Genomic DNA, 1,074,233 nt, shown 5'->3' with positions numbered 1-1,074,233 from the left:
TACAAGTTCTGACAAGCTGAAAATTCTTGCAGCCTGGTACACAAGTCAGACAATAAGCAGAGATTTGAAGTCATAACACTTATTTTATATCAAATATGACATCACATCGTGTTTCTTATTTGCCAGTTGAGGTTCTGAGCATCTGATTAAGGCCTTCTGAAACAAGTCCGTGGAATGTATGCAGTTAGATCCCTCGAAAAGAGAATTCCAGCTTTACATTAATGCGTTAGTTGGGGGGGGGTCTGTAATACAGTCAGCATTACATTTCAGACCAGCAAGAGTTGTAGGCACCAAGTCTAACTGTTTGTTTGTTTGTTTGTTTGTTTGTTTTTAATGAATAGAGGCACTAAACTTTTAGGTGTTTCAGTTCTGTTGTTACCTTCAGACAGAACTTAGAGAAAATTTCAAAGTCCCAACAGAGTTTTATATGATCTGAACCTACCTAAAATATATTGAATTCAACAAAAAAACCCAAACACCACATTAGGTATAGTTTCTTTCATTAACGTTACAGGCTCGAGAAACACTACTGCCTATATGAACATAAAGCACCACAAAAAGATGGAGATTGGACTTCAGTTTTCATCCCTTTCTTAAGGTGTCTCAAGCCCATAGTTTTCACTTCTCTTTTATGAATCTACTAACCATACACTGCTTCCTATTCCTTTTCCTGGGCAAGGAACAGTGAAGAAATAAGCAAAAGAAAGACTAGCTCTTTAGCTCAATGACTATCCCTCAGTTCCTTTTGATGTGGCTTAGTATGTAATTGCTTTTGGTTCTGACCATCTACTGACTCAAATGAATGCTTAGTTTTGGGTTCAGGACCAGAATGTAAATATACACTGCTAGAAAAGTGCCATAAATATTATTATATATCCCTGGGTTGCTACTTCTTTGCTATTCTGTTAGGCTTATTGCCTCTGACTATCACATCTTTAGGTATTAACTGTCCCAGGCAAAACCCAACAGAGCTTTTTGTCCTTAGTCCTTCATTTGCCACATCCCTGTGGAAAAGGCATTTTTGGGGGCAAGAATTTCAGATAGAGTGGGAAATCAGACTCACAGCTAACATTTCTGATGAGTAAGTGGTGCAAGCTCACTGATGACACTGCTAGAACCTCTCTCCACCCTTCAACTGTTTTTATAAAACAGCTAACATAAACACTTCGAATCACTCAGTCATAGGTAAATATATGCATTTTAGGACTGCCTAAATTGGTGTTCCTTATGTAGCGATAGCATTGACAGCAATAGGTTCATTTCAGAAGCATAGTCACAAACAAATGTATACATGAGATTGTATGGATATAGTTGAGCATACCATTTCAAGAAAATCCAGATAGTATCAAAATCAGAATTGGTATTTGAAGGCTAAGCAGAAACATGTCAGATAAAGCAGTGACAGGCATCCGTAAAAGACCTGTGCTTAGGTATAAATTCTGATTACTTAGCATTGGGAAGAAGTTCCTGAACCGTTCCTTAAAGAGTGAATAGAACAAGTAAAAACATATAGAGTGGGAGGAGATTAAAAAGAAATAGTAAGAGATATGATAGTGTGAAGGAAATACACTAAGAAGTAGGTGGAGAAATGTACACACACATACACACTATATTATGTGCTCATTAATCCATGTGAAGTGTTAATGTAACATTAAATAGAATTAATGTCATACCTGCAGTATGAAGAAATTTCCAGGCTCAGATTTCAAACGCAGATTCCTAAATATAACTTCTTAACTGTATATTTAGGCATAAATCAACTATATGTGTTGGTCATAAATTAGCATTGACTAGCTAAAATATGCATTTGGATACCTAAAAAAAAAAAAAAAGTTGAAGGAATATTTGAAATTCAAGCATAGAGAATTACAGGCATTTGATTTCACATGCAATGTGAACCGAGTATGATCTGGATTTTGATTAAATTTTGCTTAAAATAAAATACAGCTATTTGGAGCTTACATTAGAAGGTGTCAGTAAAAGCATTGATTAAGAAAATCTCACCCATCCTCATTCTTTCTAATTATCCTAAGCTCACTAAAAAAAAAGAAAATAAAGAAGATGAACATGAAAGATCACTATAAATTGTAAACATTAATAGAGTGTCTTATGCAACAAGTAATTGTAAATAATTATTATAAAGTTACAATGTCATAATGAAGGTTTATGAAAAAGAAACCCTAGGGCAAAACCAAGCATGACTGCAATGCCCCTATGCCTTTTGACGTTGTCAGAATGGTGTCCTGCATTGGTTTTATTTTTATTTTTTTGTAAGTCAAAGAAAACATATGAAACATCTGCATTGTCTCATCTGAATTACGGAAGAACTTCATTTGGCTGAGAAAATTGTTCTTCCAGTGCAAAGGTTTCATCTCTGCATCTCAGCAAAAGCTTTTGAATTTATCTAATGCATGATCAATAAGACAGGAAACAAAAGACACTACCATTTCTAAACTAAATTGATTGCATCCTATTGCATTAAAAATTAGTCTAATTCTCATCTGAAAGTAGTGCAAAGGTATCCATTTACAGTATGTTTAATGCTATAAATGTTACTCTAATTATATATATTAATGCCAGTGAAGCAGAATTGTAAGCACCTAGAAAGCTGTGTCAGCAAGGGAATCATGCTCAATGTGTTTGAAAAATCAGTATGTGACACATCCTGGCTGAGTTACAACAATATCAATATCACTTGAAAGATCTTGAAGTGGTAGAGAATTCATAACATCTTGTCACAGCCATAAGGGCCTTAACAGCATCACCTGGGACCCTCGCCCACCCCTGTACATGGACCTAGGACTTCATTTCATCTCAGCTCCAGGGCCGTCAGTCCCTGCTCCGGCAACACTGTAGAAATCCTGGTCGGCAGCCCTGTCCCTGTCCCCTGGATATACCCCTCAGCCCTGCGATTTGGCTTGCCTCCATCTCTCCCTGATCCCTCCTCCTTTTGCTCCCAGGTGATGCTGTCCAGAGGGACTCTGGACCTGTTCATCACTTGTCATGTCAATGGACCCTGTTACCTGTCCTCAGCTCTGCCCCTGTGTTCAGTCCTTGTGGGACTGGTGGTCCCTGTCAGCAAGGGCACAGCCTGCACAGGGTCAGCCTTGGCTCCTGGATTCCCATCCCTTTGGGAGTAGCTGGCCCTCAACGCTCCCTGGCATTCCACTCCTAAAAAATTTTACCTTATATGTAGTCAGAATTCCTCTAGCTTCAGATTTTTGATAGCAGCATTTGCTGTGTTGCAGTCAGCTAAACTATCTTCTTTTCTGTTATAAGCAACTACATATCATGATCAAGTTATTGCTTAAACTTCTTTTGGATAAAATATTAGCAGAGTTCCTGGAACTTGAATTACTTTTCTAGCAGTTTCCTGAAGCCTATTTATCACCTTGACATCATTTTATATAAACATACTGTAAAGTAATATAATTTTTTTATTTGAACTTTTCTACTTATAAATTACCCCCCCCCCCCTTTTTTTAATGTTTATAATTCCAGACTGTTTGGAGTCTCAGCAAGCCTTAAATGTAGCTTAAATAGACATAGGCATCTTTCAGAAACATAGGTTATGGCCATTGCATTCCTGACGAACAATCTCCCTAAGCACCATGAGCAGTACATACAGTGTGGTTCCTCAGTCTGCTTTCCACAGGACTGCTTCACCCAGCAAATTTCACAAACACGTTATTGCTTTCATAGGTGAGGCTTCCTCCAGTAGGACCTTGTGTCCTTTACCTGGCGTTAACAGTCTGAACCAAAAGAGAGAGATATTAATTCTCTGTCTCTCTTCTCCATCTGTAAAATGTAACACATATTTAAGTAGTACGATGCTCGTATAAATAATAGACACAGTCTTAAAGGTTAGTAACTTAAAACAGAGAAAGAAGTAAAGGAATGTAAAGGTGATCAAGGAAAATGTGGCAGGCTGCAAGCATATTGCTGTTATTTCATACAGAAATACCAATAGCAAACAAGAAAGGGGGGAAGGGTACACAAAGGTCATATTATCTCAAACACTTCATTGATGATCTGCTAAAAACTTATTACATACCACTTCACTGGCTTGCTTAAAAAATGAATTATCAGTCATATGCTCTTAACAAAATCGCCGAAGTGGGAAGACAGGTCTGGAGAATGTCTAGTCCACTCCCATGCTCAGAGCAGGTAGGATCAGCCAAGGAGGGTTGCTCAGGGCTGTGTTGCTGGGTTTTGAGTATCTCCAAGGATAGAGACTCTACAACTGCTCTGGAAAACCTGCTCCAGTGTCTGTTTTTAGTGTTTCCTTTAAGTGATAAAGCAGAGGTAGATAAAAATAGATTTATTTTTTTTTCTTATGGGCTTATTTTAATTGAAAAAGCATTCCCTGCTACAGTTTTTGTGGTACAACCTGTTACAAAATGCTAAGGACATTGCTAGGGATTGAATTTTGCTTATGGCTATAGATGTGTGAGCAAGATTGTTGGAGGACTTTGCTACAAAAAACCTCTGAAAAAAATTATTTTCCAATGACATTGTAAGGATGAAAACCACTGTTGTTTCTGCTGCTACTACAGACACAGGGAGTTGGCGATGCGTTAACTGTTACTAATACTTTTGAATCTGTACTAAGCTAACAACCAAAGTGTGATGCTAGAGGGCACAGACTTGCTAAAAACATCATATTTTGCATGAGGCATAAAACATTAAACCTATGATTGTAAAAGTCTCATACTTGTACTGAAATGAAGAGCATTTCAAAAAAACTTTTGCAAAATTTTTTACCTTCTTATATTGGAAATATCCAATTCCATCTTTTTGCCAGGTTTCTGGAATCCTGGAGTGTTTAAATGACATCTTTACTAAGTGAAATTCTAGTCTTATTTAAGAGCATTTATAAAGACTGCCTTACAAGTCTCTCTCTCTGGTATCAAGTCCTTTGCTATAACCCAGAATAAAGCATATATGTTCAGTTCAGAGATAAGGAATCTCTCGTAATTGACCAATGCAGGTGCAAAGGTTGTGCTGTTTTCTCTGCAGTGCACCAAGACAAGCGTGCTCCTCACTCATGTGAGATCCTTAGCCCTTATGTGGGTCCTTTATTTAATCAAATGATGTACATTATAAATCTTTTATGTAGGAAATATTCTTTCCCACTGAACGTATGAGGAACTATGGGGAGTCACTACAGACGACGGCACTGAGGGACTTGGCAGTGCCTAGCAGGCATGATACTACACCTGACAGAAATAGCACTTGAGTTTTTGCAGCAGAGGTGGAGAGTGAGAGGCACCAATTTGTTGTACTGTAAACCATCAGCTTAGGTGACAAATTTAAGAGGAGAGGAAGGGCACATTAGGGAAGCTATGCTGGAGTCCTGTCTGCAGCTCAGACAGCACAGAAGTGGCAAGAGGATAAAGAAAAAAGCTGATGAGAAATAATAGTTTCACATGAAATTAAAAAATGGAAAAGAAAAAACATAGCGGGCTTCACTGTCATTATCTGTAAATAAGACTTCTGCTATGTGTAACTGTCACCATCATGATCATTACTGAAAAAAGGCAAGAGAAATGGAACAGTGAACTGACAGCAAAAAGATATTGTAACAGCATGCTAACTAACCTAAAGTTCACCATTGTGTGCTGTTTGGTGTCTTCATGGGCCCTGAACCTTCTGCTAGTTTACATTGCATAAAAAGAATTTGTGGAAATCATTTTATGAAATAATTTCTAAAAATTTGTTTAAATAAGTCCAGTAAGGACAGAGCTCTTCTCTATTTGTAACTACTAATGGCAGGAATAGAAATTACTCTATTCATTTTAACCACAGACATTGGTCAGATCCACAACTCTGTAAAGTCAATAGAAAGAGTCTCATTAATTTCAATTAGAATTGGACAAAAAGTATGTACTGTCATCATCTGTTAGTTAGGAGACAAAGACTTACGTGTGATGTTATTTGGCATACTTCCCCTGAAATCATCTGGCTTCATTGCTTAGAAGTTGTCAGTCAGTCCCTCCTTGGTATACTTTTCCAAAACATAATTCATACTTCAGCTGAAAGTTGGTGTTAGTTGACATAAAGCTATTATTTTTTGCTCTAAAAAATTATTGAGAACCTGATAAAGATACAGAAAATGTATCCCTTTCTTCCCATTCTAGCATCCCCCTTTACGTTGTAAATGTCAGTCACCTTTTTCATTACGTTATCTAATTCATTAACATAATTAAGTTAAACTTATAATGATCTTTGGCTTGAAGTTTCTTCTTCTTGACTTTAGAGAATAAGAAAGGTTTGTTTGCTCAACATTTTTTTTCCTCCTCCCTTCCTCCTCCCAGCTATATTATTTATGTAAAAGCGATTACCTCCTTCTACAAACTCTGTCTCACTTTTATCCATAGAATTTCATGGCTTTTACAAAAGCAGTATCTAAAACTAAAACATTGATTTCATGACTAACTTTTTCAGATGAGGTGAAAAAACACAGAGTATAATTGTCAGTGACCATTAGTACCACCCTGCTGATCAAATCATTACACATTTTTGCCTGCATTTTTTCTCACCATGCATCTATAGTGTATGTCTTTAAACTAATAATAAGTAGAGAAATAAACTTTTAAAAAATTGAACTTTCAATATTGTTTCACTTTGCTAATTATTTCCATGGAGAAAGAAAATATTTAAAGTGGGGGAAAGATAATCACCAAGCTGTATTAAAAATGCATGTCAGAAATCCATTCTCCAATACATTCCATATATTATTTCTAGAGAAATAATACAAGAATTCTTGATTTACTACTATATTGGGGATGTTATACATTCCCTGTAAATAGTGTAATGATAATTAGATCTACTAATATGGCTTCACCTTTTTTTCTTTTGTTTTATTGGTGTCATAATTTGACTGTAATTATAAAAGAGAAAAAGAACGAAAGTTAGCAGTGTAAATAAAAAGGCAAATTTATTTAAAGATTCAGATAGATGAAATAAAAAGACTGCAAAAAATACTGAAAAATTTCAGGTATTGCAAATGAGAAAATAAATAAGTAAAAAAAATATATTTAGCCAAAAATTTGTAAAGGAAAATCACACTAACATTGAGGATTTTTTCATTAAACACAGTGCAAAGGATTTGATTGCAAACATAAAATGCAATATTACTTAGATAAAATGAATATCATCCTTTAGTGCCCTTAGCACTGACTGGACTTCAGCAGAAGAAATGAATTGCTTCATTTAAGAGAAATAATGAGGGGTCAGCTAATGTCATTCTGATAAGGTGTATCATAACATACAGTATTTTGAGGATAAGGCATCACACATAAAGATGTTTATCCATGGAGAACTTTTATGTAGAGTGAGATTAGGGTACAGATGCCTCATATATATTTTAAGATGAAAAATAAATTCTTGATTGGGATCCTTATGCTGTCATTCTACTCTCAGTTACAGTTTTTACTGTGGAATTTCCTTTCCCTCCCTCCTTAAATAAAGACCTTTTTTTAGAGTGTAAAAACCATAAAAACACTGCCTACTTCAATGAAAACTGAAGCCAAAGTTTATGTCCCGGAAGATCAAACAGACCCCTTGGAGGCCAATGCTATGAACCTTGATGTCACAATTTACATCTTGGGATTTGGCTTTGGTTTTAAGGGTCTTGACATTTCTGACATCCAGTGACATTCAGTACATCTGCACTGAATTATGACGGAAACTGATCCATAACCAAAACTAAGAGCACATGCCAATCATTTATTGCCTTTTTACCAGTCCATCTTTACATGGAGTTCGAAAATAAAAGCAGCAGCATTGGTTGAATATGGCCACTAATACATGTACCATGTATAAAAAAAGCCTATTTGTGAGCAGTAAAACATGACAGTGACATTTGAATACCCTCAATAAAAGGAATTTGTTTTATGCTGTATTTATATGTGAGATTATGCCTTGATTAAAGTGAAATAAACACCCTTTATCTTCATGGCTTTTGATCAGTTTTAGTATTAGTATAGAAATAAAAAATCAATTTCTTTGTGTGAGGAAAACAAGTTTATGTGAGTGCTATGCAATGGAGTGACTTATGAATTCATTCTGTTGTAGACTTTGTTTTCTATGGTGGCAGATTTTCCCAGTATTTTATACATTCAATGAAAAAGACATCTGATTTAGGGAAGTCCCATTATTTTTCAAAATGGAATCTACAAAGCTAAATAAAATGAGGTGGATATCATATTACAGGCAAGAACAGTGCCCTTGTAAGAGAATGAAAAAACTATTGACTAGTAGATTTGCTGAGGAGATTGGGGTACCATTCCATTATTCCAAACCTGTTCCTGAATTTGACTGATATTTGCCCAATAATGTCAATTAGAAAGATTTTTGTCAGAGCTTGCCTCATACATAAAAGCTCAATGTCATTAATTCCTCCTAAAGAATTACTCTATGAAGCTGGAGGGATTTTGTTACAGGAGAGAAAGCCTCTTCTTTCCCATTGAATGCTCCATTTGAGAAAAATATGTAAATATCTGCCAAAACAGAAATGGAGCCCAGATCCTCATTTCCCAGATGTTTCTCCCATTCTCACCTTGTCTGAGATAGGAGAGTCATTCTTACTTAGTCTGTGCCAAAAACTGTGATTTTTTTACATGGTGACTTTGTATCAGCAGGAAGATGGAAGATGTCATTTGTATAAAGGTGGCCATAATGAATAGTACTAAATAAAATAGTGGTAAAACATGCCTGTAACTTTCATTTCTTAATAGAATCATAGAATGGTTCGGGTTGGAAGCGACCTTTAAAGATCATCTAGTCCAACTGTCCCTGCCATGGGCAGGGACATCTTCAAATAGACCAGGTTGTTCAGAGCCTCATCCAACCTGACCTTGAATGTTTCCAGGGATGGGGCATCCACAACTTCTCTGGGAAACCTGGTCCACTGTCTCACCACCCTCACCATAAAAAATGTCTTCCCTTACAGCCAGTTTAAATCTACCCTCTTCCAGTTTAAATCTGTTGCCCCTTATCCTGTCACTAGAGGCTTTCGTAAAAAGTCTCTCTCCATCTTTCTTACACCCCGCTTTTATATATTGACATAAACATAAATGCAAAACAGGTTTTGCTGGTTAGTCTAACAAGTAGTGCAGTTCACTGTCAATAATAATTCCACATCACTGTTTTGCAAAGATCTGGTTCTAGGCTTATGTTTTTGATTCTTATTATCCTCCATTGTTCTCCACTTCCACATAAAGTACAGAAGGTTTACACATCAGAAATTACTAGGTAGATCATTGCTGTGACAAAGAAAATGTGAGTCAGACAAACATAGGAAAGTCAGTCTTTAAGTTTTGTATAAAGAATGGTTGGTTCAGAGTTCTCCACAATGGACAGAAGGTGGGTAGCTGAAAAATCCAATTAAAAAAAAAGATAAAATTGGTAATTCCCCCCCCCCCCCCCCCAGGAGAAAAAACAAGAACCAGGACATAAGAGAAATATATCCTTAGGCTGCAAGACCCATCAGATACCTGTGCTACACACAGACCACAGAATATGTTCATACTCACACTTTGTTTTAAGCTTATAGAATTTCTGGCTGATTAATTTGATTCCCAAGGAAAACGTTTATAGAAGTGCTCTACAAGGTGAATCTCAAGAAGTCCGTTGGCCCTATTTGTTCTACTCTAATAGGGTAATCTTAGTCATAATACCCATTAATCTATCAGTATAGAATTTAATTCTTTTCACGTCATATTAACTTGGAAAGACTAAGATAAACAAACTTTGTGTATTACTAGAAAAGTAATACTAGATGATAAAGAACAGTAATTACTAGAAGAGTATTACTAGAGAACTTATTAATAAACATACCAAGCTGGATGCATTAACAAAAGAACTTCATATTTAATTTTATAGTTATAGTTATATACTTATATGTCAATATCAGATCATATATAATAACATTAATATCAGATTTTGTAATTTGCAGCTGTTTCTAGGAAACTATTGTTCTAATTTACTCTTTGCTAAAATTGGAATAGTCCAAAAAATGTTCATGAAGTCTAGCAAATCAGAAAAATAAAGCTACATTTGTTATAAACTCTCTAAATTGCATGTAGTCAGTTTAGGATTTCCAAGGGGCTGACCTCCAAAAGAAGTGTTTTGTATCTATCAATAACACTAATAATAGAAATACAACTTTTCAAAGAGTGTACATATAAAAATTAATTATTTAATGTAAAACATTTAACATTGGAAACAGAAGGGATTAACATCTAGTGCAGCTAACTTTAATCCAGATGTTACCTAATGAGTAAACCTAGTATTATTTTTTAGTAATCCTGAACATATTGAAGATTACTTGCCAGATTATGCGTAACAAATATAAAAGCAGAAACAGTTCAAATCTGTTAAGAGGTTTTATCTGGGATTACAACAGTTTACCAGAAGATAAATTAGCTTATTTGTCTGCTCTGTCTCTTGATCATACCATTTTTCCACTTTTTTTCAGTCTTTTGGATGTTTTATTAACTCTAAGTTACTTGCACCAGAATTTGGCATTTATTGTATATACTTTGCATACTATGTGTAGTTTGAGAGCTGTGATCCTGAAGGTCCTTAGGCCAATAGGCACAACTGTCATGCCACTGAGGACATGAGCAGCACCAGGGACACAAGCAGCACAGAGATGAGCAGGTCTCCGATCTGCAATCTCCCATGTCTCAGCTACACCACTTCACCATCTGCTGTATTAGGGACAACCTGCAGCCCATGGTAGTTGTTGCTACTATGTATAGTACGGCTGAAATTTGAACTCTCAATGTAGCTTTGCTGGTGGTAGCTTCAACAGAAATTCAGGATGGACCCCATGGACAGTATTTTCAGCACCCCTTCTCACAAGCACTAATTCTTTACTCAGCCAAGGCAGCAAAAATAACTTTGTGTTGATTTTGTTTGCTTAACTGAACAACGCAAGTAGTGGTAGTGGTCTTCTTCAGATTTTATGAACATGACTGCTTAATCTTCATGTCTTGTCAGACAATTACAAAAAAAGTAAAGTTGTACATTGCTTCTGATAGACTTCTTACCTGGAATTTTTTTTACATTTTATGGAGTTGGAATAAGCAGTGTTACATACACTAGAACTAAGGACAAGGTTCTTGAAAGTGGCTATATTTGGGACTTGAGATGTTAAATAATATTTCAGGCTTTGTTTTTTTTTTCTATCTGCACTTATTTGTTGTTCTCACTTTAGCAGTTTTATCTGTTTCTATTCATGCTGAACCAGATTTATATGTACAAATTTTGAAGAAACAAGTCTTAGAATAACCTTTCTCACTGAACAATTACATTTAAAATACATAAAAAAGAATGCAGGCTGTTTCATTTATCCAAAATAACATTTTTTCCTTTAAAATGTACTAACAATTTACACCCTGTTTTGGAAGATACAAATGAAGTAAATTTGCAGGTGCTAACTATTGAAAAATATTGAACATTAGAAGAAAAAAAATCAATCAAAAAAAAGAATTAACTTCAATTTTCTCATTTTAAACATTATATGAATTATTATCTTGAACATTGCTGATAGGACATCCATTCTGGTTTACAAATTTGTGGACTTAATTAGTGCAACATGTAAACTACATAGTTCATATTCTTTGGTATGTAGCTACCACTTTTTAATCGACTTAATGACCAAACATTTCCAACTGGTAGAGGAAAGATTATCTGTGCCTCAAAGTACTTGAATAGCATGTTGGTTTTCTATTATCTTTGTGATATTAGTTTCTGGTAAGCGGTTTAAGAATCTACTGAGTTTAATTAACTCCTGATGTTCAGTCCCTCTGAGAAGCAGATTCTCACAGTTTTTTCAAATGTTTAGGAGAACAGGTTACCAACAAAAGTCATCTCTGAAATATACCTGTCATGCTTATTTCTGCAGAAGAACTTGGAAGGGACTTTGCATATGCCAAAACTGTCAGAAAACAGCTAAAGATCCTGTAGAAAAACGATGCCCTAGTTGTTAGTTGCAATTCCTCTTCACTGTATTTATATAATATTTTTCAACACCTTAATTTATTTTTTTTTTTAATACAAGAAGAAATGAAACAATTTCTTGCATTTTTGAATGTATGGCCCATCTATTGCCCTTTTCTTAACAAAGAAATGACAGAGGAGCAAAGGAAGGTATTCAAAATTAACTGCCAAGACCTTCTAAACAGCAATTATAAATAAAGCTTTATAAGAAGCTCTGCAAAGTTACATCTGCAGAGATGTCTTGTACATAAAGTTACTTGCATATTAAATTTTAGCCAGAAAAAATGATGAATAGTCAAGATACAAAACCCAAAGAAATAGTCTATGAAGGAAATTCAGGAAGAATTGCAACTATACAAGCACTAATGGTATGGCTGGAATAAATTAATTAAAAATAGTATCTCCTTTATTTCTCAACATATGCTATAAAGCTATTAATATCTTCATTGTCCACATCCCTCCATTTTTGAGTCATTGCAATTTAAATGCCTGAGCTAAATATTATTGTACTTAACATTTTTTTAAAGATTGAGTGGACTGGCAAGAGTTATGTAGTAGTGATAAGCACTTCAGAGATGCAGGGTAATCATGGTGTTCAATAGCCATGGTGTTCAATAGGTATCAAAACTACAGTCTACAGAATAGACCTGATTCATATTCTCATGCTAGATAAACCCCACTGTTACTTCATTCCTTTCACTCCAATGATTAATGCATCTCCTTTTTAACACAAACATCTAAATAATGATACAGACCTATAAACAAGATACTATAAGAAAAGCTAGAGATGTCCTCTACTTCATACTGATGTCTGTCTGTTAGCTAATACATAACAGAGGACAGTTTACTCCTAAATAGAAGTTGCTAGGGTGAGCTTAAAATTAATAATGCACATATCGGATGTATATATATATATATTATACATGTGTGCGTAAGTATGCGTGTTTGTGTATTTATTGACTCAGCTCGGAAGTCGTATCTGTATCACCATATTCTTCTAATTTAACATGGATTTTCTTAAGTGTTCTATGCTACCGTGTAATGCAAGTATGACTGTACAGAAATAAGAACAAAGTAATTTGCATCTAGGACACTGAATTGATACTTGATAATAAACACTCACAATCTAATCTGACTTGCTCAAGTCATGCAACAAGACAGCTGGTACTTTTCTTTCGTTTACCCATAAAATGTTTTCATCTATGGCTCATTACTTTTATACTTACAAGCTAGGTTAAATTAATGAATTTAAATGCCATTTTTACAGGCTTTGTTCTCATTGTTCTGGGTTTTTTTTATTTATCGTGATTCTCGTTTTGGTTTTGGATGAGACTTTGTGCTATCTCTTTCATCTCTCAGAAATCCATTTGATTAATACCAAATTCAGCATCCAAGATGATAGATTTAAATAATAGATAGATAGATAAATTGAAATGATAAAAAAATAGTTTACATATTAAAACTGATCTCAGTGATCATGCAAAAATACTTCATTAAAAACATTCTGTAAAAACATATACATGTCCTCATACAGTCTCTAAAGGTTATCAAATATTTTTATGTATTCTGCTTAATAAATGGAGCTCTATACTATATATATTTTAATATATATATATATATATAGCAGTTGTTAACTGTTCAATAAAGGAATAGTAATCGGGGGGGGGGGCATAAAAAGCCAAAGACAAAAAAAAGTGTCAGGAATGCTTTCCACATGTTAGGTACATTAAATTCTTAGCTTCTGAAAGCAGGGTTTCTTCCAAAATGTTAGAAAATATGAAATGGAAAACAGGTACATCTGCAACTAATGATCATAGGATCAAAGAATGGTTTGGGTTGGAAGGGACCTTTAAAGATCATCTAGTTCCAACTCCCCCTGCCATTGGCAGGGACATTTTTCACTGTATCAGGTGGCTCAAAGCCCAGTCCAATCTGACTTGGAATGCTTCCAGAGATGGGGCATCCACAACTTCTCTGAGCAACCTAGTCCACTGTCTCACTACCCTTGTAGTAAAGATTTTCTTCCTTACGTCTAATCTAAATCTGCCCTCTTTTAGTTTAAAACTGTTGTCCCTTGTCCTGTCATTAGAGGTTTTGGTAGAAAGTCTCTCTCCACCTTTCTTATAAGCCCCCTTTAAATTAAGGCCACAGTAAGGTGTCCCCAGGGCCCTCTCTTCTCCAAGCTGAACAACCCCAATTCTCTCAGCCTTTCTTCATAGGAGAGGTGTTCCAGCCCTCTGATCATCTTCACAGCCCTCCTCTGGACCCACTCCAACAGGTCCATGTGTTTCTTGTGCTGGGGACCCCAGAGCTGGATGAATTACTCCAGGTGGGGTCTCATGAGAGCAGAGTATAGGGGAAGAATCACCTCCCTCGACCTGCTGGCCACCCTTCTTTTTATGCAGGCCAGGATACAGATAGTTGTCTTTCTGGGCTGCAAGCACACATTGCTGGCTCATGTCTGATTTTTCATCCATCGGTACCCCCAAGTTCCTCTCTGCAGGGCTGTTCTCAATCCATTCATCCCCCAGTCTGTGTTGATACTGGGGATTGCCCTGACCGAGGTGTAGGACCTTGTACTTGACCTCATTAAGCTTCATGAGATTCACATAAGCCTACTTCTTCAGCCTGTCAAGGTCTCTCTGGATGGCATCCCTTCCATCAATTGAATCAACTGCACCACTCAAATGGGTGTCATCTGCAAACTTGTTGAAGGTGCACTCAACCCCACTATGTCATTAATGTAGATATTGAAGAGTATTGCTCCCAATATGGACCTCTGTGAGACCCCACTTGTTACTGATCTCTATTTGGACATTGAGCCATTGACTGCAACATTTTGGATGTGGCCATCCAGCCAATGCCTTATCCATCGAATAGTCCACCCATTGAATCCCTATCTCTCCAATTTAGCAACAAGGAAGTTGTGTGGGACTATGTCAAAGGCCTTACAGAAGTCAAGGTAGATGACAACAGTTGCTCTTCCCTTATCCACCAATGCAGTCACTCCATGGTAGAAGGCCACCAGATTAGTCAGGCTTACCATTTTATGATAACAAATGGTGAGTCCTTCTGCAGCTTTTGGTCATCTTGGCTAGAAGACAGTCATGTAGACATGCTTCACCTACTCTTTTCTACTTAGCAGAGTAAAAGTCCACTGCAATGTCCTCAGGATCAATCACCAAAGTGGGTCTGCAATGTGTTCACAGACACATCTTGGCTGGAAAGAATGCTGTTCAGTTGGATAATTAGATAACAAGTAGAGATATCATTTTTTGTGGCAGGTGCTACTGCCATTGCTCTGCCTTTTTTCCTGTGTATTGTGTGATAGAGCTATATGCCTATTTCCAGTCTCTTCACTGAGAAATAGTGGGTTTGTAGTTAGATTTAAAAGGACAGAAATAATACTAAAGTCTCATACATGTTGTTGTCCACTCTATCACATTATACCCAGCTGATGCAATACACTTACAGCATGGAAACATAAGCTTTATTTCCAAAGCTGCTTTAAAACTGACTCAATTTGAATTATTTGCTTAGATATTAATTAAAAGAACAGATAGAGAAAAGGAATAGAGAAGAAAAAATAATGAAATGCATGCTGAAAATTAAAGAAAGACTTTAGTATTATTTCTGTCATTTTAAATCTAACTAACTCCAGTGCAATTCCAATGCCTTCCTTTTTTTATATATATATATTTATCAACATGTATATGCTCCTTTGCCCCTTTGTAAGCACCCTGTCAACAAATTAACAAGACTTATATGACAAAACTTGCCTATGAGCAAGGTGACACTATCATAGTAAAAAAAGGTTGAATCTGGTTTCTTTTGGACAAAAATCTCAGACATCATTTATTCTCAAAGGTATATTTACCGTTTTACATAAAATACTAAACTTTCATAGCATACTATAACACACTATAACAGAACCTGACTGCATAATTTACATCAGTTAACTGTACTGAATTTCATCATATTTTTTCACCTTTATTCTCATTATACTTCCTTCTCTCATCTTTCACCTTGAAATTGTTGACTTGGGTTTTATGGTATCTGGGAAAGGCACTCATCTTTATTTTCTTTCCTCCCACCATTTTCTTTCTCACCTTTATTTCTTTACCTTCTAACTTTTACCTCCCACTTCTCTGTTCATTTTGTGTGTGTCATTTATCAATAGCAAAATAATAACAAATGCATTATTGTCTTAGTATAGAGATTTGTGCTCCTGACTTGCTATTGCACAGGTTTATGTTTCCAGTTCTAGCACAAAATAATGTTTCTGAAGATTTATAGAGCTTATGCATCACAAGAGGAGTCTGAATTGGCTGGCTAGTGATGTCAAGCTCAATTACTGATACCCTCTCACATAGATTGCTCTTCATAGACATTATACATGTCTAATGATGTCTATACACTGTCATGAATAATATGCTTAATCTCAATTTAAAGGATACTTGACCTCAGCTTTGCCCTAATTGCATTACATTACATTTTACTCGTTTATATAGCACTTTTAATACCAAGCACTGAGAGACTGTTTAATTTTCAGAGGCTGTCCTTTCAGCATCAAGCTACATTACTTCTTACCTTGCTGATGGCCAGGAATTGCTTGATCAGTGATACTTTCTAACTGAGCTATGATCTCTTGTCTTCAATTATTAAATATGCTATCACGAACCCTCTTCAAGGACCGCAGGTATAAATGACTTTCATGAACATCTATATGGAAATATATGAATACTTACATATAAATATAAATATTTCATGTTAGATGAAGAAATTCTGTTAATAACAAGTGGTTGCATATATGGACAGGCTTGGAAATAGGCTGAGGTCTGATACAGAAAGAAATAAGGGAACAAATACTATTACCTCTGACTGTGAAAGACTGTTTACTTGTGCACTATGTAACATTTCTTCCTAGATAGTTAGTCAGACTCCAGGCTACTCTGGACAGAGACCTTTTTTTACTATCCATTTGTACACCGATTAGCATGATGGCATTTCCTGATGGCACTGCAGTCCCAGTAAATGATAAAGACAACAACAGATTCCTAAAAATTTCCTCATTCCTTCAAACACAAATCATCATCATGAAGTTGATTACTTCTTGAAAAAAAAGCACTGCAGCATAAATAATTTATTTCCCTCTTACTAGAAATTGTTTCACTCATCTGTTTTATAACCAAAAATAAAGACTATAGATAACAAGAAGAGATTGTATGATTGGATAGCATGAGGTGCCTGAAAAATTGGCTGATTTACTTTGTAAGGATTCTGACAGAGCATTATCATAGTTTTAAAGTCATTTCCTCAGAAGAGCGGCTAGCAGTCCAAACGCATGTATCTGGCAAGAAATTATATGTGGAGTAGGAAGGACAACAAAGGGAGAGAAATATGGGCAAACAAGAAGAAAAAGTTAAATAAAATTATAACAATTTGAGAGAAAAAGTGATGGAAGTCATGAGTTAAACCTGCATAACTTTGAAACAATCACAGGGAAGAGGACAGGACTGTAATATTCCCTTTGTAATATACCAGTATCTGCACTAAGAAATTCATGATCTTTCAGTAAAGAATATTAAAAATGGGAAAATACTGAGATAGAAGAAAAAGGAATGGAAAAAGTAGTATCAAACAGGAAATAATTTGGAAGTTAGTATAAAAGCAAAGTTAATAATCCAAAGAAGTACTAAAATCTAACAGTAGATTTTACTATTTTGCTTATATTCCTGCAATTCTTAACTACATATACAGACAAGAGAAGAGAACTCAGGCATTAGGTCCAAGAAGAAATGCAGACATGGTACAACCAGGTGTCTGGCAGATCTTGAAAGACTGGTCTCCTGGATAAAAACACTGGGAAGGTATTCTGATGCTGTCTATTTTAAAACAGAATTTGAGGCTACATTTGCAGGTATTTTTGCCTTTCCCTTCCATATTATAGACATTTTTTCTTATATTTAGGAAAAACTTCTTTGGCTATGGGACAATAGCACTTGCCACTCAATTTACCTCTGAAATAAATTTAGATTAGGAAGACATTTCCTGTAAAATATAGTTTTTATTAACATAGTTCCCTATAATGTCAGTGGAACTAGGCCGTATTTTAAGGCATAGCTTTATATATTTTTTAGTACAATAAGAGAAATATAAACCATAAAATTGCTGATCTAGAACAACTAAAATTTATGGTAAAAGATTCTTTCATACTTATGTAATAACTGCCTTACTGAATTATCAAAAAAAAAAAGAGTATGAGAAAATGCAACAAAACATGTACAAAAATTTTAACTTACTGTAAGAGCTAGACAACAATGTATCACATCATAAAAGGCAACAAGACTACCTCACAAAGCTCATAAAAATGAGTTTCTCTTTTGGAATTCAGCAGCCCAATATTAATTATTTTTAAAATTCATTTATGTCATTTTTCTCTGTTTGTGGATAACTCCAGATAAGATCTTCTCAACTAATTATTTCTGACTAATTTTGATAAAGTCCGCAAGTAAAATTTCACTCAGTGACTCAGTATCCTCCATGAAGCATTACTCTTTTCATTTCCTGAAAGCTATTGTAAAAAATAGTAACAGAACTTTCTTTCCTTGAGTTGTCAGTGAAATGTTCATGGTAACCAAAATCCTATTGTGGCCAAAGTAATAGCACTTCTTATCATAATTTGTACATGAAGCTTACAGTAGAAATTATATATAGGTCAATATTTTATCTTTACAATTTTAAAGAGGTGAAACAGAGTTAAAGTAACTAAAAACTGAGTCACAGTACAATGAAATCAGACACACTAACCAAGGAGATATGAGTCAAAATTAGAATGGGGATTAAAATACAGTAAAACCTTGTTTTCCAAAGAAAAGTATTGTGTGGGATATTATATACAATTTTATCCACTCTATTTATGTGGATAGTGTAATGTGCATGTCATTATTTGCATAAATGACATATTGCAAATTTAGTTTTATTTAAATATTCTCAAACACACTAACAATTTATAGAATAGGCAAGTTCCAGTGCTATTACAACAGATACACACCATGATCTTTCTATGTTCAGATAAATCTTAAATCCAATGTGAGAGGAATTCCCTATCGTCTTCCTTACAAACATTGTTCATTCATTTCTGAATAGAGTCCATTCTGTACAGTTATGTGTGAGGCTTTCTGATATGTTTATTTGTACAATATAGTTCATTGACTGGCTAGTCTTGCACACAAAAAAAAGTGAATTAATTCTAAAAGCAATCTGGATCTCTTGATTATGAGACTAATCTAACAATATGATCTTTCATTGGATCCAACTATAATCCTTGAAGGGTTGAATTCACTGGGTCTTGTAATGACCATGGCAACAACTAACTTTTAGTCACCTTAAAACTTATTTTAATTCTTATTGTCCTAGTTATTTTATGTCTAGGACTACTAAAAAAAACAAGAATAAGATTAAAAAAACCCAGAATGCTAAATAAGAAGCCACTGACACCAGTAGTTACAGCTTCAACATTTAGATCTATAAGTACATAGTTGCACATCTCATTCCTCAGCACTTCAATATGACTTAAGCGTGCCCATTTCATCCAGTCGTTAGCCATTTCTTATCTTCATATTTCCTCTGTGGTACCTTTGTGCTGCGCCCACATGCGTGTGTGAACAGCTTGACAAAATGAACTGGGACAGGGAGTTGGCTTGAAAAATAACACAGCAAAATACAATTAGCCTCCACAGAATTTTCCCTGTTTTTTGGTTTGTGCAATTTATAGTCAGTTCCGTGCTATAAAGCCTAAGAAATCCCCAAATACCTTATAGTATGGGCATTAGAGAAGGTTTATGGAGTAGGTGATAACAGGTATGAATTCCTCTCAAAAGCTCCTTTCTAAATGATTCTTCTCTATCTGTTTGCTTTGTTTTGTTTACTAAAACCCTGACCCTTAAAAGCAGGTTCTCTACCTCTGGACAACAGAGTTTAGGCCAACCCCAAAGTAACCTCTTTTCCTATTGACATAACAACAACAGTAACAACAGCAGTCTCAAACTATTTAGCTCTCCCAAAAGCAAACAGTTTTCTTTTTGTGTTTGTTTGGTTTTGGTAATTGCTATGTATAATATGTAGTCATATTGGAGCAATTTGATTGTCGTAGTCTGGCCACCCGGAATTGCCCTCTGTGATAAATGTAAAGATGTGCTGTATTTATTCCAGCAGTAATCTGTACTGTTTAATGATTCTGAGTATTTTAGGGTGTAACAGGGAAAAAGATTGATTGCTGAAAATCTATATTCCTGTTACGAGACCACAGTGAAAACTAAAACTTCTTACATCCAAATGCTTATTCTGCTGAAGAGGTGTCTGTATAAAGTAAACAAGCTTTGATCCCCGCGTTATTCTAAATAGTTTTATCTCCATAGTAAGATAAGCCAGTCCAATCTGCTATAAACAAACTACTTTGCCTCTAAGTGAATGAAAAGACCAACTAGGCAAAAAAATAAACAAGAAGAAAAACAAAAAGCTCAACCAGACCACTAATTCATTCCTCAAGGACATATCCACCGCCGCTTCATAGTAGGTTCACCTGCAGTAGAAAAATACCAGTATATTTTTCTTACCAGGATTACGTATGAGATCAATCTGAAGATTCATATATCCCGTGCTGTATCGGGTAGCCTGATGGAGGCAAGGCTGCTGTGGCTCCTTGTTCCAAGCCCAGTCAGCAAGGCTGACCACATGCTCCCCAATAGGAACACACACACACATACTACACGCATGCCCTGCTACACACACAGCCTGCCACACCCCCCCCCCCCCCCCATGTACACAGCTGGCTGCACAGATAACACAGAGAAAAAACAGTGCTTTACCTACACCTATGTAAACGCACAGCATTCGCACAAACATGAGCAGCAGAGATGGCTTGATCTTGTTCCTCCACAGGAACAGGGTTCAGGAAAATCTACCAGTAGGCTATATGTGTACATGCACTATGGATCCCCATCATAGCGGGGCCTTTTCGTCTTGCTCGGAGAATTGGTCTCTGCTCCACTTCATATGCATCACCTGAACCTTTGTCTGATAGCCAAGTCAAACTGGGCCTTTTATAGACATTTATGTTTTATTTCTGAGCAGTGTCTCCTTTTAGCTAACATTTGAGAATTTCCTTTGCATGTGCACCTTCCAGAGTAGTACAGAATGCTCCCTAACATACAACCTCAAGTGCATGTATACCAACACATGTAGTCTGGGCAACAAACAGGAGGAACAAAGGAGGGCAAAGGAGCTTGTGAGTGCTAGGAGTTATTCAATAACAACCTCCTGGAAGTACAAAAACAGTCCATCCACTACAAAGGAAAAGGGAGAAGGCAGAACAAGAGATCGCCCTGGCTTAGCAATGAACATTTTGGTGTACATAAAAGGAAAAATAAGCATTCTGGCTATGGAAAAGCAGCCATATACCCATGGAGGCCTACAAAAACCCTACTGGCTGGGGCATGCAGAGTTGCAGTCAGGAAAGCAAGGCTCAGCTAGAACTGAAAGTGGCCAAAGATGTCAAGAAAACAAGAAATGGTCCTTCAGATACGTGAGTAGTAAGCAGAAGCATGGAGAAAACAAAGGACCATTGCTAAACAGGGCAGGGAAACTAGTTACTAATAATGCTGACAGGGCAGAGATTGTCATTACTTTCTTTGCGTCTTTCTTTACCAACATAGCTGGACCCCTGTCACAGAGGCTCACACGATCAAATTAAACAGGTGTTAAACTCAACAAAATTTATTTGTTAATCAAAATTGTTTAGAACTCTGACAACATTAGTAAACCACAGGTTCCATGATGTAAGGGGAAGTTAATACTACACAACTGACTTAAGAATTCTTAAGCTTTAGAAATACCGGTATTTTTCTACTGCAGGTGAACCTACTATGAAGCGGCGGTGGATGTGTCCTTGAGGAATGAATTAGTGGTCTGGTTGAGCTTTTTGTTTTTCTTCTTGTTTATTTTTTTGCCTAGTTGGTCTTTTCATTCACTTAGAGGCAAAGTAGTTTGTTTATAGCAGATTGGACTGGCTTATCTTACTATGGAGATAAAACTATTTAGAATAACGCGGGGATCAAAGCTTGTTTACTTTATACAGACACCTCTTCAGCAGAATAAGCATTTGGATGTAAGAAGTTTTAGTTTTCACTGTGGTCTCGTAACAGGAATATAGATTTTCAGCAATCAATCTTTTTCCCTGTTACACCCTAAAATACTCAGAATCATTAAACAGTACAGATTACTGCTGGAATAAATACAGCACATCTTTACATTTATCACAGAGGGCAATTCCGGGTGGCCAGACTACGACAATCAAATTGCTCCAATATGACTACATATTATACATAGCAATTACCAAAACCAAACAAACACAAAAAGAAAACTGTTTGCTTTTGGGAGAGCTAAATAGTTTGAGACTGCTGTTGTTACTGTTGTTGTTATGTCAATAGGAAAAGAGGTTACTTTGGGGTTGGCCTAAACTCTGTTGTCCAGAGGTAGAGAACCTGCTTTTAAGGGTCAGGGTTTTAGTAAACAAAACAAAGCAAACAGATAGAGAAGAATCATTTAGAAAGGAGCTTTTGAGAGGAATTCATACCTGTTATCACCTACTCCATAAACCTTCTCTAATGCCCATACTATAAGGTATTTGGGGATTTCTTAGGCTTTATAGCACGGAACTGACTATAAATTGCACAAACCAAAAAGCAGGGAAAATTCTGTGGAGGCTAATTGTATTTTGCTGTGTTATTTTTCAAGCCAACTCCCTGTCCCAGTTCATTTTGTCAAGCTGTTCACACACGCATGTGGGCGCAGCACAAAGGTACCACAGAGGAAATATGAAGATAAGAAATGGCTAACGACTGGATGAAATGGGCGCGCTTAAGTCATATTGAAGTGCTGAGGAATGAGATGTGCAACTATGTACTTATAGATCTAAATGTTGAAGGGCTTTCTGGGGACGGGGAGTGTTTCTGAGTGACAAACCAGTGGGTTATCAGTCAATGTCTTGAGTAGTTTTTTGTGCTGGGGGTGTGGACCCCAGAGAGAGAGGAGAACCTATTATTATTCAGGTAAAGGGACTGTCAGAGTTAGCAGAAGGAGTTCAAAAAGTTGTGTGTGTCCAGGTGATGTATGAAAGGGGGCAGCAAGGGATACTGATGTCTGCAGTGGTGGACCCCAGCCACCTTAGACCTCTCATTTGAGAGCTACCGGACACTTTAAAAATACGTGTCCAGTCTCTCAGAGAAAGGATTCAGAGGACCATTGAGTGCAATCAACAAAACCCTCAGAATCCCCCCACGTGTTTGTGAACCTGGGTGGAAGTGTTACATGATATAGTTGCTCACAGGTGTGAAATGGATGGATAGAGCCCAGCGGTGGCATGGATGGCAATAAGAAGGTCCGGCAAGGCAGCTAAAAATCCCACTCCCTGGGGCAGGCCAGGTTGGACTTATAATCTGGGAAGGAACGATCTTTGGCAAAACGAGTTAACACTCCCTTCTTCTCTGACTGAAGTATGTATATGGTAGTCGTAACCCAACTCCACCATGTGGGTGAGGCAGCTTGACCCCCAAACTGTGGCTTCCAGGTTTTTTTCTCTTTTTTTCATGGCTGAGAAATGTTACTGTCTATCAGCGTGGGTGTACCAGCCACATCCCCCGATCACAGGATCCAGTAGCTATGACAATGCATTTGTTGACCCACCAGTAGTGGAGGAAGGACTGGTCTGTGGCTTCTTGCAAGGGCTCAACCCACATAAATATGTGGTTCTGGACAGAATCCACACCAGGGTGTTAGGAGAAGTGGCTGACATTGTTGCAAGGCCAGTGTCTATATTATTTGAAAAGTTGTGGAGATCAGGGGATGTCCCTGATGACTGGAAGAGGGCAAATGTCATACTCACCTACAAGAAAGACATAAAAGAGGACCCAGGAAGCTACAGGTCCATTAGTTTTCAATCCCTAGAAAAGTATGGAATAAGTCCTCCTAGAAACTATTACAAACCCAATCAAGCAGCTGATTGGGAAAAGCCAACATGGATTTACCAATGGCAAATCATACCAGACTAGCCTGATTGCCTTCTACAACAAACTGTCATTTTCTTCAACGTGAGGAGAGCAGTGGATGTTGCTTACCTGGACTTCAGCAAAGCATTTGACACCATTTCCCACAGCCTTCTCCTGGGCAAACTGGCAAGGTACAGACTGGGTGGGTGGTCAGTGAGATGGGTAGGGAATTGGCTAACAGGCTGCACTCAGAGGGTGGTGACCAAGGGTTTTTACTCAGGCTGGCAGCCTGTCACAAGTGGGGCTCCCCAGGGATTGCTAGCAACCCCCACGCTGTTCAACACCTTCATAAATGATCTGGATGATGGGGTTGAAAGCACCCTCACCAAGTTTGCTGATGACACCAAAATGGGTGGTGAGGTGGACTCATCAGAAGGGAGAGCCATCTTACAGAGAGACCTGGACAAGCTGGAAGAGCGGGCTAGCAAGAAATGTATGAAGTTTGACAAAGACAAGTGCAAGGTCCTGCACCTGGGAAGGAATAACCAAAGAGCACAGTACTGGCTAGGATCTGTGTGGCTGGGTAGCAGCCTTGCTAAAAGGAACCTGGGCATCCTGGTGGATAGCATGCTGAGCTATGAAGGCAAAATGGATCTTATGCTGCATCTGCAAGAGCATTACTAGCAGAGATAAAGCTGTGATCATCCCACTTTGCTCAGAACTTGTGTATTGGGTCTGGCTGAGATGGAGTTAATACTCCCCACAGCAGCCCTCATAGCACTGTGCTCTGCATCAGTAGCTAGAAAGGTGTTGATAGCACACCGGTGTTTTGGCTACTGCTGAGCAGTGCTGGCACAGCATCAAGGCTGTCTCTCTAACATTTTTGATCCCCCCCCCTCAATGGCAGGCTGGGGCAGGGCAAGATCTTGGGAGGGGACATAACCAGGACAGCTAACCTAAACTAACCAAACAGATATTCCATACCATATGACGTCAGCTCAGATATAAAAGCTAAGTAAAGGGAGATGGAAGGGGGGCATTTTTGTCTTCGGAGCAACCACTATGCATACTGAAGCCCTGCTTCCCAGGAAGTGGCCAGACATCGCCTGCTGATGGGAAGTAGAGAATAACATAATTTGTTTTTCTTTGCTTTCATGCACGACCTTTGCTTTCACTTTATTAAACTGTCCTTATCTTGACCCACGAGCCTTTTTGTTATATTTTCTCCCCCCTGTCCAGCTGAGAAGGGGAAGTGATAGAGTGGCTTTGGTGGGCACCTGGCATCCAGCCAGGGTCAACCCACCACAACTTGTCAGGCTGCACCTGAAGTACTGTGTCCATTTCTGGTCCCTGCAATTCAAAAAATATGTGGACAGACTGGGGAGGGTCCTAAGGAGGGCAATGAAGATGATGAAAGGGCTGGAGAACCTGCCCTGTGAGGAACAACTGAAGATGTTAGGTCTTTTCACCCTGGAGAAGGCTCAGGGGGGACTTCATAACATTTTTCCGGTACTTAAAGTGTGGTTGCAAAGAGGAGTTTCTTGCTTCACAAGAAGTCACATGGAGAAGACACAGGGCAATGAGTACAAGTTGCACCAGCAGAGGTTTATATATCCTTGATATACGGACACCTTCCAACCTGGGCTGTTCTATGATTCTATGATGTTGAATTCATTGATAAAATTTTGATTTCTGCTAAAGTAATGTAGTATATTATAATTTTGTATTTATAAGGGCTGATTATTAATATTTTTATTTATATATATGAAAAGAAATTTGTTTGGGATCATCCAAAATAAAAATTATAGTGTGATTTTTAATGAAGGCATATTATAATAGTCTTCAGAAAAAAACCAAACACAACTATGCTTTGGCAAAACAAACATTCAGTCTTAGTACAATTATAGTGCACACAGATCACCAGGTACATTAATTTTTCACATAAACTACCAAAACCTTATTGTCTTACTCTTTAAAAAAAATAAAATCTGCCCACATAATCCAATGGTTACCCTCTCTCACATATTCCTACCTCTACTCTGGGACAGATCTGATGAAGATATGAATCAGCTCTAGTTGATATTTATGTACTTTGCTCTCTTTATTCACAGAAATTTATGTTTAAAACTTCAGGAACATCAGTTATAGACCATAATGTTTGCATTGCACACCCCACTACATTAGCCAGAAGGCATAATATTGGGGCAAGAAAGAGTACTGGATTTTGATCCAATGTCTACAAGTTTGATTAAATATTTTTGGTAAGAACTTACTGAAAGAAGCAAGAATACTCAGAATATTTAAAGACTACATTTTATTTTTGAAAGATTGATAAAGTTTTTTGCATTGTTCTCCACAACCCTTAATCTATTTCTCAAAAGTATTTTACTGAATTGTTATTTGCTAAAAATAATGTAATAAAAAATTTTAATAAGGAAATTTCAGATAATGTTCTCAAAAATTGCACTGTCTTGAAAAGCAATAGTAAAAAGTGTAAGAAACAGAAAATGTTTGCAATGTTAACATTTTTCTGTGAAAAGATATCTTGAAAAATATATTTGTATTATATATTTGGTTTACATTATTTTTTCATCATATCTGAAATTTAATTATGTTTATGCATTAGCATGTATCACATCATGTTCTGATTTTCATTTACTCATAGCAGAAAAAAAATGCTATGTATTGAAATTATTGTAGATTTCTGAAGAAAAGTTGCTTACAAATTAGAATACAGACATATCTCCTCTAACCAGTTCAAATGGTACTGTATTTTGACATAAATGTGAAATAAATACCATATCAACTTCTTACTGAAATCACTGAGAACACTCAAGATTCATCAGTCATTGCTTTACGAAACAACTTTACAAGAACTAGCAAAAGCAACTTAACATTAACGCACTGCAAAAACATGAGAATCTTCCAGATCATCTTTCCAAGCCATCAAAGGCTTCATTTGTTGCTAATAAAAATTGAGGCAAATGACAAATACAATGTTTTGCCATCTTTATAGAGAACTTTCAGTGAAATAAAAACTGAAACAGAACTGAGTGCTTGATATCCTAATACGCTTATTTTCCTCAAAGTTTTAGCCCAATGGATTGTTAGGACATGAACAGATTGGGAAATAAATTCAAGATGTGGAAAAAAATAAAAAGCATTCAATAACCAAAAGTATTTCTTATATGATTTAGCTGACTAGTTTAAGCCTGAATCAACAGGCACTGGAAAGAGCTGGGAACCTACAGAGACCAGCTTACTACAGCTATCCAAGTATGCCTCAGTTTTACTGAATAGTATTTTATTAGCACCTCAGTGCTCCCTGGCCATGCCAGGGTCAGTCTGGGTTGCCCTTCCTCTGAAAATGTAAAAATGTGTATCTGAGTATGTGGACAGTAAAGGAGCCAGTACATCCCCTAAGGGAAGTGTTAGGGAACCAACACAACCAGGCATATTGGATAGTGCCCTGGTCTGTGCTGACTCAGCTTTAGATATCCGTTTTAGGAATAAATGGTTATTTCCCTGGTGGCATATCCCTCCTTCCATCAGTCATAGGCATATGGATTCGTTAGATATGTAACTTTTATAAAATCTAACTTTTAGGTGAGCTAAATACCACCTTTAAGCTAAGCCACTCCAAAACATTTTAAGACAAGCTTTCTTAAGAAACTGATCTTTATACAGATATATTCTTGAGATTCTTGAGTCCTCTGCAGTTGATTGTCCTGAGTATCTGGGTCTGCAGAGATCTATCAATGTTGTATCATACTGGCGATACTCATCAAAAGATTAAGAGCCTCTGAGGAAAGAAATTAACATGTTTTACAATGCTAACAGCTATTGCATATGTATAATGTAATATATGACTATTCTGGATTAATATACAATATTGCAGAAAACTCAACTACCCAGTGAGAAGTAATAACAACAGATGCAGAGAATGAATTTAGTCACTGAACTGCAGAACATGGGAATTTTAATCCAGCTTCAGCTGAAAGATCTCAAAAACCTTAAGGACCTATTAACTATGGATTTAATACTTATGCCTACATAATATATTTTTCTAAGTAGGACATTTTTTCTCTGTGTAAAGCATAACTTGATACTGATGGAGTACTGTGGCTTTACAGAACATATGAAATTTTAACGATAAAACCATGATTCACAAATTAGACATCTATGCAAATGTACATTATTTATGCATTTCATTGAATTATTTCTGTATAACACAGAAAGGACATGCAGGTCCTTTTGACCCAAATTTGACTTTGATTTTGCTGGTTTAGCCATGACCTAATTTAGAGCTGTCTCAGGCATGTTTATAAAACACTCAGCATTTAGACCATATGGTGCAGTTAGAGACACAGAGCACCACTTGAACCTTCCCTAGAATTAGACTTCAAACTCTTTGTAGTGTTAAAATCAAAACCTAACTTTTGAATTTAGTAAATACTATATAACATACATGTAATCCCAAAAGCTCCTCACAATGCAATCCGGCATTCAGCTTCAAATTCTCTGTAAAAAAGTCCATCTCTTTCTGATCTCTATAAATAGCATTGTTCATGGAAACAGTAGGCTACTGCTTCTTAATTTATGTCTAATTAACTATCCATATAACTAAATATTTACTTCTGCCTTTGACATAGGTATTGCCTGCAAGTACTGAACCACACATTGTCTTTAACCAACAATTAGATATATTTCCAAAACCTCCAAAAATGTAATTCTGGATGCACTTATCTGCAAATAATCCCACTGATGATAAAACTGTTAACTACATAAATCAATAGACAAAACCTCAAAGTCAAAAAAATGACCACATATTCACACATAAATTTACATGTGCAAAGGAGCAAAGAATCACAGACCTGGCAGGAATCTCGAGAGACTATCCAGTCTTTTCCCCTGCCTCTGGCAAGACATTCTATTCTTTTATATATAGACTATATAGATTTAGAACTTGTGACACACTTTTTAATCCACTCTTGAAGTTCTAGTGAGAAGCATCCAACTCATTCTTAAGCAGGATTTTTAGTGTTTTATTTACTTCCTGATCCCTGCAAAACCCCATCATTTTGGCAGTGAATTCAGGACTACAACACAGGCACAATTTCCTTGCCAGATTTGCTGGAATTCTGCCCTTAAGCTTTTTCATTCTAAATTTTTTTCTCAGCTTTCTTAGTACTATCATGAGGCACAATGTCAAAAGACTTTAAAAGTCAAGTTATATGACTCTCCTACTTCTATTCTATCTACAAGGCCTATTATGCTATTGCAGAAGTAAATTATGTTGTTTTGATGTGATTTGTTTTTGACAAATCTTTTTGGGCTATTATTCTCCTCTTTTTTATTTCCAGGTGATCCAGGTTTGCTAGATTATTTGTTTCAGTCACTATTTAGAAATTAAAGTAAAGCCAACAGATACATAATTCTGTGGCTCCTCCTTTTCCACATTTTTTTGAAGTGTGGCACAACAATTGCCTTTTTCATCTTTGATCTGTAAATTCTCAAAATAACTACTATTTGTGCTCTGATTTCACCAGTCGATTCATTAAGTACATTGAATGAAACCCATCAGTCTTACAATATGAAAAGGCCTACCTCAAATAAGTAGCCTCTAGCCTATTCTTGATTTATTCAAGGCTGAAATCTTCTTTTATTGTTGGTTTAAAATATATTTACTTCTAGGTTGCAGCTTGTATTTTAGTCAAGAATTATACAAAATATTACTAAGCACGTTAACCTTCTTAACACCATCTGCCAATGGTTTCCTACTCTGATAATAGTGGACCCATTATTAGCAAACTGACTTTTTCACTTTCTATATGCCTTCTTGTTTTTGCAGTCAGTTAAAAGTCAGCCCAGTGATTGGTTACTGTATTTTGGGAGGGATTAATTCATTTGACCCCATGTGAATGCCTACTATGACTATACTTTGCTGTATAGTTAATGTAATGAAACAGATACTCCTGGAATGTAATTCAGCACATCCTAAACTTCAACAAACAGTGAATACCAGTTTTCTACTCCCAGGGAGAGAGCTTAGAATTACCAGCTCACATGCAATGGTCTCTATTGTGTATATCTGTAGTTATGTGAGGTTGCTCATAAAAGACCTGATCATGTGATCTTCCAGGTTTACTGGTCTATCTGAACTCCTACAATGTTAATGATCCTATTCCTTTTGCCCTTGAATCATTACACAGAACATTTCAGAAAGCTCCACTTAGTTTCAGTGTCAGAATTTGTTCTAAAGAATGTTAGAAGGCTGAGCTAGTCCCTCTTCTGTTGCCTTTCTTTTCTAGCAAACTATACCCAAATATATTTGTATTCCAGTCAGGTGAATTATTTTAACCAGGCTGTGACATTCCAGTTTAATAATGAAATACATATTAATGATCCATACTCATTCTGAGTTGCACAGGACAGTACCAATCCTGCAGATGACTACAAAACATGGCTATCTTGCCATGTCCAGCGTGAAACAGTCCAGCTGCCTCAACATTCTTACTCTCAGATTACTTTTTGTAGAGAAATCTTGAAGGGATAAACCCCCCCATACTGATGGTTTTTCAGCAAGAGTTCAATGTCTGACAAAAAGAACCTCAGAATGGAAAATCATTGAGCAATACATCCATGAATGACGTTGCTTCAAAGCCATAGTATTTGCATGATGTTATAAAGGTAAGAATCTGGAAACCACAGTTCTCCAAAGAAATTTTAACATTTGTAACTATAGCAGTTGTAATTTATTGTTCAATGTATCAGTTTCATCTCATTTGAGTTTTCCTATAAACTACTCAGAAAGTTTAATTTATTTGGCTTTCTTCTATGAAAATTAATATGCAAAAAAGTAATAGAAGATTTCTGAATGTTTTACTCTGAGCATTATTTTCTACTTCTCTATAATTCCAAATGTCTTTAAAGTGTGTGGTGTCAATTGATTTTATGAAAGCCATCACTATCCTCTAGTGATTTTTCTGTCTTTGTCTAGGTTGCCCTTTATATTATTTCCCCACATAATTTCTGTAAGAAAAAAGATGCTCTTCCACCTTGCAATCATAGCACGCCATATATATTCTCTTTGCTATATTGGAAGGAAAAACCAAGATAACTTATTCAGACTGGGACAGAGATGGACTTGAATGCAAATACCTCCCTGCTTTGCAGGTTTCACTATTTCTATTTAGTTCCAGTACTGACACCATAGAATGTGAGCTGTGTTATTCCTAGTTCTAATTTGGTTTGACACCTCTGACCCACAGATTGCCAGAACTTTCTTAGGCATGAGCCGTATGATGTCTTGTGGTTGGTTGTTTGGGTTTTTTTCTTTAAAAACCAGCTCAGGAAAAAATATAATTATAGATTCTCAGCATGCATTTAAATTAATAGTAAAAAATTCTTGTTGATTGCACAGAAAAAAATTGAGATGATAAAATCTAAACACTCATAAGAAAAAGCAAACAGAAAAAGCTTCATCTGATGATCGCTAAGTGAATGCCATGACTATTCCAGTTCTGAAATATTCAGGTTTGACAATGTTCCAATCTGTTTTCTCTGAATTACATTCCCACAAAATGTGTATGAAATAAATAAAAAAAAAAAGCTCAGAAAGCATGACAGTCTCATTCGCATTTTTTTAAAAAAAGCAAAAAACAACTCCCCCCAAAAACCGAACAAAACCTCAAAAAATTCAAAAGCGATTTATGAAATTTCCCTGCAGCATGATACTATTAAATTCTATCTGAACAAACTAAATACAAGCTAAGGGTAAAAACATTGTCTCAAAGAGAATGTGGTGTTGGAGAAGTAATTTAGGTCTTCAGAGATTAATTGTTTCTACAAACACCTATCACAGCTGAACCTAAGGCTCCCTGGCATCATTGGTGAGTGATCTCTGGTGTGAGGAGACTCTTTCATCTCAGAGTGATTATTCCAGCATGTAAATTCTTTGCCAACATGCATAAGCACTGTACAATAACCCCTACTGTTCCTATCTGAATAATCTTTTTGAAATAAAGGTTGTGGTTGCAACTAGAAATTAAGACCCTCAGCTTCCTATATTATAGAGGTTTGTAACAATTTTGTCAGGTGTCACTGGCAGCAGGAAAAGTATGATTTAAGCATCAGCTTCCTCTTAAAATTAACTAATAATCATCACCAGCTCCAGATACAAACCAGAGGGTGTTTTAAAACTAAGACTACCCTAAGAAAAAAGAGGAAAAGGAGGGAAGGAAAAAGATAATATAAAATTAATAAAAAAGCCCCACACCCAATCCCAACCCCAACCCTAGTTACTATGTTAACTCAACTGTATATTGAAAGGAATAGTAAGCAAATACTCTACAGCATCTTGATTATTTTTTTTTTACCTTGAATTCTCCACTGATACTATAAATGCTTTCTAAACAAGTAACCCTTCCACATCTGACTCTCCCCTACCATTTGCCCTCTGATACTTCTCATTCATGATTACTGTATGGATACTGAATGGTTAGTATCGTGAAATGTTTGGCAGTGGTTGGTTGTCATATAAATGAAGAATACATTTATGCAGGTTTATCCCCAGGCTCTACAGAAAACTGAAGCCAGGAAGTAAAAAGCCTTATTTTGTTACTTCCTACAAAACCAATATTTTTAATGATTTTTCAGTGTCTGCACAAAATCTTACTAGTTTTATTCCTAAAGCTGCTTGGAAAAACAGATTTTTTTAAAATTTATTTGTATCTATTTCTGTCACTTGTGACTTTAGTGAAAAGCTTTTATAACACCTAATTTAGATAATGGGTGCAAAATATTAATTCCTTTGTTCCACTGAAAAAAAATACAAATGGAGTCCCTGAGAAGAGTCTTAGCAAATTAGTCTGTGGCCCCAAGAAAGTAAGAGTTCTGAATTCCTCCCAGTAGCCCATATACTTGCTTTAATATGCATTCAAGTAGCAACGGGTACATGACTGAAGTTTTGGTTATAATGAATTCATTATCCATGGTACATTAAGCACCACATTTCTCTTTATTCAAATTATACACATAATTTTAGATGTTCTATACCTAAAACCTATGAATTCTAACTAGCATAAATAACATCTGCACTCACGTAAATGAGTGCTAACCATAGATCTTGTCCTTTTCCAGTCGACCCAAATTTGCACAGTTTCTTCCCCTCACAATCATACTAGAGTTAAATAAATGAAATAATAGACTAAAGTTAAATGTAATAACTGTGATGACACGTCTGGAAAGTAATTGGACATAAGAGTTCAAAATTCTGTGAAATAACAGAAAACTCATACTATTTTTTTTTTTTGTTTTATCCTGAACCCTCTTTAAAATGCAACTTCAAAAAGCATTTTCAGGCACAGCTTTTCCTTTTGAAATGATCTGTTGCTAACAACTCCCAAAGAAACTCTTCATTGTATACATTGCTTCAATCAGTGTCAGATACATGAATATATACATTTCTCTCTTTTGTGTATTGTGTTTGGTATACTATGTTGGATTTCTATAGGGTGATAAATGTTCATGACTCGCTTCCAAATATCTTTTAACAAACTGTTTGGGACATCTGCTAGTAATATGAACCTAATAGGGCTCAAGAGACAACTGCTGAAAAGTTCCTCGCATTTCAACCTAAAATGATCATTAGGCATGCATTTAGTCTGTTTATACAAGAAACTTACACAAAAACCTTTATACAAGCACCTTACACAAGAATGTTTCAACTTTTGCAGCAGATTATTCTTTCTGATGAGAGCTGAGATTTTTCACAGCATTTGATAACATTTTTCTATTATTTCAACATCTCCTCGGTAGAAATGTGTCATGTGAGCCAAAGTAGCTAAGCACCTTCATGCACTGCAAATGTCACTGCTTATGAAATTCTTTTGATAAATCTACTTTTCTCTAGTGTGTAGAACAGGTCTCTATATAAAGAAAACAAAGAGTATAAAAAGATTTAATTTATACTGCAAAATTATCTAGACATTCACATCTTCTAATGCTTAAAATTTCTAATTCACCCTGATAACTGAAAATGAAGAAAATAATGATGGGCAGAGATTACCAAAAAGACCCTCTTGTTTTTTGATCTTCCTTAGGAAAACGTGGTATATGTGATGGTATTACATTTCCAGTGGGAGAGTGGGAAAAACTGAACCAAATGAAAAGCTAACATTTGTCTTCTGGGAGAGCAACAAAACAAGGGTGCTGAGTAGAATGAATATGGACAGAGTGATATAAATATCTCTTCCTCCCCTCCCTCATTTGCCTTATCTTGGTCATCTTCTCCTGCAAAGGAATGGGTGGAAGTAAACCTGTGATAAAGTTGTGGTGAGCCTTTCCATTCATATTTAACAGCCAGTCTTTAAAGGCAAGTAGCCTGACTAGATAAACACAATTAAGAAAACTGTAAAGCAAATGCTAAGCTACCCTTCCCTTTAATGGCAATGCTTACGCAGGCAGCTGTACAGTATGAGACATGAGTGATCAATCTGCATATGAGTTTCTCAAGTATGTTGCTAATTACCCATCTATTTTCCGTTGGAGCCTCTTGTAGCCTTCTACATAATTTACAGATGGTTCTGCCTATACTGTCATGTAGAGATTCCTTCATTAGTGTGCAGCAGAACTTTATATCAGGAAGAAGTCATTTGCAATAATGGCCTTAGAGCCTCCTGAACTTTCAACATCTCTGCTAATACTTTTGGGGTGGCAGAAGTCCAAGCAAGGTCAGATGTGACTGCTATAGTATTGTGATAATTTGATTACATACATTCTTATTCCACATTTATTCATAGTTGTCTCTGCACAATAGAGCTCAGAAACATCTGTGTATATATATAACTTATATAGTATAGCACTATAATATATATATGTATATAACTTATATAGTATAGCACTATAATATAGTACTATAGTACAATATGTGTATAGCAATTTTGTAACTGTGATATTGATATCTGTTTAATTTATAACCATGTATTGATATGAGTTACAGCTTAATTGTTTTCTGGATGTAACAGTGTTGCATATATCTTGCCAAAACAAATCCTTATTCCATGAAGACTTAGGGGTAGTAACAGCCACCGATTTTAAAAGAAAAACACATCGTATGTGGCTACAGTGTCATATATTCAGTTATTGGAGACACAGTGGAAAAGAATTTTGCATTACTTGTTTACTGGTAGTCTTGAGCAGTGAGGTAAACATCCTCAGAGAAGAAATAAGATAGTTCTGTTTCCTTGGTACAAAAATATGCTGCTTCCTGTGGGACTAGAGGATAGCTTCCCAAGCAAAACGTCTAACCTTCTTGAAATGACATATATTCAGAAACTTGCTACCTCAGTCTTCTCCAAGCAGCCACTGGTAGACCCCTCCTGAAGGGTCTACCCAGGATCAAAAAGTACAGAGTGCTTTTCTTTGGTATTTTTCAAACCTGTTAAAGTAAAAAACTAAAGCAAACATATATATGCTAATGCAGCCACTAGTTCTGCAACTAATGTTAGGCACCATCTTGCTACACTTATTTTATTATCCCAGTTGACATTTTATTCACTTAGTCACAATTACACTGCAGGAAATTTGTAACTGTGCTAACATAACTTAGAAAGGAAAAACACGAGCATCACACATTTCCACCTATTAACAATCAACAGTTAGGGTTTTTTTCCACAGTGTTAAATGCAAAATCTTTCATTTCTAATTGTATAATATGCTTAGTCTTTGCAACATGGCACGTTTGCATATTGAAATGGATGGAAAATAAGAATAATGAACCATGCTGGGAAACCTGAATATAATGAATAAGGAAAAAAAAAAATAAATCTTTAAACTCCTTTATTTTTTTAATTCTTTCAGGATGTAGCTTATGGATAAAATCTTTTGCTGGTGTCTATCTATTTAACTTCATACGTTTCAGTAGACATTTAGACATGTCTAGATTAGCCTCAACAAATTTTCCATTATAATGGTAAGCCTCCATTCACCCTCTGATTGTATTTTGTTGGCACTTTTGGGCAGGGATTTCCATTTAGCCCGTTTCCAGCTCTTTCAAGGGTCCTTTTCTGCATAGGCTCTAATACCATTTTCAGCTTTTAATTTCTAAATTTTTCTGCATAGCACTACCTGTTTTTCTTCCAGAATGATCTTTAGAGGCAACAGAGTACTGTTTCTCTCCTCTTGATCCAAAACTTCAAGTAAAGCAAACGTAATGCTAGAAAGAAGGAAAAAAAAAAAGCAAAACACAAACCCCAAAACCACACACACACACACACAAAGCAACCCCAAAACCAAAACAAAAAAAACCAAAACAACATGAAGAGGGTTTTTTTCAGCTAAAATATCCAGTCAGTTCATCCCTCTTTATTTAGATTGCCATCGCCTAAACCTTCTGTCAATTTGAAAGTATGTCAGCCATTATGTATTTTCTGTGCAAACCTTTATATGACCTACTCACAATCCATAAAATTATAGTGTCTCTTAAGAATGTGGACTCCTTTATCCTCCTCCTCACATTAGATATCTACTTCTATAGTACCAAAACTGTACTTCCAACACTTCAGTAAATGACCTGTTTGCTGGGTTCCCACAGCTCCTACTGAAGTCAAGGTTAGTTACATTTTACATTGTCCTATTTCTTTCTCCTATACATTTACATGGCAAAGCTACAACTTTATGATCATTAATAAGAGCTACAACTATGCAAGCTAACATAATTACAATAAAATCGTATGCTTCAGGGCATAAAATGGTAATCTGTGGGAGTCAGGAAAGAACTTTTCTCTCATTATGACATTAAACAATGGACAGGTGCTTTATGGTGGCTTTTGCTGTATTTGAAGCTTCAAGTACAGGCAGCTGCTTATGGAAGTAGAATGCCAGAGTAGGTTTAATAATGGCAATAATCCAACATTACCTCTTTTATATTCTCATAACATCTTACCCATTATGTCTCTTATTGTGACAAATCATATTGATATTATGATGACCACATAGGTAATTTTTATTTATCCTTTGCTAAAAGAGTATTCCTTTGTGATTCCACCAGTCACTTGGCAATATATTTTTGTTTTTATAAGTAAAAACCCTGTGATTAATTCTGAAAGTAAATCTTAAAATGAAAAGTGAAAAGTCGCTGGGAAGTAATGAAAGTAAGAGTATTAGCTAAGTGCACATGATTTCAAACCAACCCCCCAAAATGTGCTCCAAAGCCATGTTTTCCTATATTCCATTTCCCTTAGTACAGAGGAATAGAAGGAGCAAGAAACAAGAGAAAATAGTCCAACAAAAATAATGTAAAATTGACTACAAAAGCCATGACAAAATGAGAGAGCAATACAATAAACACACCCTAAATGAAGTTCCTCAGTTCCTTGGATGTTCTGTTTCCAGTGTGGATTGGCTATTTATTAATTCTTTTTATTCTAAAAAACCCCCAAAACAAACAAACAAACAAAAACCACCTAAAGTGTGCATACTGGGGAAAACAAAACAAAACACTTTTATCAATTTTTAATTGATAAATTGGTTTATTTGTATTCTTTCTAAATTCATTATTCTACAATATTATTCCACAGTTTTGCCAGATGGTCAGTGAAGTCAAGAACTAAGTTCAAATAAGTAGATTTTCCTCTTAGAACCAACATTATTGACTTAAATTTTTCAAATCACTAACTACATTCTCCTGGTACCATTAGCAGTTAACCCTCCCCACCTTTCTCCCTTGGGATAAATGCCTAATTATCTCCATCAATTACAGAGGAATCAGAGGAAGATTAAAATCACTATGCTACAGCTTTGGGAATATTTCCTTAGATTCTTAACTTTGTTGTTAAAGTCAGGTGAGGTGAATTCTGATTCTGTACATGAAACAAGGAAAACTTCATTATTAGAAAATCAAACACATCCTTAGTGCATGTAGATCCATAATAAATAGAACACTTGTAGTATCTTGGAGAGGGAGAAGATCAGGAAACTGTTACCTTGGTTCCCCAGCAGCCAGCATGAATACCTAGTAGATAAACAGTCCAGTACCAGACCATTTACCTCTCTCCCATCCAGAAAATTGTTCTCATATCACAGTTTGGTGTTCAGTTCCCAAATGAGGAAAGTATTCAGCCAATTTGTCTCAGGTCTCTTGGGGAATGTTACCTAGTGCCATCATCATTCTCTGTCTTCAACGTGTTATAATTTCAATTTCACGTAATGCTTGAAAGAAAAGGTATAATGAGAGTTTGCTTAATTTTACTCACCTATCTAAGCACCCAGATCCCAAATTTCTGTGATACATTAGCTGTATCATTGTTATCAAGGTTATCTGTAACAGCCCTTTCCACTCTTCCTCGTCCCCCCCATAAGGCTGCCTACATTGAAAATCCAGAGTTTGCAAAAAGTAATAGTGCTTTTGAAAGTGAGAGCAATTCCTGGTCAAAAACCTGCACAAATGAAGCTCACTTGATAGCCTTATTTTATGTTCCTCTCACATAAACAGAGGACAGGGGTTTCTTTCTCTGTGAAGTTCTGTCCATCTGTGTTCTTTGCTAAATTAATTAGGCAAACAAAACCGTCTGGGCCATTGTTCCAGTGGACCCACAGATGGGAATAATCTTTCTTGTTCTTTAAAACTTGAGAACATAGACATGGTTAATTCACAAATTTGTACACTCAAATACCCATACCAGAAATAGTCAAATCAAGAAATAGCTATAAAGATATGAGACTTCTATAGTTAGTCATATCCAGTCCACAGAACCTGAGTCTGAAACAATACATATTTATAAAGCCCTGTTTGCAATAATTCTATGAAGATAAACCCCACTTTTTTCAGACAGTCTTGAGAAAATCACACTGCACTCACTAGTACTGAACAAAGGAAAAAGGATAAATTTCTCAAAAACATTAAATAGCTTACCAAATTCTGGCCAGGGTGAAGACATTTAGCTTTAACACGGTCTCATATGGATATTTTTAGGCTGTGTTCTGCATGAAGGGTGTGTGTATGTATGTACAAAAGAGTAACACTCAGATTAAACTGGGGGTGTAGATTTTCACCAGATCTAAATATGTTCACTTGGTCTTAATTTACTCTCCTTGAAGTTGGAGCAGGATCCTGATTCATTTTTCACAACTAAACTGCAAACATAAATCTGAACAGACTCTAAATTTGGGGCCAGTCTTTGTGGTTTAGGCATATCATTGCTTTAAAAAACAGCAGAAATCATCCTCAGAACACAGAACATAGAAACAAAGTATCTGTGAGAGTTGCTCATTCCTAAGAGAAATATTTTATATTAAAAAAACCTTTCAGAATAAAACCTGGAAGACTGAATGGAAGAAAACATTAAGATTCTCTTTTGCATGTTGTTTAATTACCCTGCTTCAAGCCAGAAGCATTCACTATTCCCTTTAGGATGTGATCTGCAATGCAAGCTATACTAATCCAAGAAGGCTACTGGTGCAGCTCTTTAAGGCATGACTAAAAAATGCTTTCTGAATTCAGACAATCTGAGACGGAAATCATACACAGCTGGGACCTCTAGAGGTTTAATGATGAGTTTATTTGGTTAGGAGGTATTGCTGCCCACTTTCCATTTTCATTTACTATTTTATTAAGTTAAAGACTAGCAAGCACCAATGCATGTCCACCTTGAGGAGACTGCACAACTGCTTGCTCTATCAAATTCATAAAGATGCTTACAGATTTGTCATTACACTCATATCTTTTTTTTACATTTATTGCTACATAGGTGTCCCATCTGTTTTCAGTCCCAATGAACACTAATAGCACCTTACATCTGGAACCTGACAAATTCAGAGGTCAAATAGTTCCCCAGAAAGGTTCCCCATTGCAAAGAAAAATGAGAAAAAGAATAATGCTGCAAATAGCTGAGCTGTAGCTCAGCTGGAAAACACAGTCAGTCTTCTTTTGGGATTACAAAACATTTCTTTGCCAAAGACAAGTAATTGTTATAGAAATGAAGATATATGTTATACATTGGGGTTTTGATATGCATACTTCAAGAAGAACTAAAAACTGACTGAAAGGTAATCAAATCTTTGCAATAACAAATTGTATTAGCAGGAAGTTTCCAATGTACAGACATAAAGTCATTTGAAATTCAGTGAGAGAAAAAATAAATAGAGGGTAAAGAAAGTTTAAAGACATTTTGGCAAAACCAAAATACTATCACAACCAACTTGGAAAAGTGCAAATGAGTATGTATAAATAAAAACTATTCAGAAAAAAAAAGATCCCATCCAGCTGAAGCAAAAAATGGCAAATGTCATTTCCAGCATAACATAGCTGTAATAGAATATATAGCAAATATTCTATAGAAAAATATTTTAAATTCAACACAGTTGTTCATTTGTGTATTGCAATCTATTGCTAGTTGAAATGACCCATGCCTGGGAGCTGGTCCAGTGAGTTTCCAGACATTAGTACACTATCAACAATACAATCAAGTAATGAAATGCAGTCTTCTGGATTTAGCATACAAAACTGGGGAACTATGAAGGGACCCAGCTGTCAGTGTAATATTAATCATAATTTTTTGTTTGTTTTTACACTGGAGTATCCTGTAAAAAAAAAAAAATTACAATTTTGTAACTGTTGGCCTTTCTATTTTGTAGGAGTTGTGTGGTCACATAATAGGCATCAGGCATAAATTTAGTAGTAAACAGGCTAGATTGTTACTCAGTTCTAATTTTACTGTTGTTCTCAATCCCTTCTATGTGTATTGCAGGGGGAAACAGTAGAAGAATAAAGTTATTCTTGTTCTGGGCAGTATCCTCTAGAATAGAGATTCCTCAATGTTACCTCATTACAAATTATTATTAGTATTAAACAGAAAATTCAGTTATATCAGATCTCTTTTTAAATTTCTGTCTTATGAAAACAAAATATGATGAACATAGGGATTTTTAGGTCTTTTGACAACTATAATTCAAATGTAATATAGATAGTAGCATTTAAATGTAATATTCGATAATTTCAGTATTTTTGTGATGTCTTAAAGAAAACCACCAAATGTCCAAATCTGCACATTTTTTACTTGATTTTCTATGTGTATGATAAACACTGATACATTTCTGTGCTTTTATTAAAATAGTTGTATATCCTCTGCACTCAAGGCAGAGTCTATGCTAACTGCAAAAACTACAGAGCTTTTACTAAGGAAATCAGTCTTATAGAAAACTGTCCAATGTCAACAACATTATATGTTTTTATTTTATAGTTTGAGGAAATAAAAAACCCAATTATACCAAAAAGTACCTTATTATTTCTAAGGAAGGTCCTTTGATTAACATGCTAGACAGAGACTCAAGCTATCCTTACATTCACAGACAGCTCCACTGAACAGGAAGAGTCTTTGGTTGGTCTTCTGTTTTTAAAGCAGAATGTTTTAAAAGAATTTCCCTTCCCTCGTTCCATTTCTTTTGACATAGAGCTCCTTACAAATTCAAATCCTTTGGCTTGTGGCATTTTTCTTAGTGCCTGTTAAATTAGAACTAATCACACTTGCTAATATATTATCATGAATAGTTGTATTGACATGTTCTCTGTTTTTTTCAGATATAATTTCAAAATCATTTTTAAATGTCTACATTTATTCATTAAAATTAAGATAAAATTCTTCTTTTATATAATATATTTTCTGTTATTAAAGCACATAGCTATATGTACCTCAATTCCATAATACATGTCTTTTTTTTTTTTCAGAGCCATAAATTTTAATACCTTTTCTTCTGGAATCATAGTAGCAAATTGCAAATTATGTATGAAATGAAAAATTCCCAGTCCACTGTGCAGACAGAATATGGACAATGCTAGGCATTCTTAGACAAGATATCCACAAGAATAAAAAAAGAAAGAAAAAAAAAAAAAGAAAAAAAAAAATACTAGAATAAGCCAGAACACTTAAAGAAACAACCAAAGCCCATTGTAGTCACAGAAAGACTCTTATAAACCTCTGTAGACTTTGGATGTAGTGATTCTAGAAGGTTTCTTTGAAGGAGTGTCTTTTATTATCTCTTCTGTCAGACTTCTTTCTTTGAATCTTTAAAACTCCTTGCAGTCATACAGCTCCAATACCAATGTTTCCTCAGACCACATATTTCAAATCACTTGCCTGTACTTGAAATATATAAACAAGAAATTTCACAGAAAAATGACAGAATCATAGAAAAGTCCAGGTTAGATCGGAACTCTGAGATCACATGTTCACCTTTCTGTTGAAAGGAGGCATTAAATTACATTATCCATGGCTCTGTCAAAACACTCTTGGATATTTCCAGTGAAGGAGACTCTACCACTCCTCTGGACAACTTATTGCAAGATTTCATTACTCCCACAGGAAAGATTATGTTTCTTATATGCAGATGGAATTTCCTCTGAAGAAACTTGTGTGTGTTGTACCACCACCATGCACTCTTACAAAGGAAGTATCTCCATCTTTGCAGTAATGACATTTTAGGTGCTGGAAGACTGTGATTAGACTCACATGTGCTCCCCAGCCACCTCCTCTCCATCATGGTTGAACTCAAGTTTTTCAATATTTTGATGCATCAAGTTCTCCAGTCCTCAAACCATCAGAGTAGTGGCCCTTCACTGGCCCCTTTCCAATTTTTCAGTTTTCCCTCTCGCTTGAACTGGGGCAAGCACAGCTGGACACATTATTCCAGATGTGGCCTAAGAAGTTCCAAGTAGAGTGGACTAATCACACACCTTTATCTGCTGGATTTGCTCTTACAGATGCAGCCCAGGACATTTGCCTTCCTTGCTGCCCTGCCACATGGCTAATTGACGTTCATCTTCCTGTCCACCAGGACCCCCGGAGGCATTTCAGCAGAACTACACCTCAGCCAGTATAGCCACTGGGGATTATTCCATCACCTGTGCAGTACTTTTCACTTATCTTTGTTAAACCTCATAAAATTCTTGCTAGACCAATCTTTCAGCCCATTGAGGTGTCTCCATATAGTGGCTCTTCTTTCCAGTGTATCTCTCCTCCCAATCTGACATTTTCTGCAGGCTTGATGAGGAGGCATTCAGTCCTGCCATCCAGATAATTTACAAAAATTTTGAATAGTATTGCACCCAGTATTGATCCCTTTATGGGGGAAAAGCTTTTCTAAGAATGTTGTTTTCTTCACAGCATGAGAAAAAAGAAAGCAGAAATTATTTTATTCTGATAGAATAATGGCCCTAAACAAAATCCAAGGCCATAAATGGGTACATCTACATTTTACATTTAGTGTGTTGGAGAGGTGTGTTTGGTGAGAATTTGCTTGTATCCATGCTTGGAGTCCTGCAGCATGCACCTGAGGGCATTACTGGTATGCTCAGAACAGTTTCCCTCCCAGGGAACCAGAGCAGAAGTCATAGAGCAGGGAGGCACTTAAAGTACCCCACTTCCCATGTGGATGCAAGGTTCTCCCACAGCTCTTTCTACGTGTACATGGCTAGTGCTAGGACCAGCATCTCCTGCAAAATTCATTGCTAGTAATTACATGATGGGACAGGAAATGCAGACCTGGAACCATAACAGACCATGGTAAATCAAATGTTTGTCCTTCCTTCCTTGCATTGCACCTGTCAATAATGTAGATGCATCCGATAAGGACTATCATTGGATTCAGTGTAATTTGATTGGCCTTCAAACACATAGAGTAATCCTGAGTAATAATCAGGAAATCTTGATTTTTTTTCCCAGACTGTCTTTGATTCTCCCTCACAAAATACCTGATATTTGCACAGGCAGATGGGTTATAAACCATTTGATGTAGAACTAATGTAGCCCTGTAAATATAGTATTGCTGGCCACAGTGTCTAAATTAACTCTTCAGGGCCTCAGGAGTAAAAATTGTCCAGACTAATCTTGGCCTGCCCTAGAGCTTTGGTTTAGCTTGTTTCACTGTAACAACTGTCTAACCATAAGTAGAATACTACCTAACTCAGCCTAGCTCTAGCTGAATTTTCTGCAACTATTATACCTCTTTTTATAATAATTTTTATAATATTCTGTAACTAATAGATCTTAATAGCAAGTAGGTTTTTTACAACCCTAGAATAAAAATGTAATGTAGAAAAGTACAAGTGTAAGATGATAGCAGAGGCCTTGAAAGTGTGGGCATAGGATAACACCTGAGGCTCCAAGCTTATAACATCTAAACAATTATCAAAACCTAGTCAATAATGGAATAAAGTCTTACGAGCTATGTAAAACTAGTTTTATGTATAACAAACTGAACAAGGAAAAGCTGTCCAATATATGTAAAGCGTGCCATATATATTAATTTCAGATATAAAGTAGAGTTTAAATGAATGAAGAAAGATGTAAAAGATGTAACAAGATAAGCCCATGTAAACCTCAGAGGGAGCAGGAACCAACCCCCATTAGAAATATACTCTCAGAAAAAAAATCAGTCAGCTGGTGACTCACCTCAAAGTTCCCCATAATTTTCTCTTGAGGAAGGTTAGCCCTGTTAACCTCAGGATCCCAGAGGCAGTGCAAGGGTAAGCACAAAACCAGAGAAAAGGGATAGGTACTAGGAAGTGTGTGTATAACAATTTTAACCATTTTATCAGTGAAAGTTTTCCCCGTTTTTTTGTAATAATTAGATAATTTAGACTATAAATGTTACTATCATTGTTAGACTATTAATGCTAGTATCATTGTAACTCAGTAACAGCTCTTTGGTTAGTCTGTTAAGACTTCAATTTAGACTAACAAATTTTAACTTTGTATATAAGGTATGTTTCTCAGTCCTCATTACTTGCAGTAAGTACTACACTTAAAAAGTTGACTATATCTAGTCTTTAGTGCCTTTTTTATTATTTTATTAATTAATTTTTATTAAAAACTGCCTATGACAGCTGTGGGGTATTTTTTCATCCTTTTCAATTAAAACTTTAAAGAACATTTTAGAAAAGACCTTGAATTGTTTTGGTGAAATACAGACAATAGAATTCTTTGGGCTAGATCCATAGGGAAGGATTTATTAAACAAATAGTTCCTCTAGGATTTACCCGAATACACAGGCATCCCAGCATTCAAACAATTACTACCTATTTGCTATATAACCCTGTAGGAGCCAAAAGACCTGTGGTCATAAAAATAAACATACTGAAATTCTCTAAGCATCTATAATTCTATTCCCAGGTAGTTACAGACACGCATATTAAAGAATCTTAAATTATAAATGGATGGATGGATATAGATGGATGAATACAGAAACTTTAGGAAGAACAGACCAGGAAGATGAGAAGAGGGAGTTGCCCTTGATGTGAGGGAACAACAGCAGTCCATTGAACTGCCTTGGGATGGGTGATGAACAAGCTGAGAGTTTATGGGTCAAGATTAGAGGGCAGACCAGCTTGGGTGACATTGTGGTGGCTGTCAGCTACAGACTGCCTGATCAGGAAGAAGAAGCAGATGAGGCTGTCTTCAGACATTGGAAGAAGCCTCAAGTTCACAGGCCCTGGCCTTTGAGCAGGGGGCTTGAACCGCACTGAAACCAGCTGGTGCAATAAGGCACAAGAAACCCAGGAGTATTCTGGAGTCCATTGATGGCAACTTCCTAACACAGGTGATCAAGGATCCAATGAGAGGAAATTCTCTGCTGGACCTCATACTTACAAATTAGGAAGAACTGACTGTGGATGTGAGGGCCAGGGGCAGCTTTGACTGCAGTGAACATGACATGGGGGAGTTCAAGATCTGAAGAGGTGGAAGCTAGGCAAAAAGCAGGATGACAGCCTTGGGCTTCAGAAGAACAGACTTTAGCCTGTTCAGGGGTGAATTCCATGGGAGAAGGTTCTGGAGACAACAGGCATTCAGGAAAGATGGTTGACTTTCAAGGATCACCTCCTCCAAGCTCAAGAATGGTCCATCCTGATGAGCAGAAAGCCAAGAAAAGGTGGAAGGAGACCTGCATGGATAAACAAGGAGCTCCTTTGAAATTCAAACATAAAAAGGAAGCATACAAGGAGTATAAGTAGGGACAGGCGGCATAAGAAGTATCGAGGTACTATCTGAGCATGGAGGGTTGGGGTTAGGAAAGCCAAAGCCCATCTGGGGTTGAATCTGGAAAGGAATTTGCAGAGGTCATTTTCAAACATGTGAAGGATAAGAAGCTGACTGGGAGTAGTTAGCAAGGATTTATGATTAGGAAAGCGTGGTGGACCAACCAGGTAGTCATCTACGGTGACATGACTGGTTTGGTGGATGAGGGGAGAGCAGTGGATGCTAGTTATGACTTCATTAAGGCTCTCAACACTGCCTCCCGTAAAATACTCATGGATAAGCTGATGACAGGCTAGATAAGTGGTCAGGGAAATGAGCTGAAAATCAGATGAGCTTCCAGTCTCAAATGGTAGTGGGCAACAGTGCAAAGACCAACTGGAGGCCAGTCACTAGTGGTGTACCCCAGGGACAATAGTTAACGTTTTCATTAATGACCTGGATAATGGGAAAGAGTGCACCCTCAGCAAGTTTGCAGATGATGCAGCCCCGGCACAACTGTTTGATACACCAAATGGTTGTGCTGCCTTTCAGAGGAAGCTTGGCAGGCTGAAAAATAGGCCAACGGGAACCTCATGAAATCCAACAGACAGGGAAATGCCCAGTCCTGCACCTAACGAGGAATAACCCCTAGCACAAGTAGACACTGGGGACAAGCTGTCTGGAAATCAACTTCACAGAAGAAGGCCCTGGGGGTTCTTGTGGACAACAAAGTGACCATAAGCCAGCAGTGTGCCCTTGCAGCAAAAAAACGTGAACAGCCTCCTGGGCTGCACTAGGCAGACCATTGCCAGCAGGTCAAGGGAGGTGATCCTTCCCCTCTGTTCAGCCCTGGTGAAACACATCTGGAATGCTGTGTCCAGTTCTGGGCTCCCCAATACAAGACAGACATGGACATACTGGAGTAAGTCCAAAGAAGGGCCACAGAGATGATTAAGGGACTGGGATATCTGACATAAAAGGAAAGGCTGAGACAGTGAGGTCTGTTTAGCCTGGAGAGAGAAGGCTCAGGGGAGAGTCTTATCAGTGTGTATAAACATCTGATGGGGGGCAATAAAGAAGGTGGTGCCAGACTCATCATTTGTGCCCAGTGATGAGATGAGAGGCAATGGTCATATGTGAAAACACAGGAAATTCTATTTAACTATAAGCAAAAAATATTTACTGTAAGTGTGATTGACCTCTGGAATAGGTTTGCCCAAAGCGGTTGTAGACCTTGGAGATTAATACCTCCATCATTGGAGATATTCAAAACCCAGCTGGACATGTACCTGAGCCCCCTGCACTTGGTGGCCCTGCTTTCAGCAGGTAGGTTGGACTAGAAGACCTCCAGAGGCTTCCAGCCTCAACTATTCTGTGATTCTGCAATTCTGCAAATACTTGTCTCATTCTTCATATACTGAGATTAAAAACTGAGGTGTTCCTTTACCACTCTAACAATTTGTAATTTGTGTTTTCATTACATAAAATATTACATTTGCAACGTCCCTAATATTTTTCTCATTAGCTCAAAAATTAAAATCTTTACCAGGGTTATCAGAAGCTTATGTTTAATTCTGTCTTCTTGCAGGCTTTTAAAACACACTCCTCTGTATTTCCTAACAGTATCCTCGCAGTGAGTTACAGAGCACTCTGATGTGGTGTTTCCTTTAAATATTTTGCAGAAGATCTTTAACTTCCACATACAATTAAAACTCAGTTTGGTGAGAAGGAATAAACTACCTCTATAGATAGTAACTATGGCATTATCACAAAGAATATGCATAGGTCAATGCTGCCACCATATATTTATTAATTAATTGATCTTTATGGTTTCCTTGAAGAAACAACTAAAAGACTTTCACCCTGTGTGGAGATACCTCAATATACCACTTAAATTAGCTAAGCTGCCACATCCTCCATTTCTTAGGTGTGCTCTGTAACAGAGGACTCCAGGGGTCCCCAAAAAATTTTAAGGCTCTGGATCATAGAATTATAGAACAGTTTCGGTTGGAAGGAACCTTTAAAGGTCATCTAGTCCAACTTCCCCTGCAATGAGCAGGGACATCTTCAACTACATCAGGTTGCTCAGAGCCCCATCCAACCTGACCTTGAATGTTTCCAGGGACGGGGCATCTACCACCTCTCTGGGCAACCTGTTCCCGTGTTTCACCACCCTCATCATAAAAAATGTCTTCCTTATATCTAGGCTAAATCTACCCTCTCTCAGTTAAAAAACATTACCCCTTGTCCTATTGTAACAGGCCCTACTAAAAAGTCTGTCCCCATCTTTCTTATAAGCCCCCTTTAAGTATTGAAAGGCTGCAATAAGGTCTCTCCAAAGCCTTCTCTTCTCCACACTGAACAGCCCCAACTCTTTCAGCCTGTCTCCATAGGAGAGGTGTTCTGTCTCTCTGATCATTTTCGTGGTCCTCCTCTGGACCCACTTCAACAGATCCATATGCTTCTTGTGCTGGGGACCCCAGATCTGGATGAAGTACTCCAGGTGGTGTGTCACCAGAGTAGAGGGGCAGAATTACCTCCCCTGACCTACTGGCCATGCTTCTTTTGATGCAGCCCAGGATACAGTTGGCTTCCTAGGCTGTGAGCGTACATTGCTGGCTCATGTCCAGCTTTGCATCCACCAGCACCCCCAAGGCCTTCTCCACAAGGCTGCTCTCAATCCCTGCATCCCCTAGCCTGTATTGATACCCGGGGTTGCCCCAACCCAGGTGCAGGACCTTGCACTTGGTCTTGTTGAGATCCACATGGGCCCATTTCTTGAGCTTGTAATATCACATGGATATCACATGGATATCACAGGGTTGCAAGGAACTCAAGAAATAAAAAACCAATCTCAACTTTGACAACATCCCACTCTCACATTTCTTTAACGTTTTCCAACCAAAACACTGGAGAACTCTAGATCTGTGCCTAACACTTGCTTAGGACCAAATGGATTTGGGGGTGATCAGCTGTGGAAAGATTGAAGAGACAGAAGCCAAAGGAGTTTCAGAGGGAGATGCTGTAAGAGACTGTGTTGGACTATGTTTGTCTCTACATTGCTGCTGCACAGTTACCATCTGCTAGCCTCAACATCTTGTTGCTGTGGGGGAGTACTCGCTGAAGGCCCTGAAGAAACCACCATATTGGCCTGAAGCTAGCAGTCCCTACCAAGCTGTGCTTGCCCACAAGCAAGGTGAAGAAACCACCGTGAACACCTGGGCATGCACCCATGGAGGAACATGGGGCAGCATGTATGATAATGAGCTCTGTGGAAATGGGTGAACTTTTCAGAGAAATTGTGGGGACCACGACAATAAAAGAACTGCGTACTCCTCTCTCAAACAACTGAAAAGCAACTAAAAAGCAACTGAAAAGGAACAAAAAGACAAAAAGGAACGAAAAGGGAACGGAAAGAACTGAAAAGGGACTGCAGCACTTGGAACTGGGACTTTGGCATCACCTGTCTGCTGGAACCTGGAACTTGGACCCTCCATCACCTTCACCAAGACCGAGTCAACGGGACGTTGCTGGCTTCATGGTGGTGGTAACTAGTCTTGCTGTATCTCTTCCATTTTCTTGCTTAGGTCTGCCTCTTTTTCCTTTCTTCTTCACTCTGTCCTGTCACTATTATCAGCTGTTATAGGAAATAAAACTTGTAAGGTTGTACGACATCTGACCTCGTTTGTGTCTTAATCTCGCTCTTGGGATCTTTTAAGAACCCTCTCTGATATTGGATCGGGACAGATGCTAAGGCTACCGTGTATTTTACTTAGAACAGCATAATTTCAATATTATGCAGCATAATTTGAAACCTTTGTAACAATATTTCATGGCATTCAGTAACACTGGCAAAAAAAAAAAAGTGTCATGATAACTAACATGCCAAAATTTAATGCAGCCTGGACCACAACTAACATGAAAGAGGAAAAGTTTATTCCTAGCCTTGTATGGAATAAAAAGACTAGTCTCATCCTTGAGGTTATAATGCTGTAGACAGGAAGTTCATGTGGTTATACTGATTTCTTTCTTTTTTCAAGATACAGATTTTTCTTTTTAGAAAAATTAATTTCACTGTACGTTTTAATGTCATATGTGTATATGATGATATATTTCTCCCATGAATGTTTTACTGATATCATTATTCCATGGCACATTAAGTGAAATTCAGTTCCAAATTAAAACATTTATGGTTTGCTCTCTAAATGTAGATTACTCTATATGTCCAAACTCCCATGAGAGTCAACATAGAGCTACCAATAGAAACTACAAAATACTCACCTTAATGTCTTTAAACTGAAATAGCCCCTCCCTGGAAATGTTCAAGACCATATTGCGTGGGGCTCTGAGCAACCTGGTCTAGTGGAAGGTGTCTCTGCCCATGACAGGGGGGGTTGGAACTAGATGATCTTTAAGGTCCCTTCCAGCCCAAACCATTCTATGATTCTATGAATCTATGATACATTAGACACCTATATTTGCTCAACCAAATTTCTCTCTAAGATCTGTTGACTGTCTTGATTAGATTTTCATTGACATAATGGAGACTAGACACGTATCTCATCTGTGTGAGATATGTACCTGAGTGAGCTTATCAAAGGTAAACCTGGGGATTAATGCCTCCTGTGTGGATGTACAATGTGTGTTCTTCATTTCCCTATTTCTGAATTTTTAGTAAGACTTTGTACTAGACTTATGTACTTTCAAATCAAGGATTTTGTGCTATTGAAAGCTTTTTTATCTGAATTCTTTATGAAGCCTTTTTTGTTTTGAATAAAATAATCAAATTCTCTGTATTTGACTAAAACTGACTCTTGTACTCTGACTTCAGGTTTGCAATATTTCCTCCATACATACCTTCTTGTTCTAAACTTGGAGAGTTGCATTCTCCTGTGTTAATCAGAAGATAAGAAATAGAAACAAAGACCACAAAACGTATTTCCTTAACATGTTTGTCTTTTTCAGTCCAGTTTATTTTTGTTGTACTTCCACTAAAGAAGATTTGCCCTATTCTTCCTCTGGAAAAAATAAACTCCTTTCTAAACACGTACTTCTTACCTGAAAGTAGAAGCAAATGATCTATTGAAAGGAAAAGAAAAAAAAAAAGAAGAGAAGGGAAAAAGTATCTCCTTTATTTATTCATGGGTCAAACTAAGCTTTTCTTTAAAATCTTTCTGTATCTTTAATACAAAAGGATGTTTTGTACCAGTTCAGCTATGTGACTCTAACAAGAGCCACCTGGCTGTGGAATTTTGTTACTGGTGTTTTTATTACTAAAAAGGTGGAAGGAGAAAAGCCTCTCTCTTACAGTAATTTGATTTTCAATTTGAGGGTTAAGCTAGTTAATGGGAAGTCCTGGACAATGCTGAAAATAAAAAGGGCAAATGGACATGAATATTAAAAGGCTTCAACATATAATGCTGGTAGTACTACTGTATTCTGGTGGCTCGCTAAAAAGATTAAGTAACAAACTTTAGGTTGAGTTAAAATCCATTTACATAATATCTGATTCTAACATTTGTGCATGGTTATTTATAAAAGTTTAAGACCTTGCTGTTTTCTTGTTACGCACTTCATAACCCATGTATTTTAGATTTATTTTTAAGCTACACTTCTTCCAGACATGTATTTTGTGAATACGTCCTTACTGAATGATCCAATAATAAGAGGCAACTGAGTAATGGTTGTATTTTATTTTCCAGCTGACTACAATTCTGAAGCAAGCTGCCTCTTTACATTTAATAGACTAGTGCTGAGATGAAGGACTGATTGTTTATTGCATAAAACATAGTTTGATTTCTCACAAATTATATTTTGGGTATTCTAACATTTACAATGTAACTTTAAAAACTTTTAGCACATTGTGAATTCAGAATTATGTCACATACAATAAAGATGTGAATCTGCTCTAGATCGTAGAGTACCTATTATTTCATTAAGCTGTCTACTTTTTCTGTCATGTTGCAATGTAGTTTAACAGCTCTTATTTTGTAAAACAAACTTGCTTGAAAAAGGTACACAATAAACACAGAATTCTGGGATTCCAGATTTCAAAGAGCAATTGCATCAAATTTTATTGATATATGTAATGGCTTGCAATATTCCAAAATGTGAGATATACAGATAATAATCCTCAATTTTTCTCTTCCCCACCCCCCCCCCCCTTTTTTTCTTATTACAATCAGAGCTTGTATGTGCAGACTTCCCTATAGGGTACCATACCTTATCTATCATGGCCTTATACTGCAAAAGAACTTTAAAAAATTAGAAAGGAGGACTAAATCAACAAACTATAACCATAATTTTTAAGACATGAGTCATAATTTTCAAAAAAAGATTATTAAAGTCAAGTTCCTAAGTTTATGTTCAAGGCCAATTAAATTAATAGGAACTTCTAAGACTTTTATTTTCAGGAACACTTACTACCTAAATAGGTGTAAAAAAGATGATTTTACATGGATTTTAAGACTTTTTTGTTTTAATTTGGTTAAGATGTGCAAAGTAACAATGTATAAAATGAGTACATATTGATTTTTGTCCCCGGTACATCTTATGTGCAAGGTGTTTCATACTCCAAAGCTAGTTGGTTAATTTAGGTAACTGAGAAGTTTATGAGGTTTTTTTATTTTATTTATTTATGATAGCTGCTCTTCCTACCCTGGTTACAGAGAAGGCTGTGATTTGACATCGATTTCTTTTCTCCACAGTTCAAGTGGTAAGCAGCCTCCAAACCTCCCACACAGCTTTCCCTCTGTACCACCAGGTGTGCCAGTAGGATTTTTTGTGGGCTCCAGAATTCCCAGATGAAGGAACTGGTCTTCATGAAAATAATTTGGAGAGGAAGAAAAAAGGGAAACAAAAAGTATTTTTAAATGGAGCCAATTCCCTAATCTCATTCCCCACAGATAGATGTAACAGTGGAAATAACTGGGGTGGGAAGTGCCAGGGCAGCTGTAAATGGCAGCAATAGAACTGGTTAAAGAAAACTATGTCAAACCATATCGTGACTGTAAAAGGTTCAGCCTTTTGTGGCAGCCAACTGATTGCTTACTTCCCATGATATTTCAATCTTCTAACAGAGGAGTCTATACCACAACCTTTACTTGGGCTAAGTAGTAGTTATTAACCCAAGCTTTCATACTGAAGTGCTATTGAAGTTGGTGGGAATATTTGCATCAGTAAATGCCACATAGGTGCATTAAGGATTATGGCACTAGACTCTCTTCCATTTGTTCATAAGCTGCTCAGTCAGCTGACATTTCTGGCATATAAATGCCGCTGGATCTCAGGGGTTTGTTTTGTTTTCATTTACTAAAGACATTCAAGTAGATACATACAAGACAAACAAAATTAAAAGAAAATGTGAAAAAGCCAGTGAGTCATTCGCCTTACCCTGTCAGCAGCACTAGAAATAATAAACACTAGTATTAAAAGGCAATAGCACTAGGAGTTATCAAGTAGTATAAGACATCTATCTACTTATTTTAAATAATGCATTATCTTTAGAGTGCTCCACTCAAAGGAAGGGGAATACTCAAGAGCTCCTCCAGAATCACATGAGAAAGGAGACAACATACAGTTTACTCTGGATGAGACTTTTTAAAAATGAGATTTCTTAAGATATTGATAGTAGAATCTTAATGAATTCAAAGGTTTTTGTCATAGAATAATGAAACATTTCAAATTTTCCTAGTGCTTTAGATTATTTTGCCTCCATGGCCAGAGGATAGATGAATTTAAACAGATGACTAACTTTTATTGACCTAACACTGGGAAGAAGTGCTGAATGCTTGCCTCTTGCAGTTACTGGCCATATAATAGGGCTCGATGTAAGATTTCAAAGCACTTTCCATAGCTGATAGCTTAGCCTTACTCTGCTGCCTCACAGAATTGATTCACTTTTTTCACCCTCTCTTATTTTATCACATAAAGGATAACAAGAACATTCTTTTTTCAAGGATTCTCTGTTCTTGTTACAGGGAAAAAAATATGCTGGCCACATCCTTAGAGTTGGCCCATTCGGACTTAGCTATGCTGGATATTGTTGACAATTTATGGTGAATGAACCATTCTTAGAGGTAGATTCTTGTTGGTTTAATCTGAATTGTGCTTCCTGCAGCCCTGATCAGTTATTAATCAGATTCAAGTAATCCTGGAAAATGAATCTGGTATGCATCAGAGCCAATAGGAGAGGAGGGGAAGAAGGGCAGGAAAGAAATTCTGGCAAGCAAAAAAGGCCAAAGAAGAAAGATGAAGGGCTGTAATCATGTGGGAAATAAATGTTAGGAATAAAAGGGCATTGATGGTAGAAGAGAAATGTTATTAGAAACTGGGTATCAAATAAGTTAATATTTTTAATAAATCTATTATTAAGCTTATTATTTAGCCCAGAAATTAAAGAGTAGAGAAAATATACTAGCAGTATCTCAGTGACAATGGTGTGGTGGAAGGATATAAATGGAAAGGAAGGAAGGAAAGGTGAAGGGGATACAAATATTACTTTAATGTTAAACTTCAATTTACTTTAACAATTGTACTGGTTTTGGCTGGGTTAGAGTTAATTTTCTTCATAGCAGCTAGTATGGGGCCATGTTTTGGATTTGTGCTGGAAACAGTGTTGGTAACACAGGGATGTTTTAGTTACTGCTGAGCAGTGCTTACCCAGAGCCAAGGCCCTTTCTGCTTCTCATCCCACCCCACCAGCAAATAGGCTGGGGGGGTCACAAGAAGTTGGGAGGGGACACAGCTGGGACAGCTGACCCCAACTGACCAAAGGGATATTCCAGACCATAGGACATCATGCTCAGCATATAAAGCTGGGGGAAGAAAAAGGAAAGAGGGACATTCAGAGTGATCGCGTTTGTCTTCCCAAGTAACCGTTAGGCGTGATGGATCCCTGCTTTCCTGGAGATGGCTGAACACCAGCCTGCCGATGGGAAGTGGTGAATGAATTCATTGGTTTGCTTTGCTTGCATGTGCAGCTTTTGCTTTGCCTATTAAAGTGCCTTTATCTCAGCCCCCGAGTTTTCTTACTTTTACTCTTTCAATTCTCTCCCCCATCCAGCTGTGGAGTGAGTGAGCAGCTGTGTGGTGCTTAGTTGCCGGCTGGGGTTAAACCACGACAATGAGAAACTTCAATTTGTTCACAAAATAACTTATATGACTGGGTAATCTATCACAGCAGATGACTCAAGGAGCAGGAGGTCTTTCCCAGTTAAATGCTCTGATGTGATGAGTACAGAAGAAAGGGAACATGAACAACATATGAACAGAAAAACAAAGGTCCTATGACTAGCTTTGAAACATGTTTATGTGCCTTACTAGGCAAGCAATCTCATTGCACCAGACCTTCTGTATCTGTACAAACATTAAAATTATTACATTAGATGAAAGAGAACATTGTCACTTCTTTTCCTATTTTAATGCAACTTAAATGAGAGAAAAAAAGCTCAATTACAGTTCAAGTTGTAATTGAGGAGAATATATGCTTTTGAATACGTTGTAAATAATTATGGGAATCACAACATAGTTCAAAAAGAACAGGAGGAAAAATTACACTGAATTTTATAAGCTTTCTAATAAGATTTTGAAAAATGTTAGCTTTTCTGGCCCATTTGGAATAAGATTTTATAATTTTATTTTTCTACCATGAGAGGATGCATAATACTCCTGTAATTTTTTTAAATAACATGGATGTTTAGATTACTTGCTAAGGCCATACATGTAAGAGATCAAATGCACTTGCCATTTAAAGCCTGAGTTCATGAGTTTGGGGGCAAGGTTATAACTCTTACACATATTTGTCAGCAAACCCTGTTGCACATTACCATAGATCTCTTTTCTTTCATTTCAATTTAGAACCATTCTGCTTTGAAAATCAAAAGGAAATTTTTTCTTTTTTCTTTCTTTTTTTTTTTTGAGGGTGGTGAGAAAATAGTCTCTGACTGCTTCTAATATACACATAAGTTACATCTTTCTCATAAAAGTATCACCAACTGAATAGATTCAACCGCTGTGTTCAATCTATTAGGAATATAATACAATTTCTTTTGCTTTCTTTTTCCAAGCACCAGATGCCAGGAACAGTTGAGTTTCTTAAGAGGCCACTCACAGTTTCTGTCTCTCTTGGGACATAACAACCTGGCTGATCCTCTAACCTGAGTCTGATCCAGCTCCTCCTGAGGACAAGTGCACTGTTACAGAATACAGCAGGAAGCAACCTAAACCGCAGAGATGAAGAACAGGTTTGAGGGAGGCAGAAAAAACAAACCAGGCTAGACCACAGAGGCATTAATTAAAGAAGTGCTAAGATTTCACTGAAGTCTTTGTTTTTGAGCCAGAGCAACCTGAGACAGGCGGGGGGGCGGGGGGGGCGAGCAGGCAGGGTGCTGCTGCTTTCTAGTCTTGTAGCATGTGCTGTATTGCCACTAGTGCCTCACGGAGTCCTCTCAGCAGTGCTCCTACTTAATTCTTTGCTAAGGTGAGGTCTCTATCAGTTCTTCATCACAGGATGCAAAGGATAGTCATCTATAATTCACTTATTTCCCTTTTATCACCTGCAGTCTCCCCACTTCTCAGGGAGTTTGCTATGGTGTTGAGGAGACCAATCACTCCAAATTCAGTGTAGTTCCTTTCTACCTACAGGTCCCGATTTTATTCTGGATGAACACTACCAAAAGCAGTGAAATGTTTGTCACAGCAAAACTTGTTGCATTCAGAAAGGAAGTTGGGATTTGACACACTTTTTGCTCTTCAGAAATTAGCTCTTAGCTGAACTGAAAAAAGACATGAATTCAAAAAACAATGAAGATCAATACAGGAGATCTTTCTCTCTCTAAAGCACCATAGGCAAAAATTGACAGCTGAAATTAAATAAGTTCTTATCAGCGGTCACCAGGGAAATCAAGACAAGGCTTCAGAAATGGAAACAATATGTTTCTAACAACCATAAATAAATTTCCTTAGAAAGAGATTAAAATAGAGAATTCAACTGACTTCAAGAGATATTTTAGTTTGTTTATGGGCAGCAAGTGATAAAATAGAAAAATATGATTACCATATAACTGAAAAAGACAAGTGTGGTGAGACAGATACCCTTTCTGATCTTTGAAGTATTCTCTGTTTGGATATGCTACAGTAAAATTATGGAACCGATAAAATGAGCTGGTTTATCTAAATGACTCATCACTTTGCATCATTTTTTCTTTGCTTTTTAAGATGGAAGATCTGTTAGAATTTATTGATATATTTATTGTTATTAATGTATATAAATTTCATATCAAAGACCATATGAATTGTTAAGAAGCAGTCCCATTTTCAGTATAGATTTGCTTGGTACTTAACACCAGCAAATTATGCCTTGCTGCGAATAGGAGATAGGAGGTTTCTGGTGAGCTACTATATAATAATTGATTGTACTTTTATAAAGTGAACACAATTTACCTGCAGTTCTAAGATTACTATACTTAGTTATTTAGTTAGTATCTTTTGTTGATCAAAACTGCTGAGAGTTATTGCTGCCAATATACAAACCCATTGTTTAAACCTGAAAATCTAAACACTATATTTCTGATCAGAATTTTATCACCAGTGTGAGATCCTCTATACCGAGTTTATGCTTGTGTCTTTTCAGTAATTTCTTTTTTAATCAATTAAGTTTATTTCTGTGTAAAGACTTTCAGAGATTCAAAATTAGAAAACATACTTCATTAGATTTTTAAGTGGACCAACTGAGTAAATTTGTAAAATGGATTTTGATCTAGTATTAATCTTGATCTTCTTGATCATATGCAAACAAGAAATGTACAACAACATAGAGCTTGAAGTTTTTATTTTGCTAGTTGTATATGTTAGAAGTAATTAATTACACGGCACCAGCAGTGACTTTTCCATCTTAAAACTACTCAATGATTGTGTAACATGATAGTGCTGTGTTTTAGAAAGTTATTAAATTCTTGAAAACAAAACCACCTTCATTCAAGATCCACCAGTGAGAAGAGACCAAAATCAGATAATTTAATTGGAAATTCATCATATAGAAAATTCCAATCATCTTCCTATCTATTCTTTTTCATGTCCAAATACATGATTCTACATACTTTATTTCCTTTAGGTGCAACTCACTACAGGGTATTTCACCTTTCATAATATTCCATGTATCATCACAGCAGTACTATATAGTGGGCAGTATCATCATATTCAGTTTGCACACAAAGAGATAAAGAGATAAATGATGTCCCAACTGCTACACTTCTATTAGGTAAGACTTTATAAATTGAAAGCAAAACTTTCATCCAGTTGTCTAAAATGATAATGTATTTTCAATTCAACAGTATGCTCAGAAACACAGAAATTATACCAGAGCTTAATTTTCTTATTGACCTATGAAATAAATGCATGAAGACCAATATTTTAAATTTAAAGGAAGAACTATTTTCTCTTTTATTCTTTTTAATAATAATATTTTTAATATTTTGTTCCATTACCAATTGAAGAGTTTTCACAGGTTGCTTGAGGAAGTCGACTGTAAAGATTCCTCAATTTTTCATACTTTGAGAAAGACATAAAAACCTGTTTGCTTGAAACTGGCAAATAAGAACTGCAACTACACTGGGGGGGGGGGGAATAAATGCTGCTGCATGGAGTAAAGCAAAATGAAGAAAAGATAAACTGTTTAAGTTACAAAACAGCCAAGATATCACCTATCAAAAAGAAGAAAATACTTCAACAAAAATAGAGATCTGAATGTGGATGTTCTAAAAGGATTTCAGTTGGTGGAATTTGCCATCGTGAAAATCAATATAAGATACAAACTGAGTTTTATTTGGTTTCATTTAGGATTGAATAACCATTGAAAAGCGGATGTGAAAATACAACCTGAAAACCAAGCTACCTGCTAAACATCGAATAACCTGTCATAGTACTATCATCAAGAACTATAACAGCCCTGCAGATGAAAAGAAAAGAAACATAAAGGTGTCAAGAGATAGAAATGAGAGATAAGGCAGTCTGGAGATTTTGATAACAACGAAACACTGCAGAACATGTAAAGCCAGTACACCATTCCAGGAGCAAGGGTCAGAGAAAGTACTGAGTATTTCCAAAATGAAAGAGGGAAAGTTTGTATATGTTACACTACAACATGGCTTATAAATTACATCGACAATAGCTGCAGACAGTTATATCATCAAGACTTAGTCCAGTTCAAGTTCTGAATCTCACTTCCCTTTCTCTTTTTTTCCTGTGAAGATAATTATTATTCAAAATCCAAGTTTTGAATGCTAGGCCATTATAAACAGGGCAAAGCTAAACTCAGATATGCAGACAGACCTACCTTGATCAGCATTCAGAGTGTTGTATGTTCTGTAACTTCTTTGTAGATAAGTAACCATGGTATATGACAGCTGTCTATCTGGCACTCAGCATGAAAGCTGAACAGAGAAAAAAAAATCACTAAAAAAGAACACACAACAAGCAGCAACTCCCACCCCCAATAAACAGTTCAGAAAATAAAATCCTGTGTCGCCATAACACCATTATTTATTCTGTTCCTAGTAAAGCTCCCCAGTTACATAATTTTTTTATAGCTTTGTCTTGGCATGATGTTGAACTTCTTTTCTGATTTTGGTATTCCTGAGCTTTTGGAGTCTTCACAGCTGCCATATTTTAGTCCTACTCCTTAGGGTGCTCTGATTTTCTTACTGGAGTAATTATTACTTCTTTCTTCATCCATAAAAGAAATAAACCCTTGAGATGCTTGGATTTACACCTTACTTAAATGCCTTAACACATAATTAATTACTTAGTAGACTTAAGATATGTTAATAGTATAAATTGCATTAACCATATTGCTCATAATAGTCCCTACATATTAGGACAATCAAACTAGGAGATATACAAATATCAAAAGGTAGACACTCCAGGCTTCAAAGAGCTCACAGAGTAAATTCATGTATCAAGGCTAAAAGAGAGCCACCAAACACACATGGCGGGAGGGGGGGAGGCATTAAATTAATCCAGATTTTTACTTTTGTGCTGCTATGAAAATTTTCCATCTCTGTTGCTTGTTTTCTCCACATTATCCATCCACCAACTCTCAGCTGAGGAGCTAGTTGTTCCCCCCCCAACTTTTGGGAGGGAACTTTTAGGACTTTTTAGTATTAGCTGGGACTTTTCCCAACTAATTTGCTGATTATGTTTCTTCTTATGAAGGCAAATATGACAAAACCAGCTGAGAAGAATGACTTAAAAAGTTGTCATTTATGACTTTCACAACTTACTGTACAATAGAAATAAGACAATTCAGCTTTAGTTTAGAATAAGACAGAGCACGAATCCAGAGCTGAATTTGGAGATTAGTTCAATTCTCTGGATGTTTGAATTCAAAGTATCAAAAACTAGGTCCCAACAGCTGATGAATACTAATTTCTTCATTGGGAAGTAGTAAATTAAGACTAAATCTTCCTTATTATTATAGATTTTACAGAGACACTGATAAATCTTTTTGATGTATTGGGCATTGAAAAACAGAATAATCACTTAAAAGTTCTAGTCAAATAATTGATCAATATTTTCTTTTTCTTGTTTGAAAAAAATAATGAGTGTTGCATTCAAAATCTTGATATGGGCATGAAAAGAACACATTTTATTTGAGAAGCCAAGAATTTATTCTTAGTCAATTAAAATAATTCTAGCAGTCTAATCAAAATACAACAGTTATAAAAATACAACAGAGCATCACAGCAAGTTATCAGAGTACGAAGCTGTCTGCCAGAAGCTTGACTCTGTCCACAGGGGACATCTAGGTTGGTCTATGTGCCCTTTCATTCAGTAATTCCCAGTCACTCAGGTTTTCTATCATCTCCTTTGTTAACTTGAAAACCAATTTTACTGTGGACACTACTAGGTGTCATTTGCGGTTTGTGATTTCTGTTTGCAGACTAGGACTTTTTAGCCCTGTAGCCCAGCAAATGCATGATTGCCACTGTTAGTAACAAGCTGTGTACTGACTTTGTGGGACCTCAGGACTGAGGCTTGCAAAGTTTACTTTGCTTCAGCCTGCCTGGAACTTTGTTTTTATTTGATTTGTCTGTAACAGCAAATTTTCCAGTGACTGGGCTGTGCCCAATTTCTTTTTCTTTTTATTTTACTTTTACTTTTGCTTTTACTTACATTTTTATAGTGTAACTGTAGTTTTTAGATAGATAGAAGTGCAAGCATGGGATGATAAGAGACAGAACACTGGCTCCAGACCTCAGGGCTATAAACAACTCAGAGAAATACAGACATGAGAACTGGTTTTAGGGTTTGTCTGTAAGGACAACAGTGAAAAACAAAACAATATACATAAAATGCACCATATGTATGATATGGTTGCAGATCAGTGAAGAAAGATCAAACCTACAAAGTAGGTTTAACAAAGACATAAAAATAGCCCTGGTAATTCCTGGAGAGAGGAGGAGGAAGAAACCATCATCGTTAACACTATACTCTTCCAGATGAAGGACTTAGGATGCTGATGACTTGCCATATCCCACTCCAGATTGAAGCCATTTACCTCAGGATAGAGAGGAGCAGTGGAAAGATGGACATAAGTCCAGAAAAAAGGGCTAAGTAGTAGGATGTGCGTATAACAATTTAAGCTATTATAAAAGAGAATTTTTTTTCCATAATGGTAGTAGACTTTATTTTCTTTTTCTGTAATAACTAAATCTGGACTAATAAAAATTTGTGATTAGGCTGTTAAGATTTCAACTGCATGAACAATAAATTTTTGGCTGCATATATAAATTGTCTGCCCATAATAAGATTTCAATAGTAGGGAATAGCCTCTGGTATCATTCTGTGTCCACTCATCCAGACCACTTTTTATTCAAAGACACTTTAATCTGCACAGAATAGCTATGTGTTATCCCTATAATCTAAAGCAAAATTTTTAAAAGCTACCTGGTCATCAGACAATTGCTAACATATCTAAAACAAGATAAAATAACTCAGGCCAAGACAAGTACAAAGTCCTGAGTGTATTAAACCTGGGACCCTCGACTTGTAATGGCAATAACCATATTTACTGGGCTACAGAAAATGACTGGATAAAGTGAAAAAACCCACAGAAGGAGAGATGAATTAGTAAAAGTAATTCATAAGGAGAAATAGGAGAGCAGGGGTGAAGGGTGTGAGAGATAGATGTAATGTGAGGGTGAGATGAAGAAACAGTGAAGAAGCCTGAAACTAGCTATGACACAGGAAAGACTGGTTTTAGTGCACTAAACCCCACCACTACTTCAAAATACTATTACAGAAGTCAGTGAAGAATAGGGCACCATTTTTCATTCTGAACTTGCAGTCTTCAAGTGAGGGTGTCACCAAGTTGCTATCTTCATAACTGCCACCTTTGCCATTTTATAAAAACTTACCATTTACTACCCTACTTATCATTGTTTTATATAAAAGATCTGTTTGTTGAAATATGAGCTAGTCACAGCTAAAGTGAGACTGGAAGTTTAATTCTTTTATCCCCACAGTGTGTAAGTTATCTTGGACTGAGGTTTTGGTTCAGGTGCATTCCTTGCACCTGTCCAAAGAAGAAGGAATTCAAGGTAAGCGAACTGAAATAACTAAATGGCAAGGTGACCAATTAATTCTTAGCCATATGAAGCACACTGATTCTCCAAAGGCTATGGAAGATATGTAGTTTTATTCCAATCTATATATTAAAAGGATATTTTCATCATAGTAAAATCTACCAAAATGAATGCTAGCTTTCCTGCACTTTTCAAGTGTAGCTCAATATACAAAAGAGCTCCTAGCTAACAGTAGGAGCTGAGCCCTTCTTTTCTATTCCACTGAAGAGATATATAGTTCTTTGTAGTGATAAATCATTTCATATCTACTCAGAAGAACTTCACAACCTTTTTAACTTAATTTAAAAAATCAATATAAAGAGCCAACTGTAGGTGCAAATACTGGAATTGATGTGTCACCAGAAAAGAAAGTAAATGAAGACAAGATGCCACTAAAAGGATTCAAGATGTTACCAATGAATATTAAAGGCTCATGCCTGACATCATTGAGACTTACCTCAGCTTTTTATTAGCTGAGGGTCTGACCATGAACTGTAAAGCAACACAGGGCCAGATTCAGCAAGATTCAGCCTACCTATACTATCTGAGATAGAACAACACATAAAAGCAGTCTCCTAGCTCCAGTAGGATCTCCTAAGTGAGAGAACCACGCTCTCTCCACAGCTGATCAACAGGATCTGTTGGAGAAGTTACTTTGCTCCGCGCACATCTCTACCTGCATTTCCAAATGATGTATCAGCTAACAGAACCAGGCAACAGAAAACATGAGTCGCATCAAAATACTCTATCAGGAATAGATGCCAAGTACTTTTCTGAGCAGACAGGACCAGTGGAGCGAACATAAAATTCTTTCCCACAGCAACCTAGTAGTAATAGTACCTTAAGTACCTAATGTAACAGAGTTGAGACATCAAGTCTTGCCTGTCCTGAGAAGCCTTAAACCCCTAGCTCTGTCTTCTGAGAAACTGTCTGAACTTCCACACTGTAGAGCAGCCTGGGGCTAAGCTCTTAGCTTCCTGATGAAAAGGGGATACTTTTTAGTAACCAAAGGCAGCATTACAGAAGTCATACAGGGAAGAAGCAAAAAGAAGCCTGATTGCTGTATGACAAGGTGTCTGCTGAGATTTAAGATCCTTCTTCGTTTCTGGTCAATATTCCCAATGGCAATCATATATTTTATCCAATTACCTTTAAATGTAAGATGCATAAATAGTCTTTGAAGTAGAGTTCAAACTCACAGTCCCTTCCACCTCCTCACCCACCTAGTTAAGTGACACTGCAGCTCAATAAGGCATCCATTTGGGAAGTGCAAAATCAAGTTTTCTGGTCTTAATCAGTCAAATAGCTACCCGCATGTAAATAGGAAAACCTAGATATAATGATTAAAGAAATAGAATAGCACAATCAAGGGCAAATTAAGAGTAGCCCATTCCAGGATTTTCTTCCAGCTGACACTGTTCATTGGATTTGTCCCAAATTCACACATTTCATTGCTTAACCCTTTTTTTTTTTTATATTGAGTGCATTGTTTAACCCTTTTTTTTTGCTTGACCATAATAATGATATACCTCATTACAAATAAAAATTATAAGAATGGCATATAGATATTATACCTTTCATTTGGATTTTAGTTTGTTGGGTTTTTTTACAATGTTCCCTACAAATTTAAGAACTTATTTTGACATATGTGAGTATATTTATAAAAAGTCACATACTTTGTATAGAGAAATGTTAGATTAAAGATTAGGCAACAATATGGAAAGGGAAAAGTTACCTTTTTTCAATATAATTATCAATTAAAGAAAGTGTAGTATAGAGGTGTATTTCAATGGGTAACATGCTTAGATTCCAATAGCCTTCTCTTAATATAACATTTTAAACAAATTTGTCTGTACTATACCATGCACTCAATGAGTAATTTACAATATATATTCAATATATATCTGCCTTTTCACATAACTGGAATGTGCACAATGTATTAAATTATTTTTTTATTTCTTGGACTTTTTTCGTGCTCAAAACCATGAATTTAATTTTCTTGTATTCCAGCTATGGAAATTACATTGAACATCTCAAACTCATAGCACAGTTTGGGTGGAGGATTTTGAGTCTGCATTTGCATTTTTGAGGTGATTTCTTGGTGACCCCAAGCTCACCCTGTTCCTATTAGAACTGGTTATACTTCTGAATCAGCACTGTCCTAAAAAGCTACAAACAATCAGTTTGCAACTATGGAGTCATTCACATCCCTGGTTTGCCTGATTAGAACAAGGAACCTCAGTCTCTCAAACCAATGTGGGAAATAGCAGGCATAAGCTTTTGTCTTGATAAACTTGTATTTTCTAATAAAATACATTTACTTATTATACTGATATCTGCTTATGATACTTATGTCTACTAACTTTAATTCTAAATGTATGCCTGCAAGCTTCTGCTTGAAACAACTTCTTTATCAGGATGATGTTTTTGACCAGGGAGCAGGATCCTGAAGGAACAGAACTGAAAGAAATAACTAGCTTTTAGGGTTAAAAACATCAATAAAGACTCTCTACTGTAAAATATTAATTGTTCAGACAACAGAAGAGACTTAAAGGAAAACCAAAAAAAAAATCCCTGGAAATTAAAACTGAATCTAACAGTTATTCTTGGAACCCTGACATAATAGGCTTCAGCACTTCAAGACAATCTTATCAGACTACATGATAGAATTCTGTGTGCAAATAGACTAAACTCTGATAATCTATCTAACATGAATTCCCCATTCCAATGAAGCAGCTTTCAACACTTTTAAAGAAATTGAAAGATTTACTTTTGCAAAGACTCGAACCGCAAAAGTTATTCTTATTTCAGTAGAAGTTCCATGGACTGAATATTTTAGGATTATGTCCTAAAAGCCAGATTTAATATTCAATAACTTCTACTTACTCCAGTAGCTTTTTTCAGGCTAACATCTTTTTCAAACTGTATTTAATGCAGAGCAGCTCTTTTCATGGTGGTCTGTAAAAACAGATTGTTTCCTCTTCTAATTAGATTTTCATTTGCATGAAAAGGGTATCTTTGATTAGAAGCATTTACAGCTTATTTTTTACCACAGTCTTCTGTGAAATCATAATCATTTTCATAGCAATAATTTGTGATATCACAAACAGAAGATTATTAATTCAAGTAGAGATGATGAGCTGCTAAGATCCTGTTTTCATTCAAGGTTCTTGGCCATATGGAAAATAAGAAAATGGGTTATATAAAACTGCACAGTATCAGTAGATACTGCATTGAAAGCACTGAAGACCAATGTTTAGCTGCAGAGCAGGTGTCATTACTTTTAGTTTCTCACATACAGACATACCTGTAGGTGTTTCAGCCTTGTTTTGGAAGAAGTACATTTGAGAGAGACTGAGAACGTTGTTGATTTTCTTTGTTCACCAAGAAAGGGTGACACAGAGGCCAGTTATTGTAGGAGAATGACATAGCTTCTTCTGAAAAACATTTGATGAATCACTGTATAGCTTGAGAAAAGAAAAGCTAATATAATTTATTGGGAGAGATATATCAAACCACTTTTATTTAGAAATTCTAATTTGCTACAGTACAGATGCATCTTACAACTCTTTAGAGAATGCTTTGTTTGTAAACAAGATAAACATTTTATTTAATCTCTTTTTAAAAAAACCCTTTTCATCTTCCTTCACACACTGTTGTCAACCACCTTAAATGTAAATGGGATCTTTATTTTTTAACAACTCATCTGTTCAGCCTGAATTTGTAATCATCTGTCTGTGGTAATATAAATTCTTGATATAGCTTGCAATTTTGAACTAACTTATACATTTTGCACTATTGAAAGATATTTCCATTGTAGTACCTGGATTCTGGAACTTTGACCCCTTTTTGATCAAACATTTTGATTAAGTATGTTTACCCTTGAAGTCATCTTGTAAGACAAAGATGTTTCCAGAAGCTCCCAAGGAATAGAACAGTGGATTTAGATGAATTATATTAGCAAAGGTCTCAAAGTATATCATATTGCATCAAATGCCTAACATTATTATCATCCATGAATCAGATCATGATTTTCACAGAAAGACATTCTGTAACTAATTAAATAAGGACCTACAGTCATTTGTACTTTTTCATTTGTACTCTAATTTTAAAAAGTAGTTATTCCCATTAGAATTACAGAGCCACTACATTTCATAAAAGTGCTACTACCCATGGAGGGCCAAGCTGTAAAAGCCTTCAAGTATGGAATATTTCCTGTTCATAGAAGCATACCGGCACACAATCAAAAGCAATTAATTTGTGGCAGCTTTACAAGTCACTGTTCATCAGGTGAGTTACAACAGACCATATGTGCACACTTAGCTCACCCTAACTGGTGAGGTAAAATGCATTAGTTTAAACTAATTTCATGGGGGTATAAATTTTACCTTACCTTTTGGCAAGGTTAAGATGACATGTAGTCCATTGCAGTGATACAGCAGCTGTCTGCTATCTTGTTGGAAGGCTGTAATTCAGTCTGGATTGATCCAGATAAAGCTCTTAGACTATAAGGTTTGACTTCTGTAAAACGTAATTTTTATTGATCTCAGTGATTGAAAATGAAAAATCATATATTTCCAAAAATATCCACTCCTTAATCAAAGAGTCAGCAAGAGGAAGCTTTATCATTTTCTACTAATTTCATTTATTTAATTGCATCCTCCCTTTATCAAAAATGTGCCTTTTATTTCTAGTTTCACTAGATTTTATAATTTCAAGCTATGATTCTTCTTATACCTTTCTCTATCAGATAAAAACCCCAACAAATCACTGAAATTTTCAGTACATTAAGATACTTACACACCATTTTTAGTTTCTCTGAAGACTGCCTTGTGATACATGTAATTTCTATGACAGCATGAGCCTCAGTGAAGGAAATCACTATCAGAAATGTTTTTTAATTCATCCTTCAAATCTGCATTTGTGATATACATCTTCAGCTCTCTTCATCATCATTAAGTATTTTTGATATGTTACTAAATACTGGCTATAAACATCGACCTGCTACAATATCATTCTAAACACAGTTTCGCAGTACAACAGTGAAGACAGATAGATATAAATTGTTTTTTCAATATATTTGTAATTTGCAAGCTTTTCAACAAATAAGGAACATGGCCACACAATTTCCTTTTCTTCCTGTCCTCATTTTTTCTGTTTTCCTACTTTTTGAACTAACAGGATCTTGTTATATGCTGCTTCAAAGCAGATTATGAATACAGCTACTGGTGAAACTGTATGGAACTATATCTTCCACTACTTTTACCTGTTACACCTGGTACACCCAATATGAGCTTTCGGATTCCATAATAACATAAATAACAGCAGATATTAATCAGTCTAGGCACACTAATTAACTTGAGATTTTTCACCTTGTGAGATTTCTCTTAAAATATTACAGTTTTCTAGTCTACTCCTATTTTCAGGCCAGGGTCTTACAATTAATCAGAATAAGCAGAATTTTATTCCTAAATTAATAATACAAACAAAGGAGTCACAATATGGACTTGTAAGCAATATTGCATTGTTCCTGAATGAAGTATCATGAAATTCCTTCCAAACTGAACAAGAACAGCTTCATTTCTTTGTGGTATTCCATTACCTAAAATACAAGTTTCTACAGTAGATCAAAGATGGTAAGAATGCACATAGCACATACAAATATGGTTCTAATTATAACCAAATTATGTGTGAGTTCAGAGAACTGCCTGGCTGAGGACTGTAACCAAAGAACAACTGTTGTTCTCTCCTACAGCTGGCTCTTCCAGGCAGTTAAAAGTCTTGTTAATTCTTGCTTAATCTCCTGTTTTTATTATGGCTGTGCTTCCCCTCAGAATGATAGCAATGGACTGAGTATGCATAAACACCATGTTACTTTTCTTCACTGTACAATGTATACTTACATCCAGCTCAATAAATGTTCATATACTTAATATAAGTGTACTCTGGCACATACTTAAGAAAAAGCATGTTATGAGACATGAGACCTTTTCCTACAGCAAAAGAACAAGTGTACAACATGTAGGTAATAACTTTTTCTTGCTTTATTGAGATGCAATGAACTCTAACATCAATAGCTTCACGATAAGTTCACTACTTCACTAATTATGACTTTTGTTTTTTCATTGCTGTATACACTGGTCAATGACCAATAAAGAAAACTGTAGCATCAGAGTGCCATTTTATTGACTTGTGAGCTTTCAGAGGTCTACTGAATATTTAAAATGTAGATTATCTTATACTTTAGATACTTGATATATCCATGAATTGCTTTATAATACAGTGAATTATTTAGCAGAGTATCTAGAGTTCTGAAAACAAATTGCCATTTTTTAAAACAACCTTGCTTTCCAGTGTCAAGGGACTTAAGTAAAGGTAAGCGTCATTAGAGAAAGAATCTTGTAAACCACCGGGGGTTTTTAAATTTTAATGTTTTTCAGGTATCACACTGAATAAGTCAACAAAAGAAATCAATTTCAGCTCTTCCCCTTACAAAATCCTGTGGTAATCTCAAGAAGTGTGAGAAAATGCCTAATGGTGTCATTATATAAAACACCTGGATACCTAAATATGAATGTCATCACATATCTTTGTATTAAATACTAAGATAACAGACCTCTAAAGATTCTACAGAGAGATTGATGACCTAAAGTAGGCATGAGCTATATATTATAGGGAATTTTTTTTTTAGAATTTGAGAGTTGCAGGTTGAAATTATTTCAGAAACTGAGCTTGGAAAGTAGTGAATAGTCTATCCCTAATACAGTTCAAATCAAATGACATTCTTGATATGCACTGGTGTCAGCTGAAAGCTAAGCACATACTTAAGTGTCCTATTGAGTGGAACAAGACTACTCAGTACAATACAAATGATACTTAGCACATCACAGAATTCATCTTTTTGTAACACAGAAGATAACTATAATATTGGAGCATTGGCAGTCATGTTAACTGAAAACAATTTACAGATACTCTGAGGAATTGGTTATGGAAATTACATAAAGGATCTTGCTTTAGGTCTCTGCAAAACACACGCGCCTCAGAAAAAAGATCATTACATGTAGGCAAAGTAGAATCAATAGTACAATAAACCCTGCAACAATATCAAGTTTTATGTTTGGAAGAAATTACTCAGAAATAAAAAATAAATGCAACACCAAAGATAATATTTTCTAAACAACAACAACAAAAAGCCATCTCAAATATTTTATAAATTTCTGTGTATTTAGAGGTCCTGTCATTTTTTAGTATTTCAAAATTTTATCAGTTGAGTGGGTCCTAGTAAAGAAAAAACAATTTCCTAATATTAATGACCATAATGATCAAGCTGAGAGAGTTTGGGTATTCAGCCTAGAGAAGAGAAGGGTCTGGGGAGACCTTCTGGCAGCCATCCAGTACCTAAAGTGGGCCTACAAGAAAGCCAGAGAGGGACTTTTTACAAGGGCAGGTAGTGATAGGACAAGGGGTAAAGGGTTTAAACTGAAAGAGGGTAGATTGAGATTAGATGTGTCCTGGTTTCAGCTGGGATAGAGTTAACTGTCTTCCTAGTAGCTGGTACAGTGCTATGTTTTGAGTTCACTATGCAAAGAATGTTGATAACACTGATGTTTTCAGTTGTTGCTCAGTAGTGTTCAGTCTAAAGTCAAGGATTTTTCAGCTTCTCATGCCCAGCCAGCGAGAAAGCTGGAAGGGCACAAGAAGTTGGCACAGGACACAGCCAGGGCAGCTGACCCAAACTGGCCAACAGGGTATTCCATACCATGGGACATCCCATTTAGTATAGGAACTGAGAAGGGGGGGCGGGGAAACACCGCTCGGGGACTGGCTGGGTGTTGGTCGGTGGGTGGTGAGCGATTGCACTGCGCATCATTTGTACATTCCAATCATTTCATTATTGCTGTTGTCATTTTATTAGTGTTATTATTATCATTATTAGTTTCTTCTTTTCTGTTCTATTAAACCGTTCTTATCTCAACCTGTGGGTTTTGCTTCTTTTCCTGATTTTCTCCCCCACCCCACTGGGTGGGGTGGGAGTGAGTGAGTGGCTGCATGGTGCTTAGTTGCTGGCTGGGGTTAAACCACGACAGAAGTAAGGAAGAAGTTCTTCACTGTGAGGGTGGTGAGGCACTGGAACAGGTTGCCCAGAGAAGTTGCAGATGCTCCATCCCTGGAAGTGTTCAAGGCCAGGCTGGATGGGGCTTTGAGCAACCTGGTCTAGTGGAAGGTGTCCTTCCCTACAGCGGGGGACTGGAACTAGATGATCTTTAAGGTCCTTTCCAACCCAAACCATTCTATGATTCCATGATTCTATAAGAACGTGGAATTTGGTTCTTTTGCATGAAAACTGTACACTATATTAATTAATAACCCTTCTTAAAAGTTTCAGTCAGCCATTCACACAGTCCTTACGCACATAATAAATTAATTAGCCAAACTAACCAAAGATGAAGTAATAACAAAGAACAGGGAATAATTCATCAATGGTATATGAAGTATCAAGTTTTCATCTGAACTGTTCAGCAAAGAGAAGAAAGGATATTCAATGACATTAGGCTATTTAAGCAAACAATCCTCAAACACAGATTACAGGAGATTTTTTCTCTGCAATTAACAATTCATCCTGTTTTACTTAACAAACTTTTTCTTAACAGAACTATTAACCTTAAAAAAGAGAAAACTACAGACATAATGAAAGGTCTTTATATAGAGACTGTATATTGATTCAATTCACAGAACATGCTGCTAGCAAACAGACACTCCAAAGGTAGCTGGTTCCATGCTTATATTTTTAATGTCCTTAAAGCTACTGGAGGTTACCAGCTGTGACCTTTAATTACAGTACTTCTGCCTGGATTTCTGAAAAAGCTGTTATTTATTTAAAGGTTGTCCCTACAATTATACTGTCTTGCATCAGACTTATTAGCTGTATGGATCATTTCCTCGTGCAGTAGAAGGCCTTCTTTTAATTTAAAACTTATTGGCTACTTTGAAAGTCCTTTAAACAAATAATAATTTATGATATTCTTTTTTATGCAGGTTGGTCTATTGATTTCATAAACTAACACCTGGCTAAGCAAGCCTTCGAGAAAGGAGGAAGGAGGTATATTTCCACATAGCCTTTAAAAGACTGTTGAATTAAACATGTTCCAGCAGTAAATAAGTAGATAATGTAATGGCTGAACAGAGATCCCCATTCAAGGAGTTTCCTGGTTCTCAAGAAAGAAAAGTTAATCTTCCTCTTGACTTTTTATGAAGTGGATGTCTCTTTTTACTAGAATGCATGTATGCATATACTTGTGTACAATGTAGTGTATCTGATATCAAACAACACTTGACCTATATGAGTAACAGATACAAGAAGAAAAATAAGCAATCAGTTGATTAGTTTCACATGTGTAAAGCATGCAAGGAAATCAGATGTATCTCAGTTTTATCTAAAGACTGAAAATATTTATTTTGGTGAAATTTGTATCATATTCACTAACTTTTGAAATAAACACAACAAGGTATTATAAGGTAAATTTCTTCAGTTAAACAAATATTAAGAAATGTCCATTTGATAAGAAGTCATCATAGTAGTAGTTCTATGATTTATGTCTGGTAACATTAAAGAATGTGATCTATGCTTTCCTTACAATTATTCTGTTATGCTTCAGCTAACGATATTATGAGACTACAGTATAACTTTATTAGGTACCTATCTAGAATTATTTCCATATAAAACATATTGATCCATCAAAGATGTACTCCTGGAAAATACACAGTTGACTGAGCTGGCCATATTCAGTATGCTAATTAATATTTTCTTTCCTCTGACTTTGTGAATCTCTGTGTTTGTACTCTCCAGATAAAGAAAAAAGGCCAGTTAGCATTTGATCTGAGTCAGAAAAAAAAATCAAGTGGATGTCAGAAATATTCAAAAGGCATCTTCAAACTATTTTAAAGAACCATTTTATACTCCAGATTGTTGATGAGTCATTCATATTTTTTAAGATGAGCAACAAAAATCCATCATCTTTGCAACAGGAAGTCTTTGAGTTCCTAGCTGAAATTTCTCATTGAAGAAATATTTTGCAATTAAAGAACCTGTGAATTTAGACATTAGTCCTTTTTAAACACTTTCCAAAGATGAAAGTATGGACTTTGTAGCACCTACTTCTGTGAAAAAAATTTCACATGAGAAATTTATCAGATCAAAGAAAATATGTTGGCTGCCCAACAAAAATCTTCTAAATCTCCTGCCTTTGGCAAGCCACAGGATGTTACTGAAGATATAGATGACGTTTTACAAAAGAAATACAATTCTTGAGTCTTCAGATAAAACCTGAAAAACTGCAAGCATAATTGAACATAATAATATTGCTTATTAGCTCAGAACTGACAAGGTACTTACCAGCACATGGACCTGAAATTAATTCACTTCATGTGCATAACATGGAGTAAATCCATCCTAAAAAGGAAAGTCAATGTGAAGATTGTTCCCTACTAAGAAATGTTTCTTATCCTTCTATTTGCTGCCTTTTTTCATGGTGTTTTCTAAGTTTTCATTCTCCAATTTCACTTTCCTTTGACTTAATTTTCTTTTGATCCTATTAACTAACCCTGAAGACATCTATGACAACCCTACCTCCTATTGAACTTTAAAAAGTTAAACTAAGTGTTTATCAGCCTACACCTTGATTACTTTTTGAGTTTCCTGCACCCATTTCTTTGGTTTACCTTCTCCAATTGCACAGTAAATTTTTGAAGAGAAACAGGGTTTTTTTCCCACTCTGTTTTATGACAGAGAACATCGGTACGATTGTGATGAGGCCTTTCGGTACAATCATAAGATAAATAAGATAATTCACAATAACAGAAAGATATTAAGAATATGACTTTAAATACTGTTTATGCATTTTCCTCTGCTTTCAGTTTATGAGCTTCATGTACTGTGTCAAGCAAAATTTACACTATATTCTGCAAGACGAAGATAATTCATTTCCTTACATGAGTAAAATGATGGCAAAGTAAACTACTTCAGTCATAAGAATAGCTGATGAGAAAGGAGGTATTGCTCTGCATTTTAGATAGCATGTTATGGTATGGTGTACCTTTTTTTTTTTTTTTTTAATAGATGTCTTCCTGGTTGCAGTGTGCTAAAATGAAGTAGGTACAAATAAATAAAAAATTAAAACCCTTGGACTTAAATAGTAATTTAATATGAATGACTGAATGGATCCTGAATAAATGTTTTGTCTCAAGAATAAATATATTAACAAACAGCTAGGTATTTATATATGTACATACATAGAAACCTTAATAGGTCAACCTATACCTACATACCTGCTTGTGGTAGCAGCCTTTTTGCTATTCCAGACTATAAAGTTCTGTAAGCATATTTCAATGAATTTAGGTAATTAGCTGTTAAATCATTAAAAAGCCTACACTGGTATTCTGAAGACATCAAAATGGAATTCTGGTTCCATTCTAGCAATAACACTGGTCTGTTTAGTGAGTGATATTTTTAGGAAAAGAGTGAGGATGGTTCTTCCCTCAGGGTATTATTGATGAAAAGAGCTCTAAGATGCCTAGTTATTATTATCACTTTAGCTTCATCAGGTAGAATCCATCCCACATAGATAAAGAGAACAAAAAGTATTAATTTACTTATGTGGTTCTCTGGGATGTTCTGAGAGTTTTTCAACATTGCTCCATTTCTGCATAGAAATTCACGCATTTCATTAGAGCATTGCTATAACTGCAGTCCAACGAAAAATCTCAGCCATTGCAAAGGACAGATATTTGACCTTTATCTCAGTAATATTTTACCTTTAGCACCTGTAAAATTTCTTAATTGCTCCACAGTTATGTCTCAGGAACTAATATGTCTTTATTCTGTTAGTGTTACATTGTTCCCTAGTTTAATCTTATAAAGATAATTATACAATTCCTATGATCAGTGGATTCAAGCATCTTCTGTATTTTAGATATTGTTTCTTAATCTCTGCAAAAGCTCACACTCAGCTGACATTCATAACCTGATACAATACTATGTTTATTTTTAATTACAAATTAATGGACCCACAAACTGCTATGCACTCTGGAAACTAGTAGATTTGTCTGAATTCTCAATCATTGCTTCTGTAAAAGGAGTACATCAATTTCTACTCAAGAAACAGAGCAAAGAGGTATCATGAAATGTACATTTAAAGAAAACTCTGTTGAACTCACTTCACTTTCTACTGCAAAGGTACTTCTAAAACACATTTGTTTGTGCTAAATTAGCAAAGTTACCCACAGCTACCATTCCTACCTAAGATATCATCTGAATCCTGAACTAATGAACTTAGCCTCTTGAGTAAATTCAATCCAGTGGTGTTACAGCAGGTAAATTGTTCCAAAAAAAATATAGATTGTGTAGTAAACACCCAACACTCTTGGACACATGCAGAAACACAAAAAACTCTATAGCTAATGCTGTTATGTGAAAATTTAGGAGCAATTTAAGAATTTAAAATATGCCTTATGAAAACCTTGATAGGTGTTGTGGTTTAACCCCAGCTGGCAACTAAGCACCACACAGCCACTGACTCACTCCCCTCGCAGTGGGATGGGGTAGAGAATCAGAAGGGTAAAAGTGAGAAAACACATTGGTTGAGATAAAGACAGTTTAACAGGTAAAGCAAAAGCTGCACACACAAGCAAAACAAACCAAGGAATTCATTCACCACTTCCCATGGGCAGGCAGGTGTTCAGCCATCTCCAGGAAAGCAGGGCTCCATCACGTGTAACAGTTACTTGGGAAGACAAATGCCATCACTCTGAACATCCCCCCCCTTCCTTCTTCTTCCCCCAGCTTCATGTGCTGAGCATGACATCATATGGTCTGGAATATCCCTTTGGTCAGTTGGGGTCAGCTGTCCCAGCTGTGTCCCCTCCCAACTCCTTGTGCACCCCCAGCCTGCTCGCTGGTGGGGTGGGCTGAGAAGCAGAAAAGGCCTTGGCTCTGTGTGAGCACTGCTCAGCAATAGCTAAAACATCCCTCTGTTATCAACACTGTTTTGTCCGAACCTCCCCTGATGCAGCTTTGAACCATTCCCACACATCCTGTCACTGGATACCAGGGAGAAGAGATCAGCACCTCCCTCTCCACTTCCCCTCCTCAGGAAGCTGTACAGAGCAATGAGGTCGCTCCTCAGTCTCCTCCTCTCCAAACTAGACAAACCCAGGGTCCTCAGCCACTCCTCACAGGAGATTCCTTCCAGCCCCTTCACAAGCTGTGTTGCCCTCCTCTGGACACATTCAAGTACCTTAACATCCTTTTTTAATTGTGGGGTGCAATTTACAGGATTGCATTCTCCGCAGTACAGGAATGCAATTAGTACAGCTATAGCTAATTGTTTCAGGATGTGCTGTGTCAGAATTCATTTGCCTTGCATGGCCCTTTGCAGAGAGCATTGTCTTAAAATGCACTGGCTACCAGTTCGTTTTCAAGTGTAATTCAAAGCATAGATTTCAGCTCATAAATCCCACATTGCTTGAAATCCTTGCTGTTTAAAGACTGTCTTTTTTCTCAAAGCCCACTGGACGTGGGGACACTCATAGCAAGGCAATTCTTCTCTGCCTGCTGATGTATGAGATCCATGTTTGGACACATGCAAGAGTCTGTCTTGTCATACTCAGCTTGCATCAAAATGTTCAGATTCTTTAAATGAATAGACAGTATGGCAGCTTTCTGTACTCACTGCACCAGTTTTGCAAACTAATTAACATGTATGTGCTAGAAGATTGTTTTTCATAGTTTTTTTTTATTAATTAAAACAAAAAAGAATTTCCTTTGTATCTGAAAAACATGATCAGTAATTTCATCACACCGGCATTCTCAGGTGGTTTCAGGTGGGCGTATAAAAAGCAAAATCTTCAGTCCTTCTTTGCAGCTATTTTACAGGTGCACAGGGATTCTTAAAGAAAGGCAGTTGCCTTTTAGTGTCAGATGGCCACCTGGGCAGCCACCTCCTTACCCATATCACCATCATCAGCAACAACCTTCACTAAATGTCTGCAGAATTCATTTAAAAACTCAGGAACCTTTATTCGCACTCCTGGAGAGTAAATCATATCCCTATAGACAGCAGTGCCACTAACTGCATCACACTGACCCACCAGTATTTAATCTCTTATAGCTTTTTCAGTGCCTGGGCTGATTTGGCACTTTCTCTAATTAAAATTCCAAAATGGAAGCTTAGTTAATGCCAGCTGTGGTTATTTTCTTTCCTAGGAGGCAGACATGCCTTTTGTAAGTGACTAGACTGACATCACCAGCTTCATGTTCGTTATATTTTCTCTCCCCTGTCCAGCTGAGGGGGGGAGTGATAGAACGGCTTTCTTGGACACGTGGTGTCCATCCAGGGTCAACCCACCACACTCAGCCAGCTGGAGGGCTGGATCTGCTGGTCATGACTATGTGGAGCTGGACTCCAGAAGGCTACGGGTGGGTGAACGCCCCTTAACACATCTCTCAGGCTCCACCCTTCATGCTCTGATGTCATCAAATGTATGAAACAGTGAAGTTCACGGTCAGGTCTTTTGAATTTAGATTGTAGAAAACTATTGTTCAAGAAACGTAGGTTTCCTTGTCCACATCATATGCTGGATTCCATGGCATCCATAAGCCAGAAGAAGCTGTATGTCATGGTATAGTTCTACAGCCCCCATACTCCCTACCAGCTGAAGCCCTGACAGAAGAATTATCCCCTGCATCAATAAACCATGTATGAAGAACTGCAGAACAGAAATAAATAACGCAACATCAGGTGGAGTGCCATGAGTTTCTGCTACAGTCTGGAACCATCAGAGTAGGCAAATGTTTCTGGAGGCATGAGTAGATCAAAGGGTTACTACGAGCCATGAATGTGATAGAGACAAATGCATTCTTGCATGTCAGGCAAGATATTTCCATAAGAAAGGCAAGCATTGTGGAAATCCCTGATGAGAACTCACCTGTACCATATGGACATTCCTCATTCCTCAGGTTCAAGAAAGATAAATTCCATCTGGGATTAAAGCAAACAAAGACTAAGCAGTTGATTAGGGGCATGGAGGGCATACAGAAGAGGATGACAACTAGAAGGAGGAAGACAAAGGCTGAGGGCTACCATCACTTCCAAGAAAGGTATCAAGAATGCATCTGAGAGGAACTCCTTGAGGAGCCAGTGGAATTACCTGGAGGGGGCTGAAGGAGGAAGACTGGAGGCAGGATGAGGCTGCTGGAGATTTTCTGCTGCAAGGCCAGCTCCCGGAGGGGCCATGTTCAAAACTCATCTGATGGACTGAAATCCTGCTTCAGCCTTTGGGAAAAAAATGCCAGCTCCTCAGGAGGTGAGAAGAACCACCAGCACGTGGAGGTGCCTGAGACTATCAGGCCTTATCAGCTGGATAGCAGCGGCAAGACCAAGGGAATGCCCTCCTGAGGAGCATTTGAGGAGCACTGCAGAGCTCACCATCATCCGCTGCAGAGCCAGGGCAGCAGCCATAAGAAATGGGATACAGAGATGTTGCAAGGGGTCCCAAGTGCTTTGGAGCACCCACTGGTGTCCTGCCAGGTGCAGGAAGGATTCTTGCCCCCAAGGTCAATCAGGCTGGGGGCATTTTGTCACTCTCGGAAGTTCCTCAGATGGCTCCAGGTTGAGGGACAACAGGGGTTGGGCATCTTCCGGAAGGTGTGACCAGCCTGTGAGATGAAGAGGCAGGTCTTGCTCATATGCTCAAGGAATAGCCGATCACCAGCTCTGGGGTCAGGGAGGAATTTTCCCCCAGGTCAGACTGGCATTGGTCACTGGGGGTTTTATTCTCCCTCTGCAGCATGGAGCACAGCCACTTGTCCAGCCTCCTCTGGTCCATTTTGGCTAGGTTACTGCCTGCTGTTCATGCACTACGAAGTGGCCTCTCATGCCCTGTAGACAGGGCAAGGAAGGCCTTTTTTCCCCCATGGTGGGCCAGCACCAGTCCCCAGGGGTTTTTTGCCTTCCCCTACCTCACTGAGCACAGCCCTTTGCCAGGGTTTCTCTGGGCCATTTTGGCTAGATGCCTGCTGCTCGTGCTCACCAAACGTGGCCCTCATGCCCCGCATCCGCATCTTGGGGGAGGAAACGTTCTTTGCCCCCAGGATGGGCTGGCACGGTCCCCTGGATTTGTTTCTCTTCCTCTTCAGCATTGAGCACAGTCCCTTGTCAGGCCTCCTCTGGTACATTTTGGCTCTTGCCTGCTGTTCTTGCACCACCAAGGCACCACTCATGCCCTGGCACTCTCTGGCTCTCTTTCCCATCACAAGTTCATAGCAGGAGCAAGCTCTGGTCTTCCCTTGGCTCCATTTTGCCAGGTGGTGTTGCTTGTGCAAAACAGCCTGTGCTTGGACAGGCTCCAGACTTGCTGCACCATGAGGATGTGCCACTTTCCATTTCCCTCTGCATGCAATACAAGTGCAGGGCAGGCACAAGAGCGCTTCTCGTGCATCACTGGCCAAAAAGCACAGCGGAGCAAGTTTTTGAAGGCAAAAAGTATGCTTGTCATCGATATGTGTCATACTTTCCAAAATATCCCACAGTAGCACACATCTCTTCTTTTCTGTGTGGTCAGTCCTAATCCTCATTCTTCAAGTTCTCACTCTTCAGGAAAGAGGGACTGCTCGGCCTGTATTGCTGCAGCTGCTTTCTGTAGCTCTGTGACTTGCCTTTGCCAGACTGTGAGGGATAATTTTTCAAGCCAAACTGAAGAATGCATCAGTCTGCTCCTGGCTACACATGCACATTGTGTTAATGCCTGTGAGCATCTTCTCTGAAACAGATTCAGAAAAATAAAATAAAAAAATAAAACAACATAAAAAAATAAAATAAAATAAAAGTTTCCACTTGTAACCTTTGTGATATGTGGCCTTGAAAGTGTTTTTGAAGCTGAAAAACCCTTGGTATTCCAGGCAAATAATAGTCTCGTTATTCAACTCATGGTGAGCACAGGAACTTTAGAATAGAATAGAATAGAATAATTATGCATGATAAGCTATTTCTTAGGTCTGAGGGGCTGTCATGGTTTAACCCCAGCCAGCAACTAAGCACCATGCAGCCGCTCACTCACTTTCCCCCCACCCAGTGGGATGGGGGAGGGAATCGGGAAAAAAAAAAAGTAAAACTTGTGGGTTGAGATAAGAACAGTTTAATAGAACAGAAAAGAAGAAACTTATAATGATAATGGTAACACTAATAAAATGACAATAATAATAATAAAAGGATTGGGATATGCAAGTGATGCATAATGCAATTGCTCACCATCCACCAACCGATGCCCAGTTAGTCCCCAAGCGGCGATCCCACCACCTCCACTCCCCCAGTTTATATACTAGATGTGACATCACATGGTATGGAACACCCCGTTGGCCACTTTTGGTCAGCTGTCGTGACTGTGTCCCCTCCCAACTTCTTGTGCCCCTCCAGCCTTCTTGCTGGCTGGGCATGAGAAGCTGAAAAATTCTTGACTTTAGACTAAACATTACTTAGCAGCAACTGAAAACATCAGTGTGTTATCAACATTCTTCTCATACCAAACTCAAGATCAGAGCACTGTACCAGCTACTAGGAAGACAATTAACTCTATCCCAGCTGAAACCAGGACAGAGGTCCACCCAGGAGAGCAGCTGGAGAGCAGTGCAGGTCCCTGGCCCATCCAGGAGACAGGGTCAGAGACGGGCAGACCTATAACATAGCTCAGGTAGGGACTGAAACATCCCTGTATCATCAACACTGTTTTCAGCACAAATCCAAAAAATAGCCCCATACAAGCTATGATGAAGAAAATTAACTCTATCCCAGCTAAAACCAGCACAATGGGGAATGAAATGTCTGCTTGTTAATAACTTTTTAATATTATTTCAATGTTGTACTGAAAGTGTTCAGAATACTTTCTCTAATGAATTTCATTTCTAGCAGTGTTAACAGTATTTATAGTTAGAACTTTATTTGAGAGACAAATTGCATTTGTACTTGTGTCTTCCTTCACCAATTTTTCAGTGTTTTGTCAAGCCTTTATAAATCATGCTGAAATTCTGTTGTCTGTGGCAGTGTCTCAGGACAAAACTAGTGAGAAACAGACCTATCATCAAGTCAGAGAAGCAGCAGGTAAAACCACACTTTTGATCATTTTATTTGAGTTCTAGTTCTGTCTTTGTGTTGTGGAAGGAAAAATGCACACTCACTGTCCCCTCTGGAGCTCAACATATAGAAAACTTAATGATTCAGCAACCGTTGCTCTTTTTTGGCACATGCTGTCTTTGTACTGAATAGAGGTGTTAGACAGGAGATTTTTTTAAAATTCACACTCCACAGTGAAACAAAACTCTCATCGTTCAAAAATGTCCATGGCAATGAGAAACTGCAGTATAGAATGAACTCTGTGGCATCCAGTAGTTCAAAGATTAAGAAGTTGGTGGGATACACACAGGTTCAAAAGCCAGCCCAGCATGAAAGACAGCAAAGACCCAAACCTCACATCTTCTCTGAGAAAGTTAAAAAAACATAATTATCCACCATTGAATTTTTCTTCTCCCATGTTCATTAGAACTTCCTATGAATTCTTTCCCAAATAAATTTTTGTTGAAAGCTGAACATTATACATACTTTAGTTACTGTTTACCATCACCTTCTGTTGAAAATCTGTCTCATCCATTCTTCTTCAACTTGAAATGAGAAATGAATGACCTTTCATTACAGATAAGTAAGTCTGTTATCTAATATGGGTGTACAACTATTTCTTCAGTATATATGTCTACAAAATTGTTGCAGAAAGCAATTAAGAAAATGGATTGTCATGACCAAGTTGCATGAGTGTAACATGACAGACAGAAGAGTTTCAATGAAGTGTTCATCTTTCTGATGTGTTAGGTATGACATCTTCGAGAACTTCAAATCATTGTACCCTCTCTGGCAAAATGAGTTCATGATTGACATTTTCTTTGGTAAACAGAATAATACATTAAAAGGTTCAATGAGTTTATAAACACTGTTCAGGCTGAGATTATATAAGTAAGGTTGGCAGAGTCCTTCTACATTTTTCATTAGATGTGTATTTAGCCATAACAATATGCATTCCGATCAACTTAAGTGCAGCAGTTAGACCTCTAACTAGTGTTCATATACTAGTGTAAAAATATAGTAGCATGTGCTTGACTGTTGCTTTATGCAAGAATGTTTATGTTTATAACAGGAAATTAATTTTGTGCTTTTACTTCAAGATTAATTAATTGAGCACATACTATATGTATTTTCAATTTATTAATTTGTACTTTATTTATTACATTAATACTATAATCAGTTAGAATGACACAATATGAATTATTTTGACAGTCCTTTAAACTACTTATTAGAGAAAACACTTTTTCAACTTTTGTTTTAAAAGCATGATTATACATAATATGGAAAAGATCAGCTAGTTAGGGTCTAGCTTCTTAGACTCTGCTGGGCGTGTGTTGATTTACAATAGTTACCTAGTAAAGTTAAGTATCTTAACTAAATTAGTATGATACCATCTTAATTTAAGGATGTATATTTCTTTGTATGTTTTGAAACCTTGCAGTAAGTAGTAACTAACAGTGGACTACTGAGAATCTAGATTTTTATCTACTCAAATACAAGGATGCTACAGGACAAACTTATGTACCTATGGTAAAAGAAATCTTATAAGCATCATCTCAGATTGCAAAGTCTATCAATTACAAAAGAGACTAAAAAAACCCCAGGGTACTAGCACTTTCTACTAGTTATTGAAGAATAACTTTGTACTGAATAACTGAAAAGTGAAATCACACATATAGTAAGTGAATCTTTTATATAAAAAATACTCATCTATGCAACACATATCATAGAAATTCTATGATATCAAAGAAGGTTTGAGCATAACTTACTAGTCCTTAGGAAGCATTCTTAATTTTTGGTACACATTTTGCCCTGTTGAATTTTTTTCTGATGTGTAATACATTTTCATTCTGACAATTTTTCACAAAAAGGTCATTTTCCTTTCCTTTTTAGCCATAACTGAGTTACGGTACACAAAAATGTATGAAATTTTGACCTGTGTTTTAAGACCCTTGAACATCATAACTTGCTCCAGAAATGCTAGCTGAATTCTGAGTCTGTGTCTATAATATATTTGAGTGAACACTACTGTCATGGAAATAATTGTTTCTGTGGCTTTTATTTCTTACACATACACTCTGGTAAATTATTCAGTAATAGCCATCTCTTATTAAAATCTACACTTAGGAACTGCAAGTACTAGATAATTTGATTTTTTTATTACATATAAATGTTTTTAGTATTTTGCTATTTTAGAAAGCTCTCCCTAATGAGCATCAATCTCACACTCGGCAAAAAAAGACGCATAACTCTAAGCTTTACAATGTAGGCTTCAGGCATTTAAAGCAGAAGACTTTCCCTTATGTCCCTTGTGGAAGCCCTTTTCCTCATTTTTCCCTTTTCCTTTAAACCATTTGAAGAGAATTTAGCGCTGATGAAAAGATGCATTGTGATAGTCATGGAAAGTGAGTTTCTTCTATGTTTAGAGCAAGTATAGAAAGACACTAAAAATAATGTAAATTTTAAAGCAATAAATTTACCCAATGAACCAATTTCATATGTCAGTGTTTAATCACTTAAATGATGCTCATTTAAAGTTTCTCCTTTCTTTTTGCTTTTTTCCCCAAGTATGGAAGTAAAAAGATCCCTCGTTAATTAGACTCCACAGGTTCTACTATTTATGCATCTAACAACATCTTCAAATCCACTGAGGAATTTGTAGTCCCTTTGAATTTGACATTTCCTTTCAATTTTCTGCTAAACCAACCACCTTACTTGCTAGATTCACACTAGTAGAACCTTCAGAAATACTGATAATATTTGCAACCAATCCAAAACTTCATTAAAATGTATGTCTTTTGTTCTTCTTTCCCATCCTAACCCAGAAGAGCAAATTCTGCATTTTTCTTCCTGTGGTCTTTCTACTTTTCACTGAGCACCACAATCAGACACAAAAGGCTTTGTATGGATTCATTAAGAGGCAAAAATCTGTTCCAGTTCTAAACTGGAGGGCAAGAAATCATAGCGAAAAGATACAACAGAGGAGAGAAATAATATTCTTCATTCTACAAAGTGATACAGAGCCAGTCCATGATCACTATCTGTTGCCCTAAAGTTGAAACAGAGGATAGATATACCCTAAACTGCATCCCTAACATAACCTCTTCAATGTTGTCCCCATAACCATGGCAAAAGTTAATTAATTCCTTGCTCAAAGGCAAACAAGGATCAAATCAAGTGAAGAAATCATTAACAAACTAAACCCCTCCTCTGGAATTAAACCTTACCTTCAGCCTCTTCTGGAAAATAGTACAGGTAGCCAGAAGCATGTGTACACTTCACTAAGGACTGTAACAAGTTGTTTTAATTTTTTCTGTGATTCAGATCTCTTATTCTCATCACATGAATTTATTAAATCCTTTTCTTACCTATTTTGTCCGTGTTGTCTCATTCTCTACCCTATGTGTGAGTGCTGCACAGCACGTGAGTGGCAGCAACTTGGAGCCGAGGCTGTGGATCATAATGCCCATAGGCACGTGCCCCAGCAACAGGAGAGACCTGGCTTTGTTTATCTTTCCCCAGTGAACTTAATCCTGAATGTGTGTGTGCATGTGTCATTCATTACCAAACTTCAAACTGGACTAGCCAACAAGCAGATCTGCATGGAAAGGCACAAGGTCTGCGCCAGGAGGTGGGTGAGGGCCCCACTGTCCAGGAACTTAGGTAGACTTAGGGCTTGTGCTAATATATGAGGGATATGTGACTGTGTGGGTGCAAGACCAGTGTGAGATGAGTGTGCAAGTGCATACATGTGTTTACTAGTGAACATCAAGCTGCACTAAGAGGCGAGTAGGAGACCTGCATGATGGGTAAGGGGCCCAGGGTCCAGTCACAGGTGTTAGATGGACTGAAAGGCCACATTGATATTATTAAAGGGATCTGTGATTGTGTGTTTGTTTGTGAATCTACAGAGTCAGGGTATGTGTGTTTTCACTTCAGTCCTGATCGGCCAGAGAGGAGGAGCAGGACTGGGCTGCTTTATGTGAGTGCTGTTGGTGTTCATGGGGCTGCTGCTAAAGACAGTGCCCTCTCTACAGTAGTCTGTGTTGCCAGCCATGTTACAGCTCTGTGTGTGTGTGTGCACCTCAGGCTCAGCCTCACTACCTGCCAAAGCTGCAAGCCGGAACAGCAGCAGCAGCATGCATGAGAGTGGGATGGAGAGACCCCCTGGGTTCCCAGGTGGCACCTGGCTGGGCTTCAGCAACTGCAAAGAAGAAACCCTGGTCCTGGAATCCACAGGCTTCAGCAACTCATAACTTCCTCAACATTTTCACTTTTACTACCTCTGAATTAGATATGTTAGTTTTGATTTGATTTGCTTTGAACAGCTTTTACACATATCCATTAAAAATACAAAACAACATTATTTTCAGCTGTTTGACTCATATCTTTTTCACAGGAACACAGCATCTGATGTACAAGATCAGAGACCCATTTAATCTAATTTTCAAACACTTTGTGCAATGCTAGGTGTTTCTGTGAGATGCTATGAAAGCTGTCATGTTGAATAGTTCTGTTAACAAAATCCTCATTTTAGAAATTATTAAATTATGGATCTAGGATTCTCTGAGGACTGGTGAGAATAGAGAACTCGGCATTAAGCATGGGACAAGAAGAGTGTCCTCCTGAGTAAGCCACAAGTTGAACAGCTGCTCCTTCCATGAATGTTGCCAGCAAAAAAGAGAGTTTCCAAGTCTTTACTGACAGCATGGGGGAAAGGTGATATCAGCAATGAGAAGTCCGCTAGTCTGGATGAGAAAGCAGGAGAAGGGGACACCCTCAGAACTGAAAGGATCCCGAGATGGCAGCAATATCTGAGGTGGCTGAAGAGACAAAACATAGTGCTCCTTCTCCGATGGTTAGTGCTTTAACATTCAACTTTAAGGCTATTGCAATTGAACATGTATGTGTGTGTGTGTGTGTATATATATATATGCACATATATTATAGATATATACATATGTATCAGTTAATAAAGAGATTGCTGTGATATAGTGTTTAGAGGACTGACAAATCAGGCCGGTTTTAAGCTTTAAAACCAAACCGTACTATATTTATTCATTAACAACACATTTTGTGCTAATAATTAGTTCTTGCATGTTACTGATCATCATTACTACATATACAAAATTGTCAGTAACACTAACATACTACATTAGTTATGAGTATACAACACCCTGGAGTTCATGATGACACCATTGGCTACGGTCCTTGGTGGTTCTCAGTTGCTAAGGTTAAGGTGATGAAGCCCAAGAGATTTTGATGAGAGAGTTTAGAACTGAAGCGGGTTTGTTTTCTTTCTTCTCCATATTTCTACCATGTTTGATGTTTTTATGCTATTTGGTCCTCCCAGGGGGAAGCAGGGGTCTTATGTGCTCCCAATACTGCTTATATTGCTTTTTTTTTCTTTTTTTTTAAGTCAAGCTCCTTGTGTATTCCCCAAATTGCCCTGCATGCAACTACACACATCTTTATCCCTTTGATGATCACATTCTTCACATACTTTGTGAAGTGCTTATGCATTGTCTAGTTCTGCCATCACAGCATTACAAAATACACAACTATTGATGGGGGTACCTTATTTTAGTACCCTTATATTCGCGTTCAAGGCAAGTTAATGCTGATTAGGGCACTTGTAGTTTCTAGTTGACACAGGCCTCTGCTTTGGCTACAAGGTATATGGTACCAAGAGAAGTTATTTAAGCCCTAAATTCAAAGTCTTAGCTCCAGGCAAAATGCACAAAGATATTTGGGCATTCAGTAATCAGATGAACAACAGCCAGCCCTCCAAGTAAAAGGTTTCCTGAATTAGCAAATAAAGAATGACGAAGAAATGTGTCAGGAGTTTACACACCTGATTCTCAGCTAAAGGGAAGTTATTTTATTATATGAAGATTATCAGCCTAGAATTCTCTCCTGGACCTTGGTTCTTAAATAATCTCTTTAAGAAACACAGCTGAGTCATTTATTCCAAAGGATGCCTGGAAGGAATTGTGCTTAGTAAAAATCTCAGGAGCAGACAGATTGCCAGGATTTGAGAGTCAGACTGGATGCTCAGTATAGGAGACATACTACCTGGAAAGTATGGACACTGATCAAAGCAGAAAAACATGCTTCATCCCCTTGAGAAAAGCTCATGAATAAGCATTCAAAGATTAATACATTCTCTCAGGAGAACAGAAACATGCATCTAGTCCTCCTAAGTATGACACAAAAACCTTACTAAACAGCCATTACAGAAAGTAAGATTCAGCAAGTTCCAACTTCTCTGTTGTTTTCAGAAATATTTCCTCATTTCTAATATTTTTTCCACTCTGTATTCACCCTGTTTCCCCTAAATTCTATACATAATGATGTGAGAAGAGATGGATGTAAGGGCCATTATAAACTGTTAATGTGAAATGGCATTTTACTTATGTCAGTTAAACAGTATCTATATACAGCAGCTGAGGAAAATTTTTAAAAGGTGTATTTTCCTCTACATGTAATAAATTTTGATAATATTTTCATGTTAAACAAATATTTAGAATAGAACAGTATGGAACAGAACAGACCAGTTCAGCTGGAAGGGACCTACAATGATCAGCTAGTCCAACTACCTGACCAATTCAAGGCTAACCAAAAGTTAAAGCATATTGTTAAGTGTATTGTCCAAATGCCTCTTAAACACTGACAGGCATGGTGCATCGATCACCTCTCTAGGAAGCCCATTCCAGTGTTTGACCACCCTCTCTGTAAAGAAATACTTCCTAATACCAAGTCTGAACCTCCCCTGATGCAGCTTTGAACCATTCCCACACATCCTGTCACTGGATACCAGGGAGAAGAGATCAGCACCTCCCTCTCCACTTCCCCTCCTCAGGAAGCTGTACAGAGCAATGAGGTCGCTCCTCAGTCTCCTCCTCTCCAAACTAGACAAACCCAGGGTCCTCAGCCACTCCTCATAGGACATTCCTTCCAGCCCCTTCACCAGCCATGTTGCCCTCCTCTGGACGCATTCAGGGACCTTCACATCCTTCTTAAATTGTGGGGCCCAGAACTGCGCACAGTACTCAAGGTGAGGCCGCACCAACATTGAATACAGTGGGATAATCCCCTCTTTTGACCAGCTGGTTATGCCGTGTTTGATGCACCCCAGGACGCGGTTTGCCCTCTTGGCTCCCAGGAGACACTGCTGACTCAAACTAAGCCTGCTGTTGAGCAGCACCCCTAGATTCCTTTCTGCAGGGCTGCTCTCCAGCCACTCCTCTCCCAATTTATACTTGTGCCTGGCGTTACTCTGTCCCAGGTGCAGAATCCGGCATTTCAACTTGATAAATTTCATCCTGTTAATCATAGCTCAAAGCTCCAATTTGTCTAGATCCCTATGCAGGGCCTCTTGTCCCTTGAATGAGTCACCGGCACCTCCCAGTTTAGTATCATCAGCAAACTTCCTAAGGGTGTATTCAACTTGTGCATCCACATCACTGATAAAAATATTGAACAGAACTGGCTCTAGAATTGAACACTAAAGAATGCTGCTAGTGACTGGTCACCAGCCAGGTGTAATCCCATTCACTACAACCCTTTGAGCCCTGCCGTTCAGCCAGTTCTTCACACAGCGCACTGTGAACCTGCTCATCCTGCAGTTACACAACTTGTCCACAAGGATGCTGTGAAGGACAGTATTAAAACCCTTACTAAAATCCAGAAAAACTGCATCCACCACCTTCCCTTCATCCACTAGGTGGGTGACCTTATCATAGAAAGATATTAAATTAGTTAGACAGGACTTTCCCTTCATGAACCGAGGTTGAGTCTGCCTGATGATTACATTGTTCTTTAAATGCCTTTCAATAGCACCCAGTACAATCTTCTCCATAATTTTTCCAGGAGCTGAGGTTAGCCTAACAGGTCTGTAGTCCCCTGGGTCTTCCCTCACACCCATTTTGTAGACTGGAATAACACTGGCTAGCTTCCAGTCAGCAGGGACCTCCCCAGACTCCCAAGACCTTTGGCAGGTAATTGAGAGGGGTCCTGCTGTAATATCCACTAGCGCCTTCAGTACTCTGGGATAAATCCCAACAGGCCCCACAGACTTACAGACGTTCAACTGATACAACTAGTCCCTTACAATTTCAGTGTCCACCAATGGAAAGTCACTGTTCCTGCAGTCGTGGTCCTCCAACTCGGAGAACTGGGCAGCCCAAGATCTATCAGTATTATTAAAGACTGAGGCAAAGAAAAAAACATTGAATGCCTCCACCTTTTCTTCATCCCTATTTGTCAGGTAACCCTCAAGTATTGATCCAACATTTTCCTTACACCTCTTTTTGCTATTAGCATACTTTAACAAGCCTTTCTTGTTGTCTGACACAATAGTGGCCAGTTTCAACTCTAACTGAGCTTTGGCCTTTCATGTTTTCTCCCTGTGTATGTGAACAACAGCTCTGTAATCTTCCTGTGAAGCCTGACCTTGCTTCCAGACATCATACAATTTCTTTTTCCTCTTGAGCTCCAAGAGGAGTTCCCTGTTCAGCCAAGCTGGTCTTCTACCCCACCTGCTTGATTATATTATGCATTAATTGTACTGAAAATTTATATAGAGTTCATATAGTATATATTGTATTTTGCTATTTATTTTCCATCTTAGTCTAGACATATTCCAACATTTTACTGTAATGAAATCAAATGAATTATTTTGAGTAGCCTTTCAAATATTTGACATTATTTCCAACATGTTTTCTTGAAATAACTCTGAAATATCTACAATTAAATTGAACTTGCTCCATTTAATGATTGTAGAGCTACTAAAGATTCTTTTACACTCACCCAGGTTCGTTGTCAATTTTTCAACATATTCAATATTCAAGGATCTCATTATTGTCTTTACTTGTAGCCCTTCAATGTTTCTAGTGCAAATCTTATTTCTCATTTAGTATAAAATATTTTGATGCCACTTATTGTATCTCTAAAATACTTTTGCCAGAGGCTATTAGGATTTTAGACAAGAAACTGCTTGCTTATAAATGAAACAATTTTCTTAAAAAGACAAATAGACTGAGATGCATACAGTCATACATTCAGTAAGACAATACACTACAGTCCATTTTTCTTTGTTTCTATAATAATGACAAACACATATATGGATAGACACTATGTCTGAAATAAAAAATGCAACTGATTACTGTTTCAGAAAGGTAGCTAACACCTTCATAGGAAACTAGAATTCCTAAGGCAATAAAAATGCATCAGAAGAAAAAAACCACAGGAACTTGATGACAGAAATTGTTTATATGTGATAAATTGGCACAGTATGCAAAATAAAAAATTAGTGCCTCTGGATAGTAATACTGTATGTTCTATTCACTGAAGTACTTAATTCTTAATAACTGAAATTGGAGGCCTTAAAACAATAGTTCATTTGGTCCATTCATGCCAATGGGTAATGTTATACATTCTATATTTTCATGTAAAAAAGAATAATCACAGAACAGTTTAGAATCAAAAGTAGTGTACATACCATGCCAACAAATTTTGCTACCCATCAAAACAATAAATAGGTAAGCAGCAGAACATTCAAGAGCATCAAACTAAGCAAACTATAGGTGCATAGTGCTGAAAAACGTAGCCCACCATCTGAAATGCAGACAAGGTACTGACCAGCAAATTGTCAACAGGTGATTGGTCCCCTTTATCTTCTTATCTCTCCATTTTTGCACATTTGCTCCTCCCAAAACCACCACGATCCCTTCATCTCCCCACCTTTGGTTCCTCCCCTAAACATCCCATAATAAGTCTCGCACAATCCCAGCATGCTCTTTCCCTGCATCCCATAATGAGCACTGTCCCCCAGGGCAGGGACCCCCCAGTCTGTGTGGTGCCCCAGAGAACACCCCCCCCAGGGACTCATGGTGCTGGGTCTCACCTGGCCTCTGGGGCTGATGCTCTCCTGGGACAGCCCTGGGGAGGTCGGGGCAGGGGGTCGTGTCTCTGTGCTCTTCTGGGGGGAGGGGGTGAGCTTTTTATCACATACCCTAATCCAGATCAGCCCAGATCTGCATTTGAAGCTGCACAAAAAAATACAGCATCACCACATCACCACTCATTACTTTTAGTTCATCATTCTCCAAGTGATACACGATGCCCATACAGAAAAAGAAGCAAGCGACAGAGCTGGTTGTGAAATGCTATTCAAAATCAGCACCGATATATTCTTTGCTGTAATACTGCACTCGGCTAAACAGGGGAAGGGATTCAAACATTATAAATCATTTGAGAGTGGAGTACAGAGCGAAATAGATAGCAAAAGGGTCCAGCTATGTTCATGCATACCAAATATCTAGCTGAAACAAAATAGCCTGAAACTAGTCCAATAATCTCTTCCACCCACTTTCTTTAACCACCCCCAGCTTCCGATCAATGTCTAACATTAAATAATGCAAACAAAAGTCTGAAATATTTTACTAGGCTACCTTGAACACTCTGAGACAAATTAATAATGCAGTCACGAATCAAAATTAAATCTCAGCTGTGATATTTGTGTTCATCAGATACATTTAAGTTCCATTTTTGCCTGTCTTTTCTTCAAGATTAAACACTCACCACCAAAATTTCCTAATCTACCTGTGCTTTTATAACTTCAGCATAGGGCATCTGAAAGCCATCAGTATACTTTAGTTGCATATCCAGAAATATGTCTCTAAACCAGGTTATCAATTCTGTCTGCAATGTCAACAGTCTCTAAACTCTTACATGTTTATTAAAGAATATATGGCAGGCAGACAGAACGCCAGTCTTTCTAGGTATAAACTACTTATAAATGTTCATTATATAATTTTCAATCTGAAATTAGAGTCAAGGTTACCAATATTTTACAGGCTTAGTTTTTCTACAGCTCCATGCACAGAATTCCTGTTCAAGCCAAGGAGAATCCTTCATGCAGAGTAACAGCAAAGCAGAGGCCTTCTAGATTTGTTCTCCTGCAGATGCCGGAGGATTTATATATGTAACTTCTGTAAGTATCATCAAGAATAATTAATTATTAATTTTATATCTACAGTGCTTATCTTCCCTAACATTCCAAGAACCACACAAAGACATTAAAAACATTAAACATTAAACAATGCAGCAGATAATACAGATAAAAAACAGTCACATAAATAATTAAAACAGAATCTGAGATGCAGTAGAAGCCTTTTTTCTATGAAGTATTCTTTTCACCCCCTGGCTAACAAATAGAAGTTTACTAAGAAAATCTACACTCACCAGTGAGAATGCATTTCAGATTTGCTCAATGAAGAATGATAGTACATACATTGCATCTGATTACCACTGAATGACAGTTAAATAACTGACACGTTTAATATACCTTTACTATGTCTCAATCTAATGCAAACAGGAAAGGGGAATTTGGAAGGATGTTTTAATCTCCCCCCACCAGCTCACCCACTTTACTACCTACACAATCCACTAAAAAAACGAAATCTTTTTTCTTCCTATTTTGGCACCTCACCACCCTTTCTTGATTTCTTTTCCTTTACGTACAGCAGTAGTACTATTATGACAGAAGGATAATATTCGATGCAATTCTGGACAATTCTCTTTTGTTTTTTACTTCAGTGATAAAGCATAGCAAATTCCTACCATGCTTTTTTCCCCCCAATATTTACCTCTTCTTTTCTTTTGTTCTACTGACACTACATGCAGCTGTTCCCTGTTATGGAATTTCCCTTTTTTATGTCCATAGTATCCAGAACTCCAGGCGATAATCTGTCTTTAAGTATATATTAAATAATTGTATTTGGTGCAATGATCACACTAAATATCTTCTCTAAACTTTTGCTATTCAAGCGTCCCTTTGGCAAGCTTTCACTGTGCAATGTTGTACTGTATCACATTCATGAGCTTGTTGGGAGCCACTTACATATCTCAACAAAGCAGTGCGTTGAGCAGAATAAACAATGACGTCTTTGGTCATGGATCAAAGGTCCTAAACTGCCAGATCTAAGGGGTAATACAGCTAGTGTTCAAATAGCAATTTGAACATATACCACTCAGTTACTAAGGACAGGGGAATCAAGATATAAATTCTGCCCAAGCCGACAGCGTAACACATCTTAGTGAACCTGGCCTCACTGCACATACCATGTAAAAAGTCATTCTGTCTGTGTAAAGAAGTCAGACACTTCTGATTTTCACACACCCTATAGGATTTCCAAATCATCAAACTCAAACTCTGCTGACCAGAGATGACAGAACATTACAGTGGTGACAGCTTTTGCTGAGAATGTCAGTTGGCTAAATCCCAGAGAAACACAACTACACACCAAGATCATCTTGACTGATCATGACTGATACAATAACAATAAACTTAGTCACTAAGATATGCAAAATCTGGTAGCAGTAGAACAAAACTAATTCCTTGCATTCCACTTGAAAACTAAGTGTTATATAGTACAATATCTAAATCAGGAGATGCTGCATAAAATAGAATTGCATTCTCTTTGTTGTCTCCAAACAGATTTCAGATGTGGCCTCTAGCACATGCAAGAAACATTTAATAGGGAGATTAAAAAATCACAACTAATTGTGATTATGAAACATATGATCTCTGTCTCCCTGTGAACAGTGTATCTGAAAGAAATATTCCTTTTTTTCCTTTGTTCAGGAGTGTAAGTGGGTACTCTTGAATATTGCTATCTGGTTTTCTTGAACAGAGATATTTTGTGCTAGAGGCAGCTTAGAACCTTATTTATGAAAACTCAAGTTAAAAAGTAGTCAAGAGGAGGTAGGTATTATAGCACCTTTCCCTCCAGCTATTTCCATCACTAGATTTGCTTTACTGCATCTTTGTTTGCATTGTATTATACTTGATCTTCATACTACAGCTGTATCCTGTACTGTGAATATGGAGCAGTAACATCAGCACACAGTAGCACCCCAACATTTGTGGAATGACCCCTACCTCACTCTTTCCCATCCAAACTTCATTATCTGTTTCACACGAGTAAAACTGTTCTACTCTGAGTAAACAGAGGTAAGGAGTGAAGTGCCACCTCCCTGGGGATGGTACAATGGTGTCCTCCTCTTTGTGACCTCCCCTGAAGGATTCCAACACATGTTGAAAAGCGTAAGTGAGAAAATGGAAGTTTGGGAGTACATTTGTAACATTCTCCTACTGTTTTCAAGGTAAGAGAAGAATGTTAGGGCGCACCAATGGAGGAGCAGACAGTTCAGGATCCTAGTTAGGTCTGACAATCATATTTGGGTTTATAACCAGATGGACTAAGTTACAGGAATTCAGAAAATTCCACCTTCTGCATTAGGTCACAATGTTCAAAAGAATTATGTGATATGAGTGAATGAGATTTGTATCCTAAGTCAAATACACATTTTTAAATATCACTGCCTATATGCTTTACACATGCCTACATATGCTGTCTGTGCTTGCAAGCGTCGTGTATCGTATTATTCACAGTGTTATTTGTCATGGAAGACCCCACTGCATTTTTTAAAGCAAAGCAATCAGTCTATCTACAATTAGAGTGAAGTTACCCGGGGGCGAAACGTAGGAGTTATTTAAATACAGCTACCTTACACAAAAGTATATGACAGCGAATGAGGAATAACAAATGCAGCTGAAAATGTAGGAGGAATTTGTAATGTAATTATCAAAACTTAAATTTGATCTGCCTTGGCAAAGTGAACAGGGAACTGTGAAGGGGGTAAATGCGAATACCAACAGTAATACATTATACCATAGAACTATTTTGGTGTATTTATTTCTTGGAGCTTCTGAGGCAAGGGTGCCTGCTTACAGATACTGTAACTAAGGTATCACAGCATAGTTTACCTTATGAAGCATCCAACAATAATAGCAAGAAGGAGCACCATCACTGTCGGGTCTCTGATATAGGTTTCCCACTAGCAATGCTGATATTCATGGGCCTGACAGGTCAGACATTTAAGTATCTGCCCATTTCTGATTTCAGCACATTTTAAAATTCTTGGGAGTATTTAATCATAGTGATTGACTTAATGGTCCTTGCCAAGTCACTTTCATCCTTGACTGGTACCCAAATGATCAATAAGCTTGACCATGCCAAAAGAGGAGAGAAAGGAGAGAAAGAAGAGAAAGGAGAAAGAGAAAAAAAAAAAGAGGGCAAGAGAGAGAATGAGGAAGAGAAAGGGGGAGAGAGAAAACACAAAGGGAGGAAGAAAAAGAGTGAGAGAGCACAAGAAGGAAAGAGAGAAAGAAGGGAAGAGAAGGAGGGGAAGAGAGAAAGAAGGGAAGGAGGGGAGGGAGGAGAGAAGGAGGGGAGGGAGGAGAGAAGGAGGGGAGGGAGGAGAGAAGGAGGGGAGGGAGGAGAGAAGGAGGGGAGGGAGGAGAGAAGGAGGGGAGGGAGGAGAGAAGGAGGAGAGAAGGAGGGCAGGGAGGGAGGGAAAAGTAAGAAAGAGGAGGAGGACACTATATGAATATGAAACATACAGCGTAATCTACAGCTTGAACCCAGAATCACTCAAAAGGTTATGGGATGCTAGTATTTAACAACCACAATAAAAATGCAACATCACAGTGTTTGAGGGGTGGGGTGGGGGGTGTTCTATAAAGAAATTAAAATCAATCCCTAGCATTAATTCTATCAAATGTGCCTAAAATTTGCCCTAGTAGCTGAAGTACTTTTTTTAAAATGCATCTACATTACTCGGAAACCTAAGGGTCTTTGAAAATTAGTAGGAATTTGGCCACAAAAATTCATTGGGCATCCCATTTTTAACCGTAAGCATTTATTCGTTCATGTTTAACATCTAACTGATGAGCCAAAATTTCATTTTCAGAAGTATTACAGATAACTCACAGCGTAAATCTTACTGGATGTCAGACAGACATGACTTCTAACAGCACTAAAATAAACCTCCTACACAAGTTAGGTATTGAAGTACTAAGCAATGCAATACATGAATTAGAAATAATAATAAAAAATCTAGGTCTTCAATATCTATTTCTTTTGCCCTATAACTGATGAGGTATTTACCCCAATGAGATTTGAATTCCAGAGCTGGAAAGTGTTCTTGGGGGAATAAGGGCAGAACTGTATCCCAAGCACATAAAAAAGCTGAATACTAGAAATGAGGCCATTCGTGCTATTCTGAAAGTACAAGTCTCCCTTCAGTTTTGAATCGCTCTTGAAAAATGGATTCCTGTTACATGTATACATACATGTATAAATGTAAATACATACATACAGTTAAGAGAGATATATTGGAATTCAGCTTCTCATGCCCAGCCAGGGCACCTGACCCAAACTGGCCAACGGTGTATTCCATACCATGTGACGTCCCATCTAGTTTAGGAACTGGGAAGGGGGGAGGCAGGGATTTTGCGGCTCGGGGACGGGCTGGGTGTCGGTCAGCGGGTGGTGAGCAATTGCCCTGCGCATCATTTGTACATTTCAATCCTTTTATTACTACTGCTGTCATTTTATTAGTGTTATCATTATCATTATTAGTTTCTTCTTTTCTGTTCTATTAAACCGTTCTTATCTCAACCCAGGAGTTTTACTCCTTTTCCTGATTTTCTCCCCCATCCCACTGGGTGGGGGGGGGGAGTGAGTGAGCGGCTGCGTGGTGCTTAGTTGCTGGCTGGGGTTAAACCACAACATGACTACAGTAGGCAGGTTCTGAACAGAGTGATTTTTCACCCATCCCACATTACCTAAAACAGGGACCACTGAAATTTTGTCAAAAAGTTGATCCTAACGTGGCACTGCCCTTAACACCAGCACAGGGCTCGTGACACTTGTGAGAGCATATCCCTGAGCCGCTGCAGAGGAAGCGAACAGACCCACCAAATTTCAATTACAACAGTCACACTCCAAGACTTATGTGTCTGCAAGAGAGGGCTGTAGACAGTACACGAGGCTGTGAAATATGTACCTTTGCTTCTCCCCAGTAAACAAACCTGTATGGATCCGATGGGGCCGGTTAGTGTCAGCACTTGCAGCTAAAGATATTCTTTCCTCACGCCAGCTACATGCAGTCTTACAGCTACAGAGAGGAGTTCAGCCAGCCATATGCAGGGCCACGCTCTGCTAAATCCTGTTGGCCTCACTAAAACAGGGCACAGTTGTAAGTAAAGGTGGAAGGCAGGTACACACTGCTCACCCCTACACCCGCATGGGAGCAGACTCATGGCCATGCAAACTCCTCTTTTGCATTGTGCTTTGGGAGTAAAGGACGACTCATTACCTCTCCAGATTCTTTCAGCACTATCTTCTGTGATACTGTGGTACTACTGCATATATATGTAAAATTTATATATACATAAATATACATCCATACCAATTCCTGTATGCACCTACACATACATAGAAAGCCTCACATCACGTCTCCAGCCCTGCTGAAAACAGTTCCTAACCAGTACACACCTTTCCACAAATGCACGCCAAGCACATGCAAAAACCACGCACGCTGTTCAACATCGGGAAATGCAAACCCCCGTGCAGACACGTGTGCAAAGATCCACGCTTCGTGACTGCTTGCCAAAATTTGCCAGCTCACACACTCGTGTACATCAGCGCTTCACTTCAGATTATACTCATGCACTCACACACACACACATGCGCGCGCACGCACCATATGCACACCCACGTAAAAACAAACACATGCAAACCTGTATGAATGAACCCACACGTGTGCAAGACCGAAGCACGTGTACACACAGAGGCACACGCGCTGATGTGTACAAACACAGGCACATGCACATGTATGCACGCACACAAAAAACACACGTACACACGGACTCACAGGAACAGATCCATGCACACTCACACACACACACGCACATACACACAGAACACGTGTGCACACACACATGCACTCGCATGCAGAGAATCGCACAAGCACACAGATGCACACACGCCAACACACGCACTCACACGCACACAGAAATACACGTGCTCACGCGCACACACACGTGCACACGTGCACCCGCGCACTCAACTCGACAGCACGTGCGTGCGCCCAGACGCACCCGCACCCAAACACACGTTCACCCGCGCAAAAAACGCACGACGCACGCACCAACACGAGCGGGCCCTCCCAGACGCGCTCGCACCCTAGGGACGGTTCCACACCCGCACGGCCCCTCACGCAGGAGAGTGCACCAGCCCACACGGACACCCGCAACACATCCCCCGCACACCCAGCCGCGCGCGCGCCCCCGCACCGCAGCCGCCGCTTGCCCGCCCGCCCGCCCGCGCACTACCCTCAGCGGCGGGAACCGCCGCCCCGCGCCCCTTGCGCAGTAGTTGCGCCGGGCGGGGGTGGGGGGGGAGCCGAAAGCGCGCGTCCCGAGCCCCGCGAGGCGGGGTCGGTGCCGGTTCCCGCCTCCCCGGCCGGCAGCCGCCTCTCCCCGCTCAGCCGGGGCTCCCCCCGCCCCCCGCGGAGCGGCCGCGGCGGCGCGGCCGCTAGGTGGCGCCAGCGCTCTTCCTGGCGGAGCCGCGGCCGCACCGCCCCCGCCCGGCCCGGCCCAGCCCAGCCCGGCCCGGCCCGGCCCGCCGGGAGCTGCCGCTACCGCCGCCGCCCCGCCCGCCCGCCCGTCCTCCCGCTGCGCGGGGCTGCGCGGGGCCGCCTGTTCCCCCCCCCGTCCCCCCCGGCCGCCGCAGCAAAGAGCCCTCTCAGCTGCGGGCGCGGCTGCGGCCGAGCTCTTCGGGGAGCGGGGCTGTGCCCGCCGCGGCTGCCCCCCGCCGCCTCCCCGCGCCCGCGGAGACCGGCCTGTAATTAATGTCTCCGCGCAGAGTAATTAGCCTGCCAGTCCCCTCGGAGGCGCACATGCGGCCGTGCGAGCGGTGTGCCCGAAGGCGCGCGCGCGCGTGTGTGTGTGTGAGTGTGAGTGAGCGTGAGTGTGTGCCGGCGGTGACGACGGCAGCCCCCGAGCACCGCACGTGAATTCTTAATAACGAGGCACTGATTGTTTCGGCGAGCGGCGGCGGGATGGATGCGCCCCGCCGTGTTAGCTGCCCGAGGCTCCTCCGGGAGGCTGGGGGAGACCGCGCCACTCTCTCTACCGCTTCCCGAGCCGTTCTCCTAGGCTGAATTGATCCTCTTGGGGGAGCGGGGGGGGCGGGGGGAGAATCTCAATTGCAAATACTGTTTGGAGTTTATTCGAGAGAGCGTCTGAGCTTTAAGATGCTCCTCCGTGGCTCCTGGTGGATGCTGTAAGGAGCCAGGATTGTGGTGGGTTTCGGCTGCGCAGGGAGTTGGGGTAGCGGGGGGGTGGGGGGAAGGAAAAGACACGATCGAGAGTAGCTGAGACTTTGTGCCCCCGTTGGAGAGATGGTTGAGTCCTCGTCAAGGTTGCTGTGGTATCCCAGAAACACCATTCACTCCGAGCTGTGACCGCGCACCATCAACAGCAACAACTCCGCTGCGCCTGGCCAAGGAATAGGAATTAGGAGCTCTCGAGAGTAATATGAAAGGGATCTGCAGAGGGGAAATCCGTGCAAAGGAATCGAAATTAGCAGACTTTTGGGAAAGGGGATGTACTAAATGTGGCCGGCTGGACTTCATCCTGGTGAAGAAAATGGAGATTAAAAGTGGATTTACATTTTGGAACCTCGTCTTTTTATTGATGGTTTCGTGTGTGAAAGGTAGGGTAGTATTTGAGGGGTATATTTTTAGGGGTGCGTTTGCTTTCGGTCAGGGCGTTGCAAGCTCTCGCCTTATACCAACGTGTATTTCAAAATATATTTCTCTCTTATTTTACATTTTTACCCTGGGTACTTTGCAGTGGAAAGATATAAATGATCGCTAAAGCGGGGAGGAAAGAAGGAGTTGATTCAGAGCTCTCTTCCGAGATAGGAAATGTATTTGCTTGCCAGGCTTGGCGTTCAATGCAGTGACTGAGCTGGGGCTCAATAAATATTCTTGCAGTATGCTCAAACGGAGACGTGAGTTGGTTCATATAGCCTCTAACTAGTGTATATTCAAGCAAATCCCACCGGATGACTTTTCTAAGGTGATGATGATGGTAGTGTGTGTTTGGGGGGGGGGTTACCTACATTTCTGGTTTTCGGTCGAGCCACGAGCTCTTTGCGGGAATGCCTGTATCGATGCACTTATTAGTTTAACCCGTTGCGTGGGGAAAGTTACGGAGGAGCCCAGCGTGTGCGTAGCCGTCTCACAGCCCGAAATGCGCTTCACGCTCAGCTGTTTGTATGCATGCAGGGCTCCCTGGCTGTCGAGAAGGTACGTTAGCAATTCAGCCTTGAAGGCATGGTCTGCCGCTGGGTGCAAAGATCGACACCTTTTCTCTTCCCTCCTTTGGTCCCTTTTCCCTGATGTACGGGGGGGGGGGGGCGGGGTGGGTGGGTTGGGAGGTTTTTTCTCTTTTTTTTTTTTTTCGGAGCAGGGGCTATTTTGCTTTCTTCCTGCTTCTGTGTTCATGAAAGGAGAGCAAAAAGGAAGCCTCTAGTTAGCGGCATAAATATCTTCACTAAGTCTGTGCTTGCAGACAGTTAAGGGAAATGCTACATGCAGAGAAAAGAAGAAATATGTGGCTTGAATAATGTGCACCTTCAAAATTACACAGGCATCGCTAAACGGTGAAGTGCTGATCCCATCACGCGTGCCTTCAGTAAAAGGATCTATTCTGCAACTCCCCACAGTCGGCTGCCTACCCGAAATAATCTCCCCTTGTTTGTGGCCAGTGATTAATACCTGATTAATCACCCTTTTATCCCCCTCCTCATCATCATCCCTCCTCCCCGCCACACTCATACATTTCCAGAATATTTAGTAGACATTATCGATCCTCTCCGAGTTTTTAGACTTGGTTATCGCCTACAGAGGTTGCCTGCACGGGTGGGAAGGAGGTGTGTTGCGGGGGGGCGGGGGTGGAGGGGGGGCATTCAAAGGCGTGCCTTCCCAAGCTGGCTCTGCCTCGGATGAAACAGTTTATTGTAGAGCTTTGCAGCTGCTTGTCCCCCCATTTGCATCGCGTGGAAAAGATAACTCGTGTTCCACGGAGAGGGTGTCGAGGGCTTTTACCTCATCCCCCGTTATCCTGGCGCGGGGGATGGAAGGGGAAGGGGCTTGCCTGCGACGTTAACGCGCGTTTTCATTCCAGGCAGCCTCCCTCCGCTTGCATCTATTGAAGCGAGCTGCTCCCTGCGCTTTGCCCCGTTCTGGAGGTCTGCGACCAAGACCGACCCGGGGCTCCGGGGAGCATTTCCTTCCCCGGTTCAGCCCGCTGTCGTTAACGCGTTCCCGGTGCCGGCTGCCATCGTTGGCAAGTCACGGGCTCGCTGCCTGCCAGGCGCGCCGTGCCGCTCCGCGGCGCGCAGCGGGCGCGGAACGGAGGCGCCGGGGCTACCGGGTGGCTCCGGAGCTGCTGCCGAAGCAGCTGCTTTGTGAGCAGGAGTCGCGGGGCGGCAGCATCCTACAAAATTCAGGACTCGGGCGGTTCTCCCCGCGTCGCGGTGGCCGCGGAGCGGTGCAAGTTTCCACAGCACCTGTTGAGAAGCCGCCTCGCTTGCCCTTGGGGGTGGGGGGAGGAAAAAACGCTGCGTACTGAGGGCAAAGCTGGGGTGAAGCACCTAAAACGGCCCAAGAGAAAGAGAGAAAACGGGCTTTGCGAAACCGGCCCTTTCTCTTCCTGCCCACGTACAGTCCCAGGGACACGCTGCGAAGCTGGTTCCTCTCTATTGTCAGGGCCTGAGCTTCCCAGGTGCTGACCCCAGCAGTTTCCATAGACTTCCCTCAGGCTGGGGGGTACTCCCAGCAACTGCAAATCCAGTAGGTCGGATTTTACACCCTGGGTGCGGGCTCCTTTAGGCAGCCAAACTCCATAGAGCTGGCTTAGGCTGAATGCAGCACTGCATCTATTCTGGGCGTTTATATTTAGTTCTCTCCCCACTCCGTGAATGAATACATTTTACCTTGATTTATATTCCCATTGTGTCAGCACACGCTTCGGCTCCCAGAAACCTTGGCAGAGGCAAACAATGAATGAATACCTACCCATTTAAAGCATTCCAGATGTTGGGAGCAAGGTGACTCCCCAGATCCTGCATCTGCTCTACCATTGCCTGGCAAGGCCTTTTCACCACACCCCACCTCTGCAAGCTCTAGCCCATACCCTTCCTTGCTTGATCACTTCTACTGAATAGTCCAGCACCACATTGTAACACCCAAACTGTTGCTGAGGTTCCTGTCATCCAGACCCCTTCCACAGCTTTGCTTGATATCTGCCTCTCAGGCCCTTCCTGCTTTTGTCATCGTCCTGTCACCATTTCTCCAGTCTCGATCCACAGCTATCCCACTGTTACAGGTGTCAAACTATCCCAGGGTGCTTACGGAGCCATGTTCATATCTGATTAATTATGCACTCCTCGTATATATCCATATAGACAAAAAAATTCTCCACGTTTATCTATAAAATTGTGCCTCTTTGGAACCTTGCAAAAATACTTGGGAGGGTTTAGAAAAGGGAGAAAATGGGAGGAAGGAAATTATCAGAACTGCTGGGGAAGGGGTGATAGGAAGAGCTGGAGTACAGAGGAATTGTAGTTTCTTCAATGAATATCTAACTGCTTATGCAATATCTCATTATGCCGCGGATCAATCTCCAACAAAATCTTTCTTGGATAGACATGGAGGAAAAAATCAAAGAAATGGCAGCATTGAAAAGTGAGAGAAGGCGCAGAAGGCATTAAAACAAACAAGCAACCAAACAAAAAACCCCAAACATTTAGAAAATAGCAAGTAAGGTGATTCCTGGCCAGCTGCAGGGGATGATGGATCCTGGGCTCTTCCCTTTAGATGTGCAAGACACCTAGGAAAGCTCCTTCCCCTTCTCCCTCACCCCCACACACGCCTGGGAGAAATGAGAAGAAACATTTAGGCACGGGAAATACAAACCAAGCTTGGAGGAGCAGGGAGTGGAAACCTCCACCAGCCAACTCCCTTCCAGAAAAGGGAGGAGAGGGGATTAAAAAAAACCCAACCAAACAAAAAAAAAACCAAAAAACCTAAAAATGAAGCAGCATCAGTGAGCTTTTCCTCCTGGGATTTAAGATAGAAATCACTGATACCTGCACCCCTTCAGTTTGGCACATCCCTTCACCAGAAAAATAAACAAATTAGAAAACGCTTCAGATCTGTTTGTGGAAGCAAGCCAGAGAGGAAATCAGGTGAAATGACCAGAGACCACAAGACTCCTCCATCTCTTCTGTTTAGCTGTCGCTCCGAGACAGAGAGCAGAGAGCACCAAGGTCTGCTCTTTTGTCTGCCTGGCTAAAACGAAGCTTTGCCTCTGCTGTTGTTCCTCTGTTCCCCTGTTGCAGTTGTGACAAGCGGAACAAGGGCAGCTTTCAAAATAAAAGGGAGACGAAGCAGTGAGATTTTAAACGGCTCGTTGACAGAAGAAGGGATGAGAAAATGGAAAAGATTTCCATTTCCACTGGGGGGTACCTAGCATGTGGAAATATCGAGCAGGGACAAAGCGTGCCCTGCTTCTTTCAGGCACCTCTGCAGTCTCCCTTCTCCCCCATTCCCACCTCAGCCCCGCTCCCTTCGGGCTCCGCCAGCCCCTCCCCACAGCTTCCTTCCCAGTCACTTGACTTGTGGGGTTACTGATGTCTGGCTTTCCTCGGGGGGCACGGGTGGTCGCAGCGAGGTGCTCGCTCTGTCCCCGAAGCGGCAACGGCTGGGCGAGGAGCAGCGGGGTCGGGTTTCCTCAGTTCCAGATGGTCGCTGCTGCTGCTGCATCTTTGTGTGCGTGTGCGTGTGCTTGCGCGTGTGTTTGTGTGTGTGTACGCACGCAGGGGTGCAGGGAGACGCTGACTAGCGAAGGGACGACGTCGCCCTTCCTTTTCAACTCCTCCGCACACGCTCAGCTCCTCTACGGTGCCTCTTTCCCATCAGCTCCCGCAGACCACACGGGGCTCCTGTGCACAGCACCTAAGCGATTTTTCCCAAGCTACACAGTTCTGCGGGGCTGCAGGCAAAGTTACCGTCTCTCACCCCCGCCCTTCTCCTTCAGTTCAGGGCTAAACCAAGGCTCCGCTGTGCCCCCCGCTTAGCGCACGGCTCCTCCTCCTCCTCCTCTTCTGCAGGGGAGAACGAAGAAACACGCATCCCCTCGCAGCAGCAGCAGCAGGGACCGCTTCTCCTTCCCCTGCCCGGCGGCCTTAGGGACCCGCAAAGGGCACAGAGGAACGTCGCCCGCAGTCTCCGCTTTTTCATTGCGAGAGGCAGCAGTCGCAAGGCGGAGTCGGCAGGGAGCGGCGGCAGCCCGCCGGCAGCCTCCACCCGCGCCCGGCACCGGCACCGGCACCGGCTCCGGCTCCGGCAGCCGCCCGAGGCCCCCGCACCTCCTGGGAGTCCTTCTTAATACACTCTTCCGTCGTTTGGCTTTGCTCGCTTTAGCTCGGTGACTCCTGCAAGTCTTTTGTTTGCAAGTCTGAGGCAGCGTTAGGGTGGGTGGTTGCGGTATTTTTAAGGTACAGAACTAGCCCCTCACGCCCTGAGCGCAATGAGCCCGTTCCTCGCGGGAGCGGGCTGGGGGCTCCAGGCGACCGCACAGGCTGAAGAGGGACAGGTTGTATCTTCAGCTCCCCTATCGACATCCCGACTTGTAAGCACCAGCCCACGAGACATAAAGAATTCTGTGGATGTGCTTTCAAATCCCTCCTTTTCCAAAACTCCTGTGCAATAAACGTAGCAGAAACTTGTAGTCTACCTGTTTTTTTCCTTGGGGGTTTTTGTGGGATTTTTTTGTTTGTTTTTTGAGGAACAAATCAAGTAGGATCAATTGCCCATCTAGCATAGTGCTCTTTATCTCCAACGGTGACTATTAGCAGTAGTCTAGGGAAAGATAGGAGAAACAGCAAGTATAGAGACACTAGCACATTATCCTGGATTTCAGCAGCCAGTAGTTTGGGGTCTCCCGAGCTAGAGGCTGCTTTCCAAACATCATGTTTTAAGAGGCATGGACTGGCCTGTGCTCCATCACTTGTCTATTCTCTCTCCTTCTGCTGCCCTTGCCTTGTCTTGTCTTGTCTTGCCTTGTCTTGCCTTGCCTTGCCTTGCCTTGCCTTGCATTGCCTTGCCTTCCCTTCTCTTCCCTTTATACCATTGCATTCATATACATCCTCCACGCTTCACGCTCTGCATCTGGCTGGAAGCACTGAATAGTGTGAAAGCTTGTAAAAAAATTTGACTTTATTATACCCAGTGTTGTTGATGTGCTACACAGGTCAGCCCCCAAAATTTGAGATTTGTAACCATTGAATGCACATGGATCTAGTAAAGAGAAAGAAAAGCAGAGATTTTTTTTTTAGAGAGATTTTAAAAGATTTTTGAAGTATCCTGTGGAGATGGTTCAATTTGCATAATGGTAACACCCTTTCAGAGAAAAGGTTATGAAGAATAACGTAGCCTTGTATCCCTCCTTTTTAAAAAACAAGTGTCTTGGATACTATCTGATTTTCAGAGGTATTGAGCATTTCTGATTTCAGCTGGGTCCAGTGAGAGCCTGGGGAACTAGTTAACACCTCTGAAGCAAGGCCAAGTGAGTCCATCATTATAATGCTGGGACAGAGAGAGACAGTAAAAGTCAAAGGAAAACATCTATAAAATAACTTAGAAATATATGTAAAATGTTAATTCTACAGAATCTGATAAATTGGAACTGGTAGGAGTACGAAAGCCTTTATAATCTGCTGCAAAAATTGTTTTTCTCCTTCTCCACTAATAGAAAACTTCATTTCTATGTCAACAGGCTTGTGACATCTCAGACTCAACTTCTTGCTGATGAGTATCATTTGGCTTGTATTTCTGGACATAAGGGTTAAAAGTGAAACAACAGAACAAAGCTCCTGTGGGAAATTAGTTTACCAGTTACTCCAAAGCAATCTCCCAGGAAAGAACAGTCAGAGAACAGACAATTTGGTCTAAGTTGTTGGTTTTTTCTTAGACCCCTATAATTTTAAGGAAGCTCTTACTACCAAGATATTTGAAGAAGCAATATTTAAGTAACAAATCAAAGAGGTGTATGATAAAAGTAGTTAATACAAGGCTATAAAACTTACCTCACCATTTTGATTTTCATGCTCAAGTTTATTACAAAATTCCAGAACTCTTACGTGCTTTAAACACGTGCCTTTCAAACAACTTCACAGAATGTTTCCTTCTCAATGAAACTGTACAATTTCTCTACCAAAAGAGAGAATCTTTATATTTATCAAAAATTCAAGGGACAATATTTGGCAATTATCTTGGACCTAAATAGAAGGGTGAATGGTGTGTAATGTACAGGATGTCACCTGCCTCTTAAAAAAAAGCCTAGTAGTATTAGGAAACATTTAATATCTGCTTCCCAACGTCTAGCTTTTCTTCTGGGAAACTGAAAGGACAAGGATATTGGACTATGAGGAAGATTTTTTAAAATAAACATGCACACACAGACAGACATACCAGGGTTTTGTAGATGTTTACATTCAGCTGTTTACTTTTCCTGGGCAGGTTTGCATTCATGGTCTCACTGCCTTGTTCTTACAGATCACGTAAGATTTACTATGGCTCCATAATTCCAGCATTATAAGTGCTGAATACCGTTGTAAATGTCAAAGAAGGAAATGGTGGAAATTCATTATCTCCTTCCCAGTGTCTGAAATGTTAGACAGATAAGTTTGTAGATTTAGGAACAGTGTTAGTTAGAGAGAGCGAGCCTCAACATATTGGGGAACGACATACAAGGGATTCCACCAGGACTGGTCCTCTAACAAGACTGTATTGTCAAAAAGCAAAATGGGATGCAACCAGCACAGACGTAGAGATGGACTGCCCATTTTCCCTTGGATTCTACAAAAAGCATCATAGCATCGTGTATCATTTTCATATTGTATCATAGAAATAAGGTGAATAACAGTAACTAACTTAACCACAGAAGGATTCACAGGGTGATGAATTTTCACCTCCCGAGGGCTGTAAATAACACAGATTATCTTTGCAGTAGGACTAAAGGAATCTGCAGGCTTGAGGCAGAAATGACTGAGTAATTACTTGAATTATACAGATGATGAATCACTACTTCTGACCTTGAATTCTATTTTGTCTGTTTTCCATATTTACATATCTTACTAGCTTTTTATTTTTATACATTATAACTTGCTTGGTTTCATTCTCATGGAATTGTGCATACACATATGTGTACACATACACATATAATATGCATATATAGAGATTATATTCATATATTTGGTTATGTTATGAAGAAATTCAACAGACTGCATTGTTAGCTTACAAAGGTGCAGGTAACAACTTGAAATGTATGTGCAAGTATCCATTACCTCTTAATTTATTGTGTATTCCCAATCTCAGAAGAATGTTCTACTATAATACATAACTGATTTCACTAACAAAACAAGAGTACAAGTAGTGATAGCTAGCAAATGTTAGGAGGAAAGCTTGATGAAAAGAAAAAAACCACCAGTTACTAAAAACACTAATAAAACCTTATCCTAACATATTAACAAGTAACTGAAACAATTACTTATTCCCACTGATTTAGGACATTTTTGCTAAATATAGTTTCTATAAAACTGGTTTTATTAGAATTAAAACTTCTAATCACCTTTTAAATACAAAAAAAAAGTATTTGTGCTATTTCGTGTTTTATTTTAATACTTGTATTATCATTTAAAGAGGCTGACATATCACATCTCAGAGGTGGCTGTATTTCAGTGGCAGTTAAAATGATCCCTCTGCGATCATTATCTTATTATAGAACTGTTTTCAGACTCAGAAAGTGGGTATCTGCAAGTGTAGTTTGGAGTCCTTAGCTAAAATAACCTACATAAATGCATAGTACAGATATTATTCTTGTTTCAACATAGTGTTGAGATGGAACTTCTTGAATTACAAAACCTTTCCTCCACTATTTAATCTAACCCAGAAGGAAAACTTCACATTCTACTATACTTAGCTTTCTTGATTGCTGTGCAATTTGCTTTGGGAATCGAAGTGTAGTCTAATTAAAACTAATCTTTTAAAAGTCTATACTAAAAGTTGTGGTGTTGCTTCTGTAGATCAGCTTTGATCCAAAGGTGAATGGAAGTTATAAAACAGGATATAAAATGAGCTTCTAAACTGCCCATTGTTGAGCCCATTGAAAACAAAAGGAGAGTCCAGAATAGGACCTTTGAGAGTACATTTGCCTCTGCCTCTTTTCATACTGAGTTTTGAATTACAGTTTTCTGTACATACCTTTCATTTGACTTGGAAATATAAGTTATAACAGAAGCCATGTATTTTACAATACACCAGAAATTTTCAATAGACGTGCTCTTTGGAAAACTCACATTGCATTATAAACATAAAGATTATAAAGTAAATTGTTTATGATTCTATTTAAGTAAAATAAATTATATATTTGGATACAGTCAGAAAATGCTCTGTCTTTCTACATTTTATTGATCATGTTAGCATTTCTGGGGATCAGTCCACTAGATTTGATGTAACGGTGGTATGCTAACGAAATGTCAGCTGTAGTCCTTAAAACCACAGAGTACTCATGCTTTTTGTCAGGACATATGCTGAATTACAGGCAATTTACAACCTGGTTTCAACATTCCTTATTAAATTTTTGTTCTCCAGCAAAACATTTTAGAATTTGCAGAAGGCTGCTAATAGCTGCAGACGAACTGGGAGGAACTGAGAAAATAGATTTCAGTTTAGAATGCTTTCAGAGATAATTATTAATGCAATTTGGTTTTACTTTTATTGGATTATCATATATTCCAGATACATAGTAACATTTGAAAATGCTGAATTATCTAGAAAAACAAAGCACAAAAATAAGGGACTCTCCACATTAATTTTATTGTATTTATCTTCTGCTAGCACATTCTTTGTGTTTGCCACCATCTCAGAGTCTAAAAACATGTAATATACTCAGCCAAAATCACAAGAGCTAAAACATACTTGAAAACAAGGGTCCAAATCCTGACTTTTGGAAAGCCTACCTGGTTAACCAAAGGTGGAGGGAAGAAAAGAATAGGTCTTTGGCTACCTCACATGATCAAGTCAATGAATCAGCTCTGTGGTAAAAGACACTTTTTTTCATGCATCTCCGGGTATATGTAGGAACACAGACCCACACACAGCCACATGCGAGTGTGTGTGTGTGTGTGTGTGTGTGTGTGCACGCCAGCACTTCTGGTAGCAGGCATCTGCAGCTGTGTGCTCTATCAAGAAGAACCTATGCTTAATTCATGACTATGCTCATCTTGTGTGTTTTCCCTTGAATATATCTATGCTAATTGACATTTATACTTAATCATATGACTACTGCTACTGAGTTTAGCAATGCTTGTTGCATGACATGGCAGTTTTAATGATCACAAGAGAAGAAATACATATACTTCATAATTCATAATGTATAACTGAAAGGGCAAGACATTTTCTCCAAAAATCTTTACATCAATATAGTGCTCACAAAAGTGCTTACCTGATTAGAAAATTTTCATCAGTCTAATGTATTGAAGCAATGATACAAATTGTATTTTAACAAGTGAATGTCTTAGCAATACTCATGACAATGATCCTTCCCTCTTAGGACTATTACTAAAATGGCTAAGATTTTTACAGCATTCACATTATTTACTGAATATGAAATCCTTTCCTATGAAACTGCTAGAAGATTTCATCTTCAATTAGACCCTTCAATAAAGGGTCCTGGAACTGAGAAAAAAAAAATCAACATTTTACAGTTCATGGGCTTGAAAAATGTCCTCTTACAACAGAAAGAGGGGAGCTAACTGCTCAGTCTTCAGTTTCTTGGTGTGATCTTCAACTTAAAAACAAATAGGAACATCATTACCTACTCCTTTCCACATTACTATTCAGCATATCTACCACTTCCATTCAGAACTCTTCAATAGCAGATCCTTTCTGTGAGCTTTTTTGAAGGAGGCCAATAATTTCCTTCACACAATTCACATAGTTACTAGCTTCAGAGACTTTGATAATATCACCTCTTTACCCTTTATTTCAATCTTGGCAACTCCCTCCTGGGAAAATAAAATACCTCTGACATTTGGGAGAATATTTTTTTAGAGGTTTTTATAGATTCTATTTAATGAACTTTCATATATCATAAATTCAACCATATTCTCCTTATAGCAATTATAGACATCTTGTAAGAATGTGAATGTTATTATACTTCTTCAGTGGCCCAATTTTCTACCCAAGTACTTCAGCACTCTTGAGAAAGTATAATTTTCAGCTCCCTTCTGTGGAAAAAAAAAAAAAATAGACTAGCAATAGCATTTCTGTGTTTTTCATAGAGGATACAGTGCCAACAGAACCTCCCATGTCTTCTCATGCAAGGATAACAAGTTTCCCCTGACAAATAGGTGAGATACATTTTATTGGCATTTTCATTGTCAGCAGTGGAAAGTTGCACCAATCAACTATATAAAACAGTGATTTTTGTAAACATCTTGACAAACTTATGCTTCTCAGAGCTATTTATCTGAACTAGCAATGACCAACAGAATCAATGTTTAATATAGAAAGAGTTCAACAGCCTTGGTGACCCCTGCATGCCTGCCTCCATAACTTTCCTAAGGATATGCTTCCAAAATTCCTAAATCTTTCTACTACTACAATTGCAGCTCACTGAAATTTGTATGAGTTTCTACACTAATTTCAGCTAGTTTTAAATTAAGCTACCCATAAAAACCCCCACTCTCCTAAGCTCTATCTATATATTTTTACTACACTCATATTCTAGCTCATCAGCTAGCTCCTGTAATTTTTCCCAATTTATCCAGCCTCCCCTGCACTTCTGGGCTCCCTTCCCAAACTCTTCCCACTCCACAAGTACCACTGGAGAACTCCCAAAAACATAAAGCCTGCAGTAAAATATAGAAAGTTCTCTTCAGTTTCTATGTCATTTGTAAAGTCTTTTTGTGGCCCAAAGTAATAACCATGTAAGGGTAATCTGTTAGGAAATTAAATATCCTCCTAGCCTTACAATCATCGGTTAGACTTACCAACTTTTTTCAGGATGTTCTTTGGATTTTAAATCATCTGCAAGAAGGTGAGGTGAGATTGGAAGAGTGGAATTTCAGACATATTTGTTTTCATTCTTCAGTCTATTGTGCCTGTCTACAAGATTATTTTTTGGTAACCAGAATAAAACCTGTTCACTCCAAACAAAGAAACTTCAAAACACATGATTAAAAAAAGTCAAAACCTAATAGTAACTTAAAGATAAAATCCTTACTTGCATAGAAATAAACACCATAGAATCAGATGGTTAAAATTTGGATACTTGGCATGTTTTGGAAATCCAAGATGTATCTTCTCTGTTTTTCAAGCTCCAATGTATGCAATGAAACTGTCCATGTGACATGGTAAGGGAAATTTTACAGATCTAATAGTAGTACTGTATCCTTTACTGACATCATTATTCTCGGACAACCAGAACAGACTAGTCAGGACTCTAACTTCTACAGAATTTCATAGATTAATTAAAAAAAAAATAAATAAAAAAGGCAAAAAAAAAAAAATCACATAGAGTAAAACAAGGCTAGGTTTGTAGGGATTCTGTTACTTGCTTGTTCCAAGAATGACTGAGCATTTCAATGAAATCAAGAGAGTTTGCTATGTATCTGACTTGTGAATGCTGCTGTTCCAAATTGCTCCCTTTGGGGCCTCTTGTACTGGTCACCTCTTCGAAATCCATTGACAGCTGAGTTAACACAAATGTCTAATCTAAAGAGTCAGAGCATGCCACAGATATCAGCTAAGGAGAGAATCTGCTCAGCAGAACCTCTATAATTATTAAGAAGTCATTAATTGCCTGCTAGGATTTAGGGTAAGTCTGAGGTAACTATAAGGAAAATGGGTCCTTTATTAAAAATGAAGAACACAATGCAATGAGCATTGAATCATCATTAAAGAATTTGCAGACACTCATGAAGATACAGCTGTACTTTAATGCTATCTATCTGAGATATTTTCTGAAGAACATTTTCTTCATTCTCAAAAGGTGGTGGGGGGGGGGGGCGTTGCACTATTAAGCCAGTACACAGTATCTTGTAGGTGAACATCCTCTGGCCAAACTGATTTGGATATATTTAGTTGCTAATTTTTTTTCTCCTCATCTGCTTCCTCCATGCTTCATTTGCACAAAGTTTATTTGCACCATCTCTTTTGTAACATACTTTTTCATGCTTTTAATTCACAGAGTGTTTGGGGCTAGACTCCTATTCTTTGGCACACTTGGATGACTGTGCATTCTTTGAGAAGTATCATTGACTTTTCCTGTTTTCCCATCTCTTATCAGGATTTTCAATATGCCAGTTATCTTCTTGAATATCTGTATTTTACAATCTCAGTGCCTTTTTTTTTTCTTTCTGAATTAATACTATTTTTCTGTCTCATTTCTATTGATGGCTCAATTAATTTTTATAACAGTGTTTCTATTGCATGTTGCTTGGTGGCTGTAAGTCTTCCCATTCAAAGCTTCTTACTTCTCAAGTGAGTAGTGTATTTTTGAACAAGAGTGATTCAATTATAACCTTATTGAAATATTTACCAGTAGATTATTTTAGAGCTCGTCCCCACTGAAATGAAAAGAAGATTTGTCGCTGACTTTTAGCAGAACAGAGCAGATAGATTGTTATAACAAGCAAAATATTTCCTTGCGATGCAGAAGAGTTTATTTAGGATGTGACAGTTCTACAAAACTGCTCATACCATGCATGGAACTAAACTGATGAAACTGAAAAACTTGAACAGTTGAACTCCATCAGATTCTTTTTGGCCAGTAGCCTAAAATGGTATTAGAGCTAGTGGGCTAAGTAATTGACACTTTCAAAAAGCTTACAGGCTTTGGTCCGTTTCTGTTCACTGTCTTATGATGGTAGTTAAGTGAGTCCTAAAAAAATGTTTCAGACTTTAAGATTACTATCAGGTTTTATTATAGTTTTTGAATCCTATTGTAACTCATCATTCATTTATAAAGATGGCAGGAGAAAGGCTAGAATTGCAAGATGAGCGGAAATTCTAGAATCCATTTTAAAGCCTAAAGTAAATAATTTCAAAACTTTAGAAGAAAATGAGTCAACAGATTATTAACCAATCACATTTTTTTAACTGTGATTTGGTCTAGAAGTTGGCAAAAACACATGAGAAACCCTGAGAGTTTAAAGTTTCTGGCTGATATCTAAATCAAAAACAGCTGAGCAGATTTAAATATTTTGTGTAAACAAATTTGCATCCAGGCTGCTAATCTGCATGCCAGTTTTCAGTTTGACATTTTCTGAAATGATGGAAAAATGCTAAGCCCTTAATGCTAAATGGAGTTCATAATGGAAATGCTGACAGACCCGTAATTACCTGTATTGTGATTCTGCTGAAAGCTTCTTTATCTGTCTAATCTTTCACAATGGAGTTAAATATATAAATTCTTGAAAGGAGGAAAAAAGGAACTTTTTGTTGGAAATGCTGAACTGTAGCAATGCTGTACTTTCTTCCAGACATACACTTAATGGAGGTAGTAGTGACAAAGAAATTATCTGAAAAAAGATGTAGCATTTTCTGTGGAACTGTAAAAGCAGCCAGTGATGCTTAAAAGTCTAACTTAACATTAATTTTTCAAACTTTTTGAGTCACCTTTCTTGTAAGGTATGAATAAACAGATCCAATCAATAATTTTTAATATGGCAATGAGGAATTATCATAGAAGAAATTTGTCACTGACTTGACATGGCAAAAAAATCCGAAGCAACAACAAATCAGAAATAGTATTAGAAATAGTGTGGCCAGCAGGAGCAGGGAGGTGATTGTTCTCCTGTACTGGGCACTGGTGAGGCCGTACCTCGAGTCCTGTGTTCAGTTTTGGGCCCCTCACTACAGGAAAGACATTGAGTTGCTGGAGTGTGTCCAGAGAAGGGCAACCAAGTTGGTGAGGGGCCTGGAGCACAAGTCTTATGAGGAGCGGCTGAGGGAGCTGGGGCTGTTGAGTCTGGAGAAAAGGAGGCTGAGGGGAGACCTTATCGCTCTTCTACAACTACCTGAAGGGGGTTGTAGTGAGGTGGGTGCTGGTCTTTTCTGTCAGGTGGCTGGAGATAGGACAAGAGGAAACGGCCTCAAGTTGAGGCAAGGGAGATTTAGGTTAGATATTAGGAAAAACTTCTTCACTGAGAGGGTTGTCAGAGATTGGAAAAGGGAATTGGTTGAGTCACCATCCCTGGAGGTATTCAAAAAGTGAGTAGACGGAGTACTCCAGAACATGGTTTAGTGGGCATGGATGACGGTTGGACTTGATGATCTTGAAGGTCTTTTCCAACATAAATGATTCTATGATTCTATGATTCTAACTAAAGAGTTTGAGAGAGCTGTTGAGGTCCAACACAAAGAGTCAGGCTTGTAATCACAGTTTCACAGAGGTGCCTAAATGCAGTAAGAGTTCAAGCCTATGGACAGTTTCCAGTGTGCTTTCTTGAGAGCTCCCGATTGGCAGTCCACAGAAATCCCAGCCCTTAGCACATTAGCTGCTGTTAATGCTAGTGGAGTTAAATTCTCTCATACATGAAGTATGTGGGATATAGAACATAACCTACATTTCCGAACTCCAGTCTTGGCCTTCCTATCTTATGGCTCAGCCATTGAAAGAAGGGTAAGAATCCATCTCAGCTCTGCAACATCTGACATAAGCACCCAGCCTTACTAGGTCAAGCCCCAAAACCACTGGAGAAGAGGGCTGTCTGTATATGTTGACTTCTCCATTAGACAGAAAAGCCATAAATATTTTGAGGGCTGAATCAGAATGCTTTTCATGGTACTTCTGAGGTAGAATGAGATTGTTTAGTATTTTAATAGCAGACTTAAAAAATATATTTCTAAAGTTGCAGGAAATGGTGCTGATTCTGTTGGAAGTACTTTTCTTTCTAGAATTTGAACTGAACTACTATTCCAGGCAAAGTGTTAGGGACACTGAGCTGTTGCAGTTCCCATGTTTCAGATGAGATGTTGCTGGCATGTCTGGTCCTGAAAGATTGCATGGTATTTTTCACAGAATATTGTTATTAGCCTTCATCTGCTGGCCAAATTCCAATTTGGATAATTACAGTCTGCTATCTAAATTCTCTAAGCAGAGTATGTTAAATAACCTTCTACGCTTCCTTTCCTAATCTTCTGAGGGGCATTTCTGAGATTTATTAAATAATAGTTCTGCTTAATCTAAAAGGCAACTGCTTCTAAAGGCTAGGGGAAAGTGACTGTTTTAGAAGGTGCATTGAATCCTCACTGCTCAGTGATAAATTACACAGCAGCATTGGCAGTGCTTGCCATGTAGGAAGAGTTCCTTAGCACTGTACAAAACCAAAAGGAAACTACCTCCTTATCAAGATAGCTTCAATTTAATTAAGAGTTGATGGAAACATCTTAGATAAACAATGAAATATATTTTACACAGGAAGATGAGTGTGAGCCTGGAGAAATCTACATAGAAAGTTTTGGAAAACTTACAAGATTTTGAAGGTTTAAATAAAGATTTCTTGTTCAAGATGAGGGATAAATACACACAACTAGTACACAGGACAATGTGGAAAAGTGTAAAGCTGTACAAAACTTTGAATTTGTCTCAGATATGAAAGAAATCACAGGGAAAAAATTGGTCAGTGAAGCCCGTCATGAAGCCAAGTCTCAGTTTTGCAATAAATGGATGAAAAGGAAAGATTTCAGTTATAGTTGAGTAGAACATTTTACTAAGTACATACTAGTTCAGTCCTTCACATATGAGTTCAGTCCTTTGTTTCAATGTGAAAAGAGAAAAGAAAATAAAAGAGATGAGAGAAGAAAGAAAAGAAAAAAGAGAAGAAAGAAAAGAGAAAAGAAAAGAAAAGAAAAGAAAAGAAAAGAAAAGAAAAGAAAAGAAAGGAAAAAGAAAAGAAAAAGAAAAGAAAAAGAAAAAGAAAAGAAAAAAGAAAAGAAAAGAAAAGAAAAGAAAAGAAAAGAAAAGAAAAGAAAAGAAAAGAAAAGAAAAGAAAAGAAAAGAAAAGAAAAGAAAAAGAAAGAAAAGGAAAAGAGGAAAGAAAGGAGAAAAAAAGACGACTTGAAGTTCAATATTAATCACATTAATGTTCACAATGTTTTTGAACACTCCTAATTATTGGACTAGTTTAAGGGTAATTTGTGGAGCTTCAGTGCATCATTCCATCAAAACCTGATGTTTTCTTCTCCATCTCTGCCCCATGGTAAATAGCAACATTGACCAAAGTAAGAAAGAGATAGGAAGCAAAGGGACTCCACAGAAAAGTCCGGCCTCAAAGGATGCTCTAATGTTCAGTATCTCCATCTTTTCCCTGTGCCTGTTGACATAGCTATGTTAAATTAGAAGAAACCCTCTCCCATATAATTTCTTCCAATCTTATTTTACTTCCCATAGAATACCCTCTATCAAGCCAGAAGAAGATTCTTCCTCTCCATGAAGTAAGGACAGCAGTGTCGACATTTTTGCTCATGATTGTTCAACCATGTATTTTTTAAACTCCCTACAGGCTCACGGGAAAACTTTATTTTTGTGGGGTTTACACAGAACAATTCAACATACTTAATACAAGCTCATAACAATTCTATGGCTGCTGGTACTGTTTGGCATTATTTTAGTTCAAGACAAAAACTTTATAATAATGCTCACATACTCTCTCATATCTGCTTAAACTACACCTAAGCTCAGTCCCATCTGTTTAAAAAAGCACAATACCAAGAGCATTTTGCATAATGTTACATGTAAATTAGGTATTCATAGGATTGATGCATGTCTGGATTGAATGGAAGCAGAGTTTGTGTTTATAGCCCTTTGAGAAATCATTTAAATCTGATTTAAGCAAACAGTGTTGTTACAGTGCAGATGTTTGTTGTGACTGTGATCTCAAAACTTGATTTCTATATTTCTCTGATGTTACAGAAGCACAGAGACCTTTTTGGCCTGATTATCATTATGACTTACTGTTGCCAGAAACTGCATTAACTGCTATTTTGGAGTGTCCTCCATACCGAATTTTCATTAGCTTATTTTCTTGTTTGAATACAAAATTAATAAATATGAGTGTAATACAATATGCACAGTTCCAAACCAAATAACTGCATTCTTGCAGGTAATGATCAGGAGAAAAAAAGAATAAGTTAATTTCTCTGTTAAACAGCTCTGTTATCTGTGGGTTAGTAAAACCTCAGGTATTTTGGTTTGTAATTTACCACTAGATTTAAAAAAAAAAAAATCAGGATATACATTGTAGTATGAAATGCACTTTGAAGTCTTCAGTTCTTTACAGTTGTATAAGAAATTGGCTTCAAGGGAATTGCTACTGTCCTTTGCTAGAGAAAAACAAAAATAAAATCTTGAAGTTAGTGGGTCAAATATCATCTGCTTTAATTACTTTAAACAGATGGAAATCATGAATAATTATTCATAAAAACCTATTTATATGCCCTTTCTAGGGTTATTATTGCAATATTTTTTTTTCAGTTACATAAATAGCAAAGTAAAAAAGAGCAAGTAATATTGCCTCATATCTGCACATTAAGAAACAACAGTGGTTTGTTTTATAACTGTTCTGAGAAGCTGGGTGGGTCCAAATCCAGTGCAGATGGCACAAAAAATCTAATGTTTAAGATCAACCTGTATTGAAGGATTTATTCGCAAACTTCCAACTACTTCTTTATTTTTATCATTGTGTTTCACTAATACATGCTGTTAAGAGGGGAAGTAAGTTTCTGGGAATTAGATTTTTCTCTAGGAGAAAAAAATGACTCTTTTCAGATAAACTCTCAGATAATGCTTGATTTCTACCAGCTTCGGTGAGATTTAAGTGTACATCTTACTGCTTTTTCAGTATTGGGCTATGAATCTGTTACTGTACATTTTGGGAATGATACTCTGCAGTATTTTCAAAATTGCCAGAATAAGAGTTCTTTCATACCTGGAAGAGATACTTTTTCTGAGCATTATCCCACTTTCACATTTATATTACTTTTCATTTTGCATTTATATATGGGTTATTTCTCAGTTTCAGCTCATTAATATATCATGTCTTGCATCTGAAACCAAACATTTCCCTGCTGTCTAGCAGAGTGAATAATCTTATTTAAAATGCTAAAATATGCAAAATCTTAAAACCAGAACTGAACAACTGTATCAACGTTGCCATGTAGACTCATGCATCTGCTCAGTGGCTCATCCTTCTGAGCTTGCTGGCCATCTATGTTAGCTTCTGAAACTTCCTCTGTGTCCATTCATGCAATTCATGGAATATCACAATACAACCAAAATTACACAGTTACAAGTGCTGAAATAATTTACTTCCTACAATCCATCAGCACATTTCAGCTGAGAGGCAGCAGGTTCTTGAATTGCTGTTACACAACTACAAAATAAACACATGAGCATGTGTGTTTCCTCTTTCACTTACTCCTGGCTGTGAACTCAGTCCTTTGTAATAGCATATTTTTCTTTTTTTCTTATTTCTGTCAATTCCTAAAAAAAGTTTCAATTTCAGAAAATGGAAGGTAAAAACGGAGGATTACGCAAGTGCCTCTCACTCTACAAATTTCAAAGACTCAGATATAAATTTGAGAACATAAGTTCTATATTTGCAAAAACAATAAGAAAAAGTAATCGTTACTTGTTTCTGCATTTTGAGAAAAATGTACTGTAGGTTACTAGTTAACTGTAACTAAATTAAGGATCTTAGTTTTGCGTTTGAAATATTACTTCTCCTCCCCAATACAATTCAAACGCCGATGTACTGAAACTGCTTATGCAACCTCACCAAAATAAATTTTTGTTACTGTTTCCATAATAATCCTTGTGCTAGGTTTTTGTTTGGTTGGTTGGTTGTTTTGTTCTCATTTGAGAATAGTTTGGGGATTCTTTTTATCTCAGCATAATTCTCAGCTTTCACAAGCAAGGGATGACTTCCCCTGTTGTGAGTAAGAAAGCAGGAAAAAAGAGCCAAACGATCCTTGTGTGTGCATTTAGGGCAACATGTTCTGGCCTGGCTCCAGAGACGCTGCTCTGTAGAGACAGATAAAGGACAGTTTGAATTTCGGTTCGTAATACACTTTGTGATCCTTTGGGTTAAAAGTTGCTACTGCCATGCAAACATTAGTTCAATAGCAAGCCATACAATTCTTTCAGGTACCCTCCCATTGTTTTCTCCCCTCAGCTGGGAGGTTTTTCCATCAGTGAGCCAGACGAGCTGCTCACCTGTACAGAGCAAGTGGTCCTGCAGGGAATGCCGGATGCTCCTCCACAGAGCACAAAGCAGCCGTGCAGAGTGGAGCATCCTCTGTGCTAAGTAGGCCATTTCCCACCGTATTATAACAATTTCACACTACGTTATATTGTGAGCCTTAAATGATTGAATGTCGCCTTTGAACATTCAAAGGTTTCCTACTATACTAGCTCACTGTTATTGCTTTTTACATTGCCTTATGGCAAATTAGTGGAATATACTGTAAGAAAAGGAAGATCATCAGCATCTTATTTGCATACAAACATCATATTATTTTCAAATTATCCTCTTTATGCTTCTCATTTTCCTAGGATGTTTTCTTCAGCCTGTATGAAGTTTTCCCATTCTATCTGTGCTGTCCTATTAATGTTTTGTTCCGTAACATAACAGATTTTTTTTTCTACTTTTGTTCCCTCCCTGAATATAAGAGCTAATTTACACAATAGTAAGAACATCAGCGATACTTCACTATTAAATTTTACTAATTTATACCAAGCTAGTTAAAAAAGTTAACACAAAAGTGATGCACTTTCAACAGAAATGCAACTCTTCACTTTCTCACTGCATAGAAAATGTTTGAGGATGGCTTCAATATTCCTGTTATTGTCATTTTGCCTAAAATGTATAGCAAATTTCTCAGGCTTATAATGCCTTTGGCAACAGCCCCTGTGCTTTCCCCTCCACTAGAGAAGAACAAGAAAATGCAGTCATGATGAAGGCTAGTTTCCCTAGCAGCCGGCTTCTTTACTCTAGTATGTTCACGGGTCTCTTTGGCTCATGCCTGTTACTGTATTGTGCTTGTGTTGTATGAAATCATTTGTACTTTGAGGGACATGTGAATGATAAGGGAATGGGAGGTGATTTTTCCAAGACGAACATAATGAAAGAAAGCTAAACTATGTACAGTTACAAGTGCCTTCATTATTGGTAATGTCTGAACTGCAGACATGCTGAGACATAATGGGGAATTGCAGCTTCAGGGAGCCATCTGTAGATCTCAATGCAAAATCATTCAACCCAGCAAAGTTAAAGCAGAAGGAGGTCTATTTTAACTTTTTTTCAGCTGCAAAAAGATTTTCTAAGGAAGTTTACAGCAGAATAAATGTATTTCCATTCTATCTGACTTCTGCCTTATATTGACCAACCTTCTTTAAGCAGTGACCTGGTTTTCATGCAGTATGTAATATTAACATTATACCTCTGATAGCGAAAATGTTAATGTGTTTCCTGAAGGACACTTTGATTGCAGCTTTTGAAAATAGGGAAACATACAATTATGACATTTCTTAACTTATATATTCTTGAGTTTACTACCTGAAAAATGTCTCAGGTAGCCAGTGTTAGTATTTATAATGGGAAGTGTCAGAACCTTACTGTGTTAGCAGTGAGAAAAACTCTTTGAAGCAGACTTTTGTCCATTACTTCATGCCTATACATGTCAGATTAGTAGGGGCCTAAAATATGTAGAGAAACAAAACAAAATAGTTTTTAATGAAAATGTTACTTGCCTCATATTCTACATATGGTAAGTACTCTAAAGTGAGTCATTAAAGAAATTAGTGTAACAATCAGCTTTAGTTACCATTTGCTCAGCCATTTCAATAGGGAGGAAGCAGAGAACAAAATAACTACTAAATAAAAGATCCTATAGCAAGCCTTAAAACACAATATCTTACAGAGATTACCATACATACCACACTATTTCTGGATTACATGCAGTTCCTTGCACTGCCAAATACTAAAACAAACAGCACTATAGTTCAGCATTGTGCTAAATATGAATCCAAAGTTCACTGGGCCCATTGTAGACTTCACAGGGCTCCAGGTCCATAGCACTAGCTAAAAATAAGCAAAATAGACTTCACAGATATAAGTAGTGAAACACAGGTAAATCCAGCACTAATCATTTAGATCTTGAACACACAGAAATATTTCCTTTTCATTGCTGAAAAGAAATTACAATGTACAATCATATAACCATGGTTTGACATTCAAAATAAACCACAAATGTTCTATATGTGAACTAGTGGGAAGGGAAATAGGTGTGTAGGGGAGAAGATGACACCCAGGCAGATGATCTGCCCAGTGAATTGGTTTATTTTTATTCTAAAATACCGTTCTCAGTTCTCTCTACTACTGATCAGGAGCAGCATGTTTAAAAGCTGCACTTCAGGCAGTGTCATCTAGTAAATATTGGCACTGTTTCGAGGTGTTAGTAAAAAAAAGCATCTTTCACAGAATACTAGTTTTCTAATAATCTCTGGCACAGCTAACTTTTTCTTAAAGGATTTGCATAATGCTGCTTAGACAAAAAATGTGATAGTCCTTTCTAGGTAGTAGATGTTGAAGTATGTTTAAAAAGCTTTCATGCTGACTATGAAGATTATAATTGCTCTTGTCTTTTCAGCCTCTGTCAATATGTTAGCTCTCACATACATTTACACTATTAGTGGGATGTAAAACATTTTGTGGCAATTCAGACTCAGGCCCAGTTTTCTCAGTGGTTTCTCTTCATCATATGCTCTGTTTCGAAGTGATTTATTAGAAACTGGGATTATTTGTTAGATTCACTCTCTTACCTAGTAACAGCTGCCTTACCTTACTCATTTCTAACTGAATTATGTTACTTATATGTCAAATGTGGTTTTCTCCATTTTGGGATAGCAGCCTTAGTTTCAAATACAGACAATGCAACAATGACACAAAGATGCTGTTGTAGGAACTCCTGGTCCAAAAGTCCACTAAGAGAATATGAAGTGATAGTAAAATACAGATGTAGTATATGTGAAGTAGAACTGGCAGGAAGAAAAAAAGAAGAGGAAAAATGTTCCCAGCATAAATTCTAGAGGTAGCTGATCCAGAACAGATGGATTGTTGTGATTCTGAATATTTATGATTTTTTAACTCTATCATGCATTGCCCTTTGGATTATCTTCTATCACACATTTATTAACCATTGTTATTTTATCAGTATATTAAGTCCCTGCAAAATCTTCAGTCGTTAGCAGTACCATGCATTAAATTCACACATGTCTTTCAATGCCACTTGTAGACACCTTTCGGTCTGCCAGTCCTAGGTATTTTGGGTAGACTTGGCTGATTTTTGGTTGCATGATGAACATCCTGCTTATCAAGCTGTAACCTATTGTTTATCAGTATCATACTTGAGATACTTTCTACTTCTTTGAACAGGTATAATGTATTTTTTACTATTTTTTAGACTTTCAAACTGTTGCTTTGATGTGTTCAGTTGCTAGGGAAAAAAGAAGATAGCCAATTCAAGACAAACAAAAAAAAGCAGAGACAAAGCTATACCTTGAAATTAAACCATACAGATATTGATTTTTTAATATAAAATACCTTTGTAGCTTACAAAATATCTGACAGATAAATAATGCATCAGAAAGAAAGGAGAAAAGGAAAATATCTACAGCTAAAGCATGTTAATCTAATGTGTGAATGCACATAAACTGATAAAAAGTACAGGGGATCTAGTACAGTGAGCAGACCAGCTCATTTAACATAAGGGCTTGCTGACAAGTTTGGTTTCTTTTTGTTTTTTTTCTTCTTTGGGATTCTTTCAACTCTTTTCAACCTCTGTTCAAACCATTTTTTCAATGCACTTAATTCTTTTTGCCACAGTCTTTAAACCACCTTGTCATGGTTTAACCCCAGCCAGCAACTAAGCACCACGCAGCTGCTCACTCACTTCCCCCTCCCCCCCAGTGGGATGGGGGAGAGAATCGGAAAAAAAAAGTAAAACTCATGGGTTGAGATAAGAGCAGTTTACAGTACAGAAAGGAAGGAACTAATAATGATAATAAAAACAATAATAAAATGACAAGAATAATAAAAGGGTTGGAATATACAAAACAAGGGATGCACAATGCAATTGCTCACCACTCGCTGACCGATGCCCAGTTAGTTCCCAAGCAGCCATCCCCCCAGGCCAACTCCCCCCAATTTATATACTGGGCATGATGTCACATGGTATGGAATATCCCTTTGGCCAGCTGGGGTCAGCTGCCCTGGCTGTGTCCCCTCCCAACTTCTTGTGCCCCTCCAGCCTTCTCGCTGGCTGGGCATGAGAAGCTCAAAAATCCTTGACTTAGTCTAAATGCTACTTAGCAACAACTGAAACCATCAGTGTGTTATCGACATTCTTCTCATACTGAACCCAAAGCATAATACTATACCAGCTACTAGAAAGAAAATTAACTCTATCCCAGCCAAAACCAGGACACAACTCTAGTTTTGCAGTGTCATCTCTGGTACAGGTTGGGTATTACTGAATGCAGTTTTCTAGATATGACTACACCATTAATATTAGGTAATGGCTTTTCTTAATGATCTACCTGATGTATTGATGTACCACCCCATGCTTTAGTAGCTAGCAGCGCTATAATCTTTAATGCATGTTTCCTTATACCAATGTCATGAGAGAATACTATTACCTATTACCTTGCTTGCAGATAGAAAGTCTTTCTGCAAGTCAGTTATGGGCCAGACTTTTTAGGGGTACTTAGGTACCTAATGATCCAGGCAAGTTCCTAGCAGAACTGACAGAAACCTAAATGTCTAAGTCCCATTATTTCAGTAGGTATTAGGTACTACATTTTTCAAAATCATGCTGTGGTCTATCTGGATTTCCAGACCCTAAATACCTTTTAAAAATTCTAAAGAATTTTTAAAATGTCCCAAGTAACTTCCAAAGTTACAGAAGTGTTTGGTCAAGCAGAAAGTTGAAGCTATGTCTTCCGATTCCAGGACACCTCTGTTAACATTGGATCTGTGATAAATGCTCTCCTTTTATATGAGTAAATGTAAAATACTAAACATGTTATCTCACATATCTTACTATGTATAAGGGAATAATCTCCAAGAGGTTTTTCAATATTATTTTAAATTACTTTTTTTTTTCTAATAAGATAATAGACTGCATACCACTTTTCGGTACTGAACTGCCATCCACCTAAAATAATCAAACTAGTGCAACAATTCATAAAATGGAAGTGACACAAATCTCTAATTTTTAGGTGTTACTTTTCCTGACAAACTTAAAAATCATCCCCTTTACTATGTTAAAGCATTAGATGAAGATACTTACCAATGACACACCTGTACATACAGTCAAAACCCTTGGAAAATGACACATATACAATGAATGCATATGAGAATCAGTAGTATTGACTAAAATATACAAATAACTGTACTTCCATAACATATGTGCAAGATCTGGTAAATTGATAAAAAAGGAATTCATATTGCTTTTTTTTAACATGCTTTATGAATGATCCCTTTTTCAGATACTTCATTGCTACAATTTCTCCAAGCCTAGTACCTGTCAAGCAGCCGGTGAGCTGAGACCACCACACATTATGGTGATTAGCACCATCTCATTATTTCTTTGTGCTCCCTAGTCTGCATGTACTTGTGCTATCCTGTTTTCTGTTTAGACTGCAGTCTTTTCAAATAAAAGTCTGCATCTTTCCTGTCTCTATGCAGTGTGTAGCACAACATACACCTTGTATATGTCAGTATTTCAGGAGTATTGTCACATACTAATGGTGGAAGCTATGCACATAGTTAATTCAGTGGGTCTAATTATCTACTGCTTCGTGCTTTTAAAAAGCCCAGTTGCTATAAATTATACCAAATCATAATTTTGCATTTTGAATGGCAATAGCAATTTATGTCCATTTTTCAAAGACATTCATGACAAAAGCAGATTCACAGAAATGAAGAATCAAACCTCATGTCTGTGGAGTTCTTGGCCTGAAAATAAACTGGACTTCAACAGTTTTTAATCTCTTAAGCATGTTTCAGTAGACTGGCTAATGATTAATCAAAATGCATGCAACAATAACCTACCTAATTAACTTCAAAGTTGGCTGGGTTTTTGTTGTTTTTTTTTATATTAAAGTCCAAAGTGGAAAATATTTCTCTTGAATGTCACAAACAACTTCATACTTTAACTGGAACTTCCTCATATTGTAACCAATTACCAATCTGTAATGAAGAAAAATTTGGTGGTTTCTTGAGGGATTTTTTTCTAGCATGAACTAATGAACAATGGATTCTCATTTGATAGACATTTGCTAAAAATATGCCTACAAATCTGTAAATATTCTGATCTTTTCTCATATATGCACTGGGAAGGTCTGTATTTTTGTCCATATTCCATTTAATACAAGTGGAACACCTATCTTTGCCAGACATTAATGGTAATTTTGACATCTGCACCCTAAACTCCCTTCCCTGGGCTGCAGAAAAATGCAACTAGCTACACAATACACTGAAACATGCAGAAATCTCAGAAAAAAAATGGGCCAAACCTTCCCCCCCCCTCATTATACATTCAAATCTGTATGTAAAGAGGCCAGACAAACAGCCAGTATGGAATGATCACTGTCGTAATAAAGAACACACTAAAATATTTATTATTATGTTTCTCCACTACATTGCTATTGTTTAGTCACAAATAGGTGTGTAAGATACTATTTTTTAGCTCCATCTTTTAATAGTGCTTATAATCGTTTTGCAGTGATAAAAGGGGCTGCAAGGTCATAGAAAATCAGACAAGATGCAGAGTAATGGACACTTAGGCTCCAGCAGTTGTCTTGCACTTTCACATTTCAGCGTCTCAGGTGTATCTAAATGTTTTGTCCCGACATGTAGCTGCTATATCCATTACAAGTTCAAATGAATATAAACATTACATTACCTTTTCTTCTGAGGTTTGGAGGGTTTTGTCCATGTTTGCTATAGCTGTATTGGCCAACAGCTATCATAATACTCAAGGCAGGGAATTCTACTTACAACTTTGCAGCCATCTTTGTTTTGATGTATAACTCAAGAGACACAGGAAGAAAAATTATTTTAGTGATTGCTAGTGCCTGAATCAAGGACATTTTATGGCTTGTATTCTTGATCTTCCCTTCTGTTCCAATGAATATTTCTTTCTATTTTTTTCTCTTCTTTTTGCTAGACGGCAATAGAATGACTACAAATGGAGGACTGGAGAATGTCCAAGAACCATAGTCTGGTGTTTAGGGAAATCTAGAAGACAACTGAATTCCCTCAAGCAGAATAGAGAATTTCTGAACCAGGAAGAGTACTATAATTATAAGCTTCATTGTAGTGTTTCTGCTTGTTTTTTGTTCTCTGGGAGGTTTTTAAGGACAGAAAGAGGAACAGAGTGTTACATTCACTTGGTGTATTTAGGATAAAGTTGTGACCCTCATAGCATTTTGTAAGAGACCTAGTCTATTAGATATATTTTGAGAATGCCCACTAGTTGTTCTGAAGATGTGAGCAAAGGGATGGTCTTGATTCTGTCTGGGTCAAGTCCAGGCTAAATATCAGACAGCAGCTCAGCAACTCAATCCTATCCATATTGAAACACAGCAAGGCATGTTCAGAGTGGATTTTAGGCACCTTATGAACTTTTACATAAGATACTGTGTAAGTTTCAGTGTATTTTCTTCTCCCCAAAAACACATCAGTGGAGAAGGAGATTTCTGGATCATAATTTTCATAGAGATGAAATTTAGGTACCAAAATCCCACTTTATCCAGCAGTGAGGAACACACTGGAAGATAAAGCAATATCTTACAGCATAAATCCACACAATTTAGAGTGGATGGGTAGCTCAGGTGCCTAATCCATGTCTTCCTAACATTTTCCTACCTTGTAGAGTGTTACTTATATGACTTGTTCTGATTTACATAAATAATTTCACTTGGCAACTTCAAAACTGTTAAGCAGGAATAACAAAAACAAACCCAGAGCAGTGGCATGACTGATGCCGATTCACACCAGATGTTAATCTGTTTTGGAGGTCCATATAAATCTGTTTCTGAATATCTGTTCTTTATTCTTCTTGGCTAAAGGAACCCAGGCTTTTAAGATGATTTCAGACAATGTTCTTTTTTTTTGGTGGCCAAGCAGATTTAGAAGTTTTGATGTTTAAGATGCTCCAATATTCAGAGGTACTTTGACTCTAATTCCAGTTGCTTCAGTGGCTTTACAAGTAACATTTCATGTCCAGCTTAGTGTAACACTTCTGTATTGCCCAATAATTTCTAAAAAACAACTGTAGGTGAAAGAAATATTTGGATAACATCAACACTTATCCAGAATACAGAACACAACATGGACATGGGATTTGATACATATCTTTATGATCCATCATTGTGTGTTTGGGGGATCTGTAGGTTGGAGAACTGGAAAAAGTTTTATTTAGTTTTTTTACTAAGTCAAAAGAGCATGTCCTAAAGATATATCTTAATAATTATGAAAAATATTTGAATTAAAATATCTTGGCTTAAATTTCTTACATTGGGAATTGTTTGAATAACCAGGTTTAAACAACTATTGCTGAATAATATATGGTTTGTTCCAGGAATTACATTTGCTTATGACTTCTCTCAATTCACTGGGTGGGTATTTAAAGAAGCGTGTGGACCTTATTTTCATGTGGGTGTCTACCCCCTTCCTTCCCCCTGGTTTTGTAAATTCCCAAAATATGAATGCATCAGAAGTAATTCACTGGCTGTGCATGAGACAGCTACGTGCAAAAAAAACAGTAACTGCTCTGTTTCTCATAGCTGAGTTCAAGCCAATGCAACTCTTTGTGCTATTAGGGATTAAACCTTCTCTATTTTGTGCTACAACGTCTGCAGAAAAACTTGGCATGCACATGGACCTTCTTTATCATCTATATTGCTGGGAGAGAGAGCTGCTTTCATTTACTGTACACGACTGCTGAAACCAAAACCAAGTCGACCTTGGTTTTGGTTTGGGTTTTTATTTCTTTTTAAAGAAAGAATGTTCACAACAATAATACTAAAATAATATTTCAGTATCCAAGAAGTAGTGGATATAGTTACTTTGCTTTATTGTTAGTGCATTTTGATAATGGAAAATCAGTCTCTCACCTCTTTAGTGTGCTACTCTTGGCAGGCTTCTGACATTATTTATCCTGCATTTGCTAAATCATTCTTATAAAGCTGACAAATCTAAAAATCTGTGTTTGTGGGTCTAAACCGTATGAGATGAATACAGCATGTGTATTCTGAATTGCATCAATTTCATCATATATAAAAATGAATAAAAATTCTTTTTACAAGCTATATGCAGCTTTTCTGCTTGTGTAATACTTCTAATGCATAGTATATTGTAAAATAAATGCTCAAATTTTTATGTAAAATTCAATAATTTATTGCTACAGCTTCACTTTTACTGAAGAAATATTTTGTAAGCAGAGAAAATTCCTTTTTATTCTCTACAAACATATCATAGGGACCAATTAATATTTGCAAAAGATTCTATGATCCTGAGCTGAAATACTAGGGAAAATTATAAAATATCTATACTTTATGCTGCATAATACCTATATGTATGCTCTTACTTCTATGTCTGATCCTGCACAAACAAGTTTAATTTCATTTACAGTGAAATAATCCTATTAACTCTTTCCTGTTCTTTTCCTGTTGAACTGAATAGCAAAACTCCCAGAGGACTTGAAGAACAAGACAAATTTCTTAATATGTAAAGTTAATTGTGTAGCTAGATTCAGTTAGTGGGTATCACAGAACAAACAGCATTTACTTGCTCCCTTAGTACCGTTGTCTTCCCTCCCTTCTTTCCACAGGCCGCCTAAAAAAAAACATGTTGTAAGCTAGAGCAGAACTGTTCAACTCCTGTCTGCGTGTGGCTTGTGTTTAACTTAGGTAAAAGCTTAGATTGCCTCCAGCACATTTGTTTTTTTCAACAATTCTGAAGTCATTTCAGGCAGAATTTATAGATTTCACAGAGATCAACTTGCAGCCTGCACATCCACTTTTACCAAGCACTTACTGTAAAAAGCAGGAAAAATGTGCATATGATGGATACATATGTACAGAAGGACTGTTTTTGCCTTCAGAAATTAACCATCATAATAGACAAAAGTGCTGATGAAATAGAATATTTTTCATATATCCATCAATTATATAATTATACATTTGAATTGGTGTTTTAATTATTATACCATAGAATACTTCAGTGTTACATGCCATAGCATATTTGTCAGAAACTATTTCCCAGAATATGTTAGAGCAAAAGCAATTCTAACTGAAAAAAACCCCCACAGTTTCTTTTCTTGTTATTTTTTTAGAAGATGATTTTCAAAGCTTATTAGGTAAAGTGGAGATACAAAAAACACTTGAAAGTACAAAGAAATGAACAAAGAAGAGAAAAACAAAGGAAAGCAGAGAAATTCAGAGCAAACAAATATTAACCCTTTATAGGAAGATCTTGCTCCCAATTGGCGACAGAAAGTGTCTTCAATTACCTTTTGCATAAAGCTGAAATTACGTTAAAATAAATGATAGTTCAGCACATATGTAAAATTAGGCAATTAAATTTAAGTACTTCCTTGAATTACAGGGATTTTTTATTTCTTTTTCCAGAAAGTTCTAAGATATTATCATATGAAACATCCCTGGGCAATAGATAGGTGTTACTCCTTTTTCTACTCACATGGTATAAAAAAAAGGATGCGGTGAGTTGACCCTGGCTGGATGCCAGGTGCCCACCTAAGCCGCTCTATCTCTCCCCTCCTCGGCTGGACAGGGGAGAGGAAATATAATTAAAGGCTCCTGGGTCAAGATAAGGACAGGGAGAGATCACTCAACCAGTTACCATCATGGGCAAAACAGACTCAACTTGGGGAAAATTAATTTAATTTATTGCCAATCAACCAGAGTAGGGTAACGAGAAATAAAACCAAATCTTAAAACACCTTCCCCCCACCCTTCCCTTCTTCCTGGGCACAGCTTCACTCCCAGATTCTCCACCTACCCCCCCCCGCAGCGGCGCAGGGGGATGGGGAATGGGGGTTGGGGTCAGGTCCCCACACCTTGTCTCTGCTGCTCCTTCCTCCTCAGGTGGAGGACTCCTCACTCTTCCCCTGCTCCAGCATGGGGCCCCTCCCAGGGGACACAGTCCTTCATGAACTTCTCCAACATGAGTCTTTCCCGCAGGCTGCAGTTCTTCACAAACTGCTCCAGCGTGGGTCCCTTCCATGGTGTGCAGTCCTTCAGGCACAGACTGCTCTGGCGTGGGTCCTTTCTGCGGGGTCACAAGTCCTGCCAGAAAACCTGCTCCAGCGTGGGCTCCTCTCTCCATGAGTCCACAAGTCCTGCCAGGAGCCTGCTCCAGCGTGGGCTTCCCATGGGGTCACAGCCTCCTTCGGGAACCCACCTGCTCTGGCATGGGGTCCTCCACGGGCTGCAGGTGGAGATCTGCTCCACTGTGGACCTCCCTGGACTGCAGGGGGACAGCCTGCCTCACCAGGGTCTTCACCAAGGGGTGCAGGGGAACTTCTGCTCCGGTGCCTGGAGCACCTCCTTCCCCTCCTTCTGCACTGACCTGGGGGTCTGCAGAGTTGTTTCTCTCCCATATCTCACTCCTGTCTTCTGGCTGCTGTTCCACAGCAGTTTTTTCCCCTTCTTAAATCTGTTATCCCAGAGGCGCTACGGCTGTCGCTGATGGGCTCAGCCTTGGCTAGCAGTGGGTCCGTCTTGGAGCGGGCTGGCATTGGCTCTGTCAGACATAGGGGAAGCTTCCAGCAGCTTCTCACAGAAGCCACCCTTGTAACCCCTCCCTGCTACCAAAACATTGCCACACAAACCCAATACAAAGGAAAAGAAATTGAAGAATTTGACTATAGTTGGATTTGGATGACAGCTGATATGAAATGAATCTTTACAATAGACATTCACTTTCTCATTGAACTACTAGGCAAAAGATCTTTCCTGTACTGTATTTCTTAATCTGAAGCAAAGAAACTTTTGAATGGTTTTAAACTAAGGTGTGTGGGTTTGTGGTTTTTTTTTTTCTACACTGCTGAAAAATGAGTGTGCTTTTGCAAGCCTCCTTTGTGTGATTTGGAATCTGTCAATGATAAGGTTTTCCCACCCCAGTTTCATTCCAATACTCTTAAATATCTAACCTACTATTTTTAATTGGTAAATTTGCAATGAATGCATCAGGATTCCCAGCCTTTTCTCTAACCTCTCAAAGCTCCACTTATTTCCCAGAAGGTCCATTACCTTTCAGTTTTAAACTGCCATGGCCATAATGCATTCATTAATTCTCCAACACTGTTTATCACTACTCAGAATTGACCCTTCCAAATTATTTTGAAAACCAGAGTGCATTTTCAAGAATAGTGTATTGGATTTTTTCTCTCTTTCACTCATGACCTGCTCCTGTGTGACTCATACTTTATTTAAATATGCCTTTGGCTTTCATAGCATCTCAGTGTCTTCCATTGTTGGAAATCAAGCAGAGTAATTAGAGCAAAACTTAACCATTCATTTCACTGAAAACTGAGCCAAAAAGGGTGACTGCAAAACTCAGGCTACTTGCTTATGGGAACAAACTCATTTATAGACTATAGAGTTGGGTTTTTTTCTTTTAAAAAAAGTTTTAATTGCTTAATAAAGGATCCAAAATGAATATGTAGATAGTGTGCTGCCTTTTTAAGGTGTATTTTCACTTGGTAAAATATAAAGGGTTAGATTTTGAAAGCCCTCAGTACTGACCTAATCTTGTTCTCATTTCAGACACTTCTAGTGACTGCAAAAGAAGAGATTTCTGTCAGGGCTGAGTGCTGTTGAAAAATCTATCCATCCTGTTTAGTAGTACTTACCACTTTGTACTGTTTTATGAATCCAAGTCTCATATAAACAACTTAAGGGAAAAAGCCATGACCTTGGAGTAACAATGTTAAGCATTTCATTAGTACCAACAGTGAGTGACATCATAAGAAAATGCAGCTTTAGACACACCCTTACAGTCCTGAAATGCTGCATATCCATTTAAGTTACAATTGCTTATACTCCATGAGAATAAATAAGGTAACAAGGCTTTGAGACAGACAAACAGAAAAGATGCTTGATTGTCACAAATATAGGTTTATTCTGATCACTGTTTTTATAACCAGTAACTTCTGCAGATAGAGCTTTTTTTTAATAAACCTTTTATGCTGTAATTTCAATGAATTAAGTATAAGGTATAAAATTTTAAATCACTTAGTCAGACCTAGGCCCCCACATTTGCCTCATGTATTCTTGTGTTATGTCCTAACATCTGCATTTTGAATGACTTCATAAAAAAGTATGTTATGCAATGTGAATTTGAAAACCCTTTAACTGGCTAAAAATATAACTACAGTGTTAATTAGAGATTGTCTGGATTTATCTAACTTAAATTTCGTACCATTCTCCTCCGGCCTGTCAGTCAGATTTACACCCTTCCTCCTCTTGGTGAAACTACTTGAACAACATGAATGACAGGTAACTTGGTCCTTCATAAAAAGGTAATTTGGATTATTACAGAAATCTGGGTGTGGGGGAGCTCTAGATTCATTTTTGTATCCTTTTCAACATTCTGAAACATTTTAAAATCATGAACACCAAACAGAGAGCCTGAAAGTAAGTCTTGGGAGTTCAAGAGTTCAGGCAATACTGAGCACGGCAGCAACCAAAGGGAGGGAGTAACAATGGTGAACTGCCTGTGTGTGGTTCTGCTACATTTTCAGCATTCCTGAAAATTGTAAGCAGGAATCTTTATGGAAAAGGCCATTTTAGAATTAATTCCATTTTATCTCTTGTTCTTGTGTTTCTTGGCAGTAGATATCTATCTTGTTTAAGATTTTTTTCCCATTTGTGTCTTATTTTGGATACTCTAATCAAACTTTGAGAGTATCCACTGCACTAAATGCATTAACACAGCCAGTAATGCTACTGCTGACAGGTCTGGCATAAGGAAGGATGGGGCTGGGAAATGGCCGCTTCAGGTCACACTAATGTGAATAGGATGGAGAAGTTTGAATTGCTGGTTTTGTGTAGAAAACCAGAAGCATGTAGCTTCCAGAAAAGTCAGTATCTTTAAAGCTGTAGCATTCACTTTTAAAATGTTCCTGTTTTTCTTTAATTCTCTCTTTTTCTCTGCTGCTTTCTCTTTGTGCTTCTCCTTAGCCCCTTTTCCCAAAACATAGTGAGTGTTTTTCTCACCTTTCTTAGACAAGTTCCATCCACAGCAGGCTGATTTATTACAGAGTGTTTATACAGTTTTTCAAAGGTGAAGATACTTAGCTTTGGCTTAAATCTGTGTTGTAAAAGTGACCCTGCCAAAGACTGCTGTGGAGCAACTGCAAGCAGAGTTGCTTGTATGTGTGCCAGGGCAAACGGTCAAGGGAAGAAAGGGAAAGCTGCAGGAAGTGGGGAGAGAAGTCTTGGCATTGCCTAAAATGGAGCTTTCAGATTTGCTCTAGTGGACAAATCCTTACCTCTTCTAATTTAGCTCTGTTATTTACTTGTTTATTCTTACTTCAAAATTAAATACACTCATAAATGTCATTTGGGTAGAATAATATATAAAAACATATACTGGTTATCAATATCAAGTTGGAAGTCCAGGTAATAAGAATGAAAATTTAGGATAAATTTATTCCTCTTCTTTTTCTGACTCTTTCAAAATAATTTGTAAGAGATTTATTAGACAGAAATGAAAACAAAAAGATGTGCAAAATCTGGGCCAGCTATGGTGTGGAGAACAAGGAAAGAAGGAAGAATGAAATCAAATACACTGGGCCCTGCATTAAATTCATGCTTTCCCCTGATGGAACTGGTTATTAATCTTTCTGTCTTGGAAATGAAAAGGTTCTTCACATTCCACTAATCCCTCAGCTCTGCTTTATGAGCCAGATATTTGTCCTACTAGTTTGTCATGTATGCAACAGTGCTGCAAGCAGCACACAAATGACTTGCTAAGGTCAAAGACGTTGCTAATTTCTCCTTACTTAGGGAACCCATCAGTGACCAGCTTAATTAAGTGCAAGTTGGATTCTACTCCTGTGCAAATACTGCTGATAGATTATACAAACTATAGCAAGAGAGAGAAGACAAATAGTCCGCTAAAAGCTGTATGTACTATTTTGCTCTCTTTGCCTCTGGTAACAAAGTTGGGCAAGACATTTTAGTAAATAAAGATAGGAATTGTCCCAGGGCTATTCAATACTCATGAAGCATGACTTCAGTGACCTCTTTCTTTATTTTAAATACAGATTTTATTTTTGGTTTGCTTGATTAGTATTGTTTTTCAGACAAGGGTAGCTAAGACTGAAGTTTAAACCAAAGGGATTATCCCTGAACAAAATTGTTGTGCTTAGGATGGCATTCAATACACTTGCCTTGATCTAAGCCTTCAGGGTGTATTCAAGTATGCTATAGGAAGATGAAATCCATCTGCTAGGCTAAATTCCATTATTCAAGCCTATGTATTAGAGCTTCTCCATAGCTGAGTGCCTTCTGTAACAACTTTTTTTTAGGCAGGTTTTGGTACCTACTCATAACTACAGTTTCAATCCATATTTATTCTCAATAAATGGGACCTGCCAAAGAGCTGTAAAGGAGGATACTCTCTCTACCATGCCTACAGTAGTGGTCACATTCCTTAGTAAGACTTGAGAGGGAGGATAGTCTATGTCTCAATTTGCCTGCAAGCTGTACAAAAGCACCAGTAGAGAGGTGTGCCAGGTTCCCTGCATTCTCTTATTCAGGCAGCAGGGGCTCACATTTGAAGCCAGTTTTCTATGAAAACAAGCTCTGAACAGTTGTATTGCTTTCCTCTGTTCCACTCTAATCAGTTTTGCACTTCTTGTACCATTTTAACGAACTTCAACATATGGCTGGAGGTAACAGAGGTTTCCATTTCTACTGGCTTTGTGAAAATAAGTAAGGAGAAGAAAACCTAAATAGTACTTTTCCATCCTACACCAGTAGAAAGTTTCAAGAGGAATCAGCTAGACTATCAAACAATAGAAAACCAGGACAGATGAGTGAATAAATTGGTTTTGGAGAAAAAAAATTGTAATTAGGCCTTAGAATTTGTCAAATAACATAAGTACAAAAGAGTCTTCACAAACCAGATTTCATAAATTTGCTATTCATGGAATTGTTAGATCTTATTTAATTTTTCACAGGTTAATTTTTTTCTAGTTTTGAAATATTCTTGTTTGCAGTATATAATTATATCATTGTTTACAGCAGCCATCACATTTACACTTAAAAATCAATAACAATCTAAGTACTTCTGAAAATCAGGCATTGATTTAAGGACTTTTTTTTTTTTTAGCTGTCCCATTTGAAAATATTGCCCATGTGGCTACTTTTAAGAGAAAAGTTTCAAAGTCTTAACTAAGTAATATATTAAAACACTAAAATTCAATTTGTAAAATGGATGGCAAATCATTGCATCTAAAAAATTTACTTGCACTTATCATAATTTTAAGTAACATTTATTTGACAATAACATTTTAAATATAAGCTGAAAATAACTGCTTGTGTCTAATCTTTGCAGTCTTTTCAGTTACCGATTCACTATGATATATTTCCCTGAAACTTTCTAGTATTTGGAAGTCATAAAGGGAAACAAAGGTTCCTTTCAATGTTGGAATGGCTTCATATTCATGCAGGTAGTGTTTATGTTTCTGATTGCCAATTTACACTGTATCAGTATTAATCTGACCAGGATATGTATTTCAGAAGATTGCTACTGTTGCTGAAACTTATTTCACCTCCATTATGGAAACTTATTAATGCCATTAAGAGGACTTTGTTCTGTATTCAGCTAATTCTCAGTCCGGATAAAACGTTGCAGATTTACACATAACAGTATCCTTGATAGAGCTGCAGAGCTGATATAAGTTAATGTAATTGTGTGCAAGACCCTTGGTATTGACCTCAGAGACATCAAATTTTGCCTTTAGTAACACTCGTATAGATCAGGAATAGGTCAATTGATTTCAATTACTCAGTATTTACAATAAGATGAAACTGAGAATATAATTTGCCCTATACATCTAAATTTAACCTTGACACAAACACGCACAATCCCTATTTACCTGAATGAAGCGGTTAGGGAATTCAAAGATCACGTTGGTTAACTGGAGAACAGTGATATCCTGAAAGGGTAAAAGAAAAAGTAGCTGAATGACCAATTTAAATTAGAGAAATCACAATTAGAGAAATCCCACCCCCAAAATTCTTCTGCTTTTAACTCTCCTCATCTCTTACCAGAAGTACTTGTATTTAGAGTCACCCTTCTGGGTGACTGTGGTGCAGTATGGATTACTCTTAATTTTGTCTCAGTGAAGAACTATTCCAAACTATGTATTTATGAGTCCAGTTTCTGCTGCCTGACTCCATGAAAACAGAAGAGATAGACCTCTAGTCTCTTAGGAGAGACTGACAGTTCATCTAAACCAGAAAGCAGTTATTCTTAACGTGGGGTTTTGGTATTTATAGTGAACAATGTTTAATCTAAGCCTTAAATAATATCTAGACAAATGGGATTATGAAGAGATGGTTAAAATGCAGCTTCAGGGTTTTACGAGATGTATAGGGTGGGAAACACAACTGATGCTGTCTTTCAACTGGTTATGTGGACTGAAAATAAATCTTTATTAGGTTTTTATATCTAATTAGAGTATAATAACTAGTCTTATAAGATATTAACCTTTTTCCAGGAAAAGAATGCACATCTTTGTTTATGCCTGCAAAGAAATATGTAGTTCCAAGTGCTGTATAAATAATGATATTGGATGTTCCTTGAGCCTCAACCTTGACTGTTTCAGCTGACTAAAACTGAAAGTTTATTTTAAAGTCTACAGCATTCTCCATAGAAATGATTTTTATGCCTCTTGCTTTCAAAATACATCTTATTCTCTGTTCCATAAATAACAATTCCTTGTGATATGGATATACTGACGTTTGCTAAAATTTCCTATGGGTGGTAAATATTTTCCCATTTTCTATAGCTGTCATTAAACTGTATTCCCTGTCCAGAAAATAACAAAAGATGATAGCACACAGTACCTATCTGGGTCATCACAATTAAATTGTATAGAAATAGATAAAAGAAAACTTAAAAGAAAATTGGTTCCTTTCCTCTGCAGAGACTTGTTCCTCCAGGGTTTCCTAAGGATGGGCATCTTTAATCTTTAAAACCAGACACCATGCTGAAACTATGTTCCAGAATAAAAATATTTTTGTACAGTAAATATGTTTTGCAAAACTGAGTATTGCAGCTGTCATATTTATCATGAAAACCTCAGCATGGAAAGTTATTTCCTTCTCTGACATTGAGACCACACCTGCATGCATACACATCCTTCTGATTGGGAGATATGAACTTATGCTGGACAAGTTGGGCTGGTTTTTTGCCTCTCCCTCATGCACAGAGGAATAACCTCTTCTTAATATAAGCCTATCACTGATTGATTACTTCATAACCACTAATGTATTTAGCTTCATAATAATCCTCTTTAAAGTAAAAACAGTGTAAGTTTTTAAAGATAGAGAGGTGTCAAAAGATAGAGGTGTGCATCTAGTAATAATTTCAAAGGTGCATAAATAATTCACTTACATCTCTATCTGCATCAGCAGATGCCTAGCCCTCAATTCAAATGCCTCTAAATTTTATGTAGAACATAAGAAACAAGTGGTAAAACCCCCACATTTAATTCTTAGTTTCAGGCTGAATGACATGGTTTTTATTTGGGCATCATGATATCAAAATCATTGAGCTCCTTCTCTGGTTTTCATGTGGCTTGGATAAGCATTTGCACTGGTATTAATGTTGCAGTCCCTGTTATACGGATACAGAAGTGCTTGCAGTTTTAGAGCCAGGTATTTGATCTTGAAGAAATACATACTGTATATCCTGACATTGTGAATTTTGACCTTATAAAAGCATGTCAAATTAAGATTAATTAAATTTGTGCTTTTATATTTACCCAGTCACTTAGAAGTTTAAGATAATCCCTTCTGCCTCTCTCAGATTTCACCATCTCTATATGCCTGCGGTGAGCAAGATACAGTGAACGGAATTCATAACATTTTGCATGGCTTCTTGAATCAGGAGGGGCTGAAAGCTCAGAACAAAAAATTGGTACAGGACATCAGAGGGCATTAGATTGCTTTCTTATATAGATAATACTACTAGCAGGATGTTATTTTCAGTGCTGAATGAAGATAACAGGAAGACTTGTTTACTCTTCTAGTTTATAGGTGATATGTTGATATAAATTAGCTGGTACCATATTTATATATGTGCTAACTTCCTCATAATTTACTTTGTAAGTTTTACCAGCTAAACTTGTTGGTAAACGGTACTGTTATAATGCATCGACTTCATCCTCTGTGTGAAGTAACGCAATATCAGAACTCTAATGTCAGTCATTGCTCCCAGTGCAAATCACCAAGAAAATTAATTCTGGATGTGCTCACTTGTCCTCAAAACTAACTGAATTTTAATGGGACATGAAAATGAGCATATTAGAACAGAGTAGACTTTTGGCTCACACCTGAACCTGGGAAATAACAAAAACCCTGAGAGGAAACCTGAGAAATTATACTGGAGGCACGTACGGATATGGTGGAAAAGATTTCTCTTCAGACTTGCACAGCAAGGTTATAAACTAAGCAACATTTTCATTATTCATCCACAAGGCCAATGGTTAGAGATAAGTAGCCTTCACACTACCACTCAATCTGCAGATACCATTGCAAAGAATTTTCCCATGAGCATCTACTAAATATATGAGGGATGGATCTATTGCACACAAAGTCTTGAAGCAATCTACAACTTATGCATTTAATTACTGGAGAGTTAAAATAGAAGGATGTCAGTTGAGAAGGAATACATTGTTCAAAAAAACTACACGGCAAGATATCTTTTCTTCTCTTTCATAACCACAGAATTTGTCAGTTAAGTTTTTCAGCTTCTATGGCAATTTATGCCTTAGTATGATAAGAACTCAGAACAACACTCCACTGCTGAAATATTTCCCCCACCCTCATCAAGCATTTACTGTAATCACATGGAAGGAAGAACTGGTTTATAAACTACAGAAAACAGTGTGTCTCTAATGTATATAGTCAGGGACTGTGGGATACAGATGTTCCACTGCTTAGACTACAATGTCCTGACAGCATATGTTGGGTATAGGCAAGGAAAATTAATCTTAATTAGACAAAGAATTAAAAAATTTACTATATACTTATTGCCACCAGCTTTAATTAGAAATTATATGAGTCTTTTAAAAGCAAAATTATGTAAGCAAAATACAATATTATGTCATCATTTATTAATGAAATGAAGGGGAAAATGTCTATGTAGTTCATGCATCCATGAGCCCTCTTGGTATTTTAGTGTTTCTTCCTTGACCTGGACTCCATTACATTTTTTTGCGTTTCTTCTTGATTGGTTTCAATGAAACAGAGGTTTTTAACATAAAGCAATCCTCTCACCCAAAATAATTTGGACTATTAGAGACAGAAAATCAGAATGAAGATAGACAAGTAGGAGCAAATTTACACTTTTAAATAATTTCAGTTTACCATAGATATACTTAAAAGAAATCTTAACAATTTAGCAATGGCTAGCAACAGAAGTGCTTATTAGGGACAGTGATTATGGTGATCCATGAAAAGAACTGAAACAATTTGTAAAACAAATGTTTTACACATGCAGTGAACTATTACTATTATACAAAATGTATTTTGTTCCTATATCTTCTATAAGAGGTGTTTTTTTTCCAACCAACACAGGTTCTTTCTGTTGAGAGATTTTTAAAACTAGCTTTTCATAATATTAAAGGCAGCAAGTTCATATATGTTGCATCTTTACTGAATGTCTGTCTTATGTTTAAATTGCATCTTCCCCCCCCCCCCCCAAATAATGAGAAATAAAATCCATTGAGAACTATTAAACACAAATAGATACTTCTTAACTTCATAAATTTCCAAGGAATTTGACTGCAGAATATACCAAGGAAGTCTTACTGCATGATTGCCTTGTTTCATATTCTTCTCCAAGAATTTAATTTACTGACTAACGTAGCATGCAGGAGGTAGGCCAGTCTAACCTTTACTGTGCTTCATTATTAGGGTTGTAGTAGCAATGTGAGGAAAATAACACTTTTTAACAAATGTGTATGATTTCCAAACAGCAAAAAACATCATAGGTGTAATGTGATTCAAGCCCCAGGCTATATTTATGGTGGTAAGAAAACTTGCATTATTTTCCATGATAGAAAAAAAAGCTGAGATGAGAACATAAATTACCACTTCCTAAGAAAATAATTACTGTAAAAACATGAATTGTTGTAAAGGAATCCATGCAATGCCCATTAAAGGAATTAACTCATGTTTGCCTAATGTATGCCTGAGAGGATGAATACATTTATGTGAACTTGTTATGCAAAATGTTTGCTTTTGAATAATGTGTTGTTATTAAATCACTAGCTGCAGAGGATTCATAAATCTAGGAAGGATTGTTGGTAGTCATTTTGTTTTCTGTGCTGAAATTGGTGAAAGCCTGATATTACTGCTTTTAGTCCTTCTTAAGTGATTTCCTTCTCTTCTTCAGCAAAGATTCTGATGTACAAACATCCTGATAAAATAAAACTGTGTGTGTTTCCTTATGTTTCTTTGTGAGAAGAGGTGAGTGTATGTGAAGTGATGTGCAGACATTTCTTTTGTGTTCTTTGGTACTATAACCTGACAAGCTAATGAAGACGAATAGTTTCATTCAACAGCTCTGCATGTGTTGGGTTTTTTTAAATCATTTGCAGCTCTTCGTGGTCTTGTTTTGCATTAGGATGCCTGTGGAAATACTATGTGCACAGTGTTATTTCCTTCATATTCTTTATTCTATTAGCAAGATTCCCATTTCTTCTGATGCTTTCCTCATCACAGTTTTAGTGGATTATACAGGAAGGAAGATAACAACTAAATACTTTTACTAGCATGAATAAAAAAAAAAGAAAAAAATAATCTTTACTATCTGCTGAGCTATAGACACTGCTCTGATTCTTTAATTTCATGTTGAGTTTGGTTTGGACCTACAGACTGATAACCAGTTTTCAAAGGGTTTTTTGCTTTGTTTTCTGTCTTCGTGTTTCATGAGATGATGTAATGGTAGGAATTAAAGTCAGAAATATGTGAAAGTGGATTTTCTCTCTTAAAACATTGAGATACAATAATGATTTCAAGCAACCCTCATGGAGATATATAGCTTCTTTCCTAATATAAACTGTTATCAAAACCAACTGTGTTTTATAATTTTAAAAGGTCAAGAAAATGTATAAAGTTCTGTGGAAAGTTTAGGCTGTGTTATGTTTTACATATATTTATCCTAAGATAAGGATTGGACATCAACTCAGTGTGGGCAGAAGAAGGTTGGAGATTAATTATCATTTTCAAAACAATTCCCAACTAGAAGTGTAATAAAATTGTCATTTAAAGTGAAAAACAATGATAAAAGTCATTAGATCTAATTTAGATGTTTAAAAGTTGTGGCTGACTCTTAAGCAGTCCACCAAAGGTCTTTTTATAATCAACGTATGGAAACAAATAGTAGTAGAGGGCACTCTACATGGTCCTCCTGAGTTGTTAATCTGAAGACAAGAAGAACATAGAGATGCCCTTTTATGTCCTTTGTGTATAAAGGAAACATAGAATGACTAGCCCAGGCTTAAAAGCACAACTTTTAGATGCCTAAATCAGGTCAGAAAAATCCCATCTAACACAACCAGTTAAAAACACATACTGCTACTTAGTTTAATTTTTCACAGTAGAAATTTCTGATCCTTTCTGAGGTGTTAGGTTTTGGTTTGGGTTTTTTTTCTTTTCTTTTTTTTTTTAAATATAAACAAATATGAAAAGAATCTTCTCATAAGAAAACAGATCTTATTGAGCACTGAATTTTAAAATATCAAATAGGTTGAAGTTAGTGATAAGACAAAAGAACTTCATCATTTAGGACACAGACTTAAGTTTTAGATCAGATCTTTTTTATTATTTGGGTATTCAATGGCTTGTGAGTCAAATAAGATTAACTGTTAGGCCACTTTGTAAAATGCATTTGATGGAATGCATATGAACATCCATATAGTTTATGACTATCATAAACAATTGCTATGACCTGTCATGTAAGTCTCAGTAAGGAGATGGAGGAATTAGCATGGAAGCAGTTGTGTTGCTGGGAATTACTCTTCCCTCCCCACATTCCCTAGAAGCATTAACATTTGTGTTTGCTTTTGTTTAAATTCCACAGATCTCAAAATCTCTTTGGATTTTGCAGCATGGAGAAAACTGGTCTTAAAAATACTATGACACTGCACTGTGGGAACTGTAGTTCAGCAGTTTCATTTGCTTGTTCTCCTCCAGGAATGAAGCTTCCTTGCTGGACTGAGGTTTCTGTGCTTATCCTCTTTATATTTCCTTCATCCATTACAGTTCACTACCACTGCCTGACTACTGCTTGGTCATGTCCCACAGCTCTGTAGTTATTTAATTTTGGAGAAAATCCACTACCTTCATGGTATGGACAAAACTTTTATGTGGAAGAAAAAAGTCATATATTAAAGGTTTCTATTTAAAAAACTTTTGGAAGAAAATGTTTTGTCCAATCATGGAAGCCTTCAGTTCATCTAACGATTATGGTAAACTCCTTGAAATGAACTATAGGGACCTGATGTATGGATAAGAAGGTTCCTTGTGTAAGATATCAAAATAAAAAGTTTCCAAAACTTTAATAAGAATAAAATATGGGCCTATGCTGTGTTATTCAGCAGTGAGATTCTGAGTAATGCATTAATTTAAAACAGTTCCTGTCTAAACTTAGAAGTATATTTTTTATCATGGTTAATGGACAACAGCATAGATGTAAGAGCTTTCATACAAAGAGTATGTGACACATTTGCTTTAAAAAAAAGCAAGCTGCTTATATAATTCAATTACATCTTTTTCACAGTACAACTGTGTATCAGCTCTGAATTAAGTACTTTACTACACTACTGAGTCATCACTACAGATAACTTAGTAGCAAGATCAGGGACATTCCTATAATAATTTTAACTGGAAAAAAATACATGGTGTTGGCTTTTCTCAAAACTGCTTAAAATTTTCACTGAAATCAGTGGAATTACATCTGATTCACACTCAAAGGAGAAGCCAGTTGGAGCTTTCCTTATTCGTGTTTATTTGTGGGTACAGGCTAAGAAAACTATCAAATTTATTTCAGATGGTAAGCTACTAAACTTTCCCTAGCATGTTCTGACTTCACGGAGCTTCAGGAAATGTTAAATTTCCGAAAAACAAAAACAAAACAGCAACAAAACATTTATGGAATATTGAAAATAAATATTTAAAAAGCATATTTCTAGATAATGTATCATTAATGAAAAAAGAAGTGGCATTGTAAATCACAAGCTGATCACACTTCCATCCCTCCTAGCATAGGTTTTGTCCTTCCTATATCTTTATAGAAACAAAGTGGTGCAAAATGTAAGTTTTTTTCTCACCAATAGTTAGCTGGATGGGGAGGCAAAGAAATATGTTTTCCATGAAAAGCGAGGGATCCTAGGTAATAAACACACTTTCATTTAAAAATATATTCTGGGCCTGTATATTTGAATTATACTCCTAAATGTCCAGTGAAACAGTACCAAAACAATTTGATGTCTTAAAGCTAGTCATTCAAACATAGACACTCTTTGTTTTAGGAGAAGAAAATGACAGCTTTGTAAGATTTTCTAGAATGTCTCTACACTGCTTAACAAATTAAGCTTACAGAGACCTAGACCTAGCAAAGCTTTTGTTAGTATTTGATAAAGCAATTGTATTTTCTAAACCCTAAGTTCATCAAGAGGATTAATAATCATTCAACAGAAAAAAAAGAAAAAAAAAAAGCCTAGTCTTAGTATGATATTTCAGGATAGGGAAGTGTTCTCAATTATTTCTTCTCCCAGAATGGACTGAAAAATGGATTTTGGAGGCTACTTCTGAACCATCTGCTTTAAAGACAATGAAAAGGAACATAGTCCCCTCTCTTCTACCCAACTCACAAATGTAGTTATTGGGCTCAGATAGGTACATGGTCATACTGCCCTGTCTGAAATGCAGGACAGTAAGGATACACTCAGATAGATTATTGAACCTAATTAGCATGGGATCATTAAAAAAAACCAAAAGTAAACAAACAAACAAAAAAAAACCCCAACCCAACCAAAAAAACAACCATAAAGTCACAGTTTTTAAAAGCTTCAGTAGTGTCAGCAAAACATTATCTCGAATGAAGTGGTAGAAAATACAGTGTATTATATGTATTCTGTGATCTGCCCAAATGATTCCTGTCTAGTTTTAAATTTCACTGTAGCTCATAATTGCTTTTCCATTGAGTAGAGGTACAGTCTTCTTACTGTAGGAGGAAAGAGTCAGATTCAGACTTCCTAGAGAAGCAAGACCGTATGATCTGAGGCATCATTTTAATTTATGGTGCAGAAGCTCAGCCAATCTGATGATGTTAATAACTTGCTTCTGGAGCCATTAGGGCAAGCATCTGTTTCAACATAGTTTTCACTGGTTGAAAGGACTTTTCTCTGGATACCCATTTGCCTTTCTTGAGTCATATGCAACCATAAATGGTATTGATGAAGGCAGTTGATTCCAAAACACAAGCTTCAAGTTTATGGCCCAAAACAATGTGGGCAGCTGGGAAAATAAGGTGTGGTGATCAGCTCTTCACATGAAGTTGATTTTATAAATGTGCATCTGCCACTGCCACAAAAATATGACTACTTCCCACAAACCTCTTCCTCATGCAATCACACCATGATTTCAATTACATAAAAACTCTCTTTTCTAAAAAGATTGTCATGATTAAACTAAGAGTTCCTTTGATTACATAAGACTTCAATTATCTGAATGTTTTGTTTCCTTTAGGACTTAAAAATACTCGAATGTATTGTATTATCAAGTTGCGGTTTCTTGAATAAGGGAAATGATAGATATTATCTCTATCTCCAATGTGTGACTCTCTGTAGAGGCCATCTGGTCCTTAAGATTCTGGATGTCAGTCTGATGCTAGTACATTGTGTATTTATATTTGCACATATGTCCCAGTAAAGTCAGGATGGCAGCATATTCTAAAGCCATGTGAGATAGTATTCACATCTGACCAGCCCATAGGGCTATCATATGCCACTGTTAATTTATATTTTAGAAAATTAATCTAAAGATGGAAAAGATAAGTAAACCATTTTCTGATAAGTAGCTAATGCTTGTCTCATTTTTGAGAATGGGACAAGGACACTTGTGTCACCTGGACAGATATGGACATTTTTATAGTTTCTAATTGAGAGTTGCTCAAAAATGGGTTACATTTATTTGAATATATAAAACTCATCCTTCAGTTAATTACAATACTGCATCATTATGGGAAGAGTTGTCATATTACTATTATTATCTATTATATACTGGAAAAATAAAGTGCGAATGAAGAGTTGGATACACTTCTATCACACTAGGTGGAAAACAACACTGGGTTAATCCATCTTCATTTGCAAATATAGTAGGAAAAAATTCCTGAATATATTAAAGTACAAATTACTGCTTATGTCCATAGCTAGAATTAAAACAAAAATGAAAAAACTCGGTCAATTATTTCACAGATCTCTTTTCTAAGATATACCATCAATACGCTTCTTTGACTTCTAGTGTGTGAAAACACATTTCAGTGTTTTCCTTGAAATTTCTAATTTGATACTTTACTAATTATATGGGTAAAAATGCCCTGATGATATTCTAAAATCTTTTTGCACTTCTGCTTCAGTGCTGTAATTTACACTTTGTTAATATATTATTTCTGTTTGGCATGCCTTTTCAACCACTTCCAATCTTAAAGCTTGCCAAGTCAGCCATGAAATGTAAGACATGATTATAAAACTATGATCATACAGTAGTTCATGTTAAAAAAAAAAAAGATGTTGAGATATAAAGTTCTGTTTCAGTCACATCAATCCATACAAAATTTTAGCAAAGTAGGTAACTTAGATGACATATTAGTTGGAAGAAGTGATAGGGTTCATACTATAGCGCATGTCACAGAAGCACCAAATTACAGAATGGTTGAGGTTGGAGGGGACCTCTGGAACTCATCTACTCCAACCCCCTTACTCAAGCAAGGCCACATGCAACAGACTGCCCAGGACTATGTCTAGAGACCTTTTGAATGTCTCCAAGGAGGTAGACTCCACAACCTCCCTGGGCAACCTGTGCCACTGCTTGGTCACCCTTACATTAAAAAAAGTGTTTCTTGATGTTCAGACAGAACCTCCTGTGTTTCAGTTTGCGCCTGCTGTCTCTTGTCCTGTCACTGGACACCACTGAAAAGAGCCTGGTTCCATCCCCTTTGCACCCTCCATTCAGGTATTTATATACATTTATAAGATCCCTGCTGAGCCTTCTCTTATCCACGCTAACCTGTCCCAGCTCGTTCAGCCTTTCCTCATAGGACAGATGCTCAAGTCCCTTAATCATCTTCATGACCCTTCGTTGGACTCTCCCTACTATGTCAATGCCTCTCTTGTACTGGGAAGCCCAGAACTGGACACAGTACTTCAGGTGTGGTCTCACCAGCGCTGAGTAGAGGGGAATGATCACCTCCCTCAATCTGCTGGCTACACTCCTCCTAATGCTGCCCAGGATACCATTCGTCTTTGCAGCAAGGGCATGTTGTGGGCTCATGTTCAACTTCGTGTTCACCAGGACCACCTGGGTGGCCCCTAGCATGTAGTGGTGGGTGGTTTTTTTCCCCAGGGGAAAAATTTGCAATTCCTTTTGTTGAACTTCATGAGGTTCCTGTTGGCTCATTTCTTCAGGCTGTCAAGGTCCCTCTGGATGGCAGCACAACCCTCTGGCGTATCAGCTACTCCTCCCAATTTGGTGTCATCTGCAAATATGCTGAGGGTACACTCTGCACCATCATCCAGATCATTAATGAAGATGTTAAAAAGAATTGGACCCGGTATCAACCCCTGGGGTACACCACTAGTTACTGGCCTCCAGCTGGACTTCATGACACTGATCACCAAATTCTGGGCCCAGCCATTCAGCCGGTTTTCAATTCACCTCACTGCTTATCTAGTCCATACTTCATCATCTTGTCTATGATGATTATATGGGAGACAGAAGTATTTCAGGAGTACCCTACAATGGGAAGACTGTACTGTAGAAAATACAGTCACTATATTGTATTTCTTTCCATATTGCATAAAGAAGAAAATAAATAGTTATGGCTGCTACCACCCATCAACTATAAAATAGAACAAAATTGAAACTTTATCTCTGCTGGAAGTCTGTTTAAGACCTATAATGGGAACATTCCCCACCCCACTCCTTTCCAGATGCACTCTTTCTTTTATAAGTTTCTTCTTGAAAATTCTTGATAACTGTACTCAAAATTATCTGATTTCCACAGTCTTTCAGGAAAGCATTTAGAAAACCAAAATTTACTTTTCAATGTAGTGAAATCACAAAAAATACTATATTACCAAAAAATATAAAATGTTAGTGATCATTTATTTGTCTAAAAACAGTAACGTAGTCAGTTAATGGTGTCCTGGTTTGTGAGGAAAATGTTTTCAAGATTGCTTGTTTTTTCTTTGTACATTTATATTTCCTGCTAATGTTCCTGGAATATATCAACAAATAGAAAGATAATAGATGATAAAGGAATTTTAGAGCTTAATATAAAGATAGTAAACACCCTGTAGTAATTATTAACATCTTCAACAGAGTTGTGGGTAAGTATCTTTTTGCACTCTATCACAATCCAGAAATAAGAGCGTGTTCCATATCTTTTAGACTCCCTCTTTTAGTTTTATACCAAGGAGCTAAACACAACAGATGCAAAACAGAGAAAAGATATCCAAGTCTGTATGAATGCAGTTAAAAATACCCAGACATCTTTAATTTATGGAATCCCAAGCAGATGGTAGAATATGTTTACTGAACTCTTGTCTCTTTTTCTCTAAAGAACTAGAAGCTTTAAATATCACAGCATGTTTCAGAATTTGGCAGTGAGGACATGCGTTTTCTGTGGTTTCTTCTTCTTTTTTTATTTTTTTAAGTCCTAATAAGATGTTCGTAAATTTGGAACACTGTTAAGATTTGTGATGGCTACAAATTTGACTCAAATTACTGATTTGAGATCTTTATGTAAAAAATTTATTTTTAAAAAAAGATATGAAAGAGAAAATGTTCACTTACTATTTTCAATGTCTGTACTACTGTTTGATTTAGGAATTATAATTTAACACTGTCAGAATTAGGCTGCTTTGAAGGCCAAAGTTACAATTAAATAATGTAGTTTGTTTTCTTGTATAATAGGATCATAAAAAGATGATTTCATTATCTTTTCACATAAGGACAATGTGGTGTTTGTCTTAAGCATATCTTCCAGATAGACATTCATTTGTACTTCGAGACAGCAAAAGATTGGAGTATGCCCTGCAGTCACTGATCGTTTGTTTCAGTCACTTATTGAGGATCCTCTTAAAACTTTCCTCTCTTTTCTTCAGTTCAGGCTTTAGTTTTCCTTCATTTTTTGTCCACTCATGTAAATTCTTGATCATAATTCAGTTTCAGAAATTAAATAACACAATTTAAGGAAGAGTACTAGACAAAAATCAGAACTACTGTTACCATATATCAGTAAGTGGTATCACACATCAGGTACCACATATCAGATGCAGCTTGTACCTGTATGTGGCTCCATGTTCAGGTGGTTATTTTCGTAACATGTTTGGTAATATTCCTGTTTGAGGATGGTACAATAGCAGTGCTCTACATAGCTAGATAACTATTAATAATTATGTTGTGTTTTCATGTCCTCCCATGTAGTTGTGCACTTGAGTTATTCTGAGAACTTATTTGATGTTTATAAAATCTGAATTGTCTAAGATTTTTTATTCTCTCAAGCTTCAAGATAATGGAGAATGCACTGTTGGCCTTCTGCATGAGGTTGTCAGTTTTTGCAAAGTGATTAGATGCAATATGTGTTAAAGTCGGTATGTACAACCTGTGTGAATCTATCTGAAAAGACCAAATTACAGTCTAGATCTTCTGAATACTTCTTCAAAAAAGTGCTTGGCTGTGAGAGCTTCTTTAGAAGCCTGGCTAAACCAGAACAGGACAGAGACCAAGCAGTGGCTCGGGCAGTGTACAGGGAGGAAGCAGCAGGCAGTTTCTTAGGCAACCATTAGTCAGGATTAGTTCCCTGAAGAAGTTCCTGAAGCTCAGTCTCCATATGCAAGAGGGAAAATGGATTTTTGGTTACTAAATTTTATGGGCTTTTTAATGGATTCTGAAAGAACAGGGAAACGACACATAAAACAGAAGCAGAGTACTGCTGTCATTACCTACTTATCCAAGACTCAAAGTGAAACTCTTGTCCATTTTTATGACTCATGCTTCAAAAAGTGTGTGGGTATTACTGACTTTAGATTTTTTCCTTCCTTCTCTGAAGATAGATAGTATCATGAGAATGAATGGTAAGAGAAAGGATTCTTATGAAAGCAACTCTGTATTTTGTGTGTTCTGAGTGATAGCTATAGTAGCGCTTCAGGGATGGCTAAGCCTCAAAGTCTGAGTAAGGAATGTAGGTGTGTGTGCATGTGTATGTATAGATATCCCATTTTATATATTAAAAAAAATTGGGGAACTGTGTGAAAGTTGGATTTGATCTATCTAAATTTGCAGGTTTTGCATTCAGCAAGCATAACCCTAATAAAGAGGAAGAGTAGGGTTAGGTATGTAACACCTGGCAGTCGAATTTGACAGCAGAGAAGAAAACTGTGGTTTGGGGAAGCAGGTTACAAGAATATGTAGAAGTGCAAATCTGCACACTTAGTATGGAGACATACACATTTGAATATATGCTTTCATATATACATTATTGTGATCTGTTTAAAGACGTTGGTTTTTTTCCTCATACATTCCTAAAATTCGCAGTTCTTTGAGTCCACAAATATTTTTAATAATAATTTATTTATTAATCATGATATTGATTCTTTAGAAAGTGTTCAGACCTTCTAACTGCTTAGAGTAACATCAAATATGTATAAATATAAATAGCATTATAAATAATACTTGACATTCTTGACATCTATAATTTAATTTATTCCTTTGAACAATAACCTCTTAAAGACTGGCATTCTAAGCTTGTGAAACATGAGTGCTGCTCTGTGGAAGATTCTAAATAATAGTTTTGAAGAAAATGAACATGTGAAGTATGTATATATTTAAAAGGAAATTGTGAAATAGTTCTCTTGAAATATCTGATTGTGAGTGTGGTGTTAATTGTCCCCTTGAATGTTCCATTAAGAATAAGGATGAGAATTCACATATTTTATTTTCATTAAGCACTTGTACTACTCTTTTGTGATTGCTAGTTATAAGCATTTGAACTGCACAGACAATTAATTCTTTACTTTTTTAAATTAACTGTTCCAGAACTCCAGTCTTGATTCTCAAAAATTTCTGAATCTAAATGTCAACAATTTGACTAAAAATAAAGGTAGGGAACTGAGAACTGTGGTTAAGAAAAGTATGGTTTTGGCTATGACCACTCATGACAAAGACATGTGAAACCTAACTCTTCATTCTCTGTTCCTCCATTTCATCCAGTGACTTACTAAGAGAAATATTCCTTTTTTGTTAAGGAAGTGGCTATACAAAGGAAAACAAATTCTCTACGGCCTAGAATGCATCACTCACTTGGTGATTTTAGGATATGGAAATGTTCTGGTTAAGCAACCTGTATCTTATTCTTTCTGGAGGAACCAAAACACTTTCCTGTGGTTATAGATTACTTCATAACAAGGCTTTGTTTTAGTAGAATCAAAGTGGGGAAGTAAGCTTGTCAGAGGCATTTAATGCCTTGTGTCTGGCTTGCATATTTCTTACACAAAGGTTGTGACCAGAACTGTTGGAATTCCTTTCAAATAAGCTAAAATGATAATAGTTTTGTTTAAGAACAGTTTACCTGTACAGTTGGATAAGTTATGGATTGTCTTATTTTCTTTTGAATACATCAGTCTGTAATTCTGACATAAGTGTTACATGCATATTGTCTTTCTGGTCCTGAGAGCGCAGGAGCTGGAGCTGTAATAGATATCAGAATACATTTTCTAAACCTTTTTCTGTTCTTTGACCTTGTTCCTTGATGCACAAGTCTTCAACAAGACAAGAAAATGGTTCTAGTCAACTACTTATCTTCCTTACTTAATAGTACTGGGTTGTCTCTTAAAATAGTCATACAAAGGGAAAGGAAGGAAGCACCCTCTGCAACCTGATCATCTGGCTGATTACAAAATTTCACATAAGGCTTTTCCTATCTTCCCATGAAAAGAAGCACTTTCAAAATGGGACATAATATCAAAGCACTGGAATCAAAAAAAAGTGCAATGCTAAAAATAGAACTCCAACTCGATTGTGTATAGTATGTCTGCGTATATGTATGGACAATCATTTAAACTTGTGCACTTGTAAACTTGTACGCTACACTTCAAAATCAAGCCAACAGACATTCTAAATCTCATCTGTGCAGGACAAAGCTCCTCCCAAATGCTGACTTTGTATTTAAAACTCTATTTCTTTATTTATTGTGATATCAGTTCCTAAATAATGAAGCTAATTAAACGTGTTCTTTTTTTTCTCTGAAGATTGTAAGAAAAAAAAATTACAAACCAACCTTGTAACTAAGTGAATTGAGCATTGTTATACCGGAATTTTCACTATGTTAGAATAATTGTAATTGGTTGGTTCTTAATTTTTTTTTTATGGCAATTGCATCAAAGTCTGCAATAAATCATCTTTTCTTGCTGGGGAAAATTATAAACATAAAAACATATATTTAAGTATATGAGGATATAGCCATAGGCTAAGGTGCACATATAGTTTGGGCAGTAAGGAATGTAAAATCACATAAAAAATATTCTCTATGAGATTAAAGTAAATTCAGCAACTATATACCAAATTTTGGATTTAAATTATCTGGGAAATATTTGAGGGGAAGGTTGAAAAAGGAGGTTGTCAGGACTGCTAGAAGTCTATCCAAGATAATTTCAAAGAAGCAAAAATCAATGTGTATCTCAGAAGAGAGTCTGGGCCATGATTACCAGGGGTAAATCATACCTGACCTATCTGATTGTCTTCTATCATAAAATGACTGGGTCTGCAGATAAGGAGAGAGCGGTGGATGTCATTTACCTTGACTTTAGCAAGACTTGTGACACTATCACCCACAGTTAAACATTATGATCTGAATGGGTGGAAAACCAGATGGGTGAAAACTGCTTGGATGGTTGGGCTCAGAGAACAGTGGTTAATGGGTCGAACTCTGTCTGGAGGCTGTTAACAAGTGGAGGGTCTTGGGCCTGTCTTATTTAACATCTTTATCAATGACTGGGAGAAGGCTGTGGAGTGCCCTCTCACCAAGTTTCTAGATGACATCAAATTGGGAGGAAAATAAACGTAAAAATTAATACACAGTAAAACCTCCTTTAAAATGCTGTAACTCACCACACAAACTAAACGACTTAGGAAAGATCTATGGGAAAGAATAGAATGAATTAACCTGAATGTCAAGTTAATTCACTAATCTATTATAAAATACAGCAAAATGAGTATTCAGAAAGATAAAGTATCTGCGAAAAGATTAACACAGTACAGCTGTATCTCATAGGTCATTCTTTGTTTTATTTCATTTAATGGGAATGTAGGAGAAATATCTTTCTAGAACTCAATTTCAAATTATCAAGTTTTGGAAATGTGAATAAGAGCTAAATAAAACTAGCTTCAAAATACCTAGTTAACCATCTGAACATATGACTTTGTTTTCCAAGTTGGGACCACTCAGGATTTCACACTGAATTTGCAGATAAACTTGCAGATAAGCTTCTAAAAGTGTCTAATTTTTCTCTATTTGTTTCTAAAATTCATAGGAGCTGCCCAATATTTCTTATTCTGTAAATTAGCTACGTACAGAGGAAATCAGACCAGTCACTTAGGAATAAATACCATATGAAGATAATATCTTTAAGTCCATTCAGGGATGATGAATGCCTTTCCTTCAACTTCCATTTCCTTTGTTATTTACCATGTAAAATCCATGTCTGTTTTACTCCTCTATCAGCACTGCTGTTTTTTATACAGTCCTTGTTTTAAGAATCTTAGGAACTTTTATGAACCAAAACCTGCTTCTGACTGGAGTCAGTGCACAGTCTTTCAGTGGAACATTTTAGTATGAAAGTTATTTTAATGAAGGAGAAAACCAAAGCAAGGTGTGTTGGCAGGTATCACAAAATCGGGCTGCTAGGTTTGAGGTTTAATCTATTATGCTGTCATAAGTAGGGCAACACAAAGTTAAATGGCTTTTTTTTTTTTAAACCAATGTAATGCATCTGAAGTTCATTTTGGATTTTTTTTTAAGTTTTATGCATTTAATTAGGACATAATAAAACCAGATTTCTCCACTATCATCTGAGTTATGATGCCATAAAGCACTCAGGTTTAACTACACATGGAGTTACTAACTCGTGTGCCAGTTCTTGATAAAATTAGATGGTATCATATAATTTTCTATAAAATAGTTTGTTGCCAAGTACGTTATATTACACTCAAGCACTTATTTCATCATTATGAATGCAGGTGAACTGAAGGAACTTAGAAACTGCATACATTACTGTAATGTTAAGTTGCTTGTAAATTTGTCTGTAAAAACACCAGAAGAAGCAGGACTAAAAGTTAGCACTGCAAGTAGACTAGCCCAGGCATAAGAGAGAGAAAAAAGCTTTCAGTTCATAATTCAGCATTTTTTTAATAGAAAAGATATATTTCATTTCTACTTTAATTAGGAATGTAACAGTCAATAAAATGGAGATCAGTGTCTATGAGATCCAAGTAAAAGTTCTTGTTTTCCTTTTCCTTGTCTTTCCGATCTTATTCTTGCTCTTATATTCCTATTTTCAGTTCAGGCTTGTTCTCCCCTAAATGGGAATATTGCTGGAAATGTAGATTTTACAGGTTGTTCAGAAAAAGTAAACCTGCCCGGGTCTTGTCACAAGTCAGGAAAAAAGGTACTAAGGATTCAGGAGTACGCCAAACAAACTATTATTTAGCTATTCATATAAGCTATTGATAGAGATATTTTTTTTTAAGATCACGTTGCCCATTGTTAAATTTTCTTTCAATCTTTATTTTCAGTTGTACTAGATCTTTCTAGACAACTTCTCTTCACTAAATAGTAAGCTGAAAATACTGACAGAACCTCCCAAGCTGACAGCTCTTCTCCCCATTTTGTGCATGAAGTATAGGACAGAGACATTTGAGCTCGTGGGATGCCACAGATGTTGCATAGCAACGGATGCAAGAAGCATCTCATCTCTGCTGCCTGTCAGACTACCAGGACAGCAGAGGAAGTATTTCAGGGACTGCAACTCCAGATCTTTTAGACTATTTGACCTTTTCTGTTTAAAAGAAAAATTTATTCTTAAACAACAATGGATAAGCATACATGGCTTTTCAGGTTCCACTGAGACAAGGAGAGTTGAACAGGAATACTAATACAACTTTTTTAAAAAAGCTTTTTCTCCCTTGCACTATCAGAGAATAAAGCTAAGTCTGGGAGAAAAATATGAAAGGAAAATATCATATTATACTGTTGTTCATTGACAACATTTTGCTACAATTAATTTTTGTCAATGATAGTCAAACACTGTTTGTCATATATTTCTGCATTAGTGGATCCTTTGCTGTGCAGTAAGGGCAGTAAGAGATGCATGATACATACAGAATAAAGGAAGGGTTGGAAGTCAGGAGGGCTGGCAGTTAAAGATGAAAAAAGTTGCAGTTGGGCTAGATAACACTGGTCAGTAAGTGGGCAGCATTTCCCATTGTTAAAATTTCTAATATTTTAACTTCAGGATTTTCATACTTTACAAAGTAGAAGTGGGACTTCATCACGGATTTTCATTTCTTTACAGAGAAAACATATGAATCCCAACTACATTTCACACTTCTGTAACTGTTCCTTTAGAAGATTATAAAGCCCTTTAACAACACTAAGCAACAAAGCTTTGTGACAAATTACTCCCAGATATAAACAAAACCAGGTATGGCTCTACAGAAAAGTAATTAGGACAAACTGGCACACTATTTAGATTGGAAATCATCCTATAATAAGATTGCCTTTTTAAGCCTCTAAAGAGCTTGAAGTGATAAATTAGTTTGTCAATGAAATGTAGACACCTCCTGTGTTAAGCTGAGTGAGGATTTGCAGGATCAAAAGTCTGGATTTAGGTGCCTAAAATCCACATACACTCTGTGATCCAGATTCCTTAATGATGCTACCTAAGTGGTTTAAAACAAACTTTTAAGGTAGTCAATAGTTGTATGCTTGTCAGTAACTGATCCAAGGTCCCAGAGGCTGAGTTTTCAGGGGTGCTAAGACTTAGAGTTACAATGGAGGCCAACAGTAATGTGCTTTTGAACGTGTATGAACTTACAAAAGGTTACATAACGCTAGGTAGTGTGAAAAATTGGATGAGTCTAAGTGCAAACTTTGTAATGACTTTTGGATTTGAAGACTATGTGCTTCAATTCCTCTCCTGTAAACTGCACTACCTAATCTAGCATGGATATTTTTTGGTGAAGCTGTGTTTACATTTTGGTAACTGGATACTTGCAGAGGAGTTACTCTGTCTGAGGCACATACACTTTATTTCGGTGGTGAAATCGTCTCTGCCATTTCACATGCAGGCTTTGGTTTTGTTATTTTCATATTGTTTTACCATAGGATAAAATAAAATGCTAAGTCTGAATGTTCGTGTCTGATCTTTACTTAAGAAGAATGACATGTAATTCAGGAGCTGGCCAATTTGTTATGATCACTGTAAAACAAAGGCTGACCCAACTGGGAGTGGTATCTCAGTGGTTGAAAATGACTGGTTTTGAACTGCTGCTGAGCAGACACAATTAGGATCCTCATATCCCAAGATGAGAAAATTCATTTCCATGCCTGTAAGCAAAAATAGTGCCAAGTGCTAGAAGTACCCAAAGGCGTGAAGACTCCAAGGCATGCTTACGTAAACAAAGCCCAGGATGCATTACATTAGGTGTGTGAAAGTAGTCTGTTAAATAGATGGAATGCAATACATCAGTAACATTCTTGCCCACATAATGTTGTTATATATTTTTAAAGAACTATATTAAATATTATACATAAAAAGCTAATTAAGAGAAGGGACTTCCGCCGAATATATTAGCATTGCCATTCAGAAATTGTTTTGGAGTAAATACTGTGATTTCAGAACCTGAATCTGTTTTGGAAAGGAATGAAAATTTGGAACCTCCAGTTTTCACAAAATCCATTGAATAAACTAAAATAACATTATTAAATAATTTCACTTGTTTAAAAATTTTGAAGTACAGTTCCTATTTGCCTATGGCATTGAATATAAAACTAGCTATACTATTTTAAATATAAAAAATATTTGGTAAAGCTGAACAATTGATCTTTGTTGAAACATTTTTATTGCCAACATGTTATACCACATCACAGAAGATATAAAAGAAGAATAAAATTCAGTTCTATAGCTAGGAACTTCCAATATGTGACAATAGGTTGTCCCAAAAGGCCTACTGTATATTAGCTTTACTAACGTCTAATGACAGGAATCTCTTCAGACTAAAAGAAAATCTCACAATATGTATCTGGTGGTAAATAAATTCACACCTTGGTTCCCATTAAATAGAAGTTAAGATTTGTTAATATTTTAATATCAGTCTTGAAGACTATTGAATTTTCAATATGAGTTGAGGCCACAAAAAATTATCCATGAAAATTAAGTCACATACATGTTTATGGACTTGGATTTTGACAAGTTTTCAGTATTACATTTCTTAGCATCAGATAATTTAGCAGCAGTGACCTTTAATATTTGGTAGTGGTACCTTTTTTCCAAATAATAGCAGGAAATGAAAGACAAGAAAAAATACTTAGCCTGTGCTATGTGGAACTAACAATTTAAATATGTAAGCCTGAAGGAAAGAAAAATTACTATTTTTCTATTTCTGTAGATGGGATACTGAGTCACAAAAATTTAATTAAGATCATAACGTTGCATAAAAAGTGGTGGAATAAGAACTGAAAGCAAACCTTAAAAAATTCTCTGTGATTCCCATATTACTAAACTCTTCTGTTCATAAATATGTTCTCCTATGCTTAGTGCTCTACCTTTCTAACCCTTGCTTCTAGTCATAGCACTTACTTTATTCTTGTTTTCATATTTTTTGTCCTTTGTGTCCACTTCTGTAATTGCTGACAATTCTATAATTGCACACACACACACAGAATTATGTACTTGGCATGTAATAAGTATAAATATAGTATGTACTGTATGACTCACTACTCACATTTCCTAGCATTTAATGACTAGAATAATTGTGAAAATAATACAGTATTTTTGTGCCAGCCATTTAAAATTTTAGGTAAAATGAAGGAGTAAAATACACTTTTGTTTACCTTTTGATTTTTTGTCTTAATTTAGATCTCAAACATATGTAAGAAATATGAACTGTTCTTAGAAAGCCTTGAAACCTTTACAATCTGTCTATGTAAAGTCAAGTCTGCAATGATTTTGGTGGGACTATGCAATATGATTAGGAATACAAGATTCTGAGGTCCATACTGAACCCCCTTTTCATACAAACCTTGTTTCTTATGTTCTAGCACTTGCTGTGTATAGTATACTATAGTATACATACTATATATAGTGTATATAGATAAATGACAGCTTAGTTTTAAATTATTTCAATATATCTAAGTTTGCAAGTTAAAGACTCTATAGTATCAGAACAATTTCTAAACATCTATATGCATTTCCAGATCAATTTTGGTTTTCAGTTTAAAAAATATACTAGAGAAAATAATATGTAGCACAGGATAGCTGCACACAATTTTCATAAACTGTTTTTCAGTAAACATTGGAGTTAAGTTCATGATGCTTTGTTTTCAAAGAAAAATCAGAAGAAAAACACTAATTTGTTTGCTATCATGAACTACTGAAATTCAAAATGATTATAGGATTCTAGTTGAAATTACACAGGCATCTTCCTCAGAATCTTTATCTTAAACTAAGGCAAGAGTGCAGTACAGATAGATAATGATACTTGCAAGTGTGCAGCAACAGTATCCTTCTCTGGTACTTAACTGCTTCTTATCTCTCAAGTGCTCTTTCCCTCTTGTCCCTTGCTACATGACACGAGAGTTTGTCCTCTGCACTCACCTAGACCTCAGAAGTAGAATCTACACATAGAAACTTATGTCTGGAGATATCCTGACCTTTGATGTTATGATGCAGATTATTATTGCTTGACTGACCAATGCAGCTCCTTATTGCAACTAGAAACATTTTTTCCAGAACTGGGTATGAGGTCATTCAATAACATCTATTTTTCTTAGCAGATATAACAGAAAACGAATGAGATGAGGGCCCTCATCGGTAGAAAGCTCCAAGGAACAGATCTGTTCTCAAATATTGTGTATTACACAGTGGGAGTTGTTTTAGTTTTAAAACCGTAAGAATTTACTAAGTCCTGATCAGGAAAGACACTGTGATAGGAGCAGAACAGAAGGGGCACTAAAAATAATTCTGGCATTTTGGACCCTGCTAACTTTTTCACATGACTGATTAAGATTTGTTGCATTTCCATGTTACTGTAACCCAGAAATCTGTAATATTTTAACTTCTGGGACACTTACAGATTAGCCAATTATGTATGGCTAATTACAAATTATTTGGCCAATATTTGATCATGTGGATGATAGAAGTTATTGATGTCATCTCAGAGAGTGTGCCTGTAAGCTGTGAAAAATATTACTGATGCTACTGCTCAGTTTATGCTGGCTGAGGGAAATGTGAGAACACTTCACTGAGAATACACTGCATTTTTGCAATGCATCCGAAAGCCAGCAGATGGAGTGTTTCAGTTACGCTGATGAATACAGTTACTCCAAATTTCATCAGAACAGCTGATACCTAACCCTTGCATCACAGCAGTTACACTTTGCCTTTTAAGCAACCAAATGCTTAATAGCTTTGAGATGCAAAACAGCGGTGAAGCAAACCATCTTACATTTACAAATATTATTTCTATACTATTGTGTCCTGGTTTCAGCTGGGATAGAGTTAATTGTCTTCCTAGTAGCTGGTACAGTGCTATGTTTTGAGTTCAGTATGCGAAGAATGTTGATAACACTGATGTTTTCAGTTGTTGCTCAGTAGGGTTTAGACTATAGTCAAGGATTTTTCAGCTTCTCATGCCCAGCCAGCGAGAAAGCTGGAAGGGCACAAGAAGCTGGCACAGGACAGAGCCAGGGCAGCTGACCCAAAATGGCCAACAGGGTATTCCATACCATGGGACGTCATATCTAGTGTATAAACTGGGGGGAGTGGGGGCGGGGGATCGCTGCTCGGGGACTAACTGGGTGTCAATCTGCGGGTGGTGAGCAATTGCAGTGTGCATCATTTGTATATTCCAATCCTTTTATTATTGCTGTTGTCATTTGATCAGTGTTATCATTATTAGTTTCTTCTTTTCTGTTCTATTAAACCATTCTTCCCATTTTCAACCCACGAGTTTTACTTCTTTTCCCGATTTTCTTCCCCATCCCACTGGGTAGGGGGGAGAGTAAGTGAGTGGCTGCGTGGTGCTTAGTTGCTGGCTGGGGTTAAACCACAACATATCGATTGTGAATGCAGTTCTGTATCAAGTATACTTTCTACACATTCACAAGATTTAAGCCAGTTTATGTAAATGTGGTGCAGACAATCTTTTCCCTTGCAAAAATGTGTCTTTTCAATTCTACTGTATCCTTTCTGGAATGGACTATCTTGTTTGTATGTCATACGAATTTTTTCAATTTATATCATATTCAGTGTGCTCTACTCATAGCCTTTGTACTCTTGATTATTTTAGGATAGATCTTCCATGTGTCAACCAACAGAACTTATGATTTATTTAATTTCTGGAGACTAAAATGTGCTTTACCTTAAACATAGAAATACAGTAAAACAGTACAATGGGCAAAATTTACTCTTTGTCCTTCTATTTGTCCCACCTGCCATTTAAAAAATAATTTCTACATAAAAAATGAATCATGCTATGGATCCTGCCAGTAACTGGTCTTAGACACTCAGACAACTCCAGCAGCTGGCCCTGGAAGACCGAGCAACCCCTTGTGCTCCCCGCCCCCCCCAGCAATCTCTCAGTGCACAGGAGCTGGCTAGGACCTCCTGGCACCTCCAGTAGCCAACATACAGACCCTCTGGTCTGTCCCGGATCCAGCTTCCACAGCTGCATCCCAAGCTCTTATTCTACTCACCAGTTACTCCTAGTTGATACTCACTGCCCATCACACACCAATGTATGTTCCCACACACTACACACGCACTTCAGTCTGTCCAGTCACCGTCACCATGGACACATGGATGTCTCACCCTCAGTCCCACCCCAGTTGCTGCACTCAGACCCCAAACACACGCATGTATGGGGTATAGAGAGCATCTCACCCAGGAAAGACTTAGAGATGGAGTTTAATGACAAGACAGGACAGACTGCACTGACCAGGCACAGGGCATGACCAAACCAGTATACTGACCAGCAAACTGCTGACAGGTGACTGGTCCCCTTTATTTTCTTATCACTCCAGTTTTACATATTCGTGCCTCCCCAAACCACCGTGATCCTCCCTTTCCACACCTTTGATTCCTCTCCTAAACATCCAATAACAAGTCTTGCACAATCCCAGCATGCTTTCCTAGAGGTATGCAGAGCAAGGACTCAAGTCTCTGACTGGGGTACTGGGGTTTCTGCTCCTTTGTGTGTGTAGAGACAGGGCAGTTATCATATAAGCTAACACTATGCTTAGGAAATCAGCTCAAAGGTAAGCAAATCTGGCGACAAAACACTTTTTTTTTTTGAGAAGATGCAAAATTTTGAAATTACATTTTGTTCTTAACCGGAATATTGTAAACCTTTCACAGTTTAAAGCAAGAAAGTCTATAAAGACTGATAAATAACCAATAAGATCATATTAGCGATAACTTAGAAATGACTTCCCTATTAGGAGTGCGGCACATTCTAAAGGCAAATTCAACTCTCTCTGGAGGGTGTTCGAAATAAGAATAGAGTTGGATGGAAAGAGAAATGATCAAAATTACAAGACTAACATTTTAATTTTGCATTTCTGCTAGATTTTCCAGTAAAATCTAGAATAACAGCAAAAGCTCTAAACGTCCCATAAAGTGCTTTATAAAGTTCAGAATGGCTAAAAAATAGCAGAGAATCTACATGGGAAACTGACAGAGCCAAATGAGGTAGCTGCCTGTTCCCAAAGCAGACATTTGATTTAATGAATTATTGCTAAAGTGGAAAGAAACATGGAATGATATTTTTAAAGAAACATGAGTGGAAATTTTCTTTATGGATATAATATAATAGTTAAAAAGGAGTCTTGCCCACACTGAAGTCATTCTTGCAAACTTGTGCAAATTACATTTTTAGAACTACGGAAGAGAGAAAAATGTTTCTCAGAACTAACAGCAATTGTTCGAGACTTGTATATTATAACATGTAAATTATTCTTAAATTTTGAAAATGCAAGATTATTTCCATTAGCTACTTAATATATCTCTTCCATGAACAATTAAAATGGAAATCTAGGTTATTTCCATAATTCCTTTGGCTCATAATTAATAAGGCACTATCATCATAAGCAAAAACATTTTGGGGATGAGATCAATGAATTCTAAATGTTCAAAGATGACCCTGCCATTTTCTTTGAGGAACATCATCATCACTGAAATGTTTTAAATAATTTGCCTATTTAGGAAAAAAAAAAAGCCTATCAGCATCAAGGAATTGATACTTGAATTAGAAATCCTTTTACATTATTTAGATGAGACTGCTAATGCCAAGCTAAATGATGTGGAATGGTGAAAAAGCTTGGCTTTAGTAAGTGGTGGATATTTGGTTAATATTCAAAAAGTTTTCTGTTCATTGTGCTTCTTACAAAATAAAACCTCCCGAGTGGTACATTTATATTGCTAACTTGCAGGCCACAAACTCATCTACAAATAAAGTTCTAGTACTACTTTATCCTGATATGTGCCTGAATTTTTATGAAGGAAAAACAGTAATAAATATTGTAGGAAAAAAATCCTTCAGAAATGCAAAGGCTACCTTCTACCTTAAAATTAAAAGTAAGCTTGAAAACTTATCCTAAACGAGTGGTTTTGTTGTTGATGATTGGGGGGGGTGTGTGTGGTTTTTTTTCATTTGGGAGGGAAATGTAGGTTCTCCAAATTAGAAACATAGGGTGCTTTTTTTTTTTTTTTTTTAAACTAGTGGGTCTGTTTAGATTTTTGAACTTACCTGAAAAAATACAAGTACTTGTGGCATTAAGCCCTCACTGGCCCGCAAAAAACCCCACCTTCCAAACAAATAAAGACAGGATCTTTTTAGAGAAGTCAGTCTATAAAGTCCAAAAGTCCCTTTCAATCTTAAAAGTTTTTAATGATAGAAAGAATCATGTTAAGGTATAATTTTCCTTATGTGAGTAACAGTAATTTTATCTGGAGGAATACTTTTGTGAATAAATCTTTTATGCAATACTGAGCAGAAATATTTTTGCAATACAATTTCTAACATGTCAGATATTTGTGTTTCTCTAGTAAATAAATTTCTACTGAGGTTTTGTATAAATTACAGTAGTTACTGTATTCAGAATTTTAATCATAAACCCAAAACTCTGTTTCATCTCAACAAATATTTTGAAAATTAACAGTGATAACATAACAATGTAAGCAACATGTCAAGCTTAACACCATTGAGCTCTCTGAAAAGATTTTCACATTCAGTATTGAATTAAAATGCTGTATCTCCTCTTTATCAAAACAGTAATAGCATAAGAAAAAATATTATGAATAGCACTGTTGAACTCTATTGGTTTTGTGTAGGAAGATCTGAGCTGGATGTCTCTATTACGGTTCATTGGTGGAATTATTATTGGGAGAAAAAGCAAACCAAAAATACTCCTATTATACAGGAGCTTCAAGCCAATTGTTTTTTTCTCTCTCTTTCAAACTGGAGAAGAAGTTGTAGAAAGATAATACTGACAGCAGGTTCACAATCCGGTTCAAAGTTATTCATACTGAAAAGGTCAAATCTTACCCTTTTTTGAAAACAAGTGTTTCTGAAAAAAAGTGTACAGTCCTCATCAAGATTTTATAGGAAGAGAAAATGTTGTTATAGCACAACATTTTATTTTCTCACATATGTTTATGATAATCTGGATGCAGTCAGAGATACAAGTTTTCCTATTATTTAAGCCAATACCAGAAGTTCTTTCCCCTATTCTTTTTTTCCTTCCTTGCATGAGAGGCCATCAATGAGAACCTGTACTGTTCAGTTCGGAGGCATTGTATGCAACAGTAAGGAAAAGAGAAGGCACCTGTGTGCGTATACAGGAAAGTCATCTTGAAAAATACAGATCGATGTATTAGGTTAACAAAAAAGAAATCACAACCCCCAAACCCAACACAATATTTTCTAAAAAAAATATGAAATCTTAAGGAATCTGCAGATCTTATAATGACAGTGACAGCCATCAAAGTGAGCCTGTGTCGTTGTTTAAGCCCAGCCAGTACCAAAGCACCATGAAGCTGCTCGCTCACACCCAGCCCCCGGCCCCGGTGGGATGAGGAGAAAATATAAACAAAAGCTCATGGGTCAAGACAAGGACAGGGAGGGATCACTCACCAATTATGGTCGTGGGCAAAAACACAGACTCAACTTGGGGTGAAAACAAAATTAATTTAATTTACTACAAATCAAATCAAATCAAGAATAATGGGAAGTAAACCCAAATCTTAAAAACACCTTCCCCCACCCCTCCCTCCTTCCCGCCTCACCCCCACTCCCGGTTCTCTCCCTCCTCCCCCCGGCGGCCCAGGGGAACAGGGGGTGGGGGTTGGGGTCAGCTCCCCACACCTGGTCTCTGCCGCTCCTTCCCCCTCAGGGGGAGGAGGACTCCTCACCCGTCCCCTGCCCCAGCGTGGGGTCCCTCCCACGGGAGACAGTCCTTCACCAACTTCTCCAATGTGAGTCCTTTCTGCAGGCTGCAGTTCCTCACAGACTTCCCTGGCGTGGGTCCTTTCCACGGGCCGATCTCCAGTCACAGCCTGCTCCAGTGCAGGCTTTCCCATGGAGTCCCGCCCATCCTGGGGGGCATCCACCAGCTCCGGCGTGGGCTCCTCTCTCCCGGGCTGCAGGTGGGCATCTGCTCCCCCGCTCCCCTCCCTGGGCTGGGGGGGGACAGCCTGCCGTCTCACCACGGGCTGCGGGGGCATCCCCTCCTCCCCCGCTCCTCCTCCTCCCCTCCTTCCTCACTGACCTCGGTGTCTGCAGAGGGGTTCCTCTCACATTACAGTCCCCTCTCCGCTGCAGGTTCCCCTTCTTAAATCTGTTCTCCCAGACGCGCTACCACCGTCACTGACAGGCTCGGCCTGGGCCAGAGGTGGGTCCAACTTGGAGCCATGGAAGCTTCCAGCAGCTTCTCACAGGAGCCATCCCTGCAGCCCCTCCCCTGCTACCAAAACCCCACCACACAAACCCAAATGAGTCTGTAATCTGGTATCACTGATGTGGTATCACTTTAATATAGAGAAGAAATACAGGAGAAATATAGGAGAAACCTATATAAACTGGTAGTTTATTCCATCATTTTTCTCTAAGTTGATTTACAAGAAAATAACACAGAGATTCAGAGACTGATGTAGTCACAATAGATATGATCCATTTATTATTTGGACTGTATCATTTCTTATTCATTATCATTGTGTTGTTGGGAAAGGAAAATAAAACATGGAAAGGTGGTCCCTAGAACACGTCATGATGGAGCTAAATTCTGCCTGTTCAACTGCAGCTTCAGTTAGTTCATCCAAAAGGTTTTTGTAGGTTGCTGTAGGTTTAAGAAAGGAAGTGATTTCTGAAGAAAGGGCTTCAGTATCTTTTTTAATCTTAGAAATGGTAGAACTAGAGAAATTATACCATGAGAGAAAATTCAGTGGCTGTAATTTCATAATCACATAATTTAGTTATAGTTATTAGCATCTAGAACATGACTGCTTGTATGCCTATGTAATGTAATTGTGGGAATTCTTTTCTTTCCATTGAGATAGCTCATCTTGCATTCTTAGTAAATTCATGTGCTAAGTATTTTCTTACTTCTACGGAACACACTGGTTAAATTGAATGTGCTTTTGGAACTTTACAATGTATACCTCTCTTCTTTTAATATTCAAGGATTAGGCAAAATAATCATTCCAGAGCATTCTATCTGAACTGTCTGACCTACCATTTAATCACTCCATCTTTTGATATATCCCATTCTTACTTATCTCCTTTAAGTTGCCTCCTTTCATTCAGTCTCACATTGTCATTGCACATTTTTTTCTGGTTGTTCCTGTATTCTTTCTGTTTATGAATGCAGTTGAACAGTTATCAGCTGTCTTACACCAATGTAACTTGCTTGGCTTCATTGTTTTTATTCCAATGCGTGCCAGGGGAGGATATGATTTAGCGTTTCAGGGGAAGAACTTACAGGTACATTGATTCAAAATAACAGCATTACATGAATTTTGTGGCATCACTCCCTTTTTTTTTTAAATTTTAGATCATTGTTTCAATATAGTTGAGATGTTATTCAGATAAACAGAGATGTCCAGGGTGCCTTCTGTTGTTTTTTTTTTTCCTTTAATTTTAAACCAGTTACTTTTAATTTAGAAGTGTGTTAAATTAAATCAAGCTATGTTCTGTTTCACCCACTGTCATTTTCTCAAAAGCTTTTTTATGGTCTTTGTGAACATCCTCCTGGCCTTTTCCATTTTTGTATCTTTCAAATTATTTCACCACTGTAAAATTCTGATACCCCTTCCTTTACCCTTTTCCAAAATGATTAGGCATTTAAAAAAAAAGAAAAGAGAGTTGCACTAGACTGTACTTTCTCTCCATTCTAAACATGCCACACAACTTACAGTCTAATATGGATAAGTAAACTTTCTAAAGTATTCTGTGTTCATAGGGAGTTAGAAAGATGAAATTCAATTTTTGCCTTGTTCATAGATGGCTATAAGCTCTTCAGAAGGGATAGGCAAGGAAGGAGTGGTGGTGGAGTAGCCCTGTATGTTAGGGAGTGTTTTGATTGTCTAGAGCTCAATGATGGTGATGATAGGGTTGAGTGTTTCTGGCTAAGAATCATGGGGAAGGTCAACAAGGCAGGTATCATTGTGGGAGTCTGTTACAAGCCACCCAAGCAGAATGAAGAGGCAGATGAAATATTCTATAAAAGCAGCTGGGAGCAGTCTCACAATCACTAGCCCTTGTTCTAGTGGGGGACTTCAACTTACCAGATGTCTGCTAGAAATACAATACAGTGGGGAGGAAACAGTCCAGGAGGTTCCTGGAGTGTGTGGAAGGCAGGTTTCTGACACAGCTGGCAAGGGAGCCAGTGAGGGAAGATGCCGTGCTGGACCTGTTGTTTGTGAACAGAGAAGGACTTGTGGGTGATGTGATGGTTGGAGTCCATCTTGAGCATAGCAATCACGAAATGATAGTTTTCGATTCTTGGAGAAGTAAGGAGAGGGGTCAGCAGAACTGATATCTTGGACTGCCAGAGGGCCTGCTTAGGAGACTGGCTGACAGAGTCTCTTGGGAGGCAGTCCTGAAGGGCAGAGGAGTTGAGGAAGGCTGGACATTCTTCAAGAACAAAATCCCAAAGGTACAGGAGCAGGCCGTCCCCTTGTGCTGGAAGATGGGTCGGTAGGAAAGAAGACCAGCCTGGCTGAACAAAGAGCTTTGTCTGGAACTCAGGGAAAAAAGGAGAGCTTATGACCTTTGGAAGAAGGGACAGGCCACTCAGGGGGACTAAAAGGATGTTGTGAGGTTATGCAGGGAGAAAATTAGAATGGCCAAAGCCCAACTAGAACTTAAATCTGACTAGTGCTGTAAAAGACAATAAAAATGTTTCTATAAATACATTAGCAACAAAAGGAAGGCTAAGGAGAATCTTCAACCTTTATTTGATGCGGGGGGGAAACATGGTGACAAAGGATGAGGAAAAGGCTGAGGTACATAATGCCACCTTTGCCTCAGTCTTTAATTGTAAGGCCAGTTGTTCTCAGGGTACCCAGCCCCCTGAGTTGGAAGGCAGGGACAGGGAGCAGAATGAAGCCCCCATAATCCGAGGGGAAATGGTTAGCAACCTGCTACACCACTTAGACACACAGAAGTCCATGGGGCTGGATGGGATCCACCCAAGGGTACTGAGGGAGCTGGCGGGAGTGCTTACCAAGCCACTTTCAGTAATTTGAACAATTGAACGTCCCCTGGCTAACCAGGGAGGTCCCAGTTGACTGGAGGTTAGCAAATGTGATGCCTATCTACACAAAGGGCTGGAAGGAGCACCTGGGGAACTACAGGCCTGTCAGCCTGACCTTGGTGCTGGGGAAGGTTGTGGAGCAGATCATCTTCAGTGCCATCACACAGCACGTACAGGACAAGCAGGTGATCAGGCCCAGGCAGCACGGGTTTATGAAAGGCAGGTCCTGCTTGACTAACCTGATCTCCTATGACAAGATGACCCGTTTGGTGGTTGAGGGAAAGGTTGTGAATGTTGTCTATCTAGACTTTAGTAAAGCCTTTGTCACTGTTTCACACAACATTCTACTGGAGAAACTGGCTGCCCATGCCTTGGACGGGTGTACTCTTCGCTGGGTAAAAAACTGGCTGGATGGCTGAGCCCAAAGAGTGGTGGCAAATTAAGTTAAATCCAGTTGGCAGCCAGTCACAAGTGGTATTCCCCAGGACTCAGTACCGGGGCCAGTTCTGTTTAGTATCTTTATCAATGATCTGGACGAGGGGATCAAGTGCACCCTCAGCAAATTTGCAGACGACACCAAGTTGGGCAGGAGTGTTGATCTGCTTGAGGGTACGAAGGCTCTACAGAGGGATCTGGGCAGGCTGGATCAATGGGCTGAGGTCAATTGTGTGAGGTTCAACAAGGCCAAGTGCCGGGTCCCGCACTTGGGTCACAACAACCCCGTGCAGTGCTACAGGCTTGGGGAAGAGTGGCTGGAAAGCTGCAGGGCAGAAAAAGACCTGGAGGTATTGGTCGACAGCCGGCTGAATGTGAGCCAGCAGTGTGCCCAGGTGGCCAAGAAGGCCAATAGCATCCTGGCTTGTATCAGAAATAGTGTGGCCAGCAGAAGCAGGGAGGTGATTGTTCCCCTGTATTTGGCACTGGTGAGGCCTCACCTCAGGTACTGTGTTCAGTTTTGGGCCCCTCACTACAGGAAAGACTTTGAGGTGCTGGAGTGTGTCGAAAGAAGGGCAATGAAGCTGGTAAAGGGTTTAGAGCATAAGTGTAATGAGGAATGGCTGAGGGAACTGGGCTTGTTTAGTCTGGAGAAAAGGAGGCTGAGGGGAGACCTTATCGCTCTCTACAACTACCTGAAAGGAGGTTGTAGCAAGGTGGATGTTGGACTCTTTTCCTGAGTAGCAAGCAATAGGACAAGAGGAAATGGCCTCAAGTTGCATCAAGGCAGGTTTAGATTGGATATTGGGAAAAATTTCTTCACCAAAAGGGTTGTCAAGCATTGAAACAGGTTGCCCAAGGAAGTGGTTGAGTCTCCATCCCTGGAGATATTTAAAAGACGCGTAGATGTGGCACTGTGGTTTAGTGGTGGACTTGGCAGTGTTAGGTTAATGTTTGGACTTAAGATCTTAAAGGTCTTTTCCAACCTAAACAATTCTGTGATTCTATGATTCTAGATGGTGCCATAATAAACATCATTAATAATGTACTTCTACTCACCTCCTTACTACCGTCTGTACCAACATGTTATCTTTAACCCTGATGTGCTGCTCAATTTACGGTCTTTAAAAGGCTTTTGTGAAGGACTTTGTCCAAAGATTTTTAGGCATTCAGATAAGTCATAGCTATTGTTTTTCCTCTGTGACACTATTTTGATGACTCTGTAGTCTTCAGACACAATTTTTGTTTGTTTTTCTTGTAGTCCAGGTTGTGTTAACTTGCTCCATTGACTGGATTGTGCTTTTCTGAATGACATGACTTTCATGATTGTTTTCATCAGTTCTCCAAAAGCTGAAGTATCAATAGCCCTTTAGTTACCAGTTTTCCTCAGTAATCTTGCGAAAATGATAATGCTATCTAATTCATTGCATCTTAACTGTCTATTTAATTTGAAAATTAAAATTAAGAGAGAATTTTATACCAATCTGCCTGCAAAACAAATAAACTGAATAATATATGACTGGTTTTTTTGCTTTCTATTTCTGAAAGTGAAGGGGTGGAGTGAGGGGCATGGAAGATACCCAGTGAGCCTGTTTTGAATGGAGGTCTTCCAAATCTAATGTAAATGTTCTGATTACTATTAAAGTCCTTACATCCAGATCCTGCAAAAACTACAACTCACAGTCCCCTCCTTGTCCTGTCTCATTCTAAATATATTTTAATTGCAATAATGAAACAAATATTTTACAGTGTGTTTTGTACTATAATAAAGGAGAAAAAAAAATACTAGTGGCAGAAAAGAAAAGCACATTTCATTCAGAAGTGTTCTGCTGATTCTGCAGATAGGACTTTCCTGTCCTTTATTTTGGAGAATTATTATAGGCTTTTTGTTAATGAGACATTTACAGATGTTTGAAGGGCAATGTACTTTATAGATAGCATTATGTAGAGCTGTAGTGGCTTTCCTTCTCTTTTTTTCCTAAGTCTTGATCTTCAGGTGGTATGGCTATCTTAGCTCAAAGTCAATGTAGCTGTGTCATTCTGTAATCATTTAGGTCTGATCCTCATGAGTTAATGATATGATGTACAAACTCCATTCTCCAACTTTTTATATAAATGTTTTGCCATAACGAATCCCAAGAAACATTAAGTTAAAGAAAATTAAAGAGAAAAGTGGCCAGGAATGTCATAATTTGTGAACCCAGTAACAACTCAGTGTAAAATCCATAAGTGTTCTTTCATCTTTCTTGAGCTCATTAGCTGTAATAATCTTCCTGATTCTGGGTCACTCATTGAAGTGTAAAACTCACAGGGATATGATTATATTTACCTGTTGTTAAGACTTAATTTTTTTTGACATCTAGGAACTGATGAGAAGGGTAACTGTAGCTAATGTTTCTGCATTATTCCCTAGGCATTTTGCAAATCTTGTAACTCGGCCACATAGAACCTTCCAGCATGTTTCTCTACAATATCTCAATGTCATCTTCCTTTGTAGCAGGTAATGCAAGCCACAGGAAGGTTACTAGCTTAAGTAGGCAATAAATTCCCATAACATGAAGTTTAAAAGACAGATCAAGAGGTGTTTTCTCTGATGATATGTTTTAAAAACAACTACTCTTGACAATCAATTAATATTTTCTTTTATCTTATTCCTAAAACTACTTATCTCCACTTTTGTTTCATTTTAAACAGTAATCTGAGGGAAGATTAGAGAAATAGTATTTAAACAAATTGTCAAAAAATGCAGAAAAAAATTGAAGCAGAAAATAGTATACAATTTATTGCAATGAAAACTTGAGTAAGAAATGAATGCATGCAGAAGCTAGGAGCAAATACTGAAAAAAAATAAAAAAAATGGAGTAACTGAATGAAGCAAATATTTAATGAAACAAAAGTAGCAAAAATGAAAGCAGATAAGCTTACCAAGACATTAAAATATTGTCCATCACACAATGATAGAAATACAGTATTGTTTACAATTTTCCCCTTACATGGGAATTTTAGTATCTCGTGTCCTAAGTAACATTAATTATCAAAGGTAAGGATATACAGAAACGTTCAATAAGTAATATAATGTTATTTTAATTTTTCTTCTGTTGTTACACAGTACATTAGGAAAATTCAATGAGAATATTTGTGCAAAAACACTTGTAAAGGAATGCATTTTAATGATGGCACAAATAGGGTGCTCTGTTATTTCAAAAACTGAGATGTATTTAGTTTTAAGTACAGTACTTAACACTCAGAAGGAAATCTGTTAAGCAGACTGGTGTTACCTGCTATTTTTTCCAAAGTATGGGTTTAATATAAAATTGGGACCTTCAATGTTTATGGATTTTAAATGAAAATAAAATCTATATCTTATATCTTTATAAAAACAGAAGCTTTAATTGCTTGTGAATTGCAAGAAGCAAGTTGTTTTGATTTACTCCTGCTTACAGGAAAAAAAATCAATTCATAATTTCATAGAGGCATGAACAACTCTTTAAATAGATTATTTCAATTATTCTTGCTGTTTATTACTCCGCATGGGATCATTAACCCTACAAACATTTAGGATTACAGATTTACGTAAGCAAAGTATTAATCAAATCTACATGCAAAGCAGACCAGAATGCCTCATGTTGAGAATGTGCTTAATTGTTTTGCTGAATAGGACCATCTAGGAAGACGTTACCCACAACGAATGATTTATCTTTGACAAAATGTTGTAAAGAAAAAATACAGAGTTTTATGAACTGTTGATAAGGTAATAAAGTACAATGAAAGGAAGAAAGTTAAATCTTCTGTTTTTCTCCATTCTGAACATAATTTTGAAATATACCTCAATGTTATTAAATTATATGTTTCATTAGATGGATAGGGTTGGGGTTTTTTTCATTGTTTTATAATTTCTGCTGGACTACGATGGGGGGGGCAAGTGAACAATCTTTGCAAAGTTGTTTTGTGAACAGAATTGTAAAGTGTAAAAAGGAAATAAGATCTAGAGAAAGTGTCCTGTATTTTCTAAATAAAATCTAAAAATATATTGATTATTCATGTAAGTGAACAGTCTGATTCTTATCAGGAGCTGCCTTATTTGCAGCATTTCTGAATATTAGGACACATCCTTGGGTATCTAATCTCCTATTTCAAAGCACTGCTAATGGATGGGTTTCATTTGGTGTTTAATACATTAAGTCCTGTGTCACTTAAAAAAAAATCACAATTAAAATAAATTCTTATTTCCTCTTTAAGTTCTTATAAGCATTTTTCAGACAAGTACAAATGCAGTGTGCGCTAGCATGATTCTTTCTGAAGGTAGGCTCTTGGAGTTGTCCCCATGATTTGTTTTGGTTTTGCAGTACTGAAAAGTCCTCTCTGAATTTTCTTATTGCCCCTATGCTGAACTTTCAGAGAGCTTTAATGAACTTTTAAGCTTTGAATGCAGCCGCAGAATCCAGTCAGAGAGATATTCAGCTTCTTGAAATGAAGATCTGCTATTTTTAAGCTTTCTGGTGAGTTCTAAGAGTTACCCTATTAATCAACCCAAATCATGGTAACAATGTTTAGCCTTGATATACCACTTCATATTACATATTCAAAGAGCCTTTCCAATATTAACAATTACATTGTGTTAGTAGCACACAGTTACAGCCTAGCAATCTGGATTTTTGAATGCACTGAGCAGCAGTTACATTCCCTCCCCACAACATAAATAGTATGCAGTTTGCTGCAGTAATTGAAAAAAGTCAACACGTTCTTTACATACAAGAAGTAAGTGCTATTTTTTAAAAGTTGTTAGGTTCACTGTGCATTGATTTCAGCTTATTACACTCCATTAATAACTTAGTCACATCCCTCAAATTACAAAGTAATTAAGAGAAACAGAAAAATATAATTACCTTTTGTTTGAAAATTCTGTAATTTCCATGCAGACTGGGTAAATTATTCATACTGGGTGTGGATTCCATTTTCATTTCACTGCACTGATAGCATAATCACATAGTCCTAATTATAGAGATAGTAAATAAGAGAGAAAAGAATATACCACTCCTCACTCCTGTAGAAACTTCTGTTGGCACACTAAGTGCTAATTAAAATTCATTATTGCATCACATTTTGCACAGATACAGAAGTTTTGTAACAAAAAGAAGAGAAGATATTTTGTGTGGGAAGGAGGAAGACAGAGGGTTACTGTTAAGATGTTTTTCAGTGAGTACTATTTTTCCTCTCTAGCCCTTGTTCGAATGCTTACGGTTATTCCCTTAAAGCTATTCCTGTTGCTTACTGGTGTAACGTGAGCTGGGATGCTCTAAAAAGAAACCCAGTGTAGAGTGTTCATTTGTACCAGCTGCAGAGCTGATACAATTTTCACCATGTTTTTCTTAAAGAGCTGGTTAAGCAGTACTGCCACTACACACTGTTCTCTCCCTCTTCACTGCCGTCTCTCCATCAACTCCACCCTGTGCACATAAAGGTCTGATTCTAGGATTTGAGACTCTGTCCTGGGATTCCCTGCATCTCCCTCTCCTACAGAGGGAGAGAGCAGCTCAGCAGCCTACTTACCTTCTGTACCTCTTGCAGCTGGGAGAAACCTGTTATAGGGAGAGGGAGATAAAAAAAACAGCTTGATGCTTCTGCCATTGCCAACAAGAAGTGATGGCTTCAGTTAGTACTGATGGAAAATGCTGACAGATTTCTTGCAATCCTGGCCATCTTGCATTCTTCTGTGCATACTACAGTGATGGCAGCAATGATGGCAACTCTGTGTTGTAATGTGCAGGTAGGAAATGGAGACCAGATTTTGAGTATGCACTACTTGGCTACCTGGCCCTCATCTCTTTCAGGAAAAGCAAAGGAAAAGAAAGGACTGTGAACCTTACAGGTTTAATTACAAGTAAGTACTGAGGATTCTAAGCAATTGCCCAGTTTTGCCTGATTTTACTCCTGTCCTTGTCTTGCTTGGGAAGAAAAAAGGCATTAATATAATAATTGGAAAGGACTAAAATGCAGATGTATCTTAGGCAGGATTCTTTCACTTGACATTAGGCACTTGCAGAGCCAGTGTCTAAGTTGATCTAGGTATTTAAATCTGTGTTATAGCCAACCGAGACTACACGGAATCAGTTTATTTGATTACAGTCTGATGTATACGACTAAGTGCCGCTGAATCTGTTGTCCAGCACTCCACTGATAATAACAGGAGCCTTGCTGTTAGGACATTGTAAACACCCACATTTAATCAAATTTTGCTCTTTGTATCTCATTTGTAAGCAGATGAAAGAAGAATAAATGTCAGTAGTGGAACATAAGGATGACTTAAACCCCTGGACTGCATTCAGCAGTTAGATGGTTCTGGATACACTGGCAGAGGAGTCACTGGACATACAATTACAGCTGGAAAACAAATCTGCTTTTACAGAAACAGAATATAGAGGTTTGCAAATTTGGCTTTCATCCTAAGTAACAACTTAATGAGAGCTAAGACAGCTAGAAGATAAGAGCATGAGGCTGACTTGCAAGTAACCTATGTCCAGTACTCTGCAGGACACATAAACTGGGAGAACACAGAGAACGAGGACTTGAAGTCAAATTTTGAATAGCCCAGTAAAAACTGTGAACAGTTAGTTACTACATGAGATGCCACTTTTAGTTGGACCAGAAGTTCGTGCTGGCATTAAGAAACCTTAATAAAAATATATTTGGATATACATTCAAAGAAGATTTAATTTAACAAATTTTAATTATATGGCAAAAACAAAAATGAAGTTATATCCAAACATTCCATTCAATTCTGCTTCCAGCTGCACCAACCATCACTGAGCAGACAGTGCCACACAAGATGGTCAGATCTCCTCTGAGACAGGTGCTTTGATTCAGTCAAAACTTTTTGTCTTGGTGCAGTCTTTTACCATGCCCCACTCTTCTGGGTTTTTTTTACCAAAACTCAATCCAAATTCCATGTACTTGCCTCAGACTGAGCACGATGAAACTATACACTGCGCATTTATAGTATGATTCTGCTTGTCAGATAGCAGGATCAAACGATGCTGTTTCTGTTGTAATCTAGGGACTAAACACAGATCTTAAAATATACTCCCCTGGTAGTAAACAAAGTTGCCACCTGTGTCCTTAAGGTTTCTACTGGTATTGTGGCTGGTGTCTTCAAGACACCCAGATCTTCCTCAAAATTGCTGTGAGAAAATATTCACAACCTTTGAAGGAAGTCTCTGTGGGTTCTTCTTGAAGGACTTGTATTGCAGTCCTTTTTTGGATTCCCCAAATCCCACTTTCTGCAAGAAGTAAATACTTTAATCTTGATATACAACAATGCACTCTTTGACTTTCTAAACTACTAGAAAGTCTTCCTTCTTATGAACAACTCCTATACCTTATGCAGGATGAGACTGAGCATTTCCTTATCACAGTGGCCAGTGGTGTATTAGAATGAACATTTTATTTTCCTAAAGAAGTATTAGAGGTATGTGCTTTGCCTGCCTTAGTATCTATCTATCAGTCTATCTGTTTTGTGGCATTCACACGCAGACATGTATACTGACATCAAATGTTTTCATAATGCTACCTATGAAAAAGGCAGTCTCTGTATTAGTCTTTGTTCTGTTATAAGCAACATTTTCAATTAATCCAAAGAAGCAGGGAATCAGTGACCAACAACACAATAACCTGCCTTTGGTTTAGGAAAAAAAAGATTTAAAAAAAATGGCTCCCTTAATATTTATACCAAGGTGCCAGAAAGATCAAATGCTTATTTTTTTAATATTAAAATAAAAACAAAGTACACAGTTTTTAAAGATTTACAAAAATAGTGCCTCCCACCTGAAAATTTTGTTAGGTAAGACACTGCTATTATCTAATATTTAGTAACGAGAATACGACTGATTCAGCCTGAGAAAGACACAAAGGTCTCTCTTCTTGTTTGGAATTGAACAAGCTTTAATACTCAACTGAGATTCTTTACTACTGAGAATGTCTCAATGCAGTAGAATTTGTTTCAAATAGCTTTCCTGTTAGAGCTAGTTTGTCATGTCAGAGGGGATGATTATTCATGATAAGCCAGTGGCACTATTACTATCAATTTTTTAGAAATGGGGGGGTATTGAGTAATTTCAGAAATATTAGCTACTGAAAGCAGACATCAGTACTGCAGAATGGATGAGACACTTGGAGTAACAGTTGCCAAAAGGTGAAATAAGCTAAAACCAGGGAGCACATCAATTAAAGATGTAAAGTCACATAATTTAATAGAAAATTATGTTTTGCTTACTTCATAAGAAAAGACACAGGCCCCTGCTGAGTATTAATGCCTAGGAGAGAGAAACTGAATGTCCAAGACTATGCCTTGGGCTATTATATAACAAATCATCATTAAGTCTCAAGAAATAATTAGCGCCATTTTTTTTGGTGCCGATATAAGATGAAACTCAAGAAGAAAGACTCACACTAGACATCTACGTTTTTCCCATGCATAAAGTGTTTGCATAGGAATAGTAATAGTGTAATAGTATGTAAGAGGCGTTTGTGAATGATTAATACCTAGTGCATTTACTAAAGTCTGTCCAAATTCCAATCTGTAGATACTGCAAAAAGCAAGTAATATGCCAAATTCCTTTGCCCCTTACAAATGAACATGAAGATATTTAACCAACAATAAAATCTCAGTATTTACAAGAATAATTTATTCACATAGAATGGTATAACTGTTGTCTCAAACAGTTTTACATGCCAAGTTAAACTACGCCATCCAAGTCAGAACTATTTATCTAAATATTTTTGCTTCCCATTTCTGCAACTTCAGTGCTGTGCTGTTTGCCTTTATTGGTTTTCTTTCCATCATTAAAAGTTTTTATATATTCCTTTTCTACAGAAATTCTTCAGTCTGGCTTTTCATGTAACCATTTTGTCTAACTTTGTTCTGCACCCCAAGTTTGGGTGACCCAGCATTAGAAGATGTTGTTGGCAGGAATATGGAAATGGGTAACTGGTCAGTTCTGGAGAACAAATGGGTTTTTCTTTGATGCTGGGACGGAGTGGTTGGGTTTTTGTTTGTTTCTCTGTTATTTTCAAGGGAGGAAGGAAAGGAAGACACCACTGATTGATACCATTAAATATTTATTCCTCTTTCTCCTTTCTGCAAATGGTCACAATGTAACTCCAGGTTTTAACTAGCCAGGCAGAGAGAAAATTCAGCTTTTCTTGATGGTGTTGACTCTACGTGGTGATTTTTATCTCACTTGGTAGACTGGCAAAATCAGCTGCAGTGAATGAATCAGTTAATGTGCTCTCCCTTGTGCCTTTCTCTGTAATTCACTGTCATAGTAAGGACAGCTGCCCAGGGAAGCTGCTTATCAGCTGAAGTGTAATACCTAGTTATTCACATGAACTCCCAACTTTTTACCATAATATGCTGGGCTCCTCCTTGACAGCTTGAGGTATGCAGTTCATTCGACTGCCTCTACAATGAAGCAGATTGTCTCTGGAAAGGACCAGGATAAATATATAGAATACTAGCAACAGCTTCAATGGTCCTGGGACCATTGGGACCAAAATAAAATCTGAAATAGCACTTGACTATATTGCTTGGCTCTATAACTTTTTAGCATTGTTCTCTCTATTAAATGTTCTAAAAAATTAGGTCATTTCAAGAAGCTATCAGTTCCAGAAAGTTGAACACCTTTGTAGTCCTCCTGTTGTAGACTAGTATTGTCAGCAGTTTTATCACCTTTTCTAGAAAATTTTTCATGACTTTGCAGTAATTTCCAATGTATAGAGAAGTAGACCTTCTCTGTTTTTCTTTTTAGCCAATTATTTTATTTGTTAAATACTATATATTTTTGAGTAAAACCTTCCAGTGGTGATGTTTGCTTTTTAAATAGAAATAATTAGTGGGAATTAATGTAATATAAACAATATTGATAATACTAAATTTATTGTTTTAGTGATATCAATAAATGAGGTCTCATTAAAAAATCTTACAAACTGACATAGCTCCATGATTAAAGATGCTCTTCTTTTTATCCTATTTTTGATCTTGCCTCAGTCTATACTGCTTCAACTGACTACTGAAATTTATATTATGGCTTATGAAAAAAAAATTTATGACATATAGAAAGAAGTATATGGTAAAGATGTTAATACTTTGACCTACTGCAAATTTAGAAATGTACAATGGGAATTCATTCAAAATTAAAATATTAACAGAACTGACAATATCTGAGAAATTACCTCTGCATTCAGACACATGAACGCATTAAAAAAAATCATAACAGTCTGTAGATTTATAGATGAGAAGAATAATTTTTCTTATTGTAAAAGGCTGCTGCAATAAAATATTACTTTTTTAAGAAAGTTTATGAGTAAATGAAGACAGAATTAATTTATGTTTTTAAAAAAGATCTATGGTAGTTCTTGAGGAAACCCTATTACAACATACATTATTTTAAGAAGTGGACATAAAACATTGTTCTTCAAAAGACTATTACTGACTAAACTTTCTGGTTGGTCTAGTGTTCTTTATGTCTGGAGGTTTTGGTGTGTTTTATTTTACACAAATCCTAAATACCTCAGTACGAACACTTCAGTTTAATAACCTATCATTAAAATCATAAACAGATTTACTACAAACGCTGTGGTAATACCTGTTAAAAGTTCAAAAAATAAAGGGATATGAGATAAAATTTGCTTAAAATCTGTAGCTTGATATGAAATTCCTAATTCATAAAATCTGACTTCAAAAAGAAAAATATGTAGAAATAGAATGCTTGAATATCTACCATTGACAATCATTAGTTTCCAAGTTGTTTAAATTGTTCTCCCTTCACTTTTAAAAACTGTGTCAGAAACTGTTCCATAGCATCAAATCCTTTGTGATAAGTTCTTCTGACCTCTCTGCATTCACTTGACCCTTATATAGTCTGTGGCTCTTTGATTTTGGAAGAAGTGGTGGCATTTTTTCATTATTATATGATCTAGAAAATGAAAAACAGAACACCCCCCCCAGTGTGCTATATTGTCACAACTGTGTGTTTCTCTATGTGTCTACTCATGGAAGGACATTTTTTGCTTTACTCTATAGTGATCTTCACCGTATTTTCTCTTTTTAACTTCTGTTCCACTTGCGCATCTTCAGAAAAGCTGTATTTGCTAATACATTCACTAAAGGGGTTGTGATCCTGCCTATTTAATTCGACTCTGTCTGCTATTTAACTCAAAAAGTTTTGTCACTGTTTGGAGTAGATCAAAGACTACTGTTGGGTTTTCCAACTGCTGCTTCCCTTTATTCTGAACACATCTTTAATTTTGCTGCCCTCTGGTAGTTTAGGCTGTTGTAGAGCACATGGAGTGCATTTGGTACAATGGTACCAAATAGATGTTTCACTGAGAATGGCAAAGTTTCAGAAGCATAAAACGTTAGGTAGATTTTTTTTTTAATCCCAAGTTTATAGCAGAGTTTCAAAGGTCTGAATTTTCATGTGGTCTAAAGCAAAAAGGGTTTTGTTTTTTAAAAATTACATCTCTTCTCAAGGTAAACCCTGTGAGTAAATGAGAAGAATTTCTAGGTTGTTTACATCAGAAGCAATCTAAGCTGCCATAGAAGGTTGTCTGTTATTTTTTGAAGGGAAACAATACAGGAAGACCGTCTGCAGTAGTGTACAGTAAATACTGAGTCATTCCTGTGTTCAATTTCTATTGGCAGAAACTTAAAACAGAGCCTTAATTTTCTCCTGATTTTCCAGCACTAAGTCTTCAAAGTCTTTTCTAATCTTGTTGAAGTCACTTCAAACCAGCATCATATTTATTTGATAATGTTTATTTACTATCTGAATACTTACTGGAACTTTTTTCATCATTCTGGGTTTTCTTCCCCCTTCTCCTCCCTCCCTTTTTGAGTTTGACTAAATCTATGGTGTTTTAGAAGGATTATGGAAACTGGTTTGGTTTTTTTTTTCTCCAAAGCTATATACTAATTTCAACAGGTTACTTAGATTTGCAATAATCTGTTCTCTGTCACTTATCTTGAATTACTGCAAGATTTCCAACTACCAGATGTAACGTACTGTAATTGTGTTTTTCTTTTTTTTTTTTCTTCACTAGATTAAGTCTCTGTGTGAATTTCATTACAGGGGTCCATATCCCAGATCCTAGATTTTAATGAACCAGCTATATAATAGCAGAGGTTTACTGTGTATGCCGATGGGCTTTGAATTTAAGGAATTCAAGTCAGCATTATATTGACTATTCTGCTGTTACATTACAATTAGTGTGAAAACTGTAATTAAGGTTTTTGGACATTTGAACTTTAATTTAAAAGTGTAGTAATAGACATTTCTTAATTTCTTCAGAAGTTACTTTTGTTTTAACTTTTTTGCTTAAAAAGGGTATTTGCTTATATTCCACTAGCACCAAGAGTGAAGACTCTTGAAACATCTTATTGTGTGACTGTTTCCCTTTTTTAAGAATTCTGATATTTACCATTTTCACAGTATTATTAATTAATTATTCTGCTGTGGACAACTTAATTTAGTCTTTTTTATTTTTTTTAACAAATACAACTTTTTAAGCCCTGTTATCTACTTATATCCTAGAGACCCACAAACCTGTACTTTGCAGCAAAATCTTTTCTCTACCAACACTTAAAATATAATAAGAAATAAATACAACAGTAATGAAGCTCTAAAATCAATATATTTCATGGATTCAACCAAATGGTAAACTACTTCAGAAGTTTTAGTTTGATCTGCTATTGCAGTGGTTGTATAATTCTTTCAACAACTCATCTTTACATTGGAATCTCTGTTCATATCTTTTCCACAGAGTAAATTTCCCATGTAAACAAATATGAAATCTGCATTAATTAATTTTCAGTCATACTTTTTATATGGTATTCTCTTTAGGGCTGCTGGGAAGATTCCTGGATCAATTTCTGGTTGTATGCTGGTTACTTTTCACTTTTCAAGTGGAAGAACTGCAGGAAGAGTAGGGAGAAGAAGAAAAAAGAGTGCAGGTTCAGAGTACTAATGAAGGCGCTTTTCACAATTGATTCTCCTAAAATGAGGAAGTCATAGCTCAAAATGTTTATTTTTAAACACAGAGAGAGAAGCAGGGTGGCCAAATGCCACTGAGGCCAGAAATTCTATTATTTGAAATCCAAATGTTCTTTAAAAACCCAAAACACCTTTAATATTTATCTGCAATCTCTCCAAACATAAGAAATCTTATTTCCCTACAAGTCTGGCAGTGCTAGCATGTGTGACGGGTTTTAAATATGGCAGGCTTTCAATCCCGGAGAGGATTTTTAATTCATTCTGTGATGAGCTTCCAAATGTCCTCTCTTGTTTTTATGTCTAGTTCAATTGCCCAGATGTTTGTCACATCTAAAAGATTACCCTTTTCTGGCTGCACGAGCAAGGAGGCAGTTATTTTGGAACAGATGATCCCTTGTCTACAAAGCATTTGAGATATTACATGAGGAATAGGAGAGAAGTAGTGAAATATCCTTAGAAGAGAAGTTAATTACATACTGGGGATAAAATCTTGAGTGTATTTCAGCTGACTTTGTTGAAATAAGACTTTAATCTGTGGTGGTGGTAGTAATGCTTTTAAAATAGAAGCAGAAGACTATTCGCCGTCGAAGAGTTACATACAAACCAAAGTAATTAAGTGCCTAACGGTAAGGGAAAAAAACCCTATATTTTCCTGTGAAAGTGACAATCTTCTGTTGAATGACTTACAGGGTGGTAGATTTATGTTACATCGCTTTTAAAGTTCCTTAAAGACTGACGACACTACTGAAGTTAAAGCCTTTTAGTTTTCAGTTATAGGAAATGACTAACAGTTTTCTGTTGTAGAACAAGAAATACACACAATGACAATAAATATTTATTTCAATATATGTAACAAAAAAGTTGTGGATGCTTTTGTTAAATGAGATGTAGTCGTTTATTTTGCCACCTTGCCATTTTAAGCCTTCTGCTCCTCAGGATGCATTCCATGTGAACATGAGCCATCTTGCTGTTTTTAGACTTTATGTTTCTTAAAAGAAGAAACATGCTCAATGTTGACATGAGGGGGCAGAATCTTTTGTCCCTCTTCCAGTTTTCACAGCTGAGACAAGTGGAAGACAACACTAAAATATTTCTGAGCCTCTTTCAGAAAAGGTGGCTGAAACAGAGATAAGAAATTACTCTTTGGAGGAAAAACAGTACTTCCATAAAATTCTTCAAATGCAGTGATAATTACTTTACAGTGATAGCTTCTTTTTGGCTGGTATTCTGTACCAGTTCCACTGAGTTTGTTATAGGGTTTCCAGCCAACCCTACCAAATGATTGGAAAAGTCATTTTGGCACCTTGTTATAGCTTATGCAAGGGCAAGACAATCTATCTTACCCAATTATTTGCAAAGAAGTATAACCATCTTTTCTCATAACCTTAAAATGATACAAAACATAGATAAAGAAAGAGTCTTAAAACAAGCTTCTTTTGAACACTTTATAATGTCTACATATTGGCACAATTTCCAGTAAGCTGTGCAGAGAATAAGCATTCAAATATCTTGTTTGTGAAAGCAAATGATTTTAAGAACAAACTGAAATGAAATGGCAATCTAGTTAAGAAATCCTAAATTTCTTGGAACTCAGCTGATTTTCACAGAGGCGCTACAATGGTGTTCTTCTTACATTGTGCACTTCACAAACACAAGATTTTTGTGGTTTTTTCAAGGCTTTGTTAGGCATGTCTGGAATTTCTCTAGACTAAAGAAAACAGCCTAAAATCAAGGAAATAAGCATTGTATGTAAAAAAAAAGAATGATTGACAAAAATAGAAAGCAAAAAAGTCCAACCCACAGAGACAGATGTAACTACTTAAAAAAGAAAAAAATCACATAATCAATCTGTGGTTATTTGGGGTTTTTTAATGGTCAGGTGAAATATTAAAGGTAGACTTTGTTCAACTGGTAGAAAGCTCATTGTAAAAGCTTGTGGGAAGGATTCTTTGAAGTACAGAGTATTGGGTTAAATAGACATGGAGGTCCATATGAATACAAGATAGACATTTCTGAAACAGCAGCAGCTCTAATGCCTTCTAGCCGGTATGGATACCTACCCCACTGCGGACTACTACAGGGGTGCAGCATACTTTGGTTCTGGTGTGCTGTGGTGCAGGGTTGCTGCTGGTATGTGCACCCTCCATGCATCTCACAGGAGGAAAATGAGACTCAGAAAAAGCCAGGGGGTTATAATGTTCTAGTAGGAATGGACACCAGTGAGTGTCCTCAGTGTAAAAGTCACCAGTCACACCTGTTATCAAAGCACAGTAGAGAAAGAAAGAAGTATGCAAGTATTTGAGGGAGGCAGAGATAAAGGTGGAGAGTAGGAAGGAACTAGATCCACTACATTAAAGGAGGCAATTATCTTGCATGTTTGTACTGATGTGAAAAAAGCCAATGAAACTTTGTGTTGGAAGTTGAGGTTAGAGAAAGGAAGCTTCTTTTGTGCAGAAAAGAGGCTTATTGGGAAATGGAAAAGCATAAATGGAAGAGAACTAACAATGAGAAGAGATAAAAAGGTAAATTTCAAACATAGTCCAAAGTAAAATACAGTTCATTACATCTGATGAGAGCTTCCTCTTCTCCGTTTTGTAAATGGGCTCAAAGGTCTTGGTGTAAGGCATGTCAGAACAATTAAAATGATAGAGAAGCTGAGATGGTTTAGAAAGAAAGATTGTGTATATATTTTCCAAATAAAGGAAGGATTGGTAGGAGGGAGAAAAGGGTTCACAAAACAGGGAAGGGTTCACATCTCTATAACATCTATCACAGTAGCATTTCAATAGGTTCTTTGAAGTGCTAACAAACACATGTGAGAGTATAATATGAAACTACAAAAGCAAGAGGTTTCAGAAACAGGACTATAGGAGAGAATAAGGAAACAAGAAGGATGAACACACAGGCACCATAAAACCTGAGGTGATGATAATGCAAGTCAACAGAAAGAGAATCTAGCACAACAGAAGAGAATTAGAGCAATCCTTCCTGATTTATGGTCACCATGAAAATTAACTGCTCCTTGCTGCCAAAGACAGTCAGGTGATCAAAGATCACAAATAGAAAAAGGTGTTGCAGAAACATGCAAAGAGCAGGAGACACAAGTGAGTAAAGTTGATGGATTCTGTATGGAAGAGGACTACTATCTTGGGGGAAAAGAACAATTTTGCAAATAGGTAGCTTGCACAAAAAAAGGGAGATGAACATGGATGACATGGCTAAGGAATACTTTAGGATATATTTGACTGTGCTTTAAGGTGAGTGCAAGTGAAAGAGATGAAAGAAGATCAGGATATCAGAAAAGACAATCAAAAAAGCAGCATGTGAACAATTCATCTTCCCTTTTCTCAGTTTGCTCTTAAGGTAAACGACAGCAAGTATTAAATACCTCTTTAAAAGGAAACACATAAGCAACTTAGAAATGTGTAAATGCATTAATCAAGGCAGACACTATAATTCTCTTATGGTGATGACTACTATTAAAGGATACCTTAACCAAAGGAGATTAAACAAAAGGTGTGGAGTACTTGGAAGGTGAGGGTTGTAGAAATATGCTATTAAACAGTATAATTGAATGGTCAGGAGGAAAAGAAAACGACAATCTTGTGTATTGAGTGAGTATAGTTATGGGACATCTAAGGGCAAAAGGTATGGATATGGTGTATTACTTGCTTTGTTAGAAGGCAATGAAAGTCAAATAGATTAAGTAAGAACTGTTGTTACTGTCACTTACTGTAATCCCATAATGAATCAAAGGATGACTGAAATCAGGAAGAACAGCAGTGTTTTCTGATTTCAATAAATATTTATCCATGTAAAATTGATGAGAATTAAACATATAAATTTTAAAATCTGGTAGAAAACAATGCAATGGAAAATTTGAATCATACTAACAACTAAGAGAATATCATCAGTGCTGTTCATCTTCACACTTCAACAAGTATTTTTCTTTTCTAGTCTGACTTCAAGCTTTTCAAAATTCTTTCTCTCATGCTTTGAATCAAACCTTCTCTTTAATGAAATACAGTTTGGAAGTAAATTGTGGTTTGAACGCTAGTTCTGAAATCTAGATGAAAAAGATCACAGTGTATGGTATCGGTTATTCCAGCACGAATTTTGCCTTGTGAAAATAAATGTCATGTTTTCAACATTTGATCAGACCAGTCAGTTAATGCATGTTGTTTATTTTGAAAGTAACCAAGTTGGTCTGCCAAGGTGAAGAGCATTACAGAATGGATTAATATACGAAAATAGAGATTAAAGTGCACGTTGTATGGATTCTGTTGGCATGATTTTTTATTTTACAGACTAAAAGAGTAGACCAATGAAAATCAAACTTCATTGTTTTTTCCATTCTTGGAATTAAAAATGTATCTTCTGACACATGTATAGCTGCATTACATTCTGCTGGTTATTGCTGAAAAAATATCCAAGTTATATCATCTTGCAGCATATTAATAGTTCTCTTTTGTTACAGTTTGGACATAGAGTAAAAGGTATAAGTGGAACTTTTATGTGTCACGGAAATTTATATTTCATATATATATGTATAGATAGGAACAATTATTGGATCCAATATGAAGCATTACATTCCTTAATAAGTAGTGTGTTATCTCACAGGGTACTTTCTCATTGTTTTGGCTCTGTTCTTTTTTTAGGAAAAAAAAAATTATTTTGGTCACTTATTTGACTTTTTTTTACAGCTTGCATTGAATTAACAGAATAGTACATATGTAATTGATAGGTATCCTGACTTAGATACAGCAACAGTGACACAGGTTCTGAATTACGGAGCTGTATTCTGACATTGAGCCAAAATTCACACTGTGCTTTCCACGCTTGGTCTGGAGAGATGCATAGAAATTAACAGTGCATGCTATTTAATTTTCAAGTCTCTCTCACTCTAAGATTTTTCTCTAATTCAATTGAAGTAGGCCTCAGCAAGACATTTCTAGGAAAAACTAAATTTATAAATATATGTACACTTAGCTATTTTAAAAGTCTTATTCCAGTAACTATATTTGGCGGGAGGTGCTAGATCTCTAGGATGAAGATCTTATGATGCGTAAATAGTTTAGTTTTGTAAAGTGACTTGCACACAAACTGTATTCCAAAAGATTTTTAAAGTGCTAAATAGAACAGCTGAGCTTAAATAATAAATAATAACACATAAAGGAGATTTAAAAATAGTTTGAGTATATGAGGGAGATGCAGAAAGACATAAATAAAACAGACTCCTAGCAATGAAGGTTGATAACAAATGAAGTGCGTAGGCACTGATATGAAAATGAATTCTCTAAGCTAATTTCCAGTAGAAGGTAAAATTTGCTATACATGTCAGAAGAGGCAAACAAAGCCCTAATTACTTTCCAAGAGGATCTTCCAATCCGTCTCTGTCCAATATATCTATGATATACTCATATTTGTAGTAAAAGAGTAATTACACCTCATAAGAAGCATCTTTTCTCACCATTGGAGATAAATACGAAAAGCCAAGATAAAAATATTGGATGTGTCCCTCTTCTGTTGTCAAGAAAAGTTACTTTACAGTGTAGCAATACAGAGTATAAAATCTGAAGAGATTGCTGCTTAGTACTTCAGAGAAGGGGGTCTCTGCACATTTAGATGCTCAACACAAAGACAAGCTTGTGAATATGCCATAAAGAAGATGATTTAATGAGCTCAAATATATACATATGTATAAGAGACAGCATCTGGTTTGTTTGTTTGTAGTTTGTTATGAAATGTATATCATGTTTCTTTGAAAGAGCATACTGAGCAGCTGAGTGCTTTGTGTTTTTTCTCAGTTGATGGAATCCCTCCACTACCAGAGGGGGCTTGCTTTGAGCACGCTTGGAGAAGAGAAGCTTTTCGGGGGTGAAAAATGTAAAGCAGGAAAACTGGTCTAATGTTTAGGGGATAAGACAGCAGAAAGCCTGGAAAGGGGATGTAGACCTACAGTCAGACTGCAAAGCTGGTAGAAAGAAAAAAATATCCTAAGGACCTAGAGGAGTTAGGAACTGCTGTAACTGAGCATTAGAATTGACAGCAAGAGTATAGAAAAGGACCTGCCCTGGCAGTACACAGTGACTTGGGGGAGATATTTTTATAATTATTCTTGTTTCTATTTTTTCTCAGAAAATGGATTTTCTATATAAAAAGAAAATTGCTGATAGTCCAAGAAAACTTGGCTTTGGAATGTAGAGGCTATTTCTGACATTTTGGGATAATCATGTTAAAAAGGATTTATTGGCAGATGCACTTTTCACCTTTGACCCACTGTACTGATTTTGGCTGGAATAGAGTTAATTTTCTTCATAGTAGATCTTATGGTGTTATGTTTTAAATTTGTGACCAAAACAGCATTGATAATACAAGGATGTTTTAGTTATTGCTGAACAGTGCTTACACAGTGTCAAGGCCTTCTCTGTTTCTCACGCTGTCCCCCCCCAGCAGATAGGCTGGGGATGAGCAAGAAGCTGGGAGGAGACACAGCTGGGACAGCTGGCCCCAACTGACCAAAGGGATATTCCATACTATATGACATCATGCTCAGTGATAAAAACGGAAGGAAAGAACGAGGAAGTGGGGATGGATGTTCACAGTTATGGTGTTTGTCTTAGCATGTAACTGTTAGGCATGATAGAGCCCTGCTTTCCCAGAAATGGCTAAACACCTGCCTGCCAAGGTAGCAAATTAATTCCTTATTCTGCTTTTCTTACATGTACAGGTTTTTCTTTACCTATTAAACTGTCTTTATCTCAAACCACGAGTTTTCTCACTGTTACCCTTCTGATTATCTCCCCCATCCCACCAGGGGGGATTGAGTGAGGGGCTGTGTGGGGCTTAGCTGACTACTGGGGTTAAATAATAACATCCACTTAGGGTCAGTCAAAATACATAAGCTGTTCATCTTAATATTTTATTTAGATATAGAAAAGCTTACTAAGTTCTTTCTGGTTACAAATACACAAGGCAGTTATTTACACGAGATAATATAATGATGCAACAGATGGCTATTTCACATTGACTCTTTAATTACACAGCTTTCATAAACCAGAATTATTGATTGGAAAAAGCTTGTTCATAATAAATAGCCTTTCAACCTCTTCCAGTCCCAAAATCTGGGGAGGAGTAACAGAAGGTTAATAGATCCAACCTGTATCAGACCTTCACCAAAAGAAGACTCATTTACTTTGCTCTGGTTGCTTCTCTTCCTTTTTACAAAAAAGGGAATTGACGGAAATACTTTGCCTCATAGGCAACGAAATTTAGTCATAGATGTTGTTTATATATATTTGTTTGCAAAGATGCTACCATATGTCTTTACATAAACAGTATGGAAAACACATTTGTTAGGTGGGTGGGCTTGTTTTGCAATAAGTAGCCAGGATTTCTATTAAAACATGGGGTTTACCTTTCTAAATGCAGTACTTACAAAGAAGTATTTAGATAATTTTTTAGAAATCATTCATTCCAATGATGTATTTTATTGAAGGTTGATACAAAAATGGATTGCTAACTTTTGTTTCCTTGGGTTTTTTTTAGGATTTATTTATACCTGTGGTGGAACATTAAAAGGACTTAATGGCACTATAGAAAGCCCTGGCTTCCCATATGGATATCCAAATGGTGCAAACTGTACATGGGTTATAATAGCAGAAGAAAGAAACAGAATACAGATCGTCTTTCAGTCTTTTGCTCTAGAAGAAGAATATGATTATTTGTCATTGTATGATGGGCATCCTCATCCTGCAAACTTTAGGACAAGGTAAAGAATAAATATTATAAAAAATGTAACTTGTATTCATATCTTTAAAATATCTGAGAAAATAGTTACAGCTAATATTTTTAAGTTATAGATTCTTTCTTATGTAGACTTTAAGGTGCACTTTCCTTAATTAATTGTAAGTGTCTTAAAATCTATATGGTGTGCTTTAATTCTAGTAAAAGTGCTAAAATTAATCTTGTCTCAACAAAACATAATTAATAAGCATATAAGCATGGATAAATGAATGTAAAGTGAATATGTGATGTAGAGGCCTCAGTTTGTGTGATCTAGTAGTGGTGGAACTTTTGTAATCTTTGCAACAGGAGGCTTTTGAGAGAGATAAGAAAAAGATAACATATTTAAGATAGAATAGGTAATTTTTGCAGTTGCATATGAGCATTTTCTAACACTAAGGGATTACAAGAGTGAAAAATCAAGAGTGTGATGGGTCACAGAACATTTTTTATCAGTGTCTACTTCAAAGTCATGGCCCAGATGTCCAATTCTGGAAGGCTGTGGCTTGAGGGATACATAATAAGCAACAGATATATTATCCATACATTTGCTAGCTATCTTTATTATCATCTATCTTGATTTCTGTATGTCAAGTTGTCATCTACCTAGACTTCTGTAAGGCCTTTGATATGGTCCCACACAATATCCTTGTTGCTAAATAGGAGAGATACAGATTTGATGGGTGGACTATTTGATGGATAAGGCATTGGCGGCATGGCCACATCCAAAGATTTGCAGTCAACGGCTTAATGTCCAAATGGAGATCAGTAAAAAGTGGTGTCCCTGTGACCAATACTATTCAATATCTTTGTTAATGACATGGACAGCATGATTGAGTGCACCCTCAGCAAGTTTGCAGATGACACCAAGTTGACTAGTGCAGTTAATTTGCTTGAGGGAAGGGATGCCATCCATAAGGACATTGACAGGCTTGAGGAGTGGGCCTGTGAGAAGCTCATGAATTTCAATGAGGTCAAGTGCAACATCCTGCATCTGGGTTGGGGCAATCCTCAGTATCAATACAGACTGGGGGATGAATGGATTGAGAGCAGTCTTGTGGAGAAGGACTTGGGGATATCAGTAGATGAAAAATTGGACATGAGCCAGCAATGTGGACTTGCAGCCCAGAAAGCCAACTGTATCCTGGGCGGCATCAAAAGAAGCGTGGACAGCAGGTTGAGGGAGGTGATTCTTCCCCTCTACTCTGCTCTCATGAAACCCCACCTGGAGTACTGCATCCAGCTCTGGCGTCCCCAGCACAAGAAAGAGATTGACCTGTTAGACCAGGTCCAAAGGAGGGCCACAAAAATGATCAGAGGGATGGAACACCTCCACTATGAGGAAAGGCTGGGAGAGTTGGGTTGTTCAGCCTGGAGAAGAGAAGGCTCTGGGAAGACCTTGTTGTGGCTTTTCAATACTTAAAGGGGGTTTATAAGAAAGATGGAGAGAGACTTTTTACCAGGGCCTGTAGCAACAGAACAAGGGGCAATGGTTTTAAATTGGAAGAGGGTACATTTAGATTAGATATGAGGAGGAAATTGTTTATGATGAGGGTGGTGAGGCACTGGAACAGGTTGCCCCAAGAGATTGTGGATGCCCCATCCCTGGAAGTGTTCAAGGTCAGGTGGGATGGGGCTTTGAGCAGCTTGATCTAATGAAAGATGTCCCTGCCTACAACAAGGGGGTTGGAATTAGATGATCTTTAAGGTCCCTTCCAACACAAACCATTCTATGATTCTATGGTTCTATGACACTGTGATGAAGAATGTAATATGTATTCCTAATCAGGGAACATCCAGTTTCAATTTACTTTGCATAGTGCTGCTCCAATGAAGGGATATGTTTTTATATTATATGGCAAGTGTTGATTCACTGGTAATGAAATTTTTTTTTAGAACTATTGTGCAACAGTCCAGAATCTGTCCACTAGAAAAAAAATGTAACATGGTATTAGAAGGAAAGTACAGCAGTAAAATTCTTCATCTCAAATCTGTGCAGGGTGTGAATTCTGTTTGTCAAATGGGTAACAGTCAGCACATATGGAGAAATGTATCTTTAATGAAATTGTTTTTCTTTGTACTTCTCTGTTTCTATTTTTATTTTCTGTTTCATGAGTGTTTGTATGCAATTCTGATACCAGCTGCAGGAAAAAGGGAACCCATAGCTAAAAGATTTGAGGGTTGTCTTTCACAAGAAAAAACAAGAACATGTAGTTTTCCTCCTTTCTGCCCACTCCTCAAAAGATAAAATTTACATGGAGATTGATCACATGTAGGAGCCCAAAAAGGCCCTCACTGTCAGCCAGGACTCCCATTGGTGAATCCACTCTAAATTGTAATCTGAAAGAGTATGTGAACAACATTCTGCACAAGTGCAAAAGAATAAAACAATCATTGCTATTAGGAACTTACAGTCTTAACTGAGTTACAGTTTTAATGAGCTTCAGAGAAAACAGGTAAAGGAAGCTAGGGGGATGGAAGGAAGAGGAAAATAATATCTTGCAAAGGCAGAATTTTTGTTCTTTGTATGTCTTGTTCAAGCTACCAAGAAGGTTTTTATATATTTGTGTGCACACATATGATTGTATCTATGCATATCTATCTGCATGCATAAATCTATAGATGCCTATCTACATATATAGATTATATGTGTTCAAGATTCTTTTTATAATAAACTAAGCCTTCAAAGCTGGAGCTTTGGGATACATTTTTTTAAATGTCAGTGTCTTGAGAAGAAAGTCAAGAAAGCCTGGCATGCTCAAAAGTTTTGGTATTGTGTATTTAGGATGCCACTATATTCTGGTGAAGAATAGGATACAGAGTTCTGTAGAACAGAATAAAATAAGTCAGCACTTAAAAAGGAAAATACAATTAAGCCTCCATGTAGGTCTTGAAATAGACTGCTTTTGCAAGACTTACAAGATCTTGCCAGTGTGTGGGTGCAGTAGAAAAATAGTACATATTTGTGTGAGTGCAGAATTGGGTTTTAAATTAAGGAAGTGTGATAGTGAAATTATGCAAGCTTTACTAAATCTTTCATGGTGACGTTTACTTTCCCAGATTGCTGTAGCAAGTAGTAAGGTGATGTTTCCTAGAGTTTTCTTTTTGCAAAAAGCTTTTACTTAAACAAGTAAAGTTTTACTGAGGTACAGTTGCTTGCGGAAAATTTCTTTCCAGCATGACAGTGGATTTTATCATTTTACTTAGTGACATTAATGAAAGTGTAATCAGATTATGCTAGTCACCCTCCCCTTAATTTTATAACAGACAAAAATGTTTTCATGGGACTATACAGGTATATTTGTAAAATATATAACTGGACAGCTAAAAAAACTGTCTCAACAAGGCCGCTATTTCTTTTTCTACTTCAATATTTTGATTGAAAGAAGTTTCTATGTGACTGAAGAAGATTTTGCGGATTGGCTATTTGTAAAGCTCATAACCTCTGACTCTATCCTTATGCAGTTTTGTACTTCTTTGTTTAATTGTTCTCCTCAGAATTGAATCTTGTTGAAGTTTGCAGTCATTGACTGTCTTCAGTGAATGCTTAACAGCCTTAACTGGTTTAGATGGCACTTAAATGGCAGCTAAACAATAACAAATGGAAGAGAAGCATGTCAGATATGGCCATTATGGAAAGCATACAGTCAATATTACACTTTCATCTTTGTGTTACTGTATATGCTTGATTTAGCATATTTAACATGCTAGATCTTTGCCTCAAACTATAGAGAAAATACAGAATAGTTTAAATCTTTGAACTAAATGGGAAAAAAAAATCTTTCCATAAATTATATTTGCAATCACCTACAAAAAAATATTTTTGCAGAAAGATAGTATTACTTCCTGTATTTGAACCAAGCTTTTAGCAAAATTTCGTACTTGGGAGTCTTTCTGGGTCATGTCATAGACACTGTCTATTTTTAGGGCTTCCTTGCTGCTCTCCATGTGTATCTTTGTGACTTTTGTGTAGTCTTTCTTTCATATTTATACAAATAGCTCCCTCTAAAAAAAAAAAATTAAAAAAATCAGGGTTTGTTTTTATATGATACTTTTAAATTGCAACTTTGTATACACCTTATTTTGGAAGGCAGCTAATACTTCTGACTGCTGTTTTGAGTGAATGTGTTGCATTTCCAGATAGAACTCTTGTTCCATTTTTTTCAGAATTTCTGCCGTTTACATAGTTTTTGTATGTATTACTAGAGGTATCATTTCAGCCAAGCTTTTTGAAGATGCATATCAAAAACATGTTCTCAATTTTCTGGGTGCCCAGCTTGAGAAACAAGAGTTTTGCTTGCACTAGTGATAAGAAATCCCACTTTTAAATGAAGTTCACGGAAGGTATGATTTGAACTGATAAAACATCACATAAATCAACCTCTTTGCAAAAGTTAATCTGGGTCAGCTGATGAGACCTCTTGCATGTTATGAAAATATTTTTTAGTATAACCTACACGCAATTCACTGCAGTAGCTACTGCCATATATTAGGGAGTGGCACAAGCAGGGCTGCTCCACGAAGGGCCACGAGGCAGGAGCCGAGGGTAACCCCGCTCAGGCTGTGCTCTTACCAACAGGGCACAATTCTGCAAGGGCTGAACACAAGGGGCAGAGCTGGGGACTGATAACAGAGTCCACTGACAGCACCGTACATGGCAAGCAATGAAGCAGGTCCAGGGGCCATCCAGGGAGTCCAGCTGTGAGGAAAAAGCAATGTGGCCAGGGATAGAGCTAAGCTCCCCACAGAGTATGGCTGAGGGGCTCATACAGGAGGCAGAGACAGGGATATAGTTGTAGAGAAACCACAATTAATGTTAAACTGCATTATTAGTGGCAATGAGATGGTGCATGTGTAGGTGAAGGAGAGAATGGCAACCTCAATTCTGACATTTCCTTGCAAGTATTTTACTTTGAAACTTGGGTAATATTTTTTTTTCTGGTTTTTTTTAAGAAATTTCTGAGCATAAGGCATAATATACTATCAGTAAATATCAAAGAGTATGTTTGTCCTTTTTTTTAAGGAGTAAGGTGCTTCACTACTTTTAAAAGAGATGTCAGACTAAATAGTTTTCTAAAATATAATTTTTTGCTCTAATTAGTTATCCCAGTTTGCACTGTGGTAATAGAAATAGCTTTAAATAATTGAATAATAACTTGTGATTATATACCCAAGCTCTGTTCACAGTTCCAAGGGAATGTATTTTCCAAAATTACCAGTACCTAACTGGTTAATTGATTTGACATTTAAATATTCATCACAAAATTAACATTGCATTGAAATCAATGAAACAAATTCAGATCTATTTTAAACAGAGAAAAAATGCATGCCTGCTGCAATTTTACTGGGATAAACTGGATAATTCAATCCACTATATTTCTGTCACATTGTATTGACTAAAAGAATCTTTCATATGTTTATGTTCAGAAAGCAATTTTGTAGTAGCCAAAATTATATATTTTCTAAAGTTAAAAATAAAATTATTTAGAAAATGACAAGTCTACCAGAATGTTCTGGTAAAAAACATCAGAAAATTTCACTATGTGTGGTCTTCAAAAGGACAGATATGGTACGGGAGTTTGGAAAGCTCCACTGTTAGGAAAAGGGTATAATCATTTTGTGACAGCTATTCATTTGTTTGCATCAGTGCAAAGAAGTATGGATAAGTTTATCTAAAAATCATGAGAAGTGGAGGTGTGACAAACTAGCACAAACTGAAATTTTTGAACACTTCATAAATATATATTTTGCTTGTGTTTGAGAGCATGCAAGACCAGCATATATCTGCAGAGATATTTTAAAATGTACATATGGTCACTGTGTCCAAAGATTTAATTGGACAAATTAAAAAGTTTTCTCTACATACTTATTATGGGTTTGTGTGGTGCAGTGGCTTTTTTTGGTAGCAGGGGAGGGGCTGCAGGGGTGGCTCCTGTGAGAAGCTTCTGGAAGCTTCCCCGGCTCCAAGTTGGACCTGCTGCTGGCCAAGGCTGAGCCCGTCAGCAATGGTGGTCGTGCCTCTGGGAGAAGAGATTTAAGAAGGGGAACCTGCAAGGGAGAGGGGAGTGGAATGTGAGGGGAACCCCTCTGCAGACACCGAGGTCAGTGAGGAAGGAGAGGAGGAGGAGGAGCGGGGGAGGAGGGGATGCCCCCACAGCCCGTGGTGATACGGCAGGCTGTCCCCCCCCAGCCCAGGGAGGGGAGAGGGGGAGCAGATGCCCACCTGCAGCCCAGGGAGAGAGGAGCCCACGCCGGAGCAGGGGGACGGATGCCCCCCAAGATGGCCGGGACTCCATGGGAAAGCCTGCACTGGAGCAGGCTGTGACTGGAGATCGGCCCGCGGAAAGGACCCACGCCAGGGAAGTTTGTGAGGAACTGCAGCCCGTGGGAGGGACTCATGTTGGAGAAATTCATGAAGGACTGAGGGACCCCCATGCTGGAGCAGGGGACGAGTGCAGAATCCTCCCCCTGAGGAGAAAGGAGCAGGAGAGATAACGTGTGACCCCAACCCCCACCCCCTGTTCCCCTGTGCTGCTGGGGGGAGGAGAGAGGGAGAACCAGGAGTGGAGTTGAGGCAGGAAGGAGGGAGGGGTGGGGGAAGGTGTTGTAAGGTTTGGGTTTACTCCCCATTATCCTTGATTTGATTTGTAGTAAATTAAATTGATTTTGTTTCTTCCCTAAGTTGAGCCTGACTTTTGCCCTTGACCATAATTGGTGAGTGATCCCTCCCTGTCCTTGTCTTGGCCCACAAGTGTTTCCTTCTATTTTCTCCTCATTCCACCAGGGCCGGGGCCCGGTGGAAGTGAGCGAGCAGCTTCGTGAGGCTTTGTTACTGGCTGGGCTTAAACCACTACAGTACTCATAGTTAATTTCCTCTTAGGAGATTTGAATGGAAGGAGGCTTTAACATTCTCAGCATTTAAAAGGTGAGCTAATACTCATCTTTTCTAATCTCTTTTTTTTTAAGCAAGATGAATCATCCTTTCATCTACATTCCCTGCTGAGGCAAACAAGAATCAAATGCACAGGTTACCGGAGCTGCATAGGAGAAATTCACTGAAATTACTGGAGACATCCACTGCCCTTTCTCTATCGATGAATTGCTTTCTCCTAAAACATCTGACTCCCTGAGTAGGCCTACATTTTTAACATTTACTCCCCAACCACTTGAAGAGAAAAAAAGTTTTCAGAAGATTAGTAAGTAGGTCTTTAAAATTTCAGGATGCTCCTAGTCTTGAATGTAATTGGGTATGATCCCTTCACTGTAGTACTTCCAAGGGTTTGAATTTGGTACTATAATAAACTCTCATACTTTGATAATGGTATTGCAAACTACTCAAATAAGAAATCGTTATCACATAACAGAGGAATAAGCTCAAAACTAATTTTAAATAAAACTAAAATACTTTATTTTTTTAATTCCATAGTATATGGAATAACAGATATTGCTCCACTTAGAATGGGTGGTACATACTATAAAATTAAAATTAATTTCTTTGTCCAAATAATTAAGAGCAAAGAAAAAAAAATCTGGAGTAAAAATATGTAAAATTACAACAAATCCTGAATATTAATTCATATTAAATATTGTTAGGGTTGCAGGTAGGTGAGTTGGCTGCTTATTTGGCTCTGGACTGAGGTTATGCTAATTGAAAAGGTCATGGAAAACTATCAGACATGCCAGGACAAGAAGCCAAACTGGCTGCTCTGACCATGCCATAGGAGTTGGACCTGCTTGTTGGTGTAGAGGACCACAGCAGGAGCAGGATGAGTGCTTTACCCAGCTGGTAAGGGAACACCCTCACAGATGAGCTGAGCATCCTGCTGTCACCCCATCAGTGCCTGCTCCTGGCCCGATAGCATTGTCAAATACCTGTGTCTCTGTCATAAAAGTGCCAGGTATTACTGACAACATAATCAAACACTGTGTTTTAGCTCAAAACCAATCACAAATTTAAGGTACAGTTTCACTGAATAATTTACATTGATTTGATTTTACAGTGTTGAAATGCTAGCATCATCCATCCTTTTTTTTTACATCTAAAATTTTATTGAAAAACACTCAGGGCATGGGATAATTTCAAACAAAACGAAACAATAAAGAAACCCCAGTAAAAGCAAGGGTACTTTAGTAATTTTATGTTCTTACTTAAAAAATAAATAGCACTAAGTAAAATACTAACAATTCCCAATTTTAAAAGGGGAAAAATAGATTTCTAGAAGACTAGCTTTTGCATATATAACTTTCTATTTTTAAAGTGGAAGAATTGTAATTTACCTTTTACATGCTCTAAATTGTCAAAATTACCTTACAGAAAAGTTATGAAGGAAGGCAGCTAGCAAAATAGTGAATGTTGGCAATAGCAGAAACTTCCAGTGCCCTCATTTAATAGCTCTGCTTGTTTTTCCATTATTCGAACTGTGCTGATTATGTGTTTCTCCTTTTAATAGGTAGAAGTCTGGTCAAACAGCAATTAGGCTATGCTGCTAACATTAGTGCAACCTCTAGCTTATTACATGTCACCTAATGACACTCCAGTAGCTATAGTAATCTTTTTCTTCTGACTCGGACTCTTTCCTTCTTCTGGTCCTTAGAACTTTAACCTTAATTCTTTGTGAAGGTTTATATCTATGTTACATCCTTTACTATCTCCCAGCCAAACTCATTACCATGCTTTTTGGGGGAATCTATTATACTATTATTTGTTAGCAAGTGTTCCAATTTTTCTCATATTAAGTCTCATCAAAACCAGAAGATAAGAAAATCCCCACCTTTTTCCCTTGCTTTTGCTACCTTCTTCCTCCACTTCTACTATGTCAGGGTTTCCACTTACAGAATTTCCTGACTTTAAAGGCTTGTTTTACTTGCTCTTTCCTTTCACACTTCTGTCTTTAGGTCATCTACAGTACTACAAGATGTACTGCAGGGTGCCCAGAATTAGTGCCAATGTCTTACCTGGGCAAAATGCCATGATGGTGTGTTGATTTTCCATTCTGAATCCAAGCTTTGTTGTATGTAGCTCTATTTTACTTCATACATGTGTATCCTTTTGTTCTTTGTAAGTTCTTACTCATATGAACAATGCCTTGTTTAATTAAACCATATAAAGACCCTTTCTGAGTAGCTATCATTTGGCTTATATTATTGCTATTTCAAATCATATTATTAGAGTTATCCTCCAAGTTAGTTCTGTACCTTTCATCTAGTACTATAGAAGTTACTCAAGTTAGCAGACTCAGTACTAATAAAATAAATAAAATGGTAACTCTGTGAGGTTCTAGATTAAATCTGACAGAGACAAATTCTCTCTGACTATTCGGTTATTAAGCTTTTAAGACACATCAGAGTGGAATATTTGCAGTCGTTCAGGTCTTCATTCCCAACAAACCTTGACAGCTGAAAATGTACAAAGCTTCCTTTTCCACTCTCCTATTTAAGTCTTTTCGAACATTGATGTAGACCAAGAGTTGTTGATAGGGAGATGGCAGAACCTCAAAAATTTTCCGTTGTCATCAGAGACAAATGTAGCCCTCTGAGTTTTTTCCACTCAGGCTGTTTATTATGCCCTAAGTACATGTACTTCTCTTCTCTCATCACTGTTCACTTTCTGTCCAAATTGGCAACCAGAGCAGAAACTGTGATTAGGATCAAATTAAGGATTCAGCACTTTGGAAACACCTTCAAACAGCTGGTCACTGAGCTAATGATTTTTCTTTCAGCTGATCCACAGTTTTCTAGCTTTCTCCACTATTGGCATGGAAAGAGAAGAAAGGAAGGAATTTCACTTGAGAATTTAGGGACCAGTGAACAAAACCAAATGGGATGACACTCTCCCCTTACAAAGAAAGACAAAATTAAAAGATATAAGTGCTAGTTAAAGACCAATGAAGAGATAGGAGACAGAAAGAAAAAAAAAAAATCAGACCAATGCAGACTGAAGGAGTGAACAATGGCAATTAAAGAAAGAACAGAAGGCACATTGAACCACCAAAGTGGAAAATGATGAGATAGATAACTGAATGAATCTAAACAAGAAAATTTTCACTGCATGAACAAAAAAAAATAAATATCGCAAAGGTTTAAACAGAAGATATGTAGAATGTTGAAAATGGACTGAACATGGATAGGACACACAGCAATAAATACAGCAAAGTTAATACATAAGAGAAACAAAGATAATTGAAAAAAATGTAGCAGAAGATAATGGTAAATAGATATTCAGCTCTGACAGATGAGTTCTGAGCAGGCAAGACATTTAAATGGAGGTTTCTTTTTCTCAATATGAAAAGTTTGCTTTATGAAGAAAATACATTGAAGCAATAAAATGTTTGGCATTGTGATTATAAATACAAAGCTGAAAGAACAGTAGTTTACATCATTTGTGCTATACTCTTGGGAATATTTTGATATGATGTTAAATTTCTAGATACCCATTGAGAGTGAAAGGTAGAAAATTAAAACTGATAAAAGAAAGTGCTTATCCAGACAAGGTGCAACTGGTGTTTTGAGCTTGGGCTTACATGATTGTGAAGAAGCCAAGATTTTAGCAGCTTAGGAAAAAATGGTTAGATGTTCATTTAGCTAGCAAAGAAGTCCAAAGTTAAATGGTAAGGATTTAAAACCAAAACCAGACCAAAACAACCCAACCCAAAACCAACCAACCAATCAGCCAAACAATTTTGGTAATTATTTGAAGGTGGACGTAACTTTCTGCTAACTGACCTTAGGAAGGGACTTTCCCATTATCAGCCTTCCATGGGATATATTTCTCTGAAGTAATTGGGATGGCCAGTTTGGCTACTCTGAAGTAGCTGATGGACGTTGGACTAGCTTGTTTACTTGACTTCTCATGTAATGCAAGAAAAACCTCTTTTACAGCCTCTGAGAATTATCTTCTTCGGAAAAACTGGTAAATAGCATTATACAGATGAAGAGTGCATATACCAGTTTTATAGGGAGATGAGTGTGATCATCTCTGAGAACCAGCTTTGCTAAATATTAGTTATTCATTTTTCTTTGCATTGCTAAATTGCTTTATGGCATTTGAAACAGTCTAGCAAGCAAAACTGATTTTTATTGTGGAGACCACTTATATACAACACAGATATATGACATTATATTGCAGCATGCCAGCACAGACTGTGGCCACTAGTCTTCCGCATATGTTTCAGCTACAGAAGGGGGAAGAATGAGATTTCACAATAATAATCTTGTCCCAGAAAGTTATAGTCTATGGGAAAGACTCATTCTATTGCAGGTGTCTCTAACTGATAGACTTGCTTACATGACAGAAAGGTAACTCTTAAACCAGTTGTTAAATTCATCTTGTATTGTTGCAGTTGACAATATCGATAAACATACCTCATAAAGTTGATAATCAAATCAGAATGTACCTAGAACAAACATATACTATTACTAAACTAAACTCTGAATGTTTAGTTCCTACATGAATAGATGATTTCTGTTGTTTTTGAAGAAATGTATTATCATTCTTTTAAAATTGTTACATCTGCAGAAAGCCAAAAGAAACATCTGAGTGTGCAAATATGTATTATGTGTGTGTGTGTGTATTTACATATACACTTATTAGAATGAAGTAATGTTTAGGCATAAGGCTTGAAATGGAGAATTTTTCTCTCTGTCCCTCTAATATTTATCTTAAATTGTGAATGTGATAGCTTATTACTGAAAAGTGGCTCCTATAGATTACATTATATTGCACAGTTTGAAGTGAATATTTTATCATCCAAATTATTTATGTAAATATAAAATATGTTATATTTTACTTAAGTACAAGTTAATGTCAACAGTATACTAAAAATTCCTGAATCAGCTAACATGGAAGAGCAGCTTTTCAAAAAAAATAATAAAAAAAAAAGCCCCTCAAACCCCAGAGATTCATTCTAAATATTAGTAGCATCAAAAAAATTACCTCCAAATCTGCTGTCAGTTATTCTGTAGACAGTGCAGATCTCCAGGACCTAAATATAACGACACAGATAGTTATGCAAAAATGTCTTTTTCATTAGGATTTACAAATTCAATCATGAATTTATACAATTTTCTTATATGGTCTTGACCAAATTTCATTACTCCAATGTGCTTCGGTTTTTGCATTGTAAAACACAAATACTACACATCGACTTTTCAAGGTGTATAGCTTGAAAATGTATATACAAAAGACTGAAGTAATTTTGGGAGTTAAATATTGCTTCCTTATAATATGAAATGAACTGTGCATAGAGAGAAATGTATATTTTATCCAGTTTTAAACAATATTAGAACTTTGTCTAAGATAAAATAGATTTGCTTTTCTCGCTGAAAGTTTAAAGTCACTTTCTGTACATCCACTGTACTAGAACTAATAAGTAGACTAAGTTTTAAGTGAGATTTGCAAGCAGGGAAACCTCATCTCCTTCAGGTCTTTTCTAATACTATACAAAAGGAATCTTTTCATGGACAAATGCTGTTCATTCTTATCTATGACCTGCAAGAAACCAATAAAGATGTCTATGGCTAAAGCCTGCAGATGGACCTTTCTCTAATACTCTTTTATCAGGTGATTAAAGTTGTTGATGAGAACACCTCTCTAGAGTAGTAAGCATCTATGTACAAAGAATGGAGCTCATCTTTTTGGGTGGAATATTGGGTGTTGGAAAAAGTGAAATGAAAAGGGCCCAGTGTGATGATCTAACTAATAAACACTAAGTATAAAAATAAGGAATGTTGTGAAGAGATAGCATATATATAGATAGCATCTTTGATATATGTCTTTTATTACACTGATTTCTAAAGTAAATGAGAAACTTTAGTAAGCAACAAGTAAGATATGACAGGAATGAGAAGAGGGAGATGCTATAAAGGGTATAGCAGACCCATGCAAATTCCTAAATGGAACTCTACATACACAAAAGTGCCAAAGTCCTGAGTACTGTACTTCTAGGCTATTTCTGTACTGCAAATGTTCATATGCTGTAGTATTTCAGTTGTCATTTAGAAAATAGCTATTGATAATTGCAAAAAAATTTGTACAGTTTGAAGGCAACAGTAAATACTAAAGGACACAATTTTCAAATCATAACCACTGACATAAGTTTTTGCCTATGGCAAAATCTGGAATTAAGTCAAAGTATAGTTTTTTTGAAATTTGAAACGAAGTCTTTTCTTAGGTTACTGTCTTCATAGAAAGGATGTAGTATGGTACTTGATAATCCAACTCTATAAATATAACCTGGATGAAAAAGTCACAGTGACATGCTAATCAAGGTAATTACCTCTCATAGCCATTTGATTATTAATAATTGCAAAAATAGTCTTCTAGTCCTAGTGCCATTGTAAACATGTTATAGCAGACCATGTGAAAATTAATCATGGCTGTAATGTTTTCTATTAATTATTTTTTTTCCTCTGTGATTTCAAGTGATTATAGGAAGTTAAAATATATTTAAAAATAGATTTGAAAAAAATATTTAAAATATAAAATCATCACAAAATCCTCCATCCCAGGCAAAAACATAGTAAAATCAAGTAAACCTCTTGATTGGTCAAAATACAGAACTCAGAGGTATGAAAAATATAATTCATAATGTAAACAGGCTAAAGTAAGGTGTTTTTTTGCAAATGAAATACTAGAAAAAGTATTATAAAAAGGTACTGTGTTTCCACATATAGATACTGTGTACGTGTCTCATTCTCAGGGTATGTATTATAAATTCTGTAATTATGGTTACAGATAGGGCAAAAAATTAAAATGGAGATATCTCTTTTTTAAAATTAAAATGGAAAACAATGGATTTGACTAGGCTTTCCCACAAAAAATAAGCTCTGAATGTATTTCTACCTTCCTCTTTTCACAATAGTGCTTTCACTATCAAACTATTGTCTATAATTTATCTCTTGATTCCCCTCCATTCCACATTCCTTAGTAGAATTGTTTTATCCATCTCTGTCCTACCTTTCTAAGCCCACTCAAATTAATTATCCTCTCATAATTTTTCTTTTTTGACTTTACTATTTCCTATTTGTAGTTTCTATCTGTGAATTTACCACTTCTGAAGACATTTAAGATCTCACAGTGGCCTTAACTAAAATTACCAAAAGCCCTCAACTAAAAATCTAGACAAGTTTCTATTTGTATTATAGTATTTGCACCTGCAATAAGCAAGATTCTGACAGGCTTTCAGCTTTGGTTATATTGAATCTTGGGGTCACATTTGACATAATTTTTCAGTTTTATATGCAGGATTTAAAAACTTATGCTCTATCCCTGTGTTTTGCATGAAGTAGGTTTAATCTTTCTGTGACTAAGGTTTTCTGAATGGTTGTCTAGGGAAATTAAATCTGTTTTTTTTCTCAGAGTATTATTGGACATTGTTTTCTTGTTGTTTAGAACCACACTAGGTTATTGATCAACATGCCATAATACCAGGTTTCATTATTATGCTAATGTGATCCAGATTTATATGGCAGTGGGTCTTAACACTGATTTATGTGGTGCAGATATAAGAAATTTTTAAACTGATATTAAGCCATGAAGAAGCCATTTCAAAAAGAGGAGTTAGTTACTGTTTTTTCAAAATAATTATAACCCTCAACAGACAAACAAATTTATTTATTGTGCTTTTTGTGTGGGTTTTTTTTTGTTGTTGTTGGTGGTTTTTTTATAAAAAATGTGTTTGCTTAAACAAAATGCTTTTTTCAGACTGGTATTTAGAGAAGTCATCAGTTACTCCTGGTACCGAATTCAAAGGTAAAATTTCAAGAAAGTAATAGAGCAGGACCAACCTTCACTGTTCTAAAAAACCTTATTCACTGTGTACTCTGTTAAATGGATTCTTCCCTGAAAATAAAATTGTATTGATTTCACACTTTGCATTATGTGTCTCAGTGGTTTGAAAAAGTTATATTTAGCATTTTTATAAAATATATATCCAAATGATGCAGGGACAATGAAATTGTTTGAAACTTTCTGCATAGGTTTTTTTGTTTGACTGTCTTTATCAGTTCGAGTAGTAAAAAGTAATAACTGTAACTTCTTATGTTGGTATGGAATGTGGGCAGCTCACTCATCCTCTTTTTTGTGAGATACACTGTTTGCAGTAATGATTATTTCCCTTAAAAGTCTTCTTTACTCCACTATCTGATTCTGTTTACTGATAATTGTTTTTTTTAATGTCAGTCAAAATTATTCATATGTGGAATTAAGATAACACAGCCTAACCTATTCTTTGATGATTGCAAAATGGATTAGCTAAGTGGACTCATATTTGTATTATACATTTATTTTTATTTAAACCTACCCCCATTTATTAAAAGCTATGTGATAGATGCAGACCTGGCAGACCTGTAACTATTTACATATGTGCATTTTATACATGTATAGCTATTATCCAATCCTAAATACAGAGACAAACACTAACTGCATTTTCTTACCTGTTTTTAGCAACAGTAACAGAATCCTTGAAAATTTCTTTCCTGAAATGATTGTGCTATTCCAAGCATGAAAATAAATTTATCTGTTTGCTAAAATAGTGGATTCTCAGCATGTAATCAAAAAGACCTTGTCATATTGGACTTTCTTAGCAATGTTTTGTAAAAGTGTTCATAAGGAAAAGCAATATCATATTTTGAAATCACTGTCTCTAACAGTGGAGCAGTACAGATAGATGCTCACACAGCAGTGTGTTCTTAAAACTGTAAATGCAATTTGGTCCCTCCTGCAATAATAGTTCTAGTTATTCCTTAATATTTAAAAATATTAGAAAAACATTATCTTTTTTTTTTTTAACAGTAGTACAACATTGTATGCTTTCATGCATAGCACAATGACATGCAGTAAACAACATTGTCAAGGCATATAGAAAAAAGAGTATATTCTAGTTGTGCATTTATTGTTGCCATGGGTAAGCTGCATTTTGTCCCTACACTGATGACTTTTGGCATGCTTATCTATGTTTATTATAACTATTAGGGAGAAAAATACCCCTAAAACTGAAGTGCTCTATACTTTTACATGCTATCTAGTCTGCTTCAGGTAGGTGCTGTTTTTCAGTGGTCCTTTGCGTGGTCCTTGTGTGAAAACCAAGTACAATCTTGGTTTTCAATTGCTGAAGAGATGTAGGTCCTGTTTATTTTAATAGGAATGTTCTGAGCTAGTTTGTAGCGGAACAAAAGGTGTGACTCAAAGCCCATAGAAATTGGTGTGAAGATGCTGATTGGTTACAAGGGGTTTTGTATTAAATCCACTGCCCAACGGCCACTAAAAATCACTGGTGTAGGGGTGATAAATGTATATAAAAATTGGTGATGGGAATGATACATATATTTCTTGATTAATTTTACATCTTTGTTACTTTTGGAAAGATTTCTCCTTTGTTAGATCAGTTAAGGGAAGATTTCCAAAAGTGGAGGTTAGAATAAGGTACCTGACACCCTTCTGTTATATTATACTGGATTTAAAAAGTTACAATGTCTTTTATGTAACAAAAATTCCTTTCATAATTGCTATTTTTTTCTTTTCATTTCATATCACAGGAGATGTTTGAAGAGAGCAGTCAATTAATTTGAAAAGCTATACTTAATTATTGAAATATTTTTTTAACAAATTTGAAACTTAACTATACTGTGGAGAGTTTTTTCTTCCTAGAAAGTCTTCTCCTTTTTGTTTTGGGAGATGGAAAGGGAAAAAATTCCATGTGCATTGATTGTCTGTAGGGGAAGGAGAAAAATTAAAAAGAAAAATCTACATTTTCCAAGACCAAATTTTTAATTTAGAATTTTTTCCCTTGGAAGAGGGACCTTCTTTTCTATTTTAAACTCAGATATGATTTTCTTAAAATTGCTTTTCACTTTTCTACTAGAAATTTTGCTATGGCATTTTAGCTATAATGATCAATATGGAATTAAATACTTACCTCCTATGAGGTTGAAAATGACATGTTTATATTCTTTATGCTTATGTAGTATTTACATTGTGCTTATGTAATAGATACTTTAATTTACAACCCTCTTCTGTTTTTTTAAAGATCATTATAGGGTCTCATTTATGGCTTGATGGGATAAATAGTGTCTCAAGTGTCACAGCTTTTTTCGGAGATCTGTCTGTCTCAGAATTTTAGATCTGCAAATGAAAAATCTTTTCCATTATATCCTGGCTTTCTTCTCCTCCACTTTGTGTTTTATTCAGTTGTCTCTGTTGCCCTGTGTTTTTCCATTTTTTTCCTGTGTTCTGAAACTCTTCCCCTCCCATGCAACTACAAAGTTTTACTGCTTCTCTAACCGTTCCCCCCCAAGGGCATTTCAGAATGGATATGGGAAATTGAGAGCTTAATTTCTCACTGCAGTGGTCAAAAATAAAATCTTTATACATACTTCTTTCTCCACTGCAGTGGACTCAGGGTCTGTCTTGAAGAACCATATGCTCCAGACCTCTCTGTAGGAAGATAGCAATACCCAATATTGGAGGAGAGACACCTTCCTCTAGCATCTTCTGGACCAACCTCCCTCTCGTTGTCTGCTGCATACTTTGCCTATATTTTCTCCATGGATTTAATATTTTTTTGTTTGTTTGTTTTTTTAGCTATTGCAGTCTGTTTTCCAGCTAATTTAGCTGATGAATTGATAGGATTTATTCTGTTTGTTGCTGTTACTCAATGATGTCTTTATATTCTAAGACAGTGAGGTTTTCATATTAAAAGTTTAAGATTCTGAAATATACACAGATAGCTTTTCCTCCTTCACATGCCCTGCTACTGTAACTTTCTCTCTGTACCAGAACAGAAATAACATGTGTGGTGATAATGTCACAATCATTTTGCTTGTGGATGAATTCCAAAACTCCACAGAATATTTAGTATAAGTTGAATCTGTTCTGGAAGTTCCTGGCACCTGCAACGGTGATAAGCAAAATATGGCATCTCTCCTTTCCATATTGTGCTATTTTCACACATTAAGGCAAAGTTACAAAAGATAGTTGAGCTCATCTAAAAGCTTGTTGTCACTTACAGAAGCAAATCCGGCTCCCATATTCCTCTGGCTTTGGCTGTGTGATCCTTCCCTTCACTTCCATTGGCTTTGGCACTCATCAGGCATATATCCCTTTGTGGATATGCTTCCCTTCACTAACTGAATTGACTTGGGTTTATTTTTAATGGATTAGTTCTTCATCAAGGTGGTTAAATGAACCAATTCACAGAGGAGTGTGCAAATCACTAGAACCAGTGTGAAGTCAGAGTCAGAGAAGTGGGAAAATTGGAAGGAGCAGGCTCCTCTACTTTGGTGTTTAGAAAGCTCCAAGATCTTCTGAAATGTACTGTACATCTTTACCCAGATTTAAGAAGATGAGGAGAATAATCTATGTTGTCATAATGTTCTAGCTGCTAGAGGCTAAAAATACTTACTGCTTGCTTCATCATTTTTAAATTCTTGTTACTTTAAGGACCTAGAAAGTTTTTGAGTGCGCTAAAAGTAATTGTTTTGATACATTTTTTTCTGATCAGTTTTTCTATCCAAGAAGCAAGCAAACCCTCACCCTAGAGATTTTTAAAGACTATTTGTATAGTCTTGTAGTGAGATATCTGGTTCTTCTTACTTACTATTTGAAGTTCTTCTTGCTATTTTTTTATGTATTAAAATAAATTGACTTATAGGAAAGGCAATTATTTATAAAGTCTGTTTCATTTCTGATGCTAAAAAAAAGTGGAGAGTTGTATAATAAAAGTTTCACACTGATAATGGATGGTGGCATTTTTTAGAAACATACTTTGTAAAGAATATAATGATTGTGCCAGAATCTGATGAGTAATTTATTGTTTAGTTCAAAGCAGCTGTTCAATTAAAAATGTTCAGCCTTGACCTATGATCATTATTTTAAAATAATAGATCACATGAGCAGTTTTGCATTTTGACAGGGAAAAATTATCATTTGACAAAAATAAATTAGTTCATAAATCATATGTCGATTTGTTAATGAATTGTTGAATAAAGCAGAAGATATTTCTATTAACATTTTCAGTGAGATTAAAACTTGAACCCAGTCAGCCACTTCTGCTTGATCTTGTTTGCTTTGTTTTAGAGGCTATAAAGACAAATTCTATTTACTTATTTTAAACTGATTGAATAGACATGTAAGAAGTGTAAGACTTACTCCTATTCATATTTGAATTGGAATTCTTTTAGGGAAGCCTTTACATTCCTTACTTTCTTCCTAATTCAATGGGTAAGTAACTGCTTCCTTGGAAGGAAAGTTGGAAGACGAAACATTAGTTGAATTTTACCAGGATGCTGTAGATCAAGCTTGCAATACTCTCAGCTGCAATTCAACACCTTTAATAACTTCTCAACATGTACATGTGCATGCGTATATGCACAGTCAAAAACTTAAACACTAATTAGATTCAGACTTAATTGTCTATTACTCAGTAGGGAAGTGCTTCTCTTTCCAATACACTCTTGAGATTTCAAAAATGTTTGATCTGAATTGGTATGTAAGAAAGAACATTAGAGGTTGTGGTGAGTTGACCTTGGCTGACTGCCAGATGCCCACCCAGCCACTCCATCAATCCCCCTCAACAACAGGACAGCAAGAGAAAATAAGATGAAAAAACTCCTGGGTCAAGATAAAGATGGGGAGATCACTTACCGACTACTGTCACAGGCAAAACTCAACTTGGGGAAAAAGAATTAAATTAATTGCCAATTGAAAAGAGAGTTGGGTGGTGAGAAACAAAGACAAAAAACTAAAACACCTTCCCCTTATCCCCACCCTTTTATTCCCAGGCTCAATTTCACTCCGCTATTATCTCCTCTACCCTCCCGCTCCCTGAGCAACACGGGGAAGATGAAGAATGTGCGGTTGTGATTGGTCCATAACAGTTCCTCTCTGCTGCTCCTTTCTTCTCATACTTTTCCCTGTTCCAGCCCGGGTCCTCCATGGGCTGCTCCAATGTGGGTCTTCTCCATGGGCTGCAATTACTTCAGGGAACATCCATCTGCTCTTGTGTGGGGTGCTCCACAGGCTACAGTGTAGATACGTGGTTTAGCATGGTCCTAGCATGGTGGGCTGCAGGGGAATCTCTGCCACATTGCCTGGAGCACCTCCTCCTCCTTCTCTGACCTTGCTGTTAACAGGTCTGTTTTTCACACTTTTTTTCCTCAGTCCTCACTGCTTGTGCAGCATTTTGCCCCTTCTTAAATATGTTTCCACAGAGGTGCCACCAGCTTTGCTGATGGGCTCAGCTGTGTTCTGCAGTGGGTCTGTTGTGGAGCTGGCTGGAACCAGCTATGTCCAGCACAGGGCAGACCCTGGCCTCTCCTTACAGAACCTCTCCCACTACCAAAATCTTGACACCTGCACCCAATGAAAACGTGAAAACATGTCTGTCACGTGAAAGACATATATTGCAGAGCCTCAGTTTAAATCACTGCTTAGAAATTGATTTCTTGAATTGTGAGATTTTCATAGGCCTCCTAAAACTCTAGCAATTCTTTCAGTGATATACTGCTAAACTCTGAATTTCCCTATTAGTTACATGTCCAATCCCTTTCTGAATCCTTTTAAACTCTTGGATTAATAAAAGAACTAGTTCAACAAGGCAATTGGACTCCCTTTTATCAGTTTTAATTTGCCACTTTTAAATTTTACAGAATTCTTTCTATTAGTATGAAAGAATTGATAGCTTTTCTTTAAATTAAAATAGTTATTTTTCTAATAAAGTATAGCAGAACACTAGCAAAAAGAGCATGATGCTTGATTATTTGAGTACTGTAGGAAAATATATACTGGGTCAATGGAAAAAGTTTGAAGTAGGAAGGATTAAAAAGGAATCTATTACAATTTTAATTATTCTGGACTATATTACTTTCTAATATAATGCTGTAAAAATAGTTAGAGCATATCTGCAAAAAGACAGAAATGCAAAGTATAAGTCATTATTTCTCCCTCCAAAATCCATTAATAAGTGTGAGCAGTGACTTGATTGCCATCATGAGTGATTGTGCGATCCATTTCGTTAGAATTCTTTTGGAGTGTATTTGATCCTCCCTTGGATTTGCTACTATTGCTTCTTGACTTTTTAGCCCTTGGCGTTCTTGGAACTTGCTGTTCAGATGTGGTCTGTTCTGCTTAAAGGTCAGAAAGGCATGAATGCATAGGTGGGTGCATAGAATATGGATGTGAGAAAAGGCTACAGCATTGAAGAGTTAAAAGGGAAACTAGTTTTGCTTTGACAGCTAATAGAGCAGTCAGAAATTTACAGTCATGGAAATATTGTTGATGTGATCCATCAGATTAGATATAGGACTCTCAGATCTTCAGAAATTTAAATTCATATGTACAATGTAAATAGTAGGTTTTTATTCTCAGAAATGTTCTGGTGTATTCATTTTAAAAAATTTTCTTTGTTTTAGTGTGAGACTTCTTTTTTTATCATTCTTCTATCTAAACAAGAAATAAAAATTAAAAAAAAAAAACAACAACAAAACACAAACTCAGAAAGCCACTCCAAACATATACTGGAAACTAAGGAAAGTTAGGTGTCTTTGTGTGAATGTAGAAATACTCTTCTAAGTTCTGTGCAAGAAATAAATAGTATTATGTACTAACAAAGGTTTATAGCTGGTTTATGTGGGAATCAGTTTATTTTTACTGTAGTGATGGTAAAGAATAAAATTCATTCATTTTTTCTAGGAGTTCTACAGTGAAATTTATCTTTCACCATCAGACAGTTTTGTAGGTTGACATGTTAGACATTGTGTTTCTCAACTTTGGCAACGTCTACATTTTCTTAGTATCATTTTCTGAGCTTTGTTTTGTTCCCCCTCTCCTCAACTAGAGGCTCTGGGGAGAACTTACTGCTGCCTTTCGATACTTAAAGGGGTTTATAAAAAAGGTGGGAACAGAACTTTTAATAGGGCCTGTAGCGATAGGAAAAGGGGTAATGGTTTTAAACTAGAAGAAGGTAGATTTAGACTATATATAAGGAAGAAATTTTTTATAATAAGGATGGTGAAACACTGGAACAGGTTGCCCAGAGAGGTTGTATGTAGATGCCCCATCCCCGGAAACATTCCAGGTCAGGCTGAATGGGGCTTTGAGCAACATGCTAGTTGAAGATATCTCTGCTCACTGCAGGGGAGTTGGACTAGATGACCTTTAAAAGTCCATTCGAATTCAAACTATTCTATGCTTCTACGATTTTATTTAAATTAAGGACTGTGAGAAAGAACTGTCTCTATAAATAGATTAGGGCTTTTAAACCAAGTCTGAATCCTGGTCTCTTGTTCTTTGGACTTGTTGTTCACTGGGAGAACAACACTTTCCAACTTTGGTGTGTGTTGTGAGAATAAGCATGTTAGAATTGCAAGGTCCTCCCTCCTGTGGTATTTATGATCACTTAGGTATGTTACTTAGATCAGGTGAAAGAGGCTATTATCACATAGAATAATTTGAATCTGACCTAGTATGTCTCATGGGCAATTAAGGATCAGATCTGACTGCCCAGGGAGGCTGGGCCATCTCCATCCTTGTAGATTTTCAAGACTTGACTGTATAAAGCCCCGAGCAACCTGGTGTGACCTCAGACCTGACCCTGCTTTGAGCAAGATGCCAGAATAAAGAGCTCCTGAGGTCCCTTCCAACCTGATTTATCCTGTTAGCTTGTGTTGTGGAATTAATATTTTGGGATATCCAAGCAATCTTTACAGTAACTTTCCTGTGTATTTTTCATATTTTCAATAGGATAAGATTTCTCTTTATTTATTTGGGAAGATTAAAGTAATCTTGGTAAGCTGCATGGGAAAGCCAAAACAAGAGTGAAAAAGATCTCCTTTCTCGTGTGGCATTCATACTAGTTTGCAGTGGATACTGAGAGAGTAAAAGATGCTAAAACGATTAGAGCTGAATCTCAAGCATTAGACTGTGGAATTTGATATAGAAATCCTATAGCATGAGATGTACTTCAGACTGAATGACCTGTATGACTTTCTGTGTGGAATATGGACTACTCAATTTCAAGGAAGGAGAAGCATTGCGTTAATATGTTCTGGGCTTCTTTAAAGGTGTGTGGTCTTGTTCAAAAGCAAACATATATGTAGATAACAGTTGTAGGTAACTTAATTTCATAAAGTAATTTAATTTCTTAACTCCTTCGTAAACATAAAAGCACCACTGATGTTTAAATAATGTATTTAATGTTGTAGATTCTATCAAAGATCTTGGTAGTGAAATGCATACTTTAATTTTTAAAAGGATATTACCTTGCTTTTCCTAGCCTTTTACAACTGACTGCTGCTGCTACTTAACCACTTTTCAGTGCTTTTGGAACTTTCTACTGGTAGACAGTTTGCTGTTCAGAAACTAGAAATGCTTACATGTCTGGTGAATTATTATGGAAGGGACACAAGAAAAAAAGAGCACAAACCAGACTGAAAGGGAAACAGATGCTAGATTTTGCATTGTCACGAAAGAGGGCAACCAGAAATATGCCAATAGGGAAATGTAATTTTCATGTGGCAGTCAGAATCTGGGATGCCACACTGGATACAGTGAACATTGAAAATTCATATTTTATTAAGTAATCATATCCTCTCTTCAATACCTCAGTATTCTAAATAAGAAAATGCTATGGTGTGTACAAGTAAGGGGATAGGGTCCTCAGAAACAAACATTTAATGAGTATTAGAAGACAAAAATAAAACTGTGCCTAGAAAAAATACTGAAGAAACCTTTTATTTCAGTCAACCAGATACTGATCACAACAAATGCAGTAGCAAATTGGGTGAGAAGAGCATGCTTTAATCTTAGAAAAAGCAAATAAGCATTCCCTTCTGCTAAGGGCATCTATGATTTTTTTTTTTTTTTCCCCCAATAATCAGAGCTAGTGGGAAAATGTTAAAACAGGAATTTGGCAGGCAAAAGACCTGATCTCACTAAATTTGAAATTGAATCGGTGTAACATCAGGCTAGTCAGATGTTAAATCTAATCATCTGGTACTTAGAAAGTGAATAGAAGTGTATATGAATATACAAACACACAGACAGAACTCCACCAGCTAATGCTGAATTCATCAGCATGTAGTCCAAAAAGACCAAGTCCCAGTAGTACCTTACTAAGTTCAAGTTGTATTTTTTTGGTAAGCTTTACATGTTAGTGTCTGTATAAATAACATATAATAAGTTACTGGACATAGCAGCAAATAACAAAATTGGTAGGAGGATTGTATTTAGTTTAATGGGAGAAATCCACTGAGTATGTAACTTCATTTTTTTATGTACTATAGATTTTAAGATTGGTATTCTCTGAAGATTATCAAGTTGCATATGTATCACTGAGACCAAAATTTCATAGTGGAAGAAAAAGCAAAGTTACATTAATATTATAAAAGCAAAAGCTATAATTAGAAATATTTTATCTGTGCTTTGAATATATCAGGTATTTCAGTTTCCTGAAAACAGTTAAATATGGAATAACATTTCTACTGTCTTCAGAATGTTTGGCTTTATCTGTGGGGAAGATTCTCAGTGAAGATATAAAAAAGTTCATTTTACCTACTTTTATTTTATACTTGGCATTTTGCTTATTTGCCTGTACCTTTTCAGAATCCGTCTTCTCCATTTGACATGAAGAATAAACAGTCCTTTTGAGATCAAACTAAAAGTGAGAATGGATGGACTTTGACACTCTCTAATTTTACAGTCAAAGTTATAAGTTGGCATGTTGACATGTTTTATGTTTCTGCATTATTTTACATAAATTAAGGACAAACTTTTCTTACACCTTTCAGATTAGCCTAGAACTCTTCCTGTTGTAAAATTCCTATGAGTTTATCAAAAGTTTATTGAGATCAAGCAAAAGACTACTATTCACTTAAAAGATCTTCTGGTGAATCTCTTTGTATACTGTCCAATCCAAATTGAAATATTCTAGGTGAACTGTATTTTCTTTGGAAATCAGTAACAGACTGTAGAAAAGCTAAATTTTGTGAACCTGAAAAAAAAAGCCTTTAAAATACATTTTTTTAAAATTTCATATTTCAAAGAGTAATCAATGCTTTGTCAAACAGTGATTATCTAAGATACACAGACAATGAGAAAATGCTGTCATTTATCACACTGCAATCTCAAGTAAACAGTTTATCTAGGAACACTTTTGTATGACTAATCAAGATCGTTTCCCATCATTTTAACTTTGCAAGTACGTAAAGATTGCTCTAATTTGATCCTGCAGTTGGGAGCTTGTCTTTCCTTAAGGGCTGGTGAGTTCCAAGTCCAGCATGCAGCTGAAAGTTCACTTGATATATGATTAAAGGTTTATCCCAAGGTTCACAGTAAGAACAGAAAACAAAGGATTGATAAAACATAAGAAATTTCCAGTCAGAACCCTTAAAAGCTTGGAAACCATAAATCTAAGATGATTTGTCATTTTTAAATCATGATATAGATGATTTTAAAAAGGGAGATTGTAATTACTATTATAGTCTCTTAAAATCCACTTAAAAAAAGGAAAACTGACAGACATTCAACTGTTTAATGTTGTATCCACATTGTTTTTGTGAATCTACAGTATGTGCCGAAATATAGTAACTCATAGGAATAGACACAGTGACATACACTGTAAATGGTGTGTTTGAAAGAAAATAATTATGTAATTTTCAGTCACTTTTAAAACAAAAATATTACTACAGATTTTCATATAGATTCAAACATATTTACTATATTTTAATTAACAGTGACAGAATATTTAGAAATTCCTGCAGACAAAAGACAATATTTTGATGCAGAATCCATCTGACTCTTTCCATCACTGAAAAAACATGTAAGTATGGAGTCAGAGAACTTCCCCACATACGACACAGGTTCCTTCAAAACTAGTCTCTCAGCTGGAAACAGACATCCTTTAGTCACTTTATTTGTAAACTGGGAAATTTTCTGCACTTTCATCCTGAGTACTTAGAGACATCTGAGGACTCAAATAAAATCTGTCTTATTTTGCCAAGAAGTCTTAGCAAATAAAAATATAACAGTTATTATAGCAGTTGTTATTACTAATACACTTAAAATATTACTAATACTCATACCCCAAGTAACTAATTATTACAGAAAGGTCTCGTTGATAATACAGTTAAAATTGTACGGAAACTTCCTATAACCTACCTCTTTTCTTTGGTGGTGTTCTCACCCTTCTGATGTCCCCCTGGATCCTCAACAGCTTTGGTTTTCCTCAGGAGGATGAAGTTGGGACTAGGGGGGTAATTATGGTAAACAACTAGCAGGATTAATTCTTTGCCAAAGAGTATGATGGTGATGATGAAGATTTTCTTCTCCTCTGTCTTGCATCTACTCAGGATTACTTATACACATATCTTTAATTAAATCTCATATGCCCTTTTCTCTGGCTCCCGGTTACCAAGTGATTCTGTCCTCTATTCCTTCTTATACAGTGAGGTGATTACAAAAACATTGCCAGATTCACGTTACTGAAACTACTTTACAAAGCATCATAATTTTGCATGCAAATAATATCTAAATTCTAAATAAATATTATGTCTCCAAGTGATATATTGTCTTTAATTTCACCATATTTACTACTGGAATTTCTATAGACAAGAAGTTTTTCAGGAAGAACATCTGATCTTTCTAACGTAGAAGAGCTGAATGAATAAAAGTATTTCTCAACCTTTTCCTGCACTCCCAGAATTATCTGTAGTCTTTGCATATCCACCCAGCTAATTTCATACTTCACATTCACAACTTCAAAGTCTACTAGGTGGACACATAGCGTGCCCATTTCCTGTGTGCATAAGGTACCTGACAAGCTTGCTAAGACACCAGAAAGAACAAAGAAAACATATGTATTCATACGCAGTGTATTAATTTCCAAATTTGTACCACTGTTGTACATTGTATAACACTGTGTAGCTGAAAAGCAGCATCTCAAACAACTATTCCAGTAGAACATTACAATTCAAAATTTCTTTTTTTTTTTTAAGAGTTGGGACAGAAAGAAGTGTATCTCCTTCTCAGAATTCTGTAGACATTATCTTTTAGTTCCCATGGTTTCTCGCCACAGGAGCCAGTATCAGTTGTTTATGGGACCTCTTTATATATTTCAGGGAACAGTAAATGAGCCAATTCCAAAACCAAAAAGGGAAAGAGTATAAGGACTGGCTGAATGAAAACCACACCAAAAAAAAAAACCAAAAAAAAAACCACACCAAAAACCCCCACCAACCCAAAAAACACCTGTCCTAGTATAAACTTCTTCTGCCAAAGTGGTACACTATAAAGGAGTGATTGAAGTGTCTAATGTAACATATTGACACCTAGAATCCCTGAGGGATCCTGCCTGGCCTCCAGCTCTCCAGAAGAGCATGGGTCTCATGTTGGTCCAGCGTCCTATCTACCAGCTCTGTGCTGATGTCTCAAATACCTCATGGTGTCTAAAGCAGCAGTAGAGAGACACCTGAATCACTCCATTAGGTATTTTAAATTTGAAAAATGATAATGCAAATGGAATGAAATATGCAAATGGAATGTAAGAGAGAAAATTGCTGTAGATAAAAAAACCCTCAGCTACTACAGGAAATTTGTATTTTAAATGTGTTTAATATGCAGATGGTACCAGCTTGAGATGACTGCTTGTTTTGTGTCAGTGTCCCACCTAAAGTTTTGCTTTTACCAGGGTACTGTCTTTAAGTTAGCCATTTAGTTGTGACTGGTCTGAATAAGTGACAATGAGACCTATGCACATACAGGCATTTTGCTGCTTATCTGACGTCTCTCTCCTGCAGTTATTATGTATTTGCTATGTTTCATTTTAAATGGCTAAGAAAACTATTCTAGCTAACATTTATAACTTTTTTGAGAGTTTTACATACAAATGAGACAAGCTTTGAGGTCAATATACTGTAGTATTCAATGAATAATACTCAAGTATTAGGTTACTTCAATTGTCTGAGCAAATTACCTTCCATTCCCTTTTGAAAATTTGTAGCATTTTACCAAGTGATATTTGCATGTTGTTGTATTTTTATTTATTAAAAATTTTAATTATTTTTGTACCCACTAAACCACAAATAAAACCTTTGCATTTTTTCTTATGAATTTAAGTGTAGTAACCAAATTAAAGAAACAATCTGAACATTTCTGAGTAAATGCAGCATAATGATGGTGATAAAAAGCACACCCCTGAAACCCAAATGGTATAAACCAGCTCTAATAATGATTTGTTTTGCATGAGGAGGTGTAATGCTTGCCACACTAGTAACATATATGTTCATTTTAAAAATCCTCTGCCCATCTAAGCTGTGCATATGTCACAAAATCAAATAGTTTGGGATGAATGTGTATTTCTTTTCTGCTGGATGTGTTTATACCCACAATACCCTCAAATCATTGAGTAGCTAAATAGATACGACCTGGATCTGCTGTGTGCTGCACATTAAAGTTTTACTCAAATTATTGGCTTGGTTTTATGTTAGGTCAGCTTACTTTCAAGTGGTGATACTTACATATGAATTAATGTATTTATTGGTTTATGAATAAGCTAATGGGAAAATTGCACTAATATTGACTTGTCAAGGAATTATACATATGCTTATTTGGAAGAGGTAAGCATTTTATTAATTTTATTGTTAGAACACAAATATATTCTCATAATCAAATAAAAAAATGCATTTCCTAAATCCTAAATATTCTGTAAATAGTCTTCCATCTTTAGATATTAGCATAAATTCTTTAGTCTTGTTTTAATGACATTATTCATAAAGATGCCAATGACAAAACAAAGAATAGATGTCTGGACACAGACACACTGATGACTTGCTGCATATTTATACATCTGTATATACACCTGTCGTGGTTTAAGACCAGCCAGTAACAAAGCACCGCAAAGCCGCTCGCTCGCTCACTCCGCCCGCCCCCCCCCCGGCCCCGGTGGGATGAGGACAAAATATAAAGAAACACTCGTGGGTCAAGACAAGGACAGGGAGGGATCACTCACCACTTATGGTCGCGGGCAAAAGACAGGCTCAACTTGGGGAATAAACAAAACCAATTTAATTTACTACAAGTCAAATCAAAACAAGGATATTAGGAAGTAAACCCAAACCTTAGAGCATCTTCCCCCACCCCTCCCTCCTTCCCGCCTCACCCCCACTCCCGGTTCTCTCCCTCCTCCCCCCGGCAGCCCAGGGGAACGGGGGGGGGGGGGGGGGGGGGGGGGGTTGGGGTCAGCTCCCCACACCTGGTCTCTGCCGCTCCTTCCTCCTCAGGGGGAGGAGGACTCCTCACCCGTCCCCTGCTCCAGCGTGGGGTCCCTCCCACGGGAGACAGTCCTTCACCAACTTCTCCAATGTGAGTCCTCTCTGCAGGCTGCAGTTCCTCACAAACTTCCCTGGCGTGGGTCCTTTCCGCGGGCCGATCTCCAGTCACAGCCTGCTCCAGCGCGGGCTTTCCCATGGAGTCCTGGCCATCTTGGGGGGCCTCCGCTCCCCCGCTCCCCTCCCTGGGCTGGGGGGGGACAGCCTGCCGTCTCACCGCGGGCTGCAGGGGCATCCCCTCCTCCCCCGCTCCTCCTCCCCTCCTTCCTGACGGACCTCGGTATCTGCAGAGGGGTTCCCCTCGCATTCCAATCCCCCACTCACTGCAGGTTCCCCTTCTGAAATCTGTTCTCCCAGGGGCGCCACCGCTGCCTCTGATGGGCTCGGCCTGGGCCAGTGGCAGGTCCAACTTGGAGCCAGGGAAGCTTCCAGAAGCTTCTCACAGGAGCCACCCCTGCAGCCCTTCCCCTGCTACCATAAACCCAAAACAACACCTCTTTAAGTGTTGTTGCTACTTTTGTTCATGTTTTTCAATTTTCTGCTCATTATTCTATGAGTAATACTATCTTATCATTTGGCTTTCATACCTGTCATCATTTTAGCCAATAGCATACACTGAATGTTCTGGAATCCTGTAAAGATGCAGTGCAAAATCAAATGTCTCTGTGAATCTTACTTAATACATGGCTGTTTTTCAGTGGGCATTTAATGAAGTAGTGAAGAGTTTTGGAGGGTTTTTTGTGCGTGTGTACACTAGATTTTATATTTCACATATAACAGTAAATCAAAACATGATCATGAATGTATGTATAAAAAAAAAGAAATGGTGAATTTATTCTAACAATGGAAAAGGAAAAGGTAAATCTTGAGCAGCCTGGACTAACTCTCATGTTAAGCCTACTCTGAGCAGGAGGTTGGACTATCTGACCTAAATTTTTCTATAATTCTAAATTCAAAGTAATAAGCAAAAATAGGGCTCAGCTACAAACACATGAAAACAATTTAATGTTAATCATTATTAAAATAAATCATCCTAATCTGCTACACAATTTGCCACACACAGCTAACTAGGCTGAGGAATATACACAGCTAAATTATTCAACTTGCTTACATATTTTTGACAGGTAAATGCTATGGGTTTTGTTGGTCTGGTATGAACCCTGATAAAGTTATTCTCCTAGAATAGAGAAAGTAAGTGTTATCATATGTACGTCAAATGAAAAGAATGTGTAGAGCTGAGTATCAGTAGAGCATATCAGCAGTGCTATGAGTACTCAAAAATTGTCCTTTCATCTGTGTCTCAAACATAGTAGTTTAATAAAACAAAACCAAACCAACCAACCCCCCCCCCCCCCCAGCAATCCTGTAATTCCTTGCAAGAGAGCTTTCTTTATGGATGTATGATTTCACTATGATGGTCTTTGGATTACCTGTTTGAGTTGAAAGCAGAAATATCTTCTCTAAGGCTAAAGTACCTAGTTTAAATAATCTTAAATTCCCTGAATAAAGTGAATCATGGTCCCCTTTCTTTCATCATATTACAGCAGAAAATTCATCCACTACAAATTTTAACAGAAGTCTGTGTAAAATATATAATGCAATAGATGTTTGAACATAACTCTAAATAGTGTAACTTGGCTGGTGGTTTGTGAGGGGTTTTTTTCATCTACTGATAATCTGGACCATTTTTGAAGTCCAGTTTCTCTATCTTACTATCATATCTTCTAAGTACAGTTTTCTCAAATTGAAGTACCTTACCTGGTTCAGTGTCCATGACACCCACTAAAATTTTATATTGATACCTTAAACTACTGTATAAAAATCATTTTCTCAAGTAATATAAACTATATATGTTTAAGTCAGTTGCCCTTTCCATGATGAAATATTGTTTGGAACAGCAACGTGTCACATACAGGTTTATTTTTCAGAGAATTAACCATGAGTTTTGCTTTTTTCTTTCTTAGGTTAACAGGATTTCATCTTCCTCCACCTGTGACAAGTACAAAATCTGTATTTTCACTGCGCTTGACAAGTGACTTTGCAGTTAGTGCTCATGGCTTTAAAGTTTACTATGAAGGTAAGATATTCTTAAAAAAAGATTCTGGATTTTTTTCTCTGATCTCTATACTTAACAAAACTAAACGTCCCACAAGAATATATACATATACACACTTATAACCTCATCCAAGTTACAATGTTTCCTTTTTATGCAGTCATTCAGATGCACAGACTCACACCTGAAACCAAAATATTTAAAACTCTACCACCTATAGTCCCATCTAGACACAAATGTTTTATGACCTTTACTTTAATAATGCCAAATTCTTTAAATTCTGAAAAACATAGTCATAATCTTTCTGGTCCTTCTAATATATGCTTATTCAAATTAATGCCAGACATTACTAGTTAATCTTGAATTTCACTAGAAAGTTGAATTTCTATCTCCAAGTTTTATGGACAGATTCCTTCTCATACTTGCATAGGAGAAATGCTGACTCAGTTCTCTGAACTGACATAAAGCTACTTCTCTATTGCAGTTTTCACAATTGTCTACAGTTTTCACGCAGACACTGAAGTAAACGAGCAGGCTCATGTATTCCTGAAGTCCAGAAGTTCATACTATTGTATGTATGTTCCAAGAAGGATCTTTTTTATGATCAAACTCACTTTAGTCATGTTTAATCAATTTCTTGGCACTGGGACTATGAACTCTAACATGTGTTTATAGGATATAAACACAAACTGTTGTTTTTCTCTTTTTCTTTCCTATTGTTGTTTTGGTTTTTTTTTCTTTTCTTAATTGATGTAAAAACACTTGATCTTTCTGCTTCCACTAAGTATCTCTGTCAGCAAGCCAGGAGCTATAGTAAACAGCCTGGAGAAGCTCTGAGGCTGTTGTAGTACCCACCTGCAACAGAAGCTAATCTCTGAGAAAGTAACTAGCTAAGTAACGCTTTAATAGCTAGGAAAATATCCAAAAACTGGTAATGCAATGAAGGGCTGCCATAGAAATACAGCCCAGAATCACTCTCTAGTAAAATGTATTCAGCCATTGACATAGTTTATCTTCAGGTATGATGCATTAGAATGCTACTTCATATAGAAATTCTCTCCTATATGTACTTATGTAAAGATATGAAATGAAAAACATAAAAGAATTTTCAGGTCTTTCTTGTCCCTTGAGTTATTATAGAAAATAAATGAAGCAATTACACACACTCTTTTTTCTGGCTTGCACACAAGGAAGACGTAATTTACAAAATAGACATTCAAGCTAAGTGTAACAATTATTTTTGGCTAGATTATAGCTACTCTGTAGTCTGTTAATTTTTCAAGTGTTCAGTAACATTGTTAAGCAGCAGCGTTATTACAAAAATATTACACAGAAATCCCTATGGATTTTTAACTATGCAAAATATAGTATGTACTTCTCTTATGCATATTAGGAAAATATGTAGCACTTTTTATCATTGACTTGGTCCCAGAGATTGGGAAATTTGAATTCACTATGTATGGTATCATCTGCTGTCCTTATACATCATTTGCCAAAAGGTTTTGCACTACTAATTCTAACAGATAGTGTATTATGCATTTTGGTTATGATAGAGAATTATTAAAACTAAAATGGGAGATGACTAATAGAGTTCAGTTTGCACGTATAAATGATTCCTCACATAGTTTGTTTCTAGGCTAAAATAACATGCTGATTAATAGAACTCAGGCTTCTGAATCACTGACAAGCATGGGGAAATTTTACTTTCAGCCACAGAAATCAGCATTTTAGAACAAAACATAAACTTGTTACCTTGAATCTGATACTCATCTTTTTCCAATCTCAGGCTTTATTTTGTGAAATCAGGAATATTGAAAGAAGTTAGGTTAGACCCCAGAGTTTTAGTTCACTGGAGTCTCCCTTCCCACAGCCAGATCTACTTTTTTAAGAGCTGCATCAAGGCAACTTCATTCAGTGAGAGAATTTTTCTTTCAATTCCTATTTTTCTGACTTCCTCTGAAGCTACCTGTCTTTACACTCAGCTTGCAAATAAATGAAAACTCATTACGTTACATTCATTTCATGCATCATTCCTTGACATAAGAGAATAGAGGTATTTAAATGATAATCACATCAGGGCAATCTCCATTTCTGTTCTTGTACTCTGTGAATGTGTATAACCCTGCAATCAACATTTTCAGATCTGGTTCTACCTAGTATCCAATTTTAAAAAATTTTAGTTGCCCAGTAGCTCCTTTTTAGCTTCCTGATGAAATATCTGCATAGTTAGCACCTCTAAATATCCGACCACATACTTTAGTGCTTCATTATAGATTTGTAATTCGAAACCTAAGACAGAAATGATTAGCAACCTATCATTGCAATAAAGCAAAATGATAGACAGAGATAGCATGAGAGGGCAGGATGAGCGGTAGAGACATATCTCTGAAAGGATTAGATCCAGGTGTGATTTGAAAAGGAAGGAACATACTTTTCATAATCAGTGATCATTTAAAATACTTTCCTTTGAAATGTTTGAAAATAGAAGACATAGACAGATGGTTATATGGGATGCATTAGTGTTGACTATCTTTAAAAAAAGCCCCAAACCTGCCAAATAAATAAATAAACAAATAAACAAAGCCCACCAACACCTCTTTCTTTGACCTCCCATCCTCCTTGAAGTATCTGCAGTGGAGCTGAAAATTGACAAGAAACTCCAGAGTACCTGATAGAATCTGTGGGAACTATGAATCTACTGTGGACTTTCTTGATCATAACTTAAAGGAACATATTAATTTTCTGGTATCCTGAGAATAAAAATGTGTATGATATGATATAAAACTATATCATCAATAGACCTACTGTGCTAGGACATCATTTGTAAGCCCCTGCAATTGCACTCACTCAAACTAAGTACACAATAGACCACAGAAATACACACTCCGGCCTCCTACCATCAATATCGTAAGCCTCAGTCTGTATCTTCTGTCCCTCCATCCTTCTCTCTTTCTCTCCGTCTCTCCTTCTCTCCCTCCTTCTCACCTTCTTTCTTTCCTCAATGTCAAGTGGCATATTTGGGTAAGCTTTGGTACCATTGTGCACATACTTCTTTATGTTCAGTTTCTCTATTATTTGGGAAAGAACACATCTGAGAAATACAGAGATATACCTCTCTATATAGCACAATACCCCTGGAGAAAAAGGATTTAATGAGAGAAAACTGAAACAGATTACTCAAAATAAAAAGACTTCACTTACAGTGGCAACAGAAAATGGTGAGATGCATTGAAAATTAAGGAGGGATATTAAGAAAAAACTTGAACTACAGTATTACCAGCAGCAATTTATCACTTCATCACTGTCTAGTGACAAAGCTTTGCTGACTGGAGCGAGAAATGGGGGAGGTGCAAGTCTGCTGATTCCTTGCCTGTTTTTTTCTGGAGAGGTTTCTGGCATCTTTTCTTTTTTTTTAGTAGCTTTCAATATCTGTGTAGCATGTGTGGGTATTAATGTATGGAGGAGAAATGCTATACTTGATCCCTTATTTGATCATTTAGGCCAAGCCACAGTGTAGCTGTGTCCTTTTTATTTTACTTCTGACAAGATTATTTTTATTTTGGAATAGAAGAATTTAATGCACTTTTCCATTTCCTGTTGTCCTGAGATACATAAGCAGCTTTATTCACTGAGGACAGGGGAGGGGAAATACAGCTGCTAAGAAAGCAAGCAAGATAGCAGCTTGGCCCATACAGCAAGGGGCTTCAGTGAACCTAGTCCTGCTTTGAACAGTGCTTCCTTTTGTTCTTACTGGGTTGTTTTACAGCTATTAAACAGGTAGCTGACCTTGTTAAAATCACTGACTTCATTAAAAAATTTACTGCTAGAATTTATGGCAAACTTTATTCAAGGTAAGTATGATAGACATTTTTGTGCTATCCTATTGATCATGGGGAAGAAAAAAATAACTTAATATATAGTTTATTCTTATAGTGAAACACCTGCATGTCCTGGAGATGAATCACAATTATTTATAACAGTGTTATGAAATATAATTTTATCTGTTTTGTACTGCTACACATCTTTTTAAAGCTGAATTATAAAACTGAATTATTAGACACTGTATAAATAATGAAATGGTCTTCATGTTTGTACTGGAGTGGTGGTATTGGAATTCAGCAATTCTGCTGAAATGTTTTTGAGAGGGGTTTGAGGGCAATGTTAAAAATTTCAAGACTGATCTCATCTTTATGGATAATGGCGGGGGGGTGCAGGAAAGAAGGGAGCAGATGGTGTTTATTAACAGAATAGGATTTCCATCTAGTCACTTCTAGGGATCTATCATGCATTTCTATCAGCAAAATTAAGAAAAATTGGTAGCTGATGTACAGGATTATTGAAGCATGTAGATCAGAAATACCAGTAGGACTTAAATGTGCCAGGATATGGATGCTAAAAATAATTTTGGCAGTTGGTATAGAGCTAGAGAATGTGAACAAATAGGATAATCTATTTTTAGCTCTCCTGCATATCAGAATTCAAAAATGTGGCTACACATAATCTAAATCTGGATTTAGGTAAGGTTCATTAAGTACTAACTGTATGAAGCTAATAATATGACTACTAACTTCATATAAAAATTTAAAGGAGTACTAATGAATTATTGTTTAATGTTGGAGTGGTCTCTATAAAAGGTTCACTCAAACAGTGTTTGCCAGGTTGGAGTTGTAAAAGCCATAGACTTTAAGATGTAAAGTTGTCACCAGGCTTACTACCTGACAGATACTACAGGCTTTTTTTGTTGTCGTTCAGATTTTGCCATAGCTATTTTGGGTAAGGCCGCTCTCTGTCATAAGATTGCTTCAGCGAGCCAAATGGAATTAAGCTGAGTTTGCCTAGTGTTTCTGAAAGGAAAGTCCACAAAGAAAAGAAAGGAGTAACTAAAATAGAGAATGCTTAAATTACCTAAACAGATGCATTCATCATGGAAACTCCTGTCTTGAAAATGAAACATACTAAATCTAACAAGGAAACATGCTAAACATAAGAAGGCAATCTAAACTCTGAATTTTTACTTCCATTCAACCTGTTGGATATCAAGAAAAAAGAAAGGTGCTGGAGTTTCTTTCTTTTGGCGGAATACATGGGAATATCTGCCACATTGTCTAGGAAGTCACATAAAATTATCATCTAGCATATCCTTCTAGTCTTGGAATACTAACTGTGGATGGAAAGCATCCCAACAATGCCTGTTCATAGACTTGTATCTACTATCCACAGCGTGTGATGCAGAAATAAAATGGCTGTATATTCAGGGAAATAGAAAACGTGAAAGATGCTTATCAGGCTTTGACTTTATTGTACCATTCTTCAAGATAGTTATTAATGTGGTAAGTAGTTCTGAACTCCCTTGGTATAGGGAAGGTAAAGAGAAAGTTACAATTTGCAACATTTAAAAATTAATTTAGTAAATGAAGGGGAGTTATCAAATCCTAAGTAAAGTTTAGAGAAAGAATAAATAAATATGTAAGCTATAAGATACGGTGCTAAGTCATGTTGCAAAGTGATTTTTTAGATTGATGTGTTTGCAGTGTAACTCCACTAAGAGAAGTAAATTTGCATAAATTTTATGCTGTGATTAACAATGGCAAACTATTATCCTGCTTTTGCATATTATTGATACTTCAGCATCAATCCAGACAAGAAAAAACAAAACAAGAAGTCCATTCTACTAAAAGTTTCAAAATACCTCAGATATTTTATCTGGTAAAACTATAGATCAATATTCTTTCCCATGTATCATGCAGAGATGTATAACTACATGACATCTTCCTAGCCAATGTTTTTTAAAATCATAAGTAACATTTCCAAAATACACTCTGTCAGTTAATACTTAACATTGTCACTAAATAAAATAAGTTTTGGCTGGGAAAATACTTTTTTTCTTCCAGCTGATCCAGTGTAGCCTGTGTGTCACAATACATCATTGCCCCAGCACTATCATGCTTAATCCTAATGCCAGAATTACTTGTAATGCTGTAGCACAGAAGGGAATCACTCTTTATGAAATCAATACCAGGTTGCCTTGGTACTTATTAATTTTAAATATTTCACCTGTACATTGTATTTTTCCCACCATTCCTGTATAGATCCAGAAAGAGTAAAGAAAAATAGGCCTGTGGACTTAATCTGGTTAATTTTTATTGTATTTCACACAATTTTCTTGATATTGCAATCACTAATTTGGATTTGGCTAAAGAATAACTTCTGGAAACAAATTCAGCTCTTGAGGACATCAAGATTTAAGAAAACTATCACTTTCTTTGATTCTGCTGATCACTCTGCCTTACTTAGAAGTAAGACTTTTTAACTCTGATTTTTAAACTTCCAGTCACTGGCTCTTGTTCTGCTTTTATCTGCTAAATTACAGAGCCCTTAGTATTAGCATCTGTCAGTTCTTATGCTAGGTTCTTAAGGACTGCAATAAAATCACACACTTCAGACTATTCTTTCTGTTTAATATGGGCTTTTAAAGTCTTAATATAAAGTATTTTGTTCCCAACCACTAATTATTTTGTGCTATTCTTCTGCATTTTCATAATTTTGTGAGTGTTGTGATGTTTCTGAAAAATGGGTCTGGTCAGTACGCTCATCCGGCTGAGTCCTGCACCTAATCACCACAATCTGTCCTATCTTCTTATTAAATCCTTTTTTAACGTTCAGTGCAACCTCACTCTCTAGCCTGTGCATGTGTGAGGGCTTCAAGGGCTGAGTGCCAGCTTCTGGGGTCAGACTGGAGGTGTAGGTGCCCCTACCCTGTGGTATCAGCTACTGCAGCAAGTGGGGTCTCAGTGCCAGCTTCCAGAGTGGATGGGGATCTTGGCTGCCACTCACTGGGGTGGGAACAGCATCTGTCCCAAAAACCAGCTACTGGGAGGAACCTGCTTGGGTGAAGCAAGTAAGGCACGCAGTGCCGGCAGCTGGAACAGGCCATGTGCCTGGTGCTAGGGGAGTGTGGAGGGCAACTGTCTGTATCTTCTCCAAACTGGGTGTGCACAATTACAGCTGGACTCACCAGCAGGTAGGAGGTGCTGGACCTGGGATGAGGTATCAGGTGGGTGGAGGGTCCATGCTGGACAAGTGTGTAAGTGCTGCATGTTTGCTAGTGAGCATCAAGCTGGACCAGCCAGTGAGTAGGGGACCCATGGGGCAGGTAAGAAGGCCTGCAATCTGGGCAGGGGTGCTGAGTGGATAGAGAGGTCGTGCTGGTAATTGGGGGATCCAGAAATGTATGTGTGTTTGTGAACCCAGATAGTCTCTTGTGCCTGTCTGCACTAGTGACCTCCTGTGTCTGCCAGCTGAAGAGGGGACTTGGCTGCTGGTGCTTGTGTTTTCTGTGACTCCTGTAGGTAGGTGCTGTTGAAGGCAGCACTTTGTGGCAGTCTGTAGACAGTCATGTCAGCGTCTGTGTGTGTGTCTGTGTGTTTCTCTGGGATACATGCTTAGCTGTGCAACTGGTTAAACCTGCAAATGGGAAAGCATCAACAAGGTCCGTTGGCCTGAGTCAGACACCTCCACGTCTCAAGATGCCCCAGGCTGGGCTCCTATGGCTGGGCAAGAGAAACCTCCAGGCCCCAGAGCTGCTTGAGGCAGTGGCCACTTATAACATCCCTTTACATCCTTAAATGTCATTTGTGTTCATCAAGCATAATTTGCCCTTGGTAAGTCTGTGCTATTCCCAATTTCTTTCATTCTTCAGGTGTTGGAAAATGGATTACAGAAGTGCGCTCTTCAGGTTACTTCCAGGAACTGAGGGAAGGGTTACTAGTTTATAGTACTTGTGGTGGTCTGTCTAGTCATGAGGGACTACCACTGATTGCCATAATTTTTCGTGGATTACAGACAGCAGCTTTTCAGTCATGGTGGGACAGCTCTTTCAGCACCCGTGGGTGAATCTATGAAAGTGACTATATTCAACTTTTCTATGTAATCCCTCACTTACTGCACACCCAGAACTGACTGCCTCTCTCTTTCCCAACTGTACTGACACATGAAGCAGTTTCTTCTTGTGAAGAATGATACACAAAAGGCATTGAGTTTTTTGGCCTTTTCCATGTTGTCCATTGTTGTCTCCACTCACGAGTGTATCTGCATTTTTCCTGTCCTTTTTGCTACTAGCATACTTGTAGAATCACTTTTTATAACCCATAACACCCCTCACTAGTGTTAGTGCCCCTTGGACTTTGGCCTTCTTCATTTTGTCCCTAAGTACTGAAGCAACACTTTGTCCTGGTTTCGGCTGGGATAGAGTTTATTTTCTTTCTAGTAGCTGGTATAGTGTTATGGTTTGGGTTCAGTATCAGAAGAATGTTGATAACACACTGATGTTTTCAGTTGTTGGTGAGTAATGTTTAGACTAAGTCAAGGATTTTTCAGCTTCTCATGCCCAGCCAGCAAGAAGGCTGGAGGGCCACAAGAAGTTGGAACAGGACACAGCCAGGACAGCTGACCCAAAGTGGCCAAAGGGGTATTCCATACCATGTGATGTCATGTCTAGTACATAAACTGGGGGGAGTTGGCCTGGGGGAACACTGCTTGGGAACTAACCAGGCATTGGTCAGCGAGTGCTGAGCAACTGCATTGTGCATCACTTGTTTTGTATATTCCAGTCCTTTTATTATTACTGCTGTCATTTTATTAGTGTTATTATTATCATTATTAGCTTATTCCTTTCTGTTCTATTAAAATGTTCTTATCTCAACCCACAAGTTTTACTTTTTTTTCCTGATTCTCTCCCCACCCCGCTGGGTGGGGGGAAGTGAGTGAGCGGCTGCATGGTGCTTAGCTGTTGGCTGGGGTTAAACCACAACACACTTTCATACTCTTTTCTTATTATCTATCCTTATTTCCAGGTTGGTTTTTTTTTGGTCTGTACTTCTTTGCATTTTAGTTCATTAAGAAGCTCCCTTATTAGCCTCATGAGTCATTTGCCAAAGTTCACTTCCCCTTAAAATAGTTGGCTGTCTTAAAAAAAATCAGCTGTCTCTCTGGCTGCCCTTCCTCCTCATAATTGCTTCCCAGGAGATTATGCCCAACAATTCCCCAAATAAATCCAAATGTGATGTCTTAAAGTCTAGTGTCCCAGTTTTGCTACTTACTTCCCATCCTTCCTTCTAATCCAGGGCTCGATTTTCTTCTACTTCAGTTAGGTCCCTGTCCCCTGACAAGACTATTTTTAAAGGCACTCCTTTTGAGGTAAGCAAGTCACTAGCGGTTATGTTCTTCTTTGCCTTGATCAGGTGGTTTCACTTCTTCCCAGCAGTCCTACCTCATCTTCAGATGAGATACCATGATTAAGGAGGCCAAACCCTTGAAGACAACTGTCCAGCTCAGCATTGGTCTGATGGATGCACTTGCTCATAGCCAGACCTTTTCACCTAACCAGAAGGATTGTGAGGAATACCAACACCATCTGGGATCACATCCCCCTCACTCTTCCCCTCAGAATCCCATACTAACCTTTGATCTTCTTAAGGTTTCCCTTGGCCGTGATATTACCACTCACATGGGTGAATAGCATGAAGTAGCAGTTGTGAAGCTGAACAAACAGCAATTGGTCTGTGAAATTATGGGTGTGGGCTCCAGGCAAGAAGCACACAGTCCAAGACTATAGGTCTGGCTAGCAGGCAGGGGACTGTGCCATGCAGGAGGGAGTATCTAATCACTGGTACCTCTCAAAGGCTCAGTATGGATGGCTGTGACACTTTATTAACAGTATGCAAAAGTACAGTCAAAGATTGTTCCTGCTGCCAAGAATTTGCCATCCTGTTCTTTCATTTGCAAAATAACTTTTGTAGGAAAAAATCTCATGCACATGTGCTCTTTATAGACCTAGTGTATTTTTCTACCATAATCACCAGTTGGACTTTAATTGTTGTCTGTTGGGTGCTAATTTTTCTTTGATAAATCTTTAAAAATAAATAAATAAACAAAAGTTGATTGATTAGACAGCCACAGAACCATGCATAATTTTGTTGCAGGCAAAATGAATGGAAATACATTCGTTTTAACATCTGCAAAAAAAGTAATTATTTGAAAGTTAAAAACCAATGAGTAACTTATCATTTCTTCTGCCTTAAGAAATATTTCATTATTGGAAGAAAAAATGTCTCTCCCTTAGTATGGAAAAAATCCACTTACTATTTCAATGTTCTGTTTAATTTTTTTCTTTCAGAATAATGTTGTTAAATAAGCCATATTTGTCCACCTATGGCACTGTAATTTATCATTTTGATATATGCCTCATATTGAAGTTTAAGACAATGATTAATTTGAGATCTTAATTATATGTCAGCCTTCCTTTAGTTTTTTTCCTATATTTTCAATGTCATTTTTCATGACAAAAATTTAATATACACTGCAAGTCTTGAAAGAAATTTCCCAAGAGATTCTGAGGTTTTCTTTGTGAACTTCTATTCTTCAGCTACTGGACTGTTGTATTATTAAGATAAGTACAATACCCTGTGTCCTGGTTTCAGCTGGGATAGAGTTAATTGTCTTCCTAGTAGCTGGTACAGTGCTATGTTTTGAGTTCAGTATGCGAAGAATGTTGATAACACTGATGTTTTCAGTTGTTGCTAAGTAGTGTTTAGATTAAGTCAAGGATTTTTCAGCTTCTCATGCCCAGCCAGCGAGAAAGCTGGAAGGGCACAAGAAGTTGGCACAGGACAGAGCCAGGGCAGCTGACCCAAACTGGCCAACGGGGTATTCCATACCATGGGACGTCATATCTAGTGTATAAACTGGGGGGAGTGGGGGCGGGGGATCGCTGCTCGGGGACTAACTGGGTGTCAATCTGCGGGTGGTGAGCAATTGCAGTGTGCACCATTTGTATATTCCAATCCTTTTATTATTGCTGTTGTCATTTGATTAGTGTTATCATTATCATTATTAGTTTCTTCTTTTCTGTTCTATTAAACCGATCTTATCTCAACCCACAAGTTTTACTTCTTTTCCTGATTTTCTTCCCCATCCCACTGGGTGGGGAGGAAGTGAGTGAGAGTCTGCGTGGTGCTTAGTTGCTGTCTGGGGTTAAACCACGGCACCCTGACAAAAGCAAATCTTAAGGCAATCTAATTTAAGATTCACATTTTGATCCCATGTCTAGACAAGTAGTGATAACTGTAATCCAGTATAGTTGAACCAGCATTCTGTATGAACTAATATACTGCTCATTAAAGTATCAAATTAAATATAGCTCCATGTTTATAAGCAGTTGATTCCTTCATGCTTTTCCTAAGTTACAGTTAAATGAAATTTTGAAGCAGTAATACACAATAGTAGACTTTGAAATATCCATAAAGTTCATAAAAATGGAGCTACTGATAGGTGACACTGGTACCTCTAGAACTACATGGCTGAATCTTTCCACCCACGTGTGGTATTTGATAGAATTTTGGCTTTGATTTGTGTTAGCTTTGATAGAATTTCTGTATCAGTAATATCAAAATACATGGATCTGCAAGAACAGGTTCAGTATGCTCAGCATGCAATCTTAAATACTCTTTAAAAGTCAGTAGGAAACTCTACAGCTGGAGAGGTTTATTCATGATGATCATATGCATCTCAATAATACAGAACTGTAACCTAAGAACAGTCTCATTTTGTCATCTTAGATTTTCAAAGTTTGACAGTTTTTCACATGTAAGTTAAATTTATAGTTCATATTAGTACACTTAGATCCATGATAAGTTATTCATACTGTTGAGCATTCAGAAGCTCAATACAAATGATGTGACATGTAAAATGCTTGGCAATAAGTGAACTTTTTTTTAGGTTTGTAAATTAAGCATCCAATTATGTCAGTCACTGACATTATCCAGAACAGTACCATTATAACCATTTAGCCATGAATATAATGACAATTTTATTTTAACAGGAAGAGAGAAGTAATTGCTTACTCAGCACTGGAATTCTCTGCCTTTTAAAATTAAATAAAATTTGTTAGAAGTTTATTTTGGAAGATATTTACTTTTTTTATCAATTCTTAGCAGACAATTGCTCATTAAACAATGAGGTCATTCAAGCAAAACTCAGTGTAAATTTAGACAGCTTTGAGAATGGCTGGATAATGCCATGAGCTACATGGTTAGTTAGATGACTTACAATTAAAAAAAAAAATAAAAAAATAAAAAATTGAAAGCAACTGTATCTACAAGTAAATATTAGACTTCTGGCTGGAGGAGCCATTCTCCTTTGGTAATTCTGCTTTTCTGTTGATGAATCCCTGCCTGAACAACGTAAAGAAAAAAAAAAAGCCATTCCTTTGTTAGATGGTTAGCTGCAGGCCACTGAAATCCCATGGACTATAAGTTGCATGATACACCTAAAAATTAATTAGCTAAGCTGCTTAGCTAAGATCCACACTATAGATGTAATTGGAAAAGTTGTCCCAAAATATTGACACAGTTTTAAAACTTATTTTTTTAAATTAAGCTCTACATTAGAAACATTTTAGAACTCTAAAGCTAACCTATTTCTTTTAAACAAAGAGGTTTATCCCAAGGAAAATTCATAGTGAATTCTTGATAAACTTTTGATCTAAACCCCTAGAAATTTACATGCTTTAAAAACATCACTTCATTATATTTAGGACTTTTTTAAAAAGAATTTTCTGAAAATAATGGCAATGGAATAATTTCATAAAAATACCAGCTCAAGTTTTGCTGCAGAATTCTTTTACCTTCTTTGCTTTTGGTTCTTATCTTACATTCTATAGTTTCCCTGCTATAAAACAACATCTGAAGTGAACAGACCTGGTATCAGACAGCAATCCTACTAGTTCCATATAAAAAATAGAAGACTAGGAGACTTCCTTACATATCTATTGAATGATTAAATAAGAAATTAAAGCATTAGAATCACAAAGATTTTTTTTTTTAATTGAATTTAGCATTTATGTTCCTTCTCCCTTACTGTTCTGTCAGTGTGTGTCTAAGGAATGTGTTCTTAGTTCTTTTAGGACCAGATATCATTGCCACTTGTAGCACTCAATTCTCAGTCTCTCTAAAGAGATAATCAACACTGATGCGCTTAGTGGCAGTTGTAGAGCTGATTTTGTGATGATATATGCATCATCTGGGGAATTATTTGAAAACACAGGCCAAGAAAATGCTACTAAACTATGGCTTCTCAAGATGAGTATTTATGGCCAGGTCTGAATTTGTGATGTAGAAATGAAAGCCTGTGCTGCATGCTTATTCCTTTCAGCACCCTGTCTCTCTAGTTTACTAGTTATTAGTAAGTAGACAGATGACAAGAATAAGATGTTTATAGACAAGTAGTGTTGTAAAATAACAACATGCTATGTCATCTTTAATTACAGTGTAGCATTGCTCAATTCTGTGCTTGTCACAAGAGCTCTTACTGCAAACAATAAGAATGTGTTATTCGGGGCATGAAGCATCTTCATATGGAAAAATTTTCTACTTCCATCCACAGTTCTGCTACTGTCACATCTACAATACAATCTAACTTCACATATGGTTGAGATGTAATGAAATACAGACTCCTTATACCTCAACCTTTTCCAAGCCTCTGCAGTCACTTGAAAGGGTCTTTTTCTGAAGCCTTTTTTATCCATTAAATACATTTTTTTATTTACTATTCATAGAATACCTTTTAAAGTACAGTATAAAATAATATTTAATAAACCCAGGAAAAGTTTCTCAAAACCAAGGAGTTAATTGGACAAAAGAAATCAAAAGAAGAAATTCTTGGAAGATGGTAATAGAAAAGGAGACAGAAGCTAAGCATCGATAAACCAGATTTGGTTATAACTGCAAAACGGTACAAAGACTCTTATAGCACAGGAGCTTCTCACACTGGTGTTAGTAGGCAACACATTTCAATTTTGACCAACGGACCAAGATAAATAAGCATAGCATTAGAGAAGTTTTCAGAATGGTAACCATCAACTTTGTGAGATTAAGCTGATAGCATATGTCCATAAACTGATAGCATATGTCCATACATTCTGTATGGTGTGTCTAAATATTTTAATGGTTTTAATATTTTGTACCAGCCGTGGAAACTGGTTTGCTGCTAGATAACTGTAAAAGTGAGATTTGATGAATGATTGTAAGAAATCATATACTAACATTATGATTGAAACAATAGACAAAAGTGTAGCCAGGGAGGTAATTACAAAAGTGTAGTCAAGTGATTAACTAGTAATTACTCATAGTTTTGCAGTTCTTTGCTCTTATGACTAGATGTTCCTGTACGCTAGATGAGAACAATGTTGAAACTGACCACATGTGATTGAAACTGTGTTAAGTTTCAAGATCAAAGAACAAGGACAAGAACAAAGACTTCAAGGACAGCCAACAGAATCTCAAATGGGTTGGTGGTCATAAAAGAAGCCCTTCCACAAAAATGAATTCTTCATTGCGCATGATCAGATGTAGGCAGTACTATGATAATCAGTTACAATAATTTCTATGTATATGTATACTAATTGATTAATATGTAATTGTTACTCCATATAACCTGTTTGTGCTGAAGCTGTGGCATGCACGCTAGGTGGAATTATCCCCTGTGCATCCAGTGCTGCAGCAGAGAATGCCTGCTTTCTAAAACTCCAAAACGAGTCTTAGAGAGCTCCTTCGACTGGCTTTTTGGTATCAAAGCCATAACTAGAGAGCAGGCAAAGGAACTGAAAAAGTAGTGGAGAGAATATTAATTGAATTTTAGTATTAAATGTCATTACTGCTTTTGAGGTGCTATGGACTTAGTCTGGTCCCCAGCTTCATGTTCCTTTCTCCCTCCATTTGCTTGCTGCAGCATTCACAAGGCCATGTAGGGAGCCAGACCAGGGAATTAGTATGGATGAAAACATACCATTTTGTTGCCTCTGTATTATTCCCTCATCCTTCTCTCTGGTCTAGCCTGCTGCATGGCTCACAAATGCTAACAGCAACCCAAAGCATGAATGAGATACATACAGTTGATGGCGTGAAAAAACATTGCTCTTTTGACAACAGCCCATTTATCTAATTTAAAACATATATCAAACTGCATCTTGATGCAACATGTGTAATGCAGAATGACAATAGGAGATTATAACAGTCTCACAGTTGTAAATTGTCTCACTTGTCTGCACTTCTATTGTGTGATGCCTGCCAGCAGATTTACTGAGTACACAAAACTGACTCTTGCTGCTTAGAAGAAAATACATCACAATATCTTGCATTCTCAAGATTGTTTTGGGTTGCAAATGCTCCAAGGAGGAATTTTGTCATGTTTGGCTTCGGGTCTTTCATGAAAGTATTATACAGTGTGCCTCTTATATTCACTTGAATCCAGTTTGATAACTATACAGACTTTAAATGATAAATTAAAAAAGAAAAAAAAAATCCCAAAGATTAAATATGTATTACAGATTGGAAATAGCTACAAAAGAGAAACTTAATTTAAGAAGTTGCAATCTTAACATACACATAGCACTAAATTCTTTCCTGGGCTGTTTCAATTTCCCCTGAGATTTAGGTCTCCTTTTTCCAACCTCTCCCCGCCCTGCCCTGAGCCCTTCAGTTCTAAGGTTGTCTTTCCCACATGAAGTATTTCAGACTATACTTTCACTGCTCCCTTCTAAGGCATGGAGTTCTTTTCTTTTGTCTCTATATTTTAGTACTCCATTCAAGTTCATTTATTTGATAGACAGCATGTCCTGAATTTATGATTATGATGATATCATCAGTCTTCACCTCCAGTACTACCTATGGCATAAATGCAAACGAAAGAAAAAGGATCTTGCCCTCTTTTCTGGGATTGGTTTCCTTTTGTGGGAGATTTTTTAAATTTTCATTTTAATTTCTATTGCATTCTTTCTTTAGCTCATTCCTTTAAGCCAAGTACACTATCTTGTAGGTAACATTTTTTAGAGACTGCTACATCAGTTTACAAGTCCTATCACATGTGAGGGATTAGGTGGTCAGGATTCAGCTCACAAGACTTTCAATGCACATTACAGTGCTGATGTTGAAATCCTGTACTGTCATTGCAGTATATATATAATATATATAGAGAGAGACAGAGTAGAGGGCAGAAATAAACAACTCCAGAGCACCATCCCATTTCTTTTCTCACTGCTGGCTATAAAGTAAGTGTAAATGACTAGTACACATAGGTGTATAGATAAGCCATACCTAGTCACAACTGTAACACACAGGTGTTTTTTTTTTTCTCTTTGACAGAATATGGGTCATACTACTACAGAAATTACAATATTAGCATTCTTCACCCTATCCCCCAGAACTTTTCATCACTTTAAAGGTCCCCGTTGTCATATAAGTGCAGGTGACATGGTGGAAAACATAAGTACGTGTGGCATTATTGCTGTTCCTGCCTTCAGGGCACATCTGTTGTGTTACAGATGTTGTCATTGGCTCCATAGGACACCTGGGACTTTCAACTGGTGGGACTGCTGAAAGGCCACAGCAGTATTTCAGTTGTATTCACCTTTTCATCATCAGAGTGCTATCTGAAAAAAAAATAACTCCCGAAACACACAAAGTATGTTTAGTGAGGAGACATTGCTTTATTCTGTGCAGGGTGCAAGGTGGAAGATTTCCACAAATCAAGCATGCCTACTGAGGTTTTCAGTCCATACTTACACACTACAGTTAAAACACCACGCCTTTCTAATACATATGTTCCGCCTAACTATTGTATATTCATTATGTTGAGCAAGCATGACGTGTTACTCTCTTGAGCAATCATCCCAGAGTCTTCTATGCTTGTGTGGGGGTCTCTGGTGGTCTTTGGTGGTCTTTTGGGGAAGGACACCCCTACTCCTTTTGTCCTTTAATGATCATGCGTCATCTGAAGACACCAGGGTCTTGGTTTCTCTTTCCAACCCTTCACTTCTCAATACCAAAGGAGGATGTGTGTCCTTGATTAGCAAGTCTATAACTCTGAAATCTGTTATCTGATTATCTGGTGCCTTGACTATTACCCAAACACTCCTTAAGCATCCTCTATTGTAAGCAGAGTCTTAAACTAGATAAGCTTTACCTTGAGTATACATAATCTAAACAGTCTTTGAATAGCAAGCATACCACATTTCTCATGTTTTAGTTTTTTATCTTTAAGCTATCACCTCCTTCTTAGTTGTTAATCCATCTTTTGAAGGTGAGGCAACAAGAGCAGTAGGATGAGTCACAGACTCTTCCATGCTGCTATCCACAACAAATTTATCTGACCATTTCACATGTTATTTGCTTGTGGATTTTTCTTGTGATTTTAGCCTGTTTGCAACGAAGGCAAGACTAGATTTTAGCATATTTATGAATTTGTCCACTTGCTTGAAAGTCTAAAGCTAGGAAATTTATTATTCACAGAATTTGCATGGGTTTGCTCTAGTGTTAATGATATGGCTTACAGATATGGCCTAAGTATGTGTGTCTCCATTCCTGATCGAAATTAGGACTTCACTATGGTTCATCTGATCCATTGCCTCTTTTTTGTCTTGAAGCGTAACTAAATCAATTAAAAATTACATAAATTAGTTTTGTTCATAGATCTTTTGCAAGCAGAAAAAAATGACAAATTCAATTAGTTGGTGATTATTTTTCCCCTATACTCTTTAGAAAGTGCAAAGCCAAAGTGACTTTCCACTTTACTTCCTTCTTTTGTAATGAATATTACTAATTGCCCTCACACCATTCCAGGAATAAAAATTTAAGATTAACATGTGTATCATCTTCCAGTTTTAATCTGTGTAAGTATAGCATAGGAGAATGTAAATGTAAACATTACTTTGCATTTCCCACAGAAATTACACAGAATTCTAAGGACGGCTATCAATTGATTTTACTGCCAAATTAAATAATAAAGAAGGAATAGTTTTCATTCCTTCTTTTTCCTGGAAACAAGGAAATTCAACACAGGAGAAATAATATGTTTATGAGCAATCTAAAGTAACCAATTAGATGCAACAGACTGGACATCTACTCAAAGTGACTTGTTTTTTATTCTGCAGCAATAATGCAATCCGTTTGGTATTCTTTGCTGCTACATCCAGATGTTCAAACAGTGGGTTTGTTAAAGGGCAATACCATTAGAGTTTTGAAGCAAATCAAAGACTTTATTTCAAGGCCTGAGTTACAGATCCTTCTTGTCTTTCCATTAAATATCATAAGATACATCTAGTGTTGATTTTTATATCACAGAGAAAGTCATCTGCAGGGAAAAATAAACTAATAGCTTTTCTATTATTCCAGTCAGACTCCTTTGAATGTTTTTCTTTCTTTAAACTCTCATATATATGCTATGCTGTCTTTTAAAATAAAATGAATGTATTGGGAACTCTTGTTGACATTTCATGTCATTCTTTTGGGCCTAAAATCATCTTTTCTGTTACTGGGTTATTTTGAGAAAACACCAATCTTTAATGGAATAGAATATTCTGTTCTTGTAATGGCATAAAGGTAAAGGTCTCAACCACTTGTTACATGAGTCAACAATGTGCCCTGGAAGCAATGGTAGCTAATAGCATACTGGGCTGCATCAACAGAAGTGTAGTCAGTAAATCGAGGGAAACAATTTTTTCCCTTTCCTCGGCTCTTAATTCTGGAATACAGCATCCAATATTGGATCCCCAGTACAAGAAACACGCTGAGAAATTGCAGCAAGTTCAGGGAAAGGACACCGTGGAGCACTTGCCCTTCAAGTAGAGGCAAAGGGAGATGGGCTTCTTCAGCCTGCAGAAGAGATGGCTAGGGGCAGGGAGGTGTCAGAGCATTCTTCAAATACCTGTAAGGAGCTAAGTGAGAAGGGTCTCCACCGAGGTAAATGGCAAGACAGACATCCTAACCAAAATTATGAGATTGCCCAGAGTGGTTGTGGAATCTCCTCTCTCAGGTCTTGACCCCACTTTGAGCAGGAGGTTGGACTACAGCCCTCCTGAGGTCCCTTCAACCTGAATTATTTTATGATTCTATACTAAGTAACCCATAGGAAGTAGCCAGAAGTAATCATTTTCATTTCCTAGTTTAATGTGAAAATCAAATGTGCATTCCTGAAGGATTTTTTTCCATGTAAATACAGACAGATATTGGAGTTGGCTTGAAGTACATCCAATTAAATGCAATTTTACTGTCAGAGAGCAGCAAGGGCTGGAAGACAAGGAACAAGAAACTGAGGGTCACTCCACACAGACTGTGCCCCCTTCAATGGGGCACAGTCTCACAGAGGCTGAATATGTGGGGCAGAGCCAGGGGCTGCTAACAGGGTCCATCGATGGCAAACATGGCAAACAATGGACCAGGGCCAGGGTGCATCCAGGGAGCAAAAAGAAATGGGGCCAGGGCCAGGGCCAGGGCTGGAGACAGGGTACCAGCATAGGGCTGAGAATTCTTGCAGGAGCTAAGTTCCCTACAGAGTAGGGCCAAGGCGTCCATCCAGCAGGTATCTGGAGACTGGCTGGAGACTGGGACTCCTATGATGGTGTTGTGGCAGGTAACTGACAGCCCTGGGCTGAGCTGAAATGGGACTCCTGCGCCCATGGGCAGGGATGAGGGTCCCAGGTGAGGGTGGTCAGGGCTGGTAAGGTCTATTACTGCTCTCAGGACCTTGACACTTAGTCTCAGGTTATTGAAAGATATTTGTACTTTGTGTACAAATGTTAAGTCCTTTTTTGAACTGTGATAGCTGCAACAGTGTGCAGACCCTGGAGTTTCACTAGGTATCTTGTTCATGAAACCTGTAAGTAAGCAGACATGCTCTGTTAATCTTTACTACATCATTCATTCTTTATATTTCTGAACTGATAGGTCAGAAACACCTTCATGTGAAGTTCCACAGGGCTATATTTCTAACATTTGTAGCCAGATGACCTCTACCTTCAAAATACCTCATAAAGCATCATGAAGGAGTGTTTACACCACTAGATTAAGGCATTTAGTTTAGCTTAGAGCATTTAAGTTGTGTTCTAAGTTGTCCTCTGAAAAAGAACTATTTTTTTCCATTGATTTTGTGGAAAACTTTGTCTCTTAACTTTGAGAACTAAAATCGGAACATGACTGTTGACACCATGATTATAGGGTTTTTTAGTAGAAAACTTGTTGAAAGATTTCAGTGCATATCTTTGCTGTCAGAGTGGTCCTCAGAAAACCAATCAAAATAGCCCTTTATCTGCACACACTCAGTTCTGAGACTTAAAAGTTTGTGAAACTGTCTAGTTTGCTTTTTCATTGCATGGCACAATTTTAAGCATAGAAATGTATATACAGATGCTGTGTAGCATTTCAGTCAATTAGAATATTATTGCACTGTGGTAAAATTCTGGTTATTAAGGCATCTCTAAATTTGATGCAATAGGTACTGAGTGCAAGCAAAACTCATCATATTGATATTGATAGTGAATTTCATTTTCTTTTAAAAAATATAATAATTGTACCACTTTGTCATCTGGTCAAACAAAATTAAGTGAATTATATTTCAGATATTTTAAAAGTGTCATCAAATTACATGTCATTTTTCAAAGATGTGTAAAACACATTTCCTGGTCCTGAAAGTTTTGCTTTACAGACCATACACAAGACAAAGGGCTAAAAGACTATATTTCTACTTCAAGTTTATAAACCCAGATTAAACGCCTAAATTACATTGCCACTACAGAACACCTTCTTGAATGTTCATTCCTCCTGGAGCAGCATTAGCAATTAAATTAATTAATTAAATTCCATTAATTAAAGCTGCATAAACTCAATACAGAGAACTACTTGCATATTGTCAGCTAATTTTTCTGGCCAACTACCAACTCTGAAAAACATAAATGTGGTTAAGTGGTTATTGCTATCAATAAAGGACTTATGCCTTATTCTGTTTAAAAACTATTATCTTTACCCTGTGGCATGTTAGCTCCTGAAATAGATGGCACATTCTTTTAACTTTTCTGGTAAGTGTTCATCTACTTACTTCAACAAATCAGTGAGAGCTTATTAGCAGAACTTATTTGTCTGTGAACTGTTGTTTGGTAAACAGAAGTGTTTTAAAAAGAAAAAGAAAAAAAAACCAATTCTAGTATATAGTATAAAGTAGCTCTCAATTTAAAGATTGGAATTGGGTTTTAATCTTAACTTTTTCTTTTTTTTTTTATTTTTATTTAGTAATGGTCAACCATTCTGTGATCTACCTGGAGCCAAACTTGTCACTGATATTTCAAGTGAGAAAGTCTCTGAAACTCATAGTACTGCCACCAGAAAATCTACTGTAATATTTGAAAGATCTAATTTGTAAGAGCATGACTTCACAATCTGAACCAGGAAAGTAAAGAAGTTGTCAGAAAGATTGAAAGATGACAAAAAGAAACAATATCTGGTCTTATCAAAGAACCACAGCTAGTGAGAGAGTTGTCACTGAGCTGAGGCTTCATGAAAAACTGAGCAGTTCAAGAAAGGTAATTGGATTATTGTGAACTTGAAACAGTGTTGAAAAGATAATAGGAATGAAAGAAGTCTACAGATTGTAGAAAAAAAGAACTCTTCAGTTGATTTGTTTAAATTTTAAAATAGAAAAAGGCAATTTAAATCTTAGATGAGTAACTCATCTTCTGAATGAGGCTCGATCTTACAGTAAGGTATGAAAATGTAAAAATAATTTCTCATGTAGAAGAACCAGATGCAGTAGATGGATAGCTTTGCAATCTGCAAAAGATACTTGTCAGCAGGTTGGGAATTCCTGGTATTGATTAGAAAACTCCTTCCTGAAGAAAAGACAGAAATTTAAATGGCCACCCTGCCTGCAAATTTAGCTATATTCAAACTGGGCACTTATTCAAGGTCTAGGCTATGTGAACCTATTAATTAACTTGCTAGTAGATACTCTGTAGTGGGTATCTCTCAGTCTAGACTGTTGCAGCTGTTCCACTTGTATGACAATTAGGTATTTTTTTCATCAGGGTTTTCAATTTCTACTATTCCAGGTGATCATTCAAAGAAGCTATAAAGTTCACTTCCTTTCTCAGCAAATTTGTACCACCCACTTAGGTACTGTTCTTCATATCTTTTTTTGCAGCTTTACTTTAAAATGAAGAAAATTATCTTCTCATTCACAAATTTGGTATTAAGAATATTATTTTTTGCAGCAATATGGTTTTTGAGTCTGATCTTCTCAGTTTGTTGTAATGAATTCTAAGCATTTTAAAAATATACAGGTAAAAGTCTGCAACAGAAAAGCATTAAATCATAGGATCTGAGTAACATTACAGCTAAATAATTAAATCCTTTCTATATTTCAAACATTTAGATCATCTTAGTAAGAAAACATAACATACTCAATGTGTTATACACAAAACTTTTTTTATAGAGCAGTAAGAAAAACTTGACTGCATTGTAAACAAACCTTTTTGCCCAACTTAAATTTAATCCCTTAAAACAGCAGTATTTAACAATGTGGACCTACTGGGGATCAGATTAACAAAGGAAAACAGAAATAGTAAGTACAGCGTGATAAATCGTAGTAAGAGAGAGATGAAGATAAAGTCATATGATTAAATATTTGCATTTATAATTTCATTCTGTTGCATACTATTATGATCTATTGATTATAATTCTTTCCTGTATGGTTCACTCTACTAATATACAAGTTTCATACTAGTATATATTTATGTTCATTTATTTTTTCCATCATCCAAGGAAACCAAGTACCACCTGAAATACTCTGGCTTCTTATAGCAAGAGCAAAGCCAAGATTCAGAGTTTTTATGGAGTCCCAGACCTTATAAAAAAAGATTTAGGTATTACACTTATTTCCCATATGGCATTACTGTTATAATTTTGGAGAAGGAGGAGCGCTGGTGGTGATTTCCATTAAAGCTTGCTCCTCTTCTATCAAACAGCAGCAAACCAGCAGCTAACTTGCAGGTTGTTCTTAGCCCCAGAACTCTACCAGCACCTTGCTGAGGAATAACTCTCAGGCAATACTAACTGCTCCTGATGTTTTTTTTCTTGAATAACTCTTTCAAATAAAGAATCTTCATATAATTTTATTGAAAAGCAAAAGATAAAAAGAAAAAGCACAGTCAATTAGCCATCGTAAGATATTTGCTTCATTTTGGAAGCTATGTTAAACTAAAACAACCTTAGTCATTGATGGCTCCTTCCACAGTCCAGTCCATGGGCTCATAGACCTGTATGTTAGTGGATATCGCAAATTGACAGCAGCTTGACGTGGATCAGATCAGTACTTTTCACTGTTCAGTATTTAACTTTTTCCTGAGACTGCTAAACTGTTATAGTCATGGTGACAACTGCCAGTACTCTTACCTGATGCACCGTAACTTCCTTCCCTACCTTGTCACTAACAACATTGGTGTGGTGTCTTGAGTCAGAAAACTTGGAAAAAAATTCCTAAATGCTACTATATCATATTAAGTTATTTTAAGTATTTTTAAAAAGTATTGCATTTTAATTCTGCTATAAATGCAGTATTTTAATATTTCAATAAGCAGCTTAACATTCTAATGAATTAATGAGTAGACCCATATTCAGATATATTTTATTTTAAATAAAGCAATTATTTTTATCTAGAGAATTTCAACGTGGTGATAGAATTTGTTGTTTTAATGTCTTTGTAGGTATTTAATTAAGCCTTGAGAATGTTGAAGCAATTTTCTTATCAGCTATTGAAAGTAAACTTTATGAAAGTACCTTTCTTCCTGAAATAAATGTTTACTACACTAGTTAATTCCCAATTCTATTAACCCTTCACGTGTTCCTTTTGAAGTAGATCTATTTTAGTCTAATTTTACTCTCCTGGAATTTAGTGAATAAATAGGAAATGCAAAAGTGAACAAGTAGCATTTGGCTCTACTGACAGATGAAAAGTTTAAAATGAGAAAACGAAATAGTCATTAAAGTTTTCATGAGAAACTCACTACTGAGGCTAAAAAATTGGCAAGATTAGAAAAAAAGGACTCCATGTCTACACAGATCACCCCACCCCCATCCCAAGTCTGTCTAGACCACGTGGAACCCAGCACACTGTAGTATTTCATTTCAGAAACAGTGATATTTTAAAAATAATCCCTACAGGGTCTGTAACTACCAGCTTGGCTGCCATAGAAAATCTAGAGGATTCTAGGCCACTTCTCTGCTGTGAACTGTTGAACAGAAGCTTTGAATGAAAAATGCTTCTTGTCAGCATTTCTGCTGCCTACAACAGAATAACAGGAGCAAAACTGTTAAGACACTTTTTAAATTGTGAAGGAGGAACTATGCAGGCCCTTTCAGTTTTCAAGTGCCAAGAGTCCCAGGCCTTTTGCTCCAGGGCAGATTGGAACCTTGTATTTTTATTGTCTGTCATCTGCTTGTGTGGATGGCAGAGGAGCTGTGATACCTGGGAGCATTTGCTCAAGCTGACAAACACCAATAGGAGTGGACTTGTACAAGAGGTAGGATAGTGAGCTAGGAGTAGTCTTTAAAATCTTCCTCCTCATCTTACCTTCCAACTTCTTTTTTACTTTCCATTTTCCTTTACCATTTTATCTCCAGCCTGATATTTGGACATACCTACAAAAATGAAAAAAACAATACTGACATGCAAAGTTAATGACAATACTCTCATTTCTTACCAGTTTGTTCATAAGCATATTGCCTAAGTCCAACCTCTATCTCTGAAAAGCAGGCTTTGAGCTGGAATGCCCTTCCTATCATTTCCACTAGCACAGTGTGGTTTAGATTGTATGGAGAACTTCAGGTAGTAATTGAGATGCATCAAATAAAGCTTTCTAATACAGTAGCAAGGTAGAAATGGAAATATAGTCTGTGTGCAAAGCAATCTCCTTTTCAGAAGAAGTGGTATATTTAGAACATGCATGGCTGGAGTAGCCTATTTATAAAGGTGACTAGGGAGGAATTCTACTTATATTAGTCAATGACAATGATAGACACTGTGATAGGACAGTATTAGTACAATGAACATTAAGCAAGCTGGGGAAGTGGTATTTGATATTTTAGAAAAATCTGCCAGAAAAAAAGCTGAAACAAAAGAAGACAAAAAGAAGAGTAAATAAACTGATGTGCTGGATGTATTCTATTTTCTGTTTGACCTGCTTCTGGATTACAGGATTTTTCTTTTTTTGCTACATCTGGACACCAATCAAATTCTGCCTGTAGGTTCTGGCATAATTGCCTACAAAGTGCAACTGAGGGCAAGGGTAAAATCTACCCTCTAATTTGGAATAACTGACCACGAGTTAGGATGACCAAATGAAACCTTTTGTTTGGACAGAAAAAGTATGTCAGAATATTCAGCAGTCAGTATAATGGAAACAAAAGTTTGCTTTTATACCTCAAATTATCAGCCCTTTCACAGAATAACAAAAGCAAGGAAATATCGCCTAATGCAAACCAGTAGCTTCACAGTGCTCCAGAAGGCCACAGGACTTAAGGTAACCTCTTGCCCTTAGTTCATTTGTACAGCTCCCAATTACATTACTGTGAGTTGTATGGGTGAATTGAAGGCATGATTATAGCCTAATTATCCTGACACTTGCACTGTGTATAACTTCTGCTGCACAGAAACCACACTAACAATACAGCAAGTTAAATGTATGTTAATAATAATAAATGTGTACATAAAGTGGAAACAATTTTTTGCATGTAATTCAGCTCTTTACAGGAAAGGGGACTAAAAACAATCTAGGTCACATTTCTTGCTTTTTCCTTACTTAAGATTCAGATTTTTTTAGGAAATATAATGGAATGGCAGAATACTACAATATTGTATACTGCATTTTGTGCCTTTCCCTGAATGTTCTCATTATTAGGTTTTTTTTCCATTATTTTGTTTACTTTATTATTTTTTTCACACTGAATTAATCATTTCTTATTCATATGTATGTTAAAAAATCAGTGCTCATGCACTGAAACTGATAGTTTGGTTCCAGCTTTATTAAAAGGCAGTTATCCCAAGGAACTATATTTATTTTGGCGTCTGAAGTCCCTACTCATGTTATGTTTCTGCATATGTCTTGTGGTGTTCATAAATCCATTAAACATATTGTTATTTCTAGATGTCCAGCCTTCACCCCTCTGTCAAAAATTATAGAGGTCAAAATGAATTTTGATACATGTCAAAGTAATAAAATCAACTTCCAACAGGCATATCTGATGAAGACTGAGACTTTATATCTAATTATATAGGACACAGTACAGCCACTTTCAATTTAATGCAGATTAAATAGAAAATCCTATCTGCAGTATCTGTAGTAGTTATTCTCATAGATGGAATCAATGTGAGAGGAAGACTTCTAATCTGTTCTACTGTGTGTGTAGCTACAGGAGTTTCTTCAGTTTCATCTCTGAACAATTTAAAACCTACAAAAGTTTTACTTGTAGAAATAAAAGACAAAATAACATGATTTACATGTTAAACATAAGATTTACTTCTTGTATTATAGTTTAAGTAAATGATGTTAAGGACCATTATTACAGAATTGATTATGCATTGGGTTCATCTTTAATCACAGTTGTTTACAATATTGATGTGTGAAGGTGAGCTAATTCCTTTTGTTTTACTGCAGGTGAAGGGAAATAAAGTATGAGCCACCCAACTAGCTTTATATGGCTTCATTCTAAAGCTGATGTCATTCATTAAGCTCACTAATTATTCTTTAAAAATGCTACTTTCAACTAATTATAAATGGAATGCAGATAAACAGTTCATAGATACCTACACTTATAGATGTCTGTATTTATTATAATCATCTGTTGTCCTGGAAAGCCTGTTTTTTGCTTCCTGTTGCTGTATTTTGTTTCCTATATTTTGTTTTGCTTTTGCATGAAGGCAATATTTAAGCACTTGATCTAGCAGAACAATGACTGATGCATACGACCTACTTCTGTGGAGTAGGAGTAGTTATTTCAGCTATTGTGCTGTGTCTGTCTGTTGAGCAGCACTACTCTCAGCTTTATTAATAATGGCCTGTGAACCAACTTTAATTAAAAGGACCTATTGTGGCATGTTCACCTTTGGTTATGATAAAAGGATGATATTTACCAACCTTTCTAATGGGTTCTTTGGGGCTAGTAATATTCCTCAAGTGACTTGTTTGTCATCTCTGTAACTCAGGTCACGCTGGCACAGTCGAGATCAGGAAGTATAACTGAACCAAAATTTTCACAATGGAAGAAATAAAAATTGTCAGCAGAGATTTCACCTAAAAATTCCTAAACATTTAAACTAGGGAAGCTCAACTTTGGTTACCAGCACAGTTGATAATCATTATAAATGGTTTAAACTTCTCCAGAAAATTTTATGTACTGTATATTAGTGTCTACTGCATTGTGCTTTTTCCAAACCCAATGCAGTCTTTACTGTTTCTCCTCTCTCTGTGAGAGGAGAAATACTAATGTAATTTAGCAAATTAAAGTTCAGGGAAGTGACTGGAAGTTGGTTATCTGTTGAATAAATAGTTAGGAAGTAGTCGTATATTTTAATTCACACTAAAAAGACCAAATGCTAAGTCAGAAAATGTTACATTTAATTAAGCTGAGGAAGAAAATGCCCAACCCCACATTTTTCCTATTTTAGTTGCCTATAAAGTAATGTAGAAACTTAAATAGTCTGGTTAGATACTACAGAAACAGATAAATCTCTAATAGCAGAAGCATTTTTATATGATGTATCATCTGACTCATGTCAGCTAAGCTTAGGCATCTACAGTGTATGTACCTATTATGTGACCTAGACACTGTAATCTTCCTTCTTTAGTTGTAGGAGAAAGAGGAATGCTTTAAGATTGTGATTTATCTGGTCTCTGTTAGTCATTTACATTAGGAAGGCAAAGTCTTACCCTAGTATCTTTCATCAGCCCTGGCAGCAGTCTTGCTGCCACCCAGCCTTTATATTCTATCCAAATGGTGTGAATACAGATAAACACAGGTATCTCTTCCCTCCACATGGAGCGCTTCTCAAAAACTTTTCCATTATTCTGGAAATTCAATTTCAAATGTTTACAACAGGGGACTGCCTTCTGCTTATCCTGCTATTAACAGTGATTTCCAGAGTCTCCTACATAGAGTTGTCTCTCAGACAATGCTTTTCCTCCATCGCCATCACATCTTCTTCTTGCAACTGCACCAAAATGAAGGATAAAACAGTGATCCCAGCTTGAGCTTTGTAAGAATAGTTCCAAGGTTTTTAATTAACAAGGATCCTGATTAAAGCAGATGGAAAGGCATTTATACAGCACTGACTGAATCGCTTCAGTTGTGTATATACTAGTAAACCGTATATGTCTATAGAATGACTGCAGACCCTAGCAGACGATCATTTCTGCCATTTGTCAGAATATTTATTTCCTGGCATGTTTTCTGCTTGTATCAGTTAGTGCCTTGGCACGATTCCCAGGCATGATGTGGGGGGTTGCATGTATGGATGAGCCCATCATGATTTGGGAAAAATATTAGGATGTAAGTATTTTAGCCATGCCTTGCCACTGGCTCTCAGGGGTACAGAATGGTCACCGACCTATTTCTTTACTAGCATATATGTAGCCTCAACCTCCCAGATGACATATGTCTAAAAAGCACACCTTGTGCATAGCTTTACCAGCTACCTAGTTCTGTATGTTCCCATGCTCAACATCCATATCTATGAACTACCTTTCCTTGGCACTTAGCTTTTCCATTGTATAATATTTGGAGCTAAGACATGGAATGTAGATTTTTAGATTTTACCTTGGAAGATGGGTGTTTAAAATTTAGATAAAGCAACACAGGATTTGGCAACTTTTCAACTCTTAGATCATCATTGGATTTATCCTCAAAACCATTTTGAAGACAACTAGTTAACAATTTCAAAATGATGGCAGGAAACAGGAAAAATCACTTTTATGATGGTTTGGTAGCATTGGAAAACATCATTTCAAGGCACACAGTCTTGGACAGGAGATAAAGTATCATTTATCTTAAGAAGAAAGGCTTTTAAGAATTAGTTTCATGGTTCAGGAACAGTCCTTAAGCAGTTAGGAAAGGTGCATCTTTATGCTCGAAAAAGGGAGCAAGTACATGTCCAGCTGAGAAAAAGAGCTGTTTAAAAAATAGAAATACATTTTTAAGCATATGCTGGTTTGGTATATTTGAAAGTGCTTTCTGATTCATAGTTTAAGTTAATCAGTATGTTTCTAGGTCATTAGAAAGCTTTGCTTTGTCTGTTAAGTTTCACATGATATCCATTAAACATAAAAGAACAAACAATTGCTGGTGTAGTGTCACAAATCAATTCAATGCTGCTTAATAATCTTCATTTCATGCAAATCACCACTACTAGTGAATGAATAATGCTTTCAGATAACCATAATTTTTTAATAAATAATCCCTTTAATTCCAAAATTTGTGTTATGTATAAAGCTACCAGATGGCATCTTAAAATACATCTAACTCTGTTGATCCGAGGTTTAAAAAACCCAAGTTTTAGGATTTTCGTGACATGTCACTTCTAACCTTAGACTCTAATTTCTCAACTCATTCAAGAGATGACTGTTCTGGCAGACATATAAAAAGAGGAAAAGTAAACCCAGAAAGAGGTAAATGAATGGGATGAGGGCAAATGAGATGCTAACTGCAGAGAAGTAACTGAATATTATATTAAGCTAATACGTCCTTTTAATCTATAAAATGTATCAGGCAAAATCTGGCTTAATTTGAAATTGATATAAATGCAAAATATTCCACAAGTCAGTGATGCTGTTGATATTAATTTAACCTATGCCCAGGAGCAACTGCCCCAATTTGAAATCAGTAAATCTACATTATTTCAAATTTACTGCAGCATTGATGAGATCTTCGCTTTACTGTTTAACATTATGAATAATATGAATATTCTGCACCATATTGCAATCAGTGTCTTGAAATATATAAAGATCTGCATGATCGCTAATATTGCAATCTCTGGCATTGCAGACAATGAAGGAAAAAAAGAAAGAAAGAGAAGGTTTGTACATTAGGACACTATGGTACCATTATTTCTCCCATCACCAAAACTGCTTTTCATCATGAAAACATCACAAAATACTGACAATTATAACCAACTTACCCTTCCTCTGCTTGCAGGAAAGAGGACATTGTCACTTGTTTCACTCCTGCATTTAGAGAAGGTTGACCCTGACTGCCCCTTTCCTGCCTCCGAGAGTAATTTAGGAACTTTCTGCCTAGTAGAAATAACTGCTAATTAAAAACAACACATTAACATCAAAGAAAAATACTTATAGAGAGACAGACTATAGTAATATACTGAAGAGATTCAGCCCTGCTGTTCCTGCAATTAGGCGCTCTTCTGCTGTGATCCTATTTTACATCCTATTAAACATGCTTACAACATGTAAGTATTTGTATGCAATAGTAGAAATAGTCCCTACATCAAAAAAAAGTACACTGTGCCCTCAAAATGTCTTGCTGTTGCCTGTAGAAGCCTTCACGTCTGTGGCAGCAGGATAGCAAGTTGCAGTGAATAAAGTGTTCTGATGATAGTGAGAGAGCCAACATCAAGCCTTTCTATGTTTCAATTTATATGCAAAATCCCTAGAGTCTTCCAGATTGCTGTGAGAAGACCTGTTTGCAACAATTCTACTTAGTAGTAATCTTTCCTTAAAGATGGCACTAAATTATGGGATTGCTAAATTATTGTTGTAATCTAGCAATGACAACCTTTTATAAGAAAAACAGAAGTAGAAAACAGATTCCATTGAAACCTTAAAAAATTTCATGACACCTTCATGCCAATAGCAATATTAAATCCAATATCCTGGCCAATTACAGTATGAGTCATTCATTCTGCTGACCTATTTCAAAATAAAAGATACTAATTTCCTAACCCAAGATACAGTGCCCTGATAATGTCCTTCATTTTAAATACTATGTTTTATCAGTGATTTCAGGACATTATCCTGAGTTAAAACATTTTGAAAATAGCCAAGTCTGGAAAAAATAGGATATATCAGCTTCATGAAAACTCATTTAGTTAATTACTTAATCCAAAACAATATATAAGTTGTGCATCATGCAGTATAAAGTGTTTTCAAAGGAAAAATTAAATGGTATTTCCAGAATGACAAAGAAATAGATTTTGAGCAAAATAAATGTTTTTGAAAGCAAGACTATTGAAAGCCAAAATGCAGAGTGAGGTTAAACCCCAAGTAAACTCTGAATTGGTGAAAAGTAAATCTGAATTCTATGAAGATGTAATTATCAATACGAATACCAAAGCACCTTTAACAAACTAAAAGCTAATTAATTTCACCAGGTAAACATTCTTCAAATGAAAATCAACTCAAAATAGTTTGATTTTAATCAAAATAGTAATCTCTTGAAAAAATGGGCAGTGGTAGATAAGAAATATTTTATGTAATGAAAAAGTTTGAGATAATCATATATCACTGCATGAAGCATATATTGATAATGTTAATTAACAATGCAGACTCTTATCTGAATACATTTCATGCACATGATATATTTAAACAATTAATTGAATCTACTTGCCATGATGTGCCATGATTACATCATAAATTTTCACTTCATGGAATGCTTCTTCAAAGCTACCTTTGCAGGTCATTTTAAAAAAAGTAATTGTTCAGGTTATTTGTATTTAATATTTAACTTGAGGAATAGCTTTCCTTCAAAATATTGCACAGTGGATTACCTACCATTATTTAGATGCATTTATTAAAGGTGCCTGATATTTTCCGTTGTTTATAATGTTAAACTTTAAGTTTAAACTGATTTTTTTCCATTTTCTATTTTCCAACTTTTTAATTTTTTTTTTAAAGTTTTTTCTTCCTGTCTGAAAGCTTTGAAATGTTCTATAAGCTTTGTAGACTTTCAGAGATGACGTTGAAAATTTGAGAAGGTAACGTTTGTGCCTTTTCTCACCTTGTCTAACTTTGGCTATCATACTGAAAAACTGTAGATAGCTCAGGCTTAGTGAGACTGTCTAGGAAACAGGGAAAGGCTTTAACGTCCCAGAGACTGTGGGTATAAAAAGGCCCATGTCACTTCCAGGAGACCTCCTACTGTTACCAGACAAGGACTGTACCTTTTCAAACTATTGGAATTAGACTTCTATGCTTCTATGATAAAGGCTTCTCACTGCTTCCCTGAGCTGAGTTAGACCAAGCACTGGAACTGAGGTGAGGGGACCTGTCTCTCCTTTGGTCCCACGGATTCTGCTGCTGACACCAAGTGAAGGACAAATTTTTCCAGAGCAGCCATGACAGTGCAAGGACTATACCTGTTCTGACTGTGAGGTAGTACTTCTGGAGTAAAGAAGGATGCAGTTGCAGAAACTCATTCTTGTCTTTTAGAAGCTAGAAGGTGATTGGTAAAATGAAAAGGAAGGGAACAATAAGATTCTTTTGATGGATTTTCTTGAAAATTGTATTCTTCCCTGCCTATCACAACTTCTTTGTGCTTCATGTAGCTTAAAAATAATTTTACCTTTCATAATTCTATTTTTTGTTTTCTTGAAAATTATGAAATTCATGCCTAATATGTAAAATTTGTAACTGAAGAAAAATTTTACTTTTCCTTCAGTAATTTTGGTTGCCACTGCCACAGTTTGAAAGGCAGGTAGGTAATGCCTGTCATCTACTTATTGTACGATTAGGACTACAGATCTTAACCAGTCATTAAGCAGCATCCTCCTTGAGAAATTAAGATATGAAAGGTCTTTTAGAAAAAAAAGACTATATGAGCACTGCAGACACATGGGTAATACTGTCACTGTCCTCTACTGTGTATCTTGGAAACTGTTGACTCAGATAACTTAAAATCATCTAAACTGACCTGAAGCTAGTGTGATTTTCACAGCAGAAAATAGATAACCAAAAAGAATAATACAAGAAAGAGCTGATATTAACATATGGATGTATGGATTTATTTCATAAATTAGATTTTTTTTATTGTTCTTTTTACAGATGATATCTTGTTGGAAAAAAGTTCTAGCTGGTTACTGTTCAAAAGGAAAGCTTGTGTTGTGAAGCATGTCTGTTATATACTCCACATACCATGTATGCATATTCCAGTTCTTAAGGGTAGGGAGATGTTTAAATGAAAACATTCTTTCTTAAACTGGAAGCGATCAGGATCCCATAAATTAAAAAAAAAAAAAAAGTTATAGAACTATGAAAAAGATATTAATTATATAGTCAAGTCAAGTCAAGATGATGTAATTTTCTACAGGTTTTTCCAATGGATCCTGTATTGGCCACTACTAAAATTTATACAATGGATCCATTATCGATCAAGAGTGAGTGGCATTTAGGAAAGGATTTTACTAGGAATTAAAGTGATGTAGTTTGTTTTCTTGAAACTGATATGTGGATTGCTATGTATTTGAGGTTGCCTTGACATCCATTTCTAATCCTTTGTTAAAAACTTGCCCTTTAGTTCAATTCTGAGGTGAAAAAGACCACTTCAGTGTCATGTGATACTCTGATATGTACAAACTGAAAATAGTTGTAGTTATAAACAATAACTGGCATTTCTGGACATTGCTGAGACTTGGAATTCAAGTTCCAGCTGTGAGCCAGTGGAGTGTAATGCTGAAAACAGCACTGACTTTTGAAGAGCAAGCAGAACTTCATGCACTTGATGATGCAGTCAAATTCTTGAGGGGTTCTGTGGATTGTTTTTGATTTCTACCACCATCACTAGACTGATCTTAGTAAAGACTGGAACAGAAAGCAGTGCAGAGAAATGCATATACTTTTCCAATACAAATGATTATACCAAAGTTTGGCTTTGCATAACGAAAAGTACATTTGACTTGTCTATTCTCAGAAAACAAACTTAATCTGAGAAATTTTCTCTTAAAGTTTGAAATGAGTATCTTAATACAATTCCTGTAAACATATATGTAGAAATATAGGAAAAAATAATAATAAAAAGTTTTATTTCTTTATTCAGTCATAATAACCTTCATCACCAAGAACAGTAAGTACTTAGTCATCTGGAGCTTGAGTAAGTCCTTAGTCATCTGGAGCTTGAGTATCTATTTACATAGTTAAGGTTTTGTTGAAACACAGTTAAATAACTCCAAGGTTTTAATAACTAAGTAATCCCATAAATTGTAATATTGGAGAAGGCTTTACTTACATCAGCAATGTAGCAATGTCAATAATATCATCCTTCATGAAACAGCTGCTAAGGAGAGTTGTAACTCCTGATTTTAATAAATCATTATGTGTTTCAAATTATCTTTTGTTTCACAAAGCAAATAAAAAATTGTAAACAAGTAAGGATTTTTATTCCCTACTCTCAATTTAATTTTTGATATGTTACAGAACTAAAGTACAAGGGAGCCCTGAAGCTTTCTCAACTGTATTGAAAAATGCTTCTTAAAACTGTGAACAAGGGAGATCACAATATAAATTTTACATGCTAATCTCCAATTTATCTCCAGTTTGTAGATCTGACTAATTTAGGTTTTGTTACCTTTTTACAGTAGTCAACTCTATCATAACTGTAGACTTTATACTTAAATTCTCTTGTAAAAATAACATAGGAAAGTAGAAATACACATACTAATTCCATTTAAAAGATTATGCATTTGTTTCTTACCACCCAGCATATTCCCAGTATCTTTGTGCAACGGTTGCTAATGTAAGAGAAGGCAGAGCATCACAGGACTTAAATAAGTGAGAGGTTTAAAATGGAATAAACTACTGCAGAAACAGAGAGACATGAAAGTATACTCAAAAGTTTCAGCTTATATAAATACACTAATCTAATACAACTAAGAGTTAATAACTCAATTTTCATTTTTCTTAATATAACAAATAAATATGTAGAGGACAGAAAATATGTCATAGTGAAGACTTGCTTGATATTCCTTGAAACAAGGTAGACACTACAGAAATCACATCAACACTGTAGTCCTGTCTAGGTACTGTCATATATCTGTTAGGAAAATATTTGATTAAGTATAATTGATAAAGAAGAAAAGTTTTTCAGCATTTCCAGATGCTCATATACTAATATGTATTAGTTATCTGAGCCATCATTAACATCCAGAAAGTTCATGGCCAAAATTATCACAACTGAAGGCTGAGTTGAGCATTCAGGGTGCTGAGACCCAAACTAGGAAGTCTGGACATCCATAAATTTCCTTGCCCCCAACTCCCATTTTTTTCCCTTACAGCCTATTATTTACATTAATTAATACAGTAAACATCTGATAACCAAGTCAACGTTAATTACAAAAGTGCTCCAATTGTTATAAACATGTCTGATGAAAACAGACTTTTTCCCTGAATGAAAATACATTGTTGAGAAACAAAGTAAAAAATGGATCTTTCTCCTAATTTTTCTCATTCACCTCTATTTTGCAGGGGGAAAAGGAGGGGAAATCATGAAAATCATCGGTTCATTAGCTCTTTTCACCCCAAAATGAAAAATGAATGCTGAAAATATTTTTTTGTCCATCAATTGACATTTATAACTTTTTTTTCTCCTCAAACATTAAAGTAGAATTCTATATCACATGATTGAACATGTCAGATATAGACCTGAGGATACATTTCAGCATATTCCTCACTATTTCACACTGTGCTAACAGCCTACTTGTATAACGTATATTTCTTTGACACTGTTTAGCTCTTCTAACATACCAATCTGTCACTCTTTAAAGAAGTTTTGCAAGGATTTCTATAAGATATGTGATCTTTCACTGAATTAGCACCACAACGAATGCTTCATAAGCTCTGTCAAACAGTGATTTGTGCGGGACTGCAGCAGGCTATTAAACTTATCTTTTCCTAGAACATTTTTCTTTTTCTCAACAAAAGCAGAGAATATTTAAAGTATTTAAAAGTAGAAGCTGAAGGCATGCTGTTGATGTACTTTCTTCATATAGAAATACCAGCAAGTTCAGAGACATGACTGGCATGGCTGTTTCAGTATTAACCTGTCATGTAGAGATAGCCAGAGAAACAGTGGCCTACACAGATATTTAATAAGAAGTTAATTCAAATCTTGAATTATTTTAATGATAAAACTTTCTCTCCCCTCAAATTATGACCATTTCTACTTATACCAATAACAGATTAGTCAAGAGAGGAATGACCCACTTCAGGTAACCTGAAGGGATGGGGATAAAATTAGCTGTTACTCTGGCTGCTAACGTGATTTGAGGGAAGGCTGACTATATGAGTTCAAGCTTATACTGGTTAAAAAAGGAGACTTTGAAGGAAATTACTTTGCAGGTGCTTTCCATCACCGTATCTATAAAATAAGATTAAATGCCTTTTACTGCTTATTTATCAAACACAATTATTTTGATGCAGGAATTACAAAGGAAACACTTTGATCTCTGCTCCTGCAGGACTCAGACTAGAAATTACAAATAGCCCTTTCTGATTTTAAAACCTCTGAAAAAAAAAAGATACCCACAATAGTCCATAGTCCAGAGGCAATAGTGTACTGAATCATGTGCATTACTGTATTATTTACTTTTTCACTATTAGAAAGAAAAAAATTATAATTAAGCACTTTTCACCAAATCCCACAAAGGATAGCTTATATAAAGCAGTTCCCCCTATGCCAAGTGATACTTGCTTATAGAAGGATGTTGGTACATATTCAGCTTGAAAGCTTTTTCATTTTACAGACATTTTAAATCATTCCTGCATAAGGAAATCATATGTTTAATCAGAAAATACACTACTTTCATTCTTCCATGCTTGAGAATTCTGAAAATGTTTTCCCAAATGTGCCAGGGAAATTGCCTCCAGCATATGGCAAAGCACACAAATTTTGAGGCTCGAGAGATGTTCTCTAAGAAACGCAGAAGCTCATGCAATGAAGGTGATAATAGTATGCTGAATACCAACACTAATGTTAATTCTTGCAAAAGGAAAATGATAGCATAATGCTGAAATAAAATAACAGTCACAGATAACTGCTTCCCAAGTGAAGGACATCTGGGAATTCTTACTAAAACTGAAAAGGAAAGGTGGAGTAGATGGGAAAAGCAGATGTAATGTTTTTGTGTTTGGAGTAGAATGTGCTTTTCCTCCCATGTGGAAAGCTGACTGCTTTGGAAGGTATGATATAGTGGGTGCACAGCTCAGCACTGAGTTATAAACCAAAGTTTTATGGAATATAAGTTATTGAAAGGTTTTGTGCTTGCTCTTGATGAATAGCATGTTGCAGATGTTTATTTATTCACATTACTATCCATTAATTTGATCACACTGTCTTTCCTGGTTAATGAATCATCATGTAAGTAATTTGGATGAGATCAGTAATGTTGTATTATTTCACCTTACGCAGTAGAGTCATTAGGCCATAATGCAATTCAGCACTGTGAAATTATCAGGGTAAGTACCATTAAAAGCAGAATCATGCATATATCCTTGACCCAGTATTTTTAAATGTTCTTGTGTCTGGAAATTTTTAATGAAAAATTCATATTATGCCTGAGATGAGCATTAACCGAAGAGACCTTTTCTAATAAAAAGGACTTTGTTAGGTAGCCATCTGCTTCAGACCTTAAAAGTATGATTGTGTTCAGAAAAATGACTCTGAGAATACCATTTTATTATACAAGATCTGCATTTTTTATGTATTTCTGCGTCATATCATAAACACTGAGAAAAATAAAACAGTTTTACTACTATTAGTTGTACACTTTTAATTATAAAATTTCTCTTGCTTAATCTAGCAGCAGTGTTATTAGCTATATTCTGAATGCGGGATCCTTAAGTACAGTTTGATGTAAAGACAAGGGATTACTCTTCCATCCTGACATGGAGTGGAGATTTTATTTCAGCATTTTGATAAAAATATTTTGATTCACAATAAGACATGTTGTATTTGAGAATGCAATATATTTACTTTACATCTATTTATACATTACCACAAATTTACACTCTTGAGGGTATGAATACATATTAATGAAAGCTATGCAATATAATAAAGCATGGCTAACTGAATAAGCTGTATCATATCCACACATAGTCTGAAAGATGTGCTGGTGCATCATGAAGCATTCATGAAAATACTTTAAAAGGAAGCTTGGATTAAGGATTTCAAATTTCACCTGATGCGTTGAGACTTTGAGACTCATAAAAGGGTAAAGAGTTTGTGTTTTCTAAAGAAGATGTTTTGTTGAAAGGATATGATTAGAACATTCAGAAAAGTAATTACAGCAATCTAGTCTTGACAAAACAAAGGCACTGCCTAACCACTACATATCCTACCTATTGAGCAGTAGTCTCAACCTGCCAGTTGAGATTCAGTATGAAATATAAAAAAGACCTCTGAAGAGTTTGGTAATGTCTTCCTGACATCCCAGAAGGCTGATTATGACCCTTTGCCATCAAATACAGTAAGGACATTATTTCTATAAAGAAATGGTGGTCCTGCAAAACCAATTGTGATACAGATTTTGGAGGGAATAATTATTGAAACTTCTAAAGGAAAATTCTAAACCATAACACTTTCTAAATGAAAACTAAATTAAAGAATTAAGGCCCACCTTTCTTTTGTCAAAATGGCTAAAACAAACATTTAGGAAATAGGTACAGGGATATAGCTCTAACTTTGTAAACATGTTTTCTGTAAACAAGGTTGTTAAGGAGTCCTTCATACCAGCAATAATGGTGGAAACCAGGCTGAAATATCACTGTAAGAGACAGTGTGTCCTTGGAGAAAAAGAAGCAGGTAGTCAATGAAGTGATCCAATTGCATCAAACATTTGTACACCTAACAGGGCATTAGAGTGTCTCCCAATAGTAATTCTGTATATAAACATATATATACCAACACATACATATACCAAGCATATGTAATATATATATAAAAATTGGAATTTTATGTTACCACTGATACACATGGAAGGAAATGTTAGTTACTCTGCCAGGTCATACAACAACTCTGAATGTTCCAGGTGCCATCTAGTGCCTAGTCCTCATGTGTCAAAGTCCCTTTCATGAGGAGAAAACTGATTTTTTTTGTGCCCTTTTATGTCACTATCTAATGATATGTCCATGACACATCCCATATCCACATCTTATACTTTAAATTCCAGTTCTAAACCCTGACTGATCTACTGTAGCACAAATAATTTATTTTTATTTTTTTTTTAAAAAAAACAAGTTGAGAAGTTCAACACACCAGAGGTTCTCTGCCTTTAATGTTAAGACTCAATTTGTGAAGAAGGCCTGTGGTGGGGAAACCTTGGCTAATAAGTCAGCTGTGAGGCATGGTTGATTAGCCATGGACATGTGTATGTATCCTCAGACTATATACTGGTCAGTTCAGATGACCTTTGCCAACAGGAAGAGATGTTGCATACTTTCTTTTTAAGACTAGCCAGTCTCTAGTTTATAATAATTTAAACCATAAATCTTTCAGATTAGCCTCTATGACAGTTTAAGAGTCAATTCACTAATTAACAATGCCTATCCGTGCTCAAGTGTCAACTCTTACATTTCTTCTTAAGTCTCCTTAATAAGTCCCAGTACTTTTCCACAAAAGGTGTTTTATTTCATTCTGTTCTCTGCTTTCAGTATTCCTATCATTTTGATTATAAAAACTCTGCATCTTCCTAATATTTGTGTTACGTCTTGCAAAATGGAACCCTAATCTCAGTAGGAATCTAGATATGGCAGTACATCAAATATATAAAATTAATGAAATTTATTTTACTTATATATCTATTCTTGTCTGTGAAATTTGTGTGGAGACACTGTCTATATGATGCCACACAACTTGTTTGTGCTATGACATCCTCCTTCAGTGGGTAAACTGTCTTTTCCTAAATTAGTTTAGCTTTTTATATCTTTGGTTACTGTAAATTCTCCAGATAAGGACAGCCAGTGAGGAACAATGCAACATTTATAAAATACCTAGCATAAGGCAAAATAAGATGAGGCACTGAGGCAACAGTGGAATGAAAATAAATAATACTATAAGATATGTCTTACCATAACTATTAAGAAATGGAAGATGAAATTCTTTTGTATAACTTTAAAAGGCATAGTAAGAAATACATATTGCAGAAGGAATAGCTATATGGTGCAGGTTTTAGGACTATTTTTTATTTTAGATTGTCCTGGGCTCTGAAATAATCTTTGGTCTGTAATTACAACAGACTCTTCCCAGCTCCCTACAGAACAGAGCTATGCCAAAAAAGTGCTCGGAATCACTCCAGTCTAAATGTAACAATCCTGTTATGACTCATATATAGACATACCTATACAGCAATTGGATGGTAGGCAGGGTACATCTGTCTGGGTTTCATCCACCTGGGAAGCTGAACAACCACCACATGTGGCAGATACAGTACCTCAGGCTTTGGACTATACTGGTAGGGTGGAATACTTTCAGAACAGTATGGCTGGAGCAATCTCTGCAACACTAGCAACTCTACGCCCATTCCAAAACTTCATGTAGTCTCCAGTGGTCTTTCTCAATCCACGCACTATGTGAATTTACCTTCCAGCCACATATGGGGTTTAACTGGTGTCCTCAGCAGCTGTACAGGAATTTACTGCAGATAAAACTTTAATCAAAGTCAAGTGGAATTTGGTAAAGGCAAATAAAGGTGTCTGGTGCTGTTAACTGTACAGCTCTCCTAGCTAACTATTTGGTCTTTACCTGTTTGTCATTCCCTTCAGGTAACACTTTAGAAGTGTGTCTGATGGGGAAATGTCAGATTTAACCATATCTATCGAAGCTTTCTGTTGATTTCACTTGGTGCTGTATTATACTGTCATATGGTAAAATCAGTGACTGTCATTGTCTTGTTGCATGGTCTTTCAGCTCTCTAGTGCTGTTCTGTGTCTTCTGCTGATTTAAACAGATATTCCAAAAAGTGTATTGCATGTGAAGGGAATGTATTGCAAACCCTGGACCATTTCTTGTATTACATTTGTCATGCTCACTGTATCAATGTTACTACAGTACTACAATTATCACTTGTTTCCTTCACTATCCTGGAGGGTTTTTTGCTGTACTTCTTGTTGCTGTTGGTCTCTTGCTTGTAGAATTATATTAATGCAGTTCTAATTTACTTAATGCTGAAATGGGTTTGTTCCTATAAAAATAACATATGACTTTAATGCTATAAATAGAAACATTCTTGTGAACTTGCAAAGAAGGCAAATGCAGTGATTGTTTCAATGTACTTAGAACCAAAATCAAGCTCAGTATAAAAATCTACATTTAAAGTTCCCTCAGGACACAGTTTTAAAAGACTGATACTAATCAGTGGCTTTACTTCAGATAATCAAGTTCCTCTGTCATTTTTTTGGCATGAAAATAATTTCAAAGGGAAGAAAAAAGCAAAATGATGTAATTTATTAAAAAATAGGTAAGAAACTATGCAATGTAATTAGCTGTATTATCTTTAGTGAACAGTAGAGACCCTCAGTGAGGTTACTATTACAAAGATACTTCTCTATCAAGAAAGAGCAATTAAGAACAGGAGAAGAAAAAACATGTTTTACCTTGTTTTCCTTTAGAGAAAAAAAAATTAAATCTTTCTCACACTTCCTCTTGCCTACCTATTTATAGATAGATACCAGAATATGACAGTCTCTTTTGATTGACCCACATAAAATGCAGAAAGCAAAAGAAAAACTTCAGAGAAGTTTTGGTTGTTAGACAAACTATTACTGCTGTAAACAAATGTGAATTTCAGAATAGTGACTATTCATTCTGCACTTGTATCTTGAGGTGAGAGGTCTGCTGGAATCACAGAATAACCACTTTTATTGTTGAATAACTACAAAGGAAAGACCTGGACTTTGGGGGAGGTGATTTTTTTCATTTAATCTCTGTTTTATTAAACCTGTATTACTCATGGTAGATCTTTCAAAGCATTCATTTATAATGTCTGTTTCGTTGCTCTCTGAACCATACATATTTATGCAGTGAAATTGCCACTTAGGTATTAAGTTTTTCATTTTTTTCCTTCACTGCACTGATACTGCCTCCTCCAAATTTTTCTTGTGGTTTCCCTGACTCTGTAAACTCATGTGGGACAGGTACATATATGTGTATTTCAGAATGCATGTACAAAGACAATGGTATTTCTATATTCATCAGTTAATTCTTCTAGTCCCTTTTGGATCTAAACCTAGACCATGCTTACTCATATATTAAGAGCAATGTGAATGAGGACAGAACAGAAAAGAAAGTATGCAAAATATATGTTATGAGAAAAAAGGAAAATATTATGAGGTAGAAACTATGCATCTAAGCTACTTTTTTAGTTTATAAAACCTTTGGAAAACTATGTGCAACTAAAATAAACCATTACAAGATTTGATGTAGGTGAATTGTGGACAACTGAATGTCAGGGTACTTAATATTGTTAAAAATGTATCATCTTTCCTAATATTTGGGACTCTTGGAATGTATAGCACTTTATTATATCCACACACATACTACATGAAGCACTTCTGAAGTTAGTCTTGAGTCTTCAATACCAAAGCATTCTTGCTTGTCAGTAAGATAAACTACATATGTGTTGCTTTTCCAAGGGTTATCTGTGTACAGCCGTGTTCTAGTATTTCCAGTTACACTAAGTCCTGTCCCAAAAGGCAACTGGAGTGGTCCCTAGGGTGGTGTATTCCCTGGACCATACTCAGGTTTGTCTGGCAGAGGACTTACTTACTTGTGTAGACACAAATGAACAAGCAGTCTAGGACCAGTGCCATGCAGTAATACAGGAAAATATCCAAACTGACAGTGTAGGGATACCAGGAGTATTCAATTTCAAAAGTAATGAATGAAACAAATATTAGCCTCTTGGGATATTTCAAAGGTTTTCAGTGAGTGAGTACTCATGAAGATATACATTTTATATTGACTGCGTTTCTCACTTTAGGTTGTGAAAAATGGGATCATAGTGATCTGTAATAGCTGTGAACAAAAACTGTAACAAAGATATGGATCAGCCCTTTAAAAAAAGACAGAATTCTTTATGTTCTTACATTTCTAATATAAGATTTAGTGTGTGAAGAACATTAATTTTCAGCAGAGAAAATACAAATAGTTTCCACTGAGCTGAATGCAACGTAATGATACCAAAAATGCATTTTTTACTGGAATATTTGCAAATAATTATTCTGAGTATTTGGACATCAAATTATAAATTTCATGCTTAAACAGTTTAGGGAGGACAGGTGCTACTTTTGATTTTATAAATAACATAAAAGAAAAAACTCCTGACTTAAAATCTGAATAAAAAGAAAGTAAATTTTAAATTTCCATATCTGGTTAAGATTTGTTTCTCCTTGAGTGAATGCTGAGAAGGAGAGGCTCAACTTCTGGCAGCCTTGTTTTTGAAACTATTGTCACAAAGAAATTATATTTAACATGATTTAATTTGTATAGTTTATTAATTACTCTGTATAAGTAAGTGGCTAAATTTCTGCTAATTAAACTCTTTAAAGAGGTGTGTCCATTCCTGCTAAGCAGAACTCTCTGAGGTATATTTTACCTACAGTCTTTCAACAGAATTTCCATTGACATTAATAGTAATTAATGAAATAAAAACTTAATGAAATGCATTGAAGGGTATTTTGATCTCAGTGTTTTATCAACATGTAAAAAAAAATAGAGGACAAATAAGTTCATATGTACCTTGCTTACAGGTGCAATATTGATTTTAAAAAGCATTTTGGGTTTGCACAAACAAACAATGCACATGATTTCAGAGATAACTGACAATTAAATGTAGGACAAAGAAAATTCTTACTTGGAGAGAGATTGAAACAATTGGGACAGCTTGCTTGAAAAAGGAGATGAGTAACAGTACACAATAAAAATGTAAAAAAGTAGGATAGTGTAAAAAATTCAATTATTTCAAAGTACATGAACAAGGAGAATTTCAACCAAATTACAATGTGGCAAATTTAAAATTAAATACTTTTCCATGCTTCATATCATTACTGAATATCAGAATGTCACTAAAGTCAAGAATCTGTGCAGAGCTGAATAAAAATTACAATCTAGTTTGGCAATTCCTGTGTTCCCTGATAGATGACAATCTCAAGGTAACAATCTGTAGCTTTAAATGGCAAGGAGTTGGTATTAGAGTGTCACATTCAGTTTGAAAATAAATGCTACCTATCAAAGGAGACTAATGCAGTTACTTGGTGAATTACAAACACACCCACCCCCCAAAATAATGCACTTGTATATGTTCAAAATGAAAATACTCACAGAAAAAAACTAATGTATTTTAAACTGTACAATTTATTTTCTATTTTATTATCTGGAATCAGGAACAAAATGACTTGAAGGGTTAGAAGTAGCAACATGCTCACTAACTTCTTCCATAATATTAAAAAGTTAAAGAAAAATGCCAAGTATTCTTTTTAGACAAGTTATATAGTATTGAAACTGGAAAATCAGTTTCGTTTTAGAAGGAGGTTGATTTTTAATTAGTGCTTTAAAATATAATATAATTTCATAAGAATATATTGCCTTCTGTGGGTAATTCTTGATGAGACAGCAGTAAGAGTAAAGTAAGCAGTTTTAGGCAGTGACTGTTAAAGGCATCACTAATCTTTATATTCTTCATTTCAAGGGACAAAGAATCTTTTTGTGACCTTTTTACAAAGCACTAAGAAATACAGGCCTCTGAAAGATTTCATCTTCTTGGAGAAGCTGCAAATAAAAACACTGTGTACAGACAGAGTTTTCAAGTTAATATAATATGATTCGTTAAGATAACCAAAATCCACAGGATGATATTCTTACCTCTATTTTGACATGCTATGATGATAAATAATAACTGGAGTGGCATTGAAAACCTTTAAAGGATTTAAGAGAAATCCCTTTGAACAAATATGCAGGAGTCAACTGCAGTGTTGCCTTCTTTGTAAAGCTTGCAAGCAGATTTGAGAACAGGGGAGTTTTGCTGGAGGACAGAACACTTAGCTTGATAAAGCAGTAGTAAGATTATCAACTGTTTAGGTGAGCTTTGAAGTGACCAAGATGAGACAGGCTATCTTTTTACTTCTGTGTTGTGTCCTTGTGCAAGGCAATGAAAGTCAAATCCAGATTCACAGAGTTTATTATGTAAGAGAAAGAAAGAAATAGCAGCAACATCAGCAACTAATCTGCATATTTAACATATTCACATCAAAACATGATTGGTACAGCAATCTTGCAGATGAACACATTGTTAGCATATATTTCATATAAAGCATATATATGTATAGACGTGTATAGCAAATATATGACTATACTGGATTCTTCCTTTTAATAACTGTTACATAGTTTTATTTGAAGGCTGGTATCAGAAATCTAATAATATATCCTAGTTCTTGGCATGGAAGTTTGACAATGTAGCCTATCTCATGAGCCATACTGCTTGCTGAGGCGATCAGCACTGGTGCAGGCGCATTCCGCAGTGGAGCAGGGGTTCATGGCATACAGGAGAGGTTTCCTGAGGCGGAGAAAGCCCAGGAGAGCGCAGAGACCTGCCAGGAGCCGGCAGCTCTCCTGAGGGTGAGCGGCTGATGAGGCATGGGCAGGGCCAGGAGTAACGGCAGCCACACCCCACTCCCACCAAGGGCAGCGCTGTGACCAGAGTGGGTGAACAGGGCGTGGCACATCAGCCAGGGTGTGGCGCCACAGTTTGCGCGGCCGTTGGTGCCCGGGAGGGCACTGCTTCGAAGGAGGGGCATTCCACTGGCCAAGTGGAGAGGCTTGAAGCCCACAAAGACTTGTGGTCAATGGTTCAATGTCCAAGTGGAGAGCAGTGACAAGTTGCATTCCTCAGGGGTCAGTATTGGGACTGGTGCTGTTTAACATCTTTGTCAAGAGATATGGGCAGTGGGATTGTGTGCACCCTCAGCAAGTTTGCTGATGACACCACGCTGTGTGGTGTGGTCGACACGCTGGAGGGAAGGGATGCCATCCAGAGGGACCTTGACAAGCTTGAGGGGTGGGGTCGTGTGAACCTCATGAAGTTCAACAAGGCCAAGTGCAAGGTCCTGCACATGTGTTGGGGCATTCCACGTACAAATATAGGCTGGGCAATGAGTGGATTGAGAGCAGCCCTGTGGAGAAGGACTTGGGGGTATTAGAGGATGAAAAACAAAATATGATCCAGCAATGTGCACTTGTAGCTCAAAAAGCCAACCATATCCTGGGCTGCATCAAAAGAAGTGTAACCAGCAGGTCAAGGGAAATGATTCTCCCCCTCTAGTCCACTCTCATGACACCCCACCTGGAGTACTGTGTTCAGGTCTGGGGCCTTCAACATAAGAGAGACATGGACTTGCTTGCATTGGTCCAGAGGAGGGCCACAAAGATGATCAGGGGGCTGGAGCACCTCCCCTGTCAGGGTAGGCTGGGAGAGTTGAGGTTTTTTGGCCTGGAGAAGAGAAGGCTCCAGGGAAACCTTATAGTGGCCTTTCGCTACTTAAAGTGGGCCTATAGGAAAGATTGGGAAGAACTCTTTAACTGGGATTGTAGTAATAGGACAAGGGGTAATGGTTTTCAATTGAAAGAGGGTAGACTGAGACTAGATGTAAGGAAGAAGTTCTTCACTGTGAGGGTGGTGAGGCACTGGAACAGGTTGCCCAGAAACGTTGTGGATGACCCATCCCTGGAAGTGTTCGAGGCCAGGTTGGATGGCGCTTTGAGCAACCTGATCTAGTGGAAGGTGTCCCTGCCCATGGCAGGGGGGTTGGAACTAGGTGATCTTTACGGTCCCTTCCAACCCAACACATTCTATGATTCTATTCTATGATATTTAAATATGTTAATATATGTGTGTGTGTGCCTGTGTACACATACTCATGAGCACATCGGGGATGCAAAAGAATAATTTAGTTATATGGAACTCAGAAAAAGAAATTAAGACAATACATATATACCCTTCTGTTCTTCCATCTTGTTTCCTTACGTTGTAGATTAGGGAAATTTGCTATGAAACGAAGTACAGGTTTACCTGATTTGTCTGTTCCCTGTTAACACTAGGCTGGTAAGTATACTTGGTACAAGCTTTAAATAGCTCAGGATGAGATTATGAAACCTCTTTTGCTCATATTTGTACAAAATCTATCTTTCTATGTCCATTAAGTAAAGGACTTTAGCAGTAAATGATGGGAAATGTTGTAATCGAGCTATTTATGATGCTGAAACATCAGTCAAAAGTTGAGTGTGGGTACCACCTAGTAAAAATGAACTCTAATTAATGTCCTCAGAGATCAAACTAACAGCAGAGCTGTGACTAATTTTGCATTCTTAGTGGTTTAAAGCTCTGCATTAGAGTAGAAGTCACCCAGATCTATGGTATTCCATATGTTTAAATTAACCAATCTTTTGCTCAGAAATCTATTACCCACAATATCTCATCACTTTTGACTCATTATCTAAAATCTGTTAAATCATTCAACAGCTTCCTGATCATGCTTAAGCTTATGTTTGTTAAAACTTTCTCCTAGTGTTCTGTCTTGAGTAGTTTTATTTATTCTTCCAAATCTGACGGATTCGAATCTGATGTTCTTTCATGTCTGTATTAGTTTTGTTTATTGTTTTGCATTTGTATAACTTGAGTCAGAAATATATCAAGTTCCTTTGTTTCCTCTTCCTATGTAGTAAGTTCTTTGTTATCAATTAAGAAAAATATATTAATATATCTACAGCTGGAGCTTAAGGAAAACCTCTTGCTCATTTTCCTATAATATTCTACCTTTGGATATGTGGGTACATAAGCAGACACTTAATAGACTGTCAGTAATGTCTTTTCAGTGTTAAGAGTTGTATAACATCCATGAAAACACATTATCTGCCTAAAGTTGCTATAATTTGTGTGTTCTATATTCTTCAGCAAAATGCAGTATTGATTTATAAAAACACTATAAGTAATAAAAATATGTCTTCTCCAGAATTACAGAGTAGTTCCTGTGGCAATCCAGGAGTTCCACCAAAGGGTATCTTGTACGGTACAAGATTTGATGTTGGTGACAAAATCCGATACAGCTGTGTAACTGGATATATTTTGGATGGCCACCCTCAGCTTACTTGCATAGCAAACTCTGTGAATACAGCATCATGGGACTTCCCTGTTCCTATCTGTAGAGGTAAGAAAAATGCTACAGTAACGTTCTCGAATATATCCATTATATTTATTAGAATGAACAACTTTAAATCACTATTTTAATTATTAACTTTGAGACTGTGATTAAAGAAAGAAAAACCTTTTTGAATATTTTGATCTGTTGCTCACATATATGATGTATTTCAACATATGCACCTACTAATTTTTAAGTCAATACCCTATTAAAATGATATTTCTCATTTATTTAAAAATGTATGTAATGAAATAAGAACTAGAAACCTAGTAATAAGTAGGACATAAGTGTGTGTGTTCAACACGTTTACAACCATGGGAATGTAATTTTGGGATCCATTAATACTTCTGACTTTTTGTCATGTAGTATCTTGGATACTGAGCAAACAGAAGTTTGAAACTACCAAAACAATTGAGTTAGAGGGACTTCCCCTCATTCTCAGTCAGATTTGATATCTTAAGATTTCTATATAGCATATCCCTTGTATTCTAACAAATACTGCAGGTTAAATCCTTTTCCCTTGCTCACATTAGAAATACAGCAGTAGTTGGGAATCCTGTTTTATGCGTAAATCTTATTTTCTGAGAGTATTAGAGAGAAATAATGTTTGCAGAGTAATGGAAGGAGCTAAGCTGGTAAAATGGAGAAATTATCACTGCTATACACAACCAAATGCAATAAAGATAGTATTTTGATGAAACACTGTTATGTCAGGCAAGCTTGAAATCCTTTACTGGATTCACATGTTAACTTTACAAAATGTAACATTTATATTTGTCTAAAAAATGTGATGCAGTCTTGCAGGGCCTACAAAAACATTCCAACTGAAATTAACATTCTGATAAATTTCTGATTAAAAAAAATAAAATCAAAATTCAGTTGGGTTAAAACCTAGTTAACCAGTACCAAAAAAAAGTAGTTATATATGGGAAATGTGTGTCACTGAAAATACCATTCTATTGTTTCCTATTCTTAGCTTAGAGTTATTTAATATGTTTATCCATGATCTTGAAGAAAATACAAAGTTATTACTGATAATATTATTTCCTAGTAAAATTACTTACAACTCCTGAATCTTCCCCTCCTACTTCCCAGAAAAAATGCTAGCTAATAATGAAGAAGTTACACAATCAAGGCACAAACCCAGATTTTGTTTGTGGAGATGATCATAAAAAAGATTTGATGAGAATATGTTAACTTGCACAAAACTTACGTTTGTAACAAAGTAGAAGGCTAATGGACTACACTGTAGACCATTGTTCAAATTCTTGATCTGCCAATTTTGAAAGGAATTGGCATAAAAAATTGTACTCTTAAATGAGGAAGATGAGAGACTTGAACCTGATGCTTCCACTTGCCAGTCAGTCATCACAGTCAGTATTACACATGCTTTCTTTTGATACATTTTTCAGTAGAACTTCAGATAGATTTTGTTTTTATTCCAAGGGGATGTGAAAATACACAGTGTAAATTTGAACTGGAATGATAAGCTCCCAAAGTAGTCTTATGGTTAAACATAACTCTATTGTGTAAGTAGAAGACTATCACATAAGAATATAAAAACCATATTTCTTTTTATTCATGATTAGAGAGGTCATTATCTGAATAGTGTCAGTCTCTAGGGCAAATAGTTGACAAATTGGAAAGGATTCAGAAAAAGAGGAAACAAGCTCTGTTAGATTTCAAAATTGTTATTTTGTCTAGAGACTGAAGGAACTCAAACTTTTCAGTGCATGTGAAAGAGGATGAAGAGGTGACTTGATTTACTGCAGAAACTCATGCAGAAGGAAAACATTTTTTGGAGAAGACAGTTCTCTAATCAATAGCAGTGAAGAATCTAAGGGGTAAAAGCTTGGCAAATAAAAAATAAAAAAAACCCAAGGTACACATTTTAATAGTGGTGATTACAAATTACTGAAACATAACCTAGGAATGTGACAGATTCTTGATTTAAGATTTAACATCAGGCATAATGGCTTAAAGGCTTAATGCACCAAATTAGCGTTAAGGTATTTTTTGTCGATGTTCAATAAAAAATTTAACTAATTATTTTCAACAGTTCCTTCTATACATCTATGTCTGATATCAGAAACATCTAACTTTACATTTAATACAGAGACCTTTGTGGTTCAATTCTAACGAATTTGTCCTCATTTTGTCTAATGCAATTATCCAACACAGAATTCTGCAGAAGGTCGCTAAAGGTGATTATCCACTAATGAGCTTCTTATCTCTTTCTCTATGTTTGCCATGGAGACTCTCTTTGATTAAACACTCACCTTTAAAGAGTTCCTCTGATAAATGTTTTATTGTTCCCTACCTATGGTCATTATATCTAAAACAGAGAATCCTGAGAAAACAAGTGAAGTGGTGTATAATTTTGAGAGTATATGTGTAAGAATTAATTTTTCTCAACACTAAACAACTTGACTACTGTTTTTTTGGTAGATGGCTAGGTCTCTTCCAGACGTGCATATACAAGTTGTCCATTTTAATATAATTGGTTGGATTCCGGAAACATGTGTGATGTCCTAGGAAATGTCATTGTCTGATTTGTTGGAAAAAAACCCCAAGAATAGCACAAAAGTATGCTTTATTCAATATTAATTTGGGTGGTTTTGTTTGTTTGTTTTTACCTATAGGAAACAAATTGAACAAAGCTCTGAACTTACAACATGCTTAGATGTCAGCAGAGTTAAGCTCATACATATCTTTAGAACATCTGTGTGTAAATGTCATTGTCATCTGCCTCTTGTAACTCAGAACAAGTAAATTTGGGGAGTAATTTTTTTTTTTTTTGAACATTCCTTTTACATGGCCTTCACTTTGAATGAAGAGATCAGGAGGATGTCATGCTTGTGTTTTAGCAATGTAGTTCTTACAGATTGATGTCTCAATGAGGGGAATCTCACTGGAATCAACAGTGCTTTGTACTGCCACAAGCATCCATACGTGAGATCATATTGCATCCTTATGGTTTAAATTTGGTGCATAACACTAATATTTGTATTTTTTTAAGTTACACATTTTGGGGCCAAATTTTTTTCATGAAGAAAAGAGTTATTCCTCAAATGGCTTCCTTTTGCTTTACTAGTTTCCATAGGATTGTATTGCAAAATCAGGGCATATACCTAACAATTGCTTTATTTCATATCCTGTTTGTCAGGGAACATAGTTTGAATAAACAAAGTTTTTCACCTGTCATTTACATGTTGTGACATTCATTAAAATACTGTAATTTTTATTAGATTTACTAGAAGTGCAAAAATACCTTAATTAAAAGAAAACTAAATTGGATTTATTGTGTTGTGGTCAATTATACTGTGCACAACCCATGAGTAATTTTTAAATAAAGTCTTCTTCCCTGACAAATTAATTTTGATAAGGTTGTTTTCAACAGTGAAACATGACAGCAGCTTTATCATATCACCTATTCCTGAGATAACATTGCAGCTTGCAGTTTCTCCATAATGCAGCAAGCTAGAATAATTTACTGAGGCTAATAAATAAGGTTACATTTATACATAATATTGTCATTCTATAAAGGTTATAATAATTAGACACTTTCGTAATCAAGGAAGTATTCTAACTTATATTTTTGAAGCTTTTCCTATTCCAGGGTAAAATAGATATTGTAAGATACTTAATTCTAAAACTGGGGATTTTTTTTAGAATTCAGAAATTTCAAAACTAGAATATAGTTTTATTTGTATTCCTAGAAGTTCTAATAATATATTTTCACCATTTCCTGTACATATAGCTACAAAATATTGGTCACTATAAACCTTCTGTTCTTATTTTTAACAAGAGGCTTTGTTTTTCCACTTGTTTGAATTGACATGCATTTTGGTCAAACAAGTGCACAACCCACTGACTGTAGGTATTTTTTTTACATGGACAAAACGCATTTCTGCTTTTGTGGCTATTTATCTGGGAGGATATTGAGTTATTTTTCCATATTTTGTCATGACAGGTAAAAGACTAAAGCGGTTGTTACTAAATTCCAAGTCTGGGAATTCTGTAATTCCCCTGCAACATATATTTATGTATATATAAAGAGATGCTTATTTCTACCTATCTGTATAGACGTATACTTAATTTCTTCTTCTTCAGTGGATTTATTCCAAATAAACTGGATCAAGATATTTATAAGCTCATATTTTAAAAAGTGATCTAACTGGTGTCAAATTTGAATATTAGAATATTCAGCTCAGTGTTGAAGTATTTTGCTATTTCCTGTGTGCAGAACCCACCAGAGAGGAAAACTGGTTAATTGCAAGTCATTGGTATAATTCTGTGACTACATAGACACATGACTATACAGTATTTCAAATACCTGCTGTAAATTTTGAAATAAAAGTATACCTAAGAGTCTTGTAGGCCCTCCAGTACACTTTCTTGAAGGGCTATATCTGTTTATATAAGGCCTATAATAGTATGGAATTTCAAAAAAAAAAAAGGAAAAAAAAAGAAACTTCATATAACTACCAAGAAGTATTCATATAACAATGTAAATATTTCACAGACTGATTTGGTTGCAGGTAGGTAAATGATTTTATGACAGTGTGGCAAATAGAACCTAGTAATATAAGCAGTAAATAAGCTGACTCTGCCTTTGTGTCTTTGTTGTAAGCAGGGCTTTGTAGGCTGTGGAGAGAACAAAGCAGGAGATAAAGTCAAAGTACTGCACTTGATGCCATGCAGTGCATTAACTAGTGGATCTGACAATATACACAGAGGAAAGTGAAGTGCACTAACTTAAAAGCAGGAATAAATTACATCTCATGGGGAATGAGCATTTTTTTGTCTGAAGCCAGTTCTTATATACAAGCAGTTGTTGCTGCTTATTCTTGGGAAAAGCCCCAGTATAGCTGTGTGAGACTGGATTAAAAACATCTTGGATTATTTAAAAAAAGTTAAAAAGAAAACCAACAAAAACATTTTGTAGAATGATATATTTGTGTATAAGACAAGAAGATGACATGACACTAAGGAATGAACAATTTTTCAGATTGCTACACAGGTCCTTTTTGGGACAATATAAATCAGTGGCTTAGAATGGCCAACACTCTTATGGTTGGTATATTAAAAAATGTAAATGGTCTACAAATAGCAGTGATGCTCACCTAAAATTAGAGAAGTTAATTAAAATTTGGGGAGGGTGGGGAGAAATTATGGAAAAGGTCTACCAATTTATTGAAAGAGTAGTATACTATATATGTGTGTTTTCAAGTAGAATGCTGTGTGCTTTCAACCAGGGTCCAGAAGCTCTGCAAAATAATACACTGAATGACTTTTTTTATGAAGAAAGTTACATTACCTTTTGTTGCCTTGAATTTTTGCAATAAAAGAACTTTGAGTGGTCTAGTTATCTTTAAAATGTGTAATTTTTAGAATCAAACTTTTGCCTCTATGAAAAACATTGAAATTGCTCTCTAGTATACCCTACCATACTTGTATTATCCCATTGTATTAGTGTTATTGTCAGGATAGTATCTGGTTATCATTATCAGTCAGGGACATTTCACATAAATACAGTCTACTTATGTGAACAAATATATCTGAGCCTGAAGAATAGGAAATCCCCACATGAATTTTAACCTGTGATCAGATCCATGGATTTCTTATTATTCAAAGTAGTGGTGAAGCTTACTGAATTATTTGAAGCTACTCTAAATCATTACTGATGTGTTGTGAACTAGGAAATTGGTACAGAAATGTAGATGTTTATTATATTAGAATTATCATATATTCCTAACACTAATGCTAAAATTTACTAGTTTTACTGTGCTAATAATAACAATATTAGCCTTACTAATATATATGGTGTCTGTTAAATTGAACTCACTGAAAATATACAAGCAATAATAATGATCTAACATAGTACGCATTCCTTAACCAAACAATATTATTTGTGAGAGTTCTGATTGGTTTTAATACATTAGATTCATGTCCAAAAGCTGTGTTTGTTCATTTATGATAATGATGGCCACATAACTAAGTTTTTATGATGGGTGGAGAACTGGAAGTACCTGTTATGCTCACCTGTGAAAACTTAGTGTGTAATGATGTGCTACTGTAGTAGTGATGATACTTTAAAAAAAAAAATCATTACTAATTTTCAGAAAGCAAACTTCATATGGAAACTTTTTAATACAAAGAATTTAATTTTATTAGTTTTTTTTAAATCAGGATTTAAATGTTCACAAGGTGATTAAGAGATATACAGAAGATTGGGATATAGTTAACAGATTAGGAAGCAATCCAAAACATCTTAAAATGTTTTCCTTGTCCTTTCATTAGAAATGTATATATCTAGGTCAGAATATTCATCAGAATATCAGAATCACTCTTTCATTTGGTTTACATAGTTTGCCTTTGCACATCCTCATGGGGTTTCAGGAATTCCTATCAGTAGTGAGGAAAGCTGTCCTAAGACCCATTGGAAATTTACATTAGCAGTGTGCAAACCCTCAACTGGTGTGATATAGTCCAGAATAAAAAGGTATTTGGAACAAAGTAAGTAGCATTCACCAGTGCAGTAACCGTCTTAATTTGAAAAAACAGGCCTCTTAAATTACATCTCCAAGCAGTATATAGAGGACTGGGGAAAGCAACAGAACTGAACCGTTTCTAAATAAATTAAATTATGTTTAGAAGAAGAAAGAGAGTGTATGTAATTATTCCAGAAATAGAATGTTTGCAGGCAGTTGTAGTCACACAAAAGTAAGGAAAAGACAGACATAACAATGCATTATCTTGCTACTTTTCATGGAAAAAGTACCAATAAGATCAAATTTAATAACAGAAGATTGTTATAACAACTGATACAGACAATGAAGATGAAAAAAGAAAGACCAGATTTTAAATTCAAGAAATCTAACCCAGTACTGAACAAAATAAAACTTCTTGAATATGAAAATGTTCGAGCCCACAGTTGTGTTCAAGGCTGCGAATTAGGACTTCTTACAACAAGTGGGGGTAGTTAATGAAAAGCTTGAAACACTGTTTTTATCTCCTGTTTTCTTAAGAGTTTTCTTTAGCAAGGACAAAGGACATAAAAGTAAATGATGCATTGACCATATTCACATATACTATTGAAATTATGTTGCAAAATTGTCACTGAGGACAACATAAAAGTGAGAATTATACCTGTAATTGAAAGGGGGAAAGATTACTCTGAAGGATCAAGATGAGTGAATGGGAAGGAGAAACTTGGAAAAGTAAAATACTGGTTTAGGATGGTAACTGACAATTTGAAAAGTTTGTTTTGGTAATATGTACAGTGCAGTCATCAAAACACAATACTAGAGGTGTTAATTCCAGCAAAGCCCCAGTCTTTCACATGTGATTTAAAACTAATTTCTAATCAAGTTTTTTTGTTAGAAACCCCTAAAGACAATTTTAAGAGGAGAGGTGTTAAATGTATATAACTCTAGCTCGATTCCAGTTTGGGCTAGTAAATTCTGCTTATGCTAGGTAATTGTTTCCTTATAACATCTTAGATTTCTCTTAGGTTCATTTTTTATGTGGTATTCCTGGATTAATCCTTTCTAGTGATAAATTAGCATAAGTAATATTTGTAAAATAATCTGAGATACTTTGAAAGTAATTACTGGTAAATTCCAGGTTCATTAACTCACTTTACTAAAATGCTTAATCCAAAAAGCTTTTGCTGCCATAGGCTTTTAAATAGACTAGTATATTTTCCTCAGATTATTGAAATTATGGCTTGATAAAAATTTCTGTATCTCTCACTTTCTGCCTAAAATGAGAATTTACCTGTGTGTAAATGGAAATTGTGAAAATATTATTCAGTATTTAAGTAACACTTTACAAACCCTGATTTATAACTCAGTCGTAATTAAGTCTGGAAGGCAGAAGTCATAACAAATTATTTTCCTGAGAAGTCTTTAAAGCCCTTCAGATATTACTCCAAGAGAACAACTGATTGCCAGTCGTGTTTTTTGCAGGCAAAAGATTTCATTGCTAAAATTCTAGCATGACATTTTAGCATTCTTCAAGACTGCATCTTTATTAACCGAAAGAATGATTATTGATTTGCCTATGGAACATGAATCTTGCTCTTCAGCATTAATTAATCTTCTTGTTCTCAGCATTGGCAGGAATATTGCTGGTTTATTCAAATACTAAGACAGCATTGTCTCTGTCCTGTCAGATGGATTTCAGATTGGTAGACTGTTTTTAAAGAGAAAATATTTAAAATTGTCCACTGATGAAGGAGTCTGAAGATGGTTCAGTTGTGTTACAAAAATAAATTTAGAATTTCACAAAATTTAGTCATCTTTTTATTCAGCTCTGCAAATTCAGTTAAAAACAATCTATAAATACAATGCTATAAATTGTGTTGACACTGGAAGGGCATTTAAATGTAATAGAAGCTGTAGCAGAGTTTTATTACATGTGTATGAAAGATTCCATCATATTTAAGGTGGCCAAGAAAGGCCCAGCAGCACAGACTTAATCTCTTATAGAACTGACTGTAATGAACATATAGGTAAGAGGTCTGCCTTGTTAACTCATTTATCTTGTATGATGGCCTTCTGAGTTTTGTTCGGGATGAAACCTTTGATAGTAGATCTGTACAAATTTAGCACATAGCATTTCTTTTACATTTCAGTCAGTTAGTGGAACTGACCTTATTTCACCAGAACAGAGAGTTTATGAGCCAAAGTTCTCTTTGCTGCTCTACATTGTTGTCGTGACCCGGGCTGGACAGACCAGGGAGTCATGTTGAATTTGGAATTCGCTCAGGCTAAATTACAGTGAAACGACACCAAAGGATCAGTTAAACATTTTATTCATGACAGAAGCAAAATGAACTTGGGAGGCATAACAGGAGGTGATGGGGTCTCTCACAACAGGAATTGGCATCAAACTACCTTAGTAAATGGTGTAACCCTTGATAACCATATACAACAATTCAGGGGATAAGGAAAGCACTCCCGTTGAGTCACGAGGTTCAGAGCAGACCTCCTTGCTTTCTAGACTCCTTCTCAGAGAAGAGCCTAGGGGAGGCTGGATCCACTCCTAGTCCCAGACTTGGTCAATGGCTTTATGTCTTAAAGGAATGAGGTCTAGGGGTTATGGAAAAGGAAAAAGAAAGAAGAGAACAAGACAGAGAGAGAAAAGGGGAGAAAGATTTCACTGGTCCTGGGTCCAGCGTTGGTCCAGTCAACCAAGGGGTCCAATTCTGATGGGCTTGCACACCTGGGGCTTCAGTTTGTGCCCTTTTATCATCCCTGCCCATCCTTCAGGCAGGCACTCGACCTCATAAGGCTAATTAGGTGTAACCTTTGGGAAATGGGTCGGTGGGCTTAGGGGTTCTTTGGGGAGTAACTTCCCCTTCCCTGCAGATGTGACCATTGTTTGATCTTTGTACCAGAACAGCTTATCAGAACAGTGTATCAGAACAGGGAGTTGCACACCCTCTGGCACGCCCTCCCAACCCTGTTGCTGATGTCTGTGCTGATGGTTGCTCAGTGGCTGCTTTTCACCTTGGTTCCTTGCTGGGCAGGGTTCCTTGTTATGCAGAGTTTGTCTTTAAGCAGAACTTGCCTCACCACAATGTTTGAGACATCAACTCTTTCAGTCTCTCACAATCATAAAGTTGATTTTGGGTTCTCCTAAGACTGTCTGGGAGGGTGTAAAAAAACTTTAACTGTGAGAATTTAGGATCACTAGTTGCTTCATCAGTTTAATCTTCCTAATCCCAATACTTTTAACACTGGATGGTATTTTACACTTCAAAGAAACTTCCCGCTGTACAGTTTTCGTTGATTCTTTCCATGTCAGAGTTCCATCCTGTCTTTCATTTTGAATGTTTGATGTTATGTCCCAACATTATATATTTTGCCTATTGTCTATTACTTTTTTTCCCATACCATTGTAAGTATGTATATTTGTGGTGGGTTGACCCTGGCTGGACGCCAGGTGCCCACCAAAGCCGGTCTATCACTCCCTCCCTCAGCTGGACAGGGGTGAGAAAATATAACAAAGGACTTGTGGGTCAAGATAAGGACAAGGAGAGATCACTCACCAATTACCATCACAGGCAAAACAGACTTGACTTGGGAAAATTAACTTACTACCAATCAAATCAAAGTAGGGCAATAAGAAATAAAACCAAATCTGAAAACAACTTCCCCCCACCCCTCCCTTCTTCCCTGGCACAGCTTCACTCCTGGATTCTCTACCTAACCCCCTCAGCGGCCTAGGGGGATGGGGAATGGGGTTTACAGTCAGTTCATCACACGTTGTCTCTGCTGCTTCATCCTCTTCAGGTGCAGGAGTCATGACACTCTTCCCCTGCTCCGGTGTGGAGTCCCTCCCATGGGAGACAGTCCTCCACAAACTTCTCCAACGTGGGTCCCTTCCATGGGGTGCAGTTCTTCACGAACTGCTCCAGCATGGGTCCCCCACAGGGTCACAAGTCCTGCCAGAAAACCTGCTCCAGCATGGGCTCCTCTCTCCATGGGTCCACAGGTCCTGCCAGGAGCCTGCTCCAGCGCGGGCTTCCCACAGGGTCACAGCCTCCTTTGGGCACCCACCTGCTCCGGCGTGGGGTCATCCCCGGGCTGCAGGTAGAGATCTGCTCCACCGTGGACCTCCCTGGGCTGCAGGGGGACAGCCTGCCTCACCAGGGTCTTCCCCACAGACTGCAGGGGAATCATCTGCTCCGGCACCTGGAGCATCTCCTCCCCCTCCTTCTGCACTGACCTGGGGGTCTGCAGGGTTGTTTCACATGTTCTCACTCCTCTCCCCAGCTGCAGTTTCTGTGCTGCAGCAACTTTTTTTCACCCTTCTTATGTATCTTATCCCAGAGGCACTACCACCATGGCTGATGGGCTTGGCCTTGGCCAGCAGCAGGTCTGTCTTGGAGCCAGCTGGCATTGGCTTTGTCGGACATAGGGGAAGCTTCTAGCAACTTCTCACAGAAGCCACCCCTGTAACCCCTCCCCCCCCACTACCAAAACCTTGCCACATAAACCCAGTACAATATTTTAAATTTTTGTATCTATGTCTTAGAACTTTTTGAAACTCTTTAAAGTATCATGAAAAAAAAAAAGTCTTTGTTTTTGAGACCTGCTAGTTCCCAGATTTCTCTTCTTGAGTAAACCATGAGGTAAAAAGAAACCTTGTTCAATATCAATGCTTCATACAAAGTAATCAAGTTGAAAAGAAAAGAACTTTAAACTAGGAGCCATAGGAAACAGACGTTTTGACCCACATTTAAGTCAGGTAGCAGTGGACAGGGGTCAAAAGCAAAGGGTGCAGAGTGATAGGAATATGGGAGACTTCACAAATGATAAAGCAGGATGAAGGGACATCTGCCTCAAGTGAGCTTGGGATACAAGCAGGAGGAACTGCAGCTCCACGTGTAGTCACGGAACAGGGGTGCTGTTGGAGTAACTGAGACATGGTGGAACAGCTCACGTGGCTGGAGTGCGGTAAAGGATGGGTACAAACTCCTCAGGAGAGACAGGCAGAGAAGATGATATGGTGGCATCTGTGTGCAGCAGCAGCTGGGATGTATGGATCTGCTGTTGGGGATGCAGAATGGGCTGGTTGAGAGCTTATGGATCAGGATCAGAGAACAATAGAACAATTGGAGAACTCGCATTGGAAGTCTGTTACACACCACTGGATAAGGGTGAGAAAATGTGTGAAGAGTTCTTTAAACAGCTGAAGGAAGTCTCTATTTCACAGACTGTAGTTCTCATAGGACTTTATCCTTCCTGATATATGTTTAAAAGGCAATATAGTAGGATGCAAACAGTAAAGATTTCAGAAGATCTTAAAGAATTTATACCTACCTTTCACAGGAAGATTTATTCCCAGTAGGTATTTGTCCAGATAGTCCTTTAAAAACCTTCCCATTTTCCAAAGGCAGTGGTTTCCCATATTTTATTTTTAATATTATTAGAAATGGTTTTTATTTTTTATTCCACTTTTTTTTTTTTTTGCTAAAATTTAAGCATGCTATCTTTTTCCTGTATATAGCTTTTTACCTGTGCACATCAGAAACCAATGATCTTCTTCTTTGCAACTTCATTTTACTTGTTTAGTTTTGGTCTTCCCTTCCATAACTACAATAATCCTAATGCACTCTTCCTTCACAAGTCATGCTTTTCAGACCACTAGTAATTTTTGTTCATTCCCTCTAGATTGTTTTTAATTTATCCATGCTTTCTTTTGAAATGTTGGGCCCCAATTAGCAAAGAATGGATAAGAATTTTTGTAATTCATTGATCACAGTTCATAGTTACAGAATGCTCTATTCTGCTCTCTGAGATGCTGGTGTGTCCAGTTATTCACCTAGTTAGTCTATGAGGGTTATTTTAATTCTTGTTCCACTTTTAAAATAATATTTTTGGTTTTAAATACCATTTTTAACAAAGAATGTTATCTTTTTGTATTGCCCATGGAATGAAGCACTTGTGGTAAGGCACAAATAAAAGGTCTCCAGGAGCTGTAGACAAATCTGGCTAAAGTCCCAGAATAATACTGTGTTTATTTACTGCAATCTACAAATCTCCAGGCTGGCCAAAAATACAGTGCCAGATTCCAGTTTTCTAACTACATGAAGTAAAAACCAAAGTGCATGCACTTTTGGGAATAATGTTGTGGTTTAACTCTTCATTTACTCCTATTTCATTTAATACAAATACTGAAAAAGAAATATTTGGAGATTCAGTCCTCCTGCGTCTTTGGGCATCAAGTGAAACCACTGAGGCACTGACTACTTCATGTCAAACTGAAAGTATAATGAAAATTACATTCTATGTATTTGTCCATCTGAGCAGGATTAGAAAAAGCAGAGACTTATGAATAATGATAAATGATCATAACTTCACAAACAAACTATTTTGGGAATTTTCCTCTCATTGGGGATGAAAGTTCAAAAGGCTTCTGTCACTTATTCAAGCCATGTGGACATCATCCATACACCAAGAATTTTATAAAGTGTTCATTTTCTATCATTACAGAGAACACGAAAGACTGAGGTAAAATTTTATAATCATTAACAAACACTAGCACCCCAGGAACCTGGGAAAATCAAATTAAGTTGTCTGATACTCACTGAGCTAAGGTTTATCACTCATAAATGATACAGCAAATGGATTAAGAGTACTGCGATTAAGAGTACTGCTTCACTGAAAGGAGAAAGCAAAAGAATGAACAGCAGAATAATCACTAACTGGCTGCTCCAGATGCTCAAAAAGTACAATAATGACAGTTCTTCTCTCTTCTCATCCCCTGATGATGCAACTGCTAGGATAGTTGGGTCTTTTCATGTAACATGCAGTTATGCATCACTCATAGTACAGGATTAATAATTCCAGGGTGCTGTCATCTTCCTTGTTTAATTGCCTAGCTTCATTTAAGACACAGCTAAGTCAGCAAAGTCACTTGTCAACTGTTTGCTCTTTCTAGCTGTTCCAAGCAGCCAGGCTTGCTGTAGTTATTCTGGTATCTCCAGATGCATGGTTACTCCATTATTCACTTTTGCTGGTCACTGTAGATCTTCAAGTAAGCTTGAATTGTGTAAGAAAATTGAGTATATATAACAGCTATATGTGTGTACTTAGAAAAATCGCTATTATTTAAAAAGACCTCTTAAAAGGGACTCTGATCCATCACCTTGCAAATTTATGACTTGCTTTCTGAGTCTGTAACCTCTTGCCTTAAATTAAGGTCAGCCACTGCATGCCTCACACTCAGGCATAGTTTGGTGGCTGTTTTGGGTACTATTTTTCATGTTATTACTGGTGTAACATTTTCTTTATTACAGTCTTGTTTTGTTTTGTTTTGTTTTAAATAGAAATATACTCAACTATGATAAAAAAAAAATAATAATTCAACATATGGTAGACCTGTTCATCGTCCCTTTCACTTATCCATCCTTCTTTCTGTCAAACATATCAATAGAGCAAGATCCTCCCCTTTTGATCCTATTTCATCTGGAGCTGCCTGGAAGAGTGGCTGAATATTTCAGTCATGTATAGTTCACATAATTTTTTAATTTTTTTTTACAGTAAGCTGTGTTTCATTTCACTTGCAAATGGCCTTATGATCATCACATGAAAGATATTATAAGTTACATATTTGTGAAATATGTGGGACACTACCTCGTTACTATCATTGTGTTCTTTTTATTTCTGTAGGTATCAATTAAAAGGCATTTCCTTCTCTGTGCTAAGGATAATTCTCCTAAATTAAAACCAGAAAGAAGCCCCCCACCAAATGCCCTTACTGATGCAGCTGTTCATATGCAATATTACACTTCTTTCACTAGCAAAAAAAAGAAAAAAAAAACAACCACCACAGTGATTTTTACAATATTTTTCTTTATTTCAGTCTCAATAGTGATACATTTTTCTGTTTGTCCAAAAAGCCTTGATAACCCGGGTGTTCCTTTTCACATACATGTAATCATTTCCCACTGTTATTTAAAGAATTGTAGTTATCAAAGAGACCAGAGTGCACTCCATGCTTCTTGAGTTGAATTTCAGATATTCCAGGATGACAATTTAACTCATTCATTTTATGTAAGAGTACAAAACTGGCAGCTAAGACTGAGCTTTTCTAGGATTTGGAAAGTTCAGGATAGTTTTCGATGGCCTTTCTGTGGCGAGACCATCCATTCAAAAATTCATAGAAGTACAGGTGCTTAAGACCTTTGCAAAAAAGTTATTTCTGTTCTTCAGTACAAATTTTCCTTTACATCCCTAGTCACTTGTATTTGGAAATGATACTACAGTATTACAGTTAAGCAATGTAGTGTGTAAGTGTATGAGTTTAGACTCCTGCAAATTTAACTAAGTAGTTTCCTTGGACAGACCTTGATTTTATTATTTATTTTTACAGTATTAAAGAGCTAAAAAGAAACTAAGGAAATAGATTTCAGATATCTCTAAAAGCTGTAGCTGGAATGTATTTTTTTAACCAAGCCTTTTCTACATTTTTATCCTTTTTTTTCTTTTTAAGGAAGATTATATTAAAAACCTTGAACACTGAATGAATTTTTTTCTCTGAGGTCCTAGAACATACACAAAAAAATTATTTGAACTCATTGGATTAGTGCTGTGTAATGGAATTACATTGTCAAAATATATCCATGGCTTTTTAGAATATAATTTCTGTATTTTGGATCATCTATTGAAGCACGTGACATTTGTTTTGGAGCTTTGGAGTTTTCAATAAGAGTCAGGCTATCCAATGGCTATGTTACTCAGCAGGTTATGTTTTACTGGTTCTTTCAGTGTTCTGTAATTGTTAAAAACAATGATACCATATGCCTAACATGATATCTGATTTTTCCTCTGAACTGCGATTCTTCTTAGAGCATGCATAACTACATAAGGGAATGTTCATGTTTGTGAACAAGCTTCCTGCTGACTGCTTTTAGTTTTGACCGTTAACACTTCTGGTATGATTGTTTATCAAACTTATTTTAAATAGTACATAAGCTACTAAGACATTATCAAAATGTAAAAACATGCAGCATACATACCAGTTAAAAACAGCTTAAGGTGAAATGCCTGCATAACATAGGTGTGTTGAGATGGAAAGGAGAGAGAACTGAGAACAACTTTGCCTCAGTGCATTGACACAGTATTTGGAGCAGAGATTTAACCTTCTGATTTATCCTGCAAGAAACTTTTTCTGCTAGTACATAGGTACTGTAAAGCCTTGGTGTCTGTGCCCAATTGTGAGCTCAGATTCTCCTCCAGATAAGTCAAATTCAGCAGTAGGTACTGGGTAGGTGGGTGGGGAGGAAGTCAACTTCTATTGAGCAAGTGGGTTGATTTGAATTAGAATTTGTTGTGGATCCAATAGTGAGCCAGGGAATCTATATGGTAGCTTGCCTGGCACAGTAATGCCTTCTGAAAGGCTGTGCAGAACCCATATTCAAGAATAAGGACAGGGAATAGAGTGATGTGGATGAAACAATTTAATAGTGCTAGATCAAAAAGAAAAGAGATTAATTTTAAATGCAGATAACTGGTGGTAATACTTATAAAACCGCAAAGGCTATACAAAGTAAAAAAGACAGGGAAGTTGGATGTTGAAAAATAATATAATGCATTGCTAAATGGGAATTCTTCCAATTAACTTAATGGTGATGGTAACAAGCAAAAAAGAAAATAACAGGGGATGCAGGCAAGACTAAGGATTTGAAGGATGATGCTGCAACAGAGACACTAGACTATAAAAAGGAAAACCTTTTATAAGAGTGTAAGCATTTTGGAAAGGGAAGACTTTAGCTAGGAAGCCCACTCTCTGACTTCCCTTTTAGTATATATCTGAATTAGTTTTGTATATGGGATCCATAGTCCCTTTTTCCCGTCCTACCTTTTACAGAACTCCTAACATGACTCTGGTAGAGCATATGTAAATCCATGATGATATGCATCTGCCCAAAAATCTGTCTTTCAGAGCTGTAGTTTTCAGGCATTTGTTCTATCAAATTTTCTGCCTCCCATAACTCTGGAGGCATCCACAAGAAATGCAAAAACATTGCTTTAAGTATCATAAGCTACTGTTGCTTTACAAACAGTATTTCTTCAACAGCACGAGCTAATTCTTAGATTCCAGATATGATTTCTGATTTTGGTCAGTGAGTGAAATTATTTTACAGCTTTTCCAAGCTCTGTTCACTGGAAAAACTACAGGTTAATCTGGTTTTGCAGTACCTTCTTCAGTCTGTGATAACACAGTGGTGTTTACATGGCTTGTTTCTCTGTTATGAATACTACCTTTTGCTCACCACCTAGAGTCTTAAATATATTGCTTGGCCTAAGGTTCATATGTGCATAGAAGAGCCAGACAAAAAGGGTCATGTATCCTGAAGTGCTGAGCATGACACTGCACGTTAATTCTGTTTGTTTTCTTCTACTGCATATAGACTTAGAACAATCCTAATTTCAGTTATTTTTGGATTAAATTTGTTTGTATCTCATGTCTACCCTGCTATTTGTGAGACTACCTGCCATTTTGAACAACGATGCTATAATGATCTTGCTATTAGCCAAATTATTTTCTCTCAGACATAAATTCCAACACTGCATATTATCTGCTTTGTGCCAGCACTATGGAGATGGTTTACAGACATTAGTGATTCTGTAGCCCTCTAGTCCCAGAATAAATTAGTGTATAATCTGCACGTTGTCAGCTCAGGAGTTGGCAGGCTTGGTAGACTCTGCTACACTTCAGCTGTTTCCTGGCTAGGCTAGCACATAGAAAGTCCAATTGAAAGACTTTCTAAATGTGCACAAATAATTACACTAAAAGCTCCCTTTTCTGTCATCCCCAGTATTTCACTTCAATCTTTCTAAAGATCAGTCTTCCTTCTTAATTTTTGTACTATCATTTGCATAACAGTCTGAAAGATCTATGGTCCACATCAAGAAGCTGCTAGTAAAGAGCTTTGCCATCAATATATAGATACATTATGAATAATAGCTTGAAACTTATCAGCAACTCCTGGAATGTTAACGGAACAAGTTTATTTCTGGACAGTGTTCAGATACCTCTGTTAGATTAGAGCTCAGTCAGTGGATCAATATTACACACTTTTATAGAAAAATATTTAAAAACTGAAGGTATAAATATAAGCATTAAAAATAACAAACAAACAAACAAATTAACTTCCTTAAGTTAATGATGCCTGTCATATAACTTGTAAAATGAGGAAAGAAAATGGAATTCTGGAACAAAAATACATTTTTCTTTTGAGTCGTATTCCCTGCCATGTCATGTATTTATTTAGGGAGTTCTGAAGACAAACTGTTCATGTCTAAGTATAACATTTGTCATAGCTACCTCCAAAGATTTCATGTTGTTAAACTACCACTTCAGTTTCATATGAAAATCTAAAGCAAACCAAAATAGCAAATGAAGATAAATGAACTGATTAAGTCACAGACACTTCTAGCAGGTAGGTAAACAGTCAACACATAATTTTCAAGGTCTCGTAACAGCCCCCCCAGAGGCTGCAAATCTTGGTGCAATTTATTTTGTAACACTATAGATTAAAAATTCAGAAAACAATCGACAGTATTTAATGTGAACAAATATTTGACAAGCAAAGTAGAACTGTGCAAACTGAAGCCTTTTGTAGAATCTGGAAATGAGGAGTGCATAAAGACTGTTTTGCAGAGCTGGCTAATGAGGATGAGTATGAAGGTCCATCTAAGTATAAGACTGAAGTACAGCCTACCCAAAAGAAAGCAAGGAACTCAGGATAGCCCTGTCTTGAGGTCACAGGCATCAGGCAACTATTTGCAAGTGCCTGAAGAGCTGGTATGTGCTGTGTTTCAGGACAACTCCATTAACAGCAATTCTGTGTATGATGGGGTGTTTTTCATACATGAAGCAAGTCTAACACTTTGTACATGCATATGTGTATATGCAGGTTATTTCTTTTACTAAATATGCAGATAAATGCATAAAAATGAGAGTATTCTCACTAAGCTTCTATACAAAAAGAAATGCTGCATTGTTTGCGCAGATTGTCTTGACACTAAATGTGTTAGATGGCTGCGTTCAATTCTGCTCGAGTAGATTTAGGAGGTGTTTCACAGGGTCATTTGGAATAGTGTACAATATTGCTTCTTAAAATTTGGATTACTTTCTATTTATATTATTTAATTCATTATTTCTATATTTTATATATTTTTACATATATTTATATATTTAAACTTTGTGTAACTGTAGAATTGGTGTAAGTCAACCTAAAACACTACTTTCTCCTGTGTAGGGTAGTTGCATGTTACTTTGTTTTCCTTTTCTTCATGAAATGTATCCTCTGTACTTCTCTGCCAATATAAGCCTGGTACTAAGTGAAGAGTTGTGCTTAAAAACATAAAACAAGTTGTTGCTAGACAATTAGGAAGCCTTGCATTATTTGATCACCCGTTCCCTAGAGGATTCTATCCAGCACACAGGCAGGGTTTCCATGGAAACAACAACCCTATTAAAACCTCCAAGAAGTCCTGTCTTTCTCCAGTTTCTCCCCCCCTGCCTCTTTTTTAGCTAGTTTGTATTGTGCATAAGCGTTTCATTTCAAAAGGTGCAATAAATGGAAGAATTTCATCCCCTCATTAAATGGAATATATTGCTTTCCATAATAATCTCTGAAATTCTGTGGACCAAATGTGTTGCTCTCCTAATTTTAGGCAGTTTTACATTAGAGGGAATATGGCTTTTCCTTTACCAAGGGTGAAGGAGGAAAAGTGACCAAGATCGCTATTTTTCTGTTATACATACTTTTTCAGTGGTTAAAAAAAAAAAAAAAAGAAAAAAAATACAAGTGCACTTCCATGGCATATGACTTATGTCAGTTTACTAACTTGTTTACTCCATCTCTGAATTTCCATAGTTCTTAAAGAGTACTAAGACTCAGAGTGTGGGTTTTTTTTCTTGGACTGAAATGTTTGCATTTAAACATTTCTGCTGGGCTCTGAACTATGTGTATGCAATTGAGACATTTGATGGCAACTCCAGAGAACTCATATTTGCAAAAACATATTTTTTAGCTGAGAGAACATTTTAATGAAAGATTCATTCAACAGGATAGCAGTAAATGCATTGTTAAATCTATCTTTGTAATGCAAATGAAGCTGTGTTATCTTACTAATTGAAGCATCATATTCTGTTACGGGATTTAGGAAAAATAAGCATTTAAGGAAGTCTGCTTTTTTTTTCATAGCTTCTTGCATTTCTCAAATGTGCATTTCTTCTCATGATAATTCATTTTCATATTATGTGAGTGATTCACATAACCACCACTTAATATTTTTAATTCATTTTATGGTAGTTCTCAAAATGTTTAGAACTTAGAAAGGCTGTTTAATGACCAAAGAGTTAAAAAGCTTCCTGTAAGATCAACCTAAGTGAAAGTACAAATCAGAGCGGTTTTTACCTGGATTTGGAATAGGCAGAATGTGAGGGATTCCTTCAGCCATCTTCAGTATAGAAGTCTACATGTTGATTAGTTGTCCAGACTACATTTAAGGCCACAAGGGAGAATAAAACACTTCTGGTCTGTCTAATGTTCACTGCTAAAATAAATCATAGAACCATGACATCACGTAGGTTGGAAGGGGCCTCTAGAGGCCTCTAGTCCAACCTTCTACTCAAAGCAAGGTCAAGTACAAGAAGTTGCTTGGGGCCATGTCTAGCTGACTTTTGACTGCCTCTGGGACTCTGTTCCAGAGTCTGACCTCACTCATAGAAAATTTATTTTTCCTTATATTGAATCAGAATTTCCCACATTCCAGCTTGTGTTCATTCTCTCTTATCCTTTCACTGTGTATCTTTTAGAAGAAACCAGCTCCATTTTCTCTGTACTTTCCCATTAGGCAGTTGAAGACAACAATAAGATCTCCCCCAAATCTTCTCTACTCCAACATGAACAGACACAGTTCTTTCAGCTTCTCCTCATGTCATATGCTCCAGACCCCAAATCACCTTGGCAGCCCTCTACTTGACTTAGTCCAGTATGCCTATGTCTTTCCCATTGTGGTGGGTTGACCCTGGCTGGACACCAGGTGCCCACCAAAGCCGCTCTATCACTCCCCTCCTCAGCTGGACAGGGGAGAGAAAATAATGTAACAAAAGGCTCATGGGTCGAGATAAGGACAGGGAAGGATTACTGAGCAATTACAATCACGGGGAAAACAGACTCTACTTAGGGGCTCAGGGAAATTAACTTAATTTATTACCGATCAAACCAGAGTAGGGCAATGAGAAATAAAACCAAATCTTAAAACACCTTCTCCCCACCCCTCCCTTTTCCCCAGGCTTAACTTTAGTCCTGATTTTTTTCTACCTCCTCCCTGCCAGTGGTGCAGGGGGATGGGGAATGAGGGTTGTGGTCAGTTCATCACACATTGCCTTTGCCACTCCTTCCTCCTCAGAGGGAGCATTCCTCACTCTTCCCCAGCTCCAGTGTGGGGTCTCTCCCGCAGGAGACAGTCTTCTGTGAACTTCTCCAATGTAGGTCCTTCCCACGGGCTGCAGTTCTTCATGAAATGCTCCAGCGTGGGTCCCTTCCACGGGGTGCAGTCCTTCAGGAACAGGCTGCTCCAGCATGGGTCCCCCATGGGGTCACAAGTCCTGACAGCAAAACTGCTCCAGCGTGGGCTCCTCTCTCCATGAGTCCACAAGTCCTGCCAGGAGCCTGCTACAGTGCGGGCTTCCCACAGGGTCACAGCCTCCTTCGGGCATCCCCCTGCACCAGCATGGGGTCCTCCCCAAGCTGCAGGTGGATATCTGCTCCACTGTGGACCTCCATGGGCTGCAGGGGGACAGCCTGACTCACCATGGTCTTCCCCATGGGCTGCAGGAGAATCTCTGCTCCAGCGCCTGGAGCACCTCCTCCCCCTCCTTCTGCACTGACCTGGGGGTCTGCAGAGTTGTTTCACATGTTCTCACTCCTCTCCCCAGCTGCAGTGGCAGTTGCGCAGGTTTTTATTTCCCCTTCTTAAATATGTTATCCCAGAGGTGCTACCACTGTCGCTGATTGGCTTGGCCTTGGCCAGTGGCTCTGTTGGCCATAGGGGAAGCTTCTAGCAGCTTCTCACAGAAGCCACCCCTGTCGCCCCCCTGCTACCAAAACCTTGCCATGTAAACCCAATACACCCATACTGGACTATTAAATCCAATATGGTACACCTCAAAAGTGCCTATTTCTCATAAATTATTACGAAAAGACCCTAAGGTGACTAGCTCAGATATAGAAGCCTACTATGTATGTATATCAAAAGTTAGGTAAGTTGTCCAGTTGTGTGAGTTTAAGTGGATTCTGCAAATGCAAAGAGAAGGAAACTGCTGGAAAAATCTATCTCTAAGTACCAGGCTATGAATAAGGAGAAACATGAAAGAAGATAAGAGATAGTAGGCAAGAAGATTCTGAGAAATGGAACAGACAATTTTGACGTTGTTAATGGAAAAAAACCCACAACTCAAAGATGGGACAGAAGATAAAATAATGCATAAAAAATAAAGGGTTTCTAGGGTATTGATAAAAGGACCAAAAGAGGTCAAAGCCGAGACACTGATGGGGGAATGGAGAAGGTATACAAAAGAATATAAATATATACATCTGGAAACAATCTTAATTTTTTCCAGAGCAACAGCTACTTGTATGTTTCCTTAGATGTATATGAATGTTTTGAAAAAAAACCCCAAACTTTTGAATATTAATGTATAAGTCTACATTTTCTTTTCTCATTTTTCCCTGTCAGACAGCATATGATCACGTGGAGAGGCTGCTGCTTTTCATTTGCTATAACCATTGTATTGTGTTCTGCCAAAAATGGTACATTCCCCCTTGTAGAATTGAGTTGAAGATTTTCAGAGTGGCAAGAAGAAAAACATGAAAATTATCTTGTCCACAAACTAACAGACTGAATGGCAAGCAATCTAATTGTATTAGAGAGGCTTGTAAGGATTTTTTGATTACAGTATGTTATGTTAATAAAAAGAAAGTAAAAAAATCCAGCAAGATAAACTTCATAAATCTGCTTCATTTTTAATGATCAAATACTATATATTTGCTAGAAAAGTCTGTCGTCTTATATATTTTTCATCTCTGCCCCCAAATAATATTAATAAAGATAAAAGTATGACTATATTATTTAACTATATATAGTTAATATTTATCTATAAAATACATAAATATATATTTATATAAAAACTATAGTGAAGTTATTTTCTATATGTATCCATGATCTTGTGGTATTATTTTTGAAGTAAATTAGTTCACTCATATTTCTGAATTGGCATGCCACAGGCTGAGAATTGCATTTTTGAGTTTTCACAAAGTGTAACTTTTTAATCTTAATTTTTAGTATTTCTGTACAAGTATATGAAATTCCTGAATCAGAGAATGGGAAGAAAGTAGAACATGGTTCCAAAGTAGTAGTCATCCTCATTTAGTTGAGGTTATTGTAGAATGAGAGAAATATAACCACTTATAGAAACAACTTGGGTTTAGAATATGTGAAAAAAGTAATTAATAAAGCTGTAAGTATCAAGGATTATTCAACATTTAAAATATAAAGAATGAAAATTACCTAGTTCTATTCAGCCACAGCTCTAGTCCTTCAAAAATAAGCAAACAAAAAAACAAGGTAAAAATCATTATTTTCTGTGGTGGTTGTTGGCTGTAACAAAAAAAGAGTAATAAAAATACTGAGCAGTAGAACTTACAAAACTTGGTTCTCTGGTGCTTTCCCTTCTGTGGATTTTCAGTACCTAACAGCATGATTGTATTCACACTCCAGTATTTTCTGCAATAGGAGCAGTAATTTGTCTCTATCCAGCTGCCTATTTTCATGAAAATCTTAGCAATGCTTTTCAAAATGTGTCTTTACTGCAAGATTTGATTAAAGTTAGGCTATAGATTCAAAAGCTGCTGGAGTAAGAAGAAGCCAAGCTGAAATTCTTAGTGTTTGTATAATCAATTCAGCATTGAGTTTCAACAGTGCAGTCCTGGGCTTCTCTTGCATTTTGCTATACAAGTAATCATATGCGCTATGTTCTCCTAAGTATAATGTTTAATTTATATGACAATAATTTATGCTGTTGTTGAATTATTTAACTTTCAGGTAGTCTGCGTTGTAATGTAAGGAATGTATTTTTCTTTGATTTTAACTGTTACACTGACATCATGATGAAAATAGCATGTTATGCATTTTATTACTGTATTACTACATTGTGTGCATTGAGAATTGTAACTTAATGTAAATATCCTGGCAGCCAATGAATTATATGAATTTTCTCAGCCGATTTGTTTTTTCTTGCTGATTTTCTTTGCTGTCCCTGAACTGAAGATGCCCAGGCACATAACTGGAATTTGCATTGTGTCAGCATTGATATTAATACCCGATTAATTTTAGAATTACTCTTTTAAAATTGTTTTTATAAGAAATTTAGCATGCTGACCTAGTTGTTCCCCCCCCCCCCCCATGTAACTCTAAACACCTTTACTGCATAAAAATCTTGCTTTACTAAATCCTGTGTAATGCCATTGGTCTAGATGGAATTGCAAAATCTGTCCATCAGTACACATACCATCCCATCATCTTCATAGGCAATATGATCTAGCAAGTATTGGATGAGAAGTGTTGCAATTGAATATATAAATATGCCCACATGTATATATCAGGGAGTTAGAGTCTGTTGTCATGGAGTATTTAGAAAACTGACAAATCAAACCAGATTTAAACTTTAAAACTGAATTTTACTAAATCCACATATTTACAGCATACTTTGTGCAAACAGTTAGTTGTCACATATTGTTAATTAGCATCATTATTTATACAAACTCTTAAGTCTTGAAAACATATCCTTGCCAGTCATTCTCATATAATGGTCAGAACATTAGCTTGTAGTTACTTGTGCTTATCTTGCAACCTTTTTTTACTTGGATGCCTCCTGTGTGCAGCTACAAACATCTTTGCCCCTTTGGTGATCACATTGCTCACATACTTCTCAAAAATGTTTGTGTATTGTGTCTCTCTATGGCATCACAATATCACAAAAATGTTTATGTACTACTGGTTATACTGTTACAATGGTTACACTGTTTCAGTGCACTTACTTATATTGCGTTTCAAGGTAAGTGCATATTAATTATATCCTGATTAATGCACTTCTAATTTATATGTATCATAGATCTCTGCTCTAGTTACACCAGTTGGAGGGAAAAAAAATGAAAAAGGAATTCTAGCTCTCTCACTGACTTCCCATCTGGTGTGAAGTTGGCGATACTGAGTTAAGATGTCCGTATTCATTCTCTTTTGATATTTATTTCACCCAGACACTTCAATAGCATGGTTCCATTGTATTCTGATATTCCATTTTCAACATTCTACAAATAAATAATGACGGATTATTACCTATGATAGCAGGATGCCATAAATCCTGATTTTAATTACCTTTATTGGGAGAGCACTTTGGCAGCAACAATATGTATTCAGCTTTTTGAATACCTTGAAAACATTTTAAACTTAATAAGAAAGAGGATACTTCACAAGAGTTTATAACACAGAATAGTTTAGTGTCTTGTATTTTGAAACACTGTAGCCTTTCAATAGGAGGAGTACTTTATGTCTGCAATTCAAACTAAAACCAATGTGAGCTAGGGTATGAAACTTCTTACCTGGTGTACTGTGTTCAGCTGGCATGGAGTTAGTTTTCTTCATAGCAGCCCCTATGGTGTCTGTTTTAGATCTGTGACCAAATCAGCGTGGGTAACACACCCATGTTTTAGCTATTGCTGAATAGTGCTTACACAGCGTCAAGAACTCCTCCTCTGTTTCTCACTGCCCCTACCTCCCCCAGCAATTAGGCTGGGGTTGGACAAGAGGCTGGGAGAAGACACAGCTGAGACAGCTGACCAAAGAGCTATTCCACACGTTATAATGTCATGCTGAGCAATAAAACTGAGGGGAGAGGGCAGAGTTTTTTTAAAGTAGCCATTGCTTAAGGACTGACTTGGCACTGGATGGTGAGTTGCATCACTTATTGTTTATTGGTTGGTTGGTTGTTTTTATTTCCTTCCCTTTCCTCCTGCCACTTATCACTTACTAAAGTCTCTTTTGAAAGAAGAAGCTTTCTCACTTCTGCCCTTCTAATCCTATCCCACTGGAGGCAAGTGAGTGAGAGACCAGGTGAAGGCTGACCTGCCAGCTGGGGTCAACCCACCACACCTGGTTAGGTCATTGAAAGTTTGGAATCTGATGTTTTTATTGAAGTAATTCATAAAGCTCATTTTTACTTAATAGGTGCAAAATAAAGACTGAGAGGCCATCAATGGCTATCAATGCCAAAAGATGGCCATCAATTATATGGCCATCAATGACAAAAGAACATGCATCAGCAGCATATGTAGCACATACCCTGTTTGAGGATGAATAGGGGAATAAAGGATGAATATGGCAATAAAGAGAAGCTTTTTCAGAATTACTATAAGGTCTGTCTTCACAGACTTCAAAGCTTTAATTCTGAGATTGATATCTCTCTAGATACTTGCTCTTCAACTCAGCTCTATTTCAGTCTGGGAAGTGCCTGTAACAACTGTAGTCATACAGTTACATAGAGAGTGCTGTGCTCATAATATTAACGAAAGTATCACAACATCCTTATTTGAAAACAGCACTGGAAAGATGTATGTCATTTTTTATTTATGATTAGCTCAGTTCTGCTATCATTGATTTTTTCAAAATATCATTATTCCATGCTTTGGCATATATTTAAGTCCTAGTAATTGAAATTTTGTAATTTTTAGTAACTGATAACAAGCTACTGAAAATAGAAGATAAACACTTGGACCATGATCCAATCACTTTCTAAGTTTTAAGGGAAGTAGTAAAATGGACACCAAACTGGGATTTTAGGTTGACTAATACACATTCAGTGTAATTTTCCAGGAAAAAGTCTACAATGATTTTGGGCACATATCTTTAATGTTTTGGATTCCTGTCATAAACCAGAATGGCTCTGAAAATGCCATAACTACCTGTTGAGTAAATTATGTGTGAAATAAGAAGGTTGTATATTGTAGGCCTTAATGGCTCTAAAGGCATGGCTCTTAAAAAGAACTGTTATGTATAACTTTGTTGATTATGATGAAGGGACAAAACACATAGTTATAAAGAACATGTGTGTGTATTTACTGTGGAATTTGTCGGGGGGGGGGGGGGAGGAATACCAAAAAACATAACTTGCCAGAGCTCAATCTTTTAAGCAGAACAACAGAGGGATAGATGTGTCAGGGTAAAGCTTTTATCTTACTCATACTGACATACAGTGTGATCACCACTCCAGAGAGGATTTCAGTTAAGGCCAGGAAGGCAATGCTCGCTCCAGCCAGTCTCAGTGCTGGTGCGCATGCACAGTGGCTCGGCTTCAACACAGAATGGTTCCACTGCAGGCAAACATTTCCATCAGATCTCTACAGACAAGGGTCTTTGTAGTGAATCAGATCAGTCCACAGTGACCCACACCATACACCTTTCCACCAGTTTCTGGTATTGTTCTCCTGACAGCTGTTGAACTGTGGCCAGTGCCAAGGCTTATTACACTCAATTCTTGTTTGCACTATCCTGTTTGTCATGGTTTGCCACAGTCTCCACAGTACTCAGCTCTTGACCTAGGTGAGGGCATAATATTCCCATGTCACAGAATCACAGAAACAGACAGTGCCTGAGGCTGGAAGTCACCTCTGGATATAATCTAGTCCAACTTTCCTGCTCAAAGCAAGGCCACCTGGAATGGGGTGCTCAGGACCATGTCCAGTCAGGTTTTGAGTATTTGTAAGTATTGAGATCCCACAGCCTCCCTAGACAACCTGTTCGAGTGTTCAATCAACCTTACAGTGGAAAAAAAAAAAAAAAATCTTCTGTTTAAAATGTATTTCTTCTATTTCAGCTTGTGCCAAATTTCCTTTTGTCCTTTCACTTGATACCACTGAGAAGAGCCTGGCTCCATCTTCTTTACTTCCCCATCAAGTATTTATGCACATTGATAAGATCCCTCTTGAACCTTCTCTATCCCAGGTTGAACAGTCCCAGCTCTCTCATATTCTCCCCATATGTTGGGCACTCCAGTCCCTTAATCATCTTTGTGGCTCTTTGCTGGACTCTCTTTAGTATGTCCATATCTGTCATACTGGGGATCCCAGCACTGGACACAGTACTCCAGATGCGAGGTAACTGGCCACTAGCTGGACTTTATGCTGCTTCACGCACTTCATCCCACTTTGAGCCCAGCTGTTCAGTCAGTTTTCAATACACTTCACTGACTCTTTATCTCCCCCATATTTTATCAGTTTGTCTATGAGGCTGTTATGGGAGACATTGTTAAATGCTTTGCCAGAGTGAAGATAATACCCATGGCTCTCCCCTCATCTACAATGTCAGTAAAATCATTGTAGATGGCTATCTCATTGGCTCAGTATTTCTCCTTACCTTAACGAATCCAGGCTGACCACTTCCAGTCTCCTTTTTGTCCTTCATATGTTTCAAAATGGTTTCCAGGAGGTTTGGTTCTGTTACCTTCCCAGTGATTGAGGTGAGACTGAAGAGCTTGTAGCTCCCTGAATCCCCTCTCTTGCTCTTGAAGATAGGAGTGTCTTATACTTTCTTCCAGTCCTCAGTCACCACAACCTTTCAGTGATAATTGACAGTGGTGTCACAGTGACATTGGCCAGCTCGTGGGTTCATCCCACCAGATCCTGTGGACTTATATATGATCAGTTTGTTTAAATGTTCCCTAGATTGATCCTCCATCAACGAGGTTAATTCTTGCTTGCTTCAGACTTTCCTATTGGTCTGGAATTCCTGAAAGCAAGTCTTACTGAGGCAAAAAAAAGCATTGAGTACTTTGGCCTTTTCCATACCCTTTGTCACAAAGATCCCCTGCCCCATTAGCAGAAGGCTCACATTTTCTGTCGTCCTTCTTTTGCTGCTGATATGCCTGTAGAAAGTATAAGACACCTCTGTTCGGAATTTGTCATCAGTGCACTGTATCAAACTTGTGGATTGCTTGTGATCTCCGTGTTGTCCCTCCAGCAGATCTCAGGGTGGTGCAAGTCCCTAAGTGGACCAGGGCCTGCAAATGTGAGGCTTCTTCCAGTTGTTTGGAGGCCTCATCTACTTCTTCCCCCATCATCTCTCTGCTGTCATTCCTACTTTAAAGCTGTCCTCACCAGGTTGGCCAGCTGGCTGGCAAAGATACTTTTGCTTCACCTCTTGGATCCCACCTCTTCCAAGCAGTTCTCAATCCTCAGAGATGGTCCCATTGCCATAAAAGCTAAATTCCCATTGTCCACATCTGCTGTGTAACCACTTGTTGACCAACAGGACCTGTTCACGCCCCCCACTTTCCCGTAATTGGAAGGACTGAGAGAAAAAACCACCTGAGCCCACACTCAGACCTTGACTCTCACCTCAGGGTTGTGTAGCCATGCTTGATATTTTCCAGGTCTCCCCTTGCAGTATTAGTGCCCACATGGAAGAGCAGCAGTGGTCTGCAGGCCAGAGAAGCCTCAGCAGTGTCTGGGATCTGAGCCCCTGACAAGCACCAAACCTCCCTTGATGAGAGGTCAGCAGGTGGAGGCCTCCATTCCCCACAACAGGGAGTCTCCCACTACTGTCATTTGCCACTTCCTCCTGGTTCTGCTGCAGAGCTCAGGCTCAGCTTGCTTGAGTGCTTTGTTGGACACGGGTCCCAGCTCCTCATCTTCTACCAGGGCACTGACCTACTCTGTAGCTGTAGAGGTGCGGGAAGAGCAGGAGCTGTCCTCCTGGTGTCCAAAGTCACAAGCTTCCAGCCTTCATCATCATGGAGTCTCCATTTCCTGTGGTACTAAAAAGGTAATGGTAGCAGCAAAGTTAATGAGGTTTCTCTGCATTCATTAGGTGATTTGGTCTATTATCTTCCATTAAATCACTACTCAATCAGATGAAAATTAATTCAGCTGCATATACATTGTGTGTTCCTTTTTGCCAACAAGAAGATTTTGAGTGTAACAGTAAAACCATCCAGTGGTACGATGAGATATGAGTGGCAGAGGCATTTAGATACAGGAAGGAGGTATATTCAACTTCTACTTGAAAAACTTTGTACATCCCTCAAGCAGAACACTGAAACTCATTTCTAAATGCTTCTGTGGTGTAAAAATCTTTTCCTTCAAGTTCTGATTTTAGTTTTCCAAATTTGAACGTGTCTGTGAACTTTTCAAATGCAAGCAGACGTAATGTAAGTTTGATAAATTTTGGCAAACAAGGTAACAGAACTGCCAAAGCAGTCATCATAAATTGGCTGAGAAAATATCTTCATAAGAGGTTAAGTCCTGTTTCTCTCTTCTGGCAAAGCAGTAGTCACAGATCACATTCAGGAGTGCTGAATTTTAAGGTCTCTGCATAATTAAGCAACTACAGAAATCTTGACTCTGAAATCTTGAAAACATTTTGTAATCCTTAGGCATTTTGTGCTGGGATAAAAAGGCAGATTCTTTTAGATATGTAACATTTCAGGAGTAAAGAGATCACAAATGTGCCACATAAATTGTGCTTCCTGCTTTGCATGGTGCTTGGTAAAAATACACCCTGTTGTTTAGCTGCTTTATAAACCTGAGCATATGGAATTGTACATGTCAGAAAGATATTTTGATGAACATTTGCAAAATGCATTTTAAGATGCATGCGCCTTGTAATCCAGTTGTCATGAGGCCAGAAGGTTCAAAGGTCTAGACAAGGAAAATTATGACAGACTCTTAACCCACTAAGGTCCTATACTGAATGTAATGTAGAAAATTAGTAAGAGTTTATTGCATGGTGGTTTACATAAAAAGAGATTCAAGTGGTCTCATTCGACAATTTGTATAGCAAAGATAAAAATGATTGAAGATGTATGCATTGCAATCCTTTCTCCATTGGATGGTGTAAAACTTAAAAGTTGATGCATTTGTTCTGAGGAAAAAAATACAACTTTCAATATCAGACCAAGAGAGTTGAAAATAAAAGAAAGGGAAGTATTCTTTTTTTCCCTGACCTTGCTCTAGATATTCTACTAGATTATGTTTAGGGAAGTTTAAAAATTAGAAAGTTAATTCAGAGAATACATGTTCCTCTTTTTAATTTTTCAATTTGTTTGGTTGTTGTTATTCTTTCCGATCTCTAAGCTATCATACAAATGATAGGAGAACTTATTTTGGGACCCGAGAAGGTTATCAAATCCAACACACCTCTCAAATCTGACTTTAAAGGCAGATATATTTGATTAGGGTCTTGTTCAGCTCACTTCTGAAAATCTCCAAAGTTGGAAGCTCCACAGCCTCTCCAGGTAACCTGATATCATAATTAACCTCTCAAATAGCATTTTTTTTTATTATTCCTGATGTATAAATGGAATATCCTAATCTACAATTTGTGATCATTGTCTCTTGTCTCCTTGCTGTGCACCCTAGAAAAAAGTCTGACTACATCTTTTCCATAGCTTCCTTTTAGGTAGTCAAAGATTGGATGTTCTACCCAAATAAGGCAAAATTATTGAAATCTTTTAAACCGTATATTCTTTAATGTATATTTAAACATATTTTTCCTTCTGAATCTGCTTCCCAAATAGCATAATTCTTATGAATGAGATTTAAAATAAAGAAGGTTTTTTGCAAGTATAATAAACATCCTTTACAGCAGTATCTCATAGGTATAAACACTTCTTTAAAACACATTGTTACACTTGAAATCGTTATGGATGAAGAGGAAGCATATCTTGTATATAACTAAAACCAAGAATTTGTTGCTAGTATAATGTAAATCTTAATAGTTTAATCATTATTAGTCTGGACGTAATTGTTTGAGAAAAGTAAAGAATAAAAATGCACTTAGAACTGTTATACAATGACTTGAGTATGTCAGTGCCCATAATGAAATAAGCCTGCAAATAAACCTTCCAACTCACAAATTTCAGTGTCACAGAGTCAGCTAAGGATTTGGTCCCACCTTATGGGTATAGTTGCAGATTAGGTAAAGAAATCATATGGTACCTATTATTCAGGTCTTGACACATCCAAATTTGTCCCATAACTCTTAAGTGTGTTAGAACAGGTAGGTTAGAGTGTTGAAAAAGAAGACACATTTTACTGTCCACTCAGTATTAAGACTCTTTTCACCAAGATTTACACAGGTACGAACGAAGCTGCCTAAGGCAGGAGTATGGCTGTACTGGGTTTCCTCTATAGGTCACTACAAAAAAGAAGATACTTCCTGTGGACAAGCTTCACATTGACTATAAGGAGATTTTATTCTTATCTCTAAACCCAAGGGAAGTATAAAGTGATTGTTCATAGCTGTCCTGGTTTCAGCTGGGATAGAGTTAATTGTCTTCCTAGTAGCTGGTACAGTGCTATGTTTCTGAGTTAGGTATGAGAAGAATGTTGATAAGACACTGATGTTTTCAGTTGTTGCTAAGGAGTGTTTAGATTAAGTCAAGGATTTTCCAGCTTCTCATGCCCAGCCAGCAAGAAAGCTGGAGGGGCACAAGAGGTTGGCAAAGGACAGAGCCAGGGCAGCTGACCCAAACTGGCCAACGGGGTATTTCATACCATGTGACACCACATCTAGTATATAAACTGGGGGAAGTGGGGGTGGGGGGATTGCTGCTCGGGGACTAACTGGGCATCAGTCGGCAGATGGTGAGCAATTGCATTGTGCATCACTTGTATATTCCAATCCTTTTATTATTACTGTTGTCATTTTATTAGTGTTATCACTATCATTATTAGTTTCTTCTTTTCTGTTCTATTAAACCGATCTTATCTCAACCCATGAGTTTTACTTCTTTTCCCAATTCTCTCTCCCATCCCACTGGGTGGGAGAGAAGTGAGCGAGCGGCTGTGTGGTGCTTAGTTGCTGGCTGGGGTTAAACCATGACAATAGCTTAAGTGTCTCTCTTCGGTAAAGGCATGATCTGGACCCAAGATAGTAAGATTTTATGAAGGAATGTGTATTTCTTTGCCTAAGTCTTATTTTTTTGGCTTTTGCATATCTCAAATGTGTGAGTTGTTGATGCTCTGAGATGCTTTGATGCTTTTTTTGAGGTAAGTCACATAAGAACAACTCATAAGATTTAAGAGTTGTCAACTGACAACTCTTACTTAAGGTTAAAATGTGTCCATCATACAGTTTTGTCAAATATTTCTGTCTTTGTTATATTCAGGAATTTTTGAGAAATGATAAATTTTTCTAACAGGTACCTGTCAACTTAACTGTAAATGGATTTTTTAGGCAACAATATAAATTCTGCAAAATTCTAATCAGGTATTATTAATAAATGAATTTAAACCTGTAAAATTGGTAACATGATGTACCTGATAATAAAATAGACATTAGTAATTTTTATGATACAAATCAAAAGAAACCTAAAAGTCTATTGTTTTATTAAAATTTCAACTTTGATTTCATGTTACTATTTCATTAAAACTCTAAAAAAAAATAAATCTGTGCTTTGTTGGGTTTCATCAAAAAAGTCTGATTTTTTTTTCCCTAATCTAGGCAACTTGGTAATATTTGTCAAAATGGAATTCAGAAATTGAAATATTTAAATATTTATTGAAATATATGAGTTTTTTTCAGAAGCATGGCTTTTGAGATGGCAAGGAGGAACTTCAACTGGGGATGAATCAATAACACATTTTGAAGCACTCTTTAAAAGCAGAAGTGATTTGTAGTAAAGCAATTCAAGGATGGAGTTTGAGTGACATTTGAGTCTCTGAAATTGTATGTCTACAGACCTCTCTAGGCGATCTGTTCCACTTCTTGATTGTTCTTATCATGAAAAAGTTTCCCTGTGAAACTCTCTTCAGGCCCATTGCCTCTTGTTCTCCATGCACCGCTGCAAATAACTTGCCTCTGTCATCTCAATAGCCTCCCCGTGGACTGTTGTAAGGCCCCCCTGAAGCTGCTTCATCTCTGGACTGAACCAGCCCTGTTCCCTCAGTCTCCTCAGCACTCCAGTCCCAACAATCCTGTTGATCCTTTGCTGAATTCACTCCAGTTTATCCATGTCTTTTCTGTCTTTTTTTTTTTGGGGGGGGGGGGGAGGAGGAGGGGTGGTGGTTGCACAAAATTGTATGCCGTATTCTAGAAGCTATCAAAACCAAAACAATGATAGGATTTTAGACAGGACTTAAAAATAGATCTCCCCCTTCCAATATGACTCTGAAACCCCCACCTTTCTCTTCAGCCTGCTCCCACTTCAAAAATTTTTAGCAGTTTCTTGCACTGAAACAAACTCCTCAAACTCAGACCTAAGTTTTTATTTTCCACTCTCTGGTATGGCTGTATGCTGTGCATTCCTGTATTATCTTCACCTGTTTGGTGGGTTGATCTAGGCCAGCTGCCAGATGCCCAACAAGCTGCTCTCTCAGTCTCCCTCCTCAACAGGATAGCAAGCGAATATAGATGGAAAAGCTCATGGATTGAGATAAGGACAAGAAGATCACTTACCAATTACCATCACAGACAAAAAAGACTCAACTTTGGGAAGATTAATTTAATTTATTACCAGTTAGAAATAGGGCATGATAGTGAGAAACAAAGACAAAATTAAAACACCCCCCTCCCCCCTCCTTCTTCCCAGCCTTAACTTCACTCCTTCATCCCTGACTCTTCTACCTTCTCCTCGTGGAGTGACACAGGGGAACAGGGAATGGGGGTTTTGGTCTGTCCATAACAATTCTCTGCCCCTCCCTCCTCTCACACTTTTTCTGTGCTCCAGCATGGCATCCATCCCAGTCCTTCAAAAACTGCTCCAACATGAGTCCTTCTCACAGGCTGCAGTTCTTCAAGAACTGGTCCAGTGTGGGTTGTTTCCATAGGGTACAGTCCTTCAGGAACAAACTGCTCCTGTGTGGGCTGTTCTCCATGGGCCACAGTTCCTCTTAGGAGAACCTGCTCCAGCGTGGGCTTTCCACAGGTTGCAGCTTCCTTCAGGGCTTATCCACCTCCTGCAGCATGGGGTCCTCTACAGGCTGCAGTGTGGATTATCTGCTCCACCGTGATCCTCCATGGGCTTCAGGGGAACAACCTGCATTACCATGGTCGTCTTCACCAGCTGCAGGGGAACCTCTGCTCTGGTGCCTGTAGCACCTCCTCCCCCTCCTTCTTCACTGATCTTGGTGTCTGCAGGGTTGCTTCTCTCACATTTTCCTCACTCCTGTCTCTCAGCTGCTGCACAGTGTTTTTTATCCTTTCTTAAACATGCTATCACAGAGGTGCCACCAGCATTGCTGATTGCCTCAGATTTGGTCAATGGTGGGTCCGTCATGGAGCCGTCTGGAACTGCCTCCGTCCAACATGGGGGCAGCCCCTGATCTCTTCTCACAGAGGCCACTCCTGCAGCCCCCCTGCTATCAAAACCTTGCCACATAAACCCAATACAATCTTCCTTTGTGCAGGCTTCTTTCTTGGTAGCTCTTTCACATCCTATCTGCTGCACTCTTCATCTGAGAACATCCTTCCAGCTAAGAGCTATAAGCTGGTCCCAAAGGAAGTGCCAACTCTTCCTCCCTGCAGGCAATGTCAGATGACACTGGGTGTTGTGGCTAGGACAAGCGACTCAGCCTTCCTCCTGACTGCCCCACCACATCATTTTCACAGAACAGAAACAAACTTGTTTTATACAGTAAATTGCCAACAGATAAATAAAACAAATCACTTTAAATACTTAGGTACTTGTCACATTCTTATTTTATACATTAGCATAATCCTCTTTTTGATAAAGCAATGTCTCAATTACAGGCACGTGAATAATTTCTTTGTGGTTCAGAGGCAAAACTGCAAAACCAGGTGTAAAAATCAACTCTCGCTAAACTCATACTTTAATGTAGTTTCTTTACTGAGAAATTAGAAAAAAAAATAGGAGATCCCTAATAATTTCTAAAATCTCAAATAACTGATTGATCATCTCTCATGTTTGACATGCTTGCTTTAAAGAGAAAATTACATTTCAAAACCATAGTAAAAACCCTTGTTCTGTGCAGTTATTAAAAATAATTAGAAAGAAAATTTAATTGCAAATTGATGAATTGAAATATTTACTTTTAGGTCTTTATTTCATTTTCTTTGCCTGAACAATTAACTAATTTCTGCTTTCCTCTGTATTCCATTTTTAAGGAATTTACTCTTAAGCCCTCTGCCCCTCAGCAACTCAAACAGTAAATATCAGGCTTGAGAACTATGAAATCTTGAATTAATATCATAATTTAACACTGCAGAACTGCTAAGCTTTACTGCTGCACTAACCAATCGGAAACAGTTTGATGGGCAAGAAATACTTTTTCATATCTTCTGTTGTGCTCACATAAGGAAGGCCTGTCCAAATATTTTCATTTAAATTATCTTGTTTTGTTTGTAAGCAATAAAAGCACCAAAACCTCCCCAATGTTCATTTTTATTTGAAAAAAAGATGTATTCCATTCTCTTGCTGGAAAACAGCAGTAAAGGAACAGTTGGCTGATGCGCAGATTGGTGGGTTATCTTACTTTGTTAAACATGCTTGTGAGTTAATCCATCAAATTTCAAGTCTTAGTCTAGAAAAACAGAAAATTTAGAAAAATGAACCACCTATGTACATTTTAACCAAACACCTTCTGATGTTTTCCAAATATATAGTTAAAAATTCAGCAGACTGCACACCTTCTGTGTTTTTTTGTAAAACCCCCCAAACTATTGGCTTCATGTGCCAAGATTTTTCCAAAGTTAACATTTTTCCTTCTTTATAGATAAAAAAGTAAATGAGATAACTGTGCAGCGTATAGTAGAAACAGTTACTTTTCCTACTGGCAACCCTTCAGAAGAACCCGACTCACCTAAATCACACCCACAACATGACGTTTCCTTGGTGGAAAACCAGCCAACTCTGAGGATCTCACTGAACTTTAATTGCCAGTTAACAGGAACGTTTCGTTACCGATTCAAGATTTGCAAAACAAAAGAAGACTAAAGCTTAAACACTTAGGGAAAAGACCTTTCCTCCCCCTTCACCTCCCTCAACTTCGCTGCAGTCCCCTCCTCCCCCTCCTGGTCTCTGCTCCCCTCGCTCCTGTCGCACCTCAGCCTCAGCCCCGCCAGCGAGGCGCGGCGGGAGGACGTGTGTGAGGCGACAGGACCTACCGGTTTCCTTTTTTCCCCTCATCCTACCCTCCCACTCTTACCCTTTGTTTCGGTATGGTTCCTCCAGGGGCCGCACTCCCTTCGGGACCTGCCCTCTGTGCAAGCCTTCGGTGTGTCCTCACATGCACCTACACGTTTCCTCCTGTGTTCCCCTTTGCGCCCCCTGCCCCCTCCGGCGGCTCCTCCGTGACGCCCATTTTGTCATGCGGTGGGTCAGCGCCGCTCGTTCCAGAGCCGGCTGGAACCGGCTGCGGCCGGCACGGGGCAGGCCGCGGCCTCCTCCCACGCAGGTCGCCCCTGCCGCTCCCTGCCGGTTCCGCTCAGTACAGGGCTCCAGGTAGGTACAAGCTGTGTGAGTGTTGCTAGTGTTTTCCCCGTGGCATAGCTCATTTTTGTGGTTCTCTCTCAAAAGAGACAGGTTAGGAGGCAATTTATTCCATTTAACTTCTGCTAGCACCATATAAGCTCCTGAGCTTCCTCACCTTTTTAGCTACAGATGCTATTATTTGATTTTTTTGCTGCCTGTCAAATCTGTATAAATTTTACAGCTATGCTGAGCGTACAAGTACAAAGTGAAGGATTTGAGGATACGAATCGTCAATTTATAGTCATCCTTGGGTTTATTTGGAATTTAAGATTGTGAGTCGCAACACAAAGCCATAGAAAGTAAGACTTCCATATGTCCTCAAGAAATGTTTTATGTCCCTCTACTCAAAAGCTGGATGAATTTTATGTGAGTCATTAATGACAAATCTGCAAAGCTATCCTTAAAGATTTTCAATTGATGGATGTTTTGCAATCATTTCATTTAAATTTCTGAAAGCTGTAAGGTTATTCTGTGGATAAATTATGAGGGAAGGCTGACATTTTTTATTGTTGCAGGTTTGTAGAAAAAGCTAACATATAAATGTTGCTCAGAAATTATATATAGAGATATATATCTTTCATTATATTTGGACTTTTTAGAACGTATCAGTATATTAAATGAAAATAAATTTTAATGTGCATTATACTACATATGCTGTTCTCTGTAGTTTAAAGACCCATTCATTTATTCTCTGACTCTGAGCATAAGGTTATCGAGACTTAAGTTAAACTAGCTGGATAACTAGTTTTTATTTAGTGGGGCAAGAGCACTATTGCCAAGAGGTTTGCTAACCTAGTGAGGAGTTCTTTATTGCTAGGCTTATCAAGGTTGGTGACCAAAGCCTTCAGGTTTATTGGGGAACAGGGGGATGGGGGGAAGCTTGCATGGGGCAGAGTGTTGAGGGATTTTCTTGCACTCTTTTTGAGGAAGTGGCATGACCACAGACACATCTCAAGTGCCTGTACACAAACACATGTAGCATGGGAAACATAGGAACTGTAAATTTATATGCAATTGTAGATCAGTGACATTATTAAAATCACAGAGCAGAACAGCTGGCACCACTGGAATCCTGCAATAGATGTGTACAGACTCTCCAGGAAAGGTGAATAGGGAACAAAAGGAATAAGCGTTGTAGTTTGTGCAAAGGAGGGAGCAGAGGGAACTCTGCTGGAAAATGGCATTGCCTATGGAGCTTCTTAAAGATATTTTTGTGACTATGTAACCTATTACTGTGTTCATTTGCACATTTCACAATTGGATTATTATACTACAGACTTTAAAACTGAGCTTAACTTTTTAAGGGGCTTTCCAGTTCAGTTTTTATGGTTTCCTTTCTGCTGCTTGTCTGTAGCACAGCCAATGAAGAAACTTAATAAGAAACACATTCTAAGTTGTTTTTTATGAAAGCAGTATAGGATGTGGAGAAAATTGCAAAGCTGGAGTGTATATGAGAGCATTAGATTAAACACTGGCCAAGTGTGACATTGGAAATTTGTGGAAGTTGCTGATGGATAAACCAGCAAATTCAGACTTGTGGAAAATTAAGTTCAAAATGTATTACGAAGCTGCTTCTCAATGCGGTGCTCTGTAAAAACAATGTGAGTGTATAGGCATACATACCTATAAAGAGGAAAATACTAAGCATAAAATGCTTGTGTAGTAATAATGTTTAAGTCAAGATCAGTAAATAGTTCCATATAATTGTTATGAACATATTTTAAAACATTCATGATGAGCACCTACTGAAAACTTAAAAACCCCTCCCTAAACAGTGATCAGTGGGGCTGCTATCTAGGTGAGGTTTTTTGTTTATTTATTTTTTATTTAGAGCCAACCTCTGACAAACTTTCAGAGAGTAATAAAGAGACAAGGTCCTTGGGAAAGAAACTACCTTCTCATTCAGAAATGGTTGTATAATTTAAGTTATAGCTAAGTTAGTGTGCTGCCTTTTTAATAGACAATGTTTGCTTTCACATGCCAAGTTACTGCCTGGAGAAGATAATCTAATTTTCTTTACCCTTTACTTTGGATATGAAGGTAATTGATTAAAAATCTTATTTAGAAAACACTGGTAGAATTTTATAACAATGCATTTTTTTCTTCTGTCAGAATCAAGATTACAGCTAACGGGTTGTGGTTTTGGAAAAATATCAAAAAGTATTATCTGCATAATTAATTTCCATTTCCATTCTACTTTATTGTATCAAATAGACATGAGCTGTTTCAGAAGGACATAAAAAGCAATATCTTTCATTTAGAAACATCTGAAAATACTTAGAATTATGCTCCGCTTTCCACATAATTATTTTATGCATGTAAGTGGTTAATTTATTTTTAACGTATGATAAATATGGTGTGATAGAGAATGACATTTTTCAGGGTCCCTGTTTTCTCAGTTGCCCATCAAAAATCTTAACAGTTAGATACCAATATTTAAGGCAGCAGTTGAGCCTCAAATAAAATTCTGTGGATGGTTAGAGTTTGTGTAGACACATGCATATGTGCGTTTGTTTGCTACGCAGAAACAGGTAAAGTAGTTTTTCACCACACTAATGGAATCAGTAGTTAGTATTATGTGTTTGCCTATATTAAATTCTTTTGAAGAGCACTGGAGTTTCTCAAAGAATTGATTGCTTCCTAATGTAAAGGTCCTTCGTGATCTTCAGATAAAAGGTAGTTATTAATGTGTATATTTAAGAGCAATAATTAATATGATGTAAAATGCTTAAAAGGGGGTGGTAGAGTGCTGATTCCTTTAGACTGCTGATTCCTTTAGACTGCTCAGCTAATTTATCTGAAGTAAGACTGTCTAAAATTTGAAAGAGCAGACAACAGTATGCCTGGGGTTGTGCCTGAACTACATTGTGAAGAATATGCCATGAATTTCATAAGAGTCTGTGTAGCTAAGATCAAGGTACAGAAGGATTACTGCAGGTCCTCTCAGCTTTTTTTGATGGGATTCTTCAAAAGTGGTTCAGCTTGTTCAGAACTTTTATTGGCTATTGTAAAGGTCATTGTTTAAACTTGGAAAGTTGCTATACTCTTTTTTTTTCCTTGCATTATTTTCAAGAATTCATAACATGTCTATTACTCTGTGATGAGTTGAGTTATGCACTTAAGTTTAACTGTTTGGTACACTATAAATATCTAGATAGATAAGATGATGCGATACATTGTGTGGCAGATTAAAGCTTGATCTACCATGCAGTCTCATTGAATTCTCATTGAAATCCATGAATTTGCATGGTGTATATATCACTGATAACATTGCCTGTCTTTGATCATCTATCTTCCTGAAAATTCCAGTTCAATATATATGTAACATTACTGTGAATATCACTGAAACTACAAGAATAAGCAGAAAATTACACTTAAATAAGACTAACCAGAGAAATATATTTTCAAAATTTATTATGAAAAAGGAACAGTGAACAGCAAGCCAGGAAGATGGTTACAAAATAAAATAGAAAATTTTATTAAATTACTTTTCAGCAGAAATTATTTAAATGTATAATCATTTCACATTTTTTTTAGCAGACATTTAGCCATAATTTTTAAAAAAAAAGGAAAAAAGCTGCATATATCTATCTATAGAAATAAAAACCAGTCGATGCCCACAAAAAGCCAACCCCCCCAAACCAAACCCTCAAAACATTTGTAGTCTCATAATCATCACTCACATCATGATATCAGTTATAATCCCTCTGCATAAGAGCTCTTATGCATATTCAAATATAGATCTTCATTTGAATTCATGATACCTTGAAAAGCTTTTCTAAGCCAAGTCCCCACTCACATATCACTTTGAAAAATCTTCCCCTTTCAGCATATGGTTAAGATCAGAGAAATATGTTTGGAAAAATGACATCTTGGCAGTATGCGTATTTTTTGCATTTATGCCTTCAAATCACATTTGCAAGTTTGTAGGTTAGATAAATTTTCCCAGTACATGACAAAATAAATTTAATTTGAAAATATGGTATAGGAATTTTAAAAGTAGATATAGGGGTTTTTTTAAATGTCAACAATGTTAGCTATGCGTTTGTAATTGCAATTACATAATGTGAGATTCTATCAAGTCTTAACCAAACTATTGTCTTGTCAACGTTCCTGTGAATGTTGTTCTCCATATTTGGTAAATGGAAATTAAAAGAACAGGGGTGGATACACAGTTCTTTCAAGGTGCTTAACTGCTGTTTAGGTATTACATTTTGATTGTAGTGTTAGGCACTTAAGTATCTTTGAGGACTCCTACCTCAGTGGTTTGACAGAGGTGATTCAGAAAGCTGTGGAAAGGCAGTGAGAGAGAAAGATTCTCAGGGCTCTGTACAGAAGTCACTGCAAAGATTATCTTTCCTCTCTTTCTTCCTTGTTCACACATCATTACTGGACGACTTGTGCATTGGTGAAGATTGGCCACTGTTAGTCTTCATAAGTGTTCTCTTACCAGCTATTCTTTCTTTTGTAGTGTTTCATAGCTGACATCTAAGCAGTTATGCTGTTTCAATGTGATAGAAATACAAGTGCTAAAAAGCAGATTGCACAGAAACAATTATTACAGTTTCTTTTATTTGTCAGGGTCTTATGCACTATAAAGTCAGTGGTAGAACTGCTGTCAGCTTCAGTGTTTGTCAATTTACTCGAAGATCAATTTTTTTTTCCAGTGGCTTCACAACTTAAGGCACTGAACATTTTCATGGGGATTAATGTTTGTTAGCCTTCTCCCACATGTGAGCTTTTACCTATGAGGATCTGACTGCAGGACTGGAACCAAATAAATCACAAGCGAGTGATATTACAGGTGGAGGAATATAGGAACATAGCACAGTAATTCTGTTATTTCTTGGGCTAATGCTTGCATTACAGAGGCTAAGATTATCTGATGATCTATGATATCTGATGTGCTCTTGGTTATATTTACAGTACTTAAATGTAGTTAGTATTAATTTTATTTGTAGGAAATTTGCTACATGAGTCAGAACAAAATACATGATGATTTGTCTGGGCCATTTTGCTGATGGTAGCAAAATTATATTTTGGCAAAAATCTCTAAACAGATGTGGCTCAGAAATAGCAGGCATGCTTATTGACACAGCTTGTGTTTTTAAACACAGTCACTCTGTTTATTCTTTTAAGTATTGGTAGAGTATAGCAACATTTTTAGTGAACAGTTTTTTATATTGCTAGGAACTAGGATAGATTTCTCTATAATTCATTCATGAAAAGCAAAAAAAAAGGTGTTCTGTAGTACAGTATTTTTCAAAAGCACTTCTGGTTTTGAGTCTGAGAGAAAGCTATTCCAAAGTTTTTAGTCTTGCATGATACTCCTGGTTTTCTGCTTTTAACTTGTTACATGAGCTGAAAAGCTATTTCATATGCTACTATTTGTCTTTCCAGTTTGCATAAGCTTCAGTAATTTAGCTATGAAAATTTACCTGTAAGAACTTTTTCAACTCGGTACTTGATAAAACATTGTCGTGGTTTAATCCCAGCCAGCAACTAAGCACCACGCAGCCGCTCACTCACTCCCCCCCACACCCAGTGGGATGGGGGAGAAAATTGGGAAAAGAAGTAAAACTCATGGGTTGAGATAAGATTGGTTTAATAGAACAGAAAAGAAGAAACTAATAATGATAGTGATAACACTAATAAAATAATAACAGTAATAATAAAAGGATTGGAATGTGCAAATGATGCACAGTGCAATTGGTCACCACCTGCTGACTGACGCCCAGTTAGTCCCCAAGCGGTGATGCCCCTACACCCACTTCCCCCAGTTTATATTCTAGATGTGATGTCCCATGGTATGGAATACACCGTTGGCCAGTTTGGGTCAGCTGCCCTGGCTGTGTCCTGTGCCAACCTCTTGTGGCCCTCCAGCTTTCTTGCTGGCTGGGCATGAGAAGCTGGAAAATCCTTGACTTTAGACTAAACATTAGTTAGCAACAACTGAAAACATCAGTGTGTTATCAACATTCTTTGCATACTGAACTCAAAACATAGCACTATACCAGCTACTAGGAAGACAATTAACTCTATCCCAGCTGAAACCTGGACAAACATATTTCAATCAATATTTAAAAATCAATATACATATCCTTCAAAATCATTGAACCAGGATGTTACCCATTGTTTTAATGGACATTTTACTTCTGTGAACTAACAAATAAAATTTTTTCTCCTGATTGTCCTTAATGCATGAAACCAATACTTCATTATTACCTTTTTAATATTTTTTTATTCCTTTCACAGTAAAGGACCTGAACCTCTGAAGTGGTGAGGTTCCTCAGTTTTGTTGTATTTAGTGGATGCTAAATGCACTGGCTAATTAGTAAGATTAAACCCAAGATACGCTTTTACTTTAGTTTTTCTATGTGGTCATATAACTTTGCAGCAGCATTCTAAGTCTAACATGTTAAAAAACCTTAAGCAATTGTTCACCTAAAAGGTAATAAACTTCCATTCTCAACAAGAAAGCATACATTTCTAAGGGCTGATTTTAATGACAGTTATAATTTTTTTTTTAACAGCTGAGGATGCATGTGGAGGAACTATGAGAGGATCCAGTGGTATCATCTCGAGCCCCAACTTTCCTAATGAATACCATAATAATGCAGATTGCACATGGACAATTGTGGCAGAGCCTGGGGATACTATCTCTCTCATATTTACAGATTTCCAAATGGAAGAAAAATATGATTATTTGGAAGTTGAAGGTTCTGAACCACCTACAATATGGTAAGTCAACTATTGCAATTTTAATGTAGTAAAAAAAAAAGATGATGAGATGTTGAAGGTTAAATTTTGTTACTTTTCCTTTTGTCAATAGGTAGTCTTGCTGAAAACAAAGAAACCCAGTAATGGTTGTTACTATGGCATAAATACTGATATTCTAATTGCAGCTGTAAAATAATTTCCAAACATATTCCAAGGATGTAACATTGCGATGAAAGACACTGTAGGCTCATTCACTTCATTGTCTGTAGGTCTAACCATTCTAACCATTATTGTATTAAAAATGTATATATTTAGAAACAGAATGGAATGGACTGTTGTACTGGCAAGGATTGGTGGAGCCTTCAGGGAGTTTCATATGTCAGAAAGTGAATGGCATGGAGTCCTTTCAGCACAGAGCTGGGGGAAGTAGCGTTGGTCACACCTGTTGGTCACAGATTCTCTCTGGAGGAGTTTCTGTACAAAGAACTGCATATGTGGTCTCACTATATAATGTGCTGGGGGTATGGCTGGTGTTACACTTGTATAGAAGTTTCTGTTGTGATCGGAGAGATAAAATACCCTGAGCTGAGTAGCCACAGCACTTTTTAGTTTGGGTTTTATTCCAAATATACTACCTTTAGAGAGGATTTCTGTTTGTTTGTTGACTTAACAGTAGTAAAAATATTTTTGCTAGGCTGGCTTCTGCAGTTCTTGATCTCAGTGTAGATGCATTGTATAAAACAAGTAAAAGAAATAAAATAGTAAACAACCTCTTTCAAGATCTGGTTCAGTTAAGTAGAAAAGATAAATTATACATTCTGCATTTTTCTGGCCTGGTAGTTTTATGGTAACATAGCATCACACTACTCAAGAAACATGTGAATATGACAAATACTTGTATTCGTTATATTGGTTTAAATATACTATTGGTTCACAAAAAAGAGGACATATATAAAATTATATATTATATAAAAAATAATATAATATATGTAGTATATAAGATATATAATTATATATTATCAATACAAAAAAACCCACCAAACACAGCATAGACAAAATAAATGATATTACTTTAAATTTTATAATGATAAAATATCCCAAATTATATAATTATATTGTTTTGACAACATCAGTCTCAGTTTCTACAAGTGATGCTTATAAGTAATATTCCTTACTGCTGCAGAGTATAGTATAAGCCTATACGCTAAGTCTCAGCTTTAGCAAATAGTATTTCATAATTTAATTCATACTGCCACCTACGTAGTTAATTACCTGTATTAGAATATTACTTAATTGCTATTGAGTTTTTCAAGCTGTTAAACTGAAATCTTTTGAACTAGCTGTCAGATAAAATAATTTTTAAACAATAATTTATAATAATTATTAGTGAGGTAACACCAATGACATACAGACAATATGAATCACTTGAATAGCTCAATGTGCGTTCTATTACTCTTGAATGTGTTTCATGTATTCAGTCATGAGCTTCAAACAATGATTTAATTTTTTTTTCTGCAGAGGGCTTTGGCTATATTTAAATGATATAATAAGATTACTTTATATATGGAAATTGTCATATTATCTGTTTACAAAACATAAAAAATTACAATGCTAATTTAATAATTGCTCATGTAGAGAAGCAGATTGAGAGCATATTCTTTTTTTAGCTTGTCATTTATATTCCCTAAATTAGACTGATGGGTTCAATTATGCAAAAGTATCCCCCCCATATGTTAGGAAAAATAGATTTGGAAAGCTTAATTAACAACAATTTGTTAATTAGATTTACAGTGGTAATACTTTATATCCCCTTAGACTATAGCTTGAGGTTTAGCTCAAGATATCTTAGTTTATAAAGTGTACATAGAAGTATACTTCTAAAATTAAAACCAGACTCTTGATCTTTCATTTTCAAAAACAAATAGTACATAATTTGCAAAATTACTAAACACATATCAGTTGATCTAGATAATAAGTAGTACTATAAAATCTTTTCTTAGACATTTTGTTGCTTTATGTGACTGTTTTACCTATTGATTTAAAAAGACCTCTAACTTTTCTTCTTCTGCATATCTGCTATGTAACATTCTAAGTTAAACAATGAGCTAGAATACACATCAAGTAGATAGTCTGGAGTTCTCCACAAGACAAGACTTGGAATTCTTCATGAAGTGCTAACTTTCTGTAGTCTTCCAGTCAGTCATTATAATATTTCAGTTATGCCAAGTCTTTTCTTTAAGAAAATCTTGATAGGCCATTTTCATTTAAGTAGTGGGAAAAAATTGCATAGATGCCATTCAGGGTTTTTGTTGTCTGATGTCAAGGGCTAATTCTGATGTTTGGTAACTTGAATGAAGGTTTTTCTATTTTATTTTGCATGTGAAACTGAGAGAAAATGATTAGTTTGAGGAAACAATTTTCCCCATTTTTTTCTTAACAAAACAAAACACTGAAAATAAATGAGATCTAGTGAAATGTTCCTTTTCGCCTAAGTGACAAGTTAGGTTTTGAGACATTCATTGGTGAAAGAAGTAGCAATGTCATTATGGGATAATTTATGCAGCATATGGAAGTTCAGAGTTAAATATTCTGAGAGTATCTGGACACATAAGAGTTTTCTAATGCTTGCCTCTAGGATGCTTTGGTTGGAACATTTCAGTCTCTTATTTTGCTGTTGGTCACTTTTAATGAAATATTTAATAATCACTGAGCAGAAAACTGGAATGATTCTCTAGGCTGCTTTGACATGGGTGTCCTGGATTCCAGCATGTACTCTAGTCTGAATTGTTAAGACAATTGTTAAGACTCTAGTTAAATTGTATAGACAAAGTAGTAGAATCTCCTTCCCAGAATATTCTGTGAAAGGTGTGCTTAGAGCAGTCTCCTGATGAGAGCAGATGAGGATGGGAAGTATATATTTCACACTGTCCTATGCAAAGACATTAAATCTGTATCTTCTGTTCCTGATTACCAGCTTAATTTAGCTGTTGTTGAAAAACAAGTTTACAATTTCTCCTCCTACATGTTTGGAGAGCTTGGTTATTACAAAACCCAGAAAAAAATAAATCAGTAAAGGTATTAGACTAGCTGAACATGGAATGATGATTAGTTTTGAATTAACCAATACATTTTTGGTGGATAGACTGGGAAGTGATAGAAAATAATGGTTGTCATAAAGGATGTGCTTAGAGCTCTCAATTCAGAGAACTACTGCTGTAGTCTGAATAAGGATCACAATTTCTTTTCAGAGAAGAAATAATTATGTAATTTTTTTCTTATTTGTTAACATGAAGGTGTCCATTAAGGTGAAGGTGTTTGAGAGTGTAGCACTGTTGTAGGAATAGCTAAATGTTGTAGGGAAAATGTACTTCATTTTTACCATGACAAAAAAACCCCACCAAAGTTTTCAGCTCTCTTTTTTCTAGCTAAGAGTGCACTTCTATGAAAATCTTTAGTGTTCTAACATTTGACCTACGACTGGCATGTTCGTAGAAAATAGTAGGACACCTAAGTACTCTGTTATTAAAGATAAATTTGAAATATGATGTAATTACTCTTTTTAAAACAAAATAACTCACCTCACTTCTGTCTTACTGATAGTGTATTCTTGGGTATTTCAAAACTTTTCCTACATAATTTTCCTAAAATGTGAAGGAGGCTTAGAATTTTCCATAGTAAATGGAAGTATTATTGTATTGTCTAGACCATTACTTTGTTTCTGATTTTAGCCAACTTGTAGTCTTTTCCTGTATAAATCTAGATACAATGTAAAATGATACATGCTGAATGAAATTTATGTTGGTGAAACTATAGGCAAATTATTTCTGTACTGAAATATATTTAAATATTTCATTGTTTGATATTGCATATTTTGTATGTCATAAAAGTTGCATTACAATAGAGCTGTTAAAGAACAATGGCTAACAAAATGAATTTATCCCTTGCAATGATTTTGCACATTTTTTTCCCCAACAGAAAAACTCCCTTTGCATTCATTTTAAGTATTCTGTGGAGAATGAAATTACATTTTGTGAAAAAATCTTTCCCTTAACATACATGCAACAAAACCCCATCCAGTTTTAAAAGATTTTGTCTGAGGTACTTAAAACTCTTTTGATCCTTATAATAAACTTCTTCAAGATAGCCTCTTAGTTTAAGACTCCCTTGCGGATTGTATGAATAAGAAAGAATAAGAACACAAAAATGTGGGTCTTTGTTTGGGTTGCAAAATCAGAATTTATTCCAAGTAACTACTTACTTGTTTCTCATTGGTTTGGGTCTGTCCTTGACCTGGGAACATTCCTGATGAACTTTTTAGTGGATATGACATGTCTCCATTTAATTTTTTTATATTGTGAACTTAACTTGTTTACTCTTCTGTGTAGCACAGCCAAGGATAATTTAATAAGCACACTTTATTCATTACAAATTTACAGCAATCGTAATTTCCCTGTAAAAGATTTGTGAAGCTATTTCTCATTTTACAAAAAAAGTTTATGATTTATGAAGGCTAGAAGCTCAACTAAAAATACGAGAAAACATGTAGTCCTAAATAAATAATATCAGTGTACTGATTGGCCAGTAGCTTTAAACACAGTGTTCTTGAATTTCACAGTAGATTCTCTTTTACATTTTGTAGGATGATAATTACATTTTAACTTCAAGTGTTGTAGTAATATTGCACTTGCTGGCTTTTTTTCTGAATCCAAGCTTACAAACTCTGTTGTTGAAGTTTTAAAATATTAGTAGTATGTTTAACAAGTGGTTAGGCAAATAATATACAGTGTTTTCTAGAGGAACAATATGCTTAAATAAATATTCATAGAGATTAAACTTTATGTTAAATAAACTAATGGTAATTTACCTCTAAGTTAAATAAATTTCACAGAGTAAAAATTAATTTTTTTAAGTTTTGGTGCTGATGTAGCATGGTATTGCATTAGCATCTGAACATCATTAAGAATAGCCATTCTAAATCAGTAAATGTTTATTTTTGTAGTTCAGTGTCTGATAGTGGCCACAGCAGTTGCTTAGGAAAAGACTAGAAGACACCAAGATGATACGATAGGGTGTGCTCTTCACCCTTGTGTAGACTCACAGCCTCTGCAGTTAGTGAGTTAGGAACTTCTTGAACCAACACTTGCCTTAAAATCACATGTTACATAGCTGTGAATAGACCTTTCTTTTGTTAATTAGTCATTCTTCAAAGCTCATTCTTCAGGATCCTTTGGAAAGTATCAAATGAGTTTTGTTTTTTTAAATCTGTCATAGTTTAACCTTTAACCCCAGCCAGCAACTAAGCACCACGCAGCCGCTTACTCACTTTCCCCCCACCCAGTGGGATGAGGGAGAGAATCAGAAAAAAAAGTAAAACTCGTGGGTTGAGATAAAGACAGTTTAACAGGACAGAAAGGAAGAAAATAATAATGATAATAATAACAATAATAAAATGGCAATAAAAATAATGAAAGAATTGGAATATACAAAACAAGTGATGCACAATACAATTGCTCACCACTCGCCGACCAATGCCGAGTTAGTTCCCGAGCAGCGATCCCCACCCCTCCCCTGGCCAACTCCCCCCAGTTTATATACTGGGCATGATGTCACATGGTATGGAATATTCCTTTGGCCAGTTTGGGTCAGCTGTCCTGACTGTGTCTCGTCCCAACTTCCTGTGCCCCTCCAGCCTTCTTGCTGGCTGGGCATGAGAAGCTGGAAAATCCTTGACTTTAGACTAAACATTACTTAGCAACAACTGAAAACATCAGTGTCTTATCAACATTCTTCTCATACTGAATCCAATACGTAACACTATATCAGCTACTAGAAACAAAATTAACTCTTTCCCAACTGAAACCTGGACAAAATCCAAGCAGGCTGTATCAATGAGTTCCCTGTTACGTGCACAGTCATGTATTCTTTAAAATAACCTTAATTGATGTGTCAGTCATAACTTTTGTCTACAGAAGCTGTATCATCCCTTCCCTTTCATTCACCCATATATATGCAAATTCCCTTCCTTTCTACCATTTAATCAATTCTTTAAAGTAATGAAGCATATCGGCCTGTGGCTTTCTCTTAAATTTGAAATAACTTAGCTCCTCACTTTCCTCCCAAGTCCTGGATACCTGGTCATCAATGTTCTGTGAAGATCTGCTTTCCTCAAGACTCCCTTCTCCCTGAGCCTGAATCAGATAAAGTTGTGGGATCAATATGTCCTAGATTCCACCACAATTGACAGTATGAACAACAATATGTTGGGCTTGTCTTCATCATTCATAATGTAGTCGTTGATCACTATTCCAGGATGGCATTATGCATTTTGATAGCATCACACATTTTCACATGCTCTTAGCCTTTATACCATGTTGTAAAAACATCACCCTCAAGGCTTACAATACACACGACAACACCACATTACCTCAGACATTTTAAGCAGTAAGAACAGAAAAAAATATATCTTAGAACAATGGAGAAGGGCCCAGAGGAAATTTTGTCCAAGCGCTACCCAACCTGAACATTACCCATTCGCTCTAGAGGAGCCTTAGGTAGAGTCACTCTGCATTCATGGCCTGATGCCCTGCGATCATGCCCTGGGACAGTTGGTTTTAGCACTATAGGCCTCCTATGATATCTAGAATACAAAGTCTCTCACTCTCATATTCTTCAACAATACTTTTTCTAAAATATATGTGGCATCTTATGTGCCATTTTCCATGCCTTTGCTGTCATTTGCAAATGATGGTGAAAATTAGTATTTCCTGACTCTCAGTCCCATTTTACTAGTGCTATGAAAGAACCAAATGATAAACATTCAGTGCTTTGCAGAACTTGTAAGCGATATTAGTGAAGAATACATCAACTAGTGCTAATTAAAATCAAAGTGAGGATAAGCAGACAGATGATAGTTATTATGGAAAAGGGTTTATTTTGTTGGTTTTTATTGGGGGGAGGAAGACGCAGCTAATTCGTCTTAGAAATCTACATTATAACTTTAAATTGCCAGTTCAGTTACAATAGAAATTAGCCTTCAGGAGGCATTTAAAAATTAAGTATACTGTTGTTGACGATTAACCTACAACAGATGCATGCATTAACACAACATGTTCTCAATCATATCTTTATAACAAAGCAGTTATTTGATTTATGTAGCCATCCAGTGTCTGAATAGGTTAGATTTATTTTCAGTCAATGTACTTGATCTAATGATGCTTATATGTAAGGCTACAGAAGAAAACCTCTGCCTGACATAAATGTGGCAACACAGGTATAGACAATCACACCTCATTAGTACAAGTACCAATGAAAATAATAATGTGTTGGAGAAAAAAAAAAACCAACAGACAAGAAGCCGAGGTGCTCATAAGTAGAGATTAAAATGTGGGGGAAAAAACCCACACTTTAGGCCCGGCAATTTTTTTCTTGAAAAATCACTTCAAGTTAGCGACAAGTATAATTGTTTCTTTTTTATTAATGAAGGCTTTCAACACTGCCTTGGATTATTATTACTGTTTTCTCACTAGTTATTATACAAAGTTTTTGAATCTGTGCTTAATGCTCAGAGGAAGGACTCATGAAAGTAATGCTTATGAGTAATATGATCCTAATAAGGATGTTAAGTGCCCAAGATGATACATGGTTTGTAATCCGATACAGCTGAGTTCAAATTTGAAGAATTTAAAGAATTGATACTGCTTAACACAGGAAAAATGCCTTCAGAAGAATTTTGTAGCCAAATAGATGGAAAAAATTATTCAATTAGTATGGCAAAGAAAATGCAGTCATAAAAACGTGCTGAAAAGTGATTAGCAGAGTATTTGTTTACTGATAGTGGATAGAATTAATTTTTTATTGGATTTAACTGAAAGAGAAAAAAAATGTAACTGCAAAAAGCAGACAAGTTTTGGAGTGCCTAAGTCCTGCTCTCCTTCTAAAACAGGGAACAGAAGGTAACAGAGATAATGCTTAACTGTAGAACAGGGTAAGCAGAAAGTCAGGAATAGGAGGAATACTAATGATAAAAATATTGTCTGGTTTGAATCTTTTATAATCCATGCATTGTGCATTATAGTTTTCATCCTCTTTTTCTGAAGGACTGAGAACAGAAATGAAGTGGCTTGCTTTTTTGGAAACAAAAGCTTTCCATAGAAGCCAGGTATTTCTGTCCTTTAGTGTTTGCCTCTGTGTTTTCATTTTGTACATGGCTGTTCCAGCATTTCACCTGTGGCATTTCCATTAGGTCATTCAGAGCAGTCCAACAGACACAGTCCATTCCGTAATGTGTAGGGTCAGGCCCAACAGTAGTCTTAGGAGGGGAATTTGTTACAGTGATTGTGGAGGTTAGTGGCAAGTTTTTCGTTGTTCTGTTGTGTGATTCCATGTGATAACCATCATTTGAAAAGGACTTTGAAACTGACTTTACACCTGGTACACTCAAAATGCTTACTGAAACATGAAAAAGATTTGAATCTAAGATAGGAAGAAGGTATCAAATCACATGTTTTACAGCAGAGATGGAGGCTTCTCTTATTTTGTCCTATTTGATCTTGTGTGTTTCTGAAGAAATAGAAGGCCCTTCCATGGTACCCTGTTCTAGTGATTTTTCCTGTGTTCATTTCTCAGGTTGTACTTCAAAGTGTAGTGCACAAACATGTCTCAAACTTTTCAGGCAGAATAGACACATATAGCCAGGAGTTACGTGATGAAAATAGTTTTGTCACTTAACAGTAAAGACCTTGAAGTCTATGCTTTTTTTTTTTTAAAAGACATATTTAGTTACTTTGTGACATTCACAATGAATAGACTCAGGAAAGGGAGAATCTGACTTTAAGAAACTGTCATATCCTTGGAAATACAAATCAACCAAAGATGTAAATCAGGAATTTAGTCCTGGAATTCAATATTTTATATATGCATCTACATAACTAGGTTGTAAGGGAACATAAGACAGAATGGTAGAATCTTATAATCAGGATAATTCAGCATGGAAGGGAACTCAGGAGCTGTCTAGTCCAACCTACTGCTGAAAGCAGGTTCAGCTCTGAGGTGAGACAACGTCACTCAGGGCTTTATCCAGGCTGGTCTTGAAAACCTCCAAAATGGAGACTGCACAACCTGTGTGGGCAACCTTCTTCAATGCTTGACTGTCCTTGTGGGGGAAAAAGCTTTTCCTTTTTTTCCTTATTTGGAAATCATTGTTTACAGTCAGAATCACCACACAAGAATTTATTATCTCCAAAGATCTCTTTGAGGTCCAAACATCTCTTGTGGTCTCTTTCTTCTTATGGATAGGCAGTGGTATGACCTTTCCTCTGGGCAGGTTTGCTGACCTGGCTAGTCCTAGCTTATGAGTTGAAGGCATGTTAGAGTCCTTCCTTCCCCTGGCTCATGTTGTCCTACTCATAGGGGTATGTACATGACCAGAGTAGTGAATCATTCTGTCTTTCTCTAGACTACAAAAAGCTAAAGCTCATCTGGTACATGTGATTTATTACTATATAATAAAGTCAAGGCTAGGTGAGACAACTGTTTGTTAAATTACCGTGTGTACTTGGATCAGGCATGGAGTCTAATATAGTCACAGAATCACCTCAGCTCATTATGGTACAAATGAGCACTTTACATGGCCACAAAGTGATACTGCTTTTGAAAAAAATATGTTTCCACTCTTATTTCCAGCTCACCCCCTACCTTGTGTTGGCTCAGGCCTTTACATAGTCACAAAGGAACTGCACCAGGAAGCGATACAGATAAAAACTAACTTATTTTCTTCCTGTGTTAGTCAGTAGGTAACACAAGAGTTGAAGATAACAGTGAGGCACAAAAGGAATGGAAGACTGGTTACTGAAGGAGTAGGATCACTTTATTGTCAAAATAAAGTCTGAACTGTTTTCCTCTCAGGTACTACAGATTGAATGACAGCATCCATGCAGGGATTTACATCTTTTTTTACCTTAAAGTACCTTACTTTACCTTAAAGTGCAGAGACTTCACAGAGTTCGTTGATTTCCTTTATATTTTTCTACTGTATCCTTGTTTTATTGTATTTCTGTCATGGTATAAAATATTTTATTCTGATTAAGGTACACAATGTTAGGAAGGCAGTATTTCATTGTTGTTGTTGCGCAAAAATAGTATATCCTGGTGTTTAATGCACTTCTCTTGAAGAAACATTTCTGAAGCTGTTCCTAATTTCTTACCTTTCCTATGTTCATGAGTAGTACAAAAGTGAACATTTGTAAGCCTCATCTGAAGATACATGTTTTCATTATTCTGACGGTACTTTTTAACATGTATGAAGTTATTCTTATCTGGAGTCAAACAGATATCCACCAGCAGTTTTCAAATGAGCAGTTATACATTGGATGGGCTTTTTACATACATTCTTCTCAACAGAGATAGGAATGTATTATATTATTTCCCAAAGTCTTACCAACAATCAGAAACAAATTGAAAAATAATTCTTATGAATCCTTATATGGTAGAAGAGTACTCAGGTTTTTCCACCATTCCTCTTGGGTCAAAGATTTACTGACTACTGTGTTTGTGCTTCTATGGCCCTATTTAGCCCTCTTTGGACAGAGCAGCCCAGAGTGCTTCTGGTATTGCTTATTTGTAACACTGTTTTGTAGAAACCAGATAAATAGTAGTCTGGACCTAGGGCATTTTACTAACGAATACTTAAAAAGCATGATCAGTAATAAAAGCTAACAAATGCAAAAAAATCTGGAGTCTCTGACTCAGCAGTTTCTGGAAAAAATACAGATAGGAAGGGCTTGATAATTTAACAGGGAACACTTTCACTGTGCTTACTCCAGCAGAATACTGCACTTGTTTTGATGTGGTCATTTACTATTGTCTCAGGATGGCAATTGCTGGAGTAGTGAGGGAGACCGATTGTTCTTGTCTTGACTGAAACATCAGTCACTGAACTGGCACATCTCGCAAGTAAGGCTGAAACAGCCATATTTTATGCTGCATGAGCTGTATGGTGGGGAAAAGGGTATAAGACATAAAGCAGAGGATAACATAAATCTCAGGACAAGGCAGGTAAAAAAATCCCACAACCAACCCACAAACCAAAAAACAACCTAAAACCAAAACATGTAATTGTTTGATTTGTCATTCCAGAGAATTAAAACTTCACACTTCCTTGTCCTGCCATGATCTCTGTGTACTTTATTCAGCAAAGTCATTGATGGGCTGTGGGAGAACAGTAATTCCTGCAGAGATAATCCAAAATCACTCTTGTTTCTACATTCTGGATGAAAATCATTAGTAAGTTTTATACATTGGGTAAACTATATGCATTTATAATTCCATCTTTTATGTCTAGGGCCATAACAGCCAAAAGTATAATATTTTGAATGCATCAATGAAACCCTTTGCATTCATGAAAAATCCTGACAACAAGGTAAAACATTGCTTATATGGGCCCTACAGACTGCTCAGAACTTCAGATGCTGCTTCTTTTTTTGTCATTGTCCATCTGTTTTGCCTGTGAAAATCACTTGAGGTGATTTAGGGTGCAAATTCACTTGAAAAATGAACCAGTAACAAAAACAAACCATTAAGCATCCTATGAACCTACTAAAGCAATTTCTTTATATTAAGGAATGACACAATGTCAAACCAGTGTCAAAGCAATTTTTATTAATTACATGCCACCCAATATACAGGTGGCCGGTCACGACCCATAGCTTCCTGGTCATGACATAACAGTCAGTAAAAAAGAAAATAAGCCATTCACGTATGCTTACTGTATGTTTATTTCTTCTGCATACATTAGGTCATGCAAGTAAAAAACCCCACCAAAATGCAGCAATCTAGAGCTTTGAAAAAAAGCCTTAAGTAGATGACTTATACACCCCTGAAATGAAAAAAGCCTATTCTAATAATTGAGTCAATTTCAATAAATATTTTTATCCCATAAACTTTTAAACTGATTTTAAGGTTAACAATTTTAGGTGTCTCCAAATGAAATAAAATAAATTCTCATTATTTTGAAACCCTGAGGGTAAATTCATCTAAGTAAATTTTAAAAATTTAAACATTTGAAAGTTAAACACAATTTCCCTGTGACCTAATTCCTGAACCATGTTAATATTCTGATATCCTATGTCAAGATAGGTATAATAACATGAGAAATGGTACAGAAAAGGGAAGAAGGATGGAAACAGATACGGAAAAGCATCTATAGGGAGAGTAATAAAATAGGCTAAAGCTTTTAAATCTTGAAAAGAAATGTGAGAAAGGGTATGAAGGATTCATAAAATAATGAGTATTATATGTCAGGTAAATAAGGAATATTGATTCTTCACTTCTCACACTAAAATAGAGACACTGGATTTATCAGGCAGAAGACTAAAAAGGTAGAACTTTTCTGTTAGTGTACATAATTAAGTTGTGGAAATTGTTGGCATGTGATGTTATAGACAGAAAAATTAGATTGAAAACAGATCAGAAATTCATAAAAGGAAAATTTCTCAAAGGGTAATAAACACAGAGGCCTGCGTGAAGGGCTCCAAGAAGCCCGCAGTCCATAAAATTGCTGGAGATTGTGATGATGTGTCCTGGTTTCAGTTGGGAAAGAGTTAATTTTGTTTCTAGTAGCTGGTATAGTGTTATGTTTTGGATTCACTATGAGAAGAATGTTGATAAGACACTGATGTTTTCAGTTGTTGCTAAGTAATGTTTAGTCTAAAGTCAAGGATTTTCCAGCTTCTCATGCCCAGCCAACAAGAAGGCTGGAGGGGCACAGGAAGTTGGGACGAGACACAGTCAGGACAGCTGGCCCAAACTGGCCAAAGGAATATTCCATACCATGTGACATCATGCCCAGTATATAAACTGGGGGGAGTTGGCCAGGGGAGGGGTGGGGATCGCTGCTCGGGAACTAACTCGGCATTGGTCGGCAAGTGGTGAGCAATTGTATTGTGCATCACTTGTTTTGTATATTCCAATTCTTTCATTATTTTTATTGCCATTTTATTATTGTTATTATTATCATTATTATTTTCTTCCTTTCTGTCCTGTTAAACTGTCTTTATCTCAACCCACGAGTTTTACTTTTTTTTCTGATTCTCTCCCTCATCCCACTGGGTGGGGGGAAAGTGAGTGAGCGGCTGCGTGGTGCTTAGTTGCTGGCTGGGGTTAAACCATGACATATATAAGAAGGCATGAATCTCATTCTGTATGATCAATTTCTGACTCTCCTGGTGAATTATCTGTTGCTGCTCATTGTCAGAAATAAAATACTAGTCTTAGTGTACTTCTGATCTAACACATCAGTACATACTTTCTTAGATACCATCAAGGATATGATTGGTATTATACAGGGTCTTACAATTCGAGCCATGCCAGTGAGAGATTTTTGTATGATTTATTTAAACCAAAGAAATAATCATAACCGAGATGTATCAGGAGTAATAGTTTTCCAACTGTAAAACATTTGGGGGGCCGAAGTTCAGAACTTTTTGGTTTATTTTATAAAAATATTATGCCTTCATTTAAGGCTTATGGAAAAAAAGCCTAAAGCTGCCAAGTTATTATTTTAGGCTTCAGCAAATATGGAATCTAATATTTCACCTGGCATTATCTAATGATTAATCATAACCGGTGTTAAGATGTGAGCAATACTTTTAATGTAATTTTTGTCTGGTTTAATTTTCCAGCCAATTAGAAATTCTTATTGGACTTCTCTTCCCTCTACTAAAAAGCTTATTAATGAAGACATTTATATATCTTGATTGAGCAAGCTCCTAGTCTTCTTTCTTGGCTAAGTAGACTTTCTGGATCTTTCTATGTAAGATCAAGTAAGTTAGTTGCTGGAGCCTTCACATCTCTCTATCAGCCTTTTCTGTACCCAAACTTGCAGCATTGGACTGGTATATTTGAATCAGCAGAAAAACTACCTACCCCATAGTACATATTCTGTCATCCTTGAAGCATATAATACAGGTTCTGACATCTTTCACATGGATATATTGCACTGCTGCACAACTTCTTTTCCCCATTATTTTTTATGTCAGAGGATAAACTTTTACCATCATTTCTGTTTGCTGGGCAAGAACGTACTGGCCTGCATGCCCTTCGTGAAGTTAAGGGTAAGGTGAAGGACTGTTGCAAGGAGGCTTGATTTCTGTTCAGTAGCTGACAACATGTCTTTAAAAAAAAACCCCAACCAACCTTGAACTGAAGCTTCCAACTTTTTAACAAAACTTTCCAATTCTGTGTAACTTACAGAACTTGAGATTCAATCCCAAAATGCAGGCATCTTTGCTTATTTGTGTTTTGTTTTCTGGAGGGCTGCGTGTTTTGGTTTTTTTTTTCCAGAGAGTTAGTTATAAGAAAAGGGAATTTCCTTAAAAGGTATAATTAAGGAAGTGCTACAGTCTTGAGTGCAATTAAAAGCAGAGTTCAGCTCCTGTGGGAGAGAAATGAGAGATGATTATGACAGCAGCAAAGTCTAACAGTCCTTAGAGTATTAGTTTTTCATTCAGTTTTGAGTTACAAATGAATCTGCTAGCAAGACCTTCCACAAACCCGTTAATGGATTTAAATTAGCTAGCTGAAAGTTATGTTTATACTGAAAATTTTGCTAAACATGAAATTATAGCTTTGCTAATTGTTCTGGAAATTATTTTTATTACCATAGTCTGTGCATTAGGCATTTATAGCCATATATTGGAATGCTGCCATTCCATTTGCTTTTGGTGACTTTGGACACAGAGGCCCCCAAACTGTGAAGCAGAGCAGCAGCACACTGTACTATTCTGTTCTAGAAAGATTCAACACACAGAAATAAAGTTAAATCCCCAAACTTGTGATTTCAATGACGTGTTGCTGTTTAAAAAGTAATGCAAATCAAATTAAATTAAAGGCTGATCTATTTAGCATGACTATTCCTCTTACCTTTTGCAAAGATTGTTACTGATGGAGGAGAAAGGTAAAAATTAATCTAGTGGTTGTAATTGCCTAGTTCAGTTTACACAGTGGGGTCCACAGTACTTTGCAACTTACCCTGTATTTCTGATCTCTAGTTTTCCTTTAGCTGCATCCTGAAACATGGGACATAGATTTAAATTTTAGTGGCTCATAATTCATGACAGGAGTATCTGGCATGGTGTTCAGACTGAAAACCAGTTGATGAAAACCACCTGTGTCATTCAAGAGAATATGTGTATGTATTTTCCATTTAAAAAGATCTAGGAACATACACTCTTAACTGAAGTCTGCGACTAACCCTAAAAGAAATCAGAGTTAGGAGTAGGATGCCATTGGTATCTGCCAATGGGAGAATAATACAGCAGCCAGCAAAAAAATTGGTATTTTTTAAAGTATTGCATCAAATACACAATAAAAGGAGGTAGAGTTACTGTATCAAATATCTAGTATATATATTTATTTACATTAAGTCAATCAAGAAATGAAAAGATGGATTTCTTACAATATATCCGTTGGTATTAGATTTTAATAGATATCTGGTATTTGAAAAAAAGAAAATAAAAGGGTAGTGCTGCCATTATTGAATGTTAAATTTGAAGATCAAGGCATTCTTTCTATTATGAAAAATAATCAGAAACATGTAAAGGACTTGATTTGATGAAAAGCAGGATTTAATTTATCTGGAAATCAACTGAAAGAGCAGAATGGTAGGATATGGGCCAACTAAGCTTTTAGAAACAAGCTAGGTCAGTTTTTCTTTTCAAAAATTATTAGGGCAGTAGTTACTTTAGCTTGAGTTATGAGAAACAGAAAGAATCTGTCTCAGAATATGAAGGATTAAGGCAATTTGAGTGAAATATTACTGTTATTGATGGGTAAAGAGACATCAGTACTAAGTACAAGGACAACAGACATTAAAAAAACCCACCAAAACAAACTTCAAAAAAGAAGGATTAAGATAATCTGCAGGAGATCTGGCAGTAAGTGGAAGTGAATATATTAAATATTTAATAACAGACTATCCTAATACAAAATAACAATATAAATCATAATAGGAGACCATTAAAGCTCCTGATACTGTCATAAGGATATACAGATCAGAAAGAAATTTTACAAAAGGTGAGAAAAGAACCACATGACTAATGAATAAAAGCCTAAAATAATAGGAAGCTGTGAGAATACAATAAGAGAGGCCATCACAGTTGCTGGATTACAACCACCAAAGGATATAAAAGACAATGATGGAGGGACTTCATAAACACATAGAAGTAAAAAGAGAACAAGGAAACAGTGCAAAGCAAATAACACAGTGAAAATGGCAGGGACACCTGGGAAGTTGTAAGAAAGCCAGTTAGCTCTGAAACCTGGAAAGAAATTATGGAGTAAGTGATGAAAAATTGCTTAATGCAAAATCTAATTCTATTTACTAAGCATTTTTTTAATTACAAACTAGCAGAAAAAAGGCAGTGTTGTTTCTACATATGTAGTGTACTTAGTAGGGAAAATGCATACAAAGAATAGTTACTGGTTAGCTTCTGTGAGTAATTTTGTGTTGCATCTTAGATGGCTTAGTTCTAGGCCTGGTGATGTTAAATACTTTTGCTATATCTTGGATAATGGAGTAAGAATTATGCATAAATACCATTAATGACTGAAATGTGGAGGGTTGCAGGCTCTTTAGAGGATAGAAGTATGCTTCAAAATGATGCTGATAAATTAAAGTGAACATGCATATTTCATCAACATGAAATTTACTTCAGGCAAGTACAAAATGTTGTAGACTAGATGAAGAAGACAAAGACATAAATATAAAATACAGAGTAAATACCCAGACAGAGGAATAATACCCAGTAAGTACATCAGAAAAACACAAGAAGTAAATGGTCATAAGAAACATTAGTGTACAGTACGTCGTTGTGTTCACTGTTCACATAACTGTGTGTGTGCGTGTGCATGTGCATGCTTTTGTGTGTGCAAAAGTAAATTCTTATTACAGAGTTTGGCCTGCATTTAAGCAAGCACACAACCTTCATAAGTTGCAGATAGGGTTAATGAGGATGCTGAAAAGTGTTGAATTCATAAGTAGCTGAAAAAAATTGTAAATTTAAGTTCATTTGCAAATGAAAATGGTATTTGATATTTATACAGCCTTTAAAACTACATTAGCAGTTACACAAATCTTTTCGGATTTCTTAATCAGGTATGTCCCAGTATATCTTGCTTAAAAAAAAAAAAAAAAAGAAAAAAATTTGAAACAATCTTATATCCTTATCTGGTGTTGTAGCTCAGCAAGCCTAACATTTGTTCTCTGTGTCATGCTAGGATGGGTAGTAAAGGTTAGGACTAAAGTACACTGACACAGCTGTGGAGCCTAAGATTTCTTTCATCTGCCCATGCTTATGTGTAGTCTGCTCTGGTTATCTTCCTAGTCATTACATTCTTATGAGTGCAATACATTCAAGGTCAGTCTTAATTTATAACAAGTGAATTAGTGATCTAATATCTTTTATCAGTTATTAGATCTGAATATTTGCAAACTTTCCAACGCGGATATATCAGAATAGCGAAGGCTCTCTGCGTGCTCGGTTAACATTATCATTATCACTAATATCAGTAAAAGGCATCATATAAGAAGTTAATAGATACTAAACTCTGATACAAGATATTTTAAAGCTAACGTATTTGGCTTTTTATTGTATAATTTACATTATATCACTTTCCAGCCAAATGTCATGCACAAATGTAAAATTCTTTTGGTGAAATTAAACTGAAATTTTGACAGTAATAACTGATTTGTGTGGTAAAGTAAATCAAAATTATTATTCTAAGGAGTGTTCACTTACAATCTGCTCTAGTCTGGAAAATCAACACAATGAGCTGGCCTTTTAAATGAGGCACCAGCTTTTCCCAGAGTGTAAGATACCTCATTCTAACAACACAGAATATCGGTAAATCTTCTAAACTTTGTTTTTGCTCTCTAGCAAAGCTTTTATATGTATTAGTCAATATATTAAACACATACATGAATTTTATTATGAGGAAATGTTTTAATAAACATTTTCCATTTTCTTTGTGTCCTATATAGAAGCCAGCATTTTTTAGCAGGCCTACTTTGCTCACAGTTTTTGGGGAGAAGGGGAAGGAAAGGGATGAGAATTAAGAACAAATGATATTTGCTTATATCACAGTGAAAATGTTAACATTTACATTTTAAGACACAAACATTCATTTTACATATGTATGTTTTTAACAGCTGTAAATTGAAGACTTCTCAATCCAGGGAGTTTTATAAATAACACAGATTGATCTAGTAAAAATCAAATTGAAATATTCCCAATTACTAGTCACCTTTTGTTATTTTAAATAATATTAATTACCCACAATTAAAAATATACAATGAGATTTTATAGTACTCAGGAGAATCTTATACATTCTTCTTAGTTCATAATTTCTTGTTGTATTGGGTTTTTAGACATTTATTGCTCTTTAAATCTTCAGTATGGCCTCTGTTAACAGGGAATGTTATGTCTTCTGTTGGACAAATTACACTACAAATGTTCAACTCAGAGGCATGGTTCCAAAGCATGGAGAGGTTAAAATACTGTGACATGGATCACTATTTCACAGTCTGATTTACTGGAAACAGCAGGTGGCTAGCAGTCAGACCCACGCAGTGTTTCAAAGAAAACAGTTACATAAATTGTGATTTTGCACACACTTGTGTATGAAGAATTAACATCAATAAAATAATTTTTACATGTATACATACTTACACTTCAAATTAGGAAACAAAAATCCATCTTGTCACATTTCTTGTAAGATTTGCCACAAATGTTGCATTTTTAAGTTGGTTTTATAATATTTATTTTTCTAAAAAAATATAAAACACACTGAAAAAACATATGTCTGTGTTATTCTGGATATATTAGCATATATAAACTCAATAATCAATAGTGTATCAATAGTGTATCAATAGTATATTTTGGTGCATCCTTTCTAAAATGATATCTTGAAAGTCAGTAGAGTTTGGCCCAGACTCTTGCTTTACACACACATCACTTCATGTATATCTACAAGGTTCAGCTCAGTGCCATATCAACCTAGGTCTAGAACTAGAAGCAGTACAGCTGCATCACTGGGAATCCATGCTCAGGGCAATTATTCTTGCGTCTCTGTGCATAAATAATCTCTGTATGTTGTTTCACATTGAAACACAGGAGTGTGTTAGCTCCAGCCAGTTATGTGACACAAAAGGGAAAGACTGTGGTACTCTGTGGTGCAAGCTTCTTTCATTCAGTATCTGATATCCAGATTGTGTGTTTTCCAGTGGTTCAGAGTGTACAAGCAGAGGTGTGATGTTCAGAACTCAGATATAATGAGGTGCTTGGCACTAACTTGAATATCTCAGAGGTATTGCTCTTGGTTGTCTAGATATACCAGTTATCTACAGCATCTACACAGAACTGAAGAGGTCCTTGGTTCTCTGTAGAGAAAAGAATTTATAATCTCAGACACTTTTAAGAACTAGTCTCTGGGGTCAGTAATAAAAGGCAATGTTTTGGATGAGAAGAGCAACTCCTGTAATTTTTTGAGATTCAATATGCTTTTCATAGATACAGAATTTAGTGCCAGAAAGAACTAATGGATAATCTAATGTCCCCTCCTGTCAATGCCAGACTTCTGTATTTCATTTGTTTTTCTGTGCTAATTTCAAAAAATTAACCAGTCTTCTGCAGTCTTCACTTAAAAGCGCTAAGTGATAAAAAACACAACTAAATTTTCTTTTTATAATTTGTTCCAATAATTACTCACCATTGTTTGCAAAAATAGGAAAAAAAAATTACACTTTAAATGTGTTTGTCATTGACTTCAGCTGCTGGCTTTTTTCATGTCTTTTCCAGATTAGAGAAGGAGATCTTCAGTGGTTTTTACATTCCTTTCTTTTAAATTTGATACATTAAGAAAAGGTGGTACATAATTTTTGAGTGAGGCATTTTTTGAAGATATAAAACATTCCTTTTAGTTTCTCAGTTATTTCTTATATCGTAAATAAAAAAGGTCAACAAAGGAAGGCTGGATGCAATATTCCAGTAATTACTGCATGCCTACCATAACCGGAACCAAACTTGTACCTGTATTTCTACATACTTCTTCGTTGGTTAAGCGTCTAAGGTTTGTTTTAGCCTTTTATGCTGCAGCATTTAGCTATGTTAAAGGAAGAGGGAAAGTGCTTAGCAAAGAAACTCACTTAGGTCACCCGGTATGATGGCCATATTCTTTCTGTTACCTTATTGTCAATCCATGAGTGTGGTGGGTTGACCTTGGCTGGATGCCAGATGCCTACCAAGCCGCTCTATCACTCCCTTCCTCAGCTGGACAGGGAAGAGAAAATATAACAAAAAGCTCATGGGTTGAGATAAGGACAGGGAGAGGTCACTCAACCAATTACCGTCATGGACAAAACAGACTTGATTTGGGGAAATTAATCTAATTTATTACCAATCAAATCAGAGTAGGGTAATGAGAAATAAAATCAAATCTTAAAACACCTTCCCCCCACCCCTCCCTTCTTCCTTGGCTCAACTTCACTTCCGATTTTCTCTACCTCCTCCCTGCCAAGTGGCACAGGGGGACAGGGAATGGGGGTTGTGGTCAGTTTATCACATATCTCTGCTGCTCCTTCCTCCTCACACTCTTCCCCAGCTCCAGTGTGGGGTCTCTCCCACGGGAGACAGTCTTCTGTGAGCTTCTCCAATGTAGGTCCTTCCTGCAGGCTGCAGTTCTTCATGAAATGCTCCAGCGTGGGTCCCTTCCACGGGGTGCAGTCCTTCAGGAACAGACTGCTCCAGCATGGGTCCCCCATGGGGTCACAAGTCCTGACAGCAAAACTGCTCCAGCGTGGGCTCCTCTCTCCATGAGTCCACAAGTCCTGCCAGGAGCCTGCTACAGTGCGGGCTTCCCACAGGGTCACAACCTCCTTCAGGCATCCCCCTGCTCCGGCGTGTGGTCCTCCCCGGGCTGCATGTGGACATCTGCTCCACCGTGGACCTCCATGGGCTGCAGGGGGACAGCCTGCCTCACCATGGTCCTCCCCATGGGCTGCAGGGGAATCTCTGCTCCAGCGCCTGGAGCACCTCCTCCCCCTCCTTCTGCACTGACCTGGGGGTCTGCAGGGTTGTTTCACATGTTCTCACTCCTCTCCCCAGCTGCAGTGGCAGTTGCGCAGGTTTTTATTTCCCCTTCTTAAATATGTTATCCCAGAGGTGCTACCACTGTCGCTGATTGGCTTGGCCTTGGCCAGTGGCTCTGTTGGCCATAGGGGAAGCTTCTAGCAGCTTCTCACAGAAGCCACCCCTGTCGCCCCCCTGCTACCAAAACCTTGCCATGTAAACCCAATACACCCATACTGGACTATTAAATCCAATATGGTACACCTCAAAAGTGCCTATTTCTCATAAATTATTACGAAAAGACCCTAAGGTGACTAGCTCAGGTATAGAAGCCTACTATGTATGTATATCAACAGTTAGGTAAGTTGTCCAGTTGTGTAAGTTAAGTGAATTCTTCAAATGCAAAGAGAAGGAAACTGCTGGAAAAATCTATCTCTAAGTACCAGGCTATGAATAAGGAGAAACATGAAAGAAGATAAGAGATAGTAGGCAAGAAGATTCTGAGAAATGGAACAGACAATTTTGACGTTGTTAATGGAAAAAAACCCACAACTCAAAGATGGGACAGAAGATAAAATAATGCATAAAAAATAAAGGGATTCTAGGGTATTGATAAAAGGACCAAAAGAGGTCAAAGCCGAGGCACTGATGGGGGAATGGAGAAGGTGTACAAAAGAATATAAATATATACAGCTGGAATATGTTATCACATAGGCACTACCACCATTGCTGGTGGGCTTGGCCTTGGCCAGCGGCAGGTCTGTCATGGAGCCAGCTGGCATTGGCTCTGTTGGACATAGGGGAAGCTTCTAGAAGGTTCTTATAGAAACCACCCTTGTAGCCTCCCCACTACCAAAAGCTTGCTATGCAAACCCAATACAATGAGTCAACTGTACATCAAATCAACTGTGTGTTTATATTTACTTCCAAAATATAGAGAGTACCATGTTTTTTTTCTGCTGGTAGAACTCCATCTGAAATCTGTTCTAACCAACATGGTGAACTCTGTCCTTACAGATATTCTTTCTTTTGCTAGGGCCTAATTGGCACAATGGTACTTGTATTTTGAAATTTCCATGATAGTCTGTCAGTACAGAAAATATGAGAGAAACAGAGGTTTTGTGAGCAAGCCCTTTTAGGACCTTCAATTCCAAATGATCTGCATCTGCTCATTTAAATGGTTATTCTGTGTAGAAGTTGTTAAACATGTTTCTTCAAGTAGAAAGTACTTCATCATATGCTTATGTCATAAACAAATCATTCTGCTTCTTTCTAAATAAGAGAGATATATTTACTGAATTAATACATCATATTACATCATTAGTTATTTTCACTTTTGTATCTGGTATTCCTCTGTTTCATGTCTTATTTTATTCCTAACGTAGATTTACATACTCCCCCCCCCAAAAAAAAAAAAAAGGAAAATTCTTACAGGAAGAGTATAGACTTGCTGTCACATCTTGCAGGGATAGTGTTGGGAAGGTGAAGGCCCACCTGGAGCTGAATCTGTCCAGAGACATGAAGGGCAGCAAGAAGGTATTCTACGAGTACCTAATCAGTGAAATTAAGACTAGGGAAAGCATGAGCCCATTGCTGAATGAGGCAGGGAACCTGGTGACAAATGATATGGAAAAGGATGGGGTACTTAATGCCTTCTTTGCCTCAGTTTTTGCCATTAAGATCAATATTCAGGAATCCCAGGCCCCTGAGATCAGTGAGAAAGTCTGCAGCAAGGAGGGCTTACCCTCAGTGGAGGAGGACCTGGTTAGGGAGCACTTAAACAAACTGGACCCACATAAATCCATGGGGCCCGATGGCTTGCACCCACAGGTGCTAAGGGAGCTGGCTGATATCATTGCAAGACCACTCTCTATTATCTTTGAAAGGTCGTGGTGACCTTTCTGGTACCTGAAGTCTAGAAGTTAGCAAATGTAACTCCTGTCTTCAGGAAGGGCAAGAAGAAAGATCCAGGGAACTACAGCCAGTTAGAGTCAACTGGAAATCATTTCCAGGCACATAAAAGACAAGAACGTGAATGGGAATAGTCATCATGGATTTACAAAGTGGAAATCATTGCCTCCTACAATGGATTGACTGGGAGAGCAGTTCATATTTAGCTCAACTCTAGTAAAGCTTTTGACACCATGTGCCATAACATCCTCATAGAGAAGCTGACGATATATGGGTTAGATAAATGGAAAGTGAAGTGGATTAAACACTGGCTGAACAGCTGGGCCCAGAGGGTTGTAATCAGTGGCACAAAGACCAGGTGGAAGCAAGTCACTAGTGCTGTACTGCAGGGGTCGATACTAGGGCCAGTACTGTTTTACACATTCATTAACGACCTGGATGCTGGAAGAGAGTGCACCCTCAGCATGTTCGCAGATGATACAAAACTAGAAGGAGTGTCTGATGCACCAGATGGTTGTGCTGAGATTTTTAGGGGCCTTGGCAGGCTGGAGAAATGGACTGAGAGGAATCTCATGAAATTAAACAAGGGAAAATGCAAAGTCCTGTATCTGGGAGGAATAACTCCAGACACAGTACATTCTAGGAAGCTGCTTTGCCAAGAAGGATCTGGGAGTTCTGGTGAACAGCAAGCTGGCCCCATGAGCCAGAAATTTTGCACCCTTTCAGCAAATAAGGCCAACAGTCACTTGGGCTGCATTAGGCGGAGTGTTGCCAGCAGGTCCAGGGAGGTGATCACTCCCCTCTGTTCAGTACTGGTGAGGCTGCATCTGCAGTAATGTGTCCAGTTCTGGGCTTCCATGTACAAGAGAGATAGGGGCCTACTGAACTGAGTCCAGCACAGGTCTACAAAGATGATTTAAGGGACTGGAGCATCTTTCATGAGGAGAGGCTGAGACAGCTGGGACTGTTCAGTCTTGAGACGAAAAGGCTCAGGGGAAGCCTATATCTGTGTGTATGAATTCCTGATGAAGGGGGAATGAAGATGAGCAAGCCAGACTCTTCAATGAACACAAATTGAAATACATTAACTTCCATCTGCACAGAGGAAAACACTTTTTTTTTACGGTGAAGGTGGTCAAAAACTGGAACAGGTTGCCTGGAGAGGTTGTGAAGTTTCTGTCTGTGGAGATGTTAAAACCCAACTGGACACATTCCTGGGCAACCTGCTTGGACAGGTGGCTTTGACAAGATGATCTCAGGATGGCCTTCTTACCCCAGTGATTCTGTAATTCTGTGTCATTCTTCATCTTGCTGTCCTTCTTTCTCCTGTAGCTGTTTGTTCCTCTAATATTTTTATATCTTGTTGATATTCCGTATTTGAGAGTTTATTGTTTGTATCAATACCTCCTTTTTATTTGCGTATTTTTTTTTTAATGTTTTCTGCTCTCTCTTTGTCACTGAACTAGAATAGGCTTTTAGCTGCAGTTGCTTTCTTTTATGCAGCCAGGTACATTAGCTGAAGAACAGGGATTACTTACTGAATACTTTTCTGCAGTTTTCTTAGAACATGCGTAGTGATACGAGTTTCATAAGTAGATGTGGTGGGTTAACCTTGGCTGGCTATCAGATGCCAACCAAGCCACTCTGTCACTCCCCCTCCTCAACAGGACAGAGGGAGAAAATAAGATTAAAAAGCTTGTGGGTCAAGATAAGGACTTGGAGATCACTTACCCATTACCTTCACAGTCAAACCAGACTCAACTTGGGGAAGATTTATAGCCAGTTAAAAATAGAATAGGATGGTGAGAAACAAAGGAAAAAATAAAGCATCTTCCCCTCCCCACCCTCTTCCCAGGTTCAACTTCTTTCCTTCATTCCCAACTCCTCTACCTCCCCCACTGGCCCTGAACAGTGCAGATGGGGGATGTGGGGTTGTGGTCAGTCTCTAACAGTTCCTCTCTGCCCCTCCTTCCTCCTCACACTTTTCCCCTGCTCCAGAGTGGGTCCTTCCTACAGGCTACGGTCCTTCCAGAACTGCTCCAGTGTGGGTCCTGTCCACAGGCTGCAGGGTAAACATGCTCTAGTGTGGGTCCTCCATGGGCCACAGTTCCTGTTAGGAGAGACTGCTTCAGCATGGTCCTCCCCGTGAGCTGCAGGGGATTAGCTGGAGCACCTCCTCCCCCTCCTCCTTCTGTGACCTTGGTATTCACAAGATTGTATCTCACTTTTTTTTTTTTTCTCACTGCCTGTGCAGCATTTTGCCCTTTCTTAAATATGTTTTCACAGAGGTGACACCAGCTTGGTGGATGAACTCAGCTGTATCCTGTGGTGAGTTCATTGTGGAGCTGACTCGAGCCAACTGTGCCTGGCACAGGGCAGCCCCTCATCTCTTCTTGCAGAGGCCACTCCTGCAGCCCTCTGTGGCAAAGAAATAAAATTTTCTAAGATTTTTTTCTTAGTAGCTGCCCATCTATGAATCAACAAAACCCCCACCCCTCACCCCCCCAAAACCAAAACACAATTTAGATGACTAAATCTCAACTAGTTATACAAACACAAAGAGATGATGTGTTTTTAGCTTTTAGCTTTGAAGGTTTTTTATTATGAACCATCAAACTGGGAATTAGTCTAAAATCTTAGAATCATAGAATTGTTTAGGTTGGAAAAGACCTTTAAGATCACCAAGTCCAACCGTCAACCCAATACCACCATGCCCACTAAACCAAGTCCTGAAGTGCCATGTCTACACGTTTTTTGAACACCTCCAGGAATGGTGACTCAACCACTTCCCTGGGCAGCCTGTTCCAATGCTTGATAACCCTTTCAGTAAAGAATTTTTTTCTAATATCCAATCTAATCCTCCCCTTGTGCAACTTGAGGCCATTTCCTCACATCCTATCACTAGTTGCGTGGTAGAAGAGACCAGCACCCACCTCACTACAACCCCCTTTCAGGTAGTTGTAGAGAGCAGTAAGGTCTCCCCTTGGCCTCCTTTTCTCCAGACGTAAACAACCCCAGTTCCCTCAGCTGCTCCTCATAAGACTTGTGCTCCAGGCCCCTCACCAACTTGGTTGCCCTTCTCTGGACATGCTCCAGCAACTCAATGTCTTTCCTGTAGTGAGGGGCCCAAAAGTGAACACAGTACTCGAGGTGCGGCCTCACCAGTGCTGAGTACAGGGGGACGATCACTTCCCTGCTCCTGCTGGCCACACTATTTCTGATACAGGCCAGGATGCCGTTGGCCTTGTTGGCCACGTTCTTGTAAAGTGTCAGAATAATTCCTTTCAAAATGAGGCATTTTGCATAAGTGCTAGTACTACTTGTCCAATGCCCTTCTCCTTTTTAACTCTTACCTAATAGGGCTAAATGTGAGCTGTCCTATCCCTTATTTCTCATAGATAATTTCAAAGATTTGGTCCTTGGTTTTAAAAGCTTTCTATCGGTTATATCTCTATGGAATAACAGTGATGGAGGTGTATGATATCCACATCTTAATTTTATCATAACATATTAAAAATCCTCCATATGAAAGATACAAGAAACATTTGCCTAACTGCAGTTGGAGAACATTTGAATATGTATGTTACAAATAGGGTAAGAGGAGTATGATCAAGTACACAGAACAACAGCAAATTCATAGTGTTCCTTTAAATGAGATAATTTATCATAGAAAAATGGTGCGATTTTAATGATTAGAGCATTTTAATTGGGAGATTTGAACTGTTTTTCTGTCTGGGAGTAGCAGGAGCAAGGAGGGGAGGAGTGGGAGCCAAGGGTGACCCTGCACATGCCATGTGCTCACCAGCAGTGTGCAGTCCTGCAGGGCCTGAACACTGAGGTCAGAGCTGGGGACTTAGAGTCAATTGACAGCCCCCAGCATGGTAAGTCAAAAGGAGACAGCCAAGGATAGAGCTTGGGCTGGCTGAGGCTGAGCTGGAATGGGGTTCCTGAGCCCAAGGGCAGAAGGTCATCAGTGTCCCCAGGCAGGGCTAGTGAGGGCTAGGAGGGTGCCCTTAGGGCCCTTGTGGATTCCAGTTTTGTCTTAGATTTTTGTGTTGAAGAACAACATGTTGTCTCTTTATGCTTTGGATTTTTTTTTTTTTTTTTTTTTTCCATGAAATAAAGGGTGGTACAGTTTCTTGATATTTGTCAAGCACTCTGAGATGGAAGTTCTATAGAATTATCAAGTAAGAAATTTATTAGCTTACAGTTATATTGTGGAAGAGGGGAAGGTCACTACAGATAAATATAAGCAATTTTAAAATGTAAATGTCTTATGTGATAAATTCAGTAGAACTAGGAGACCAGATGTTTGAGATATAGAAGAAAGTTGTTGCACAAAAGGTAACTGGGTAAAACATTAATTCACAAAAAAATAAGGTGGAAACTAAATAAGGTCAATAGTTCTGTGAGTAATCTGCATGGAATCCTTGACAGCAATTATATTTAAATTATGCAATAAGAGTAGCCTTTTCTGACAGATTTCAGTATCTACCTTGATACATTTTCAGAGGCAGAACGTAGGAAATAGAAAGGAGTGAACTCAGAAAAAGATCACCTGTAGTTTGAGTGGAGCTGCTTAATTTTTATCCTCTTACTTTGTATTGATGAGTTGTTCTTTAAAGGCATTTCAGGACTTGCACTGGCTTATTATCACCCTTAAAAAAAGATGAAATAACATAACTGATTCAAGCCTAACATGACAGCATTTTTAATTTTTATTCTAATGTTAAGGGAAAGCTCTTTTAAGATACATTTGCATTTGGATTTAATATCTAACTATGAGTAACTAGAGTGGCAGATACTCAGGAAAACTTTCAGATTCTAAAAGTACTTTTTCTAATAAGACCCATGGGGTCTCTAATTTTGCTGCAGAGTGGGAGTAATTTGACTTACATTTTAAACTTTATCTGCAGCCAGAGTTGCATGCCAATTTCCCTTTATGCTGTACAGAAAATATAATTAGAGTCTTTTACTAGTTTGAATATTACATAGCTATATGTGCTTTTCATTTAACTACTGTAGTTACATGAAGTACTAAGGATTAGGGAGAGAAGTTAAACAAGAATTAGCTGCAGGGAGAAGTACTCTTTCCTTCCTATTTCCAATGCCTCCAAGCTTCTTCAGTGTGAATCTGGCAATACTGATACCAACTAGTAGCCCAGTAAATATGACTTTTGCCTTATTACTGGGAAGTGGCCACAGGCTTTGTATTGATCTGACAGCGGGAGTGTCTTAGGACTCTTCTGAGGTGTCTCGACCTGAGCTGGTTTTAACTTGTTTGAGCTCTGACAGTTGCCTACTGGTCAAGTGACAGATGTGACTATCATGTATAGTAAAGGTCTGACAACTCTAGGCAGTTGCTGTGTAACACACATTGGCCCTCTGTGTCAGCTGGGGCTGGGGAAGGCTGGGAACTAAGGAGAAAAAAGCAAGCTCTGTTAAGAAAACATCAAATAGCCCGAAGATGATTCAAGATTGTGGAAGGGGAGTTTATCATTAACATCTTTCCAGGGATGAGCTCAGGATACTGATGACTCACAATAAACATTTTCCCCTTCTGTTTGGGAAAGAATGAAGTGCTGATCTCAGGACACTGAGGGATGCTGAAAGGGTGGGCATAACACTGGAGAAAAGGGATAGCTACTAGGAAGATTTTTTTTATTAAAGAAGTTACTAGTATTATTAATGAGACTTTTTGATATTTAGACTGTTAGTCTGTTAAAGCATTAATTGGACTAACAGTAAATTTTGACTCCATATACATGATGTTCTCTTCTGTCCCAACACGATTTTGTGTGTAACAAGCTACACAATACTTCTGCATATATGGTCAGCTGAACATCAAGTTGTAGTACCCAGCACCATGGTTTTTTGTTTGGTTAATTTATTAACACCAGAAAGGCTCAAGAACAAGCTTCCTTCCCTTATTCAGGCAGTAGACTTGTAAGTATAATAATTTGCTATATAGAATTAAAAAAAAGAAGGTGGAGAAAATAACCGGTTATGAAATAGTAAGATGTTGGCAACATTTTAAGAGAGGTAAACTATATAAGCCTTTCACAGATAATGGTCCCAGTCATTCAGTTTGACTGTTACCTAAAAAAAGTATTTGGTCAGACACAAGTTGTATTCAATTCAGTTTTTTTAGAGTAGCTGTGAAAGTAGAGGGAAGAAATGTGTGGAATTCCAGGGAAGACACTCAGATATATCACGTTCATCCCTATACCTGTCCAGGGTCCTCAGCTCTTCAGCCAAGGCCCTCAGAGATTGGAGGTTCTTGAAAGAGACAGTATGCCACAGGTTTGCTTTAGCACATGCAGGAAGAAATGTCCCATGGCAGCTCTTGGTGTCCACCTTACCATAGCTTCTGGGCCACCAGGATGAGTCTGTTTGGGGGAGGCCTCACCTACACAGCCTGATCAAGTTGGAGCTGTATCTTACTAGTGGTGTATTGAAACTCATCTGCCTCTGCTCCTTGCTGACTGCCCTGACCGTGGCTTGGTCTCATCAGTTATACCAAGGAGCTGTGCAACTTGCCACAGCTTGTGTGGTAGAAAGACCCATACATAAACCATCATGTGCAGCCCAGGTGAAGTTAATATGTACTTATATTGATTCTATGATCTGCTCAGGAAAATTGAGTTGTAAGTGTGAAGTCACTTTGTATATGAGGTATTTGCATCACATTTATGAATAAGGACTCCTTCCAAGTCCCTGATATCTGTATGAAAATCAGCAACTTATGATAGTAGTCCTTCAGGCAATCGGGACAGCAACACTGTCCATCAGTGTTATGTTTATTACTTGTGTCGCAAACAACATATTACTCGTATCATAGGCTGACATTTCAGAGTATGTGTGTTTGGAAGTCTGCTTTTACTTTTCCTCATATTTCATATTCTGCCACGTCAACAGATTAACTGGAAAATCTTTGACATATGAACATCTGGCTTTATAAGCTGCAATCTACTTCTGAAGTTAAAAAGTATTTCTTAATCGTGGCACTTTTCAACATTTAATATTCGCAGTACTACAAACTTCCATCAATCATCAGTTGGACCTTTATTCAGTCCTTAATGATCATACAGTAGTTTCTCATAGACTTGCTTTATATGACAGTAACTTTACTTCAAAATTGAACTTTTTCCAACATTGTAAAGGCATGACAGGGCTTTCATGTATTTCAAGACTGACATTTTTAAAACAAAGACTTTTTTTCATTCTTCCAGACATCATAATGAACTTGACAAAGAGTCATAGGGTGAATTATTTTTATCACTCTAGCTGAATAACTTTAAAATTCATCAATAGAATGTTAAAGTACTTTACAGAACAAGTGTTTTTTTCAACGTAACGTAATGTAGAACTTTTTTTTCCCCTTCTTTGCAAACATTGGCTTATTTAAGTTTTCATTTGTTTGTTTTATAAATCAGAAATAAGTGATTGCAGTGGAGTTTCTACCTAAAACCTTAGTTTAGTTCTAAATAGCTCATTAGGTTAAATTTGAAGAATGGTAATTTACTGTTCTAAAAATAAAAAATAGCTTTTTGTCAGTCATTTGGCTGCAGTTCTGAGATATGGAAAAAACAATCAAGGCTATATCTAGCTTCAAACTTGTCAATGTCCTGATTCTCAGTTAAATAAATCACTTAGTCCTACTACAGACAATTTTACAGGAACTGACCTTAGTAACTAGGTTTTTCACTGACTTGTGCCTTTGTAACCACTTAAAACTTGGGTGATACATTACCCTCAAACTGCTAATAGAACGTTATATTTTAGACACTTTTCTTTTGGACGCTTTTCCTTTACTTTTCTGCTGCATATTTAACTTTGAGAAAGTGCTGGCTTTAGGGACAGAAGTCTTTGTCTTCTTTCCTCCTTCAAGACTGAATTAGTACTGTTTAGTTTCTCCTCTGAAAGATGTGTTCTGTCATCCCTTATGACTGGACACTGAACTATGGCAATGCAGAAGATTAACTTAACTCCCTTCCCCTTCTGTTTTCTTTATTTATATGCCTGCTCTATTTCCAAGCTAATCTTTCTCTTACTGTGTTGTTTCTTGTTTTCATCATTTGAAGACTCAACTGGGAAACTTTGCATATTTTGATATTGTAATTACCTTTCAAATTAGTCTATTTTCTCAAACCAGTCTGTTATCTCATGAGATGGTTAATTCCTGAATCACCCAGGGAATTAATGACTTGAATGTACTGGATGCACACACAAGATCAGCCCTGGTACCCAGCTACAGCTTGAGTTTCACACATACAATTACATGAAAAATTCCACTTACATAAAAATTCTATGGCTTCTGTCACAGAGATGTCTCATTAAGTCTTTTTCTGTAATACAGATACACCAATATTGTGTATGTTAATGCTGCATAAATGTGAGCTGCAATTAAAATTCTAGGAAATCCACAGTTCTAAAAATACTTACTTTCATGTTACTTGAGTATTTATATTGAAAATACTTTCACAAAAGAACAATTTACAGGCAATTATCCATCTTGTTGACCTATCTTGTTATCCAAAGATAGCTGAAAATATCTATTAGCATGTAGCATTTATTTGCTATCTTCAACAAAATTCAAATCTTGGGTTCTCATTTTAGACAGCAGTAGATTTTGTAAGAGATAGAAGAGGGTTTTTTTGGCTGTTTGACAATAAATGTCACAGTGTCCTTGCTCTAAAATGATTTAATACAATTTGGATAGAAGACTTCCAGGAAAAAAACAAAACAAAACAGTGAGGAAGAAAAAAGCCAGTACCCAAAGTTGTCATGCAATAGACATTCACATTTATAATGATTGCTATTAAGACCCATTAATCTCATCACTGGAATTGGAAACATAAAGAATATTGATAGGCCTAATCATACAAAAAACCTTAACTATTTAGTGCTTGACCAAAAGGTTAATGGTTAGGTTGGTGTCTGAACCTCAATGTAAACATCTTACTTAACTGGGTTGATGGAACAAGAGGGATATATTAACTTAATCGTTAAATCCTTCAGGATCTTTCAAATCAAGCAATGTGTTAAATATTCAGTTAGTTTCAGCTTTGCTTCTTTAGTGTAAATCTGGTTCTTCCTAAACAGATCTGGATTTATTAAATTAGAGATCTGAGTTTTAGTCTTCTATCCACAAATGAGTGTCCTTACATCTACATTGTGGGGTGGATCTTTTTATGAAGCTTGTTAAAAGAGTTCTTCTTTCATGGGATCAAGGCAATCATGGAGAACAAAGGAAAGGATGCTAGGAGTCTTTGATTATGAGTGTATTTTGTATAGAAGGATAGGAAACACAATAAGCTGTAAGTGGTTGATACTTCACATTTGTGTTTAATACACCCGCTCCCTAGTTTAATCAAAATTTAACCAAACCAAATAAGTTACTGGTCAGGCACTTTTCTGTTGGTTAGGTCTTCCCTTTCGGGGGGGGGGAGGCTACCATCTTTTGTAGTTTTTGTATTATGCTATGTAAGTATTAAGCCCCGCTAGCATGTACATGTACATGGACAATGCATGATAGGCCTTATCAAAGTATGGGATACTTTGCCCTTTTTTAAATCAAAGCTTATTAGAAAGCAGTTCTATTTCAACAAACAAATAATACCAATGAGAAAGATTCCACACAGCTGCAGTTAGCACCAAAACAAGCACTTAAGATTTTGTAGTGCACATGTATGAGTGATGAGATCTATGTATGCACCTAGTCATGCTAGGATGTAAGTCCGTGTTAGCCTAAGGCTTTGGTAGTATTAGAATGGGTTTCAGCAGTGTTATAGATGGGTTATAGACCTCAAATTCCTTTTTGATCAGTTCAATTTCTGTGAATCTCCTGGCTTGTGAGGAAATGTAGGAACTATATGCTTCATGAAAAAGTTTTATTTGAAAAACTTTGCTGTATATTTTCCCAACAAAAATACTTCTATTTGGAATATTTTTGGATATGTTTAATACCTAAACTAAGGTTTGTATTAGTGGGGCTTGTGTGCTTGTTACTTGATAATAATCTTTCTTCAAAATTAAAATGCACATGTTTTACAAATAAATCAGTTTCACTAATATCAGAATACCTGATTCGGTGTCACTGATTTCTGCTCCAAACAAATAAGTAACACACAAAGCTTAAATTCTGCTACCATTCCATACAGATTCAAACATAATAAAATAGAATTGGGCACTTAGAGTGAGGACTGCCTATTTGACTCTCTTTTATCTCCTACCCCTTATATTCATATTTTGTAGTGTCTATATCCTTCCTTGAAATTTTTACATATTTGTTCACTGATCTGATTTTGAGCTTTGACTGGACCTTTGCAATCTGGGCACTTTTTGTCTCTCTTCATACCTGTAGCCTAAATTACTGCTTTTGTTTGTATATTATACACTGTATTTTATCTGACTAAACCAGAATAAACTTCTGAGCCACTTCTTAACAAGATGGCAGAGATAATTATTGCACATAAGCAATGTATGAAAAAGAAAACAGCAGTATGAATGAAAGTAGTTGTAAAATAGTTTGGCCATCATTTCTGGAAGAATGAGGAATACCATGTCTGTGAAATTTGTACAAAATCAATCATTTTTTTCTTATCATTTGTGTCTTCTACTAATCCTCTCTTTGTCACTGGGCTTTAAAGAAAGAGATAGTTCTTTCTGTTTTAATTTCTGTTTGGAAGATCTATAGTTTTAGACAATTTTTAGTAATTAAGGAGAATTTGGTTACATGAACAAGACAGGGATTTTTAAACTACTTGTCAAGATTATAGCTAGCTGGCAATGTGCATTTCAAATGTTAAAGTAAGCGTATAGTATTTTATGATATGTCATTATGTCTCTGGAAGAAATGGAGGATGGGCATGTTAGGGATGCACGACTAACCAAATCCAACAGCTGTTAAAACTCAGATTTATTCTTCAGCAAAAGTTAGTTAGAAGTCCGGTAACATTTTATAAAACCACAGGCTCAATGATGTAAAGAGAATTAATACTACATGGCCGACTCAAGAATCCCCAAGATTTAAAGTGACGGCTGAAAATGTGCATATCACTCCCCTAAAAGCTGAGGGCTCTCTCCCTCAAGGAGTTACCTCGGGTGGTGCCCCGACCCGAGGGGGAGTGCCCGACTGCAGACCCACTGCTCCGAGGAGGACTGCCAACGAGGTCTGGTGGGACCTCGTTTATACCCCTGTCGAATCTGACCTGTGGTCATTTAATCCTATTGGCTAGGAGGGTCACCTCGGTGTACCTGGCCCATCTCGACTGGCCAGTTCAAATTTCAACCTTCAGCCTCCAGGGTTTCCTTCTCCCTTCCTGGAGAAGTTTTTTTTCCTGCTGGCAGATGGGGGGGGTGGGGGGGGGGAATGTACTGCCATAGTGCACTATGCTATCAAAAAAACCAAACAAGCCAACCCTGAATTCCACTTTGCAACATAAGGTGGGAATTATGTGTTAGATTTTTGAAGGAGAATAAAATACTAATTGACTTCACTGGATCAGAGTTAGCCTAAAGCAGAGTGAGTTTTGAAAATTGCCTCCTAAATAGTACAGAAAAGAAGGGGATGGAGGCACAATGTTGTAATGAAGTGCAAGAAGAATAAAATTTTGATTCTCAAAAATATTAGTGCCTTATTTCTTCTGTAAACTGTGATTTATCCACAGTCTCAAACCAAATAAGATGCAAAGATGGGAACTTCACTGACAGATCTGCATGCATAGCCTTACACTTTTACTAATCCCTTGACTAGCAACAAAGGTGCATTATTTCAGTAAGCACCTCTTTTATTAGATAACAGACTATCTAATGTAAATGTTGTTAACTACACATAGTGGTGAGATACTTTAAATCTCTGGTTCATAACCAATGATCTGAAGATTCTCCATGAACGTTTCTAAGAGTTTATGGAAGACAACTGCAGAAGGGAAGCCTACATGTCTGTTGACTTAAATTTGCTATGCAGGATTCTGTGCAGTTTGAGGGGGAGCTACATCTTTTGAACTATAAAAAAAGATGAGACAGCTGCATTTGCTTTATGGTAGATATGGTGTTTTTCTTTGAATTTTAGGAAAATATTGTAGATGATGCAGTGTAGCTATGCTTGTAATAGTAGCTGGCACCGAAGTAGGTTGGACTGCCAATGCATTATGGTAATTTGCTGAGAAGATAAATTGACGTCGGAAAAGGGGCAGTTATATGAGCAGAATAAGCAATCATTTTCTGCCAGTTGCCATTATAAATTCTGTCAGCTTGCAAATCTACTTTCTGGGAACAATCCCATAGAAATCATGAACTGTAAAGATCAGAGTTTAGGAACTGTGAATTTAGTTAGAACTCAGATGATATCAGCATGTGCTTAGTTAGAATCATCTTAAGTATAACCTATTGCTGTCAGGGATAGATGTGTTAATAAATAATTGATTTGATAGGTAAACTTAACTAGATATTAGCTATTTTAAAAATAAAACTAGTCTTTTACCATAAGCATATTTAAATGACTAGGGTGATGTTTTCTCATGCCTTGGACAATAAACTTGCAGTGTATTTTTCACGTTTTTGTGATTATCAAACCTTATTATAGGCAGAATATATACTAGTTAAAATAGGTGCTAAGAAATGTGTTTTACAGCCTTTTTTTTTGGTTCAATTGTTCAGTAAGACCTCTTCCAGTAATAGGTTTATTCTCAAATATGTAAGCAATGAAAGGTTGTTGCCTCTATATTGCTTAACAATTAGTTGCAGGGTGAGAATTTAAATAAAAGACCTATTTTGTCTTGCAACATTAGGTAATAGTATTATGCAGAGAAACAGCTGTACCAAAAAGGACAGCTAATTTAACCTCTACCTTTCAAAAACCAAGCATCAGACTAAAGTATACTTCTTATGTTTGTAACAAGATATTTGTAACAACTCAAGTCACTTTATGGCTGTTAGAAAATGTGTTTCATGCTGAAATTCACAGTGACAATGCAGAAAGATTTCATGTTTACTAATCAAAAGGTGTAGGCTTCTGCTTTTTATGCTTGTTACAGTGCAGTTCTCACTTTAATCAGTACAGAGCAATGTGCAAATGCAATTTAATAGCTAGCTAGAACAATGTACCGTATAGTAAAGCTAAACAGAAAGGAAATTAATCTGTTTTAGGGAGGTTTTTTTCATGAAATTCTGGATATCAGTATTGTATATAACTTTATGAAATTTCCACTGGTTTGGAAGAAAACATTTTGATACTGCCTGGGTGGCAAATCAGAAAAAGAGAGCTAAAAGTCCCACCGAGCCCAACAGCTGAAAAACCAGGCAGTTAGGGGGCCCATTACTAGCCTGGCAGCCGTGCAGCAAAGAAGCACCAGGCTAACCAGCTGGCAAAACAGCTAAGCAGCTGACTGGCCAATAAGTGATACAAGCAGGCTGCTTCTTTGGCTTTAATTAAAGGTTTCACCAGAATGAAAATTTCTATAGATCTTACTGACTGTCACAATTTTATATCACAAATACCAATTTGATATTAAAATTATTTGGTAATAAATGAGAAAAATTTGTTGATATAAAAATGAGTGTTTCCCCTATTAACACAAACTAAGAAGAATGCTCTGCTTAGACAAATGATTAGGGCGGATCTTCAGAACTGGAATCTCTTTCTGCCAGAGGCTGTGTGTACCACTAAAATCCAGATTCATGGGGGAATTTGGGTGTCGAAAAAGCACAAATAATCTTGGAAGAGAGTTGGAGAGCTGAGGTTTCCTTTTTGTCTCTTCTGCCTACACTCTAACCTTTGCAGACTAGAACGCTTTTCATTTTCCTTCTGGCTCGATGAATACTTCAATCCTTTCGCGGAATGGCACATCAGTGATACGAATGTTAGAAAGTGCACATAAATGAATACACATATTTGTATTGAAAGTGCCTCTCTCTATACATGTCATCTTGTGTCGAGGATGATGAACTTAAGTGACATTTTTGGATTCCTAAACCTTTGTCTGAAACAAGGATTAAACTGGTATGTTCAGTTTCCTGGATGCGTGCTGTAACTTCTTAATTGGCAATATATATTTAAAAAAAAAAATAGAAAAAAAATCAGGAGACACCATAAGTAGTGTTTCTGATTATGTTTTGCATACTTTGTATTAGGGATAGTATTACTGATAGACTTGAGCCTGTCAGAGGACTACATGGAATACCTAGATTTTACATACCAGCTGGCATGAAACCATCGTTCCTTGGAGTGGTGTATTTACAGGCTCATGCAGAAATGACTGGCAATTCTGTGGGGCAGAGGTGAGGGGGGACACCAAAAAAGAGGTGCTAATACAAGAACTAATGCTAATACTAACTAATACAATACTAACCAGTACTAGTACAAGTACTTCCTTATCCATTTCCACATCCTTTTGCAATCTCATAGCAGTATTTTTTTTTTTAACATCACCATCCAAATTCCTTGGATCTAGAATTTTGAGTAAATTTCTTAAGCTTGAAAAAGTTAGATTTTATATGTTCTGCAAGTGAAATGAATGAGATCAGCTAGTGTGTTTCCACAGTATAAAAAACATTCTAAAACAAGTATTTGAAGGAGCTTTAATAGCCTGTGGTGCCAGTCAAGCATTTTGTCATTTATATTAGTGCCTGAGGGAAAGAGGGTGCTAACACAGTTTCAGAAATTTGGAAAGTGGTCTTAAACATATTCTGTTTTCAGGTAGCATGGTTGGGAAAAGATGCGGAGAGAATGTTACCTTTAAACTGTTATACTTGTCTTCCTCACAAAATAATACCTACACAAGCTTATTAGTCATTTATTTAAGAAGTATTTTTTTTTTCCACTTAAAAGATCACTTGTAGATTACTTGCTTTATTATGACTATGGTTGACTCTAAATACACCTTGATCATTGTCTCTAAGAACACTAAACCAACTGAAAATCTGGAAATGATTAATGGTAGAGCTAGGCACATTCCTTAGGGCTGACACCCAAAAGAAATTTGGTTTATCCTGAGAATGGAAACAATTTTTTTCAGTGTTATGAAGGTCTCTTGCCCATCTGCCTCTGGCACAATTTTGAGGTAAGGCCATAATTATGTGGGGAAATCAGAACTACTTCCTGATCTAGGAACCGTGTACACACTAATGAAATACTGAGAAAAATGAGTGTTGAGTACAGGTTGAAAAGGAAAAAAAATGCCTTCCAAGCCTTTAGGTAAGCAACAGAACCCCTGACATTTAGCATTAATTAATATTTTCCATGTTGAGTTTTTATGCTTTAGGTTTCCATCTCATCTGTAATCTAAAGGACAGGCAGAAAAAGCTACTCTTCCATAGTATTTTGAGAATGATTGTTGAGCACAACAGAAATACTACTATGATATTTCAGTTAGTCCTGCATATGAGTTAAAAAAGTCTGAATAAGATGTCCTGAGTTTTGTCTTTGAAACTTGTACTACTCACCCACTGAACAATTTTGAAGGGATAAAACCATTGAAAACTGGACTTCTGGTCATTGTAAAAGGAGGATCATAACTCAAGGTTAAAAATACAGTCTCCAAGTCAACCCAAAATCTCTAGCTAAATTTTTAATTGAATTTTTTGAAATCCATAGAATAGATAACAGGAGTTTTCTTGCTTGGGTTTATCAAATGTATCACACATCTTATCCAATGTATCATTTTTAATAAAACAGACCACTAAGAGAAAGAATGAATGAAAGCTCTAATATTAGTTTTAAACAAGACAAGATTGTTCTGTATAAACTATTTATTGATACTTGCCAGTTTGTTTTATTGGCTCTTAGCCACCTCCCTCCCCAACCCTACCTCCCCAGCTCTCAAACCCAAGTGTTACAGAAACTGGGGAAGGGGAGATTTGTACAGAAGCTTACTCCTTGCTTAACCTGAAGTCATAAAATGAACCAAAAATCTTTCCATTGAGGGACCTAAGAACACATTTAGTGAGTAAGGGGCTATTGCACATTAAAAAGAAGTATGCTTTAAATTAAAATAACTTGATCATATGTTAGAGGAGGGACTGCTATCAAATGAAACATGCAGTTTTCCTGGGTTGGTTGTCATAAGCAGAAATTAAATCTAGGCTTCTGCATCTAAAAAACCATTAATTTTCACAGCCTGAGCTGACCAGCTTATTAGTTCCAAGTCACGATTGAGCTCAAATTCAGGTCTAGGCACTGTATGAGGGCAAAGAAGCAAAGAACAAAAATTTGGTCTCTAGAGACTTGCCATTACTTTCTTGAATTTACTGTTAATTTGCATTACTATTTTAGCTAGCTCTGCTCTCGCATACTGCTATCACAATATGATTCCAAACCTTGAAACAAACATTAAGCCACAAAATAACCCTTGGGAAGGGAAGTGGTTTGAACTTCAGATGGGTAAATACTGTTGTGGACAAGGGTATACACTGACAGTGTGCAAAGAATAGAAGTTTAGAGGATGCCACTGTTCTGGTTGAAGCTTTGCTCTATTACTGGTGATAGTCCAAACACTTAACGTAAAAAGTTTATTTTCAGAAATCCTTTTTAAAGAAAATGAGATATCTAATGAGACTATGTTGACAGAACTTGAAGTGGAATAGATTAAAAATATTTTATTTACATGGCAAAATATTTTGTTTTGATTTAATTTTCTTATTTTTGAGTGTATCACTTGTATTTGTTAAGATTATCATATTCATCTAACTTTCCTACAAAGGTTTTCATAGGACAGCTGCAAAAAAACCCACTTAACTCTAAAATAAAAATGAAGTATTTCAGCACAGAGCACTGCATAAAAGTCTTCAGACTTTGATAAGGAATTTTAAAATGTCAAATCTGTTTCTACTTGAAACAAAAAAACATGCCTTTTTAAAGAAAACTCAAAAGTTTCTAATTTGAGAAAGGGGGGTAGGGGAGGACTGTGCATTCCAAAAGACTGTGTTGCAGCCATTCACCAGGCAATGCTGATTAGATTTTAGTTGTAAAAGCCAGAGCTCTGAACTTGCAGGTTTTTTCTTACAATTTTCTTTTAGTTGTTGGTCTGATACGTGATTGAAGTTGCTTTCTCTCTCTGTGCATGAGTTTCTCTGTCTGTAAAATGGAGATAACAATATTGATAATGACATTATTGCATTTTGCAAAGCCACTTCAAAGGTTAGATGAAAAGTCCTTTGTAAAAGCAAGGAATCTGCTCAATTCTCTCACTTATGCATTGCTTGTAGAGCTTTATGACCTGTTTCATTACAGACTTTCATCTTCTTTTCTTTTTTTTTTCTTCTTTTTTAAAAAATAGAATAGGAATCCACAATGTCTGAACATAAAATGGTATTCTTGTTGGCTAGTATTTTATTCTAACTACAGGAAGAGCTCTGTTTAGAAATGAATGGAAGGACATAGATAAGTATGTTGACATCCTGAAGATGCGACTTATCTTTCTGGTCTTGGTGACAAACATAATAATAAAAAAATATTACCTCTAATTCAGACCTTCCAAATGAGCAAGTCAAGATGGAAGAGTACAGTAATTGGAGTAACATCCTGATGTTAAAAAACAAACAGATAAACAACAAAAAATATCCAGATTATTTTGTATTCTGGGTCTAGTGGCTTGGAGTTAATTTTCTTCATAGAAGCCCATACGGTGCTGTGGTTTGGATTTGTGACTAAACCAGAGTTGATAACACACCAGTGTTTTGGCTCTTGCTGAGCAGTGCTTGCACAGCATCAAGGCTTTCTCCCTCCCCCCATCCCCCCCCGTCCCCACAGTGAGTAGTCCAGGGATAGACAAGATGCTGGGAAAGGACAAAACATAAAGAGCTGACCCAAATTGACCAAAAGAATATTCCATACCATATAACTTCATGGTCAGCAATAAAAAAGGAGGAGAGGGGCTGGGGAGGGGCAGGTAGTCATTGTTTGGAGACTGGCTTGATTGGTCTACTTGTTGGATGTGTGAATGATTGCCCTTGTATCACTTGTTTTTGTTGTGCTTTTTTCTCCCCTCTTCACTTATTAAATTGACTTCTGAAAAGTCTTTATTTTGATCCAGGAATTTTCTTGCTTTTGCTCTTCCTGTTCTCTCCCCTGTCCTTCTGTCAGGGGCAGGGAGCGGAGTGAGTGAGCAGCTGTGTGGTACTTAGCTGCTACCTGGGGTCAATTCACCACAATTCCCTACTTTTCTTGTACTTTCAATAGCTAATTTTCAGATTCACTGAAGTGATGGAGTATTTCTTATTTCTTTGTACCCTGAATTTAGAAAAGTACTTACTCTTGAAAAATAGATATCTTTTTTAGAGTTTTAGATGTTGGTCTGCATAACCTAAGCTCTCTTGTTCCATATCTTTAACATGGAAGTCACAGGGTACAACCCTTTTCCTGGAGCCCAGAGCACTGTTCTCCCTAACCTGTTAACTGCCCTGGATAGATGTAAACTCTTTCTAGCTTGAGTGTCATGTACTTGCATCATGATAGTGCTGTGCCTGACCAATAATGTTACTGTGTGGTTTCTGGATTAGCACTGATTTGTATTCCATCACTTGGTCATGCATAGCGGACAATCTTGTCTGTTCATGCTTGTCATAACATACTATTAATTGATAAATATAAAGTCCCACAGAGGGCATGTCAACGAGTGTGTGTTTGAAAAAAAAAGTTTTCTGCACAAGACCTTTATCGAAGGTTTATGAAAATCTACTGATCTTCAGCCCTGATCATTTTTTAATCTTTTAATAATAATTTTTATTTGTTTGTTTTAATTCAGGCTCTCTGGAATGAATATACCTCCTCCAGTTATCAGCAACAAAAACTGGCTCAGACTACATTTTGTAACAGACAGCAATCACCGATACCGTGGATTTAGTGCTCACTACCAAGGTACATTTAAAAAAATACCTTTTTTATTGTGGTTGTTCTTGTTAAATAAAAAAGTGCCTCAAATTGTAGAGGAAATGGTAAGGGCCGTTTTAAAAAATCTTCATAGAAGTGTAGTTTGTATTTGCATAAATGATAAATTCAGCTGTGCAACCTGTTATATCAAATTACAGTATGTCAGAATATGGGTAGTGTATTATCTAGTGTATCTAAATACAGTTATAAAAAATTACAGCAGATATCTACTTCACTTTATCCTGTGCAAGTACTTAGCTTTTAAAATGGTCCTAATATTGTGAAAGATGTTGTGTAACAGATACAGAAATAATGTTTTTATCATTAAAATATGTATTTGCCTCTATGGTTGTTTAAGTCATGTTTGTAAAACAGTGAGTAAGTTTCTATTTACTAATATACCATTTAATCACTACTATCTCTTACTATCCATTTCTGAATGCATTGTGCTACTAAGGGTTTAATTAACCTGTAAGATTCTTATCCACTGTTTTTATGAACAAGCATTATTTTGAGTAAGAGTGAAAGCATCTGAAGCATTAACTTGGGAATATCACCATTTGGAACAAGGTCATTCTAATGATGAAGTGCTAATGAAAACTGAGCTTCATTAGTGTGTAGTAATACTGTCTGCTTTTTTACAAGTATTACTGTAAATAATATTTTTCAGTATCTACAGTGTATTAATGGATCTTCAGGGAACAGTTACCCTTTATGTGCTTTTGTGCTTTTCCATTTATCTGATGAAAAAAAGAATCATGGCATTCCAAATGAGATTAGTTCAGGAATTTCTTTTACAGTTCTCTACAGGAGATTTATCATAGGAAGAGATTAGCTACATAAATTTTTGCAGAATCTGATAAAATTAATCAACTAATGTAAAAATAGCAACTAACAAAAGACTAGGACTAATTTTTTAATGTAATTGATCTTTTATAATACTAAACTTTTTACAACTCTGTGTGATTGCCTCAGATAACATATTCCATACAACAACAGAACAAATTTGATTACTATTTCAGCAAATATTGTGTATCTGTATTTGAACTTCCCGAGTTCATAGATGTTCTGGAATGCGTATCCTGAGTGAATTTAGGTAAAAGGAGCCTTCCTACTGTAGCTCCAGGGCTGCTATGACTGTTTATGAAAAGCACTGGCTCATTTTTTGCATGGTATCCTTCATACCAAGTACGATAAACCACACTCTTTACTGGGAAATCACTACCTTACAGGACTGTTAAAAGCTATAAAGTAGGAACTTTCTCTCTTAGATCCTACCCTACAATTGAGAAACCATGTGATAACTATTTTGGTGGTTTATGTGAAGTAATTTGTATTGTTGAGATGTTCACTTTGAACTACTGAGAAAAGGAGAACAAACTATGTCTCAGATGACACACATACTTGCATTCCTGCCAAAAGTGTGAGGTAATAGGTAATGAAAGAGAATAGAGTTTTATTTAGTTTAAACATATGTTTTCTGCAAGTCATATAAAGCATGTGAGTTGGTAGGTGTGAGACCTTCAAATATGCTGCATATCTTCTATTTCTCTTTACCACCTAAGTTTGTAGTGATTACATTATGTATTTTTTACTATTATTTTGGTTTGCTCCTTTGATTTTTAATGGTATATTGCTGAATGTATGTTAAAGTCTACTCTACACCAACTTGTGAAATACTGCAGTAGTCCACCATGCCTAAAATGAAGAAAATATCTTTTACAATTCTTTGTAAAAAAACATGTAGGAAGTTAATAATTTCAGCATGTAAAAGCATTAAATGTGCATACTCAAGCAGATATGATTGTTAAAAATTAACCTTAATAGTAGAAAATGGAAAAATGCATTGTCAACTAATAGGAAGAAGTGGTTTCTGGGTCGATGGCAGGCTAAAGGAGAGAGTGTGAGGAAATTAAATATGCATATTAAAAATCTTCCATACATTTAGAAAACAAATAAAAATGTATAGCACAAAATGTTTCAGTTTGTTAAGAACTGAAACCTTCATTTTTTTTCAGTTAGAGACAACTTTAAGCCTTTTTGTAAAGACCATTTTCAAAAACCAATTTCACTGGTGCGCTGACATGAGTTGTCACAAAAGCAGATAACTGATAAAAAATCAAAAAAAGTATTCCAAAGAGCCATGTAGTACAGATACAGGTGCCTGTTTTTCTTTTCAGGAGTTTATTTCTGCATCACTTTTGAGAGGGTATCTGTTAATCCTTTCAATAGCCTGTATAATCACTGTACTACACTGTAATAACTGTTGTAAAAACTTTCTCTTTCCCCTGCTTAACTAACACAGATATGACTGTAATTTCTTTCTGACTTCCCTCCTTGAAACTTAATCTTCCCTGCATAGTACCACTATAACCAGAATTACTAATTTCTTACCACTTCATCTACTTTAACTTTCTTTATTCTATTGTTGCATCTTTCAAAGGAGCCGGACTCAAAATTCTGAACTTCAGAACACTGCATAATTCTTACTCCATCACTGCTTGGCACTTCAGTACTCTTTTCACCTGATCACTCCCTTGGCTTGCTCTTTTGTTTGCACAACTGCACGTTTTGTCCTAGTATATTTGGGTGCTGGTTTGACCCTGAGTAGCAGCAAAGCACCTCCACAGCCACTTGCTCACTCCAACCCCACAGTGGAACAGGGCAGAAAATAGGAAGAACAAGAGTGAGAAAACTTGTGAGTTGAAATGAAGACAGGGAATATCACTCATCAACTACTGTCCTGGCCAAAACAGTCTTAATATAAAACATTTAATTACTGGTGTTGGTAAACAAAGACAAATAGTTAAAAATTAGGGAAGATAACCTTTCCTCTCCCCTTTTGCAGGCTTAACTTCATTCCAGACACCTTTCCTTCCCCTTCCTCTATCTGCTTCACCACAGATTACACTTTGTCTCTTCAGTGATGTGATGGGCAGTGCAGGAGGTTCAGGTCAAGGTGTAGGAGTTTCTTTCTGCTACTCCTCATTTCTCACTCTTCTGCCATTCCTTCCTTCTTACTCATTTCCTCTGCTCTGATGTGCGTTGGCCATGGGCCACAGTCTCTTAGGGGAAGAACGTGCTCCAGTGTGGGTTATCCATGGGGTCCAGTCCCTTTGAGGGTGTTACTAGTTCTGGAATTGAGCACTCCTGCTCTGGCATTGTTCCTTTCTCTCAGTGTTTACTGCCTTATCTTAAATAGATTTTCACAGAGATGCCACAAATTCTGCTGATGGGCTCAGTTGTGTCCTGTGGTGGGTCCATTGCAGAGCCAGCTGGAACCATCTGTGACCAGCATGGGGCAACCCCTGACCTCCCATCACAGAGGTCACAAATGCAAGCATCCCCCTCCGCCCCCCCCCCCCGCTAACCCTTGTTGTTTTTTTTATTCAAACAAAAGAAAATAAACAAGTCTTATGGCCGCTTTTTAGGCAGGATATGAAGTAACCAAATCTTATTCCCTTCTGTTCCCTTAAATGTATGAAAATTGCTTTTTTAAGATTCTTTTTCACAAGACAGCCTCACATGGCCTACTCAGCTTCATATAAGTACATCGTCATGCAGGTTATGTGTATTAATTTCTTTTAGTAGGCATTTCAATTCATGAAAGATACTGAATTATACAATATTTAAAAGATGTTGGTAATGGATAATCAATGTGATACATGTCAATTAGAAGAGAATCAAAATGTTTCCCTACACAGGTTGTGGTGTCATAACCAAGACACTCTTGTTCTTGCTTGTCTGATCGCCCGTGTTTCAGCACTTCTTTCCATTCACTGAGGCTTCTTTGTCTTGATGTTTTCTGTCGTTACTGCTTTCTTAAAACTCCTTTTGAGTTAGAAACTGTTGGCTGAAGTAGAACCAAAGCTTCTTTGGATCTTCCTGAAGCTGCTGCTCCAAGGTTTCTTGGCACTGGTAATCCTCTTTTGCTGTTTCTAAAATTAGCTGTGCATTTTTACTCCATCCGTTTGCAGTTTCTGTAAAAGTTCCTTTTGCTTGCTGCTTTCTGTTGGCTACTCTTTGCCATAATATTATCTAAGTGGACAGAAGGGATTAAGTTAGTTTCACAGTTTACAGTCTTGCAGGCTGGCATACACAAACTTCAGTATTCTTTATGTCAAGCATACCCAGACACTGAAAGGGTGTTTCGAAAAGAATTCTCCATTTTCTGATAGTTAAACATTACTTTAAGAGTCTATAACTTTGCTATCTTTTGAGATGCAGCATCCTTTCTCTCTCCCTCCCTCCCTCCCTCCTCTTTAAAAGCTGTGGAAGGTTTCAGTAGTAGCCCTATACTTGCTATTTATTTCACTTGTGAAATCCATTTCTTAACTGCTTTTGCTTCCTTCCACCTTTCCTTTACCTCTGTTTAAGCCATGTACAAACTAATGCTTCTACTATGAACAAAATAGTATCAAATATGTCGACTGAATGCACAGTCACATCTGCCTTCCTTTAAGAATCTTTGCTTATAGGAAAATATGGATGAAGAGATTAAATATATCCTTGAGCTTTTCAGAATAGAACAAAATTTAGCTGTCATGCTCATGTTGAAAACATGCAAATGGTTACTCTGCTTAATACTTGGCAGCCAAGTATGTAGAGCTGAAGTTGGATAAATGCCAGCACTTTCAATGTGTGATGCAATGTGGAGAAAAGTTTTCTTTTTCTCTGTTTGATTTTCCATTGTTCTTTTCTTTCTGTCATTTGGTATATGAATAGAAATGTATCTTCATTCAGAAATGATTTATGGAGTTAGACTTTTCTTAGATTTTTTTGTTGGTTTTACCTTGAGAGAGAATTTGAAGCAATTGGCAATCAGGTAAAGAACAAAAGTAAGTAGTACTAAGCTGCCTGAGAACATCACAGCTAGAGTTGCCAGAAGAGAAAAACTGTCTTTATCACTTTTTTTCAGAACATCTAACAATTTATACATAATTTGTCATTCATTCCTCATCTCAAAACCTGTTGCAACCAACACTACACAGTACTACTGTCGGAAGACTCAGCAGTCATAACGAAGTCTTAGGTGAGAATCAGCTCCAAGACACCAAAATGTAGATGCCTCTGTATTGTAACCTATAGGTGTAGACACCTATAGGTATCTAAATACCCATTAAAGTTGGAGAGCTGTGGGGCACAGTTCAGTTGTACATGAATATATGTGCACTGACATATGAAATCACCTAGGGTATCCAGATATTTTTATGGCAGTGGCAGAAGTCCAGAGGCTCTTCTGGCAGACAAACCAAGGTGTTGCAAATCAATATGTTATGAAGTAACAAAATTGCACCAAGCCAAACTATGTATGAGCAACTGAATCTTCCCCATACCTGGGTAATCCTGTCAGACCAGGTTGCAGAGTGATTCAGCTGAACACATGGTAGGGGTGGGGTAGAGGTGCTCTAGAGTAAATGAGACATCTTCATGGTATTGGCAAATTAGAATTTAAAGGAGACCATGACATTCTGGCACAGAAACTACAAGACAGGGAAGAACACCTAAAATGACAACAAACAGCATATAGGCAACTGTTATGTCCGGTCCAAGGTATGTACTTTAAAATGAATTAAAACATTACATTCCACTGACTACACTGACTAGATTTCCATTTATTATAGAAGTTTATATACCTAGCACAACTATAGACATGCAGATGTAGGTGTCTTAATCTCAGGTTGAATCTCACATAATGTGACTTACTTACTGAAATGGCTTTTTAGTACCAGCATGCTCATGGGCTTGAGATTCCCTGGGGGAAAATTAAGGTGCTGCATCACTTGTATCACATCTGTAGAAGTCCACTACTTAAATAAGGGCTGTGCCTGCTTCTGCTTAGGGCAGTGTAAATAAGTTACTGGTTGCATTGGTAATTTATTGGACAGATGACAGATTTTTATATTCTTTTAGGCAGATATTTAGTTCTCAGAATACTAAATCTGTGACTTTTCATCTCCTGAACTTCTATTGTCAAAACAACCCAGATGGCTACCTGATTTTGCAATGGATGGAGGAAAAAGGAACCCTCTTTTCATGGAATGAAAGGAAATTACCAGAGCTTCTCAGCAGATAGCTTTTTTTTTTCCTGCTTCCAGACATAACAAGAACTTAAATGGCATACATTGTCACCCAAGTAAATGTTTTTTGTGGATTTTCATACTTGTGGGTCTCTTAGCTCTTTTTCATCTTATACTGAGCTATACTTTCTGAACAGATGATTTTTCACCTTTACACTCTTGAAATGTCTTTTATTCACAGCTATACACCCACACAATGACAGTGCACAGAGTGACATGATTTTGCTGTATTCAGGTCAGAGAGGAGAAAAATTGCTGTGTTTTGTTGACCCTCCCATTTTAAAGTACTTATTCTTAGAATTCTCCCTATTACAGGTTTTAATAACACCACTGTTAGTGGTTAGTTAAGTTAGTTCTGATACTGTATACAGATCCAGAAAGACCTGTTTCTAAAATTTTAACTCACTTTTTTCTATTTCAAATAAGATCATCATTCATTAAAAAACTCCATAGAACTAATGTTAAATATGAAAACATAGTAGTCTGTGCTAATGTTTAAATTGATGGTTTATAATTTACTTCTGAAATAAATGTTAAGTGATGCAGTAAAGCGTCTTTCCCATTTTTAATGATTTAACAGATGTGTCTTCTTAATTGCATACTTGTCCTAAAGAAAAACCTCTAATGTTTTAGGTGCATTCAAACATTTAATATATTTCTACTTCATTTACTATTCTACACACTTCTCTTCATTGTTTACAAAAGAGCAAATGACACTGTTTTATGTACTACTGACCATAAGTAATTCCATCTCCTCTGTAGAAGAGAAAAAACATACTGAATTACTCTTTATTTCAATTTAGGTAATACTTAGAAAGAAAGTATTTTCCTTACTTAATTCAGTTTTGTTGGAAGTTCAGGTATTTATAAATTGAAGTGAAAAACAACATTTCAAACAACAATAAAAACCCCAGGAAACTGGGATATTCAAACTATAAAATCCATAGGTTATCTGAACGGCCCTGGTTTATGGAAAAGGAAAAAAAAATTATTGTGGTTTTAGTGATCCTATTCATATATATATGTATATATATAAATGTTTTAAATATATATATAAATATATATCGATAAGGAATCCTCTAAGGAAACCAACTACAATTCAAGAAAAAAAAATATTAAAATAAATATTCTCTGGCAATGTAACTCTTCTAATAATAGTACATAAACTGTGGAGTTTATAGGACCTTCAATAGATACTTCCTTTTGATAAGGTCAAAACATTTTACCTGTATATCTGTATGCTTCATGGCCACCAAGCAGCAGAATACATTGCACTGGTGATCTGTTCATGTCAAGATGATAAAACAACTGAGGGAAAAACCTGGGATAAAACACTTGTTTACATTCAGAATATTTAGTGGTATTGAGATAAACTGTTGGAACATTTTGTTTCCCCTTTGAAAAATGTTGATGTTCAAATACTCTCACAATATGCTTGGGCTTTTTCATTAAGTGACTTATTTTCTCTGCAGTGAAAACTATCTCACTGTAATTCAAAGTGATAAGCCATTCCAGTTAGTTTTTGAATGGCTTTGACCATTATGAAGTTTACTGGACACCGAAGGAAACAAACATGAAGTGGTCTAACTTTGGAAACCAGATTTTAAATGCTAAAATGAATACTGTCGGTGACATCAGATGTATTAGAATTATTTCTGCTGCATGATTTACTCCCATTTCCTTCCCTCCCTCCTCCCCCACCCAGCATTTTCAACTTTTTTAATTGTAGGAGGTAATTTTTCATTTTGGAGAGGTTTTTTTGTACCTTTAGGGGACACCCACACAGTGAAAGAGATCATTTGGTAAGAAAACAACAGCCATATGTAGAGAACTAGATAATGAAGTAACCGAATGTGGGATTTTTTGTCTTGCCTCACACTCAAGTTTCCCATGTACTTTCTAATCAGACTGCATAAATTACTATGCAGAATTATCTGTGCTCTCTGTGTTTGTTTCTTCTCTTTAACCTAAAGACAGTTGTTTGTTTGTTGCTTAGTTGCTTGAGAACACTTGCACTTTTGATAGAGATCATATTCTCAGGTCCTTGAGGATAAAGGTAGAGTAGTTGTTATTTAGTTTTAAATTCAATTGTATGAACTGGATAGCTACGTATTGAGGCATAAAGTATGTGAAATATAGTCATTGTGCTCTTTTAAGTGTTTCTCCCTCCTTTATTATTCGTGAAGAGTCTAATCACACCATATGTGTGAAGACTGAGTAATGTGCTGAATAGTTTTCTGTGTAAAGATAGGAAAGTTATTATTTTTCTAATAGAAAAATTAGGTCCAAAATTCTGCTCTGGAATATGAATATGAATATGGAATATGCAATATGTTATGTCAGAAGTTATTTCTTAGTGTTAAATGAGATACTACAGTTTTTACTCATTCCCAGTATAGCTAAGGTTGAGTACATTTGGCTTTACTCTTCAGAACTAAGTCTAAGATTATCTAATTCCAGAAGTAAAAGTACCTTTTTGCAAAGTATCCCCCAAATTCCTTAGTAAATAAGGAGCCAAATCTATTTAATGAAAAGTTAATGTCTTAATGACTTCTACTCCAAGTAAGGAATGAAAGAATTTTCTGAATTACCTTTTCAGTTTCCAGCTACACTTTCTCCACCTCAGTTCTTTTATACTTTGAAATATGGGCTTTTTTATCTGTGTACTGTTATCAGTAGAAGTACCAGAAGGCTGAAGGAATTTAACTTTTTTCCCCCATTCACAAGCACCTGGAAATTAATTAAACATATATCTCCATTTAACAAAATGTTTTCACTTAAGTGCAGCCGAGACAATAAACTTTGCATACTAGTGAACATTATTATATGGTATTTGTTAATCTGTAAAATCACTAAGTAGTACCAAAGAGATTCTCAGTTATATAATTTCTTTAGATCTTAATTATGTCAAATTTCAGTACCATTCATATTTGAAAGAAAAGTTGGTAAAAGCCCTCCGAGAACCATGTTGTTCATACCTTCTCTGTTTCTGTTTGACAATTGCCAGAACAACAGTAGAATAGTAGTGTGAATACTGAAGTGTTTGTAGCATCTCCTAAGAGTGATTTTTTTTATTTTTTTTTTAATTTATTTACTTGCTTGGCTTTCAAGATGTCAGTATGTTTTGTTTTTGTTTTTGTTTTTGTTTTTTTTTTTTTCATCTGAATCCTGGGCATTGAGATAAAGCCAGGTTGCTCAGGGATTTATCCAGTCCTATATTCATAAGTTCAAGGATGGAGACTGCGTAGTGACTTCAGGCAATCTGTTCACAGCTTGACTGTCCTCACAGGGTAAAAGTTTCTCCTTCTGTTGTTTCAACTTAACAACCTTTCCTCTTGTCCTCCCACCTCATATGTACTGGAAGGTTCCTTTTAGGCCCCCCTAAAGCTCTCTGCTCTGGGCTGAACAAGTCCAGCTTTCTCAGCCTCTCCTCTCAGGGCAAGTGCTCCAGTCCCTACCATCTTGGCAATCATCTGCCAAACTCATTCCAGTTTATCATGTTCTTTCCAGGGCCACTTCCTTTTGGTGAGCCTCAAACTGGAGACGGAACTAAGTGCTCAATAGAGGTGGGGATAATCCCTTCCATCAGTGTATCAGCCATGCTACCGTTAATACAGTTCAGGGTGCTGTTCATCAGGGCACACTGCTGCCTCACATTCATCTTGCTGTCCACCAGGACCCACAGGGCTTTTTTAGTAGAGCTGCTCCCCAACCAGTCAGACCCCAGCCTTTCCTCTTGCCAAGGGTTGAATTTGCCCTTGTTTAGTTTCATAAGATTCCTGTTGGCCCATTCCTCCAGCCTGTATTAGGTCCCTCTGGATGGTAAGCCTACTTTCAAACATTGTCTGCTCCCCCCAGTTTGGTGTTACCTGCAAACCTAAAGAGAGTCCACTCCATAGCCTCCTTCTGGTTGTTGAGGAAGGTATTAAACAAGACAGGTCACAGGATAAAGTCCTGCAGTGCTCCGCTTGTTACTATCCTCCAAGAAGGGTATGACCCACTAACCACAAACCTGTGACCCTTACCATCTAACCAGTATTAGTGCTGTGCTACTTGCCTTCCTCACTCCCCTCAGGGTCTTGAATTCATTTAATGGTAACTGTGGCCATAGCTACCATGTCTTCAGCCAGCTCTTCCTTATTAATGAGTGTGGAGCTCCAGTTCCTCCTGCTTCTGTCCCAGGCTGACTGCGTGTGTGTATGTAAACTTGAAACAGGGGTCTCTTCACCCTATTTTATCATTCCTGAAGTCTCTCACATTCCTGTAAATCTTTCATTTCCTTTCTACTTTTTTCCACCACTGTGTCGCTTAAATGTGGCTCATTATCTCCCTCTCCTTTATTCTTAGTATAAACATGTAATCGGCAGGTTGGCCAGAGTGTTGGCAAAGATGCTCTTGCTACACTTTGTCAGGGGCACCTTTACTACTTCGAGTGACAGAAGACTGTAGTCCCTCTGTTTAGAGAGAGGCTTATTTTAACAGCACATGAGATTTGTACCACTGCTTCCTAAACCATCGCTGCATCAATCAATTTAACTGACTGGGGTTTCGGAGTTACACTTATGTAGTCTTGCTGCTACACTTGTGGGGAAATTCAAAGACCTTAGCTTGTGTTGCTTCTTGGTAACTCTCTTTGCGTAGTGAATACTGCAAAATTATCTTAATTTGCAAATAAAATTATGAGATCTGTTGATCATTACTATTGTCAGTAATGTCAGCAAGCTCATGTGGCCTAAAGTAGTCGGTATACTAAGAGCACTACCTGGTCTTCAGGTCCATACTTAGACTGCTTAAAAAAGCACTCCTTAGTGCTTTTAAAACAAATATTGGGAAAAGAGTAGAGGACAGAACAGAAAACATGCTGCTATATTAATCTACCTGCACCTGACTCCCGTTGTTGCTCTGACCTCTGCGTTTCAGAAGAATACAGAAAAGTTAAAGAAAATTCAGAGAAACATAGCAAAGATCATCAAACACATGGATTAGTTTCCAGTTGAAAAGTGATTGACTAGTGTAGGACCCTGCAGCTTGGAAAATAAATAGAGCTGTGGGAGGAGTGGAGATACACAGATTGGAAAGTCGTGAATTGCAGGGATAGTACTGGAAATAGTTATTATGTCTGTTTTGGATGCCAAAACTGAGGTGCATACCAATGAATTGACTTGCCCAAAGTCACCCAGAAAGTTACCGGTGGAGTAGGGCACTGGGTCTTTTAAGCCCCAATCCAGGGCAGCTGAAAACTAGGTAGCACTAACCCTTCCACTTTTCACAAAACTGGCAGAATTGCTTAGGTAATGCTGTTTTAGTATATAGTACTGTCTTGGTGCACTATAATATGTAAAAATACTTGTGAAGAGAATCCTTGATTTGAAGAACATATATTCAAATTAAATAAAGCTGACACAAATACAAAAGGGAACAGACATATTGACTTTCTGAAAGTAAAACAAACTGCTGCTTTTTCTACTCTCCTTCACCTTTCACTCCTTGCCCTTCTTCTCTTACTTAATAGTGAACTTGGGATTAAAGGCAATACCTTTTAATTCCTAATTTATATGTTTAGTGTATAGGTATAACAAATAGGCAAATAGCATATGTAGGTTTATAACTGGAGATGTAAGAAGAAAGGATTTCTTCTCATTTGTATGCAGCCTGGTGCTGGGTACTTTGTCTTTTCATGAAAGAGATATAAACCCCACTTGTTTAAATCATATTTTCCCCTGGAAAGTTCTAAAACATCTATGTGTTAAATAAATTATTGATTAAAAAAATTTATAATTATGTTTTTGAAGGAAATTTCAATTTTAAGAAATTGACCTTTTGCTGTTTTTTGAAGCCATTTGAGCACACTGTTTTGACACTTTGAACAAACCAGTCAGTAGTACTTAAGCTAAGTATCATTCATCTTCCCAATGACCCTAATGGGAATTTATAAGTATTAACCAACGTGGAAGAAATTAATCCTTTTACGTCTTGTGGAGGCTATCACAATGTCGTTTTTGAGGGCTTAATTGACATTTAAGTATCCCATGGTCTTTGTACAGAGGCAAAATGGTGGTTTTTTTACTCGTCTTTGTAGTCATGTGTTAGAATTAATGTGGTGTGGTTTTGTTTTTTGAAAAAAATATTTTTAAGTACTGTTTCCTGGGGGAATGAATTTACTTGATACTTGCTGAAAATTCTCAATCACTGCTATCGAGTAACTTTGTCTTACACATGAAAGAAGTTGCTTTGGAACTCTGTAGAATCTTTCAGAAGCTCTTGCCTCTGCAAAAATGATCATAATGCCATTTAATTTATGTAAAGCAAATATCTAGCAATGATGGTAAAACTGTTGACAGTTTTGACGGAAGCCAAATTCTAAGTGGAAATAACCAGAACCTAATGAGAGACACAGAGAACATGATATGCTGTAAGCATCAAATAGAACTTCAGTTTTAAGAATGAGCATTTCAGTGTTTTTCAAGACCCTATCAGAAGGTTTTTGATGTCTTTCATAGTTGTATTTCTGAGAAGAGAAGGATTTGTAATGGAATTTTTGTCCCCCAAAACAACCTGACAAAACTTTCTGCGAGTCAGAAATGCTCACATAATTCCAGAAAAGACATGTTTAATACAAATTGGTGTCCATCAAGATAAGTTTACATAAATCATTCTCAAATCATAGCACTGTATGAGTTAGTTTGTACAGAAGATATGAAACTTATTTTAGAGATGCCTTTTACAATTTTTGCTGGTATTAATCCCAGTAATATTTAAGGGATAGTTATTTCAACTAAGGACCTTAAATTATAAGAAATTAGATATACTGCAAAGAATGTTACATTCCTGTGTAGAAAAACGTAAAAACTTCTGCAGGTAAAAACACAGAGAAAATGTTCTTTTTTTATATTTAGGATATTATTTTTTCTCAGGGATATTAAGAATGGAACATTACTAATGTAGAGGTATAAAAATAAATTAATGGAAATAAATAAAAATATAAACAGAAAAAAAATTAGCTTAGTGACAATCCTAGCATCCCCAATAAAATTCTATACCCCAGAAACCCATGAATTATTGTATAACCCATTGATGTGAAATAGGGAATTGCTTCCTTTCACACAAGAGAAGGTTTATTGAATATTAATGTTCTAGTATTTATGATGGCACAAAGAGCATCTAAATCCTGTATAGTGCCTCCTGCTTTCTTTTATTTCTTATTGTATCAGTGGTGGACCTTAGAATACTGTAAATTTAGTCTATTGACTTTGGTTTCGGGTATTTTCTTAGATTGTCTTTTTCCCATCTCAGTAATCTCAGTGTGATTCAGAGAGGAAAGGACATGAAACTACCTCATGTTCTCTAGAATACCTATTTGTCAGGTTTCTGATGCTGGCATTAATATCAGTATGCTGGAAATAAGGGAACATTCCATTTTTATTTTGAAGTATCTTAATTTGAAAAGTATCATGCCTCTGGTAAAATGAATTAAAAAAACTTTTATTCTTTATATGCAGTATTCTTACATAATATTTCCCTTTAAAGAAAAAAAAAAAAGAAATTCAGAAGCAGCCTACATTCAGTGCAACTTCAGCCTTTAATTTGTAGTTTTCTAGAATAATGGAAATATAAGAAAAATTCTGCACAATGTCTTTAGGTATTTTTCTACTCTCACTGTTTGAAGTATCTGTTATATGGAAAACATCCCACAATATGTTATGACACATTAAGATCAATGTCTGAAGTAGAGAGCTTGCCATAGTTTCTGCATTTCAGCCCCCTCATTCTATGACCTGCCATTTGTGCTTTTTTCCGAGTAACCTACCCTAATCCTAATTTCTGAGTTTTGTTGCTTTTGTTGTCTGAAACCTGAACTCTAGTTCTGCTTACCAAGACCTCTTCGGTCATCTTCATGGTCTAATAATATGAGTGTGCCTTCTAATGTAGTTAGTTGAGATAAGAACAGTTTAAAAATTGAAATAAAAAATAAAACATAATAAAACATAATAGTAATAATAACAACAATAATAATAACAGATAACAAAAAAAGTGTGAAATACAACCCCAAAACCCCAACTGATGCACAATGCAATTGCTCACCACCCACTGACTGATGCTCAGCCAGTCCCCGAGCACTAATCCGCCCTTCCCAGCCAACTCCCCTCAGTTTATATACTGGGCTTGACATCACATGGTATGGAATATTCCTTTGGCCAGTTTGGGTCAGCTGTCCTGGCTGTGTCCCCTCCCAACTTCTTGTGCCTCTCCAGCCTTCTTGCTGAAGCTGAAAAATCCTTGACTTAGCAACAACAAAAACCATCAGTGTGTTATCAACATTATTCTCATACTAAATCCAAACCACATTATACCAGCTACTAGGAAGAAAATTAACTCTAACACAGATGAAACCAGGATGTACTAAATTTCCATTTTTGCATGGAGGAATAGATTTTGTGATTGAGTCCAGGAATCTGTATGTCCTTGATGTGGATAAAGAAGACATTTCAGGTAACTTAAGGAAGCTGAACAGCTTGAAAGGGTATTTCAATGTCTCAACAAACTTAACAAATATTGATAACTTCATAAAAATTTAATTTTTATTTTTGAGAGTATTCTCTAGAGTGAAAAAGACACGTGATCCTAGGCTTTTTTTCAGTGTCAACTTTGAGTTTTTTTGGAAATAAAATGATTTGCTGACCTACAGAACTTATATCCAAGAATATGATGGTCACAGGAGACAGACTTGAGAGTAGGGTATTTTTATAAGAAAAGGAAAGAAAAAAAGTGGAAAGAATGTGTAGAACGTATATTATTCAAAATTTCTAGTTCAAATACTCACTTCCAAAAATATGTGATTCTGATTTAAAGAGTATCAGTTTTTAAGACACTTCAGTAGATTAGTATTTTTAAAAAGAAACACAGATGTTGGTGCATATGTGTATAAATATCTGATGAGAGAGAGTAATGAAGATGGAGCCAGACTATTCTCAGTGGTGCCCAGTGAAAAGATAAATGGTGAATGGCACATATTGGAATATGGGAAATTCCATTTAAACAGAAGAAACCTTTTTACTGTTTCAATGTTTCAATTCAAACGTGATTGAAAAATGGAACAAGTTTCCTAGGAAGGTTGTGGGAGTCTCTATCCCTGTAGAGCTAGAGCCTGGACAAGGACAACTTAATACACTGCTGAGGAAAGATATCTGCAGTAACTGAGGTAGCTATTTTGGATATTAGTAACCATTTTGGCTATTGAAGGAGAACTCTTTCATTACTATCATTGTATTGTGGTGCAAAATTGCCTGAAATGCTCATTAAGGCAAGACATACATAACTCTTTTAAGAAGACTTTTGAAATTTATTTTCATGTGTAAGCATTTAGCTTAAGACATCGTGAAATTGTTGGCTAATGGATCACTGGGGGCATTTCACAGGAAAGCTTTTCCTGAGGCAAAGCTCTTGTTTTGCACTGGATGCCCAATTCATAGCTTAAAAGTTCACTTACTGCCCACTTGATGCTGACAGCACATAATGTTCTGCAGGAATAGCTTTATCTCTGTAAAGTCCAAGTAGATTTTGAATCAGTTTCTATACTGAAGGAACTTTCTTCCTTCCCAGGAATTGTTTTCATCTCACTTAGGACTTGACCTTTCTTAAAAAGTATTATTTTTTAGCCTGTCCTGACCTTTTAGATAAAACAAAAAAAAAAGATGGTAGAGTTTCATTTATAAATCGTTCAACTTTGCATTACTTTATAATTAACATTTATTCTGTTTAGAGAGTAACTTCATTTATTTATTCTGAGTGAGAAGTAAGAGAAGACTTTATAATTAGCATTTATTCTGTTTAGAGATTAACTTCATTTATTTATTCTGAGTGAGAAGTAAGAGAAGAATACTTCTTGTTAAATGTAATGCTTTGCTTTGTTCATAGGTGTTGTATTTTTCAGAGTGATTGTCAGGGTGCAGCAAGAGCTGATGGCTCCCTGAGGGCTGGCGAGCTGGGAACCATAGGGGATCTGTGAGGGGCCCAGCAGTGCAGGGCATCGCAGCCAGTGCTGATCCCACTGCCCGCACCCAGGGAGCAGGGCAGGCCAGGGAGGCAGACCCAGGCCTGGGAATTGGGCACCTCCATGGGAATGCAGACAGGCCGAGGCCAGGCAGGGACATTTTAGCCCCATGGCTGGTCAGGGCAGGGCTGTGGGGACCTGGGAACCAGCACTGCTGCAGCATCCCTGGGGCAGGGTCTGCTCGCTTTGGGCTAGGGTTCCTGGACCCATGGGCATGGGTGGGGGGGAGGCCCAGGGGAGGCTGGGCAGTGCTGTTTAGGCCCATTAGAGCCTTCAGAGTCCTGACAGTCATTGAACAATACTTCAGTGGTATAAGATACATAGAAATGTAATCTAAATTTGGTGTACAGAACTTCAGATCTAAAGTTAGTTGGTTTGTAATGCATTTGTATAGTATATTGTTACACGGAATCTTGTTATGGCTGAAGGGAACACAGTTTAAATGGAGTTAACATTTTATTGTTACTCCATTTAAAGTTTTGATGGTCTGGTAGTCTAAATTATCTAATATAGAAAAGCCTCGATAATAATAGTACACTTACGGAAGTTAAGCACTGCCTTCCTACTCTCCACCATTTTTCTCTTGTCTTATTTTCACCCTTTACACTGTGCCCCTGGGGTGGGGATTACAATGAATTGATAGCATCCAAGGGTCTGTGCTGGGATGAGTTTGATATTCATTGTGGTGTTGGGGGGGTGCTTCCTCTTCAGTCTCAGAGTTCAATTGTTTCTTTTTATATATTTTCTTAAGACAGGATGCTTCTTTCTCATTGTTCTTTACTAAAATCTGAAAGTTGCACATTAGCCTCCCTCAGCCTCAGTAAGTATAAAGGGCTGTTGCTTGTTACGCAGTGACTATGTAGCTTATCAGAGCTTTACTGTATGTAGTATTCTTAGAGCACAACATTCCCGAAATACAAACAGGTCAGGAAGTATTCACTTGACCACTACAAATTATCAAAACTAGTGAAAACAACCTCAGGCCAAGGCAAGCCTGCACGGCATCAACACAAATCCTGTGGCCTTGTATTACCAATGGCAAAATTATACTTATTAGGCTACAGTCTTCAGAATTTCTGTATCATTCTTTGTTAATTTTGCTAGATACAGGCAGAGTAAACAATGCAAAAGATGTGCTTAAGTATTAAGATTTGTAATCCTTCCTATGCAATCAACATATACAGACTGATATAAAGGTAAACTGGCAAGATACCTTTTCTGCAAGCTTGTCTTTGCCATTTGCCTAGTAAATGAACAGCCTTTCTAGAGAACTTCACATTATTTGTAACAAGTACTAATCCATTTAAAAACATAGAAAAAAATTATTAGCTCTTAAAATTATCTTCCCTGTAGTGAAGATTAATACATTGGATAAATTTTTGGAGTCTTAAATTATTTTAGTAAGCTTTAGTAATAAGATTGTGTCAAATAGCTTCTTGAGGCCTAACACTGGATTTAGAATAGAAAATTTGGGCATTTAGCCTGCTTAGGGCAAAGATTAAATACCTGACCTAGATACTCAAGAGCAATGATGCAAAGATTTTTTGATATTAAGAGTAAATGAAAGACGATTATTACTGGTTTTATCATTCATTATTTTTCCACACCTCTGAACTTCATCGTAAAATAAAAAGTAGGAGTGTCAAAGTCATATCAACATGTAGTTCCAGCTTTAGCAAGTATTGTTCTATCTGGAACTGTATATTTGATTTATGCATGTTAGTTTACTTGCTTATAGCACTGAACAGATATTAGGCAACTAATATTAATATCCCTCTGGCAGTAAAAAGAAAGTGTGAATTTCATTTTGTCCAAGGTGACACAAGAAACAGAATTAGAAATCAGAATCTTTAAATTTTAAACTTATGGAAACCTCTGATTAAATATCCATGATACATGTTCACATCAAAGTATTTTTTGAAAAGGTACATACAAGATTTTACGATAGTTTTTAACTTTATTTAAACCCTTTTTTTAAAAAAAACAAAAAACAAACAAGTTATAGCACACAGACCAGCAATAAATTAAAGTTGTGATATTTTCCCTGTTATTTCTTGATTCTTCTGCTTAAAATCTTGCAAGAGGATGCTTTCCAAAACTGTCCAAAATCCAGTCATTAAAATCCCCTTCATGAAGGAGTGGAGCAGGAGGTTCTGTTCTGGTGTATCATCCAAGCTAAGCACAGTGGATTATATTTTGCACTGCAGAATGTATAAAATCCCTTCAGTTTCCTTTTGTCCTAAGTAGTTCCTGGGACAGAAACAGACTTACCTTTGTTACATGGTTGCTACATACATTGCTATGTACATAGTCTGTATAGTAATTATTCTTGAAGATTTGCCTATTTGATGTTATCCTATCCTTAAAAAGGGTAAATAAATGTTTCTGTTGCACTATGATTCACAAGAGCAAGTTACAAAGAAAATAAATATATAAGACAATATTGGCAAGGCTTTTTAATTGACAAATACAGTAAAGGTACTCTTTTGTAAGATGACTACTAGTAAATAAGGCCCATAGATATGAATACTTTCCATTCCCAGCATTTTATCACTCATTTAATAGATTCCTATAATATTGTTGAAAGAGAGTCTTGAAGAATTTGTGAAGTTTTTTGTATGAATTTATAAGAATTATGGTGGATTCCACGGATTTATCTTGCATTGATGTGTACCTCTTCTGAGAATAAAGCAAAGCATGACTATATCTATGCAACAAATGATCTTATGAAAATAATTGTTTTGTACTTCAAATCACTGCTTTCTTATTTACAAACAATCATTTGTGTTAAAGTTTGTTTTGTTTTTTTCTTAAAAGTAATAGGCCTTTCAAAAAGTATTTTCTCACTGAAGTTAAGCCAACTGAAAGAACAGTGTCCACATGTGTGCCGATAGCCCTTTTCATATTGTTTTTCTATTGAACAAACATACCTTACTGGAAAAAAATCTATCATTTGGACAGATACATGCAAAAGAAAAAAAAGTGGTAGTCCTCTGTCTATGTCCTGAGTCTAGTGGAGAGAAGATAAATCATGTTAAGGTGTTTGGCATTTCTGTATTATCAAAAACTAGAAGATTGATTTTGTCTGGATAGAAATTCTGATTTTCAAATGTGATCAGTTTGATAAAATTAAGATACGTAAATTTACCATATTTTCAGTGTCTAGTGAAAAAAATTTCAGGTGATCATAACTTCACAGAGAGAAGCATCTGGAAAATCAGAGAGAAATGCATTTTTATGTAGGATGAAGGATGACAAACGTCTTTATCTCCTGCATCTTTGAAAACTTGTGGTCGATGCCCAATTGTTACTTTCAGACTGTTCTGGTATATGTCTTACTGCAGCATTTGATTTACATTTAAAATTAATATAAAAAGATGGAGAGAAAGAGAAGAAAGAAGTAACAATAAAGAGGTTGAAAAGAGAGAGAGAAAATATGCAAGTAAAAAAAATCATGAGGGAATGTAGTAGTGCAAAGCAGTGCCTTCTATTACCAAAAAGAAATAAAAATTAAATTCTGAATTAATTAACACAAATTGTGGACAACATGAAAACAAAAGGAAGCAAAAAGTACATGTATTAAACTTATGTCTAAGCAGCTTTTTGGAGTCTTTGCTCTTTGGATAAATCCAAGGATCATTGCCTGTTTGACCTGAAACTTGTTTTGAGCTGTATTTTTTCAGTCAAGTATTTCTTTAAATCCACAGTTTTACTTCCTTCCTGAATAGCTGGGAACTGAAAATCGATGTGGTCAAAAGAATGTTTTACATCAGCCATTTATGCTGATTTTAGAGTCTCAAATGTGTATTTGCATTTCGGATTCCTTTCCTTTCTATTACTTACTTGAAAATCAACAGAAGCAAAACTGTAATTGGAACTTAAGAGCAGGTAAAAATATTAGAAATTCATGAAGAATAAAAAAAAGAGATTTGTGAAAATAATAAGGCTGGAATGACATCTAAAAAAATATGTTAAGATACTCAAATAAGCTGTTATATCTACACTAACTTGAAAATTCCTTTAACAGATCCAGAATGCATTTTAATTAGGTCTGTAACTTTATTGGAAAGTCTTGCAGGCAGCAGATATTTAATGACTGAGAACATCAAAGAGAATAGTTAATTAAGATATTTTATTAGCAAAAAAACCCCCCTTCTTAATGGGATACACTGGTCACTGCCAAGTTAGTTAACTATGGGAAGGTTTTAAGTAAGGATAATAAATTAGCCTTGACTGAAAGTCCTTGAACGTATGAAAGAAGAATGAAGATGGAATATAGCGATTACTGTGGTGGGTTGACCCTGGCTGGATGCCAGGTGCCCACAAAAGCCATTCTGTCACTCCCCCCTCCTCAGCTGGACAGGGGAGAGAATATATAACAAAGGGCTCGTGGGTCAAGATAAGAACAGGGAGAGTTCACTCACCAATTACCATCATGGGCAAAACAAACTCAACTTGGAGAAAATTAACTCAATTTATTACCAGTCAACCAGAGTAGGGTAATGAGAAATAAACCCAAATCTCAGAACACCTTCCCTCCACCCCTCCCTTCTTCCCAGGCACAACTTCACTCCTGGATTCTCTACCTAACCTCCCCAGCGGCGCAGGGGTATGGGGAATGGGGTTTACGGTCAGTTCATCACATGTTATTTCTGCTGCTTCATCCTCTTCAGGTGGCAGGACTCATCACTCTTCCCCTGCTCCAGTGTGGGGTCCCTCCCACAGGAAACAGTCCTCCACAAACTTCTTCAACATGAGTCCTTCCCACAGGTTGCAGTTCTTCATGAACTGCTCCAGCGTGGGTCCCTTCCATGGGCTGCAGTCCTTCAGGAGCAGACTGCTCCAGCATGGGTCCCCCATGGGGTCACAAGTCCTGCCAGAAAATCTGCTCCATGGGCTCCTCTCTCCACGGGGCCACAGGTCCTGCCAGGAACCTGCTCCAGCGTGGGCTTCCCACAGGGTCACAGCCTCCTTTGGGCATCCACCTGCTCCGGCGTGTGGTCCTCCCCAGGCTGCAGGTGGAGATCTGCTCCACCGTGGACCTCCGTGGGCTGCAGGGGGACAGCCTGCCTCACCATGGTCTTCACCATGGGCTGCAGGGGAATCTCTGCTCCAGCACCTGGAGCACCTCCTCCCCCTCCTTCTTCATTGACCTGGGTGTCTGCAGAGTTGTTTCTCTTAGTTGTCACTCCTCTCTCCAGCTGCCATTTCTGTCTGTCCCAGCAACTTTTTTTCCTTCTCAAATATGTTATCATAGAGGTGCTACCACTGTTGCTGATTGGCTTGGCCTTGGCTGGTGGCAGGTCTGTCTTAGAGCCGGCTGGCATTGACTGTGTTGGACACAGGGGAAGCTTCCAGCAGCTTCTTACAGAAGCCACCCCTGTAACCCCCTCCCCCACTACCAAAACTTTGCCACACAAAGCCAATACAATTACTCTTTTCTGAAATTTTATATATGATTTTAACCACCTCTTTTTTTCTGTAATGAAATACACATCTTATTTTTGCTTAAGACTGTCAACACTTCTTTCTGAATTACTTATTGCAAAAGGGTAGAATAGCTTATTTCTTGTTACTAAGATACACAGGAAATACCCCAGGCTGACCTGAGTCCCATTTAAGGTCATATCCATTAAAGACCTTTAGCTTTGTTTGGGAAGTCTGTAGCTGGATCATATGTATCTCAGGGACTAATGAAGTCCTGCATCTTGAATTCATCCTGAATAAACAAGATGATAGTGAATATCCCTATTTGCTCTCACATTTTGAACTCACTCTGGTTCTCAGGAACTTCTCAGCAAAACTAATTCTAATGAATTAGAATAGCTGCTGAACATTAGCAGCCTTAGATATGATTTATCTGATCTCATGAACAATTTTCAGTTTGCCAGTTTTCATCTGTTCTTCCACTGCTGAAATTAAAAACATGTAAATTTAGGCGATAGTCATAAATGGGGCATACTCTACTAGAATCCAGTAACAAGTGGAGTACTGCAGGGGTCCGTCCTGGTACAAGTTCTGTTCAACGTGTTTGTCAATGAGCTTGAATCGGTGACAGAGTTCAATCTCACTGGATTTGCAGATGACACCAAAATGTCAGTCAACAGTCAATATAGTTGAGGACAGGCTTACCATCCATAGGGACATAATCGAGCTGGAGGAATGGGCCAGCAGGAATCTTATTAAACTCAACAAGGGCAAATGTAAAGCCCTGCTCCTGGGTAAGAAGAACCCTTGGCAACAAGACTGGCTGATAGTGTGGAGCTCTGCTGAAAAGGCCCTGTAGGATGTGGCTGACAGCAGTGTGCCCTGGCAGCAAAGAGGGCCAACAGCATCGTGAGTTGTATTAATAGGAACGTAGCCAATAGATCAGAGGGAAGGATGTTCTTTAGTCAACATTCCTGTGACCATGGCTGGGATAGTGCCATCAAGTTTTGGGCCCCATGAGAAGAAAGATAAATTCTTCAGTGGAGCAAGTTCAGTGGAGGGCCACCAAGACGGTTGGGGACTGGAGCACTTGCCCTGTGAGGAGAGGCTGAGGGAGGTGGGCTTTTTCAGCCTGGAGGAGAGGGAAAAGCTAAGAGCAGCTTCCCAATGCCTGCAAGCGGATTATTTAGAAGACAGAGCCAAGCTTTTAATGGTGAAGCATGGTGTGTGGACAAAAGACAACTGAAAAAATTTGAAACAAGATCTTCAGGACAGATATAAAGAGAATCTTTTCTTCTGTGAGGGAAGTCATGCACTTGAGTGAATTGCTCAAAGTGGTTATGGAGTCTCCATCCTAGGAGGTTTTCTCCAGACCGGAATAGATAAAGACCTGAGCAACTGGTCTGACATCATGACTGACCCTGCTTTAGGTTGTTGTGACAACAAGAGACCTCTTGAGGTCCATTTTGCTCTAAGGTATTCTATGATCCTGTGGATAAAAATTGTTTTAATCCCAGTGTTGTATGAACCAAACTCACACTACAGAATATTCACTCCTTTTTGATCAGTTTGACTCAAAATCAGCATGGTATTACTAACCAGTGGACAAATAAATAGTATTAGAACATTTGTTTGTTCATCAGTTGTCTCTGAAATAAAATCAAATTTAGAAAATCTTTAAAACTTTTGCCAAATACTTCTTTATGAATCAACTTGTTTAGTTGCATTTCAGACATTTAATGGTGGGCTTTTGAATCAGTCAAGTTTTACTGGCTGTGCTTTCAGTCTGTGGAATTACAGTATTTGGCTTGTAGTAACAAGTTACAGTAACATACTTCATGTCAAAGCTTTATTTAAAAATGGCATTGCGTTGGAAATAGTTTCTTTCAGTCCAGTCGATGGTTAATAACTGAAAGCATGATAATTTTGTAATTTCACACTGTCACTTTAATTTAGTGAATTTTCCTTAAAATCCTATCTGTTTGAAACCTGCTAAAACATAATTCTCAGTCATATCTTGCAAGAAAGAATAGCAATTAAATATTGGTAGTTAATTATGTTAATTTTATGAAAAAAACGCAATCTTAAATCATGTGTTAATGCATGTTGACTAATCACTGATACTTTACCTTGTGAAAACGTGTGGAACTGGAAGAGAAAACCAATTCTGGCTTAATAGGAGACAACAGCCACAGCTGAAATCTACATCTTAATCTGGGATTGAACACAACATGTTAACACAGCATAGAGCTCAAGTGTCTAAAATGAGCATAAAACTCAAGTTGTGTTGTCTGAAATAAATTGATTTTGGTTAAGAAAACAACTTATTTCAAAAGTGTATAGAGATTCAGATTAAGTTCCCTAACAAGAATTGCATTTGTCTGATTCTGCTTTCCAACACGTGAACTACTGTGACTACTTTTTTTCAGGCCTACAGTTTCTAAAAATTGTTAAATTTTAATTTAGTATTGGCACATTACTTACAACTTACATAAATACATTTTAAATATCTGTACTGGTTGGAGAGGGAAGATATGTTGTTCTAGCATTCCCCGTTTTAAAGGGAATCATTCCCAAGTCATAGTCTTCTAAAAGGAAAGAAAAAAGAAAAAATCAATAAACACATTTTCACTGTATTCGATACCATTTTCTGCCTTAATTTTTTTGCTGGTGAATGCTTCTGCAGAGTGGGCAAAGGTATTCATTATCTCCCTAGATTATTTTATTCCCTCAGGGATTACTTGTAGAAAGTTGGCCATTAGAATAATTTAAATGAGAACTTCTGCTATGAGTTTGTCTGGGGTAAGCTTCCTTTGCTATCATGTTTACAACAGGAATCCTGTGTATGCTTGTAGCATATTGCATATGCAAAGTGTGTGCATGTAGCACAGATTCATAATCTATTTTTGGAGCTTTGTCTCAGGCACATGTCAAAGGCTCTTGCCTCTTGCCTTTACTAAAAATGATCCTGGAATCAGGAGCAAACTCCGCTCCTATATAAAGAGAAAGGCTTATGGGTCTTCCGTATGTTTGCATTATCCAAAGTTTTAGCAGTTACACCACTTTTGAGTAGTGGTTCATTCAGACTAGTTTTCTGAACTGAATTGCTCTGTAGATCATCAGCTTGATCTCCTTCCACTTCTACATAGTTGTGAATTTTTATGTGTAAATACCACTTCAAATCTTTCATCACCTAAGCAGTCTAACTTGACACATGAAAGGTCCACAGTTCTACTGATTTTAATCTGTTCTCCATCCACAGGGACTCAGTTAGAGAAATGGTTGTCCAGTCTAGTAGGTCTCAGACTGTTTTAGTCTGAGCTCGTCAGGTTCCCTGTCTTTATGAACCCATGCCCCAAGCAACAATTACTCTTTCTTGCCTCCATATCCTTATTGCTTCTTCCCATGGTGCATCCTGGCAGTTCCTCAAGCCTCAAATTTTCTCAGTTGCTGGTTGTGAATTCAAAGTGATGACCTACCTCTGAGTTGACTTCAGCTGACTGAAAGTTGTTGGTTTAAATGTTATCTGAAAAGCAGAAATCTTCCTTTCTTCCTTCTTGTACCATTTTTCATTGTGAGTTTCTCTTTATTATTTTATTTCTTTCCAACCAGAATATTAAGGGAAAATAATATGTGGTGGGGTTTTTTTTGTCATGTAGAAAATTACAATTTTAAAAATAGTCTATTTGACAAACTGAAGTGTCAAATTTGACTGCAGATGGGTGAAGTGGAGAGTAAGTTACATTGCCCGTACAACATAGGTATTTCAATTGGTCTAAACATGTTTTTGTAGAATACTAAGACACAAGAGTTCAAGTTTTACAGATTACGAATTATATTTAGGCAAACATGAATGCATCTATTCTATGCAGTAGTTGATACTTACCAGATTGTTTATACATAACATTAATTTTTGTCTTAAAGTCTCCCATGTAAATCACACCATGCTGTTTACCTTTTACTGATTTTTTGCATGAGTTCTTTTTTGCAGCATAAGTGGATGGGGAAGCCTAAGAAGTTAGGTGTTTTGCTTGAAAGTTGCCTCTGTATCAAAGTTGTACAATACTTTTCAGTGTATAAGCTTTGAAGCTTTAAGTAAGCGTAATTTGTCTTGCTTTTTTTTCATTTGAGATGAACTTAAAGTGCTGTGCCTTTTTAAAGCATTAGGACATAACATGCCATTCGACTGAGATTCTGAATATAATTTTGCTTTGAGCTTAATATTGGGAGCAGGTGACTGCCTGTTCTTGTACATTTGCTTGCATGATAAAGATACATCCACATATATTTTGCTTTAATAGTAGTGGTTATGTAACATGCAATAAGTCTTCTTTGTTTTAATCAGCGTTATCCTGTTCCAAAATCTCTCTTGACCGTGCACTTGTATTTTCTGTGTTTTAATCTTGATACCAGTCTGTCAAAATTTATTGTATCCTGAATCATAACTAGTCTAGTTTTTGATATTATTCATTGTTGTGACAATTTTCTTCTTTTATTCTGAAATAAAGAATAAAACATGTCTAGGTCTATTTTAGCTACTTATACCACTGTCATCATAGGACCGTAAGTAGTTTTTGGTTCAGTCCCTGACACATAAACCTGGAGTTTTACCTAGTGCTTATCACTGTATGATTTAGAAGTGCTGTACTGCATAACAGATATTAAGACGTTAAATGTAAGACAGCAAAAATAATATATACCCACAGCAGCCTTATTAGTTGTCTGTATAATGCTTAAGTATTCTGTTATGGTAGTATTTTTTTAATAGTATCGCAAAATAAAACATTTTCAGCCTAGAATTTCTATGGTAGACAAAAGAGACTTTATTAGCAAGACTGAGTATTTTTGATATTAGGATCTGTTCCATTTATTTATACAGTACAGTATTTGATAATTTTGTCAAGAGATTTGATATACCTTGTGTATGAAAGGTGCTATATACTGCTCAGTTCCTCTGGGAGTCTTATTTTCATTTTCTAGTGTACAGGTTCTTCTAACAGTGCAAAAACTCTGATTTGTTTCCATCCTGTCATCACTCACTAAACTTAAAGGACAAGTCTCAAAGCCTGTATGAGAGGACAGCTCATAAGTAAAAAGAGAAATGTGGAATATTGTTTGAATGACTGTTCAAGAGCCCCTTAATCATTATTATGGAATAAAAAAGCCATGTTTTATAGATAATATATATACTATATAACATAGTACAGTTCATGTACATCAACTTTGTTTATGCTAATTTGTTATTATGAATTTTATTATGCATTGCCTAGTCATTTATTTGTTCCAGTCAAGACGGAATTGCTACTGTGTTAGATGTTCTAAATGCTCACAGGTGAGAGACCTGGCTTCCAAACATTTGCAGCCAAATCTGGGTAACAGGGGAGGATGAAAAGGTTAAGAAAGTATTAAAAAGTCCCACATAGGCTATATATTTCAGGTACTAGACAAGTTAGAAATGTTAACTTAATATTTTCACAAGCAGTGCACGGACAATTTTTTAACTCATCAAACATTGTGTGGTTGGGTTTTTTGAGTAAAATAATCTGGCCTATTACAGGAATCAGAGAGCAAAAAGAGAATTACAGATGCAGCCTTTGTCCAATATCAAGTATAGATAATTATGCTTATATGTTTTGTTTAAATGTGTACCTTTTACTATCCATCTACCCTTGGCCTTGTATCAAGTCTAAATGACCTTTTAGAGCCCTGTCAAGCTTTGATGAAAAGAATCAAATGTATGAATGTATTTGGCAGCCTTATTAGCAATTGGAGTATGAAAGCTTTGCCTGCTACCTAGGTTACTATACAATGCTGCTGTTTCACTCCTCGATAGGGTGGTTATCACTTTTCTACACATGGGGTCCCTTTTAATGATACAGGTGTATATTTTGCTCTAGCCATGCAGATTTCAGGACTGAATTTGCAGGGGTGGAAATTATGTGCTGTCATTCTGATTGGTACAAAAGTTTATAGTATAAGTTCTTGAGGACATTTAAAACTAAACGTGTAATACCATTATAATTACAAAATGTTCACTAGTATTAAAAAATGTTCTGATTACTTCAAATTTTTAAATAAAGCAAATCAACTTTCCTCTTTTCATGTCAGTTGTCTTTACTATGTTAAACAGAGGGAAATTTAATCTCTTAGGTTGATCAGGAAAACACAATTCAAAAGAAAAAGTTAGCATCCAGTACTACTGTGTGTCCCACAGGTTCTTCCACTTTGATCAAAACTGCCTCCACTGGTGAGTTAGAGGAGCGTATTGCGGCCACTACTGGTGCTATTACTGTTGCTAGCACATCAGCTGATGTTGCTGTATCCAGTGCAGTGACCACCTATAGACAACCTTCTGAAGAGCAACAAGTGCAAGCTATGAATATAAGAAAATCAGTTCTGGAGTCGGCCACTTCCAAGGAAGCACTCTCCCTTCATCAAGCAAATTTACAAAGCACAAGAAGACGACCAAGAAATGCTGAGCAGATAGAAAGAACTAAAGAACTTGCAGTTGTTACTCATAGAGGTATTGGATATTATTTTACTTGTGCCCATGTAGTTATGGAAAAATATTTTGTATAAATTAAAAGTGAAAGGTCAGGTATCCATTCAGGAAATGTAATTGAACCAAGAGGGAAAGGGATTAAATCTGCCTAAAATTGAGTTCAAGTGGGGCACCCAGATGGAAAAATGAAATTAATAATAATAATATTATCATAGTAATTTAAATTAATTTGATTTATAAAAAGAAAAAAGGGAAAGATAAGGAATTTTCTTTTGATGCCACTTTATAGCATATATGACATTTTATTTCACTATCAAGCCTAGTGTGAGAACTGATGAGAGTTTAGAGAATTGAGATTAAAATATTAATCTATTCTGCATATGTGTTTAGACATAATCAACTATAGCATAAAAAAATGTGCTTTATAAATAGCTGCTTTGTTCTAAACTAATTGATGATGCAGTTTTAATCATCTCCGTTCTGCTTAAATCTTCAGCAAAATTTTGGCTTTTTAAAACATCTGTACATTTTTATTCTATCAAACAGGAAATCAATGAATGAAACAAAGTTTAAAACACTAGGGAATTCAGTTGCAGGTATTAAAGTAGTAAAGCTAAAGATTTGATATGTTCCTATATTCAGATGATTTAATCCACATGCTAAAGTACTAATAATGAACAACATTTGGAGTATAAACAAAGCATTATTTATTGTGTTAAAAGGTAAATGACGATACCTGAAACATGAGAAACAGCAATGCTGGAATGTCTTAATTTAACCAGCACAGACATTCATAAAAAATTGCATGTGGTATGTTTTTAAACATAGACAAATTCAGGGAAGGAGCAGTTTAATTTTGCAGGTTAATGTTGTTGAATACTATTTATTATGTATTTTTTATTTTTATTTTGTGCTAATCCATTGTTACATGCTAATCTATTGTGCATGAAGAATTTATAAACACAAATATATGGAGGAGGAACATCTTTTATAGCACAGGAAATTTGTAGAAGTCTCATATGGTTGATATTTTGTAAAGACAACTTTACGTTGGAATCTGTTGTCCTGCTGGATCAGATACTCACCTAGTATAAGTTATTGTAGTTTCATTTACTAACACCTGTTGAAACAACAGAGCTGCAGTTCTACAAAATTTTAAAACATGTAATTTAAATAGGATAGCTGAAAAACAAGCACTGTATTTGGTTTGCATATGAAACAGAAATGATTAAACATTATTTGTATTTAATTTGTATTAATTTCAGTGCAGATCTGAAGTATTTTTGTGGTTGTCAACTGGTATAAATTAATTAATAGAGTTTGGTTTGTACTGGTTGTATGGCTGTGCATTCACTTCAGCACATCTTTGGTCAAGTCAAAAAAAGCAGACTTATTTTCAGTTATGAGGGAGTATCTGAGGGTCTGTAATAATCACTTCTAATTTAAAGATGTAAAAGTGTACTAATTTGGCAGTTAAGTTTGGCAGTAACTGTGATATACATACGGTTTCTTCCATCTCCTTTATGTAATCATTAAACTACAATGTCCTCTCCACTGTTTTCTCACTGTCCTTTTCTTCTCTGACCTATCATTTAATGTAAGATATAGGTAAGGCACATACTTCTGAATTACTTTGTCATATTAAAGTGCTAAACCTTATATTATGAAAAAAAAAAAAAAAAGAAGAAAAAATTAGAGACCAAGACACTGTTAAAATAATGTTATGGTGCTTATTTGTCACATACTGAAGTAGTATCATAGGTATTAAAAAGTACCACAGCCCACATACAGTTGAATTCAGTCTTGTATAGACCTTACTGGAGAAGAAAGCCCATACTTAGTTCTGTGTGCAGTTTTTTCCCTCATGCCACATTTAAAGACTTGATTCTGCTAGCATTCTTTATACAAAATCTTTTAAATATTTTTTTACTGTATCATACCCACAGAACAGTATGTGTGTGTATGCTATTAAAGTAGGTATTCATATACTGAGTAAAAAATCACCATTTTTGTTTGGCAAACACCAGTATTTGATAGTATACTTAAAACAGCCATGAAAACATATGAAATGACCCTTGTTAAATAACCTGTAATGGTCTTCCATATAATATTCCTCATTACAAAGACACAGAAATATTTTGAAGAAATATTTGTGAATGTGAGACTATTGTTAATTGACTTGAAGAAATCTCCATTATGGGGAGATACTCAGCAAGTGTTTCTGTGGAGTTTCCTGTAGGTTTCTAGTGAAGTATTTTAGCCTCTCTTTGACAATGAAGTATGCACAAAAGTATAAAAACTACTTGTCTTGCCCTACATATTAAATTACTATGGAACTATATATAAGAGCTACTGAAGAAGTTTATGTAAATTCCTTTTTTCAACTCTTTCTCTATTTAATAGATTTTAAAAATTAGTTCTTACTTTGGAAATATATTTTGTCCTGTGCTTTTGATAATAATTTAAGAATTATGCTCCCAAATCTATGCAAATTAATTCTTAAAAAGATAAAATTTAATATACTAAAAATAATTTACTAAAACTTACTATATCATATATGTGTATATTTAAAATGGTAAAAACGTACTGTACATGTAGTCTTCACTGCAGGCTTTTTTGATAATGTTGCTAGTGAGATCAGAATAGTGCTGGTTTATGATGCATTAGCACTGATGCAAATTATAACTACAGAATAAGAGTTGTACTGTTGGCTTCCACAGGATTGTTCTGTGAACAAGATTTTTCAGAATGAGTAAATAATAACAATATTGTTTTGTTCCCTAAACTGTTATTTTTTGAAGTGTATGTATGTTAGAGATGTAAAGAGAGAATTAGAGGTCTCTATCTAAAATTAAACTGCTAGGTGTAAATTAGGCTACCACACTTGCTATCTGGACTTCAACAATAATTGTAGGTTGTGTCAAAGGCTGGCCAAAGAATTTCTTCCCTAAGGTTTTTAGTTGGAAATCACAGAAGAGGAGAAGACTTTGTGTTCTGACTATTTAAGAGAGGAAAAAGGAACCCTAGATGCATTTGGTGAAATACTTACATTAAAGGTAGGGAAGTACATGTATCATTTTATAAAGGAGTACTGAGATCTCATGAGGAATACTGTACATTATTACAGTTCCTTCATCCAGAAGAATTTGGACTGAATCAGATTAATAAAAGAACTATAATGGTGTTACATTGTTCTGATTATCCCACCTTACAAAAGAAAATGTAAGACAGGATAAATGTTTCAGGAAGTGAATGCCAGTATGTGGAGAACTTAAATAAGGACAAATGAGTATATAATATAGAAATAGATACATTAGGGAGAGAAGTGAGGAGAGTTCTTGTTCTTGGAGCGATTAAGCCTTTTGGTAGAAGGAAGGAGTAGCTGAAGGGTGAAAAGCTTACTTTTAAGATGCAGCTTGATAGGCTACTGAGAAATATATTTAGATATGATAGTTGGAAGAGAAACATAGTGTCTTTTGGTCCTGAGTTCGAATGAAACCAAGCACTCAAACTCAGGTAAGTGTATCTCTTCCTCTGTTCAGAAATTGGGGGGGGAAAAAGATGTCCGTAATCACTTTCATTCAGTTAAATGTAGAAACTTCAAATGCCAAGCATTCAGTAGCAATTCTTGTGGATACTAAATCACAGTTTCTAGTATGATCTGTCATCTTCAGATGTGAAATCGGGATGGAAATTAAATGTGATTTTTTTTTCCCTTGTTTATCTTCTGTTTAAGTATTTAACTACTGTTAGCTCAATCATAACTACATTAGTAGAGGATAATCTGACATTTTTGGTATTTTCTATCTGTGTTTCATACACTAAGAATTCAGTTTAGTAATGCTGTTAGTGCTATTGAATTGTATTATAGTTCATTTCAACTGCATCTTTTCTTTCTTAAGGCTGTAAAATTTTTATTTCAGTAAATGCAAACATTATGAGAGGTATTTTAGATCTTCTTGTGAGTGCTTTTATAGCATACTTTTACTGTCTAAAGATGTGCTAAGTGGTATATGTTGAAATGCTAAGAGGCATTTGGACAGTACCCTTAATAATATGCTTTAACTTTTGGTCAGCCCTGACTAGCCCTGCCCTATTCTATTCTATTCTATTCTATTCTTTTTTTTTTTTAATATGGAAGTACACATGAATCCTAATTAAATACCCCTGAGAATAATGGGAATCTTACTTCTGGTTTCAGTGGCAATAGAGAACAAGGAGTACAAGGATTTCTAAACAAATCTTAAGACAGAAGCAAGGAAAGAATAAAATAAACGTGAAAGTTGATGATATTGATACAGCAAAGGTTTCTATTGTCACATATAATTGAGAAGAATCCTTGATCTATTAGTGCCAAGCATAATCAAGTCTGATTCTCACTTTTGCTGACATGATATTACAGTTCTGGGGGTCTTAAAAGGACCACAAAGTGAGTGTAAAAAAATTTTAAAGACTCCTTAATTCTACTGAAGGAGTACGAAGTGGATTGAAAATAATATCTCTAATCAAGTCACTGGAATTTTGTTTTTCATTGTAATGAACCTGGACTTCTACCCCAGAAATAAATAAGAACTAACTCCTATCACATAAGACAAACTCAGTATAAAAAATTTTATAGTAGCCATCCGTTTTTTCTTTTTCCGTGAAGAGCCATAATGTTTGGTTATATCTTTTTATTCAGCAATCATGATCAGTGGAGGCAAACTGAACAGTGGTTTAATTTCTTACATCAAAAAATGAAGAAATAAAGTGTTTTTCTTCCAACGTACTGAATATTTGCAGAGAATATTTAGAGTATTAGCAGGTATATAACTATATACACCAAGAAAGTCACAAAGAGGAAAAGATTGAAATTATTTTTAAGACTTAATTGATTTTAGTATACCATTAAGAAGTCCTGCATTCTAAGACAATATCCATCCCAAAGGAATTTCTAAAGTAAGACCTTTGTACTATAGACACAAATGAGTACAAGGTGCAAGCAGTGTAACAAGACTACAGGTACAGTTCATAATTCATAAATCAAATATAGAAAAAAATCAGTCTGAAACAGAGATATCAAGGTTGAAGAGAAAAAACTGCTTATCAAACTCAAAGTCAAATAGTACCAGGAAATCTTAATGGAAGACACTAGTCATCATGTAGCAGTTCAAAAAGTTACTCAATGCTTTTCTTAGTATCTTAAATCCCATGTATTTTCAAGATAACTTTAGATTCCAACTAATTTCACTACTCTGAGCTTCTATGCTCCTTCTAAAGAGCAGAAATGTCACCAAGCATTTGCAAATTTTTAACCATGATGATTTTACTTAGCTATTTGTTTTCAAAATCTTACTCATTCTACTGATATCTCTTTCTCTTTTTTTCTCTACGTTTTCAGCTTTATTTTTTCTGACTTTCTTATAAAGCCTTTATCTTTTCCCTATCCTTTCCCCTTTATTCTTTAAGAACACTTACCTATCACATCTTACCTTATGCTTTGTGATATCTGACTTTATGTAGTATCTTAGTAATAGCCAGGAAAAAATTAAACAGGGAGAAAAAAACTTGCTACTGGGTGTTCCCCATTAAACCAGCATTTCTTTTTGCTGTGTTACAGAAGAATTTATGATGGTAGGAGGCAAGAAAATATTTTTAAAGATTTTTAAAGATTTTTAAGATTTGTTATGAGGAATTAAATCAGGTGCTAGTGAAACTTTTGAAAACAAAAGGATTTAAGAGAAAGTTATTTAATTATCTTGATTTTTTTTGAAAGATTCAGTGAATGATAGAGCACTGCTTTAGGATTATTTGATGTAAACCTTTTAAGGATTTGTTAGAAAAATATATTCATATATCCTATTTTTTTGAGTTTTACTTAGAAGTAGGAAAAGGAAAGGAAGAGCAGGGAAGGAGAGGTTTTCTGAAGAGCTGTTAAAGATTTTTAAGAGTCAAGTAAGAAATCAATGTGCATACATCCTCAGGCTTTTTTTGTGGGGGCCTTTTTTGTTATGAGTGAAAGAAGCAGGAAAAGGAAAGGAAGAGCAGGGAAGGAGAGGTTTTCTGAAGACCTATTAAAGATTTTTAAGAGTCAAGTAAGAAATCAATGTGCATACATCCTCAGGTTTTTTTTGTTGGGGCCTTTTTTGTTATGAGTGAAACCCAGAACTACAAAGATGGGAGACTGAAGAAAAACAATATATTTTGCAGTAAGATTCTTATGTTCTATACATATAAGAATATTCGTATATAAATTTGTGTATTTTGAAAAGTTATTTTTTAGAATAATTTGAAAAGTTCCAAGAACTGCTTATTAACATAACACAGATATAATTTAGCACTCAAGCATTTAATCACTGAACTATATATTTTCAGTATTTCATAATACTTTTGGAAATACCTGTGCAACGAGTCACATAGATGTGTTCTGTTTGGTGGATGAACTCTATAACCCATGGTTTGTTAATTTAAAGATTTTTATTAGAGAAAAGCTGATAATAATGACTTAAGCTTCTTGACATCTTCCCACTTCAAAGAAGTCATAGGAAAGGAGGTAACTTTTTATCCAATAGTCAAGTCCAGTGGGATTAGAAGAAAGAAGGGAAAAAGAAAATCAGTCATATGGATTTTAAGAAATGAGTTGTGTTAATGTTTTAATTGAATTATTGCTCCTCATACTTGCCTGTCAATTTTATTTTTCTAGCTTGTTCCTTCTGTTTATTTTTCTTGCAGTTCCTGCAGTTCTTACATGTTCTTCATTATATTATACATGCTTATTTCTATAATTGATATTTGTCTTCTGATGTGTTGTGTCATTATTTTCCCTCAGCATTTCATGTTTTCTTATTTTGACCATAATATGTTGGTATAAATCAAATACATTGTAGTTAGAATATAAAAAGCAAGTTATCGTTAGTTCATTTACACATTACTTTAAAAATATACATATTAACCGCACTTGCATTCTTTTAAATAATTCTTTTTCCAAATCAGAGAAATTTGAGATACTTATAATGTAGAATACAGTAGAAAAGCTGTAATTTTGGCTATTTTAAAGACTACCTGTGTAAACTAACTGTATTTCCTCATCCTTCTTAATTCAATACTGTTATATAGAATAACCTCTATACATATACACCTGTAAGGTGTATGAAAATAATTTTGTTTTATCAATACATTTTCTGACTGATTTTACATAGTTTGGCTCATTATTGCGTTACTTTATTGTACAAAGTTGTTCTTTATATTAATTGGAACTTACCTAAGAAAGTAAAATATTTTTATAAATTTTAGTGAAACTGTTGTAAAGTGGGAGGGTTCCACATACAATTTTGTTGACAAATGACATAGCACAGTAACACTCAAGCTTCTAGTTCTGCTCCATGCTAATCATACATTTGAGTCAAGAGAAGAGGAGGATTTTTCCCATTATGTGTCTCATCAGTGTATTTTTAACTGAGATAAGAACCCAATGAGAAATTTTCAAATGCATATTAAATTATACATAGCTTATATCATACTGTTCTCTGAAAATTGTCGTAGGTTTTCATCTATGGAGAAAAAATGAACCTGAGAAGTTGCACAATTAAAATGGAAATGCATCATATTAAAATAAAATCAAAATACATTAAATTTTAAAGTAAATGTGAAATGCACACATTAGGTTAGAATCATATGCCTATGGCATGTTTTGTTGAAGTATACAATTATGTTCATTGAACTATCAGAGCATTTCATTTTATGGAGAGAATTTTACAGTCATTCTCATTTGCATTTTCTTCCATTCTGAATGAAACTTTTTGATTGTTGCATAACACTAACAGAGAGCCTTTTTTCAGCAAAACTAAGATACCTGAAAGGAAATAAAAAGTCTAATTTTATCTATTTAATAGATCATAATGAGTAGTAACTTTGTTTAAACATCTCTACTTTTAACAAGGAGTCACAAAGTCATTTTCACTATTTTAGTCATTCTATTTATTGTCCACCACCTCATTGTGTTTAAAATATTGTAGCATCAAGAAACAATTATTTATTACATGTTGTACTAATGCAATATGTTAGTGCAGTAATTAGTAATACAGTGCAGTAATTCAATACAGTAATGCAGTAGCTGCAGTGCTTTGAAGTATAAATCTTCTATACAATCTGCTTTGACCAGGGCACTTTAGGGTTGAAAGGGGCAGGGGTGGGGGGAATAGAAAAAGAGAAACTAAGATCAGCTCATGTAAAAAGCAAAAAATGGAATAGTATGAAAACTGGATGGATCACCACTTTATAGTCTATTTGTTCATCTTCTGAATTGTTCTTCATATTTAAGAAATCATTAACCTACGCAGTTGATGCTGTATTACAAAAACTGATGAAAATTCATGTACTCTAATGTCAACTTTCAAGGTGCAGAAAGGCTCTAGAAGGTAGTGCTACATCAGTTAGTGTGTTAGGTCACAGTGAAGTTTATTTGGGTAATTGCTAGGTTTAGAGATTTTTAATGTAAGTTTCTAGAGCCTAAAGTGCCATCATCTAAAAACTAAATAGGTTGTAATATCTTCCTCCTCCCCACCCCCATTTGTGCAATCCGTTGAAGTGGTGATCCCCAAGATATCTGGATATCTAGCACTTGTGTTGTCAGAGTTTGGAAGTTGTGGGTAACTAGTTGCATCACATGTGTAGTGGACATGAAGTGTACGCAAAAAAAAATGGAACTGACCTGTACATGAGTAGTAGTTCAATGCATTCAGGCTGTGGATGTGATGTGCATGTAGATCTACTTGAGGGAGGAAAGACAATGAATTAGACATAGGCCCAAGATGAACTGGGAGTGTCATGCATGATTTATTTGGCATATCTGCACATGGGCACCAGATGTTGGAAGTCCAGAGTGTATCAGATTAGCGTTTCTGTCATCAAAAATAGCAGATGCTGCAAGTAAAATCCGCCATTGTCAGATATTGAGGTTCTTGAACAATCAGTGAATTACTGGTTCTGCACCAGTCAGAATCAGTTCTACACTGTATAACAAACAAATGTCTTCTGTCTCTTCACAAAGCAGTTAATGACTTAATTACTCATTTCTAGGATAATGTAAATCCAGCAAATATACTTATTGCAGAAGATCATGTAATTCTGAATCTACAAGTGTTTTTAATGTCAACTTGTATTCCCTAACGTCTTGACCCAATGCAAAGAAAACAAATGGTATTGACTTCTCTTTTCTAAATGATACTAGTATGGTGGGAAGAATTTTGAGAATGCAAATTCAAAGGAAAAATTAACTTTTCTCTCTCAGTCTTGTGAGAAAAAGGAAAAAAAAAATCTTGAGAAAATATATCTCAAAGACTTTCACCCCAGAATTTCTTTTAACAGTTATTTTTGTTTCAGACATTATCAAAGAGAATCCTTTGCAGTTGACTTTAAATAAATGTCAAAGATGTGAAACAGAAGAATACAGAGATTGTGAGGGCACAAAACCTTCCCTTAATTTCCAGAGACATTAGATATTTTCTAAGACATGTTATATGGGCATTTATGTATAAGCAATACAAACATTTAGGTACAGTCAAATAAGCAATCTAATGCCTTTTTTCATGTAACATTATACTTCTGCAGATGGCATTTAAGGAGAACTGTGTGTGCAATCTTGAAATAATGGCTTTGATATTATGATATTGTTCTCCATCTCCATTAGCTGAGTGGCAGTGAATATAATGTGAGAAAGGTTCAGGAGAGGGAAGGGACTGTTTCAGTGTTTGAACTACTTTGAGCTACACCCAAGGAAAGAAGTATATAAGGTCAGAAGAGGCCCAAGTTTCCATGGTTAATACTCTGCATAGTAACTTGTAGTAATGCAGCCTGAATGCCTGTTTTGTGTAGAATGGTGGTGTTTTAGTCATCAGCATTTCAAATGTACTTTATACTTGGTTTAAAAGTTTACATGTAGTTTAAATGTAGACAAGACAAGCTGGGCAATTTATTTACATAAATGCTGTTGCATAACTAAAATAAAGACATGAATTTGTGGTTTGTCTGTGTTTTAAATAGATATCCTTCACATGGCTATATACTCTGATGCTTCTATATTATAGAAGCAAATTTTCCATCTTGAAATCTATGTCTCATTTAGCTCTCAGGATATACTGTTTCAATGAGGCCAGAATTGTGTCAACAGAACAATCTTTTCTTCATTCAAAATTAATTTGATTTCTAGTGTCTGAGAGCTTGTTGTATTCAAGGTTGCTAGGGAAATTATACATCTAAGTGTTTCTTTTATAATATAGCTGCTTAAAATATATGTACATATATTGTTTTTTACCTGAGGTCCTTTTTTAATGCAGTACCTAGCCTGAAGAGTAAAATGTGGTAATTGTCTAGTTTAGTCCTCTCTCACAAGTGTTTGTATGTAGCCTGTATGCATATTTATATGCATAATTACACAACCTTTTTATAAAAAATAATTAAGACAACATTTCAATTTTTTCTATGTGTCTAAAACTGCCTGTAAGTGTTTGAATCTTCCTTATCTTACATGAGAGACCATTTTGGTCAAAAAGTTCAACAAAGTTGTTCTGAACATGTTTTGAGTTTACATATAAATTTACTACTTGAAAAGTGTACATCAGTGTGGTCTATTGGCTGAATATTAGCTCACCCATCTGTCATGCAAAACTTATTACCTGAACTTCTTCCATTACCAGGACTGTTTATATCCTTCCCTCAATAAAGCATTCAGTTCCATCTTTCATATTTGCAGGAAAAATTGGGCCTTCTGACTTTAGAAAAAAAGTTACACAAATTATAATCTCCTATTCTGTATTAAATCCATTTGAACTGGAAAAAAAGCATGAGCAGTGTTGAACATAAGCTCCAAGGTGGATGCCTAAATAGTTTTCAGGTTTTCGGAGTTTTTTGACATCATCTAATTCCGTGTCACACAGTTCTGATGCTACTGTTTATGTTTCATCAGGTCACATAATCAAAAATACATTCAGGATTGTCAGACACTTATTCAGATAGATGTGCACCAACATTCTTGACCCCCAAAATAAAAAATCCAAACAAACAAACTTGCTGACTTTTAAATATATAAATGTAAAACAAACAAACCAACCAACCTACAAGTCATATGTATTTAAAGTAGTATTAAAGAAAATTTAAAGCCTTTCCTTGCATTATAGCACTGGACAGGTGGTTACTTCAGATAGGTTTTTTATAAATTTTGATTATCTTTAAAGTAGATTTTTATAGTCTTTCCAAATACATAATTAATAATATGAAAGTGATACTGAGGATTTATTCTATTGTAGATAGAATTGATGAAGTTTGGTCTCTGAACAGTTTGATTTCCTTGATCTAACTTCTCAGTTTTATTTTTGGATTGATTCTGAAATAGATTGAAGGACAGGGCATAAAGGAAGCTTTGGGTTCACATCTGTTTTAATTTATGCAATATTATTCTCCAAAGGAATGGAGGATCTTACTTCTACCTTCCATCTACACCAGTATGCCTTCTCAAGGTTATCCTACTTTTTTGGACTAATCTATTTCCCTGGCACTCAGCTGTTCAGAAATATGAGAACATACCTGTCTAACCATATTTAGGTGTTTGTAGCACTGTCACATCTGAACTATTTGTCTTGAGAGAAATGGGCATATCAAAATTTAAACTCATCTTGTGAGAAGGTGGGTATCTAAGGCCAGATGAATTGAGCCCTTAAAGGGTCTATTTCTCTTTGTGGACTAGCTTAGATGTGTACAACTGCACTCTTTGCTCACATGAATCCGTCCTCAGACTTCTGAAAAGTGAAATCCACTTTCAGTACTGACTGTCATGTGTATGCTAAAACTGTTTTTGAACAGTTACCATTTTTCTCTCTGGTTTCCACATTGACGTGTGCAAAATAATGTCTAGTTTACCAAGTATTAAAGAATATATTTATTGTGTTTTGGGTATGGGATTTTTTGGTGATGGTGGGGTTGTTTTTGTGTATGTACATTCATATGCAACCTGACACATATTTTAGTAATGACATGTTTTGACCGAATACATTTCTATAACTACTCCTTCACAGTGTGTTCAGAAACTACTGTTTAATAAATCAAAATACAAAACCCAGTTAAAAGTAAAATTCTTCTTTTGTAGTGTAAACATGCTTCAGAGATCTTGGGTTGCTTGCTTTCCTAGTAGTATTTAATAGCCTTGGAAAAGTGATGCTAATAGTTCTAAAAATCTCTGATTGTTTTAAATATGTTCATCAAGACACTTTTGTAACTATTTTCATTTCCACCTTAGATCTTGTGAACTCTGTTTCTTGTATACATAAACTATGGATATGCCATTCAGATGTTTGAGGATGAATAGAAACAAACAAAAAATCCAAACCAATCTTCCTTCTTTAATGTGTTTTTACGATGATTTCTGAAAATAAAGGACAAACATCTCCCTAAACCCATCCTAGCACCTGAGGTCATGAGATCACACCCACTCCCATTTTACTTAGGTGTTGGAAGAATAGCTAGGCCTATCTTCTGGTTCATGAGGGGTTGTTTTATACTGATGCTCAGGGAAGGCCAAAAGAAGCTTACAGCTATACTCTTACATTCGTATGTATGTAGAAATAGCATCTTAGAAATCTCATACAATAATGAGAGAGCATTACTGTTATTCCAGTATGGCTCTACTGTGTGAAGGTGCAGTTCTTGGGTCCATGACTTCCACTGAGGATAGAACTGCTTATGGACTTCAATTAATTTGGGTGGGGAGAGCTTCTGGTATTAAGGGTTGAAAAAAAAAGTTAAAAAAATTAGTATTTTGTGGCAAGAGATACGTTGTGCTCCTGCAAATAATGTATTTCCCAGAACCATTATCAATATTTATAGGTTACGTTATGATGATACACAAGGAAATTTACATTTTGCCTATTGAGATAAAAACCTCTATGTATTTAGAGGAAAGTATGGTCTCTTTCATCAAAAGTGTAAAAATATTTATCATCACATCCTATATCTATCCTATTAATTGTATTTCTTAGTAGTATGCTATTTTCTCCTGAACCTTGCTCTGCTCTTGTGCATGGTAATGATTACTTTTATATATAAAAAAACTTCAATAGTATTTTGCTACTTTAGAATTTATGTCTCATGTAAGCATTTCTTTGACTATTCATTGATTTTGTATAAGAAGTTAACGGGTGCTGAAAAATTCTTTGATGATGTACTGTCTATCTTCTTGCAATAGCTTCTCTTAGTTCCTTTAACCTCTGCTGTCTTCATCAGCAGTATTTGCTTGTAGCCAACATAAAACATCTTCTTCCATGTAGTTTTTAAATATATCTAATCTATAAAGTCAGTTGAATATAATGTATCTAAAATTAACCTATACTTAAAATACAGATTTTTTTAGAAGGTCCATTTTTATGTATGGTTCATTGCTCACTGGCAGAGTGCATTGGAGAAAAGAGGCACTTAGTTTGATGACTTAAAGAAAAAGTTTCTTTTGCTATTTTTGCTTTATTCTCTCTTACATTTTTATATCTGTTCTGGTTTTACTCTCTTTTTATTAGTTGTTTTGTTTCCAAAATATGTTGAGGCCACATGGTTTGCCTACACTAACTGCCTTTATCATAAAGCCAGCCCAAAATAAAGACTTTCACAGATGTAGTTCAGCTGTGGGCTTAAGGGTAAGGTGGGAGCCAACTACCTTCCATATCATCCTTTGCAAATAATAGTTTTTAAGCTAGAAAGACGACCAGCTGCAGAACCAACAGCAGAACAGTAGACTGTATTTTATTTTTTTGTATCCAAAACTCTAGTTAAACCAGAAAATTAGCCTGGTATGCTTAATTTAATAATGCAGTGTTTTTTCTATGGTCAAAATACTTCTGTTTTGTCTGTGTGATCTAAACACAGTTAAGAAAATCTCAGTACTTCCTGAATAAAAATTTTTCTTCTGTACTAAAGCTAGGAACATAGCTAAGGTAGATTTTGAAAACAACTAGCAGAGGTAATTTGGGAATGGGGAGATAATGTGGGTGCCTGTAGATCTTGAGAATGTATTCCAGTGCATTACTTTTAGAAGGACATTTTGTCTATTGAAACATTGTAATTTTTTAGCTGTTGCCTCTGTTTTGTCTTTTTTTCCCAAATGTAATACTGACTTTTAATGTGAATTTTAAAATCTGAAGTAACAGGCAAAATATGTTGACAAAAAATATGTTGGCATTTCTACTGCTGATTAAAACTTTTCAGAATATATGTGGATTAATATATGTCCTGTATTGCTTGGATACTACTGGAGTTCAGATCTGAGAATATATATTGGATTTCAGTGTGCTTTCAATAACATGTCGTGGATGACTCTTTATTTCCTTTTAAATTCTCTATCACTGGAAAGGATAATTGAATTAAAATTTCACAAAAAATCAACTTTAAAAAATGTCACAGTACCTTTTTTTTAAAGGTTGCTGACTTTTCAGTTGGCAGAAATGAAAGTATTCTGTAGTTTTTTTCTTTTTCTTTTTTTCTTTTTTTTTTTAAAGGAGTGGGGGATAAGCACTACTGTTTCTTAACACAGAAGCAACACCAGATAAGATTCAACTGTTCAACTGTTTTAGAGCAAACATATCTATTGTTCTTTTCATTTTCCAGGTTCCATAACTGTGTGACAATGTTTTACACAACTATATGGTGCATGGAAAGAAACACTTTTGGCCATAATTTTTTTTCTTGGTTATGCATGAGAAAAATTAAGTTACAAATCTTACTTCTTTCCTTTGTCAGGTGTACAAATTGGTCTCAATACTTGTTTTTGTAAATTTTTTTTCCACCAAAGATACACTATATGAGCTTCTTAGTAGCTGGTACTTTAATTTGTATATACTTCCATGATAAAATTTGTTCAAATGAAATGAAATATTATAGACTGTATTGCCTGATACGTGTTTTTGTTTGTTTTTTTAACTAGTGAAAAAGGCCATAGATTTTAAATCTAGAGGATTTAAATTGTTTCCAGGGAAAGACAACAGCAACAAGTTTTCTATCTGTGAGTGTACTCCTTTTTTGTTACTTTTTTCTAGTGCAAGAGTGAAGTTTGTGCTGTCTGTGTTGTTTGTGTGTTTTCAAAATTGTTTATGTATTTCTGATAATATAACTGACTTAAATCTGTTTCTCCAGTCTGCATGGTGAATTTTTAGATATGGTTCTACTCTAAAGGCAGGCTTTCTATAAATATGGCATTGTAGAAAGACATGTTATTTTGTCAGTAATTTCACACTAAATTTGCATTATTTGCAAAGAAGTAAATATTCAGCCTCCCAGGTGTCAGCTGAAATCTTAGCTGTGAACGAGAGGTGGTTTTTTAATTGAAAATTAGTACTAGCAGCAAAAGGCTATACAAAGCAAAGCCTATCCTCATTTACAAATGTGCAACCACATATTTTTTTCAAGTGACATACATGAGGTCACTTTCTGAAACTTTTTTTCTTCATTAATTTTGACATTTTGAACTGATTAACTAAGTGTAGTTTTTAAAACTCTGGAGATGCTTAGTGCCTTCAATTTTAATTACAGAAAATAGAAACTGAAAGTGCTGGGCATCTTAGAGGACCGAGTCCACGTGAGCTCATAAGGAGGAGTCAGGCAACTTTGTAATGTAAATTAAACAGGTGTGGCTCTAAATACATTAAAGAGGATATCTTTTTCAAAAGAACGTGCCATTTTTATAGAGTTCCTTTTTGGACTAGAACCGCATTTTAAATATTTACATGTAATTGGTTAAAATTAAGATGGACTAAATGCTTAGCCTATATCTGCTTATACTACATTTCATTATTCTTCACAGGAGTGAAAGGACTTGCTTTCGAAGCTCCTTAGGTTGGACACATTTGCACTAATTTTTTGTTTAAAGTGTCAGTGATGGATTCAGTTTCCAGAATTTAGCAGGGCACATTGGCATAACTTGTAATGCATTTTGCAGTTTTAGATTTTAAACTATCAACATACTAGATGTGTTTTTTTTTATAAAAAGGTGTCTTCAAGCAGCCAGACCCTTTAACATTTACCAAGTCAGAAAAATAAAGCAAAACACACTGCTGTTCAGTTTTTATAATGTAGCATATTGCCATATTCAACTTTTCTGTAAACTGTAACACCTAAATAGTTCCGTAAGGCATTTCTGGTTTATTTGAAAACTTTGTATCAAGATATTAAAAAACAAGGATTGTTTTTATGCATATTGCGTGACTGGAAAATAGAGTGACTATACAACAAGAAATAACAGTAAGATAATTACAGTAGTGTTTATAAGGTACATCACTGAGGTTTCTGTCTGATGGTCAATCTATGCTTTTATAGTTAAAAATGAGAATAGTACAGTGGCTGATAAAACAGATTGTTTCTCTATAAATTTATTTTGCACAAATCATTAAATATTCCATTATATAAACATTAATAGGAATTGCATATTTATAGTGAAGTACCAGACACTTGTGATACCTAAAGGTGATTGTTACGAAATTAGTGATGAAATTTGTCAATATACTTTTGAAAGCCTTTATATAATTTCATATGTTATGATACTCTATGTGAAGCTGAAAACTTCCGTACCTTATTTTATTGATTATGCAGAGTAGATTACGTATATAAGTCAATAATAAGTGAAGGTGAAAACCTTGATGATTTGTACCTTTAGTGATCATAATTTTGTGATAAATAGATAACTAAGATTTTATATTGTAATCTATGATTTGGTTAGCTATTCACTTTGGTAGCTGAGGAAATTGAAGAGGCAGTATTTCATGAAAAGCCTATGTACTTAGCTGTTGACTTTAAATAAAATTCCCAGTGTGGCCTCAGCTGGACCTGTACTTGCAGTACAATGACAGATAGGGTCCTTTAAAAAAAAGAATGACCATCATTCAACAGTTAGTGGAAATAAGATAAGTGAATACCCATTTTATGTTATGCCTTGTATTATCAATGTCATTAGAAATTATCATCTAACATTTCTCAGGTGTATGTCTTTTCCCTATTTTATTTTTTTTTAATGTATCAGGTATATAACGTTCAATACTAATGCATAGGTAATTTGCACACAGTAAAGCCAGAATGGTAATACTTGATATGATGATACACTTTGAAACAAGTATGCATCAATGTCATTTTGCAAGTATTGAGATCAACAAAAAAAATCATTGGGGGACTTAATTAAATCTGGATTAGAACGCTGGAATTTCTTGCTCTCAGTTTCATGACCAGACAATGAATGAATGCTTTGCCTAAGGGAGCCTTTAACTTACCACAGGAAACCCTTTCATTGCTTATTGTCGTATGACTATCTGGGGTGTAAAACAAACTAATGTAGATAGACAGGTATCTGGGGAACTACATAGAGCTGTATGTCAGTAGACTGAAAAATCAAGTGTTATGTCTGGAAAAGTAACACCAATACAAAAATAATAAAATGTGCATTTATTTTTTGCTAAGTACTTAACAGAAATCAGGATGGATTTAAGTTTGTGCTTAAATGCATTTCTGATTTAGGATCAAATAAGAAATCAGTTTAATGACTTTTACTTATAAATTTTTTCTTCTGAATTTTTACTGTGGTATAGGTCTTATTTTAATTTTGTCACTGTAATTATTTTATTAATTTTTTAACATAAGCCTTTATAATTTTATATATGAATATTAATAAATCCAATATTTATAATTTAAAAATCCATTTCATGGAGAATGGAACTTTCTACAGAAGGTGTCAAAAAACAATAGTTTTTTCAAGCTTCCATTTTTGGTAGAAACTGAAGTACATAATAGTTCTTGTGCTTTGAAATCCAGTAGAGTATTATTTTTTAAATGAATATTCACACTGTTACCTGTGTATGGGGAAATATAGTGTACAAAAATAAAATAGTTATTTGAAATATTAAAACATGAATTACAATAAATAGAAATAGTTCTGTTTAAATCATATTTTTACTTTTTTTTTTTTATAGTAAAGTATTTCTTCTATGTGCATAGATGTATGACACATCTCCCAAATGGCGCTATTTTATTTTGATTTCTTTAATATTACTATCATGGCATCTTGAATAATTTCCTAACTATAGTTTTAACATATGTTTCATGTCAGAAAAGTTAACAGACTGTCAAAAAAATGAGGTGTCTTTTTCCCTACTTGTTCTGAAGCATACTTCCTTTCTCTTCCTGCACTGCTCACTGAATCCAAAGTTTTAAGGTCTTTCCTACATATACAGGCTGCTTATGATGATTCTGAATTTCTCACATCTTGATATAGGCTTTGGAACTATAGAAAAGCACCCAGATATTTCAAAGAGAGAGTTCATTTGAAATGCTTTGTCCAACAAGTTCCTGCTAGATGGCCTTGTGAAATGCAGTTTATGGAACTGTAATTGTTAGAGATATATATATTCCAATACTAGCAGGAACTTGGGTTTCTATAGCTAATATGCTTTCATCACACCTACAAGTACTGGGGGAGGAAAAGACTGAAACCTGGTAATATGGATGGGTTCTAAGGAAGAGCCCTCTTGGCCCAAAAGTCCCCTGAGCATAGCAATGCAGATGAACAGAGATTGCCTTAGTTTGCTATTAGAACAACCTTGGACATGGTACAGCCCTTTCAGGGCAGAGGAGAATAAATACTGTGGTTCAAGTTGACAAGGGCTGAGCTTGGTATTTTTTTTGAGCAGCATGCTAACTTGAGATGTTTTCCTTTTAACCCTCTGCAACATTTTCATTTGGTCTTCAACTTCCTCAGGGGTACCAAACCAATTCTTCCCTTTCTGTGTGCGTAAGAAGACAAATTTCAAGGAAAGGAAAACCCCTAAGTATTCTGAATGTTATTGTCCTTCATTAAAAGATGAAATTTAATGAACACCCTTTAGAAGTATAGTTATAAGCTACATTTTTTTTATTCGGGTACATTCAATTTACAATGTAATGTGATTAGCCTAATTATATGTAAACTTCTTCTTTAAAGGAAAGTTAAAATGTAATGCTACAAATCCATTGGTCTAATTCCTCAGAAATAAAGATGAATAAAGGTGAAAATCTCTTTCTGTTTAGTATAAATCTCTTGGTTTCATGTCAACTTGTATTTTTGAAAAAAATATTCTTCTATCGGGCCATGAATTTACCAAGTAATAGCAGACCAACCTCCTTTGCTAATGTTTTTTTGGGGAACTGCTACCTCCTGCATCAATGAACTTCAAAAATGAAATACAAAATTAATAGAATTATTTTGGCCTAAAATTATTTTTGTAAGATATACTTTTGCAAGCTGTAAAATTATGAGAAAGTATATAATGCATAGGAAAAAAAGAGTGAAGAGGTAGCTGAATATGCTGAGGGCTAGATCACTGCATACAAATTTCTAGAAAAACATACTGAAAGGTTCACAGGAAGTTTCTCTCTGAAGATCCATTTTAGTTTATTGTATGATAAATGTATGCAAATCAAACTGGCATTTTGAGTTTACCTTCAGATCACCATATTTTGGGGATATCTGCATTTTCAATACTGATTAAGGATAATTCTCTCAGCCTGAGCCTATGCGTTCAAGTTTTATTATAATTCAAGGAGAAAAGGTCAGCTCTTAGTGGAGATGACATTTATTAGATTATGTTCAGAGTAAAATCTTACAGCCCTAAACTTGATGAACACTCCTTTAAATGTTAATGTTTGTAAAGTAATAGTAATAACATTTCCATATGGGTTCAATAATATTACAAACAAACAAAATAGCTGATTAGTACAACTTTTTAAAAACTTGTGTTATTTTTTAAAAACAACAGAAAATACATGCTCTGCTTATTATAGGGAGGAGAAACTTGTGTATTGAACTAGAGATTATATGGGTGATCATATTATGTAGAAAATCTGTTTTAAAGGACCTAAAATGCAGATAATGTACTTTTTCTTATTTGTTAATTTGCTTAACTCTGTATTTCCTAAAAACTGTATTATTTTATCTTTTTTTGTTTATTTTGTTTTATTTTGTTTTTGCAGTAAATGAGGGAGGTATTAAACAGGCATCCAATATGTGTCCAGATCCTGGAGAACCAGAAAATGGAAAACGGATAGGCTCAGATTTTAGGTAAAATATCAACCCTACCATTGTATCACTTCTCTAATACTGCACTTGAAAAATGTATATGTTAAAAATTTATTGCTGTTGTTGAGCTACTCTTTCAAAACTTAACTTCTCAGTAAAAAGTGACATGAAATACTGTATAAAATTATTTAGTGCAATATAGCATGTACTTAGTATGCAAAGAAGATAAAATACCAACTTGGAAGAGAGCATATATCTCTGATAATCTGGCAAAAATTGGATTGAAGGTAAGTTAAAATAATTTTCTCATGTAAATACTGTATTAGATTTACAAATATTGAGCATACATGTGGTACTGGAGGTTTTTTGCAGGACAAAGCAAAATTGAATACAACACAAAAAGAACAATAAAACCTTACAGAAGAGGTTTCAGATAATTATTTTAGAAATAATCGTTGGAATCTAATAGAGAATATTGCATTTTCTACAGTATATTTTTCAGGAACCCAGAAGTTTGATACGTGCAGGTGTATTTCCCTAGTGGTCCTCAGAGTGGTTTAGCACTCTTAATGCAGACTATTTTTTTTCTTAATTTTGAAACATATCAAATTGGTGGTGTATAGTATTACTATATTAAAAAAAATAAAGTCAGAACTAAAAAGTTGTACTTAGTTTCTAGTAAATTCTCACGTTTCATTACTTGTTGGCTTTTTTGAATGTTTCTAGGAAGACTCTAAAGTATCAAAGAATTATACACTGCCAGTGATCTATTCCACACTTTTTTTATTTAACCTAAACTCAAATTTTAGCTCACTTTCCTCCTCCATTCTCAGCTATCTTTCATATTCCTTATCTTGTAAGGAAAAAAAGTTTGCAATACTTTTTCAAAATATTCTATGTCTTTTTCTCAGTGAACATATATAACTCCTGTTGTCAGTAACAGCAGTGGTTGATGTGTTGTATGAGTAGACACACACATATATAATCACATCTTCAAAATGTTTTGAATTAATTTTAATGTTTTATCTATCTGATTTTCTGAATTGTTTCCTTTTCAATTGTTGAATATTCATTTCATCACATAGTAAAAAGGATTAAACATACATATTAATATATATTTGATATATGGACAAATTTTAGACTGTATTAAAAGAATAAATCTAAAGCTATGTTCTTGCTTTTTGTCATATGCTAATTTCACAGTATCATCATGTTTACAAATCCCTTCAAAACAACTTAAGTGAGGAAGGAGAAAAGAAAGAAATAAGAAAGAAATAAGTAGGAGGCAGATTGATCATTTTTAAATTAATTGGTTTTATTGCATTCAGTTTTGGTTTTTACCTATTTTGTATTTTACATTTCACACAGAACAATTCCTAACATTTGAAGATAATAAGTGTTAGAGTAATCTAGGAGGTGAGCAAAGATTTTACGAAATTATGTTACTTCATCCTTTTACATAACTTATTGTACTTTGTTTTGTTTTGTTTTGCCTTTTCTCCCTGTAATAAAGCAGAACACAGAATTAACAATGACATCCCAAGTACATTTGCTAGCTGGCAGTCAGTTAGTTATTATAATATCTCAGTTAGTTATTATAGTCTCTATTTCTCTAGTTTTGAGAAAGGAAAAAGTTCAATGTGCATCAGAGAAAGCTTTATAACTAATTTTATATAGAATGTAATTTCTGACATTATCTGACAAAAAATGGTTTCCTGATGTTTTCAGAGAAAGAAAAATAAATGTAGTGTATTTCTTAACTGTCATGCTTTCTGGAATCATTACTTAGGACAGTCTTTTGTATTTTAAACTCAGAAATATGGCTTGGTAGCAACAGCCTTTGACAGACAATCTGCAAGTCCTTTTCTAGTGTTGTCTCTGCAAGTGACCACTGAAACACCTACCTGCAAGATCATTCTAGTTAAAATTATGTGAGGGGCAGTACCTCAAAGGAGATATGATGATGATCAATGCCCTCATCTTTCTTTTTAGGCCAAACTATTAGGATTTAATTTAACATTATTTTTCACTATACACTGTGATGATGTGACTATCAAGCTTTCCTATTTGAAATGCATTTATGAGAAAATAAAGGAGAAGGCATTCAAATTACTGAACAATAGAATACAAGATATACAACATATCAAAATCAATATATTTTCTTCTTAAGTGTTTCTTTCCCCCTAATATCTCACTAAACTCAGTGATTTTTTTTTTCTTTTTGAAAAAATTCCCCAAAGTATTTTTGAGGGAAGATCAGCTTTTCTGTCAACCTCCATGAATGTGCTATTTAACACTTATTTGTATAACATAATGATAAATCCAATCCCATGATAATGGAAAAGAATAAATAATTAGGGCATTTGAAATGTATGTAACTAAAAGAACATGGCTTATACATACAATATCCACTGGAAGTGAAGAAAGTGAAAGTGAAAAGATGTATTCAGCTTAATGACATTTTTGATGTACCAAAAAGGTAAATAAGCTTTTGTTCAAAACAAAACAAACAGAAGATGTAACAGATACATTAATATGCTCTTGGTCTTACAGGTTATAATTTGGGGAGAAAAGATGTTTATTTTGGTGAGGAAGTATTTTTCACCTTCCACCGAAGAATGTGTTTTCAGAACAATCTGAACTCTCTGTTTTTTTTATTGATCCTTACTTTGATTACTTCTTGACATTAGTATGGAACCAACCTTTTTACAAAGTAAGAAAAAATGAAAGAACCACAAAAAACCCAACAAACTAATACTTCATTGCTCCTCTTTCTGTTGAGGGCAGATCCTAGGAACAGTCTAAAATCCTGCTGGTTTTAAGGGCAGCCTACTTGCTTCCCGGTTTCTCTAACAGGTTAGACTGCAGAACAGTAATAGTTTCTGAAAGCATAGGCTGCTCAATGGCTTCGCTGCCACCTCAAATTTATGCTCGAAAGCTGTACTTGAACTCATTCCTTTCAACTAAATATTTGAATTTTCATGGTTCAGTTTCTTTCAAGATAAAAACAATCTGGTCTGGATAATCTTCACTAAATAAATCCCATCTACTGCAACATCTCCTTAATAGGCAGGTCTGTTTTGAGCGTAGCTCTCAGAAACAACCCAGAAGGGACATTCCTTTCAAAAGATTGAGTCTTTTCACTATTTTGTGGTAGCCTCTCTTTATAATGCCAAACCTTTGTATTTGGAAATAATGGGAGGACATACATACACACACACACACACACGTGCACAATTTCTAGCCACTTTATTGACAGGACTTGAAAAAGGGAACAATTACTCTTTTGGTTGTATTCATCTTACACATATTAGGGATAAATAAGGTGGTTTCCTATCTAAGGCTTGTTAAAGGTCTTATGAATGTGAGTGGTGAGATTTGTACTTGTAAAGAACAGGACTGGTGAATGTTAGTAATACATATGTCATTTATGTCAAGTTGAACGCTTGATACATTGAAAAGAGGTCTTACAAGGAACAAAAGCAAACTAAAAATTTTCAGCAGACTGAATAAAATACCCTTTTAATTTAACCTGCTTTCAATTCGTGCCATTATCATAGCGGTTGCTCAACTGCTTCATAAGCTTCCAAAGTAAGAATGCTGCTACTTCTTTAAAATAAATAAATAAGACATTGAAAGAAAATGCTTACATTTAGTTTAAAAAAGTACAGTACTATGGAAAATCTTTTCCAGGTTGTCTTATACCTGATAGAGAGAAAAATAGCACACTTTTCCCTCCCTCTATAGTGTAGAAAATAGCTTTACTTTGAGGTTGTCTTTTTTCCCCCTTCTGATAAGGAAGTGAAAATCCCAATTAGGATACCTTAATTTTAAAAAACGGTGTTTTGTAGAAGGGTTTAGATCTATCTGTATGAAGATCAATCAAAATCTAATTTCAGTACAATTTAATCTGTTTCAGAGAAGAGCATGTTCTTGTCACTTCTCTTCAGCTTTCTTCAAATGTGCAGATATAGGTTTAGAAGCATTTCACTGAAATTTCACTCCTGTTCTGATTGTCCACACTACCTGCTCTCTCTCTCAGCACATTCATATGTTCTTACATGATTCTTACACAGACTTAGAAAATCTGTAATGCAAGCTCTAAGACAAGCTGCATCATTTCATGACATTGTTTGGGACCTGACACTCCATGTTTACCCTTTTGGATATTTTTTCTAATGTGAAAATTCCCCATGGCTATATTTCAGAAGTTTTAGAAACTTTGTTTCTGATGCTAGATGCCTATTTGTCTGAAAACTTGTGGCAGTTTGGTGAAGTTCCCACTGACTGGAAAAGGGGAAACCTAATGTCCATTTTTAAAAAGGAAAAAAAGGAAGACCAGGGGAACTACATGCCAGTCAGTCTCACCTCTTTGCCTGGCGAGATCATGGAGCAGTTCCTCCTGGAAACTACGTTAGGGCACATGAAAAATAAGGAGGTGATTGGTGACAGCCAGCATGGCTTCACTAAGGGCAAATCATGCCTGACAAATTTGGTGGCCTTCTACAATGGGGTTACAGCATTGGTGGATAAGGGAAGAGTAACAGATGACATCTACCTGGACTTGTGCAAAGCATTTGACACTGTCCTGCATGACATCCTTGTCTCTAAATTGGAGAGACATGGCTTTGATGGATGGACCACTTGGTGGATAAGGAATTGGGTGGATGGTTGCACTCAGAGAATTGAGTTCAATGGCTCAATGTCCAAGTGGAGACAAGTGACAAGCTGCATTCTTCAGGGGTCAGTACTGGGACCAGTGCTGTTTAACATCTTTGTCAGGACAAGGGCAGTGGAATTGAGTGTACTCTCAGCAAGTTTGCCAATGACACCAAGCTGTGTGGTGCAGCTGACACACTGGAGGGAAGCGATGCCATCCAGAGGGACCTTGACAGGCTTGAAGAGGTGGGGCTGTGTGAACCTCATGAAGTTCAACAAGGCCAAGTGCAAGGTCCTGCACATGGGTTGGGGCAATCCCAAGCACAAATACAGGTGGGATTGAAAGCAGCCCTGTGGAGAAGGAATTGGGGGTGTTGGTTGATGAGAAGCTCAACAGGACCTGGTAATGTGTGTTTGCAGCCCAAAAAGCAAACCATATGCTGGACTGCATCAAAAGAAGCATGACCAGCAGGTTGAGGGAGGTGATTCTCCCCCTCTAGTCCGCTCTCATGAGACCCCCACCTGGAGTACTGTGTTCAGCTCTGGGGCCTCCAACATAAGAGAGACATGGACCTGTTGGATTGAGTCCAGAGGAGGGCCACAAAGACGATCAGAGGACTGGAGCCCCTCTCCTATGAAGACAGGCTGGGAGAGTTGGGGTTGTTCAGCCTGGAGAAGAGAAGCCTCAGGGGAGACCTTATAGCAGCCTTCCAGTACCTAAAGGGGGCCTACAAGACAGCCAGAGAGGGACTTTTTACAAGGGCGTGTAGTGAAAGGACATGGGGTGATGGCTTTAAACTGAAAGAGGGTAGATTTATATAAGATGTAAGGAAGAAGGTCTTCACTGTGAGGGTGGTGAGGCACTGGAACAGGTTGCCCAGAGAGGTTATGGATGCTCCCTCCCTGGAAGTGTTCAAGGCCAGGTTGGATGGGGCTTTGAGCAACCTGGTCTAGTGGAAGGTGTCCCTGCCCATGGCAGGTAGGTTGGAACTTTCCAATCCAAACCATTCTATGATTCTATGGTTCTATATATGACTTTTCAGTTGATTCCACAGAAACAGAGTGGTACTGCAATGTACAAATTCGGATGTATTCCCTGCACATCAGTGCAAAAATCCAAACTGCATTATCGCTGCCCTCTTCTAGTCTGTCCTACCTACCTGTCACAAAATTGACAAGAGAAATGTAAGTTCAAAATGCGGAATAATATAATTTATTGTTACAGCTTAGCTTGAGGTTTTGATTCCTTGCATAATTGATTCCTGTTCAATAATAATTTAAAGAATATATCAAATAATAGAGGAAAAGAATCTAGAATTATTTAGTTTGCTACATGTATGCCAACTGTTAAAATAATTCTATTCAATATAAACTTCATATGAAGTTCAGAATTTTAATCCTGCTCTTTCACATCCTTTGGAGATTCTATAGCTTCATTTTAGACTGCTTCTTATTGCTTTTAGTTTGTGTTCTTTAAAGTGGGATCCCAAATTTGGGTCAGATGATGGAGACTTCAAAAATAGATACGAGATTAAAGTGTCTTCTCAAATTTGTATAACTGTCTTATTTAATATTTACTCATACTTTTTTCTAATGAAAAGATATCTAAAGTTTGGGGTTTTTTTTCTGAAAATTAAAGCCTAATGGCAATCATCTTTTATCCTATCAGAAATAGAAATTGGCAGATAAAGTTACTGAGAGACACAGGTCAAGCATGCATTTTTTAAGCTTTGTACTTTTTTAGCACAGTATTCTTTAGATGCAAAAGCTCTATGAGTTCAAAATAAATTGAACAGCTTGAGTGAGTCATAGAAAAATTGATTGGAAAGGTCCTTGAGAGGGCATCAAACTCCAATATCCTGCCCAAAGCAGGACTAATGCCAACAGTAAATCAGTTCAGCTGTGGCTTTGTTTAGCCAATCCTGAAAACTCCCAAGAATGGAGATTTCACAACAGTCTGGGTATGCTGTTCCAGTTCTGCCCTGCCTTTCTTGGAAGTAGCTTGTTGTAAGGTAAAACCTGAACCAGCTAAACTGGCCCTTGTATATTGTCTGCCATATTAAGAAAAATTGGCTTCATTATATTTGTAACAGTTCTTGAAGTAGTTATGGTCTGCTATTAGATAGTACTTTAGCTTCCTCTTTGTCAGACTGATAAAGCCTAGCTGCCTCAACTTTTTACTGTAGGTCATGTGCTCTAAGCCTTTGACTAACCTCCTAAACCTTTAGAGTTTTTATCAGTATCTCTCTTGAAGTGGGAGACCAAACACTGCGCTTAATATTGCACATACAGACTCCCCAGCTTAGTAAGAATTTCACTTGATCTGCTGCCACCAGTTCTAATGTAATTGAGCATATAGTTTGTTTTATTCAGGATGAGAACACATTGCTGATCAATAGTGCAGAACTTTGTACCTCTGCTTGTTGAGTTTCATGAGGTTTCTGTTGGCCCAGTGCTCGACTTTGTCAAGTGTCTAGATGCACACTGAAGCTCTGCTATTCAGTGTGTCAGCTACTTTTCCTGGTGAATATGATTTCTAAATTTGCTGGGAGTTCATTCTGTCTCACCGTCATGGTTGAGGATGAAAATACTAAACAGCATAAGACCCCATATTGACTTCCTGATGCTCAACTTATTACTGGCCACCAGCTGACTATGAAGCCATTGATTCCTACCCTTTGAGCATACCTGCCAGGCCAATTTTGAATCTATCTATTCAGTGCATATTTTGTTAGCTCCCAAAAGACACTGCTGCAAGAGACGGTGTCAAAAACATTGCTGATGTTGAGCACTGTTACATTGAGCACTATTACATCTACCACTGGTCCATGTAGCCAGTCATTTTGTCATGGAAGATGATCAGGTTGATCAAGTATTATTCACCTTTGGTAAATCTGTGTAACTGCTGATTTCCTGTTTGTGCTTTCCTAGAGGACAATGTTCTTTCCAGGGATTGATGTGAGGTTCCTAGCTTCTCCTTGCTTTTCTTAAAAATTCTTGTAATGTTAGCCTTTCTACAGTCAGTAGGAACTTCTCATCACCACAGTTTTTCATAGGTGATAGCAGCCTTGCATAGAATCAGCCAGGTTTTTCAGCACCCTTTGGTGAAAGCTATCTGGTGCCCTGCCTTTGAATACAGGCGTCTTCTTTTTTCCTGTTGCTCCCCAATATTGGCTGTCCTTCTTCTTCCCAAATCATGTTGGTACGTGCAGATGTCTAGGAGCAGATGTGCTGTAGAAATTGACGCAGAAAAGGCACTGAGTACTTTGCCTTTTACATATTGAATTCCAGCACCACAAGGTTGCATCACCTATTTATTAATGGACCCACATTGTATGTGAACTTCCTTTTGTGACTAATATAACCACAGGTCATGGTTTAAGCCCAGCCAGTAACAAAGCACCATGAAGCTGTTTGTTCACTCCTCACCCCTGGTGGGATGAGGAGGACAAAATATAAAGAAATGCTTGTGGGTCGAGACAAGGAGAGGGAGGGATCACTCACCAATTATGGTCACGGGCAAAAGACAGGCTCAACTTGGGGAAGAAACAAAATCAATTTCATTTACTACAAATCAAATCAAAACAAGGATAATGGGAAGTAAACCCAAACCTTAGAACACCTTCCCCCCACCCCTCCCTCCTTCCCGCCTCAACTCCACTCCTGGTTCTTTCTGCCTCCTCCATGCCCAGCAGTGCAGGGGGATGGGGGATGGGGTCAGCTCCCCACACGTTGTCTCTGCTGCTCCTTCCTCCTCAGGGGGAGGAGGACTCCTCACTCATCCCCTGCTCCAGTGTGGGGTCCCTCCCACAGGAGGTAGTCCTCCACAAACTTCTCAGGCATGGCTCCTTTTGGTGGGCTGCAGTCCTTCAGTCACAGACTGCTCCAGCGCGGGCTTTCCCACGGAGTCACGGCCATCTTGGGGGGCATCCCCCTGCTCTGGCATGGGCTCCTCTCTCCCCGGGCTGCAGGTGGGCATCCGCTCCCCCGCTCCCCTCCCTGGGCTGGGGGGGGACAGCCTGCCGTCTCACCACAGGCTGCGGGGGCATCCCCTCCTCCCCCACTCCTCCTCCCCTCTTTCCTGACTGACCTCGGTGTCTGCAGAGGGGTTCCTCTCACATTCCAATCCCCCACTCACTGCAGGTTCCCCTTCTGAAATCTGTTCTCCCAGGGCCTCCCAGAGGCCCACTGATGCGCTCAGCCTGGGCCAGAAGTGGGTCCAACTTGGAGCCGGAGAAGCTTCCAGCAGCTTCTCACAGGAGCCGTCCCTGCAGCTCCTCCCCTGCTACCAAACCCCTGCCACACAAAACCCCAAACACCACAGAAGCTCTTTTTCTTTCTGGTGTGCCTTACCAGTCTTAGCTGTATCTGGGGGCTGGCCAAAGGAGTCTAATTTAGTCACCCAGGGACTACTAAATTAGTAGCTCCAGTTCAGAAAGTTCCTTAACCATAAATGATTGAAATATGGTAATGATCAGAAGATGGACTACAGATGTTTGCTGTATTCTAAAGTATTCTAAAGTTTTTCTCTAAGCATTCACTTTTCATCACTTTCAGTGTTATCATACTGGACTAAATGAACTCAGTCTGGCCTTTCGCTGCATCCACAGACAAATTCTTTGCCAAATCTATTCTGCTTTTGAAACTTGCTAGAGATTTTCCTGCTGTCCTTTAGATTTTTCTTTTTTTGTTGATGCATGTCTATATTGTATACAACAATGAATTTCATAGCTATATCATGCTTCAGTTCTCTTGAGATTTACAAAACAGGTGTAGTCTACACACACTTTTGAAGGGGCTTCATCTTGTAAGCAGTTTGGATCAAATGTAAGTCAGGGAATCAAATTGCCCTTAATTGTCCACACTATTTTTTGGTCATTTGTTCCCACACTCTGTTTTGGACTACTCTGTCAGCTTTCTCTAAAATAATACCTGTCCACAATTCAGAGGTAGAGTACTCGAGGGACAAGTCTGCCCAAAGCAGCTTCCATGATCTGATTGTCTCTCTCCACAATCTGTAGTTCTGTAACATACCAGCAGTCTTTGATCAGATTTCCCACATGTCCTCATGCAGTACCACTGAACATGCAATAGGTATCAGCAATTTCCTCCTATAAGGGATCCCTCTTTGACCTATAGCAATCCTCAAATTATTTGGGATTCTGTCAAGTAGAAAAAAAAAAAAAAAAAAAAAAGAAAAAACCCCCTCTACTGAAATTGCTGCTATGTCACCACACCAGACCCACATAAAACCTGTGGCCAAGTGCTTTAGAGAAAGCTAAGTCTAAGGAGTGTAGATATAAGCCTATCTTTTTTCATTTTGTCTTAGAGCTAATAATTTCCTGGTAATCTGCATGTCCTTTTTGAATATTCATCATATTCCTCTCCAGTACTATATCTGGGGAGGGAAGTGACACTTTATCCTCCTGTGCTCAGTTACCAAACTTTTTTTGGAGAAAGATGGATTTCAAACTGAATTCTTGCATGCCATAGATAAAAGGTATTGGAGAAAAAATATCATCATTAGAAACAACAAGAAGGATCTCTCCTACTAGACAATTGTGAAAGAATTAATGCTTTTCCATTTTTGAAAGAGTGTATAGATAGATAATGACAGGAAAACATTAAAAAATTTTAATCTTGACTAGGCTTTTAAGTTCCTGAGAGACCCATTTTGTTAACATTTTCTTAACAAGCTTATGGGAGTCAATATGCTGGCCTTTATGGATACCATTCTTACACTACAAGTCCAGAATGATTATACAGATTTTCTGCAGGTTTGGTTGTTGGTTTTTTTTTTGGTCCTTTTTTTTTTGACCTTTCAGACAGGAAGTGCTTGTTTGATTTTTGATATCATTGTGTTTTTGAGTTGATCTGCCATAGGAACTGATCTCTGTCTCTTCTATTTCCTTTCTTAGACTGGTGTTTTATCATCTGCTTATCTAACTGCCCTTATTAGATCTCACACACATGGCACACATGTTACATATTTTGTAAATTTTCCAATCTCACTGTGTTTATGAGTCCAGTGTGCTTACAGTCATATACTATCAAATATCAGTTTAATATCAAAACTGATTTGGCCAAGTAAAGGGGACTAGGTAATGTGAGTGCTATTTATACTTGAGAGGTGATAAAAATAATTATCAGCGTTGTAAAGTCTTCATAATTATTTCAACCCTCTGGAATTTTTGCCAGTTACAGTTTTTGCCAGTTACAGTTTTGATACCAGCACTTCAATTTTTTTAGTAAGAGGTGTACTACCGGCTCGGTGTTTCCTCTTTAAATCAGTCCATGGTTAGTTACAGGAAATATATTTCCATGTTACTTTCTTTTCAGGTGCTCCTTTTTTTTCAATAATCAAAGGGGTTCAGATTTTCTCAACATGACTTTCTACAGCAGATAGATTCTTGTGAAAATCTGATCTTGAGAAAGTTATTCTTGTCTTCCCACTTGCTACCTTTTGAACCTTCCTAACCATATAGTCCCTGGAGTAACTGAGTATAATTTTTAACATTAATGATAGATCATCTTTCTGTATCATAACTTTGCAGTTTCCTCCGAGACTGTGATCTGCCTTGTGGCTCTTTTTCCTCAGTCTCATATAAAAGCTTTTCAGCCTTACCTTGCAAGGGCCTTTACATTATGTTTACTTTTTTATTTTTCTCAGTTTTCCACTTTTATTTCTTCTGTTTTTCATGGACTCTGTAGCTTTTCTTTATCCCCTTCTTTCACAAACATTCTTATTTCTGTTTCTGGAAGAGTTTATAGAGCTGTAATCCACTATCAAATCCTCATTTTCTGAGATGTCTGTTCAAGTGACTATGTCATCTTCCATGTCCACATTACTTATTATCTATGTCTCTGTAAAGCCCAGGTACTCCCCGAATTTAATCAGCTGTATTGTGATGACACCATTCCTTTTCAAACATCTAACATTTCTTACTCCCTTAAATTTATTCTTGTTCTGTTCAGTATCAATCTTCTTTAGTAGCTATTTTCATCATAGTTGTATTTGAATTGAGTACCTAACAAAAGTTAATCTCTGGAATGTGTGCTTAGTCTTTTTAATTTTTTGTCTGCCTTTGTAAATTGAATTGAAACTGAAATTACTATTACAGCACTAACATCCCCATCTATAAGGAAAGAAAACCAGGGTTCATTCTTTACAAGCCAAACCCTGCAAGGAAAAATGCATTTTAGTACATGTTTCAGCAAAAAAGAATATTATACCTTGTGCGATCAAACCCAGATTCGAAGATCCCAGCCAAATCAATAGTGACATCCTATGGAGTGATATCCTCAGACCTCTTCCAACCTCTTGGAAAAAGTACCAGTTTTAGAGAGTTATAAAAGAGCCTTAAATCATTTATTTAGATAAATGAAGAACTATGCCAGTACAGAAGCTTTACTTACAGAGACTTACAAACCAAAATTTTTAAAAATAGGTAACATAGCAAAGGCTGGAAAATGGGTTACATATCTATGGCATCCATCTGAGTAGGGTCAGATAATTCCATGACTTAGAAGGTCAGGCAGGAAAGCTGCAATAACACAGACTTTTGGGGAGTTACTCCATGTTTAATCTTAAAATACCCATAGAACTGCATGCACAGCAATTCTATTCTATTCTATACAAAAAATGTGTTATGAAACAAAAGTCACCTTGTATTTTGACTAGAGTAGAATGGAAAAGCACTTACTGTGAGTATTATCCAAGAAAAAAGAGTTAATTCAGGTCCTGGTTGAATGCAACTGTAAATCTAGGCAGAATTCTTTGAAATCAATGAGTCTGTGATCTGGTATTTTGGTATGTTTGAGTTAGAATGAAATGCCCTGCTACTGTTTAGTATTGATGGCATACTAATTTCCTGATGACCAAACTAGGAGGGAAGATTTTTCAAGGAACTGTACCAAAGTAAAAGAACCCAACTAATTCATTTTCTGCACAGGTAATTAGTGAAAGAAGCTATCTTATTCTGTTCAGTTACAGAAGAATTAGTAGATAAAACCAAACCTTATATAGTTTTGAGGTAATCACATTTCTAAATTGAATTTTAAAAGCCTCGTATACAGCTATATATGTACACAAAATCATTGGGAAATGATAACAAAAGTACAATGACAAACACCATTAAAAAATAATTTACTTCACCATGCTGTTCGTTTTTATATCAGCACTTCCCTTATTCCCCCAGGAATAGGGACGGCTCTTCTGTTTTCACAGAATATCAGCACACCTATGTTTAGTTAGGTTATGAGAGAGTCTTTGTGCCCTAGTGCTTTACACTTGCTAACATCCGTAGTATTATCTGTGCCTAGACTAGGGAATACCATCGGTCATGTAATTTGTGTTAGCTATTACATATAAAGGAAATACTTGTTAATATTAGGCCATCTAAAAATAAGGATAATGAAGGAAAAGGAATTTATGCTTTTACACTTTTATAACATTTTCCTTTTGGAAGCCTTTTCAAAATACTGTGTTTCGTTGTATTTCTTATTGTAAAATGCTAGTCTTGATCATGTGCACGGAAGTATCTTTACGCAGTCACTGGAGTTTGGTAAATAATGCTGTATGATTTTTTTTCCAAGTTTTCATCACATGTTTTTAATACCAAAACATAAAGCTTTATCAGTACCCACTATAAGGATGATAAAAGTGATGATACTCCTCCAAATTCCACTTACAAAATATCCTCCACTGCAAAATGCAGTGTCACCATACATGAGATTTTAAAAATATTAATTTTTAGTTTACTTGACTCTTCTCAGAATTTCTTCAGTAACATCTTGGCTTTAGTCTGTTGGTTTATTCCTTCTTTATTAGAGGGGAAAAGAAGAGTGTTTCCCAGATGTCATTAATTTTTGGCACAAGCATGAGGTATCACATTAAATCACAGATCTATGAGTCTTCCTCATCAGTCTTATATAAGGAATAGGATAAATAATACCACCACCTTTTAATTCAAAACCATAATGATGATCATTTAGCAACTGATAAGGTAAAAGGTGTAAAAAAAAGACCTTTGTGACACTATAGGTTGTCCACCATCACAGATTATAGAAATACTTTCAAACTGTGACAGACAAGCCTTTAAAAACAGCAAGCTGAAATTATGGAGTGTAAGATACTGATGTCGGACAAAGGCCTGATATATTGACTATTTTCATCTGTAATCAGGACTTGAAACTATAATGATATTAAAGGAGAAGAAGAATTATCGCAATAATACAGATTTATGTATTGAAATTTTTAACTTTTCCAAACTGAAAAAAAACCCCAATCCTCCCCTCAGAAAAACTTAACATAAGAAAACAAAACAAACAAACAAACCAAGTTTTTCTGGGCTTATTTCCTGTTTTGTTCTGTGCCAAGTTTGGAACACCAAATGTCAGCTCCATATGGGAAAGTACAAAATCTTTTGAAGCCAGCATTATTGCTTCATAAATAATCACAGCTAAATACCTAGAAAGATGTTTATAGATTTCTTTTATTACTTCGATTAATTTGAGAAACATATGCCAGTTAAAGGAGCAAGTGTTTATATTCACCTTATAACTTTCATTGTCTAGTAGTTGTTACATTTAGAATCTTGTTACTGGCAAGAGAAACCACACCACTTACATGCAGTCAAGACTTTACTGCCAGCCTCATTAAAATCTTAACCTAGTAAGCAAAATATAAAACACACCTATTACTACTTGTTTTGGGTTTGTGTGGCAGGGGTTTGGTATCGGGGGAGGGGCTGCAGGGACGGCACCTGTGAGAAGCTGCTGGAAGCTTCTCCGGCTCCAAGTCGGACCCACTTCTGGCCCAGGCTGAGCCCGTCAGTGACGGTGGCAGCGCCTCTGGGAGAACGGATTTAAGAAGGGGAACCTGCAGCGGAGAGGGGAGTGGAATGTGAGGGGAACCCCTCTGCAGACACCGAGGTCAGTCAGGAAGGAGGGGGAGGAGGAGCGGGGGAGGAGGGGATGCCCCCACAGCCCGTGGTGAGACGGCAGGCTGTCCTCCCCCAGCCCAGGGAGGGGAGCGGGGGAGCGGATGCCCACCTGCAGCCCGGGAGAGAGGAGCCCACGCCGGAACAGGGGGACGGATGCCCCCCAAGATGGCCGGGACTCCATGGGAAAGCCCGCGCTGGAGCAGGCTGTGACTGAAGGACTGCAGGTCACTGACAGGACCCACGCTGGAGCAGTTTGTGACGAACTGCAGCCCGTGGGAAGGACTGACGTTGGAGAAGTTCGTGAAGGACTGTCTCCCGTAGAAGGGACCCCACGCTGGAGCGGGGGATGAGTGAGGAGTCCTCCCCCTGAGGAGGAAGGAGCGGCAGAGACCAGGTGTGATGAACTGACCCCATCCCCCTGCGCTGCTGGGCATGGAGGAGGTAGAGAAAACAGGGAGTGAAGTTGTGCCTGGGAAGCAGGGAGGGGTGGGGGGAAGGTGTGTTAAGATTTGGTTTTACTTCCCATTATCCTTGTTTTGATTTGATTTGTAGTAAATTAAATTGATTTTGTTTCTTCCCCAAGTTGAGCCTGTCTTTTGCCCATGACTATAATCGTAAGTGATCCCTCCCTGTCCCTGTCTCGACCCATGAGCGTTTCTTTATATTCTCTCCTCCTCATCCCACTGGGGCTGCGAGGTGGGGGGGGAGTGAGCGAGCGGCTTCATGGTGCTTTGTTACAGGCTGGGCTTAAACCACGACACTACTTTATTTATAATAATACATTCCTAGTCCAAACTAATACAGGAAAGTCTTATTAATAATATACTTTTTTTTTTTACAAGAAACATTATTAATATCTAATCCTTTTCTCTGGTATTGTGCTCCCCCTTCCAAAGCCCCTCTGCTTCTAAAGTCAAAACCACCAGAATTTCTCAAGAAGAGTCAGGGGTGGGGAATATTTACAGCAAGTCATCAGTATCCTGAGGTCTTCCCTCTGAGGAAGACAATGTTTATACTGGGGATTTCTTCTCAGTCTTGTGGTTGACCTTTTGGCTCTTCTAGGTGATTTCCCTATATCTCTTTCTCATTGTTTCTTAGCTTCAGTTAACATAAATAGCTAATGTTTGTTACACAGTGCCCAGGTTTGTCAAACCTTTACTATATGGAAGTCAGAAGTTAGGTCAGAAAATAGTCACTTGACCACCAAACGACTGTTAAAAAGAGGTAAACAAGCTCTGGGCAAAGGGAACCTAGAGAGGGCTGAACGCTGTGCACTGTCAGGCTAGTACATAGCCTTCAGCCTTTTACTACCAAGAATAAAAATTACTGGATTGTGTGTTTGTATTGTTTGTCAGGACTGTCATACCTAAAAGAATGGAAAAATTCACTGGTACCTATTTGTAAAAAAATGATTCTTTTTGTCTTTGATTTTAGCCTGGGAGCAACAGTACAGTTCTCCTGTGATGAAGATTATGTGCTACAAGGTTCAAAAAGTATCACCTGTCAGAGGATAGCTGAAGTTTTTGCTGCATGGAGTGATCATAGACCTGTGTGTAAAGGTAAAGAGGAATTCTTACCCTTATAGTGATTTGTTAATTTTACATCTAGCTATTATTTGATAGCCAATCCATTTAAACTAATATTTTGTAAGTACCTGAAGTTTTAATCCTAGTGTCCCTGCTGTCTTAGTGAAAAAGGTCCCACCTTACTGTTTTGTTTAATATGAACTTTGTATTTCAGTATGCTTATTTTACCTAGGAACTTACATTATGAAGTTTGCTTCATAATGAGCTGCTGAAAATCTATCGCATGCTAAATATTAAGACTCACCAAGATGGATTTCAAAATTGCAGTGATTCAATATACAATCTGTAGTTCATGAAGCATCTTCATTACATATTTGCTAAGCAGATGAGGAAGACTTGAATTTAGGATTGATAAGGACTGTAGAAGTAAGTCTATACCTGGTTCTGACCCCGACCAAATTGATCAAGGGCAAAAAGTACAGAAAAATGTAAGAGAAGAAAAGCACAAAGTCATTCTGCTGAATATATTTGAAGTCCAAATACTATGGCAAATAGTATGATGAAAACCTGAATCAAGGAATGAAAGTATTAGTGTATACATACATATTTTATATATATATATTAGTTTATATAATAAAAAAATTAGTGCATATATATACATGTAAATTAGCATAACAGCAAAGTCTAATATTGAAGAGTACGGTTTGTTCACAAAGAATGCTTGGGTATGGGGAACAGAATGGACATGTATCTTGTAATTCAAGGCTATGGATACTTATACCAATGTCCAGAGGGAACTGAGATGTTTCTGAACAGTGGAAGAGGGCAAAAAAATCTGAGGGTGGTACATAGATGGTGTATAGTAGAAATCCACAAAAGCTGGAAAATTACATGGGTGACTTTTTTTTTTTTTTGGGTAATAAAATACTAAGACAGTCTAAATGGGACTTGCTGTGGATGAGAATGAAGTACTAGATGTAGGTTGGAATAATCAGCTACCTAAATCTGAGCTGAAGAAAAACATGATAGGTATTACAGCTGCAGAAATAGGTTTACAATGGATCACAGCAGTATATGCTTCAATAACAGCATGTCACAGAAATGAGTAAAAAGTTTAGTTGTATACATATACATAATATTAACATTTTATATCCTACTACTATGTACCATATGTATGTATAATTACTAGAAATTGCTAAATTACACACACACACACAGATATATATGCATAGCAGAATTAATGACGTAATGCACATAAATGAAACCTTGATTTATAATAAAACTAGTAAGACTTTATCTACTGGAGTTTTTCAGCGTATTCATATATCCTAAATTAGATACCTATCTTAGGATGGTAGTCTCCTAATCTTCCAATGTAACTAGCTGGGTGTTGTATACTTGTATAAGGGTGTTCACATGCACTGTTAAACAGTGTAAAAGTGTCTGTTAGTCTTGTCTGTGGATCACTCACTGGAGGAGGTTGTCAGACACAGCTGATAATTAAATCAAGGATCCTGTCTTCCACCTTAGGTGCCTAAAGCTATGCAGTGTGAGTACCCCTGATTTTCTCCACTATGGAAATTAAGTTTCAAGAAAGTGTGGACCAGTGAAAATAGGGCAGAAGAAAATATTAAAAAGGATCAAAATTATCTAAAATATAGCTTAATATAAACAAGTGGGAATGAACTGGACTGCTTTGATCTAGAGAAAGACGAATCCAGTGAAAGAAGAGGGAAAGCATAAAATATAATGGGCTACAATTGTGCAAAGGAACGTTTATAGTTGGACACAAACAAAACTTTCTGAAGTAAAGAATATTTAGGTATGTGAGGAGAAGTTTTCAAGATCATGTGAGAGATATATATATATCCAGGAGAGTTTAAATACATGTAATCTCATCCTGAGCTGGGGTAACAGACTAAATATCTTTTCAGAGTTCTTCCAATCCTTATTTTCTGTGTTTTACAAATGAAAGAACACCCAGATTTCAATACTGCTTAATGGGAAAAAAAAAATCATCATTATGATCACATGTAAGTGTGGCTGCATGACAAGTTTTATGTATTTCTTGTATAATAACCATGATAAAATGACATTCTAAAGATTCTTGGCTTTCATATCCTACATAAATGGTAACATAAATAGTAACTGTACCACCAATCTTGCTGTCCTCTGTGTATTATGTATTTGATAATACAATTCAGTAATCTGTCATTGAAAAGACACTTTAAAAGGAAAGCATACCACAATTAGCATTTCATTTATCAATACCACACACACTGTCAGGTTTTTTTTAAAAAGCATCTCTCCTAACAGACAATAAAGTGTTACCAGCAGTACTGTGATAAGACTGAGATGTATGCATAACTACTTGTAAGTTTAGAAAGGCAGCTCAGTAGCTTTTGGGGACTATGGCCTTCAAGCATAAATGGTTGTTAAATATGTTGTTTTTCATGTTTGTATAAGTTTTGAATTCTGAATAGCAGCAGGTATCAAAATACTTGAGTATAAAAGGGTAACAACATTATTTAGTCCATTTTTTATTTTTTCCCAGTATGACTATATTTAGAACTAACGTTGTATAATGATTTACAAATCACATTCATAAATGTATCTAATGATAAAGTAAGTATTAATACTGAACTAGGAAGAAAAAGAAAGCAATAAATTCATTGGAAGCTAGCAGTTCTGATAAAATTCTATCTAAATGTGAAACTGCAGAATGTGTATTAACTAAATAAGCAAACTCACCGTTATTCATAGGGAGAGCATGTGATTCACAACCAAAAGGACAGTGTTTCACTTCTTTACACTCACTAACTTCATAGAAATAGCTAATTCCACCTTTAAAAGCAGAGGACCAATATTAAGAAGGTTGTTAGGAATTGATACAATGCCATATGGTGAAAAGCCAGACAGATGGTATAGATATTATAGTTTGTCAAATAGGAAATGCTTTAGAATGTCATTACTTGCATTAAAATTACTGATTTAAGTACCTTCGGTGTGCTATAATTTTGGCTCTTTTGATTAACAAGATGTTTCAATTAGACTGTTAGCTATACTAAAGCTGGAGTATAAACATTTCTTCTAGACTAATAATTATGCCTTCTCTAGGTTTCATGCACAGAACATACAATAAACATTTTGAAAGAATTTTGCATAAGTAGCATAAATATCACGTAGTAACATGAAGAAAGTATCTGCAAAAATATGTGTGCATCTGCTTGTTGAACTTGGATGTTTGTGTACAAACCATTTGGGCAAACAAACTAGGCAATCATGCAGAAATGTTATTTTATGCAAGAAATTAATATTTTCTTGTGAACTGATGCAGCTTTGCAGATAATGAGGACACCGGTGGTATGTTAGATACTTCACCTGTTACTCCTTAAAATGTCACTTAAAGTGCTGCTTTTTATCATGTGGTGTTTCCTATTCAAACAGTACAGCTTGCAATTGTTTTCATTCACTTATATAAATTATATTGTGCAGACACCAAAAATCCCACAACGATACACTTTTCAAAAATGGCATGTGACTATCAATAATGAGTTACATTAATATACTGGAATTGGGCAGAATTCTAAACAGGAACTTTCCAATTCTGTTAGATACATTTGATTTGACATCATAAATCCTCACGACTTGTTCTCATAGGCCATATGAGTGGCTGAGTATAACTGCCTGCCAAAAATGAAAGATTAACTCTCTTTAGGAGTTATCATGTAATACCAGCTGGAACTGGCATAAGATCAAGTTGATGAAAGTGAATCTGGAATAAGTCTGAAGCATTTCTATAGGAGAACTATAGTAGGACTTTGAGAAGGAAAATTGATATAACACTTCCAAAATATAAGCAAATATTGTAGATTATCAACATCTGTAAGACTAGTTTCCAGGAAAATGCTACCCTGGAGGTTTGGCTGATTTCTGAACCTTTTGACATCTAGAAGAGACTATGAGAAAATTGTAAAGTTGTATCAGATATCCTGACTAGATTTAATTGCAGATGGATTATTTTGTAGTTTACCAACAATTATCCACTCTTTTTATATTTTTTTTTTTAAAGTTTATTTTATAACTTATGTCTCCCATTAGCGTAGCAAAATAGCAGTTGCTTGGGTAGATGGACCTGGTGAGGAAATATGGCAGAAAAAAAAGGCATTTGCCCCATTGTGATTTATGGGCAAGGTATATTGAAAAGAAGTTAGAATTTGGAGCTATGAGAAAAGTATGGCTTTATGTTCTAGGCAAGCAGATAAATTAACATAAGCAGCAGCTGAAAATTAACTGGTCACTCTCATTTTATTGATGTTTTAAAGTGGATTCATCCTCTCAGACACTTGTTTTTTTAGCTGGACTTTTTCAAGATCAATGTATCATGCAAGCCTAAAATTCTGATGGGGATTTTTAAATTTCTTCTAATTTAATTGGCCTCATGCAAATCTTGTAGCATACCATTGTTACAGGACAGCACAACAAACAATGCCTTCCCCTCCTTCCTGAGAAAGGAAAAAAAAGTGTTCAAAAAAGGTGTGAGAATCTTTGCCCAGGCATTTATTGCACTTGAGTTACAGTGGAAGTCTGTTATTTGAAAGATGAAAATTTCTGCAGTTGTTAGTTATTTCATATCCCAAGAAATGCTTAATACATGTGGCTGTAATAACATTACTGCTTATATTGACTGCTCTGTGACTTCATTCAAGAGAGAAGGATTAAACACTTCAGGAGTGAGGCCCTACTTATTTTTCTGCCATGGGATTCAGTATTCCCCTACAGGGCAATGCCATTATTACAAAGCCAACTTAAGCAGAGACAATTATCTCCTTTATGAAACTATTTGCCAGTTGATAAATCTCTTCCTCTCATTTATGTTTCAGGAAATGAAACAGATAGATCTATTCACAGTTGGTCGATTAGCCTTTTTATTTTCATGCCTGCCGCTCCTGTTTTCTGCTTGCTTGTTTCTCAGACCCTGTGAAATATTTATGAATGCTGCCTTTTATAAGTCTGCTGGCAAGTCAGCAACAAGTTCTGCAACAAGTACAGTATTTCAGAGAAGATCTTCTAATCTGTAGAAAGAAAAAGTATTCTTTAAATTATTCTTTGTATCTGAGAAAAATAAAGGAGAGATTATATATAATTTAAATCATGATCATCCAATTAATAGGCAGGCTACAGAGTAATTCAGATTATTAGTAGAAAAAGGAACAAATGATACTGTGTATTTAAATTGGGTTCTGATGAATTTAGAACACAGTATTTTTTCTTCATATTGCTATTTTTGTCAGTTCATTTCACTGGCTAGAGTGATTTTTAAAACAGCAATGAATTCATGGACTCAGTATCTTTCATTTTATAGATTGTAAACATCAGTTTGATTAACGTGGATATGCAAGCAGAATGTACCTTATGAATTTTAGATCTTGCCTTTATAAATACCTTTCTTTACCTATAGTACATTGTTGAAAAATCCACCTTTGCCTCACTTGTGTCTGAAATGCAGACATGTTATCTGGACCTCTTAAATGTGTTGCTAACAATGTATGTATATATGTATACAGACACCCATATATACAGGTAACGCACCATAGATAAATAGGGCTGAAAGTGGTCCTAACAGGTCAGCACTAGTTCCTTCCTCCAGCTGTATTTATTCCCGGAAGACATTTGTCTAACATTATTTATTTCCAACGAAAGTGCTCTTAGATCCTGCTCAAGCACTCCAGTTCTTCATTAGCCTTGCAAATAGAAGAATTTTTCACATTTCAAATGTGAACCCATGTTGCTGTACTTAACTTATTTCAGTAAGTGCTTCTATATAAAAAGCACATTATTTAATTTATCTTTTCAGTGATTTATTGTATAATTCAAGAATACCTGCTCTTCTTTAAACTAACCAACAGCAGTTCAGTCAGTCCTTCCTCACGGGTCATATCTATAGACCTCCAGCCTTTTTTGTCATTGTCCCAACGGGTCTGTGTCTTTCTTAAAATACAGTTTCTAAAAATGGGCTTATTATTTTAGAAGGGGCTTTCCCAGTGCTCAGTGGAGAGGAGGAATTATTTATTTCATTTTCACACATTTTTTTACCTATAACTATGTGCATATCTTCTAATTTGATTGTCTTTTCATAACAGTAGGATATTTTTTACTCAGGTTATGTTTCTGAGCTATTGGAAGCCCTGAAGGGTTACAGAAGCTACCAAATGACTTGCTCCTTATACTATATTTGTGAATTGATTATTCCTGCTTTTGTGCTTTGTCCTATACTTGTCTCTACTGAATTGCATCCTATTTTAATGTAATTTCTTCAGTTTCTCATTTTTAATACTAATTATGTTTGCTAATATATTCACGGTCTTTCCCAGCTCTTTGTTAAATGCAGATTTAATAAGTATGCACTTCATTCTGGTGTCCAGGGTGTTAATGAAAATACTGAATGACCCTGACCCAGGACAAACCTCTGTGAAACCTCATTCAGTTATTCTTTCCTTTTGACACTGAGGCAGTGATCAAATATCAGAAGTCTAGGCTGGAAAGGACATCAGGAAATCACCTAATTCGATGATTACCTAATCTAAGGCAAGGTAATCCATGTCTGTCTCAAGCCAAGTCTTCACTTCCAGTGAGGGAGTTTCTACCACTTCTTTCAGCAACCTATTCCAATGTTTAATAGTTCTTATGAGGGAGAATTTTTTTCTTATATCCACATGGAATTTCTCCTGAAGAAACTTGTGCCTGTTACCTTTTTTCCTGTCCTGGTTTTGGCTGGGATAGAGTTAATTGTCTTCCTAGTAGCTGGTATAGTGTTATGGTTTGGGTTCAGCATGAGAAGAGTGTTGATAACACACTGATGTTTTCAGTTGTTGCTAAGTAGTGTTTAGACTAAGTCAAGGATTTTTCAGCTTCTCATGCCCAGCCAGCAAGAAGGCTGGAGTGGCACAAGAAGTTGGGAGGGGACACAGCCAAGGCAGTTGACCCAAAGTGGCCATGTGATGTCATGCCTAGTATATAAACTGGGGGGAGTTGGCCTGGGAGGGATTGCTTCTTGGGAACTAACTGGGCATCGGGCAGCAAGTAGTGAGCAAGTGCATTGTGCATCACTTGTTTTGTATATTCCAATCCTTTTAGTAGTATTTTTGTCATATTATTATTTTTTTCATTATTATTTTCTTCCTTTCTGTTCTGTTAAACTGTTCTTATCTCAACCCATGAGTTTTACTTTTTTTCCCCAATTTTCTCCCCCATCCCACTGAGTGGGGGGGACTGAGTGAGCAGCTGCATGGTGCTTAGTTACCATCTGGGGTTAAACCATGACACCATGCATCCATGTGAAGAGTATCTCTATGTTTTCTATAACTACCTTTTATATAGCAAAAGGCTGTGATTAGATACCTCCTTGAGGGTTCTGATCTTTAGGTTGAACAAACCCAGTTCCTTCAATTTTCTTCATCTGTCAAGTTCTCCAGTCTTCTTAGTGGCCTTCCACTGGACACCTTCTGATTTCTCAGTGTCTCTCTTAAACTGGAAGAACCACAAATGGACAGTATTCCATATATGGCCTAACAAGTACTGAGTAGGGCTGAATAATCACCCCCCTTTATCTTCTGCCTCTATTCTTGCTGACACAGCCCAGGACAGTTTCCTTTGCTACCAAGGCACATTGATGGGTTTTGTTCAGCTTCCTGTCCACCAAGGCCCCAGGTGCCTTTCAGCAGAACTGCTCCCCAGACAGTCAGCCCTCATCTGCACTGCTTCTGGGGCTTATTTTATTCCATGTGTAGGACTTCACGTTGAACCTTGCTAAAACTCATGTAATTCTTTTTGGCCCAGTCTTCCAGCTCACTGAGGTCTCTCTCTATAGTGGCTCTTTCTTCTGGTGCAACTACCTCTCCTCCCTCTGCAGACTTGGTGAGTGTGCATTCAATCCCATCATTCAAATGAGCTTTAAAGATATTGAATACTATCACACCCATTACTGTTCCATGAGGAACTCCACTCATAACTGTCTGCCAGTTTGATGTCGAGCCTTTAATCACCATCCTTTGAACTCTGCAGTATAGCTAGTTTTCCAAACATCTTGTGGTCTGTCTGTCCCAAACATGCTTTATGAGTTTGTGAGGCAGGTGTTGAATTATACTGTTGGACATCTTCCTAAATTCAAGGTAAATTATGTCTATAGTTCTCCTCTCATCCACTGAGTGTGTTTTTTTCATCGTAGGAGGCAAACAGGTTGGTCCAGTTGGACTGGACTTCTGATATCCAGTCTTTATTCTGCTACCTGTCTTTCTCATGCCCTTTTTAGGGTCTTAAACTCTGTGAGGCTATGGTCATTGCAGCAAAGGCCAACAGTGAGGGTCATGACACCAAACAAACCTCTCTTATTTTTGAACAGTAGGTCTAAAAAGGCAGCACCCATGTTAGGAAGTTTTCCAAAGTTCACTACAGAAATCTCCCAGATTGCTGTTGCAGCACAGTGTTGCTTTCCTAGCAAGTATCAGGGTAGTTGAAGTCCCCTAGGAGAACTAGGGCCTGCAGACCCAAGGCTTCTGTGATTTATCAGGGGAAGGCTTGGTCCTGATCAGGAGGTCTGTAGCAGACACCTACCATGAGATCTCCTCTGATGGAGATCTTGCCAATTTTGAAACAAAGGCTCTCTAGGAACTGTCTCTTGTTGTTGATACACTCAACCCTCTGTTTTGCATAGAGGCCAACCACTCCTCTTTTACCCTTTCTGCATTTCCTGGATATCTTGTAACCGTCCACTGCAGTACTCCAGTCATGTGAGCTATCACACTGTGTTTCTGTAATTCCAGTGAGATCATAACTCTTACTTTGACTAAGCATGGAGTCCTGGTCTTGCTTGTTTCTCAGACTGCATGCATTGGCACACTGCAGAGTAGCTCAGGCAAGGACCATGTGTCTGAGCTGTCAAATGCAGCTCGTGAGTGGAGTGAGGACTAACAGGGCTTACCATAGCTCTTTGTCACACACACTTTGCAGCAGGCTGATCCCAGTTTACAGCTGCACAACATCAGAGCTGCCTTTAAGCAAAATCAGCTGAGCCTCTAGGAGTGCGATAAGAAGTCATATGCAAGGTCCCAATAGTGGACAGCAAACTTTAGATTATATTAATGTTACAGACTATTGTGTTTTCAAAGCTGAAAGAAAAATGTAGTGATGTTTTCTGTTAGTTGTGTAAAATGGAGGCAAAATCTATCATTGTAAAACTTTGATTATGGTGTGAAATCTAGCCATTTTCTTAGGGAGACTATTCCTCATATAGCTTGTTATTAGATATTCATCACATCATCTTACAATCATCAATTACGTCATTATTCTTAGACAATTCAGTGGTGCTTATTGATGTACAATATGCAGTTGTTATTTTAACAAATTCAGTATACTTCTAGTATTAATTCAGTATTTGTTCAGTATTAATTCACTTTTGCACATGTAGAATGACTACATCTTCCCAAGTACAGGTAATTATCAGTGAATCACATTAAGATGTTGAAGGAAATTCTTCTGAAGAAGAATTACAGATGTAGAATAATTTAATTTTTGTGTGTGTTAGGTTATTTGCAAAGAACTTTTTTTTCTAACTTTTTAAAATTTGACATGTGGTGAGAAGAAGAAAAACCTCTTTGAACTAACAAAGACTCATTAGATCTAGTGAAGAGATGTATTGCCTCATATTCTAGAAGCAGTGACAGACTTTTGACTTCATAAGCACTCCATCTCATCCACTTATCTCATGATTCAGTCCCCAGTTCACAGGTACCACTTACTGGCATTTTTATCCTGCTCATTTGCATTTATTAACTCTATGAAGTAATGTGAGAAAAACTTATGACAAAGGATGAAGAGAGGCTGAAAGACAACATTTTTCCATTTGCTAAAGGGGAAAAAATTCCATTATGGGCCCATATATTGTTTTGATTACAGTACTGTAAGACTGGTTACCCAGCAGAAGAGTTACAAAGGAACTGAACGATTGATAAATTCTCTGTTAGCTGATCCTCTTACCATTCCCAAAAAGGTGGTTAACATAAAGAAAACTTCTGCTATAGCATCTTCCATCCTCAGGAAAGTTCCACAGAAAAAATGAGAGATTATGTTTTTTTCCCCCAGTTAGAATACCAAGGCTTTACCCTTTCCCTCCAAGCCTGATCAAGTGCCAAGATAGTATTGATAGTACTGGTTATTTTCTATCTGTTGAAAATAGCTATAAATTAAATAATTTTATACTAAGTTTTCAACACAACTGGTTTTCATATTATTGGCCATGACAAGTTAGTTCGACAATTTTGGCCTCTTCACAAGTAAAATGTTGTTGTCCTTTTAAGAATTTTTTCTTTTTTTAATTTTTTCTTAACTGTTTCTTCTACTTCCACATTTAAGTCATAGGTATAGTTCACATGAAGTAAACATTAGGACATGCATTCCTACATTCTCTTTCAGAAACAAAACCAAAATTAAATAAGCTGTACTGCAATACAGAAGTACAGAAGAGTTGTATTTTTCCTAAAAAAAGACTGAAGAATAAAGTGTATGCTTAAATCTTAAATGATAAAAGCCTGTACTTCCTGATTATTTATGATTTTAAGTTTGTTTAGAGTCCTGTCTATAATTGAAACTGCAGTGCATACTATGTGGTCAAAGTTATTGATATAGAACTAATAACTGAAACACCATTAGCAAACTAAACATACTACTGTTTATATTGGCAGAGAAATTGAACTCTTCAAGCATAAGAAGATAGATTTATTTAAAACTAACTCACAAAAAAATTGCTGTCTTCAAGCTTTTAAACATGGATGTGACTGTTGCCCTTGAATATTTCCACTGTTACATATTGCAGATTGCTGAAGTTAAAGAAATCAACTTCATTATACTGCAAAAGAACTTAGAAGAAAGAATTATGTTCAAGTAGCTTAAATATCATCCAGTATCTTAACTAATGGGGTGCAACATGAAAAATATTCCCTTTCTTAATTGGAATGATAAGTAATTGTGAATAGATGTAATAGCTACTTACAGGGAAGATTTGGGAAGACTCCTCAAAACCTCTGTGTTTTGAATTTACTTTAAAGCAATGGTCACCAAAAGCTCATTACTGTTAGTTTGTGGTTTGTATGTTGTAAGTGACTAACTTAAACAAGACTGGAAAAAACTATCTGTAAAAAATATGTATTTGCTGCTTCCTGCATATTGACATAAATGCCATATCTCAGTGTAATGTTAGGCAGACATAGATTTAAGAAACACCTCAGAGGGATGAAACATATAAATGATGTCCTAAATTCAAAGACTGAATCAATCTGCTATTGTACCACCACTTGAAGAATATATTTTAAATGGAAATGTATAAAATATAACTTAAACAGTTTTGTAATACTTCTGTAAAGACATAGGTGTCAAAGTAAAAACCCATGAGTCAGTGAGAATATATCTTCTAAACCTATGTGGTTGTAAAGCTTTAAAAATATGTCCAATTACATTTAATGACTTCTACAGCCAGACTGGAAGAAGATTTTTACTAAACAATATGGACTATTACCGTACTTATTATCTAGGAGGCCTGGTTTATATGCCTAACTCCCCTTTGCAGAGCTGGGCAATGAGAAAAAATGAGAATTGAGCTGTTAAAATTCTTTACAAATGCCTATAAGATCTGAAAAGTGCCATGTAAGAACTAGGTATTAACACAGAGCTAGATAGTTAATGTTACCACATTACAGGAAACCTCAAAATACTGTAAGTCAGAGGCTATGACTATATATTGTATTATTACATGTATTACATGATGTCCACACAAATCTTTTACTATTCAATAGTCAATACTAAGTGGAAAAATTAACATAGTTTTAGCCAAATATAATCTATTATTTAAATTGATTTTTCTTGTTTTATTTGGAGATGGGGTGTTAGTGCTTCTTAGGACTCAAGCATGGCTAACAAAGTCAAAAAATTTTTATACTCTTATCAAGAAACAAATTATCATCATCACCATTTAAGGGATAAGCAACTGTGGCACAGTTAGAAAGTATGTCTGGTTCTGAGGTGGACATATGGCTATTTTAAACAGGTTTGTTGTTCCACACATTGACACAAGTTCCATGGTGACACATGCAAGTGGTGCAGTTGGTTTGTAATTGAAATTTTTTTTTTAGGAAATAGATTATAATTGAAGAAAAATAAGGCCATAGGAAATAACAAACAGAATGGAATTTAGAAATTCAGAACTAGGAGTCTGGATTTCCCATTAAGAGAGATTAGTGTGTTCCACTCTGCTGGGAGATCTGTTTCACATAAGACTGTCTCGCCTCTGTAAAATCTAGTGAAAAAATTTAAAATAAAAATTTAACGTTTGGCATGGTAAACGTCAGTAATTTGTTCTCCCTGCTGGTCATTGATAGTTTGTTGATGTTCTTCAAAGTATTTTAACAAGTTACCCAAAGCCTAATTCTGTCCAGCCCTTAAGAAAGGAGAGAGAGACTGTAAAAATTTCCAGAGGAAGAGTTTTCTGAAATACATATTTTAGCAATTTATTTTCAGATAAGAGTTGTATACCGGCACTCTGATGTTTTCCAGTCTTATAAGAATGAACTACATTCTGTTCAGTCTTCAATGACTCTTAGCTGAAATTCATAATTACTTGATACTAGTGAGAAGAAAAGGCATTATGTTGGCATTAAGCTCTTGAGTTCAATATATTAATAAAGAGAATTGCTTGCATACAGTTAGTATTTCTGTTCAGTTTGTTTAGTCTGTGCATAACTTGCACAGTATTGGATAAATTCTGCAGTTGAATGCCATTTAATCTATCATGGCCTACATCTCAAGATTTTATTTCTGGTAACTCAGTATCTCTTCCCAAATTGTAGGTTTTTCTTCTGAAGAGTAATAGTCAGTTGCGACTTAGTAGCTAATCATCCCTTTCCTTTTCCGATTGGCAGAGCTTTGCTTGTTGTATGGAGGGCACACTGCAAGAAGAGTTACAGTTTGGAGGCACTAAATGAATACGTCTTGCTGTGGTGTTCTTGTGTGTCCTATAGACCAAAACAAATGCCTAGAATTCTCAAGAGAAATATGGGAATTAGTGACAGAATTAATTCAGATTTGCTCCTAAAAGAAGCTACCCTAGAAAAATAATAGAGTATTCTACCAAAAGAATCCCCCTTTTCTATTATATTCTACTAATACAAAATTGATATTTTTCAGTTTTCTTTTTCTGTTAAGCACTACCTAACAGCAGAGTTTTTAGGGGTTAAATCTTTGTCATTTTTTTCTTACATGATAAACTTTTAAGATAGAGTGCTAGCAAAATTGGCTCTTTCTTTTCCAAGCCTTTAAACAAAAGTGCTTTTAGTGTGTTAAATGTGCTCTGAACCCAGCTACTGAATTAGTCCTCTCAGGGGATTTGCAGTTTGCAAATTCTAAAAAAAGTTTTGATATAAGATTTCTACAAAGATGTTCACCTCGGTCATGAGGAAAATATATAATAAAGTTTCATTGTTTCTGGGAAATATATGGCTGCTAGTGAACTCACGGACACCTTAGCAGTGAATTTCTCTCAAAACTTGCACTTTTGGCATCTGAACACTTTATTAGTCTGATTGTAAGTCGCCATCTTCTTGATAGTGATTAGTCAGGCACTGAGCCAAGTTTATAGTAGCTTTGACTAATTGTATAGTAATCACAGGAGGTGCTGTTAGCTCTGCTTCTTACATAAAGCATTGCCAGTAAAGAATTGCTACTAAAATATTTAATTATATTTAAAAAATATTAACATTAACATTTCTACAATAGTTGTGTTAAAGAGAAACAAAGTTTGGCAGAAAATAAACCCCCTTGCATTCCAGCTTGTCCTCAGATATCAGAGGGGCTGGCAGCAGCTAGGCTTAGATTCTGAGTGTCGAATTCAGCACTGTAAGTCCGGTCGCATTCAATATGTTGAACTATCACGATTACGGATGCATTAATAGTGAACTGTACTTTTAGTTTAGTCATGTTCAACGAACTATCACGGCCAGACTTAAGGAGTGTGGTTGTGTTCTACAAACTATCATGGCTAGATTTTAATGAATAGTACAGCTTATTAAAGCAACAGTACAGGTTCTTTTCGATTGCCAGTGATAACTACACTGTCTGCAAAGCACATGCAAGTAATAATACAGTCGACTACCTGCACATTAAATTATGGAAAAATTCTATAGAGATTTCTGAGTTTCCCAGGGAAGCACTTGGTATAACTGAGGGTTTGAATCTTACACTATAGGTGTCCCTATGGGGTGGGGAAGAGAGGTTCAGCCTGTTGACTGATCCCAGAAGTCAGCGATGTCCTCCTGTCGTGGTTCAACCCCAGCCAGCAGCTAAGCACCACGCAGCCACTCACTTGCTTCCCCCTCACCCAGTGGGATGGGGGAGAAAATCAGGAAAAGAAGTAAAACTCATAGGTTGAGATAAGAATGGCTTAATAGAACAGAAAAGAAGAAACTAATAATGATAATGAAAACGCTAATAAAATGACAACAGTAATAATAAAAGGATTGGAATATACAAATGATGCACACTTCAGTTGCTCACCACCTGCCAATCGACGCCCCATTAGTCCCTGAGCGGCGATTCCCCCTGCCCCCACTCCCCCCCGTTTATATTCTAGATGTGACGTCCCATGGTATGGAATACCCTGTTGGCCAGTTTTGGTCAGCTGCCCTGGTTGTGTCCTGTGCCAACCTCTTGTGCCCCTCTAGCCTTCTTGCTGGCTGGGCATGAGAACCTGAAAAATCCTTGACCTTAGACTAAACATTACTTAGCAACAACTGAAGACATCAGTGTGTTATCAACATTCTTCTCATACCTAACTCAAACACATAGCACTGTACCAGCTGCTAGGAAGGCAATTAACTCTATCCCAGCTGAAACCAGGACACAACCTCCTAACTTGTCTATGATGGGATCTTCGCTAACATTCCTCCTCTCTTAAGCCCTTTTATACTGTCTTATTTTTAGGTGGAGCTTGAGTGACTCTAGTCATTCATACTTCTATTATGACTGGTATAAAATCTCCTGGCTTTACTTTTAAAGGTACATGCTAGAGAAAATTCAGAGCGCATGCTCAGTGAGGGGTGGTCGCACCTTGAAGGCAGGTAGTTTTTGGGATGGAGGTGTGTTTTAGTATTATGATGAGATTATAATGAGCAAAGCTCACCCAGAGAACATGATTTAGCATGTCACTACTCCAGAACTGGGCACTTAGTGATATAAATCAGAAGTAAGGCCGTAGTGTTGACAGAACCCCTATTATTTCACCTTGCTTCAGTGGATTTAGTGCAGGGACCTTCCATTCTTGTTCTGGTAGCTCCAGTTCCCCAACTCTGCAGTGATATCACAGAGCCTGGCTGCAGTGTCTCCACTCCGCTCCACCTTCCATGTTGTTTCTCTTAGAGTCAGCATACTTTCTCTTAGAGTCAGCATACCACGCTTTCCTGGTGTTGCTAACATCCAAGGTTGCAGGTTATGTTGCTTAGGGAATTATTATGGAACAGATTTCTTCTATATCCACTGCATTCCACCTTGGAGGTTTACCTTCCCTTAAGGGGGGTGTGTGTGTGTCATATTGATAAGTCACCTCCCACAATCATTCCACAGCAATTAGACTTCAGGTGTAACTTTTTATTAAAAATTTCCATGCCTTGTTAAATACTACATTCAAAGTGTCTATATTCATTACATATTTTTTATACATTCTTTAGAATGGGACAGAACTTCATTGTCATATGTTTAGTTCAGTGGTCTCCAAACTTTTTTGATCAAGTACCTATATCAGTAAAATAATTTCTGAGCACATCTCACCAATATATGTTTATGTATTTATAGTTATATACATGTACTATGAAAGTTCTAATGTTTTCTTCCTGCACCGCAGTGAGTTATCTTGCACAGTCCCTGGGGTGCACAAACCCCACTTTGGAGACCGCTGGTTTAGTTTACATTTTGGAACTTTCCTTCAGATCCACAAAAATGTCTAAGAGAACTATGTCTATCTTGAAATGTGTGTTCTGAATCTCTAGAAATTGTCCATCAAAAGTGATGCTATTCTGAGCCAGGTCATCAGCCTTCTTTAGCTTCAGATTCTTGTACACTGGTGCATAGTGGTGGTGGTGGGGGAGACAAATAGCTTTGTTCATTATCCTGAATTGTATCATTAAAAGAAATCCCTTCCTCTTTAATTATCACTTTGAAAGGTGTTCTGGGCAGGCAGTGACACATACATGACTTTTGCTGAAACCTAGTGTGATACAATTGTTAGCTAAGAGATTTTCTCAGGACCCTGAGGGGCACCAACAGCCCTTCCTGGTGCTCCCCAGCTCCACCTAAGCAAATGTGAAAATAAAAGACCTTGATCTGGAAAATTTCAGTTAGATTTTTTTTTTTGGCAATATTTGGATTTGTTTACTGCTCCATATGCTTTTAGTACACTACTTAGATCTATTTTTTTTTAATTCTATACTGTATTCTTTTCATTATTCTAAAATATGTTATTGCTGTACAGTGTGAGCAATAGCAATGACAAAATTTACTGTGAGACATGCTGTCTGAATAAACTTGTGTAATATCCAGAAATAATTTCTGAATAGCAGCAGCTGTCAGATGTAAACAGTGGGGTTTTTTTAAGAACTTTTCTTTTTCTTTGGAACTCAGAATAGATAAGACTAAACTTCTAACATACCTCCTTTTACTCTTTTGAAGTAAGGTGTAGCCAAAATATACTCATTACTTTGCTAACCGTGAGCTTCTAGTTCTCACAACCTAGTTAAATCTACAAAAGGTGAAGCCTTACAATTATCTGCTAATTATTTTCATGATGAACACATATGCATTGGTAGAATAAGTTTCTCTCTTTCAGAAAGTCTTTTGTAATTACAAGGGAAATAGAGAAATAGACACCTCAAGAAGTTGGACATTTTAAGTGTGTGAGGCAAGGATACATATTTTACAAAGGAAGAATCTTTACTGACACCAGAGACTTTTTATTTTATAAAGTTACACTTGTTTTTAAAGCGCTACATCAGATTTTTGTCTCCTGTGGGTTTGTAAAGCTCCATTAACTACCATGGTTCTCTACTTATTTAAAATGAGAGAGGTTAAATTTCAGCTATTCAAAATGTATTATAAAGGTCAGAAAAGAAATCATATTCCATAAGGAATATTTCTTCCTTCCCACCTTTGATCATTTTAGTTTTCCGATACTTGCCAGTTACGACTACAAGGTTGCTATCCTACATGTTTTTGTGCAAGCTTCATAACTGCATCTCTGTATGTATCATCTTTGCTTAGCTAAATTACTTGCCATACTGATGATTTTTTTTTTCTTTTTTCATACTAATCTCAAATATAAAATTCATGTGAATCTCTGAAGTTAATAGCAAAACTCATAATAATTTCCAAAGAGCAGACTGGAGTATTGGAATGGCAAAAGCTTTCCACCAATTTACTGATTTCTGTCTCCAATGAAGAGCTTAGAGAACAGTGAGGTCTTATGAGTTGTTTTTGTCTGTTAAATGTAAAATGAATTAATGATCTTTTTTCTGTGTTCACAATGTGTCTGAAATCAGATCTGGTACTGTAAGAAAATAAAAATTTTCTCTTCAAATAAATGTAGTGACTTAGAAATATAAAAACCTTATTAACTATAAATGGTAAATCAGGTGTGTTGTAATCTGCTTCTAGACAGGTGTAGTAAAATCCCTATTTTATGAAAAATATTAAGGGTCAAATTTTGTAGGTCTCATATCTGCATTTTACTGAACTGTTACTACTGTCATTGAGTAAGTAAAGTAATTGATTGGGTTCAATATGCATCTGCGACCATAAGTTTTTAGTATAAGTTAGTTTGTTTTTGAAGATATTAGACACACTTGTCTTTATGCTTGTGTATTTCCAAATACTGTATAAAATATTCAGAAGCACAATCAGAACTGATCTTCAAACACATGAATTATCTGCATAGGAATAGTAATCTAATTCATGCCTTTAAATGAGTTCCAAAAAATAAAACAAATTCTTGATGAAAAATAATGAACCAAAGCCAGGACAGAAACCTCCAAAGACACAAGAGTAAGCTGGAAAGGAACTGATCTGTTCTTTAATAATGATTAATTTCCTGATATTCACACTTATTTCAATTTCTTCAAAACACAGCAACTCAGATTTCAACTAATGGTTTGAAACTAGCTTGTATTGCTACAATCTTGAGTGAAGTAGTAACCAATTAATTTTGTCAGACTAAGGCATCAAATATGTCTATATTCAAAGAGGTTTCTTATGTCAGAAGGATCTATTCATGGTGAATGAATCCAAATGATCTGAATGCCTGTGGAACTTCTGTTCATTGTTGTGTTTTGTAAACAGGTAGCCAGTTACCCATGCAGGTGATAACTAAGCAATATCAAGATTGTAGGGCAGAGTTCTCAAATCCTTAAAATAAGTAGGGACAGATTCAAGAAGTCCAGGAAAAGGTGTTATGTGATGTTAGCTTACTGTTAGATATATTTTTTTACAATTTTGCGACTTTCAGCTTATCTGTAAACTCTTCTCATGTTAAATAGACTTACTCATCTGAATAGTTGTGTAAATTGTCTGAGGCAGTACTTCCAAAATCCAGTGGAAACAGTTTACTTTTTTCATCTACTTTACTTACTCTTTGCAGTGTTGTAAGAATCAGCACAGAGCCATGAGAGGTAGTGCACAAATAGGTGAACAGTCTTGTGACCAACTACTTGAAATCAGATGGGTTGTCAAAGAATGTCTTAAACCAAAACACATGGGAAGTATTTACAATTTTCAATAAGTAAGCAACAAGTTTATGTAGACCACTTGTTATGTCTCTGAGAGATTTTTCTAATAATCAACAATAGCTAAACAGAAATTTATCTTATTTTTACAAGTATATACTACACTGCCTGTACCCTGCAGCACTTTAAAGGTTGCAACGATTGACAACAAGTCTTCATGTGCTTCACACAAAATCAGAGACAGAGACAGGGAACCAATGATACTTGTTGAGATAAAGACCACAGGTAATGCGATAAAAGCAAAAATGTGGATATTAAAGGAGAAAATACAGTATTGAGGTTCAGAGGCAAATATAAATTACTGGGTAAAGAAATCACGTAAGAATTTTTTGATTGTCTTTTATTGGCAAACTATGGATTATAGACTTGAACATAAAATATTAATATATTAGAATATTATACTGTTATATTTTAGTAGAACATTGCTGTCACTACAGTTACTGCTGAACAGAAAGAACTCTGATATTCACCAATAAACGCAGATGTCTTTTGTTCATCTGTCACTTGACAAATGTAGTGACATCAATCATATATAGCTATTAAAACCCTAAAGGTGTACATTTTTCTCCTTTTAACTCCAAAGAAATTCGATTTTAACTCATTTCAGTGTTTTATGTTGTAGTATCAGAAGCCTTCTTAAACTGTAAATAAGTATAGCTAATAGCTTCATCTTTGCAGCTTCTTAGAGTTGTATTTTCCAATGAATGAAGATTCATATTTTAATCACTTCTTTTTTCCTCCTTAACCAGACTTTACAAAACCAAGTGATTGGTTTAATTTGTGTGGTTTTTTTTTTCCTTCTGTATTTCAGATTATGGTACTGAAGGCAAATGTCTGTTAGGAATATTTCAAATTACTATGAATAATAGAAATTAGTAGTCAAAGACTTAGGTTCCACTATAGAATGACATGGCTTTCTTTTGAGACCTCCACTACGTGGCTACTCTGAGAAAAGGCAGCAAACACAACTCCTAACTCTACCACAGCATACATGCAAGGACATGTGCTTTACATCCCAACTCTGCCCCAAAGGATGGACTGACATTCAGGTGGAACAGCAGATTGTCTAGAACACTTCCTGACTTTCTTCCCAGACAGAGATATGAGCTGCAAGTGTCATACAGTTTCTTATTAAAAACAAAGACGAAAAGCTGTGCTTGACATTAGTCTCACTCATGACCTCAGAGGCTTCAGCTACTGATGATAAATGAGGAGCCTTCCTCTCATCAACCTCCTCTTTCCTTGTTTTCAGGCTTCTGGTGTGGCTTTGAACAGACTCTTCACCAGAGTATTGCTTCTCTGAGGGGTAAAAGTGGTGCAGGTTGGGTGGAAATAGTGACATTCTTTTGGGAGGCTAATGGGAGGGAAGGAGCAAGCCTTCATCCAGCAGCAGCTGAATCTTCCTGTATTCAGTATGGATCACATAAACACACTTCGTGAAAGTACAGTACAAATGTATGGTAATTTCACATCTTGGTGTGAATTTTTTTATTCAGTTAAGCAAGATGGTCTGTCAGAATACAGAGGAAGCAATAATTCTTTAGCTTCTGCAGTTTATTTGTGGTGTCATAATAATCACTGGAGAAATAGGATAAGCTCATGTATAGCTTAGGTTGCTTGTCAGTTCTACAGCTTCATACAGGAAAAGTTAACCAATTCAGCATTCAGCAAAGATCTGAATATCAAAGAACCAACAATAAAAGTTTTATTGACTCCAGCAGACTATGAATTTAGCACCTTAAAAATGTCATTCACAAGCAGAAATGACATGGTTTATGTGCTTTGCGTTATTTGTGATGTGAGATGCAACCTACAGTAAATAGGGATATCAGTTTGTTTTTATTTAAGGTATGCTACTGTAAATAACCATACAGACTTTGATTTGTAAATAAATGCCTTTCATAGTCTTTAAAAATAGATAACACTATTTTGTGTAAGTCTAACTTCTACAAGTTTCCTTTATAGTTTTTGGTGCTTCAGCTATTGATTCAGTGGGTTGGACAGTGGTTGCAGCAGAAAAAATGCTGGCATACCATATACCGATACACATGCACAAAAAAGACACAGTTATAAAAGTGTTCTACTTTGTGTTCTACTATATAAACTCTTGTCTTTCTTGACATTAGTGAAGGTAATGACATAAGTTACTTACCGAAGTGTTTTAAAAATAAATAGAGCAGTTTCTCTTAATGTAGCAGTTTCTCTTTTTACTTCAAATACTTTTTTTTAAAAGATTATAAGCTTGGACACAAGAGAAAGTCTATTTTACTTTGTCAGAATAACTAAACATGAATATTCTATTATCTTGTATGAGGTGGTTCTATTTTTGGTCAATGGTATTTTAATCCTTCACATCTTGATTAATATAAGTTAGAGCTTGGTTTATGAATCTGCTACGTGTATTTTGTATGTGAATTAAAAGGTGAACTTTCTTTTTGCAGTCAAGACTTGTGGATCCAATCTTCAGGGACCTGGAGGCACTTTCACCTCACCCAATTTTCCATTCCAGTATGACAGCAATGCTCAATGTGTGTGGGTCATCACAGCTATCAATACTAATAAGGTAAGTTTAAAATACTGGCTTTGCTTTAAAAAAACCCATCCATGTAGACCATGACATTTTTTACTAATATGATTTATCTCTACAGTCTAGCTGCTGTACTTGGTGCATTGCAGACATTTCTAAGAAATGACTGATATTAGATGTGTATGGACAGATGTTAAAACTTGTTTCCCCTAAGAGTGTTTTGCTTTTTGTATGCCAAGTAGATGCTGTCATGTTTTTATGTGATTCTCTAAAATAATTACTAGAAGCAACTACCCAATGGTATGAAGCAGTGTCATGGGTCCACTAATATTGTGTTATAATCAATAGAGCTGTTTTGTGTATAAGACTATTTATGTCATGTTTGGCCTTAGACTATGTGAGTAATCACTGAAGTTCATGAATTCACCTTCCCTTCATGAAGGTCTGTTCTGAAGTTGTGTAATTTATTTCATTGTCTGAACCACTGTATTAAAATCCCATATAATTTATACCTACACTTTAAACCAAAAGTACTGGGAGTTCTGATAATGCCAGATGAGTCAAAGTACAGTAATAAAGCTAAGTTATGACACCAGTTGTCTTTAAATTCAAGAGCTAGGCACCTGGCAGCAATGGCTATATTGTATTTCCAGGTGTATCATTTTATCTGAACTGAGTGTAATGGACTTGTTTAGATGTAATAAAATAAAAAATTAGCTGTAGAGCTCAGGAATGTTTTATAAAGGACTATCAACATCTGTGTTTGCTGGTACAGGGGTATATTCTACCTCCTAATTTCTGTTTTATGTTGCCATCTGCATCACACTCCATTAATTGATCAGAGAGGCCTAGAAGCCCTACCCCTTTACACCTGAGTTTATCAGAGGACTCAATGAAAACCTGATTACATTTCAGAAGCCATTTAGCTACATTGGTGCATTTCTCCCTCTAATCTTACAAAGTCCTGTGTAGAAGCCATCCTTATGTTCCACTTCGGAAGAAGAAAAAAAGTATATTTAATGAAGTGTTTATAATATTCATGGTAGATGTGTTTTCAGGGAGAGGGAGGGTTGGCTGTTTTATCCTTGTTCCAAGGACTGCTATTCCAATTTATCCAATTTATAGATCATAAAAAATGTGTCGAGTCCTTGAAAGATGATGCAGTCTGTGTCCCACAGATGGGCAAAAAGTTCAAAAGTAATAGTTAAGATCCATTTTTCTGGTCCAAAGAAGCTTCATATTTTTATTCCTTTAATCAAAAACTGTTAATGAGCAAGATGAAATTTGTGCACATCCAGAATTTCTGAAGGAAAGTTCTGGCAAATGTGGCAGTAGATAGAATTTAATATCATATTGTTTGACAAAATTAAACACAGCTCTTACACTTTGAACAAGTGCTATAAATGGCTTGAAAACCACCACTAAGCTGTTGTATAGAATAAATTTAAGACCTTTTTGGCCATATTCTGAATGAAATAGTTTCCTTTCTTAAATGCAGAGAGGGCATGTCTACATAACAAAAAAGCCAAATAAGATTTTATACATTCTACCAATGGTAGAAGCAAAACTTCAAGCTCACAGACTGGTATTCATCTACTGGTAAATCACAGGTAACTGCAGGTTTAAGATATTAATGACTTGAAGAGTGTTAAGGATTACACTTGGGCAGAGGTATTTGTGTCTTAATGCTGCCTTCCTCCTCCCTCCCCTCCAATTCACAACATGGTGATACAGTGTTATCTTCAAAACCTCAGAACTTTGTTTCAACCAAAAGTATTTTTCACTGGAGTTTTCAAAACCATTATTCCTCCGTATTATTTTCCTTCCAAATTTCTAGTTTCTGCTTTTAAGGAACTTTGAATTTAAAGCTGAGTGCAGAAAATTAAGAAGTGAACAAATGCTTTGTCTCTGGTTGTCAGTGTGGTTCACAGAGTTACAGAATGATTGAGGTTGGAACGGACCTCTGGACATCATCTAGTTGAAAACCCCTGCTCAGGCAGGGCCACCTAGAGGCAGTTGCCCAGATGGTCTTTGAATATCTTGAAAGACGGTGACTCCAGAATGTCTCTGGGCAACCTATGCCGGTGCTTGGTCACCCTCACAGTGAAAAACTGTTTCCTGATGTTCAGATGGAACTTTCTGTGTTTTGGTTTGTGCCCATTGCCTCTGGTCCTGTCACTGGGCACCACTGGAAAGAGTTTGGTTCCATCTTCTTCACATCATCCCTGCAGGTGTTTATACACATTAAAATCCACCTGAGCTTTCTCTTCTCTAGGCTAAGCAAGCCCAGCTCTCTCAAGCTTTCTGTATATGAGAGATGCTCCAGTTCATTAATCATCTTAGTGTCCCTTTGCAGGAGTCTTACCAGTAGCTGCATATCTCTCTTGTACTGGGGAGGTGCAGTTGTTAGGCTTGTTTTCCTTTCTCTCAAAACATTTAAGAGATCAGGTTCTTCCATGTGTATAAATTCTAGTTCAAATGAAAATGAAATAAACCCCCTCTTTAGTCAGTGGTCATGCCTGCAATAGTTCAAATACAAGGTTTTTAAAAGTTATTTTATGTTGTTTTTTTTTTTTTTCTGAAACTGTAAATACTACAAAATAGCATATTACCATAGCATGAAAACTGTCACAGATCCTGATTGGTAAAAATATGTAAGCATACACCCTGTTTTAATATTTGGGGATGAACCAGAATTCATAGGTTGAACCTATGCTGGTTCAGTAAAATATTTCAGTGCATGCATGGTTCAGTTTGATTTGATTAGTACTTATGTATTGCATTTACATGGTAAGGTTTTGGTAGTGGGGGGGCTGCAGGGGTGACTTCTGTGAGACGAGATCAGGAGTTGCCCCCATGTTAGACAGAGCCAGTTCTAGCTGGCTCCAAAACAGACCCACTGTAGGACACAGCTGGGCAAATCGGGCAAGCTGGTGGCACCCTGTGATGACATGTGTAAGAAAGGGTAAAAAATGCTGTGCAACAGCAGCTGAAGGAGAGGAGTGAGAATATGTGAGTGAAACAACCCTGCAGACACCGAGGTCAGAGAATAAGAAGGGAGAGGAGGTGCTCCATGTGCCGGAGCAGAGGTTCCCCTGCATCTTGTGGAGAAGACCATGGTGAGGCAGGCTGTCCCCCTGCAACCAATGGAGGTCCATGCTGGAGCAGATATCCACCCTGCAGCCCATGGAGGACCCCACACCGGAGCAGGTGGATGTGCCCTGAAGGAAGCTGTGACCCCGTGGAAAGCCCGTGCAGGAGCAGGTTTCTGGCAGGAACTGTGGCCTGTGGAGAGGAGCCCACGCTGGAGCAGGTTTTCTGGCAGGACTTGTGACCCCATGGGGAGCCCATGCTGGAGCAGTCTGCTCCTGAAGGACTGCACCCTGTGGAAGTTGCCCCATCACAATGTTTGAGACATTAACTCTTTCAGTCTCTCACAAATATCTGTGATTGCCTGTATGTTATCATACCCAGATAAAAATGCTTGTGTTGTTTTGTAAAAGAAAAGTCTTCTGAACTTTTTCAACTGCTGCTTGTTGAAAGGTGTAGTCTTACATTCTGCTTAAATTTGAAATATTTCAGGACAGTTGAACAACTTCCATGTAGGAAATTTACAATCGATTTATAAAAAGTTGACTTTGTAAGAATGTTTTACCCAAATATTTAACACCCCCCCCCCCCCCCCCCCCAAATACTGAAGTAATACTGACATTTATTTTACTGTGGTTGTGGAAAATCAAAGAGCAAACTATGAATTAGCCTAACCTAAACAGTACATTGCTGACTTATATTCAACTTGCTGGCCATGAGGAGCCCCACTGCCTCTTCTACAAAGCTCCTTTCCAGCCAGTTGCACCTGAGTGTGTACTGGTGCATGGGGTTGTTCCTCCCCAGAAGCAGAAATTTCCATTTCCCTTTGTAGAACTTTGTGAGGTGCCTGTCAGAGCGTTTCTCCAGCCTATCAAGGTCCCTCTGAATAGCAGCACAACCCTCTGGTGTATCATCCACTCCTCATGGTTCTGTATCATCTTAAAACTTGCTGAGGATGCACTCAGTACCATCATCAAGGTCATTAATGAGAATGTGGAACAGGATTGGACCCAGTATTGACCGCTGGGGTACATCAAGAGTGACTGGCCTCTAGCTAGGTTTCTTACCTCACTGTACATTCATCTACCCATACTTCATCAGTTTGTCTCTAAGAATGTTATGGAAGACAGTGTTGAAAACCTTACTGAAGTTCAAGATCATCATCCACTACTCTCCACTTATCCACCAAGCCAGTCATCTTGTTGTGGAAAGCTATCAGGTTGATCAGCATGATTTCCCCTTCATAAATCCATGCGTGCTACTGTCAGACATCCTTCTGTCCCTAATGCAGTTGGAAATGGTGTCCAGGAGGACTTGCTCCATCACCTTCCCACAAATCAAAGTGATGCTGACTGCCTGTATGTAGTTCCCCAGATACTCTTTCTTGCCCTTCTTGAAGATAGGAATGGAATTTTCATTCTTCCAGTCCTCAGGAATCACTTCCTGATCACCACGACCTTTCAAAGATGATCAAGAGTGGCCTCACAGTGACATTGGCCAGCTCCCTCAGCACCCATGTGTACAGCCCTTCAGACACCATGGACTTATGTATATCCAATTTGTTTAAATGTTCCCTAACTTGATCCTCTTCCAGCAAGAATTAAGTCTTCCTTACTCCAGACTTGCCCTCTGATTTCAGGGGCCTGGGATTCTTGAAAGCAAGTCTTATCAGTGAAGACAGTATAGAAGAAGTTATTTAGTACATTGGTCTTTTCACTGTCCTTTTTCACCATGCAACCTGCCCCATTCAGTGGACAGCCCCTGTTTTCTGTCATCTACCTTTTGCTGCTGACATACCTGTAGAAGCCCTTCTTGTTCATGTCCCTTGCCAGACTTAACCCCAGATGGGCTTTGAGTTTCCTAGAAACATGCTCAGAGGAGTGTCTCAGTACTGCTGGCTGTCCTGATCCTGATTCCATCTCTATTATGCTTCCATTTTACGTTTGAGTTTAGTCAGTTAATGAATTGAATTTAGTTAATTCATGCAGGCCTACTAGTACCTTTGCTTGTTTTTCTGTTCATTGGGATGAACCATTATTGAGCTTGGAGGTAGCGATCCTTGGAAATCAATCAGGTCTCTGGACTGTTCTTCTCTCCAGAAGAATCCCATTTGCATGGGATTCTTGAAGACAGAACCCTGAACAAAGTCTGTTCTCCTGTCAGGGTTGTGTTCCTGCCTTTTGCCTTGCCTCCCTCCTTCCAGGATCCTGAACTCCACCAACCTGTGGTCACTGCAGCTCAGGCTGCCCTAACCTTTACATTCCCAACCAGGTCTTCCTTGTTTGTAAGCATGAGGTCCAGCAGAACATGTCCCCTTGTTGGCTCTCGATCACCTGTGTTAGGAAGTTGTCATCAATACACTCCCTAAATGTCCTTGATGGCTTGTGCCCTGCTTTGTTGCCCTCCTATGAGATATTGGGGTGGTTGAAATTCCCTGTGAGGATCAGTACGTGTACATGTGAGGCTTCTCCAACAGTATATGATGGAGGAAATTCATGGACAGTTTTCCCACTTCTAGATTGTCTTAACATGGTTTCCACCCATTTTGTAGTATACATCAAGCAAGTGATTTTTGCCACTGTTTTATCCTTGGCTACTCTGGAATCAACTAAAACTTTGTTGATCCAAAATAGCAAAGCTATAGTTCCAGGGAACTGCCTGAAAGAACATTGAAGAAAATCGTGCCTCTCTGTGGTACTCTAAAGGTGCAACAGAATTTGAAGTTCTCTGCTTTGGCCTGAACTGTGATTCTCATGTTACTAACCCCTTGGGTCCATAGGAAACATTCTTGTAAATAACTGCACAGAAATGAGAATACAGACTTCTCAGTTTGAACTCCACTTCATTACATCACTCACATCTAGTAAGGGAAATGATACTTGAATATCTTGTGGGATGTTGTACAAACTCCTCAATTAGGTTTTGGACCATGCTATGAATTGTTGGTAATTTATTCTGACATTAGGTAATGGAATCTTGTAATATTATGTTTGTATTTTGAATATACTAAAAAAATCTTTGTATTTTCATGGCTTAATTCCCTTGCCCAGAAGCAGTGCATTTTTGGTACTGCTTTTCTAAAAATTTAAAACTTCTTTTCCTGTCCTTGTTTCAGCATCAGATCAGATGCTCGAGCAATATTTCTTACCAATAAACAGCTGGAAATATCGTTTATAACATTATGGTATCACATTTGGTTTATTCTGTCTCAGATATGAACCGTGTGCACAGAAAACAGGTTGCAGGCTGAATTTTACGGTTACTTGCATATTGCTCCAGACCAGTCTTTTTTTCAGGTTCTATTATGACATATTCTTTATGGGACTAGTAACATAGAGTTGGTTTATCCATAGACTAACAGCCCTTTGTAAAGGGAGATAGCAGTTTGCAACCTTTGAGGTGGAAAAGAGAAGTCCAGAGCAGAAGACTTATTGTATCTAGAGATTTATGTAGGAAAACCTTAGGTAGAGGAAGCTAATAATTTCTGTTGGGCTTAATGAAACCAGAGATTTTTATATATACATTTAAGCAACAGGAAAAAAGTTTTTTTCACACTGGAAGACTGATTCAATTAATATCAACCAGATAAAAAATAGAGAAAAGGATTTTCTGTGAAAGCTGCTTCAACACAAGCCATGATAACTTTATCTATTTGTTTTTAAAAAAAGAAAGTGTCTTTAAATTTCCCTGCACTAAATACCTACAATATCTTGTCTGACAAGAGTAAACATTGGGTGGATTGATTTAGCATTTTTGCTAAAGCTGGCAACCATCACAATTTGATGTTCTAAAACATTAAATGTCATTTCTTGAACTTAAACAATTATCATTGTGAAAGCACTTTCATATTGTTATAAACATTGCAAGGTTTTCTGTATTGTGTTGTCTGAGTGACAAAACCTCATTTTGCATGTTTTATTGCTTCCATAACTCAAATATCTGCTGCTGCTTGTAGTGACACAAATTCTGCAGCTGTTCCTTGACCTTTTTCAGAAAATCTTTGTTGTTAATTTGAAAAGACAGAATGAATGATTGTTGTGGTTTAAACCCAGCCAGCCGGTAAAAGAGCAGCACAAAGCTGCTTGCTCACTCCCCGCCACCCTGGCCATGGTGGGATGAGGAGAAAATATAAAGAAAGGCTTGTGGGTTGAGACAAGGACTGGAAGGGATCACTCACCAATTATAGTCATGGGCAAAAGACAGGCTCAACTTGGGGAAGAAACAAAATCAATTTCATTTACTATGAATCAAATCAAAACAAGGATATTAGGAAGTAAAACCAAACCCTAGAACACCTTACCCCAGCCCTCCCTCCTTCCCGCCTCACCCCCACTCCCGGTTTTCTCCCTCCACCCCCTGGTGGCCCAGGGGAGCAGGTGGTGGGGGTTGGGGTCAGCTCCCCAAACCTGGTCTCTGCCGCTCCTTCCTCCTCAGGGGGAGGAGGACTCCTCACCCATCCCCTGTTACTGTGGGGTCCCTCCCACAGGAGGCAGTCATTCACGAACTTCTCCAACATGAGTCCTTCCCACCGGCTACAGTTCTTCATGAACTGCTCCAGCCTGGGTCCTTTCTGCAGGCTGATCTTCAGTCACAGGCTGCTCTAGTGCAGTCTTTCCCATGGAGTCCCGGCCATCTTGGGGGGCATCCCCCTGCTCCGGCGTGGGCTCCTCTCTCCCCGGGCTGCAGGTGGGCATCTGCTCTCCCGCTCCCCTCCCTGGGCTGGGGGGGGACAGCCTGCCGTCTCACCACGGGCTGCAGGGGCATCCCCTCCTCCCCCGCTCCTCCTCCTCCTCTCCTTCCTCACTGACCTCGGTGTCTGCAGAGGGGTTCCTCTCACATTCCAATCCCCCACTCACTGCAGGTTCCCCTTCTAAAATCTGTTCTCCCAGAGGTGCTACCACAATCACTGATGGGCTCAGCCTGGGCCAGAGGTGGGTCCAACTTGGAGCTGGGGAAGCTTCCAGCAGCTTCTCACAGGAGCCACTCCTGTGGCCCTCTCCACCACTACCAAAAAACCCTGCCACACAAACCCAAAATAAATGATATGAATGATAAAATTCCAGACAGTGAGGGAAAGCTATCATCTGCTATTAATATGCATATGGTAGGGGAAAAAACATAAATTGAAGAACATGTAGATTGCTAGATTATAAATCTGTAAATTACGTGTTTGACAGGTGGAGTGAAATCATATGACAATTGTTCATTAAAGGTGTTCTTAAATTATGGTGCTTCAAATGCTTTAGTTATTTTGCCAATATAAAAGTGGTGAATTCTTTCATTCTTAGCTAATACCTAAAAAAATACAAATTTTCTGTATTGTACACAATAATATTAGTTTGCTGTATCCCTCTGCTTTAGCTTAACAAAATAAATTGGCATAATTGCTAATGAAGTAAGAAGACTGTTTTTAGCACTGTACCAAGGCACCATTATTTTTTCTTTGTATCTTCACCTGCTTCCTTTTCATTTGTTACTAGGTAAAGTTTGAAAGTTGCACAATTTTCTCAGCTTCACTTAACATAAAGGGCTGTTGTTTGTTAGACAGTGAATACCCTGGTTTGTTAGGGGGTTTTTTTCCATATATAGTATTCACAGAGCTAAATGAGACCCGTTAGGCAGTAATTGCTAGATAATTGTTATCATAGCATAAGCATGCTAAAACCAGTTTAGGCCAAGAGAAAGCCAAATAATGTTGAGATGCTCCTTGTTATGTCAGTACAAATCCTGTGGTTTTTTTACTAGTAATGGCAAAAATGCTATTTGCTGGGCTACATTAAAACCTAGTTCATGTTGTTTGCTTAAATAGCATGTGGCATATGTAAATTGCAATTGCAACTCTTGATTTTGCCCTTCAGAAGGACGAGCTACAAAATGATCTGTTTAAATTTAACAACAGGCTAAAACATCAGTGAAATCTGATTTAGGCTGAAATTAACCAGAGTTCAAGTCTTACGAATTATACTTGCTGATTTTTTTCTAATTCACAGTGACAGAAACACGGTGGAAAACGTCAGTGCTAGAATGACAGCCTCTCTAACAGATCTCAGCCATATTCACACCACATCTCTTTTACCACCATGCATTAAGGAGAAAAATAAGCAAAAGGGTTCCTTTAAAAATAAATAAATCAAGCTGTTTTCCAAAATTGTAAGGAGAAATTAAATATATAAGCTCATTGTTAAATTTATATGTATCAGAAAACTAGATCCGGGTTCTGTTATTTTTACATGGCAGGAATTTAAAAAAAAGAAATTTTACATGTTTTATGTTATTTTTTGTCACCATCATATTAATTTTACATTCAATGTGTTTCAAGCATAGAAGTATTCTTGGTACATATATAAATATATTCTTTAGACTGTATTCTTTAGAATATAGGATTCAAAAGTTTGCCATTGTTCACATTCTTATTATCTATTGCATTTTGAAATAATTTTGAGATCAATAAAGGTATATGCCTGAGATTTTGGAGATAGTTGGGTTTTGGTTTTGGTTTTAGGTTTGTTGGTTTTTTAAAATTATTATTTTTGCTGGTTTTTTTTTTTTTTTTTTTGTGGATGTCGGATATCTGTTAGGAAATGTATAATCTGAATTTCGTCATGATGGCAGAACCTACTGAAAATCTATGATGTCTGTTTCCAGCTGCTCTAGTCCTTTACTTTCTGAGAAACTGTTGAAATAGTTTGAAATATCTGGGAAACTCTGTACATGATATTTTCTCCAAGTCTGAAGAAGTTTACTGAGGGAAAAACTTGCAACTGTTACTGAATTGATATTAAAGATGGTTCTCATTTAATCATTCTATATTAAGCTTGTCCTGGTTTCAGCTGGGATAGAGTTAACTGTCTTCCTAGTAGCTGGTACAGTGCTATGTTTTGAGTTCAGTATGCGAAGAATGTTGATAACACTGATGTTTTCAGTTGTTGCTAAGTAGTGTTTAGACTAACGTCCGAGGATTTTTCAGCTTCTCATGCCCAGCCAGCGAGAAAGCTGGAGGGGCGCAAGAAGTTGGCACAGGACAGAGCCAGGGCAGCTGACCCAAACTGGCCAACAGGGTATTCCATACCATGGGACGTCCCATCTAGTATAGGAACTGGGAAGTGGGGGCGGGGATCGCTGCTCAGGGACTAGCTGGTTGTTGGTCGGTGGGTGGTGAACAATTGCCCTGCGCATCATTTGTATATTCCAATCCTTTTATTACTACTGTTGTCATTTTATTAGTGTTATCACTATCATTATTAGTTTCTTCTTTTCTGTTCCATTAAACCGTTCTTATCTCAACCCACAAGTTTTACTTCTTTTCCCGATTTTCTCCCCCATCCTACTGGGTGTGGTGGGGAGTGAGTAAGCGGCTGCGTGGTGCTTAGTTGCTGGCTGGGGTTAAACCACGACAAAGATACTTGTAAGTTTTTTTTAATATTCTTACCTTCCATTCTTTCCTTCCTCCTTCCTTATGTCTTGAAGTTGCTGTTTTCCTCCTGCAAAAATTTCATCTTTTAATTTCTGAGTTTTTCTGCTATTTAGGCCAAGCCAAAAATAAGCAAAACAAATCCAGCAAAAAGCTGAGGGTTTACATTTAATTTACCACAGCTTTGTTATTTTGTTAGCCATGTCAAAACTGTCAGTGGAACATTTCCTAAGCTTGCTGTCAAGCCTAAATCCAGTTGCCATCCATATATTTTCATGTTAATGGTATAAATCTCAAGCAGGCTGGGTACTTTAGCATGAACCCAAGCACACATTTCATGAAGTCTGTTTTGGTCAGGCCTGTTGGAACAAACTACACTGCAGCTCTTTTTACACGGAAATGTCTCAGATTTGGCTTTTCCTAAGCCTAGTGTGAAGATGTACTGTGGGTGTTACAGTCAGTGAAATGATTAGAAAATATGAGCATACTTAAGCTCACTCTTAACTATATATTTTAACCATAATCCTGTTTTTCATCCATGCAGATTGAAAAAGCTAGTATTGTATTTATCAATAGGAGATAATGTACTTTTATTCTACATGAAACTAGAAAGTGTAAAAATATTTCCATTCTGTTCAGAACTCATTCAGTTTCTTTGTAGTGTTAGCTACACTATTCTTCCATATTGTTCATGAACATTTTGATCCAGTAAAAAAATCCAAGTGACGTATATACTGCAGTTTAAAAAAAATTCTTAGAAATATATGTGGAGGGAGGGGAGATTGTCTCAGCAGAGTAAGAGTGTAGAAGGGAATCCAGCTATTTCTAAGACAGGAAGTTAGCAGGTTCAGCTGTGAGGAAATAGAATCATTTGTTGAATGAGAGAATTTGGAATCAGGAGGTATGTGGTTGTGCTGTGGATTAAGTGTTGGAGAATAACAGTGTAATAAAAGAGATGTAGAAAGAAAAAAAAAGTAATGCAATTGCAGAGGAATAAATGACTCATCCTCCCATCCTACAATTTTACTATAACTCCGCTTTCATTATGAAAGGAGGACAGGTCCATTTTCTTAATCATTGTAGATTTTATCTCACTGAATATTTTCCTGCCATTTCTGTGACTATAGGAGCAATGTTTTACACTCTGAAAATGTGATCTACCCATAGGGAATGAGTGAGAGATTGCCTATTGCAATAACTTCAACAGAAGTAATGATTTCTATTTCAGCCATCAGCAATTTTAGATTCCAGCCATAACCTGAATTTCAGATATTAACTCTACCTTTGATTAAAACTTTAGATAGAATTAAAGGCTGAACCTGAGTTTTAGTTCTGTTTGACTTCCTATAAGTTCCTAAAATTGGTCTAAGTTATGTCTCCCATACACTTTGAATGCAAACATATTTTCTTATTTGTACTTATGATGAATATGCACACCCAAGTTAGAACTTTTAAAAAGACATATGCATACAATCGAGAGATTTTGATAGGAAGTTTCTGATGCTTGCACTGTGAGCAATTGATATGTTTCAGTCCTTTTTATTTGTGGCACAGACACTTGTCACTTTCCTCCGCAGCTGAGTTCACTTGGTTGCTCCTGTGAGTGATCTTTATAGTAAATTGTTCTGCTCAATATGTACCTTTTTCTGATATTTGAGTGGGAAATGGAGCTGCTGGTAGTTTGTGTGTTGGTTTGTTTGTTTTCTATGAAGTGATTCCTTTAAAGGTTCATGGTACCATTCTGTGGTGGGTTAACCTTGGCTGGCTGCCAGGTGCCCACCAGGCTGCTCTATCACCACACCTCCTCCACAGGACAGAGGGAGAAAATATGATGAGAAGTCTCATGGGTTGAGATAAGGACAGGGAGACCTCTCACTAGTTACCATCACAGGCAAAACAGACTCAACTTGGAGAAATTAATTTAATTTATTGCCAATCAAATAAGAGTAGGATAATGAGAAATAAGAAAAAATCTAAAACACCTTCCCCCCACTCCTCCCTTCTTCCCAGGCTTGACTCTGCTCCTGACTTCTCTAACTCCTCTGCCCGAGCAGCGCAGGGGGACGGGCCAGTCTATAACACTTTGTCTCTGCTGCTCCTTCCTCCTCACGCTCTTCCCCTGCTCCAGTGTTGGGTCCCTCCCACAGGATGCAGTTCTTCATGAACTGGTCCAGAATGAGTCCTTCCCATGGGGTGCAGTCCTTTAGGGGTAGACTGCTGCAGTGTGGGCCCCCACAGGGTCACAAGTCCTGCCAGGAGCCTCCTCCTGCATGGGCTCTCCACGGGGTCACAGCTTCCTTCAGGGCACATCCACCTGCTCTGGCTTGGGGTCCTCCCCGGGCTGCAGGTGGAGATCTGCTCCACCGTGGACCTCCATGGGCTGCAGGGGGACAGCCTGCCTCACCATGGTCTTCACCATGGGCTGCAGGCGAATCTCTGCTCCAGCGCCTGGAGCACCTCCTCCCCCTTATTCTTCACTGACCTGGGGATCTGCAGGGTTGTTTCACTCACATATTCTCACTCCTTTCCCTCAGCTGCTGTTATGCAACATTTTTCACCCTTTCTTAAATATGTTATCACAGAGGCACTACCAAGGTCACTGATTTGCTCAGCTTTGGCCTGTGACAGGTCTGTCTTGGAGCCAGCTAGAACTGGCTCTGTCCGACATGGGGGCAGCTCCTGATCAGTTCTCACAGAAGCAACCCCTGTAGAACCCCTGCTACCAAAACCTTGCCATGTAAACCCAATACACATTCACAATGTAAACGCAATACACATTCACAATGCAAACTGAAGGTGATGCTTGCAGGAGCATCCACTGAGACTTAAGTCATTAACATGACTCCTGTGTTTCTGTGCTTCAGGATGTGTAGCTGCTCATCAAATTAGGCTCACATCAGTTAGTGACCTCTCTGTTTTCTTTTGGAACAGACTGCTTACCCTCAGTGGGATGAAAAAGGGCAGACTTCTATGCTACATACAAGGATATCCTTTTTGACTAACTACTGAATGGAAAAACAGAAGCAGGGGCAAGTTAATTAGAAATCCTCAGCCCCTTCCTATGATTGCAGTCATCTTGCTATTTAAGAATAATGATTTTTTTTTTTTTTTCAACTCTGACAGTGAGCTTAGTTTTATGAGGGAAGGATGCTCATGATTTTTTTCATTGTTGTTTCATAGATTGATTATTTTTTTCCTGCTTATACCTATTACTATTTGTTTATACATGTCTTGGCAAGTCATACTTTTTTAGGCTATCTGGAGCATGATTGTCTCCCTATCTGTGGAAGTAAAAAAAAAAAAGTCTTTAGAGCAAAAAAGGCACAAAAAGTTTCAGGGTTTTCCTAACACATCTCCTTGGAAAGTACTAAAATGGACTGATGGTTTTACTACAGAAATAGCTTGTGAAAAAATAGAAAATGGTACTCATGGAACATTATGTATTTAAAGATAATTTAAATACAATGGCTTAAGATTACTTCTGTTTTCTTTAGAAATATTCTTAGATTTGAGTCTTACTCGATATGCTTTTGCTACTAACTGCTGTATGATCTTTTAGTCTCAGCTCTTTCTATTTATTATTTACTGGGATGGCGTTATTAATGAAATACATTTCACCTCCTTCATAACATCAGAAGCTTAACTAAATTGCTATAAAACCTTTCAACATTAAGATCTGTTTTATCAAAGAGACATAGCAGTAAGTGCTCAAATACTAAAAATCAGTGAGGAAATGAATTCCAAATATAACAAATCTTCTTAAAAAAAACACCTATTAATAGAAAGTACAAATCCCTCTATTAGGAGAAAGAAAAAGACTTATTGCTGTTCAAAATTATGCTTATCTGAGAGTGACATTCATCCATAATTTTCTCAAAGTAACATTAGAAAACGTTTTTCTAAGACATATGAAACATATTCAAAAGACTAGATTAGAACAGGAGGCACCAGAGTTGGGAGTCTGGAATATTAACAGTTGTCCGATCAGCTGAATGGGAAGGTACTGTGCATTGTTACTATAAAAACTATGTTTCTGAGAAAAAGAATTCCAAATGTTCTCATATATTGCCTTGGTACATATATTGCCTTGGTACATCTGGTGAATATACAGGTCAAAACCAGACCTATGTTGTGAGTTTAAATGCCTTAGGGGTTAAGTGTTATCTACCTATGATTTTGTGAATCACAGCTTCAAAGTTAGGGAATCAATTTATATTGTGTTTTGGAACTAGTCTTAAACGTCATCAGTCATTTAAATGCTTTTATGAGGAAGCCCAGAGGTGTCAATGGACCTGTTAGAGTGGGTCCAGAGGAGTGCCATGAGAATGATCAGAGGGCTGGAACACCTCTCCTATGAAGGAAGGCTGAGAGAGATGGGGTTGTTCAGCTTGGAGAAGTCTCCAGAGAGATCTTATTGCGACATTTCATCATATGAAGGGGGATTATAAGAAAGTTGGAGAAAGACCTTTTACCAGGACCTGTAGTGAGAGGACAAAGGGTAACAGTTGTAAACTGAAAGAAGGTAGATTTAGATTGCATATAAGGAAGAAATTTTTTATGATGAGGGTGGGGGGACAGGTTGCCCAGAAAAGCTGTGGATGCCCCATCCCTGGAAGTGTTCAAGGTCAGGTTGGACAGGGCTTTGAAAAACCTGATCTAGTGAAAGATGTCCCTGCCCATGGCAGGGAGGGTTGGTCTAGATCTTTAAGGTCCCTTCCAACACAAATCATTCTGTGATTCTATGATTTTATGATTAGTACTCGTATTTATAAAGTACTTAACTATATACATTTTAAAGATTTTATATTTAATTCAATATTTATGCATGTCTTCAAAAAAAACCACCCACAAACAAAACCTGCTTTATTGGCTTTCATAAACTTCAGTTTATTAGTATTTTGATCTCTGTTATGCAACTTTCTATTGGATATTAATATTTAGAGATACTTCAAAACTGTTTTCTCCTTCTTGTCTACAGCTGGCCTTGTTGCCATTCTGAATTTTGGCTGCCTAAGAAAACAAATGTGATCTTAGGTTAGTTATGTCCAACTTCCTAATATGGATATACATTTCTTTTTAACCACATAGCCATGTGTTTCTATAGCCCATAAGTTGTAATCAATTGCATCTTCTCTCACCTTTCTCTAAAATCTTAGAATGACAGTATGGTTTGGGTTGGAAGTGACCTTAAACATCATCTAGTTCCAACCCCCCCTGCCACGGGCAGGGACACCTTCCACTAGACCAGGTTGCTCAAAGCCCCATCTAACCTGGCCTTGAACACTTCCAGGGAGGGAGCATCCATAACCTCTCTGGGCAACCTGTTCCAGTGCCTCACCACCCTCACAGTGAAGACCTTCTTCCTTACATCTTATATAAATCTACCCTCTTTCAGTTTAAAGCCATCACCCCATGTCCTTTCACTACACGCCCTTGTAAAAAGTCCCTCTCTGGCTGTCTTGTAGGCCCCCTTTAGGTACTGGAAGGCTGCTATAAGGTCTCCCCTGAGGCTTCTCTTCTCCAGGCTGAACAACCCCAACTCTCCCTGCCTGCCTTCATGGGAGAGGGGCTCTAGTCCTCTGATCACCATTGTGGCCCTCCCCTGCTTGAGCAGGTCCATGTCCTTCTTACGTTGGGGGACCCAGAGCTGAATGTAGTACTCCAGGTGGGGGTCTCACGAGAGTGGAGTAAAGGGGGAGAATCACCTCCCTCATTCCTCATGGTACTATATCAAATGCTTTCCAGGCAGGGAGTTGTGTTCAGCTGGATGTAATAGGAAATAATTAGCATGGTATTGTCAATACAGTCATCCCCATCTTTTCCACGACTGCAGTAAAGAAGACACGTAGGGACAATTTTATGGAAGAGAGAAACTTTATGTAGATTAGTGTCATCTAACTTTAGTCAACAGAAAGTTAAATGCCATAGTTGGTAGACTTTTTATTTTAAACTCTGTCTCCAGTGAATGAAGAGATATTAGTTTCACCAGAGGTACAAATCCTAATGTACTGATGAATTATTTATCCTAAGAGGAGTGTCCAAAATAGGCAAGATTGATTTCTCTCCAAATTGCTTATCTATAGAAAAGCACTAGCTGTGAAGGTAGTAAGTGATCATTTTTGAACTAATTTTTAGTTTTTTCAGTTTTCATAGAATCACAGAATGGTTGAGGCTGGAAGGGACCTCTTGTCCCGCTCCCCTGCTCAAGCAAGGCCACTTAGAGATGGTTGCCCAGGATCATATCCAGATAGCTTTTTAATATCTCTAAGGAGGGAGACTCCACAATCATTCTGGGCAACTTGTGCCAGTGCTCAGTCACCCTGACAGTAAAAAACTGTTTCCTGATGTTCAGACGGAGCCTCTTGTGATTCAGTTTGTGCCCATTGCCTCCGGTCGTGTCCTGTCAGTGAAAGAGCCTGGCTCTGTCCTTCTCTTCTCTAGGCTGAACAGTCCTAGCTCTCTCAGTCTTTCCTCATAGGAGAGATGCTTGACTCCCTTAATCATTTTTGCAGCCCTTCGTTGGACTCTCTCTGGTGTGTCCAGGTCTCTCTTGTACTGGGGAGTACTGGACACCACATCCAGATGTGTCTCACCACAGCTGAGCAGAGGGTAAGGATCACCTCCCTCGACCTGACGGCAATACTTTTTCTAATGCAGCTGAGGATACTACTCACCTTCTTTGCAGCAAGGGCACATTGCTGGCTCATTTTCAACCTGGTGTCTACCAGGACCCCCAGGTACACTTTTGCAAAGCTGCTTTCCAGCTGGGTGGCTTCCAGCATATACTGGTGTATGGGGTTGTCCCTCCCCAGGGGCTGGACTTTGCATTTCCTCTTGTTGAACTTCATGAGGTTCCTGTTCATCCATTCCTCCAGCCTGTTGAGGTCCCCCTGGGTGGCAGCATGACCCTCTGGCATATTAGCCACTGCTCATAGTTTGGTGTTGTGGCAAACTTGCTGAGGGTCCACTCTGCCCCATCATCCAGATCACCAATGATGATGCTAAACAGGACTTGTCCCAGTATTGACCCCTGGGATACACCACCAGTTACTGGCCTCCAAATAGACTTTGTACTGCAGATCACCACGCTCTGCGCCCAGGCTTTCATTGAGTTTTCAATCCTGTTCAAACACTGTGTGTTCACCCAGCCCATACATCAACAGCTTGTCTATGAATATCTTACAGGAGACAATGTCAAAGGCCTACATGAAGTCCAGGTAGACAATATCCACTGCTCTCCTCTCATTTACCAGGCTAGTCATTTCATCACAGAAGCTTATCGAAGTTGGTCAAGCATGACTTCCCCTTGGTAAAGGATGCTGACTACTCCTGATGATTTTCTTGTCCTTAATGTTCCTGGAAATGGTTTCCAGGATTAGCTGCTCCATGGTAGTATTAATGTTAAATAACATTATACCTCAGTACAAATAATTTAAACAAAATTGTACCGCAGTCTTACAATAAATAATGGATTCGATATATTTTTCTACTGAAAGTATTATTCTAGAATTGAATATATAATAACACAATTATTTTGATGAAAGTACCTGTGATTCTATGGAATATTATGGAGGTAAAGCCTATCAATCAGACAGCAGCATTTCCTTAGCTTGTACCATCAGATATAAATGCACATCATTTACTTACTGGGAAGTAGTCAGACATCCTCAGCATAACAGCAATTAACCATCCTGAGGGCATATGAGGACACACAGATATAAACAGGATATATTTTCTTCTCTTTGCCTAGTTTTACTTCTACCAGTGAAGAAAGCAACCAGAGAATCCCTTTTCATTGATGACCAAAGGGTGGGCATGACATTATTAGCAGTCTAAAGGTGGTTTTTTTCTAGAGCTAGCAGTGAAAACTGATGAAAGTAGAAATCTTGTGGATGTGTTTCAGTGAGGTGGATTTCTTGCTATTGCTAGTACATTTGGATCATTCATACTGTGTTTTTTGCAACATAACGTTTGCAGAAATAGACTTCTTCGTAGATCAATAATAGATATTCTGGCACTAAAAAGGTGGCCAGAATTTCCAAATCCAACCTTTCCCTCTCTTGTTACCTTCTAGATACAAATGCCATTCCCACACCATGTTAAAGTTAGTTGCTAACCAGTCATTTCCTTCAGTGTCTAGATCAAAAATATTATCTTCTTTTCTAGTAGCTTAATAAAAAAGAGTGAAATCAACTAATTTCACTTACAACCACTAGTAATTTTTAGAGGTATAATGAGACAGCATTTGCAAAGGTTAAGTTATTTGAAGTGAGAAAATATGGCAAAATCCAATCGGAAACAATTGGTTAGAGGTAAAAAAAGCCCAAAACCCACAACATAGTATTCTGTTTCACAAGTTAGAAGTTATATAATTGTATTGTCGAGAACATAATAAACACACTGACTTAAGTGAAAGCCAGTGTGTTTGCTTAATGATTTATTTGCACTCCTCTGTTTCCCTTTGTGGCTGCTATATTCATAGTTGAATTAAACTGTGTAATTATTATTTATTTTTGTTTCTTTGTAGAAGGCCTTATTTACAAGATGACTTCTTTTTTTGTAGAATACTTCTTTTTGTTGGGGATGTATTGATTGATAAAATGTTGAGCCTGTATTCCTCTGATTAATCAATCTCAGAAACTCTTCATGTGAATGCAAGCCAACACAATACACGTCATGCTTCTATGCAAACAGAAAACTATAACATGAAAAAATAAAAATATAATCTCTTCATGCTATTATTTTAATGAGCTATCCTTCCATTTTAAGGCTTTCCAATAGTTTTTGTTCTCAGGATAGGGAACAACTGTACATTTGTTTTCAATTATTGTGGCTGCAAAGTAAGTAATTTTAAATGACCTTTATAAATAACTGATTGCAGGATTAGCCTCTATGGAAAATTAAGTGACATTTAGCATTAGTACTGGAGTTAAAAAAACAAACCAGAACAAGACAAAAAACCCTTTTAAAGAACTGCATGAAAGAAATTACATGATGTGTTTACCAATGACTCTGCAAAGCAGAATTCATCTGCTATCTGTAGGATTGAGAATACTGACAACCATTGATTTATAATACTCTGGGATAACCACATCTGGTCTTCAGCTGCCTTCCCAAAAGAGCACAGTTCTCCTGAAGATCCTGTATCTGCCTGGTTTGTGTGGATCTTTTGGCTGCTTTACAGCATCTCAGATGGTACTGCTTAAATATATTTATGTGAGTGAATTCCATTTTAGATGTTCACAGTGTAGACATCCATATATAAATACCTAGTCTCACTTTATAGTCAAGGAAGAGAAATAGGTACTTCTAAGCTGTGGTTCATCTAGTGTGTGTTATCTACCTTTTGATGAAATAGATTACACTCTAGACATGCTTTTTCACTGGTTATAAAGAAGCCTACATCAAATATAGATGTTTGCACTGTAGATGTCTACAGTAAAGTATGATGAATCCTATTGCCAACAAATGGACTCAACAATATAGAAGGAATTTTCCAATTCAGCTAGTGAGTATTTATCTCCTGGAACTGTCTTACAGCTTTGTGTGTCACCTGATTTTTTCTATAAATCTCCAAGTTTTCTTTCTCCTTTTCTTCCCCCTCTCCCCTTTTCTCATCTGCTCTGATACTCCAAGATTAAATTAAATTTGAAAGGAGAGAAGTGCTTAATATTTCAGCTGTTTCATTTTGGGTTGTGTTTTGTTCATGTAATAGGTGACTACCAAAGAGCCAATTAAACTACTGTTATGCTACACAGCAGTTCTTGGATATTTTAAATCATTGAATTATATGCAATGTGCACTAAAATAGTATGTAATAATGTTGCGTTCTTGGCAGGATTATTAATATTATCTAAGATGTAACTCATTTAAGCTATATCTTAGCTTAATTTTCAAGTACTCTTCCGAGGAGAAAAGATTCATAACATTTTTAGAAACTTCATCATTATTTTACTGGTAAAACATCAAATTTTAGGGAGTGAAAACATTACTATGTATCTGAAAATATTTTTAGAGTTACATTTGCATTGGAAGCTTTAGGATAACAGATGCACATATGGAAATACGTACAACTTCAAATCTTTACACTTGCCCTTCAGAAGCAGTTCTGAAGCAATATACTTGCTTCTGTTACACACCATTCTGCTTTGTATGTTTTGAAATGTTAAAAAGTTGAGTACTTCACCTGGAACGCTACTTTCCTTGAAAAACCTTTGGGGAGCTAGTTCCATCAGGAACTAGACACATAGTCATACAGAACAATTGTCTGGAAAGATTACTGGCTGGAACACATCCTCCTAAGCATGTTTTCTCTCTGAAGAGTTGTAGGAAATTCTCAAGTTAGCCATTAACTATTCAATAAAGTCTTCTCCCGTGTTACTTCGGAGCTGGATAACAGACTCAGTTTTGCCCAAGGACTGAGTTCCAAAGGATATATTCCAAGGCACAGAAAGGAGGGAGGTACGTCTGTTGAAATCTGTTAGAAATTAGATGTGCTGTCATTTCTTCCTTTGGAAAAGTCCTTGCAAAATTATCAGAGACCAAAGTACACCATCATAATTTTCAGAAAGTTATTTTTCAAATACAACTTTTTTTTCTGTATAGCTTGGATAATAATCATTAGTATTACCATAATTTTTTGTTTATTTGCTTCTGGATTTATAAATCTAATTTAATTCAGCAATTATAAACTGTTTATTGCTTCTGGGTTTATAAACAGCAAAAGCAGACCAGGATGTAAAGACATGATTGCCTTCCTTTTAGCTACTTCCATAATTATTTTAGCAAATAAGGAGTGCACAACTCAGCACATTTTATTTTAAATAAATTTCTTGGTCTTATATATGTGTGTATATGGAGGAAAAGGAAAGAAAAGATTCCTTTTTACTGACAGTAGTGTCTAGGGACATGTTTAATAATATCCTCTGAAACAAAATTCAGAATATGATTAGTCTGTATCAGGATAATTATAGTAGTCTGCTACCTGCTGTATACATCACAAAAGCTACTATAAAGGTACAAAATTTCACGTACTACTGCATAGCTCTTTCTGAAAAAGAAGAGAATAGTAGTTATTATATTGCTTAATTTTAAGTAAAGATATTCTTCTCAGTTCTGAAGCCATACAGATACATAACTGATATCATTAGTTGACTTGCAACGTGTGAAATGATAGATCATGACTGTGGTAGTGAACTGTCTCAGCTGGAATTCTGCATCTTTGAAGTTTCCCTCTTGTGCCTGTCTTCCAGAACCCACTTTTGATCGTATTATCTTCTTATCCAGAATCTTTTAGTTCAGGCAAATCATTGGTGAAATATTTTTGTTCATAGTATTGTTCCCTGAAAGTGTACCTGACCATTTGAAATTATTTGGTGGTCCCTCTGCTTTTTTCTTTTTTTTTTTTTTTCAGTTTTAAATGAGGTTGTGGGGCGGGACATAAATACAATAAATACATAAACACATTTTAAACATGATCACTGTTTATATGGATCAAGAAGAACAATGTATACCTCATTTATATTAATGATGCTTATATCTTGCTCTGGGAAACTGGAAAAAAGACTTGAATTTACAGGTCAAGAATACCTGTCCCTGTACTTCTGATTACTGTGCATCTACTAACCAGATCAATAGCACAATTTAGTAATGCTAATTTGGTTTAAAAATATGTAGAATATAGTAATAAATCAGTACAGTTTTCCCTGAAGTGTTTATTCTTGCAAACAATAACAGACTAAAATGCAGAATTATCTTGAGGTTTTAGTCTAATGTTAAACTGTTTCAAGGATGCCACCTACCTTTGCTCTGGCGTTTACAGCTTTTTCAGAAAAACAAAAAAAGGCAAAATGTTAGATGACATAAAAGCAGAATTTTTGGCAGGTTTATTAAAAAGTTTTAAGTTATTTACTCATTTTACCTAAATCTTGGGTTTTATTTTGAGAGGTTCCTGCACACTCAACTTTAAATGCTGGTATCATCAAGCCACCTTTTCAGTATACTAAAAGGAATAATCAATATAATAAGCACTGCCAAATCTAGCTGTCTTTGGGTCTGACTAAACGTGACACTGTAAAACAAGGACTCTGAAGATATATCTTATCACTAGAAATACCTATTTTCTTGCTATTCAGGCAGATTTGCAAAGATTTCAAGTACATTTTGTATTGTACGTTGTGTACTTCACATGTCAAAGATAAACAGCAGAGGATGAATTTCCAAAAAATATACACAGTTGTTTTTCAGAGTTACAACATATAAATGCTTGTGCACTACATATGTAGTAAAATAGTTTACTGCCTCTTGCATATTGGATATTGACAGCTCTGCTGTTACTATATGTTACTCTTTTTCCATTTGTGCAAATTCCCCTAAAATTAAGTGTCTTTGAATGTCAATTGACAAGCATATTTGCCAAATAAATGGCAAGTTTAGTTTGCCAAATCCAAAGTTTCTACTGTAAATCAGCTCAGGTTTGGTATGTTAAACCTAAGTTGAAATGGGTTGTTTATTAGTAGGTTACATACAGTTGCTTGCTTACCCTCTAATGATCTGGAGTTATGAAATACTTCATTTGCACTATAATGTGTCTAGAGTAGTTATTGGTAGCTGTTTCTAACCCTCTTCCAGCAGAGGTATGTATGGTACGCAAAATATTTACTGGCTCAAGCAGTAATATTTGACTTTTTCCTATGCATAAAATATGATCGTATTTGGTGGTTACTGTTTCTGGTTTTGTTTTACTGCTGGCAGTTTTGTACAAAGTTGCAGCATTTCTAATTCTTAGCTGATCCAGAAACTTTGAAGAAGAAATCACGGTAATAACAACTGCAAGAATAAGATTATCACTTTACATTCCAAATTTTTATAGCCAGTTACTATAATTTTTTAAAAATATATTCTTAAATCGTGGAAGTTATTAATGACTTCGTTGCTACTTCTTGTCTTAAAAATGTGACTGTTTCACAGAATATGATACAAGACAGATGTAGACTAATCTATGCATATTTGGCTTTAAACAAGTACACTTTTCAAGGTCATACCTATCCCATTATCACAGTTTAAGGTGAGTTACAAATAAAGAGAGAGGACCAAAATAGTTTTGATAAAACATGCTTCTCTGAAAAATGTTAATGCAGCAAAACCAAATAATAAACTTTTTTTGCATGTACATCTATTATGATTAAAAATAAAAAGCTTGCTTTATCTCAGAAAAGAATTTCAGATTGCAGAAGAATGAGAGATTACATCAGAGCAGCCATTAACCTGCTAGATCACAACAGAATCATCAATAATTTGGGGATTCAGTAGAGGCTAGTGGAAAGATTCAAGCCAAAGCTTATAAGTTGAACAAAAAAATCAAATTTAGTTGTTTTTTTCATGTTCCACAGTATTCCCTAATGAGTCAGGTATTTTTCATGGAGTTCTTTTACTTTTTTATTTGTGAGCATTGTTAAAAAAAGTAATGAAAAAGGTCTTACATTTCTTTGGTGAAATGAAGAAAACATTTTGAACCTTAATCATATGAGGAGAGATATGTATTTCTTTTCTGGTCAGCCCTAATTAAAAAAAAAAAGTGTCTTGAAACCTTGTAAAGGAACTTCTATTTTCCTTAACCTCTATCCTCTCCTCTCCAGTGAAATACATGTAGGATGGGATATTGTTGATTGTACTAAAAAAAAAACTATTTTAGATTTCTGACACTGCTTATAAAGACAAGTACTTAACTACAAAAAGACAGATGCTTTGTATCAATTTGGTGGTAAACAAATAATATAAAATACCTGAAAGCATATTAATTTATAAAAAAGATTACTGTTGCACTAAGAAATATATGATAAGGAGATTAGGTTTCTTCTTGTGTTTAATGGAAAACAGGATTAGGATTTAGGTGGATGAACTGATCATGCAATTTTTCATAACATCTTGGATTTCTTGTTGTTATGAACATAAATTTTTCTCTGCTGTAGCACTTAAGTATTGCTATTATTGCAAAATGTATTTTAATAAGTGAAATATACTTTTAACTTGAATTCAATACTAATATTTGCCCAGAAACTCCCATGTTTTATTGTGGAGCCTTTGTCCTATACTGATGTAACTGCACATCTAATTGCAGTTAATTGTGGACCAAAACCAAATTTTTTTAATAGCCTTAAATCTAGTTATGGAGTTCTGTTTAAATTCTTATGTCTAGGCTTACAAATTTTGTGGCTAGAACAACACAAATATCCAGAGTATTTTTTCTACACTAAGAAGATCAAGAAGATTTATGTATGCTTTTGTCTGCTTTACTCAGACAATTAGAGCAAATCAGCTACTTGCCTATACAATTTTCCATGTCCTCTCTGTCTGGGCCCTCTTAACTCTCTGTACTTGACCGTATTCCCTGGAGTATAACACACACATACATGCACATACACACACACACACACACACACACATTTGCATATGTGAATATGCCAAACTGGCTTTTCCTCAGTGTACTTATGTTCCCATTTATTCCTGTAAAGAAAAGTGTTTCTCCTCCCTTCAAAACAAATTACAATCCTCAGAACGTACATCAGTTTCTCCAACTTGCCTGTACTGGCTTTTGTTCATGGAAACATGTCCTTCTTCAGACAATTACCAGAACCCCAGTGTAATAAAGTAATAGGAGCTTTCAAGGATGTGATATTAATCCATCAGAATGGCATCCACAGCTTTAAACACAAACACTCGCAGTTCTCAATTATAACAATAATTAAATACTGTTTATTACAGACGTAAGTATTAAAAATGCCTACACATAAGTATTTTGTCATTTATATCTATATGAAAATTTGAGGAACTTCTATAATTTTCATAAACACAGAGTTAACATGATTAATACATGGGTGGAAAAATGTGCTTTATTTTCTTTTCTAATAATATGGTTGAATTTTGCTGTAAGTGAAAAATACATTGTATTCTTAAAATGGAGCTGAAATGTTCATCCTCCATCATTAAGTGTGCATACTACAGTTTAAATTACAGGATATAAAAAATGCCTATGCTTCTGATAGTTGCATTTTACTCAGGTTCATGGAATAAGAAAATGACTTTTACCTTTGATCCAGCTTTATCCTACTTGAGCCAGATTATAGATGTCAGGAGTAAATTATGTTCTTCACCTTCACTGCATTTTCTCAGTGAAGTACAATTATTCAGTTGTTATTTGAAGACAGTTGTATTGCATGAAGTCCAATTAGTTATGTTGCCCTTGAGTATATCTTAATCAAAATGTAATGCAATTATCCAGAACTGTATTAAACATGTAACAACTACATAAATAAGTCAAATGATGCTTTGAGGAGGTCAGCAGAGTGATGATACCTTAAAGTTACTGTAATTCATATTTCATGAACCAAACCTGTTGGGTTAATTAAAATAATTTATTGTAAAATTTGCTTTTACTTTTACTTACACGGCTGAAAAGCTTATTTACAGACTAATCTCTCAGGTACATTTCTTTAGTTCTAAAACATATTTACTTATTTTATTTCCTAGGTTATTCAGATAAATTTTGAAGAATTTGATCTGGAGATTGGCTATGACACACTGACAATTGGTGATGGAGGAGAAGTGGGTGATCCTAAAACTGTGCTTCAAGTGTAAGTCTTTTGCGTTTACATTTTGTATGCATTACAGAATATCATTAATGTGTTTTCTAATGACAGTAAATAGTGATTAGAAGCAGGTAAATCTCAACAAAAACTAATCTTACCGGGCTTATAAAATTACTGAAGGTGACAGTTTTAAGTACATTGTTATATGTTTACTCTTCTGAAGTCAGAAAGAGATGTGCTAGACACCAGAAAAGAAAAAGATAAACTAAAATAAAAAATTTTAAATGACATAGTCTGTACATTCATGTGTAGACATGTAAATTTTTAGGGGCTATTGTGCTCCCTTTATAAGTGTGTTCTCAAATTAAAAGTGTGTAAGAACATAATTGAGAATAGATAAATGGACGACTTATACATAAACTTTTATGATCTTCTAGCAGGCTTAGTATGACAAAAGATGTACTATAGGATCTTGACCTTTGAGTGCTTATTGACTATTGTAGATAACTCAAACAATGAGCTACTATAGTGAAGAAAATTACTATACAGAAAATCTAAGTATTATATTATCTAAAGCACGTATGATTACAAATCAGACAGCACTGAGTATTAAATAAGAATTTTATCATCCATTAGCATTCTTCTAGAATGTGTGAGCCCAGATACATAGATATCTATATATTTAACAGCCATTGATAAACTTCAGAATCTGTATTTCTCAAATGCTTTACTTGTGATAACTGGTCTAATAATAATCACAACAGTCTTAAGAAGACAAATTCAGAATCTTATTACTAAATTTGTAAAATTTTGAAAACAGCAGTATAATCCAGTGATTCTGTTTATTCCCCAGTCATTTGAAAATAAGCAAACCACTGTTATTAAGTATTACTTGTAGTCTGTCATTTTATGTAGCTCCCATTCCATTCTGAGTAAATAATTCAGTGTTTTGTAGGAGAAATTAATGCCCCTTAAAATACATTGTATTTTTTTTCATATCTGATTCAATTTTGTAAAAAAATAACAAAAATATTGTTTATTGCTTAGAAACCATATTTTACCCATAAAGGATTGTCTGCTATTTAGAAAAGATTTTTGGAAATGGCCAAATAATATTTAGCTGTTATTTTTAGATAAACTGGCCTCTCAGTAAGTACCTTATGTTATCAGTAGTTCAAATGAGTTACAAATTTAAAACACAGATCAGAACAGAAGCAGATGTGATGAATGTTTAGTACAAAATGTATTTAATCAAGCCCCCCCCCCCCCCCCCCAATAGCAAAATTAGGATTAGGATTCCTTAGAATGAAATTCCCTGCAGTATATTTAATGGAAATATTTAATACTACTTTTCTATATTGTGACTCTCCATTATTTACCATGAGAATGATATCAAGAATTTGTTTGGGTTGAGTACTCTAAACCCAGTCTTTACCTTGTTTTCTTTCCTAATTTCATCTCATTAATATTATTAATTGCAAAACTTTGAGCAGAAAATGCAGTTGTTTCAGGATTTGCAGATTTTAATCATGAAATTCCCCCTTAGATTTTTTTTTTTCTTCAGAAGATAGACTATCTGACCTTTTATTTTAAATTGTTTTTGTAATTGTTCTATCCCTTCTTATCAATGAGGAGACCAGGATTTGCCAGGTATTTCAGGTGAAATTTCTTTAGGATAAAGCAAAATTTCTTCAGTGGATAGTAGGTGTGCTAATTTTTACTAATAATAGTTTTGAGAAGTGGGGAAGTACTGTAATTTCTATTTTATAAGCAGTACTAAGCCTTCAAAATATATTTCTGATAATGCTGGAATTTAATTTCAGGTATTTGTAGATTCCTAAACTATACTGAATATCCCCTCATGTGGAAAGAGCATTTATTAAGTACCAATTCACCAGGCTTTCTTAACATTTAACTAAAGTATTGTGTTTCATTGGTACCTGAATTACAGTAACACATTGAGGCACAGTACAATGATATTTAAAATTTTGAGTAATGTAGTAAAGTACTCTGTCAAGGTTTTATTTCATTAAAGATGCTAGTGTTTTGTAAAAGTATGTCTGATGATGAGACTTTTGTTGGGAAGAAATGATGAAATTACATGATTAAATGTCATGAGTATAAAGGAATTCCGAATAATTTTCGTTAATAAAAGGGTTAATTAGAACTGTCAAGTGTTAACACATGATAAGAGAATCTGTTCTGTAAATAACTAGCTAAATAATTTTAAAGAATTATTACTATGGAGATCCTGGAAAAGCAAAAAATCCCCCAATTAGTTTGCGGGGTTATACAAATAACATTGTATAATCACCCACACATATATTATTTTTGTTTACCAGTGGAATGATTGCTGATTATTCTGTGATCAGAAGTATCAGTGTCAAAGTTATTAGGATTAAAATGTATACAAAAATTACATGGAAGATGGAACATAATTGAGTACTGTAAAAAAACGTGTAAATCTTTTCTCCTGTGAGCCATGCAGACTTCATCTGAGATATGATGTGTAGCAAATAAATCAACTATTGTATGATTTAATTTTCGGATTTAAAATTTTTGATAATTATCTTTCCTCCAGCAAATTGCTGAAGAACATTGGTTTGAATATGTCTGGCTTACGTGTAAATGTTGTGAGAACATTTATCTTCCAATTTATCAAAGTTAATCAGGAAACCTATCCAAGTATTTAATCTACTAGTTTTACTGGGCACTGCTAGATAGGAAGGTTCAGAACCAAAACCTGAATTTAAGAGCCATTTAGGTAGAATTATGCTTCCTAAATTGAGCATTGCAGTCCTGATAATTCCTACTCTGCTGGTGCTAATCACAGCTAAACTCCAAAGCCATTTCAGTACTTGCCATTAAGTCTCTCTGGGTGCTGACAATTCTGTGCCTATATACATGCACCCAGCAACATGACAGGTTGTTGTAGCCTAGTGGCCCTAGCACCTAAGTGAGCTTAAATCTGAATGGAATAAATTTTTTGTGTGTTTGACAAGATGACTAATGTGAAGGCATTCTTAGCGCATTCCTATGGAACTAAGATCTTTGCAAGGTGGAACAGTGTTAAGTTTTAGTACCAAGAGATAGAGCGGAAGGAAGGAAAGAAATGGTGGGTCCTCCTTTATACATCAGTCACAGCACTTTTTCAGGATGTTTGGAAGTCTGCTTTCGGCAGCTTGGTCTGACAGTTGCTGCAGGTGACTCTTTATGTAATAAGCATCTGAGCACTGGTTCCTGTAACATGCACTTGGAAAATCGAGCGCACAAGGCATGAAACTCATTCTTAAGCTTTTAGTGTTCTTGCTGTGTTGGGTGTACATGTATCCAGTCTCCCACATTACTGATCGTCTTCAGCAGATGGAGAGTGTTGCAATCTTCTGAGTATCCTCTAACCTAGTCTTCAGTGAACTCTGTCAGGGGGAATGTATGTCACTAGTATGTGCGAGGGGTAGTTCTTCAGTCGTAGAGGAAGATGTGGAAAACACCCTGCTGCGTGTCATACTGTTAAGCTGTTTAATAAAAAGGGAGGCATCATAATTGTATGTTACCATTTCTACTGTTGACAGTGTTCACTGCTCAGCTTTTGAAAGGGAAGGTGTAAGAACCTACTTCCAGGAAGGGAATCTAGGTAATGAGTCCAGGGTAGAGGAAGTTGCATAAATCCCAGGAGGAAAGAAAGGATAATACATAACTACAGAATTTCATTATTATCTTAAACAGCTTCCTTCACATAATGTTGTTTTTTCTGGATCTTATTGCTCTGTGGCCCCAGAGTCTTCCCAAATATTGTACAGGGATCCCTAAGCACTTAAAAAAGAGCAACAAGTGATTTTTGTGTTCTGTTGATTGATTCTTAATTTCAAAAATGCATTTTCAAATGGTATTTTTTCCCCATGAAGTATTTAATTGAAAAAATATTGTTTCTGAAAACTGTATGCATTTAACAAATATATTTATAATTGACTTCAGAAAATAGAAACAATAAAAATTTTGATGGCTGTTTATCATAGGAATTATTCTCTCTGACACAACAAAGAGATTAATATTCCCGATGGCCTTAATATTCCCAAAATATACTGTCAGTCACCAGTGACAGTTACAAAACTCTGTTAGCCATTACATCAGTGTTGTTTCTGAGGAACATCCTGTTAATCTATTAATTTGGCAAAGACTGAACTCACTGAAAACACTTTCCCTTAGTGCAGGAGTGAGCAGTTAGTACATTATTTTGGCCAGTCATTTACTTGTTCGATTCTGGCAAGAGTCTTTGTAGTAGCTCCATCTGTGAACACAGATGTGGGAAATAGACATGAATTTCTCCCACAGCAGAGTATTTCATACAGAAACAAGCTAAAAAAGACCAGAGGGGAGAACTAAAATTAACTGCAAAATACATTTAAAATAGTCCATTTGAAGTTTCAGCTAGCTTTAAAGAATGGTTAGAACTGCAAAAAACAAATTAACAGTTTTCAGTCTTACACAGTCTTGTACTTGTGATCCATTTTACAAGAATGGAAAATGTTTTGGTACTTTCCACCATTATGTTTTAGCTGATAAACTTTTAACCAAATTTGAGACAAAGTTTTGGGAAAAAAATGCAATATAAAACTGCAGCTTTCACAACATTTCCTTTTTGCTATCACACTACTTCATTCATCAAAAAGAATGAACATTTAGGATTGCATTGACTTGCAAATTTTTGCAAACAATATGAAAAGTGAAAGAAAAGAAAAAAATAAATACCAAGCTTAGTTCTTTCTAATTAATCAACATCCTGTCACATTAGGAGGTTTTAAAGTTGTGAGGAGGTATTTTTGTTAATGAAGGAATGAACATCACCTGAGTCTGTCAGGCATCTTCTTCCATTGTGGTAGAGGGGATGAGGGGAGGTGAGAGAGTGCAGGGAACATGTGGACCTTCATAATAGTATTGCTATTTAAGAATAACAGCTTTTTCTTAAATATGCAATACATGTATTCCAAAATGGGTAATTGTATACCAGAGAAATACTTATTTTGAAGAATAAGTGTAGTGCCTCATTATGGGCTTCTAGTGCCATTTCACAGGCCTGCATATATCTGAGTCATGCACACAGGAATGCCAGATAAGGTTCAGGATTGCAGGAGATGTATGTCTTTATGGACCAGCAACTGAAAGTGAGATGAAATATTTCAGTACAACACAAGCAGTAGTTTTTTGTGTTTATAGAATGCTATCAAATCTGCAGGCATTGGAACCTTGAGAGCTGTATTGGTTAACCAGCCAATAGATAACTAATTTGGTGTGAGCTGAATGTAATTAATTTAACAACAAAAAACATAAAAAAAAAGCTTAATAGTTATTTAGATCCCTTACAAAAAAAAAAAAAATCTAGTTACTTAATGGATTTACAGATTTTTTTTTCTATCTATAGGTTAACTGGGAGCTTTGTACCAGACTTAATTGTGAGCATGAGCAATCAGATGTGGTTGCACCTTCAAACGGATGAAAGCGTGGGCTCAATCGGTTTCAAGGTTAACTACAAAGGTAATAGTACATTACTGGAAATGAATTTAATGGTGTACGAAAAATTAAGCCAATATTATGAAATGTTTTTCTTTTATATTAGGGGATGCATTCTATTTCCAGTTCTGTCAGTTTTAAAAATAAAACAATACAAGTTGAGTTGAAAAAAATACAAAAAATAAATTTGATCTCTTTAAAGGTCTTATGTCATATGAAACTGCATGCTTTTTATTTGGTGTGTTCCTACAGCAGTTGATTTTTGGGCTATAGTTTTACATTTATCTTCTGTTATTTCATGTTGAAAAATATTAAAGTGAAATAATTCTGTGATTATTTAAAGCTGAATGCATAAAAGAAATGAATACTTCCTACATTCTTTTGAAAATCAATCATGCCTGCCACAACAGAAAAAAAACACTGCAAGCGAAGAATTTGAATTACTGATGAGTTTTGGGCCAAAGACAAAGAAAACCCTACCTAATAATGTTGTTCTTAATGGTCTTAAAATGTGAGGGATCTATAATGCATAACATAAAACAGCTGTTCCTGTTTGATGCTTCTGGGAGAACATACAGTTTTCATGTAGCATGAAGAACAGAATCAACCAAAAACTTAAGCATAACATATACATATATATATACACATGCACTTCTGTATTATTACAGAATTAGGTATATTTATTATTTTTGTATTATATTTAACACAGCTGCATATATTTCTTGCAACAAATTTTTAAATTGCATGGTTCCTGCCTACCACCAAAACCAGATAATGGAAAGTATGATTATTCATCAAGAGAGGAGAAAGGAAAGGAAGGAGTTAAACCAACAACCATGTGTATTAGAAATGGAGCTGATGTTGTTAAGGATGGGCACATGGAGTGAATAAGCATATTGGGAGTAAACCTGCACGGTGTGACTTGCTTTTTTTTTTCTATCCATAACTTTCCTTTGTCTGTTCATTTATATTAAGTTCTATAGTGGTATGGCCTGAGTCTGCCTGTGCACTCTTGATATTCAAATCTAGTAGACTAAGATAGAAAGATCTTACTACTTTGTTTTATGGCAGTTATAAAGACCCAGGATTTTCACATTCCAGCTGTTGAAAGGGGCAACAGAAATGATTAGTATAAAGAAGTTTAAGAATTTGTTAATACATCAAAGCTTGAACCATAGCTGAATGGAAAAGGAAGCTTTTTAGATCTGGACTTCAAATAATTTGCACAGCTGAAGTAGTTGTTTGCTTTATTTACATGATTCTTTTCTAGTAAAATTAATTTTATTTGCAACAATTTCAGTTTGCAGAAGGCAGAGGATTATTGTCTAGTGTCTTACAATGTACTACTATGTCTTGTTTTATTCATGAGTTACATTTATTCTTAGAAGCTATAGTTCTGCAAGAATAAAATAAATTTAATATGAATAGGTAGAAGGGGACAGAAAGGGTGAACCTTCACAATCTCATCTCCATATAATCAACTTTGTGATTGCACACCTAGATATTGAGTCTGTATTTCTCTCTTGCCCTATACTGGTACTTTACACTAGCTCACTAAATAGCATTTGAATGCATCAAGCATTCAATGGATAGGCACTGCGTGGTGGGGTTTTTTGGTTTATTTTCGTTTATTCCCCCCAACCTGGAGTATGGCATAATTTTTTTATATCAGTTGCCTTTGCTTTGATCCATGAGATGTTGTATTTGTTAGAGATGCCAGAAACCAGGCAATGTTCTCGTAAATAAAATGAGAACCGGGGCGGGGGAGGGGAGGGGGGCAGAGGCAGGTTTGGGGATTGTTTTTTTTTTTTGTTAGTTTTTCTTTGTGTTCAAGTCCTTTCTGTAGGCTCTGAAAAGAGACTTCTAAATGGGTAGTATTTTGGGTAAGCAGCTGTTTTCCAATTAAAGTTTGGGAACTTATGAATTGGAAGTTGAAAGTCCAATGAGGTAAACCGAGTAATTGAGTTAGAATAGTGCATTCAGGGCTATGACATATCACTGACTTCTTTACTAGAATCAAAAAATTGCAAAGACTTTTCTCTCAAAAATGTTCAGAATTACTTCAGAGAGTTGTGCTTTCTGGGATTCAGGGTCAAAGGACATTTTAGTTTAAGTGACTACATGAATTATTAAGAAAGTATGCCCAATTTGCCTGTATATCTCTTTAATGGACTAGATCAAATTCTATTCCTATAACTTGTCCCCTTCCACCTCACTATTTCCACTATCCACTTAGACACCTGACTAGGGTTGATACTGTATCTATTTATATGTATTATATATTTAGATCTTGTAAGTTTCTGCTTACATAAAAGGTACAACTACATTAGCATTTTAGATTAGATCCAGGAGGCTGATTTTTGAACTGAATCTTCTTCTGATCATTCCCACTCCCCTTGCTTTATTTTTCGTTGCAGAGTAATCTTGAAAGGCACAGATTACATTCCTTTGAGGTAATTGATAAGATGCACTTGAATAGCACCGGGAATAGCATTCCTTATGTGCTCCAGCTCCTAATGGGCATTTATCAGGCCCTGATAAAGCTTGTCCAAAGTAAAACCACTAAACCACAATGAAATTCTTATAGCTAGTATGGATACTGTATGTTGTATTGTCTCACTTTACAGACTTGCTTATGTTAGAGTTAATTACTTGATAATGTACTCGATAACAGTACTTGCTAATACCTAAAATAATTTCCCACTACAATGTTTTGATGCCTAAATATCAGCTTCCGTATATCCAGAGAGTCAACTAACCACAGAGGTAGTGGAGATGTACGTGCCTCATCCCATCAAAATTCATAAAGACATTCTTCAATCTAGTTGACATTTAGGTCTGAGTCTGGCAGGCATTTTCAAGAATATAGATTGTTCCAAGCCCTACATGGAAGATGACAGGAGGAACAGAAGGTTGTGGGATGTCATTACCCAGTGCCCTTTACCCATTGTCCTCCAAAATGGTATGTTTGCTCAGGGTGTGAGATAGAAGGTCATATCCTTTCTGACTGGGATAGAATTGAATATGCCATATCATTTGTAATGATAGAAATAGACAAATGAATTTTTAAATACCTCTGCATGAGTAGGCTTTCAGCTGAAGAATTCTTTTAAATTTATGTTTATTACAGGAACTAACAGTTTATCTTTTCTTTATCTGCCATTTGAGAGAATGTAGTAAGTCTTTGTGAAATAATATAAATCTTTATCTTCTTCTAGGTTAAGGTGTTGCATATGGAGTTATTTTATGGTTTTAATAGCTACATCCTGTTATAATTATTTAAATAGAAAATAGAGGCATAAACATGGGAGAGAGTCTTTTAAAGTAAATAAGTTTTTGTTGTTGTTTTGAAATTCCTTTTCCAGTATCCCATAAAATAAAACTACTTAGGAAGGTAGAATAGTAAATATCCAGAATGGGCAGGACAGAAATGCAAGTACTGCCTCATTAGAGATGTATTTTACCTGTTATCTCACAGTTGTGCAAGCTGTTTTCTTTTCATGCTTCAAACAGATGTGTAGATTTTTTTCATGTGAAAACATGGAATATTTACCAATCTGAAATTTTAAGTGCATTATTTCCAAGTCATAATTTTGGGGGATTATTTGAAAACCATAGCCCTTTTAGGTATGAGATTAGACTGTGGTGCTCGTACAATTACCAAATAAAACAAATAAATAATGGATTCTTTTTAGGCTTCCTGCATCAGTGCTATGAAAGGAAACTACAAAATAATAGTTATTAATGATGACAAATTACATGAATACTTTGCATCATATAGTATTTCAGGAAATGGTGCCATATTGTCACAGTAGCACTTCTATTCCCAAAGCCATGGTGAAGAGGAAGGAAGTGTCTATCTAACCAACAGTGGAGAAACAATCTCCAACATATTTAAACACTGGAACAGAATGGTTTTCATCTATAATTGAGGAAAAAAAAAAGCTGCACAAAATACAAGAGAAACTGATAAAACTGTGGCATAGCCTTCAAAGATGAGAAACCCATTTTTTAAGATCATAAGATTTTGCAGAATTGTGACTTTATTTCATTTTGCAAGAACTGATTGAGAATCTAGCAATGGAATATTATAGTTCTTGGAAAAATTATACATGAGAACTCTAACTGCAATAGCTTTCATATGCAATAGCTTCCTTTTGTAACTTTGGACATATGTGAAAGAATAAATTAAATAAAAAATACGCCTTTTAAAAATACACTTTTTCAAAATAAACTTTTTAGCACAGAATTTGTAGGATTAAAAATAAAGTAAATAATCATGGTGTAAAATCATAGGAAAAATTATTTTAAGGAATTAAGTCAGTAATGTAAACACATAGTACAAAACCATCCTCTATTAGCATGCTGAATTTCTGTTTAGGTCAGATTTGAGTCCTCTGAAACAGAGGAAATTATCCTCAGGGCAGTCTAGTTCTGTCGGGTCCCCATGCTGCACCCTCTGTTTCTGAGCAGTGGCCAGTTCTGAGGCATTTTTTTCTCTTGGTGTGTCTCTTTTATTTCTCTCCAAAAAAACAGCTACACATTAATAGAACTTCTTAAATAAGGAGATTCTCCTGATAGCTCTGCCTCCTATCAGGACAAAATATGTGTGATTTTGTTGTTAACTATAATAATACATCAGACATACTCTAATTTTAATTGCGTAAGAAAATAAGGCTGAAGAAGGTTACTTTGACTGGAGCGTAATGGTAAGTTTCAGAAGAGGCTTGTCTAAGATGCCAAGCTAGATAGGAGTGTAGGTAAAAAGTGAATTTGAAGCAAAGTAGATTTGCTTATTCAATTTTCTACATTGATGATCTAATTTTAAGGTATGGGATTTATACTCTGACACCCAGTATTTCAAAAGATTTCTTTTTGCTTAAAGCATAACTTTCATCTTGCTTCAACCAGTGTGACTTGTGTTCCTGAGTGCTTGGGGTAGTCTTGCAGCCTGGGGTAGCCTTCTGGAGTTTGTGATCCGCATTTCATCCTATTTTCCTAGCAGTAAGCACTGAGTTGCAGACACAGCTGAGTTTTTTTGTCACAGATGCCACAGAGATGTTTTTCCATGACTAACTGCTCAACAGCACTTGTTTTTCTGTTGGTGACAGAACACTTAATGATCTGAATTAGGTAGATAATTTAATCCAGTGTTAGTCCTCTCACTATGTCTGGAAACACATATTTCAGAAGTATGTGCAAAGTAAGATACATTTGCCATAATACAGGCTTCAGGAAGGTCTCATCTCAACAAGTTGTGAGAGTAGCTTATTTATGAAACATATATCTTCATGTCCATTCTCCATTCTACTAAGAAAATATAGCTTTAGTTCTTGTTGTTCATATTATAGACTAATTTTTAAAAAAACTTAAATTACTGAGCTGAGTGAGATCGTGGACAGTTTAATTGTGTAAATTTGGGTTTCACAAGACAGGTGATTTTGTTTGTTTCTTAAATACTACCTAATCCTTCTTTTGTGAGGAAGTGGGAAGAGAAGCTTTTGTACTTTCTGTGTGTCAAAATCAGGAATTAAATTATCACACTTCTCCTTTCTGAACTGTTCAGTCCTATCCATTTCAGCTTATGGTTTTTTGTGGTATTTTCACTGTTTTGATGATTTCTGTTGCCTTTGTATCCACTCTCCTCTGTGTTTCTCATGTGTTTTGTTTGTATGTGTTTTGTGGCGCAGTAACTAGACAGGATCATGCCAATGATTTATTTAATTGGTTCCTAATACCCTCAATTCTATTCCTTGTGCATCCTAACTTCATTTTGCAGAAAGAATGACAAACAGAGATTCACTTTAATGGCAAAAATCCCTGTGCTAAATCAATGCAAATGAACCTAAACCTTGTTAGTCTAATGATTAGTACAGATTCTCAAATACAAATACTGCTTTGTATTTATAAAAGAAAAAAAAAAAGAACACTTGTTGTGCAACCCCACTAACCAATAGATAGTTTACAAATAGAGCACAACTTTCTCTGTACCTGATTCCATTTCTGCTGCAAGTGTGTTATTGACGAGTTTTGTAATTCAAGCTCGTTCCTATTTCAGATCTCTTGAACATATTAAGCAAAAGGGCATCCACTGCAGAAATCTGGGGCACCTTCCTTGTTAACTTACTGCCAAGATGAAAATTGGCACTATATTTTACGCTCTTTGTTCTTCCTGCTTTGTTGGCCACAACTCACTGCAAGCTTTTTCTGCCCCTACTCTGTCAGTATTATCCAAATGTTTTATTAACCTTTTTATCTAATTCTCAAACAATGGATTTGACACAAGGTATAAGAGTTCCTGTTTGTAATCCCTAGATTATAAGAATATGAGAACAGCTGTACAGAGTCATGATAAAGATCCACTTAACTAAATAACACATAAGGAAAAGAGAGAAAGCAATGATATAGTGACACTTCTTCAGAATGCTTTCCTACACTCTAACGGTTTGTGGCACAGAGACTTCCTAAATCCAGTCTATTTATAGTAAGTAACTCTTGACAGATTTTTTCATCCATGATTTTGTCTATTTTTCCTCTTAAGCCCATACACACTTCTAGTATTCTGAATATTTCATGGCAAGAACATTCCAATGAAGAAGTATTTCCCTTGTTCACTGTAGTTTTACTAGCTTCGTCTGATGCTTTTCATTCTTTTTGTAGAAAATATTGTATTTAATCTACCATTTTACTGCTTACTCAGTTTTGCAGGACCTTTCTTTATTTATTCACAGGTGGTTGTCCTCATTGCTGCTCTGTGTAAGGTAGTATCATCAGCAAGTTTTGTCATCTCACTGCTTGCCTTGTTTTCCAGCATATCTACAAATATATTGTCAAACAGGTTAGATACTAAAGAAGTCCATTAGTGACTTCTCTCCTCTGGAAGAACTGACCATTTACTTTTACCATCAATTAACTATATTTTAAGCAAACATCCATCAAAAGCCTGTCTTTCTATGACAGAGATCCTAGTCTCTGTAAGAACCTTCCATTTGCACTTCCTCAAATGCCCTTTGGAAGTGCAAATAGTCTACTCAAACTGGATTTCTCTCATCTCTGTGCCTGCTAATCTCTCTGGAAAGCATTGGTAGGCTTGTAATGCAGGACTTTCCTTTAGAAAAGCCGTGCTGCTTTGTGGATTTTTATCCATGTGTCAGCTGAATCTATTCTTGATTATAATTTCTGGTCTTGTTACATCTCAGGTTTACATCTCTGTACTTTTCAGATGCCTCTTGGAACTCTTTCTGAAAGCAGACACTGTATTTGTCCCTCTTACCTACAGTGCTGTGATCACCTTAAGGAGGAAATCGGACATTCCTTAAGCTTTTCTACCCGCACTTTGAGTTCTATGTCTAAGAAGGCCCCAACCCAAGCTTTTTTCCTGTGATCACAGGTCCAAATAATTACCTAGGTTATCTGCCATTGCTTTACAGCACCCACAGAAACAGCTAGGCAAATAAGAAATATCTGTTCTTCTTTCTGATGGAGTACCTATTTTTTTAGTCAGGTTTTTTGTTTGTTTGGGGGGCGGTTCACAAATGATCATGTGTTGTTGCTAGAAACTAAGTTCTTTCAAAACTTTGATGTGTGCTGTCAGGATAGGTTTTGTGTTTTGGGAGTGGTGGTGTTTTGTTTATTTTTTTTCTCTTTTAATTACTAATTTGTTCCAGTAGGTCTTTTGACATCTCAGTCTTTGATAGTTCATCTTTAATATTAGAAAAGTTTATGTTCATTGTACTGCTGAGATAAGAAATTTCCTATCTGTCTCAAGATATATGTTTTGCATTTGAGTTTGAATAAAAAGACTAATGCTGTTCCATCCACCAGTTGTCTACTCTTCATCTAGACTGCATGCAGAAATTTGACTATGTACATGTGTATTTAAATATGCAAATATATACTTATAATCCAAGAAAAAGTCAAATATTAGTACATAGTTTTTAATTTATAAATGTTCAATACAATACACTTCATCTATATTTCTTTATATAAAATATATGAATTAATGTTGCATAAGATTTGATCTTTCATAGCTCCCTAAATGGTATTTCTGAGTACTTAAAAGGCTGTGCAGGATACATTATAATGAAGTTCTCAAAAATTTCATATAGTAGAAGGTTAAAAAATTATAAATTTGTATGCAACTACTGGAATTTAGCTTTTCTATAAATTATTACCAGTATTGTTTGTAACTCTGTAATCTTGCAATACAAATATACTTGTCTCAAGTCATATGAGAACTAATAATAAACTGTGCCTCAAAAAGCTGTTGCTTCAGAATGCATTTGGGTGTGGGGTTTTTTTTGTTGTCTTTTAAAATAATTTCTGGAAGGAGTATATTTGTGGTAATGAGAAACTTTCATGTTCCTGTTAACTTTACCAATTTGGTGAAAACAGGTCTTCAGTCTAAAAGCATGTTCTTAGAAAATGAAATTGCGTGGTTTATCTCTATTTCATATCTCTATTTACCCAAAATATTTATTTACTGGTGCTTGCTGCTTCTTTTTGTTTATTGATTTTAATTCTGATTTCTCTGCATGTTAGTATTGTTTAATATTATGTTCTCCAAGTTGATTTATAAAATGAGGTTATTTGTCTTCAACAAGACTTAATTTAATATTAATATTTCTACTTAATGGTTTTGTTTCGTTAAAAGAAAGGTAATTATTTCCATGACACACAATTTATGATCCTTTTTCTGCAACTCCCCTCATGTCAGTGGAGAGCTGGTCAGACAAATTGTTATTTGAAGGTGACTCCCATGACTTTTTAATTTTGTTCAATAAAACTGTATGCCATCCTTTCTGCTTTACAATATTTAATTAAAAGCATTTAGCAATCAAACCTTTTGTGATAGTATTATCTGTAAAGAAGAGTAGAAGGATTTTCTCTCCTCTGACATTAGTCTGCTGAGCAATATGAATACATTACATGTGGAAAGGTCATCTTTTGCTATGTCCTTAAGTATTAGCTACTGCTTGAACCAGGACACTGGGCTAAATGGCTGTTAGTCTGACTCATCCTCAGCATTTCAGTATGTATTTAACTGCATTCGGTTCCCTGGTCTTATGTCTTAAGCACATATGTTACAAAAGACTAGCTATTTACCTCTGGTTTTAGGGCAAAAAATATACCCCAAACTGCTTATTTATTTGTGGGAGTTCAGTGAAAATTTTGTTATAAGTATTTCTGAACTTTATCTCTGTAACTGAAAGCAAGAACCCGTAGACAGGTATTAAAGCAATTCATGCTTTTGGAAAGATCCTCCTGGGCAACGGGTAGAATTTGAAACCCCGACGTGATAGAATAGCAGTTAGAATACCTTGAGCTGAAGAGGTCTAAAAAGTGCTATGAATAGAGAGTTCTGTGTCCATATTTAATATCTTATTTCTCTCTGAATGAATTTACCTCAATATTTGCAATACATATTTTTTTGTGTTCTCCACCAACTAGCCATGATCTTTTAGTTCAAGCCTGCCTCTTTTCTCCACATATTTTACAACAATGAGAATTTGGTATGCCTGATTAGTCTCCTTTTACCACACTTGAATTTGAGTTGATGGAGGTCCCCATCGTGGCTGTGTTGCACCAATTTTCTTGAAGTGGTGAAGGACTGTGTGGTAGCCTCTGGCGATGTCTGCTTTCAAAACATTAAGATGCATTTCCTGCTACATCAGCTTGTGAAAGGGTGACAGAAGCAAGATTTCCACCTGTTTGTCTGCTGAAGTTACATCATGGCATAGTTGTTGCTAAATTTCTTTAGCTGTTGGCATTTCATGGAACAGAGGGCTAGAAATTTATTTTACTTCGTTGGATGAAGAGTGAAGTTACTTGTTTGGTTTTGTATACTTCAGTATGTAGGATAGCTACAAGCAGGTAGGCGCTGTATTTAAAGTATAGTCAGAACTTACATTTATAATGTGTGTATGTATGGAGGTTTTTCAAAATGTTTTCAGCTAAAACACTCAGAAGAATCAGCATAACCAGTTGAGGTTTTGCACTTCTCCTACTTGGACTCCTGAGTTTTCCATATTTCCAAGCATTATGCCAGGAGAATGATTTTTTTTTTTTTTTTCCTTTTTCCCTCAAGTCAATAATTAATTTCTGTAAGTGCTGCTATGCTAGAAAACAAATACATCAGCAATGCCTTTTCAGCATGTATTTTCATGTTCTGAGAAACCTCTATTAATTAATTGTATCGTATTAGAATAGACTGTATCTTACATTTATTGATGTCTTTTTGTTTCAGTTTGCTGTTGGTTGGCATTTTCTGTAACATATTTCCAATATATGAGCTACAAAGCTTTAGATTTGCCCATCTGTTGTGTGTTTATTGCACCAGGCAGCTAAGCCCCATGCACCCCCACAGCAGGATGGGGGAGAGAATCGAAAGGGTAAAAGTGAGGAAACTCGTGGACTGAGATAAAGACAGTTTAATAGGTAAAGCAAAAGTGGCATGTGCAAGCAAAGCAAAATAAGGATTCATTCACCACTTTCCATCAGCAGGCAGGTGTTTAGCTATTTCCAGGAAAGCAGGGCTCCATCACATATAATCATTACTTGGGAAGACAAACTCCATAGCTCTGAAAGTCCCCATCTCCCTCCTTCTTCCCCCAGCTTTTATTGCTGAGCATGACAGCATATGGTCTGGAATATCCCTTGGGTCAGTTGGGGTCAGCTGTCCCAGCTGTGTCCCCTCCCAACTTCTTGTGCACCCCCAGCCTACTTGCTGATGGGGTGATGTGAGAAGTACAAAAGTCTTTGACTCTGTGTAAGCACTGTTCAGCAGTAACCAAAACATCCCTGTGTTATCAACACTGCTTTCATCACAAATCCAAAACATAGCATGATATGAGCCTCTGTGAAGTAAATTAAGCCTATCCCAGCCAAAACTACTACACCAGCTTACTGTATGATGATGCTTACTTCTAAAGATGGTGCACAGATAGTGCATTAAACGTTAAATTTGCTTGCATTAAACTAATTATTTTATGGACTGTTGAGTCCATACTTTCATTTTAATTGGTGTTATTGCCAACTTTTTGGTATGATGGAATCCTCATCGTATTTTGGTGTTGCTGAAGCAGCATTTCATTAAAAGCTAGTTTCTGTGGCACAGAGAACCCTATGTGAATTTCTGCTTGGTGTGCCTTTTTTTTTCTTTTATAGAAAATCTTTAGAATAGAGAGTTTTAATTTTTAACTTACAACATGTCTTTAGGCTTATATATGCTGATAATTCATGTTGGATATCTGAAATATATATTGAACATCCCTTTTCATGATTATATCTAAAATAAGAGTTTTTCTTTAACATGCTGTTATATTTTTATAAAAATTAAACGTATGAAATAAAGCACTGAGTACATGGGTTTTTGTACACGTATTAGGGATGCACATGGAATACAAATAAAAACTTGATTCCTTCGGTTAAAATCCATAATCATGTTATGTTTAATTAATGACTTATACTTTTGAATTAGCCATTGTACTCTCCCTCAGAAAGACTGCTAGAAAGTTGTGGGTTCTTTGGTTTTTTTTTTTCTTTCCCCTCTCTTTCATTGCTGCTTGGTGTATTTCTATGCATAAAATATTTCATGATATATGAAAAATGACAGAACGACAAATTGAAGATCCCCATGATGCCACAAATTTGTTATTAAAGCATTTGTGAGATGTGTAGCATGAGTTTGAATTCCTTAAAACTGAGAGAAAAATCCAGTCTCTAATATCATGAGAAAGGGCTCATTTGTCTCTGTGTTGTCACATCAAAAAATAGACCATCATCTTCTCTCCTTGAATTATAAATCCAAGCTTTTTCTTTTCTTATATATTCTGGGAATTAAGAAGGGATTCCAAATTTATTAATTACAGCTCTTGAACAGTAAAGGCAATTATTGTATGTACGTGTCATCTGGTCAGTTGATGCTGATGGAAAGGAATGTTTCCCCTGAGAGGTATATTATAGTTTCTTTTTTCTATTGTGTATGGTTGGGGAGAGGGTGGCATCTGCCTTTGGCTTTAGCTTGCTTTTTTTTTGTTTATTTAACCACTCGCAGTATGTGCAAAACACTAAAAGATTTCATTTTATCAGAAAACAAAATACTACATCGACTGGCCAGTGCTCCAAGGTGTGTTAAGGTGTCCAGCCACTGAGTCTTTCCTTTATTTTCTCTAAACAGCAGCTCAAAATACCTGCCAAATTTGTTTTATTTCATTTTCTGTGTTTTAATATCTGGTCATATCTTTTCTTATTTGCAATTAATAGATTTTCCAGATGTTGCATAAAAGTCCTTTCATTTTACATGAAAAGATCTGTTAGCCAGGAGCTTTCTTCTCTGCTCTCTCCCCCCCACCCCTTCTCTCTCTCCTCCCTCCTTCTTCCCCCTTCTCTTCCTTCTCCCTCCCACTGGGCTGAAATAATTTGCATATCAAAACTGTTGCAGATCTTGTGAAGAGTGAACTTCTGGTCAGCTAAATAACACAAAATGAGAGAAGATGATCTAAAATTCATTTTAGCTACAGGCTCACTTACGAAATCTGATTGAATACCTGAAAAAGTGGGTGGCAAAGAAACCCTAGGAAGTTCCAAGTTGATATGACTAGGCAAACTTCATGATTTTCCAGAAAACATGCTGTGGAATTTAGTGCTTTTGTTGCAATCTTTGGTCCCGTTCATTCTAAAAAGACAATGAATATTCAGAATGTTTGTTTTTTGGTTTTTTTTTTCCTTCAGTCTTTGAAGTGCAAGCTTCTACACTTGTGGATTTAGAAACTATAGACGATTAATAGATTGAGACAAAGATAAAGTCAGAATTTGACATTACCTGACAGAATAATATAAAAAAGTATTTTTGTGTTAATTATGACACATCCTTTAAATAGGCCACTTGTGAGAATTAGAGAACCAATTAATGAATTATCACTTTTTCTAATAATAAAAATAAGCAAAAAAATCATTATCCTCTGATGAACATAATTAATGAAGTATACCCATATGAATAATATTTTTCTCTTTACTTATGTATACAGAAGCAATTGAAGCTTTCTCTGCCCAACCAAATCTTGTGGAAGATTATATGGGTTTTGAACTTTTACATCTGCCATAGGAAGGAATTCTGTAACTTGCTGTTACTCACATCTGGAGTACTGTGTCCAGCTCTAGGTTACCCAGTACAAGAAATGTATGGACTTACTGGAGCAAGTCACAGGATCACAAAGATGATTAAAAGGCTGGAGCAGCTTTCATATGAGAAGAGGATGAGATGACTGGAGCTGTTTAGCCAGGAGAGGAGAAGGCATACGGGGATCTTACCCATGTGTATAAATACCTGATGGGAATGAATGAAGAAGAGGGAGCAGAGTCTTCTCAGTAGTACCAAGAGGAAGCAATTACCACATATTAAAACATAAGAAATTCCATCTGGATATAAGAAAGCATTCTTTTACTGTGAGGATGCTCAAACACTGGAACAGGTGGCCCAGAGAGGTTGCAGAGTACCTATCCTTGGAGACCATTCAAAACTTGACTGGACATGGTCCTGGGCAGTCTGCTGTATGTAGGTGACCCTGTCTGAGCAGGGGGGTTGGACTAGATGATCTCCAGAGGTCCCTTCCAACCTGAACCATTCTGTGAATCTATGATTCTAAGCTAAAAAAAAAAAAAAGCAAGAGACATCTTTTTTGATTTTAAATGTGGGGAAAAAATTAATGGGAGAGTAAATAACTCTTTCCCTATGCTTTCTCTGAAAAATCCCTTCTTTTATTTTTTCTCTAACTTTAAGTTTCACAAAACATCTAAAGTTTCTGTAGAATTATCAATATTTATAAATTATATTATTCTGAAAATAATCTGGGAAACAAAAGTTTTGGTTTTGGTGGTTTTTTTTAAAGCAGGAAAGAAATTAGGATTTTGAACTGGAAATTTGCATGTTTATTCTTTTGTTTATGTCATTCTTCTCTAAATTATTTTAAATCTCTTCTGATTCTAACTTGCTTGTCACGTGACTGGCAATAAAAACATTTTATATCAATCCAGCATCCTTTGGAGACAGTCTTCTGTGGCTGACACATTGAGAACTACTAGGAAAATACCTTTTCCTTTATGGTTTCTAAGACCAGAGCACTATATTTTTTCTTTTACCATGGAATAAGAAACCAGACTTCCTCAAGTTGGAACACCTTTCAAAAAAAAAAAAAAAAGGCACGTAGAGACTTATTTTTCAGCTGAATAGTCTAGAAGAATTACATGTATATACATTTTCAATTAAATGTCTGTCGTGGTTTAACCCCAGCCAGCAACTAAGCACCACGCAGCTGCTCACTCACTCCCCCCCCATCCAGTGGGATGGGGGAGAAAATCAGGAAAAGAAGTAAAACTCCTGGGTTGAGATAAGAACGGTTTAATAGAACAGAAAAGAAGAAACTAATAATGATAATGATAACACTAACAAAATGACAGCAGTAGTAATAAAAGGATTGAAATGTACAAATGATGCGCAGGGCAATTGCTCACCACCCGCCGACCGACACCCAGCCAGTCCCCGAGCGGCGAATCCCTGCCCCCCCCTTCCCAGTTCCTAAACTAGATGGGACGTCACATGGTATGGAATACACTGTTGGCCAGTTTGGGTCAGGTGCCCTGGCTGGGCATGAGAAGCTGAAAAATCCTTGACTATAGTCTAAACACTACTGAGCAACAACTGAAAACATCAGCGTTATCAGCATTCTTCACATACTGAACTCAAAACATAGCACTGTACCAGCTACTAGGAAGACAGTTAACTCTATCCCAGCTGAAACCAGGACAATGTCTCAGTTCACTTATTTGGCAGATTGAACAACGTGCCATTTTGCCTAGCTTGTAGCTAAAGTGAGTGCTTGGGAGCCAGTTCCTGGAACTGTACCTACATGAAGGTACAACTGCATCATGAAGGTACAACTGCGTGAAGTTGCTGATTCTATGGTGAATGCTTTATTAATGCTGATAGTCAGGTGATGGAGTCGGTTAATGAAAGAAGGCCACAGCTGACTTCTCAGCTAAGCTGAATCTGGAGAAACTGTTTTGAACTATTTATAACTGGGACTTAGGAGAGAAGCATTTGAGATTACTGTGTCTTGGAAATCTTAAATTTTTTCAAGAAACTTCAACGTTACAGAGAGGAAGTTAAGGTCATTTTTTTTTCTGTGGATTGTAGGTTTTTTTCTTTTTAAATGGAACTGGAGAGACATTAGGTAGTAGGTTTTTGTTTTCTTTTTTAATGATTAACAAAAATGGAAAAATATCTTCTTATGAAATCACACAGTGGATTATCAATTTAGTCTGCATTTTAAATGACTTGGGAAAATATAGAGGTGTGAGCATGTGTCTGCAAACTAACTAATCTTGATTATTGCTTTTGTTAGTCACTTAAGAATTTTCACTTGAACTGTTTGGATTGTTACAGAGACCAATTTGAGAAGAAAATTAACTTTACTAAATAGGTACCATAACCAATAGCTTTATTAAATGATAATTAAAGAGAGATTGTGACAACTTTCTCTGAGTATTCATGTAAATTCCTCAGCAAATACAGAAGTTAACCTGATGGAATTAATTAAATGACATTAAACAAATGAGTTCACAAAGCCACACAGAATAAACCCTAGAAGGTGAACTTTAGTAGGCATTTAATAATAAATGGAAATTAGTAGAAGATCTGTTGGTGACGTTATTTGAAACTGAACTGAATTCTTGGAAATAGTCAGGGACACAAACTGAGCTTATTCCAAATTTAAAGTAGGAACTTGGAAAACTTATACTCGGTGAAATTTTGAACACCTGATCCCTAAAATCCTCTTCAAATCCAAACAGTGGGGTTTGAAATTCTTCCTCCTTGAGGAGGCATTTCAGAGAGGTGATCTGAAGAAACTGGGATCATGAGTGCTGTGCCATCCTGACATAGCCGAAGGAAGTGATGTAAGAGTATCTTGCACTTCAGTGGAACTTATTGTTATATTCAGTCTAGTTAATAGCAAAAGGGAACACAATATAAAAAGAACTAAGAATTTCTTCTTTGTCCAATTCACATTTTAAGTCTAACACTCAGATTATCTAATTAACACAGAGAAGCCTTATTAACAATACAGATAAGGTGGTTCATAACCTTCCTGGTATCTGCTCCTTTTCCCTGGAGTTATGTTCACCTTTCCATTGTCTCTTTGTGTCCTAACATTAACATCTGCCTTCCTCATGCAGAGGGGAGTAGGGAGGAATGTACTACAATTTATCAGCATCCCGAGGTCAGGGCTTGGAGAAGTATGAAGTTCGTAGTGGGGTTTCCTTCTCCTCTGGGTCTTAGGCAATTACTCTTACACACTTCTTCAAACAGCCAAGTCTGGGTTTTTTTGTTGATTCCCAGTTGCCATTTTGAGTTTGCAGAATAGCCTCCCCCATTCCCATGGACACCAAGGGCTGTTGAATGTTACACAGTGTCTACCTGGGTTAGTCAGAGCTTCACTACACATGATTGTCACAGAACTTAAGCTCCAACAGGGTAAGTAATAGTCACTCCATTACCAAACAATTGCTGTTTCAGCTCAAACCAGCTAAAAGCAGCTCTGGTCAGGGCAAATCCAGCCAAACACTGAGTCCTGCCATGGCAGGTCAATGCAATGCCTGTGGCCACTTAATGTTAGTGGGGTAGAAATCATATTTACTGGGCTACATAAGCTGCTTAAAACAAGACTTCAAGTATTTTCATAGACCTGGGATCCAGAACCCAGAGTTGTCTCCAGGCTATTGCTTAGGTGATGCTAGTAAATAGACCATATATGTATATATATATTTATATATTTTATATATAAATAAAATTGTGTAATATTTAAGTATCTGAATTAGTTATGTAGAAAACAAATGATGTTAAATCCATTCTCTCTTCAGTCTGAGGGGGATAAAAAAAATAACCAACATTTCACATGTCATGAGTTAGGGATAAAGGAAAGGCCAGACAGACAAATGGTAAAGGTCATTGTAATTAAATAAAGAAAATTACTAGTTTTATAGACTAGGTTTACAGTAAATGATACAGAAAATGGAAGCATTAACAATAAGGAATTTCAAAAGGAGGAAAATTGTGCTTGAAAAATAACGTCTTATATAAAAAGTTAAACTTTTTTGATAGTGTTGTTGGTAGTAATGAAGAAAAAATTTAAAAGGCAGCTTAGGAAATTCAGTTTAAAATTTTGGCTGAATCAAGGGGAAAAAAAAAGGTGATGGCCTTCACTGTCAGTGGCAGAAATGGAGTGCATAGTTCACACTGTTGAATGCAGTCCCTTTCTTTTTGGCAAGTCCTAGTGGCTATCACCAATTTATTATTTATTACCTACAACCATGCATTATTTTTGGACAGTTATCTTGCAGTTACTGACAACAGATATAAATGTAATAGCTGTAGGTTATACATGTAGCTGCAATAATAAATCTTATAATAAGCTTAACTTTAAAAAGTATGAAAAAACCCTATAGCATAAGCGTTATGTTTGCTTTCCACATTACATTTGTAGATCATATTTAAGTTCTAAAATACCTTCATATATGATGATAAAAACCATTGAGCCCTATGGCTATCTAAAGATACTGTGTTGCAACTTGTTTAATAAAACTTACTGTTCTAATATTATTTTTGCTTCAAATTGCTTATTTTTTACCCACAGTCCAAATCCCCATATGCTTAACCATGTAAATGTACAGGAAGAAACAGAGAAACTAAATGGAAAATAATCCTGAAAATGTACATTGTGTTACTATATAAGCTGGGAAAATGTCTTATACTTAGATGGTAGGAAGTTATTATGTATTCTGTTAACATGGCCATCTCTACTGTTAACTTTGTACATGAACTTAAAGGACTCCTCAAATCTGGCAATCCAGACATAGGCTTTCTAAAATGAAAGCATGGACACAATGTAATAAATAATAAATAGTATTTGGCCTAGTGCTATGGTACATTGTTTCCTACTTTAGCACTGCATTTAAAAAGACTAAAAGCTGCACATGGGAGAATTTAAGCCCTGGGCATAGTTTTTGTCAAAAAAAAAATGTGTCTAAAATACAACCACCAAGAAATACGAATAATCCAAAAGCTTCAAGGCACCTGTTCTACAACTTTGTAGAAACCAAATCACTTCATCTAGTGTGACATATGTACTGTAATACAAAGTGTGCCAAGTCAATTAAATTCCTAATTGTCTGTTTTTGAGAAAAACAGATGGTGGGTCAAATTTTATTCACTTTCAACAATTTTAGGCCCCCACACCTATTAGTGATATGCTCATATTACCCAGTGGGGAGTTTAAAAAAAGATTGCCAAGGTCTTTTTCAAACTGCTTACTTTTCTTACCCCCACTGCCCCACTCCTTGTTTAGGAGTATTTAAAACTGTGGGGTTTTGGTTTTGTTTTGTGGGATTTTTCCTACAAGGTATTTTTTTTTTCCTGTGTACTTAACCAAAAAGCTGTTGGAGGTTAGAAATACGCAGATAAAGATGTACAGTAGAGATTGGAAGTTTGCCAGTTTCGATCTCTTCAACAAGTTAAGGGTTATAAAATTAATTGGCTTTTACATGGCCTTATTACTCAGCTGACTGTGCCTGGAATTTTTTTTTCCTATGATTTCTACAGTTTTTTTAGTTCTTTTAAGTGTCTTTTGCAATAATCTAACAATGGCTATGTTTACGACACCTGGTTGGACATGTGAACCATAGTTAAAATAAGTAAATTTGTGGCATGTTCTAAATTTTTGAGAGTTTTGTTCTCTGCTCTCCAAGTGGTGCCTAGTTATTACCTTCTATGCCAGGACAGCATTTTCTTCCTGCAGATAACTTCTTGCTCATTTTTCTGGCTTTTTTTTGATAGGTATGTCTGCTGAAGCAGAACACTCTGTTAGGTAAGTTCTGGAGTAAATATTTGATTTAAAATATTATTCAATAAGACTAAAAAGCTGAAAAGGTGCAAAGAATTGAATTCTGTTAGTGTGAATATGCGTGCAGGTAGTCTGTGGAGACCCAACACAAAACTAGCTACTTCCTTTTGTCTTTGTGGTTGGCAAGCCAGAGCTAACCTGAGCAAAAGAATCATCATTCCATAGTCTTCTTCAGTGTCTGTAAGCCTCCTATTTCCAATGAGACCAATACTACTGAAGAAACTTAACATCTTGCCATACTTTCTCACTTTGTATTTTTTTCAAAATCAGTAGAAATTAAGCAGAAGTTTCATGAAAGCATTTTGTCCTCTTTTTTTTTTTTTCCTTTTGCCCCTCATAAATATTTTCCATTCTTTTCCCCATAAGGGGATCAGAGGTGTTCTAAATATCCACGGATTTCTCCATTTAAACATGCTATGAAAAATGTTTTAAACTGACATCTGTATTTAAAAATACAGTGGTTTAGATAATTTTTGCTTTCAACAAATGGGGAAAAAAAGTCCAAACTTGCTCAGTATCTTAAAAAAAAAAATAAAATTGTTTGCACAAATTGGGCTATTTATTCCAAAGACCTTTGGAGAGATATGACTTAATCTTACCTAGGAAAATACTTTCGTATCAGTTTAATTCTGCTTGGATTTATGCCCATGGATGATTTGGCCATAAAGTCAGCATTGCTATCTCTGGTTTTCAGTCTTTAATGCAGCCAAGATAAATGCATTTAGATCTACTACCTCTGTGCTAAGGAATTTACACATTATCATCTTCGATGTGAATCAGATCATCTGTTTACAGAGAAGCGTTCATTTTTCCACTTTTTTATTAGTTGTGATACCTCTGAAAAGCCTTGTTTATTGTAAATATGGAAGATTTCTTACTGTTTGCTGGTGCATTTAGTAGTTCTGTTTTATTAATTTATTTTTCAGGAACATTTCAAGTAAGGATCATTGCCAGACTTAAATATTCCTTCTTTTTATAAAAATGTCATAATTCTAGGGTATGGTAGAGTCAAACCCTGGACTTATTCATGGGGGGCAGCTAAAGAAGGTTACAAGGATTTTGGTACTGTGTTGTGACCCAAGCTGAAAGTGAAGATGAATCATAGGAACATAGGGTGATCTGGACCCAGTGCAGCTGCAATTTCACATTACTCTAGTCCCTCTGCCACCATTACTGAACTACTAGTAATATACTTGACGTACTTAAGAAATTAATGTGGTTCAGTAATGATAGGTTTTGTTGCCACAGAAACCTCTTTTAATGAGCAGATTGCTTAGAGCAATTCAATTGAATTTTGCTTTGTATCCACGTTTCTTTTGTTCAGTGAAATACATGTATCTGTACAGTTCCAGTAGGGGATAAGTTCTTAGAACTTCAGCCATTTGACTAAAGGAGAAAATGAGGTAACTGGTTTGTTGGTTTTTTTTAGCTTCTGTTCAGCTTTTTATGGCAATTTAGTTGTCTAAAGAATTTTTTTGTGAAAGGAAACATCTAGTGGCAGATATTGAGTTTTCTAGAAATTATAAACATTTGATTTAAGATGTAATTTCAAATTACTGTAATTTCATTAAAATGATTGGTAGCAAGTGAGGGGCAGTGTAAAGGAAAGTCAAACTCCTCCTGAAATAATGGACTTGGTGTGAACATCCAAATTTAGATATTTACCACTTTCATAGGACTTTCATCTTCAGAAGCATGGGTGGCACCCCATGCTAAAGCACAGCCTCTCCAAATCATATTGTTGATGTGGAATGGAAAATGTTAGAGACAAGGTGAATTATCAGTGAAAGGCAGATCACAAAGCATGTTATACGGAGAAGTGCTTCATGTCCACCTATCTTGTAGAACTGAAATAATTTAGTGGGTGTTTTTAGTGAAATAATTTGTGTGGGTAACGTCCCATGAGATCTCATCCAAAATGATCCAAGAATAAAAGTCACTCTCTACACTTCTCATTTTTCATGCCTTCTACTGTTATCTCATTTTTATTACTTTTCTACTTTTAAGCATCACTTACACCACTACTTTGAGTATGGTAGTGAGCTGATTATTCATGAAGTGAATTTTTATTCTGAATATACTTTAGTCAGCAAGATTTGTTGAACATGCTTTTGAGTAACTGGCATCTGCTAGAATTTATCTGATTTTTACTTTATCTCTAATACCTATCAATCTTCAAATACGCGAAACAGTTTCCAGCTGTAGAACTCAGATTCCCAACTTTGATTCCTCTCTATCTACAGATGTTCCCTTGAACAAAGGACATTTCTTTTGCCAACTTTGTTAAAATACAAGTCTTGTTAGGCATGTTTCTTTCTTTTTGTCTTCAAAAGGGAGTGGAATTATGTCTTGGCAAAATTTGTAAGTGACATTGAGGACCAGCTTATGATAATATTATGTCTTTCCTTCCATCACTCTTTCATTTTATATTTTTTGGGTTCATTTTCAGGCTTCCTTTACATGACAGTGGACGTATGTTGCGTCCCAAAGTTGGAGCGACTCAGGTTCGTGGATTTCCTTTGTCAGAATTAAGGTGAAATGACACCAGGGGAGTTCAAACAGCAATCAACATTTATTCAACCTAGCTAACTTTGTCCAAGTACACATGAACTTATTAATATGAACCTTGCAACATGTCATTAAGCCACTGTTTGAGAAGAGGAGGGAAGTATAGAAAAATGAAATGGAAAAAGGAACATGAAACTGTGTCAGAAGGAGAGCCCTCCCATTGAGTCACGAGGTTCAGAGCAGACCCCTTTGCTTTCTGGACTCTTTCTCAAAGAGGAGCTCAGGGGTGGCTAGATCGACTCCTAGTCTCAGACTTGGTCAACGGTTTATGTTTAAAAGGATGAGGTGTAGGGACTGTGGAAAAGAGAGCAGGAAAAGAGGGAGAGAGAGAATGAGAGAAAGAAAGAGAGAAGGGAAGGGTTTCACCAGTCCTGGGTCCAGCGTTGGTCCAGCCAGCGTAGAGATCCAGTTCCGGAGGGTGCGCTCTGAGGACTCATTCTCTCTTCTTTTATAGTGTGTTGGTTGATGATCTCAACATGCCCAGTTCCCACACCTGGGGTTCACTGGAATCGGTCAGTGAGCTTTGGCGGGGGGGGTTCATTGTGGAGTTGCCTCTCTTTTCCTGCTGGCATGACCGCTTAAGAGAGAAGCACAGTCCCAACTTCCGTGGGGCCTTCTTCCTCCAGGAAGGCATAAATTGTGTTCCTTCTCCTGGTTACTTAAGATAAGGAATTGGGGCTTTGGAGAAGTGCGTTCCCACCCTCCGTGGGGCCCTTTCCTCTGGCCACATTGTCCTGTTCACAAAACTCCAGCATTTTTACAGAGGCCATTTTCTCCAGCAAAGCTCTTTAACGGATGTTTGAGACATTGAATTTGTCAGACCATTACAACGTATACATGGTATCTTCTCAGATTTTCAACCCATAGTGAGCACAATTTACACTCAGCCTCTTGAATCAGTGAATTTAATTCAATAAGACTTAGGAATCCCAGTTTAACTTGTATACCTAGAAACTGTAGGGAGTTGTCACTAAATAAAGCTCATTATAATAGGATGTTATGAAACATAGCTTAGGCACAATACTCCTATTTAGCACTTTCACATTTTCTGGCTGGTTTTAAATCTGTTATTTTGGTTTAGACTGTTGCTGTGCATGTGTTTGCATCCATTAGAAACTGTAAATGCATTTAAAAGCATTCCAAGGAATGCAAGGGAGTCTAACTTACCTGAATTTAAATATCTTTCTTGGTGGTCATGAGGGGAGTAGTTTTGTGAAGAGGAAGACATGCTGTTTGCTGGAATTCATGGTTTTATATTCTTTTCCCTACTTGGTCATTGAGGCAGTTCTCTGCTTCTATTTTCTTTGCTATGACTGTGGTAAATGTTAACAGTCTGACCTTGAAATTGCAGGAATAATGTAGAGCTAATTATGTCACCTTTTCTTTTTTTTTTTTTTTTTTTTACGATCCCTGCTATAGTTCCAAATGATTCTTCTGTTATATAGTGTCTCCTCTTTCAAAAATTAGGCACAAGATTTTGATTTAGTTTTTGTTTTGAAAAATGCATGATCCATGATTATTCCATTCTTCTAGCAAATGAGGAAGGTTTGCAGGCTGCATAATTTCCAAAGTACCTCACATGTCCTTCTTAAAAAGTGATCAGTTAATCTATTTTTCTTCCATGGAATCAAGGAGAAATTAAAGAATGTGGTGGCTCTTTGATAGGTGTTAGGCATGGTAATAGTCTTGCCCGCCTACGTTTTTGGCAAAATCAGGGTGCATTCAAAAGGTACTCTAGGAAGGGAGATTCTGTTCTGTCATAGTAACTTTTTATACACGATTGAAGAAACTGCATATACCACATTATGCACATCAATAAATATCACATTCATTTAAAAAAATCTCAACAGCACAACTTAAAGTTGCAGTAAATATTCTGGCAGTAGCTTGATATTTACTTTCTCCCCATAAACCATTAAAAAGAGTAAAGTCTTAATTGCTAATAGCCTGCCATATAACAAAATTCTAACTATGAAATCTAAGTGGATCTTATCTGATAACTGCTTAGCTTTCTCTCAGGTCTTTATAATCTTTAATACTTCATTTTGATAAAAATATCAGATAAAGTCTGGACCATAAAAAGCATATAAAAACCCCAAAGATTGCTTTTATCTGAATGTCATTCCTTTGGAGTTCTTATTAGATGACTGTCTAATACCTGTTATGCTAACATAAGCATACACAAACCTAATTGAATAACAGTGTTTTGAAAGCAAGACAATTTCTTCATTAAATAACTGTCATAAGGAAAACATCCACTTTTAAATGTAAGTGGGATTGGCTGTGTGCTTATTCTCTTAAGATTTAGATGTTTCTAAAATAAGAGTATCTCTCATGATTTTTTAAAAAATATTTCTGTCTAGAAAATTTAGCTCAAATGTAATGAATATTTTAAATTCTGACTGAGTCCATAATTACAGCTTTGAGGTATTTGAAGTCACCTCTTCATTTTAGTGAAGAGCTAACTCATATGCCCAGTAATATTTTAAAAGTCAGAGTTGTTTATGTAGAAAAGAAAGCATGAATCAGAAACCTGTTTAGTCTCTCAAAACTTGTATCTTATTTTGGCACCTGGGATGGTGTTTGAGAGAAGGACTAGCACAGGTCCCAGTGGTCCTTTTCCACTGTGCTGGAATTAGGATTTCTCCAGAAGCTGTTTAACATTAGATCTATGGTTCAGTCTGTGCTGCAACAGTTTATTTTCAAAAACTACTAATGAAACATAGTATGATGGAGGTGAAAAGTTTATCTAAATAATATGTTGTATTTTTGCCTTTTGCTTAAGCTAGGTATGGAATGGCTTGAATTCAAAAACTCTGGGGTGGTTTTTTTGGAGGGTAGTCTTTTTACAAAGTCAGTTGTTCAAAAATGAGGAAGTGTCAGAATGTAAGTTACCCATGAAAGCATAATTCAGCCTCTGTGCGCACGTTCATTATCATACAGCCTTTAATTACACAGTCACCCAGTATTTCCCTTAGGCTGTCTGCCTCATTCATTGCATTGGATGAATGGTGCCTGGGAAATGTAGCAGCTGTTTAATATTTTTAACCTCATCAATCAAGTGTTGGCCTTTGCCTTATTTACTGCACAATCTTTAAAGCCTGCAATAAATACACAATGATTCTATCTTGGTTTTGCATATACACGATCTTATTTTCTAATAACAAAGATCTTAATGCTTTCTTCTCCACTTCAAGATAAAAAAAAATAATCATTATCATCCTAGTGTTGTATGTTGAGAAAATGGGATAAGGATAAATCAGAACCTAGTCATAAGTTAGTGGCAACTCTCATTTACTTTTGTGATCTTTCTGATTGCTTACACTTTTTACTTATCAGGTATCAGGATCTCAACCTAGACACTCGAGAAATGAAACTCACATGAGAAGTGGGCAGATGTTAAAATTCTGGTTTTTTCATTCTCTCTGGGCATATACATTAATTGTTATCATCTGTCTAATGAGGCTAGCATATATGACGCATCACAAACTGCAACGTCTTAGATTCTCTTAACACATTTTTAACTGCAACAGCATGCTCTTCAGGTAGCTCAGCTGAGATTTACTCCTTACTTTCTCTTCCGTGTTGACAGCATCTCAAAAATTGACATCTAGAGCTGATCTATAAACATGGTCCAACTTTTTGAATTGAGTAACTGACATCAATAAAACTAAGTTCACCCATAAAACCAGTATTTGAGCAACTGCTATTAATAAATTCACTACATCAAAATTTTTCCCTGAAATAACCCTATCCTTTTGTTTAACAGATTTAACACCTAATTGTCAATATACTGATCTCCCTGTCTAGCAGTATCCCTTAGGTCCAAGGAAATTCTGCTTTCTGCGTTTATGTGCATTGCAGTTATCTGTTAGTTTACCTGTGTGCTTATTTCTCAAACTGAGCTTATAGCTACATAAGAAAGGAGTAATGCATCATCCTAACCTTATTTCCGTACACTTAACAGCATGTTGACTGGACACATCAGATTGGGGGGCAAATAGAATAGGGGGAAAATCCATTTAAAATTCAATCAATTTTATCAAGGAAACAAAAGGCCTCTATGAAGAAAAACTTATTCAGCCTGTTAGACTACATATTGTCATTAAAATCTGAGACTTCTCTAAGCTGTCTGTGGTTGAAGTTAGTAAGTTCACCTCTTCAGAGTAAGAAAGGCCCATACAAATTTCATTACTGCTCTTATATTGTCTCATGATTAATAAACCTTCTAGCTGGACCACAGCAAGCTGTTGAAGATTATTCTTTTTGTCTGTTTTCCCCCAAACTCTTTCAGTTGCTCTTCCAAACCCTGCCTTGCCTACGGCCTTAGACCATCAAAATACAGTGCCATTACAGTAAGGTTGATTAAGACCTTAAGTCTTCTGCTTTTTTTTTAAATGGCCTTCTTATCTGTTAGGTTTAGCTGTAATTGTGAACAGCTGTATGTCAACTCCTTTATTTCTCACCTTATGCATCTAATGCTTTATTCCTCATAGGAAAAAGGAATTCTCTTACACTATCTCAGATTACTGACCACTGTAGACTTGGAGTTTTATGATAGCTGCTCACTTTTTAAGAGCCATCTTTTAAGAGCACAGAAGCAGGCAATTTCAAATTGTCAGAAGTCAAGCAAGCAGGGCAGAAGACTGGCTTGGATGAGCAGGGGTCTTCTTCTAGATCTTAGGTGGACAAGGACAGTGTATGGACATTGGAAGCAAGGACTACAGAGATGCTGTTTGTCATTGTAGAGAGAAAATTCATGTGGCCAAAGCTTCATTAGAGTTCAAGCTGGCCAGCACTGTGAAGGGCAACAAAAAGGGCTTTTTAAAATATGTTAACAGCAAAAAGGAGGATCAGAGATAACATTAGTCCATTACTTCATGAGGTCAGTCACCTCACAAATAGAGACATAAACAAAGCAGATATTTAATGCCTTCTTTGCCTCTGTCTTTAACAGTGATGATGGGCCCTGGGACCCCCAGAGCCCTGTGTTGGAAGACCATGACTGGGGGAATGACAAAATCCCAGCTGACTCTGAACTTGTTTGAGATTTGTTGCTCCAGCTGGATGCGCATAAGTCTGTGGGGCCCAATGGGATTCATCCCAGAGTACTGGAATAGTAGGCCGATGTTATCGCAGGCCCTCTCTCCATTATTTTTCAACAGTCTTGGGAGTCTGGAGAGGTCTCAGTCAATTGGAAGCTGGCAAATATTGTCCCAGTTTTCAGTAAGAGTAAGAAGGAAGACCCTGGTAATTACAGGCCTGTCAGTCCCCCTTCAGTGCCTGGTAAAATTATGGAGAAGGTTGTTCTGGGAGTTACTGAAGAACACTTGAGAGACAATGCAGTCATTGATCATAACCAGCATGGGTTCATGAGAGAAAGTCCTGCTTAACTAACTTAATTTCCTTTTATGACAAGGTCACCCATCTAGTTGGCCAAGGGAAGCCCGTAGATGTAGTGGTTTTTTATTTTAGCAAAGCTTTTGATACTGTCTCTCACAGTATCCTTCTGGACAAGATGTCCAGCATACAGATAGACAAGTCCATAATATGTTGGATGAAAAATTGGCTGATGGGTTGGGCTCAAAGAGTTATAGTAAATAGGGTTACATCAGGCTGGTGGTGAGTCACCAGTTAAGAATATGGATTTTATTATGTGGTGATATATTGCTGCAACATGCAGTCTTAAGGAAATCTCATTATTCAGTGTTATTTTTAATCTTTATTTGCTTCCCTATATTTCATGAGGTAGCATAATCATTTAGCATCTCTTTCTACTTACAAATTATTATTTATAAAGTAGTTATCCTGGGCTGTTAGCTGCCTTACCCCTAAAAATGATCATTTTTTATAGATTAAAAGCTCTTCCCTCCCAAATATTTAACATGGAAAATGTACATTAAATCCTGTTCTCCTCAGTACACTGTAAACACACGGCATCACATGAGTTGCTTAAAATCCCTAAGCATGTTAATGAGATTTATATCCACAAAGTTTTGTCTTGCTGCTTATTTTACAGAACCGTACTCTTCTGCCAGGCTTTTTGTTGGAGGAAATTTTCAGTACAGTAATATCTATGATACAGTAATACAGATCTCTGAGCAATTTGCTAGATCTCAGATTTGTATACTGGGAGATTTCTGAATGGTAATTACATTTTTAGTTATTTTACCCATGAGAAATAATAACAACTGGATTTTTTTTTCCTAAAGAAATTAGTGAGGTTTGATTATATTTCAGTGAATTTTTAGGTGTATGTTCTAAGGAAGTGTTGACCATTTATTTCCCTTAGTAACTGGCAAAACTGTCTTTCACTGTCTTTTACTAGTTAAGTGGTGGCAGGAACTATTTCACTGATGACTTTTCATAGCTGATGAGTTTTCAATAGATGTGACAGAACTCAGAGTGATGGGAGAAATTGTACAAATCATATACAGTAATCAGGGACTGAACTTTATTTCACAGTAGTTCTTTGTGTTTTGGTGATTTTTTTTTTTTAAACAGTGAAATATGACAACATATTTTTTGGACATTAATAGTAATTGCAGCAGAAACATGTAAAAAATAGTGTGTGTGGTACTTTGATTTTTTTGTTGTTGTTAAGTCATAATTAGAGCAGTGGATATGATGCTCTAACATGATATGGTAGTCTTTTGGAATACCATTGTCCCGATCCAATGTTGGGGAAGGTTTCAATATGATCCCAAGAGCGAGATTAAAACACGAACGAGGTCAAATGCCATATACCCAAACCAGCTTGTATTACCAAAAGTATCAGAAGTAGAAAATAGTAGGGATAGGATAGTATGGAAGAAAAGGCAGAAATCAAGCAAGCTGGGATAGAGTTGCAAGAATAGTCACCACCATGGATCCAGCCGCGTCCTGTTGGTCCTCAGTCTTCAGTTCTTTCGTGATGGGTTGCACACCAGGGCTTGTCTCCATAGGGCATAGTCCAATGATGCATGCACATACGTACTGTTCATGCGCTGTTTGCGTGCTGCAGGTTTCGTCTATCACATGACCTTTGCGTGATCAAGACCACAAAACAGTACCTTATCTCAAAGACTACAGTTTCCATGCCAATGGTAGTCTCAACATTCCTGCATGCTTTGCCTGCTCCAGCCTGTCTCCTCACCTGGATGCCTCAGTGACCTGATAATTGTCCTTATGGAAAGAGGAGTGCCCTGCTTAAACAAGCCGTCTCTGGGATAAGTGGCTCCTCACAGCAAACAATCTTTCAGACAAATAGCTCAAGATCACAATTCAGTCTCTCCCAACCATAAGCTTCCATGTGGCTATGGGAACATTTTTACATTGGTTATGAGGATGCATTGATAAGACATTTATGAGTTGGACTGTTCTATCACTTGGGGTTCTGATAAGATACTTGTAAGGCTACTGTGATTTTGAGAATACTGTTCAGGTAGATGTGATGTACGTGTAAAAAAAAAATAATTGGAATATCATTTAATGAAAAAATTGTGAACAATCTTATTTTGATATCATCAAAGGAAATAAGCATTAGATGAAACAATATAAAAAGGTTGCATTTTAAAAATGGTGTTCATGTTTTACAAGATGACACCTTTATCTTTTACTAGCTATGTTGTTTTATGAAGCCAACAAAGTTTTGAAAGCCAGAACAACTGCTTTAAAAAGTGCTCTTTTGATGCAGTTTTATGTTTAATTTTGCTTCCTCTTTCTGCTGTAGTAAAGCCACAATTGAAAAAAAAAAAGTCAGAATCATCAAACCAAGTGTTAATAGAGTCCTGACCACGTGTTCCAGTATGCTCTCAGTGTTTGGTTTTGGTTGGATGTTTAGGTTTGGAGTAATGACATGTTAATTTTCTTCTTAAATTCTTATATGTGTGGGAATTCCTGCATTAGTTTTACTTAAATAATAATAAGCCATACAATTTTCTCTCCCCCCCCTCTTTTTTTTTTTTTTTCTCCCCTCCTTCTAAGACTGATGTTCTTCTACAGTTTTGGGGGAAATGAGCTTTAGCTGCTTATTGAACTTTTAAGAAAAGGGAGAGAATGACAAGCTGTGACTAAATGGGGTTATGAGGAGCTCAGGAGAGTTGTAAGTTGATGGGGTTTTAGATATTTAGTTCGAACTGAATCCATTATTTCTTTTGCACTGTCCTGAGACTAGCTGGAATAATCTTATAGTTCCTTTGCTGTCCATGGGATCCAAACTAACTTAATTTAGATTGTTCCAGATGAATAATACAGAATTGTAGTACCACAGGACATGCTACAAATTCTTTCAGACATTGAAAGATTACCAGTCTGGTTTTTTTAGGAGTCCTAAACTGTTCATTCTTCTCCATTAATTTTGCAGAGCTGAGAGATGGGCAGGTGACAGTCAGAGAAAGGGATAGCTAGCAAAAGAAAAATATGGTAAATCTTTAATCTGCCTACAAAGGGGTGAATGAGAGAGATAAAGACAAAGAAAAGAGCAAAAACAGGCAGGTGAAAACAAAGTAATAATTTCTCCTGAGAGTGATATTTAGAAGTAGCAGATTTGAGAAGCAGTAATGGGGTCCATGTCCTGGTGGTGAGCAGGGACACTTGAAGGAAAGGTGTGGAAAAAATTACATGAATGTCTAGACATGTTTTTCTTCCAATTACATCCTTTTACATAAGAACAAAATATGCTCTTTCTCTACATCAAAGTATCAAGGAAGCAATCTGTTCAACACAGATATGGTATTATATAAGGGAGAAATAACCTACAATGTTACAGATGAAACAAAGAAGATGGGCTGATATATGAGATAGACAAAAAGGCAAATATCAAATATTTCTGTCTTGTTTCCACATACTCCTTTCACCAAGTACATATGTTACAAATTTGATTATCAGTTTACATTTGTATATTTAAACCGTTTGGTCCGTGGGATCTTGGAACCACTGACTCTTACTGTCTTTGGATACTATGTCCTCATGAACATTAAAAAGGACACTTTGATAAAGTGATTCATAAATGACTTTACAGTGTTTTTTTCCCCCATCAAATTGATACATAAGAACACAGTTTGGCAATGTTCATTGCAAAGAGCTGCCCTCCCACCTCACTGCAGTAACTGTAAATAAGAATTACAAATGGCAAACAAAACCATGGCACAGTTGCATGAATGATGCTTATAGGTGTTTATTCTTTGGACCTGATCAGTTGCATGGTTTGCTTTTTTTTTTTTTTTAGCTCCTGATTTTGAATCAGAGGCCCTGTGTTTAAATAAGATTGGGTTTTGTATTTTGAATTGAAAAAAAAGGTTAATTTTTAAATACAGTAATAGGAATGCTTGTTTCCTTAGTAATTTATAAAATCCAGTGTCATCTAAGAGCACAAAATAGCTAATTTGTTTAACAAAACTCCTATTCCAATGATGGAATGCAGTTTAAAAACATCTTGTATTTTTGAGTAACTTCTAGAAGTATGTTACTGTTTAAATTATTTCTGTTGGGTTGGACTAGTTTACAATGTTCACATGCGATAAAGGGCGTATTCAAACTGAATATGGTCTACTGGGTCCTGTTTCTCTCCAGGCTTTTTTTTGAAACTTCTCAGTTAAAATTGGTGTTTTCTGCCCATAATACATGCTTACTTGTACCTTAACTCAGATTAAAAAAAAAACAATGATGAGAAATATCTCGGTCCTGAACCTTGCTGGAGTGAGGCTCTGGGCTTGAGTCTAGGGTAAAAATACAGCTCTAACACTGAAAGGAGACATCCTTTTTTATTAAGCGCTTAGTCTGGTCTCGTGCACACTTATTTCTTGCTGCTATACCATTTTCTGCAGCATGTGCTTTTGTTCTACTCTGTATTCACAAAACATCATAATAAATTAACATATTAACAGTATATGCTTCATCATACATAAGCATGCTAACCAGGGTGAAATACTGAATAAGGTTGGGAACACGGCACTGAAATATGTTAATCATAGACAAATGTTTCACCTGAGGTTTTCAGATAAAGCCCTATAATCAGTGTCTAAAATTACATTGAAGCCTAAGAATATTTTAAATCCAAGAACCTTTATGTGAAAGTTTGATTACTTAAGAATTTTAAATAAACTTCTTTAAAATCAAATATCAATTTGTATATCATACAGAATTGTTCAGAATGTTCATAAGATGACAAGCTAAATATTTACCTCGCCTTGGAACTATTATATCATTTATGATTTATTACATCATTTATGACTGGCTATGCAGATAGTCACTTATCAACATTACCAATGATGTTTCTCCTGTGTTACTGCACGAGGCAGCCACCTAGTTTGCCCACTGGACAAATAATAATTTTCACTCAATCTTTTTCTTTCTTGTTTGTTTTACTCTTCTCTTTACTCAGCCAAGTATCGCTTTCTTCATTTTCCTTCACATGGTGGGTTAACCTTGGCTGGATGCCAGATGCCCACTAAGCCACTCTATCACTTTTCTTCCTCAGCTGGACAGGGAGAAAATATGATAAAAAACTTGTGGCTCGAGATAAAGGCAGTTTAATAAATAAAAGCAAAGGCCACACACTGAAGCAAAGGGAACAAACAAAAAAATAATTCTCTACTTCCCATCAGCACACAATGTCCAGCCGCTTCCTGGGAAGTAGGGTCTCAGCACACATAGTGGTTGCTTCAAAAGAGAAATGCCTTAATAACGAATGCCCCCCCCCCCCCTCCTTTCTCTTAGCTTTTATTGCTGAGTGGACATCAGATGGTATGCAATATCCCTTTCGTCAGTTTGGGTCAGCTGTTCTGGCTATGTCCCTCCCAACTTCTAGCCACCCTCAGCCTAGTAGCTTTTGGGGGGCAGGAGGGGTTGGAGAGACAGCCTTCATGCTGTGTGAGCACTGTTTAGCAGTAGCCAAAGCACTGGTGTGTTATCAACCCGTTCTAGCTACCAATACAAAGCACAGCACTATGAGGACTGCTGTGGGGAAAGTTGACTCCATCCCAGCCAGACCCAATACACTTGACTATATCACTTACTGTTTGTGTAGAGTGTCTGTCTTGCACTGTTTTCTCCTGAGATTTTTCCATGTCAAAACTGGGAGTAGTTTATTCTGCTGCACTAGAAAAGAGCAGTTGTCCCCAAGTTACATTCTTAAACAATTCTCTTTGGAGTATGTGCATCAAAGTGATAGCTAAGAGAGGACTTAATTTCTTCATAGAAGAGAGATGTACAGCCAAATTTTCATCGCTCTGAAAAGTGCAAACTCATGGGGGAAGCAGATAATTTTCTGATGCGTGTCTTACAGAAGAGAAAAATGAAGCATACTGCTGCTGGTTATTAATCACTGCAGGTGAAATCAAGGAACTAATTTTTTTTTTTTTTTTTAAAGTAAGGAATTTTAAAATATCCTTTACAGCCTTGTAGCACTTAGTGAACATCACAGAAGCCCATCCTAAAACTTGCTTGACAGCCTTTGTATTACTTAAGGATAACATTTGACTATTTTTATTTTACATTGTGCTGCAGGTAACTGCATAAAAATTTTATCTTGACATGCATACCCTTAATTTTAGCTTAGTGTTAGCATTTTTCTACTGCTTTACCTAAGATAGATATGCTGGCCTTCAGCAGCCTAACTCCATTGTGACTAAATTTTAAGGCTGTAAAGAAATATTCTTCACCTTTATTAATAATTTAGTACATTTTTAAAATAATCTCTGCTAACTTAGAAATATTACTTGATTTACCAGTTTTTCCTAGTGGTAGAAGAAATGCCTAGGTGTACTTTAACAAGAAGCCTCTGACAATGTAGAACACCAAAGAAAATTTGTAGTGAATGTCTTTCAAGCTCTTCCCTCTGAGTTTTGTTTTGTAAGCTTTCTTTCAAATTTCTTGTGAGGTTTTCAGTTTCTGCATTAGCTTGAGAGTAGCATAGTGACATTCTGCTGGAATAACTCTCTTTTTCAGAAAACTTTCCAGTTCTGAGGAGGTGACCTTTGAATCATTGTTAGCTATCTAACAGTGGGGTCTTTTGAAAACAATGCTTCGAAGAGTGGAACTATACAGTAGCAGATGAGGTAGTGATAGAAATACTACCTCTGACCATTTATGGCAAGGCAATAATCAAGTGTTGCATAATCAAATTGTCCTACGATGCCAGTTAAAAGCTTTCCCTAAATACAGGTAGGGTAAAGGAGCAGATTGTAAAGGCAGTGCAGTCACTAGGTCTTGCATGAGACTGGAAAGTAAACAGCAATTTTTATCAGCTTCAGGTTGAACATCCAGCTCTGACAGTGAAAGTAATTGCTGCATAATTGCTGTTTTGTTCTAAGAGTTTGTTGATTTGTCGTGGCCCAGGTGTATTATATTTGCTGGCATATCACTTGGAATAATAAATCTGTAATTATCTCCAGCTACTTTGTTGGGAAAACTCATGCTGTACTCTCAGTGTTCTAGCAGAAGTGGCGTAAGGTGTTTGAGATTGTTAGGCCATCTTGTCAGGAAGTCATGCTATTTCTCTTGAATCAGAAACAGTAAGCAGGCAGCTATAGTTGCTCTTCTGAACCTACTTGTAATCTTTATCACTACTTCTACATCATCTGAGCTTCTGAGAAAGATAACAGATTCCCAAATAGTATTCAGCTTCACTTTTTCACTTCATCATCTGTATTTCATGTAATAGGTAAATGAAAATGGTAATAGGCAGACTATAGTAATTTTTCTGGCTACCAGGCTATTCACACTGTCATTTGCTTTAATCCTTTTAACTGGGCTGTCATGTGATGTATGCACAATTTGAATAAAAGTTATTGCATCTTCAAGTGCTTTGATGTAATTCCTCTAGATGCAAGGTCTTCTCAGTATTGTTCCTGTGGATTCGTGAATGAATTGGCCCAGGCACATAATCAGAGCTACTAGCATTAACATTGTAGTAATACAGGGCCTGGCAATGTAAACGTTTGACTTTTCATGATCAGTTCTTTACACTGGTTCAAAAATAACACGACCCATGTGATCAGGACAGGTTTGTGGTTCCGTGATACAGGGCTTCTGCATGGTTTAACAATGAGTCTACAACTAGAACACATGTGTGAATAACCTTTGCAGTCTCTTTATTTATGGAATAATCTTACACAGAGTCAGTGATTTACCTGATTCCCCACGAAGGTGAATATTCCTGTTCTTCAGCTTTGTATGTAATATTCATGAGATCAACTCTAAGAAGATTCAGGGGGTTTAATAATGAATTCTCTAATGCTTTTTAAATGTACATGACAGCTGTAAAGTCAAATGGTGTAGCAACAGTGTAAAAAGTATCCCAGTAGGTCGCATGTTGATTTTTGTGAACATGTTTTTTGTTAGTGAATTCTATAAGAAAACTGAAGTCTCTTGTAACACTTTTTGGAATGATAGTCTTATTATCCATTTGCATGCTTGAAGCGAAAACCACTTCTGCTTAATATAAAGGTATCCAATATATGTAGCACAGAACTCATGAGGTATGGAATTACTGTCCCTGCATTGTTATTTTAATGTACCTTCTGTTTCAGAATACAATATATTCAGGTAGTCTGAGCTGTCTTTCTGATATAGCAGAACCATTAACAGGATGTATGCAGCTGTGGTTTTTGAGACTCATTCTGTCTATATACAAGCAATAAAAGCTAGCCATACTTATTTTGTAGATGGTAAGTTTTGTCATACTTTATCAAACTACATCTGCTTTTCTTCAGTACTTATACTGAACTCTTTTTATAAGAAATTTTAGTAATTTATAGTGCATTGAGTAGATGGCATTGGCAGCACAATTTTCCCTTTTTACACAGTTATGTCTATGCTTCTCTAATCTAACATTGTAGTTTTGTGTTTTTCTTGCTGTAGCTTTTGAAACCCTATTTATAATGCTTTCCTGAGTTGAATCCAGTTCATTTTTTGTTATAAAACAGGATTATAAATTTTGCTTCTATTATCAGTTTATCCTTACCAGCAGTGCTTATAGTCCTTCATAAAATGATGTCTGTAGTGAACACTCTACAGAATAGAATAGAATAGACCAATACATTTGGAAGGGACCTACAATCATCTAGTCCAACTGCCTGACCAATTCAGGGCTGACCAAGTTAAAAAATGTTATTAAGGTCATTATCCAAATGCCTCTTAAACATTGACATGCTTGGGGAACAGCACCTTTAGTCCAAGACGTAATTGTGTGGGTGTTCAGCTTAATTATTCTGTGAGTTGACTCCTTTTCATTGTCGTGGTTTAACCCCAGCCAGCAACTAAGCACCACACAGCTGCTCACTCACTACCCCTCCACCTAGTGGGATGGGGGAGAAAATCAGGAAAAGAAGTGAAACTCATGGGTTGAGATAAGAACAGTTTAATAGAACAGAAAAGAAGAAACTAATAATGATAATGATAACACTAATAAAGTGACAACAGTAATAATAAAAGGATTGGAATGTACAAATGATGCGCAGGGCAATTGCTCACCACTGGCCGATCGATGCCCAGTTAGTCCCTGAGCAGTGATTCCCCCACCCCCACTCCCCCCAGTTTATATACTAGACATGACATCACATGGTATGGAATACCCTGTTGGCCAGTTTGGGTCAGCTGCCCTGGCTCTGTCCTGTGCCAACTTCTTGTGCCCCTCCAGCTTTCTTGCTGGCTGGTCTTTAGAAGCAGAAAAATCCTTGACTTAGTCTAAACATTACTCACCAACAACTGAAAACATCAGTGTTATCAACATTCTTCACATACTGAACTCAAAACATAGCACTGTACCAGCTACTAGGAAGACAGTTAACTCTATCCCAGCTGAAACCAGGACAATTTTAATATAGAGTGATTAAATGAGAACCATCTTTAATATCAATTCAGTAACAGTTGCAAGTTATTCCCTCAGTAAACTTCTTCAGACTTGGGGGGTCTGCAGGGTTGTTTCTCTTACATGTTCTCACTTCTCTCTCCAGCTGCAGTTTCTGTGCCTGCCGCAACCTTTTTTTCCCTTCTTAAATATGTTATCCCAGAGGCGCTACCACCGTTGCTGATGGGCTTGGCCTTGGCCAGCAGTGGGTCCGTCTTGGAGCCAGCTGGCATTGGCTCTGTTGGACTTAGGGGAAGCTTCTAGCAACTTCTCAGAGAAGCCACCCCTGTAGCCTCCCCTCTACCAAAATCTTGCCACACAAACACAACACACATTTATAACTCGTACATTAAGTGTGCAGTAGTTCTTTAATGCCAGGAGTGCAGTCTCATATTTATCAGCAGCAAGTGTAATAATATACAGAATAGTCATTTGTTCAAAGGCAGTGTATTACAGAAAGTGTCGTCTTCTCTTGAGCAGCTCTTGGATACTAATTTCAAATCTGTTGTTTCTACTCTGTTTTTTTTTCTCTTTTATACAAGTTATAAAAGTATAAAGTTATACAAGTATAAAAATAAATTACTGTCTTAACTGGTCTTTGCAAGAACTGTAATGCTGGATTCAGCTTTAGCAAGATAGCTGCATGGCATATTTAGAATACAATGAGTGTAGAAAATACATTGTTTCTCTAGATTTTATTTTGCATCCAGAAAAAAGCAGTAGGTAAAATCTGGCCAAAACAATAGCTCAGGATCAGCATGCAAATTTCTGGTGAACTATCAAAAAGAAAAAGTTTGAGTATCACTTGATAATAAGCACTGCTGTGCATCACTAAGGCAGCTGAAAAGCTGTATCTGGTAAGCAAAATAAAGTAACATCAGCAGGGATTTTGGCCAAAGGACAGTCCCTTCTAACGTATTCTTTGAGTCTGTGTTGTAACTTATACATCATGTTGTACTTTAATAAGCATTATATGTCTGAACAGTATTTCCTGAATTATATGAACTTTATTTTCTCTTTTCTTCTCATATTTATGAAAATAACATTAATACAGATTATAAAAAATGAGGTCTATGTATTAAACCTCAGACAAAGGCATGGTATTGTGTATCAACACAAATTGATAATCCTTGAGTACTGCGTTCAGTTTTGGGCCCCTCACTACAGAAGAGACATTGAGTTGCTGGAGCATGTTCAGAGAAGGGTAACAAAGCCGGTGAAGGGCCTGAAGCACTGAGGGAACTGGAGTTGTTTAGCCTGGAGGAATGGAAGCTGAGGGGAGACTGTATCGCTCTCTACAGCTACCTGAAAGGAGGTTGTAGTGAGGTGGGTGTTGGTCTCTTCTGTCAGGTGACTGGTGATAGGACAAGAGGAAATGGCCTCATGTTACAGCAGGGGAGGTTTGGATTGGATATTAGGAAAAATTTCTTTACTGAAAGGGTTGTCAGGCATTGGAACAGGCTGCCCAGGGAGGTGGTGAAGTCACCATCCCTGGAGGTGTTCAAAAAACACGTAGATGTGGCACTTCAGGATATGGTTTAGTGGACATGGTGATGTTGGGTTGACAGTTGGACTCGATGATCTTAAAGGTCTTTTCCAACCTAAATGATTCTATGATTCTATGAAATTAAAAGGCTAATGAATGGTTATAAACAGCTCTTGAATATGTTTTGAATCAGACTGAAATAGTGCTCTTGTTTTCTGTGATCTTAATTTCTCTTACATTTCTATTTTAATAAATAATATAATTATTTATATTAAAAATTGCATAAGTTGTCAGTAAGGTTCCATAGAGGGAGGGGGTGAAGCAGAACATGAGAGAGGGAAAACAACACGAAGAATAGCTGGTGTACTTCTATACTTTGTTAGATGGTTATGTTATGTTCAGCAGTCTGCATTTAAGCTAGAACACACAGTTTAAAAAGGCATTCAATCATCGGTTAAATATCTTTATAATTTAGAAGCCACACTTTTTGTTCCAGTCATTTATTTTAATCTTTAAAACATTTTGTATTACATTAAATGTACATACAGTTTGGAATTTTATACTTTTGTTTCATGCTTTTTAGATATTTCTAAGTCTTTCTCATGTTCAACTATGCATTAAAAGCAGATCACTTAGGCATTTTATAGACTGGGATTTACTTCAATACGTGGATTGGAAAATTTACTCTCAGCATCACACTGACATCTCTCCAATATTTAAATACTCTTTCAAACAACTTGGACACAGAGTCATAGTAGTGATCTTGCTGGTGTTTTACATAGTGGAGAAGTATCTTCCTTAATTTTACTTAATCTTCTCCCACCCATATGCAAATAATCTTTTCTTTCTAATTTGTATATTTTAACCATAATGGAGAGTGAAACAATAAAAACATATTATTGCTGAAGCTGATGCATTACTTTGGGGTTGAATCATCGTCTCCTAAGTTAGATAAGACCTAGTTTAATTATTCTTTATTTTACCATTTGGAAACTGAGCTTTAGCTGTTTCGTCTGAAATTATCTGTACTCAATGGCTGTGTCACTTAAAGTGCTTATGGGCAAATTCAAGCAAAACACTTCAGCAGCATTGAAGAACCTGGCTTCAGGAAAATACATTCTTTTATAGCCATTAAAAATGATATGGCAAGCTTTTTGATAAGTTCTAGCGTTCTTGCACATTGGATTAGTGACCTGAAATTTGGCAAGGGGATGAATATCTAACTGGATTCAGTTTCTAAAATTCCAATTTACATAGGCTTACTCACTTGTTTAAGAGGATTTAGGTTATCAAAACTAAAATCCCCTAGAGCTTAGTCCAAGCTGTAGTGTAAACAGACCTTCTAGCAATACTTCTCTCTATTCTTCTTTTCTTTTTGGGGGGTGGGGTGAGGGGGTGAGACGACTCCATTTCTAATTTGAAAAATATCTATATTCAACAACCACCTTTAGATGAAATTTAGATGCAGCTCTGTGGTGGATTACCTTGGCTGGCTGCCACATGTCCACCAAGCTGCTCTCACTCCCCCTCCTCAGCAGGTCGGGGGAAGAAAATAAGATGAAAAAACTTGTGGGTTGAGATAAGGACAGGGAGATCACTCACTAGTTACCATCACAGGCAGAATAGACTCAACTAGGGGAAGATTAATTCGATTTATTGACAATTTAAAAAAAAGTAGGATGGTGAGAAACAAAAACAAAACTGAAACCACCTCTCCAGCCCGTCTTTTTCCGAGGCTCAACTTCACCCCTTCGTTCCCAACTCTTCCCCAAGTGGCACAGGTGGGTGGGGAATGAGGATTGTGGTCAGTTCATAACAATTCGTCTCTGCCGCTCTTTCCTCCTCATGCTCTTCCCCTGCTGCAGTGTGGGGTCCTTCCCATGGTCTACAGTTCAAGAACTGCTCCAGCATGGGTCCTTTCCATGGGGTGCAGTCCTTCAGGAACGGACTGCTTCAGCGTGGGTCCCCCACGAGCCCCAGGTCCTTTCAGAAAACCTGCTCCAAGCAAGCCACATAAGACAGTCTAAAGCCATCTGAAGCCAAAGCTCTGTGTAGAAATACAGAGGAGGCCTCTCTGAAACAGCAGCAGAATGGAAGAGTTTTACCACTTAGATAAGTGAGATACGCGAGTTAAACCCTGTATAAAGAGCATGTGATTAATAAAGAATTTTGACATGGGTAAGAATAGTAATACACCATATTATAATATCATTTGTCATAACCTAGTGTTAGAGTGGCTAGAGTGAGTAACGTAAGTCACAGACAGGAGGATTTTGCTGGTATAGACCCCCCAATAGACAGATACTTTGCAGTAGTGTGCTTACGCTCTGTGAAAATGTCAACAGACAATAGACAGATGCAGCTAAAATGAAAGTTGATTTTGAGGAACAAATATCACTGTGAAAGATAATTGTCAGTCTCTTGCTGTGTAATTCATGTTGTCTAATTCTGGTTGAGAAGTTCAGGGTGTTCCATTGTTTCCCGTAACTGCTGTTTTTTTCAGTGCTGTGTAGGTATTTATTTTTACCATGCATGTTATTACTCCTGTGTGAGTGGATCAGCACACAAGTCCAGCATGTTTTGTTTGGTTTTCTGTTTTTTTTTGGTTTTGGGGTTTTTTTAATAGGAATTGGTAACTGTTTCTCTACAGACTCTTTTTTGCTCTGTTTTGTGACCTTCAGCAAAGGCAAAAGTAAGCTCGAACTAATAGTCTTTCATCCTGACTAGATGTTTAGCTCAGCAGAATTGGAAAGTTTTAATGACAACAGTTAGTACCAAATTAAAACTTGGTGGTGATGTATAGTCACATGTGTATTCTGAATATGATACATATAACCATCATGGAATCATTCAAGGCATTGGAGGACAAGATTTATTGATTGCCATTGAAGAAGAGTTGCAGAGCTGGTGCGGGTTGAAAACATTATCGCCCTAGATATTGTCACTAAGAGCAACATCAACAGACTTGAAAGGTTCCACAGTTGATATACTAGCTGCAAATAAATTCACAGTTGTCAGCAGGTAAACTCTGGATGTGTCAAGGATGAATTCTCAATGATAGCTTCAATAGTCTTGGGTTTGGACTTCTATCTGCACACATTTACCATATAAGAAGGATAGCACTATTCAGAAGGGTCAACAGTGTATGTACAAGTCTGCTTGACTCCCATAGTGGCAGAAAAAATCCCCTGAACAACTTAATTTTCATTTATATGATCTTCAAAAGCATAGTGACAGATGGAGATGAAGCTATTAAATCTATTAAAACATTCTATTTTCCTGAAGATTTTCTAAAGATAAGAGTGAAATGCATTAGTCAAATCAGCAACGACACAAATGAGTTTCCTGCTGCTGCTGCTCATATTAGTAAAATAGTATATTGCCTGTTTTTATCATAACTTAGAATATTTTGTAAACACTAAAGGACCACATTCTCTACAGCTTCAATCTCTTTGTGGTGATTAACAACATGCTTCTATTTTTCTCACTGAAATCAAATTATTTAGTCTGTGGAAGAAAACCATTCTTGTTATAAAATGAGAAAACCCCCATCCACTTAAATAAAGAGGATTCAGACACAGAAATTACAGAATTTATCTAGCTTCTAATAAATGGATTTTAGGCTTCATGCTCATTAAAAACTATTTCAGATGTTTCTTCACACGGTGACTACCCATTAACATTGTTATTTCGTTTTGACAGTCCAAGCAGTAACTGGTGGTCTAAGGGATATTCTGTGTATTCTCATTGGAACTGTTCGTGTAAAGGATCACAAACTTAGAAAAGATTCCTTGGTATTATTTTTCCATTTATTCTTTCTTGCTAGTGCCTAGTTTCTGTAGTTCTATAAAGAAAGCTAATAGCGTAGTTGTCTGCCATTAAAAGTTACATTAAGGGAGAGCTGCTGAAATTGATAGATGTTTTCTCTCTTTAACAAAACTACTTTATTTTTTGAGGTGTAACTATGTGATACAGCACTCCAGAATGTGGAATTGTATTTCAACCTTTAAAATAAAAATGTTGATAGTTGCATGAATCTTTCGTCAAGTTATGCAGTGAGCCCTCTTAAGTCCAGCTAAAGTCAAGTACATTCAGGAAAAGCTGCCAGGAATTGGTTAACTATGCCCAAATGCAGTTCATCCAGGCTGAAGTAGCTGTGTTAATGAGAGCAAATGTAACATACCTCCTTTCTGCCTATTCTCCAGATTCTTGATAGAGAGAAATTAGCTGAAGAGGAAAGGTGTGGATGATTCAAAGCTGTAGTGGCTGGGGAGCAAAGAGGATTCAACAGGCAAACAGGAATATAAAGATGTATATACACACTGTAGCTTCAGAAGAACATAGCAGGAGGATAAAACATGCCTCCCCTGACATGCATCTACTCTTCACATCAAAATTATACTGAAACAAAACAAGTATTACTGCGATAAGGCTGAAGGAGGAAGACCATATTGATAGGGTCTTGGGGAATAAAGTTGTGTAGGAAGCAGAAATCTCTTGAGCGCAACATAGATGGAAGACAAACATTGCTGCTGATTCTCACAAATTTAAGTGAAATTTTATCAAATGATAAAATACCAGCTGTTTTTTGCAAGCAAATCTGGAATTAACAAAATACTAGTATTTAGCAGTATTTCCACAGAAATCTAGGAAATGCTAGAAGCAGAAGGAGTTTGGAAGAGGAAAAATGGGACTACCCATTTCTCAAATATCTTTGATATGCACCAATACTCTAGTATTGGTACATGGTTACTGGCTTCTAGCTACTTTGCTCTCCTTCAGTCACTGTAATGCTCCCAGAGCAGAAAAAATATGTATTTATATTTAGATTTTTGATATGTTTATTTAAGTTTTTAGGAAAAAAACCCCAAACAGATCACCCAAAAGCTAAAAAGTTGGTGACTGAACACATACCAATAAAGGAATGGTTAATGTTTTATTTATTCAATGCTATTGCCTGAAATGAATCAAAATACTATCAGCATCAAACCCAGAACCCAGAAAATTCAGATTTAATGTTAAATTAATCTGAACTCAAAGTGAAGAATAAATATGAGGCTAAGTTTGACAGAAATTAAAGTACTGAAGTACTAAAGACTATAGTACTGAAGACTGCTGTCTGTAAATTTTAATATGTGTTTTAAAGGGTTATGGAAAAAATATCATCCTGAATTAAATTCTAAAGACAATTCCATAAAGAGAAGAAAGACACAGCTTATAGTTGAGGGTATTAGAGCATTTTCATTTATTTTTTGAACCAGTGCTATGTTATATCAGTTCGTATGTATAACTATCTTCCTTTTTTTCCAAAATATATGTACTTTAACCCCAGCTTTTGTGAATGTTCATATGAATGAGAAGTCCCATGGTGCTATTAAACTGTTTGTGTGGATAGAGTTCTACAGAACAGTTCATTTTCTAAACCTAAATTAAGAAAGTAACTTATTTTATTGGAGGTGCAGTTATTATTTAAAGCCCCACAGGGCTCATTCATTAGGTGGGCCACTTTATTGCTGGCTGACTAGTAAATAACTCAACTCTAAAAGACAGAACATGGCACTGAATAGGAAAAGAAGAAAGTATGTATATCCATAAAGTCTGTAAGTACATACAATATATAATAGAACATAATTATGAAATATTTTATGCTTATAGTAAAAAACATTAGATAAATTTTACAATAAAAATCATGCAGATATAACTGCTGTCCCCCTGGAAATTCTGTTGTCATGGAGAATGGCTGTAACTAGTTTTCCATATACTGGAAATGTTGAACACTTGTGATACACATAGAATAACTACTTCCAATGATGGTGGCTGCCATTGTTTTCCCACTGCATTCTCAGAGGAACCTCATCTGATTTTCCCATAAGTCACCTTAGTCCCATTATCCTCCCTCAATTAATTATGCTTTTTTTCTTTGTGAAATGCTCACATTCTGCCTTGTCACTTTGTGCGATCAGGAATTGAGAAGTACCCTGACAATTGGCACAGTTCACCAAGGATGTGGAAATTATCAGTGCCTACATAGCAGGGAAATAACAGCTGCTTCTTTTATACTCCCCCCCGATTTTCACTGACTGACTCTATACCCTTGGACGGGTGTTCTGTGTAACACATTATCCACTAAAATATCTTGTGAATTCATACAAGGACAAGAGCTGATTGTACTCATAAATCATCCTTCTCCTCTCCTTTCCTGCTTTTGCATACCTGTTTCTTCTGTAAGACAACCGAGGAGCACAAAGAAGGTACTGCAACACACTCTGATGACTCTGATGGGTCTCACCTGGGGCAGTCATGCACAGCTGCAGGTCCTATGGAGAGCACCTTCTCATGGTTTTGATACAAACATTGTTCCAGCCTGTTTGTATTTGAATTCAATGCAGTTCATTCCCTATTCTCACACTTGCTATTTGCTAGAAAAATAGCCACACCACACATAAGGGCAGGTCTATCTTTCCTATCTTATAGGAAAACAAGGAAACAAACAAAACCAAACCAAAAAACATAAAACCTATTATGGTCAGAATTGAGGCTAAATAAATCAATCAGTTGTTCTGAGTGAGAATAGTGATAAAGGTGCAAATTCTTTAATATATCAGGAAATCCCAAGACATGGAATCTGTAGATAAAAATCTGATAGTTAGAATGAAGCAAGGGTATTGATAACCTTTAAAATATAACTGAAAATCACGTGACACTTGGCTCTTTGTTCTTTTGGAAATGAACTGCCATCCTTTGTTTATAAAAATACTCATGCTTTAATAGTAACAGTTAATAGATAATATTATTTCCTTTATTTGAAGATATATACATAGTAATATTTAGGAGAAGGTATTATCTGTTGGGTCATTCAGATTGCTTTCTGTTCTGTTTCCTGATCATAGCAATACCTAAACCCTATTACATAGAAATGTCACCAAACCTCCAATCTTTTCCCATGTAAGCTGGTAAGCATAGTCTAAGATCTTGCTGAAATTGGTCCATAACTGTTTGTCTGCTATGTATCTTTAAGATTCTTTTTCTTGAACATACATACTGTGAAGACATATGGCATAGTTTACCAATTGCTTGTATATGTATCATCCTAATTGACACTAAGAAATATATGTTCTTGATTCATAAGTGTTGTGGCTTAACCCCAGCCAGCAACTAAGCACCATGAAGCTGCTTGCTTACTCCCCTTGGTGGGATGGGGGAGAGAATTGGAAGAGTAAAAGAGAAAAATTGTGGATTGAGATAAAGACAGTTTATTAATAGGTGAAGTAAAAGCCGCACATGCAAACAAAGCAAAACAAGGAATTCATTCACCACTTCCCATCAGCAGGCAGTTGTTCAGCCATCTCCAGGAAAGCAGGGCTCCATCACGCGTAATGGTTACTTGGGAAGACAAACACCATCACTCCGAACATCCCCCTCCTTCCTGCTTCCCCCAGCTTTTGTTGCTGAGCATGACATCCTATGGTCTGGAATATCCCTTTGGTCAGTGGGGGTCAGCTGTCCCAGCTGTGTCCCCTCCAAATTTCTTGTGCACCCCCAGCCTACTTGCTGGTGGGGTGGGGTGAGAAGCAGAAAAGGCCTTGGCTCTGTGTAAGCACTGCTCAGCAGAAACTAAAACATCCCTGTATTATCAATGTTATTTCCAGCACAAATCAAAAACATAGCCTCATAGTAGCTACTATGAAGAAAATTAACTCTATCCCAGCCAAAACCAGAACAATAAGTTATTGATTTTTGTTTTCCTGCTTGTTGCTTTTTGAGTGATTTTTCTCCTCATGATTTAAGTTCTAATGTTCAAGATAAATGTTTATACTATCAATGGTTCCTTGTGCTTTGTGAGTAGAAGTTGTACAAATACATAATGCTGTCTTTTCCTAGGTCTTTGAATAAGCAAGTCCTGCAGTGGGAACACTAGCATGGTAATTTCACAACCAAATTAGATATGCAATATGTATTCAGTAATGTATATATAAATTGTACATACCCTTGTGTTTTGAAGTGGGATTATATAGATTTTTCCCCATTATCTTGTAAAATGTCAGTTTGTCAATATATGCTGGTGAATGTTTGTAGCCTTTGACATAGCAAATTCAAATATCAAACAGCCAGCTTCATTCTTTTTGAATTACATACTGAAACTCTGTTTCTTTTCACATACTAGTATTTAGTCAATCCAGTATGCTTTGTTGCAACAAATAGCATGTAATGAATTCAAATGCAGTTCTACTAATGACAAAACAAATGTAGTTGTCTGTTGTATTTGTATATTGATATGGTCAGTGAAACAAAAAATGGGCATTATTCTAAAATGCTGTTAAAGAGTGATTGGTCTTTGCCTGACATTTCCCTGAAGTACTATAGATTTTGAATCTCTGCTGAAATGATGGCAAGTCTTCAGTATTGTACTTTTCCACTGTGCACCAGTGATCCCTTTTATTTCAAAATCGTTTTCCCTTGTAAGAATCACATGCTTATCTTTTATTTTCCCTTGAGTTACAGGAGAGAAGAGATAGACAAATTACCTCTTCAAGCCCTAACTCCAGTGCCACTCTGTCAAAATGAATTTGTGTAGTAAGTGACCATTTCTTTTCCCCAAGGGCCATTTAGTCACCTCCAGAATGTGCCTGTCCTTCACAAAGACAGAGGATAAGAGAAAAAGAACATTCTGATCTTGGTATCCCTATACTGGTAGCTACTGTAGCTTTGGGCTCTCCCTTCAGTGCATCACTGATTGGAAATCAACATAACCCGTCAGTGAGATACACAAAAATAAAAAAAGGATAATTTAAAATTAAAGGCTTACCTTAATTTTCTTTCTATTTTTCTTTTATTTTTCGCTTAATTTGATATGTGTTCTAGATATTGCTTGTGAGAAAATATATAGGCAATTATAAGCTCCGTTCAATGCACTGCGACCACAGACATTAATTTTGTGTGACCAAGTTTCCAAAATAATGAATATCCTAAACAGTCTCAAAAGGAGTTAGTCTTTAAAAAAAGTTTTATCTCTAACATCACTAGAAACCATGCCTCCTTATACTGTTAATGTTCTTCTATGTAAAGTAATTTCTGAAAACAAAAATGGATATTTTTTTTCCTCTCCAAAGCCTTAAACCTCAAAAGATCAAGCCTGATTCATTATTAACACATTTAACAAATTGTATTTATGCTTAGAGGTGCTTCTCTTTTTTTATAAGACTACAAAGAAAAAAATTACTATCTAACAGAAATAATATTAGCATAAGTGCTTTTTTTTCTTAGGCACAAATAGCAATACTCATCTTTTGGATCACAGATTTATATGTCAGTGGTAGTAACCACAGGAAAAGAAAAATCCATCCTAGCCATCTCTTATTGTAGCCAATATGAACTGCAAATCTCAAAAAGCAGAATAAATTATAAAAGAGAGCATAAATCAAAATCTAAAAATACAAAGTAACCAAAATGTAAAACAAAATACAAAAATGTACTTAAGAAATAAGACTACTTTTGACTTTTCAAAGGCACTCATTATATATAATGAACTTCTTCCAAATGCTTATACTATGCAATATCTGTAAAAATAGTGTTTCCACTAAAGTTTACGCTATAACAACTTCTGCTGTGCATTGCAACTTTATTATACATGTGCATTATGTGAAGGAATGTGTTATAGTTAAGTGATATTTTTAGTCAAACTAGAACAAAGCAATGGATTCTTACATGCAGCTTTGTTGGTAGGAATTCAAGCTATGTTCCAGGAGGGTAGCCCATAATACCTTTTATTTCTCTTCACTATTTGGTGTCTCATACTAAAGTTTCCAATTTTATCTAATTTTTTTAAAGTTTTAATTATGACATTACTAATTGAGCTGTTTGAAAACTTACTGTTTCTTCTGCTAATCTTAAACAACCATAAAATAATTTCTATTTATCATAAATGCATTATTTACAATGAGGGACTAGTGCGAGTTTATCAAGAAATGAGACTTTGTCAGGCCTGGAACCCAAGTTCTAAGGTGGTGTTGAAACAAATATGCAATGCAGGGAAACTGAAACAAGGGTTGTAGAGCTAGCAGTAAAAAAATGTGAATATGAATATCATTTGCCCCCTTAGTGATTTCAAACAAAGACGAAATAGTGATCTTTCCTAAAATTGTGTTATTTAAAATGTGATTATCTGACAAAAGCCTGGTAAGCAGTATTTTTTGTCTTGTCTGTTTCAAAGGAAGTTTATTGACATTCTCTGAACAAATCTAAAAGCTATTTGCACTTCAATCAAAAAAAAAATAATAATTCTTCTCCTAAGGAGAACTAAGTAACAACAAAAATATTCTGTTTCAAATTCAGAAATGAACTGATGCTAACATGAAATTTACAGAGTATAAAAGTGGTATAAGCAAGTCTTGCAGGAAAAATTAAAGTAATAAAGGAAAGATTTGCTATAAATGTAAATGCTTATGAATGGGGTTTAGGGATGTTTTATTTAATTTAAAACTGTCATTCAGATAACATCATGTTCAACTTAATTCCATCTATGAAAGCAAAGGAAGTATAAGACTACGGATGTAATATCTCAAATACAGTAATGACATAGCATAAAGGAGAATAGTTTTTTTTTTTTTTCCCAACTAACTCCTGTAAATAATTATACTCTGCCTAAGAACTTTTTGAATGCAGAATCAGTTTCTTTAAATCTTCCTAACAGGGATGTCTGATAAAAGACAAGATGAGCGAGCTCACTGTATCAGCTTTGCTCAGCTATATATCTTTTTAAATTTGACAAAAAACATGGAAACTCTTGCTATTTAGGGTAAAATAATAATTAGAGAAAGCCATTGGCCCAACAGCTACATCAGAATAGTAGCCCCAAAAGAGAATAAGTAGGTATGAATACATTTACTGTCTAGCATATATTCTATGAGAAAACTACATTCAGTTACTTGATGTAATCACTTGCTGGAGAACTAGTTTATAGAATATGGTTTTTTTTCCAAATGAAATGTGAAGTGACTTAGGCATTTAGAATATTATTAGTTTACCAGGACAGCCTAGGAAAACTTTGTATTTCTTCAGCAGTTAAAAACTTGAGTAGTTCTGTAGGTTTCACATTAACAGTCTCATCAACACTGAAGATAGGAGGAGTGAGTTTGTGGCTTTGGGACATCTTTCTTTCTTCAGGACAGCTTTAACTTTCATTGAAGGTCTGTGTTCTGGGGAGAGTTTTAACATGGTTTTTATCTTTCTTTAAATTATGAATTATATTCTTATTTTCCTAGAACTGTTTGAACAAATACAAATAAAACAATAAGAAATGTTGATGTTTGTTGTGATTTTTTGCTAGATGGTTTTCTTTTCTTGGTTTTGTTTTTTTTTCTTTAATAAAACAGAATAATAAAGCCTTTCAGATCTCTGCAAAGTCTTTTTTTTTAAATAATCCTCAATTCTTTTTCATTTCCTTGTTGAAATGGAATGTTCTTTATTTGCTTTTTGTCACATTTCAGTTGTTTTCAGAGCATTAATAGCTGAAAGGTTTGAGAAATGAGTTGTATGCTGCTGACAATATGACCCCACAAAAATTCTTTGAGTTAAAATCAAAACACTTGCTTTTTTTGTCATAGTCAAACTACCAAATGTGGAAACATAAAAAGTGGCAGCAAGACCTTTAAAGAGAAATTTTCAAACTATGGTTCAATGATATTTGTTGCTATTATTATTACATGTGATGATTTTATTTTAAGATTTCTGTCCCTTTTTATAGTTGGGATCTCTCATGAAAGAATTTTGTGATAATTGGGATAGAGAAGGAAAAAAATCTTCTGTACTGAATTCCCATAACCTATATACCATATTTCCTGCATTTGTAGATGATGAATGCATTCCTAAGTTTTGTATCTTGAGCAAAACATTTTCTTTACAAGTTTCTAAGACATAGCAGACTTCCAAGGGTGCTGAGAAAGCTGGTGAATCTCCTTTCAAGGTCACTTTCTATCATCTTTGACAGTTTGTCGAGCTTAGGAGAGATCCCCAAAGACTGGAAAAAAGTTGCATGATCTTCAACAAAAGCTAAAAGCTTGACCTGTGCAACTTCAGGCTGGCTTTTATTTCAGTTCCTGGGGAAATCACGGATGACTTCCTCTTGGAAGCCGTTTCCTGGCACATGAAGAAAGTGACTGGGAACAGCTAGCATGAATTTATCAAGGATAAATCACACCTGACCAAGCTGATTGCTCTTTTATAATGAGTCACTAGGTTGCTGGACAAGGGGAGAGCAGTGGGTGTTGCCTACTTGAACCTTGTCAAGGATTTTCACTCTGTCCACTCATCCAGGGTTGGATATGTGAATATAATGTCCTCACTTGGATGCAAGAATACTGTAGGAGGTATCTGAATGGGTGAAAAAAAAGAAAAAAAAAACAACCACCCTACCAAAAAAACAAACCAACCAAGTGAAAAAAAGCACCCCTATAGGTGTGGATAGAATAGAGGGTAGTGGTTAATGGATCATACTGCACTGGAGGCCAGGAGCAAGAAGAGTACTGTGGGAGTTTGCTCTGGAATATTCCATTTTGTCATTGACTATGAAGAGGCTATGAAGTGTACTCCCATCAGGTTTGCAGATGACATCAAATTGGGAGAAACAGTAGAATATGCTCAAGAACAGTGCTGCTATACAGAAGAACCTATACAGGCCAGACAAGTGGGCCTATAGGAGCTGTATGAAATTCAACAAGGGCAATTTCTAAGTCCTGCACCTGGAAATTAATAACTCGGGCACACAGTAAAGGCTGGGGAGTGGCTCTCCAGAAAAGGCCATAGTGCCCTGGCAGACAGCAAGCTGAGTGTAAACCAGCAGCATGTCTTGGCAGCAGAGAAGGTCAAAAGCATTCTGGGCTGGATTAACAGGAGCACATATTGATGGAAGTGATTATTCTCCTTCACTTGGCCCTTCTTAGACTCCATCTAGAATAGTCTATGCAGTTATGAGAGACTGATTACCTCTAGTGAGTTCAGTGGAGGGCTGCCAAGGCTATCAGGGCCTGGAGCACTTGCCCTGTGAGGAGAGCCTGAGGGAGCTGGGCTTGTTCAGCCTGTAGAAGTAGGGTCTAATATCAGCCTGCCAGTAGCTATGATGAGGTTCTTGAGAAGACAGAGGCAGTCTGTTTACACTGGTACATGATGGGACGATGGGGAAACAATGGGCATAAGTTAGAACAAGAGATGTTCAGACTGGATATAAGGAAAAACTTTTTTCCTATACAGATAGTCAAGTGGTAGAACAGGTTGCCCAGAACAGTCTCCATCCTGGGAGGTTTTCAGCAGGCAGCTGGATAAAGTCCTGAGCAACCTGGTCTGACCTCAGAGCTCAGCCTGCTTTGAGCAGGAGCCTGTCCTAGAGACCTCCTGAGGTCCCTTCCAGGGAAGGGATCAGGAAAGCCTGCACAGCTAGAGCTGAACTTGACTAGGAATGTGAAAAATAACAAGAAGGGTTTTTTTCAGCTACGTAGGACAACAAAAGAAGATGAAAGAAATTGTATCCACCCTGATGAGCAAAATGGGAGATCTGGCTGCAAACAACATGGAGAAGGCTGAGGTATTCAACAGTGTTTTTGCCTCGGTCCTCACCAGCCAGTGCTCTAGCCACACTGCCCAACTCACAGAATCCAAAGGCAAGTACTGGGAGAATAAAGTACTGCTCACTGTACAAGATCAGGCAGGTTCAAGACCCTCTAAGGAACCTGAATGTGCACAAGTCCATGGGACCTTATGAGGTGCATCCAAGGGTCCTGAGGGAACTAGCAGATGAAGTTGCTAAGCCACTATCCATCATATTTGAAAACTTGTGGCAGACTGGTGAAGCTCCCACTGACTGGAAGAGGGGAAACATAACCCCCATTTTTAAAAAAGGAAAAAAGGAAGACATAGGGAACTACAGGCCAGTCTCACCTCTGTACCCAACAAGATGATGGAGTGGATCCTCCTGGAAACTATGCTAAGGCACACGGAAAATCAGGAGGTGATTGGTGACGGCCAACATGGCTTCACTAAGGGCAAATTGTGCCCGACAAATTTGGTGGCCTTCTGCAACAGGGTTACAGCGTTGGTGGATAAGGCAAGAGCAACAGACGTCGACTACCTGGACTTGTGCAAAGCATTTTACACTGTCCCGCACGACATCCTTGATGGAGAGACATGGATTTGACAGGTGGACCGCTTGGTGGATAAGGAATTGGCTGGATGGTTGCACTCAAAAGAGTTGGGGCAATCCCAAGCACAAATACAGGCTGGGTGATGAGTGGATTGAGAGCAGCCCTGTGGAGAAGGACTTGGGGGTATTGGTGGATGAAAAACTGAGTATGAGCTGGCAATATGCTCTCACAGCCCAGAAAGCATCCTGGGCTGCATCAAATGAAGCATGGCCAGCAGGTCGAGGGAGGTAATTCTCCCCCTCTATTTGGCTTCTGTGAGACCCCAAATGGAGTACTGTGTTTGGCTCTGGGACACCCAGCATAAGAATGACATAGACCTGCTCGAGTGGGTCCAGAGGAGGGCCATGAAGATGATCAGGGGGCTAGAACACCTCTCCTATGAGGACAGGCTGAGAGAGTTGGGGTTGTTTAGCCTCAAGAAGAGAAGGCTCCAGGGAAACCTTATAGCAGCCTTCCAGTACCTAAAGGGGGCCTACAGGAAAGGTGGGGAGGAACTCTTTAACACGGAGTATAGTGATAGGATGAGGGGTAATGTGTTTGAACTGACAGAGGGTAGATGGAGATTAGATGTAAGGAAGAAGTTTTTCATTGTGAGGGTGGTGAGGTGCTGGAACAGGTTGCCCATAGAGGTTGTGGATGCCCCATCCCTGGAAGTGTTCAAGGCCAGGCTGGATGGGGCTTTGAGCAACCTGGTCTAGTGGAAAGTGTCCCTGCCCATGGCAGGGGGGTTGGAACTAGATGATCTTTAAGGTCCCCTCCAACCCAAACCATTCTATGATTCCAGCTTGAATTGCCGTATGAGCTTGTGAAATGCATATGGGTGAGAAATGGTTTTTAGAAGATCCCTCCATGCTTGTAACTGCCAGTTCAGGACAGCATGTAATTTGAAAGAATATCATAGCTGTAACAATTATAGAAATGAGAGAATCATTCAGATGCCTTGCAGTTAAGTCTAATGAGCTAAAATGTTATTTGAGTATACAGAAGTTATTTTTGCATGTGTGTACATAATGTGCGTGTATATGAATGTGTATATGTATAGCCTCCTTTTGACTTTGGGCAATTCTTTTTGTGTCATTACTACCTTTTTTTGCCATGTCATAAGTTCATCAATTAAAGCTGTATTGGAAAATGGACAGTGTTTGCACAGTGGGATGCTGGTCTCTGTTGCTAGTTTTAAGTGCTCATGTACTACAAGTGATATTTTACTTACTACTATTATTGTCTAAAATTTTACAAAATAAAGTAGGAAAAATTTTCCTCGTATCCTTTTAATGTCAAGTTTCTATTAAAACAAGAAGATCTGATTTTTCTAAGATTTTTACATAGAATTTCCTCCTTAAGCTGGAGTGTAGAACCAGACTCAGTGGTGTGTTTCAGCAGCTGTTATGCAGATTATTTTCATTTGCTTATAATAATGTACAGTTATTTTCTAGATGTGAGCATATACCCACAGGGAGTTTGTTTTATTCTTCTAGAAATAAATTCTTATTTATTTCAACAGAAATTGAAAAGGAAAGCTGTGGGGATCCTGGAACACCATTGTATGGTATCAGAGAAGGAGATGGATTTTCTAACCGTGATGTTTTAAGGTTTGAGTGTCAATTTGGATTTGAATTAATTGGAGAGAAATCTATCATTTGCCAAGAAAACAACCAGTGGTCTGCAAACATACCTATCTGTATTTGTATGTACCAAATCTTTTATTATTATTATTTTTCGTATATAACATTATGATATGTTTTTCCTAATATGTAATAATTTGTGTGATTGATAGCAGAGTTAGCACAATGCAATTAATTCTGCTGATAGGATGAATTTACTTTTGTTCAGTGGTGTCTTTGCCTAATGATTATGCCTGACAGGTTCTAGAATGGCTAAAATATATTTTTTCTTTTACTAGCAACTATTGAAGCAGTTGTCTTTATGTGATTTGACATAATGTTTTTTATTGGCTTTTTTTGTAGGATTCTGTAGATTTTGTATGTGTGATACACTTTTTATAGCTACTCTTATAAGTTAATATATTTCCTTAGATGAGAAGTTGTTGAATTGTAATCAAGGGTTTAAATTATTTACATTTTTTCCCCATGTATTATATATGAATATCTTTTAGCACTTAAATGATCATAGACATTTATAGCTCTCTTGCAGTTACGTTATACAGCGTAAGTGAAAACCATGTTGTGATAAGTACTTGTGGCAACACCTTTCGTAACATTTCCACTAAAATAGCACAGATCAAATCTATTCAGAGTGCAATCAGTTGCTTTCATCCCTGCAACTCAATTTAATATGGCTTAACTGAAATGGTTGAATGTAAAATATTATCCTGATAACAACAAAACAACTCTGTTGTCTCTTTGAGGCTAGTTAATTTCTTGTGCTTCTGTGTGAACAACAAATGATAAGCGTGCTATTGACTTTCTGCCTCTTTAATGGGCTCAGTGAGAGGTCTGCTCATCTAAACAGTTCCCTAAAGGAGAAAATAAGTGGTGCCAAGTGATTAAGGATTGTTGAACATGGGTAAATTGTAAGGACTGCTGTGGGCTTCCAGTGCAACAGGATGTTCTTTGTTACCTGGGGTCTCTGCTTGGAAGGTAGTTTTATTGAGGGGAAGGGAATAAGAAGATAAAAAAAAAAGAACCTTCTTTCTGGCTTCACACATCATAACAAATACTGAATTATTCAGTTGAGGTAATCAACAAGTTTAAGGACCCCTTACAAAAAATTAGTAATAAAATAAATCCTTATTGAAACATTTTATTCTATTATCTAATTTCTTTCTCTCTTTCTTTGGCAGTTCCTTGCCTTTCCAATTTCACTGCACCAATGGGAACAGTTCTTTCACCTGATTATCCAGAGGGATATGGGAATAATTTAAACTGTATCTGGACAATAATTTCAGACCCTGGGAGCCGAATCCATCTCTCTTTTAATGACTTTGATTTGGAATCTCAGTTTGACTTTCTTGCAGTTAAAGATGGTGACTCTCCAGATTCCCCCATAATAGGAACATTTACAGGTGCTGAAGTTCCTTCCCATCTTACCAGTAATGGTCATATTTTACGTCTGGAATTTCAAGCTGACCATTCAATGTCAGGACGTGGATTTAACATCACTTACAACAGTAAGTAATGTTATTTTTTCATGTATGTGTGTGTTTTGTTTTCAACATACAGTTTAGGAGATATGTATAAGTCTGTAAAAATGACATGGTAATACACTTTCAAACATATCCTATATACCTACAGATACCTAATCTAGGTGTTTAGATTGTCTTTCAAATACAGTGTTAGGGCTGAAAATATGTGTATATTTATCATTTAGAGCATAAGAAATCGTTGTGATGGGAGTGTTTAGAAGACTGACAAATCAGGCCAGTTTCAAATTGTAAAACAGAACTTTACTAAATTTGTTAACAGCACACTTTGTGCTGCTGGTTAAATCCTACATAATGTTAATCACCAGCATTACATATACAAAACTGTTGCTCTTGTACACGCATATGCTGGTTTAGCTGTGAATGTATATAATATCCTGGAGCTGCAGTCCATGCTAGCTCCTAGTCACCACGGTTAACGTGGGAAGCTCTAGGATCTCTTTGATAAGAGAAGTCAAACCGCATGTTGTTTAACCCCAGCCAGCAACTAAGCACCACGCAGACTCTCACTCACTTCCCCTCCACCCAGTGGGATGGGGGAGAAAATCAGGAAAAGAAGTAAAACTCATGGGTTGAGATAAGAATGGTTTAATAGAACAGAAATGAAGAAACTAATAATGATAATGATAACAGTAATAAAATGACAACAGTAATAATAAAAAGACTGGAATATACAAATGATGCACAGTGCAATTGCTCACCACCGGCTGATCGACACCCAGTTAGTCCCCAAGTGGTGATTCCCCCCGCCCCCACTCCCCCCAGTTCCTATACTGGATGGGACGTCCCATGGTATGGAATACACCGTTGGCCAGTTTGGGTCAGGTGCCCTGGCTCTGTCCTGTGCCAACTTCTTGTGCCCCTCCAGCTTTCTCACTTGCTGGTCTTGAGAAGCTGAAAAATCCTTGACTTAATCTAAACACTACTTGGCAACAATTGAAAACGTCAGTGTGTTATCAACATTCTTCTCATACTGAACTCAAAAACATAGCACTGTACCAGCTACTAGGAAGACAATTAACTCTATCCCAGCTGAAACCAACACACTGCAATAGGCTTGTCTTCTTTTTCTCTGTTTTGTCTTCCTTGTGGCTGATGATTCTGAGCTATTTTTCCCACTCCCAGAAAAGGAGGACTCCTGTTCTCCTGGTGCTACTTACCTTGTTCTTTTTTGTCTTGCCAGTCATCCTTGTGTATTCAGGAGGATGTCTGGCCTATTTACAGTCCCTTGTGCTTATCTTGTCTTTTGTTTAGCAATTTTTTTCTACTTGGATGCCTTCTATGTGCAACTACACCTGTCTATCTTTGCCCTTTTGGTGATCAAATTGCTCACATGCTTATGTAAAATGCTTGTGTGTTGTGCCTGGCTACACCATTACAATGTTAAAAAGAATACTATCATTAGTTACTCTGGTTTGGTATGCTTGTATATAGGCTGGAGGTAGGTTCCTATTAATTATATCCTGATTAATACATTTTTAACTTACAGCTGTAACAGCCATGGGGAGAGAAATTTCTAGACTGCCATTCAGAGCAACTGCAGTAAATAGTTGTCGAGCTTCTGCCTTGAGTGCTCTGGATTGTACCTACCTCTTTGTAGCTTTTGGAAGGCAAACCAGCATCTTCTGTCACCTTTTGTATTGAGTTTATCTATTACACAGAAACAGAGAGTTTCTCATTAAAATGGAGTTCTGTGTATTTCACTTGCTTCTGTCCTGAGGGAGGTGAAAAGGTTGAAACTAACAAAAAATGTAAATAGCTCCACATTTACTACTTGGCACTACATTTACTGACAGCATAATAATTGAAGGTGACATTAAATATCTTCTCCAGTACTAAATACCATTAGCACTTACTCACATTACTTTTTGCTGGCAAAATCATTACATTTCTTCTGAAGGACATATGAAGAATTGCCTACGTTGTACTGCTATCAAATAATTTGGCATTTATTCTACACCAAAGTCCAGGCAGGATATACTCCCAGCTAGGGCAGACATGATGATGCAATATGTAAGCCCACAGCATGAATATCACTGCAAAACAGTGTGAGGCTTTCCTGGGAGCATATGCAAAATTGAATTTTGCCACCCCAGCAGTGAAGAGAGAAGGACTGGGTTTAGCCAAGTTGTTCTTTTTGGGGACTTGGAAGGAAATCGGAAGGAGAGGAAATGCCTGAAGTATCAGGCTTGCTGCTATGTGTAGAAGATGGTAGAGATAACAGAGTGGCTGTTGGTGAGATCATCATACCCTCCACCCAGAGCTGCCTCACCTCACACATTTGGATTTCTTTTTCTTTTTTTTTTTCTTTCTGATGGTAGAGGTAGCAGAGTAGTTTTCCATGCTAACCAGTAGACAAAATAGGCAAAAGATGATGGATGTTTTGATATCCCAAAAGTCTGATGCAATGAGTAACTGGTCCCATTCCTGTCTCTCTCCCTAACTCCTAAGAGTATGGTAATTCAGATGCTTACCTGGAATGTAAGTGAATCTTCAACTGCATGATTTGAAGGAGACCTGTATACCTACATCTCCCCTTCCCAGAAGTATGTATTACATGCTTGGCTCTATGAAAAATATAGTCTTTATTGTTGAAGCTGTTTTCCTCTGAGTAAAACAAAAAAGATCCACTAAACAAAAAAGGAAATGAGATTAAGTGGGCTTGGTAACTGAGAGACCCAGACTCCACGTTTTCCTCCAAGGAATGTTAATATTATCTTCACAGTATTGCAAGGACTAAATTCCCCTGTGGCTGTCTACTTTTCTTGCATCATAGTTCACCTCTCCATCTTTTTTTTATCTCTCTCTCGTTTTGTTTTGGTTTAGATTGTCAGTCTTTCAGAGAAGTATTTCTTAAGACTTACCTTGAACATTGCTGTCTGGATAGGAAAGAGATAAGCTGACAGCAGATTACTGTGTAAACATCTTTTTCTTGATATTGTCTTATATTTCAGCTCCCAGCACTCTATCTTAGCTGCTTCATCCCCAGGTCATTTCTCACAAATGTAGAATGTAAGCATGAAGAAAATATGATGTTCTCTTATTGGTTTCTATAGCTACTGGTGATCATTGCAACCTAAACTTTGAGCTGTAGCTAGGTATCTTAGTACTGTAACTAAATATTGGCAGGTCTGGGGTTATTCAGTACTATTGAAATGTAAAATCAGTTATAGTGAAAATGAGATATTGAATCAATTTTTCTTAACAGAATTTGTAACATTTGCTTTATGTTTTCTTCTGTTTCATGTCCTTTTAACATTTATAAGAGTTCTGCTTACTTCTTTAAGGTTTCACTGTGGTGTTCTCTATGGTGTCAAGCCTAAATCTAGTAATGAGAAAAAACAAAACCAGAAAATTATTGAAGAGTCTAAGGCAGTCTTCTTGGGTAAAAATTAGGCCCATGTATAAATGGGTATTCTCAGGTCATCCCATTTTGCAGAACTAGAACTAAATGTAGGTCAGTTAAAATAGGATTACAGTAAAAATTAAAGATGCAGTTGATTAGCATGGGATAATCCTTATATTTAGTTTGTATTTGGAAAAAAATTTTGAACAATTCATCAAACACTGCCAAGACTTCAGGTTTAATATTTCTGTGCCATGTAATTATACTAATCAGAATAAATTCTGGTCCTTTAAAAAATTTACAGAGTTCCTTGGGCATGTGGTAGTCCGATTATGATATCTCTCAATTAACAGTCACTTAAAGTATGCACTGATAGTACCAAATGGTACAATTTTAATTTTTATAAAAAAGTAACAATGCAATATTAACTTTCACTAGTTGTATAATGAAACCTGCTCACTCTGAAAAGAAGTACTTTAAAGAAGTGTTTTCCATATTTAAGCAGTTTAACATGTTTATATTTTTATTTCTTTTTATGTGTGTGTTTAGCCTAGAATGGAGGGGTGTGTGTGTTTGTTAAAGTCTAGTTAAAATCTACTTACAAAAGCAAAAATAATGCCAGGAAATGTGTCTAACCTTTATTCCGTAAAGACAGTTGCAATCTGATAAATTACAGAAGTAATTTTTCCATAATAAATAGTTTAAGGCCAAGAGAGAGGATAAAAAAGGGATTAATATAATTTTCACTCTGTCTTGGCATTCATAAACCCAAAGTTAATTAAAAATATCCATTTTCTGCTAACACTCCTGCTTATATATTTCAAAGCTATCAGGCTCTTTTTGCCCCTTTCAAGAGTAGAAACAGTATATCACAGAAAAGGTACAACATGATCAATCTTTTCTACAAGGAATGTAGGCTACTAATGTAAAGAACTTCATTAATGTTTTTTACTTATAAGATGGAGAAGAATAAAACCGAGTTACTAGTACATAATCTGATTTTTAATTAGTATTTCCTAGAAACTATTTTTATCTCATCTTTATTATGGCAACATACGTGGTCTCAGATAATTATTCTCATTCCAGTAAAACTAAACATAAATTCAACTTACGTTGGAAGTAAACAAAAGTTAGATTTCAAATGTCTTGTCTTTTTGAGTTACTTCAGTAAGTCTGATGTAGATTTCTAATGGGTTAAATTTTAGGACAAGCCCACAGAAATGTGTGACTTGAAAACGGATGATGCAGAGAATGTGCCAGTAACCAAAAGAATAGGAACTCAAAAGGCTGTGATTTTAAGCTTGGTCAGATCCATGTATTGGTTTACTTATATCTGGCTATGGCAGGTACACCCTGCCCCAACAGGAAACGAAACTTCTCCAGGCAGGGAGGAGAGGAAAAAAAACCCAAACCTTAGAGGCTGCAAGTTGAAAATTGAACTGACCAATCGAGATGCGCCAGATACACAGAAGTGTTGACCTTCTTGGCCAATAGGGATTAAAATGACCACAGATCAGATTCGACAAGGGTATAAACAGGGTCCTGCCAGAGGACATTTTGAATCAGTCCTCCTCGGAGCAGGGGGTCTGCAGTTGGGGACTCTTCCTTGGGTCGGGGCACCGCCCAAGGGAACTCCTTGAGGTTGAGAGCCCTCATCTTTTAGGTGAGTGATATGTGCATTTTGAGCCATCATTTTAAATCTTAAGAGTTCTTAAGTCAGCTGTGTAGTACTAATTCCGCTTACTTCATTGAGCCTGTGGTTTACAAATGTTACTGGAGTTCTAACTAACTTTTTACTGAAGAATAAATCTGAGTTTAGCACCTGTTGGATTTGATTGTGTGAGCTTCCGTAACACTGGCTATGCACTACTGTTGATGCAAAAGGGGGAATGAGGCAGGAGAGTGCTTTACTGGGTACAGCAGAATGCAGGAACACAGCAACCTGAAATTAGATTGGTTTAAGTTGCTATAGAACAGCATACTTACACCTGGCTCCTTGCTTCCAGTTTATATCCCAAACACAGGAGCCCTTAATGACATTTCTGGTCTTTGTGAAGGTGTTTATAAAAGCAGTCATCCCTTAATCTTCCCTCTAATAAGCTGTATACATTGAACTCCTCAGTCTGAGCCTCTTACCTTATTTGTGACTCCTTTATGAATGCTTCCCGCTTTATCTACATCTTTGTTCAATTATGGAGATCAGAACTAGACACAGTATCTGAATATGATCACATAAATTACAAGCAATGAAGTCTCTCTGCTTCAGTCTGGATTTCCTAGTTTAGGTCAGGACAGACAAAATGCACACATGAATTATATGCAACAACTGGACATACGTGAAGGAGAAAGGATATTTATTGCCTGTGACAAAGTTGTTAATGCAAAGACGACTACAAAGTTGGGAGTGATTATATCTATCTCCCCTTTCCTCATTGGTAGAAGCAGGGGTTGTCAGTGGTTGGGAGGAAGTGTGTCAGCTCCAGCCGTGAGAGTTTGGTCCCAGGTGTCCCTGGAGGTCCTCCACGGGCAGGCATTCCAGAAGCCACAGTCATGCCAACCTCCCTTTGGGCTGAGGTGGATGATTTTTTTGATGTGGAGAGCATCTTTCAGATTGTTTGATTTTTGCTAGTTGGTGGACTGCTTTGAGCTGTTGCTCACTGATCAGGGTGTAGGCAAATATTTTTGTATAAGTTTAGATTTGCTGTTTCTACCACTTATGCAGATTTTTTTTTTGCTGTTTTCATTACAACTGTATAGCTGTGCTTTATCTAGCAAAAGTTACAACCCTATGAACTACATAGCAACATGCCAAAGGTCAAACTGTGGGCCCTGCCATCAGCCTAATTACTCAAGTGATTTCAGCTCAGTAGGCCAAGACATTGACAATACCAGATGCTGCTTTTATGTCCAAAGACTGATTTAGTCTGTTTTATTGCTGTGATAGGGTATGTCCATCATGGCACATTTTTGCTGACACTTCCTTCTGCTAGATTTTTTCAGTCAGTACTTCCCAAGATGGAATTCTTTAAGCTCTTATGTACTACACAGAAGTATGAGTTTACGTGTGATGATACTGAATAACCTACTAGTTGTTTGCATAACTTTTAACAACCTTTCAAAACTGTTTTTCTTATGAAGAATCTCTTTATTATTTGATATTCTCTTAACTTCTGTTTCTTCTTTGGTATTTTCCTCTGAAAGGGTTACATTTACTCCAAAGCCATTGCTAGGCTTATCAAGTAAAACTCTTTGTAGGGCAATCTACCAAAACAATTAGTCGCACCAGTGGTCCACTCCTTTCTGGCCCTATTTCTAAGGACCTTTCAGAGCAGACCAGATGAGTTATGGTTAGCTTAATTCTTGCCTTCCTATCTCTTGAGATCTCTACAGTTCCTCCCCTTCATGTTTTTTTGATACAAAATACAGGTTTTAACATCCTTCTGAGTTAATATCAGAACTGAAAGTACTTCACCGTCACCCTGTGCTGTGATTATGCTGCCTGGCTTTTTTCCAGATACTACTTAAAATACCAGTACAGTCATGACAGTTGATGAGTATAAATGTCAGGAAAACTGGATCTCCTCTTTATATGTAATATTGCATGAAGAACTTTTCCACGGTTTCTTGATTTATTGATGATGGGTAAAATGTTAAGGATATACCCGTGTTCTTTTTCTTTTTGGTTTAAGGCTTGTATATAATATTACAGCTCCACCATGAAGCTTTTCAGAAGTATTGGCAGACTGAATTTTATGCATCAAGTAATGTAACTGCAGCCAGGCTAGGCTAAGAGAGTGACTGCTGTTGTGGTGAAGGGTTGTCTTTCATTCTCTTGCCTCCCATAGCCTTCCTATACCGTACAATTGCTTCCATAGAAGCAGCAGTAGCAGCCACAGCTCTCAATTCCTGAGCTGAAATACAGAGCAATCAGCCAATTTTGAAGCCTTAATAAACTGGTGTCATACACAAGCAAGCTATACCTGGAGACAATGTTTATCTACACTTAGAGATAACAATACTGAAAATCTATCTCTGTTGTCTGAAACTAGCAAGAAAAACAGGCAATCAATCCCCTCAGTAAAAGTGACGACTGTGCGCAAAATATTGAAAAAGTTTTTGTAGCCCCTATGAAAAGTATGGGATTGCATTATTTTTTAATGCCATCCTCAAATGGTAGACAACTATTCAATGAAAGCACTATTTTCATTCCCAATATATGTAGCATTTCCTAATTTAAAATGTCAATAAATGAATGCTTTCTCTTGTCTGTTATTATGATTCTTAATATTTTCATAATGCAACATCTGAGAAATCATTCTGCTAAGTTAATGAAATACTACTTTTTTTTTTAAATTTCATGGGGGAACTTGGATATTTTTTGTCTAGCAGACACATTAGTAAACCTGCAGAAAAAAATTGTGCTTATTATCTTTTTAGGACGCAGTCCTTTCTGATGTCTCCATATGTAGGCATATATATGAAGTTATAATTTGCAGTGATCACATATGAGGAAGGTGGATATTGTGCTTGTGATATTTGTTCTCACTGAAAAATCGACATTTTTTAAAAGTTAAGATTTATGTGCAGTATTTTTAATAAATAAAATATCAAATTATAATAACTAATTAATGCATGGATTTTAATGCTATTGCTATAAATATGACTTTGCTCACTTTTGGTAGGAAGATGAGCTTGTTTGCTCTCCCAGTGTAAGGTGTATTCTGTAGTAGAAGCCATGGATGATCTTTGTTATAGTGTTTAGATATATGCAGGGAAAACAAAATTTTTTAATTTGCCCATAGATTAAGTTGAAATTTTGGAAGGATTTGTACATGCTAAGAATTTCTTTGACCTTAAATATAATGATGTGGTTAAAGTTTCAGTGTTTCTTTCTTTCACTGACATCATCCCTTTTGTTCACTGGCTCTCAGTACAGGAAACAAAATAGACTATGGCAATATCAGGCACACTGAGGTCAGTATGGCTCAAATGGTTGTGATGGTGAATTGAAAACACAAAAAATGACTGAAATTGTTACATAGTAGATGCTTGCCTTTCTGATGGATGCTTCTGGCCCATTGTAACATTGGATAGGATGGGCTATTGGAAAAGGGAACTTAGCCATCACTGAAATCAGCCAGCGCCTAGCTGTTCAAACTAAGATTCTTGCTGATATAACTTTATCATATTGTAAGCAATTTTTTGTACTAGTATACATTTTCTGCTGTTGGTGAAGCATTTGTTTCTTACTGTTTCCTAATATAAATAGTTTGTTCTTACTAGCAGAATAAAATCCTAAAAATGTCATCTTACTTGCAAGATTTATCACACTATTTCCCCTCCCCATCTTTTTTTTTCTTTTGAAAAGCATTTGGACATAATGAGTGCCCTGATCCTGGAGTGCCAATCAATGCTCGGCGTTTTGGTGACAACTTTCAGCTGGGGAGCTCAATTTCTGTTATATGTGAGGAAGGATTTATTAAAACACAAGGAACTGAAACAATTACTTGCATGCTAATGGATGGAAAAGTAATGTGGAGTGGACCTATTCCTAAGTGTGGAGGTATGTATAATATTTCTTTCTGATTCAGGAGAACTTGCTGTGATTTCTTTTAAGTTGTCACAAAATGAAGTTCAGATTTTTGCAAACGCATAGCACAAAGCTCCTGTAAAACCTAGTCCTTAATAAAGGAGTCCAGTGAGGCATGAGCTTTTATTATAAGCCTGTCTGCGGGAATGAATTTTTCTTATAACTGTTATAAGGACAGAAGAAAAACACAGAAAAAAATGGTATAAACATCAGTGATGCAAGCACTGCTATATAACTTCTGTAACAATGAAGACTCATTTAAGGAACTTATTAGGATTGGAATGGGAATAGTTTACACTGTTCATACTTTCAGATAGCTCTCATTTGGCACTGGTGGAACTGCAGTATCCCAAAGATATTTTATGCTTGAAAAGATCACTCCTGCCCTTTTATTTGTTCTTTTTAAAGCATGTATCTGTCCAATTTGAGAAACTGTTTAAAGCAGTGAGCTTCAGTGCTAGCAATACACCAACAAAATTCATCTCTACATTTTTGAATTCCAGTCCAATTGGTATCACGATTGGCCTCAGTAATACCTAGGAGAAAGAAGTAGGAGGGAAGAAGAAAATAAGAAAATCTTTCTGTTTCACTGAACCTTATTTTATTATATTACAGGTTTCTGTTCTTCAATATTTAAATCTCTTGTTCAACTTGTCACTCAAGGTTCTTAAGCAGTCAAGAAGTCTGGGGGTTTGGGATTTTTTTTTTTAATTATTTTCATCTGGTTTCATATAGAAGGTTTTCTTCAAAATATAGCTATTGACTCCCTACTTCAGACAGATGAACTACATAAAATAATTTTAGCGCTCAGTGACGTTTGCTGATACAATATTAGGTTAGAATGAAGTTGTTGATCTCTTTTCAGATCTTCAGCTATGGTATTTAAAACCATTTGAGAAGTTTTACCTCTCTGTTGCAGTGCTTATGTTTCTTCTATCCACAGTGACACCTAGGCTGGGGAAGATTCTCTAAGCAATTGATCTTCCTATTTATAGAAATTAAATACTTGCATACATCACAACCTCTAAAACACAGTGCTATGCATATTTTGTTGGACTTGCTTATACTAATAGATACAGAAATATAATCTTTGCTTCATTCATTGTCTATATTTTAAGATCTCTTCACTTAAAGTGAAAAAAAAATTCAGTTGCTTGTAACAATTTTTTAAAAAATATATGATTTAATCAGTAATGATATAATCTCTGATATATAGTTTGTTAGGTTTTTTTTTTTAAACAAAAGCTTAGCTCTTATTTTCACTGTGTAACTGCCTTCCTAACAAAATTTGCTTAATTTTAATACATGAATGTGTCTGCTTATAATATCCATTGCATTCAGTTTACTTTCTGTGATAAATTATTATTGTTTAATAGATATAAGGTGGGTCAGTTTCCCTCGATAAAATTAGTATATGCTATAATGCCCTTGCTTTATTATAAGGTTCATGGAGCTATATAACACTGCTAATAAAATATAAAGTTGCATTTTCAATGTTACATTAAAAACTTAAATTAATGGGGGTATTTTTAAATGTCCGTACATGCGCAAGATAATCTGATCCATAGGTGGTCTGAGTCTCTAAATGGAACATATATTGGAATCCTAGAGGTTGGGACACTGGTATATTTCAATTAGATATATTTATCAACTGTAGAATTAGATATTTTTTTAAAATTTAAGATAAAATTTGAAGGCAAATGAAAATATTTTTAAGCTAATAATGTAATTTGGTCTGATGGAGTGTTCAGCATTTTTATTGGCTGTGTACACATTTACCTGTAACACGTAGTGATTTAATATAAGGTGAAGTTTGCTTGCCTTACACACACCTCATAATTTCATTGTCACACATGAAGTCAAAGGCATGAACTCTACATACTGACTAGGAGACACTGAATGTAACTGCTTGTGCAGTTCTCCTTCCATTGCAGAAATGTCAGCTATTACAATATATAGGAGAAAACCATTGTATAATATATGTGGTGCAGATGCCTAGGGTCAGCATACTCATTTTTCAGGGCAATCCTGACCAGCTTCCTTCCAGCCCTGCCCGTGGCCCAGCATCCCATTTCAGCTCACCCTGGGGCTGTCGGTCCCTGCCCCAGCAATGCCACAAGAGAGCTGGTCTCCAGCTCTGTTCTCTGCTGATCTCAACAAGCTCATGGGACTTCCTGGTTTGACCTCAGACCTAACCCTTCAGTTGCATTATTCTGATGGTCACTTGGCTGTCACCAGACCCTTTTCCTGTCACCAATCCAGTCCTGTTCACCTTGCTCAGATGGAATTGGATGATGCTCTGTCTGTGAAGGCACTAACTCTGCCTGTGTGTGTCTGTGTGCTCCTTGGTGCGTGACTCCTGGCTTTTCTTCTCTAGTGGAGCAGCTTTTGCTGTTCCCTGATGCTTTTGAATTTGGGATTCCTGTCCTTGTGCCTTTCATCCTTCCTGTGTGAGGGTTATCTGGAGGATTTTCCCATAATCTGTTGTAATATTATGCTGTTGTACCTGTGCTGCAGCTCTAACCTTGGTCTTCCTGCATAACTCCTGTAATGCTTAATATCCTGCTGTTCTGTAGCATGGGTGATAAGCTCTTGAAAAAAAGGTCTAAAACTATGAATCTACAAGATGTTCAGTGATTAGCCTGCCATCCTCAAAACTTTCTTCATACTCACATATGGAAATTTCCTGCCTCAACCCTTGCACCTTACTATACAAAGAAATAAATAGAAACATCTTTGTGAGAATTCTTAGATCAAGCTAAGATTGGCTTTCGGTATTTGGCATAGACCCATGTTTGACAAAGAGATTCTGGTTGATGACAACCTCTAGTTATGTTATATTTCTAGTGTTTTGTTTTTAACATACTGACAGTGGGTATGAATCTGCCAGGCAACCATCAAATAGAACTGGAAGAAAGAACAGAGTCTGAAAATCAGTGTAAAAAAGGTCAGGGAAACAATCTTTTGGCAAGATGACTGGAGAGTTTTATTTTCTAAAAAACAAGGCTCTTTAAGATAAGCCCAGTCACTCAGCTGTTCTGAAGGGAATGACTTCTGGGTGTAGGACATCAGCATGTGATGATGAAAGTCAAATAAAAAATTCTATTGAATCTTGCACTGCAGACATCAGGAAGAACCATAATCAGGGGAAGGATAAGAAAGACTTCCTTTTAAAAAACAAAACCAAAAACAAAACAGCAAAATACTATTATTCTCAGATCCCAAATACAAAGAGAAATTACTCCAAATTTAGGCAATCTTACAATGGGCATTATTTTTAATGGAATATTCATAGGTGTGTTTTTGTAAGAGAGTTACTTTTTTTGTATTCCAAAGACAATCTTTAACAGTTTCATGGAAATTTTGTGAGAAAATGGAGCTTTGTACTAGTTTAGCAATACTGTATTCCAACTATGGTAGTATACTGGCTCAGAGTAAGGCCATCTGGTATTCCTATTCTTCTTGATATATTTTGTAGTTTACAGGCTCCATATGTATTATGAATATGTATAAATGGTTATATACAATAAAATGTAGGGTTGATGAATGTTGGAGGGTTAACCTTCTGGTTGCTGAGGTGAATATCAGTTTAAATACATTATTGTTTGGTACTGTTTGCTGAAGGTAGCATGAAAAAGGAACTTTAAGGTAAAAGGGGATAAACAGTAATTTAAAACCATCAGTGAGGAAAAAAAAGTCTAAATCTGCATATTTAGAAATGTTTGCAACATATTGAATTCTGAACTTTATATAGCTTTTAGAAACCCTTTTTTTCCCTACACAGTAAGAGAAAGATGTGCTGATACGTCCTTAAAAATACAAAATACCTCTTTACAACAGTTCATCATTTCAACATAGGAGCTTGGTTATCTCCTGAGAAAAATGAAGATCAGACAAACGTATGATAATTCATGATCTTGAATTTGAATGTGTGTCAAAGAGAGCAAAATTAATCTATTTTTGTAATTGAGAGGTCCAGGTTAATATAGACAATGGTATGTACTGTGCTGCTTTGTGAAAATGAGCAACCAAAATGCTTTGCAGACTGTGTTAGGTGAAAAAAATACAGAAATTCAAGAAATAGCCATGTCTTTGAGGGAAAATTCTGTATATTTCAGACTATTTTTAGTAGAGACGTATGCCTGTCAGCAGTACATTAAGACCTTTCCAACACAATGTTGCTCATTTATTTTCCTTGTGTAGCCTTGTATGCATAATGTCCACTGGAAAGTGGCGTTAAGAAAATTTATGGTGCAGCTTTCTCTTGCTGCTAAGATGCTTCTGCTCTCTGTCTAAATGGATACTTACATGATACTAGTAATCAAAAAATTTGAGTGCTTTCTGATAATTAAATACATAAATAGTTATATTGGTGATGGGGCAGAGTGTAGCCTCGGCAAGTTTGCCACACCAGCAAACCTGGAGGAGTGGCCGATACGCCAGAGGGTTGTGCTGCCATTCCGAGGGACCTCAACAGGTTGGAGAAAGGGGCTAATAGGAACCTTATGAAGTTTAACAAGGGGAAGTGCAAAGTCCTGCACCTGGGGAGGAACAAGGCCATGTACTGATACATGCCGGGGGCCACGCAGATAAAAAGCAGCTTTGCAGAAAAGGCCCTGGGGGTGCTGGTGGACACCAAGTTGAACGTGCCCTTGCAGCAAAGAAGGCTAATGGTGTCCTGGGATGCATAAGACAAAGTATTGCCAGAAGGTTGAGGGAGGCGATCTTTCCTCTTTACTGTGAGTACTGCTGAGGCCACACCTGGAGTTTATGTGCAGTCCTAAGCTCCTCAGTACAAGAAAGGAACATACAGGAGAGAGTCCAATGAAGGGCCACAAAAATTATTAAGGCATTGGAGCATCTCTTCTATGAGGAAAGGCTGAGAGAGCTGGGACTGTTTAGCTTGAGGAAAAGAAAGCTCGAGGTGGGGGGGGGATCTTCTCAATGTATATTAATACCTGAAGGGAGGGTGCAAAGAAGATGAAGCCAGAGCCAGACTCTTTTCAGTGGTGTCCAGTGACAGGACCAGAGGCAATGGGAACAAATAGAAACACAGGAAGTTCCATCTGAACATCATGAAATGCTTTTTCACTGTGAGGGTGACCAAGCACTGGCATAAGTTGCCCAGAGAGGTTGTGGAGTCTCCTTCCTTGGAGATGTTCAAAAGCTGTGTGGTCATAGTCCAGATCATGTGCTTGTTTAGGTAAATGCATAAATAAATTACTACTGAAGCAGAATTAACTTCCTATCTCTTCTCCCCCCCCCCCCCCCCCCCGTAAAAGTCCCTGACCAATTCATTATGAAATCAAGTTTAAGGCTACCCCTTGCCTTCGCTGGAAGCTGGATCAAGTCTGTATTAAATGTACATGCAGTAGTAATTTACATGACTCCATCTTTGCAGCAGTAATATTATGTCCTCATAGAATTATAGAATGGTTTGGGTTGGAAGGGACCTTTAAAGATCATCTAGTCCCCGTCCCCCCCCCCGCCATGGGCAGGGACATCTTCAACTAAATTATGTTCCTCAAAGCCCTGTGCAACCTGACATTGAACACTTCCAATGATAGGGCATCCACAACTTCTATAGGCCAGCTGTTCCAGTGTCACACCACTTGCATCATAAAAGATGTCTTCCTTATACCCAATGTAAATTTATGTTCTTTCAGTTTAAAATTGTTATCCCTTGTCCTGTCACTACAGGCCTTGATGAAAAGTCTCTTTCTTTCTTGTAAGCCCCCATTAAATACTGAAAGGCTGTAATAAGGTCTCCCTGGAGCTTGCTTTTCTCCAGGCTGAACAACCCCAACTCTCAGCCTGTCTTCATAGGAGAGGTGTTCTATCCCTCTGATCATTTTTGTGGCCCTTCTAACCTGCTCTAACAGGCCATGTCCTTGTACTGGGGACTTGTGGTTTAAGCCCAGGCAGCAACAAAGCACCATGAAGCCGATGGGGAGGAGAAAACATAAAGAAAAGCACATGGGTTGAGACAAGGACAGGGAGGGATCACTCACCACTTATGGTCATGGGCAAAACCACAGACTCAACTGGGGAGAAAAACCAAAATCAATTTAATTTACTACCAATTAAATCAAAACCAGATAATGGGAAGTAAACCCAAATCTTAAAACATCTTCCTCCACCCCTCCCTCCTTCCCAGGCTTAACTTTAATCCCCATTTTCTCTACTTCCTCCCCCCAGTGGTGCAGGGGGATGGGGAATGGGGCTTGGGGTCAGTTCTCCACATCTTGTCTCTGCTGCTCCTTCCTCCTCAGGGGGAGGACTCCTCACTCTTCCCCTGCTCCAGTGTGGGGTCTCTCCCATGGGCTGCAGTCCTTCATGAACTGCTCAGGCATGGGTCCTTCCCACGGGCCACAGTCCTTCAGTCACAGACTGCTCCAGCGCGGGCTCTCCCATGGAGTCACGGCCATCTTGGGGGGCACCCACCAGCTCCGGCGTGGGCTCCTCTCTCCCCGGGCTGCAGGCGGGCATCTGCTCCCCCGCTCCCCTCCCTGGGCTGGGGGGGGACAGCCTGCCGTCTCACCACGGGCTGCGGGGGCATCCCCTCCTCCCCCGCTCCTCCTCCTCCTCTCCTTCCTCACTGACCTCGGTGTCTGCAGAGGGGTTCCTCTCACATTCCAATCCCCCACTCACTGCAGGTTCCCCTTCTAAAATCTGTTCTCCCAGAGGCGCTGCCACAATCACTGATGGGCTCGGCCTGGACCAGAGGTGGGTCTGACTTGGAGCTGGGGAAGCTTCTAGCGGGTTCTCCCAGGAGCCACTCCTGTGGCCCCCTCCCCCGCTACCAAAATCCCACCACACAAACCTAATAAAGGACCTCAGAACTGGATGCAGTACTCCAGGTGGGCTCTCACATGAGCAGAGGGGAAAATTCACCTCCCTCGAAATGCTGGCCATGCTTCTTTTTGCACAGGCCAGGATATGGTTGGCTTTCTGGGCTGCAAGCACAAGTTGCCGGCTCATGTCCAAGTTTTTCATCCACCAGTCCCTCAAGTCCTTCCCTGCAGGACAGCTTTCAAAACATTCATTTCTCATCATCTTCAGAAGGTCTGACAGATCTCATTTGCTTTGGAAATGAATATCGAAGTGTTCTGGTAACAGGCCAAAAGTTTTTTCTTGTGTTTAGAAATAAGTGATAAGTAATTGTTGCATTCAGATAGTTACAAAATCCATACATATAGTGTATAACTCACTTTCAGTGCTTTATTAATGTTGTGGTCTAACCCCAGCCAGCAACTAAGCACCATGCAGCTGCTTACTCACCTCTCTCACAGTGGGATGGGGGAGAGAATTGGAAGGGTAATAGTGAGAAAACTCGTGGGCTGAGATAAAGACAGTTTAATAGGTAAAGCAAAAGCCGTGTGTGCAAACAAAGCAAAAGCAGGAATTCATTCCCCACCTCCCATCAGCAGGCCGGTGTTCAGCCATCTCCAGGAAAGCAGGGCTCCATTATGTGTAATAGTTACTTGGGAAGACAAATGTCCCTCCCTTCCTTCTTCTTCCCCCAGCTTTATATGCTGAGCATGACGTCCTATGGTCTGGAATATCCCTTTGGTCAGTTGGGGTCAGCTGTCCTGGCTGTGTCCTCTCCCAGCTTCTTATGCCCCTCCAGCCTTCTTGCTGGCTGGGCATGAGAAGCTGAAAAATCATTGACTTAGTCTAAACACTACTTGGCAACAACTGAAAACATCAGTGTGTTATCAACATTCTTCTCTTACTGAATCCAAAACATAACACTATACCAGCTACTAGAAAGAAAATTAAGTCTATCCCAGCTGAAACCAGGACAACTAACTAAGATGCTTTATTCCACAATAAAAGAAAACTAAAAATCTTTGTCTCCATATAGATGCCTATGATGTAAATAAATATGTGTGTGTGTCTAATGAGCCTGGCAAAGAAACAAAGAAAGCTCATCGTTCACTTTATAAAATGAAATTCAGGGGAAAATTTCCAGCTTAATTACGTCAGCTATGTATGAACTTTGAGGCTTGGTGAATTCCCAGGTCATTTGGTGATTTTTTTTAGAAGTGTCACAAAACTAAAACCAAACAAATATGGTCAAAAAACAAAAAAGAAAAAACAACCCTATAAGATTTTTCCTTAGAAAATGTGTTTAGTCCCTGAGGGTTTAGATCCTGAGAAACTCACCAAATCTAATTTGAGTTGGATCAAATCCTTAATTAGCAATTAAGCAAAGAAGCTCATGATAACAATAACTCTGTCATGCATTTATAGTTCTATAGGCTAATGTATTTACACCAATACTCATCAGAACCAACAAAGTATTTCAGCATACTTCTAACTGGAGAAATTGTATTTTCATAGTGTCTATAAGATACCATATGGCATACTTTATTATTACGTATAATAAAGTTTACACACACACACACACACACTGAAGTTCATGTTCTTCTCTAATTATTTGTACAGATGAACAAATCCCACTCTTGGCACGTATCCATGTTATGTGCAAGAGAGAAGATTAAGGTGACAAAGATCCTTAGTTTAATCCTGGTATCTCTTCATTCAACCTCAAGGCACCCAATCCTAACAATTTCTGCTGCAGTTTGCAGCTTAGAATCTGCTTATTGATAACTTTTACACCTCAGTAGTGTTAAAAAGTTCTGCTCTCCAGAACACTGTGCCCTCATTCCAGGAGTGGAACTGGTATGGCCAGAACATTTTCTGGAAATACAGCTATAAAAGAGCAAATAATTGTTTTGAGTCCCCTGAAAACCATTTCCTCCTCAGTGAGGAGATATAATGAGATACAAGGCTATTGCTTGATAACCTTATTAAGCTGAACCTGGAGAAACCACTTATCCAGTTAGTTTAATTCTTATTTATATAGCACAGGAAAAGTAGGTAGTTTCATTAGGACTTTGTCTAGAATAAGGGATATCCAGTGTTTGATACTGTGTTCTTGAGAAATCTTTGACAAATCTTTGTTCTCATCCAGGTTGCATCAGTGCACATCTGTACCGCACAACAGATAGTAATGGAAAAGAGCATGATGTAAATGGTTCAAGTTTACTGTCTGCTTTGTATGATTTAGCACTGTCCACAAAAGGTGCTACTTACTTCTTCATGGCTGGCATTTTGGGGAAGCAATGAATTTTGCTTCTGCCTGCTTCTGTAAGGCACGGAAATGTATGTTGCTTGTTTTCTTCTTTGCCTCACATAGAGAACATATATCTAGGTCTGATCAAAAAGATTTTGTGAAAGAAAAATGAGTTTTAAAGTAAAGTGTCAATTGAATATCTAATACATTCTGCAGATTTCATTTTCCATAAAACAGTCAGCAATTCCTGAAAATAAAGAAATTGTAGACTGCTTATCATTTGAGGCAGTGGTCACCAGTTTAAGAGCATGGTCTGTGTAATGCTTTCCTCTTTTAAATGCTGCTTTGTTGACCATCTTGGAAAACATAATTTGCTGCAGATAATAACACCTTATCAGGTCCTTATCACCTTGTATTTTCGTCAAAGAAAGCTTGCACAAGTAATACTCACACAAGTCAGAACAATTGTGAAAAAGCTTTTTTTACAGAATTACTCCTAACTGCCTATACTTAAGACTCTAAGTAATCCATTTTTTTATTATTATTATTATTATTTTAAAATACATCTTACTAAATGTCCCTACTTGCAACATTTTTTACTGAAGTAGCTGGATTCACTAAAGGACAGCAATATGCCACCACTTTAGTGAGTGAAAAAGCTTAGTTTAGAGACATGTATTTTACAATTTATTTTTTCCCAGTAGTTACTTAATAAGTAATTGAAATTAGTTATTTGATATGTAACATTGTAGCTCAAGGAAAATATATCTTATTCTTCTAGAGGAAAACATATTCAGAGATAGTTGCTTTTCTCTCTTGTCCCCTGTGGATCAAGGAGACTTTTGTTTTGTATTTTTGTCTATATAGGTATGTTCAGTATATTCACATATATGCATAATACACATATAGAAAGATACATAGATGTGGTCTTTTGAGGATGTTTACACTTGTGCTGAACAATATATGTTCAATTTACCACACTGAATATGCATTAAATTCATAAGATGTCCCAGATATTTTAAAATGCTAGGAAAACATTATGATTTGTTACCTGTTTTAAAAACATTAATACTTCTAGTGATGGAATTACTGCATTTCTTAGATGTCTAGAATTCAAGATAATTCTGTGCATTAGTTGCTCTATTTGGGGAGTATCAATCTCCTACTGAAAAGAAATAAACTAAAACATGCCAAGCACTCCCATGGTCTTTCCCTCACCCATCCATACCACTGAGATGATCTCACAAAAGTCTGATGACACATGCACTTGACTTTACATAGACATGTAGATCCATCAGATGTAATGGGTTTGCATTCATGCATGAAATTAAAAACCTGCACAGAGCTTTGCAAGACTTAAACTTAAAAGATCTGTCCTTTAGCAATGTTGGTCATATGATTCTTACTCTTTTCACCTGTGAGATTATACCATCTTTGTGTTAGACTAGCGCTCTCCATAGCCAAAATCAGCATCAGTCAAACATGATTATTAGTTCTGAGAATCTCTTTTCTGCCCTATGACTAACTGTCTTCACACTGATCAGCTCATGGAAACTTCCCTCACTCTGTACCAGATTCTCTTCAACTATTTATGAGGAATTGTTACCAAAGAAATGCTCTTCATCTTTGTAATACCTACAGCTGTGGAGATTATTCCTGTAATTAATGTGTCATTAAGCCATTGAAAAACTTTAAATATGATTACCAACAATTGTTTTCAATTATGTTTTAATACAGTTTTCCTAGCTTTTATTTACTCACTGTCTCTGAGAGAAAAACTACATGTTATTTCTAGTAATTCTTTTTGCAGATATACTTGTTACAGTATTTAATATATATTTGCCAAATGCTTTTAAAATATCAACTAATTCTGTAAGAATGGTAAGTTTGTATTTTTCATGAATGAGGAATTTGAACTGCCAACACAACAAGCAAAATGTATGAGGTATGACAGTGGATTCATGTCAAAGTTAAAATAACAACTCACTAGTTTCTAGCTTGATACTCAACTGAAGCTTTTGCAAGTTTTTCAAATCTCTCTGCTCACAATTAAAAGCAGAAGTAATGATACTTTTTAAACACTATGTTTTGTTGTGTGTCCTTTATTACAGGAAAATCGATGGTACCTGTAAGAATACATTATAAAAAGCTTTGTTAGAATTTATTGAACAGTTTATTTTATCTTTTTAAGGTTTTAATTCAGTTGTCTCCATCTAATTCTGAACACCACAGTCTGTCAGCTTTGAAGCCTTGTTGCATCTTCCTGCAATTGGATTTTTTTTAATTTGTTCCTTATAGATGTTCTATATTGAAAGTGATGATTGTGAATTACATATAAGAAGTCTGTGTTATTATACCTTTCTCTTTGTTTCATTTTTAGCTCCATGTGGTGGGCATTTTTCATCTCCCAGTGGAGTAATCCTCTCTCCAGGCTGGCCAGGGTATTATAAAGATTCCTTGAATTGTGAGTGGGTGATAGAAGCTGAACCAGGACACTCTATCAAAATTACATTTGAAAGGTCTTGGCTAATGTTTTTCTTATTTAATATTTTCCAGTTTTACCCAGAAGCAGGAGTTTATTAGCTCTGTCATAACATTAATTTGCACTGTGTCTAAAATCAAGCAATTGTTTTATCAGGTAGGATTTTCTAAAACACCTTAGTGCCTTCAGAACATAAATTTTATCTTCAGTGTAATTTCTACTTTGATGTGCTGAAAAGCTTTTGAAATTCCTACCCTCTTGCATATATCTAAGCCTGTCTGGCCCAGGTAAAAATTCTGTCTGTTTTTAAAGATTAGCATGTTTCATTTGCTCATAATCGTGATGAATTATACTTATGAAGTATTTTTTTTCTCTCAAACCTGTGAAATCTTCAACTCTCAAAATCTGAATCAACTGTGAAAACTGAATTACATGCACTCATATTTTTATCCAACATGAATCTTTAATTATCAAATCAGCTGATCTGTTTTTGTGAAAGGACTGTGCTCTCAGGATGGAATTCCAGTTTCCCCAAATTACTGCAGAATTCCACTTTTCCTACATTACTGCCCGTTACTTAGGTCCCTTCTGATTCCAAGGATTGAAATGTGCTGAGGACCTTAAATTTCTCATGGTAGCAAGACACGGGCATTTCATATAAGCTCTTTATGAGAAAGCAAAACAGAAAATATATTTTTAAAAAATGCTACGTTCTACATATTTTCAAGGATGTTTTAGATTCTTTTTAATTGTAAATATTATAAAGATAGACGATGATCCAAGAAAAAAGGGCCTTTGATGATCAAAGTTATAGCGCACAAATATCATGCAAGTACTTTTCAGTTGCTATTTATGCAGCATATTTTGACTACTCCTGGTCACCCTCAACTTAGAAGGTATTGCTTCATTTTAGTACAATTCAAAAGTTGTTTTTAGCAGAATATGAAAATTACCATCTTTTCTTGGCAAAATTTCTCATTGTGATAAGATTGTTTAAAACTTTTTTCTAGTACTACAGCTTACACTATAATAAAGTGTTCACATGCCATTATATACAATCAGAGGACAGGTAATATGGACACTTCAAAGTTATTTCCTATCCTTAACATCAAATGAAAGCTAGTCTTCCAAAATCACTAGTGCTGTACATAGCTTAAAATGAAGCTGTACCAAATTTTTGCTATTTAAAATGCAAAAGAGAAGTGAATAACTCCCTCTTGCAGAAATTAATCAAACTCATATTAGTTCAAAATTAAAAGAAAATTATTAGTGTTCTTTATTGTCTTGTAAAGCAAAATGAAAAAGAACAATTTTGGAACTTTCACTAACTCACATTTTTGAAAAGAAAAATATAATTTCAAATAATTTATTTTTAATTCAGCATTTCATTTTCAACTACACATTTCATGTGAACAGTCATTTCAAAGTGAAAAACATTTGCCTTTTTATTTGCAGAGTTCTATGCCAGCTGGATTTTCTTCCTTTGCACCCAAGTTTCATTAAATCTGACAATCTCTTGTGTACAGTTTTTGTTTGTAATGCATTAATGCCTTGTCATAAAATTGCACAACCCCTATTACTCTTGTAGCTAAGAGCAATAAGAACAAAATGTGGTCTCTTCAGATCACAGAGAGAGTGCCTATCCTCTTTATAACCTGATCTCATTATGACATTATGACACTTCTTTTTCCATTGCTGCTCATTTTTGACACTCCTATCACTTGCCATAATTGGACTGATATGCATATTGCTTAGATGCAGCAATCCAGAAAGGCCCTACTTACATAAAGGTGTGTGTATGCTTATGTGTTTCTGTGAAGGAGTACATGTAAAAATATATCCATATATGTTCACACAAATGCACTTAGATATGTAATTACATGTTTGGGTGTAAAGAAGTTGTTATTATATAAACCAAATAGTGAAATAAATCTTTATAGTGTGCTGAAAGAACACATTTTGTAAACTATTATAATGTTAGGAGGTTTACTTAAACTTTATTATTTTCACATAATTTAAATTTACATTCTGAGGCATTCATACATTAGCTTCTTTTTCAAAACTCATTCTAGTCTGACTGTCCTTGTTCTGCTCCTTCCACTTGCAAATCTTCAGCTGGACTTTCTTAAGACAGAAGGTTAATTTTGTTGAAATATACACTTTTAAAACTCTAGCCAAATGGCTTTCCTATTTAATTAAAAAAAATAAACAAACTTGTATTTTGACCAGTCCTTTACATTTCACCTTTGTCTTGAAAAACAAAGAGAAATACTTTTTCTACCCTTTCTTGATGCAAATACTAAGACTTCCACAATATGTGTAGTTATTTGAAAGGTTTTTAATTTCTCAGGGCAAAACATTTACAGTACATGTCTAGAATCTTTACATCCTTTCTTTTTGGATTTCTAAGAAGAAGGGAACAGTTCTTACTAATATATGTTTCCTGCAGAGTGACACCTTAACATTACATCCATTTATCCCTTGCACAGTAGTTTATTTCTTTTTAATCTCCCATCTTCCTATCTTCGTATGACTTCTCTCTTATGATGTTTCATATGTGTGAGGTAATGCATTCTATGACTGTACACTAAAGTGTTCCTGTGCCATGGAGCCAGAGGCATAGGTGAAAAGAAAGAGATTTACAGACAAAGCAAATAATAATAACAACTATTATTTTTTGTGCTTTCAGGTGTTTTGTAATAACTTTTTCATATTATGTTTTATGATCGTGCATGTATACTTTAAAGAGTTTACTCCTGTTGTACAGGCATAGCTATGATGAGAATCTGTTGGATTTTTGTTATAAATAGTAGCTTATTAGGCTGAATTGAGATGATAGAAGTGAGAAATGCAAGTGCCATTCCTTATTGTAATGAAGTGTTTATCCAGAAGCCTAATTATGAGTATTTAAATGCTAGGGACATTAATCAGCAAACTGTGACTGGGGTACTAGTCACATTTGACTAATGAGTATACACTGTGCAGCAGGATATTGTACTCATATCCCGACATTGCATTGAGTTGATAGGTTGTCTCTTACAAAGATGCATGTTGTAAATACTAAAGCAGCTTTAGCTGTTCAAATAAGATAAAAAAGCATGTGTCACCTCTTATGTTAAAGTTTGTTTCACTCCTGTCTGCTTGAATGAGTTTTTGTGAGTCCTCCCTAAGAACAGACCTCACATAGCAATGAAGCCATCCAGGTTTAAGAATAGTGACTAGTTAAGTAGGAAAGAATCTTGGAGTGGTCTTACATGAAGCACAAAGTATTTTTTATTCATTTTCCTACAAATTCCTACTGTTTTCTCACACCAGGGAATAACCAGGTGATATGTATATATATCAGATAAGTTGAGCATCAAGAGGAAAGGTATTCAAGGAAAAAATAATATAAGCATCACCCTTATAAATTAAATTTAAATTGATCACTTTTCTGAGCTAAACGACCAAGCAAAGGCATTGTACATAATCCCCCCTTCAAATTTCTTTCAGTTCATTTCACTAAAAAAAAAGTCCTCACTTTTTTTTTTCCTTGGGTGCTTACTCATTTTTCTCATCTCCTTATTTTTCTGTTGTTTGTGGTGGTGTATGTAGTCTTTGAGCAACAAGTACTTATGAGAGGATTTCTGTTACACCTTTGGAGACTCGATTTCATCGTGTCTTGACTGGCCTGATAGGTGCTTTGCATTTATGGGGTCAATGGTTTTTTTACACTTTCTGTCTCCAGTATGCTTTTGATAAAGCAACCAAGAAAGCAGAGCAAGCCTAAATGATCTCTTTCCAAGATTGCTTCTGTTTTTTATGGATTAGTGGGAAAAACAAGTAGTGGAAAAAACAAGTTAATGCCTAGTAGCTTTTTAGCAACATATGATTGTGAGTTCATGTGGAAACTAGCAAAAAGAAAGAAATTTTCAGTTCTGCTTCTAGGCTTATCCTGCTTCATTTCCATAACTCCCTACTACTTTATTTCTGTGCTCTTTTCTATGTTGTTTAATAGGAGTGGGACATGGATGAAAGAAAACACATGTTTTGGAGGTTTAATTTGGCTTCTCATCTTTCACCAGATACCTTTAGATCTTTAGGCTCAGACTCATGGGACATAAATACTGAAATACAAAGGTCCTCAGTACATTGGCATTAGTCATGTATTCATGCCTTGAATGGATTTCACAAAGCTGAATTAGGCATCTAAGTGAATCAGAGAGAGAATTAGGAACATCTGAAGAGTCCTTGTAGGATCCTGCTGTTAATTGTTTCTTTTTAATTCTGAAAGGGTTTTTCAATAATCCATCAGAAAGTCCATTAAAGCAGTATGATTAATGTAAGGTCTGTCATGGCAAAAGAGAGAGAAACTACTGTCAAAATACCAAACAGGTGTTTGGGATGGCTGATACCATCTAAAACAAGGAAAGCAAAGAGATATCTAGCAGTATTGTCACACTGAGCTTTTCTTTGACAGAGACAGCACACATGCAGTCTCTAAACAGGCATTTTGCTTTATAGTGCTTTCTAAATAGGACTTCTAATTTTTTTTTTACCATAAGTTCTGCCACCACTTTAGACTGAGCCTCAACTGGCACAAAGCCACTGGAGTCTCAGAGCATACATAAGTAATTCTATCACTGCTTATAGATGATTTTAAGGGTAGACACTCAGAGTATGATTCTTTGATAATATAAAGTACCTTGATGATATTTGTGCCAAGTGGAATGGATATAATTAAAGAATGCATCAACATATCCTCTTAAACTATTTAATTTTTCCAAAAAGAATAATAATTTTGTGCTATAAAACAGTATATGCAAGTAATATTAATCTTTGCTAACAAACTATGTGTTTCTGGCTTTTGTTTCCTGCAATACAAACCAGCTCAAGGAGTTTAAACATACTGCTTATCTTACTAAGGCACTAACCTGAAATTCGATTATTGTATTAATTATATAGGATAATTAGTACTATTATATTGATACTGTAAAATAGATATGTGCAGAAATAATTAAAAGGTTATGACCAGGAAAGGAGCATCGTTTTAAAATATGGCTTACTTTGTATGGGTTTATTGAATTTGTTTTAAACGCTTCTTATATTTGTGCCTCTGTGTGTTTCCTCAATTCCAGATTTCAGACAGAACTCAATTATGATGTTTTAGAAGTTCATGATGGACCAAACTTGTTATCTCCACTTTTGGGATCTTATAATGGTACACAGGTCCCACAATTCCTGTTTAGCAGTAGCAATTTCATTTATCTTCTCTTTACAACTGACAACAGTCGTTCTAACAATGGATTCAAGATTCACTATGAAAGTAAGTCATTCTGAATTGTATTATTTGATTTCCCCATCAGTCATAAATATATAAAGGTGCAAAGCTGTCATCTTTGGTAAATTTCTGTTATTTCTCAAACTGAGAAAGATTTAGTGGTGTTAAACTGCAAAACAGATGCCCAGTAATTTCACTTAGCAATTTAATGTCATTCCTGTACTGCTCCATGCTTTAAGAATCAGAAAATGGGAATGGGAAGCAAATGCCTTTGTTCTGGACGTTGCTTTTATGTCTTGTTATTCTTATCTTCTGTACAATGCATTTTTTGTGTGTGTAAAACTGCACGAGATCAGGAACATTATGAAAATCTAAGCAAATACCTAAATTACTGTCCTGATTGATGTACGTGCAGCTCTAACTGAAGGTAATAGGATATGCAGGTTACATTAATGAGCTGAAAGTCAAGCTATGGAATTGCTTGCTTATGGATTTTTAGGGATCTAAAAACCTGCATATGTGATTTGTTCTGACATATAGAAGTATTCTTTTTCCCTTACTATAGTCATATAAACTACACAGCACAAAGCATCTGTTAGATTTCATACTTTACAAATTCTTAGAATTCATAAAAGTTGATAAATTATCATGTCATTTACTTTTTGTGTTTCTAAATATACCTTTTGTTGTAATAAGTAATATTCTCATGTGAAATAATATTTTTCTGTAATCACTAATTTGCTTAATAAAGGTCATGAGCACATTGTTATCTATCCATTTCTGTTTCATACTCCTCCTTGTTGGAACTACCACCAAGCAATTTTCAGATGTTCTTAATTTTTTACTTTATTTTTGACCATTTTCACTATTCCTGACCACTAATGATAAAGATATTAAATACAATCTATGTGGAGGTGACTTTGCCAGATAAAATTTGGGCTGATTTGAACTCCAGTGAATGTCAAGTTCTGGCTGTTTATCAAAAAAAATTCTATTATTATTCCAAAATTCTTTACTGTCCTAGCCTTCACCCACATACTTCCATTTGTGTCGTCTTCTACATTGTGAAGAAGTGACGATTTTGTTAAGTTCTCACCCATTCTGAGGTTTGAAGGATGGCTTTCCTTACACATCAGGAAAACTAGATTAATATTGCCAGCAGAGACCAGTAAATTCTTAAAATGATTGGCTAAATGAATAATGTTAAATGGTAGAAATTACACTTTGGGAATGTGAACAGCAAAAAGAGGAAAGCTGCACATATTACAAATACCCTTATATCAAACGATTTCAATTAAATAAAGTTGGAAAGGAAATCTGAAATTTCATTATAAATGAATTCTTCAATTTCATTATAAAATCCCTTTTTTTCCTAAAATTGATCCTCACCCCACAGTTCTATCTACACTAGTGAAGAATGAAATTTAGATTTGTACTACCAGAGAACATTGAAAATATACATCTTTACCATTTTTACACAAAATCAACCATTTTCAGTAGTTGCTTTTCTGCTTAACATCCTCTGTTTATAGATAGACATCTAGTATTAATTTTATTTTTGTTTAATTCTTACTGGTTCATCGTCTGATATTATCCAGCACAAGCCAATTCTGATTTCCCTTTTCTGGATAATAATAATGAGTAATGGTCCTCTATTCAACACTTCTCTCTTCAAATATCCTATTGAAAGCTGAAATCTTTTATATGTTTTCTTATTTTCTGTGCTAATTATTTCTTTCCACACTGAATTTCTTTGTAAGGAAGGATATTTTATGGCTTTTGTATAGGAATAAAGGAATAACACCCATAAAAAATCTTACATTGAATATTTCTTCTAATTTGCTAACTTCAGTAATATTCCTAGAGTTTTTTATTTCTTTCTTTTTTTTTTCCCTGATGCTTTTATAATGAAATTAAACTTCTCACTGGGAAATAATCTAAAAGGTTTAATTTTTTTAGCACAAATTAAAATTCTCTTTATCAAGTCAAATTCTCTTTATTCCTTTTTCTGCTATTCTTTATCTTCTAAGTATCTCACATATCAAATAACATTAGGTATGAGAATTATTTATGTAAATAATTGATCTGTGTAAATATTTCAAGAATAAATTTCAAAAGAAATAAAAAGCATTTTATCTAGGATAACAAAGTTTGATCAGGAAAAAAATAAAGGCTGGAAATCAGAATTTTGAGTGATCATCAAGGCTTTTCAACATCAGCATCAGGGACAAAATCACTTAATGTTACTGAGATAGGATCAAACTAAATATCCTGTAAATTATGTGTTTTTCTCTCCAACAGTGGCAGGATGCAATTCATTATCCATAACATCTTATAACAGTAACGCAGAGAAACATAATGCAAGGATAATTCACCGAAAATTTGTGATAATGAAGCCTTCACCCCCACCCACAGCACAGTGAATTACTTAAATTAATAAAAAACATTCTATAGGTTGTTTATTTAATGATTTTCTTTGTTTGTTTGTTTGTGTTTGGTTGGTTTTTTTGTTTTTTTTTCTCATCTAGGTGTAACTGTTAATACTTACTCTTGCTTGGATCCTGGCATACCAGTGCATGGACGTCGTTATGGACATGACTTCTCTATAGGTTCCACCGTCTCATTTAGTTGTGATCCGGGTTATAGGCTGAGTCATGAGGAGCCTTTGCTATGTGAAAAAAATCACTGGTGGAGTCACCCACTCCCAACTTGTGATGGTAAGGATGAATGGATAAAATACAGAGTACCTTAAAATATACACATTTTGCCAAACTATTGTTAGCCAAAATGAGTTAAATGTTGGAGCTTGTAAAACCTCTATTTTTAGGAAAGAAAGAATAGTCAGAGGAAATAAATGTTATATACTTCTGTTTGATGAAATATTTAGTAATAAAAGTAGAGAATAATATATAATTCTTTAAATCAGCAGATGACTGAAGATAGGTCTATCTGAATATATGTTACCATGAGCTGATTGCCAGTTAGCTCAAAGCATGCAAGGTTAATGTATATCTGCTTGGAAAGCACTTATTACAAGCTACAAATGTTTGTGTTTGGGTATCCATCTAGCGACACAGGTGTGCTGACATACAAAACATGACATGAGGTTTATTTATACCTGACTGAAAAACTGCATTTTCTCCTGTTTCATGTTGATCACTGCATTCCTAGCTTGTTAACAGAACTTGACAACCTCCAATCACTGTAGGAATTGATTAGGGCCAAATTATACCTGATGATTAAGTGTATGATTGGTAAACCAGACAAAAGTGGTATCGAGTAACATGTCATACCTTTTAGAGTCTCCACCATATCATTAACAAAGTCTGCTTGAAAAATTATCTAATAGTTTCAGTCATCTCTTGTTACCTAAATTTTTCATTTTAATCCATTTTCCCAGTTAGGGTGATATCAGTTATATTTAATATTGAGAAAGTATGTTGTAATGTTTATTAACTTGTGTATTTGAGATGTTTTCCTCTCAAAATATTTTTTTTTTCCTTTGAGCATGGTACACGCTTTTCTGGTGATAAAAATGTTATCAGGAATACTGTACTCACTTAATTCTAGAGTAGTATTTAATACTGAACTTACATGAGCTACATAATGCACATGACAGGATATCTTTCTAAAACAGTTCTTAGTATCTCAGGACACTGAGTTAGAAAGAAAAAGCTGAATTTGAATGAAGACTAACAAAAAAGCTCACTGAATCGTGTGATTTGCCATCTGGAAATATAGTCATTTTCAACTGTATTTCTTTCTTTTAAAAAATGGTAGGGGTTTTCTCAGCCTTCAGCTTATTTATTTAGCAAATGCTTTGGGTTTTATATTTCAGTAGGTTGAACGTATCAGTATATGATGATACTCAAAATTTGTGGTGGTAGAAAGGGGGGCAAATAATCACTTTCCTGAAAATGGGACTCTGTAGTTCAGCAAGCCTGTTTCCTAAGGGATTCTGCTTCTCAGCCAGGTTCTTGGAATGAAGAATTGCAGGGTTCCCACAGCTCACAGTCAAGGGGACTATATTTTGCTGAGTAGGCTGTAAACATAAGATACGTTTTCTGACGGTGATAGGTACTAGATGGTAACCATCTAAAACAAACAGTACTAACACACTCCCTATGAATACTGTCCTCTGCTGTGAAATAAAATTTCCTATTGTGATAACTTTCTTCCTCCAAGTAGTATGCAATTCATTAAGTAAATGAGATTTTTTTTTCTCCAGAGTACATTGCTAAATGGCAATTGTCCATTGAATAAATATGCTCTAAAAGCAGGTTTGAGTACATTTATTCTAGTAAATTTAATCAATTCATGGTTGAACTGATTTTAATTTGATTGCTGAATTTCTTCTCTGGTGGAATGTTTTTAAATAGGATCCAGAGTGCTTGCACCCCTAGGGAAAAAAAGAGCATTTGCTAAATGGGCTGTTGTTTGCATAAACTGCAAGTATGGGTTTGTATTAATCATGCTACTAATAAACACATTGGTCACTGTTCATTCAATACTCTGACATTTTCTGAGGAGCAGAGTTCTTTCTTGATTGTTCTTTTTAATAATGCATCTCTTTTTTAAAATTACATCATGTAGTGATATGCAGACAGACCGTGCTAATTGTGCAGGCAGACCATGACAACTTGTGAGTGTAAGTGTTTTGGTGGAGGAGAAGGGTGTAGAAAATGAAAAAAGTTTAGACTTCTTAGAACCAGTTCTTCCTCAAAGCAGAAGATTGTGTTGAAGGAATTCTTTGAAGGAATATAAGCTGATTTTTTTCATGAGGTGTTTGGATGTTACACAGATAAGCATCACAAAAAGCTTATCAGGGAAGTCACACTTCATTATCTACAGGAACATTTAGACAATACTGAGAATGATGTCTTAAAAATGAACAAGCAAACTGTTTCCTTCCCTAAAGCCTGGCCTAAGGGGGTGATTATGACAGGCTGCATAATTCATTCATATTTGAGTAATTGATATGCATGAAGGATTTCACAGGTAATTTCCTTAGTTTTGATTTTTATGTGTATCTATACAGATAAGGCGTGCACGCTGTTCCTCAGTGCACATATGTATTCTGTGTGTGTGTGTACACATACAAACACGAACACAGCTTTGTATATGCAGAAATATAGCAAAGCATTTCTGGGAAAAAAAATAAATTAGAGCTCTCTGACCTTTAAGGATAGTAGAATATATTTCTGTTCTTTAAAGATAAATATTTAAGGAAAATATTTTCAGAACCATAGAACAGTTATAGCTGAAAGGAACCTCAGAATGTCATCTAGTCAAAACCCATACCCCAAAAAGAGGGTCCAATCTGGATGTTAGATCAGGTTGTTCAGGATCCTACACAGCTGAGTTATATCTCCAAGGAGGGACATTCCAGTTCTTCTCTGAGTAAACTCTGCCATTGTTTGGCCACACAATAGGTATTCTTAACATCTACAGAGAACTTCCCATTTTCTGGTTACATCCATTACCTCTCATCCTTTCACTGTGGTGAAAGCTACTTGAATTTATACAGTACTTGAATTGCTTTACAGTTTTCAAGACAGCAACTCCACTATGTTAAAAAAAGTTATATAACCATAAAATTAAGGCTTCTTCAAAGAATGAAAAGTAAAACCTATGATCTTTATCAAACCATCAGTCTCTTTTCAAGAAATGAATTAGTCTGTAGACTGTTACGAAGATACGTTAAAAATCCTTCAATGTTGTTCAGTATGACCAATTTCTGGATACCTGTCTTGGCAAAATACTTTTTTATTTCTTTTCAAAAGAGGTGGCACTGATCAAGGCCTAGAATCTTGCCATATATTTTTTTCCTTCTTTGGTTCATGGGTTAAGAGCTTTTTTATCCACACAGACCAGAGATAAATAATTGGTATTACTGTGTACATTTATTTATTTTGAAATAGTTCATCTGAAGATGTAATTTGGTCTATATACCATAAACATGGGACACATTACCTAGGAAAATAAACATACAAATAAATAACAGCCATTCTTTTTGAACAAGAATATGAATAGGCCATTCCTAGCTAACATCTACATGTGATTCACTGCATACCTATCTATCTGGACAGCCCTGAATTTCTTGACTGTAATATCCCAGTGCTTAATGAGTAAGACAAAATTTTGTCTTATCATGTCCTTTCTATATGAATATTATAACAGAATTTTGCTTTTAAGCTTTGAATGTATGTAAGAAAACCTATTCCACCCAATATATGAAGTATTGTATTAATCCCATTAAAAATGACAGGAAAATTATGTAAAAATTCAATACCTAATTAAGAGTGTAAAGTGCTTTTTATTCCCTTCATCATAACATGAAATTGAATGCTAATACATAATAATTCTTATCCATTATTTGAATAAAAAATAAATATTGTCATTCCACTTGGTCTTCATTTATTTAAGAAAATTAATAAATAGCAAGAAAAATGTTCAAGCAAGATGGAAAACATTTAACATTTATATTGAAAACACCTAGCTGTCCAAATGAATTAGCAAATATGATTTGTGCAGTAGCATGAGGAACATATCCAGGAAATATCGCAGAGGTGTTATGTCATTTCTGTTAAGACATCTCTAATCTAAAAACAATGCTTTTATTAAAATACAACTGTTAAAAAACCTGCTACAAATATTCAGTGTGGTAGATGCCAGAATTGGAAATGGATAGAATGTCGTGGTCTGTTTTAGATTTAAATAAGAAGGTAAAAATACAAGTTTATCTTGTGAGTAATCTAACCTACACTAGTTTCTATTAAGTTAGTCTCTTGTGTAATATAACTCAAGCCCAAGGTTTCGTTCCAGAAGCTGACTATTATAATTTGCTGTCCATATTGTTATTTACTTGTTACTACTTGACTGCATTTCATTTTAAGACACATTACATCTTCTGTAATTAGGGAAGACAGATGCTGACGTTTCTTGGTCTATGAAGCACAGTATATAAGATTCAAATTCTAATTCACTGTTTCAGTAATTTTTAACTATGTATTTCCTTTTTATTATCAAATTACACAGTAAATGAAAGTCACCTTAGAATTAGATTTTTAGTTGGAAGTTGGAGTTAATTAAGTAATTAATGTAATGGGGCCTCTGTGTGTTTGTGCACATATATACTTGTATTTAGATTTATATATACACAAACACATCTATGTATAAATAGGTTTACCTTCTTTTCACTCTGTGGTTCTTGCTAAACTAGCATATGTTATTAGTCTTTCTTGATGATGCTTGAAACCATTTGTAAAACTTATCATTATTACTAATCAATTATAAATGTATGTTTTCTCTTCCCATCATCTTTGAAAACAAATAGTTTTCATTTATTTGTACTTGCAGCAAGCTGGCCTTACTGAAAAAAGTAATTTTTTTTCTGAAGGCTTCTGTTCTTATGTGTATTTTCTCTTTTTTTTGAGAAAAATGAGATACATCATTGTATGTTAGTTTCTGAGTTGTGGTTGGTGACCTATGGCTAGTCTCTTGAAAAATCTTTATACATCAAAATGGTAGGTGATATAATTAAAAAATGTGGAAAATACTGTTCGTTTCCCAGTTATCACCATCTTCAATCAGGGTAAGAAGGGACAACGATACAGGGTTTTTTTACTGCATTGCTAGTGAACACCATATGTAGAAATACACAGACACATGCGTTATATATATCTGTATTATTTTCGCTTGCTTTACCAAAATAACAAATGCATTCTTTTGATAGTTTTCTGTCCTTCTTGGATATGGTGACTCCCTTCTTCTAGCGTGCAGTTTTCTCATGTTATTGCTATACCCTTCATAACTCTGAGACTGACTTGTGTTACATCAAAATAAATCAGTTTTAAATACGTAGTGAACCTTATTCAAAGACCTCAGATGACAGAGAACATAATTAGTGGTTCGTGAGTTTTATTTCGTGGTGTAAAAAGCAAAATTTAAGAGGTAAGAGGCTTTTCTGTGAATAAGTATTAAGTTAGCTATACAGGCTGACCTCTGCAGTAGGACATTATACAGACTGACTTTTGCAGCAATAAAATATAAATATGTTAAAAATAGAACAGAGGACGTGAAAAAAAAGGAAAAAAATCTATGAACAAAAATGTCACAATCTAATGTGAAGTGTCCTAGCAATATGCTTGTGTAACAAAGCTGCTGTGACAAGAAAGAAAGGTAAGTACTTGCAATTGTAAATGCAGTGGTTATAGAGGTGGAAAACGTATCTTACAGAAGTAGATTAAGAAAACCTGTGTCATTTAACTGACCCAAAGTCAGAGATACTAATGTATTTGCCAGCCTTCCAAAGTCCCCAAGAGGGAAAAGAACATAATGACAGTTTAGCAGAAGAACAAATGAATAAAAATGGACCATGAATGAATTTGGGCTAGAAATTTTGAGACTATTTCTAGTATTGGAAGACTAATTTTCTGTAACAGTTTTATAGTAGCATGAAATATGGCCTGAAATGGAACTTGAAAATTACATGAATGACACAAGTCAAGTGCTCGCATTACAACTATTCGTGTATTTCAGGGATGAAGCGTGGCCTGCATCTCTCCCGCTGAGACACTTATGAGTAGCCTGAATAAAGGTTCTAAAATTGCTTGGGCCAAAAATTATTTTCAAACTACATAGGGCCATTTTCTAAGCTAGGTTTGCTTGCTGTCACTCTTCCTTATGACTGGTCATGTTACTGAGCAAAATGAATGCAGTTATGACCATTTATAACAAAAGAAAGTGTAAGTAATCAACCCAACACTGTAAGGATTTATTTCACCCAAACAACTGGCTTAGCCACTGAACTCCACTGTTAAATTTCAATCTTCATTCACAGTTATCCAAAACTTGCTTTTTAAATTGTCACATCATTTCTGATCACCACAGTGCTGTAGACGGATGTTATACTATACATCCAGGTATCTATCTGTGCTTCATACAGTCACTTCTATATTTTGTTCTCATTATTTTTTGTTCTTTTTATTTTTATTATTTTATTTCTCACTATTCTGAAAACATAGTAATGGAGGGAAAAAAATTAGGCATGTCTTGACTCAGCTTCTCTGTTTGCATAACAAAGAAATTATTAATTAGTGTGTTAGCAACACAGTATTCCATTTTCTGCATTAGAACACCCAGATAGCGCTTCAGTTATTTGCTTATATATTCACTCTACTTTTAGTCTTTGCTAGCCTCCATCTCTGTATAATCAGATAAAGTGAAAGAAAGGTTCCTTGTAGAATCTGGAAAAATGTGTGGAGTTTATCTTCTGCTGTTTTTATTTTCATGTGTTTCTGTTTTCCTTTGCATTCTGAAAAAATGTCAGATACTAGTAGTGATATTATATGCTTGGGCTGTTTGCCATCTTATCAGGGCCAGTGCACATTTTATATTTCAGATCTGTCAACTTGGCTTTGTTTTGTAAAATGCTGGTCCCTTGATGCCTTTTTTTGCCATCTGCTAGCCTTCACAGTGTTACACTGAGTGCCTGATGGCATGCCATGGATGTTTTGTCACCATTTGCATTTCTGAAAGGCTTTCCAAACACCCATTGTAAAATACATTTGTTTGAGCTGTTTTCCATGATTATAAAAACTGATTGCATTTTCTTATTTAATAGGCATGACCTAAGGTATGGACAACGTATGTAGTTACCATCAGAAGCTCCAATAACATGCTGTCATAGCTGCGATTCTGTTTTACTGATGTCTAAATATAACAAGATCGGGTGATAAGTGGACAATGGTTACCTTCATTGTCTCTTCAGAGAAGTGAAGAGGAAAATTAGTATGCTGGGAGGTTATTTCCCTGTGGCAACAGTTATGAGATTGGGTGGTTGTAGTCCTAGAATGTCCTGTTTCAGCCTATGGTACTGGATCTGCAAATTTCCAGCTTACAACTAGGCCAAAAAGGATAGAAAGTTGGCAGGAGAAATAGCTCACACAAAGAAATCATGAGGCTACCCAGACAAATAAACATGTTTAAAACAGAAATGTGGTTAGTTAGAACAATCAAACAAATTTAGCTAGGCAAAATAGGGTGATCTTCATCCTAGGATATAGGATGAAGTTCCATTTCTGCTTTATAAGATAACTGTAATTAAATGTATACTTTTTATTCAGCGCCTTAAAGACAGTGATGGCGTGCAATGCAGTAACCTCATTATGAAAAATTTATGAAAACATTCCTCAGTGCTACCGAAATGTCTGAAAATGCATGTATTTCCTTGAGACAAATATCTTCTTATGTACAGGGTAAGACAGAAGGTACATTCTGGATATTCTCTAGATTCACTGTATGGCTTATCCTCAAATCAGTTTTGAATGTACTTCTACAGGCAGAAAATAATGACCGGTCAACATATTAATTCTCAAATAAATAGCATTAATAGCAAAAGCAAAGAGAGGTATAACTTTCATGATTTACTCCATCAATGTGTAGCAGAAATTGTCATAAGTAGGATAAACAGCAAGATACAGTAGAATAATTGGCACGATGTAACAATTACACCACCTTTCTCCTGAAGAAATATGAAGATGTTTGAGCACCGTTCATATACTGAAAGGCCAAACTTCTCCCACCTTTACGATCCATACTGCTGAGTGCTATGTTGGTAGCTTCTGCTGATGTTACAGGAGGAGTAGGAGCAGTTAAAACCAGGCAGTGCAGGTGGGGCAGCCTCTCTCAGAAAGAGGTATTGCTCCTCCAGCCTGTCACCCTCGCTGGGGTGACAGCAGGCTGGGAAGAACAGACATGAGCAATAGGTGAGCAACAGCTTATACAACAAGGGGGAGAGGGATTGATAGTTGTATTGACTGGAATTGCAGACAAGTAACTGCCATTTACCTATCTCCCAAACTGCCTTTCAACGGCTTTAGTGTCTGCTAAAGAGAAAACCTGATTGTTAAACGTGGGAATGCTGCATACTGACTTAGGTTAAGGTGCAGGCTCAGAGAAACTATGGCTGACACCAATAAAAATTCTGAAAGCACACTGGTTGAGAGCTTGACTACTTAAGGCTGAAAAGGGACAGTTTGTGTTAATTACTTTGGAAGAAATGCAATCAACTTTTCTAAACCAGCCTATATTATTTTACTTAAATCTGGTGGCAGTAACATAGTTTACTGGTTTTTTTGTATCCTGGAATATTTCTACAAAATAGTTTTGGTAATGCATACAAATGGGCTAAGAAAAATGAATGGAATAGATGTTTTTTATCTTGATGAAAAAAAAAAGCAGAAATACTCATTTGTTTTATAATGCATGCCCTTCTGAGATAATCTATATTCAGAGAACTACGATGTAATAACTTTTCTTGGTACTGAGTTTTAACCATTGTTATTGATAAAAGATAATTCTAAGGTATTAAAGCTTCTTCATTACTAAAAATTACTCAATTAATTTAGTATTTCAAAAGCTCTGGAATGGAAAATTCACTATTAAAATGTAATAGTGAATTATGAGGATATTTATGCCAGTGTTGTAATGATTTAATTTTTGTATTTTGTATTAATTCAAGCTGTAATTTAATTTTTATATTGCTTAACTACTGATTACCTTTACAAAGTCACTACTGATACTATAGAAAGACTTATATTGGCAATTGTCATTATCACTTGCATTATAGATATAGATGCATATCCAATAATTAGACACAAGAAAGCATGTCATGCTTCCCTGCAATAATATTTTCAGTCAGTAATTCTTCAATAGCAAGATCCACTCTATGCCATTTTAAGTCTCCAGCCTTAGCTTCTGGCTAAAGTGATATTGCTTGGCTCTGTATCTTCTACCTTCATCTTCCTGCTGAACTTGTGACTTTCACAGAGTTTCAAGAAAATGTGAAAAAAACAGCTAAGGAAACTCGCTTTTTATTTTCTTAGTACCTATTAAAACACATCTTAATTATTCACTGATTCTATTTCCTTTCATTTTGTGCAAAAATGGGCTATAGTTATATGTGAAATTGCTAAATCATTTGACCAACTATTTTTAAGTAATTTTAAAGCTAGAAGATTTTAATGAATTGTTTTCTTATATTTTCTCTCATTTGTAAGTTTTATATTAATTATTTTATTATTATTTTATTTGTTATTTCTAGCTCTATGTGGTGGAGATGTTAGAGGACCTAGTGGAACAATTTTATCCCCTGGCTATCCTGATCTGTATCCAAATTCACTGAATTGTACATGGACTGTGGATGTTACCCATGGAAAAGGTAAATAAATCCTTTTATCTTTTTCCACCTTTTTTTTTATAATATGTAAGTCCAGTACTGTGCTACACAAACAGATCTAGGTTAGCAGCAATGAACTAGGAACTGAGTGGCTCATTTTTGGTTTTGCTTATTTTTATTGTAGTAATTCCTAGAATTCCAGAGGTAGACTAGGCCCCGATGCTTTCTGCAGAATGAAAAGTCCCTAAAAGTTTATAGTCCAAGTAACAGATAGTTGGACGAGTGCACAATAATTCATACAGGTGAAAGAGGATGAATGCTTTTTCTGTGTTGATGAGGAAATGCCTTATCTTAGAGATTAGCTGGAAGTAGTTACTGATATTTAGACTTGGTATTGACAGAAGAGTCTGAAGTGAAGACTTAAGTGAATATATTATTCTTATTATGGCATAAAAAAAGAAATTAAGTTAATGAGAGGGGAGTTGTTTAAAAGATTGCTTATTATGCTAAATTTTACATTATCACTAGCTGTCAACAAGGAAATGTCAGAAAGAAAAGTCCTATTCTTTTGAAGAAAAGAAACTGTTTCAGCTTACTAAGACACATTTTCAGGGTGGCAGCATATAAATGGCAGTTTAATATGCATTTATGGATTGAATAAATAATATATATTAGAAATAAATGTAGAGGGAAAAATGATAAATAATGGAATCCTGTATAAACATTTAGGGAGGTAAGAAATAATTATATAATGACTGATCACAGAAGCTGAGGGACAGGAGACCTTTAAGAAAAGGGTGGTTATTTGTTGAAGGCAGATTACAGGATAAAGACGTAATAGTGGTTTTAACTCTTCTCTGAGAAAGGACCTTAGTAAGAGTTATTTCTAATAAATATAAGACACACAGGAGTGGTTAGAAAATGCTTAGGGCAGAAATGGAATTTGGGATTTCCAGGTAGCAAGATTTCCTTGAAATAGTCCTAGTTGATTTCAGATGAAAAGTTTGGGGACTAGATGAGAAGGGATGGGTCAAATTTTTAGATTTTTGTGCGTATTTTATTTTAAATATAGGAGTGACTGCATGGTACTGTTGTAATGTGAGTGGAACAAGCTAGAGAAGCATAAGAATTTAATGTTAAGGAAAGGAAAGAAATAGAGATAGGTGTCATAAGACAAACTGAATATAAATAGGGTGAGGTGATACGAACATAAAAAGCAAAACTGCATATGTAACACTGGAAAGAATACAGAAAAAAGAATGAAAAGGAGAAGAAGGAAAGCAAGTTCAATTCTGATTTTCATCAGTTTTCTCTGTGAGGCATGAAAAATGTGACAAAGTACTCTGATGGTATATTCCTCTAAGAAAGAGTTATTGATAACATAAAAATAAGACTTCCCTCACAGAGAATTGTGCTGATCTGTAGTCCCCTTGCTCTATTTTGTACAAATAGTGTGATAGTTCCTCATCTAGATGTTAAGTCACTCTGACTGGATGTCCCATTTAAAACTCCTTAAAGTGTTAAAGTGGCAAAGTGTATCTCTCAAAATTATTGCTCCAGCTATTCCACAGTCTCTTTTTACTACCAAATGATGCCATTGTGTCAATATAATTTGCTTGTAAGTATCCACAGTGAAAAAGCATTCTGAAATTACTGAGCCTACATCAGATGCTACATTCGTCCTTGTTACCTCGAGGTATGATGCACAGCTTTTAGAGTTGCAGGAATATAAGGTACTGTGGATCTTTTGCAAAGGAGAAAGTATGTGGGAAGAATATAACTTCTTCTGGATAAGCAAGAAAGACTGACAGAAAGTGTAAGAAAACTGTTAGCCCTGTAGTAATTTAATTTGCACCCTATCTGAAAAGCCTTTGGATAACCAGCCTAAGCTTTATAATCTGGTCATTGAAGAGAAATAGCAGAGATAGATAAGAGTTTAGCTTCACAGAGTAACACATGACTGAAAATTATGTAAATTACACAGTAAACATGAGACCAGATGAAGCCATATTTTTCAGGATTCTTGAAAGACATTTTATTAACACTTTCATCTTCCTTAAATTAAAAATGGGATTATGGAGGAAAGTACATGGAAAAAAATTTTTTTTAAAAATTAAGTAGACTTTTTGTTATTTATCTTTTATCTTGAACCCTCAGCTAGAGAAGTACTTAAAAATTGGGACAAATAAAAGCAGAAATTCTCAATGTGATTACATTTTATGTGAGGCTATTGAAAAAAACACCACATATGTTGAGACTCCTGAGGAAACAAATATACAGAAAATATACAGGGAAAGAGAGTAGTAGTATGAACATACGCATATATAAGCACATACACACACTGATACATGTATATATACACACACATATATCGATATAAGCACATTCTTATTTGTGTCAGTAAGTTTTATATTATCTTACGGAAATGTTACTAAGAAAAAAAACATATTAAGTATGAATGCTATGTTGTAATTTGACTTGGGCATTTTGATTCATGCTGCTGAAAGGTCTTCTGGAAACAATTGAAGAGTGAGGATTTGCTGTGAGTAGGAAATAGGAAATATTATATGAACTTCTTATATTTTGTTCTTGTTGGCAAAAAGGTGTTAATACTTTAAGCTCCTTCTGTAGTACTGCATGAGGAAGATAGCTCTCCTTTTATGATAATAAGTCACAGGCTTACTTAAATTAAATTTAAACTTCTAACAGGAAAGTTCTATGTCTGAGTAAGATAGTCCATTGGGCCACTTCTGTATTTAATGGACAAATGCATATATCTTCAGGATACAAGTCATCTCACCCTGAAAAAGTATCTAAAGTAGAGGGAATGAACCATCCTCTGAAGGTGCCTATTCATCTCTATCATCTAATGTCCAGTGGGTTTATATAGCGCCCAGATGAATCATCCATGGGGAGACGGAGTGACTAAGTTTTAGATAGTTACCATTTGGGAAAATTAATCCCGTACACATAAATGGGTTATTTTAAAGTGAGGGAGATAACCTTTGTTCTGGAAATCTCATTTTCTGCTCTATTTCATGTCTAATATAATTTCAACTTCAGAATCTCAAGGAGTATCTTCTACTGGCCATTAATTAGTGATATGATCTTTTAAAAATAATTAAAGTTTTCTTTTTGGACAAAATTTGGTAGTTCAATGTCAGACTGCCAAGAAAATGTATATAACTTGTAGCTCCAGAATGCTGTGGGGTATTTTTTTAAACACACATCTTTATGTTGCAGCTTCATAATGCTGTTACATAATAGCGGTCCATTAAATGCATATGTTTAGTTAAAATATGTATTTTACATCTGGATATGTTGTATTGTTAAGAAAAAGTTTCTGTACTATCTTAAATAACATAATCTGCAATATAAATATATATATTTAAATTTTACTGTTCATTTCTGTCTAAAATTACAGAATTCTGTAATGATTTTTCATTTATGTTCATGTGGACCACATGATTTTGAATGTCCATCAAAACGTGATATTATTTTATTGTATTTTTAAAAATTTTGTTAACTAGGGAGTGGAACATGCACTTTAAATACAGTTAAATTGGTATTATTTATGAAGAGGAAAGGAAGCATCTATCATGACAATAATTATTGTATTTTGCCTGTGGTTAGCATGCAATTCAATATATGGTGAAGTGAAATTTGTGGAGCATCAATGATATATTTTAAACCATTTACTAATAGAACAGTTAATTTACCCATCCCCCAACAGTCTGGATTGTAATATTGAGAAATGACATTAGAGTGTTTTGTCTTCCTGTCTTCATTTCAGATTTTAAATACTCCCCTTATAAAGAAAGTGGCATGTGAGGCATAATGAGGAGGAATCTACCTGAACTTACCATTTAAAATTCTTCTCTGGAGAAGACACAATCTGTCACACAGCATATATTAATGTGATTAAAATATTTTCTGAAGAAAACTAAATTGTACAGCTACTGCTGGGATATACCTTGGGGTTTTGCTTAGAAATGTCATGGCAATCTTGAAAATTGATTGAAACATTCCCTTGAGTTAAACCTTGAGTTTGGTGTTTGAACAATACTCAGTGAAGCTCAGCTGTGATTCACAGGAATTCCATTATTTTGGGTTACTACCATAAAATCTTCTTTGGCATTTCTGATTTTATTGTTGCAGTATACATGCATGTGTAAAAAGGGCCAAAATTAATTTGGAGTGCAGTAAATGCCATAAATACGGCCTGAATTTCAGCCTCATTCTGTATATATCACATTTTTCTCCTAAGAGCTAACTTTTCATGTCAGATCAACACTGTCTCTTATGTAAAAACTATGATAAAAAAGTTAAACCATTTAAGAGTTTATCAATCTCAAAGCTAAATTTTTAGGCATTAGCTCAAAAGATATGTAAACTAACCTTGATTCCAAAATTCAGTGTGATTTTTGCCAATTTATTGCCACACAATCTAGGATAATAAATAGGATGCTCAAAGCACATGAATGGCTTTGCTCATATAATTATTAAATTAAGAATTTTTAAAATCCAGAATATATATCTTGGATTATCTAGTTTTGTCCTATGCATAAAACACAATCCCATCCTGAAATTTCTCTATCAGTGCTAGTAAGCAAGGGTGTGTTTATCAGGATCTGCAAGCTACAGCAAGTCGGGGGGGGGAGGGGGGGCAGGTGTGGAGCAATAAGAAGAGAAGAAGGTATCTGCTTGAAAAAGCTGAATAGTTCTCCAGTCTCTTTGAAGGGAAGCACACTCTAGAGGTCTCTAAAATCCAAGGAATTACTCTTGTTAATTCCATTTGTGTCTCCCTCTGACAGCAAGACTAAGCATGTATTCCAAAGATGCCAATATGTGCATAGGCATGTATGGCTGGTCACACAGACTAAAATGGACAGAGATAAGTGTCTTTATTGGCACACACAGAAACACCAACAGCACCAAAACAGACATGAACACCACAGGCAGCCAAATCCTATTTCAGCTGGGCTGATAGCAACAGGAGTTTGCTAGGAGTTACACAGACTCACACATGCACACGCACATAGCCCCACAACCTTCCAGGTCCTGGCCCAGCACTCGGCCCCCAGATCCCACTCCCTCCAGGTGCTGCCTCCTTGTGACTGATGGCCCTTTTTCCAGGTGTTGGCCCCTGACCTCATCCTGCCCACCAGGCAGCCCATCCTAATGTTCACTAGTGGTCACGCATGTGCTCACACTCTGGACAGAGGACACACTTATACACTAAATAGTCAGGAACAGAGTTTAAAAAGAACAGAGGACAGGCTGTGATGGTTAGGTTCAGGGATTAGTAAGAGAGGCTTAACCCTCTCAATTTTCCTGAACTTTTTTCTCCCTTATCCACCATGATCCCTCCCCTTACCTGCCTTTGGCCCTAAACATCTCACAAAAAGTTTTGCAGTCTCCAAATACCATTTAAAAATCTCATATTAAGTTTTACATAATCTCACAAATTCCCTCAAATACTCCACAGTAAATTTCTAATTTCCATGAGACTCAAGATAATCTTCTTTCCCCCATTCTAATCAGTTACTAAGTTCTGGTTGAACTGCTACAAGATTACAGTGATACATTCAATGGCCCATCAGTCATAAACTTAAGAGTTCCGGTCTTTGTTAGAGTCTCCACTAAATACTGTTCAGTAAAGCTTCTGTATGCATGTATATAATTTATTACTTCCCTCATTTCTTGTCTTTGCTTGCTGTACTGAAATGTCCTTGACTAGGTATCCTCATAAACCAAGTGTCCTTACTTTCCAGATACCCTTACAAGCTGTATTTACTAGGTGTGATTGAGTTGCATTAACATAAATGTCTAATGCCATTTGAGACAACCTCAGGTATCCAATGTATTGTAAAAAATACTACACGAGAACTGTACTGAGAGCTCCTAAAGCTGCGCTTGAAGTCTAGGAAAGATAACCTCCAACACCTAAAGGGGCATGAGGTTCCTATGTTTAAACAGCTAAGTCAAGCACAGTATATCTAGCTTTAGTCTTGGACTTTGTTACCATTTGGGAACTTCCTGCAGGGTGGAGGAAATAGAAAGGGCAATTATTTGTTTGATTTTAGATTAAATTATGTCTACTATTAAAAATATGTTGTCCATGAGAGCAGGCAAAGATCATTAATCTTCATATACTATGTTAATCTTCAATCACGAGTGCATCTTCCTAAGCATTACATCATTAGATATATTTTACAGAGCCTGATTCATTGGTTTATAACTTACACAATAAAACCGAAAATGTTATTACACTAGAGGTCTCAATAACCACTTAAGCTAGCTAATGTCTTCTCCTGTTTCTTTTTCTTGACTTTTCTGTGCATTCTACCCAAAGATCATGGTCTAACTCTTAGTTACAGAAATGCAGAAAAAGTAATTTAATTGTCTGCCTTGACTTTTAAGTCTTTTTATTGCTATTGTGTTCAAGGATATATCTTCCTTTATAGATGTGTGATTTATATCTGATGGTTTTCAAAGAAACATACTGTTGACATATGCCACATCTTATTAAGAGACCTCCCTTTTTGGGGGAGGAGGTGCTGCTATTACTGTATGTGCCATTAGAATATAATGTTATTTATTTTATAACCTTTCCTTTCACTGCTGCTATACAAGAATACTAGTGACTGTAAGAAATAAGGTTCAGCTTTCCTGCTCTGCCATAAACAGTTTGTAATTTTGAACATACATAGTGCATCACTGGATTTTACATAAAAATGAAAGCGTATGTCTTAGAATTCTATAAATCAAGCATTCATATTTTGCAGCTAAAGGCAAAAGTAAAAGATAGTGTCAAAACAAAAAGACTGGCTACAAAGGTATTTTAATACTAAAATCAGGAAAGATACTAATTGTTAGAAAAATTGGATTGTCTTCATTTTCTGAACCATGATTCATAATGAAATGCATGAATTTAATCCTTGGCTTAATTACATTGATGCTAACAGTGTGATATGTAAATGTAATTCTGTTTTTTCTAATAGGAGTGCAGTTCACCTTCTACACCTTTCATTTGGAGGATCATCATGACTACTTACTAATAACAGAGAATGGCAGTTTTACACAGCCATTAGCACGTCTGACTGGCTCAGAGCTTCCTTCACCAATCAATGCTGGTCTCTATGGAAATTTCAGGGCTCAGTTGCGCTTTATTTCAGATTTTTCAATATCGTATGAAGGATTTAATATTTCTTTCTCGGGTAAGAAATACTTGCGATACCTGGCTCCTGAAAATTTTTTTTTCAGTATTTTATGTAAAGAGAAAAATAAAAGTTTAAAATTGAAGTGATTTTGATGAATACATATACTAAATCATAAAATTACATAGGTTGTTTCCTAAGCACAACAATTTCAAAGCAAGCAAACCTGTGTGCCTCTGTAGACACATTTCTGCTACATGACAAATAAGATGGCAGTAAACTGTAAGACACATTATCAAGCGAGGAGAGGAAACAGAACTAGTCTAATTTCAGTTAGTGAAATTCCGGATGACCCCAAGTGTCAATTATTTAGGCTTTTATGCTATGCCATTGTTTTCATTTGTTTTATGTACCTGAGACATTTATGGCTCTTACAAGAGTGATAAAGCGTTTTGTGTTATGCACCTTAAAAATGTTGTGAATGTATTCATTAGTCTTACTTTTTAATGTAGCATAATTGCCAATTTAACATTCACGCACTCATTTTGTTTTAAAATCTGAAATCTGTATTGATAGTCAGGTGGAAATATACAGAAATTACTACTGCAAGATTATAAATATGACTGATAGAAAACACGTTCTCGCTCGTACAAGTTGACTTGCTCTCTTGTTTTCAGAGTATAATCTTGAACCTTGTGAAGATCCTGGGATCCCACAATTTGGTAATAGAATAGGATTTAATTTTGGAGTGGGAGATATTCTGACATTCTCCTGTTCATCTGGATATCGTTTAGAAGGTGCATCAGAGATTATTTGTCTTGGTGGTGGCCGACGAGTATGGAGTGCACCTCTGCCAAGGTGTGTGGGTACGTGGTCAGCTGCTTTCATTTGCTTGTATGTGTAGTCATTGTCCATGGATTTGCAGATTTACAGCATGGAAAAGCATGGTAATACACCTCTTACTTTTTAATGTAATCTCATATTCTCTGTATCTCCTTAGTCAAGTTTATTTAATCTTTTCTTAACATATTTAGTATTAGAACTATTGGTGGACTTCATATTCTATACTTGAAAGCATTTCAAATTGAGGGTGCAATGCTTACTCTTCTTATTTTGATTAATAGGTTAGGAAAATTGAGTATTAATTTAAAACAGCATTTACCAGTTCAGATGCCTAATAATTGACTCATTTTTGTCAATGCAAGCTTCCAAGTGATACCTGTATTACAAAATTATGTAAATGTAGTTGGAGCACTTAGACCAGAGTTAACTTCATAAAACTAAGTCCGTGTATGGGAGTGTGGTCAACCTGGGCTTCCTATGTAAATTACAGAACTATATCCTCAGAATATCCTCAGAATATCCTCAGAATACCCTCAGAACAGTTGTTCTGGTTTTAAAATGATGGCTAAGATAACTGACAGGAAACACTTTCTGATGGTTCCTAACACTCTCCACTCATTGTAAAGGTAGTCTACATCTGTAGCTTTGACTAGATACCTAACTTTTAATGGCTAATGTTTTCTGAGTTGAATTCTTCCTAAATCTCTTGATTTTCAGTTCTATTTAGAATTGTTAAAACACCACCAATAAAATCTCTAAAAAGTAGGATAGTTACTTAAGTGTCTGTATTTATTTTATTTATTTAAGAGTATATGCTATAGGGAAAGGTTTATCTATCTTTATCAATGTGCATTTGAAATATTTTTTTTCATACTAAATTATATAATAGTAAAACATAAGTTTCTTTCAGAATCTGATTGTATAATAACTATCGACTGATTATGTGCTTGCTTTTACCCAGTGTTAGTTACTGTATCCTAGTTTTCATGTCCAAACTATTCCTATGCTTACCTTGGTATAACAAAAGTTCTGAATTTGGCATATGCAAAAGTGACATTTATGTATCTCTCTACAGAAGAGATGGTTTAGAAGTTGAGTCAGTGTAAAGCATGAATAAAGTTATTTTTGTAAATATTTGGTGAATTTGTAACCTTAATAATAATGAATGCATGCACAGTTGTGAAGACAGGTTAAATTTTAGTAATAAATTTCTGGAAGTGTTAGTATACTGAAAATGAATTGGTAAATTATCAGTAAAGAAGAACTTGCACAGAAGCATAAATGAAAAAAACTGCTATTTAGTTTTCATGACATAGAAAATAATGTTTACAATTGTGTGTTGGGGGGGGGGAGAAAAGCTAGAACTCAAGGTGTAAATTATTTTCCAGTCAACCTATTTTCTCCTTATCTTTGAAAATGGAATAGTGTCCACTAGAATTACTTAATCAGCCATTTTCCCCCCATAAATATCAAGCCTTTGCCAATTTCATTGTTAATTTATATGCCATAATAATGAAATTCAAATAACTGGAGAGTAGAAATTCCTGTTGACCACTTTTATTGGATTCAGAAATTCACATATTGTTACTGTCGCTCACGTTTGGCATTTTCTGCCAAAATGATTCATGAGGTTTAATGCTTCTGATATCGTATACACTTTCACGTACACACAACCTCACATAGGAACCAATCACTGTTCATAGTATTCGTATTCAGCTTCTCAATACAAGAATACAATACAAGAAAGACACAGAAAAATTGGAACCAGTTTGGTGGTGTGCCACCAAGATGGTTGGAAGCTGGAGCACTGATCCAGTGCTGAAAGGTGAGAGAAATATGTCTTTTCAGCCTGGAGAAGAGACATCTTCGCGAGAACCTAATAGCAGTTCTCAACAGCTGTGAGGAGATCATTAAGAGGATGGAGCAAGGTTCTTCACAGTGGTTTATGACAGAAAGATGAAAGGAAAAGGCATAAATTGAAATAAGAGAGTTTCAGACTGGAAATAAGCGCAACCTCTTCACAAAGAAAATGTTGAATAGTGGAACATACTGCCCAAAGAGGTTGTGCAGTCTCCATCCTTGGAGATTTTCAACATCCAGCTGGTTAAATCCCTCAGCAACCTGGTCTAACATCAGCATTGAGCCTTCCAGCAGGAGGCTGGACTAGAGACATCCTCAGGTCCCTTCCAACTTGAATTTGCCTGTGTTCTTGATCCTACATCCTCTTGATAGGTATAGTTGAGTCCCGTGGGTCATGATATTTCTTCTGTTGTTTTAGTAAATGCTCATAATGAATACCTATGCATTGTTACATATCTTAGCTCTCTACTTTCACCTGTGTCTTGGTCCTTTGATAGTGCAAGTTGCATAATTTTTAACTCATTCTATGATCTTCTCGTATGTGAACCATTTTGGTTTCTTGAAAACAAAATCTTGTGGATATAATGATAGTTCACTACAGAACACCCTTCCAGTAGATGATATGGGTGATATGCACTAGTCTTCGTCCTGTTTGCCGGTGGAGTCCTCCTAACAGCATTTTTGTTGACATGCATAATCAAAGCCTGTTTTGTACCCCGAATCACTTTCATACCACCATGCCAATCTTCATGTCATATTGCACATTTGTGTAACTTCATGCCACAAAAAAACCACTAGTATTCTGGATGTAGCACTGTTCTTAGATAATTTTGGATACTCTGAACACAGGAAAAATTATAGTTACACTTTTGGGCCACAGAGGCACCACACAGAATCTGGCCTTGTTTTGTATCAAAACATATCTATTGTCAGTCTTTTCAGATTTGTGGTCTTTCTTGCCTCTTGCCTCTGGAATTTCTGTACTTATCCACTTACCTATCCTTTTAAGTGAACTTCCTAAAGCTCAACACATTGCTCAAATCTGAGGCCTTACCACTATCAAACAGAAGAGACACAGACAGTACTCACATTAATATATCTTAATCTCATGTTATCATAAGGAAGCCAGCCATACTGGTGGCTTATTCAAAGTTTTTGATCTACTGTTAGTCCTTACATCTTGTGTGCAGTTGATTACTAATCATAAAAGTTTTCATTTATTTTATTGATTTTTTTCTCCTGCTTATTCAGGCAAATTCCCAATTTTTCAAGAACATTCAGAAGGGTATGTTATAGGAGAAGACAAAAGAAGACAAAATAGTAGCAGGAAATTTTGCACTAAACTAATTTTTTGAGACTGCTTTATTTAGTGCTGCGTATTTTTAATAGTCTGAATAGTCTATGAAATGACTGACATAGTCTGAATGTTATAGGATCTTAATCTATGTGATGGGTTGACCCCAGCCGGCAGATGAGTACCCAACCCCGATGCTTGCTTACTCCCTGCAGTGGGATAAGAGAGAGAACAGGAAGGTCAAAAGCAAGGGAAAAAAACCAAACCACAAACTTGTGGGTCAAAATAAAGACAGTTTAATAAGTGATGGGGAAAAAAAAAAAAAAAGACAAAAAAAAGAAGTGATGCAAAGGCAGTCACTCAGACTGATGCCCAGTCGATCCCCAAGCAACAACTACTTTGAAAAAACTCCCACAGTTTTATTGCTGAGCATGACACTATGGCATGAACTATCTCTTCTGTCAGTTCAGGTCAGCTGTCACAGCTGTGTCCCTTCCCAGCCTCTCACATGCTCAGTGGTGGGGCAGCATGAGGAGGCCTTGATGCTGAGCAAGCACGGTTCAGCAATAGCTAAAGCATTGGTGTGTTATCAGCACTGGTTTGGCCACAAATCTAAAACACACACTGTATGGGCTACTATGAATTAACTCCATCCCAGCCAAACCCAGTACAATCTGTTAATAAATAGACATATCAAATGGTTAAAAAAAGAGTCAAGAAACTTTAAATTGCTTGCTTTGAACCTCAACATAGACAGTGAAAAAATTTCTTTTTTGATACTGAGCAATAGATTCTTTAAAGAATACTTAAGGTAAGTATGAATATTTGTTCACTTTTAGCTTTTTCTAGAAGCAAAATCTAAGCTGTGGATAGTCCTAAGTAATAAACATTTTCAGCAATAAATTAGGGGCATGTCTCCAGCTTGTGGTACAGAGCACAGGTGTCACCTTAAGTTTGTGAATATGCATTTCAGTTATTTTCATAAGGTTGTAGCACCCCTGAACTGTTTCTGATGCTTTTGGAGTTCAGATGTCTCTGCCTAGTGCTCTTTATAATTTTCAATGCAATAGTTAGCTTAAAAGAAGCATTTAAATTTCCCTGTAACTATGTTATAGACAAGAACAAACAAGAGCAATTATTGTTGCTTTAAAGGGAAAATAATGGAATAGAAAAAAAAAAACTTTTCTGATAATCAATAATGGAATGAAGATGATTAAAAACCTGTAAGAATACTGTCTTTCCTTAGTTTCATGTTTTCTTTTCATACTTTATTCAAATAATAACCAAATGCAGTGTTCATATTCAGCACACACACTGCTTTCCTGGAATTACCTCTGTTTCTAGTGAAATGTAGAAAGTAATCTCTTTTATGCCAGGAATTCTCATGTCTTTCTTTCTCTCCCCTACCCTCTTTCATTTTCTTTTTTCCTTTCTTTTCTTCGTTCCGTTATAAGGCTGCCCAGTAGCCAAGTTGCATTGCCTTTAATTAATAACTGTTATGTCAGAATTTCTATGTATATGTAAAGAAAATAATCTAGTCTCTTCATAGCTTCCCAACTGTGTAGGGCATTTCCTTTGGCTTCCTCAGGGCCATACAATCTTCCAGTCTGCTAAACCTTAGCTGGAAGACACTGACTTTAAAATCCATTCATTTATGTCATGTTTATTGCATACTTTTCAGATAATATTGTATATGGATCTTTGCTGGTAAAGATTTTTGCTAAGGTGATTTCCCCCCCCCCCCCCCCCCCCCCCCCGTTTACCTATGTAGTTTCATTGCCAAGCTAGAGTTAAGGTACTTTTCAGGGAATACCTGGGGAGTGAAAAATAGAAATGTCTGAAAGGTTATATTGTATGAGAGAAAAAATAAACTCAGTGTTGAACTGAAACACAATTATGTAACCAATGAAGTGAAGTTACTACCATAGATATGTCTGCAGTAATTGCAAAGTCCCTTAATTAGCAGAAGAGCTATTAGCTACCCTCTCTACATCTCATTCCATATTGTTATTAGAGTCTTGCTGCATAGCTTTATCCATTTCTGTGCATACACAAAATTTAAGGCAAAGGTTGTTTTATTATTTTGGGTTTGAAAAAGTGTCCTTTTGCTAGTTTTAACTGAGTTTTCTTTTATTATGTGGAATGTTTTGGCAGCATGAATACTCAGTTTAAGGTCTGTGATATTGACTTGTAAATGTGTCATTGATTCCTCTCAGAACAAATTAATCCTAATCTTTCTTTTGCTTATCAGAAGTAAATTTATTCCTTTAAATATGTCTCCTATCTTTTCTGAGTATGTTATATTTCTGTTATTTTCTCCAGGGATAGAATATCCTGAACAAAGCAAAGTACAGCCATTGAGGGCTCACTGTCTATTAGTATAATGGCATTATAATGTGATAAGCACTTTCTTAACATTTCTTATGTATTTTAATATTTTACATAAAGTTTTAACTATTCCTGTTCACTGTGTAGAAATTTTCACTAAGTTCCAACAGCTGTCAGGTTATTTTGTGTTTTGGTTTGGTTGTGGGGTTTTGTGTTTTAGAGTTGTTTTGTTTGTTTGTTGGTTTGTTCTATGAGAATGCTGTAGTTATTTAAAGGCAAATTGTGCACATTGGTTGTTTAAATTCTCCTAATACAGAAGATGTATTTAATATATTTTACCTTGTTAATACTAATGCAGCTCATTTGTCATGCTATTTCTCTATCCTCCTTTGGTTGATTGTAGTGCAGGAGCGTGTTGTTTAAAGAATATGGGACTCTTCCCCATTCTTATCAGCTAGCGCTATTAATCATGAAAAATAATAGTAATAGTGTAAATAATTGTTTCTAATAAGGATTTCTTTCTCATTTGTCCATTTTAGTAGAAACATCAACTTGCTGTAAAATTATGTGTGGGCCTTAAATACAGGACCTTCCCAAATCTGACAATAGTGTCTTTCATTATAACATAAACAATGCAGACAGAAAACCACCAAAAAAGTATGTGCAAAGTATACTGAAAGTAAATTTAATATGCAGACAGCCACATGAATCTTTTGATGTTCAGATCAACTCTGATGTAGATGCATGTACTACAGTGTGAGAGACTGAAAGAGTTAATGTCTTAAACATTGTGGTGGGGGAAGTTCTACAATACATAATAAGAAATTGCAGTTAGTAATTTTTGACTCTATGAAAGGAAATCTGGTCTTTTGGAACAATGTGAAAAAAGTAAAAAACACTATTCTTATGATTGAAGAAGACAATGTTCCTTTCATTTTCTTCACCAGCATAGGGTTCCTGTATTTAACTCTTTCAGGATACCGAAACCACCTGGAAAACTTTTGATCACCTCATAACTCAGGTTATTCAAGGAAAGAATGCTTCAGTCACAACTGAATCCTTTCAGAATTGTCTTGTTATCCTCTGTTTTGCTGTCTTGTTTTGACAAGAGTCTGTCTTCTTGCTTACATCTGCCATCAGTTGAAGAGATAGAACTTCTGAAGATTAACAGTTTTATAAGAAACAGTTTCTTGAGCACTGAATTTAGAAACACTTTCTGAAGTGACTGTTGATTTGCAGTCTACTGCCACTGTTGGTTAAAGATAAAATCCTTCTTACAATGCTTCCACTTACACACCCAGTCAAGCTGTTGCAATGCTCTTAGTCTCCCAACCAAGAGACATCTTTTCAAAATACAGAAGTGTTATTTCTAGCTCTTATCTCTTGATTCCAAGGGATTGTCTTGAAGAAAACAATGTCTGAATTTCAACCTGTAGCAATACGTCACATTTTTTTGTTTGCTAATTATTTATAGTGAAGATTTCATCAGCTGAATTGTGAGAAACCTTGCAAAATTCTCCTAATAAAGCATTTTTTTAAAAAAGCCATTCATTGAAGAATTGTTTTCAAATGGTTAAATTACCCAAACAGATGCATTTCATTCCTTGGTTACAATAACAATGGCACTTTACATGATTACAGAATTTAAATACACTAATAATAAGTAGTTTAAACTCATCTGTTTTATTATGGAAATGTGCAATGAACACACATTCATAACCAAAAGCATAACAGTAATTTCTTATAAATAGCTCATTATATCAGTATTTTCTTTTCATTATTTTTCTTTGAGTTTTTGTTTATTTTCCTTTCTAATATTGAAACGATTCTATATTTCTGCTGAAGTCCAGAAACAGTGATTTACTGCAATCTTAGTGTTACATCCTTGTACTTTATATGAGGCTGAATTAAAATCTTTGTGGAAACATAGGTGGATGTTGGCATATTCTCCCTGTTTCTTTTTTTTCCTACAAGCAAAGTGTATAGGGTAGGTTCTAAGTTTCAGCTGAAATAAGTGGATTTAAAACAAACAAACAAACTTTCTCATTAAAGCAACCTGAATTTCATCTCTGTTGAATAGGGAATGTTACTAAAATGAAACATTAAGGAAGTGCAGACATGTTAGTAATTTCTGATAAAAGCTCTAAGTATGTTTTTAAAGGATGGTTGCAGACTTTCTGTTCCTCTGTGGTTTTTCTGTTACTTCTGAAATACCGTTTTATCCCTTCTTTTCTCTCTTCTATATTGCCCTCTTTATGCATTTTCCCTTAATTTTATCCTCGTTTGCCTCTTCAGTCTCTTTTTTTCTGTCACCCACCATAATGCCTGTTAAAATTCTTTTCCGAACACTTTAAACAAAATATTTGTATTATTTATATTTATTCTAATCTTAAGAACTCAGTTAACATTTTTTTCCCTGACACTTTTTTACTCAGCGCTTAACTGCACATAGAAGTAGTATGGTTTGTTTTGGGTTCCTGTGGCGGCATTTTGGTAGCGGGGGAGGGGCCGCAGGGCCGGCTCCTGTGAGAAGCTGCTGGAAGTTTCCCCGGCTCCAAGTCGGACCCGACTCTGGCCCAGGCCGAGCCCGTCAGTGACGGTGGCAGCGCCTCTGGGAGAACAGATTTCAGAAGGGGAACCTGCAGTGAGTGGGGGATTGGAATGTGAGAGGAACCCCTCTGCAGACACCGAGGTCAGTGAGGAAGGAGAGGAGGAGGAGGAGCGGGGGAGGAGGGGATGCCCCCACAGCCGTGATGAGTCGGCAGGCTGTCCCCCCCCAGCCCAGGGAGGGGAGCGGGGGAGCGGATGCCCACCTGCAGCCCGGGGAGAGAGGAGCCCACGCCTTGAGGAGGAAGGAGCGGCAGAGACCAGGTGTGGAGAACTGACCCCAACTCCCATTCACAGTCCTCCTGGGCTGCTGGGGGGACGAGTAGAGAAAACCGGGAGTTGAGCCAGGAAGGAGGGAGGGGTGGGGGGAAGGTGTCTTAAGATTTGGTTTTACTTCCCATTATCCTTGGTTTGATTTGATTCGTATTAAATTAAATTGATTTTGTTTTTTTCCCCAAGTTGAGTCTGTCTTTTGCCCGAGACTGTAATTAGTGAGTGATCCCTCCCTCTCCTTGTCTTGACCCACGAGTGTTTTTTTATATTTTGTCCTCCTCATCCCACTGGGGCCAGGGTGGGGGGATGAGTGAGCAAGAGTCTTCATGGTGCTTTGTTGCTGGCTTATTCCACAACATGATCTTTTTTACTTATGCTACAGTATTAACATCAAAGAATAGAAGGCAACTATAGGTTACCTGAAGTTCCATGTAATTTTAAGCAACATAGCTCTCTGTTCACGTTTACAGAGAGAAGTGGAGGTTGGCAGATAGAACTATCTATGGTATAGTTTAAAAAGTCTTACAATATTAATAACGTATCTTCCCTGTTTGATTCAGCACTTATTCAGAACTATACTGCTGGTGTTTGTGTGTTTGGTATTTCATGGTTTGTTTTTTTTTTTTAAAGTCATAATTTGCGCTGACAGTTGGCAAGGAGAGAAGCCAGGATCTAACTGTTGATTTTGTGAGAATCCCTCTGAGAAGTACACAAAAGAAGCTACTGTTGTAGGCTCCAGGGCGTGGTTCCGTGGAACTGCAGTGGTATAACTGAATGCTATGGGAGAAGTTATTTTATACTGTGGTTTTCAAGACTACTGTTACTAAACTGCTCTCTTGTCTGCTAACACGAGGGTTGTGATCATACATAAAGTGACAGAATGGTTTGGGTTGGAAGGGACCTTTGAAGATCATCTAGTCCACCCCCCTGCCATGGGCAGGGACACCTTCCACTAGACAAGGTTGCTCAAAGCCCCATCCAGCCTGACACTGAACACTTCCAATGATGGGGCATCCACAACTTGGAACACAACATTCTCCTTCTAAATTAAGAAAAGGACAATCAAGGTGATAAATACTATGACATGAAAAATTTCCTTATTCATAACAGAAAACCTAGCATGGTTCTCAAATGTTAGTTAAAAATACTGTAACAATTGGCTCACTGCTGTGTTCAGATTTTAAAAAAAATTGGTTTGAATTACAATTCTGACAAAAACAGAGTTGTTGGATCAACTTAATACCATAATTACCTTGTGCCTTTTGACTTTTCTCTCTCTCTGGAATGGGAAAGGATATCCCACAAACTTGGAATTACAATCATCTTATTCCTTTGTGTGGTAATTCAAACTGACCTATGCATCTTCAGAGCAGCAAATAACTATTTATTTGAAAATGAAGTAAAAGGATGGACATGATTATGGGGACTAGAAGGTTTTCCACTTCTGCCTAGATTGTGTGTATCCAACTGTTCTAACACAAAGTGATGACACCTGAATTATTTGGGTACTTTTTCTGTATCACTATTGAATTAAACATTGTCATCAAGCATTTCTTCTGCTTTGATCTGTGCCTGATTTGACTTTCTGCACCATGTTTGTTTTAGCTGTGTACAGAAAGAATAGTTAATCAATGGGGTTTTGTCATGTAGTGTACAAATTTCATATATAAAATATATATTTCAATAGCCTCGATTTTGCTCAAAGAAGTCTGGTGAGGGAATTATCATAATGCTAAAAACCAATAATACCTCTTAAAATAGATACCATAGATTGTTTAAACATATTTTCAAACCATTAAAAGTACCACTTAGTTTCACACAATACAATTCTTATTCTGTGAAATTAAAAATCTGTTTATTTCCCAGGTTAAAATAACTGGGGTGCATTCTCATGAGACTGGGTAAAATAAATGGCAAGAATATTGAAGTGATCCTGAAAACTAACTTAAACCCAGAAAATTTAGTGTTACAGTTAAATTTAAAATTAATCTAAATCTGTTACAAAGAGAGAAAATGCTCTTGTTCTTGCACTGTAATCACCAGATATCAAGACTAAATAAAAAGGGAAGGAAGAATTCTAATAGTTTTTCAGTGTTAATTTCAAATACTGGTACCTCAGCGATAAAAATGTCTTAATTTTAATTATGTAAGTAGTCCAAAATACAACAGTAAATGAAAGTTAGTTACTAATGGCCAATGTAGCATTGCCACAAGTTTTTATGTTTTCCGGAGGGGGGGGGGGGGAGTAGACGGACAGTTATTAAACTTAATTACCGAAGTCCTCAATTATAAGGTTTCTTTTTTGAAATAATAACAGTATTACTTGGAAACACTTTCTTATTTTTATTTTTAACTCCTAATCTTAAATCCATTTCATTCCTTTTTCTTTCCCGCCCTGCCCCCGCCGGGACTTACTATTTTTCTACTTGTTTCTTAACAAAATTATTTTTTTCTGTTGTTTAGCTGGTAGATACAGCATAACTCTTTTTCTAGTGTAATTTATGCCATTGACTATGTTGTTTATTTTAGTAAATTAATGTTAGAAAAAAATTCTCTTTTTTTTATTAATCTGTGTAAAAATGTGTGTATCTGCACGTATGTATATTTATACATGTGCATGTATATATAAATATATACAGATATAAACTTCTAGAACACTTTTACTTTCATTTAATTCACAAGTCTTTATGAATTTCTGTGTTGGAGAAGTAAAAACGAGTATATTTCCTCCAAAACAAAATTCAAGAAAGATCCTTTAAAACATTAAAGTTATGGAATGTGCCATTAATTATGATTATAACTCTCCATATTATTTAACATACTTTAATAAAAGTACTGCAATTTAGAAATATTCTTGTAGCCTTCAGTCACTGTCATGAACATGTATTTAGAATTAGATTTTAGATATCAATAAATGTTAAAATGTTGAACTAGGTTGCATTAACATTCCCATTATCACTATTACTAAAAATATTTGTTTTCTATTAAAATATACCTTAACATTTTCTTTTAATTGCAGCTGAATGTGGAGCCTCCACGACAAATAATGAAGGAATCTTACTGTCCCCAAATTATCCTCTTAACTATGAAAACAACCATGAATGTATTTATAGCATTCAGGTACAAGCGGGGAAAGGAATCAATATTTCTGCCAGAACATTTCACTTAGCCCAAGGAGATGTTCTTAAGGTATGTAATCATATAACTTGTTACTTCTAAACTTGTAGTTCCTCATATAGTTGAAGTTTATCTGTTTGTGATAGTACAGTATCAGGTAAGTTTATGTGAGCGTCTCTTAGAAAATATGTATCTAAACCAGGTCCATTTCTAAAAAGTTAAAAATTAGGCAACCTGAGGTGTTTCTGTAATCCATCTCTTAACATATAATTTTCTGGCCACATATAATTAAAAAAGAGATTGGAACTGTAAATTAAATATTGCCTTAATGTGTATTTGTATTCTATTATTAGTGTTAAATATTCATCATTTACATCTTTTATAAATTCCGTTTTCTTCATCAGTATCTTTATAACTTGAGCTGTGATCTAAACATGATAAACATTACACCCAGAAGCTTAATTTAATATACTATCTATGTACTACATTTTGTACATGAGGTTTATACTTTAAATGACTCTGTTGTTACAGACCACGTAAGATCTCCTGCAAAATGATAATACAGCAATTACATGCAAAGAGAATTTTTGCATTAAATAAAGAAACAACAAAGGCAAAACCAGGATACTAGAACATTCAAGAGTGTTTTAGAGTGATTTCGCTCTATAGATTCAGTAGCCTTTACTTTGATTTGTTCGCAGATTTTATTAATGTATTCCCCAAAACATACCTTTTCAGAGGCATATATTGGTTAGTCAACTACATATTTAAAGCTGATGATGATCAGGGTAAGTGTCTTTTAGCACATACCAACTAAATGCAATAAGATATCCATAAAAAGGATTAAATGATAGTCTAATATTTTGGAATACTCAATTTAATTAAATCAAATGAACAAGAGGTACAATGCCAATCATCTTTGAGTAAAAAAAAAAGAAAAAGTTTTTCTGCCATGTAGTTATTAAAATGAGAAGTGTTATGGGAAGATACATTTCTAAGAAACAACTATGATTCAGACTGGGGTTTATCTCATCTAACTTTAGCCATCTGAGCATTGGGTTAGGATTTCTGTCATGAGTTGTCAGACATAGGCACTTCCAAAAGGAGTTAATTATACCTAAGGCATAAGCGGACCTAAACTACCAATGTAAGATGAAATTGGGCAGCAAGAATAAAAAAAAAAAAAAAAAAAAAGTGGTTTTAAATCAAAATAAGTGTTATGTTCATCTTAAAACAAAACACAAGCAAACCAAAATAAACCAGAGGCTACTAGATGTGCAGCATGCACAGGTATGTTTATTTTATTCTGGCCTTACTGCTTATTTCAGAACCAAGTAGATACCTTTTAATTTTTACATTAATTAATACAGAAAGATTTAATTTGAAAGATGCTTAGTATTTACTAACTTATAAATAGCATGGCAAAAAAATGAACAAAACCCCCCAGTTTATTCAAGTTGCTGTTAAAACATCCAGATGATGTATGCAAGTATGCCATTTTAACAGTTTTGGAATTTCTTAATGAAGCAGAAAAATTAGTTAAGTTATGGCAAGGTGTTTAAATTAACCAACATTAGCATAAGAATTGAATTCAGGTCTTACATTTGAGCTTGAATCCTTATCCACCCAAATCACTATCCTAATATTTCTGTCCACGTTTTTCATGCCCATCCAATAAAAGTATATGGCTGCATTTTCCTCAGGACTTTCTAGGTTGAAACCATTCAACTCTGTTACCTTAGTGTAAAAGTCATAGCACTGTAGGGAGGAAGCTACCGTTATATACAGTTATCTAAACTTTTTTTATATATATATGACTATGAATATAGAGCAATTAAAACTATTTTTTTCTTTTTTTCTTCCTTAATCATTTAATGCACATACAATTGTGAAAAGATCTAGGCACTTAAGTTTTCTCAAGTGCCATTCCAACCATGTGCACTAGAGATGTTTAACTAGAAAATGTTAACTCAGAGTTAAAGGTAAAATTCTATTTTAATATTGCTACTCAATTAATATGAACTTAAGAGTAATGCCAAATTAATTATAAATGGAGGGAAGCCACCACTCTGCTGTAAATGTCTGTGGCAGAAATAATTTGCTGTGTTTTGCAGGTATATCTATTAGATGAAAGTAATATCTAGTAATTAGAGTGTTTGTTTTTCAAATCAGCAGCCTTGAATTATAATAATGAGCTGAAGTCCCTTCCAATCTATTAAAAAAAAAACCAACCTACAAGAAGTGTTCTTTATTATGATTATTACTTTTTTGAGCCTGATATTGTAGCAAGATAGAGGCACTTGACCTTTAATATTGTGGGAAGTAATGGTATCTGTGGAACCCATTGTGCCTCTTCTTGCCTCATCTCTCAGATGAAGCTCTTACAAATTGTCTTAATTCCATCGGACTCTTTTTTCATGTGTTCATCTGATAAAGGAGTCTTTTTTCAGGAAATACAAATCAGCAGTCACACATTCCAAAACTTTTATCATGGAAACAGTTCTGAAGTTGTCTATTGATCCCTATTATTGATTGCTTCTCATCTCCAGGAGCTGAAAAAGAATCAGTGGAAGATTTGGTGTGTGACTGATTTGGGAATATGCCTAGTATTTATCATTAATCTCTTCAAGATCAGGAAAGTAGTCTTGGTTATCCACATTTTTTTTCCTTTATTCTCTTGGACTGATTTACATTAATACCAGTAAAATATCTTTGAAGATAAGTTTGCAGGAACTTCCTTTTATTTTTGTAGAACCAGTAACTAAAATGAAAAAAGGGAAGATACTGCTTAATTTGCCTATTTTGCTGACTGTGGAGAAGACAGTTTTGGCTACAGGAGTAGGACATTAGTGTTATACTTTAGTTTTATGTGAATCAATAATAGTCAACAAATGCTGTAAACCTATCTAATATATATCACTACTTTGTAAATGTACATAAAAGTTAATGCCTTGACCAAACTCTTAGAAATCTCTGAGGTAAGTAAAGAATAACGAAGTTTTCTAGAATGAAAAATGGCAGTGGAAGGAAGTTAAGTAAAAAAAAAGGATTATCATCCAGTCTTGCAGCAAACAGCTGAGTGACGTATAGTGAGTACACAGTTCCCTTTTAACTATAAACTAGGGAGGGTAAGGAATTCACCATTTGGAAACCAAGATATTTAAACAACAGCTTCCAGACAGGGCTTCCTTTCCCCAAACACAAATGAAGCAGCTCCTTAATGTTTCATAGTTAAAGCTCAGTTTTTTAGCTACAGACTTTGGTTAAGAAATGGATAATGCATCTCTGATCTTCAGAACTGATAGATGAGAATGTTGGCAAAGTTAATCATGTACTTTGTGTTACTTTTTCTGTCAGCTAATATTTTAGATTACTAGAGCTATGCAGATAAAATTCCATTCAAAGTCTGAATAGACTGAATATTCTACTAACCTTCTGATGTTGTTTAATCAAGTCATGGGGTCTGCTGCTTACCACATGAATTAACTGACCATGGATCAAATCTATACCTGACAAGCACTGTGAGTGAAACAATGAAACAGCTGCTTTGGGAATATAGCATTAGAGGGAAACAGCATATTTAACACAAATAAATAACTGCCCTTACAACTGCCCTTACTGTTACTCCCCAGCCAGAGAAGGTAACTCTTACTTACCAATTCTGAACTGGTATAGGACAGAGGTTTCAGAACATATAATTTGTTATTAATTTGCTTCATTTAGTATGCAATTCTGTTTTTTTCTTTTTGATGTAACTGCTCCGGCTACTTATATTAATGTTGTAGGTGGTTTTTTTTGTTTGGTTGGTTGTTTTTTGTTGGAAACTGTAAGAAATATATAAGTCTCTCTGTTTTTTTTTTGTGTGTGTAGGGCTATAAACTGCTCTTGATAGCACCATATCGTGTTTTACTATTCATGAAAGTTTCATGAAGGCATATGAAGAATTTAAGATCTGTATAGTCATTATATGCCAATCCATTTAATATTAATCTCAGAAACTGTATAACAATTCTTTCATTCTTTGTAATTGTACTGATAGCTGAGTTTGTGCACTCCACAGAATTCCAATTTTTTAGAGTAAACTGCTTATGTGGGAGGCAGGGAAAAAGAATACATGGTTTCCAAAGTATGAGAACATTTCTACCTGCTTTTTTTCCCTGCTTTTATCTCCCTCCACCAGTTTTTCTTCTAAACTCCATAGTCTTTGATAGCTGTAAGCAAACGCTTTAGATTTGCATGGAAAGGAACAGAGTTGCCATTCTTCTACTTGCCTGAATAGTCCATTGTTAGTGGTGAATACTTTATTTGTGTTGAAATCAGTTGAATGTAGAATGTATTCTTTTATGTCAAAGATCTTTAAATATACTTCTCTAATTTACTGGGGGAAAGGCATCTTTTGTTAGAATTGAAGCTTGAACAAAGAAAACAATCATATTATCTTTATTTTCAGTAGATTTCAACATAAATAAAAATGTACCTATGCATGGTACTACTTCCATACTACTTCCATGGTACAGATTCCATAAGTTAACCTAAAACAAAAGAGAAAGGAACACCAAGTATGAAAAGGACTGAGATGGGAAGAAAACATCAGTTGTTTGTGAGGATTTTTTTTTTTTTTTCCTTTTGTAGCAGGTTTTGCTCTTGGCAGTATATAGTGAGAGCTGATGTGCTAGATGAGATTGCACCTATGTGGAAAAAAATGGCTTTAAATATAATTTTTGATACTGTAATGAAGCAATCTTTCTTCTTCCTTCTACTAAAATGCTCAGTGCAGCAACAGACAGGTAACAGTATGTCAGTAAACCAAATAGAATAACTGGCATTAAGGGTCCCCTTCTTCTATGCTTGGCTCAGCGCTCTGTGCTCCCGCAAAATATGGAGGATTCAGTTTTACTGCATATGTTTGTGCTCTCACTTGTGGGCCAGCTTTGAAATGTGTGCACATGATTCAGTTTTTGAGTGTTTTTGTGCAAAAGACTTTGAAGGGAGGTAATGTTTGGGACTTTTTTGGTAATTTATTTCTTAAGAAACTCCACAATTGCTATCATAATCCTTTTAGGAACATCATCCTGAAAACACGAGTGAGAAATAGGTAATAAATGTAGGGGACAAAAAAAACCCCTAAACATATGGGCCCTTTTCTGTCTTTATATTAGTGCTTCTATTTGCATGTGATATAAATGATACATTTGACAGGGTGCTGACAGCCTCAGCTCTGAGCTGCTGATTTTATGTTATTTCTTCTCTTTAAAAAGGCACAGATCTTCATATCCATATGCCTTTTATGTTTCATTGGCAAATCTCAAAAATAGTTTGATTAAAATGCACAAATTTAATACATTCACTTTATACTATTCCCCTGCTAAAATTTTATGGAGTTAAATAAGTTAGCAGAAAAAAGGCCGTTATTTTCCATTTAAAATTTGTTGATAGTGGAGCCTCTCGAAAGCTTAGGAAGTTTTATTTATTCTCTAACTGCAAATGCAAATATAACCCCTCCTCCCCAAATTAAACATTACATCTATCAGTTCAAATTGTATTTATGTAAACAGTGTTCACTATTAACATCGTTCTCTATAACATTTCAAAATATCATTGTGATATGAAGAATGTTGATGAAATTTTCTGTGCCTTTGCTCCTCTGTACAAATTAATCATTTAACAGATTGGGCCTTTAAATAGCTGATAAAGGTGGCCCTCTGTTTTCCAAATAGCTTGTCACTGGCTTATTCAGTCATTATTCAGTCATGAATCAATTATCTTTGCATGTATGCTATGGGAAGATTTTAAGGAAAATGCATCCAACCAATAATATTTTCATAATTACTATTCTTGGCCATACATTTAGCACTCAAGTGACATAAATCCGGATGTGTTGGCAAGGCCTATAAGAAAGAATATTCCTATATTAAAAATAAGATAATGGTGCTACCTTAATTCATGTACAATCTTGTGTTCTGGATCAAATTCTGAAACTGAATTACTAACTCATTCAAAATCTTAAGCAAAACTCCCACCTACTTTAGGAAGGTTAGAAAGTAAATGCTGGTTCTGCAAATCTCACAAGGCAATGTAGGCTGTTACCACTTTCTGTGCAACTTAAACTGTATCATTTAAATTACATCTAGAAATTTCTGTTTAGTGACCATTAACTTGAATGAAGCACAAAAAGACAATGTGACTTAAATTGAGAATTATACTACAAAATATGCATCCATTTATTGTCCTAAGGGACACCACACTATCTCAAGAAGAGGGGTATATGTTACTTTGAATATTTGAAAGTTGGCAACCAAAAGAAAAAAAAAAATTAATTTCATGTTCAGATGAATCACATCCCTCCCTCATCCAAATGCAGTTCTCCTACTCAAAGAATCATAGACTTGCAGAAGTGTTAGGGTATGTTAAATTTTGTTCCTTCGTAGAAATTATATAGGCTTAGAAGTATAACTGGGACAGCTAGTTAGTCCGTAAAGTAGAATTAGTGTCAACTCTGGAGAGATGTCAGTGTGCCAATGTGAAAGGTTTAATGTGGTAGGACAGATAAAAAAATTGGCAATAAATTATGTGTTGGAAAATTCTAACATGCAGAAAATTGGTATCATGAAGTGGATTATGGGAATTTCTGGTGGGACATTGAGAATAGTTGGTATAACTTAATAGCTTCCTTTGGTTAATTATTAGTGATACATGCATAGCAGGAAATGGATTACTCTTATGTAGTGTTTAAAAATCCTGAATACTTGGGTGTTATAAGTAGCTTGGAGAGATTAGGAGAAAGAGCTTCAAATTTAAGCTGGGTTTTCTTTAAGTTTGTCATGATGTAAATATCTTTGTGGGATAGTAGTAATTCTCCTGGAATGGGTGTTTTTTCTTTCAGTTACAAAAACAAAACTAAGTCTATTTCAGAACTAATTTTCTGTTGTTTTTTTTCTGGCTTGGTTACTGATCTCAGTATAGTTTTAAAGAAGTTTTAAATAAAATAGAGAAATCCATTTTAATACTATTTTATATATTTTAATATTACTTTTTAGTTGATAAGCGTTAATTGCACCTTTTTTCTTTAATTTCTTATTTTTACTCCATTTAAGGACAATGGCATTTAAATGTAAAGTTTGCTTGGAATTTATTTGCTTGTTTCAGTAAGATACAAGAAATGATGCCAAGTCATTTTGCTGTGCTTCTTAAACTGTTGTACAATTATTTATTCATCAGAGGTGACTAGAAGTGGCTTATTTGTTTTATTTCAGCATATCATTAAATGTGAAGTCTTTCTTATTACTAGAGACATAAGGATTTCTGCAAAATAGGATTTACGTGTATGTCATTCTCACAGAGGGGGAACAGGCATCAGTATTTCACATTCACTTTGTTACCTCACTACTATTGCTGGTGTATTTGTTTTGATTTCTTTGTGGTATAGATTCCTGTTTACAAATGAAAGATTTAATTACATTTTAAATTAACACAATTAGATCTTATTTAGAACTGGAGACAATTCTCTGGTTTTTTACTAGAGCTTTAGAATTTCCTTCTATTGCAATTTAAAAATTATTCAGAGGTCAATTTACTGATTTGCACGTGAATTTTTTCTTAAAAAACATTTATCAAATTTTTAGTTATCATAGAAGGCACTAAATAAATCTTACAGGACAGAGTGGCTGGGTTAGCTATTATTAAGTTATAGTTTAACTATTTTTAGGAATTAGAGGAATGCTTTAAAGCAACCAAGCTTGTAAAGAAATTTGCTGAGAATTATTAAAAGATTGTTTTATATATTTAGTAGTCTGACAGAAGTTTCCATTTCAAATATGGAAAAGAACAACTCTTGAAGAAAAATAATAAAAGTGCTGTATTCCAATTTACGTATAGATTACATGACTCTTTCAACTTACAGAAGCAGTTGTTGAACTTATTTTATTTCCTAGTCTCCTTTTACTTTATAGTCATATTTGAACCTCTCTTTACATAGAAAAAGAATTCAGTGATTTATTTAACGAGCGAAATTTGGGGAGATGTGAGCTTTTCTATTATGCCATCTCAGTGACTTGAGGCAGACAAAGCTACACAAAATAGTTGTTTGCTGATAGTTTATGACCAGCATTGCAATACTGGCAGTGAAAGAGAAAACAGAGGTTTAAAAACATCAAGCTGGTATGGCACCTCTGTCTACTTCTATTGTTAGGCAAAAAAGGAACTGACATGTTTTAAATTGTGCATTTGAAAAATCACCACAATTAAGTCAGTTTAACTCAAGAGAGGCAAACAGCATATCCAAATGGTACTTCAGGTTGACTGGCAATAGATCTCCCTTGGCAGAGCTGTCCTTGCTCTTAATGGAGATGTACAGAATTATTTTGTAAATCAAATATCTCATTTTATTTTTCATAATTGTAGAACTCTCATTTGTTTTACAGATCTATGATGGCAAAGACAACACTGCTCACCTGCTGGGTGCATATTCTGGGGCATCATTGAGAGGCCTAACGCTAAGTAGTACTTCAAATCATTTGTGGTTGGAATTTAACTCAGACATGGAGGGCACCGATGAAGGTTTTCAGCTTGTGTATACCAGTAAGTATTTGAGAAAATAGTAGTAATAGATTTATGATTTTAAAGGAATGAAAATTCTTTGCTCATAAGATGAAAATGCAGTCAAAAGACAAATAATGACAAAATCAACAGCAAATCACTCATCAAAATAACATAGTTCCATAATTGTACCTCAAAAAACCCTAAACGTAGCATACTGAAACCTTGCTTTGACAGTACTTTGCATAGTTTGATACTTAAACCACTTTTTTTTCTAGAGGGTTATTTTGAAGTTTTTTTCAGTCTTGGAAAGGATAAGAAAAAAATTTCAGTTGTATTAGCATATAAAAATATCTAAGCATGTGAGTAGTTTTAAATGTGTAACTAAAACCCATTGTTTCATAAAGATAATTCGTAAGTAAAAGACATTCTTCATCTCAAGACTCATGCTTAATACTAACTTTGCATTAGACTAGCAATTTCTCACTTTGGATTATTGTTTAGAATAATCCAATTTGGAACCAAAATGATAAAGAAAGTTACCTAAAAAAAAATTCTTACCTAAATGTATACTGACAAAATTAAACTACAAAGATTAGAAGAGGAAAAATCTTATCAGATCTTTGGCTTAGAGGTTATACGGGAAACAGTGATACACATATATTTTATCAAGTGGCAACTTCTGAAAATATATGTGATTGTTACATATATCTATTGGCATGCAGTGTATATGACTTCCTTACTGTATAATTATTTCATTGTTGCTGAATTATTATATAAAACTGACTTTTAGCAAGCAGAACAGTATTACAAGGTAATTCTGCAATGCAGCTGCCAACATCCTTTTTTCTCCTTGTGCTTACATCATTTATTTTCGCCTATTCAAAAAATATTCTTATGTTTCAAAAACTCTCCATCATGTTTTTAAAACTAACGCTAATAAAAATAATATAAGTCTAGCAGAATGAAAGGAAAATATTTCAAGATATTACGAGAGTATGTAATTATTTTTCCGGTGAAAGTTGCATAATTATACCATGTAATAACCTGTGATAGCATAGGGCTGTACCCTATGATTAAAGATAGGCCTTTCAGTGCTGTGCTACTACAGAAGTGTCAAGGTATTTCATTTTTCTTATTTATATAGGTACATCCAAGCCCAGCACTTGAACCTTATCATTAATATTTCCTGTTTTTTGAGACAGGCATTCTCGCTGAATACACTTTCCGAACCTGAACAGTTATTAGCCTTAACAGTGCTGAATCTTCTTTTGTAGATATTTGTAGAATTGGAAGAGAAAAAGTGAGAAAAACTCACGGGTCAAAATAAAGACAGGAAGGAAACAGAACAAGAAAAAACAAGTGATGCAAAGGTGGTCAATCATCACCTCCCACAAGCAGACCAATGCCCAGCCAGTATCTGAGCAATGGCCCCTTTGGAAAGACTAACCCCCAGTTTTATTGCTCAGCAAGACATTATATGGCATGGAATATCTCTTTGGTCACTTGGGGTCAGCTGTCCCAGCAGCACCCACCTCCAGCCTACTTGCTGAGAGGGCAGAGTGAGAAACAGAGGACTTGATGCTGTACAAGTACTGCTCAACAATAGCAGAAACATTGACTAAACCAGTGTTGATAACACACCAATCTAAATCACAGCACTGTATGGTCTGCTATGAAGATAATAAACTCCATCCCAGCCAGACTCAATATACTCCATCTCCTTTATACTATCCCTTCAGATTTATATGCATGGATAAGATCCCCTCAAGCCTTCTCTTCTCCAGGCTGAACAGTCTCAATTCTCTGTGCCTTTACCTATAGGAGGGATGCTCCCATCCCTTAATCATCTTAGTGGCCCTTCACTGGACTTTCTTCATTAGCTTCACATCTTGTACTGGGGAGCCCAGAACTGGGCACCATACTCCAGATGTGGCCTCAACAGTGCTTAGGGTAGATGGGAGAGATCATGTCTGTTGACCTGCTGGCAACATGCCTCCTAATGCAGCCCAGGATACCATTAGCCTTCTTTGCTGCGAGGGCACATTGCTGGCTCATGTTGAGCTTGGCATCCATCAGGACCTCCAGTACGCTTCTGCAAAGCTGCTTTCCAGCTGGGTGGCCCCCAGCATATTCTGGTGCATGGGGTTGTTCCTCCCCAGGTTGAGGACTTTGCACATCTCCTTACTCAACTTCCTGATGTTCATGTCAGCCTGTTTGTCCAGCCTGTTGAAGTCCCTCTGGATGGCAGCATGACCCTCTGGTGTACCAGCCAGTCCTCCCAGTTTGGTGTTATCATCAAACTTCCTGAGGGTGTGCTCTGCCCCTTCATCCAGATCATTAATGAAGATGTTGAACAGGATTGGACACAGTATTAACCCCTACAGCACACCACTAGTTACTGCCCTCCAACTAGATTTCATGCCACTGTTCATCACCTGTTGGCCATTTCCCATTTCGGGAAAGACAGCTAATATTTGTTTTGCACAGTTATAAACAATGAAACCTTCCAAAAGTACCATGGGCTTACCCTTATGCTTTTAAGCAGAAAAAAAAATCCCCACAAGATGTAATGAAACATTCTGTGTCTTCAGGGACACATTGTGAGGATTTGTGTTCTTTCAGTTGCCTAAAATAGCCAACTATTGCCTTTCTAGATCTCTCCACTGTGCTCCTAGCTATCAGGTGCTTCTCCAGAAGGATACAGTTTTCCCTTTGGTCCTGTTGCCAGAACTGCCAGCACTGTGTGGATAGCTGAAATAACTTAGGGCAGCAAAAATGCTTCTGATACCTATACTTAGGCAATGGAGTTACTTGTTCACCTTCAAGAGGGAAGTGATCACTTAAAAAGACTAGTTTGGTGCTGTGTCTATAAGCAGGCCATCCAGAGTTGAGGACGTTTCAGTGATCAAGGCACATTTTAACTTCTTTTCACACAGTATGATCAACGTTTTTCTTAGACAGGAAATTCTAACTTGTCAGTAAGTATCCAGACTGGCAATATCAAAAAAGGTTCTTCGTTTGGAACTCACATTAACCCCTTTTAGAGCTCCTGCAGTGCAGTCTGTTCTGGGAAACAATAGCTTAACTAGGAATGAGAAAAGTTCAGCTCAGAGCTTGTGAAGGCTCTTCAGGAGGTGAGCCATTTTCAGCGAGACATTAAATGAGCTGAAGGAAGAACAGCGAAGATAGAGCATTTGACCTATTTTTTTCCTTATGTGAGCAAACAGCCTTATCCAACCTGAAGCATTTTGTCTGTAAAATAAAATAATGACCATTTTTTCAATCAATCAATGGTAATGATTCAGTACCTGAGGAGAGATTGTGAAAGGCTACTAACTGTTGACCAGATGGACAAATACTGTGTAAGTGACTTCACTAAACAATGCAGATGCGAAAACCCCTTCATTTGCTCCCATGTCACCTACATATAAGAGTATCAATCTGACACAAAGCACCTTTTTTACAGACAAACAATTTGAGCTGAATGGTATTGATAAAAAATGTTTGGTTTTGAACAAAGCGAGGTTTCGAGCTGCTTCTCTGTTAATAACAGAAAATCTTACTTGTAATAGAAAATATTTCCACCAAATTACAGTTTATGTTTCCCAAAATGTTAATATGCTTCCCTGTTTCCATATAATGCATAAGTCATTTTGTTTCCTTCTTGCTCCACATCTCTTAATTCTCCAAAATGTCCAAATTGTTTGGCTTGAATTCTCTATATCATCATTATCATTGCTTCCTCCATGTAGTTTTTAAATTTATAATCTACTTAATGCAGGATTATGGTAGGTATTGATGAATATAACAGTATTTCTTTGGTGCCATAGGTGCTATTGTGCTGCTGTTGTTACTGTGCACAATAACAAATCTGCTGTGCAGTTTTGTTTATGAGTCTTTAAATGTCTATTCAAAAACTAGATTGTCATCAAAATAAATGGACAATCACTTTAACTGCCATTTTATCATTTATCATATCATTTTAGAACTGATTGATAATGGTAATGAATTTCCTTCTAAGTGTTTAATTGGTCTCTTAGGAAAAATGTTATGACACAGTTTGGTTTGCATGCTCTAAGTGAGGGGTATAGACGGTTATCCTTTCGACTGTTTAAAAACAGAGAAGAAACTTTAAATATGTTGTTACATGAAGTCTGAAAATGTTTGCTTTCCATTGGAAAACAGAAAATCTTAATTTCATTAATATATCTATTTCTTTGATTTTTTAACTATAATGTGTTATTTCTACCACAGGTTTTGAGCTTTCACATTGTGAGGACCCTGGTGTGCCACAGTTTGGGTATAAAATCAGTGACCAAGGCCATTTTGCTGGAAGCACTATAATTTATGGATGCAATCCAGGTTACACACTCCATGGAAGTAGCCTTTTAAAGTGTATGACTGGAGAAAGAAGGGCATGGGACTATCCTCTGCCATCATGTATTGGTAGTAGACTCTTATTTTTTATTTAATTAAATTATTACCTGAATATAAGAAAGAAAAAAATGTAAGGATTGTTAGATCTATGTGAAATCTGATCTGTATGTATACAGATCTAGTTACACATATATTTACATGTCTGTGTGCATAGATCTCATCTAGGTCTATGAGAGTGGTGTTGCTTTTTTTAGGTTAAGAAAAGATAGTAATTATTAAACGTTTGTGCATACTGAAATTCCTAATACGTGAAAATCTAGTTATAGTCAGCAAATAGTCAACATAAAAAGACAGCTTAATCAGAAAGCCAGGACCATATATGTTTTATGAGGGGTTCTAAAACCAGGTGTTTTTTTTTTTTATTTCATCTAACTAACACTAAGCTAGAAAACTTTTCACATATTTACATATAAATACTACAAAATAAATTAAAAGAAAAACTTAAAGATATGAAGAGATACAGACATATTACTTGGCTTCTGTTTTGTTGCTGTGATGAATAACACAATATTATGCACTTTATTACAATATCATGATAACTTTATAGGTTGTGCAGGTACCTACAGGCTCAATTCCTGAGCAAAAAGATGACAAGACTTAAATATTCTAGTAAATTTCTTCCTTTTTCATCTCCTTTTGGAGGAAATTTGGATTGAGTGAGTAGGGGAAACGAGGTGAAATGCACTTTGTGCCTAGATTTAAGTGTGACAGAAAAGAGTGTACTTTGACATATCTTCATCAAGACGTAAAGCCCATTTAAGAAAAATATGCAACAAATAAGAACTGAACAGCTCTCTTAGAGTAATATTTAGGGAAAAATTGCTTAAATCCCAAATCTGTGATAAGCCTTAACTGATTTCTACATCGTTCAGGGTATACGAAACCAAAGAATTAGGGGGAAAGCATGGCACTGGAACATGCAAGTAGCAAATAGGAGGTGTACAAAGAACATATGATGAAAGTTGAAACAAAAAGATCAAATAAAATGTGAAGGTGCCAGAAATTTGAAGTTAAAAGTTTCAATATCAGATTACATTTTCAGTTCCATTATAAGCATTAAAAATCATAGAATGTGTCACCATAGTAACACTCAGCTATATGTGTGAGTTCTTGCTTAGTTTTAAAACAGACTGAGGTGAAAATGTCTAAAATTATTCCTTCATTTTTTTATTAATTATCTAGATTATGTACTGTGTGCTATTCGCACTAACTGGGGGAGCTTCAATTTTCTCATATTCTAAGCAAATACTGAAAACCTCATATAGTTCAAATCTAGACAGTCTACTGGATGGTGATCACTAGAACAGCTCACATGTGGGAGTTGAACACTGTTGTCATGTGTCCCCTACATGACAGAAGCTGTTTGGAGGAAGGTCCCTGGATTTAATTATTCAGCAGTTCCTTTCCAAAATAGATGCATACAGCTCAAAAGGTACAGGTTGGCCACCTTTGGATTAGGAAGTGAGCCAGATTCAGAGCTGATATAAACTAACAAAAAATTTCAGTGAACTGAAATCCAGAGTTGAATCTGGACATCTGTTAAAAGTGATGATATGCTGCATATACTCAAGGTTTTATATTCTTTTTTGTTTCAGTACTGGTAAACTATGCAACTTAAATCACTATCTTTCAAAAAAAATAACACAAATTAAGCACCTGGGTTTTTGCACTGCCACTGGACTGTGAAAACTGCAATACAGTTATTCCAAAATGTTCTATATAGGTGAATCTACTTAGAATGTGAATCAACCTGTGGTGTAAACTTCTTGAGTTTTGAATCAATCTTACTCAAAACTTATCTATTAGTCTGCTATTCACAGGGAGGTTACTTATCCATCCAGTTCACAATACCATGTATTTGTATATATTGCTCTTCATTAAGCAAACAAAAGTACATAGATGGTGTCATTTTAATGAGCTTAGAAATTATTTGTATTGATTTTGTCTGAATCAATTGGGTATTTCTCCATAGCCAAATAATAAAACATGTTACTTGCATCCAGAGAAGAGTTAAATAGCTGTACAGCTGTTGTCTGTATCAGCAGTAGCATCCACCTCAAGGTGAGGATTGCATAGGTTTGGCTAAATAGATTTAAAAGAAATTTAATTAGAACAAGTGAGGTTTTTTGTATAGACAAGCTTAAGAAATCAAAAAAATTTTGAATGCCAATTGTAAATAATGATCTTGAATTTCACATACCTTTTGGTTTTTCATATTAATTATGGAACACTGCAGATGCTTTAAAATACTCTTGAAGGGATGCAGTATGAATCCTATAAAATGTCTTCTTGCACTGAAAAATGTATAGTAAAAGATTTATGATGCAACATGAGGAAATTTGCTAGAAGAGAACTGGGAAGACAGAGGGCAGTTAAGAAATGCACAATATGATCAGTAAAAAAAGCATGCTCAGATTAGAAATATTCCTCAGAAAACAAAAAAATTGCATCACAACAGTTTTTGTATAGTACTGAGACCTCTTTCAGATATCTCTTTAATATGTCCAAACAGAAGCCTGAGTCTGAACATATCTTAGTCATTTGTGATCAAAACAGGTTTTGAGACTTTTAAGTCAGTAATGGGTTAAATAGCAGGAGGTGAAGATGAATCAGCAGTAAAACTGTTCTAACATTTCTGGTTTATAGGAATCCTTCTTTAAACATTCACTTTTAGTTAGAATTAGATTGAAACTAAACTTCTTTGCTATGAAAGGAAATTGAAAAAACAAACAAACAAACAAAAAGATTTTTTGCAACACTTGCCCTTTATTTCCAGAGTACTTGTTCATGAGTCAGGTAGCTGTATGCAGTCAAGTTTCATACTTACAAGAACTTGGTCCCAGCCCACTACAAGATCTTTATGGTCTACAGATTGTTCAGGCAAACCTTGAGAATCTGTGAAAACAGTGATGCTTTGCTTGAAATACTTTAGGTTGGCATGTACAAATAACATTATTTCCCTGGATATTTATGAGCAACATAAGTCAACAGACACTTTAATTTGCTGCTACTATCAGAAATTGGCTTAAAAATTCTACTGTTCTTGTTTTAGTATCATTTCATGGAAGAATGTGACATTGACAAGACAACAGGAAAACTTTTCAAGCAGCTGTAGTAATCATAAATCTTAAACACGTAGTAAATATTACAATACGACATACTATCCATGGAATTTTCAGGAAGAAATGTAGTATAATACGTATTTCCTTTAACTTGACATCCTTAGGAGAATCTTTAGTATTGACACTTGGAGGCAAAATTAAGATTCTTAATTAGGATTTTCTTCATAGTAAGCAATCTGGAGATGTAACATAAAAAGGGTTTGGCTCTGTTACTCCTGACTACAACCTGAGAGGATGCTGCTTTCTGAGAATTCACCACTTTCACAGCTGATTCAGCAACCAGCAAAACTGGGGAGCTGGAACTTTGCTGTAGAGGCAGAAATAAACCACAGGGGAGAGAGGGAACCTGCAAAAATCATAATAAAAGGCAAACCAGTTATCCTCTGTGAAAATTAGAAATTGTAAACTTGTAGTTGTTCAGTGGTCCTGGATGAAATGTAATTAATTTTAAATTTCATTCAGTTTGTCAGTGAGTAATTTTTTCTTTATAGTGTACTCTATTTATATCCTTACTCTACTGGAAGAATAATAGACTATGCTGTCCTCTGAATTGAATAATTATGAAAGATTTTTTTTAAAAGAGTGTTTAGGAATTAGCAGATAGGCGAAGTGCTTCAAAAAGATATGAAAGGCCACCTGTCTCTGCAAATTTGCTTTGATTATGTCAGAAAATCCATCAAGAGTAGCATTTCAATTATATTTTATCACAGAACTCACAGATCATTATGTAATAAATCTCCCAACTAGATATTTTAGGTAATTTTAAATCAAAATAAAACTGCTTTTTAACTATACCAAGAAATCTAATCAAAGGATTATTTTGCCTTTGCACTTCACAAGAGAGAAAGCATTAGAGGGACTTTAAAAGGAAAAAAAGCAAAATAGGAAGGCTTTAAACCCCTCAAGTTTTCTCAAAGATTAGGTATTAAGATTATGAAATACTCAGTTTTGCTTAATGACTGGGTGAGGCCATCTAAGAGGGAAGTACTTACCATCTGTTATCCTCTAAGAAATACTATAGCTTCACTGTGAGGACAAGTTTTGAGTAAGAAGTTTTACAACTTTTTTTTTTTCTAGGCTGAAATGCTAATTTTCTCTCCGAATAGCTTGCTTTTATTTAGTATGTTTCATCTCTTTTTTTAAAAAATATATATATTTTATTTTGTACTTACTTACTTAGTTTTCTTAATTTAATTCTACTGCTTTAGGGTGGCAGGGTGTTCTTGGGTTTGCTTGTTTTTTTTTTCAAGTAACAATCCATGCTCCTTCCTTTATATAATGGTATGTTTTCTAATCATTACAGTATGTTCAAAATTATTAGAAAAACATAGGTGCCAAAGGAAAATATAAACATATTCAAATAAAACCATATTTACATGTTCCTTTCCCAAGGCATTTCAAGTCCTTATATGTTGTCTTACAATCTCAGGGCATGGTCAGTTTTGTTGTGTTACTTATTCAGCAAGAGAGTAGATGTATAAATTGGTTGCTCAGATGATTAGCTGGAAGACCATCTGTAATGAACTAAAAGTAACACATTATGTAATGTTTTTTATTAGCTGAATGTGGAGGCCGTTTTAAAGGAGAATCATCAGGAAGAATCTTGTCTCCTGGCTATCCTTTTCCCTATGACAACAATCTGCGTTGCATGTGGGTGATTGAAGTAGACCCAGGAAATATTGTCAGGTACTGGAAACAAATCTTAGAACAAATCTTTTTGATTATATAATAACCAAATCTTACCTGTAGAGTGGAGAAAAAAAGGGATTTAGTATTTAAAATTTAAGATGCAGCTCAAGGGCAGTATTTTTGGCATTCTAAGTTTGAATATGTAGGTTTGTGTTGAAACTGTCTGGTTTTTAATGAACATTGTCTCATGAAGATCAAGCTTTAAAACTGGTTACATTTTTGTGAAACTCTGATGAATTTTAAACCAATTTACAAGTGTATATATGCAAACTTATATACAGACTAGAACTGTTAACTGGAAATCTGAATAAAAAATATCTAATATGATGCTATTTTAATACCAGAATTAGAAGATTGAATATGTACAAAGTAAAAAGTGTTGGAGTGAGCAGAACCGTTTAGTGGAAGAGTCTACATTTTAAGAAAAAAAACCCTGTATTTCAATAATTATTTTAGTTAGACATTTTTTTATTCACATTGTATCACTAATTGCATGAGTTTATAGTTATATTAAATTTGTTTTGATGAGAACATGGTATAACATTGTCTTAAGAAAAACAAAACTATCTTCTGAAAAGATTCTGTGGGTATTTACAGATTATTTGAATGGCTGAAGTAATATATTATTTCATGGTAGATAAATTCAAATATTACTAGTTTTTTTTTTCTTTCAAATACATTTCTGTATTAGGCTTTTATGCATCCAAAGGTAAAGTTGTGAAACATTATGGAAAAAAACCCTTGGAAATCAAAGTGTATTTGCTTTTTTTGGTTTAGTTTTGTTGCTAAAGATATGTTGTTGGGTAACATCAAAACTGACAATAAAATCATGGTATTCCTACAGCCTCCAATTCCTTGCCTTTGATACTGAGGCATCCCATGACATTCTACGAGTTTGGGATGGTCCACCTGAGAATGAGATGTTACTCAAAGAAATTAGTGGATCCCTTGTTCCTGAAGGCATTCACAGTACACTCAACGTAGTAACTATACAGTTTGACACAGATTTCTATATCAGCAAATCCGGATTCGCCATACAGTTTTCAAGTAAGTTGGTAATTTTTATTTTTTTTTTTTTTAATAAGGTGGTTCACTCACAGTTAATTGTAGGGCTGGGAACAATTGAAATCAGTGTAAACATTTCTGACTTCGTTAGGGAAAGAATTGGCCCAGACTTACAGATTTGCTGTAGAGTTATATTTTTATCTTAAAAAAAAATTAAAAAATCATGTCCTTTGCTAGTTTGGCTTTGTTTCAAGGGTAGCTGTGGCAGTGCCAGAATTATGTGGCAGTGCTTATAATTATGACCAGTGTTTTTCACAAGGGAGGTGATGTAGGCATGTTAAAGACTTCATCCTTTCCTAATCAATAAGCATTTCTGCTTTCAGAGACATCTGTGTGGAGTTTTCATTCCTGCTTGTATAGGATGAAATGGGAAATAGCAGTACAGGAACAGCAGTGTCCTTCTCCCTTTTGCCTTCTAGCGCTATTTCATCTTATTACAGGCAGCAGAGTGACAAATCTAAACAGTTAACTTAACTGTTATTGAATCCCTTTAGACATTTTTAGTGCTGATACAGAAGAAATCATTGAGTGAAGTCCATTTTGACCTTTTTTTTTTTCTGGTCAGTGAAATTTATATATATTTTTTTTAAGATTGGCAAGATCTCTTTTAATATCATAATTTTGTTTGGCAGTAGCGATATTTCTAACATGGGTTGACACAGACACTCTTAATGATAACACTGTTTACCTCGTTGTGCTTCCTGTGCTTGGTAGTTGTATTAGCCCTTGTTTTCCCCTACCCTGATTCTTCCTATGTATATGAGAAATACACGTGCGAACACAGTAATTGGAATGAAGAATGAAGTATGTGAATGAGAGGACAAAGTAAAAGATATTTAATATATAGTGAAAGAGTGCCTCTGCTCCATCTGCTGGTTTTTGAAGCCATGAATAGTTTTTTTATTCCTTAGATCCAAGATATTTTTGCCATTTTACCACCTTACCCCCTTCCAGAGCCTGTTTGGGAGAATCTCACATATCTGCTCCTTTATTTAATGTTGAGGCCAAAAAGGGAATGGGGAGAGCATTATGCACTGAAACTACTCAGGTAGTCATTTAGGGTGAGTGGAAAAAGACATTCATGTAGACTAAGAATGGAGTTACAAGGAAAAATGGATAGGACATAGGAGTAAAGCCGTAAAGCAGCTACTGATGTACTTCCAGTGCTTTACCTGAAAAGGGGTTTTAGAGTTTCATCTAAAAGGAGAGGTATTTTATTTAATTCTCCATGCTCTTGCAGTCTGTTGAGATCTCATGATGACAGTTTAAAGGATCCATGAAGTGTTACTGCCTCAGCATTTCTCTTACTCTTCAGTCCTTGTTCACAAAATCACAGTGATCCTTCCCAAATACTTGATTTTGCACAGTTTGGGTATATATTCCTTATAAGAATCACAGAAATACTTTTTTTCCTAAGTTAAGATTTAAGAAATAATGTATAAATAGCTACACAAGCTGAATTACACTGTTGCTGTATGAACATATTATCTTACTAATGAGGAAAGAAATATATTTGAGGAGCTGGAGGAAACAAAAAGATAATTTTGTGCGACTTTTTTTCAAGCTTTCATATACTTTCTTTGAGTATATAATGCTGTCTGGGCGAAACAGATGGTGTCTGCATACTTTACCTCTAGTGTAATTAACAAACAGAAAGCTCACACAGGGGAGGTATCTGCTTTTACTTTCCTCTTGCCATTTCATGAAATTGGGTATGAGTATTTAACTGGATTGTTGGCACTTTTACCTCAAGAGGAATGTTATTCAATGACAACAGGTATTTGATGTTCAGACCTTTTTAAGACCATGAATGCTTTATTTTTATTGATATTTTCTTAATCTTTAAACTCAAAATCTGTTTCTAAAAAGTGGATTAAACTTCTTATCAGTTCCTTACAGTTTTTGATCTCATTTTATCAACTGCTCATACACAGTTCTGCATCTGTCACTTATTTAATGAGTGAAAATGTTCACCATTGATAATGTGGTATAATATGAATTTGACTCCTTTACAAATCATCCAATATATACAGAAAATTAATTTATATCTGGTAACATAAATTACAGGTGAGATAGCATTCTTTACCACATTAAAAGGTGGGGGGAAGGAATGCCTAGTGAAGCTGAAATGTTATATAAATAGTAGAAAGAAAACTGTAATTTAATTAGTATTCTGTATTACAGCTGGTGCTATTAGAATTGTCTCTAGCTAGGGCTGCCCAGCACAATCCTTTACATGGCATCAAAGTGTTAATAATTCTGTAAAATTTAGGGGATGGGAAGGAGAAGAGAGTCAAGATAAGGTTTTCTTGCCCATTGCCTCAATTAGTCTGTTTTGTTTGTTTCTTTTTGTTTGCTTCCCTTTTTTTTGGGAGGAAAATGGAAATTTGTTATTGAAATAGTAAAACTATTTCCACGATTTTAACATTTCTAATCTCTTTTGGTAAGTAATTAATATGAAGGAAACTATTTTATGTTGAACTTCTCAGGAATACTGCGGACTTTTTTATGGTTGACAAGGATAAATTTTCTAAGTTTGTACAGTTGTGCGTTACTCTGAGAGCTAGAATACAAGGTGATGGATTTTGGATGAAATAAGGGAGCTCAGCCTGCTTATGCTTCTATACTTTCCACCATCATAATGTATTTAGGACTACTGAAAGTACAGCTTTTTTTTATACAGCTAGTGTAAACAAAGAAATGCCACTGCTCATGACTTCACATCTCATCACTAGGCAGAGCATACCTTTGGTGTAGTATTGTCTTTGATGTGCAGTGTATAATTTTCTTGTTGGACATCTCAAACCATGACTACAGAATCTCTTCATATAAACTTTAAAATTTCTCAGTTTTTGAGATCTCCTTTGAGATGACAGTGAAGGAACACAATAGAAAGCAGAGCCCACAAGGCCTGAAAAACAAAGTACAAAAAGATGTGTAATAAAGCAGAATATTTAAAAACTTTGCATATACATGTAAAACAAAAATAAGAACCTCTGGGGATTCACCAGTGGATTTTGGAACACCTCTAAATGGGATGAACAGGTTGAATAATGTAGCTAGAAAACAGGTGCCAGCCTCTTCCCCTAAATCAGGAGAGTGAAATGTTGACAACAGGACACAAGCAATATGGAAACAGGAAGTACCTGTTGCAGCGTATTTTTTTTGAACTGTCAGGGGCAAAGCATGAAGAGCCCAATACATACTGGAAAAACACCAATGAAGTCAGCAGTAACTTTGTTTGGTCAGTAAATTCCTCACAAAATAGAAAACTAGACCTTCAAGAAAAGTGAAGGAGAAAGAGAAGGGAACAAGTGCATGTTTGCCAGAGACACGAGCTGTGTATATGAGGGTCAGACAGAAGTATTGAGCATAATGAAACATTTTCTTCAGCTGACATTCCTTCATGTCACCAAGCTGAAAGTAGTAGCTGAGAGAGGAAAAGACAGCGAAAGATAACTGAAAAAAGTTGAGTGGGAACATTAAAGTGCAAAAAATTGGGTGATAATAATCAAGCGTGCTTAAAATAATCTTTTTTTAGTTCCTTTAATATGCGTGAAGTGTGTAACATCAGATCCTACTGAAGTTGATGAGATTATTTCCATAGATTTCAAGGGCCTTTGAATCTGGTATTTCCTCCCCGCTATCTTTAACAGTTCAGGTGCCATTTATCATTTGTGCAGAAAGGAAGGATCTGTATTAATCTCTCATTGGCCATTATTTCACCGTTATAGCTGCACTGCTGAGTCACTCAGCATTACAGACTGCATTCTTCTCAGGCCTAAGTGTGCAGTCACATTTCTGACTATACAGCACACAATATGGAGCATTATAAGGCAGCCAGTGCCGAACTAACCTGTAAACTTGTTTTGAGTATTTGGGAGGTTTTTTTGTAAATAGATACTCTAGCAGTATTTTATATCATGTGACAGCAATTTATTATATAACAGGATATGCCTTAAAATGCTTGGATTTACTCTACTGTCAAACTACAGCTGTCCCTCCTTATTTTAAGATTGGGTAAATAGCACTTTGGAGTTACTTGTCTCTGTAGACTACTGAAAAAGCCTAGAAAACTTGTATCAGATAGCCTGGATGGCTTAAGTTTGACGATATTAATTTCCAGTCTAGAATTATATTGCATGATATTGCTTACTTTGATTACATTTAAAGATTGAATGCTTACAAATCAGCTTTCTATATTTATGATTAGTGCTGATTTATAGCCACACTGTCTTCTAAATGTCCTGTCTTTGATTTTTTGTTTGCTTGGTTGTTGGGTTTTTTTTGGGGGGTTGTGTTTTGGGTTTTTTTGGTGGGACTTTTTTGCTCAAAGAAAGACATATTCACCACTATCTCATTTAGGAAGATTTTTTGACACTGAACACCTTCTTGTTTTTTACTTTTCTCCATTTTTTTCCAGTAGCACAGGAGCAGAGATCTCTACTTCTAGCATGTTTAGCCTAAAGGTGATTTGAGAATGGATTTAGGGAATTTAACTTCTTGCTTCCTCAGAATGCTGTTTACCAGCACTGCTGGTATAGGGATCACTCCCTAACATAACTGCTTCACTTTTCTGAAATCAGTAAGATAAGATTTATTCTTCCTCATTTCTATTTCATAGCAGAACCAGCTTTTCATCCTAAAGGTTTTCATACTCTGATTTGCTGATTTCTTTCAAGTTTGAGAGGAGTCCTTTGGATTTAGAGATTTCAGGTTGACTATTTTGCTATCAGAAGTAACTGTGAATGCTCACACTTCCAAATTTAGCTCAGTGGTTTTGTTTTAGTTTTGCTGGGGGTGGTGTTGGTGTGTGTTTTCTTGGGTTTTTTTTGTTTGTGGTTTTTTTATGGGTTTGGTTTTGTTTTGTTTTGAGCATCAAGAGGCTTAAAGAAGCCATTGAATAAATTTGTTTCCTTCTATCAGCTGTTGCCTTTCTTCTAAGTAGTAGGTATTAGTAAAAGGAATAACCATTTATGTGTCTTTCAATGCAAAAGTGTCATTCCTGTCACAGGTTTGTAAATGTCATTAACTGCTCAGTAGCTATTATTTCTTAGTTCAGTAGTATATAGAATATGTGTATTTTATGCAAGCAAATACCTTAAGTTAATGCTTCCATGTAAAATGCCCAGATAATGGCTTCTAGCTAGAGAGAGTGGGAGTTATGCTATGGATAGCTGAAAGCAGAGAGGAAGTATTGAAAGAAACAGGTTAATTTACAAGTACTTTTGAAATGATAAATAAATATATAGTCCTCTTGGTCATGTCACCATAAAAATAACTTATTTTAATTATATTGAAGATGGAACTTCCTTGATTTAAACCCCATGCAACATAGTTTGGCCAAACCCTTGTGACTTACATCAATACAAAGCCTACTCGCCCAAAATTTACAGTTGTAGAGTTTAAAATAAACTTTGTCTGACTCGTGACATGGCATTTCAGAGAGCTCAAGCTGATTTGGTTCCAAATTGGGAATGTCATGTGTCTCAGATAAATGTTTTAAGTTCATATTTCAATTTCATATGTGTGAAATCTATTCTTTGAAACTGAAAAATCTGCTGGTGTTTTCTGTTAAAGCACTACAAAATTGAGCACTGTACTTTAGGTTTCTCAGATAAAATTTGTCATTCTGGTGGGTCATTTTACTTGCAAACAAAATCCATTACAGATTTTTATAATTGTTGATAAAACAAAATAAATTTGGAAGTGCAAAAATATCTTTATGTGTAACCATAATGTTATAAGTGAAACTACTTTTCTATTTCAGAAAAGGTTCTCTAACTTCCTTATCAATTTTTTCTCTTTGGTTAATCCAATCTCTTCCATTAAATTCTTTAAAGTTAATTATTGATTGAAACAGTGCACAAGACAGTCAAATGTTTCTATAGTAGTAATTTTGTACAAATCTTTGAAATTACTCCAGCTAAGATAATTTGAAGATTTAATAAATAGCATGTATTTTATTTTCCATTTTGTATTAGTCAGTAAAAAATATAGACAAAGGTGTATGGGTTACGCTATTTTGTGTTACAGTTGTCTTCCTAATATAGCTGTGACATCAATAAAAGGGCATTACAATTTGGTCTGTATCCACATACACAATTGTATGATTTTAGTCACAGTAGCAAATTGGAGAATGAGGGGATAAGGAAGCCTGATCATCAAATAGTAACCTATACTTAATAATACAGTTTGCCTCTTTGGGACTAAAATTATTTGCCTTGATTGACTGGTTGAGGAGTATAATCTCAATGAAGCTTTCCCTTCCTTGCATTTCCATTGCTACCAATAAGTGAGCAAAACTGCAAGAGACCAGGGCTTGCTAACTTTTGTCTACTATGTATGAAGCAGCATCTCCCAAACTACTTGTCTTGTGGAGATTTCACCCTGAAAATTAGCCTTTGCATTCATACGCTACATTGGTTATTCAAGAGTGCATTTTTGCAATCTTACATAGAAGTACAGGCAAACCGCAGCCTGACTGGCAAATTCATCAGCTGCAGTTTACAGGAATTATTCTGATGAAACCATGTAAAGGTAACATATTACATCTTTAAATACATGTGAAGTTCATCCTGCTTCACTGAAATATTTTCTTACAATATGTTTTGCATGTATGAGAGTAGTATTGAGCTGGTTTTGAAGTATTCTCCAAAACGGGATCTTGTTAAGTATTTGGTAAAATACACAGAAGACGACAGCATGGAATTGACATTCAATCATGTGGCTGGGGAAACCATTTTCCAATGGTAAATAAATGAGATGCCATAGTTATTCTGCTCTCTGTTTTCACTGACAAATTCTGATATTGCGTTAATGCTCCTTTGGAGATGGATTTTCTGTTTGGCATTTTCAGCCTCAGTAGTTTCCTTTATTATGATTCATGTGCCATCCTTCATACATATAAGCAGCCAGACACGTGTGTGCATGTACACGCACACACGTGCTCACACATACGATGGACTCTTTCCTGCAAGCACAGTCTTCAGAACTTTTATCCTTTTTCTACACTCAGATTACAGTAGAATGCATAACTGTACATGAGGAACAGCTATTTTGAGATCTATATTCTGTTTCTCCGAGGTCTTATCCTCCTCTTGCTTACACATCTCTCATTTTCAGTTGATGAGTAAGTGCATTTTCTGTTGTATGTAACCCATACCATAAGAAAGAAAGGCGTTTTCGGAGTTTTATTGCTAGCTTGTAATGGAATGAACATATCACAAAAATATGTCTAGAGAGAAGTAATATTTTGGGAGAATGGCCAAAATATACTTATATAAGTGAAATTCCTTGAAGACATATCAAATTACATTTACACTTGATCAGTGATACTTTTCCATGTTCTGTAACTAATCTTGCTGCCTTTTGAAAAGCTTTCACTAGTGGAATCGAGAGCCTCTTTCTCAAGCTGTAATTTTTTCAAATTCTTTAAATGGATTTTTACATCCCATATACATCTTCTTACTTCAGTTCTGAGAAGTGTTCTTAACATGGAGGTTACTTCAAGTTTGTCAGCTCATTGTCTGTTCCTGCTTTCCCTGTTACCCCATTCCTGCCTAGGGCTGGGTGTTTTGTAGCATAGTTGAATTAAAGGGAGATTTTTTGCTGCTATTTTATTGCCATAGAAATATTTCTTAAAAGCATTCCAGTAAGCTGCCTGATCTCATAAAGGACAGATCTAGCAAAGTTATTTGACTGAAGAAATGCTCATCTTTCACTCTTCTGTATATGACTGTGGAAAAAAATATTTATGGACTAGTAACCTCAGTTACTGGCTGGACACATTCAGACATGCAGTCTGAGATATAATTAATTTACATAGAGGATTTTAAAACCTTGAAAAAGAAAAAGAAAATAAGAATCAGATCTTTATTCTTCTTTATATTCCCATTGCTGTTTTGGGAAGGTGTAATCTGTATAATGACACTAAAGAAAACAGAAGCTGTTTTCTGACAGTGTTCTGTAACTTTTTGCAAGTCGACATAGTATAATGTTTCCTAAAGCAAAATTTCAGTTATCTTAACAAAGACCAGAGTAATGACATTCAAGTGTATGGACAGAATGTTGTCAGATAATGAGGCCAATTCTATATCAATACCAAACTCTTCAATTACAGTACCAAAAAAAGTTAAAGCAAAAAGTCAACAAAAACTGAGTACTTCAGACAGATTAAACACCTTACTTTACCACGTGTCAGGACCTCCAAATTCGGCCCTATCTTTAAGCACTTGCAAAACAGGTTTTGAAGCTGAAAGGCTATAATGCATGCATACAATTTGTGATACTAAAAAACAAAACAGAAAATTTAACTTTTAAAACAAGAGCAATCTCCCCCTCTCTTCAGAGGATTTTAGTTCACCCAGACTGCAAAATCAAGGCCAAGGCAAACCAGCAGTGCTGTTCTCTGTTGCACAACTGTATCCTTAACAACTGCAACAGAACAGGTTGCACATTATTCTGTAAAGAATCAAATTAAACAGATGTATTTTCACTCAGACCATCTTAATGATCTTTTCAGTAGATACGATATTAAACGGGTGATCATTGGTAAGATTTTTCAATGCACGAGTAGCCCTTGTGTGTGGTCCAAGATCCTGATGATTGCTTCTTTCTGAGAAGCTATTTTTATTTCCCTGTATTCATATACACACATGGAGAAATATGCCATCTGAAATAGGGATAGATCTGGTATAAAAGCTTAAAACCCCCTATAGTTCCAAAAAAAACCCAAACCCCAAAACATGCAATCTAAATGAAATTAAGATTTTCAAAACACTTCTCTCCAGCTGGAATGCATTGCCAGCATGATTACATATTGTCACAGTATCCATTTTATGCTGAGTTCCAGCAATTATCTGAAACCATATGTCAATTAATTTATTTGGGGCTGGGTTTCATACTCAGTGCCAAAGCTATGAGCAAATGCTTAAGGGATAATAGATATTTAGAACTGAATAGTTTGTATTTATGGAAAAAGAGATCTACTTATGAACTGGGAAAAAATAGCTTGTAAGGTTGTCCAATAAAACATGGTAAGAGCAGTGTAGTACTTCATATGGTTTTAACAAGATGCATTTTAACAACCAATGTAAATTGACAAAAACAATAAGAAAAAAAGAAAATTAGGTTATCTCATTAAACCTGTGTCTGTTGTCTCCTTAAGAACTAAAATGTATCTGACAGTAAGATCAGATAAATCCTCTTAGGAAAGAACTTGATCGCCACTGTTCCTGCCACAAAAAAGATGTGAGACTATACCAGGTTACAATGTAAACAATACTTCAAAATCAAGTAGAGTTAACAATTGCTACTAAATACTTTTGACTGATAATCAGTAGAATGCATGAAATAATCTGGATACAAATTCTGAATATAATAGCAATGAAATAATACTTAAGTATGCAGTTGGCCAAGTAGTCTGTGTTTTCCAACTGGAGTTATCAGGTAAGCATTCTAAAACTTACCATTACTGGTCATACAAACCATTGCTGTTGGAAACGCAGAAGTATAAATTGCCAGATTTCATAAAGAATCATACACAATACAAACCAAAATCAACGTGATGAATATTTAATAACATGGGACTTGGCAACTATGGTAACCACAAATTTGTGATGTCTTTCACAACGATCCCTATTGTTAAGCCTTCTTAGAAAATCTAACAGGTGAATCAACAGTGATTAAACTATGTATTGAGTGAATTTCTTAATGAGCTCCAACATACACCAGATATATAAGGGTTTAACTAAAAAACATGAATATGTGGCAGGAGAAAGGTGCAAACACAAACCAGACAGATTTACTTTTTCTTTTTTTTCCCAAGGCCCTCGTCAAATTTACTTTTTTGTTTTGTTTTGTTTTTTCTCCAAAATGACTAACAACTCTCCACCATGTCAAAATTATTAAAATAAAGTATGTTTCAATAGCTAAGAATAAGATCCTTAAAGACAACTCTATGCACAGAAATTTAAGTAATTATTTAAGTCTATGAGCAGCAAATTCAGTAAAACTTTTTTTAAAAAAACTCAGCTTTTTAAAACTTAATTTCTTTGTGTTTTCTTTCAAAGTTTCTTAAAGAAAATAATCTTTCCCTATGTCAGGGTCCTGAGTGCACTAAACAGGCCTTACTGGCCCTGAACAGCCTCATCTGGGAACACCTTTGCCCCCTGCCCATGAGCCCCATTTCAGCTCAGCACAAGGCTCCTGAGCAATGCTGTAGGAGTGCTGGTCTCCAGCCCTGTGGATGGACCCCTTGGACCTGCACTGTGGGGAGCTTAGGTCCTGTACAGATCTTTCCACTGTGTGCTGTAGGGAGCTTGGATCCTGGATCGACTGCAAGCCAGTCATATCCCTGGATTATATTGCCTGATTTAGTAGTCATTTTCAGAGGGTAGATGTTTTCCCCAAAATCCCTCCTGTTTCCCACTTGTCAAATGTGTACTTAGAGGCATAGTATGTTATGGGGGTTATGTTCTATAGTTTTTGGTAATAATTGTCTTCAAAAGATTGTTAGTTAGGGTCACCTCTAATGCCTTTTTGCAGGTTGGGATCTTCCAGAAAACTTTGTACTCAGTTTATATGTGGGTGTGGATACATGAGCCTGTGCATGTGTTCACATAAAATGCAACAGAAGTTTGAGAGAACAATAACACACAAAGACCTTACTGGTTATTGATTATCAGAGTAAGATTACCAGAATTGGAATATTATTTGTTATACACTTGGAAATGGGGAAAGAAAAAAAAAAGGGCAAAAAAAAGGCCATTACCTTGTAAAGGGTTTTGCAGCAGTCTCCAGCATGCATCTTTTCATCTAACTACCCAAGTTGTGGCTTGCCTGTTTCTGTGAGCCTGGGGACAGCCAGTGAAATCCCCACTGAGGAGCTACACAGGTGCACAAATTCACAAGAAATCTGTAACTCCCTTAGTGAACTTGTTTTTCAGGACAGAACAATCTACTTGACTTAACCCTTCTTTTGACAATAGAATGCGCACAACCTATGTTTGACAATTATATGTTTGCAAAGACAAGTACCCAGGACAGTTGGGGTGTCAGGACCTTCAAACTTTGTGTACACACCCCTTTTTGTGCTCTGCCTGAGTTGCAGTCCCTGTGAGTTCAGAGGCAGCCAGGGAAATCCCCACGGAGGGCTACAGGGAGGAGTGTTACCCTTCTTCTTCCAATGTGTAATCCTCCTTCAGTCATCTGTTTTCAGTTCTGATGTGTGGTATGAGGCTTGGTGCTAGGATGCATTTGGTCAGTGCTTAGTGTAAGAGGGAAATAAGACTCAGAAAAGTTCACTAAGAATTATAGAGATACAGTGGAGATGGGGCCTGCTATCTGCAAGATAAGTACCATTTCTATAGCTTTGGACAGCAAAATGACCTCTTGGCTATGCCAGAGCCTTGGGTTGTCAAAGTGGTTGCTCCCACTGCTCCAAGAAGGTCTGGAGTGTGTGACCTGGAAGCTACTATTGACAATCCACAGCATCTGTTGTTCTATCATCTCTCACAGTCCATACAGCAATAAGAGAAGCAAGCCAATCTGCTGTCCCAGCTCTAGACATTCAACATGGACCCTCTCTTCTTCCAGAAATTCATTCAAGAATTCCATCTGTTGTCAGATCTTCTTGGAAGATCTGCAACCGAAACTTAAACAAATTATTTAGCTATATTCTTTCCAAGCTTTTATTTCATTTAAAATACTTGAGGATTATTTGAAACAGAAACTGAAGCTGGGCCTAAGTATTGCATTCTTTGAGCTGTTGATACTTGAACTAGTCGGGAAGTTCTATGTGGGAAGCCACATCAATATGTATTCTATCTTCTGCTTCAAGTTAGACAGGAGAGCTTTGAACTGTGGTCTACCCCAGTTTACTAGTTTCTGTGTTTTGGGGTTTTTTGTTTGTCTGGAGTTTCTGTTTTGGGCTTTTTGTTTGTTTGGTTGGTTTCTCCCATGCAAAACAAACTTGACCTATCTTAGACATCCTAACTTATTTACTGTTGCAGAATCTGAGAGGGATGAAAGCCAAAGCACCCAAGATGATGTATCTAAGAGTTAGGTAAACAAAGAACTTGCCTAGACAACCTAGAAAACCCTGGTTGTGCAAAATGTTAAAACTTTTTTGTTGAGGGGGTGCATTGTCCGAAATGAAATTCTGATTCTGTGCTTTATTCTTAATATTTTCCCATTTTAATCTTCAAACAATAACTGACAAACTTATATAGAATCTATGAAGTCATGCAAAATCAACAAACTGAGTCTATGGTTAGAATTTACTTAAGAATTATAATGGCTATGCTCCTAAATCTCTTGTTAGATCTACAGAAGAAACATAAATTAAAAATAGACAAAAAAAAATTATTTCAGCAGTGCTTCTGTTGATAGAAGACTGAATAAAAACACTGTAGCTATTTTATTCTTTCTTTTTCAGGAAAAGTTGTGTAGAAGGTTGGATTTGAGATAGTAAATACCAGGCTGACCTGATTCTCAAACAGTATTAGAGATTCAGGGAGACTATGGTGTCCATACGGGTAAAGGTATTACATGGAGGCTGGGACAGCTTGAATTCTGAAGGTGCAGTCTGTCAGGACTGGTTCAGGCTGATGCAAGTTTGAAAGACCAAAAATTATAGAAAGCCTTTATTTGAAGTGATAGGAGTTTAGAAGAACATGTTGGTTTAAAGAAGTTAAGAGTAATTTTTTGGGGCATGCGGTGTGTTACGAAGAGCTTGCAATTTGGAAGGTTTGGAGCTTCTACCCTGATTTTGCGGTCTGGAAAAAAAAAAAAAAAAGAAAAAAGGAAAAAAGAAAAAAAGTCTGTTTTTTTCTCTAATTCTCAAATAAACAATAACAGCAAAAAAAGTCTCCTTCCTTTCCTCTCCAGAAGACATGCACAAATGAATCAAAATGAAGAAGTAATTTTGTCTCAGGGTTGTGATTCAGACTCTTTACTGATATTAGTCTTGGCATGCATTAGAAAACTAAATTTAGAAATTACTGTTAACAGCAAGAAATCCCAAGGCATTTATTATATTGATCCCAGCATCAGTGGGGTCTATAACTGCCTTGTCACACTTTTAATGCCATGTTTCAAAGTATCTTTCCTGCATGAAAATGGAGCTGTCATCTTAACAACATTACAGTCACATACGAAATTGCCTGGTGTATGAACTATCAGAAACCTTTGGACCCTGGCAGTAACTTACTATTTTTGAGGCAGGAATGATCAATTTACAGTAATTTAATTATCTGATTTATTGTTTAAATGTATTTCGATGCCTTATTATTGAAAAGATATATCAAAATATTTTTATACCCACATCAAGGACATTTGTTGACAGATTTGTGTTTAAACTTTCTGGGTATGACTGAATGCTGGTTTAATGGCTTCTGCAGCTCTGTAGGAGCATTTGTACAGCCATGTACAGCTAGTCAAGTGATGATTTAAGATACTCCCTCCTCTCAACTGCTCAGAACATGTGAATCAGTTCATATGAGTGTTCTTAGGACAAATGCAAGCAAGCCTGGGGGGCTGGGGGAATTTTTTACATGGCTTGGCTGCTATGAAACTCCAAAACGAGATTCTTTCCCACTTCCTTCAAGTCACAACGCAGGAATGGGGTAAGATAAGTCACTCTCCAGAGTAAGTATTGTGCCTGTGCATTGGAAAAATGTTCTCTGGAGAACTGGTGGTCACATATTCAAAGTCTACATTAGAGAATGTATTCTATGGATATCTAAGATATTAAGTCTCACTTGTGGGTCCTTTGGCTATTTCTGTATTAGCAAGTAACATAGACTAAGAGGAGCTGATAGATTGAAACAGCTGGTACTGAAACAGTGCTGGCAACACTATTCATATTCAGAGATAATCTTAGTTCAGAGTTGTTCTGAAATGTACCTTCCAGTTTAGTTTAATCAAAAAGGAATCAATTAATGTGCTCCAAAACCATGCCCCAATATAAAACAAAGCACAATCCAAAGTTTTATTTCACAAACACACTCAGCTCTGAAATGTGAAATGCTAATGTTGAAACACTTTCTGTCACTCTGACCATGTAGAAAGACACACAAGCTCTGTGTGTCTAATCTGTCCACTAATCTCTCACCTACTGAACAGTTTGAGCATTGAGTCTCATTCATCCCCATCCTGAAGCTGGAGTTCTTGGTCAAGAACTGTCTCTCTGAATTCTTTATCTAGCACAAATCTTTTGCCTGGCTGCAGTGTAATTATTCCAAACTGGCACTGCCCAGAGAAAGAACAAAATAGATTTCTTAATTTCTCTATCCTCATTAGGGTAAAAATGCTCTGAGGTGATCACATGCAGGTTTATGCTACACACATAGTCATTCTTGCATCTGTCATGCTGCATGTAATAGGTAATAGACACTTTTTGGAGTTTGTTTTTTCCCATCTAAAACATAGTTTATAGCAATTTAATCAATTATATTTACAAATCGTACCTCACTAGTTACTCAAAAGTGACTGCAAGAGAAGTCTTTTCTTAACTCTGAGTTTACAATGATTGTAATAGAATAAAACCTGATGTATCCTTTTCTTACTTTATCTATCAATTTTAATATGTCACAAAGAACTTTAGAACCTATACATGAACTTATGTGAAATTATGATAGCCTCCTCCATTTATTTTGCAGAAAGCTCTCAAGACTGCATTGCAGGTATGATAGCAGAGTTATAAGGGACTTTGTAATTCCTGAGCTTTTTGCTTACTCTACAAATTTTTGTCAGGAATGATGAAGGTAGTAATTGGGGTGCCTGAATATATAATAGGGAAAAAAAAAAAAATCAGTTCTTGTACTGGAGTATACACATCATAAGTACAACAGTATAGATAGTTCAAAAGGAGACAAAAAAATAGGCTGAATGTATATAATGAAAAGAAATATTCAAAAATAAACAGAATAAAGAGACAAACAGAAAGTTGAGAAGGCAGTACAAAGCACACCCTACCAAGACAATTGTAATAGAGATCCTCTCTGAAATCAAACAAACACACACAGTTTTTAACAGTAGTAATGATGGGCTAGAGTCAGGCACATGAAATAAAAACCAAGGAGTAGAGCAGACATTACAGAAAGCTGTGATAAAGAAATTCCATTTGAATATATTGTTAATATATGTTGGCTCTCAAGAAATGGATTGGTTCTATAATTATACATAGTACTGAGATTTTCCTTCTCCAGTTTCCTTCTTATATCATTATTTTTTAACCTTGCCCCCCAAAAAAGATATTTCTGTATTTGAGGATTCTTATTCTGACAATTTGATTTATCGAAAAAACAAACGAACAAAAAAGTCCATCTCCTTTTTGAGGCAAATATATGGTGTCAAGTGAGTCAAAATAAAATTTATTATAACAAATTTATTCTTAAGATAGAGGTTACATGTCTAATATATATTATTCATACAGGATTTTTCTCTTAATGGAAAAAAGGTGACGTATCAGGATGATGTTTCCTTCTCTTCCATCACATGAGAATGTTACGTGTCTAAGACAGAAGTAGATGTTCGCCCTTGTGATATTGACTGTATAGGCGATCTGGGAAACAAGCCTATTAATAAGACAACTAACTTTCATGTGGCCAAAATTAAGTTAAATGGATCTCACTCCTAATTAAGCAGTTTGAATTTAGACACATGCTTACAAAGAAACATGGTTTTCAGGCATCATTTATTTAGTCTTTAATCTCACTGTAAGTGTGGAACTGTGTTTGGATACCTTCTCCTAGTGTATTCTTTCAAAAATGAATTGAAAAAAAAACCAGAAGATGAGAATGGTCTTTTTTTAGGAATTCTATAATGTTCAGTTATTTCCACAACAAAATATGGGAACAGGTAAGAAAAATAAATAAATAAATATATAAACCTCTACCACCATTTAAAATGACAATGAAATTAAAATGGCAGCTGAACTTTTGTAACTAAATCTGTTAGTTGCATTTGTTGAAATGCTCTGTAGACATATCTGTATATTGTGAAATGGAGGTGAGAGATACAAAACTGACTGGAGTGCTTGCTTTCAACAACAGCAACAAAATATTGGAGATTTTTATATAGATATAAATTAAAAATGTAGAGCAAGAGATGTGTCAAAAACTTACCTATGTTTGACTTGTCCAGTATGCATACCTATCTAAGATTTTTACCTATTTTTACCTAATCACATTCCCAAAGACTATGGGACAAATTATGCTAACTATTCTGAGTTAGTAGCTTTGTAGCTCTACAGTGTACTTGCACTGAGAAATCATCACTGTTTTATTAACCTGATGATGATATTGAAGATAATGTTACACATCTACATGAATAAATAAATCACATATCATGTAGTAGTAATTTTATGGAAGTTTTTTCCTCTCTTTCTTAAAATGCCTCTTTAAAGTAGCATTTTAACAGAGAACATAGAAGCAAAGTTTCCCACAGATTTTAGAGAAATCAGAACAAAATATTTATTGATTTATGAGAAAGTAAAAATGAATATATCATTTCATGAATCCTAGTGCTTTTAATGGCATGTTAGGTTCTTTCCCTTTCTTACATTTTATTCATTGAGAATACAATAATTTATTTTTTATCAGCCTGTTGGGGATTTCTGTATGACATTTCATGGTTGGTTTGAAAATAGTAGCTTACCTTGACTGTTTCATAAATCCTTCAACTAGAACTGATACTCTTAATAGAGCCTTGCAAATTACCAGAAAAACTCTGAAAAATGAGAATTAGACTTTTAGATATTAAGTACTTAAAAGCCTAAAATCTAGACTTAATAGCAATTTATCTACTTCCACTGTGGGAGCTGAGAACCAGTCTTTTGCATTCTAGCGGCATAATGCAAAAATCAGTCTTAAAGCAGTCCTTTTATTTTTAAAGGAAGTCTCTGTGTGTTTAATATGAATTTGCAAAGTTAAAAAAACAGTCATAGAATAGTTTGTGTTGGAAAGGAACTCTGAAGACCTCTAGTCCATCTCCCTGGTCACAAAAGAGTCAAACAGATCAGGCTGTTTAGGGCTTTGAATATCTCCAAGGCTGGAGATAACACACCCCCCTTGGAAATATTTTTCTGGTGTTTCACCACCCTTGTAGTGAACCTTTTTTTTCTTTTATGCAGTTGGATTTTTGCTTGTTGCAACTTCTGAATGCTTTGCTTCTGCTTTTGCTGCATACTTTCAAGAAGAGTTTATTCTTTTTCTGCAAAGCTGCTTTCCAGCAAATTGTTTCTTGGGATTGATTTATCCCAGATGCAGGATTTTGCATTTCCTTTTTTGAACTTCATGAAGTTTCTTTCAGGCCTTTTCTCCAGCCTACCGAGGTCACCCTAAATAGCATCGTTACACTAGAGCATATCAACTGATCCTTCAGTGTCTGTAAACTTTCCAAGAGTTTACTCTGTCCCATTGTCCCCATCTTTAATGAAGGTGTTGAACAATATTGAAGTCAAGACCTACCCCGAGGGACACTGCTGATAGTCAGGTGCTGCCTGGGTTTTGGATCATGGGCACTCTTTGAGTCTGGCAGACCAGCCTGTTTTCAGTTCATTTCATACTCCACTTACCTAATCCACGTTTCACCGATTTGGCTACAGAGTCAAAAGAGCAAGAAGTAGGTTGGAAGAACATGCAAGTATGCAAGAAGGCCATTGTACATGGCAAATAAGGAAAAGGTTATCAGTTTAGCATATATATCTCATAAATTTAATTTGCGTAATTATTACTAAGTGTTTAAAAAAACCCAAATAGTTTGTATCAGGAACTTCAAATAGATCTGGGTGTCCCTTTATCTTCTTTTTCAGCCATATACAATTCTTTTGCAGAATGATACAATCTAGTAAGAACAATATGATGTACAGCTAATAACAAATTTTATAGCAACAACTTTCTCTCTTGAGCTCTTCAAGACCGATTACAAATTCTGTGTAAGTATGAGCCCCCATTCTTCTAGAATTGGTTTCAGGGTGTTTTAAATAAGGCATAGGAGTGTTACTCTTGTTTGTAGCAAGATTTGAGGCAGGTAGTATTTAAGTGGGCAGAACACAGTTTCTCTCCTATATGGACTGCTCTGACTGGCCAACACTAATCAAAATATAGCATGTTTTGTGTTCTTAGAAGGGAGGAATGCAGATTAATATGTGACTGGATTTGCTACTTGCTTCAGTCTAAGTTTACCTTAAGGATATCTTTTTTACTTCTGACCTAGGTTAACATTATGAACCTTTTCATATTTGATGAGATTTCACTCCAGTGTGATCTAGCTCCAGTATCTTATTCTCTTGCATGCAACGTTTGCAAGATCTGCTAGTGTGGTGCAGTGAAATTTAGTAATGGCATATGTTAGTATATTTTTCCAAATTAAAACCCAACAGTTTATTTTAAGATAAAAACAGGAGTCCTGATCATTGTGTCTGACACAGACATTTTAAAATCTTGCATGATCATATTAAAAAAAAAATCTTTCATTTATTATGCAGTAGTTAATATTTTAAAGAAATATTTATTTAATCTTCAAGGAATAACGAGGAGAAATTTCCCTAACTTCTGGTCATAGTGCATTTGGGAGGGGGGGGGTGGTTGTGTGTGTGGTGTGTCCCCCCCTCCCCCCCCCCCATACTCAGAACTTCTTAATGTGGAAAAACAACCCCATAAAAAGCCCTATAACTTTATAGAGCTAAGTCTTTTATTTTATATTAAGTATATCTTGGAAAGCAAGATTCTTGGGTTTTTAGGGAAATAACCTAGTTAGACCAAGATTTCTTCTTAAAAACACAGTAAATATATAAACCACGCACATTTCGGATGAATACATTGCTGTCTTCTGGTGTTAGCTCCCCAGAAAGAGGGCATCTGAATTAAATCTTACTACTGCCACTTTGTGTTTATGTTACACAGATTGCTGAGCTCAGTGGGACTAGTTCCACAGGCAACTCTGACATTTGTTATTTATTTGTAATACATATAACATGTTGCAGTTCTGTAATGTAAGTAGGAAATCATATTTACTTAAATAAACAGTTGATATGCTTACTTTTCACATAAGCTTACGTATTTTGGTGCATAATATATTAAATAATGTTTTGATCATGATATGTTAAACCTAAGTAAAATATCTATAAATCTCTCGTACTTCTCTTGTAGTCATTGTGATTGTGTGTGCAGTCTTAGTAATAATCTGTACTTATGCATTATGTGTAGCTGTATATTCTCTCAGACTAAGTCCATATTTTTTGTGTAGGTGATTTCTTCAATATTATTACAAAAGCCTAGCATGGTAGATATGTGCTAGGGTATAGATATGAGTGATCAATGAAATTCACTTCCAAATTTGCTACTAAATGTTATACCATACATACGTTTAAGAACTATAGAATTGTGGAGGATTGAAGATGTGTACAAGCATAGCTTATTGGACAACGTGAGGTTCTTAATCTATTCTTTCCATTATTCATATTAAAAATTCCTCTAAGTTCAAAGTGCTGTGTCCAGCATACTAAGAAATCTTCTACTTTCCTTTTTACATATTGCAATGCTCCACAGAATTTTTTCAAAAAAAAAGATTAAATGAAAAGTTAGACACTTTCAAAAATTAAAGCAGGTGACAAAAATTAGTAGTATAAAAGCAGCAGATTGTTGCATGATTTTTCAAAATTTTAGAATTGAATAGGAAAATTTTGGATTTGCAGAGCTTTCTGATTAGAAAAATGTAATGGGGCAAAAATGGATTGAAAAGTTGACTTTTTTTAAAAATGCATTTTACTTTTTCCCTTTTCTGCTAGGTTCTGTAGCTACTGCCTGCCGTGATCCTGGTGTCCCCATGAATGGAACTAGAAATGGGGATGGAAGAGAACCTGGAGACACTGTCATTTTTCAGTGTGACCCTGGCTATGAACTGCAAGGAGATGAGAGAATAACCTGCATTCAGGTAGAAAATAGGTACTTCTGGCAGCCCAACCCACCAGTCTGTATAGGTATGCAGAAGAAATCAAATAATGCTTTTCTAAATTTTGAAATTCTGGTGTAATGAAACACACTGCTCTAGTTACTTTCTTCAAAGAACAAATGCATACAAGTACTGCACATCTGATAAATTACTCTGTATAAAGCTCTGATAGGCATTACCAAAATCTCTCCTCTTTAGTTCTTAGTATAATAGTTCTCATCCTTTCCCTCTCAAGGCTGTATCATTTATAATTTGATGATCTGTGACAGAGAGAGCAAGAAAGTCACTGTCAATGATGCTATTAGCTTTGTTTTAAACTTGAAAAATGGTGATAAGTGTGGAGGATTTGGTTAAAGTTCATATGCCCATACGTACAACATATCAGGCAGATGACCCAGTAAGTTTATAGATCAGGTGAAATTATGCAAGGGCTAAAGTAGGCTGCAACAGGAAAGAATGAGAAGATGGTAGCCTAATTTCTCTGGCAGTCTTATTTTAGAAAGAACAACTTTTCATTAGTAAAAAGTGTTACATACCATTTATTTTTTGAAATATTATCTCAGTGTCTAATGCTATTCTGATTAACATAGCTCGTATTAAGTGGATTTTGAAAGCATTTAATGTGGGTAACTGAATCATGCTGAAAAGTAATAAATTTAAAAAAATCTCTAGTAGATTGTAGCCTTCCAGTAATCTTTTCTGAGGCAATCCTAATCATTATCATTATTGATCTAGAAAATATCTAAGCTACAACTTCTGAAACCTGATGTAGAGGTAGAGTGATAAATAATCATGATGTTACCCATCTGGCTAGTTCGGTAAATAATGTAATGTTGCTTATTTCCAGTATGTTCTTTAATGCAGTCAAATGTGATAACATGTTGTAGAATGATGAAAGATTTTGTCTCAGAGGACAGCAGCTGCTGACCTGAAATTCCCTAAGGGTTGTGACAGGTAACCTGTTAAATAGGATCTGCAAGTTTGATGGTGCAGAAAAGAAAGAAAATGGGCCACTCTAAGGAAGTGCAAGTGGAAGAATGTTGGATAGGCCAGTTGCAGCAGTATTACCTTGAGTCACGTCATTATGAGATACTGTGCTTCCTGTCCTGTCCAAAGCAGAACTTCCTGAAAGGAGTGTCTGAAAGGAGGGGGGTAAAACAAGGGCACCTGAAATAATCAGACAAGAGCCCTTGGGCCCAGAGTGGTGTAGAGTGGGCTCTGCAACTGTGAGAACATCAGCTCCACAAAGGCATTCTTCCTGCTTGGCTATCCCTGCTAGTCTAGTTTTGGGGCAAACACTGCAGGGAGGAACTAGCCAGAGACAACTGCTAGGAGCACTTGTACAGCTTTCAGATGGTCTCTTGTCTTTAAGAAACTTAACTTGACCTTAGTTGTTACAAAATAAAATCTGCATCCTATTTACCTATGCACACACCCACACCCACCATGCATGTCTGCAGACATACATTTGCAAACATGTTTCAGTGCTGACCTGGTGTCCATGGCTATTCTACTTAACACATCAAAGTGTTATTTTCTCTGGTCTTACTCTCCTTACTATGCCCTCCTGTGTAGTGTGAGTGTATGGGCTTTAGGACAAGAACTGTCAACACTATTTGCTGGAAGACTGCAGAAGAGAAATATTTTATTGCTCATCTCTTATTATTTGTATATGCCTAAATATGTATCTAATAATAATGATAATTGAACATCTGTAGGTGTTTAAGGGAAAAAGTAAAAGGAACGATAGAGCTCTAGGAGCAGGCCTTATGAATGTATTGTAACATACTGGTCTTATTTGATATTGCTGGTTTAAAAATATTTTTTCGACTGAAAAATAATTACCCTATTCAGTGCTAGCAGTTTTAATCATTAGCAATACTGAGTTGATGATATTACTAAATAGTTTAAATGTAGGCACTCACCTGTCATTCTGTTCTTAGTACACGTGTAAATATGCATGCACTTGTTTTCTTAACTGCATGCATCCATTTACATAATACTTGTAATTTCCACACTTTATGTACAGACACCTACTGTACATCGAGTAGCAAGAATGCTTATTATGATGATTTATTGGCTAAATATCAGGCATGAAGTTATTTTATATTGATTTCCTATAATGATACATTTTTGAGGTATATGAGCTGCTAATAGACTAAAGTAGGGTGTGCAAATCTTGGCCTGAAGCCCAAAAATTTCAGAATTATCTGTTGTGGTTCAGTACACTCTGAAGGTCATCAGGTTTTTTTCCAAATATATTCACTTATGTTGTTTCCATGCCTGTAAATCAAAATTGTACAAGGCTTACTCTACACGTAATTTTAACATGATCATGGTTTATCAAAGTCTTAGAAAAAATAATCACTTTGATGGAAGAATAAGAGGCAGGGATAATTCCTGAGATGTATTGTTGTAACATGTTCTAGACTTACCTTATTAGTTCTTTATACTCCAAAGTGTCTTATTGAACCTTCTAATAATTAATACTCAAAACTAGGTAAATGTACTTGTTAATTGTTCTTACCTGTGGGACTGCCTTGGTTGTTTAGATTCCTTCAGTCTTGCCTGTAACACAATTTTAAGAACATCTTCATCTTAAAGGTAATAACAATGGGAAAATTACAAAGAGCTAAATACTGATTCAGCTATTTGAGTGAATGATGAAAATTGAGATTCTTCTATACTGAAGATATTCTGACAAACTATAAATTTGAGAATACGTCTCTGCCAAAAGGCAGTCCTTTGGCTTATGCCTGTGGTGCCCAAAATAACTTGGTGTTTTCCATTCCAAAGACTTCGCAGATCCAATCTTGTTTAGATATCAGAATCTTAAATGATGGTATTCACTTAGTTTGCTCAAGGATACCATTAAAACTACTGGCATGGAAAATGTCATTTTAGGATTCAGGTTTACCGTACATTTAGGTGAAGTAAGGACTGTCTCCCAGAAGTTTCAGACTTTCTTCAGAAATTCTTAGGTCTTTTTTTTTTTTTTTTAATTGCAGCTTGGTTTTGTTAGTTTCTATTGTTTTGTTTTAAGCGAAGTCTTGGTTTCCATTTTTATATCTATGGAAAAGTTTTTTGTAAACAGTGAATCCCAGTGGTGCTTTCTTCAGAATAGGATCTATATGACACTAATGCAAAGGAAAATTTCAGCAGTTATTTCATATTTCATTTCATATTACGATTATTTAAATATATCTTTAGACTAGATACAAGGAAGAAATTTTTTATGATGAGGGTGGTGAAGCACTGGAAGAGGTTGCCCATAGAGGTTGTAGATGCCCCATCCCTGGAAACATTCAAGGTCAAGTTGGATGGGGCTCTGAGCAACCTGATCTAGTTGAAGATGTCCCTGCTCATTGCAGGGGTGTTGGACTAGATGACCTTTAGAGGTACCTTCCAACCCAAACAATTCTATGATTCTATGATTCTATATTTAATATCTCTTATTTTAAAAAAAATAACTAATGAAACCATACATTCTGTTTCTTTTGTTAAGATGTAATTAAGTGAATAAATAAATAAATAAAAGCCAGAAAGTTCTGGAGTAGTACTTTGTTGCCCTCCAGAAAAATTGAATACATTTTAGATAAAAAACAACCCAACCTGTACTTGCTCCCATAGAAACAATGAATACTAAGATCATCATACAGACAGACTGTCTGGCACAGTGCTTGCTTACTACTGTGTCTACACAGAGGTTTATAAAGACAGGTTGACATAACCTACATCTAGTTTTCACTGTGTAATACATTAAAAATACATTTTTCATAGTGTATTGACATTTGAGTTTCTTTCTAGATGGGCTATTGTATTTGTTCAGTCTTAGGTCTTGCGTCTAATACTATAAAAGATAGGTGTTCTTTAAACTTTGTTTTCAAAGCTGGTCTGCCCTCAGTTAAAAAGAAAGTTATGACACTTAATAATAACGTTGCACAGATTAAATTCAGAAAATTATGGATTCTGAAACACACAAAAATTTAATTCACGCACACAGAAAAAGAAAGTAAACAACTTTAGAGAAGATAGTAAACTGGAAACATCACCTAATAACATTTTTCATTAGATGACGTTGGCTTTCTCAACTTACTATCTAATGAATTAAAAAATAAAATAATCTGAAACTGCTGTATCTGAGGAAAATTCTACCTGGGAGGTATTTTACAAAGTTGAAGATTAATGGGGTTTTTGTACTGGTGTTAATTGTATAGCTTGAAATAAAACACGTTTTGACTGTCCAACTTCATGTACTTTCCCTTTATTCCCTGGAGAGTCTTTCTGATTATCAGCTAGACCTTGGGAAGGATTAAATGAAAGAACCAGTCTCACTGTAACCAGAAAAAGTAACTGCTAGTGTGTGCAAATGAAAGAGTAAGTAGATAAGAAAGAAGCTACTAATATGCAAATATTCTAATAACTTAACAGAGAACTAAAGTAAATCAAGACCACATTAGGAAAGTATGGATGCAGACATTGACAGAAAGTAGTCTGGAACAAGGACATAAAAGTTTGAGTTAACATCTTTGTATCATCATATATAAGCTCAGGCTGCCTCAGAAAATGTCATCAGACTGATATAATTTAGGGGTCATTTCAGTGAAGCTTGATTACAGTGAATAACCTTAACGTCCTTATTGGCACTCTTTACATTTTCATTCTTAAGATATGCAAGTAGTGCAGCCTAAACCATTAAAGTACTTCAAGAGCATGAATATATAGGGTTATACGGAAGAACACTAGTTCCAGGTGATGAGCAGCGTTTACATTCCATACAACCTCGCAGTTCCTCTTTTTGCACAAACTTTTAGTTCAGCAAGATAGAAAGTTACAATGTCTTCTTTTACAGTTAAAGGAAGCATATTTTTTGTAATAATTTCATCTTTGTTTCAGAATTGTAATAAAATAAATAAAAGGTGCTTCTGGTTAGAAGGAAAACCAATTTTTAATCTTGTGAAGAAAAGAAATAGCCATTATTATCCTTATTATAAAACTAAGTAAAAAACTAAGTAAACTCCTTTCCTTGGTACTGCAGAGGATCACTTTGCAGAATTAAATTTTCAAAATGATAAGACTTTATAAATCTTATCCAGAATATTTTTAATAAAATTTAAGAAGTTCTTTCAAAAAAAGTCTTTAGAAAATATGCTTATTCTCTTGTTCTTATGTGAAGTCTCAGTTAAAGAATGCTGAAGTACAAAACTTCATGAGGGTAGTGATACTTGCATTCTTTTAATTAAGTATTTACATTTCTGGACCACAAACACACATTTAGGAACTCCAAAATCACACAGAGAAATGTGTTTGTTTTATTTGGCCTGTGCTTGGAAGACACTTCATTTATCTCTGAGTTTGAAAACTGCAATTACTAGAATGTTTTTGTTGAATTTCATTTATATTGTATCAGTCTTGATCCAAATTACAAATCAGTGCTGGCTGGTGAAAATGCAGGTAGTTGCATTATCAGTGCAAGTAGATGGTATTTCATAACCTAAGAAGCTTCTTTTAGAATGCCTTTAACAAGAAGTAGAAAGTGGAAAGCGTATCCAGTCAAGTTTTTTTATGTCTGCAGCCAGAGCATTTTGCAAGTTCACAGTATTTTCAGAAAAGCTTTGTTACACTGTTACGCAAGCAAATAAAAGGACACAGAGTTCAAAAACAAGTGTTTCACTTAGTATTATTAGTATTTGTTTAAGGAGGAATGTGAATACATTTTTTGTTTCTATTAAAGCTTTGTAAATACTTCACTTGTTTCTTGTTTAACTTTTAGAGGACATTAAATGTCAGTGAACAGATTGCTGGCACTTGCTTCTTTTTCTCTTACCTTGTTTCCTCAATTCCAATTTATTTTTATTCACAGCTCCCTGTGGAGGAAACTTGACTGGCTCATCAGGTTTTATACTTTCACCAAACTTCCCTCATCCTTATCCCCACAGCAGAGATTGTGACTGGACTATCACTGTTAATAATGATTATGTTATATCATTAGCATTTATCAGGTAAACTGCTACTTGCTTGTAATTTTTAAAGTCAGGTTTGTAACTTTATTATTGGCAGTTGTTCAGAGCTATGTAGGCTAACATGTATACTTAATATAACTATCAAAGTGATTACTAATTGTTATCTTTGTCAGCAGTGACAACAAATACATCAGAGTATTCAGTACACATAGAGGTGAAGCTGGGGAGCTCATTGCTCCTGTTCAGTTAAAAGCACTCTCAGTTTATACCAACTAATGTGGAAGTGGATGGTGCTCAATTTACCAAGATTGTCTTCCTGAAAAGGCAGCGTGGAGTAACTCACTGAATTGTCCCCAAGCCAGGAGGATGGGCTTGAATGATGAAGCCTATTGATTCATCATATTTTGTATAAGATGCTTACCTGCTATTTCAGCAAAATTTCAAAAGTAGTATTTAAATTTAATTTTATTAGTCTGTATCATTCCAGGACACTTCAACAGGATACTTCCTTTTGTTCTGGTTATTAAATAGAATTGGTTTAGCATTTTCCTTTATCACAATGCAAGATTAAATTGAGATTAATAGAATCCACAGAGGAACTTCTGCTGTCTGCATTTTATGTAAACCATAAAGTAAATTAATATACATATTATTTGTGAAAAATATGCATCCGAACTGGGGCCTATGATGATGTCACAGAAAAGTTTAAAATTGTACTTGTAATGTCCCATGAAATTTAAGTCCTTCTTATGCTGGATATTCTATAATAGTGGCTTTATAGTTCTGATCAGTGATAATGTGATTACTTGTTTAGTGATGTAGGTCATACAGTTGTCTATTCTCGGTGCTTAGTGATATAGTATGTGTTTTGAAGAATTCCTTCCAAGCAAATGAATCACTCAATTATATTTACATAATTAACAATATAAATATTTTCTTGGTGATAGCAGAATGCTGAGAAGTTGCTAAGCAACTTTCTACTGTGCAGTAGTACTTTTTTTCTTTTGTTTGGTGAAATATCGTGAGGTCAAAATATTTAAGAATATTCTGCTCTTTATATTGTACAATTAGATATAAGAGATCTCCATCTTAGAGTAAAAACAATATTTTACAACATGACTCAATATTGTATGTAAACAGTTTATAGATCCCAAATATTGCCAAGTTGTTTTTAAGATTTGGACAATTGCTATGATTCTTGACAGAAGCTGACAAGCTTAGTCTTGGTCAAAGTGTATTGCATACTTACTAAGACTTGCCTCACTTATGACACACAGACTGTTCCAGGGTGAAAAAAAACCCCTTCCTGTATAAACCAAACTCTGGATACTCCACTGAATACTGTTAAATATGCTTTTGAGTGTGACTTACTGTAGCTAACCATTTTAAACTCAAGATAAACTATGACACTTTAAAAATTGAAGCTGTTGACATTTGACTGTTGCATTTCTTTTGTAAGGAAATATTTTTTAAATAATCCAAAAGTTTAAAAATATTTTCCCTAAAGAAACTGTATCAGGTCTTCAATGCATACATTTATTTTAATCAGAAGTGTGAAGTAGAGACAAAATAATTCTAGTGGTTGTATTTTCATTCTTTTACTAACAATGTTTTTTTAAACCTTTTTTGTACGGAGACAGTCTTATAAGTAAATTTGGTTAACTCTCTGCCCTTAACTAATTAACTAATTAGTTAATTAAGTATAGTTACATAATTAACTAAATTAAATTGTTATAATTAACTAAAATTAAGTTCAAAAGAAAAGGTGAGGTTTCAATACTACACCTTTTCATTTAAATTGTTTATAGGAAAAATGCTTCTTCCTCTTAGGGTTACTGGAAGATCATCCTCCGGCTGTGTGAAAGTGTTCAGTCTGACTGGAAGCTGTGTACACTCTACTCTGCAGCTGACTGCATTATATCATAAAGCATTTTTGCTAAGGGTTCCAGTAGATCTATGTTGTTTATTTCTCTAAAGTTTTAAAAATATTGTTATTAATTTTTATCTATTTAAGATGGGTTTTTGTTTGGGTTTTTTTGTGGCCATTAGCAAAATACCATTTTTAAGCAGAGAACCAATAAATAATTTCTGTTGTTTTCTAATAAAACACTTCTACAGACCATTATTCTGACAGTGGAGGGGTTTTTTTCCTTTTATGAAAACAGTGATAGTAAACTTTTATTTAAGTTAGTAAGAGTGAAAATGTTAGACAAAGCATATTCTATGTAATATTTCTCTTTTTTGTTCTACAGTTTCAGTATAGAACCAAATTATGATTTTCTTTATATCTATGATGGGCCAGACGGTAATAGCCCACTGATTGGGAGCTTTCAAGATAGCAAGCTGCCAGAGAGGATAGAAAGCAGTTCAAATAACATGCATCTGGCTTTTCGGAGTGATGGATCTGTTAGTTTTACTGGATTCCATCTAGAGTACAAAGGTAAATAAAATTATTTTTCTTTTCTATTAAAAAAATTCAATGCATGAGCATAAATTTTAATGTGTTTGAATTTCTCATAGTTCTCTGCCTGGTAATGTTTTTGTTTTGCCTAAGAGTATGATAATGTGTATTAGCTATACATACAAGATATAATCTTATAAGGGTACTAATTTAAGATAAAGCTTCTAATACGATTTCATTTAGATGATACATGATAAGGTTAAATGTATGATTCCAAAGGAAAAAAAAATCAGGCAGCAGTTTACAGGTTTCAAAAATGTTGCAGCAACAAAACTTAACAGCATATATACAACTTTTTTCAAGAATATATTTTTTTTTTCCTTTACGTAGTAGGGCATGTTGGCATGTATGCATTTAAGATCTTGTAAGATGAAATGATGTGCTAGAATCTAGGAAACCAATAGTGAAAATGAAAAAATATTTTGGCTAGGCCTTTGTACGATAGTCCATGGTAGAGCTATCTACCTGTCTCAGACAGATCTCTTGGAGGTCATAACACAGTAAACAAGAAAATACAGACTTCTAAAATGCATAATCAATAGCAGCTTTCATAACTGCCTCTGTGTGGCTGAAGAAACAGAAATATTTGATATTAAATTATTATGAAAATACCCAATAATCTGTAAAGACAGCCTGGGGGAAAATACGGATATTGCTGGTATAGAGGCAATTCATCCTAACCTCCCTGGATTTATTTTCTTCTGCATTTATTCTGAAAGCAATTAGTAAATGCAAAAGTATACAAGGGAAAGACTGATGCATTTGTTGCTTTGGCAAACCCACAAAGTTTGAAGTTCCATAACATTGGAGGTACCCAGTGTCCTAGGTACTTGGACATACTATCCTATGCACCCTGCCACTCATAACTGTCCAGCATCAGGGCAGATCTCTGGGTGGTATTCTTAAATATTTGTTTAACCTTAAACAAGACCTGAAACACATTTAGGAGACATAGGAGTAGGAACATGGTGGTTTGAAAATCCCAAGGACGTTCAAAATTCTCAGGAGCTATTTTAACTAGCCTGGAGGAGAAGAGGAAGGTGAAGGAGAAAGGGAAGGTGAATGAGCAGGGGAAGGTGTCTCCCCCACAGATTGGCTCTCCAAGGAGAAAAGATAAAGGGTTTAATTATTAATAGTTTCCAAGAGATGGTTCCCGAAGTACGGAGATGACGGCAATGCTGAGTACAAATACCAGATTAGTCTCACGACCAGTAATTTTATCATATCATAAGCCAGCGTTACACAGTACATCAAAATGATAACATTAACCCAGTCCCAGAGGTGATAAACAGCACAACAGGGAACATACACAGTAAGTAAAGTGTTAGATAACACAACTCTGAGAACAAGTGCAACAACTGTGAGAGCAAATAAATCAACACTGTGACCAGCAACTATTAAACTAATATAATGAATGCTTATAAAAAATTTGTTTTAACGTGCTCTGGTCAGATCTGTTGTTATCTCAAAGCTTTGTGCCCCACATTGGCCCTGCTTTGCATGGGGGTTGTGCTACATCGCTTCCAACCTGAATTGTTCTGATTCAATGAACTTACCTTTTTCACACAGATTGTAGCAGCTGCAGTTGTGTCCTATATGTACACTAATCCTATTTTAAGTGGAAGTAGAACTCAAGTTTTACTTCATTAACAGGCTATATTTTTCAGGTACAAATCTCAGACCTGACCCATGTCTGAAGTCTGGTCTGCAATCATGTTTCTGGTTGGGTTTTGTTCTTCCCTTTCTCCCTCTCTTGCTTTGTCTCTTATAATGGAGGAGCAGCTTATTAGTTCTAATAAGTGCTCTGGAGAATAATTATGAAATGTTTGCTATGGTTAGGTATGTCTAATGTTCTTTCTAAGAAGCTTTGCGGCTTATGCTTGTGGCTTTGTTCTCTTTGAGACTTACGGATGGAGTAGTAAATCATCAACTTCTGGACAAAGCACCTGCTTCTCTTGGCTTTCAATGTTGTTTTCCATGTGCTGAGTTACTAGTTTTCTAGAGGGTTTTGGCATCATTACCATATGTTAGCCAACAGAGTCTTCCTTGTTGAATTGAGATTGCAGCAGCACATATCGTTACCTGTTTTCAGCCCGTATTTCAGAAGCCTTAATTGATCCAGTGGTATGCCAAAATTATCAGAGAAGTAATTGCTGTTTTTCTTCTAGCTTGTTGCAAAATTTTGTTATGGGCAAAAGGAATTTACATCTAGTATGCACAGCCAAGAATACAATGTTTCTGTAACTCTAATCTTAACTGTCTAATGAAACAATTATTTTTAGTCCATACCTAATTATTACAGAAAATAATTTAAAAAATAGAACTACAGAAAAATGTCTTCATAATAATACACCTAAAATTGTAGCACACACACTCTTCAGCATTTTCACTGATGTTCTGCTAAACCTGCCACTGCCCTTCTGTGTTTTCATTTTAATGATACTAGTATTCTTGAGAAAGAAAGTGGAAGGGCTACAGGGGTCATCAGTGTCTTTAGTTCTTCAGTTGGAGCAATATGACATTGATGGTGAAGCACTTTTCCTCCTGTCTCCTGAGAGCATTTCTATTTTATTCTTATAAATTTGCTAATACAGTCTTCTTATTTGTTCTTTTATTCACTGGTTCTCAGCTAGACCTGATGAATCCTTTTGCCACGTTTGACTTCATTTTTCATATATTGTAGTATAGTATACTGACTTTCTTTACAAGTTCACTTAGCAGCTACTTCAGATTTGCAAAAGTAGTTTGAAGCTGCTAAGTATTTAAGGCTTCAGTATTTTTCAGAATAGTTATTAAGAAACTGTATTTCTCTAGTGACATTGTTACTGTTTAGTCAGCAACTTCAGGAGTCTGTCACAACTGTACATATGGGGAAAAGAAAATTACAGGGCTGTAATTTTTCCCTAGAGAAAATTCGTGCTGTGACAGATTGTGTCTTTCCTCAGTTTTTGATTTATGCACCAGACATAATAGGTTACTTTATCTTCATCTCTCTTTAATTTCTCATGTAGTAATAATCTCTACTTTATCCAAGGATCTGCTAGAGTTATGAAACGTGTATTTCTTGTCATAAACTCAAGAATGGTGGTCTCACAGTATCAGTTGTGTATCAATACAAATGTATAAACATCAGTTCAGTAAGAAGAAAAAAGGTTTTCTTGCTATGGTCAAAATGTTAGTTATAATCCTAAATTAAATGATCCTTTCTTATCTCTTTTTTTAACTTTTTTTTTTTTTTTTTTTAAATTTGAGAACTTGGACTTGAAAGAAATTTCAGTTTGCCCTAAAGTCTGCCAGACTTCTCAGGTGACAGTGTAGTTGGCTTACATAATAATTATTAATATCTATGTGATACCTTACAGGCTTTCTAGTAAATTATATCTTTTAACTTTTGATTTTCCACCCAGAGTTTTGAATGTGATTGTTACAAAAAATTTAGCCTTTCTTTTTGTAATGTCACACTGTATTTTGAATGGTGATTCAGAGCAGGAGGCAGATGTTACAGGCACCACACTACAGCTACTATATGAATCAGTGTGGATATCAAATACCTGTTCTTAATAATTAACTATGTGATGTAACTATTACTTGTTATTGTACTGTTTTTAATATCAGAAGCATGCTCTCTAGATTAGATATGCAAATTCTAATAAATTGTTAACCACATCAGGAGACCCTCATGTTCTTTAGGAAGATGTGAAGTTGAAATTTCAAAACAATTATTCTGTGCTTCCATCTTTAAATATAAATGTACATTTATGGTTTTGCAATGTAATTCTTTCTCTCCTCTCAGAAATACTACAACAGGAAAATGGCCTTAGGGGATCAAACTAACAATCTACTTAGTTCATTAGCTTGTCTCTAGTGGTGACCAATAGCTGATACATGGCTAAACTATATAAAAATCAAATATATAATACTTTCTCCCTATTATCTGTAAGTTTTCAGAAACTTTAGTTTAGGTACTGCCAGAATCAGATAAAGTGTCTTTGTATTTAAAGCTCTTAAATAGCTTTCCAGGAATTTCAAAGCTCTTACAGTCTTTTGGCAACTGTACCTGCCTGTAGCAGAAAGTTCCATAGTGCAAATATGCCTGGTAAAAAGTCACATCTTTTGATGTATTAGAAAGTTGGCACTGATCTAGCAGAAAATGAATAAGTATTCTCTATTGATCTTCACAAGACCCTTAAATGGTAAAGAAGAAAATCTGAAATTTCTGTCTTCTGCTTGGTAAAATAAATTACTCCAAACTCCATCCTGCATAGCACAACATCATCTGCTTCATTCCAGCTTCTACCATTTCGTAATATGTTTACTGTTTTTTCCTTAATGGAAAAACATTGCAAATTTTTCCAAAATGTTTACCTTTTCTCCCCTTCTACATAGTAATGTTGTTAATTAGAAGTGCCAAGTGGTTATTTTTCTGCAGTTCGTTATGTCTTGGATATTAAACACACTGGTATTCACATTATAGAAGGAAGAGGGAAGCAAAGATATGCATACATTTGAATTTATTTCAATATTTTGAAACAAATAGCTATAAAAAACAAAGGAGATAAATTTAAGGAATATATTCATGCTTTGTCCTCCAGTGAGGAAAAAAAGGCTGTATGAAAATATATCAGTGTATCATATGGACAGATATACATAGTCATTTGGAGTTTATTAATTTTGAAGAAATTCTTGTTTGCATACTTTTTATTTTGTAACAAACTACTTCTATTCGTTTCCTCCTGTCATGATTTAATCCCAGCTGGCAACTAAGCAACATACAGCTGCTCGCTCACTCCCCCCACAGTGGGATGGGGGACAGAATCAGAAGAGTAAAAGTGACAAAATTTGTGTGTTGAAATACAGTTTAATAGGTAAAGCAAAAGCCACGCACGCAAGCAAAGGAAAATAGAGAATTCATTCACTATTTCCCATTGGCAGGCAGATGTTCAACCATCTCCAGGAAAGCAGGGCTCCATTACACATAATGGTGACTTGAGAAGACAAACGCCATCACTCCAAATGTTCCCTCCTTCCTTCTTCTTCCCCCAGCTTTTGTTGCTGAGCATGGCATCATATGGTCTGGAATATCCCTTGGGTCAGTTGGGGTCAGCTGTCCCAGCTGTGTCCCCTCCCAACTTCTTGTACATCCCCAGCCTGCTTTCTGGAAGGGTGGGGTGAGGAGCAGAAAAGGCCTTGGCTCTGGGTAAGCACTGCTCAGCTATAACTAAAACACCCCTGTGTTACCAACACTGTTTTCAGCACAAATCCAAACCAGCCCCATACTAGCTACTATGAAGAAAATTAACTCCATCCCAGCCAAAACCAGCACACGTCCACTTACCAGTTTTCCAGCCACAGATTTTAAAACTAGGATGTGTCTTATCTACTGGAACAGAGTCCATATATCTAACTTAATCTAAGTAACTACATCATTAGTCACAGCGAACTCTGGAAAAACAATTCTCATAATGGAGCTCTATAGATATTATCTAGGAAGAATATAGGAGACATGGTTTTGGCCATTGTAGAGTAATTTGAACAGTCTCTAAAATGGAGAGAGAACATTTGATTTAGAATGGAAGGATTCTTTAAAAAAAAATAAATAAATAAAAGGAGCATTATTTGTCTACAGGGTACTCAAGACCTTGAGAGAACTCCAGAAAATATTTGTAATGTTTTAGATTATATTCAGAATTATGTTTACATTTATTTCCTCTATAGCAAAGCTTCGTGAGTCTTGCTTTGATCCTGGAAATATAATGAATGGAACAAGACTTGGAATGGATTATAAACTGGGGTCAACTGTCACATATTACTGTGATGCAGGGTATGTCCTTCAAGGATATTCTACACTAACATGTATCATGGGAGATGATGGAAGACCTGGATGGAACAGAGCCCTGCCCAGTTGTCATGGTAAGAGCAGTTTTTCATTTATTATAGTTGCTGTTATTATTATTCTTGCTTTGTCATATGAAAAAAACAGGTACAAAATTAGAAGAAGCCATTTTAATAAACTTCTTTTTTAGGACAAAGCCCTTTTCAATGATAAATTTGATAAAAAGAACATATTTAGTAACTCAGGATAAATATTGTTTCAAGTTTTTAATAACATTGGATAAATAGTGCTACAAGTTAATAATGCAAATAGAGGTTGATAGTAATGTCATCCTCTATGCTGTCCTGTATTCTTGAATTAGCAAATTTACAGCAGAGTATAGAGATATGTACCATATATATTTATTTAAACAGAACATTAAGTATAATCATATATATGTTTGTTTCTTTTTTGTTATTACTGGTTTTTAAACAATGTAGGTGAAATATTTTGTACATACAACATTACATCATTTAACCTGTTAGACATGTGGTCTCTAGAAAAATTCAGCCTTGAAATGCACCAGAGATCCAATCATTCAGACTTTTAAGAATATGAAGAACTCCACTCATTTCAGCAGTCTCCTGACATTAGTTATACTATCACTATCTTGAGTGTAAGCATTTTCAGATTTAAACTCTAAGAAAAAAATTGAATTTTTATTTTACTGATTTGGTGTTAGTTCTTACCAGCAATTGATAGCCACTTCATAAAAACCCCAGTATTCTTTTGACATATTCTGTAAGATTAAGCACAAAACCTCTTCCACGTATCCAGATATTAATAAACACAAAAATGCCACATTATAAAATTAACATTTGCTTTGTAAGTTTAAATAAAATCTCCTCTTTATCATGTTAATTTCAATTCTTTTTCATAATTTGAAGACAAAAAAAGCTGTTGAATCCATTTCCAATTTGAATATATTTATTTTAAATACAGTATGGATTTTCTTTGTTGTATACTTCAAGTTCTACTGCAAAGTGGATGGTGGAGTACCAGCAAAACAAAAACGAAAAAATAATTGTCAACTCTAAAGAATAACCAATTTTATAAGCATTTGAAGAATTTTAGTATTTCCATTATCCACCAAAACCATAATAGCACTAAACACCAAACTCCAGTGGCATCAAATTGGAAAACTGGCCATAGCAATCTTTTGGAAATGTGTTCAAACTTGTAGACTGTGTGCAATGGAAGTAAAAAATGTCTTCCTCATTTTAAAATGAGATATGAACGTTGTTTTCTAGAGAGGATTCGGTGAGGAAGGTTTTTTTGTATGAGAGGAGAAAGATTTCTTTCTTTTGGAAGGTTTTTTTCATGGGTAGTGAAAGATAAAGAATTTCTTTATCAATGATGCAATAATTGTGTCTATTCATGCCACTTATAATCTACTTAGCAATCCTCCAGTGCTATCTATTTCAACATTCACTAAAGGGAGAGTGTTTGCTTGAAAGGAGTGCTATTTTAATAAAAGGAAAAAAAAATCTTATAATAAAAGGGCTAGTGGATATCTGTCACTAACTGGACCATTTTCTTTCCCGGATGAACAAGGTCTTAGTTCAAAGATGACAAACCCCACACTTCTTAAGAATATGATGTCACAGAGTAGGCTCCATAAAAACACCTTAGCTTTGCAATTTTCACTTGTTCTTACGTTGCTTTTTTCTCCAGTTCAGAGTCGATGAAGGTTTGTAGAAGTTGCTGTGATATATTATAGTATATTTTTACAATGTAATCAATACTTTCAACTTTTGCAGGATTTAACTCAAGAAAAACAGAACATTTATATAGCTGTGAGAAAGATGATACCAGTTGATTAGCTTTCAATTACATGGAGCTGGCAGAAACAGTTTGAGAACTGAATTTTGCCTCCTGACCACCAGTCTCACCTACGTAAAAAATCTGCTTATTAGAGAAATGAGATTCCTCCATTCTGCCAGTTGTATTTTTGAAACTCCATTGAAACTGATGGTGTTATAATGAAATGTGGTATACACTACACTTCAGTATGTGTGGGTTTTTTCATATTCTTATTTATTTTCAAGAAAAAAAAAATTGAGAACCTGAACCCACTTTATACCTGCAATATTTTGATCTAATGTTTTAGGTATGAAGTAAAAAAAGTTTGTTAAAAAATTACCTCTTTCTCTCTAAACTTTTACATTTTTAATATCAATTTAGAAACCAGGTTATTCTGTTAAATTCCTTTGAGCCATATTGAGCCATATAGCTTTATAGGGGGAGTAAGGAATCTTAGAATATGGAAAAGAGAAATGTTACGAATGAGTATACTCATTTTGCTCTTGTTTGGACCTAAGTAGGTCAGAGGAAAGGAAGGGAGAACTTTCAACACTCCAGATGGCCCTCTGGGCTCAAGGGACATGCTTTACAATATGTAGAATTGGTCTTGTAAAGAGTATAATTCAAAGAATATAGAAAAGCTTTTTCTCTTCTAAGAGAATTTGTGTCAGTAATATTTGATTGTTTCCATGAAGAAAATGATTAGATAAATAACCTGGATAGCATGAGGGTGAAACTGATACGGTGGTCTAAACTCAGACCCTATTAAGTAAAAACTCTTCTTCTTGCAATTAATGTAGATGTTTTCACTGAATAGTAGAATCTCAATAGAGGAGGATAGAGTACCATCTCTATACCCATTCTGAATAACTTGACATAACTTAAGACATACTCCTGAGAGATGGTAGATGAGTTCAAATGGCCCACGCAGAGAAAGAGTTTATGTGTCTTACTTGTTCTAAAGTCTAGCCTTTTAGATAAAACACGGGCATAAATACATTCTCCATTCAGAATTAAAAAGAAAATGAAGGCCATGGCTCTATTATATTGCAAAGGCAACCATTTGTGATTGCTTTAAGCATTCTCTAAAAATGTCTGGTACATCAAGATGTGGCCTCAAGTTGCAGCAAGGGAGATTTAGGTTAGATATTAGGAAAAATTTCTTTACTGAGAGGGTTGTCAGACATTGGAATAGGCTGCCCAGGGAAGTGGTTGAGTCACCATCCCTGGAGGTATTCATAAAGCGAGTAGACGGGGTACTTCAGGACATGGTTTAGTAGGCATGGTTGATGGTTGGACTCGATGATCTTGAAGGTCTTTTCCAACCTAAATGATTCTATGATTCCATGATTCTATCAAGCCCCATAGGAGACCTTTGTTGAGGAACACTTGATGTTCTGGGTCTGGTCAGGCTTCGGCCTGAACTGGCTAATGAATTGCTCAGTCTATCAAAACTTGCTTTCCTGGGAATGTGCAAAACTAGAAAATATGTCTGTCTACAGACCCTGAAAGTCAATAACTGATGATTTTGGAGTTAGATAAAAGCTGAGCAGAGGCTTTCAGGATCATAGAGGACTAGTTTTCCAAAACCTACTCAGTTCATAGAGCTGATGTTTTTGCAATGGTACCTTTATGCACGAAATATTTTTTATGACCTAGTCCTATGTGCATTAGGCATGACTTGCATTTCATTGAAATCATTATTTAAAATGACCTTGAGCCTCTCTAATAAATGTGGGAAGTCAACCAAATCATTGGCTTCATTCTTTTATGAACACATGCAAAGATTATCCAGGCTAATACGCTAAGCTATTTGGCATTTTGTGGTGGATGTTAAGAACAGCATGTAATTAACACATGCAGATGCAATATTACTATGACAGAGATGATGTTTAATGATTTCTCTTAGCTTCACCAACTATAGTTAATTTTAAATTTTTGGTAGCAAACAACAGTTGTTTATAGAGTAACAAAAAGCCCTGTAGTGGGAGATCACATTTATGGCTGAGTGTAAAAACCTTGTTCCTACCAGAAGAAATCATTTATTGATCACTAAAAAATATTGCTGTGTTTCATTGTAGTCTGGTGTTTAATCCTTGGAAATATTTAAATCCAGGCTTCAAAATATGTCCATCTGAGGGATATATCTAACAATCCCAAATATTGTCATGAACTGCCTATGATTTATTTGCCCTTTTTTTTTTTGTAACAAAGGATCAGTATTCAGAATATTCATATGTACTCTTTGTCTTTTGTTTAAATGACAACCAAAAAAACCTGGGATTGCTCACAGAGCAATTCCATACCATGATATTTAAAAGCAACAGAAACATTCTTAATTATGATTGCAGCAAGAACTCTTAATTCCCAGTCTTACGTACACAATTACATACTAGAGCCACGGTGGTTTAGTGATTAAAGACCATGCTAAAAACCAGATGCATATGCATTATGAGAAAGGAGAGAGGACCTTGAACATGTCCATTCCTCTGCCATATGACCTGGGGGATAATTCACATTATTAGGAGCTGGGAAAAGGGGTGCCTGCAGCCTCATCTTCTCCCAAAGAAATGTTTTCCTGAAAACTGAAATGTCAGAGGAAGTATCTGTTCTTTTTTTTTGGCTCTAACAATAGGACTTGGCCTAATTTCCAGTAATTCATAGTTTTCTGTATGATTTTTTTGTTTCTTTCTATCTGTATTAACTTGTCACAGCTATTTGAAATAGCTCAGGTCAGGTTTATATCTGAAAAATTTTAGGATGGAAGATTGCACAAAAGAGCTTAATCTTACTGTTTATTATTTTGTAATATATTAAATGTTGACAGCTTTTTTCCTCAAACATTCAATATTGATTACTTAATCAGAGGCTTCATAGGTCACATTTTTGTGCACTTTTTACATAGTGAAGCTATGATTCTAATGTGGTTATTGCATACTGGTGTGGTCTTTTGAAACCATGACTTTAGTCAGCCGATTTTTTATATAATAAATCATAGTCAGGCTGAGTACTATTACAAATTGCAAGGACAAAAAAAGAAAATCATTATTTTCACCATCATTGACAATATTATAAAGAATTGAGAATGTTCTTGTCATAGGCAAACATTTAAGTCTAGAAGAAGATAAAAGACTAAGGCACACTAGGCTAAAATACTTTCTTGGGTGGTTTTTATTTAGGATAGGTAGGTAAATACAAGGTTGAATTTCTAGGTTATCTAATCTACATTTCTTAAAAATGCTCAAGTATGTTAAACAATAAGAACTGGCATGTGATGGTCTATTTTATACACGTACGAATCAAGGCTTTTTTTGTGTTATTAATATTTTGGATGTAAAGATTTTGATCAAAACAGGTGGAGCTTTCATTAACATTTTTGTCCCATTCTGCATTTTTGGAGTACAAATGCAGAATGCTTGATTACATTCCCAAATCCTCAAGTATCATATATAAACAATTAAAAAGAAGATATTGAAAGGCACAAAACATTTTTTAGAAGCCGAACATTCATTAACTTCCATCTTTGGTATTTAACATTTTCATCTTTATTAAAAAAGCAACCAAACAAAATACGTTTCCAGGCAAAACTGCTTGTTTATAATAGAACAGATCAAATGCATGTCTAAAATGTAACTGAGATCAGGATCAGACATTATTGCAGGGATTCTGTAGATGGATAGTAGTAACTGTATTTTGGGTTGGCTACAATTACTGCTCATTATTTTTTGCTAAAAATACATATATTTAAGTCCTTTTAATTATTTAATGAATTTAACGTGCCAGGCTGATATTTGCTTTTGCAATTCTCTACAAGAGGCTTGTTCCTCAGTGTGATTGGTTTGCTTTAAAATAATGTATCATCTGTGGCAGAGAATTAAGTCTGCAGTAAATACATTGTCTTCATACTTTGGAGGTGCTAGAGGATTGAATGAGATAGTAGAAGAGAAGCAGAGATACAGTGAGGATACAAAGCCAGGATGGCTTTTAATCACTAAAGAAGAATTCTTGCAAAATCTGAAATTAATTCTCAGTAGTCCAATGTCTATCTTTCTCATGTTAGGAAAGGGCCTCTGCCAGAATCTCTGAGGATGACGTGAGTTTAAATGGTTGTTATTCATGGTATAAAGAGTGGAATGAAGGCATTGAGAGAGTTACTGTGCACTGTAGTGCCAAGACCGACATTAGTCAGCATTCCATTAAGGTAATAAAAGTACTAAAGGCATTAAAACATGTGGAAGAGGTGGCATAGGTGGTGCTGCAATTGTAGTCATCCATTTACTTCCTCCATTTAGGATTGTGTTTTGAATATGTAAAATGCTACTTAAATGCTAGGTACTTTGAAAAGTTAGTTCTTAATAGTCGGACTTGAAAAGGCAGTTGAAGGGCTTTTGAAGAAAACACAAAAGATTTCATTTTATTGTGACTGAAGCGTCTTCTGTGTACTAAATTTTTATTCCCAAGCTTCCACTGCCCATTTTTTATAAATATGTGCCCATTGGTTTACCATTCCAGGATTTCCTCCCAGTATAGTCAGTGGAGAGAAACAGGTTTCTTAAAAGGTCACCAAAGAGGATTCAATGAGCTTGTTAGGAAGGTATATTTTTCTGTTTGCATCTGTACTGCATGAACAGGATTTACATGCTTGCCTGCTTAGCAGGCGTGACTTCAAGCAGCAACATAGGAAATACTATATATAATGAAATATCTGAATACACTGTGTGGAAGCAATACTGCTTGAGATTAAAGCATACAACAAACACTATTTTGGAGGGATTGTACTTTTTGTGTGTATGTGTAAAAATTTAAGACTTAGGAGGTTCCTGAGAAAGTAAAAGAGTAGGCACCTAGGTCTGAGTATACCTTAACCTATAGATCTCACACTAGACACTTTTCTATATGAATACACTCATTACTCCTCCTCTATGGAAAGGAGACCATTGTACACCAAAAACTATCAAGTCAAAAAGCCAAAAAGAGAAAAGCTAAATTCCACGTAGTGGATTTGACAGTAATTAGGTAGAGATTTGGTTATCAATATATCCTTCTTGGAGAGAGTGGGCTCATTTTTCCTACAATAAGCCGCTGTTTACTGTAAAATACACAAATGGTTTGGGAAATAGGGTACTAAAACATCTTTGTATATAGATATACAGATAGCTGGTATTTTGCCAAAAACCCCACAGTTCTTGGAAAACGTAATTAAGTTAAAATCTCGGGTCTTCTTAAAGCTGTTCTTCTATTCATATCAGAGTAAGTTTAAAAATGTTACTGGAATGAACTGTAAAGGATAATAAGTCTAAAAAGCTCAGAAAATAATTAAAAATAAATACAGACACATACATATACCCACACCAATCATTACTTTGAGTGTCTGACCTTTTGCATATACATTTGGAATTCATAATATGGCTTTACAATGTCCATTGAATAATAAATGCTGTGTGTAATTATTCCAAGCTTTTCATTTCATTGTATTACATTCATTAATGTAATATAATGGTAAATAAAGCATAAGAAATAAAGAATAGTAGTTAATTACAATGATCTCATTAAAATCAGCTGGCAGAGAATCCTAATTTCCAAGGTATTTAAGGGATTAGTTAAATAGAGTGCACCATAAAACCAGGTGCTTCATCTTCTGTTGAACTAAATCTGCTGCCAATTTTTAGAAGCATAGTTTAATGAAGGATATGTTAGAAAGAAGGAGAAATCGTTCAAGCTACATAAACTTCGATTTTTTTTTAGCCTTAATTTTTTATATTCTTTACTATAAAAAAATGTATCTGAAATTGTGTATATCCAAGCCATAATTTTAAATAGGTCCACTTAGACACCACTGTTAATTTGAATAAACATCATGAATAAGCAAGGAAAATATAACAGGGAACTTTTGTATTATTGAGAATAGCATACAGTTTCTAATGTATTTGGCAATAAAAGCATAAAGAAAACAGATTAAAACGCAGAATAAAGTATGTTTTTTTGATTTAGAATATTAAAATCTGACATTTATTTTTTGTTTTGAATATGTAAATTTTCCTGTAGAAGATTGAAAAACATTATTATTCCTTTAAAAAAAATGGTTATTCCAGCATGTATTTTGAGGTGGAGAGAAAAACAGCTTTTGGCACTAGTTTAATTAAATGTATGCTTGTTCCTGTATTAAGTGGTAACATCATAGGTACACATTTTTCTTTGAAGATCTTTTAGAACATACAAGGTGGCTGCTGGGTATTGTCTTCTTAGAAGGCAAAAATATCCTTACCATTTATTCACACAGATAAGCAAATATTTATTTTCCAAAGCCTGCAAGATGCTGAAGTAGGATAGCATTATATAGTATCAGTCAGTCAGTCAATTAATTAATAACTGGAATTAAAGAAACTAATCCAGTCATCTGCACTGACTATACCTGCTAAATATGCATGTTTCTAACTTAACCTCAGGCAGCAGTCTGAAGGTCCTCTCTCTTGTCTTAATACGACTTCAGTAACCTAGTCAAGTGAGAGAAGATTTATTCCTTGGAATTTGGTGGTGGTTACATGTATAAGACTCCTATTTCATTCTTTGCACAAGTTTTGTCATCTTCACATTGACTATCACAGTGGGGACTAGGGGAGGGTTCTGTGGAACAGAAAAACCTACAATTAAGAGACTGCATTGTTTTAAAATGGAATTCAGATTTCTTTTCTTTCTTCACTGGGCTACATATAGAAGTTAGTCAATCTACTATAGGAGTGGTAAGCAAGATCATCATCCAGTTTAAAGAGGATAGCCACCTCTTTTAAGGTCTCATGTTTCTTGATGTTTCACTCAGAAGCTGCATGTATAGCAGCTTTTTTCTGATCTCACACTCTCTTGAAGGAACAGTATCTTCCACAACAAAACTTCACTTCTAGTTTTTAGGTTCACTAAAGGTTCACTGGAACCTTTTCATTATATAATTCTTTTCTATATCCTGAAGTGCAACTGTGTGCTAACAGAAGTTAATATAATGAAACACAACTCTAACACACATTTGTGTACTCCACCTACCACAGAAGTTGTTTTGTTGTTACGAATTTAAAAGGTTACATTTCCTTCCCTGTAGTTCTCTACTTCATTTTATATTTTTCTATTGTTTTGATAATCAGTTACTAACTAAGTTGGTAGTTTAAAGCTTTACTTATGTAGCATGCCAGGAAATACACTCATTTGGTTCATGGGTGAATTTTTAATAAGAGATATATTCAGACATTAAGCTATATTTAGAGTTACAGTTGAGAGCGCATATAAGTAACTGAAGGTCAGAGAACATTACAGTGGTATTTTAATTATCCTCAGTTCAAATATTAGTGATTCAGTTAACATCTTTTTATTTCAGCATTAAGATAAAAGTATCAAATTAACAGAGAAACAGCTGGCCTAAAGCAGAGCAGATTTTCTCAATGAGAGTAAATGTGACAATAATGTGCTCAGAATGTATCCAAAGTGTTCGTAATGTACTCAAATTGGACACCCTGGAAGAGGGGAAGAGAAAAAACCTGAAAGTAATTTTTGGCTTTGTATGGGGAGCTATATCAAACTGAGGAAGCTCATTGAAATGAATTTGAAGACAACAGCAAAAAGCTAAGTGTTTACTGGTGACTTGGAAATCATGTAGAAATACCATCTTAGAGTCTCACCAATCAAAAGCAAAATCTAAAAGGATCACCAAAAGAGGTGGTGAAACAACACAGTCAAGGAATCTAACAGAAATTAAAATCTGTGTTCCAGGAAAAGGAAATCATGTTCAAAAGAGGGTAGTAGAAAGTGTGGCCAACAGATTTTTGAGAAACAACTTTAAAATATGTGAACCTAATCTAACCACTAATATACTTTTTAAAAGATGAGAAAAGTAGGAAACTTATTAAAGTGTCAACAGAAGTTCAAGGCCAAAAATACATTCAAGGACAGTGTTACTGCAGAAAAGCTAAGTAAATTATGTGTTGTGTTTTGTTATGTTACGTTACGTTACGTTATGTTACATTACTGAGGTAACCAGAGGAGTCCTGCATTACAACCATTCCTTTGGCTCTAAGGAACTGTGTCAAAATGGAAGCAGTTATAGAAGAGATGTTAAAGAAAATCAATAAACAGAACCATAGCAAGTTGCTAGGATGAGACAGTCTTTTCTGTGTAGTTCCGAAAGAGCCTAGATATGAAGTGTTTGAAGTACAAATGTTGACCTTAAGGTTAAGTTAGCCTTTCTATCAAAGTAGTGGAAGGCAATGAACATGTCAAAAATCTTCCATGATGAGCAACTGGCCAGTTCCCACAGTTAGAAAATTGGTAGATTATAAAAAAGACCAAAACTAGGAGATGTATCATTAAATGTGTTGAAGAAAAATCGATATAACTTTTGAGGAGGACTGTGGAGCTTAACGGGAAGTCTGAGAGCTCAACAAGCTTATGAATGAAATTAACAACAGTTGATACTGTATCATTGAATTTTTAAAAACTTTTGACAGAGTTCCACCCAGAAAGATTATTTTTTGAGGTTAATGTAAAACAATGTGTTAGGATTAATATCTGATTACAGGATAAAATTGAAAGTTGTTGGTGTGATAGTGGGTTTTAGTTATTTAAAAAAAGAAAAAAGATATTACAGTAAAGGAAGGTTACCACAAAGATCCCACACATATTTGTGTTGGGAGTTGTGCCATCCAATACAACTTCACATAAAATTGAGATGACAAAGTTCACAGATATCACAAAATTATATTGCATAACCAAATCTAGAGTCAAACGCACAAAGATTAATCCATAATACTGTGTGACTAGGGAGTAAAATGTGCATCAATTTCACTTTTGTTAAGTGCAGGATAAATGCTCATAGAAGAAATAACCCTGAGTATAGGCATGTGATGATAGACAATTAGCTTTTAGTAGTTAGGTAAATTACCTTGAAATCGTTATGACTAGTCCCTTGCAGATTAGTAAAATTCTAGCAGTATTATATTTAAAGATTGTTTTTTTCTCATAGACTGTCCTAGCCCATGAGACATATTCTGATGTGTCAGTGTTAACACTGGAATAAATAAATATAACAGGAACGTAGTGTTTTCTTATTGCCTTCAGATTTTATTTCTCGGAGCTCAGAGTTCAAGGAAAAATAAAAATTGAAATTCTCAAATGTAATCTTTATTACAAGGAAATAAAACAGTCTTAGATTGCTGAGGAATGCAATTAAAAATATTTCTAAACAGCTGAAACAAAGTGCCTTAAATCTACCTTTCTGATACTGAGAAATAGATCTGTACCTTATGCCTTCTTCAACTTGGTGATTTGAAGTGCAGCAAATAAGTTTCTCTGGGTTGCTGACCACTAGAGAATCCCAGTGATACAAGTGAAGAACATGTGAAGGTATTCCAGACACACAAAACCCAGCAACCTTGCTTTGTTTTTGTCTTATGGCATCCCTAAGGATTAAGACCTTCCCTGATTAACATAATTCAAATACTATTAAAAATCTTAGCAAAAAAAAGGTGCTATGTCTCCTCTTCTTCAGAGAGTAGATACTTGGATTTTGTGTACTTGGTTTTAACAGAATTATCAAAGATATTTGCAATTAAATATTTAATTGTGGACAGTTTGACTTCCATAGACTAGTCCTGGGCCTGTTCAGAAGTGAAGGCTGTTAACTAAAGATGTGCACTATTAAGTTCTTTCAATGTACTCTAAACAGGATAGTGATTTTCTAACTTTTGCTTCATGTGTGTAACATCATATTCCCCTGCATTTCAGTCTAGCAACTCAGCTGAATTTAGAATGATGTTATAGTTATGCAACTAAAAACTACAGTCACTACTCAGGACAAAAATCATATTATCATATTATGTTTAATGACTGTTTTTCTTAAACTAAACAAACATACCAAATATTAGATTTAACAGGGCTCAAAAGGAAATAGTTCCTTTCTAGGTTTTTAAACCATTTCTAACCAGTACAGTTCATCGCAAGTCTGTCACTTGTAACTTACTGACTTAATTTTATATTTAAAATACAAGGAATCAGAAGGAAGGTTAAGGAAATCAAAAGGAAGGTTAAGTAAAAGAAGATTTTAGGTACCCCAGAAATTACTTGAAGATGGACTAAAAATTTTATTAAATATCGTTATGGATATATCAGACATAGACAGGTTCTTCATCTAAATGTGTGTTCACACTTGCAAGATCATGTTACTGCTGTTGACAAAATCAGCTATGAAAGAAAGGTGTTCTTTGGAATCTGATGAAAACTGTGAAGCTGGAGTCTTTACAAGTTTTGTTGTCATCGCTGTGTACACTTGGAACAGAAACTGTCAGGACTGTGTCATTTTAAACCATGACCTCCCTCTTTTTCATATATTTCTTTTTCTCCCTCTCCTTCCTAGTCTGTCTGCTGTCCTAGACATTTGCTTTCCTTATGTGTACCCAAAGCTTGACTTGCAATGGATATGCATAAAACATTAGAAATTAGAAATGTAGATGTTGTAATCTTGCTTTAAATACAATCAATCATTCAAGAATTAACAAGAGATACAGTATAATCAGAAAGTAGCTACACAGAAAAGATGTAAACTGTATGCATAGGTATTCTTTAGCTCAGCCAAGAAGTAAGATTTTGAGATTTTAACACTGGTGAAATTCTGTGCTTCATGTTATGCAAGAGGCCACATTGATAAAAGTGGCCATTCTGAGCCTTATATTATATAAATCTGTAACCAGTGGTTGAAATGTCTTAATATGTGCTGACATGTCACACTGATATTCAAAATCAAATAGAGACATTACTGGTGATGTCAGAGTAATGTAACTGGCTTTTACAGAAGTGGTATTCCTTTTGTGTGTACAACCACTTCCACCAGGAATAATAAAAGCAGTCTAGATTAGATTAGAGTTCTGTAGGTATTTTTTTTTTTTGTCTGTTTGCTTGTTTTAAAGGCCAATCTTGTATTATTATTTTATTTTATATTTTTAATTTGTACTTCTCGGACATTCCATAGACCAGTTATTTTGACTATTGTTTATTTTACTTTTAGCAGTTGCTTCTTACCCTGTTTTTCTTTCCTGTGTTTCAGGCGTTGGGTCCTTGTTCCTCACTTTCTGGGATGAATTAATTATTTTTGTTTGCTTCTAATGTAAATGTGATCATACTTATGGATTGTGTATAGTTTGGGTTTTTTTTTTTTTCTTTTTTTTTTTCCTCTCTCTCTCATGTGTGCCTTTTTTTAGTCTGATACTTCTTCAACATCTTGATTAGCAGCTGAGAACTAGAGCTCTCCAGAGTGGGAATAATAGAATGTGTTTTTCCCTCTGCTGGTCATGGAGAGTGCCTAGATGACTAGACAGCTGTGTATTAGAAACCTAGAATTAAGAAACATGAATCTGTGGCCGCATCTACAGTAATCTTAAAAGACATTTGTCTTGCCATTTGAGAAAGACAGGCACTTCCACATGTCTATCCTGAATACTACAAGGTGAGATGAATCATCCTCTGGGGAAATCTATTTCTTTTTAACTTAATTCCTTTACATATATGTATCTAAAACCAGCAATGCTTTGCTGCTGTTGTTTGCTTGAATTAATTGCATTTCAGTATATTTCTTTTTCTCTCAGTTGTATTATTAAATTATCATATTTAATTTGCTACTGCTTTGAGAATGACCTGATATAAACCTTGAATTAACTCAGATATTGCAGTAGTTGAATTGAGATGGCTGTTCTTACTGTTTGTATTTTAATGTATTTTTCCCTTTAAACCACAGAGCTGTGTTTATTAGAATTAATATTGGTTTGGGTCTACCATGGCATTTTATTCTCCAGGAAACTTATTAGTTTGACTTTCTTCTCTTAAGTACAGTTTGTTATAGCAAACTGGTATTTACTTTCTAGGTATCAATCCACTGGTAAATTTAATTACCCACAAATCCAGTTGAAAATTGGAAGGGGAAATTATTTAAGGAAGAGAGTTTGAAAAGTGGGGACTGCTATCTTCTTAAAATTAATTTAGAAGTCTGTGTTGCAAACATAAACAGCAATGATGGCAAAGCTGAGATTGAGCAGATTACAGTGACTTTAGTTAATTTATCATTAGCTGTCAGATGTCAAATTTAAAATTAAATTCATTAACTATTATTGTAATTTCCTTTCAAACTGCCAATAAGTGCACACACTCAAAATATTGGAAATCACTTGGAAACCAAGTGATCATCAATCACTTGGAAACCTTAGGAATTATAGGGTTTCATTCTAATATTGTAATAATATTCTCAGATAATTCAAGAAAAAGTTTATTCTTTGTAGCAGCTGTGATTCACTGCTAGTGTTAGAAAACTCGTTTGGGTAAAGGCACATTCTAGAGACATGCAAATGGACAGCATAAAACAACATCAAGGATTTTTGGATGGATAATATACTCATTACAGCCTCCACCCCTAAAACAGTGAGAGTCTTATCAAAACAAGGTTCAGGAGATGATACCACTTACCAGCTCTCTAGTAGTAAGTAGATTCTTGTTTCTGTGCAGTTCTAAATGAACTCATGAAGTTAGTGAGTTCTAAGAAAGCTCATAATTTTAGTGTTCATCCTCACATTTTGTAGGTTTCTTCTTCTGCATAATGAAAAGATGTTTTAAGTATGTCTTTCTTCGCTAAGGTTATGGAACAAAAAATATTCTCAGTGAGACCTTAACTGCATTGTCTATCAAATGATTTAGAAGCAGTCATCATGCTCTTCATCACATAATAGGAACGATTATTTCTTAAACCAAATAAATAATGAAATATAATATAAAAATAAAGAGTGTACAGGTGAATAAACAAAAAATGCAGAAGCAATATGGCTTCCAAAAAAAGGGGGGAAAAAAAGTCTCTTGATGGGAAGAGGTGATTATTTCTTGTGAAGAGATCTGTAAATCCTTACACATCTTTCATTCATACTTTCTCTTGAGTCAATGTCTCAATTCTGCTATTGTAGCTAAAAATGTGTTAAGCTTTGTTAATCTCTGATTTATTTTTACTTCTATACATCTGTCACATAATGCTCTTTTCCTCTTGCTATCTAAATAGACTTGAAAGACTCTGAAATGATCTCCCCCAGAAGACTATTACTGTGAATTTTCTTTTCTCTTATTTTTTATTCATTTATTATGTTGGTGGATAAATTGTTTTAAAATGATTGTTTGTTTTCCTCTGGAAGTTACTTAAATATCACACAGCTTTGCTGCAGACAGTTGACTTGAAAAGCATTTTTAAATTTTTATTTAGTTACTGGTTTTCAGCTGTGGAAGCTATAACTCTGGTGTGCTCTTTAAAAGGAATGAACCTGCGTTGAGGCACAGGCTGACTGCAAAGACCTATTCTACCTCCAGTTGTTACAAGCAGAGACTGTTTCACTACAAAGACTTTTATTCTAGCACAAAATACTTTAGACAACGTTTTCTGTTATTAGATGGCTCCATTCTCAGAGCCTGATACTTTAACTCCATTTTACTGGCAAAGAGAAAATAAAACATTAGTTAAATGAAGGAACGACAACCTTATTCCTTGAGTGTTTCTGAAGTGAGCCAGACTCCTGGAAATGTATCTCATGGAGTTCTACTGCATTTATCAACTGGAGCCAGAGATCTCTAGTGCAGTGAAAAACATGAAAGAGTGGAGGCACCTCACCATCCTCCAGCTTGCCTGGGAACACTAAGCCAAAGTCTTTGCTTATTGCAGAAAGGCAATGTGATCACTCAGTCAGGCCTTCGTAAGCTGCATACACTTCCTTCAAAAGTTAAGAAGAAAAAATTAGTGCATTAAACATCACTTGTCTAGAAGACTATACCACACTGGAAATTAATTTATACCACTACTAAATGTTGTTATTTTTCTTACAGAAAGCTATTTGTTGCACTATTAGAAAAATGAAGAATTGTCTGCAATTTAGTTATTTTAGATTCAAAATTTGCTAGCACATCTGTTAAACAGGGATTTAACAAGACACGTAATTTCAGCCGAATTTCATTCAGGTTAATTTTTTACTTTTATCAATAAATTATTAATACATTAAACACATTTATTTAATACCTGGTTATGCTCAATTACTAGATATATTGACATCTACATGCCACAGGCTTTGATAATAAATAATTCCTGACATGTAGCTCTACCCTGTCATGTAGAAAGGGAAACATTATATAGAATAAGATTTGGGGTTATAAAAAGTGGGAGTCACACTTTTCAAGTTTTCTTTAATCTTCTCTCTAGTACTTCGGCAATTTAAATAAGAGCACATAATTTTGCTTTTATGCTTCTGTACTCTACTGCCCATCTAAAATGGACATGGATTAACTCAGCCAGGACAGGAAGAGAAATATGTCTAATTTCCAGCTAATTGCATTAGTTCAGAAAAATATAGGAAAAAGAAATAAGGAAGCAATAATTTTGCAAATAGATGATATTTTGGCTACTTGGATAACAGCCAATATTATGAAGGAGCCATCAGCTGTGATCACATTCCACAGCAGAAAAAAATGTAGGATTTCTACCTTCTGCCACATCTCAGTTCATGTTAGAGAATTCATTTCAGACTTTCCATGCACGTGGATAAAATGAGTAAATTTAGTAAACTAATTTTAAGCAACACATGATTTCAGTACATAAGAAAACTATATAGAACTTCTTAAAATTGTGTGCACCAGAGTTCATAAGAAAAAAAGGAATATAATTGGAATTTAATAATCATTAATCATTAAATTGAGAGCAAACGTTGTTTCTAAAATTAGGCTAAACCAATTCTCCTTTGTATTTTTTTTTCCCCAAATGTAAAATTGTATCTCATATTCAGCTGTATAAAATCTGCTTCTCATACTTTTGGAAAGACATTTAGTTTGGTTTTAGAGATTTCAAGGAATGGAAACTGAAGACACAAAGTTTTGGTTTTGTTGGTTTTAGAGGTAAAAATTGATGAACTGTTAAATAAATCTACATAGAAATAATTTGTGTGATTAATTGCATTTTATATATTTATATATACTTTATGTATAAAATAACAAAAGCACAAGCTGAAAGTTAGCTTTATGTTCTGCTAAATTTTCTTTTGTTTCTTTTATTGAAAAGAAAGAGGTACTACCCTCTCGAAATGTCCTTAAAATGTATCAGATTATCTTTCTCTGCTAAACTACACAGATTTTTAGTTCCTTGGTTCTCTCCTTATAAGAAATATTTTCTTGATTATACATCTTTCAGAAAATTTTGAAATTTTTTATAATCCAACTTTATGATAGTTTTTTTTTAATTTTTGAAAAAAATGCCTTTTAGGCATTCTCCCATTTTGTACTTCTTTATTCATAACCTTTTTTTCTTTATGAGTTTTACCTTTCAACATGAAATACTATCCTTCCTCTTCTAGAAAAAAATAAAACAGCCATCACACTATAACAGTTCAGTTGTTTGTGGTTTTAGCACTGCCAGCACCAAGAAGGTGGAAAGTAGCCCTTTCTTGTGCTACAGTCAATTAATATGGATAGATACATAACCAATTATAAAAAGGTGAAGTAGTGTCTCTTGTCTGCTTGGATATACTTAAGCCATTATGATAGATATTTATATATAGTCTTGTTCTTCCATGAATCACCAAAGAATTCAGTAACTTCCCAAAAGTAGTTATGAGAATATCTAAAATTAGTTGATATTACTAAAATTGTTGCAGTTATTTCTTGTCCTATCATTTATGGACGAAGAGAAAAATTCATTTCTGTAATCTTCACAATCATAGAATCATAGAATCATTTAGGTTGGAAAAGACCTTCAAGATCATCGAGTCCAACCATCAACCATGCCCACTAAACCATGTCCTGAAGTACCCCGTCTACTCGCTTTATGAATACCTCCAGGGATGGTGACTCAACCACTTCCCTGGGCAGCCTATTCCAATGTCTGACAACCCTCTCAGTAAAGAAATTTTTCCTAATATCTAACCTAAATCTCCCTTGCCTCAATTTGAGGCCATTTCCTCTCATCCTAAATCTACCACATCTTCAAAAAGTGATCAGACTGCCCATGGTCTCATTCTTCTCTTTTGGAGACTAAACAAAACCAATTATTTCAAAATTTCCTGCTAGATCATAATAGAGCCTCCTCCTCCTTTTTTTTTTTTTTTTTCTTTAATGCCAAAAACTAGACGTAATGTTCCTGCTGAGACTTTATTGCTTTTGAATGGGGCAGAAGTGTTTCCTTCTGTTTAATACATGAAAGCCTGGCTTAGAGGTGTCTTTGTATACAGCAATGTTGTATTGAAACTCATAATTGATATTCGATCTGTTAAGTTTTCTGCAATGTCTAGCTAGTTGCTTGTGATTTTGCATTTCTACATTTCCTAATCTATTTTTTTTAAAATTCCTACTTAGAATTTCTCTGGTTTGGTGGTTGGCTTCTTTGGTTGGGTTTTTTTTTTGTAATGTCATCATTTGTCCAGTTTCTGTTAATGATTCAGGCCCAGCTTTGATAAGTTTCTGAATTCCTAAGAGGATTTTGCCATCTTCTGCTGGCCTCTGTTTTAACTAACCATTTTCAAGCCTGAGCTGCTTTCGTATTTTTTAAATCAATTTTTATTGCCATAATTAAATTGTGTTGTGAAGACTGAAGAGACAGTCATATGGACAGTATGGAAAGCTTCCATACTCTTTATGATACTATTTTCTTTGGTACTGCTTTCCAGCTGTATGATGGTGCACTCTCTCTATATATATGTATTTGTTGGTGTATTTTTATTTCTAATATATTTCTGTATTTCCAAACAACAACTAAATATATATTTCCATATTAGATTGTCTTTTCCATATTCATTGTATTGTCACAACAATTTTAGGTGCTTCATCACATTCACATTTGCTTTGATATCCACAATAAAACTATCTGTAATTTGGAAGTTTGGAAGAAATTTGACTACCATTTTTATCTGTTAAGATTTCCTTTGCATGATTTTAAAAATTATTTTATTTCCTGGTGGTGATATATCAGTCATTACCTGTATATTAGTCTTGACTTAACCACTACAAGAAAACATTACAGCTGAAAATCCCATTGTTTGGATTAAAAAGGATGAATAGAATGACATTGTATTATATCAGACTAGGATAAACAGCAATCAATGATTTAATATATGTGCTGGTTTTGACTGGGATAGACTTATTTTTCTTCATAGTAGCTAGTATGGGCTATGGTTTGGATTTGTGCTGAAAACAGTGTTGATAACCCAGCGATGTTTTCGTTATTGCTGAGCAGTGCTTACACAGAGCCAAGGCATTTTCTGCTCCTCACCCCACCCCACCAGCGAGCAGGCTGGGGGGCACAAGGAGTTGGGAGGGGACACAGCTGGGACAGCTGACCCCAACTGACCCAAGGGATATTCCATGCCATGTGATCTCATGCTCAGCAATAAAACTAGGGGCAGGTTGTCCGGGGAGGCTGCTGCTCAGGGACTGGCTGAGCATCCGTCATTTGGTGGTGAGCAATTGTTTTCATTCGCACCACTTGTCTTTTTTGGGTTTTATTTCTCCCCCTTGGTTATTATACTTTTCATTACATCTTCATCATCATCATCATCATCATCAGTATTGTTATTGTTGTTGTTGTTGTTTTGTTTTATTTCAATTATTAAACCGTTCTTAACTCAACCTGCAATTTTCTCACTTTCACTCACTTCCAGTTCTCTTCCCCCCATCCTGCCTGGGGGGGCAAGTGAGTGAGTGTCTGTGTGGTGCTTAGTTGCCATCTGGGGTTAAAGCATGACAGTCTTTTTTGGTGACCAACGTGGGGCTTGAAAGGTTTGAAATAATAAAAGATTGACTGGAGCGTATTAGAAGGGATTTATATCTGTGAAAATTTGTTGGTCATGATATCGATCCACCTGTTCTCATTATTAGTTTATTTGATTTGCGCCATGCTCTTTTTTTTGCTGTAAGTGTTAAAGACTGGTGTTGGCTTTTGCAGTTTGCTGTGCTCTGTAGTGATTAGTGATGTTTTCCCTGGGAGATTGGTTATTAAAACACTGACCTTGAGCTTAATCTGGTATTTGGGCTCTGTACTGAAGCCATTACTGCACTTCAGATACCTTCTCATGGAGACAACAGTTATACTTCTTCCTCTGAGAGGTTTTTTGTGGAGGAAATTGAGAATACTGTGATGTTTTCTCCCTCCTTACAATAACTCCTCTAGTATCTTGAACATCCTTGGGTAGTTAAAGTATTTCTATTGGTATTGCTTAGGAATATTGCTTTGGTTTGTCTAAGGTTAACAAGCAATTTAGGAATATGACCCAGGTTTCACAAGATTATGGTCATGGGTGGCACGGCATGTGGGAGAATATGGGCAGGTATCTAGAGAACTTTTCACCTCCAATAGTCTCGAACTTCACTCCCAAACAGCTGCAGGACCCTGCTAAAGTGATAGAATGCTTGAAAAAAAAGGCCATGGCTATTCCAGAGGCAAAACTTACTGCACTGTGCTGGGCCCTGGCCAGCATCTGCAGAACACTGCTCAATATTACGCAGCACCCTCAGGGACAAGAGAGGGAAAACAAATCAACAGACATTATGGCTAAAGCAGACACTGTAACAGTCGCCCTTATAACTAAAAAGACACAATAGAAGTGGAAGTCGACTCATTTAGTAAGGGATGAAGAAGTTTCTCCTAAGAGAGAGCAGGAGAAAGAATCCTAAGAGGCAGCCTGTTCTGCAGCAGAGCAGTCACAAGGACAAGAGGAGGAAGAGACTGAATTCATACATGAGACAGAAACCACCTGATTCCTATCCTTAAGTGAGCTGCGAGATATGTGAAAAGATTTTAGCCATCAACCAGGTGAGCTAATTCTCAGCTGGTTACTCCGATGCTGGGATATTGGGGCCAATAGTCAGGAATTAGAGGTAAGGAAGCCAGGCAGCTGGGATCTCTTGCTAAGGATAAGGCCATTGACAAAGGGATTGGAAAAAAGGCAGGAGTCCTCAACCTTTGGCGGTGGTGCTTGTCAAGTGTGAAGGACAGGTATCCCTTCAAGGAAGAACTTGCAAATTCCCGAAGCAAAGGGACCAACATTGAGGGAGGTATCCAGTATGTGAGGAAATTAGCTGTGTTGGAGGTGATCTGTAACAACCTGGATAACTACCAAGCATCCAAAGACCCAGATGAAATCCAGTGCATGCAGTTCATGTGTCGAAAGTTTGTGTAAAATGCACCATCATACACTTCGGCGATAATTAGCTGGACAGACACGGAGGCATCAACTATAGATGAACTGACCAGACAACTCTGAGAATACAAAGAGAATCTCACTTCCTCCATGTGGGCCGGTGTCTCGGCTGTGGACAGACTGACTCAAAAAATGTCTGAGCAAGCTGAGAAGGGTAGGTCTTCCTCATGCACTCCAACCAAGGCCTCAGCTATTAAGAGTCAGCCTTTTTCTGTTCAAGCAAAAGGATACTTGAACAGAAGGTCCACCAAGTGCAACCCTGTGGTTCTTCCTGCGTGACCGGGGGAGGATGTGAGAAAGTGGGATGGTGATCCTACCAGGAGACTAGAAGCTTGAGTACAGGAACTGCAAGGAAAAACAACAGCCAAAAATTATTTGGAAATCCAAGGAAAATTATTGTTCCAGTGTCTGTTGGGCAGAGTAGAAGGGCTGATCATGCTTTCAACCCTGATGGAGGGACTTTTGTTTTACAGTTACAAAAATCAAGTAATGAAGACTCTGATTAGGCATAGAGGGGCCCTGCCTTCGGCCAGGTGGAGGAAATGGACAATGACGTTTATTGGACTGTGTGGATTCGATGGCATGGCACATCAGCCCCAGAGAGTATAAAGCTCTAGTGGATACCAGTGCACAGTGTACCATCAGATTACAAAGGGGCAGAATCTCCTGTGTTTCTGGAGTGACAGGAGGATCCCAAGAACTGTCTATGTTGGAGGCTGAGGTAAACTTAACTGGGAATGAGTGACAAAAGCACCCCATTGTGACTGGCCCAGAGGCTCCATGTATCCTTAGCATAGACTACCTCAGGAGAAGGTACTTCAAAGACCCAAAAGGGTACTGGTGGGCTTTTGGTATAGCTGTCTTGAGTATGGAGAAGGTTAAACAGATGTCTAACTTGCCTCGTCTCTCACAGGATCTGTCTGTGGTGGGGTTGCTGTAGGTTAAAGAACAGCAAGTGCCAGTTGCTACTATGGCAGTGCACTGGCAACAATACCGCACCATTCGAGACTCCCCAGTTCCCATCCCTAAGTTGATCCAGTGTCTGGAGTGATCAGTAAGACTCATTCACCTTTTAATAGTCCCATATGACCAGTGCAAAAATCTAACGTAGAGTGGAGGCTAACAGTGGACTATCGAGGCCTGAACAAAATCATACCGCCGCTGAGTGCTGCCATACCAGGCATGCTAAAACTCCAATATGAACTGGAGTCAAAGGCCACCAAATGGTATGTAGCAGTTGATACTGTCAATGTGTTTTTCTCAATCCCTCTGGTAGTAGACTGCAGGCCGCAGTTTGCTTTCACATGGAAGAGTATCCAGTACACCTGGAATTGACTCCTCCAAGGGTGGAAACATAGTCCTACCATTTGTCATGGATTGATACCGACTGCACAGGAGGAAGGTGAAGCTCCCAAACACCTGCAGTATATGGATGACATCATTGTGTGGGGCAACACAGTGGAGGAAGTGTTTGAGAAAGGGAGAAGAATAATCCAGATTCTTTTGAAAGCTGGTTTTGCTATAAAACAAAGTAAGGTCAAAGGACCTGCACAGGAAATCCAGTTTTTAGGAATAAAATGGCAAGATGGGCATCGTCATTTCCCAAGGGATCTAATCAATAAAATAACAGCTATGTCTCCACCAACTAACAAACAAGAAACACAAGCTTTCTCGGGTGTCGCAGGTTTTTGGAGAATGCATATTCCAGGTTATACTCTGATCATAAACCCTCTCTATCGAGTGACCTGGAAGAATGACTTTGAATGGGTCCCTGAGTAGCAGCAAGACATTGAACAAATTAAACGGGAGATGGTTTGTGCAGTAGCACTTGGGCCAGTGTGGACAGGACAAGATGTGAAAAACGTGCTTTACACCTCAGCCAGGGATAATGGCCCCACCTGGAGCTGCTGGCAGAAAGCGCTTGGAGAGGCTCGAGGTCAACCTCTAGGGTTTTGGAGCCAGGGATAGAGGGGATCTGAAGCCCCTTACATTCCAACTCAAAAAAGAAGTATTAGCAGCATATGAAGGAATTTGAGCCACTTCAGAAGTAGTTGGTACTGAAGCACAGCTCCTTTTGGCACCTCGATTGCCTGTGCTTGGCTGGATGCTCAAAGGGAGGATCCCCTCTATGCATCACGCAACTGATGCTCCATGGAGTAAGTGGGTTGCATTGATAATGCAGTGGGCTCAAATGGGAAACCCCGACCACTCAGTAATGCTGGAAGTGATCATGGACTGGCCAGAGGGCCGAAACTTCAGAGTGTCACCAGAGGACGTGACTCATGCTGAAGTGGCCCCTCTGTATATTAAATTACCAGAAAATGAGAAGCAATATGCCCTGTTTACAGATAGATCCTGTCATATTGTGGGAAAGCACCAAAGGTAGAAACCTGCTGTGTAGAATCCTACATGACAAGTTGCAGAAACTGCTGAAGGACAAGGTGAATCAAGTTAGTTTGCAGAGGTGAAGGCCATCCAGCTGGCTTTAGATATTGCTGAACGAGAAAAATCACCAGTACTTAATCTCTATACTGACTCATGGATGGTGGCAAATGCTCTGTGGGGGTGGCTACAGCAATGGAAGCAGACCAACCGGTAGCACAGAGGTAAACCCATCTTGGCTGCTGAATTATGGCAAGATATTGCTGCTTGGGTAGAGAACCTCGTTGTAAAAGTAAGTCATGTAGATGCTCACATACCCAAGAGCCGTGCCACTGAAGAACATCGAAACAAGGAGCAGGTGGACCAGGCTGCTAGAATTGAAATGACTCAGGTGGGTCTGGACTGGGAACATAAGGGTGAGCTATTTAAAACTTGATCAGCCCATGACACATCAGGACATTTAGGAAGGGATGCAATATACAAATGGGCTCATGATCGAGAGGTGGACATGACTATTGATGCCATTGCACAGGTTATCCATGAATGTCAAATGTGCACCATAATCAAACAAGCCAAGTGTCTAAAGCCTTTTTGGTATAGAGGGCGATGGCTGAAATATCAATATGGGGAAGCCTGGCAGACTGATAATATCACACGCGCACAAACCCGCCATGGCAAGCAGCATGTGCTTACAATGGTGGAAGCGACTACTGGATGGCTGGAAACATATCTGTGACCCATGTCACTGCCCAGAATACTATCTTGGGCCTTGAAAAGCAGGTTTTAATGGTGACATAGCACTCCTGAAAGAATTGAATCGGACAGTGGGACTCAACAAGGCCAACTACAAGGTCCTGCACATGGGTTGGGGCAATCCCAAGCACAAATACAGGCTGGGCAATGAGTGGATTGAGAGCAGCCCTGTGGAGAAGGACTTGTGAGTATTAGTGGATGAAAAACTAAATACGAGCCAGCAGTGTGCACTTGCAGCCCAGAAAGCCAATCGCATCTGGGCTGCATCAAAAGAAATATGGCCAGCAGGTTGAGGAAGGTGATTCTCCCCCTCTACTCCACTCTCCTGAGACCCCACTTGGAGTACTGCGTTCAGCTCTGGGGTCTCCAACATAAGAAAGACATGGACCTGCTTGAGCAAGTCCAGAAGGCGACCACGAAGATGATCAGGGAGCTGGAACATCTCCCCTGTGAGGATAGGCTGACAAAGTTGACTTTGCTTGGCTTGGAGAAGAGAAGGCTCTGGGGAGACCTTATAGCAGCCTTCCAGCACTTAGAAGGGGCCTACAGGAAAGATGGGGAGGGACTCTTTAGCGGGGAGTGTAGTGATAGGACAAGGGGTAACGGTTTTAAAATGAAGAGAGTAGATTGAGATTAGATACAAGGAAGAAGTTCTTCACTGTGAGGGTGGTGAGGCACTGGCACAGGTTGCCCAGAGACACTGTGGATGCCCCATCCCTGGAAGTGTCCAAGACCAGGTTGGATGGGGCTTTAGGCAACCTGGTCTAGCGGAAGGTGTCCCTGCCCATGGCAGGTAGGTTGGAATGAGATGATCCTTCAGGTCCCTTCCAACCCAAAGCATTCTGTGATTCTATGATTTCCGAAACAACCTCATAAACACCTGGGCCAAGGAGCATGTCATTGACTGGGTGTATCACACCCCCTGTCATGCACCAGCCTCCGGGAAAACTGAACAATGTAATGGACTGTTAAAAACTACACTGAGAGCAGTGGGTACTGGGACATTCAAGCATTGGGATACATGTTTAGCAGAAGCCACTTGGCTAGTTAGTGGTAGTCAACCTGGCCCTGCCCAATCAAAACCCCTGTGCACTGTGGAAGGACATAAGATCCCATGTAAAGAACTTGTTGGGAAAAACAGTCTGGGTTATTCCTTCCTCAGGAAAGGGTAAACCTATTTGTGGAATTGTTTTTGCTCAGGGACCTGGGTACACTTGGTGGGTAATGCAGAAGAATGGGGGAGTCCAGTGTGTACCTCAGGGTGATTTAAACCTGAGTGAAAATAATCCATTATTTCATTTGCATGTTATGGGAATTACTATAGCAGGAACCCCTTGTTGCTAGCCAGGCTAGGAGCAAGGGGAAGAGTTCATTGTAATGTTAAACCCTATAACCTGGCCCAAAGGGAGCATGGGTGGAAACTGTAATGAAAATACCTTTAAATTGTTGTAACCCATGATTTGAGTTGCATGTTGTAGGAATTACTGTAGTAGAAACCACCTGAACCAATGGAGGACAAGCCTTACAAGAAGCAGTGCAAGCACAGCAATGACTTAACCTGGGCTGGCGTTGGTGCCCAATAACTCCATGCAACACACCACCTTTCCTGTCCTGAGTGACCACCATAACAGATGGAGCCTAAAGTCATGGACTAAATTAACTCAATGGACAATTTGTGGACATTTATGGACATTTTACAGACATTTCACAGGAGTGGTCCATAGACTAAGGGAATGACGTCTGTGTATTGTGTCAAAGGATTGGAAGCGGGGTGGTGGTTAATGAGGATGTATTGGATAGTGTGAGACCTGAGCATGATATGAATGGTATGGAATGAGGGGTGGAGAATGTGTTCATTTTTGCTGGGATGGAGTTAGTTTTCTTCATAGTATCTAGTATGGTCTATGGTTTGGATTTGTGCTGAAAATAGTGTTGATAACACAGGGATGTTTTAGTTACTGCTGAGCAGTGCTTACACAGAGCCAAGGCGTTTTCTGCTTTTCACCCCACCCCACCAGCAAGTAGGCTGGGGTTGCACAAGGAGTTGGGAGGGGACACAGCTGGGACAGCTGACCCCAACTGACCCAAGGGATGTTCCATGCCATGTGATCTCATGCTCAGCAGTAAACTAGGGGGCAGGTTGTCCGGGGAGGCAGCTGCTCAGGGACTGGCTGGGCATCGGTTGTTTGGTGGTGAGCAGTTGTTTTCATTTGCATCACTTATATTTTGGGGGGTTTATTTCTCTCTCTTGTTGTTTTCCTTTTTGTTACATTATTATTATTATTAATAATAATAATAATAATAATTTTATTTCAATTATTAAACTGTTCTTATGTCAACCTGCAATCTTCTCACTTTTACCCTTCCAATTCTCTTCCCCCCATCCTGCCTGGGGGGGGCAAGTGAGTGAGTGTCTGTGTGGTGTTTAGTTGCCAGCTGGGGTTACACCATGACAGTATATTAAATTATAAAAACTTACATCATGTTACCAAATAATTATTTTTCTTATCCTACTCATTTAGTCCAATTAATAATACGTATCCTAATCTGGATTTTGAAACAGTGGCCCATTAGATAAAAAGTAAGTGTCCCATCAGTAGTTCTTCAAAGCATATCTTTCCTCCTTTTTCAGAGTTTATGCACTGTTATTCTGCATTTTTTATTGTCTTTGTAGCTGTGTAATCAAATTTATCTGCATGACATAAAGCCATACTGTTCCATTCATTTTTAAGCAGTATCCCCCATTGATTCCACTGAGGAATGCTGCTTAAAAACGAGTGGTGCAATATGGCACTTAAATCTTGCAATTACAATTACATTCTATTAGATCTTATCTGTAGGGGCTAGAAAGTAGGTACTCTGAAAGCAGTAGTAGGAATTAAAAGCTTCAGAAAAAAATATTTGGTAGCAAAAATACTCATTTCTTCAAAAGATGAAGAGTTTTGAGATTGATTCTCATACTTATGTAGTCCGTTCTTCACAGTTTTTTTATTGACGTTTTTCCTTGTGGGTTCTTTCTTTTGGTTAAACTGCAAAGGCATGATGGAAGACATATGAGCAATAAACACATGGCAGGGGCTTTTAACCCTGTAGTGTTTTGCTGGAGCTATAGAAAATTTTATTTTGTAGCAGTAGTTAGGTGTAGATTACAGGGATCTGTGACCTGTAGTTCTGCTGTGTGATTTTGCCTCTCTGTGGTGATCATCTACGTTTGTTTTACAACTAGCGTATGCTGAAATCTGAGAAAAGGTGTCACTGCTGATGGTAATGCATTTTATATTGTGTTCCATATTTACTAATGCATTGCCATAAAGAGGTAGGATTTAGTTCTTTGACAAGGGTGTATGAATACTAATGATCAAGATGGGTAATCTTCCAGATAAAAAAGCTTACCAATTTAACATGCAGAGTGGGTGATACTTCATTGTTGTTATGATAGGGCTTTTTCAAGGGCTGCAGAGAGTGCTGTTTTACAAGACAAGATACCATTACAGTAAATTCAGCACACACAGAAAAGGAACTTTTTGCCATTAATGCTTAATAATGTTTCAAGGAAACAGTGGGCAATGCATCAACACACTGATTCTTATCACGTTCTTACCACAATCTATCAAGTCCCTTTCTCTCCTATTAGTGTTCTATTGCTGATCCTGGAAAGCAGGACAAGGACAGCATACTAAGTAGTATTTTTATGTCAAAGAATAAAATAAAGCAGAAATAAATACAGGAAGTGATACAGTATTTCAGAGGCTAAGCAAACATTATTAAAAAATACTGGAATACTATTGGAGAATTACATTAGATAATAGCATTTGCCTTTTGAACTTTTTTTTGGTTGGTTGATTGGTTGGTCGGTTTGTTTTATTCTGCAGGATTTTTTTCATTCCTAGGGAAATGGTCCTCAGCATTTGTTGCTTTTTTTGTGTTACATAACACAGGTTACATTTGTAGGTGTGATGGGTCTGTTAGAATTTTTACTGTAGGTAGACCTTTCAACGCACAGCATAATAATTAGACGTGTTGATTTTCACAACCTTTCAGTTTTTAACTTTGTAGTTATTAGGAAATGAAATAAATCACTGCACTGTAAAACTGATGCAAAGGACTTGAGACCTACATAGCGAAAGTCAATGGGTAGCATTGTGGTAGTGGAATTATTACATCCAACCGAATAACTCGATACTATTTTCCAGAGGCAAAAATATGTTTTATTTTTGTATTAAATAAATATCTTTATTTCACTGTAGCTATGGTTCCATGCCCATCTTGGATTTCTGAATAGTAATATTTAGTGATGGTCAGGGTAGAATCTCCCCTTTCTGAAACTTCTGGCTTTTTAAAGTAAGCATTTCCCAAAGGGTAAGGAAGGAAATATAATCAATATGAACTCTATGGGTTTACTAAAATATCAAATAAACTGCTTCCTCCTTGATACATTCAGAAAGATCTTGGAGGGCAGTCTTGCTGCTATAAGGACTGCATGATTTACCACCTAATGATTTATGAAGTTAAACATTTTTTCAGATTGCAAAGGTCAACTGTGTGCTTACATCTTGATTCAACTTTCCTTTATACTATTTGGTTTTGAGACCCAGGAATGTGAATTCTTGTGAGGATAAAGAGTCATTGTAGCAGCAGTTGGAAAACAGTGGGAGATACCATAAGGGAGAAGGTAAACTCAGGGCAGGGTGAAAAAGTCCAGAACAAGAACACCAAGTGAAAGAAATTACTATGAAATACTCAATGCAAGTATTTTGTTGTTGCTGCAAATTAGACTTTACATATATCAGAGTGACAGATAGTTCATCTCTAAATCCAAACTACGCTGAGCACTTTGTAACATAGGCTGCGGACAACTCTTTTGAGAGAGTTTGCACCTAAAGGACCCCAGCTGGAAAGCCTGCTTCTGGCCTTGTACTATGTCTTTTGTCCTCTTATGTGACCAGGTATGCGCCCAGTATATAACCAGTACGGATGGATGTTGCTTTCTTGGGATTCAATGTGTGGGAAAAACGTTTAGATGTTGCAGACAATGTGTCATATAAACATTTTAATTAAGATAAATTATAAAAAGAAAATGGCGTTATTTTTACCTTTTAGGGACACTGAAGTTATTTTTAACAGACTTTAGTATTAATGAGAACTCTCCAATTTTTGAAGATTCTAAATTGTATTTTGTATTATATTTTTAATTTTCAAAAATTGCTGGGTTTAATCACTTTTAGAAATCTGTGTGCATTTATCAGTGAAATTATGTTGTGTAATTATTTTTACACCAGCTGTGATAATACTACCTTTCAAATATTGTGAAATATTTTGGCTAGATGTATACATAGTTAAACAATAATTCTACCTCAGACAATCAAGAACACTTTGAAACACTAGCTTTCTTAAATTCTTGTGTATGACAAACATAATTAGTTTCTCTGTTTTCCTAGCTTTAAAAAAATGTCATGGTGACATCACTTTGATATTACAGTATGTTATTGATATTATACAGTATTACAACATCAACACATCAACAGTGTTACATGTTTAGTAAAGATACAACTCAAAAGTCACAGTTTATTTTAGTTATGCAACTATTAATATAAATAATTTGTAGTGTAAGACATTGCACTGAAGTGAATAAAAACTTGTAACATTTGCAGTAAATTTGATTTTTCATTTTTTGAAAAATAGTGCAAGTTAAGTTAAACAAATTTATGGAAAAATGTATGTTTTTAAAAGAAACTTGGGAGTTTTTTTATTTTGTTCTGTTTTAAGCATACTAGTAGTTTTGTAAAATCACAAATACCTTGCTTAGCTGCATAACTTGTAGGAATAAAAAAGAATAGGGGTATAAAAAATCTAGACTTTTTAAGTAATGGTCCACTATATGCTGAGTACTATATATATAGCTATTAATTTAAGTATTGCTATTTTGTGCTATTAATTCAGGTTTTATTAAATATTAAGAGTGAAATTCTGTCCCTTCTGGTGTCAATGGCATTGACTTCAGTGGTATCATAATTTTACCCTGAATTTGCACATTATTGTATATCTGCTGATTAGGGAAGTATAATAATGATATGAATGTTGGAGTGGAATGGTATTATTGGTCTTTGTTGCAGTAACTCATTTATTTAACTCACAAACAGTAAAGAAGGAAATGGGGTTAGAGAGAAGTAATAAGCTTTTTGGCAATATTATTTCTCTAGTTTTAGTGCTTTTGTTCCTTATATTCTTCCATATTCTCTTCTTTTTCATCCAATATCTGGAATAGAATAGAAAATCTTGAGTACTTATGAGCTGGTAAGAAGATCTGTTTTCATCAAAAATATTTACCACGTTCAGCCAGTGAAGGGTTTTCTAGTTTGTGTTTTTCAAATAACTCAAGGCAGGTAAGTCCCTGGATGTGAGGCTCAGCCAAGACCATTGCTTCTTGGCAAAAAGTACCAATAATTCTATTATCTAAATATGTTTTCACAAAAAAGCATGAATTTCCAATATTTCACATGACGGTGGATTGAGGGAAGACACTGAGATTATTCTTCAGCCATAGAGAACAATGTTCCATGTAGCCTTAGTGCTTACTCTGTATCTCAGAGTGGGTGTCTATCAGTAAATCTGTACTAAGCGTCACCAAGACTATGTTGTGTTCCAGGTCCTGACTGATTTGCTAATCTGTAATACATGTGCCACATCTACCACTTGCACACACACATGCACAAACAAAAGTCAAGATCCTTCTGTTGACCTCTTTCAAATACCATGACTTTTACGCTAGCCCATTAAATCATTTACAGATTGTATATGCAGACTGGAGCAATAGGTACCATCTGCTCCTGTTTCAGGTACACAGTCTGTCAAACTCTGCAGCTATACCATACTGAAAGGAACCTGTGTAAATGCAAATTACAGAAATCCATGCTCAAAGCAACAAGGTCTGAAGTTGCTAGCATTAAAAGATATGTTCTTTTCGTGGTATACCCTATGTACATTTTGTGTGAATTAACTAAAAGTAGTCTTAAAACACAGGATTTGTAGCTACACTAATAAGTAGCTTGTATTTAGTATGACAAGAAATGAGATAATATCTTCTGAAATAATAGTAAGAAAACCATATTTTTCTTATTTAATATAATTCAGAAGATATTAATGTTTTGAGAGCATACCACAAAAACCAGATTTTTTTGTTTACCAAATGAAACATTGAGTAGTACTTGTTTTAGGAAGTCACTTAGGTCTTAACAGAGGAAACAAATTTGTTAAATAGATATGTTAACATTAAACTCAATAAAAAATGTTTTACAGTCCAAAGTGTTTAGAAAAAATATTCTAAACTGGTGCCATAATCTCGACAATAGATTAAACTACTAAATTACAAAGTGTGTATGAGATGCAGGTAATAGACATAGGAAAACAGTAACACATATGACAGTTTCATGTAAATGCACCTGAACATCTGATGAACAAAAGGCAGAAAAAGCACTGTTTCTTGCTTGACAGTTCTGAATAATGCCAAATGCTAGCTTCTGTTGTTAACCACAGAAAAAATACACTGTTGTAGTAAATAGCATTGATATTTATCTACTATTTTATTAAGTATTATAGCTATTAATGGTAGAATAAACATGATGTTTGTGTGATAAAGAAAAGTGTTTGCTTATAATTTTATATATATAATGTTATAAATAATTGAGATATGAATAAGTGATACATCATGTTCAGTCAAGGAATCGTGACTTTCTTATTTCAGTAGTTCTATACATTATTTTGAATTATGAGTCTATTGGCATGAGTAAGAATTTACTAGTGTGCAGAACAGCTGCATAATATATGCTTTTATCAGAGTATAAAGCATCATACAAATGAATAATAGTTTTGTATGCTGTGAATAATAGCATACTGTGTATAAAGCACATCATTATTTTATTAAGATGGTTGATAAATGGTAAAGAAAACCAATAATTGATCTGGAAACTGCAGAGTGCCATCAGTTCTCTTTTGATATATGAGAAAGTTGCGCATACTCAGTACTTCACAGGATATACAAATTTAATCCAGTGTAGAAGTGTAATAAAATCTAATGTAATAGCATATACCAACATACAACAAATCACTTTAAACTGATCTTTTTCTGATATTATGTTATTGAAAACTGATTATCTTCATTTTCTAGCACCCTGTGGAAGCCGGTCAACAGGGTCTGAAGGCACTGTATTATCACCAAACTACCCCAAGAATTACAGTGTTGGTCACAACTGTGTTTACTCTATCACTGTTCCTAAGGAATTTGGTGAGTAGATCTGGTCTCATTCATATGTTTTTCTTGCTTGGATATTTTAAACAACTCTGGATGATTTGTATGATTGCTTTTATATTAAACATATTAATGTGAAAAAACCTGTTTTAAACAGATATTTCTGTTTATACTTTTTATCATTTTTATAGTGCAGTATTTTCTCAAAATGCTTATATTTAACATTATCTTTTGAAATTACTGTTCATTTATTTTTATCTCACTGTGACAACCAACATGTAACTTAGAATATTGCTGTGATGCTAGCCAAATATATTAGTGGTACCAGTTAAGGTTTCTTTTCACCCAAGGTCATGTGCCAAGGCTATAGAAAGTGTAGCATAGCTCCAGTAAGTCCATGTAAGCAGGGGAAGCAATGTTTGTCTTAAATGTTTGGTCATACTGCTCTCATAATCCTTGGCTTCTCTGCATGATGAGGCAATGGCATAGTCTTTCCTGAGGAATGAAATTAGAGCAGCATGCGTCTGTCTGGTTTTTGTTGATTCCCAGATCCTCCATCAAAACTTCACTCCCATCCTAACATTTTTTCTGATGACTAGATGAATCTCTTAAGGATTTCTTCTGCCCCACAAAAAGACAGGGCTTTTACAGCACTGTTTTATCTCTCTGGATTTATTAATTATTTTATCTCACTTTATTATTAAACGATGCCTATGATGACAGCTGATAGTTTGTTGTTCAGTTCAACTCCTTGGTAAGCAGTATGCTACATACTGAATATCATTTATTCTTTAAATATCCATGCTTCAGATTTATGCTTGGATAAGTAGGACTTTATTTTGATCCACTGCTCACATTTCAGTTAGTCAAATAACAGGTGCCTGGGGATGGGGATGGGTATTTATTAATCATCCTTCATGTTGATTCTGCAAACATTTTATCCAAATTAAAGGCAATGCTTGAACTGCTGTATATCCATCTGCCATACTCATGATGACTGAACTCACTTAATATCCAAATAATTTGTTCTTAAGTATAGCATAGAAGTGCATCAGCTACTACAAATTAAACAGGTTTTAAAAGTATTGTCTTCTAAGCCATGGGAATCTCTACTTATTCCTCTAGAATGTTCAGAAAAAATTAAACACATTTGCACAATTCTTGATTTATTTCTAGGTGTTAACAATCAAATGCTTTTGACCTGGCTAATTTGTTCTAGATAAACTGGAAAGATTATGTCCTCCCATTTCCATCAAATCTGATACTTCTTAGTTTATGACACAGATGTCAACATGTAAAGAGTTAAAATTACTACAATAAAGGCTTTAAAATGTTAATGCTCTGTACTTCATATCTTTGACATTCTGGATGGAAATGTACTTTTGTAATTCTGTAAATAAAGACAGAATTCCCAAAGGAAGACATGAAAATGGGGAAAAATCCCTCTGCTCTGCATAGTTACTAGGAATAATTTGACAAATACTCATTTTCTTTACATGCTAAGCATATTAAGAACAGTATCAAGGAATTCTGTTTGACCCTTTCACAGTGCTTATACAAAAAAAGAATAATGCTGATACAATGAAGGAAAATCATGGTTTAGACATGATTAACCCTGCCATCCAAGGATTCAGGAATATGTTGGGGATATGATTATGATAGAGTATCTGTCATTTCTCTCGAGCTCTTTGGCTGTCCTACCTCAGGATAGACCTTTACTCTTTTTCTTGTGTTTAAACAGCATATTTTGGCAATTATGCCGGGTACCTGAGAACATGTCTGGAAGTATTTAATCCATTTTCATGAACACAGAAAACAAGAATTCTTGTGTGTTGAAAGGTAAAAAACATATCTGGCAGTAGCCATTCAAACATGAGGATGACATGACATGTTGAATAGGCCAAAACAAGTATTTCAATTTTAACTGCTTTTTTTCAATGATACTCTTATGGTAATAGGGAGCAGAATTCCTTGCACTCAAAAGCTCAAATTTTAAAATATGAATCTTTGTTTGAATTATACAGTGGTGTATTTTTTTTGGTAAATTATTAATATGGGTATTTTTCTGACCCATGCCCTTTCTCTAATCTATTTTTATTAAAATCATTCCAGGAACAACCATTAAGAAAGTCAAAGTAATTTTGACAATCGATTTAACCTAAGTTTTCTACACTCAAGATAATTATTTGTCTCCATCTGAAATTTTAAAGATTTATGTGATGAATGTGTTTTTTCTAATAGCTTTCATCTCTGTCCCATCACAATATATTCAAGTACAGTTGCAGAGAAGGATAGCCATAAATTTTAATGCTGAGCTCTTTAAGATCAGTTTTAGGAAATTATTACCTGTAACTATATTATTTTGGGTCCTGATAGAAGACATTGCATTAAGAAAAGTGTCTTCACTTGCAGTGCTTGATAATGATTGTGTAGGGATCACTCACTGACAAGATGGTCCCCCAAAAATGCCGGCCTTTGTGAATAAAGACACCAGATTTCATCTTGAATTCACCTGCTAATGTGCATCATGACATGTAGATTTGTCAGAGATTATTCACAGCAACAAAGAGTTGAAACAAGCTGGTTGGAGAATGAAGGGGTACTCCAGCAAAGCTGCTGACATAAAATAATTTAAAGTCATTTTCCTAAAGAAAACAGCAAAACCTCTTCTTCCGTAATCTTCCCTATGGCTCCAACTTGCAATGTGATACCTAACATTCAAATATTTGCTGAATGGAACCTCCTGAGGAACTATTTTGGCATCTAATACAGTATATAAGATGTTATAATAGACCACAGGTTAAAAAAAAAGCTAAACCAGATCAATATAGAAAAAAACACAAACAATGGAAGACCATGTTCAGTGTGTAGCAGAGAACTCATTGGCCTGGATTAGTTTTTGATGGAGTGAAAAGGAAAGCTATTTCATGTGCAGCTTTTCAGTTTCTCAAGCCCAAAATTATGTGGAAAAGTCATTGCAGTGTCGACTTTTTTTCAGTGTTTCATTATTCTGTCATGCAGAATCATAGTTGCAATATTTCATACCATGACAGGTTTAAGCTAGAAGATAAATGATTCACAAAAGTACACAGTATGCCACAGGCAAAATCTTTTGTAAACATGGAAGGCTCATCTTCTTTGACAATCTCCCACTGATATTTTAAAATGGTGTAATGATCATTAATTGTTCAACACTGAAATCCAGCACTGGTTACAATTAAAATGCAGATGTTTAAGATTTTATTTTGTTTTCCTGATGCACATGAATTAATTTGCATGCTTTGCTCTGCATAACGGTGTCGTCTATACTTCCATTTAATTTAGTATTTTTAACAGTAAAATAAATTTTGTATCAACTTGCCTCAGCAAATGACTTTCCTTTCTGTTAGAGCAAAAAGATAGATTGGATATACACAGTAAGGTACAAAAGTGTGGTTTATGAGCTATGCTATCAGAAAATTAAGTATCGATTCTCAGTGGCCATCAAAAAGTATGAAATGTAGATTGGAGCTCTTTTTTCTTACAAAGAAGCTAAAAAGCATGTATGTAATTGGGAAAATGTCTAGTTTTCATGGAGACTGTACATTTGTTTTACATGTATAGCAAGATATAATATTAAAAAAATGACAAGCACTTTATTGATAAGCATGACATTTTGTGACAAGATTTCTTAGATTTTTGGCAATGAAGGTAGACCCAGTTTGCTTACTATAAACAGGGAAGTTAAAATCCACTATTCTCTTCAATTCTTGAATAACTGGCTTGTATTCACAGACACCTTTCTATCATACAGTTATACCATTTTCAGCTTTTCCTTGTGTCTTTTCTTGAATTTCTATGTTATGAGATAGCCCTGAATTATTGTAAATAAGCAACAGAAAGAAGAAACAAATAGAGCCAAACAGCAGGGGTTTGGGATGATGATGATGATGATGATGATGATAATGATCATTATCTTTGAAAGAGTAATTTTTTGCAAATACTGGAAGGTACATGTACGACTTTTATTCTGCCAGTGAAGACACACATTGAGAAAACAATATTGTCAACATGTGTTTTCTGTTAGACAGCTCACTGCATCTAGAATTGTTAGACAGCTTAAAAGCTGTGTCACACTAGAGTTATTTCAGTACTGTTAGATTTGATTTCAAACTCAGTTTACATTTGGAAAGAAAAAAAGATAGGCAAGGACAGATCATAAGTAGCAGAGTGTCCCAAATGACAACCTCGCATCAAGAAGGAGTAAGAACCAAATGGTATTTATGATAATACTTAGCTGCGTTAAAGTAAAACATTTGCTTTTAATAACTTGAATCCATCATCTCTGCTGTGTACATCTTACTTTCATTTAAGAAATGTGGCAGACATGTATGGACTGACATTTTTAGAATGTGGAGGATTTAACTCTCCATCTTAAATTAAAATGGATGGAAATCTCTGGCTGAATATCTAGCTTTAATATTTTAACCTAATATTTAACCTAATGAACTAAGCAATTATTGAATTAAGCAATAGTTGGCTGAATGGGAGGTTCAGATGATAGAGGATGATCTGAAATATCAAAATGCTACCATAGGCAGGAATCTTATTCTTGTTCTTACCATGTTTTAATAGAAGCAACCACTTCAAAGTCAGTGGGACTGCACTGTCCTAACAATGAATACTTGTTAGCAAAATGGAGTGAAACCACAAAGACTGCTCCAAATGCTTATATGCCCAATTGTATAAAGGCTCAAGATACTAATTTCAGGAGAAAGGGACAATGGTTCAGCTTGTACCACGTATTTTATAGACAGTAAGTCATCCCACCTTTCCAAGCAAATAGGTCTGTATACATGTAATTTAACCCTTTGTTGGAATATGTTTCCTCTTGTTTTATTTAGGTACCTAACTATAGACATTGGATATCTAGTCTAAGCCATTCAGATGTTTGCTTTAATCAACAGAGATACATATTCCTATGGCATGATTTGTCCAATCTAAAACATCTATCTGCAATTTTTGGAAGGAGTTAAATTCTTTGTAGTGTAAAATAAACAGCACAGCTTCCTTTTGTCATATTTGTTCTGGCAGCTATCATGGGTTAAATGAATTAGAGAACATTGCTGCTAGCATAATCTACATCCATCCAGCAGTCACGTTGCACACACATAGCTTCATAATTTTATCTTGTGAGTATGTGGTAAGGCTGGCAATTTCAGATATGTTTCAGTTAGCAGCCATTTAGGGGCTTGAGCTCAGATGATGCAAGTTCAAGCTTTACTTAGTGATTCCTCATCCTCAAATCTTTGAAATCTGATACTGGAAGCAAACAAAATCTGTGTCTTCTTATTAAGTGTATATTAAACAATAACATCCCTGCTTGTTTAAATGTTGTTAGATCACATACTCAAGAAGAATTTCAGGTGATGGACTGCATTATGTTAGATATTCTACAGGAACAGGAAGCCATGGCTTATAGCCTGTCTACACAATGAATACGTAATGGATTTATATTGTCATCTGGAAAAAGAAAATGAAAGGCAGGATTAGTTATATGCTGGAAATATTTTTTTTATTTTTTTTTAGCAAGTATTAAGTATTTTATTCTCCAGAATAAAAAATAAATGCACCTTAAAGTGCTACTTAAAATATAAATATTTTCAGAGTTTTGTATAAAATGAATTATAGTGCAAGAATTTAGGTTACATACGTAAACTAGGAAATTATTTTCCCACTGATGTAAAAATTTCTTTCTTTGAAGAATATTTTGCAAGTTTTAACAAGGTGGTGCCAAGGATTTTTATTTTTCATTGTATTTCAAACACAGAGCAATAATACTAACTACTTAATTCAGATATGAATAGGCTAGTACCGATATATTGTATGGTGAAGATATCTGGTAGATAGTGAATATACTCTTTATCATACTGTTAAGTACACATGAATTACTGTGCTACCTGCTTGCCATAAAATAGCTGGAGATTGCAGTCTAAGATTTTGGGAGAATAGAGGTGAGTGTTAGTTGTAAAACTATTAACTTCTGGTTTGCTTTTCTAATTCAAGGCCAAGTTCCTGTCATTCAGATGCTGACTATATAATTTAAAGAAGTACCAGAAGGTCATTTCACATCACTTTTCCACTTATCTATGAATCTCCTAAGTTTATGAGAGGAAGGACTGGCAGGTTTTATATACGCAAACTCACAGCTGGGGAGTATTTCATTCATTGGTTCAGTGCTTAACATGCTTGCCAAGTAAGCAGATGCCAATGAAAAAGTCACCAAAGGGTGACTTTTAAAGGAGTTCAAACTATTCAATGTATTTTTGAAATAAAATTTCAAGAGATTTACTATTTTAGTTGCTTAATATGATTTGAAGTCACTTTTTCAATGCTGCTTTTAGATTTTTTCAATAAAAATGATTAGTTTTGGCTCAAATATTAATGTTTTTTGAATATAATAATGACTAATTTAATACAGACCACTAAATAGCTTAAGCTATCAAGTTTGACTGTAAAGATATGGCAACAGTATAGCTGTCTTTTTAATAGCCTAATAACAAAGTGGAATGATGGTGAGACCACATCTGTGGTCTTCGAAGAAATTTATGGCTGCACAATAAGTAAAATAATTTGACTATAATGCCAATGAATTGATGAAAGATTTCTAAAGGTTTTTTTGTGTTTTTTTTTTCTGAGCCATGTGAATCCAGCTGCTGCAAATATTTAATTATCAAACCTTGTTCACAAAAAAGGTTGTTACAAAAGTAGCTGAAATTAGCCTGGGTTCCTGATTCCAAATGACAGAGGACAGACTACGTTACATTTGTCACTTACATGCTTTCCAATACATGTTACTATCCTGAGGAGGAGACTGAGTGGTGGCAGATTTTCTGAACAATTCTGCTTTTTTGTTAGATTCACTTCTTAGGACAGGGTTGAAGTACTTTAGCAGCACAATACCAAAAGCTTGCATTACCATTGATTAGGTCCTTTTAGCGTAAAGTTATATTAATAATGAAGGTGTCATTTTTACTCTTAATCTCTGGATAAGTGAAAAAACTGCTTTCTCACTCTTCAAGCCTGGCCAGCATTGATTAGGTGGTGCAAAATGGCTTACTTCTGAACAGCAGACTTCTGAGATTCAGAAGCATCCGGTCCCGCCCCCCAAATGTCTGCACTAGATGGGAGCCTTCCTCATTCCTCCTGTTGGAACAAGGCCACAGTCCACCTCAGAATTCACTTAGCTGCATATGAAGCCAGGAAGAGAGCTGGTTAGCTCTCTTTGGAGAGCCTGACTCTTCAAGAATTAGCTAGGCTGTGGAGATTTATAATTCTGCTCTTCATTCGTAGGAACTACAGATAACAAAATAAGCAAGATAAAGTGGTTACATCAGTCTTTCCTGATGGAAAAAAGAGCTCTTACAGCTTGTGATTCTTGTAGAAACATTAATTTTGCATATATGACTGCATAAAATCCACAGACATCTGGAAAGGCTAACAGTACTTCTATGTAGAACAAGATATAGTTTGTCTGATAGGGTACACTTCTCAGATGATAGAAATGAATTAGGTTTCAATTTCCCTGAGGCTAAAGAAAGTCTAAAACTCTACTCACCTAGTTCTTTAACTAATGGGCTATACAAAATTATTAAAAATGCAAATCACACCAGCCCCACAAACCAGTCTAGACCTCATCTAAGAAAATGGTGTTCTACTAGGGAGATTGGCAGATTTGGCCTTATAGCTCAGATACTAAGTTCTGGAAATAACTCTTCCTGGCTTCATAAAAAGAATGAATAGTCATCATTACTTAGTTGTTCATAAATAGCATTGCTTTTCTTTTAAATCACCTGAAAATTTTTGAAGGTAAATATATTTTCAGTAATCAGTAGATACAGGCCATTAGATCAGGCCTTTCTTTCTCGTGCCCCCCCCCCCCCAACATTTTCCCACCTTTGTAGCTGCAAAAATCAATAGGAAAGTCATCCTAACAGAACAACTGAGGAATCTCCAAGTGCCTACTCCCTGATACAGAAGTTTCACTCGTTGGCAGTAAAAGACAGAGAACCCTGGCCAGGGAATCTGTGAGGAGTCATGGTGACCATTGCTAAATTTCCATCTTGAAGTATTATGCTGTGTTTCAGGGAAGGAGTTTGTTAGGATCAGGCTAGGATCAGGGAACTGCAAAAAATCCTTTTACAAAAGTCTTCTACTTATAAAACTTTTCAGTATTAGGCCCTGCTCATGTAGTTATAATCCATACTTCTCACCTTTCCTCTTCATTATACTCCTTTGGATATAAACTATTCCCCTCTCAAGTAAGCTTAACTATATTGACTCAGATGTTTGTGTTCACCACTGTGTACACAGATAGAATCTTCAAAGATTCAGGATTTCTTTCAGTGATTTCCCTGTAATTACCTTTGCTTAGAAAACAAATAAAAAAGTGTTTGCAATCCTCACTAAACTTTGCTTTGTGTTTTTTCCAATTGCAGTCCTGAATGCAGAAATGTGTAATTATTCCGCACTCTTAAACAGAATCTCTGAGCACTCTGTTTTACTGAAGAAAGGTTGGGGTTTTTAGATGTTTGCTGTTTGTATCCAATAACTTATTTATAGTCATTTAAAAAGGAATATTATAGTTAAACTTGGGATAGAGCTGAATTGCATCTACTCTGTTAACATCAGTAAATTTCAGGAAAATGTGATTAAATCCTCCAAGAAAAAAAAAAAAACAAACTTGGAAGCCAGGCTCTTGCACACATTTTGTGGCAAAAAAACCCTTTTTATAAGAGTTTAGAATTTGAAACGTATTTTGAGAAGTCATTAAAACCTGTCAAAATATGGCTATTGGAGGAGAGGAAATTGCTTTGAGTTGCTACTTAGAAAAGATGTTGAATTTCTGTTTTGGAGGCAGGTGTGCAAAGCCAATGAAGGATGATAGTCCTATTGTTTCTGATAGTTTCCACCTGCGGTATGTCAGTTAGGCAGGAGAATGGCAGAGGACCATATCATTCAATGATTACAAGGGATAAATAGCAGAAGAGGTGGTGGAAGAACAGGAAAAGTAGTGTATATGCATATGTATGGATACACACATATATACACACACACGCATGCATGCACGTATGTATGTTGTCTAAGGGTAAAGCCTCCCTGAAAGCAACACTCGGCTAATGAGACTTGCCCAGCTCTAACTGATTATATGGGTGTTACATGCACTGGGGAAAAAAAAAGACAAACACAAACTTTGTTATTGTCATGGGGTGAGACCTACCCAAAAACACTGCTCAGGTAAAAGACATCTGTACCACATCTGTCCAGGTCTAACAGATAAAATTATTCCAGAATGTGCAGAAAAGAAGAAAAAAACACACAACTAAACCTTGTGAAAGAGTTGCCCTAAGGTAGTGTTGTGGTTTAACCCCAGCCAGCAACTAAGCACCACGCAGCCGCTCACTCACTCCCCCCCCACCCAGTGGGATGGGGGAGAAAATCAGGAAAAGAAGTAAAACTCCTGGGTTGAGATAAGAACAGTTTAATAGATCAGAAAAGAAGAAACTAATAATGATAATGATAACACAAATAAAATGACAGCAGTAGTAATAAAAGGATTGAAATGTACAAATGATGCGCAGGGCAATTGCTCACCACCCGCCGACCGACACCCAGCCAGTCCCCGAGCGGCGAATCCCTGCCCCCCCCGCCTTCCCAGTTCCTAAACTAGATGGGACGTCACATGGTATGGAATACACCGTTGGCCAGTTTGGGTCAGGTGCCCTGGCTGGGCATGAGAAGCTGAAAAATCCTTGACTATAGTCTAAACACTACTGAGCAACAACTGAAAACATCAGTGTGTTATCAACATTCTTCACATACTGAACACAAAACATAGCACTGCACCAGCTACTAGGAAGACAGTTAACTCTATCCCAACTGAAACCAGGACAGGTAGAAATGGTATGTATGGTATCAGGATACCAGGCAAGACTCAGACATGTCAAGCGTTGGTGGCAAATATTCTGTTTCCCTGCATTTATGGTACCAATCACAGCTTGACCAGAGGAGCTGGTGTCTTGGCCAGTGTGAGTGTGAAGTTATATATATGTCATAGAACAGAAGTCTTAAGACTATCATTACCTACTTCTATCCACTACATTATCCACCCTGCTTTGTAAATATATTTGGGATTATACGTCATTGAGTGGTGTGGTGCTCTTGTTGTGATGATCACAGCCCAAATTCCACTCTGACAGTGGATGTATTAAATGTAACATTGGATGAGCCTCTGCTTTTTGCTTTAATACTTGAGGCTTGTGTAGACCTGTCATTTTTAAATATATGTGATGGTGAACAACCACTTGCACCGCTATAAGTTATCATAGTAAATCAGAAATAGGTTTCTAGAAAAACTGTTTTTTGTGAGGTTTCTTTTCATGATTGAATCACTAAGTCAAACTCTTGTTTCTCCAAACCATCTGTTCCTCCTACTCTCTTCCTCCTTTTTCCCTTTCCCAGTTTCTACAAAGGACTGTGGATACTTAAGCAGACTGTTTTGGCCATACCTTCTTTTCTATACTTTCAGCTGAGGAGGTGTCCGTCTTTTCCCAAGTAACAAGAGATAAGACGAGAGGAAACAGCCTCATCAGGAGAATAGTAAAAATCCTCAAAATATTAACATATACTATTAAGAATTATTAAAAATGTTGAGGCTTCATATTGTGTTGTATAGAGAGGGTAAATCTTTTAATAATATGACTTTGGTGGTTATTTGGTGTAAGTGTTGTTGACCAATGTCTGATAATTTACAGGAAACAGTATTTTAAGAGAAAGCTCATGTCTTCATTTTGTATGTCCTGTCCAATTAAATATTTAAATTTAAATTAAATTTTAAGATCAAAGTAAACAGTTAAAACCTTACATTAGTTTAACATACCTCTAAGATAAGCATGCTTATTTTTATTTATAATCTTATGCTACTGATCTACCTTTCTCTTCTTTTTCATAGAATCCTAGAATCATTTAGGTTGGAAAAGACGTTTAAGATCATCAAGTCCAACCATTAACCTAACACTGCGAAGTCCACCACTAAACCATGTCCCTAAGTGCCCCATCTACACGTCTTTTAAATACCTCCAGGGATGGTGACTCCACCACTTCCCTGGGCAGCCTGTTCCAATGCTTGATAACCCTTTCAGTAAAGAAATTTTTCCTAATGTCCAATCTAAACCTCCCCTGCCACAACTTGAGGCTATTTCCTCTCGTCCTATCTCCAACCACCTGACAGAAGAGACCAGTACCTACCTCACCACAACCTCCTTTCAGGTAGTTGTAGAGAGCCATAAGGTCTCCCCTCTGCCTCCTTTTCTCCAGACTAAACAACCCCAGTTCCTTCAGCTGTTCCTCAAAAGACTTGTGCTCTAGACCCTTCACCAGCTTTGTTGCCCTTCTCTGGACACGCTCCAGCACCTCAACGTCTTTCTTGTAGTGAGGGGTCCAAAAGTGAACACAGTACTTGAGGTGCAACCTCACCAGTGCAGAGTACAGGGGGACAATCACTTCCCTCGTCCTGCTGGCCACACTGTTTCTGAATACTAGCCAGGATGCTCTTGGCCTTCTTGGCCACCTGGGCACACTGCTGGCTCATATTCAGCCAGATGTCAACCAACACCACCAGGTCCTTTTCTGCCAGGCAGCTTCCCAGCCACTCTTCCCCAAGCCTGTAGTGCTGCATGGGGTTGTTGTGACCCAAGTGCAGGACCCAGCACTTGGCCTTGTTGAACCTCAAACAGTTGGCCTCAGCCCATTGATCCAGCCTGCCCAGATCCCTCTGCAGAGCCTTCCTACCCTCAAGCAGATCAACACTCCTGCCCAACTTGGTGTCATCTGCAGACTTACTGAGGGTGCACTCGATGCCCTCGTCCAGATCATTGATAAAGATATTAAGCACAATTGGCCCCAGTACTGACCCCTGGGGAGCACCACCTGTGACCAGCCACCAACTGGATTTAACTCCATTCACCACCACTCTTTCGGCTTGGCCATCCATCCAGTTTTTTACTCAGCAGAGAGTACACCCGTCCAAGCCAAAAGCAGCCAGTTTCTACAGGAGAATGCTGTGGGAAACAGTGTAAAAACTCCAGGTGTAAACTGGATGTGGAGTAAATTAACAGTGTAAACTCCAGGTAAACAACATCCAGAGCCTTTCCCTTATCCACTAAGCGGGCCATCTTGTTACAGCAGGAGAGCAGGTTAGTTAAGCAGGACCTGCCTTTCATAAACCCATGCTGACTGGGCCTGATCACCTGGTTGTCCTGTACGTGCCACGTGATGGCACTCAAGCTGATCTTCTCCATAACCTTCCCCAGCACCGAGGTCAGACTGATAGGCCTGTAGTTCCCCAGATCCTTCTTCTGGCCCTTCTTGTAGATGGACATCACATTTGCTAACTTCCAGTCAACTGGAACCTCCCCCATTAGCCAGGACTGCTGGTAAATGATTGAAACTTCCTTCTTGGGTGAGTTTATATCACCCTGTTTAAATCAGATCAGTCAGAATTAGTATGTTAATGTGGAAGAGGAACACAAGTGTCTTGTATTAATGTAATATGACTTCTCTTTTTGTTTCTATTTCCTTTTTTATTTTTGGGAATGGTCTTCTTATTCACTTGGCAAAGCTCTTTCCTGAAGATAGTCTCATAGTTATGAACTTTTCAGGTACTTAACTTTTGGGTTTGGACTTATTTATTAATTTAGTTATTGCTAAAATACAAATATTCTTAGCATTTCAAAAGAGTCCCAATCTGTACTTTAATACATATGATATTTCAATTTTCTTGTCATTTTTTCCATTTGGACTTTTGGAAGGTCAAAATATTCCTTTTTTGAGCTTTTGTTTTTTTTTTGGGGGGGGGGGGTTGTATGAATGAAAGCTAGGTAGTTGCAACCTAATGTTGTGTCATACTATCAGTGAGATTTTCAGTCTGATTTCTCTGGTGTTTTCATTTCCTGTCATACTGTCCAAAACTAGATCTGAGAAGTCTTAGCTCATGCTAAGATTTAGCATCTTTCTGTTATATGCAAGGAGAATAAATTTTATTTTCATCTTAGGGATGAAGGAGGTGTCTAAATATCAGCATTTAATGATTTTTATGGTAGTTTAAAAGATCAGACTCTGAATTGAACAGAAATAGGAAGTGCACTAGAAAATAGAGACCAAAGGAGTGGTGTGATTGTAATAATGAACCTCAAAAATGTAAGTCACCTAGTTTTGTTCATGAGTGAAACTTTTAGTATTGAAAATTCAAATCATTGTTATATGTACTGAAATGTGTGGTAAAATCCTCAGCTGAAAGGAAAAACAAGGTATTCTAATGTTGATTGTAGATGAAGACAATCACCCAGGATTATAAAGCATTTTCACTGATGACACTTTGATAAATGCAGAGAAACTAACATGAATTAAAAGAGAGTAATTAATTCATACAAGTTTATAATATTAAAATTAATTATTATATTTATTAACTAAAATAATGAAAATATAGTAATTTCAATAAGAAAATAAAAACTCAATAATAATATTCTCATTGTATTTAGGATGCATTCTTTCTTTCTCACTTCTGTGTTTAAGTTCTGCTAAAAATAAAATGAGAAGTTTATAGTTAATACAAGATTTGCTTTCTCCACAAACAAAGAAGTTTCTCATTTAGGTCTTGAAACTTTTCACTTTGAAACATTCCTTTAAGTTTTGAGTTCACATTTTAGTTATAGATTGAGGCAGACTGGCAACACATCTGTTGCCAGACTGGAAACTCTGATAAATGGTTACATCTACTTCAGGGATTGTATTGATGAAGTCCTGTTTCTCCTATTTACAGATATCAAATGGCTGGAATATTTTCATTTTTTTCTTTCACAGGTTTTCTTTATATACCTTTTGATAATTAATATGAAGGAATTTTTCAATGCTTCCTAATTTTATTTTCTTATTTTCCACTGGGAGTTGTTTTGTTTTATCCTCCTAATGAAAATTAAAAATAATTATTCAAGTATTAATTTCATCCACACGATTCAGTAAGCTGAAGTGATAATTTGTTTCAGATGAATGAACTGATGAATCATCTGATCTAAACAATAACATTTACTAGTAGGATAATAAAAGATAATTATTATACTCAGAAAGCTGTTGTACTTTTAATTAGTAGCTCTAAATTAGCTGAGAGGTGATTGAAGAACCAAACAGCTTTTTCAAAGTGACTTTTCCATTAAATCTAGAACCCTTATTACTTAATTATTAAGCTGGCTTGAATTAAACCTGGTATCTTAACAAGATTTTTTTCTTAATTGTGCCTCAAGTAACATTGGATTATTACTATTACCATTACTATTATTATTCCTCCAGAGTTAAAATTGTTTATTCCTTCTGTTATGTGTATTACTTAAGAGGTTAGTGTCCCTGTCGTCCCTACATAAGTATTAGAGAGAAACTTAACTACAAATTTATTAAGGTGAGACCAGCCTTCAGATTTAGGCACCTTGTTTAAATACCTCATTAGCCAATTCCATGTTCCCTTGCTACTTTTTTGTTGTTATAATTTTCTTACATTGAAAAATCAGTTCTTGCGAGAACTATAGTGAAGAGGTTTGTAGAGTGCAACTAAGTTGAACTTCATGTTGTTTGTGTCTTTGGAGATAACAGTTTTATGAATGGTTTTTGATTACGGTCCCAAGAACCATCAATAAAAATAATTTTTCTTGATCTGCCATCTCTAGTGATATTCCTTCTGCTATATATAGGATACTGTTAAGATCTACAGGAAGACAACAAAAAGTTGCAGGCATGTTTTTTTTTTCTTTTTCAGTTCAGAGACTGTAATGTAAAAATAAGCAATAAACAAAATTCAGATGTTTTACCAGTATACTCCTCTCTCTTTCCACAAAAACTTGCTTAAACAGTCAGATGCTATAAAAGTGTGATTGAAATTTGTTTGCTAAAAGCAAATAAGCAATTGTATAAGAAAGCAGTGAAGCAGGACTAGAAAGTGCTGCCCATGCTCAAGATTAGCAATTCATTAGCTTCACATTTCCAAGACATAGACAGAGCTCAGAACACTTTTGTAGTAGCAGGGCAATTGCCTCCTAAGCTCTGCTTCTTTTAACTTCTTCCGCTCATTTTTGTTCATAAAAGGAACAAAAGAAGTGACCACAGAGCATGCAATGTACACATGCATATTATGCCTCAAATCCCAGGATCCTCAAGGTGATCTGAGATTTTTAAGAAATGGAGCAATAAAATACAAGGGACAATACAATGATAAGAAATTGGTTTTAATACCTGGATACTAAGAAAAGAAACATTCCCTTCCCTTCGTTATCTTCAGTAATTTACTTACATCTGCTTATTCTCGTTGTCTTAATTCTCACTGCTGATTTTCTTAATAATGACTTAGAAACATGAATACATATTTTATCTTAAACTAAAGCAAAAAGTCAGAATGCGTCTCTAATACTTGAAATAAATTAAATTTACAAGATTAATGCCTAACATAAATACTTGAATTAAATAAGCATGTTCTGGCAAGCCTGTATAGGGCAAGAGTTTTCTGGTGATTTGTGTGGCTAAGTAGTTATATTAATATTCCTCCCATCTATCTTTAATAACTTTATTGAGAAATTATAAGCAAATTGGCATAAAGTATTTCTAAAACTACTGTACAAAGATAGACAACTCCTTCAATTTAAGGCTGGCTCAGTTACCTAATATTAATAGGACCCTAACTTAGAGATATCGATTAAATATCTAAAAATATGAATACCAGCTTCCGTGAGCCTTAAAATGCATTTGATCACTGAATTTCTTCTTAGCACTATTTTTTTACCAATTATAATAATAAAAAGGAAAATATATTTTCCTATTAAGAATACTTTAAAAAAGCTATTTTAAGTTAATCTGTCTGGGGTTTTTTTCAGTTTTCTATTGACTAGGGATGTAATTAGACTGTGGGAATTAGAGTTGGGTGATCACAATATGTGTTGTAATCATATAAATGATCATATGAAAATAAGTGCTTCAAGTTTTAGAAAACATATTTGTGTGGGAGGATGAACTTGTTGGGAAAAAGGATATATTCAACTTCTGTACCTTGTTTAGAAAAGTTTTTAATGATTTTCTATCTGTCCTTAGTGTAGGAAAGAAGATAACGTAATTTTATTATATAACTTACTTCTAACGATTAGTATTTTTCTTTTTCTTGCTTTCTGTAGTTATGAATAGTATTTTATAGTTTCATCCATCTAATTAGAAATTAACCTGAATAAGAGGAAGATGATACTTAAAAATTTTCTCATGCTTAAATATGGCTCCTAATATAAAAAACTAGATAGAACTCTGTATGGTTTTGATTTTTAAATTTAACAATTACTCATGTTCATAATTCTTTTTCTAGTTATTTTGTGGCAACTATTCCTCCAAAGATTATTGTATTAAAAAAACAAACCAAAAGCAAAAAAAAACCCCAAACCATACTTCATAATTAAAGTGAAGGCTTGTTCTAGACTAATCTCATTAAATCCATTCATCTCTACTTTTCACAATAAGGCCACCTAAGTGTTAGACTAATGTTTCCTGGACCCTATTCAAAGTGGTAAATTTTACATTCAGTGCATCTATAATCCCAGTTTAATTTGTTTGCTTAGAATGTAACTCACTAGAAACAAGTAAGAAATCTTCTTGATAAAGGAGGCCAAGAAATTGAGTGTACCACACTTTTCCTCAACCATGTTGTTATAAATTCCTTGTAGCTCTTTAAAAACAAATAAATACCAGAAAGTGATACAACAATATTAACAAAAAATCTTTACAGCATTAATATTTGGAAGTATAATCTTTATTAGAGAATATTTTTGTTAAAAGACACTAATTCTGTGGCATAGTTAGGTTCATTGGTCTTAATCATTTAGGTAATGGCCAAGTTAGAGAATAGCTTTCTTTTGCCATATATGAGGTGGAAGCAGTCCTAATCTAAATGAAGAAATGCCTCATTTGATGCACTGGTTACTGTTTATGGGGATGGTTGAAGACTCTTCAACAGCGTTGGTAAATCTATACCCGTATTTTTGTGCATGGTGTTGCCCCATCTCCATCAGTAATTCTGAGTCTGTAAATGCATTTGTGTTTGTAAATAGTCGTGTAGTCATAGAATCATAGAATGGTTTGGGTTGGAAGGGATCTTTAAAGTTCATTTAGTCCACCACCCCTGCCAAAGGCAGGGACATCTTTCATTAGAGCAGGTTGCTCAAAGCCCTGTCCAACCTGACCTTTAACACTTCCAGGGGTAGGGTATCCACAACTTCTTTGGTCAACCTGTTCCAGTGTGTCATCACCCTCATCATAAAAAAAAATTCTTCCTTATATCTGATGTAAATCTACCCTCTTTTAGTTTAAAACCGTTGTCTATGTAAATGGTGTACACAAAGAAAACATTAAAAAAAATGGAAAAAAAAGTCTTTTGAAAAATTGATTTTGCTTTCTGTGTTAACAACAGAACATCTGAAGTACAGTGAAAAGCAGATCCAGACTTAACAAGTATTTGAAACATTTTCTCTACTTCAGGGGAACTATATAGCTATAGCTGGGAATCTTGTCCAAGATGCAGTTTTAAAACCCAAGGAAGCCAAAAGGAGTATCTCAGAGAAGAGTCCATCTCTGGGATATACTGATCTATTTTGCTCCATGAATGGGATGTCAAATAAGAAACAATAGAATTTGCTGATAAAAGCATACAGCTTCAGGGGCAGAAGTCATAGTGCTTAAATGAGTTCATACTATTCAGTAAGGCACATCATGCAAGACAGTACAGGATGAGAGGATATGCCAGCAACCAGCTTCTTCAACTGAAGTTCCATAGAACCTAGCTGTAAATAGCTTAATTTCAAATAACTGTAATGTGTATATGTAGTCACACCCTGCAATGTGAATATATATCCAAGGGTTGAAGAAATTAACAAAATATCCTTTTCTATGTAGAGAGGTCAAACATAGATAGTTACACAGATAATAAATTAGTCAGAACCCCAACTACTGTTTTGAAAACTGTTTTTTAAAAGGGAATACCAGAGTATTCCTGGTCCCCGTAAGACAAAAAATTTACTTAGCAATAAGGAAACACCTCTGCTGTGAGATACCTAACTGTGTGTCTCTTTTTAGTGGGATTGTGTCAATTACGGCTAATCAAAGGATGTGAGAATTTAAAACAAATTGCTTCCTTTTCCTTGTTTTACCTTTTTTTTAAGTGTATACTTCTTGTCACATAAGAGGAACAATGGAGAGAAGGAACCAGAAATCATTCTGTAAAAATATTTTTTAAAAAACAGCAAGGGAGAATAAATATTTGCATGTATATATCAGTTGCACAAAGCACTTAACCTCTCTATATCTCTGTTTATCCATCTGTAAGACAGAATAATAACATTAAACTCAAAGAAATCCTATGAAAATTAATCTGAGTAACACTCAAACAGTTAAGTGCAAAAAGGTACTGTGTAAGCCTGAAGCGAAATACAAATCCTGTGTTTTGTGTTACACCAAGAATGAAACCGGCAGTAAGCAATGAACTGTTTTTTACAGTCTTACATATTCCCTTTGAAGTCCTACCATTTTCTTGTAACTGATGTACCATTGTTACCCATGATGTATCACAATGTGATATGGGGTTTACAGGCTAATAAAAATTAATAGTTCAATAACAAAAAGTATATGGAAATGGACAGTAGGTGTACTTTTCTATTATTTGGTAAAATTTAATGCAATTTACTGGGGTAGAAAAATTGTTTTGCTCTTTAATATCTTGTAGTTAGTTTGAGTAATAAAAAATGGTACTAATGATGCTTTTTAAAAAATTATTTTCTCACCTATATTTATATTGTTCACTGATGGATTTTCAGAGAAGTGAACACATACTTTTTTCTCCCTTGCTGTTCCCCTCAAAGTAGATATGAAGCTAGAATTTTACATAGAAGACTGTAAGAATTGAGGGACAAAAGCTGAAAACTGGCTTCTAAACAATAGCGTTATTTTCTTTGGGACACAGATAGAAAACAGTTAATCTAAAATGAGCAGCTAGGAACAGTTTCTATTTCTTTATTAAGTTTCACAGTTCAAATAAACTGTCAGCTAATAGTTCTGAAAGGTATATAATCATCTGATCTTACAGCAGTGAAGGTTAATTTCTTGCTGAGAGAAAAATGGTTGAAAGAGAGTCAACCTTCTGGTTGAGAAAACAGTTCAAAGTGTAATTATATGTATTCTATGTAATATATTTTAATGTATTTGATCAGGTCTCCATTTTTAACGTTTGTAAATTGCAAGTTACTAAGATCAAAGCCTTCTGGATTTTTTAATACCATTTGAGAAAATTAAGACTGTCAATAGTATAGTCAAATATGGAATGATGTTATGCTACCTGCAACATATGTGATTGTAATGTGCATCTATAATAAGTTAAGATGAAGTGGAATATAAACAACTTTGATGCTGTTCTTTTTGGTTGAGTGCATACTCCTTTCTGCTTAAAGAAGATAATTTCCTATGCTATGTATAATAGAATTGAAATAATTTCAGATTTGGAAGTTGATATCTTTATAAAAGAAAATTTCTTAAAAAAAATATGCTTATACTTAGCTACATTAGAAATCACTGTAAGTATTATCACAACTGAAGTCTGAGGATATCAGTATTCATATTAAAATCATGAAGACTGCAGACTTAGGTGAATACTGATTAAAATTTAGGCCTAAATAAATCAGGAATACACAGAGGGGAAAAAATTAAAACAATGAAAGTACTGGACAATGGAATAATTTGCCTGAATACATTCTGGAGTTCCATCATTTAAAGTATTTAAATCAAGACTTTCCAGTCTTAATAGCTACAAATTCTGAAGCCATAGACCTGGACCATAAGAATCATCATAATACCAGGTCAGTCAGCAAGGGTCTGCCCAACAGTGTCCTTTTAGCAGCAATAAATACAGTAATCCAGGGAAAACAGAATCTTAGAACAATGGTTACTGATGGTTCTCAGAAGTACTTTCTCAGTCTCCATTAATCTGCGACTGAAGGAGCTGTTATTTATGCGTAGTACCTTTGTTTTTAGTAGCTCCTCATGAGTTCTTCTTTGATTAATTTACAGACCTGCTTTTTTAGCCCATTTAGGTTTAGCATTTATGACATCCTGTAGCAAGCACTTCCACTCCTTAAGTGTGTATCTTGTAAAGAAACGTTCCCAGTTTTAAATGTGCACTTGATGGTCTCCAAATCTTGTACTTGAAAGGACTGTAAAAATAATTCCCTGTTCAATTTCTGCATACTTCTCATGATTTTATAGATTCCTATCATATTTGCCCCTTAATAATCTCCTTTTCAGAATGAAGAATTCAAATCTATTCATGATGCAAAAGAGACGGTTACATAATTGCTATTATCCTGCTCATCTTTCTCTCTACATTTTCTAATTTGACTCACGTTTTTTGCAGAGGGCAGACCCAAATGTCTATCCCCTGCTCCCTGGATTTTTGCATTTGTGTTATAATTGCTTGTTGTTGTCTGCGCTTTTCTTGATAACTGTTAATATTTTATTCCCTTTCTGTCACTATTGAGCAGTGAACTGATGTTTCACAGGAATTGCCTGTTATAACCTCAAGATCTCAGTCCCGAGTGATTAATAGCTAATTCAAAGCCCATCCTGGTGAATATGAAGTAGGTTTATTTTTTCCTCCTGTGCAGTACTTTACAATAAATTTCATCTAATATTTTATTACTAGTCATTCATTACTATAATGTCTTTCTGTAACTTTTCAGTTACCTCTTGCTTTTACTTTGATAACTTAATGCCATCAACATATCTTGTAACTTGTACTTGCATTTTTTTTAAATAATTTAAGAATATATTTAAAATCACAACTAGTGACACACAACCCTGCACAGCTCTGTGCATGAAGAAAACTATTTATGCCTACAGTTATTTCTTGTTTTACACATTGTATACTGTAAGATTGGATAAAATTATATCCAACAACTTGTCCTTAAAGCGGCAACTGAATATGATCTGTATATGATAAGAACATATATCAACAGAACAATTAGACACAAGTAAGCAAGCATTAGTAAGGCATTTGTAAAGTTCTTTGCTGGCTAGAAGCACTCCTGCTTCATGCCAGTTAATGCACTAGAAACTTGTAGCACCAATAGCTTGTCACAGTTTAACGTTTCTTGTCTTACTGATATGTTGACTTATTTTGTATTGAATACTTACTGTTCATTATAATTGTTGAATCTCATTAACTGAAGGAAAACCTAGTGTAAATAATTGGTATTTGAATGGGTCATTAATTTTATACATTTTAAAGTAAATTTTGGAGAAGACTTATTCTTCCACTTTCAAAAGTAATTACATGTAAGCACACAAGAGAAAATATGGCATAGTACATGTCATTAAAGGCAGATTCCCTGTCAGTATACAATTGAATACTTTGATGTTGATGTTGGATGAAAAAGCAACATACCCTGTTCTAGAACACTGCCCTTGTCAATTTTACAACATATGTTCTTATTTCTTTCTTTAAAAAGAAAGAACAAAACATTATACTCTGAAGGAAACTGCTATTTTCTTTTGCTGGACACATGACATCATAACGTCAGCTTGTGCATAGGTAAAAACACATCTGTTTTTTTTAACACAAATTTATTTATTTTTATTTAGTGGGATATAATTTCAAGTCTTCAGTTTATAGTCAAGTTTTTTAAAGACTGCTTTGTAAGACAACAAGATGAATAAACTGTGTCTGTAAGGTCAAAATATTATGGATGAGGTTTGTCTCAGCTTTCTTCAGCCATCTGAAAATTGAGTATCTACTTTACACTCGTTGTCCAGGTTCACACTCTAGTTCATGGAGAAATATAGGCCTCTCCAAAGCATGATTCATTCCACCTGAGGAAACATTTCAAGAAATAAGCCCCCCAAAGCTATCTAACTTTTAGGTAGCTTAGGCAAAATGAGATAAATTCAACATTTTAAGTATACAATCAATCTTAAGAGCTTTAAAGGTAGTCAAAATGGTAAGGTATGTTTTTTTGTCTGTAGGGGTAAATAAACGAATGTTACCTCTTTAAACAAATAATAATAATAGAAGCTTGAATTTCAGTTTAGTCAAATTGAAACAAACCAATATAGAGAAAAGAAGGTGGTATGGTGTGGTGTTTCTTTCAGGGTTCTGTATTATATAACAGATGCAACATACTAGTATTGTTTATTATTACTGCAAATAGTATATGCTACAATTAATCTAATCTAACATAAATAGTAATTAAATGTACTGTTTTGACTTTTTTTCCTCTACTGTTGTGCTGTTGCAGATCCAGAAAGGGTTTTGCAGAAAGGGAGAAGTAGAAAGGGAGACTGATGTTTGAAGCCGGAGGAGAATGATAATTTAGTAATGTAATCAATTTCGCTGATTTTAGAAGCAAGCAAGAAATGTGTTAATTAGGAGAGTTCACTCCTGTTCCAGGTCCAGGAAAAGGCCCAAGTCTCACTTTTCTCCCATATTTTATGGAATTACGCCCATTCATGGGGAAATATGCATGTAGCTTTTTCTGTGCAATTTCACTTGACTACCTCATTCTGAGCTTCTAGCATTTCTAACTGCTCCATCTCCTGTCCCCATACACATTCTTATTGTCTTCATAAATTCAGATAAACAGTTTCTTTTCTCAAACATGAGAAGATGTAGCACTTCCCATCTCTTTCTTCCTCTCCTAGTCAGGAATGCAGTAACAAGAATAGTAATGCAGGAATAAGATATGTATGCAGGAATAAGTAGTGCAAGAAGTAATGCAGGAATACAGTAACAAGAAAGAGGACAGGCCAGCATATTTTCAGTCAACACTTTTTTTACAGAAGAAAAACAAAGATAAAACAACAGAGTATGGCTTACAGCTCAGACGTAGATCTGTGCACTCTGCTTTTTGTGTCTCTGAGATGATAGAATGGAACAGGTATTTCTTTGCCTTCCTGCTGGGGAGGAAAACAGCACCTGAGAGCTTTAAGAACCAGAACTCTTTCTGCCCTTCCTTACCTGTTCCTTGTTTGTAGACAGAATCCTTTATGCATTCTTTTCTTCACTAATCTTCTGGATGTCCTGCCAGGAAACAGGACTCCACCTGAAAGAACAACAGCTGAGACTACCAATGAAACACTGATAGCTCACAATGAAGAGTAGATAGTTCAGTGAAGGCTTTTTCCACAGACTAAGAGATTAAGAACTAGACAGTGGTGCATGACACATACATTATGAAGAACTAGTATAAATTCACATTAATTTTCTCTATCCAAGTACAGTTAGCTGGCACACCTATGTGTGGTTTGGAAAATCTCCATGACTTTTATGTTGACCATTGCTATTAAATGTAACCTTATTGAAGTATATTTAATTTGCTAATAACAGTAAATTTGTGCTATACATATGATGATATTGAAATACAGTTCTGTTATATTTGAGGGCTTCTGTAGGTTTGTGTTATATAGTCATATCTTTATACATTGGGAAACTTGTGTAAGGGCAATCTAGAGTTAATGTATAATATATTATATATAAGTATATATATTTATGTATATAATATATTATATTATATATAAGTATATATATTTATATACCTTTAACATTTTGACAGCTTTAGCATCTTTCAATTTTCAGTTATTTAGTGTTTTCTCTTTATTTTTATATCTGATTATTTTTTGTCACAATATTATATCAACTCCATTCAGTTTCATTTGTTCAGTCACTCTTGTTAATAATTATCTGTTGCAGATAAGCAGTTGTCTACCCTTACTCATGTCAGTAAGAATACCTCTTCTAGTGGTTTACACATAAACCCATCACTAGCCTTATTTTGACATCTAGTCTGCAGTGCACCCAAGAGGCTTTTACTGTTAGAATTATTTTTTACTTCTTCTAAGTTCAGGAACACTAGACAGCTGTTTTATCCTGGTATTTGCTTTGAAATGAATTGAGATTTACCCAACAGGATACTACTAGTAGGGAGTCTACTTTGTATTCACAAACAATATTTTTCCTGTTACAGCATATGCTAAAAAGTGTCAACCATTACAGAGAAATCTAGTAGCTATCACTAAACATTACTGCTACAGACATAGAGTAGACTGAATGTATTAACAATAACTGACAGACAACCAGACGTTTGGAAATGTAAGAGGAGAACCATTCAAAAAAATGACACCACTGCTACTATTTTCATTTAAAACTAAATAATGATAGTAACACTACTAACTCAGAGATACAGAGTTATTGTTATGTCAAACTGAAGTATTCCACTGAACGGTACAAGATCAAATTTTCCAATTTGTTTATGTGAGCTGGTCAAAATTTATTTAAGTTTCCTTACTGAAAGCAATGTTCCTACATGCATGAATTCTGTAAGAGCATCTCTTTAGGATGTCATCTTTCAGTCTTTCTTTTCAAAAACCTTCTCACTGATTACTGAACAATTTCTCTTTGAAGAGCCCAACATGCATTCAAGTTATCTTGCAGTTTTAGTAAACAATTTTCTCTGGCAGAAGGGGGTGAATGTCAGTTTATTTGGTGTCTACATTAGTATAATTTAATTTAAAAATATTGAGTCAGTCCATCATTACAGTGTAATGCTAGTTCATCCTAAATACAAGGGAAAACTTCATACATTTTTTTCGTATCTGCTGTTTGTTATGAAGCTAAATACTTAAATCAAAGAGATTACTCACAAAGGAAGGCTATGTTCCAGCAGGAGGAGACAGATACATGTTGTAGCAGTAGGTAGCCTGTGACTTTTTCAACAGTATAGTAAAAGTCATTTTTCTCCTTTTACCATAAGTTAAGACAGCAGTAGGTCATAATAAACCTTTCTACCTTTAGCATTGTGAGTTTATTAAACATACTTTCTATGATTAAACTATTTTATGTAAAACTCTTGGCTTGCAGTGCATGAATGTTAAGCTACTTCATATGAATAATGGCCCTTAACTTTAAAATCCTCCTAGACGCAAATATTCTGCTGTTCATTCATGCATTTTATTTTTTTCAAGGCTACTCCATGGCTAGTTCTAGGTGTCTTGAAGGTGCCAGGGCACCTGACCCAAACTGGCCAATGGTATATTCCATACCATGTGACGTTCCATCTAGTATAGGAACTGGGAAGGGGGAGCAGGGAATTGCCTCTGGGGGACTCGCTGGGTGTTGGTCGGCAGGTGGTGAGCAATTGCACTGCACATCATTTGTACATTCCAATCCTTTTATTACTACTGTTTTCATTTTATTAGTGTTATCATTATCATTATTAGTTTCTTCTTTTCTGTTCTATTAAACCGTTCTTATCTCAAGCCACGAGTTTTACTTCTTTTTCCCGATTTTCTCCCCCATCCCACTGGATGGGGGGGAGTGAGTGAGCAGCTGGGTGGTGCTTAGTTGCTGGCTGGGGTTAAACCATGACAAAAGGAAATGGTAGAATAACTGAAAAATTTAAATGTCTTGTTTCTCACAAAAAAAGAAAATCTCTTTCTTCCCCTCCTCTTCCTAAAAAAAATGATTTTCTGAAACTCCTGCAGTGAAAGCTAGAGTGATTGTCATCATACTAGTGTAGTCAGGTCTTAATGCAGTTGTCTGATTTTGTGGAGAATTCCTGTCTTTCTTATGAGAATGGGCACAAGAGTTTCTCCTGTCTGATGATCATTTGATTGATGACTGTAATCTGATAAGCTGTAAAGCCTTGCTGAATCTTTCTCATAGAGAGAATCTCACATAATGGTTTTTCTGCTTTCTGCTTCCTGTAGTTATGCCTGAATCCTGCTTATTTAAAGCATGGCTTTTCTCCGTTGTTATTTATCATTTAGCTGACTGGCCATGATCCACCACTTAGCACAGTGAATGGGGTCTCCAGACTTGGGAGTTAAGATGAATGAGGAGTTTGCATTTCTTGTTTCTTAGTGCATACTTGTTATCTTTAATCACTATAGAGACCATTTCTCTAGTGAGAGATTTCTCTTTCCCTGTCTTTTAAATAAGGTTGTAACTTCTGAACAACGTCACTTTCTTTTTCTTTTTTTCTCTTTTTTTTCCTAAAAAAAAAAAAAAAAAGGTACTATAATTCCTTTATAAAACGTGATAGGAAAAACATCACAGCTAAATCATAAGCAAAGAGGATGTCACCAGTGGAGGTGATGAAAAATCAGATTTTTTTTTTCACTGTGAAATAAAATTTCCATGCTGTTGTGAGCAAAACTCTCTTTTGGAAAGATTATTTGGTCTGATGACAGAAATTCTGTTTGAAACTATGAGAAGTTAGCTTCTATAGAGTAACTTCAAATTCTGAGGAAGTCCTCTAGTTCTTTAATAAGACCTGTGTGTATACCACAACCGGTAGACACCTGAACACCTTAATTTTTCATTCACAATCAGAAGAAACCTATTTTAAACGTAGTAAAAAAGATTTATCTAAAACACCGTACTTAAACACAATTTAAAATTATCATTCATCACAAATAGATTGCTTTATCTGGGTTTTGATTTGTTGGTCTTTTTTTTTTTTTTTCAGCTCTTCACAACTAATTTGGTACAAAAGAAATTAAGATGTTACTGTAGAAAATAACAACCATGATACAGGCCATGTATGTCTTTCCCAGACTGAAACAGATCTTTTTTTTACTCCTGTTCTGAAATAGTGCCTGATTGGAGACATGTATTAAGAGTTGCAGAGGTATTTTGGGCCCTATTTAATTAATAGGGTACATTTTCCTTTTCCTTTGCCATTGACAGTTACCAAGACCTATCATTGTAAGTGCTGTTTCAGTCTTGAAGCAAACATCTGAGCTTCATCAGGAGGGCTTATATGAAATGTGCATTTCAGTTTATGTGATAACAATGCTTAAACCATGTTAGTCCTTTCATAATATCTTAAAGGCAAGTGAATTACATGAGTATTGGACTTGATTTTACACCAGAGCTTTCTGAGTTCAGTAAATCACTAGGCACACAGAAGATCCCACTGATGTGAATGGGAAACCTAGGGTGAGGATAGTTAGTTCATCTTATTCCACTGATATCCATATAAGTTTTTCAAAGTGTTTCGTTACCTCTGATGCCTGGCATAAGTATATATTTTACCCAGGTAGATATGACTTGATCAGTACAGTGTTAATGGCAATAATATGCTCTCTGTAAAGGTTTGACTTGTGAGTTGGGTTTAATTCTTTAGTGGGACACAGGTGACAGCAATTCAGGGATCTCTTTCGAAGAATCTATTGGTACATGGCCCTGGAGAGATGAGAAGTCCAGGACATCCAGTTAATTTTCAGGGATCACCTCCTCCAAGCTCAAGAATGGTCCATCCCAATGATCAGGAAATCAAGCAAAGGTGGCAAAAGGCCTGCATGGATGAACAAGGAGCTACTGATAAAAGTTCAACATAAAAAAGAAATGTACAAGATGCTGAAGCAAGGTCAGATGTCCTGGGAGGAATACAGGCACTTGAACACCACTGCAAAGATGGGGTTAGGAAAGCCAAAGCCCATCTAGAGTTGAATCTAGAAAAGGACATGAAAGGTTTCTAGAAATATATCAGCAACAAAAGGAAGAGTAGGGAAGATGTGGGTCCATTCCTGAATGGGGTGGGATCCCTGGTGAAAAAGGATGCAGAGAAGACTGAGTTACTAAATGCTGCCTTTGCTTCAGTCTTTACCAGTAAACCAGCCTTGAGGAATCCCAGACACCTGAGACCAGGAGAAAAGTCTAGAGCAAGGATGACTTGGAGGAGGACCAGGTGAGGGATTACTTAAACAAACGGGGCATACACAAACCCAGGGGACCTGATGTGATGCATCCATGAGTGCTGAGGGAGGTCAGTTACCTTTGAAAGGTCATGACGGTTGAGGGAGGTTTCCAAGGGCTGGAAGAAGACAAATCTTCAAGAAAGGGAAGGAGAAGGATTAAGTGAAGTATAGGCCGGTTGGCCTCACCTTTATACCTGGGAAGGTGATAGAGCAAATAGTCCTGGTCACCTTCTCCAAACTTATTAAGGACAGGAAGATGATTGAAAATATTCACCATGGATTTACAAAAGGTAAATCAGTCCTGACAGACCTGATAGCCTTCTACAATAAGATGACTAGCTTGATGTGGAGAGCGCTGGATGTTGTTTAGCTTGACTTTAACAAGCCTTTCAACACAGTCTCCCATAACATCCTCATTAACAAATTGATGAAGTGCCAACTAGATAAGCAGATGGTGAGGTGAATTGAAAGCTGGCTGAACTGCCAAGCTCAAAGGGTTGTGGTCAGCAGCAGGAAGGATAGCTGGCAATCAGTCAGTAATGGTGTACCCCAAGGATCGATACTGCAGCCAGTACTATTTAATATCTTCATAAATTACCTACATGATGGGACAGAGTGCACTCTCAGCAAGTCTGTAGATGATACAAAACTGGATGAGTGTCTGATATACCATATGATTGTGCTGCCATTCAGAGGGACCTCAAAGACTCACAGAAATGGGGAGATAGGAAGCTCATGAAGTTCAACAAAAGGAAATAAAGAGTCTGCAACTAAGGAATAACTCTGTGCACTGGTACAGACTGGGGCCAGCTAGCTGAAAAGCAGGTTTGCAGAAAAGGTCCTCAGGATCCTGATGGATGCCAAGTTCAATATGAGCCAGCACTGTGCCCTTGTGGCAAAGAATACCACCAGCCTCCTGGGATGCATTCAGCAAAGCATTGCCAGCAGCTCAAGGGATGGGATCCTTCCCCTCTGTTCGGCACTGGTGAGATGCATTTGGGGTGGCGCATCCAGTGCTGGTTTCCCTGGTACAGGAGAGACATGGCCATGCTGGAGTGAGTCCAGCGAAGGGTGACACAGATGATTAAGGGGCTGGAGCATCAGACATGTAAGGAGAGGCTGACACAGCTGGGACTGTTCAGCCTGGAGAAGAGAAAGCACAGGGGGATCTCATCAATGTGTATAAGACCTAGGAAGTAAAGAAGGCAGAGCCAGACTTCTCAGTGGTGCCCAGTGGCAGAATAAGGGGAAATGGGCACAAACTGAAACACAGGAAATTTCCTTTAAACAAAAGAGAAAAATTATTACTGTAAGGGAGATGGGACACTGGAACAGGTTGCTCAGAGAAGTTGTGGAGTCTCCATCCCTGGAGATACTCAAAACCTGACTGGACATGGGCCTGAGCAATCTGCTCTAAATGACCATTGTCTGAGTGAGAGGATTGGACCAGATGATCTCTAAAGGCTTCTAGTCTCAGCTATTCTCTGATTTTGTGATAGGAATTATACTGAGAATATTGTTCATTAATCTAATACTATTTAAAATATACCAGTATTTTTTTCTTATTTTTTAAACTGGCCAATTAAAAGACAGAAGTAAACTGTGTACATGTTTTATTTCTCACTTTAAAAATGAAACTTAAATTTCTTTGATTAAATTTTTAACCAGTCAACTATTTTGTGCCAATTCCATCTGTTGTTAGATGGTTTCCAAACTCATTAAAAGTATCCAGATGTTATAGTGATGAAGGCCATAGAAACATCTAGATATTTAGAGGCATGGAAATTTCTCTTGTCTAGCTCTTGCCTGGTTAAAAGGGAGCTTGCTTGTGCTGGTGTATTTTCAATTAATGGATTCCCTCAATTTCCTAAATTAATGACAGTATTAATACTACAGTTTGCCTGGAATTTTGACAGAAAAAAAAATAATCACACAAATGGAAAAGTATAAACAGCACAGAAATGTATTTTGTTTATTTTTGAGGAAATACGTAAACTAACATTGTAACTATGAAAATTACAAGAGAAAACTTCTTCGGATGCCCTAGCATTGTTGATCTTGTAAAATAAAAGGCACCTAAATATCTAAGAAAAATGTTAAGCCACAAAATACAGAGAAAAGAATATTTTATTTTTAAATAACATTAGTACAAAGCAGTGAAGGCCAAGATGAACATAAAATCAGGAATAATTTGCAGCCCAACTTTAGACATCAATTTTGGACAGGTGACTTTCAGTCTTTCACGATAGTTGACAGGGGACAGAAAATTGATGGAGAGTCACTCTTTAGAGAATACTTATTCATCCATCATTTAAAAAAAAAAAATACATCACCCTGCAAATTCTTCAGTTAAAGTGATTTGATCTTTATTTACACTGGATAATAATTTTTAGTGAGTTTCTGAAAGGCAGATTATACTGGATACTCACATTTATATTTTAGCAATTCTTGTTAATTTTTAAACATATTTTTGGCATTGTCTTCAAATTGTGCTTGTTGTGGTTTGTTTTTAAGAAAACTATTTTCAAACACTAGAAAATGAACAGAATAAACATATGCAAAACGGGGTAGGCAACAATGACCCTCAGAAAACACAAGAATAATGAACTGTTATTTTTCTAATAATCAGAATTTCCCTTCTTGTGACATAATCTCAGCTGGCCAGGTATCAGTCACTGATGTATTACAATATTTCACAGCTGATTTAATAAAAAATAAGTATCCTGGCACAGAAAGAGGAAGGAAGAGGTTCTATATTCTATCTCCACTACTAGCTGCACCATAATCCTACCTGACTTGAGGAAGCAGCTTGATTCACTTAAACTTAAATTGATCATAAAACTGTGGACTCAAAGACCCTTACTTGAGCTTGTTGCTGTTTCATATTAACCACTTTCTGCCAGTAGGTCCTATTTGTCAGTGCTTTGTAATGTCTCAGCTGTACTAATCTCTTCATAATATATTTGATTTCAAGGCAATGATGACTTTCGTATACCTTCTCAGATTTTCCCTGTATTTTATTAAGAAATACACAGCCGAGAGTGAAAAAAGTTACCACAAATGATATGTGGACCTTTTTCTTTACAAAATGACCAATTTTAATTCACATATTTGTTCCCTTTCTTCAGTGTTATACTCTTAGACAGGAAAGTGCTTAAGAGAAAGCTGGAGGCAACAACAATCTTGAAATACAAAATGCAGAAACAGGCCTTAGAATTTGGCTCACTATAAGGTATAATTACTGTGTAAATATTTTATAATAACCCATTACAACACAAATATAGCTTACCAATTCTATTTTTACAGTTTTCCCAAGATACAGCTCTTGATAATAGTTATGTGTGCTTGTTAAGTTATGTCTCAGCACTTGCTTGAATTTTCCATACATAGTTTGCAACTTAATTCAAAATGGGAAAGAGCAGTGGAAGTCACAGGGAACTTAACTTGGCTCAATGGCAAAAGGAAAATCATTGACTATGAAAATAAGATTTGATAAAAGTGCTAATGTGATAGAAACAATTAGCTGGATTAAGTTTGTTAGTTATCTTTAGAAACACCAAAGAGAAGACTTGAATGTAGCTAAACATTATTTTAAAAATAAACAGAGCTAGTAGAAACATCAGTGTTTAATTTTCAGAAGATTGGAGGGAAACGATGGTGATAATTTGGCATCTCACCTATGGTTCCTCCTAAAAATTGACAAAAATCTTTGGAAATGTCTCACAGGCAGTTTTAAAATTATTTTTGTTTGAAGTTTTTATAAATATAACATCCAGACTTTCCCTTCAAAAAGAGGGGGGTTTGTGTTTTGGTTTTTTTTTTTTTTAATAAATTTGACTTGTTTTCTTCTTGAAAAGAAGGTCCTGAGTTGGTAATGTGGAACTGCCTTTTTTTAAACCAGTAAAAAAAAAAAAAAAAAGGCATTTGAAGATGTCACATTTTTAATACACTGTTTTTAAAGCTTTAAGGGTGTATAAATTACAGCAGTTGTAGGTGCCTACCTTCATCCTCTATAACAAAGGATACCAGATAAAGATATAAAACTTATGGAAAACAAATATAATTCAGTAGCAACACAGTGGAATATTTATCCCCAAAAGTCTAACCTGGATAATGAACCAGAACTGGTTCAGTTTCTCTTTATAGGTGTTCAGCATGGTGGGTTGACCATTCTGTCACACACACCTCCCCCCCCCTCAGCTGGACAGGGGAGAAAAAATGTAACAAAGGGCTTGTGGGTTGAGATAAGGACAGGAGAGATCACTCACCAATTACCATCATGGGCAAAACAGACTCAGCTTGGGGACAATTAACTCAATTTATTACCAATCAACCAGAGTAGGGTAATGAGAAATAAAACCAAATCTCAGAACACCTTCCCTCCACCGCTCCCTTCTTCCCGGGCACAACTTCACTTCGGATTCTCTACCTACCCTCCCCCCCCGCCCCAGCAGCGCAGGGGGACGGGGATGGGGTTTACGGTTGTTTCATCACACATTATTTCTGCTGCTTCATCCTCCTCAGGGGCAGGACTCATCACTCTTCCCCTGCTCCAGTGTGGGGTCCCTTCTACGGGAGACAGTCCTCCACAAACTTCTCCAACATGGGTCCTTCCCACGGGCTACAGTTCTTCACAAACTGCTCCAGCGTGGGTCCTTGCCAAGGCATGCAGTCCTTCAGGAGCACACTGCTCCAGCGTGGGTCCCCCACGGGGTCACAAGTCCTGCCAGAAAACCTGCTCCACGGGCTCCTCTCTCCACAGATCCGCAGGTCCTGCCAGGAGCCTGCTCCAGCGCGGGCTTCCCACAGGGTCACAGCCTCCTTCGGGAACCCACCTGCTCCAGCGTGGGGTCCTTCACGGGCTGCAGGTGGAGATCTGCTCCAGCGTGGACCTCCCAGGGCTGCAGGGGGACAGCCTGCCTCACCAGGGTCTTCACCATGGGCTGCAGGGGAATCTCTGCTCTGGCGCCTGGAGCATCTCCTCCCCCTCCTTCTTCACTGACCTGGGGGTCTGCAGGGCTGTTTCTCTTACATGTTGTCACTCCTTTCTCCAGCTGCCGTTTCTGTGTCTGTCCCACAACTTTTTTTACTTCTTAAAAATGTTATCCCAGAGGCGTTACCACTATCGCTGATTGGCTCGGCCTTGGCCGGCGGCGGGTCCGTCTTAGAGCCAGCTGGTATGGGCTCGCTCTCTCTCGAACACAGGGGAAGCTTCCAGCAGCTTCTTACAGAAGCCACCCCTGTAACCCCCCCTGCTACCAAAACCCTGCCACACAAAGCCAATACATCCAGTACCTACAAATATTTAACTACTTCCACTTTCTTACCTTCATGGTCCTTAAGCCATTTTCCCCTCCATTGCTAGTAATGGTGTTAAAATTAGGATGTAAATATTTTGTAGGTACTAGGGCCAGAATTAATCCAAACAATTATTTTTTCTTTGCACTGTTTACTTATATTGAAAATGCAAACACCTGTGATGTGAATGTGCTGCATAGATATTTGAACTTAAGTGCAAAACCAACATTCTTGAGTTGAGTTGTTCTACTAGCATGACTTTTAAAAAAAATAATTTTTGTGATTCAGTATATGTATTCTGAAAAGTGTTTGTTGCTTTGAATCAGTTACTCATTTGTTTCACAAAGGTAAAGATGCACTGAATGTTAGTGTTCTTAAGAAAAAAGAAACATTCCAAGGTAAGTAAAACTTATAGAGACTTATCAACTAAATTAATTCATAAAACACAGTATATAGCAATATGCCTGGAATTATAAAGGATGACATTGCACTGAGAATGTAGATCTGTATTGAGTGGGGGAGAACAGAGAATTTGAAAGTATATTCAGCTACAGAAAAATGGTTTTGTTCCCTCAGTAGTAGAATCTTTTAATGAGTATATGTATGGTTTGTGTACCTTCATTTTCTCTTTTATATATATAGAATTACTTTTTTATTCATTTACTGCTGCAATGGTATGAAAAATAACTAACTTTAAGCACCAGGACAGCTAATTAAGTGATCAGAGAAATCAATCAATAAATATAATTTTTTATTTAAATATTTTTAAACAATATATTAATGTGTATTTTGTTCTCTTCTTTTTTTGTTTGTTTTTTTCCTTTCACATTCTGTCCCCCCTTTTTTTGGCCATTGGTGCCTCTTGCTTTTTCTCCTTCCTGTTTGGTCAGTGGTTTTTGGCCAGTTTGTATTTTTCCAGACATCACTCCATGATGTAGTTGAAGTATATGATGGCCCAACTCTGCAGTCATCTTTGTTATCCTCTCTCTCAGGATCTCATTCAGGTATTCTTTAATAGAAGTGTCATTAAACTGTTATTTACTTTCTACAAATCTAGAAAGATAGTGTAGTCAGAAAAAAAGAAGAAAAATATGATAGTCGTATTTTCTTAGATTCAATTCAGGCTAATATATGAAATTGGGATTTTGAACTAAAAGCCTAATCACTCAAAACTCTTTGCATTAATGAATAAAATGAAGTAAAATTAATTTATTTTTTTTTTTAGATTTTTTTTCTCTTGATATTTAGCTATTATAGTGAGTGGTTTGGGCTTCTTACTCTGCGCCTTTATGACTTTTATCTAGTGAGCAATCTGAAATGAGTATTACATATTTTAAAGGGAAAGCAACATATATTTGTAGCAAAGTAAAATTGTATAGATATTGTGTGCATTGACTCAAAAGAGGTATGGGGTTTGTTTTTTTTTTTTTGCTAAAGGAAAAAAACAACAAATATTCCTAATAACTGAGATGAGTTTTAGTCCCCCTTTTGTAGAACAACATAATACTGTCAACATAAAATATTGAAATCACATATATCTTGCAAAGTTTACTGAAGCAGAACAGGGTTTTCAGAAGGGTATTTCTAGCTGCAAAGATGTTGACAGGTATTTTGAATGCTTCTTTAGTAAAATGTGGTTATGATAGCTTTGTATTTGCTTTGTTTGAGTAGGTGAATCCCTTCCGTTGAGCTCAGGTAACCAGATCACGGTTAGATTTACTTCAGTTGGACCAATAACAGCTAAAGGATTTCATTTTGTTTATCAAGGTGAGACAACCTGGAAAAATCTGTACATTTATTCTTTTTGTCACAAATTGTAAATCATCAGAGAGGAACAGACTGAGAATGTAGAGGGAAGTAATTGCCTGTTAACAATGTAACAAGTTTCACTACTTCTGCATGTTTTGAAAAAAATTTGGGACCATTCTTTATCTGTATTTTAAAGCTTAAATCAAATATTTAAGAAGTATAAGAGAGATTCCAAATGTAAGAAGACAGTTATACAAAGCAGCTGTTTCTGTTTGTTAATCTGGTTGACTAATGTTAGATCCATCTTGCTGCTCAAACTGGTTTATCTCTCAATTTAAATATGAATAACTGTAAGTGTTATTACCTGTGGGTGAATCAGTGATCTTACTGTTATTGAGATACTTCTCTTGGTTTATATTATTTGCCTTTTTATGGGTCAAACACAGAAATGGTTATACATCAATACCTGCAACTGCAATTCATTCTTTCATTAAAATTAAATCCTGATCTGAGAGTCAGAATGCACATTTAGAAATCCACAGAAATAAATGTAAATATCTATCTGACACAGAAAGGTTACTTTGAAACCATGTATTAGCTGAATATTTCATAGCAGTATTTCTTTTCAGTGCCATTTTAGAAAGGTTTCAGTGTGGATTTTACATATTGCTTTTAAACTTGGCAAGGATATCAGTGCTATGCTCTTCTACATAGTAACTCAGACATCAAAGGTATGCAATCCATATTGTAAAGATTAATTTGGGGATTATAAGAATGTTCTTAACTAGCAAATAACTGAATTTTTTGCAGTCATTTTGAATATTTGTGGTTCAAAATCTGTATTCCTCCACCAAATCTAAAATTAAGAATCCACAATTGTTTCTATGTTTGCAGCTGTTCCAAGAACAAGTGCAACACAGTGTAGCTCTGTGCCTGAACCAAGATTTGGAAAAAGGATTGGAAATGAATTTGCAGTTGGGTCATTGGTTCTTTTTGAGTGCAATCCAGGTTATATCCTCCATGGGTCAACAGCAATTAGATGTAATACAGTACCAAATGCATTGGCACAGTGGAATGATTCACTCCCTACATGTGTTGGTGAGTTCTAAGGCTTTTTAATAGAACTAATTACTGCCTTAAAGTGTAGACCGCTCTCTCCAGCTGAATGTGTTCCTTGTCATCTATACAGTATTTTATTCTTGTTTACTTTTATTCACTTTCTTCTTCATTCAAGATAAAGATTTTATTCCCCTTCCTATTCTAACCTTGCTGTGACTTTTCAGGAATTTCATGAACATACACTGCTGCTATAAATTATATGTTAGCTTCTTTTACATTAACATCAGTGACAGTCCCTGGCTGTCCCTTAATCAAGACTCAGAAATATCAGTTTGTGCCCTAACTGCTTGCAAAACTAAGATGCTGTCACCTTGTAGATCTCTAACAAGCTATTGCAAACTATTAGAAAGAACACTACTATATTACAGGTTTAGAAATAGTTGTGCTAGTATTTCATTACTTGTCAGAAAAAAGCAGTGATTTTTCAGATGAGAAAATATACTTTGTCTGGTTCTAGTCATACAAGATTAAATTCTCAAAATGAAATTCTTAAATTAATGTGCATCCATTGACATTTATTAAGCTGATTTGCACCAATTGGAAATCTGGTGATTGTGTTGAAAAGCCCCACAGTAAAGAGATAAAATTCTAATGGTACATTTTTTCATAGGTTTATGTCAAGGGCAAATATAGCACATTTACATATTAAGTTTTATTACAGTTTGGCTTTGTTTTTTGTATGGAAAAAAAATCAGTTGTTTATAAATGAATTAAAATTGGTTATAAATTGCACAGATGTTTTTGCAATGCCATCAAACTTCTCCACCTGTAACATCTGTTGCAGTACTGACTGCATTATACATTAATTTTGTGCAAATTGAATACATTGAAACCTGTTCATTTTGAGGATGAAGACATCTGAAGAACTCCATTCCCAAACAAAACAGTAAATATATGTATGAGTTAAAGTTACTTTACTTTTCTTGGCAGAGAACAGATTTTTTATAAAAATGAACCTAACCCATTGCAAAAAACACATTATGATAGTGACTGCAGCATTAAGAAGTACATAAGCAGTGTTTTAGATGAATGGAGGAAAGGAAAATAGAGGACATTTTTTCATTAGGTTGATTTTGAATCTTCTGTGCTTATCAGCTGAAGGTGCATGTTAAAGTCTGAGCCGTTTTCAGTAAAATAAAAGATTTTCTCCAAAATACAAAAATCTTCATAGAGATCAAGACTCAGTACAATAGAGGTAATATTAATAAATATTATTAACCATCTATTATACACAAATCATGTTTATTTAGACTGTTTCAGGCATAGGAATAGAACCACAATTTATATATCAATAAGAAGCTGAAGTATATGGCTATATTTCATTTGTTCTCAGTGATTACAGTTTAATCAGTAATTGTACTATTTACCCCCTTGAAATGTATTCCCTTTGTTTTTCAGATACAACAACAGAGTGTTGAAATAATTATTTTGGCCATTGATCACAATGTATTATTGAAATTTTAATACATTATTTAGTCTGTGGAAGAGAAAGCTATCTGTCTCTAGGCAAGTTGAACTGAGAAAAGGTTACAGGCCACCTTATGTGTGAAAATCACTGTGCCGATAAATGTGATAAAATAAATATAAGGTGAAAATTGCATTGAACTAAATCAGTTTAATAATTGAAGTGGTAGACATGACCATATTAAATTGCCTTAACTCTAGTGAGTGCTTGAATATTTCCTTGGAGATAGTAGACATCAATCGTTCTGTCTGTTCATCCTTTTATGAGTAATTATTTAAACACTTCAAGTGACACTGACCTTTAGTTTATCCATGTAGTTCCCAACAGATTCTATCAATTATGTGTCACAGAAAACATAGGTACAGTATTCATTATTAAGATAAGTTGCATTCTCCTACCTATTTCCTACCTATTTTCTAAATCCTCATATTTGTATCTAATGAAATCCATTCAGAACTTAGCAGTGTTGCTTAGAAGTGATATATTAGCTTCTAATGGTTTTGATAAACCATCTCATTAAGCAGTAATATTCTTTGTCCCTGTTAGAGCATCTAATGATCTAGACAAGATATATTCAAGCTGAACATTGAGAAGAGAAACTTGGTGGTACTGAATGCCTCTGTCCTATTTCATGCGTAACATTTTTATTAATCCATGGGCATGGATATGATAAGTGCAGTCTCGCAAGCATTTAGCAATTTCTTTACTAATGTGATAGATCCATAGATTATAATGGGATAACTCATGGAAGCAAAGAGAACAGTCAAGGAGTTGAGACTGGTGCTATTAATTATTTAGACAACAACAAAGTAGCAACATTAAGAAAGAATGTATCTTTTTTATGACTTTTTTAATCTTTTATACTGATAAAATAAGTAAAAGTTCAAACTTAATTCTTAACCCTTTAAAATAATGTTTCATTTTTGTAAGATTATTAGGAGACAATGGAATGAATTTCACTTCATTAAAGGTCAAATAAATAAGGGGAGTATGAGCATGATTCTCCAAGGTAGAAAACTGACATAATTAAAATTTTCTGTTATTCTTTTTTGGTCATTTAAAAGGAGTTTTTTGAGATACAAGATTTTATTTTCCTGAGGCAAATATAAATTTTTTAATGTAGCATAAATTTACAGAAGTTTTCAGCTACGGTATGCTGAACATTGTGTAAGCTTTTATAATAACTTTTCTCACTTCTGAAGCTTCATACTTCTTTTCTTGTCTTATACATTTCCTTTCAGTGCCCTGTGGTGGAATTTTAACAAAGCGCAAAGGGACTATTTTGTCTCCTGGTTACCCTGAGCCTTATGACAACAATCTGAATTGTGTGTGGAAGATCACAGTACCAGAGGGAGCTGGGATTCAAGTAAGTATACTTGCTATTTGCTTGTCATCATCATGTTTAAAACTGTTTTTCCTGATGCAAGAGCATGAAAAGATCATTTATTCATACATTTTTCTATCTCACTAATGATTCTCACAATGGAATTTATTGCACATCTTTTTATTCATGGAGTTGTTAAAAGTTATAAGATTTACAAAAATCTTAAAAGATACACTTGTAACTTTTTACTTAGAAGAAAAGCACCAATAATTTAAAATGTGTTGTTTCAATAGGTCAGTGATTCCTTGTAAGCCAGAGGAAACAGAGTCTTCCCTGTGATTTTTTTTCGTCTCCCCAAATGGATAAATCTCCTTTAACAGAGTGAAATTAAGTGGGTTGCTTCTGTGGACAAGTTATATATGTTTTCCTAGAAACTCTGTTATTTACTCTATAGTTATGGAAGTTCATAGTGTTATAAAGAATCTTCAGTATGTTTCAACATGAGATGGGAATTGGTCCTTTAAAATATTGACAAAATTCTCATTTACTAAAATTTAGATTAAGAGCTCTTTAAATTGTGTTCCTCAAAATCAATCTCAAAACTGATTTAAGTTATTAAATCAATACTTACTTTCCTGGTAGGCACCACGGGCACAGATGTTCACTTGCTGTTCCCAATTCTGAACTCTGGAATCTTTGTTTTCTTTCCCTCCACACAAAGCTGTGACCTCACTACAGAGATTTCTCAGTGGGAATCTGGCAGCAGGATCTGCTAGCACAAGTTCTATAGGTTTGTGAAAAAACAGTTTCTGTGAATTTTAAAAGTATAACTGGCAGGGAGGGGAAATTGACAACCAGCGGTTACATGCCAGCTCTGTTATGCTTACTGCTTTATTAATGTAAATAGAAGGAACACATAGCAGAAAAGTATCAATTAAGCTAAGTCATGTATATCTCACTCTTTAGAGTTCACTAAAGAAACTGACAGAAATCTGATTATTGGAAAGGCAGTTGAGTTTAATAAATTAGGACTTTTAAGCATCATCTGATAAATTTCTAGCAAAATGCGTATCAAGAAACCATGGTAGCAAGTTTTCTATGTCTACCCGTGGTTCAAAATATAACTACTGTAGAAAATGAATAAATAAAGAGCTCAGTTTCTGTAGGTAAAGGTTTAATAATAAAATCCAGAACCATTGTGGACACTTTATTAAAGCTTTTTAATAAATTACATCACAGAGCTTTTAAGGTATTCTACTGTGTCAAGAAAAGTTTCTAAAATAGTACGAGTTTATACTTTGCTACTTTATAAGTATTCAGAAAAATATAGGTTTTGTTTTAAATAACTAAAAATACTTAAGAAAAATGTAAAAACTTTATGGAAGAACACAGAAATCATAACAAATACAACCTAAGTCCGTACATGGTAACATTTATGAGTTCAATTTTCAAAGCCACCGATGTCCATTAACAATAGTATTTAATAATCTAAATCAGTTTTGGGATTGATTTTGAGGAACACTGCTTGATTTAAACAGTTGACTAAGTTAGGATACTTTGTTCTGTGTATTTCTTATACAATCAGTAATGTAAGTTAAACACTAGGAGGATAGTTCAGAGGATTTAAATTAGGCATTAATTGGCATCGTGACTTAGGCAGTCACTGTTGCTTTTTGGAAGTATTTATCTCTTATCACAGACTGCATTAGGTGATTAAATGACTAACTTTGATTTCAAGTTAGGTGTTTAATCTGCATGATATTCTTCTGCTCCAGAGTCATAATAAAAAAGATGTATTTACTGTTCGCTTTCTTTCTAGTTCTCCCAAGTTTTTTTTTCAGAGTTATCAAATAGCATCCTTCCTTTCTGTTATCAGTTATTGAATAAGTTATTAATTTATATTTGTTTCAGTGTAATGACAACAGGGCAGTTTCATGGGCATACCTGTATGATTGTAATTAGATATGTAGAACATTTAATATTGTCACTGAAGCAGGACAGTCATGAAGTGTGATATTCATGCTTGATCCTTTGAATACTGTCTGATTTTCAGGGCTAGGTCTGAGGAGGATAAAGTCCCTGGTGTAGTAAACTGAATACAGCTGATACAGGGTCAGTAAGACAGAGTATACATCAGAAGTCATACCATTTTTACTGCGTTATTTTTCACAACTGAGCTTAGCTTTATATCTACTAATGACATAAAAAATGACATCAGTATTGTTTTGGTTTTGTTTTTTTCACTTCATAGGAAAGAAAAAAATTGAATATACATATATTAAAATGTAATTGTTACTGTGAAAATCAGCTACTTGAGGCAACATTTGAAAACTTGGGTGACTGATTTTGTCCAACCTGAGAATGTGTGCAAATGCAGATATTCAAGATACTGTGACAGCTAATGCTTTTGTGTTTATGTAAATACATAAAATATCTGGACATTTTTCCTGACTAATACTTATTCCCTCAAAGTATCAAAGACACTTTCCCAGCTTTAAAGGAGATGAAAATAATATATCACCAGTGCATATTCCTCTGTGAAATGTGTAGATGGAATTTTAAACTGTTTAGGTAAAACAGCTATTGATATATATGATTACTTTGTTGAATCTGTTGAAACAGCGTGATCAGATGTAAATGCTGAGCTGTCTAATATCAAATCAAAAAGCAGACATTTAAAAGTAGATTTAGGTAAATATAAAGTGTACACCAAATGCCTGCCTTCAGGCACCTAACTTAAATACCTTTTATCAGGAAATTAATCTACCATAGTTCCTTATAAAGTTAGAGCAGAACGGTGCCTCAAGTAGGTAATTCAAAACATCTGATATAGGCTTTGGCTCTGAATCACTGCCTGAAGGTATGTCTGTCTACTTATTGACTACATGGGGAGGTTAGGGCAACTAGCATCAGTTGCACTAAAATAGATGTTTTAAATTAGGTGTTTTATGATGAATGTAAAAACTGTAGTCAGCAGCAATCCGGCCCCAAAAACACATAAAAAACATTAGGTAATTTGAAAATTGTTCTGAAGGTTTCCCAGGTGCCTGCACTTCCGATTCTGTATGTTTTCAGAAATATTCCTGACAGAGGCAACACCCATAAGTTTCACCTAAATCCCTTGTGAACCAAAAAATAGACAGCCAAGTCTGAATTTTTTCAGTGGGTTTCCTCCAAGTATCTAAACATGCTAACACTCAGGGTGTCTCCATTGCTTCACTTCAAAAAAAAAAAAAAAATCATCCTTTGGCTGTAGTATCTGACCAATTTCTACAAAAAAGTAGTGTTTAAGGCCCCCATCCAAGAAATAGGTAGCCATACTGAACTTTCTTTTTACCTAGAAGAAGGTCCAAGTCATATATTTCACCTAGAAAAATAACTTCATTACCTAGTTGTACTGGAACTGGTGCTTATTTCTTGTGTTGAAGCTATTCCATTTTGGAAAAAAAATAAAAGGAAGAATAATTGAGGCAGAAGAACAGTAAAAGAAGCATAATTATCTAACTTAGTGGCTAAGGTACCCCTTTTTGAGGGTGGTTGAGGTTTCATCTGCTCTTCTGTCACTTTTTAAATGCTTTTCATTAAACAGTTATTTCACTAAAACAAAAAAAATGCCAGAACCTCTCCCCTCCAAAACAGGAAAAGGAACCTGGCATTTCTCTACTTCATGGGGAGTGTTTTCACTATATGAGAACAGATATGTCCTCCCTCTTGCAGTCTATCTGTTTACTGCTTTGCATCTTCTTACGAGTGGAAAAATGTTGTCACCTCTGGAAGGAATGAAGTGAATGTTCTGCCTTTTGCTTGTAGCGTGCTAGTGACTGCTCCTCCTCAGGAGATGAGTCAATGATGAAGGTAACCAAACACAGGAGGTTGCTCTTACCTGGAGGCAAAATTGAACATGGCAAGATAGATGAAGCAGCGTGCATCACTGTGGGCCTGTTTTTGGCCCTGGATAAACTGGAGAGAATCATAAAGTAACTAACTGCTCTATACCCAGATGATTTTTACAGTTGTGTGACTCTAGTTAGAGGTCATATGCGGTTTTCACTAAAGGTCACAGGATCTAAAAGTCTGAATTGGCAATTAAATTAAAAAAATGTTGCAATGCAATTGTATTCACTTAATGATGATTTTCCATTCTCTTTGGCAATGATAGCAAGACACAACTTTTCATGATTGAAAGCAACAGAGGCTACAATTTACAGTCATCTTTGTGCTTCAATACAGAGGGGAGGAAGTTTATGTTCTTTGCCTCACATTTTTCTTCATAGGTGCAGGTGGTAAGTTTTGCTACAGAACACAATTGGGATTCCCTCGACTTTTATGATGGTGCTGACAACAATGCTCCAAGGCTTGGAAGTTATTCAGGTGACTGAGAAGATTTTACAATAAGTGTTTCACAGTTTCAACTCTATTGTAAACATACAGCTCTTTCATGCGTGTGTGTGTGTGTGTTCCTCCTATAATTAACAACAGGTAGTATTCCTTCTGTTTTAATCAGTCATCTCTTAGCAGACTTTCATAAACTTGAATATTTGAAAATGTTAGAAATGAAATAACATTCAGAGGCTCCCAAACTAGATATCTATTAATCTCTCTTTTTGCCCACTCTTATAGCAGGGGCCAAAAATATAGACCTCTAAAAGAGATGCCTCTTGAAATTGTACATGACTAGAGGATGCATTCTTTATCCTTATTTTAGATAAACAAGACAGTTCTGTTTGCGTTACTTTTTCTTGTTTTGTTTTCCTTTATTCTACTTCATTCATGTATACAGAATGAGATCACAGACAATAAGATTGTTATCTTGTCTTGTGCTGAAACACAAATAAATAATAACATTTCTAAGAATAGCCCTACCAAATATGTTCAGAGCTGCTTGATATATTTGACTGTTACATTTAAAATTATTCCAGTTACAGGATTTGCTCTTGCTTTTATGAAAACCCTAGTGAATATTTCTTCTGTTGTGGATAAAAGAATGTAATATAAATTTATATTAGACCTTGCTTCCCTGAATGCCTACAGTTGAGGTCTCTGATATTGTGGTGCACTGAAAATGTAATAAAACTTTTATAGGAACAGATATTTGATAGCATCCATGATGACAAAATATGGTGGAATTGGTTATGTGACCTCTCTCTCCCCCCACCCCCATCTTCTCGCCTCCCTTCCCACCTTTTTCTTTTTCTCTTTCTTTCTTTTTATACATACACACACATCTATTTCAACAATATCTTGATTTCTCTTTTCAGGAACAACCATACCGCCACTTCTCAACAGCACGTCAAATAATCTGTACCTAAATTTTCAGTCTGATATCAGTGTTTCAGCTGCTGGATTTCATCTTGAGTATACAGGTAATGCAGAAATGTTCAATTAATTAAGAGCACTTGCTGGTTCCAGCCATTAGGTGTACCTAAACTATATAAAAGAGGAATATTCAGTCCTACTACACATAATGAGCTACATACCATTACTTCAAAGTCATGAATAAAATCCTAATTTAATTCCAAGTGAGCAAGATCAGGCCTGAAACCTGTACTGTAAGGACTGGGAAATTTAGTTTAACTTGCTTGCACCTTTAATTTGTTTTTGCTCTCTGAAAAGCTTTTCTGAACATACAGCAGCTAGGAGTAAATGCGGACATGCTCATGTGACAATCCTAATCCCAAATTATAACATATTTATATAATTGGTGCAGGCAAAACCAGCAAACTGATGTAGGAAATTTCAGTTTAACTTCTTTGCCGATTAACAGTTAATTATTGATTCTAGTATTGAAGAAAAATAATAACAAAAAAACCCTTAGGAAAAACTCTCCTGCTTCCATTTGGACAGCTCCCCACACACGTGCTTTTTTGTTCTTGTTCTCCCCAAACACTACACTCTGTTCCTTCGGTGAGACAAGGGCAGTGCAGCAGATCGGGTCAGTGCCCTGTGGTTCCTACAGTCCCCTTAGGGTCCCACCTCTCAGTGCCTGCTCGGGTGGACACTCGGGCTCCAGGCCCTGCTCAGGCAACTGCTCCGGCTGCAGCCTCTGCTCAGTCATGTTCTTCCTTCTGTCCTCCTTCAGTGAGGTCTCCTCTCTCCTCTTGCTCTGGCCTTCTTGTTCCTTTTCTTAAGTATGTCTTCACAGGGGCACATCTGGTTGGTACAGAGGCACCCCAGACTCCTCTGGTGGGTGCCGCTGTGCCCTGCAGTGGGGGTCTTGGAGCCGGCTGGATCCGGCTGAACCGGCTGTGTCCGGCTCAGCCCCTGGTCTCTTCCAAAGATGCCACCCCTGCAGCCCCACACCCCACCAGCCCCTGCCAAAATCTGCAAAGTATACCAGTACAATAATATATGTACTATATACTATGTATTTTATATATATGCGTAGGGGACAAAAATTAGTCACTCTCAGCGAAAATGAGAGAATGAATAAACTGAAAATAGCAGCTGTGCTTCTTAACTAACTGACAAATGCTTACAGGTTGGTGCGATTACAGCAGAATTATTTAAAATGTTTTTTATTAGTGCTGCGTACCTCACGAGCAGAAAAGGCTATAATTACAAATGTACTTTCTGTCTGAATGAGACCGCCTTAGCTGACTGACAGGAATTCTGGCAATCACTAATATTTTGTTGCAGGTTGTTTTGTTTGGGTTTTTTTTTTCTTCCCAGCTGTGCAGTTCCCTCTGCTCATATTGGTTCTGGTATCTGATCTGCATAATTGTGTCGCGGTTATTTCTTGTCAGTTTTCCAGTATGCAAATCCCGTGGTCTGGTTGTCTGATTAGCCAGTCAGAGAACATGGCCTTGCAAAATTGCTGCCTGATCGCTTGTCTATAACTAAACATTAATTATAGGTTAGAGTTATCCTGCCATTTCCTTGAAATGCAGATAGTCTCTCAGCTGCTTACAACTTCAGAGGGGAAAAAACTGTGGGAAGTTATGAAAATAAAGTAAAATCTAGTGGAAGTGAAAATGCATCTCTGTATTCCTATGTGTCCAAATAACTGAAATGTGTAGGGTACTGCCAGTATACAACTTTCACCTCTAATTAAAGAAAGAATTCACAGTACATCATTTAAAGTATTGGTCCATGCCAAGAACAATAGCTATATATGTGTATATGGGTTTATACAAAGGTGTATGTGTGAATGTGTACAAATGTAATATGTTTTTGGTGTGAATGTATAAACCCACAGTATATGCTGAAAATTTGTGATTCAGGAAATAATATCAATGTCCCTCAGTAGATACCCAGTTAACTAGTAGCTCAGTGAAATACGCTATTTTACAAAACTAATGATTAATTAATTTTTCATGTGCAGGCGATAGAAATATGTGATTAAAACATCATACAGACTTTGAGGTGGAGTAAGGAAATTGCAAAACCATGTCTAAACCTGTAATCTTTATTGGAAACAAATGTAAACTTTAAGGGCAAATATTTTGTGGCAAGTAAAGAATTGTGGTTGGAGAGTAAACTATGATGATTACTGAATTAAGATTTTCTGTGATATGTGATATATTTTCCAAAGATATGCTCTAAAATAAACATAATTTATTTTACATGTGTGGGAATTATTGAAGTAAAATCTATGGTATTCAAAGTACAGAATAGGATTAAGTGAGCATAATAGCTCCATAAAATCTGTGGACTACACCATCTCTACATTGTTAATAAGAAAAACAAAATAGAAAATATTTTCAAGATTATCTTGAAGCTTAAAATAGAGGTACATTGTAACTAAATTCCTGTACTGCAAATTGCAAAATAATGACATGATTTTGTAGAATAATGCGGAAAAATGTAAAGCATTAGGCATCCCTGTTTGTTTACCACTCTCTGGCTCACAACACGGAACTAAAGCATGGTTTCAGAGCATGCAATCTGGATTCTTTTCATGCAAAACTAAATACGTGTACTTCAACATCTCAGCTAATGCCTTCAGCCACTAATGGACAATCAGCCTATAGGACCAGATTAGCTAAAGCTAATAATAATAAAACCTTCTAGTTTAGCGCTTAGTGTGGATATTGAGTCCTAGGCACCAGCTGTTTCAATCCATAGATCCATGACTATTACTCCCCACTACTTGCTAAGAAAGACGTAGTCTCTTTTACCTGTGGATTGGAGGAAAGTTTTATGATTTTTATTTTTTTTTTTTTATCTGTAGCTTAGGTTTTTTTCAAGAAGAGACTATGGAAAATTCTGCATTGGGCTGAATCGTGAGTTTGATACAGGATGTTAAGCTAAGGGGCAATACTTTCTCATCATTGCTAGGAAGGAAGACAACGGAAACTGTATCTTGTGTATCTTCTGGATTTTTGTCTCTTGCAGTTTTCTGCAATAGAGAAACAGGAATTTTTGTCAGGATTCCAGGACTCAAAATACTGCTGTATTGCTACTGAACTTTCTCCAGAAATGCTTTGATCAGAACAGAGTTTGCTCTCCTCAGTTGTCCTGGTCATCTCTGACTCTCAGACAACACTTCCTGTTCTAAAAGTTGTGATTGTTTTTAGAGATAGTTAGTAAATAGAAAGTAATGGCCACATTTTAATGTCAGTGTTTCCAGTGTTTTCCATTTCACTGGAGCCTGCACTGACAGAGGTCATCATGAGGAGTCAGCTAAATTAAAGTCTTAGTTTTTGAAGTATCAGTGCATGGTTCTTATTGAAAATCACTTAAATATTTACATTAAGCACTTTTCAAGTGAGTTAGCCATAAACATTTTTTTTCAATATGTAGTGCATCCTCCAATTCTATTTCACGTATGCTAGGAGACACAAGTCCGAGGGGAAGTTCACCCTTCTTGCCAAAATTACTACTTTTTAATCTCAACAACAGTTTTCTGTAAGAAGGTTTCATTTGTTTCATTTCCAATATCTCTTTTCATCCTTTATTTAATAGGTTTTTCACACTGTCCAGTCTGGTTCATCTTTTGAACTGCTACAAAATCCAAATGCACTTTTTTATATAAAGATAAAACAAAACAAAAGGAAATTTATTTGTTGAAGAAATATTTTAAGACCAAGTAAATGATACTTTGACATAAGGAATTAAGTATTTACATTCCAAAACTGAATAGTGGTCTTATCAATAATCTTTTTTCTGGCATATTTTTACTTCTTTGTTGAATTTTTAAATTCTTATCATATTAATAACATGCAGTTTATGTATTCTAATGGATACCTTAAATATGAAAATATATTGCATTGAAAATATGTTGCATCAACTGAAGAATGTCAACAAAGAGCACCACAGAATGGTTTGTTAAACACTTACATAATGTTTATATGTTTTATGCCACTACAAATATTAATTTAGTCCTCATTTTCTCTATCTAAAGTTTTGCTAATTAGGTAATTGATTATTCTGTGTAAGTAGTGGTAATATTCTTTGAGATTAGTTGAGTTTCTCAGATTGTCTCATCATAATTTCCATAATACTCAGTAACTATTTAAAATTAGTAAAAAATATGACACACTAATTTTCATTCTAAAATAAAATCCCTAGAAATCTATGTATTTAAATTGTATAATGTATAAGTCTCACATAAATACTAGAACATTTCCATAAAATTACAATAATAACTTTTAAAAATAAAATGGGCTATTCCTTTAAGTCTTGTGTAGTCCCAGAGTGCAATATCCAAAATTTTATTGGTAGGTTTTTGTATTTAGACCCATAGGAGCTGTTGGAGAAGGGCGAGACAGCATCAGATAGCTTCTTTTACTTGATATACAATTCATCTCATCTAAAAATTAGAAGATACTGAAAGTATGTTTTCAATGTATGCCTATGTTAAAATCTCTTTTCTTTCTAATGCCACTGGTCGTGAAAGTTTAAAAATCTAGAACATTATACTGAGGTAGTAGTATAATGTGGTTCAAGGAACTATTCATGCACCACAAATGAGTCAATAATGAACAGAGTGCAGTTTATGAATACATTTATGATTTCACCTGAATAACTATCATGAGACTATAGAGACACAAGTTCTGAAGTAGCCTGTCCTGGTTTCATCTGGGATAGAGTTAATTTTCTTCCTAGTTGCTGCTATAGTGCTGCTATGTTTTAGTTGTTGCTAAGGAGTGGTCAAGGACTCTTCAGCTCCTCATACCATCCTGCCAGTGAGTAGGCTGGGTGGCACAAGAATTTGTGAAGAGACACAGCCAGGACTGCTGACCCCAACTGACCAAAGGGATATTCCATACCGTATGATGTCATGCTCAGTATATAAACTAGGGGAAAAGTTTGCCAGGGGCCACTTCTCGGGAACTGGCTGGGCATTGGTCAGCAGGAATGAGCAATTGCATTCTGCATCACTTGTATATTCTAGTATTATAATTATTATTATAATTATATTATTATTATTATTATTATTATTTTCCCTTCCTTTTCTGTCCTATTAAACTGTCTTTATCTCAGCCCATGAATTTTACTTCTTTTCTGATTCTCTCCCCCATCCCACGGTGGGGTGTGAGTGAGCGGCTGCATGGTGCTTAGCTGCCTGCCACGTTAAACCACGACAGTCCTTTTTTGCACTCAGTGTGGGGCATGAAGGGTTGAGATAACGATGGATTTGACCAGAGCATGTTTAAACAAATTCGTTATAAGCATTTGTTATATTGGTTTAATAGTCGCTGGTCACAATGTTGATTGATTTGCTCTCAGAGTTGCTGCAACTTGTTCTCAGAGTTGTGTTATCTGTATATGTTCCCTGTTGTGCTGTTTATCACCTCTGGGACTGGGTTAAGGTTATCGTTTTGATGTACTGTGTAACTCTGGCTTATGATATGATAAAATTGCTAGCTGTGAGACTAATCTGGTATCCGTACTCAGCATTGCTTTCATCTCTGTACTTCAGGAGCCATCTCTCGGAAACTATAAATAATTACAGTATTTACCTTTTCTCCTTGGAGAGCCAATCTGTGGGGGAAACAAGGGGGGACACTCCCCTGCTCCTTCACTCTGCCTTTCTCTTTCACGTTCCCCTCCCCAGCCCCAGTGGAGAGGGAGAGAACGGCTGTGTGGTGGTTAGCTGCCTGCCTTGTTAAACCATGACATAGCCCTCAGCTGGGAAGGCGGCAAACCCTTCTATGCTTCAGTTTGTTGAAAGACATTGTAGGCATTCAAACTGCTTTTTTCTAAACTTTATTTTATTAATTGAAGTGAGAACACAATAGGATGAATACTTGAGATCTGGTTTGAGCTGCTAAGATACCTACTCCGAGAAAGGCATTTAAATTATTTCATCTCACTTTGCATGGCCTGAGTATTCACATAGTTAGGTTTTGCATTTCAGCTGAAGGTTCAGTAATTGGAAACTGAAAACTACTAACTCTGTCTTTGACTGTTCAAAATAGATTACAAACACTCATCTGTGTAAGCCAAGTACTGCTTTTTTTGCATTTGTACTTTGTACATGAGCTGGATCACAGTCTAGAACTCTGAAATGTAGAAAGTGGATTTGAGCCTATCAGCCATTTTCAAAATAGATTCTTTGATGTTCTGTTAGTATGTATTTTGAGAACAGAAAATAAGAATTTGAAAGATAAAATAACCTGTTATGTATAAATAGGTTGCAGAATACTTGCTTGCATCATTTTGTACATGGCAAATATGGGATCGTTATGGGATCAGTTAGTATGTTCTCTATATACACAAAAGTATTATTGTCATATACAGAAGAACATTACATCCTCTTCTGTGAACCTGCAGTGGAAAGCCCTGAAATAAATACTAACTTTTTCAAAGTAGCAACATTCCTTTCTGCACAAAGTGATGCAAGCTAGAATTGAATATCATGGAAAACATCTTGTTGATAAATTGTGTAAGTTCCTTAGTACTAAAATGTAAAATAATAATAATAATAAAAAAAAAATCACAAAGTTAACAGTGACCAAAAGTAATGAGTACAACTGCTTGGTTTGTGGATCTGTATCAGTTATTTCTGATTCCTATTAACAGATACATACAGTAAAAAAATATGTTTTTTCCCTTCAGTACTGTTCTCAGCAGAGAAAATAAGGACTGCAAGTGCTTTAAGGATTTTTTTCCAATTTAGGATTGAATTATGTTTCATAGCAGGAAGTTTATATTGTCATGGTCCTGAGTTTTATTTGTATGAATAAAATATAGATTCCAATGATTTTAGTTCAAACAGTGGGTTTTTTTAATATAATTTTATATAAAATTTCATGTATGCAATACATTTTTAAGAACAGGAATGACAAACTAGATTATCAGTTTAATATCTACTTTCTAAATGCCTGACTTTTTTTTTTTTTTTTTATTTTACAATAGAGTGTTATTGTATAATTGTGGTAGTGAAAACTATTATTGGTGTACAAAATATGCCTTATAGAGAAAAAATAATGTGTGTACTTTATAAATTCTTTAGAATTTACATTAGCTTTCAGCTTTCATGTAGTATAAAAATACACCATTGTAAGAGTCTTCAAATAATTTTTACTTAATGAAATTTTACATGAAGTGATCAGTTACATTAGTAAGTTTTTAAACACGCAGAGGTTGATAATATATTGAAGTAGGGCCATTATTGAATCCCACTACATTTCCCTATTACCCTATGTACTGATGTTTAGTTGCTTAACGGTCCTAGCTTCACAACTAGTTAGGGTGTAATTCTTTCAGTAGGCAAAGAGAGTAACCGAGCTGCTTATACTTAATGTTACACATATTCTTATATTCCTGGATCTTCCCGGGTAGAGACAATGAAGAATTTATTTATTTCTCTTTTTGATGACCACAAAAAAAGTATACGGTCCCTTGGCAAACTAGCTTCTGTTGCAGTCAGAAATTTGAACTATTAGTGTTATAACTCTATAGCTACTTTATTGAAAATAGCAGATTAGGTAAAATTTGATGTAAATATTTACTCTGCATGTGTGTGTACACGAATGGAAGAGTAGAGTCAGGCCTGTGAAGGAATGAATGCAGGTGAGCAGTTACACTTTGCACTGTTTTTCCTGTGTTTTGTATTTGGTGTGGTATTGGCCAGCATCCCCTGGAACATAGTGGGGAAGATACTGGGAAAGGAAAGTGGAGGTGCTCCCAGTTTGAATTAGGTAGGTTATAGTTAGGAGTGAGGCTGGGGGTGGAAATGAATGAGTCTGAGCCAGGAGACAGTGGGAAATTTAGAGGAGACTTTGAGTTTAGACTTCAGATTGTTGGCAAGTGTTTGTTGCCACCCTGACTATTTCTTTCCTTTTCCTTTTCTCAGGAAAAGTTTTTCTCCTTACATAACAGTTGTTCCAAAATAATATGCCACTTGCTTGTCCACAGACAAACTGCTGGTACACAAGAGCTTCCTAAAACATATCAATACAGTGTGCCTATGTACAGTGTACACAGAAGTTCTATGTGAATCTAAAACCAGATTTTATTCTCCTTAGAATGCCTAAACTTCTAAATTTTTCACAGCTATAGGTTTGGACTCTTGCCCTGAACCACAGACCCCAAGCAATGGGATCAAAATTGGAGACAGATACATGGTTGGAGATGTGGTGTCCTTCCAGTGTGATCAGGGTTATTCTCTTCAGGTGAGCCAAGCTTCCAATGTCAAATGGTGCCTTTTAGTTCTTTAACATAGTTATGTCTGAGTCTGTCAATATGAAATGGACACCGAACTCTTCAGGAGTTGCAGATATGTGATAAGCTTGCAGGACTGGTAGTCTTTTCTGCGAAATATTAAATTAGCAACTATCCAAATATTCTATGAGAAGTGTATGGCTCTGTGCTTCCTCTGCATTAGTGATTATAGGTTGTTATCTATTATTGATGGCATCTTTGGTATTCATAGCTGAGCTATGCAGTGTTGGCAAATTAAGTTAAAACACTTGATGAGCAATAATCAATAGTTCTCTATGTACAGGAGGAAAAAGAAAGTAACTGAAGAGGGGGAGTAACAACAAACAAAGGGAAAGGAAATTGTTTTTCTCAGTGAATCAGATAGTGCCAGTTATTTTCTTTCAGTAATTTCTGGGGGGGGTTATCCAAATTTCAAATGCGGGTGTATTCTTGCCAAGAAAATTTACTATTCTGTTGCATTAGCAAAAGGTGTAACTAGGGGCAATGCAGTGATTGTAAACTGTGACTAATTTGCCTCTTTGAGGTACTTAGCATATATAACCAGTAAGAATCTGTCTGCCTACAGGAAAGTTCTTGAAAAATATTTTCAAAAATTTGTACAGTTACACTGTAGAACCAAACTCAAAACTGAATATTGTTTCCACTTGAGACACTCCCCGAAAGGACTAAGGTTCCAACTGATAGGTTACTAATTTCAACAGCTATAAAAATTAATTTTTATATTAAAATTTATTTTTTTTTTTACAAAAAATATTTTTCTCATTTGTGACTCTGTGGACTCTACAGTCTCCATTTTATCTAGGTCTTTGAGAGCATAAAAAGAGAAGACATTACCTATGCAGAGTAAAAAGAAAAGTTTTAAAGGGAAAAAATGTTTAGTATAGAGCACATGATTAACTGCTACTGGAGTTATTGATATCTTTGGAGTAAAATAGCAAAAGGATAGCTTACCTGCCTTTCTTTCTTCATTAACATCAGTCTTGCCTGTAACACATGTTGATGAGTGTCAAACTAACTAACTGAAGTGAAGTTTTAAAACCGGTAATAATTTCAAACACTTATTTTACATAATTCTGTGAAGACCAAAATACTGGGGTCATATGTACTGCATCAAAGAAAAAAAAAATTAATTACTTTTTTGGACTAAAGAATATTTTTTGAAAAGCTGCAGTTTATGTACTGTGATAGAAACTAAACAAACTTGTCTGCTTCCAGATCTCAGCTGCCACTTGGATTTGTGACCTGTATCCCAGTTTCCCCTTCAACACAGAGTTCCTATGCATGTCTGCAGCTTTCTAGCATTTCAAGAATAACTGAAATGTTCTGTGATTGCAGCTCTGACAATGACTGTTGAAGTTTACTTCTTATGTTGCCTGATTTTGGCTAGTCTTTCTTGAGAACAGCCTGTCAATTATTTTTTTCTTCTTTGTTTTAATTTGATACTTAAATACAAATATATGAGCAGACAAGCCACAGTAAATAGCTGAAATAAAGAAAATATAAAGAACATTAGAGCAAAGACTGTGCAAACACACATGTAAAACCTCTTCCCTCCATATTGTTTTTCTGGCTTACACATTATGACTTGGCTGCTTCCTTGGTTTTTTTTCTCCTAGCAATGAGCAGATATGCCTACTCGCACTATGGAGAAAGTGTGTTTATTTTTCTTCTAGGAGAGAAAAAGAATGGGTTGCAGATTGATGAATAAACTATTCACAGTTACCCTGAATGATTTAGAGATACTTGGTTCTCTCGAATGCTACAGGCTCAGAATAGATAAGGAGATTTAACATGAAAACCTAACTTTTTTCTTCATATGAAGGTTGAACAAACAGGCTAAAAGCTATTGCATTTTTTCTACTAGGTAATCTTAAAGTATATGCTATATGATTTTGTATGAAGTCCCAAGTAGAGTTTTCTGCTAAGATTTTTCATTTTCATTTGCTGTCTCTGGAAGACAATTAGAATTACATGAGGCTGATGAACAACACAGAAGGTCACTGGTGGGTCTTGGAACTTAGCTGTAACAGATTACCTTGAAATCATAACACCTCATCTGTTGTAAAGGGACACATGTTGTAAAGAGATTCCTTAAATATCTCAGCTTTTGCCAACTTAAGCAACTGTTTCAGGGGTGAGGGTAAAGACTGCATTTAGAATAGGTATTATGAATTTAAGAAGTAAAGTCAGTACTTTGTATAATGTATGTAGTTTGTATCTTTGTATCATGTTCCACAAATTATGCAAATCAATACTATGTAAACATTGCTTCAGTTAGACCTTTAGTTTCTAGACCCTTGGTTTATACTAAAAGCTGGTATTATAGAATTCAGCTGGATACTGTTATACTGTTAGAAATAACATTAAGGGCATAGACACAATTCTCAAGTGGGCTAACAGTCACATAGTTAAGATTACAGTCTTCTCATATTGAAGGTATGATACAATTCATAGTGTACAATATAAATGTTATACCTTGTTGATTTTATATATTTTGATGATGTTTTAAATTATAAATTATTTTTGTTGAGATACTAATGATGTGCCATATATTGTATATTTTTCATTATATTAATTAGCAAATATTGTGTCATTTTAGGGACATTCACATATCACCTGTATGCCTGGACCAGTAAGAAGATGGAATTATCCAATTCCAATATGTTTAGGTATGTTCCGCATACATAAGCTTTCTTAAATATGCCAGGATGAGAAAGCCAGAGAACTCAAAAATAAGAGCTACATATAGGGGAAACAACAGGGAGAACTAGAAGAACTTAATTAAAAGTGAAAATGGTCAAATGAAGCTGAAGATTTTCAAAGTGTACTTGGCACTTTTTTTGGCAAAGCTTTTCTGAAATGTCCAATCAACAGAAGAAAGGATGAAATATGTTCTAGTCAGAATCTATCATCTATTCACTATCAGTGATGAGACCTCCAGAGACCCTTGCAAACATAGTTATTTATGAATCATTTCCACAGCAGAGTGATGACTATTATAGAAAATGCTAAATAGAAATAGCATTACATTTTCATCTTTAATAAGTTCAACATAAGGCATGTCTCCCCAATTTAAGAAGATACATTATTTTTTCAAATTACACTATATACATGATCATATTAATATTATTGGAAGAAGCACTGGAATCCTGCCAGAGGCCCAAATGAAACATCTGAAGTGCATTTAAATATATTCTCTTTATATGGTGAATAAATGTGAGGGATGTAAAACTCCTTCTATTTGCATTCTCTTTCACCGAATAAAAATGCCTTTTTGTTTGGGTTCCCTAACAGTAAAAATTATCTGTATTTGTAATCTTGAATGTATGGAAAGTAGGATACTGCAGATCTCATTAAAGATTTTATACTTGGCTTTTCTTCAAGACAGATTATATATCCTCTTGAGCTGATTCACATAATCCTGTTCTTAATCCTGTGAGGTGTTAAAAACCTCCTGTGAGGTACTGAGCTCCCTCAGCTTAGAATTTATAAATATTCAACAAGATGCAGATAGTTCTAAGAATTTTTTCAGGAGTTAGTCTTCAGTTTCCATCATTATGCATTAACATGTATAGGAAGTCTGATACGATAATTGCACTGCTCTATGGTAAAATCTGAAGGCAAAGATGCTGTGCTGAAATTTTAGGAGGGGTTATTTTCCTTTTTTTCCCTTCTTTTTTGCAAGTAATGATTTTTAATTGTCTTTCAAAGGTTGTAGCAACTGTTAATTGGACAAAACTGTTAAACATAATTTTATTTACCATAATTAACATCTTCAAATCTAATATTGAAGTGTAAGTTACTTTATTCACTGATGTCATGCTTGAAAAAAATTAAAATAAAGTTCAAATACAGATATAGTTAAATTTCTGGAAATATGTGTTTGTGTACATTTCCTAAATCTGTTTATTTTATCTTGTTTTTAGAACAGCAGGATACAAATGCAGTTTTTAAAAGACCTCTTGAAATTCTTTGAGTACAGAATCTTTTAAAAATAGTTTATTATCTTATATTATTCAGATGCTCCTTTACAAACTAAGGTGGAATTCTGCCAATGTTGCTATGAGCTGATGTGTGCCACTTGCCTGTTCACAAAGGTGGTTCACACAGACAGAGTGCAGAGTAAACATCTGTTCTCTTTTCAGGTGCATGTGTCCCCCAAATTAAAGACTACTCCATTCAGAGTAGATACATATGTCTAAAGCACCCACCTATAAATTACTTTATTACAGGTATTTAGTGGTAAAAGAAAGTTTGTGTATTTTTTGAAACATAAACCTAGTTATTACATTATTAATGTTGGAAGGATGTTCAATGTTCTGGATTAATTTTTTAGCTCATTCTACTCCTCTGAAAAATGTCTTTGTGGTTTTTTTCAGCACAATGTGGTGGTGGCATGTCGGACTTCAGCGGCGTGATCCTCAGCCCTGGGTTTCCTGGCAACTACCCTAGCAGTTTGGATTGCACATGGACAATAAAACTGCCTATTGGTTTTGGTATGTGTTCTTTCATGGATTAAATTTGTTGGGTTTTTTATGGATTCAAAAAACTGAACATAGATTTTAAAATAGTGTGAATATTTATTCTGGCAAAAAAAAAGAATTATAATTCATTTAAAGAAGTTATCAAAGCTTAAAAGAAAGATCTAGAATAGAAAAGCTACAAGGTTCTTGGTTTTTCATTTAACATATACTACAATTTTCTGATAAAGATACATCCTCTTTATCCAGGTGTCTCATGAAGACATTGAATAGTATAAGCTCCCATATCAACCCACAGAGTATTGTACTTGTTAGTGGCTAGCAAGTGGATGTTGAATGACTCATTATCACTCTTGGAGCCTTGAAGTTCCCATTAATTTTTAACCTATTTCCTCTCCATTTATCAAGTTCATATATGTTCAACTTCCAGATGAGAACACTATAGAAGACTTGAGTCAAAAGTCATAGAAGAGTGAGAGTCCATTGTATCCACAGTTCTCCCTTTTTCAGTTTAATCATAGAAGGAAATAATGCTTGATCAGTGTTGATTTTCTGTTAGTAAATCCATGTTGACTACTCCTGAGTCCCTTTTTATCTTTTATGTGTTTGGAAATTGCCTCCAATTAGCCAAGTTCCATAATCTTTCCATGGACTGCAGTGAACCTGCAACTGCCATTTCCCAGGTCCTCTTTCTTGTCTTAAAAGTGGATATATCTTCAGACTTTTTCGGGTCACCAGAGCTTCTCGCATTCACTATGATTTTGCATAAGTAATATCAGCATTTCAGTTACACTAGCTAACCCCTTGAGCAACTTTCGGTGGATCTTATATACCTATCATTGCAAAATCTTTATTCAAAGTTGGCCAATACAGTTGTGCCATCTAATTTTTTATACTTGTGGCACTTTTGTAGGAGCACATGCGCTTGGACTTTTTTTCTTTATATACTAGTTGAATGGCAAGCTGTTTTTTCAGACACGCCTCACTGTTTTCTATTTTATACTTGCCATCTTCTGTCAACTTTACTTGATGATACAGAATTTCTGGGTCTTCCACAATAACTCAATGTGACATCCCAAGTAGTTTTCCCTTCTGCATCTGTCCAGATTCTTTCTCTCTTCTTTTTAAAATCACTTCTATGATCTTTTTGATTATAAGTCTCGGGATCCTGGTTCACTTATCATTTAAATGAAAGCCAGTTGTTGTGCATGGTTTGTTTAAACTGAGTAATATTAAACATTCAGTAACATTGACTTAACAGACTCTATCTGTGGGAAGTACATTATGTCAGGATAGGGATTTCCATATAGAACCTAATTGTTATGTTTGCATTTTGTTCAAGTCACAATATTCAAGTCAGTAATTTATTTTTCTGTATTAGCATTTTACAGAAGTAGCATTGATACTTTAATTCTGCCATTACATGAATTTTAGGCAGCTTGACATGACAACTTCTAATGTTTTGTCATGAGTCATAATGCTGTCTAGAATCTTCAGATCCCATGCAGATCCATGCTAGTTTTCCAGTTCATGTACAGGAAAACTAAATGCTCCCTTTTCTATACTAAAATCACACAGATTGAAATGTGCTCGACATTTTCAACCATTTCTAAACAGGATATGATTAAAATTTAATTGGAAATTAAAGTATAAGTTCATTGTAAAAATGAAAAAAATGACATTGAAAAAGTGATGTCTAAAACTGGTTTTAGTGATGCTGTGGTTCTAGTCCAGTGGAGGTACATACATCTAACTCTTCTGAGTAGTAAACAGAAAATCTCAGAAACACCATCATGGGAACTTCCTATGGGCTTTCACTTGTTTAAGTACTTCTAACAAGATTTTTTCCTGGTTAAAATTTACAGATCTTAAGCTTTTCCACTTTTAATGGTGTAATCTAAACCAATGACACAATGCTAATTTCAATCAACTTACAAGGTTGCTTTATACGGTTTGTTGCTATTCTTTATGAGATTAATGGTTAGATATTATATAAATATATGAAATACTCATTCAAGAGGGATGTCCAAACTGTGAAAAGCCACAGAAAAAGCCAGTCTAACAAGCAGAAGTCTGAGACAGAGGCAGGTGCTACAGGCTGGGCAAAGGATTAATACTTTGGAAGACTGATATGGTTCAGGAACTCATAGTGAAAGGCAGTAGAATACAGAGAGCAGAATGACGGGCAAAAATATATTAGAGCTGGTTTTGTATCGAACGAAGTGGGTGAAAGAGAAAAAAATTAGACAGCATGAGTTGGCAGTTACTAATGACAGCTTAACCTTTGGACAAGTGTTTGGTTCACAGAATCAAATAAAAGGCCAAGCCTACTAATGTCATGGATAGAGAAAGAGCAAAGTTTGGATATAACTGGATTCTCTGTGTAGGAAATATTTGGAAGGCTGGCAAAGTCAAAGAATGACACTTAAAGCAGAAACTTTCTTTTGACATATAGACTATCTTCAGGTAAAGAGAGACAGAAATTATCAAGGTAACAGTAATTTAATTATGCACCAACCTTTTTTCCTGTAGCGTATGAAATGTTACATGCTTCAGAAAACCATTCATAAACTTTACATGGTATCTGGGGAGAAAGCTCTAAAAGACTGTGGCAAACACTATTTAGCTATTACAGTTTAGGAGTTACAAAATTATTCATGACTTTTCAATAATTAATCTGACATTATATCTTTTCCTTTCAATTTTATATGAAATCATGTTGATTGTCTTTGCCAGAAACACTGATGGGACTCAATCATCTTCTTAATGAAAATACTCCATTATCATTCCATAGTTGCACTAACTCCAGATAAAATACAAATTCTACTTTGTTTTAACTTATATAGAAATATGTATGAACAGGAAAATGTTTGAAGACTCCTATAACCTCTCAGCTGCTGAGCATTTTCTTCTTGTCCTGACATATAATCATTGTAATACATCATCTGGTTAGGAGAGAGGACTTGCTAATGGATAGTAAGCTACCTTCCTGTTCCTTACTGAATTAAATAATCAGAAATTTCTGTTGGCAAGATCATCATATGACGGAGTGTGTGTATGAACTGCATGTTTAGTGGGAGAGGTACTGATGAATGATGGCTAGATGATATAATTTACATTTTTTTTGACTCAAAAATAATATGTATGTTAAGGGATGTAAGGCATGCAGCCACGTCCTCCAGCCACTCCAGCCCAGGACCTTCCTGCCCAGCCTGGTGCCCAGGGACATAAGGTCTCTGCCCAGGCTGAGGGACATGGCTGCCACTTTCCCATTTGCAGATTCAAACAGTAATGAAGCTGAGCACAGACTCACACACTGACCTGGATGGTCACTCAGACTGCCAACAGGAGGTGCTGCCTTCAACAGCACCTACATACAGGACTCAAATAAAACACAAGCATAGGCAGCCAAGTCCCCTCCTCTGCTTGGGCTGGCGGAGAAAGGTCACTAGTGCAGGCACACACAAAACACTCTCTAGGTTCACAAGCACACACACGTTTGCAGATCCCTTGATTGTCTGCCTGGCACCCCTGTCTGGATTTCGGGCCCTCTTACTTGCTTCACGGGTTCCCTACTCACTGGCTGGTCCAGTTTGAAGTTTTTTAGCAGATGACACATGAGCACCCACACCGGCACTGGGGAAGATATAGACACTTGCCCTCCCAGCAGCCAGCACCAGGCATATGGGCTGTGACCCACCATCCTGCTCCAGCTGCCACCACTGAGCTCCTTACTCACCTCACTCACACTAGTCTCCCCAGTAACTGGTTTTGAGAACATGCACCACTCCCACCCCAGTGGCTGGAAGTTAAAGACCCTTGCACTCACTTCAGGCCAGGGGCACCAACACCCCTGCTCAGACTCCATTAGCTGGCACTCAGTCCATTCACACTGGTACCCCCATTAGCTGACATTCTGGGCACAAGGTCTGTAGAATCATAGAATAGTTTGAGTTGGAAGAGACCATTAAATGTCATCTAGTCCAACCCCCCTGCAATGAGCAGGGACACCTTCAACTACATCAGGTTGCTCAGAACCCCGCTAGGACCCTCCCTAGATCCAGAGAGCTATGGCCTTTAACTCGCCCCAGTAGCTGACCACAGGCAGTAGGGTGCCCACACCCCTGCTCTGACTCCAGTAGCTGGGACCAATTTTCACCCTCACACACACACAGAGGTCTCACCAGTAACTGGCACTGAGACCCCCCCACTCTCTCCAGTAGCTAGCACTACAGGCCAGGGACACCCACAACCCTGGTCTGACTCCAGCAGCTGGCACCAAATTCTACTCACAGATATGGATCTCACCGGTAGCTGGCACTTAGTCCTTGCAGCACATATGCACACGGGATAGAGATTGAGATTACACAGAGAGATAGTTGAGAAAAGATTTAATAAGAAGATATGAGATGTTAGGACAGACTGGTGATCGGGTACAGGGCTTAGCCAGAAAAATGTACTGACCTGCCCCATTTTACACGCAACCAGCCCCTTTCATGCCCTTTTCTGTCTACCTCCATCTTTGTTCCTCCCTGCTCCCCTTTCCTCTGCGCGTCCCCTCAGGAGTTTGTATAAGTCTACCAATTCCTGCACCCCTCCCAGTACGACATACCCCTGGTTTACAATCTTATCAGTTGCAAAGTCCAGGTTGATCTTCCTGGAAATTGTGCCTGTAGTTTCATGACAGCCCATCAGTGTGACTGACAAGGTTTGTTTCTTGTCATAGGCTCCACGTTTGCTTTGTCAGGTCTGTGTCTGTATATTTTGGTTTCTGGTTTTCCCCTTTTCCACTGGTTTCCCAATATAAAGTCCCTGATCAGATGACCTCACTGGAATAAACATTTTCACACTCTCACTTGACCTCATCAGTTAGTGTGATTGACCAGGTTTGGTTTTCATCACATCCTCCGCCAGGTTTGTGTCCCTCTATCTTCCTCCTTTTCTTATTTTACCTTGCTTCATTGAAAAATGTCCTTGACCAGATACCCTTAAAGGAGCAGACACTGTCCTTCTACATACCCTTACAATATACGTGATACATATTATGTGCACAATTTTTACTGTGCCTCGTTATTTTTAATATATATACATTAATATATATAAGCTGAGAAATCAGTTTATGTGCAACTGAAATGCAGCTATCTCTGGGGTAAAATTCTGTCACTAGATTTTTTTAGGTGTGGCACAAAAAGCATGTTTTCTTTTAATAGAACTAGAGACTATTTTATGCAATTGAAAACAGGGAAGCTTTAACTAAAATGAATGTATTCAATGTTCAGAACTGAAATATGCCCTAAATGCACAAACAACAAACTTTGCCAAAAAGTGGCATAAAATACACTACAGTTCAATGCCTTAGATCATGTTAGTATTTCAGTGTTAGCAGTTCTTAGCTTGCCAGCCTCTCAGAATTAGTAATGCATGAGGAGAAAGAATGCTTCAAACTGAATTCCATGGACTGCATCAAGGACCGTAACACGTGCATTTCCACTAGTTACATTATTTTCTGATATTAACAGTGTAAAATGTATATACTTTATTCTCCTTCCTGGTATTGATACTAGCGGCTTTTATTTACTGATGATGTTTTTCAGGTGTCCATTTGCAGTTTGTGAATTTCTCAACGGAGACCATACATGATTACTTAGAAGTTAGGAGTGGATCTACAGAAACTAGCACTGTTATTGGGAGACTAAGTGGCCCTCAGCTACCAGCCTCTTTGTTCAGCACAACTCATGAAACCAGCTTATACTTTCACAGCGATTACTCACAGAACAAACAAGGATTTCATATTGTATATCAAGGTGAGATTTTGACATTCTTATGTGAGAACAGGGTGGCTGTTGAAGGTTATTTCTTTTTTTGGCATTTCTAAAAGATAAACATGAAATAAAAGATTTTGTGTGTTGCAAACCGAAGTGTTACGCATCAAGATCAAACAGAAGAATGCAGAAAATTAAGATGAAAAAGGAAAAATAATTGCATATGCTCTTTAAAAAGCAGTTCAAATGTAGGCAAACAGATAATTTCCCATATCTGAATTTGGTTGGCATATTAATTTACATTGCCTGGCTTTATAAAGTAAGCATCTCTATTGTTTAATCTTTGTAAGCATATGGGAATCTCACTTTTGTGTCTTGGGTTCTGGAAGGGGAAGAACTAAATATTGTTTTAGAGTACTGGATCCGTGTAGGCTAGTACAGAATAATGCCAACTCAGAAATCTCCAAATCGATTTTATTTCCTAGTTGGCAATAGCGCTGGAAGGTTCTTGTTCTGTTGTACCGAAGTAGGTCATGCTGAGCTGGTGAAGACTGCAAGATCATAGTTCTATTTATGTAATTGCAGATTCATTTAAAAGGGGTTAGATGATCACTGTTCACAATAAAAGGACAAATGTATATTTTAAACTACATCTGTTTTCATGATAACATCGAAGGATGATTTTTTTAAAGAGTTTTTACTTTAGAGCAGTCTCCTATTAGTCTTTCAAAGGTAACAAGTCCAAGTTGACTTGAACTCTATGTAACATTCTGGAAGTGATCCACTGTAAAAAGTGTTAGCTTTTAAAGAAAAAGTCAGTTTATGACTTAAATTGCATGCTAAGATTTTATTCACTTATTATTTGGAATATGATACCATTTGTAGGAGTAAGGGAACTTTAAAAACTACTGCTAAGAGAGCAGTAAAAGACTTGGTCGTTCCCAGTTCTGTGATAAGAAGTCAATGTTTCAAATCTTCTTGGAAAAGATGTGAGAGGCTTATTTTCAAATCTTACTTGTTTGCTATCAAATCTTTGATATTCATAGTTCATTACAGAGCCTTTTAATTCTGCTGAGAAAACCAAGTAAAATTATAGACTGGTTTATTTCTCCTCTTCCTTAAAAATAAGAATGTAAAAACAGAAAACCCCTTGTCATGGTTTAACCCCAGTCAGCAACTAAGCACCACGCAGCCGCTCACTCACTTCCCTCCCCACCCAGTGGGATGGGGGAGAAAATTAGGAAAAGAAGTAAAACTTGTGGGTTGAGATAAGAACAGTTTAATAGAACCGAAAAGAAGAGACTAATAATGATAACACTAATCAAATGACAATAGTAATAATTAAAGAATTAGAATATACGAGTGATGCACAATGCAATTGCTCACCACTCGCTGGCTGATGCCCAGTTAGTCCCCAAGTGGTGATCCCTCCCCCCCTTCTCCCCACCCCAGTTTATATAGTGGGCATGACGTCACATGGTATAGAATACCCTGTTGGCCAGTTTGGGTCAGGTGCCCTGGCTGTGTCCCCTCCCAACTTCTTGTGCCCCTCCAGCTTTCTTGCTGGCTGGGCATCAGAAGCTGAAAAATCCTTGACAGTCTAAATGCTACTTAGCAACAACTGAAAACATCAGTGTGTTATCAACATTCTTCTTATCCCTAACTCAAAAACATAGCACTGTACCAGCTACTAGGAAGACAATTAAGTCTATCCCAGCTGAAACCAGGACACCCCTGTTGGATCAGAAAACAGCTCCATCTAGCTCAGTACGGTATTTCCAAATGGCAAAAAGGAATGCTACTTAGCAGCACAGAAAACTAGCTAGTTTCTTTTGTAGTTTTCCAGCATCCACAGTTGTTGTCAGACTCTTAATTCTATTACTGTGCGATTTGATGGCATTTTCACATTCAGACTTTCCACTGTCTTCATGATATTTGTTAACATCTGTCCATATCAACCCCAATCTTTTTCCCAAGAAGCCATGTTTAGCCATGTGGTCAGTAATGTTATTCGGTATTATAGGCTGTATCATATTACCATGTATAGAAGTCAGACTCACTGATCTGTAATTTCAAGGATCCCTCTAAAGATAGATGTGAATTACATTGGGAAATCACCACTCCTCTAGATCAGATCTTGAAATGATATGATACGTATCTTGGTTCAGCAGCTATTCTGGGTGAAAGCCATATGCTCCTGGTCCTTTGTCTTACCTATTTAGTGTAGTGCTTTTGTATTTACTTCAAGTTGATCTAGTGCTTTATACCTGCATAATACAAGCACTGCATCTGGTTTGAAAATCTCTACACCATCTTCAGCAGTAAAGATAGATACAAAGAAGGTATTGAGTTTTTCTCTTGTGGCATCCTAATCCTTAAAAGTCCCTTTTTTCTCATTTGTCATGAACTGTCCCACCAGTTCCTTAGCTGACTTCTTGCTTCTGATGTTGTCAAATAATTTTTTTATGATCAGCTGAGTCATCTTCTGCAAGACATTTTTCAAATTATTTTTGCTCTCTTTATTTTCTATTTAAATTGGACCTGCTATGTTTTATGATTTTTTGGAAAGGCAGACTTCCATTATTTAAATGCCAGTTTTTTCCCTATTGCAGCTTCTTTAACTTCCTACTAAGTCACACAGGCATTTTTCTGAACCACCTTAGTGTTTTTTTATTCTGAAGTGTAGAACATGTTTTACCTGGTCTTTTAAAGTAGTGTCAATTAGCAGATTCCAATCTGCATTACCTCATTTTTGTATAATTTCCTTTCTAGAAAATTGAATATCTCTTTGCTAGGTTTATTTTACTTGCTCCCTCCCAGTACAATCCAACCACATTATGACTGCTATTATTGAGCAGCTCTCCCATGAAAACTTCTCAAACTAAGGCTTGAGTACCAAGCTTGTTCAAATCTAAAATAACATATTTTCTTGTGGGCTTTGCAACTGCTTGTTCTAGGGAACAATTATTTACTGCATTCAAAATTTTATTTCTTCAAGTCATCCTGGTAAGGTAGATATTTGGGTAGTCCGTTACTACTACCTGTTGTATATTTGTAGGTTCTCTAATTTTACTTAAGACGTCCTGTTCACTATCATTTTCCTGTTTAAACATCTGTAGAAGCAGCTCAGTACTACTTATATTTCTCGAGGTTTAATTTCCATCTACGAGTATTCTGTAGTGCTTCTTTTTTTCAGGTAGTATTTTTCTTCTATGGCTCTTAATATAATTTGTAAACAACAGTGCTGCTCTCCCACCTGGAAGTCTTTGCCCTCTCAGTCTTGGAAAGGTGGTCACTTGGCAACACTGAATCCTGCTGCTCTATTCCATGCCTTTCACTTCAGGGCTCTTGGTTGGTTTAAGCATTCTAGATCCTACCTCCTGTGTTTTAGGCTCCTATAGTGGTGTGAAAGGGCTTCTTATTTTGGCCCTTGTTCTGTTCCTTAATACTGTATGCATCGCTCAACATGCGGTGTAGTCTACCTGATTTGCTTTTCCTATTTATTGTAATTCTGCTGTTTGTCATTCTCCTGCACTTTTTTTAGAGGTGCATTGGCTGTTAAACTCCTCCCTGTCATGGCATCACATCAGTCTTCTGTACCTGTTAGTTTTTTCCTATGCTTCTAGTTTAGATACTCTTCTGCAGTCTTTTTAATTTTCATTGTCAGCAGCTAGGATCCATTTTGATTAGGGTGTACTTAGGGTGCACTTGGAAGCAATTTGTAGTCTTAAAGAGCCAGGAAGTGGCCTAACTTTTTGAAGATCTAAGCAGAGAAAACACAAAGTCTAAATTCCTTTCTACTCTCTTCTTCTCTAGTGCACTACTCCTGTACTTACTAAAATTAAAAGATAAAATTAAGGGGCTAGTCTCATTTTTTGCCTTCATGGACCCTGTTCTAAAAACCTGTAGGGTAAGGTGTTGGGTATTTGTTTGTTTACACACACACACACACACAGACACATTATCAAAGTGTAAAGAACATAAGATCATTTAAACTTTGGTTGTAGTATCATGTTTTCCTTGTGAGGTTTGGAATTGGAAACTAATTTTTATGCATATTTCCAGAATTGCTGTGGGAATGTTTCACTGTGATTCTTCTGGTGTAAGACCAATGATTTTGACTGTCACTGAGATGGAATTTAAGACATATGGGATGTCCATGATTTTTTAATTTTATTCTAATGAAAAGCTTTTATTTTTTAAGTAATTGGAATTCGTATTTTGCTTATTTTTTCCCCATTATTATTATTTATTTACTTCAGCATATCAGTTACAAAGCTGTCCTGACCCTCGACCATTTCGTAATGGTTTTGTTATCGGGAATGACTTTACTGTGGGACAAACGATTTCATTTGAGTGTTTTCCTGGCTACACATTAATTGGAAATTCAGCTCTGACTTGTCTTCATGGCATCAGCCGTAACTGGAATCATCCTCTCCCCAGATGTGAAGGTATGTTCTGAGTGACCCATGAACCCTTCATTACTTGTAAGACTTCTAAGGACTATTAACTGAAATCATTTCAGCTTTTCAATTTATAGAGACCTCTATTTTTATTTTGTGGTCTTTGCAGAGGAAGTATTCAATTTTGCACGTGAATATTTTGCAGAGATACTGAAACATTTCATGGAAATGTGAAATCTCTGAAAACTTCTCTGAGCTAATAAGTTTATTTTTGGAAGGTTAAGCTTAAAGTCTGGAGTGTAGAGACCTGTGCTGCTTTTTAGTCTAGGTGGTGCTACAGAGTAAAAGCTCTGCACTTAATCAAGAAAAAAGAATAAAAAATTCAGTTCCCCAACTCTGGCCACTTAAGTTCTGTCTCATCAGTTAGAAAGAAATGTCAAAGGTGGCATAAAGTGCAGTTGTCCTGTGGTCAATGCTGTGTGAAGTCCTTGCTACATATATTTTTTGTGAATGGAAAATTTTTTTAAATTATATTTTTTAACCTTTTACATTTTTTTACACTGATATGCTTGCAGAAGGTAAGCAGATTCAAGGAACTGTGGCTTGTACATAGGTGAAATTTTAAGGAGACAGAATGAATGTATATGAAGTTTCTGTAGAGGTGTTTATCTTATCCCTAGCTAAGCTAAAAGGAACCTGTACCTAAGCAGCAGGCCAAAGAGGGTCAGTCGTCCAGTGTTATCAGACTCTGAAACAGACAAAGATGGATGTTTTGGTAACACAGAAATCTCTTTGAGAAATATCTGTGCACCGCAAAATATGTTTGTGGAACTGAGGGCTGAATTTTCTTCCATATGAAATAATCACTTTCTTTTGGAACCTCCAGGTTTGTCACAATTATGGCAACATTCAGACAGCAATGTTAGATCCCTGGAAGAACATAGACACAGTGAAGATACTTCATATTCAAAACTGTCATCCCCAAATCCTACACTCCTGGGACCGCAAGATCTAAATGCAGTTAGCAATTAAGTTATTGACTGTAAAGTTCTCTATATGTCTAGACACGGGTTTCCACAAAGATGAGATCTGTACGAGGTGTTAAGTGCCAACTTTCATATGCCGTGAAGACCCTCCACAGTTTCAGGAGGGGTATTCAGGACCTGAGTTAAAGGCCTAACTTCCCTCTATATTGAATGGTAAAAGCTCGGCATTAAGAATGGGATCCGCAATACCAAGCAAGTTAAAGAGGAATGCCTGGGGGGGAAAAAAAAAAGCCACCTTCTTTTCTGGATTTTTGCATTATATTCTGAATCATCTACCTAAATTTAGATACTTAAATTAGAAGCCTCATTACTCAGAATTCCTTCTGGAGTCAGTGAGCCACTGGCATTTCTGGGTGATGTGGTAGCTAAATTAAGATGTATCTGATACTGAATTCAGAAGGAGAAGCCTTATCATATAAAAGAGGGATGACACCTACACTGTCTTTTGAAAGGGGAAGAAGTTAATTCATCACAATTAAGTTTCAACCCCCATTTTCTGCATCCTGAAGGAATAATAATGGTTCATGTCTTAACTGCTAAACAGCTTAGCTTCTCCCTATTACTTAGTTCTAGCTGTATTTTCTGTGCCCAGTGATTCTGTTTCTTTGAATTACCTTATTGGAACCAAGAATTTAATTAGTAAATTCCAAGATGTGCAGAGTATGTTGCTGTTCTGAGTATCACTTTTGATGAAGTTCCAGACAGTGGCTGGAAGTTCTTTGTTTCTACTTCATGTGGTATGAAAAGATGCACATAAAAAATCAACCTAATTGATAATGGCGATCTAACATGTGCTGTGCTGCTTGATTACTGCCAACGTTACTCAGCTCCCAGAGAAATTTCTTAAATTACAGGGGGTTTTGTGCAGTTATTTACTGTGGTATTTTTAGTAAAGAGTTTTTGACATTTTTATATGCTACTGATGGTTTTGATTTTTTTTTCTTTATTGTTGAAGGAAAAAGATAATTAGGTATCTTCTAGTTGCACTTGGTTTGATTTGAGATAAAGTGCTTGTGTTCAAAAGCATTAAAATAAAGTGGACTTTTTTGTATGTGCCTAGTGCCAGAAATGTAGGTACGTTTTAAATTTGTATTTGCTTTAATATCTTAATTGTAAGGCAGTATATACTAAGGTTTGTTAATGCCTCAGACTTCTTGAAGCAGACAGTCTGAATCAAATATCTCTAAACGGGGTTCCTGTTTAAACATTTTTGTTCTCTTCTCCTTGCATCCTCATGCACCTAAAATCCCTCTAACCTATGCTCAGCACCATCTAATACTCTCTGACCCTTCTTAACTCATGTCCCTCACTTTCATCCTTTCAGAATCTATTCCCTCTCCTTTTCCGAGAAATCTCACTGCCTGACAGTCTTCAGCCCATGTCTTCACGCCCCTAAAGCCCTGCTGCAAAATCAATTCTGTCTGCAGTGTTCAAAAACCCTTGAGACTTTGAAGCTAAAAGCTGAAGACAAGCAGTATACCAGCTGTTGAGTCTGAATGGATGAGGTGTGACTATGAAAGTCTCCTTACCCTACAGCTCCTCACCAAAGTATATGTATAAACCATAACACATGCTTTACCTAAATACAAACAATGCATAATTCCTATATGTCAAACCTATAGTTCCAACAACATGCTCTCTGGTTCTTAAGCATAATTTAGGGAATCTGGGTTGCCATTACATGTCCATTTGGGGTGGAGTGGAGAGGAATGTGTGCAAAATAAAGCAATTTATACCGTTTTAGGCTTTGCTTACTTATCCAGAACTAGGCTTCTATAACATAATTTCCCTTCTGTAATAACAGGGTGGTGTCATATTCAACATGCATCTGAAACCTCTGTGGAGAAAAGTGTACAGTTTGGACAAATAGTTTTCCTTAAAGTAGTAGTTATGAAAGTCCAAAAGCTGTATGGTCCGTTTTGCACTGTATAATGTCTAAAATTAATGCGCTTCAATAAGAATTACAGGAAAGATTCTTACTTTGTCTACCATAATTTATCTGAGGAAATGCAAAATTGCTATTCATACTGTTGCACACAATTTTTAAATTTTCAAATTCCCCTCTAATTTTGCCACACACATCCTGCATCCGTTTAGCATATCTCTTCTCTCACCTGATAATTTTGTTTGGATACCTTCTTGTGACAATAAATGAAAGCAATTAATGTGTTTCACTGCTAATTTGTAGCTGGTGTTTACACAAAGCCATAACAAAGTGGTTTTCAATTATGCAGGGAATAATTTAATCCAATGTCTAAATATTACTTTAGTTCCAGTTCTGATAGCATTTCTGACATCAGAATTACTTTTTTTTTCTTTTAGGTTTGACCAATAATATCAAAATAGACTTCGGACTCTGCAAATATCTCAGTAAAATCTATTTTCTATAAACAGCAATGGTTTTACATAATCTAGTTATAGTATACCAAACATGTTCAAAAATATGGCTTTTACATGGTTTAAGAAGAATGTGAGAAGCTTCTAATATTTATTAAAAACAAATGTCTTTTTTATAGCCCTCTGTGGAGGAAATATAACTGCAATGAATGGCACCATATACTCTCCAGGATACCCTGATGAGTATCCAAACTTTCAAGACTGCTTCTGGCTTGTAAGGGTACCACCTGGGAATGGAATCTATATAAATTTCACAGTTCTCCAAACAGAACCAATATATGATTTCATAACTGTCTGGTAAGAAAACACTTTTGGCATTTATTTAATCTTCATGTGACATAATGCAACAAAGTATGAATTAAAAAGAGTGTATTTGTGATTTCGCCCTTGACACTGGTGTTCTGTCTAGGGGAAATGAGTGATTTGCACTAATCCGTGTTTTCCAATGTACCATTCCCTCTAGATAGCACTGGACATGAAGTTTCATAGTCCTTGTCTTAAGAATTCAAAGACAATAATAGTGTGCCTCAGTTTCTCGATGAAGAAGAGCGTTCAGAAGTAGGCTATGACAGCTTATCAACAACCAAGAGAAGTAATACTTAAGAAAGGAGTGATAATAAGCAGTTGCAGCTGTGTATTACAATGTTTAGAGTGTTAATACAAGAAACTACAGCAACACTTTCTTCATTTCTTCCAGGCTGGCTTCTTTTAAACTGACAGTACATAAAAGGAGAGACTCTATTTGTATTTGGCTATGACAAAAAGAGTTGCACTAACAATAGCTGTAAACAAATTATATTCTCTATATACCTGAATCCATGTCTATCATGAATCTTTCAGATGATGAAACCCCCATTTTGCTTAGTTGCGAAGTTGGTAAAGGCAGGAGGCTGTAACCAAGTATAACAGCTCCTGCAGTAATCTTGAAACTGTTACTGGGGAGTCTCCTAGACATTTCAATAGTGGCTAAGACCTTTTAGGAGCTTGCCTAAAACAATAATCCACTGATTATTGAATCTGCAGATTGAAAATCCACATGTTGAGAGAGTAGGCTTGTAGTCTGAGTAGTGCAAAATAATGAGAAGCAATTTGGAATATTAATTATTCATTTTATGTTTTCTGTTGCACAGAGATCTGATTTGGATTCATGTAAATTCATATAACTCAGGATTTCATTCCTACTTTCCTAAACAGTTCTCTGCACGCTTTTGTGATCATTTCTGTAGGTTCTGGGTTTTTTCATCTTATGTTCTACAAACTGTCTTGTCCTGCATCCCAGGTACTTGATTGCTTTGCCTTAAAGTCTAACCAAAATTTGATCAGAGTATGTACCCAGACTATTGCCCTGATAAAACTCAGATAATTTTGAATCCCTTTAACTCTTCACCACTTGTTTTGTGTATCAAATTTAGGCTGACACTTAGAATCTTTCCTGAATTAAATTATACCTTTGTGTGCATACAGACGTCCTTTCTCTATTTCATCCCACACAAACTAGAACACTACTGTCCATTTCTAGTGCTTCTTCTGTTCAGCTCTTCTTTTCTACCAAGTGATTTCATGTGCTTTCAGTTGTACTCCTGGTTGTGATACAAACTTGATTCTTACAGTAAAAGTAATTGTATATACCATGACAAAGGTAAAACCTCAGTTTTATTTCATTATGTGTTCTTTGCTGATTGTTTTTAGATGTTTTGTATCCTATTTAGATTAACAACACTTTTAGGAGAATGTTCTGAAATTAAAGCATCTATTATGCTATTAATGTATATATCATGCATGTTGTTACTTACGTATGATTTATATACCTGTATAAACTGTATTATGTACGTGATGGCTATATAATTAAATAGCTTATGCCATTTCTGGGATATTATTTATCAGATATTTTGATATCAGAAATTTTGATATTTCAAATGGAAAAAATAAATTTTCTTGACAATTCAAATGCTTCTTCAAATCATACTATCTCCCCAATAAAACAGAAGGGTGTGGGAAGGCGCAATGTGCAAGAATTTGGAGAAATGTATTACTGGAAAATTTTCAAAACAAAAAATACTCATCATTTTATTTTGAAATTATTTTCAGTTAAAATATCTTATGCCAATAACAATTAGAAAATTTAAACTTTTAATGTTCATCAATCCTGATCTGGAAGGAAGCGAGTAGGAAAATGTAATGCCCTTGCATCATGATTTTGTCCTCTGTACAGTTCCACTATTGTTTAGTACTAACTTTGATTTAATTTTTCTACTGAAATGAAGTAGCAGTGACCTTACCAGCAGTACCTGTATTGTCTAAATCATAATAAATAGTACAAAATAATATCAATCAATGTATGTGAACAAGGATTTAAGAAATCAATCAACTGTGTGTCATACTTAGTTTTGGTTAAAACTACCAACATTTATATGAATGTTTACCTGTGCCAGAGACACAACCATTTATATAAAATGCATTGCACAACTCTCTCAGCAAGAAATTGATTCAGAAAACTCTAAACTACTCATAAAAACAAACTTTAAAAGAATTCTTAAGTGTCCATATTTACTATAAATTATAAATTATAACACTTAATTGGGGGGGGAGCTAGGTTAAAAAATTCTGACATTACAGAATTTCTAAAAGTAGCATCATTAAGATAATCATTATAAATAAAATCTACATTTATAAATGCCCACATGCAGATTTCAAGTGAAATCTTGTATTCAGTGGAGTATAAGCATTTTGGTTTTATTTTTAATGAAGCCAGTATTCACTCATCTTTTAAAAATTAAATAGTATTCATCTCTTAATTTACCTAGAAATGACCAAAGTCAAAAAACTGGGCAAGACGAGCAGTATTAAGTTTATTTATTTTCTGATAGCCACTTTTGAAAGCATAGATAAGTAAATATGAGCAGAGCTAGTGGCAGGAAAATTAAGTAAGATCACAAATTCAATAATTTTGAGCTTGCTGCAATTATTTAAAATAAGAATATTACTTCCAAAAGGTGGTTGAATGGAGCATCTTGCTCTCTAATAAATTTTGATTGTCCTCGAATCTACTACCTGCTATACTCCAATCCGCATACAGTATTTCAAAAGGCTTTCAGCCCTATCTGATTTTATGAGATTCATGCCTTTCAGAATAATCTAGAGAAATTTTACTACATTATACTAAAATTTGGTTGGAGAAATTAAATTATTTGGTTTGGGTAAAAAAATCTTTTTGTATCTGTTTGTCTTAGGGATGGACCAGACCAAACTTCTCCTCAAATTGGACAATTTAGTGGCAACACTGCATTAGAATCCGTCTATAGCACTTCCAATCAGATTCTGATCAAGTTCCACAGTGACTTTACTACCAGTGGCTTCTTTGTACTTAGTTATCATGGTAAGTGTGACAAATTCCACGTTTTCACTGTCCGTACTGATTACTGCAGGAAGAAAACTCATGAAAAAATTACTTTAATTACTTTTTTTAAGAAGATTTGCTATTACTGATATGACTGACCACCACTAGGGTAACGCAAACATATGGAAGACTAATATGAATGATGAAAACAAGCTATTTTCTTGACCATATATTAAATTTACTGGTAGTAAGGCCAAAAAAAAGAATGCACTGTGAATAGACATGAGCAAAGAAGGTAGCATCAAGACCCTGCAGTTCGAGGTGCTCATCTTCTCACTGCTTACAATGCTTCTAAAATTCCTTTGTAATCGAAATGGGGGTCATTAAATTTCTAGTAGATATTTAAATCTTTTGAAGAAAGTACTGTTATTCTAGAGATTTCAGTGATAGTGAACTATACTGTATAGTTAACATTGCCCTTGAATTAAATGAACTAAATACTGACTGACTGAAAATGCCTAAGTATTAATGCACCAAATTCTACCTCTTTTTGTAGTAATTCAAAACTTCTGTGGCCAAGTGTTCTCTTGCATTCCTATCACTACAAGGGAACAGATTCAGAAGCAAGGGTGTTTCAGGTGCTCTGTGAATGCCTGTTGGATTGACTATTCCAGGAAAAGTGGACAGACTACAGTCTGTCTTCTGGATCCTGGTTAGATTTTGAGAGTAGAAAGCTTTCTTTTTGACTTAGTAAAGGCCAAGGTGAATACAGATAGACAAAACTGGGGGGATTAAAGGAACTTTAATCTGAACATAACAAAACAAAACAAAAAAGACCTAAATCCCACAATGAAAAAACCAGCATCAACAGTAGTTGAATTGATTATGGAGTAGACTTCAGTAGGATTAGGCAGAGGGAGGTCAGAATTTTAATTCCAGATCTGGGCATCTAAATGGCCTGTAGCAGTTTGTGAAGGACAAACTGACCCTTTGTGGTCAGCAATATATGAATTGGTATGTATTGATATGTATGAATATATGAGTAAATGACCAAACACATGTAAAAATGTTCATACCTAGTAATAAAGTGTCTCTAAAGACCTTGATCTCCTTATACTTGATTCTTCTGTTATTGTGGAAATTGTCATTCCGCAAGTGTGGGCTCTAGTGTGTAATAAAGGTGCAAACTGAGCAGCACAAAGGATTATTCATGGAGAAACTTAAACACTTATTGGACTGAAGTTGTCAAGATAAATAGATCTCTTGGTATCCCTGAGTCTGTGATCCTTCACGTCAGCTACATACAATTTATAGCAATAACAGCAAGGCACTGAGAGAAGTCAAATTTATTTAAAATAGATAATTTGGGGATTAAAATGAATGATACCCCTAAATGAGAGAAATTCCAGATAAATTATATGAATTGTTTATTTGAATCAATTTTTTAATTATGTTGGTGACTTTTTTAATATATTTTTTAAAGATGCAAATAGCACAGCTGTTCCATGTTTGTTTGGTGTGGTTTATTTTAAATTACTTTATCCTAAGGCAGGATGTTAGCTTTCTGACTCACTGATTTAATTGGCTCTTCATTATGCAATTGACAAAAAGGAGTGGAATAGGAAGATGTCAAATATGGGTGACTCAGTAGCAACAAAAGATCTTACCTGGATAAAATATAAATGTTATGATTGATAAAAGTTTGACCAGTTTGATTACTAAAGGATCCAAGTACAGGAAGTAACAAAGATGTGTATAACTGAAGCTGAATCGTCATTTGCCATAAGTAGATGGTGTTTCCTTGCTAATGAGAGATGCTATAAAACAATGCTGTATGAAAATGTAGTATCAGTGAAAACCAGGCATACCTGACTCATTGATCAGCCTGAACGTACACCTTAAAACATGGAAGACTACACTGTCAGTAGGAACACTTCAGTGTGATTTCTTTGGCTGGATTCAGATTGAAAGGAATTTCCTCTGTGTCCAAACACAGGCCCATCCTCATAAGTTCTCTGTAAAAAAAATAGAGCTATATAGCTTCTGCATACTCTTCCTACTTCTCTTCTTTATCATTTGTTTCACCTAATTATTTTGCCTGGCTGTTGCATACATGTGTTAAAACTCAGAAAATTATTTCATGTGAGATTTCAAATGAGAAGTTTGAAAGCAGAATTTTTCTCTGACGCTATCTGCAGGTGAGATGTGCTCCACAACTATTCATTTACTGGGAAATTTCACTTTCAAAATGCTTCTGTCCATCAGTTATGTTGCCTCTGGGTAGAATCTTTTGGATTCTAAAACTTGCCTTTTTACAAAGTTTCAAAATGGAAGAGTTCAGCAGTAAAAATGTATTGTATAAAAAGAAAACAAAAAACCCAAAGATTGCACAATACAAAAAATATTTGCTTTTCAGGTGAGGTTACTTAAGTGAGAAAATTGTCAACCACTTCTAAGCTTCTTAAGTTATTTATGAAAAGGGTTTTGCCACTGAAATTAAATAACTGAGAACACACATGCAACTTCCCATTTTTCATTAATTTTGATGTTCATATGTTTCCTTTCTTTTGATTTTCTTGAAAGTTCCAAAGTAAATGAATGGATGTTTATTTTTATCCTGTTAATGTGGGTATTAACTCAGTTATGTTTGCATGGCTATCTTAACTGTCTAAGTATAAGAATGTCAACTGTGTTTTTTTCCTGTTTATAGCCTATCAGCTCCGGGTCTGCCAGCCTCCAACAAATATACCAAATGCTGAAATTCTAACTGAGGATGATGAATTCGAAATAGGTAATATAAGAGAAAATAAAAGCAACATTTGTTTCAAAAAAAGGACTGGGATGCACAGAAATTTCTTACTTTTCAGGATGCAAATCATGCCTGTAATGTGTTAGTTTTGCATTTGAAAGTAAAATTTTTAAGAAGTCATTCCTCTTCTGTGTACTTCCTGAATCCCATCTATGTTTCAGAGATCACATATAAGTAACAAAGTAACTTTCTAAGTAACTTCATTTTAAAATACATTTTTCATAATTTTTAATATAAAACATTTTCCTATATTGAAACAAACCAACAAACCCCACAAAAAAACATGAAGACAATGGTATATTCTGTACCAGCATTAAGGTTCTGTGACCTGATGGGTAAAATCAAATTTGTAAAAATTAGGAGGATCTGAGAAGAGGATGACATTCTGACCTTCTAAGACCTGTTAACAATATTACTTAGCCACCTATCGTTCAAAGAAATATGACTTACATGGTCAGATGTGAGATGTCTAACCAGCTGGTTTTGCTCACATTATGGCACATAAAAATAAATTTATTTTTATTATATACCAATATTTGTTTAGTTATATTTTTTTTTCTTTTTCTGCTCTGTTACCGGGACCAAAGAGAACTGCTGGTGTACAATGTACAAATTTTTACTTTTATTCATACATAAAACTATATGAATTTTTAATTTCTTAATTTAAAAATTACAATTGCTTATTCTCACCATGCCAAATTTAGATATCATCAACTAAATCCAGTTCCTATTTAATTTTTATTCCCTCAGGATTGTATGGGTTACTGACTTGATCTTATCTCTTTATTTAGTTCCATCATGGTTATCCAATGAATTATATTGCTTAAAGCTTTGTGGACAGATGGTTCACACAGCATCAGTCAAACCCAGACAAATTAGCAAACTATCCAACTAATAATGTGGTGGAAAACAGTGATAGATGTAACATAGTGTGCAACACAATGCTCATTTACCACATTTCTTAGACTAATCAAAGTTGTTTATGCCAGAGGTCATTTAGCCCATTATATATGGTGGCGAGAAACTTCATTAATCAATAATGTTTTCAAAGCTAAAAGTCCCAGTTAATAGCTGTTTAATGTTTCTTTTGTTTGTTTGTGTTTTTTCTTGTTTTGTTTTTCCAAACAGGAGACATAATAAGATACCAGTGTCAACCAGGCTTTACATTGGTTGGTAATGAGATCCTGACATGCCGACTAGGTGAAAGGCTTCAGATGGATGGAGCACCACCTACCTGTCAAGGTTTTTTCTCCTTTTCCTTTTCCTCCTGCCTGACCAGCTGAATGGTGATCCCTTAGATACCCTCCACTATCTCTTTAGATAAGATGGCAAATTGAAAATATTTTAGACTTTTTGATGCTATTCCAAATATTATCACAGTTTGTTATGGTGAATATGTGTCAACTATTAATGCAAAATAATTAGTAATGTTTTAATGACTTTGATGAGTTTAAAGGACTGCTCTACTTTGTGAAAATAATTTCAAAATATTTTTTTGGAGGCAGTCTAATAAATAATGTGATTTTTTCATTTTATCTAGAACATAATAATATGAAAATTTATATGGAAATTTTAAAAAACATAGCATGGATTTGGGTGAACAAAGTCACAACATCATTTTTCAGTGCAACTTTAAGTGCTTCCATTTTTATTCAGTGTATTTTAAAGAATAAGTTTTCTGTATGTGTGCGTGTATGCCTGTGTGTGTTCACGTTTTCTTTCTTTTATTGAAAACTGTGGATAGAGAGATACAACACTACCTCTCTGTTAAGGTTGGAACAAAAGTAAAATCCTGCCAACCACTAACATCACCATTTAAGCCAATCTTTATTAAGTTGACATTTGATGTGTTATGCTGCAATAGAATTTTTCCATCATTTTTGAAGAAAATGCAAGAGTTTTCTTCATACCAAACCAATTAGGGAGCTAATGGAGATAAACCTTGCACATGATTTATTTTAAAAAATGTAATCTTTTTAAATTTTCAGTGATGGGCAGATGTTTATTTTTTCTTACTAATTCTTCCATTTATTTCCAGAAAGATAAATAAGGGCATACAGTTATAAACATGTGTGATAAGATATTTCAAGGGAAAAAAAATAAAAAAACCCCACAGCTTCATAAAAGTGTAATTTATGTAAACAAAAGTCATTCTGAATCCTGCTAGTTGTTGTGATATTCCTTTGTGATCCATCTACTCTTGAGCTTAATATTCTAACATCTACTGCAAGATTAAAATACTTTCCCAAATCAGTCATAATAAATGAAGTTGATTTACATTTGTATTAAATGAAAAATGCTGCCATCTGGGTTTTCTACCAATCAAATGTTGGTTGTTCCCCCCCAGCAATTTTAATTCATTAGCATATCTATAAAACACTAATGGTGAAAGATTTATTTGGAAATAGTAAATTAATTGTGAATAAATCTACTACTTTTACAAGTAAAGCTTTAATATTTGACTGTTTCTTGCTAATTTCTGAAGTTTCAAACTGGTGCACAATTTAGTTTTTATGAATTTAAACATCAGTGTACTATTTTTTAGAACTTAATTGTGACTACAATGTTCAACTCAGTTTTCAGCTGAGAGTTGGAAAAGTACTGTCTTATAATTATACCCCTTTCCTGCATTCCTGTAAAACTGGAAGGGTCAACTACTACTGCTGAATAAACTATTTTCCCCTGGATATATGCACAAAACTATGCAAAAGTCAAAATAATTTGTAGCAATAAGTCTAGTTCTTAAAAATGCAAAGTCATCTTGAATTGTGAGTTTTATAAGAACTTTAACACTGATAATTTCTGAAATTCCATGCATTTATTTAGGTACAAATGTGTCTAGGAATACCTTCCAGAACCCCAATTTAAATTAAAATCCAACTTAGCGGGGTCATAGCATGTAACGGGTGGAAAACCACGGTAACCTCCAGGCACTGCTTTAAATATTAAAATGATGTCATAATAGATAGGACAAACAGAGACATATTTGCTGATCCTGAGGCATTCTCTCAGCACGTGTTGCTGAAGGCATATTTATATTCATTGCAAGACCCAAGACAAAAACTCAGGAATGATGACTTCAGTTACCATAGTTAATCTTTCCTCTGTCACATATAAATGCTAAATATATGGATCAAATACTAAATATTAAATCAGTGCTCCTACCATTTCAGTTTAAAGCTGAATTAAATTAACATAATCTTCAGAACTAGTACACTCAGAAAATTAAAAATAAAATAATCAAAGGAATTAGTTAAAACATGTTTAAAATGACCTTTCAAACTGGCCACCTAGAATAAGCAGCAACATAATTTTCTCTTGTATTTTTTTATATACTGTGTAAGTTTGAAGATATCAATATGTAAGCTAAATTTCAATATTGAAACCCAGATCAATAGAGAGCTCTGTGGAATATAGAGGCAGCAAAATTATATGCCTAAAATTTATGGCTTTCGTGATTTTAGTATACTACACTGGTTTATGTATAAGCTACCGTACTTTAATTGTGCAGGATATAACACATTACATAAGAGTCAGTCTCAAGGAATAAACTCAGCTCTTCTTTTGGTTCATGTTTGTATTAGTATACTAATTCTTTTCACCAGGCAAAGTGACTTCATAGTGTTAACTTCTGTTGCCTTAACCTTGTGCATACATTAGACACTTTAGCCAGTATTAAGTGCATTTTGGTTGAATTTTGCTTCAATTTTTAACTTGAAATAAATTAATACCCACATTCAACATTCATTTATTTATTGAATCTGAAGAGTGCTGCTGAACAGAATCTAAATAACAATATTTGGGGTTTGAATCTATTGTTTTGCACTAAAGATGTAGTGGTCAATAACGAGGTATTCCTAGGAGAAAATATTGAAACAAATCTATTTAAAATTTTATTTTGAGATTTTAATTGTTACAGGTTAGTTTACACCACTTTTAGTACTATTTAAAACTATGTTGCCTTTTTTTCTATTTTTTATCTGATGTGTATCGGATGAGCATTTCTTAAAATTCTTGAAGATTTCCTTCTTTAGATCAGAAAATAATCACTAACTTCCACAAGCTTATGCCAATGCCTGCCATCTTCTTCTGTTAAAATTGAGTATTTGCCATATGCAACATGTAACTTTGCCCTTAATTTTCCTTGAAATTAGCTTCTACTTTCAGGATCAAATGAAAGCTTCAGAGTAAGAAGATTCAAGCTGTATTTTGCATCATAATTAGAAGACCCTGAGAAATTCTTCAGTGATGACTCAGCTATATCTCAGCTACATTAGCTCAGATTCATAAAAAAACCTTAGCTACCCGATTCCCAAGGGAATCCTTTGTACAGAAATAAGCCTTTAAGCTCTCTATAAAATTCCTGAGGGATGTTTACCTGGAAATCCTGAAATTGAGTACAGTTTGCAAAGCAGAATCATAAGGAGACAGCAAAACTAGCTGTAAATAAACTAGTGCAGCCAGATGACTATGATGCTTTTCCTGCCTTCTGCTACACCTCTCTGTGTGTGTTTATATATATGTATGTACATATAAACCTTGAGAGGATCAGTTCTTTCATTTGCTTGAGATAAAGTCTGTATCACAACTGGCCCAGCACTGTAGTTTGACAGCCAGATTCTAGCCATATGAGTTTTCTCATGTGGAGTGGAGGTGTTATATTCAATCTCTTCTTGATTAACTGAGACAAACACAGGTCATGAGAAACAGCTATTTAAATTTAGCAATTAGATGCTAATTTTGAAAGTGAGAAATGAATATTTTAAAATATATGGACAGATTCCTTTCTCTTTTTTAAAGTCTGGTTGGATGGGGCTTTGACAAACCTAATTACTGAAAGATGTCCCTGCCCATGGCAGGGGGTTGGACTAGATGATCTTCAAAGGTCCCTTCCACCCCAAACTGTTCTATGTTTCTATGATTCTTATGAGTTTTGTTTATGAAGATGATTATTCTTTTTATCTCTCTTTCTCTGCTTTTCTGTTTTCTCTCTCTCTTCACAGTCTGATGACTTTTTCCCCATAAAAATCTGATTTTTGTATTTAATAAGCCAATAATATTTTCAGTGTTCTTGAGAAATCCAAGATCCTATTATTTTCTTGTGTAACTTGTAATGGCTCCATACAAACTCACTTTCATGTAAGTGTTAGTTGTGAATATAAAACCCAGATTTTAAGGTTCCTGTTTAGCAGTGTTCAGTTCTGAATAAACTCTAGGCACTTGTTCATATATCATGAAGCAAAACCAGTTCCTGAAAAACATTCCAATAACATGGCAATATCAAATATTTTTATTTAATGAGCCAGTTATTCTGTGTACACCTAGTGAATCCAGATAAATTCAAAATCAATCCTCTTCATCATATTTTTAAACACCATTTTGCTCAGTTTCAGCAACTGCTTTAAATAGTGGTGATAGCAAAGTAGCATTTATCCTGCTAGCATCCTCTATCCATCCTGAAACTATGACAGTTAAGAATAGCCAGAGCTGCTATGTATTTTCCAGCACACCTGTAAGTGGAATATTAATAACTTCAGAATATGATGTGGAATATAAGAAAAAAATAATTCTTTAAAGTAAGGTGAAGGTCTGTCAGGCAGTACATGCTGAAGAAGTCAGCAGGGATAGAGCAGGTGTCTTTATCCCTGCAGGAAACACTCTCATGTTGTGGGGTCTAGCCTCTCCCAGCAATGTTTTAGAGAAAAGGGTAAAGCATGTTCCTTTTCTTATTTCCTACCACTAAATTTGGGAAAAAGGCTGTCAGTAATTAAGAATTTTAGATTTTTATAATTTCTTCTTCAGCTGACTAACATTTACTCATCAGGGAAATAATCTGTCCCTGTGTTAGAAGGAGAAAAGTATCCAATTGTCTGCGCTTGAGAGTTCATTAGAAATGTGAATGTATAACGAAAATTCTCTCATACACAGATCTAATAAAAAGGAGGTGGTTAGTAGATACAGATGCAGTATGCACATAACATATGAGAGTTACACATCTGTTACGCTTACCAAAGAACTGAAGGATGATGAAGAATGTGGAGTTAAAATAAATATATCTATATATCTCAGGGTGATATTTGGATTTTTACTTTTAAGTGAGGCAGAAATTGCCTATTTTTTTCCTCTTAATTTGATCTTTATTTCCTCCAAAAGTGTTTGTCATAGGGTGAACAGTTGTACCTGTTTTTAAAAGGAGGATCAAATAGACGAATTACCCAAAGTCATTCTGAAATTCTCCAGCCCGTTCAGGATTATAACACCAACATCTTGACTGCTAGTCATAGGCTTTGATTTTAAGAACTCTTCTTTGCTGCTTCTTTTGGTAAGAGATAGGAAAGAAATGGGACTGTATTAGGTGAGGTGAAGGAAAAATAGAATTCCAAGTGTTTTTTAATGCATGTAAAGGCAAAACCCTAGCATTTTCTGAGGTTTCTATGAATCTAAAAACTAGATAGTTTGATTAGCACAAATCATATTCTTGTCTAATTAGTCCTACTGGGCAACAAAATGTCAGCCTGAAGTGTGTCTTATATTTTCTAGACCAAAGGCCTCATGTCTGAATAGTGCTTACATTGTGTGTAGGTACATCAACGTCCTTGGAGCTTGATTGAGGATCTCAAAATTTAGGTGCTGCTTTATACAGATTTTGGGAAGGATTGATTACTCTTTATTTAGAACCTGACAACCAAAAATCACAGTGTCTTCAAGTTTTGCTTTCAGTGCAAAACTTTACCTGGAATTATTGCTGACAGTAACAGTAACATGAGGGGGGGAAAAAATGTCTATGGTTCACTTTCTGAACAATGCAACAATTTAGTACTTAAGCACAGCCTACAAGAATATCTTATCTTCTAGAGAATGAAAGAAGAAAATGTCACAAATTTATAACTTCCAAGGATTGCAGGGATTATTTTCAAGATAAATATTACTTTAGCTTTTTTTTTCTACTAACTGACTTTGTTTCTAAAATGTTGTCAGTCTTTCTGTATTTATGGAAATAAAATGAGTAATGCAGATCTTTTAAACTCAAGAAAATCTTGCCAATCACATGAATCAGAAATTGTGGACTTTAGATTTTTTTATCACTCTTTCTGTTTCACAGTGCTCTGTCCAGCCAATGAAATGCGTCTGGATTCAACAGGAGTAATACTGAGCCCTGGATATCCTGATAGCTACCCAAATCTCCAGATGTGTGCATGGACCATTACTGTGGAAAAGGGTTACAATATCAGCATGTTCTTTGAATTCTTCCAGACAGAAAAGGAATTTGATATACTTGAGGTGTTTGATGGTAACTATAGGATGCACAAATTTAGATGATACTTTTTATATATGTATTTTTACATTGCACCTGTGTAATCAACGTTGTTTATGTACCATAACTTGTCAGTATAAAAAAATCTTAAATAAGCTATTTGGACTTTTTGTGCTAAAAAGAACTGTTGGATTACTGTGTTTCAAAATTGTACTGCTTTAATTATGTTTAGAAATAATTTTGTTTCTGAACAAATACGTACTATCTAGTGTATAACATGTAATGTCAACTGCCATTTTTAATTCAGATTAGTTTACCATTTGCTTGAAGGATACCATTTGCTTGGAGGATGTTTTCTATGTATATTAATTTTATGCATATAATTTATTGTATGTTATTTTAAACTTTGTAACTCCCTTTTTTTTTTTTCTTTTTCTTTTTCCTTCCTTGTATCAAGGACCAAATAGTCATAGCCCACTGCTCATTTCTCTCAGTGGGGACTATTCGTCTTCTCTAAATATAACCAGCAATGGCCATGAGGTATTTCTCCGGTGGTCAGCAGATCATGGCACCAATAAAAAAGGTTTCAGGATAAGATATATAGGTATGTAAATCAGACTTTCCTTAATGCACATAAAATTTCAATATGGAACATATTTATTTATGTGAAAAGGGTATTTTTTGTAACATTAATTGCCAAGACTGAAAGGAAATCCAATGTGTTTTATATATAAACATGATGATACTGATCTTATGAGGAAAAAAAACCCCGCACACCCTAAGTAGAATGTATGAAACACAGGTGCTCTGTAGAGATTTAAGCAAATTTTTCCCAGGACTTTGAAATGGCATAAAGCAGTCCTAAAGATGAAAGAGGCAGCTTCCCCCTTCTCCCTCCCATCATTTATTTGCGCTCATGTGCCTCTGTTCTTCATACTGGATATTTACGTAATTCATCATTAACACTTTTGGTGGGACAGAGGAAGAGGAGGCAACAAGGCAGGAGTGAGCAGCTATAAGGTGGAAAAATGCGAGACCCTGAAGGATTGAACTCTTTAATTTAAGGTTCAATGGAAGCAGCACACCGTATTAGAAGAGATCAATTAGTATGTCAAAAAAGCCAACAATGTGTGTGTGTATTATTAATTCAGATGAACATATTTATGAGTAGTGCCTGAAGATGATACTTAACAAAGATTGATTTTTATATAATTGCTTTTATAGAATTACTATATTATATATCCATTTTACAGCATAATAATATTCATTAATGAAGCTAAAGTAGATCTGTTGCAATTTACAGCAATTACACAAAATCTATATTTGATTTTTTTATCGTGACCAAAGACATGAAATACACAGAATGAAAAGTACTGGGGATAGTATCTTTGGCATAAAACAATTTCACTTTACCAAGTGGAGAAAGCAATAGGGAATAAATATAAAATTCTTCTTTCTGCTGTGTTGGGGTTTTTTTTCCTAACTGAATTTTTGGCTACTGTGTTATTGCAGAAGAATAATTAGGCTCACAACAGTCTGTAAAACAGTATCAGTGTCATCCTTCCCTTTAGGAGAGGAAAGTTTTCTCAGAGGTAAAATGTTTGTTGTATAGCTAGATAAAATTCACTGTTGGCTAGACACAAAATATTATATGGTACCTATTTTCATTGCCTTTAGTACCTGTTGGATGTGTTAAAAGAGAAAGAAGAGAAAGTTCTTAAAACTCTTTCCCTAGTGGCAGTGAGAGAACTATTGAGAGGTAGACAAGAAATATTTACTAGTTATCTGTATCACTCAGAAAATACCAGTATATTTTCTTACACACTAAAGAAGTAGAGGTGTCTCTATGTCTGGTTCTTCCAAGAGTATAAGGCAGGAGCAATTTAGTGTAAGGAAGAAAATATTTTCATAGTATGTGCTCTGAAAGATATGGCAGTGCTTCTCATTCTGCTGCTTGCTTTAATAAAGAGTAAGCAGCCACATGACTCTACCCTGATCAGAGGAAGCCTTTGCCTGAAAAAACCATTGACCTGACGCAAGTCATGGGACATGGAAAGGCCTAAAGAGCAAGTGAATCAACATTTTTCTATTTGCCTGAGAAAATAGATACCAATTATTACCCACATTTCTTCAAAGCATGAAGGAAGCACTTGAACAAACTTCCAACTTAATTTTCTTTCCTACAAAATGGGAAAATGGTCATCTTGACTAACCAGTCATGGCTCATTCATAGACCAAAATGATGAGAGACCAAGTTAAATTCTTAAACAAACAGCATTTATCTTGAACTCGCTACCAGGTTGTAAGTCCCTTCTGGTCCACTCCTTTGGTGAGGTAACCAAAACCAAGTGACTTTGTACTCATGGACTTAATGAACAATGGAGTTAGAAGAAATATAAGCATAATGACAGTTTAATAAGTAAGCAATCTTTAATGTCAGAGAGACTTAAAGTACGTAAATCCTTTCAGATTATAACAACTATATCTCTTAAACATCATTTTGCTCTCATAAAGATTTCTGAATATGTTTTTTCATAGTATCTAAATAAGACTTCTGTAGGACTTTTTGTGTTCTAAATAAATCACACACACACAAAAAAGCAGATTCAGTGTTTTTGCCAGCGATTTATGGTGACACTCATAAATATGGTTAAAATCTATTTTAGATATGTTAGTTCACTCCAGTTCATTGTATCACCTGAAAGAAACCGTATTAGAACCTGAAAGAAATAACTTATTTAAGACCAGAAGGAAAAGATTATTTGAAAAGAATTCTGTGCAGTATGCCCTTGATGATTCCTTTTTAGAAAAAAATTGTATACTCCTGAAATTTATACAATTGCAATAAATTTCATCATGAATTACAATTCTGTCACTTACTTGGTTTAAAAAAGAAGATGGTGAAGAAAAAAAAACAGTTCTAGAAGTGAGATATTGCTGTATTTCCTTTCAGGCTACTAAAACCTGATGCCCTTATAAAGCCCTATTCTTTATATTTAATGAAATTGCTTGGTGCATGCATGATCAGGATACAAAATACAACAACTTCTAGTGACATTTTCTCAGCTTGTTATCAGACGTCCACTGAATTCAATAAGAATTTGTCGAGAATTGTCATCCGGATTCTAAATGCATGTTTCATTTATTCAATATTTATGTTTAAAGCTCTCTACTGTAGTACTCCAGAGTCCCCTCCACATGGTTTCATTGTCAGTCAGACAGGTGGACAGCTCAACAGTATGGTTCGCTGGGCTTGCGATCGAGGTTTTCGGCTCATTGGGAAAAGTACTGCTGTATGCAGGAAGTCTCCATATGGTTATTACTCATGGGATGTTCCTGTCCCAGCTTGTCAAGGTAAATTCTTTCATTATAAAATAATACGCCCTAGGAAACTTTCTTTTGCCTTTTCTGATGTAAGCCATCAGTTTTTTGACTTAAAATGAATAGCAGGTCTTGCCTCTGTACCAAAATTTTTCTACCTAGTAAAACTTACAAAAACATATGTATTTTTAAGAAATGGTATTTCAACAGAATTTGCTAAGACTGGCAGGTACTAAAAATAATCTACATCACTGTGAGGGAAAAAAACCCACAAATATGAAATTATTCAAAAAGTTCATTTAAAACTAAATATTCAGTAAAGTTCATTTATCATGATCCAAGGACTATGTAAAAAACAGAAAGACCTGAAACTTGCTACATTTCCAAGAACAGGAAACTGGACCAAAAAAGTGTTGCCTGTAATGCCATTCTGGTCTTTCATGGTTTAAATTGGAATTCATTGGGTTAACTGTATATTTAGTTTCTTCTGCCATATAAAACCAAAACATATTCTACTTAACAAGGAAAAGGAAATTGTTATTTAATACCCATCATGATTGTATCCTAATTCTTCCTTTCCTGAAAAGAATGCTATTGTTCTGGTAACTTAACTATGTCACTCTTCAGTTAACTATTAGAACAATTTTTTTTCGTGAAAATTTGCAGATGTGTTTATTCAAAGTGTGTACATTTTGTTCCTGTTGACCAGTGGAGATAAGTGCTATAGGAATGTTACATGTTAATTTCCCATGAGGTTTTTTTGACAAAAAGGTCTTTGAACTGTATGTTTCTAAAGCAAAACTACCTAACCTTTGTCAAAGGTGAAACAATCTCAGTTTCAAAACCTTTTGATAAATTTCTATTAATATATAAAAACTGTGCCTATGTTTTTAAAAACTGAAACTCCTCAAGAAAAGAAAAAAAGTATAAGCAATGCATTTGCTACGTATCATTCTTTAGCTTTTTCTCCTCATCAGTAATCTAAGGACCGCCTTCATGACAGTTATTTGTAGAACTTGATCAGACTGTTAATTAGCTATATCAAACAATGTGGAATGAAAAAAAAAAAACCAAACAACTTAGCAAATTCAAATAGAAGATGATTATTCTCAACATACTGAGTAGAGTTCAGTAATGAAAATAGTTGCAATACTCAGATAATCCTTTAGGAACAAGTGGAGTTAAGTGCTTAGTAACTTCATGGTGTCTGATCAAGTACAAAGACTGTTGGTACCAACTGTTAGAGTATTGAAAATTATTTAATGTATGTATGTATGGAATACCAGTTAATTATAATTATGCATTTAATGAGGGCTACCTTTGATACATGATATTAACTTTATTCAATTTTTCCAGCAAGTCCTTGTGCGCGGGAAGTGGTTTGTGGCCATGATACGTAGCTGCAGCTCACAACAGCAAACTCTTCAGATTCAGCCTAAAGACACATTATTACTGCAAAACCCCTCAGGATTAAGCAGCTTCCGTACATCAGTCGTACATCTAAGCTTCTCATTGTTTTGCTGAGGTGAAAATTATCCCCCATATCTGGGTGATACAGAAGATTTATGATATGTTCTCTTGTATCAAAAGGTTGAGAACACCATCAGTAATATCCCTCATGTTCTGTCACAGGGGGTATTTACAAGACACAAGGGCTTTGCCATTCCCCCTACTACTGAGCAGTACAGCTTCATCTTAAAGTAGTTCCAACTCTTTTAAATATGAGCTAGTGGTTTTTCGAACTTCATGATATAGAGAATGAGCATTGTTTTAACAACTATTATAATTGTCAGTCAGAATTTACCAACTATTTTGCCAGGTGGTATCAGATGACAACATCACAGTCTTACCTTCTACTTCACATTCTCTATCATTTATAGCATAACTAGAAAAGACATTTTAATCAGTTCTTTCACACATCTGAATGTAGGATTGGCACAGATGACCATTTAACACAGCAAAAAAAAAGTATTAGGCTTTTTTTTTTTTTTTTACATAACAGTGCAAGTTAAAAAAAAAGATATTTGCAATTTCTTTAAAACCAATGTATCTCATTTTAATGTATTTGATTTCTGTCTCCTAAATGAAGATTACCAGTCAAATCACAGTAGTAGTGACTGGCATAATCCTATAGGAAATGAGAAATCTAAGGCCTCAAAATTTATGAATTCTTTAATGATACCTCTACAATCAGCACAGCTACTGGTTTGTGGTGGTTTGGGGTTTTTTAGCAATACTAAGTCCATTTCTTGGCAAACATTTTTTACTGCCTGCAGAATATTTCATGACTGTATTTAAAATAATGCTTTCTCTTTACATTTTTCATTTTGTATCTGTACCATTATTATCATTTCTGAATCCTTTCCTGTAACTAATGAATGCTGGTAGCCTTTTCCACTACAGCTTTTTTTTTCCAAGTTCATGAGTAATGTTAGAGCAATTTTTAATGTTCTCATTCTTATACCTATATGAATAGCAATCTTGACCTCTGAACCTCTTAGATAATACCAGCCATTCTTCATATCACTTGCACTACAGGACTGGCAGAACCTGAAAAATCCAGATACACGCTTTAACCTTAGATGAAACCTTTTTAACATTATTTATAGAACTAAACATATCTTAGTATAAGAGACTCAATGCAGTAGTAAGGAATCAAAAAGAAATGCCTCAAGCCAGACTTCAGCAATTACCTGAAAGCTGTTTCAAAGTTAATGCAAAAGCACCCTTCTTCTGTCATGAAAAGAAGTAAAAGGAAACTGTTTCAAAATCTAATATTGTAGTAGTATAATGGTAACAATAATGCAAATTAATTGCAAACTTCTACTGTTCTAACTTTTAGATATTAACTGTTCTGTTTATATAGACATGCATTAAATAAATCATAATATGAAAGTGTTGTCATCCATGTATCCATCTCAGTTTTAATGATATTAAGTCTCTGATCACAAGTCAATAAAAGAATCCCATGGTTAACTAAATTATGAGGTCTGATTATGGTAAACTTTTGAAAGAATGAATAGGTTTACAATAATCTAACTGAACACAAGAATTAACATGAATTCATATAAACGGTTGAATATTTACAACTGATCGTAGATCTCAGAAGATTCAAAGTATTTTAAAACATTTGTTTATCTCCCTGTTATTTTTTACATTTTATTTTTTTATCATAGGATTACATGATTCTTGGTTCTAATTATGAAATATTTCTCTTGCAAATAAACATTGTCTCACACAGGCCTCATCAGAAATCAATTTTAGGTAGAGATGTTAAGTAAGTAAAGTTTAAAACATAACGCTATATCTAGAAGAATTCTCTCTAGGTCAGTAATCTAAATTGCCTGTAACAACAGACATAAGTGTTCCATAACTGGTGATTGTTATGCAAATTATACTAAAGCAGTAAAAAAAAATAAAAAGAAAGAGAATACCAAGAATACCTGGTTAGGTATGATACCTGATGAGTTACGATTTTCTCAAAATTTAAGCTAAAATGCAATTGTAGTGGTCTGGAACAAATAACTGATGTGTAAAGCATAATGCCTTCTACCTTTACATTTTTTTAGACATGGCTATAAGTTTGAGATAGTCATATTCATATACATTAGAACAATTCATATAGCTATGTATAACATAAATAAGTCTTGTATTTATTCAAAATAGACTTCTGTTTATTTCCAAATGCATGGCTGTATTGGGACAGATGTGAAAACTCAGTAACTTATTAAATGCCAAATAAATAGTTGGCATCCTTTAAAGTGATTTGTAAGGCAGTCTACAGGAAATTCAGTTTTCATAAAATTTCTTAATTCTTTGCAAGTTAAATGTCCAAGCAGTTAAGGTCAGAGGAGTATGTTACTGAATAGTTTCAGTAGTCTCACCTGTGTTTGAAATTCTCCTGGTAAACGTTCTCAGCTCTGGATTGATGTCTGCATTGGTACTCAGATTTTTTTCTCACATCCCAGAGATGTGAAAGGTAGCTACATCTGCTAAGTGTTCTTAAGTGAGGCAGAGCAAATCTAAGGATCAGAGGTCCTTTATAGGGTGAATAGTCTGACTTCTGTTTGGGAAATTATCATCACAGATATTTTTAATAGTGCCTTAACATTTAATGAAGGGTATTTAAGAACTTCATCCTGATACTATAATAATTTCTGAAATTTCAGATAAGTCTTTAGAATGTGCTGGTGGTATTTGACAGCTAATAAAATCAAGGACTTCCAAGGGCCATATGTGTGTATCTTTGGAATTGGAACTGTGTGAACAAAGAATAGATTTTATTGTTTCAGTTGTGATTACAATTGTGTTGTTGGTTTGCAATACTGCAATACTGCCGAAGCTGACATAAAATGACCAAACATTTCTGTGATAGACCTGGTTTGGGGGCACTTTAGATGTTCCATATTTGTCATTTTTTTCCTGTCAAGTTTTCAGATGTTAAAAATACTTTGTCTTGATCTTTTCACATTTTTTCCCTCAACTAAAAAAAAAAAAATACTGTGCAAGTTTCCACATATGTAAAATTCAGCTCATAACGGCTGTAAACTAAAAATGTCATTAACTGATTCCGTGGGAGCTCTGTTGTTTATGTAAAAGGCTGTTATCTTAAAAATTTAAGGTTAAGGGAAGGATATATTTTCCTTGTGCCACAAGATTGATTCTGTTAACATGGATAGTATGACCCAAAATTTATCAAGTCATTAATGGAGATTTTTGAATACTGAAGGAGTAGTTAATCTCAATGGTAGATAGAAAACACCTCAGTCTGTATCTACAAAGTATCGTATATATATTTTGCTGATTGCTAAAAGAGACAGAATTTGCAGTCTGGGAACAAATAGTGCTGTAGCATTTGTTGGTGCTCAGGATGATAAGCAACAGCTGTTCACATGTTACAAGTCATTTGCAGGTGGATATTAGTTTTTATACCCTGCTGAATGCTGGCCTTGATGTAACTGGCAGCGGCCTTAGTTCTGGCAGCTCTATTATGCCTAAAACTTTTTATCATTAACATGTGCTTTTGAGGGAAGAGGTTAGCTTGGCCAGTTACGCAGTAAACAGTGTTATTTGATTATACCTTGGTCATACCAGCTTCTGGTTACCCTCCTCTTTGCATGGATAGGTCTGCCTAATGTTTGCTGCTGCAATCCAAGCTATGGAGGAATTTGAGATATAATAAACACCAACTTGGTCATATGTTTTCATTTTAGTGTCATGGAGGCTATCCTAGTTTCAGCTGGGATAGAGTTAACTGTCTTTCTAGTAGCTGGTACCGTGCTATGTTTTGAGTTCAGTATGCGAAGAATGTTGATAACACTGATGTTTTCAGTTGTTGCTAAGTAGTGTTTAGACTAAAGTCAAGGATTTTTCAGCTTCTCATGCCCAGCCAGCGAGAAAGCTGGAGGGGCACAAGAAGTTGGGAGGGGACACAGCCAGGGCAGCTGACCCAAACTGGCCAACGGGGTATTCCATACCATGTGATGTCCCATCTAGTTTAGGAACTGGGAAGTGGGGGCAGGAATCGCTGCTCGGGGACTGGCTGGGTGTCGGTCAGCTGGTGGTGAGCAATTGCCCTGCGCATCATTTGTACATTCCAATCCTTTTATTATTGCTGTTGTCATTTTATTAGTGTTATCATTATTAGTTTCTTCTTTTCTGTTCCATTAAACCATTCTTATCTCAACCCACGAGTTTTACTTCTTTTCCTGATTTTCTCCCCCATCCCACTGGTTGTGGGGGGGAGTGAGTGAGTGGCTGCGTGGTGCTTAGTTGCTGGCTGGGGTTAAAGCACGACAGAGGCTCAGTTTCTTTCTTTGGTTATATCAGGTGAAATTGTACAGCTTTGTCAGATGTTCAGTAAGAAGTAGAAGAGTGACCTTCTGGTTTAGTTACCTTGTCACTTTTTAGCCCTCTGGGATCATGTCCTCATACCCTCTGGAAGAAGGAATTCAATGACTTTCTTGGGGCCTTCACTGTCTTCTAATCACTGTTTTCTTATTTTCTTCTAAATGTGTGTTTGTCTCTAGTTGCCAGTAGATATTGTGATACCCATGAGGTATATGTTTTTATGGATGCCCAGATGAAGTGATGAGCAAATTAATAATAGTTTTCTGCAATCTTTTCAGTACAGTGTGTCCCTTTTTTTAAAGTTTACATGTCATATGCAGTTTCTTTTTATGGCAATTCAAGCATATTTTAACATTGAACTTATCACCTCTGTTCTGCAAGTTATGATAGCATTAGTGCTTTACCTGTGTCTCAGTTGTGATTATTAGCTTTGGTATAGTGCCACACTGCTGTTATATTGCTTATGAAGCAGACCTGTTTTATATCAGATCAGCTCACAATAGGGGCAAAACCAGATTACTCTTTTTTATCAAGTATTTAAGCATAGTCTGAGAGGCTTAACTTTTCATACCTCTGTGTAGGCAGGATAGGTGGTTTCTTAGGGTTCGAGATTCCACTTCAAAGTAAAGTACTTAAGAGTTAAGAGCCTAAGGCCTTTTTACTTTGGATCTGACCTGCATTAGATGTATGGTGTTAAAATGTGGAAAAGATAGTTTTTATTTTATTCCCAAACCAGACAGAGAATTATTTGGAGCTAGATCTTCTCTTGGTACTTTCTTTCTGCTGAATAGTTAAAAAAAAAAAAAAGTGGCTTACACTTTCATTTGCCAATTTTCAATATTTTCAAAAGGGTATTTTCTTTCTGCTTTGCAGGAGAAAAATTGAATGTTGAAAGTTAATTTTAGTGCTTTGCCAGAGGTCACAAAGTACATCTGATGGAAGAAACCTGAAGTACAAACTAGATTCATAATGTCTCAGACTGGTGCTTTACTCATTCAACCATGCTGACCATATTTTTTCTAGATACTCTCTATTCCCGCTTCTTTGATTCTCTTCTGCATTTTGAATGGATAGCTGCAGAGTTATGAGCTATTGTTCTTATTTTTAACCTCCTCCATCAAAAGACAAAAACTTCCTGAGATTTAATTCCCTAAAATTTTAAGGGAATTTATTTGTAGGCTTAAAACACGTATTAATGAGTTAAAAAGTAATTTTTATGAATTTAAGACTGTTGTTGTTACAATGCATAAACTCTTTGAGGTGAGCAGAAGCTTATGGTTAAGAAGATATAAAATAACTATGTCTTTCTCTTTACTCAGCAATATCTTGTGGAATTCCTAAAGCTCCATTAAATGGTGGGATATTAACTACAGATTACTTAGTTGGCACCCGTGTTACTTATTTTTGCAATGATGGATATAGACTATCAGCCAAGGAACTTACTACTGCAGTCTGCCAGCCGGATGGTACCTGGAGCAATCACAATAAAACACCTCGCTGTGTAGGTAAGTAACTTGTAAAAACTCTCCAGTGAGTAAGAACCTGGCTGTACATTTTGTTTATTTATCCAAGGCACAAATGTTCTCATTACTTAAACTTTCAGCTTCACGTTACTTTAATCTATGAATAATCGCTGGTATTAAATTATTGTGATATACATATTAGAAATATATGCATCTGAGATATATATTGAAACATTTTGTGAGAGCAGAAGAAATACACTAGAGATTATAGAATACATTCAAACTGATAATTAATTTACAGCTAAATCAAAGTTAATAGTTGCAGAGGTTTATGCAAAAGCCACCTCTTCTGTGAGAGCTGCACAGCTCATATACTGTTAAACCCTATTTATTATCCAGAATCACAAAGTCTCCGGTACTCTGGGATACTTGTTTGAAACTGCTGCTTATTATTTATATTCAGTAAATCAATATAATCCTACACCATCTAAACTTGGTGGAACATCACTGAAGAGAAAATGCACGTTCAGTCCCAAAGTGGATACCATCAGTTATAAACGGGGTATGAAAAACCCAGGTGATCATAAGACTGATACAGAAGTGTCAGAGTGTCTGATCCACATTAAGATTTGGGTTATCTCACCCAATGAATTTTAGAAAGGAAAGAAAACATACCCTAGAATATTTTTCAAGGATTTTCCCTTTTTCCCTTTTCTTTTTCTAATTTGCCTGTGCTAAGCCACAAATGACTATGTGTTTTTGTTATTTTCGAAGTTGTTACATGCCCTAGCATCAATTCTTTTACACTGGAACATGGAAGATGGAGAATAGTGAATGGTTCACATTATGAGTATAAAACAAAAGTAGTTTTCAGCTGTGATCCAGGGTATTACGGTTTGGGACCAGCATCTATCGAGTGTCTTGCTAATGGCACCTGGAGTTGGAGGAATGAGCGGCCTTACTGCCAAAGTGAGTACATGTTGTATCTGCGTCTGCTGTACAGACTTCAGATAAAATATTTTATTTGGCTGAACTAGAAATTAACTAATTAAATATTGGAATCAGTTAATTGGAAAAAATGTTTCCTGGCTGGAATTCCTGGGAATCCTAGAGGCTATTATTTACATTAGGTTTAGTGACAAGGAAATATCTGTAAGCACACTTCTGGATTTTAAAGGTCCCTTAATCTATAAAGGTACAAATAAGTAACAGAGAACATTTTCCTATATATTTTTCTAGACCAGGAATGCTGTATAGTCTAGAAAAATGCAAAAACTTTGTATCCTGTCTGCACACTTGATAAATAAAATAATCTCTCCTTCCAGCTGGTTATCGTATAGTGTGCAAGTGCACATCATTCCTACCATTAGCTGGTATCTTGATAACCTGCAGTAGCTACTTTTCAAAAAAATAAGTAATGAATATTCAGATACTTCAAACAAGCTAAATGTGTGGCTACAGTTATGATCCCCTTCGTAACCCCTGTGAAAAGCAGGTTTCATTATGTATTTAAAATTAGGCATCTGTTTTTCAAAACTGTGGGGGTTTGGGTGTACTTTGTAGCCCGAGATTTCTTTCTCTTTGTGAAACACCACATGACATACATTTTGATGGAATGGGATATGACTGTGGTTTTGATGTATGTATCTAAACTGTGTATCTGCATATATGTGTATAAATCCATACATACCTAAAAAGCAGGAAAAAAATGTGTAGATAAGACAGATAACTGTGGGTTAGAATATATTTAGAATTTATAGAGAATATATATGAAACTAATAAAAAAAGGGGCTGAAAAATGCAATTCTGAGGACAGATTAATTATATTGGAAATTAACCTTGAGTTCTTTATAACGTACTGGAAATTTAATTTTTAATTTAGAGGGGTTTTGAAAGTTAATTGCAATATTTCACCTCTGCTAGTGCTAAAAATTTTGTGTATATGTCTGTATCTATCTCTTTCTCTGTGTATATAGATATTTTACATAGTATATGTGTATTTGTAACCCTTTTTTCTTTAAAAGACAAACATTTTCCACTATGTTTTGGGAACTTTTGTTTGCAATATTAGCACTTACTTTTTTTTAGCATAAAGTGCTCTAGCTGCTTTCACCCTTTGATAATCCACCATCTTGCTTCCTAATAATAAAGTTCTTTTTGCTAATTCTTAAAAGAAAATTATTAAATTAAAATAATGATTTTGAATGAAAAGGTGGTTTGAATTTTAGATAAATAGCAAGGAATTCCATGTGCATCATTCACTCATTATAACAACATACTGCGTGAATGCTAGGGCAAGCATTTCATTATGAACTAAAAGATAAAATGACACCTTCCCAAAGAAACATAAACATAATTTTTAAAATGGAAACAATTGCGACATTCCAATATTAAAAAAAAATAATTGATAAACCTAAGGTAATTAAGTAGGAATTAATAATGTTCTGAACGGTGGGGGTTTTTAACTTCACAGAGACAATTTTATTGGTCCTCCCCCGCCTCTTTCTTAAGTATTATTTCTGGGGAAGAGTCTTTGTATGCAGAGTTTTTCATCTATTTTTTCTATGCAGCAAAATACTTCAAGCTGTGAAATTTATTTATCTCATTGACTAGTTCATAAGTGTTAGTGGTTGATAAGTATTATTGTATGTGTGTTTGTGATACTCAGCTGTACATTTCTGTTTTGGTTTGGTTTTGCCATAAAGTTATTTCTTGTGGAGAACTTCCTACACCTCCAAATGGGAATAAGATTGGAACGCAAATCACATACGGATCTACAGCTATATTTACTTGCGACTCAGGATACATGCTAGTTGGCTCTGCAGTGAGGGAATGTCTGTCTTCTGGACTCTGGAGTGGAATTGAGACCAGATGTTTAGGTATGGATACTACTGTCATGGCTTGCCTATTTTCTTTCTCTCTAGCAGGCAAAAGTAAGCAAAGTGAATCAGCTTGTCTCTGTTAGCACAGACGTTGAAGAGCATTCTGCATTTTAAAAACATGTGTGGCTGGGTTGTTTTTCTTATCAAATTATAACTATGGTTACCTTTCCACAGACTGAATCCCTTTTTCAATATCTTCCCAACATGCAAAATCTGTGTCACTGGATTGCTGCATATGTCTCTAAAGTAGACCTATACATAAACAGCAAGACTTCCAGATATGTCAGTTATAAAACATGTCCTCAGTAAAATATCTGCATAGTAGACCTGAACTCAGTGGTTATGTTATAGAATTAATCTGTATGCTTGCAAAAGATTAAGGGGGGGGGGGGGGGGGGAGAAAGAAAGAAAAAAAAGCTTGTTGAAACTTTGACAGGAACACTGCAGTGAGAAAATCACTATCCAGACATTATTTATAGAATTTGACACCCTTCAGTTGTACATGTTTAGGCATCTTCACTTATTTAAGATATTCAGATACCAGTCCCTAAATCATTCATGAATAAAATGAACATGTCATCTTAGTGAAACAATTTGAAGGGCTTCTTTTTAATTCATTATTAGGTGTACCTTGATCTGGGTTATTGTGTTAACTGTAGAGACATTGATTTTAACTCTATATGCAATTAACATTTTAGTTTCAGCTGAAATCAAAGCTATGATAGTATTCTGATTTTAGAATGCAATATGAAAGGCATATTGTACCTTGTCATTTGTGGGGGCACAAGAATATAAAAGAGTATCCATAAACTGAGACTTTCAGAAGAATCTGAACTAAAGTATTCATTAAATATAGGGGTTTGTTGCAATATCTCTTCGTGCAGATTGCCATTTACCTTTTTAGAACACTCTCCATCACAAATAATTTTCCTTCTGTAATGCAGCATTATTTGGTGCAAATCTTCACTTAAGCTTAATTTAAATGACTCATGAATGAGCAAAAGTGTTGCTTATCAAGCTACAGTTCTGAAGCTGGAATGTTTCCTGACTTATAGCTGATGGGAACAGACAGACTTTGTTTATGTTTCACTTTTACAATGAAAACCACTTAGCAGAGCGGGGCGAAAAGAAAAGATCTTAATGTTTGACTTTCTTTATCTTCTAAGTAAGTTAGCAGAAATGGTAAGACAGACGGTTTTAAATCTAAAAGTTTTGGGGCAGCATAGTAGGTGTGTAATCAAAATGTTCTGACTTTTTTTTTTTTTTTTTTCATTTTTACTGGTTTATCTGCAAAGGTTACAACTATTTAAGTTTGGAGAAATGTAAAAATTTTCATCAGAGAAATATTAATCTAAAACCAGCCAAATTGTCTGCTATTTGTGAATAGCACAGCACCTTGGAAAAATACTTGCATTTAAAAATTTTGCCAGAATAACTTTATGCTGAGTGAAGGTCAATACAGAATGAATTGAACTTATTCTACATTTGCCTGTAGAAACAAAAATGTAATATAAGCTTAATAATAGTAATAGGTTGCATAATCTTTACTTGCAACTTAAAAGAAGACCCTGAAGTCATCAATTTTCAGATAAAACAAAACTTTTTTTACTTGTCAGAAGAGATTTGTTATTATTAATTTCATATACTATAATGTCCAGTAACAATAAACAGTAAGAAAATGTGTTAAAACACTTACATGACTAGAGGAGGAAACAGTAATCTGAAAGATACCTTTTGTATCAGACTAATAGGACTACAGTAGATTTTCAAATGTATGTCTTCAAAGCTTTAATGATGGCAAATTGTTGACGAGAGCATGAATACAAGTTTTACTTAAAGAAATACAATGTAGTATACATCATATATAGCATACAAAAAAGCATGCATAGCTTGTTGAAAAAAAAAAAAGCTATTGACAGAGCAAATTTATAAAAGGGAGAGAGTAATGACTACAATAACTGCTCTTGCAGCAACACTGCCTGCTGCGCTACAGCACTGTGCAGGAATGAGCTTTCTGGAAAGACTCAGACTAACTCAGTTCAGTTCTTATTTCTTCAACAAGCAATTTGAGACTTAAGATAGAGGGATGGGTTCAGCTAATGACAAATCAGAAGTCAGAAATTTGTTTAAGAAATTTGAGAAAGAAAATGTTGTCAGAAGGTGGAGGGAGCAGAGTAAATGAAAGAAATGGTAGTGTGGGAGAAAGGAGATAAAATACAGCAGGAAGATCTACAGAGCAGGTATTGTAATCATCCGAGAAATACGTTTTTGTGCAACTTACGAATAAAAGCTAGTGTTTGTTTTCAATCACTGAAAAATAATAAGAAAAAAATTTTATGTCACTTTCTACTTCTAAAGCTTTTCTGCTCACAGCTGTAAACCTTTCTTATCATTTATCTTAGAGCCTTGATGAAAAATTTTGCTATGCTTGGACTCAAGTGGCTACCAGTGTATTTCTATTTTAAACACTGAAGATGCCCTTAAGTGTACCCTTAGATGACATTAATGAAATCCTACAGGATAAAATAATATCCTTTTCCAAGCATTTTGTTTAAAAATACAAGTTATTTTTTCCAAAGTGCTACTCAAATTGTTTTGTTTAATCATTGTGTTAGACAACTTCATTTGCATTCTCGTTATGTGTAATTTGAAAAATTTATGAAAGGCACAATAAATAAGAATATAAGTATCAGCAACGGAACCTAAAACTAGTTACTGTTGAACCTAATTAGATATAGAAGAGAACAAGAACATAGGTAAGCTTTAAATCACCAAAAATATTGACTAAAATCCAAATTGTATTACAACACAAATAAAATTCCATGACATTGTGGACAGTAGTGCATGATTTTAATGACAGCCATAGTAGTGTCAGAATATGTTGATAGCTGTCACAGCCTTTTTTTGTCTTTCTTTTTTCCATTCCTGCTTCTTTTATTAAAAGGAGAAGGACAGTACTTTATGGGTATTGAATCTCAGGAGACAGTAAATGGCAAAGAGAATTAGAACATTTAACACAACTGCCCTCCTTTCTGAACCTCACTTTTTCTTTTTTTTTTCAGACTACCTAAATAATGATGTAGTACTGTGTGAGTTATCATATTAATGTAGTGATCTTGGTTTGATCGTTCATTGAATGTAGTGGGAAATTGAGTTCTGGATCAGTATTCTTGTTCTCCATAGCTGGTGAGAAGAAATAATGCTCAAATTGAAAAAAAACAACCACAAAACCAACAGAGAGCTCTTGAAGTAATTCTGTTGGGAAGACTTAAAAACAGAGAAATGTTTCGCAAGATTTTGTGGTGAAAAAGTATGAAAAAAATCACTTCAGTCTTTCAAAATAATGGTCAAAGACAAAAAACATGACTGTTTTGTCTCCAAGGTTACAGACTGTCTCTCATAATTTCTAGTACTTGATCTTTTCCTATACTGAAAACATTAAATCAGTTTCTGGGGGAAAGTCTATGTAATAAATCCTGGAGAAACATTCAGAAACATAGAATAGATTTCTACTGAATATCCTATTCATAAAAGAGACTGAAAAATCTGTGTATTTTGTTAAACACTTTCCTCAGTGAAAAATATTTAAATACTTGATGAAGAATTAAGTTGTTCTGTTTATGTTTATACAAAAACTTAGCTTATTTACATTATTTTATTTATTACATTAATTTTATTTGCTTTAATTTACTGAAATGAGTAATGATAATTAAAACATATATTTTCATGACTATAAAAAAGTTTTGAGGGTTTATTTATTTATTTATTTTAATGCCTGTAATGAGCTATTTATTAAACTGAGCATTCCCCAGGGCGGAAATAAATAGGGTCTACTTGTTAACTTCATATTACTTTCAGATTTTTTTAACTGATATTTGAATGATGAATAGAATTTCCCAACATTTCCTAAGGTTTCTCTAACACTGGATTTTCTTCCATTGCTTAATTAGCACTATCTTCAGACTTTTTATTAACTCTAAGGAGAAGCACTGTCAGAAGATCATTACTTTTACAACATCCTGATTTCAGGATCAGGACTTTTTTGTTTGGCTAATGTAGCTTGGCAGGAGGAAATACATAGACATTTCCAGAAAACAGCACAATTTTTAAAGTGACTGTGGATAGAAGTTGATATGGTGGAGATGAGTATGTGCTGAAATGAATTTTCCTGAGGTCGTTTGTTGGCTTTTAAAATGTTTCCTGTATTATTTTGGTTACCATGTCAGAAAACTTAGTTTAAAAAAAAAAACAAAGTAAAGCTAAGAAACAAAAATATAGCATGCTTTGAGAAGCCTTTCTGTTGGATCCAATTATTCTTATACGTAAAAGCAGCAGCTGTTTTCTTAGATTATTCCAAAGCATTCTGATTTCTTTCTAGGGACCATGGCTCACTGTTAATGTGATGTACAAAGTTTCATACTTCTCTTTAGGGGATATCTAGTTTTACTGAGTTTCTCTCAGTTGTGTTAGTTGCATGACTGAAAGTAATTTAGTAGATGCTTAGACATCACATCAATGAAAACCATGTGAAAACTGAGAAGAAATACTATTTTCAACCAATTTTCAGACTCATTAGAGGAAAGACATCTTATGCAAACTTTTTTTGTTGATTGGTGAGCTTACTCCAGCTTTTCACATTTTTTAAGTTGTGAGTCCATCCTCTTCAACTCAGCCGGAATACACTTAACCCTCATTTCTTAATTCTTTCTTCTTTCTCAATTCCTTCTGACATTTAAACATACTGATAAAACAGATCTGTTGATACTCTCTCCCTCATTTACAAATTTCATTGCTGTAATTTCCTACATATGTCCTAGGAAGAATCAGCAACTGCTGGAATGATAGGTGTGTTCAGTTCTGCAAGTTAGTATTAAATCTGAAATCAAGATAAACAATGAAATATGATTAAAATTTTTAAAGGTCTATAAGATCTCGTATTTTGTTGTTAATCTTGACATTATTAAATAATGTTATATTTAGTTCACTTAGAGAACTGAACACACCTTTATAAAATGTTAAGTATCAATATGAATTAAAATGCAGAAATGAAGAGTGGAGTTTACTTGATCAATAAGACATATGGAGGTGTGTTTCCAATACATGACTAATACTAGAGAAGTTTTCAATAAAGCCAGACAGGTAGCAGAAAAAAGCTAATTGGGTTAGAGTGAGCATTAAATATCAGCATTTGTTGATACTTGCCATACAATAGTATCAGGAATACCTTTCATCTCTTCTCCTAAGAGAAATAGTAAACCTCACATACTGTGTCTTTGCAGTAACAAATAATCCAGCAGAAAGGAGCAGATCATAAGACAAATAATTGGTTCTGAATTCTCTATATCTGCATTACATATGGTTCAGAGAATTTTCCCTGGACAATATCTGGTCTAGTGCTCTGGGCTAAATGTCATCATTACTCATATGGTTCTAAGTTGTCAAAAGGACCTGTCAATGATTTTGACCCTTTTGTCTCCAAAAGGAGATAGAACACTTGTTTTGTGCACCACAAGTTGAGCTTCTCAATGTGCTTCCTCTGAAAGGAAGCTGATTTGTTCGTAGCAAAACCACTCAGCACATTTAAGAGTTACAAGGAGGATCTGAACCAAAATGCTAATGTAGACACAACCTGTGACTTGTTAGCTGAGGAATTTTTCCCCCAGTTTTACTCAACTTTCTCTTCCTTTTTTTCATACAAAGTACCAATTCCAAACACTAATGAGTCATTGGTGACAGCCTGCTACTCACAAAGAAGATATGATGATATGAGAAAACAGTTATCCAACAGTTCTGTACAGAGCAATGCTGTCAATGGGGTAAAAAGAGTAGCAGACATACCAGCTGGGGCAGGGCAACCATGTAAGCTCACACTGAAGAATATGCAGTGCATGAATCAATCACTGCTGTGGAGAGGTGTGTGGGACAGGTAAGGATCTGCCATTTAGCACCTCCAGTCAATTCATAACTGAAAGATAATGTGATAAGGGATGAAAAGTTTTTTTGATAAAACCAGTTTATAAGATGTGTACACATTAGTGAATGAAAGCACCTGTGGGGAGGTTAGGTAATCAAATTAGTAAGTATGAAAAGATATTAAATTTATGTATGCCATGGATCAATTAAATCAGGAACTGAAATATATACATATTCACTTTATATGCAATTTATGTATTTGGAAGAGCAAGGTAGAACAGTAGAGCTGTAAAGTTATCTTTCAACTCTTTTATTTGAGAGAAATATATGCATACTCAGGAGTGAGTGTACCTTTAAACTTCTATCAGGTAAGGACAAAGGAACCTTTATTTTTTCGCAATCAGCTTTCAGTCACTGAAAGGTTTCTGTGGCTATGTATTCTTTGAAGTGTAGACTTTCTGCCACTATTTTCATCCTTAAAACTTTTGGAAAAACATACAAGCAACTAACTTCTTCCTCTTCACTGTTTTTAAACATCTTTTTTCTTCAATACTACTGCATAATAACAACTAGACTTTCAGATGAGGTATATGATGTTTCATCTTTTAAGAATTATTCAGCCATTTCAAGGAATTCAGCAGAGAACATCTCTCTGTGGGCCATGGATTAAAAAAGATTTGAAAGAACATTACCATTCATCTTGAACAGTTTTAGTACAGCTTGAACAGCTGGCAAGGTGAGGATCTTCTGAAACTAGCAGGATAAAGACCCGAACTCTCTTTTGTCCAGGGCTGTGCCAGTGTCATTTCAATACTGTGATTTTCTACAGAAGATGTTGTTTGTGAACAGGAGGATGTAAAAAAAAATACATCCTTATAAGAAATGCAAGCCCTGTAGAGAAAAAAGAAATTCCAGCAAATAATTCTTCCCTCCTCAGCTAATGTCATCTTGACAGGTTAATTAACTAATGTTGAATAATAACCTAAATCTTTTTTCAATAATATATTGATATGTAGATTTCTTCCACTGTTATGCTCATGTGTGACATTACTGACAGCTAAAATAAGCATAGCTATGTTTTTGCCATTTAATGTAAAGATTCTGTATTCATTTATTCCTACTCTTGCATCTCAGAGAGTAAGCTGCAGAAAAGAAACCTCATTTGCAGCTGAGGTTGCAAAGGTTTTGATGCTGTTATTATGCTCATTCTTTGTTGCTAGAGCTGGATTTCTTGTCAAGTTAAGCAATTTATTTGGTACTCACACATTATTAATATCCTTCATTCCTACTTTTTGACTAATTTTTTTTCTTAATAATATTTCATGTACTTATTCTTCTCAAGCTTTGCTAGATTGGAAATTGAGAATGTTATATTGCTTATTTCCTCCCTCAAATCTGCTACTCAGTAAAACCTTCACATTTAATCTCTTTCTTTGTAGCATTCACTCATAGCCTTTACAAAAGTGACCTCCTTTGATTGAGTATTACAAATTACAGGTTATGTTAAGACTTAGGGGGCCTCAACTGGATTCTTAAAACTGCTGTATATGTCTTTTACTTCTGTATCATAGAAAAGATGGAACTACACCCAGTCTTACAATACACTGACAAGGAACAAGGCTATCCTGAAAACAGTCTAGAATAGCCTAGTCTAAAATAGTCTAGAATCCTAACCTAGTGTGAAGTCAACTATTTACTACTAGGGTGTTAGAATATTTTGGTTGAATGGAGATTTTGCTTAACATTTGCTAATTTTATTTCAGATTTTCTTCTATCCGTAACCCAATTCTTAATGCAGTACAGTAAATGTTCTATTTGTTATGTGTTTGTATTTGGCAATGTACCATGCAAGGGTGTATTTTTTTTTTCTCTCATTCATTCTGATAAATGCAGATCAGAAGTACAACATTGATCTTAACTGCTTGAACCACTTCCTCTGTCCTGTATTTCCCGCAAATTTTATATGATTGTTTTTCATTTTTTGTTTTCAATGGCCTTGCAGGGTGACTACAACAGTTTTATATTTGCTTATAATTGGTCTTAGAATCAGAATATTACTTTGGGGTTAAAAAAATTATATTCCATTAGATAATAATGGTGCTATAAAGTCTTTTATCCATGATAAGTAAATATTCAATGACTTACTGGCTGTTTAAATAGGAGTGTAAATTGATAATAGAATCAGTATTTCTTAAATACTCTCTCATCTATTTGCAAAATAAATTTCCTGGCAAACAAGAAAAATAAAAAAAACAGGAGACATCATTGTTGCTCAGTGTTTGAACTTTGTTTCCCAGCATTACTCCTAGTTTTTTCTCAGTAGTCCTTTCCTTTGTACTTCCTTGTCTTTTTGCATCTGTTTTCAGTTTTCTGCCATAGTATTTCTGGCAGATTTTGTTCATATTTACAGAGAGCTCTCTCAAAATGATACCCAGTTTGCAGTATTTGCATTCAGTCCCCAGTGAAAACACTCCACCCGCAGAGCTTAGCTCCTGAGCAGTTTTGTATCTGGATTGCATTTACGAGGAATAATTTAGCTGTCTCATTGCAAAAGACAGTTAGTCACACCTTATGGTTATATTGAATGAAGGCTAGTTATTACAACAATCATCTTTATCATTTTATTCAGTTTGATTACACCAAAGTTCACTACTAAAATGTTCCTCTTCCATAATGTTTCAGTTGGGGTAAGCATGACATATTTCTCAAATGAGAACAGATTTAAAATTATGTCCCTTTATGGCTTTGCACTATTTTTTGTAGTAGTGAAATGATATGTTACTCCTTGTTTACAACAGTGTGACAAAATTGGCATCAATTACATGGTAGATGATATATATGTAATACAAGCAAGTGGAAAAATGTTTTCGACGTACAGCTGTGAGATGAAATGAAGGAATAGAGTTGATCTTTGATGCCATTGCACAATAAGTATGTCTCATTCAGAAACAACGGCAGTTTCTCAGAAAACTATAGAAAACTATATATGTGCAGTATTTGTTTTTCTCAGACTACCAAAGAATCAGCAGTAATCTGAAAGCTTTGAAAACTTTCCCAATTAAAAAACCCTTCAAAAACCCCAAACTCACTATTTTTACATATATACCTATATATAGAGATGCAGACACATAACACACAAAGAAAAGCATCAAAGGCTACTGAATGGCACTTCAGAAATTCATTTCAGAATGTTAATAAGGGGAAATAAAGACCTTTATTTGTCACAAATCCCTTAAAATAAGAGTATAACTGGAAGTCCTGAAAAACAATTAACAGCAGAATTGATCATAAAAACTACTGGGATATGTGGTAATGAATATGAGCATATCCTTAATGTATAATGAACATTTTGGAATTCTTTTCTACACAGGTGTCTTAAGAGAAAAATGACAAAAGGGAAGAATTCTACTAATAGTCATGAGAAAAATAAAAAAACACCCTGCTTTTAGAATAAATACAACAAAGCCAGAATAGAATGGAAGACAAATTAAGCAATAATTACTCTTCCAGATATGGGTGTGGATGTTGGTGGGGTTTTTTGTTGGTTTGGGGGGGGGGGTTTCCTTCCTCTACTTTTTTCCTCGGTATTGGAGGAGTAGTGATAGCAACTATTATAAGTGAAAGGTCTTTATTTCCTCTGACGGAGACCAGCTCTGTGGATGTCTGAAATAGATTAAATTGGGAAAATAAAGCAAACAAAGAAAAAAACTTCTGGAAAATAGTAATAAGTCTCTGACTTTATGGCAACTTAGGGAGTTTATTCAGCTGCATAAATTATGGAAATTTCAGTAATGTTCTCAAAGGTTCTCTTAACAGGAACTACGTATACCATTATATACACTTTCAGTAGCAAACATACTGAACTGCTTATCACACGGACCTACATGACAGATGGTATTTTGAAAATGAAACAAATAGGGCTGAACCCATTGGTTTGTTTCGGGGGTTTTGTTGTTGTTGTTTGGGGGGGGGGGGGGTGTCTTTTGAATTTTTTTTATGTGTCTCAGTCAGATAAAGCTTCCCCTGGGAAGAAGAGTGAAAACTGGAGACAAATCCTGCAAATCCCAAATGGTTTTTGTTTGTTTTTAAAACTGAGATGAAAAATGTGTCACAAGTCTGACATATCCTGTTTTTAAGTGATATTTAATTCCTTTACACTGTCACAATAAGTTGATTTAGAAATCTGTTGATAGAACTACAGTTTTATAATAGTTTTCATACATTGAGATTTCTTTATTTTTCAGTTTAGAAACCTTACACAGGGGTAGAATTAGGCTCCAGTATTTAAAAAATATACACTTCTTTACTAGTTCACAATTAGTCTTCAATATAGTTAGTGCTCCAAAGATGTAACTGTTATACAGTGGGAGGAAATAATCAATGCAGAGGGATTTGAAATAATAGAATCATAGAACAGCCTAAGTTGGAAGGGACCTTGAAAGATCATCTGGTCCAACCTTTGATGGGAAAGGGAGCTGAGATGGGATTATCTAGTACCCTGTCCAGTCACATCTTGAAAACTTCCAGTGATAGGGACTCCATCACATCCCTGGGGAAGCTGTTCCAGTGAATGTTTGTTCTTACTGTAAAAAAAATTCTTTCTTATGTCGAGATGAATCCTCTCCCAGTGCAACTTGTACCCATTGACCCTTGTCTTCTCCATGTGACTCCTTGTGAAGAGAGAGCCTCTTTGTAGCTGCCCTTTAAGTACTGGAATACTATGATGAGATCGCCTCTGAGCCTTCTCTTCTTCAGGAACTAACACCTTCAGCCTTTCTTCATAGGGCAGGTTCTCTAGCCCTTTGATTATCTTCATAGCCCTCCTTTGGACCCTTTCCAGTCTGTCCGCATCTTTCTTCAGTGGTGGCGACAAGAATGGACACAGTACTCCAGGTGCAGCCTGACAAGCATTGAGTAGATTGGGATGATTCCATCTCTATCTCTGCTAGTAATGTTCCTGCAGATGCAGCCCAGGATCCAATTTGCCTTTGTTGCTGCAGCATCACCCTGCTGACTCATGTTCAGCTTGCTGTCCACCAGAACTCCCAGGTCCCTTTCAGCAAAGCAGATCCTAGCCTGTACTGGTCTCTTTGGGTATTCCTTCCGTCCTTGCACTTGTCTTTGTTAAACTTCATACAGTTCTTGCCAGCCCGCTCTTCCAGCCTGTCCAGGTTTCTCTGTAAGATGGCTCTCCCTTCCAGTGTGTTCACCTCACCACCCTGTCTGGTGCCGTCAGCAAACTTGGTGAGGGTACTTTCTAACCTATCATCCAGATAATTTATGAAGATGTTGAACAGCCTGAGGCCCCATATCGATCCCTGGGGAATCCCACTTGTGACAGGCTGCCAGCCTGGGTAAAAACGGTTGATCACCCTCTGAGTGTGGCCTGTTAGCCAATTCCCTACCCATCTCACTGTCCACCCACTGTCCAATCTGTACCTTGCCAGTTTGTTCAGAAGGCAGCTGTGGAACACAGTGTCAAATGCTTTACTGAAATCCAAGTAAACAACATCCACTGCTCTCCCCTTGTCAACAGAAGATGCCAAAGAAAGTCAAAAGAAAAGAAGAAAGAAAAAAAGAAACTGAAAAGTCAAAAGAAGTCAAAACTTGGGTCTGAGAGGTTAATGACAACAAGAGGAAATAGGCTGAGAGGATGGGTATTTTAAGTGATTTTAAATTTTCTCAAGCTAAACAGAGACATTAATGCAAGACTTACAGGTGATTTACAATGAATTTTTCACATGTTGCAGTTGTGTGTTTTTTGTAATGTCCACGCATAGTTGCAGAAACTGCAGTGTGATCTTAGTTACCTGATGTGTTGAATTCAATTTTGTTCCCTATGCACAAGAAACAGAGCTTGACCTTTCTGGTGATGGATTCTGCTTCCACTCTGCTACCATAAAGCAACACTAAAATCTTAATTAAGAACCAGGCCAAATATTGTAATTAAATGCAATTAGAAAATTGTTTCCTTGAACATGGTCTGAATCACTGCAAACTGTCTGACTGCACTTCTGATAGAAACTGATCTTTTCCAGCTCAGTTTTTACTCCTTATCCGGTTAGTGCTGTTTATCATCACAAATGTGATAGGATGGGGAAATTGGGCCCTTTATGGCATGTTCAAGAAAGTCTACTACATACTGAATAGATTATGACTTTCCTGGAGATTCAAGAAGTACTCTGACAAAAATTTTATAAACATGTGTTATGCCATCTTATCCCAGAAGACATAAAACAAATTTCAGGTATGCCTGGTGTCGCGTCCCAAAGTTGGAGCAACTCAGGTTCATGGATTTCCTTTGTCAGAATTAATGTGAAACGACACCAGGGGAGTTCAAACAACAATCAACATCTATTCAACCTAGCTAACTTTGTCCAAGTACACATGAACTTATTAATATGAACCTTGCAACATGTCATTAAGCCACTGTTTGAGAAGAGGAGGGAAGTATAGAAAAATGAAGTGGAAAAAGGAACATGAAACTGTGTCAGAAGGAGAGCCCTCCCATTGAGTCACGAGGTTCAGAGCAGACCCCCTTGCTTTCTGGACTCCTTCTCAAAAAGGAGCTCAGGGGTGGCTAGATCGACTCCTAGTCTCAGACTTGGTCAACGGTTTATGTTAAAAGGATGAGGTGTAGGGACTGTGGAAAAGAGAGCAGGAAAAAAGGGAGAGAGAGAATGAGAGAAAGAAAGAAAGAAAGAGAGAAGAGAAGGGTTTCACCAGTCCTGGGTCCAGCGTTGGTCCAGCCAGTGTAGAGATCCAGTTCCGGAGGGTGCGCTCTGAGGACTCATTCTCTCTTCTTTTATAGTGTGTTGGTTGATGATCTCAACATGCCCAGTTCCCACACCTGGGGTTCACTGGAATCGGTCAGTGAGCTTTGGCGCGGGGGGTTCATTGTGGAGTTGCCTCTCTTTTCCTGCTGGCATGACCGCTTAAGAGAGAAGCACAGTCACAACTTCTGTGGGGCCTTCTTCCTGCAGGAAGGCATAAATTGTGTTCCTTCTCCTGGTCACTTAAGATAAGGAATTGGGGCTTTGGAGAAGTGCATTCCCACCCTCCGTGGGGCCCTCTCCTCTGGCCACATTGTCCTGTTCACAAAACTCCAGCATTTTTACAGAGGCCATTTTCTCCAGCAAAGCTCTTTAACGGATGTTTGAGACATTGAATTTGTCAGACTGTCACACCTGGTCCTTATGTAACACTGAGGAAAATGGGGAGGGGACAAACAGTACCCTTGAACAGTACCAGATTTGGACTCCTGTTCCTTATACAGAAGTCAAATTGCACTCATCAATTTAATCTGTGTGAAGGTTCACATACTACCTATATTGTAATTACTGACAGTTTAATCATGATTCATATGATGAAATTCTATACAAGGCTTAAGTTGCCAGCTGCAAGTTATAAGAAAATCTCAGATTTGAAAATTTTTTTTATAAGAACTTTCTAGCCCTGAAAGAATGAGACAAAATGCTGAAAAATACATCAGAGTATTATGAACACTTAAGAGTTCAAAGGAAAAAACCATCCAAACTATATTGCTTCTAAATGTCTTTTCTTATTAGCAACCCTATGTTTTTGGGGTTTGTTTGTGGGCAGTTTTTTTGAGGAGAAGTAGAGGAGAAAAAGAGAGCAGAGGAGTTTGGGTGTCTGGTAATATTTTTCACTAAAGTATTAACTGAAACTGCTCGTTTTTCTTTCTTCCCTTACTTGTTTTTGCAGTGAGTTCTCTGCCATGTGTCACAGTCTCCAGGAGGTCAACCATTCTCAGACGATTTTCCATTACCACATTATTTGCTGAATCACAGTGCCCATTTTCCAGAGTTCATTAAGAAACATAGTAACAAATGATATGGTTCATGCTTTTTCCCAGCTTTTTTCTAGATGCAGTGTCTGTTTGTGACTTTCAAAAAAATATTTCTTATATTTTGAGAATACAGGATAGAAGATTAGTCCAAGTCATAGAAAGGTTTTTTTGGTTGCAGGACATTTGGATGTAGTTGCACTGACTGTCTTTAACCCAAACATGGTAATCTCTTTGGGGTTCCTCTGGTATCAATAGGAGAGAAAGAATGAAAGACAATCCAGAGAGTCAGATTCCAGCAATAAGTTCTCCAACTTAATTTGTTTCCATTGTAAGAAGGCTATATTTATAACATCCACATGGGTTGATATTTATAATGGATTAGTGTCCTGGTTTCAGCTGGGAGTTAACTGTCTTCCTAGTAGCTGGTGCAGTGCTATGTTTTGAGTTCAGTATGTGAAGAATGTTGATAACACACTGATGTTTTCAGTTGTTGCTCAGTAGTGTTTAGACTATAGTCAAGGATTTTTCAGCTTCTCATGCCCAGCCAGGGCACCTGACCCAAACTGGCCAACAGTGTATTCCATACCATGTGACGTCCCATCTAGTTTAGGAACTGGGAAGGGGGGGGCAGGGTTTCGCCGCTCAGGGACTGGCTGGGTGTCGGTTGGCGGGTGGTGAGCAATTGCCCTGCGCATCATTTGTACATTTCAATCCTTTTATTACTACTGCTGTCATTTTATTAGTGTTATCATTATCATTATTAGTTTCTTCTTTTCTGATCTATTAAACCGTTCTTATCTCAACCCAGGAGTTTTACTTCTTTTCCTGATTTTCTCCCCCATCCCACTGGGTGTGAGGGGGAGTGAGTGAGCGGCTGCGTGGTGCTTAGTTGCTGGCTGGGGTTAAACCACAACAATTAGTATTTATAATATATTATTTTTATTTGTATTTTTATGGATTTTTAATATTTATTTAAATGTATAATAGTGTAATGTTAACTTTATTAAATTTAATCTTGACCAGAATAAAACTAAGGGAAATAATATAGAATTTTACAGTTTTTAATAAAAAGTAATTACTCATATTTTTAAAAAATAAATTTGATAGCATGTATGATATTTAATATCTTTGCTACATTTTTTGTAATTTTTTAAAGGTGTACAGTCCTACCTATACAAATGCAATACTGCAGTTTTCCCCAAGTTAATAAAAACAAACCTTTGAATGAAGTCAATAAAAAAAAATGAAAGATGTTCAGCTTTTTTTTTTTTTAATTGAGGAGGTATATTTAAAATTTGTCTGGCATATTTACTGGTTTTTTTGTTTTTTTTGTTTTTTTTTAATTTACGTTGAAAAATCTAGCTGGTCACTGTGGTATTCCAGATCTTATAGTCAATGGCCAAGTAATCGGAGAAAATTATGGATATAGAGACACAGTTGTATACCAGTGCAGTCCTGGTTTTCGCTTGATTGGTTCTTCTGTACGAATATGTCAACAGGATCACAACTGGTCTGGTCAGCTTCCATCCTGTGTCCGTAAGTAAGCATGGCAACACATACTGATTTATGTCACAGGAATGTCTATGTCAGACAAGATAAGGAGTGACTTTGCAACTTACTATTCATTTTTCAAGAAAAAAGATTTAAAGCAGTATGTGACCACCTAAAATCTGTGATTCATCTATCAGATGAAGTTTAATGTTGTCACTTAAAATTTCCATTGTGTCTTTTGTCTACTAAATACCTGTCATTTATATATGAATATCAAACTTCTTCAAAAAATGATGGGACTTAGGCACCCAAGTACTCAAATTTGAAAATAGCTTTTTATGTCCCTTAGTGGCTTTTGGAAATATTTAATGTACATTTACTTTGATTGTGATAGTTAAATAAGTAGATACTCTTGAATTACACTGTCAGCACTGATGATTATAATGTTTGCTTCAACAAACTTTTTTTTTTCTCTTCTCACAGAGATAGTTATTTTGTTTTCTGGTTTGAGTTTTGGCTCTTTTAGCATGAATTTTGTATTTTGTTGATGAGGCTTCTTTTGTTTCATAAGTGTGTCAACATATTGCATGAAATACAATCAGGTAATAACAGAAAATGCTGTATTCCATTTAGGAAAACCTGAGAGTTCTCAAAGGATTCTCTAGGAAATTATACCTATGTTTCAATAATTCAGGTTCAGTAATATCAGTGTATTGAAAATGTATTAGTCTAGCTCCTAATATTCTATTTTTATAGCTACATTTGTGTAGCAGAAACTATCTCAATGATGAATCATAATAGACAACATTAATTCATTACCTTTACTGCTCACTATTTACTTTGTTTTACATAGAACTAGATATACATAACACTACTATAATTGTATTTCTTAATTTTGTTTCCACTTTATGATATAGTAATAGGTCATTACTTCTTTATATTACATTTCAGACCAGCACACTTCTTTATAGGTAACTGTTAAGGCAATAAAATTAGACACTGTTAATAAAAAATTTCTAAATTAAAATGTTAATATCCTTGTTAGAACTGAAAAAAAATTTGGTTTGGATGTGCTAACAGCAGAGAAAATGGACATATTTTCTTCCTCTGATCAAATGGAAGCTGCTTGTTTGAATACAGGTGGATGCACAATACAGCACTTCAGAAAAGGACACAAGACTTAGGAAAAAGCTTAGACTTGCAAAAGGCTGCTGTAAACAGCAGCTGCCTCTAATTTTGGATAGATACTTAGGAACAGCTCCACTTCAGATCGAAGGTTCAAATGAAGTGTAGAAAAGTAACCTCACATTTCTTCATTTATTTAAATTTAGATGTTGTTATTGAAATTTTGAGATGTGTTTAAATTTAATGATTCTGACCTTTTCACTTTTGGATTTGCCATTGGTCTTGCTTATACAGTCGGCAGATGTATTGCTGCTGTATATGCATGGGTATTATTCAAAATTTTATGCAAATTTCATACTTCTGTTTTCACAAGAATAATTTTTATTATTATTATATGTTCATTAAAAAACATCTTTATGGGCTGAATGCATATCTTTGCCTGACAGTTTTACAAATATTAACAGTTTAGTGTATGATTCCAATTACTTTTTTGGGGAAAAAATGCAATTCCTTATATAAAAGTTTCTGATACCTGTAACATAAAGATAACATTTAATTAAAATGACTTACTGATATTAGTAGAACACACAGAATTCAATTTAACTTCATTCATAGAATATACTGTGACTTGTCTGTATGCTAGCTCTTACGGACCATTTTCACTTTTTTGCTGTTGCTAAAAATTGTATTTTATTAAAATTATAGGAATGGGTTTCTTTTAGAGTTAGCATGATAAGTCTATTTTACACGGAGAAAAAGAACATGTATTTGTCAGACTTAATAAAATTAATTTAGAAAAATAGTTTAGAAGTTTCTAAAGTGATAAGAATTTGAGAGAAATAATGTATTCTGTGATTTTTTTCATTTTAAATTACTGAAGAACATTTTACTTATCAACAACTGGAAAGTGTTAAAACATAGAAGAAAATATTTATAATTTTTTTTACTTATTTGGGGAAAATTAATTTATATTTTATTTTCCTTACTATTTTTGCATCTAGTCTTTGTGGGCACAAAAAATGAATTTTACCTTCTGTAGTCAGTTTAGTATAAAAACAAGAAAAATTTCACAGTGCCCATAATGTTTCATATACCCAGTCATAAATTTATAACTTCACTGAGTACTTAGGCCTCAAAGATAAAACAGAGTCAGTCAATACTAAGACATATTTGTAAGAAATAATACCTGAGGAACTATCACACTGAAATATTTCTTTTCAGTTTCAGTCTATATGTAATGAAAATCAAGTGCTTGCTTTTCTCCTGATTCTTCAGAGAAGTTTTCTTCATTTGTCTTGATTACTGCATGGCAAATCTATTAATTTTATTTAAATATTTAGATAAGTGCTTGAGCATTTACTAAAATATGTCTTAGTTCTTATTCAGTTCAGAGAAATGTGAATCTTCCCTGGAAGATACTCAGTATCTTATAGTATCAAAACTTTAAAATACTACTACTATATAATGATTGTAATTGTTATATATTTTATCGTAAATAATGAGAATTGATAACAGCATGTTCTGTTTGGGTTTTGTTTCTTTGTTTTGTGCTATGCTAGCTGTTAGCTGTGGTCACCCTGGTAGTCCTATTTATGGAAGAACAAGTGGAAATGGTTTCAACTTCAATGATGTTGTGACATTCTCATGTAATACTGGGTATGTTATGCAAGGACCAACCAAAGCACAATGTCAGGCTAATAGGCAGTGGAGCCACCCACCTCCAATATGCAAAGGTAAGAATGCAAGCATTTACAGATTTCAAACTCAGTTGGAAAATTAAGGTTGAAAAAAAAAATGAAGGTAAAGGGACATTATCAAGACAAAATGATGCCTCCCTTACTAATAGGCATCAAATTATTAAAGAAGATGTTTCATGATTCTACAATTCTATGATATTTCAGTTAGGTCTGTTCTACATTCAGGTTGCCAGGATAACTGTTGCAGAGAAACTTCCTTACGTGTCTGTAGTTTGTATTGATTTTTTAAAATGGTTTCTGTAAGTTCCTTTTGCAAAATTTTACAGAGATAATTAACAGCTTAAATGCTGAAATAATGTTCTCTGCATTTTTAGCCAACATAGTTCTAATAGGTGCATAAGAAAACATACCTTTTTTTCCTTTTACATTTCCATTGATCTAACTGCTCATCTTGACTTTTTAAATTTTTATTCTAATTTGTTAGCCTGATTCATTTGGGTTGGTTCTCAACAGTTCTGGATATTATATTTAGAATTCTTTCACTGAAAATAAAAGAATATTAGGAAATTAGTTCTGTGAGTTTTCATAAGCACTTTTAGGAAGGTTTTATCACCATTGTCCTTTTTAACTGTGTTGTTGTGTGCTTTTTAAATGTTTTAATTGTTCTCATTTAGAAAAGTCTACTTTTTGCTGTAATCTGCTTGCACGTATGCAGAAATTGTATTGATTGTTTTTCAGCATCTTCCCAGCAGCTTCTATGGATTTTTATCTGTACACAGCCGAAGTCATGTTATGTATTTATATTAACTTTATTTACTATATTTTCCTCCCAATAGGTGTTCTCCACTTTCCTTTGATCACTTTGCCTTAAGCGATACTGCCAAATAGTTTACAGACCTTAAATTTCCAAGGACCCTTTTGTTGATAAGAAGTTACTATTTTTTAAATTTACAATACTAAACATGTACTGTGTATTAAGGGTACCTAATAAATCTCATTTTCATTCCAGTTGCTATAAATCACCTCTGTGTTCTGGTATTGCAGAATAATGTGCCAAACTGTCTGATATGTTATTGGCCTATAGGGATCAGTAAATAAGTTGATCAGGTTATTTGAAATTGTACACAGTCCTGAAATCTTCTATTGGTTTTAGAACAGACTTTAAAAAGAACCAACTTTGTATGCAACATTTATTAGTGGTGTCTGTAATGTGCAGTGAAATAAATTCTAATTAATATGATTTTGTTCTATTTGCATTGAAGTAAATAAAAAAAAATAAAGATGTTACCTTGCATATTTGTAAACTGCTTAAAGTGCCATATTATAGAAAAGGCTGCACTCCTTTGTGAAGGCTGAATTTACAATTGTCATATAAATTCAGCACTGCACTTGCTGTTATACTGTCTACAACTTTGCTAAGTAGCTAGTTTCCTACCCAACTATAATAATAGTGGAAAACTATTGAAATGGTCAAAGCTCCTTGTATTTTCTTCGAAGTGTTCACTACTCCAGATTTATTAATAGAAAATTTTCATTGCTTAAAGTACATGCTTAATAACATGAAACTGAATGTTCAATTGTTACAAAATGCTTGTCTACAAAAATGAAGATGGATAGAAATACAGCTCATTTTCCTCCAGGAAAAAAAAAATAACAAATTTTCAACACTGTTCATCAATGTAACTAAAAAAATTGACCTATCATTTCATGTTAAAGAAGTCAGATCCAACCAGAAAGTTATTTCTATCCTTGAAAAATGTATGTACTCTAGTCTTGTGGTACCAATATTTGCGAACTGCTAGGAGGAGCACACAAGCAGAATCCAAGATTTAGGACAGTGACTAGACAGATGTAGGTGAGCCATAAAATAACTACATTGACTGATGTAGGTAGGAAAAATGATCTTAAATTGCATCTGGCAATAGCTTTTTTGCAGAGTTTTTTAGCATATTTTGATACTTTTATGTACACACATCCATGCACATACACACAGAGATATATTATATATATTTGCACACAGGTATGCATATAAACATGAAATTGATTATAAGGATATAGGGATAGTAATTTTTACAGGAACTGTAGTTTTCTAGAGTAACTTTGAGTAGGTGATGTTGTGTTTACTTGACCAGAAGAGTCTATTGCATGGAAACTGTTAAAGAAATCTCCATGACCCCTAAGTATTATACTCCCCTCACCAGACAGCTGTAAGTTGCAAAATAGGGGGGGAAAAAAAAAATCAATCTTCAGTCATTTTTGAACATATGAATCCTAAAGAAGTTGAGGACTCAAAAAATCCATCAGTATTCTTAACCATCAAAGTATACCCCTATTTTTAAAAGCACATACCCATTTGTTGGGATATTTCCCTGTTTCAGCAGAATCATCACAATCTTACCTAACTGACCATGTGCCTTTTAACTCAAAACATCTGCATCAAAGATCTTCCATTATCAAAATGTTAGTATAGGAACGTAAGTATATTTGCATGGCTCTGTGGGTTAGACCAAAGGCATATCTAGCCCCATGACCTGTTTTCTATCTGTGTGCAATAGTTTGTGTCAAGGCCAGAGTATAAATTGAATATATTGGTATGTTCAGTCACTCTTAGTGGCAAATGCTTTTACAGCATCATCACACTTTGTGAAGAAACATTTCCTTTCATTTGCTCTGAGTTTAGCATCTGCTGGTTTTAGCATCTCCTGGTTTCATATCATCTTCCTAATTCAGTATCATTATATATAAAATCAGGCTAGGAACACACTGGAAGTTTCTCATACAAAGGATAGGAGACCATTTAAAGAGCATTTTTGTAGACTGTGTTTGTATGAGTCAAGTCTGTGCTCTTTTTCTTTTTAGTGGTCAATTGTTCTGATCCTGGAATTCCTGCAAATTCTATAAGAGAAAGTAAAATCGAACATGGAAATTTCACGTATGGAACAGTGGTATTTTATGACTGTAATCCTGGATATTTTTTATTTGGATCTTCAGTTTTAATTTGTCAACCAAATGGCCACTGGGACAAACCTCTGCCTGAATGCATTAGTAAGTAGATAATGTGTATGCTTCTGCAAAGAATGTGGACTAGAGTAGGTATTATTTTACACATTTCCATCAGTCTCATGACAGCAGTTAGAATCATCATATTTACATACATTTGTGTGTGTGCAGTAATGATGGAAGGTCTCAGTAGCAGCTGAAGTAGCACAGTTATCTTGTTACTGTATGTAGCAAATAACATAGAAACCTTGAGAAATGTAATAACCCAAACAAACATCTCTGAATGCTTCAGCACAATGATCCCTGATAGCAGGGATAGAAGGTCAAAACATATCTGTTGAATTTGCCAATACATGGCCTCCATTCGCTACAAATATAATCACACTGAAACTTAAAATCTGTAGTACCCAATTATTGACTTATGTCACTATAGTACTTTCCAGACTTCTCATGTGACAACCGCAAGATCAGACTATCTGTGAAGACAGTAAGCAAATAGTAATGGCACTGCAGAGCACCAAAAATGTCCTCTGGATCCTGTCCTCAACTTACCACACTACCAGATGTACCTGAACAGCATAGTCATATACACCCTGTCCACTAAGGCACATGGATCAACACAAGGAGGTTGTTTTTGTTCCAGCTTGTCATGAACAGCGTTCTAACTGTGAGGCAGATATAGCCACAGATGTTTCATAGGTTTTTACTTGGCTGGGACCACTGGTTTACCCAGTTCTCTATAAGTCTATGAAAAAGTTTTGGTTTAGGATCAAAATTTGTCTCTGAGAAAGGCTGAAAGTTTTTTTTCTAGAGATTAAAGAGAAAACAGGCTCAGGGTTCCTTATTCATGACTCATGGACTGATATTTGCAATATTGTAGATATTAGTTCTCAGTTTTGCCATAATTAGTCTTCCTTAATTGAAGTTTCTCCAGTTCTGCTATTATCTCTCTAAAATAAAAAATCTGAAACTTTATTTCTTATTACTGTTAAAACCTTTAGTTCTGGAAGTTTTCCCTTTCTTTGATGGGATAAGTAGCTTGATTGCAAGTCACAGTTAAACTTATAACAGAGTCTAATGGTTTCACATTAAATTTTAAGGTAACATTATCATTTCAGAAAGATAAATGTTACTTAATGGTAACATATCTCCAAAGAGAAAGAAATTCTAGAGGTAAAGGCGCAAAGATTTCTTCTTTCTATTTTTGTATTTTTATCTCTTAGTCTTATTTCAGAATCGTCACAAGTAATTTAATAGTACAGATTTACTCCTCCTTTAAGCTGACCTTCAGGAATAAGAGTGCTATATGTACTTTTGAAAGGGCATCCTCAGCTTTATTTGTATCATTTATATAGAGTGGTCAATGAATTCTAACCTAGGCATTATCCATGATAATCCTGCAGCTTACCAAAACTTACTCTGATGCAGCTCCTGAATATTTTTTATAAGAGCCTTTCAGCCTTTGGAGTGTTTTGCAAATTGTTTCCCTTTTGGACATATGCAGGGCAGTCATTTAGTAGTCTGCACATTTTTCCACTGTAAGAGCAATGGAAAAGAAGTGGAAGGCTTGCTGGATGTTTTTCTTTGACCCAGGTTGGATTTTTTTTTTTTTTTTGACAAAGCTGGAATTCAATCTCTAACCAGTCTCAAAGAACATACCTTTTTTTGAAATAGCACTAGAAAAATGGACAAGAGACATGGTAACAAGGAAAAAGTTGTTCACCTGTAAAGTGACTCAATTCCTTTGAAATGTGTTGTAGCTAGAGTACTTCTAGCTACTATAAATCCTGTAAGAAGCAGAATTCAATGTCGGCCTGTACCATAATGCCCTTTCAACTCCCCCTTTGAATTAAAGACTTTCAGGGGCATACACTACTTAGGCACATGTTCCTAGTAAAATACTTCAAATTTGAAATGTACTCAAAATGAAAGATATGTTTGGACAATATACCTCAAAGAATTCCAGTGACCATATCAGGGGTTTTTGTATTGTAAAGTATTCTCAAGATATTTCTGATAGACATGTTCTGATTTGTTATTTTTAAGCAACTGAGATGTAAGTACACACAATCCACACCTTCCAAGCTTGAAATCCAAATAATGTAGATTGGTTTTTTACTGGTGTCTGTGTCATCTTCTCAATAATTGTATTGCAGCACCCTATCCTGACATTTCTTCCCTCACAATATGACATATATAACCATTCCCAGCTGTCAGGTAGAATAAGAATTGTTGACAACTGCACAGATTAAAGAAAATTCAAGTGTATTTTTTAATTCAGTAGTCAAGAATTAGGGTATAACATTTGTAAATTTAATTGAGCATACATAAATTTAATCAGGCTTTAACCTAATAACGATGTAATTTTACTGTAAGTCATCACATTTGACCAGGAGAGGATGTGAATTTATACTTCTGTTTTTCCAGAATGTCATATATCTCATCCATAATCAGTACTAGCTATTTTGGTTTGGGGGATTTTTCAGGGAAAAAGAAATAGCTGTTAAGATGACACACTGGCAAAAGAATTATTTGCATATCTTTCTCTCAGAATTTCTCTTTTTTTTTCTAAGGAAAGTGAAGTTTTGGTGTGACAGAAATTGATTGATAATTGTCCATAATAATGAAAAAATATGATTTGATCTGACATTTTTACATACTCTGAAGAAGATTAATAGTATTATTCTCTTTTATTTTTCTTCTTCCTTTATTATTTGTTCTTTAAATCTGAATCAAAGTTCAATGTAAAATTAAATTTACACACTTATAAAATGTACTGTGCAGCTACGTGATGGAACAGGACTAGATCAGCTGGCAGATTTTTAACGACACTTTCCATAGAGCGCAAGAGCTCTCAATCCCCAGGTGTAAGAAACCAGGAAAGGAAGGCAAGAGACCAGCATAGATGAGTTGAAACCTACTGGTCAAACTAAAGGGCAAGAAGGAAATGCATAGACAGTGGAAGCAGGGACAGGTATCCTGGGAAGAGTAGAGGGATGATGCCCGGTTGTGTAGCAGTGGGGTCAGGAAGGCCAAGGCATGGGTGGAGCTGAACTTGGCAAGGGATGCAAAGAATAGTGAGAAGGGCTTCTATAGGTATGTCAGCCAAAAAAGGAAGGTCAAAGAAAGTGTACCACCCTGATGAGTAAGACTGGCACAGTGGTAACAATGGAGGAGGGGAAGGGTGAGGTACTCAATGACTTTTTTGCCTCAGTCTTCTCTGGCAACCTCTCTTCCCACACCTCTCGAATGGATGGACCGCAAGACGGGGACTGATGGGGCAAAGTCCCTCCCACTGTAAAAGCAGATCAAGGTTACCGGCTGTATGTATAGGAAAGCCCAAAACTGAATGCTGTAAGGTACCAGTATGAAATTAACTTTTCCTCTATGACAACATCTGAAAAGAGCAAAAGAATCAATCAAGAAAAATACAGATAATAAAAACACTCTGAAAAGTTGGGAATGTTTTTCAGAAGAAGAAATAGTTTCATTTCATTGAAGCCTGCGTGACCAACATGCCTTTTTATTAAGTCTTCTAAGTTTGCCTTCTCTACAACCATACATAATTAATAGTAGATTTTATTTATAAGTAATTGATTAAACAAATAGCATGCTAACAGCAAGTGCCCAGTTTGTAAAGCTGACCATTTTGACCATTTTACTCAAAGTCCTGCAAGCCTATAAAATGCTCACAGGGTTCAGTGGCACTAGGTAGGAAACAAAATCAGTCAATCACATACCACGTTCCTAAATCCTTTGTGGGGTTGTCAGGAATGTTCTGCACCTTGCAAGTTGGACTCCTAAGGGAACATGTGTCATTGAACACAGATCAGTACATGTATAAATGTAAAGCTCTAAGACTTAGAATAATCATTAAAGATCATCACGCATGACTTTAGTCATATGTTGTATTGTACAACCCTTGTACTGTATCTGAAGTGCTAGGCAATTGAATCCATCCTCAACCCTGATCAGGCTTCTGATCTGGCTTTTTTTTTTTGATAAAAAAATCCTGCTGAAAATGTTATGGTATTGAAGATGATGAATTATTGATAAAAACTATATTTGTATGATTTAGGGGGCTGTTCTAGTACTCTGGTATTTGCGGCTATAATTTGTGGTTTTCATGATGCATAAATACAAATATCTTTGGCCAAGATATGCCACATGCCATGGACAGGCATAAGAAGAAAAGAAATCAAACATGCAAGGCTAGATTCATTCTTTGAACAGAGTGAACTTGGTTTATGAATTTTAACTGCATTTCCTGAACTTGACATATTTAGCTTCCTTCTAAATTAACTCCTTACTCTGAATTCTTAAAGTTTTCTCTATTAATTCCACATGTGAGGGGGGTTCTTTTGTATATTTTTGGTATGTGCTCTTAATTCTAAAAGACAGACCAAATATTTCTTTTCAATACAGAACTTCATTTCCATTACATACATTGTCCATGTAGATAATGTTCTCCATAACGATGTGTAAGACCTTTTGTCATTTTACTTTAGTCTTATGGAGTAGCTAGCTTCACAGTTACTTTATACAACTTTCCAGTAGATAGGAGGCTGCTGAAATTATTTCAGTGTTGTTATCCTGATTTTAGATCAGGTTTTTATTCCTAAAAAAAATTACTGCTTTTGAACATTTATAGCAAGAGCCACTTATAGTTTTCTGTATCAGAGGCAACTAAAGGACAAAAGATATCATGCTAAATTTTCCCATTTTCTTTTCTGTGTTTAAGTACTTCATGACATTTGAGGCAGTTAGCAAAATTGTGTGTGTATAAGCTTACTGTTTGATACCCTTACATGCAATCTGTAAGTGGAAATCACAAAAATGTCAAGATTAAGAGCACTAAAAATTAATCACAGTATGGAAATAACTACAATTATTGATCAAAATTTACTCAATAAACAAGTGATAGGGAGTTTATCCATGACCATTTCTAAGATTGGAATCCTATAGAAATTCCCTCCCATCTCTGTGCAATTAACATCAATGGATGATGCCTAGGAATATGTTAGAAATATGTAAACAAATACTTTATTTATGCAATACACTATTTTAAGTAACCAAAACCATGAATATTAAATTAGTATATTAGTATTAAGGTTCATATAAAATTTAGCAAAAATTATCTTTATAAACTTTATTAGGTTTATAAACCTAATAGACTTCATGACCAATGATTTGGGACCAGTGGATGAGAGATGAAGGTCTGCATATTCCCCACCTCAGCAGTGACTTTGGCAGATACTGTCTTCCTGTATTTTTTCTCTGAAGAGTACATACATGAGTGCGTATTTGTGTGTGTGTGTGTGCATGTGTTCATGCCATAATGATCAACTTCATGAATGAGTGTCTTTGGACATCAATATCTATATCTAAAATACCTTTTTGACATCTCCAAACATTTGTTTCACAGCTTTTGGTCTGTAATATATTTGCATTTCTAATCACATACTGTGTCCCCTTCTCCCAAGCCCTAAAAAGGTCAGGCTCTTCACAAAGTTTATGTATGGAATTATGAAAAATATAACTATGATCTGTTTGATCAGTGATAATAACCTTTTTTTATCTCCAATAATTATGCATTGTAGTGATTGACTGTGGCCATCCTGGCATTCCTCCTAACGCCGTCCTGTCTGGAGATAAATATACGTTTGGGTCTACTGTTCATTATACCTGCACAGGTAAACGATCGCTGTTAGGGCAGTCATCTCGTACATGTCAGTTAAATGGACACTGGAGTGGATCTCTCCCTCATTGCTCAGGTAATATTTTATAATTACTGAGAGTTCCCTGAAGTTGTTTTGAATTTACTTTGATTTTATCAGAAGGCCATTTTAAAATCTGGAAAAATCATGTATAAAACTGAAGTACTATTTCAGTAGAAGTAAAAAAAGTAAAATCAAAATGAGTATCAACTTTTAGCAAGAAAATAATTTGGGAGAAGTAGGCTTTCTCAATGACATTTAATACTAATAGGAGACTGCGTATTCAATAGAATGTTAAAGGAACTGGTTTGTTTTGAAAATATTTTCTGTGTGACTTCTGAAGAGAGTATTAATTTCCACATGGAAACCTTGCATTTCTTCAAGATGATGGGTTAATTTATTTTTTTTTTTAATTTCCAAAATATCTACTGACTTGATTACACCTCAGATATACCTTAATTGCATAATACATCCATCATTATAATAAGGCCAAATGGGCTCCACATAATTTCAAGATAGGATGCTTGGTTTTTGAGGGAACGCCATCTAATCCTTGTAATAGATTAGCCCTCACCAAAGTCAAGATATGTTTTCTGAACAACTAAATGCTTAGGAATGTTCTGTTTCACAACTTCAGTTTGATTCACTTTAACAGCAGTGATCAAGTGAAAAACAGAAATCCAAGCCACACACTAATTTGGGCTTTGGCTAAATCCCATTTCTTATCTCAGAGCATGTAAACACAGATTGTGATAGAGGTTAATCATGTTATCAGTTTTAATTCTCAATAAATACTAGGAGGAGGTTCTTTCTTGTCATGCTCATGTTTCCATTATATAGTTTAAAGAAATCAGTGGGGTTTTGGACCTTATTCAGACCTGTGTATTTCAGACTACTTCGATATCTTCAAAGGCAGAAAATAGGAAGAAAACAAGCAACAATTTTTTTCTTGGGTTAGAGCTGTGCCAAAACAAGAGGCGAAAAATAACCGATACACGAATCTGACAGTACTGCTATACCAGTTTCACACTAAAAATCCAAGGTTCTTTACAATGTTAGTAAATCATAGAATGGTTTGGGTCAGAGACAACCTTTAAAAATCATCTAGTCCAACCCCCTAGCCATGGGCAGGGACATCTTCCACTAGAATGATAGAATCATAGAATCATAGAATGACAGAATGGTTTGGGTTGGAAGAGACCTCCAAAGATCATCTAGTCCAACCCCCTTGCAATGAGCAGGGACATCTTCCACCAGACCAGGTTGCTCAAAGCCCCATCCAACCTGGCCTTGAACACTTCCAGGGATGGGGCATCCACAACCTCTCTGGGCAACCTGTTCCAGTGTCTTACCACGCTCATTGTTAAAAATGTCTTCCTTATGTCTAACATAAACCTACCCTCCTTCAGTTTAAAACTGTTGCCCCTTGTCCTGTCACTACACGCCTTAATAAAAACTCTCTCTCCATGTTTCTTATATATTTTATATATTGAAATGCTGCAGTAAGGTCTCCCAGGAGCCTTTGCTTCTCCAGGCTGAAGAGCCCCAACTCTCTCAGCCTTTTTGCATAGGAGAGGTGTTCCAGCCCTCTGATCATTTTTGTACCTTCCTCTGGACCTGTTCTAAGAGGTCCATGTCCTTCTTGTTACTGGGGACCCCAGAAATGGATACAGTACTTCAGGTGGGCTCTCACATATTCAAATCCTTTTTTCTTAGCTCTTGCCTTCATCTCTTTAGTGTATTCAGGTATAAACAGATTATGTCAGCTGCAGTTTCAGAATATGCATTTTTTTACAGCCTATGGCACAGAAATGGTTAAAAATTAAATATGAAAATAGTGTTTCTTGGTTAAAATCTTGCACTAAATTCCAAAGGGTTGGAAGAATTTTTCAGTATCTGAACCTTCCACTGCAAACTTTTAGGCAGTGGTTGCAGACAAGGAAAATCTAAATGTTATTATCTTGCTCTATGAGTCCTTCTTCATTCAATAATCTGCTATTACAACCTAAAATGTGACAGAAACTAGAAAATGTGAACATCTTATCTAATCCCTTAACTTTCTACAAATAAAATCAGAGGGAAATTTGCTGCAATGGGAACAAAGACCAAGTTCTTACAACCTGTGATGTTTAGATCTATGCACCAGAAAGCAAACTTTAATGTAAAGTAATATTACTTAATAAATATTGATATATTTATGTGAATTGGAAATTCAAACTAGGTTAACAAAAAATGTTTTTTTTACAGTTAGTATGCATACTTATTTGTTTTGGGGAAAAAAATCTTCTTCAGGTATAATCTAAGGGTACTTATTGTAGTTTTCCATAGTTTTCATAAGAAAAAAAAAATCTAATTTTTGAATAAAAAAAAAAAAGAAACAGACAAAAGTATCAAGGAATACAAATAGGAAACCTGGAAATGTACATGAAAATATCAAAGAAACATTCCTGAAAATAAAACTATTGTATAATCATCCTGCTAATGAATGAAATAAGTGTTCAAATATCTTGGGATAAGCATTCATGAGGTACATGAAAATCCTTTTTTTTCTAATGATGATTTTTGTATCCACAGATAGAAAACTCTAATCAGATCTAATTAATTTTTCTCAATACATGAAGAAACATTTCTTTGACATAGATTGAAATGTTAATCACAGTAAATCAAATTGTTACAGAATACAAACGGTTATTTTCTTCAGCTGTACTATACCAAAATGGAATTCTAGCTTAGGAAAAATTTGAGACTTTGTTTTCAAAGTGTATTAAGACTTTGTTTTCAAAGTGTATATCTGAAATGATTTCTCATTTTAAAATAATTTGCAGTTTACTGTGAGAATTTCCATATTTTTCATCTAAAAATATGTGAATCATTATCTTTCATTATTAGCCTTGATAACTTGTTTTCTTCATTTTTAACACATATTAAAGCCTTAAACTTTGTAATTTTTTGGTTTAATAATAAATAATATTAATAATAAATAATACTGTATGTTAATCATATTAATAATAAATATAGATATTAATAATAAATAATATAGAATGTTTGACTGACAAAAGACACAGCATGCTTGTCCTTTTCATATATGAAGAAGAATTCAAATGGAAAATGCTAGGTCAGCAAACATAAGGTAACCAAATTTTGTTGCATCATCCCAAAGACAGTTTACTTCTTGTCACATGGCACTTTATATTTCACATCCTAGAGCTAGAAGGAATTGTCATGTCCCATTGATATCTACTGGCATTCAGAAATAGAGTTTTCAGTCATTACATGCATATCAGCTGGAGTCAGAAATCTGTAGCAACTTAGAATTCTTCATAAGTGCAGCAATGGTTGTGTACTTACTTAAGTGGTCTAAATGCCCTCCTTTTCATTAAGATTAAATGCCAACTGAGAATTTGTTACACCTGTGGGTGAAGGATGGCTCGTAACTGGCTGTGAAAATCAGTTAGTTGAATCTTTGAATGTGATATCATTGATTATATCACTGTCACTTCCTGATGTGATTAGTCATTTAGAAAAATTATTTCTGTAACCTTCAATCAAAAGAGCTGGCGGTTAGCCTCCCTAAGATTAAAAGAGTAATAATTCACGGTAATAATTAGGCATTAGGAAAGAACACATGATTTCATTTACAAGAGGAATATGTAATTTATACTTGGCACAGCAAAAAGCCTATTTCCATTTTTTCATCATAAAATTATTTTAGGCATAATGCCAAGTAACTTGCCGAAAATGGAGCTGTTGCTGTAGAGATTTTACAAGTATAGAATAATGAATAGGCCCTGTCCCAAATTCTTCATAGTCTAAATAAATAATACTGGAAAATATAAGATACGGATTCCTGAACTAACAAAAAAATCTTAATCTAGCACATTTTTAAATTATTGTAAAAATACGTAGCAGACTATTTTCAAACTATAGGGATTTCAAGTCACCTAAGTAGCTTGGACATGAAGTATTTTGAAAGCTTGTAAAATTCTTTTACTTACTGTAATTTGGAACTATTTACTGTTGCTTTTTAAACAGGGCTGGCAGTTTGCTTTACTGATCTGTGTCACATAATGAAATGGGTAAACAGGGAAGACCCTAAACTTTTGAGTTTGTGATTTTGAACCAGACAGTCAGCTAACCCTTATACTTACTTAATTTGTTATTTCTGAAAGCATTAAAATTTATGGGACCACGTACTTTTTGCACATACATGCTATAAAAGTTCACAATGTAATAGGCATGACCACATTGTTTGATTACTGTCAAATGAAAGGTGTCAGTTTAAGCTTGGTTAACTTAAGTAATGATAAAATTGGCTCCTAAATTAGTGAGAGTGGATTATAATTAGCCTACTTTGTCAGCTGCTTCAGCAAGGGGTTGGATAGGTAGTGTGAGCTGCCAGGTTTGCGCTCTCATGCTTTTCCAAGCAAAGTTCCGCCCTTTTCTTTGACTCTCCAGATGTGCCTTCAGACTGAGACTCCATAGCTGCATTCTCTTTTCCCACAAGCCTATAGGAGTTGTGCAGATCAACTCCTGTGAGGTGCTTCGTTATATTGTTTTTCAATGGATTTGTGAGCAAAGAGGCAAGCATGGCCTATATGAAAGAAAATAAGAAGTAGTAAGCCTGACCTACAAAACTGCAGGTTGGCACATGAACTACCTTCATAAGTGACAATAATATAGTCAGCTTCTTGGACATATTGGAGTAAACTAAGTATTTGCTCATACACCATAATTCTCAATGCAAAGTAAGCTAGTTCTACTCTTCTTCCTTTCACTATTCAGTTCTGTACATGCTTTTGTTAGTAAAGAGATGTGTCCAACCAGTCACTCCAACAGTAATCTTTACACACATACAGTGCCAACCAAGGCAAGGGAAGCTCTGTTTTTCTCTGCATCTACAGCTCCAGGGTCCTAACTTCCTAGAGAACCCCTAGATAGTGAGTTTGTCACTTTTGGTTTTCTGGGTACTCGGAGCAGAGAACTTTGTTTATTACTTCTATGTAAGAATTTTGTTATTACTGCTATTTAAGCTTAGATAAATACCAGAAAAGTATGGGTATTCTACAGAAAGCTTTCTTTAAATAATTTTACAAAACTTTTGATATAATTGTCTCTAATGTGAAGTTCTAATATGACATTCTTCAGCAGTTGAATTAAAGCTTTCTAGCTGATTCATAAAATATTTCTTCTTTATTTACATTAGTGTAACTAAGTACAAAATAATGCAGATATGATCTCAAAAATATTACGATGTTTGAATTATTTTTGTATAGAAGACTGTTTAGTTTATTTGCAAGTTGTCACAGAAAAGTGTAAGCTAAATATCTCTGGGTGAAACCCTGAACAGTGCAGCTCCAAGAATTCTAGAATTCAACTCTTTTGTGTTGAAACTCAGTAATACAATATGCCTTCATCTCATTACATAGAAAACTAGCTTAAAGACCTTTAAAAAGATAAACCAGCAGATCCTAAGTACATATTAAAAGATTTAAACAACTAACCTTCTGTGCAAATACAGTGTTACCTAGAGCTTCCTAAAAGTTCTCACCATAAATGAAGATTTAGATGTATAATCTTAGATATTGTTGTTATTATTATTATGACTACGTTGATTTTTTTAACGTTAATATACAACAGATAGTAGAAAACATTAACCCTTTATCTTAGAATTTGCTTAAACATTTCTAGCTGAGGGAGATTTTAGCTATCGGGCAGTCTTGAACTTTCAACATTTCTATAAATCAGGGAAATGCTTCATGTCAGATGTACATAAAATTGTTGACTAGAGCTTTCATTGAATCGTAAAACTGTTACAACTCTAATGATATCATAAAACTAGGAAGTATTTTATGAACACTTGCTATAAGCAAACAAGAAAATTATCTTTATGATCAGGACCTTGGTTTTCCTCAGAATTTGTTATTTTAAATAAAAAATAACCAAGGTTTTGTGGGTTTCATTTTGTTTCCCTATTCTTGTTTGATGATTTTGTTACCAAAAGTTTAGCATGGTCTAAGGGGAATCTTGAGATAATTATAATTTCTGTTCTGTACTTACATAAAATAAGTATAAAGAAATTATTTGAGAATCAGGTAATTTTGTAATTACAGGGACTCACACCTATTGAGATATATGTTTTTTTTCTAAAAATATAAATATGAATTTATTTATAAATACATAGAAACATATATTTTAAATGCAGTATCATAATAATATTTCATATTTATTCTAATCTTTGCACTCTAAATTCTAGGTGATACAGCTGATTCTTGTGGTGATCCAGGTATCCCAGGTCATGGGTCTAGAGAAGAAAACAATTTTAAAATTAAAAGCACCGTACATTTCAGTTGTGATGTTGGATATATCCTCCATGGCTCAGAAGAAAGGACATGTATGGCAAATGGAAGTTGGACAGGAAGACAACCTGAGTGCAAGGGTAAATCACAGAAGATCCACTCTATTTTTAAACTGTCTTGTTAAAAATGCTAATCAGAAAAACAATTTTACATTGCCAGTTTTGTGTTGTGATTGGTATCCAGTTGAGGGCTGACCATTAACTTTGTTTTGAATAAGTTGTTACACCATAGCAATGGTTTGGCATCAGGTGACAAATTTGAAATCAGTTCCTGGCACCCATGAAACTGCATGTTTTCAAAGTTTTGAGAAAAAAAAAAGTATACTGACCTGTTTATTTCTTCTCAATCTTGTGTTAGTTTCAAATATATGTTATCCAGTACAGAAAAGGAAATAGATAAGGCCTGTAGAACTTAATTTTTGCTGAGAGATTTTTTCCCTTAAAAATCTCACCATCACCTGACCTTAAATTGCAGCCATTATACACCTGAATTTCAGAGAAAAGAGCTGAGTTTTAGGAAACTGTCAATGTCAGGCTTTCACTAGATACATCTATGTCATAAATGATTGGCTTAAAAATTTTATTTACTAATACTGTTGACATTATTATTTTTCAACAGAAAATGAAATGCTGAAACAAGTTTATTTGGAAAAAATAATTCTAGACATTTCAAACAAGATGTATTATCAGAAAAGAAAGCTCTAACAGAATATTTATGCAAAATCATTTATTACCTTAATTATCTTGATTCAAAAATAGGAAATAATTCCCAACAGACTCTTCTTCAAAGTAAAGCTTCCTGAAAAGCAGAAAATAACTTGAGAACCTGTACTCTTATTTTCCACTTTATCGCTGTTGACTGTGTTATCTGTATGAAATAGTCATCTCATTTTAAAAACTTATTTTACAAACTGGTTTTCTAATATCCTTTCTGCTGAATGATAGCCATCCTGACATGATGTAAATATATACATGTGTGTGTTTGTTGGTATCTAAAGGGATATGCTTAGCCCAACTGAACTTTCTGCTGTTCTTCTTTGATCTTATCTATTACAGAAATGAATTACCCCTTTTACATTTTACGATACTTTTGATGTTTCTTTCCCCCCTAAAAATCTCTTGAAACGATGATTCTGGTTCACAGACAGATATATATATAGGTGTGTGTAATGCACACACAGGTGTATTGTTCTAGTTTAGGTCATATAGATTAGATGTATATATGTAATCATATAAGAAAGAAACATTCAAATTCCAAAGTTGAGCATTGAAGAACTGGGAAACATTAGGCTTACACCTGCCTATGAAATAATGGTTTGACTCTATCCTGTAGGTAGGAAATGTACTTTGGTGATGCTATAAATGCATCTGTATATTTAAAGGCATCTATATATTTAAATTAAATCTACAAAGATAATTGTAGATCAGGCATTTCCTTATAATCAGGAGTTTGTCTTTGCAGCTACTAGCTTTCCTTTAATGCAGATTTTAAAGTTAAATTTGTAGGCTGTATTTCAATATGTACAAAAGGGTAGAAACAAATAATTCATGCCAACAGATATTTACTGTACAACACATCTTATCAGTAGGTGGTGAAACTTGCATTTTTCAGGATAACAGCAGGGATTTCTACCACATAATACTGCTGATAGCAGGATTGTCCTTAGACATTACTATTTCAAAAATAATCTTTACTACATTTTAAAAATATTTAACATTTTGCTTTATAGCTGTGCAGTGTGGTAATCCAGGAACAACTGCTAATGGAAAAGTATTTCGTATTGATGGAACTACATTCTCTAATTCAGTAATTTATTCATGCATGGAAGGATACATACTTTCTGGATCATCTGTAAGACAATGCACTGCCAATGGAACATGGTCTGGATCCTTGCCAAACTGCACAAGTAAGACACATCTCTAATCAATCGTATTTGTTTTTCTCTCCTCTGAAAGACAATAAAGTAAAATATAGAAGTTGGATGGAAATAAACTAAGTCTTCAGCTTTTTCTTGCACGACTTCATACATAATTTTGTACATGAAATACTTTTAAAAAAATATAGTGCTGTGAGATGAAGAATATTTTTTTTTAAAGACAGACACATTATAGTATAGTATATAGACTGCTGTTACAGCTTAAAAGAGTTGTATGGTTACATGATCTACCTGCTTCAATTCTTTCCTAGTATATATTTTTAATCTTGTTTATGTTTGGTGATATGTCATGTTCAGACATTATTCATTTAATTGCTTTTCTTCATCATGAAAACTTAGCAGTATAATATTCTGGTCTTCCAGAGGGCAGAAAATAAAAACCTTGAAATGAACGCTTGAGAATTCTTTTTGTAGTGACTCTGAGGTCGAAACTCTTGTCCCACTCTCACATAACATTTTCTGTTTGGCCTCTTCATTAACCTTATACTTGCTTTGGTTACTTAGCTAACAGAAGCTATTTCAGCTTCTCTTACATTCATAATAAGCATTTTGCAACAGTTTATTTTCAAGCCCATCTGTTCCTGCTTTATTACATGTCCTAGTTCATCTTTTAGTAACAATTATGAAAATTTTATATTTATGTGACACATAAGACTGCCTGTCATTTTGAGGAAACATATCCTCATCAGAGGTATAGCAAACTGTTGCTTAAATTTTGAACTAGTACCCTAGTTTTTGTAAAGTGCTACTTTACACACTTACAGCAACCCAAATAGAGGCCAAAACTAAGATGATTGATAAAGAAAACTTCTCCTTCTTGTGTTGTTTTAAAATCCATCTTTAATGGTAAGCGTGTGAACAGCTGCTTTTGTAGTCAGCAAACTTGCGAAAGCCCAATGTTTTAGTTTATTTATTATTTTCCAAAGTTATAATGAGAACCATGTTAATTGTACCAAGGATAAAGGTGCTTTGTGATGGTAACTGCATCTATATTTGTAAGTAAACAGCAACCCACAGTGGATCCGGATGTTGGTGTCCATTTAAGAACCATGCAGTTTAGAGCTTTTACCTGCCTGATTATCTCACACTTCCTCACTCCCCCTCAGGGTTACATTTGGGGAGCTCTCTGCTGTCCTGCAAAGGATGGGTTCAAAGTCCTGTTGGTTCATGCTGTGCAACTGCTCATATGAAACTCAGGTGTTAACAGTCAGGGTCATCCCCTGACTGATGTCCCCCAACATTTGTCTCCACACAGCTCTTCCTTTTCTAGGATCTTCCCCAAGTCCAGGATCTTTTCTTTGGACAAGGTCTTCACCTTCTTTCTGGGTTCCAACACCACTCTAAGAAGACACATAACACATATCAGTGTCCTAACTGGTTGTTCTGTCCCCTGTCTCTATTAATAGGAAGATCCAGGATATGCCACTAGCATGGTTTAACCCCAGCCAGCAACTGAGCACCACGCAGCTGCTCACTTGCTCCCCCACACCCAGTGGGATGGGGAGAGAATTGGGGGAAAAAAAAGTAAAACTCGCAGGTTGAGATAAGAAAAGCTTAATAGGACAGAAAGGAAAAAAAAAATAGAATTGGAATATGCAAAACAAGTGATACACAATGCAATTGCTCACCACTCATCAACCGATGCCCAGTTAGTTCCCGAGCAGCAATTACCCTCCCCAGGCCAACTCCCCGCAGTTTATATACTGGGCATGACATCACACGGTATGGAATACCCCTTTGGCCACTTTGGGTCCACTGTCCTGGCTGTGTCCCCTCCCAACTTCTTGTGCCCCTCCAGCCTTCTTGCTGGCTGGACATGAGAAGCTGAAAAATTCTTGACTTAGTCTAAATGCTACTTAGCAACAACTGAAAACATCAGTGTGTGTTATGAACATTATTCTGATACTAAATCCAAAACATAACTTTATAGCAACTACTAGAAAGAAAATTAACTCTATCCTAGCCAAAACCAGGACAGCCACTTTTGTTTAGTCCAGGTGTTATCAAAATTTACAGCCAACGCTTACTTATTACAGCTACCAAGTAATGGGCTGCTTCTTGCGTATCACTGAAAATGCTGGTTTTTGAGAGCTAACACTATAACAAAATAGCATAGATAATCTTATACCCCTTTAGACGCTGGGAGTCCTGGGCTGTGTAGCATCAAACAAGACGCTGACCCACATGCAGCATGCTGTGCAGACCTTTTCCATAGCAAAGATTCTCCCATTTCGGTTGTTCAAGCTATTATAGGATTTTCTTACAAGGAAACAACTCTATCATTTCTACAGTAAAACAGAAACAATGTTCTTATGAGAACTTTTTCTGCACTGGTAGATAAAAAGCAAGGACATGCAGCTGAGTGGGAGCTACCTGCAGCTCCTCTGTTGCAGTGAGCTGACTGAGATTGTGCCCTGGCCAAGGGATCTGTGCAGCACAGCACAGGTCTGAAGGCTGTGCTGGATGTGCAGCACAGTGCAGCACAGGCCCGGGCTCCTCAGGTTACCTGTATTGTGAATCACTTACTTCTCAATGTACAGTGGTCTTCTAGTCAGGATCACTACAATAATTTAAGCTGTTTTTTGCCTACCACAGTGACTTAAGTGGTAGTGGTCCAACTCTGGGTCATTGCATGGTGTGGTGGGTTGACCCTGGCTGGACACCAGATGCCCACCAAAGCTGCTCTATCACTCCCCTCCTCAGCTGGACAGGGGAGAGAAAATAGAACAAAGGGCTCGTGGGTCGAGATAAGGACAGGGAGAGATCACTTGCCAATTACCATCACAAGCAAAACAGACTAAACTTGGGGAAATTAGTTTAGTTTACTACCAATCAAATCAGAGTAAGGTAATGAGAATTAAACCAAATCTTAAAACACCTTCTCCCCACCCCTCCCTTTTTCCCAGGCACAGCTTCACTCCTGGATTCTGTACCCACCTCCAGTGTGGGTCCCCTGTGGGGTCACAAGTCCTGCCAGAAAACCTGCTCCAGCATGGGCTTCTCTCTCCATGGGTCCACAGGTCCTGCCAGGAGCCTGGTCCACCGCGGGCTTACCACAGGGTCACAGATTCCTTCAGGCACCCACCTGCTCTGGCATGGGGTCCTCCCCAGGCTGCAGGTGGAGATCTGCTCCACCGTGGACCTCCCTGGGCTGCAGGGGGACAGCCTGCCTCACCATGGTCTTCCCCACGGGCTGCAGGGGAATCTCTGCTCCAGCGCCTGGAGCACCTCCTCCCCCTCCTTCTTCACTGACTTGGGGGTCTCCAGGGTTGTTCCTCTCACATATTCTCATTCCTCTCTCCAGCTGCAGTTTCTTGCTGTGCAGCAGCATTTTTTACCCTTCTTAAATCTGTTATCACAGAGGCACTACCACCATTGCTGATGGCTTGACCTTGGCCAGCAGCAGGTCCATCTTGGAGCAGGCTGACATTGTCTCTGTCAGACATCAGGGAAGCTTCTAGCAGCTTCTCACAGAAGCCACCCCTGTAGCCCCCCCGCTACCAAAACCTTGCCATGCAAACTCAATACAGATGCACTGCTTGAGCAGGGGAGTTGGACAAGATGACCTCCAGAGGTCACTTCCGACCTTACCATTCTGTGATTCTCTGACTGTCTGAATCTGTGAAATTCAGAAAATGCCACTGATCCTGCTAAGTAGCTACTACAGACTTCTCTTAGTTAAAGCTTTATTCCTATGTTTATGACAAAACAGTATCTCAGTAAAATCTAGGTGACCTTCTTACATCTGCTTTTGCTTTCTTTGAAAGTCAAATGCTGTAGTGTAACACAAAAGAGAAAAAGGATCTTTTCCTTACCACTCCTAACCCACCTCTATGAACAGTTCTAATGTTACAACACAGTAATGTGAGGAATGACTCTTTTTCCCTCCTAAGTCTTTTCTTTCATGCAACTCTTTTTCCTATAGTAAGATAAAAACTAGTAAGTACAGAAGGGCAAAAATACATGAAAGAAAATCAGGTCTGGGTTCTGTTTTTTTTTTTTTCTTTGAAATATGGCTTTAAAAGTTAATGATAAGAAGGTAAGAATTTTGAAAAGGTAGAACAATCTAGAGATCTGCTGAAGTCATGGTGGCTCTTGCTATGTAACAGATCGATGTTAAAGTGTCAGTAGCAGGAAAGGGTACAATCATTACAGCAACAGTGGAAGAAGCAAAAAGTTTGTATTGATGAAAAAAAATGAAGAGTGTAAGGAAAGTCAATGAAAAATCTGAGAACACGGTTTTAGTAGGATTTAAATAAACAACAAAAGTAGTTTTCAACAATGTGAAATAAATTGATAGTTTGTGGAGCTCTTTGATCATTTATGTTGTATGATTTGAAATATTCTTCATACAGGGAAATCTAAAGAGATGAAACAAGGATTAGGGAAAAAAAGATAAAGGCATGAACATTATGTCGTAATCGAGTCAAAACAATAGCATACCTGGAAAAATATCAAACATGATTTTAGTTGAATTTGCAACATTAAAGGTAGTAAATGGAATATGTCAAATAAAGAAAGGTAGAACATGTAGAGTATTTGAGTATACTTGTATAACTAAGAGAAACAGTTCTGTCTTTCACAGCTCTATATTTTTTGAAGAATGACAAAGAAAAATCTATGAATTTTTAAGTTCTAAAAAAAAAATTAAAATTACCATGTTACTAGGTAAAATAAAATAGGCTGATCTCCAATTTTCTTTATCACTGCTCTAGCTACCTTTAGACTAACACAGATAACCCTGTGGTATGTTTTATAATCTCTTCTGTATCCATAGACTGTGATTGTGTGGGACTTTTTTTTTATTTTTAAAGATTTGATACATGCAGCTTAATTAGTATCTGCTCACTCAGACTGTAATAAACTGTAGAACAGGCATACTAGATACCTTGGATTCTCACTTCCCCAGTTACTTAGATCAAGGGACCTGGCCAGAATACACTAGAAACATGTCATCATGGGTTTTCTCATTTTGGAAACCAGGATACAGAGAGGGTGCCATTCACATTGGTCATGCTTTGGCATTGAGTTAGAAGTGGCCAGGATGTGCTTTCTGCCCAGGAAACTGCCTCCCACAATTTTCCAGAAGTAATAAAAATGCTGTAGGGGGATTGTCAAGTTTACTATAACATAAACTGTAGAACACATGGGTGCTGTACTTTGTATGAACTACATTTTTTTCCTGGTGTTTGTTTTTTTCCTGAAAACAACAGCTTTTTATCATTGCCACTAGGGTTCTCAAGATTTCTGACTCTGAAAACTGTTCCAGAAGTTGATAGATCTAATTGACCAGATCTGAGAGAAACTTACCTATTTTAACATTATTCTCAGCTTATAATGATATAACTCTTTATTAACTCCTTGTGAATATTTAATCTCAGGAGATTAAATTATCTCGTGACACTAGAAGTCACAAGAGGTTTTACAACCAATCCCACTCACTAAAGTACTGTACGCCTACTTTTGGCATAAGCCATGGCCCATGTTTGGGGGTTGCCTGAACATTCTCATCTGTTTAGGTACATAGTAACCATGTGAGCATTTACAGAGTGGGAGCTTTTTGCAGACATATATCTTAAATTTTCCAGACTCTGTTTTCTTTCAAGATGTACCCATCGAAAAGTAAACTAAACAATAGATATCTGCTTCTTTAATAATGAAACTCTGAACTGATAGGAAAATTTGAGGGTATTAAAGGGTGGTAGTGACATAGGAATTTTTTCTTGCTTTTTTTTTTCTTTTTATAATCTTGAAATTTTACTGATCAAAATTGTACAGTCCATTACTTCTACTGTCGAACACATGTATTGATTTTCTCCAAATATAACTGTTATACAGCTCTACATGTTGTGTTTGGCAGCTAATTCAGATAACATATATGTTTGTCTTCTCTTCTGATGGAGATAAGATTTATGATACTTTTTCCTTCTCCTTTTTTTTCCCAATAAATTCCTAGTTTTGACCTATGTTTTCCCCCCTCACATTTAAATAAATCACATTTAGGTTTTAAAATCTGTTCCTCAACTATTTATTTGCAGTTATCAGTTGTGGAGATCCAGGAGTCCCAGCCAATGGCATGAGATATGGTGATGATTATGTTGTTGGACAAAATGTTACTTATATGTGCCAACCTGGTTATACAATGGAATCAAATAACTCCTTAATTCGCACTTGTACTAGCAATGGCACGTGGAGTGGAGTAATCCCAACATGCAAAGGTACAACATTTATTTTGATTGTCAGCTGTTTCTTCTATGACATTTACATCCAATGTTTATCGTAATGGGTCAGCCAAATATTTCCACAGAAATCAAAACTTACTATGAATACACTGAATTGATTTTTTGGCTGCAGGAATGGTGACTTCATCCTTTGCTTCTTTTCCCTTTTATTTTTCATACCAGCACAGTATGTTGAACCGTTTTTTGTAGCTTCATATAACATTTTATTACTTTGCTGCTAAACTGAATTAGCCAATATGAAATGATGGTTTAGATTTGTGTGTTTGTTTGTTAATGCTAGCATGTCATACCAAAAATGACCTTATATATGTCCCTGCCTTTACAAAAAGACCACTCAAGCATGTGATAGACACCTTTGGGCAAGGTCTGCATATACACAACTGAACTTTGTCAAAGGCAAATTGTTCTGGGTTACTCTATCCATAATACTAAGATTTTTCTCTGATCCCTCCTTCATTAGACGTGCACCTTTGAGCATCACTGTGCTGTATTAACATACTCAGCAAAAAAGACTAAATCCTTCTAGCAAACTTCCTAAGAAACATTTGTCTGCTTCATGTTGTTTTCTCTACTGTGAAAACTGAAAGGTTTAATCTCAAGATCTTCCTTTTCTCTCTTCTACTAATTGCATTCCTGATTTTTCTGTTTATTGGAATTTTTTTAATGCTTTGTTAAAATTTAAACAGCAAAAAACCTGAATGTTACTGGAAGACCACCTTATCTGTGTCATTAGAACAAACTTCTCTAAGAAACATCTCAAACATCTTCTCTCTAGTAATTTTTCTCACTCTTCCTGATACCACAGCTGTAGAGAAGCAGCATTACTGTTTTGGTGTTTTCTTTCTGAGTTCACACTAATTATGTCTGATCTCTATTCTTTTAAAACTTAGTCGGCTAAGTTTGTACTTACTTTGTTCTCATCCATCTTCCTTCTGTTTTGTTTTCAGGAAGTACGGTTACATACCTGCTCAGCACTTCTCATTTTTCCTCCCCTGAATTAATTCATCAAAACAGATCAAATAAATTTCAAATCTCCACCCCATTTGCAATTACATTCCTTGCTGAGTACAATTCTCCCAATATCTTACCAAGTCCAGTTTATTTCTATTCACCTTTGATAATGTCATTTTTTAAAGTTATTTTGCCAATGGATTCTTGAGGATGTCAGACTTCGAGATCCTGTTAACAATTTACTTTTTTTTCCTATTTGTATTGTGCTTTTAGCCAGCCCAAGCTTCAGTTGCAAAACTGATTTTAAGAACAGAAGAACAGCCACCCTGGTCCTATTGACCAAGAGTCTGTCTGTCTCCAGGAGTGGCTGTAAGCAAACAGCTAGAAGATCACAAGACAGAACAAGTATTTATGATATAGTCTCCCAGCCACAAATTCTTAAGGACTACAGGGCACCTAACGGGGAGCTGGAGATCTAACTCTGATTTGATTCAAACAGAACCATACAAAGAAAGTTAGACTGTCAATTTTGGCTTTGAGTTTTTGAGTCTTTCTGGTTTTAGGTCATGCGTATTTATGGCTTGTATAAATACTAAATAATAATCATATGTAGAATCTGTAGTGTTCTCAGAATTTCATTCTACTCCACACAGGTTTGTGTGAGTGCACTAGGTAACTTAATAACCCTTATTTCTTTGACTGTGTAATTAAAAGTCATAGATAATATGCAGTAGTGTGTTTGAAATATATAACAATTAGTTTTACTGTCAGGAGGAAGTGCCAGGGTCCTCTGATACCATTTAGTTAAAATAATTGGAAAATGAACTGGGCAGAAAATGGATGTGTAATTGTGGCCATGCCATTGAAATAGAAGATATAAATAATTCTTTCTCTTTGCCTAGTTGGAAAAGGATGCATGTTCATCTGCAACTAAATATTCAACTATTCAAGCACTGTATTTTCTGCAGCCTTGCATTTGAAATATACTTTCAGCTCTTAAACTGAGAAATGTTGCTGTACATATTTATGGTTAAATCTCTGACCAAAATATTTAGAGAGGCATTCTGCCTTGTTGCTGGCTGTTGTTTTATTTTGCTTTTTTCACCCTGAAATTCTGATATTACACCTATTTTCATGCGCCTTCTTCTGTCTGCTTTCCTAATTTTTTCACTGGAATTTCTTTCTTTATTATTCAGCTCAGAAGTTAAAATGTACAGATCTTTTTAAATGGACTAGTCATGAAACTCTTGGAGAATGTGGACAGACTTTTGCTGCTTGGAGTACTTATTTTGACTTTTATTAAAGCATCATGGAAGTGTGGCAAAAGCTATTATGTCCTTTTCTGGGTTGGTTGCTTGGTGGGGTTTTTTCTACTATGAACCAGAGCAAGAGAAACAAAGTATAAAAAATAGGGCCTTAAAATTTAGATTTGGTTTACTGGTTGGCAAAGGATTATTTGATAATAGTACTACTTTCATCCAGCATTCTCAAACAGCCATGAATGATGCTGCAGAGAACCTTTGTGGTGTAAATAGTTGAGATTCTCTCACTGAAGACTATAATAAGAATAGAGAAATGTTACATGGTGAATGTTCTGCAGATCACATTCAAATACACTGTACTCCTGATCTAGTGCCTCTGACTTCTTTTGAGCCTGCAAGCTGACAGCTGTCTGAACATAAGTGTAAAGGTTATAAGTGCAGCATTTCATTTCCTTCATTCTTGTGACCTGTGTGTGTTCTCTGCTTTATTTTTAGCCACCACCTTTTCTCATTTACCCCAACTGTCTCCACTAAATTAAATCATTCTAGTTTCATTTGCTTTCTTTCTCCTTTGCTAGCACAGTTTCTCCCAACTTTTCTCTTTTTTAGCCCTTTTCTCTATTCTCATTCGTTCTAGTAACTTTGACCTAATTTTCCCCCTTTCTCTTTTTGATTTGGATTTTTTTTCATTTAACTTCTTTTATACCTTTTCCTTCAGCTCTTAATTAGAAATTGCCTATTACTACCGCATTATCCAGTAAATAACACTTTTATGTTCATCACTACAGTTATGTCTTCTTACTTCTGTTGTCCTCCTGTGCTGTTTTTCAGTCCTCTTTCCTACAACTGAGTAGAAGTTGTTTCTGTTTTTTTCCTGGGAGGCCTGGAAATGAGAAGCTATACTGCAATACTTCTTGTTGGCCTTCTTAGAGGTAGCAACACTGACAATTTCAAGAGGTTGCAAATCCTTAAATTTTCTCCCTCTAGCTAGAAGCTAGATGCTTTTTGGTGAGGAGCTATTCATGAAGCAAATACTAACCAAACTGTGGTACTTAGAAACAGGCTTTCAAGTCATATTTTGGAATAATTGTCCTGGAATTTCATCCCTGGGCATTAACATCTAGCAAATGTCTAAGCTGATTAACAGGAAGAAAGTATTTGACTATTACCATGGTAACTAAAGATAATTTTACTCTATGTTGTCTAAACAAATAAAATCATTTTGTAGTATACTACCACACGGATCTTAAATGTTGTACGTTTCATAGTCTCCATACTGATTTTTAGGTAGTCTTACTATTTGGTTTGATGCAGCATCCTGTTTTAAGACACTTCATCAGTCAGCCACTGTCTCCTAAATGGAGGAAAGCAGAAGTACTAACTTCAGGAAATGTGGCAAGAATACAGTGAGGAAGATAGCATGTCCTGACTGTATTGTCCTCTAAAAAAGGTGAAATTAGCACATACGGTTCTTCTAGTAATTGTGTACACCGGGGATATTTACAGCAGCTGGGCCTAATTATTTTGAATATTATTGCAGCTGTTACCTGCCCAACTCCTCCGCAGATCTCTAATGGAAGGTTGGAAGGAACAAACTTGGACTGGGGATTTAGCATTAGCTATGTCTGCTCTCCAGGATATGAACTCTCTTTTCCTGCTGTTTTGACTTGCGTTGGGAATGGAACATGGAGTGGTGAAGTGCCTCAGTGCTTGCGTATGTATTTACTTTATAGTCCCATATTTCTTTATTCAACTATAGTGCTTTTTTCATCTTGAAAGTTTTCACCTTTTTTTTTTTTTTTTTTTGGTCTTTTTTTTCACCTCCAGCAGTGGCTCGGTTCATTTCAAACCTGGGACAAATACAATCCTTCTGTATTTTCCAAAATTGTAATATAATTTGTAGATTGAGGAAGGCATAGGAATATCTGTAAACCCTTTGTGAGCATATAGGAAACCTTAAACAAACACAAAAAAATATTACAGGCAATGCATACCAAATGATCCAAGGCAAAACAAGATTAAGAGGTGCTGTCTTGTTTTCAGATCCAGCTACATATAGAATAGGGGAGGTTTCATTACAATCTCTTTTATTTGCTCATTACTCATCCTAAACTTTCTCTGATGCCACAAAATGTTTTTTATGTCGGTAGTGTTAACTAGGCCCCAGGGTGATTCTTTGACAATTGTCTATTCCCCCCCTCACTAAATTAAGTTATATGTTTTATGCAGTAAATTTTGTTAACCTGAAAGTTAAAACATTGATGGATTTTTATATGGCTACAAATGTCATTACAATAGCAAATGTGGCTTTTTCTTTAGGTTGGTGTCATTCAACTCATTATTTAAAAAATCTTTTAAAAATGTGATTGTGATGCTTCTGAGAGATATTCAGCGGATTGCACTGAAGAATGAGGTTCTGTAGTTATTTGCACAATAGCTATACCACTGAAACTCTGTAGCGGTCTTGAGCAGGGAGTCTATCTGGAAGAGGATAATTTCATCTTCGTGGCTTTACAGTTTCTGGAGTTTAATTCAAGCTTGCCAAGTAGCTGAGCTTACCAGGTGGCTTGCTAAATGTTGCAAAATGCAGTTCTCTATTCTTTGACTATTTTTTGCATTCTTCATCTCTCCCTTTCAAAAATATTCTCTGTTTTGGCTATATTCTACTACTACGAAAACTTATCATATAGATGATCTTTTCTTTTCCTTTTTTTTCTAATGATATTCTCATATCATCAACAGTAGCTGCTTAGTGCTGCTGAAACAGTATGTGCCAGAGCTGGCACATGGTGAAAGGCATTGTTTCTGGAACAAGAAATCTCCACCATTTGTTAAGTTCTCTAGATGCAGCTCTTCTAAAGTCCACTATATTATGACCATTAAAGATCATGAAAAATTATTTTCATCATTTGTTCTTGATTGAAATATTGTGTCTTTACATTCATTTTTGGATACCACAAGTTATTTGTCATCTTTGAGGTTAGAATACTCAATACTGCAGTAAGGTCTGAAAAAGGGGCTCCACCTTTAAGCTTTTTAATAGATATAGTTAGCACAGAATGCAGCTGCCTGGGAATTAAAGGCTGTTTCATGCAGAGATTACATTAACTGAATGTTGTTGACGTGCAATGGTTACCCATTGGCTTGCAAGAGAAATCAGTTGGCAGCCAGTGCTTGTCAAAGAGCTTAAACTAGCTGCCATCTGGCAGAAATGAGAGGGAGCTGGTGAAAGTCATTCTCAATGAGCAATCTTTAAGCAGTTCTTGACATCGGAAATTTAGTTCCCAGCTTGGTTCCATAGAGCCTGTAGCTGAAGATATGCAAGGTATAGTTATAATGTGGAATAATTATTCAGAATGGACTATGATCATGTCTTTGGTTGAGTATTTGTCATCTATGACCTGGTAAATTTGTCTGCTTAATTATTCATATAGTAATTTGAGTAAAGGACTGCTGTTTTTATAAGCTTGGCAATAGATGGCAAAAAAATTACAGGCCTATGCCTGACAATTCCTAACCACAGATCTAACTTGCTGTTAATCAATTAAATGTCTTTGAAGAATGAGGCTAGCCTCACACCCACAGTGCCAGAGCTCCATGGCCCTGTCTCTATTAGAGGCTTTCAGAGTCCTCAGGAAAAGATTTCCACTGGGAGTACTCACAGATCTTCCAGGTTGTTGCAACTTTAGTTTGTTGTGTTGTCCCCTGTTCCAATACCAGAGGAAAACTGCCATGTTTTACCATGGTGCCTGGTTTCCATGGTTACCTATATAGAAGGCAGATGTTCAGTAGCTAGTCAATGATTGGGTGAAGTTGACTGGCAACTGTGGCGGAGTTTACTTAGATTTACAAAATATTAATAAACTTACCAAAAAAACATTTTTTATTCTGAGGATTTTTTTTCCCTGGGAGTCGTTGCTACTTTGTTGGTACAAAGAACTGTTTAGGAGACAATTTCAAGCCTCTCTGTTAAAAATCTGTAAGTGTTTCATGCATTTTCAAATTAAGACTTCCACAGAATTTTCTGATGAAAACATAAATTACAACCATGATCTGTCAATCACGCAATGAGGTTCACTGTGTGGCACTAGCCCCAGTTCATAGATCAGGATTTTACAGGATTTGGCCTATAATTCTACAGACAGTCCCATTACACTTAAAGCCATGAAATTGTATACATTTCTGGTATGTTATAGATTAAGTCCTTTTTCTTCAATGTGGGTGTGCATGGATTTCCCATACAGTCAGTGTCTGCAGTAAGAGGTAGAGGGCATGAGCATTTCGCAGGAGCATTTCATGTGAGCACATCCTTTGGAAAGCTTAAGGCATAGATGACAAAGAGATATTAGAAGTGTATTCTGAAGGTGGTTGTTTAAAAGATGTAATTTTAATTTGAATTTTGTTTATAGAAGAGAAAGATGGAGCAGGAAATGCCACTGTCTGTACATCATGTGTTTTTAGAAATATGTCATTGCACACATCCGGGTTAGTGTTTTATTTTTTTGTGTGTATTACAGCATTTTCTGATTGATGTGAAATTACACTCTACAATTTGGAATTCATGGTGCATCAGGGAATAATATAGTCTGACGGCACAGAGTTTACCGTTACCGATTGCATTTTCTGAATCAATTATTCAAAATCCAGCTTCTGACAATAATCAGTACTTTATACTGCAGAAGGCAGCCAGTAAATTTGCCAGCAGTTCATTTACTTAGTTATGCTGTGCTACAGACATAAAGAATCTTTAGGTGATAGGTATAAAGTAAAAAGATCAATTTAAGAATATGTTCTTATCAGTCAAATATATCCCCCCAATAACAGTTTATTAGTGTTTGACTTTTAGATTGCTGCTGAAATTTCTTTACTATGTGGGGGGTTATTTTGTTAGCTGTACTAACTTTCAAGTGTTGTACTTCCCTATATACCAAATCTTGTCTTTCAGTGAAGGATGAGGAAGTAAGAATTTATGATTCCTAAAATCTGTCTGATAAATCCTTTACTCATACAAAAATGTTGAGCACTGGGTAGTTGGCAGAAAGCAGGAGAGGACGGGAGATTGACATGAAGGTTTGGTACACTCTCTGATTGCTCTCTATCGGAAGATTTGCAGATTGATGTGGTTTGGGGCGGAGGTGAATTGTGGATATTTGAGCCTTCATAAACTAAGTTGTGTAACCTTGAATGTCAGCTTCAAGCTACTGACCAAGCCCACTATGTAGGCATTTTGAACAGCTAGCAAAACTACTGCAAACTGAAGCAGACTAAAGATTGGCTATCTAGTCTCTCTCTGAATTCCTATTAAATGTTTATTTATTTGACCTGTGTTTAATAAAATAAATACAAAATTTGCTTGACTGACTTCAGGTAAGTGTTATTTTTGTGTATTTTAATAAATGACACATTCCATTTCTATCATGTCTTTTCTCACAGCAAAGTTTTGTGGTGACCCTGGAGTACCTGCTCAAGGGAAGAGAGAAGGCAAAAGCTTCATCTATCAGTCAGAAGTGTCTTTCAGCTGCAATCCTCCTTTTATTTTGGTTGGCTCCAGCACCAGGATTTGCCAAGCAGATGGCACATGGAGTGGTTCTTCCCCTCGATGTATAGGTAAGGTTACACCCATATTGAAATTTCTTGAAATTCTTATTATTCCTTTTCCTGCTAAATCAATTTAGGAGTTTTCAGCTATTTTGAATTATCCTGGTGTTATTCTATACTCTCCAAGAATCAAGTCACTATTTTTGTTTCTCTCATTGGCTTATTGCATGTTGTTGAACAAGCTTAATTTTGTGATACATTCATGTATTTCATTAAAATACTGTAATTTGTTTTTTCTTTAATTTATTGTAATTTTTTTTTATAAGAACCTACTCGCACAGCATGTGAAAATCCAGGAGTCCCAAGGCATGGGTCACAGAACAACACATTTGGCTATCAGGTAGAGTATACTATTTTTTATTAACTTGCATATTAAATTATTTTTATACTACCTCAGAGTCTAGAAACTTCTAATTAGAGGTCCAGAAATTGCTCATGCCGTGTAAGAGCTGGTTGCTGGAGTGTTGCTGTGTTTCCTTATTTCTAGCTGTTGGGTTACACTGATCTTCTGTCCCTGTTAGCAATGTGCTACATGAAACCCTGGTGATCAAATTTTGCTTGGTTTCACCTTGAAGGAATTCAGTATCTTCCCACCAATAGATAAGTGCTCCCTACTGTTTATCAAGTAGGCTTTTTCTCCTTAAAAGTGTGTATACTGTGTGCCAAACTGCTAGTGTAGACAAACTCTAAAAAACAGTGGATTTTTTTTTTTTCCCCTGAGAGCAATTCTGTTACATTTGGAAATTATGTGACCACAAATGAATCACAGAGTCATGGAGGCTGACAGGTGCCTGTGAGAGCTTCTAGTGCAATGCCCCTTCTCAAAGCAGGGTCAGCTAGAGCAGATTGATCAAGGCTGTGTCCAGGTGGTTTTGACCAGTGTCCAGGTTTTTGCCTCTCTGGGCAACCTGTTCCAAGTTAATCAGCCTTACAGTAAAAATGCTTTTTCTTATTTTTAAAGAGAATTTCCTATGTTTCAATTTGTGCCTATTTCCTCCTGTCCTGTCACTGGGCACCACTGAAAAAAAGTCTGTCTCTGTTGCCTTTCTTGCCTCCAGTAAATTTTAATACACACTGATAAGATTACCCTTGAGCCATTTCTTTTGCAGGCTAGACAATCCCAGCTCTTTCAGCCACTCCTTGTATTCCAGATGCTCCAGTCCCTTAATTAGCTTTGTGGCCCATGACTAGACGCAATGCAGTATGTCCCTGTCTCTCTTGCACTGAGGAGACCAGCACTGGACCCAGCACACACTTGGGTGTCACCAGTGCTGAGCAGAGGGGAAGAATCACCTCCCTGGCAATGCTCTGCCTGATGCAGTCCAGCAGGCTGTTGGCAGCCTTTTCTACAAGGGTGTGTTGTGGCAAATGGTGTTTGCATATGCTTCTGTTGGAAAAAGAATGGTGAAATTGAAAACGCTTCTGAATTTCTAATTTTCTGAGTCACACAAAACAATGACGTCAGTGAGACATTTTCATGGGTGAACGGTGTACAGATGCAAAAATGTGCTGTATAATTTGCTAGGAATCTGATAAGGCAGCTGCAAACAAGCTAAGAGAGAGTTTAAACTATCCTGCTACCTCTGTGTTTGGTGTCAGGGCTGAAAGCTCCAGACATGTGAAAAGGACTAGGCAGAAGGTAGCAGCTCCCAGGTTGTATGTGGTGCCTGTCTAGTAGCAGGAGTTAAATAAAAACTGCAGATTGCCAGAAATGCAAGAAAAGGCTGACTGAGATTTTAACAGATTTACAACATTAAATTAGTTTTTAAAAGCAAAGCTAAAGACTTTTCAAAGTTTCATGGCCAAAAATTTCTTTGGTTAGTCGATTTGGTGGCCTTTACGCAGTACTCCTCCTGCTTGGTGATTGTTTCAGCAATCTTTGGGATTTCAGATTGTGCTAGATCACAATCATATGTGAGTGGTAATATAATTGTCTCAGTTTTCTCCAGGGAATAGAGTCCTGTTTCGTGCCAAGATAGAATATGCAGGGGCAGTCCTTGGACTAACTTCCTTTGGGTATAATACAATATTATGCTAGAGGGCAACTCTTTATTCAAGTGTGTAAGAAATGAATCATTGCAATGACCATTTTCTACAATTTTATTGTCACAGTTTCTCTGGCATATTAATGAGATTTCTATGACTGAAGAAGCTAATGCAGACTTTCTCATTTGTGGTGTAGTTGTAGTTGTGAATGAAAGCATCACTCACAGCTGGTGTGGAACTGTCAAAATACCAGGCAAAATGTCAACTGATAAACTTCTAAAAGAAATGTAGTTGCTGGCAGAATTTATAGTTGTAAGGTTAGTGCCTAGCAGATTTAAACTGGATGAGCTATAGTCTTCCTACCTAGCCAGCAGCTTATCCTCATGCTCATGTAGTGAATTTGGTTTTGTATAGTAACTAAATGTCTGCATGCAATTTCTGGTTACTCTAAATATGATTGCTTAGTTAATACAGAACAGGGTAGGAGTATCATTTGTGCAGATGAAACTGAGTTTAGCTCTTTATTGGTTGGATACAACAGTGAAAATGATCCGTTCTAGACAAGTTGCTGTCTGTAGAACCTGGAAAAAATATTACATTACTATATATTCAATAATATTATGACTCATTTAAACTGTAAATGCATTATAAATTAATTTATATTATGCTATAATTAACTTCTGGTATGAATGGAATAATAATGACTTTTGCTTCCATCCATAGCAGAAAGGTAAAGAATAATTCTAAATTCTACCAAAATACTGAACATGAAATGGCTTTGATTTTCTTTTGTCTGATAGATCTATTGTCTACTGTTTTAAAAAATAGACCAAAAGAGCTTATGCAAAATTAAGCAAAATGTTTTGTAGTTGGCAAATTCCTAATAAGGAGTTGTTACTGTTGAATATTTAAGATGGTTTTCTGACTCTAACACAGGGTGGGGTTTTTTTCCTCATTTGGGGATTTGGTGGTTTTTTTGTTGGTTTTTTTTTTTGTTCTTTTTTTTTTTTTTTTTGTGATTTGGTTTTGGTTTAGTTTTTTTTAACTATCTTAAAAAGGGTCACTTCAGTGACTTAATTGTTAAGTCTTAAATTTATGTCTCTGTCTCATAAAAAAAATCACGCTGTAGCCTGACAGTAGAATTCTAGTCTTCATATGTGGAGTCCTGTTTTAAGTGCTTTCCAGTAAATGAGAATACCTCCTCTTTTACCTGCCTGTATCACTGACTGTCACTTGCTTTTCATAATACTAATGTCAAGTCATGAACTTCCACAGCTGTTCTGTTGTTCTTGTTGTTTCCCCTACTCCTGTTTATCTGTTTTCCTATCTCATTGATTGCATTGAAAGTTCAGTCATATACAACATAATTCCAGGCTTGACTGAAAGGTGTATCAAAACCTGACCTCCTGGAACCTACACTAACAAAAGCATAAATATCACCACCTTCCATTTGAATGGTGTTTCAACTGTTAAATAGGAGCTTTGTAATAAAGAGGTAACAGAATTTTGTATGGATTTTATTGTTCAGTATTGAATTCATCAGGCAGAAGCATATCAGGTTCTTGTATGTTCAAATAACATCAAAATACCAGTTTAGTGCTACTTGGATATTAGGCACAGCATGTAAATGAGTAGCATCACCTGCTTTAATTGTTATAAATATGTACTTCTAGGATGTTTACCTTTCATCTGAGTATTTTTGATTTGACAGATCTACCTTAACAGTGTGTTACAATGAAGACAAAATGTCTTTAGAGCTTAGTGAATACTGACTTCATCTGTAATCTGTAAAATAAATTGCTTCTTGGAAAGAAACTGTGGTTTTGAAATATTTCTTCAAATATATTGCTAGTAACATAGAAAATTGCTTATAGCACTTTCACCATAAGCTGTTGTAACACAAGATACTACTGAAGAACGAGTTTAGAACTGTTTAGACCAATCAGTCATATATATAAGATTTATTACTTCTCATACTTTTTCAACATATGCTTTTCTAGAAATTCAGCTGTTTTACCCTACATTAAAGCCTGAAGGGAGCCAAAGGGCAGTCTGAATTTAGAAAGGAAAACAGCCACATTACAGTAGTGGTAGCCCTCTGCTAGCTTTTGGGTTCTATTTTATGATCTGCTGTATGAAACTTCATCTGCAGATGTGGAGCAACCTTGCAAATAACCTCCTTTGAATGTAATGCTTATAAAAACTTTAGTATTGATTAGATTGTAGGGTGAAATTCCAAGAGAAGTGCTGTACTACCATAGTATAGCTGTGTCCATTAGCGCAGTTGGCATCATCACTGCATCAATGAAAATGTAATTTAAGCCTTATCAGACACCACATAATTTTCCTGGTTCCTTCTGCTTCTTACGATCCTGAGGTCTGTGGCTTCAGCCTGGTGTCAGTGGGTGATGTTAGTGTCAGAATCTGGAGTGCTTCAATGGCAGGAATGTGATTTTGACTTCTTTTTTCCTTCTTTTTATTTTTTTGGTCTCTGTCATTCTTGATTCAGCTGGGGTTATTTATAATTTTTCTAACACACTTTTACACCATTCACACTGTAGCTCCACATTATATTTCAATCTCCTCTATAAGATGCACTTCACCTACATTAGGTACTTTTACTTTTTTACCCCTGAAACCTGATTCTGTCCAGGTCTGCATTTCTTTAAGTGACCATGAACCAAGTGGTTCACAACAATGGGGTTTCAAATGCCAAGCCTGTGTCACATCTCTTATCATACCCATACCTGTAGTCTTCCTCACAGTATCCTGTGTCTCCATTTCTCACAGCCTTTGCTAACATTTCAGTGCCAGGCCTGTATTTCTCTATACCATGTCACATTAGTGGTAAATAGCTCATTCTGCACATAATAGCTTCTTGTTACTAATACAGATATGAAGCTGTGGTTGTACCATACAAAGACAAAGGAAGGCATAAAAATTTGTCATAGCCACCTGATCACAAGACAATTTGATGTTACAGCTAAACCAAGGTTAAAAAAACACAAACCCAAAACTCCAGGCAGTTCAAGACACTTTCAAAGGAAGCCTGGCAAGCTTTTGCCCAGAGGTCTTGCAAACTCAGTATCCTATTACTAGTAGTGGCAATACTGTATTACTGGGCTACCAAACTACAGATATAACAAAGATTTAATGTGTTTTCATTCACTTAAAATATTATGCTAAAAGTTAGTGAAGAGAAATAACTGACATTCCCTTAGCCTCTCAATCCTTTGGCATGAATTGCTGGGGATGGAGAAGCTTGTTAGAGTATCTTCATGTTCTTTGGTAAACTGAAGTCTAAGAAAAATACTGATTGTAGTGTAACTCATGAAAGTTAGAAATATCTTCTCTTCTTAGAAGGAATATAAGAAATAATAAAGATAATTTATTAATAATATTAATATTTTGGTGAAAAAATATGTCTGGAGTACTATCATATTCTTTATAAATGGATGCAGGTTGTTATTTATGCATTTTCTTCTCAGATTTCTATTTCTCCTGTTAGAGAATAGCAGATATATGGTCTTCGGTTCTTAGCAAAAGGAAAAGTTAGTAATGTTAATTTTGGGAATATCCAAACCATAACTGACACTATGGAAAAGCAGCTATGGAACTGAGATGATCAAGCAGTATACAAGGAAATCTTTTTTTTTTTTTCAGTACTGGATGCAAATACTGTTGCACATAGAACAGTTCTTATGTAAAAACAGAGAGTACAGTGAATAAAGATATTGCAGCTGTTTCGTCAGCTCTCCCCACTAGTGCTTCTAGCCAAGCTGTATAACAAAAGTTCGAACAAATCAGAACATCTCTACAGGGGATTTTTTAAGACTGTAGAAGGCTGTAGTGTAGCGCCACCTCGTGCCTTTGGAATAACAATAGTGCAAAATAGACTTCCCAAAAAGTAATTTTTAAATTACTTTTAAAAATTATTATTATTTTAAATAATTACATATTTCTTGTAAGATTTTTTATAGGAGCAGGGAGCCTCATTCCTGTATTTATTTTTTCATTATCTTGAATAACATGGCAGCACTTCTAAAAACATCTTCATCATTTGGGCAACTGTTGTATTTTTGATGCTACTTTTGGGGCTTACTTATGTATAGGTTGTGTTTCCCTAACAAGGATAATACAGGTGATATCCATTTTTTTGGACGAAATAAGGAAAACAGTTTCACTACTAGTTACTGTTTTGGATAGAAAAGTTGGTGTTGCAACAACTGGTTGCAATATCAACTGTGGTGTTGTTTGAGTTTTGTTTGTTTGCGGCAGTGTTTTGGTTTTTTTGGTTGGTTTTTTTTTTTCTAAATTGTGGAATGCTAGCAACTCAGCCTTTCCACTTACTAGGCAACTTGAGCCATTTCCTTATCTCACTGATATATTTCTAGTATTTCTAGTACTAAAAAATTGGTTTGATGTTTAGGCAACCAAGTTTCAGTGAAGCTGTAAGGTAGGCGGAGCTACAGTGAAGATGGGCAGACAGTGCAAAAAAATGTCTATGCATTTCTTGGTTCTGCTCTTCAGGTGAACATTTTTCCTTCAATATATCTGTCCAGCAGAAGACGCAGTTCATAAAGAATTAATCCAAAGTCATGAATAGGTGGCTAAAGAAGAGAAAGAAGTTACAGAAAACTGAAGAAACACACCTCCTTCCTTTTTTCACTGTTACCCATTGAGTCCTGTAGATCTAAAGACTTTATGGACACAATTCTCCAGCCCTTTCAACTCACAAAGTATGAACTTTCTGTTCAGGCCATTCTTGATGAGTAAAATTACAATATACTGAATTTTACTGAATATACTGAGTTCATTTTTTTGATCTATTGACTTTTTTATTCCTCTAAAAAGATTCTATACAATGACAAATTTATTTTAGGTAACATCCTATAAAAAATAAGTGAAAATTTCAAGATTGCAGTTATTTATTCAGTATTGCCCATATTTAAGTGGTGTTGAGCTAATATATGAAAGATAATCACATTGTGAGAACTGTCAAACTCTGAAAAGAAGATACTTTTTTTTTAAAAAAAGAGAGTGTAGCACTTTAAATGTTAATTGAAAAAAGTGAGGTAGTGTCACTAAGCAGTTAAAGCCATGCAGTAGCTACTTCTGGACTTGTTATTGACTACTGGAGTTTGAATTTCTAACTTAGTTAGTTACAGTTTAGAATTAGATATCTAAGTAGCAAATTGGCCTCTTTAACTCATTGAATTCCATGATGTCCAGCTACTCCGTATCACAAAACAATTATATTTTTTCTTAAATACTTTGTATTCAGGAAGGTCATAGAGTCAACTTTGAAAGAATAAAGGGGACAGAAAATTAAGTTACTATTCAGATTATATTAAGAAATTACAGTTAACAGTTAAGCTGAGGTTTGGTTTTGGATGGGGTTTTTTTGATGTGAGGAAGGGTGAAAGAATCTTGGTTTTAAAGGCAGTGTTGATGTATTGTCTTCCATGATAGCTAAAGATTAAATAGGGCAGGTGTTCTTTCCATAGCTGTGAATAGAGATTGCTTCGATAGAGGCAGATTACTGAAATGAACAAATCTTTCATAAGACTAGTACTTGTTGCAAAGTAATATATTGGTGGTGGTTGTTTTAACTAAGCTCTTTACCATGTAAAAAAGTACTTCTATTTCTATTTGGTGCAACATCTAAAACTTTTAGTGTTTTCCCACTTTGCCTTTAATCATGAAAGTGATTTAGTGTATTTTCTTCAAAATCTTTTAAAAGTAATTACATAGTCCAGTGAGCACAGTAAAGAGGAAAAAAAAAGGAGATGAATTTTAAATCACATACTGTGTTGATGAGCTACTATCTGTAGTTCATGGGTTATTATTAAATTTCATTCTGATGAGAAGCTTAAGCTGAAATGGAATAGTACTATAAAGTTCCAAATGACTACTTGTAGCAGTCAAATGCTGTTTCCCAAGACTAAAGTATTGTGAAAGAGCCCACATTTTACCTTTGAGCATCAATTTGAATCGTGTTATACATTTAAATAAAATAATGAAAAAAAAAACAACAAAGCAGAACCATAAATATGCTGTCACATACAATTCGAAGTTTTCAACTTCTTGTTTAAACATGAGTTGATAAATACATTAATAAAGGTCACTGCAGAAAAGTAGATGTGATCTATGTACCTTAATATTTGAGATAACCACTCACAGCATGTAATAAACTACTTTCTGAATGATATGCTTGTAATCTAATTTCCCTGCTTTTGGTGGAAACTGAGAATTATTTGCATTTTCATCAATGTCACCATGACTGGACATGCTGAACAAGTTATTACATATTCCATGTTAAGTTTGTGCAGAAACTGTTATTGACTAAAGAATTATATTTTCCTTTTTATGCAACACATACCCATAGTAGGAATAATAATTAAAAACTAATCTCAGATGAATTGCTATTATAAATTGTAATTCACTTGCATTTCAGCTTCTATTATCTGTGTATTATACAGAACGTTTCTTTTTTACCTCTTCTCATCAAAAAACAAAATTAAAATTTTATAGGAACATAATAGTTTCTGAAGCATGAGAGTGTTGTTGACCAGGCCTTGTGTGTTCTAATGAAATATTTCTCATTATAATTTGTGAATTCATCCAGCATTCCAGAAAGGCGGGTCTAGTTCAGCAAAGGTCCAGCAAAATCTATTACCCATTTCAGCTCTGTGACTTCCGTGGTTTGCTGCAAGATTGCCTAATGGGCTCCTCCTTGGACCAGACCTAGGAAGCCACAGTAAGCCTGGTTTCCAAACTCACAGTGTCTCAACCGTTCTGGGCCCAAAGCAACACACTAGAGAGACCACAGAAGATGAGGTTGCGATTCTCTTCCATGGAGGATTTCAGTTTGGGTGGAGAGTAATTTTAATGAGAATGAAGCAAATTTTTATTTCATATCAAAATGCTCTGTGAAATTAATTTACTTTCTACAGGAAGAGCATCACAATTTATCGAACCTGTATTATGTGAAGGAGTTTGCTATCAAAATTGGACACCCCCCCAACTGATATTTCCTCATAACAATATTATTGTGTTTTCTACTTTTCAACAGGTGGGAAATATTGTTCAATTTCAGTGTAAAAAAGGACACCTTCTCCATGGCTCAACAACACGAACTTGCCTTCCTGATCTTACATGGAGTGGAATCCAGCCAGAATGTATACGTAAGTAAATGATACATTTTTGATCTAGCAATTTTCTTTATCTAGGCTATTTACAGTAACATTGTTATAAAGTTAATTTATATAGTTTTATTAACTTAATACAAGTTTGCATTACTAGCTTACAGCAGCTAGAAGTGTGATTTTGTGAGTGATTTTTTCTAGAATAGCTTATAGAATTAAATAAAAAAAGCAACACAAAATAATGAGAATAACAGACAGGTCTTCATTCAGAGAGATGCTGAAAATAGCCAGTTTCTATCTAAAAGGATGCAACCCTCCCCTTGAAGAGAGGAGGTGGTGAGAACAGGATGTGTAGGAAAGCCCTGCACAACCCTAACTTGTACTGGAGCAGATAGTTACAATCAGTTCTAGTAAAGAATTTACGCTGTTTCCCAACTAAGGAGTCAGGGTATTTTAAGAAGGGGGAAAAAAAGGTTTGTAACTGGAAATTTTTTAATCTGAAATGGAGAGAATCTTAATTGGGTACAGGAAGTAATATTTAATTTCTTAGATCTTTTTCACTTCGGTAAATAATGCTAATTTACTGAAGGTATAACATCATGGTTAATCTTCCTAGTTTTTCAGCTAGGCAGCTGTATTTTTCTGGAAATAGTCTCACCTTATAAGGTCTGACCTTATAGAATCACTTCAGTGTATGAAGAGCATATCCACAGAAGAAAACAGCATTAGTGTTTCAGGTGGTGCTAGTGTTCTCCCTAAGCAAACAGCAGATCAGTAGCTTGGTGTGTTGAAAAGTGAGCTCTGCTTTTGGAGGTATGCTGTTTTTGAGATAACACTAAACTCTCAGATTCTGGTGGTTGCTAAAGATACAAGACACTTTGCATGTGATTAGGAATGGTAATTATTTTTTCTGCCTGATATTTAAAGCTTGCCTCACCTACAGTTTCTCCTTGACCTTTCATAGTGTTTTCCAAATGACCCATTTATTTATTGTTATTCAATGCTACACAGATATCGTAAGTCATGTAAGTCACAAGCATGATTGCTTTAAACTGTGGTAAGATGTGTGCTGTTTATGTTCGCATATGCAGACAATTAATTTTGGTTGTGCAAGTGCATTTAAGTTGGTTCTTGGTCCCTTGAAATTGAAAGGCCCACTTTAAGAGTGTATTCACAGGCTTGGGACAGTAACTTATAGACTATGTAGTAATTTTTAATGTGAATTAAAAATATATTAATATGTTACTTTTAATGATGCTTTTTTCTTTGTTAATTACCTGTCAGAATGGGTATAGATTATTTTTTTTAAATATTTGCACCATTTTGACTGAAGGATATTTTATCTTTTCTTTGTAGCTCACAGCTGTAAACAACCAGAAACACCAACTCATGCTAATGTTGCAGGAATGGATCTTCCCTCACTTGGTTATACACTGATTTACACTTGTCAGCCAGGCTTTTTCCTGGCAGGAGGATCAGAGCATAGAGCCTGTAGGTCTGATGGCACATGGACTGGGAAGGTTCCAGTTTGTGAAGGTAAGCTCTTCTGTTTCCTGCTGCATCTCTTTTCTATCATATTTCAGTGATTTTCTTTACTTACAGTCTAATAAGATAAGGTAGAATGGCAAGGAGAACTAGGAGGGAGAACATCTAAGAGGATAACTCTAATCCTTTGCCAGTTGTGTTTAACGGGACATATGGTTTCATGTACTTGTCTTTCATTTGCATGGTCAGAGGTGTCAATTCCAGATATAATTCTGGAGGCCAAATACTTGGGTAACACCTGCTTTTAGAATTCTGAGTGAGTCAGGTGTGGACTACAGTCTCATAAGCTCAGTGGAGTAAGAATTTTGATGTTTTTGCACATACCTGCTTAACTTAGATAAGGATAATTTTATTTACAGAGATTGTGTCAGCTGCGAGAGAGCTATGACACTTGCAATACTGTTATGATATAGTTGCCATCACGAAAGCATGGTGGGATGACTCGGACAACTGGAGTGCTGCAATGGATGGCTATAAGCTCTTCAGAAGGGATAGGCAAGGAAGGAGAGACGGTGGGGTAGCCCTGTATGTTAGGGAGTGTTTTGACTGTCTAGAGGTTGATGATAGTGATGATAGGTTTGAGTGTTTCTCGGTAAGAATCAGGGGGAAAAACAGCAAAGCAGATATCATGGTGGGAGCCTGTTATAGACCACCAATTAGGATGAAGACACAGATGAAATATTCTATAAGCAGCTGGGAGAAGCCTCACAATCACTAGCTCTTGTTCTCATGGGGACCTTCAGCTTACCAGATGTCTGCTGGAAACATGAAAAAGCAGAGAGGAACAGTCCAGGAGGTTCCTGGAGTGTGTGGAAGATAACTTCCTGACACAGCTGGTGAGTCAGCCAACCAGGGAAGGCGTCCTGCTGGACCTGTTGTTTGCGAACAGAGAAGGACTTGTGGGTGATGTGATGGTTGGAAGCCATCTTGAGCACAGCGATCACGAAATGATAGTTTTCAATTATTGGAGAAGTAAGGAGGGGGGGGTCAACAGAACTGCTACGTTGGCCTGTTTAGGAACCTGGTTGATGGAGTCCTTTGGGAGGCAGTCCTGAACTCAATGATCTTAAAGGACTCTTCTAACCAAAACAATTCTATGATTCTATGAAGGGCAAAGGAGTCGAGGAAGGCTGGACATTCCTCAAAAAGGAAATCCTAAAGGCGCAGGAGCAGGCCATCCCCTTGTGCTGAAAGACGAGCCAGCAGGGAAGAAGACCGGCCTGGCTGAACAGAGAGCTTTGGCTGGAACTCAGGGAAAAAAAAGAGGAGTTTGTGACCTTTGGAAGAAGGGGCAGGCCACTCAGGAGCGCTGCAGGGATGTTGTGAGGTTATGCAGGGGGAAAATTAGAAGGGACAAAGCCCACCTAGAACTTAATCTGGCTAATGCCGTAAAAGACAATAAAAAAATGTTTCTATAAATACATTAGCAACAAAAGGAAGGCTAAGGAGAATCTCCATCCTTTATTGGATGCAGGGGGGAAACATACTGTCAAAGGATGAGGAAAAGGCTGAGGTATTTAATGCTTTCTTTGCCTCAGTCTTTAATTATAGGACCAGTTGTTCTCAGGGTACCCAGCCCCCTGAGCTGGAAGACAGGGACAGGGAGCAGAATGAAGCCCCCATAATCCAAGGTGAAATGGTTAGCAACCTGCTACACCACTTAGACATGCACAAGTCTATGGGGCTGGATGGGATCCACCCACGGGTACTGAGGGAGCTGGCAGGAGTGCTCACCAAGCTGCTTTCCATCATTTACCAGCAGTCCTGGCTAAGGGGGGAGGTCCCAGTTGACTGGAGGTTAGCAAATGTGGTGCCCATCTACAAGAAGGGCCAGAAGGAGGATCCAGGGAACTACAGACCTGTCAGTCTGACTTCAGTGCCGGGGAAGATTACGGAGCAGATCAGAGTACCATCACACGGCACATACAGGACAAGCAAGTGATCAAGCCCAGTCAGCACGGGTTTATGAAAGGCAGGTCCTGCTTGACTAACCTGCTCTCCTTCTATGACAAGATGACCTGCTTAGTGGAAGAGGGAAAGGCGGTGGATGTTGTTTACCTGGAATTTAGTAAAGCCTTTGACACCACTTCCCATAGCATTCTCCTGGAGAAACTGGCTGCTCATGGCTTGGACAGGTGTACTCTTTGCTGGGTAAAAAACTGCTGGATGGCCAAGCCCAAAGAGTGGTGGGGAATGGAGTTAAATCTGATTGGTGGCGGGTCACAAGTGATGTTCCCCAGGGCTCAGTGTTGAGGCCAGTTCTGTTTAGTATCTTTATCAATGATCTGGTCAAGGGGATTGAGTGCACCCTCAGTAAGTTTGTGGATGACACCAAGTTGGGCAGGAGTGTTGACCTCCTTGAGGGTATAAAGGCTCTACAGAGGGATCTGGGCAGGCTGGATCGATGGGCTGAGGCCAGCTGTATGAGTTTCAACAAGGCCAAGTGCTGGATCCTGCACTTGGGTCTCAACAACCCCATGCAGTGCTACAGGCTTGGGGAAGAGTGGCTGGAAAGCTGCCTGGAAAAAAATGACCTGGGTGTGTTTGTCAACAGCCAGCTGAATATGAGCTGGCAGTGTGCCCAGGTGGCCAAGAGGGCCAATAACATCCTGGCATGTATCAGAAATAGTGTGGCCAGGAGGATAAGGGAAGTGATTGTCCCCCTGTACTCGGCACTGGTGGGGCTGCACCTCGAATACTGTGTTCACTTTTCGGCCCCTCACTACAAGAAAGACACTGAGGTGCTAGAGCACTACCAAAGAAGGGCAGCGCAGCTTGTGAAGGGTCTAGAGCACAAGTGTAATGAGGAGCAGCTGAGGGCACTGGGGTTGTTTAACCTGGAGAAAAGGAGGCAGAGGGGAGACCTTATGGCTCTCTACAACTACCTGAAAGGAGGTTGTAGCGAGGTGGGTGTCGGTCTCTTCTCCCAAGTAAAAGCGATAGGACAAGAGGAAATGGCCTCAAGTTGTGCCAGGGGAGCTTTAGATTGGATATTAGGGAAAATTTTTTCACCAAAAGGGTTGTCAAGCATTGGAACTGGCTGCCCAGGGAAGTGGTTGAGTCACCATCCCTGGAGGTACTCAGAAGGTATGCAGATGTGGTTTATTGGTGGACTTGGCAGTGTTAGGTTTAAGGTTGGACTTGATGATCTTAAAGGTCTTTTCCAACCTAAATGATTCTATGATTCTGTGATTCTTTTCTAATATTGGAGAAGGATACACAAACTGTAAGTAGGTGTCTGAATCACTGCATGGAATTAATCCATAGGGTTTAGTATTCTTTTATATTTGTATGTATGCAACAATATATTACTTGCAGACTAAATGTACCAACTTTGTCCTTGATGTTCCAACATTTTAGTTTGTTTCTAATTTTTACTTCATACTTTGTCATGGCAAGGCATGAAAAAACTCATAGCAAAATCATAGTGAGAATGGTGTTTTTCATGTGACATAAGAAATATCCTCAAGTATAGCAACTATTGGGAATTCGATTTCCTGAATAATTAAAGCACCTTTCAGATTACTGATACCTAATTTTTCAGATGTGGTTACCCCCAGGGCTCTTACAGAGGCATGCAAAGGCTATATAGCCAAATGTTTCTATTTGGAAGGGAAATAGGAAATGAATATTTTGTATTACTAAAAAACAGGTGTCTTGGCATTACATGCCGGGCAAGTGCTGGGGGAAAACAGAGCAGAGCTTTGGGAAAGTGTTAGAAAGCAAGCTGCCAGGAAGCTTATGACTTGTTTAGTACTCAGGAAGTGTTATGGCAGGTCAAATGTGATTCATGGGTTGTATTTTGATCCAAGAATTTTCTGCTGATGATAGTGAAACAAGTAGTATTAGGTGTCCGATCTGGTTGTAAGGGACCTTTATGAGAATTTTTTTAAAAATCATTAAATGATATCTATGAGTGCATGTACCTTGTCATATAAATAAGTTTCCCAATGTCCTGAAAAAATGTTACAGAAATGCAAAATTTTTAGGATCAGACCTCTTGCTTCTTGTTTTTTAGCAGTGGAGAAAGCTAAGAATGAGATATATATTGTAAAGTATTAAATGTAATTAGATAAAGTAAAATATCTCTTAAATATTTTCAATTTTATCTGTTATAGAGGGGTGAAACATCTCTCTCCTGTGGAAGGGAGGAGAGCACCAGGTCAAGTTGTTCACCCGTCATTGTGAACTTCATAAAAATAACTTGGAAATGGATGAAAAGGAATAAAATATTTGCAGTTAAGAGCTCTAAAAGGATCTGTTGGGAAATTAAACTAGAATTTAGTCCTTTAAATACAAAACTCTAATCTTGAAAGTCCTACTGAGCAAATATCTGGACCTAGAAACTTAAACTCCATAGATAACTTGTTTTAGCTTTGGTTTTGTATTTTAAATCTGTATTTAAATTTTATTTTGTATTTAAAATTACAGTTCTGATCTTGACTAGAAACATGTTCACCTTAACAAGGCTGATTGACTCAGCAGCTTTTTATACTAAAGCCCTTTGGAAAGTATGATCCAGATATTTCTAACCTGAGCTTGATGTAGTCAAAAAGGATATGCTGTTGAAGCATGCCCTCCTGGTCAACCATGTTGAGTGAAGTTCAGTAACTTTCTTTCAAAGTAGAGAGGAAATAGAGATTAATTGATCAGTAGTAACAGGCCATGAGAACTTTAGATTGAATTCCAAACCCTGCCCTTGTTTCTTGACAGTTTTAATCTATATAGCAAGAACAAACCTTCTGTAATAATCAAAAATTACTCTTCTGTAAGACAAATATTCTCAGTGCTTCTTACTCAAGTTTCCTTTTTATGCAGAAAAATGCTCCACTCAGGGAGAAGGAAGTTGCTTTTCTTGTCTATTTTTTTTAGAGTATCGATCAGAGAGACGAGGCCTGGGTTCAAAGCCAAGATCCAAAATACAAAATATTGAAATAACCATTGGAGCAAGGAATGGAGCCTAATGCTGCATGAGAGTATTCTATGTTAGGGGACAGAATTATGTGTCTTCTTTATAGTCCAGTGAATCCAAATTAGTTTCTGCAAAATAAAATAGCTTCAGCTGCAGGAAATGGCACTGTCCCATTGCATTTAGTTCATCATCTTCAGTGGTGGGAGAGTTCCTGCTCTAATCAGAGAAGAAATGAAATTCTCCAACTTCCAGTGCTCAAATCAACTGAGCAGTTAGAGATACTGTGGACAGCCTCATTTGTTTCTTTCTTTCTGTTGCTACTCTTTAAAGAAACAGTGACCTTCTCCTCCATTGTTAAGAGATTAAGCATGCATCTTTGGGTTTTTAGTCTTGAACACAAGATGTCTCACTCAGTGAGTGCTGTTGAAAATAATTAAGTCCTGGAGAGAAGCATTATTTAAAACACCCTTGTTATGTATCTCTTCACTGTTTGGTGTTACATTGCTTCCAGTCAAAGCACTATTCACAGTGCTATTTTCTGTGGATCCTGATTTAGATGATATAACTTGCCTCAGATGACATATTAGAAGACATCTCACATATTAGGTGCATAGTCCAGGACTATGAGTTCTGAAATATGGATTCTGAAAGGCTACACTGTTTGGGTATTGCAAATGACTTGGTAGCATCCAGGTGACTGACTCAAGAGAAAATGCAGCAATGGAAGAAATCAGTGGGCATGTGTGTCACGAACCAGGCTGGATAGACAAGGGAGTCATGTTGAATTTGAAATTCCCTCAGGCTAAATTCAGGTGAAACAACACCAAATGATCAGCTGAACATTTTATTCCTGGCAGGAGCAGCCTGAACATGGGAGACATAACAGTGGGTGGCGGGTTCTCTCACAACAGGAATTGGTATGAAACTACCTCAGTAAACCGTGTAACCTGTGTTAACTATATACATCAATTCAGGGCATAAGGAGAGCCCTCCCATTGATTCATGAGGTTCAGAGCGGACCCTCTTGCTTTCTAGACTCCTTCTCAGAGAAGAGCCTAGGGGAGGCTGGATCCACTCTTAGTCCCAGACTTGGTCAATGGTTTTATGTCTTCAGGGGATGATGTGTAGGGATTATGGAAAAGGAAAGAGAAATAGAGAACTAGACAGAGAGAGAAAAAGGAAAAGAGGAAGATTTCACCGGTCCTGGGTCCAGTGTTGGTCCGGTCAGGCAAGGGGTAGAGTTCTGGTAGGTGTGTGTGCACGTGGGGCTTTGGTTTGTGCCCTTTTATCACCCTTGCCCCTCCTTCGGGCAGGCACTCGAACTCATTAGGCTAATTAGGTGTCATGAGCAGTTTGTGAGCCTTTGGGCTTGGGGGTCGTTTGGGGAGTAACTTCCCCTTCCCTGCAGACATGATCTTTGGACCCGCATGGTGAGCTGCCCTGCTCAGCATATCAGAACAGCACATCAGAACAGCGAGCTGTGCACTCTTCAGCATGCCCTCCCTCCAATGGGTGCTGATGGGCTTCTTTTCACCTGTGGTTCCTTGGCAGGTCCTCGTTTTCCAGAGTTGATTGTTAGGTAGCGCTTGCCCCACCACAATGTTTGAAACATTAACTCTTTCAGTCTCGCACATGTGCTCCTGTGATACTAAGGCTTGATAGTGACTGCAATCTCATTCGTATTTGAGTTTGAAACATCATCTTGTATCCTTTGTAACAAATAAATTCCATTATGGAAATTATTTTCCTAGTTTCTGAGTAACATATTTGCTACTGATTTGTCTTTTTGTCATTCATCCTTTCTAACAGCTGGTTCCAAAATATTAGTGAAGGATCCCAGACCAGCTTTGGGAACACCAAGTCCGAAACTAAGTGGTAAGTACTTTGAGGTACATATAGTTTTAAATAATTTCTGTAGAAAAGACAACGAGAAACAATTTAGTGAGACTGCACTGAATGGCTTAGAATGACTAAAGGGTATTAGATTAGGCATCATCTCACATTAAGAGAACAAAAACATCGTTAATTAAATTATTCCCCAATTTTTAAGTCCATCTAGACTATGTGGTATTATTTATACCCATATACAATTTCTGTTATGTGATGAGAGATTTTATTGGTTTCACTAAAATTGCCATGTTCTGTGTAAGATCCTATGCAATTTATCCATTCAGAAACTATATTACTCACCCAGACGTAATTTAAAGACATGTTGTTTCACAGGTTCTTTTCAGTCTTGCACTTCTTTTACATATTGCTAATTAAATTGCTTTACCTAAATACTTCTGTATTAGCCTTCAACTTAGCCTTCAAAAAAGCTAATTTTAGCCTGGAGAAGGTAGTCTCTCTAACTCCAGCTAAAATCAACTCCAGTTTTAACTGATTTGCTAAAGAAGACTATCTTTGGATGGCCTGACTAGATGCGAGAAATCTTTCTCTATCCACTGAAGAGACTTTTTGAAGAGAGAAGTCTCCTTAACTAAAATTAGCCTTTGTCTATAACCCTATTAAATGTCTACCAATAATGAATAAAGATTTAAAAGTAATTCCTTAGCATAGGGGAAGTTTGTGGGGCTTTTTGTTTTGCTTTGTTTTGTTTTACTGGTTTATGCAGTACTTTACAACTGTGTTGTCAATGTGGTACTGCATGGTAGTCATGTTACCAGTTTTTCATTCAGAAGCTTTTTGTACAATCCCAATTAATTGCAAATAAAGTCCATAAAGATCAGTTTTCCTGAAAGTAGGGAAATAAATTTCAGGCAGATCACAATTCAACAGCATCAGACTGCTTGCACCATGCAGCTTCCTTGCTTGCAGTTTGCAGGCCCAGTATGTAGGTGTTTTGTTTTTATGTGTCTACCTGTCAAAAAATATATGCATATATACATATATGTACACAAATAAAAAACTAGAAAAGTTCTTTTACCCTCCATGGGGAAGACAACCTGTCTCTGTGACCCATAAAATAAACGATGAAGGAAGACTCTCGGGTATTCCAGTGTGCCCCGGTATTGAATTTTGGGATATCTTGAGAGAGAAAAGGGACAAGTATTCTTCTGTGTTTATCTGACATGCCATGCCAATGCACACACAAACCCAGAGCTTTAAGTTCAGTGTGAGTGACTCCAAATAATGTGAAAGTGCGGATTTTAAATACTTATTAATTGTTATAGGGCTAAGTTTGATACTTTTCCTTTGAAAAGTGTGGTAAACACATCCTAAGTCACCTTCAATTTAATTTTTTAAATGGTATCTCATGTTAAGATTTTAAAATTTTGCATGTATCTGTTTTTACTGGATAGGTAATGTGGTTTTTTTAACCGTATTATTGCTGGAATAGCATTACTTAAATTAATAATTTCACAGTTGGCTAATGATAAATATTAAATATAAAGGTATGAATCTAGCATATTTATTATCCCTACAGTCTATGACCTCTTTTTAATTCTAAATTAGGGGATTATTTTTTTTTCTCCTAGTGAAGCTTATAATGTTTTTAAGCATTCAAAGACAAGACAAAACTTCTTATATAAATTATTCATTAGAAAAAGTGACTAGGTAATAAAGAAGATGCTCATAATCTTTTAATATCATTTAAATATGCCTATAAAACTTTTTAATGTCTAAATCGATATTAATTTCTGCAAAATTTAATCCTAGCTGTATGTCTCTGCCTGTCTGTGCTGGCATAGAAAAGATTCTGCAGTGAGAGGAATCTGGTCTTTTGGTTACAGCTGTTAAATTAGATTTTATGAAGTTGGTTTAATTCTAGGACATGTCCATATTTGAGGAAAGGAGCAACTGAAGGTACAGTTGTGGTTGTGTTCTTCAGTACAAATACATTTCTTTCATAAACATTAATGCCAGGTTTCTGTGCTTTGTATGTGAAGGTTATGCCTAATAGTACTTAAAAATAGAGAGGGTAAAGTAGAGAAAATGCTAGTATTTGTCATACATTTTGTTGGACGCTTGACTTGATAAGTACTAAATATTGCAAGATGTGTTGAAACATGTTTGATGTCTGTATAGTTCCTGATGATGTATTTGCCCAAAATTATATATGGAAAGGATCTTACAATTACAAAAGCAAGAAACAGCCCATGACTTTGACAGTCACCAGTTTCAATGCAACTTCAGGAAGAGTAAATGCAACGCTTACAAACAGCAATATGGAATTGCTGCTATCAGGTATGGGATAAGAAAAACTCATTTCCATTTAATTTTTTCTGCCTTTTATACGTTGGTTCCTTGTAACTTTATGCATAACACTTTAACTTTTAACATCTTCTGGAAACTTTCTTAGCTTATCAAAGAGATTTTCATTCTAGTTCAGTTCCTTTTCAAAGGTAGGGATTTTTCCACCTTCTCCTTCTTTCCCCTTTTTTTATTTCTCAGGTTTTTATTATATTTGGAGTTAATAGTCAAGGAGGAGTGAAAGAATCATCCTAATTCTCATGCTTCTTCTTTAAATATTAAAAATAAACTCTAAATTACTATTCCTGAGATTTTCTTAATTCGTAATCGTGCAATTTCCTTACCATAGCCTATTAATGACTAATAAGCAATATGATGAGACTGATATGTATTGACCTAGCAAGGCAGAGATACTTAATGAACTTGGAGAGCATGGAGACATTACACTTATTAGACTAGTGATATAGTTGAAAAAAGTAGCTACCCTTCATGCTGTGGTTTCAAAAGAAGCCCTTGATTGCAATATTTGTTTATGATATTCCACAGTCCCTGTCACACAGAGCTCTGTTGCTATGGTTATGTTGACACAATATGCACAGTTCTCTATGCTGTGAACCATCAGCAGAAACTACAGATAGGGCTTAACAAACAAGCAAACAAAAATACTGTAAAAAATGTTTGAGTTTATAGTTTTTGTTTGTTTTTCAAACTCTGTCAGTCCCATGATTGAGACATCTCAGCCACATAGACAATGGGCCTGTCACACCACAGGAGTGGCAGGCTATAGCACAGGGGCATGAATAAGCATAAAAGAAACACCTGAAATCAATATTATCACTCAAAACTTAGTTTCTTGTCCCTCTCTCTGCAACACTTTTTGCCAGGACTGAAGAAGCTTAAAAATCACAGTTATGTATTGGCTGGACACTGCTGGTTTTAATCTTGTCATCACTTAAGGACCCCTTTCTCTGAAGTAGTTTAACATCACTCTTTATCCCAGAGGTGTTATCAAGGACATAAATGACAGAACATCAACCTGCTGGAAAAAAAGAGAGGGGGAAGTTCAGCCCGTATGTTTTTGAGAGGGGTGGTCTGCAGGAAGAATGTAATGGGCCAAAGAATCCACATCTCTTGAGCTTGAGTTTCTAGTATCTAGTAGAGTGGTGAATTTTTGTCACTAGGTTTGTCTGTTGAAGATATTTTGTAGGTGTCCTTTGAAGGGTCACACTTGAGAGGCTGTAGATGGACTGAATGTTTCATAAATATTTTCTAACTGGTAATGGTGTTTGTCTTGACTGTGTGAACTTATTCTATTGTATGATGCCTCTTTGCTTTCAGCCATGTAATTTCTGTGAGGGTATTAGGTGCAGCGGATGTAGTATTTTGTATTTTTAGGATTAGTAAAAGTACAAGCTGTGTTTTCTCACTCAAACAACCTCCTTGTCCTCCAAATAAAAGGGTTCCCTCAGTTGGACACATAAGTGATTACAATCCCCATTTTCACTCTACATACAGGCATTGCACATGTCATCAAGTAATTAATATTATTTTCTTTCTCTATTTTGCAGATAGAAAACTGAGATCCTGTATATTGAAAGAGTATCTTAGGGCCAGGGAAGCAGGGATGGATCAAAAAAGACATTTAGATGCCAGGGAGCTGATATCTCCTATACTCAACTTGTAGGTTTCTGAAATAAAAAATAGTTTTCTCCCCATGCAACACTTCCTGTTTTGCATTCCATCGTTTACTGCATCTTTTTTTTTATTTCTTTCTATTTAGACACCTATGCTTGCTGTAATTATAGTATATATGTCTGTCAGGTTAGAAATGTTCTTTTGATCAGGTTAGCATGAGTGAAAATAGCAATGCTATTATAGGCATTAAGAGAAGAGAAAGGTACAGCTTTTACTTGTTTATTTGGCTCAGATTAAACACTTTCTTGTACACTGGGAACCCAGTTGCCAGCTCTGAAGAAGCACATTGGCCTTTCACCAAGAAACACTTGCAAATCCACCATTGTAAATCAACAGAGAACAGTGATGCCTTGGTCTGTGGGATAATTTTTCTCTCTGCTCTTGTTTGAGTGTACGTACATAATGTTCATCCCATGTACAGACACCACAGCCCTCAGCCTCATGCAAATACTTCCTGATGTACATTTATAAGATGCATCCATGGCAGATGTGACTGATTTTTTTTCCCAAGTTCCCAATGATTTCTAGGTACACACTGTCCAAGCTCTTGAAGTGACTAAACACTGTATGATAATGTTGACACAGTACTGAAGACAAAAGAATAAACCCTATCTTACCAAGGCACATTCATTTGAGCTCAGTGCAGCGTTAACACGAAAGTAAGTCTGCTTGTTAGCTCAGAGATGATTTGTATAAAATGATACCTCCTATAGGGCAATCACCTATCCTTAATGTGGATAAGGCTTTTGTTCTGTGAATTTAGGCATGTAGATGAGAAACATGAATTAGGAATCTCATTGCCGTGTCTCTTACTGCAGCTTCTGAAGAGAACTAGGAAGTTTGTATCTTAACCTGAACTGAACTTTTTTGAGACGCTCATCTCGCCATAGTCTGTAGTGAGAGTCTAGAGTGAATAAGCTAACAGAAAGGACAAAGTTAAATGTCTTTTCTTAGTTTGGATATATCTGGGAACACAATCTGTTTCCACTTTTTAAGTGTTTGGTTTTTTTCTCAGATTAACAGCCAGCAAGACAAAGGTGACCATGCTTTTTCTTCTCTGGAATTCATTTTAATACAATAGCATCACCCACCATTCTCTTCTGACCCTGTATACAAAACTCTTAACTATGAGTCTGAAAACTCTGCTGTCTCCCAGATCATCTTTTTGCAGCACTGCAGTCCATTATTAAGCTATTCAGTTGTGCCAGCATTTCTTCCTTCTCTACCTTAAGATGCTAAAAGCACTAAGTACCTGCATATTTCCTTCCTTCTGCTACTGTGTTAGCTAATGGTTTTGTGCAGCCTTAGTTATTTTTTTTTTTCACTGGGGAGTGTGCTGGGTTGACCTTGTCTGGATGCTAGGTGTCCACCAATCTGCTCTATCACTCCCTCTCCTCAGCTGGACAGGGGAAGAAAAATACAACAAAAGGTTCGTGGGGTGAAATAAGGACAGGGAGAGATCACTAACCAATTACCGTCATGGGCGAAACAGACTCGACTAGTGGAAATTAATTTAATTTATTACCAATCAAATGAGAGTAGGGTGATAAGAAATAAAACCAAATCTTAAAACACCTTCCCCCCTCCTCTCCCTTCTTCCTGGGCCCAACTTCACTCCCAAATTCTCTACCTCCTCCCCTCCAAGCAGCACAGGGGAACAGGGAATGGGGGGTTGCAGTCAGTTTAGCACACATTGTCTCTGCTGCTCCTTCTTCCTCACTCTCTTCCCTGCTCCAGCATGCAGTCCCACCCATGTGAGACAGTCCTCCATGAACTTCTTCAATTTGTGGGTCCTTCCCACAAGCTGCAGTTTTGCACAAACTGCTCCACCATAGGTCCTTTCCACATGTCCTTTCCACGGGGTGCAGTCCTTCAGGCACAGACTGCTCCAGCATGGAACCACCACAGGGTCACAAGTCCTGCCAGAAAACCTGCTCCAGCATCGACTCCTCTCTCCACAGGCCACAAGTACTGCCAGGAGCCTGCTCCAGCATGGGCTTTCCCATGGGGTCCCAGCCTGCTTTGGGCATCCACCTGCTCTGGTGTGGGATCGTCTACAGGCTGCAGGTGGATATCTGCTCCACCATTAACCTCAATTGGCTGCAGGGGGATAGCCTGCCTCAGCATGGTCTTAACCGTGGGCTGCAGGGGAATCCCTGCTTTGGCACCTGGAGCACCTGCTCCCCCTCTTTCTTCACTAGACTTGGTGTCTACAGGGTTGTTTCTCTCACATATTCTCACTCCACTCTTCTGACTGCTGCTGGTGTTGCGCAGGGTTTTTTTCCCCCCTTAAATATGTTATCGTAGAGGCACTACCACTGTTACTGACTGGCTCAACCTAGGCCAGCGGTGGGTATGTCTTGGAGCCAGCTGGCATTGGCACTATATGACAGGGAGGAAGCTTGGAATCATGAAATCATTTAGGTTGGAAAAGACCTTTAAGATCATCAAGTCCAACCTTAAACCTAACACTGCCAAGTCCACCAATAAACCACATCTGCATACCTTCTGAGTACCTCCAGGGATGGTGACTCAACCACTTCCCTGGGCAGCCAGTTCCAATGCTTGACAACCCTTTTGGTGAAAAAATTTTCCCTAATATCCAATCTAAAGCTCCCCTGGCACAACTTGAGGCCATTTCCTCTTGTCCTATCGCTTTTACTTGGGAGAAGAGACCGACACCCACCTCGCTACAACCTCCTTTCAGGTAGTTGTAGAGAGCCATAAGGTCTCCCCTCTGCCTCCTTTTCTCCAGGTTAAACAACCCCAGTGCCCTCAGCTGCTCCTCATTACACTTGTGCTCTAGACCCTTCACAAGCTGCGCTGCCCTTCTTTGGTAGTGCTCTAGCACCTCAGTGTCTTTCTTGTAGTGAGGGGCCGAAAAGTGAACACAGTATTCGAGGTGCAGCCCCACCAGTGCCGAGTACAGGGGGACAATCACTTCCCTTATCCTCCTGGCCACACTATTTCTGATACATGCCAGGATGTTATTGGCCCTCTTGGCCACCTGGGCACACTGCCAGCTCATATTCAGCTGGCTGTTGACAAACACACCCAGGTCATTTTTTTCCAGGCAGCTTTCCAGCCACTCTTCCCCAAGCCTGTAGCACTGCATGGGGTTGTTGAGACCCAAGTGCAGGATCCAGCACTTGGCCTTGTTGAAACTCATACAGCTGGCCTCAGCCCATCGATCCAGCCTGCCCAGATCCCTCTGTAGAGCCTTTATACCCTCAAGGAGGTCAACACTCCTGCCCAACTTGGTGTCATCCACAAACTTACTGAGGGTGCACTCAATCCCCTTGACCAGATCATTGATAAAGATACTAAACAGAACTGGCCTCAACACTGAGCCCTGGGGAACATCACTTGTGACCCGCCACCAATCAGATTTAACTCCATTCCCCACCACTCTTTGGGCTTGGCCATCCAGCAGTTTTTTACCCAGCAAAGAGTACACCTGTCCAAGCCATGAGCAGCCAGTTTCTCCAGGAGAATGCTATGGGAAGTGGTGTCAAAGGCTTTACTAAATTCCAGGTAAACAACATCCACCGCCTTTCCCTCTTCCACTAAGCAGGTCATCTTGTCATAGAAGGAGAGCAGGTTAGTCAAGCAGGACCTGCCTTTCATAAACCCGTGCTGACTGGGCTTGATCACTTGCTTGTCCTGTATGTGCCGTGTGATGGTACTCTGATCTGCTCCGTAATCTTCCCCGGCACTGAAGTCAGACTGACAGGTCTGTAGTTCCCTGGATCCTCCTTCTGGCCCTTCTTGTAGATGGGCACCACATTTGCTAACCTCCAGTCAACTGGGACCTCCCCCCTTAGCCAGGACTGCTGGTAAATGATGGAAAGCAGCTTGGTGAGCACTCCTGCCAGCTCCCTCAGTACCCGTGGGTGGATCCCATCCAGCCCCATAGACTTGTGCATGTCTAAGTGGTGTAGCAGGTTGCTAACCATTTCACCTTGGATTATGGGGGCTTCATTCTGCTCCCTGTCCCTGTCTTCCAGCTCAGGGGGCTGGGTACCCTGAGAACAACTGGTCTTATAATTAAAGACTGAGGCAAAGAAAGCATTAAATACCTCAGCCTTTTCCTCATCCTTTGACAGTATGTTTCCCCCCTGCATCCAATAAAGGATGGAGATTCTCCTTAGCCTTCCTTTTGTTGCTAATGTATTTATAGAAACATTTTTTTATTGTCTTTTACGGCATTAGCCAGATTAAGTTCTAGGTGGGCTTTGTCCCTTCTAATTTTCCCCCTGCATAACCTCACAACATCCCTGCAGCGCTCCTGAGTGGCCTGCCCCTTCTTCCAAAGGTCACAAACTCCTCTTTTTTTTCCCTGAGTTCCAGCCAAAGCTCTCTGTTCAGCCAGGCCGGTCTTCTTCCCTGCTGGCTCGTCTTTCAGCACAAGGGGATGGCCTGCTCCTGCGCCTTTAGGATTTCCTTTTTGAGGAATGTCCAGCCTTCCTCGACTCCTTTGCCCTTCATAGAATCATAGAATTGTTTTGGTTAGAAGAGTCCTTTAAGATCATTGAGTTCAGGACTGCCTCCCAAAGGACTCCATCAACCAGGTTCCTAAACAGGCCAACGTAGCAGTTCTGTTGACCCCCCCCTCCTTACTTCTCCAATAATTGAAAACTATCATTTCGTGATCGCTGTGCTCAAGATGGCTTCCAACCATCACATCACCCACAAGTCCTTCTCTGTTCGCAAACAACAGGTCCAGCAGGACGCCTTCCCTGGTTGGCTGACTCACCAGCTGTGTCAGAAGGCTGCCTTCCAGGATTCTCCTGGACTGTTTCCTCTCCATATTGTATTTTATTGTTTTGTATTGTATTGTATTTTATTTCCAGGAGACATCTGGCTTTTCCAGCTTCTGGCATTTTGTCAGAGAAACCGCTCCTGTAGCCCCCCTGCTAATGAAACCTTGCCACATGAAGCCAATAGAGAGAGCCAGTACCTTCTCCTACACCTCACTGCTGTCTTCACTTCTTGTTCACATCACAGAATTTGGATGGACATAAAAATAAGAAGTGACCAAAATTAAGCTTAATGGTATATTACTGGAATTTTCAGTTAATAAAAAGAAATCCAGTTTTCTTCATGCATAGCTAACACATACTAACTAATTGTAGTCTGAAGTCATTCATATTTGTTAGTAAAAATTAAAAAATTAAAGGGAGGGATGAAAGTCAGTATTTAAGTCTAATTCATTTACAGTTTGAAGTGTGTTCTGTGATGTACTATGTCAATAAATCAGTGTATTTTAATTTCAGTTTGGTGGAATTTTCTGGAGGTGGAAGTATAATTATTTGGTTGGTTTTTTTTTCTTTTACTTGGTTTTGGGTTTAGTTTTGTTACTGTTTAAGTTTTAGCCATCATTAGCTTTTGTTGATATAAAGTGCAGTATAACCTTGCGTGATTCTACAAATAGAAAACTTCATATGAAATGAACAGTAATAACAGTGCTCTGCCAGAAAGGCAATGATCATACTAGATAAGTCTTCTATTTAAAATGTGAAGTTTTAAACCATTAATTGATAACAGTGTTTAAAAACGTGAGGGAAAAAAATCTTGACTGTATCTTGACTGTCTTTGTAATGGAAGATTAAATCACCAAGCATCTCGTAATATTTTATTTTCATTCTCCAGATTAACAAAGAAAGGTGTTTGGATTCTAAACATTTCTTCTGCAGGAATGAAAATGAATCAATTAATTATGCCTACAAAGTAAATAAGGCTATATACAAGTCTTATTGTCTGGAAGAAACTGTGTCGTAATATTGACTGATGAAGAACAATTTTTTGATCTATTTTCAAATCTAGAAATTTTTAATTTAGCACCAGCTTTTAGAAGAGAATTTTGATGTGAATGTTGCTATTATCACCTTCTTTAACTGATGACTGAATTACAAGTATTGAAAGTGGGTATGCAAGGTTCAAATACACTCTGCCTGATTCAGAACAGTATTTTCCATCTCAAATCAGATTACTGTCAACGTTTGTTCTGTCTAAGGTTTGTTACGATAACTGCTAAGTAACAGCTGTGTCTATAAGTTTTCCCTTCTGTCCTCTCTACAGGGTAAGCTAAAACCAGTTTCTATCAAAATCCTATGATAATTGAAATAATTTCACAAAATAATGCATCTTGCTAAACTAAAATGTTGGTAACAATGCTACCTATTCTTCCTGCTTTCCCCTTTTAAGGCAAGAGATTAAATACTTGTTCTTAAAAATGAAATTATTTCTCTGCTCAACGCAAATATAAATTTTAAAAACTATATTCTACAGGAGTGTATAAAAGCCAGGAAGCTCGGCTAATGCTCCACATATATCTCATTAAAGCACCCTCCCATACATCTGTGAGCAAGTTGAAAGAGGAAAAATGGGCTATGGATGGTTTTGTGAGTATATTTCTGCTACAAAAGAGAGAGAAATATTGTTGTTGTTGTTGTTTGAAATCATGCTGGTGTTCTAAACCCCCAAAATCCTGAGACATATCAATAGGAATCTTGTTAGCAATGCTGATTCATTAAATGAAATGAAAATTGAATTGTAAGATATAGGAGACCAGTCTGAGAGAAAATATGGGAATAGTCATAATGTGTAGGCACAATTATAATGCATGTTAACACAGAAGCCTTTCTCTTACTTTGGATTTTATTCCAATATACTGAGAAATTCTATCATCACGATAATATAATAACAATTTGAAATAATATTATAGTATATAATATTAATGTAATAGCAATTTTTATCATTAGGCTAGCAGTGATGTTTTACCTTTTGGTGACATTTTTAGAAATACGATGAAAAAGCTAAACTGTTACATATATGGGGAAAACAAAACAGATTGCTCCAATTAAACATTAAGCCCGTTGGAGGTTCTGGGGCTGAGCTTATTCTTTAAAAGGGAGAAGAAGGGTGCGCATAACTGAGAGGAGGAAAGGTGAAGGAGAAGGGTAAAAAGAAGCAACAGCCCCGGTGGCTGGGACTTGTTTAAACCATGAGAGGGAAATCCATTCAGAGAATAGACAGGAAAAACAAACATCACCCAAGATAATGCTAAGGCTGGAAAAAACTGAGTGTGTTGGCCTGAGACACTTTATTTGTCATAGAATAAAGTAGATTTTTCAGAAAAGAAAGGGCCTAAAATAATTGGATGATGATAAACACTCATATATCCCTATTACACTGTCTCATTTTTCAAGGAATCTGTCTGTTTTCTTATGTTTCACCTACTGGTAAAGCACTACAGGGACAACAATATGGGTGCACATGCCTAAAGAAGAGAAGAGGTGCACATTGAAGTGTATGCATAAATTTATATTTGTATAACTTGTGGCACTACTTCAATAATAATTTTTAAAAAGTTGCAAAACCAGAACCAAAGCAAAAACCCCTAAACCTCTTAAACAGTAAATGTGCTGGTAAAAGGGCTTCAGTCCCTTGGTTTATACAAACTTCAGGCTTCATGAGCATGCTCCTATGGTGAAAAAACATGGTAAAACCAAGACATTTACTTTCAGACTTCTAAATGTACAAAAGTACACAGTACAGTCCCTACATTCCATATGCTATTTACATACTGTTCTTATTTGACCATTTTCTTTTTTCTTTTTTTTTTTTTTTTTTAATCTTGGAACAGCTCAAACAGGCTGTTTTACCCCAAAGTAAGAAATTCACCTGAGAAATGCACCCTTTCTTCAGTGAAAACATAGCTTCAGGTCATTGCTGAAGACATAGTTACCTTGAGAAAGGGAAGCTTAAGGGAAAATCTTGAAGGAATCTGCCTCGGGACCACTGAATTTAAACCTAATAACTACCCTGGGAAGCAAGTACCTGTAAATTTGAATACAGTGTGTTTGTTTAGAATGTACTTACCCTGATAAAGGACATGTTCATAGGATTACAACCCTTTCTTCCCTCCCACAAGTCTTTTAGTTTATACTAGCATATATTGCTCTTGTACCAAAGTCTCGTTCAATATTCTTCTGGTCTACAGCTGTATAATTAAGTCATTATTGGGATAAGCACTGAGAAAGAGCAAAGGAACTAACTGTCAGTTGAATGCAAGGTCTTGTTTATTTATTTTTAAAGTAATTATTAAAACCTCAATACTTGCATCCTTAGGATTATCTACAATATAACTTTTGCCATCTAATTCGTAAACAAATCAGATAATTATGAAGTATGTAAGATGCTTAGAAATACTGAAATCTTGAATTGCCAGAAACTTTAAACTTTGTTGGTTTAAAAATATAATACAGTTAAAGTTAGTATAAGGTAGTATATGTGACCATAAGCCACCATGTCTAAGTTGTGCCTTTAACAGTTCTGTCTTTTCTTTTAAACTTTATAGATTTCCTAGAAAAAAGAGGGTGTTTTTAATGGGGAATAACAGCTACCAGTCAAGCATATTAGGATCTCTCTCTTCAAAATAGATACTTGTAACAAAATTTTCCCCATTTAATTCAGAGTACTTTTTGTTTACAGGTTTCTGCTGAACCTGATGGAGCAACATATGTTTTTCAAGGATTCATCCAGGGTAAAGATTATGGACAATTTGGACTTCAAAGATTAGGTATTTCGTAAATTCAAAGTTTTTGCCAGTCCATTGTTCCATATTCTGTTTTATTATGTCCAGCAGTATAAGGGTATCTGCAGGATGTTACGAGTATTGACATTTCATAGACTATTGAGATGTTCATTTCTTTAAAATCTCATCTAAGTAGTACTTACAAAGAGTGTTTTGTCAGAAGTGGTAAGGAGTTATAGATGCCTTACAATGTACTTCTTAGTATAGCTATACATTTGAAATGTTTTGAGAAGTGTTTTTCTATGAATGTATGTAAAATGCATTTAGTTTCACATCTTGATAACTAGAAAGCCCATGTTATAGAATGCTCTGCTAAACTGGTCTCTTGTTCAGGGTGCTGAAACAACATTTCACCTGAACATTTGCTAGAAGAGTGAAACTGCTAAATATGTGCAAGTAAATCTTAATGTTACTTTTAAGAAGAACAAAATCTTACGCACTTGATAAGCATTTATTTCCTAAAAATTAACTTCTTGGTTCTATACATTCAGTTCTACACCAAACTAACAGTCTTTATTTATCCTTTCTTGGAGAAGACAGCTCTGGTAACAGAGCTCTAGTAACAACATTCTGTTGTGCTTTTTAAGAAAAAGAACTTCAATTACTTTTCTGTTACTGTTTTAAGAACAGTGTTATTTCTCCTTCAACAAGAATTTGAGTTTAGTTAATACTGAATTCTTGAATAATAAAACATTACAAATATAATCAGTAATATAATCAAACATATGTTATTATAATCTTGACTTTTTGTAACACAGTACGTTAATGTGTATTAATAACATCCAAAACTTGAATCCCATACAGAATTATGCAGGAAGATATTTACTGTACCAGCATATATGTATTGTTCTCCTGACATTTTGCATCCACTTATTAATCAGAATATGGTATACCACACTACATTTACTTTCCAGGTGCACTCAGCATACAGCTGTATGTATACAGCTGAACATATTATGATTACCCGATCACAAGGTGTTATTGAATTCTGAAGTTTATGGAGTAGTATGTGCTGGGGGGAAGAGACACATATATTATATTACTTGTTTTTTCTTATTATTCTTTTTAGGTCTTAATATATCTGAGGGTTCAAATTCTTCTAATCAACCACATGGTACAAACAGTAGTTCAGTGGCCATTGCTATCCTTGTGCCTTTCTTTGCCCTTATATTTGCTGGTTTTGGCTTTTATCTTTATAAACAAAGGTAAGTACAAATTAAGTATATAGAATTCCTGTATGACTTGGTGTTTTTATTGCCCTCAGTCTTTGTTACTGTAAATAAAGTTTTCTGTAAAACCACAAAGTATTTGCAAAAATATGCACATAGACAGTTCTTCCTGCCTCCATTAAGGTCTGGCATAATGACTGAGAGATCAGTTTATTGTACTGTGCTATACTTTCATTCCTACCTATTTAAAATGTTATAAATTTCTCTCTTCATGATACCAAAATAGATGCTATAAATTAATGGCATATGGTGAATAATATAATGAATAGACTTTGTGTGTACTTACAGTAGATTGCCTGTATTATTTTTTTTACATGTGACAGAATTATGAGTCATATCTTGAGTAATTTGTTTTAATGCCTGCTGTGTTTATTGGCTTGCAAGTATATGGAAGTATTATGTCACTGAGAAGTTTCACTGTGGAACTCTTTCTGCATATGAAATTATTAGTTCATATGCAATTACCTTACATAGCCACCAGTCTTCTCAATTTCATTAGTCTAAGTTCAAGTTTTGTTCATGTTACTGAGACCAGTATTAGTTCTTTGGATTTAGTGTCAAGTAATCTTTTCCTATAGCTTTAAAGCGTTAGATAACTAAAGAAAATTTAATCACTTTAATGACAAGACAATTCATTGCCTACTCACTGTCAAAATGGTGATTTACATCTGGTAGCCTGACAATAATAATTGTAATATACCTACCAGGATAACATTAGTTTAAAACATGTACCATGATTTTTAAATGGTACCACTTGTTTTTGAACTGCTTCAGAATATGAAAAAATGCTCCTGCAATTTTTTTCTACACTTGTTATTAACTGTATGCTGTAAGCACTTGTCTTTACATTTCATATTGATGATTTACAATACAGTATGCATTTTGCATAACGTTATATATGAAATGCTTTCAAGGGATTGAACTTTGATATTTTGAGTTATTTAATCAAAAAGGAAATGTTTCAGCTATAAATTAATTCTTGATAAACTTGTTGAGTCTTCAAAGGGAAAAAGAAAATCTCAGTCGCTTGGCTGGGGAATTACTGCATCTTTACAAGATTTTCTTGTACTCTTAACTATTTACCAGCTGATTATCCAAGTGGAAATACCTACCTCTTCTCAGGCTGTTACCTCATTTTTTAAGTGAACACCATTTTAAATGAATCATAAATCCCTTACGCTTTGATAAAGAGACTACTAATTCTTAGCACAGATACTGTACAAAAAAATGAGATGTTGTATTTAGCTCACATAATTGGAATTGGGAGCTAGATACTGTTCATATTCTTAAACCACTTTAGAGTCAGTGAGGAAAACTGCAGTTACAAATACTCTGTCTTTCTTCTACAGGACTGCACCTAAAACACAGTATACAGGATGCTCTGTACATGAAAATAATAATGGACAAGCTGCTTTTGAAAACCCCATGTATGACACAAATGCAAAGTCCGTGGAAGGCAAAGCAGTACGATTTGACCCCAACTTGAACACCGTTTGCACAATGGTATAATGTGGTAATGATATGTCTTCAAAGTCTGGAATTGACACACAACACAGTGCACACACAGTTCACTGATTAAAAAAAAAAAAAAAATAAAAAAAAATTAAAGCACACTTTTCAGGATATACTGGGTCACCTTGTCCTGAGGATGATAGACAAGAATGGGTTGTGGTTATTTTGTTTTGATTTTGTTTTTCATAAACTGGATCAGAATTCTTCTTTGTGTGTACCACGGAGAGTTTTAAAAAATTTTGCTGCACTCCATGAGTGTTACTCACAGTTTATTTGCTTTTTTAAAAAAGGAGGTTATTCTAAAACATAAAACATATTTGCATATATTGGAGGAGCATCCACTATCAGTATTTCTGTGCTTTATAAAAACTATAATAGAGGGACTGGGTTAAAAAAAAGATATAGGTAGAAAATAAGAGCTATACTTACAGGAGACAATAGGTCACTGACTTCTCTTTAACAGTCATATGCTACATCTTTTTCATGAGTTTGTACCTTTTTTTCATTTATTTAGCCAGTTTAGTATTTTATTTTTTCTCAGAACAGTTAATTTTTTAAGTCCAGGGTGTAGTATTTAGAAATCAGCAAGTACAGCTTACTCTTTTCACGTCACAGAAGAAAAATTAAAACATCATGTTCTTATTTAATGAATTTCCTTTCCTGCTTCACATCTTGCTTCCTTTTCATCTTCCAAGTCAAGCTCCTTTTCTCTGTTTCGGTTAACAATACCCCGAAATGGTAATGTTTCTACATTTCTTTTGTCAATCATACAACTAGAAAATTTTTGCAATTAAGAAGCTAGTGTTAATTGACCTTTGTCATGTGGCTATGTTCCTTACTGTTGAAGATCATTCAAAAGAGTGACCATCTTACATTTTTTTCAAAAGTGAAAACATAATTTCATGATATTTCCAATTAAAAAGTGCAGTTTACAGTAACATTAGCAATCAAATGCATATATCAAAAATTTAAGAGTCCATTTTTCAACCCATGCTAGTTAAATCTAAACTGTATCACATCAGTTTATTCCTTCAGCATTTTGTCAAAATGCATGCACAAAGCATGGTGAAATCCCATTGAAGTTGATGCATTCCAACAGACTTCAATGAACTTTGGATCAGACCTACAAAGCAAGAGGAAGTTATAATTTGGAAATACTGTTTTCACATCTATTTAATCTATATATTCCATACTCTATGGAAACAAATCCTTACAGCTAATGATTTAAAATTGAATATATTACCATAGTGCAATGAAAACAAAAATATTAAATATATATATATATATATAAAGCCATGATTTTATTAGGGACAATCCATTCATTTTAGGGACAATTCAGATTCCACAGCCCTCAGATACAAGTTTTAGACATTCCAGATTCTCTTCTAAGGAAATATAATTTTTAGTTTTACAGTTATTTTATATCAGAATTATTCAGTGGCAACTCAGTAATTTATTTGATAGGTCATTGTCTTCCATTCATAGCATGACTCACAAATGCTGTGTGTTAGCCAGTGTGAATTATCTGTTATTGTCCCTTTCAGACATTAATAATTCTGTGAAAATCTAAACTTTTTATTACCGTAATAGAGAGTGCCTACCAAAAATCATTGTACCCAGGATTGCTGCTTGGATTTCTATAATGTTTGATGAATTTCTTATAAACCATTTTACAACACTTTGTTTTGAATATTCATACAACTCTGTCAAACTGTATTCTACTAAAAGGATGCTGTTTTATATTTTATACCATTGGTTGTTATTTATTCTTGTTTATTCAAATGACTGCAATAACTATGATTCATTCATTAATGTTAAGGTTAATACATTTGAGATCGTTTAAACTTTTTCTTCTGCAACTGGCTACTCCTCTTATATTAATGCATACACTTTTGTAAAGAAGTATATTTTTATGAAAAAGGATTTGTAAAAGTATGATGTAAATTTTCAGTGCAATGTAAACAAAATAAAAATGGACAATTGCTTTTTTTAACCATGTTTCTTCTTTGGAGGATGAGCTTTAAACTCATTTCAGTTGTGAAGATGAGAAAATAACCAAATTAATAATTTAAATCTAGTATTTTTGTGGGTCTTAAAATCATGTTATTTTTTTCTGAATCTTCCTGTGAATTTTAGGTGAGGTAAAAAGACTTAGATTACTTTCACAAATAAACAATGAGCACAATGTTTAAAATTATCTATTTACTAAAATGAATTTTTTGTTTGACTTGAAGAAGCAGATTTCAAAAAAAAAAGAAAAAAGGCTTATACTTGTCAACCCAGTGAAAAGCACAGAGAAACCTCTTTTTTTTTTTACTTTAAAAGAAAAAAAAAAGAAAACCTTAGTGTTCCTCAAGGTTGTAGACAGCCTACTTTGCACATTAATTTTGCTACCTTTCTGCAGAAATGTACAGGTTGTACATATTAACAGGTAGTACCAGTGCATACAGTATTTTCTGGCATTAAAAAAAAAGTGTTGTCTTTTAATGACATTGAACTGGAGGGGAGGATCTTAATTATTTTACTGTAATATTAGAACTGTCTTTTAACTATCCCTTTTGCTTGCAAGCATGGAAAGTGAATGACAAATCCTGATCTCAAATGCTATTCATAGGATAACTGGGGGGAAAAAAAGTAATATTATTTTGTGAATTTTGTACTCTGCATAAACAAAAGGCCCATTCAGGCCCACATTGAAATTACTGAACACTGTGTTCTTAAATACATTGGAAAGAGAAGAAAAGAGTCACTGTAAAAATGATACTGTGAGGATCATGCACTAATGTTTTTCAGGCAGGTTCTAGAGCAAATTGGTTAACTCTGAGAAGCAAAAAATCCTGTTTCACAGCGGCCAAACTTTCATACGCTACCTAGAATTTGAAGTTAAGCTCTTCATTTTCTGGTTTATGCATTATATGTTTTAACATATACAAGTAAATAAAACTTACATTGAACTTGTTCAACAATTCTGTTAATGCTTAAGCTAGTATCCAGCTTGTGCTTTTCAAGAATTGTATTGACTTCATTGTAATAGAGAACCAACTATTCATAATAGATTGGGGGTTTTTTTTGTTGGGTTGAATTTGTTTGTTTTTTTTTTTTAATTTTGTTTTGATTTTGGGAGGGTTGTTTGGGGTTTTTTTTACTGTAGTTCTTGAGCTGTTTGACTCATAAATTGTTTCTGTGTGAACTGTTCAATTTTCTACTAGCAGAGTGGTTAATTTCCACTTTGGCCTATGGAATTTCAAATTTTGGTTCCTTGATTGCAGTTGGTTAGCACAGTCTACTCACTGTTTTTTGTTTTTCTCAAGAAGATAGCTGAAATTAATTAGACTTTCTGTCCTCCAAGCACTTTGGCTACATTATTCAAGCAAACACACTACACAGAGAAAATATGCGAGAATACAGAGATTGTTATGCAACTCTGTGAGTCCTTTCAAGATCAATACTACTGACTAAGATTTAAAACTTCATTTAAGTTTCTATAACCAATAGCCACTAAACTGGGTAACTCTGGAGGCACTGAGAATAGCTGTCTCTGATACGCATTGAGCTCTTTTAATTCTACATTATCTGTGTGTCAAGAGCTAACTGGTCCATGATGTCTCATTAAAGTCATACTACAATCTGGTTCATTCGTGAAATCCAGAAACCACACAGTATCATCTAAACTCACCAAAGCAGCAATTCTAATAGAACTATTCAGAACGACTACACCATCATAAAATGGAGGTAAAAATGTCTGATTTTACTTTTGTTTGTGAAACAGAGCTGGCATTATTATGTAGACATCTTATCCTGGAGGAATTCCTTGACAACAATATAAGAAGCTATTCTTGTCAAGGAAGTCATTTAATAGCTACAAATCTTAGAGCTTCTTATAGACAACTAATGGAAATTAAAGTGAGTCTATAGCTAAGTCACTAAGCTATTAATCTAGGTAAAAGGCAGATTTTCTTTTCCAGGCCTTGAAAGTGTATATCTCAACCCACTAGTACAGTTGGCTGAAGTTTTATGAAGTATTCATCATTTTTTTCCAACATTAGTGAAATGCAGGGAATTTAAAATCTTGGATATCACTGCACAAAGACGTCAGCAGATCTGTATCCCACTGTGTAGATTCAGTTGCAAGTCCCTAACTACTACTGTATCTCAGTAAAGCATAGATCTCTTGTGCTGGAATATACTATTTTTTTACCATGTATGCTTCTGCCCATGATCTTTCTGTAAAAGATGATCTGTTCCACTGTAAGAAAGTCTGTATGTTGCAGCATGCTTCTTTATAGGATGGTGAGAGTTGGAGAAAAATATGGCTTGTATCATTTGTTATATTAAGACCCCACAATCTTTCTTAGATTCATTTGTGAAAATATTTTCTGATTTCACATTGTCAGTAGGGATTGATATAGGTACATGAATTGTCTGTGACTTCAGGAGGACCACCCAAGCAATGGTAAACTCAGCAACCAAGTTCCAGACCTCCTCTCACATGCATTTTGTTAGTAGTCTTAGTAGCTGTACAAGGTACTACAGAAAATCTACTTAGCATCTCTCAAAACCCCCAAATTTCCTTTTTTTTTTTAGTTTCTGTGATTTCATTTTGATTTGGTCACCAAAATTTCAGTCAAACATGATGGAGACAGATGCACTGGATTAGTTTTCTGGTAAAGGTGCAAGTTAATAAAATCTGTATTACTAGTTAGCAATTAAACCTGTTATTCTTTACATCTTTTTATATTGTTCTCCATGAAATAATTAATTCTTAAAGAGAACATTCATGTGAGGGTAGCATGATATAACATTTAAGAATGCATTTGGGTTTAAGATTTCTGCACTGTATATCTATTTATTTTCCAAAATCTTTGTGTGATCCCAGCTGGCATTTTTTAAGCAAATGAGGGCCTATCATTTCTGCACTAAGTTGGTTTTATCTTTAGTTCCTTACTAAGTCTCCCACTGTTTGATCATTTGTTCATCATCTACTTTGTACTGCTATCCTAAGTGACAGCTAGGACAATGGAAAAATGATTCATCATTTGGTTTACTTATGTAGTAAAATAAGTACAGTGAGTAATAGCTCAGGCAAATAATTTTGAGTAAGATTTTGTAGTGTCAGAAATTAACCAGGACCAATATTAAATTAATATTTGATTACATAAAAAATATTTCAGTGAAGTAGCTGTGTTCCTGCACAGGTTAGTGATTTAGGATCCTTAAAGAATGTGTAAAACTGAAACTTAACAGAGTTTGATTGCAAGGTTCACTCTATTACTTACTACATGGGAGAAACATACAAAGGAAAATTGAGTTAGAATTGATTTTCCATGATTTGCACAGAGATCGGAGATGCAAAAATGTAAGGAAGGCCCTCCTGTTGAGTCACAAGGTTCAAAATGGACCCTCTTGCTTTCTAAACTCCTGATGGAGCTTAGGGGAGGCTAGGTCCAATTTTAGTCTCAGACCTGGTCAACGGTTTATATCTATGAGATTCAAAGGGTAAGGAAGACCTCCTGTCGAGTCACGATGTTCAAAATGGAGCCCCTTGCTTTCTAAACTCCTTCTCAGAGAGGAGTCTAGGTGCAGCTGGATCCAGACTTAGTCTCAGACTTGGACAACAGTTTATGTCTAAAAGATTATATGTGCACAATCGATCCTTTATATCACTTACTTAGGATTTCAAAGTTTAGCATGCTATTAATCACTTACTGATCCATCGAGATGTCCGGTGTTAGTTCGCACTGAAGTTCGAGCCCTTGGTTTCCTGAAACAGACTCTCAGACATATTTTATTATAAAATTAAATAATTTAATAGAGTGGTACAGCAGCAGGGTCAGCTCAAACTGGGTGCCTCTGGGGAGGGACCAATGGAAAGAAGGGGGGAAGGAGAAGGAGAGGAAGTAAAGAGTCGGCCAAAGAAATCCCTGGGCAATTATACTCTTGCAGTCTATTCACCGCTCCACACCCATTCTTCACACTCTTTGTGCGTCTTCTATGCGCACTTTGGTCCAATAATAATTCTGGACTGACACCTTCTGACTCATTATTGGATTACTTCTTCTCAAGTTGCAGGTGCTGTGCAGGTGCTTTTTGTGGCCTTGAAGTCTCCTTATCTTACACTGGCTCTGGAGGCCCCTGTTCTGACTAAGTAGGTACACATCCAGTAAATCTAGGTGAAAGTTTACAGCTTGCGGCCTAAGGCTTCAGCAAATCTAACTTCTTATGCTAAGTAAGTAAAGCTAAGCAAACAGCATACTAAATCACACAACATTATAAGTGTAAGTGATTCATTCTGTTTTAAACTTACTTAAGCTAAACACCAATATCTGCTAACATCAGGCATCCCTGCTCAAGGGGAGAGGTGCCTGGCATGCAGTCCAGTTGCTGTCCAGGAAGAACTCAAAATTGGGCTCATCCAAGGATCTGTCATCGGTGAAAGATCCGTTGCTGGAGATCACCGCCATGGAGCCATGCTGTCTAGCAGGGAGAGCTCAAAGAAGGCTCACTTAGGCTGTCTTATTTATGGGATAAAGTGATTGGCTAGTAGTCAAATTGCATAGAATGGGAGAGGTATGCACGAGACTCCTTATACCCACAACTTTCACTGTGTTGCTCTGCTCCTTTGTGGGTTTCCTAGAGGAGTTCTTGGCCTAGCTACAGCTCAGGCCTTTACCTCCTTTGGAGCCTGTACCAAACTGCTGCTGGTTTGGTTAAGGGAGGGAGTTGAGTGAATCTGTCACAGTTCCCCATTTATTATCTTCTTGATGCTGAAACTATGCCAACATAATATCCTGACTTGCTCAACCAGGAGTAAGTGTAGTAGTAGTAGTAGTTCTGAAAAGTAGGTCCCATCATTTTGTGAATAATTATGAATGTTGGAGACATACATGATTCCCTAGCAATTAGTCAAGTATCCAATGAATATCTGCCAGTGCTGATTAGGTCAAAATACTTTTTTGTCTGAAGTATATTGAGAACGCACATGTAGAAAGAAGAGGAAATAACTTCCATCAATGGAGCTGCACATCTCTTTTAAGGTAACATCTTAAACCACATTAACTAATGTCCAGAATTTTATGCTCTAGCTGCATGTCCACATTTCTAAGAATATACATAATGTTTATCAGAATGAACTTTGATCCCAATTACCTAGTACTAATAAAATAATTTATATTCCTAAGATAAAAGATGCGATGTAGGGCAAAATTAATTATATAGTCATCTTCTTTTCCAATACTTAAATGACAGGAGATTATATCAGAACACTAAGTCTCCTCTGGTGATTCTTGTGAGACATTTTGCTTGGTGTTTTATCACATTCTGCAGTGATAAGAGTTTAGTGGGTGAACTGCTAGAATTCAGAAACTGGGAAATAAAAAATAAAACCAACCTTTTCAAAATGTGAAGAACAGACTCCTCTTTAAGAGAAGCATAACACAGAAGGATTCTGCTCCCACATATCAATTGAAGAATTTCCCAGTTCATGGGGAATCACCACATTTATGGTTACCCCACCAAAAGAATGCCCAGTAGTGTAGTTTGAGTAATGAGTCCCTATGATTATTTCTTTTACTTTCACTCATGTCCATTCAGAAATAGGTTGATGCTAGAAAAGTGGTCAGAAAACCCTAAAGGCCCATAAAAACAAAACCACCAAAAATGGAGTCTGGGAAAGTATAAATTAATAAATAGATTGATGTTCTATTTTAACATGCTAAATGGTGTTATATTTGATCAGTGATTCTGAAGCCAGATTAGTAATATCAGGCTGATGTGACTTCAACTTCCAGGCCCTCAGAGCAGCTTAACCTGTTCATTCCACCTATACCCATTTCTTGGCAAAAGCTTTTGTTCCTCCACCTCTTATTCATTTAGTCATTTCTTACTTGGTTTGAAAAGTTTTTGAGGAGCAACTCTCAGGGACAAGGAATTAGAAAATCATTGTGAACAAGGTCCATCTTATTTTAATGACCTGCTAAAACTGTGATTTACGTGTTTTTTGATAGCATTTCTGGGCTTTATTTTTTATTAAGGTAGAATTAATATATTGTATCTCTTAAACCAACATCAAAGTGTAAACATATATTGAGACTTGTAAATTTATACTTCTGTTTTTATTTGTAAAATACATTTTAAAATGGCAAACATAAAGTCATGACAGTCTGCCACTGTCAATGTTATGTAGAATACAATACTTATATCTAGAGGGATGGACAAAAAGAAAATTAATGTCACTGCACTTTACTACAGCTACTTTTACATTGCCTATAAGTAAGTCTAAGATTGCCAAAGATGAAACAGGACCTATATTAGATGTAAGACTGATTAAATAAAATGTATTTCCAGTAAAGTAACTGTGCCTTACCCCTTTTATTACCTTCTCTGGATGCTGAAACTATGTCAACATGATATAGATTGTGTCTAAACAAAACTAAAAAAGACTAATTGCACAATATCAGTCATGTCTGTGATTCTAAAATAAGATGATGATGGACATTGTCGTTAGTGTAAAGCAAAAATATTAGGTTTAGCCTGGAGTACAGAGCTTTCCTGTAAATGAAGAAATTGATACCACATGTTAATGGGCTATGATGAACTGTCAATTGCTTTTTGAGAAAGAGATTATATAGCACAAGCAAAATGCAGAACAGGCAACTGTTGTCACCAGCAATGGGCTCCAGAGAATAATGCAAAGTGACAAAAGCAATTAAGGAAGCTAAGGAGCTGATAGTTGAGGAACCAGTTAAGGCAGATGTTTCATATCATTCCTAAGCATGTCCAGAAGATACTGAGAGTGCATGTACTATATATATATATCTCTCCTGTGTATATATTTACACATAGACAGAGTATATATATATTATGTAATAAATAATAAACTCTATATATCTATGCACACTTCTAATGTAAAATCAAGCCAGTGGTGGTGAAATTTTCCCTAGTTTTTTTAATAGAAAACAAAAATATATACAATATATACTATATATACACTATGTATAACTACTATATTATTATATATAACAGAGTATAGGTATATAGTATGTATACTATATACTATATAGTACAATAAGTATTTTATATATATATAGTATCTAGGAGTGTATACACTCATATTCATTTACTTATGTGGTTAAGTCAATTTTGCAAGTAATGGATCCTCATAAAATATTTATTGCCTCAAATTGCAATATATTTACCGCATATTGAGCCATAATTGCAGAAAGACCTAGTCTGTGGATAACTGTTAAATGTAAATGCTTACAGTAATAAGGATGTCCAGTACCTGTAGTAACATGCTATATTTAGTGTCAAAAGATTACAAGTGTGAAGTATGACTTGTAAGTGCCTTTATGTTCATGGAAGATAAGGTGTAGTTGTCTGAAAGAGTGGTTTTATTACACTGAGAAGACTGAATTAGTTTTAAAATACAGGAACTTTTAAAGGTCTTCATAAAAATATGGCATGATTTCTTTTAAGCAGAATTAGAAAATACAGTAGTAGCGTTCCTCCATTATGTAGCAGAACAATGGACCAATACATCATAAGTAACACCTGAAGCTGTTTGAGGTGGAATTCATCAATGTTAAAGTCTGAAAGCTGACAGCTATCTCACACAATGTTCGAAGAAATTTTACAAATATACCATAAACAATAGAAAAAGGTACTGTATCAAATGCCATAACATTAATAGGCACCTACAATGAACTTTGTCATGAGTAGCCTCATATTTTAAAAAACCTTAAAAACTTTAAAGGCCTTTTCAGTCTAGTAACATAATTCCATACTTCATGCCTTAATGCTATGCTTTCATTCTAAAAATTAAAAGACTTTCATTATACAAGAAAAATAACCAGCTACATGTAACTCTGTCCTTTATCATGGTTCTTGTTACCTCTGTGGGCAAGATCTGGATACCTGCCTAGGTGGGATGTCATGACCCTGGCATAACTAGCTTTATTCTGTCAACTAACCTTAGATTTGAGAAAGATGCAAGAGATCCGAACCCTACTCTCATGCAGCACAGAAGTATGATGCAACAGAAAGTAATGTGCTACATACCTTCTTTTATCTGTTCTTTTCCATCCTTCAGCATAGCAGGATTAGTTTATTGGAAAACAAAACAAAATGCTTTTCCTCTCTGTGTGCAAAACTGGCAGAATATGACGCTTAATGACAAAGCATTAGCCTCTTAGCAAACACAAAAGGTGAAAAACTAAAAGATGAAGGATAAAAAAACCCATTATCAGCTAAATCCTTCCCTAGCTGAGACCCTTAAAGAGTGAACAGATAACACTACTGTTTGACTTGATGATCTTAAGGGTCTTTTCCAACCTAAATGATTCTATGCTGTTGTGCAATATAAGCAAGATGCAAGAATTCTGGGAGGTCCTGTCCTGGTTTCAGCTGGGAAAGAGTTAACTGTCTTCCTAGTAGCTGGAGTCCTAAAGTCAAGGATTTTTCAGCTTCTCATGCCCAGCCAGCAAGAAGGCTGGAGGGGCACAAGAAGTTGGCACAGGACACAGCCAGGGCACCTGACCCAAAGCGGACAACGCGGTATTCCATACCATGTGACGTCACATCTAGTACAGGAACTGGGGGGAGTGGGGGTGGGGGGAATCACCACTTGGGGATGAACTGGGTGTCAATTGGTGGGGGGTGAGCAATTGCACTGTGCATCATTTGTACATTCCAATCCTTTTATCATTACTGTTGTGATTTTATTAGTGTTATTATTATCATTAGTAGTTTATTCTTTTCTGTTCTATTAAACCGCTCTTATCTCAACCCATGAGTTTTATTTCTTTTCCTGATTTTCTCCCCCACCCCACTGGGGGGGGGGGGGGGGGCGCGGGGAGTGAGCGAATGGCTGCATGGTGCTTAGTTGCTGGCTGGGGTTAAACCGCAACAGATCCATATAGCATTTTTAAGTGACACAGTAATATGGATCCCAAAGGGGAGCAGATTGTCAGTTCTCCTTCCTAGTCATAGAAAGGTCCATGAAAGTCACTAAGAAAACAGTTCCATTCTGTGGCAGGTTTTGAAAGTTCAGAGGCTTGTTTAGTGTTTATGAGGGAAGATGTGTCCAGCTAGAATCACATTCTGCTTGTTACTCCCCTGAGAACTCTTGCTGTCCACAAATACCTCCAGCCCTTGACTTCTACAGTCTAGTAGCTGAGACTCTCTAAGTACTAAATAAAGCTAACAGGTTCCTGGCAGTATTGTGCTGACATTTAAACTTTCTTTATGAAAAATTTCTATTTTGACAGAGCAACAAATTCTGTGGAAAAAAATGGTTTTGTGAAAATGTTTTTACTATCTCTACCAGTCAGTTCTCTGTTAGGGAGATAAGGCTATATTACTCATGTTAGACATAGAAACAAAATTATAAGTTCTCAGAACTAAAATATACATATAAAACTCTCAGTCTTTCTTTCTAGTCCTTTTTTTTCACCTTCAGACTCTTCTAGACTGTTCTGCAATAATAGAAAGCTGCAGTTATCATAGGCAGGAATATGACAATGGGGTAGAAAAAGTCTCGAACAGACCATTGAAGTAGTTCATTCTCAATCATAGAATCACAGGATTATATGATCATAGAGTAATTCAGGTTGGAAGGGACCTCAGGAGCTCTCTATTCCACCCTCTTTCTCAAAGCAGGGTCAGCTCTGAGGTCAGCCCAGCTTGCTCAGGGCTTTATCCAATTGGGTCTTAAAAACCTCCAGGAATGGAAACTGCACAACCTTCCTTGGTAAGCTCTTTCACTGCCTGACTGTCCTCATGGGGAAAATGTTTCTCTCTGTGTTGAGTTAGAGCCTCTCCCTTATGAATTTTATCTGTTTTTTCTTGTCTTCTCGTCATGTATTGCTGCAAAGATTTTGGCTCTGTCTTCTTGAGACCATCTTCACAGGTATTAGCAGAATGGCATTAAGTCCTCCCTGCAAAGTTGCCTTTTCTCCAGGCTAAATAAACCCAGCTACCTCAATCCTCATAAAACAAATTTTGCAGTCCCCAACCATCTTGGTGGACAAAACAATTTATGAACATCTTTCTTGTTTTGGGAGTCTCTAAACTGGCTGCAGTATTCTAAGTGCTGTCTAACAAGTCTTGAGTAAAAGGGGAGTTCCTCAGTCTACTGGCTGGATTCCTATTAACCCAGCCCAGGATGCCTTTGGCCCTCTGCTTGCAGGGCACGCTGATGGCTTCTGATCAGCTTGCTGCCTGCTGTGACTCCCAGAGACTTTTCAGCAGATCTTCCCCCCTTGCAGTCAGTCTCCAGCTTGTATTGCAACCAGGGGAATGTCTTTGCCAGGTGCAAGATCTCCTATTTGTTCTTGATTAATTTCGTAAGGTTCCTGTAATCCTGTGTCGGTCCTTTTGGATAGCAGCATTGTAATTTGCAAATTTGCTGAGAATTCACTCTGTCAGCTCATGTGGGTCATTGATATGGATATTAAACAGGACAGATTCCGGAAGGGGCCCCTGAGGAACACCACCAGCCTCTTGGTTAGTGTAAAAATAGCCTTTGATCCTCATCTCCAAACCAATTTTTTACCCATGTAGTTATGTACTCATTCACACCATAATGTCCTAACTTACATACAGGACTATCAAAGACTTACTGAAGTTTAGCTGAATGACATTAGTACTGTCCCTTCATCTACAAATACAGTCAATTTTATTATAAAAGGCAATCAGGTGGTTTGGGTGTGATTTTTACCATGGAGGTGATCAAATAGTCTAGCAGGCTACCCACACAAGTTGTGGAATCTCCATCCATCTCTGGAGATAATACAAAACTCAACTAGACACACCCACAAACAACTTGATTTAACTGGCCCTAGTTTATGTAGGGGTTAGTCTAGGTGACCTCCAAAGGATTCTTCCAACTATTTTTTGTGATGTTTCTGGATAAGTCACAGGGGGATGATAGGGCATCCACGTAGAGAAGAAGACAGAAGAAAGGTTGCTGAGCGCAGTCATATATTTTGTTTAGTGGAAATGAGGAAACAGAGCTTTTATACTGGATTAGATGAGCTCTGTTCACTCTTCCTCATTCAACCTTTGTTATTCATGTAACAAGTGTATAGCTGTATCCCTTGTCATGCCATTCTGACAAGTTACTTCTCATGCTGTAAATGTTCCACCCCTGCTTCCACCTTGAAAAAATTAAACAACATGATAAGGAAAACAGAAAATCTTCAGGATTAGAGGCATATAATTTGCTAGCTGCTTTGTTTGGCCTTTTCATGGAAAGAACTCATGGAAAGTCAACTCAGGAGGAATGCAAGGATGTTGTGAGGTTATGCAGGGGGAAAATTAGAAGGGACAAAGCCCACCTAGAACTTAATCTGGCTAATGCCGTAAAAGACAATAAAAAAATGTTTCTATAAATACATTAGCAACAAAAGGAAGGCTAAGGAGAATCTCCATCCTTTATTGGATGCGGGGGGGAAACATACTGTCAAAGGATGAGGAAAAGGCTGAGGTATTTAATGCTTTCTTTGCCTCAGTCTTTAATTATAAGACCAGTTGTTCTCAGGGTACCCAGCCCCCTGAGCTGGAAGACAGGGACAGGGAGCAGAATGAAGCCCCCATAATCCAAGGTGAAATGGTTAGCAACCTGCTACACCACTTAGACATGCACAAGTCTATGGGGCTGGATGGGATCCACCCACGGGTACTGAGGGAGCTGGCAGGAGTGCTCCCCAAGCCGCTTTCCATCATTTACCAGCAGTCCTGGCTAAGGGGGGAGGTCCCAGTTGACTGGAGGTTAGCAAATGTGGTGCCCATCTACAAGAAGGGCCAGAAGGAGGATCCAGGGACCTACAGGCCTATCCTTGGTGCCAGGGAAGGTTATGGAGCAGATCATCTTGCAGAACTGTATCAGAAATAGTGTGGCCAGCAGGAGCAGGGAGGTGATTGTTCCCCTGTACTCGGCACTGGTGAGGCTGCACCTCGAGTCCTGTGTTCAGTTTTGGGCCCCTCACTACAAGAAAGACATTGAGGTGCTGGAGCGTGTCCAGAGAAGGGCAACAAAGTTGGTGAGGGGCCTGGAGCACAAGTCTTATAAGGAGTGGCTGAGGGAACTGGGGTGGTTTAGCCTGGAGAAGAGGAGGCTGAGGGGAGACCTTATCGCTCTCTACAACTACCTGAAAGGGAGTTGTATTGAGGTGGGTGTCGGTCTCTTCTCCCAAGTAACAAGTGATAGGACAAGAGGAAATGGCCTCAAGTTTTGCCAGATTAGGTTTAGATTGGATATTAGGAAAAATTTCTTCACTGAAACGATTGTCAAGCATTGGAACTGGCTGCCCAGGGAAGTGGTTGAGTCACCATCCCTGGAGGTGCTCAGAAGATTTGTAGATGTGGCACTTAGGGACATGGTTTATTGGAGGACTTGGCAGTGCTAGGTTAATGGTTGGACTTGATCTTAAACCTCTTTTCCAACCTAAACAGTTTTATGGTTCTATGATTCCAGGACAAATCTTACTACTGGATCAGTTGACCTCTCAGCCCTTCTGATAAGTTCTTCTCTTTTCCAAGTGATGTTATTTTAAAAAATCTACTCAGTTAAAAAAAGCCAACATTTTAAATAAATATATTGACAATTCCAATGTGCTAATAAAAAAAACCAAAAACCAAAACCAAAAAACCCAAACAAATACAAATAGAAAGAGAAGTGGTAGCTTACTGATTTATACACTGCATTTTTGTAGTCTTGTGCATCACAGAGAGCTTAGGTAAGACCTACTTTATGAAACTTGCAGTACCAGGTACGACTTACACATGTACATAATGTCATCTGAAGTTTCATTGTTTCATTTTTAAATTTTAGGGAATACATTAATCCCCTGACCAAAAATGCAAATAGTATTAAAAATGTCATAAGGATGGTTTGAATCAGTAGACATAATATTGTCAGTGTTGAAGCTGATGCAGAGCTTATTAAACAATTGTCTTGACTTGCAATGTTGACGGAAAATACATGGTGTTACTTTGTACAAATAACATTTTAAAATTGATTTGATATGGTATTTTGGAGTGGGTGTGGGGCAAACTTAGGAAGAAGGCAGGAATACCTTACAGAGAGTGACTCTTTCCTCTTCCTCAGTCTCTGTCTCTCAGATTCAGCAGCACTTGTTTCCTCCTACTTTCCCACCTTGTTATTCCAAGCTGTCACAAGTAAATATACTTGGAAATAAGTGAGTTATTTTTTTCAGCCTAGCAAAATAATAAACTTCACTCTTATGTCATCTAGGGAGCATACTTGCCTGTTTATTTAAGGCATGAAAGAGTAAGCTTTAGGGAAGTCTATGCAAAAGTAGGCAAGAAAGAAACACTATAGAAACAGCTTAGGTAAAAAAGAAAAAAAAAGCACCCACAAACAAATCATGAACAACTGACAATTTTTTTCCATCATTTTACTGTGCTGACTATAGTGTAACTCTGTCTATTCCCATCACCCAGGTTTTTATCCTGCTCATGAGTTGGTAGCATGCGAAAGCTGTATAATATATGAAAACAAGCACATGTGTTGGACACAGTCCTAGAGAGAGAGGTTTCCACACAGTATATATGGAATGCCTTACTAAATAATTAAGACCATTTGCTTTTAGGAAACCAAGGAACTTAAAATCCCTTAAACTTCATTAAACAAATTGTTAGACAAACAACAAAGTCATTAAACAAAATATGGCAGAGTATGGAGCCAAATTCACTAGCTGTATTGCAAGAGGTTTTATCACTGTTTCTGAAGTTCTCCCTCAAATGTTCAAGATGGAATGAACTATTCATGTAAGATAATGCATTTCTATCATTAATCTGTAATAGACCAATATATGAATAAAACCTTCTGTACAGTGAAAAGATGGGAAAAAACTCACCTCTAGTGAATCTTCTACAGGGATCGTGAGAACTAAGATGGGTGAAGAGATGTATTTTTCATGTTTCTCTAAGCTGTTGACCACTGAGGCTTATTTTTCTAGTGTCAACAGACAGGCACAGAGCATGAAAAATGTGTCAATTTTATTCAATGGGCCTGGAGTCTTTTAAAAGGTTTTGCCTCCAAAAGAAACATGAATTTGATTAATTTTCTGTTTACATAACATTATTCACTCTGCACACACTGTAATGCCTAGCTGAGGGAGGTCTCAAATCTCAAGAATTTGAGTTATTGTGTGTAGTTCATAAAAATCAAGGAACCTGTTGTCTAAGACAGGAAGTATTAGGGCTCATCTGACATAGTAAAACCAAACAGTTTAAAGAAGATCTTCTTGTCTGATTTGACTTTGGCACTCATTATATATAGGCCAACACAGTATTGTACAGCTTTGATGTCAGTGCAGGCTGAACATAGATTTGCTTGCTGTTGTCATCAGGAAAATAAACCAGCCACAATGATAATAAAGCAACTTTAGTTTTCACTTTACCTCTTTTTAGAGCATATAAAATAGGAAAGACTGTTGAGGAAATATATTTAAACTGCATGATTTTTACCAGAAGTAATTACACCAAATCAAATTAGAAACAAAATAGATGCAATTAAACTGTCTCATGAAGTACTCATTTACAGGTCTAAAAAAGTCAAAACCCACATATTATTTGCTAGAGATATTGTTTTTTCCTGTTTTCTATTTGGATTATCTTGCAGTTGAGTTCCTAGTGTCCCTGGCAAAAAGCTGACATTTCACTAACTGCTCTTTGACTAGCAGCCTACATATACAACACTTAGAAAACAACACTTAGAAAACATACAGGCTGGGTTTAGATGGCTTTTTGAGTGCCTGATTGTACTCCAAGCTAAATCTACCTCTTGGCAGATCTCACAACTTAAGAACAGCTGAAAAGTCAGCAGGTAGAAACCATGAGTCCCTGATATCCCTCAGTGGGGAAAACCCAAACATACCTTACTTGCAATGTGGATGGAGCACATCCATCAGCCCTTACAGTCAAATCCCATGGCCCATTGGGCAGATGGCATGGTGACAAAGACTTTCCTGCAAAGGCCCTGTATGTGTGCAGCAAAGGCTGATGGGGTATGCAGAATTTTGGAAGCGTGCATTCTGCATTGCTCTTGCTGGTGGTGTCTAAGTAGTGAAATGACCAGGCAAAACACAGGTCAAAGAATACACTGTCTTTTGTCAAATATTCTAGTTTAAGTTTTTCATTTAACACAGGGAGAATTGCAACATTTTGAAACCAACAAACTCTGCTTCCAGAAAAGCAAGGATACAGTGATAGTATGCATTGCTTTTGCATAGAATAGATTAAAAGATCCATGGTAAATGATTACCACAGATCTTGTTTCTGAGTCAGAAGTCCAAAAAACATGACAGATTAAGTTTGGCTGTGGAGTTTTTGTGAGTTAGTTAGTTTGTTTGTTTGTTTTTTAATCTTCCCTCGTTGAGTAACCTTTTCTGGGAAGACAGATCTTTTGTTTTGTTTCATGTAGGTGTGACCCTGCACGCTCTGAACTTTCATGACAGTATCTCAGCTCCTCTTGACTTCTTCCTTAGTGGGAACTGAAGAATGGTGCTGACCACCCACAGTATTTTATAAGATTAGAGGAAAACCTGTGAAGTTCGGAGAGCATAGACAGATGCATTTTTTGGCTGTACAAAGAAAGAGGATAAATCAAACAAATGAAACGTCTGTTGCAGAAAATCAGGAAGAAAAAAAGTTCTGGTTGCATGAACAAATGTCCCACCCTGGTTAACAGAACTGTAATTGCTTATGTTGATTTAGCACATTCTCCGTTCATTTCTGGCTCACACCTGAAACACTAGTGAGGTGGAGAAGACAGAGGGAAAAGCAAAGAGAGTGATTAAGATGAGAGGGAAGGTATGTGAGGCAGAAAAATGAAGGGGTTATCGGATAATAAAGGTATAGCTGTTTTAAGTGTTTCTAATCTGAAATAGAGGAATAACTAGTGTGATGAAAGAGTAATATCTCTAAGTTATAAGAGTTCACATTGCTGCAAATTGTACATCCACTAAACTCTGTCCAAGACTGAGATTCATTTAATGATGAGGAAACATTACTATTTGCAATTTTTTGAAAAAATTACACTAAAAAGAACCATAAGAAAAAGATCTGCACTGGCAGGGCTACAGATATAGATTGTTTCTATCTCTGAAACATGAAACTTCAGAATTTAATTCAGGTACTCATATCTAAACAGTTGCTTTACAAAATAGTGAATACAATAGTATGTAAAGCATTTATTTGTACTCAACATATCAAGCAACAGATTTTATTTCAACAAATATATACATTTAAAGCAGACAGTTCGGCATTGTTCTGGAGATGTATCAGGGAAAAATGAATTACTCACAAGCAGCTGGTGGCTTCACTGATCAATTGGTCTGACCCCCCTGCAGAGAGGTATTGTCCTGGTTTAACCCCAGCTAGCAACCAAGCACCATGCAGCCACTCCCTCCCTCCCCCTCTACCCAGTGGCATGGGGGAGAAAATTAAAAAAAAAGTAAAACTCGTGGGTTGAGATAAAGAGAGTTTAATAGGACATAAAGGAATAATAATGATGATGATGATGATAATAATGATAACAATAATAAAATGACAAAAATAATAAAAGAATTGGAATATGCAAGTGATTCACAATGCAATTGCTCACCACTTGCTGATCGATGCCCAGTTACTTCCCGAGCAGCGACCCCTCCACAGGCCAGCTCCCCCAAGTTTATACACTGGGCATGGTGTCATATGGTATGGAATATCCCTTCAGCCACTTTGGGTCAGCTGTCCTGGCTGTGTCCCCTCCCAACTTCTTGTGCCCCTCCAGCCGTCTTACTGGCTGGGCATGAGAAGCAGAAAAATCCTTGACTTAGTCTAAACACTACTTAGCAACAACTGAAAACATCAGTGTGTAATCAACACTCTTCTTATACTAAATCCAAAACATGCCAACTACTAGAAAGAAAATTAACTCTATCCCAGTCAAAATCAGGACAGCTATCTAAACAATTTCAGAATTTAAGACGTCATCAGGAAAATCTTTGCTCACTATGACTGTTAAAAGAAATGTATCATTGCAGATCAACTGCACGCTTTTAACTGAGAACATTGAAAGAGGATAAAATAATTATAATTTTTACTCTAAAGTTTTTGAACATTTGTATAACAAAGGAATATCTTAAGTATGTGGTCATAAAATACTGCATTAAAGATTTATATTGAGATAAGTATGTAATATTTCTTCACTATTTCTTTATCAGTTATGTTGATAAGAAAGTAGAATGGTTCTAAGCATTCTTTTTGTATCAAAACACCCCAACTACCCGTTTCTTCAGGGAAATTTGAAATTTTAATTGTTGTCTGTTTCATATGTATTGGAACACTAATCGTGGCACATTGAACAAATTTTTCTTCCACAAATAAATCTTTGCAAGCTCCCCTTCCTCCTTCTCTCATTCCCTGAAAATTTGAGCAGTTGATCAGGAAAAATAAAAAAAGGAGTGTTTCTGGTTTTCTTCCATTTTTCATACCAAAATGACTGACTAGTCAGGCATGCTTAGAGTGCTAAAGTAAAAGAAATTGATTATAGACTGTTTCAAGTAATTTTGTTTGTAACACTTTAGAATGTTCAGTTAGAATGATAAATCCCTTTGGCTTAACTAATTGTTATTATTATTGTTTTTATTATTGTTGTTGTTATTACTAATATTATCACTGCATTTGCTTAAACAGATGTGGAAGTTATTAGTCAGTTTTATGTAAAAGAATGTTTAGGATTGGGTGAGTAGTTAATATCTAAAGCAAAGCACAGAAATTCATATAGAATAGCTATCAAAACACCACAATGCTGGGGTATCTACTATCTAAACAGATACTACTTACAAGTTTCAGGAAGGAAATTTCTTAAAAGAATACCTTTTCTTTATTTTTATTGTACTTTTTATCATTACTTCTTATTATCATAATTTCTCTTTTTTTCTGTCCTTCCTTAAACAACTTAGGAAATCACTGATCATTCTAAACCAAATGGTTCTGTGAGTTAATTTCTGTTAGTCTGCTGGTGAATTCTGAAGGAGAGGGACCCTAGTTCTTAATAATCTGAAGTAAAAATTTTATGTTGTACAATGTAGATAATAATTTCATGTAAATTCATTCTTCTTTCTTCATACAGAATCTCCTAATATTAGGGAGAATTAAGGATCTTTCTGCCACTTTTAGGATTTATCCATAGGATTCTTTGCTTTACTGAAATAATCTGGGAAAAGAGAGAATTGAGGATCCATACAGAAACCAGTCTAGATCCAACACCGTGTAATATATAATTTGTTAATTTAAAAAATTACATTAAATATCCAGTAATGGCTGCAGATGTCAAACAGATTGATTTGGTAATAAATAATGTGGACAGGTTGCTAACACAGTGATACAAATCTTCGTTGTTACAAATCTACCAATCCAACAAAATGAGTTTTTAAATAGTCTAATGAGAAGAACTGGTTTGGAAAAAAAAGTAGGTCATCTCTAGAGAGTGGAAAATGTTATTCTGCACAGTGGTGAGTTGGAATCATCATAGGAAACAGTAACATGCAGTTTCGTAGTGACTTAAGACTGAACAAGCAAAAGTGATTTTGTGACATGCTCAAGCTACTGTCTTGTTTAAACAAAAGACTTAATGCGTGCAGAAGCTGTAAAGATCACAAAACCTTAATATATGTGAAAGGCATGTACACTGTTAAATAGTTTTATTCTCTATAAATAATCTCAGTATGCTTTGTTCCGTGAATAAATTGATTCCATGAATGACTAAGGGCACCGAAAGAGTACATCAGAAAAGTGTTTCAAGATGTCACATTGCTAAACTAACTAAAAGAAATTTCTCTGCCATAACAAAATTTTTCCTCATTTTTTGAAAGCAGATTGATATGCTTCTTTGCGGTACACTGTCTAGTGCATGTTTTATTAGAAAACATACACTGAGTGTTCTAAAAAATAAATTAAAAGGAAAATACTGTACCTTGCAGCAAAATGGCCAGTAAATATCTTCGTCTTACTTTGTGTACTAATGTTCAGTGGTGTTGAAAACTTATTATTCTCTACTCACACATAATGAATGAATCAACTAATAATAGCTCTATTACTTACTAAAGACCTAACTTGAAACACACATTTGTAAACCAAACAATATATTAACAACTAAACAAAGCAAACTACTTCTAAAGAATTTAGCATTTAGCAAAATAGCTAATTAAATTTAGAATAAAATGATGATCCAAATAAATGAAATGAGGAAAAACAATAACAAAAAAACCCCAGAAGGATGTCAATCTCAAAAACATTTAGGTAAATTGTATCCAATTATTGCAATAAAAGTTAAATGCCTATTTATTTTTCTAAGAAATAGGAACATGGTCATTCTGGAAAGTACTTATACTGTTGCATCAGTAAAACGAAATAGAATTTTTTTTTAAGCACAAGATTCTTATCAGCTTCTGGAGAGGGTTAATGAGGAATTAACATAAAGACTGTATAGTTTATATTATGATATATAGCAACCACAAGAACTGTAATGCAGCTGAATTAAAAACTTGCATTCCAAAAACTGAAAATTCTTTGTTCAGACTTGTTATCTATTCATTTGTATCACCCAAATTACTTTTTGATGAAACTTTTCCACAGAGTATTTGTAGAACCAAGATTTTTCACCCTGTGCTGGATTTTGTCATTCAGAGGTCTGAAGGTCCTGATAAATTTCTGATAAAGGTCTGATAAATTTCTCAGCATGTCACTCTTCTCCTACATGCTGCCAAACAGACTTTCTATTAGTTAATCTTTATTATATATGCAGGAGAAGCTAATTCTGATTATAAATACCTCATGATTAAAATAGGTGTAATTGTCTTGACTTCAGTTAAGTTATTTCAGTGGGGATCTATACTGCTGTGTGGAAGAGGTGACCTTGTCCCTAAAATTAATCAGACAGCTTGAGTCATTGTTGATATACACAGAAAAGTTCAGGATGTTAAAAGTTTCCATTAAGAACATTATTATGATCTTTGATTTACTGCTTTGTTTCATTTTAGAGAACTCCTGTAAGATTCTAATTACAGAAGGAAAAACTAAAACACTCTGTCCGTGAAGATAAGCAATAAAAGCCTTCAGATCCTTACACTATGCCAGTATTTTCTTAGTAGCAGACAGTATTCAAAGGTCTGAACATAAAAGCAATAAAATCTTTTTGTAATGAGAATACATCACTGGGAAATTCCACAAACGTATCGTGTCAGTATTTATCAAGGTCTTTAAGAATGTACACTACAATTACAGACTTAAAAGAGAATAAGAAATGAGAAAATAGAACTTGTCATGACTATTACAAATCAGTATACCTTGTATTTTTGTCAATATGAAAAAAAATAATGTAAGGTGGCATTTTAATACAGATTTCCTGTTGTGTGGCTGAGATATTAATAGTTTGCATAGAAAATTATACATGCACATATGAAATCAACACAGTATTTGTAATGATTTTCAATAGACATTTGTTCAGGCCATTGTAGATCAGAAAAATGAAGCCTATAAAAAAAGTAATTCAGCATTTCCTCTTAACTCACTTTATGGAAATGCACTTAACTGCAAGTTAAATGTTTTAACCAAAGTGCATACACAATGTTAAAAATAAAAATAGCTTTAAATTCAGATTTTACTCTTTTTTCACTTGTGGGCACTCAAATGTATTTATTTTCAGCAGAACTTGTAGCAATTCTCTAAGGTTATGTGGAATAAAAGAGCATCTGTTTCATTAAGTTCTCTGGTTAAGGACTATCCAGTATGAAAGGAATAATAACTAAAAAGGAAACTGAATAATTAAGGACACACAGACACACAGACATTACAGACTGGATGGCAATGGAGACAACAGAGAAGACCAGAAGCCATCAGCCACTGAGGAACGGGCTCTTAGAGGAGCAGCTTACGCACTGCTTTTTGGTCGGCCTGAATTTGTCACTGATATAAAGGCGGAAACAAGATTGACATGAGTATTTTGGGATATTTGAGGGTGGTTGTGGGACTGTGCAAAATTTACTATGGTATGTTCAGGAGAAGGGCCAAAGGCAGGGAAAAGGAATGAAGCAGGTAGATCAGGGAGGAAGAAGGATGGGAAAATGCGGGTGGGTGGGTAAAAGGGGCCCACCATATGTGAGCAGGTCGCTGTGCTTGTCTGACTGCACCCTGCGTAAGATCCATGCAGTCTAGCCTATTCTCTTATTAAAACCTTGACTATTTTTTTCTGTGTAACCTCACTATCCTATGTGAGTGCTGCAATATGTGAATGTCAGCAAATGGAAAAGAAGCTGGGAGTCACAGAGCACATAGCTCTGAGTGCTAGCAAGTGGAAAGACCTGGGTGTATTTATCTTTCCTGAGCGAATTTAGTTGTGAATGGGTGTGTGCATGTGTCATTCATTAGCGAACCTCAAGATGGACTAGCCAGCAAGCAGGAGACCGGCATCTGGAAAGGCACAAGGTCTGAGTCAGGGGCTGGGCATGGATTTTAGGTGGATTTAGGTTTTGTGCTAATGGTCGAGGGATCTGTGACTGTGTGGGTGCAACATCAGCGTGAGACGAGCGTGCAAGTGCATATATCTCTTTGCTAGTGAAAATCAAGCTGGACTAGTTGGCAAGCAGGAGGACACCTACATGTTTGGAAAGGGACCCAGAGTGCAGCCATAAGCATTAGATGGACTGAGAGGCTGTGTGGAGATTTGAGGGACCCATGACTCTGTGCGTATTTGTGAATCTACAGAGTGAGGCCGTGTGTGAGTTTGCACTTCAGTCGTGATCATTTTGAAAGGAGGAGTAGGACTTTGCTGCTTTATGTATGGTGTTCATGGGACTGCTGCTAAAGTCAGTGCCCTGCCTGTAGTATTCTGTGTGGCTAGCTCTGTTAGTGTCCTCTGTGTGTGTGTGCACGCATGTCTGGTACATGGACTCATATTTTTATATTTTGCAATAGCCTTTCTTGCCTTCTATTCAGAAGAAGAAAACACAAATGCTCAAATATGAGAGGACTAAACTCACATAAAAGAGAAAGATAAAAGAAAAATTGCATTGTAAGTCAGGGAACTCTGATTATTCTGAAAATGGATGAGAAGACCTAACTGTTTGGTATAAAGAAAGGACTTGGAGTAGCCAAGAGGCAGGAATTTGTGCGACAGTATGTTTACACTTCTGCTAAATAGAGACCATGTAAGACTTGTTTCTTGTATTTGCCTTAGCATACACTCAGGCAGGTTGTCTTTTATCATATTTTAGATTATTCAGTACTTGTGATAGAATTTCTTTAATTCAGATTAGTAATATGCCATTTTGTCCTGGTTTCAGCTGGGATAGTTAATTTTCTTTCTAGATGGTATAGTGTTATGTTTTGGGTTCAATATGAGAAGAATGTTGATAACACACTGATGTTTAAGGTTGTTGCTAAGTAGTGTTTAGACTAAGTCAAGGATTTTTTCAGCTTTTCATGCCCAGCCAGCAAGAAGCCTGGAGGGGCACAAGAATTTGGGAGGGGACACAGCCAGGACAGCTGACCCAAAGTGGCCGAAGGAGTATTCCATACCATGTGATGTCATGTCTAGTATATAAAGTGGGGGGAGCTGGCCTGGGGGAATCGCTGCTCAGGAACTAACTGGGCATTGGTTGGTGAGTAGTGAGCAATTGCATTGTGCATCACTTGTTTTGTATATTCCAATTCTTTTATTATTATTATTATTATTATTATTATTGTCATTTTGTTATTGTTATTATTATCATGATTAGTTTCTTCCTTTCTGTTCTATTAAACTGTTCTGGTCTCAACCCACGAGTTTTACTTTTTTTTTCCTGATTCTCTTCCCCACTCCACTGGGTGTGGGGGAAGTGAGTGAGTGGCTGTGTGGTGCTTAGTTGCTGGCTGTGTTTAAACCACGACACATTTCTATTCTTTCATATGCATTTCATGATGAAGACAGTAAAAAACAATCCCTGGAATTAGGTTCTAGGAGCCACTATAGCAAATGTAATACTATTTCTCCACCAGACACTGAGTATAAGTAATCTAAAGAGCATGAAGAATGCTACAAAATTTGGGAAAAAAAAAAAAAAAGCCATTGAGCTAGCTGAAAGTATGGAAAAAAATTAAGGGCAAAAGTCTCTTACAAGAAAAAATAATACTAAAAGCTTTAGGACGATACCTTTCCTTCAAAAACACTATTTCACCCCTACTCCAACTCACTGTATTCTTTCTCTTTCTCTCAACACTAACTCTAACTTTTCTGCTGACCTTTAGAAAACACCCAATTATTGCCCAGAGGAAAATGTTCTTGCAGCCCAGTTTCTTCTGCTGTGCAAAGGACACTGCAACAGGCTTACATGCAGAGCTCTATTAGTCTAGCCAACAGCATACATCAACTCGATGATGAAAGCTACTCCAAAAGAAAAAAAAGAAGGTGACAGAGAGAGGGAGAGAGAGAGAGAGACAGGGAGACAGAGGAAACAGAAAAGGGAAAATTCTCCCCAGATGGCCCGTCTGGAAAAGGAGCAACATGGTCCTACATGACCATTCACCACTGGGAGCTCTCACCAGTGCTGCAGGTGGTAATGCTAAAGATTATGAAAATGATGATCTTTTGTTGTTGTTGTTGTTGTGCTTTACCTCTAGTTCTGTAGACTTTCCATAAGGAGCAGCATAAATTCCCTATTGGTTGTGACTATTTATGATGTTGTTAGCACTGATTGGAGTGTGTTAAACAGGAGTAAATTTGCACATTGATTGGCTGCTAAGTTGCTGTTCACTATATTATTAGATAATGTTTGTGAAGTATTCAAATGACTATTATTCACGCAGATGAGAATTATGCTTTAGTTTCTTTAATATAAGCCAAAGTTCACAAACAAGACATGGAAAGGAAGGGGGGAGAAGAGAGGTGACTCAGACTACTGATACGTACTTCCCATGCAAACACATCAAAACAAACAAAATCTAAGTATATGGGTGCACGAGAATGAGAAAAAGCGATCTGAGACTAACATCATGAGCACTCAAAAGCAAAAGTGCTGCCACACTGGAAAATACTACCTAAATAAGTAAAAAGTAAAGTCACAGAATTTCAGATAGTAGACCACTAGCATTAATAAGGACAAGTCACCGAGTTGCCAAAGAGAACTTGCAACAAGAAAGAGAGGTTTTCTCTTTCTTTCCACCCTAACTCTAACCCCTGTACTTCCCCTGCACCTTAGACAAAGCCCCCAGCCATGGCCCCAAGGGAGATTCTCATATAGTCCAGGAGTCTTTGCAGCCTTCTGTTCCATTTTGTAGTGCCTTGCCAGCTCTACAGTACATGTAGCTCTGTTTCTCTCTCAACCCAGACCCTAGCCCTAAGTGTAGGTTGAGCCTGAGGCACTACTTCTGTTGTAGCAGGGCTAGGTCTAACAGTATTTTTCCAGGAGTTGTACTGTATGTCTTCTAGAAATTATCTTTAAAAAAAAAAAAAGCCAAAACAAGCTACACCCAATAGAGGTTCCACACTTTATGCATATTTTTCCCTCAAGATATTTAACTTCTTTAAATGTTTATATTACTGTGTTTCCATTTTTGAAATCCATGAACCTGGAGAGGCAGATGGCTAAATGGTTTGCAGATGGTTGAAAATGATAAATGGCTGTGACAAGGTTAGTAATAGTACTTTTGTTCACTGTATTAGTGCAATCTGTTTCTGCCTAGGAAGCAACCTGAGCTATTAAGTGAACTCAAATTAACAAAATATTTTCCTCTACTTTTTGCTGTGACATTTCATAGTTTTGTTTTCAGAATAATTCATGTTTACCTGTACTGACTGCCATTTTTATATAGTGTGTAGTTTTACAGCTATTAGCTATGTGTTGGGTGACACCTGCCTAACTGCATATAGTATATAAACTTTTTTCCAGACATATTTACAGGTTTTTCAATGTTCTTGAGTTCATAGCATGTAACGAATAAAAACGAGAAAATCCATATGGCCTCACAGATGCATACTGCAGCTATCCTGCAAAACTGCTAGAAGGAAGTGCTTTTATTTGGTTTTGTTTTATTCCCTTGAATTATTATGTCAGCTGCAATAATTGGGAATGGCAAGAGCACTAGCAAAAAGATGTGTTATGTAATAATATTTTTTTAAGCATATTTATTGATTGTTTTCTGTTTCCCAATTTACTAGACTGACAATGAAGAAAGAAACAGGAGACAATGAAAGATAATTAGGGAGGCAATACTTAGGAAAAAGAATGCCATAGAAATATGGGAATGGAGACTCACTGTGATTCAGACCAATAGTTGTCTGTCTGGTTAGCCCTCCTTTACTTAACAGTATCCAGCACCACTTATTTTCAGAATAAGGTAGAAGAAAAACTAAGGCTGTAGTCATTGACACTCCCACTAATTCAGTGTGGCCTTAATTTCATCTCCATTGCATTTCTGGGCAATGGAATCTTTTCTTGGAATAATTTCTCAATATTCTCTTCTTTTTTTTTTTTTTTTAAAAAAAAAGAAAAACCCAACCAATTATTAGCATACAACAAACAGATTTTGTCCAGACACTGCTTTGTTGTAAAAGTTATGTTCTAGCACAGTTTATGAATGGCATTGCCATTTTCAACAGGGAATTTTACCTACCATTGTATTGCCTGTGCCAGAAGCTTTATTAAATTCTGCAAAGCTCTTCACCATCTTCTCAGATTTTACTAAGCATATTTACATGCAAATCAGTGATAAATATTTCTAACATCAGTTCTACTCAGGACCCACCGTTATAAACAGATTGCAGTGGTGCAGTTAAAGCAACAATTTCTATTAGTCTTCTTCCTCTTACCTAGTTCAAATCAAGTACTGTACCTCTCCTGTCCTTTATAATAAAAATATGTTCATGAGAGTTTATGGGTAGTATTTTATCCATCTCATATGTCCAGCTCTTATATGTTTATGTGACTTGTTCTGACACATTTAATCTTCATAATTTACTGTGGATTTCAGCCTCTTCCTTTTTTTATGCTTCAGTTGCTGATAATCTCTTAAAAAGAAGGATAAGACAGATTGTGCCCTTGTAAAAATAATTTAGTTTCTTGTCCATGTTCCTATTCTTAATCAGAGTTATAACTTGTCTATATAAAGCTATTCTCAGGGAGTGTTGGTCAGGAATACATTTCACTGCATTGAGTCACAGTGCTAAACCAATCTGCACCAAATTTTCCTAGTTCTTAAATTGAGTATCATATGACACTTATTTCTCCTGTTAGCAACTTTGCACTTCAAATGTCCACTTTGGTTTTCTAACTTTGGTTTTCTAATTTCCACTATCCATTTCCTCCTCTAAGATTTTTGATGTGTTCTTTTGGATTCAATAAAGTAGGATTTCCATTTTCTGAAAATGTATTTCAGCATGACAAGAACACTAAATATTTTCTTTGAGAATACAGGGTTTTTTCACCTGTCCTTCTGTCTGCCTTCCTGCTCCCTCTCCACAGTGTCTCAGCACTTCAGAGATGTTCACCCGTTCTTTGATACTACAATTTGCCAGAGGACGAATCTTTCAGGACTAATCCAGGTGCTTCTGTTTCATTACTTTTAATAATTTTTTTGACTAGTATGTACTTTTTTAAAAAAAATCACCACCTTTAAAAAAAGTCCTCTTTCAAACTTTCTGGTTCAAGAATAATTTTGGCTCTAATTTCAATCCACATTTTTCTCCTAACAATCTTTCAAAAAAATCCTGCCCATTGCTACACTTTGTAGTTTTGTACACTGTGACGACTCAGAGTGACTATGCCTTTTAACAGGGATGTGATCAGACTGGACCCTTGCCTTGGCTATCTGGTGAATTCCATATAAAGTGCATGATTTAAGGAGACAATCAAGCATCTCTAATAATCATTATGTCCATCTCCTAGGATCCAGTCCCTCTTTTCCCCATTCTCTTCAGCCTTCTTTATGCTGAGTGCTGCAACATTGACAATTGCTTGTCAAGTTTTTCTCAAACTTTTGCAGTTCTCTGTCTCCTGTTGTCAGATTTGCATTACAAACGACAATGTCAACAACAGTGGCTTTCAACTGTTTACAGAACCTGGTCTGCCATTCCACTTGATACACAAAAATCGTGCAGTATGTTGCAGGTAACAGTAAAAATTTTGGAATAGACATGCCCACATCAGTTGTTTGTAGCTGTTCTTGTACCCACTACAAAAGTAACTATCATCAAGCTTTTCTTGTCTACAAAACTGAGCAGAAGAAAGTGTAATTGTTAACTGTGACATTAAAGGATGAAATAATACATGAGTTGTTTAAACACTGAAAATTTTAAAGAATTTTCTGAACCTCAGCCCTAAACTAAATTGCCCTCAGTCCATAAGCTAGATGGTCCTCTTTTCATGGTCCACATATGAGATATAAGGAACAAAAATATAGAGCACAAAACTTACTTAGTTTAAAACATTAGGTGCTCCAGAATTCTTAATTTGTAAATACCTCTACTGCTTGCCTTCTTTAGTCATTTTTTATTTCTCGTAGAAGTCCAAGTCTTGAAAACCTTGAAAAACTGACGAATGAGCTTTGTCCAAATTGGTCCCATTCCAATTATTATTGTGTCATGTGTGATCTTTCTTGTGTTTCAGATTACATGTGGTATTAGGAACTGTGGAAAAAAAAGTAGTACAAGTTAAAGTTTTTAAAAATGAGAGGTAAGAGATTGTAATAATTTTCCTAGACAGGAAGCTAACATAGTTAAAGTAACTCTGTAAATTCCAACCCTATATAAGCCTAAGCTGTGTTTTACTTACATCCTGAAGAAATGCCAATCAAAGCAGCTAATACAATTTATTTCCTCAAACTGATTAGCCAGAGGAAAGTTAAATGAAAGGATTAATTTGCAGATTAATTTCAGATGATAAGGGAGATGCATGACAGGGTCTGGTATCGAAGATGATACATAAACTGAGATACTGTTTGCTGACCATTACCTACCACAGCTGACAGATGTTTGGAGAAATGCTAAACAAGATACAAAATAAGAAATTAGTTTTAGTCTTATTTGAAGTTTCCTTCATTTGAAAGGGTACAGGGTGGAAGGGACACCTGCCAGTTTGTAACTGTATTTCTGATTCTGTAAGGGAGAACATAACCCACTATTTTGCCAGAATGCAGCTTAGTTTTCTTTGAAGACTTCCTAAGTGTTTACAGTGATCTCGAGAAAGTTTTGAAAGTATAGTCACAAATCCAGCCAATTCTACTGAGCTTGTAAACCCAAATAAAGTGGTACCTCAGGGCAACCTGCAAAGATATATGTGGGAATCTTAGTAAATGTAGCCTGTTCCTCATTAAGGTGAAAGTTTTCCTCTACCATCAAACAGAGTAGGGCAGGAACCCACCATTTTTTGACAACAGGTGTGCAGTGGAGCTATAATACCTCTTCTTTTCATGACATCACAGAATGATTGAGGTTGGAAGGCACCTCAGGAGGTCATCTGGTCCAACTCCCCTGCTCAAGCAGGGCCACATAGATCGGGCTGCCCAGGACCATGTTCAAATGGCTTTTGAGTATCTCCGAGGAGGGAGATTCCACAACCTCCCTGGGCAACCTATGCCAGTGCTTGGTCACCCTCAGAGCAAAAAAGTGTTTTCTGATGTTCAGAGGGAACCTCCTGTGTTTCAGTTTGGGCCCATTGCCTCTGGTCCTGTCACTGGACTGTCTCTGAAAAGAGCATGGCTCTGTCCTCTTTGCACCTTCCCTTCAGGTATTTACATACATTGATAAGATCCCCTAAGCCTTTTCTTCTCCAGGCAGAACAGTTCCATGTCTCAGTCTTTCACCATATGAGAGATGTTCCAGCCCCTTCATCATCTTAGAAGCCTTTTGTTTGAGTCTCTGTTTAAACCATGGGAAGGACATGTACACAAAGCCTTCCAAAGGAGTGGAAATCTTAGTTTGCCTCTGACTCTTGAGAGTCTTCTGAAACCCCAGCTTGTACATTATATACAGCTTAAAATTTTCTAGGGCAATTAAAAGTGCTGATAAAGATTTGACTAAATTCAAGGAAGAGTACATATCATTGTGATTGGTATGTACAAGTGAGGCAGCAGGCTGCAATTTTGCACTGTTTCTAGGCACTTTTAGCTCTGTGTTGGTAATATGTTTTCAATACTTAGATGATAAAAACTGTGTAGGCTATAATTATGCATTTTGTTCACCAGAAAAGCTTCCACAGATGTGCAGTTTTATTTATGAACTTCCAGAGAGCATGAAATCTTACTGAAATTCTCATCAATAAAATGTAAACAAACATGCCCCAAAATATCATTCAGAATTGTTTTATCATACTTTAAAATAATTAAGTCAATATTGCCTTTTTTTGCACATGTACCTTTCTCTCATTGTCTGAGACAGGAATAATGACAAGGATTCAAGACTATGTCTGAATTATAAAGTTTCATGGAATCAAGAAATAAATGTACCATCAGGCTTACTCTTTAATTGCTTAATCTCTGGCACAGTTTCATCCCAGGTCACCTAGCACTGTCCTAAGTTCCAAGACTTGCTTAGGGAGCAAACTGGTTGGGAATTCTTAAAATACATTACAGAAAAGATTGCCTTGATTTGTGTGGGAAGAGTTTAACTTGAGAACAGGCCACAGTACCTCTCAGTTTACTGATACAGGTGTAGCCCTTAAAAATGAACATGATCCCACCTATCCAAAATCTTAATGTATAGAAGATAACAATTTGCCTTTACACTTTCAATTATTTAATCATAAGCTCTAGAAACTATTTTTTTTTAATGAGAAATGGAAGCTGAAGTTTTCCCTTAATGACATAATGCTTAGAATGGAGTCTAACAAATTCACCAACTCTTCTCAGACTGATGAAACTAAGGGAGTTAGAAACAATGAGATATGTTACAGAAGCTCATCCCTAGTAATGTGTACATAAACAAGTAAATTTTTTCACTACCTCAGAAACTTAAGAAATCTACAGTGTAAATATCTACACTAATTTTTTTTCTTCCAGGCTCCCTTTATAATTAAATAAACAAGTAATTCTGAGGAGAAATTAATCTGACCTATTTTAGACTTCTACTTCATAATAAAACGAATCACTATGTAAAGGTGAGAATTTCTCTCCTATGCATTAAGGAACTCCAGCTGCCTAGATGTAGTTGCCCTATCTTGGCCACAAGTTAACCTTAGCTGGCTAATTGTAATGGAGCAGCCCACAGTTAGCTCCCCCTTGGCACCAGTGATTGCCTCACTGATGAGTCCTTTTCCCTATACAAAAGTGAAGCATGTTCTTATGGAAATATCCTTTTGCTTGACAATAAAATTGTTTACATCTAAGAAAATCCTGTAAGAGCTCTAACAACCATAATGCTGGTGAACCTTTCCATGGCTTGCAGCATGATGCCATAGCTGGAGGTCCATTCAGTGTGGCACAGCTCGGGATTCCCAGCATCTGAAGACAGGTAAGATTATCTATCCTCTTTTTTATTATAGTGTTTGCTCCAATTAATAGTATTTAAATGAATATGGAGTACGAATGCCTTTCTTACTGAAGTCATAATGAACACTATCACTGGTACATTATGGTAGTTTTAAGCCTGATGTCTGGATTTGGTCAGCCGAATCCTTGACTGCTCTGCAGCAATATATATATATATATATGTCCATCGTAATGTGGCAGTAAGATATAAGTTTATGGACAAAAGTTAATGCATAAGATACTGTTAGATGGCTCTGCATCAAATATGTATTTTGGCAGATGTTATAATCTTTTTGTTAATTCTATGTTAAAAGAAAGTACACTTGGTATTAAATTCTTCATATTCTTTAGTCATTGTACTGCAGTTAAATGACTTAATTTCACCAACAAAGCCCACTATATGATGATTATTTATAGATTTGAGTGGCTATTAATAATTCATTTATAAGTTGTGAATAATAACAGCCTTGTGAGAATTAGCCTACAATATTGCTCTATGAATATGTATGCATTATTGTAATGTTCATCCTTCACAAGACCTGAGAGGGAGAATGGTACAAATAAAGCACAGTAAGTGCTACATTCATAAAAGGTTATTTTTGCAATTTCTATGTAAATAGATTGCTCTTTGTGGAGAAAATGTGTGGAATGAGGAAAAAAGAGGGAATGCAAACTATCTGTTCATGACTAGGGCCCTGGGGTCAAAGGCTTTTTAAAGTAATTACCTTCACAGTTTCAGGGCAGCAGCCAGCTCCTCATGATGTTAATAGAAATATTCCCATATGCTGGGAAACTGGGTGCTGGGATCTGCTCAAAATTGAGGTGGATTTTACATTAATAAATATATCTTTCAATAAATTTCACAGATCCAGTGTGGATTTTTATTTCTTGGAGCTTTTTTGAAGAACAAGGTGGATGGTGTATGACCAAGTTAAAATTTATGTATGATTAAGAGGGCCTGAATTTACTTCTGCATGTGTGAATGAGGGGAGTGTAGTTCTATAAGAGAAAAGTTGTCCCTAGAAGGATAGTTAATTCTTTTTGTATTAGGTATCACTAGACGATGTGATCATGAAAAAACTCTTGTCTCAAATACCAAGTATTAAAAGTGGTTAATGTAAAGTATACTGTTGAATTTAGGAACTAAACACTGTTTGTTTTCTTCCCTGTCTGTCATTCAACATTGAAACTTTAAGGACTCTTATAGTAATATTTATCAGCAATATTATCACTGTCAATTTCTATATGCTGAACTTTGTAGAATTACTGCTTGTAATATTTTGACTCTGACATTGTAGCTTGAATTATTTCTCCTCATTTTCCAAAGTAGAATTGCAGCTCTATCTTATTTGTCTTTAAATAATCCACTGGTAGATCCTCCTCTTTTTTTTTTTTAATGCTCATTGCTCAGTGGAAGTCTCAGTTCTTCCATAGGGCAGACCTATCTAGCACCTGTTTTCATGAACAATTGCTGTTTTACTTAACTTAGAATCATAGAATCATTTAGGTTGGAAAAGGCCTTCAAGATCATTGAGTCCAACCATCATCCATGCCCACTAAACCATGTTCTGGAGAACCTTGTCTCCATGCTTTTTGGATACCTCCAGGGGTGGCGACTCAAGCACTTCCCTGGGCAACCTATTCCAATGACTGACAAGCCTCTCAGTAAAAAAAATTTTCCTAATATCTAACCTAAATCTCCCTTGCCTCAACTTGAGGCCATTTCCTCTTGTCCTATCTCCAGCCACCTGACAGAAGAGACCAGCACCCACCTCACTACAACCCCCCTTCAGGTAGTTGTAGAGAGCCATAAGGTGTCCCCTCAGCCTCCTCTTTTCTAGACTAAACAGCCCCAGCTCCCTCAGCCGCTCCTCATAAAACTTGTTCTCTAGACCCTTCACCAACTTGGTTGCCCTTCTCTGGACACACTCCAGCACCTCAATGTCTTTCCTGTAGTGAGGGGCCCAAAACTGAACACAGGACTCGAGGTGCGGCCTCACCAGTGCCTAGTACAGGGGAACAATCACCTCCCTGCTCCTGCTGGCCACACTATTTCCGATACAGGCTAAGATGCTGTTGGCCTTCTTGGCCACCTGGGCACACTGCTGGCTCATATTCAGACACTGTCTCTCATGTCATGCTTCTTGAGAAGCTGGCATCTCATGGCTTGGACAAGTGTACTTTTGGATGGACTAGCCCAAAGGGTTGTGGTGAATGGGGTGAAATCCAGTTGGCAGCGGGTCACAAGTGGTGTTCCTCAGGGCTCGGTGTTGGGCCCCATTCTGTTTAGTATCTTTATCAATAATTTGGACGAGGGGATTGAGTGCACCCTCAGCAAGTTTGCAGATGACACCAAGGTGAGAGGCAGGGTCGATCTGCTTGAGGGTAGGAAGGCTTTACAAAGAGACCTTGACACACTGGATAGATGGGCTGAGGCCAATCATATGAACTTCAACAAGGCCAAGTGCCAGGTCCTGCATTTCGGTCACAACAACCCCATGCAGTGGGGAAGAGACTTGGGGAAGAGTGGCTGGAAAGCTGCCCGGCAGAAAAAGACCTGCTGTGTTGTATTTCCAGCAGACATCTGGGAAGTTGTAGTCTCCCATGAGAACAAGGGCACACAATTCTGAGACTACTGCCAGCCACTTGTAGAATGATTCATCCATCTCTTCAACCTGCTTGGGTGGTCTATAACAGACTCCCAGCAAAATATCTGCCTTTTCAGCCTTCCCTCTCATCCTCACCCATAAGCACTCCACCTTGTCATCACAATCGTGCAGCTCTGTACAGTCAAAACACTCCCTAACGTAGAGAGCCACCCCACCACCTCTTCTACCTTGCCTATCCCTTCTGAAGAGCTTATAGCCATCCATTGCAGCACTCCAGTCATGGGAGTCGTCCCACCATGTTTCCGTGATGGCGACTGAGTCATATCTATCCTGCTGCACGATGGCTTCCAGCTCCTCCTGTTTATTGCCCATGCTGCGTGCATTGGCAGAGATGCATTTGAGCTGGCCTATCGAATCCACCCCTAACATTGGCATGCTGCCCCCAGGCTCATCTGTGGTGTACCTAGTTTTATCCCTTACCCCCTTCCAACCTAGTTTAAAGCCCTCTCTATGAGCCCTGCCATCTCATGAGTGAGGATTCTTTTACCCCTTTGAGATAGCTGGATATCATCTGTCACTAGCAAGCCCTGTGCCGTGTAAACCTCCCCATGATCAAAAAAACCCAAATTCCGCCAATGGCACCAGCCTCTGAGACCTGTATTAACCAAGTGTGTTTTCCTGTTCCTTTCAGTGTATTTCCCTGCCACTGAAGGGATTGAGGAAAACACTACCTGTGCTCCTGATCCTTCCACTAATCGTCCCAGTGCCCTGAAGTCCCTTTTGATTGCCTTTGGATTTCTCCCTGCAATCTCATCACTGCCAACCTGCACAACCAGCAATGGGTAATAATCAGAAGTCCAAACCAGACCAGGGAATTCCCTGGTAATGTCTTTTACCCGGGCCGCAGGGAGGCAGCAGGCTTCCCCGTGGGATGGGTCAGGTCTGCATATTGGGCCCTCTGTTCCCCTCAGAAGGGAGTCACCTATGACAATTACCCTCCTTTTTCATTTTTCAGAGGATGTAAGAATGCGTGGGGCTGCCCAGCTGGGCCTAGGCACCTCCCCAGATAGGACTTCTTCTACACCCTGATCTTCATTGACCTGGTCCTCAAGTTCCAGAGCCCCATACCCGTTGTGTAGGGGCAACTGGGAAGGTGAGGGAGACCGGGAGGAGATTTGCCTGTCTCCCGGATCAGGGACCTGTATCCATTCCCCTCCATCTCTTAGGTCCCCTCCTGCCTTGTGGCAAGAGGGCAGGGGAACCTCTGCTTCTTGTGGAGCCTCCATCTGCTGCCTCTGCCTCAGGGATGGTAGGGTGTGGGTCCACCAATCCATCTCCCTCTCACACTCCCTGATACTCCTCAACCTTTCCACTTCCTCCTTCAGCTCTGCCACCAGGCTGAGCAGATCATCCACCTGGTCACACCTCACACAAGAGGTGTCCCCGCTGCCCTCCATCATTAGTGATAGACTCAGGCACTCCCTGCAGCCACAGACCTGGACAGCTGCACGTTTACATGGGAGCTCTGTCTGCGTCGCCCCGGTTCTCCTAGCAATGGCTTTCACCCGAGTGGCAGCCATACCTGGGTCTCCCTCTGAGCTGATGCCCTCCGCTTGAGTAGCCTTCTCGAGCTGGGAAGAGGGTGGACTGCGCCCTACCCACACTCCCTGCCTGTGCAAACTGCCACGCAAACTCCCGCACCACGCCCTTTCTGACACGTCACACCCTTTCTCATGCACCACTCCCTTTCTGACACACCCGCCCTGTTTGCCCGCCCTGTTCGCCGTGCTTCGGTCTCTGGTGCTCCTCAGGGCCGTTTAAATCTCCTGAGGTTGCCCCTGGCAACACCCACACGGCGTCAGCCTCTCTCTCGAGAGCCGTCGGCTCTGACCGGTCCCTCTGCTCTTCCCCGGGGCTCCTGGGCCTCGGGAACCTCCCAGTGCGCCTCAATCTAGCGCTTAGCTGCCCACTTACCCTTGCCTCTGCTGGCCTTGCCACTGACTGAAGTCAGTCCTTCCTGGGCTTCCTCCATGTAGCTGTCATTTGAAAATATCTGTCTTTAAAGTGATGCACTAAGCTGTATCAGTGCTGAGGGATAATTTATTTAAGAATAATTTATAATTGTGGCCATCACACAGTACTGTGTAAGACTATTATGATGGATAAAGATGAGGTTATGAATAAGCTACCAAATTCCAGTATGTCTGATTCTAGTCAAGTGTGATAAGGTTGCTTAGATGTATTGCTGAAAGACAGAAATATTAACTATTTCTGTTCTATATTCAGAGAGAAGCAGGATAATGGTTGCGTGGCTTGGAAAGACTTTTCTAGTTTCAGCGAGTAAAGAGTATGTTTCATGAATACAAAAGAAACATTTAAAATCTGAAGAGTTGGAAAAGCTGTAAGCAGGATTTTAAGAAATTTCTGGCAATATTTTTTAATCATTGGAAGTGATTTTTAAGGAAGTATGGAATTCTAAGAAAGTACTAGAAGACTGCAAAATGAAGGAGATGATATTCAAAAGGAGTTGAGGGAATGAACTTGGTAACTGTGGTGAGTAGGTCATCACTGATCATAGGTTAACAAATGAGAAAGCTCTTTAATAATAATAATAATAATAATAATAATAATAATGTAAAAATTTACCAAAAAACCTTTGTCTTCTGAGTAGATTTTGAAATTGTGTTTGATGAAACCTTGGTGAAAGTAACTAATTTGACATACATAAGCTTCTATACAATGTTTAAATGGCAGTCTGGTTAGAAAAACAGCTATGACACAGAATCAGTATGATGATTGACAGATGGATTAAAAATGTTTAATTCATACCTTCACATCTACACTTATGCTATGAGGCTTATCAGACACTACAAGCAATTTTTAAAGTGGTCCATCAGCAATCTGTTGTCAGCTAATGATGTTCAGGAAATCTCATCGATTTTCCAGACAAAAATGTAGAATCAGTGCTAGTATAATCTTATCAATGCACATACATTAGAGAAATGGGAAATACGTTGGAAAACATTGATAATAACTTGGAATCATGTCTATTACATTAATTTTTATATTGCCACATATAATATCTGCTGTAGAGTAAATATTCTACAGTGATGGGAAGCTACATCTTTTGATTCTGAAAATAACTTTGGGTCTTGCTATATAAAACCATATGACCATGAGTTCCTTTCTATTGTAGTGGTGTGGCTCTATGAATTAACATAATGTGTAGATTTTTAGCAGATGACTATAAAGCAGAAAGAAACAATTACTTTGATTGCTAGAATAGTGCACCCAGTTCTGATGCTTGGATCTTCAACAAAGATTTGAAATCTGTAAAAGAGAACAGAAAAACCTTTAAGGCTGATGCTATGATTTAGGAAAAAATCAATTTCTTGTAAGAGTAACACAATTCAGTAAGTTTAGTTCTTTAAGAAGTAAGGATTATGATTTACAAGAGTCTTCAGAAGAATCTTTCTATAGGATAAACATTTCTTAAGTCATTCCAAAAAGGACATAATAAACTCAGCAGTAAAACACTGAAATAGAGGTTGTTCAGACTAGAAGATTCAAGTTTTTGAGTGATAGTATTAACAGTGAACTAAATTATTTAGGTTACTTTTATATTCTCCTTCCTTTTTATTGTGTAACTCAACTCAGGATATCTCTTAAAATATATATATGGATCAAACTGATGTAGAAATTGCTCAATATTTTTCTTCTGTGTTATCTCTTAAAATAATTATCTGATAAAATGATTGTAATTGTTCTGCATGGATTGCAATCTGTTAAAATCAGTATTTACTACTTTTTATTTATCTCAGAAACACCAAACTTTAAAGGAAATTGTAAAAATCAGTTACACACACACACAAAAAGTTAGACACATCTGAGAACCTATGCTTTTATTGCATTTCTTCATGAGTCTCCTCATATATATAGTTCCTGATTTAAAATCTTTTGAGATAAATAGTGAGACTCTCACTTATTTCAAAAAGTATTGAATTATCCTTGTTACAGCATATTTCCTCTGAAGCAATCTGGTGTGCAGTAGGTGGATTGGATACTTAAATCCTGTATGGATATTCTGTATCACACCATAGATCATATTTATACAGTTATATGCCAAATCTTTTTTTGTGGAAGGGAAGGATGAAAATCTTTAGGAAAGGAAAAATATACCTTTCAGTGAAACCAAACCTCTATGCACACTTTAGTGGTGGCTGTGAGGCTGCAGTTCTTTTCACACTGTAACCTCAAAATACCACACACTCTGGCTCTTGTCCCGTGGTGTCTCAGTCCTAGTTATACGATCTAACTACATCTAGACTGGACTACCTAAATGCTGTTAGCTTCTGGTACTAAGTGCCTTAGCTTCTCTTGCTGAGTTTTCTTCCATTGCAGGGCATTTAGTATGGGTCACTGTGGGGTTAGAGTGTAATAGCAAAGAGGCAGTATACTTGCTAAGTTTGATCAGCAGAATGATTTTCAAGCTGGAGAAAATAAAATGAAGAACATTCAATATCTTAGGAGATTATGGCATGATGAAGCCAAGACAGTGAAGAAAACATAATGGAAGTGTTTCTCTAAAGTCACTGAAGTGAAAATTAGTTTCTTTCTGTTTTCAGTACTGTAATAGTTTGTTACTAAATTTTTTTTCTGTAAATTTTGAAGAGTTTATTGATTTTTGTAATAAAATTGAGAGCAACAAAATGTTACCACTTTGAGTATATTACCTTGTCTTACAAAATGTTGCTCTTCTATGTGTATGACTGAATGTGCAATCATAAAAAAGAAGAGCCAGGGGCAAGGAAAGGTGAGCTGACCTGTCACTGTATATATTTGTGTTTGATATCCACACCAGGGTGGGATTATATGCTAGCAGTTAGCAGTCATTTCAAATATATAGTTCTGTCAGAACATCTGCTAGGATAAACCAATAATGGTTTTAACTTACCTATTGGAAATCATTCTGTATCTTTTTACATTTTTCTAGGTGGTATTTCATGGTGTGTCAAATCACAATATAATTACATATTTCAGAAAAATTAAGTACTAACTTCATATTGGAAATTTAAAAGATGGACATCTGTTTCCCAGTGGAAAAAAAGCACTTATTTCACTAAGTAACTTTTCAAATAGCCCTTGAAAAAGAATTGTTTGGACAAAATGTTGAAGCTATTCCATTAAAATTCAGGTTAAAATAATGTCAATTACTTTCCAAACTGCAGTCTGGAAGGTTTACTTTCACAGAAAGTAGCATCCTCATTTGGCCAAATTCTGTAGAGTTTGCATGCAACTTTCAAACTCTAACATCAAAGGTTCTGGTATGATTACAAGATCAAGTATTTTACTTTACTCTCTGTTTTTTTTTATTTTAAAAGATGATACAATGTTATTTAAAGTTATAGCAGGAATTTCTTCTAAGAAAGACACATTTAAAGATATATCATAAAGGTATATGTTGGTGATCTTTTTGATTTTCCCATGTACTTGAGTAAGCGCTTCTTAATTTTATAAGTCAATGTCTTCTTAACTAAATATTCCTGAATAGCATATTTTATAAATACTATCTTTGTTATCTCACTGGTATGCATAGGAAACCAATCAAATGCTCACCCAAGTAACCTCATTTAGTAAAGGAAAACAAGATAAAACCAAAACTATGCATATTTTTCTGAGGAAAATTTCTCTACCTTGATGTTACTGTCAAACTAAAAACTGTAGTCTTTGATCCCTTTGTTCATAATATCCTCTGTACCTCTGTTAATTTTAATTATGTTCTCCAGCAGACTCTTAAAAGGACATGGGGAAAAAGTCTTCCTAACCATCTTTTAAAGCAATAGGGTTTAGAGAGCAAGGTTATTATATGTTCTGTAACATCAGTCATGTATTTTCATAAAATAATTAAAAAATAACAGCTCCAAAAAGTACAGCCTTGTTTTATTTCAAGTTTAGTATTTTCAAACCTTCCAGAAAACTTTATTGGTAAATGTTCTTAGTGATCAGAAAACTGCCTAGTAATAAGAGTTGATGTGGCTGTATATGTTGCAGATTGATAATAACACATCATTGGAAAAAATAGCTATATAGATAAACTGTCCTTCTAGTATTAGTTAATGTACTTTTTTTTTTTCTACTTAGAGAGATGTGACAGACTGCATGGAATTTTTTGGTTAAGTGAACTTCAAGACTTTCTGCTCCAAGAATACAAACTAGAGTGAAGTCTGGTTCTTAAGGGAATTGCTGGGCCATAGTCACAGTGATGTGAGTTTGACATTTAGGGAATAGATCCAGGTTTAGATCTATTCAGTTTGGCAAATAAATTAAGCTTAATTGACAGAAATTTCAATTGTAATGTCATAATTGCTGTATAGCTTTTTATTTTGTCAAGGAGGCAAACCTAGTCATGATAATAAAAATGTATCAAGAATGTTTATTGCAAAATAGAGACACCATTTGAACAATAGAAACACAATAAAGTCTTAATTTTTGTTGTTAGAAGTTAATCACCCTGCAAATATGACTGAAAAGTTATGCAGTACAAGTATACCTGTTGTGTTGTTATGTTATTATGTTGAATCTAATAGTAGCCAAATGTAATGTAATCGAACTGAAAGTGTCAAAATGGGATAGATTGGGGATGGGGAGCATAAGAAATATTTCTCAGATGGTCTCATTCTTCTCTGATATGTGGATGTAGAAGAAAAGCACTTTATTACAAGCTAGTAATAACGCCTCATACAAACTATTTCAAATATCATTTCCTCTACGTAATTCTGTTCAACATTAGGTGACACTGATTCTGTCTTCAGTATAATTTAGATTCAGTATAGCTGTTTAGCAGGGGGATATTACATGCTCAGTTTTCTATGAAAAATAACATTAAAAGATTTGAGCATAACGTTAACAAGAAAAATCTTCAGGAACTTTTGCAATGATACTTTGACAGCATGCTTTAAATGTGTGAAAGAAGGTGGAAGGCGGTTGTGATGAACGTAAAACATTGTAGCATATTCGAGAATAAATTATATAGCCATCCAGTGCCTCTGTGAGGTGAACAGTCTTTACATCACAATTTGCTCCTACTATAGGAAAATGTAACACAGTGTGTTTCAAATTACTCATTTCTAGGCAATATAAATATTTAGCTCTTACAGAAGAATAGAACAGAATAGAACAGAATAGAATAGAATAGAATAGAATAGAATAGAATGGAATAGTTCAGTAGGAAGGGACTTATAATGACCATGTAGTCCCACTGCAATATTTTAAATATTTTAAACTAATATTTAGTACATTCCATCTTTAGGCCTGTATGCACAATATGGCTACATCGTTCCTCATTTCTCACATGAAAGCTACACCTGCACTTGGAAGACTGAGAGAAGGTGCAGAATTTTCACAAATATAAACTGCATATGGCATAAAAGATCCTGTTTCTCTTCTTCATCTTTCACAGCCCTGTAGTCCACATACCATCAAGTTTTCAACTGGAAACAAGTTGAAAAACACTACTGCAACAAAGAGATTATTAGGAGCCATTAGCCTTTCAATGTGTGATGGTTTCCACCCTCTCTCTTTTATTTTCATAAGCAAACCCCTTGGGGAGCCGAACTGTGCACATTTATCTATGTTTTATGTACAGAGGAAATGTATTTGTGCAATCCCATTTCTAGGAAAGCACACAGGAGCAGAATGCCTTTTGAAATGGAAAGCCTTGAAAAGAGGAAGGGGCTTGCTATTTTGCTCTTTATTAGGCAGAGAACAGCTACAAACCATTCTATGCAAAGAGAGGAAAAAAGTGGTTCTTTTTCCAAATATACCTGACTAAAAACTTTCTTGTAAGAAAATATGAGTAAAGATTTCTGATGCAGAGAAGGATAAATCAGGGCTTTATACTTATCTATTTTGATTAGAGACAAATATAAGACCTCTAATGTTATTTTTATAATGTATATTTGTGTCAATGGAGTGTTATTAACAAGCTAATAACTGTTGTATCTGAAGAACATGCAGTTCTGTTGCAGATGACTGATGCACTTATAAGAGAGAATAGCAATATGTTTGTTGATATAAAACAGTGATTTAACAAAGTTTGATAATAAATGCAACAGTGGTTTAACAACATTTGATGGCAAAGTACACTTGATTTTTTACTGCATAGAGGACAGGGTCAGACAAAAATGTCAGGGACACCCTCCTGTTGAATCATGAGGTTCAGAAACCATACCCTTGCCTTCTAAACTCCTTCTCAGAGGGGATTTTTGTGCGGCTGGATCCAGACTTAGTCCCAGATTTAGTCAATGGGTTATGTCTAAAGGATTATATACATGCAATCATCACTTAGCTAAGATTTCAAGGTTCCAGTGCTCTTATTCCCAACTCACTTACCAAGTATCTGGTGCAATAAGGATTCTCTCAACCTTGAGGAGTAACCTTGAGAGGCGTCCCTACTGAAGGGGAGATCCTGGTGTGCAGCCCACTGCTGTGCAGGAGAGCTCAACGGGCCCTGGGTCGTCCACTATTTATGGAGTAAGATGATTGACTTATAGTCATATTTGCATACCAACCATATTTAGCTTGGCACATGCTCAACTAGCCCTCGGCTATTGTGTTGTTATCTGTCTCCCCCAAATCCACTTTGAGCCAGATGCAGCCGTAATGACCAGACCCATCCATTATGACCACCACTGGTGGTTATCACTTGAGCAGGTTTATAGGAAATAAAGGTCAGGTTGGGGGGGTGGGGGAAGCACACCGTCACAAGTTCTGAGGTTGACAAAATACTGGTCCTGGTTATTTTTAAAATTCTGCAGAGAGAAACTTTGAAAAGCCACAGACATGCAGTATCCTATGTTTACACTTTACTGTACATCTACTGTCTATTTGTAACAAGTTATAAATGAAGAGGGTATAGATAAACACAGATATACACCATTTTTAATGCACTGTGTCTAATTGTAGTATTAGTTAGGATATATGTTAAAGGCTCATCCATACACACACAGAAGAGCACAGAGGCAGAGGGCAGCAGGGGAGCCCCAGTGCCCCAGTCAGAGACAAGACCCCCTACCCTGGCCCTCCAGGGCTGTCCCAGGAGAGCATCAGCCCCATGGACTGGATGAGACCCAGCACCATGAGTCCCTGCGGAGTGGCTCTGTGGGATACCATATAGACTGGGGTGGGGGTGGGGTTCTTGCCCTGTGTGATGGAACTCTTTACATGATGTGGGGGAAGAGGGTGCTGGGATTGTGCAAGACTTTTATGGGATGCTTAAGGAAGGAACAAAAGGCAAGGAAAGGGAGGGACCCAGGTGGTTTGGGGAGGAATAACATGGCAACATGTCGTAAGCAAGGTATAAAAGGGGACCAGTCCCTTGTAAACAGTTTGCTGGTCAGCATGACCATGCTTTGTGCCGGGTCAGTGCAGTCTGTCCTGTCTTCTCATTAAACTCCATTTCTAACTCTTTTCCTGGATGAGGGACTCTATTCTGTGTGCATGTGTGTGTTTGGGGTCTGAGTGCCAAAACTACAGTCAGATCACAGCCCATGTGCCCATGGTGCAGCAACTGGGGACACCAGAGTATGTGCATAGTGTGTGGGTACGTATGCCAGTATGTGATCCCTGGCTGATATCAAGCCAGAATAGCCCACAAGAACAATATGAGACTTGGGAGCCAGGTACCGAAGCAGCAAGAAGTCTGGGATGGACACAGGTGTGCCTTTGTGAGCTGGCTGTCACAGGTCTGCCTGGGGACACCACAGGGTCTGGGCATCAACTAAAAGACCCTTTTGCATGTGTGTTTCTGTGCATGAGGCAGCCAGAGATGAAATATTCTTGGTGCCTGCTACTGGACTGACTGTCTAAGGCCAGCTACTGGAGGGATCTGTATTGCAGATATGTATGTATGTATGTATGTATGTATATATATTTCCCACTAACAGACTTTCATCTGGGAAGAGAAACAGGATGAGGCCATTGGTGCTGTTTGTGCTTGCATGGCTGATAATGGGGTTTTTTTATGTTGATCTGTGTGGACAGCCATGCGTATACAACATATGTGTATTGTCTGAGTGTGTGTATGTGTGGTTGTGTATGCACAAACAAAAGACTTTTTTCTGCTTTCCCACATAAGCATCTTTTCAAAATTCCTGACATTAAATATATCCCATTGTCCCTAACTTAGCCAATTTCATTGCCCTATACAGCTTAGTTTTATTGTCTGTTATTAATAGCAAATCCTTTTTTTTTTTTTTTTTTTTTTTTTGTACCTAGAGTTGATTTCTAGTTGCCAGTACCATTTACTGGCAATAAATCTTTGTGACAACAATATTCTTGTTCTGGGAATTCAGATCAATGGTCTTTGTTAAGGCATTTACTAAGGTCTTATCCACCTTGGAAAATGGCTGTGCAGTTAAAATGTTACATAGCATCTCTACCTCATGCTAATAGCAATTTATTTCCTATGTAACTTACTTTAGGCTTTGGCTCTTATGGTTCCAGTTGGAGGGATCAAAGACAAGACTTAGCTTTAGCTACCTGGCTACTGCTGTATACTGGAAGCTCCCCAATTTTTGGTTCTGCCAGAAGAAAAGAACATACAAGACCTTAATCTACTTCAAGCAAAATAGCCAGTTTGGCTTAAAATACCCTTTTAAGCTTCCCTACTTTGAAGGAGTATGAGGCTATCATTGCAACACCTGTTAAACAAGTATGTCTCTTATATTTCTGCTGTGTAGTTTATTCTCAAGCCTTGCCTAATTAGTCACATAGGGTAAGGTACAGGAAGTAGGAGGGTTTTGGAAATTTAAACACAGTAAACCATAATAATGAAAACAGATAACAAGAACATTATTTTTTCTTTCCAACATCTTTAAAACTTTATTTTCTTGAGAGAAAAATATAAGCAGCCAAAAAATCAGTAAAAGTGTACTTCAGGGTCAGGACCAGCCCTTTTTCTTTAAGGTATTATGTGTCCTGTATGTAAAGAAGACTTGTATGCAAAGTAGAAAAACAAAAGGGGAAAAAAATGTTTTCTTGAGCTGTAGCAGTTGGGAAAACTAATCACTGATTTTAAAAGAAAGGCTCTGTGGTGCTAACTTGGAAACAGGTACAATAGGAATCAGGTGATTATAATGTCACATGTTGACCAGGCTGAAATAATCCCTGTACTTGTTGTCAAGGAATGAATAGGCTGCCCATCCTTGAATTAGATGCCGATCCTCCCCAGGCAGAAACAGTACAAAGCCAGCTAAAAGAAAGTGCATTGCTGGCTTTAAGCACAGTAGGAAATTTACTTAGCTTTTGTCAGCTAGAAGTCACTGTTCTGTACATCACATACATTGCATTTGGCAGCCTTTATTCTCGAATGAGAACTACAATACCAATAATTTTAAATTGTTATTTTTAAATGCACATAATACAATTGTGAAATATGTTCTATATAGCTTTTTAATTTCCTCCTACCAACTGATGTGTCATTAACAGAGAATAGCAATTTATTTTTTTCAGGCTCGTCCAACAGGCATGCTCCTAATAGAAGTACCAAAGGAGAGTCCAGAGTGACTTTACATGAATTTTCAGAAAACTGCCTTTCTCTAGTCAGAGTCCTCTCTACTCTGCTTCCAAAAGGGTCCACAACCTATCCCCACCTCTTTACTGAGACTTTGAGCATGTTCTTATTTGAGACCTTTCTGTGTAGTAACATCACTGGTTAAGAGAATGAAACATTTCACCACAGCTCTGAAACTTAATTTCATTGATGCTTTTTCTTTTCATTGTGCACAAGGACAATCTCTGGACTGGCGTAAGAGTGAGGACATTGTTACTCAGGTTTAAAAGGATTTCAAATTATTTAACATTATAGATGTTGGGAAAAAAAAATCATAAAAATTACTGTTTTTTTCTCCTTCACTTTTGCCATTCTTTTGTTGAACAGAACAAAGTGACAGTTAAGATAGATTAAGCTAGTAAATGCAAATATTATCCCTTGTTCCTCTTCACATATATTCCAGGCTGATTACCAGAGAGCTCAGTGATTCCTTTCTTACACTAGTAAATGAAAGACCCATTTTCCTGAAAATGTGCGGTACTCATCAGTTCCATTACAAACCTCATGAACAGCTAAACAGCAAAACTTGAGTGTTTAAAAAAATCTATGTAAATGGGTGAATCAATTCTAAATTTATTATCCTCACCTACACTGTTGGACTCTTAAGTAGAATCTTCACATGAATTCTCATTGAAAGTTTAATTTTTTGAAGACAGTGTACTCAAAGCCATTCTCAAATTACTGTCTTTGACACATCCAAGTGTGGCAGATGTAGAGCAAAACCATGCTGTCACAGGCAAAGTACAAACAAGCCTATTCAGAGCCTTATACTGTGTTTTTTTCTCACATTCTACTCACTGTTTGGAGGCCCACAATTACTGTACAGTGGCTTCTTTACTGCCAAAGAATTTGGAGTCATTTGTATCAGTTATTGTCCTTTGGTTGTCTTCTAACTGAAATATAAGCAGTTCTATAATCAGAGTATAATATGCTTCAATTTCATTGAGCATCTTTCTATCAAAGTGTTAGCGGTTGAGTATAATAAATCAAGAAAGAGTACAGTTTAAACACTGAATTTTTATTAGGTCATTAGACAAGTGTAATGCACATGTGACAGATGATTTTTTTAATATGCAGAAGAGTGATCTCATTAATTCTGCCATTTTCTTTGTATATGTGATTGCCACTGTAATGCAGGTAATTATGAGAAGAAAAGTGAAGGTACCTATCCATATAATACATAAGCTATTTGAATTAAGCTAAACCTTATCTCCGTTCTGCACTACTTGTGAAGCTACTCTAAATTTGAAGTGAGAGATCTTCATATCCACTGAAGAAGGTAGCAATCACTGTGGACAATTTGAAATTATATTTGGCTACTGCTGTTCCATAGCCCATGGAATGAATGTTAAAAGGCAATATATAAGGAATTTGTACATTTCACCTGCAAAATAACTCAGGCTGGGACTGAAGGCCAGGTCTGTGCTTACTATCACTGGATTATTGATTTCTTTCTGTTGGGGACCAAAAATTAGACACAGCATTCTAGGTGCAGTCTAATAAGAGCTGACTAAAGAAAAAGAATAATTTCCCTTGATGTACTGGCTGGAGTGCAGCCTTCCCTTGATGTGCAGTGCAGGAGGCTCTTGGCTCTCCTTGTTGCCGGGGCACGGTGCTGGGTCATGATCAGCTTGCTTACAGGCAAGACCCCCAGGGCCTTTTGAGCAGAGCTGCTCTCCAGGCCATCAGATCCCACCCTCTACTGCTGCCAGGGATTGTTTCTTGCTAGGTACAGGACCTCCCATTGAGGACCTTCCATGGCTCCTGTTGATCCATTTGTCCAGCCTGTCTAGATCCTCCTTGATGGCAGCCCTATTGTCGGGCATAGTGACTGGTCCATCTACCAGCTTGGTGTCATCTGCAAACTAGATCACATTGGCTCTCCTCCCAGTCTTTTGTAAAGATGTTAAATAGGATTGGTCCCAGGAGAGACCTCTGTGGCACTCTGCTTGTTACCAGCATCTAGGTAGAGTATGACCCATTAACCATTGCCCCCTGAGTCTAATAGTCAAACTATTTTTTTTGGTGTGTTTTTTTTTTTTCTTTTTTCCTGTCTGGTTGCCTATGCATCCAAACAACAACATCCTAACCTGGATACAAGAATCCTGTTGGGACAGAGTATCTATAACCTTCCTAAAGCCTAAGAAAATGGCATCCAGTGCTCTCCTCTTATCTAGAAATCCAGGCATGCCGTAGGAAGCAACCAAGTTTGTCAGGAATGATTTGTTCATGCTGACTATTCCCAGTTAGCTTTTTCTCTCCAAGTGCCCAGAAATTACTTCCAAAAGGACTCATTTCATGATTTTCCCAGGGACTGAGGTGAGGCTGACCAGCTTGTAGTTCTCTAGATTGTCTTTTCAAGCTTTTTAGAAGATGGGTGCAACATTTGCATTCCTCCATTAATTGGAGATTTCCCCTGATGGACATAACTTTTCAAAATGATAGAGTTGCCTTACAGGGACACTGGTCAGCTCTCAGCACCCTTGCATATAAGCTGTCCATCCCAGGGACTTACAGGGCTCAAGTTCTCTGAAGTGATCCTTGACTCACACCTCATCCACTGCTGGTAGGTCTCTTCCTTGAACCCTGCCTTTTATCACAGGGGCCAGGGGGACCTTGTAAGTGGAATGTCTTCCTTTGCCTACCTTTGCTGAGGCAAAGAACACATTCAGCACCTCAGCTTTATTTGTCTCCAGTTTTAGTCTATTATTCCAATACCATCCAGAAAATGCAATATAAATATTAAACACTTTACCAAATTTTAAACAATCTATGTAAATTAATTTTTTAAAATAATTTTAAAGTGAAAGCATTTTACTCAAAGTTTTCTCTATTAGCCTACTGCAATACTAATTTTAAAAAGTGGGGGCATTTATGCAGGTGCTATTAAAATATATGAACTATGGAACTCAGGAAGCTTTCCAAAAAGTGTTGGTGTTCATAAATTATACTTGAAGTAAAATGTCATTGTGTTTTTGGAAAGCCTACACTTAATAAATCATTGCTCAGCAGAAAAATTTTCTCTCTGTGTGAAATGAGAGGATAACAGGTACACATTATACAATTGTCATTTTTCCTTTGGAGGGGAGAGGAAAACAGATGGGTTGGAAACCATACCCCTTTTTAAAGGAAATGCCACTTAAAGAATACAGAAAGTAATGGACCTGTTTCATGATGATTAGACCAAGTTACTCCACTGTAGAAATTTGTCAATTATTATTGCTGTTGGTAAAAAAAAATATAAATCATATGTTGATTTCATAGGGCCATCTCTACACTGATCACTTTTCACTTTTTCAATTCTGGTAAATTTAAAAGCATGTTTACTTTCACAGAAAGTATATGACTAGATGTGTGCAAAAATTTTCTCTCAACAAATTTCTGTCTTGCTATTTTGTAAATATTATCAACTACAAATCTTTGACTATAGATTTACTAAATGGGTGGGAGCATAGAATTTCTCACATCTGTCTTACGGAAATTAGGACTAGAGAATGATTTCTTGTGCCAGTTGCAGTTTATCAACTATTTGGTCATATGACAAAAGGTGATTTCTTTAACACATCCTAGTGAACTATTGCTCACTGATTCAACATAATGGTGCTTTAAGATAAAGAAAATTGCTTCAGAATTGAAGTGGTGTAATCGAGGCAGGCAGCTATTAGGGCTCAGCTGATGCATGATAATTCATTAAGCCATAGTAACTCAATAGCTTTGGCTCATTTGATAATAAAGTGTATTTAACCCTTTATTGTGTTTATGTAAATTACAAATCAGTGGGTAGTTCTTTTTGCTTCTACCAAAATATTCTTCAGTATAGTTTTTATGATAGTAAGAAGCAAAGTTGTTTTATTTTTTTCTTTAATATAGAACCAATTTAAATCTTAGTATTAGGAATGCATTAGTAGGAATTGATACAAATCAGGCAAAACTTACTTCATTTTGGGGAAAACCACCCACGTTCATAGCTCTGTAATAATTCTGTGGATGTCAGTGGAAATTTTGCCATTAACTGCTGTAGGTTAATTCTTCTCTTAGGATTATGGTGCCATACACCTTAGGATAGCTATGTTCCACCACAACTTTTTTCACTAGTAGTAAAGTGAAATTAATACATTTGCAATACTGTCTGTCTCCATTATTTCTTTCTTTAGAAAAATGGTAATTGATCTAGTTAATGAAATGTCAGTATATATCCATAGCTAGCAGTAGTAAACTGAATTCAGTGCTACTTGATGTATATCTGATGATCTGTTAACATGATGACTCAGGAGGAAAGAAATCAGGATCAAATATTATGTTTTCTAACACTTGCTTCAAAAATTCCTTTTAAGAAAACCTTATGATTTCAATGTGCTGTCAAAGCTGGAAAAATATGCAATTTAATATAAATTCTTGAATAAAAGGTCATAGAAGGATAGAACATTTTTTTGTGTTAGTTTCATGCAACGTCAAGAACAATGCATCTAAGCTATAAACATAGTCACTTCATGCCCTTAATTCCTTTTTCCACTGTATAATCATTCTATAAGGGCAAAGACAGCCTACTTTATTAAATTGTTTATTTAATACATTATCAACATCTTCCCACCCAGTTATAGTAAAAGTGTAGCTTGCTGCTGCAGAGTATACTTAAAACACTCCTGTAAAAAAACCCCATGCTGATAATTTTGTCTCATCTTTTCAATATCCTTCCCCTTTGTGTATTTGCTTAATCCATCTGTTGTGTCATTTCTTAATTAAGAAGCCCCTCCTGCAATTGCTAGTGAGGACAGTTTAAATTCTGTTGTCCTTCTATAACATAAGCACAAACAAATGACAGGGTATCACTTTGTAAGACACGGTCCACATTAGGTAGATCATGAAAGGTCTGCGTCTTCCCCAGTTATCTGAAAGAACACTAGACTTAAGAGTGTGCCTAGCCTTCGCAGTTAATTTGATTCCAGATGTTGTTGAGTTAGAACATCTTTGAACAACTGTTTGGAAAAGACACTTAGAAAAGAGAGGTATAAGCAGCTAATAAGTTACCATCAGTTTAAAGAACTCATTGGGAAAAATATTAGCTGATATATACTCAGGCAAAGGGATAAGGACAGATAGTAGTAACAGGAGTAGTTGGAATAAAGAATGCAGCATATAGATAAAGTTCAAACAAGTGGAGAATTTTGCATTTGACTCTTTGCAGCTCGTATAAAGTACTTCAGAAGAAATCAACACAAACAAGTAAAGCGAGGATAGGACAAGTTCTAAAAAAACAACCAGTAAAAGGTTACCTTTAAATAGAAATCTTCTAATTTGATCTCTTTTAACATCAGGTAATATTAGTCTCATTTTATAAAATCGCAAACAGTATTCTTCCTAAAATTCAGCCGCAGACTATTTGTTTGTCTACCGTACCATTTTCTGAAAAAGCAACCATTGCTAACGCTCCTGTAATTGCCTCTCAAACATACCAATTCAGCAGTACAATGCTACTGCTAGAATCCAAATATCACCCTATGTGTGATGTTGTCCATATTAGCCACAGGGCATTGAACAGAGAGCAAATAAAGGAAGAGTTTGATATATTATCTATAATAGGGAATCAATGCCAGATATTGTGTGAAAATAATAAGGAAAAGTGGTAGTATATTACACTGAATGGAGCTTATATACACCTTGTGGGCCCAATCTTGAAAATTGTAGTTGTTCATACAAACTATTATAATTTTACTCAACGTGGACTTTTTGTTATTTAGATAGGAATAAAATGCAAGTATTAAAATAAGTGTAGTGATGGTGCTTTTTGTACTTAAATGATGATGATCTTTGTATTGTATTATTGTATCAATGGATTGCTACAGTTAGACTACAAGTTATTTTCATTGCATGTCTAACTTCACAAATGCCCACACATTTAAGAAGCTATTATTTTATCACTTTTTTTTCCTCTTTGTGTACTTTAATAAAAATAGTTATGAAGGGTGAATATTTTCCATCCAGCTGAGATTCAAGCGTATTCCAAGTTACTCCAGTGAACATCCAAGAGTTTTAATAATTAACGCTGGCAATCAGAAAATACTGATATAACTTTACTCTAGAAAGCAGGTCTCAGACTTGCTTGTGAAGATATGGCAACACTCTTTGTTATCTGTTGGACATACTGGGCAAAATGTGTTGTTGTAGCAGTTACTGAAAAGGTAGTCTGGTATTCTAGTTTTAACCATATACACTCCTTATTGTCAGTCCACAACACCCTTTTCATTTACACTAAAACACCCATTATTAAAGTTACTACTTAACAGGCCATGCTAAGGTAAACAACATAAAAATACCAGCTGACAACATTAAAAACCAGAAAATTTGTTTTCAAGTTTTACTAATTAAAAGGTAATAGACTAGACTGAAAATTATGTTTAATCTACTTACAATACCTTCACACTTTCCTCTCCACAACCTGCTTTGAACTCTACCTGCTTACATAAACTAATTGTTCAGGGACCCAATTGTAGAGGTAGCCAACATTTTGAGGTTAAGTTTACTAAGACAGTGCCATTATCCAATGTCTGATAAGAATTTATTCTGGATTCAGGGAAGGTAAAGATTGCCTCCAAGTGTCTCTAGTTTCCTCCAAGATGTTGGTAGCCACCTCACACAGCAGAGTTTGAGATAAATCTGGATTTTTATCCTGCACCCACAAGAAAATTATCTAAAAGATTACTAAGCATGCCACGAAAACATCTCTGACAAGAACAAAAATCTCCAAAGCCTCTTGAGGTATCTGCCTACATCATAGCATCAGAAGGGGGAGCACAGATAATGCTATCTAAGTTTGTCACAATTTTAGGACAGTGAAGTTCCCAGGAAACATTCTGGCATGATGGCTCAGAGATTGTATTAGAGGTAAAATACAAGGAAAGAGACCGCAGGAACCTAAATGAAAGGTTTAATAAGCAGACCATTACATTTACCCAACAGAACAGATAGAGTTTTAGAAAAGGGGATAAAAACCTACAGATCTAGCAGTTTGGACCTTCTCTTTAAAAGATCCTGGGCTACTTACAGAAAGATGATCCATATGCTCATATACTGGTATAGGGCTACATACTATACAGGTATATAGGAGATGCTGAATATGCCTTTTTTTTTTTTGTACCTGTCTTTACAATTCTTATGCTTGAAGTTTTTATACTTTATTATCTGCATTTAAGCGTTAAGATAGAAACCATAAAATGCTGAGTAATTTTGATCTTTTATTGTTTAATTTAGTGTCTTATACTTACTGGTTGGTTTATGAACATTCAAATACATTAACTTACTTAATGTTTTAATACGAAATTTTCTTGCATCATCTGGTAAAAGGTAGAATTGCCAATGAGTGTTGTGGATGGTATTCCAAAAATGCTTTGCACAGTCTTTTCTGTAGCTGCTATAAATGGTGTGAAATGGATCCTTTTTGAAAACCATTGATGCTCAAGAACTGAGAGAGTTAGTGTTATCTGTCACTGTGTTCTCCCATCTAGCAGGACTTTCTGCCAGCAATAGCTCTATGCCCTTGGTTCTAGTAGGAAAAGCCAGCTTAATGCAAGGCCCAGCACTTAACATAAGGTTAGTATTGCTCATAGCTCACAGGTATTAGATCAAGCTTGGGTGATAATTTCCACATCAACAAGAAAGCTGTTTTCTAACACTAACATTCTTCCTTATCCCCCCCCCCCAACTCTGTATTCTTGCCCTGCATCTGAAAGATTAAAGTCATAAAGATGTGGAATAACATTGTGCTGAAACATTTTTCTCATTAAAGATTAATTTTCCCCCTATTTTTTAATTAAAGGAAGAAATACAAACATACTTATTCTTATCTGGATCTAGTTACTCCTGAAATACTGACTTGTTGTTTGTGGTTTTTTTTTCTCATTTCTTTGTTGTTTTTTGTTTGTTTGTTTGTTTTGTTTTGTTTTCCTGCTAGTCTTTCATTGATATCAGGATAATATTCTTGTAGATGAGAAATTGTTAACACTGTAGCAAAACATGGAAACATGGATCCTGTTTCACAACTGGAGTTACACTGGCAGAGGTCTGTGGAATTGTGATGCTTTATACCAACCTTCATGAAGAACTATATATGAAGATTTATAACAAAAATTATGATTGCTTACAAGAATAATGCAAAAATTATTTGTCACCTCTCCTTGCTCAAATTTGTTAAAAATTAAGTATTGCATTTTGTCTGTAGTGAACATCTTATGGAAAAATCAAATTGACGTGGAAGAGAAGGAACATAACTGGATACAGTCTTTTTGATTTGCTTGTTTTCTCACTTAGATTTTTCTTTTTCAACTTTTTTTTCCCCTCTTTTTTTTTTTCTCCTCTAAGTTCCTTTTCCTAAATTAAAGAAAAACCCAGTATAAAGTTTCATTTCCCAGTAAGAGTTCCAGGAATTTCATCAACTCATAAAACTTCATATGAAAGCTTCTAGTATTTATGTGCTTTGTTTTCTTCTTTATCAAGTAGGAGTAGATGAAAGATGCTATATGTGTTTTTGAAGGTTTCTGCACTGCAAATTTGTTAGATAACATTAAAATGCACAAATGGGCAGATAATTTTCCCTCCTTATATAGTCATGACCACAATGCACACAATGTTATGGAATAATGAAGTTCACTTTCTACTTGTTGCCCATGCACACCAGACAGTGTGGTCAAACAGGAAAGGACCGTTTCTTTGGCTGCCTGATATGGATCTTGTTCTTGAACATCCTGTGGTTTTGCAGTTCACTGTTTAGATCATTTTGTATACATCCTTACAAATATCTCCAAATACACAGGTGCATTACAGGAAAATCCAAATGGGTAACTGCAGTGACACAGATTTTATAAAATACTAAAAGACAACATATGGCATTCATACATATAATTAGTTTTGTAAACCTCAAAAAATCCTTGAAAAGTAATTTTACTGTGTTGCTCCCACCATTGTTGGTTACTAACACCTTAATTAATTTAGAAGCCATGTACAAAATATCTGTATTTTTTGCTTATTAGATTTTATTACAAAAAAAATGAAGCATTTTTCCACAGCTGTAATGTGAATGAGGGGCATTTCTGGAAGAAACAAAGTATATATGCAACATTATACTCCGTCCATATAGACAGAGTATGCATGGACTGATTACATTCTTTCAGATTCTGAGTATCTTCAGGAAGGAATTTGTGGACTTAACTGTCTGTAGACTAAATTATGGAATTAATTGCCCCTAGACTATTGTGGGCTCACCACTCAGTGAAACAGGTCTTTTAGTGAGAGAGAGTACAAGAGACGCTGAGGTATTCACACCTCTTCCTAAGACTTTGTTAGCACTTTCAGCTCCCAGGTTTTCCAGGCCTCTGTGCTGAGTGCCAAGGTTTGGGAGAGAGGGGAGTAGAGGAGCCTGAATTGGGACTCCTCAGGTGAGCTGGTCATTTTCAAGTTCATGGGACCAGGCTGGATGCATTTAAGACAGCTGACAGATATCCAAGATATAATTGTGAGGCCAGTCTCTATCATGTTTGAAAAGTCCTGCTGATCAAGGGAGGTCCCTGAAGATTGGAACTCAGTCTTTTACACAATCCTGGTAGTCGAACTGGAGAGATATGGAGTAGATAGGTGTACTGCATTGAATCTACTTGGACTGTTGGGTTATAGGGCAGTGGTTCAAAGTGAAACTGGTTACTGTTTCTGAGTGGTATTTTTAAGGGTTTTATACTGGGATCAATTCTGTTTTTAACATTTTTGTGAACAACCTAGATGGTGGAACAGAAAGCACCTCCAGCAAATTCACAGATGACACAGATTAGGCATATCGGGCCACATTAGCAAAAGCATAGTCAGTGACTGAGGGAAGCAGTTATTCCGCTATACTTGTCTGTCATGAAGCTGCATCTGGCATTTTATGTCCAGTTTTAAGACTCCCCATTTAAAAAGAAATAACACAGATCGGAGACTGTAGGCCACCAAGAAGCACTCAGGGTTTTGGAATATATGAGACAATGAATGGACCAGAAACTTAGACTGGAGAGGTAAGCTAACAGTGGAGCTAATCACTGTATAGAAAATGTAAATCTTGTTCTCTTACACTGCAATTTTGCTCAAGAAATTATAAAACTATCATGCATGCACTGCACTTATATAAGGAAGCAAACATATCATATAAAAATGCTCCATGTGGGGAATGTATTTAGTTTGGTGTAAAATAATAATATTTATATTAGGCCTCACTTTATTTGGCCAACAGCAACTGAAGAGTACTGTAGGGAATGTGTTTTAGACCTCCTATCTAATAAAAAATAGAAGGCTTCAGCTGCATTTAGGATAACATTCATCAAACCTTTCTTTCTGTTTTTCATAATGTGCATAAAGTGAAGTGATGTAGTATTCAACACCACACAACTCTTTTACTAGTTTCTACATAAGGTAAAAATTGACAATATAGTGTTTCTTCAGAAAAGTGAATGTCTTACTGAAATCCCCTTATCATCTAAAACTTTGTATGTAGCAATTAGCCAAATAGACTTTCAAATAGACACAGGTATGTCTTTTCTGTCATAAGGAACATGTAAGAGATCATTGTGTTGTGTCAATGAATTGCACTGAAAATTATTTGAATTTCTTAATATCTGAAGGCTGTCTGTCACCACCTGTGCTGGACAGACCAGGGAGGGGTCATGGTGAGTTTGGAATTCCCTCACACTAAATTTGGGTGAAACGACACCAAACAATCAGTTAAACATTTTATTCCTGGCAGAAGAACCCTGAACGTGGGAGGTGTAACAGTAGGTGGTGGGTTCTCTCACAACAGGAACTGGCATGAAACTACCTCAGTAAACGGTGTAACATGTTGTGGTGGGTTGACCCTGGCTAGATGCCAGGTGCCCACCAAAGCCATTCTATCAATCCCCCTCCTCAGCTGGACAGGGGAGAGAAAATATAACAAAGAGCTTGTGGGTTGAGATAAGGACAGGAGAGATCACTCACCAATTACCATCACGGGCAAAACAGGCTCAGCTTGGGAAAAATTAACTCACTTTATTACAAATCAACCAGAGTAGGGTAATAAGAAATAAACCCAAATCTCAGAACACCTTCCCTCCACCCCTCCCTTCTTCCCAGGCACAACTTCACTCCCAGATTCTCTACCCAGACCCCCCCAGCAGCACAGGGGGATGGGGATGGGGTTTACGGTCAGTTCATCACATGTTATCTCTGCCGCTTCATCCTCCTCAGAGGGAGGGCTCATCACACTCTTCCCCTGCTCCAGCGTGGGGTCCCCTCCACAGGAGACAGTCGTCCACGAACTTCTCCAACGTGGGTCCTTCCCTTGGGCTGCAGTTCTTCATGAACTGCTCCAGCGTGGGTCCTTTCCACGGTGTGCAGTCCTTCAGGAGCACACTGCTCCAGTGTGGGTCTCCCACGGGGTCACAAGTCCTACCAGAAAACCTGCTCCAGTGTGGGCTCCTCTCTCCACAGATCCGCAGGTCCTGCCAGGAGCCTGCTCCAGCGCGGGCTTCCCACAGGGTCACAGCCTCCTTCGGGAACCCACCTGCTCCGGCATGGGGTCCTCCAGGGGCTGCAGGTGGAGATCTGCTCCACCGTGGACCTCCCTGGGCTGCAGGGGGACAGCCTGCCTCACCAGGGTCTTCACCACGGGCTGCAGGGGAATCTCCACTCCGGCGCCAGGAGCATCTCCTCCCTCTCCTTCTTCACTGAACTTGGTGTCCGCAGGGTTGTTTCTCTTACATGTTCTCACTCCTCTCTCCAGCCGCCATTTCCATCTGTCCCAACTTTTTTCCCTTCTTAAAAATGTTATCCCAGAGGCATTACCACTATCGCTGATTGGCCTGGCCTTGGCTGGTGTCGGGTCCATCTTAGAGCCAGCTGGTATTGGCTCTCTCGAACACAGGGGAAGCTTCCAGCAGCTTCTTACAGAAGCCACCCCTGTAACCACCCCCCTGCTACCAAAACCTTGCCACAGAAGCCAATACACATGTGGTAACCATATACATCAATTCAGGGAAGAAGGAGAGCCCTCCCTTTGAGTCACGAGGTTCAGAGCAGACCCCCTTGCTTTCTAGACTCCTCCTCAGAGAGGAGCCCAGGGGTGGCTGGAGCCACTCCTAGTCCCAGACTTGGTCAATGGTTTTATGTCTTAAAGGGATGAGGTGTGGGGATTATGGAAAAGGAAAAAGAGAGAAGACAGAGAGAGAGAGAGGAAAAGAGAAAGATTTCACCAGTCCTGGGTCCAGCATTGGCCCAGCCAGCCTAGAGGTCCAGTTCCAGTGGGCGCACACATGGGACTCCTCATGTCTTCATCTTTTGCACCCCAGTTCCCATCTTTTCTCACGTCCATCGCGCCTCTGTTGGTCGCCTGCACACCTCCCGTAAGGACTGATGTAACTCTCGATCTTGTGCGCAGGTGCCGTTGGGGGGTGGTGGCTGCGAAGGGTCCCTCGGGTGGCTGTAAGCCCCTTCCTCAAATAAACTTTGTATGACCTTTGGCCATACATCATGAACTGCCCTGCTCAGCATATCAGAACAGGGAACTGCACACCCTCTGGCACGCCCTCAGCACCGGTTCATTGTTATGCAGGGTTCATTGCTAGGCAGAACTTGCCCCACCACTATGTTTGAGACGTTAACTCTTTCAGTCTGTCACACTGTCAGAGGGCACAAGGATAGATTAATTTTCTTGGTTTCATGTTTCATGTGTTGAATGGGCAAGAGAGTAGGTTTTGCATATTTTTTTTCTTTGAAGCAACCTCTGAATTATCTAGACAGGACCAGTAATCAATGACCTATTGCCCACTGCAGATTGTTGTAACTGGTGTAGTCAGCTATCTAGAAAGCCTAGTACTTGGGGGAGAGGGGAAGAAAAAAAAATAATCCTTGGTAAGCTTGTAATTTTGGTTTGTCTTCATTAAGCTGTGTGGCTACTTTTCTCATCAAGCTAATCTGGGGGGTTTGTTCATGCTCCCACATTGGTTGTGTAGCAGAGACAGTTGAATATTTGTTCATACCTCTGTTTTAATTCTCTCTGTTGTATTCTTCATGAGAAAGGAAGTGGAAGTAATAATTCTTGACCAGTCAAAAAGGATAGGAAAATAACAGAGACCTAGATAGACGATATGCAGCTAATGGTTATGGAAAGAAAAGAAATAATTTCTGCAACTTGATGTGGATTTTCTAAAAGATCTTTACATGTCTTTTGAAGATAGGACTGGTTTATACTGTGCAAACTGGTGACCAATTAAAAGGAAATCTGGTCGCTTCAATATAATTCAAGTGAACTGAGACTTCTTTGCTAAGGAAATTAGGGAATAGTTGGTATCAATGCCACAAGAATAATATTTTTTTGGTCAGCAGTAGAGTAACTGAGGAAGTGAACAGACAGTGATCAATAAATTAAGGGGAAATAAGTGTTCTTTACTTCTGCTTAAGAACCAGTGAAGTAACTGTCACGTTTGGGACAATTTGAACAGAATGATACAGAAGGCATAGCTAGGATGTTGTTTAGGGTTCATAAACACAAAGTAAAGTTGTGGAAGCTCCTTCACAGGGTACTTTGGATGCAAAAGATGACACTGTTTCAGAGAAAACTAGAAAAAATTGTGAAGGAGAAATTTGGTGAGAATTGTTAAACACTTAGAAATATTTTTAAATTTTAGAAATTCCTGAGCAACATAGGAAGTATTTGGGAGAAATATATATGCTTGTGCTGTTCTTATAGTCTTCCACAGGAATCCACCTTTTGCTACTTCTAGAGAAAGGACACAAAGTTGAATCAATCTTTGATCTAACTCTATAAGGTTTCTCTGATATTTTTACTTACTTCTGCTTCATACTAGTCTTTTTTGGTTTTATTTGTTTTCAATTCCTGGTTACTGGCAGTGCTACGGTAGTTCAGTGCTCTAATCACAATTATGCTTGGTAATAATTATCTTTTTGTTGTAGTCTTTTTCTTAAAGTGTAATGCATTTGAGGAGATAGCTTTCCCATGACATGTAGTTACATTTGAATTATTTTTTAAAGATGGAAAAGCATTGGTGTTTGATAGTAATGAACTTGTACTGATCAGATTTGGGATTGCAATTTTCAATTAAAACTATTTTTAAAAAAAAGTACACAGAACAGAAAAGGTGGTGTTCAAACTTCTCTTAAAATTCACCCCGTGAAAGAATTTATTGAGATTTATTTAGTTCTAGTGCTGATTCACACAAGAAGCAAACTGTAAACCCTGCAGAAATGTGTTATCACTAATTTTTACCATGAGTGATTCTAAACATGGTATCCTGTGTACAACAATTAGCTAATTAATAAATTAATATATTGAACAAATCATTTAGAATGAAACAGACAAAAAGAAGGTTTTAACAGAAGGGCACAGTAGCCCAGACAAACGATCAACATAATGATATGAGAGACCTACATGCAGTGCAGAAGGTGCCAATGCAACTGCCTGAACAGTCTGCCAATGAACCAGATGCTGCTGTAGGGAAAATATCTTTCTCAGCTGGCATCTGGGTAGTGTTTGTCATCTGAAAGAGAAAAAGACTTATGATTATAATGTGGTGGGGTAAATAACACTATTCTGTAACTGTACAATCATCTTGATTAAGAGTTTTTGGAAATCCATTCTGTATGTGCATTTTATATTTCATATTTCACTTGTGACAGAAGTACCTTATCCAAGTAGTCAGGAGAAAAGTATTTGATCTTCTGATAGATAAATGGTAGCACAGGTAAAAAACATTTTCTATTTTATCCATAGAAAGAACTGCACTCTCCCTTTACTCTTTGCATTTCAATGCATGTTTTTTTCAGACTGTGTGAGAATAATAATTAATATTTTCTCTATTGAGATGGGACAAAGATGAAGTTAAACTGGCATCAATGACATTGAGATTCAGAGCATTTTTTTTCCAAGTTGAAAAATTCTGAAAAGATACTTCACAGATTTTTTTATATTTATCTCTCTATAGATAGATCATACATATCTGTACAGAAAGAGATATAGAAAAATACAGACAGAACATCCCAAACCCCTTCTTACAATGTGTGAAACAATCAGACTTCACCTTTCAACATTTCTCCCACTAAAAGACCCTCAAAAGAGAATTACGCATGCAGAATTGACCATGGGTTTCTTTCAGGTTTTTTGTTTGTTTGTCTGTTTGTTTGAAAGAATGCCTCCCATCCTTAGTTAGGGTGCATCACCTTTGTGTGTGTGTGTTTGTGTGTTTGTTGTAGTGTAAGTGATGAAACCTTTTGTATTTCCCAAACACTGAGTTTCTGTGGAATATTAGCAAAGCTAGAGTGCTCTGTTTAACAACAGAGAGTCTGGAATTGAAATAAGCAATTTCATCAATGGGCATTGCCAATACCTTGGCCTAATGGTGCTCCTCTCAGCCAGCCCACTTATGTTAAATATAGAAACAGAGAAGACAGCAGGAGACATGGCAGCCTGAGCTGCACTGGGACCACCCATTATTTAGGCAATCTTCCAGTAGTTTTAGGGATTTTCTGCACTTCAAAAATGACTACAAGGGAGAACCAAACCAACTAGCATAGAAAGCCAAGTCTAAATTCATTAAGGTAAACACCACCCAATATTTTCTTTCCATTTTGAAAACATGTATAGAATAATATTACTGTCTGAGAGATTCAGCAAATCAGATCTATGTTTTACAGTGTTAATACTAAGTGCAATAAAAATCCTATGTTCCAGAATAATACACAGCAGGTGAGAAGTACAGTTACCCTGGCACTAGATCACAGAATCCTAGAATCATAGAATAGCCCTCGAAAGATCACCTGGTCTAACCTTTTGTGGGAAAGGGAGCTTAATGAGATTATCTAGCACCCTGTTCAATCACATCTTGAAAACCTCCAGTGATGGGGACTCCACCACATCCTTGGGGAAGTTTTTCCAGTGATTGATTGTTCTCACCATAAATAACTTCTTTCTTTTATCAAGATGAAACTTCTCCCAGTGCAACTTGCATTGGTTGCCCCTTGTCATCTCCAAATCATGATCAGCTGTAGCAGATTAGCACAAGTCCATTGAAGTGATTGGAACTCCATCATTTGACAAAAAATTACTAATAACCGTGTTAACGTATATACCCAGCCCAATCTCCGTCTGAGTTACATCAAGATCTAGATCTGCTCTTAAAAATCCTCGAAAATTCCATTTGTCTTAGTGAGAATTTAATGGCCCAAATAATACAATAATTTTTCTATCAGAAGTTGACTCCAGTGGAGACTTTTACTTAAAAGCTGGTGCCATGATATGTTCTAATATTATTTGGTAGAGTTCACTCTGTTAACAAGAAACCACCCACAGAACAGATAGCACTTCTAAGGCTCTGGGGCTGTGATTAATGTCCTGATACAGTGCTTTCTTATGGGGATCTCAAATTCCCGTGTAAACATAGGATTTTATGTTGAAGTTTCGTGAAAAATAAAATATAGCAGCCAACGAATGCTTCAAGGAAAGTAATATTGTCATTTACTGTTTTATGAGTTTTGCTGTTTGGCTTGTCTTTGAGTGTCCTCCCACAGCTAAATAGCAATAGCTGGGGCAAAAAAAAAAAAAAAAAAAAAAAAATTTAAAAAAAATCAATAATTCTTATTTGGAGAATGAATTTTTATATTTGTCAGGGATAAAACATTTTCAAGGCTATCTATTCCACCCATTAGTCCAATTTCTAAATGAAAAAAAGAAAATCTTTCATTGTTCTACTATATTTAGCTATTCTTGCAAAAATCAGCTTTTCATAAGCAAGAATTCTCTTTGCATATTGGAAATCTTGTTCCCACCTATACTATAATATGAAAATAATAAATTAGATTTTTTAAAATAGTAACAAATATTGGCAATGCCTGTGTTATGACATTTTCCAATAAATTAAATGGCTATATAGCACAACTGTTACCACAGGTACCAGGAGATTTCAAGGATAAAAGAGGTCAATCTCAGTTTAACCATCTGTCATAATTTAATAAAGTTAAAATAATGTCATTGAACTTGTGTTTTTCCAGTGTGATGAGGGCAGAGCTACACTTAGGGGACTGTTTTGTGAATATAGTGACTTGGAGAGAAACTTGTCAGCTATATTCAGTGCCTGATGAAGTATGGGCTCATTGAGAATTTCCTAAATGACAAGAATTCTACATTAAAAAAAAAGAAAAAATTCCACATTTGTGTGTGAGTCAGTCCCTTTAGAACATTCCATTGCTCTAGTGTGTTAGCAAAAAAACCACCAGAGACTTCCAGAGTAGACTACTTGGAGTAACAGGAGGGCAGAAACAATTTAACTTGTAAATAATTTAAGAATAATAACCAATTGTCCATGCAGTATTTCCAGAAATATAATTCAGCATCTTCCCACTAGTATGCATCAGTAATCCATTGACTTGCCACTATAATCTGTTTTAAAGATTCTCTTTAGAAACTTTTTCTAAAAATTCAGATCAATGTTTTTATTATTCCAAATGAAATATAAATCACATTCATTAAAATTAATGATAGATTTCCTTGTTTGTATGAAATGGAAATGCATAATCAGAAAAAATTAAAGTCATACAAATTAATTAGTTCACAAAATTGGGAGATGGTAGGAATGCCAAACAAATGCAGGTAAATAAATGGTTCAATGAATAGTACATTATCAATTTGTATGGAGGCTGTTCTGCAATAGGCACAACTGTCTCTTTCAGTTCCACAGGGAATAACTGAAAAGTTAAACTAATAAAATGATGTGTTGTTTTTTTAAGGGAAAACAAATCTGCAAATGAACTGCACAGAGTATCTGATATGGCAAAATCAAATTCAGCCTTACCTTTTCAATTTTATTCATTAAACACTTGAGAAAATAAATGAAAATGAGAAAATTACTGATCAAATGTAACTAGTTTTTGTTTGATAGAAAGTGGTGAAATTTCTAGAATTTGGGAAGCTTATTTCTGAAATACTTACCATACATGATTACTTCACAAAAAAGTTGTTATTCAAATTTTGAAATGCATACTGTGTGTGTTTCTATGTATTTTTTCTGTTCTTTGACGAGCTGACTTTGTAACTAATGAACTCAGTAGGAAATCTGATTATCGTAATCAAAATACATCATTCAAAATTTGCTTTCTGCAAATACAGGGCACAAGAGCTTAAAATCACCATAAACACTCATTTTAACAATGGCTGCTATACCTAACAAGATGCAATTTGTCACCAATAATATTTTTTCCACTGCATAACCTCATTATCATTTTGCTTTATGTATCTTTCTTCCACTTATTCTGAATCCTCAAAAAATTTTCTCAAGTCCAGCACTGCATGTTATTTGCAGAGTGCTCACCACCTCTTACAGCATGTGGGATACTCTTTGCTGCTGCCATAATGCAAACAATAAATAATAATTCTAAAATTATATTCAATTGCTAGGAGTGCTCAAGGCAGATGAATACATATGTAAGAATATGACCATATATATTTATTTATTATCGTGTGATTGAGGTGCCAATGAGAATGGAGCTCCACTGTTTTAGGCACTGTACAAATAAATGAAGTCTGAATGAAGCAGTGGTATGGATGGAGGTGTGTGGCCACCTTTCTGTCTCATGAGCAAGAGGAAAAGCTGTGCCAGGCAATGAGAGCAAGTAGAAGCAGGGCTGCTGGCTGCTCTCTTTAGCCAAGAATGTAACGCAACAGCAAGAGAAAATCTTTATCAGGCCAGTGACTACAGTCACTGGCAGAAATTGCCATATGTGAGTTTCTGTGCTATTAGCTACACTAGGCTGTGATTTTTCCACCGTCCCAGCTGTACTTTATCACGTTCCTTATGACATGAGAAAGCTCAAAGCACATTTGCAACTACTATGTTGATGGGATGCAGAACAGGAAGGTTAGTTTGAGATTCTGTTTTCAGACTTTTTGGTCTTTGATTCTTTCATTAACTATAAGGCAAGAATCGAGATGATATATTTTCAAACTCAGCCACTGGAAACAAAAACCTACAGGACAAGGTGCTTACAGAACAAAATCAGCTATTCAGTATACTAGTGTTTTGCAAGAGGTGTGTCAGGCTGTTTTCCATGACTAATTTATACCCATGGATGTTTGTAAAGCCACTGTTCAGATGTCTGCAATTCTTTAAGTAAAAATTAGCTGATTATCTGTAAAGAAAACAGAATTAAAACTATGGATACCTTTTTTTTAAAATCATTGCCTACCAAATAGTAATTATTCTGAATAAAAGTTCATTGTAATATAAACCAATGAAAATTTAGAGTTATAAGACCTATGGAAATTTAAAAAACAAAACCAGTGTTGTGGTTTAACCCAAGCAGGCAACAAAGCACCACACAGCCACTTGCTCACTCCCCCCTGGTGGGATGCAGGAGAGAATCAGAAGGGTAAAAGTGCAACCAGAAAGTCTTCTGTAACCTATTCTTCCAAGCTTATATTTATTACACTGAAATTAATTAATGAATTTTACTTATGCTTGGGTGTTCTGATTTGGTACTTTATGGATTTTCAGAGCAGGGATAATGAGTCGCATTGTTCAGATATCAATTGAATTTCATTTATTTAAAGAACATGTTTATCACTTAGATTTAAGTCACAAGGAAAATATCCGCATTGTAACTACAAGCTTCTTAATATTATTCTTTTGTTACTTGATTCCTAATTCATGGTGCCTGCTATTTGAAAAAATAGGGAAAATTACTTAAGCAAGATTTTCTTTGTGGGAAGAAAACATTTAACTGTGATCAATAGTGGCCCAGTAGAGTCAATACAGTCTGATTAAGTAGCTAAGCTGGGAATGTTTGCTACGCCATGGGGGAAAAAAAAGGAAAAAAAAAAGAGCAAGGGAGATGTTTATAGCCCTAGCAAGCAAGCAGAATAGCCCCAGAGCATGAATAAACATTACAATAATGTAATCATTTATATGAGAAAAAATGTCATAGAAAATATATTGCATTTACTTAATCCTGTCATCCCAGGCTTGCAAATGTAAAGAAAGTGACTTAGTGCTAAACTGATTTGTGTTATTCAATGTTGTACTGTAGTCGACTGACTGATATTTAAGACAGACATTAAAAGACAGCAGGATTAACCTTGTCCTTTCATCCCAGATCATGCAAGATAATTAGTCTTTCTGCTTCATTAGGTGCCTAAATCCACTACTCTGGCACCCATGACATCTTTCAAAATATATGATAGTTATCATTAACTCAATAGGTACCTGCCTGTTTCATGAATGTGAACTAAGCTATTTAAGGTAACAAGATGATAGAAATTTCAGCTGAGACCTCTCTGGAGAGAAAAACTCAAGATAAGTGTTCCCCAGGTGCTAGCGTCAGAAGAGACCCTTTCATCTGCAGCTATCTAGTGCGTGCTTTGGCTGTTTGAGGACATATTCAAAATATGCAGGTCTGTGTGAGCTGAAGCTGAACACAGATGTCCAGGGTGACTATCAGACTTCTGTCTGTTCTGAGATATCTCAGTATATGCCTCTGGCAGACATGTTCTGCTCTATAATCAAAGGACTAAGGGAATTTAGGGATGAAAGAAATTGTTCATATTTTTTGCAAAATAGTTTTGAAACTTGGTCTTTGATATGCCTTTGGGAGGATGCTATCTCAAGGTAGTGGATATTCAGGGGTAAAGAGTTGGCCCTGTTCTTTCAAAGATATGACAGATAGGAATCCAAAAGCTGTGTAACGACAGCTTTTGAGTAGAGGACAGTCGTCATACTTGGCCTTGTTAGCAGCAATTTCCCAGTCACAGTTTGGCCATGATCCATTATCAAAAAGCAGTTTTGTTACACTCAAAATTTTGTTATGGAAAAAAAAGGAAAAACCTTATACATAAACCCAGGAATTTATTATTACTATAATTAAAATCTTAGCAGCTTAATCTAAGAATCATTATTAGTCCAGGTCTAAATATGAGAAAAACAAAATAAGATCAAGAAATGAATCATAGAATCATAGAGTGGTTTGGGTTGGGAGGGACTTTAAAGATCATCTAGTTGCAACCCCCCTGCCATGGGCAGGGATACCTTCCACTAGACCAGGTTGCTCAAAGCCCCATCCAACCTGGCCGTGAACACTTCCAGGGATGGGGCGTCCACAACTCCTCTAGGCGACCTGTCCCACTGCCTCACTACCCTCACAGTAAAGAACTTCTTCCTCATATCTAATCTAAACCTACTCTCTTTTAGTTTAAAGCCGTTACCCCTCGTCCTATCACTACATGGCCCTGTAAAAAGTCCTTCTTCAACTTTCTTGTTTTGGGGACCCCAGAACTGGACACAGTACTCCAGGTGGGATCTTATGAGAGGAGAGTAGAGGGGCAGAATCACCTCCCTCAACCTCTTGTCCATGCTTCATTTAATGCAGCCCAGGTTGGTCTTCTGGACTGCAAGAGCACATTGCCAGCTCATGTCAAATTTTTCATTTACCAATATCCCCAAGTCCTTCTCTGCAGGGCTGCTCTCATTCCATTCATCCTCCAGTCCATATTGATACTGGGGATTGTCTTGACCTGGGTGCAAGACCTTGCACTTGGCCTTGTTGAACCTCATGAGGTTCACATGGGCCCACTCCTCAAGCCTGTCAAGGTCCCTCTGGACGGCATCCCTTCCTTCTAGCATATCAATTGCACCACACAGTTTGCTGTTGTCGGCAAACATGCTGAAGGTGCACTCAATCCCACTTTCTGTGTCACTGATGATGATGTCATTAAATGGTATTGGTTCCAATATGGACCCTTAAGGGATACCACTTGTTGTTGGTTTCCACCTGGATGCTGAGCCACATAGGGTGACTTTTATGTATGTTGGATACCACTTCATTATTCTCCTTGTTCTCCCTAAAATGAGTTTGCTGCAACTCTATGTCTTCATTTCTTTAACTGACCATGTATGAGTTTTTTATAGACATGAGGTCTCCAGTGTCAAGCTTGTGTCCCATTTGTTATCATCCTATGCCTGTACTGCTCTACATCACATCCTATGTGCCCACTTCTCAAGGCCTTTACTGTCATACCAAGACTGTATTTCTCTACAACTTATTTCTTCCATCATTTTTTTAGATTCTTTGGTTTTTTTGTGGTTTTGTTTTTTTTTTGCTACACAGAAAAATACTTGTTAATACTATCTATATAAAGCTATGGTTGTACCACACAAAGACAATTAGAGTAAGTTAGCCATAGCCACTTACTTTGAAGAATAAATGTTGCTATGGATAAATCAAATATAAACAAAGCTGCAAGCATGTAAATGAATGTTCAGACAGAGGAAGCCTGACATGCTTCAGTTCTGAGACTGGCCAAACTCACTACAAGGTCTGTGGCCTTTTACTAGCAATGGCAATACAATGTTACTAGGCTACAGGACTACAGTTTGTCTTTCCTTAACTTATTGCACAGAAAAAGATAATTTAGTAATATGGACATGAGCCATTCTGTTCAAATTAGTCTCATAGCTGTAAAAAGCTCTGATATTATTTTACATATATTCTTAGTTTCTCATGTACTGTCTAGAGTACTTGGACTGAGTGAATCTCAGTCTGATACTGAAATTCCACTGTTAAATTTTACTTAGGTCTAGATTTTATGATCTTACATATTTTTAAGAGTATAAGTCTCAGGCTCTGTGTTCTTAAACATATTTCTGTACTTTTACATCCGGCACTGCATGAAACATTATTTCAGCTCTGTTACTGCTCTAAGGCAGCAGCTATGAGAGAGATCACCATTGACTCAAGCCAAACCACTGAATGCTCCAAAGGAGGAGTCTAGGGAAGAGTGGATGAATCTCAGAATTTGGGCTTCATACTATGTATAAACTCAGACAACCGTGTAATGATGGTGTCGTGGTTTAACCCCAACCAGCAACTAAGCACCATGCAGCCACTCACTCACTTCCCTCCCCCCACCACTGGGATGGGGAGAAAATCGGGAAAAGAAGTAAAACTCGTCGGTTGAGATAAGAGCAGTTTAATAGAACAGAAAAGAAGAAACTAATAATGATAATTATAACACTAATAAAATCACAACAGCAATAATAAAAGGATTGTAATGTACAAATGATGCACAGTGCAATTGCTCACCACCTGCCAACCGACACCCAGTTAGTCCCCGAGCAGCGATCCCCCGCCACCACTCCCCACCGTTCCTATACTAGATGTGACATCACATGGTATGGAATACCCCATTGGCCGCTTTGGGTCAGGTGCCCTGGCTGTGTCCTGTGCCAACTTCTTGTGCCCCTCCAGCTTTCTCGCTGGCTAGGCATGAGAAGCTGAAAAATCCTTGACTTTAGACTAAACACTACTTAGCAACAACTGAAAACATCAGTGTTATCAACATTCTTCGCACACTGAAGTCAAAACATAGCACTATACCAGCTACTAGGTAGACAATTACCTCTATCCCAGCTGAAACCAGGACAGATGGGCTGGAGGGCGACTCCTTTCCCAGTTATGGTCCTCAGCCTTGAATCCTTTTTAGTTATTAAGTCCCTAAACTGAATTAGTATTATTGTTTCCTGGTCAAAAAATTCTCCTGCACTTGCACTACACTTCTCAGCATTCCTCCTTCTCCTATGGGTTGCCTGAAAAAGCTAATTCTTCATGGGACTGCAACTTGCTAATTAGATAGGTATTTCTTTCATTACTTCAGTGATGTTGCTTTTAAGAACAAAGCCTGTGTGACTTTCCTGTTTGTTAGCTTCCTTTAAAGCTTGGGATGGAAGTTTTTGTCACCTGAGTCTTTGTTTCATTTGGAACTGGTTCAAGGTTGGTCGTCAGTTGTGTTATGCTATAATTACATGGTCAGAGTCGGAGCACTGAATTGGAGAGCAAGTGTTGACTTACTCTCAGTAGTCTGGCTCTAGCCTTCCATAATACTTACACACAGTAGAAATGATGTGGCACTCACATACCATCATCATGAACTCAATCCAAGAACTACCCAGAATGAAAGGCAGAGAGGTTTATATAATGCAAGGCAAAACCACCAGCCACAGCAGTGGCAGATACAATAACCAAGCTCATAGTGAGCTGCATATGTTCCCAGACTTTCCATAAGAAATATTTTTTTTTCATGTTTCCATATTCCTGTGAAAGCCACTGATATTTTAGAGTCTCACTACGTGTGCATCATTTTAGATTAACTTTGACCTCATTATTGGTCAGCCTGACCCTGATATAAAACATTTACAGTATCTAAATCACTCTTTGTGAACAGATATGAGTATGGTAACACAGTAAATAGCATGTTGCATGTATTTTGAGAACCCGAATGTACAATTTTAAGCTTCAGTAAAGCTAAAAGAATTACCAAAAGTTCCCGAGGAAACAACACTAAGCTTTAGTTTGATTTCTGGTACACTCTGGCTTGCAGTCCTTTATGGACTTGATCAGTCTTCAGCTCTGTGCATGGGTCTTGCTCAGCTCACATTTCCTGTGGCCTGGTGATGCCTGCATTTGCAGGTTTTTTATTCTGCTTCAATAGAGTGTGGGATTATTTGCTAGAAGTACTGTGCTACTGCTGAGATTATATTTCTTCATGGAATTTTGCTTTCTGACAGACCCTGTTATTACCTGGCATACACACTTTGTGGTGTGTTGGCCACAGGGAGTCCTTCTACAACAATCATGTGACCAGTCTTCCTTCAGATAAGAGATACGTCCTTGTGAAGCCCTTGTGTGCATTTTCCTAGATTGTATTTCCCTCACCAAAGACACAGAAAGTAAGCAAGAACCATCCTTTGCACTTTCTAGAACACAGGAAAAGATGCATGATGCTTCTTAAAACTCTGCCAAAGGAGAACAGAACTGTTTGTACACTTCTTTCTGCTACCCTTGGCTTTCCTACACAAATGACATAGAAAATTTAGCCTCATGAGAAGGATGGTTATCATAACAGAATGTGGCACATTACCGTATGTTTAGGATGCAGTCTTTCAAGATACTGCAAGCCTTTTGCTCTCAGTAGTGGATTTCCAATAATATCTAACAATCTAAAGATCAAGTTCTTGTGAAAAATGTGATAGCCATGAATACTAATACAGCTTTAACTTCATTCATATTTAGAAATAACACTGAAGCATGGAGGAATGAGGAGTTAAGTCACATACAATAAGTCTCACAATAGATCAATACCAAAAGAAGAAATTAATCAAGTCCAGTTGTACTGGAAATTTAAAGTAAAAGGCGGCAGCTAGGAAAGTAACTTTACTTCCTACAGTTTGCAAGTCTGCCTTCTGTCTTCAGCAATATTTCCAGATACTAGAATAAAATATGAAGAAAAGGTGAGAAAAGTAATTACTATGGGTTCTTTCCTATTAAAAACAGATTATAAAATGTATCAGAACTGTTCAAATAGCACAATTTGTCAGTCATTGAACCTGCAAGCACAAGTTGAATCGCTACATGTAGAAACGTGCTGACATTTGCATACAAGTATAATTATGGATTTTTATACACATGTTTAATATAATTCTCATTTGACATGCCACACAACAGAGCCTTCAAGAATGAGCTCCTCCTTATGTGAGAAAGAGCTGACATTTTTGCATGTATGCTGCTGTAGCACTTCAGACACAAATGAGCTCAGTTTGCTGAACTGAATGGTGCTATCTCATTTTGGATTTTCTGATCAGTAAGTAGTGATAAACTTGCACAGAAAGTCTGATACTCCAGACATTTGGAGGAGTATAAAATGTCAGTTAGGTCTTTATTTATTATTATTAACTTATGATCCAGTAAGCCTTCACCAGAGAGACTGTTTTGGTTTCCCCACACACACAGCATACAGCACCTGGTCTCTCTTGGCAATAAGTTCTATGTGATATACAGTGATTACCTCCAAAAAATAAAAAGCTCCCTGAAATCTGGAGTAGAAAGCTAACTTCAGAGAGTCTTTTCATGGTCACCAGAATTATATATGTTTTTCATTGACCGTTTTACATAGTTTTCCAAAAATGTTTTGATGAATCAGTACCTTTAAGCTGTAATTTTTAATCTATTTAGCATTTTTGACAGGTAGTTGCAAACCTCAGACATAACTAGCTAGCAGAGGAAGAAAAACTTAGAGTCTGGGACTTTATACGTTGCATATTAACTCTGTGGATTCAATTCACTAAAATAAGCTGACAAAATGTTCCTGTACTGGAATATTTTTTGTAGCTTTGCATTTTAGAAGAAAGTCCATCATTCCACTGAGTCATGTGATGATAAGTATAATGGGAAACTGACATAAAAAATTACAATGTGGAATTCAAGAACTTGTTCCCAGAGGAAGAAAAAGTTCCCAAAAATTAAAAAAAAAAATACTTGTCACTGCCACAGAGATAAATTACTCTTTTTCAGTGGCAAAAATATAAAGAAATAACTTTCTTTTACCAGAAATTAATATTAAAATATTACTGAGATTGTATGTGCCTACCATTTATATGTTGTACTATTATGTACTGACAGTGACATGATGATACTGTGCTTAATGTGACAGTTCTTCTCCTATTTTCACCAAGAATCACTTTTAATTTTGAAGACCTGCAGTTTGGCTGGGCTTGCAGGGAATGAGATGCAAGGCTAGAGGGCAGGAATATCACAAAGGATCTCGATGACCTCAGAAAGGAGTGTAGCAGAGTTAGGAATCACATAATGTGCATCAGCCTGAATAGAGAACAGCCAGAAAGAATAGGGAACAACCGTAAAAATCCAAGGGAATAACAAATCCAAGTCAAGACTAAAGGTATCTCTTGGCCAGGGCTGAACCTCAGGGCAAGAGCTTGCACTACCTCTTCCATTTTCTAAGGAAAAAAGCCAAACTATTTTGCTGACATAGTTATGAATTTCATAATTTATTTGTTTTCTTTTTGTCATAAGCTTATTAAATACTCCTGGAAGTGGGATCTGGACTTTAAATTTGTCTTAAAAGGATCAGAACATAGCAAACACTGTCTCAGACCTGGAGTTCTGGGAGTCTCAGGATGATTTCTGTCTTTTCTTCTTGCTCAGTGGTGCCCCTAGTGTGAAGTAGTTTGTCACATCTGCCTTTCTGGTCCATGCCTAAATTGTGGAATCGGGAAATCACTTCTTAACACTCTAACTTTAGTCAGATGTGGCATATGCATTGTGTGTCTCCTGTTAATTTTCAGACCTCCTGTCATCATCTAAGCTTGAACATGGTGGTGTAACAGAGCTAGCTTCTTGGAATTAAGATGTCACAAACAGCAGTTTAATGTTTTAAATTCGTCAGAGTTTATTCTTCAAGTGGGCTGACAATTTTGTCTCTAGGCATAGACGAAATTGGCAATAGGACACCCTGTGACAACAAATCTGCTGATTTATGATTTTTCTAAACCAGGCTGATTGCTTACTGCTTGAAAGGGAAATTCAAATTGTAACTGCTCAGAAGTGGTGATTTGTGACCAAGGAATGATGTGGCATGGAGGGCAGGAAGGCCCACCTGCAAAAAGAGTTAAATTGGCTGGAAGCAGGAATGCCAGAGACAGAGGGAGTCCGGTTAAGGGAGTTAAGTTTCCCTTGATGATAAGACAAGAAACAACCAACATTAACCTGTCTTGTAGCCATCCTGGAATGTGAGTACTCAGGCACCACATTTAGGCAGCAGATCTGGGCTGGGGTTTGGACTCGAGGCTGGGCTGAGGTGCCTCATGTCAACTTCACTGGATTGGTGCTGGTGCAAGTGTATGTATGGAATTGGCTCATGATGTATCTTTACAGACTCCTTTTAGAACCACTTAGGGTGGTAGGACTCTGTCCAATGCTTTGTTCATTTTTATATATACATATTTAAGCAAAAATGTGTGTTTAATCCACCTCAAGGGGTACAACAAAAATTCCCCAACATGCTGATGTCACTGATGTCGTGGAAAGGTGACATTATTTGTGTCTGTCCCTCTGCCTATCCCATAGTGGCAGTGGGAACAGCAAGTCCAACTCTTCTACTATGCTACATTGTCCCACTTCCGTACCTTCCTATTACCTTGTTACAGCATCTTGAGGGCAGTAATATTCAAATTACCTAATATGAAAAAGCTGAAAAAAGGGAAAGAGCTCCCTGGTAACTATAAGGAGCTTCTGAAGCTTGAGAATACACAGTACGGGGCTTTGGGGAACCAGTAGCTAGGGTAGGACCTGATCGGGTAGAACCAGAGTGTAATATTTTTATACAGCAATTTTCTATGTATAGAAATCAAATGAGAGCATTTGGGCTTGCCTGTTCCTTTCCTAAGAATACATCAATAATAAAATAGGTATTAAGGATAACAAAATTACCTTATATCTGTGTGGTAGAAAATATGTATTTATGCCATACCTCCAAGCAGAAATATGAGGTCTCCAAAAGCAACACTAAATAATTTTGGAAGATACACATATCTATTTGTGACAAGAATAGCTCCAGAGTAGGACAAGTCCAAAAATAATGTACCATAAGAGCTTGAATCTTGTCCTCATTTTTCACATACTGATGGCAAAACAGTTCGAAATTTAAAATGGGTCTCAAGAGATGTTCAGGTTCTGGAGTGCAACTTAAACAGAGTCTATCTTACATCAAAGAAATTGAAATATCATTAGCACAGAGAAATCATCTCTCCAAGGTATAATAATCTATTCTGCATGTCAGCCTGGTGCCCACAGTGAATGCAGATTGTCCCATTTATCACTTGTCGTATTATTTAGGGTCTTGGAATCAAATGAAAGTAGATATACTACTCCTTCCTTGGTTTCTTAGTAAAGTAATGAAAGAATTATATTTTATTAAAAAAAAAAAAAAAAAAGAAAAACAGATAATTGGTTCCTGGAAGGGATTTCATTAATGTAATGAAGAAAAAAGTACTAGAAATTAAATGTGTAAATGTTTTATTAGACATGTTCATCCATTTTTATCACACAGAAGCAATTGGTCATTTTCACCAGTGCAGCCAAGTTGTTCCTGGCATAGGACTAAGAGAAGGCAAGGATAAAGTAAAGATGCTTTTAGCACTAAGTGGCACACAATTGCCAATAAACTCGTCTGACCTGCTAAAAGCTTAACCAATTTGCACCAGGGCCCTATTGGATCAACCAAGCAGTATGAAGGCCTGAAAGCAGCAGACATCTGACTGTACCTCATTCACAAGAAAAAAAATCTCACAATTCTGTTCAACTACATTCTGTATGCTTTGAGCTGTTGAATATGCCAGAGACAGACCTAAACTAGCATTATTTCCCAAATTGATAATACATGCTTTTCACTTTGTGGGACTATTGTAATGTGGTCATATGTATTGCAACTCTAAAACACTTATGTTATTTCCTACTCTTAAAATTACTATAGACTATTTTTAGATGGGGAGGAAGAGAAATGAAATTATAATGATATCAGAAATAAAAAAATAAGGCATATATATAAAAGCTGGTTAGAATTTAGATAATAAATTTAGATTTGGATGAAAATTAGTAATTACATTTATTGATATGCAGAGTAGATTTTCATCTTCCAATCTGCCAGCTGAACAACTAGCTTTAGTATGTCCACTAATCTGAAATTCAAATAAATCAGTAATTTGATAGGGTAATATTTGGATAAGACAAAGTAAGCAAACAGATAATTTTAAAATGTAGTACAACTTTATAGGAAACATTCATCTGGTGTTCTGGATCTTTTTTTTTTTTTAATAAACTGACTTTCAGGCAACCTCAATATAAACACTTGTTCCAGATTTTTAACACTGTTTTACCAAGAATGATGGCATAATCCCATATATTGCAAAATAAAAGTACAGTTTGCAAATGGATATTAGAAAACAGGAAAAAAAAATCTGAACATTTCAGAAATTATCAGGACCACTTATTGCAGACAAGTCAGCCTGGATTTTTAATTGTCTTAATTCTTGAAAAGATAATATGACCTTTTTAATGTTAGTCATATAATGTTAAATAGTGTCTGTTTTCTGTGGTGCATGAAGGAATGAATGTTCCATGCATTTGAGAAACTCTGCAATACTAAATTAGAGATGGATTCCGTCATTTTTGGAGATATATGTGTGCATTTTTTAATCAAGTAGGGTGTGTTTCTACTAAACTTGTGATTGAATTTTACAAATAGTGAAATAGCCTAAGTAAATTTCTGAATTCCTTGTACAGACATTGGAGAGAGATAAGTTAGGACAGTTGAATCTCTTCTGGAAGCCTTTATAAGCATCAGTCTTATCCATTGAATACAGACAGCCTGAACTACATAAGATGATTCAGGTGCTTCTAGACATATTTTAAAAATATTTGTGTCTTTATAGTTAGTTAGGAGGATGGATTACAAATTACATTGCACTTGAAATTCAAAAGTTCATTTTATAGTTGGCTTTGCTACACATGCTTTATCTAGTGGTTTTTGTCTTTTCAGAGAGAAGCACAAACACCCTGTTTCTGACTGCAGTGTTGATTAAGAAATTTTAGATGCAGTTGAAATAGTTCTGTAATTTGCAATTATCTACTTCTAAAATATTTTTTCTCTGCTTTTAATAGTTGGATGTATTTTTTTATACAGCTGACTTCTTGTCTTAAAGATTTTATTCTCTGCATCTAAACATTCAAACTAACATTTTTCATTCTGGATCTGTGCCTGAAAATTTATTAAACTTTCATGTTAAGTAATTCAGTTGCTGCTGCTTCTCAGGAAAATGGATAATTTTGGTAGTTTTAGAAAGCTTTGTCTTTTTTGTATTTTTGAATAGCTGCAGCATATCTATAGCTGGGATAGAAATTTAGAACGCCTTGAACTGAAATATGCATTTTGAGGACCTCTTGAAAACCTTCACAAGCTTTTAAAAATGTAATTTGTTCCTCAGCAGAATGTCTCAGGGTTTTGTTGCAGTTTCTAAGCATTTCTCAGAACTTTTCCCCAGAGCTACATAAATGCCATTCCTTATTCCAGCATCACATGCCTCCTTCAAAAGTGCCAGTCTCACTAAGAATGTGTCAAGATGTAGAGATAGTGACTGGATATAAAAGCTGGACACTGAGCTAAAGGCAACTGTGGGAGTTCCTGCAACCCCATGAGTCAAAAATGAAGAAGTGATAGTGGGGGACATGACCTGGCTGTGGCTCCTTGTCTCACCTCTTTCACTAGGCACTAGAAAACTTGTACATGTCACTCCTACCTAGGTGTTCTCCTAACAAAATTAGGTCCTCATGACCTTGTCTTGAGGGATATGATTTTCTTCTTAGAAGCAGAGACTTCTCAGGAGATGCAGATTGGCTTGCTGATGGAAGGAGGTGAGCAAAGGTGCAGTTAAGGCACTTTACCTTTTCAAAAAATTGGGTTTTTCTCTGCTCGTTACCCTTAGCAAATTGAAAGGGCTGTATTAGTTTATGGTAGATTCCTCTGAAGTATTTGTACATAAAGGATTCCTTAGACACATGCACAGCAAATCTGCATAGGCACAGTAGTTTAGATAAAGCAAATAAATGGTTGTTATAATTGAAAACTGAAGAGTCTAATCATTATTAGTTCATACCAAATTGTTACAGAAAAAGAAAGAATAATAATGTGGTTCAAATTCTTACATAGACACTTAGTTTCTACCCCTTTCCTAGTATTATGCTTACCCTTGCCCTTCTCTGGGTTCTAAAATTGGTGGTTTCATTCTAATCATGGTGGTCATGGGGTGTTACAGTGAGTTGTCAGCTCCTGAAGACTTTCATCACCAAGAGGAATATGATGATTTCTTCTTCCTTGCTCTAGAATCCACTTGAAATTATTTTTCTGTATGTTTCCTAACACACTTCTACACCTTTGCTCTTTCTTTAAAGTTCCACATTGCATCCAAATTTACTATATATAGTGGTTTTTACTTATGTTGGATAGGTAGAACTACTTCATTGTTCTCCTTGTTCCTCCTAAAATCAGTTTTCTCATATTTTTCAATGTGGCTTCATATGAATATGATTTTATATAAACAGACAAGTATGCATCCATTTTAGCATTATCCACCTGTGCAATCAGATCATACAACTCAGTTTCATTTCTGCTATTCATATTCCAAGTTACTTATAGCCATTTTGAGAGAACCATTCATGTTTGCTAGCATGGCTTATACTGTGTATTAACATCACAGTGTCTGTTTTGTTGCTTTTGGCTCACTAGCTGAGGAAATCTGTCTCAATTTTATTGTCAATATTTGAGCACCTGTAGTGAAACTTTTATAACCACATATTTTAAGCCCAATAACACTAGGCTGTTACATTAACAAGAAAAACATCTACTTTTTTCTCCTCTCTCCTGTGTTCTCCCATGCCCACAAGTTTTTTTTTATATTTCAATTCCTATTTAAATGCTTAATTATTTTGCAGATTACTTTTAACATCTTTTGCTTAAGGTCAAATGTTTTCCCCAAAATAACTTTTTAAAATTTTTTGTTGAAATTTCAAAAATTACTAAGTTAAATTCATGTTAGAACATGATTATTAGTCATGACCTTTTTTTTATAATACCAACACATTTTTACATGCTTTTTTACTTACAGGAAAGAGTGGGGGTTTTTTTCCAACTGATTTTTTTGAAAAACAAAACAAAACAAAACACAACCAACCAAGCAAACAAAACAACCAAACAAAACCCAAATTATTCTTGGAAATATAAGCCTGAAGTCTTTCTCTCTTTTGTAATCACTTGCTTCCAGAAGCTGAGCCATTTGGGGAAAAGAAAGAAAATTGAAATTATCTGAAAAAAAGACAATTCCATAGTGGGAGCTGGCAACATTGCAAGCAAGCACCCTCTAGGAAAGCAATTGAGATGGGTCAGAATTAAAAAAATGTAACATGTTTGAAATGTCCTTTTCCTCAGAGCTCCATCTGCTCTTGATGGTGGGAAAGTCAAGTTTGGAAGCAGCTCCACCTGCACAGCCGCTTGCAGAAGAGCTCCCCCTGGCAGCACTGGTTACAAAACTCAGCCAACACAGGTCAGCATCTGAAGGGCTGCAAGTATTCACACTCATTTAAATAAAATAAAACTCTTGTTTACTTCTGCTTTGTTTTCTGTTGGTTTTTTTTTGATTGGTTGATTTTTTTAATTAATATTTGTTTCTAAAGCTCTGTGCATTCCCTTAAAAAAGTAATAAATGCTGATAAATATTACATTAAATATTCATTTCAATGTGTGTACTAGGTTCTTTCCAAATATTCAGGAGGGGAATACTCATATTCCAAGAAAATCACTGTCTGGGGATAAATAAAAATAAAGATGTCTTGTAAAAAAAAGGAACAGAAACAGGAAATCCCAGAGGGGAAAAAAAGGAATAGAAAAAGAAAGTAATAGCTGAAGGTACAGAGCAATTTAAAGTATTACAGCAAATCAGTAATGTGTTGGAAAACCTCATGCATTGTTATAGGGAAAAATGAAATAACAGCAGTAAACTATATATTTTCAGTGTGAAAATTCAGGCTTTTCTTTTTTTAAATATTACATTGTACATCTCCCTTGTACATTGGCTATTACAATCTTGGAAGCAAAACCGCTGGTATCAGCACATAGCCAGGATTCACAGAGAATTAGAGGTTGAAGCATAGCCCATAGATTGAGGAAAGTGATTATCCCCCATTATTCAGCACTTACTAAACCACATCTAGAATACTGTATTCTGTTTTGGGCTCCCAATATAGAAAAGACATGAAGAAGCTGAATGGGTCTGGAGCACCTGCCTTGTGAGCAGAGGTAGATGAGCTTGATCAGCCTGCAGAAGGGACAGCTTTGAGGGGGTGGAGGACTGGTTGAGGATGGGACCTGATGAGAACAGTGCATAGTGGGTGGATGAGCACTGAGCATAAGCTGAACTTTTTCCCCACTGTTGGAAAAGGCTGCCCAGAGAGGCTGTGTAGTCCCCGTCCCTGGAGGTTTTCCAGACCTGGATAAGCCAACTGGATAAAGCCCTGAGCAACCTGGACTGATCTCACAATTGACCTTACTGGACTAGAGACTTCCTGAGATCCCTTTCATCCTGAATTATCCTAGCTATCCCATGTTTAACTGCTATATAAGTTAAAAGTAATATTGTGAAATACCACCTAGTTTTTTCTGCTTATTCCAATATCCCTTTCCAGTTGTTCATTATGTATTCAGCACGTTTCCTTTTTAATGTGTATTAACTGGCATGAAGTCAGTGTCATCTTTTCCATGACTGAGATATTCTCTTTTATGCAGCAAGACATCTCTGGCTTCCAGTAGTCTGCTGCAATGAACAACTGAGTAAGAGGCAAAAAGAGGTAGTAATAAAACATGACTTCTAACTTTTCCCCCACTGTTTTCATTAAAAATACATAAACAATAAGGCTAAAAGCCACACCATTAGAATGTTTCATCCTCAGCATATCTCCTCTAATATGTGTGTTAATTTAGACTATCTTCCTTAAATATTTATCCTATTTTGTTCAAAGTATATGAGATAGAATAAGAAGTTCAGTCGGTCTGCTGGCAAATGATAATTCCTAATGTAAAGATAGATAAAATTTTAATATAATCCAGAAGAGAAGGTCAGAAAATATAATGTAAATCTGCATCTTCTTTATGTTTGCAATAATGCATGGATTTTTTCATTCTTTTTTAGAAATTCATACAAAAAATAGAATGTAAATTTCTGAAAAAAACCTACTTTATTTCTTAATGTCTTCCAGAGTTCTAAAAATGTCATTAGCCATTTGAAATTAAAATTGATTAAAACATTGGAAAAAAAATGAAAAGGAGTTACTCAATTACAATTTAAACGTGGGGTTTTTTGCCTGTTAAAGACTATTAAGCTGTTTTAAATACTACAGTGTATTGAATAGGTAACATTACCATTGCTAAAAGTTGCCATCTTAGAAAGTTGGAAAGACTTACTGAAAATTTCAGGAAAAGAGTGCTATAGGAAAGCTGAAAATTTTCCTTCTTGTAAAATGAAAATATTTGGCACTTCTCTATCATTTTTCAATCTTTTTGTCTCTCTGACTGATTATAGAATCGTAGAATTGTAGAATAGTTTGCATTGGAAGGGACCTTTAAAAGTCACCTAGTCCAACCCCCCTGCAATGAGCAGGGACATCTTCAACTTGATCAGGTTGCTCAAAGCCCCGTCCAACCTGACCTTAAATATTTCCAGGGATGGGGCATCTACAACCTTTCTGGACAACCTGTTCCACTGTTTTACCATCCTCATCGTAAAAAATTTCTTCTACATGTCTAGTCTGAATCTACCTTTTTTTAGTTTAAAACCATTACCCCTTGTACTATCACAACAGGCCCTATTAAAATTATCTGTCCTACTAGTTGGCTATCATCAAGTCAGCCAACATGTTGGACTCCAGTGACCTCAGTACGAACCATGGGTTAAAATTCTATCTGTTCTATATTTGCTTTTATTTTAATATCTTATAAATTTTCTTTTCTCTGTCTTTCAGATTCATCAGTGAAATTTTCCTTTGAACTGCTCAAATTCTGGCATGCTCCACTTTTTTTGAAAGGTTTATTCCTGGTGTTACTGCTCTCTGTTTGTGACAGAGTTGTCACATCCTAAAAGCAGATCCACCTTTTTCAATGTTAAATTTCTTAGAATAGAGTTTGGACATTGACTCTGTTAAACTTTCCATCCACATATACCAAATAAATGATCTAGCTTTTCTGGAAAAACTCAAAGTTCTAGTCATCAACACACATTTTCAAAGTCAGACTACAGATCATTCTGTGGAAGTATAAAATTCTAATAGAATGTCCTATTCTCAAAATACAAGACAATCTGGTTTTTGTTATCACATTGAATTTTATAATCCTTTCACTGAGCTGTTGTTGCTAAATTGTACTTGTTTGTATTTGGTAGTCACCCGATCAGAGCACCCTTAATCATGATCCCCTCATCTTTGTGTGTGCTTGTGAGGTGGGAGGATTTCTAATTATGTTCGTATGGCTGGTTAACGTTTAAGAAGCTGGTACTCCTTCATAACTGTCATATTGTTGTATAATCTGTGTTATTAAATACTGAATAGGTGGTGAATGTCCTAGCTGCACCCTGAAGGGATGACTGTCACCTAAATCCACTTGACTTCAGCTCTGTGCTCGCGTGTTGCTAAGTTTTCTGTGGTGAATATGAATCCATTGGAGTTGAGACAATAGAAAGAAACATGAGATGAGATTGAGTTTATTTTTCAGATGGAAAAAGGTGTGGGTGTCTGAGGGATATAACCATTTGGATCATAGAGTTAACTGTGTTGAGATCCTCTCTTGACCTCTTTGAACTCTCCAGAATATCTGCTCTGTATTGTAAAAATATGAATTTTGGCAGGATTTTTACCTTCTAATGTAAACTGCAGCATATTCCATGTAGCCACTGGCAGCAGCATCTGCCTCTCTTTAGGAAAGGTATTTTCTTACATTTTGCAAAGGATAAAACATGTTCTCTATTGGGGAAACTGGCCCATTATCAGAGATTTGATTTAACATCAAACATTCCAGTATTCCGAGAGGCAGGTGACTTTCCACTTTCCTGATCCTAACCATCATACTTAAGCATCTTTAAACCCCAAATCATTCTTCTTGGAAGACTGTATAGCTCCTTCCTGAATTTTGGTATAAGAAAATTTCACTTCAGGATCCATTTTAACCTGTTAAACTTTATATATATATTCATTATTGTATGTATACAAAATATATATTGTATTTCATGCAAATGTGGAGCTGGTAAGCATTAACTGTTAGAATCATAGAATCATAGAATATACCAAGTTGAAGGGGCCCATAAAGATCATTGAATCCAACTCCCTGCTCCTCACAGGACAACCTAAAACTAAACCATATGAGTAAGAGTGTCATCCAAATGTTCCTTGAACTCTGACAGGCTTGGTGCCATGACTGCTTCCCTCGGGACCCTGTTCCAGTGACCAACCACCCTATCAATGAAGAACCTTTTTCCTAATGTCCAATATGAACTTCCCTGGTTGAAGCTTCATTCCATTTACTCATGTCCTATCACTGGTCACCAGAGAGAGGAGATCAACACCTCCCCCTCCGCTGCCCCTTTGAGGAAGCTGTAGACTGTGATGAGGTCATGCCACAACCTTCTCTTCTCCAAGCTGAACAAACCAAGTGACCTCATCCGCTCCTCATAACTCTTGTCCTTAAGGCCTTTCACTGTCTTGGTCGACCTCCTCTGGAAACAGTCTAATAGTTTGATGGCCTTCTTATATTGAGGTGCCCAAAACTGCACACAGTACTCAAGGTGGGACCTTACCAACCAGTGCAGTGTACAGTGGGACAATCACCTCTCTCAACTGGCTAGCTATGCTGTGCTTGATGCACCCCAGGACTTGGTTGACCCTTCTGGCTGTCAGGGCACACTGTTGACTCATATTCAACTTGCTGTCAACCCAAACTCCCAGATCTCTTTCCACGGGGCTGCTCTCCAGCCTCTCGTCCCCCAATTTGTATGTATAAACAAGGTTACCCCATCCCAGGTATAGAATCTGGCACTTGCTTTTGTTAAATTTCATATGGTTGATGATTGCCCAGCTCTCTAGTCTATCCAGATCTCTCTGTAAGGCTTCTCTATCCTTGAGGGAATCCACAGCTCCTCCTAGGTTAGTATCATCAGCAAACTTATTTAATGCACATTCAGTTTGTGTGTCCAGATCATTTATACAAACATTAAAGAGCACCAGCCCTAAAATTGAGCCCTGGGGAACACCACTGGTGACTGGTTGCCAGAGTGATGTAACCCCATTTACTATAACTCTCTGAGCCTGACTCATCAGCCAATTGTTCACCCAATGTATTATGGACTTGTCTAGCTGTATACTGGACATTTTGTCCAGAAGGATACTGTGAGAGACAGTGTCAGAAGCTTTGCTAAAATCCCCAAATCCCACATCTACTGGCTTCCTTTTGTCAACTAGATGGGTGACCTTGTCATAAATGGAAATTAAGTTAGTTAAGCAGGATGTACCTACCCCTCATAAACCCGTGCTGGCTATGGCCAATGACTGCATTGTCTTTCAGGTGTTTTTCAATAACTCCAAGAGTAATCTTCTCTCTATCCCCCTTCAAATCTAGTTTAAAGCTCTTTCAGTGAGCCCTGCTAACTCTTGCACAAAAATCCTTTTCCCCCTTTGAGAAAGGTGTACCCTGTCTGCTGCCCAGAGGCCTGGTGTTGTATAGATGAACCCGTGATCAAAAAAACCAAAATTCTGCCCTTGACACCAGTCACTGAGCCGGGTATTGATCAGCTGGGTCTTCTTGTTCCTTCCCTCATCATTCTCTGCAACTGGAAGGATAGAAGATGTGCTCCTGATACCTTAACCAGTTGTCCCAAGGCCCTGAATTCTCTTTTGATGGCCCTTGGATTTCTTCCTTAACTTCCTGTTAAGGAATCATTTCATATGGTCTAGAATTACTCACATTTACAAATTAAATACTTTCATAGGTCAACTATCTTATCATCTAAACATTTATTTTATCTACACATTCATAATATTGCCATTATGCATGTAATTTTTGGTACTTGTGTACCAAACTTTGGGCTCTTAAAATGTTGCAAAGTTCCTGGAAGCACTAAATGTTGCTAGGATCAGGCTTATGACTGTTTCAGTTTTAGAGTGAAGATCACTCCATGACTGAATGGACAGAGAAATGTAAGAGAAGTCCAGCCAGCAGTTTAAGTGCTCATGTATGCAGAAGCTTTCACCGTGTCTTAGTAAAAAGAAGGTCATTACAGGTTGTCTATAATGTTTATGATAACCAGTTTCGAATACTCAAGTATTTCTGAGAAAATCAAATGCAGCTGTTATTTCAGGAGAGCACCCTGATGCCAGGGGCAAAATTTAGGATGAGACTGTAACTGTAAATTGAACAGTTCTGTAGAGTGTTTTCTAATACTATTTAATTTAATAGTGTAGAAATAGCCTTAATAGGTTGATTTGCTGGGCCTGAACTTTCCAAAGATTTTCCTCTGGTGTAACTGTATACACTTGACATGCAACTGTACTGAGGCTTAGTGAATATTCATTTCAGATGGAGTATATTTGTGAAGTAAATGAAGACACAGAGGATGAAAATACACTGTCATTACACAGACTGTGGGAGAAAGTGCTTATCAGGGTGGACATCAGATGAAGAAGAAAAAAGCAGAGACTGTTCCTTTTGGATCTGAAACTCAGCATCTCCGACTTTCTGTCATTTGAAGGGTAAAATAAGATATTTTTTGAAAAATAGTGTGGGGCTTTTATGAGATGAAGCCAACTTTCTTCTGCTTATATTTAGGTTTTATGTACTATGATAGCTTAAGTTCAGCTTTTCTGGCTTCAAGCATCTCACTACTCACCTCTTCAAAGGACTTTTTTTTTTGATGGATAGAATGTCCTGGAGAACAATTATGTGAATTATGCACAATTTCTGAAGCTAGTTAATGGGTCCCACTGAACCGCCAAAGCTCTGGAAACACATCTTTAAAATGCCAATTTTCAAAAAAGATAATTATGCAGATATGAGTTACTACATTATGACAAAATTCTATGAAATAAAGAAGAGGATAATGAGACAAGTGCTGAGGGCATATTTGTTTCTATCTATGAGAATCAAATAGAAATGAAATAATATGATGTCCTACCCTTACTAAGCTATATAACATCTACCTCTAGGCAAAAGAAAATAGTAAAACATGTAATAATCTTTTAAACAGACCATATCAGAGAAAAGTGTTCCTATTAGCTCTATGGGCTGATTTAATTTGCCCAAAGTATTTGACATACTGTGTTATGGAATTTTATACTTTACTGGTGGACACTGTTTATCTTTACTTCACAGAACTTTTATAACAATATTATTTTGTTTCCATCTGTTTTAATGCTTTTGAACTTATTGTATACCTTTGTATATATGTAAAATATTAATGACTGCAGTTTTTAAGTATAACAAAGTTTCAAAAGTGAAGCTCTGTATTTGTCAGTGATCAGAAATGTCCTCAAGGATTTGTCTTCTTCAGTGTCAACCTGATGAGAAGAGTTTAATGTGTAAGTGTAGTATTTGGAAGAGGAGGTCATAGCAGTGTATGAGTGAAGCTACAGCACATTTCCTCTGTTTATCCAAAGGTTTTAGGTGTCTCTCACAATCTTTAGATAATCATAGCTCTACTGTTATGTCACTGTCATGTCAGTATCATTGTTTCCTTCTCTACCTTTCAAATGGGAAAGCACACATGTATTCACATCCACCCACAAAATACACCGTGGCTTTCTTTTTTCCTTTCCTTTTTTTCCCCAGCTTGATAGGAGTAGCGAAATACCATCTGATGCTAATCTCCACTCTGACTAATAAAATAATGCACTGCCAAGACAGACCTTCTTTCTATTAAAATGAATAGTTAGGCAGTACAAACAGACCAACAGAGAGTACCCTGACATAACATAATGTGCATACCAGTACTCCGAAGGTGTGTGTTTGTTGTTTTTTCACAAAATGAATGAAAGGAATATGTTCTTTGACCTAAAGTGAATTAGAATTTTATCAAAACCTTAGAGACAAACTCCCCTTCTAGTGCCACCAGAATGACTCAAGAGTGATTGAACAGATTACAGCACATACAGTATCACTATTGGCCTTAAGGAAAGCCTTATGGTCCTATGGTTCAGCAAGATGCTGAACTGGGAAACAAGAGAATTAATTTCTAATCCTGCTCCTGCAGCTGATCTCTTCTACAGTGTCACTTCTTTACTGGTATTGTCTGAAGGGTAGTTTTAATTGCTAGGTTGTGCAATTTTACAGTTCAAATACATAACTTGTGCTTTATAAATGTGCAGTATCCATCTGTATTTAGTATTATTTTTTCTCTCAATCATAGCAAAAACTTTCTTTAAATCTTCTGTATTAAATTAATGTATTAAACAGGAATTTTACAGTAATAAGAGTAATTTTAAGAAAAACATTGCAATTGTAATTCTGAATGGCTAAACATGATGAATTAATGAACCCTACCTGTCAAAATCTTGAGATTTGAAGGTAACTGAACATAAGATAACTTTTCATGATTTTAAAAGTGTGAGGGTTTTTGTTATTTCTTTGTTTGTTTGTTTGCTTGTGTTTTATCTCTTGGTGTCATGGTAAAAATAGGTCATATTTTCAAAACTGTAAAAATATTTACAACTAAAGTATTTAGCAAATATTTAAAAAATATTTGTAATGTATCTTGAAAGTCACAAAATGTAAACAGGTAATTTATTGTAAAGAGAGTGCACCCAAGAAAATACAGAGGAGAAAAAAACCATGACAATGTACTTTATTTAAAAAAGGGCATGAATATAGTGAAAGATTAGATAGTGAATTCACTTTAGAACTACTCGTCTATGAAAAACCAGTTTTGATATCTGCTAGACTAACTAGATAGGTTACTTATTTTTCTTTATTTTGCATCCTAAGGAAATATATTGTTGTTTTATTTTTCTGGAACAAAATATGTAACACTTTTACTAAATACACAGAAGTGTTTTTTCTTCAGGATGTCATTAATATGATGCATCTGTTTAGTGTCACCTGGAATAATAATATTCACACAGTCTGAATCAGTTTATAAATCCATCTTTATTCATCTAATTTTAACATATGCATAAGTCCAATTGACTGACGAAACTGAAATGCATGCTTAATGTTAAGCATATTATTATCTTTCTGAATTGTCCCATAAAGAGGAGCATCTTTTTCTTTGCTCTAATCACTCAGCTCTTTACTTCAATTTTGTCTATTTGGGCAGAAGGGAATTGTTTATTATCCATTGCTGATTATAGGTATGTCTTAGAGGACTATGTAATCAGGTGAATTGGAGGACTGTAAAACTTCAAGTGCTGTTATGAAGACTGAGGATATAAGAGTAAGCCTTGATTTCTATTCTGTACGATTCCTGGAGTCTAGACCAGGATTCTTTAAAGGGTATATATTTCGCCTGAAAAATATTCATATCTTGAAAATCACTAAGGAATAGCTCTGGAAAAAGGCAAAGTCCATGGTACTCAGGCATATATCATCCTGGAATCCAAAATCCTTAGACAGATACCATGGTCTCTGCTAGAAAATAAAATGGCCTTTGGATCATTGTCTGAACTTGAGGGCAGGAGCTGCAGCATGGCTTGTAGTCATTTAGCTAAAGTCTCACCCTGCTGCAACCAGGGATCTGTCGCCCATGCTGCCTGGGGGGAACAAGCCCTGGAGTACAAAGTTTCCATTATGACATTTTAATTTCTTTCTTATTTTTTGGGGTGAGGGCAAAAATTCATGGCATCTTTTCCTTAATATGTGAATATTATCACATCACATAAAACTACATTTTTGGTGAATAGGTATTCTACAAAAAAATTTAGGCCAGTCTGTAATTATAATACTTCAGTAACAGAGTAAGTAAACAGACATAATCTGTTTCAAGTCAGACTTAACAGAACAAAGTGATGGAATCAAATTATGAATTATCATTTTTTGCTGGTAATAGTGCAAGGATGTTGGTTCATAGGTTCACAGTTCTGAATATTTTCCACATTTTTCTGTAGTATTATGTATTTGTTCCTGAAAAAACATGATATTATGGAAGAACAGAGACCTCGTAAATAGCAGAATAAAATATTGATATTCCTGTCATAGTCCTTCCAGCACTTTTGGTTCATGTTGGTTCAAAACAATTTCATTTTTCTTTTATGTATCAGTGAATATGTTTCTTGCTTTAAAAAAGATAATAGTACTAACAAGATGAATAAATTATTTAAACGCTTGTCATTCAGTTTAAATATTTTGACAATTAATATAAGTATTTAGATTCCTAAGTGTTGAAGCTAAATACTAGTTGATAAGGCTGTATCATTTAGTTTTTCAAGAACTGGAACAATAGAAAATTATTGTTCAGAAACAGTGGGAAAAAAATACTCTAATGTCCCAACAGAATTTGATGTAGGCCTTAATGGAAAGTTATAGACATATTCTGGTAGCTAGGAAAAGAAGAACCTATGAATATTTAAATAGTAACAAATTAGTTATTTCTGTAAGGGCTATTTATAAACACTTGTAGGGTGATTGCGGTGGCCAGGAAATGCCATCAAATTAACTTTTTTTTTTAAACTACAGAAATATATACCTAAAGTTAGCTTTTTTCTTAGTATTTAGAAGTCATGTAAAAGAGGGACAATGAAAAAGGAGATAAGCAGTGCACATCAATAACATTATGTAAAATCACTTCAAACCTTATTTAATGTATTTTTCCTTGCTAAGGATTTCCAACTAGAGTAGTAAGATTCAGCTCTTGTGAGGTAAAGTACAAATGAAGAAAAAAGAAGAAAAGGAAAAAAAAATGAAAATTTCTGAGAAACATGTGATTGATTTCTTCTTCTGGAAGAAATTACTTACTTGGGAATGTGATTTTTGCAGACACAAAACTTTCATTGAGCTCCTCAAGTACCAAACCACAGGTTGCTGGTGTATTTTAGGAGGACACCTGAAATATTGAAATTTGACAAAGCTGAAAATCATGGTCTTTCTTTGTAATCCCTTGTTTTAACTTCCTTCAAGATATTAACTTTTGAAGTCTTACACAGCTCTATAGTGGTCTGAAACTTAAGGTCATTTTCTCCTTGAATCTTTTGAGGGTTGATGTCTATCCCCAATCCTACTGTTCTTTAGCCATGCTTCATCTAGGCTATTAGGTGACTCCGTCCACACTCAGTGGGAATTCATTGCATTATTCTTCTACCCTGCTAACAGTGCTGTTCTCCTGAATATACTCTAAAAGATATTCTGCCATCCAGTACTGTCTATTCTGCCCTCTAGTAATCACTCTCCTCCCTCACTATTCACAACAAAGACTCAGTGTGTTTCCATTCTGTTTTTAATCTCTCTCCTGGTCTATTCCTCTACTCCAAATTATTTCATTTTATTCTCCTGTTATCCTTGTCATCTCTGCTTTTTATCTTGAACTGCTCTGCTGAGCTCTCATGTTCACAGTTCATTTCCCTTTGACTCGGCATGGATAAAAGTTCCACCCATCATCCAGTAGTGGGCTGGGATTACAGCATGAGGCTAGCATATTTCTGCTAGTCTGCCATTGAAGTATATGTCCAGACATTTTCATAGCAGACCATGGTAATCTGCTCATATTAAAACCACATGTATCTTCCAACAGGTCTTTGCTTTTGTTTTTTACTTCCTGTGAAAGTCTTCAGTTCTTAGAAGTTGTTCTTATTTACAACCAGTCATGAGGACAACAGTTTTGTAAGACATTGCATTTATCTTTGTAAAGACTGAACTGAGTTACATGGCTTAAGTTCTACTTTTTGTTTTAAAAATATCGCACAAATGTCTGGCTTATTTTGAATGGGCTCTGGATAATATATTGTTTAGGTAGCTGTTCTTCTTTGATAATAGTTTAAGTAGTATACACTGTATCTTTCAAGACACAATTCAAAGAGAATGAAACTCCAAGCAAACTTTTTTTTTTTTTTTCACTCAGGTGACTGTCTTGAAACCTTAGCAATTAAAGAACTGCTTTTGGGAATGCTTTGGTTAGCAAAGGATAGTGTCATCAACAGGGCCACTGTAAACTCCACTTGGACAAAAAAAAAAAATAAAATAAAAAATTATATCTTGGACATTCTGGAAAGATAAGGGCTTAAGAAAGGGAAGAGAAGATGAACAGAGAAATACCAAAAACAGTAGTTAGAAAATACCAAAGATGTGACAGGTGTGGTTTTTAGAGCATATCCCAGTTGTCAGGTCAGTTAATTCCATCACAGTTTATGGGCACCTAGAATGGAGTTCTTAAAAGGGGATGTTAACCTAGACACAATGCCATACTCACAAGGCTATATGGCATTTGGATCAGAGCTACTTCATATTTTGCCAACTTAAGAACTCAGCCAGGCTGAGCTCAGCTGAGGTGCATGACGAAGTAGTTATGACTATGAGTGATTTAGATCAATCAGCCTTATCAGCCAGGCAGCTCATGGGCTAGTTAGCTGTGTGTTTTCATTGAAAGCACATTTAATCTCAGTAGTTACTGTTAAGCTGTGAAAACACTCCAAAATAGCTACCTTTGCATACAGTAATTTAGCACGTTAATAAATCTCACTATCTTTGGGAATCTGGCAGACAATAGTAATGGATTATATGTATGGCTTCATCCTAGAGTCATCTCTCCCAATCCTGAGATATCACACCAAGTATGCTTTGCATTGATATGAAAAGAACTTGGGTAATGCGTGCTGCACCTTCCTTAGGGGTTAAATGTGAATGACACATTCAGTTAAAAGGAAGGGAGAAATTAAGTTTAAATGGTTATTTATCATATATTTAACTGATGTGAATGCTTTTTTTTCCTCAAAAAAAAATTATCAGCACTGTTGATTTCTCTCCAAAGCTGTTGTATGTCCTCTGTTCTTTAAAGTTCTCATTATTTCATAGTCTATTTCTTCATAAGAAAATGTTTATATACATATCCAGGAAAGGTATTCAGTATTACTGGAGTCACTGGGTAAAGATCAATTTGTTGATGCCAGACTCATGAAGATCCATAGTTACGTAACTTAATCTCTTGAATTAACCCAACATCTGGAATACCTGTTAAAGTTACAGTTTCAGATTGAGAGAATTATATTTGCAAATCAGCATATGAAATGGGTTGGAGGTCTACTAGGGACAGTGGTACATCTAGAGAGAAGTGATTAGCCATTAGTGATTAGAATTGATTAGGTCATTTTGCATTGTACACAGGCATTGTGGTTACCTCTGGCATTTTAAGGTCAGAATAATCATACTGGTCTTCTTATTGAGCTGTTACATTAACTCTGCTGTATAGTTTTGTTTGTAACTTCAATAATGACCTGAAGTGTGGACACTAAGGTTCTGAGCTTTTATTCTTTTAGGAGACCCACTTTTGTTTTTCATTATTCATGATTAACACAACGTTAAAAATCTGAAGCTTATTTCAAGTCAGAATTTTCTAATTCCTAGTAAGTGGATCTTGCTATGCTTTTGTCTACTAAATTAAATAACTCAATTATAGAATAAGATCTCATGGGATTGTGATCAAGTTGCTTCTTAATCTTCTTTGCAACAAACTATAGAGTGATTTCCTTACATTTCTTATTAGGAAGTTTATTAATCAGACCACAAAATACTGTAGAGACAGTTTTCTGATACTTTGTAAAGGTTTTCTTATCCCTTTTGTAATGTTGCCTTTGATCTCTCCTGCTCCCTCTCTCCAGTGTTTTATAGCATTTGTTTCTCAAGTAGCAAAGGTCTTAACATTGTGATAGAGGGCTGGGAAACATTCTATGTTTTATACTGTGTGAATGTATGCAAACTGGGATATTCTCTCTTCTCTTCATGACTAAATTGTAGTTACACAGCACGTTGAATTGCAAAACTCTGGACTCAGTGAGCTTTCTAGTCCCTTATGTTGTTGAATGCATAACTGTATTCACCTTTCAGGTATTGCTCTTGTCAATGCCATGTAGGTAGATGACATTACCTTTTCCCATCAGTTAATATTGTCCCATTTTTGCCTTTTTTAAAAATCTCATCTTCATATAGAAAGATGTAGTTCTAGAGCCGAATGCACAGTGATGCCTCTTCCCACAGAAAGGTTCAGCCTATAACTGTTGCTGTAGTATCATGGCAGCTTATCACTTCTTTCCCTGTTATGTGCAAGATGGTGGCTGGACAGCCAGCAGAAATGAGAGCAAAGGATTGTGGAAAGTGTCCTTTGATTTCTGATCCTCTGCAGTTTCCCTCTAAGCACTGCTCTCGTGTTTTGGCCAACTAACAGAGAAATAGAAACAAGACTTTTTTCAGTGAGATTCAAAAGGAAGGATGAAATCAAAGGATTTCAATTAAGGAAATAAAAATATTGTAGTGTAACTTAGATCATCTGTCAAAAAATGCCTCTGATGATAGAAATAAGTCCTTTCCTAGGCTCTAAAGTCTCCCAATCAAGATTTAATCTGGGAATATCCTTGGATGGGAGGAAACTGAAACAATATTTAATACTACCTTCTCAGATCCTCTAAGCTCCATTATTTCATTGCTGGATTAGCCCAGCTAGCTAACTTTGTTTTTCATTTTTTTCCCCTTCCCATAGCTAGAAAGTTCCACAGCTGTGGTGCAGCCTGTGTAGATCATATCTTACCCTATTTATATGACGTATTTCTCTCTCTGAATCTCAGAAGAAGAAAAAAATACCACCTTCCTCTTTTTTTTTAAAAAAAAGGTGGTTGTATATGGACTTTAGGTTGAACAATTTGTCTTTCTCTAAAATATAGAGCAGATTTGATTATGCGCTGTAACTCTTTTATATGTTTGACTTTCATTGAATGTGAGAAGTGAAATCATATTTTGGCAGTGAAATACACTATAATGTACTTTTATGTTTAAATTCTGATTTTTTTTATTAACAGCTTTCTCATCCAGAAAGTATTACACAAAAACTAGGATTGATTTGTTTATATGTAGGCTTGTCTGAATTATTTAATATGAACGGAGAGCTGTTTTCTTTTTTTTTTCATCTAACACGCACATTTGGCTATAAAATTCATTTTGTTAATGACAGCAGTAACAGCTTCAATAAGAGATCAGTCTTCAGCATAAACCAGTGATGAAGAAAAACCCATCAAGTCATTTAATCCCTCACTCACCAATGAGGAATTACCGGATGTTCTATATTCTCAAGCATTTTGACCAATCCAGTTTTAAATGATTCAATGATTTGCTATCCAGCATTTTGTTTGCTTGATCTATTTAGATGGATTATAGTTAAGTAGTATTTACAGACATGGCTATAATTCTTTCTTCTGTCTTTGTGTTATTATTCCTTGCTATACCTTTATGAAATACTGATCAGACTCTTATGCTCTGTTTCAACCTACTCTATATTTGATTTTTTGCATGAGATTCCCATTCTTCTGCCTTTCACTCATCAGGTAAGCAGAATAAAAAAATGGCAAGCAGTCATTTCAGCCCACCAAGAATAGGGAGAAATCGGACTTTAATATCTCTCAATGCGATGAAAAACATAGACTATTCTGTGTATATGGTTGTATTGGGTTTGTGTGGCAAGGTTTTGGTACCAGGGGGTTTACAGGGGTGGCCTCTGTGACAAGCTGCTAGAAGCTTCCTCTATGGACAACAGAGATGCTGCCAAGGCTGAGCCAATCAGCAACAGTGGTAGCGCTTCTGTGATAACATATTTAAGAAGAGGAAAAAAAACCTTCATGACTGCAATTGCAGATGAAGAGAAGAGTGAGAATATGTGAGAGGAACAACCCTGGAGACTCCCAGGTCAGTGAAGAAGGAGGGGGAGCAGGTGCTTCAGATAGCGGAGCAGAGATTCCCCTGCAGCCTGTGGGGAAGACCATGGTGAGGCAGGCTGTCCCCTTGCAACCCATGGAGGTCCATGGTGGAGCAGATATCCACCTACAGCCCAGGGAGGACCCCAGGCCGGAGCAGGTGGATGTGCCCTGAAGGAGGTTGTGACCCGGTGGGAAGCCCGTGCCGGAGAGGCTCCTGGCAGGACCAGTGACCCTGTAGAGACAGGAGGCCATGCTGGAGTAGGTTTTCTGGCAGGACCTGTGACCCCAGGGGGGACCCATGCTGGAGCAGTTTGTGAAAAACTATAGCCCATGGGAAGGACTCATGTTGGAGAAGTTCATGGAGGACTGTCTCCCATGGGAGGGACCCCAACCTGGAGCAGGGGAAGAGTGTGAGGACTTCTCCCCCTGAGGAGGAAGGAGCAGCAGAGACAACACGTGATGAACTGACCGCAACCCCCATTCCCCATCGCCCTGCGCTGCTACGGTGGGAGGAGGTAGAGAAAACCAGTTGATGGAGGGGAGTGATTGAGCAGCTTTCGTGGGCACCTGGCATCCAGCCAAGGTCAAACCCACCACAGTGACCTTTTAAGAATCAGATACTTCAGATATTTGGGGGTTTAAACAGTTAACTTCTACACCAAGATCACCTTCATGGTGTTTATTTACATTTCTGGCTAGCCAGACCACCACAGCTTAATTCCAGTACTACATCAGTATATACTAATGGAGTTATGCTGGCATAAAACTAGAGTTACATGGTGGTGACACAGCCCACACAGTTATCGGTAAATTCTGAAGTACAAACATATTTAAAATTTAAGGAAGGAAGGAGGAAAAAAAAAAAAAAGACAAAAAAAAGAAAAAGAAGAGGTAAAATCGCAGTCTTCTGTTTTCCAAAACATGTTTGCTTGTTTACTTATTGCTAGATACTAGATTTAAGGAAATGAACATATCCAGGATTTGAATTTTAGGTCGTTACTTAGACAAATGTAGCCCACAGTTTTGTGTGTGCACATGTCCTTTAGTCCTCCGTCTGATCTAGGGAGAATTTGAGACTGTTATCATAGAATCATAGAATATGTCAAGTTGAAGGGATCCATAAGGATCATTGAGTCCAACTCCCTGCTCTTCACAGGACTACCTAAAACTAAACCATATGAGTAAGAGAGTTGTCCAAATGCTCCTTGAACTCTGACAGGCTTGGTGTCATGACCACTTCCCTGGAAAGTCTGTTCCAGTGACTGACAACCCTATCAATGAAGAACCTTTTCCTAATGTCCAGTCTGAACTTCCCTGTATGCAACTTCATCCCATTTCCTCATGTCCTATCACTGGTCACCAGAGAGACGAGATCAGCACCTCCCCCTTGTCTGCCTCCTTTGAGGAAGTTGTAGACTGTGATGAGGTCACCCCTCAGCCTTCTCTTATGACTCATTGACAAAAGGATTCAGTTCATGTCATAATTATGGAAGCAAATAAGTGACTTCAGGAACATTTGAATCCAAGCTGAGAATCATGACATAACTTTCACTGGGAATTCTGCCCAAGTAAGAACAACAGGCACCTACTAAAGAATGTATGATAGAAGAAAGATTTAACATTCAGTAATGGAAGATGACAGGTGAAAAGACCCATTAAATTAAGGTGCCACAGGCACAAAGAATGTAGTAGAACAAGACTGACATTGGAAAGGGAACATAAAAAGGAAAACACAAAGGAAAACAAGAAATTATAGTAGGTTTACAAAGGACACAAATCTTTATGAAAATATCATTATACAGAATGTCAAATTTGCCACACATGGATTGTTAGTCATAAACAGAAAAGAAGGAAAAGACAAAAAAAAATAAAAATCGAACAGTACTAATGAAAATGGTTCAGGGGAAATACACAGGAAGCATTTAATGTCAAAGGTGGGGGAAAATATTTGTAATAATTTACTTTGAAAATTATTATTATCCTGTGAGGAGCAGGGAGTTGGACTCAATGATCCCTATGGGTCCCTTCCAACTTGAAATGTCCTATGATTCTATGATATTTTTATATAATTATGCTATTTATGTATACTTACTGATTTTTCTAAAATACTACTTTTAAAATCTCTTAATATTGAAAATGAAAAAGAAGCATAAATAAGAATGACAATTTGTCTATAAATGCTATAAAGAACACAGAACAGAAGTTGCAAGAAAGAGTTCAGTTTACATGGATAACGTCCAGATACACATGGCAAATTAAGCAACAAACCATGCTCATAAAAAAGCATTGGAAATCTTGAGAAAATTCTTGGCTTGAGACAAGCAAATATGCTACTTATCTTTCAATACAATAAAAAAACAAACTTGAGGTGTCAGGAACTCATGAAGGGCTCAGTGGTCTGCACATTATTGTGTACATTCTAACTCTAGTAAAACAAAGTATTAAGAGGGGAAGAATGCTTGAATGTTAAAGACAGTAGAAACATGCAGCATAAATTTACAGAAAATATTTAAAAAATAAAAATCCAACTCATTTTTCCACAGCTTTTAAAAGAAGCAGCATAAGAGGTAGCATACAGGTAATAAGTTTAAATTTTAATAATATTTGTGACAACACTGGAAGGTATTGGAGAAAAAAATCTCTGAATACTGCAAACAAATGATTATTTGATATGTTAAAGAATCAAACACCAAGGAATGGAAGAGAAAAACAAGCAAGAATTTTATGGTCAAAAATAGCTACTCCTGTACTTTATAGAATAATGACCTGTAAGGTGGGAGTAAACAGCCTGTAATTGAAAATTACTGATCATCTTACAGAAGAAAAGAGCCAATAGAAAGAGCATCAGCAAGATTAAAAATTGGGATAGAAAAAAGGTAGTATGTCCCTTTGTGTGTGTGTAGGGTTGCATGGAGACAAAAAACCAAAGCAAAACGAAAACTAACCAAACAAAAAATAACACCCTCCCCAAAAGCCCCCCAAAGCCCAAACAAAAACCTGTTTCACCTTGGAAACAGTAAGCTAAGATACTCAGTGAAATTGAGGAGTCAGGAATTGGATTCATACAATGGTGGAAAAGTTAAAGAAAATAAAATTCAAGCAATTTCTCTCAGAATTTTACTAGCTTTGATTTTCCATTGCATAAAATGCAATCTTGAATTTCCTGTCTCCACTTAGAGTAGGCAGGTGAAACAAATGATGCTGGGAAATAGAAGTTCTCCTGACCTTGGACTTGCTGACAGGTCCACTTGCTCTCCCCCACTCTGTTTTTCATTCCATCATTAACTTCTCTAATGAACTCCAGTCTCAGAAACAGGAAGGTAATGCCAGAACTTCAAGACTTGAAGGAAAGATGAAAATAGAGTACCATAGAGATGACCATGGAGGGATCCAAAATTTGTACACATAGTGGAGCTGTTTCATGCCTCGTAAATTCCTCTGAAATCAGATCACAAGGTACTATTTGACTCTTGGGTTTGGGGAGATATAATACCAAGAGATTAAAGTAAATAAAGTGAGTATTGCTTGGGGAACTGGCAATACCAAATTAAACAAAACTCTGATAGACAGTGCTTGGATAAAGCATGTCCAAGGAGTTTTGGAGCACTAGCACAGGTACTAGTCTGAAGCTCCTTTAAGACTACTGTATTGACCAATGGGGTAAGGCAGAAAGCATAAGATGACTTAAACAGTTTTTCTTTCTTTCAGTGCCATGTGCTTTCACTTCCTGTAAAAATGATACAACAAATGCTCTATATCATCAAGAACAGAACGTACCTTACAACAAGGAAAAGGCTGTTTCCCTGAACACTTTCCTTTCCCTGGCATATTGAAAAGGTGTCACACAGCATCTTCCATGGTAGATTCTGTTTGTCTTCCTTTCCGTTTCTTCTTTTTGTTCAGCTTCTCACTGACTGAGCTCATTGGTTAATTGAGATACTTTGCTGATGTGTTTTTCCCTGAAACAGTATAAGCATAACACTCAATTACGGCATAATGAGTCTCAGTTTGAAAATATTTAAGAAGAAAACTGAATTAACTACGGACAAGGACTGTCCTTCACCATGGCTGATTAGGATATAACTATAATTTACTATGTTTGGCAGTAGGATTTATATGCCAAGCTGCCATTAAAATCTTATGATGTGAGATCTCAGGAGTCAGCACATTAGTCTTACTACTGTTATAACTTCAATAAGCATAAAAAGAAGACAAGGTCTTGAAGTTCAAGTAAAAGATTTTTCCAGGGTATTTAAAACTTAAACTTAAAGAAAAAAAAGAAAGAAAGAAAGAAAGAAGGAAGGAAGGAAGGAAAAATATGCAGACTAATATTTTCTGAAAGTTTTCTTCACCACTGGATATACTCTGATTATCTTAGGTATATAACCTTTTGGCTTTGATCAGGTTTTATGGAGTACAGATTAAACTACAAATTCATCTAGAAATTACTTCTGAGTTTATGTTCTTGGAGGTCCAAATTTCAATGTTAAAATTCATTCTCCATTCATTTGAGGATTTTTCTACATTTCTAGAATGATTATCCTTTGGTTCTTGCTGAATTCTCTGGAAGATGGTCAGATTTACTGACCAAGTAGAAAAGCAGTCATTAAAGAGCAACATGAGAATGAGCAATGTATTCTTTAATGTGTTTTGTATATGCATGAATATGTGTGAGGGGAAGATAGAAAAAGCAGAATAAAATCCTGGTTGTTAAGTTCTGTATGTGAAAATAAAATCAAAACAAACCCCCCTATATTGACACTATGAATGGACTCCACAAATCAAATGCTTGTGTACCTTCCTTCTGACCAAAATATAAAACATTTCTTGCTGCTAGAGACAAAGCCAATTGACAAAGCTGAAAACATTTTGAAAGAGTAAAGCTCAAAATCCAGTCATTTCAGTGTGAGTCAGAGAGAACTGCAGCAGCACAAAAACAAAAGCTAATCGTGACATATCTCCTTCACTTGGCCTGAAGGATTTTTGTGCTTGGAATAAAACTGTATTTGTTTAAAAACACCCCCATAGCTTTTAAAACTCTAGGCACTCCTCTGAAAGGAAGTCTTATGTTTACATTTTCAATGAAAATTTTCACACAGCTAGTGAACTACAGCATGTAGCTAGTTTCACGTATTTGCTCATATATGCTTGTATTTGGTCCACACCAAAGAACAGAAAGGTAGATAGAGAGAAAGAAAGATTTTTGAAAAGGTCATGAGATCTCAAACAAAAACAATGTTAAGCTCTGTCCTGAAAAACATTGAGTTATTAAAAGATCACAAGTGATCTGTGAAGCTTCCAAGGAAATTCCAGGTTTTGGTAAATGTATGTCTGATAACCGAACAGTGAAAATGAAGCTGTAGGATGTGAAGCAGGCTCAAAAATCCAAAAACTGTATTAAAATAAATTTCAAAAGCAGACTGCACTGAATTATTGAATGAAAAACTTAACCTCATGGACATATTTAACACAAATTTAGTGCAGGAACTGTGCTCCTGCATTTAAACAGCCCAACGTCATCAATGGTCAGTATCACCATAAACAATCTTATAGTACTTTATAAATTCAGTCCCAAAGTGTGAACGCCCTTTATGTCATAATCAATAATCAGCATCAGGCAATTTAACCATAACACAGTTGGCACAACTAAAGTATCAAGAGGCATAGCAGGGCTGAGCACAAACTGGTTCTTACATCTTCAAAAATATCAGTAAATCAGCTCTAATGAAGTTGAGACTTTGACTGACAATGTAAACATTACAAATAATGCTGCTTTTCAGTTATGAGTGAGTAACATTTCTCGCCAAGCCTTAAATATTACAAGTGGTTCATTGATTATGTTACTTGAGATTTTTTTTTGAAGAATTTTTGTTTTCTCATATTTTATAGATTCTAACAGTTATTCACTGCCACAGCACAAGCAAACTTTCCCCTGATTATTATTTATAATTGTTTTCTGTACCAGCTGGGCTACATTTTCAAATCAAAAGAGTTCCTGCTAGCACTGTTAGTTGCCATGCTTTTTTACTATTTTAATGCATTCCCTACCCTGTCACTCTTTTTTATTTGTTATATTTAACCTAAGAATCATGCATATTCTTAGCATTCTTATTAAAATATTAGTCATTTAAATCATTTTCTCAAGTGTCAGTTTGCCAGATTTATGCCTTTTCATTTGCTGCTTTCCAAAGGAGTCTAACAGACTTCAAACAATTTGGTAGAACCTCAAATATCTTTGGCCTCCAGAACAAGAGGCTTACTCAGGCGCTCTGAAAATTTCTGTTCATGCTTCTGCACTGTAATGGACAAGGTAGAATCCTTTTCTCTGTCAGTGTCTGGTGTAGTAATTTCACTGTGACTAAGAGAGGAATCATCCAACTACAGATAAATAGTACAGAATTAAATGGGGCATAAAAACATATCCAAAAGAGCTCTTGATTTCTTCCTACACAAGAAATAATCAGGCCTGTAAGGCACCTCCAAAGATGTGTGTGTGCTTCAATGAGAAATGAGTGGATGTGCACCTTTGGCAAAGTGTAAAGATGTCACATGTTATTTCAATTATAAGATGAGCAACGACACTTTATCACCCAGGAGGTGCTCACACACAACCATAGCATTCATAGGCCTTAGCCATGTAACTTCATTGTCACACTGCATCATTTAGATGTTTACATGTTCTGTTTTGGTGGCTTTTGTTTGTTTGTTTCTTTTTCATTTGTGGGGTTTGGTTTTGTGTGTGTGTGTGTTTGGTGTTGCTTTTTAGATACCCTCTTTTGGGGGCAGGAAACTTTCCTGATTACGTATGTTCAAGAGCCCAAAAATAAGCAGTGATTATGTCTGAGGAGACTGAATCCCCCCCAACCCCTTAAAAAAATAATTTCTATAAAATAAAGAATTGTATAAAAGAACTTACTTCATATGTATGATAATTCTGTATTTCTATGCATTACTGTATATCCTATGCCTCATCAATATATGATGTAGTGTTTTGTTTGCTGTCTCATACTGCTTATAAAACCAGATATAACACACAATGGTAACATGATGCTGTCTCCGGGCACAAGAGATACACAGGTTGGGCTGTGTTTCAGATCCATGTTTCCCACTGCATTATGGGAAACGCTACTCTTGCTTTTTTAATTTAAAATTACCTATGTATCAGGATGGCCTATACAACAGATATTAGTGAAAAAATATGAAACAAACCCAAATTTTACTAGGTGAACAGCAAAAATGTAAACCATATTTCTCTAGGCTGTTATTTTTTTGAAATGTGCAGAACATCAAAAAAAAATTTGACTGAAAGAAAAACAGTGTAGAATCACTGCTTTCTGAAAGTTGACTTCCCACACAGCTGTAACCTAGCACCTGTTAACGTAGTGCTCACAGAGTCTTGCTATTCATTATTAAATGCGTTTCTTTTTCTATCATTGTGTTTAATTCTTAGCGTCTGTCTTTAATCAATGCCACAGCATGTTTGGATAGGTGAAGTTTTGCATCAGCCTGGACTCATCTTGCCTGTGTCTTCCTTTTTTATTTTCTTCCTGATCCATAAATGACTGTCTTCTTTTTGGTTCTCCATACATAAAGTGACCTGTGACAAAAATATTTGTTCTTTCTTAATGTGAAGTAGTAAAATGTTTTTGAACTGTTTCATGTGAAAAACATACTTGCTACATGCAATTTTGCTTTCATTGAATGATGTCCAGCCACTGGCCATGACAGAGGAATGGATGCCAAAGGCCATTGTTATGCATCCATAATGTATGTCTGAGAAGTACCTGGAATAGATGGAGACCTAAACTAAACCTGACAAATTTAAGCTAGAAATAAAGAATACCTTTTCGATGCAAGAGGCTATTAGTCATTAGAACAACCTAGCAGACAGACAAATGCATTCTTAAACATTCGTTCATCAGGAAAGTGTTTTCACTAATCTTTTACTGTGGGATCCAGTACAGAGGTGACAGGATTATACCTTATGGCCCAGTCAAGTCAGAAAGCAGAACTACAGTCTTTAATCTGTGTTACCAGCAAGGGTGATTTGATAAATAGTTTGTACCTTTCAAAGATTGGTGGTCAGCCAGTACAAAGATAGATCCATGGAATGAAAAAAAAAACAAACAAACCAAAACAGACTGAGCAGTATGACTGCTCAGGGGTCCCCACAGGTATCAGCAGGACCAGGGCATGACAGCCAGTCTCACCACTTCAGTCAGGAGGAGGACAGGCTGGGGGGCAGCCAGAGGCAGCCTCAGCCCTGGGCAGTAGCACCTCCCTAGGGACAGGACAGACCGAGGCCGAGTCGAGGACACTGGCCTGCTGGGTCCTGATAAGGCCTGATGAGAGGAATGAGTGTCAAACACAGCCCTGGGATCACCAGGCAGAGCTGTGGGGATGGGCTGAAACCAGGCCAGGATGTCAGTGTGTGGTCAGGGATCAGGATCAGAGGGTCCCATAGCTGGGCAAGGCTGGGCTGCAGCGTGGCAGGAGCTGTAGCTCAGGGGGAACAAACAGGAGAGCCTCAGCTTAAAAGCAGCTCCCCTGGGAAGGAGGAAAAGGCCCTCACTGAGGCCTCTTCTGGCTCTTTCTTCACAGCAGCTCTTCCCAGCTGGCCAAAGGCTTTGCCCTGAGCCCAGCAGCCAAAGCCCCAGACAGAACTGCTATGGCCAGGACCCTGATAGGATGTACACTGTGGAAGGCAATGCCTTCCACCTACTGCAACTGAAGTAGTGACAGGTGTCTTCCATTTTCATGAGGTTTTGCTAAACAAATACTAAATGTTTCTTTCAATGCCTGAGGCATGGCCCACACCTGGTCATGCTGTGGCCTGGATTAGAGTGACCTAACAGAGAAAGCTGAGGAAAACAGATGCCAAAATCAGGACACATAATCATCTTCTTGCCAAGTTAGCTATAGCAGCATAGGGTTATACTACATGAATCCTTTGAATGACTGCATTTGCCATCTGCTATTCACTTGCAAAACGTTGTGCTTCTGCTTAGCACTCCTCAACGCATGCAAGCAGTATCCAGCTACCTTCAAACATAAATGGGAATGGTATGAGCCATTCCTCTATAAGATGAGCTCTATTTGGCAATATGGCACCAGCATGTCATTGTAATAAGCAGTTAATGTTAACATTGGTAAAAAAAAGATCTGTTCTGACTCCAGTTTCCCAGTGTACAGAAATTTCTGGAGTTTTGTTGTCAACCAGAGTTCCTTGTTTGTACATTTAAGCTAGTGAGAGAAATTACATTCATCAGTGGTCATCATTTTAGCCATTCTTTGAAATATTATTTATTGTACTTTTCAAATAGGTATTAGTCTACCTAAGGTTTCTGTGCAGTCAGCCTTTATGAACGAAGAAACCTAAAGTTTGCATACTCTGTGGTGCTCTGACGGCTGAATACACCAAAAGAAGCTGTTCTGTTCCCTTGACAAGACATGCACTTGGATGGGATCAGTTTACTGAAGCACAGATCAGCGTTCTGACTTTTCAGAATGTATTAAAAAGGAATCAAACCTCAGGGCAATTATAAGCATGCAACAGTAGTTCCCTGCTGCCTTTTAAAGTATAATTTCCCAGTCAAGGAAAAAAAAAAAAAAGAAATAACCCATATAGAAAATATTTTTAATTCTTTTAAAGATGTTTTGTATTATACAGAATAATGTGGATAACTTTTAAAATCAAAATTATTTGATAGTAAGTCTGCTAGCATTCCTCTTATACACTACCCCGCCTTCTGATGCATATCGTAATGCTGGATCTCAATATAAACTTTATATTTGAAAACATATAAAGCATGCTTCCCATGTTTTTTCCCCAGGGCTGATTTCTTAATCTATTATTTCCCCTCCTAGAAATGTGGCTTGCATATTCAGATGTTAAAAATAACTTCATAGCAACTGACTTCTCTTCACATCCTGTGCAAGACCACTCTGGAAACCATTGCTGTCAGCATTCCAGCCCTCTTGTCAACAACTGACTGCTCTTGTTTGCTGATGAAACCATCTAGAGCAGTTCAGTTATTAGAGTCTGCATGTAATAATGTTAATACCATGGATTTTTATAAATAGAAATAGAAAGCTACCAGGTAGAATCCAAATAATATTTTGAAGATATAAGCACATTTGATGTAGAAGAGAAAAAAGCAAGTTCTAAAATGCTAACTTGAAAAATATGTTTTCCAAAGTAGAAGGATACCATAAGAGATCATTTAGTTTTGAAACATAAGAAATAAATTTTTCACACTATGTGAAGCAAAATTTTCCTGACAGTTTTCTAGTCAAGCAGCAAAAATCTATAAGCCTCCAAATATTTCATAATAAAGGTATTCTGTGAACATAAATACATTGGCTCTAGTTTTCTTTCCAGTTAATAATAATAACAACAGTAACAACAAGAGTAAATATATCTCAGTATATGAGTAGAGAGAATTTTGCATTAAGTTCTTTGTTTTTTTAATGGAAGATGACATTTGGGATATGACTTCAGTAATTTCTCACTTCAGTTTAGAATCCTCACTTTATGAAATTCAAATATACAGAACTCTTTTTAAGATGAATTGCCTTCATACATCTATTCTGTGGAAGCATTCTTCTGATTTACTGCTAGATTTTAATAGGAGAGTCCAGATGTAAATGAAGAATTTAATAGCATTAAATGCTATAATTAAATAAATAAAGCAAATATACTATTAATTACAACAAAATCAAATCAACAATGTTGTTCACAACCATTGATGACATCATTTTGACAGCATTTTGTTTGCGTTTGCATATTCATAGTATTAAACCAAAGGGTCATCTTCTACCACATAGGCTGTAAATCAACTTGAGTCATGTTCTTGTTTTACTTGTTTTTCTGAGGACTGCACTGGGAATACTAGGAGAAATAAGATTTACATGTGTAGTTTAGTGGTTACAAACTAAATTTGCCTTCAAGACTGGATGCCCAGTTATATAGGAAATGTGGATCCATGACAAGGAATGACGATCTTTCAAATTCTGGTAGTTTGGCTGGGTCAAAATTCAGTAATTACCTTTTAAGATTCTAGGAATGAATTGTAAACTCCTTCTGCCCCTACCATTGCAAAATGTTTGTACTATTTATACATTTTTTCCATATTAAAAAAATCCAACACAACATTCCTGCTAATTATTTTTTAAGATGATGTAGATGTGCATAACTTATTTTTTAACCTCCACCCTTAAATAGGTATAATTCCCTAGGAATTAAGGAGAACTAAGCTCTGAGTCTACTGAATAACTGAGCACATAATCAGCAAAAAGTGAGTTCTGTGACTTCAATTATGCAGACTATGCAGTTTACAATGTAAGATGAAATGTGATTCAGAAAAATCTTTCCACCTTGCACCTCTTCACTTTAAATAGTTGCTGCTGGAAATTTCTACTTGGATGGAACAGAAAATTTTCTCTTCTTCCTACTTCTTAGATACTGAAGTTATCACCTGACAGAGTTTTTCCTGACTGACCGGTTCAACGACAAAAAGAGGACAGCCTTTGTTATAAGAAAATATACCTTTACAATTGAACACGTGATTCTGAGTATTTTTATATCAGCTTGGTTTCTTATAGAGTTATTATTTGAATCTGACTGTTTTGGGTTTGTGTGGTAGGGTTTGGGTAGCAGGGGAGGGGGCTACATGAGTGGCTCCTGTGAGAAGCTGCTAGAAGCTTCCCCAGCTCCAAGTCTGACCCGACTCTGGCTGAGGCCAACTCAATCGGCGACGGTGGTAACGCCTCTGGGAGAAGAGTTTTAAGAAGGGGAAGCCTGCAGCGGAGAGGGGAGTGGAATGTGAGAGGAACCCCTCTGCAGATACTGAGGTCGGTGAGGAAGGAGGGAGAGGAGGAGCAGAGGAGGAGGTCATGCCCCTGCAGCCCGTGGTGAGACAGCAGGCTGTGTCCCCCCAGCCCAGGGAGGGGAGCAGGGGAGCAGATGCCCACCTGCAGCCCAGGGAGGACCACAAGCCAGAGCAGGGGGATACCCCCCAAGATGGCCATGACTCCATGGGAAAGCCTGCACTGGAGCAGGCTGTGACTGAAGGACTGCAGCCCATGGAATGGACCCACGCTGGAGCAGTTCATGAAGAACTGCAACCTGTGGGAAGGATTCATGTTGGAGAAGTTCCTGGAGGACTGTCTCCATGGGAGAGACCCCACGCTGGAGCAGGGGAAGCGTGAGGAATCCTGCCCCTGAGGAGGAAGGAGCGGCAGAGACAGTGTGTGATGAACTGACCCCAACCCCCATTCCCCTTCCCCCTGAGCCACTGGAGGTAAGGAGGTAGAGAAAATCAGGAGTGGAGTTGAGCCCGGGAAGGAGGGAGGGGTGGGGGAACATGTTTTAAGATTTGGTTTTACTTCTCATTATCCTTGTTTTGATTTGATTGGTAGTAAATTATATTGGTTTTGTTTTTTTCCCCAAGTTGAGTCTGTTTTTTGTCCATGACCATAATTGGTAAGTGATGCCTCCCTGTCCTTGTCTCGACCCATGAGCTTTTCTTTATTTTTTCTCCTCATCCCACCACGGCCACATGGGGAGGAGTGAGCAAGTGGCCTCGTTGCGCTTTATTGCCATCTGGGCTTAAACCATGACACTGACCTAGACTCAAGTCCAGTTTGAAATAGCTGCTGGTCATATGCAATTGAAATTGAAATTAATAGATGATCTGATGGTGCCTGTGCTTAATCTGTTATGGATAAACTGACAGAGTTGCATAGCTATTATGTAAACAGCAAAAGAAAATGTGCTTATAATAAGATGTGATCAGTCCACAGTAATGTTGAATTACCAAAATGGAATCTGAAAATCATTCTGCATTGTGAGGGACTGAAAGAGTTAATGTCTCAAACATTGTGGCGGGACAAGTTCTGCCTAACAAGGAACGCTGCATGACAACAAACTACAGGTGAGAAGCCTATCAGCACAGATCAGAACAGGACATCAGCAATAGGGCACGGAGGGCATGCCAGAGGATGCGCAGTTCCCTGTTCTGATATGCTGAGCAGGGCAGATCACCATGTATGGCCAAATATCAAACAGCGGTCACATCTGTAGGGAATGAGAAGTTACTCCCCAAATGAACCCCGAGCCCACCGACCGATTTCCCAAAGGTTCTGAAAGTACAAACCATGCATGCATGACACCTAAATAGCTTAATGAGTTTGAGTGCCTGCCTGAAGAAGGGGCAAGGAGATGATAAAAGGACACAAACTGAAGCCCCACGCACACACGCCCACTGGAACTGGACCTCTAGTCTGACTGGGCCAACGCTGGACCCAGGACTGGTGAAATCTTTCTCTTCTCTCTCTCTTTCTCTCTTCATAATCCCTACACCTCATTCCTTTAGACATAAAGCTGTTGACCAAGTCTGGGACAAGGAGTGGCTCCAGCTGTCCGTAGGCTCCTCTCTGAGGAGTCTAGAAAGCAAGGGAGTCCACTCTGAACCTTGTGACTCAACAGTAGGGGTCTCATTTTCTTCCCTGAATTGCTGTATATTGTTACTGCAGGTTACATGGTTTACTGAGGTAGTTTCATGCCAATTCCTGTTGTGAAAGACCCTGCCACCTACTGTTACGCCTCCCACGTTCAGGTTGCTTCTGCCAGGAATAAAATGTTCAGCTGATCGTTTGGTGTTGTTTCACCTGAATTTGGCCTGAGGGAATTCCGAACTCGCCACAACTCCTCCCTGGTCTGTCCAGCATGGGACGTGACATACATTAAACTAATTGACTGTATTGTTTCCAGAGAGAGATAAATAACCAAAGCATAATTATAATAATGCTTTAGGATCAAGTGTCATATCGGCCTGACTTAAAATGAATGTATATTTGAAGGGTAGGTGTATATTAATAATTCCATTTGGTAAACTGGAATTAATAAATCGAGTTTCTTAGCCACGGGAGAGTTTTGTGCAAGAAGCCAAAGCCAGCAACTGATCTACTAGTGTCCATTAGTTGTGGCAATTGAGTGAATTTCTAGGGGAAAATACAAGGAGTGTATAATTAGAATCAGTTACTTAGTATTTTGCCTTGCTGTTATACTAAGCTTTTCAACATGTGATCAGGTCTATTCCTAACTGAACATTTGGAGAATTTTTCTACAAACAACTTATACTATGAAAACCTAATTTATCATGCTTATTTAGAGTCCATAACAAAGGTGCGAAACTTTCTGTACATTATTTGACCAAACTTTGGCAAGACATAACCAAAGTGTCAAACTTGTTCTGGCACAAGGGGGCACAGCTTATATGTGGAGATAATAATATCTTACTAGTCTACTTAAAGTATTAGCAAGCTAATCAAAATTAAAAAGTTAAAAATACTAAAAATGCAGGTGATTTCCAGTTACAACACTTTTAGTTCAAACAAATTCAGGAAAAAACTTCAACAACACAGTTAAAACTGTAAACAAAATTTAAAAAAAATGCAAACAACCCCAAACAAATGAAAAAAATATTTATCAGTTTAATCCCTTTTATTCTGGTGTTACTTTGACCTATGCAATGTCCTTCTGAATCCTTATGTCAACAGTATATTTTAAGCAGAAAGATGAGGGGTTAAAACCAGGTTAAAATAGCTCAGGGCAAAACAAATCCAGAGTTTCATGCAACCCAGCATGGGCAGGTCAGTATAAGACCTGGAGCCTTTTCTTAGGGGTCGGACAAAAAAACACATTTAGTTGGCTATGCTGGGAAAGATCTGTGGAGTCTAATTTTCCCAATGTAACAAACTAAACTGATGGTAAAGAGAGATTCCAGGTGAGATTTGAAGAAGGATCAGGAAAGTGTAATAGTCTGTGGGTAGGGGTGTGGAATACCAGTAGTTATTTTGCAATTTAGTTAAAATTTAAATAGGATTTAACTAGTCTGGATAGAGGATTCTGTTGATTCTTTTAGACAATCTTATTCAGGAGTGGCCAACTGTACACCCTTACCCCAAACCACAGACCATTCATTCATGAAAATTATCTCCTAGACTCTGAAGATCTACATCTTTCAGAAAAACTGAAAGTTGCTTTTGGAAACTAGAATCTATTTTTATATGTTTAAGCCCACATCATGTGTCAAGTAAACATGTGTGTGTGTGTGCATATGTGCATTCTGTTTCCTGATATGGCAATTTCCATTGATATTGCTGTTTGTGCGTTGCAAACCTAACATGAAATATCTGACTGCAGTCTTGAGCTGCATATATTTTGACAACATAACTGTTCTTAATGAGTTTCCCATGTGGCCAGTGGAATACATTCTGCCTTACTGGCAGCCACATGCATATGTAAAATCCATCGTTTTGCCTCTGTTCTATTCAGGTAATTTTTTTTTGGCTCATGCAAATCAAATACTGTCCAGAAGAGATGCAGTTGAAATAATGAGGCAATGAAGTCTCAGAGGAGGGAGCTTCTGCAGAACAGGGGGGGAAGGCTTTGAACTACTTTGCACACTAACCATCTAAATGCACATTGTCTTGGCAGATATCTCTCACTGAAAGGAAAAAAATATATCTGTTACAGGCGCAATGCCACTGGAAAGATAGATGGGAGTGTAGTTAGACAAAAGATGAACTACAAACATGCTACAGGTTTACTAAAGGTAGGACAATATTGCCAGACCTTCACTGTTCACCCTGAGGATATTGCCTTTATCAAGGACAATATGCTATCTCTAATCAAGCTCCTGAATACATTGTATTTGTTACCTCCAAAAAAAAAATTGCTGCTAGTGTTACATACAGTATTTCTGACTCTGTCAAGATGTGTTTTTCTGAGTCATGGTTGCGTGCTGTGGTGTAAAGTTGCAGTTTAATAGACTTTACCTTGCTATGCCTCATAGCTCAAGTATTCATTCAGTTGCCTGACCACAATTTGGTTATCTTTCTGACAAATACTCTCTATTGACAAAATCGACAGGAAAGGTTTGCGTGCAGTGGTTTTTATCAAATCCTTGGAAAGGGCTGCAGCATTCAGTCAAGCCATGCTGTGGATATTTAATTTAGATTAAGTTAGCACAGGCTGCCTTCACATATAGTCAATGGAGAGGTTCAGCTGAAGGGTAATTCAGAACAGAAGTCTAACTTAGCTGCCTCTAAAGCCTATCTCCCTCTGCTAACTGTAAAAGGATCATTAAGACCTGACAATTTCCTATTCAAGTAACAGCATTACAGTAGAGCTACTCCTAATTCACACCACTTTAAGAAAAACAGATTTATTCACAGGGTTTTCTTAAATAACTGGTATTTCTTGAGATGACACAAAGAAGCAGGACTCATCTGGAAAAGAAGACCATGATAAGCTGCTGCCAGACAGTACAAAAATGTGATATATATAGCCATGGAGTTCACTAAGGAGTAACAGGTCCTTCTCAGATATATTACAGTAGGATTATAAAAGTTGAGAAACTCTGTGATAGCCTTATTCACATTGTGGACTTTAAGTAAATGACAAAAGTCAGCTAATGGCAATGCCTGACACAAAACAGCTTATTGTCTAAGCATAATTAATGGAAGAGAGTTAAGTAGTTTGAAAGAACAACATAAGAATATCAGTATGAGGAGAGGAAGATCATGTGGTAAATGACATACCCACAGCCTAGCTTTGGAAGAACAGAAGAGTTTCCCTGGGATTTGCCATGTGATTTAAAAAAGACATTGAAAGCTGATGAAGACAGAGTGAAGGAAAAGGCATCTCTGACTAAGAAACAAAATGGTTGTATTAAATTCATCTTACCCATCTGTTTCAGTATATGCAGGTGTCTCTGTTTAATGAGTTGCTGTGCTCCATTTTATTATTTTTTCATTATATTAAACATGGTGCTAAACAGATGACTGGAAACTTTTTTATTAAGTTTATTTTCATCAAAAGTGTATGTGTGCTTATATGTGTAAGGGATGGGAGGAAGGGAAATTTCCATGTCAAGAGCTAAAGATCATGTCACAAGGTCTTCAGCATTTAGGATTGTAGAGAGACACAAGGCAAGATATTAAGTTTATGGAAAATTTCATTTTTCACAATATGCCTTTGATCAAAATTAGATCAAATTCATTAAAAAACAATTCTGTGAACAAGAAGCTTCCCAGTAGCTGCTTAGTAAGATTGACCTTCTTATCAACGTTGTGGCTGCTAAAAACATCAGTGGATCTGAAGAGAATGTTGTTTTCATTTAGCTTCATAGCAGGTCCCCACATTTTTGGTTGATTCTGTGAATTTAAAGGAAGCCATAGAGTTTGATCTGCAGTGAGGGGCTTAGTAATTTTGGCAGTGATAGCTCCAGATGGGTTTTCCTCAGGGATTTAGGGATGAGCAAAACTCCAAATAGAACATGAATTCTCAGAGCTTTCAGATGCCAAACATCAAGGGAAACAGTTTAGGTTACAGACACTAGGCTCTCCAGGCTTAGAAGCAGCCAGTGATGTAGAAGGTTAAGAAAGTTTGTGCAAATATTTTGAAATATGAAAAAAATAATGGAATGGACCGAGTAAAAGCCAGAGGAAGATAGCCTTTATATAAAAAAACCCCTACTTTTGACAAGATAATAGAGCATATTATTGCATAAAAGCACATTCAGACTTCAGATAGACTGTTCCTTGGCTAAAGATCTAAAGTTGTTAAAAATCCTTGATGGTAAAGCAGATCTGTTGAACTCTGTTGGATATATTTATTTATTTTTTATTACAGACCCAGCCTAAGGATCATCACTGCAGTACACTTCAGGATTTTAAAAAAAGATTCTGAGTCTTCCTGTAGCACAGATCCAAAAAGTGACCTAAAGATATTAATTGGTGCTACATGTATTTAGGTTTCAAAGCAGTTATTTTTTCATACAAATGTCTGAGATTCAGATCTAATGTGTTCTCTAAGAAGTTTAACCAGGAAGAACAGAAAGTGACATTTTCACTTGCTCCAGAAGTAAAATACCTGCTAATGGCTTTCTTACTTAACCCAAGAGTTTTCTAAGCACTTGAAAGTAAGCATGTCTGCAGAAATACCTAAAACGACAGATACATAGTTCTTGATATGTTTCATTATGACCTGAACTAACTTTTAAATATGTCTTCTCTCTCTTTTTATTGTTCCTTATTTCTGAGATGTGTCTAATCCACTAGGCATATTCAAAGCATACCTGAAAAGAGGTAGACCTCTTTCAATTTGTCTCCAAATATTTATTTCCTGCAATTATTGTCTAATAAAGATGTTGAAACAACCCTGCAACCAATGACCACCAAAAACTCCTCCACTTTCTTCTTCAGTGGCACATGCCCTACTTGTAAGGTATCTACTTGCAGAACATGTGTAAGGACTCAGGGGGGCAACACCGCACATGAAGTCTGGAGTCATGCGTCTTAACTGTATAGAGTGGCGGAGGCTGTACTTGCCCTTCTTGTGTAGTTCTTGGCTAGTGCTTGGTAGCTGCACTCATCATGTATGGTTTCTCAATCAGCTTTCATGGATTCTTTCGATCTTGCACTGCCTGAATAATGTTCTAAACTTCTAAATTTACCCTACTGGATTCAGGAGCGTAAGTTTTTAAGCATTCCAATATCTTAAGTTAGAGGTACCTCTGTAAATAGTGAGATCCATCCCCACCAGAACTTTATAACACACAGTAAAATCTTCTGAGTTTTAGTTCCCTTTTGCACAAAGCATGAAGGTAACACATGCTAGCAAAACATCTAACAAGACCATACACTGGAACAGGAAGTACAGAGTGAAAGAGAATAGGAAGCATGCTACTTCTGCACATTAGCTCTCCCTCGAGATTTCCATGGCTATACCCAGAGTCATGAAGATGGGCATGTGAGAGCTCAGGATGACTGCTCATTCTGTTCATGGGTGAGTAATGAGAGTTATTGTATAATTGTGTCCTCCAATGAAGCTGAATCAAGTAGATCACATTTAAAACAAAATCAAAAACAAACAAAAAAATCCAAACTCAAACAAGTTTAGTAAATGCATTACAGAGTTGTATGTTCATGTGCCTGTGCAATAGCCTTTCATGAGGATTTTTCTGGTTATCTGTCCCCAATTTCAGACAGAAACATGGGGCAACTCAGGCTTGGGGATGTGATGTATAGATTAAGGTTACAAGGTCATTTACAAAATAATAGCCTTTATTTCTCTTTCTAACAAATAGTAACTAAATATTGATGTCTTGTTAGCATTATCTTGATAATGGACAACCTATACTATACTTGTTTTGTACCATATTGCTCTCATAAACTGCTGGTGTGTTATACATAAGATCATTGAATCATAGGATTGCTGAGGTTGGAAGGGACCTCTGGGGGTCATCTGGTCCAAACCCCCTGTTCAAGCAGGGCCACGTAGAGCCAGGTCCTCAGGAACATGTCCAGACAGCTTTTGGATATCTGCAAGGAGGGAGACTCCACAACCTCCTTGGACAACCTGTGCCAGTGCTTAATCACCCTCACAGTAAAAAAGTGTTTCCTGATGCTCAGATGAAACTTCCTGTGCTTCAGTTTGTGCCCATTACCTCTTGTCCTGACACCACAAAGAAACCTGGCTCTTTGCACCCTTCCCTCAGGTATTTATATACATTTATAAGATCCCCCCTGAGCCACCCCTTCTCCAGGCTGAACAGGCCCAACTCTCTCAGACTTTCCTCCTATGAAAGATGTTCCAGTTCCTTAATCATCTTCATGGCCCTTCATTGGACTTTGTCTAGTATGTTCATGTTCTTTTGTACTGGAGAGCCCAGAACTGGGCACACTACTTCAAATGTGGCCTCGCTAGTGCTGAGTAGAGTAGAAGGATCACCTCCCTCGACCTCCTGACAACACTCCTCCTAATGCAGCCCAGAATACCTGCACACATGCACATATAAATACACACACACACGTGCACACACACAAATCTACTACAAAACTTTCATGTTGAGATATTTCCCCATGTCAAAGTATTAGTCTCAGCTGCTTTCCTTGGACTTAGGATTGTTCAGTTCCAGAATACTTCAAGTATCTTTATCATGCCCATAAGTAGACCTGGCTGTTGCAATCATAGGCAAGTAATTTGTGTTCTGTAAAAAGCCTGTACTTTGCCAGGTAAGGAATGGTCTCTTCTAACATTGAAATCTTGCAGTGGAGACATACATTTGTTTCCTAGGCTGTATGAGCGTTTAAATCTTCTCTTGAAACAGATTTCTCTTTATTGCTACAAGTATAGACATCATTTTTTAACCTATTAGAAAGAAATGCAAAAGAGATCAATTTTTTTTTTTTTCTTATACAGGACATTTTTCTACTTTATTCTTCTGTAGAAATAATGTGCTATTGCAATATCAAATATAAATATTATACTGTGTTCTTTTCATGTTCCCAGATCCTGCCTCCTGTTAATACTATTCAAGTCCTTCTCTTCTGAGACTGTACTTGGAGAAGAGCATTGAAACCTTCTCATTTTAGATTAAATGGTTTGGTCTGATCAAAGAAGGCAGAAGGTGTTACCATAATTCTTCTTTGACTAAAGAAAATACGCCATTTGGTTTTGAATGAAGAATAACCTGAACTTTTTCAATAGAAAATTAGCTTTCTTTCCACTTGTCCTCTCTTTAGAAATTTGATTTTACAGTGTAAGTACCTAATGTACTGAATGACTTGAATAATTGTATTTTTGTCAGAATGTTTCAGCTAAATACATACAATGACCATCTGGGCTTAGAAGGAGTATCTATGAAGCTTCAAATTTGCTCTCCAGCTAGTGTATGTTGGGGATTTCTTGGCTGGGCAAAGGTATGTGAGCAATCCAGCCGCTATGTGGGAACAAAGTATAAATTTACAAAATACTGTGTCCTTGTGTGCTGGGAAAAAAGAAGATAAGAAGAGCCTGGCCTTACAAGCAACACCTGGATGCTGAAGAAGGAGATAAGTAACTGCATCCACTGTGACCTTGGCAAGGTTTCATAGACAACTTTGAGAAAGTTCCCATGAGAAAATTGCAGAACCTACATAGCTGCAAACCACAAGTAGGTGTGTTTTAGTAATGAATAAACATTAGCAATGTACCAATAATATTAGGACTAGTAGGCATGATTATCGTAAACTGTATAAATATGAGCTATCCGTGCAAGTAAAGTGAATCACTTCTATCACTCATATTGAGTCGACTTTTGTGCATTCCTCCGCCGCTCGCAACCCTCAAATCTGTTAGGCCGAGAAACAGACGGAGGGCTTCTCAAATCTGCTCATAAGACTCGGCGGAGCAGACGGAGACGGGAGGGAGCAGGCTTGATTACAGCCGTTCCTCCCGACAAATGGCGCCCGAACAGGGACCAGAAAACAAGGAATAGGAGCGGCGGACACTGAGAAGCACCGGTAGCAGCGACCGGGGGGCAAAAGATTAACCGAACGCTGATCGTCTTGGTTGGTGTGTTAATTCTCGTGCCTGGACCGTCCAAAAGGGGTTCGCCGTCAGTGAGGGCTGCTGGAAAAGGCTGCGAAGACTTTTACTAATCGAGGTGCATTAATCAAGGAGCACCAAGAAGCCGGCCGGCAAAGGATCTACAGGTAGCCCTAAAATTATTACAGTGCTTTTTAGAAAAGCGGGGAGTAAATTGCGTTAAGCAAGTTTCGGGATTAGTTATTTTAAGTCGTGTTAAGGGATGCTTTAAAAATTCAGATTCATTATTTGAGGAAAGTGAATGGTGTAAATTAGGAGATGTATTATAAAATCTGGTAATTGATGATGATAAATCAGCTAAAAAACTGATGAAACCTTGGCAGGAGATAATTAACAGCGTTAAACGGTAGAAAGAAATCTCGCGGCAGTGGCAATAGAACGGCTGCGGGGGTTGGAGACTGTGGCAGAGGAGGAAACACCCCCCCACTGGGGAAATCAGGTGCCCTCGCCGGGAGAACGGACTAAGCCTCCTGAGCCTTTGCCTGAGCCTATGCCTGCTGAGCCGTCACCCGCACCCCCTCCGGCGCTTCCTCCTCCCTTTCTTTTCCACCCCCCCCCCCTCCGCCGCCTTGCAGCGGCCCGTGTCCGCCGGCCAAGGAGCGGCCACCTCCTGGCGCTGCCGCGGCTGGCCCCCGGGCAGAACCATCCGCGCCCGTTCATCCATCCCGCCTCGCCGAACCGGAGACGGTAAAACCAACTGCGCCCGCGATAGACGCGGAGTCGCCTGCAGTAGCCGCTGCGGACGAGAAACAGAGACATTGGAGGGGAGTAATAAAAGATGCCATTATAGAAAGGACTATGCTCCAAACATTCCCAGTTATTACATTAAATGGACAGAAAAAATGGGAAGCATTTGACTGGAAGGTCATTGAAAAATTAAAGAATGCTGTGAGTCAGTACGGAATCAAATCTGCGTTAGCTCACCAAATACTGCGATTCATTTTTTCTGCTGATACGCTGATACCTCAAGATGTTAAACAAATAGCACTGTTAGTTTCAGAGCCCTCCAAAATGCTAGTGTTTTTCTGACAGTGGGAGAAGTTCGGTGATCGGGAACAAACAACACCACAACAAACAGATCCCTTATGGGGAGTAACCACACAAATGCTGATGAGTATTGAACCCTTCACATCAGGGAACGCTCAGTTACAACATATCACTGAGGTTCATCACCCATCACAGATCTTGGCATATCAAGCTTTTCTTACCATACCAGACAATATGCAAAGCCATACTTTTACTCAGGTGAAACAGGAGCATAATGAACCTTTCGCACAGTTTCTTTATAGACTGCATAGGACAATCTACGACCACCATGACATGAACGAGGGCATGAAAGAAAACATGCAGCTCCACAGGGAGCTACAAAGAAACACAAGGCCAGTAAGACACCCTTGGTCAAGTGTTTTAACTGTGGCAAACATGGACACATTAAAAGCAAATGTACAGCTTCTGCTAAGAAAGATGACAATACCACCAAGAATACAAGAAGAAGGGAAACTTTACACCGCGCATGAGGAGAATGCGGACAGTGTGAGGAATTTAAGATAAGGATAGTAACTGAGAGATGTAATGGACAAAACATGGACTGAACGCAGCTAGAGAGTTAAGAGCTGCTTGATGAGTGAGGAATTTTTGTTGTAATCGTGGTGAAGGGACAAGGGGTGGATTGTGTATAAATTGTCCACTTTTTGTCAGTTTTGTGATGATATTATTTTGATTTTGGTGTGGGAAATTCTTTTGTTGATGTAAGTGAAGATTTTGTGTGATGAATGTAGATTTTAATGATAGTTCTTGGAAATGTGATGCACAGAGGCGAGGGGTGGAATGTATTGGTTTTGTGTGGCAAGATTTTGGTAGCGGGGAGGGGTTACAGGGGTGGCTTCTGTAAAAAGCTGCTGGAAACTTCCCTTGTGTTTGAGAGAAAGCGAACCCATACCAGCCGGCTCTAAGGCAGACCTGCCGCCGGCCAAGGCCGAGCCAATCAGTGATAGTGGTAACGCCTCTGTGATAACATTTTTAAGAAGGAAAAAAAGTTGGGAGAGTGAGAAACAGGCGCCGGAGCAGATATCCACCTGCAGCCCGTGGAGGACCCCACGCTGGAGCAGGTGGGTTCCCGAAGGAGGCTGTGACCCCACCAGATCCATCACTGCAGGGAGCTCCGGAGTGGATGTGGAAACCGCAGTACACATACAACATAAAGGGACTATTGGGGTTTGGGCTTAGTGCATTTATGATGGGGTGATCTTCAACAGCTTTAAAAGGAATTTTGGTAGTCCCAAGGCTTATTGATACAGATTTTTGTGGGACTGTGAATATTATGATTCTTGTTTTAATCCCTCCTGTTTCTGTTCCTAAAGGTACCAGAATAACACAACTAGTTCCATTCAGGTCATGTGTTCCAAACCCAGGTGAAGTACAACGTGGAAATGGTGAATTCGGCTCCACAGGGAAACCACAGGTATACCTTGCCATGGACATAACAAAAGGTAAACCAGAAAAGATAGTGCAATTGGAAAGGCCTGACAGAGTTATCATCAAGAAGCTGATAACAATCAATACAGGAGCTGGTGTTATGATTATTTCACGATATATTTGGCCTCCATCATGGCCATTGATCAATCCAAATTTTGGCATTGCAGGGATAGGGGGCACACAAGCCACCTTAGTAAGTCAGTTACCGATTACATTTGTGTTCCCCTACGGTGACAACGTTACGACGCGTCCATATGTCATGACTACCCCAGCTGAATTGTTTGGCCTCATAGGCCGTGATTTATTGAGCCAAATGAAGGCAATGTTAGTGACCCATCCTTTTTAGGAGCAGTCACTGAGGAACAGCCAATCTTGAAAATTAGCTAGAAAACAGATGAGCCTGTTTGGATTGATCAGTAGCCGCTAAATTCTGAAAAGCTGCTAAAAGGTACAAGAGTTAGTTAAGGACCAATTGAGAGCGGGACATGTTGTTCCTTCCACTAGTCCATGGAATACACCAATATTTACCATTCCCAAGAAAACTGGGAAATGGAGACTGTTACATGATCTCAGAACTGTGAATGCAGTGATGCACAGTATGGGAGCCCTGCAGCCAGGTTTGCCATCTCCAGTTATGCTTCCAGAATAATGGGATTTGTTAATTATAAATCTAAAGGATTGTTTTTTCACCATTCCCTTACACCCAGATGACACTGAATGGTTTGCCTTTTCGGTACCATCGATTAACAAGGCAGAGCCCTATAAGAAATACCATTGAGTCGTGTTACCGCAAGGAATGTGCAATTCCCCCACGATGTGTCAAGTATATGTGGCCTAGGCATTAGAACCTGTAAGAAAGCAGTTTCCTCAGTTACATTTTGATAACAAGAAGGAACTTGCCACAGGATGAAATTTTAACTCAGTTGCAAGACATCTTAAGCCATCGCGGAGTAATAATTGCTCCTGAAAAGGTGCAAAAGACAGCACCTTGGAAGTATTTGGGGTGGCACATAGATGTTAGCAATGTTAGAAATTTCAACAGTACATGATGTCCAGAAGCTTGTGGGAGACATCCAGTGGGTGCAAAATCTTTGCGGTATCACTGATAACAATATAGCCCCTCTGGTAGAACTCTTGGGTTCGAGTGCATGTGTACATTGATACCTATCCTGCTGCCATGTGGGCCACGGTACAAGCTGGAGAAAAAGCCTTACATATTGAATGACATCTTCACGCTTCTTTTGCAGTGCTGGGTGTGCCTAAAGAAATTAAGACAAACAACGGTCCAGCTTATGGTTCTACACAATTTGCTCAATTTTATAATTTGTAGAAAATTCACCATGGTACGGGTATTCCACATCTTCCCACAGGACAAGCTATTGTCAAACAAGCCAACCAAACCTAAAAGAGCATGCTGCAAAAACAAAAAGGGGGAACCCAGGGCTTACTCCCAGAGGAACGATTGGCCAAAGCCTTATTTGTGCTAAATTATCTTAGATTGACAGGTGATCACAAAGACCCACCAATGGTAGTGCATCATGCTCTTTTACAGGCGGAAAGGACACATCAAAGTACAGGAATCATAGTAATGTATAAGGACCCAGAGTCCGGGAAACGGTGCGGACCAGCAGAAGTAAAACTTACTGGGAGAGGGTATATGTGTCTGCTTACAGATCGAGGCCTTTGCTGGATCCCGGCTAAGTGAGTCAAGCCATGGCTTCGTAGTGATGCTGGACCCAGAATCGTCCCAATGGCAACTGGCACGGCACCGGCGGGTGCTGGAACCACTGATCCGACAGATTCCGACTAATAGAATATTACACTTTAGAGGACTACCGGACATTGAGTCCTTCACAGAGGTTTTTAGAACAGCGTGCCTTATTGTATGTAGAACCTGCTTTAGGTAAAAAGTGTGTTAAGCATAATTTGGTTAAACATAGTGTGATTACGGGAAGACAGTGTGGGGTAAACGTAAAAGTTAGTTAAAGCCAAACTTAGGGGTAAGGACTATTTCCATTAATAACCTGGGAACGAGGTTGATTGTGTTTCCACAGATACAGGCCCACAACGGACTCCTGTTGAATTTGCACAATCATCATCATCTGGAGCATCATAGATGATGTGGCAACATGAATACCACCTCAGTCAAAACCTAATGTATAGGTCACTTTGGCTAACATAACAGGTCAAGATTCTCTGCGCACCACAACCGCATCATAAAGCCCACGAACCAATAAACAAGATGGCTATGACTCGTGCAGTGCGCCTGGCCAGCAAGCGCATGCGTCATAGATTGCAATCGAAGCGGACTTTTGGCACCCGCTGGCCACGTGTGCTAAAACCCGTTCCTCTGCAAACGTATAAATACCGGGATTTTCCGAAGAGCATCGGGCTGGTGTACAGTGAGGCCATCGTTGCCTCTGTGGGGACGCCCACAGAAAGCTGGCACCTACCGATTGCTGGGCTGAGTTCACAGAGCAAGATGACACAGGAATGTATGAATAGTTCATCTTCCTCATAGTCCTCATGGTTCGGGTCATTAGGGGTAACAAGTTAACTCAAAGAATTATGGGCATTGTTGTAGTTATTGTGATTTTAGCTATTGTAATAATTTTACCTTGTTCAGCTTGTTAAGGAAAAATGGCATCCCAAGTTATTAAGCAAGCTTGGATTGCTCAAAAACAAAAAGGGGGAATTGTTGGGGATTTCTTGGCTGGGCAAAGGTATGTGAGCAATCCAGCCGCTATGTGGGAACAAAGTATAAATTTACAAAATACTGTGTCCTTGTGTGCTGGGAAAAAAGAAGATAAGAAGAGCCTGGCCTTACAAGCAACACCTGGATGCTGAAGAAGGAGATAAGTAACTGCATCCACTGTGACCTTGGCAAGGTTTCATAGACAACTTTGAGAAAGTTCCCATGAGAAAATTGCAGAACCTACATAGCTGCAAACCACAAGTAGGTGTGTTTTAGTAATGAATAAACATTAGCAATGTACCAATAATATTAGGACTAGTAGGCATGATTATCGTAAACTGTATAAATATGAGCTATCCGTGCAAGTAAAGTGAATCACTTCTATCACTCATATTGAGTCGACTTTTGTGCATTCCTCCGCCGCTCGCAACCCTCAAATCTGTTAGGCCGAGAAACAGACGGAGGGCTTCTCAAATCTGCTCATAAGACTCGGCGGAGCAGACGGAGACGGGAGGGAGCAGGCTTGATTACAGCCGTTCCTCCCGACAAGTGTAGTTTTACATTATCATACTGTGGTTCATGGGTTTTCCTGGGGCCTAAGATGGGAAAGAGGTTTTTTTTTTCAGTAAGTACTCTACGTATGTACTTTGAACAAGTACTTATCTAGCCTTAGGACAGCAGAAAGCCTTGACAGATTAGTGCATATTAGCTAGTTATTCCAGATGAGAACTTTTGAGGAATGTATTACCTAGAGAATGGTAGTAATAATTCAAACTGATTCAAAAGAGAAATGCTTATTATTGTCAGGGTTGGTGTTGGGGTATTTTTTGCATTCTGCCTCATCTTAAACCTCTTTTGGGAAGTTTTCTAAAATTTCAAATCTCATAGAATCTTCTAGCAGACCACCATTTTAAATACAAGAGAAAACTGTTTCCTTTTTGTGTCACATGAAAATTCACTACATTACACATAGTCTTTATTCATACAATAATAATTTAGGAAAGCAAACAAACAAAATAGAACCCTATAACTGAGAAAATATCATTACCCTTTTTTCCCTATAGGTGAAAGATGCTAAATGACACACAAATGAAGGAATCCAAACAGAATCTAGCAGTTCCCAGCTGAATCCAAATTTAGTTTACAGTGACAGACGAGCAATGTCCTTTGGAGGGAGGAGGAGAGGAAAAACTATTTTCACCTAATTAGCCCACCTAAAAGCAATGTGTCAAAATGAATCCCTTTCAAAGTAGTTTCAAGCTTTTATGGAGGCATTTAATGTTAAAGTGCATCAACAGACATAATGAATTAAACAGCCAGGACCACAGACAAGGAATATACTGCTGTCTTTAAGAGCTTGCTCATCAGTAATAGAATCTAGGTAAATCAACACAAGTCTTTGTGGGTTCCATCATGTAATTTCATCAAGTTTCATTTAAACTTGTTATACTTCAGTAATCCCTCTATAGTCTGCAGTTCCCCCTTCATTTATCAAATATGCCATACATCCAGCACTCTAACTAAAGAATTTAAATAAAAGGTTTTATCTAAAGTGACTGTTCTTTGTCAAGACCTTAAATTAGGCGTGAGGAATAAAAGATGTTTGGCAAATGACAAGCTGCATTTGGAAATTCTTAAACATTTATTAATGATATTATTGTGGAAAATCAATAAAACCATTATATTATAGAAGCTTATCATTTTTATTGGCTAACTGTAAGTCTGAGTGATTCAGAGAACATAAGGAGAAACATAAAGTTAAACCACCTTTGTGCACCTCTTTTTTTCTGGGATCATGCAGTAAATTACTCAAACTATAATGAAATTTTAAACACTTTCTGGGTTGTTTTAATAATTGCTTTTCAGGAAAGAGTGCATTAAGATGATTCCTGAAGCCATATTCTGAAGACCTTGTTCTACCCCATCTCCAGAGTTTGAATGTGGAGCAGGATGTAGCTGTGCCTTGTATCATGTTTTTGCCTGAAAATTCATTACCAAATTGTACTCTCAACAGATCTTTTGTGTTTGTTTCTTTCTTTTTATAAGATATCTTCATTTTCAAAGCATGTGAAAGTATCTTGTTGAAAATAGAAATACATATCTTTTATGCCAAAGACAGATAAGAATCTTTTAGAACTGATTTCAAATTTTTTTATAGTGGCAAAATACCAAATGTGGAAATTTTATTGTGTACAATGATTGTATTGGATTTGTGTGGCAAGGTTTTAGTAGCAGCGGGGGTTACAGGTGTGGCTTCAGTGAGAAGCTGCTGGAAGCTTCCCCTATGTCAGACAGAGCCCATACCAGCCGGCTCTAAGATGGACCCGCCGCTGGCCAAGGCCGAGCCAATCAGCGATGGTGATAGTGCCTCTGGGATAACAGATTTAAGGAGGAAAAAAAATTGTGGGGCACACAGAAACAGCAGCTGGAGAGAGGAGTGAGAACATGTAAGAGAAACAACCCTGCAGACACCAAGGTCAGGGAAGAAGGAGGGGGAGAAGGTGCTCCAAGTGCCGGAGAAGACATTCCCCTGCAGCCCGTGGGGAAGACCATGGTGAGGCAGGCTGTCCCCCTGCAGCCCAGGGAAGTCCATGGTGGAGCAGATATCCACCTGCAGCTCCTGGAGGACCCCACGCCGGAGCAGGTGGGTTCCCGAAGGAGGCTGTGACCCCGTGGGAACCCCACACTGGAGCAGGCTCCTGGCAGGACCTGCGGATCTGTGGAGAGAGGAGCCCACAGAGCAGGATTTCTGGCAGGACTTGTGACCCCATGGGGGACCCATGCTGGAGCAGTCTGTGCTCCTGAAGGACTGCACACCGTGGAAAGGACCCACGCTGGAACAGTTCATGAAGAACTGCAGCCCAAGGGAAGGACCCATGTTGGAGAAGTTCGACTGGAGCAGGGGAAGAGTGTGATGAGTCCTGCCCTTGAAGAGGATGAAGCGGCAGAGATAACATGTGATGAACTGACCGTAAACTCCATCCCCATCCCCCTTGCGCTGCTGGGGCGGGGAGGGGTAGGTAGAGAATTGGGGAGTGAAATTGTGCCTGGGAAGAAGGGAGGGGTGGAGGGAAGGTGTTCTGAGATTTGGTTTTATTTCTCATTACCCTACTCTGGTTGATTTGTAATAAAGTGAGTTAATTTTCCCCAAGCTGAGTCTGTTTTGCCCGTGATGGTAATTGGTGAGTGATCTCTCCTGTCTTTATCTCGATCCACGAGCCTTTTGTTATATTTTCTCTCCCCTGTTCTACTGAGGGTGGGGGGAGTGATAGAATGGCTTTGGTGGGCACCTGGCATCCAGACAGCGTCAACCCACCACAATGATAAAACTCTTACTGTACAAAACTTCACAATCAAGGTATGGATAGAAATCTTCTTTGAAATATCTGCCAATGGCATTTGAGTTGGTCATCTTCAGAGACAGCTCCATACACTCCATGTTTAATACTGCTACTCTATTTCATTGACATTTAAGCAGAATGGTTCAGGGCTTTTCTACCCTTCTCTAAATCTGAAATAAGGACATACTTCATACATCGAAGTTCAGTTCACATTGAGAAAAAGTCTAACTTTTTTCTCCTGTCACATGTTCCAATAAATAATTAGTGGAAACAGAAGTACTACTTTTACTTTTCCTTAAGTTTTATAATTAAAAGTAAAGCTTCTACAACCTCAAAAATAATGGTTTGTAGGGTTTTTTAAGTTTCTCCCATGTCCCCCTCCCAAAAATGAAGCTGAATTGGAGATAAATTTTGCTAACACCCATGCTGAACACTGTAACAGGAAAAAATAGATTAATCAATGCTTTATTTATGTTTGCATGTGTCATTGAATTTTCCATGTGTGACTGATGATAGTGGTAGATGAAAACGAGTTGGTGCAATAAATTCTTAGGCAACTGAAGAACATGGGCAGTATGCTGTAACTGCAAGTCTAGTGGTCTGAAAATTTTTAATGTAAAGTTCTTGCCTTTTTTTCTTGCAAAAATTGCAAGGAAATGTAAAACACACTATGGTTTTTTTTTAATCTATGAGTTCTGTCCATTTCATTAATTATGGTATCATGTCTTGCAAGAATAGTTAACTTCCTCTGTTATATAGTATATTAAAAAGGAACAGAAAACCCAGAGTCTTATTCTGAGCCCTGCTCAGTAATTTTAGCCAAGACACAAACTTCATAGTTATTCATGTTATCAAATCTTTTCAATAATTTAATGTAACCAAAAATTTAAAATGCCTCCAAACACATTACACCAGCACTAGATATTTCTAAGCTACTGAAGTTATTTACTTAACAAAGATGAAAAATTTGCTTACAATACATATCCATATATTAATACAGGATGTTGTAATTTATAACTGTATTCTGTATATAACAGTATATTATCCCTGTGTTAAAATAAATCCCTAAAAAGATTAGTTTCATAATATGACTATTGAGTGGGCTCGTTTGCCCCTTATTGTTTTGTCAATGAGACAGACCATAAACAAATAAAACCCAAATAATTGTATTAGTATTCCCTTTGGTGACACAGCAGTCCCACTGGGAGTTTCTATGATCAGCTCAGTGTTTATACAGCTGTCTTTCACAAGGCATGACTTATTTTTCAGTCCCTGAGTGAAAGTGCCCAAGTGGCAGACTTGGAGACTGATGTATTTATTTATTTATTTAAATCCATGAAACAAAAGAGTAAGGGGAAAATGCAGTGCAAGATTATTATTGCAAATATGTTTCAAACCTAGACTGCAGCTATGTGCTATTAGGATAAAAGAGTCTCCTTGACTGCATATATCAAGTCATTTAATACTTTCCATAGGTTGCCAGTAAAGGAGGACAAGTGCGATTGTGTTGATGGTTTTATTTTCGAATCTGGTGAACAACTCTCCTCTGGGAACTGGACTATGATGTATCACGTCACTTTGTGTAGGTCAGGAGATAGCCATCAGTATTAATTTCAGTGTTTTAGTTGGAAGAAAAATACTGGCAATTTTTAGAAGTCCAACTCCACTCATGAAACAAATGTGTCCAATTTGAGACAAAGAGCATCTATGCTCTGCTAGTGTCCTGCGGAATTTCTGGTCTTGTGTAGCAGATGTGAATTCTGGCAAGCGGGATGACCAGTTCCCCCTCTCTTGCCACAATAGTCAGATTTGATGCTGTTTTTCATAGTTCTGTGCTGCATTTCTTACTTATTTTACTTTCTTAGAAGCAACCTTAAGTTTATCCACTGACAGTTTATAATATTCTGTTGTCTTCATTTTCCTTTAGCTTAAGTAATTTCCTCTTCTTTCTATTTGCATCCCTAGTTTAATTACTGGAAAAAAAAAATACATTACTTTCTAACTTTACCTTTCACAGAAGAAATAGGTCCCAGTCTTCTTTTTTTTTCTTCTAAGAAAACCTTTCTTTATCCTGCTCTTTTTAACAAGCTTTTTCTGCATTTATTTCAGCTTAAATGCCCGTTTCTTGAATATTGGTTAAAAAGCAGACTATACTACACAGATGAGTTGTAATGAATGCTTTGTACCTTGACAGTAATATTAGGTTATGTCTACATTGTGTTTGCTATATCCTGACATTACATTTGTTTATTTTCATATCTTCATCAGGCTGGTAGTTTACAACCACCTTGTTATCGGCTAATATATCCTGGTCTTATTACTCTTCTGCTTCTATTCAATGACTTCCCAGTTTCTTATTAGCATCAGATAAATGACTAGGCATTGTTCCACTGAATTTCATTCTTCCTTTTCTGTCCCTAAAGATTATCCATCCCTTCATGAATAATATTCCAATTCTCTCATGTCTTGCTCATGCCTTCTAGTTTCATGTTACAAATTAAGTACATTATCATACTTGCATCAAGAAGGCTAACAAAAAATCTAATATTAATATGATCAGTCCCAAGACAGATTCTTTAGGAGTTCACCACAGCGTTAAATCTCCAGTGTGATAATACCAATCAATAGATTTATTAAGATCTACTGCTAAAAGTCTCAGTAGTTTTGTAATACATTTATTTCAGTGTTACGGGAAGGAGATTAAGCTACACTCTCTGAACTACAGTCAGACATAGTACAGTTCCATAAGTATACTTTCACTTCCACTAGCCATTCTACTTTTGCTATGTGTTCAAAATTATCATCTTTGTTGATATCTGAAGTAAAGAATTTATGTAGTGTTTAAGCAATACTTAAGACTATCTGCAATCTCAATGCTGTCTCCACGGCATAATGGCATACATCTCTCATTACTTTTAAGGTTTGAAAAATCTTATTTCTCTTGCTTTAGTTAATCTTTGTAAGATCTATTTTGAAAGAGTTTATGAATCTCTGAAATGGTATTCTCATTTCCTACATGATTTGATAAAATGTGAAATCGTTCATTTTGATAAGTAAAGAAACCGGCCTGGATTTACATCTCAGAGAGAAATTTTTTTGTCAAGCTCAAGCTGACACTGTTATGTCTGTTTCTTTGATTCTTCCTTGTTGCATACATATTGAAGGACTCCTGTATGCCTTATATGGACATGAATATGAAAAACACGCCCTTTTCATTAGGCTGTAGAACACAGAAATGCTATGTCGTATGCGTGGTACTCTGACATTTGAAGTGGAAGCTGTTAAATTCTGTTATGAACACATTACTTTCCTCCATTCAAGGAAGAAAAAAATAATGTTCCAAGACTTTAACAGACCATAAAAAACTTTTGTACTCATCCTAACATAGGAAAAACAGAACTACAGTCATCAATATCTGTTTAAGCACAACTCTTAATCTCCATCAGTTAAACCATCTCTGACTATATATATCTGAAAAATGAGTCTAAACCCATAAGAAATAAGTAAAATGAAATAAATATTTTTGAGAAAACAAACAAACAAACAAACAAACCCCAACCCCCAACATTTCATTAGTTATACAAAGAATAAAAACATGTTCATGCATATGTTATTATTCCACATTAACCAATATATTAGGTGTCATGGTAATACATGTAATGATCAGATCAGGCTATGTTTTCCACTCTGTATTATAATATTTCTTTTTAAGGTTGTCTGGGTCAGAAAACTGTCAGGACAGTGCTTGTTATTGTCTCCACATGTGATTGATAGCTCATTTAAAATATGCCAGCAGCGTGATTCTATCAGCAGTGGCATAAGATATATCAGAATATTTTAATATTATACACTCTGGTACTTTTGCTGCTTTGAAAAAAAAAGCTGATGTTCATTTGATTTTTTAACACAGAGCAGAGCAAAATAAGGATTTCTAAATTATGCCATGTCATTGGTGTCTTTAACTTACCTAAAATATTACTAAATAGCAACCTATGTAAACAAACAACTGAAGGCCATACATCAAGTATGTGATTTAAACTTGAAATGAGAGTAATCTCTTCCTGCAGATAAATACAGATGATTGACCAAAATTAAGTTCCTCAGGAAAAAGAAAACACCCAGGAATATTTATTTAATCTTGTTTAATTTCTTACAGATTATATTGAAATGGAAATTTGAAGAATTGAAAACTTTAAATTTTATTTTCTTTTAAAGAGTCTCAAACATTTAAAAACCATGAAACTCAGAGACATCAGAAATATTAAAAAAAATGTAACTTTTCAGTCCATCTTACTGAAATTTCTATATCATTTAAATTACTAATTATCCAGCACTACTGCTTTGCAGTCCAGCTGCTGTATTCTGAAACCCTCTCAAATGCTTGATGTGTAAGTACTTTCTTACATATGTATGTGTGGTTTTTTATGCTTGACTGCAGTATCATTTTGAAATATCAGTTTAGGAACGTTATGCAGCATTCATCTAGGAATTCTAAGGGAAGGATTTCATCCAGTTCTTTCAGTTCTTCAGGAAGGTAATCACAGAAACACAGAACTTGAAGCTGGTTGTCTACTGAAGCCTTTTTAAGTAGCTTTCATGTTTCAGCTGATAAAACCCCTTTCAAAAAGATTTAGACTTCCCTTTAACTGGCTTAACTATGAGACTGTACTTTTTTTTGCTTGCAATTCCCTCCTCCCTACTTCACTACATATTTCACTACAAAGAAGTAATGTCAATTCCTACAGATAATACTTTTCTTCAATGCACAGCTGTAACATGTTCAAAGTTTGGAGTCATCAAAGTCATGAGCCCTGAATCAGGAAGGGTATGATGTTCATGGTGGGGCTTTCTTCCTTGTCACTCTTGGGCCACTTGGGTCTATTTTTATGCTTTCTTAATGTGGTCTGTTTATGTTGTCTTTCTTTTCTTTTCCCTGTGCCCTCAGGTCTATAAAATCTGTGGTCTTCTACTAACAAATTACACTGGACTACAACTGGTGGGGTTTTCAGTTAATTTGTAAAGTAGAAAGTCCTATGGTTATATTATATTCATCTCTCAATGAGTTTCTCAGGAGAAATTTTGAAACTTTTTAGTACACCCAATATCTGCCACTTGGTTTAATGGCGTAAATGATACCAAAATTTCCTCTTTAAGTGGTACTCTATCAAAAGGTTAATTTTTCCTGTTTGTTTCATGAATACTTGCTGAAAACAGAAGGGTACTGAAAGCCAAGGACTTTGGATGTCACTTCAAATTTTAGAATCTCTAGGTATTACAGGTTCATCATTCTTTTCATCAGTGGCATACCCAAGTTAGTTTACTTCCTCATGACCTCTGTTCAACACCCTTTATCAATACCTGTTCTGATCATCTTGTATTTCTTTCCTTGTGATTTAATCCTATGACCTAGCCATGTGCAATGGCGACCCTGCTAGGACAGAAGGAAAAACCATAAACATTACCACAGTGACTGTTACTATCTGACTTCTGCCCAAGGGCTTATATTTTTTGGCCTCGAATAGTTCTTCGTCTATGTCTGGAGATTCATCCTTTCTCATTTGATGGTCAGGGTACCTATATGCTTCTCTTATTCTTTACTGTAGTCTAAAGATTCACTGCCTAGCATTTGATTTGCCTAATTTCTTATTTTATGCATGAGTTGCATCCTGAAATATGTCTACATTTGGCAGCAATGTGCAAGCTATTGCGTTAAGAAAGGGGTTTATAGGATCAAAGACTTCAGACATAAACTAGAAAATATCGGAATCCCAATCTGTGCTGTTCTGGGTCATCTATTTCTTAGGAAAGTTGCAGAAAGTCTTCAAAACCTCTTGTCAGTTGGCTGGAAATTTCAACTAAATAAAATCTTACTGAAGGGATGTGGCAGGAGAACACTTGGACTCAGAGACAGACTGAGCTGTATAAGCTACCTTTTCATAGGAATCTTGACTAAATACACATAAATAGAGTATAAAACATGCCTCAATAAAACCCCAAATGTCTGAATCTTCAGCTACATGACAGCATGAAAACTGCATTGGAACTTCAACCTTTCCGAGTAATTAGTTTTCTGATCTTATAGCAATATTAATTTAGGAAATTCTTCTTCTCCTGCCCCTGTTGCTCTTTCTCACCTCTGTAACACAGATTGTCACTATCCTGCTTTGTCAATACTGTTTTTACATGAAAAAAACCCTAAAACCAAAAAACCCACGATTTTTTTTCCAGGCTTTATTTATATATATGCACATATACATGCATATATACTGATGTCATTCATTAATTTAGCTCTCAACCAATTTTTCCTAGGGTTTAAAAAAACAGCATAGTAAATGATTTCTTAAGCAGATATTAATGTTAGAGCCCCCATACCAAAAATTGCCTCTCATTTACATATATTTTGTATTGCTGCTATCATTAGTTATTTATATTCGAGTAAATCACAGCAGTTGTACACATGAAAAATATATAAATAAATACTAATTAATATGATATGATGAAAGACAAACACAGGTAAGAAGCATGCTGGCAAGAGAACCAGTAATGTAAAGCATTTATAATTGTCTTCATGCTTTCTTACTTGAATTTGTCATTGTTTCCTGAACAAGTTGAGAAGACAGTATACCCTTTATCTGGAATTTTAGGAGATATGACTTTTTCTTTCTTTACATGATTGAAGTAAAGCAAGATGGTTTATATTGACTTCAGGTGAAAAGAGGCTAGGATCATTAATAAAGGTATTTTAGACATTAAGAGCTAAACCTTAGCCATAGGCCATTGATGAGATACCTCAATATTGTTTTCTTTACTCACAGAAAATGTAGTTGTCTGAATTTTCAAAGGGAGCTAAGATTTTTCAGACCTTTGTAAGAAATATTCTTACATAGTAGTTAAATGGGGATATCAAGAGAAAAAGAATGACATGGGAGGCAAATTAACTACAGCAGAATTAACAAGGAGAGGAGAAGGAAAGCTGGATTTGGCACTCTGTTCTTTTTTTTTATCAAGGACTGATACGTTTGCCTGGACACTGTTCCTTGAATATTTATGTGGTTATTTTCTTTCTGCTCTGCAGGTGATTAAGAATTCATCTTTAGTTCTGTCAGGCAGTATTCATGATTTGGACTTCTCATCAAAATTTCACTTGCTACCTTCACTCAATTCTAAATTTTGATGTGCTGCCACTTCTCTGAGCTTGAAATAATTAAGTAGATAATAGTATTTTCCTACGATAGATCTCCAATATAAAATGACTAGAAGTATTTAGAATGAACTATGTATAACAATGAAATTTTTTTGCCTTGGCTATCATATCCTAAACACTATTTTTGGCTTTTAAATAATCCTGCAGAATATTGTCACCTTGATAGTAACTTCCAACTGGTTCTAGATAACAATACATACAAAAAAACGGTTCTACTTCTCTCTAGCTCTTTGTCTTTGATTTTACTGGAACCCTGTCTAATCCTTTATTAGCCAAGTTCCAAAATTTTTACTAGCACTTAACAGAAAACTCAGAATTAATGGTTTATTCATAGCATTTATGCCTTTTATGTTGGTTAAGCATAAGTAAAGGTTTTGGGATTTGCCTGTTTAATCATCTTTACCAGTTTTCCAGTGATTCTTTAACCTATACGAATTTTAGCAAGTGGAGTGCTGAAGAAGTGGTTTTTGATGGTTCTAATTGGAAAGCTGAGATGTCACATAATTTTATTCTGACTGCAATATTAGTCACTTTACTTGCATGATATTGTTTCTGTTGCCTTCCATAATCCTTATGGAAATGACTCGCTGAAAACACCACTTGTAATCAGAGACAAAGCAGTGAACTCAGGAGACCTGTACTGTGAGATAAGGCAATCAGAGTATTCAAGATGGGCATTTTGCAGTGAGAGTGCAGTATTTTGTTTTAATTCTGTTTTATTCAATCATGATATAAAGTTTTCATTTCTGGATACCATTCTTGGAATTACAGCTACTGGAAGAAAAGAAAATCCTCATTGGAGACTGAAGAAGTAGGTGTTCTGACTCTATATACTTTTGTTAATATATAGTCTTAAAATTTTTATTGTCCTAGCATAATAACATGTCCTTCATTTCTTCTATTTTTTCAGTTGTCATGAATAATGTTGAGATCTGCTTTTCTGGTACTTCATCTGAAGTTTAGCAGGCATATTCTGCCTATGCAAAGGTGATTTAAACATGCAAGACAGAAAAAAAGAAAACATGGAAAGTAATGTAAAAGAAACAGACAGACAGAAAGATAAGATTTCAGACAGTGGTGAGGAATCAGGGGACTGGACTAGGTTATATTGTATCTTCTTTTAGGACAAAAAAAACCCCAAACAAACTAGCATGAAATTAACAGTGACATTCAAGGGGTATGAGGTGAGTTCACTGAGGTGAATATACACAATTTACTCTATTTTGTGAAGCACTGTACACTTTACTGTGATTCCTGATGCCCTGCCTGGGAAATACGGAAAATAGCAATGGTTTGTCCTGCCTTCCACACATCTGCTGCTGACATTGGAGACCACTGGACAAGCAGCTTCTGCAGTCAGCCTGCAAGATTCTTGAGGCAGCCCTTACTAGAGAAGCAATTAAATAAGGCTGTTTGGGGAACAGTTAATATAGTCCACAGACTTCAGTGGCAGCTTTCCAACATTTCTAACTTTCCAACATTTCATGTAGTAAGTAAGTAAGTAAGTAAGTAAGTAAATTAATAAATAAATAAATAAACCTCTCAGAAGATAGAAACAGTGAGTAAAGAAATCACCTGGAGAAATCAAATCAACATCCAGAAAGATTTTAAGGAATGATTTAAACTATCAAAATTTCTATGTGATGCAAAAGAACTGCAGAAACTTAAGAGGAGAAAAATAAAACATAAACCAGGCACAAACCTACCCAAGATTGCCTCAGGAGCATCACATCTTGTTGCATAACATACTGATAAGGGCAAAAAGGCTCATATACTTCTTCAGTGTTAATTTTGCCTCAGGCTATAGATACATGCTGAGACCTGTTTGGGCATTCTTTCTCAGAAACAACAACAACTCCTCTTCAACTGACAACATAAGGAGTAGAATCACCAAAATGTCAAGAAACATAGCAAGTAATTGAATGTATGAAATGAGTGAAATATATCTCAATATATTTGCTATATATTGAGATGAAACTACTGCAGAAAATTAGTTGTGATGGCTCAGGAAGGATAGTTTTGCAACGGTTATTTATGAAAAATGGCAGGAATGAAACAGGTCAGTCCTAAGAAGATATTAATTCATTCTTATAAATGAGAGTAGGATCAAATCTGCCTCTTGTGACTGTTCATCACAAATTCTTGAGGGTATTTCTCTGACCATTCTTGTCTTTGTTTCAGCACATTGGCCTTATCTCATTAACATTGTCCTTTTTTCATGCAGTTGATCATTTGCTATTTCATAACACATCAACTATAGTAATTTAAAGTATTAAAATGTGGTGCTATGTATCCTCGGTAAAACCTCAAATCTCCTACACAATTTGGCCAGATTATAAAAATGTGACATATAGTCTCAACCTTCTAGAGATAGCAACATTGCTACGTATCTATACCAACTCCATTTTTCTAACAGTAGGAGCATGAGTATAGTCTGCTTTGTGGGTTTTACAATGCTGCCATGGTCTCAACTCGCAATTAAGAAGCTATCTGTCCATAAAGATCCCTTAGACCTGAGGAGCAAGGAGTTTGACTGCAAGGACCAGACATCTGTTTTACTAAAAAATTTCTTATTTATTTAGAAAACACCAAAACATATTGCCTGAAGGGAAAAGACCAAATCTGAATCTGTTGTAAATAAACACACCACATTGAACATAAGTCTGGTTTTTGTTTACACAGAACTTATTGTGTGTGCCATGAGTGAAAGCCATGGGAGATTCCTCCCGATGGCAGAGGGCCCCACCACCTGATCTGACCTGCTGCCTAGGGAGGTTTGCTGCTTGCCAGGGCTCAGACTAAGGATGATCTAGACTGCTGATTCTTGTCCAGCCCTCAAACTATTAACCACAGATCCTTTTCCATATGGGCGCTGACACTGCCATGGGAAAACCTGGAGAGTATCAAGCTTGACTACATGTCTCCGGAGGTGAGAGTGAAGGGCATAGGGACCCAGGTGGTTTTGTCCTTGATCCTACTGATGAGGGGAAAAGGCTTGAGGTGCGACTGGATCCTGCAGGTCAATACTTGTTTGCACAGTTGGTGTTGACCAGAGGGTATAAGGATACGAGAAATGTCAGAGCATCTGGTTCCTTAAGTTATCTGGTTAACGACTATTCAGTACAAAAAAAAAAAAAAAAAAAAAAACAATAAGAAGGAAACTGATTAATTAAGCACACAGCCCACAAACATTAAGGATTGTGCGGCAATAGAGACAACAGAGAAGACCAGAACCCATCAGCCACTGCGGGATGCATGTCAGAGGTCTGTTCAGGCACTGCCTTGAAGAGAGTTGGCCTGAATTTATCACAAAAACTAAAGTGACATGAGTATTATAGGATATTTGAGTTGGCTTCTGGAACTGTATAAAATTTACTGTTGGATATTTGAGTGGATCTGTGGGATGTTCAAGTGAAGGTCAAAGGTAGGGAAAGGGGGGAACACAGGGGGATTGAGGAAGAACAAACATGGGAAAAGGGGGACAAGGGGCCTAAAGGTGCTGGTGGTTTGTAAGCCAGCAGCCAGTAAATAAACCTGTCTGAGCCATACGCCTGATGATAGTAGTCTATCCTATCATCAACTATTATTAACTATTTCTTATCTATTTTTTTCTATGTAATCTCACTCTACCTGATGTGTGAGAGCTGCAAGGTGTGTGAGTGGTAGGAAGAGTGGCCTCACTCTACATGTCCTGCAGATCTGTGTAGTATTCAGCTCAGAAGACTATTGTATGAGCAGTTAGTGATCCACATAATGGCTAATCCAGGGTCATCTCTCTATATGATGGATACCATCTGACTGCTAATTAATCAAGGTATATTTAATCAATAGTATAATTAATTGATGTATGCATCAACAAGCCAATGTCAAGATACATACAGTCAATGTGCATTTAATCATAAATATATGTACAGTCTATTGTCTTGTCTACTTGAAATATTACAGGCACCTGTTCATGACCTCAACTTTTTAATAAGGTAAGAATGTTAGAGTGTACTGTTGAAGGGACTCTTCAAAGTTGTGCCCACGTTCCAGATATTGCTGTCTGTGATTGATGAATCTGTATTGTGAGCAAGAACCTACCAGAATACTAGGGAACTTAGAGATGGACAAACCACACCACATGTGCAGCGTGCTGTACCGTGACCAGAGGTGCACTTTATGCTTTAACATCTTGCAGTTTCCAGAATCAGAAAAGATGTAAGATTTTATAACTAGCTATCACCTTTTCTGGGCTATTAATAAGTAGTTATCTGCCTTGCAAGTTTTTATGCCTTTCATATTGGCATCCAGAAAGAACCAGTACTTTCCAATGCAAAACAGCCTGGGTACCAGCAACTGGAGGGACTGGGGTGTCAATACAGATGTGTGTTGAAAAGTACAAGCGCCAGCAACTGGGGACACCATGAGCCACAAGACTGGAGAGGCCAGAGTGTATGTGCAATTATGAGAAGTCTAAATGCCAACAGTTAGGATCACCTGGAAGTGTTTACATTTGTCCAGTGAATTTAATCCTGTGTGTATGTCAGTGTATGTTTAATTCACTAGCAAACTTCCAAGTGGACTAACTGAAGAGTGGGAGAAGACCTGTACCTGGAAAGATGCAACTTCTGAGCAGGTGGCTGGGTGAGAAGCTCAGCCTCTGGGAGTGGATATTAGGCAGAGTGAGAGCCTATACTAATATGTGAGGTGGTCTGAGATGAGTGTGCTACTGCACGTATCACGCATCAAGCTGGACTATCCAGGAAGTAGAAGACCTGCATTGTATGTAAGGAAGCCCACGGTCCAGACATGGATATTAGATTAAATTAGAGGCTGTGATGAAATTTGAGGGATCTGTGAAGGTGCTTGTGTAGTGAATCTAGAAAGTGAGGACATGTGACTTTTCACTTGTGAACTTCATTCGTGATCAGTGAGAGGAACAGGACTTTGCTATCTATACTTAAGCTTTATATGATTTCTGGTATTATTGTATGTGGATGCTGCTAAAGGCAGTGCTCTGTGTGAGTCTGTGAGGCCAGATACGTTAATGTCATCTCTGCACCTGTGTGTTTACATATGAGTGTGTGCGTATGTGCCTCTCTGGGATACACATTTAGCCTTGCCACTGACTGAACCTGAAAGCAGAAACAGTGTCAGACACACCCATGGGCCTGGGATGGAAAGAACCCTGGGGACCCAGACTACATTTGTCTGGGCTTCAGCAGACAGGAAGGAGGAATCTTCTGTCCCTGGAGCCCAATGGACTCAGAGGATCCCATACAATGTCTAAAAGAGGGATTTGGCTCTTACAACCATGGGACAGGCTTTGAGTATTGAGGAAAGCTAGGAAGAGATAGAATGCACCTGATAAAATGAGGTAGAAACATCTTTGCCAATAGGCTGTCCAACCTTTAACTAGGAAAGATGTGGGAGAGAAGTGGCAACTGACACTGGAAGAAAGCAAACATCACCCCTATCTACAGAAAGAGCAAGGAGGAGGATCCAAGGAACTACAGATTAGTAAGCCTTACCGCAGTCCCTGCAAATGTGATGGAGCAAATCCTCCTTGACACCATTTCCAAAGATATTATTGACAAGAAGGTAACTGAGAGTCAATAGTGTGGATTTACATAGGGGAAGTCTTGCCTGACCAACCTGATATCCTTCTGCAATGAGATGACTGGCTTGATGATGAGAGGGAAACAGTGGATGTTGTTTATCTTGACTTTAGCAAGACTTTCAACATTGTCCCCCATAATATTCTCATAGATAAGTGGACGGTTAGGTGGATTGAAAACTGGTTGAACTGCCAGGCTCAAGGCATGATGATCAGTAGCATGAGGTCCTGCTGGAGGTTGGTCAATAGTGCTGCTTTAGAGGACTGAGAGGGCTGGAACTCTTCAGCCTGGAGAAGAGAAGACTCAGGGAAATCTTGTGTGTGATTAGCTGATGGAAGGCAGTAAAGAAGATGGTACCAGACACTTGTCAGTGGCACTCAAGATGAGGCAACTGGCTCAGATGGAAATATAGGAAATTCCACTTAAACATAAGAAAGTTCTTGTTGGTTTGTTTGCTTGGTTTTTACTGTGTGGGTGGTCAAACCCCAGAACAAGTTGCCCAGAACAGCTGTGGGGTGTTCAGCCTTGGACATATTCAAAACCCCACTGGGCATAGTCCCGAGCATCCTGCTGTAGTTGACTAGATTGGTCCACAGGTACCACATTCATTCTGTGATCGTTATTTTTGTAGTTGTTGTTCTGGCCCTAACAAAAGTGCTATGAAATATAAGCAAGATCCTTCCCCTGTCCTACAAGTGTAGTAAAAGTCAATCAATGTTTAAAGACTGGTGACAGTAGGTCCACTAACATGACAAAAAGTTACTATAATTAAATCAGAGAAGTAAATTGATAATTTAAAAAAGGAACATCTGCTCAAAGCAGACAGAGGATTCTTCTTCACCGTATTTCTTGTGATGTAGATTTCCAGGGCTAAGCCTGAGCAATTCTTAAATTGTTTATTAGAACAGGACTAAATATTTGTTGTACTCTATTTTTTATGCTTAATAGAGCTATCAACACTAAGGCCATGCAAATCTTTTTTCAGGCCACACATGCAACAGCAAGTAGGCCAACTATTTTAAAATCAGATATTTTTGTCAGATTATTAACTGAAAAAAAATTGCCTAAACATAAAGTTACTGAACTCTAAATAAACTACAAGTAGTTGAAACAGTTCAGTTTATTTGTATGTCTGTGTGTTTGGAATCTGAGAAATCTTTTCTACTAATCCAAGACAGTAAAAATAAAGCTGGCGGTGTCTCATGTTCTTCCTATGGTTTCTGTTAAGTTTTGTCGACTTTTTTTCTATATCAACATAGAGGCCCTTACATTTGTTTTTAGAGATATACTGTAGAATACATCTTAAGTATTGGATTTAGACAGGTGGATTTAATAGAAAATTCAAATTTATTCTTTCTAACATCGATAACACTTAATATGAGCTACTAGATTTGACATTCTTCAATTAAAAAAAAATTAAAAGCACTGGAAATTAACTGTTCAATATTTACTTGCCTCATTATATGCTTTCAATGACTAGATGTTTAACATAAAGGCCAATATTATGGGTGATGCAAAAATTAGGAGGTGTAGAAGAACTGTTAAATTTCACAAGTTAACCACCAGAATTTTCCATGGCTCTGTCACGTCCCAATTTCTCAGGACAACAATTTCCACATCAGGATTGAGGTGAAATGACACCAGGGATCCTTTAATTCACAAACCTCAACTTTTATTTGCTCACAACAAGAACTGGCATGAAACTACATCAATAAACTGTGTAACATGTGCTAACCATATGTCACCAAACTTATACTACAAACCTTGCTTATTTGGGGATCAGTTCAGCAAAGAAAATAAGGAAAGACCTCCCGTTGAGTCAGGAGGCTCAGAGCAGCCCCCCTTGTTTTCTAGACTCCTTCTCAGAGAGGAGCCTAGGGGCAGCTGGAGCCAATCCTAGTCCCAGACTTGGTCAACAGCTTTATGTCTAAAGGAATTAGGTGTAGGGATTGAGGAAAAAAAAAGAGAGACAGAAAGACAGAGAAAAGAGAAAGATTTCGCCAGTCCTGGGTCCAGCTTTGGTCCAGTCAGCCGAGGGGTCCAGTTCCTGCGGGTGTGTGTGCATGGGGCTTCAGTTTGTGTCCTTTTATCATCTCCTTGTCCCTCCTTCAGGCAGGCACTCAAACTCATTAAGCTAATTAGGTGTCATGCATGCACGGTTTGTACTTTCAGAACCTTTGGGAAATGGGTTGGTGGGCTTGGGGCTGTTTGGAGAGTAACTACTCCCTCCCTGCAGGTACAGCCATTCTTTGATGTTTGGCCATATGTGGTGAGCTGAACAGGGAGCTTTGGCATCCTCTGGCATGCCCTCCATGTCCTGTTGCTAACTGACTTTTCACCTGTGATGCAGGGTTCATTGTTACGCAGAGTTCGGTCTCTCACAGACTCCCAATACATTAAAAGCCAGAAGATTCTTGTAGTCATTCAAGTGCTCAGAAATAGAGCAATGTTGCCTCTAGCAAATAATTTATTGTTCTTTTTAAAAACAGTTTTTGCCATTTTTCTTACTGCCTGTAAATGGAAAGAGTTTCTATAGAAGCTTGAATATGCAGTGTGTACTTGTTTCTAGTGATTCTACACTGATTTATATAAGCCAATAATCCATCCTGTTAAACATGTAAGGTATGCACTGTAATCTCAAATGCCAGAGATATTTTTTTTTAAGAATCATTCTTGTTAAGTCCTTTCATATTCATAAGAACAACTACTGGGCTATTCTTTCCATTTTAATGAAAATCTTATTCTGATCATCTTCTGAATAATACTGGTTTTTATCTTGACAATAATTATCTGTAATATCAAGTTCCAAAGCCATTGATTTAAAAATACAGTCTTTGAAAAATTAAACTACTTGTTCCATCCCTTTCTGTTGGTTATATTTGAAACATGCTGTAATTCATCAGATCTTTATTGTAATTTTTTCAATGTTAAGTGGTACTAATTGCAAAGACTTCAGAAGGCCAGCAAGAAAATGAATTCTGAGATCAGAAACTGAATATGCCATTTAGTTTGCTTAAAATACAACACAACCTATTGTTACCTAATAAATTGTTACAATTTATTTTTAATCTGCTTAATGTTTCAACAATTTAACCAGAACTGTTTAACCAGTTATGATGATGCTAATACTCACAGTCTAAAGTACTTATTAATACAAAGCAGATCTCTTAAACACTGTTACAGTTAAAAGTTGTCTCTCTTAGTCTGTCTTCCTTTTTCTCTGTGTTACATTCACCCTGCCACTGCTCCTGTGTATTGACAAAAGTTTGGGAAGTATGTTTACAACAAGTTGCGAGCCTCCTGATGTTTTTTCCAGGAAGGCAATCATTATCATGGTGAGCAATTCTTCCTTCTCTTTGTCTGGAGGGCTATGATGTTAATGGTGATTGTTTCATCTTCCTTGTTGTGGGGTCCACTTAGGCCCATTGTTAACTGCTTTTCACACATGTTGCTCTTTCTCCCTTAGTCTGCAGTTCTCTGTTATTTTCAACTCTACTGTATGTATGGCTTTTTAGTATGTGTTAGATACTTATCTTTTTTTGTTGCCCCTAAAATCAGTTTTTATCACCTCCTGAGTTTCAACCGTTACCAATAACTTACCATGCATGAGCTGTTGATAAGTCTGGAGCCTGCTTTCATCTCTGGTATCATCTGGCCCATATCTTCAAGGTCTCTGCTGTCACCTCAGTCTTGTACTCCTTCACATGCATCACGACCTGCTTAGTGGATGAGGGAAAGACTGTGGATTTTGTTTACCTGGACTTTAGTAAAGCCTTTGACACTGTTTCCCACATCATGCTCCTGGAAAAAACTGGCTGCTCATGGCTTGGACAGGTGTACTCTTTGCTGGGTAAAAAACTGGCTGGATGCCCGAGCCCAAAGAGTGGTGGCAAATTAAGTTAAATCCAGTTGGCAGCCAGTCACAAGTGGTGTTCCCCAGGGCTTAGTATTGGGGCCAGTTCTGCTTAATAACTTTATCAATGATCTGGACGAGGGTATCGAGTGCACCCTCAAGTAAGTTTGCAGACAACGCCAAGCTGGGTAGGAGTATTGATCTGCCTGAGGGTAGGAAGGCTCTACAGAGGGATCTGGACAGGCTGGTTCGATGGACTGAGGCCAATTGTATGAGGTTCAACAAGGCCAAGTACTGGGTCCTGCACTTGGGTCACAATGATGTCATGCAGCACTACAGGCTTGGGGAAGACTGGCTGGAAAGCTACCTGGAAAAAAAGGACTTGGTGGTGTTGGTTGACATCTGGCTGAATATGAGCCAGCAGTGTGCCCAGGTGGCCAAGAAGGCCAATAGCATCCTGGCTTGTATCAGAAATAGTGTGGCCAGCAGGAGCAGGGAAGTGATCATCCCCCTGTACTCAGCACTGGTGAGGCTACACTTTGAATAGTGTGCTGTTTTGGGCCCATCACTACAAGAAAGACATTGAGGTGCTGGACCACATCCAGAGAAGGGCAACAAAGCTGGTGAAGGGTTTAGAGCACAAGTGTAATGAGGATCAGCTGAGGGCACTGGGGTTGTTTAGCCTGGAGAAAAGGAGGCCAAGGGGAGACCTTATGGCTCTCTACAACTACCTGAAAGGAGGTTGTAGCGAGGTGGGTGTCGGTCTCTTCTCCCAAGTAACAAGTAATAGGATGAGAGGAAATGGCCTCAAGTTCTGTCAGGGGAGCTTTAGCTTGGATATTAGGGAAATTTTTTTCACCAAAAGGGTCATCAAACATTGGAACAGGCTGCCCAGGGAAGTGGTTGAGTCACCATCCCTGGAGGTATTTAAAAGACATGTAGATGTGGTGCTTAGGGACATGGTTTAGTGGTGGACTTGATAGTGTTAGGTTAATGGTTAGACTCGATGATCCTAAAGGTCTTTTCCAACCTAAATGACTCTATGATTCTATTATTCTAGGATCATAGATAGTTCTTTCTACATAGTGTAGCCAGTTGCTATGTATATCACAGATAACAATAGTTCATAAACTACACAGTTTCACAAAGCTTTAAAAAACATGCCGTTCATCAAAAAAAAAAAAAGCAGACTTGAGCCTCTGTTGAAATTCTTGACCTCTTATACTTCTCTTCTACTTTTCTCTTTTCCCATCACCAAATGCTTTGGCAAAATTAACTTCTCAGTACAGTCATCTGAAAGAAATGAAGGCTCATTGATGCCTTCTTTGACCTCAAAGACTTGCAACAGATTATATTACAGGAAATTTTTAACTCTGACTGATTGAGCAGTTTGGTCTGACTTTGTTTAAGTAACAAAAATGAAAACATTATAAAAAACACAACCCACAGTATAATTGCTTTACTGTTTTCTATATAATGCCTCTCCAGTTAGGTCTAAGCTTTTTTGGCTGTAATGCAAGTGAAGAGCAGGCTTTTAAAAACTGACCTAACACACTGTTAACATGACAGTTGTATCCTACAGAGACTGTAGTACTGAACAATGTCTGAACATGGTGTAGATTCAAAGGAAGTATGAAAGTAGAAGATGAATATATATCAAAACTAGGAACTGTATTGCAAAAGATGATGCATGAAGTCTGTAGAAAGAAGAAATTAACCAAAGTGTCTTGTGAATAGTAATCCTAGAGGCATCCTTTGTTTCTTGCTATTCTGTGTATTTTTATTTTGTCTGCTTAGAATCACTGTTTTTTTGTTCCAATTTTCTGTATGAGTAAAGAATTTCCTAATATTTGTTACTTTTACAATATCATAATTCTTCCACATTCTTTCTTTTTGTTTTGTTTTGGGTTTTTTTATGTTGTCTTTTTGGTTTGGGTTTTTTTGGTTTATTTGGTGGATTTTTTCACCCACAGAGTTTAATTAGATCAATGTCATCCATCCTTTTCATTCTTCTTCATAAAATAAAAGCTTCAATTTTATTTCAAATCCTCCATCACAGTAATTGAATTCTGCTAAATTTTTTTCCTGCCTGCATCTGCAATATTTTCCTTTAAAAAAGAACACATGCCAGCCTCATTTCTGTAGATGTAATTAATAAACAAAGCTTAAGGTAGCAAACAACTTTGTGCCAGGCTGAGTCACAAAGAAACCTCTATCTTTTCTTGAAGTATTCCAGTACTTAAATGGTTATCCCTGGAACTTTTAATGAAATTAAGCTATTCCTTTTCCTTATTATTTAATGTTTTCATCTATTCTATGGTTAGAAAATTTGTTGTAAAATCTGTGTCAAAGAAAGTATGCTAATCTTGTCCTTTAGAATGCAGAAACAAGAGCAAAGGTAGGAGATAATGACATTGGCTAACCAGCGAAAAGCTCCCTCAATCTTCAAACTAAGGGGTGCAAAATCAAGTTGCTAAGTGGAAAGTTTGGAACCTAGGTTAATAGCCTGATTTTCAAAAATGGAGATATCGGGAGTCCTGCTTTCACTGCTTTTCTGAGAGCAGCTGTGAAAGTATAAGTTGAAATTCTGTCCCCATGTAAAGATGATGACCCACTATAAGGTGAATAGTGCAGCCATTAATCATTGACTCCTCACATCTTTGCCCCAAATCTAAAATGATTGCCATAAACAGCACACATAGTCATCCGCCTCTGCACTGGATCGTACCTTTTTCTGTTTACAGCATAACTGCAGCGTATATCAATGGACATGTCAGATAGAGTGGTTCTACAGAGGCAAGCAATGGACTCTGGACTTTCAAGATGGCCCTTGTGGTAAGCAGACCAAATAAGCATTATAAATGATGTAAAAATAGACTTATTAAATAGACTTACTGGTGTAGCTCACTAAATATGATTTTGCTGTTACTAGTAGAAAACCATAATGTTGCATTGATCCTATGAGAGACTGAAAGAGATAATGTCTCAAACATTGTGGGGGGCAAGTTCGGCCTAACAACGAACTCTGCATAACAATGAACTCCACATAGCAAGGAACCACAGGTGAAAAGAAGCCGGTCAACACAGATCAGCAACAGGGCAGGGAGGGTATGCCATAGGGTGTGAAGCTCCTTATTCTGGTACGCTGAGGAGGTCAGCTCACCATGTATGGCCAAAGATCAAACAATGGGGAAGTTACAGCAAGGAAATTCTCCAGGAGAATACTGGCAAATTAATTTTACAGAATTGCCTCAAAAAGAAGGATATTGATATATCCTAGTTCTAGTTGATACCTTTACTGGGTGGCCTGAGGCGTTCCCTTGTCACTCCAACAAAGCAAGAGAAGTAGTTATCATCATTGTTATAATCTGTGTTGCTTTTGGCTCTCTTAAACAAACTGTGACATGATCTATGTTCAAGTGAGACTACTAAAAGAATTAGTAGCCTCAAACAGAAAGGGGGGAATTGATAGCTTATGTCCATACATTCTGTATGGTTTGTGTAAATATTTTTTTATGGTTTTAATATTTTTACCTACTATGAAAACTGGTTTGCTGCTAGATAACTGTAAAAGTGAGATTTGATAAATGATTATAAGAAAACATATACTAACATTATGATTGAAACAATAGACAAAAGTGTAGCCAGGGAGGTAATTACAAAAGTGTAGTCAAGTGCTTAACTAGTAATTACTCCTAAGTTTTGCAGTTCTTTGTTCTTATGGCTAGATGTTCCTGTACGCTAGATGGGAACAATATTGAAACTGACCACATGATTGAAACTGCGTTAAGCTTCAAGATCAAAGAACAAGGACAAGAACAAAGACTTCAAGGACAGCCAACAGAATCTCAAATGGGTCGGTGGTCACAACAGCAGCCCTTCTACTCAAATGAAGAACCATCGTGCATGATTGGATGTAGGCAGTACTATGATAATCAATTACAATAACTTTTATGTATATGTATACTAATCTAATTAATATGTATTTAGTTACTCCATATAACCTGTTTGTGCTGAAGCTGTGGCATGCACGCTAGGTGGAGTTATCCCCTGTGCATCCAGTGCTGCAATAAAGAATGCCTGCTTTCTAAAACTCCAAAACAAGTCTTGGAGAGTTTCTTTGACCAGCTTTTCAGTATCAGTGGTAAGAGAGCCCTTAACAAGAGCTCCAAGCAGATTCTGAGACTGAGGAGCAAGGGACGCCCACCATGAGAATCACTTCTACCAAGTGAAGAACTCAGGACACTGAAGACTCCCTCTGACTCCCCATCACCTCTCTGCTTGGGAAAGACTGTTGTCATTGAGCATGAAATCCAGAAAAACATTGGAAGGATGAGCATAAATACTAGAGGAGAAGGGTAGCTATTATAAAGGTTGTTTTTCTATAACAATTTTGAGGTTATTATTATTAATGAGTCTTCTTGTATTAATTTGAACTCTGAGTGTTAGCATTACTGTAACTAGACTAAGAAAAGCTCTTGTATTTTGATTCAACTGTTAAGATTTTAGTTAGTCTAATAATAAATTCCTGGCTTCATGTGTATATTGCTTGTTCCCTTAGCCCGTTAACAAGATTATAAGTGTAACAATGATTACTGGGCAAAAGTTCAGGCTTTTTACTAATGAAAGAACTATGCATAACATGGAATGTACAGAATTTTGCCCAGGGTCAAGCTGATAATTACTTAGAAGAATGCCAGTTGTGATTATTACTTAATTCCTCTTTCTTTTTGTGTATATTTACATGTGATAATTACAATGCCATCTAAGACTATCTAAAGTAGGGTCTCACTAAGATGTAATTTATTTATATCTTGTTAGTTAGTTTGTTCTATCTCTTAGTGATAAGATAGATTTCCAAGTTTTTGATAGCCTGAATGAAATGGAAATTACACATACACTACGAACACGCCATGGCACTCACTTAAACCATCTGCATTTCAATAAACTGGAAGTTAAAAAAAGCACCAAGATAGAGAGCTACTTGCAGAGACAGAAAAAACCTGGGAGAGACCATATAGAGTTTATTTTCTTGTTTTCTGAAGAAGACAAAATGAAGGAGTTAGAAAAGCTGAGGAAAAAGCTGAGGTGATGGAACTAGATCAAAGGGGATTGAGAATGGTAAAGAATAGTTTAATCTTGCAGATAGAAGGATATGATGGGGAAAATAAATGGAAGTCTTCAGGTGAATAAAGTACAAGAGTGATAGGTGAAGAAACTGACATATTAGATGGTGATACTTAAGTTCATGGAAAAGTCAACAAATGCCACGTGACGGGAGAATGGGCCTCAAGGGCTGTGGAAGCTGGAGTTACACTTAATGTAGAAGTAATGGTGCTGGACATGGAATATAGCAGAAACAAAGGGGAGAACAGATTAAAAACAAAAGCCAAACATGTCAACACAGCATTACCTCATAGATCCTTCACAGTAGGATCAAGTAGAGAAATGAAGTGCCTTTTGTGGCTAGTAAAACTGAGTTTACCAAACTTTGTCCCAGTAATACAAAAAAGGACATAGACACACAGGAGGTTTAACAGCAGAAAGTGTGCATTACAAATTAACCCTGTTGATGAAAAAAAGGAAGAACTGGAGAGTTAAAAATTAAGCATGGCTACAAAATAATGGACAGAACTATTCAGAATTCAGAGTTAGAGTATTAATAAGTGAGAAGGCTAGAAGGGCCATGTGAATAGAATGAACTGCTCATCAAAGCAAATCAGCTTGGTAATAGAAAAATCTGAGAATAAACTATGTTGAAGAGTGGAAGAGATGAGTCATGGCTAAGAATCACACAAGAAAATAACAGCAAGGAAAAAATGAGACTAGAGGGACATTTGAGACATCAATATCAATGTGAAAATTATCATCAATAAGGATGGAAGATCAGATTTTTCACTCTCATGCATTCTCTCAAAGTGAAAGCCTTTCCACATCCCAGCTTGGTTGGATAGTCTAAGTGCTTCTTCTTGCAAACCTCTGGCAAACAAAGCAATGTTGCAGATGGAGTGACGCACTTCACTCATAAGAAAGAAGTAGCAATATGTTTATTGATATAAACCAACAATTTAACAATGTTTGATACTAAATGCAACAGTGGTTTAACAAGGTTCAATGGCAAGGTTCACTTGATATTTGCTGCACAGAGGACAGGGTCAGACAAAACTGTCAGGGACACCTCCTGTTGAGGTTCAAAAAGGACATCCTTGCTTTCTAAACTCCTTCTCAGAGGGGAGTTTAAGTGTGGCTAGATCCATACAGTCCCAGATTTGGTTAACAATTTATGTCTAAAGGATTATATAAATGCAATCAATCCTTTATGTAACTTAGCTAAGATTTCAGATTTTAGCATGCTATTAATCACTTACTGAGTTATCTGTTGCAGCAATGAATCTTTCAGCTTCAAGGAATAACCTTGAGAGGCATCCCTACTCAAGGAGAGATCCTGGCATGCAGTCCACTGCCATGCAGAGACCTCAACAGGCCCTGGGCTGTCCACTGTTTGTGGAGTAAGATAATTGTCTCATAGTCATGTTTACATACCAACTACAGGTGTTAGCTTCTTTCAAATTTGGCTTGAGTTGCACATTCACCAGCACTGTGGTTAGGTGGGTGCATTGTTCAAATTAGCCCTTGGCTACTGTGGTGTTATCTGTCTCTCCCAATCCACTTTGAGCCAGATGCAGCCATCATGACCAGACACATCCATTATGATCTTGCCACTGGTGGTATCACTTGAGTAGAATGACAGGAAATACAGGCCAGGTTGGGGGGGGGGGGGGGCACATCACCACAAACAAGCACCGGTTTGTTATGTGTAGGGCTTTTTTGCATGTGACTAAAAGCCAAATGTACACTCGGAGAGAGGTGAGTGCAAAAATGAAACAGATTTGGGGAAATTAGTTCAAACAGTGCCTATGCATTTGAGATCTCTAAGGTCAAGGGTAGCAAACATGCAAGCTAAGGTCCAAATTCTCAACAGAACACACACACAGGTGACGGTATTAATAAACTCAGAGTCCTGTTTGACAGAAAGTAAATTCAAGAACATGGATGTACAGGTATATATATTTTGTTACAGGATTCCTTACAAATACTTGCTGGTAAAATAAGGTTTCAACCGATAGCAATAAACCATATCTTCTGTTAGTCCTCTGTAAATTTAGCAACTCTTCGTTTCATCAAATAGGGTCTATAACCCCAAGAATTTCACTGATAAAGGGGCCTGCCAGAATCTGGAAGATTATACAACTACAACTTGAAATTTACAGCAAAGATGACTGACTAAAGGTAGAAGTCTCTGAAAGCTTTAGGAAAAAGAAGGAGGGAGGGGGGAGAGGAGAGAGAGAGCAAGAGCACTTCACTTTCTCATGTGAGTAAAGTGAGGAGAATTATACCTGTCCTTAAGTTTTGTGGTAAGTAAAGTTCCCTTCTCTCTCTCTCTGTCCCCTTGCCTTTTTAATATGTGCCAATTCCATACCTATATGAAAAATTTCCATTAATTCTTATGGAGTAATTTTAGATTTATGTTTGTTAACCAAAAGGTGCTCTTAATTCAGAAGCTCTTTTTGGGATACTACCAACAGAGAATTAAAAAATGCTGCTAATCCTGTGCTGAGTCAAGGGAGTGGTAGATGGCTGCTTCTCCTGGGAGCAAAGAAGAGATTCCAGAGAGCCACTACTTTGGAAATCCTATCCAGATCAGGATTATCAGAAGCTAGAAGCTCTTTCAAGAGCTAAGAGCTCTTCCTAGCTCTCTCTAGGTACTGGGAGTTGTCCATGTAAGGAAACTGTATTATCATGCCTGGATGGAGAATTACTTGATCATGCATACCCATCCTATGTCCATCACAGCTATTGTGGTCCCTGAATTGGCATAGGAGAGTGTCCAATTGATTCAGAAGCATTTAAGATTGACTGTTGATCAAGCTCATTTATTCTTCTTTATTGCTGACAGCTCCTGTCCAACTCATCCTTAGGCATGGGTGGACCAACCTTACTGTTTAACCCTTGCAGCTTCAGATCTGAACTTATGCTTCAGCCAGTATCCGTGTGAGTCAGTGGATTGCCTGGGTGTAAGAAAGGACATAACAGTGGCCTTTGAAAGCAAAATACATATTTTACATACCTTTCCTACAATGGACATTCTACAACATTATAGCAGGTGTTAATCTCTCCAGTACCTGACATTTTGCCCACACCTAGTTCAAACCCTGAGATGCAGTCATTATGATGAATACACTAATCAAACAAGTTTTAAGAATATGTAGAAATTGCAAGTGTTCTGAAACACTGCCATCTTGAGATACTTTTAAAAAAAGAGAAAAGCAGAGATTTTGCTGTCCTACATACTCAAGAAAAACATGCTAATGTTTTATATTTCTCTTCCTAATGTATGCCTTTTTATCCTTGTTAGGTTTCTGAATGCTGTTCTCAGCAAAATGAGTGTAATTTTCTTTTAAAGTAATATACTATCCTGTTTAATGGAGGGAATAAATTCTGGTATTTCTTGAGAAAAAGAGAACCCAGAAACTTTTAGAAGATTCCCCTTTTTTCTTTAAGATTACATTTGTAGAAGTTGTATTTGATTTTAACATCCTTTTATTTTGTTCCTTTTAAAAAAATAATTTTTTCTTTTACTTTTCTTCTAATCATTTGGAGATAAAGGCAGACACAATTTTTTATAGCTTAGTTTTTGCTTTTTTTTTCATGAATAAAATCAACAGAAAAGGATTGCTTACCATGAAATGCAGCATGTTTGGCAGTAAATCACAAACTGCAGTATCTCACCTTCAGGATATTTAGTCCCTTTGAGTTGATAGTCTGAGCCAGCACTTGGAAATACAAAATGTGCTCTACCATCCTACTCAAAATAATGAAAATACCAGTAATATCAACCACAGTGAAAATACTGTTTCACTCTCTCTGTTGTAATTCCAATTATTGATAAAATAGTCAATGTCCTATTAATAATGCTAACATCCGGCTTGTATTTGCAGTTTAAGCTTCTTGCAAGTTTTCTACTAAATATGCTGCAGTGATTTATTTACTACCTTGTTCAAATCATAATGTACAGATGTACAGGGATTAGTCTTTTCACCTGCTGAGATATAACCAACATTGGCTTTGAATTTAGTGTCTATTCTAAGCATTCTGACAAGAAAGCAGTCTAGTTTAGGAACGTGAAATGAAGATATTTACATTATCATATGAAAGTACAGAGAAAAAAGATAACATTGTGATGTAATTTATGAAGTTTAAATAGAGGGATATTGGGATCCTTCTTTTGGCAGGATCTGATTGGAAGAAGTAACTAGAATACAATATGAAAACTTGATCAGTAAACTTAAAAGAGCCATCCCTAGAATGAACAAAATTAGGACAAAGATATCTTCCTTTCATTTCAAGTCAACCTCAGTTAAATTGGCATTTATGTCCCCTTACAAAAGGGCATCTAAATGCCTTGGCTAAAATTAAAAGAAAAAGATTTTTTTAGGGGTCAACTCCTCCCTTGTCTGACATGATTTATGTGTCAGTAGGAGATGAAGCTATGTATAAATTTAATCTTACAGACCAAACCTCACTGTCATTAGCAGTACACAGGCAGGAAGTGCAGAAACTCACTGTAATCTCATACTATCAAATAGTTTTTGTTACTTCCATGACCTTTTGCAGTCTTGCAGGTTAATAATCTTGATTGCTTGTACTCTACCAATTCAAAAAGGTCTGCACTGTCTCTTTCCATTACAGGAAGTAATCACAAACATGCATATTACTCTAGAGGAATCATGTAAATGTCTGAAGTGGCTATAACGTACCTAACATACCCAAACAAATAACAGTTTACTTTAAAAAAAAGTGTGAAAAATAGCTATTAAAAAAAAACCCAAACCAGTAGATACAAACCAAAAATAGTCAGCTATTGGCACATTGAGAACTTTCTTTCCCATTACTAACAAAAATATACTTCAAAAGTATTAATGCAGGGATTTTTTTTTTTTTTTCTCCTGGGCAGTTGGCAACAGTTATAGTCACTTTCTTTTATAGAAAATGTGCTTCATCTTCATGTTGAAGGAGAACTGCAGTCATGGTAGTCTGAGAAAGCACGAAGATGAAATTATCTTTTACCCTTCTTTGTCTATTATACCTCTTAACTTAGAGGTTACTTACATATTTTTTCTCCATTTAATCACATGAATGCTCACATTTATATAAAAAAATTAACTGGGAGAAGAGGGAAAACCAAGCCTTTAGTTTTCACATAATTGAACTGCAAAGGAAGTTTAATATAGCAATATAAGACCTACAGCTTTTCATTAAAGAAATCAATGTGTAAGCATTTTCTCACTGACATCAGTATCTCACACGGGGGTCAATCTAGCCAGAAAATCTTTCATTTCTGAATGATGGTATTTCCAACATGCCTCTGATCTGGAGTGAAACCAGCCCACTCAGCACAAATCTTAGACTCCTGTGGAATTTCAGTCCCTAAAGCAGATAAATAAAATTTTAATGTGTTTCAGCATCAATATCATTGCAAACCAGGAGCCATCTAGAAGATGGGTTTAGGAAAAATTTTTCCTGCTTAGTTCTTTCTGACTGAAATTCCCAAGATACTGCTAACAGTTCAATTCCCAATGTCCTAGCAGGTCCCATGTGAAACATGAGCTCCATTCCAGCTCAAAATCAGATTTTCCACAAGGCTGTGGCCCTTTTTATATATTACAGAAGTAAAACTAAAGAACTTCAAAGATGCTATAAGCAGCATCTAGCTAGAGACTTAAAAAACACTTGAAAAAGAAAATGCAATGTCAGTAGCGGTTCTTTGTTACTAAATTGATGGCCTCACCTGGAAAATGGCTCCATGTTTGTTGTACATAAGCTGCTGAGTCATTTGGGAATGATGCTAAGACCATTTTTTTTATCATCTCAGCTAAAGTGAACAGGGATTTTCCTCTTTTTTCTGTTTCCCACCTTGTAAACCATGGGTTCAAGGAAGTGTGTTATCCTCCATGGTTCATCTAAAATTCGGTGGTGGGACACATGACAGAAGCCAATGTGTATTGATCAGCTCTTCTTTAGAGAAAAGTGCTACTGTACTAAATAGCATGGTTCACTATTGTTAAAGCATTTATTACATTACAAAAGGCAATTTTCAACAGAGCTATTTTAAAAGGGCATTAAGAGTAAATTATTTTTGGAATACTTCAAGGTAATAACATATAAAACCTTCTGTTACAAGGACTAGTATGAAGCTTTTAGCCCATCTAACCCTGATAAAATATTTTTTGTCCTCTGAGTGTATTTCTTGCAGTCTATACAATTCTTGTAAAGTAGCTTTTATACTTTGAAAACTCAATTAAAATAATAACAGGAAAATTCTACTGATCTCACATTAAGTTCTGGTCACATAGGTATAAAATTTGTTTGACTTTTCAAGTTAGACTGTAAAGTTGCGTGCAGAGGTGTGGTTTAGTGAATAAAGTGAACAAAGGAATACAAAGTCTAGATGGTGTCTAGTAACTTGGGGCATCCCTCGGGGATCAGTACTGGGATAAATAATGTCTAACGTCTAATGTTTATAAACCTGGATAACAGGATGGAGTGTACTCTCAGCAATTTTGTGGATGACATGAGATTAGGGGTAATGGTCAGTACACAAGAGGGTAGGGATGCCTTCACAGGGACCTTGACAGGCTGGAGAAATGAGCCAGCAGGAACCTCATGAAGTTTAACAAAGGGAAATGTAAAGTCCTGCACCTGGGGAGGAATAACCCCATGTACTAGTATAGGCTGGGGTCCGAACTGTTGAGAAGCAGCTTTACAGAAAATACCCTATGGATCCTACTGAACAAGTTGATCATGAGCCAGTGGTGTGTTCTTGCAGCAAGGAAGACCAACAGTCTCCTGGCCTGCATTAGGCAGAGCACTGCCATCAGATCAAGGGCTATGATCCTTTCCCTCAGCACTGGTGAGACACATCTGGGTGCTGCATCCAGTGCTGGGCTCCCCAGTAAAAGAGAGACGGGGACATACTGGAGATAGTCTAGTGAAGGTTGGAAAGGTGGTCAGGGGCTGGAGCACAGGATATAAAAGGAGAGGTTGAAGGAGCTAGGCCTGTTCAACCTGGAAAAGAGAAGGCAAAGACCAGACAATATTGCTGTCTTCAAAGTACCTGATCAGAAGGTAGAGGGAATATGAGCCATGCTCTTTTTGGAGGTGCACAGAGACAGGACAGAGACAACAAACATAGCTGAAACATGGGAAATTTCTATTAGATATTAGGATTTTATTTATTTATTTATTTACTTTTTTTGTGTGAGGGTGGTCAAACACAACACAGGTTATGCAGAGAGGTTGTGGACTGCCCATTCATCCTTGGAGGTATTCAGGGCTCAACTGAATCTCTCCCTGAGCCAAATGACATAACTATTCCTGCTTTGAGCAGGGGGGTTGAACTAGCTGACCACCACTAGTCTGTCCTGACCCAAACTATTCTGATTCCATGATGCTATTTTTCTTAGGCTCTTAGCTATGCACTGGAATTAAAGGTATATGTAGTTTGACTTTTGCTGCTAATTATGTACTTTCGGACTTAGCTGTGGCTTAACCCCAGCCAGTGACTAAGCACCACGCAGCTGTTCACTCACTTCCCCCACACCTAGTGGGATGGGGGAGAGAATCAAAAGGAAAAAGGGAAAACTCATGGGTTGAGATCAGAATAGTTTAATAGAACAGAAAGGAAGAAACTAATCATGATAATAATAACAATAACAAAATGACAATAATAATAAAAATAAAAGGATTAGAATATACAAAACAAGTGATGCACAATGCAATTGCTCACCACTCACCAAACAATGCCCAGTTAGTTTCTGAGCAGCGATCCCCCCAGGCCAGCTCCCCCCACTTTATATACTAGACATGATGTCACATAGTATGGAATACTCCGTTGGCCACTTTGGGTCAGCTGCCCTGGCTGTGTCCCCTCCCAACTTCTTGTGCCCCTCCAGCCTTCTTGCTGGCTGGGCATGAGAAGCTGAAAAATCCTTGACTTAGTCTAAACATTACTCACCAACAACTGAAAACATCAGTGTGTTATCAACATTCTTCTCATACTGAACTCAAAACATAACACTATACCAGCTACTAGAAAGAAAATTATCTCTACCTCAGCTGAAACCAGGACACTGAAATAAGTTGCTTCCAAAAATTTAGCAACAAACATAATGTTTCCAGATGTTTGAAGATGAAAGCTTTGCTTTAGTTTGTGACATAAGACTCTTAGCTAAACAATTAATAAGGATAAGCTTGAAATGTTTTCTCATTGAAATGATTAGTGGGTTTGAGTATTCTTTGCAGCAACAGAAAGCAATAGCCTACTTTAGAGTTTTTAGCAATTATAGGAAGGCTAATGCTTTTCATGTCTTTTACTTTCAACCAAAATAACCCTTAAATGAACCTTTTTCTTCTTTTAGGATAATAAGGAAATGTCAATAAATTTCTTTTTAAAATGTCATCCTGAATTGTACTGATTGCTACCCTGCTACTAGATCAGTTTTTACAAGATAGGCCTGTGTTCATTTGTTAGATGTAATGAATATGTATAGATCCAGCCTCTGACATTTCTTTTGTTTGTTTTGAGTCAATATCAATTGTCTTTAATGCAATGGTACCGCTGAAAATTACTACATTTTCAATACAAGCAATACATAGTCATACACCCGAACACCTGATACACTTCTCATATTTGCTTACTTTTTAACATATTATAGTTTCAATGCCAGGGAATCACATGCATACAACAATAAGGAATATACAAATGATACAGTGGCAAAATAATTTTTTAAGTAATCTGTCTTAGCTTTTAGAAAGTCTTGCAAGAAATTTTGATGAATCAGTAGGTACCAGAAGTATCTTACATATTACTTGTTCAGATGTGGTTATAGTTATACTGATTAGAGTTGCATGTATGCATGATCCACTCATATCATTTGGATTCAGCTGTAATGAAAGGTCACACAGGAGTGGGAAACTGATAAATAATGATGTATCTGATGGTGCTCATTGAAATTCTGACTGGAGGAAATTGGAAGGTAAATATATGTGTTAGGGATGTCTGATGCTATATAATGAAACTTGCAAAGAGGTATTCATGAAAGTAAATTAATTTCCATTATAGTCTTTATTGATTTTTCATGACAAGAGAGTGATTCTCCCCCTCCCCACCCCCCATATTTGGAAGGTGAAAATCTTAAGAAACACTGTAAGAATATGAGAAAATGGAAAGAAACTTGAGTACTGAATATGTACTGGGCCACGTGTGAGGGGAGGAAGGTATTTTCCTTGTTAGGAAAGTTTCAATATCCATCCAACTATGCAAATAATGGAACTAGTCAAAACTAAGATAATTAACATCAGAAGAGTCAAAGGCAATGTCAGGGTGTTGGACAACACACGAAATAAGAACAATTTCACTCAGACTAATGAACTCCCAATCAGATCTGTAGAATAAGTGTTTCCAGTGAATGGCTTTCTAAGATTTAAAGTAAAAAATTCTACAGACAGAGACAATATACTCTTTTCTTCTAGAAGTTTTTAAATGAAAGTTTTAGAAAATTTAAAATACTTCTTATAAATTTCTTTAAAGGTGGTAATGTTTCAATTCTAAATATATATATATAAGGTTGTTAGTAAAAATATAGATCACTATATTAGCATTGTTTACTATTAAACAAAGTTTGTATCTGCAAAGGTTATTTTTGTTATATTTTTGTAAATCAGATACTGTAATATTTGTTACTTTCTTCATATTTAACATGTTCTTTTTTTCCTTTTTTCCTTTTAGATGAATTTGGAAGTATAAGTTCAATTACATCTGTGTTTTGAAAGTACTCAATTTGTGAACTGCATAGGGAAATAGAAAACCAAACTGTAATTATGCTGAATAGATGAGACAACAACAGCATTTTAAAAATTTTGAAAAGCAATAGACATGCAATCAGTACAACATTCATTATGCCAGGCTGGCTTGAGATCAAATGACCAAAGCAGAGAAAGGAAAATAAAAACTTCTTGTGGAGAAGGTGTTAGAAGATAAGGCTTAAATTAAATAAACATATGTCTTAGGACAATACATTTAAGTAATAAGCTACAACTAGACTTCAAAATAAAAAAAAAAGTGGATGCTAGATCATGCAACAGGAGAGACCTGGCAGGTGAAGAATTGTCAAAAGCAAAACAAAGAGAAAAGAAGATGCAGGAGAGTCAGGAAATGCAAAAGACACATGAGCAGGGAAAATTCACAAGAATAATAAGTAGACCAGTGATGGCACATGAGGGCTATGAGACTACAACTGACTGCAAGAGGATAGCTGCTGTTGTTAATAAAATAGCATCAAGAAGACAATTTAAATTGTCAAAATGTATGAAAAAATGTCATGCTTGTAATATAACTTGTGCTTCGTGTTTATTCTCTTTAAAACCAGACTTGTTTTACAAAAAAAAAACAACAAAAGAAACAAACAAAAAAACCCCCAAAACAACTCAAAATAATAAACAAAAAAACCCCACCTGTGTCTTCATGGAAGAAAAAATTATAGGCAGCATCAGAACTTCTTTAATGTTTTAGCGCTGGACTTGCATAAAAATGGATTGTCAAAAGAAAACCAAAAGAGACCAGGGAGTGAAATATGATGTTACCCACTGCTGTGGATGAACAAATCCTGGGCAAGTATGAAGCAGAGCTGTGGTAAAATAAAGAAAGTTAATTGGCCACAAAGGTAATGGAGAGGATTGAAAAGAAAAGGAAAAAACAACAACAAAACAAACCAAACAATTTTTATGCTGCCACAGATCAGGTATCGTTTAAAGAATTTTAAAAGATGGGAGCAGCATTGCAAGGCATAATAAAAAGAAAGGAAAAAATCAGACATGGGCCAATAAAGTCACCAACATCAATGGCAGAAGAAATTGAGGTCATAGGTACAACTGTTAAAGACAGTTGCAGCCATATGTGACAGCAACAGTAAAAATTCATGACTTGGGTAATCTTCCCTCACCCTTCTATCACAAAGCCATCCATTCTTTTTTCTAACCATTCGTCTGCAACTTCAGTGCTATACTCTCCACTTCTATCCTTAAAAATTAGAATTCAGTCAGTATGCCTTACTACCAGATCTATTCTTTTCACGCAAAGTTAGAGCACTCATCAGAGGCCCAATAATTTTGGAACACCTGATCTAAACCAACACACTATTTTACATCTGCCCTGAAGCCCAAAAGAGAAGGGGCTTTAATTTCAAGGTCATCTTGGAAGTTCTTAGAATCTTAGTTATTAGGGATACTCCTTCTTATCCAGGCAGGTCCTGCATACCCTCACCTTTTCTCTTACTATTCATTCAGATGCTGCAGTCATTGGCCCTTCGTGACAGACCCTTGAAGCCCAAAATTTGACACCTTAGTTTAACACCTGGTGTGTGACAAGAAATAAGAATCTTGGAGTAGCACCCAAAAGAGGCATTACATTGAACAGTCAGGTGCTGACACATAGCAAATAGAAAATTATTATGAAAAAAAAATTGACTGAGATTGCTTTTTTTCCCTGTGAATGAGAAACTGCAAGAAAGACTACATGGGATCTGCAGTCAGAAACAGTTCTGGCAGTCAAAGCTTCTACCCTAATTTTCACAGTGGCAAATAGGAGGTGTTTTAATTTCACATTAATGATGGCAATCTTTGTTTGTTTGTTTGTCTTCCAGGATAAATAAGGACTAGGACTAATTATTTAAGAAATAGAAGACACCTACTGAGTTTCTCTTTTACCTGCAAGGACTCAACTCCACATTTTTTATTGTAATACAGAGCGCCCTGGGTACCTACCTGTCCATAGGATATATTGGCCAGAATGTGGAGGCAATACTCAGCCACACCTGCTAAAATTTGCTATAAACCATTTGAGATTAATTGGCCTTGGCAGAGCGGGAAAAGTTAATGCCTTAACCACAGTTTCAGGTTTGGGGGTATTTTTAAGCACTCACAATTTTTAAAAAGAGAGTGGATCGATTATGCAGATGTTTTAAGATAAAATAGCAGTTACGATTTCATTTTTTGGTCTATAAATGTTTTCCATGAGTCTAAAAAATAAAATTCTCTCCTTTTCTGATAATTTGAGAAAATGCCAACTGTCTGGGTATGAAAGTAGACCAGTTCAGGACTTCTTAGAAAATATTGATAAAAGCTTTCTATCTGGTTTAGACACCTCCAGGTTGAATGGCAGCTGAAAAGAAGTTTTAAGGTTTGCAGTTTTAAGTTTAGGAGGTCTCTGAAGAAGGTAAGCATCCAAATGTTCTGAATAACTATTCTTAAACACCCCCCCTCCCCCCAGTCTTAACCAATGGAATGTAACAGTGAATTTTCTATGATCTAGTGGAAGCAAGAGATTTTGCCCTTTTTAATACTAGACCTGCAAAGTTCATAGATTTGTAATTTCATCCTTTGTACATGAATACTTTTAATTTTAAAATAAATTCACAGAAATCAAACTTATTTTTAAAACTGTGTTGTTATAATTAGGTAATTATTTTATTGGGTAGTTACTTATTGTAAACATTCTAAAGGATTTATATTTTAACTTCACAACTGAGGTAGCAACACTAATGTATCCTTTTAGATTTTTTTCCTAAGAATCTCAAGATTTCCAAGATGTTGTGACAAGAGAACTGAGAGAAATCACCAGCAGGAAAAAGAAGTACCCTGAGGAGGTGACTAAAAAAAGAAGAATATACCAAGGTTTCACCCATCCAGCCCTCAGTGTCAAGTAAAGAAATTTTGATCAAGAAAGGGAATTCTTATAATTTTGACCTTGTAAGAATCCATGTATTGGGTTTGTGTGGCAGGGTTTTTGTAGTGGGACAGGGGGCTACAGGGGTGGCTCCCGGGAGAAGCTGCTGGAACCTTCGCGGCTCCAAGTTCGAGCTACCTCTGGCTCAGGCTGAGCCTGTCAGCGACAGTGGTAGCACCTCAGGGAGAACAGATTTAAGAAGGGGAACCTGCAAGGGAGAGGGGATTGGAATGTGAGAGGAACCCCTCTGCAGACACCGAGGTCAGTGAGGAAGGAGGGGAGGAGGAGGAGCAGGGGAGAAGGGGATGCCCCTGCAGCCCGTGGTGAGACGGCAGGCTGTGTCCCCCAGCCCAGGGAGGGGAGCGGGGGAGCAGAAGCCCACCTGCAGCCCGGGGAGAGAGGAGCCCACGCCGGAGCAGGGGATTGCCCCCAAAGATGGCCGGGACTCCATGGGAAAGCCTGCACTGGAGCAGGCTGTGACTGAGGGACAGCAGCCTGCGGAGGGGACCCACGTTGGAGCAGTTCATGAAAGAACTGCAGCCCGTGATAAGGACTCATGTTGGAGAAGTTCCTGGAGGCCTGTCGCCTGTGGGAGGGACCCCTCGTTGGAGCAGGGGAAGTGTGAGGACTCCTGCCCCTGAAGAGGAAGGAGCAGCAGAGACAATGTGTGATGAACTGACCCCAACCCCCATTCCCTGTCCCCCTGGGCCACTGAGGGGGAGGAGGCAGAGAAAATCAGGAGTAAAGTTAAGCTTGGGAAGAAGGCAGGGGTGGGGGAAAGGTGTTATAAGGTTTGGTTTTTATTTCTCATTATCCTACTCTGATATGATTGGTAATAAATTAAATTAATTTTGTTTCTTTTCCCCAAGTTGAGTCTGTTTTGCCCATGACCATAACTGGTGAGTGATCCCTCCCTGTCCTTGTGTCCACCCATGAGCCTTTCATTATATTTTCACCTCCCCGTCCCACCAGGGGGGAGCAGTGAATGAGCAGACTCATGGTGCTTTGTTGCCAGCTGGGGCTTAAACCATGACAATCCATTTTCTAGCATTCCCCTTATGCTGCTGTGAAAAAAAAGAGACTAGGGACCACACCTTTACTGACAACATTGGGTTGCTTGTCACATTTACAAAGCAGTAAATTTCACCTTTCTTTTATCTTCTTTAATGATGCAATATTGATGTTTTCATGTTAAGGCCAGCTATAGTTCAAAAATGTTCTGCTTGCATAGCCAGTCAGTTTGCACCTGACATGTATCTATGTGGTTCAATTGCTCTATCAACTGGCTTTGAATGATGACAAGCAACCTGAACAAGTCATTATCTGCCTATGCAATCTGTCTTCTATAGTGGCTAATCATTAATGTAGCAGACAGGTTTTGTATCTATTTTGATGATACATCTGTAGATGTTTAACAGCTTGAATGACAGGAAGATCAGGGAACAAACCAGATATCCTTTGGCAGTTTCTAATAAAATACAAATATCACCTGAGATTCAAGCTTAATAATTTTCCTGCCAACAAAAGTATGTAGAAAAACTGAAAATAAGCCAGCCCTTAAAGGTGTCCAATCAGCTGTATAATGAAGAGCACTAACACAAGTAGTGCAGCAGCTGTTAGAATTATTCTCTTTAAATAAAGGAGTAGCAGACACTTTGGATAATACTTTACAGAGTTGTAATAGTGATTTTCCTAAAGGTAGAAATGTAAGCACACATACAAGAAAGTATGAAGGAAAAAATACACCCAGTGGGGAAATAAAGTGTTATTCTGAAGTGAAACTAACTATGGCTGAACCTCAGATTATGAAGCAATAGAAATTAGACCTGTAAAGGTATTAATTCCAAAATAAATCCTGCAGTCCTAAAACAAAAGTCAAAATGACTGAATCACTAAGTGAAAATATTGACAGAATATATTAAATGTTCATTGTAGAGCTGGACAACATTACTTCTAAGTATTTACAATGTCTGCATACAGTAAAAAGACAATATTTTAGCTTCAAAGACTAATTATTAATTATTCCAGGAAAACCAGAAATTCTGGGAAACCGAAAGTAACATGAGAATTTATCCTTTCTTTTGCCTCCTTTCTCACAGCTGATAAATTTTCTTGTGTGCAAACAGGAAAAACGGGAAAAAAGGGAAAAAAGGGAAAGCCATTTAAAATAAATGGCTATGTCTTGGGCCCTATCTTGTGTTTTTGGTAAAGTTAATTACATGGTGTCCTAATTAGAATTGCTATGATTTTCATGCATCTGCTTACAATCTTGAAATAAGTCCTATTTATATAATATCCTAGCTTTATACAATTAGGATGACTTTTTACACTTTACATCCAATACAAATATAACACGAAGGAATTGTAATTACATGTAGTATTTAGCTGTTAGGTGGAAAGTAATTTGCATTGGAATGTTTGTCTTTCACAAACATCTAGAAATAGTCATGCTTTTGATTTATATGATTGTTACTAATAAATAGATCACTCAGCATTTAAAATGTCAATAACCTTTTTCACACTGTGTTACTATTTCCTGCAGCTATACTGTTAGCGCAGACTAATGGATCAACAAAGGATGCTAATGCAAGATTTGCTCTTAAGTGCAAATTCCATTCTTACATTATATATTATCCTTATTAAAAACAAAAACAGTTTGAGAATATCTGGTAGGTTGTTCAGCTTCATGTTACAGAGGTATGAAGAAATTCACTAATGTTTTTACAAAGCCTGAGTACCTCAGCAAATTGTGGGTGTTTTTTTTCCCCAAATATGTGTCATAGACCCGCTTGAATATATAAGCAGTCTCTCACTGCAACTCTCACATATCATGTGAGATAAGATTGCCTCACAGTCTGTCCCAAATCATCTAAATATATTTAACACATATTTACATATTCAACCATACACACTGAATTCAGTGGGATTTAACTATTGTAGAGCTTTGTTAAATTGAGATTTATTTTTTTTTTCTTTTGAAAATACCTATAAGAAATCAAGCCTTGGACCTCTTTGGACCATTTGATCTATGCATTAGTGAGTTATTGCTTACTTCCATACTATTTTCTTTGGCCAGTTCAGAGATCATACAAAATGCAGATGGCCTCCCTGGAACAACCTGATCTGTTCAATTTTTACCCATTATGACATGATAATCAACAGAATAATTTATGAATAAAACTATGGCTAAAGATTTATATCTAGGGTTTTTTCATTTAAAATGTAAATTTGAGGGTGGGAGTTGTTCACTTATGCATTTGAAACCTGTTCTATGAATAACGAGTCCATATAGAAGTTGAAGATATGTGAAGATCCACAGGCCTGAATTGTTAGACACGGTAAAGCATCACAGAATCACAGGATGGCTGAGGCTGGAAGGAACCTCTGTAGGTCATCTGGTGTAACCCCCTTGCTCAAGTCGGGCCACCTACAGCAAGTTGCCTAGGACCATGTTCAGACAGCTTTTGAATATCTACAAGGGGGACACTCCACAAGTTGTCTGGGCAGCCTGTTCCAGTGCTTGGTCACCCTCACAGTAAAAAAGCGTTTCCTGATGTTTTCACAGAACCTCTTGTGTTTCAGTTTGTCTGTCACAAGACACTACTGAAAAGAGTCTGGCTCTGTCTTCTTTGCACCCTCCCTTCAGGTATTTGTACACAGTGACAAGATCCTCCCTGAGCCTTCTCAAGCTGAACAGTCCCATCTCTTTCAGGGTCTCCTTATATGAGAGCTGCTCCAGTCCCTTAATCATTTTCATGGCTTTTTGTGGGACTCTCTCCAGTATGTTCACATCTTTTTTGTACTGAGGAGCCCAGAACTGGACACATTACTACAGGTGTGGCCTCACCAGTGCTGAATAGCGGGGAAGGATCACTGACCTGCAGGCAACACTCCTCCTAATGCAGCCCAGGATCCCATTAGCTACCTTTGCAGCAAGGGCCTATTGCTGCCTCATGTTCAACCTAGTGTCCACCAGGATGCCCAGGTCTTTTTCTGCCAAGCTGCTTTCCAGCTGGGTGATCCCCAGCATAAATTGGTGCGTGGGGTTGTTCCTCCCCAGGTGCAGGACTTTGCACTTCCCCTTGTTGAACATCCTGAGGTTCCTGTCAGCCCATTGCTCCAGCCTGTCAAGGTCCTTCTGGATGGCAGCAGAACCCTCTGACATATTAACCACTCCTCCCAGTTTGGTGCTGTCTGCAAACTTGCTGAGGGTACACTCTGCCCTATCATCCAGATCATTAATAAACATGGTAAACAGATCTGGACCCAGTATTGATCCTTGGGGTACATCACTAGCTACTGGCCTCCAGTTCAGCTTTGCACCACTGATCACCACACTCTGGGCTCAGCCATTCTGTCAGTTTTCAATTCACCTCACTGTCTGCTCATCCAACCCATACATCATGAGATTTTCTGTGAGGATCTTATGGGAGACAGTGTCAAAGGGCTTACTGAAGTCCAAGTATACAACATCTACTGCTCTTCCCTCATCTACCAGGCCAGTCACTTCATCACAGAAGTTTATCAAGTTAGTCAAGCAGATTTCTGCTTGGTGAAGACATGCTAACTACTCATGATTATTTTCACATCCTTAATGGGCCTGAAGATGTTCTCCAGGATTAGCTGCTCCATCACCTTCCCAGGGACTGAGGTGAGACTTAGTGGCCTGTAGTTCCCTGAGTCGTCCTCACCCTTCCTGAATATAGGAGTGACATTTGCTTTCCTTCAGCTTTCTAACACTTCTCCCAGTCACCATGATTGACCACAGATTATCAAGAGTGGCCTCACAATGACATCTGCCAGATCCCTCAACACTCGTGGGTGCATCCCACCAGGGCCCATGGACTTATGTATGATGTTTTTGCTTAAGTATTCCCTGTCCTGATGCACTTCCACCGAGGGTGTATCTTCCTTGCTCCAGCCTTTCCCCCTGGTCTCTGGGACCTGGGTTTCCTGAAGGCTGGTCTTGTTAGTAAAGACTGAGGCAAAGAAGGCATTCAGTACCTCAGCCCTTTCCAGGTCCCCTGTCTTGTTGAGCAATAGGCCCACATTTTCCCTAATCTTCCTTTTGTCACCTATGTACTTATAGAAGCTCTTGTTTGCTTTGACATCCCTGCCCATATTCAGTTCTATTTGGGCTTTAGCTTTCCTAACTTCATCCCTGGATGCTTAGACAATGTTTCTGCATTCCTCCCAGGTTACCACTCCCTGCTTGCTTCCTATCCCTGTATGCTTCCTTTACCTGTTTGAGTTTGGTGAGGAGCTCCTTGTTCATTCACACAGGCCTGTTAGTATTTTTGCCTGACTTCATATTTATTAGACATATTTGTTAGAATTGTTAGACACTGTTAAGCATCAGTTGCTATAAGCATCCAAGCTGCATGCATGTTTTGGACTTTATTCCTTCTGGACAACATTTTGTTCATCTGGAGCATTTAGAAATTTTTTTTCAAAAGTTTAAATTTGTGAGGGTTTTTTTTTAAATAAGATTTTTTCTGGCATAGGGAGAAAACTGGTCTCAGTAACTTAGTCATACTTCCTTCGGGTTGTTAAAATAAATATCTTCACAGGACTAGAACCATGAAAATCCTATAGTGGTAGGTTCTTTATATTAAGTTATGAAATTATGGAGAAACCTAGCAGTATTTTAAAAGCATTTGTTGAATGAGGTAATACAGTTGAGGAAGTCTTTGTACATGATTCATCTGTTTTATTACCAGGTTTTATGGAATTAAACGCAGTTTGTGCTATGCAGTTTGTACAATGACTCAGAGTCCTGCCTAAATTAGGGTCTATTGTGCTGTGTATTGTCACAGGGAGGAAAACTAGCAGTAAGCTTGAAGGTGCTTTTAAACATGTTTTTTCAGCATGAAAGAGCTGATATAAAATGTAGTGGTTACAGTGCTTCTTGTATATGTTTGTCTTTTTGAAAAGATAGACTGTACCCAATTATAACCTTGCTATGATGTTCGTCTTCAGACAAGGCATGAAAATTTGTAACTGCAGCAGTATCAGTGACAGAGTGAGTAGTTTAACCTTTGTACATGAATGTTCTCTTACACCCTCATCTCAGAACAACCTGCTGGGTATCAGATATCTTAATCGTCTGCTGCTATGTATAAAGAGCAGTCATACTACAGAAGTGATACGGAAGAGCTTGCAGCATCTCTAGTGAAAAAAAACTCTCAGGACTTTTCACGTCTATCTTTTTAAGGTGTAGAGTTGCTAGGAGGCTTGAAAGAGACAGGCCCCCTTTTCTGCCTCATGTACTAATACAGCTAGTGGAAAAAAGCTCTCACAATTCAGCAGACATTTTTCCCCTTTTTCTTCTTTCATATACACATCATGCTTACATTTCTCCTACATAGAAAAGAAATGTTAAACTATTAAAAATATTTATTTTTTTTAGGAGATTTTTCTACTTACTGCTAGAATACTCCACATAATTTGCTTGGAAATCTTTGACAGGGAAAATGAACAGTTAGAATCAGATTTTAAAATGAGTAGACAAAAAGACTGTTATATTTTAGTTTTAGCTATATATGCATGACGCTGATTTTGATTAGAATCCAAATCTAAAGTAAGTGTTTATGACCACCATCCCTTTTAAAATGTATGTCATAATGACATATCAGCTATGAGATATTACAAAAAGTTAGTATTTTTCAGAATAAGTGCTTTTGTCTGGGCTGCACCCTAGAGTCAATGTGAGCAGTAAAGGATGACATCACCTAGTCTAATATATATATATCTTGAGTGGAAGGGTCCTCTCCTGGAAGGTGGAAGAGATACATTAGAATCTCATCAGACAGAAGAGAGAATTTAATGCAAAGCAAAGTCCTTCACAGCTAGGTTAAGATGTTAAAGATAGGCACCTTTTCTCTGGTTTTAGAAACAATAAAGTCATAACTCCTGTTTTGGAGGAAGGGACAGTTCCTAAAGTTTGTGTTAGGAAGATTCTAAGCCTAACTATATGATTGGGTGCCTGTGGCTATTTTCCAACATGCAGAAAGCATTCTGGGAGTAGGAGCTGGGTCTGCAGCCAGGTGCAGATGCTGGTTTATATTTCCCTTCTAGCCCTGTCAGGAGTGGACTGGTGGCTAATAAAGAGGCAGTGGCATTTAAATTGAGTTTTTCAGCAATTTCTTTTCATGTGTTTTTTTACAGCTCAAAGCACCTAATATAATGAAAGAGTGATGCCTTTGATCAGAGGGCACTAGCAGCATGTGTTGCTTTGGGGCACAGCATGAGGGCTTGTTGACATATTTGAAGGTGCAAGTTGCATTCAGATAGCAGTAGAGGACTATGCCAGGTGGAAGAATTCATGCATGATACATTCATACTGTGTGTTTGGGATAGACAGTAGAGCAGCTATTCTGTCAAATATGACACGATTTTGTTTTGGAAGGAAATAATTGGCTTACTCCAGGGTGAATCCAAAGTCAAATGAGCATGTACACACAGGAGTGATTAAAGGACCAGGGTCCTAGAGAGAAACAGGGAGCAAGGCAAGCAGACAGCGTGAAAACATAACCCATATCTCTACCACTAAGTTAAACATATGAGGTCTACATACTGTTACTCCATATTACCAAGTTTTCTGAGAACAAATGTCCTGCTTATGTAGCTTACTGTAAAATGGAATTCCTCCATCAAAAGTTTTGACCCTGGGATTTAACAATAACAGTACTGTGTTATACTTTTAAAACCTTAAAACAGTGGTTTACAGGAAGTAATATACTAAATTGCAAAACAAACAACTAATTCTGAAATCTGAACTTCACCATTGTGCTGCATGATGTTTGTATACAAAAGAAATGGGTAGTAAAAAGGTATCCTTTTGACAGAAAAGAGAAGAAAAGATTTTTTTTGCTTGCTATGATAGCTATGTAGGTGTTAATAATTCTACCCAGAGTTACCAACTGATTGCTTTAATAGGCTTTATTTCTTGTAGGTATTGTAAAAGAAAAACAAACAAACAAACAAACAACCCACCCAAAACCAAACCCTTGAATTTAACAAAGTACTACAAAGGTTAAACCTCACTGAATTCAGTGTGTAAGGTTGAATGTGTAAATATATGTTAAAAATATTTAAGTGACTAAGCTTATCTAATGTCAGTAAAAAAAAAGAAACTGAGAACAACAGTAATTTTGCTACCACTCCCACAAAGTACCCCCTCCCCAAATCCTACATTCTCAATAATGAATGAAAAATAAGTTCAATAGTTGGCTCATTATTCAACGATGATGATGAAGTATACTTCAATGAGGCATCTCATCTAACTACATTTGTACTGAAACTTTTCTTCTCTACAGGCAAGAAATTATGGTTCCTCTGACTGTGGTCATTGTGCACCCTAAGCAAGTGAAAGAATCCATTTTGTCTTTTCTAACAAACCTATTAATCACAAACTCTGTCCTACGTGTACAGATGTATCAGTAAAATTTATGTTTTCTGAAAGAGATTGAAAGATAAATCTTAGAAATTGTTTACAGAATTTATAATAATTTAAAAACAATGCCTGTCTGAGACAGAGGGTGTCAACTATTTGAATTTTTCATTGGTTGAGGGTTGTTTAAAAATAAAATCAGTTAGTAAGTAATATTATAGGCTAAATTTTCTTCTAAGCAGGGGGCAACCAAGTTGTATTCCAAAGGAAGAAAAATGTTTCAGTCTTTTCTCCAATATAATTACAAGTAGAATATTTTGCAGCTGTTTTTCATAGCAGCAAATTACTAACTTCCCCAGGCTCTAGTAGTCAAGCATAGATAAAGAATAAAATGCTAGTTCCCTTCTTGCTACTGATTACTTTATCTGTATGGTATGAAGGTCCCATAGAACCTGCATAGTATAAGTAGGATAAAAAAAAAATAAAATAAAAAATTGCTCCCTTATTATTTGAATAATTTACCTATACAGGGACATAAAATTTGATTCATCATCATTCAGAAACTGACCACACAGGGAAACAGAAAGCCAAGACAGAAAAATTTTGAAATTTCAAAGGCCGTTGTAGATAATCTGTAAGTTTCCTAAATGTAGGCCAAAGAAAAGTGTTGCTGAACTTTGGATTGAGTTTTTTTGTAAATCTGTCTTTTCTTAGTAGACATAATAGCAACCTTTTTTTTTTTTTTCTATTTCATATTTTCATTTTACTTTCTTGCTTAAATGAAACTTTTAGTTTGGCAGAATTTAAAAAAGAAGCATAGTCTAAGTCTTTGAGTTGTGGAGTCATTCTATTTTAAAATAAGTATATATACTGTTATTTTATGTAATTTTTTACATTAAATACATTACCAAATTAACACTCCTTCATACTTTCATGAACAATTAAATCTAAAAAAAATTCCAGCAGAACTGACCTACTCTAAATAGCTAGTCTTTCACTGACCACAGGTGAGTTCATTAATGAGAGATATGATAAACTTGAAGGAAACCTGTTAGAACTGTTTGAAAAAGATTTTTTTATTCTCAGAAATAAGCTTGTATAGTTTGTATATTTGTATATTTGTTATAATTTTTTAGTATCCTTCTATTCAGTGCGTAATTTGACCAGGCTTTCTGCTCTTTGAGAGAATTTCAGTCTCATTAATCACAGTTTAATTTTTCTTTCAGAATACTCTTCATTTTTGTGTACACTCCCCTCTTCCATTATTATTACTGAGAATTATATGCTAGAAGAATACAGAACCAAACAAAACTAGTTTTTTCTTCAAATTCTAGTTCCAAATTAGGAACATTCCCAACTCTATCCATCATTCTAATGCATTTTGTCATACCATGATTAAGTGAATTTACATTGCTGTGAAAATTACTTGGATTATGGAGGTATTATTCTTCCATCTGGTCCTTTCAAACTCACTTTCATTTTCTGACTTCTGCTACTCTTTCTCTTCTGAGTACTTTTATTAAGCCTTTTTTACAAACTTCTCTTGATCTGTCCTTCCACTCCTTTCCAGTTTGGCAATTCTCATTTATAGATCTGGTCAAACACTGATATATCTGATGAATCTCAAAACTAAGAAATACTGTTTATATAGGGTTATCTTAAATTACTTTGTCGAGAATTGTAATAGAACTTTAAATTTCTATGAATGGAGAATGAATGGAGAATGAATATGAGTATCTGGAGGTAGGAACACCAGAAGGAACGATAGAAGCCTATAATAATGGCATGTATTGATGCCAAATAGACTCACAGGTCAACAAGATTAAAACACATTTATGTGCAGCTTCACAGGACACACAAGCTGGGAAACAAAGGACTGCAGTTGCTGAGGCAGGATGAAAAGACTAAGCACTGTCATGTACTGAAGATTACATCAAAGATATATCCAAAATTAGTACATTATCATAAATTTATGAAGAATCAAGGAGATGCAATGAGAACATGATCAATGCCATCATCTGTCCTTCATTTCATTGCAAGGGTGTCTGCACAAACCACCCGAATACATATATTACAGTGCCTGAAGGCCACATAGATCACTTGGCTATATGTACCTTGGAGTCTCAATACTGAACAAACTACTTTTAGGCACAAGTTTCTTGGTGCTTATGAGTGTCCAGGTATGAGAGTGGAAGCAAGTGAAATCACTTAAAATAAATGAATAAAAATGATAATGCCTCAGTGTTATTTTCTAAAACTTAAAGTCTTATCCACTATTAAAATCATGGGCTCATATGATGATTCAGTTTGGAAGGGACCTCAGGAGGTCTCTAGTCAAACCACCTGCTCAAGGCAGAATCAGGCATGAGGTCAGACCAGGTTGCTAAGGTTGGTCATTTGAGACTTAATCACCTCCAAGGATGGAGACTGCACAATGTCTCTGGGCAATGTGTTGCAATGCTTGACTGTCCTCATGGTGAAAAATTTTCTCCTTACATCCTGTCTGAACCTCTCTTGTTTCAGCTTATGCCCATTAACTGGATCACAAGAGCTAGACCCAATACTCTTGGTAGCTTGGAGGTAGAATGCACAGGTCCTTAGGTTAGGACAATAACTTGCTCTCTGGCTTTGTAGTCCTTTGAATAGGTTTATTGCTCAGTAAATAATAACTTTATTATGTTTCATATCTATCTGGACCAATTAATTATTTACCCTAGTGAACTAGAATGTGGACTTGATTTTTTAGAGTCCATGTTCAGACATCATTGTATAAAGTCAGCATTAAAAAAAAACATTCTTTGACTTTCCCTTAATATGATCCTTAACAAAAGGTCTGCTTGTTAAATTATCTGTTTTTAAAATACAGTGTCAACCTAAAGGTGTACGGTAACTATCAAAATATCTACATATTCCAATTTCATTAGGAACCCTTAAATATGAGTTCTTTAAGGAATTCAGTCATCTATATTATTGAAATGGTTAGACTGGTCAGACTGGTCCATGGCACAGATTTGGACCATGATAATGTTTGAGAGTTAGCACAGTGAAGAAAACATTTCCAGCAGGCAATTTGAGTGTGACCAATGTGTTGGAGGGTAAAAGAGTGACACAGTATGAATATGGGCAATTTTGTGCCATCCATTTCAGTGCTAGAGCATGGTCCAGGCATGTTTAATTTATGCAGCTTGTGGGTCTAGTAATTTGCCATCTGCTTTTGCTAAAAAAATAATGTTCCAGAGAACATGCTGAAGTGAAAGACAGACATCATGGGAGAAAACTTGTGCTCATAACCACAGTATATTTAACTTTGATGCAGAAGAAACATTGGCATTTTGTTTTGCTCTGGGTACAAGGGGACCAAGGGTCTGATTCTCCACTCAAAAACCTTCCTGTATTGACTTGATTGGCATAGTCTTTTTTTCTGCTGAATTGGCTAATAGGACTTCATTATCCATATTTCAATCAGAAAAGCTCTTCAGCTTTTGCTTCTTATATTTCATCTCCCCTTTTACCAAAACAAATGGAGATCAGATGTTCATAAAAAATATCAGGACTGAGACACTTTTTTGCTTGTGGGTAGAAAGATATTGTATGCATCACCATGCTTCTTTTGCTCAGGAATGGAGTTGTAAGGTATTGCTCTGAAATTTATTAATTTGATGCAATGTTGCATATCTGCATATTTATTAACTTTAAATGTATTGTCTTCTAAATGAACCTCTAGTTTTGGAAGCTTAAATCAATTTTGATTTATTACAGACCTTCAAAGAAGCTTTGGATAACAGGAAGAGGAAGGAAAGAGAAAAATTCCTTGGACTGGGATAGAAAATGTGCAGTATTGTGTATTACTGTCCAGTATTTTCTTGTATTACTTTTGCCATAATGTTCTGATTTGCTAAAACCAAAGAAATTTTTGCTAACATGCTCTACTTTCATTTTGTGCAGCTTTCTGTCAGAACTATGTCTTTTTCTCTACCTGTCTGCTCATCCCACTCCCCAAGTCTTCAGCAGGACCTAAGCACAAAATTCTACAATCCTTAGTTTATCAGAAGGCTTTTATGGTCCTTTTTGTCACACTATATCTTAAATGTATGGTGTAAGCATAGAACTGGGCAGCAGATACAGAGAAAAAGTTTTATTTATGGCTGTTTTAAATAAAATCTTCTGGGATATAAACTGGGGTGAATCCAGTCAAGGATGAACTCAAAGAATTTGCATAGCATTCTTCAGCATGTTTTTAAACCTCTCTTTGGTAGCTAAAATAAGTCAGGCCTGGAGAAAAAAGTGGACTCATGATTTGGATATTGTTAGGAAAGTGATATGGGTATTGTTAGGAGGAAGGAGGGAAGAAGTTTGTGCCTTACTGTCCTTTCCCTTTAGTTTATCTCAGAGCTACTTTCCTTCCATGGTTGGATGCTTAGCAGTGAAGTGTGGGGCCTGAGCAGTTTCCTGGGCTTTTCTCAAGTGTGGCAAGCTTTGATTAGCCTGACCAACCAACCGTCAAGGAGAGCAAAGTTCAATTAGTCCCCATTTTCTATAAGCCTTTTTACATGAGATGTCCGTACCTAAAATGCCTGTTAACACACACTGCAGTGGAAAGTGCTGTAACTGCACACTAGGTGTATTAGCAGGGCTGTCTGCAGCTATGTCAGTGTCAAGACCTTTAAAACAAAACATCAGATAAATGATACAAAACAACCCAAACCCAAATTATTAAATATGAAGAGAAACATTTTTCAGCTGCATTGTCTTATTCTTCTTATCAGAGGTTCCATCTTTTTACGTGCTAGTATCAGACTCAGGTTGGAAGCGTGGTAACTCCAGGTCTGTCCTGCTTGGGAGATTCTGCTCTCCCTCCAAAAACCATTAAGGCTTAAAGTAGATCAGAATCTCTGTGAAAAAGAAGCTTTGTTACTTCAGTTATGTTGTGTTTCTTATTCTGTTGAAGCTTGCCATCCTTACAATGAAATGTGTACATAGTTATGTGCTTTCCTTTTTTTCAGTGTTGATAAAAATAATAAAAATGAAAAACATACAAAATATATCAAGGGGAAACACTATATATTAGTTGTTTATGAGAAAAGAGCATTAAAATAATTTGAATAAAACTGGTTATCTCCATCTTCTCTCTTTTTTTCCCATTTACGTATGAGCAGACATCTTCAGGCCCTTGGATTTTCTATCTAGTAAGTGCTTGTAAGTTTCTGTTAAACCAACCTCTGAATTACAGAAAATTTATGCAGGAGATTTTGTACTAAAATTGAAAAGAACATTCATTTTTATTGGCCTTTTTTACCACCTATTATTCTCTGAGCTTATTATTCTCCTATCTGTAACCTCTCAGTTCTCCACAGTAGGATCCACCCACATTAATGGTTTGGAAAGTAGGCATCACAGAAGACATTAAAATAAAATAATAACAGCAGTAACTAACATAATTGTTCTCCTGTATTTGTATTCTCAGTAGCAATTAACGTCTCACAGTCCTCCTCATTGCAAAATACTTTTGTAGCCAAGAAATCATAACAGAAAATACAAGCTAATATTTCATAAATGCAAAACTATTCTTTAACTGTGGTGAAAACATGTAATTTGTCTGGACTTTTACTCACCTCTTTTTGGGTTACCTTTTGTTTAGAATTTTGAAATCTTAACTTTTCATGCGAAAGGTAAATACAGAAAACCCATTTCACCCTGTGTGGTGGGTACATCCCTCCCCCAACAGGAAACGAAACTTCTCCAGGAAGGGAGGAGAGGAAAAAAAAACCCCAACCCTAGAGGCTGCAGGTTGAAAACTGAACTGACGAATCGAGATGCGCCAGGTACACAGAAGTGACCTTTTGGCTAATAGGGACTAAAATGACTACAGGTCAGATTTGACAAGGGTATAAACAGGGTCCTGCCAGAGGACATTTTGAATCAGTCCTCCTCGGAGCAGCGGGTCTGAAGTCAGGGACTCCCCCTTGGGTCGGGGCACCGCCCGAGGGAACTCCTTGAGGTTGAGAGCCCTCATCTTTTAGGTGGGTGATATGTGCATTTTGAGCCATCATTTTAAATCTTAAGAGTTCTTAAGTCGGCTGTGTAGTACTAATTCCCCTTACTTCATTGAGCCTGTGGTTTACAAATGTTACTGGAGTTCTAACTAACTTTTTACTGAAGAATAAATCTGAGCTTTAACACCTGTTGAATTTGATTGTGCATGTGTCCATAACACCCTGCTTCCACCCTGCAGAACAATAACATACTACCTCTTTCAGTCTCTGCAGTGTCTAGAATGAAATATATCTAAGTGTGATTCACCAATACAGGACACTCTCAAGATTGAGCTGCCACTCATTTGGTATGGGTGAATCCTAGGTATTGATCCCCATTCCTCAGTTAGAAACCTTAAGTTTATCAGCAGAATTTAAGGTTAAATTAACCCTTATAGAACTTTTCCAGTTTCTAGAAATGCCATTTTGCACTTAAGTGAGAATTTAAGTGGACACTTCAGGCCTTTGAAGCCATATAGATTAAAAAAAAAACACTGAAAAAACCCACAAGTTTAATTTGTGCCCAAATCATTTGTATCACCATATTCATCATTCTCCAGCATGCATAAGACTTTTTTTTTACATTCTGACAGAATGTGCACAAAATATAGTACCAAAAATATACTTGAAAATTATTATTGCATCAGTAATGAAAATCAAGTCCTGATTTTTTACTTATTTGTTATCAGTTCAATATTAGAAAAATAAGCAACATGACCTACTTTAAGTGTAACATACAAGATCTCTGGTAGATGTATATTTGGCCAAAAATTGAATTTCTGTTGTTGCTTTTCTAGCAGTGATTGTTATTTACGAGAAACATATTGGCCCTTGAACAGGTGAAAACTCTGTGATTAGATATGCCACTCTAACACTGAATTATATGAAGGTATATAATAATAGGGGTATTTAGACTAATGAATGTTTCCTTGTTGTACTTATTTTGTTCAGCCAAATACTATCATAGAAATACAATGGAAGGCTTTCTTAACATTGTAAGAAATGAGTGAGGTTCAAAAGGGAAAAAAATTGTCATGCCAAGATCAATGAAGACTATTAACATGAAATCAAATGGAAAAAAAAAAACAAACAAAGATTTTGTTTTCTGTTTATTCAAAAAAGTATCATATTTTGGTTTTACACTTTTTAAAAATAGCAAAACCAAAGCAGATTCAACAGCTATAGGCATGTAGAAAAATGCACACACATACCAAGTCTGAAGAAACACATCCCTGAAAAAGCTATTCACCAAGAGGTAAATCTTGGACAATATTTACCTCTTGGGTCAATAAATCTTAACTTTCATCTCAGCATATGTCAAAACTTGTTTCTTTTTTAATTAAAATTCTCAGGGAATGGCTGTTGTTGAAAAAAAGTAAAATAGAACATATCTTGCAAAATAGTAAAATAAAAATGTCAGAGCTTGCCCTTTCCTAAAATATAATACAAATAGAAATTAAGGGATGACTTTAGAATGCACTAACTCTTCTTTAACAACTATAGCAAAGGAATAACTTGCTAAACTAAACAGATATTCAGCATTCCCATTGCTTAGTAAGAATAATTTTGCATGTGGATAATAAGACTGGGTTATATTTAAAGAAATCATTAGGGAAACATCATCGGGACTTCTGAGCTTACTGAACTGATAGTACAGCCTTGTCTGCTTACTGTGGCCTCATCACATGACCTGAATGTGACCTCACTTAAACACCAATCCTACAATTAAATCAGCTGGGAGGTCCTTATATCAAATCAGGATTCTTCTCAGTTGCATGAAACTTCATGTGTCTTTCTGTGAAGGTTACATGGCAGGATCAAAGCTAAGGTATATCCCAGAAGACATGTAAAAATTGCAAAGGACCTCCTCTTGACCTACTTACTAACTTTTATATATATACCTTGACAGCTTTTCATTATTAAAAAGGTCCTGCCAATTCTCATAAGTCTCTGACTCCGTTCATTAAATGGGAAAAAAGGGTAAATGACAGACAAAAAAATTTCCCAGCACTAAATATTATGTTGTGAAATATTTGTCAAATTGTAGCCTTTTTTGTTCATGGCTGTTCTCAATCTATCACTCATATTATTGAGGTAATGAAAACCAAATCTAATTTACCTTAATTTCCTATTTTTTCTCTTTTTTTCCCAAGATTATTGTTAACTACTGACATTTTTTGTTTGCCTAAATAAGAACACAGCAACTTACATGCACATATATGTATAGTTTAATTAGGGGTTTTAGCTTGGTAAAAATGTGTTTCGGAGAACAGCATGTTCCAGTCATTTGTCACTAGTGTAGAGAATTGTTACTGTGCAAAACCAAACTGAATTTTTGGGAGAGTAAGATGTTCAAGTGCTGAACGTAGCACATGACTCTAACTGAGCAGGAAACTGGACTTTCCTTTTCCAGACAAAGATATTGTAGATTGTCATTTATTTAGCAACAGTTTATTCACATGAGCCTCATAAGACACATAAAGATCATTACTGAATAGTCATTTATTCAGACACAACAGGAACAGTCAGCTAGCAGTCTGACATAAAGATATACTCGATATAATATTTATCGGTGTATTGGTTTTATGTGGCAAGGTTTTTGGTAGCGAGGGGGGTTACAGGGGTGGCTTCTGTAAGAAGCTGCTGGAAGCTTCCCCTGTGTTCGAGAGAGAGCGAGCCCACACCAGTCGGCTCTGAGACGGACCCGCCGCCGGCCAAGGCCGAGCCAATCAGTGATAGTGGTAACGCCTCTGTGATAACATTTTTAAGAAGGAAAAAAGTTGGGAGAGTGAGAAACAGCCACGGGAGAGAGGAGTGAGAACATGTAAGAGAAACAAGCCTGCGGACACCAAGGTCAGTGAAGAAGGAGGGGGAGGAGATGCTCCAGGCGCCGGAGCGAAGATTCCCCTGCAGCCCGTGGTGAAGACCCTGGTGAGGCAGGCTGTCCCCCTGCAGTCCAGGGAGGTCCACGGTGGAGCAGATCTCCACCTGCAGCCCGGGGAGGACCCCACGCCGGAGCAGGTGGGTTCCCGAAGGAGGCTGTGACCCCGTGGGAACCCCACGCTGGAGCAGGTTCCTGGCAGGACCTGCGGATCTGCGGAGAGAGGAGCCCGTGGAGCAGGTTTTCTGGCAGGACTTGTGACCCTGTGGGGGACCCGCGCTGGAGCAGTGTGCTCCTGAAGGACTGCACACCGTGGAAAGGACCCATGCTGGAGCAGTTCGTGAAGAGCTGCAGCCCGTGGGAATGGCCCACGTTGGAGAAGTTCGTGGAGGACTGACCCCGTGGGTGGGACCCCACGCTGGAGCGGGTGAAGAGCGTGATCAGCCCTCACCCTGAGGAGGTGAAGCGGCAGAAAATAACGTGTGATGACCGTAAACCCCATCCCTGTCCCCCTTGTGCCGCTGGGGGGGTTTGGTGGAGAAATCCGGGAGTGAAGTTGTGCCCGGGAAGAAGGGAGGGGTGGTGGGAAGGTGTTCTGAGATTTCGTTTTATTTCTCATTACCTTACTCTGGCTGATTTGTAATAAATTGAGCTGATTTTCCCTAAGCTGAGTCTGTTTTGCCCGTGACGGTAATTAGTGAATGATCTCTCCTGTCCTTATCTCGACCCGCAAGTTTTTGTTATATTTTTCTCTCCGCTGTCCAGCTGAGGATGGGGGAGTGATAGAACGGCTCTGGTGGGCACCTGGCGTTTAGCCAGGGTCAACCCATCTCAATCGGTTTACAAAGAATTAGGTTAAAGTCCCATCTTAGAAATGCTCTGTTGATTAGCAACAGATTAACCACTATTAGTTATTAGACTTGCGGAATAGCCATCCTCAGAACTGATGCTTCTCATTATAAAGAAGGTCTGTCTTGCCATATGTGGTAGTGATTTTCAAAAAAACATATGACAGACTTCAGGGATTTGGATTGTTTGTTTATTCTTACATTCCTTCATAAATATACATGTGTTTGTTATTGAGTATTTTCATAATGTCTTTTTTACTAAATTTCTTGAAAACATATTCTCAAAAATAAACTTTCTATCTGATAGATAACTTAGTATTTTAAATCCCATTTGCCATTTCCATATACTTAAATTCCTCTGAACATTTACCTTAAATACTAATAGGTGACCTGGAATGCCCTCGTTTCTTCTGGTTTTGGTTATTTTTACACTGTGTAGATTTCTTAACATCTATGGAAAATTATACATGAGCAAATATGTATAAGCTACAGTAAAACAAGTAGCACCAGGGAAGGGCTGAGCAGACTAAAGTTCCAGTCTGGAGTGCAGAGAATAACCATTTATAATGATAACAGGGTCATCATAACCTTTTGTCTATTTGCTGCCCTTTGTAATAGAAAGGGTGACGTCCACATCTTGCATCTCTTAATGTGTGAAGGGCCAGAAGAGTCACACTAAATGCAAAATACTGTTAAACAAGGACCATTATCATTAATAAACATTTATAAGACTTAAAGCAAAAAAAGAAGGCCAATATTTAGTTCCCTCCTCCTTTTTTCTTTTATTTTCTCTGAGAGCATATTAGAAGACAGCATGATCAACAGATACATTCTCAAAAGATGCAAAGATTCATCAGTCTCTTGTCCTTCTGTCATATTCCTTTCTTGTTTGTTTACCTTCTTAGAATCATAGAATAGTTTGGGATGGAAGGGACGTTTAAACGTTGTCTAGTCCAAACCCCCTGCAATGAGCAGGGACATCTTTGACTACATCAGGTTGCTTACTCTTACTGCCCTCTGAACCAGGACCTGTATTGTCTGAAGGCAGAATTCAGAATATATGAGGCTATTTATAGGATGAAGTCTTACATACGTGTAAAGGTATCTCCAGCTCCAAAAGCATGCAACACCTGAAAAGAAGTGGGAAAAATAGAAGTGTGTCTTTTCATACACTGTCTACATTATGTTTTAATAGATTTTCTACTGTATTTTGGTAGTTCTGCTTATATGTCCATGTTTTTTGTCAAAATATGCACTTGGTCTCAGGAACTGTCTCTGGAATCTGCAGAGACTCTTCACCTGAAGAAATACAGAATTTTCTTTCCCTACAGAAAGGGCACCTTAGACCTCATGCTGGTAGTTTCCTAGAGCCTCAGTTAGTTGTCCTAAATAGCAGACTGTTTCAGTATCTGTGCAAACAGAAGTCTTATAAGAACACTTGTGTTTATACTTTTCCTAATTTTCATCATGGACAATTGATTGCCATTGACTTTCCATCTTCCTTTCCACAGACCATTCATTTCATATACTTCTTCTTTGTTGACTGCTTTGTGGCATGTTTCCATTGCTTGGGATATTGGCACACAGGTCCATTACTTTAATAGCCGTGATTTGGTGGAATGGTATGAGAGCTCATTTTACCTTTCTAAATTATGTCTGGCATCCTGGAGAAGTTTCATGTTGCAGTCCACTGCTTGTTCCTACTTTTATCCAGCACAGATACAAATTCCAATGAAAACCTTTCTGTAGTTCTGCAGTTCTTCATCCAGCTTTTTGGTTCAGTCTCAGAACTACTGTTGCTAATAATAATAGTAAATCAGCATTTTCACTGTGATTTACAGTCATAATATAAAGTACAGATGTTAGGCTGTTTTTAACATCCCCCACTCTGTCAGATGAAGTGAGACAAAAGGCAAAGCTAATTAAAATAATTAGAAAAGTTCAAGTATGAGATTTGTATTAAATATCACAGAAAATCCCAGTCTGCAGTAGGATGTTGATATGTTAATTGGCTTGTACTTTCACTAAAAGAAAATGTTAAATAAGATCTCCACAGACTTTATAAGCAGAACAGCTTGAATAATTCTTATCCTTAATCTAAGAAATCTTTTCATGAAATAATTCTTTGGACTTCATTATGCTTATTTTTACAGTAATATATTCTTATCTTCTACAAAGGTAAGTAACATTATTATTGATTTTAATATTTAATTATAAATATTTTATTTTCATTTTATAGAGAGTATTCATCATAGTCCTTTAGCTGAAACAAGGAGGCAGGAATTTGAAAATAATTTAGACATGAGACTGGGAATGTCACACCTTTGCATATTGAACTTAAGATACAAATCAAGACTCAGGGGGCTACCCTTTGACCTGTCACTTTGAGCTGATCCAGAACATTAGACATTTGTCTGTCATTTGAGGTAAGAGATAAATTTATAATGCAATCTGTTTTTGTTTTTGTTTTTGTTTTTTTTAAATTCCCTTCATTTAAAGAGGAATTTAGAATGTCTTCTTTCTGTAACTTCAGCAGAAGACAGTGCTAATGGCGAGGTACCCAGTTTCTGTTCCAGTCAGAAAACAGAGTTCCAAAATTATCTCAACTTGTTGTAGTTATATTTTCTGTATTTATTTTGTGTCTTTAATGTCTTCCTTCTGCTTTTTGTTCCCCTTTAACTTAGTCCTCTGGCTCTTTCATAAATGTCTATGACTAAGTATGTTTTATAAATTAATTTTGTTTATTGAGTCAAGCTATGTTTGCAGACTTCCTTATGCTGTTTCATACATGACCCACTTTATTATGCCTCTGTAGCAGGTTGCAGCTACCTGCTATATAAAGAAGTCTAATGTGTTTTTACAATTAATTAAATAAAAGGGTGCTTAATTATTCCAAACCCACACCAGTACTTATTTATGCTTTTATTGGAAAACGTGATCTGCATCTTTGATTGCACAGGACCATGTGATTGCACAGGACCACGTGAATGGAGCCTAACAGCCTCGGAAAGCAGTAGCCAGTTGGCTGGGAGAAGACAGTCCTTTTACCTTTGCAGCAGCTGCTATGTGTACACCAGCCCAGCATGTTCATATGATTGAACATACACTTGTATGCCTTTACCCTATGACTATGCCTTTTTCTTGTAGAAAACTACATAATCTATGTCTGTATATCTGCTCTGTGTGTATTAAAGTTGGTAGGGGGTGACAAAACAAAACAAAAAAGATTCCAACAGCTTTGATTTAGCTCATATTTTGTACATATAAATAATCCAGTGAGAAGTGCAACATCTGTGGACTCATCTAGCTCTGACGCAAAGCAGCAGCTGCTCTTGAATCTAGGAATAAATGTATTTTGAAATATTTCGATATTACAATATTTCAATATTTTGAAATATTTCAATATCACAATACTTTTGTCTAAAGGAAGGCTGGACCTAATTGATCAAGCTTTTTTCTTTAAGCATGGCTGTCATCATGCCTTTTTCAGAAGATAGCAACAGAGCTTCTGTGACTGTGAAGTTTTTCAGGCCAGTTAGATGGTTTAAACAAAAAGATGCCTTGAACATGTCAGTATTCAGAAAAATTACTAGAGAGAGACAGAATTTCTCTTTTGCTGTCAATTCAGTGACATAAAATGCCACACTTTTGTCTTTTAAAATAGGCATGCTTTTTTCAAGTTATGGTAAAGACCTTCATTTTTCCTTTTAAAAAAATCTATAACTCTATGAACATCATTGGCTGATCTAGTCCAAATAACGCTTATTAGAATGTAACCTGGTTTTGTCACACACTGCCTTCTCCTTCCCCTCTCCCCAGCCTTTTCATTTTCAGTAAGTCTGGGACAGTTTTTGCCTGGTTTGATGATTTCATCAGAACATTGAGGTTGGTTTTTTTTTTGCTTTTTCTGTCTCATGTCACAGTCATTTCTAGAGTAAAATACTCAAAATAGTAACTGAAATGTGTGATTCACTTCAAGATTGATTGATAGTTTTGCTGAAATGGTACAGAGTACTAGATGGTGAAACAGAGGCACCTAAAAGTAAAAGCACAATATGATAGCAACTTCTGTCAAAGTGTTGGAATGAGACAATAACAGAGGGTCCAGGGTGATAAATAGTTATGGTCAATTACTGATCACTAAACGAATACATCCCTGGGAGATGGACAAATCTGTTCTCAGGGACAGCAGCAAGGAACAAGTATCCAATGTATATAAAACATCCTGTGGGTAATAAAGCTTAGATACAGCATGGAATTTGTTGAACAGTGTTGACAAGGAAAGTAAGTAAATGATGAAACAAACACTTATAAAACCCTCTTTAAATAATTTCATGGATAGCCTGTTCTCAACTATCTTTGGTTGAAATTAGGGAAAGACCAGTCTACTCATAAATTATTTTTGCTGAAATAAGGTCCCTATTGACAGCTTTCCAATATGCTTTGGAGAGTAAAATGCTTCAGAAATGCTTAAACACATGACCTATCAGCTTGGACATTTTTTTAGAAATTCAGAAATTTCTAAGAGGATTTTCTGTGAGACTCAGAGGCAAGGGGCATTTTGTACAGTTTGGCAGAACATCCATGTAGCTGACCTTGCTTTTAGAAGTCAATGTGAACCACCAAATTAAATGCTACCGGTTTGTAGGAAACATGAATTGTTGCTTTGGGGGTGGGAGGGTGGGGAATAAAATAACTATCAATTTCTCTGTACTTTATAGAACAAGACAAGAGTATGCTCTTTGGTCTTCTGTAGAAGAGGTCCTGTTGACTTCCAGTTGCTCACAAGTTAGAATGGACATCCATGATTATCTAAGCAGTGCACTATGAATAAGTTGTGGCAACACTTCATGAGACTATGAACCATTTCTCACAATTTTCCTACAGTCAAAAAATTGCAAGATAGATGTCATACAGATCAAAAGTTCTGAAAAGAAGATGAGTCCTGGAGAGAGTTCACAGGCAGAAGAGAACTGTAGCCTTCATAAGGTCTTAAATGTCTTTTATAGTTGCTGCTATAAAACTTACCCAAGCCATTCTATTATTCTACGAAATAATTTACATTCTTAGGGTATGAAAGTGTTTTCAAATTTATACAAATCTGCACTGGGCAATAGTGTTTGAACAGCACTGCATCTGTGGACAGCTCAGATGGGGATCTCAGAAGTGTTGGCCATGACATACAATATTGGAACAATTTTGTCTTGTCTATTATTCTAATGAAAGTCAGGGAAATATCCCTGCACAATCCAATAACATTCGTAATAGCCCATGAAAACTTCATAAGACTCCCACTGTGGATGTGGTATCCTAACTGATTTTTCTTTCATGTCATGTTTTTTGATCTGAGTCATAGTTAAATTGACTATTTTATTTTCTGTTTCTTATAATAAACGAAGTCCTGCAAAAAGTTGTCTTCACCTTACATTGACCTTAAGGAAATAATTCAATATCTTGCAGACTGGTATGTTTTCTTATAAACACAAGGATGATTACTATCTGTTTGCCATCTTTTCCAAATACTATGCTGGCTTTAGGACCCGGCATCTTCTGCTAAATTTTTTTGTCTAGAACATAATGTCTCTGTCCTTTGTAATAAAACATCCTCTTTGTGTTTTTTTTGCAATTCCCAAAGTGAAGCTGAGGCATATTGGAAGGAGAGGAAACTGATATTGATCGATGCATACAAGTGGATGTCCAGAGGCATCATGCTCTGGATTGAACAAGATAATGGTTTCTGTTGTGACCCTGGTTAGATCACTTCTGTGGGCATACGAGCCCAGCATTAAATTACAAGGAAGACACTGGTAAACTGGAAGAAATTTAGATTAATTGGAAAAGAAAACTATTGAAAAGATTTCTAGAGAGAGAGAAGTGAAGACGGATTGTTCAGTGTTGTTGAAAAAGGTGCGAAGATTTTATAATAGAATAAAATGGAAAACCAGCAATTTTAGGCTAAACATTAAGTTTTTCATAACAGTCTGTTAAACTAATGGAGGTCCTGAATTGGTTTAGTAGGACTTGTTAAAAACAGCTCAGAATCTGGTGTAAATATATGTTTTCTGTCTAGCAAATCTATCAGTTGAGGGGATTATATGTAGAGAGCTATGTTATTATTTTGTAATTATATGTTTAGAAGAAATTTTGAAGTACCTTTTTATGTTGCATTTTTGGCACAAAAATATAATGAATAAGTTACTGTTGTCCAGCTTTATCACTGAAAAAGAATATTCATTTGAAAACTTTACAAAAATACAATTACTTTAAAATCCAAGCATGTATAGCAGGGGACACGCATTATTGTAATTTTAGAGTGATGGTTTAATAAGAGACAACAAGTAGCCTTTCCTGCTATAGGCAAAAAGCCTATGAGAATATGCAGTAATCTAACTTGACTTCTCAGTCACATTATAATTATTTCATTTAAGGTTTTTTTTATTTTTGAGCTTTTTCATGCTTCCACTCAGATTATAACTTTACATGGGTGTGTCTACTACTAATGTTGATCTACTATTTGTAAATATTTATTTTAAATCTTTAGATGCCATGAAGATGATGTTTAGTTTCCTTCAAGGGATATCAGAGTCCAAAAGATCTCTGAGGCTCTTAAGGCTTCTAATTACAGGATGTGAATCAAGTAAAATTTACCCTTTGAACATGGCAGCTATCTGCAATATTCAGGTTCAGATTAGTGTCTTCAGTATTGTGTATTTTTAGACTGGGAGTAATACTGGATTAAAGTCTGGAATGAGACGACTGAGAGTCTACTGTGGATCTGCTTGTAGACCCTATGGAGGATGAACAGCTTGGTGACTCTGTAGCTCTATCAATCAGAGGATTGAAACAACCAGACCTCTCTATAGACTATGTCACATCATTTTACCAGCACTGTGTATTGATCTGCAAAGCATAGTATTGGTTCAAATAAAGGGGAATTCTGTGCTGTGACCAAGGGGTTGTGGGAAGGACATGTAGCTAAATCATTTGCACTTTTCAAACTCAATCAATTCATTGAACCTGATAAATTGTAAAGATTTTTTCTTAAAGGGAAAAAAAATGCTGCAGCATGCATAATTACTTGTAATATTCCAAGTTTTGAATCAGTTTCAAGATACTTTCAGTTGCAATAACTGTGACAAAGTCATTCTTATTAGTCATAGCAAAGTTTTAGTGAATGACAGGGACACATTTTTGGTGAATTCATGTGATGCTTCTCTATGTGTTAACCCTGAAATTAAAAGAACACAGAACAAAACAAAATTGGAAAAAGGGTTAAAGATAACTGAATTAAAAAAAAAAAAAAGTGAAAAAATAAAAGGGGAATGGTAGTCTAATTCATATTTCTTGGACATGCTTCACAGAGAATTCTTGATTACTGAGGGTCCTGTTCTGTAACAGTCTCCAAATACAGCTTTTCTGTACAGTGCATTGGTAAGACTGTCTACAGACACGTTCCATTTAGAGAAGGATAAAAATATGTCAATGTGTTACTCTTTTATTGTATAAATTTTATACCTAGCCTAGCATCCTGTTTCCAGTAATGGCCCTATAAGGTCATTTCCCAGAGAGATTATTTTATCATAGAATTATAAAATGGTTGGAAGAGACCTTAAAAATCATCTAGCTCCAACCCCCCTGCCATGGACAGGGACACCTTCCCCTAGACCAGGTTGCTCAAAGCCTCCTCCAACCTGGCCTTGAACACTTCCAGGGATGGGGCATCCACAGCTTCTCTGGGCAACCTCTTAGTGTCTTGTCACCCTCAAAGTAAACAATTTCTTCCTTATATCTAAACTAAATCTACACTCCTTCAGTTTAATACCATTATCCCCCATCCTATCACTATACTCCCTGTTAAAGAGTCCCTCCCCATCTTTCCTGTAAGTCCCCTTTAAGTACTGAAAGGCCTCTACAAGGTGTCCCCAGAGCCTTCCCTTCTCTAGGTTAAACAACCCCAACTCTCTCAGCCTATCCTCATGGATGAAGTGTTCCAGCTCCCTGATCATCTTTGTGGCCCTCGTCTGGACCCACTCAAGCAGGTCCATGTCTTTCTTACGTTGGGGGCCACAGAGCTGAATGCAGTACTCTGGGTGGAGTCTCATGAGAGTGGAGTAGGGGTCAAAATCACCTCCCTCAACCTGCTGGCCACACTTCTTTTGATGCAGCCCAGGATACGACTGACTTTCTGGGCTGCGAGAGCACATTGCTGGCTCATATTTGGTTTTTCATCCACTAATACCCACAAGTCCTTCTCCACAGGGCTGCTCTCAATCCATTCATTGCCCAAGCCGTATTTGTGCTTGGGATTGCCCCAACCCATGTGCAGGACCCTGCACTTGGCCTTGCTGAACTTCATGAGGTTCGCATGGGCCCACCTCCCAAGCCTGTCAAGGTCCCTCTGGATGGCATCCCTTCCCTCCAGCGTGTCGACTGCACCACACAGCTTGGTGTCATCGGCAAACTTGCTGAAGGTGCACTCAATTCCACTGCCCATGTCACTTACAAAGTTGTTAAACAGTGCTGGTCCTAATACCGACCCCTGAAGGACACCACTCGTCACTGGTCTCCACTCAGTCATTGAGGTGTTGAACTCAACTCTTTGAGTGCAACCAACCAGCCAATTCCTTATCCGAGTGGTCCATCCATCAAATCCATGTCTCTCCAATTTGGAGAAAAGGATGTTATGTTGAACAGTATCAAATTCTTTGCACAAGTCCAGGTAGATGATGTTAGTCACTCTTCCTTTATCCACCAATATTGTAACCACATCACAGAAGGCCACCAAATTTGTCAGGCACGATTTGCCCTTACTGAAGCCATGTTGGCTGTCACCAATCATCTTATTTTCCATGTGCCTTTGCATATTTTCCAGGACGATCCACTCCATCATCTTGCCAGGCACAGAGGTGAGACTGACTGGCCTGTACTTCCTGGGTCTTCCTTTTTTCCCTTTTTAAAAATGGACATTATCTTTCCCCTTTTCCAGTCAGTGGGAGCTTCACCAGTCTGCCATAACTTTTCAAATATGATGGATAGTGGCTTAGAACATCATCTGCCAGTTCCCTCAGGACCCGTGGATACATCTCATCAGGTCCCATGGACTTGTGCAACTTCAGCTTCCTTAGATGGTCTTGAACGTGGTTTTCTCCTGTGGTGGACAGTACTTCATTATCCCTGAGCCTGCCTTTTGATTCTGTGAATTGGGCGGCATGGCTAGAGGACTTACCAGCAAAGACTGAGGCAAAACAGTTGTTGAGTACCTCAGCCTTCTCCATGTCGGCTGTAGCGAGGTCTTCTGTTTCGCTCATCAGGGAAGGTGCAGTTTCTTTCATCTTCTTTTGTTGTCATAGGTACCTGAGAAACCCTTGTTATTTTTCACATCCCTAGCCAAGTTCAGCTCGAACTGTGCCTTGGCTTACCTGATCCCCTCCCTGCACTCTTGGGCCATATTCCTGTAATATTCCCAGGATGCATATCCCTGTCTCTACTGCCTATGCATTTTGGTTTTGTGTTTTAGTTTGGCTAAGAGGTCTTGACTTAGCAAGATGGCCTCCTGCCTCCCTTGCCCAGTTTCTTGCACATTGGGATTGAGAGCTCTTGCACCGTAAGAAAAATGTCTTTAAATATCTCCCAGCTCTCATTTGCTCCTTTGCCTCTGAGGGCAGTTTCCCAAGGGATCTCACACACTAGGGCCCTAAGTAGTCACGAGTTTGCCTTTCTGAGGTTTAGGGCCCTGACTCTTTTTACCCATCCTGTATCCCTCCAGATTATGAATTCCACCAGGGCATGATCACTGCAGCCCAGGCTACCTCCAATCTTGACCTGTCTGAGAAATTCTTCTGCATTAGTGAGCAACAGGTCCAGCAGTGCCTCTTCCCTGGCTGGGATCTCCACCACCTGTACTAGGAAGTTGTCCTCAACACACTCCAGTAGTTTCCTGAACTGCTTGCAGTTTGCTGTGCCACTTTTCCAGCAGATGTCTGGGTGGTTGAAGTTCCCTATCATGCATCATACTTAGCAATCTCATGCTACCAATTATTTTCTGCTCAGAAGTTCTCCTCAGATTTGGAGGTAAGTTACAGATAACCCATAATTTGTTGTTCTTTTTCTGTCTAGGAACTTGAACACATTTTCATTATGTGTTAAATTATTTAAATTATTAGTGTGTTAATTTGGTTCAAAGCTCTGCTTAAGATATGGTACAGTTCTTGACTAGCATAATCTACTTTGTCTTATTTTTATGTCACAGTATTAGTGTTCTGTTTGCTACCTTTCATTCTCTTCCCAATATGTTTAATATGTTAATAACTTCATGAAGACCGAGATGTCTCATTTCCCATATTATTTTTTAAAATTCATGTAGTAACATGTACCAGTGTTCTTGTTCCCTTAGGACCCTGTGTAATTGACAGTTTTCAATTTCTTATTTGATTATTTCCATCCTCTGAACTATCTTTTGCATGAAGATACTGTTAGATTATGCAATAAAAGCTCATCTGCACAACCCAAAAGAGCACAGGGAGACAATGGCAGCAGGGAGACCCCAAATAATATCTTGCCCAGCTATTTCAAGGCCCATCAGAAGAGACATCAGCCCATCAAAGGTCAATCTTCACAAGCCAAGAGGAACACAGGGGCACAATGGCAGATAGGAACACAAATTAATGACTCAGAGGAAGGACACAGTGTCCAGGCCTCTAATAGGGCATCCCAGGACATCCTCAACCTCAGTGTCCAGGTGTGAAACACATCCAGATGAGTGGTCAGGAGTAGCTCTGTGGATCACCTTTCAGACTAAGGGTGGCATTGCAGCCTAGCCGTGGGACACACGGGATGAAGGGAAAGAACATTTTGGAATAACACAGGACTTATTATTGGATGTTTACAAGAGGAAACAAAGGTGGGAAAAGATGATTTAGTCAATTTGAGGAGGGACAAGCACAAGAAAATAGAGGCATAAGGGAATAGAAAGAGCCTATCATGTAAATAGTTTGCTGGTTGGTACGTTTCTCTGGTCATGCCCCATGCCTGGTCAGTGCAGTCTGTCCTGTCTTCTTATGTAACTCCACTTTCAACTATTTTCTGGTAAGGGACTCTTTACTCCACGTGCATGTGTGTGTGTGTGAGAATCTGTGGTGTTAGCAACTGGAGGAAGCTAGTGTGTGATCACTAGCAATGATCAAGCGGGACCGGCTGGTGAGCAGGTGAAGTGGCCTGGGAGCCAGGAGTGTATGTGGGTCTCTAAGGCATAACCCTAGGTGTGGGAGCACCTGTGTGTTTCTAAGGACAAGAGCACAAGGGGATTGACTATGGGACCAAGGATGCCCCAGCCAGCTCTGTGTGTGTGCACATCTGAGTGAGACGGTCTGTTCCAGCAACTGGAGAGGGCCTTGGAGGATCATATGTGGATGTGCCAGTAATACATATTATATATAATATATATAATTAAACACTAACAATAACAATAGCAACAACAACAATAATAATGATGATGTATATTTTACCACTAATGAGACTCCATGCTACTCAGCCAGTGAGGGAAGGAGGATGAAGCTGCTGGTGTTGTCTGCTTTCATGTGAGTAGTCTGTGTGGCTATCTGTGATAAGTGTGGCCAGCCACATACATACATTGTTGTGGTTTGACCGCAGCCAGCAACTAAGCACCACACAGCTACTTGCACACTCCCCCCTGGTGGACTGGGGAAGAGAATCAGAAGGGTAAAAGTGAGAAAACTTGTGGGTTGAGATAAAGACAGTTTAATAGGTAAAGAAAAAGTTGCACACACAAGAAAAGCAAAAGAAATAATTCATTCACCACTTCCCATCGACAGGCAGGTGTTCAGGACAGGTGTTCCTGTTAATTTCTGGGAAAGCAGGGCTCCATCACACATAATGGTTACTTGGAAAGACAAACGCCATCACTCTGAAGGGTCTCCCTTCCTTGTTCTTCCCCCAGTTTATATACTGGGCATGACGTCACATGGTATGGAATATCCCTTTGGTCAGTTTGGGCCAGCTGTCCTGGCTGTGTCCCGTCCCAACTTCTTGTGCCCCTCCAGCCTTCTTGCTGGCTGGGCATGAGAAGCTGAAAAATTCTTGACTCAGTCTAAACACTACTTAGCAACAACTAAAACATCAGTGTGTTATCAACATTCTTCTCATACTGAATCCAAGACGTAACACTATACCAGCTACTAGAAAGAAAATTAACTCTATCCCAGCTGAAACCAGGACATACATACATATGTATATGAATACAGATGTTGTGTATGTGTGTTTTTCAGCTTTTGTGTTGGCTGAACCTGGAGGCACAGAGCTACAGCAGCCTCACCTATCTCAGGCTGTTGGATCTAACGGATCCTCTAACAGATACAAAATTTAATTTCTTAATCCATTATAGAAACATAATCCCAAAACATTTGTGCTTCTGTGCTTTCCAGCTTTCTCCTGTCTTGCAGTTTAAATTCCATCTCTTGACCTTCTTGACTGTAAGTGACAGCAGTTTAGTTCCCTTGTGGTTCAAATGAAATCCTTTTCTCCTGTACTAGCACCCTTTATTCCTGTGTCTCTAGTTCCTGTTGAATCTGCTTCTTACACTATCATCCCTGCCAACTATTCAAATGGTCTTTCTCCTCCTTTCTCTGGTCCTCTGAGCACTTCAGAGGATGTTACTAAAGAAGTCCCGGTCTTCAACTTCCTATATTTTTTCCTTCAGAACATCTTTTCTACTGTTTTCTCTTTTGATGTTTCGTGAGTGTGGAAAGGGCACAAAAGTGGAGCTAAAACTTTCACTGCATGGTATTTCCCCAGGAGTTAAATCTGCTTGTCTTGTTAGTAAAGCATGAGAGATATCAGTGTGCCCTTCCCCCTGACCTGAGGCTCTTCGTATTTGCAAAATGTTTAGATATATGATTTTCACACTGTTTTTCAAATAAAACAAGCTTCCAAATATTGAAATCTCTCTGTACATTCTGATCAGGTAACTACTTTCACAGGATGAAAACACTAGAACTGTAAGTTACTAGAAGAGTAAGGCATATTGATAAATGAGCCTTTGGAACTTTATTTATAGAGAAAGTCAAATAAAGAATCATGTTTGCTACAGAGTAGGTGAATAACTTGATAATAAAACCTGAAGAGGCATGGTGAAAAACTAGTCCTTTCTGAAAGGCATGCCATAGGACAGCACAAGTTATTAAGCAATAAATTGATTCAGTATAAAATTTCAATAGATATTTGAACTAAAACATACATGCTCACTGTTAAATACTGATTTCTTTTTTGCCATGTTGTGGTCTTTTCTAAATTACTGCACCCTTTAAAAAGATATAATGGCAATCATGTGATCGTCAAAATGCAAACTTAGAAGAATACAAGCTACCATTTTTCTTACACCTTAATAAGAAACTGCTTCTTAATAAAAAAGTGTTGTTTAATAAGAAACTTTTACATATTATGTAATAGCTACATAAACCAAAATTGTTCCTTCAAATGGAAAATGAGTCAAATAAATATCATCTACAATATTATAATCTCCAAATGCCATTACTTGGAGATCCATTAAAGTCCATGAAAATTTTGCATGTCATGACTGTGAACTGCTGGTTTCAGCTGGAATAAAGATAATTTTCTTTTTAGTAGCTTGTATAGTGCTGTATTTTGGATTTAGGAGGAGAATAATGTTGATAAACCAGTGATATTTCAGGTGTTGCTAAGCAGTGTTTATACTAAGATAAGGACTTTTCAGCTTTTCATACTGCCCTGCCAGTGGAGGCTGTGAGTGCTCAAGAAACTGGGAGGGGACACAGCCAGCACAGCTGAGCCAAATGAGCCAAAGGGGTATTCCATACCATATTACATCATGCCCAATATATAAACTGGGGGGAGTTGGCCAGGGGACACCATGGTTTGGGGATTGGCTGCCTATCTGTCAGTGGGTGGTGAGCAATTGTATTGTGCATCACTTGGTTTGTATATTCTCTTAGTAGTAGTAGTATTTTCCCTTCCTTTTCTGTCCTATTAAACCGTCTTTATCTCAACCCATGAGTTTTACTCTCCCCGCCTCCCCCCCCCTTCTCTCTCTTATCTTACTGGGGTAGGGGGAGTGAGCGAGTGGCTGTGTGGTGCTTAATTGCTGGCTGGGGTTAAACCATGACACCAAACAAGTACAACACTCTCACAGAAGACATGAACTCTTTACTGATTTATCTGACTCTTGTTTCTGCTTATCTTGTTTGAACTCAGTGATCTAAATGGCAACTGTTACACTGATCTGATACAGACCCTGCATGGCATCAAATCTCACCATAAAATGAAAAACAGGCAAATTTGTCACAAAAATCTTGATGCTATATGAATGTGTCTTGGACACCCAGCATCTAAAGAAACACAAACACTCAGATGTGTGTGCTCTGCCACCAAATAAGGTGGTATGAAACACTGACCATCAAAAATTCATCATGAGTACTGACTATATGACAACTCTGAAAAACGTAAGTCAGAAATATGAATATGCAAATAACCAAACAAGACCTATAAGATATGAGGAAAAAAAGTGCAGTTACTAAAGAAAGCACTTCATGAATGCTTATTTAATTTCAGTTAACTGACCAATTCTTTCAAGCTCTTAAAAACAAATTGGTGGCATTAGAACTTCAAACTGAGGGAAAAACATGACAGGTATTTGTAAAAGAAAGGTTTAAAGTGAAGGATGCATCAAAAAATAGCAGCAACACCAGAGTGATTCATGAAATGAGTGGTGTTGCCAAGTTTGCAACTGAAGATAATTGCACATAGACTTGTGCATTCAGCTATGAACTCATTAAAATTGACTCAATTCCCACCCTGCTGTAACAGTTATCACCTTAGCTATGCTACCATAAAATGACACTAATTCCTTTGAGGAACTCGGAACTCTCAGCAGATAGCAGCTTCCCCCATAAACAGGACACTTGGATGCAAGCCATGTTTCTTATCTCCGGGGATACCTTCTTTAAACACCAGGCCATAGCAAAGACTGGACTAGAAACAGTGAAGGAAGAAGGAAGAAACTCTCAACCCCTCCTGTTTAATCTCTGACATTGTTTAGAAAGAAATAGTTATTCATGGATTCAGGAAGTGATAGAGAATGATTTTATTGACTCTTGGTAAAGGAACTTGTTTGAGAAGGTGAGTAGCATGACCCTGACCTCAGAACTATCTCTGAATTTTATCCATTTGCGCTTGCAGATAAAGGGCAAAAGTACCTGCCACTACGATGGTCATGAATTCAAAATGAAGGTGGCAAGATTCACTGTGTGAAGATCCGATCCTGTCTAGATATATTAGATAATTTAGTGAGAGACTATTGAATCGGAGCCCTGAGGGTTCTTAAGTGCTGCCGTGCCAAGCTTCCAGACCCCAATTGGATTAAGTAGAAGTTGGACATCAAGTTGCTTAGACTGGGGAAGTAGTTGACAATGTAGAGGTACAACTGTTGAGTATTTCTAAGTCAAACTGGAAGATGTCTTTAAGGCTTTGGAATATTAGGACTAGGTGACAGCAGTCCTTTTGGTTTTGATAGTGATAGCAAGAATACTTTATTGATGCACTAATAAAGCTTTTGAAACCATGTTTCTTTGATGAAAAGTACACAGTGTAGAGAGAATGAGTGGGATGCAAAAAAAAGTAGCAATAATGACCAAATACCAAAATATGTATTTTTCCCATCAAAACACTCTTAGAATAAAATTTAATATGCAGGTTTTGAACATTTACTGGGTTTTGAACAGAAATCTGCTACAAGGAAATAATGACAACTGAACAATACTTTGATGGTAAATAATAGGCATGATCTTGCAAAAATGGAAAAGTTTAAATTATTACAGTTAATCTCATAAAGTATGCTAATCTGTATAAAGATAAAATAGATGTAGCTGTGATGGAGGGAGCCACACAGCCCAGTTGTTGTTGTGATAAACCCATATCTGTAAACTACAAGACAGAACTGAGACCAGAAAGTGAATAGTATAAGTAATTGTTAGGGTATTTGTAAACAGGAAGCTGTTAAATCTGGTGGAATTGGGATCTTGAGGGAAATCAGGATGTGGAAAAGAAGCCATGGATGGGGATGTCAACAGATCTGTCTGAGTGTAATCACAGTTTCATTTCAAGGTAGGACAAAGACTTATATTACTTTTTCTTTGAGTATGTTGATTTGCAACTATGGAACATATGTACCTAAAAAAAAAGAACCTAGGAAAATCTATAAATTTTGGTTTAAAGGAAAAATTAAATTAAACTTGCTTTGTATGTTGACAGTTTTTGTTCAGCTGTTTTGGGAATGGAGTATGAGAAGAGGATGTAATCATTTAACAGTGCAGTTTGGTTTCAGAGCATTTAGGGAGGCCTTGTTTCTTTTAATTTAATTAACTGTTAATTAACTGTTTTTAATTAACTGTTTTTCTTCCATCCCCTCCTCACCTTTCTATCCCAATGGTCTTTATCTATGCAAAAAGTCTTGATCAGGATTTGCAGAAAGACAACATGACAATCACAATGCAATCACAACATCAGCTCCTGATTCATGATGGAGCTTCTCCCCTTTTGATGAGGATTCTTTACTGCTTTCTGAATGTAAGTTTAAAAACAGATTTCTTAACTTGCTGGTTGAATATCTTTATGTGAACACTGCATAATAGCAGTAGGACACCAATTTCAAAGTGATTAGGATTAGTAATTATTTTACAGTTTTAATCTTAGTAAAGAGAGACACACTGTGGTATAATAAAGATACAGACTCTATGATTTCAACAATGATATTAATGTGTCTTCTGGGGAATAGTTAACAACCTAAAATTACTTCATATTAGAGGAATTTGGTGCTGCAATAACATGATTATGCAACTAATCACTGCCACATAAGTTTTGGAAAAAACTAGAATAAAACTAATCTACTAGCATGGAATTCATATTGTAAGCTAGTATAAAACAATGCCCCCTAGGCATTGAATTTGCTTTCTTGTAGCAGTTTTTATTTTCACTTTTAGGGAAGCTATGTGAAAGAACATATGTTATAGCAGGTTGGTCAATTTTTTATAAATGTAAGGTCTATTATGCACATTACCTTGATATCTAAACATATATAAAATTAAAAAAAATATTTCCAAAAACATTTTGCAGCTTACTTCATAAACATATCCCTAGCTAAACAAAGTAGCATGGCTCTTCTCAAACTTACTGCAGTTGCTCTGTAGAGGTCATGGGTAGATGGTTCAGCCATGTAGAATGTGTCCCAGAGTAAGTCATATCTTGAAAAAGACAAAGTTTGGGGCTCTGCCTTGACATTGGGTGAGGAAGCATCCTAGTGAGATGCAAAGGTCAGGATTTTAACTGCTTCAGAGGATTAAAAATGAGAGGGGAAATTGGCAGTTAGAATTTATGTTGGAAAAGCTGCTTATACGGCATAAAATCTTGACTAGAAAGTCAGAGACTGACCTTAGAGATCTCTAGCTTATAAATATGACCTGAATTCAGGCATTCTTTTCTTTATTAGGACTACCTACCCAGTCAAAGATTGCTTGATTTTTCTCTAAATGTTACTAGCTGTTATGTCTGTGTTACAAAAATGCTAGATGGTGTAGGGCCTGATATATGACTAGTCTCCAACACCACTGTGGAGAACACTGGAAAAATTTCAACCAGTCCTGCACTTATTCTGATTAACTGACTGCATGGACAGATAGGTCTTCAGAGAAAATGTTTCTCATTATTTCTACTGCTAATCTTTTAAAAAATATATTACATGCACAACAGTTCCATGTCTGCAAGTTACCCAGCCCAAGGCAATGGAAATGAAGTCTCTTGAGAGAAGTACAAGGAGCTTACACTAGCACTCGTTTCAGTTGCACCATGTAATAACCAACAAGTCATATGGGCTGTTAGAACACTCAAGTTCCTCTACATTTTACAAGCAGTAATTGAGGTGAGCTACTGAACAGAGTTGAACTGTACATGGTAAATAGACCCAAAATGCTTACTTTCCAGGGGGTGGTGTTTTGGTTTGGTTTGGTTTTAATGTCTGCTGTGCATCACCATTGAAATATTTCAGAACGTGCGTTTCATAAACTGATCAAACCAGGACCAGAAAAGTGAAAATAATAATCTTGAAATGTCTGATTTTAGCTGCTTTCTACCTGCAGTGAGGTTGTAGGCATCGTAGTCATTTTCAGTAACAAATACGTCTTTTCATTTCTGATGATAAACTGGTCTTCCTACCAGGATGTTCTTTACAACATTTAACAGGAATTAGAATAATAAAACGGTCAATCCTTTCTGAACAAAGCTTACTGACAGATGAAGTTGGCAACCTTCAGTGCTTAAATGAGTGTTTCACCAGTATTCTAAATGGAAGCAGATGGCAACTTCCCAGAGACTGTGCGCGTTCCCCGGGGGAGAGGAGAAACGTTACAACACTCCACCATTGCACTGGAGCAGATAATTAGGCAATTAGATCTATTAAAAGCTGACAAAGGGAAAAGTATAGATGAACCTTCTCCTTAGGCTTCAATATGGCAGTACTTGTAATAGCCAATATAGAAAGTTACAGTGAACACATGATTTTTTAATTTTAAGAGTGATTTATTGTAATTTATGTATGTATGAGCATATGCACACCTAATATATACTAGGTATATTTTACATACATACATATATACATATATGTTTATACACTTATATATATGTGGGATTACGAATAATTATCTCTCTTTTCAAGCAATGGGGAATTTATTAAAAGTCGAAGGCAAAAGTAATTTATGCTCTAATTTCTCCCAGTGGACCCCACTCCACGCAGATCTGTTTCAGGATGCCAAAATGTGAGGACTGGGAAGTATTCTTTCTCTCATGGACGTTAGTTTTCTTCCCCAGAGCATCTGGAAGAGACAAATGTTCCCAATAGTATGAGTGGAGAGAGAGCTTCTTCACTTCTTAAGGAATATATTTGCTAGGAAATGAACTGATCTTCAGTGCAGACTCTGTATGTGTGCGTGTGCATCATTCAGCACCAGCCAGATAAGCGCAGTTTAACGACTTGTGTCACAGAATGAAAGATTGCTGTGAAGTCTTCAGCAAAGATTTTCAAAGAATTATTAGTTGTGGGATGTGGCATAAAGCTGCTTAAAATCCTGTGAAAAGAAGTAGATTTTAGGAAAGGGAATCCTTGTCAATGTGAATGTAGGAAAAATTCCACAAATAAAATCTGATCTATGAGATAGTCATATCAGCAACTTTCTGTTCAAATAATTTTGTGGTTAGTAAATAGACTGGTGGAACTGGAACTAATTTCACTCTCATTATATTTATTGTGTAAAATACTAATACTATAAATACTGCAATTTAATTGTATTAATTAGACCTGCTCATTTTTGGTGCACAGCTGTAAATCATAGATTTTACAATTTGTTTCTTGTATGTTTCTTGTGATAGAAGGAAAAGGCATATTCAAAGGCCCTTCTGAATCTTCTCTTTTATTAGCTGAAAAATTAAGACGCAACTATAAATCTCTCTGTCTCTTTCCATATATCCAGGTATAAGTAGTCATTTTTTAATACTCTATTGTTAACTATATAATTATATACTCAGTAGAATCTTAATACATTATTTATTATCCATATATTATTAATAATATTAATAATATTTATTATTATCTTATGTCATGACTCAGGAGCCAGTCATTGTGCCAGGTACTCTACAAACAGAGGAGAAAAAAACCATGTATTAATCCACACTTCAAAAAATCTATACTACACAGTATTTTAAGAAATACTTGTAAGAATATGAATTAAAAAATCAATTACAGATCATATAATAAAGTGAAATCACATCATATAAAATTTAGAAGATCCTGATCACATGGAAATCAATAGATCCCACAGATAATGTGACATGAAGCAGAATATAGCTTTTGATCTCTGATATAGTGTGACACAGAATGGAGAAATGAAAATACAAGAGTACAGAAGTTCAGCAGAATAAAATAAATAATAAAAGGAAAGAATATAAAGTGATAGAGGAAAAGACAGCAAGCAGTCACTAAGAGACAAAGCTGTAGATAAGCAATATCGTCAGCTTCTTAAGTGGTCAAGACATTTCAAAACTAAGTTAATTTAAAATAACTTTACTTTATAGGAGGCCTATAGCCTTTATGTTGCTTGAGAATATCATGCTTTTTTTTTTCTATATCAATATCTTTCCTCTCCTGTTGTTCCTTTGCTTCTCATACCCAAGAAAAGTGGAAACTTCCTTAGGTAATTTCTCTTCAAGCAAGGAGATACTTTTCTAAATTACTTCCCAGTTTTATTTACTTTTAAAAAACGGTCTCCTTGAACTATTCCTACTTTGTTCTGTACATCAGTGACAGTTTTATATTCTCTTCCAGTAATTTCTGGATAGTTTCCAGTTTCTATGACTTATTTTAGAAGCCAGGAGTATAAATGGCCTCCCATCACTGCATTGTAATTCTAATGCCCAACATTTTTGCAGGTTTCAGAGAGATAGTTCACACCTTTGTGCACACAAATAGGCTTTATACATATGTGATTGTCATTGAGGAAAACACTAGCAAGGACAACTCTCCTTGTATTCATCGTACAGTAATGAAAACTGTTCATTGTATTGGCAAATGCCATCTTTAATGTAGGAAATCTAATGCCTCTATACTCCTCAGAGTGTATTTTGAGAGTTTGATTTCCTTCCATTCACCATACAAGGAGACCAGGAGATTAACCTTCATCAGTGTCCTGGTTTCGGCTGGGACAGAGTTAATTTTTGTTCTAGTAGCTGGTATAGTGTCATGTTTTGGGTTCAGTATGAGCAGAATGTTGATAACACACTGATGATTTCAGTTGTTGCTAAGTAATGTTTAGACTAAAGTCAAGAATTTATCAGCTTCTCATGCCCAGCCAGCAAGAAGGCTGGAGGGGCACAAGAAGTTGGGAGGGGACACAGCCAGGGCAGCTGACCCAAAGTGGCCAACGGAGTATTCCATACTATGTGACATCATGTCTAGTATATAAACTGGGGGGAGCAGGGAAGGGAGGATTGCCGCTTGGGGACTAATGGGACATCAGTTGGTGGGTGGTGAGCAATTGCATTGTGCCTCACTTGTTTTGTATATTCCAATCCTTTTTATTATTATTGTCATTTTATTATTGTTGTTATTATCATTAATAGTTTATTCTTTTTTGTTCTGTTAAACTGTTCTTATTTCAACCCACAAGTTTTACCTTTTTTTTCCCCCCAATTCTCTCCCCCATCCCACTGGGTGGGGGGAAGTGAGTGAGCAGCTACGTGGTGCTTAGTTACCAGCTGGGTTTAAACCACAACAGTCAGATAAAGTTAGCATCTTTGAAGTTTTCTTGTATGACTCCTCAGGGGAAAAAACAAACAAACAAAACAAAACCCCCAATCCTTTACAAGTAATTGGGCTTCATATAGATTAACTGGGGAGGGAAGTAGTTCAGGCTACACAGCCCAATGATTCCTTCTGGTATTAAATTTAATAAGTCTGCGAGTTCTTCCTTAACTATTTCTCCTTCTTACTTAAGTAATATGAATATATTACTGAACAATGGAAAAGACACAAATAGAGTTAAAAGTCTGTGTTAAAATCAGGTAGTTATCAAGACGTTGGTTTAGTATCATTAAGACAAAGTTGTTCTCTGAACTTGTACCAAAGAAATAAAAGTTGTGTGTCTATTATATGGAGTGCAATCTATGAAACATTTGGTAAAATCATGATAAATTATATTTGAAATGACGTAAGAGAGGTAATGGATTTTTAAGCCAAGTAATCAAGATAAAAACTATTTCAAGCACATAGAAATGAAGTAATGTGACAGGTAATGTTAACTGTAATGTCAGAATTGTGATTATTTATAGAAAGTCATGCAGTTTTAAGTTTTACAGCAATACGAGTAGTTTAAAATACTATAAACAATGCACTATATTAAGTGTATATTTCATATTCTTTGAATCAAGAGAAGAATTCACGTTATTTTTTCAGCTGCTACTCAATTTAAAAAGTTACATAAGTTAGATAAACCCATTCATTCATTTTGTAAATAGACAGTACCATTATTATATAGAAACTTGATTCTGAATGGTACTTTACTGCTTTTCTGTCTAACATTTTTATTCAATTCATAGAATCGCTGGTTTTGAAGGGAGGTCATAAAGGTATCTAATTCACTGTTTACGTAGCTTTAAGTCGTTTTTGGCAGGTGTTCCTTCTACTCTGTTTTTAACAGTGGTGGTGGAGGCTCCACACACTTCCCAATCTAGTGCAGTACTGTTCTATCCTTACCACAAGATGTCTCATCTCTTGAATTTTTTTGCTGTAATTATTATTAATGCTACACATGCATACACAGAAAATAGGAAAACTGGAACACGTAGTTGGTTTGACTACTTGTTCCAGTATTTTTCCAGGAACTGATATTATCCAGGTATATCTTTATTTACTGATTCATCCTTTCTGGTTTTATAAAAACAGGGATCATAGAGCTTTTTCCAGTCTTTCAATATCTCGCCAAGTTTCCCTGAATGCTCAAGAGATAAAGGGCTTTGGCTCTGAGATTTCATTAGCAAGGTCTAAGTATCTTTATATGAAATCAACCTATAAAATGAAAATGTGCAAATTATGTGAGTACTTTTAGGTTGTTTCTTGCTTGTTCTTGACTAAGATTTTATCTTTCTCATTGTAATTACCACCTGGTCTCTGTTCATCAATTTAGTATACAATTTACTTCACTTTTGTTGGCATTACTACAAATTTCATAGTCTCCATCTTGCTATTAACATACAGAATAATTGCTTATGTATCTTCTTTCCTTAGAACATTTCCTTTGTGCATTGGCTTTTCTGATTTTGTTCATGTCAAATTATGCTTAGTACCTTGTCCTAGGCTTCACTTTTTCTACGCATCTCTTTTGTGTTTGAGATTCATGAAGAAACATCCTGATTTACCCAAGTTAATTTTTTAAAACATGCTATCGTGGTTTAACCCCAGCCAGCAACTAAGCACCATGCAGCCACTCACTCATTCTCCCCCACCCAGTGGGATGGGGGAGAAAATCGGGAAAAGAAGCAAAACATGTGGGTTGAGATAAGAACAGTTTAATAGAACAGAAACGAAGAAACTTATAATGATAATGATAACACTAATAAAATGACAAGAGCAATAATAAAAGGATTGGAATATACAAATGATGCGGAGTGCAATTGCTCACCACCCACTGATCGACACCCCGCCAGTCCCCGAGTGGCGATTCCCTGCCCCCACTTCCCAGTTCCTAAACTAGATGGGACGTCCCATGGTATGGAATACACCGTTGGCCAGTTTGGGTCAGCTGCCCTGTCTGTGTCCTGTGCCAACTTCTTGTGCCCCTCCAGCTTTCTTGCTGGCTGGGGATGAGAAGCTGAAAAAATCCTTGACTAAAGTCTAAACACTACTTAGCAACAACTGAAAACATCAGTGTTATCAACATTCTTCACATACTGAACTCAAAACATAGCACCGTACCAGCTACTAGGAAGACAGTTAACTCTATCCCAGCTGAAACCAAGACACATTCCCAAGCTTTCCTGCAGTAAGATATTTTGTATATGTATTTTCAATACTGTTCATTAAAAATGAACAATATTGTGAGACTTCTTTACCATTTTTCACCTACTTCTTAGGATGTCTTACAGACTCAAACTTTATTATTTCAACCTAACATGCTATGATACAATATAAAGTATTTCTATTTCTATATTTCTACTAAAATAATGTAATATAAACAAAAATATTTAATTCCTTCATACATTGCATTTTGATGTTATTTTTGCTCCTTAACACAAGAATGATGAACATTCGTTCTATGACCACTCTGACTGAAATTAATTTCTTTCTTGATATTTACAATCTTCCTAGTTTTTTAATGTAATGTAGGACAACTTGTTCTGAAGCTGCTACATATAACTATATATTCAAAAAAATTCACTGGGAATCAGTTCATGAAACGTTACTTCCTTGCCAATAGCTACTACACTTTCACCAGTCACCTAGATTCTCTTTATAGTCACTAAAGAAACAAATAAACAATTCTAGTGTTATGAGTGATTTGACCTAAGCTAGGGTTTTATAGCTGAAGAGGTAGTTTAGCTGATAAGCACTCGTGTAGCTACTTAGAATTAGTTGAGGCAAAATACTACCATATGTGTCATGCTATCCTACCTCTCACAGTGCCTTACCAGGTAGTTAAAATATCCCAACACCAATAATTCCAACCACTTAGCCAATTCTGCCAGTTTCTCAAACAAAACTGTATCTTCCTGCCCTTCTAGAACTGTCAGTGAACTCTTGTTATACAGCAATTTATTATTTTTCTTCTCAAATATCTATTACTCTGTATTTTAGATTCCAGAGGACATGTATTTGGTCTTGACATACAAGGCAAACACTAGTCATTTATGAAGTCATCAAGGTCCTTGTGTGACCCATTAATGGACCCCTTCATCTCCATTATTTTTGGTGAACTTCTTTCCTTTATACTTCACCTTAGGCTTTTATTAATACAATTTAATTAATGATAGATAAAAAAAAGTATAATTATACTTTTGTATTTCCATTGTTGTTTGATATGAATGCTGATCTGCTGTTTCCTTCTCGTCTCACATCGATGATTACAAACATGTCTGTCATCACCTCCATAACTTCTTTTCTGCTGCATTGTATTTCTCATTCAAGACTCCCTTTTCTCGCACTTTATGACAGCTTTCTTCTTCTGACTTGCTTAGCTTTCCTAAAAGTAAAATGTATAAAATTCTATTGCCTGAATGCTTTGGTATCTGTCTACATCTCTTACTTTTTGCTTCATATATATGCATAAATATATGAATCATAAAATATTGTATTGTATTGTATTTTTATATTATATTATGTTATATTATTTTTATTATATATTTTCATGTGTGTGTATATATATACATACACACACACACTTTTTGCCTTACTTTTACTTTTTTTCACCCTTTTCCCCTTTTTTTCTAAAATTTAATGTCATGTTCATTCATTCTTTCACATCTTAAAAGTTGGATTTCATCAACAGGCCATTCTATGCCTCTTTTAGACACTGAAAATAGTGCAAATGAATTAGAGATTTAGATTACTTTTTCCATAAGCCTGTTTAGTATTAAGTACTGTAAGTGTGAAGAACTAGTTTATGAATTAAATATTTTCATTCACCTTTGAAATAAAACATAGTCTCTTTTCAGGCAACTAAAGCACAATAATTCAGAAATAAGCCTACATCCTGAGGTAATGCTTCAACTCATGGTAAAAGTCAAAGTTGTTTGGTGTGATTCCACTGATGACTTTAATGTATGTCATTGTTCAGAAGTCATCAGAGCTGTTAATTTAAATGGAAGTGTCAAAGAGACATGAGAACTTTTCCTGCCTTAAGTATAATTCTTTTGATTTTGAAGTTAAAACTGAAGCTCTTAAAGCTATTTTAAAACATGATTCCTGACTTAATGCTGTGCCCCCAAGGAGCCTTTGACAAAAGCTTACAAGATATCCTCTGATGATCTCACTGTATAATATAAAATTAAACATTTTGAATGCATTTTCACAAATCGGTCACAAAATAAAACAAAATTAAGTGCTGTCTTTTACAAGTACTGATTCATCTATAATGATTTTTTTTTTTAAACTAGCATCAGTATGGAATAACACTTTTCTGAAAAACAGGAACTTCCTCAGTTTTTAGGGCAACCTTTTTTTTTTTTTTTCCCAGCTAATAGGTTTATATAACTGTCTTTTTCTTAAAGAACAAATGTGTTGTGTTAGTAAAGTCTGTGTCCTAATTTCTCATCACAGGTAGCTTAACAAATTGCTATGAATAGCAAACAGAAATGTTAAACTGAATGTAAAAGAGATGCTAGCTTCTATCATACACTGGAGTCAGAATGTACATGAGGCACACAATAAAAGCTTTATATTAGCATGTTCTGCAAATAGCTCTGTTAGCAGTTTTATATCAGGTAACACTTTCACCCATATAACATGAAAGTGCCTCATTTTCCCCAACCAGTCACAGTACATTAATTGGCTCAATTATCATTTTCTGACATTATTTGTTCATTCCTGACATTTAACGTTGAGAATTTTTAGCAGTGAATACTATATTAAAACAGAATTTGTTTACCGTGTATCTTGATATTTGGATTTGATAATGTAAGTCAATTGCTCATCTGAGTATACACAAATTTCCATTGATCAAAATCTAATATACACTTCAAACCGAAACTGTAGCATCTGCCCATATGCTTGTAAAGCATATATATGAACATGCACATATACCTGTGACAGCTTTAAATCCCCAAATTCTATTCTTTATGTTCTTAACTTTACAAATTAAGCCCTCAAAAGTTAGAAAATGAGAAATGAGTCATATGTATAGCTTTCATTTAATCCATGTATTCTTTAATTCTTTAATTTGTTTATATATATTCCTTGCAATACTGTCTTTATGAAACCATAAATTTTGTATTTTCTACATGATCTCTGCCATTTTCTGTGCAGAAATAAAATTGTTCTGTATGTGAATCTTGATAGTATAGAATACCTATTATCTCAAAGAACAAAGTGTCCCTTTGTTGCTGAATCTTAAAATTAAGTGGTTAGAGCCAAGAGAATATAGTACTATAAATGATCTAAATGATCTTTTATAGTTAGTCGAATATTATCTTTAGAACTGTATATTAAGCCTGCATTTGTTGCACACTTCGCACATAATGTTGGACAAAGCAGTTGTAACAGACTTGACGTTCGTGTTCAGTAATTTAATGAATAATTGCTTGAAAACCTACTAAAGATAACACAGCCAAGATATTTGTTGAAATGCTACATTCCCAGCTTCCTCTGAGGTGAATCTGAACTAGCTGGTGTTGCGGCTTAACCCCAGCTGGAAACTAAGTACCACACAGTCACTCACTCACCTCCATGCACAGTGGGATCGGGGAGAGAATCAGAAAAGTAAAAGTAAGAAAACTCGTGGGTTGACATAAAGACAGTAAAGACAGGTAAAGAAAAAGCCACACATGCAAACAAAGCAAAACAAGAAATTCGATCACCACTTCCCATGGGCAGGCTGGTGTTCAGCCATCTCCAGGAAAGCAGGGCTCCATCACGCCTAACGGTTACTTGGGAAGACAAATGCCATTGCTCCAAATGCCTGCCCCTTCCTTGTTCTTCCTTCACCTTCACATGCTGAGCATGACCTCCTATGGTCTGGAATATCCCTTTGGTCAGTTGGGGTCAGCTGTCCCAGCTGTGTCCCCTCCCAGCTTCTTGCGCACCCCCAGCCTACTCGCTGGTGGGGTGGGGTGAGAAGCAGAAAAGGTCTTGGCTCTGTGTGAGCACTGCTCAGCAGTAACTAAAGAATCCCTGTATTATCAACACTGTTTTCAGCACAAATCCAAAACATAGCCTACATGCTAGCTATTATGAAGAAAATTAACTCTATCCCAGCCAAAACCAGCTCAGTGGGAAAACAGCCTACATTTCTAATAGTATGCTAAATGAAGTCAGGAAATATTTGCAGACACTGGAACTTGATTGTCCTTAAGTTGTGAGAATATTCCCAGTTGGAATATGGATATAAAACTCACACTTTAGTTTTGATTTGCATTCACAAAACCTTCCTCAGACAAATCCCAAGCAAGGCTTAGAGGTTAGTATTGACTAGAAATAATTTCCAATAGGCAGTTTAGTGTGATGGAATGCTATTCAGAGAAATAAGATGAGGTAATTTGGGCAATGGATGTTCTCTGTGCCAGAGAATAGTGTAAAGAGATGTGTGTGAATTTCTGTTGTAGATACAGCATATAGGGCCCCTATATTTACCATTTCTTTTTATTTAAGAAAGGGCCCAAAGAACACTTCAAGCTGAAAGACAGATATTTTTGGCCATGAAAGAAAATGAATGCTTATAGTCACAGAATACTAATGTCTTGACCTAGACTGGGCATTAGTTTCTTTACTTTCTCCTGGATACGATAAAAGGACAATATAATTCTCTAATGAAAGACCTCTTAATAAAGACTCCTGGTCTAGCCCAGCTGCTTGACAGGATGTTTTTTATCTTTATCAATACTGTTGTTCTGTTTCTATCTCCCTTTTGCCCAAGAATAAAGGAATTACGTGCTCATAGCAGAGTTAAGACTAAGACACTATAATGTAAAAGATAACCATGCCAGAGTAGCCAGTCTCACAGTCAGAAAATAGTGCCAGGTATATTGAATTTACAAATAAAGACATAGATACATGCTGCCTACTACTGCAAAATATTCCTCACCATCACTGGATCTTCAAGCCTTCACATCATAAAATAAAGGATGCTTTTAGTCTTAATCACTAAGCTCACATATCCAAAATAGGACTTGTTCAGACCTTAAATGAAACAAAAACTGAGCACTCCTGCTCAGCAGGTCCATGCCCTGGAATTACCTAAAACTCAGTAAACACATCACTGTTCCCTACTTCTAGCCATCTGATCTTCTTTAGAGCATATATATCTCAGCAGATGGCTATCTACATCCTGACTGAGTTACAGGAAAAAATAATGAACAGCTAGGCAGAGGAAAATTGCGTTTTCTCAGGGGCAGATGTGATTAGATGAAATCTACAGCATGCCAGAAGATCCAGAACATTTCAGAAATGAAGTCAGTACTGTATTTGCTTGAAAATGTAGTTCATTGTAGAAAAGGAGAAAGAGGTACTGTCAACTTTTTATAATGATGCAATTTTCAGAGTCTCCATTCCAGAAGTAGGAGAGCAGAAAATTCTCCAGCTTCCTAAAACATCTTTTTAAGCACTTCCCTGAGTATGTTTTGTTTGCTTGTTGTAATTCTTAATTTAAAGGCTTTTAATCCAAAGGCAAGGGCAACCCAGGGACTGGAAACTCTAAAATTTAACTTCTCTGAATACATGGATATTCTGACTACTGCTACAGTCATGTTGCCTTTTGCTTGTTCAACATTTCACCCCATGAACCATTCTTTTTTGTTTGTTTGTTTTCCTATATAATGGCCGAGCTTCAGAAAGGTATGGAAGAAGAATGATCACTAATGAAAATGGGCTAATATTTAATGTATACCTCCTGGGAACTGCCTGATTAACTTTACCTCAACTAGCAGAAATTTTAAAACCAATTTGTCATGGATGACTCTTTAGCTCCTAGGTTGTTAGATATGAGACAGCAACCATCCTTAGCTTCTGCAGCTGTGTTATTTTGAAGGCTGCAACAACTGAATTTTGTGTTGTGCATTAAATGAACTGTCTGAAAACCTACTGGGCTGAACCCCAGAGATTACTTAGGTTTCCTTAAGGTTTTGAGAATGTTTAGGATTGCAGGAAAGGTAGTCCCTGTCTCAACAGAAGCCTAAAATTAGTCTGTCCTATTTTGATGAAGCTTTTGAATGGGATGCAGTTGAAAAGGCATAAAGACTGTCTCCAGAATTAAATAAAAAAAATTAAAAAAAAAGGCTTGATATTGCCACACATGATATAACATTTCAGTTTGAAAAGTTAATGTTTAGAAAAGCAGTAATCAACTGAAAATGAGATCTTAGAATGGGAAATTTAGGTTTCCCTCAGTATTATGTGATGCTGCCAACACCAGAGTCAACATGTGGGATTCTATATATAATTTGATAGCAAAAAAAGTACACTCATAAATAGTGATATAACGAATATTGCACATACACATTGGAATAAATAACTGAGTAAAAATAAACAATATCCACTCCCTTGCTGAAGGGAACTGGGTAGATAATAGTTTTTTCATTTGTTTTTGAAATATTTCTCCTAAAAAATGAACAATAACTCTTGTGCTTTGCAACATTTTTTCTAAATTTTCAATCATAAATGATAATTAAATCTGTTTGTTAAAGAACAGAAAACAAGAACATAAGTTATTTATACTATTGCACTATAATTTTGCCAGCTAAACTACTTAGAGCACTGTTGTTTCAAACTGTACTGAACCAATAAATTATAATTTCATATTTGCATTTTTAGTACCTTGGAGACTTCCCTGCAAACACATGTTAATTACTGTGCTGTACAAACGCGAAATCAGAACATGAGTTTTCCTTACAATTTCCTTACAATTCTGATATGAATAAAGAGAGAGTAGATGAGGCAGAAAGATAGGTGGGGGAAGAGAAGTTTGGACCCTGATCTTAGAACACCAGCACTGTCAGAAGTGTCAAGCTCCTTCTAGGAAATGCAGCATAGTAGAGTATTCTGAGGAGAGCAAAAAGAGAGTAAAAGCTTTTCCTGTAGCCTTCATGGCATACACCAAGAAAGAAACTTTAAAAAATAGATCGCAAGTGAGGCGAAAGGCAAGGTTCACTGCCACTTCTCTCAGGATTGTAGTGTTAAGCACTCTGGATGTTATGAGTCACAAACTCAAATCTTCAGAAGCCAAGTGGCTGGGATATGCATAACTTAAAAAGCCAAATTGTTGCAGACCCTGTACTGTCTTTTCATAGGTCCAGCTACTGGAGTCTAGGATCACACTGGTGTCATGAGGCAGCTCAGGAGCACTAACAGTCACAAGAGGTAATCTTGACTCTAGAGATCCATGTGAGGTATTTAGGATTTTGAGATATTTAAAAGCAAGTAAAAAACTATCAGCAAGATAGCCATCAGGACTTATCACAAGTCTAGCATCATATTTTTTTCATAACTTTAGCCTGAGAACTGCCATCTAGGGCAAGTTATATCTTAGAAAGCTTGAAATTTATAAGAACTAAAAAATAGGCTCTAGTACTAAAAATTGCTGAGCAATTGCGTCCTGTGCTGCTTTTGTTAACTGTGTTTGACTGGCTTCTGCCTTTCTCATCTCATGCAGGTCCTTTATCTCTTGTGGTGTCTAGCCTTGAGTTCACACCTCACAAGTTTATTAATCCCTTACTGAAATTACTGGAAGTTTACCTATATGCCATCCTGAAAGTCATGTTCAATGTTAAAGCTTCACTTCCATTGAAGATAACAGCAACATTTTCCAGATGTAAAGGGTGTGCGTGAAAACGAATGTAAGCATTTGAAAGAAATGGGGGGGACTATGATTACTTAAAAAATAGGTAAAATGAGTATGCTGTAGCCAAATACAGACTACTATTAAGTTTGTGACCAGGCTAAAGTATTACAGAGACTCTCTCAGGCACTACGTGAATATTTGTGTGTATATGCGGCGGTACATTCCCTCCCCCCCGCCCCCCCACCCCCATCCTACCAGCAGGAAACAAAACTTCTCCAGGAAGAGAGAAGGGGAAGGAAACCCTGGAGGCTGCAGGTTGAAATTTGAACTGGCCAGTCGAGATGCACCAGGTACACCGAGGTGACCCTCCTAGCCAACAGAATTAAATGACCACAGGTCAGATTCGACAGGGGTATAAACGGTGTCCCACCAGACCTCGGCAGTCCTCCTCGGAGCAGCGGGTCTGCAGTCGGGGACTCCCCCTCCGGTCGGGGCACCACCTGAGGTAACTCCTGGAGGGAGAGAGCCCTCAGCTTTTAGGGGAGTGCTATGCACATTTTCAGCCGTCACTTTAAATCTTGGGGATTCTTGAGTCGGCCATGTAGTATTAATTCTCTTTACATCATTGAGCCTGTGGTTTTATAAAATGTTACCGGACTTCTAACTAACTTTTGCTGAAGAATAAATCTGAGTTTTAACAGCTGTTGGATTTGGTTAGTCGTGCATCTGTAACAGTATAATGTTGATTCCCTTTCCTTACCAAAGAAGATGCAGTAAAGATACAGATAAAGTTTTTTAAAGAAAGTTTGACAACATCAGTTTTCATATATATATTTTATGTTGATTTTTTTTTCATTTCTCTTTGACAAAAGTAAAAGTCTTCATATAGTTCAAGTAATGCAGATGACATTGAACTGTCATAAAACTGAATAAGAAAATGTCAAAATTTTATGGCTGAAAAACAGTCCTGTTCATTCAGATCCACAGCAATTTGTTACTGACTTCATATAAGGCAAGGACTAAAACATATATGAAAGAAGTGACAAACCTTGTACAATATTTATAAAGTTTTTGTAGAAAGAATAAATTATTCATAGAATATGTACAAGGGAAGGGTTTCCTTCTTCAATCTATCAGCTTATCCTACAAAAAAGCTCAATGGGCTGTGAACCTAAACAAAACCGTCCACTAGATATTAGCTCACATTTGCATTTCAACATTCATTAGTCTTATTTATACTTTAATTATGGTTCATTCCTGTGCCTGATGCCATTATGCACCTTTTCTTCTTTTCTGTTAATTTTTTTTTCCCCTTAGAGTGTTTATTTTATTTAATTTTTATATTGGTTTGACAATATTTGTATAACTACATCCAAAATTCCATTGTTTTCTCCTAAATGAAGAAAGGTTTTATGAGACTAATCACTGAGGTATCTGAACAGTCAACAAGCAGGTCATTGTTTTCAGACCAATATTCTTTTTAAATACCATTCTACCTCCTGTTGTATTTCTGAAATGTGTCTTTCTGTAAACTTTCAAGATACTTTAATGTCAGAAAATTTCTTACGAGTTGACAGTTAAATCAAAATAATTAATAAAATTATCAGCTTCTATTTATTCATACAGAATAGTTCATTTTTTAAAGTCTTGTCACTAAAAGCCTCTGGTTTTGAAGATTTCTCAGAAATCTATGAAAATATATCATAACTCTAGGAATACTCATCCTCCCAGAGAGTCAATGTCACATTAACTGAAATCCTTAATGATTCATGTTTCAAGCCTTGTTAAAGGCCTTTCTCATATGCATACAATATTTCTTGGTCTTTCTCTTCAGGAAACCCAAGTTTCCTACAACAGTTATGTTTGCATTCCTTAATCTCAGTGCTTCAATTCATCCTCTCTCCAGATACATTTTTATTTTATAGGGTCACGATGTGTTTATTTGCTCTCATAATCAAAAATTGTAAATCCTGTTTTGGTCTTCTCTTTCCAAAATATCTTGGCATAACAGGATCAGAATTTTATCAATTGTCTGTTTCTTTTAATATGCATAGTGCCAAGCATATTGCATAAGTAACTCAGGCAGTTGCTGGACTTTGAGATGTTATTTATGGTCATTTTCAATGAGGATGAACAAATAGTATAGTAGTGCATGTGAGACAAGAAGGCAGTGCTCAGACATATGATCCAGTGACTAAAACTTAAACTATTATGCATCACCTGATTTGCAAAACTACCTGTCACTTGTGTCATGGTTTAACCCCAGCCAGCAACTAAGCACCACTCAGCCACTCACTTACTTCCCCCCCTACCCAGTGGGATGGGGGAGAAAATCAGGAAAACAAATAAAACTCATGGGTTGAAATAAGAATGGTTTAATAGAACAGAAAAGAAGAAACTAATAATGATAACACTAATAAAATGACAACAGCATTAATAAAAGGATTGGAATGTACAAATGATGAGCAGTGCAATTGCTCACCACCCACCGATTGACACCCAGTTAGTCCCTGAGCAGCGATCCCCCCACCCCCACTCCCTCCAGTTTCTATACTAGATGTGACTTCACATGGTATGGAATACCCTGTTGGCCACTTTGGGTCAGCTGCCCTGGCTGTGTCCTGTGCCAACATCTTGTGGCTCTCCAGCTTTCTTGCTGGCTGGGCATGAGAAGCTGAAAAATCCTTGACTTTAGACTAAACATTACTTAGCAACAACTGAAAACATCAGTGTTATCAACATTCTTCTTATACTGAACTCAAAACGTAACACTGTACCAGCTGCTAGGAAGACAATTAACTCTATCCCAGCTGAAAGCAGGACACTTGTTCCTAAGAAATATAAAAACCCTACAACCTTTTATCTTCAGCCACAATAGAAAAGTTTTAAGTAATTTTAAACTGTACTAAGAGACAGTGTGTGCTAAGCTCAGCTAATTCCTAAAGCTGAAATAGCACAAACATTTCTGCATTCTAAAAAATTATAAACCTGAAAAAATAAATTTGTGAAAACCTAATTATTTTGGTCTTCCGGAAATATTTTGTGAGGTTTTTTATACCTCTTCAGTAATCAAAAAATGAGCATATATGCCTATTATCCAGTCATTAAAGATATTTACACTCTTAGATTTTTATGTTCTTTATGTTCTTAAATTGCTTTGAAGTTATGATTACATAAATCTCATTAAATAGTCACTTTTTATGCAGCTTAGTCTCAAGTCCTCATGAACTTTCCTGCCATTCCTGAGATCTAATTCCACCATTTCGGTTCCACTGAACTGTGTTCAGCTGGTTTTCTATGCCTAGTTACTGAAGTTTACCAACTAATATATATTAGTTTTCTCTATCAGAAATATTTATTATTGTATTGTTAGAATTTGATCCAGAGTCAGGCAATGAGAGAATTTCATCTAGCTTCATTTAATTGCAGTGTGGCAATTTCACTCCATGATAAAGTTAAGGTAAATCTGTCCTAAGATGACTATCTTTCAATTCAGACCTGCTCCTTCATTCACATTTCAGTGGTTCGTGCTCTAGTGTTCCTCCAGCATCAGAGGGTCAAATCTATATACCCAACATCAACAATGGAGATAAACATTTGTCCAAGGATGTAACTTCAGATGTCTGTTTCAAATCAGTCAGAAATCCTAGTGACACAGCTATTAAACATTGGCTTAACTATTCATTCTTATATTCTCTCTTTCCCAATTACCTTTTTGGCTTAGCAAGCCTACCAGGATTAGCCTCTTTGTTGAAACAGCTGAGAGGATATCTGATTTCTAAATACTTATTTAGATCTTCCAGGACAATGACTTGAGCTTGGGAGTTTTAGCAGACTACAAGGTCTTCCTAGGTTCCATATAAGTACTTCAGCAGGATCTTAGAAGGAACACAGTGGTGAAATTCCAAACAATGATGGTGAGCAGTAGGTAAATTTACACAAGTATCAATCTTGGGCATCGAAGAGATTTGAAAATATGAGTTGAAGAACGAAGTGATCTTTTGAAAGCAGATCTTTTAACATTTCATTTAAATCATTTAATACTTTTTCATATGTCGTGGTTTAACCCCAGCCAGCAAGTAAGCACCACGCAGCCGCTCACTCACTCCCCCCCATCCAGTGGGATGGGGGAGAAAATTGGGAAAAAGAAGTAAAACTTCTGGGTTGAGATAAGAACAGTTTAATAGAACAGAAAAGAAGAAACTAATAATGATAATGATAACACTAATAAAATGACAACAGTAGTAATAAATGATTGGAATGTACAAATGATGCGCAGGGCAATTGCTCACCAGCCGCCGACTGACACCCAGCCAGTCCCCGAGCGGGGAATCCCTGCCCCCACTTCCCCATTCCTATACTAGATGGGACATCACATGGTATGGAATACACCGTTGGTCAGTTTGGGTTAGGTGCCCTGGGTCTGTCCTGTGCCAACTTCTTGTGCCCCTCCAGCTTTCTTGCCGCCTGGGCATGAGAAGCTGAAAAAATCCTTGACTAAAGTCTAAACACTACTTAGCAACAACTGAAAACATCAGTGTTATCAACATTCTTCTCATACTGAACTCAAAACATAGCACCGTACCAGCTACTAGGAAGACAGTTAACTCTATCCCAGCTGAAACCAGGACATGATATATCAGTGTAAAAATAATCACTGCAAAACCTGCTAGTGCTTATTATGGACCAGAGGCTACAGACCTCTCTGGATAAGAAAGACACATGTTCAGGACCATTTCCATCTGAAAGGTTGGAATCTGTATTTGTATCTCCTTTGTCAATATTTGTTTCATAAGATTACTGGACTTTCTGTTGTGGAGCTATCTTAGTGTCTCCTGATGAAGTGATTTAAGTTCTCATGTAATGATTACCATTTTCGGGCTTAGAGGAATAACTTAAGGATGATTCAAGAAGGAAGAACTATTTTAAATATAATTTAGCATGCTTTTTTTTATTTTTTAATCTGTAATGGAGAGTTGTGATGCTCATGACCTTGAGTAGGTTTTGGCTTCATTTTGTGACACCTTAATATATCAAAACATATTGACAGTAATTATCTTGGCTATAAACCTGAACTCAGTACACTTTACCTGGCCCTTACCCTTTTTGAAATTTTCCTATTGGCTGTGTTATATATCTCCATCTTACAGTCTGCTGGCTTTCTCACCTACCTACTACTTCCTATGAAATGGACTCTGCTCCTAATGCTGCTTGCTTCAAACGTAGATACTGCTGCTGTTGTACAGCCAAAGTTTTGATGAAGTACAGGATTAAATTCCTTTTACATTCCTGAAAAAGAAAGAAAATATTATACAAATCCAAATTATTACAGGAACTTTTAAATATTGAACAGATTTTGATAACACTTATTGGCACTTTAATGTGGTTGTACCGACTTTGAAATTATCACCTTGTGGCTTCCAAATTACCACCTGCTTACCCAACATGGTAAATATTTTACTCCAGATGGAATCTACCTTATAGAGTGCGTCCATTTTTGCTGCATAATCATCAAACTTAGGAGCCATTAAATGACAATGAGGACTTTTTTCCGTATTGCCTATACAATCCAGAATGTTATTGCAGAGTACAGTAAAGATTCTATAAATTCTAGGTATGCTTTTTAGAACATCTTAGTGTAACCACTATGGCAAACCTGAACTTTTATATTTTATCTTTTATGTCAGAAATCTTATAGCCACTTAACAGCCTCAGGAAGCTCAGCTTTATAATAGGTCTGTGTTCTTCTTTGCTGCTGTACTGGTTTACCTCATATGTATTCAAATAGAAACGTAGTGAAACTAATCCTTGAAAGGTAAAGTGAGAGTATTCTAAATTCTTTCTTAGGGCTCGTAGAGATAGGCAAAGACTGCACAGGCTACTTGATCCTGGAATAGCCAGGAAATGAGGCCAAAGTCCTAGAACAAATATATTAACTAGAGACCAGAGTTGGAAGCGGGGTTTTATCAGATACATTTGCTACAAAAAGCAACTCTTTCAGGCTCTACTTGCTGAATATGGCCAATTTTCAGCTGGAAAAAAACAACAGTTGAAAAACTTCAATTTTTTGTTTCCTTTTTTAAAAAGAAAATAAATTTCAGGACCAAATTTCCTTGAATTGCAGTAAAAAACCACAATCTTTTAATCTGGGTTTTCTTTTGTTCAATTTGAAAGTAGAAGTTGCTTCCATATACTTTTTCATTGCACCAGTAAGCTGAAAAATAGTCTTCAAAAAAGCCTTTTCCATACAATTTTTCTTCTGTCAATAAATTACAATAAAGCAAAATTAGGCAGATTGAACTGGGATTTACAATGCAAATGGGTCTGCACTAAACTTGAATTGGTCAGACCCAGTAAAGCATGTAAAGTTCACTACAATAAGCATATTCTCATTTATTTCTTCTGGTAAACATCTGCAGAACACGTACTCCCAAAGCTTTATTTATAATTTTTCATATATTTATCTAGCAGCAGAACTTTTAAAAGTTGGTTGAAATGTGAAGGGATATTGACCTTTTTGAATTTTAGCCCTTTCTTTCTATTCACTCATTTTCTACCTGCTAGCAGTCATTCCAAGGGTCCTTTGTTGCTGGTATTGTACTTGACTGGGAGAATATTAAAAACCAATAGAATATCTAGTTATCACATCTATTTCTCATGATAAAAACGTACATGAATAAACATAAAAGACTCATGTTTTCCTATATATATTAAAAATTTTGTAATTTTTTTTTAATTCACTATTAACTAATTTATGTTTAGGAACTTATCAGTTATTCGTTGACATTTCCACTTGCAGAAATTGATTCGATGGCTGAATCTATACTACTGTGAAACCATGGATTGGCTTCAAGTGTTCAACTACTGCATGTTCTGAACTCTTTTCCCTCCAAAATAGGAGGGCTATTTCCAACCGATGCACTGGGAAGAGTCTCTGAAAGGTGGCCAGACACATCCTGATACAGGAGTAGGGTAAAGAACTAGGAGAGGGAAGAATAAATTAAATTAAAATATTCAGATGCTTTATATCAGGCTGCCTATGTGAACAACTCTAAAGTCAACACTTATTAACAAGTCACCAGTATATTGAAAAATACATGTGCAACTGTTTAAATATGAAGACTGATAAGTTTCACCTCTTCAGATATTTTCACCATGTGAAACCTAGAAAGAATTCATTTTACTATGAAAAATTAATTTGAAAAATTCTGCTTCGTAGCAAACCATTATATTTTGCAATATGTTTTATTGCAAACAGCAGTCAATTAATTTTGAACAAGGCAGAAATGAGCATAGGCACAAACAATGTAAATGTAACTGATTGGTTACATTATTATGAGTTTTCTTACCAGGTAGAATTTTGATACTAAAATCTGGAGAAAAAAAATGTTGAGAATATATGATGCATATCAATAATAATAGCTTAAGTCATCAGAAAACCTAATTCAAAGACTTTAAAGTCAACAACCAGATTTTCATTGATATCAGTGGATTTTGGATGCAATCATAAATACTTTTTCTCTTTTTGTCATGCTTATTCCCTCCTATATTCACAGCTGTCAAAAAATTTGTCCATCCTAATAAGCATGGGTTCACATACATATATTGGATATCTGCAGAGCAAGGGGGAGTTTATTTTCTGAATTTAATTCTATGTACAGAATAGATAGTATTCAAGTCAGATACTATCACTGAGAACCAAATAAGAACCCAGGCACATAAGGTTAAGCCAGTTTACTTGCCTGTATCTGAACCTTTAAGAAAGATTCAGATCTATGATATAAAACAAAGCAGCACATAGAATGCAATATCTTCCAAAATTTTCTTTGCTTAAATTAACTTGGCACATAAAATTTTGTTTATTGGGAGTTTTAAGTGACATGATGCTTTTATGTTAAGTAGGATATATTAGAATCAATAAATTAGGTGGTCCTCTGCCCAACTCATCAGAGAATGTTTGTGGTACTGGATGCTATGGAAAATATGACTGTGGCTGCTATGTACCTTTGCAATGCACTTACATTGGATGCAAATGTCTCAATTTCAAATCTAGTGAAGCAAAGCCTGCTGGAATGCCAGATATTCTCTGCCTTTTTCTCTCTCTATCTTTAATTATGGCATAGAAACAGAACTGCTTCCATGGGAAAGAGAAGATAGCAGAGTGCCTTATAACATTATGATGAGTAAAGAATCTATGAGGAGGTATGAAAACTGGTTCAGAGTTCATGCAGGGAGAGAAGAGAACAAAATACTTACTCAGGGTCTGACTGCTCTGTAAACCCCATCTAGGAGTACCTTGAAGAAAAAGAGTAAACTTTAATTATTTCAAAATGTGGTGTAGGTGTATGTAACTAGGAGAAGGTACTAAAACATTAATATGGAGGCATATGGCTAGGACTCTGATATGTTTAACTCTTCCCTCCACATTGTTTAGGTACCTAATTCATGGTTTGAAAGTCCATTGAGGGGTTTGGCTGCTAGAGAAATTATATCTTTAGAATTTCAGCTTTATTTTCTTTTTCTTTTTAAAACCATCTTCTTAAGACTTTGTTTATGGAAAGTGTTGGAAAAAATTTCAAATCACCGTGAATGCATTGCTGTGTTTCTATAGCACATCCACAGGAACGTATTCACTATCAAACTATTGAAAATACCAGGTTAGTAATTCATTTATGTCTCCATGGGGCAGAAAGTTTTACTTGCAGTTATTTGCAAACATATTTGCAAAGTTGCTTAATTAACCAGCACAAATGTGTAACGATATGATCAAAAATGTTAATAATGCTGATAATTTTTGTGAATACTCACATTTGACAGCATGACTTTGTGCAGCTTTTTTCGTGACCAAAAAGAGTGAAGCTTTGTTATTATCCCTGCAATTTATACTATGACCAATTTAGGAAACCAAATCAGTTAGCTGATTTCCACAGTGCTTTTCAACTTACTTTATCTCAGCTAATATTTCCTCCTGATGCAGCAGGCAGATAGCAAAGAGCAGAGTAGGGGAAATGACATCAATTACAAGAACAGAGTACAGCAGAAAAAAAGATGTCATGACATAGCCCTTTATAAAGAATTTTCAATAGCTGCAGACATTTTAGAAGCTGACATTCTGCAGTTCTTCCAATACGTTGTAGCTCTTCTCGCTTGTTTTGGGCTGGGGCCAATAATCTTACCTTTTCTTTTCTTTTTTTTTTTTTTAAGTTTTTGTGGTCTTTACATGAGAACAAATGTAGACAATGACAGACATTCTATATTTCTCTGCCTTTTCAAGAAGCAGTGAGACTACACGATCCTTTCCCAGTAGAATAAAGGAAACTGTTAATCAAAAGCAAATAATATAAAAAAGATTGGTAGCTTATTTTCTTAGGTGATACAGACACATCCAATTATATCACATATCATCTGCTGATGTCCTTCCAAAAAACCACAAAGTATAAACCAGAGCAGGAACTGCAAGATGCATCCGTTAATCTGTTAAACTGTGTCATATAGTATTGTGACTGCTAGTAGCAGTCTATGAACTTTATACTGAGATTCCAAGGCTCAGAACGAGGGTTTGTCAGGCTTGCTCTGTCTGAATCCAGCAGTATCGCCAAGTCCTTCTTCACAGGGCTGCTGTCAACACATTCATCCCCCAGCCTGTATTGATACTGTAGGTTGCCCCAACACAGGTGCAGGACCTTGTGCTTGCCCTTACTGAACTTCATGAGGTTCACATGGGCCTCAAGCTTGTCAAGGTCCCTCTGGATGGCATCGCTTCCCTTGAGTGTATTGACTGCACCACTCAGCTCGGTGTCACGTGCAAACTTGCCAAGAGTGCACTCAATCCCATCATCTATGTCATTAATGAAGATATTAAATAGTACTGGTTCCAGTATGAACCCTTGAGGGACACCACTCAGTGGTTTCCATTTGGATGTTGAGCCATTGACTGTAAGTGGATGCAGCCATCCAGCCAATTTCTTCTCCATCAAATAGTTCAGCCTTCAAACCTCTATCTCTCCAATGTACAGGTAAGAATGTTGTAGACAATTATCAAAGATCTTACAGAAGTCAAGATAGATGATGTCAGTTGCTCTTCCCTTGTCCACTGATGCATTTCAGTCCATTGCAGATGTGATGTAGGATAGAAAAATACAGGCCTGATACGATAGCTAAGTCCCCGAAAAGTGCAGAAACAGGATGCAGCAGAGTGGAGTATAGGCATGGGTCATAGGCTTTTCATTAGACACTCCTTGGCTATAAAAAACTTACCCGTGATGCAGACCTGGAGCTGGACAAAACTAATTCTGGGGGTAACAGAACAGAGAACATGTACCTAACATATATAGAAAACCCCATATATAGGCAATGTGGATGTAACCTGGAGCTGCAGGCCACTGAAGAAAGAGTATGCTATCAAACATGAAAATTACTCCAAGTGGACTGTAGAGAGAGGAGAAAGAAACTATCAACATGAACATCATATCTGTCTATCTTCTCAAAGGACTCCAGATGCTAACAATTCCTAGTAACAATCCACCACACACACCATCACCGGAAAAAAACTTAGGATACAGGGGCAGGGGAATGGTAAGCATAACACCAGGAGAAGGAGTAGAAGCTGAGAAATGTGTATTTAATGATTTTAAGTGTATTATTATTTTTTTCTTCTGTAATAAATATATGGCTAACAATTATTAGATTTCAATTACACTAACAATAAAATCTTTGCTTTATATGTATATAAAGTGTTCTTTCTCTTTGCCCATAAACAAAATTTTTGAGTGTAACAACCTATGGAAAACATATCCATAAGCCTTTCTCATTCTTGCATTAAAATTCTTGGCGATATTTTTAGAGACATTTTTCAGCATTTCTGTTCCTTACAAAGCACACAAGTGTAGCAGAAAATCTGGGAGTGGGAGAATGACTGGATGAGTCAGGAACACAGGAAAGAATAGCTTTGCTGTTTGCAGGAGGACGAACTAACACACATGCTGGAGAGATATGGGATAGCTATATAAAGGTTTTTCAGGGATAATTTCACATGTAACTCTGTGCCAGAAAAGACTCTTAAACAAATTCACAGCATATATTCAGTGAGTTTCTTTCTGAGCTGAGTTTAGCCTTATACCCTGTCACTCCAGTGCCTGCACTGCAGTTACTCTCGATTTACATTGTGGTAATTGAGATTACAGTTTGTTCCAGTGCTTAAAGCAAACATTTAAGAAGAGTTGAGCATGCAGGAATAGATTCAAGTGACATCCAAAATATCATCAATGTTATGCAACTGGAAACAGCAATAGTTAACAAGCCCAGCGAAGCAATAATAAACTGGGACCAGGACTTGACATTCCTCCCTTGTCTCCAGGCTGTTGGCTTGTGCAGTACAGAGCACTAACTGTCCATTCACTGAATTTTGTCAGTCTGATTATCTTTTTTCACCTGCAGGGACTATCCAGTGTAACAAGGCCTTAGAAAAAGATCATCGTTCTTTTAGCCTTTTAAAGTAATTGAAGAGACAGCTTCTAGATGGTTTAACCCCAGTACCCTTTTATAAGATGAATATGTGGATGCTAGTGGGTCTCGAGTTGTTTGTTGCTCTTTTTTTCTGTAGTCATATTATAACTCAAAGACCCAAGCTCCCTGAAAAAAAGCATTACTTCACTGTTCTTTTCCTTGACAGCAATTTTAGTGGTTCTATTATTCCCTTCAGTCTCTGTTCCTCTTTACACCTTATTGCACAAGATGGAAAGTATAAACCCATAACAACACTCACTTTCCAGTCATCACCTAGCAAGGAACATTTCTATCTGTTAAATTACAGTGTCTGTGCCCTGCAATCGTATTCCAGAATCTAGACCATAGACCTGATCATAAATGTCTTGACAGACAAAGCATTTGCCTACAGGCCCTAGTCAGAGTGGCCTTATCAGTTTCCAGTTAACAGTGGTTCATCCAGAATCCCCCAAGTGATAGAGCTTTAGTCTAACTTTGGTCTCAGTGAATATCTAGTTAACAAGTAATGCCCTCGTTGCAGCTTCCAAAGTGATTTATTTACTTGTATTTTTGTACTATTGCTTACCAGGACCTTGGCCTCTTCATTTCCTTGCCTACATTTTGTCCTGTTGTCCTGGTTTCAGCTGGGATAGAGTTAACTGTCTTCCTAGTAGCTGGTGCAGTGCTATGTTTTGAGTTCAGTATGTGAAGAATGCTGATAACACTGATGTTTTCAGTTGTTGCTCAGTAGTGTTTAGACTATAGTCAAGGATTTTTCAGCTTCTCATGCCCAGCCAGGGCACCTGACCCAAACTGACCAACGGTGTATTCCATACCATGTGATGTCCCATCTAGTTTAGGAACTGGGAAGGGGGGGCAGGGATTCGCCGCTCGGGGACTGGCTGGGTGTCGGTCGGCAGGTGGTGAGCAATTGCCCTGCACATCATTTGTACATTCCAATCATTTATTACTACTGTTGTCATTTTATTAGTGTTATCATTATCATTATTAGTTTCTTCTTTTCTATTCTATTAAACTGTTCTTATCTCAACCCAGGAGTTTTACTTCTTTTCCTGATTTTCTCCCCCATCCCACTGGGTGTGAGGGGGAGTGAGTGAGCGGCTGCATGGTGTTTAGTTGCTGGCTGGGGTTAAACCACGACACCTGTCTAAGGTTTCTGTACTTACCTCTATTACTGGACTTTGTTATTAAGTTGTCTTAAAAACTTCAGCAATGGAGGAAATTGAGTCACCAAAAGGAAACTGAGCAGTTAATAGTTAATAGATTCCCATGCTTTTGTTATATTTTTATACATCTGCTAAACACTGCCACCTGTCCTACAGGTGATTTCTGAAGGACTATAACAGTTCATGGGATAATAGGATAGTTCAAGTTAGAAGGAACATCAGAAAATCTCTAGTCCAACTTCCTTCTCAAACCAGGGTGAACAATGATACTTTTGAAGCCATACTGTCAATTATTTTTGTTAGTCTTCCCCTTGCTTTCAACACTGCTGCAAAATGTATTCATTGGGAGGTAAATTGTGGTTTTATAATAAGGATTCTGTTCTTTTCAAATAACTCAGTATTTGCTTTATTGATTGATACTGAAAACTGAGCTGATTTTTACATGAAGTTGCCTATTATATTCCCAAGGTTTCCCTTCTGAGTATTAATGATGACATCATTTAAATACATGCATTGTTTAGCCCACTCATGATCATAGATTCATAGAATCATAAAATGGTTTGGGTTAGAAGGGATCTTTCTTATAAGCCCCCTCTTTACCTTAAAAGGCTACAAAAAGGTCTCCCCAGAGCCCTCTTTCTCCAGGCTAAACAATCCCAACTGTCTCAGTCTTTTTTTCATATGAGAGGTGTTCCAGCCCTATGACCATTTTTGTGGCCCTCCTCTGGACCTGCTCTAACAGGTCCATGACTTTCCTGTGCTGAGGACTCCAGAGCTAGATGCAGTTCTCCAGGTGATGTCTCACCAGAGCAGAGTAGAGGGGCAGAATCATCTCCCTTGACCTGCTGGCCACGCTTCTTTTGATACTGCCCAGGATACAATTGGCTTTCTGGGCTGCAAGCGCATGTTGCCAGCTCTTATCCAATTTTTCGTCCACTAGTATCCACCAACCAGAGAAGTGATCAGAGACATTAATCTCTCCTTTAAGTGATAAAACTCATTCACTTTCTCCAAGACTCAGAGTGGTAACCTAGAGCTCTTTGGATCCTGCTAAACATATGTGAAAGAACTGTACCGCCTTTGCCTTGTTCCTTTCTCCATTGGAAAAGTCCTTCATAATCCTTTGCAATCTAAGTTGTGTCACTTCTGTGCCCTTTTGCAGATCAACCTAGAATCATTCGATTCGTATAGTTTCAGGACAGTGATGTTGAATGCCTTTTGGCATTTTAAGGACAAAAAAGGCCTGCTAAAGTGACTGAGCATGTAACAATAGTATTTCACAGGCAACTTCACTAGGCAAATTGAAATTTACACGCAATTTCATTAGGCAAAGGTAGGGATGTGTGCCTCCAAGGAGTCACAAGAACCTTGAATAGCATATATTTTACAGTGGTTGACAAAACAGGGGAACTATGGTCATTGGTTCTGCAGGGTGTCTCTCAGAAATATATACAATTCCTTATTTCCTCTACCTCCCCCTATAAACACGAAGGCTGACAAGTGCTCTATTAGCAAATCTAGTGCAGGAATACACCCATATACAATGCCTAATCCATCAAACCTAAGATCTTCCCAGATATTTTAGACACTATTTGGATAATCCATGGGACTTCGGTATTTTATGGTGTTGCTGTATGTTCAAGGATCTGAAGAAAACCTTGCTTCATACTCACCATCACACTTAGACACATTCATTTCTGGTTGCCTGGAGTCAGTAACTAGAACAAATTATGTGCTTAAAATTAATTGCTAGAAAAATATCTATTAATCTCAACATAATTTCAACCCTTCCAAAACAAGCAAGACTGGACTGAATATGACAGAAGCCAGAAAAAAACCCTTAAATTATATATTTTTAGTCTATTGAAATGTGAAATTTGCATTCTGAGCTAGATTTGTCAAAAAAAGAATGTTCAAAGAGTTGTAGTCTATCCATAATTTACACTCAATTAGCAAATCTCTGAAAAACCTTAAATTGTTTTCAAGTTTTAAATACAATGGCAATATAGAACTTGATTGATTGTTGGCATTCTAATTAGGGGACTATAATTCAGAACAGTGGGATCTCCACCAGTTTCATAGCACTGATTGTATTTTAATAAATTATCTTATTGACCAAATTGTTAATCTCTTTCCTGTGACCCACAATCATCCTCTCCCTCCTTTCTCAACACTAACTCAATTGTTTACATGACAACATAATATTTTAGAAGTTTTAATGTCCTTACCTTTTCCTAGTTTTACTTAGCTACTGGAAACAAGAGTACTTCATCACATATCAGTTAATCCCCAGTGAGCTGAAAATAACATTTTAGGAAAGACTGCAGGGACTAATATTTTGAAAAAGAATGGTATGTATTCCTGGTATCTTTTAGCTGAAGGAACACAACATAATGCCTCATAAAACTTCTAAAAAAAGTTAATGATGAGTTTATAACTGATAAATGTTTAGTCTAATAACTTTAATTATACACCACTATTGGAGGGCAGCAATTTACTGCCTAGTAAATTAGTCCCTATCCTACAATTCTGCTTGTAAATTTGCCCCCTTATCATAACAGAGTATTACATGGTTATGACAGACTTGCTAAAGGAACTATGCCTTTCATTTGGGGAATCACTGTTATATGACATAATTAAATGATTAAAATGGATAGTAATTTTATATAGAAATTCTACAGGGGATATCAAAAGAATAACTAAAAAAGAAAAAGTGTGAGTCATGAAAATTATTTTAAGAACAAGAGGTTTGTAATACACTGAGTATTCCATATTTTGCTCTCTGTGCTGTGTGATACAGTTGTTGCATCTGTTACACTAGACATAATTTTCTAGAATTATTGACTTTGTTATGATCATTGTACAAATTAATAATAAGTTAGTACTTATTTGTTTCTCTTGACAATAAATGCTTAGTCAGAACAAAAAAAGATGAGGTCTATTGCATGTTTTTTCCTGTAATGTTTTTAACTTAATACATGATTTTAACGGTTTTAAGTATGTACTCAAATAACTTTGGATATAGGCAGTTTAACAAATTTCAGAATAACTTTTGCTAGTGTATCTAGAAACCACAATCATAGGTTACTCCCTTAATAGCCAGTGAATAACAATCTATATTGACAAAAGGCCAGATATAATATTACGTGTTTATAATATCTTATGTTATCCTTTGTATTCATGCCAACACAATAAATGTTTTGTAATAAGGCTAGTTAGGAATCTAACTATCTGTTTGCATGCACATTATATCATTTTACTTTCCCAGTACCACTGAATGCACGGGACCATGAATAGTGTCTAAACAGTATGATGATGTTATACATATCATTTTCCTTGATACTAACTTATAATTTGAAGCCAAAAGTTATGATGTAAAACTGGATATTTTCTACTATAGAGCAAGAAACTGGCTTTTACATTTTTATTTAGTCTGTGGAAGACAGTATCTTCTAATGCTGAAGTGTTACATTGCCTGCAGCTGTCTTCTCAGCAAGACAAGTAATTATTTTCTAAGATTCAGTATATTGAGCATGATAGCATCCATTTTAAATGCTTCATTGTCTCTAATTTTGAAGTTTCAATGAAATTGGATTGTATTCTTAAAGAAGACTAGACTGATATGTTAACTGCAATAACAGAAGCTCAGAAAACAAAAGGTTTTTTCCTCTCATTCCTTCCTTTGTGAGTACTGTATGTGCTTTGTAAGTAGTAAGTTTTTCTAGTTCAGATTATAGTGTAGATTCTTATTCTTGTTTTATCACATATCTTTCTTGCACCTATTTTGAAATGTTTTAAGTTTTTGTTTTCATTGTTACCAAAGGGATCTGAGCCAGAATTTTTTTCCAGCCTCCTTAAGTTTTTAGACATTTACAAAATTTCTTATTCTGCATCCAGCAAAAAGTCAGAAAGAGAATAAGAAATAGTCCAGAAGCCAGAGTATGTCATATCAGTGGTGAGGATATTTAACAGGAAAGTGTTATAACAAAAGCTCTGTTTTGTCTAATTCAAACCAGAGACTTGAATTTCAATGCTAATCCTCCTACAGAGGCATACTGGCCATTGATGTTGAGTGTTGTGGAACAGGATATGTCCATTGCAACAGAGAAAAGTCAGAAACCTGGATTTCCCATTTATCTTGTGGC

At 36.6% G+C, this 1,074,233-nt stretch overlaps 1 protein-coding gene across 3 annotated transcripts; it reads left to right on the top strand.

Annotated features, from left to right (window-relative positions):
• Nucleotides 1-99,306: 99,306 nt before the first annotated feature.
• CSMD3 (CUB and Sushi multiple domains 3) lies at nucleotides 99,307-848,654 on the top strand. 3 transcript variants are annotated; one of them, XM_075024387.1, is made up of 71 exons: nucleotides 99,307-99,484; nucleotides 188,587-188,809; nucleotides 220,104-220,216; nucleotides 268,059-268,253; nucleotides 311,861-312,068; nucleotides 353,824-353,936; nucleotides 381,721-382,029; nucleotides 396,947-397,024; nucleotides 402,010-402,097; nucleotides 418,093-418,217; nucleotides 439,495-439,616; nucleotides 465,610-465,713; nucleotides 471,088-471,200; nucleotides 524,713-524,895; nucleotides 526,012-526,338; nucleotides 535,086-535,280; nucleotides 546,770-546,908; nucleotides 551,989-552,176; nucleotides 554,660-554,848; nucleotides 564,238-564,354; nucleotides 571,317-571,532; nucleotides 572,150-572,338; nucleotides 583,697-583,866; nucleotides 592,215-592,371; nucleotides 596,587-596,778; nucleotides 601,451-601,577; nucleotides 602,425-602,627; nucleotides 622,441-622,632; nucleotides 628,468-628,606; nucleotides 630,820-631,007; nucleotides 636,744-636,938; nucleotides 669,235-669,351; nucleotides 703,356-703,469; nucleotides 704,137-704,232; nucleotides 705,109-705,312; nucleotides 708,040-708,164; nucleotides 712,397-712,493; nucleotides 713,381-713,485; nucleotides 721,566-721,684; nucleotides 724,333-724,402; nucleotides 726,113-726,229; nucleotides 731,809-732,018; nucleotides 736,239-736,427; nucleotides 739,942-740,119; nucleotides 743,053-743,198; nucleotides 745,870-745,950; nucleotides 747,097-747,210; nucleotides 753,071-753,259; nucleotides 753,681-753,827; nucleotides 756,389-756,577; nucleotides 763,714-763,899; nucleotides 764,632-764,826; nucleotides 766,563-766,736; nucleotides 781,825-781,998; nucleotides 784,638-784,811; nucleotides 787,635-787,820; nucleotides 793,376-793,549; nucleotides 799,746-799,928; nucleotides 801,578-801,754; nucleotides 807,823-808,002; nucleotides 811,780-811,953; nucleotides 815,673-815,846; nucleotides 816,104-816,177; nucleotides 824,899-825,010; nucleotides 826,328-826,507; nucleotides 833,238-833,303; nucleotides 835,458-835,616; nucleotides 843,609-843,721; nucleotides 845,814-845,901; nucleotides 846,986-847,121; nucleotides 848,495-848,654. In XM_075024387.1, exons 1-71 carry the CDS (start codon nucleotides 99,307-99,309, stop codon nucleotides 848,652-848,654), a joined length of 11,121 nt encoding a protein of 3,706 aa, XP_074880488.1. The 3 variants fall into 3 exon arrangements, with proteins under 3 accessions (XP_074880488.1, XP_074880489.1, XP_074880490.1); XM_075024388.1 differs by lacking the exons at nucleotides 381,721-382,029; nucleotides 764,632-764,826; XM_075024389.1 differs by lacking the exons at nucleotides 381,721-382,029; nucleotides 396,947-397,024; nucleotides 703,356-703,469; nucleotides 704,137-704,232.
• The last annotated feature ends 225,579 nt before the right edge of the window (nucleotides 848,655-1,074,233 follow it).

The sequence above is a fragment of the Buteo buteo genome, chromosome 3 (assembly GCF_964188355.1).
Source record: "Buteo buteo chromosome 3, bButBut1.hap1.1, whole genome shotgun sequence".
Classification (NCBI taxonomy): domain Eukaryota; kingdom Metazoa; phylum Chordata; class Aves; order Accipitriformes; family Accipitridae; genus Buteo; species Buteo buteo.
This window is presented reverse-complemented; position numbering and strand designations above follow the sequence as displayed.

Coding starts and splice junctions, on each gene's coding strand:
- CSMD3 (XM_075024387.1), top strand. CDS start 99,307: ATGAAAGGGATCTGCAGAGGGGAAATCCGTGCAAAGGAATCGAAATTA. Junction 793,550..799,745: donor ATCTCTCCCTCATTGCTCAG/GTAATATTTTAT, acceptor TCTAAATTCTAG/GTGATACAGCTGATTCTTGT. Junction 816,178..824,898: donor ACAACACATTTGGCTATCAG/GTAGAGTATACT, acceptor ACTTTTCAACAG/GTGGGAAATATTGTTCAATT.